Source organism: Mustela putorius, unplaced genomic scaffold, assembly GCF_011764305.1.
Source record: "Mustela putorius furo isolate JIRA1106 unplaced genomic scaffold, ASM1176430v1.1 tig00003845_pilon_pilon_pilon, whole genome shotgun sequence".
NCBI lineage: Eukaryota > Metazoa > Chordata > Mammalia > Carnivora > Mustelidae > Mustela > Mustela putorius.
In genome coordinates this window covers 46,609,664-47,693,888 of record NW_025421998.1, presented here as the reverse complement: position 1 = coordinate 47,693,888, position 1,084,225 = coordinate 46,609,664, and the positions used below count along the sequence as shown (strand labels likewise).

Genomic DNA, 1,084,225 nt, shown 5'->3' with positions numbered 1-1,084,225 from the left:
GCATAGTAACAACCCTAGTACCCAAATTATCACCTGGCGCTTCCAAGCACATGGCCTTTTCTTTCCATGAATACATCATATGCTTCCTGGAAGTCTGCTTTTGTTTCTCCTGCTGACTAAAAAACGGAGATAATTTCAAGTGTACATTTTCATCATGAAAATTTTCACTCCTGCTTTCAAGAAATATTATCAAACTTTTTTTTTTCCCAAACAAGGCACCATTAAATATAGAATTTTAGTTCCCAGAAATACCTATTACTTCTGCAATCAATGTTACTTCCCCTTCAAGTGCTGCCATTTCTACTTACCTAGTGGTGGAGAGGTGTGAAGAGAGAAACTTATGTCTCTCTAGTAGTGTCTCCATATTTAAAGGCAACAGAGATAAGTTCAGATTTGCGTTTTTATGAGAGCTCTTTCTACATGTGTGAACATTTACCTACTAATCAGTCTGGTTCCTAGATTGAGGCTTTTTGGTTAAACTAAGGGAATAACTGTATTATCAAGTGTACCTAAAATATTAGTACAGTTTATTATAGTCATGGAATAACTCTAAGGAAGCTGAAAATTTTCATTAGAATATCTGATGTCTCATGCATGCTGCAATGTTGTAAAGGTTAAAAAGACATATTTTGCCCACTAGTTGCCTGCTTCAAGTCGCATACCAGCAACAAGGACAAAAACAAACAAGGCTGAACGATTTTTAATTGCCATCTTTAAGAAATAATGTCTCATTTATCCTTCTCCATGTCCGTCATATGCTCTGCATGTCCTTGGTGAGCCAACCTTCCTTTTATTGAGTATAACAAACCAAAAAAAAAAGGCATTTATAGTCTTCACCAGCACTCCAGAAGACACTCCCCTGTGACCAAGTTATTACAGCAAGGAAAGTTGATTAATTTATTCATTCATTTTTCTCTGAGCTGAAACATCTTGTATGCCAGCTTTTCCTAAATATGTTCAGATCTAAGAGCAGAATCCAACTGCTTGGCTTTAAGCACATTAACAGTGGAAACATTCTCTCAAGGGAAGAAGCAGAAATCTACTCTTCCCTGACTCTCAAATAGGAGGTTTCCTTATAGTATCAAGTGAGACTACAAACTCACTCTAATCATTTGGGCATGTAGTCAGACAGAAGCATCGAGCTGGTGGAGAATTACTGCCTGACACCCCAACTCGCCCCTCCTAAGTCTGTGTTTGAGTGGTATCATCTTCTCTACGTGCTTGCATAATGGATCTAGGGAAATTGACTGATACAGATTAAAAGCAAATATGGATTTTTCTATATAGTTTATCCTGTCTTTTATATTATTTCTACCAAAATTCAATACTTAACAAGGATTTTGATCTATGGTATAGCACATGAAGGTAATATCTCTCTTAAATTGTTTGTTTGTGACAATGTCCGACAGTAGCTTGGCCTACCTTTGCACAACTATAAAAATTATTGTGATGAGTTGGAAAAAAATTGGACTCAGATTCCAGACACATGGCTGTTATGAATTAACAGCACGAGGGAGGTCACTGGGTTCTCAGCTTCACCATTTGTAAAATTAAGGGAATACGGTAGACTTCTAAAGTTACTTCAGTGTGTAAGATTTCATACTGGTTGTGTGATTGAAAAAAAAAAAAACATTAACTAGCTGCTATTGGTTTATAGTCATATATTTAACTTACTAAGAAAAAGGGGATTCCGAGGAATCTTTGAGAAATAGAGTTGAATCTATGAGCTTTTTTAAAAGACAGAACTGAGACAGTAAACATCCTAATTGTACTTTGTGGGACTCTAACTGCACCTCCACCATTAGACCCTTTCAACCTACAAAGTCACTCCAAACAAATGAAAAATTGAAGTCGATAATAAACAGCTTGTTTGTGTGAGTCCATCTTCCATGCAACTTCCTTAGAGGTAAGGTTGGAGGTTACAGGGGTTCCAGGCCAATGGAACTGGATTCAGATCATCAGAGAGGAGCCTGGAAGAAATCTGTGACTGAGAGACCATTGGAATACTAAAGCCAATATCATTGATGTAAATGATAGCAAGTCTTGAAGTACACTGAGAATCCTTGTGCTAAAAACAGAGACCAGCTCTGCAGAGGGAGTGTTATCAACATCCAGCAAGATTAAGTTACTGTCAGTGTGCATAGAGTAAAAGCAACCAGAGGCATATATTTCTTTCACTTTGTTCTCATAAAGTGTTAATTATAAATCCACTGGGGTATCACAGAAATAAGTCTTAATTTGAGATGCATAGTGATTTACGATAAGCATGTGGAAGCATTTAATCAACATGCCTTAGGCAGATAATTTAGAGAAACTTTAAGGTCTGCTCTCCCATTTCGTTAGTGACACTCTGGAAGTCACAGTGAAAAAAATTATTTTTCTGCTTCCTACATATTCTTCAGATGATTGCTGAAGGCTGTGGATAAATTTGTATGAGATTTTCATTTATTTTAAATTCAACCGTACCCTAACTAAAATGGTGAACTTATTTCAATCTGCAGTGGTACTTTTAGCTCACCCTTATTCCCTTATTCCAAAAGAAAATCTTCAAGTGAAAATCAGGGGGATACTTTACTCATATTTAACACCAGTAATAATGACCCTAAAATAGTAGATTCTTTGTGCAGTACACAAGTGTTATAAAGCAGAAATTAGAAAAAAAATGTAGCCAAACCTGTAGTAGAATAACATATGTGAGAATACTTGTTCCCAAATAGCCATAGAATGTATGCCAGGGCAATTAATTTTACTTAGAAGTTTGAAATTCTGGTTACTCTCTTCATACCACCTCTGTGTCATCTGACAGTGGCGGTTTTAGCTGTCATTCAGTGAACTTCACTTGCTTATTCCTGGCCAGAGTGATTCTAAGTAGCATGTATTTGGCCTTACTAGTATGTAAATGTATGTTGATAGGGGGAATCGGTCAAAAGATAGAGTCTAGATGAATGAACTTAGGTATCCTTCGGAAATGGAGTTGGGTCATTGGATATGGGCCTTTGGTGGAAAGTTAGACTTTAAAATGCTTTATTATTCTCTTTGGATTACAGGTGAAGGGGGCTTCCATTTACTCCCACTTATGACCAAACATTAGCATAAAACATTCTAATACATATATATATAACTATATATATATATATACACTATATAGAATATATAATGTAATGTGGTTGATATTATGTAATAGAATATATGCACATATATATAATAAAACATTATTATGAAACCATAATGGTGATGATCAAAGGTATCTTGGGATAACAAAAGTCACAAAGAGCAATAGTTAACCTCAGGGACGTATTTTTGAGAGCCAGAACTATGAGTGAGTGAACTTTACTTTTTTAACTGTAAAGACAGGAGAAGTTATAAGGGGTCACTTTTTACATAAAGATAGGTCTACTGTTCCATCAGTGTTCTGCCTCTAGTATCAGGGTGGTGGCGGTAACAGACTTTAATTTGGGTGTCTCCCGGTCAGCAGATTCTAGACTGAAACTCAGGGTTCATAAGCTAAATCCAGCCTTTGGTTGGATTTTGTCCTGCATAGAGATATTTGTGTTTAATTTAAAATTTGATAGGTTACCAACATTTTTCACTTAGGAGGCTTTAAGAACTTGGATTAATGGTCTCTCTTGAGAATTCCGAGGATTTGGCCATCCTGAGTCTGCCTTCCCTTAGGACATCAGTGAACTGAAGGAAAGGAAAAGTTTGAGTTCCTGAAGGCAGGTCCTCTAGACAGGATTTAGATTCCTTCAGTTCATAAACATCCAGCAGGATAGGCAGATGGAAGTTACAGATAGCACGTGGCTCCCTATAGCTATTTACAGAGAACAAAATGATTAGATTTCCTATTAGAGGTTCAAGAAGGATGTTTAAGCTTTGAGATGAAAATAAATGGAGGAATAAATGGCTTTTGTTAGCTTCCATCACTTGAGCTATTTTATAATTGGAACCTCATCATCTTTTTTTACTTTACAGAGGTACCCTATGTCTAAAAGATTAAGTCACTTGTCCAGGGTTACATGGTTATTAAAGAACTAGGGCATGGATCTAGGTCTTTTAGTATTCATATATATATATGTGGTTGTATGTCCATTAAATTTATTGGAGAGTATACACATACACATGCAGACACACAAAAACAGTAACATTGGAGTCTTCTGGGGAGAGGATTTGCTTGGCAGGAGAACAGATGTGGAAAGGAACTTCTCACGGAATCTTTTAAAGTCTGATTCATGTGAATATAGTACCTAGTTTTTAAAAAGGACCTGTACTAACACTCCAAAGAGTACTTTTTTAAAATGTATAGGGGAAAAAAGAAGTATAATGCATAAAAACATGTCAATTTAAATATATAAGGTTACTTGAAATGCACTTTTAATTTAAACAAGTGGATCTAATTTAAAAAGTAATAAGGTACAATTCAATTCAGACAGCTTTGTTTTTTGCTTATGATCAGCACTAAAATAACTGTTCTCCAGAGCCATATGCTGCATATGGTCAACTCATTTTTCAGGTTTTAATCCTTGAATAACTTGAGAAAGTAGCATCTTGGCTAAAATCAAATTGTTGAATTTTTCTGAATATAACTTTTCAAATTGTCTTGTGTTTTACTTTTATATCTGTGATTGAAAGAAATGAGGAGGCTTGAAATGTAAGGAAAGGTAATAATACAATATTCCTCTTAGTAGTTAGGTGTCTTGCAAGGATGAGTAATTAAAGTAAATTATCCCCATAACTGTCAAATAAAAATTGCTTGATGAAGGAAGATTAACAAATGTCATGTTTTACCATTGAATCTTAAGTCCAGAATACTTGAAACACTTTGTAATGTTTAAATGTTGGAAATAGGTGTTATGAAGAAATGAATAAACAAAACCCAAGTTATTTACTAAATAAAGTACTTGAGACCTAGACCAAATAATGCTGCTACCTCTTTCCCAATGGAATTTGAGTGATTACATCTGTCTTGGCAAAAGTGGTTTGGTTTATCTTAATGTAGAGTCTATGTAAGGCTTATATTACATTGTTTACATTGCTGATTGAAAGCTAATATACAGTATATGCAGTTTGAGATGCCTGTTTCCAGTTTGAAATGTATAGTTTTTATATGGCAAAGAATACTATCAATGGGTTTTGAAATTTTCCTGAATTTAACCCATCTTTTTTTTTTAATATAATTTTTATTTTTTATAAACATATATTTTTATCCCCAGGGGTACAGGTCTGTGAATCACCAGGTTTACACATCTTTTTTTTATTACATCTACCAAGACATCATCAGTATTTTCCTTCCTATTGAAAACAAAATCCATTTAAATGGCCCTCTCTTTAATTTATAAGAAAAATGTTTACCTATATTAAATAATAATTATATTAGTAGCACTTTTAATATAATTAACATCTTATTAAAAGATTTATGTTTCATTCACCTTACTTTCATCTAATAAATCCCCCAGTCACTCACATACTCAACAAATATATTAAGTACCAACTTTGTGATGGAATTGTTAACAATGGTTAGGAACAGGAAGTCGACTCATACAAATCTTGGTTGGGGTCCTGGCTTTGATATTTACCAGCTGTGTGAATACTGGTAAGCAAGTTTTCATGCTTTCTGGAGGTAATAATAGAATTTTTATAAGAATTAAATGAAATATTATATGTAAAGTGCTTAGGGTGAATTCTGCTCTAAGGTAAATACCGATTGCTACCTGTTACTGATGGTGATAAAACAATAATAGCATTATCACTACCAAGTATTGAGGCAGATACTTTGGGAGAATGGCAAATGAGACATTATTCTAGTCTTTAAGAATTTGGGAGAGCTGATCAAGTAAACAAGTAATTCCAGTAGATTTTGATATACACATTGCACTCAGAGAGAACATAGAAGAAAAACATACATAATACAGATGTGGTGTGTGGTAAGATTATCCAGGGTGGCAGTGTGTGTTGTGAGCACGAGTGGAAGCTTCCCAACTGAAGGATTGTGAGAAAATTTCAAGCAGACCAAGAAATTTGGACCAAGGCCAGTAGGTAAGAAAATGACTGCTGTGTTGGGAAACTGGCAGTGGTTCTTTATGACGGTAGTGTTAGCTGAGAGTGGAAGAACATAAGGGATAATATTAGAAAAATGAAGAAGAGCAGCAGCAGGAAAAGATGTGTGGAGAATGCACATTAAGGAGTTGGGTCTTGGTCCTCAGGCCATTATAACCACACATTGAAGAGTTTTAAGCATAGAGGCCACTTGATTAGATTCACATTTTACTCTGGTTCACAGAAATGGTTTTGAAAAGAAAGAATCGGTGAGGAATGGGTGAGTGACAGGAAACACCTTATGGATTTATTAAATAATCTTGGTCAGATGTGACAGTGACTTCAATTAGGATAGTTGCCCTCCAGATAGAGGCATAGAATTGGGAAACTCTGAGAGCCTTAGGACCATTTATCTCTTTCAGTGCATCTCAGGAAAAGGACAGTCTCACTAGAGAGAAACTAACAGATAAAAAACAGTAAAAACGATTTAATTTAGATAAAAAGTTGAGAATGCTTTAAATTAAGAGATTTATTCAACCCATAAAAAAGTATCATACCTTGCAGGAGGCCCTACAGCATTGCTAATGCAGAACTATTTTTTTTGTTTTTTAAAAGCAAAGAAAATATTCATTAGTATTCTTAATTTCAGATTATCAGATATTTTTATTATTCATGTTACTTCTAGATCTGAAATTGCTGGTCCACTACAAAATGAGCTATGCTTACATCTCAGTAAGTGTTGGAGAAAGCCCAAACTCCCTAAGGATATTAGGTCATAAATAGTTGTAATTATATATATACATACAACTATATATATAGTAGTATGTATATGTATACTATATATGTAACTATATATACAAATTATTACATACAATAATTATATTTGTAATTAAATATAATATATATTTGTAATTATATATAATTATAATTATTACATATATGCATTTGTTTATTCAATAAATACTGATTTACTACCATGTGCCATGGGTATTAGGTTCTCTAAATATATCAGTGACCAAAAATATGTATTATTTTCTAAATGGGTAATCAAGAAATTCTTGATTTACTCTTAAGGTTGGAATTGTATCATTTTTATTTTTATCAACCAAAGCGACTGCCAAGTTGTTTCTTTTTTTGAATTCCCAAATCTGTAAGAAGAAAGTGATTGCCAGTATCTTCCAGTGAATTTTATGAGTAGCTGAAGGAAAAATTATTTTCTAAATCTCATTTCCCATGTGTGTATGAATGAGTACAAATTTCTACTTTTAAACTAGGTTTAAGACATGCTACCAGAAAAAATTTTGTACACTATTTCAGTACTAAGTAATAAACGGATCTCTCTCTTCTCCTTTTCGTGATTCAGGATCACATTTGAAAGACAATTACTAGCATCAAATATAAGTTTTGCAGAGGTTTGGTGATTAATATTACAGCAAAATGTAATTCAGAAACTATGAAACTGATGTCTTCTATTTCATAATACTTAGAAGTATGCTAGTGTCAGGATAGGAAATGAGTTAAATATTTGATACAATATAGTTTATAGTTATAATTTGATATTTAAACCCTAATTTAGGATGAAATAAGGGTGAGTGAATGAGTCTTTAAGTTTTCATTGACTGAATATCATATATAATTCAGATTCTAATAACTACTATAAGAAAATATGATATTTCTTATAGATTTCTATTTGTGTAATTATTATTGGGTGCCCTGTGAGTTTCCAGGAAAGCAAAGCATCCATAAAAAGAAGGCCACTGATATTTGTCAAGTATCTACTTTATTCTAAGTATGCATTTTATTTACTCTTCACAGTGCATTTTAGGACGTATTATTACCTGCACTTCTCAGATGAGGAAATTTTGGCCTAGAGAGTTAATTGAGTTGTCCAAGGTCATATGCTTTAAGTTGTAAGGGTAGAATTCAAACCATTTCTCTGTCTTTACTTTTGCTTCTTCTCCTTCTTCTTCTTCTTCTTTTTTTTTTTTTTTAAAGATTTTATGTATTTAAGAAAGCGGAGTAAGAGAGCACAAGGCAGAGGTTAGGTGAGGGGGGCGCGGAGAGGGACAGTGGGAGAAAGAAGCAGGCTCCCCAATAAGCAGGGAGCCACCGGTAGGACTCAATCCCAGGACCCTGAGATCATGACCTGAGCCAAAGGCAGACAGTTAACCAAGTGAGCCATCCAGGCAACTCTGTATTTTTGCTTCTATACTACACTCCCACATAAAGGATAAAAATGACAATGATATTGATCAGTATACTAGCACATGTGATAATTCCTTTCTAAATACATAGATTAATGAAGTAAGCTATTTTTTTTTTTTAAAGCCTGGCCAGGACAGCAAGACCAGGTCTCTTAACTTCCTCAAAATACTCCCATTCTGAGCACTTTTATTACTGATACTGCCTTGGAGGACGTGTGATGAGGTTGACCTAAAGCTTGATCTAAATGAGAAGGGAGAGGGAAAGTTTGCCAGTAGAGGCATTAACGTTGGATTTAAAAGATGAATAAAATTTCCTGAGGTGGAAAAGGATAGATATTTAAGAATTCACTTCAGTTAAATTTCAGGGCAATAACCCTGACCTTTCCCTCCTCCCTCATTCCTTCCAGTTTCCACAGCAATTCACTTTTGCAAGTTTTATTCCTGCCTTACTAGCCACTCCTTTGCAGCTGCTAGAACCAACTTTTTTTTTTTTCTAAATTTCAATTCCTGTAGTTCCTTGGGGCTCAGTCCTCTCTCTTGCTTTCATTGTGTTATATAATCTCTACTCAGTCTCATGGGCTTAAATTCCTTCTAAATGCTATTGACGTAACATTTTATGTAACCTTTCCTGGTTTTTCTGTTGAACTTCAGAGCCATATATCTAATTGCCTGCTCTATATCTATGCGTGGAAATGCAAGTTTGGAAATAATAGGGTTGTTGAAGCTGGAAATACAAATTTGGGAGACATCTATTTAAAGATCCATGGAACTGATTAATTTGGAAAGATAGGATAGGCTTCCTTTCTAACCACAAAAATGCAAGCATGAAACAATTTCAGCACTAACCCATGTTACCTTATTTGAATTTATTTAAATATGATTAATCTATAAAATGATTATTTCTCATTGAAACAGTTTTTGAGAACCACCAGTTACCATCTACTTTTTAAAAAATGCATTCTAATTTACTATAAAAGAACAGATTAGATAATATAATTTGGCATCATTAGATAATATAATTTGGCATCATTACCAGTTCTTCAGTGCATTATCAGGCAACTGGGATTCAACTTCCTCTCCCAAACATTGATAAGTATTAAAGTAAAGATCTAATGGATATAAATACTAACAGGAAGTGCAGTTAGGTGAGGAGGATCCATTCCTGTGCACTCTATTTTTAATGGAAGTTTTGGTGTAGGTACTCATGAAATCTACTCTTTTTTGAAATAAATTCTCATCCATCTCTTTTTTTCATTTGCAAATTTCAATGATAAATTTATTTTAAAATTGGTTGAATTAAAAAAAAATGATGATTTAATTTTGAGGATGCATGGAAGTGCTAGGTCCTCTGGTTCCTGAATAGAGACTGTAGTGGTGGGAGAGGAGACCTGTGGGGGTATATACATGTGGAAGAGTTTTGAAAGTCTTTGCCATCAGTGTTGACCTTAAAATTAGATAATATAAGAAGGTCAGAGCTTCACAGCTACCAAATCTGAAAAGCAGAGATGCAGCAACAAAATGTTTTGGGTAACTATTAATCTGAATGATTAAAATGTAATTATATTGTTCTTATCTATAGTTAAAAATAAATTCACATAAAATTTCACCTTGATAAAAAAATGAAAAGAATGTTAAAAAATGAAATCAGATTAAAATTTTGGTGGATGATTAAAAAAAAACAAAAACGTTGTTCACGTACATTAAAGTGTATCTAAAGTACTTAGAAAACTAGTCCTCTTCCCTGGAGATAAAATTTTCATGATTCCCTCCAGCCATCCCAAGTCACTGCTTAATCACAACCCCAGATTCTCTATTATGTCTGCCTTGGAGCCTTTAATCATTTTCTTCAGTTAATTGCCGGGGTGGAGAATCCACTGGAGAGTAGCTTCATTTTGCTTTTCAGAGTTGGAAAGGTGGAGCCCAGGTGCCTCAATTTATCTGCCCAGGATCAAAGGGCCAGCGATCTGGTCAATGTAAGAAACAACTGGTAGGACTCAGCCAGTCGCTGCACTCAGCGACAGGTGGACAGAGACTGCTAAAGAGATTTTGCGGTGCTGCTGCTGCTCCTACTAGGGCATTTTGAGAGCCTATTGCTAACAAGCTTTCAGACTGTGCAGCATAAGCACGTGGGTTGCAGTTGGTCCTCCCCTTTCCCCTGGCAGAATTATAAAAAACTCTTCTCTGGGGAGATGATGCTATTTCACAGGTAGGCGTGGACTTAATCATCTTCTCCTGGACCTTCTCATGGACCTTCTCATCTGCCCCATTCGCCAAAGTCATGTGCTCAGCTTGGAAGATCTCTGACAAGGCAGAGATGAGCAGCCGGGGTAGTAGATACCATCAAATGTCTCTTTTAGCTTTTCTAAGCTATGGGACACACCCCTGGTTTATGGATGATCATTCCTCTTGTTGCCTAGCTCCCCTCTTCATGTTTTTTCTCCCACCTGGAGTGATTGAGCACATAAGTTATACCATGATAAAATATGCACAGTTATTGAAATGTGATTTTTTTTAACTTATACTCTTCCTTCTTGTGTACTTCCAGCATTATTATTTGCTACTATATACGCGTTTTGAATGAAAGGAAATTTAGAATAAGTAGGTATGCTTTAGTACAATTTAGAAAGCCTGTGGTTACAGTTGAGTTTCTTCCTCCCTCGGAGTCCTTGCTCCTTACTGCAAGGATTCAGGGCTGGGATGTCTTGCTGCCTGGATAAAAGGGCCCAATTACTTTCTTTTTAGAGAATGCAATAGCATATGACACAGTTACATATGTTCAGCCGCCCCCCACGGAGAGCACTGCAATGTTTGACAGTCCTGCACATGTTTTCAGATGTTGAAGTTCATGAACTTTAAAGGACCAGGTGTCAAAATGGTTTTGTTTATGTGGTTTGGGAAAATTACTCTACAGTCTAAATGTAAATACAGTCTAGGCCATCTTGATTTGCTGAACTACAAAGGGCCTGATAAGCAGTTACTCAATAAAGGCCTTGGAATCATGTAAATGCTACAACTTAGTACTTCAAGTAGATAGGTTTAAATTGAAATAACACATAGATTGGTTTCTCCATGCCTTTCTCACTGTGTATCAAAACACAAAATAGTCAAATGACAAATACTTGAAGATGGATATAACAGCCCAGATCCTACAAGCTAAAGAATGTGATTAACATATTCAGTGGCACACATTTAAATGACAATTAAATTTCCCCACATGCATTAACTCAGAACACATAACTTCATAAAATATTTTTTATTCAACAGCAATCCTTAAACATGAATCAGTAAGATTAATTTTGGGATTCAAGATGAAGAATAACAAGTGGGTACGCTGAAAGTTAATGGTGGATATTTTTTTCCATATTGAGTCAACCAATTTTATAGGAAAGAACACTGTCCGCCAAATTTAAAGAAAACAAATAAACCCTAAAATAGTATGGTTGCTTTGATTCAGTTGGCACTGAGATTTTCTAAATAAAGGAAAGAACTGTGTGGACATATATTTGTGGTGAGAGCATAGTTTTTTAGGGTTTTTTTCCCCGCCTTGGCGGTTGTGATAGATTTCTTTTGCTGTCATAATTTGTGATGTAAATTGAATGTGGTAGAAGTGATGACCCGAAACTTTTTTTGATGTGTATATATGTGTGTGTTTGTGTGTGTAGAAGCTATTTACTTTTTACATGAATGCAAGGATTTAAATAATAGAGTGCAGGAGTAGTTAGTTGATTTAGCCTGGCATAGCACTTAGCTTTAAGATTATTGTATATTTTTATAGGGCCCCAGTTCTCTCATATATTTTGGAGTAGGTCTTCTGTTTATTAAGATGTATTTTCTCATGATAGGGGTGTTTAAGAAACTAAACTAATTTCTCTAGGGATTAATAAAATATACAAAACTCCTGAGTTTAGCTTAATGCAATCTGTTTAAAGTAACATGAAGACCCTTGTTCGGTTTTGCTGAGAAATATGAATACTGTGAGTGGCTACTGAAACCACAACTGAAGAAGGTAATATGTAGAGTGTACAGTGCTACTATATTATCTAAGTTTTAGGTATGAAAACTAAAATATATTTACCTACACAGGCTTCAATAAATCTTAAAAGTGACTGGTATGCAGAAAACATTTGAAAGGTAGTGCTGGCTAGACACAAGTCATTTGGCAGTGGCCTTACCTAGTATATATTTTCAGGGCCTGTCTGCACAAAGATGCTGGCACATTAACCATGATTTCTATTCCAGGTGATGGATTTCTATCCAAGTAAGCGAGTGACTAAATATTTTCCGGTGGAATCTAGGCACCATAAAATCACTGAAGCTGAATAAAAAAAGTTGTCGACCTTTTTAAAAAGCAATTATAATAGCTTTGCGAACCACTACAGCAGAAGAAATATTTCCACTTAGATCACTGAATAATAGAATGGGTTGAACCTAATTAGAAAAAAAAAGTAATATGAGTATGCTGCTAATATTTTTTTATCAGCACTAATGAATGTCTTACTGAGTTTTCATGAATTTCCAGAAAACTTCCTAGTCATTAATAATAACAGAATGCATGGATTCCTTATCCAACTGTATCAAAGTAAAGAAATCCAATCTGAACCCACTGAAAACCCATGCCTTCATCACTTCATCTGATTTATTCTATACAAAACCAGTTAAGAAACCGAACACTTCACATTAGTTTATTTGTGTTACCCTAAGCAATTAGAGATGAATACGCCTTCCCAAGTGATACAAATGTGAGTCTCCCTTTGTGGCAGGTTGTTTAAATTTACAACATAAAGCTAGCATTTCCATCTCTAGTTAAATCCAAACAGACATTTAATTTTGGTACATGACATTTCTGATTCAAATAGAGCCAGAAAAGGCACTCAGACAGCTCTTATTGTTCATGAATTTGAACAAATTGGGGATCTGTGAATTTATAGCCAGGTTTTGCTGTACTATTGTTTAAAATAGCACACATGGAAAACACGCCATGGGTGTGTTGTAATTCAGCTTTAATGATGTAACACTTGGTTTCAGTCAATTGTTGGAGGGCTGCGAGTGACACTGGTTTTGTGCTTCAGACATTGCATGTAACTTAGCAATTATAGTAAGGCTTTCAATAATGGCAGTTGGCGGGATATCTGCAAGTGAAGTCATAGCAATTTTGAAAGAGAAAGCTAATAAAAATACACCTGCTTGTAGTGGAAAGTGAGCCTTTAATATCTCTGCTTTGAAGTTGGATGTAGCCTTTGGTATTAACTAACAGATACTGTGATGTAGAAATAATCCACTGCCCCAGGGGAGGGCAAGGTCGAAGCCGCAGTAGATTGGTAGTTTCTAATCACCTACTTTCCGTCATTCTGGTATCACAAAAGGAAAATAGAATGAGGTGATACCTTTTTTTCCCTAAAATGCCTCAAAGATGTTATTATTTGAAAGCAAATCATTTTTATTATAAATATACAAACTAGCACATACAGATTCCTTGAAATAAACTAATCAACAAGGGCATAAGTAACACATTTTGATTAGTGGTTTTTGTTCTTCTCTGAAACTTCAAAATGATATGAAGTTTTACCTTCCTAGTAAATCATTCAAAATTATGTGCATAGTTTCAAATTTGCTCCTTGAGCCCTTCCTTCCTCTTTGCCTCCTTCCTTGGCCACTTTTTAAGTCATTCATTAATAGTTCTTTACAGGTAAAGAAAAAAAAAAGAGAGAAATAAAGGCAATTGTGACACTTTTGACACATTCCTGCTCTCAGGAATCCTCTTTGTGCTCTAGGAAATTAATTCCTCCCCTTGGTGACTTGCTTCCTTCATTCTTGCTTCGGCTTACTTATAGTCTGTAGTAACTTTTATGGGATATTTAAAATAGCGAGTCTTTTATAAATGCTGATATATTGAGATCAATGGGGGAAGAGATATTTTAGGAATAAATACGGTTGGAAGTTGGAAGTTAGAAATTCTGCAAAGGAAAATGATTATTAAGTACCAAATTACAATTATTTTAAGCACTTTCCCCAGATACTTATTACAGTCATGCTTTTAACTACTGATTGTGATGTCCAGATTAGTGTAAAATAATTTATATAATCAATATCTTTGCTAAGCACTCTAAATGTAATGGATTTCTGTAGCCATTTTCTTTATAAATGAATGTTGGAACCCATGCCAGTAACTTTCTTTCTCTTTTTTTCCCTTCTTCTCTCTCTCTCTCTCTTTTTTTTTTTTTTTCCTTTTTAATTCAGTAGTGCATCTCTATAGAGAGTATCAAGTAACCCAAAGGGTATACATTAGCACTTGTCAGGGCCACATTTAACATCAACATGCTAAGTACACTGAAACTTACTACCAAGTTCAAAGGGAATATATGGACTCTAAATCCCTTGTTAATGTGGTAAAGAATCAGCATCGAGGTGTTTGTTTTGTTGAAAGGAAGTCACATTTTATTTGTCATTTATGAAATGGACTTTGATGTTTCTTTAAGCCAGAAGGGATTTTTCTCCCCAAGTCAGTTACTCTATCTGTTAAGTACATTCATTAGAGAGTACTGTACAAGAACTCTATTTTGGGGGGAAAGTAATGGAGTGTTTTCTTTATAGAATTTCAGTGCTTAATTTGCATGTAACTTGAAAGTGTGTTGTTGGTGAGTCTTGGCACCTGCTGGGATGAGTGTCCATTTCAGGCTACAAAGTGGTGCTCTGAAATAAATACAAGCAGGCTGGTTAAATTTTGTTAGGTGTATCATCCCATTAGCACAAGATATTATAGCAAAACAGAGTTGAGTTCAGTTTTCTGGTTATATGTTTGGGCTATAAGCTTGTCTTTCTAGTGTTCATGAAGAGTTTCTACTGACAAAGATTTCCAGGTTAAAAAAGTTAAGGAGGGCATGTATTGCATGGAACACTGGGTGTGATGCATAAACAATGAATCTTGGAACACTGAAAAAATAAAGTTAAAAAAAAAAAAAGAGGGACTGATACATTTAACTTTTGTATGCCCAGAGAACATTGTGTAATTTATGCTGTAATGTGAAATATTGGTATTACTGTGACATCTGCCAGATAATCTGAATATGAACATATAGTTTTAAATACCATTTTGTATCCCAAAAAGGTGAAATATATTTTCATTTTGGTGATTAATATAAATATAACTAATATTAATAAATAATTATAATCTTGAATGATAATGGTTATTATTTATTGAGCCGCTAATATGTACCAGGTACTCTTATGGGCCCCTCACATTAGTTATTCTTGGAATTATATAAGAAAGGCCTTCTTTCATATTTTGACTTGTCCGAAGTCAGACAGCTAGTAATGGGAAAATCAGGATACTAGGTTAGGTTGGACGAGAAGCTAAAGTGGGCTGATGAAAGGGGAAATTGTAGTAAAATATCAGAAAGAGGATAAAATGAGGAAATATATTAAAGTAGAGAAAATTTTATGTGAAGTGCATTGAATTCAGTTCCTGAAGATATGGTCTCTTTAACACTGATTTAGTGGATGTTTCTGATGAGACAGATCCTAGTCTTAATGGTACTTTTAACAGTTGAGATCCATCTTTTTTTCATGCATTGTTAAGTTTCTTTGATACACCAGAACTAGGCACAGAAATCACTGCCAATAACAGAGAGGATAGTCTTGATTGGGAGGAAGATACCAGTGTCCAGTGAAGGTGTATATTAGCTAACATCATACTCTCTACTGTAATGGGTAAACTCCAGAGTATCAGTGGCTTACCACAGTAGAAGTTTATTTTTTGCTTCCTAAAAGATCACTGTTAGTGTTCTTACTTGGTGTGTAGCCTCCTATGTGCTCTTTTAGGAGCTCAGTCTCCTTCCAAATCATGAGACATTTCTTTCTTTCATTATAAAGGAAAAAATAAAAGCAGAGTAGAATACTGTCCATTAGAGGGTTTGGGGGCTGTATCAGAAGCAGTATATTAAAACTTCTGCCCCCATTTCATTGGCAAGACTTAGTCACATGACCACTCTTAATTAAAAGGGAGGCTGGGAAATACAGTCTAGCCCATCAAACAGAGACACTATGTGACCGGACTTTCTATTTATTTTCCTAGGTTTAAACACCTGTCTATATACACAGGTGCACACACACACACACACACACACACAAACGTACACACAATTTTAGTGGCATCTACCACAGTATTTTTAAGCATGTACTGTGCGCTTGTCACTTCATTAACCTCATTATATACATTTCCTTATTTTATCCCTAAAACAATTCAATCAGATATTACTGCTGTTGATTGTTACAGCTATATAGCAAATATCCTAACCTTTAGGGGCTTAAACAGTAACACTCATTTTAATTGCTCGCAGCTTCTTTTGGTCAGGAACTCAAGAAAGGTTTAGCTGGGCAGTCTTTACTTGGTCTGTCTTGCAGTTTTTGTCATACGTTGGCTGGGGTTGAAGTCCTCTGAAGGCTAGACCAGGACTGGAGGACCCACTTCCAAGGTTAGCAAGCTGGTACTAGCTTTTGACCTTGGTGACCTCAGTTCCTCCTCATATAAACCTCTCCATTTGCTTTCTTAAATGTTTTTAAAACATGGCTTCTGGCTTGCCCAGGTGGACAATTCAAGAGGAGAAGGGGGAAGTTGTAATGCCTTTTATAACCTATATTTAGAAGTCACATACTATTACTTCTACCATATTCTATGGCTCACACAGAGCCAATTCTGTATCACTGTGGGAGGATGTTATAGAACAGTGTATTCCAAAAAGTATATTTTCTATACCAAAAAGTGTGGATCATTGGGACCATTTGGTAAGCTGATTTCTACATCTCCAATTGTCAGATGAATAAGGTGAGACTTAGAGGAAGGTTAAATGTGTTGTTCAAGGTCACTTAACTAGCAACCAGGGACCTGCATGCAAGAATATTTGATTTTAAAATCCAGGCTGTTAACAATGAAAATATACTGTGTCTCTAAGCAGATTAAGTAGATGGGCATATATTTCTCAGAAAAAATGTGTGTAACTGGTGAGAACAAACGGAGTGAAGGCTATTATAGAAATTCAAAGAGTCAAATGCCAAAATTTGAAGTAAAGGGAATGCTTACTTAATATCAGAAAAGCTTAAAACTTTCTAGTAACTCAGATGCAGAAATTACAACATCAATGACTGTCAAAATCTTCTTTTACATATATCTAGATTGTTTTGCCAAGTCATCAGTTCCTTTTTTGATACCAAAATTAGCAGAGGAGGAGGTTTTGAGTGAGGCACTAATTAAATATCAAGGTTAATATACTTTTTTCTTAGTACTAGATTGGCAGATGAAGGTATTTGTTCTGTAATATTTTGAAATAATTCAGCTTATCATTGGTGATTGGGAAGGATTGTGATGTTTAAAAAATAGTAGTCTCAAAAATTTTAGTAAGTCCTCCTATAACGTTTTACAGTTAAGTCTTCTGTACTAAAAATAAATGATGCCCTATTTTTCTATAAATCGGTGATTTTTTTCTCTTTGCCAGTCCGTAAATTCCTTGATTACAAATACATGTCTTGTTTTATTTTTAGTTCTCTGATCTAAAGCTTAGGGCTGATTCTCTATTGACTATAGTGGGCTGCATCACTCCCTTCCATCAAACTCAAGAAAAAAAAGGCTTTCGTGGGCTGTGAATCTCCCTTATGCCCTCCATCAAATAGAATCCACCTCACAGAGATGGATTTGAACTAGAAAGTTATCACTTCTTATACCATGGTCAGTCTGTTTCCCTTTCTGTAAAATTGAGGAAGGGAAATCTCACTGGTTTGAGAAGATAAAATATGAACATGAACAAAACAAAACATATTCTGTATAGGTATCAATAAGTGACGACTAGCGTGTCGGTTGATATGAACTATGTAAAAATGGCACCAGCTAGTTGCTAGGTTATTGCTCTCGGACAGTACAGAAAAATTCAAGTCGGCCTCCTCTCATTTTCATTTCAGAGCAAATGTTTTCCCATCAAGCAAGAACAGACAGTGTCTTGTGCTCTTCGGAGCTTCTGATTTGATTGTGGAGGCTCTCTCACTCTACACTACTCAACTTCAGTTGGAGGTCTTCATCCTTGAAATTTTTAATAATGATTTTTATCAACAATGATTTAATTCATTGGGGGAAAAAATCTTAATGGGCCTAACATGTGGCAGGAATTGTCTCAGGTTCTAAAGATATACCAACAGCAATACATACAAAAATCAAAGCCCTTGGACAGCTTACATTCTAGTAAAGATAGACTATGGAAATAAGTTAATGGAATAGATAATATTTTACATCGTGATAATTCAGATACAAGCAATAACAAAGCAAGGCAATATGAGAGGGAGTTGGACATGAGGGCAGAAGGGTCACAAAGAATGTTATGTGTTCTCTGCGAACTCTTACAGAACACCTGAAGGACATAAAGGAGCAGGTTGCACTGTTATTTTAGGGCACAGGAATCCAGAAAGGGGGAAAAAATGGTTCCAAGTCCTGCTATGGGAGGATGATTGGTGTGTCCAAGGAAAAGCTGGAAGATGAATGGAAAGAGCTGATGGAAGGGGAGAGGAGTAGGAGATGCACCAAAGAGATAACATGGGAACAGACTCTGAAGAGACTTGTTGGCTAGTGTAATAAAAACATGGAAATTTTTGAGTAGAGCAGTAAGGTGATTTTAATTATCCTTCAAAAGACACTCTAAAACTTACTTTTAAAGGAATACAGATTGGGGGCGCCTGGGTGGCTCAGTGGGTTAAGGCCTCTGCCTTCGGCTCAGGTCATGATCCCAGTGTCCTGGGATTGAGCCCCGCATTGGGCTCTCTGCTCGGTGGGGAGCCTGCTTCCTCCCCTCTCTCTGCGTGTCTCTCTGCCTGCTTGTGATCTCTGTCTGTCAAATAAATAAATAAAATCTTAAAAAAAAAAAGAATACAGATTGACTTTTGAAATAAAAATATGAGTTTTCTCCACCTAAAACTCTAAATGGCAGTTTCTGGGCATTAGGCACAGTAGGATAATATCCTTTAGGATTAGCTTCTCCAGCCCAGCTTTTTCTTTCAATTATCCTGGTACCTTCCTCCTTAAAGAAGTGAATTTTTCATGGTTTACTCCAGCCTGAGAAGTGTACCTATGGGAAAAATCTCCTTTCTTTGTTCTCAGTCACAATCCTCCTTCCTTACTTTGCCTGAATTTTTGATAACTTAAGGAATCACTGTGTCACGGTGTCATGGAAGGCTCATCTCCTCTCTCCTTCTCACTTCCCAATTGTATACACCCCAAAGGAAGATAACCTTCCCATAATATCCTGTTGTAATTTATATTTCTTATATCACTGTGCCACAGTTGTCTCTTTTCTCATATTTTTTCTCATTAAACCCCTAGGTTTCATAACTATCTTGCATTTATACATACCTATCTATCCCATACTCAGTAGCTGATAAATTGTTGATGCTAAACACAAGATCTTTGGATGTGAGGAAGCAAGTGAAGCTTCAGGAAGATGCCTCAGGCTCAGTCCAATTACTTCCACACTTGTCCTTTTCTTTCTGATAGCTAGGTGCAAGTACTGTGTTTGGTAGCTAATACATGCTTCCTACTCCAAGATATTTTGTCCTCTCCAGTACTCGTTTCACCTTCTTCACTGAACGCTGGACTCATGCTTTCTTAATCTTTAGCTATCTTTCTATGAATTGCAAATCTAAAACAGAAAACATCAAAATGATAATATAGAGAAGATTTTTTAGAAAAGCCAAAAAACATTTCTTTCATAAAGAAAAGTTTCATAAAAGAAATCTTTCATATGATTTCTTTCATAAATAACAAATTGAGACAACAGAGCTGAGTTGAAATACATGTTCTAGGCAAGTTAACTAGACCAACTCTTAAGCTAAGTGTTATGTTATGAACATAACACTACATGAAGTTCAAATCTCTGCCTTGGCAAAATCACCAGTACTGTATTTGTGATTTTTCAGGATATATAAAAAAGAAGTGAAATCATTTACATTAGGACTACAAATGTTGGGGCGCCAGGGTAGCTCAGTCGTTAAGCGTCTGCCTTCGGCTCAGGTCATGATCCCAGGACCCTGGGATCAAGCCTTGCATCAGGCTCTCTGCTCAGTGGAGAGCTTGCTTCTCCCTTTTCCACCCCCTACCCCCACTTGTGTTCCTTCTCTCGCTATGTCTCTCTCTGTCAAATAAATAAAGTCTTCAAAAAAAAAAAAAAAAAAAGAACTACAAATGTCAAAATTCTATTTTTTGGAAGTTTGTGAACTGTTTAGCGGTTTACGGAATTTTTCACACGTTTGTCCTGGGACTACATTTTTAAAATCTTTTCCAAGATAATACTTAGAAATTTGACCAGTTTAATTATTGAAGGTGGAACATACCAAGTCTGTCTTCTCCTTTCTCCCCATGCCTTTTGCACATAAAGGGCCTTCCTCTATTAGTGCCCTACTTCCCAAAGGCCTAAAGATGAAGCTCACAGCAAAATGGGTGATACCTGTTTGTCCAAAGTAGGCCATTCGTCATTTTTGAACTTGTTATCCATCCCATTGTTTGATCAGAGAGTTTTGCCATTTCCTCACAAGAGAGAAAGCCACTTCTTTAAATGCAATCATTGTTGCACAGGTAAGAGATACATATGATCAAGATCAGGATTGAATGTTTCATATGATCAATGGGTTCAGGAAAAAAAAAATCAAGAAAAATGAAACTGGAATAATCTTAAGAGCATTGTTAATAATTCTGAGGAAGCCTTTTCAAAATAAAATGTTGAGAGGCAGGTAGAGAACCTATATTAGAAGAAAAAAAGAAGAAAAAAAACCCTTAAGAGAAGCAACATCTACTTTTAGTTAATTTTAATTTCACCAAGAGAAACTCCAGTCTAAAAAACCCTTATAGTCTCTCCATTTCTCCTTCAGATTATACTACTCCAATATGAATTTCTAAATAATCAAGTATAGCCAAATGTAAACATAGTAAGTTTTTTGCCATATAGATAGATGCCTGGGCTCCATCTAGTGGCAGAAGATAACCGTAGGTTTCTATCATTTTCCCAAACAGCCCCCGCCCGCCCCGCTTTTTTTTAATTTATCTAATGGCATTTGCACCTTGAGGACATTACGAATTAAGTTTCATATTCTAAGAAACAGTAATATCCAAGGTTAACAACTTGTGTCCACTATCTTAGTTTGTACTACTCCAAATGAGAATATCTTATAGTCTCTGCTTCCTAAAATTTGGCCTAAATCGTTATTGCAGTGAATACTCATTTATAGAGGTTTTTATTTTTTTGGCTTTTGTGTGTGTGTGTCATTAGAGAGGACAGAATTGTACTTCAACCACGCTGTCGTGAATTACAGTTCAAATTTTGTATGCAACAATGATAAAAATTAAAGAAAAATTCTAATGGCAAATTAATGAAACAAAAATAGGATTGGCTAAAAAAACCTGACCTGGCGACCTGAAGTGAGGTGTGAGGTGGTAAAGATCATTACTATATTTTCAATTTGAGCCTTTTACTTTTTGCATCGTATTTCTTTTAATATTTTAGGTTTTTTTTTTTAGTTGTAGCAGTTGTTTTTCCCTTAAATCTTTTAAAGCCCTGATATATTATTAAAGTATTGCCATTTGCCTGTACGTACACCTGTTACTATGTGCGCATGCATCCACATGTGTATGTGGATAGAATGGTTTATTCTTTCTTACATCAGTTCAGATGTGAATTTTGTGAAGGAGGTTAGTTTACAAAGCAATTATAAGCCAAAGAAACCCTCACAGTTAAATGCCTTTTGCAGTAAATTTTAATCTGAAGTGCCATAGAGTCTCATTTACTAAATTATTGTAGATAAAATTATGTATTAAATTCACACATAAAATAACTGAATATGTAACTCATATTTGTGAGAATATATTAAGTATAATGAGGATATAATTAACTCACTTCTACTATCTTCCCAATAAAAGTAATACTTTTTTTTTAAGATTTTTTTTAATGTATTTATTTGACACACAGAGAGAGATCGTGAGAAACAGAACACAAGCGGGGGAAGTGGCAGGCAGGCAGAGAGAGAGGGAAAAGCAGGCTCCGCAATGAGCAAGGAGCCTGATATGGGGCTCAGTCTCAGGACCCTGAGATCACGACCTGAGCCAAAGGCAGATGCTTAACCGACTGAGCCACCCAAGCACTCCAACACTGACAATTTAAAATGCTTTTTAGTTTAATATAAAATTTGAATATCACTATGTAAGATCACCTGTATATACTGAGTATATATTTCTCAAAGAGTGATTTTTTTTATTAAAGACTTATTCTTTAAGAGCAGTTTTATGTTCACAGCAAAACTGAGTATGAAGATATTTCCCATATGCCTCTTGCCTTCACACATCCATAAGCTCATTATCAACATTTCCTACCAAAGCGGTACATTTGTTACAGTTGATGAACCCACATTGACACATGATAGTCACCCAAAGCCCATAGTTTAAGTTAGAGTTCAACCTTGCACATACTATTAGTGTAGACAAATGTGCAATGACTTTCACCTATCATTATAGTACCATAACAGAGATTTTCACTGCCCTAAAAATCCTCTGTGTTTCCTTTATTTTCTCTTCTCTCCAACTCTTGGAAACCATGGGTCTTTTTACTGTCTCCATAATTATTCCTTTTCCTGATGTCTTTCTGCTAGTGTATGGCTTATCCTTTCATTCCCTTGACATTGTCTTTCATGGGGCAGGCTGTTGGTCGTAGCTAAGTTACTGCTTCAGGGTGATAAGCAAAATTTTTTGATAGAAGCATTAGCCTGAAGTCTTATTTTACTACATTTATATTATAATCCATTGTTTTGGCAGTATATGTAGTATATACAGGTTTTTATGTATACAAAATATAAAAGTTTATAATATGAAAACAAAACTTTAAAGAAAGCAACACTTTGGGAAGTAAAAGTGTATGCAGTAACCTTGAGTTTCACAGTTGCTCAGTCTGAGGTGGTAGCAAAAAGTACTTACTTTCACGGCCTTATCTGCAGTTAAATGAACGTAAAGCAAAGAAACACGTATTTGGGAGCATCTCATGTGTGTTTTGATAATATCACCATTTTAAAATAAGTATAAAATCATTATAGTATCTACTTCAGTAACCTAGGGTTGTTTGTTTGTTGCACACTGCAAGGCTACTCTAAAGCCCAGATTCTAGCAGCATGCTTTTCCATCACACACCTTTTGCTGGGGCAAAAGTCCTAAACTCCAAGCTCAAGAGAGCCCTGAATGGTCAGTGAATCTCCAAGTTATTTTGTATCTAATATTATATGATATTGAGACTGTTTCAGTATCTTACCAGAGTATTTTAGCAGTTTTCTTTAGCATGGAATTAGAGCCATTTGGGTTGTTTAAAGAAACAAACTATAAAGAACAACAAATAAATGTCATAAAACAAAACTCAAAAGGTCAGTATAATTTCAATGGTATCTCTCCTAACCATCTCTATATTAAATATCTATATTGCATATACTGTATTTCTTTTCTCAGCTTTTCTCTTATCCCCATTGAAAGGAAGGTAATGGGATTTCTGTCATGCTGGTTATATTTTCCTAACCTGCATCTTTAATTCACATCAAAAAATTAAAAAACAAAAAACTTGAATGATCTGAATTACTTTGTCTCTGACTATTGGAACATTTTCTCAGGGTAAATTGTGTGTATGTATTTACAGAGATTGTTTAATAAATTTATCTTGCTCTTAATCTATACTATGAATAATAAGATTATTCTGTGCTTAATAAATTTGCTTATTATCTTTTTATATTAGAAATTAAAAAGCAAAAAAAAAAGAAATTAAAAAGCATTATTACTCTAAAGATTGCACTATTATTTAAGTATGTTTATTGAAACATTAAGTATGCCTAATTTCTGTCTTTCAGTCATTCAAGAGCTTCACAGTTATGTATACATGACCTACTTTTGAAAATACAGTGTGTATATATATATATATTTTTTTTTTAATCAGAACTTATCATTCTTGGTAACTTGTATTTTTACTCTCTTTACTCCTTAATGGGTTCTAATTGTTATGGCATACATTTAATTTTCCATCAAAATACACGAAGTATATTTGATTTTCCAAGGAATGTCTGATAATGAAATGTAATTTGGCCTTTCATTTTTCTTATTAGTCATATAGTTCTATCTAACAGGGAAGTAATATTACTGGGTTAATTAGAATCTATTTTTAGTGGTATCTGGTTGGCTCAGTCAGTAGAGCATGCAACTCTTGATCTTGGGTTTGTGAGTTTGAGCCCTACATTGGGTGTAGAGACAATTAAAAATAAAATCTTAAAAAAAAAAAAAAAAGAATCTTAGGATGCCTGGGTGGCTCCATCAGTTAAGCATCTACCTTCAAGTTAGGTCATGATCCAAGGGTCCTGGGATTGAGTCCCACATCAGGCTCTTGCTCAGTAAAAAGCCTGCTTCTCCCTCTGCCTGCTGCTCCCCCTGCTTGTGCTCTCTCGCTCTCTAAATAAATAAAATCTTTCTTTTAAAGAATCTTTTTTTGAAAGCCTAATCTGTTTTGCTTATTCTTTGTTTTCTTCTATTTTCAATGACTTTTTAATTCTAGAAAACGCACTTTAGGAAAGATACATATTAAATAGACCCCTCTTTGCATACTGTTTTAGCCCAAGATTTTGAAGAATAGAGAAGATTAAAGTAGAGAAAAATAGCCAGCTTACTAGCCTATGGAGAATGAAAACCAATCTGTCCACATTTTTGGAATCTCCTTGAGTTCAAGTTACAAAAAAAAAAAAAGTATTGAAACAAGACCTCAATACTCTTGTCTTTCTTTTTTCTGTTAACATTGAAAGCTGATTTTTATTCAGTGAACATTGTCTTCTAGATGTAACAGTGATATATGACTTTAAGGAATGTGTCAATCTTTGTTATTAAATACAAAACTTTAAGCAAGTTATGCACAAATGTGAACTGTAGAAATGAGAATCTTTTCTTTTTCTCTTCCCACTGTTTTCTGACCACCACCACTCCCCTCCCCCCAAAACTCCCAAGAGCTCCAATCTTATACTTAGTTAATTTTGGACGTATCTGTTCTTGTTTGGAGGTGATGATGTATTTATAAACATATGCCACCAAGAGATCCTTGCTATTGCTTTGTATAAGAATATATCCTATATACAAACCTTTAGTGCCAGATGTGTTTGGAATTTGGTATATGTTAGAGTTTTGAAAAGGTGCATATACCATGTATTATGGAACAACCCTAAGGGGGTCTGTGGCAGCCCCCTTAGTCTGACATTCTGTATTTTTGTAGCAGATTTGATAACAAAAAATATTGTAGTAAATTCACCCTAAGTTGTTAAAATGAAGAATAGAGATAGCCTTTGTCAATTCCAGTTTGGTTCTATGGTCAAATAAAATAAGAAAGCTACATACACACAAGAGATGGATTTCAGAGCTTTTGAATTTCCCAATTTCATTTAAAAAAAAAAAGCTATAAAGTTGTACCAAGAATCCTCTGAGAGGTATCTCCATCTGTCTCTGTCTCTGTCTCTGTCTTTTGCCAGGACAGAGACTTGAATGAAATGAGTGGATTTGAAGTAAGAGTTTCCTAGCAGAGCTATTTCAGACAATTTGACATAACATTTAACTTCACATTTAAAATATATGAATACAAAACTTTTAAAAATATAAAAATTTAAAAATATAAAGTCATACAACAGTTAAATCTAATTAATTTTCAAGACTAAAAATCCCAACTATATAACCCACATGCAACATCTGTTTGACAACTCTGTTCAACACTGTAGTTTCCATAAAATGTTTTTCCTGATTAAAGAAAATAAAAGGGAGAGTTTTATTTTGTTTTTCTTTTTTGTTTTGTTTTTCTTATTTGTTTTGTTTTTCTTATTTGAAGCTCATTTATATCCATGCATTTGATAGGACATATATAATACTCTGTAACATCTATCAAATCCTTTATTAATGGCGGTTCATTTTCTAGTGAATATAGAAAATAAGAATATGAGATACTTTGAAAAAGCTCACCATTTATGAAATAAATGATTTTCCTTAGCGAAATAAGTCAGTCGGAGAAAGACAACTGTCATATGATCTCCCTGATATGAGGAAGTGGTGATACAACATGGGAGCTTAAGTGGGTAGGAGAAGAATCAATGAAACAAGATGGGATTGGGAGGGAGACAAACCATAAGTGACTCTTAATCTCACAAAACAAACTGAGGGTTGCTGGGGGGAGGGGGTTTGGGAGAAGGGGGTGGGGTTATGGACATTGGGGAGGGTATGTGCTTTGGTGAGTGCTGTGAAGTGTGTAAACCTGGTGATTCACAGACCTGTACCCCTGGGGATAAAAATACATTATATGTTTATAATAAATAAATAAATAAAAAGGAAAAAAAAAGAAAGAAATGATCTCTTAGCTTATGTTTAAAGCTCATTTTAAAATATTTTCCAATTAAGAAAATGCAATGTGGGGTGGGATTATGGACATTGGGGAGGGTATGTGCTTTGGTGAGTGCTGTGAAGTATGTAAACCTGATGATTCACAGACCTGTACCCCTGGGGATAAAAATAAATGTTTATTAAAAAAAAATGCAATATGAACTTTTGAAGGCATCAAAAGAGAGTTGAAGATTTAAAGTTCTTTTTTTTTCCCCCTCTTTTAAACTTAATCATGATTAACTTGGAATATTTTGGAGCAAAATCTCTAATCATTTATAGAACTGGTATGAGATGCCTTGGGTAAGAAACAAATATTAATATTGTTATGTAAAGAAGGGACTATATCATTGCTTCTCTCTGGCCATGTGGAAGCGTGTCTTCAGTGTTTTGCAGTTTCACTAGGATGCATCTTGTTTTAGATTTCTTTTTATTTATTTTGCTTAGGATTGTTTGGGTTTCTTGAAATTGTGAATTGCTGTCTTTTATCAATTTTGGAAATTCTTATCCTTTTATCTCTTCAAATACAGCTTCTACCTCATTCTCCCTACCTTCTCATTCGAAAACTCTGGTTAAACTTCTTTAAACACTTTACTGCTGGATTCTATCGCACTCCCTTTTGTTCCATCCTCTCCTACCTCTTGGTATTTGCTATGATTTTTTTTTTCATTCTGGATGATTATCATTGTTTTTTTAGGTCTTTATTCTACTTGAACTGCTTTTGTTTCAGGTATATCCAATTTGCTCCAACTTAAGAGCACTGAATTTTTTATTTTAGTTCTGTTTTTCAGTTTATAATATGTATATAGTTATTTCTCAAGTCTTTTAGGTGACCTTGCTACCTTCTTCCCCCAAACTAAAGCTGCCCTGTATCTCCTTTCAAATATGAAGGATATATACTTAAAATCTATGTCCAATGATTCTAATACCCTTGAGTACCTGTAAGCCTGTTCTGTTGTCTATAATTTCTCTTGCTTTTTACTGATGGAATCTTCTCTCATGTTTCTGGTGATCTTTGACTGCTGGATATTAACTTTAAGGCTTAATTTATAGAAATTAGTTTGAGTCCTAGGAAAATGTCATTTTCCACCAAAGATGATTTTAAATTACCATTTTCACTTCTCTCACCATCCAGACAAACTTAATTCAACCTTGAGGCCTGAGATTTTCTGCATAAATAACTCAAAATCGAGCTTCACTAGATACAAGGTGTGATTTGCTTGATTTTTACCTTCAGTCTTAGAATCCATCCCTTTGGGGCCCCAGTCCAGATTCAAGGTTGACTCACCAGCATCACTCTTTTGGAAGATTTTAGACTTTGATTTAGTTCCCCTCGCCTCTTCAAGCTGTTACATTCTGTGACAGCAGAAGAGTTCTGAATGTTAGATGCACTTCTCTGGATTTCTGTTCTCTCACTTTTCTTGCATTAAATCCACACAGGCTTTCACTGATACTCCTAAAATTTATTTTTAAATTATATTGTTTCAATTTTTTAGTAGCTTTTGTCAAGGGGTTGATTACCAAGATTGCCATTCCTCAAAGAGGAAATCCCATGGTAAGGCATCACCAATTAACTTTGTGAAGAATGGAAATGAGTAAGAGGAAGTTAGAGCAGAACCAGGCTAGCAGAGGAAAGGGGAATGCAGGAAAAGACCCTGGAAAGAATCAGTCATAGAAGTAAGATCAAAGGGATCATGGGAGCCAAAGGACGGTCGAGTTTTCAGAAGAGATGATAAATAACTCTAAGAATCACCAAATAGGTTGAAGTTTGAGAAAAAGGTAATTAAATTTATAATTGGGAAGACATTAGAGAATTCAGTGTGGGCCAATTTAAGAACTCTGGTTTTAGATTTTTCAAAGTATTAGCTAAAAAGCATACTTCTCAACTCCTGTAAGAAGTCAAGTAAAAGCATGAAAGAAATAGCGTTTCAAGATAATGTAATTCTAGTCCATATATCCAAGATGTTTTAATTAAATCATACGAGGATTCAATTTTAATTAAATTTCTTTATGAACAGACCCCACAGAAAATGCTTAACAAACCACTCCTAAAATTAATCTGACAAGATTTGTATAAGAGAAATTTCTCTTATTCTAGAATGATATACATATTAGACATTTCATAGTTTTCTTGATTTTATATATTTAATTTCCAAGAACTCAAAGATCGTTTTTTGGTACTGGTTTGTGGATTTATCTGAGGTAATTGTATCACCTTATTTGATAGAACATATAGTTTAGGATTTCAAGACCAGCAAGTCATTTTTTTATCTTTAAACTGACCCATTTTGAAATAATGTCATTTTGAGAGAGACACTAAATCCACGTCTTTGTCTTTTATCAGCAGAAACTTGATTACGATGAGTGAGAATAAAACTCCTATAGGGAACCATTTTAAGACTGTATAACATTCTTGGTTTATATGTAACAAAAAATAGAAACCTTTGTGAATCTCTGCCAGTAGAAATTATATGGTGCTATCCATTAATACAAATATTGACTTATTGGGTGGCATATTCTCTTCTACTCTTGCTATACTAGATACTTGAGTCAAATCATTTCTGACCATAGTTTCGAAATTAATGAATGAATGAAAGTCTTCTGGGATATTTTGTTTTACTTTTGCTAACTTAAAAATAATGTGTTCCTGTTCACTCCTATCAAGTTTGTAAGAGGATTTAACAGGTGTTTAAAATGGTAAGAAAATTTAGGCCAACCACTAGGTTAGGAAAGTTCTCTTATTACAAGATGATATTGCACCCAATAATTTGAGTGGAATTTGAACCTCTTTGCCTATCCCCACTCTGATTTAATAAAGAAAACTGGATTACTCTTTATGATTTATTCTAGTCCACATTTATTTTTATGTCCCAACACTAAATATAAGTATCTGGTTTCATCTAGACATCTGTCAATGGTCAGGTTATGGATAGGTTAAATAAGCTTTTACAGTGTCTTGGGATTATGGAATTGACTACTTTTCAGGGTCATAAATTCAGACCTTATAAATGCTGGATATAGTGCAAATCTACAATTCAGATTAAAAATAATCTTAAAACAAAAGACAAAGATTAAATTAGTATTGATCCCTACTATATTGGAATATTTCTCTGATTTGTGTGAAACAGTGATACAGAATTTAATGAATCAAGGTCAGAGTTACTATTTTAAGGGTCAGCATCACAAGGAAAATTCACTTGACCCTTCAGGAGAAAACAGAGATGTAGACTGCAAGTCCTTATTAAAGGGCTTACAGTTTAGTAAAAATTCCACATGTGCGCATGCTTGATTATCTCATTTTCCCTATGTCCATCCTGCCAGTTATAGAGAGCAAGAGCTAAACATTCTCCTTATATAAAGAAAATGTGGTTTTATTGTAATGAAATTGGAGTGCCATTGGCAGATAATGAGTTATGCTATGTACATGTTGCCTGAAATAATCAAATAATGTAAATGATATATAATCAATAAACCTGTAAAGTGAGCTGATTTATTTTACAGAAAGCTACCTTGAGAATGTTTTTTCTTGAAGTTTCTTTTGCTAATAATTATATTGCTAACAATGTTGAGAGTGTATATGCATATTAGCCTATTTAAGGCTTGAATGTATCTTATAGAATTTTCTTTTGTATCTAGTGTATTGTAGTTTAATATGATGTGGGTAGGCTTGGCTTTCTTTTTATTTATCATGCTTGGAATTTGTGTGGCATCTTAAAGCTATGAAACGGTGTTTTATATCAGTACTGGCAAATCCCCAAACTTTCACCTATCAAATATTGCCTCAACCTCTTTTTTTTTTCCTGTTTTATTTATTTTTTTTTTCTAGCACTCTTTTCTTTTTGTAACTCTGTCTTACATGTCTCTTAAGTTCTCTCTCTCTTTTAAACTTTTCATCCATTTTTTTATTCCTTGTGCTCATTTGGATAACATTTCCTTAACATATGACAGATTATTTCTTTACATGTATCTAATCTGACATTATAATCTGATATTAAAGCCATCCATTTAGTTAAAAAAAATTTTGGTTATTTTATTTTTTTAATTACCATAAGCTCTTTATAAAAATACATTACTTTCTAATTTCTTTTTCCTGTAAATATTTTCAAATTTCTTTTATTTCTGTAAACAAGGTGAAAGGAGTTATTTTAGAGTATATGTTTGATAATGTCAACAGATGTCTTTCAACTTTCCACTGTTTGTGTTTGTTGTTACTCAGGATGCTTTGTTTTCTTGTGAAGTTGATTACTTTTCATTATATGCTGGTCACTGCCTTAAAACAGTTATATTTAGTGATTCATTAAGGCCTAAGATGAGGGTGATTTTCTCCAGAGAGAACTTGTGTTTGCTTTAGCCAGACAACTGGAGGTTCTACCAAATAAGCTATTTAGTCCATGTAAGACATATAAACTTGGCTTTACATCTGAGGAAGTGTTAGCTTGTGATTGCAACTTCTTGGAGACATTTTTCTCCCGTCTCAGCCCATAGCCTATGTAACTTTTTCTCAAGTAGCCTGACGTTAGAAAGGAAGGTGGGATCATTAAGGATTCCAGAGTCAGGTGGGGAGGGTTTTCTGTTAGATTGCCCACTTTGCATGGTTCCTGAGTTTTTATTGACGCCAAAACCTTTAGAGCACAGATATTCTTAACTCCAAACTAGTTCTCACACACCATGAACTACCTTTTTTACTTCAGTTTTTATCTCTGTGGTCCTCTTGTTAGCTCTTCAATATACTTTTTTAATATATTTATGCTTTTAGTATATATTTTGCATGCAAATATAAATATATATATTTGCATGTAAATATATATTTATATATTAAATAAAATACATTTATATAATGATAACTATATAATATGTATATATAAGTAGTATATATATATTATATATATTATAAATATATATATAAGCATTATTTTTGTTTTTAATAGCTGGGTCTTTTAACCCTGTGTGGTAGGCAGAATAATGGCCCACTAAATATGCTCATGTGCTAATTCCCAGAACTGTGACTATGTTACATGGTAAGGAGAAATTAAGGTTGCAGATGGAATTAAGGTTGCTAATTCATCTGCCTTGAGATGGAGAGATTACCCTGAATTGTCTGGGTGGGCCCAGTGTAATCACAGTGTTGTTAGAAGTAAAAGAGGGAGGCCGGAGAGTCAGAATGAGGTGATGTGAGAAGCATGCAACTAGTTATTACTGGCTTTGAAGATGGAAGAGGGCCTTGAGCCAAAGAATGTGGGCAGCTTCTAGAAGCTGGAAAAAGCAAGGAAACGGATTCTCCCTTAGAGCCTCCAGAAAGGAAAGAAGCCCTGCCAACATATTTGATTTTGGAACAGTAAGACTCATTTTAGACCTCTGACCTCCAGAACTATAAAATAATTAATTTGTGTTATTTTAAGCCACTAGATTTATAATAACTTATAACAACAGCAATAGGATAATAATATACTCTGTCTATTAGAAATACAAGCTCCTCATTGCTTAATAAAGAGTGTAGTTAAATAGTAAAGATCTAAAAATGACGATTGTACTGTCTCCATATTTCTGACTACTTTATACTTAATAACACTTAAAACATTACAGTAGTGAAATAGCATGATACTAAGGAAAGTAAAAATATTTTTGTCTGATTCAGTTTGTTTTATATGTTAGTGATTGATGTACCCTACCTTAAATATGAATTGATTTGAAACTAATGGACAAAGTCTTCCAAATGGTTACCAAATATGCTTACTTCTGACAAAGTAATAGAAACTGAAATTTTAACTAGGTCTTCCTCCAAAGTTATAGTTAAGAATTAAATGGAAATTTTTGTTAAAAATATTAACAACATTTTTAACAAACAAAGACCTAAATAACCACAGCTTTGATCACTTACTACACGTGAGTTTTTATGAGAGGTTTTACATTTGTTTAAATAGCATTACTGAGTCAAATTATTCTTTAAATTAAAACCAAACTTGATCTATTTAAAGTGTGCCAAGTTACTCAGCCTTATTGCTATGTGTTTGCTCATAGCAGCTGCTAATCCTAAAAGGACTGGCAGAGATCATGTGAGGAGCTTGGGGATAAGATCCTATGACAAATCACGATGAGCAAAGATTTCCTTCCAGACAGCATATGATATATATTTTCCATCATAAAATGTATATGAAGGAATATAGATGTATATAGTGTTAATTCAGAACCCTAAAAACATGAGTTTGGAAGAATTTGACCTGATATGGAGGCAATATACTTTCTAATGGGTAACAATGTTTATTAACTATAGGGACCAACGCTTATTAAATAGAATGATGATAATTGACTGGGGGACGTTAGGCAAGTCAAGTAGTCCTTATTGGCTTTATTCATATTATCTCTAAAATAATAAGGAAAAATATAATAATGAGGGTTTGTCTCTAACATTTTAACTATTTTACAGAAGATTTACACACACACACCTATACAAACATTTATGCACACGTATTGTTATATTTTCATAATATACTAATAAATAGGGACCCTCCTCTAACATTCTGAATATGTCTTTTAAGGTAAAATTCAATAAAAACAACACCTAGGTTACATTGGCTGCATTAGATCTTATGTTGGAAGGAGATAGAAAAAGGTCTATCTCATTGTGGCTAGGGCAATGAACCTCAAAGTTGCCCTAGATCTCTCTGCCATAAAATTGGTTTTATAACTCTTTTGATAGAATTGAAGATCATTGCTATTACAGAGAGATATTAACAAAATATAAAGTATTTCCCCTCTGCTGATCATCTTTTACTGGTACCTACTCAAAAATTTGGAGATGTCCTCCTATGGAAAAAATGTTGGCCCTATTCATCTTCCCTGTCTGTAAAACAGCTCAGCAAGGGTAATGATGATTCTTCATAATGTGTGCCTGTAGTTGCAATTAATGTGTTCCCCCAAAGGATTTTGAGCAGGGCTTGTCTTTCCATAATATACCATGTCTCTTATACTGAGCATTGGATATATAACAGCTTGAAGGGCCAATTACCAATGGACTATTATTGCTTGATGTGGCTGTTGCAACTAGGGATTTTAGCCCAGTCTCTGAGCTAATGGAATGTATACTAAAGCTGCTTAACATTAAGAAGTAGTAAGCTTTTAGGGTTGTGAATTTAAGCCAGATCACTCAGTTTGACCAACTGCAACACTGTGATTTTGAAATCAAACTTAAACTGGATTGAGTATCGATTTTACCATACATTGACTGAAGAACATTGGATAAATTAGTTAAATATTGTGGAAGTTTGTTTCTTCAACCACAAAATGAAGAAAACATTGCCTGCTTCCATGAGTTATGTGAAATCCTTTGTAAACTCTAAAGCATATCATATTAGTTATTGTAATCTTATTATATGTGATATAATAGTATGATTATCAGTCAAAACAGGAATGTCAAAGGGCTCTGCTTAGCAGAGAAGTATTTTGTTTATTGAGCATCTTGACCTGTAATTCAGAAAACTCTGATCAAAATTAAAGGCATAAACTTCATCCCTAAACAGTGTACAATAAATCGGTACATGCCTGTGAGGCAACAATTACTATGCACAGTGAAAGACCGTATGATACAGGTAGGTATTAAGTGGTTGCGCAGGAATATAGTGGAAGGAGTATCCCACCCTCACTGGCAATTCAGAAAGGGGTTCTCAAATGAAGTAAACTGCTCAAAGGTGAAGAGAAGAAAAATGAGAGTGAACTCAGCAGAAGAGGGGGCACTGGTTGGCACCGATGGTTAAACAACCAACTCTTGATTTTGGCATAGTTCGTGATCTCAAGGTGGTGAGATTGAGCCCTGTGTCAGGAAGTCTGCTTAAGATTCTCTGTCTCTCTCTCTCTCTCTCTCCCTCTCTGCTCCTTCCCTCCCAGTTCTCTCTTTTTCTTTCTCTCTCAAATAATAAATAAAGAAATAAATAAAATGTTTAAAAATAAGCAGAAGAGAGAGAATGACACATTTTTAAGGGGGGAGAACATGTGCAAAGTTTAGCAAGTTTTCTGTACTCGGAGTAACAAATGGTTTGGAGTGGCAGGTTGCATGCGTGGAGAGTGGAGGGGATATGACAAGTGAGGGACCATACATGCAGGACATACTCCACTCTTGAGAAAAACTGAAAATCTTTAAGTAGAGAAGTGATACAAATAGATTTGTTCTTTCAGAGGTTTTTTCTCACAGCTTGTGGGTGATGAATGGAGAGCTGGAGGGAAGCACTGAGAAAAAGGGCAAGGAGAAACTGGAGGCAAGGGACATGGTGGAGAAATCTTCAGTATTTAGAAAGTAGGGATCACACTAAGTTAGACTGAAGGATTAGGCACTGGGCATGAAGGGCATGACTAAAGAAGGATTAAAAAGATAATTATCAATTTGTTTACTGACTGGTCAGAGGTGGAGGCTAAGGAGAGGATTGTGCATAGTCTCCTAAACTTCTGGGCTGGTAAGCTCCTACTCTCATTGAACAAGGGACCTGGGAAAAAGCAGAGATTCAAAGAGAGAGTTATTGAGTTTATTTGTTGGTGTGTTTATGCTACCTGTGAGATAGCCTGTGAATCTCAGTTGAAAGTCTGAAATTCAGGAAAATTGATGGCCTGGAGGTGTTGATTTGGGTGTCAGTTTGAAGGTGGTGATTAAAACTATCTGCATGGAAGCAGCGCCTTGTAAAATACTTTAATGTTCTTCATTTTGATGCAATTACATGATTAGATAATTATCTCCTTCCTGTAGGCTTCATTAGAAATACAGTCTAGTATACACTAGTGATGTATCTCAAAACAGCCAAATTCATTTTTGGAAGAAATTAAGGAGTCATATTGTGTTAGAGCTTACATTGATCTGTCTGTCTAAGAAAAAAAGTTCTAAAAAGAAAAAAAGCCACTGCCACTGTCACATTTACTTATTCATTTAAGGTTTATTTTTTTATTTGAGGGAGAGAGAAAAAGTACATAGGTGAGTGGGGGTGGGGACAAAAGGAGAGAATCCTCAAGCAGACTCCCTGCAATGCACACAGCCCCTTGCAGGGCTCTATCCCATGACCCATGAGACCAGGACCTGAGTCGAAACCAAGAGTCAGACATTGAACCAAATGAGCCACCCAGGCACCTCTGCCACTATCACTTTTACATTAAGTATTTTGAATCATACTTTCAGGTAAAGGCGTATGCCTGTTTTAACTCTTCCCCGAGTGATAAAATGGATGATTCAACAGGTTTCCAAATAAATAGGTTTGGCTTGAAGACAAGTCATGTCAAACGAGAATTCACACATTTTGGGGTCCCAAAGGCAATCCATCATGATGAAATATAAATTATGTCTTTATCTTTCACATGATTATTAGAGTTAGGTGACTAGACTAGACATTAAGATAGTATAATATATGAATCTCATCATCCGTACTAGATTTGTCTTACTAGTGATGGAAAGATTGTGCAATTACACATCAAAAATCATTGTGTTTTTCCTTTTGGAATCACTCTGTCATTGCTTCATGTTAGAATAACTTTAAATGTAGAAATGTCTATGGATTTTCAATATCAAAACTTCCCCACATTGAATTGTGTTTTAGCGACTTTTATTTCTTAAGATTATAACTATTTTATGTAAAGAAAGATTTTGTTTTCTTTGTTATGATGATTATAATATAGTTTAATACTCTTTATACACCAGATAGGTTAAGTTTCTTTACTAGCCCAATCCAATGTGATATACTTAGCAAGGTAAAGTAAAAATTTTAGTTTTGGGGGCCTATTGTTCAACCTATAAAAATTAATATAATCTAAAATAATAGGTAAAAATTTAAATTGTGCTAATTCTAAACATTCAAATCTAACCATTTGAAGCATTAACAATCCTTAACAATGTCATAAATCATTTTAACTTTTTAGCAAGGTGACAAAAATTGCTATATTTTGTAAAGCTTTTTTTACACAGTCATATTCTGTTATAAGTAAATTTGGGCTCCAGGCCAAGGAGAACTTTGGAGAACTTTTAAGTTTGAGAGACTGTCTCACAGCTGGAAAGCTCCCCAAAGTGGATTGATCGCAGAAGAATATGTTTTCCATTATCAAGCTCTCTACCAAACTATTTCTTGTAGCTTGAAAATAATAAAGATTTTGTAAGCCCCGAGAGGTCTTTTCTGATCCATGAATGAAGTTACCCTGGATTCATATAACTAAAATCTGACTTCCTTTCAGCCATTGAAATCCAAAACCCTTCCATTTATTAGAATGGAATAAGGAAAGTCTTCCAAAATGTCAAAACTTAGTATTTTAATGAAGTCAATGTCAGTGCATATCAAAAGTTTTTATTCCATTTAAGGTGAGTACAATATGATGTGGAAGGAAATGTAAAATGTGTAATAGAAGTAGGTTAATGAAAACAGAATATTAGATGATGAATTCAGGTAGCCTTCACATTACTTTTCACAGTATTTTTTTAAAATTTTCAAAGATTTGTTAATTTATTTTAGAGGTTGAGAGAGAGAACATGAGTAGGGAAGAACAGAGGGAGAGGGAGATAAGCAAACTTCCCACTAAGCAAGGTGCCCAAGGTGGGGCTCTGTCCCAGGACCCCAAGATCGTGACTGGAGCTGAAACCAAGAGTCAGAAACTTAGCCGACTGAGCCATCCAGGTGCCCCTTAACAGTATTTTTTTTTTTAATCAAATTTGTACTTTTTCCTTTTACCTATCACAAAATTATTTTATTCCTATTTTAATGTTTAGAATTTATGAATTTCCAGAAAAAATAAGAATTTGGGGTTTTATTACTTTAAATTTGTTACCAAGAAGTTTAAGGTAAGAAAAATCTTTAAAGAGTGGTTCTTACAGCCCATCCATAAACCTATAATGCCATTTACCCATGATATATTTTATATTTGTAGTAACTTTTTTAGGGGAAACCAAGCATAATTCATAAAATCTTCTATTTGACTTATCTAGAACTAGTCTCCTTTTATAATAACACAGTGGGAAAACTGAGTTGTATATAAATGTGGTATCCTGGTAAATTAGTAGTACATCTGAAATAAAATCCAGATCATCATTTCAATTCTAAACCACATATACACCCAGATCACATATATAAGAATATAATTTTGAAGCAGTTTTCCCCAGAATAAAATTGGGAATTGTTCTTAAGAATTATTTGCTGGAACCATCAGAGTGAAAGGAAAGAACTACAAAATCACAGGATTAAGAAGTGGCACAATCACCCATCTTACCGGGTGAAAAGAAATTGATGCAACTTTGATCATTCATGTTTCACTAGTGAACCTAAACACACAAAAAATATTTTACCCACATTACTTATGATAAATGCATTGATATGGAGAGATGAAGATATGGAAGAAAATTTTTTTAAAAACCCTGCAGATAATCCTTAAATCTTATTTTAGACAGTATTATTTTTACTTCCTGTGCTATCAAACTATTTTTTAACCAGATTTCTTAAGTGTTGTCTTCTGCTTGCCCCTGTCTGCCCTCTCGTGGAGAACACAGGAGGATACAAAGAAAGTAAGGGAAAAAAGACACGTGGCAGAATATTCACAGTGAGATAAGTACTTAGGATAGGTGTAACCACATGTCACTAGATAATAATGCCTTGTGCAATTCTGCATATTTCAAAATAATGCCCTATTTTTAATAATACATTTATTTTTAACTACTGAATCTCAGCTGGCTCACTCTGCTTTGAGATTGCAGGAGGGAATCCCAGAGGAAAGGAAAAGCAAGAGGAAATTGTTATCCAATGTGCTTTCCAGGGTTTAACTAAATCATTGACCAGAGTTGATTTTCTTATTAAACGTTGGTGCTTTGTGTAAGTGAAAGAGTAACAATACCTCATGTTTTCATCATATTTGCAGGGGGTTGGGGGTGGGAAAGGGGGACAAGGGTACTGGAGAAGACGTATCATTTCCCAGATCTGTTTCAAGAACTTATAGTTGCATCTCAGTTCATGCAGGCATCCTGAAAAATAAAAGTTTCTGTTTCTTTGGGTTTATTGGAGTATTAAAAAAAAAAATCACAGCCCAGTAAAGGTTTAGTCAGGGACTTTTGAAATAGATAAACAGAACACTTGACTCATAACTAATAACTGAATAAATAAGATTTTTTATTATAAAATCCCTAGGAAAAACCCAAATCCTTCCATTGTAAAATCTGCCCTCTATTTCCATAATAAAACTGATGAGACAAACCATAAGTCACCACAATTTAACAATAACATAATAGAGAGCTCAAAGTTGTTCAGTTTTCCTCATACCAATAGATTTCATATCATACCCCAATATTTCTGTCCTGGTTTGGCCTTGTGCCTCAGTTCCACTCTTCCGTCCACAGCTGTTTGCGGGTGAATTCCTACTTAGGTAATGGGGCTCCATGGAGAAGACCCCAAGGGAATTGAGGGAATGAATTGCTGGGGAAGAGAAAGGGATGAAAGGGACTTTAAAAGATGAAACAAATGTTAGGAGTTTATGTAGGTCAAGACATTTGAATTTCCTTTTATTTATATTGTAATGTGGGGATTTTCAGCTGCTTCGAGCAGAAAAACCACTTATTTTATAGAATAAAAAAAAAATTCTGAGGATACTGCCAAGCATTGGATAAGGGTGTTGACTTGGTCTGATTATCTGTAAAAGGACTGAAGGTTGAACTGACATAAATTTATGTTTGGACTTGAGACTCTAGGAGTTCATGGAAAATGGTGTTAGATATTTTGCGCTATTAGAGACGTGCATACAGGCCTGTTCTCCTGCAGATAAACAGCATCATTTTAATGAGAGGTAGAAGAGATGATCAGAAACATTTTTGATAATGAAACAACAAAAAACTGTGTGTGTGTGTGTGTGTGTGTGTGTGTGTGTGCTGGGCATCTCTTTGTGTATATAGCAGTATTTATACACAAAGATTTTTATCTTTCTTTTCTACCTAACATTCTTAAGAGGCAGGGCCAACTTAACATTCCGTTTTTTCCATAGCCTGCGTCAAGTTCCGCATGCGCCACTGCTCTCCTCTGCCTTTCAGCACCTTCATATCCCTCACATTCTTTTATGGCAGAGCACAACTCTCTCACTTTTTCTAACAAGAAACACACATTGCAGTTAAACAGCCGAGGTCATCTCCATGCTCGCGTCACAGGTCAAGCAAGATCACTTACATTTTTTAGGGGGTCACTTCTTCTCACTGGGTGGGATATGACCTTTTTTCTTTTCCTAGAAAAGAAACCACCCCAGATGTTCACCACCCCTTCTCCCTTTTCCCCCCCATTCTCTTCTTCATTCTTTGCCAAACACACGTACTTAGACATCAGTTATCTTGCTAGTTATCTTCCATTATTCTCTCAAAAGATAGATCTTTATTTCAGTCTGGTGTATTTTAAATATAAAAACAAACAAAGAAAAAAATCCATCTGATACTTAGAAGCAACTGTAGGCCACAGGTACTCAATCTTTAAGTTGAATGTGTAATTCTGGAAACTTCTCAGTATTTTCAATATATTATAAAGTCATTATGAAGATTCATTCTCTTTGCATCTGTGTTACCATCTTAATATCATCTGTGGACTGCATTTTTCTTGTGACCATCTGCATTTGGAGCTGTCTTTTGAGGAGTAGCTCTAAGAAAGTATTTACTTTTGTTCTTGTGTGAATGCTTTTCCTGTCTCTTCATGGACTATCCCATACAACTTCTGTCTTTTGAGATCTTTCAAATTTTCCCACCTAGCTAAACCAAGTTTGTAGTGGGTTTGAACTGATTAAAAATAGATAATTCCCCTTTTTATCTTTCATAAGAAAAGTCAAGAAGTGATATCTATGAAACTAATTATTACTACTTGTAATAATTTTATGTCTTTAGCCCTGCTTTATAACGCTCAATCCTTGTAGATTGACTCATTTGGCACATAGTAATTGATAATATACTATATGCCAGGCACTGCTCCAGATGCTGGAGGTACAGAAGTGAAGCCAAACAAACAAACAAAAACCTCTCTTCATGGAGCTTACAGTCTAGTGAAAATGGACCTTCTAACTGAAAACAGCTAATTTATTGGAAAATAAATGCTTGCTCTGAAACCACTACTGCACTGAAAGCCCTTGACCAGTCAGCCTGAGTTATATATCCTTTACCCTCATTTCTAGTGATTTTAATTTTTAAATAACTTTTACATTTTCCATCTCTTCTACATTCCTAAGTATGTTTTTATTAAGTTGTGGAGTTGGAACAAAATAATACACTTTAAAATAAGGAAATCTGGCAAAAATACCCCACACCTTTTGTCGCCATACCAGTTTTACTAGGGAACATTAATACCCTATAAAAAATCCATAACCAAGTTTTTTTTTTTTTTTAAGTCCACTCTCTTAATTTTTTGGTTATAAGAGAAATTCTGTAAATTAAAATCACATTTCTCTTGAGATGAAACATTTCTTTCCAAGGGAAGTTTGTTCATTTCAGAGGTCAAAAATATCTATGAAGACCAAATTAACAGCTTATCTTAAGGAAAAATTCCAAAATTTTACCCTTAAAAAAAATCTAATGATAAATAGCACTTCAGTGAAAAGGAGGATCAGTTACTAAAACTGTAATTGTGAATTTTTTTTAATTTAAATGATAGAAAAAACAGCAAACCTCTATGTGCCCAAAAGAACTTTATCAGATTCATTCATTATGAATCAATTGCTTAATATTTTTAAATAAATAAAATATTACAAAAACAGTTGAGGAGCCCTCTCTATATACTCTTCTCTAATAGCATTTTCCTTCTTTTGGTACCAGAGGTAAATTCTACAATGAGTTCGGGAAGGACTGTATCTGACTTTCATGGTCTATAGGCACTTGCCTTCTTGATCCTCTTTCTCCATAATAAAAATCTTAAAAACTTACACTTTACAACTGATTCGTAGAAAGACAACTATAACCCAGGGAGGATTCATTGCTACCCATTAAATTCTATTATATTCATTTTTTTCTGGTTTTAAAGGAAATTAAAATTAAAACATTTCTCTGGGCCCCTAAAATTATTGTGGACTCTTGGCACTGTGGCTGTTCTACCTAATGGACAATCAGTCCGAATTTCAACTTTTTTTTTTTTTTGGTTTTGTTCATATAGTCAACTATTAAAGATTAATTCTTAAATTGCCACTTGCATTGTTTTTAGATCATATTATGAGAACTAGTTTCATGCCTTGGTTGTCATGCTCTGGCATTTAATAAAACTCTCTGCCTTTATTTTGTAGATACTTTCCATATCTACCTCCAGATTACTATCAGTGACACTTTTAATTTCACCCACAAGCACATACAATCACAAGACAATATAAATACGGGAAAGATTTCTTATTAAATTTACAGTTGCTTCTTAGAGTATGAGAAGTTGTTTTCCTTTGATCTTCAGCTGAAACTTCCTCTGCGTGTAAGTCTGTGTGTGTGTGTGTGTGTGTGTGTGAGTGTGTGTGTGTGTGTAAAACAGAGGAGAGAGGGACATAGAAAAGAGATTCAATTTTCTCCTTAGTGTATCTTGTAATATACAGCAAACTTATACTTAAATATTGGCATCTTTAGAGATTAATCCCTGGAAAAATGTACATTTTGCCATGGAGAATGTCTGCTGCTCTTTGGCTTTAGAGTTCAGTGCCATAATTTGTGTCATTTTTCTTGGACAAGCAATACTACAGAATGTCATCCACACCTTCAAGATTTGCTAATTTCCTCCAGGAGTTTTGCTCTTTCTATTGCCAGTTGGTGGTAGAAAAATAGCTTCTTCCATTCATCAGATGAGGTAATGCTCTGTTACTGTTCACATTTTATGTACTATGAGTATTATATTTGGATGATATTAGTAAAAAAAAAAAAGCTTCTTTCTTTTGAAGATTATTCCTGTGCTTTCACTCATTAAAAATTTTAGGATAGTTATACTAAGCTGTTTTCTGGAAGATTTTTAAATTTTCTTCAGCTTAATGAATGAAATGAATGAACAATGTCTGTAGTGAATGGGGAAAAAAAAGCCACTGTTTTAAGTCACTCAGGATGCACTACCACTGAGATAAATTAATCCTGTCATGTAGCAGCTATGCCCGAGAATATGTTACAATGTTCAACGTGTTCAAATTCTGCTTAAGCTATTGAACCATTCTAGGCTCCATGTTGGCTGGTAAAAGACATTCACCACTTTTTCTATCATGAGCTCTAATCTAGTGGACCTATTTGCTAGCAACCAAACATGTCTAACATTCCCTGACTTTGATTTTCTTTATTCCCCTCTAATATTTCTACCTTTACTTCTTGGATCTATGCTTGTATCTTACCTACCTTTCCAAGAGTTGACTGAAATGCTACAAATTCCTTAAAATCTTCCTCATTTGTGACTCTGTTACTTCCACCTGAGTATTAACCCCATTTTCTATCAAGATTATTAACCCTCTTTTCTATCAAGGTGAAAGTATATGCTGTCTTCTAAAATCTCTTGCTGTTGCCAGTGTTTACTTAATGGTATTCATAGCATTCTTCATCACGTTAATGCTTTGCCCATATCTCTTTTATATGCTCTTATCTGCTAAGGAAGGGCAAAGTATATGTTGAATACATTCTTCTAATCCATAAAGCTCTGAATATAGCATTAGTCCTTAACAAATGCCTAAATTATAAATAGATATCAGCCCTTTCTAGTCCTTGATTAGGCATTGAGATATAGAGTTGGATAATACATTACGTTTCTTCTCTCAAGAATTTCACAGTCTACTTGAGGACACTAGGGAAAGAAAAATTCTGGCAAAGCACTCTTATCAGTGTACTCATACAGGTACGAAAGGGGAGCACAGAACAGAGAGAAAAGGAAATGACATACTTTGGGCAATGTTCTTCACTTTTTTAAAAAAAATATGGTTTTTAATCATATAGAATATGTCAGATCATTTTATATATGATAACTAATTAAAGATCAGTAGCGTTAACTTGCTCAATTGTGAATAATTTTTAAGTGGTAGAGACAGTCTTTGAATCTCAGAGATAACAAATCTTAAATCTTAAAAAAAAGAACCTAACAATTTGGGGTGATCATGAGAAAGTGGTAGAATAAAGTCCTAGAGGAGGTAATACTTGAACTAAACCTTGAAAGGTGAGTAGAAATAGCACAGTAGGGAGGCCTAGAGGACAATGACAAGAGTGGACATGAGGTATGAAGTATCGTGGGGAGTTTGGGGAAATGAAAACAGTCTAGTGTGAGTGAAACAAAGAGTGATGAAATAAGAAGTAGAGAAGAATAAAATCAGAGGACCTTTGTATTTCAATCCAATCACAATGAAGAGTTTTAAGCAGAAGTATAAAATGATGAGTGTTGCTCTAGTAACTCACAGGCAAGTATAGCAAGAGGCTATTGCTTAAAATGGGTGAGTAGCAAAGATGACAGAAGAACATAAAAGAAATGTGAAATTATTAGCAGATAGAATTGCTCATACACATTATGAGATTAATGTGAAGAGAGATCACTGAAGGAGGAAGAATTATATTTAGTGGTCTAGCGGGTAAAATTTTAAAAGTATGTGTTGAGTTAACCAAATATTCTTAATGCACTTTATATCACATTAATAAAATTATAGGGAAAATTGATTACATTATTGTCTGTCAGCATCATGCATGGAATACCTACCTAGTCTATGTGTTTCTTAGCTTTAAACATATATTCCTCAAAAGCCCAGAGGGTATGAATCTTTATAGCTCCCTGTAGGGATTTTTTTCAAATATTTCATACCAAATGTACTTGGATATTTTGTTGACTTATCTTGAGTTAAAGTATTGCCTTTAAGAAATGAGTCATGTTAAACAATGAACAGACATGTTTCCTTTCAACATTGAATTCAGCATCCCTCCTAAGAACAAATATTTCACCAATTATAAGAGCCTTTCTGGCTGTTTGGATATCATGTTAATTCACTATTTATCACTTTTTCCTTATACAGAGCTCATTCACTCAGGTTTGCCTACTTTCCTGTCAGCTTGTTAATGCATCTAATTCCCTCTTCATACTTGATGATGATTTCAGGGAGATATTCTTGGTCTAAATACTTCCATAATTGTTTGAAAATCTTTTACGTCCTCACACGATAATGATCAGTGTTGCCTAGGGAGGACAATATACTAGTTAGATATTTTTCTTTTGCTCATTTTTATATCTTATTCTCAATTCCTTGGCCAAATTCAACACAAATTTGTCCGTAATTTACCCTGTAGTAAATCAAGAAAGAGGTGAACCTTTTCTTTCAAAATCTGCATGTTTTGGCAAGCTTTCAAAAGTCATTAGATACTGAAAATTTGCCACCTTGTATGATTATAACTCCATTTCTATTAAGATATTTGACTTGAAAAAAGTCCATTTAAAACTAAATTCTATAACGCCAATAACTACAACAGTAAAATGTAGCACCCCCTGGGATTTCTATACTCTCATCTTTTGCAAGTATTAAAAGTATTTTCCATTTTCACTGTTCTACATTCTTTACAATCCTGCATCAGTTTGCCTGGTCTTTGGTGGTATATTCTGTGGATTTCATGCCTGTTTTATCTTTAAGACTGAAATTAGAAATGTTAATAAAGGCTCGTCGGTGATCGGTTAAACTTGCATTCTCTTTGTACCAGTTCATTGAGTTATTGGGCAAGTACTTTCCTCTGTGGACTGATACTGTTTGTGTTTGTGTGTGTAGGAGCATGTGTGCTCGTGTGTGTGTGTGTGTGTGTGTGTGTGTGTATGTGTGCATTTCACATGACTGGGTGGTATGAAAAAGAAAGACATAGGTACCTATGGCACGAAGTAGTCTGTAAACTCAGTGCTGTACTCAGGTTCAAAATACAGTTGAAATACAGGGAAGCAGGAGTTTTAAGACTGAGGGATCTTAGAAAGACCATGTTAATATAGAAAAATGGGAGACAAAACCACAAAACACTGCTTTTGTCTTTTTTCAAGCCCAAGGACAAATGCCTGCTCAGCTAACTTTGTAGTTTTGTTTCTGTGGCAAGCTATTTGGTCTTCCTGAACTCCAGCTTCCTAGTTTGAAAAAGAGAAATAAAAGTACCCACTTTGTGTTTTGGGTTATAGATGACTATTATAGAATTTTTAAAAATATATTTATTTACTTACTTACTTATTTACTTTATTTATTTACTTATTTATTTAGAGAAAAGGAGTGAAAGGGTGGGAGCATGATCAGGAGACACAGGGTCAGGGAGAAGCAGACTCCCCACTGAGCAGGAAGTCCAACATAGGGCTTGAGCCCAGGACCCTGAAATCATGACCTGAGCCAATGGCAGACACTTAATGCACTGAGTTATCCAGGCACCCCTTTAGAGGATTAAAATTTATAAAATATCTTCACTAGTAATCTCTCAATTATGTTTCTTTTGTGATATGTTTTATTGCTGTTAGTACTATGTTGTTATTATTGCTAATTGTTTTATTTTATTTTAATTTCAATATCATTAACATAGAGTGTTATATTAGCTTCAAATGTACAGTATAGTGATTCAGCACTTCCATATAACACCTGGTACCTATCATGAAAAGTGTACTCCTTAATCCCCATCATCTATTTAACCCATCCTTCCACCTATGACCTGCGGGGTACCATCAGTTTGTTCTCTGTAGTTAAGAATCTCTTTCTTGATTTGTCTCTCTCTCTCATTTTTTAGCTGTTTGCTCATTTGATTTGTTTCTTAAATTATATGGTATTTGTCTTTCTCTGACTGATTTATTCCACTTAGCATCATACTCTCTGGCTCTATTCATGTCATTGAAAATGGCAAGATTTTATTCTTTTTTTTTTTTGATGGCTGAATTATTATATATATACCTTCCACATCGTCTTTATCTATTGAGCTGCCTCCATAATTTGGCTATTGTAAATAATGCTACAATAAGTATAGATGTGCATGTACCCCTTTGAAGTAGTGTCTTCATGGGTTTTTTGGTAAATACCCAGTAGTGTGATTGCTAGATCATAGGATAGCTCTATTTTTAATTTTTTGAGGAACCTCAATCCTGTCTTCCACAGTAGCTGCACCAATTTGTATTCCCACCAACAGTGCACAAGGGTTCCTTTTTCTCCACTTGTTATTTCTTGCTTTTTTTTTTTTTTTAATTCCAGCCATTCTGACAGGTATGAAGTGATATCTCATTGTAGTTTTGATTTACATTTCCCTGATGATGAGTGATGTTCAGCATCTTTTCATGTGTCTTTTGGCCAAGGGTATGTCTTTTTTGGAGAAATGTCTACTCATTTCTTCTGCCCATTTATTAATTGAATTAATAATTTTGGGGGTTTTTTTGGTTGTTGGTTTTGGGTGTTGAGTTGTATCATGTCTTTATATATTTTGGATATTTATCCAATCCTTTATTGGATATGTGATTTGCAGATCTCCTCTCCCATTCCATAGGTGGCCCTTTAGTTTTGTTGATTATTTCTTTTGTGTGCAGAAGCTTTTTATTTTGCTGTAGTCCCAATAGCTTGTTGTTGCTTTTATTTCTCTTGCCTCAGGAGACATATCTAGCAAAACTGTTGCTATGGCCTATGTTAGTGACATTACTACCTGAGCTTTTTTCTAGGATTTTTATGGTTTTAGGTCTCATGTTTAGGTTTTTAATCCATGTTGAGTTTACTTTTCTGTATAGTGAGTGCTCGCTTCGGCAGCACATAACCTTTTCTGTGTGGTATAAAAAAGTGTCCAGTTTCATCTTTTTGCATGTTGCTGTCCAATTTTCCCAACACCATCTGTTCAAGAGACTATCTTTTTCCTTTTGGATATTCTTTCCTTCTGTGTCAATGATTAATTGACCGTATAATTGTGGGTTTATTTCTAGGTTTTCTATTCAATTCTATTGATTCTATGTGTCTATTTTTGTGCTGGCACCATACTGTTTTCATCTCTACTGCTTTGTAATTGTTTGTTCTAGTTCTATGAAAAATGCCATTGGTATTTTGGTAGGGATTGCATTGAATCTGTAGATTACAGTAGGTAGTATAAACATTTTAATCATTTTTGTTCTTCCAATCCATGAGCATAGAATGTCTTCCCATTTTTTGTGTTGTGCTGTTTCTTTATTGTGTGTGTGTGTGTGTTGTGCTGTTTCTTTCATCAGAGTTTTATAGATTCCAGAGTACAGCTCTTTAACCATTTTGTTTAGGTTTATTCATAGGTATGTCATTATTTTTGTGCAATTATAAATGAGATTGCTTTCTTGCTTATTATTACTAATTGATAATGTTACTCTTAAATTAGGAGGACTTAAGCCATGATCTAGAACACAAAGAAGACTTTAGCATGGAGGTGAAAAAGGGAAGGCTGTTTCACTTAGTAGTGATAGGCACTGCAGGCAAGGGATTGAAATAGGGACAATGTGAGTCACATACACCTCACCTGTTGTGGGCCAGGAAGGAGTTGTTAGCATAAAAACTTCTAATTGGGAAACTCATCTTTTGTTAGACAAGATGGTATAAAGCACTATCTTGGCACTGTAGAAGGGTGAAAGCTCTATAGAAGTGTGTCTCTGGGGAGCAATCCTCTGACATTCTCAAAATTGTCTTGGCATAATGTAGAGTGACTTTTAAATTTTGTGACTCTGTGGTCTCATTCACTATAAAAATTTTGTAATTCTGGATAAATCTGGATCATCTTAAATAATTTTACATCTACATATTTTATCTCGTGAAATCTTTTTGTTTTGTCAAGTATTGTGTATGACAAAGACAATTGAAAAAATACATAAAATGTAATACTCTGATTTTTATTCAATTAACATTGTATTCTTTGTTTCCATATATTTATAGGAGTTGACAGCATAATTTTAATGATGACCAAAATATGTCTATAATGATGGCATAAAGCTCTGTGTAACCATCCCTATATAATACATATTCAGATTTTCAAATTTACTTCCAAATTTTGACTGCTATGAATTAAACTGTACAATTGAACATTGTACTTCCTCTGAGCTGTTTCTATATTTTTTTTACTATTTCCTTTGGATGATTTTCCAGAGTTGGAATTCCAGAGTGAGATGTTATAAATATTGTTAAGAATTCTGATAAATATATCACTCTGCTTTCTGAAAGCATTATAACATTATGCATTTTCACAAATGATGAATACTCACTCACATTCTGTGTTCTCACAACATCTACATTTTATTTTAACTCCAAATTATTGTGTTAATAATAAGGAATAAATTTTAGGTCATATCGTCCTTTCTAACCATTTATTTACTAATAAGAAGCTATAAAATATAGCTCATAAGATTATATGTATGCTTCCTTCTTTTCCATTTGTCAGGTAGTTTGACTGATGAGAATGCAACTTGAAGTATACTTAGAATAATTTGGTAAAACTCAAACAACTCCCAGTGATATATAGATGGGCATCGTTTTCTGGGTCTAATTAGGTATGAAAATGTTTGAAAGCTTTAAAATAATCAGGGTACCCATCACCAAAATTATATTTGTCTTAAATTATTCACATTTTTAAGAAAATGCTTTTTAGAGGTACCTGGCTAGCTCAGTTGGTATGGCATGCAATTCTTGGTCTCAGGGTCGTGAGTTCAAGCTCCACATTAGGAATAGAGCTTACTTCAAAAAAAAAAAAAAAAAGGAAAAGAAAAGAAAATACTTTTTCATGTTTTAAGATTATCTTTAAACATATAACACATATATTTATATTTATTGTTATTAAAAGTGAGATTTTATTGTATTTTATAGTTTGATATTGATACATTGAGTTTAAGTCGTGCTTATGTTGCAACTAGTAATTTATTAGACACTCTTACTAATTCTCATTGTTTTTAGTTCATTACTTTTGGGTTATATGAATTAATAGTTTAGTCTTCTGCCTCTCTGTTTTCATTTCTGTTTCATTGTACTCCTAAGGACATCCAAAAAATATTAACAGATATATCCATATTGCATTTAATTTTAATTGGATCTCTCTAACATGTGATGGTCAAGCTGGTGTGGGTTTGTACTATATGCCCTAATAGTGTAAGAAAAATAATCCTTTCAAGGTTATGCTTATTCCTTTATGATTAAATGCCAACTCTATTATACCATTAACCTAAGTAGAATTACGTAGGCGTGTAATTCTAACAAGCTTGTGTCTTGTTACATAGTTTGAAAAATTTATTTTATTTTCTTGAATATATTCAAGAATTTGTACTTCAACTATTTATTTACTATTTATCATTAAATATAAATGCTTTGAACAAAGACAACTCTTCATAAATATTTTATACCATTATTAAACTCCTATGTTTCCTTTCTTAAAAAATCTTTACCCAGACTTTTTGCTATATTTCCTTTCTGATAAATACCCCAGTTGCATGGTTTCTTCTTACTAATTGCTGCTTGTCTCTGTAATACCTCAAAGTTTAAATGTGACTTTGGTTTATACCACTATTTCTTAAGAGATATTGCACCTTTGTTCATTCTGAACTCTTTTTTCTGAACTCTTTTTCATTACACAAAGTTTAACACATGTAAGTTCTAGGAATCTAGAAATACTTGAAACTGGAGATAATGAAGGAGGCATTTCATTTTTAAATAAGGAAAATGTGTAGAGTATTAGTTTAATGCTCACTGGAAAAAGGCTGAGCATGGCTTATATCTACACAAAATACAGAGGATCAGACATAGTTGATAGTCTCATTCACTAGTCAACACTGTTCTTTGTGTGAACAAACTGAGTGTGGATGTTAACTGTTGACTTGGGAAGCTAGACTGCAGGCTGAGATGTTGTACTCCTTTGTAACTAGTACCCTGGGGTTGTCTGGTTTGTTTTTTAGTTTTACATAGCTTGGAGAAATCATGGATTGCTGCGCTGAGATAATCCAAACTTTATTAGGATGATTATCTATACATGCAGAGATCATCTGGGGACAAATAATGCCTTCTCTTACTCTAATCCTTCTGTAACATATTTACTTTACCTAACATGTTCTGGTTAACGAAGTGTACCCTGAAATCTTTCTGTGTTCTCAAAGAAATGACACAGTTTAAATATAGGTTTATCCTGTCTTAATTAGTTTTTCATTTAAAAAATCTTCTGCCTGTGGGGTGGGCAAAAGTTGCCCAGCCTAAGTGACATTTAGTAAGTTAAGACGCAAGAGTACTAGTGCTAGAATCTGGAAAAAAGATGGGCGTTGAATGGAATTGAGAATAGGTTTCATTCTCCTTTGCAGAATCTCTTGCCCAAAATCCAGTTCACAGAAAGAATAAGTGATTATTGAAATAGAGACTAAATGAGGAAAACTCAGACTAATATTGTATAAACAGAATGTTTCCAGAGGCTGGAGAAAGAGAGGCCGAGTATTTAAATTCTTCTCTATCTTTCCTTTCCTTATATCCTTAGAGGCTTTCCTCATTCTCCCAAACCAACAAAAGTTCATGAGCAAGTGCAGGAAGAGTCTTTACAATATTGTAAAATGACTTTCCCTAGGTTCAAAATTTCAAAAATTGGACTCATAATCATGTTCACAATATACAGCTGTCCTCTCACATTTCCATCAGTGTTAATGCTTACTGTTTACCCAGTTCCTCTCACAAGAAACGGCAGTAATCAAACTAGATGTCTCCTTCCTTCTCATCCCCCACATGGATCAACCCTTTGACCCAGTAAAACCAACAATCTAATTGGATTGCAATTTTGGCTGCACATTAGAATCACCTAGGAAGATTTAAACAATGATCTTCCATTGGTTCCACCCCTCAGTTCCCTATACAGAGATTCTGCTGTAATTGATCAAGTATGCAATTGGGCATCGTGTTTTTATAACTCCCCACTTGATTTATATAATCAGCCAAGAGGCAGACCCATGATCTCAGTGCTCTGCGCACAGCATATTACAGTGTCCCTATCCCAACCCCCACCTTCAGCCATTATTATCACTGTGTTTAAATATATTTAAGCCTTGGGACGCCTGGGTGGCTCAGTTGGTTGGACGACTGCCTTCGGCTCAGGTCATGATCCCTGAGTCCCGGGATCGAGTCCCACATCGGTCTCCCAGCTCCACGGGGAGTCTGCTTCTCTCTCTGACCTTCTCCTCACTCATGTTCTCTCTCACTGTCTCTCTCTCAAATAAATAAATAAAATCTTTAAAAAAAAATAAATATATTTAAGCCTCAATAGCTGTGGGTCCAAATACACCTGGAAAATGTTTGATGTGTTTCATCCATTACCTTACTTGAGTCTGCCTTCCAGGGTCAGCAGATGGTCATGCCCGTACTTCTCATACTCTTGTGACAATAGTCTAGCCATGCCAAGTGGCTCAAACCTAGTCAGTTCCCATGCCTCCATTACCTCTGTGACTGTTACTCCTCTCCTCCATCTAATGAATCCTTCCTGCTTTTCCTTTATTGCTCCTCCTTAGGGTAATTCTTTTATGATCTCTTTCAAGGTGCTCATAGACCTCTGGCTTCGTTGACATTTGTCATGTGATGTATTTACTGTATGTTTATATATCTGTTTTCTGCTAGGTTATGAGTCCTTTGAGGACAGGAACTCTGTATTATTCTTTGTATCTACTTCACTGTTCAATGTTACCATGGTTCTTACTACTTAATGGCTACACAATGGATTTTTTTGAGTAAATTTTTTTCAAAAGGTTGTATTATTTTTTTCTATTTGATTTTATTTTATTTCTTTTCAGTGTTCCAAAATTCATTGTTTATGCACCACATCCAGTGCTCCAGCAATACATGCCCTCCATGATACCCACTACCAGGCTCACTCAACCCCCACCTCCCTCCCCTCTAAAACCCTCAGTTTGTTTCTCAGAGTCCACAGTCTCTCATGGTTTGTCTCCTGCTCCGATTCCCCCCATCTCACTTCTCCTCTCCATCTCTCCATGTCCTCCATGTTATTCCTTATGTTCCACAAGTGAAACCATATGATACTCAGCTCTCTCTGCTTGACTTCTTTCACTCAGCATAATCTCTTCCAATCCTGTCCATGTTGATATAAAATTTGGGTATTCATCCTTTCTGATGGAGGCATAATACTCCATTGTATATATGGACCATATCTTCTTTATCCATTCTCCCGTTAAAGAGCATCTTGGTTCTTTCCGCAGTTGGGCGACTGTGGCCATTGCTACTATGAACATTGGGGTACAGATGGCCCTTCTTTTCACTACATCAGTACCTTTGGGATAAATACCCAGTAGTGCAATTGCAGGGTCATAGGGTATCTCTATTTTTAATTTTTTGAGGAATCTCCACACTGTTTTCCAAAGTGGCTGCACCAACTTGCATTCCTACCAATGGTGTAAGAGGGTTCTCCTTCTCCACATCCTCTCCAACACTTGTTGTTTCCTGTCTTGCTAATTTTGGCCATTCTAACTGGTGTAAGGTGGTATGTCAGTGTGGTTTTGATTTGAATCTCCCTGATGGCTAATGATGATGAACATTTTTTCATGTGTCTGTTAGCCATTTGTATGTCTTCTTTGGAGAAGTGTCTGTTCATGTCTTCTGCCCATTTTTTGACATGATTATCTGTTTTGTGTGTGTTGAATTTGAGGAGTTCTTTATAGATCTTGGATATTAGCCTTTGTCTCTAGTGTCATTTGCAAATATCTTCTCCCATTCCGTGGGTTGCCTCTTTGTTTTGTGGACTGTTTTCTTTGCTGTGCAGAAGCTTTTGATCTTGATGAAGTCCCAAAAGTTCATTTTCACTTTTGTTTCTTTTGCCTTTGGAGACATATCTTAAGGATGCTGTGGCCGATGTCAAAGAGGTTACTGCCTGTGTTCTTCTTCAGGATTTTGATAGATTCCTGCCTCACATTGAGGTCTTTTATCCATTTTGAGTTTATCTTTGTGTATGGTGTAAAGGAATAGTTGAGTTTCATTCTTCTACATGTAGCTGTCCAATTTTCCCAGCACCATTTATTGAAGAGATTGTCTTTTTTCCACTGTGTATTTTTTTCCGCTTTGTGGAAGATTATTTGACCATAGAGTTGAGGGTCCCTATCTGGGCTCCATACTCAGTTCCACTGGTCAATGTGTCTGTTTTTGTGCCAGTACCATGCTGTCTTGGTGATCACAGCTTTGTACTAAAGCTTGAAATCAGGCAATGTGATGGCCCCAGTTTTGTTTTTCTTATTCAACATTTCCTTAGCAATTCGGGGGCTCTTCTCGTTCCATACAAATTTTAGGATTGTTTGTTCCAGCTCTTTGAAAAATGCCCGTGGAATTTTGATCAGGATGGCATTGAAAGTATAGATAGGTCAAACTCTCTCTCTTCACAGATGACTTGATACTTTATATGGAAAACCCATAACACTCCACCCCCAAACTATTAGAACTCATACAGCAATTCAATAATGTGGCAGGATTCAAAATCAATGTACAGAAATCAGTTGCTTTCTTACACACTAACAATGAAAATATACAAAGGGAAATTAGAGCATTGATTCCATTTACTATAGCACCAAGAACTGTAAGATACCTGGGATAAACCTAACCAAAGAGGTATAGGATCTGTACTCAAGGAACTACAGAACATTCATGAAAGAAATTGAAGAAGACACAAAAAGATGGAAGAGCATTCTATAATCATGGATCAGAAGAATAAACATTGTTAAAACATCAAAAGGTTGTATTATTTAATGGCTTGTAAAAAGCTTCTTTCATATATATATGTATATATATACATATATATATATATATATACACACACAAACAATATTTTCCACATTTTTAGAAAATTCATATTAAAAAGATTGAATCATATTTAAGAGGACTCAAACTTGCAAAGTGAAACAAATAATTAATCTGAAGAAAATGTCTGCATTGCACAAATACTCATATTTTAGGAATATGAAACTGTGATTTTAGGATTATAAGGCTTTCTTTTACATGTAATAGATAAAATTTGTCAAAAAGCTTTTGTTTTTTTCTGTATTTTTCGATGTATTTCTATATGCAAGCTTGTGTTTATGTAGTTGTATGTACCTACATTAGGTTTAACCACAAACATTTTAATTTTAAAAAAGTAAATTGAAAATTTATGTACCATAAGAAACACAATGTGCACAATCTGAGTACCTTAAACAAATTTGTAAATATCATCTGACTTGCACATATGGTGATAGTCTAAGTACTAGAGGGATTGCTGGAATTCAGAAAATTCATAAAGCTTGGGTTTGTTGTAGGTGAGAATTAATGAAATTCACTATCAGCAAAACACCAAACTATGTTGAATAGATTCCATTATCTGTCCTAACAAATGATTTTCTAGCTCTTTTGTTCTTAATAAGAAGCCAAGAGAAAAAATAAGTTAAAGTTAAAGGTTCTTAGGTAACTTATCTAGAGATTATGAATCAGGGGATATGGTGTGGGGTCTTAAAATCTCTATTTCAACAGTCATTCAGATGATTTTTTTTAATAGTTACAGAAATCTGGGAAATATTGACATAAAGGAAATTTAATTTTTTTTTCCTTTAGTGATCTGGTGAAATAGAATGTGGGTAGATCTAACCTACCCTAAATGTAGAAAAATCATCCTATTTATATGTAAAATCATGTGAACCAACTTTCTAGTGGCTTCATTCCTGTGTATAACCATACCCAAACCCAGTCTCTTTTCCTCCGTTCAGGATAGACTGATCACTTAGAACAATGGAAATCAAGCAAGTGCCATCGAACTGAATCTTGTGAGAAGATAAGAATGAGTGCATTTGATTATCCCGTCAGACTTTAAGCAGTTCTACAGAAAGACCATTTCATGGATTTTATTTAACCCAATAGTTTCCTAACCTAATATATTTCAGAATTTTTTTTCTGTGCTCCCTCACCTTCAACAACCATTAATATGAGCACAATGCTTTAAGAAGCAAAATTTGGAGAATTCTGGAATAAATGTTAGTCTTGCATTGATACCATCCATCCTAGCCACTTAAGTGAAAAATTCAGACAAAAGTACAGTCATGTGTATCTTTAACAAAGTGATAGCCATTTATCTACCTTTTAAAATAAATTTTAACACAGATCATTTTCTGTTTGGGTGGGTTTTTTTTGTTTTGTTTTGTTTGTTTGTTTGTTAAGATTTTGGTTATGTATTTGAGAGAGTGGGAGAGTGAGAATTAGAGAATGAGTGGAGGGTGGAGCAGAGGGAGAAGACAAGTAGACTCACCACTGAGCAGGGAGCCCCAAACAGGGATCTGTCCCCAGACACCAGGATCATGACCTGAGTCGAAGGTAGATGCCCAACTGACAAAGCCACCAGGTGCCCCAATCATTATCTGTTTTAACAGATCAATATATTGAAGTTCTGAGAAATTGGTTTTAAATACCAGGATCCAGTTGGAATTGAATTACTTCCCAAGGAAGTTAGTAGAAACTAGTAACAAATTTTCCATTGATACACTCATGAAACAGCATATATTTTTGAAGAAATATTATAGATTTAATAAAATTATCTATCAAATGCCTTCATAACTTTCTTTTTCAGAGATTATGTACTCTTGGTGAGCCAAAGAGCGTATATGACCAAAGTAATGACTAAACCAAAGCTATTGGAGTAAAACTATATACTTTTTAATAATATTTTGGATTTTTATCTAGAAATTATCTGATTAAATATCATTCATTAAAATGTGCTGTCATTTTTTTAAAAAAACCCAGAATCTTAAACATTAAGACAGCTATTAAAATTTGATAACAATATATTTCATCATTTAGTTCTATAAAGGAATATCATTAACAGTCCTTAAAAATCCACTTTATGCAACTGGTTGAGAGATTTAAAAACTATAATTTGTTTTTTGATATCATGCAAAACAACCCATATTTTTTTATATTTAAATATGATTTTTTCTTTTTTTTTAAATTTTTTATTTTTTATAAACATATATTTTTATCCCCAGGGGTATGGGTCTGTGAATCACCAGGTTTACACACTTCACAGCACTCACCAAAGCACATACCCTCCCCAATGTCCATAATCCCACCCCCTTCTCCCAAAACAACCCATTTTTTGATGATTTGAACTATGAATTCCAGTAAATATGGAGATATACTATTAAAAGATTGAGATTTTTGTACAGAAGAAGCAGCTCTTTCATAACTCTTATAATTCAACAATAGGAAAAGAAAATAGAAAAAGTGAACAAAAAAATGTTTCAAATTGAGCCAAAAGTGTCAGGTAATAGAGCAACAACACAGTTAGCAGATCTCTGACTACCAGAGTTTTGGATCAACTCCCAGGTTTAGAATTTGGATGAAACTGGTGTGCTGTTTGCCAAAACTGATGGAGGTTCTAAATACGTTCCAAAAAGAAAAAAAAAGAAGGAAAGAACGAAAGAAAGAAAGAAAGAAAGAAAAGAAAGAAAAGAAAAGAACAGAACAAAAAAGGAAGAAAGAAAAGAAGAGAAAAAGGAAAACCTGTTTATAAAGATGGAAATGTTCTTTCTTCTCCATACATAGTTTTTCTTTTTTATTCCTCCCAGCATGATTTAATGCCTTAAATCTATTACTCCCGCACATTTAATAACTTATTTTGAAGGCATGTAGAATGATGATAAAACTAAACTACAACACAAAATTGTGCATCAGGATCTTCATAAAGTGTAAGAAAATTTCAGATATAGAAAGACAAAAATAGAATTCCTATTCCTCTTTCGTGTTTAGATTCTTTAGTAACTAAATATGTACATAGATTTGGGTGCAAAGAAATCTGCCTTTATTAATTCATAGGCTTAGTCTTTCTTTCCTTCTCACTTAAGGCAAACAGAAAAGAAAATAGGATATAATCCATAATTTTCACACAGATTAATCATATCATAAAACTACCATTGGAAGAAATGCCTCCCAATAAGAAATGAGTCCATAAACACAAACACAGTTCCAGCTCATTATATAAAATTGACTGAACAGAATTGTACCTTCTATTTTTATATTTTAAATTTTTAAAAGAGATGAGTAAGCAAAATGCTGTTTAGTAAGAACTATGTTTAAAGACTGGTATGTATTTTTGTATCTTAAAACAAGAATTTAATGTAAATTTATTTTTCTCAAGATTTTTTTCTTATTTGGGAGGTGAAGAAGGATTCTAGTTTAATTGAGACTCAAGATCCCCATAGCACCTAGAAAATATATATTATGGGTACATAACTATTGCTTGACTAAAAATGCCAGTAATTAAAAGGACAGGGATTATAGGAAAGATCTTTTTTACATTGAAAACACATTTGGTAAATTATTTAAAAAGAAACAAGATTTAACATATGTAATTTTTAACTGTACTAAAATGTACCTAAATTATTTGTTGATGCCATTATAGATACTTGATAAGTCATTGGAATATTTGAAAAGTTCTGGTGACTACATACAAGTATTCTTAGTTATGTGCATATTGATGACAAGTTCTCAGCATATTATGAATCAAATTGTTAGAATCTACTTTTTAAAGAATTGATTTATTTATTTGTTTATTTTTATGTACCCCACAACGTGGGGCTTGAACTCACAACTCAAGATTAAGAGTTACATGTTCTACTGATTGAACCAGCCAGGTGCCCCTGATACAATCTACTTTTATTTTTTTTTAAGATTTTATTTATTTATTTTCAGAGAGAGAGATCACAAAGAGGCAGAGAGGCAGACATAGAGAGAGGGGGAAGCAGGCTCCCCGCTGAGCAGAGATCCCGATGTGGGGCTTGATCCTAGGACCCTGAGACCACGACCTGAGCTGAAGGCAGAGGCTTAACCTACTGAGTCAACCAGGTGCCGGATATAATTTACTTTTAGAGTAGAGTCTATATAATCTTAAATTCTATTTATAAATGTTCCTAGCTATTCAAAAATTGTGCATAACAAAACCTATCATGACACTAGATAAGGAAAATATTTTACTTTGTGTCAGGTATAGGACCAAATTATGAATTTTCTGGAGAGCCAAGTAGAGATCTTGAAAGTTAATGTTTTATATTCTTGCACAGGACAAGTGACTTGATGAAAATATTGCTATTTCTGGTGAAGAAGAAATTCTAATGGTGAAGACAATCAGAGTAGGGGTATCAGACATGGATCTTTATAGTAATAGAAGTCCTAAGAGTTGGTTCAGTTACCTTGTTACCAATATTTTATACTTATTATTAATTCCTGCCCATTGTTTCATATTTTTAAATGGTTATTTTTAAAAATAACATTTATTAAGTCATGCATTCACTTTACTAAATTACCATTATAGACCTCTGCAACACCAAACATATTAATAAACAAAACAGGCATGTGATGACTGTATGATTACATATGAAACACAAGCATAAAATTTCCGTTAAGTTTTTTTAAATATTGATAATTGCCGCTAGATACCCATTTAAATCTTCAGATTGCTCTAAAAGGAATTTGGACTCCATTTTGGTAACCACACGGACTGAGGTGAGGGCAGAGATGACAGTAAGCAATGGAGAAAATTAGATTTTAAAATAAATGATTTTGATGGATGAACGACCTCAATGTGAGAAAGGAATCCATCAAAATCCTTGAGGAGAAGACAGGCAGCAACCTCTTCAACCTCAGCCACAGCAACATCTTCCTAGGACCATCACCAAAGGCAAGGGAAGCAAGGGCAAAAATGAACTATTGGGACTTCAACAAGATCAAAAGCTTTTGCACAGCAAAGGAAACAGTCAACAAAACCAAAAGACAACTAACAGAATGGGAGAAGATATTTGTAAACAGCATATCAGATAAAAGGCTAGTATCCAAAATCTATAAAGAGTTTAGCAAACTCAACACCCAAAGAACAATAATCCAATCAATAAATGGGCTTGACTTATTTCGCTAAGCATGATACGCTCTAGTTCCATCCATGTTGTCGCAAATGGCGAGGGTTGCTGGGGGGAGGGGGTTTGGGAGAAGGGGGTGGGATTATGGACATTGGGGAGGGTATGTGCTTTGGTGGGTGCTGTGAAGTGTGTAAACCTGGTGATTCACAGACCTGTACCCCTGGGGATAAAAATAAATGTTTATAAAAAATAAAAAATTAAAAAAAATAAATAAATGGGCAGAGGACATGAACAGATATTTCTGCAAAGAAGACATCCAGATGGACAACTGACACATGAAAAAGTGCTCCACATCACTCGGCATCAGGGAAATACAAATCAAAACCACAATGAGATATCACCTCACACCAGTCAGAATGGCTAAAATTAACACGTCAGGAAATGACAGATGCTGGCAAGGATGCCGAAAAGGGGAACCCTCCTACACTGTTGGTGGGAATGCAAGCCGGTGCAACCACTCTGGAAAACAGCATGGAGGTTCCTCAAAAAGTTGAAAATAGAGCTACCCTATGACCCAGCAATCGCACTACTGGGTATTTACCCTAAAGATACAAATGTAGTGATCCAAAGGGGTACATGCACCCGAATGTTTATAGCAGCAATGTCCACAATAGCCAAACTATGGAAAAAACCTAGATGTCCATCAACAGATGAATGGATAAAGAAGAGGTGGTATGTGTGTATATATATATATATACACGCACACACATATATATATATGGGAATACTCTGCAGCCATCAGAAGAAATGAAATCTTGCCATTTGCGACAACATGGATGGAACTAGAGGGTATTGTGCTTAGTGAAATAAGTCAGTCAGAGAAAGACAACTATTCTATGATCTCGCTGATACAAGGAAGTGGAGATGCAACGTGGGGGAGTTGGGGGGTAGGAAAAGAATAAATGAAACAAGATGGGATCTGGAGGGAGACAAACCATAGGAGACTCTTAATCTCACAAAACAGAGGGTTGCTGGGGAGAGGGGCATTGGGAGAGGGTGGTGGGGTTATGGACATTGGGGAGGGTATGTATGTGCTATGATGAGTGTTGTGAAGTGTGTAAACCTGGTGATTCACAGACCTGTACCCCTGAGGCTAATAATACGTTATATGTTTATTAAAAATTTTTTAAATTAAAAATAAATAAATGATTTTGAGAGGAAATGAGAACAAAGGATTAAAAAGAGTAGAATATAAGTTTCTTAGTGAAACTTAGAGTACAATATAGATGGAAATTCTAACCATACATAAAAAGCAACTGAGATTTCATTGGATCAGAGTGATTTTGTTTTTTCATCACTACATTAACAAGACTAGACAAGTAAAAAAGGAAATTTCTATTGTCAAGTAGAGGTCCAGAAGTAAATATTCTTTTGGGTATGATTGTATACATTTTTTTTATTGTGAAATAGCCCGTGATTAGCACCAATAATAATTATGCAATAGATACTTGGTTTTGTTATGGATAATACAGAAATTTAATTTAGAGTAAATTTTAATAGGTTAGACAAAATAGTTGTTGGAACATCTTGGTGTAATAATCCTGATGTCTTTTTACCTTTATTTTTTCTTCTTCTTTTTTTTTTGTCTTTTTGCCTTTAAAAGTTATTATGACTCAAGAAGAAATCTACTCTTTCATGTATAAGTCTTTTTCACTGAACACGTCCAGCTACCTTTAATGTATAGAACACATTTCAATGTAGTCAGTATGTTTCATTATGATGTGTTTTTCCTAGAAACAAGAGAAATAAATTTGGAAATAATAGATTTTTCTAAGTAAAAAAACAATGAGGATTAGCTACACATGAAACATTTGCCAATTTTTTGCAAATGTTTTTAACTAAAACTCATGGGATTTTTCCTTAATGAGAAGGAACCTCCCACCTACTAAAATTCTCTGAAACAATGTAAGCACCTCTAGCGGGACGATTTTATCCAAGAGGTCAAAGAAAGAACATTTTCCATCTTCTCTAAGTTCTCTCTTCCAGTAAGTGATGGTTTCAGCAAGCATAAAGAATGTTATTGTTGAGTTATGTCAATGTTTTATATATCAGATTGCCCTTTCTTGGAGTTTCCAAAATCAGCTAGTCAAGTTTGAAATTATTGATTGCCGTAGACTCTATATTGTGTTTCCCTAGATATTTTGATACCATCTGTATATATTTTGTTACACTAGTCAAATAACATGAAATAATATAGAAAGTATATTTATGTTACTGAGGAGAATGATCTTTATAAAAACTCATGAAGGAAAGCTCTCTATATTCAAAAAGTTTGTATCTGTCTCATGAACTTTTCTAGGATATTTTTATGAAGCTGTGAGCTCCTGGGAAAGAATCTGAAAATGATAAACACTGAGCAGAGGACAAATAGAAATAGAAGTAGCAATAAGCCATATGGGTAGAGAAGTGAATCATGGTCCAGAGGGAAAAGCTTTATTTAGTAAAAATTTAGTATGAGACAGTTACAAGGAAAAAACCTTTCACAATAATTGCCTTTTTGAAGTTAATTAAAATTGCTTTTAAAGGGGGATCAAAATAGTAATCTGTTAAACTCTCTATTTTAAAGTCTTATTACATTCAGTACTAATTAATACCACAGAAAGGTTTGAAGTATATTACTCCAAGGTGTGTTGTTTTTGTTTTTCCAAATGAAATTCAAAGTATTTCTGGCTGAGGTTATCCATTTCTTTGGTTTTATTACAGGTAATTTAAGATAGAATGTATGCCAATTATTTCACTATGAAGAAATTCTTTTTATGCCATTTTTGGCTGAGTTATAATGTGTGATTAAAGGAGTTAAAGGTATCTTTTGAGCTTTCTGAAAATTACCATTTGAAAATGGATAATTATCAATCCTTTAAAAGGTTTTTTAATTAGTTATTATAGATGTATATACATATTTAATTAATATAATATATAATTAATATTTTTTGCTTTCTTCTCTTATATCTCAAACCTTCATTTAATATACTTTTTTAACCTTTGATCTTGTTTCATACTTCACTCTTTGCTGCATAAATATAGACTTCATGGCAGTGTGATGTTTCATTATTTTATTCCCAGTCTGCATTTTCTTGATGTTAAGCTTATCAGTGAAAATTACAGAAATTTCTAAAAAACATGCATGTTAAATCTTCTATGATTCCATTTTTGTTAAAAAACAAAAAAGAATAAGTAAATAGAGATTGCAGAAGATGTATTAGGTGAACATAAGGATTTTATAACATACTAAAAAAAATAAAATGTCAGCAGAATCAGTATCTTGACCTGCAGATAATGAATCAGCAGATAGTGCCATGTATGTAAATCTATGTAAAAGACAAGAAAGAAAGAGAGAGAGAGAGAGAAAGAGAAAGAACAAGGAAGGAAGGAAGGGGAAAGAGAGAAAAGGAAGGAAGGAAAGCAAGGAAGGAGAAGAAAAGAAAAGGAAAGGAAGGAAGGAAGGAAAAAAGGAAAGAAGGAAAGAAAGGAAGGGAAAGAAAGAAAGGGAAGGAAGAAAAGAAGGAAAGAAAAAGAGGAAGGAAGAAAAAGGGAGGAAGGAAAGAAGAAAGAAGGAAAGAAAGAGAAGAGAGGAAAGAGGGAAGGAAGGAAGGAAGAAAAGACAAGAAAAGAAAGAAGAGAGAGGGAATGAGGGAGGAAGGGAGAGAGAGAGAAAGAAAGAGTAAAAAATATATATATATATGTATAGTATCTGAAACCTGTAACTGAAAATATTATCTTTGGTCACCAATAATTTATACTCATTTGAAAAATTCATTTCACATTGTGTCTTCAGAATTAGAGGCCATGACAAAATAGGAACATGCCAATTTATAACTAAAGATGAAATCTTAATTTTTGTAAAATTGTAACCAAAAATAGCATATTGATATTAGGAGTTTATAAGATGATGTGCTTAGAAATGTTATATATTGAATGAAGAATGGAAAATCATGTGCTTTTAGTTTATGATTCTGAGTTTTCATACTATGCTAAACAGATCATTTAAAATACAGTTTTGGTTAACTACAAAGAAAAGCTCCCTGAAATAAATCTGTTTGGGATATGTGATTGGGTGTGGTGCTAAACAGCAGCTTTATGTTTTAGCATAAATTGTTAAATGGGTGGTAATCTCCACTGCCCACACCAGTTGTACACAGAAGTTTTAAAAAGTAGGATGAAAGCATATGATTTCACTTTAGATGGAGCACCCAGTGAAAACTTCCCTGCCTGTTCTTCTTCGCCCCACAGGCAGGTTTTAGCCTTTCATATTACTTTAACTTCCTGAACAGATACTGTTTCAGGAAAGTTATGTTTATAAGTAAAAGGTAATATTCTTTGGATAAATTATTCTTGTTACATTGAATTTTCTTGATGAGTTATAAAGAAATTATAATTGTTAGAGCAAAAATTTTGTTAAAATTCTGTCAGTAGAAAATGATATTCTTTGTATATTAATCAAAATTAAAATTTAGTTGTATTTATTTCTTCTTTATTGTCCAATTGTCAACTCAAATACCAACTCTGCATTGTTATAAGAAGAGTATAGAGGAATTGGTATTTCAATAAAATAATTCCAAATTTTGTTTTATAATAATAGCTTTGAACAATTATTTTATGTCCATAATGGGTACCAAATTCATACCTTAATACTTGGGTTGTATAAAAATCTACCTGAGATAGTTGTCCTGTAGCATATATTAAGATACACTTCTTAGTCATTCATTCCATATTTGTCCACATAGTTTACATAAGTAATGTATTTGAAACTTTTTTTATTTCTTTTGAGTTTATGGATTGTTACTTATGTTGTGGTTTAAGGAATTATTTTGAAAGTAAAATTTATACTGAAACAAAAGCAAACAACCAAGACTATATTAAAAGGTTAAGGCAATTGCTTTTATCTTTCTTACCTTTAAAAGAAAAGAAACTTAGAAATACAAATTTAAGATTCTCATAGAACAACAGTTACTCTTTATTTAGAAACTTACCAGGAAAACATTATGGTGTATCTATATGTGTATTTTTTCTTGTATCTTCATGGGAATTTTTTGAGTAAACAGTTTTTATTTTCTAATACCATCTGAAAATTAAGCCACTTCTTGATTGAGTACAACCTTCTGTGAGTACAATAATACTTCAGTAACAACATCTCTAGTTCTCTGTATTTCTCCATGGCACACACTTACATGGAAATAAATTGGAAGTTTGGGAACTGTTTTTTTTTTTTTTTCTGATTTTTCTCTCTTTAAATTAATATATCGATATGTATTTCATCACCCCTTCATATGTTTAACCATTGCTTATTGAACATCTGTTACTTATTAGGCACAGCGCTCAATACTGGATTTATAAGAATAAACTTGATAGATATGGTACCTGCTCCTGAGTTTTCTACGAGAAGTAAGGGAATGAAGATGTATATATTGTTTTAGAAGGAGAAAGGAGGAACACTAGCCTGGGTTGGGAGGGTCATCGGAAAACTTGCTAAAATAAATTATGTTAGAAGTTCATGAATGGAATGATAATGATTATGGTACCAGAGAGATTCAAAGAATGTTTTAGGGAAAAGAAAGAACCTGTGTGTTTGTGAAGACTCGAAGGCAAAAGAACATGGCTAGAGTTGTCAGGGAACTTAAAGTACTTCAGTGTGCTCAGTATGCAGTGTGGAAGTGGCAATGTGGTAGGAGTTGAGGTTGGAAATGTAAGCCAGTGCCAGACTGTACTGGATTGTTTAAACTGTGGGGTTTGGACTTTATCCTGAGAGAAATTAAAAAACATTAAAATAATTTACGGGAAGGATTCCCACAATCATAGTTGCTTTATAAAAAATATTGCCTAGTTATGCTGTGGAGAATGGATTGGAGGGTTCAGGGGACATTGTGAAGTGTAGTACCTAACAAGCCAATCTGAGCATTCCTTTTCACTTTCTGTGCTAAGTAAAACCAGATTACTGCCATGGGAACACTGCTTCACCCAGAGCCCTGTCAGGTGATAGCTCTTTTTTCTTCCCCATTAATCAAATCAGTGCGTTTAGGGGTGAAATCAGTTGTTTCTTTACTCTTCACGCATGCCTGGAGTCTATATTATCTACCTATGTCTCCTCCATTAAAACACTCAACTTTGTAACTCATACCATAAGACTGTATCAAACACTACACCTCACAGGTGTCTTCTTATTGCCTACCAGGATATGCGACCTCATTTCCTAATGATTTGTACTCCTGATTATGTTCATCCTACCCAATACCACTACTAACTAAATTCTGGGTAATTCTGATATGCATAGATATGTTCTTTCCGTATCTGTGGATTACTCTCCTCCATGTACCCACCCTGCAGGATCTACCTTGACATTGATTCCCAGAGATATCAAAGATCTTTGTCATTACCAAATAACTGGCACCTTTAAATTCTCAATTTTAAACACCCCATTAACTGACCACCGCCTCTTATTTTATGGGTTTACCAACTTCAGTATCTTAACTATAGCAATATTTCCACTACACTATCACATTAAATTGTGGAATATTTTTTCTATTTTGTGGAAGATTTTGACTGTTCATTATTTTTATATCCCTGGTGTCCCATTCCCCTCCTTATTCCACTTAAGTCTAATGGTTATAATTAGATTATATTTGTATAATTTGTTTGACAATTATAATTGTCATAATAACCACTTCATATATATTCTCAGCTTGCCTCCTTTACTTTGCCTGGTGTTCTGCAAATCCTCAGCCCTGGCTAATTCCAAATCTTTCATTATTCCACACCTGCCTCTGACCACCTGAATATGAATGGGGGAGGGGGAAGCAAAACAAAAATACCATCCTGACTGATTTCACTTCAAATTCATGATCAGGAAATATAGGTCAGTCCTACACCTTCCCCCAGAAACTGTTCTCCCTTTCCAACCCATTCTCTCCCCCATTCTTCCAGATGATTATTTTACATTATAATTCCTACATGAACTATAAATAGCACCTCTGCATCCTTATTCCTAGCTGATGGTCTTACATTTGGTTTAATTCTCAAAATTGAAGCAATAAGGAAAATTGTTGGCAAACTCCCACCTACCACCATTGGTATGTCCACACCCTGCCACCTCTTTATTCTGAGAAATGTACTTTCTTTGTTCCTACCCAGGCCTTGGCTTTTGAGAAGACCCCATCATTTCTCATTTACATGAAATTATCACTCCAGGAAGTCTTGATCTATTCCACATTGTCAGTTTTCCTGTGTTTATTTCTCTCATCCCAAAACTATAATAGCAACCTAATCTTTGTTCTTCATCCCATGAGCTACTGTGCATTTAAATCACATTTAATCACACTGCTTTTCTGACTCTGTTCTTACAAAACTTATCAATGACTTCTACTGAATCCAGTGATTCTCTATTATGTCTTTCAGGAGTATTTGACATAGTGGATCACATCCTCTTCTTGGAAACATTCTATCCACATGGCTTTCTGTATGCCACAATATCTTGGTTTGTCTTCCATCTTACTGGTTTCATTGTCTTCATCTCTGTTGCTGATTTTTTTTCTTTTCTTTTCTTAAAACCACTTAACCGTGGAATGTTCCAGCTCTCAGTCCATGGCTCTGTACTCTCTCTACATTTGCTCCCTTGGTAAGCCTGTTGAGCCTACAGTTTCAAATACCTAAATGTATCCTCTAAGCTGTGTCTGCTCTCTGAACTAGTGACTGCAATACTGATACAACACTTCCAGCTGGATACTAATAGACATTTCAGGTGTCATATGTCCCCGTTTGAGTGTCTGACATTCACCACCTTCTCACTGAAAAACCAAACAAAACAAAACAAAACAGTCACAGTTTGTTTTGTCACAGTTTTCTCTATCTTGGTTGTTCCTGTCCAAACCCTCATAGTCATCCTGAGTTTTCTTTTTTTACACCCCATATATAATTAATCTAGAACTCCTGTTGGCTGTAGCTTCAAAATATAACCAGAATCCAACCACTTCTCACCACTTACACTATCACTCACTGTGATCCAAGCCACCATCATCTCTCACCTAGGTTATTGTCATAGCCTCCTAACTGGTCTCTTTTATTACTTATTTCGATTTCCCTCAGCCTATTCTCAATACATCAGCTAGTACAAAGCTATTTAAATGTTAACTCATAACCTGTGGTTTTTTTTCAAACCCTCTAATTAGTTTGTCTCCATTTCACTCAAAATCTCATAGTCCTTCTAAGAGCTTATAAATTCCTGTGGAACTCTTCCTGTCTCCCTTGCTCATTCAATTCCAACTGCACTGGCTCTTTGCTAGCCTTGAGACATTTGGGACACCTCTCCACTTTTAGGATTTTTTGCTCTCTCTTTGCCCTATCCCATGTACTCTTCACCCTGAGAACCACATGACCATGACATTTGAACACCTTGTGAATGGGAACTACATTGATGTATTAATTATCTATTGCTGCACAATATCATCCACAATTTAGCAGTTTACAGCAACACACATTCATCTTTTCACAGTTTCCATGAGTCAAGAGTCCAGCCATATAGCTTAGCTGTGTGCCCTGCAAGGTTGCCATAAATCTACCAGGGCTGCAGTCACATCTGAGGCTTGATTGGGAAAGAATCTATGTCCTTGCTCACATTGGTGCTGACAGAATTCAGTTCTTCATAGGCTGGTGGATGAGAGACTCAGCTTCTTGGCCAAAGTCTGCCTTTACCTCCTTTCTACTTGGGCCTTCCTGATAGCCAACTGTCTTCCTCAAAGTTAGAAATAGAAAGGCATTACAGTCATACGTGGGGTGATCAGAGAAATGACATCCTGCCGTCTTTAGAATATTCCATTTATTATAAAAGTAAAAGGACCAGATAATGGAGATCATGGGCTCTATCTTAGAGTATATACATCACACTTAACCACCATATTTAAAATTAAAAACACCTTGAACTTCTAATGTTTCTTATCCTCTTCAAGTTTCTTTCCCCCCAATATTTTCTAATCTCTAATATAATGTATAATTTATTTTATGATTATTGTGAGTCAGAGTTAACAAAACTCTTTGCCCACTGCATGAGAATCAGAGCTTCAATTAAATTCCTAACTCTTTTACTCTGAAAAGACCTAAAGATGATGTCAACTGTCTTGTGATGTGTTATTGCTACTGATGACTATTGGTTGACAAATTCCACTGGACCCAGAGGAGATCTGAAAGAACTGTAAATACTCGATAAGTACATCCTGCTTTGGGCTTCTCTGAATGTCTTGAGTCTTGTAACTACTGCGTCCCTTGCAGGGGGACATGTTAACATCTGACCGGGATACAGTTTCATGGCAGATCAGTGCTGGCCAGCAGTTTTGCACCTGTCCCATATGGACCTTATACCTTATACTCTCAGCTGTTTGCTGTGTGGCTATTACAGAGACTCAAATGGGAGGAATGTCTGACATCGATCGCCTCCTAGCAAGCTGTGGTTTCTGTCCTATATCCCCTGTGTAGGCTGGAAAGCCCATTGAGTTAAAATGTTTAGTTGAGACTAAAACTTGATAAGCTTTTTAATTATTACCTATCCCCCTTTCCAGAACATTAACTCCTCAAGGACAGGACTTTTAATGATTTGTTCGCTAGTAGCTCTGTTAATACCACATTTCCCTTTATTCCTCCAAACCAGGTAGATAGTAGCTTCCTTTTTGTGTCAATTAACTCTTCCCCATTTACTTTATATTTTTTTCTTCACAAATGTAACAAACTTCCTACATTAAATTCCCTTTGTTTTAATTACCCAGTTTAGTTTTTATTTTCCTGGTTGGTACCTGATTGCTACACACTCCCAGTGTCTGAGTTCAAACTCATAACTCCCTTTGAGAGAATCTAATTGCCTCATCTTTGCTTCTGTGTCAGCTATAAACAAAGAAACAGGGGCGTACAGTATGAGAATGCCCGAAGGGAAAAAGGAAGGGCTATCTCCAAGAGACAAGCATTGTGAGTTGGGCTGGTGTACTTAATATTCTAATTGAGCTGCCAAATATCATAATAATATGGTCAAGCAAAACATACTTGGATCAAAGACAATAGATACATATAGGCAAGGCACAAGCTTTGCTCTTTCAGAAACAATTTTTTTTTCTGGCTAAGTGATTCATACATAAATTCTTCATTTCCTCATCTGACTGTACTTTGTCTATTTATCCTGCAATAAAATTCAGAGATAAAACTTTCAAATGTTTTCAAGTGGTCATCTCAGGAGTTTCTTCAACTTCAGATTTATATCTGCAAATCAATTCAGCAACATAAATCAGTGTGTGAAAGTGATTCCATTTCCTTTTAGGCTCATTTCCGTCTGAGCCTTCGACTTATTGGAATATATTATCAAAGCATCAAACAGAATGAATAATGCTTGAATGCTACCAGACCGTGGTTCTACCTATTACAGAATAAACAGATCATTAATTTTTTACATCTAGTACATAGTTCACACATGCAGAATGACTCTTCTTTAATACTGTGTGCCTTAATTTTTCAAGTATAGGAGTCTGATTTCTTAACGTGGGAATCTAGGCACTCCTTAACTGTTTTAGGATTCTTTCTCTAATACTGGGAATATCCTAATAAATACTTCTTGGCAACCAGGTTGATCATTAAGCAAAATTAATAGATTGTGATGGTTTAAAACAGAACTTCAGGGGCGCCTGGGTGGCTCAGTTGGTTAAGCCGCTGCCTTCGGCTCAGGTCATGATCCCAGCGTCCTGGGATCGAGTCCCACATCAGGCTCCTTGCTCGGCAGGGAGCCTGCTTCTCCCTCTGCCTCTGCCTGCCATTCTGTCTGCCTGTGCTCGCTCTCTCTCCCTCTCTCTCTCTCTGATGAATAAATAAAATCTTTAAAAAATAAATAAATAAATAAATAAATAAAACAGAACTTCACAGATATTGTTCCCCAGAGATCATCTGAAGGATCCTGCGTCAGCCAAAGAATATGAATGTTGGACTTTAGTTAAGAGCCATTTTAGAAAATGTAGTAACTCAGCACAATTATATTAGACTATTGAAAGCTTCAACTACAATTACTAAAAGATTGAGCCCAAATCTGTGATTCCATACAATCACTTGTCTTCTGGCCTGGAGTACATACTGACAGATGCAAATTTGTAAAAAGGCTGTTTAAGAAAAGATATGTTCTAAGTCAGAATTTAAAACCTTTTCTTTAGTTATTTCCTTAAGAGAAAATGTTATAAAAGTCTAGAGTTCTCAAGCTAAATTTTAGAAACCATTAAACCTATGATATTAGACCATAATTCTTTCCTAATTTCACATCTGGAGGAAAAGATTTTAGAGACGGAGTTTCTAGAAAGGGAAAGGAGTTTCCCTTTCCCCAGCTGAGCATGGCTCTGGGAAATTTTGTGAAGTTCATGGAGCTTATCTCTTGCTTCCTAATACCTCCTTTCTGTTCACACCTCCAACTTCTAAATATCCATGGTCTTCACACTAACCTCAGGTTTATTCTAGCACATTCTACTCAGGTCTGCTTCAACTGAGGATGGCTTTTCATGGAAAAGTGTGTCATGCTTCGGAACTGCTTTTTGAAATGTGCATTCATCCCCCCCGCCCCCACAAAGAGTTTATTTGTTTTTTTGACAGAGAAAGAGAGAGATAATGAGAGCAGGAACACAAGCAATGGGTGTGGGAGGGGAGAAGCAGGCTTCCCCCCGAACAGGGAGTCCGAAGTGGGGCTCGATCCCAGGACTCTGGGATCATGACCTGAGTGGAAGGCAGATGCTTAATGACTGATCCACTCAGGTGCCCCAAAATGTGCATTTATCCTGATTAAAACTACCATCTCTTCAACAAAAGAGAAAATGGCTAGCAGAAAAGCAGTGACAGAATACTGTACATTTGAAATAACTACATATTTTATATCTTTTATTAGGCATCCTAATCTTAAGGAGATCCTTTTTAAGTCACAGAGCCTTACCCTAAACTTTTTGTGTTTTAGTTCCTCTTAGCATACCTTTATACAAGAATAAGCCACTGTCACCTACCCCTTCACTCCTAAACCCACTGCAGTTTAAATTTTACTCATATGTCTTTATTGATAATCCATCATTAAGGTCAGCAATAACTTTCAAAATGACAAGTTCCGTGGCCATAGTCAGCTGTATACATGACTTTTCTGAAGTTTTTAACACAAGTACCAACATTCCTGGGGGAGGGAAATCTCTCTTTGCTTGATTTCTCTGACACCTAATGCTCACTCTATTTCTCTGGACAATCCTTCATAGCATGTCAGAGACTTCATAATCTTGTGGGTTCCGTTATGTCTTAAGTATTTTTTCTCAAATGCTGAAGAAAACTCAATACTCATTCACTAAATTGAGCTGTTCTCTGAAGATATAGAAAGGTGTATTTCTTTGTTAACAAAGAGGTTAGAGGAAATCAGACAATAAAATGAGACCTTTTAATACAATATGGTGATTATTGTTATAGAAATGAGGTTATCAAGCTGTCCCCTTGGTTAAAGTTTTTTAGTGCCTCTGAACTGTGCTCAAGACTCCTAAAGATAGCAGAACACCCTTGCAATAACATTTGCCTATCCACAGAGCATCATATCCTGCCACCCCGCCCCCAGATTCAGCCTGTGATGTGACCCAGAAATAGCCATAAGACAACATGTATCTTATGTGTCACACTCTCAAATTCATTGATGATCCATACTGAGAATCATCAATTGCTGGCAACACTCATTCCTCCTGACATGTTATCAGCAGCAGCTACAACACTTCCACATTTAGAGGTTGGAATTAGAAGCTCACAAGCCATCCATTGGTCCTACTGTGTCTTTATGACATGTTTAAGCTTTGTTCTCACATAAGTTAATGACCCCCATGCAATCTTAGATGGGCTCCTGTCCAATCTTAGATTCATACTTATGATGTCTTACGTTTGGAACACTTTTTTACTCTTTTGCTTGGCTGATTCCTTTCTTCTTTTTAGTAGTTAACTCTCCAGTTTCTCTAGGAAGTTTTCTTCAAACTCCCTCTCCCCTCAATCTATTCTCTGGCTAAGATAGGAATTCATCCTCTGCCTACTCTGTGTACTCTTCTATCAAAGCACCTTTTGAGTTGTCAATTATGCCTCTGCCTGTACCACTAACCTCAGTTTTGTACCTCCTACCAGTAGTGCCTAGTATGGTTTGGCTTATATAGAGATTTTTACTGAATGAAATAATGAATAATTGAATTTTTAACAGATAGCATATAAAGTAATAAAATAAAGTGAAAACATTTGGTCATGTTGAGAAAAATATTTTGTTACTGCTTTTCAGAATACACCACTTTCTTTTATTTGTGTATGTGATTTATCCCAAGTGCAATAGAACTGTGTGGGTGTGAGTGTGTCAGTGTGTTTTTCACATAAATAGAATATGGCTTTGGTGGTGAATGGTAATAAGAGGGGCTATCCACATTGTGAAAGGATTTTTATATTTTATATATATTGATAGATATAGGTATATGTAATCTCCAAGTTATATAAATTAACAAAATGTAAGTGTAATTATAATTTTAGAACTATCATTAATTTATCATAATGCCTCTGCACTGAAATTCAACATTTGAAATTTTAATGAATTTTAAAGAAAAATATTTTCCATTTCAATAACAGGATATATAAAAGGATAATATTCTGTTTATCCATTATAAATGCACTGATCATTTTCTGCTTTCTAAAACTGGGTCAGAAAGGGGAATTTTTGGTAGTGGTATTTTCTTTCTAGATGTGATGGATATTAGGACAGAGCCTAGTAATTAGGCACACAGACTCTGGAGTCAGATTAGGTTCCAAACCCAGTCAGTTATCTATATGACTGAATAAGTTAATTGATCTTTCCTTGGCTCCCTTACATCATCTGTAAAATAGGAATAATAATGGCACCTCTCTCATAATTTTGTTGTAAAGAACAAACAGATAATTCATGTTGAGCTTTAGAAAAGTATTTGCACATATTGCACAATTAATATTAGTTGCTGGTTTTGGCAAAATAAAAATGTAATCCAGAGAACGTATAATAATTACCCTGCCTGATAGCTCTCCTAACCATACTGTATTGATTTCTTTCCTCTACAACCTCTTAAAGACTACTGTTCATAGTGTAAAATTTTCCAAGGCTTTCATGCTAAAACTTTATTTTAAATTCTATTTAATATACAAAGTAAGAACGTTATGAAACAACAACCTTCATTTATTTTGAATTTATTCATTTATTTTGAATATCTGTCTAGAGAGAGATAACAATAAATTTATTGAAGTTAATAAGCTCAAACTTCCAAATCAAACACTCACTACTGTGTTTAATTTTTTCAGATACCAACACTTTTGAAATTATTTTCATTGTTATTCTCACCTGGCAAAAATAATAGTTGTTTCTTATAGAATTTTTTTTAATGGAAACTTTTTAAAAAATCACCTGTAGTTCCACCCACCAGATAAAATAGCAGTCAATCCATAATCTTCTAGTATTTTATGTACTTGTATTTTTTTTTAAGATTTTTTATTTATTTATTTGACAGGCAAAGATAGAGGAGGAAGCAGGACCCTAGGATCATGGCCCAAGCTGAAGGCAGAGGCTTTAACCCACCCAGCCACCCAGGCACCCCTTATGTACTTGTATTTTTATGTACATATTCATTTTATAAATAGTAAGATTATATTTAACAGGCGGTTTTATAATCTGTTTTACCAACTTGAAAATAGATTGAGAATACAGGTACATATAATCACTTGCATCATTTTAAATAGCTGCATGTCATTTATTTGGAGAGATAAGTTACAGTTTATCTATTTTTCTACTTTTGTGCATTTGTTTATCAGTTCATCAAGACAAGGATTATACACCTTTTTTCACACTTTTGAAAACACTTTGCTAAATTTCCTTCTGGAAAGACTGTTTTATTTCCATTAGCAATGTATGACTTTAATTTAATTAACAGTGAAATTGCCATTTTTAAAAAGTATATATTTGCTCAAGAAGATTGGATCATAGAAACCAAAGGGGTAGAGTTTCAAGGAAGGTCATTTTAGCAGTCATGTAATATAAGGACTGCAAAACAACCAGGGGACACTGGGGACACGTCCAGGAGAGGCTGAGAGGAGTGGTGGGAAAATCCCCTATTTGGTGTTGAGGCAGGAATGAAAAGCCAGAAAGTAGGACAATGACAATAGAATACATGTTTTAAGAAGATGTTAGCTAGAACGAAGACAAAAGGGAAAGTTTAGAGAGATTTAATCTGTTTAAAAAGGTAGACTCAGTCTACCAGAGGACCCACCACCTGGATATCCCCTTACCATGAAAAGTAGAGATATGACAGTAAAAATATAAAATACATATAAAATATGCATGTTGTTGGTGGAGTGGGGAGGCTACAAGAATTTGAGAAAGTTCTACTTGGTAGCTTTTATCTTTTGTTAGAGAGGAATGCAACATAACTTGTGCAGAGTGAACAAACTTCAAGTCATCATCTAATAACTGACATTTTTAAAAAACCTATCAAGGAATATAAAAAACAAGATTCCATTATCAGTTGCCCCCCCAATTCAATATATAAAACCTATTTTAGGGGCTGTTTTAATTAACAGCAGGTGGCATTTACTGCCACAGAAACAAATCTATTCGTTAGTTAAATTTCTACTGAGTACCAAATCTAGGATATTTAGTTTGGAAATGCTTATCTATTTTAACCACTGGAAGTTATTTTATAAAACCGCATCCTTCGAGAGCTATTGCTAGAATATGTAATCATTTTGGCATAAAACTTAATCCCTAAAAATGTAGTTTGAATTATGGCATAATTTCTTTATCTTTGGTAAGGATTTGTGATGAAGCAGATGAGCCATTTAATCAGCTTTTTAAAAAAATACTTTGTGATGTGTTCTAGGGAAATGGCTCTATTTTCTATGGTAAGACATCTCTTAATCATACTGGACAGTTTCATTGTATCTGCAATAAAGGAAATGAACAATGGAAACATTTATGCAGTGTCTGATTGTCTGGGGATGATGATCTATAAGATGCAGACCTATTATTTAATGCCTTGGGGATTCCCTTCTCTTCCTCCATCATTCCTTTGAGCTCTGGTTTCTGGACAAATCCTAGGGAGAAAACATAAGCATTTATGTTATTTCTGGATTGGAAAATTAGACTTGTAATGAACAGTTAAATAATATTCTTAATTAACTAAAAATAGAGTTGGTTAAATTGCCATGAGTCATCATTGTGGCATTTTCCTCCTTTTTAGTAGAGAAAATGATCCATAACTCTGGGCACTCAGGACAGGTATATGAAGCCCTTCCAACTTGTAGGTTTGTGACTCTCGGTTTGGAATATTTATGGTGCACTACACCTCTATGATGGTGATTTATTTTTACTGAGCCTCATGGGCTGTACATTGTCTTGCCAAGTTGGGGGAGGATCAGAAGAGGAAAAGAGGACTGAAATGCTATTTTGTTCCCTGTTGAGCTAATTAGGAATCTAGGGCTTATTTAGAAGGCTGCAAATCTAAGACTCCCTCTCAGTCAATTTGTTTCACCCAGGCCTTAATTTCAACTGTATTTAGTCTTTCTCCAGGTCAAAGGGGAAAGAGGTATATTCTTAAGTCTCAAGCCTCAGAGAAAAAAAAATTTCTTTTGAAAAGGTGGGTGGTGGTGACACGGAGAATCTGGTGGAACGGAAGACTGGTTGTGAGGGAGGACATCTTTTGTAGTAATAAAGTAAAAGGAAATGAAGGATTTGTAATGGAATGTGTCATATAATAATACAATCACCTGGTCTTCTATAGAGGTAGATCTTCCATGTAATCTGGATTCTCCGATCACTTGTTCGTTGACATTGCTGTCCTTATAATCCACAGACTAACCTCTATTTTTCATTTTCTAGACTCTAAGATGCCTTTTTAAATAGTCTAATGATGATACACATGGTATTTTCAAGATAATAAATCAATTAGAATTAGTTCTATTTTCATCTCTTCAAAATTAGTAAATAATGTATTAGCTTTGACTAAAATGAGAAAGAAGCTCTGGTCCTGTCATCTACACATTACTGGTGTAAGCTATTACTTCTACAGAATGGGAAGATTTTCCTTCTTTGTGTTAATTTTTATTATTTTTTGTTTCATAATATATCCTAATGGAGCAAGTTGGGGGGGCAGGAGTTTAAGCAGTGCCTCATGTATACAAGATCAGGCAGGGGATAAAACAGAAGAACAATCTATAGTCACTATTCTAGAAGAACATACCAAAAAATAGGGGAAAAGGATATTCATAAACAGTGATGGGAGATGATCTTTTTTTTAAAATATATATTTGAATACACTTTTTATATTTGAATATATCTTTGAATAGATAATCACTTGGTCCAAAAAATCAATTGATGGACAAAAATACACATTGAAAACCTTGATTCCTTCTCACTTTTTGTGTTTCTTGTGTATCCTATTCATTATTTCTTTATGCAGACGTTAATATGTGTATGTGTTTTCTCCTTTCTTTAAATTACTATATACATGAATTTTTTGCTTATACAAGGCTTGCTAGGAATGGTGAGCAAAATACTTTAAGATGTGAGAAAAGAGGAAAATCACCTTTAGCTAAGAAGAGTTGAGGGATATTCCAAGGATGAGTTTTTGTTTGATTTATGACCTAAAATACAGTGATGCTGGGAAAGAGCAATTTATAGATACAAAGAAAGAATATCAAAATCCCAGATGTCAGAAAGTGGGAGTTTAGGGAATGATTAGAAAGTATCAGCATTTGACTGGTCTGTAAATGAAAAGAGTAATGAAAGACAAAACTGGATGAGTAGTTTGGGGGAATAGGCATTTTTGCCTGTTGTAACCTTGAAATTATACATGCTTTGGAAAATATATACAAATTGTGCATTCTTGAAGTTGGTGCTTTTCTGGGTTTTTATGACTGCTTAAATTTCCACATATGACTAAACAATTCAGTGGGGGTTTTTTTAATATTACCACTTAAAATATTTAAAATCCAATTTAAAGCTTAATTGACATATGTTTTGATAACTGTGTAGCTTCTCTCTTTGAAACTTTCCAGCCACAGTCACTGCAAAATCTCTGCCTAGTGTCAAGAGCCATTTACACTATCCATAGCTGTCCGTCATGGATGGGCCAAGCCTAGAAAAACAGAGATTCTTCCAAGTCCCAAACAGAGAATAAAATAGATAGATCTGGATTGATTTAACTTTTTGCCTTATCTTCTTGGGAAAAATATAGCTCATAGAGTTTCTGTGTAGCCAGGGTCCATCTATTTTAACCAGATGCACTTCTGGGTCTCCAGATGATATCATAATGATAGGGTAGTCTAGAGAATAATCATGCTGTAGCTGCTTAGGAGAACAAAGAAACATTGATAAATGTTTACCACCCAACTCTAAAAGGATACTTTACTTAGAAATAATTTGAAGACTACTTTCTTGATGATTTAGATCTAGTGAGTAGGATTGTGAAAACAATCCCTTGAGATCAGACCATGCTCTACATATTAAGACTAAAGAGGTTTTTTTCATGTAAACTTTTATTTTTAAGTATGTAAAATTATAAATATTAAGTGACAGAGTGGGCTTTTAGAGTAATACAAGAAATTCTTTTCAGCTGCTCTTACATTCCCTCCCAAATACTATCTTTCCAAACAACAAAGCTTGTTTCTGGATTTAAAATTTTTCTTCCATTTTAGATTAGTGAGTGATAAAATATTGTAGTAGGATCTATTATCTAAACTTACTGTCATTTACCTTAGTTCTATATTCAGTAGGTGAAATAATTCTTTAAAAAATATAGCTAAAAGAATATACTTGTCAAGTGATGTAGTTTCTGCTCATGATTTCATGTATATATCTTATATCATATGTATTTGGCTTATCATGTATTTTCCCTGGAAGTTCTTTTTATTCTGCACTTGTGAGGACAGTAATTACATAAATAGAAAATAGAACTACCCCATGACCCAGCAATCACACTTCTGGGTATTTACCCTAATACAAATGTAGTGATCCGAAGACACAGGTGCACCTGAATGTTTATAGTAGCAATGTCCACAATAGCCAAACTACGGAAAGAACCTAGATGTCCATCAACAGATGAATGGATAAAGAAGATGTGGTACACACACACACACACACACACACACACACACACACACAATGGAATACTATGCAGCCATCAAAGAAATGATATTTTGCCATTTGCGATAATGTGGATGGAACTAGAGGGTTTTATGCTGAGCAAAATAAGTCAATCGGAGAGACAATTATCATATGATATCCCTGATATGAGGAATTTGAGAGGCAATGTTGGGGGATTGGGGGGTAGGGAAGGAAAAAATGAAACAAGATGAGATCGGGAGGGAGACAAACCATAAGAGACTTAATCTCACAAAACAAACCTAGGGTTGCAGGGGAGGGGGTTATGGAGAGGGTGACTGGGTTATGGACATTGGGGAGGATATGTGCTATGGTGAGTGCTGTGAAGTGTATAAACCTGGCGATTCACAAACCTGTACCCCTGGGGCTAATAATACATTATATGTTAATTAAAAAAAAAAAAAAAAGACTAACACTTGTTCAAGTCTCACAATCCAAAAGCGCTGTCATTAGTCCCAAACCATTATCTTACATGAACTTTCCCTGATTTTCAATAGTTCTCTGTCTTCATAGACTTCACTTTAAAATTACTTTCCCCAGGCCAAGGACCCTCTAAATATTCTCTGATTTTCCTTTTCTTGATACTGCTAAGATTCTTATGCCTTTCTTAGTGTTACCCCTCCCTGAAGTCCAACTGCTGAACTTGGTTTTGCTTGATCAACAAGTTTTTCTGATGATTTTTTGAGGGAACTGACATTCAACAGATGAGAAAAAAAATTCTGAAACTCCATCTCGTGTCTCCATCTTTGACCTATCATATCAGTTTTCTTTTTTTTCTTTTTTTTTTTTTTTAGGGTAGGGGGAAGGGCACAGAAAAGTCAATGGATGATAATCTGACTTTTTCCATGGAAGTCATTATTACCTAAACACTGTTCACTTTATGACTTCCCTAATGTTTATTTGGCTGCTGCACATTAATCTGGTAGCTTGGCACCAAGACCAGTCCTAAACCAGAGAGCATGCTCTATCTCTGGGAGTTGGTATTTTCTGATGGGAGCTGGTTGATGTTCCCTTGGATAGATGATTCTTTTGGCACCATTTATCACAGCTAATTTAAGAATCTAGATCCAGCTAGTATGATGGACAAAACAAAAAAAGATAGAGTTAGAATTCTGCCTTCACAATTTACTCAACATGCTATCTAAGGAAATTAATGAACTCCACTGAACTTGTTTTCCCATTTTGGGAAAAAAAAAATCACATTGCCATTGTGAGACTTAAATTTAAGAGGAAAAAATATTTTAAAGCTTCTAGTAAGGTTCCAAATATATTGCAAATGTTCAGTGGTTATTGGTGTTTCTTTGTTTATTCTCTTTCCTTTAATAATGTCATAGAACTCTGAAAATTTCCATGAATATACTTTAACTAAATGGCATCTATGTTTATTATAAATAGGGGATATGGGAGACAGTAATTTTTAAAGTTACCAGAAGATAGGATTTATTTTGTATTAACATTCCTTTCAGGTTGATTTTAGCTTTTGAATGCTTAGTTAATGAATGCTAATGAACGAATAAGTGCTTAAAGAATGGTAAGTTGTACCTAAGTACAAGATAAAAAGACATTGTGGGTCTGCCTTCATCTCTGAACCTAAACCAAAATGACAGCCTAGGTCAAAGGAAACAAATCATATAAGGTAATTGTTAAAAAGTTAGAAGAACAGATCCTAACTAGCTTTTACCTCTCTCACCTTTTGTCAGAGGAAAACGAGCTACTAAGGAGAGTTGTCAGATAAATCATAAATGTTCAATTAAATTTAAATTTTAGGAAAATAACAATTTTTAGTATAATTATTGCCAGAATTACATGGAACTAATTATTCTGAAAACATATTGTTTCTCTGAAATTCAAATTTAATGAGTGTCCTGTATTTTTATTTGCTAAATATGGAAATCCTATTACAAAGAGCCCTGGCATACCTGACATTTAGCATATATTTTATAAGTAATGTTTCTTTCATTATATTATCCCTTCCAGGTAGTTTGATCATCTGTTAAGATAAAAACATATTTAGAAGATTCTATTGGCAGGAACAGCTATTGCTTGAAACAACAAAAACAAAAGGAAAATAAAACAAGATACTTGCAAGGGAAAATGTTAGTTTCAAAATGCATGGATGAGAAATTATACATATGAAAACCAACCTGTCTTTTATGTCCTAGATAATACTCTAAGGTTTGCTTTTAAGGCTAAAAACCAGTGATGTTCATTAAACAGTTTATTCAGTTCAACGAGGTGTTCAGAATGTTAATTAGTAGAAACATCTACATAGAATTAAATGGTAACAAATTAAATGATTTATAAAACACCCTGATTAATTTACAGATCATCCTGATTGCTTTATTATCATAAACGGTGCCTTAAAAATCATATTAAAATGTTAATCTACAACACATACAAATGTTATTTGACAGGATAGTGCTTTCAAAGAAAAACACAAAATGTTATGATGTTATTTTAAAAGATGTAGAGAACCTGAAATATATACCCCCCCACACACCCATCTTGAACAGCAAGGACCAAATTGCCCAGACTCCATAGTGTACTATGTACATTCACACAACTTGACGATTCCACTGCTGCCACCCTTTTCTTCCTCTCCTTCTTCGCCTTCCTCCTCCTCCTTGTCTTCCTTTTCCTCCCCTCCTCCTCCCCCTTCTTCTCTGCGCTCTTCCTGCGCCTCCTCCTCCTCCACCACCACCTTCTTCCTCTTCCTCCCCTTCTTCTTCCTTTTCCTCCTCCTCCTCCTTCTTCTTCTTCTCCTTGCTCTTCCTACTCCTCCCCCTGCCCCCTCCTCCTCCTGCTCCTCCCCTTCCTCCTCCTTGTCCTCTTTCTCTTTCTTCTATATAAACCTATACATTAACAATTATTCCATGGGGTGGCATTTTGTTTTTTTATTCCTTCTCTTTTCGGTTTAGTTGCTATACAATAAATGTGAATTACAGGTATGCATTTTTTAAAAATTTTTAATTAACATATAATGTATTTTTATCCCCAGGGGTGCAGGTCTGTGAACCATCAGGCTTACACACTTCACAGCACTCACCATAGCACCTACCCTCACCGATGTCCATTACCCCACCACCCTCACCATACTCCCCTCCCCACAGCAAACTTCAGTTTGTTTTGTGAGATTAAGAGTCTCTTACGGTTTGTCTCCCTCCCGATCCCATCTTGTTTCATTTTTTCCTTACCTACCCCCCAAATACAGGTATGCATTTTTAAAATAAAGTACAAAGGAAGATACTTTGAAATGAATTGCAGAATCTCCTTAACCAGTATTTACTTTTAATATACCTCCACATAATATACCTAAACAAAAATATAATGTCTTTATCATCCTTCTAATAACTTAGCTTGATATGTTCTTTAAATTCTCAGATTAAAAGCAGAAAGAATTATTATCCTAAAGTACATGGAGTCTCCCCAATTTAATTTTTTCCCTTTATATATAGAAACAAAGAAGAAAAAGAAATTATGCATACCATTTCATGGGAAGACCCACTCTACCTTCTCAGTTTAGGTTTTTCCAGTGGTACTGCATCTGCTTGTTACTTGGGGAAAAGGAATTACTACATAAGGGTGTGATATATATATATATCTCCTTCACTCATTTCTCCTACCTCCACCCCCTGTCTCTGACAACCACCAATCTACAAGTTGGGTGTTTGTTTGTTTGTTTGTTTTAGATTCCACATATAAGAGAGATGATAGGGTATTTGGCATTTTTCCTTCTCTGGCTGATTTATTTTACTTAGTCTAATGCCCTTAAGGTTTATCTGTGTTGTTGTAAATGACAAAATTTCATTCTTTTAATGACTAAATAATAGGCCATTTTGTGTATGTGTTTCTTCATTCATTCATCCATCCATGGTCATTTAGGTTGTCCTAATTGTTTAGCCCTTCATGCAGGTTGCTTCTATATCTTGACTATTATAAATAATTTGGCAATGAACGTGGGGGTGCATGTACCTTTTCCAGTTAGTGTTTTTATTTTCTTTAATTAAATATTCAGAAGTGAAATTGCTGCATCATATGGTCATACTATTTGTAATTTTTTGAGAAAGCTTTGTACTGCTTTCCACAGTGGCTGAACCAGTTTACATTCCCAGGAACAGTGCATGAGAGTTCCCTTTTTTCCACATCCTTGCCAACACTTTTTATTTCTAACTTTTTGATAATAGCTATTCTAGCATGTATGAGGTGATATCTTATTGTCATTTTGATTTACATTTCCCTGATGATTACTGATGTCAAGCATTTTTTTATGTACTTGTTGGCTGTCTCTATGTCATCTTTGGAAAAATATCTATTCAAATATTCCACCAATTTTTAGTCAGGTTGTTTCTTTGCTATTGAATTGTATGAGTTCTTTATATATTTTGGATATTAGCTCCTTATCATATATATGATTTGCAAATGTCTTCTCCTTTTCAGTATGTTGTCTTTTCATTTTGTTGATCATTTCCTTTGCTGTAAAGAGCTTTTTAGTATGATGTTCTATTTATTTACTTTTGCTTTTGTTGCCTTTGCTTTGATGTCAGATTCAAAAAATCATCACCAAAACCCATGTCAAGAGACTTACCACCTATGTTTTCTTCTGGGAATTTTATAATTTCAGAAATTACATTCAAGTCTTTAATCCATGTTGAATTTTAAGTTACTGGGAGTTTTTTGTTTTTGTTTTGTTTTGTTTTGTTTTTTGAGAGAGAGAGAGAGAGAGAGGGCACAAGTTGGCGGGGTGAGGGGGGTAAAAGGACAGAAAGGGAGAAACTTCTAACTGGACTCCAGACACAGCACAGACGATGATGCAGGGTGCAGTCTCATGACTCTGAGATCATGATCTGAGCTGAAATCAATTGTCACACACTTAACTGACTGGGCCATCCAGGCGCCACAAGTTAATATATGGTATAAGATAGTGGTCCAGTATCATTCTTTTGCATGTGTCTGTATAGGTTTTCCCCAGTAGCATTTATTGAAGAGAATGTCCTTTCCCCTCTGTATATTCCTGGCTCCTTCATCATAAATTAATTGACCTTGTATATGTAGGTTAATTTCTGGGCTCTCTATTCTGTTCCATTGATCTTTGTGTCTTTTTTTTATGCCAATTCCATAGAGTTTCAAATGCCATTGCCATTTTTTTTTAAAAGAAGACTATTCTTTTCTTTAGAATGACTTTACCTTGGCAAAACGCTTGACATTTTCTACATGTCTAGATTGATCCATCTTCAGCAGAATGCATCAACAAGACAGTTTGTGCCCTAAATTAATTAAACCTTGAGTCTCAAATATCTTCAGTTTGTTGTTGCCATCAATCCTACACTGTTGTATCTGGGTCTTTACCCAATCCTATTTAAGCTACCACTTTGTGAGATCTGCCTTAAACTAAACTTTGAATTTCGATAAATTCTGACCTTTGATTCTCTCCTCAGAGACACTGCTGAAGCTCTCAAAGTGATGATATCTCCTAAGGCAGTAATCAACAAACTCAGCTTTGTCACATCAACAAGTTATTCTGGTGACATTTGGGGAGTTTGCCTAGAGCAATATTAAGGGCAGAGATCTAGAACCAGACTCCCTGAGTCCAAATCTCAGCACTGTTATCCACTATCTGTGTGACCTGAGGGCAGGTTATTTAACCTCTCTTGGTCTCAATTTCCTCATCTGTGAAACATGGGACAATAATATCTGCTTCATAAGTCATCATGTGGATTGGTAGTGCATTTACATACGCAACAAATTTAAGCAGTACCTGGCATGTAGTAATGCAGTTATGTATTATGAAATTACTATTAATATTTTACATGATTTAAGTTAGCCTAATACTAATTTTAATACTATTCATGTATTAAATATTTAAGTATTTTAAAATGTATATGTGTATGCACACGTGTGTCTGCATTATAAAAGAAAAACTACTTTAGATACTTGTTAAAAATGGCAGGGAAGACTTTATTTAAGAATATTGCAATAGAGGTCAAGCCTACTGCAAGAAGGGAGAGAAACTGAACTGAAATAAAAGGTGGGAAGATGTTTAAATGCTGCAGTGAGCTAATGAAAGAGTAGCTGAGGAAGTTAGTAGGGAGGTTGGTCAGTGTGATTAGGACATCTGTGTTTGATAATTGACATTTTTTGAAGTTAGGCTTCTACCTTCCCACGGAGGCTAGGAGATAGGGTCCTATTTTGATGATTGTATTTAAAGGAATGACACCCAGTTCCCCAGGAAAGACATTTCTGGGTTTTAAAACTGATAAAAGGCCAAACAACTTATATTTCAAAGGGCAGAGAAATAATTCAAAATTGCAAGTTTCCTAAAGTAAATATTCTAAGAAAAGACAAGTCAGAGGCCTATGGTTACAAGAAAGACTCGGAAGTTTAGTCAGATGAGGGAAACTTAAGGCCATCTTGGTCAGGATATATGTATTTAACTGTTACTTAAAGGACAAATGTTAACACCTGTAGGAGGAATGTTCATCCTAACTTATTTTTACAGTAACATTTCGTTTAGTTTCCTTACCTTCTCATATCCTGCCTCCTGAAACAGACTTTAAATTCTATAGATTTGTGTGCTTGGTTTTCAAGTGTAAATTATTCTTTATGCAAGAAAAAAGATTTTCTCTAGAGCTAAACCAAATATACTGTATAGACATTGTCACAGAAGTGTAGACAAGATGTTAAATACCAAGTTGACCTGTTCCTTCTTCTCACAAATGAAGCAGACACAGGGACTGTAGAGGGAGAAGGAAGCTTCACGAGCTTCTTTTCTTCCTTGATGTTGCTTTCATTTTTTTCTGATGAAATTGTCTTTGAAAACTCTGACATAAGCCTGACCTTCCAAATTGGAAAGAGCACACAACATTGGTAGACAGTTTCTCCACCCACATGTTCTGGATTTCAGCTGCTGCTTCTGGAAGCTACTTCCCCTTGTTCTCTCTCCATTGTCTGGTATGAATATGTGCAGACACAGAGCTTCATAGCAAAATAATCTTTCAGGGAGTTCCAAATGTTACAAGGCAAATTTGAGGTTGATTACACAATGTTTACGGAAGAGAAGCATTCCGACTCTTTCCTTGCCTCAATCATAAGGGTCACTTCACTTTTTATACTTGTGGGGGGTAATATATTTTCTATTTCTTAAGTGGCTGTTGTTGAGTTGTTTAGGTTTTAGGTGATATTTACACGTATCATTTCCTTCAGTTTTGTTTTCATGTAACTCTAGTACTTAGGGATTTTTAAAGTACCTTTTGGTGATAAAATAGGTATGAAAATCTGAGGTTTATGAAAAGATGCAGGTCAACTTTCTACTACTAACCAGTCATTAGACTCCTTTTTTTTTCTTCATTAGAGCAACTTCTAGTAGAAAACAGGAGGGCAACACCCTGAATCTTTTGGTATTTAAATTACATATTTACATATTCCTGACTTATACCTGAGCTGATCATCTCACTTCATTGCACCTGCCAATTATATCATCTGTAGCTGCTCCTTTACACTTTTGAATTACAGGCTTCAGTCTTGGGGCTCATTATTTTCTCCATACACGTGTTTTATGTCTAGGTCAAAGCAGGGATCTTGTACCAGCATTTTCATATGTAATATCTGATATGGATGATACGGGACAGGAATTTTCTCTTCTTTTGCCTTACTTACCAATCAAAAGCTGGTTCCTTTTGTTCATTGACTAACTTGTTAGTAAACACATGATCTCTAAATTTATGGAAAACACCGTAACATCTTAGAAACACCATAAAAACATGGATTTTTAACAAGATTTATAAAATTATATCTTAGTAAACGAAATCCTGTTAATTATAGCCAGAGAGAAACTTATCTTTAAAATCTTCAGAATAACTGTCTTCAACCAAGGAATCATTTCCATATCTGTCTTTAAACAGTTATATACCAGGAATATTTCACAACATATGACTTAAATTCCTTGAACTTGTCCCTCTTGCTAATGACATAGAGAGCAGTATCTTATTTTCCTTTATTTAATATTTTTGGTGTTTAGCAACTGTTACAAAGTTTTTCTTCAAGGTTCCATTCACTAATAACAATGCTTCTAGAAATCATCTTTTTCTTAAAATTTTATTTTATTTTTTTCAGTGTTCCAAGGTAGGAATCGTCTTCTAAAGGATACCAAAATGCAGAGAATAAGAAGCATCTTTTGTGTGGAATTTTCTCCTGACTTAGCCTAAAAATTGAACAAGATTTTCATTCTGAAAAACAGAATTGCCTTGTTTACCAGTTTGCTTTTGAAAACTAGTGTTTTTAAAGTCACCAATTTCATTTCTCAGCATTTCATCTACAGGTCCCCAAGGGTCCATGTCTGTTGGCGGTGGCAATGATCTCAGCCTCTATTTTTCTTCGTTAGGATCTGTTTTCCAAAACAATAATTAATTTGTCTCTAGGAAAAACAAAACAAAACCAAAGAAAACAAAAAACTACTTATTTCTGCTCCAGCGATTGCATAGTGGCCAGTGAGAGTCTCAAGAAGGGTCTCTTTGAGCAGGCATTTGCAGAATTCATAGAAGAAAGAGAAGTCATTCTAGACAGAAGAAAATTATAGCAAACCGCCTGATATGCTCTGGGAACAGTAAGTAGCTCAGCTACTTAAACCATAGGTAAGAGTGAGTGACAGGTGGGAGACATAAGCCAAAGGAATGTGAGGCTGGATCTTAGAAAGTGTTATTTGGAAACTAACCAGTGGTCTGCAGTTTTTTTTGTTTGTTTTTTGTTTTTACTGCTGGAAAGCCAAAAATAGTTTTTATGTGCTAAAATAGTAGCATAATAACTCAAAGAAGAAAAGATTTTGTGACATCTGAAATTATATGAAATTCAAGGTTCAATGTACATAAATAAAGTTTTATTAGAACATAGCCATTCCCATTTATTTTCAAATTGTGACTGTTTTTACATAGGGTGGTGGATTGAGTGGTTGAAACAGAGACCACATGGCCTGCGAAATCTAAAATATGTACTGTGTGTTCCCTCCCAGAAAAATTGTGCTGACCCTTGCTGTAGACCAAAGACTGAAGAGTTTATTCTGTGAGTGAAAAAAGGCATGGATGGATTTTAAAGAATAAAGTGTCTCACTGTGAGCTCTTTTGTAAACTATTTTCTTGGGTGGCTTATTATGAAAATGGTTTGAGTACAGACAAGACCAATGTCCAAGTAAGGCGTCAGCAGATTAGAAACTCAGGATATTTTGGGTTCTCTTCTGAGCTGGGAAAATGAAGATATGATGACACTGACCTTGGGAGAGAGAGACATTCATACAGAATCAAGTACTCCAAGATGGCAAGAAATAAGGACATTCCCTGTGAGATAGGAAATAACGAGCCCACATAGGAAGATTCAAGTTATAATTTACTTGATTAACATAAATTCACCTGTGGTCTAAACAATAAATGCATGGAAGGACTGTTTTCAATCATTTTCCAGAGGTGGTCGTTAGTGGTTGAGTTTCAGGTGACGACTTATTTTGATAAATCTTTTTTATCTAATATGTTTTATCATTTGGTCAACTCCTTGTAATATTTTTGATCAGACTTCTTTGAGATATGCCCAACACTGTAAGCAATGCATGCTGTGCGTGGGCTGCTTGCTTGTTTCTCCTACATCCACTTCCTGCCTTTTTTTTGTTCTGCTCTGAATTACAGAGAACAAACCCTGCCACCTGGCATAGCTGGGCTTCTTAACCTTTTTCTTCCTTCTGCTTCTGGCCACTTTGGACAGCAACAGGAAATTGAATAGTGAGGAGGAAGGCAGAAGCCAGCGTATTTTCCCCTCTGACTGTTTAAGGGCAGCATTTTCAGCCCCATTGTGTCTCCTTTATGGTTGCCCCACCTGTTGTCCCACTGTCATTCCAATCCCACTGCAGCCTTGGCTCCCAGACTCTGGGGATTCTGCTTTCCCTCCCATGGATTCTCCAGCAAAGGAGAATTCCTCCCTTTTCGATTCTCCAATAGCAAAGGCTTTTGGATATGATTGATCTGTTACTGTTCGTTGTTAATCTCTCAAACTGTGCACTATCTCCTTTTGGTTTTTATGCTCTGCCGTCAATTTTGTTTTTGTGCTTTGGTTTTGGTTTTGGTTTGGTTCGGTTTTGTATCAGCTGCTTTGTTACTGCTTTTATTTTTAATTGCAGTGAAATATACACAATCTGAAGTTGACCAATTTGACCATTTCTCAGTGTACAGTTCGGTGTGTATTAAGTCAACATTGCAAGTGTAGAACTCAGTGGTCAGATGTATTCAGTGTTTTCTAAGTGTCACTGCTATCTAGTTCCAAAACTTTTCCATTACCCAAAACAAGAACTCTGTAACTATTAAGCAGTAACTCCTGGGGCACGTTGGTGGCTCAGTTACTGAAGGTCTAACTCTTGATTTCCGCCCAGATTGTGGTCTCAGGGTAATGAGATGGAGCTCCGCATTGGATTGGGCATGGAACCTGTTTAAGATTCTCTCTCCCCCTCTCCTTCTGCCTGCCCCCTCCCCTGCTGCTGCTCTCGCACACTCTCTCTTAAAAAAAATAAAATGAATAAAATAAAATAACTTCTTAATCCCCCTTCCCCAGCTTCTGGTAACCTCTATTCTCTGCCATATCTTTTATAACTACTTCTCCATGCTCAGAGCTCTCCCTCCAGCTCCCTGGGGTGGGCTGTTTTCTTGCCTGCCCCTCGCTAATACATGTTGTGATTCCAGGAAGAGTGTTTTCTTACATCCAGCCAGATAAGGGTGTGCAGTACCAAGCTGTGGCTGGCGCTTTGCATGGATTCATTTTACCATGCTTTTCATCAAGCTTCTTCACAGTAGCCCAAAGCTTAAAAGTAATATATTTGTGTAAAAGTCTATAGATTTAGAGATCATTCTTTTCCTTTTATCTTTTCCTGATGTCCTCAGTTTTTCTCTTAGAGTTGTTCTTTTTTTTTTCTTTTTCTTTTTGAGTTGATATGAATCAAAAGTAATAAGTTACGGTTTCTTTAGAACAGTGGTCCAACTTTATGATAGGAATCGTGATGCAGAGTTACATCTGTGCCATGATTCACTATTTCAGGAACACTCTTTACTCTTTAAAATGCCTTCTTCTGGGGTGCCTGGGTGGTTCAGTAGGTTAAGCCACTGCCTTCAGCTCAGGTCGTGATCCAGGGTCCTGGAATTGAGCCCTGCATTAGGCTCTCTGCTCAGCGGGGAGCCTGCTTCCCCCCCCTCTCTCTCTCTGCCTGCCTCTCTGCCTATTTGTGACTTCTGTCACATAAATAAATAAAATCTTTTTAAAAAATGCCTTCTTCTGTTTTCTTTTTAGCACTTCCTTCTCCTTCCTTCTATCCTGGGTTTAGTCACTACTGCAAACACTACCTACCTACCAAACCAAATGGAATTTTTGTGAGATTGTGTGTGTGTGTGGGGGGGGGTGTGGTATGTACACTTAAAGTTAAATATCAGTGTAATTACTGTGTTTTTAAAAAGTACTGGAGTGTAGAACTGTAATTGGGGCAATTTTGTTAGATAAAACTTCCTTTGATCCAGATTCTACTCATTGGCAGGTTTTTTTTCGTTGCTATGAGGCGCACATTCTTCAAATCGTAACATAGTTATAAAGGCAGAGCTCTTTTCTCAATCAGATACTTTGATGTTCATTAACTGATCACTCCCAGCTCTTCTGCAATCCTCTTGTCTATCAAGTGAGCAGTGGTGCAAGACTCATTTTTATGCCTCATGTATTCTGACATGTTGATGTGTGATTAAGGCTGTATGGCTTCTTAAAAGAGAGCACTGGAATGGGGCAGCCCACAGACAAGAGTGAAGTGAGAAGGAGAAAAGAACGGATGTTAAATCTTTCCTTTACAAAGCCTGTGATCTTGTTCAAGTCATTTAGCTTCACAAATCCTATTCTCCAAATACATTCAGACACTCAGTGTCTCCACCTCCCCTCTCTGGTGATGAGCAGTTGGCATTACCAGCCTGAATCTTGGAAAGTTCTTGAACTGAGTGAGCAAATGAGTAATGGAGAGGGCAGAATGCTTTTCACTGAAGAGATCTGAAAGCTGAGGAAAAGAGAAGAAGACATTCAGCAGGAGGGTGGATGAGAAGTTAAAAAAAAAATCTCTGTAGAGATTTTTGTGAGAAAGATTGAGAACAGATACACTTCCATGACAAATATGACTTGGGAAGGAAATGGTGAAAAGGATTTTAAGAGCTTTTTATGCGTAGTGCGTAACTCCCCCCTTTGGCATTTTTGTAAGGTCTGCAATGAATATATGAATTACCTTTCCATTATTTTTGATTGTCATGGTGTTACTTTGGCCATGACACCATGCTGTGTCTGGACCACAAAGTTGAGCAGCTTTTCAATCATTTACATGTGAAAAGAGGTGCAGAAGAAAAAGACAAAAATAGGTGTTGAAGATCACATTATTTCATTTTATTCTCGTAGAACCCTGCAAGGCCAGTAACATTATCCCCACAGATAATTCAGTAATGCCTGAAAGAACCAAGTTTCTAATCCACTTCTGACTGACTCCACTAGGTTTTGCATTGCAACGTGGAGTATGCCGGTCAGCTGAGTAGGGTCATTCCTTATGCAGAGCTGTTCCATAAACAGGGATATAGACTTTCTTAAATTACATGATGTTTAACACATTTTTACCTTAGAACAAACACATCCTAAACTATAATGCTGATTTTGCATTATGTTAAATACAAAATGTAACTTCAAAGGAAGTTTGTGATATGAGAAATGACAGTTTGATCTTTGCCTTCAAATCGGGTGGGAAACGTTGCGGACCAGAAGAGAATACCCTGGCTTACATTGCTGCAGCAGCGAGAGATAAATATAGAAGCAGCATCCATCAAACTCTCTTATTTACAGATTTTGATTGTGAAACAAAAAGGATAAAAGAGGCATTAAAAGTTGTGCAAGCCTCCCACTGTGACAATAATCATACTCCTGTCCTTCTGTAACCTCTGTCTGCCCTGCTACAACCGCCAAAGAGATATATATATACAGGAATTCGTGAGGAATTAAAGGGGAAATACTTTATATCTTGTGATGCTCTGAAAGTCCTTTTCTTATGATACTTTAAATTGTAAATGAGTGAATTTTGCTCAATATTATTGTCCAGGGCTCAGCTGAGCTGGGTGACAGCAAGCTGAGCTGCCAGGTGACAGAGTCACTGAATAAAGCTGCAAACCGGAAACGATGAGGCCTCTCCTACTGCTTGCTGTAAGCAAGAGTCTGAAACCAGAGAGAGCACCAGCTCTCCCTGTTCCATTTTTCTCACACAGGTGGAGGGTCAGGTAGATAAGCACAGATGTGGAAGCCACTTCTCACTGCCAAGGGAGCCCCACATAAAATGCTCCAGCAGTTTTATGGGCCCCTGGTTGGGGAAAGAGCAAGACAGAAGGGCTTCCGGAGTGGAAAAATACTCTGGACTGAGAGTAGAGTCCTCAGAGTTTCCCTTACTTTTTCCCTTGAGGAGGTCTCCGCAGGGGCTCCGGAAGAAGCCCTCTGCCCAAGGACTCTGTGGAAGTGACAGAAATGAAGCTGTCTGGGCTAAGCTGGTCAGGATGTGAAAGAGCAGGTCCCTTTGTGAGAATGCTGATCCCTGCGGATCACTGCAGCTCCCTCCAAACCTCAGCAAGCCTGCTGTGAGGCCTGCCAGGTCGGGCCTGGAAAATAGCAAATGAGTTTCTATGCAGAAGCGGGACCCTCACCTCCCCAATTACCTTTATTGTGAACTTTATGGACTTTTAATTTTGCAGAGTGCCAATAAGCTCATCACTGTAAGAGGAAACGTGTAAGAATGTTTGTACTCTTTTTTTAAAAATTTAATTTTTCTTTTTTTTCAGCATTCCAAAATACATTGTTTATGCACCACACCCAGTGCTCCATGTAATACGTGCCCTCCATAATACCCACCACCTGTGCTCGCTTCGGCAGCACATATACATAATACCCACCACCAGGCTCACCCAAACACCCACCCTTCTCCCCTCCAAAAACCTGTTTGTTTTACTCTTTTTGCAAGAAAAAGGAAAACACTGCTTTAGCTCTTAATGCTTTTTTTTTTCTTTTTTTTTCTCCTTTCTTGACCCAGGGTTCTCAAAATGCACGCAGTCAGCCACCCCTGAGCTACTATGAGGGCCACTGCTCCTTCTTTTGCTCCCTCCTCTTTCTGCTTTTTGTCAACTTTTCATGAGAAAAATAATCATTTTGAAAAATTGGGTTTAAAATGTTGTGTGGGCCCATGTGTAGACATTTTTTTCTACATAGACATTTCTGAGAAATGTATGCAAATTATATAGCATTTTAAAATGTGAAATTAACATACCTTGTATAAATTTTAACATGAATTTGGGTTTCGTGAATGAACAATGGGAAATGTGGTTTGTATTTAACTATTGTCAGGAATGGCAAGTTGGTCACTGGGGGCACAATAAAGTATCGAGTATCAAGAGAACGTTTCTAACTCTCTACCAGGGCAGCATCTAGCATATTTTGGACTCTACGCTAGTCGGTATCTTATTAGAAGACATGAGCACCGTGGTTTGGTTTGTAGGACACACAAAATGATTTGGTTCAAATCATGAGTATTTTGTATATTAAATTTTTCAGGGTGCCTGGCCAGCTCGGTGAGCTGAGCATGTGACTCTCAACCTCAGGGTCATGAATTTGAGCCCCATGTTGGGAGTAGAGTTTACTTAAATTTTTTTTTTTTCATTTTTCTATAAGACATTGTCACAGTAGAATAAAATCTTTATCTTAAATTTTGATTTGACCTTGAGATAAGTGAAAGTTTTGTGAAATTGGCAAAATGTACACCATTCTTCTCCCTTGTGCATGAGCTACTGTTTGCAGGGCTGTTTGTCTTTTTAATCTGCCTTTACCTTTATTTTTTGGAAGGGCATAGAGAATGTGTCAATGAAGAGAAATTTCTAGTATAAAGGAGTAAGGCAGTAGCAAGACAAAGATTCCACCTTGTGGGGGACTAGCCTTTCACTTTTTTTTTCCTAATTCCAACCACTAAAATTCACCTTTAATTTGAAATATGTTATCTAGAGTGGTATAAACACTGTGTGAAGGAATTCTGCAGATCAAATGCATGCCATGTTCACATACAATGTCTCTCCTTGTAAACATGATAAAATTATCAATGAAACTCCCTAATTTGATCCTGAAGTGAAGGGATGTTGTCCAATGAATCATTTGTGTTTGTAGGAGGCAGTGTGTAGCTAACAGAGCAGGAATGGGACCCAGATGTTCTCTGAAAAGTTGGTTGCACTAGAGGCAAGGAGCATTACCTAAAGTGTAGGCAGCCATATGGAAGTGAAGGTTGGAAACATCCCATTACAAGTCATATATCACCGAGCTGACAGCAAAGGTTTCAGCTTGTTTTTATTTAAATCATGAAAGCAGCTGCTCAGCTGTCTAGCTGTATTAAATTTAACCCCTTTTCCTGGCAATTGAATTCAGTAATTTATGCAGTTTTGATTGGACCACTGCATAAATATCTTTTGGAGAGCATTCAGTTATTCTTGTCCTTTAAATTCACATCCAGACCCATGATTGGCTAATTTTTCTCCTCAATGAGCATGCTTACAGATAATGCACCTGGCTGAGTCTATTAAGGTGAATCACAGAGGAATACTGTAATTTCAGCTTTGGCAGATAATGGCTATGGTAAAACAGGGATAAATGCCAGAGAATTTTTTAAGTGATCTTTTCTATCTCTTGGTGTCTTTTACTTATTACTTTAGTTATTTGGCTTCCTTCCTCTTTTTCTCTTAGTGACTTGCTCCTTCATTTTTCTGTCCTGCATGCATTTACAGTATGTGATTCTGTCTAATTCATAGTAGTTTGCTTTCTAGTCGTGCCTCTTGGCTGTTTGAGCTGACCCTTTCCCAACTCCTCCACCCTTTTTTCTTCAGCCTTTCTTTGTTTCTCCTTGCATGTGTCTCTTTCCTCGAACTCTGCCTCTCAAAAGCCCCTTCCCAGCTTTATAGCTTGCAGGGTTGGTTTTAATTACTTTTTCTTGAGCTCTATGGATCTTTTGGGATGTTCCATGCCCTCCATGAAGTGTGCTTTGTCAACATTTGGAAAGTCTTCGACTCCGGTTTTGGCCACATGTGCCTCAAACTACCTGTTAATTTAAGATATTTTATCACTTGCCCACCAAAGTAGAGACTTGTGCTATAGCCTATTGGAAAAGTATAGACTTTAATTTCCTGTGGAAAAACACTTTGGAAAGAAACACAAGTTTTATCCGAAACAATGGAAGAAACTGGTAGAAGAGGGATAACCAGCTTCTAGGGAAACAGATGAGATTAAGGCTGGGGTTTTGCATTTGTCTGGATTTTTCAAGTAATAAGATAACAATTCAATATTCTTTTCTAACTGTGATTAAAGGACCTTGCCTTTCTTCTGTTAGATGGTATTTTGTTTGAGATACTTCATCTAAGAGATGTGTTTCTTAGTTTTCCTTTTTATTGATTTTGTAATGCTGTTTTCTATGGATTATTTTTCATGGATGTGAAACTCTGTAGGAAGTGACTGTATTAATGAGTTATACACACCTACAATGATTATGATGGAATTTTTTCCTCTAAAAATAGTTGGAAATTAAGGTTTGAGAGCAATTTAGTAAATTAGGTGCCAAAATAATTTGCTTTGGGTCAGTGAGCAAGCTGACATTCTCCAGGGTTATTTTCTGCAGAGCTGATAATAAAGTCAAGGTCCTAGGCCCAATGCAGAGAGAATTTTTTTTTTTTCCTCAAAAGCCAACCCTCCCTGAGCAGAAATTCTGACCCCATATTTCCACATTTAAAAATGTAGCATGACTCAGTAAGCTAAGCAATGGACTAGACCATCAAGGATTATTGGTTAATAGAGGACCCGTCGAAAATTATGTTCTGATTAATATATTTCCATTTTTTCTCATTGAACATCAACTCAAAATGTCCTCAGGACTGATGTCAGAAGATAATTACTATCTCATAGCTTAACTGAATTTTCTTTTCTTTTCTTTTTTTTTAAGATTTTATTTATTTTTTTGATAGAGAGAGGAGATAGCCAGAGAGGGAACACAAGCAGGGAGAGTCGGAGTGGTAGAAGCAGACTCCGCACTGAGCAGGGAGCCCGATGTGGGGCTCCATCCCAGGACCCTGGGATCATGACCAGAGCCGAAGGCAGATGCTTAACAACTGAGCCACCCTGGCGTCCCTTAACTGAATTTTCTAAGGATCACATCTGATGTGGCCAAACAATGTAACATCCCCATAAACAAAGAGCAAAGAGGTTCTTCCAGGGCAGATCATCTCCTTGGCGTGTCAGTGTGAGTTTAGACACGGACATAGTTCAGTGATATTTAAAGTAAAGAGTGCATTATTAAATGTTATGAAGAGGCAACATAGAGCTCAAAGTTCTGCTTTTTTTTTGGTGGGGGGGTATTCTCCAGACCCAGGTTTGATAAGTTGTTAGCGAATCAAATCTGAGGGCTGCTTTTTATTACAGCAGAGGATAAACAGGACTAGATTAGATAAAGCCAGGACAAACTTTGGTCACATTGACACATGTGAAATGGCATATCACAGTAGAGGCTGACTTGTTTCCTTCATTCATTTGACAAATACGGAGAATGTAGTATAAGTTGAATAGTGGGAGAGATGCCTGAATGCCTGGGTAAGATGAGGTCTATGGGAAAATCTTCCAAGAAAAAGCCAGATTGCACAAAATGAATCTAAGTATTTGAATCACTTTAAGCAACACTCAAGTAATTAAGAAGATGCCTTAAAATATTTACTGTGTCTGTGCTTATCTTCCCTGAATATTTCATAAACCAAGACTTATTTATTTACTCATATGAACAAGGAATGATCTTCTGGATTAATGTTGGGCTTTTATTCTGAGCAGGTATTAATAAAAGTCTTAATAGGAACTGAATCACCTTAGCAATTATATAAAAAAAAAGTTTCAATAAAATTTATTAGGTTGACTTTTCATCTCTTGGATTAATGTATATTTTAAAAAAACAGATAATACCAAGATTGATGCTGAGTATACTGAGATGCACATACTTTTATACTTCAGGTAAGATTATACATTTTCACAGAACCTTACAAGAGGCTTTGGCAATATGTATTGAGAAATTTAAAATATTTGTAGTCTTTGACACAGTAAGTCCAACCACAAAAATATAAGAAAATATAAAGATTAAGAAAAGAAGATGGTATGAAGACCAGGAGGAAGAAAGAGGAGGGAAGACAGGGACAAAGGCAGGAAAGGAGGGAGAGGAAAAAAAAAAGAGAAAATATGAAAATTAGCTGAAGGATTATTGTACAAAGATCACCATCACCTTATTACTTATAAAAGCAAGTTATCAGGAGCTAAGGAATGCTCAGTTTCAGGGGAATGGATAAAAATTGTGAATAGTAATGCAATGAAACACTACACCCCATGAAACTTATTTTTGAAAAATACATAATCACACAGAAAAATGTTCACATTGTGTTAAATAAAAAATATATCAAAGTATTAGTATGATTTTAGTATGTATTGAATAAAAAAAAGAAAAAAATTGAAGGAATTGTACCAAATGTTGATAGTGTCCCCAATTCTTGCCCCTTACTCCTGAATTAGCATCTTTATTTTATTTTCTTTCTAATATTCCTGTTTTCCAATATTTCTGTAACCAATGCATATATTTTGTTACACAATTAAAGTTTAAATTCCTCCCAGTATTAATAGATGTGTAATATGAAGCAAAAATAATTTTTTAAAGTGTTTTAGATATAATCAGACCCTGTTACTAACACTGCCAAAATTGCTAACTGCTTTGATTGTGTTCATGGCGCAAACCATTGTATCATATTTCCTATGGGCAGTCCTATCTAATTATTTAGTATTAGGAAAGGAAAGTGGTACTTGGACAAACAATAGAGGAGAATTTTCAAAGGTACAGAGTTCCAGAGGCTGGGGATAATGGGGAAGGGGTGTAAGAGAGTTAAAGTCAAACATTTGGCCACAGTATATAGTTCCAAAGAATAGTGGGGCTCTATGAAGTCTTTTTATTTTTTTCCATTATAGGTTGTTCTTACTCTAGAACTTTTGGGAAGGCTTGATAGGGAGGTACATCATGCCTTCCTTAGAAAGAGCAGCTCTCTGACTTCTCCAGTGAATTGAAATCTCTGTTTTATTTCAGACAATGAGAAAAAGAAAAAAAAATCTGTTTTATTCTTATTACCCATATGTAATAATCTTGACACACGTCAATATGAGGAAGTATTATATATCAAAATTTCATCAAAGTAATACTTCAAATAATAGAGTTTCTATCTATTGATAGAAACAGTGACAGCTTAAGGGTGTGATTTCTCCAGCCATGTTTGCTTAGAGCATGTACTTTTAGTACATTTTCCAAAACTCTGCTGAAGAAAATAGTTTGCATATTTGCATATTCATAGTCTATTTTATCCTTTATCAAGAATCAATTAATTGTTCATATCTCAATAATTCAGATGCCATAGCATTGCTCTTCCTTTGGACTTAAACGTAGTCATCATAATAATAAATTCTAAATGGGTAGGGGCAGATATTAATCAAGGGTATAGAAAAATGTGTGTTTTCAGTGAAAAACTATACATTGTCTAGACTCTTAGAAAAGTACTTATCAGGTATCAGATTCTTTTCTAGGGAAGCTATTTTACAACTCTATAAATTACAGATAACTGATAGCAATGCAAAATAATTCTTATCTGTAGACATGTAAATTTTGTTCTGTCTAGCCTCGCTGACCCACATGACAAAAATAAATTTTGCCTCCTATTGCACATTCATTTTAATGCTTTGTAAATGTGCCTGTTTTTAGCATTCTTTTTGAACAATTTATAAGATCTGCCTGGTTTCCTCACCAAGCGCAATCTCTTAAAAATGTCCAGTTCTTCCAAGAGATTCACCTTTTTTCCTAAAAATTATCCTCTTTACAAGGATAAAGAAAGTAGTAGTAAATAAAATCTTAAAAAGGGGGGGGGGCGCCTGGGTGGCTCAGTGAGTTAAAGCTTCTGCCTTCAGCTCAGGTCATGATCCCAAGGTCCTGGAATCAAGCCCTGCATCCGGCTCTCTGCTCAGCAGGGAGCCTGCTTCCTCCTCTCTCTCTCTGCCTGCCTCTCTGCCTACTTGTGACCTGTCAATAAATAAAATCTTTAAAAAAGAAAAAGAAAAGAAAGTAGTTACTTTCCACTCGAAGATTTGGTGGAGAATTTCAGTGTAACATAATGATATCTCTGAAACTATAATTTTATCCAAGTATTTATTTTCTAATTATATATTATATATCAAATAATAGCTTTTTTTTTTTAACTTACTTATGAGACAGAGAGAGAGTGAGATTTGGGGAGAAGAGGGAGAGGGACCAGAACACTCTGTTCAGTGCAGAGCCCGATGTGGGGCTTGATCTCAGGACCCTGAGATCAAAACTTGTGCCTAAACCAAGAATCATATGCTTAACTGACTAAGCCACTAAGGTTCCTCTAATATTAGCATTTCTAGTAACCCTTAGTTTCCATACTAAATTGAACACAAATTAGGGATACCAATTGCTGTGACATTTTATATTTTCCTCACATATTCTAGGTTTTGAAAGAAACTGAATTTCAGTATTTTCTTTAAACTGACTTTTGGTCATTGATTTCAAATTTGCAAGGTTATTGGATTCTAACTGTTTTACTTCCTCTGCACCCATAGTTCTTAAAGTGGTATTTGCATTGGATATAAAATTGAATCAAATGCAATACTTGATCCTGAGTATATCCCAGGCCCATGTGTGTGCATATGACATTAATGAAAGTGCAGAGCATATATTTAGCAATCACATGCTAATTCATAGAGTTAGGATGTGTACTGCAGGTACACAGGAGAGTTAAAATTGTGTTCCTTGTGTGGAATTTCTCTCCAGAGGGAGGCCAAGTGGCTATTCCTTGAAGGAAGCAGATGCTGAAATTTAATTTTATGGATGGCATGTTTAACATTCAACTGCACAATAGTTTTACCCCAAAAAAAAAAAAAGAGCTCCCATATGTTCATTCTCCATTTAAAAGGGCTCTATAGTTCCAGTATGCCTACAAACAAAGGCAAGGTACCATATCCAGCTCCTCAGCAAGGAGAAAAAAATATCGAAGTTGACTGCTATGAAATCAAGACGCTGTGCTTGATTTTGGGGGGGGAGAAGAGAATTATGTGTATGGTTGCCACTATTGCCCTTAGTCTCAGCAAGGGAAATAAAGAATTCAAAGAGAAAAGCAAGGAGGAATTTAAAAAAAAATTTTTTTTTTTTTAATCATGACATTTCCCCCTCCCTTTCTGTGATGATGATGCAGGTAAAGTTGTTATTTCGTGAAAGGCACCTCTGCAGCGGTCAGCATTATCAGCCAGATTCCAGAGTTTGATAGATGACTTATAAGAGCTGAATTCTGGCTCAAGGAATTGACAGATGAACGTTACTTCCAGGAGGGTTGGAATAGATTCATGGAAATCACCCTGTAACTCTGAGCCGACACACATGTCCTCAATATCCAGAAGCCAAATAGGGGCCAAATGATTCTTTTACATTTTCTATTGGCCCAGTACCAGGGAGGCACACTGATTCGTAAAAAATAAGTTTATTCATATTGCCTCTCCCTCCTTCTAATCTTGGGGGAGATAAAACAAAACCAAGTTATTAAAAATTTTAATATCATAATTTTATTTTTCCTATTCTCTTAACTCTATTTAATATGCTTATGGTTTTCATTATTTAATACGATTTAGAATATCATCAGAGAAAATAGTATCATTATAAGCCTGAATATCACTTTGGATGCCTACTTTTTAAAAAATTAGACTAATGTTTATTTCAGGGAACAGATATTAAGAACCATATATGATAATAATAATTATTATGAAATATTGACATCAATCAGTAGCCAGTTTTAAACTTGATTTTATAATTAGCTCTAAAATTTAAACATTTCTTGGTGTGCCTGGGTGGCTCATTCCGTTAAGCATCTGCGTGTGGCTCTGGTCATGATCCTAGGGTCCTGGGATTGAGCCCGGAACTGGACTCCCTGCTCTGTGGAGAGTCCGTTACTCTCTCTCCCTTTGCCCCTCTCCCTGCTTTTGCTCTCTCTCGTGCTCTCTCTCAAATAAATAAATAAATCTTTAAAACAAAAAGATAAAGTAAAATTTAAATACTTCTAAAATGAAGTTAATTTTTCTATTGAAATAAGTTACAAATCCATACTTAATGAAGCATTTCTGGATTAATACAGCATATTATTAATGTAGTAAAGTGTATTACATCTAAAGACTAACTTTGATATACACAAAACAGTATGTCAAGTACTTCAGAGAGAAATAAATTGAGTTTGGAATATTTTCCCTGGCCTGAAAGCACAGCCAGGTAGGTACCTAACATACAAAATAGCCATCATAGCAGACAATATGTAGTAAATGCAATAAAAGAAATAAGAAAAAAAAGTGGTGGTTTAGAGGAGGTGGAGATTCTGTATTTTGGGGGAGAACTGTGATCATGGAAGATTCCATGAAGGAGGTAAGTGGAGGCCCACCTTGACAGTGAAATTTAAAGAAATGGACTGAAGGGGAGGAGAATTGGAGGGAGTGAGCATGAAGAACTATACAACAGGAAAGATCTGGGGTGTGTTCAGGAAACATGTAATGAACCGTCTGGTTTGTCTGGAAATATGTTAGGGATTATCAGGAGAGCATAAAAATATTTTCTTATGTATATGCTCCTTGGAGAACTTATTCGCTCTCATGGTTTAAACCCCTAAAATCCTTTAAATCCATCTTCTTCTCTATATTTCCATAGCCAGTCGTACTCTGGTTCTGGCCACTGTCATCATCAGCTTATTGAACAGTGTCCTAACAGGCCCCTTGTCCAGTGTGTCAGGCTCCATGCTGTATCAGACAGCCGGGGCTTACGAACAAATCTCTTCCTATTACTCTGTGATGAAAACCCCCCTCCGTTGCCTGCCCTGTGTCTTGCAAGCCTCATATGTCTCTCCCTCTCTCTCTCCTAATGCTTTTGTAGTTAGACCTCTCTGATTGTCTCTTAATTCTTCCAGGGAGTCATTTCTTTCTCCCTTGATTGGTGTCTCTGTCCCCAAAACTTTCCCTTCTTTTTTCAGCTAGCAAACTCTTCTTCATAACCCACTGTCTCAGTTTGAAGATTAGTTTGATTCAATCATACAGTTATTCATTTATAGCTACTCAGTTGAGGAGCTACTGTGTTCCAGGCACTTTATTATTCCAAAATATATTCCTCAAACTCCTAAATTTTATTGTGGGCCCCTGCTACACACAGCACCCTGCACTGTAATTATCTGTGCAGTGATCTATATTATCTATTCTAATTCAAATCCCGTAAGAGTCAAAATGGCCTCAGTCGGTAACTGATGCAAAATTAATAATTATTTGCTGATTTAGTTGCCCCATTTGTATTGGTGAATATTATATAGATAACATACATGGAATAATCAATAAAATTTGATCAATAAATTAATGAATTTACTCTTCTCCTCAAACATGATTCTGCAGATTTTCCTGTTTTAAGCAACCTCCTACTCAATTGTCATATATTTTAAAGATTTTAATGGTATTCTACAAAAGCATCAAATGAGATGGTCATTCTTAAGTTTGGTTTTGAATAGCCCCTATAGAAAGACTTGTTCAATTTTACTTTAACTCCCAAGTATGTTCAGAAAGAGTCAGGCCAGTCATCTATACAAGGTTGACTGTGAATCTCATACCACAGTTGTCTTGGCTTTTTTTTCCACTTCAGGTCCAATTCAGTGCTTAAGCCAGGAGGAGTACTGCCTGTATTGACTCTGAAGCTCTCCTGAATTTTCACAGATCTTGTTGCATCCCTTTTTTTTTTTTATTAAAAAATTTTACAGTGCAGTTTTTTTCAAAACCACAGAGAAATAAAATGACATTTCTTAAACCATGACTTAACACTAACCAAATTTAGTTAGAGTTTATATTTTTAAATTTATTTTTTCAGCTTTATTGAGACACAATTGACAAAAAATGTCAAAGTATACACCTGATTTGATGTACTTATACATTTTGATACATTCTGTAATTTTGATACATTCTGATACATTCTGTACTTATACATTCTTATACATTCTTAAAGGATTGCCCATTGACTTAATTAACAATCCATCACTTTTTCTTTTCTTTTTCTTGTTAGAACAATTTGACTCTCAATTTCAGTAATATAATACAATGGTATCAGCTATGTTTCAATCACACAATCCAGTGCTATATAGTATATAACTATAGCTACCATGTTATACATTAGATCCTCAGAAATTTTCATTTTATAACTAAAAGTTTGTACCCTTTTAACAGCCTTTCCTGATTTCCCCAGCCCTTCAGCCTTCTGTCACTGACTTTTTCCTACTCTCTTTTTCTATGAATTTGACTCTTCATTTAAGGTCCTAACTATAAGTGAAAACCACCCAATATTTGTCTTACTCTGTCTGGCTGATTTCACTTAACATAATAACCTCCAAGTTCATCCATGAACTTGGCAAGATTATTTTTCAAGACTGAATAATATTCCATTGTATAGATACATAAGATTTTCTTTATTCATTCATCTGTCAGCAGACATAGATTGTTTTCATTCTTTGTTTATTTTGAGTAACACTGCAATGAATAGAAGAGTACATACTTTCTTAGAGGTAATAATGATTTCATTACATTTGGATATACATCTAGAGATAGGATTATTGGATCATATGATAGTTCTACTTTTAATTTCTTGAGGAACCTCCATGCTGTTTGCTGTAGTAGCTGTAACTGGTTTTCATTCCCACCAACAGTGCACAAGACTTCTTTTTCCTGCACATCCTTGTAAGCATTTGTTATCTCTTGCCTTTTTAAAAATTGTTTTTATTGCTTTCAGAGGTAGAATTTAGTGATTCATCATTTGCATATGATACCCAGTAATCATCATGAAGTGCCCTCCTTTCTGCCCATCACCCTATTTTCCCTTCCCACCCCCAACAACTCTCAGTTTGCATCCTAGAGTTAAGTATTTCTTATGGTTTGCCTCCCTCTCAATTTTCGTCTTGTTTTCCCTTGCCTTCCCCTCTGTTTATCTGTTTTGTTTCTTAAATTCTACATATGTGTGAAATCATATAGTATTTATCTTTCTCTGAATGACTCATTTTGCTTAGCATAATAAACTCTGTTTCCATCCCTGTCATTGCAGATGGCAAGATTTCATTCTTTTTGATGGCCGCATAGTATTCCATTGTATATATGTACCAGCTCTTCTTTATCCATCCATCAGTGGACATCTTGGCTCTTTCCATAGTTTGGCTATTATGGAAATTGGTGCTATAAACATTGGGGTGCCTGTGCCCCTTTGAATCACTATGTTGGATAAATACCTCATAGTGCAGTTGCTGGGTCATAGGGTAGCTCTGTTTTTATCTTGTCTTTTTGATAAGAGACATCTTAACAGTTGCAAGGTTATATCTCATTATGGTTTTGATTTGTATTCCTGATGATTAATGATGTTGACTTCCTTTTAATATATTGGTTGGGCATTTTTATGTCTTCTTTGAAAAATATCTATTCAGATTCTCCGTTTTTCATTGATTTTGCTTTTATTTTTGTCTTTTTTCACTGAGTCAAATGAGTTGTGTCATGGATGGTATATATTTTTGCTTTTGTTGTCAAATTCAAAAACGCTTGCCAAGACCAGTGTTGAGGGGCTTGTCTCCTATGTTTTTGTTTAAGATTTTTTTGTTTTGTTTTCAGCTCTTAAGTTTAAGTCTTTAATCTATTTTGAGTTGATTTTTGTGTATTGTTTTAGAGATGAATCCAGTTTCATTACTTTTGCGTGTGACTACAAGGTGTTCCCATCACTGTTTATTGAAGAGACTATCCTCTCTCCATGTATATTCTTGGCTCCTTTGTCATAAATTAATTGGCAATGTAGACATCAGCTTATTTATGGGCTTTTCTGTTTTATTTATCTCTGTGTCTGTTTTTATGCTAATACCATACTAGTTTGATTACTACAGATTCATAAATAGTTTAAAAACAGGTAGTGTGATGCCTCCAGCTGTTTTCTTCCTTCTCAAGATTGCTTTGGCTATTCAGTATATTTTTATTGAGGTTTTTGAAAGAAATATATTTGTATTGAACATTTCAAATATGCTTCCCTTATCTCCTCTCCCTTTCTGTTTAAAGTAATTGCTACACAGACTAACTACCAAGTGAAAATAGGGGCACCTAGGTTGCTCAGTCGGTTAAGCATCCAACTCTTGATTTATGACTTAGGTCATGATCTCAGGGTTGTTGTTTTTTTTAAGAGTTGAAATATAAAACTTCCGAAAGAGTAAAACAAAAATTAGTAAGATACAACACACTATAGTCAAGTAATATTAGTGTTTATCATTCTTCTATGTGATGTAATATATTTCCATAATTTTAAAGAATATATGTTAGCTTTTGCTATTTCTAAAAATAATAAATAAATAATATCATATTGTTATAATATCACTCAATTGTGTTTTTTAGATTTATCCACATTAGAATACAAAACTCTAAGTCATTTTTAATTAAATTTTTATCTACTTTTTAGCTACTTTATAGTATTTAATTGGTTAAATATGTCAATATATATTTTTCCTTTTTTCTTATGACAGATTTGTCCATTAGTTCCATTTTATGATTTTAGATTCATCCCACAAATTTGACATGCAGTATTTTTATATATAATAATCCCCCTTATAAATTGTGTCAACTAATAGATTATTTATCCATATATTATTTAGATCCCAAATATTTGATTTTTAGTATGTTTATTTAATCTATTATTATTACTTTTTAGTTGTGAACTGTGGTCTGTATATCATTTTCTTTTTATTTGCTATAAAATGAGGTATCATATATATATGTTATTTATCATACTTAAGTCTATCTTCTTAATAGCAATTTACTTCATAGTCTGTACATTTCTGAGAGAGATTAAAATCTCCCAGTATATTTATAGACTTCTCAATTTTGTTTTTGTAATTTTGGTTTTTGTGTTTTAAGATTATATTGTTCAACACATCTAGATTCAGCATTGTTACTTGTTATGGTATGTTGTTCATTTTGTAATATTAAGAAATAATACTCTATCTTTAAAACATTTTGCTTTGAAGTCTATTATATCAAATATCACTATTGTTTTTCTTCTACTTGGTTGACATAATATATAACATGCAATTTTTTCTTTAAATCTTTCATATTAATATGTGTGAATATATATGTACACATTATAAACATAATATATTGGGATAAAAAATTTGTAAAGACATTATTTGAGAGAGGCAGAGAGAGGGCCAGAGGGAGAGAGAATCTCAAGCAAACTTCCCCAGCAGCCCAGAGCCTAACATGGGGCTGGATCTCAAGACCCTGAGATCATGACCTGAGCTGTAACTCAGAGTGGGACTCTTTAACTGACTGAGGCCCCAGGCACCCCTGGATTTAAATTCTAAATCCAGTCTGAGACTCTCCTTTATTGGCAGGTAAAATACATTAACGTATTTAGTGATTTCTGACATTTTTAACAGTTTATTTCATCAATTTTCATTTATCATGTGTTTGCTATTCTTCCTCCATCCTCTCTTCTTGCCCCATACTGTATGCTACATTAACTACAGTGTGTGTATGTGTGTGTGTGTGTGTGTGTGTGTGTGTACTTTACAAACACTTGTTTACTATTTTGGGTATCATACATTTCAGTTCTTTTATTGCTTAGTCTTACACTGTAATGTTTGTAGTTGATTTAATAGTGCTTTAAATCTTACCCCTCTATTTCCAAAGTTTTTACTCTCTAGTGTTTAATTCTAACTAGTTTTAACCTCTTATTTGTTATTGATTAATATTATTCAACTTATTGTAAATAAGTCAATATTCATTTGCTTTTCCAAAGTCTGCTCCCCCCTTGCTGGTCTTTCTTTTCCCCTTTTTAGAATTGCTTTCCATATTTCCTTTTTGCTTTAATTTCATTTTTTCTGAAGTATAAAGCATAAATTTTTCTGTGATTTTCCTAACAGTGGTTTATGATCACTAAACATTTTTATCTGAAAATGATTTCATTTCACCTTCAATCTTAAGTGACAAGTTAGCTGGCATAGAGCTGTCGGCTGACAGTTGATATGTAGAGATTTGTTGAGATTTGAAGATCTTTCTGTACTGTTTGGCCAAAATCTTGATATATTTATATTTTCCTCTTAACCTAATATATCTTTTGTTTCTGGTTTCCATTAAGATTTATGTCTTTGTCCCTAGTCTTTTGCAGTTTCACTAAATTGCGTGTAGTTTGTTTCTTTGCTTCTTTTTACCTTTCTTGGGCTTTATTGTGGTTTTTTGGTTGAGAGATGAATGTCTTCTTTTTCCCTTCACTTCTATAATATTAGCAACTGTTTCTAGCATCACCTCTCCAGCATTCTTTTTATTTCCTCTTTCTTAACTCCAATCAGACATGTTAGATTTCTGCATCACCAGTTCTTTTTCCTATTTTGTTTCCAAACCTCCCTCTATGGCATTTCCATGTTCCAGTATTCTAATTTTATCTTCTCTATGTAATCTTTTATTAACCAGATCATCAGATTTTTTATTTCAATAACTATATTCGGATTTTGAGATGTTTTTATTTGGTTTATGTTTAAATGTATGTATTTTTCAGTCCCTTGCTAGTCCTCATTATTTCTATTTCTATTTTTTGTCTCTTTAAATTTTTTAAAAAATTCTTACTTTACACTGTCTTTTCAGTTCCTTCATAACTTCTTATATTTGTGGTATAGATTTTCCACTTGCTACATATGTTAAAATCTCCCTCAGGATGTTTTAAAAATGTATGTGTGTATGTGTGTGCATTTAAACTTTTACCATGAGCTCTTTCTCAGTGGGAATTGTTCTGTCCCTGGGATTCTCAGGTACTTGGGCATAGGAAAGCATCTCTTTAGTATGCATGTCTTTATTTGGGGACCCCAGCAATGTCATGTTACTCAGTTACATGTTAATTTTTCTGCTGTGGATATCTGAACCACACTCACTTGTTTTTCAATTTCTCATAGAACACTTTCACTCCCCCCCCCCCCATCTCTAGCAGAGGGTGGATTAAAAGCTTCCTTGCCACTTCTCTGGGCTACTGTTTATTTTTCTAGTACCTGTTCATGGAGTAAGTATGTTTGACAAGATTATCATTTCCAGCTCACACAGCTGTCATAGATTCAAGGCCACATTTTATGGCTCGATTGGAGCATTGAAACTCCATCTCTGGCCTTGTACTCCCTGCCTCTTCTGCTCTTTTCTCCTAGCATGTAGTATTACCTTTCTTTTTTTCAAGATAGGCTACATTTTAGGTGTCTAAAAGGTGTATTTATCCAGCATTCCATTGTATTTGTTGAAGAATATTCTGTAGTCATGTAATATGTCAGTCTGCAGAAAGCCCTAACCCTTTGCATATTATATTCTCTCTTCTGTATGTATTATTATTTTATATTCTTTTTATCACTTTGTTCTAGCACATATCTAGGAATATAACATATGCTCAGTGGATACCTGTTGATCTGTTGATCCAGGCATTTCCAACTCTGCCATCCAATAAGCAACTTTTAGTTTAATGTTTTATATTTAAAAATGACCTGGGGTGCCCAGGCTGCTCAGTCGGTTAAGTGTCTACCTTCAAGATTGGGTTATGATTCCAGGGTCCTAGGATCAAGCCCCACATCAGGATCTCCGCTCAGTGGAGAACCAGCTTCTCCCTTTCCCTCTTGCTCCCCCTGTTTGTACTCTCTGTGTCTGTCTCTCTCTTTGTCAAAAAACAAAACAAAACAAAACAAAAAAAACTAAACAATAATATACTTGGTTTTATCTGGCATATTCTGAATTGAGTATGCAATTCGACAATCTTTTTGATACTGTAAAAAAACTTTTTTATACCATAAAGAATATTTATTATTTTTTAATATTATTGCTACTATTTATAAGTGATGTGATGTATATAGAATTTCACTCTAAAGAGTCAGCATATTCTTTTATCATAAATGTGTAATTTAATTGTTCTGGTGTGACTATCAAGGCTTCTGGAATTTAGTATTACTCGCAAGTATATCCATTTGTGGCTACAGTTGAAAAGGAAAGGAAAAGGAAAAGAAAAAAGAAAAAGAAAAAAGAAATCCTGTAAGCCATCATGGAGAAAGTATAGTTTTCTAACTCCCATTTAAAACGTCCTCAGGAGAGCAGGCAACCCCTTCATGGACTTGAACAGAGATGGGGTTTGATCACAAAGCCATAAATTCTCTTTCTGATTGCTGTTTGGCCTGAGGGTTTGCTGGAAGCATCACCGCCCGAGTTAGACTGTTTTCCAGCTTTTAAATGTACTGGAGTATGATTATATTATGTGTTGACCCTGATTTATGTTGAAAACCCAGAAACATTTTTTCCAGAAGAAGTGCTTTGTGTATGTGTGAGCCTTTGAGGCCTGGCCCCATCTGAGAACTGACTGGCTCACCTCAGTAGTGTACTGTTCATTTATTCAGAGGGCTGGACTCTAAAGGAGGAATCTTTAAATATCCACTGGTATTTCAGTGAAATAAATATTGTGAAGCAGATATGGGTTGTTAAAAACATATCACTATGATGTAATATGTCAATGCTCAATTATACGTTTGCATGCACCTTAAAAAATTCTGTCTCCAGAGAAAAACCGATTGTCATAATACTGCATTTCAATTAAACCCACATCCCAGGCATTCTGAGGTCCAAATTCCTGAAACCCTCAAGTTAATGTGTTCCATGTTGTGGGGTTAATTTACATAAAGTTCTGGAGCTCCTGCTGCACTGTTTCAAATCTTGGTAGCTTTGATATTCTCCATAGTGCTATACACAAATATTATAAACTAGTTTTCACAGAGACAAGTTATGATTATCAGCAGGAATTAGTTTCATACAGTGATCTCTAACCATATTGTACCAGAACATTACCCAGACCCCTTACTTCTGAACTGCATTTTTCAGTTCCTATAAAACACATCTGTTCCACTGTGTGTGTTTTGAAAATTAAATGTACTAATATCATTCCGTCTGACCCGGCCACCAAACTCATGAGGGAGAAATCCGGTCCACAACTCGAGCTGTGTTGAGTCTTCAGGTCTTATGGGAGCTTGTAACTCACTTCACCACGGCAAAAGAAAAAAGTGAAAAAAGAAAAATAACATTTCTAAATGTATGTTCTTTCTTCTGATAAGAGCATAGAAAAGCCCAGTCAATTACAATGCAATTTAGTCAGTATTCATCCTGGTGGAATTTTCAAGGTCACAAGAGTCATCACATCCCACCATCTTGTAAAGTTTCTGTGTAACTTCTGCTTCATAATAACAAAGCGTATCCCTATACTTAAGACTGTGTGGTGAACTGGGTTATTACAGAGGGTCATAATTAGGTCAAGAACAAAGGTAGTATTGAAATTGAAATATAGTTTACTTACAGCAGAAAGTCTCGGTACATCACACTTGTTGTGACAGAATTTATATTGGATTTATTCATTAGAAAATTTGCAGTAAAACCACTGCCTGTGTAGGTGTGATAGGATCATTGCTGTCAAAGACATAGGTAGAAATAGCAGTGGACACAATAAGCTGAGGGCGGTTAAAACATCATTTGAAAGCAAAATCTTCATGTCAGAGAGGCCAAACTAAATATTCTCCTGTATATTAACGTAAAGTACAATGACACCATATGTACTTTTAAGCTGCTTTCAGAATTTGGACCTCCAACATACATTCCCCCATTTTGTTTGACCCTCACAAAAACAAACACATCCAACTTAAAACATGTACCAGAGTCGTAGAGACTCAAAATGAAAAATTAAAGGAGGTAACCTTATGAATAACCAGCAACAATTTAGAGCTCATCATCCCTTTTTTCCTTTGTTTCTTTTTCTGTTAAGTTTTGCCACTTAATCAAAAGGCAAGATTGGTTTCAATTATCATACATCTACCTAGAGACTCTCCGTTGTTAATTTCCTCAGTCTAGCACAATAGTTCTCAAACGCGAGTATGTGAAAGAATTACCATAATGGGTTCGCACACACAAAACCATGTGTATTATACTATAGGGGTTATTTAAAGGATTTCCTAGGGTAATTTTAACTCTGGACAACTTTTGTTGCAAGTGCTGACTTCAGAAGCTAACCGGGGAGGTTCCACTTGCCCTTACTTATTTCTGAGAATTATTAACACATTTCCCCAGAATCCATAAAATAGATCTTTTGACATAATTATAAACACATTTGCAGACATAAATTTTCTGAAAGCTCATACTGTACCAGAGTGTAATTTTTCTCTTATTTAATATTTGATTTTGGTTGTAAGTTTCCCCCAGAATTTTTATCATATAATAATTGTTTTTAAGCATCTTCCCTCGGTCTTCTTTCTCTATCAGTGAAGAGAGAAATACTCAACAATGAATTATGGACTAGATTAAAGCTAACAGTTCTGAAGTTTTTGTCTTATAACTTGATCTGGACAATATATTAATGGCCAAACTGTATTTTTTCCCCCCAACACCAGCCTTATTGAGGTATGGTTGTATTTCTTGAACTATAAATAAAAACAGGCAAAGTATTTTACCTCTGACATTTCTTTTGTTCTTAAAACCCACTATTATTTACCAATAACTACCAAAACTGCTCATGACTTGTTTTATCTTTATATATGCCTCTGCAGAGTTTTGTAAGAATCACTATTGCTGCTTTCTCTGTGCATTTTTGGTGATGTGCACAAAGTTATTTTTCAAAGATAAATCTAATGTCCTTACTTTTTAAATTTTAGCCAGCAGGGTGCCAGGAGACCAGCTTATGTCCAAGGTGAAGATTAGGGATTTTGATTTCTAGAAATGGAATCCATCTCTGCCAATCTTTGCCAGTCTCTACACATATTCCACATGTATGGAAAATAATTTTTTTTGAAGAGTGGCTATTTTTTTATTTTTTTGAGTATAGTCAACACATAATATTACATTAGTTTCAGGTGTACAACACAGTGACTCAACACCAGTGCTCTGTTCACCACAAGTGTAGCTCCCATCTGTCACCATACAATGCTATTAGAGTATCATTCACTCTATTCCCTATGCTGTGCCTTTTCTCCTTGTGACTTACTCCTTCCATAACTGGAAGCCTGTTTCTCTCACTCCCTTCTGGCGACCATCAGTTTGTTCTCTGGAAAGCTGATTTTCTTTAAGGCTTTTCCCTTGTCGTTTTCTCTGTCATTTCAGTTACCTTATTGTGCTAGTAATTAGGGCAAGATAAAGAAGTATTTCTGGTATATTCTTTTTATTAAAAATTAAATTATTTCTGGGAGCAATGCTTAGACCTTTCTATCATTATAACATCGTGTTGGCCAATTTTGTTATTTTTTCAGATAATAGAACAGAATAGACTGCAGAGATTTTCTATTTCTAATCTCATTGGACAGAAAAAGAAAATGACATCCAGAGAATATTAATGATTTGACCATTTCATGACAGAAAGGATAAGAATCCAAGTTTCAAGGCTCTCAACCAGTGTTTTATCCAGGGCACTGGTTTAGGCTTTTGAATACTTCTTTAGCCTGTGATTGTGATTTTCAAAAGTGATGAATGAGCATACATTGGGATGAAAGAAGTAAATATTAGAATTTGTTTATAGTTGTCTTATCCCATCCTTTTAAAATAAACTTCTTTTTTTTAATCCGACATAGAATACACAAATAATAATTGAAAAATGTAAAGGCTAAATGCAATGGAGGGGAAGAACTGCTATGATATATTTTCAAAATTAAATTAAGGGATGCCTGGATGGCTCAATTGGTTGAAATGTCTGACTCTTGGCTTTAGCCCAGGTCATGATCTCAGGGTCATGAGATTGAGCCCCATGTTGGGCTCCAAACTCAGTGCAAGTAGGATTCTTTCCCTCTGCCCCTCCCTATGCTCCCTCTCTCTAAATGAAATAAATCTTTTTAATTTTTTAAATATTTTAAATATTAAAAAGCCTTTACTAGATATTTCATGGAAATCTGTGTAGACCTAAATTCTCTGAACTCAGAGGCTGTGTTGATCACCAGTGAGTTCTGTCAGCAATGAAATGTCTGGCATAAAACAAGAGTGTGATATCTATTTGTATAATGAATACAACCTAATGGGGACTGGTTCACTGCAATTTTGTGTGTATATGTTTGCCTTTGAGGTCAGTACATACTGTTTTCTGTTATGTATGCCATACCTAGAACTAAAGAAATGGTAAGTAATCAGAACAATATGTGTGTTTATTTTTAAGATTTATTATGTTAGCAGTTGTGACTTTAATGGATTTCCTACATTGAGTCTCTATTGAAAATTTTGAAGGCTTTTCAACTGTCCTGATTATCTACAAAGCAAATGTATAGGACAATAATTGTTTGCTGACCTTTTCTTGCTATTCTCCCTCCATTGTGTCCTTTAAATTTGGAACCTTCCTTTCTGTTATATTGTGCATCCTAGCCAAACAAAACAAAACAAAAAAACAGATCATGCTATCAGTTTAGCTCTACTTAGAATTATCTTGACTCAGCTCTCTTTATATGTATCTTATTTACCTTGGAATATTTCAAGAAATACTACTACTAGAGAATTATCTGTATTTATTGTAGAATTTTCATAGAAGATTGTTTCCATTATATTTCTCAGCATCCCCCTGGAAAAATATCTCTGTAAAACAATTATTTTTTTAATATAATTTTAGATATGAGTAGGAAATTTAATGTAACAAAGATCAAAACCATGGTTTGGTATTAGAAGTGGGACAGGGAATTATTAGAAACTATCATTTAGTCTTTATTTTTGTATCATAAAAATGAATTAAAATAAAAAATATTTTAGGACACTAAAATATATTTCAGCAGTCTGGCATTATAAAAACTCATCAAGAACATCAAATTCTGTGTTTTCATAGGATGAGGTACTTAATGGAAATATTTCAAATGGCTATCAACCTATAATTGTACTTACCTACTAAAATCTTACTCTACTTTGCAAAATAATTATATTTTCCCAGCAATAATTATATATCCATAATTACAAAACAAATTATTTAATTATTTAAATTTATTACCATGCATGAGAAAGAGTTGGCATTGTTGAAAACTCTCATGTTCCAGATTTTACTTTTAATGCACATCTTCTTATCTGTCACTCTGTTACAACTTTTAGCTTATGATATCTTTTTAGCAAGAAACACAATACACTTTAATAGTTTATCTTATATCTTCATAGAACTTAATAATTTTTTAATTGAGCCAACATTTACCATGAGCTTGAAAGAATTAGGAAGCTTTTATTCTTATTTTATAGAGACAGATACTGAAATGCTAAGTAACCTGCTGTTGCAAAATAATTTGTGTTGAATTGGGACAACCTAATCCTCTTATTCCTTTTCCAGAGTTTTAGTTTGACTAGGTGTCCGAACCTGATCTTAATATAAATAGAAGACCTTAAGAAATATTTTATTAATAAATAAATAAATATTTATTAAATACCTTCTTGGATATTTTACATAGAGTTGACCATTGAAACATGAGGGTTAGAAGCACCAACCACCGCCCCCCACAGTTGAAAATCCATGTGTAACTTTTGACTCCTCAAAAACTTAACTACTGATAGCCTACAGTTGACCAAAAGCCTTGCCAATACTATAAACAGTTGATTAACACATATTTTGTATGTAATATGTATTATAGACTGTATTCTGAGAATAAAGGAAGCTAGGAGAAAGACAATGCTATTAAGCAAATCATAAGGAAGAGAAAAAGGCATTTGCAGTTCTGTATTGTGTTTATGGGTGAAAGACTGCATTTAAGTGGCTGCGTGCTATTCAAACCTGTGTTGTTCAAAGTTCAACTTGTATATTAAATATGCGAATGAAAAGGAAAATGTGCTATAATGCAAATAGATGATGCAACAGCTGATTTTCTTTCCCCCTGGATTGTGGGAAATATAAGACATCAAGTGATTTAATTGCACATTTGACCTCATTGTTTCCTAAAGGAAAAAAAATATATATTCTTGCCCCTGAAATGTGGAAATTTCTCATCTTTCCAATGCTGTGTATAATTTGAGCTCTTTCCCAGCAGTTCGTGATATCATGTTTCCTTTAATAATCTCTGCTTTCATAATTAAAGCCCTAATTATCATCATCATCATCGTCATTGTAGTCATCATCATGACCAGCATTATCATTATTTGGAGCAGAGGAGATACAGGGTGTTGGTACAGCCTCACACCTTTTTTATAGCTTAAAAGCTAGAAAATATGCTCTTTGAATGTTTGTCATGTTTATGTAATCAGTACCTACATTGCCAAGGCTTATTGAAAACAGCTGGGTGCCTGCTGCCTGCCTCCCCCTTTGTTGGAACTGTTGCCAGAACAGGTAGTCAAAAATGGAAAGTAAGGGAAAATTCAGGCATCTGGGGTGTCTCTCAGGAAAGCAGCTGTGGCTTCCTTAGGAAGCAGTCATTGTTTCCCATCAGCCAAGACTCTGTATACCCTTGGGTCCAGTTCTGGCATGGCTGGCCTAGTAGGATGCAGTTTATGACTTAGGACTTACGCGAGAAACCGTTTGGGCAGTCCCATCTCTGGCAGAACTTTGAGAGAAATCCCCCAAGCTGCAGGCCATATGTGGGCTATTGGCCTTCTATTTAGCCTACTCTGGGAGGTTCCCATTTACTGGGGTTCTAATCATCCCTTTGACACAAGTAAAAACAATACAAAGATCTTCTCAAAACATATCCTTCCAAGATATACTGTCGTGTTTTTAAAACCAGACATCACTATTATTTCTGTAAACATGGCGTTTTTTTTCCTGAAAATAAACTCATTTTTAAGAGACTTCCTTTGTTTCCTAGGTAGTAGACAATACAAAGAATTCTTTTTAACAGCCCACAGCAAGTCCTGGACTGGCAGTGTTGAGTGGTATTCTGCATTTGTAAACAAATGGTCTTTCAGATATAGATTTTTCTATAACAAGTATTAAACTTGTTATGCAAGTGAAAAATGTAGGCTTTTTCTTTTTTTTTTCTTTCTTTCTTTTTTTTTTTTTTTTTTGAAGACATAGGCTCTTGATTGATACCAGAGAGATGCCAGGAGTGGGCCTTCGGTATGTACAATACCCTGAAAATCAATCTGCTGTGATGAGATTATTTGGCAAGAACCACCACTCATTTACCATGAAAATGGCATTTTGGCAGACTACGGTTGAATATTTTTCTTGATAATTTTTGTGAAAACAGAGTTCTGATTTTAGGATGTGAATGCTTTAAATTTCAGTAGTCAGAAATAAAAGGGGATTAAAAAGGTATAGTACTTTGAATTTTAGATTAAATATCATGTTTTTCATCATTACAGTGAGTTCTGTTAGGACACACTTAAGGACTGTGATTGGTCCAGCAACATTTTATTCAAAAATCTTCAGTTTCAAAATACACCGGGTAGGAAGCAAACAGTTGTGTGCCAATGTTAGGCATACTCAGGAAAACTAAACGAAATTTTAGTTGTAGCTAGAATTTATTTGCAGAATAGGCAAGTTAAAAAAATGAATAAATTTTTGAATTCACTGAACTCAGAACTATCTTCTATTCTTTTAAAAAGTATGGTAATAGTTTTTAGGAAAAGGGATCGGGTTATTTACAATGCTTTGCCCGTGACTAATTTTAATGTATAAAAATGTCTCAAGTCAAACTAGGTAATGTTCATTGAGTGCCATATTTTTCCTACTCTTGTTTTATTCCCAACTTTATAAAAACTAAAAGAAACTATCCTTAAAATTTTTCACTGCTCTGATATTTTTTTCATTCTCACACCCATAAAAAGTAAAGAATGGGAGGCTCCATGGTAAGTGCAAGAGGAAGATTATGACTATAAACAGATGCTTTTCATAATGTACACCTTTCCTAAAGTATTTTTCCAACAGAGTGGTCAACATTCAACCTAAAATTCATTCTCACCAGTGATACTTGGTTCTTTATTATTTGACCTTATTAATGTAACTTTCTCTCCATGTCTCCATACTGGTTTTTATCCTACAATTCAAAATAGGGAGTTCTTAAAAACATCTTACCCTTCTACGTTGAGTATTTTGATGATTAGAAAAATACTGTCAGGCTTCACTTTTGACAAGGCACATATTCCCATGATTCTATAGATATAAATCATGACTAATTAACTTTGGTTCTTTCTTTAATTTTTCTCTATGCTTTAATTGTGGTAAGTTTGACCTTTTCTTACAATGATGATCCCTTTGAGATTCTTCAAGCTGGGGGGAAAAATGACCTGGGAAGAACTGGGAAGGAAGCCTGGATATCTAGATTATACATATTAAAATATTTAGAAATCAACATAAATTGAAGATGTATCATTGTACACAAAGAAAAGCAAGAATGTAGTAAGAGATTAAAGGCAATTTTAAAATCTCTATTACGGGGTAGTCATACCCTCAGAACAAGTGTTGTTAGCATTGGACAATTTTAAAATCCTGTATCTATAAAGACACTTTATTCATAACTTTGAATTCAAAAATGAAAAATCCACAGATGTTTTTGAGAAATGTAGCATCTATTTTCACTTTATGCTAATTACAGTTTATACAATTTTGACCAGATGAGTTTGCAAGCATGGTAGCTAATTAATGACAACTGTCTTCAAGGATATTCTCTGAATTCTAGGTAGGTCTTGAAGATCTAAGTGATCTCTAACGTTCTTATTATGTTTTTGGTTTTCAGATGTTATCATGATAGCTCAAGTGTGGTATAGAGGAACAATAGGACATTGTATAGGGGTATTGTTGAAAAGGATATATACTTTCTTGAGCTGTTTAGACTTTCAAAAGTGAATAAATTATTGTACATAATAGGAGATAATCTGAAGATTCTGTATTTGTTATCTAAATTAACTTAGTGCTTTTTTGTCTCAAATTATTAGAGTCTGTTGCCCCCACTGAGTAGTAAAATAATGAAATACCTAATTTTTTAGGTTTCAGAATTCAGCTTAATTATTTAAAACTTTTGTTCCAATGTTTATGTTTATTTTCTTTTAAAAGAAAACATACCATGATCATGGTATGTTTAATATATTATCTTGTTTGAAAATTAATATCAGAGCACATGTAATGATTGAGAAAAATATATATTCATTTTAAATAAGACTTTGGTATCATGGACATTCACATAAACTTTCTTTTATAGTGTTTTACCTCACTTAGGAATTTCAATATATATTTAAAAATAAACATAAAACAATAATACTTGATTTACATCTTGATAGTAGTAAATCTGAAAGGAGCACATATTAACTCTAACGGTGATTGTATCTGCTTTGAATAGGGTACAGAAATAAACACAGAGAGAGAACACAAGACTTCCAAGTAATTGTTGCAGTGCCTGGAAATTATTTGTCTTAAGCCTTTTGTCGATTTGTCTGTATATTACCCTTAGTTTTTTAGTCATATATAGAATATACTAGAGGTAAAATCCATAATTCCTCATTTCCTTTGGGTTGGCATTTGTTAAACTGTATCCTTGAAAAAGTCTAAGGAAAAAATGTATTATTACCTAATATCTTTCGGATGTTTTCACTTCAGAAGGACTTTCAGTCCATTTGGCTCCAATTTCTAGTCTAGTTTTGTTTGTGTTTGTCTCTTGCATTAATAAGAAAGAGATATTTTGTAGCAATTCAGGTTTGAACTCTCTTTAAGTTCTTGTCTATTTATCTGTACAGCAGACAGTTGTCATCCCTAAAAAATCAAAATATTATGTTAAAAAGTATATTTAACAAGGAATTGGTTTTGTTTTTCTCCAAATAATTTGGTAGAAACTTCTGTATGTGTAATGTGTTGTTCTTAAAACAAATTGTTGCTGTTGTTTTTGGTGTAGTTGTGATAAATGGCCAATCAGCTGTTATTATATAAACCTCACTGATGTCAGAGAAATAATTTTTAGGTAAAAAATATACTCTTCCTTTTATGGGCAGGATATGATATGTTAGGCGTAAAAAATTAGTATATCCATTCCAGGAGAATTTAGGAAATCTATACAAAAGTCTGAATTTGGCTGAAAATATATGCAATGAAATAGGCGGTAATATTCTTTTTAATTATTTGAAAGTAACTAAGTCTCAAATCTTCACAAAAAATGCTATTTATAGTTAAATTATTCCACATTTCTTCCTTGTCAAGGTAGAATTTATCAAGAAACTATACGCACCATTTACAAAATGACTTAGCTTTTCTAACTTGCCTTTTTTTTAAGTGATTTAGTGTACATAATTATATTGCTCCTGTGAATAAGCATAAAATCAAATGAGATTTTCTCTCTCAGTGTGCTCTATTTCAGTATTTGTTACAATGAATCCATGTATGAGAATCAAAATCTATTTCAGCTATTTCAGAGATTTAGTTTCTCCTGTGGGTATTTTTCATGTACTTCATTCAAAACTTCCATTTTGTTTTCCAGTATACTGAAGGTTAAATCATTTGAGATGTATGGGGTATTGCTAGCTAGTTCTAATGGAAATTATCTACTACCTAAGATGCTATTTTATTTGTGCCTCAGGTCATTTATTAATCCATAGAAGTAGGTGGATTCAAACCAACAGAGTCAGATTATGGATATAGGTGTAAGAACAATCCACCAGCTTTGTTAACTTGAGAGACAGCAGATTGAGGAGATGTCACATGCACATAAATACCTCCTCTGATACTATTCTGTCTCCCTTAAGATTTGATATCTGATTCGTTTATTAGTAGATCCATATGTAATAAGGCCTCTTGAAACATAGACATAACAGGGAAGAGCAGCAGAATAAAATATCCATTCCCACTGGTGTTTTAATATGGATTAGTGGCTCAGATTAGCCACCTGTCAATTGATGCACTTTTTTGGAAAGGGGTGGAGGAAATGGGGAGAGCATCTGCACAGGCCAAAGTTCAGGCATCAGAGTCTAGGGGCCTGGGAAGTCAAGGAAATAGCCTGAAGACAAGGGCCACTAATGATGTGTTAGCTCAAGCAGAGCTTGACACTAAGAGTGAACTTCCTCTGTTTCATATTTTGAATCCAGCTGTTAAAATCTTGGGACTTGCCCAAACCTAGGATAAAATAAGTGTTCATTGAGTTTGTACATATCCAGAAACATTGTATCTCTGATTAGAGAAGAATATTGGGAAAAAAAAAATCTGCTTTCATTGCCATTTATTCTTACACTGGCCCAAGTAGTATTTCCTCTGCCTTCCTTGAACAAATACTTGGTTGGGAAATATGTTAATGAAAAATCTTTTTCAAATGATGCATTTAATCTAATCAATTATGGTGAACCAAAATGAATAAGTTGATACAAAAACCAAGAGAAGTTTCAGACAAAAGAAAATCTAAAATGGAATGACTGCAATCAATAATCAACTGGTTTTATTGAGTCCACATTAAATAATTTTCTCGCTTAAAATTTTATGTGAATATACATTTAGGTCTAGTATATATATGTAATATATATATAATTATATATAATATATATATATATATATATGATATATATATATATAATTATATATAATGTATATATACAGCTCTGATACCTAGTAGTTTTGTGATTTCTTGGTAAACCCCATAAATTCTAAGTTCCCATCACCACATGAATAAATTGGGCACCAATCTATCAAGGTTTGTAATAAGCATTAAACATTATAATCCAATAAGGCACCTAGGACAATGGTTAGTTTAAGCAAGGGTCTCACTGCGCATTTACATTGAACCTAAACTGGACTTCTGTACTTCCTCAGTTTTTCATTCCATCTTTTTAAAGAGATAATATATAGGGACAAACAGGCAAACAAACAAACAAAACAGAGAAATAAAATAAAACTACAAACTGTCCAACATTGCATCTTTTTCTGTAAGAAGCTAAATGCATTTTAGATCACCAGAAAAGGCAACGTGTCTTAGTTAGGGATGGATCCTTAAGGAAATAGGACTTGAATTATAGTTTCAAAAGCAGAAAGATTTAATTGTGAAGTTGTGGATTAACAACAAAGGCATGAACTGAACTGTGATTTTTTTTTTCTTTCTCTTGTTAAATCAGAAGTTCTTACTATATCTGGGATCCCAGATGAAAGAATGGGTAGTCTAGTGGGTAGGGAGTAGGGAAGAGGAGAATCGTGAGACCCTAGCAAAATTTTACAAATAATTCAGTGGTTTCATTCTCCCTAGCCTTCACTTAGGAATCCTTGTGACCCTAAACACTAAATTCAAAATTAATAAAAATTTCAGTTGCCAAATATATTTCAGGTTCCTCTACCTTGCACAACACAAGGTATCAGTTAGTTGCTCAATGAATATTAAGGATCTGAATGGGACTACTTATACTGATAATATGCATTTATCATCTCTGCTGAAAGTTGTCTTTGCAGCTAGTCCTCTGTCAACATTACCCATCTTCATAAAGTAATGCAATTCACCACACGAAGGGCCTCCATAAATACTCCCCACCTTGGTATTATTTTCCTTGGCACCATCATGAGAAATCCCATGAGGTCATTTTTCTTGAATTACAGTCAAAAGAAACAAAATCAAAACCAGCCTTTAAATATATTGTATTTGATTTCTGAGGCAACTCCATAATGTTAATATTATTCTTGACTTCTGCTTCAATATAACTGTACATTTTATTTTTGATATTTTTTTTATATTGTGCATATTATAGGCTGAAACGAATGAATGTATTTGAAGAAAACTGCAGACTGGCTAATGTGAAGGATAATGGATTTTTAGAAAGAACCATAAGATTCATATAAAACTGAACAACCCACCAGTGAAAATGAAATATCAGTGTTTAGGGAGGTGGTGGTGGTGGTGATGGTGTTTTGTTTTCATATTCAGGCTTTCATAGCAAAATAGTCACAGTTCAAGGATGGCTGCATGGCTCAGTTAGTTGAGCATCTGCCTTCGGCTCAGGTCATGATCCCAGAATCCTGGGATCAAGTCCTGCATTGGGCTCCTTGCTCAGCAGGGATCCTGCTTCTCTCTCTGCCTACTGCTTCCCCCGCTTGTGCACGTGTTTGCACGCGTGCTCTCTCTCTCTCTCTCTCTGATAAATAAATAAATAAATATCTTTAAAAAAAAAAAACACAATTCACGCTATTTTCTTTCTTTTTTCTTAAAGAGTCTATTTATTTATTTGACAGAGAGAGAGAGGGAACACAATCAGGGGGGACTGGGAGAGAGAGAAGCAGACTCCCCTGCTGAGCAGGGAGTGGATGCTGGGCTCGATCCCAGAACCCTGGAATCATGACCTGAGCCAAAGGCAGATGCTTAATGACTGAGTTACCAGATGCCCCTATGCTATTTTCTTTATACTGATGGCTGGCCTCAGCTAATGCCCATGGCTTCTCCCCAGCCCATCACCCCAAAATGTTCCTCAAGCCTCCATCTTATTACTTAAATATATTCCTTTGTATATTTTTGTGGATTTTTCAGGAATGGTGATCTTCCTGGGGTGAAGACCTGATCATATTTTAGTAGTTGGGAAAGGTTTGCACAATTAAAAAACATATGGAGAAACACTTGCACAGCTATCTTGATAACCCCATTTGTGTGGGCATTACTCTTTTCCATCATCATACCAGTAATACTTAAAATGGAAATCGTAAAAACAATTTTAGAGTTAAATTTTAGTGCATAGGTAAGAGTAAAGGAATGGTTTGGCTTAGAAGGGCTCTGAGGCATAAAGATCATGACTAATGCTTGGATTTTACCTCAAGAGAAGATATATGTATAATGGCATTATGGTGTTTAGATTATGCATGATAAAAAAATCTACAACTATAAATTCATATGAGAATGATTGAATGATCATTCTTGCTAGGATCATCAGAAATCAAGAGTTTTATCTGGTTAATTTGGGATGACTTATTGTGAATATGTGATGTTACTTGAAAGCAAAAAAGTAAACTCAATGAAGTCTCCTGGCTGCTTATTATGACTTACCTATGTCATCAATTCAAAAGAGAATTTTTTAGTACTTTTTTTATATCTCATAAGATCAACAGACTGAGAAGATAAGTCAGCAGTGGTGTTTAACCTTTACTTCATGTTGGGTAAAGTTCATAACATGTTAGATCACATTGCCCCAGAGAGGAATGATTCTTTCTAATGTTTTTATTTCTCCTTTTCCAAATGCTTCTTAAACTGTATAAACAGTGAGATCATTTCATACAGTACATTCTACATCCAGTATGCCCAGATGCCACAAGAAAGTTCTGTCTCATTCCGTATCTAACTTTCATGGTCCCATCCCTAGAAATGTCCCAGATTTGGGAGTATAAAAAATAAAAGCAACAACACCAAAACTTTTTACTCCCACTGCTGTCTCCAATGTGATACTTTTTAAGTTATGTTGGCTAAATTCTGTCAGTGAACAATTGCTAAATTCAATTTGATTAATTTAACTGTCTAAAATGTTTATGTTCTTTTTCCCCCACAAAGATATTTTTAACTCAGTTGAGCAAAAGTATTGATTCCATTTTAATTGTTTTTCCTCCTTGTATTTTATTTCTTCAGATTTTTTTTCCCGTCTGCATTGCTTTCTGGGGAGTTAGAAGCATGAAACTTGCCTCCGGCCCTTGGAAATAAGTTTGTATTCAATTCTTTTGTTTTAATCAGTTGCCCACAACCACAGTATATTGTGATTGCCTCATATAATCATATAATGATTATATGAACCATTTCTTTAATGAAAGGTAATTATGCTTATTTACTTATGCTTGCTTTTCATATCTGTTGCTTTCTATTAAAATTAAAGTCAGCTGCAGTTACTTTCTTTTATTGCTAGGGTTGAAAAAAAGTAATTTCAAATACAATAATGTTGTATTTACTGGTGGTGTCTAAGCCAAAGTGTATAAGAAAATGAAGGGAAAAAATGTAAAAAGAATGAAGATTTAATTTGCATTTTTGACAGCTTCTGTTTGTTAAAATTGTGCTTAGATAAATATTTGTTCTCATAAAAATGTGTTACATAAGTTGTCTGCCTAAGTCTATATTTACCTTTGAAAACCATATAACCTAAGGAGCTACATTCTGAAAAAGACATGACTGAAATGAAAATGAATAGGATTTGTCAAAATATGTGTATTCAATAGTTAATACCTATGTCCGATATGTCTGACCTATTTGTCTTGGCAATTTGAAGAGCACACAGTACAGTTATCCCCTGCTTTTCAAAGCTTGTGTTATGCTGCACTTTTATGCATTACGAAAGACCTACAATCGTACCAGTTTTCACTACCTGGAAGAAACTTTCACTTTCTTTAGATCTTTCAGAAACCTGTAATTTCAGAAACCTGCAATTCCACAGTACAGGTTTCCCCTGTTACCTGAAATAGAGACTTCTTATGAAATCTTTCCTAAGCCAAAATGGTCTAAGGTGAAGAAGTAATTACTACAAATTTATATAGAAAGATTTTGAGCAGTCTCAAAGTTTTTCTGGTACCTTAAAACTCATCTTGCTAATGGGTGAAGAATATAAATGGGAATAAAGCAGAGATGCTCGGAGACACCGTTCGCAGTTATGGCAGCTTGGGGCTAAGATGCTGAGTGTAGTTCCCTAGGAAGGAGCTCGACCCGGCTCCTCTCACTGCCTGAGATGTGTGTGACCCCTAGAACTGCTCATTGCAAAACAAACACTGAATGCTATTTTTGTTTTTCACCTTTTTTCGCAGAAGCAAAAATTCCCTTCTTGTTCTTATTGGTTAGGGTTAGGCCTTATAAGGCCAGTAATATTTAGGTCTTTCATAAAACTGAGGTGTCTTAATTAATCCATAATTTCAAAAACTGGGAGATACCTGTATTTTAAATTGTCACAATAATGTTAATAAACCTAAATAAATTTGTCCAAGTGTTGTGTGGACATTATTCATTGGGATTGTAAAAATCTGCTGAGTATTTTATTAGGTAGGAACTGAATGAAGTAGGATACACTTCAAAATGTATCCAATAAGGAGTAGGATATGTATCAAAATGTATCCAATAAGAAGTAGGATACACTTCAAAATGGCGGGAGGGGTTGAAAACTGTAGGAATATTTTTCTTCCCTTCTTGCAATAGTTCTTAGGTTTAAAGGCACAGTTTAAGTACAACAGGCCACCCTTATCCAGAGTTTCATTTTCCATGGTTTCAGTTACCTACACTCAACTGTGGTCTGGAAACAGATATTCCCCCTTCTGATGTACCATCAGAAGGTCAGAAGTAGCCAAACACTGCATCACAGAGCCTTGCCATTTGCCTCTCTTCATCTCATCAGCTAGGCATTTCATCTGCTCACATCATCACAAGGAGAAGGGTAAGTACGGTATAATCAGATATTTGAAGAGACAACGTTCACACAACTTTTATCACACTATATTGCTAACATTGTTCTACTTATTATTAGTTGTTATTGTTAATCTATTACTCTGCCTAGTTTATAAATTCAACTTTAGCATGGGCTTGTGTGTATAAGAAAAAGCATAGTATGTATAGGGCTTGGTACTCATTTGTGGTTTCGGGCATCCACTGGGAGTCTTGGAATGATAAAGGAGGGGGGGGGGACTACTGTAATCACAATTATAAGCATGAAAACAATGCTGTTCTTCATTGAGCTTTGCCTCTATTCATCTCCAGGTTTAAGATATGATCGGCTAGTCAATCTCATCTTTAATGAATGAATGAATGAGTGAGTTGATAAAGTGTGTTATTTGTGCTCTGAACAAAGAGAAATGTAAAACTGTGAGAAGAATCAGACAGCAGGTGTCTATGTGGACTCATGATACAAAATCGAAACACATTTGGTTTTCAAACTGGTGAAGCAGAGGAAGACCAAATTTTGCATGATGAAACAATTAACACATTATATCTCAAACGTCAGAAGGAGAGACTTGGCTTTGCTTCATTCATCTTTTTAAACTTCTTAATTTAACACAGAGCAAATACTTAAGCCCATAACAAACATTAAGCCTTACTTTGGTTCCTTACCAACCATTTGTGCTGGATTTGACATCTATAGAACCAAGTCAAAGCAGGGAGCCCTCTGCTGGCTTAAAATTGCTAAATTTATAGCATAAAAAATTCTGAGAAGTCATATTTTACCTCCTAAAGACAGTCTATAGGTTACATCCTCAAGGAATGGCAAAGAAAAGAGAGGCTTCACAAATCTTTAGGTAAGTTTTTAGTGTATCAGAATAGTTTGTTGAGTAATGTATAAATACATATGTATGCTTGATTATATATGAGTCTATAGGAGTGATCTAAAAATGGAAATAATTCAAAAACTATAAGAGATAACTTCTGTGGTGAAGTTCAGTTTTCTTAAAATAAAATGCAAATTTATCCATTCCCTCTTTTCTCTCTTAGTCACCCTCACCATCATTATAAATCCTTTTTTTTTTTTTAAGAAATGCAGACATTTTCAAGCTACAAGTTTTCCAGATAAGTAGTGTTCCCAGGGTCTGTATGTGTTAACTGGGGCACTTTATTCTTCACCTTCAACCTTGCTAATTTTCCAGTCCAGTTTTCTCTGGCTGAGAACTAATACATGATGACAGATCATATAACTGCTAAAAATGTTGTATATTAATCTTGAGTGATGCCATGTAATTTATGCTTATTCTTGACTGGAAGCACTACCTCTCTCACATTCTCTCAAGCGGAAAAGCACTAAAAATAGGATGCATCAATTACTTGCCACTTCTAATGGAGAGATGCAAACTGACTTAGCAAATAATTTTGAAGATTCTCAGATCTGCTAATCTACCATAAGGAAGGGTAGAGAGGGAAGGCACATTTGTTTACTGAGCAGCACTCAATTAGAATTATTTCACTTAGTCTCTAAAATCTTGGGAATTAGGCACTGTTAATACCATTTTCCAGAAGAAAAATTCTGAGGCCACAGAGGTTTAAAAACTGTCTCAAAACCCTGACACATAGTTGGTGCTGCTACCAAATTTAAAACTCTTAAGTCTGATATCAAAATACATGATGTTTCTCCATTCCATGATATCAGATATCCAAGGATGATCTTTAAAAGTATAGGCTCAGGATTTTAAGTTTAGAGGAACTCCTATGCAACTTGATGCTCCAAAGAAAAAAAATTAAATTCAGAGGATAAGCAGCTTAGTTGCAGGATAGATTCAGTGATTAGGTGGTTGACTGCAGAATTTCTAATCACTCTAAGAGTGATAAAGTCATAGGTTTATTTATAGGATTGCCATGTGTCTAAAAGGAGCCCATTCCTATACATGATTTTATTTGACAGAATTGCCCATTACTTTAGCTGTATTTGGTGTATCATTTATTTCCCCTTCATCTCGTTCTAACTATTTTTGTTAAGCTTAATCTAATCACCTCATGGCCAAGATATTCAGTAGTAAGTAGATCTGTAATTGTGTATCTGAAGTTGAGTTAATCACCAAAGTACATGAATCCTTGTTATATTTAACATTGGCAACTTGGATTAATGTTTATTAAAGGTTCTCAAATTTTATTTTACTGATAATATGTCATTTAGTGTGGAGTTTGCAGTAGAACCCATGGGTGGAATCCTGTAAGATATGGCACACATTATGGGATGATGTCATTTAACCTAGACAGTAATGGTATTAGAAATAAGCTTCCTATAGAAACAATCATCAGAAGGTATTATCAACAGTTACATGCCATTAAATTAAGCAACCTAGAAGAAATAGATGCATTCCTGGAAACCTATAAACTTCCAAGACTGAAACAGGAAGAAACTGACAACTTGAATAGACCAATAACTAGTAACAAGATTGAACTAAAAAACAAGAGCACAGGACCTGATGGATTCCCTGGGGAATTTTACCAAACATTCAAAGAAGAAATTTACCTATTCTCTATTTTCAAAAAACAGAAGCAGAAGGAAAACTTTCAGACTCTTTCTATGAAGCCAGCGTTACCTTGATCCCCAAACCAGGCAAAGACCCCATCATAAAGGAGAATTTTAGACCAATATCCCTGATGAATATGGATGCCAAGATTCTCAACAAGATCCTACCTAATAGGATCCAATAGTACATTAAAAAGATTATCCACCAAGACCAGGTGGGATTTATCCCTGGGATGTTAGGGTGGTTCAACATTTGCAAATCAATCAATGCAATAGAACACATTGATAAGAATCTCAAGGAAAGAAGGAAAGGTAGAAAATACAGAGACTAGTTAGACTTTCAGAATCTTAAAATATTTTTGATGTCATGATTGTCAGCAACACTTTGGAAGCAAGCTGGCTTTATCTCAAGCCTCTCTCAGTGAAAGGAAATTAACAATGTTTTTCTTTTATTAGAGTATTTTTTCCAAAGCTCACTGCAGTCTGTATTCTCAATATTTCTTCTCAATAGCATAACATATTAAACACCTTCCTCCCCAAAGACTCAATTAGGAAAAGTTATTAGCCAAAGAAGTAAGCATTGATGGTTTTCTCTTGTCTTCTTTTTGGAATCCTGCAACTCTAACACCTCTATAGTCAGAATTTCCGATCATTCCAGACACCTCAGTACCCATCAATAATAAGTTCATCTGTTGAATGTATTCTTTCATTTTATCAGCAAAAAGTCCCAAATTCTAACTTGCATAGATTTACGTCATAGGAAACAGAAAGAAGCAATCCTTGTCTTTGTGTGTCACTATTATCTGTGGATCATTGAAATTCTGATTTAGTAAGATTGTAGTGGTGCCTGAGCATCTGCACTCTTCACAGTTCTGCCAGTAATAAGGAACAGAGGCCATAACCAATCTGGAGTGGAAGATTGTCTAGACCCTCACCCTTGCATTTCAGAAATATACAGGAAAGAAGCACACAAGAGGAGCTACTGTTTCTACAAAGAATTTAATTAAAAGAAAAAGATGGTACTGATTAAGTAAGTGTGGTTATTTAGATATGCCAAATATCAGTTTAGCATGAGATTATTTTTACATATATTTTAAAAGCCTAAAAGTTTACAATAAAGTAGGTTAGTATCAGTGAGATAGAAAATACAGAAAAGTCTAGCAGGCAAAGGAGACATGTCCAAAAAATATAGTTGCCAAAGGCCCTGTTGATGTTTGCTTCTGGTTTTTCATCTTTGTTTTGGAAAACTTTTGTCCTGTTTATTTATTTGTTCTTTTTCACTATTGAAGGATAGTAACTATTGAAGGATAGTGATGTAACACACAATGTTACATTAATTTCAGGTGTACAACATAATGATTCAAAAATTCTATACATTAGTCAGTATTTATCACAGTAAATGTAACTGCTGTCTGTCACAATACAATATTATTACAGTATTTCTGACTACATTACCTACACTGTACCTTTAATCTCTGACTTGTTTTGTTTTTTATTCTTTCAGATTTATTTATTTATCTCAGAGAGACAGAGAGAGCAAACACAAGTGGAAGGGGCCAAGGGGCAGGGAGAGAGAATTTTCAGCAGACTCTATGCTGAGTGTGGGGCCTGACGTGTGGCTCAGTCCCACTGCCCCAAGATCATGACCTGAGCTCAAACCCAAAGCCAAATGCTCAACTGACTGCACCACCTAGGCACCATGACTTACTGGTTTTATAACTGGGACTTTGTACTTCTTAATCCCCTTTGCCTGTTTAACCCATCCTCTGAAAGATCTAATCTTATCTTGTTTGGCTGTTGTGTGGAGATATATATATATATATATAGATAGATAGATAGATAGATAAAGAAGATGTGATATATATATATATGTGGACCCTTAAGTTGCTTCCATATCTTAGCTATAGTAAATAACGCTGCAATAAACAGAAGTGCGTGTATCTTTTTGAATTAGTGTTTTTGTTTCCTTTGTGCAATTATCCAGTAGTGGTATGCTGGATCATACATTTCTATTTTTAGCTTTTTGAGAAACCTCCATACTATTTTCCGCAATAACTGCACGAATTTAAATCCCCACCAACAGTGCACGAGGGTTCCTTTTTCTCCACATCCTCACCAACACTTGTTATTTCCTGTTAATGTCTTTTTACTACAAGCTGTTCTGACTGGTATAACATAGCATCTCATGTGGTTTTGAATTTTTATTTCCCTCATGATGAGTGACGCTGAGCATATTTTCGTGTGTCTGTTGGCCATCTGGATGTCTTTTTTGAAAAATGTCTGCTCCCATCATCTGTCCATTTTTAATCAACTTACTTGTTTTGGTTTTGGCTTTTGGTTTTTCTGTTCTCTTTTTGTTTGTTGTTATTGTTGTTTTGGTTTGAGTTATATAAATTTTTTATATATTTTGGATATCAACCCCATATTGGATATATCATTTGCAAATCTCTTCCTCCATTCAGTAGGTTGACTTCTCATTTTGTTAGTGGTATCCTTTGGTGTGCACTTTTTATTTTGTCCCCATAGTCTAACCCCAACAATTTATTTTTTCTTACATTTTCCTTCCTTGAGGGATAGATAATAAATGGCATTGGGAAACTGACTGCAACATGCAAAAGAATGAAATTTGAGTGTTTTCTTATACCATATACAGAAATAAAGTAAAAAATGAATTAAAGACTTAAATGTGAGAATTGAAACCACAAAACTCCTCAGATAAAACATGGCAGCAATCTTTTGGACACTGGCCTTAGCAACATTTTTATAGATACGTCTTTTCCACCTTAGGTATTTTTGCATCCTTTGTTGACATCCTTAATTGACAATATAGGCATGGGTGTATTTCTGCTCTGTATCCTGTTCCACTGATAATGTGTCTATTTTTTTGCCAGTACCATACTGTTTGATTACTACAGCTTTTCAGTAGATCTTGAAATCTGGGATTATTATTTTCATTTTTAATAAAATACTGTTTATTATAAATAATGAGTTATTAAGAACAATATTAAAATATACTGGCCCTTCCCCCTGCTTATGATCTCTCTCTTTCTCTTTCTCTGTCTCTAGGATAAATAAATGAAATCTTTAAAAATATACATACTGGATTAAGTTTTGTAGACCTCTATTTTCTACTTTCAGCTCCTTCCAACTTCTCATAATGTGAGAGATACTGTGCAGTGATGAAAGTTCTCACTTTAGTTTAATATGAAGGATTTCCACATACAATGATTTCTGTTCAGCCTGCTCTGCCCTTTCCAGAAAAACTGCAACTAACACGTCCGCTTCAGAAACAGTACACAGCATTGCTGGTAAACCAGTGTGTGCCAACATAATTAGTGTCTAAGGACAGCTAATTCCATCTAAGTGGGAGATGTTGGGAGACCATTTATTAATGGCATCTGGTATCCATGTGATGCACTAAGCAGCCTTACCCTGGCCTATACAGTAGTCTGTAAGAACAAAATCATCAGACAGCTAATTTGCATCACTAATTCAAATATTAATAAGTGCATATTTAATGATAAGTTAAGTATTGAACTTTTTTCTAATAATTAGTTCTAACTATATAACTCCCATAAAATATTTATCAATCTATATACGAAAACCAAAAAAAAAAAATGTGATAAGGAGCATCAGTCTTATTTCATAAGACTACTGATTTTTGAGAAGACTCTGTTCAAAGGTGACAGTTTAACACATGACTATAGAAGGTGTGCATACTTTCTGAAACTTGACTTTACCTAGATTAAAATACTCTAATAAGTTCATTTCGCTTGTAACTACTACAGATTTTCCTGTGCACAAACAAAAACTGAAATTGTAGCTGATAATGTGTTAGCTCCATGGGCTGAAGAACTTTGCAGTCAGTTCAATGATACCACTTTTATCTCAGTGTCGTCTGATATTCCCAATGGAAAATCAGATAATACCAAGAATAAGCCAATATTTTCATCCATTTCATGGACTCAAACCAGTTTTTATTAGTCTATCCTACCAAATGTGTAATAGCTGGTACTCCTGTGTCAATTAAAATTTTTAATAATAAAGATAACAAATATTTTTGTTTTGGGGTGATATTATATAAGATTTGGCAGAGTATAAAATAGTGATAAAAGCAGTGTTTTTTCTAAATTAAGAAACTGATGGTAGTTGGGACACCTGGGTAGCTCATTCAGTTAAGCGTCAACTCTTGACTTGGGCTCAGATCATGATTTCAGGGTCGTGAGATGGAGCCCCATGTTAAGCTCCACGCTCAGTGGGGAGTCGGCTGGAGATTCTCTCCTTCTACCCCTTTCTACACACCCCCTATTCATGTTCTCTCCCTCTCACTCTCTCTAAAAATAGGTAAATAAATATTTTAAAAAATGAAACTGATAAAGAGATGTTTTTGAAATTGTGTTAAACATATATTTAGTAATAGTATTCAAAAAGGTATATTTTTAGAATTGAAAAATATTTTATATATACTGTTACATTTTATCTAGAAAATTGTTTGTTGTGAAGGTGATGTTCAATACAAAAGAATACATCAACAAGACAATAGAAAATGTATCCCAGATATCCCAAAGATTTTAGAAACATGCGAGCCATTAAAGAACAATTTTGTAACCCATCCCATGTCATCCAATAGTATTTAAGTACATGGTAGAGTTTGCTAAACTTGATTGCATTTTATTCAAGACTAGTTAGAAATCCTTAGGCAAATATCAGTTAATGAAGTGACAAAACTTCAGCAATTGATGCTACAAGCAAATCTCACTTATTTAAAACAGAGTTTACAAGCAGGGAGATATTAAAATTTATTCCTATGAAAGTAGGAGAAAACGGAACAAATTAAATTTTCAGAGTTCAAACCTCATGTGACATTTAATTTTAAAATCCTATCATTAAGTTTGAGAATGTCTTCATTTGTGAGTTTTTTAAAAAAAACTATTAATGAAGCTCCTGTTTTAAATGGATGATTTTACGTTATGTACCAAAAAGGAGCAAAATAGAGAAGGCCTATAATTTTGCAGCATATACAAACAATAAAAATGATGAAACAGTAAAGATAATAAGAAAGAAAGAAAAACTGATGAGTCTTGTTCTATAAATTACATTTCAAGAAGATCAGTCTGGATGAAAACAAAAATACAAAGTCTATTCTAATTATTGCACTTAAATATTTACATTTTTCAATAAGAAAAAATAGAACAAAAAATATCATTCCTATATCATGTTATTTCATTATCATATAATATTTTTCTGAGCTTACTGGATACCTAATAAAGAGAATTTTCACAATTAAAAATGTACAGACAAGACTCAAAATGATATAAGTTCAAAATAATGGACTATATTGGGGAAAAAATCTTCAGAGAAGTCCCAGTGAAATGCTATTATGGATAGAAGCAGTTAAGCAACTGATTAAAGTATTTAATACGTATCAAGAAAAATTATTCTCTTTATGTTATTCTTAATATTCTAGAATCTAGATAGTCAGTATGGAGGGTTTTTGTTTTGGTTAATTTTTTTATTAACATATAATGTATTATTTGTTTCAGGGGTAAAGGTCTGTGATTCATAGTCTGTTTTTGTTAATTTGCTTTCTTCACATGGTTTTGTTATTTTCATTTTTTAAAAAATGTTATCTTTGGAAATACTTTTGAATATACTATTACATAAGTCTACTAATATAATAAAACAGATTTTTGGTAAATACATAAGGATGTGTGTGTGTGTGTGTGTGTGTGTGAGAGAGAGAGAGAGAGAGAGAGAGAAATCATTTCTTTCTGATCAATAGTTTAGACACTCACTCTCCAATACACCCTATGTAATGCATTTATAAGTGTCCTAAAGACAGGAAATTCTTTCACATTCTTTAAGACTGGTGTACTATATCCTATGTTGAAGTACTAGAAATGGAAGTAAGAAATTTTCGTATTTTAAATGCTAAGCATACAAATTTAGTGAATATAAAAACTAATGTGTAAGCGCCTTAAAAACCCTTAAGTAAATTGATAAAAATTTGATGTAATGTTTTGAGATCCTCATGCTTTTGAACACTGATCACTTCAAGAGTCTGTTCAAGTGATGAAGACTTACATTGTAGTTCCTAGATGTGAGAGATTTAGCTTCTCATGCATGAAAAGCCTATGTTGAGTGGCTTGATGTTAAATCTCATTTATGGCATCTGACTGCGACAGTATTTCTCAGTTTGTGGGCTGACATTTATCTGCATCAAAACACCCTGCTACTTTCAGGGCTCCACTTCAGATTTAAAGACTTCTGGCATCTTCGTAAATAAATAGCTCCCCAGGAGGATTATTTCCACTCTAACTTGTAAAAATCCTTGTTCTAAGGGAAAGGAGATCCATATATCCTCTCCTGTTTAGCAAGATGTCTTGTCCCCAGTAGTACTTCTGGTGACCAGAAGTTTCCTTTTGAATTTGTGATCACTGATCCTTGACTAGTCTGAAATGTTTTTTCCACTCTCTATAAATAAACTACTCTTTTTCTGTTTCTTTGAAATATGAATGTTATGTAATGTTTGCAGCAAAATACCTGGGACCACATCTAAACTCTTAAAAGTAACTTTTTCCCCAAAAGAAATGCCTTGATTTTTACACATAGAGCTAGAAAATTGCTGAGGAATCTTTAGAATAAAAGCTGCCAAAACCAGTCTGGTCATCTGTTATCCCAGGTCCTTCATGACACAAATGTGAGCGCTGGACCAGATCGTGTTTCTGCTTTTTTGTAACTCTGACCTTCCAGTGAGCAGTCAATCCAAATTATTGCTATACTTTTTTAAGATTTTCTTTGTTTATTTGAGACAGAGAGAGGGAGAAGCACAAGTGGGAGCAGGAGCAGAGAAAGGGAGAAGCAGACTCCCTGCTGGGCAGGGAGCCCCACACAGGTCTCCATCCCAGGACCCCAAGATGGTGACCTGAGCTGAACGCAGACGCTTAACCAACTGAGCCACCCCGGCACCCCTAAATTACTTCTATATTTTTAAGTACTAAAACTCCATTTCTTTTGAAAATATGATCAAATTTGGACTTGGATTAATAATGGACTAATGAGGTTTTATTTCAGAATTTTTTGTTCATTGGAATCAAGTCAATGGGGGCAACCTTAGAATGAAGTTATAATACAAAAAATGAAATGTCCTTCATCCCTTCAAGAATCCTCAAACAATTTACAAACTATAATTCCTGTCTTTCAAACATGATTCCCTTTTTAATACTTACTGTCTTTCTTGGCTTTCCGTATTTTATTCTGTTCCTTCCATTTCTTTTCCCTCCATTATTTCTACTACAATTAAATTAATGCAGTTTTATATGAAGAGTGGTCTATTTTACCTTCATTGTGCTTATTAGGACCACCACATTTTGACTTACTATTTGATCGATTTCTTTGGCCTTCTTTTTACTTTTTTTGGAGTGAAAAATCTCAGGAAGTACCTTAATGGGTATTTCATCTAAAATTAAAAACAACCAACCAACCATTCACTGTGTATGTTGTACTTGAGAATTGAGTACAGGGAGTACATAGACAACTCAGGAAATTCAGGTTATCTGATACATGTGAGTGTGGTCAGCCCTGTGGAACAGCAGGGAAAGTCCCAGAACACAAAAGGAAATTGCTTACTGTATCAGGAAAACATTTGGGTTTTTAATTTATTATTAAATGTGAATAATAAACAGCATTTATTACAGAACTATTTTAGTTTTTCAGAAATGTAACCTATCAGCTTGAAAAATGCAACTTCTGCGCTTACCTTTCTGTACTAGAATATAGGAGAGGCAAAGATGAAATATAAAAGTTAGCTTTATTTGGATTTCTTGATTGAAATTCACTGTGTATCCTCCTGAGACCCCAGAGTGGTGTGGAAGCCAGGGAATGCTGATAGTTTGTTAACATTTTATTGGCTGACAAATTCAGCTAGCTGGGCTAGCTGGGCTTCCTTACAGTTCTCTGAAGGAATAGAGACTTCGAAAATTTTATAAAATGAAATCTTATTTCCATAGGTCTTTGAGAATTAAAAAAAAAAAAAGTCCTAAAGAAATGTCAAAATCAGTTTGCATCTTCTCTCTTTTAGAAGATCTTGTAAATCCTGTTCATAAATCCTTTACAGGTCAATTTCCTAGGGGCAGTTTTTACCACTCCATGGATCACTCCCCTAATCCCTTGAAGACTTTTACTGGTAGCTTACTGTCATTTTCTCCAATAGTGCTCTCGTGATTCTTGGCAATTCAGTATCCATATAACTGATCTTCCTAGTATCCTAGCACCTTTATTTCTCATTTCATGTTGCCTTTACCAATAACTGCAATTCTGTCATCTTTTCAACTTTAAACATGTCATCTCTGATCTCTGCATCTTGTCTTTCTAGCTCACTACCTTGGATTGTGCGGCGATTCTACCACCTTTCCATTGTCTCTCCCTTCCTTCTGGATTTACTTACTTTCTTAGATGGTTAAATTTCATGGTCAGTCATTATAATCACTGTTTTGGTCTTATTAATCATAAAAAAGATTAAATCCAACTGTAGTTTTTTCTTTCCATCTATACTTTTGTCATTGATTAAGAATAGAGAAAAACACAGAACCAAGGAACTAGTCTCACCTATCATGATTACATCCCTGAAGGAAGCTCTTAATTCTGTCCAGAAACCATACTTCTGCGGTCCTATTCATTCTTCCACATTCCACGATGACTGTTTCGTATCCTTCAGACTTGAAACATGTTCTCAGTATTGATTGATGATGTTGTTCCTTAGTTCACTGAAAACAAAAAACTTGAAGCCATCAAAGAGAACTTCGCTGACATACCACCACCACCCAAACTTGTTCCCAGTAATACACTGCTCATGTTCTTAAATAGGGCTAAACTCTGTGCTTATGTCCTAATTCCCATCTTTTTCAGTAATTCTCAGTTTTCCTCTGTCTACTGGATTATTCCTGTCAACATGCAGAAAAGGGTGCTATTTTCCCCCAACTTTAAAAAAGAGTTCATTTCACTCCCTTTTTGCTTCTAGCTGTCCCTATTCATCTCCATTCACTTTATCTCATATTCCCTTCAGAGTTGTCTATAATCATTGTTTCTAATTTTTCTCTTCCCATTCTCCCTTGAACATACTCCAATTGGAGGTTACCTACCCCCTGCACCCACCCCCACCCCACACCTCCACTGAAATCGTTGTTACCAAAGTCACATTATGCCAATGGCGTCAAATTCCATAGCCAGTTCACCGCCCCTACGTTACTGACTCTTCAGCAGCATCTGACACCATTATCACACTGTCTTCCTTAAAATACTTCTCCCCTCTGTTTATAGGACACCTCCCTAACCTAGTTTTTCCCTGCAGTCATATGCCGCTCTTCCTGGGGTCTTCTTATCTCCACAATCCCTAGTCCTCTCAGTGTTCAGGGTTTACAACTCAGTCCTTAAACATCGTAATTGCCTGCACTCCCTTGTTGGTGCCATTATCCAATCTCATAGAATTAGCAGCATCTGTAACATCATCTGTAGATTTCAACCCCCAAATGTGTATCTTTGACTTATACTTCTGCCCTTACTTACAGACCTGTATCCTGTGGACATTGCTTCTTCAATTGTAGTAGCAGGAAAAAAATTTACAGAGCTTACTGTATTCCCAGCACTCTCCTTGGTAATTACATGTATTAACTCATTTAATCCTCAAAACAACCTTATAATGTAGATGGTGTTATCCTTACTCTTCAGCTAGGAATACTGAATGGGAGAGAGAGTAAGTGATTTACACAATGTCATACAACTAGCAATGGTTCCAAAATCTATGTTGTCATCCCCTATAACACGCTACACCTTCTCTCAAATTAGTTAAAAGGAATCCCTCCTGGGGGGAGACATGACCCTTGTCCTGACTCTTTTCTTCCCCTCTGCTTCAACTATGACTAAGCTTTGGTCTTCAGGAAAAAGAGAAGATGTGATGGAATAAAAAGAATGTAAGACTAAACCCCCAGTACCCCTCTGCACACACACGTACACACACACACACACACACACATTCACTACACTTTTCTCACCCTCAGCAAGGCAGTGGGATGCTAGAGAATGAGGAAACCTAGTTTTAGTGAAGTTCAGAGCTATTTTTCAAACATAGACATTGACATATTCATTTTGAACCGAGAATATTTTTATAACTGAGACTACTAAAAGAGTTACCAGGGAAATTATGGACGCTCTGTAAGATGTCAGTCGAGGGCAAATAAATAGTTGGTAGTAGAGAAAATCAAAGTGTTTGTTTTCTTTTGTTCTCTATGAGGCCTGCTTTTCCTTTTTTTCTTTTTTTAAGATTTTATTTATTCATATAACAGAGAGAGATCACAAGTAGACAGAGAGGCAGGCAGAGAGAGAGGAGGAAGCAGTCTCCCTGCTGAGCAGAGAGCCCGATGCGGGGCTCAATCCCAGGACCCTGAGACCATGACCTGAGACGAAGGCAGAGGCTTAAACACTGAGTCACCTAGGCACCCCGAGGCCTGCTTTTTCAGCATACAGGTCCCCTATCTCCTGTGCAGACAGGGCATTTTCATTTTCTTTATGAAAATTGTTTCATAATTATGGGATGCAGTCTACGAACTGTATGCAGTAAATACCACAGACATCCTAATTTTCTAAGTATGCAGTTTCTCACTCTCATTTTTAAAACAATACAATCTAAACAAAATTAAACCAAGTTTTCTAATACAGAATAACCCTCCTGAGACTCCTGGAAGATGGCATAGTAGCATTATTTGTTTACTTATTTACTTTTAACAATTTTTTTTAAAAATCACTTTATATACTACTTTCTATAGCTAGCAGTGTGGGAAAGGTGAATAGGTCTCAACTTATTTTCTTCTGTTTCAGCACTTTTGAAAGGAAATAAGACCAATCCAGAAATTTATTATTTCTCGCCAATTTTTCCTTTTCCCATATGAGCATAGCCTGGAAGTGCACAGACACACTAGGGAATGATTCCACCGTGTGGGAGAAACATCTGCAGAGTGCGCCATGGACCACCAGACTTGGAGTGAGAAAGAACTATGTGGGGGCGGAGGCGGCAGACAATAAAAGAAAAACTAGGAGCTGGTTGGGCCCAAACATTCAACGGAATCGCCTAACCTTCAGGTTACCTTTTGTGTTATGTAAGACGTCTAAGAGCAATAACACTCATATGAAAAACATTTCTTTTAATGGTGGTGAAAGAGAATTCAGAGCGTACCCTTCAAAAAAATTTCTTTTTCTGCATAAAGGATGGAGAATGTTAGCATTCTGCTTTACACATCACCCTCTAGAGAGCCGAAGCTGGGTGGTTTTCATGGGCTTCTTCCTCCCCTTCCTTTGCAGCCACTTACTCAGGTGGCCATGCAAAGCCCAGGAGCTACATACAGGCCTCCGCTCAAACCAGAAGGAAGCACAGTGAAGACAGATGAATTCTGAAGTTTGTTGTAAAACGTCAGGGGCAAAAAAGGGCTCTGGAAATGCAAATGATTATCATTAGAAAGTAATATGCGACTACTGAAGAAACATTTGAAAGAATAATGTGGTTTTGCAAAACAATCCTACAATCTGCATTTAATCAAAACTGACCAAAAATGCTTGCAATGGTTCTTTGTACTGTTGGGAGCCAAATGCTTTCTGGAACTCATGAAGCAAGTTTTACCAAGTGGCACATTACCAACAGAATATTAGTGAAACAATAACCAGCCCTAGAGTTGACTTTCCCAATCAAAGGGAGACTCTCCAACTGTAATGGCCAAGGTATTGAGAGTGACAAGAATATTGATATACCTGTAAATGCTCACAGATGAGTTTTATGCATTGGTTTGTTTCAGTCTACTGCACGTGTGACTGGACATCTTGCCCACCCAATAGCTTATGCATGAGGAAAATTAAAATTCAGTGTGCAGAGTTTTGAAAATCATATGGGGCAGAGCTATACTTAGAAGACTGGACTGGAAGAACACATGCCGCAAACTGGTGGAAGCTGCTTAATTAGTTTTGGTTCTGGGCCAGTTTAATAAGACCCTTAAGAGCAATGGTATTGAAATTCTATTAATCTTATTCTCAGAGAAAACAAGACATACATTCTTCTTGGACTGTGGTGTTCACTATTCACCTTTGGATCAGAGCCTAAGGGAGCCAGCCTTTTGGGCTCTTATCTTGACAAAGAAATTTCTAGCTCTGCCTATGATTAAGACTCAGACAAATCATCTGCCTTCACCCCTCCCGGTTCACACCTGGCATTCACAGGAAGAGCAGCCTCCTGGGGATGCAGACTGGCAGTCATAAGGCAGCAGCCCCACTGTCTTTCATGAAAGAAATACTTATCCTGGGGCCATATATCATATATCACCTAAGTGCACAGCTTAGGAGATGTCAAGCACACTCAGAAATCCTAGGCCTCATTCACTCACCTACTCACCTACCAGAAACAGAAATATACTCATCAGGTTTTTTTTCAACAAAATATCATAAAGTTATAATAGAGCTGAGACCCTGTGTATTTACTGCCAAGAAACAGACAAGCAAACTGAAAGACCCTAGATTTTTCTAACTTAACTATGTCATGTCTTATATTTCTTTTTATTTTTCCAAGAGACAATCTGATAAAATTAGTTAAAATGAAGACTCAGCTAAAATAGTACACTGAAAAATAATAATAAGTATGGTGATGACTTCTTTGAAGGTTGACATTATAAAATGAATATAAAATAATTTCATGAATCTTATAGAAACATTCTTCTTCTATATTCTGGAAGAGATTTAAAAGAAGAGACTTTATTTTATTACATGATGCCAGTAAACTACATATATAACATGCACTCACACAATCAAACAATTAACTTGTAACCCTCATGATTCCCTTAAATAATCTTTGTTACCTCCTTTCCTTCCTACCCCCCTTCTTTTTCTTTCTTTCCTTTTCTCCAAAGAGAGATGTCATTTTAAGTACTTTAAAGATTGAGAAATTCAGGTTCAAATGAGCATTCAGGTATTGGAAATACAGATTAAGTATAAAATAATTGTCAAAATATTCAGTTGGTGGTTATGAGATAAAATTAAAGACTGTTTCCCCAGGAGGAATTATTTTTAACAGTGTTTTTAACTTACTAAAACATGCTCTTTTCTGCCTAATTAAAATATGCTTAACAATCCCATTGTAGAAAACTGTACTTGCAAAGAGGGCAGTTATCTAATTTTACGAGTTTAATAAATTGAAATTATTAAAATCTCAATGTTGTCTTTGTAGAGTCCCTCATGGCATTAAAGAGAACTGGTTTATACAGGTTTTCATTTAAATTCAACTACTGGAGGCTAAAAGGCCTAGCTTATTCTAATGGGACAGCAGTTTGGCCCCTAAACCTAGAGGCTATGGATGATCCATTTCGTGGCTTATGTATTAACTCAGTGAATCTTCACTTGTCCCTACTAAGTAGTAGTATCTCTGTTTTCTAGCTGAGGAAAGTGAACCTTCAAGAGTGTAAGCAAATTTGTAAAAATGGTTGAACAGAATCCGAAGGACAACTAGGAGTGTTGAAATCTAAAATCTGGTATATTACCTTGTCACTGAACTAAAAGCCAGGAACAAAATCTAGAAAAATAAAGGGTATTTAAGTGAAGATGATATTGATAAAGTAGTCAGCTTTTTCAAGAAAAGTGACTCATCTGAAGTATGAATAGCCATCTTGCATATTGGAAACCGAAGCATCAGAATATTACTACAGGTAATAAAAAAATGAATACTTGCCAACGTCAAACACCTGGTCTACTATTCTTGTTCACCCTGCAGAATGGGTGGGCACTATGAGATGCATATACTTGGACCTTCTTCCAACTGGGTGAGTTTTGGATATGAAAAATTTTATTTTCTCTGAAGTCAGGAAGGAGCACAGGAAATATGTACAGAGAAGAGAGTACACATCTAAAGGCAGAACCTGCCTTAACTGCCACCATGATTAAAAAAAAAAAAAAACTAAAAACATATTTGAACTAAAGAGATACATTCTCCATTATGTATTTTTATTGTGGTAAAATATACATAAATTGGTCATTTTATGCTTTTTAAGTGTGCGGTGCAGTAGCATTAATGTTGTTGTTTCAACTATCACCGCCCCCCCCACATCCAGAACTTTTCATCTTCTAGAACTAAAACTATGTACTCATTTTTTAAAAATATTTTATTTATTTATTTGACAGAGATCACAAGTAGGCAGAGAGGCAGGCAGAGAGAGAGGAGGAAGCCCAGGACCCTGGGATCATGACCTGAGCTGAAGGCAGAGATTTTAACCCACTGAGCCAACCAGGTACCCCAACTATGACTCATTAAACACTACTTTTCCATTCCTCTTTGCCCTCCATTTCTTGGAAGCTGCCATTCTACTTTCTGTCTCTATGAGTTTGAGTGCTCTAGATATCTCATAGAAGTGGAATCATACCATATCATCATTGTGATGGACTTATTTCATTTAGCATAATGTTTTCAGAATTCATCCATGTTGCAGTATTTGTTAGAATTACCTACTCTTTTAAACCTGAATATTAAACTATATATGTGTATCACATTTTGTTTATTCTTGTATCCATTGGTGGTCTTCTTCCTCCTTTTGGCCATTATGAAAATGCTACTATGAAGATGGGTGTACAATGTATGTTTTTGTCTATAATTTTAACTAGACAACCTCAGAAGCTTGGAACATTCCTGGGTTCCACATCATTCACCATTAACAAACTTTCCAATTTACTCTTAGGAGCTGATTCTACTAAAACCAAATAAAGCAAATCAAAACAAAACCACTACCATCGAAAAACGAGATATCCAAGTGCCTATAATTTCTAGTAATAGTAATAATTTCTAGTAATAATCTCTCCCTCTTCTTCTTAAAAATCTATTACATCAGGAGGAATGGAATAAAGTATGCATCTTCAAACAAAGAAGAGAATGGGAAGGGAGGGATTAGAAAGCCAGAAAGCCAATTCGTGAACAAGTAATGACTGGTAAAATAAGACAACATATAGGGCCCAGTGAAGAATATAGGTAGTGAAGCATTCTAGTTAAAGGGGAGGTAGGTTTGCCTCTGAAGAATCTCTACAGATAGGAGTGGAAAGTAGGAATAAAACACCAGTATTAAAATAAGTATTAATGGAAATTTTTTGTTGAAGACTTCTCTGCACTTAGCATGAATGAAATGCCAAGAGCCCGATGATACCATCCTAGAAAGGAAAGAGAATTCTTCTCTAATAAACTCTGAAAAATTTAGGAGTTGGTACCTAGGAGAAAGCCTCTTTCCTTTTAGCATGTCATGGTTCCAACATGTAATACAGCGCTCTTTGCTTGCTTGCCTGAAAGCTAAGAGTGAGAGTCAAGAATCTTTACTTATGTACAAAGTACATGCAGTCATTTTTAAGACAGCCTCTCTCAGATAAGAAGAGGCACCAAGAAACACCAGGTATATGGGGAAAGACAGCAAAACAAAACAACAACAACAAAAAAGCAACCCAAGAACCTACAAAAACAGAAACAGAAGAAAAAAAGCTATAACAAAGATCTATAATTGAACACATCCCCATGAAATGCACATGCACTAAAGGATCCCCAGTGTTTCCAGGGAGAAAGACAGGATATGTAGTGAAGGAGTTTTAGATTCCTCCATACCAGTACACTGATGGAAGATAGGCCTCTATCTGTACCTTCAAATTCGGAGGGAAAAGAACATTTAACCTAGAATTCTAAATCAGCCAAACTATCAATGAAGTAGATACACAGAATAAAGGCATTTAAGGCATACATGCCTCAGAAAAGCTTTCCTAGGAAAATTTCTCTGAGAATTATTTGAGGAAACACTCTGACAAAACAAGAAATAAACAGAGAAAAGAAATGGTGATCCAAGAAGCAGTTTCAGCTCCTCCAAGAAGATAGTGAGAGGATTTCCCAGGATGAAGCTAAACAACCATGAAGAGACTGGCACAAGAGAGAGCCCGGCTGAATAAGGAGGGATGCGAGGAGTGGAGTAAAACTGATGATATGATCAAGAACTTGGGAATAATTGAGATTGGGGATATAAAAATGAAAATTTTAATTTGTGCCTCACATATTTGTTATTCAGTCATTTTTAGGACAGCCTAAAATGACATAGACATAGAGACTGGGACCATAAAAAATAAGTATCATAATGTAGTTAAAAAGTCTTTATAGGCTTTCGCTTCTGAGAATGGTTCTTAGAAATGGTGCATGTCTTCTGAAACAGAGGGGAAGAGAGACGTAGCATGGGATAGACATGAGCCAATTACTTTCTTACGGTGACAAATCAGTAGACAATGTCTACATTTTGTGAATCAATAAAAAGTGTTGTAAAAGAAAAATGAAAGATCAAGGTAAACATCGGGTGGAACCCAACCAGAAAATAGAAAGATTTGCTTTAGAAGGAATAGAACTGTTCGTGCCCTGGGAGGGTACTGTTAATTTTCATTATTTGATATTATTTTTATTATTACACAATCCTTCTTTGTTTAAAAGACTATTTTTCTCAGTCCTTCATTTACAGGAAAGTAAATAGTAGGGTGAAGGGATTTACGCAAACTGCAAACACCTTTTCCCCCATTTCTGTTGTCAGATAATACCTTTTTTCTTTGTTTTTGTTTGTTTGTTTTTTACATTCACAGACCTCATGTCATTAAAAGCAACGCCCTTACACCCATTAGTCTGTAAGATTTTGGAGGGAGGTGATGGATTCCCTAGTTGGCAAAAGTACTCTAGATCCAACAAAAAATGGTTCTAAATCCTTGGGTTTTTTGTTTTTTTCTTTTTCCCCCTTTGAGAACACTAGATCTGCATTATCTTTTAGTGTTTATCAAGCGTTTTATCAATACCATCTCAATAAATCTAACCTGTGAGGCAAGTATGCGGTATCCTGTTGTGATAGATCAAATGACATGTCTAGATCACATCGTTGATGAGTGACAACTAATAAGAGACCACATCTTTTTGACTCAGGCAGAAAGTCAAACAAAAGTGCCTACATTTTTGTGTATCAATGCATAGCATCCTGCAAATTCTACCAGAACCCTGTCATTTCAGTAACACTGAAACTGCTCTCCTATTGTGCTTTCTCTTGTTACAGGAGAATACAAATAGCATTGTGTGCTCCCTACACTCCTCCATTATGCCAAGTGTCCTTTCTGATCACAAGCAGGAAATATTCTTTCATCTGTTCAGTTCTAAACCTTTTAAATTCACACATTTACACATTTACTGCAAAACTGAATCTGGGGCAGATCAGAAACTTGCACACGGTTTGTCTCTTAGTACATCTGTGTTTCAGTCCTCATTCTCATGCAAAAGAGCAAAGCCTCAAGGAACAAGAGGATGGATTTTTTTTGATGCTACAACCACAGCAAAAGGACAAGTAAGTAGTAGAATATATGAGATTTTTTTTCATTTCTCTTTTGATCACGCGTCGATATAGGCAATTAGACAAAACAAATTTAAATTGCTATAATATAATAAAAGGAAATGGCCTGAATGTCATGAATTTTGTTAGCCTTTTCTCCCAATGTCATTGTATCTGCTAGGACTCCATGCATACTGACAACATGGGATTAAGTACAAATTTCAGGAATCTTCCCCATTGTTAACAAAATTCCTAATTCTCAATTCTCTCCAGCCTTCTAATTAATTTGAAAACCCTGTTAACTAATAGTCTGTCTATATATAATACATTATTATATATAATACATTATTTTTAGTGAAAATAGAATGGATGATAAGGACAACAGATGTAATTATTATTATTATTTTTAAAAATACATTGTAGGGGCTCCTGGGTGGCTCAGTTGGTTAAGGTCCACCTGAAGCTTAGTTAATGATCTCAGGGTCCTGGGATCGAGCCCAGCATTGGGCCCCCTGCTCCTGGGGAGCCTGCTTCTCCCTCTCTCCGCTGCTCCCGCTCTCTCTCTTGCTACTCTTGCTATCTGTCTTTCAAATAAGTAAATCTTCTACGAAATACACACACACACACATATACACACACACACTGTATATATGTATAGTAGATTTCAAAGATCAAAATGCCATGCGAACTTAGGTAAACCCTGTTTTGAACATCATATCATTTGCAAATTGGAAGTGGAAACTCAAGATGGAGGTTGATCTTATACAGAGAAGAGACAGAATAATAGAACCACAAAGAAATAAAGGAACAAGGGACTATTTTGAAAAGAGTTGTATGTTTCCTTATTATTTTATTCCACTTCCAGCATCATAATCCCTATATATTCTAATCACATGAATTACCCCCACCCAAAAAATAATACTGTCCCCTGTTGGACTGCTTAGACTGGCTATAGCAATGCTAAGTACATGAAGCCTAAAAGAAGGGGAAAAAAAATATTCTCCTGTGCACTGCAAGAAGATCATATTACACATCTATTTTCTTTTTTGATACTGACATCTATTGGAAAACAGGAGAATAAGTATATGTTGTTTTTTGAAATCAAATAAATACCAACTAAATTTAAGGCCTCAATTTAAATTAAAAATTAGGAGTGTATAATAGGCTAATCATTTTAATGATACCATTCTCTAACTGTCCCAAAAACATTATATGAGTTTTCAATCACATAGACCTCTTTTAATGCCAGTAGTTGTTGTTGCAAATATAATTATATATCGTTTAAAACTCATGCACCCTAGGTAATGTGCTCATGATTCAAAATAATAATTGAACAGTAGTCAGTGAAAGAAAAGGAGTCAAGTTTGATTTAAATTCAGGTGTTCCCTATCAGGCTCTCTGAAGATTTTTCTTTCTATCATTATGACTCAATAACATAAAGAAAAGACTGTTATTTGAAATATTTTAATTGACTCAGTTCTATCCTTTTAAAAAATATTTGGGGAATATTTTAACTAAGTTTTTCCAAATCTGCTTGTCACTTGAGCAAAAATATGTATACCAATAAAACATGTATGCTCACTGTGTACCTAGTACCTAGATCTCTCTTTAAATTGAGTCAATCTACTTACTAAACCTACCTGGAATGTTTCATGTTTAAAGGAACTCTCAGCACCAGGAAGGTACAGAACACACAACCGTTCCATAAAACAGCCTGGGAAGTAAACATCGAGCTTGGTTGCTGGCCTTAGTAAATATCCCATTGTTTTTCTTTGAGCTTTTACCAATATAAAAAAATCAAAAATGTACAGGAGAAAAGTATTTTTCTTAAAATTTAACTTCCAAAATGTAAATGTTTGTTTTACAAAAATTAAAAAATACAGGATTGTTATACAAATGTAAATAGTATGTAAAGTAAGAAGTGATAATTCCTCTTTGTCTCTTTTGCTACTTTTCTCCTCCCAGATAACAATTTTTAACTTTAAAAAACTTAGAAGTTTTAAAAAGGAAGTAACAATAGCCTCACTGCTAACAAGGAACACTTGTCCTCAATATTTTATGAACATTGTTTCAGACTTCTCACATCTATAAAGTAAGATATAAATAAGAAAGATAAAATGTGATCATACTCTTCACATTATTTTATAATTTGAAATGTACTAAAGTTAAAATGACACTTACAGAATTAAAATAAATTGAAATAAAGCCAAAGGAGTCATTGAGCTCTAGATAAAGGTTTCTTGACACTGAAAAATATTAATTCATAAAGATAGGTCACACTAAACACATAAAGGTAATATAAATGAAAAAAATGAAGGTTATATAAATGAAATATAAAAAAAAAAACATAATTTTCCTTAAACTACATTTTCAAATTTATATAGTAGTCTCTTGGCTCTTTTATCTATGTATTTTTATTGTGTTATATTCACATTTCTTTGCCCACAACTTTCAGAGCTTTCTTTTGAATCTCAGGTTGAGGATCTATGGGACAGGTACTATAGCTTAATTTCAATTTGTGTTACAGGGAATAGATCCTACTTATAGTGATAGAAGAAATCAGTGTGACTAAAATTTTTAGAGTCGATACTATACAAAAGACCAAGAGATGGAACATTTATTCCATAAAAACAGATAACATTTCTGCTCTTCCTATAAAATATGACGTATACCATGCTTTTTCTTTGTTTTAGTTTGGTTCTGGGTTTTTTTGTTTGTTTGTTTGTTTGTTTGTTTTGTTTTTTTAAATCTATACAGGGGTATCCTTTCAATAAGCTCCTTTGCATGCACTTGGCCTCTCCAGAATGTGAAACAATTTTATTTAATAGAACGTAGGTGAAAAAAAAATCAAATTCAGTTAAAAAAAAAAAGATAGATAATAGTCAAATAGAAGCTATAAAGGAATATTTTACCTCTTAAAGCAGGTGCATTGGGACACAATTATTTCAGAAGCACTTATCTTTGAGATTTGCCTCTTAATTAAGTTATTTATGTCTGTCCGGATGGAAAGATGTTTCAGATCTAACATCTTTACCAGACAGCTTGTATCTGAATGCCAAGGAAAGAACACAGCAGAACACCACTGTGTTCCCCAGTATGTCACCTGTTGTTCTTCTCTAACCATCTGGACTCTGGATTAGCATTGTTCTTCTCTCCAGCCTGTGGAGGCAGCGAGATACTCAACTGGCTGAGTCTTCAATGTCTGTTCCTACCATACTGGGACTGGGGTTTGAGGAACTTTCCTGGATCTCTCACACTTAACTTTCAAAAAAGAATGTTTCTGGGGTGCCTGGGTGGCTCAGAGGGTTAAGCCGCTGCCTTCGGCTCAGGTCATGATCTCGGGTTTCTGGGATCGGGGTCCCGCATCAGGCTCTCTGCTCGGCAGGGAGTCTGCTTCTTTTTCTCTCTCTCTCTGCCTACCTCTCTGCCTACTTGTGATCTATCTCTGTCAAATAAATAAATAAAATCTTTAAAAAAAAAAAAAAAGAATGTTTCTAACCACTGATGGAAGTCTTAGGGTTGAAGCCTGTCAACAAATTTTGCTCTTCACTCCAACTAAGTCAAATGTAGGGTTTTCTTTAGGTCTTGATGTGTTAGTCAATTGCTGTACCTACCTTATTTTTTCCAAGGCCTAAAAATGACTATTGCATTCTCACTTCTGGCACTCTCTGTGGGACTAGAAGTAACTTGACCCTGAGACACTTGTGGAAGAACTTGAACTGGAATTGTTTAAGCAACACTTCTTTACTACTGATACTCCCTGAGATTTACTTGGTGTCTGGCATACATCCACTCTGGACAGGTCCCTACCTTTGTCAGATGTTAGCAACCCTGTGTTCGAAGGGTAACTAGCCATACACACATCCTACCTTCTCATTCCTGACTGAGATATTGTAACAGTTACAATGAAGGCTGTAGTTTAATTTAGGATTTCTTGGCTACAGACAATTAAGCAAGAAATTCAATCTGCAACATCTGTTTCTCTAAGTCTTACTGCGGTGAACAGAACTCTCTGGTCTTTGTGTTGCAACCCAAAAAAAGAGCCCTTTTCACTGCCTTGTGTGAGATGTAGTTATAGATTTGAGGTTATACCAGGCCTCCAATACTTATTCCGTATGTGGCCTCTAGTGCTTGACCCCAGAGATGGTTACTTAGATACCAAGGTTTTCCTACATCTCTGAAATAGTGCATCTCTTCACTATTTCTGACATTCTTTAAACTCACAACTGTGGCATGACACTTTGCATTAGTTTTTCAAGTTTCTTAATAATTATTTCAGGGCTTATAGTAGTTAAAGACAATTTAAATGTTAATTAATAAGAAATTCGTTAAAATAATTTATGATACACACATGTAGTAGAATACTAGGCAGCTAATTAAATAATCATGCAAATCTTTTTGTTATTAACATGAAATGCTTAGTGGAAGAATGTGGTAGTTAAATACATTAAAAATAGACAAATCTCCCATGCAGAGTAATTCCAAATAATTTGTATAGATACTCTGCCCTTAAGGAGGTGGAACTTAACTCCCCACAACATAAGTGTAAGCTGTGCATAGTGACTTCCTTCCAAAGTACATTATGGGAAGGGGAAAACAGTATATACTTCAGGGGTGCCTGGGTGGTTCAGTCAGTTAAGCGTCTGCCTTCAGTTCAGGTCATGATCTCAGGATCTTGGGATCAAGTCCCATATTGGACTCCCTACTCAGCAGGGAGTCTCCTCCCCCTCCCTCTGTGCTTTCTCTCTCTCACTCTCTCTCTCTCTCAAATAAATAAATAAAAATATTTTTTAAAAAATATATATACTTCCCATAAAAATATATACTTCATCAAGTAAAGAAGGTCAGCATCAATAATGGTAAGTCATGTTGGTACTACATACCCTTGATATGATGTGGTGATGGCACTTTGCCTATGTGATCTTTCTTCCAAAATTCCCAATCATGAGAAGAAGTTAGTCAAACCAACTACAGTGACATTCTGCAAAATACCTGACCAGTACTTTTCAAGACCATCAAGATCTTCAAAAACAAAGAAAGTCTCAGAAATGATCATAGCCAAGAGGACATGACATAATATCACATAAAAATGTGATATTCTGGGTAGGATCCTGAAACAGAAAAAGGACATTACATCCTTATTTATTTCATCCATTTTGAGTTGATTTTTTTGTGTGGTTTAAGATAGCGATCCAATGTCACTTTTTTGCATGTGGCTGTCCAGTTTTGTGAACCCTTCTATTGAAGATACTGTCCTTTCTCTGTTCTATATTCTTAGCTCCTTTGTCATAAATCAATTGACCGTGTATATTGGGGGTTATTTCTGGACTTTCTACTCTGTTCCATTGACCTATATATCATACTAGTTTCTTAATTGTGATAAATACACCATACTAATGTAACAAACTGGATATGGGGCATATGTACACTTTTATGTACAAATTTTTTGTAAATCTAAAACTATTTAAAATATTTTGAATGTCAAAACTAAAAATAAAGAGAGACATTGTGTATGTATATCTTTGTTAATATTAAGTATGTGTACACATGTGCATGCATGTGCCTAACAAGACATGTGGCATGACATTACAATATGCTAACCTCGGTTGTCTTTTGACGGCGGGCTTTCTTTTTGTTTATCTGTATTTTTTCCTATGTTAGTTATTTATTATTGTACAATTAAAAAATGTAAAATCAATCTTCGGTCCCCTTTTAAGTAGCTCATTTTATCCGTAAACTCTAAAAACCTTACACAATACAGTCATGTATTTTCTCGCAAAACAAGAGATCCAGAGGAAAGGTGGGAATCTTCTCATACATACAATAGAGCTCTGGAAGCCCTGCACTCTTTTGGCTCTGTGTCCTCAGCATGCCAGCCTTGACCTCAGGCTTGCTACCTTCATCGTCACAAGATAAATGACAGCATTAATTTCTTGACAATATGCTTTCTTGCTCATATGCAGTGGAAGAGAGGAAGGCCATCTGTTCCAACCTTGGAAAAAGATTTGAATCAACTCACATCACTGTGCCCACCCCTAATTGATAGCATTCACCAACACCTATTACAAATGCTCACTGTTTTAAGCCATGTTTCCTGAACCAGTCAATCTCAAGATAGTTGGGAATCATGGCTTAGTTCAAATTAGGATCCACCTGGAATTGGGAATGGAGTTAATGTCTCCTGATTCAAGGATTACCTGGAGAGGACAAAACAAAGTCTGTTAGGGACCTCCTGAAGGAAAGTTTCTGTATGCAACTGAACCGCATCTGCCCAGGTGAGTGACTCCCACTGGCTAAATCAGTAGGAGGAACGGATACCAACTACACATAATCTACCTGTAATTGGGACCTTCAGTGGCTTATTTCTGTCCACTTAAGAGAAATAAACGAATAGTAGGATCCACCAATCTGGTAAGTCCATGTTCATGAAAAATAAATAAATAAATAAGGGGTGGATCAAGAGGCCAGAACTGTCATTTTTTTTAAAATTTTTAATTAACATATAATGTATTATTAGTCCCAGGGGTACAGGTCTGTGAATTGCCAGGTTTACACACTTCACAGTACTCACCATAGCACATACCTTCCCCAGTGTCCATAACCCCACAACCCTCTCCCTACCCGCCCCCACCAACCCTCAGTTTGTTTTGTGAGATGAAGAGTCTCTTATGGTTTGTCTCCTTCCTATCCCATCTTGTTTCATTTATTCTTTTCCTACCCACAAACCCCCCACGTTGCATCTCCACTTCCTCATATCATGGAGATCATATGATAGTTGTCTTTCTCTGATTGACTTATTTCGCTAAGCACAATACCCTCTAGTTCCATCCAAAAGGATGGAAGTTCCATCCCAAAAGGCAAGATTTCATTTCTTTTGATGGCTGCATAGTATTCCATTGTATGTATATATACCACCTCTTCTTTATCCATTCATCTGTTGATAGACATCTAAGTTCTTTCCATAGTTTGGCTATTGTGGACATTGATGCTATAAACATTGGGGTGCACATGCCCCTTCAGATCACTACATTTGTATCTTTAGGGTAAATACCCAGTAGTGCTATTGCTGGGTTGTAGGGTAGCTCTATTTTCAACTTTCTAAGGAAACTCCATGTTGTTTTCCAGAGTGGTTGCACCAGTTTGCATTCCCACCAAAAGTGTAGGAGGGTTCCCCTTTCTCCACATCCTTGCCAGCATCTGTCATTTCCTGACTTGTTAATTTTAGCCATTCTGATTAGTGTGAGGTGGTATCTCATACTTTTTCATTGTAGTTTTGATTTGTATTTTACTGATGCCGAGTGATGTGGAGCACTTTTTCATGTGTCTGTTGGCCATCTGGACGTCCTCTTTGCAGAAATGTCTGTTCATGTCCTCAGCCCATTTCTTGACTGGATTATTTGTTCTTTGGGTGTTGAGTTTGATAAGTTCTTTATAGATTTTGAATACTAACCCTTTATCTGATATGTCGTTTGCAAATACCTTCTCCCACAGAACTGTCATTCTGACAGATGTCACTCGTCAAAGAAAAAACATCACAGTGGGGAAAAGGAGCTCCTACCTTAACACTTTGGGCTTACATTTTAACCTACTACAGCAATCAGCCCAGATGGTAGCCTACAGTCCATTTCAGCCTCCTGCAATGTTTTTGTACAGCTCAGGAGGTAAGAATGGGTTTCAGTGTTTTAAATGGTAAGGGAAAAAATTGAGAGAGTAATATTTTGCAACACATTAAAATTAAATGGAATTGAAATTTCAGTGTCCATAAACAAAGTTCCATTGGCCACAGCTACCCTCGTTTATTTACATCTTGCCTATGACTACTTTTGCACTACATGTTAAAAGCGTTAGTTAGTTATGACGAAGACCATCTGGCCTACAGAGCAGAAGATATTTACTGTATGTCCCTTATAGGAACAGAGCCAGCCTCTCACCTGCAGTCAATCAGGAACATTGCTATCTCTCTTATTGGAGTTGACCAGCAATCTCTCCAGCCAAGTCTATGCCCACCTCCATGAGGTTTCTCTCCCAATACCAACCACAGTTTTCCTGGTTGTCCTCCTGAAATCACTGACAAGCAGATGGATTTTGCCCCTGAAACAACCCTCCCAGAATTAGGTCAGAACAGTACATGCATTAGTGCAACTACAAAGCTGAAAATGATTTTTTTCCCCATTGTCCAGTCCAGTTAATTTCCAACTATGTTGCTGCTTACAGCCTATTAGAATTTCTGCAGTGAGAGTGGCATTAAAGACATAGGCTCTCTCTTGCGAAGACCGGAAATTGGCATGATGGCGTGGGTTTATTTTAGGTGCCTTTCTTTCACCCAACATATTTAAAGAATTTTAATTGTCCTTTTCCTTTTGAGTCACAAATTTCTAACACCCCAAAAGTGAGCTGAATGTGAGCTCCATCTAGTGACAGAGCACGCATACTCTCTTGTGAATATTTTCGGCCCTATGTCTTTGGAGCTGTTTCCACTTCCTCTTGCTATGAAAACACGTGGGTCTAAAATAGCCTGCTGCCTGGAGAAAGATGCTTCCTCATAGGTAATTAACCAATACAGAGCCAAAGGAAAACTAAGTGGTGGGGGTGATACTAAAGCCTGAAGACAAGCCCTGGAGACCCAAGCTAACTCTACACAACTCCCTCCTTGGCTCTGTATGCACATTAACATTTGGGCAGCACACTGGCTAGCAAGGTGATGTCCAGACAATTTTAAGCTTAAGACCTCGATAATGCTTTGCAGTTTAAACACAGGAAAAAATATCTAACTATCAATATATAAAAGTTTTTTGGAGGGCCTCTCTTTCCTTCCTTCCTTCCTTCCTTCCATTTTGCTTTTCTTAAATCCTTACTTCTGTTGCACTGCTTATTAAGGCCCTTGAGACCTGCTAGCATATACTGACCATCTCCTACCCCTGCAGTGGATAGGCTAGGCTGAGTTTAAAGCTAAAGTCATCCTGAGGATATGTACTCTGAGATTGCCAAAGTTAGCTAATGGCCTATACCTTTACTAAGGCCAGGGCAACCGGCATTACTTCTAATCCCCACGCAACCATTCTACAGCTATGTCTATATCTCACAGGTATATGTTTGCTGAGATAAGTTTGGCCCCTGCACCGTTGCTGGGACCTGCTGTGACTTAGTATACTCTCCAGATTTCTATAGAGACAGACCGTTGCCTGTGGATAAGATTGCCTTATGCTGCAAATGAATGATGATGCCTACATCATATATTTATTAAGATTTAGAACTATTCCCCCAGGACATAGCATTTAAAGTCTGTTACACTTTACATGTCTGGAACATCTTGCAAAACCATACGATTTGGAATTTTAAGTGCCTGTTATACAGTTAAAAATGTACATAGGTTCATGATGCCAAAGCATTGATAATGGATGGTAGATTTAGGTTTCCTGCTTGGGTTGGTCTTGGAGAAGCTTCTAATGTGGCTGAAAAGCTCTCAGAAAGCAATCGTAGCCAAGCAACTTTAGATAGACATGAACTTTCAGTTTTCAGCCTGTTCTGAAAACCCAGTGAATGGCTGAAATGTGTTATAAGTGCTTTTAAAAAGCTCTTTGATTTCTTTCTTCCCTTCTTAGTAGGTTCTAATAGCCTTCTAAGTACACAAACTTTAAAGCATGTGGTCTTCTTTGAATTGTACTGTTTAAGAATGGGCAGCTTGTATAAAAAAGTGTAATGTAGATACATAGTTTCTTTTGTTAGAATTTTCTTTTTAGCTCTTCCTGCAGAATGTCACTGGCAATATGCCTACTATTACCAGATAGAAAGCTCTTCCGTGATGATTCTTTTGAATAAACCAAATAGGGAAAATTTTTATTTCTCAATTTTCAGTATACATTATATTTAATTACTAGCTTCATTAATAAGCAATGTTTTTGTTTTATTTTTTTTAAGATTTTATTTATTTATTTGAGAGAGAGACATTACAAGTGAGGGGAAGGGTCAGAGGAGGAGGAAGAAGCAGACTCCCTGCTGAGCAAGGAGCCCTACACAGGGAGGTTGTGGGGGGAGCTGATCCCAGGACCCTGGTATCATGACTTGAGCCAAAGGCAGACATTTAACTGACTGAGCCACCCAGATGCCCCAATAATGCAATGTTTTAAGACAACGTTTTACATAAGTTGTTCACCTTCAACACTGAATACAACCAAAACTGATCAATCACCATTTCTAAATAATGTTTTTGAACTCTTCCTGGAATATTCTTTCATATATTTCAGTGAAGCTGAAGTAACTTTTTTTGTTGTTGTTGTTGTTAAGGTACTATGGATATATAATATTCTATTAGTTTCAGGTGTACATAATAGTCATTCAATATTTTTATATGTTGCAAAATGATTCCCATGATAAGTCTAGTTATTGTCACCCTTATAAATGTTAAGTGTCTTTTATAAAAAAGGAACTACTATTTAATTTCCAGAGCTTCTGTTGTGTCTGCTGTTTCTGAAAAATAACCACCAGCTCAAGATAATCCTATGCCTCAGACACATTTTTTGGAGTGACAAATTCTGCTTACCTTCACAGGAAAATTTCACTCTTTTTCTAGAATGAGGCATGGAAGCAAGGTAATTCAGTGACTTTTCTCTGGTAACATAGTAGACCCAGTAGGGATAAGATTGATTTAAGATTAAGTCCTTAGTTTTCCTATTTTTCATTGCTTGGTTTGTGAAATCACATTATCTTCTAATATATTAACTGATATTTCTGATTATTTATATTTTTCTATAAGAAATTAGTCATTAAGAATTAGGAGTAAAACATTACATAAACCAATAAACAATTCAAAATTAATTCACACTTCTGTCATCTGTATGTATGTAACTCCTCTAATGAAAGTTCTGTTGGCTTAAAGGGCCCTGGCCACTCTGTGTGTATGTCTCAGGCAGAGGGTTAAGGAGAGAGGTGAGTAAGAAGGAGCAAATGGGGATTTCATAGCCGCACTTCACTTGCCTAGAAACTCTTTCCACCACTGAAGAAAATGCAAACTCCATTTGTAATGACCAAGTATAAATTTAGGGAAAATATAAATAAAAATGATGGACTTCGGGGCAGTCCACCCCAGCATGTGCCATTGGGGCATGTGATTATTTTGAGCTAGAAGCATTTGGGGCCCAAAGGACTCAGAAGGAACTCGTTGCCTCCCCTTTAACTGCCTGAAAGTATTTAGACAGAGAGCCTGGTTCCGGTCAGGCATAACCTTCTGCATCACAAACACTTATCGGCAGAGCATGGCAAACCGTGTTCTTCCCATCTTTCTGTGGGTCTGTGGATTGTCTTCCCCTTTCAAGTCCCAGACCTTAACCGCCTTCTCTTAGCTCTGGGTTACATATAAACCTCAGTTGTCTGACATTCAGGGAGCCTCTCATGTCTTTGTGGGGCTCCTACCCATACCTAATTAAATTTGTTTTTCTTCTGTTAATCTGTCTTACATCAATTTTTTTTAAAGGTTTTATTTATTTGACAGAGATCACAAGTAGGCAGAGAGGCAGGCAGAGAGAGAGGAGGAAGGAGGATCCCCACTGAGCAGAGAGCCTGATGGGGGGGCTCCATCTCAGGACCCTGAGATCGTGACCTGAGCCAAAGGCAGAGGCTTTAACCCACTGAACCACCCAGGCGCCCCTGGCCTTATGTCAATTTAAATAGTAGACCAGCCAAAGAACCTAGAAAGGGAGAAGGGGAAAGATTCTCTCTCCCCAAACAACCTACATTAGCATAATCATGAGTGAGGAATGAGACAATACTTCTGTCTGACAACCATATGACATCGTATTTTTCTTTCTTCCTTCATTTTGGAAGTATGATGTGGAGCTCAAAGGACACATTTCATTCCTTCCTATGAATATGTCCATTCTGGTACTTGCATCTAGCTATGCTCCCAAATTGCTAGGTGTAATTTTTTCTTCTTAATCACAAATCAGAGTCACCAGTTCATGCACAGGTCAGACAAAACTGCTATTTCCCACAACTCGTCAAATTTGTAGACTTTGGGAAGGGTTTTGTTGTGTTTTGTTTTGTTTTTCTTCATGGAAATCACAAAAATGTGGGCATACATCTTTCTCTTGTTGAGGAATAGCCTATCCTATAGATCAAACACATGTCAAGGAGATCCTGAAAATCCTTGCCATCACTGTGAGCTATGCATGCATGATCACTTTGAAAAGAACTTTGGTGAAGCCTCAGGGTTTCCTATATATGAATTTTATGTCATCTACTCATACTTTTGTTCTGCTGAGAGGCAGTAAGACTTGTGAAACATAAAAATACTATGAATTCATGACCTTTTATTGGGATAAGAACTTTTCCGGCTACACTTGCCCCAAATCACCCGAAAGGAGAAGTACTAAAAAGAATACAAAAAAGAGGAAAAGAACTGACATTAATTGTATTCGCCCTTGGCACACATGATGTCCTAGACAGTTCTCACACTTTCTGGCAGCTCAGGATAGGGACCACCCTGCCATGTGAAGGCATTCTCGATCCCTTAAATCCTGTGAGAACCTACCTCTTCCTGTGAAGATGGAAATGCCATATTCATTATTTCTCAAGCTCCCTTGCAGGTAGGGCACAGCTGTATGTCCTATACTCTGCCCGGCTATGATTTGGAGGCCAGTAGTGCAAAGGAACAAGAGCTATAGAATTCTCTCTGAAAGAGTGGTGGCTGTAGGGAAACAGTTCCTGAGTTCAAGTGCTGACTGTATTGACACCCATGTGAAATATCCGAGGCAGCCATGTTCAAGCTGTGGGAAAGCTTCAAGTCCCTGTGGGTGCAGGCAGTGTCCTTACTAGATCACTACTCCAGCAGAATTCTGAGCATTAGCCATTACTATATTTCTGACCTCAGTTCTTCAGACCTTCTCATGATGCTATATATTATTCAATATGCTGTGATAAATTCATTGCTGCTTAATTCTGCTGGAGCTGATTTATGTAACTTATAACTAAAAATGTTGACCGACATAACAAGCAGTTATCTCCTTATATAAGGAGAAATCACTTTGAAAATTCATTCAAACCATTTAGAACTACTTCCACATCAAAATACTACGTAATGAGGGGCACCTGGATGGCTCAGTGGTTTAAAGTGTCTGCGTTCGGCTTGGGTCATGGTCCCAGGGTCCTGGGATGGAGCCCCACATCCGGCTCTCTGCTCCACGGGAATCCTGCTTCCCCTCTCACTCTCTGCCTGTCTCTCTGCTTACTTGTGATCTCTGTCTGTCAAATAAATAAATAAAATCTTTAATAAAAATACTACATAATGAATTCTGAGAATCTGGATAAAATTATTTTATGATGTGATTCCCTCAGAAAATCAGGTGGGACTATTTGTGTGGTTTAATTTATCCCACTCTGAACATTTTTTTTTTTTTTTACTGAATAGATCGCTACTTATAGGAAATAATATTATTGAAAATGATGTTCTCCTACATGAATTGTATTATTTTCTTTTTTTATCCCCCATAGCACCAAGTCCAATATTTTTTTTAATGTGTACTCACTTAACTTTTCATTATTAATTATTTGACTGATTGTTTTGGAAATGTGAGCAGGCAGCATGACCAGAAAATCACTGTTGTATCTATGAACATATGTTCTGTTATTAATACTTGTTAATACAGCTCAATGTGGTATATAGGACACATTAAATAGGAAAAAGAATAGAACATTTGCTATTCAACGAGTAAAATGTTTGAAGAAATGAAAGTAACTTTTTGTGGGGGAACCAGTGTTTGCAATTGATAATTATGGGATGATGTCTTAGAAATATATATTTTTTTAATCTTGTAGAACATGCTTAGAACAAACTTATGCAAAAAGGGAGAGATCTATTTTGAGGGTAGAAAGCTATCTTATGAAAGCTAAGAATAAAAAGTACACTGGTGGGACGCTTGAGTGGCTCAGTCAGTGAAGCACCTGCCTCAGGTCCTGATCCCAGGGTCCTGGGATGGACTCCCTGCCCTGCGGGGAGTCCGCTTCTCCCTCTCCCTGTCCCTCTACCCCACTCATGCTCTCTCCTGCTCTCTTTCTCAAATAAATAAATAAAGTCTTTGAAAGAAAAAAAAAAAAAAGTCCAATGGCGATTTATAATGGAAATGAGGGAACTAGAGAATCCTGGGAGTCATTCTTTGGTCTCTTCCTCTCTCTCTCTCTTTTCCTTTGGGACAATATATATTATCACAGCTATTCTTTTATACCTCCTACATTGTTGTATCTCTAGTTCAGCTTTCCTTGTTTCTCTCTACACAAGTTCCCCAGCTATGGAAGTTTAATCACTTCAGTATCAACTGCCTACAGAGACCTGGTGCAAAATATCTACTGATCTCGCTTTCTGTTTCACTGGAGGGAATTTGGCTAAAACTGGATCCATGTCCACCCTAAGCAACTGGGCACAGAGAGTGCAGTCATAGGTATAAACAGCTTCCACAGATCTCTCTTCCTGAGGTTTTTGTTTTGGGGAATGTAGATCTCAGGAAAAGAGTAGTTGTGAAGTTGGGAACTATGTCAAATATTATATTCTACAGGTCATAAAAGCAATCACTTTGAGAAAAGTAAAAAGACATTTCTTTTTGTTTAATCAGTTCGGGATTTTTAAAATTCTGAAAGCAAACATACTCTTAAAATCTACAATGCTTATGAAATAAACACAGAAATTGCACTTAACGTACAACTGTCAACTTTTACTTTACTTCACTGACTTCGCCTGTATTCTGGTCTTCCATTCAGGAACATCTTAGGAAGGAGTGGTAAGGAAAAAGAAAGGGATCAAAGTATGGATTAATTAAATATTAGGAGGTCTTTATTGTCATATCTCCAAGAATCAGGAAAATACCCAACTGTCCTCTGTTTCTATCATTTCAGGTTTCTACAAAAAATGTTATTAACTCTAAATATGCTAGATTAATGGGCAGTATGTCTTGATATTCACAATAATAAGTGAAGATTTATTAAGCTTAAAAATCAAAGAATGTGTCTGCAGGTATATAATAATATGTCAATATCTCTACCACCCTATGTGATGGTAACTACATTCTAAGAGAGAAGCTGGCCTCAGAACTACACATCAGAACTGTTTTTTAATAGACAAGGTCTAGCAAACCATCAGCAGTTAAGCTTCTTTTTTTTTTTAATTTTTTTAAAAAAGATTTTAATTTATTTATTTGACAGGAAGAGATCACAGGTAGGCAGAGAGGCAGGCAGAGAGAGAGAGGAAAAGAAGCAGGCTCCTTGGTGAGCACAGAGCCCAATGCAGGACTCGATCCCAGAACCCTGGGATCATGACCTGAGCCGAAGGCAGAGGCTTTAACCCACTGAGCCACCCAGGAGCCCTCAGCAGTTAAGCTTCTTATAGTTTAACTCCAAAGTTATATAAGTTATATAAGTTTAATAAGTTATATAAGGTCCAAAGTTGTCTGCATCTTCACACCAGGATAACCAATTAGAGGATACTTGGGCACACAGTCTCCTTTCCTCTATTGCTTTCTTTTTATGTATTCTGAAAATTCTACGCAGCAAATCTAATTCATAGTGTGCTTTGCAATTTTTTTGTCTGAGAATTCACAAATTAACAAAGTAATGTAACTATACTATGAAAAACCTAAAGTTGGGTAAATAAAAAGTCTCTGGAAGCATTGTCCTGCCCCATTGTGTAGCATGTCAATATTCTGTACTAATAGGACAAATGGCAAGTGACATTTCTCAGACGTGTCAGGGACTGTTACTGTGTGTATTGTGCTCAATCCTTTTAAGCCCTTTTGCTTCCCATCTAGTTCTTGTTTTCCCTAGGAAAGGCAAAGATAGGATTTCTTTTTAACCTGTGTTTTAGCTGAGGATGAGCATAGGGAGAAAGCACTAAACCTCTGTTCTTACTGAAAACTGGAAATGTGCCCTGGGAACACATAGTGAGAAGAAACAGAAGTAGAAACTCTGCAGAAGAACTGAAAACAAAGCAATCAATATCTACTGTCTCCTAATCCTTCTTTAGACCTTACAGTTTTGTTTTTTTAATTCAACCTTGAAATACTTCGAAAAGTTAATTTCAACGGAAGTCTGCAAACTTTGACATCATAAATAGATTAATCCCATTTCCCAGCCCTCACAACACATAACCAGAAATATATTTTAAAAATCTATCTCAAGTATTTTCTTCTTTCATTATGCACAAAAAGTTATTTTTTGAGGGACATCTACTTTCATGACATCTACACAAGTGTCATTGGGAATCAGAGAAACAGAGAAAATATCCTCAGGAAGCCATCTAATAATAGAGATAAGACATACACATAGAAGTTGCTTAAGAAAATATAGTTTTACCAAAAAAGGGGGGGGGGCAACATGAAATTCTGAATATTTGCCTTTGCTCAGCATTTTGTATTTATTTTCACAGTCAAAAAAACCTATTTATTTATACTCTTGACTTTTATCTTTAGTGTTTCTCAAGGAGTCCACATTGATGAGAGTTCTGTTCTAAATCCCAAGTTATATTATACAATTTATTTCCCTCCAGGAAGGAGATTAAAATTTAATTCAGAGACAGGAAACAAATAAAGGCAAATCAATTATATGCTAAAACTTTATAAGCACAGCAGCCTGGGAAATTCTGCCTTATGAATGGACCTGGCTTATTGTAACTTTGCTTTTGGACCTTAATTGGCAGAGAAGCTAGTAAGAGAGATTCAATGATTCTTTGTTATAGAACTATTTCCTACAGAAACAATGCTATTGTGATTCTACTATAAGTCCAATGTATGGAAATGAGACAACACTTGAAGAATCAGATGTGTTATAAGCATAAGGCATAGGATAGGATGTCTGTTGCTATTTTGCAGGGCTAAGTTTTGTTTTTGTTATACTTTTTAAAAAGGGCTTACCCCACAAATGTTTTCCCTTCCATATGAAGGCTGTTTTTGTTATTTACCCTTTAACGATGTGATTACAGAGCTTCCTCAAGGTCTTGAGGTGCCCATAGCCTCTAGCAGATGAGAAGAATCACCAAGAGGCTGTTAAATTCGTATTCCCTCTCCAAACCTCCTAACAGGGTCAGCTTGAACATTAGCCACAGTAGACACAGCGCCTAGGATCCACAATACTTTTAGGATCCAAAAAAATATTTACTCTTCTTTAAAATTAGAAGAAAAAATAGGTATAATTCAGCTTGGATTGTATTTGTCTTTATACCGACACATTTGTAAAATATGTTTAATATTTTTATGGATAAAAGGGTACACTAAAGGTAAAGGTGCCTAGCGCCCATAAAAGTCAGAATCTAACCCTGCCTGGTAATCAGAATATCTAAGACAGGGACCCCCAACATCTACATTTTAGGAAACACACACAAGGGAGTTCTTAAATCACTTCTCTTGGGCAGCTTTTTTAATACTGTATCACCTCCAGGTTCAGTCAGGGTTCAATTTAGGATATGGAATCATTGAGGGTATTATGGACTAGGCATTTGCTAAAGTAGTTAGACATACATATTTGTGGGAGAAAAAAGGTCTGGAAAGAGGATTTGAAGGCCAGCTCCCCGGAGTTGGAGCGCAGATGGAAGGGTGGGCCCTGGCCAGGGAAGCTGGGAAGTACCTGAGGGAGTAGGACAAGGATGGTGAAAGGAGGAAAAACATCTCAGCAGGGCTGGTGACTCTGCACCCCCTAGGGCGGGAGCTGGGGCTGAAGTCACTGTCACCGGGGCCAGGGAGTGGGACGTCAAACAGGGAAGCAAAGGACTAGGGAAGCCTGAATGCCCTGGCAGGCACCTCTGTGTTGGATTCCCACTGCAGGACGACTTTCAGAGAGTCAGGGCTCTCTCCTCACTTCCACCTTTAAGAGAAATTCCAAAATATGTATTTTAGGTGGAAGGAAAATAATTCTAGAAAGAGGGATTGATATGTAAAAAAACAAATAGTAATGAAAGATGTAACGTGACTAAATCTAAATATTAACGCTTTTAAAAATAATATTCGTACTAATACTTTTAGTAACTGATTCCTTCTGATACATTTTTCCCACCGAGCAGGACTTGCCAGGGTTTTCATAGTTGGTTAGAGTCTTTGCTGTAGCAAACAAATAACATCTATCTGTCTTGTTTTATTTGGGCCTCCCTCTTACATTGAAAAATTTAGAAATTTGGAAATCTTAAATTTGGAAAAGTTTCCCGACTGACACCTAAATTTGATGCTATGACAAGCAGATTCTATCCTGAATAAAAGTCAAATTAATAATGCTCACTCTAGTACAAATGTAGTGTCTAAATAAAGAAAAGATTCTATGTCTCAGTATTCTTTTAACCATTACAATTTTTCAAGGACTCGACTTTTAGAATTTTTGCAAATATGACTATAGCAGAGACTACTAGGTTTCTTCTGGTATATATTCTTCCCTTCTTTGGTAGAGATAGAATTCCTTACTTTTAATTGGTCCCATAGCCACCCAGAATAGAGACTCCGTTTCCTAATCTCCTTGGTAGCTAGCTGTAGCTCTGAGATTAAGTTATGGCCAATGAAGTATATTAAAAGGTAATGTGAGCAATTTCCAGGATGTATAGAATCACTGTACTCCAGACAGCCTGCCTCACACACTTTTTAAAGGTTAGGCTGTGAATTTGGTGGTGAGTCATTTCTCCACTGAGTAGGAGGAGCTTACCCTGGGGAAGGCAGAGGGCAGGAAACAGTCTCTGACACTGCAGAGCACCTGATCACCCTGGGCTGTTAGGCTTTTTTAAGCCATTGCTATTTTGTATGTCATGCTAGATTTTGTACATTGTAAATTTCTGTATACATTCTGTCCAGTGTATAGATAATTTCAAGTAATAGAAAGAAAAACAGAGAATGGTTTTGTTTGGTTTTTTTTTTTTTGGGCTTTAATTTTAATAAAACTGTAATGAAGTCTCAGAACCAAGACAACTAACATATCTAATCGCTTAATTTTAATGAAGAGAATTTTGACAAAAAAGCTCTTTCCTTAGTTTATGCAAAATTACTTAGTAGACTATATAAAGCTAAGCTTTTTAAAATATTGAGGAATATGATTACATAATATTTAAGCCTCATTTTCATGAAACTCTAATTCTTTCACATCTTTCTTTTAGTAATTCATTTGGGATTACAATATTTGAGCCACATATGTTAAGTTTCATGTTTCATATATAAATTATTTATATTCTTTCTTCTCTTAAAGTGGTGAATAAGAAAGATTTACAATAAGAAAATACTAACCTTAGAGATTCAAAGAATCAGTCACCACATATCTGAAAATACCTATTTTTATGGCATTAACTTGATAAGACTAAGTGCTTATATTTTTAAAAATTACATAATGTCTCAGAATTATGTGTGTTTGTATTAACCGTTTTATATTACGCTTTTATCTATTTTTTCTTAAGTTTTTATTTTAATTCAAGTGTGGTTAACACACAATGTTCTATTAACTTCAGGTGTGCAAAATAGGGATTCAGCAATTCCATAGATCACCCAGTGCTCATCACAAGTGCACTCCTTAATCCCCGTCACCTGTCTCCCTCATCCTTCTACCTCCCTTCCCCTTTGGTAACCATGAGTTGATTCTCTATAGCTACACATCTGTTTCTTGGTTTGTCTCTCCCTCTCTCTCTTTTTCTTTTCTCCTTTGTCTTGTTTCTTAAATTGCACACATGAATGAAATCAGGTAGTATTTGTCTTTCTCTAACTCACCTACTTCACGTAGCATTATACTCTCTAGCTCTATCCATGTTGTCATACATGGCAAGGTTTCATTCTTTTTTATGGCTGAATAAAATTCCATTATACACTCATACACACACACACATACATACTCTCTCTCTCACACACACACATGCACACTACTTTTTTGTCCATCCTTCTATTGATGGACACTTGGGCTGCTTCCATAAGTTGGTTATTGCAAATAATCTATAAACATAAGGGTGCATGTATCCTTTTGAATTAATATTTTTGTAGTTTTGGATAAATACCCACTAATGTGATTACTGGATCATAGGGTAGTTCTATTTGTAACTTTTTGAGGAATCCTCGTACTGTTGTTGCTTTTTTTAAGATTTTTTATTTATTTGACAGAGAGATCACAAGTAGGCAGAGAGAGGGGGGGAAGCAGGCTCCCTGCTGTGCAGAGAGCCCGATGCAGGGCTCCATCCCAGGACCCTGAGATCCTGACCTGAGCCGAAGGCAGAGGCTTAACCCATAAGCCACCCCGGCGTACCCCACCCCATGCTATTTTCTACAATGACTGCACCAGTTTGTATTCCCAGCAGTGCACAAGGGTTCCTTTCTCTCCACATCCTTACCAATATTTGTTGTTTCCTGTGTATTTTATTTTAACCATTCTGACAGGTATAAGGTGATACCTCATTAGTTTTGATTTGATTTCACAGATAATTAATGATGTTGAGCATCTTTTCATGTGTCTGTTGACCACGTACATGTCTTCGTTGGAGAAACATCTGTTAATGTCTTCTGCCCATTTTTTAGTTGGGTTGTTTTTTGGGTGTTGAATCATATCATTTCTTTATACATTTTGATACTAACCTTTTATTGGAAATGTTGTTTGCAAATATCTTCTCCCATTCAGTAGAGTATCCTTTAGTATTATGGATAGTTTCCTTTACTATGCAGAAGTTTTTTATTTTGATTTTTCATTTTTGCTTTTGTTTCCCTTGCCACAGGAGACTTATCTAGAAAAGAGTTGTACAGCCGATATCAAAGACATTATTGCCTGTGCTCTCCTCTAGAATTTATATGTTTTCAGATCTCACATTTAGGTCTTTAATACATTTTTGAATTTGTTTTGATGTACAGTGTAAGAGAGTGATCCAGTTTCATTCTTTTGCATGTAGCTGTCCAGTTTTTCCAATACTATTTATTGAAGAGATTGTCTTTTCCCCATTAGATATTATTTTCTGCTGTGTCAAAGATTAATGGACCATATAACTGATGAAGTCCCAGAACCTAAGTCAGGTTCGGTGGGGTGAGGAGGTTCGGAGCCGACGACTAAAGAAAGAATTCTTAAGACGTCGTTGGTGCAAAAGGTGATTTATTAGAGCACGGGGACAGGGCCCATGGGCAGGCGGAGATGCGGCTGCCCCGGGTTGTGAAGGTGGGCATGTTATATACCCCACGGTTGGGGGGAGGTGGTGAAGGAATGGGGGATTTCGACAGAGTTCTCACATGCTAGGGAGGGTCTACAAGGTGCCGGGGGGGAGTCTTTGCCATTATGGCTTGATCAATGTCGTCTTTAGGTCAGGCACTAACATCAAGATAATGGGGGGATTCTTGGTGGGGCATTATGATCCAGCCATCATCTACATTCCTTTCTACCCCAATCTCCTCCAGTTTATGGTGGGAGGGGGACATTAGGGCTTCAGGAACCAAGTTATTTGCCTCTGGAAATTTGTGCTATTGATAAGGTAACCTCCCTGTTTAGGTCTCTAGGACATCTTGTAGAGCAAGGGAGATTCCTGTTCTGCAGGATTGCGATCCCTGCAAGTTAACCATTTATCGTTTTATGGCAGTCATGGGTGCCTGAGGAATGCCACACATATGGAGGGGAGCAGGTGAAGAGAGGGTGCAAGGCGCCAGCTTTTGCTTTGTCCTCAGCCAGCCTCCTGCTCCCTCATCAATAACTATGGTTTTATTTCTGGGTTTTCTGTTCTGTTCTATTGTTCTATGTGTCTGTTTTTGTGCCAGCACCGTATTGTTTTGATTACTACAGTTTTGTAATATAACTTGAAGTCTGGAATTGTAATACCTCCAGCTTTGCTTTTCTCTTTCAAAATTACTTTGGCTATTCGGGGTCTTTGGTGGCTCCTTCTAAATTTTAGGATTATTTTTCCTAGTACTATAAAAACACTGTTGGTATTAAGATTTTTTTCTTTATCACTACTTTTTTTCCATTTTAATTCTATGTGCCTTGGCATGGATCTCCTTAAGTTGAATTTTTTTTTGAGGGGAGTGTGGGTCTCATGCCTCCTGGATCTAGATATCTGTTTTCTTCCTCAGATTCAGGAAGTTTTCAGCTGGTATTTCCTCAAGTAAAATTTCTGTCCCCTTTTCTCTTCTTCTTTTGAGATCCCATAATGCAAATATTATTACACTTGACTGAGTTCCCTAACACTATTCTCAATTTGCATATTTTTTTCCTCTCTCTTGCTCAGGTTGGTTACTTTCCATTACTCTGTCTGCCAGGTCATTAATTCATTTCTCAGCTTCAGCTAACCTACTATTTATTGCATCGAGTGTATTTTTAATTTCATTTATTGTGTTTTTCATTTCTGAGTAATTCTTTTTTATCTTTTTGTTAAGGATCTCACAGATGTCCTTTACTCTTTTCTCATGTCCCAAGAGTATCTTAATGATCATTACTTTAAATTCTCTGTTAGGGTCACCTGGGTGGCACAGTGGGTTAAGCCCCTGCCTTCGGCTCAGGTCATGATCTCATGGTCCTGGGAAGGAGGCCTCCTCCTCCCCGCCTGCCTCGCTGCCTACTTGTGATCTCTGTCTGTCAAATAAATAAATAAAATCTTTAAAAAAAGTTCTCTATTAGGCATATTGCTTTTATCCATTTTGCTTAGTCCCTTGCTGTGGTTTGGTTCTGTTCTTTCCTTTAGGACATACATCTCCGTCTGTTCACTTTTTCTAACTCTCTGTGTCTGTTTCTGCATGTTAGGGAAGTCAGCTGTCTCCTGCTCTTAAAGGTAAGGGCTTTATGAAGAAGAGATCCTGAAATGCCCTGCAGTGCAGTGTCCTCCCTTCCCCAGGAACTGATGCTTCAGGGAGTAGCTCCTGTGTGTGTTGTGTGTGCCTTGTGTTCTTGCCTCATTTCCCTCCAGTTCAGTTGTCTGCAGTGGCTCTCTTTCCCTGTTGTAGGCAGTGTTTGGTCCCTGGCAGGTGTAGGGTACATTTTAACAAGGTACACGCTGGTCTCCTTGTTAATTGAGACCCAGAGCTGCTGCTGTCAGGACTGGCCAGCCTAAGAGGATCTGCAAAAGTGTGTGCCTGGCTCCCACACGTTTAACAAAGTGCTCCTCTGGCTTCTGCAAAGCCTGGCACTGTTGCGGCGGCTGCCAAGACCTAGGCCCTGCCAAAGGCACTGGTCAGGAGACAGTGCTGACAAGGTTTATGTTGTTCTTCTGGGGGAGGGGCCCTGCAGCAGTGGGACTGATGCAAAAGTGACTGGGAAGGGCAGATGTGCTGTAAAGCAGGTGGGGGCAGGGCAGGGCTTGCAAGCAAGTTAGGTCATGAGTGTGGGTTCAGTGCTGGTTCCCACAGATGGCCACCTGTTTATGCGGTAGGGCTCTGAGGGAAATGGTACCAGCCATTCCTTTGTTTTTCGAGGTCTCCTGCTGATCTGCTCAGACTGCTTGTAGAGCTGTAGCGACTCCATTTACTCATGCCCTCAGGGCCCTGCCAGAGCCAAACACACTGATTTTAAGAATTCTAGGCTTTAAGTCCCACTGTTTATAAGAAGTCAGGAAATCAGTCCATCCCCTCTTGCTTTCACAGCCAGTTGTTATGGGGGTTTGTCTTCCCCTGTGTGGGCCCCCCCACTGTGACTATCTATTTCTTGCCCTTTTCTGCATTCCTGGCTCCCTCCTGTAATGGCTACAGTCTCCTTAGGTCTCAGATCATATTTCCATTGTTTGATAACTTTTTCATTGTGGCCTCTTCTCTCCTTTTAGTTGTGGAGTTCATTCTTCCAGTCTTTGGGTCTTTTTCTGGGATACTTAAGCTATGTTGATGAGGGAACAAAAGGCAAGCTGAGGACAAAGCAGAAGCTGACACCCTGCAACACCTCCCCCCCCAAGTCTCCTCCCCTTATGCTAAATACCTTGCTAGAGGGGAAAAACAACCTTAACCTGACAATGGAAAGGCCTCAAGGCCTCTGGTATCTTGCAGGCCCTCTTTAGCATATGGAAGTTCTATTGAAACCTCCCTTTTGGCGGCTCCCTGGGTGGCTCAGTGGGTTAAGCCTCTGCCTTCTGCTCCGGTCAGGATCTCAGGGTCCTGGGATTGAGCCCTGCATTGGGCTATCTGCTCAGCAGGGAGCCTTCTCTCCTCACCCCCACCACCTGCCTCTCTGCCTGCTTGTGATCTCTCTCTCTCTCTCTCTAACAAATAAATAAATAAAATCTTTAAAAAACAAAGCAAGGAGCGCCTGGGTGGCTCAGTGGGTTAAGGCCTCTGCCTTCAGCTCGGGTCATGATCCCAGGGTCCTGGCATCGATCCCCTGCTTCCTCAATAAAATATTTTAAGAAAATAAATAAATAAATAACAAAACAAAACCAAAAAACCCTCCCTTTTTCCTTACCTTTTCCAAACCCATTGTACGTAACCTGCCACTCCTCACAACCCCTGGGTCCTGTCCATGTGCTTTATTTAATAAACAACATTTTGCACCAAAGATGTGTCAAGAATTCTTTCTTGGTCTTCAGCTCCCGACTCCACCCTACCAACCCGCACTTATATTCTGAAAGTTGATCAATGTGAGTATTACCTACTTGTATCCACAGGAGGAGGCAAGTTTAGGGTCCTCCTACTCCGCAGTCTTCTTCCCAGAACCCTATTTGTTAGTCATGTTTTGAGTGCAGGATTAGATTTGTGCTTTATGTTAGTTTTCAATATTTTATATATAATAAATCAACTCTGAAGAATAGAAAATTTCAACATTTTCATTTTCATAAGTAGAATATAGGTGTATAGATACTTTAACAAAAATGCTTTTGCTTCTTTAAGGGGGTAGGAGAAGAATAATGAAACAAGATGGGATTGGGAGGGAGACAAACCATAAGTGACTCTTAATCTCACAAAACAAACTGAGGATTGCTGGGGGGAGAGGGGTTGCGAGAAGGGGGGTGGGGTTATGGACATTGGGGAGGGTATGTGCCGTGGTGAGTGCTGTGAAGCGTGTAAACCTGGTGATTCACAGACCTGTACCCCTGGGGATAAAAAATAAAAAATTAAAAAAAAATAAAATTATCAGCCAAAAAAAAAATGCTTTTGCTTCTTTTTGAACATACATTTTTCCTTGAAACCATATTATGAGTAACACTTTAGAACATTATCTCTAAAATGTGATAATGAAATGAAAGTTTTCCAATTCTACTTTGGACAAAAGTCTAAAGTGTAATCATGGTGGATATAAGCGTATAGTGTAATTAATGTTGGATATAAGTTTATAATGTAATCACGATATAATCATTAAATTTCTCTGTTACAGAATATCCTAAGCCAACAAGGGATAATAATCCTAGCATATTCGGTGGTGAAAATAATGGTGATTGATATTATGAAGTGCATGGAAAAACATGAATTATTAAATTCAATAATTTAATCTAAAATACAGTAAAAATAGCATTTAGTTTTCTGTTTAAATACTATGGTTTATTAGTTTAAAAATATGGAAAATATAAGAATGATAATTACTTATGATATCACTATTTAGAGATCTATGAGTAATATTTTGATATATTTCTCTTCTGTTATTCTAAACATAAAAGCTTATATATGTATGATATATACGTGTAATTTTATTAGAGTACACTTACATTGTATTCATACTTTGCTAGGCTGAGTACTTTCATATATTTTAAATAGGGTTTTTAATAACTATTTTATTTCATGGGATTTTTGTAATTATTATTTTGGAGGCATTTAGGAAACAGTATCTTTCAAATACTGTTAGCAGGAAGCAAGTTGAAAATCGCAACTGAAACATCATTTATTCATCAATATCTTACTCATCTTTTTTTTTTTTTCTAAAGTATAGGGCAATAGTCATGTGATATTTTGATCCTACTGATGAAGATAAATGTATTGTGCCATTTGCCCCACTCCCTCGCAAATAATATGTAAAGATGACTCCAAACACCAGATAACTATATAGAACATTTTGGCACTTAAATTGTGATGATACCCAAAACTCTGTACCTTAAAAGAAACAGGTACAGGCAGGCATGTAAATACATCATTACAATTGGGGAAGTGATGCTGGTGTAGGTAAATATAATAGATTTGGAAGGCACTTATTATTCCTTATGAAACATATGCATTACCTCTCCCCACGTCAATGATAATGTTAGGGATCTATAAGAATTATGTTCTTTTTCTGGTTTGTTTTGTTGATGTTTTCTTTTGTTTTTCTGGGTCACAGGTCTATAACCTTTTAAGGTATTTAATTAATTTTTAAAATCTTTAGTTTCTCCTCTGTGAAACAGATTAGGAGAATGTACTGTACTCTAATGTCATTTAAGTAATTAAAATATAATTTTTTTACTTAATCAAAGATTAGACCACTATTGAAAAAGTTAAACAGATGCTAAATCTGTGTTTGTGACTTACTCATCTACCTAATAACACCAATTTTAGCCCAAGATCCCAGACTTTAGGAAAACACTACACATTTCTATACATTTCCTTCTCTGGGTTTGACAACAGTTTATGCATGTGAAAGAGAATAACTCCTTTTAACACTGATACTTATTTATCACTGGTACTTATCTTTTATCCTGGCAAAGCAGTAAACATGTAAGATTGTTCAGTTTATCAATGATATAGCAAATACATATTTTATCATAATTTGTTTATACCAAAAACCTTTGTTTTGTAATATATAATTTATAGTGACACTACTTACCAATTTTTCAAAGGTAGAATGTTCTTGCTTTTTAATTCCTGCATAATCTACCCTATTTTAGCATTTGCAAAATGAATAGAACTGGGATAGTGCTCTCCAGGATGATTAGACATTCTGAAAATCTTCTTATTGCTCCTTCCATTCTGAGAAAACATGAAATTTTAATGAGCAAGCTGTTCTATACCATCAGAAAGTATTACTGTGTATGTTTGACACATTTTTAAGTAAAAAAAAAAAAAAATTCATGCCAATTCCCTCTGTAAGCTTTGCTTAACTAAATAGAAGTATATTTCTTAGTTACTTTTAATTATACATATGGCACCAAAGACCAATACTTACATAGCATAAATATTTACTCATTGACCAAAGTGGCTTTTTACTGCTGCAGCACCTCTCAGTTTACCATAGACTACACGTTCAGTTAGTCATACCTTGGCATCTGGTGGGTTGTGCCAGGTGTCTAGTAAGAAGGAGGAATGAGAGAAGCGACAGGTATAGAATAGAGCCATACTGATGGGACTGACAAAGCCCACAGACTACCACCACATGCTATTACCTCAGCTTCTCACATAGGAGTTTAGGCCAGTAGCAACAAGTTGTTCCAGCTTTACAGAGGATGACTTTAGCGCATTTGGGGTCATGGCTGTCTGTGATTAGAGGTTGGCTTTAGAGGCATCTGTCAACAAAAAGATAGTGAGAGTTCCATTCCTCGGCCTAAGGTTCAATATTAGGAGGACTCCATATCCTCAGAGAAAAGCTAAGTGGGATTCCTAGATTGGTAATTTAAGTAGTTACTGGAAGAGAAGCTAGGAGAATAACCAGTGACCAAAGGCAATACAATTTATAGTGAGAGCATGGAGGTTTAAGTCCTAGCTCTTCAGTTTCAGATAAGGGGCTGTGATTTAAACTCTCTTTAGAGTGGGACACCTGGGTGGCACAGTCAAGTTCAGCATCTGACTCTTGGTTTTTGCTCTGATAGGGTCCTCGGGGTTGTGATTTAGGGGTTGTGAGACTGAGTTCTGTGTCAGGCTCACGCTTCAGTGCAGTCTGCCCAAGACTGTCTCTCCCTCTCCCTTTGCCCCTCCTCCCCATGCTCTCATTCCCTAAAATAAGTAAATAAATATTAAAAAATTTAAAAAACCTATTTTTAGTGTTTTTTGAAGCAGAAAAATAGTACCTATATCATAAAATTGTTTTGAGGATTAAATGAGATAATTACTATGTAGTAAGTTTTTTAGCTTCATATCTGGAATGTACCAGGCATTAAAGAAAAAAATAAATATTAGCAGTAACTATTGTGGCAAGATCATCACTTCTGTCTTTTCTCTCTCGATTCCCTTCTCCCTCTGCTTCATTGAGGTATCCAGGATCTTTCCTGTTTATTTCACAGCATGAGGGGAAGTGGCATTGCTGGGCCAAGAGTAAAAGCCTTGCCATTGGATGTTTAAATATCTTGGGGTGAATAATTAGGTAAAATGCTCAGGAAGTGAGGAAGAGAGAAGGAAAATTTGAAATATCAAGAGAAAAGAACAAGGTATTTCCTCTTACTTAATAGGTGAGGAGACACCAGCAGTAAAGGTTATAAGGAGAGATTATGGATGTTAAACATCAGAATTCTCAGTGTCAGAATAGCTTCCTCCAAGCAAACCATGAAAATACTTTCTAGATCTTACAAACCTCTTTACAGATATGCAGTAACATTTTTGGCATGACTCCTATGGTACAAATGTTAGTGGGTCTGGCTTCCTTCTCCGAACATATTTCACTGAGACCTTGAAAGAGAAAGAGTCCTCGTAATGACTGAATGAAAACTTCCCACCAGCCATGTGTGAAGGCTTAGAATCCATTTTATTTTTTAAAAGGATTAAAAGTGGCTATTTCCTGTACACTGGAGTTTGTGAATTGTGATTCACATGCTCTGCATTGTAATGATTAGCCCCCATGTGGAAGTAAGGACTCAGAGATTTGGGATAGTATAAGGGTTCTGAAGCTTTTTACTGAAGTCCGCTATCTAGAGCTGGAGCTAAATGAATCCTGTGTGGGTAAGGCAATATCTGACTTTAGAAGTTAGTATAAGGTTAAGACCACAAGCAAAGACACACTGACAACTTATGGGGAGGAAGAAAATTGCTGCCTGAGGTGATTTTTCTTAAGAATTTGTAACATGTGCTTTAAGGAGCTCTGTTAACTTTGCAGAGTGAGAATCCTTGCTTAGTTCTAAACTTTAAAAAAAAAAAATATATATATATATATATATATTTGACAATAATATCAGTTTCATTTTCAAGGATGATTTTGTACTGTAGTTATCATCATTAAAATCAATCCAAATAAGGGGCACCTGTGTGGCTCAGTCGGTTAAGTGTTTGCCTTCAGCTCAGGTCATGATCTCAGAGTCGTGGGATCAAGCCCCGCATTGTACTCCCTGCTCAGTGGGAGCCTGAGCCTGCTTCTCCCTTGTCCTCTCCCTTTCCCCCTGCATGTGCTGGCTCTCTCTCTCTCTCTCTCTCTAATAGCTAAATAAAATCTTTTGGAAAAAAAAATAATAAAAAAGAATGACCTTTAAAAAATTAACACAAATTAATACAACTACCATTTTTACTTGGAAATACATATCAGGTGTCCTAACCTCCATAAAAGTCAAATTTCTATAATTTCCATTCCCATAAGGCTTTGAATGGCCTTAAGGAACACAAAATAGAACTAGATCTTGTATAACGCATAGTTTTATTATATTACTGGATTAATCACAAGTTGAGGACTTCTCAAAGGAGACAGAAACAAGGAAGACAGAGAAAAGGAGATTGAAACTAGAACTAGAGCCTGACTTTCATGCCCAAAGAATGGGTTCCTCTAAGCGTAAATGCCCTAAGTGCTGCAGCAGGTGACTGGACCAGGAGCGCGAGATAGAAATCCTTAGCCTCCTTAATTAAGGTGAGGAGGCTGGAAAGTAGATAAATTGGTCTCATTTAGTAGCTCCCCTGATTCTTGGGAGGAGGAAATACTTATCTCCTCCAGAAGACTGCTAATAAAGTTGACCTCTAGGCCTATGATCAAAAGAGTACTGAACACACAAGAACAAATTTGACCATGAATGAGAGTCAGCAGGAGACAGGGATTAATTTCAGAGCAGAACTTTAGCTACTGGAATTGTAGGTGAGGCAAAACTTTGCCTTTGCCTTGTTGGGGTTTTCAGTGGGGCCTGAGAATTTAATTGCCTTAAGTCACATTAATAGAAGAAATGTCTACAGATAGAAGTTTTATATGACATAAGGCAAGGAAGACCCAGAGAAGTGACAAGACCTATATACTTTTATAGTACAGACTGTCCTTGATGTGTGATGGTTTGGATTACAATTTCTTTAACTTTATCGTAGTGGAAAAGTGATAGGCAGTCAGTAGAAACTGTGATTTGAATTTTGATCTTTTTCTAGTTTAGCAGTATGGTATACTCTACTCTTTCCTAACTTCCTAACTCCAGCCCTCAGTCAGCCTCCTGATCACAGGGGTAAACATCTGAATACTTCGAACCATTTCGAACCCATACAGCCATTCTGTTTTTCACTTTCAGTGCTGTACTCAATGAACTATATCAGATATTCAACAGTTCATTATAAAATAGCTTTGTGTTCGATGGTTTTGCACAACTGTACGCTAATGTAAGTGTACTAAGCACATTGAGAATGGGCTAGGGTAAGCTGCGATGTTTGGTACATTAGGTGTATTAAATGAATTTGTGGCCTAGAACATTTTCTGAATATGATAGTTTTATTAGGATATAACTGCCTTGTAATTAAAGGAAGATCTGTAGTTTGAACAAAGAGAAGCAATTGTAGAAAGGGAACTAAAATATATGGATAGGCTAATGGGAGATAAGAATTATTTTAGCAAATTCTGCTTATACAGAATTCTCTAGGCTCTGGAATCCCCATCAGAGAATGTTTCTTTTCTCCTGGTAAAGGAGGCATCTTCCGAGTGAAAGTTTTATCTACTGTTCCAAAAAGAAAAGAGGAGCATGTGCTTTTTGCATCTGCTGCTTTTTAAGTACCTTTAACTAGAAATAAACCTTATGCCAAAGTGGCGTACTTGGGGTGGCATATTCTGTCACTCTTCAGAATCATCATATATAAAATATAAAATAACCATATATGAGATGTTTAAATTTTAAAAAAGTAAGAAAGAAAAATTTCAATAAACTATTCAAAATGATCAGGAAATTTGGAAGAACCAAAATAAGCTTTTAGAAAGAAAAATATAATTACTGAAATAATATTTTTAAAAATCAATGTAGGGGGGGCCTGGGTGGCTCAGTTGGTTAAGCATCTGCCTTCAGCTTAGGTCATGATCTCACTGTCCTGGGATTGAGCCCCACATCGGGGTTCCTGCTCAGCGGGAAACCTGCTTCTCCCTCTCCCTCTGCCCCTTCCGCCTGCTTGTGCTTTCTCTTGCTCTCTCCCAAATAAATAAATAAGCTCTTAAAAAAAAATCAATGTATAGTTGAACTATAGATGAGACAAAACTGAAGAGAGACTGATGAACTAGAAAATAAAGCTAAAGAAATAATATGGCACAAAGAAACAAGGGCATGTTGAGAAAATAAAAACAAGATCGAGCAATTTTGAGAAAAGAAGGCCTGGCATATATCTAGTTTGAGTCCCATAAGCACAGATACATGAAATGAAAGAGAGGAAATATCTCAGGAAATGATGACTGTACTGTTTCTGTTCCTGCTGAAAGGAACAGTAAACAGTAACAAATACTTAAAAGACAAAATGGAAAAACAAAAAGTTTTAAAAGATAATAGACACAAAAGACAGATCTCCTCAAAGGGATGTAACTTTGACTAACTGTTGTTTTCCAACAGCAATAATGGATGTGATAAAGAAGAGAAAATATCTTTTAGGGACTGTGAAAATAAGTATAAACCTAGTTTTTTATTGTTAACCAAATTAATTTTGTTAGTGTTTAATTCTTTCTACCTCAGTTTCCTGAGTGAATCCTTGTTCACATTTCTATTCTTAAATTATATTATATATATATATAACTTACAAGTTATATATAATTTATATCATATACTTTATTTATATAATATTATATATAATTTTTATTTTTGGCAAGTGAAAATTTCTTCTTTTTGTTCATTTTAGTTCTTTTTTGTCTAAATCCCTAGTTTTATTCTGCTCCCTACTATTTCCTGCCATAGCCAAAGTCTAATATATTTAATGCATCCCCTGTATCTACATGTCTTTCAGTAAAATGGTAACTGATGGCAAGGATGTAACTCAAAGGCAACTCTTACCATTGTTGGAATACATTTGAAATCATTTTCTAAGATTAAACATTCATATGCCAAGTGATTGAGCAATGCTCTTTCTAATCTGCACCCATTCCCCACCCCCAAAATAATTCTGTATGTGGCCACCAGTAGGCAAGGATATTCATAACAGTGCTATCAAAAATTTAAAAAGTCGGAAGCAATTCAATTGACAATTTTCAGGAGAATGAATATTCTAAGTAGTAAAAATGAGTTGACAACAGCCATAGATAACAATTTGTATGAGATTTAGAAACAGTTGTGAGTGGAAAAAGTAAGTCAATGATGACAGCGTATAGTGTAATAGAAAGCACATGTTGCCTAGAATTTAATATTATATGTGATAAAGATAATAAAAATATAACAAAGGAATGATAAATATAAAATTTTAGATAGAGGCTCCTTGGTTGGTAGTAGTAGAGGAGGGGATAGGAAGACACAGATAGAAACAAGGGGTGCTAGAAATGCTCTAGATCTTAATTTGGGTGGTGAGTTCAGGGAGAGATGTTATTTTGTTAGTAAGCTTCATAATTTATGTATGTGATATATATATAACAAATATATGTATATATGCATATCATACATATGTGAGATATATATATATACACATACACACACACAATATTTGCCTTTGTCAAATAATAACTAATAACATTTTTAGGAATTTAATTTAAAAGTCAATTTATAATTTTTTAAAATTTTATTTATAGAATAAGTCCTTGTACTGAATGTAATTTTTTAATACGGCTTCATGGACATTTGACCTTTATTAAAAAGAGTTTCATCTTCTGTGGATCAGCTTCTTTAAAGTTAATTGATAAATGGGCATTTTACCATCTCAGTCTGTACATTATTTGTGAAAAGATAAGTGCTAAAACATTGGTATTTGGTTGAGAGTTTGCTCTGCTCCTCTCTGCTTAAGTAACTCTTAGCTGTATGTGCTGTAATGTATCATCTAGACAACCAAGTGGTTTTAAATGCTTTCAGGTTAATTTATATCTCCACTTTTTGCATAGAATATATTCGTTATATAGATAATTGAAATTTTATTTTGTATGACTGAGCTTGATGAATACTGACTCAGCTGCTTATTGACTTGGAATGTATAGAATATTTAGGATGCCATGATTCTGATTTATCTTGTCCTGCTGGTGCAATGGAACCTAATTACATGTTGGGTCTTTTACTCTTTGCATGCTTCATACATACTTTTGTAGAGTCACCAGACATGCAACATGTGCTCTGCCATTACTATTTAACTGGGATTTCACAAACAGTTTCTCTGAGCATACGAATGAAAACAACCAAGTGCACTGCCTCCGGGACCATCCAGGGGAAGAAGTTTAGAAATAGGTAAAGATTATGCAAATAAAGGTACCAGTAATGTACTAAAAAAGAGACATGTGATCAGAAGGAGAGGGTCATTGGAACTAGGTTTGGGGGACTGCTAGTAAATGCACTATTTGAGAGTTGAGCTAGAGTTGAAGAGGATGTAAAATAACACTTGGTGAGTAAAGAGAATCAGGGCCTTAGAGAGCCAGGCTACACCCTGAGCAAAGGGCAGGACAGTGTTGGTGACTCCGAAGTGAGGAGCAGACTATAATTCTCTGAAAACAGGGAAGCAAGGAAAGCAGTTTTTCAAGCTAAAGGCTTCTGTATTATTTCATTGCTTCTTACCTCATCTTTCTACTATCTCTCCTCAAAACAGATTGGTCTTTTATTTATTTTTTAAAGGCTTTATTTATTTATTTGACAGACAGAGATTACAAGTAGGCAGAGAGGCAGGCAGAGAGAGAGGAGGAAGCAGGCTCCCTGCTGATCAGAGAGCCTGATATGGGGCTTGATCCCAGGACCCTGAGATCGTGACCTGAGCCAAAGGCAGAGGCTTAACCCACTGAGCCACCCAGGTGCCCCCAGATTGGCCTTTTAAAAAATACTTTCAGTTGTGTCACTCCCTGTTAAAATATTCGCTGACCTTCCCCTTCCAACATGGCAGACGTTATTTTCTGAAGTTTGAACTCAAGAACCTTCTCAGTATGATCCTAATAGTTCTTTGAACCATCATTCCTACTAACCTACTAATCAATTTCATCACATAGATCTGTCTACTATGTTCAGTCTTTGACTTGCACACTGGTCTGCATGTGATTTTCCATGTCTACAACCAGTACGTTTCTACCGTTACATGTCTCCATGGTTTTACAGGTCTCCCCCCTCTGCCACATCACACCCTTTGCCACATCACACCCTTTGCCACCTGTTTCAAGACATGTAGCAAGTCCTCCTCCCTTCAAAATATTCCCTAAATTCCTGAGGGATTTTTTTTTTCTCTTCAAGTATCTTTATAGCCCAAAGAGAGTATAACACTAAGCTATTAATTGAAATGACAGAGAACCAAGAACATGGAAAGGGAAAAAAAAAAGTCAAAAGTAAAAGAGAGATCTTCAGGGCCAAAGAGTATAAGTCATATCAACACTATGTACTACTTTCCACGTAACATGTATAAAAAAATAATTGCTCTAGGATACATCATTCAAAAATTTATGAACAGCATGAAAGAAAAGCATATTCTAAAATTTTCTATATATAAATCACTTGACAAATGGACAAAAGTGATAAAAAAAAATGCTCTACATCCAAAGGCTGTGAAAGAAGTCCTCAAAGTTCTCAGAGAAAATAATTTTCAACCTAGAAATTCAAGACCTAGAAAATAATTTTCAACCTAGAATTCAAGACCTGAGAATTATAGTCTGCTCAAGACCTAGTTGGGGAACTTAAATCATTAAATCATTCCCAATTATAAATTCATACAGCCTAACCTAATCCTAGAGCCAGGAAATGCCTAGCATCCTGCCCTGTTATCCAGTAAGTTGCCAGCCTCCATTTTTCAAGTAATCTAACAATTTCATGCTCTCCCAAAACCACTGTTCTATTTACCAGTGATAGAGACTCTCCCACAGATAGACACATCTATACTGTCAGATGGAACCACTGTGGAAGCCAAGACTCTCCGGAGGCAGTGCAAAGAAAGGCCTCCTTCTAATACATCTTTCTGAAGCTGCCTCCCCTTTTACAAAGTGGTTTCCTCTCTCCAGAAAAAGAATTCAAGCAAAATGATTTGAAACAGAATGATACAACCAAAGGCATGGGGAAGTTTAAGGGTTTTGAAACTTAATAAATAATTTTGATCTTTTTCATTTATTTTGCATAAACCAAGGTTCTCTGCTCAAGGAAGTTAAATATATTAAACAGTACAACAGATGTGATACACAGGAATGGGAAGCAGGGGATCCTGGGTGACACAGTTGGTTGAGCATCCAACTCTTGGTTTCAGCACAGGTCATGATCTCGGGTTGTTAGATCTGGCCCCACACGGGGCTTTACACTCAGCACAGTCTTGAGATTCTCCCTCTCCCCCTTCCTCCCAGCACGCGGGTGTGTGCCTGCACTCTCACTCTCTTGTTCTCTCAAGTAAATAAATAAACCTTTAAAAAAAGGAATGGGAACCATTGCCCACTCCTGAGAAATATATGTATATATTCATAACTCATAGGCAAAAGCCAGATGTCATCTCATTGAAGTTAAATGCTGTCATCGTTTTAACACCATTTTTTTCTTTTCTTTATTTCTCTAACCAGCACTTCAAACAAACACAAAATTCCCTTCACCATAAAACCAATGATCAGGTATGTTAATTCTTACAATTATATAGATTACGTATTTGGAATATTAATATGCTAAACTTTTTCTGCCTTCAAGTATTCCTTTCCTTCTTCAAACCTTTTACTGTAGTCTTATTATTCCTTATAGTAACTAAACAATCTCTCTCTTTTTTTTTTGTTTTCATATCAGAGCACTTTTTTAAATGATTTCCAGGCCTAATCATTTTTTTGAAAGGTGGGGAGGAAGGAATGGAGAATGACGTTGAGAATATAATACTGGCATTCATGATAATGTTCCATTGTTCTAGAGTATTATTTTTAGTCATAGAAGAGAAAAACAAACTATAACAACAGAAAAGATTTGACCATACACAGAAAAAAAATAAAAGTAGAATATTTGTGAGTGTAAAAGCAATCTCATTTTAAACATGAGAAAAGAAAAAGAAAATAAATACTAACAGAAGAATTTCTGAGGAATAATTATTGTAATAAATTTGGGAACCATTGTCCTAACAAACTCAAGTGGTCAGAGACCACATTAAATATATATTTATATTATTTAAAATAAAAAGTTTGATTCATACACCAAATAAAATACTAAAACTGCAAAAAGGAGAGGAATTGTATATACCATTTTATGATTTACTATTTCTAGAACATATGCCCTAGACCCCCAACTTTTCCACAGGGCAGGTTTTCTAATTCTCTCTTTAAATTAAACCTTTGGGATTATTCAAGCATGACTGATACACTTAGATACTATCAGGCATTCAATACACACTATGTGCCTTTGATTTACCTGACAAGCGACAACAAGGCTGTATTGAGTTAAGCACAGACACTATCACTAAATGAATATTTGCAAGACCTGCCTGTGGTTATTGTCATACCAGAACAGAACTCTTGTTCAATATCCTGTCTGGGAAGCAACCTCTACCAGATGCTCCCAAAGAAGGGGAAAACCACCCATAATGCAGTTGGATGGATATGTAATTCTATATCCCTAAGGGAAAACACTTCATCTTGGCCCCAGGTGGTGAGCTGTTCATACATACTCTGTTCATATTCCTGTGAGGATTGGTCTTTTCAAATAATACAGTTTTAAAGGACTTCTTTTAGTAGTACAAACTTTACCTTTGAAACACTAATAATGTATTAGTGATTTCATAAGTTACCGCTGTAGGAAATCTTAAGTAGGTCAAAATGTATTGCATTTCCCCATTTTTCACAACTGTGATATGAAACATGTATCACCTTTCCCTATTTTATTCATATCTTCATATTATAGATAAAATAATTTGATAAACCATGTAGTAGAAATAAAATGTGTCTATGTGTAAATGAAGAGGCTGGATATACAACTGAGCAATGAATAGACATTATAAAAAAAAAAAATAGTAGAGAACTCTAACCCACAACTCTGTGGTAGCCAGCTTGGGAAGCCAAACAATACTGCAGCAACCAATCCAAAAAGTCAGACAACGCTATGTAGCAGTCATTTAAAAATGATTGACATAGGGACGTCTGGGTGGCTCAGTCATTAAGCATCTGCCTTTGGCTCAGGTCATGATCCCAGGGTCCTGGGATCGAACTCTGCTTTAGGCTCACTGGTCAGCAAGGAGCCTGGTTCTTTCTCTCCCTCTGCTTCTCCCTCTGCTTGTATGCACTATTCTCTTTCTCTGTCAAATAAATAAATAAAATAATAATAATAATAACAAAATGATTGACTTAGCCAAAGAATGCCAGTTTCCCTCTCTCGCCTGTCTCCAATGCAGGATCAACTTGAGAAAGCCAAATACGGTTTTCAAGCTCATCACATAAGATGCCCCACTCCTAGTTAGTCTACCTCCTGCTCCCCTATTCGACAACCCCCGATCGGAACTTACCTAAAGTTTTTTGTTCTTTTTCATTAGAAAGCTCCACTCCTCTGACTGCCTTCAGGTATCTGCCAAATGTAAGTGATAGAGGCCTCCTCCCTAGCTAGAGCAAGTTCTGAGTAAATAGCCTTTCATTGTTCTCATTCGGGTGGTATTCATCTGTTTTCATAACAAGTTAATGTTCTTAAGATGTATACGTGGATTTTTAAGATTTTAGGTTAATATTGGTTTTGAGGTGCACTTTAAACTGTTTAAAGTGGTTATTTCTGGGGAATGTATTGGATGTTATGGGTGATTTTTATTTTTTACAATAAACACACACATTTATTTTTTTTTTTATTTTATGCATGTGAGTAGAATTTTACACTGACTCCAAAATCATTTTAAATAGTAAGAAAGTTTTGTTTCCATTAGAGACTTAGATTTTGTTTCATTTAACGAGCTAAAACAAAACTCCCATACAACAGAATTATCATAAAGTTCCTAGTGGGCATAAACATAAACAGTAGTTTTACAGACATTATTAATTGGCTACTAGTAACAAAATAAAATGTGTAAAACAAACAAACAAACAAACAAAAACAGAGTTTACCTAAGAATACCCTCTACTATACTGGTGACTTTGAAAACTGAGTATCTTCTTCCACTTCACTAAATTTACCTCTCCTTTTCCTTCTTTGCTTTTTCCTTAGAAATCTCCTCCCAACCCCCAGCGACCTGGAGATATGGCCGCCTGTGGCCTCTCCTTTGTCTACCAGGGCATTCCTGTTATGACACATGCCAACCATCTTCTCCTTTAAGAAGGTCTGCCTGGGGAAGGAAGCACCACTAAAGAGGCCCATTATAGGGTAGCAGTCTTGGGATGCAAGGCAAGCAAAAAAGGAGTAATGCTGTAAAATAGAGAGAAGAAAAGAATCAAGAACTTAATTTGAAACACTTGTATGTCTAAACTACAAGCAGTGGTTTAGAACGGGGGCGGGGGACAGATAAGAATGTGGCTGAGGGGATAGGAAATGAAGGCTAAAGATGGAAATGTCGCCAAAGGAGAAGGGAGGAAAGAGGGAGGAAAATACAGTTAGGAAGAAGAGATTACACGAATTACAACCAACCACTCTATTTCCAAGACTGCAGTTCTAAAAAAATTCAGATATGTGGGGGAGAAGTTTACAAACAGAATATCAGATTCAAAGATTCTATAGGAAAAAAGAAACGTGATTTTATTAAAATATTGACTACAAAACAAGTATTTAGGGGCCTGGGTGGCTCAGTCAGTTAAGCATCTGCCTTCAGCTCAGGTCATGATTCCAGGGTCCTGGGACCGAGTCCTAGGATTGGGCTCCTGGTTCAGTGGAGAGCCTCCTTCCTCTCCCTCTCCTCCAGATTCATGCACTCTCTCTCTAACTCTGTCTCTCTCTTTCTCAAATAAATAAAATCTTTAAAAATAAAAATAAATAAAATATTTAAATACAAATATCAAACCATATTATGAATATAAAAACAAACTCTCTTTTGGAGTCATTTGAAATTAAGCCTTCAATTTTACTTTAACAGTTTAACTTTGGAGTGATCTGTATTTTTGCCTCTAGACCAGTACAAGTAGATTCTTACTACTCAATCTTTAAAAAGGAGATTTAGTTTCCAGTCACTTTTACAACATAGTTCCATCAGTATTTCCCATTAGACCTGGTTTAATAAATTTTTCCTTAATGTGAAAAGATCCTGAAGACCCTGTTGCATATACTGGAGAAAAGGTTTGTTGGGGGATTTATTTACATATTACTCATAGTAATTTCCAAGGTTGAGAAAATGCCATTTCAACACAAAAGGCCACAATAATGCCATATTATGAAAAGAATGTGTCTTAGAATCATATATTTATGTGTTTGTATTTCATTTTTTTAGATTTGATCACTTGAAATTTGTTTTTATACAGCATTTAGCAGGAGTACACATTCTTTTATTTCCCATGATTACAAGCAGCAGTAGATCACAAGAGGCTATTACAAGAATTTAGTAGATTATATATATATCTCCTTAGCCAACTAGTCATGCTTTATGATTCATATAAATTTATATGTTACATTATATCTTTCTTGTACTTCACAGTGTATACTGTGTTACAAATACCTCTTTGATATTTACAGTGTTACTAAGGTTTATTAGTATTGGTTTCGTATGAGGAACACTTAGAGTCTAAGAGTTTAAGTATTTTTATAGAACTAGGTAAATATTGTTTAAATCAGAACCTGTGTTCTAATTTCAAACTGATTATCATTTCCATTATACTGTTTGTGTCTCACTGGAAGGGGGCTTACATGGGCCTGGAGTTATAGAATCTATAACTTCAGTGAATGCTTGAAGCTTGTTACATGCAATCCTAGCATTTGCAGAACATTCATCACTACTTAATATACTGTAGAATACCTATTAGGAACTAGATACTACATTTAATGATTTGCAGATATTCTCTATAATGTTCACTGTAATTTTTAAAGGTAGCTGCGTTACCTCCATTTTTAGATAAGACAGTTAAGATTCAAAGAGATTTGTTGACAGAAGTCATACCCATCTCTATTTGAGTTTATGCTTCTTCCAAGACTTCCTATTTCCTTAGAAGGAAAACAGCTCTTTATTTTTATGTCACTCTATTGTGAAGTCTTCTTTCTTGGCTTCCCAAGGGCCTACCAGTTGGTTAATTAATGTAGACTGTCGATTTCTCTAGGCTATTTGTTGTATATATGCATTGTCTGGAAGAGAAACAAAGACACCTGGTAAACATAAACATTGCCAAGTGTGTTTTAAAAAGGTAGCATTGCCAAAAGAAGAGATTAATAATAGAGAAAGCATTCTAGAGTTGAAGCTGAGGCAAAAGATAAAATATGGCAGGGAGAGCTCTGGTAGCCATGTACCTAGGGGCCTTCCTCTATGTATGGTTCTTTATATCAAAATCATTCACTTCTTAGCAGTAAGTCCTAGGTCTCTTGACAGTAGTCTGCTAATAAAAACCTACCTCTAGTATGTTTCTGGCCCCGAACTGCAGAAACCACTCAGCACCGCCCTCTCCCCCATTAGTTACTCTGTGAATGCAGCACAGGATTTACTCTGTGAATAGAGCACAGGAGAATGGAGGGAGGCAATGTTCTGGCCTTTGTGCTCCGAGGACAAACCTAACTTCCCAACTCTATAAGAAGTTATTAAATCTGTTTTCAAAGATACACAAACTACAAAATACTGTTCTTATAGGATGGAAAACAGATTCGAGCTTAGCCGTGAACTATCTTGGTCTTGGTATAATGAAAATATTCCGAGTAGATGGTTCCCATCTCAGTTGTCAGTTGTTTCCTGAAGCCATCCTGTTCCAAAAATCATTCTTTCTCCATTTTTTAGGTTTATACAGTATTTCATAATTTTATTATGAAATTTATCAAGCCCTATTGTCACGACTGGTTTCTGTGCCCTTCTCTGTTCATCTTTAGCCATTACATTAATGTTCTCCCTGATAGCAACTCTACTGTATCTTACTGACTTTCCAGACTTAAGTGGGGCCATGACTTCAGGCTTTGTGGGAGGCAGTACTCTTAGAACATTTATGTAGTTTCAATCCAGTTACAAACAATTCTAGCATTTTTATAAAAAAGATTTTATTTATTTATTTGACAGACAGAGATCACAAGTAGAGAGGCAGGCAGAGAGAGAGGAAGGGAAGCAGACTCCCTCCTGAGCAGAGAGCCCGATGCAGGACTCGATCCCAGGACCCTGAGATCATGACCTGAGCCAATTCTAGCATTTTTGTAACATTTTGAGAAGAGGTTATTATCCTGTAGTCTAATGTAAAATCTGACAAAAACTCCACTGTTGTTGAAAAATGCCTATCTTTAGTTGTATAGAAGAAATCACATGAATACTAAAGCAGTGGAGAAGAAGTCAGCACCATCTCCGACTCCCTTTTAGAGATCAGTAATTTGAACATTCTGCAAGCAGTCAAGTTAAGTGACTCTGGACTGAAAAGTGTAAATTGCTCTGATTTTTGTCTAGGATCTTCCTATATCCTGGATCATGTTAGGCCCATGGCTGCTGGAAAATTCTTTTGTCATAATAACTGATACTCCAAACAGTGTGTGGCTGCTGGAAAACTCTTTTGTCATAATAACTGATACTCCAAACAGGCTATGGGAAAAGATGAGGATTGTGTATATCGTATCACACAAAAGGAACATTACCAAGGAAACACCAAGGCTACTACAGAGATAAGTGGCTTATGTAAAAGACAGGGTAGGAGAAAAAGCTGGTCAGCCACCAGCAAGCAAAGGACGGTGCTGTTAGCTGGTTTGTCGGTTGGTTGGTTTTGGTTTTTATTTTGTTCTGTCTTCCTATTATTGTGTATAAGTATATGTGTGAAACAGTGGTTGTGCAATCACTGCCTTTTCATTAGTGATTCCATCTCTCTCAGAATTCCAGAATATTTAAGTTCAAACCTGAACTAAATTCTTGTACATCAAATAGAGTGAGCAAAAGAGATATTCTAAGCAGCTTTAAGAGTATAGAATGTCTCAGGGCTCCTGGGTGGCTCAGTGGGTTAAAGCCTCTGCCTTCCGCTTAGGTCATGATTCCAGAGTCCTGGGATCGAGCCCCACATCAGGCTCTCTGCTCAGCAGGGAGCCTGCTTCCCTTGCTCTCTCTTTCTGCCTACCTCTCTGCCTACTTCTGATCTCTGTCAAATAAATAAATAAAATCTTTAAAAAAAAAAAGTATAGAATGTCTCATATATTGTAATGTTTCCCTGGTATATTTTCAAAACCGTAAAATTGGTTGAAAAGACTTTTAAATTATATCTAGCTTTATCTTGAATTTTATAGTTAGAACTAAAACAACTCAAAAGTTGTATGTTAAAATATTGTATTTCCCTTAATAAAGCTGAATTACCAAATCCATAATTTTAACATTATACTAATATAACAAATTTTACAAGATCCAGTACTCTCCAAACCAGCTGTTATCTTTACTTAAAAATAACTACAAAAAGAATATACATAAATAGAACTAAAAAGTGACAGAAAACTTATTAAGGACATTAAAAGTAGGACAAAAAAAAAAAAAAGGTCCCACATCAGGGCTCCTTACTCCACAGAGAGCCTGCTTCTCCCTCTGCCTGCCACTTCCCCTGCTTGTGTGTGCTCTCTCTCTCTGACAAATAAATAAATAATTATTTTTTAAAAAGGAAAGAAAAATAAGATATAAAGAACTTACATAGTAAACACAAAAACATGTGAGTTAAAAATATTGCATTGATTCAGAGGGGGAATCTAATCAAAAGTGGACTCGAATTGTTTCACATTTATCACCATAGCAATTTTCATGGGTATGAAACAGACTTCAATTCTGGCTTCAATAAAGTATTCAAATATGTGGATGACTGTCACTATTTAGCATAGCTTTGCAAACATTGGGTATTTTTGTTAATTTTATTTGCATTTCATTTAGTGAATGTGTTTGAGTGTCAGTAAACATTTGAACATGATCCTTGGGCTTACAGAGAGAAGTTCTTTTCCAGTGGCCTTATCAGGAAATCTAATTGGTTTAACTTAGGGAATGCATCTGTATGGAAATTTCTGAGATGTCTGTTGAAACGGGTTGTTAAGTCAAATACAGGTCTGGATTATTAACCTTAAAAATAAAACTACCTTCTATTTTACTGGCACTAATGGGTTTATTCAGGATTAGCAACAAATTACAATCCGAGGCAAGCAAGCTCCAACAAAATCATAGACAAGTCTGCAAAACAAAGGAGGGATATGCTCTTTTACAGAGGTTAGGGGAGAAGTCGGAAGGGGTCATTCTAAGTATGGTGGTTTTTCATTCCCTGAGTTGGGACTGTCTCTCATTGGGTGAGCTTTTGTGGGGCCGAGGGGAGATGGGGGACAAACATTTTTCCTCCTGCTGCTGTAGTAAAGTAGTGTCCATCCGAAAGGTTCCTCTCTTCATATTGGGTCTGCTAGGCATGGGAGCTCCCCAGCCTGGCCTCCCATCTCTTAATGGGATTTCCTTTCCTTAATCCTCACAAGATCACATTGTGAGGTGTGAGAAATATCCTCAATTCCTTCTTGTCCCACCATGATGATAATCCCCCAGTGAGCCAGACTATGTGTTTACCAAACACAGCCTCTCTCAAAGTTTGCCCTGAGGAAATTTCTGAAATGTATTTATCTTCTGTGGAGAGAAAATCATGCATAAATATTGGCTAATAATAATACACACACGAATAAAATGTAACAGAACCCAGCATGACTTCACATTTCAGAGGATCTCTTATAAAATACATTTGTAAAACAAGACCTAAACCTTAATAAAGCAAAATGAAAGATTCTTTATTATTGGGAATTCAAGCATTATAGAAGAGCTGTACTAATATCCCTGAAATTTTACCGTACAAATAAAGGATTGGTCCACATAGGGGTGTGACTGACTCTAGATGTGGTCCCAAGTTTCCTGAGAAAGTATCTTAAGAATTCCTAAGGAAATACATTTTAGGAAAGATCCACATAATATAGTTCCTTTAGATAAAAAGTATGATAGAAGATGTAGGGAAGGAAAATTTTTTCTCCTCAAAGATTCTTCTCGCTGGTCTAAGATTTGAATTGACACAATATATATGAGCAGGAGAGAACCAAAACTAATTTCGTACATACACGGGAATGGCACATACATGAAAGGTATGAGAGAGGTAGAGAGAGGTAAAATGAGGTACAGATGCCATCCTGAGCTAAGGAATGCAATAGGGGAGGAGGGCAGTTGACAAAGTGTTAAGAAAGATTGTTGGTAACTAGATGCTTGCCCTGACGCACAGATGGATCATTCAGATACAGTGTATCCCTCACAGTAATTCCAATTCTGAGAAAGACTCTTAGATTCTTCTCAGTTAGTTAAAGGAGGGGCAAAATTCTCTCTTGAACCTGCAGGGTCACTCTTGCCTCTTCGCTTAAAGTAGTCCACGGGACAAAGTGCCACATTTTGGGAAGACTGGCTCTGAACCATTTCAAAGAGTAAACCCTTTAGCCAGAGTCTCACTTCATAGTCTCAGCCATTTAGTGACCCGGCATGTAATATGTGTTCGGCATATGCAGGTCATATAGTACATAAATGGACAAACACATGCTATCCATAGTGGATGTGAAAAATTGTATTTATCCAAAAGGAAAAAAATTAAAAGGAGTTTCCTTAAAAACATACCCATAGCACAAGTTAAGTTTGCAGGTACAGCTTCAACATGATTAAGGAACTTCAAAATACTTTTTGGAAAGAGGTATGCATAAAGAAAAAACCCAGCATAATCACTTTTAGTAAAATTATATCTGTGAAAATTTACTTTTTATGCCTAGAGAATATTGATTCCCAGCCCTTGTTTTAGGGTAAAATTATATCTTTCTTTAAAAAAATTCTCAAAAAGGATTACTTAAATTTCTGTCATTTTTCAAGAGATATTCATGGCATATAGTACTAACAAGTAATTTTTTTTTTAAACAAGCAGTATATTTCTCAAATATCAAAAGATTTGAAATCCTAGGGGTACCTGGGTGGCTCAGTGGGTTAAGCCTCTGCCTTTGGCTCAGGTCATAGTCTCAGAGTCCTGGGATCGAGTCCCGCATTGGGCTCTCCGCTCGGGAGAGCTTGCTTCCTCCTCTCTCTCTGCCTGCCTCTCTGCCTACTTGTGATCTCTGTCTGTCAAATAAATAAATAAAATCTTAAAAAAAAATATTTGAAATCCTAGATTAAATGACATCAGTAAGAAGTAGTATGATTTTCCCCTTGGAGGCCCAATATGTTTGAACTGGTTCAAATAGGATAGAAGACTCCTTTTTACAGCATTCTAAAATCAAGAAAATTTCCATCTCGATGAGCGCGTATTTACAAATGGTTTCAGATTTTCTAACTCCCAGTCCAGGAGCATTTTAATACAAGCTAACAAGGTGTGATACTATTATCTTATGTCCTGGATACATAACATCAATTTGTATTCAATCCAGTGAAGCATGAACCTTGTCTTAGAGATCCATCAACTACTTTAAGGTATACTTTTAAATAAAATCAATAATCTAGTTGGTAGGCAGATTTGTTTAGTCATGATTTATGAGTAGTAAATTATACTTTGCAAAATAATTTCATCCTGACACTGATAGTGCTTGATAAAAAACTACCACTAACTACTGAAAAATAAGATAATAACATTATTAGGGAAAAAAAGTCAATGACATCCAAAATGCCAAGAGAAAAGGCAAGAAAAAAAGGCAAGAAAACATGCTACTATTATGAGTAGAACTCTAATAATACCTGAAGTATTTACATCAGCTTTCCAGTAATAAGCAAAGTTACTTATCCTTGGCTTTCAATAAAATGCATAATTAAAAACCATACAGGGTTTAATTTATTCAGTTTAAAGCATAATAACATTTTCAGGCTTCTTTTTGAGATAGAGCTAGATTAAGCAGATAACTCATTTAAGTTAAAAAGTTAATATAAAACATAGAACATATCCAGTGTCCTAAGAGAATAACAGAAGTCATAAGATGATCCCCCCAAAAAATACATTATATAATCATTATGGGAAAAGAATAGTTGTTGTTATTGTTACAAGGGATCATGTAAGTTTATCAGTTGTGCATCTTATTGGTAATATTTTTACCAGTCAAGAGCAGTAGATAAGAGCATTGCAATCTAAAGAAAAAGTAAAAAAGGCACCTGAGTGGCTCAGTTGTGAAGCATCTGCCTTTGGCTCAGGTTGTGATCCCAGGGTCCTGGGATGGATCCCCACATCAGGCTCCCTGCTCAGCGGGGAGTCTGCTCTCCCCTCTCCCACTTCCACTGCTTTTCTCTCGCTGTGTTTCTCTCTGTCAAATAAATAAATAAATAAAATCTTTTAAAAAAAGTGAACAGTAAACAATGATATAGATTTGAGAGAGAGGGAGATGTTCAAAAAGGGAGGAGGAAGGAGGTTTAGCTGGAAGATACTATGTATGGGTGGGCAGTGGAAATTCAAATAGAAATGTATATTGAAGCAAATGTGAGGAAAGTGGTGAAAAACATTGGTGAGGTGATGAGTCTGAATGTGACCTGAGAGTTTTCCCCTCTTGCTTTGGGAGATCCGAGGTAATGTAGAGGTGCACGAGATAAAGGGGAAAAAAATAGAGAATAAAGAAATTGGAAGTTAATGCATATTAATTAGCAGTCAGAGGAATTGAGATTGGATGTGTAAGTTGCTGAGAAGTGTACATCCAGGGGCCCCTGGGTGGCTCAGTGGGTTAAAGCCTCTGCCTTCAGCTCAGGTCATGATCCCAGGGTCCTGGGATCGAGCCCCACATCGGGCTCTCTGCTCTGTAGGGAGCCTGCTTCCTCCTCTCTCTCGCTCTCTGCCTGCCTCTCTCCATACTTGTGATCTCTGTCTGTCAAATAAATAAATAAAGTCTTTAAAAAAATGTACTTCTATAGGTTTTTGTAACAGTTGGATAGAGTTTGTTAGAGAAAGTAAGATTAAGGACAGTAAGAAGTCTTTACAAAAAGAATACTGAAAAAAAGAGACAATAGATAGCTTTTCCATCCATGTATAGTTCACCTCTAAGTGAGGCAGGCACTGTGCAGGGACTGGAGATTCAGAGGTAGGCATAAGGTATAGTCTCTGCAGTTATGAAGCATAATACCTTAAAAGGTGGACAGACAATGCAAGCTCATAAATGACAGCAATATGAAGGAGGTGCTGTGGATGGTCCAGAAGCACACACCTAGACTGGGAGAACCAGAGAGTTTCCCAGGGGGAAAACAATAGGCATTGTCCAGATGACGATGGGGGTTGTGGTCACATGGAATTTCTGTTAAGCATTGCTTGCACTTCTGAAACACCCAAAGTATAGTTTTCTTACTAAATGGATTCTTTGTGATGAGTCAGGTGAAGCCAATGACCAAAACTTCTGTCTTCAACTAGAGAGATGGATTTTGCTACATATATATTTTAAGCAAGAGAGAGAGACATCATCAGTTTTCATTTAAGAAGACAACTTTTCAAGCAGGGCTAAATTGGAAAACAGGAAGACCAGTTAGGGATGTATCCTATCAGCCAAAGGTCATGAGCTGGAAATCTGATTAAGGCAGAGGAAGTGTGAATAGAGAAGTAAGAATAGATGCAAAGTGATGATTATGATAATGCTGACGGTGCTGATGAGGATAGCAATGCTGTTACTGCTGCGGTTGCTGCTGATGATAATTACAGGTGACAGTTCTGAGCACTTCCTATCTGACATGTACTGCGGAAAGTTCATTACTAAATTATATTGCATGATCCTTATGAAAGCCCTACAAGTTTAGACCTATTTTTATGTGCATTTGAAAAAAAGAGGAAATTAATCCTTAAAAAGTTTGAATAATTTTCTAAAGATTGCAGAGACTCTAAAAATTGGAGGTAAATTTTTAATCACACAATCTAAGAGCCCCTGCTTTAGGTCTACTTTATTATTTCGTGCCTCAGCACATATTTAGGAGTTAAAATGGTTAGCTGGACTGTAGAGGATAAGTTGAAATATAGAAGAATCTAAGTTCTCCCAACATGCTAATTTAGATAAATAGGATAATGGTAGTTCCATTTATGAAGACTAAGAAAGCTGGTGAAGGTTTGCCTAGAACAGATTAGTTGTATAGTATTAGTTTGAGGACAAAGAATGGTCCAGTGAGAAAATAAACTGAATATATAAATATATGTTTATATTTATATATAAATATATATAAACAAACTGAAAATACATTTGGATATAAGTTGTCTAGGAGAGAACCAAACTACGGATTTTGTAAGAGAGGTTGTAAGGTGAAGATAAGTATTTTGCAGATATGCATACTAGGACCAGAAATAAACCATTGTTGTATTGAATATGTGATTTTTTTCCTTATTCTATTGGTAACTTCATTTTTGAAGAAATTTAACTCAACATTGTTTTATTATTAGCTGCAGAGTTAAGAACAAAATGTTATCTGAATCACAGAGACAAATACGTCTTCAAAGAATACACATTCTGAAGAAAAATTTTGCCAGTATAATGACAATAATATCTATTCATTCTACAATTCCACTTGAAATGTAAGAGCCCTACCCTTCTCATCTACTTTGGAAGCTCATCCCTGCTCTTATACTGACAAAGTATAACAATGGAACCACCTCTAATTTTTATTAACTTTTATGTGAGAGTATCTGGTCTGGTAATTACTATTCTATTTTGCTTCTTTCAGAAGCATTACTTTTCATGTTTAAAAGAAAAAAAAACACTGACAGTGTCCCGTGAAAAATACCTGGAGTACATACAATTTTCCTTATAACACATTTATAAATTATGATAATTTTATTATTAAAACGTACAGTGATTATAAAAGGAAAAGTCATCGCTTTATCTGGTAAGCTTTCCATTATGTTAAAAGTATTAGAAGACTGATAATTGAAATTAAAAACTTCCACAGGAAAACCAGTTATCTCTGAGGTTTTGCTTGAATGGCTTCTTGCAATCTCAGAAATCATCCCTTTTTGGCCTCGTGGATAAAGAACTGTGCATCCCTGTAAGCTTGATAATGACATTCTTTCACCAGAGGGCACACTGGTGAACCCCCAGGGGGAAGTGAAGAAGGAAATGTCTTATTCTAAATGGACAGCTAATGAGACACAAGTATACCCAGTGAAATGCATTACTTCTACAAGGTCTATACAAATTTGTTTGAAGCCTCCAGTTCATTGATTTGATTATGGAGATGTCTCAGATTTGTAATATCTTTCACTGCTGTTGTGGCATAGACAGACTGAAGACACACTGAACACATCTTATTTGGTGAAAGCTTTCAGAAGATTATCAGGATTTGTGACCTCCATCAGTAATATTTGAGGGTCTCCTGCGTGATTTTTTCAAAATAACTAATTTAATAGTAATTACTTCTCTAACATTGTTTACATTGCAACCAATTTTGAATGTCAGTAATTTCCCCTGAAGAAACAAACAAACAAACAAAACACATGCCCTTAATATTACCACAACCATTCATTTCACTTATAAGTAATATGTAATTTAGGTATGGCTAGGCATAAAAAGCAAACAAAGAATCAGGCAATTAAGGTGGGAATTTATTTTCCACTAACCAGACCAAAATAAAAATATTTTCGTCAACTTTTCTCAATAACAGCATTGATTCTCCACTTCCTTTTCCTATGTGTAAAAACACAAATTAAATCTGAAGCACATATTTATACAATATGTAATCCTGTGTTTGAGCAGAGAGCTAATTAAGATGAGAGTAGGCAATGATATCAACACTCCTGGTGGGGAATCAGTGTAATTCAGTACACACATGTCTTTTAAATGGCCACTGTGAGAAAAACTGAATGGTGTAAATGTGAAAGTCACACTCCCTGGTTCTGGAGGAGTTTATAATGAATTGAGGAAAACTGACAGTCAAATGGATATTTTCAGTATAATTTTTCACATAAGTGCTGGGATGAAGACTTAGAATCATACAAAAACCCTGAAAGAACTGAGTTAATTACAAAGCCTCTATGGCTGCTCTCAAATGAAATGATATAAAAATAGTAGGAAAACAATTACATTTGCAAACCCATTTAAATATACTACATTGCTCCCTAGTTAGGCAGTAAAAGAGAACATTTACCATATTTGCCACTTAATATATATGCCAGTGTAGTAGGAAATAAATGACAGAATAGATGACAATTTCAGTGACTTCAAGTTTTCAATTACATTTACATGTAATTGAACTCTCCCTGTGCTATAATACCCTAGATCAGGTAGCTAAAAATCATCATGACTTGTAGTTTATAGCTGGGAATTACAGATAACATAAAAATTTAGAGTTATTTACAGATTATGATCTCTACTCTAGATTATATTGATGAAGAAAACTGGTCTGCTTACAGTAACTAATAGCATGATGGCATGTCCACACCAGTCATGCTGTTCTCACTTCACTCTCAGGATCTCTGTATTCTCCTTACTGTTGGACAAATTATAGTATTTTGAAAAGATGACTTAAAAGATTTTATCCTTTATTTTAGCTATTTTTAACAAAAGGATTGTGATTGCCAGTTTTATGTCAATTTGACTGCACCAAAGGATACCCAGATTAAACACTGATTCTGGTTGTGTCTGCGAGGAGTTTCTGGAGGAGCTTAGTATCTGATATTGTCTGCTTTATTCTTTTTAGTTGTCTTAGTTTTTTTCCTTAGTATTTGGTATTCATAGTAATTTTTTATTATATTGAATACTGACGTGAGAGATCTAAGGCCACCCCCCTCCCCCCCCCGCTGAAAGTCTTTTCCTCTTACTTTCGTACATGGTATCCTGAAAAATAATTATCTCAAAAACATAGTGTTTTAACCAGGATATGTCTCAATATTCATCTTTTTTCCAAAGTAATCCAATAAAGATTTTTAGTAATGTAATATGCCTTTTAATACCCTAATTGGGGGGCACCTGGGTGGCTCAGTCAGCTAAGTGTCTGCCTTCGGCTCAGGTCATGATTGCAGGATCCTGGGATTGAGCTGCACAGTGGATTCCCTGGTCAGCAGTGAGCTCCTTCTCTCTCTGTTGCTCCTCCTGCTTGTGCTCTCTTGCTGTCTCTTTCTCTCTCTCTCTCTCCAGACACCCAGACACCCCAAGTTTACCTTCTTAGAATAGTCTAGCTATGTGCCATTCTGACTCTTCATTTCTGACTGAAACAATTGTAACTCAAAAAATAATCAAAATTTTGTTTTTCTGATATAGTGATATATATAGTTAATTTTTCCTCACTATATTTTAATATATTAATATAATTTTTCTGATATATAGTTAATTTTTCCTTAATTCCTTTACTGCATTATCTAAGACATGTTTGTCCCCACATCTGCGATTTTACTTAAGAAATAAAATTATAGGGTGCCTGGGTGGCTCAGTGGGTTAAGCCTCTGCCTTTGGCTCAGGTCATGATCCCAGGATTCTGGGATAAAGGCCCACATTGGGCTCTCTGCTCAGCGGGGAGCCTGCTTCTTCCTCCCTCTCTGTCTGCCTCTTTGCCTACTTGTGATCTCTTTCTCTCTGTGTCAAATAAAATAAATAAATAAATAAAAAGAGAAATAAAATTATAGGGGCCCTTGGGCAGCTCAGTCAGTTAAGCATCTACCTTCGGGTCAGGTCACAATCTCAGGGTCCCAGGATCAAGCCCTGCATTGGGCTTTCTGCTCAGTGGGAGTCTGCTTCTCCCTCTGCGCTCCCCCCTGCTCATGCTCACGGTCTCTCTCTGTCAAATAAAATCTTTAAAGAATATGTATAAATTGTATGTTCATTTTTGTTTTCGTAGAGTCTGAGAATGTGCTTGTATTCATGTAGGTTTGGGGGAAAGCTGAGAGTGGGTTAGGATGGAAAGTGCTCAGTCAGAACTATCTTCAGTTTGGAAACTGGCAATTTGTCAGTAGTTATGTTACAGAGTGTAAACCACCTGAGTGTAATGCATGCTACCATTGTTTGAGGTATTCTTGAACTTTGAATATTTCCTTGGTGCATTTAGATCAGTTTGCGTCCGGAAAACACATATCCTGATATCCTCATTAATTTAATTTGTTAGTTTTTAAGATAGGAAATGTGATGGTCAGACAGTCTTTATTCTACCACTTTATTCAAGAAGAAAGAAACTGTTATAAATGTTTTAGCATTGTCAATTCTGGAAATGCTTCAACTCATTTGAGGAGGAAGTAATATATAAATAATTAATGATAGAAATGTAAGCTCTCTATAGCTGGTTCTCCTATATAAAATCCTATATAAAATCTTTATCAGGAAGTAATATATAAATAATTAATGATAGAAATGTTAGCTCTCTATAGCTGGTTCTCCTATATAAAATCTCCTATATAAAATCTTGAGAACGTGGCTTCAGTTATGTCAAACAAAATATTTTAAATGAAATTTAAGGAAATCATTTGAAACAGATTCCTAGCATATATATTTTTTTTAATTTTGTAATCATTCTCACTGCTTGGCAAGTATATTAGCTGGCAGGGTATTTTGTAATTATTATGGAGAGTTCAAAACTGAGCCTAACAGACTCGGGTTCAATCTTGGTTCTGTTACTTACTAATTAACTGAGTAACTTTGAGATATCACTACCTCTCAGAACTCTAATTTCCTCTTACACTATCTTCATCTTTGGTTTGTTGTGACTTCAACTACACGTGAAGTGCCTGGTATTGTCTATCATAGACAGTATGCTCAATAGCTAATAACTATGATTACTAATTAATATTTTAGTGCTTCACTCAATTTTTATAAAAGTATACAGTTACGACTATACTGTGACTTTGCCTTAAATGTAAAAACTCATAGATTTATATAAGTAAAGCTACATCTTACACAGTATGACACAAAAAATTATTTTTTCATTGCAGATATCTGAAAAGTACACAAAAGTTTCTTCATATGCTTTCTTCATATAATAAATCTGAAATAGTTCAAGTAAATGCCGTTTTACATTAGAGGGTCAACAATTCTTTGATTTTCAGTTTGTTTTTTTTAAAGATTTAATTTATTTATTTGACAGACAGCAGACAGAGATCACAAGTAGGCAGAGAGGCAGGCAGAGAGAGAAGGGGAAGCAGGCTCCCTGCTCTGCAGAGAGTCCAATGTGGGGCTCGATCCTGGGACCCTGAGATCATGACCTGAGCTGAAGGCAGAGGCTTAACCCACTGAGCCACCTAGGTGCACTGATTTTCAGTTATTTTTGAAGTTTGCCTCCTATTTATTCTTATTTATAGTGCTTCTTTTTCATTTGGAATAGTAATTTTAATTAAAAATCTCAGAACTAATTTATAAGCATTTTAGTTTAGAAAACTGAAACATTAACACAGTTGTCTTTTGGAGTCATATATATTCTGGCTTTTCGTCTTTGGTAATCAATTTTCTTATATTTCTTTTGGTGAGAGAAACCTCAGATTATAGTTCAGTAGATGGAGAAGTGAAGTACCTGAATTGATTAATGTAAATTAATTCAGTCTTTTCTCTATTAAGCTCTTCCAAACCCTGCAACATCTACAAAAGAAAATATTGAAAAGAAACATGTTTTGACAGGCCAGTATTTGTCTAAACAAAAATAGTATTTTTAATATCATTACATTTCTGCTAGTGAATTCATTAGTTACCTATCAGGATAATCAGAAAGAAAAAGCATATTTTCTCCCATTTACTATGGGTGTTGGATGTTTTCTTTCTCACATTGACTTGTAACTTCTACATTTTGAAAAATGAATAGAAAAAATTTTTAAAACAAATGCAAAATTAATTTAGAGTGCTTTCTATAGGAAAAGGACAGTTAAAAAATCAGACCATTTGATTTACAGACCCTGAGAAATTTCTGTACAAAACTTCCAGGGCTTTGGAAAAAATATTCTATGAATAAACCCCATGGACTATATTGCTCATCTCTTGTATTATGTCAGTGTTCATAGGACTTGTGTTTGTCCATTGCTCATTTGTTTCTCCATTTTGAATTGTTAACTCCTTTTTTGGATCTTCTTTCCACTTGCATACATCAATAAATGCATTTTATATTCTTATACTACTCATTCAGTTATCTGTAAATCAAATTTGGAAGGACATATACTCTGAAATCTTGGTGGATTTTGTTGAACTCAAATTGCCTTTTAGAATAGCTGTGGACCTGTGACCTTGAATTCATCATGGAAACATAAATACCCCTTTATATCCATATTTACATTTTTGATAAATATTTTTCCTAAAAATAATTTATTTCTACTTAATTTTGTAATAATAAAGGATTTACTTATTATGGAGTGCTATTTTATTCCATCATTTTACTGGGGAACTTTCCCCCAGATTTTAGTAAATGATTGCTTACATGCAGAAAAGTTTTAATGGTCATTCTTTCCTATGTGCAGATTTCACAAAGCAAGACATCCCACCTTTGAGTCTCTGAGAAATGATTCCATGTAATAATATTACATCCATGTGTATCATGCAATAATATTACATCCATGTGTATCATGCCACAAGGCATATCCCTTGTCTTCAAGCAATGAGTTCTATAAGGATGCTGTTATCTGTAGCAAGGTTGTCATTCAGGGGGCAGTTGAGCTTCTCAAAAATGCAACTTTTATGTAGTAAGCAGTATAAGAGGATAATGTACAGCAACTGATCTAGAAGATCTTCAGAATTTTAAAATTTCTTCTGTCTTTGACTCTTCCCCCACCGCTATGACTGTAACATACTAAATGCATCCTGTGATGGAGAGATCATGAGCTGTGTTCTCACAGCCATTGCTCTTGACTTTAGACATTGACACTAAGGATGAAACTTAGCTCGTTCTTGTGGATGAAATATGACCTTTCATATCATTTATGTTCAACTAAATAAACCCAAAATGTATCACCAGAAAATAAATACTGAGTAATCCATTTTAAGATCTAAGAGCCGTAAACCTTTGAAGATCAACTAATAACCACATTCAGTATTTCTCATCTTCCTCCCAAGACAATTATGATGTCACATGTGGAAAATTACGATGTCACATGTGGAAAAACCAGAGCCCTTTCTAAAATGGCATATGGCATTTAAATATATAAATCTCTATTTTCAGTGCTTGCATAAATCTGATGATTTTTTTTTTCTCTTGAGCAGAGACTTTAATGCCTTCCTGGTGTGTTTTGCAGAGCACTGGATCACCATCACACATGGAATGTATTTGTAAAGAGACAGACAGAATTATGTCATACCCAGAGGGGATAATAATCAGGTAACAAGCCTGCATTTGCTGCATTAATCATATTTTTGTGACTAAGAGAATTAAGAATAGAGTTGGTTATTAGAATTATGATGACCTCGTTCTCAGTCTCCAGTTTTGGTGTGGCTAATCTGTTGACCTGTCTGCACATTGTGTCATTGGCAAAGTAAGGATAATAATGCATACATAATACCTCCTTATTGGATCAGGGCTTTGGAAAGTGATTTCACATTTTGTGTGTTACTTGAAAGTTTTTATATTATTCAGATGCTAATGGCTCTCCGTGGAAAAGAAAGCTAAGGCATACTCTCTTTTGATGACTTGAAGAGAATTTTAAATGTTAATTGTATTAATGTTTTAAGTAAGTTACTTATCACCTTTATATCATAGAATTTAGAGTTATTAGCCTCTGGTAAATATTAAAATGTAGATATTAGGGGTATATTAGGATTAAAGGGAAAGTGATAACTTGGAATTTCAAAGAGAGGATATTGTTTTAGGTAAGTCAGTGTTGCATTACACCTTGTAAAAGGTAATTTAGCAAATGGTTTTAGATATAATTTAGCATCTAATTGATAATGATAATGAAAGGAAATGTCAGGTTGATTGTAAGTCTTTGGGATAATTTAATGGGATAAATATGTAAAACAAGGTGGGTAGTGATATTCATTGAACTAGAGTTAAAAGCACCGTACTAATAAGATATTAATTATCATCTGTTCATCTAATTCATAGAACAGTGGTGCTCACAACTGATAAAACAACAGAGTTTGAAAAGCCATGTTTGAAGAGTCTTCCTATTAAGAGAAGGTTAACTTCCTAAATGACACCTTATTGCAAAGCAGTTGCACATGTCTGCCAGTGCTAGCTTGCATAGAGAAAAGAATGCACAATGGGATAGGACCGACATTTCTTTTTAAGTTAAGTAAGGTAGATCTGACAGCCATTTTTCTTTTTTTGTTGTTGTTAAGAGAATCGCAGTTCTGCTCAGTTGTTGGATAGCTGTATACTAAAGAGAAGGCCATACAAACAGTGTACATACCAGTAGCTAATTTGGTTCAGCTAAGCCTACGACTGTAATTCAGTTTTCATGCCAATGGGTGGTGTACTTATAAACATGTGATTGAATTCTGGTCCTGAAGACATGAAGGAAAATTTGCAGGAAGGATTCCTGAAAAGACCATTATTCTCACTAATAACAAGGACAAGAAGAAATAAAAGTCTTCCTTTTTGGATTCTGTTGTGAGAACTGAAAATTTGGCAGTTGTTTTGGGAACATAAGTAGAGCCAATGTACAAGAATTCATAAATACACATGCAGTCAAAAAAAAAAAAACAGTCATAGAAAGAACGAGTCATTATAATGTGATTTATCCACTAAATTAATCATTCTCTTTCTGACCCTCTTTTTACATGTGATATTGAATTTCTATAATGCCAAGTTATTTTTATTTGGTTCCTCTCTCACCTGTACCAAACTAATGCTTAGGTATTCCATATACTGAAGAACTTATTTGTATAAGATAATCTTTATGTCTGAGTAGATTTGAGAGAATTGAGTCTCTATCAACGGCATGGGTATATAAGTTAGGATTCCATTTATCTCGATTGGTTAGACTACTTTTAGATAATATTATTCAAATTTAGAGTAGGGAGGACCTTAGGTAACTTTCTTCGAATTTCTTTCTACCTCATCATTTTACAAAGAATACAGTGAACTCCAGAAATGTTAATTGGAAAAAGAAAGAAATGTTAATTGGCTTACCAAAGATAGCCTCACTATCTATATTTTTGAAGAGCTTTATTTAAAGCTATATGTAAAACACTTGATTTGATTCCTAGTCTATTTTTCTTTCCATTATACTATGCTTTTCCTAGAAACATAGATTTTTGTTTAAATAATATATCTGATTTTAAATAAAATTTAAATAAATTTAAATTAAGATAAAATTTAAATAAAATATCTGATTTTAATTATTGGCTCAGAACTTTGTTATGCAGTTGACCCTTCTTTATAAAACTGGTCATATTTATGAATTTTCTAGATTAAAACCAACAGATGGCCTATTGGTGTTGGTGAGTCACTGTCCATGGTGCTGTAGCAGTGCAAAGAAAAGACATTTCTTTTTTTTTTAATTTTTTTTAAAAATTTATTTGACAGATAGAGATCACAAGTATGCAGAGAGGCAGACAGAGACAGAGAGGAGGAAGCAGGCTCCCTGCTGAGCAGAGAGCCCAATGTGAGGCTCCATCCCAGGACCCTGAGATTACTTTTTGAGAGTAGACAGTCATTTAACCATGGTATCATTTAAATAAAGTTTATAAGCTAATTTTTGCTCATTTTAAAAATAACATATTCAGCTAATAATACATTATATGTTTATAAAAAATAATAAAAATTATTTAAAAAAATTCATTATATTTGCCTTGAAATTAATATTTAAAAATTTTTTTTTATTATTCTGGTAATTGTTAGTAGAGTATCTTTTTAATCTATTAGATTCTATATGGTCTATAGTAGAATAGTTTGAAAATATAACAGGATAATATTGTAATTATATGATTGATCTTTCTTAGAAGGTCCCAGCTCTTCTAACTTAGAAGTTAGAACTTGTGATTTAATATATTTTGTTTAATTTTTTTTCACATATACATTGGCATCTCACAATACCATCACTCGCTACTATCTGGGTTGAGTTATAATGAAGGGAAATACTTTCCTCAAAGTATAGCAATGTTCTTTCAAGGTCTTTGGGGCACTATGTGATCTGGTCCTCCCTAACCCCTTTCATACCTGGCCAATCTCTTCGTTTTTTTGTTCCAGTAACAATCACCTTCTCACTGTTCCTGGAATAAACACAGAATGCCCTAATTATAATCTTAGCTCTAATTGTTTCCCCTCCCTAGTTAACTCTTTCCCCCAGATATGTATAGACTCACTTACCTCCTTCCAGAATTGGTTAAAATACTCCTTTCTTTGGGATCACCTGGTGGTTCAGCCAGTTAAGCATCCAACTCTCAGCTCAGGTCTTGATCTTAAGGTTGTGGGTTCATACCCCACTTTGGGCTCCACACTTGTCATGGAGCATACTTCTAAAAAAATCACTTTCTCTGAATGGATGGCAAAATAACAACAGCAATATCAAAAACAGCAGACAAAACTGGTAGAAAATGTTGACAACATTATAATAAGTCATATGCTAAGAGGTCCAATCAACCATATTCATGAGCCTCCCATATTGTTTGTATATCAATAATAGATGAACCATTAGCTTTTTTGACCCTAATAGCATAAAACAGCTCTCTTTGTAGCTGTTATTCAGCTCACATACTGTGCTAAGAACTTTACATGTTTTCATTTGCACAGCTTGATTTAAGGACTAATCTTTTCCCCACCTTAGGGATGAAGAAAAGGATCAGGTAACTTTCCAAAGGTACCTAACTTAGGAGTGATAGAACTGGGAAGATCTGGGTTTTAAATAAGATATTATCCAAGTGTTTAAAAAGCATGGTCTACATATAAAATACTTCAAAAGGTAATCATTTAGCTGCTCTTTAACCACTCTATGGGGTCTTGTTTTTGTTTTGTAAGAGCTTTCTATAGCTATTTCAAGACAGGTTACATTATTTTGCTTCAAAATATTTCCCTTTTTTCCCAATAAGTTACTTTCAAGACAGTAGAATCTTTATCCAGTTACATGAAAAATTCAATAAATCACAACTTTCCCCCAAATGTATAATTGTATATCATTCAACTCTATAAAAACTGTAGAATTTAAGCCAGCATTCTTGAGTCCCATGAACATTACAGTTCTTACCCTGATCCTGGACTCTTAACTCAGTTTGGGATATGGCTCTTTTCCTTGTAAAAGGTTTGAGAAAGACAGTTATTTGAAAGGGAGTGGCTGCAAGAGTATCTAATAATCCTAAAAGAGGATTCAAGTAAAACACGAAGATCATGTGTGGGCAGGACACCAGTGAGTACAAGCAGCGTTTCATAGCAACATGGGAACTTTTGAGTATTCTATATATCATGAACAAAGTGGTCTTCGCCCAGGCAATTTAGAAACTTTCAGAATTACTGAATCAACTGACTTCATTAAAATATAATATGTTTATACTGTGATAATTCAACTTTGCCATCAAAATGACTTAAATTCATCTAGGACTAGGTATTCTGCCCACAGATATAAATACAGCTATTTGAAACATTGTTATTTACTAATCCTGAAGTGAACATTTTAAAAAAGCAAAATTTAGAAAAACAAGTGTTATTTTCCTAAATTCCATCTTCATTTGCTCTGGGAGACAGTTAACAGCAGTTAACTGCCTGCTTTAATACATTGTCTGTTGAATAAGAGATTCTGGGCCAAATAAATAGTTTTCTGACCATGAACCTGATAGCTTGGGTATAATTGCCATGCCACAGTGTTTTTTACACTTCATTCTATGGCTTTCTTTTTTCTGGTGCCTCTTAACCCTCCTGATGCAATTTGTGATAGTTGTTGATGTCTAAAATGTCTGACCCTGAGGAGACAATCCTGAAATGAAATAAAACAGTAGGAGAATAATGCCGTAAAGTAAATAAGACTCTTAATATTTGAATTGCCTCAGTCTAAATGGAATGAAGGTAGCAGCTTGTCTTAATTTTTTTTAATTTAAAAACCTGCATTAAACTAAAAAAAAAAGAAAAGAAATGAAAAGAAAAGGAAGCAAGGAAAGAAGAAAGAGAAAGAAAGAGGAAGGAAGAAAACAGCTTAATTATTCTGAGATACTGGACAGAAAACTTTGCTCGGGATATGGTCTCTGTTTATTTGCTTTGACGGCAAAAGGACCCTCCCTTTGATCTAAGAGATCATGGCCTTAATTTGATGTTTCAGTTGTTTGTTTTTTTACGCACTAATATCGAATGTTATTCCCAGAATCTCCCAGCATTACTGTAGGTGGGATAATGAGCAGGGGATGGTTATTGAAAGAAACAGACATTTTAGTAAATTCATTAATGTCACTCAGACTTAGTTGTAAAATATCTTTTCTAGGGTACCTGGGTGGCTCAGTGGGTTAAAGCCTCTGCCTTTGGCTCAGGTCATGGTCTCAGGGTCCTGGGATCAAGCCCCATATCGGGCTCTCTGCTCAGCAGGGAGCCTGCTTCCTCCTCTCTCTCTGCCTGCCTCTCTGCCTACTTGTGATCTCTGTCAAGTAAATAAATAAAATCTTTTAAAAATATATCTTTTCCATTCTCTTTTTCTTTTTCTTTTTATTCTTTAACACTACTATGAGAAAAAGTTGAGAACACTGAAGCTTTTAAATATAGGAACTTTCAGATATCACTGTTGATAAAGAAGGCTATACAACTGAATGGTATATTGGAAAGATCTGAAATAAAAAAACTCAGGAAATCAAGTTTCAAGCATGGAATCCATAATTCCTATAGAAAAAAGATTCTAGTTAACTGTACTTGAATTCTCTACTTTTTGTCAAGCATTTTTTTTTCCCACTTCCATCATCTGTCTTCCCCTTCTGCCACATATATTTCCCACAAAATATTTCACTTTACTCCACACTCTTTGGTTACTGGAATTAGAATTCTGTGTTTTGTGGTAGTTCCAAAGGGGGAGAAGGAGGTATGGCTAGCTCACTGAATTCAAATTTTTATTGGCTTTTGCTGTGAAAGGAAAGAAACAGAAGTAGGTTAGATTCTATTTAAAGTTTTATTAAAAAAAAAAAAAAAAAACTTCTGAGCAAATTTTCAAGATCTTATTCAGTCAAACCCCCATTTCTCCCCTGCTTTCTGTGATTATAGCATCACACATTATATTCATAGACACCTAACATATTTAACTTGGAAGACAGAGTAAGATTAAATTTCTCATATTTACCTGTAAGATCTTTTTTTTTTTTTTTTTTCTTTCTTTCTTCTTTGACTCTGACTACACATTCTGGTGGTCTCCATTCATCCTGGATTTCTGGAATCTCACAACATTTAAAATCTCCATGTGCATGCCAACCAACCCTTCAGGACCCACTCATCAACCCCCTTTATAGTTCCAAGACATTGGATAACTGGATAATGTATCAGAGACAGAGTTAGTCATCCGTGGCAGGTTTCTGTGTGTTCTGCTGTGGTTATCGTCTCACCTTCTCCCATCTCCTCCCTTATCTCCTGTGTTCTGTTTCCCTAAGTGGAGAAGTGAGTACCACCTGTTCCTGGGTGTGGCTTCCATGAAGCTGAATGACCTTCAGCAATAGGAGGCACGATTGAACATTCCCTCTTTTTGCAACATTAACCTCTCTAATTTAAAGAACTCACACTTTACTGATTTTCTTCTTACCTGTCTTCCCTTTTACTTTTGAACTTCCTTTACTGGTTGCTATTCCTCACTTTACCTTCTAATCTAAATATGGGATGTTTTAGCTATGTTTCCAATCTTTCACTTTTTTAAATATAATAATGTATACATGATAGTATATTTTCTCTCTCTATAGTGTATTTATATATAATGCATCTCTATGTATATATCTTATATATATGATAATGTACCAGTCATTTAAATTTAAAAAATGAAGGAATGCCTGGGTGGCTCACTTGGTTAATCAGAATCTTGATTTTGGCTCAGGTCCTGTCCTCTCGATTGTGGGATGGAGCCCCACATTGGGCTCCACACACAGCGTGAAGTCTGTTGGAGATTATCCCTCTGCCGCTATCCTCCCCTGCTCACACTCTCTCTCTCTCCAAATAAGTAAATAAAATAAACAAAAAAACTTTAAACACTTGTGATCACTTGGCATGTTATAAAATGAAGAATGTGCTCCATAATAAAACTGCTTACATTTGAGAGGTAGTGTAAGTTTTTCTTGTATATTTTACACTATTTAGTTGACTACATATGTATATAACACAGTATATGTATATCATAATTCATATATATTTATATACTGCAGAAAAGAAAATTTTCATTCTCAAAAATGTATCAAATTGGGGCACCTGGGTGGCTCAGTGGGTTAAAGCCTCCACTTCCGGCTCAGGTCATGATCCCAGAGTCCTGGGATCGAGCCCCACATCGGGCTCTCTGCTCAGCAGGGAGTCTGCTTCCTCCTCTCTCTCCGCTTACTTGTGATCTCTGTCTGTCAAATAAATAAATAAAATATTTTTAAAAAAAATATATCAAATCAGGGGGCCTGGGTGGCTCAGTGGGTTAAGCCTCTGCCTTTGGCTCAGGTCATGGTCTCAGGGTCCTGGGATCAAGCCCCCCATCAGGCTCTCTGCTCAGCAGAAAGCCTGCTTCCCCCTCTCTCTGTCTGCCTCTTTGACTACCTGTGATCTCTGTCTGTCAAATAAATAAATAAAATATTTTTTAAAAATGTACCAAATCAATGAATTAAGTAATTTTTCAATTATACATCACATACTCCATTAGTATTTACTTAGCTTGTTTTTAAAAATCAATTTTATGGGGCGCCTGGGTGGCTCAGTGGGTTAAGCTGCTGCCTTCGGCTCAGGTCATGGTCTCAGGGTCCTGGGATCGAGTCCCGCATCTGGCTCTCTGCTCGGCAGGGAGCCTGCTTCCTCCTCTCTCTCTCTGCCTGCCTCTCTGCCTATTTGTGATCTCTCTCTGTCAAATAAATAAATAAAATCTTTAAAGAAAATCAATTTTATTAGACTCAGTGAACATAATTACGGCATTTATGATGGAAATAAAAGAGATTAAAATGTGTACCATATATATCACATGTTAGTTATATTGGGTAGTTCAAATGACCAAAATTACTAACTTTAAAACATTGTTTACTTCTTGGGGTTCCTGGGTAGCTCAGTGACTTAAGCATTTGCCTTCAGCTCAGGTCATGATCCTGGGGTCCTGGGATTGAGTCCTCCGTTGGGCTCTTTGCTCAGCAGGGAGCCTGCTTCTCTCTCTGCCTGCTGCTCCCTCTCCATCTGCCTGCTGCTCCCCCAGCTTGTGCTCTCTCTGTCTGTCAAATAAATAAATAAAATCTTTTTAAAAAATGAAAAAAATAGTTTACTTCCCACTAAATAAGCTTATCCATCTATCCAACTATATTTTTCATAATTCTTCTATACTACTTTTGACTTTCTCAAAGAATTATAATTGGAACTATAAATTAGAATCCAATTTCAATAATTTTTTATTTAATACAGTATTTCAAAAAAATTTTTTTTGACACGAGCTGCATAACAAAACTCCTGGGGTTGGGGGTAGAAAGTCCTGAAAACATAATGGCTTAAAACAATAAGTATTTTAGGCCTATGAGCCTGCAGTTCAGTGATTTAAGCTGAACTTGGCTGATCAGTTCTGTTCATTTTGTTTGGGCTTACTCTTGGGTCTCGGAATTGCCTGGCCGTAGGCTAATGTAAGCTGGCTGTGGAAAAACTGAGGCAAACCTCTTTGCTCCATGTTTCTTTAACTGTCTAGAATGTGCATATTCTCATAGTGATGACAGAGATTCAAGGGCACAAATGAAAGCTTGCAAGTACTTTTTATGCCTCTGTTTTTAAAATTCTTTGAAGCATTTCTTTGGCCAGAGGGAGTCCCATGCCCAAATCTGGAGTAAGAGTGGAAGAGTACCCCTGGCTTTAGATTAAAGAACATGGGCACTGAGTGGGGAGTAGAATAAGGATCAATAGGGACACCTGGGTGGCTCAGTGGGTTAAGGGCTGCCTTTGGCTTGGGTCATGCTCCCAGCATCCTGGGATGGAGTCCCACATCGGGCTCTTTGCTCGTCAGGGAGCCTGCTTTTCCCTCTGCCTCTGCTTGCCACTCTGCCGGCCTGTGCTCTCTCTCTCTGACAAATAAATAAAACCTTAAAAAAAGAATAAAGATCAGTAATGAAATTGATCTACCACATTAGTGTAAGAAACACATTGAATGCTACTATGAGGGGTCATAATATTCTGTGGAGCATATTGACCTTTCCATGCAGAGCCTCTGTGCCTTAAAGTATGTATACATTCAAAATCCATACAGATGACTGAAATTCACAACCTGATTGAGAATCATTAGTCTAATGAAATTAATACCAAAGGATATGACATGGCAATTTAATTGGCCGAAACAGGGCATGCTTATATTTTAGGAATTGTCAGAAATGTTTATCAGGTTCAAGGCATCCATAAAAATTTGGGGAGAGGCAAGCCATGCAGTCAAATGCTCTACCACTAAGCTATACCCCCAAGGCAAGCCATGAATAAAAAGGAAGCTTTATTCTTTAGGTCTTTTGATTTATCCCTTTTTTGCTTACTTTTCAGAATGTAAAAATCAAGAACAGTAATCCAACTTCAATAAAACATTCCTCTTAGATTCCCTGTTTCATGTTTTCACTTGGTTTTACTACCTACTTCATTATATAGTACAGTTTTCCCCCTTTATCCAGACTTCACAAAGGATCTAGCTTCTTTCTATGACTTGCTCTGACTCAGTGAACCATTCTAATAATAATTTAGAAATAAACTCTGACTAAGCCCTGTGCCACAAAATAATTTTTATCTATAGTCTTTAAGTGTCATTCTAATTAATAATATGAGAGCATATTTTCCAGTTTTATCATGGGAATTTCCTTTAGTATAAATATCTTAGATTATCACAAATCAGTTTAAAATATAAAAATAAGAAAATTTTATATATAAAAATTGATTCATGGAGAGACACAAATACATACCAAGAATCTATTAAGTTTTTAAATAGGCAAAATTACAGCTTTTTTCTTTCTCTCCATTTTCTGTGTGCTTTATTGACTGGCTTTGAAATAATTTCTCATCAAGAAACTTTAACTCTTTTGAAATAATAAGTTCATTTTTGGTGGTCAAGAATATTATTGGTGTACTCCCATTTGTCTGGTTTTGCTTTTGTTGCCTATGGTTTTGGTGTTATGTCTATGAAATCACTGTCAAGGAATTGGCATGAAGCTTTCTTCCCTGTTTGCCTTAGCTACAGTTTCAGGGATTAGGTTTAAGTCTCTGATCAGTTTTGAATTGGTTTTTGCATATAGTATAAGGTCAGGATCCTATTTCATCTTTATGCATGGAAATACCCATTTTTTTAAAGATTTTATTTATTTATTTGACAGAGAGAGATCACAAGTAGGCAGAGAGACAGAGAGAGAGAGAGAGGGGGGAAAGCAGGCTCCCTGCTGAGCAGAGAGCACGATGTGGGGCTCAATCCCAGGTCCCTGGGACCATGACCTGAGCTGAAGTCAGAGGCTTTAACCCACTGAGCCACTCAGGCGCCCCGGAAATACCCATTTTTATCGTCAGTTGTTGATGAGACCATCCTTCTCTCATTGTGTTCTTGCACCCTTGTCAAAGATCAGTTGACTGTATAATGTGTGAATTTATTTCTGGGCTCTCTGTTTTGTTTAATTTGTCTAAAGGTCTGTTTTTATGCCAGTACCTTACTGTTTTAATTGTTGTAGCTGTAATATATTTTGAAATCAGAAGTGCAATATCTCTGGCTTTATCCTTCCTTCTCAAGATCGTTTTGGCTATTTGAGCTCCTTTGTGATTCCACATGAATTTTAGAATTGTTTTTCTACTTCTGTAAAAAATGCCATTGGGATTTTGGTAGGGACTGCACTGAATCTGTAGATCGCATTGGGTAGTATGAACATTTTAACAGTATTAGCTCTTCTAATCTAACAAAAAGAACATCTCCACAACAAAGGAAATAGCCAGTAGATTCAAAAGGCAACATACACAATGGGGGAAATACTTGCAAACTGTATATATAATAAGGGATTACTTTCCAAAATACATAAAGAACTCCTATAACTCAATAGGAAAAAAATTAACAACCCCATTAAAAAATGGGCTAAGGCCTTGAACAGACCTTTGTCCAAAGGTGTACAAATAGCTGACGGGTTTATGAAAAGCTACTCAACATCATTAATCATGATGAAAATGCAAATCAAAACTACAGTGAGGTATTACCTAGCATCTGTTAGGATAGGTATTATAAAAAAATTTTAAAAGTTAACTGTTGTTAAGGTTGTAGAGAAATTGGAGCTCTTGAACACTGTTGGTGGTAAGGCAAAAGTAGCAAAGCCACTAAAAAAAACCAATATGGAGTTTCCTCAAAAAATTTAAAATGAAAGTACCATGTGATCCAGAAACTATAATTCTAGATATTTACTTAAAATAATTGAAATTAGGATCTCAAAGAGAGGTTAGCTGCCGTGTTCATTGCAGCACCATTTGCAATAGCCAGATGTAGGAACAACCTAAATATCCATCAACAGATGAATAAATAATGAAGATGTGGTATCTAAATATATATTTGTGTATTTATACACACACATACACACAGTGGACTATTTTTCAGTCTTAAAAAAGAAGGAAATCCTGCAACATGTGAAAACATGGATGGACTTTAAGTACATCGTGTTAAGTGAAATAAGTCATTCACAGAAGAGCAAATATTGCATGATTCCTCTTACATGAGGTATTTAAAATGCTCAGATTCCTAGGAGTAGAGGCCAGAAAGGTGGTTGCCAAGGGCAGCAGGGAAGGGAAAATGGGAAGTGCTAATCAGTGGGTAAAAGCTCCAGGGATGATGGACAAAATAGATGAAGGGGATTAAAAGATACAAACTTACAGTTATAAAATAAGCCACAGGGATGCAAAGTATAGCATAAGGAATGTAGTCAGTAATATCGTAATAAGTTTGTTGCAAGATGGTAACTATACTTGTGGTGGGTATATCAGAAGTTTATAATGGTGAAGTCATTATGTTGTACACCTGAAATTAATGTTATGTATGCCAACTCTACTTCAATAAATAAATAAAAATAGAAATAAAAGTTAAAAACTAAAACATTTATAAAGTTCCAGTAATCCAAGATGAATTCTGTATTATACAGTTAAACTTTAAGTCACAACAATAAAATAAAATTTAAAAGTATATTATTGAATAAATTAGAGTTAAGTACTGCACTTGAGGAAGCTGTTTAAATGCATGATCTGCCTATTTTAGAGGTGAGGCCTGGTTTTAGAAATCTGGGCCAGGGAAATGCTTGGGGCATGTTTCCTGGCCCTGTGTTACATCACCTTTTCGGACTCTGAAGCCAAGACTCATAGCTTAAAGACTGGGATGTTGATTGTCAATGTGTTACTAATAAAAAGTTAAGCCCTCATATTTCTAAACCAGACATATTTGCAAAAACCCTTGCAATTTCTTATATTTCTTTCTGTATCAGTTATTCATCTCACTCCTGAAAAGCAACGCATGACTTCATTCATTATGATCTATGCTTCAGTTTGAACGATTCAGGAATATTTGTCAAGATTTGCCATTAATCAGTTAAAGATGTTCATAAACAAAGCCAATGAATAATTCATATAAAATCGAGTACATGTGCTCTAATGATGAATAATCATGGACTGATCTGGAATTTGTTAATGACTTATGAATATTTATCTCTAGATGGAACTCCTGTGCAATTCATAATTCCATGAAAACTGTTTCCTTTTAGATTTCATCATGTACTTCTGCTGAAAATGCCTTTGGGACCATTAAGTATCTTTCCTAGAGGATTATGATACAATAAAAATTGTGAATGTAATGTCATCTGCAGACCTTACTAAACACACAAAAATTTAATTTATTTCCACAGTCTCAATCTAGCAGATTTTTCTCAATAATATGGTCTTTCACCATATGATCTTCTTATATATGACAGGAAGATTGCTATGTGAAGCTTCGTTAATGAGTCAGATGTGAAAATGTGAAAGAGTAAACCAAACTGAAAACCAAATGCCGGAAATAACATTTTCTTTAAGTAGTCGGTAATCTTATGCCAGGTGCAGAATGTGCTGCTCGTCAATAAATGTGTTCTTAGTGTGCCCTATGGCCACTTGCAAACTGGAAATTTCACAACAACTTTGGATTGAGTATTTATATGACAGGAGACACTTCAGCCTAGAATTGTCATCAGCTGGCCCTTCTCAGGATGAGGAGAATTAGCAAGAAGCATTTTTGGAACTCTTCAAGTGTTCCTAATGCTTGGCAATCATTTACCAGTTAATCCTCCTTTGAGGGAGGTCAGCCCTCTGCTTGAATTTTCACATGAAGTATTTCACACAGATGTGAAATAGTCTCTAAAAGGCCATTGTGCAGGAAAATATTTGGTAACAAAATAATAATCAGATACAGACCTGGACAAAATCGAAGGGCAAGTAATTTATATCTTTGGTTGCCCAGCTGGATGCTCCTTGATATTACTTCTCAGCAAGACATAGTCGTTTCTCACTAACTATTGCAAACTATTCTAAACACATAGTGGAGAGAATTTATTCTCCACCATAATCCTAAGAAATGGGTACTAACATTGTCTGTATTTTATAGATGACATAACTAAGGCACAGCATAGGTAAATCAGTTGGCTAGGACATAGCTAGTAAGTGACTGCCCTGTGTTTCAAATCCATACTCAGGGTTCCAGACCGGGCTTGCAAAGGCTATGATATGCTCCCTCTGGCTCCCTGTGCTGTCTTTGCTGCTCCACTCTTGCCCTAAACTCTGATCATCTCACCTTGGCTTCTCTACCCAGCAATTACCTGTAATATACATTTCTGCCAAGTGTCCCCAACAAAATTTGTTTATGTCCAGATATTCATGTCCTTTTTTTCTCTGGCAAGGAACTACTGAATTATCCCTACATTATGCCTCTACTTACTTGATTATCAAAATATTTTGAAAGAGAAATCTTCGGAAATTATTTTAAAATACATGTAAGTGGATATGTATTGTGTCCCTGTCAAAAGACCACCTGTGAGAAAAATGTGGTGGAATATTATATCCCTGTTTGCCCCAAAAGATTCTAAAACTTATCAGGTCCCTTATAAAATGAGAATCTTTTCCGGTTAAGCCAGGGAGGAGTTCGTAACTAACATGTTTGTACGCAGTAAAGATGAGGGCAAGATTGAACCAACAAAGTAAATTGCATGTTCTTCTAGACTTTTTATCCACTGTGCTAAGACATTTTCATAAGTACAGATCGTGTGTGTGTGTGTGTGTGTGTGTGTGTGTGTTGGAGGGGTGAGTATTCAGGCAAATTACTTCCTGATTGTAAATTCCGTTAATATCACACATGGAGTAGTTAAATTTCTCAATTTATAAGAAAAGTTAAGGGCTGTGTTGAGGTAAGCTTTTATTCATAGTAATTACTCCATTTTAGAGAAGAGAGAGAGGTTTACAAACTTTTGCTTTTCTTACACTTCAGACTATTTCATATAGTATTAAATGCTTATATCTGGACCGAACTTTTAGGTGTCTATATACATTTTTAAAGCACTTCTCCATAACTCCCTCCCTATTTCATCAAGAGAATATTAGTGTTTGAATAACCAGGAATTATTCATAAATATTAATGGTGCAATGGGAATTATATCTGATAGCTTCAAATAGACAATGATGTAAAAAGACAGTGATGAAAGAAAATATAAAGTCTATTTAAAAGGTTGAATTAGAAAAAATATGTCTTTGGAAACATTGCTAAAAATTACTCAAAATTCTCATGTTCTCAGCACCTCTTTCTTTTATACATGAGCTTAACATTTTCTCCCTAAGGGAAAGTATCTAAAAGCCAGTGGTCTTCTAAAACTCTATAAAATATTATGAAAATTATTTTACTCATCTTCGTAAGTACCTTTTGTGAATTTATCTCCAAATAAAATTGCTTCAGCAACATGGAAAATATAAGTTCTATTATTATAATTAATAATAATTTTAAATACACTGATTTCATATTCAGGATTTTTCAAAACTTTGTCTCTGTCAGTTTGCTCAATGCTTTGTGTAGGTCTTATACACTACTAATACATATTATTTCTTCATAAATGTATTGTGAGAAGACCCTTTTCTAACCTTTTATATTACTTTTAATAATTGCAGTTGCTCCTTCAACAAAACAAAAGGGCAACCTACTGAATGGGAGAAGATATTTGCAAATGATATATCTGATAAAGGGTTAATTTCCAAAATACATAAAGCAATCATACAGCTCAACACACACACACACACACATACACACACACACACACACACAAAGAGAAATCCAATAAAAAAAAAAGGGTAGAGGAACTGAGTAGATATTTTTTTTTTCCAAAGAAGGCATAAAGATGGCCAATTGACACATGAAAAGATGTTCAAAAAATTCTAAAAAGATGCTGAACATCACTAATCATCAAGGAAATCAAATCAAACCCACAATGAGATACTGCCTCACACCATTCAGAATGACTCGTATCAAAAAGACAAGAAAAAACAAATGTGGGCGAGGATGTGGAGAAGAAGGAACCCTCATACACTGTTGGTGGGAATGTAAATTGGTACATCCAGTGTGGAAAACAGTATGGAGAGTCCTCAAAAAAAATAAATAAATAAAAAGAGAAATACCATATGACCCAATAATTCCAGTACTGAGGATTTACCCAAAGAGAACAAAAACACTAATTCAAAAAGAAATATACATCCCTATATTTGTTACGGCATTATTTCCAGTAGCCAAGATAAGGAAGCAACCTAAGTGTCCATCAAGAGAGGAATGGATAAAGAGAATGTGGTGTGTGTATATACAATGAACTATTATATAACCATATAAAAGACGAGATCATGCCATTTGTGACAATGTGGATGGACCTAGAGAGTATTATGCTTAGTGGAACAAGTAAGAGTGAGAAAGACAAATATCATATGATTTCACTCATATGTGGAATCTAAAAAAAGAAAAAAATGAATAAACAATTGAGAAGCAGACTCAGACCCATAAATACAGAAAACAAATTGATGGTTGCCAGAGGACATGAGGATGGGTAGATGGGCAAAATGGGTGATGGGAAGTGGGAGATATAGCCCTTCAAGAAAGACAGACAGAAAGAAAGAAAGAAAAGAAAAGAAAAAAGAAAAAAAAGGGGAGAAAGGGAGAAAGAAAGAACTTGCTTTGGTGTAATTGACCGATTCTTTCTTGTTTTTAGATATCCAACAGTACTACAAAGCCAGTAATAAAAATGCCCTTGTTTGTTGTCACTAACTACTTCCTTTATACCTGTATCCTACTTTCTTTAAACAAATTATCTCCACATTTCTAATATAATTTCTAGAGCTGTTTTTCATTTTTCACTGTTAGGTGTTACTTACTGACTTATTGAAGAGGAGGATTTCAGCCATACAGTTCTTCCCTTTGTGACTCCACTTTTTAAAAAATACTTCTATCCAGTTTCCTGGTTAAGCCAAATGTCAGTGTTTACGTTTTTATGGTTTTGCAGATATTGCTCTCAGTTGGGCCATTGTCAGAGCTCTCACGCTATTTCTGTACTAAAGACACTAACACTTCATTGTTTGCATTTCTTTATCCTGGAGTTATGTCATTCTCTTCAATTGCTTTTTTTTTCTGTATATTTGTCACTAATTCAGGCACCCCAATATTCTGACAGAACCGTAAAGTGATTTTCAGTATTGCCAGATGCTTCATATACATCTCTGAGTTTCATTATTTCTCCCTTAATATGTCCCTCCTAGACCTCTTTATGCCCCTGCTCCCACCTGGCCTGTTTATTCAGAAAGCCTGCTATGCATATGGCTTTGGAAAATTACCGTGTTTTCACCATCCTGGGAATAGTTTTTCCCCTCTCTTCTATGTTGGATCCTCTTTACCTCATGTCTTCTTTTCTTAGTGTTTATTCTCTAATATTGATGGAGTATATTCTGAAAGTTCTCAAAAGTACAAGATCTCAATACCTTTAATGTCTAAGCATGACTTGACTTTATACTGAATATATAGATTGGAGTTATTTTCGCAGCTCTTTGTTTCCTAGGTTGATCTTGAGAAATAAGATGCAAATTCTTTATGCAATGTTATTCTCCAGAAGTTTCTACATTCAGAAGATCTGAATGTAGGTTCCACGTGTTACTGTGATCATGTCTGGCTTGTTGTGGTGTTTTTCTTCTTGCATGATGCAGAATTATCAGTGAGCCCATAGAAACTCCTTCAGGTCTGAGAATTTTTTCTTGTATTATCTTTATTTTCTCTTTCTGGAATTCTTAATTGCTGGTTAAAATCTTGATTATGCAATACTTATCTTCATCAGGGGTCAGCAAACATTTTCCACAAAGGGCCAGATATTAAATATTTTAGGGTTTGGCAGACCATAGAGTGCTTGGCACAACTACTCAACTCTGTCCAGAAAAGCAGTCATAGATTATACCTAAATGAATGGGCTTGACTGTGTCCCACTAAAACTTACAAATATAGTCAGTGGACTGATTTGGTCTGCTGGTAGTATTTGCCAACCCTAATCATAATCCGCATCCACTTTACTGAAATCAGTCATTAATTTGTATTATATTCCAAATCAGTGCTTTGGATTTCTAGGCAGAATAATTCAGATAAATTACTTGCACAAATAATTCAGATAAATTACTTGCACAAAACAAAACAAAAATTTAGGTTCTTCTTTTCCATTAGTAACAATATTTATTTATATATTACTGGCCAGGTGTTCCAAATAAAGGACTAAATAATACTATTGGTGACCACCTTCTAATTTTAATGTGAAATTAAAATATATCATATTAGCTCTTAGTTTAAGGGGATTTCTTTTTTATTATTTCCAAATGACTTAATTAGGAACAGCATGATTGAATTCCCTAATGACATCTATTAAGGTAATTGTGAACAGTTTTCCTGGTTGCCTGGGATGTGATGTAGTGATTTTATAAGAATAAATTATTATTTAATTGACAGGCTAAATCTAGTTCATCGTGATGTTTGATTTCAGTGGCTTAGAATTTATTTAGGATTTTAAAATCTATATTTGTCTTACTATTTCTATATAATCTTTTTCTTTATAAACTTTTATATATACATATAACTTTTGAGATATACATGTATGTATACAGAAACTTTCAATATTGATTGATTTAATCTAGGCCCTGTGCGTGTGGAGTTTATATGGAAAAAAAAAAATACTAATTCTGTTCAGGCTAGGTGATCAGTAATGGATATTGACTTACCAAAAGTGGTTATATGTTTCTTTTGTTTTTGTCATCTCTTCCCAAGAGGCATTTGAATTCAAAGTTTACAAAGAGAGCCAAAGTCAATAACACAGAAGTAGATTTAAAAAATAAAAGTGATTGGTGTAAATAAGACATGCGAGATTAGGTAATGATAAATACCTGCCATGGATAGGTTAAGGTAAACTGGCCAATAGAGCTGAATTTTAGGGTGATTACCAGTTCTTATTCTTTTGTGAGTTTTGATTATTCAGCTCTTTCATTTTTTAACTTCTTCATATATTCAGATAATTCATTTTTATCATCTGAATTAGGTTTTAGATGTCTTGGCAACCCAAAGAAACTTTAAAATGCATGCATAGATGATAAAAGGTACAGTTTTCTTTCTTTCTTTCTTTCTTTCTTTTTTTTTTAAAGAAAATCCTGTTAAGTTATTCCAGAGCTTTGTTTGGGTGTAATTTTGTAATTTTTCAACATTTTTATAGCTTTTGACTTATTCGTATTTCATCTTTCTCGAATCATTGTTATCTGTATATATATGTTTAGAAAAATCATTAACTAGGGTGCCTGGGTGGCTCAGTGGGTTAGGCCGCTGCCTTCGGCTCGGGTCATGATCTCGGGGTCCTGGGATCGGGTCCCGCGTCGGGCTCTCTGCTCAGCGGGGAGCCTGCTTCCCTTCCTCCTCTCTCTGCCTGCCTCTCTGCCTCCTTGTGATCTCTCTCTGTCAAATAAATAAATAAAAATCTTAAAAAAAAAAATCATTAACTATTGAAATTTCAAATAGCCTGTACGTAAACATAGTATTTCCTTAAGATGTTCTGAATTTCCTTTACATCTATTGGAAATGTTCAACCATGTATTCTTCTAAGTTAAAGTTTGGTAAGTGTTGGAAATTGAGAATGATAATAGTTTTTAATGTCTCTGGAAGTTAAAATATTCGGTCACCTGGAAACAGAGCAAAACTCTTTTGAAGGTTACCTGTTCAGATTACCTCAAATGTGAGGGTGGCTTCTCAGTTGTTTCTTTGCAGATATAAATAGTACTTTGACACAAACCCAGACAGATATTATTTAATTGGCATAAATACAAAGGCAATTACAGCATAAATTCACCTTGAAGACTGTTAGAGAATTCTGATGTTCCTCAACAGTTTGGCAAAGTGAGCTTTGTTTTGTTTTGGTTCCACGTATATTTCTGAGTCTGAATTTTCAGCACACATGGCCATAAAAACAAAAGGCAAACTGATTAAATAGAAACAATACATTTCATTGCATTGTCATTTCTCAGAATCTTCCACATTTATGAATACTTACATATACTTCATTTTAGCATGATCTTTTTGAAAACCACTTTTGAGTATGATTAAAATATGCTTTACTATATAACTTATTAATTTCCTTTTTTTCTGAATTGATAATCAGCTTTAATTTAAATAAATTATAGGAGAAATAAACCTTTGTATTGCTGCTTCTATAATAAACATAACTAAAAACTGAATTTCAAAGGATTAAAATATTCCATGAATGATTTTGTGGCTTCAAGGATTGTATGGCCCCCCACCATGGAAGAATCTTAATTATTAGATTCCCAAAAGAGACCATCTCTTAAAAAGTTTTAGAATCACTGATTTGAGACTTGGATAATATCCGTATTGCTTTGAAATTATCCATATTTGAGAGACTTTGATGATATCCATATTGCTTACATATTTTAGCTCTGATTTTGCTCTCTAATCACTATTAGCTAACACTTTTGAGTAAGTCAAAGTGCAGTTAGTAGTAAGTATGGATTTATTTTTTCTCTTTTTAAAAGTTTTTATTATGTTCAGTTAGCCAACATATAGTGCATCATTAGCTTTTGATGTAGTGTTCAACGATTCATTAATAGCATATCACACCCAGAGCTCATCACAACACATGCCCTCCTTAATACCCATCACTCTGCTACACCATCCCCCCATGCTTCTCCCTTCTGTAACCCTCAGTTTGTTTCCTAGAGTCCAGAGTCCCTCATGGTTTGTCTCCCTCCTCTGATTTCTTCCCCTTTAGTTTTCTCTCCCTTCCCCTATGGTCCTCTGTGCTAATCCTTATGTTCCACATAGGAGTGAAACTATATACTTGTCTTTCTCAGCTTGACTTATTTCACTTAGCATAATCCCCTCCAGTTCCATCCATGCCGATGCAAATGGTGGGGAGTTAATAGAAATGTCTCTGTTTTTCACTATTGAGCAGGATTTTACCATCCAATTATAAATTATGTAAAGTAATACTTTTATATGGATATTTTACTAAGAGTTTGTTTTGTAATCAGGAATGGATGGTGATTTCTGTTACAGAAATTCTACATTTGCCTAATTCATGATTTTTTTCCTCCTTTGAAGTATGTAAAGAGTGAATCATATTCATAGATTTCCCAATAAGTGTACTTAAATTTCTAGGGTAAAGAGACACAAAAGTCATCATAAGGCAACCATAAAAAATGTTTTCATCAATGACCTTTAGTATCAGCAAAGGATTAATTTTATGCCTCTTTCTACTACTCATAGTACAAAACAAACCAACCACAAGGTAAGTTGATCAAGAGAAAACAGAAGAAGCCATAAATAGTCAAAATAAGAAATAACACAGAGGAATAGCCATTGAAACACAAGAAATTTTAAGAGACTGTTTTGTAGGCCTCTATGCAAACAGGCTTGAAAACCTAGACGAAATGGGTAATTTCCTAGGGAAGTGCAGAATACTAAAATTCACCTCAATAAAGTTAGATAGCTTTAACAATTTCCTAATAAAGAACATTATTAAGGAACTGCCCTAGAAGCACCAATCTCATATGGTTTCACAGAGGAATTCTACCAAACGTTCAAAAAACAGATAGTCTCCTTCCACAAATCATTTTAAAGCAATGCAGGGGCATCTGGGAGGCTCAGTGGGTTAAAGTCTCTGACTTTGGCTCAGGTCATGATCCCAGGGTCCTGGGATCCAGCCCCGCATCAGGCTCTCTGCTCAGCAGGGAGCCTGCTTCCTCCTCTCTCTCTGCCTGCCTCTCTGCCTACTTGTGATCTCTGTCTGTCAAATAAATAAATAAAATCTTAAAAAAAAAAAATAAAGCAATGCAAATGAGGAGAACTCGGTTCCTTTAAGGAAGGAAGTATATACCAACAACTTAGACCCCTTTCTTCTATCTTCCCACAGTGTTTCATCCTCTGCCTTTACTGTCATGATCTGGTTGATGGGTGGTAGTAACATGATGTTGTGCAAGATCATATAGGGCTAATTGGTGGATTATTTTTCTTCTTTACTCAGAATTATTTCAAAGTCTCAGCATTCCTCTGTGATCAAGTTATAATGAGGGTATAGTTTGTGTAGAATGTAATTTTCCATTCTCATTATATTGTTAGTGCATTATTACTAGATAGAGGTACATGGACTAAATCTGGGCTCATTTTCCTTGGGTAGATCATGTTATTGTCCTGCTGCTGCACATTTTTTTTAAGCTCTTAAGTCTTTAAATATGCGTTTACATTATAGTGACTTGTTTCCTCATTTACCCCTTTTTGCTTGGAATTCTGCTTTGCTTCTTATTTATAACTCATCATCTTTATTTTTCATGATTTTCTTGTGCTTTTTCTCCCCTTTTATCTTTAAACTTTCTAGATCAGAGTACCTATTTTATAAAGTTTGATGGGAATTAAATTATTTAGTACATAGAGATAATGAGAGATCACTTAAAAAGCAACTAACACATACTAAGTGTTTTATGTCATTATTTTGTTTCCAGTAAATAAAATATAATTAGAGTTTTAAAGTCCTGCGTGAGATTCTTGAATTTTATTATGGCTGTAAGCTGGACATATCTTATGCATGGTGGGTGCTAGACTCCTTCAACCTTACTTGACTTCCTAATCTTTTAGCTCCTTGTGCTACTAGCTACTACCATGGCAGCCAAGTCCATGGGGTCATGTTCTGTCCATGTGAGGCTAGTTCGCAGAGTTTTATGATCCTTCCATCACTTTCAGATGAAATACCACACCACATGGCAAGAAATTGACTTCCCCAATGTTGTCAAAGGACCCCATAATAGAACTTGAAAGTCAAGGATACTAACTTCCTGTGTTGTGAAGTTTGACTAGCAGGAGTTGGGAGGCAGAAATGCAAAGAAGATAAAATACCCTTTTCATGCCTCCCAATGTAGTTTTCTGAAAGACAGTATTTGCACAGCTTGCTTAGAACTGTTTACTTTGACGGAGTTAGTGGACATGTGCTTTTATGAATCAGTGGCTATTGGAGTGATTTGCTTGTGCTTATTGAACCTTCTTGCATCCTATCCTAACTGTATGATTTCTGTTACATGATGAATTCCTGAAAACCTCTGACTTGGTACCATAATGACATGCAGCTCATAGATGGCACTTTAGACACAGAATTACTCATCATCCCATGGTCAGAGTATTTCCTTCTAGAAAAGCTCATTAGTGTACTGAGAGATTTTTTTTTCCAAGTAGAATCTTTTCTTTTTCATGATAGACACAGTTTTGGTCTGGATTCCTAGGGACCTGCATTGCCACTCACTTATTGGGGCTTACCAGAGACTCCATTCAGCATCCCAATTCCCTAAGGAAAATTCTAGCCCTGGAGTTTTATCCACAAGTACTGGATAATACAGTTTGATTGGCAGGGAAACAACCCACAATTTAGTCTTCATTCAGAGCCCTCTTTTCCACTGAGATTTACTCACAGCTAACATCCTTCCATGATTTGTGATAAATGAGGCAGAACATGATTCTCAAGTGACTATATGCTGTTCCTAAACTAAAAAGCCTAAAACTGTTGTGCTTATTTTTTAGTAGTAAAACATACAAGGTACAAAAACTTGCTCTTTATCTTAGAAGTGATATCCCAGATATCTGAGTGATATCACTTAGAAGTGATACCCCAGTTCTGGGATAAAATTTGGTCCCAGGCCCTCAAATTTTGCCAATTCCATAAACCCCTCAAAATCGGTAAGACTTTCTCAAGGGGTGTACTGGCAAAGTTCCTTAATCAACTATCTACAAATAAATACTAATTGTTTAGCTTTATCATTTCATTTTCTTTCGTGTAAATACTTCCACTACCACTGATTTCAAACTGTATCAGAGGAGCATCCCTAAATCTGTACTTGGGAAGAGATCTGTTCATTTGGATCTGACAAGCTGTTTTATACCAGCTCCAACAAATATATTTTATATTCTGACAATGAATTACTAGGGTATCTAGGGTACTTGCAGATTATGCTTATGCAAATCAACATGGTGTTATTGATAGTAGATTGTGTGTGATAATCTGTTGCCCATGTGTAGTACATCACATGTGAGGTTTTATGGAGTATCAAGGAATATCAGTCTATTTGGGTAGCATATGACAGAAGAAAATGAACTTAAATTCTGCATTGAAGTTGTACTACTGGCCTTAATGTATAAAGGCTTTTGGCCTCCCCATCCTAGGGCTCAATTTTTTCCCCCCAAATCACCTGTGGCATTACTAAGTGCTTGACTGTGCTTAAATAAGCTATTCCAGGGGCACCTAAGTGGCTCAGATGGTTGGGTATCTGCCTTTGGCTCAGGTCATGATCCCGGGGTCCTGGGATCGAGTTCCATGTCAGGCTTCCTGCTCAGTGGGGAGCCTGCTTCTCCCTCTGCTTCCCTCTCTCTGTTTCTCTGTCTCTCATGGATAAATAAATAAAATCTTTTAAAAAAATAAGCTATTCCATATGAGGTGTGGCAATTTCAAGTGAGGTTACCATTTCAATAAGTTTACAGTAGACCATCATTATCTACCATGAGCCACAAGGTTTTAGCGACAGGCCATATCAGTGAGTGGGAGGGAATGTAATAGTGCCACCACTGTGAATTCTTCAATCTTTTTTTATGTGGATGACTACTAATTGCTATGTTATATATTGCTATATTTTATAAGTAAAACCAAATACAGGTATAATGAACTGGTTTTTGTTTTAATTATGAATGATAGTTATTTGGAAAAATACACCTGAGTCTCAAGAGGTTTGTCATCCAGATCTCTCTGAAATAATAAAAATCATAAACAAATTATTTTATATATTAATTTTTCATAAATATAATTCTTTTCAAAATATTTCATCTTTATTCTCGTGAAGGTGTTCAGAAGATAAGATTTCATTTTTTAAACCCTTGTTAAGTATAACAGATATAAGCAAAGGACATATACAAGTTTCAAACTCAGTGAGTATTCACAAAATTGAACAAAATGATGGGACTAGCACCCAGGTCAAGAGATAGAGAATTACCAGAATACCAGAAATGGCCCTTAGCTACGTCATTATACTTACTTAGTATCACCCCCCATAAGGGTAATTGCTATCTGATTTCTATTCCAGAGTATAGATTACTTCTGCCTTCTTTTGCTATCAATATAAATAGAAGCAGATATTATATACATTTTTATATTCACCTTTTTGTCTCAAACTTAAGTTTATCATTCTGTTGCATATAACTGCAGATCATTTATTCCTATTATTTGGTATCCCATTGGGAGGATATCCCATTTTAGTCATTCCATTGACTTATAAGTGACAATAGGAACTTGAATAGCTTTTCAAGTACTTATTAGCTTTTTAAATAACTGGCGTCTTTTGTGAAATGTCTGAGCAAGTCTTTTTAAATGTTCTGTTGGATTTTCTTTTTTAATAATAATTTTATTTTGGATATCATTTCTTCATTGGATGTATATATTGCCAATGTTTTCTCCATTCTATACATTGCTTTCATACTCTGTTATTGGCATATTTTGCCAAATATCTAGATGGTAATAAAAGTTTGCTTAAGAGATGCTCCCTAAAAAAAAGTATTTACGTGTATTCCATCCTACCCTATCTATTTTCATAAAGATCTGATTTTATTCCTTGATATGATGAATGTATACTTTTTACCAATGTCTTTTAAACAGTTTTCCACTGTGGAGTGTCCATTCTATGAATTATCAGACCAGACTGCTTTGCTCAAGGAAGACCATTTGTTCTTTATTTTGTTTTTGTTTTTGTTTTTGTTTTAAGGAAGACCATTGGGATACTAAGTAGTTTTTTACCAAATGGTTAAAAGTTCAGATGTATTCATTTTTCCTAAGCCAGCATACTATTGATATTGCAGTAATGATCCCTACTAATTTCTAAGTATGAACTCTTCATGGATATTATTTCACATATTAAATTTAGTTTTTCCAAGGTATAATCAAGTTATCTTATTGTTTTTTTCTCATTTTCTAAAAAAATAGATGAGTTATGAGTCCTCTTTTTAGGGTAAATATGTGTACATATGTGTGTATCGTATAATAACACATATACACACATAATCTCAAATAGTGACTTACTAGACAAAAAGACACAAGTAGTATTTCTGGGCTGAAGAATATTTAGTTACAGGTGTGAGTCTGACAGTGTTTATTACTGTAATTTGCACAAACCTTTAGGATTAACGTATAAAGATGTTGAATTTCCTCTAAGCAAAGGCATTGATTTTCAGACTTTTAATATCTTCTACACATACACATATAATTATTTTCTGTTTGACAAAATAGGCTGGAAAAGTATGAGAAGGCCAACTAGAGTTATTTGTTATTAAGTACTTTAAAGCACCATTTTTTAAAAGTAGCCTTAGGAGCAATCATTTTTAAAAGAAATCATTTGTTCATAGTAGGAATGAGAATAAAACAGAATAGGGAAACAGAGGGACGCCTGGGTGGCTCAGTGGGTTAAAGCCTCTGCCTTTGGGTCATAATCCCAGGGTCCTGGAATAGAGCCCCACATCAGGATCTCTGCTCAGCAGGAAGCCTGCTTCCCTCTCTCTCTCTGCCTGCCTCTCTGCCTACTTGTGATCTTTGTCTGTCAAATAAATAAATTTAACAACAACAAAAAAAAAAGAATAGGGAAACAGTAATAGCATTAGCTCAGTTGGTTAAGCAACTGCCTTTGGCTCAGGTCATGATCCCAGAGTCCCAGGATCGAGTCCGCACTGGGCTCCCAGCACCACGGGGAGTATGCTTCTCCCTCTGACTGTCTTCTCGCTCATGCTCTCTCTCACTGTCTCTCTCTCAAATAAATAAATACAATCTTTAAAAATAAAATAAAATGAAATAAAATTTATACAGGATTTCAAAATAGCCTGAGATTTTCCGCAGATTGCTTTGAAGTAGTTGTAGACTATTATTTTCTTCTGTTTTGACTTTTTTTTTAATGACTAAGTGATTTAAGAACAAAAATAATTTTTTTGAATTAATTTTCAGTTTCAATTTATCCCTTAGAAGACATCTTTTTTTTTTCTTGCTCTGTTGTTTGAATTGGAGATTTGTAATCTAAGGCCAGATATGTTCTCTGATGCATTAGAACCATATTTTTTCCCCTATGCTCTTGAATTTGCTTAGGTGGATATGACAAAGTCATCAAAGAATGGATACATAATACATTTTTTAGCATTATCTAACATTCAGCTACTTCTATAAACTGAAGAAGTAGTCCTCTCAAATGAAATTCTTTTTATATACATACATACTTATAAACAAAAGTCAGCTAAAAAAAAGTCACATGGGACACATTTTTTTCTTAGAGCTTTGTTTCCAAAAATAAAGAAAATCCATCTGGAAGTAAATGGATTGCAGAGAATACACAGCTTATTTATTGTCAGATTCATTCAAGTCATTCATTCAAATGACTAAATGGAGCCAACAGTCCTCAAGAGGAAGGGAAAAAATTATTTACAACTTACTCAACAGAGTAAAGTAATGGCAAAAAAAAAATGAGTAATGCTTATTGGGTCACACCCTCTGGAGGTGAGTTTAGGTACTTGTTGTCCCTCTCAACCACAGATTGCATCTGGGATTCCAGTCAACACACTGGTGGTGTTGGGAGTGGATGTTTCCTGATTTTTATGATGTAAAAATATCTGTAATAGTGTCCTGCCAAGAACAGCAAATATATACGTTTTCAAATGATTATGTCAATCAATAATTTTATACCTAAATAATTTTTGGACATTTCAACCTGGTAATTACAGTTGATTTTATTCATTTTGGTTAATGGAGTAACATATTTAAATTAATCTTCTTAGTTTAATACTTTCCTTCTTGAAAGTTCCAAACAAAAGTTTCAGCATCTGAAGGTATTTCAGAAACTTGTATCCTTTTAGAGATAGGCTCAGCCTCTAGATGACACCAACGTCTTTGAGATATCAGAACAAATTTACAGTTCCAAAAACAGCATCAGTGTACTATGATCTCATTGTTCAACACAGACTACTTTTCTTTCCTTTGAAATTAGGATACACAATTAGTTTGTGCTTTTCTTCAAACTTTTAAGTGCTACATGAAGACCCTTCCATAAAAGACTGTTGGGCCTAAAACTACATATTTTTTTGTAAATCCTTAAAATTTCTCTAATATTTGATGCAATTTGTGCAAACTACAAATATCAGCAAGGAAAAAAGGAATCATTAGAAAGAATTAGAAATTCCTGCAAAATAAAAAGTAGCCTATGATATGGTTTCTTATTCTAAAAATGGAATTCTCTTTATTTTAACTGAAAAATAACTTTATTGCTCCAGAGAATTTATATGAAAAAGTTCTCTTCAGTCGTATACTCACATACCTGACAGGAATGCAGCAAAGGATGAGATTTCTTTTCCATTTAGTAAATCCATTCGTGAAATAAAATTTTGATAAATCTGGTTTTACTTGTAGTTTTACTTTCTATTCTGCCTTACCCAAAATAAATTACAAATTTTTTTCTAGGCAAATTTTGATTGATTTTATGCAACTGAGCTTCAATTGTAACATTATGGTATTTCATGGGACAAGGGTATGCAGTCCTTTCCTTCAAGAGAATTTCAAGTTGTAGGTAGGAAGAGAGAGATGAGTGGTGCTGAGTTTCTGTTTTCAGAAGTTTTGCCATGTAGCATCCGTCTGTCTGCTCTTCTCCATCACTCCTTTGCAGACTGCCACTATCTGACAGACCCAGTTCACATAACTCAGAAAGAGGGCATGACCAACAGTGTCAGGGTGGATAAAATACTTTAGATCAATGCAAGAGAACAGTAGTGCCCCCAAGCATGTACCTGAATATTTGTATCATATATTTGTCAGATACATTTTGGGTGGACTTGATGCTCAAAACCAAACAGCTGTGGCTTTTTTTCGATATGAGAGAACAAAAAAAGTGAACTTCCTTATCTTAAAATATGACAAGTGATATTAAATATACCTACCCAAAATAGCTTTGCTATATCAGACACAGAATAATCAATTTCCATTCTTTGTAGTTTTTTTCCTGATAATAATTTAAAATCAATGTAAACTTTTTTTTAAAAAGATACAGGTACTAGAATGTCAAATTCACTTTCTCAAAAAATTATTTTTTCCAAAATATAAAAACTTGACATGTATATATGGAATGAATATGTAATGATTTTTTAATTCCTCAACAAAAGAATAAATAGAATGTCGAACATGGTTGCCACTGCAATTGGGTATTTATAATCTTTTTAAAAAAATGTTAGAATAAGAATACTATTTTAGTCATAAGACTTGTTAATGTCTTACAGGACAATAAAATCAAATTGGGCTTATCTTTTCTCCTGGACAGAAATCTGCAAGTTACTATGCCACTGTAGTTTTTGACCTTTAATCAAATAGTAAACCACAATGTCAAATGCAGGTATATTCTTCTAGAGAATTGAATAACCCTTGCCTGACCCTGTGAAAACGGTGCTCGGGTATAGTACCAAAAGAGCATCATGTACTTTCTTTTGCCTTTTTCTTCCAGATTTTGAGGTTTTTGTTAACAGTCCCGCATTTTGATAAGTAATCTCCAGAGTGTATGCTTGATTGCAAAGATTGACTACGGTATGGTTGGGTTGCTTATGTGTATAGTTACAGCAGGAAGTATTGATTAACAGTCTGTGCCCAGTTTTGAACAACTACTGAGCCTCTGCCCGAGATTAAACTCTTTCTGGAAGTTTTCATCAAGACAGTTTGGATTTTTAAAAGGTCATGTTATTTGTTCTTTTATACCAAGTTCAGGAAACCAAGAGCAAGAAAGTCTACCTTATAAATTTGGGGGAATTTCTGTTTATGAAATTCCCTGTTAAGGGAATATAAAACCTGTTAAGGTCTCTGGTCTGTCAGGAAGGACCTTACTTGCTGAAGAAGCTATAAATGTGTAACACAATGGAGGCCAGTTTGCCGGAGGAACATCTGTTAGCATAGGCCCCACATGGAAACTCATTCCTCAACAGTGGACTTGGCATACTCTGATTAATTGAATAGCATTCACAAGTTGACACTTAGGTATGCTCTTGGATTCACCACTGATATCTCCAATTATGTCTTAGTAAAAAACAAAAACAAAAATAGGTTTTTATATAAACTCTGCCAATAACTATATTTTCATGAGAAACGTAGAAACTCAGTAGAAATATTTGTTTCTGAAGCACGAGGGGTAAAAGAGACCAGTAAATTTACTTTTGACATAGATTAAGAGGAAGAGAATGAGTTTAATTGTGGAGAGCCATTCAGCAGATGCAAGGAGTCACGTAGACGGCAGTGCCTGTAGATTGAGGAAATGAGAATGATTGGTTTAGGGGGATGTGGGTGCGCTCGTGGCTGACGCATGAGCAGCACCAGGAGCCAAGAGAGAAACGCATGATCACTGCTAGAGAACAATAGAGTCCTGTATGGTTACATAAGAGTGCCACGAGGACGCTGCGTGCGCGGCATTGTGATTGGGCGAGAGGGGGAGGGGGTGAACGCGCGTGCATAAATATCGCTGTGTGCTTGGTTTGCGGGGCCGCCATTATTAAAAAAGAAGCTTGCCACTCACCTCGTCTGCGGGTCGTTCTTGCGGGCCGAGAGCGACATTTAATATACCCATCCGAAAAATAAAACAATGAAGTCAAATCAACAGTATTACAAACAAGTAACCACAATTTAATTTCTTCATTAGTTCTGTCCAAGGGGCTGATTCTTTTACTGAGTCTTAGGTCAATTATCTGTTTTCACATAAAATCTCCTACTTCTGGATCAAAAAACAAAAATAAAACTCCTGGAGTTTGTCACCGAGTCTCCTGCTGCATTCTGGCAATTGTCTAAATGACGTCAACTCTAGGCTTCAAACCCTTTAACTGGAGGTCTACCTTTTAAAGTTACCAGTAGCTCTAAGTAGCTGGGATACTGCTTTGCCTGAGCATGACTTTCTTTGTTAAAGACAAAAATTTACTCTCTAGCCTATTAGAGAGACTTCAGGCAAGCATGAGATAATAGCAGAAAACATCTGTTGATGAGACTGAATGGCTGTGCTTAGTTTATCACAGAACCAATGGCATCCATGTGGAGAGGAGTGAAGTTATTTACTAGGATACAATGAATAACTCTTCCATAGAATTTTATCGGTCTTGCCTCTGAGAACATATTAAGGACAGCAAGGGCACTGATAAATCTTCAGGACCTTCAAATTATTTTGCAAATTGTAAGATCTCTGAAATATTTATATTATTCACAGTCAACCTGCATAAACTTGTGCTTTAGTTTGAAATCTTTCCATGTATCTTTTATAATAGTGTTAAGCTGGTCAAGAAATATGAAGCATATCAAATGAGTCTAATTTTTTTCTCATGTTTTTCTTTTGATAAGGTGAAAGAACAAAACTTTGTGGTTTTGAAAATCCCTCCAAGAGCTCTAAACTTTGGCTTTAGATGTAAAATACATGCAATTTATTTCCCCACTGAATTTAGAACCTTATTTAGAGGAAGGCAAAAAAAAAAAAAAAAAAAAAATTAACAAAGATTTGGTCATTTGGTTAAAACAGGATCCTGGGTTCTTAAGAACAATTAATGTAATATTTTAAATAATCTTAGAGAAGAAACCTTAGTTCCTTCAGATACATAAGTATCTTTTCATTGTTTAAAACTAAAGTACATGATAAAGTACAAAACAAAGCACAGAAAATTACTCAGTTTTTCTGTTGAAGTATGAACACTCAGCTATTCAGCATGCCCTTTGTTTTAATAACCCTTGTCAAAACATGACTGTTGATTATCACCCTATGAATAAGTGACTTCAGTTTTCCATTATTATGTGTCAATAAAAAATTATTCATTTTAAAATGAATTTAAATCAATATATTTGATAAGGCCATCAGTACTAAATTTATACCAAAACCTTAACTTATTTATTTGCTTCTTTTAACATGTATTACTTGCAGGTAATTATTTCCAAGGTAAATAAAATTAACCTCTCTCAAGTCTTCTAAAACTTGCTATATATACTCAAGTGTTTTCCCTTTACTTGACTTGTATATTCTGAAACGACCTGACAGATTTACTTTAGGACAAAACTACTATCTTATTTTCTCTTAAATTCAAAAACTTAATATACTGACTTGTTTTTCCAAGCCATTAGCATTTCTACTATAATCACAAACACCAATATTAATTATGACTTTTAATCTCAAAAGTTCTGTTGCAAGGAGAAAACTGTGATGTGATGATTGATAGCTGACTGTCAGTGCCAATCAGCTGACAGACAGAGAAGGCTCATGAGCAAAATAGTGACCACATACTAATGCCTACATTGTTTTTATTGATTCTTAAAGTGACCAAAAAGAAATGATTATTAACTGGACCCAAAGTATGGCCACTTAGTAATACTAAATAATAAACACTAAAATTAGTAACACTAAAGTAATACTTAGTAAATACTAAATACTAAAATACTAAATTAGTAATACTAAATACTTAGTTGTTGGGCACAGCAAAGATGGCGCTGGCCTGCCTTCTCTTCCGGCTAGAAAAGGCGCCACCATGGCAGTATTGGCGCCAACATGGCGGTTTTGGTTCCGCATATCTCTGATATTTCCTCCTCTGGCCCAACACACCCTACCCAGTTACTGACTACGTAACCAAACCCCATAGGCTCTCTCCCCGCTGACCTCATTTCCCATCCCATACCCAATATAAGCTGCAACCCCGCTCAATAAAGTGAGATCCTGCTTCAACAGATCCCCTGAGTCTGGTGTGGTTCGTTAATGCGCCTGGACTCGAAACACTCGCCATCCCGCTCAGCCCCAAGGGGAGCTACCGGCTGGCCCGGACGCTCTCCTCGTGCCTGTCGGCCCGCAAAACCTACCGGAGTCCGACACTTAGTAATTCTAAATAAAGTAATACTTAGTAATACTAAATAATTACTAATACTTAGTAAATACTAAATACTAAAATACTTAGTAAATACTAAATACTAAATGAGTAAAGACTCATAAAGTGTATATATACACACACATACACACACACAAGTATGTATTAAAAGTTTAGGATTCAGTGTTATTTAGTTACTTAGTCACTTAATATTTTACCAGGTATTTAAATATCATTTACTAATTACTTGATTTAATGTTAGTCCAAGTCTTTAACTTAAGGAAGGATATTGGAATTTTTAAGTTCACTTGCCCAAATGGTACAGAATACTTATGAATGGTTAATTAATAGTTAATACTTCTAAATTCTTAAAATACTAGGATATTTAAAGTTTTAGAAATTCAGTTGTTTTGTTTTCCTAGGTTCCCTAATTCTTGGGTTCCCTAAATCTCAGGTTAAAAGATTTTATAATTCAGTGTATTGATATATTATGAAGGAAAGTTTTGGAACTAACAAGAACTACAAAGTGTGCGGGCGCCTGGGTGGCTCAGTGGGTTAGGCTACTGCCTTCAGCTCAGGTCATGATCTCAGGGTCTTGGGATCGAGTTCCGCATTGGGCTCTCTGCTCGGCAGGGAGCCTGCTTCCCTCTCTCTCTCTGCTTGCCTCTCCATCTACTTGTGATTTCTCTCTGTCAAATAAATAAACAAAAATCTTTAAAAAAAAAAAAAAAAAAAAAAAGAACTACAAAGTGTGTCCCAATTAAAAACACACAGATTTATAGAGAGCTAGCAGGTTCAGCTCTATGGTCACCACCACAAGTTAAAAATATATGCATAACAACAACAAGGAAATCACTGTTGCATGTCTCAAAGGATTGTTCTTATCCAGTAGGCAAGAATTGTTTTCTTCAGTGAGTTGTTTTCTTCACAAATAGAAAAAGCACACAAAATAAAGATCTAAATAGCTCTTACTTGACCAAGAATAGAATCTCAGTAGATATCACCAAATACTCAGATATAAAACCAGAATCCCAGTCATTGCTGCCAGTCAGTTAGAAATAAATTATTGGCCATATACAAACCAGAACCAGAACCAAACTTCATCAAATCCCTGAAATGAAACCAAAGTAGAATCGAGAAAAAGAGAGAGGGGAGGGTTGAAAGAGATTAAAATCCTGTTGGTATTTGGAAAAAAAAAACTCCAAGGAGCTACCCCACACCTCAATAAGATGTCAAAGGTAGGGCGCCTGGGTGGCTCAGTGGGTTGAGCCGCTGCCTTCGGCTCAGGTCATGATCTCAGGGTCCTGGGATCGAATCCCGCATCGGGCTCTCTGCTCGGCGGGGTGCCTGCTTCCTCCTCTCTCTCTCTCTGCCTGCCTCTCTGCCTACTTGTGATCTCTCTCTGTCAAATAAATAATAAAATCTTAAAAAAAAAAAAAAAAGATGTCAAAGGTATATCAGCCATTATTGAGGAAATTGCTGAAACGGTAAAGCTGGTTACAAGAGCATTTGAGAAACTGGGCATTTACAGGTAAAAAGGAAGAGAAGGAGGAGTAGCAGGAAGAGTAGAAGGATGACGTAAGGGTAAGGTTGTTTCTTAGGTATAATCCTGCTTAACGTCATCCATGGCAATAAATGTATAGACTTTGGGCTAGTCTTATCCACCAGACAGAAATCTACATGTTAATATATAACACCCCAGTGTGGGGGCTACAATTAAATAGTGAATAGGAAAGTAATAAAAAAAAACAGATAAATTTGCCTGGAACCTAGAAAATGAAAGATCCTCTTTAAAAAAATACACTCAGTGACATTAAAAGGGCATATTGTATTCTGGGTTTGTTTGCTTTCCTATTTGCAAGTTTATATACTATTCATTAATACCTTGTAATTAATTGCTGGAAATAACTGTGTGGCATATTGTTTTTTTTATGTATATACTTGGGAATTTTGGGTTCTAATAACACAGAGCTTACTAACTTCACATTTTTCATGGTGAGGTTTAAACTGCCTATTTCACTTTAGCTTGCCTAATTTATTAAAATGGCCAAATGATTTTACATACTTGCATTTTATCCTAATGTATGTCCCCATTCATTATATTAAGTTAGTATATCAAATATATACAGCAAGTTTTTAAATTCTAAATACTTTTAAATGGAAATAATTTTAGAACATAAATACTTCAAAATTTTAGTCATAGTAGAGTGATTGGGAGGTATTGTTTACAGCTCATGAGTTTGTTTTTTTTTTTAAGTTTTTATTTAAATTCAAGTTTATTGGGGCGCTTGGGTGGCTCAGTGGGTTAAAGCCTCTGCCTTCAGCTCAGGTCATGATCCCAGGGTCCTGGGATCGAGCTCTGCATCTGGCTCTCTGCTCATCAGGGAGCCTGCTTGTCCTCTCTCTCTGCCTGCCTCTCTGCCTGCTTGTGATCTGTCTGTCAAATAGATAAATAAAATCTTAAAAAAAAAATAATTCCAGTTTGTTAACATACAGTGTAATATTAGCTTTGTGCTACTTTTAGTTGAGGCATCTGTCTCATTTTTCAATGAGTGAATGATTTGTTAATTCATGAGTCTTTGAACCACATTCTTCTGTTTATCACTTTAGAGGTAGATGACAAATATTTGTGTTTAAGTCACTTCTTGGTCATCACATATATTTCCTTTCTCTTTAGATTGCTTCCTCAGTCAATCAAGAAAAGTCATGTCTAGAAAATTGCATTATTCTCTGTAAAGATTCTGTGCATTCTATCTGGCTTCCCTTAAGGAAACCCTGAAGGCTATCAGATATGTTACGGTTTAACTAGAGCTCTTGAGACAAATAAGGAAGTTTTGAAGTGTTAGGAAAGAATGTAGGATGTAGAACAGGTAGAAAAATGGAAAGGAAGAAGGAAAAGAAAAAAATATATACTTCATATTGTAAAACCTTAGGAAGAAGTTAAACTGTACATATATGATCATCCCTACTTCAAGAAATTCATTATGGTTTATTGCAGAGTTTTCTGGTTTTGTGATCCCCACAGATCATTTTAATGCATAGAGAAAATTTCTTTGAAAATAAGAATTACCTTTTATTTGGCCCTTTTAGTTTATAAAAGAAAGCATTTCTTACATGTAAAATCATATTTATATCTTCAAATATGGTTCAGAATTTAAAATTGCCACAGTTACTTTAAATTTATATCTCTAGAGTTTATCTCCTGATATTCTTAAAATTGTGAGCTACTGAATCACAGAGATTTTTATATTCTCTCTTTTCTAAAATGTGCATACACTTTTTTTTAAGTATTTATTTATTTATTTATTTATTTATTTATTTATTTGACAGACAGAGGTCACAAGCAGGCCCAGAGGCAGGCAGAGAGAGAGGAGGAAGCAAGCTTCCTGCTGATCAGAGAGCCGGATGCAGGGCTCCATCCCAGGAGCCTGGGATCATGACCTGAGCCAGAGGCAGAGGCTTTAACCCACTGAGCCACCCAGGCACCCCAGTGTGCACACACTTTTTCATGTTACAGAGTTTAATAAGACAGCTCTTTCAATTCAAATGAATAATGATTTTTCCTAGACATTGTTATACTCCCTTAGTTGCTATATTGGGCTGATTCTCATTCTCAACACCACCAATCCCATCTAAAACATATATTCTCATGCTAAGTTGGACTTTCTATGCCAGACATGTTCCATTGTGGTGATATCTATCATATACCTTATTGGTTTCCTACAATTTGGTTTCCATTTGTTCCTTAAAATCTACCAAATACATCTGTATATAATGCCCTAATGTCAGTTGCGTATTTAATTTAAAAGATTTCCCCCTGAGGGTTCCAGAGAAATAGTATACTATTCAAAACTTGTGAGTACCTGTTAGAGGTATTCCCTCTCTGCTCTCACCTAAAATGAGCACATTGTACCTGTAACTATAAAATAGTATAATTCAAGCTTTTAAAAATTTCAGTATTATTAATTTACATATGTTCTAGGATGTTGCTTAGTACATTGTTAGTAAAAGTGGAAATGTATAAATAAAAGCTTCCATATTCTTCTTCTTCTTTTTGAAGATTTTATTTGTTTATTTGACAGAGACACAGCGAGAGAGGGAGCACAAGCAGGGGAGTAAGCAAGGGAGAAGCAGGCTTCCTGTGAAGCAGGGAGCCTGATGTGGGGCTCCACCCCAGGACCCTGAGATCATGACCTGAGCTGAAGGCAGACGCTTAACGAATGAGCCACCCAGGCAGCCTTCCATATTTCTTCTTGAAAAAAAAAAAAGTATTAGTCTCTTCACGACATATTGCATAGAATGTAACAATTTACAACTTGACTCATTTCACAAAAAAGGACCCAAATCATTGCTATCTGGGAACCTAAACTGATTACTAAATATTTTGATGAATATCAGTATGCTCGTTGACTTCAGAAGCAAATTAACTGAACTGTTCATCATGGACAAATGCATTATAATAAAATAGCTTTTTAAAATTTGAGCAGTACATTTAATTTTTTTGAAAAATTTTAGTTGAATTGTAATTAACATATAGTGCTATATTAGTTCCAGATGTACAATATGGTGATTCAGCAGTTATATACATTACTCAGTGCTCATCGCAATCATGATAAACGTTACGTTTTTTTTTCATTGAAGTACACTATTTAAAACGATAGACATCTTGAAGCCCACATCATCCTTGCTCCAGGCAATAAGTAATATCTTTTTTCTTTTCTTTTCTTTATTTATTTTATTGTTAATTTTTTATTCATTATATTTTTATTACATATAATGTATTATTAGCCCCAGAGGTACAGGTCTGTGAATCATCAGGCTTACACACTTCACAGCACTCACCATAGCACATACCCTCCCCAATGTCCATAACCCAACCACCCTCCCCCACCCCCCTCACCCCCCAGCAACCCTCAGTTTGTTTTGTAAGATTAAGAGTCTTCAATGGTTTGTCTCCCTCCGGATCTCTTCTTGTTTCATTTTTTCCTTCTCTGTCCCCTACAACCCTCCACCCTGCCTCTCAAATTCCTCATATTAGGGAGACCATATGATAATTGTCTTTCTCTGATTAACTTTTTTCGCTCAGTATAATACCCTCTAGTTCCATCCACCACATTGCAATGGCAAGATTTCATTTCTTTTGATGGCTCATAGTATTCCGTTGTATATATATATACCACCTCTTCTTTTTTTTTTTTTTTAAGATTTTATTTATTTATTTATTTGACAGACAGAGATCACAAGTAGGCAGAGAGGCAGGCAGAGAGAGAGAGAGAGAGAGAAGCAGGCTTCCTGCGGGGCTCGATCCCAGGACCCTGAGATCATGACCCGAGCCGAAGGCAGCATCCCAAACCACTGAGCCACCCAGGCGCCCCATGTACCACCTCTTCTTGATCCATTCATCTGTTGTTAGACATCTAGATTCTTTCCATAGTTTGGCTATTGTGGACATTGCTGCTATAAACATTCAGGTGCACATACCCCTTCGGATCACTACATTTGTATCTTTAGGGTAAATACCCAGTAGTGCAATTGCTGGGTCGTAGGGTAGCTCTATTTTCAACATTTTGAGGAACCTCCATACTGTTTTCCAGAGTAGTTGCACAGCTTCCATTCCCAACAACAGTGTAGGAGGGAAGGTTCTCCTTTCTCCTCATCCTCTCCAACATCTGTCATTTCCTGACTGGTTAATTTTAGCCATTCTGATTAGTGTGAGGTGGTATCTCATTGTGGTTTTGATTTGTAGTTCCCTGATGCTGAGTGTTGTTGAGTACTTTTTCATGTGTCTGTTGGCCATCCGGATGTCTTCTTTGCAGAACTGTCTGTTCATGTCCTCTGCCCAATTCTTGATTGGATTATTTGTTCTTTGGGTGTTGAGTTTGGTAAGTTCTTTATAGATCTTGGATACTAGCCCTTTATCTGATATGTCCTTTTCCGAATATCTTCTCCTATTCTGTCAGTTGTTTTGGTTTTGTTGACTTTCCTTTGCTGTGCAAAAGCTTTTGATCTTGTTGAAGTCCCAATAGTTCATTTTCCGCTAGCTTCCCTTGCATTTGGCAATGTTTCTAGTATCTCTTAATCCCCTTTGTCTGTTTCACCCTTTTCCCTCCCCTCCCCTCTGGCAACCACCAGTTTGCTCTCTTAATTTAAGAGTGTTTTTTTGTTTGTTTGTCTCTTTTTTCTTTGTTTTGTTTTTTAATCTCCAAAAATGAGTGAAATGACCTGGTATTTGTCTTTCTCTGTGTGATTTATTTCACTTAGTATTATACCCTCTAGGGCCATCTGTTGTTGGAAATGATGAGATCTCATTCTTTTCGTGGCAGAGTAATGCAGGCAGGCTTGTGCATGCACACACGCGCGCACACACACACACACACACACATATCCATATCACATCTTTACCATATCATCCATGGATAGACAACAGGTTGCTTCCATATCTTAGCTACTATAAAAAATGCTTCAATAAACATAGGATAGGGGTGCATATATCTTTTTTTTTTTTTAAGATTTATTTATTTAAGAGAGAGAGCCGGGGGACAGAGGGAGGGGCAGAGGGGGAGGACAGAGAATTCCAAGCAGACTCCCCACTGAGGGGGGAGCCTAATACAGGGCTCAATGCCATGACCATGAGATCATGACCTGAGCCTAAATCAAGAGACTGACACTGGACTGTCTGAGCAGCCCAGGGGCCCTAGGGGTATATATATCTTTTCTAAGTATTGTTTTCACTTTCTTCAGGTTAATACCCAGTGGTGGAATTACTGAATCATATGGTAATTCTATTTTTAATTTTTTGAGGAACCTCTATTTTCCACAGGAGCTGCACAAATTTGCATTCCCACCAACAGTGCATGAGGGTTCCTTTTTCTTTACATCCTGACCAATACTTGTTATTTACTGTCTTTTTGATTCTAGCCATTCTGACCCATGAGTTAGGTGATATATCATTGCTAGGACTGTAAAGTGATTTGTTTAGGACCTAAAGCAGAGTAACAAGTGCATTTGGACCTGCTTTTGACTTTCAACTCCAAATTCAAGTCTTTTTTGTGTCATCTTTGTTCCCAGTTCAAAGGACATTGCCTATTTGACGGGCTAAGTGTAGCATATAGTATATAGATAATGTAGGAGTCCAAATTTCAGATTTGATATTTTTTCACACTAATTTTGAGAATTAGAGAAGTGTCAATGTCTTCGGTCCCAGTACTCTGTAAAATGAAAAACTGTTCAATTAAATGTTTGTTCAGTTCCACTGTAGCCAGATTATTCTGTTCTACATGTTGGTTCTTACTCTACTATGAAATTGAACTTGGCAGCAAAATAATGGATTTTACTTGTCAACAAGGAGATTCCTAGTCATGGTCCATTATGGCCTACTCTTTATTTCTGTATGTTTTGCTCTGCAGATAAATGTCTAAGGTGTACTTAATAGAATGATAAATCTTAGATAGGAGACCTGAAAAGGGAAAAACCATTTGTAAAATCATAGCACTTAAATATGCTGGAGAATATTAGCCTAAAAACCAGTGTTGACGTTTTCTAAAAATGCTATCTCCCAAGCAAGAAGCAAGATAAATCATTAATTTATGAAAGCTAATGTGCCAAAATTATAGACTTTTATTATTCTTGTTACATATTTGAGATTAAAAATCCCTCAAATCAGGCACCTAGGTGGCTCAGTGGGTTAAAGCCTCTGCCTTCGGCTCGTGACCCCAGGGTCTTGGGATCAAGTCCCGCATCCAGCTCTCTACTCAGTGGGGAGCCTGCTTCGCTTCCTCTCTCTCTGCCTGCCTCTCTGCCTACTTGGGATCTGTCTGTCAAAAAAATTAATAAAATCTTTTTAAAAAAACCCTCAAATCTTTCAAAGTTTATTCAATATTTTTTATTGAATTTAAAGTTTATTCAAAATATTTTAATCAATATTTTGAATGGTTAGTGTTTTGGACAAGAATGTTTCTTTTCAAAATACTCTCAGCCTGACATACTGTTACATGACAGGTCAAATTGAGTTACTTAAAACATGCTTAGAAAGGTGCACCATTTTAGAGTAGTGTTCTTCCAAAGATGAGGAAAAAAAAGTGTCTCTGATGAAAACATAGATATGGATATCTTAAATGTCCCCACCTGTATTTTTTCATTAAACCAATAAAAATAATATGCCATAATTATATCAGCAAATCATATACAAATTAAGACATCATATTAACATATGCTTCATCAGATTTTTTTTAAAACACTGCTTACTGAGAAATTGTCTGTATGAAATATTTTTCTTAGAAAACACATTTGGCTAAAGACCATTTGGAAAATTGAGTGTTTAGAAGAAAGCGTCCTCTGCTTCATTCACAACATATATGTGTTGTCAACAAGGATTAGTTTTCATTCCCGTTTGACAGTGAGTTAATCCTCCTGCTTCTTCAGTGCAGAGCAGCTCCATGTGAAGTCAATGAGGAAATGTATAAGCTTGCATTCACACAAGATTTAGATATGATTACAATTTATTTGCCCACATTTCTCACTTATCTCAGTAAGAAACTTTATGTCTGATTAAGTTTCCTTTTTTTTTTTTAAAGTGAAGCCTATATGTAGAAAAGGTTATATGCCCACTCTGTAAATCTAAAATTCCTATTGTTGGGGCCCCTAGGTAGTACAGTTGGTCAAGTGTCATACTCTTGGCTTCAGCTCAGGTCATGATCTAAGGGTCATGAGATTGAGCCATGCATGGGGCTCGACACTTAGCAAGGAGTCTGCTAAACTTTCTCTCTCTCCCTCTCCTCCCTTCCCCACATTCGTTTTCTGTCATTCTTTAAATAAATACATAAATCTTAAAAAATAAAAAATTAAAATTAAATTCCTATTGTTCAGGTGTATATTGGTAATGTATTTGCTATGGCCAAATTTTAGATTCCTTGAGACTCTTATCTATACTTAAGGACACAAGTGTAGAAATTTGAGGACTAGTTCTAGAACTATAAAGAAAATAATTTTGAAGTATTTTTGAAGTCATAAACTTATAGAATAAAGCAAATAAGTCTTGTTAATGTTGTTTTAAAAGTTTTGAAAGTGCAAGTGGAAATTTTCTTCTCACTACTTAACTACTTCCTCTATAAAATGTTGGCTCCTCAAGTCTTATAGTCTTGGTAATTCTCTCATGCCTTCAAACATAAGGTTACATTTCTCTTTGTTTGGCTTTGCTAGTTGTTCTTGACAAGAAAATTGTCCTGATACTAGCTAGTCTGTCTTACAGGATAATATGTCTTTTTTTTTAATTTAAAGTTAAAACATTAATTATAAGATGACTTGAAGATTTCATATATGTCAATAAATGTGTCCAATCAAGAGTTCTAGTATAATAATAGGCAAAATTAAGAAATGTATATTAAATGACTCAACTCTGTTTCTGACACATATATGGAAAAAAAATATTCCTATTACTTAGAGCAGGGCAATATTTTCTGCTGAAGGGATCTGTGAATCATAACAGGAATAGTTCATAATGAGAAAATGGAATTCATAACAATTTTAAATGTGTTTGCATGTAGAAAAGTAGTCTCAATGTATATAAATAATTTGCAAATATTGAGTCAAATTTGAATACTTGTAATATCTGACATGGTCATGATGTATAATTCTTTTTATATATTGTTGGATTTCATTTGCTAATGTTTTGTTCAGAGTTTTTGTATCCATGTTCATGGGAGATATTGGTCTGTAGTTTTACTTCCTTCTGATGTCTTTGTCTGGTTTGGGGATTAGGGTAATGCTCACAGAATGAGTTAGGAAATGTTCTCTCCGCTTCTTTTTTCTGGAATAGATTGTTCAGAATTGTTATGATTTCTTCTTTAAATATTTGGTAGAATTCACCAGTGAATCTATCTGGGCATGGTGCTTTATGGTTTTTTTTTTTTTTAAGTTATTTTTGTTTATTTGTATAAACTTAAATGAACTTAAGTTTATTTTTTTAAGTTATTTTTAAGTTTATTTTTATTTTTATAAGTTTATTTTTTATTTGATTTCCTTAATTCATAAAAGCCATATAGGGATTGTCTATTCTCCTTGTGTGTGTTTTGGTTGAATGCATCCTTCAAGAAATAAATGAATTTCCTCCAAGTTATCAAATTTGCCTATCTTTTATGTTTTTAATGGTTAGCCTCTCTATTGCTTTATCAATTGTAGTGATGTTTAAAAAAAAAAAAGAACTAGCTTTTGGTTTACTGAATTTTTTTCTATTATTTTCCTATTTTCAGTTTCTTGATTTATACTCTAATTGTTATCTTTCTTCTGCTTACTTTGGATTTATTTTGCTTTCCTTTTTCTACTTTCTTAAGATGAAACTTAGATTATTGATTTTTTTATCTTTCTTTTCTAATATATGTCATCCATACTATCAATTTCCATTTAGCCCTGCCGTTGCTACATGATATAAATTTTTATAAATTGTATTTTATTTAATTTGAAATGATTTTTAAATTCCCTTGAGAATTCCAAAGGTTGGCATACTCAAAATACAGGAAAAGGTGATGGTTCAGTTTGAGTCCATTGGCAATAAAAAAATAATATCTCAGCACAAAGCCAGTGAGGCAAAGAATAATTCCCTTTTATTCAGAGAAGGATCAGCTCTTTTATTCTATTCAGGCCTTCTACTGATTGGACAAGGACCACCCATAGTAGGAAGATAAATCTGTTTTACTTAGTCCATTGATTTAAATATTAAACTCATCCAAAAATGCCTTCTCAGAAACACTCAAAATAATGTTTGACCAAATATCTGGCACCCCAGTCAAGTTAATATATAAAATTAACATCACAATGTACACATTAAACCTTTTGTAATTGTTCTGTACTTCTTAGATATTCTCTTCTGTCTTTTTCATTTTGTTTTTCTCTTTGCATTTCAATTTTGGCAATTTCCATTGACCTTTTTTTAAATCAAAAAAAGAATTTTACTAACATTTAAAGTATTATTAGCCCCAGGGGTTCAGGTCTGTGAATCACCAGGTTTACACAATTCACAGCACTCACCATAGCACATACCCTCCCCAGTGTCCATAAGCCAGCCACCTTCTCCCTACTCCCCTCCCCCCCAGCAATCCTTAGTTTGTTTTGTGAGATTAAGAGTCTCTTATGGGTTTGTCTCCTCCCTATCCCATCTTGTTTCGTTTATTCCTTTCCTACCCCTCAAATTCTGCACAGTGCCTCTCAAATTTCTCATACAGGGAGATCATATGATAATTGTCTTTCTCTGATTGACTTATTTTGCTCAGCATAATACCCTCTGGTTTCATTCACGTCATTGCAAATGGCAAGATTTCATTTCTTTTGATGACTGCAGAGTATTCCATTGTATGTATAAACCACCTCTTCTTTATCCATTCATCTGCTGACAGACATCTAGGCTCTTTCCATAGTTTGGCTATTGTGGACATTGCTGCTATAAACACTGGGGTGCACGTACCCCTTCGGATCACTACCTTTGTATCTTTAGGGTAAGTACCCAGTAGTGTGATTGCTGGCTCATAGGGTAGCTCTATTTTCAACATTTTGAGGAACCTCCATGCTGTTTTCCAGAGTGGCTGCCCAAACTTACATTCCCACCAACAGTGTAGGAGGGTTGCCCGTTCTCCACATCCTTGCCAGCATGTCGTATCTTGTATCCTGACTTGTTAATTTTAGCACCTGACTGGTGTGAAGTGATATCTCATTGTGGTTTTGATTTGTATTTCCCTGATGCTGAGTGATGTCAAGTACTTTTTCATGTGTCTGTTGGCCATCTGGATGTCTTCTTTGCAGAACTGACTGTTCATGTCCTCTGCCTATTTCTTGATTGGATTATTTGTTCTTTGGGGGTTGAGTTTGCTAAGTTCTTTATAGATCTTGGACACTAGCCTTTATCTGATATGTCCTTTGCAAATATCTCCTCCCATTCTGTCAGTTGTCTTTTGATTTTGTTAACTGTTTCCTTTGCTGTGCAAAAGCTTTTGATCTTGATGAAATCCCAATAGTTCATTTTTGCCCTTGCTTCCTTTACCTTTGGTGATGTTCCCAGGAAGAAGTTGCTGCGGCTGAGGTAGAAGAGGGTACTGCCTGTGTTCTCAAGGATTTTGATGGATTCCTGTGTCACATTTAGCTCTTTGGTCCATTTTGAGTCTATTTTCATGTGTGGTGTAAGGAAATGGTCCAGTTTCAGTTTTCTGCATGTGGCTGTCCATTGACCTATTTTTAAGCTTACCAAATCTTTCCTTGTATGTGTCCAGTTTGCTGATGAACCCATCAAAGGTATTCTTCATTAATTTCTCTTGCAATATTTTTGATATCTAGTATTTACATTTAGTTCTTTCTTAATTTTTTCATCTCTGCTTACACTACCTATCTGTTCTTATGTGTTCTTGTATTTTCATTAAATACTTCAGCATATTAACCATAGGTATCGTAAATTTCCAGCCTGATAATTCTGACATCTCTTTCATAACTAAGTCTCAATCTGATGCTCATTCTGTTTTTTCATATTGTCTTCTCACTTTTAGTATGTCTCATAAATTTTTTGTCAAAAGCCACACATGCTGTATCAGGTGAGAGGAACTGCAGTAGATAGACTATTAGTGGGTGGCCTTGAGTTAGGCTGTGTTTATTCCTTGCTGTAGCTATGGTATCAGAGGCTAAAATTCCCTCTAATAATCCTGTTCTTTTCTCTCATATTGTCTTTGGGTGCCCCCGGAAAGTCAAATAGAGTTGAAACTTTTAGTTTTATTGTTGCCATTACTTATCATACAGGAACCCTATAGATGTGGTATTAAGGTGTGCCAGGAGGTGTCCCCATGTCAAAAACTAGAAAAGACTAGGTTGTTGTATTTCCCTTCCTTGAGGCAGGTTAGACTTGATAAAACCACAGGCAGCTGGGCTCTGATAAAGTACATTCCCTTGAGAGCAGGTTTTGTTAAAGAACCCAGAGAATTCTGGGCATATTTCAAAACATACTTTTTCAGGTTTTTCAACATTTTTTCTGATGGGAAGATGAGCCTGACAATTTCTAAGCTCCTTACATGTTAGACCCCAAACCAGAAGTCCTTGCCAAGTTTTTAATAAATTGCTCTGTGACAGTGTATTCAGATGATATCTTGTCATTTCATTTGTCATGCCCACCACTAGTGTTTCAGCTATCAAGCTACTTGTCATTTTGAAAACCACTTCTATTTTCTTGTCTGTCTTTACATGTGTTATTTCCTTTACCTTAAAATATCTGTTCTCTGGCCACAGCATTGGGATTAACTCCTAGTTTTCTTTCAAAATTCCTTTATTGTAATTCTCCATGGTACTGGGATTTTGGCCCATCTCCACTCCTCAACTTTTACTGGTTGTATATCTTCCCTAGTCTTGAACTAGCCTCTCCAAGGCACTTTCACAATAGGTTGCAATTGTCTTTTAACTTGTTTGTCTCCTGACCAGATTGTTTTTATAACACCAGTCCTTGTTGTTTGATCACTAATTGTTAAATAAATGGGTGAATAACACATGAGACAAAAATGGACATTTTACTTTGTATTAAAAAAACAGAAAGTGTAATGATAGAACTTTTGAGCTTCATAGTCTGTAGATATTGTTTGCCAATTCCTTTATTTCAACAGTGGAGGATGGGTGAACAGGCTGTCAATATGAAGGAATATTAAAATATTTCTTAAAAAAACACTAAACTTAAAGTCAGATGATTTTGATTAAAAATCTAATTCTGCAACTTAATAGTGTCTTTGAACAAGCCATTTAACCTGTCTAAGCTTAAGCTTATCAATTAAAAGAAATTTAACAACTTGGGATTTTTACTTAATGGGATTGCCAACTTCATAGGTTAGTCAGGCTTAACAAGGACACTCTATAGGATGATGGTTCATCATCTACATTGTTTTTATCATATTAATTGGGATTTTGAAGTCCTGGGTCATGAAGTTAATGAACAATCAGAAATAGAACTGGACATGCATCTTAATTCATTTGTAGTCCTGTAGGTTTGGTTGTAGCATACTTCTTCTTGGATCCCTATGGTTTCCATTGGGTCACAGCCTGTAGGCTGGTTGGTTTTCTCTGGCTATAATCAAGTCTCTTCCATTTCCCCCAGTGTACTATAAGTAATTAACTCTTTCTACTTATACAGTGACCAGAACAAAGTTAAAGAGTACTACGTTATAAACTTGCCTATACCCATTGCCCCACAGCCCCACTGATGTCCTTTCCTGGTAGTTAGAGACTTGTTTTGTTTTAAGGGGGAAATCTCATGGGGTTCTAGGCAGGAAGTTGTATCCTAGTGTGCTAGCCAGAGGCAGAGCTGCAGTGACCACAGGAACCACAGAAGGTCTGACCTGCAAATGTCCACAAAAAAGGTCTTTCCAGCTAATTCTGTGGCAGATATGCACTGCTCTGATGGTGGTCTGAATTTCAGATTTAAGACTGAGATCTGCTTGATTTTTTTCCTTGGAATTTTTGATATGTGGTGTTTTGATTGCTTTTATTATTTAAAAAAAAAAAAAAGATAGTACACTTTAAGTGGACAAGATCTAGCCAAGAGACTTGCTGTCTAAACTGAAGAGTCAGGAAAGACGGTCAGAAGATTGCACTCTTTATAGACACCTTTGAAGCAATACCTAGCCACAGCAGAGACCAGTCTTCTGAAGTTACAAACTCTGGGTTTGGCAACAGTTGGTAAAGATGCAAACAGGGCCACTTTTTCAGTGGGGAACAGAATAGAAAAGTTAGTCCTCTAAAATCTCACTTCATGAGATGATGATGGCTGGTCTTGCAAGACAGACAAGGTCACTCAGAATCGGCACCAAAATCCCTGTCGCCCAAGTGACTGAGGCTAGAAATATCTTGAAGTAATTTCAGAAAGTTATAGGGCAAAGTCAGAGGAAAACAGTTCATAGCTTTGATGAAAATGTTTAGTTTCAGGGAAGTTTACGGCTGCTTGCCTAAGAAGGTGCTGAAAGGAAAAGAGTGCAAGAATTGTAGGAACGGGAAAAAAAAAACCTGGAGGATTTGGAAATAATACACAAAGGAAATAGGAGGTCGGTTATAAAGAGAACCACTTAAAATTTCTGACTGAATCTGTGCTGAAGATGATAAACTTAGGTGTTATCTTTAGGGATGATTACCCTGATGGTGACAAGTTGGCATTACACAAAAAGTACGCCAAAAAACAAAAAGAAAAGGAAACCAAAAGTTTCAGAGGTCAATTCGAAGCTCATTGATGCTGTTAATTTACATGTTTCTTTTAAAAAGCTTAAAAAGGAGAAACAAAGAGTATTTTAAAAGTTCCCAAACAGAGCAGACATCTTTCTATGCAGTGAGAAAATGCACAGTTTGGAAGTGAGATTCAAAAGCTTCCTCTGAATCTCCAGACTGCCTGAGCTAAAACAAGATCGTGAAATGCGATTTTACAGAAAATCACTGGGGAAGGGAATTTACTGCTGAGAAACAGAGGAAAGGCTTCACAAGGTAGATGAAGACCTTAGCTTTAGCCATCAAAACCTTGACTTCTAGAGAAAGATAGCCTAAATCCTAGAGCAACATTTGCATTTTCCATTTCCTTCAATCCAAGATGGATCAATTTCTGTAAAAAAAAATAACTCTTTTGAGAAAGTTTGCAGGTTGTGATTTCAACCAAGAAAAAGCTCAATGATCCAAAGAAAGAAGAGGGTCGGGCACCTGGGTGGCTCAGTGGGTTAAGCCTCTGCCTTCAGCTCAGGTCATGATCCCAGGGTCCTGGGATCGAGCCCCACATAGGGCTCTCTGCTCTGTGGGGAGTCTGCTTCCTCCTCTCTCTCTCTCTGCCTCTCTGCCTACTTGTGATCTCTGTCAAATAAATAAATAAAATCTTAAAAAAAAAAAAAGAAAGAAAGAAAGAAAGAAGGGGGTCACAACAGGCTGCTGGGAGTGGCCAGCAATTCCCTGTACCAGTGGATGAAGATTACTCCAAATGTGCTGTGAAAGAGAAGAGAAGCCTGCTTTTATTGGTCCTTCAGGATAATCACAAATCTTTACCACTGTTGCTCAAGCACATGATACTGGGCAAAGGGGTCTTACTGGAACTGGGAGGATCTGTTTACAGGAAAGTTACATGTGCTAATCTGTGTGTTATAGAAGTGCTGCTGAGCATAGCCCAGGGGACAATGCATATACATCTCTTAGATCACAGGGTGGCTCTTGGGGCTAAGAAAGCTTCCAGGAAGGCAACTTCCAAGGGCATTCTTAGGGCAGAGTGGTCATGCAGGCCTTGCCATTCCAAAGGCCTAGATTCTTCTCGAAACCTTCCTTTGCCTCAGCGGTCTCTGTGTTACATTTTAGCAAACCAGGTATTATGGATGATTTCAGACTCTACATTAACCCCAACAACAAGCAAAAATTTGCTGAATTAGAGTTTGAAATCCAACTTTTTCTAAGTGGCCCCTTTCTGCCTCCTGTTCCCCATGTCCCAAAGGCAGTGGTTCTGGAGAGTCAGGGCATCCCCTTTCTCATCAGATCACTGGAAGAGCAGGCAGGGTGCCATGGGAAGGCTGAAGGAGCCAGGGTGATGTGCAGGTTTGACTGAGGCTCGCAGCAGCCAGTTCCCAAATATCTACATACTCAGTAGGATCTCTGACTTGTTTTCTCTCCTTAAATTAATTCTGATGGATGCCTTTGAGTTTAATTTGTTACCTAAGTGATGCTGCACTTACTCTTTTGAAGTTTTATACAGTTATAAACTCCAAGATATGGTTTCCAGAATATAAATAGTTTTACCATCTTTTTTTTAATTTTTAAATTTTTTTATTAAGATATAATGTATTATTAGCCCCAGGGGTACAGGTCTGTGAATCACCAGGTTGACACACTTAGTTTTACCATCATTTTTAAGAGTATGTTATTTTATCTTTTTGGTGCTATAGAATTAGGTCATATAATGATTGTATCTTAATTTATTTAATTAGTATGCTATTACTTAAACTGTCATTAAAGTTGGACCAGACTAGTTGGATATTTGAAAGATTAAAGATCATTTCCACATGCTATGAGGTGTTATCAAATCTGTAATAGTAACCTAACTTTTACCTCAATAAATGTTGATTGGCCTGGAAACACTACAAGAAAACAAAATAGATCAAACACAATCCCAACCATGTCCTCAGTTCGTAGTATTTTTGTATAGGCCTCATTCCATAGATTAATTCTGGGAAGCTAACATTTGACAACCATTTATTTTTTTATTTTTTCTTTATAATTTTTGTTATACAAATTTTGTATTTTGTATATTGTATCATTTACTGTTAAAGTATTTCTAACAAATCCCTGTGTAGTTTTCTTGTAGGGCTAACGAGATAACCCCGGCTTTCTAATTATTTAAAATGTCACCTTTATCAGATACAAATTGCATCTGTTTTTTAGGTCTGTTAGCACTATTTCTTTAATAGTCCTCATGACAGCATCAAGAGAAGCAGCAGCACAGAAGATGGGCAGGGTCACTAGTTTTGCCCAAGCAACATGACTCTTCTCAGGCAACCTGGTGCCATACTTAATTCTCCCTGGGCAGGTGGTCTTCTTCATTTTCATAGACTCCACAGAGTGCCTTCCCTGGCCCAGCTCCCCATGCCAGGGATGCACATTGACCAATAAATGTGCATAGGTACCCCAGGCTGCTGTGCCAGTCTTCAGGCTAGCTATAGTGACCAGAGAGCTACAGCCCAATGCTTGGTAAGCAGGACTCCAACACTGACTGGTTAAAGGCACTGTGTCATCGCTGCCTTTATGGTGGGAGCCTTGGAGATGACCTGCCAACAGAGTCTGGTCCTGACAGCACATCATGCTGGGATATAGTCAGTTAACAACAGTTCTTATCTTAGAGATGAGAGTGTTATAGGTTTGGAAGAGATGACAACACTTGAGAAGGATTACGTGTATGCTGGTATAAGTGCAGACCTCCAACAAGTGTCTCAGGTGGCCTGAACTCTATCTCAGAACAGTCAGTCAGTCAAGAGCAGGAAATTAAAGCTGACTAGGGATCCTAGGTTGTGGTTAGGCCATGCTATTTATTATGCCCACTCTTCTGTTTGCCTTCTGTTCATCCTATTGGTGCGGAAGGGGTTCTGTCCCAGGTAAGGGGGTGGCCAAATGCAGGACACCTGACGCAGGACAGGTGGGTGGTTTATTTAGTCACATGTACTCACAGCCTGTGGGAGGAGAACACCCCATGCCATATGGTACCACAGACAGTTCCTAGTCAGGCATGGAGGGAATAAGTAGGGGTTAGGAGAGGCACACTCTATAGTATACAGAAGATGGGCTGACTCCTTGCTCTGATGGATGATGTAATTGGCTTGTTGAGTAATTCCATGGCCAGTCAGAGAAGTAAAACAAGCCATTCAAAGATAAGCAGGAACTATAGTTGGTCCCCTTGGATAGGGTACCTTCTACATGCGGACAAAAGCAGGAGGAGAATTTGCAGTTAGGCCATTCAAGGCCCTTTTGAATTCACCAGTTATCAAGGCTCACATAATATTGACCTTTATTTTTAGGCCTTAAAACATTTATGGAGCCTGTCTGTTTTTGCTGAATGTATTTTGAAACTCTGTTTTGAGGTATAGTAACATATAGTAACATATATAGTAATACAGTAACATTATGTTGACTCTTCCTAGAGTATGGATTGTTTTATCATAACATGAGCAAATCATATATTTGATAGGGGTCTTGTATCCAGAATATATTAAAAACCCTTAACAACTCAACAAGAAAGACAAATAACCAAATTTAAAAAGGAATGAAGGATTTGAATAGACATTACTTTAAAAATTGGTCAGTAACACATAAAAATGTGCTCATCACCATTATTCATTAGGGAATTGTAAATCAAAGCCACAATTAGATATCATATCACACTCTAAAGTGACTATAATCAAAACATCATATAATAACAAATGTAGAGGATGTGGGGAAGGTGGAAGCCTCATACATTGTTAGTGAGGATATAAAATGGTGCAGCTGCTTTGGAAAACATTTTGGCAGTTACTCAAAAGGTTAAGTAAGAGTTATCGTATGACTCAGCAAGCCCTTGTAGGTACATACTCAAGAGAATTGGAAACATATGTCCAAACAAAAACTTATACATGAATGTTAATAGAAGCATTATTCATGTTAATCAAAAATCGGAGACAACTCACATATCTATCAGCTGACGAATGGTTAAATAAAAAGTGATATATCCATACAATAAATATTATTTGTCAAAAAAAAGAAGTGAAGTACTGATGCATGCTACAGCAACCATGAACCTTACAAACATTGCATCAAGCATAAGAAGTCAGTCATAAAAGACCATATATTTTATGATTTCATGTATATATAAAATCTAGAATAGACAAATCTATACAGTTGGAAATTAGATTAGTGGTTGTTTAGGTCTGGATGGTTGGGAATGAATGGGGGGTGACTACTAATGGGTATGTGGTTTCTGTTCAGGGTGATAAATATGTCCTAAAATTGATTGAAGTGATGACTATACCACTCTATGAATGTACTAAAATTGTTGAATTGTACACTTCAAAATAGGTGAATTGCGGAGTGTGTGTATTGTTTCCATAAGGCTAATTTTTTTAAAGATTTGCTTATTTATTTTAGAGAGAGAGAAAGAGCATGAGAGGTAGGGACAGAAAAAGAGGGAGAGAATCTCAAGCAGACTCTGCGCTCATGGAACCCAATGCAGGGCTCAGTCCCAGGACCCTGAGATCATGACCTAAGCCAAAACCAAGAGTCAGCAATTAACTGACTGTGCCAGGCAGGGACCCCAAGCTATTTTTTTTTTTAATACATGATACAAGGAAAACAGCAGACTTAAAGACTTCACTGGTGAATTCAAGAAATAATTTCTATCAAGTCAACTCAAGATAGAAAAGAACAGAGTACCTCCCAACTTACTTTATATGGCCAGCGTAATATTGATACTGGAACCTAGCAAAGACTTCAAGAGAAAAGAAATTTGTAAGCTAATATTTCTCACGAATATAAATGCCAAAATCCAAATAAATAAATGAATCCAACAATATATAAAAGGCATGATACATCAAAACCAAGTTGAATTTATTTTAGGAATAAAGCCATGTGTAACAGTAGAAAATTAATTGAAGTACTTTACATATTAGTAGGGTGAAATAGAGAAATTTTCATGTCGTTCTATTAATAAATGTAGGTATAAATAATATATAAATAAAAGTACTTGAAATTCATCAGTGAAACATAATTTTTAAAAAATCTTTTTAAGCAAATAAGAAAAAAATAACTTTCTTAGTCTGATACAGCATACTCACAAATTTCTACAGTCTATATTATACATAGTAGTGAAATTTTGAAAACATTTCCCTCTAGATCTAAAAGAGTCCAATAATGTTCTTGCTTCCCCTTTCCATCAATCATTTCTAGAGGTCCTAATTCATTAAACAAATCCAGAAAATAAAATAATATATGTACAAATAGGAGATAAAAGAGGGGGAAAACTGTCATTATAATGTGGAAAATATGTGTTTGTGGAAAATCCAAAACACTCTACTTATATAATTAATTTGTTAATTTACCAAGATTGCTAGGCATAATTTATGAATACATGAAATCCTATTACACTTCCAAATAACAAGTAACAAAATCTTTTTAAGTAATAATATTTAAACTAATACCAAAATAGACAATATTTTGAAATAAACATGAAAAATATGTGTGAGAACTTTACAGTGGAAATCTACAAAATATTATAGAGATAAATAAGAGAAAGCCAAAATAGGTGGCAAGGGATACTATACTTCTAGTTGAAAGACTTATAAAGGTGTGATTTCTCTCCTAATTCCTCATATTAATACAATCTGTATCAAAATCCTAGCAGGTTTACTTTAGGGAAATTAACAAATGTTTCTAAAATGGAAATGTAAAGTGAGACTGTTAGGACCAAGATCAGGTGAATTTTCAGTTGGTAGTCTCTTTATTTTTGTTGTTTTGGGGTCTCTTTCTCTTATGGCAGTACCTAACTTCCATAACCTCAGTGCTCTATTTTGGAATTTTCCACATCAGAAATTCTCCACATTTCATTGGAGAGCTATATTCCCCTCCTGAAGCCATGGTAAACCCTAGAGCCAGCAGCTCTTAGAGAAAGAAAGTAAGAGGAGTTGTTTTGCCTCTCTTTGGCAGACCCTTAAGATAATTGTCTTCAGGCTCCTTCTGATGATGATTTCCAGATTCTGTTATGAAAAGTCACCTTTGAAGATAGTTCCCGCTTTTGAATGTCTTAGAATGACCACGTCCTCAGTTACCTTAAGTTTCACAGTTATTTTGGACCTGTTTAGTTCAGTAGTCAGTTCCATTCATTAACTCTTTAGTCCTCTTGTTTGCTAAGTCTCTGCAATCTTTTGAGGTCAGCACAGGTATTCTTTTATTAGTATTTATTTTGGGCATTTTAATAGGTTTTTCAAAAGGAGTAGAGAAAAATCTGAGTGTTCAATCACCCATATTTCATTACTATGCATGTGTTTCCCATTAGTTCTTTACTGCTCAAACTAATTTTGAGACAATAAGGGAATTATGACACTCAACTATTGACTGAAAGTCAATGGAAGAACAAAAGAAAGAGCAAAACAGCTTATGTCCTTCAAAAACTTTGCTAATGTTTTATGATTACTAAGTTTTTATAAACCTTGTGTTGAAATTTTTTTTAATATTTAATGGAATTAAATGTCTCATACTCCACAAAAAGATTATGATTGTGTACCTATAGATTTAATGTCTTGAATTTATTATTAATAAGCCAAATAGAAGGAGCATAGCCTGAAAATTATGAAGTGTATTTATGTATTTTTATGAATTGGTTTCTTTCTTTGCTGGTTGCAGAGCCTCCATAAAATTCAGTGCCTGAAGAATTTTAATACCAAATCATTGACTTTCCATTCATTTAATACTATTCCTCATTCCTATTTTCTTGGCTCTAAATAATCTTAACCATAATAGCATGTATTGTGTAGTTTGACATAAATGGAAAATTGACACATTGTTTGCAAAAAGAGAGCATTAGTCAGTTATAATAAAAATATTGCACTTGATTACTACAGATTAAATGTAGTTTATTGTATATCCTAATTCAAACAACTTTTAATATTCTTCATTCCTTGTCTCTACTGTCACCACCTTCATTCAGCTCATTATCTCAATTGCTCAATTCTTAGCAAGGCCTCCCATCTATTCTACCGATATGCACTTTGCTCTTGTCCATTTTCCATGTAGGAGTCAGAGAAATTCTGATAATGTGCAAAATAAATCATGTCATTTTCCCACTTAAAATTATTCAATATCTGCACATTTCTTGTAGCAAAAAAGATAAAATTCCATGGCGTCAAAGACAACAACCTGCAGAATCAAATCTCTTTCAAGCTTTCCACCCTGCTCACTCTCCCTGTTCCACTCACTGTCCTCCTTTTTAAAGATTTATTTATTTGAGAGAGAGACAGAGAGAGAGAAAGAGAGAGTGCACACGTGGTTGGGGCAGGACAGGGTGGAGGAAGGAGAGGGAGAGAGAATCCAAGCAGATTCCACACCAGTTGTGAAGCCCAACTTGGGGCTCTGTCTCACAACCTTGAGATACTGACAGGAGCCGAAATCAAGAATTGGATGCTTAACTGACTGTGCCTCCTCCCCATCCTTTTCTTGTATATAGCTCCTTCATGAAGATGAGTCTGACATATTCAGACTTTTTACATATGCTGTTAGCCCTGCTTGGAAAATACTTGGTCCTTTATTTGATAATCAGATTAGCCTTGTATTTATATTTTACCCTTTTATTCATTCAAGAAACTTCTACCTGTGGTGTACTGTGATACTGCAGATAAACTGGTGAGCAACATTAGACACAGATCTTTGTCCCCAGGATATCAGAGTCCAAATAGGAAAATAGACACGAAGAAAGTAACTTAACATGAATAATCTGACAGGAGTGAAAGCTTTGAAAGAAAAGCATGTTGCACTATGAGAGCATATAAGAGGATAATAAGGAGATTTCACCTAGTGATAGAGGTCAGAGAAGGTTTTCACCACGAAATGATGGTTAGCTGAGCTCTGAATGAGTAACAATTAACTGGGCAAAGTGGAACAGCATAAAGGCACTAGAGTAGGAGAGATCAAGCAATAGTAAAGAGGTGAGTTTTACTTTCCAGTTGCTATGAAGTGACCTGTGTCTTCCCAAAATGTATATGTGGAAGCCCTAATCCCCAGTGTGACTATATTTGGAGATGGAACTTTTAAGAGACAGTTAAGGTTAAATGAGGTAACAGGGGTGGGTTCCTAATCTGATAGGTTTGGTGGCCATATAACAAGAGAGGGACTCTTGTCCTTGGACTCTTCTGTCCACGGGGAGAGGACATGAACAACAAGGATAGCTGTCTAAAAGCCAGGGAGGGAGCTCTCAGCGGAAACGAATCTGTCAGCACCTTGGTCTTGGGCTTCCCAGCTTCTGGGACTGTGAGAAATACATTTCTTTGTTGGCTAAGCCACCCAGTCTGTGATACTTTGTTACGACAGCCCAATCAGTCTGATCAACTGACGCAAGTCCTTGGGGACACCCCAGACCCCAAGAACCTGCCTCTGTAAACTGGTTTTACTACAACCTACTCTTCCCTTGATCTCCTCCTCTGTTTCTCAGTTCAGTTTCCTTTATGTGTTGCCTCCTTCCATGAACAAACATCTACCTCGTGGCTTGGGGAAAAGGGTGCTTATGTTTATTTCATGCAGGTTAACATCTGGAGCAAAATTTCCTCCCCCTGTATTCATTCAGATGTTCAGAGGATACTGATTGGCCCCACTGGGTTACGTTCCTGGGCATTATTATGGATATGCTTGGGTACCGTGCTCACTCTGTACACAGGGTCAGGATCCATTGCCAGAACAAGGCACATGGGAGAAAACCCTTTTGTGCAATCAGAAGCAATCACCATGACAGTCCAGCACTATTATCATGTGTTAACACCCTCTGCCACTTTTTGACTCTATCCTTTTCTCCCTTCCTTGAGAGTGCTTCACTTTGAAAGGTGGTTCAGTCTTTTTAAAATATTTTAGAAAAATGTCACGCTTAACAAAACTCAAAAAATACATTTACAGTGTGACTATTGTAAACATTTTGACTTAATTTCAAGTATGTTTCAAGTATGTTACAATATGAAATAATATTGCATGTTAGAATTCAAGAGCATTTTATACCTGCAAAACAGAAAATTGTAAGCCAGCTTTTCTAGCTTTCATAAGAGCCCAAATCTTTTTTTTTGCACTCACTCGTAAGATGAGAACTGATTGAAAATCATAATTTCATCTGTGACATCTCTCAACATCTGGCAAATTCCTCCCTAGAGAAAAAAGGAATTCAAAATATGAAAATACCATCCTCAAAAAAATCTAAAAGCTATGAAAATAAAAATGAAGAAAATAAACAGCTTATAGTAAAACTAGATGATTTTAGATGCATTGGAATATTAACCATCTTATTATAAAAGCTGCCCATCTGGTGTGCATGGGTGGTACAGTTGGTTAAGGGACTGACTTGGTTTTGGCTCTGGGCATGGTCTGAGGGTGGTGATCTCAGGGTCCTGAGATCCAGCCCTCACCTCGGGCTCTGCGCTCAGGACAGAGTCTGCCTAGGACTGGCTCTCCTTTTTCTTCTGCCCCTCCCCCTGCTCAAATGCTCTCTCTAAATAAAGAAAGAAGGAATAAACAATAACTAACTAAATAAATAAATCTTTTTTTAAGAAAGGCTGCCAGTCTAGGTGGCTTATAATAAATTATGGAATAGAGAGAGTGATGTTTTGCTCTTTGGTTCAGGATCCCTAGGAATTATTCAAGGGTACAAAGAATATAAATTTATAATCCCAAATTGTCTATAGCAATGTTTATCTAAAACTTAAACTGTATATGGCAACAACGCTTAGCATAAGGCGCTTAAGGTACATTGCTGAATGGAGCAAAGTTGCCTTTAGACATTGAGTTTATGTTCTACAAGATTTTTAACAACCATTTATATTCATAGTTATGTGAAAATTTCAGATATCTCACAATGAACAAGCGACCTGGGACGGTGGACCCATCAGACAGGCCTCCACAAACTGGCCCTCATCTTCGAGAAATCAGCTCCTTTTGCAGGCTAACCTTAACCACGTGGCGGAAGAAAACTGATTGAGTGTATACCAAGCGGGGCTCCATCTATCACAGGTAGAATTCAGTTAACGTTGCAGACGCCAGTGTCTATTACAAAAGCACGCATTCGCCAGCCTACATTAAAATCTACAAAACCAGCCATGCAGGGACTAAGCTCCTGTGTACATTCTTCCTCTGTGGACCAAATCTAGGAAAGCCAATATATAATCAGAAGATTGCTTTCAGAGCATAAAATTACAACATGGGGGTTAAAAGGAGATTTCAAATGTTTGCACTATCAGATTGAAAAAATCACCTAACATCAGCCTTCTGTGAAGTGCCTAGCTCCAAATTTTTGTGCAAATTATCTTGCTGCCTCTGATATACTTTAATATATATAATATTATATATAATATATATAATAAATATATAATAATATTTATGTAATAATATAAATACAGTATACTTTCAAGTATACTGTATATATTTATTATGTATGTATTGTTATGTATGTATTATATGAAAGCATACTTTATGTATACTTTAAAGTATACATACAGATAAAGAGAAACTTGCTTGTTCCTCCATGTCTGACTCTAAAAAGAGCTTTTGTCTAATTAGGAACATTGCGTCTTAGTCTTCCCATTGCCCTTCCCTCAGATGGGATGAGAAAGTGAAAAAGATAGAGAAAATATGCGCTTGTCTCTGATTTACTTAATTCCATAACCTTTTATTTCTAATTGATCTGCCTTAGCAAATATAACATAGGAGATTCAAGATTTCAGTCTGGAACTCACTCTTGCTTCTCTAAATATCCAGGTCATATTTTCTAATATTTCATTGATATTTTTTTTGTTTTGTTTTGTTTCTAAATGGTCTGTGACACTGTCTGTATTTCTCAGAAAGTGAATTTTATACAGTCTTAATAATAGTCCTCACTTTTATTCCACCTACCACAAGTTTATTAATTCAGAAAACTCTCAACAGCCTACTCACTGTCAACTCTACTTTAAAACTGTTTTTACATGTTCCTGGTTCATTCTTTATAAATGAGTTTATTATCTTCTCTACTAATCTCTGCAATTGCTTTGTCGTATGGCTTGGTGAAAAGTTGGAGTCTGGTTTATATACATAACACAACAAATGTTTCCCATAAAAGACAATAGCATTTGTACAAAAGGTGGTACTTTCAATAAACTGAAGCATTGGAAAAAGCATTTGTAATATAGAATTACATATGGATAATTCATATTCAACGAAATCAATGATGTGTTTGTCCTCAATGGATCACTCTGAAAATGGCTTCTGATTCACAATACAACCCAGGATTCTTAAATTAACATTAGAAGGTACACTGCTCTTCATTGCCCAAAGTCTTCATAGCATGACCCAGAAGGTAAACCTGAAATGACTTTTGATTAATAACACATTATGAACTCACCCAGGACATGGCGATTTACTAGTGAAATTACTGTTGCTGCTAGAATATTTATTTTATTTTATTTTTAATTCATTTGTTCAGTTAGTTGGTTATTTAGCTACTTATGGAAGACATTGAAATGCACCAGTAAGTTCCCCTTTTAAGCAAGGACTGTCTAGCTGCGAGCTGTTACAGTAGTGGGGGCATAGAGAGGCTAGGTAATAAATGGATCCTGCCAAAGTTGGGCATACGAATGGTGCACTGGATCCATAAACCTAATTAGTGGCCATTTCCACCGCTTTGGAATATATAATTTCTGTATGCATATGTGACAGTTGAAGTAACTACCACTAAATTATGTCTTTAGCCTATGGGGTGTCATAGTAGGGAAAGACAAGTAGAAGTCTGTGAATTATCCCTACAGCCATTATTTCTAGGAAGATAATAGCAGAGATAAAAGCTCTGCAGTGATGGTGGTCCCTATTGTGTGTCCACTGTATTAGTAAACATGGCTCCCGCAGAAACTGAGTGGATTCTGAAGTATGAATAGACTACCAAAGTTCCTCCAAGTAATCAAGTTGCATCTGCCATGCTGATGCGGTCTCATTGCTAGAGGCCTCAGGTACATGGTTATGTCGCCTCTAATTTGGTGAATGAATTATCTTCTATCCCAATGAATTATCTTCCTTCAGGAAGGAAAATGAGTTTATAGTCACATGGAATAATCAAATGCAGCCACTGAGGAGAATGTGTTACCAGTGGCTCAGGACTCTAGGAACAAAGGTTTCTTCTACTTCCATGTAAGCAACCATGGAGATGACAGCTGGGAGTTAAATGGAATTTAGATTCAAAAGTGAAAAAAAAGAGGAGACAAATACCAGTTGTGTGGAAAACTGTGAGAGCAACTATATTTTGTCCACATTAACATCATTCCTTTAAGTGGCCTGACACTAAGGCACACCCACTTAAATTCTGGGGAAGGGATCCCCAGATGTGTTTGGACAGGTGTGCTCACATAGTACAAGGAGTGGACGGTGACAGATGTGGGCGTGCTGCTTGACTTTCTTCGAGGAAGGACTTGGCCGGCTGTAAGGACTGTGGTAAGCTGGCAGCCTCAGCTAACTCCTTTAGGTCAGCCTCCATGTTGGGGCTGATATCACACTCTTCTGGTGGCCCAGTCACCAACTGAGAAGCACTGTGATACCAAGGCCCAGTCACTTCCATCCAAAGCTTGACTTCTCTAAGGGTGAATCTGTCCTCCATGGAGGGCTTTTGGAATTTGCTGATTGTGTGTTATGGTCTGAAGGCTTCCCTTTTCCATTCCTGCTTCCACCTGTTACCTTTCATTGGTCCTACTCTCCAGTTTGCACTCCTAACTGTCTCTGGATATGCTTCACAGAGAGCCCAATGCTAATAGTTTGCTTGTTTATTTGTTTGTTTGTTTTCTTTTAAAGTACCCCAAATGGCTGAGAAGGAAAATCAAAATTTGGTGTTTTTCTGAATTTAGGTTGGTTTCACATCTAGAACCTAAAAAAAAGGCTACGTAAATATCAAAATTAATTACACTTAGAATTTCTACTTGAAACTTTTTTTTTAAAGATTTTGAGAGAAAGAGGGCGTGAGGGGAAAGGGAGAGAGAGAGAGAGAATCTGAAGCAGACTCCCAGCGGAAGGCAGAGCCCAAGGTGGGGCTTGACCTCATGACCCTGAGATCATGACCTGAGCCAAAATCAAGAGTCAAACATTTAAACTGAGCCACCCAGGTGCCCTTCTATTAGAAACTTTTAAAACTTTACGTATTTAGAGGAATCCCATTCTGGCTAGGATGTAGTAAATAATGTCAGACTCACCTTTCTGCACTGAACAATTAAAAATGTAGATAAAGTGTGCCTGTGTGGCCCAGTTGATTAAGCAATCAGCTCTTTGTTTTGGCTGGGATTGTGATCTCAGGGTCATGAGATCAAGCCCCACATCGAGCCCCATACTGGGCTCTGACCTTAGCAGGAGTCTGCTTTTTTCCCTCTTACTCTGCCCCTCCTCACTGTGCTCCCTCTCTTTCTCTCTGAAATAAATAAATAAATCTTTTTTTTTTTTGATGTAGGTAAAAATATATGAAAAAAAAGGGACTTTGAATATTAGACAACAGAGCAGGAATATTTCGTATAGAGGAGAAATAAATATTATATGCTTCATAATCACTGTGGTTCCTGCCTGGAGACCCTCCTGAATGATCAAACATGGAAGGTGTACTGGTTTCAATAGTGTCCTTCCAAAATTCATATTCATCTGCAACTTCACCATGTCACCTTATTGGGAAATAGGTTTTTTGCAGATGCAGTTAGTTAAGATGAAGCCATACTGCATAAGAATAGGTACTAGATCTAATATATGCAAATAGTATTATTCCATCTATATAAAGTTTGAGAACTGACAGAAATACAGTTGTTTTGGGATAATAGGGATGTAGGGAGTAGGGGGAAGATGGGTAGAGATTTCTGGGAAGAGAAATGAGGAATTGTTCTGGGTGATAAAGTTTTTCTGTATCTTGAGAGGGGTATGGGCTACCTAAAGCTGGTGTGTGCATTTGTTAAATGTCACCTAACACTATAATCTACCATACTTTCCACTCTGTATAAATTATATCTCATTTTCTAAAATTTATTTTAAAACTTATATGTAATATATTATTCAGTTTATTAAAACAACAGAGTTTTAAAGACAGCCAAAGTAGTGGAAAACAGCTTTTCATGAAAGTGGGGCTTGCCTAAGTCCTAAAATATCAGTAACACTTAATTTTATCCAGCCAAATCTATCTTTTAACAGACTGACATCATTCCCAATTTTTGTATGTGTATGCATGCCAAAAATAAACAAATAAATAAATAAACCCAGTCACCAGGGACTATTTACAATACAATTTCCTTAAATCTAAAGAGTTCTTTAAAATTTGTGATATTTTCAGGAACCTAAAAATCTACACATATGCAAAGGTCTTTTCATATACCAAGTTCTTTTGTAGAGCCAAAGATTGGTATCTTGATATTTGATGATTTGTTGATACTATTTTTTACAGTTACTCTTGCAAGTATCTTTAAAATCTCCAGATTATTGGCTGCAAGAACAGGAATACATGTAAAAATATTCCAAGATAAGTTATGATAAACTTAAAAATAATTGCCTTTTCATCTTGGTAAATGATAGGTTTTACCATGCTCTGAGTAGAAGGTACCCTCTAACCTCTTCATTCTCTCTGGCCCTAACTCTACTTCCATCTTTCTCACAATAGGATTAAGTTATGATTTATTCTACTAAATGCTTTGCTCTCTTTCCTCCTATGAATTGTTTTTTTTTCCATATTTTTTTTTAATTTTTAAATTTTTTATAAACATATAATGTATTATTATCCCCAGGGGTACAGGTCTGTGAATCACCAACCTATGAATTGTTTTTTAGTTAGTTCATTTTTCCAATAAACTTTAGATGACACCTAATGCTTTAAAAAAAAAATTATTTGAGGGGCGCCTGGGTGGCTCAGTGGGTTAAAGCCTCTGCCTTTGGCTCGGGTCGTGATCCCGGGATCCTGGGATCGAGCCCCGCATCGGGCTCTCTGCTCTGCAGAGAGCCTGCTTCCTCCTCTCTTTCTCTCTGCCTGCCTCTCTGCCTACTTGTGACCTCTGTCTGTCAAATAAATAAATAAAATCTTTAAAAAAAAAAAATTATTTGAGAGAGAGGGTGTGCACAGGTGTTGAGAGAGAGGTAGAGGGAGAGAATCCTCAAGCTGACTGCCTCGTGAGTGTAGAGGCTGGCCAGGACCTGCATTTCATGACCCATGAGATCACAATTTGAGCAGGAACCAAGGGCCAGATGCTTAAACAATTGAGCCACCCAGGCACCCTGCCCCTAGTGCTTTATATCTAAAACTGCTTGTGTAATACCAAAAAGTAAGTTCTATTCTTTGAATATCTGGTCATCAGTAAAGGCTAATACAGTTTTTTAAAAAATCCTTTTAAATTAATTTTAAATCAATCAATGATCTTTTTTTAAAAGGCAGTCAGAATAATTTACTAAATTGCTAACTATAAATAGAATTTTGAATGAATTTTAAAAACTTCTATTTTTAAACTATCTTATAATGGACTTATATTTTTGCACTTGGTTTTTTGTTGACTTTTTTCTTAGCTTGTTAAATTTTGTGTAATGTACTTGTATATAGTGTAGAATTTAATAACTTCTATTTTTTAATTTTTTTTTTTTTAGATTTATATATTTGAGAGTTCCAGAGAGAGAGAGCATGCAGGTAGGAGCAGAGGGAGAGGGATTGGCAGGCTCTGTGCTGGGTGAAGAGCCCCACACTGGTCTCTATCCCAGGGCCCAGAAATCATGACCTGAGCCAGAACCAAGAATTGGATGCTTAACTGACTGAGCCGCCCAAGTGCCCCTAATACTTAAATTTTAAATTCAATCATACACAGAAAGCAAAATGAACAGGAATACATGTAAAAATATTCCAAGATAAGTTATGATAAACTTAAAAATAATTCCCTTTTCATCTTGGTAAATGATAGGTTTTACCATGTCTTTTGATAGGCAATGAGTTTTATCATTTATTGGTTACATTGTTTTAACGAAAGAGAAAACTCAGTCCTTAGCTATTACTGTCAGAAATGGATGAGAAAATTTAAGATATAGAAAACTTTAAAAAAAGAAGAAAAACCTTTAATATGCAGATTGACAAGGGATGATATAAGGAAAGGAAGGAGAAGATAAAAAAATTCATGGTATTTGGTCTTGATCATCCTCTTAAAGCAAAATTTGAGAAGGGAAAATGAGGTCTATTGGGCTTTCTGCATATATTTATCTATTAGTTTTACCTATCAGTTCTAAAATACTCCAGTGTAGTCTCGTTGTATATTTTCAAACTATCCTTGAATCATCAAACTCAATCTCCTTTTCAATTTTCTTTTCTTCTCAATTTTTCATAATACCCCTCTCATATTTTGTGTTTAGGCCTCACATTTGACATTCTCATCTCATTTATTCTGATCACTATGGGTTTCCCTGTAAGACTTCCTTTAGTTCCCACGACAACACATGCAAGTCCGTCCACTAAATTAGCAAAGAATTACTGAAATATGTAGACATGTAAATCTTTTTTAATTTTCAACTCTGGATATTCTGTTTCTCCTCAGCATGTATCACAGGATATAAAATACCCTGTACGATTTTATTTCTTTTGCATTATAATTATGTATGTTGTTAGGTTTTCTTGACTTTGTCAGTCATAGGTAAATATACTAAAGGGGTAAACTCCTTCCCTGTTGTGTAGACAATAACTCTCTGGTACTTAGCAGATTTTTTTTAATGAAGATGTTATTCTGGATGGCATACACATATAATATAAGTCTCTCAATGAGACTTATATTCCAATATTATTTAGGAATGTGCAATCATTGGAATGAGAATGGACAGTTAACAAGACATTTTGAAAAATACTGCTGAATGATTCATTTCAGAATTCATTGCTGTGGATTGATCAACCATTAAAAAGACTTGTAATAGAAACTTAAAAAAGTATAATACATTAAAAAAAAAACCAGAATTAGAGAGACCTTCAAAAGTATTTTGAAATTCCAACTAAAAAAAAGTATAATGCATATTTTTTAAAAAGCAGGATTAGAGAAACCTTTGAAAGTATCTTGAAATTCCATCTGTTTTTTTCTTTGTTTCCTGAGAGTCGTTTGACAATGGGAATTTAACCTAGACTTCAAAACAGTGATAAATACTACCACATCAGCAATTACATTAAAATGTATAAATGTATCGAAATAACATGCCATATATCTTAAACTTACACGGTGTTTTATGTCATGTTTATTAAATGAAATATTTTTAAACTGTTTTAAAAATTCTGAAGCCATTACTCATGAGAGAGAAGTAAAGGAAAAATAACTCCTAGTGAGTAATGAGAATAAAAAATAAGGAAACATTTTGTAATTTAACAGTTAATCTTTCAAGAATTTGCAACTATTCAAATATCACTTATGACTACTTTCTTATTTTAAGTAGTCATATGGCTACTTCATTTAAAAGTTTAAAAAAACAAGGGGCACCTGGGTGGCTCAGTGGGTTAAAGCCTCTGCCTTCAGCTCAGGTCATGATCTCAGGGTCCTGGGATCGAGCCCCACGCAGGGCTCTCTGCTCGGCAGGAGCCTGCTTCCTCCTCTCTCTCTCTGCCTGCCTCTCTGCCTACTTGTGATTTCTCTCTCTCTGTCAAATAAATAAAATCTTTAAAAAAATAAAAAAATAAATAAAAGTTAAAAAAAAAAAAGAGTTGTCCAAAGAGGATCAATTTCCTAAACACATCGCTTTTAGAATTATTACAATTATCCTTTTACAAGCTTTTTTGTACTTTAATGCTCAGACTGAATATTGCCTCACTTAGTTATTGTAGCATTACTCAGTTCTTCCAAATATTCTGGTACTAAAGGCAAATTTAATAATGATGTTTGGAGTATAGTTTTTCTCTTCTATGTTTTTCTATTTCATGTCATACAGTCATCCACTTTTGTTCATAATTCCCAAATTATCAGTCTCCTCCATGTTCTTCCTCCCGAGTCCCTCTTTTCTTTCTCCCTTATTTCTTATTATTCTGCACACACTCCCAGCCTCTACACTCCCAGCCTCTACTTAGACTCTCTGCTCACTTAAAGATGATTCAGATTTTTGGGTTGGCAATTACATTCTGCTGGTTAATATACTATAGTGCGCTTTTTTTTTTTTTTTTTTTTTTAATTCAAGTCCTCTAGATCTGTGAAAGTTGCCTGAAAGTTCAACATGGAATCACAAGCACATTGGAAGTTTGTGGTAAAAAACAAAACAACTCATGATCTTAGGCATATAATAGCTCCATATCGGGAAAATTTTCAGGACTAGTTATTAACTTTTGCCATCACACCACAGACTTGGTTAATACCTTCTGTTGTAGCTAAATATCTTCTAAGTCATGAGTCCCGTGTGCCTTCAATCCATTGATCCATCAGTGAGAACGTCACTATCTCATGAAGAATTGTTCTATTAATTTCTGGTCTTCTTTCTTAGAGAAGCAGAGTCTCAGAGGTGTGTATCATATCTTCATCTTCATGTTCATCTACTCTTTCTACCCAATAACATATACTAAGTTGGCAGGGAGAGGAATAGGGACAGAGAGGGTTTCTCCTCAATGCTAGAAAAAATTTAATTACAGCTAAATTAGGTATAGATTTAGTTCAGTGTCTGTTTCCCCCTGGACTTAAAACTCCTAATAAGAAAACAAACTAGGAGATGTGATGTATCACCATGACGATCAGAGCTCTGTGCTCATATTAGCCTTTCAAAATAATTTTTGATGTTGATAAAAGAAGAACATGTACATCGATGCCTTTTGTACCTCGTATTTGAACAAGAACAAAGATATCTTCTTTTAAAAAGTAAACCCAATTTTTGCATCTGGAGATTAGATTTTGTTATTTTAAATACTTCCAAAGAATAATTCAAAAACATATAGTTAATTTTTTGGAAATTCTTTCACTTGTATATAAGATATAATAATAGATCCTTTTCATTTGGCGAAGGGGAAAGGGCATGATGTATAAAAGATGAGGGAGAGAAGAAAGAAATACAGATAATATTGGAACGAGTGATTTTTTTTTTCTTTCAAATTAGCAAGCAGCAAACAAAGGAGCCGGTCAGGGTGTTCTGCCCTTGGCAGCTCAGTGGATATCAGAGAAAACAATTTTAATTGTTTATAGATTCTCAAGACAATCTTTGGCGTAGATAGCATCTAACAAGTATCCCTGTCTAATGACTATGAAAGTCCTTTGTTAACACTTCCTTCTTAGGTCTGCATATGCCTCTCTTACCAGAATTTCCCAAACTAGAGCTGAGCATCTGATGACATAGCTAGAAGTCTTTAATGAAAAGTTATACTACCTTTATAAATAGCATAAGCTCTCATTTATTTATTCTTTGACTATATTTCATAAAATTAAGATGAGCTTTCCACTTCTATCAGTATACAGATAAGGTGCTACTATGAATTCATTTCATTTCATTTCAGACTCCTGATTGCAAAACCAAACATCTGAATACAATCACCACCAGTAAAAATCTGCTCCTTTTATTATCTTTTCCATGTACAGTTTATTTTATTTTTGTTGTTGCTGTCTCTGAAAAGAAGCTTCAAGAAATGTTACATTTCTGAACTAATGGCCGTATTTACTCTATAGCAAGGAGGTCAGTATAGCTGGACCTTATCTTAAGTAGAAGAACAGCAGACATAGTAGCAGGTAAAACCTCATAGCCTGTAGAGGCCCTGCTCATGGAGGACTTTTAGGCATTTTTTTCTAGAAGATTCTACTGAACAGCTTTAATAGGATTCAGTAGGATTGCATCTGAACCTGTTGTGGAAATATCCTAAAGAATTAGATCAACTGCATTCAGTCAGATTTATTTTGGCCATCTAGATTTGGGGTAAATAGAGTCCTAAAATATTGAAAGGATGCTCATTCTCACATATAGTTAAATACATTCAATTTAAGTAACACGGAGATATTTTTCTCTACCTCAGCAAAAGCACAAATTTTTATAGTAGATAGAGTGGTAAGGGCATGGGAAAGCAGGAATTTTCATATATACTGTATGAATGTGGGAGAATAATTTGGTAGTACTATGAGGGATGTGATATGGAAGTATTTGTAAAATTTAGAAATTAATATCTAGCTTTTAACCAGAAATTATACTGCTCACAATTTAGCCCATAGGTAGAGTCTCAGATATGTTTTAGATACATAATAGGTTTTATTTTGCAATAACAAAACATAATAGGTTTTATTTTGCAATAACAAAACACTGAATGTGACGTAATTGCCCATTGGTCATAGGTTAAATAAATTATTCATGTAGTCTGTGTACATCCATTTAAATATTACTATGCAGTAACTTTTTTAAAAGTACATCAAAAGACAAATAAAAGTACATCATTTATGTCTAAGGTATATGCTTTTTTAAAAAAAGATTTTATTTATTTGAGGGCGAGAGAGAGCATGCACAAGCGGATCTGGGGGGTAGAAGGAGAGGGGAAAGCACTCCCCACTGAGCAGGGAGCACTAGGCGGGGCTCAGTCCCAGGACCCTGGGGTTAATGACCTGAGCCAAAGGCAGACACTTAACTGACTGAGCCACCCAGGTGTCCCACTAAGATGTATTCATAAATAAAAAGTGAGGAAAAATGTTTATAGTGTATTCTTTTATTATAAAAATGATTTTACATATGTATTGATACATATCTCTGTATATATAGTTTTATATACATAGAAGATTTCTTGAAGAGTACACAAATGGTTAACAGACACAGCCTTTGTGAGGAGTATTTCTTACCTCAGCAGGAGAGATCATTATGTTTGATGTCTTTTGCAGTGCTGGAATTTTTTTTTTTTTAATGTGTGTATATAATATATTTAATTAATTTAAATAAACATGCAAAATTTGACCCTTCCAGAGAGGTAATAAGACCTACTATGGACCACATTAATCTATAAATGCCCATGTTAACTTTTTAATTGTTTTAATTCTAATTTATTCTGAAATATCTAATGTCTAACATATGTGGTCAATTAATAATTGTGGTTAATAATAATGTCCACCTGAATAATTGCTTTTTTCATTATCTCAGGTTCTATTTTGTATTCAAAATAAGCATTGTGTTCTTCTTGTATATTTAATAGAGACTGGAGCATTGGAACACCAATGACTTCCCAGTTGCTAATTAAATGATTGCTTTGCAACTTTGTTCAATTTGATCTCCTTCAAGCATTGTGTTGCATTGGCCACCACCTACTGGTAGAGGCTGCATTCCTCCTTGACTTTGAGATGACTACCCTGTCTGGGATTTTTTTCTCTCCTGACTCCTTTTTTCTGCTAAACTCCTTAACTGGCAGCCTTTTATCTTATGTGCCCTCTTTAAGGATTAGTTCTCCCCAGGGTTCTGTCACTCCAAGTCTGGCATTCTTAACTTGGGATTAACAGACCTCAAAGTTGTTCTTGGAATTCAGAGGGAATCTTGACACTTGAATAAGAAAAAAGAATTATAATTATATTTTTATATATCTTTAACTTAAATTTGGAATGTGAGCCCAAACCACAATGTCAGTAGCAGTACCTATATCCCTGTGACTAATAGAAATTGAGTATTTTATATCACATGACAGGTAGATGCACAATATACCATTTTTACCCACCACTAGTTTGAAATTACAGTAGCTATTGGGTTTTCCACTAGCGCTTGTTAATTAACAAGCAAGTGTGACCATAACACAAATGTGCTTTATATTATGATAACTAATTTAATAAATGGTTTTCCTTATGGCCCTATGTATTTCATTCTACACATTCAAATGACTTACCAAAGAAGGCTTTCATAGACTTGTTTACCAGTCTATCAAAGGGGAAAATAACATAGAAAAGGTTAAGAAAGGTAAGTCTTCCTTTGGGCAAGCACATCACTTTTAAGACTTCAGTAATCATCAAGATACAAATTATCCTCAAATCGTGTCTTCAAAAAAGACTTCTCTACTGAACTAGAACATTCAGTTAGAGTCAATTCGTCCCAGTCAGGACTCACTCTTCCCCTTCCCTATTCCTACCTTCCAACCTGAGTCTATCTGTATCCCATGAATTTATTCATATTGTCTGTATTTATGTGGTCCCTCAAACCAAATCATGTAGTCATTCTTTATTCCTCTAGCTTAACCAAAAGGAAAAAAAAAATCCATCTGCCAATTTTTGTGCCAGAAGCTATTTGGGATTTGAATCTCAATTTGGTTTTCTTTTCACAGTAATCCTACACACAAAGAAAGTTACTAATCCCTTGGTAGGCTGGAAAACACTCAAATAAAGAAATTAGATATTATTAGATGAGCAAATGAAAAGTCAAGTGCAGGTTTGTCTGATTGAAAAGACCACACTCTATCACATCACAAGTCAGTAGAATCCTTTATTGCTTTTCTCAATTTACTAGACACTCAAGGAAGTGAGAGCCATGCTTTTCCCATTATTTCCTTCCTTCCTTCTTTCATTCTTTCCTTCTTCAAACATCTATTGATTCTCTACTATACTTTAGAGGGCCTCAGTTCTGTATTGGGAAAAAACTTAAAGTTGAATGAGACATGATACCTACTCTCAAGCACCTTATAGCTGAGGTTTTTTTGCAATTTAAATATCTTCCACAAAGTGATTTGCAAAAATTGGAAAAACATTGCTTTAACAATTGGATAGTATAATGACTAATAATACCAATTATTGTTAATGCCAACTGAAATAGTAAGCATAGCTTTGAAGCACCAGTTAGAGAATTTATTCTGATATCTTGAATTTGATACCCAACCATGTTCTTGTTTGTGAATGTATTCCATCCAAAGTTTCCAGCACTGTCATTGGTAATAAATGTGCTTACAAATGTGTAGACTACCATGACAGAGACCATATATTATTGTCAGTGATAAAGTCTGAATTCCCACAGTTTTCTCACTGTGACTGAAACAAACAAAACTACCATACATTAGCAGGTCCTTGAGAATTTCTGCTATAACTGTTAAGTCTGTATTTAAATATTTGAATAGTGTTTTCAAAATGAACTTCTTATTTTCTAAAAACAATGAATGCTTATTATTTTTTAAAGATACATGAAATCCAGGGGCGTCTGGGTGGCTCAGTTGGTCAAGCATCCAACTCTTGGTTTCAGCTCAGGTAATGATCTCAGGGTCCTGATCCAAGCTCTGTGGCAGGCTCTGTGCTCAGTGTGGGGTCCACTTCAGTTGTTCTCTCCCTCTGCCCCTCCCTCACCCTCTCTAAAATAAATAAATAAATCCTTAAAAAAGAATACGTGAAATCCAAAGGAAAAAAGTTAAAAGTTTACTTAATAACTTATATATAAGTAAATATATAATATAATAAGTTAAAAATATAATAAGTTAAAAATCAGATTAAGCCCATTCCAGGCATTTCTATTGTATGTGTTAATAGAAGACTACATGGATGGGAAACTAGAGCTATATAAATAGAATTTAAGTAAAAATTGTTTTATACATGCCATTTTATGACAAAGTATAAACCAATTTTAAATGTGAAATGGATTTTTCCTCTCGGTGAAGTTTAATTTCTTATCTTTTTCAGACAAAAATTGGAAACCTAGTTCTCAGTTTAAAAAGGTTTTAAATTTCTCAGTTGAGTGAAGAAAATCTGTTGTAATTATTTGACGCATTCGACATTATTTATGAGCCATCCACTAACACCAATTAAAGAAGAAAACATTAGAATAGGGTTGTCCCTCAGATATTGGAAGGAAGGAAAATTTTGTCCTTTGAAACAAATGTAAGAACTTTTCCATTTCAATAACTACATTTAGACCCTCTCCAGAGTCACTTTTGCTTTGAGCCTGGCCTTGCCAGTGGGTCTTTCTCATTCTGTCTCCTACTGTGTTTATTCTTTGACAATGGGGGTATCATCATTCTTTTCCATCTCTTTTCTCTTTGTGAAACCAGATGATAACCACTTGACAAGGGTCTGTTCACCGCTCCCCCCCCGCACCTCTGCAAAGCTTGACTTCCTGTTCATAGCCATAATAATCGCCTTTTGGTTAAGATTGTATTTCTATCCAGAGATTGAAAATTCATACAGGAAGAAATTAATGCGTCTATATATCCATATACATTATTTTCACAAACTGTACATCCACCCAATAGCAAAAAGAGACAGTTGTTGAGCATAAGAAGTTCTGTAAAGGGGCACCTGGGTGGCTCAGTGGGTTAAGCCTCTGTCTCCAGCTCAGGTCATGATCCCAGGGTCCCGGGATGGAGCCCCACATCAGGCTCTCTGCTCAGTGGGGAGCCTGCTTCCCCTCCCCTTCACCCCACGCCCCCACCTGCTTCTCTGCCTACTTGTGATCTCTTTTTAAAAAAAAGAAGAAGAAGAAGAAGATGTTCTGTAAATGTTTAATGTGCTTTTGTGTTATTTCATTAGAGTTTACTAGTCTCACAAAAATCTTCAGAAGGAGATAAGATGTATTGCTCCCTTTTAAAAGATGGAGAAGTTTAAAGGATGGCAGTTTAATGATTTACCAGAAGTTGTAGAGTAGATGATAACACAATCAGAGCTAGGACCCAGGTGTCCTGGTTTCTAAAGCAGGGCATTCTCCATTACATCAAGACATATACTTTGATAACTATTTACCAGAGCAGATGCAAGTGGTAGGAAATTCATAATAAGAAAGTACAGGGAGGAAAAAAAGAAAAAGAAAGTACAGGGAGAAAACTGCTTGTTCCATTTTAGTATATAAGAACTATTGATGCTATCACAAATTTATTTAAACTCCAGCAGATTACAGTTAATTTGATTTGGGAAAAACATTTTACTTGATTTATTTTAATTCATTGTAGTCATTTCCTTTGGGAAATCTCATTAATTGAACCAAAAATAGAAGAATAAGTTGTTCCATGCCATTTCGAACATTTGTAAGTAGGTGCAAATTTTTTTTCGTAGTTGAATCTTAATGAAACCAAATATTATTATGCCTGCTAGAAAAAGAATTTTGGGTAGACAAATTATCTTTATTTTGATTGACTACATTTTTATTTAAGGTTATAGTTCTGTTCCTGAGCTAAGACACTAACTTTAGACACCTACAATTAGGTCAAAAAGCTGAACAGGTTAAGTATCCATTACCTGACAAATCATAGATCCTTAATCAGGAATCCCAATAATTAAAGATTCATCACTCCAGCATATAAACATAGACCTAGAAAAATTGTTAATGTAGGGAAATGATTTTAATGGAACTCCCATCTCCATTTTCTTGGCTTCTTTGCCTAGTTATTCTTAGATGCCAGGATCTCTGCATTTGTGGTTTGGCTACCCTTCAAAATCCATTGAGGCTAAGTTATCATCCTCAAGTGTGATGATGATTTATCTGAAAATAGGATCCATTGATTAACAGAATTCATTTTCCTCTTCAGTTCTGTTTGTTGTGAATGCTGTTTTGAATCTATATATAAGATTAGAGTTGCTCCTCATGGCTGCTTAGCCATTGGTACTGCCATACCTTGTTTGAAACAGACTGCCAGATGAAATCCAGACTTAGATTTCCTAGTTTACTAAACTCAAAGGATTATCTTTGCACCATGGTTTTGTTTCAGGTTTATAATCCTTATGAAACTATAGACCATTCGCTGTTGCAGCTGAAGGACAAATACTGAGTTTTATATCTGAATCCAGAGGGCTGAAATGTCAAAGCATGGCCTTGGCAACAAGGGTCTTTGCATAATGGGGTGAGAATGCTTCAGCAGATCGAGCCCTAAATCTTTGGGGAGGTTTTTTCACTGCAGAGATATCACCATCAGCGTTTCTGACTTCACTGGTCTAGGATGGGCGTTAGGCATTGGTAAGTGTTAAATGATCCTTAGGCAATTCTCATTTCCAGCTAAGATTAATTCCAGCCAAAACTAATATAGTCTCAGTGATCACAGATGTACATCAGCTCAGTAGGAGACAGATGGCCAAGTGATGCTCTAAGCTAGGATCAATTTGCTCGCTCTTTTGAGTAAGACCATAGCAATGTACACAGAGTGTAGTCATACCTACAAATGTTAGAAAAACAATTGGCACTAGTTATTTGACTTAGAATTACTTCTCTTTTGTTGTATTTAACTTCCCAATAGAATATGTATTCACTCCATTTATATAACCAGGATTTGGCTTGTTTTTCTATAGATGAGTAATAGGTTGGGTTTAGTGGCCACTGGTCTCCAGTACACTGCTATATCAAAGACATGAATAGGAATACAAATATAATAATATATAATATAATAATAATACATAAATGCAATAATTTCAGTTCTTCCTGTCCTCATTTGTTTTAAGGGTAACACTGCTACTAACTAATATGAGCCTGGCCTCTATGGCTATAAGAAATTTAGGTTTGTTCTATATATATATATGTGTGTGTGTGTATAAATTTTTATGTGTAATGTATTAAATTATATATTAATATATTACAAATTATATACTGGGCATTTCTATAACATATATTAATATGTTACTAATAATATATCATTTTATTATATATAAAATTATAGAGAGAGAGTGCATGAGAACAAAAAAAATGCCTTCCGTGTAATTTTTTTTTAAAAGAATTTATTTATTTATTTGACAGAAAGAGAGAAAGATCACAAGTAGGCAGAGAGGCAGGCAGAGGAGGAGAGGGAAATAGGCTCCCTGCTGAGCAGAAAGCCCAATGCAGGGCTTGATCCCAGGACCCTGAGATCATGACCTGAGCTGAAGGCAGAGGCTTTAACCCACTGAGCCACCCAGGTGCCCCCCATGTAAGATTTTTTTTAAGCCCCTTTACTTATATTGGAGTTCTTTTAAGAGTTTTTTAAGCCCCTTTTCTTATATTGGAGATCACAAACTGAGTAAACACATCAGAGGTTTTCAGATTTAAAGAGTATTAGAAACTGGAAGAATGGAAAAGATACCCAAGACAGATAGGGAAGCAATGAGAAAACCGGGGTGTGGTAAAATATCTCCATTCCTGTTCTGGCTGTGCATGTGTGTGGGTTGGAAAGAGGGGAGGGGCGGATAGAGAAAACTTTCCCAGAGAAGGAAAATATTTTGTTAAAAAAGTAATATATTTTTTTAAAGTATTGGGTGAAATACAATAATTTAGAGGGTAGCATATGGGTTGTATTAGCCCAATTTAATATAGTGAGGTTGTAAAATACACAATTCTGTTTAAACACAATGATCAAGTAACTGTAACTCATGTATCCTTAAAACAAAGCATTACAGTCTTTTCAAATTACTGTTTTCAAAGGCCATACTAATGCTAAATCTCTCCTCCCTCCACCCCTCCATCTGCTTTCCCCAATCGCATAATACTTTATGCCAAAGAAAGGTCACATTTGCTCTTAGTCCTTGAGAGGTAAAATACCTACTGCTTTTGGTCTCATAAAGATATCTTCAAGCAACAACACCTTGTGATGATTTGCCATACCTGTCCCTTACTGAAACTTAATTTTAGAGAATTTGGCTAATACGTGTATAGTTTTTAATGCATGAACTAAAAAGCTACATTTATATACATATATATTATATATATTTGTACATTTACTATAAATGTATTATATTTTTTATATAATTATATATTTATGTATGTATGCATTTATATATTACCTTTTTATAATTATAACACAACATATAATTATAAATATATAACATTATGTTAATTAATTAATAACATTTATATGACATTAGTAAACAAAATAACATTTTTAATTAATATATATAATTACGTATATATACTGGTTATAAAGTTACAATATATAAATAGATATTTTGTGTGTGTATTTATGAATGATTCTCCCGTGCTCCTTCCACCCCACATTCCTACCAGGATCAAGAGCAAGATGATAGGGATAGCCTAGATCACTGTAGTGCGGTAACCTGGCATCTGGGGAGAATGATGCGTAACTAGAGGAAAGCTGTGAAGTGGTTTCTATGATATGGTAGTTATAGTATCATACAAGTCATCACTATAGTAAATCCTAGCATGTGCCACCAACGAATATGTATTTAAGTATCCTTGGGTGAAAGGCCCAGTGAAGGACTGCTTTTGTCCATGTCCGTGTTATTTGACTCTCAAATGATTATTAGGCAAAATTTTCTGGAATTTTTAGAACAAGACTGAATGTTACAGTTTCATAAATGCAAAAGGAGAAAAATATAATTTGTTCTTGAAAAACTTAGATGGATATAGATATACATGTTTATAAATCTGTTTACTTTTATTGTAATTTAGACATCATTGGTCCTAATTAGAAACTAGACTTGGTTTAAATCACATTTGTTGTGCTACAAAGTTTATTACTCCTAGAAGAAATAATCTTTGATTTGCCCTCTATTTATTATGGAAATAAATGGTAGTTAGGAGCTTCATGAATTAATCATAGGATGTTCTTAGAAATCCCTTCCTTACAATGTAAAATCAGATACTGTATACAAGAGAAGAGTTATCATTAGCTGTTTTTCTCCTTGTGTGGACAATCTCATAGTCTAATCAGTGCTGAGAAGAGAAAATTATTTTTTTCTGTTGGACAGCTGTGGATGGGCACCTGGCTTAGAATTAGAAGACCAGGTGTTGTTTCTGGCACACTCCTGTGGTGTCTTGGTCCCATCATTTATCTTCTCTGACTTTTTAAACTCTTACTTATAAAACGAAGGTGATAATTTTGCCTCATAGAAGGATTTTAAGGATTGCATTTCTTAAATCTTTGTAATTATAATGGACTAGCAAATGATTGTTTGCTACTATTTTTACTGCAATTTATAAAGTGTGTACAAGTTATAAAATATGTGGTGCTTCATATATCTTACTTTGTTTGCTTTTCCAAACAACTCAATTGAATAGTGTTCTTGTTATCAGTTGCAACAAAGCAAGCCATCCCGCTTGAGTAGTCTTTGCACACAATTTTGTGCATGAAGATTTTGAAAAGTTTTGGCTGAGAGGTGTGTCTCTGATCCACTGTGGTATTAGCTGGAGCAGGTAGGACCAGAGGATCCACTTCCAATATGGCTTCTTCACTCTCAGGTTTGGTGTCTCAGTGACCCTTAGCTTCTCTCTCTCTTTCCACCTGGCATCACATCCTTTAGAGCATCTCCATGTGGCTTTGACTTCTCACAGCAGGGTTATCTCACATTTGTCACTCTTAGGTGCTGTCTGGCTTCCAAGAGAGAGGAGCTGTCAAACTCAGTTAAGGGCTATGCCCAGAACTAGCACAGCCTCATCTCTACTGTATTTTACTGTTCAAAACCATCCAAAGGGTTGGACAGGTACAAAGGAGAGGAAAAACAGACTCTATCCCTTAATAGGGTAATGACCAGGCCAACTGCATTTTGAATCAAACCTGACCCCTTGTCCTCCACTGTTTGTGTTTTTAAAATATGCATTTTTTAAAAATATTTTATTTATTTATTTGACAGAGAGAGATCGCAAGTAGGCAGAGAGGCAGACAGAGAGAGGAGGAAGCAGGCTCCCTGCCAAGCAGAGAACCTGATGTGGGGCTCGATCCCAGGACCTTGGGATCATGACCTGAGCTGAGGGCAGAGGCTTAACCCACTGAGCCACCCAGGTGCCCCTAAAATATGCATTTAATAAGTGAACACAGTTCTTACATGACACATGAATACGTATTATACAAACAAAACATTATTTGCAAAGGCGGCTATTACCTTAACATCTAGAAATACCCATTCACTTGACATTTGTTCTTGCTTCCATTACATCGACAATTGAGAGCTGTATCATCACTCTCAGGTGTTGAAAGTGTATAGAATGGCAAGACGGAATATTTATTTTGGCTAGGCTACTCTGAGTCTGAGGAATAATAGAAGTTTGATGTCTTATGCAGGCTGGTGATGAAAATATTTTAAGACATGGGTACTATGGAAGCAGCTCCCTCCTCTGCATGAGACTAGTCATCCTTTTCATAAGTTTGAAGTGTGGAAATACATTTATGGTATATATGATATATCAATGTGGGTGATATGACCACTTTATTCCTTGGAATAGTTGACTAATTAGAATACCACATTCCTTCATGACATCAGAAAAGAGGATTTTTTTACCCAGGAGTTTTCCTATTAGTGCTCACAGCTGTAATACCATGAGCTCCACAGTGAGTTTAGTATCCATGACATGATCTCACTGTGACCATCCTTCAATTTTTTTTTAATATTTTATTTCTTTGTCAGAGACGGGGGAGGGGGGCAGGGGGAGGAGGACACAGGCAGGGGGAGTGGCAGGCAGAGGGAGAAGCAGGCTCCCTGCTGAGAAGCCAAATACAGAACCCTGGGATCATGGCCTGGACTGAAGGCAGATGCTTAACCTACTGAACCACCCAGGCGTTCCCATCCTTCAGTATTTTTAAGCAGACATCGAGGGACCGTTTCTTCTGTGTGTGTGTGTTTCTCTGTCTCTGTGCATGTGCGTGTGTTTTACCTCATCCATTTCCATCCATTCTGGGAAAACTTCAGTATCTTTTTTCCACCTCTTATTTGGTTCAGACATGAATAAATAGAAATATTTTCTGCTCTAAGGAAGAGTTTCATCAATGACAACTGACACTCGGGCTCACTGTGGAAGAGACCATCGGGGACAGTAGAGTGTGGCAAGTGGAAGGATGAAAGCTCCGCAGAAGAGGGAGAGGCTTCACTCAGCTTCGGGTCCCTGGATACATATGAGGATACAGAACTATCGTTACCAGATCTCATTGCATGCAAATTCTCTTGATTTTTAAATGGTGATGACTATTTAAAAACAAAATACAATTCTGTATAGGTCAGGAAAACATATCTTTGGGCTAGCTGTGGGCCGCTAGTTTATAAATCTGTTCTTGGCTCTTGGCTCTTGTCTTTCTCTTGGACTCTGGATTCATACCCAGCTACTCCTCTATGACATTATTTATCAAATATCTAAAATCTATATCCAAATCAGAGCTCTTTTTATTTGTCCTTCAAATTTTCCTTAGGAAAGCGCCATTATCAGGCTAGCAACTTACCTTAATCATCATCTTTCTATTGCTTCTTTAAAACCCAGTCCATCAACATGTTATTTCTTATCTCCAAAATAAAATTAGAATGCATCGACTTCTCCCCATCTTCACTACCACTTTCTTAATCTTTGCTCAGCTTCACATTCCTGGAAGGCACAATAGCCTTTAAATTGGTCTCTGTGATTCTATCCTTCCCCATCATTTTTGATCTATACTCTGTCTGCACTGGAGAAATACCAAATGACAACAACAATATAAACAACATTATTCCCCCATTAGAACTTTCCAGTGGCTGCCATTGCATTGAAGTAAGAGCCATAATATTTTCCATGTCCTCCTTTTTTAAAACAACCCAATGTCACTCACTATTCTTGGGCTATACTGGTCTTTCTAATGTCATTGAAGAAGACTTGCTATTAACCATCTCAGGATCAGTGTTTGCCTTTCTCTTGGAGCTCAGAATGGTTGGCTCCTTCTCAGTTTCGTGTCTCAGTTCAAATATCTCCTCAGAGGCATTTCCTGACCACCTTATCTACAGTAGACTCCTCCACTCAGTTTCTCCGTATCACATCACCTAATTTATTTTCTTCATTAATACACTACTTTTATCTTGTAGTTTTATGAATTTCTTAAGTTTCCCACTGCAGCGTAAACTCTAGGAAGGTAGAGATCTTCTCTGTCTTGTTTGCTTCAGTAGCCATAGTTCATCCCCATATCTCCACTGAAATGTTGCTTGACAATGAAGATTTCCCTGCCTGCCTCCCATTCCAACATCTGAGATCTACATGGTCCCCCCCCCAAATATGCATTCATGTATTTCTCATTTGTATCCCTTATCCCAATTGTAATCATCCTATTTTCTTATTATTTGTTTACCACCTGTAAGAACTAAGTCTGTCCCTTTTGCTACAACATCAGTAGCTTCTTCGAAACCTCTTAAAGCAGAGTTGTAAGTAAATAAATATTCCTTAACAAACATCTGTCAATGAGTGGCAAATGAAAATATAGAATTGGCTTTTCTGCCATCCTGGTTCCCTTAGAGTACAAATTAATTAACATTAACAGAAATTAATTAATTTTTTTACCCGAAATGACTAATACAGGGCCTTCATTCCCTTAAAAAGTCATCCTCCATTATTTTGGGGAAATCTTAAGGGATTTGCATGTCTGTTCATGAGCCACTCTTGTCAGCCTCCAAGAAGTCTGCTATTTTCTCTCTTCTACCCTGACCCACAACTCTAGTTATGTTTGCTGTCAGAGGAGTTGTGGGAAGGTATCCTTACACTGCCCCGAGCTCTCAGCAAGGTAGACTTCTATTTGTTACCTCTTGGCACCACTGCCAGTCTCTGTCACCTTCTGTGTTCTTGTGGCTCTGGAAGTGTTAAGTGTTTAAAATTCATTCTGTGTGCACCCACTCCATTGGGTTATATCCAGAAAAGAAAAAAAGGGTCCTCATTCTCCCTTGAATTATACCTCGTAACAATAATAACATCTTGTATTCCAGTGCTCTGCAGGTTTTTTTTTTTTTTTAGGGAGGACTGTGTTCTATTATTTAATTCTTTATGCTTAAAGAAAAGAGATGGCCACCTCTCTCAGCATTCAGGCACAGATCTGTGAAGCCCTGATGAGATACAAATGCAGTGGTCATTTCCAGATTTTCTCAGAATCACTCTACCATTCTGATAATTGAGGCTTTGACATGGTTCAAACACATCGCTTACCCAGGAGGTTCTTCTTACATCACTTACACACATAAATACCAGGAGAACATGTCTCATGCATTTCACAGACTTGGAGTACCATTGAAGATTCCCACACTCCTCTTCAAATTTTGTTTCAGGAAGAAAACATAGAAGCCAGGTAGATCTAGGACCTTTTTTGAGGCTTAATGGAAAATGCTTTGTAATTGCAAGTTAGCAAAAATAATTTTCCCCCCACCTGTCTGGGTTCTTGATTGAGATTCCCCTTATAATAAAAGGCAGATTAATAGGAGAAAAATAAGCAGAAGTCTAATAATATGCATGCCTCTTGTGTACCTGGGAGATACCCAGGGAAGCTGAGTAACTCCTAGAAATGGCCCAAGCTACCACCTTAAATAATGCCTCCAGCTAAAGACAAACATGTTGGGAGTGGGCAGGAGGCCAATTGTGGGAGCTTATAGGAACAGCATGGTAAACACGGTAAGGTTTTTATGCAGGTTTAAGTCCATGCCTTCACCATTGGGAAGAGTTTCTAGAGATTTAGAGTCAGCCTTCTCTTCCCAGCCCAGGGAGGTAGAGATTTTTTTCCTTGTGCATGTTAATTGTCTCTTAAAAAAGTGTAACATCTCGGGGTGCCTGGGTGGCTCAGTGGGTTAAGCCTCTGCCTTTGGCCCAGGTCATGATCTCAGAGTCCTGAGATCGAGCCCCACATCAGGCTCTCTGCTCAGCAGGAAGCCTGCTTCCCCTTCTCTCTCTGCCTGCCTCTCTGCCTGCTTGTGATCTCTCTCTCTCTGTCAAATAAATAAAATCTTAAAAAAAAAAAAAAAAAAGTGTAACATCTCAGTTGTCAGGGGTTTTCCTTTGTCTATTGTTTCTTAAAAATAATCAACCAAAGGGGGAGCTGGGTGGCTTTTTCAGTTGAGCCTCATACTCTGGTTTCAGCTCAGGTTATGGTCTCATGGGTGGTGGGATCAAGATCCCTGTGACTCCTCAGTGAGCAGGGAGTCTGCTTAAGAATTCTCTTCCTCTGACCCTCCCCCTGGTCAAGCACACACCCTCTCTCTCTCTCTCTTTCTCTCACTCTCTCCAGAAGCTCTCTCCAGCATGCTCTTTACCTCTCTCTCTCTCTCAAAATAAGCAAATAAATCTTTTAAAAAAGTAATCAGCCTAAAATAATCCTTATGCCAAATGGGCATATTTTCAGGTGACAAATTCTGCTCCCCTTTACAGTGTAGTATGATAATCCCCCCCATATCATTATGTATTGTGACACTCTACAAAGGAAAAATAATATGGTTTCAGCATCACAGAACCCTGAAGGGGCCTAGATTTCAGATATATTTATAGCAAATCCATCATAATATTCAGGGATCCCAGCCAAAGCCTCCTTCCTTTTCTCTTTTCCCATATCATCACTGATGATTGCAAAGAATGCCATATGCTTATAAAAGGGGAAAATGCTGATGTGAGACCAAAGACAAGGAATGGTATGGAGCCTACTCTTTTGCAGGGAATGTTTTTTCAATGTGTAATGACTAAACTTTTCCATGGAAAAAATTTCCGCCCAGATAAATCTGCCATACTTTATGACCAAATGCAAAACAGGATGATAGACACTAAGCAGCCTAGAGACAGCCTGACCTGCCTCTTACTGCCTTCCAGGAGCCAATTTGAGCTCTAAGCAGTGAAATGTTTGAGAAATACAGAAATACCAGGTGAGAATTCAGAAGAGTTCTGTTGTTAAAAGGCAAGAGTTGGAACAAAATAGAAATTTTACTCTTAGAAAATTAGTAGAGACAGAACAACCTGAGAGAGCAAAGGTTTAAATCAAGAGGAATAAAAATAATTAAGAGAAGCAAAAATAGGGGTGCCTGGGTGGCTCAGTGGGTTAAAGCCTCTGCCTTCGGCTCAGGTCATGGTCTCCCCGTCCTGGGATTGAGCCCCACATTGGGCTCTCTGCTCAGTGGGGAGCCCCCACCGCCTGCCTCTCTGCCTACTTGTGATCTCTGTCTGTCAAGTAAATAAATAAAATATTTTTTTTTAAAAAAGAGAGAAGCAAAAGTAGACTAAGGAAGAACTTTGCCACTACTTTGGCCATGCTTATAAAGAGAAATCATTGGGAAAGATGAATATGACTAGAAACAACATTACTTGCAAGCAGCTTGCAGATTTCATATATATCACTTTCAAGATTTTAAATATATTGCATGATTTATGAGTGTCCATATCACGATTGAAGCTGTCCACTTTGTCCTGTATTTGTTGATTTACCACACACATCAGGTGTGGTAATGGGAGGTGATGGGAGCTAATTCTTCATGCCACTGATAAGGAAGTTATATGAAAGTATTATTCACAGTAGGTGTCTATATATTGAGTTGCACTCCTTCTGATTCTTGTAATTAAACCAAACTCCCACCAGGGGGAGTAAGGGAATAAATCTCAAAGCCCTAAATCCAGGCACCTTTCCAACTGAAGGTACACTGGATTCCACGGGGAACTGCTCAATATATATATATTTTTTCTCCTGGTGAATCATTTGCAGCCTGCATTTCACTGTGGGAAGTTTCTTTCAGATTTATTTTCTCTGGTTTTTCAGCTGCTTTTTTTAGTTGTAAATCCATGCTGTGGTTGAGCAGTAAAGCAATATTCCAGCAAACTCCAGCAGGAAAATATTTTCCTACAGGATTTCTAAAACCTTGCATAATCAGTTACAACAGAGCCTTCCCCAGGTAGCACTCTGGTAATTGAGCCTGGGGACAAGAGGGGGGGCGTAAAATTAGATGGGGAGGAGACCCAATGCTTAGAGAGGCTCAGGGAATGGCTTAAAGACTCAGAATGATGAACTGGGGAAGCAGGCAGGTCAGCACAATGGATGCAATTAGCAAATGTGATTAGCATCAGCATATAAATCCCTCCCCCTTGACATTCTCCTTTGTATTGCCAAGGCAACCCCGGGCAGCCTCCTCCTTCCCACCTCCTCCTTTCCAGCAACCCCAGTCTCCCTCCCCTCTTCACTAACTGCTTCTGCCCTTGGAGTTGATGTTAAACAGAGTGCACCTGGATTAACATGTGTCTGGGGGTGGAGAAATGAAAAAACGGGAGGGGGAGAGTGAGGACCTAGGCTTTGCAGTTGAGAATTTCTGTTGTTGGTTCACACTCTTTTCAGGATATAGACTGAGCCATTTGGGGGATATTTGATTCCTGCTTGTGATCAACATGATCAGCATCAACTGCATGAAACGTTCCTTTCTTTTCACCTCAACATGGGAGTTGGCGGACAGGGGGATGTGCACCCAAGTGCTACACCGTGTGCTCTAAGTGTACCTTTTGCACATTTATATCTGTTATTAGAGCCAGTTTGTTGTAAGATAAGCAATGTTTCCATTTCATTTTATGGTCACTGGTAGCCAGAAATTGTGAAAGGCAAGGTGACAATTATTCAGGAAAACGTATTAGTAACATCTAATAAGTGGTATTAAAGGAAGAAGGTGGGCATTTTAATCTTCTGATTTAAACAGTTTTGTTTCTTATTACATTAGGCGAACACGTAATATTTTTAAAAATGCAAAACTAACCTCTCAATTTTTTAAAGTTATTTGAAGATGAAGACGTTTTGATCTGTTGGGGGAGAAAAACCCCAGAGGATTTAAGTGAAACAAATATCTCCAGTTAAAGCAAAACTTTTACTGAACACTCTCTGAATGCCAGACAGTAGTCTAAACACTCTAAACATTTGATTCTCACAACAACTCAAGGATATAAGTATTTTTATCTCATTTTTTTTTCCAGATGAGGGAACTGAGGAATACAGACAACTTGGCCAAGATTACTTAGCCCTATAAATGACCATGCTCTACTGCCTTTCATTTTTAAAATTATCTGATGGTATGATTTGTCTATGACAAAAGAGAGAAAGAACAAAGGAAAGGAAGGCATTTTGATGACACTGAACATAATTAGCTGTCACATCAACTTTGTAAAGAATCTTAAGGATTTTGGAGTCAGCTAGAAGGACTTGCATATCTAGGCTGAATTCACCATTCAGTATCTAGCAGGCTAGTATCTCAGTATCGGTATGGACGCATAAAATGGATCTACTGAGAGCTCCCTCTCTTCCAGCTGCTCGCTTCCCTTTAGTTTGTCATCCCACCCTCCCCTGGAACCCCCACTAAACCTTCCTAAAGATCTGAATGTTCGCTTCCTTCCTGATAAAGAAGAACGAACTTGGTAAACTCATGAAGGTAACAGTTAAGTTGCACACTGCCTTTCCTAGGGGTACTGACAACCTAAAAAAGGAAAACCGAGAGGGAAGCAAACCTGAAGAGACACTGAACTCTAGGAAACAAGTGGAGGGTTGCTGGAGGGGAGGTGGGTGGGCGGATGGGGTAACTAAGTGATGGGCATTGAGGAGGGCACGTGGTATGATGCACACTGGGTGTTGTATGGAGCTGATGAGTCACTAAATTCCACCCCTGAAACTAATAATATACTATATGTTAACAAAATTGGATTTATATAAAGAATTTTTAGTAAAATAAATAGAAATTTTAATAAAAATTTAAAAAGAACCAACTAGAAATGAACATACTTAAGCCAAAGGCACAGTTCCCTTATATAATATGGTGGGGAAGAGATTTTTGCTACAATACCCTGATTTGTACTTTATCATTTGCATTTTCCACCTAAGCCTTAAGTGTACTTTTCTCCACATTGGTCAGAGATATAGTACATACAGATATGTAGAAATGCGGAGAGATGTTGTAAAATACTTCTCATACCTGTAACGCCTCCCCAGAAGTGTGCCAGCTCTTGGCTAACATGGGCAATATAGCCCCAAATTAGACCTCCCAAATTTTTCAGCTGGTTTTTTCCCCTAGAGGCTGTTTAATCAGAAAAAAAAAAAAAGACTGCTCATTTAATTTTTTTTTTTCCGTTTTACTGAGATAGAACTGACAGAGTAACACGTGTTACATTTTAGGCACACAGCATGTTGATTTGATACACTGATATATTATAAAATGATTACAACCGTGGCATTAGCTAACACCTCTTTCACATCACCTAATTACCATTTCTTTTACATAAAGAGAACGTATAAGGCCTACTCTCTCCTACTTATTTTATAATTCCAGGATATAAAGCAGTATTACTAACTGTAATCACTATATTGTACTCTAGATCCCCAGAACTTACTCATTTCATCATACCTGGAAGTTTGTACTCTTTGGCCAACATCTCCCCTTTTCCCCCAGCCCCCAGCCCCTCTATTTCTATGAGTTTGGCTTTTTTAGTTTCCACATGTAAATGATATCATGCTGTGTTTGTCCTTTTCTGTCTGACTTACTTCAGTTAGCATAATGCCCTCAAGGTCCATCCATATTGTCACAAATGACAGCATATCTTTCTTTCTCATGACTGCGTGATATTCTGTTTTGTATGTATATCCCATCTGCTATATCCATTTGTCTATCTTTCATTCATGTGTTGACAGACGCTTGGGTTCTTTCCATATCCTGGCTATTGTGAATAATGCTACAAGTAACATGGGGGTGCATAAATCTCTCCGAGATCCCGTTTTCATTTGCTTTGGATCTATACCCAGATGTGAGATCACTGGATCATATGGAATTTTTATTTTTTAATTTTTTGAGGAAACTCTGTAGTGTTTTCAGTAGCTACTACACTAATTTACATTCCCATGCCAGTGCACAGTGGTTCCTTTTTCTCCATACCTTCCCCAACACTTACTAATTCTAGTGCCCCCACCCCTCCGACAGACAGAGATCACAAGTAGGTGGAGAAGCAGGCAGAAAGAGGAGGAAGCAGGCCCCCTGCTGAGCAGAATGCCTAATGCGGGGCTCCGGTTCCATCCCAGGCCCCTGGGATCATGAGCTGACCCATAGGCAGAGGTTTTAACCCACTGAGCCACCCAGGTGCCTCCCTTTTAAAGTTTTATTTAGTTAAATAATCTCTGCATCCCATGTGGGGCTTGAACTCATGACCCCGAGATCAAGAGTTGCATACTCGGGTGCCTGGGTGTCTCAGTCATTGAGCATCTTGCCTTGTGATCTTAAAAATCTTAAAAAAAAAAAAAAAAGTCACATACTCTTTTTGACTGAGCCCACAAGATGCTCCTTATTTATAGTCTTTTTTTTAAGAGTTTATTTATTTATTTGACAGATCACAAGTAGGCAGAGAGAAGGCAGGGAGAGAGTGGGGGAAACAGGTTCCCTACTGAGCAGAGAGCAGGAGACCCTGAGATCTTGACCTGAGCCAAAAGCAGAGGCTTAATGCATTGAGCCACCCAGGCGACCCTCTAGTCGTTTTGATGATAGTCATCCTAACAGGTATGAGGGAATACCTCTTTGTGATTTTTATTTGCATTTCCCTGTTAGTGATGTTGAGTATCTTTTCATGTACCTATAGGATATTTGTTTGTCTTTGGAAAAAAATTCCTGTTAGTTCCTCTGCCTAGTTTTAATCAAATTGTGTGTGTGTGTGTGTGTGTGTGTGTGTGTTGCTATTGAGTTTATGAGTTCTTAATAAATTCTGGATATTAGCCCCTTATCAGATACTTGATTTGTAAGTATCTTTTCCCATTCCATAAGTTGCCTTTTGCCCATTTAATTTTAGATAACATTCATGGATATGTTATTTATAAATAAGGGGCATGGATATGTTATTTAAATGGTTTATCTCACAGAAAAACCTGCTGCACTTATGGCAGACTCAGGACTTGAAATATTATAAACAACTATTAGTTAGAATAGACCCATATCGATTCACTGGCTAGGAAGCTTGCTTCCCTCCCATAAAAAATCTGAAACTTTCCTTGAGCAATATTCAGGCTACAACTTGTTAAACACTAGAGGGAAAAAAAACACACGGAAAAAACCCGAGTGGTGCTTCTTGTTTAGAAAGTGAATATGTTTATGTGTCCCAGCTGTTCTGTTGAGGCCATAGGGTTTGACAACTCCCTGAGAACAAATTTGGGGGAGTAGAACATTTGAATTTACAAGAGACTCTCCCTCCCAACGCATACACACACACACACACACACACACACACACACACGCACACACGCGCGCACACACGTCTCTCTTTGGCTTGACTGTTCAGAGAATATTAATATGCCTAAAGAAAAGATATCTCTGCTCTGCTATTAGGAAACATCAGCAAAATGGGAGGGGCTGTGCTAGAGGCTTCCTATCAATGCAAATGACTTTGGCTTCACCCAGAAGAAAAATCCAATTTAAAATGTTTCAAACAGTTAATGATTTGTTATTTCATCGTATGAGGAGCCTGGAGATCAGCCCGTTCCAGGGTGGGCTGAATCAGAAGTTCAACAGTGTCATCAAGGATAGTTTCTCACTGTCACGGCTGTCACTCCCTTCTGCCGGTCTCCCGGCATTGGCTTACATCCTTGGGGTTTTGTCCCTTTGTGAATGCAGTCTGCTCCTGTATTCCCAAGAATCAGGTCTTCAAAGTACAACACCCAGTGTCTGAAAGTAGGGAGCGGTATGTGGAGAAGAGCACGTAACCTCCTTGTACACCTTTTGAAGAGCCCAAGGAATCTTCCCAGAGGTTCCCTCAACCCATTTGCCCCTCGTTTTCCATCAAACAGATTCATATTCTTGTGCCTCAATTAGTCACTGTCAAGGAGAATCGCAGTACCTTGATTGAAACAGATACACCCCTGGCTTAATCTGAGAAAACTGCCATCAGAGGGATTCCATTAGCAGGGAAGAAGTAGGGGAATGGCAGCCGGTGTCTAGGCAGGAACCACTGAGCCAATTCAAGAGACAACCTAAGGGGGTGCCTGGGTGGCTCAGTGGGTTAAGCCGCTGCCTTTGGCTCAGGTCATGATCTCAGGGTCCTGGGATCGAGTCCCACATCGGGCTCTCTGCTCAGCGGGGAGCCTGCTTCCCTCTCTCTCTCTCTCTCTGCCTGCCTCTCAGTGTACTTGTAATTTCTCTCTGTCAAATAAATAAATAAAATCTTTAAAAAAAAAAAAAGAGACAACCTAAGATGTCAATTATAAATGATCCTTTTTTCTGTATCTCCTGTCCATTAACCCTAGACCGTGAATGATGTCCTGACAACCGCATTTCATCTTCTTGTGGGCCTTCTAGGCAAGCTCTGTAGCCACACCTGAGCCAGAATGGTAAGGAGGACACCAGAATTTCCTGGAGCCAGCAACGTTTTGGCAGCCATACTTAGTAAGATCCACATGAGAAGGAAGAATCTGGGACCAGGAGTTGGGACTGTGAGATACATCTGCCCCCACCTGAGTGCAGATTTTCTGCTGCAATGTTCTAGGAGGACTCTTTTGTTCACTCAACAGATTTTACCTCAGCCTCTAGCAAGTAATCAGTCATTTTTCTAGGTGTTAAGGATACAGCATTGCACAAACTAAACAATACTTCACATCCACAGAGCTTACATTTTTGTTGAGTTGATGTGGAAAGAAACGCTGAAAATCAAAATAAATAAATAAATTAGCACATAAAATGTCATAGCTCTGTGAAAAAATAAAGCAGGGAAGGGATAGGAAGGGCCAGAAAGATAAAAACAGCCTTAAACAGGGTGGTCAGGAGTAACCTCAAGAAAAGGCTTGAAAGAGGCGAGGGAACAAGTCACGCAAGATGTTTGTGGGAAGAGCTTTCCAGAGAAAAGGAACAAGTGCACCGACCCTGCACTGTGAGGAGACTGGTGTTCAGGAAGGACACCGGTGCGGCCAGAGTGGGTGAGCGAGGGTAAGAGATCAAGTAAGACAGAAAGCTGGGGAAGGGGAACCCAGAGATCATGGTTGGGATTTGAGTTTAGATTCAGAGAGATACGGAATCAGGGAAAGGTTGTCAGTCACCATGGTAGAGATCTGTATCGATGGATCTTCTTATGGAGAATGGACATGGGGAGGTAGGATGAGAAGCAGAGAGACCAGCTAGAGTCGGGCTTTGGCAATGAATAGAGGAACAATGATCATAGTTTGGATCGAGCTGGTAGAAAGAGGGGCAGCGAGGATGGATTCCACATAGACTCATACGTGTAGCTCCAAGGGAGCCCGTGACCGGGTGAATGTGGCACTTGAAAGAAAGAGGAGGCAGGGACACCTGGGTGGCTCGGTTGGTTGAGCCGCTGTCTTCAGCTCAGGTCATGATCCCAGCGTCCTGGGATCGAGTCCCACATCGGGCTCCTTGCTTGGCGGGGAGCCTGCTTCTCCCTCTGCCTCTGCCTACCACTTTGTCTGCCTGTGCTCGCGTGCTCTCTCTCTCTAACAAATAAATAAATTAAATTAAAAAAAAAAAAGAAAGAAAGAGGAGGCAGAGATGACTGCAGAGTATGGAGTATTCTTTTGTTAAAAGAGAAAACATCGTTTCCTTCTTTCTTGATTATCACTAGTCAGTACTTAGCTGCCTGCAAAGTGTCAAAAATGGGTTCCATATAGAGAAACAGTATTCCGTAATTTTGTAAGGGTGGTGGTTCTATAGTGGTTGAGTTTTCTACTGCAAAATGGTGTCGGGTTCTGCATTTTAATCCCTGCCCTGTTAGCATCTAATTTTGTTAGTTTGAGCAAGTCACATTATCTTTCTAGATCTCATTCTGTTTCATGTGTAAAAGTAAAGTGGCTTTACCAAGTTATCTGAGGTGCATTTCAGATCCAGCACTTTATAATTCTTTGTGGGGCACCTGGGTGGTTCAGTGGGTTAAGCCACTGCCTTCAGCTCAGGTCATGTTCTCAGGGTCCTGGGATCGAGTCCCACGTCAGGTTCTCTGCTCAGCAGGGAGCCTGCTTCCCTCTCTCTCTGCCTGCCTTTCTGCTTGCTTGTGATCTCTGCCTGTCAAATAAATAAATAAATAAATAAATAAAATCTTTTAAATATATATATATATATATATATATATATAATTCTTAGTGTGTGTTATTATGAGGCAAACAGTTTGCTTTCCATATGTAATTCAGAATAATATTAAACATGTCACAGAGATTATCAAACGGCTTTCTGTCAAAATGAGCTTGAGAACCATTCTATTTCAGAAACAAAAGCATGACTATTTTAAAGAATTACTAGTCCATAAATTTTAGACATTTCTAAAGGTCTGAATTTTGAGCCATAGAAATAAGATAATACCAATATTTACAAATTAGATAACATCAGCAATGTGTTTTGTATGTTTGAATAAATTGCAGTGTTTGTTTCCCCCAAGGAAAGATTTTCCTGTTGGTCTTTTTTGACCTAATTGTAAACTACCAGGTAAAATGAAAGGCATTAATTTTTTGTTTTGTTCCAATATGTCTGAGTAAGAGTTAAAGAATACATCAAGTTAAGTAAGTTAATCACTGTCAGATTCCCACTTGCATCATTCATTAACTTCACTCTATATTATTTTTTAATTAATTGAAAGACTTAAATTTTCTGAATACAAAGGGTATATCATTATTCTGTCGCCAAAGTCAGCCCTCAATGTGTCTTTTTAAAGTCTTAGTCTTTTTTATATCCTCCTACTCAAAGAATCGAGTTACATATTTGCCTAGAAGCTACTTTTATAAATTATTCTTGTAGGTAAGCTATTTAAATGCTGTTAATTCTTGGGGCACCTGGGTGGCTCAGTGGGTTAAAGCCTCTGGCTTCAGCTCAGGTCATGATCCTGGGGTCCTGGGAACTAGCGGCATATCAGGCTCCCTGCAGGGAGCCTGCTTCCGCCCCCTCCCCCCACCTGCCTCTCTGCCTACTTGTGATTTCTGTCTGTCAAATAAATAAATAAAATCTTTTTTAAAAATGATGTTAATTCTTTCAGCCAATCACTGTATTATAATGGGCCTACTACCTGTCAGGTGTTGTTTGACATGTTGAGGACAGAACTATAAACAAAGTCCCCAGGGCTACAGAACTTTGCTTATGGTTTACTTCATGTTTACCAGTCAAATGGACTAACTTAGAAAAAATTAGATTAATCCTGTCTAAAATTGTTTAGAAATGTAATTCTTAGGCAAACATTGCCTCTTATGTTTAAATATAATTATTAAGTACTATTGCTCACTTGTCATTCTGTAACTGTTAGTAGTCTTGTCTAGCCCTGCTAAGTCAACTGGAATTTTTAATTAACTTTTCATAGGCAAATGGTTTTTCAGCTAAGCCAGTGGACCTTATTTGTGCGCTTCAATAAACAGAGATGCCATGGCTGGAATAAAGAAATGGGATTGGGAAGCAAAGCTCCAGCTCCAGCTCTGTCATACACTGGACTCAAGCAAGATGTTTAACTTGTCTGAGCTGAGGGCTCATGTGTAAAATGGAGTCTAGAGTGGGTGCCTTTTGAGGCCTTCTTAGGGCTCTGGTGAAAAAGAGAATGGGATTATTCTAAACTCTTGAAGGCTCTTCTATCATGCTAAGGTCTAAAACACTAATTCTTAGTTTTAAAAATAGCAACCCTATCTGTTGTAGACCTATGACATTATACATATACATTAAAGAAGTAAAAAGATACATAGCTCCTAATTAACTTGAAAATTTTAACCATCACATTACTTCATTCATCAAATAAACCAGGTGAGAGAAATCCTAAAAAATGTATCAATTCATTTCTGTCATTTCTGTTTTCTTCAACTCGGTGCTGGCAAATCAGAATAGCACACTCAAAACAGAGTGTGACAGAAAAGAAAATGTGTTTAGCTCTGTTTATCTCAAAAAGGATAAGCAAGGATAATTCATTTTAAAATGAGAGTTTTATGTATCCCAACACAAATGACTGATGAGCCAATTTTTTTTTCTCATAGCTAGGATTATTACACCTTTCAGAAATTTACTAAAGGTGACTAAGGTGTTCCGCAGTACTATTGAACACCTGATCGATGAGATACTACAATAAGGTACCCCCTAAGAGATTTTAAAGTCTCAATAGAAAATGGAAAATGACCAATACTAACCAAAAGTCCATTCCTACAGATAAGTTAAGGTGATCTTTTAACCTCCCACAATCAATTTAAAGACTCCAATGGGCAGAACATAAACAATGGCTATGCCCTGTGTGGAATGAAGCATAGGTTAGCTCTTAAGTGCATATCATTCATCTCAAGCAGAACAAGCCATCATTTCTAGCTGAGTGTTAGCCTCATATTTTACTCCCTCTGTCTCCAATAACATCCTATTCTAGTGGCCTGCTAAGGAAAATGTTTTCTTTTAAAATATATACTTTAAATACTTGTAGGGAAGCATTTTATCTTTACTTATCTAGCATTTATCATAAATGCCTGTAAGACTGCAAAATGATATCACAGAAACTAACGTCTGAAAGAAGAAAAGATATATAAATATGATGGAGTACATATTAACTAACATTTCTTCTTAAGGAATTTGGTGCCTAGTCACATGATCCACATCAGAAAATAATTCCCCAAATTCCCATGTTTGCTTGATGAAGTACATACCCTTTATGGATCTGGGAATTGCAGCAGGAAATAGACTAGCATACATCAATGTTTAGGTGACATTCAAAAATTGAACAGAGGAAAAACAAAAACAGATAAAAATACTATAAATGGTTAACTTACATTATGTTCTGTCACCATTTAAATAAATTAATCATGTAGTAACAGTCTCATATATAAAATAAATGCACTTGGAGAAAGTTCAGCTCATAAACTGGTATGTGTTGTATGTCTCATATAAACACCTCTAAAGCTTTTCTTTCTTGCCTTCCATAGAAATCAAATATTCCATGGAAATAATTTAATACCTGTGCTGCACTTGGTATACCATTTATTTCATGCTGCTTGCTATTAATTTTGAATAAGAAAAAGAGCAAAATTAGAACTGAATTTTTATGCCATTAACAAAATAATAAGTAAGAATCCTTCCCCCCCCCCCATATGGTGAAATAACAAAAGCACCAGGAACCCCGTACTGAACACATTCATCTCCAGCACACAAAAGTCTAGGTCAATATTTCAAAGAGTAAATACACGCAAGAGAAGTAAGGGTGAAAATTTGTCAAAATGCAGCATTATCATCTACATGCACAAAGGTAGGGAGGTGATCATTTTAAGAAAGGCTTAATATTAGATTTAATAGTATAGACTCATTAAAATTCCTTGCCTAAATACATCTTAAATTAGTTTACTTTGTTTTCTCAAAGGTGAAAGAGAAGATAAGGAGATAATATGTCCTAACAGAAGTAGGTAAAATTGTAAATTCACCTAATGGATGCTGAGCTGCCCTGATCCCGTGTTATAGGACCAACGTACCAGTTTTTCCTGTTCCTCGGAGTGTTGTCTGGCTCACAGCTAAGACCCTCCCCAAGAATTACTTTCTGACAAAGGGAGCTATCTCTCACTGACTGCTCAAGGTGGGAAAGGGTACAGAGGTGAACTCATCTGCCTTAATTTGGGAAATCTCTGAAGGGGAACACCAACTTCAGAGCTCCCAAGAGATCAGCTGAATCTTCTGTGTAAATTCTATTGTAGTTCGCCTTCTCCCTCTGCTCAGTCATGCCTGCTTCCTTAACTCTAAGGTGTTGTGAAGAGCTCTACCAAATAAATCACATTCATGCAAATGTCAGTCTTAAAGTCTCCCTCTGAGGGAAACTAACCTTGCCATTGGCCTCTTCCTAATTAATTATATTTTGAAACTGCATACATTATAACAGGAAATTGGAAATACTCTGCATTTTATTATTACTCTACTGCCATTTTATTAAAGTATGCTGCTTATTTGTTTCAAAAATTCTTATAATCTCTCTGCTTTTTCCTCTCCTATATTCTTCATTAAATTCTGAGTACATCAAGAATACAGGACATTGAATTTTTCTTTTCTAGATGCATGGTTTAATAATGACAGAAAAATTTGAAAGGTCATTGAATCCAGTTTTAGTTATAGTTTCAAAAGCCAATAGACTCTGAACATTCTATTCAGTCCTCCAAATTAGCATTAGTCATCTCTATTTGAGACGTCCTTGTCTGACAGTTCCTTCAGATTTATATTCCCAGACTTGGGCTACTCTAAAAATGAAGCTTAAAAGAAATCAACCAGGAGTTATATCAGGAACACTGTCAAATTTCTGTTAGATGCAGTGCATTTTTAAAAAATTTAAATACACTAATAAAATAATTGCCCACTATCTACTGATGTTTGCTACCTCCTATGTATCATATTAGGTACATTCTATACATTGTTTCTAAACCTCATAGTATACAACAAGACAGATAATATGACTGTTATACAAGGAAAAAGAAATTGGTTGAGATTCATGATTATGAGATTCATGATATTCATGGTTATTAAGTAACTAAGCCAAGAACACATACTTAAGTAGTGGTAGTTTTTAAGCCCATTGACAAAGGCTGCTAGGGGCACACCTGAAGTCATACAATGTCAAGTTTATTTAGCTTGGTGTAGTAAAGGAAAACACTCCAGAGACAAGACTTAGGAGTTTCTTTTCTTTTTCTTTTTTTTTTTTTTAAGATTTTATTTATTTATTTGACAGAGAGAGAGATCACAAGTAGGCAGAGAGGCAGGCAGAGAGAGAGGGGGAAGCAGGCTCCTTTCTGAGCAGAGAGCCCGTTGCAGGGCTCAATCCCAGGACCCTGGGATCATGATCTGAGCTGAAGGCAGAGGCTTAACCTACTGAGCCACCCAGGCACCCCAACATAGGAGTTTCTTAAACCACAAAGTTATGAATGGCTTCTGTAGGGTATTAGGGCTTGGTTTGAATGCTTTTAAGGTGCAAAAACAGAGTATCAGTTAAGACTGGTAGGTTGATAGAAGCAGAAGATATATACTGATTAGTTATGGGCTCTTAGTAGAAATATTTTAACCAAAGAGAAATGTTTCTTGTCATTTTCATTGGTACACATGTCTATTATTGTTATTTATGAATTGATAGTTTTAAGAGGTCCCATCAGGCATTTTCTCAATGGATTTTAACCTTGTTTCTGAAAGCCTCTAAGTATTTGGACCTGCGTCCCTTTTACCTATTCAACTCTGTCATGCTACATTTAGCCAAGGCAAAAATTCTAAAATGTGGATGGATCAGAATGTTTTCCTTTTTTTTTTTTTTAAAGATTTTATTTATTTACTTAACAGAGAGAGAGCATGAGCTGAGGAAGGGACAGAGGGAGAGGGAGAGAGACAATCTCAAACAGTCTCCACACTGAGCACTCAGGGTTTGATCTCATGACCTGAGATCACAACCTGACCTGAGCCAAAATCAAGTTGGATGCTCAACCAGCTGAGCCACCTAGTCACTCCTAGAATGTTTTCTCTTAAATTTGAAACTTCATTTAGCATGATTTATGTCTGTTAGTAAGTCTGTTAAGCCTCACCATCAATTTTCTCTTTAACCAAATAAGAATGTACCTTTTTACACATCCTTTTTTGTTTTTGTTTTTGTTTTTGTTTTTTCCTTCTCAGGATTGGATATTGACTATAGTTAGATCTACTGACCACCATTTTGAAGGGGAAAAAAAAAGTGAATTCAGGCATAGACAACAGAAAATGCTTTGATATTAATTTTATTTGAGCAATAGTTGAAGACAGTTCTAGCATCTTGAATGTAGCTCTCTGACCACTTATTTCTTTCCTAAAGAGGAAAATCAAGTTGATCAGCTTTAGACCAATTGATTTTGAAATATGTATATACTGACAGATCTGCCCTTCTCAGTTTCTCCCAGACCTTGTGAAGTGACACGAATGATTTTGCATGCTCATTATAATGTTACACAGTTTTGATTTACTGGGCAAGTGTGAGATATTCATCTCCACAACTCATCATTATAGTCACTGCAGAAGGATGGCACAGGTGATAGACACTCCATGCATTTCTGGAGTTGACTTTGTTGATGTGGCTTGACAGAAGACTATTTTTAAACATATAAAGTAACTATGCTGAAGTTTCTAGATAACTTTAGTTCTGGTCGCCTTACTGCTGCCTAATGAACTCCCCTAAAGTTAGTGACTTAAAATAATACCTACGTTAATATATCTTGTGATTTTAGGGTCAGAAATTCAGGCATTGCTCAGCTGGGCAATGCTTCTGTTCTGTAAGGATATGATGAGGATCACTAGGTGGTATTCAATTGAGGACTGAGCTGAACTGAAAAGTCTGAGACTGCTTCATTCACAAGTTTTGTGTTTTGATGGGCATTGCTGGAAGGCTGAACTCAGCTAGGTTTCTCTTCTTTTCTTTCTTCATCTGGTCTTAGGGCCTCACTCTGTGATTGCAATAGCAAGGTAATTGGACTCCTAGGTGGAAGTTCAGAGCTACTAAAGACCAAAGTGGAAGCCACTCATACTCTTAAAAGCTAAGTCCCAAACTGGAATAGTTTCACTGGTTGTAAACTCTATTGGTCAAAGTTGTCATAGGCCAGCCAAATTAAAAGGGAGGGCCAGGAATACCCAGCTCTTGGTGGGAAGGGTGCTGAAGCATTTGTGGCCATTTAATTTGCCATAGGACAGTGAAAAGTTAGGTGTTATCTCTACCTACTGCTTATAACCTGAGAAGACCTTACCCTACACAAGGAGAATCTGTTTACCATCATCTGAGCTCATCAATCCTAGAGGAACTGGTGATACTTGAAATGCTATCACCCACCCTGAAACCCTCTAGTATTTTTTGCTAAAAATATTTTCGGGGGTGCCTGAATGGCTCAATCAGTTAAGTGTCTGACTTTTTATTTCAGTTCAGGTTATGATCTCAGAGTCATGAGATCGAGCCCCATATCAAGCTTCATGCACAGTGTGAAGTCTGCTTGAGATTCTCTCTCTCTCCTTCTGCCCCTCCTCTGCTCGTGTCCTATAAATAAATAAAATCTTTAAATCTATATATACTTTTACCTTATCCTGGAAAAATATATCTTGTAAACAATTTGGATGGCTCATACTCACCAATTCTCAAAACAGCCAAGTCGTGTTATTACATAGACTGTTGGAACTAGTAGAAAAATCTGGGATAGTGAGACTAAACTATGCTTTAATTTTTATTAAAATATATTTTAATATATTTAATAAAATATATTTTTTAATATATTTAGGTAACTGACATATATTTTAGGAAACTGTTTGGATTTTACATAGGTAACTTATACCAAGCTCAATTTTGAAAATAAATTGGATTCTTGAATGAGAATCTAAAATAAGCAGTGTTTCTCTGTTGAATATTATTTACTTAAACATATTTCCAAATCCAGAATCCCCTTATTGACCCATGTGCCATGTAAACAAGATGATATATGGAAAGTGACTAATTTAACTAACAGCTAAACACCATATGTTCTTATTTTCAATCAACAGTTTATTAATAAAGACATCAGTTTCAATGACCAACAACTTGAAAACCATAAATTAAGAGTTGCTAGTTTGTAAACCTGTCACCAAGTTAAATTGTCAGTTATAACCTTTGTAACTGGAATTGAATTCCCCTAGAATAATTTTTATTTAAAGGCTATTATTTCCTTCATTTTAATAAACCTATATTTTAATGAATTATCTATATTGACTAGACATAAAAGTGCCACAGATTAATCTATTGAGCCAAATAGGATTGAAATACTTTCCTATTTTTATAATTACTTTAGATCTTCATACATGTTTCTAATACTGTATGCTTCCTACCCTATCTATGGTAAAATTATCTCTGGCATGTGTTCTATAGTTATTCAATCTCTAGAAAAAGATTATGAGAGTAACAGTTCCAACTTTTTTCAAGTTTAGACAAGTTATTTATATGAGGTTTTTAAAATATGTGTAGAGGGGCGCCTGGGTGACTCAGTAGGTTAGGCCTCTGCCTTTGGCTCAGGTCATGATCTTGGGGTCCTGGGATCGAGCCCCACGTCGGGCTCTCTGCTCGGCGGGGAGCCTGCTTCCCCCTCTCTCTGCCAGCCTCGGCCTCTCTGCCTACTTGTGATCTCCCTCTCTGTCAAATAGGTAAATAAAATCTTAAAAAAAAAATAAAATAAAATGTGTGTATAGATTATCTTCTCACATTTTATTTATGGATTAGAGTTTCTCTCAGTTTATTTTCTCACATAAATGCTCTAAAAAAGGTATAAATTTCTGATAAATAGTCACACAAGTTCACCATTGAGTTTTACTATAATCTTTGGGTCGATGCTATACATACTCCAAAATTTATTTATTTGTATGTCTTTTACCAGTTAAATATGAAACAACTGTATACCACTCTTAAAAGTAATATATAGAATTTTAGTATTAGTATTTAGTGAGATTTATATAATCCCTTCATTCATTGATAGACATTAATTGAGCTCCTACACTTGTCAGACTCTTCTAGGTGAATAATGATGAACAAGGCCAACTTAACCCTAAGTGTCTTAAAATTTTCATTGTATTAGAAGGAATAGAAAATACGATGGTAAATAAATAAATAAATTATGAGTTAGTCATCAGTGCCTTGAGAATTTAAGTCAGGGAAACAGACATCGTGATTGGCACTTTATGTATATTAACTAACTTAATATTTAAATCAACTGTTTTAGGCTAACTACTGGCCCCCACAATATCCATATCCTAATCCTCAGAACTTACAAATGATAACTGATAAGTAAAAGAGACTTTGCAGATGTAATTTAGCTAAAGATCTTGAGATGAGTCCAGGTAGGCCTGTGTAATCACAGGGGTTCTCATAAGACGACAGTATAAATCAGAGAGGAAGCAGATATGACATGGAAGTGGTGTGAAGATGAGGTGTGGTGTGAGCCAATGAATGCATATAGCCCCAAAAGCTAGAAAAGGCAAGGAAATGGAAAATCTCCTGCAATCTCTGTAAGAAACCAGTCTTGTCAACACCTTGACCTTAGCTCAGTGAAGCTGATTTGAAACTTCCGGCCTCCAGAATTAAAAGATAATAAATTTATGTTGTTTTAGGCCACCAAATTTGTGGTAATTTGTTATAGGTCTCATAGGAAATTCATACAGCAGCCCAGCTGGAGAACTCAAGTAAGGGTTAGGTAGCTTGTTCAATACTTCTGGAACAGAAGGTTAAATGTTCTTTCCCTATACCCACAGCCAATATTCCAACATTCTCTTATCATCAAAGGCAGAAATTGTTCCCATGTTTTAAATAGAATGTCAAGTAGCTATAAGCAACTTTATTAATAAATCTTAATAAAAGATGGCAGGGCAAGTTTTTATTTCTGTTTTTGTTTTATTTTTGTATTTGTTCATTACAGATGTTCACAAACTTGACATCAAATATGATTCTTCCATATCAGAGACCAACTGCTCCAGTGGTCCAGAAGCCCTTTATTAATGAGACATCTGGTAGTATTCTTCAACCCAGAAATGCTATGCTTCTCTCCCTGCCAGATGGACCTAACACTTCTAACAAGATAATCCTGCAATGATTATACAGCAGTCACAACACTAACAGGTACAAGATCATTGCAAAGCCTCATGCTTTAGGCTTGGAATGACTGAGTATTAGAGAAATGGCTGAAAATACTATAACAGTAATTGTTAAGGGGCAGTTTAGCTGTTATCTCAGTGAAGATGCACCCTCTCACACAAGATGGTCCACCAGTGCTCTCAGCTTCATAGGTCTCACTTAGGACATAAACTTAATCTGTTTAGGAATTCCATGATCTGGCTGGATGTGAGGAGCAGCAGAGCTGAGCCTAGCCAGAGCAGGAGAAGCTGACTGTCCAGAGCTGACTTAGGCTCCTCCTACGTTCTCTGTGGCGTTGAGCCATCCAACTGTTTGTCATCCAACATTCTCTGTTTGGGAGACTTATCCCCAAGAAAACCCTCCCCACTGTGAGGAGCTCTTCAAGCAGACACACAGCACCCAGTCCTCATGTCCAGAGGTAAGTGAGGCCATAAACCGTAGCCCAGGTGGTTTATAATTGATGTGTCATCCTGAAATCTAACTCTTTGTCTAAGATGAACTTGCTTCTCCTTGTGAGTCTTTCTTGTTGCCCTTTTTTTTCCTTTTGGTGCTGAAACCCAGATTTGGTTGCTGTAATAAAATAGAAGGAGCTGTACCATATGCTTCTTCGTATTTCACTTAGCACAGGTCTTTTGTCACTCACACTCACATCTTATTCATCCTAGATAAGCTCTAGAGGACTTTATGAAAATAGAGAATTCATCAGGTTGTTGAGCTGCGAGCTCAGAAGAGAGAACTAGGGCACAGAGGCTCTTTCCCTCCCAAGGCAAGGTGTTATAAGAAAAGCATGCAGAGACTGGTGGTACTTTTACAAGAGGTAGACCACATCTTCTACCTTGTTTGAATGCTTAAGGGCAGTAGAACCTCACGGTCTCATCTTGCAGGTTCCACTGGAGGAGAGCACAAGACAGTGCTTAACTGAGTTCCTGCAGGGTGGAGGCATTCATGAAGGCTTAGGGCTGTTTCTTGCCAGCAGCCTTCTGTGGGTGGAAGTATGGCTAGAAAGAGCCACAACTGCAAAGAGACCTAAGAGGGTGAAGTAGCTCACACTCCCACCATTGGATATGGCAAGGATTTGTGGGCCAATAAATGGAGGGCAGACTTGCCCTGCTTAAGTCTTCTTTAACGTGCTCCACAAAAGAGGAAAACCTGCCAAGACGAGTCTCCACAGCCTAACACCCACATTACAGTACTATGCATTGTGGAGATCTTCATCAGCCCACTGAAAGAATTCACACATATGCCCTAAGGGAAGTACCCATATATGAATGTTGTTGTGCAAAGCCAATGAAGGCCATCCTACAAAAATAGAAGGGAAGGTTTTGCACCTCCTCCACAATTCCCCCTTTGTCTCCTCACTCAAAGAGGAAACAGGAAAAGAAGGAGAAGAATTAGGGATAGCTAAAGAGAAGTCAAAATGTGCTTTCTCACAAGAAGCCTTTGAGCTATGGGTCAGTCTTGGGTTGTGGAGAGGAAAGAAACTTTGAATGGAATTAGGGATTGGAGCCCTGACTTAGACTGGATTGGACCTTTGAATAAACGAGAGATAATAATAGAAAAGGAAATAGAAGTGACTTGGAGTTTATGAGATTTACATAATGTATGATCAGGGGGCAGGGAAAATTGATCCAAAAGAGTGTTTAAAAGGAATAGCTGGTGAAAAATAAAGGAGCATCGAGACTATACTTCCATCAAATTTAGTTCATGCAGTGAAGCACTTAGCCACACAGATGCAAGACAGAGCAGCTGGAGCACAAGTTTAGACCTTCGATATTACTGTCACGTTCATATGATGTCATATCATGGTCTAATATCCTTAGAAATTACCCTAACATTAGAATTTAGTCTCTTGTGTTTTTTTATTTGCAGTGAGTATCCCTTTATAATGTATTATATAGTACACTGATTTTAGTACTCATTTATCAATTCTCATTTGTCATTTAGAGAATTGGCAAATCTCTATAAAATTTGTCTGTCTTACAAAATCTAATTAACCTTAGACTTCCTAGGTGAATATTTTTCAGTTTATTCTCTGAATTTTTTGTTTGCCTAATTTGCCACACTTTATTCTTGACTGGAAATTGTTCCTTTTTTTTTTTTTTTTTTCATGTAATAGTTAAGTGGGAGAGAGACTTGAGAAGATATTAAGTTAAAAAATAATACTTCCAGGAACCAATTTAGGGTATCTTTGATAACCTGGGGACTATATTTTTATGGCCTTTAAGGGCTTATGATTTGAAACAAAGGAGAGAAGGAGGAAAGCTGGAGATCATTACTTTGTCGAAATGGTTTCTTGAAAAATTCAGGGTCTTGAATGTCAACCAGTGAAGGTTGTCAATTGAAATAATGAAGTCCTTTATAGAAATAGATGAAGAGTAGTAATGGGAAAGGAAAAACACCTATGTTCAGTCATTAAGTAGCCTAAAGACATATCATCTCCTAAATCCAGGACAAACTGAAACACTAAATATTAGTAAAATTGTTACACAAAATTGTCTTTGAAGAGAGAAATCTCTGTTCTTTGCCCTGTGCCACTTGAAAATTGCTAAGAACCAGCATTACTCTGTTTTCCATTTCATACTTTAGATCTTATTAAAAAAATAGTCATTCAAAGCATTTAAGCTGAACTATGTCAAGTTTAGGGCTGGATGTCCCTCTTCTATTCTAATTAAATATCATTAAAAAAATATATGATCCATCAGAATTTTTTGAGCTTTCAATGTGTGTCATTACAGGAGAATAAAGATCTATTCTCTGCACTGTTGTAAAATAAGCAGTTCAGAATTAGTCACTGACTGTCAAACCTGGCTGGGCTCTTAGGGCCCATCTAGGTGACTCCCATCATGGTTGAATTCAGTTTTCCAAGGACAGAGTTTGAATTAGTTCCCATTTCTTTTGACTCCTGTCTTATGTACCCATTTTCTCTGAATAGCATTTGTAATTTTTTTTCTTGGTTCTAAATTGTACACACATTCATTCCCCTTCCTAACCTCAGCTTCTCCACCCAATGATAAAAGAAAAACAGACATTCCAAATGTCTTTGGAACAGACATTATTTTTCTATTTCTTATTTTTAAAGTATTATATTACTTAGTGAAACATGTTTTTCCCCTCCATTTTTTCTTTGTCTACTTCTTTTTTCTCCTCTAAGCCTGATTCCTTCATTTTTCATGCATTTGAGCATCTTTGGTCAGGAAACTGTGAGTAAGAGCTAGGGTCAGTTTTAGGAGAAATAGGGCAATCGATACAACAATGAGAAACCAGAGAATTTGGACAGTTTGACCCGTTTCCTAATCATCAGTGTGCTTACAGGGTTTTGTTGTATTTTTTTTATCAAGTTACATACTCATACCAGTATGAAAATAGGATAATTCTGATAGTTCTGATCAAGTTTCCATATTGTTTCTGAATTAGATAAAAGAGGTTAAAGTACTTTAACAGTAGACTGAAAATGGGATGGATGACCAAAAAAAAAAAAAAGGACATTTGTTTCTTTCTACACCATAGTCTAAGATAGTACTTCCCAAATTGTGAAAGCTATTAGAAAAGAAGATTCTGGAGCCTGACTCTAGATCTCCTGAAGCAGACACTCTGGTACTGAGGGCCAGCAACCCATGTTTAAAGAAATCTTTCAAGTGTTTCTGATGGTTACTGAAGTTTGAAGTCTGTGGGGCAGTCTTCCAACCCAGAGAGATATATGTGTGTGCTGGTAAGAGGGAGCACTTCTGCTCCACTTTGCCATTCAAAGACCCATGCTGACTAGATCTCTGTCATTCTCAGCATGCCCACGTGAAGTGGGTGAGTACACAGAGCAGGGTATGTGGAAAGTTTCATTGTATCATTATAGTCCTTATATACTTTTCAAGAGAATTTCAGCACATGGTCATAGACCATTGCAAGGAAGGCTGAGAAGTATACTATAGCTGGTTCATAACATGTCCGGTTACTACACAAGAAAGGAAAAGGGACTTTGGTAGACATCTGATAGTCTCTGCAGCAGTTACATAATGATCTTTGGACAATCAGGTTTACTGGTGGTGAGTGTTATCTTACCTTTTTCTTACATTCCAGTTGTTGTTGCTTTCAGTCAGGAACTATAATTCTTATATCATATGAGTAGTGCATCATGGAAACTAAAGTAAGAGGGTAATTCTAGAGAGATTGACCAGTTTAGTGTCACATGCTACTGAGCAATCAATGAAATGATGTTCCTAAAAATGTCCCCTAGATTGGGCAAAGTGGAAGCCATTTATGACCTTAGGAAGGACTGTTCCATAAAAAAATGGTACCTAAGCTATGTTGGCATAGAGTATGTTAGTAAATGTATAGAAGGTGAGAAAATGAAGACAGCAAAATAAAAGTAATTGTTTAAAAAAAGATTGACGATGGAGTGGTGGAGAGAGAGGGCTGTAAAGGAAGGATGGTACGGATGGAGTTCAGGAATGATTACATATTGATGGGAAAGATCTAGTTGAGAAGGTATGGTTGAATATTCAGGAAAGAAAAATTGGAAAATATGCTTGAGAATTCCAATTTATTGGAATTTTAGAAAATTCGGAGAAGAATCTTATCAAATGAATCAGTGTTTCATGTTTATAAAACAGTAATTAAGGAAATTGAGTGCCTCATTTCATATTCAGCTGATGTGTCCAGAAATGGGGGAAGGGGAGAATGGGGGGGGGATAGGAAGGGGGGAATGGGCATTTCTTGATCATTGAAAAAAAAAAAAAAATATATATATATGATCTTATTTATTTGACAGAGAGAGATCACAAGTAGGCAGAGCAGCAGGCAGAGAGAGAGGGGGAAGCAGGCTCCCCGCTGAGCAGAGAGCCTGATGCAGGGCTCGACCCCAGGACCCTGAGATCATGACCTGAGCTGAAGGCAGAGGCTTAACACACTGAGCCACCCAGGTGCCCCTGAATATATTTTTTAAATGAAATATCAAGGTGCCCATACACTGAAGTGACCCAAATGTTTATTCAATGGCATGCTTCCATCCTTGTATATAATCTGGCTGTTTGAGGCATCTGAGTATAGTGTGGACATTACTAAAGCCTACCATGTTGCTCTGAAAAGTTAACTTCCCTTATCGGATCTTACCCTCTGGGCTATTTGAACCACTCTAATTGCTTCAAGTATCAGACAACTAAGGATAATCCCCATGCTAATTATTCCAATTAGCCAGTCCTCACGGAATCTGCAAAACCTAACTAATCCCAGCTTTCTAGCCATTGCATCCCTACATAGCTGCCCCTACAGTTCTTCTTAGCTTTTATTCCTCCTTTTTTCAATTCCCTGTTTCGTCTTGCCTAGCAGCTCTCTTTACTTAGTAGATGTACGTAACAACAATAACAAAAATCAACTTTTTTTTTTGAATCAGCCTTTATCTATGTGAGTGTCAAGTTTGTTGTAACCTACCATCAAAAGCATTCAAAAGTCTTAAAAAAAAAAAAAAAAACTGGTACCGTAGTCATAACCACTGACTTTTGGATAACTTCTTAGGAGGCTGTTCTTGCCTTACTAATTGGTTCCAGACCACAGAGAGGGTCATTTAGGATGGAATTTAAGCTTGTGCTTTAGTCTTGTGGCCTGCTGCTGTGTCTGCTGGTGGTTCCCATGTCTCAGAATGTTCTAGATGAGCCGTGCTAATTGGCTTACCTCTTGGGCCTGGCTACTAGTCCAAGTGGGGACACACCCTACAGCTAGGAGTGATAGGCCACTTGAGCTGTGCTTTCCTGGGTCTGTATTCTGTACTTCCAGTCACAGTCTATTTGGCAGAGGCCTATTCCAGTGGCCTGTTACTTCTTTAACATTGATGTTTTTTCATTATTCTTTGCAGCAGAATTCTTATTTGCCTATGTGTTTCATCAGCTCCTATGCAGAAAGATGTTGGTTGGGCTCCCCCATGGTAGAGAAGTGGCACCTAGGTCTCCCTTTGCTTTTGCTTGGATAAGGGTAGCAGCTACCTGCTTCTTTGCTGCTGTGTATAGCTTGTTACTCTCACTAAGGAACTTACACTTTCTAGACCCTCAGGAGCGTCATAGCCTACATGCTTGAAGACCAGCTACCCAATGTGTAATCCAAAAGAAGTCTCTGGGGCAAGAAAACTAATATCTCATCCCAACAACCCCCTTTAGAATAGCTGCCAGTCATCCTCTTACTTAAGCAATGCAAGACCTGTAGTCTGTATGCTTGGGCTTCGTAAGTGCTTCAGCATAACATGATGGGGCCGGTACCTTCTGACAGTGTTGCTTACTGCACTCTCCCAAGGAGAGGCTGCTCCACCTCTCAAGGACAAACTCAGTCCTTTAAAGGTGGACTGGGAAGGCTGGAGCAAGAGCCAGCTGCCTATAAGGCAGGGCAGTCGGCCCTCTTCCCCTCGTCTTCTGTAACCAACCAGAAGTTTCACACTCTAAGTTATCAGACAGAGGCAGAAACTAAAACCACAAACTTAGGTACCTATAAGCCCCAAACAGGGGAAAAATAATCAAATGAAAGAGGGGAAATGGAGCACCTGGGTGGCTCAGTGGGTTGAGCCTCTGCCTTTGGCTCGGATCATGATCTCAGGGTCCTGGGATGGAGCCCCACATTGGGCTCTCTGCTCAGTGGGGAGCCTGCTTCCCCACTTCCCCTCCCACCCCCCGCCTACTTGTGATCTCTCTGTCAAATAAATAAATAAAATCTTAAAAAAAAAAAAAAGAAAGAAAACAAAGGGGGGAAATAATATAGATGCAATGAGAAAAAAATTAAATATATATATAGATAGACATAACTAAATTCAAACAAGTGTCCGTAATTTGACCCAATTGAAAAATCCAAAATTTATTAAAAGAATTTTTGTAACAAAAAGCTTAAAAAGATACTGGTTACCTTTTTTGCTTTTACAACGCAGGCTCTTAATTAACAATTAAATAATTTAACAACAGCTAGCATGAACCAGTTGACAAAGCTTCAGGAACTTTGTCATACTGGGTCTCAAATTTCAGTTTTACTAGAAGATTACATTAAATTTAAACATGGTACCCCTTATAACCTTAGGAGAATAACTAAATATAAACAGAGGGAAAAAATAGGTATTTCTCACTTTAACTGTAACCTTGCCTAAATTTCCCTTAGCCATAATATCCATTGTCCTCACTGTTCCATATTGGAAAAAGATACTTGGATCATGAGTAATTATTTGGATCTAAATAAAGTCTTTGATACTTACAAATTGGCTTGACAAAAATGGACCCCGTTAACCTACCAGATAAAAGAGTTAAGATGGCCCAATGTAAGTAAAAGAGTACTTTTAAGATCTCACTTATTAGATAAGACATAATTAATAAATTATGCCCACTCGTCTTCCATAACAGTCAGATTTTGCCTATTCTAAATTTTTAAAAATGAAAGAAAAGAAAGAAAAAAGAATAGCACCTTACAGTGGATTACTGTAACTTAATCTGTAGTTCTACCTATTAAGGTCCCCATACCCAATACCCAATATTATGAAAATTAGTGACCTTGCGCAATCAACAACCAGTAACCATTTTGGGATTTGGCTAATAAGATTTGGCTTATAAATTGTCTTTAGTACCTATTTCGGTAGATTCTTAGTGGCAGTTTTTAAGGGAAGCATACACCTTTTCCAGGCTACCCTCCAGAGTACCTCAACAGCTTTGCCATTGCACACAGTATTTATAGACAATATCTTAGCTGTATCTACCTTTCCCCATCAGCACAAGTATGACATTACAGTAATGATATCCTCCTCCAAGGAGTTTCATTTAACACACTCATTAAGGACATAAAAGTCCAACCTGTTTTAGTTTAGTCTTTTTTGCATTCCGGAAGCAACATATTCCTCATTTAGATACTCTACTTAATCTCTCTGATACTACTACCTGCTACTTACAAATCAGCCTACTTAAATGGGGTCCTCTCCAACAAAGGCTCTAAAAATCTGTCCAAATTAAAATTGATAGGCCTTACCTAGAGGGGGACTTTATGGGGTGGAGGACACTCCATAAAGTACATTTGGGTGGTACCTGGGGTTTGTCCAAAATGGTTCACTCTTGAAGAAGCTGTGGCTGTCTACACCTGGTTACCTCAAGTGGCCACACATGTGGTTATCTTCCTAGACCTGCATAAGGATGTCCCAGTCTCTGTCTCTGAGGCAGTCTCTCCTTGATTATCACAAATGCATTCAACTGCAGATGCTGTTCACTGGGATCGGAGATAGCCCAGTTCAGGCCTGCCCCAAGTCCCTCATTCACTTCCCCACTCATGATCCACACTGGAGAAAAGTTGTTTATTTTTTGCAGCTAGTGGCTCTGATAAAGATCTAACACAAAATCAAACTTGAAGTAACATTATGAATGCAAACATGACAGTAAGCAAAAGTGATAGTATGCCAGTTTGAAGGTTGTAGGAAGGCCTTCAAGAAACATCAGCAGCCGAAAATCCATCAGAATGGGCATAAAAATAAAGGAATTCAAGGGAAACTATGAAAGATGTGCCAAACACTCTGCTTCACCCAGTAATGTAGAAGGACATGGGATGGTCCATAAGGTCCGTGTATTATCAAAAGGGATGTTCTACTGTGGCAAAAACGTGTGAGAAACTCATGAAAGAGGAAATAGCATAGAAGTACGGTGGAAAACATCCAAACACAAAGGTGAAGGTAAGCAACATACAAAACTCTTGCCCCTGAAAGGGATATGTGTCAAAGTCCAGGGGAAGACTGTGGTAGAAGCTACACAGCTGTGCTTAGTCTTCAGAGCCATATTTTCTTTTTCATGAGGAAAAGCACCTGTTTAAGTATGGACATGCTGACTGTTGCAAAAGATTTGCAACGAAAAACAGTCTCATGAGGCATGCTGTTGTGCATGATTGTAACCAGAAGAAAATGAAGAGCAAAGTAAAAACATCTCATGGAGAATCGAGTTTGGCCTCTCATCTTAGCGAATATACCTTTCTGAAAGGAGATAACAATAAGGCCTATCTGTGCCTACAAAACAGAGACTTTGAATGGTATTGATATAAGTAGTTGAAATACTTATTCTCAACTAAATATGATATACTATTTGGAGCACAATAAACTGACAAACTCAGTTATTTTCTCTCAGAAGCACATTTCTCTTCATTGCAATCTTGATTTAGAAAAATCAAAATGGCTGGTATTCTCCTAAGTGCCTTCAGAGTCTACTTCACCATACAGGCTTATCAGCCTCTTCTCAGTCCTCCCTAGTACCTGAACACCTATGACAGCCATAGGTTGCCCCTGGGCTTTGGATGGTAGAGTCTTACCTTGGCTCTGCACTATCTGGGCTACACATCATTCAAGCAAAAATTATTGGCCACTTACTGACTCTTCCTAAAAATAGTGGCTCTTACAGATCCCTGAACCTGTGACTCTCTACACGTAGTTGCCTATTATGCCTGGCTTATAAATGCAGCCTACCTCAAGCTCAACACCTCTACGGAGACTTTCTTGGTATAGGACAGAGCCAAACCTGGGCCTTCTGGAATATTTTGCCTAGAAGAGGGTGTAGTCCATCCTGTCCTCAGTCCCTTGCCAGAACCAGCATGCTGGATAGGTTGCCATTCCCCCAGACACCTTAGCCACCTGGGAGTCCCTTGGGATCAAATGAATGAAGCAGTGGGAGTTCATAAACTATATGACAGCATTGCCACCATCAAAGGGATAGAGCTCACGTTGCATGGTGCTTCTTTCTGTCCCCTAGCTGGTGTGTCCCGGATAAAGTATGCTGCCCAAAAGTCGGCAAATTTGCCAAACTTCCAACAACCATCTTAGTACTGGATGTCCTGGTCAGCAAAATACCTTATCTATACATTTTTTTTTATACATTCTTGAATCATTGCCAAGAGTTGTCCCCTCTGTTCAAAGTAAAGAACTCTATGAACCCCTTAATTCACAGAGATACAAAATATAAAGTCACATGTATTTCTGCATATTCTGAAGCTACAATATATGGAAATTCTCATCAAAATACTCCTTATCCCCTTGGATTTTCAGAACTTTTTCAGAATACACAGTGCAGGCTTACCTCATTTTACTGTACTTTGGTTTATTGTACTTTACATGTATTGCATTTCTTTATTTATTTAGATTTGTGGCAACCCTGTATCAAGCAAGTCTATCATAGCTATTTTTCCTACAGCATTTGTTCACTTCATGTCTTGGCCATATTTTATTAATTGTCACATGTCAAACTTTTTCACCATTGACATTAGTATCTTTAATGTTACTATTGAAATTGTTTTGGGGTGTCATAAACCACAACCATATAAGGTGGCAAATTTAATCAGCAGATGTATATGTTCTGACAATTCTAATGACTCTACAATCCCCCCTCTTTCTCCCTCTCTCTGGTCTCCCCCTATTCCCTGAGATACAACAATGTGGAAATTAAGCCAAATATTAACCCTACAATGGTCTCCAAGTGTTGAAGTGAAAGGAAGGGTCAATCCATGTGGCAGACTTTATTGCTGCATTATTTTAAGCAATTGCCACAGCCATTTCATCCTTCACCAACCACCACCTTGATCAGTCAGCAGCCATCAACATCCAGTCAAAACCCTCCACCAGCATAAAGATTACAACTTGCTGAAAGCTCAGATGAGAATTAGCTTTCTTAAGCAATAAAATATTTTTTAATGAAAATATATACAGTGTTTTTAGACACAATGCTGTTATACAGTCAACAGACTATGGTAGAGTGTAAACATAACTTTTAAATGCACTGGGAAACCAAAATATTCATTTGACTTTGCTTTATTGTGATACTCGGTATACTGCTGTGATCTGGAATCAAATTTGCAATTATGTCCAAGGTATGCTCATATAGGATGCTTGGAGAAAGAATTCAATAAAACTCATTTCCCTGGTAGGTCCCAGACAGTTGGTCTAAAGGGCCCCTCAAAAGTCTCAGTTACAAAATAAACCACTAAATAGTGTCTATCTTGCCCCAGGCATTAATCTCTTTTAACTCAAGGCCCTTTAGCCAACTCACACCACATACCAGCTTTATAAAACAAACAAACAAAACAAAACAAACTTCCTATAGACCTATCCTATATTTAAAGGTGGAATATGTCTGACCTCCTTGTATATAAAGGTGTCTCCTCCTGTCTTTATGGATTTTCAATTCAACCCCACCCCATAGAGTTGAAGACCAGATCAAAAGTACATACTCTTCCGGGACCCATTAATCATAGGTTTTCCCATAAGCCAGGACCCTGACCATCTGATACAGGATTCGTTTGAGCCTCAATTTCCACTACTCTAAAAATTTTGGTCAATATTCGGTTATAAGGGGTGGATACTTAATTCCTGCAAAACTTCTGATTCCCTCCAGAAAATTGAAATTACTTTTTCAGGGCCATTCTAATAGGCTGTGTAGACTAATAAAAAGGAGATAGAATACTACACTTAGTAAATAAAATAAAAATGACACTCAGAGGATATAAAATCAACACTATATCCCATAGTGATGCAACCAGAGAATCCCTCACTGGTAATCATCAAGCCAGAAAAAGTCAACAACAGACGACAAAGACCTGTCAAGTGCAGCTACACACCATTCTGTTGCCAATGGTCTCATTGCTATTGGTTGGACTGCTTTCATTGGTTTGCAATTCAGAGGCTCAAACCCTACAAGTAAGTCATTGTTTCAACCAACCTTGATAGATGCTAAAGACTAAAATCCAAAGTCTTCACTGGCTTGTCCATGACCAACCAACCAATTGAGGTGAAGGGTTCATGCTAATTGGCTAAATTGGAGACCTGCCTATAGGATAATGTTGGAGCTCCAAATGCAACCACAGATATTTAAATGACAAACATGACATCCTATTAATAGCATGTACCTAAACCTGGCCATATGATTTAAAACCTGTCTGTAGTAGGATCTCCTTCATCACCCATCTCAATCAAACCTTGAACACTTAGAGATTTATTTATGCCATTTAGTTTCTGATACTTTAGTCCAACTATGGCAATGTCATTGATGATGAAGTATCATCTTTGCTGGCTGTGTACCCACAAAGCTTTGACCTAAAAGATATTTAGCTCCCAAGCCCAACATTGCCTTCACATTTTAGATACAACTACAAGAGACTCAGCTGCGCTATAATATCGTAAGGCCACAAAAACAAGGCCCCTATCAATGCAAATCGTTACCCACTTAAAAAGTATACCCCAGTCCCATATCTAAACCACATTGTCCTAGCTCAGAAGTTTGCTCTTGGAGAAAACATTACTTCAGATGACATTGCGTGGCACAAAGACCTCACCATTGGAAAAAGCTTTGCACCCTGTGCCAGAGACAACATCTCCCCAGACACAGAGACTGCCATACTAGCAATACCCATGGGTTGCCTTTCCTGTCTCTTAAAATGATGATAAACTGGACATGGAACATTTATTGCTTTATAAATTATTATTAGAGATTGTGTTATATTTCCAGAGTTACTGTTTGCTTAGTGCATAGTATGTTCCTTACTTTTTTTATATACCTAAAGGTAGATCTTATAGAGGTTATACTATCTGTGCTATTAAATGTTTAACAGATTAATGCAGATTATTAATCCCCCCAGTAGGTAACTGCCTCAACCTTTGAGTGGACCTCCTATTCCCCAAAGCCTTCTCCTGCATACCCCCAGTCTGCCACCACAACCTCCCATACAACACAACCACACCTTTATCTTGGTTACAAACAAATACCATTAACCTTTACACATATTTTACTATAAACTCTCAATTTATAACCTCCAAAAACAAAACTGCTGTACCTACCATCTTCACTCAAGGAATACACCAAAGTATTATTATTATAAAGATATATAATTCATATTTTAACATACTTTACAATTCCACTGTGATATTGTTAGAGACCCCAAATCTGTTCTTTCTATATAAACAGAAAATTTGATTACAGGTTGACCTACATATATTTGTTTCCCTCTCTTTGACTCTCATTAAAAAAAAAAAAAAAAATGTGTTTCTACATAGTTTAGGGGTATATATACCCTCTTCTCTAAAACTATTGCTTACTGCTTAAACTCCTAGGATTCTCTAAATAATTGAGGTCAAAACTGATGTTAAGACAACATGAAGTCAATTGTAATGCAATTTTGTTTTGTTTTGTTCTTGTACTGTGACCCTGTTTTGAGGACGTGGCTTAAGGCTAGTCAGGTCTCCTTCTTGAATAGCTGAGCAAGTCCAAACCCTAACCACTTCCCTTATCAGGCCCTCACATTCAGAACCACCATCAGTCACCCTAATTGTTTCCTGGTGAGCAACCAAACTAGGAACAGCCCCTATGGCCTGAGACTGAAAAATCGTTCAAATTAGAGAATCCACAAGGAGTCCTCTAAATCAAGCTAATACCACCCCTCTCCCACTATAGCAACTGTTTACTATTATCTTGAGGGAGCGGGGGAGGGAAATTTTTGTGTAGCCCTGCCTGGCAGCCATCTTTCCTTTAGAGCTCTAAATAAGAGTTGTGTCTTTCATCTGTTCAAGTGTCAGTGTGGCGTATCCCACAGATGAAGTTTTAAATATAGGTGACGTTCAGTGGGCGGAGTCCAGGACCAATGACCAAGAAAGAATTCTTAAGCCATCTGTGATGCTATTTTTAGTGGTTTATTAAAGCATGGTTTATTAAGTTTATTAAATTTTTATTATAAAATTTATTAATATTATTAATAATTTTTATTTAAATAAACCTTTAAAAAGGTTTTATTATTTTATTTTATTTCTTTTATAAAAATCCTTTAAAAAATTCTAAATGTCTTTTTATAAACCTGCCCCATAAGGCTGAGGGGTGGGAATGAGGGTGTAGAAGTGGCCTGCCCTTTTCTGTTTTCACTGAACAGCTTGTTCTAAGTGGGGGAGGAAGGGGAAGAGATCTAGAATGGGTGAGAGGGGGGTGGGGGTGTCAGGGAGGCAAGTGTGTTGTGTTACTGTGTCAATAAACTGATTTAAAGTTGGAAAAAAAAAAGGACAGGTTTATTAATTTATTTATTAAAGGTTTATTAAAGGACAGGACCCATGGGCAGAGAGTTTCTGCCCTGGATTTGAGGGGTGACAGGTTATATATCATAGGGTTGGAGGAGGTAAGGAAAAGGGGAGGTTTCAACAGAACTTTCATATGCTAAAGAGGACCTATAAGATATTGGATGCCTTGAGGCCTTGTCATTATCAAGGTGTTTCATTCTAGCAAGGTATTAACATTAAAATAGTTGGGATGGGGCACCTGGGTGGCTCAGTGCATTAAGCCTCTGCCTTCAGCTCAGGTCATGATCTCAGGATCCTGGGATCCAGCCCCGCAGAAGGCTCTCTGCTCAGCGGGGAGCCTGTTTCCCCCTCGTTCTCTGCCTGCCTCTCTGCCTACTTGTGATCTCTCTCTCTCTCTCTCAGTCAAATAAATTAATAAAATATTTTTTAAAAAGGGCACCTGGGTGGCTCAGTGGGTTGGGCCTCTGCCTTCGGCTCGGGTGGTGATCTCAGGATCCTGGGATCAAGACCTGCATTTGTCTCTCTGCTCAGCGGGGACCCTGCTTCCCCCCTCTCTCTGCCTGCCTTTCTGCCTACTTGTGATCTCTGTCAAATAAAATCTTTTAAAAAAATATTTTTTAAAAAAAGTTGAGAGATTCCTAAAGAATCTCACAATATGTCCCACCCAGAAGTAGAGATGGGGGGGAGGTTGCACAGTGTCAGCTTTTGCTTTGTCCTCAGCCAGCCTTCTGTTCCCTCATCACCACCATGAAAAAGTTTTTAAATCTTAGAAAACATGTAGTTTTCTTTCTTTCATTCTAAAGCAATTACAGGAATGTTCCACTTTATTCTGAAGTTTTCTAAATTCTTAGAATTGTCCCAAAGTAAAAAAAGTCAAATCATATTTTTAAAAAGATTAGATAATACATTTCCAACTTTTTACAAGGCTTTACTAAGCCTTGTAACCTAAATATCATAACCTAAATGTTGAAAGAAGATTAAACTTTTTATTTTTTGTTTATTTATTTTTAAAGATTTTATTTATTTATTTGACAGACAGAAATCACAAGTAGGCAGAGAGGCAGGCGGGGGGGGGGGGGCAGGGGGAGGCAGACTCCCTGCTGAGCAGAGAGCCCGATGTGGGGCTCTACCCCAGGACCCTGAGATCATGACCTGAGCTAAAGGCAGAGGCTTTAACCCACTGAGCCACCCAGGCACCCCAAAGATTAAACTTTTATAGGCATTGATTCATCATAAACTTTTTTCTTTTTGTCTTAATATTTTGTCCTTCTATTCAAATCAATTTTATCTGTTTCTTTTAGTCTCAGTTTCTTTGAGTTGTTGGTATTCTAGAATTGAACTCTTCAATATAGGACTGACTAGCCAAAATTAAGTAAAATTTAGACATTTTTTAAAAACTTAATTAAAAATAGTTTTTAACTTAAATAAAATTGGAAAATCCATTTTCTAAGTCATAGTAGCCACGTTTCACAGTCTCAGTAGGCACAGGTAACTAGGTCTGACTATTTTGGTCCATGTGGGAGTGCATTTTCTTCAAAACAGAAAGCCCTTTCGGGCAGCTCTCTTCTAGAATACAAGTGTCTATTTATTATCTCATCTACTTTCAGCATTATTTGTAGGAATATTTTTATAAGATATATCAAAAATTTTGAGTGACTGTTATCTGAAGAATAAAAAAAAAGTGACAGAAAATAAGAAGCAAAACATGCAGTAAAGAAAACCCATTTGGGGGCACCTGTCTGGCTTAGTCAGTAGAGCATGTGACTCTTGATCTCAGGATTGTGAGTTCAAGCCCCACACTGGGTGTGGAGATGACTTAAAAATAAAATCTTAAAAAAAGAAGATTCATTTTTAAGCTCAAGAAAACAGATCTATACCAATTATGATAAAAGATTCTATGCAGTCTTGATATTTCTACTAGTCTCTGTCACTTTCTGTCTCTTTTAATAAAAAATACTTTGTTATCTTGAACTTGATCTCTACTCTTCTGGGTGGTAAATTTTTTTTTTAACATGTGTTCAGTAAGAAAACAAAAATGAAGCAGATGCCCTTCCACAACATTGGGAAGACTCCTCTGATAACATGGTTAGTCTTCTAGACAGAGGACATGCACAATGTAAACGATTATGCATTCTTCAGGACTGTACTCTCTAACGAGTCTTGCTGAATGGAAATATGGTTACTTTCTCAAGGGTATATGGATTATATCAGGACATATTCATTTAAATTCATCAAACTACATGCTTATTTACTACCTCTGAGAATCAGTGTTCAACACCGATAGTGATATTGAAGTAGCCTGAGCATGTGTCTGAAAATTGGGATGGTGCACCACATATCATGCTTGAGATTAAGACTTGATAAATTAACATCTTTATTAGAGGCAAATTATTTGCTCTGCTCTCCAGAGCAACAGACTATGGTCCTCATTATCAGTAGGTTTTATATATCTTCGGTGTGTGTGTATCTATGTTTGTGTCTTTGGCAAACCTTGACACTTGACATTTGAGGTATTTGAGACTGGAAAAGTCTTTGTTATGAGGGACAGTCTAGGCAGTGAGGAATGTTTAGCAGCAATCCATGGCCTCCATCCACCAGGTACCAGTAACATTTCCTCATATGCCGTTGTGACAAACAACTGTGTCTCCAGATATTGGCAAAAATCTGCTGAGGACAAAATAACCTCCATTTAGGAAGCACTGGTCTATGGTAATTCATCAACTGGGATTGCAAAGGCACTAATAGTGACTTAAATGATGCAACAAAAATGTACATTTTATTAAACAATATAAATGTGCTAATATATATGTTTCTATAGATGTAAATACAACGTATGAACATTCTACTGACAGCATGCATTCAATACAGCTTTTGGTCTCCATTCCCACACTGAAGCAGTCTGAGATGATATGGCATAGAGTAAATATTCAGAACTTCAAATGTCAGCTCAGTGACTTGTGAAAATTTCGTAAATGGAAATAAAATTTTTTATCAATTCAATAATACTGAATCAAAATCAGCTCCACGAAAGCTGTTGTTGGGTAGGAAAACATACTTCTACATTTATAGGTTCTTTGGCTGATCTAATAATCAAATGAATGTAAAACAGATTAGTGAGAGAAGAACAAGTTTAATAATCTGTGTTCAGGTGTCTCATAAGGATGTGAGACCAAAGGACAAGCTAGGCAATTGAAGATTGTATGCCATCTTGAGCTAAGGAATGAGGAAGGGGCTCAAGGGGAGGGGCATGATAAGTACACATGACAAAATCAGTTTTGGGAGACTTGTTCTCAACCGTCTTAATTAATAGAACCCTGAGTAAGCACATCATTTTTTTAATCAACTGAAAGATAGTCCTTTCAATGCAGATAGGTCATTATGTTGGATGCGATCTAAGTCACCGGTTTTGAAGTCAAATTACAGGAGTGACAAAATAGCAATGCTACTTTTCAGACTCTAACTGTTGGGAATGATAAATGTAGCAAATCCCTGACTGAAAGTTATCTGGTTGTGTTTTTCATAGTTTATCCTCCACAAACTGATAGATTTTACACAAATCAGGAAGTTCTACTTTGCCCAGAGGGGCTTTACTTTACTTAGAATTAATTACTTTTAGATAAGGAATTGATGACTGTCCAGACTGATGGATTCATGAGGGACGTTAAGGTCTTCTCAAAATGAGGCTGCATAATCGGTTACAGAGACATGTTTCTTGGATTGGAGGAGGAAATAATTTTCTTCCAGATTTCAGCAGGGGATCCCTTAGTGGTCAACATCTATGTTTTTTTAATGAATTATTTAAAAAACAAATCCTGTTATCTTGTTGGAAAATCTCAACTATTATTGCTTGGTATGAAAATAATTCATCTATTAAAAGCAGACATTTTAAATATACAAAAAGTAGCCTTTTTGTGTATACCTTTTTCAATTTAATGAGCTAGTGACCTAAAAATGGGGATTCTCTGTCCCTCTCTAAGATTCCCTGACAGTGTTGTTCTCATTGCTTATTGTGGTGTTAGTCTGCAGAGCAATGGAGTAAGAGGTAATTGAACCACTAAGTGTCACATTGTAAGTTTCAGTAATATCCCTTTGGCATGAAAGGTGATGACTGAAAGTGTTTTGCCAGGACTGTGAGGGATGAAATCCAGAATTCAGGACTATCACCACCATATCACTCTTGGAGTCCAAAAAAATTAAAAAGGATTTAACAGAATAATTAAACTGAGCTCATGACTTGAGGAGCTTTTGTATTTGGCAAAGGCACTTGAGAGTAGAATCTTCCTTAGCAACCGGTTAATCAGGATCTCCTGGCTGTGTTCACCATCGTCCATTCAGACACTTATGTTTTTATCTACATTTCAAGATACATATATCCATGAGTTAGTCTTTATTTTTTCATGCTTTACGTAAAACTCATTTACCTCTAATATGTTAATGGTACATTTTACAGCATTTTGAAATATCAAAGGCACCAGGAATCAGCACTGATATTTTTCTCAGATAAATCGCTGCAGTGATTACCATGAAGTACATTGATGTCACTATCACTATGACAACATTATGACAAGAACTAGTCACTCTAAGGCTACCTAGTCAAGGGAACTGTCATCTGTATTTCTGAATAAAATGTAACACATATTAGGACCTCTGCTTTCTTACCTTAATTTGTACCTTGATGGTTAGGGAATGTTGAATCACTATTGTATGAAGAAACAATTCATGTTAATATCTCTCTAAAGGTAAGACTTGAATATTTGAAGAATGTATACTTTAACTTTTTAGTCAGTTGAAAAGAAAGCAATTGTTTGATCAGTAGAAGCTACTGTTTGATGCAATAAATGAATAAATGACTTGGTATGTGCTTTATTATATTTTTGCACTTAAAAAAGCACGATACAGTGATATCAACAAATAGTCTAAATAGGTGAACTTTGGGAGGGATGTGAAGGTTTTTTGTCTGAAGCTATAGAGAATCAACATTTCTACTTTCAGGATGTTGCATAATTTTTTAACTTTAAGCTTCTTATGAGAGAAGTGGATCACCCTTCTGTACTGTTCCATTTTTAATTAAGCAAGGGTTCAAAATCATTTTTTCATTGGTAACTTTAAAAATAAGTTGACTCTTGTGTGTTCTCCATCCCCCTCCCCCAGGGATGTCCTATGGAAAATAAATGAAGGCGTACTAGAACCTTAGAAAGAAAATATTAGTCATCACAAACACCATTCATCTAGAAATGCACTGCTGCCAATATTTTTGGATCGTTTATGCTCAATTTTGTACTTGTTTTAGTTTGTACAGTAGAGCGTCGGCATTCTGACATTTGCTGTGTAGAGAACTGTATCACCACATGATGTGACATAGAACAGTTGACAAATGGCAATTTTCCCAGTAATGTTTGCCTTTTTATTTGATCTGAGCCAAATCTGAAATTCTTTAGAGGAATTCCTTCCTTAGAAGATTTTGTAGATTTATAAAAAGAAAAACAAAGGTATAACCTGTCTTGATTTTAAAAGCCTACTTTTTATTTTGATCAATTAAGAAACATGACTATTAGACATATGTAAATATGGGCTGTAGTCATACAGATGGGCGAGGTATTCTCTTATAACTTCTTCATCGCAAAATTCTTAATGAACATGATTGGAGAGGCTATTTCTTTTTTTGTAATGCATCATTTGGTGCCAGAGACACTAAAAGAAAAGCAGAAACATTCTTGGTGCAGGGTGTGCTATTCCGAGTAGATTATCTGATGCAAAAACTCAAGTATGTCTTTTGTGTTACTCAAGTATCTATTTAGAACAGCTGAGAAAAACCAACAATTCTAAAACATTGAAGATGGATGATGTTTATTATAAGCAGCTTGAGGTTTTTCTGAGAGGTGATACAATTAACTTAATATTCAGTTCATATTTTGCTGCCTCAATCTCTATTAGAACTCAGAGGTACATGTTCTGATTATACTATTTTTGCTAAATGATTTTTGCTTTTCAAATTATTTTGACTACAGATGTGTTATACACCATCTAAACAAAGAAAAAAAATTCATTTCAATGGAAGACATTTTGAATGTGCCTCAATAGCATTTTAAGGAAAAAGTAAACATAGATAAGCAGAGATATAAAGAGAAGAAATACTACCAAAAATCTGTTGGTTATTTAGAAACTTCAAGGGGAGAGGATTCCAGCTTGTATCTTGATGAAAAAACTTCAAAATTGATTGCTTTAAGAGATTTGTTTTCATGAGGCATAATTCCCTTGCAAATTGTAGTTTCTATTTTAAAATAAGCCTTTAGCAGAGCATATTGCACATCACTAAAAAATCTGCTCGACACCACCCATCTCACCTATTTTTACCATATAATAAGCATTAGATTTCCTATATCCTATATAAAGTTAACCTACTTTCTGTAACCTCTGCCATCACCACTACATGTACACAAATGTACACACACATGCTTTTGTGTTTATTTTTTTCTGAATTCTAATAAAATGTTTCACCATATTTTTATTTTTTACATTTCTCCTTTAAAATTTTTCCGGAAGTAAACAAATTTAAAACTCAAATCCCTAGAAACAACTTTGTATTTAAAGATTATGCAACAGTCAATTTTTTTTCATCTTTCAGAGAACTAGGCCATCAAGATCATATTCTTAAAAAGGAGTTCAAATCTTAAGAAATAGTTCAGATCTGATAGAATATTAGTCAGATGTTAAGTTAATCACTTTAATGTGATGATTTCTCCCTCCTCTAGTGTTTTGAATTCACTTGAGTTCAGTGATTTTATAGCAATCCAGAATAGAAGGCAGCGAGGTAATCTTTTTTTTTTTTCTTTTGGATTTAAAAAACAGATGTTTTTACTAATCGATTTGGAAATAAATAAAAGTTGCTGCGTGTATATGTAGGCCAAAAGGACAACAAAATCTCTGTGTTATACATGGAGTCTGAGTTATTCTAGTTTGTCAGTGTAAGTTACATGAGATAGCTTTTATAATGCATAAGGAATTCTGACATTTAAGATAATTAATGCAAAATGGAAAACTTTTCCTAGTATGTATATTAAAGTAAGAGCATATACCAAGCCTCAGTTTATTTGCAATTCATGATAAAAACGGCATTTATGAGTAGAATGGCAGGGATTCTCTGCACTGATGTTTATCATATTCAGATCCCAAGGCAAAGTAGCTTGTCACTATTTTACTAAAGCAATATCATCTTGATTTGCCTTAAAATTATACTTAGTATTCTTTTATAAGCCAATTTAGGTAAGGCTGTGTGACTTTAAAAAAATTAAAGGGTTTCATCAATCCAAGAATTTTTACTCAGACAGTATTTCATTTGATAAGCTTAATGTTGATGAACTTATTATCTTTCCTTTTTTTCCTGAATAAATCTAATTGGTTTCACAAATGTTTGTTTTATTAACATATAATGTATTATTAGCCCCAGGGGTACAGGTCTGTGAATTTCCAGGTTTACACACTTCACAGCACTCACCATAGCACATACTCTCCCCAATGTCCATAACCCCACCACCCTCTCCTGACCCTCCTCCCCACAGCAACCCTCAGTTTGTTTTGTGAGATTAAGAGTCTCTTATGGTTTGTCTCCCTCCTGATCTTGTTTCAACACATCTTTGTTTTAAATTCAGTTGATTCTTAAAGTTAAGATATGGAAATAAACCAGATATTTGTACACAGCTACACTCTTAAACCAAGTAACTATTTAAAAAGTACTATATTTGATATGAAGAAATGTCTATGGCCAGAACTTTCATCCGAAAATATACCACAAGCTTTTTGTTAGTATTATGCAGAAGTGAGAAAGAAGGTGGGAAACTTTATATTCTTCAATATAAATGAGACTTTTACCCCCCTCTGTTATCTCAGAGCTCAGTAAACATAGGGACACCTTGGAATACATTTATTTATGATTACATTTTTTTCATGAGCCCAGGCATTCTCCAGCCTCTGAAATACACAAGCCTTATTTATTTGCTGTCACCATCTGTCAGAAAATAATTTGAGTTGAACAGAAGCAGCAAAAGAATAATCCCACCTGCAGATGTTCTTCAACTGAGAAATTAATCCCAACAGTTGAAATGATCATTTAAGGAGCATGGGTTTATATTTCTTTTTCATGGTGATACAATAGTTTACCTTATTTGACTCCTTGGGATAAAAAAAGAAAATGCTAATTATTTTTCATTCAGATTTGCATTTAAAACTTCACTTAAAAAAACAAATTGGGGTGCCTGGGTTGCTCAGTGGGTTAAAGCCTCTGCCTTTGGCTCAGGTCGTGATCCCAGGGTCCTGGGATCAAGCCCACATCGGGCTCTCTGCTCCGCAGGGAGCCTGCTTCCTCCTCTCTCTGCCTGCCTTTCTGCCTACTTGTGATCTCTGTCTGTCAAATAAATAAATAAAATCTTTAAAAATAAATAAATAAAAATTAAAAATTAAACAAACTCAAAAACTTCAGGGCTTTATACAAAAATGGTTCGAGAGCCCTATGACATCTCTACCCCCTCCCTGGTATTCTGCGCCATCCTAACATACATGGTTGGTCTGCACTCCAGACAGTTCTGTAAGTGGTCTTCAGGGCAGGGGGAGTTTAGGGCTACCTTTTGAAAGGGAGAGTCTAGGAATACTACGCCGTATGTTATCAACAAGATTGTATCCTTCTTAAAACCAGATAAAAAAATATATATAGCCTTTCAAGGGGGGACAAATTACAAAAAAACAATCATGCAACTTTGGGGAATAGGCTGGAAAATCTGAGGGACAATTTTACCTGCTTTGTGTGAGTGTGTCATTGATAAAATGCCATACATTTAAAAAAAATTTTTTTTTAAAGATTTTATTTATTTATTTGACAGACAGAGACCACAAGTAGGCAGAGAGGCAGGCAGAGAGAGAGGAGGAAGCAGGCTCCCTGCTGAGCAGAGAGCCCGATGTGGGGCTCAATCCCAGGACCCTGGGATCATGACCTGAGCCGAAGGCAGAGGCTTTAACCCACTGAGCCACCCAGGCGCCCCCAAATGCCGTACATTTTAAAGATGATTTCTATCGATTTGCCTTTTTCTCCTTCAAACCATTCATTCGTTTCCTTTTTCCTTTGTGTCATTTTCTTTCTTTTATTCATTCCCCTAACGTTTAGTGAATATTGTAGTATTATGAGACCCTTTATATTTTCTTTATTGGCCAGATTTTTTCCTACCTCCAGACTTTACATTTTCCTATTATCCTCTGATTTCTTCAATGTATTTGTTACTGCTTGAGACCATTTTATTTGTTTGGAGTTTGTTTGTTTGTTTGTTGTTTGTTTTTGCTGCATCGTCCCTCTCATCATTCGATAAGCTTCCTGAGCAAAAGAAGTTGTGTGTGTTGTTCAATGCTGAATTTCCCAGATCTACGGGCTTGCCTGGTATCTAGTGTTGATAATAAATGCCAGTTACCATCATCATCATCATCATCAAGAGCAGCTAACTTTTGCTGAAATTTTAAAATGTTTGTTCAATGAATGAAAGAATGCATGAATGAAGTTATACCATAGGATTCATCAAGATTAGTGAGGCCCAAATTATGTTATGGTACTTAATGGTCTACTGCCTTCATAACGCTTCACTTTCAAACAACCCAGTTTCCTAAATTCAGAGGGTGATAACAGAGTCACTCTTTATTATCCTCCAGGCACATTTGGGTTTGATAGGAATTAGAATGGCATTTTTTGTGATATATTGATAAAGTATTAAATGGATAATGACTTAAGATCTTAAAGAAGTAAACGGAGATTTGCTTGAGTCCTGGGCCCCTAATTGTTCCTGCATTTGGTTATGATACAAGAATCCTTAAGGAGAGGGGCACCTGGGTGGGTCAGTTGCTTGGATGTCCAACTGTTGGTTTTGGTTCAGGTCATGATCTCAGGGATGTGGGTCATGCCGCACAGTGGGCTCTGTGCTTAGTGAGGAATCTGCTTGAGTTTCTCTTCCTCTGAACCTTCACCACTCTCTCCCTCTTTCAAATAAATAGATAAGTCCTTTTTAAAAGAGAAAAGAATACTTTTTTTTTTTTTTAAGATTTTATTCATCTGACAGACAGAGATCACAAGTAGGCAGAGAGAGAGGAGAAAGCAGGCCCCCTGCCAAGCAGAGAGCCCCATGTGGGCCTTGATCCCAGGACCCTGAGACCATGACCTGAGGAGAAGGCAGAGGCTTTAACCTACTGAGCCACCCAGGTGACCCAAAAGAAAAGAATACTTAAGGAGGGGCGCCTGGGTGGCTCAGTGGGTTAAGCTGCTGCCTTCGGCTCAGGTCATGATCTCAGAGTCCTGGGATCGAGTCCCGCATCGGGCTCTCTGCTCAGCGGAGAGCCTGCTTCCCTCTCTCTCTGCCTGCCTCTCCATCTACTTGTGATTTCTCTCTGTCAAATAAATAAATAAAATCTTAAAAAAAAAAAAAAAAAAAATACTTAAGGAGAACTGATGGGGGCGCCTGGGTGGCTCAGTGGGTTAAAACCTCAGCCTTCGGCACAGGTCATGATCCCAGGGTCCTGGGATAGAGTCCCGCATCGGGCTCTCTGCTCAGCAGGGAGCCTTCTTCCTCCTCCCTCTCTCTCTGCCTGCCTCTCTGCCCACTTGTGATCTCTATCTGTCAAATATAATAAATAAAATCTTAAAAAAAAAAAAAAAAAGGAGAACTGATGATAACACCAAGATTCTACCTTCAGTTTGTCTCTAGTATCATCTGCTTCTGGCCTCATTTCTGCTGTTCACTCTTTTTTTTTTTTTTCTGCTGTTAACTCTTACACAAATGACATAACATGGCACAGGGCAGTGAAAAGTTTAGGTGAACAGCAAATAGTCAAATAAACTTGGACGGGTGGACAACAAGTCAAAATAAAGAGCTAGAATTTTACAAATATTAATGGGAAATCTTGCATTTAGGTTTTAAAATTAGTTATTATATAATAAGAAAATTCCCAGAATGGTGTTTGTGTGAAAACAAAATACATCGACTTCTTTAAGTGATGCAAATGTATGGTAAATATGCTAAAAACATGAACGTGCTTTGATAAACATATATGCTCCAATAAAGGATACCATGCTCTGTATCTTAAGATTGACACTAAAAATTTACTTCCCTTTGAACAGGATCGATTTAATTTATTCCTTGCTTTGCCAGAGCAAGGAGGCCTGAACCTTGCCACAGGGAATGTTTTGGGTCAAGAAGGAATAGCTGTCTCTCATTCAGTTGTGGCAGGAACCTGTGCAATGGATGGTACAAAGGGGGGGATTATATGTTCCTTCCATACCTGAGATTTGAATATGGACTAAATTTTTCAAGGATGAAAAACAAACAAACAGAAACATGGAAGGGGAAAGACAGTTAAGATCTTTTATTCCCAGTCATCAAAGGACAAAAATATATGTATATATATGTATATATATATACATATATTTTTTTTAAAGAGCTCTCTTGAGAACCTATGATTTTAATTTTACCTGCTAGCTTGAAAAGATCTAAAAATGGGTAATTTATTATCACAGATTTTTTTCACTGTGATAATAGCAGTACTACATTTAGCTTGATTCATTTAGCCATACACACAAACACAATAAATCAAAAAACCTATCGAGTAAAATGTTCTAAAGCCTAAAGAACTCTTTTTTAAATTGTTCACGCTCTAATTGTTGCTTATCAATGATGAGCAGGCTTGTTGTATTTAATGTTTCTTGGCTAATATGATAGGAAAATCAATGGAAGATTGTTTTTAATCATCCTAATACTTTAGTATTTAGTGAGGGAGAAAGAAGGAAGAAAGGATCAAACTTGTCTAAGAAAGATATAAGGAGAATAATATAAATATTTATGACTTCTCTGTTACCAGTAACATTAAGCAGAAAGTGGTAAAAGGTATTTCAGTTCTGAATTTTTCTAATACAAGGAATGTGGCTGAGTAAGCTACCATAGTCCTTTCCATGGCTTTGTCAGAAAGAGGACTACTTGGTCACCCCTAACAATTATTAGAGTAGGTTATTGCTTTAGACTAGACTTCGATTTCTCTTGTTTCTCTGTTTCTCTTTCCATTTCTTTAATACCTTTTGCTCTAATTATTTTTCTGGCTAAAATTCTCCAGTGGAATTCATTAGTCTTATATACTTTACTGACTTTTAAACAATTGTTTAAAAATAATAATAAATACAATAATAATAAATAATTATTAAATAAATAAATAAACAATAATAAATAATAAATAAAAAATAATTGTGTTCACAAGGTTGCTCACTAGCAAGAATAATTCAGATAATTTAAGCTCTACAGCTACATTTATCCTAAAAATCAAGTCTGAAATTATGTCAAAGAATTTTTTTTTTAAGATTTTATTTATTTACTTGATAGAGAGAGTGAGGGAGAGAGCATGAGAGGGAAGAGGGTCAGAGGAAGAAGTATACTCCATGCTAAGCAGGGAGCCCTTTGTGGGACTTGATCCTGGGAGTCCAGGATCATGACCTGAGCCAACAGTAGTTGCTTAACCAACTGAGCCCCCCAGGCGCCCCAAAGAATTTTTTTTATTTTGTTTTTAATTATGAAATACATTCTCCTTGAAAGAGTCAACCATGTGCTTATAAACTTAGAAGGCATTTTTGTTTAGGGTTTGCTGTGGATGAAATACAGTTTGTTTACATTATGTAGAAGTTTTAAAATCCTCTTAGATCTTTCCCTAGCATATCTGGATTAATTTTTTTCACTTAAAATGTTTCTGTCTTTCATGTAAAAAAAAAAAATCTTCAGCTAACCAGCTGAAGTTTCAATCTAAAAAAAAAAAGAAAATGAATAGTTGTTTAACTGAACCAATAACTGCCATCAGGCATATCACTAAATAAGGTTCATTTCAAATAATTGGCTCATTGTAAAGGTTTGCATGCCATGAAAAATGAACAAAGCATGTCAGACTCCATTGTAAAATGTACAGTTTGTGCATATTACCTCCTTAAGATGAAATTTTAAAGAGTTTTAGATGTTAGGAATCATCTGTCATTTTATATTTAACTTTCAGCAGTGTGGTTTTTACATAACATATTCTAACAATATATCTTTTTTTTAAGTAATCAGATAGAAGTATTCCCTTCTCCAATTCTGAGTAGTCTTTACAACATCTCTACACTTGAGTTGACAAAAAAAAATAAAATTAACAATTAATGAGACTGCCTAAGGTAGCCATGGAATGGAGCCAAGAAAAAACTCCAGCTAAATCTCTCAAACCATCAGTCTGTTGTAATAGAAGCAACATAAGCTCAGGCAGTAAACAACGATGACTGAGTATCTCTTTTAAAAAGTCTAGGACTCCTATCTAATTAGGATTTTTCTTTGAAGAAGGAAAATGATGCCAATCCATTCTGATATTACCAACATGAATCACTAAAAAGTTATTTAGTAAACTTTGCTAAAAACTTTTCAGTGCTATGCTATGTGAAATATAAAAACCTTAGCTCTTCCATCAGGGCACTATGTGTCTAATTACGGAGACAAGTTTAAAAGTCAAATTGTACTTACTCATTCACTCATAGGAAATAAGAGAAGAAAATGATTAGCATGGACTGTTATGGTAAAATCAGCATGCAAGAAAGAGTCCAGCCAGGGCTTAAGAATTTGGGAAGATAGGGTTTTGTTGACAGAAGAATGAAAGACATTATCACGATGGGAGCATATATAATGGGAAGTACGGAGTCAGGAGTATTACAGAGAGAGAAGAGAATGGCCATTTTGTTGTGTGCTCCATATGTGTGAGTTGGAAATGGTTCTCAATGGGTAGGAGTGCCGCCAAGTAATGGAAAGCTTTGGGAAATCAAATATGTGATTTTAGAACTGATAAGAATTTTTTTTGTAATGTCATATATTCTACTGATGTTGAGCCTGTGAAATTTAACAGGACATGAATGATTATGTTAATGTTATTGTCACTCCGTCCTATTGCATTCTTCTATAAGTAAATTATAAATTTACTTATGAATGTAAGTTTAATCATCTTGAGGTGATAACCAAAGGGTATCATATGTAGATACGATGAATGCAAACCACAACCAATCCACAATGAAGAGACAAGTGTTTTTGTTTTGTTTTATTTAACGTCATTTGTTTGTTTTTAAAGATTTTTTTTTAAAGATTTTTTATTGTTTATTTGACAGAGAGAGATCACAAGTAGGCAGAGAGGCAGGCAGAGAGAGAGAGAGGAGGAAGCAGGCTCCCTGCTGAGCAGAGAGCCCGATGCGGGACTCGATCCCAGGACCCCGAGATCATGACCTGAGCCGAAGGCAGCGGCTTAACCCACTGAGCCACCCAGGCGCCCCTAAAGATTTTTTTTTTTTAATTTTTTTTTATTCATCAGAGACAGCGAGAGAGGGAGAGGGAGAACCAGGCTCCCTATTGAGCAGGGAGCCAAGTGCAGGACTCCATCTCAGACCTGATCATGACCTGAGCCAAAAGCAGGCACTTAACCATCGGAGCCACCCAGGTGCCCTTATTTAAGTCTTTTAAAATTTGTACCACAGTCTTCTTACAAATCATGCTATCAAGTATGCTCAGGTTTCTATCATCAGCCACCAGTCTTGAGCATCACTGATTTGGTTCAAGAAATCCTGCCTGTTGCCTCCTATTTTGTTTAGTGGCCAACCGTCAATTCTTCAGCAAACTTCTCTCCCCAGAGTTGTCACCAAAATCTCTTTAAAATGGAAATTTGATCCTGTCATTGCCCCCCTAGCTCACTCAACTCCTCTTTAAAAACTTTGAATCAAGTTAGAATATATTCTAGTATCCTTAGCATAACATACAAAATCTTTCCCTTTTTTTAAAATTTTGGCTATCCATCTCTTTGTATGTAAAAATTACGTATGCTTTAATTTCTATCTGGAAATTTACAACTCTTCAAAGTACCGTGTTATTCTGTGACTTTATGCCTGAACACTTTATATTCTTATTCATAATTTAACTGTTAAACACATTAATTCTTCTAAATGTTAGTTAAGCATCACCTCCAAGGTAAAAAAATACCTGACTTCACCAAATTTCCACATTTTTCTGCAAAGTAATCAATTTTTACTAACAAAAAGTTTTATATATAAAACAAAAAGTTTTATTATAGCAAATATCATACATATATGCACATTTGTATAAATTTATTTTTACCTTTCTGTTCTCCTTATTGAATTATGTACTAGTACAAAATAAGATGTGTACTGTGTTTATCCACTTGTCGCTATTACTTAACATAGTGCCTACAACATGGTAAGTTTTTATTAATACTGGTTGAATTAGAATTTATTTCCCAGCTACTAGAAACAAAACCAAGAAATATCTTGATAAATGCTAGTTGTAGAATGGGAATAGAGAACATTTTAAAAACCAGGAGCTCTAGAACAAGCCTGTCAACCAAGTTTTATTCCATCATTCCCTGGTAATTGACTTTTTAAAAAAAATATTTTATTTATTTATTTGACCATCAGAGATCACAAGTAGGCAGAGAGGCAGGCAGAGAGAGGAAGGGAAGCAGGCTCCCTGCTGAGCAGAGAGCCCCGATGCAGGGCTCGATCCCAGGACCCCAGGATCATGACCTGCGCTAAAGGCAGAGGCATTAACCCACTGAGCCACCCAGGCACCCCAGTAATTGACTTTTAAGAGACAGATATACCACCACTGCCCCAACTGAGATGTGGATTCAAGAAACAAGCAAACAGACCAAGGGATGCAAATATAAGAGACAGAGAGTAAGTCCAGGTGGACCACGAGGTCTTGATGCTGATTGCCGAGAGACCTGTACCTTGATTAATGTGCCAGTATATTTTCTATGGCACATCTTGCCCAGGCTCATTTTACTTGCATTTTTTTTCACTTGCAATTGGTAGAATCCTAAATAATGTAACAGCTTATATATTAGCAGTCAGAAGAATTCTTATGTTTGATGAAAATAATAAAACGGAAAATTAAAAATTAATATCACTCAAGATGCCTGGATGTCTCAGTCAATTGAACATCAGACTCTAGGTTTCAGCTCAGGTCATAATCTCAGGTCTTGGAATAGGCTTGCATGAGGCTCCATGCTCAGGGCAGTCTGATTCTTTCCTCTTCACCCCCCACCGCTTCCTCCCTTCCACTCCTTCCCCCACTTGCATGCTCTTTTAAAAAAAATAAAATCTTTTTTAAAAGATTAAATATTGGGGTGCCTGGATGGCTCAGGGGGTTAAGCCTCTGTCTTCAGCTCAGGTCATGATCTCAGGGTCCTGGGATGGAGCCCCACATCGGCCTCTCTGCTCCGCAGGGAGCCTGCTTCCTCCTCCCCCCTCTGCCTGCTTCTCTGCCCACTCGTGATCTCTCTTCTCTGTGTCAAATAAATAATAAAATAAATAAATAAAATCTTTTTTCAAAAACCACCAAAAATTAAATATCACTTAAAATGATTACAGGAACATTTATTAATCTTGCTAGTACTCTCTTGTTTTGCATGCACACACACACACACACACACACACTCACACACTCACACACACACACACACACTCCTATATCTACTTACAAAGAGTTTCTGAAGAAGCACAGGAGGTGTTTCATGATATTTTGAATGAGTGAAAAACAAATCTTAATTTGCCAGGATCCTGATAAAAGGTTTATGTTTTCTAATGTAAACATATATTCTCTACCCCAGAATAAGCCATTACATTCAAAACATAAAATGATAATATGATTCTTATCTTTGAAAAAGGCACTGTGATGCTTTTGCTGTACTGCTACTCTTGTTGTTTTACGGGAAAAGGGTAATGTCCTCTAAAATTCTGCAACCAAAGTAAAAAATGTCAGTGAAGATAGCTATTCTCAAAATGATAATTCCTTTTTTACCTCTCAAATTGGAAAAATAGGAGAATTTAGGATAGGATAAGTGTGGATAGATATAATAACTATTCACCCTGCAATAATTTTTTGTGTATTATAATTTTTGTAATATATGAAATTTGGATCTTGTGAGAAGCATATGATGAGCTTGAAGTTCAGAAGGCCTATAAAAGTTTATTGTCGAGTAAATCCTGTTTTGTTCAATAAAACTTCATTATGTAAAAAACAACAACAACAAACAAGCTGCTTTGGATGTACACAGATCTCCAAAACAAAGCAAACAAAACACAAGTCCATTTTTAAAATATGGAAACAAATTCAGAAATAAAGGGAAGTAGAAAAGGAATTCAACTGGACATATACCAAAAAGAATGGAATAAAGGAAGAAGCTAGAAAAAAATAATTTCCAAAGGGGAATGCACATTAAAATAAGCTATATAATCTTTAGAGACCTCCTTTCTGCATTGCTGTTGGAGAGGGGCTCTGCCTAGCCCAGCCCCCACCCTGACCACCACCTCCAAGAATGAGATTGCCAGAATGCGTAAGGGAATTTGTGGTATTATAAAATACAGTATATCCTTAAATTGGAATGTCATGTTCTCTGCTTTTTGTCCTGTACTTTTCTGCCCGAGATCCTGGTTAATGAAAAATTTATTAATGTCTTACATTTAATTTGATTTGATAGCAAGAGAAGTATTTGTTGGGGTAACCTGTAAAATCTGAGAAGAGAAAATAAATGGACTCACAGTACTAAGTACAGAGTATCCACATCAACTTTAGAACAGATCAGGGACGCCTGGGTGGCTCAGTTGGTTAAGCAGCTGCCTTCAGCTCAAGTCATGATCCCAGCGTCCTGGGATCGAGTCCCACATCGGGCTCCTTGCTCAGCAGGGAGCCTGCTTCTCCCTCTGCCTCTGTCTTCCTGTGCTCGCTCTCTCCCCTTCTCTCTCTCTGAAAAATTAAAAAAAAAAAAAAAAAGAACAGATCAAAAAATTATGTGATTTGACATCGACAGTGGCATTACACTAGTCAGTAACAAATGAAGTTTTAGGAGGAAATCACCATTGTCAATGCCATTTTCATTGCTTGGCTGGATTTGCTTTGACTTTATTATATAAAATAGTATGTGTGGAATACATTTTCTCAAACTATAATATAAACAAGTTTGCATTCTTTCTGCTTTTACTCACCTTGACCATAATATGGTTTTATTGATAATACTTTTGAAATAATGTTTTAACTAAAATAATATAGTTTTTAGGGCAATTTTATAAAACAAGAAGAAAATGAAGTCAAGGGATTACTTATAATTTTAGTATTTAAGTGTAAGTACTGCTGATATTCTTTTTCATTTTTAAATTTCAGACAAATACTTTTTTAAAAAGATTTATTTATTCATTTTAAAGAGAAAGAGGAGTGGGGGGAGGGGCAAGGGGAGAAGAAGGAGAGAAAGAACCTCAAGGAGACTTCCCACTGAGCAGGGAGCCCAAGGCTAGGCTCCATCTCAGGACCCTGAGATTAGGACCTGAGTCAAAATCCAGAGTCAGACACTTAACCGACTGAGCCACCCAGGGGCTCCATGGCACACATTCTTTTTTTCATCAAGTAGTACATAAAAATCTGGGTTTCTTTTTGCTTTTATTACATCACAGTATTTCAAACTGTTGTATATTCTTTTGAGTACTATTTTGAGTGGTAGCGTAATTTTCCATTCAGTGAACCAAATCCACTTACCACAGCTCAGTACTTGAATCTAATTCCTTCTCAGATTGATCTTTAAAGTCTGTAAGAGTAACACATCAAAGTTAAGAGGCTGATCTTAACTACCACATATTTATAATTTTGAAGATAACTTAGTCTCCAAAAGACAGGCTTCGGGATGCCTGGGTGGCTCAGTCAGTTAAGTGTTTGCCTTTAGCTCAGGTCATGATTCCAGGGTCCTACAATCAAGTCCCACATTGGGCTCCTTGCTCAGTGGGGAGTCTGTTTCTCCCTATGCCTGCCAGTCCCCCTGCTCGTGCTTTCTCTCTCGCTCACATGCTCTCTCTCTCTCTCTGACAAATACATAAAATCTTTAAAAAAAAAAAAAGCTGATGTATATTTCCAAATTGTCACTCATGCCTTTGGTCACAAAATAACTGATGATGGAGTTTGCCTTCATTTAAAAAATATAGGAAAACATGGAAAACATGACCACTATGTTGATAAGCCATGAAGAACAGTATTGTGCTTTCACTCAGGGTTAAATATCAAAATCATTTTGCTTACAGAAAGATATGAACATTTCTTTGATATATAATAATGTTTTTTTAAAAGATTTTATTTATTTGACAGAGAGAGCGAGAGACACAAGCAGGCAGAGTAGCAGAGAGAGAGGGAGAGCAAGTGCCCCACTGATAGGGAGCCCAAGGCAGGGCTCGATCCCAGGACCCTGGGATCATGACCTGAGCTGAAGGCAGTCGCTTAATCAACTGAGCCACCCAGGTGCCCCTCCTAGGTATATAATAATTTTATGTATATAGATGGATAGATAAATAGGTAAGTAGAAATAGAGATATCCTTATGCATATAGCTATTTTCATGAAGTAAGATGAAATCTTTTGGGTACATTGATTTAAAATGAAGGGGAAGTACTAGAGAAAACGATTGTGTTTTTCTTTTTTACGTTCAGTGATAAAATATAGACTTATATGATAGAGCTTTCCATTTTTCCTCATAGCAATGATTGTGGAGGAATTACATTTTCCTCTCCAGACCTAAAATGTTTAAATTACTGAGATTTCCAGTGACCTCTTTCAGGTTGACACGCTGGAGCAGTTACTTAGTCAGCTAGCCTGGCAGATATGTAATTTAGTGACAAACATGGTTACTAGGTTACAAATGAGTTATGCTGTCCTTAGTGAACTGTAGAATTGTGAATACCCAAATTAGTTTCCTTCTCCCAAATTTAAAAATATTAAATTCCAGAAACTGGATCATGATGACAAATTGAATGAATAAAGATATATTACTCCTCATCTACCTAAAATACCCTAAAATAATGAAAAATATGTTTAAAAAATTATTTACTATGCTGGCAAGTGAGACAGTCATAAACTAGGTATAAAATCAGTTTGTCAAAATAAGTAGCTTTCATATTACAACAGCTTTTCTATTACAACCAGTTAGAAAATGTAACTGAAAAAAAAAATCTGTAAATACCAAGAAATAAACCTATGAACAAATGTTCACTGATTCTGTGAGGAAGTTTCTAACATTTTACTAAAGAATATAAAAGAATTGAGCAAGTGGAAACATACTATTTTTAAATGTGAAGACATATTTGTACAGATTTCAGGTTTTATCCAGCTCTCCATTCCATTGATCTATAACTCAGTGCAATCCCAAACAAAATAACAAATAAAATACTGCATTAATAAAATACTGCATTAGTTTTTTTGTTTGTTTTTGTTTTTTTTTTTACCAAATGACAGAAATGAATCTCAGAAAGTATATCCAGAATGAAACTTACGTGACTAATTTCTTTCTTGGCTTCTGACATAAGAATCTAGATTATTCAGATAAGAACTGGGCCATTTCCTTATGCCTACACTTTCAACCAACCAAAAAGATTCTTCCCAAGAGAAGTTCCTGTAGAGGAGGGAGGGACCACAGCACAACATGTGACCACAGCACTCAACTGTGTCCACCAGATTTTGGGAAACTTCATGAAAGCTCTTCCTTGCTCTGCGGTTATCAACCTCCTCACATCAAGAGTAGGTAAGTACAAGTAGTGGGCTCACATGTTTGACCTTGACTAGTTTCTCCATTATTTTGTACATTTTTCAGCAGTGAAATCAGATTGAGTCTTCAGCTTTATTCCCATTTCTTGCAAGGGAAGAGTATTTATACAATTGGACATATTTTGTTATCGTCCCCTTACAAATTTTAAACCCTTTTTTTGTATTCTACAATAATCTGTAAACATATTTATTTTTACCTGCTTTTTTAAAAATTTTCAGATCAAAATTTTTATATTGCATTCATTTGTGAAAATAAGACCTCTCACATAAAAAATAAAAATAAAATATGGCCAAGGATATGCATAGTACTCTTAGGAAGATATTATACAAAGAGGCTGGAGTTGGGAACCTTGACATAATGAAAAATAGGTTACTTTAAAGAAAAAGGAAATAAGGGGTGCCTAGGTGGCTCAGTCAGTTGAGTGTCTGACTCCTGATTTCAGCTCAGGTCATGATCAGAGGGTCCTGAGATGGAGCCCTGCATCTGGTTTTGCACTCCAAGCTGGGTGTGGAACCTGCTTAAGATTCTCTCCCTCTCCCTCTGCCCCTTCTTCCCTCACCCCTACCACCCTGCTCATGTCTGAGCTTTCTCTCTCTCTCCCTCTCTCACTATTGCTCTTGCTCGCACTCTAAAAAAAAAAAAAAAGAAAAAGAAAAAGAAAAAAAAAGGACCATTTAGTCAAGAAGGGAGAAAATCAGGTGTTTGGGGCTTAAAATACTTAAAATTTTCCTAGAGCTTACACTTTTCTTTTTCTTTCTTTTCTTCTCTTTCGCTATTTTATTCAGATCTCATGGTAGAGGTTCTGTGTGTGTGTATGTGTGTGTGTGGTGAGGGGTGGTAATGCAATTAAAGAAGGAGGCCATTAGATTGAGGTGGATTTAATCCCTTCGTAGTCTACCTAAGCAAATGAAAGCCCAAGTGCAGGTCAGTGCAAGTGCATCTGAGAAAATGAAACCTGAAAGCAACCAACCATAAACAGCCAACTGTTTTCCCCAAATAAGGCAGTTATTTAAACTGTAGCCAATCAAATATTTCCTTGTTTTGCTTATATACTTTCTCTGTGAAAACCTTTACCCTAGCTCCTTTTAGCAGAGCATTCCTAAACACCTTTGGTTTGGCTCTGTGTCATTTGAATCAATGTTGCTCAAACAAACTCTTGAAAATTTTAATGGGCCTCAGTTTATCTTTTAAAAAAAAGAAAAAATGGCTACTCTATTGAATTATGAATTGTTGTTGTTGTTTTCAGGTAAGCTTTGAGCATGAACATGAGGCTTGAACTCACAACCCTGAGATCAAGAGTCACATGCTCCGGTGACTGAGCCAGCCAGGTACGTCCAGTTTATCATTTGACTAGGGATGCTTAACAGTTAGGAAACCGCCTAATTCAGTTTTACATGTCCACCATCTGCTGTCTACTCTCTGTCTGTTACACGTATCCTTCCCTCAACTGGTCCTCAGCCTCATGAGAGCACAGAACCTCCTAGAGGCTTTCTTAATTACATCGTAGAGAACTTTGCATATGGAAAGGAAACTGATGCCTATCACATGTATGGATGTTGCTGTATTCAGTCATATGGATCCAGGGTTCACTGAATGTTGATTTAACTCTCATGAACTGATAATGCCGAAATTTTTGGAATACTATAAGATAACTTAGAAATTGTCTAAGGTTTCAAACTAATGCATTTATTTATTTTTAAAGATGTATGAGGATTCCTGGGTGGCTCAGTCAGTTAAGCAGTTGCCTTTGGCTCAGGTCATGATCTCAGGGTCCTGGTCGAGTCCTGCATCAGGGTCCCTGCTCAGCAGAGAGCCTGCTTGTCCTTCTCTCTCTGCCTGCCTCTCTGCCTACTTGTTCTTTCTCCCTCTGTCAAATAAATAAATAAATAATCTTTAAAGTTGTATGTATTCATGTATATATGTATGTATGTGTGTATTTGAGAGAGGAGGAGGGGGAGGGGAGAGACAAGCATACTCTACACTGAGCACAGAGCTCAATGTGGGGCAAGCTCTCAGGACTCTGAGATCATGCCCCAGGCTGAAACCAAGAGTCAGACCATCAACCAACTGAGCCATCCAGAGACTCCTCTAATGCATTTATGTTAAATATATATAATATAACAGATTCAACAGTGTAGAAAATGCTATATAAGCATAAGCGTTTATCAAATAATTGCTTACTAGTCAAGATATACTTTGGATAAGAATATTTTAAAGCAGGAACACCTCGGTAGCTCAGTTGGTTAAGCGTCTGCCTTTGGCTCAGGTCATGATCCCACGATCCAGGAATCAAGTACCACATCGGGCTCCTTGCTCAGCGGGGAGCCTGCTTCTGTTTCTGCCTGCCTCTCTTTCTCTCTCCTCTCTCTCTGACAAATAAGTAAATTAAAATCTTAAATTAAAAAATATATATTTTAAAGCAATACTTAGAATTTTTGATTTTACATTGTCATGGATGTGAACTAAATTTTGAAATTTCACTATATGTTAGTATTCATTTATACCATTCATTTATAATTCTGTAAGCAAGATTATTTCCTTTATTGTCCAATTGTGTATTTTGGGCATTTTAAAAATGATATTTTGGGGCAGGTATTAAAAATTTGTAACATAAAGAAATAGGCAGGGTAATAAATTATGATGGTCTTCTTTTAAAAAATACAAGAATGATCATATTTACAAGCACAATATATGTCAGTACCTCATAAAAGGAGAGAATTTCAAGACCATTGTTAGGTGGATAAAAGCTAGTCTTAAGAAATACATTCATAATTCCTTCCCAACTTTTGGGGACTTTTCTATGGTGTCTGTCTCAATGTTCCTTAGTTGTAATTAACTTCTCCATTTCTTTTTTCTTATGCTCTTTTGCTCCCCAGTGGTCACTTTTAACATACTCTACTTGTATTATAGTTGGTTGTTTACAAAACTGGACCAAGACTAGACAGCATTATTTTATCCCACCCACTGGTAGCACAGACGAAATAACTTTTGAAGTGGACCAAAGCAGCATTCTAAACCTTTCTGCTTGAAACATTTCTGGAAAGCTCCAGAAATGATATAGTAAGAAAAAATAAAGAGTATCGGGAGTTTTCAAATTCTGTCTGAGGATTAATTTTTGGAGACATTGAACCAGGATAAGAATTTGTTTTTGTGTCCTTTTTTTATTTAAAAAAATAATAATAAAGCAAAATACTTAGTAAATAGTGAAATTTGAAATAGGATATATCAGCCATGGATACAGAGAGCTAAAAAGACTCACAAATTCAGTTTGCTCCTTTGATAGACACTGAAACATATTAGCATGTGATTGATAGGTTTCAGGTGAGAGATTTCTTTTCTTTTTTTTTTTTTTTAAAGATTTTATTTATTTATTTGACAGAGAGAAATCACAAGCAGATGGAGAGGCAGGTAGAGAGAGAGGAAAGGAAGCAGGCTCCCTGCTGAGCAGAGAGCCCGATGCGGGACTCGATCCCAGGACCCTGAGATCATGACCTGAGCCGAAGGCAGCGGTTTAACCCACTGAGCCACCCAGGCACCCGAGAGATTTCTTTTCTTTACAAAGGAATTGTGAAGGTAGTATTAGACCGAGGAAACCGGGAGGACAGAAAGAAAGGCTATAAGAATGTTTAACTTCATATTAACTGCTCATCAGCACTTTTTATACTGGGTTGTTTTAATTTTTTTCATTAAATTCCTCCCCTCCCTTTTTTATCTAACCAAAAAATGCTTAGGATACAACCAAAAATTCTTAATGCCAAAGTTTCATGAGTTTCTACACATATTTTGAGGCATAGATGTGCATGTTTCTCTTTTTCTTCTCTAAGACCCTGTATAATTTTAGGCAACTTCATTGGTCTGAGACATTATGATAGTATCTCTTCTACAGACACTGGAATGTTGCTAGAAGCTAAAAGCTTCTTACAGACTGAGAAGCTATCTTACTCACATAGCCTCTTTGGTACAGATAGAATATGTATCAATTTTTAGATAAATGGAATTAATTAGCAGCTCACTTTCACATCCTCTAAAAACATGAGCTCCTTTAATATGTTACAACCCTACATCAGATTTCAAATTTTAACAAAGACTTTTAAAAATCTGTACTAAATATTGGGAAAACTTTTACCTATTTAAATCATTGCTCTTAGGTATGCTGGTAATCAACTTTACTGAATACCCTTACTCAGTCTCTGTGTGGACATCAGAGTTACTGTGGGGGGTAGGACTCATTCTGGCTTGAGGAAGATCTTGCTGCATGAAGAACTGTGTTTGAAATTCTTTGAAGTGTCTAGTATCCTACACATGAAAGACAAAGGCAGTTATTTTTTTAAATTTAATTTTATTTTTTCAGTGTTCCAAGATTCATTGTTTATGCACCACACCCAGTGCGCCATGTAATACGTGCCCTCCATAATCCCCACCACCAGGCTCACCCATCTTCCATCACCTCCCCTCCAAAACCCTCAGTTTGTTTCTCAGAGTCCACAGTCTCTCATGGTTCGTCTCTCCCTCCAATTTCCTTCACTTCACTTTTCCCTTCCTTCTCCTAATGTCCTCCATACTATTCCTTCTGTTCCACAAATAAGTGAAACCATATGATAATTGACTCTCTCTGCTTGACTTATTTCACTCAGCATGATCTCGTCCAGTCCTCCATGTTGATACAAAAGTTGGGTGTTCATCCTTTCTGATGGCAGAGTAATAGTTAATCTCTCAGTTTCTATTCAGTTGTGTAGTTCTGTCAAAGGAGTCCTCCTTCTTGAAGTTCCATTTAAGAAACTGGGTAGATGGGGCGCCTGGGTGGCTCAGTGGGTTAAAGCCTCTGCCTTCGGCTCAGGTCATGATCCCAGGGTCCTGGGATCGAGCCCCACGTTGGGCTCTCTGCTCAGCAGGGAGCCTGCTTCCTCCTCTCTCTGCCTGCCTCTCTGCCTACTTGTGATCTCTGTCTGTCAAATAAATAAATAAAATCTTAAAAAAAAAAAAGAAAAAGAAACTAGGTAGATGGTTGTTAGCATCCTTTGAATTTTTTCCCCATATTTTGATACATCTTATCATCTCTTGAGTTTTGCCAACCTTAGTTTTAATGTTTCTTCTTGAATGATCACTTCATCTCCATTATAGGTGTTACACTCCTCCAGAATTCACGCATGTCATACTTGCCTCTTTAGTGTAACTTCAAGAAGTTCTTTCTAAATAGTGAAACTCTAATGTTCTAAAAATAAATGAGGATATGTCTACCGTTCAGGTATTTGTTATGCTTATATTCGTCGTAGCAACAGACCCCAATTATGTGGCTATATATTTATGATCATATTTATTATCTGTTGTATAACTCTAAAGGAAATAGGTAAGTTTATCACCTTAGTACATTTTCAGCATTTTCAGGGAAACATTCTGACAGGCTCCCTTTATCATCGCCTTCCTTTTCCCATTGTGCTTTGAAATTTTTAAACATTTTTTTCTCTTCCTTCAGCCCCTGCCATCTTTCCTCCCAGTGAGTCTCTTTTTGAACAAGCAGCTACGGGGTTTACTGAAGCTGAACATTTACAGGACTATCATTAACCATTTTCCTCTATTATTCCACATTTCTGAAATGTTGTTAAAATGTTTTTGGACTTAGTCACTTGGGACTGGTGAGATTTTGATGCCTCTTTGAGTGACCTTGACTATCCTTTAGGATAAGGTATCATCACTCCATGAAGTGACATGTTATGGGACTGGCTTTTCTGTTCTTGGTTGAGAAAGTCAACCCTATCCCTCAGGGAAAAGTGGACCTGTTTACATCTTTAAGTTCTGCTGAATACAGAGTTTTTAATACCTGAGGAATATTCTCCACTACAGGTGACTCCAGGCTCCAGAGTCTTCTTTAATGGGTCTGTTCTTCTCATCAGCTTTATGATATTTTTCTACTCAAGCAGCAAATCTTTTTGCTAGCTTGTTTTCCCTCATAGTGTGTCAGCTTTTTACTGTACAAACATCAAAGCTGTACACATACCAAAATTTCCAAGGGAAACTCAAAAAGAATTGAGCCTTGTAGCCATAATTCAGACAACACCATCCGAGTACCACATACTTGCCACACGGTTAGCTGGAAAGATAACATTTTTGTGGTCATCAGCAGGCTCTTGTTGCCTCCCAAGGGCACTACAGCTCTGCCTCTGGCCAGTTGCTTATGGGTTATAACTGCCTTCCCATAACTCTGTGAGTGTTCTACATCGAAATAAAACTGTACCTGAAAACCAAGACGGACCATCAGTGGGGCTAGGGGAGAGGGAATGGTTTAATAAATTAGTGATCTTTAACTTTGATCTGGTCACTGCACAAATAGAAAGAATTATAATTTTTATAGTATACTAAGGGAATGAAAAAGGAAAATTATAGCAAGAGAAAAGATGCTCTAGGCCCATTTATCTCCACAGGAAAGCCAGGAGGTCAAAACAGTGCTGTTCCCTAGCCAAACCTATAGAACTGAGAGTAAATAAAATTAGATTTACAGTGTAGGTTCTGCCTCTTCAATAATTTCATGACCTGGGTCTTCAAAATTACAGCCAGTCTTTGATGACAGCAATGGAGATCACAAATCATCTTCTTATACAGTATGTTATTGAAAAGCTTGACACTCCTATGAGGTTGACTAGTGTCTTAATCAGCTAAGGTACTCTATCAAAATCTGGTAAACTGGGTGTCTTAAATAATAGACATTTATTTCCTACAGTTCCAGACGCTGGGAAGTCACACGATCTAGGTGTTAACAGATTTAGTTATTGGTGAGGGCCCTTTTCCTGGCTTATAGAGAGCCATCTTCTCCTTATATCTTCTAATTCTGGTTATAAAGAAAAAGTTCTGGTCTCTTGCCCTTCTTATAAGAATGCAGTGCTAAAAAAATAATAAGAAGAAGAATGCAGTGGTATCATGGGGGCTCCACGCTCAAGATCTCATCTAAAACTAATTAATTAGAAGCCCCATCTCCAAGTACCATCACACTGGGTGGTCGGTCTTCAACATGTGAATTTGAGGAGGACACAAACATTTAGTTCATAAGAGCATCCTATGAAGTTATTAAGTATATTCTAACTGATAACTTTAGACAGGTTATTCAAGGACATGAACTATTAAATTGCAGTTAGATTTTTAATCAAAATCATCTGTCTCCATCTATATCCCCCCCCTTTGGTAAACCATTTTGTATTGCTCAATAATTTCACTCCACTGTTAAAACAATGTATTTATGAAACCATGTTTAATGTTCATGTAACTGTACAATTCTCCAATCCCATCATCATTCCTTTTGACTCTTAATACAATTGCAAAGCAGTCATTTTTCCCCCCAACATGTGTTATTCACCCATTGACTTAATAAGCACTAATGACATTACTCCTATATGAGAAGTACTAGAGTTACAAAGAAAGGAACTCACAGTCTGGTCAAGGCGATAAAGAAGCTAACACACAATTACATCTTGCTGAAAGAAGCCATGCAAGCTTAGGGAGGACACCTAACCAGCAGGGCGAGGCAAGGGGAGATGAGCCAAAAATTCAGTTAATATGAGGAATTATAATAAACTAGGGTTTGGGGAAGTTGAATAGGATTTCCTGATGGTATGGCCAAAAGACCATGTTTCTAAGATAAAGCTAACAATTTATGTAAAATCGGAGAAATAACACTGTGCTTTGGGAACATTTATGTTCTAAGAACTGGGCGTGTCAGTGGAAATGGAAGGATATCATTTGAACATTGTCAGGGGGCAGCGGCATTTAAAAAGTTGCACATTTTCTATGAAATTGTGAATTTCCTCCTGGTTCCAGTAAAGTGCCATGAATTATTTTTTTTTAAGATTTTATTTATTTATTTGACAGATGGAGATCACAAGTAGGCAGAGAGGCAGGCAGAAAGAGGAGGAAGCAGGCTCCCCGCTGAGCAGAGAGCCTGATGCGGGGCTCGATCCCAGGACCCTGGGATCATGACCCGAGCTGAAGGCAGAGACTTTAACCCACTGAGCTATCCAGGTGCCCTGCCTTGAATTATTTTAAGAAAGAGAGTAAGATGAACAAATTTGATTCAAGAAATGCATTTAATGTGGAGAATAAGAAGGTTCCATAGCTCAACGGTTAGAGCATTGGTCTTGTGCTATGGAGAAGAGATTGTGAGAGGAAGAGAGCTGTGAGATTAGAAAAATCAAAATCAGGTAAGTGGTGCGGGGGATATGGGGTGGCTGGATGATGGACATTGGGGAGGGTATGTGTTGTGGTGAGCATTGTGTATTGTGTAAGACTGATGAATCACAGACCTGTACCCCTAAAACAAATAATATATGTTAATAATTTAAAAATTAATTTAAAAAAACCTTCTAATCATATAGATTAAAAAAAACAAAAGAGTAGCATGTAAATATAATACTTGACAGCATTATGGGTGAGGCATTAAATGAGGCAAAAATCAATAGAACATATTAATAATTGGATTTAGCTATGGAGAAGACTAAAAAATTAAAGATAACTTCCAAATTTCTGAGTTGAGCAACTTTGTTGATGTTCATTCTATAACAAAATAGAATGGTAAGCAGGATAGTTAGGAATATGTGTGTTTGTTTGGGATGAGACTGATGTGCCAGAGAGAATTTCAAAATACAATTCCATTTTCAGAAAAAAGTTACATGAATATAAGAAACTTGGTCCCTGAAGGCCAAGTTTTGTCTAAAGGAAAGGCTATGGTTTAGATAATTTATGAAAAGTATGTAGAATGAGAAAAAAAAAGTATGTGAAATGAAAGTCAAAGAGAGGAATCCCAGCATTTGTGAAATTAAAAGAGAATGAGATGCTTACAAAAGAGATTAAGCATCACTAATTTTTGATGAGAATAGTTCACCCACATTTTCTCAACTTCTCTTCTTCATCATTCTGCAACTGAAAAAAAAAATCTGGTTTCTGCCTTAACTTTTCCATTGAATTTGGACTTGCAAATGATCTTCTTATTAAGTCAAAAGTTCACTGCCAAGTCCTATTTTTATTTGACATCCCAGGTACTTCTCAGTGTGTCACCTTATTTCAGGAACTAACTATCTTCCTTCCTTCCATCCTTCCTTCCTTCATATTTCACAACCTGGGAGCTCTGGGAGTTCTTCCTAACTCTTTAGCTGCTTTAGTTCAGCCTCCTCTGATGGCCACTGTTCTACCAAATCTCTTAATGTTAACATTTCCTCAAGCTCAGATGTTGGCCAGTTTCTTTTTATACACACTCTCCACAGCTTGTCATGGATTTGGAAAAATATCTACATGCCAGCAACACTCAAATTTGAACTCGAACCTAAACTTCTCCTCAGAGCTCCATCTGATTTACATAGCCAGCTATGTACTTGTCATCTCCACTTGGTTATCTAGTAGGCATCTAAAATTGTGGGTATTTCATTATGCATATATCTTGTTATTCACATTTCCTCTCGCTTTTATCTCATATCTAATATATAAAAAATTTCTCATTCTTCCTCCAGAATATTTATTTGGCTACCATATGGCAATAAATGTAAAAAATAAATAAATAAAATTTTTAAAAAATCACACCACCGACTTGAATGACTCTAATAGCCTCCTCATAATAGTCTAACTTGCACTTTTGCTTTTCTTGCAGTTGATTCTCAATTCAGTGACTGGAGTGATTTTTTAAAAATACACATCTGATTAATATCTCTACATTGCTACAGTCATTAATAACTTCCTCTAACTAACAATAAAATTCATGAGCTTGGTGTTCCTTATAAAGCTTTGCATGAATTTACTGTGTATTTTTTAGGCTCATCTCATAACATTCTACATGACATTTAGTGTAACTCTCCAAACTCTTTCATTCTCAGTGCTCATCCGCCTGAAATGCTCCCCATCCACCACTAACAGACTGTTCTCAGCATCAGCACCATGGACATCAGTTGGTGGCCTCTTAGAAATGCAGAATCTCAGCACAAAGTGAACAATTCAGCTTGGAGTAGGGGGAGTCAGAGATGAATCCCAGGTTTCAGGCTATTTCTTCCTCCCTCTCCACATCTACTTAAATTTGAGGTCTTAAAATAGATAAAACTTCTTCAGAAAATCCTTCTTTGATCCCCTTATAAAGTGATTCTCAAATTAGACCAGCATCAAAATCATGTGAGGACTTAGTAAATCACAAATTGCTGGGCCTCACCGCCAGCTTTTGTTGGTGGGAAGGGGTGAATTTTACCTGTGTAGTAAGTCCCCAGCTGATGCTGATGCTGCAGGATTAGGGGACCACCCTTTAAGAACATGGCTCTAATAAGTAGTTCTCGGTCTTAGCTGCACAGTCAAATCATCTAGGGGAGTTTTTGTTTAAAAAAACAAACAGACAACAAACAACCCTGTTGCTTGTACCACATGCCTTAAGCCAATTAAATCAAAACATCTAGAACATCTGGGGGGGGGGGCGTGGTGGCTCAGTCAGTTAAGGATTTGACTTCAACTCAAGTCATGATCTCAGGGTCCAGTGATCAAACCCCACTTAGGCTCCCTGCTCAGTGGGGAGTCTGCTTCTGCCTCTCCTTCTCTCTCTGTTCCCCACCTCCCCTGGGAACTTAGTAGTAAAATTTACCCCATGCTCATTTGCTCTCGCTCTCTCTCTCTCTCTCAAATATCTAAAATCTTTAAAAAAAAAAAAATTATGGGACCTTTCTAATGGTTCTCAGATTAATATGGGAGGTTTAGCTTCAGCCTCTTTGGTTTCTTGAGGGAGCTGTAATTCATATACTAACCTCTGATTGCTGATATCTTAAGGTAAAAACATTTTATGTTTTATGTTTTCCTTATCTCTTATCACTGCTAAAATTTACACTCTGTATTTCTGTAGTTGTTTTACAATTTGGAAATGTCCTTAAATTCTCTTGAATCCAGTAGTGCATTAAATTTCTTGTATGTTGTAGTCAATACACAGGCTTAATATATTTCATCGGGGGAAGGGAGCTCTAGAGGATGAATCTCCCAAACCACTATTTGAAATACCAAACTGCTAAGTTAAAACTTCCATAGAAACATAGGGGGGAAAAGTTGATAAGCATTTTCATAGTAAATTTAAAGTAAATAATCTTTTAGTCCAGATTAGAAAAAGAAAATACTGAAGGCACAAAGCAGTGTTTGCTATTCATCTCAGTTTTGTTATTCTGTTTCAGAAACTCTGATACATTCTGATACATGTCATTTTCTAGGTCCCATAAAAATTATTTTCCTTCTTGGCAAGTTCCTTTTCAGTTAAGGAGAACACAATTGCCAATGTATTATACTTAGATTTGTGAGCTACTACTTAAAGAGTATTGCTTTAGGCATGTTGGCTGAACAAATGACTTTTCATCCTTCATTCTTTTGACCTGAGTTGGGGGTGGAGTTGTTGTTATTTTTTTTTTTCAGTCCTTATAATAAATGAAAGCAAATAAGTGGAAAACAGTAAGAATGAATATAAGAAGAAGGTCTGCAAAGAAAGCAGTGGATTCACGATAATAGGCTGGAAAAACTCAAAATGGACTAAGATTATTGAGCCTATTGATACTGAGACAGATAGCACATATTGGATAAAAAATGGTTGTGGAAGACTGAGTATATAGAGCTCTATCTAGTATAACTCAACATTTGATTTTCTCCAACTTCTCCTTGTACAGACAGTATAAAATATACATAATATAAATTAAGGTGCACACCTGGTTTTAGGTTTGTTTTTAAAGCTCTTCATGTTTATAAACCCAAAGGAAGGTTTTTCCTTCTATGGGTATTATTCAGTATACATTATTATATGATCATACAATTAACATTAATTTGACTCCATTGTGCTGAGTATTACCTCATTACTTTAACTTAAAAATTCCAGATATATAATATATATATGTATATATACATATATATATAATTTCCATATATGTTTCAAAACATTAAAGATACAAGAAAAAAATCTCATTCAGTAAAAATTTACATTTAAACAATAATTCATCCAGAAACAAGTGGAATGCCGAAACATAACTGAAAAGATTCATTACAGAACAGTTTTGTTTTTCCATTTCTATATAAAGGCGTTTGTTTTACAAGCAAAGTAACAAATGGCTTAAAACAATCTTCTTGTTGCTAGGCTCTTAGATACCTAACAGACCTTACACTTTTTAGGTTTAAACATAACAAACTGTAGCATTATAAAGATGCTTAGTAAAATAAGAAGGTGACTCATTACAAAAACTAGAATTTTTCTTTGCCACTAGAAGACCTTGACATTGTGTACAATAGATACTTTTTAAAATTTTTTTCTCCCATTTTTCCTTTTTTTGTTAATCCTTATCTTTTTTTTTTTAAGACTTTATTTATTTATTTGACACAAAGAGAGATCACAAGTAAGCAGAGAGGCAGGCAGAGAGAAAGGAGGAAGCAGGTTCCCCGCTGAGCAGGGAGCCTGATGCGGGGCTTGATCCCAGGACCCTGACATCATGACCTGAGCTAAAGGCAGAGGCTTAACCCATTGAACCACCCAGGTGTCACATGTTAATCCTTATCTTAATAACGTCCTGGCTATGTGAATTTATCTATTTTAAAAATATAATATCCCTTAAATATATTTTTAGATTATAGTTTTATTTCCTGGTTGTTGTAAATAACAACTGTTGTATTTTAGTTTGAAACATTTCCCAATTATTTCTATCTGACAATAAATATAAGATGGATGGTTTTTATGAGCATGCAATCAACCAAGTATAATAAAAGTTGATTAAATTGAAGGAGTTTGATTCAAATGTTAAAAGAATCTTGCCAAGTAGTGTGGATGCAATGGTAAGCAATATTGAGAAGGGAGTTTGGAACTGGACTTTCAGAAGACTGAATTATATTCCTTTTTTGATTAGTCATGGGCTGTGTGATTGTGGGCAAGTCATGTCTCCTTTTGAGACTTTTCAGTTTCTTCCCTTGTATTATGTCATACATTTCTCTTGAATGCAAAACATTCAGGAATCTGAGGACCTGATATTTTGTGTTTGTATGTGTGTAGTTTAAAAAGTCGTGTGGATGTTGCTATTGAGCTATGGATGAAGTCTTAGAATATAAGTGAGGTTCGGTGGGGTGAGGTCCAGAGCCGATGACCCAGAAATGGTGGTTTATTAAAGCACAGGGACAGGAGCCATAGGCAGAGAGAGCTGCTGCCCCGGGGGCTGTGAGGAGTGGTCCATTATATACTTGCAAGTTGGGAGGGGCTCAGGGATGGCATAAGTCTCTAAGGAATTTTGGAAGCAAGGTTTCTAGGATCTTGAGGGGCTAGCTATGTTGGAGAAAAGGTTATTCATTACCTAGATGTATATCAGTGGGCAGCAAGCTTGGGAATCATTGTCAACAGATATCTTGGAGGATTTAGAGATAAAGTTTCCAAAGGAATTGTTAAAGTTAAAGATCCTGTAAATTGTTATAGGATCCTGGTTGGGGGTAGAGGTTGGTCAGGCTAGGATTGCCCTTAGCAAAGCCTTAAGGTGGAGGTAGTTGAGTCCCTAGAGGAATGTCAGTCTGCCTGTTTCGAGGGCTTGTCCATGGGTAAGGAAATTTAATAACTTTTCTTCTGCCTCCTGTTTCCCACATCAGCTATATCACACACAAAAAATATAGGATTAAAAACCAACCAATGAAATTTAGATTTTATTTTGTATGCAGTACACGTGTGTATTGCAAAGGGAGAGAGATCAGTTTGAAGGAAGGATTGTCAGGGTCTGGAGGGAGAGAAATTAATTAAGAAACCAATGTAAAAGCAAGTGGGAGTTTGGCCTGAATAAAGGTGGTAGTTAAGGAAATGGTAGGTTCTTTGATTTCCTCTGTAAGAATTTATTCCACTTTGTTGTTGTTGTTGTTGTTTGTTCTTAAAACTGTGTCAGTGTCAAATTTAAATTCTCCTCGAAATGTTGAGTAGATTATGAAAAACCAAAAGCAAAAATGCTGTAAAACCTATATGGAACTAAACTACAAAAATCAACGGGGTAAAAATATGGAAAACTTGGCAAGAAAAATATTAATACTAGAGAGTACATACATTATCAACAAATCACCAAAGACTACTCAACACCAAAAAAACAAACAATCTGATTGAAAAATGGGCAGAGGTCCTGAATAGCCATTTCTCCAAAGGAGACATACAGGTGGTTAAGAGGTACATGAAAAGATGCTCAACATCACTAATCATCAGGTAAATGCAAATCAAAACCATATCACTTTTCACCTTTCAAAATGGCTAAAATCAAAAACATTAGAATTAATAATTGTTGGTGAGGATGTGGAGAAAAGAGAACACTTGTGTACTGTTGGTGGGAATGTAAATTGGTACAGCCACTGTGGAAAACAGTATGGTGGTTCCTTAAAAACTTAAAAAAAAAAAAAAAAACCACCTTAAAAATAGAATTACTGTATAATGCAGTAATTCCAATACCCAAAGAAAATAAAAACACTTAATTTAAAAAAGATAGCTGCATTCCTGTACTTTTTGCAGCATTACTTATAATAGGCAAGATATGGAAGCAGCCTGTCTAGGTAGATTAATTGATAAAGAAGAGGACACACACAAACACACACACACGAATATTATACAACCATAAAAAGCATGAGCTCTTAACATTTGCAACAACATGGATGGACCTAGAGGGTATTATTTTGCCAAATGCAAAAAGTCAAACAGAGGAAAAATAAATACTATATGATTTCACTCGAAAATGGAATCTGAAAAACAAAACAAATAAATAAACAAAAAACAGCATCAGACTTCCAAATACAGGAAACAAACTGATGGTTGCCTGAGGGAAAGGGGGTGGAGGATGGGCAAAATGGGTGAAGAGGAATGGGAGATACAGGCTTCCAGGTATGGAATGAGTAAGTCATGGGAATAAAGCAGAGGGAATAAAGTCAGTTATACTATAATAGCATTGTATGGTGACAGATGATAGCTACACTTGTGATGTATAGCATAGTATAATACATAAACCTGTGAAATCACTATGTTGTACACCTGAAACTAATGCAACATTGGGTGTCAACTATGCTCAAATTAAAAAAAAAAAAGTAAAAACAAAACATGAAAAAACAAAAACTGAGGCTTCCTGAACTTTAATAATATCTAAAGTTTTTTTCCTTTTAAGAACATCTTATCTCCATTGAAGAATGCAATCGTGGTATTTTAAAAATGCTTTTCTATATTAAATATAAAAAGAAAATAAAGCTTACGCATTTGTCAGTAAGCCAGTTGGCCATTCAGTCAGTAGTTAGTTATCCATTATGGTGTGTGCCTTTAATTATTCTAGGTATGAGTCAAATAGACAACATCCTTAACAATTCTAGGGCTTCCATTCCATGACTTTTCACTTATTTCATTTTATTTGCATCTGTTTTTTTTTTTTTTTTTTTTTTTTTTTTGGAAAGGCAGAATATGAACCAAAGAAAAAAAAATAATATATAATGCTAGGTCAGGTTTTGAAACAAGTAAATGGTTTGAGAATAAAATAATCCTTGGTAAGAGGATTACAAGTGAGATGGAGAATGTATTTTAGATAAAGTGCTGAAGGAAGAGTTTAAAAAGGTGACATTTTAGTTGAGACCTAAATAAAATAAGGAAGTAAATAAGGGAATAAAATGCAAGTATCTGGGGGGAAGAGAATTCCAGGTAGAGAAAACGGCCCTGGGGCAGAAGCATGTTTGGAGAGCTCAGCTAACAAAAGGAAGTGAGTTACAGCTGGAACAAACTAAGCTGGAGAAGATGCAAAAATCGAAGAGATAGCCAGGGGGCAGAATCATAGACTGAAGCTATAATTGTCTAAGCCCTATTAGGTAGGATATATCCCAGTATTAAACTAAGGATCAGGAGACTATCCTCACTTCATAAAACATTGAAGAAGTTTAAAATAAGATTTAAGTTATTATTAATAATATAAATATTATATAAAAGTACAAATGCAAAGGAAAGGAAATAATGCTATTCTAGTTAAGTTGTAGCTCAACATTCTGTGCATTTTTATGACACTAAGATTTCTTGGGGACAATTTTATTATTTATTTACTAATTATTTATTTGTATTATTTTTGTGTTGGGATCTTTTATAGGCATAGGGGATTTAAAAAAGTATAATTTAAAAAGTATAATAAAAATATTTTGTGTTCTCAATGGTTTTTATAACATTACCACATTCAAGTGTATATTTCCAGTTATTACAAAGACAATTTTAGAGTCTCTTGATGTTCTAGCCCTCTAACATACTTTTTAATTCATCAGCAGCAATGCAATTCTTTTTTAATAGTATACCTGAATTTTTAGGACTCACATGCTTATAGTAAATGCTTCTATCTCTATGGTTGATAGATTATTATTGAAATATTGCTCATCTGTGAAACTTATTTTGGCTAAAACTTAGAGTTTGGTTTTATGAATGTTTCCATGTAACAACCTGAAAAGGGGATGTCTCTGCACTTACTTGGGATGCTTTTAGTTGCAAGGATAGAAACTTCTCAAAGTATCTTAAAAATAGAGATATTTATTTACTATTTTTTTTTCCTCAAACCAGAAGCCTGGAGTTAGGCAGCTCTAGGTTGGATTCAAAATCTCAGTATTTTAGAGCAGCATGAATTACCACATAACTTCTCAGTCTTTCAGATGGCCCAGGGATCGCCTTTGCTACTTTATATATCAGGTCTCTGACCAGCCTCTAAGAGGTACAGTGTACCTCATTTCCTCATCTCTTCTTATTTGAATCAAGATAAAAGACTTTTATGCAAGTCCCAGTAGAAATTAGTCACTAACAAAGAAGGACAGAATTACCACATTCTGGACAGCCGTTAAGGCTGAGTTAGGGAAAAGGGCAAAGGGCCCACAATGCTTAAACCAATGGTTTTGCCTTTTCTAAAATTGTTTAAAATAATTCTGTGATTTTGTTAATAAAGAAGAGGTTGAACAAAATAACTATTGCATGGGCAAATAATAATATCACTTTATCGCTTTTTATTCCTCAATATATTTGAACTGTTAAGTTTTCATTCAATTGCAAAGACAAATCTGTGAACTAAATTAGCATAAATGAGCATGGCTCCAAAGAAACTATTACTAATTGGATTCTAAAATTGTAAAGTTGAGTTAGAAATATTAATTTAATAAACTATGAAATTATATCTTTTTATATCTCTACTGCTTCCAAGCATCCCTTTTCTTAAAGTGTATCATAACTGTTCAGTATAGTCTATTAGTATCTTTCCCGTATAGCCAAATCTGGAATCTATTGTAACTTTTAAATTTCTCTGTGATTTTTATGTTAAATGATTAGAAATTAATCCTTCTTATTTGTCTTACAGAGAATTTTTCAGAGTAAGTAGTAAAAAACCGTAAGCTTGCATTTGATATTATTCACCAGTATTGAATCATTATTATTAATTGTTTGAGGAGCACTCCAAGAATTTTGTGTAAACTATAAATCATCTTAATGGATAATATTATATATTTACAAATTATGCATAAAATTTCTAAAGTAAACATTCTCCAATAAAAATCATTGAAGTCATCCATAAATCTGTTGACCCTGGGTTAATATTTAAGTTAATATTTTTGAAAGTCATCTATTTCTCATTTATTTCCTTCAGCTAATTTTAAGTAGCTGGATCTCCTTATGATACAGTTATGTCCCAAATCACATGGTGATTTCTTTTATGAAAAAGGCGGTCTCTTCCTAAGACCTTTCCCATACAATCTCAGACTAAGATTCTTTTTCATTATACAGAGCACGACTGTTTAAATAATTTATTATCTTTTTTTTGCAAAAGCTTGAAAAGATGCAATTTTTTATATATCAGTTTCATTTGTAATCTTTCCCACTGTCAATGCCTACTGAAGTTACTTTACCTTTGCTTTGAGCAAGAATAAGTAATTCATCTCATAAATTTTCATTAAAAAAATATGTCTTCCTCACATCTAGTATTTAAATCATGGTCCCTACTGTAACAAGAGGTATGATCTGTAGAGTTTTGAGTATTCAATAATAAATTTATATTCTCTCCTATTGAAGTTATAATTTAGATATATATTACTTAAAAAGAGTCTTAAGGAATTATTAAAAATCAATTAATATCAGGCTACCAGAAGACAAAATACCTGGAATGTCATCTTACTCTCCAAAGATACATACCTAAACGAAAATAGGATTTATTAATGTCCTTAGTTGTTATAGAAAAATAACATAGGAAATGTTAGATTTTGAATAGTGATTTTATGTTCTTGACAAAATGTGGTCCTGGACAAATATGCTTTGCAGAAAAATATTTATGTAGTTCCAGAGAAAAATATTTACCTTTGTCTTTACTTGTTTTTATGTTTTATTTTATAACACACACACACACACAAACCCAATGGAATGAAAATTTTACTTATTCCTTTTTGTTATAAAAAAGAACTCCAGCCTAATTATGTGCTCACCTAATATAATCAGCCCATCTCAAATATCTAATAATGTGTACTTCAGGTGTTTTTCTTACTTGCCCTGAATTCTGTTATATCCCTTAAATATCTTTAAATTATATTTAGAAGCCCTTTTAGAACATTCTGGAAATGGGCAATATATGTGAACCTTTTAAGCATTTTGAAATTTTTTGTCTTCTGTGGAGTTCAAAACAACATGCTGTATGTCCATAGCATTCTAAGTCATTCTTTGTATATGTGTGTATACAAACCTATGAGATGTTTGGGTATTGTGTGTTTGTATGTGCATGTTCATATATTTTAGAGCTGGGCAGAGAGAAAGGCCACAAAAATAATAGGGAAAAGGAAAGGTAATGAATATATATCTTATTTATCCCTTAGTATGTCCCAAGTACTGTCCAAGCATTTTATATACAATATTTCATACTGTCTTTGCAACATGTTGCTTTATAACAACAGTATTGTCATTTTATAAATGAGGTAACAAATTGGGTTTTATATGTAATATATATACATATATACATGTAAACACACACACATAGTAATTTTATAAAATAAAAGGAAAAATAATGAAGTTGGAGTTCAAAATTTATATACATATGTATGTATATATGATCATGGTTATGCAGTGGCTAGAGCTGATTTGTTCATAATATGTGAGTTATGCAATCTAGCTGGACTCTTATAAAGATAAATGTGCATTGTTGTCTCCTTCCTTTCAAAGGAGCATATTTCCATAGGAGAGCCTCCCTCCATATGAACTTTATATTCAATCAGGATTTGGATATACTTAAAAAATTAAGCTACATTTATAAGCATAACAGAAATTTTATTTCTATTACTAATACAGCAATAGATTTATTTTCCATTTCAGATATTGTAATTATTTTGACAATAAGAAGCCTAAAAATGTGTTCTGTTTTTGTTTTTGTTTTGTTTTGTTTTGTTTTGTTTTAGAGAGGGGTATAGAGAGCAGTGGGAGGAACAGAGGGAGAGAGAGAAAGAGAATCTTAAGCAGGCTCCACACCCAGGACAGAGCCCAATGTGGACCCTGATGTCACAACACTGAGATCATGACCTGAACCAAAATCAAGAGTCAGATGCTTAACCAACTGAGCCACCCAGTTGCCCTAAGCCTAAGAATGTTTTAAACACATTTCCAAGGGAAAACAGTCTATATAGCATAAAATAAATTTGTGTGATTTGGGAGGACAAATCTCAAAGGTATAGTTTTGACATACACAATACTTTACAATTAAGACAAAAGAGATGAAGTTAGTTTAAATAATTTTAAAATGTAAAAAATCAGACCAGGCAATATACCTATATTGTAAAATTATTTATATCAGGGGTGCTGGGTGACTTAGTCGGTTAAGTGTCTAACTTCAGCTCAGGTCAGGATTCCTCAGTCCTGGGATGGAGCCCCACATTGAGCCCCAGTCAGGTCCTGGCTTGGGGAGGAGTCTGCTTGTCCCTCTGCTGCCCCTCCCCCCACTCATGCTGGAGCTTTCTCTCTCTCTCTCAAATAAATAAAATTTTAAAAAATATTTATGTCAAATTCTGCCCAAAATATTTATGTGATATACTAAATTTAGTTGCTCAGGTCACTCTTTACTGCCTGCTGACTTTTCCATTTTGTGTTTTCTCTGTTAAGTTTTCCTTTCTAAGATATTGATATAACTCAGTTGTGTTATTAACAGAGTTCAGGCATCCAGTGGTGATAGTAGGTATACTGTGAAAGGTATGGAAAGACCTATTATCTGGAATAATAAAAATGTGAAAAATGAAAAATAATTATAAATCTAATCATAGGACTGTAATCATGTTATTTCCATGACACTCAGTAATCTAAGGGGAAAAGTCAAGTTAAGGTGATTTGGGATGAAAAAAAAAAAAATGAATCAGGGAACTTGGTGGCTCAGTCAGTTAAGCAACTGCCTTCGTCTCAGATCATGATTCCATGATTCCATGATCCCAGGGACCTGGGATCAAGTCCCAAAAGTGTTCCTCCGCAGCAGGGAGCCTGCGTCTCCCTCTCCCTCTGCCTGCTGCTCCCCATTTGTGCTCACTCTCTCCGTCTAACAAATGAATAAATTAAATCTTAAAAAAAGAAAAACAATCAGATAAAAAGTTGTTTTTATAACACTTAAGCAAAAATTCATAATAAGGGGATATTTAACTGTCTCCGGGGTGAATTTACATATAAATAAAATTCTGTTTTATCAAGTATTTTTTTTAAAGATTTTATTTATTTATTTGACAGACAAAGATCACAAGTAGGCAGAGAGGCAGGCAGAGAGAGAGCAGAGAGCCTGATGCGGGGCTCGATGCGGGGCTCAATCCCAGGACCCTGAGATCATGACCTGAGCCAAAGGCAGAGGCTTAACCCACTGAGCCACCTAGGCGCCCCTACCAAGTAGTCTTCTAAAACTATCTGAAAGACAAAATTGAATGTCAGATCCTGTATTTTTGCAAACTAACACAGGAGGCCCATCATTCTTCTTTTTCTTCTTGTTCATTAATGAACACTGTCCCGAATTTTAGAAAATAATTAACCATATACATAACCTTTTTATTAATAGTCACATTACCAGCCAAAGATTGTTGAGATATCAGGAATATTGATTGTGCTAAAATTTTCTTGAAAATTCTGACTATGTCAACTTTGTCACTCAAGGGTCTCTGTTCTGTTACCTTTTGCCAGAATCTGAGCATTGCATGCAAAAGAATTTGAAGAGAGAAAAAATATCTTATGACCAAGGTTAAAAATAAAAAGTGTATGGGATCTTTGGATATTTCACAAACCACTAAATATTTATATCTTGTCAAAAATAAATGCAAAGGATGATTTTAATTTTGAGGCTCATTCTTTACAACATACAGGAGAAAAGGTCTGATCTATTACTATCTCTTTCATATATAAAAATATATCTTTATTGAGCAACTACTTGGTGATTGGCACAGAATTAAGTGCACAGGATGGAAATAAAATTAAGACCTAGTCCAGCTTTGAAGAGCTTAAAACTGGGTGGGGAGATAGACATATAAAATTAATTTAATGTTATGTGGTGTATGCACCCACAATGCTAGAAGGACATGCAAGAAAGGTATTTAGCTGTGTCTGGGGACTTGAAAATGTCTTCCCTGAAAGAACAAGTAAGATAAATTTCTCTCTGTTGTCTATGACGTCTCTGTGGTTGTTGCTTGTAAGAAATTCCCAAATCCTACGTCAAATTGTCACCTCCAGTACTTAATGTATTAGTAAAACTCCTTTAGTTGTGAAATGAACTTTGCCCAACTCACATGAGAAAAAATTGTGGATGAAAAGTAGAATAGAAGAAGAAAATAAGAATCAAAGTTGAACATTCACATGATGAGAGGGGAAAAAAAACACACAAAAACCAAGAGCAGTTTGGTTGTACTGTTGAGAAGCTTCCACGGACTGTCTTTACCCTCCTCCTCCTTTCCATTCTTCTCTTGAAATAGGGCTCCTCTTTTTTCAAGTGCAATAGTTAGCCTTGTGATTTTGATCCAGTTTAGCCAATGTTCACAAGGACTATGGTACATTGAAAACTGTTGTGCAATTTTCCTTATTTTTGTCCGTATAGTCTCTCTCCTATCTGGAGACCTCACTGGCATTTACCAATACTTTCAGGCTTGCTTGTTGTAGATAGAGCAAAACAAAAGATATTTTTTCTTTAGCCTTCTTACCCTCTCAACCCTCTCAACCTTGTTGATTTTTATTTTTAAAAAATTCCTCTGTACCCACTCTGTTTATTTACTCTTCTTAATTTTTACCTACACTTTGGTGTCTGATCCCAAACTCTTTATAAGTTGCTTCCTCAAGGATTTTTCTCTCACTTTTCTGGCACTTAGTATCTGGTTATCCTTCTATTTCGGATAGGTCCTCTCTGATTTCTTCCATGAGACACTTATTACCCATCTCCAAAGTATATTATGTTCTCTGAGCTCTGTTCCTCCGTTTCATTTCTCTTACCCACTACGAACTTTATTTCTAACCGTTGGTTTGGTATCTTCACCTATTGTCATGCTGGTACCTCAGTCATACCAAAATAGGATTCATTTTCCTGGTTGAGTCCACTGATAATACTGACTCCTCTCTTTCTGCTAGTAATACCATCTTTCTTCTTGCCAACCTTGTTATATACCTGCAGATGCTCCTAATCCCTCAAACTCATGGCTCTGAAAAACCATTCTCAGGCTTATGCCCAATATTCCCTGATTAACTGACCATTATCTTTTGCCTTGATTAGCATTTCTCAAAATGAGTTCTTAGTCTTCTTACTGAGAATGTGGTTGACAGGGCAGGATTATAGGCATCACCAGGAAGTGTTTTAGAAATGAAGAATCCTAGACCCTACTGAATCAGAATTTACATTTTAACAAGATCCTTTATTTTGAAGTGATTTGTTTTAAAAATATGAGTTCCATGAGATTTTTCTTGGAGGGGCAGAAACAGAGAGAGATGGACAGACAGAAATGGAGAAGGAGGGAGAAGGGGAGGGGAAAGAAGAGGAGAAGAGCAAAGAGGGCAAAGAGAATGGAGACATAGTTCTCCTCTTGGACTGTCACAGTACGATTAGCCTGTTTAAAGCTTTACAGTGGGAAAAAAGGAGTATTCTGTATGTAATATATATGAAAGGTAAAGAAATTATATACATAGCATCTGTTCTACACTCTCTGATTTCCTCATTTAAAAAAAAAAATGTGGGGCACCTGGGTGGCTTAGTGGGTTAAAGCCTCTGCCTTTAGCTCAGTTCATGATCTCAGGGTCCTGGGATCGAGCCCCACATCAGGCTCTCTGCTCAGCAGGGAATCTTTTTCCTCCTCTCTCTCTCTGCCGGCCTCTCTACCTACTTATGATCTCTGTCTCTCAAATAAATAAAACCTTAAAAAAAAAGTTTATGGGAAATTACTGGTGTTGCTTATGATTACCATAACCCTATTGCAAACAGCCAATCAAAAGATTCATTTGAATGCTTTTAGTCAAAATGTGTGTAATAGTTTCACTGTATTATATGTATATAATATAATGAAACATATAGTCACACATAATGAAACATATAGTGAAATATATATATATATTTTGGCCAGGAAATGTCTGGTGGGATGTTTTGAGAAAAAAATAAATCCTTAGTAGGCATTCTTAAAATTGCAGTGTGTTATTGAGTCTTGGTGAGAATTTTGCTTTCCATTCAAAACTTAGAGTTCACACTGCTTTTGCTGTAAGAGAAATTTAATTTTTCTCTTTGATAAACAAACAAAACTTCATTGTAACACATTCACATTTCTTGCACATTTTCATAATAAACACTACCTTCCTTTGGAAATTTCCTGTAAAAATTTGAGATTTTACAGATCTCTGAGGCTGCCAAAGCCACTTTAAATTGGCATCTTATTTGCAGGCTCATTAAAGCCCACAATGAGACAGGCCCTGGTCATTGCTGATTTGTTAGTTGATATGCTCAGAAAAAAGCAGGCACTTGAATGCTTTCTTGTCCAATAATACTCAAATTGTCTCTAAAGACTGTCTCAGCATTCATAACATGCTTTTAGAACCGCAAGACTCCAGATGTAACATTAGGCTGTAGGTAAAATTATGACTGCAAGGAAATTCAGTTACGTAGGTTTACTTTTGTTTGTTTCAGCCACTGATAAAAATCATTGAATTAAAAAAGTTGGGCAGATGTCTAGTACAGCTCAATATTCCACATAGAGTTTTAAATCAAATTAAAGGGATTGACTGAAGCAGGCATTCTGTCACCAAGCACAAAGGATCCATTGCTTGGGGTGTATCAGCCAATAGACTAACCCAAGTCTTGTTTTAAGTAAACAGTTTTTGTGTGTGTGTTTTATTTTGTTTTGTTTTGTTTTGATTAGTTGCAAAAAGTAAGGGGACAAGGAAATAGTTCTCAAAGCACTATTTCCTTTTGGGTTTAGTGATCGAAGCACTGTTTCCTTTTGGGTTTAGTGAAGAAAGCTTTTATTCAGTGTGCTGGTAGGGCAAAGGCAAGAGGCTTGATACATTGGGGAACTTACACATATTTATATGTTACTTAGGCACTTAGGTTCAGCGGGGCATGCCTAGCATGTCAACATTCTAGTGCGTACATTGTATGTTTTAAAAAAAGGCAGAAAAACCCATCCTTATGAGGAGATCTTTGTATTATAAAGAGCTAAAGGTAACTTTAGGGCAATTCAGGGAGCTTCTGCACAGATCCTTATCTCCAATCTTGCTGAAACTGGTTCACACAAGGGCATTCCAAGTACTAACCAGCCAGACCCTGCTTAGCGGCCATACATCTCCTTGGTGGGAGCTGCTTGTTCTTCAGAACAGACACATTCTTTTTTTTTTTTTTTTTTTTTTTAAGATTTTATTTATTTATTTGACAGTGAGATCACAAGTAGGCAGAGAGGCAGGCAGAGAGAGAGGGGGAAGCAGGCTCCCGGCTGAGCTGAGAGCCCGATGTGGGGCTCCTTCCCAGGACCCTGATATCATGACCTGAACTGAAGGCAGAGGCTTTAACCCACTGAGCCACCCAGGTGCCCCCACTCTTGATTATTCTTAAACTTATTATTTAATGTTTTTTTACTGCTTACTTCTTCTTTACTTAGGAGTTCTCAATCAGATTCTTCAGAAAGCAATAACCTTAATCTCAGGTCAATGACTAAAAATTAATAAATGAAAATGAATTTTTAACTCAGTAAGATCATAGATTGTTGATTTATAGTGTGTCAAGCATTCTTGCAATCAAAGGATTGACAATCCAGCAGATTCTTGGATAATTGTTTGCTTTTACATATAGCATAATTTTTATTATTACACATGCTTATTTAGAATATTGACATACAAATAAATAAGATTTGTCATTGAAATTTTAAAAAGTGATCTTTCTCTCCTTTGAGCAATCTGTTAAAGTAGTAATTTTGAAGTTAGTAATGTCAAAAGAGAAAAATAAATTATTTTTCTGTTGATCAGATGGAATTTGAAATTACTCTTAATGTTGAAGCACTCACTGAAACCTTGTTTATTGAAGAGCTAACAGGTTATTCAAATACTCACTTTATCCTGAGGATATGGATTATCTGCAGACATAAAAGAATGAAAGGGTATTCAGAAGGGGTATCATTTTTTGCTGTGTCGTGAAGAGAACTTACTACTGACAGTGCATCCTTTTTATACAGAGTCAGGAAATGGATTCCACACGGGAACATGTTAGGATGTCACATTGTTAGGCAGTCAACCTTTCACAGTTCTTGACTTACGTGCTGTAATTGATAAAGTAAAAAAATAGTAAATTAAGGCCTTGGAATTTTCAAACATCAGCCTAATAGAAAAACTGCTGGGGCAAAACTACTTCAGGTAGCTTTGTCTATTAAATATTAATCATAATTGAAAAAGTAGCAAAGCATCAAGAAAAAGAACCAAAAGAAATTTGTGTTCTGAAAAAGCTAAACTTTTTGCCCTTCTAAAATTAAAGCTCATATATTCATAAGGCCTTGATTGCTCTTCTATTTTTATATGTATCGGTTTTGAAAATTCCATCAGTTGATGAGCACTTAACATCTGGGGACTACAGATGTGAGTAACTTGTGGACCTGAAGGAACTTGTGAAGTGTCATTTTTCACAACAATATTTGTTTTGTTTTAAAATTCTAGAGTATAGGGACACCTGGGTGGCTCAGTTGGTTAAGCAGCTGCCTTCGGCTCAGGTCATGATCCCAGCGTCCTGGGATCGAGTCCGACATCGGGCTCCTTGCTCAGCAGGGAGCCTGCTTCTCCCTCTGCCTCTGCCTGCCTCTCTGTCTGCCTGTGCTCGCTCGCTCTCTCTCCCTCTATCACTGACAAATAAATAAGTAAATAATCTTAAAAAGAATTAAAAATAAATAAATAAAATTCTAGAGTATAGTCTTTTTTTTTTAAAATATTTTACTTATTTATTTGACAGACAGATCACAAGTGGGCAGAGAGGCAGGCAGAGACAAAGAGAGGGGGAAGCAGGCTCCCCGCTGAGCAGAGAGCCTGATGTGGGTCTTGATCCCAGGACCCTGGGATCCTGACCCAAGCTGAAGGCAGAGGCTTTAACCCACTGAGTCACCCAGGCACCCCTAGAGTATAGTCTTTGAGAGAGATACAAATATAGATAGAAAATGTACTTCATTCACTGAACACATAAAATTCCTATAGACTATATTCCAAATACTATGCAAAGAATAAAAATATTTAACTCCAGGGCTAGGAAAATCCTTATAAGGAAATCAAATTTAAGAGAGGAGCTAGAGAATTGGTAGAAAACATTTTCAGTGATGGAGAAAAAAAATTTCAGTGATGGAGAAAAAAATTTTCAGTGAGGAAGTATTCTCTAGGGATAAAAATTGTTATAATGTAATGTGTATAATGGCAAGTTCAGTGTCTTTAGGTGATAAAGAATGATAAAGTATTAGTAGTGATACTTTAGTAGTAGATTAATATGGAAGCAAGGATTTTATCATGAGTGGAATAAACTGTGGTGGTTATTGTCTCTCAGTTCCAGGCTACCAATTTTATAATATGCTCTGTTATAATGGAGATAAAAGTCATTCCTTTGATTTCCTTATGACCTGGGAGACAATGGTGTGGATTGAAAATTTAGAGAAGAGGAGAAGGGACTCTCTGCCTCCAGCCCCTATCAGTCATTTCAGCATCAGTAGGTAGTAGCAGTTCCAATGCCATGTGATTGCACATTCCAAGGTGGCCCAAGAATTAAGCATAAAGTTCCCACCACACTCTCCCACCTCCTCTTTCTTCCCCCAGGCCCTTATTCTTGTGCCAACATGCCATCTAAAATCCCCTTGTTAGTCAGCACAGTAGGTTTATTGAAGTCCTAGTTTCTGGTGACACTTCTGGCCCTTTGTTTCTCAAGGCTTAGTGGACATAATGCTTTCTGTAGATCTCATTTTTTTTTTAAGATTTTATTTATTTATTTGACAGAGATCACAAGTAGGCAGAGAGGTAGGCAGAGAGAGAGGAGGAGGCAAGCTCCCCGCTGAGCAGAGAGCCTGATGTGGGGCTTGATCCCTGCGATCATGACCTGAGCCGAAGACAGAGGCTTAAGCCACTAAGCCACCCAGGTGCCCCTGTAGATCTCATTTTTGCCTTAGCCTTTTCATATCCAAGAAACCAATTATCTATATTAAATAATCTATGTTTGACATGCCAAGCTTGCTTTCTATTTCTTGAATGTATCTTACTTTACTGATAAAGAAAGCATTGAAAGATTTTACCCATGGAGGTGATGTAACCAGACATATACTTTTATTTTTTTTTTATTTTTAATTTTTTAAAAAGATTTTATTTATTTATTTCACACAGAGAGAGATCACAAGCAGGCAGAGAGGCAGTCAGAGAGAGAGGAGGAAGCAGGCTCCCCGCTGAGCAGAGAGTCTGATGCGAGGCTCGATCCCAGGACCTGAGATCATGACCTGAGCTGAAGGCAGAGGCTTTAACCAACTGAGCCACCCAGGTGCCCCCAGACATGTACTTTTAAAAACGTAATTTTATAGTTTACAGGATTTGTAGAATGTGTCCCAACTGGAAGTATGGCAGTCATTTGGGAAGACTATTAGTGATTCAGGTAAAGGGAAAATAGTGTACTTTGGTTTTGACAGAAGAGAGGTCACTGGTGATGCTGTTAAGAGCAGTTTCAGTAGCATGTTGACTACAGAATACAGATAGCAGGGAGTTGAAGCCCTAAGGAAAGTTAATTTATCACGTGTACCTCACTATTAAAAAATATTTGGCCTTGGGGCACCTGGGTGGCTCAGTCAGTTAAGTAGCTGCCTTCCGCCCAGGTCATGATCATAGGGTCCTGGGATTGAATCCCACGTTGGGCGCCCTGCTCACTGGGGAGCCTGCTTCTGCCTCTGCCCCTCATCCTGCTTGTGCTCTCTCTCTCTCTCTCTTTTTCTCTCTCTTGCTCACTCTTTCCTCTCAAATTAATAAGTAAAATCTAAAAAAAATATATTCGGCTTTGAAAGAACACTGAAACTCTATAACATCTGAAAAAAATATGTGTGATCTAGAGATTTTTTTTATTCTGTTAGAAAAAATAACATACTCATTTATTTATTATTTTGAGATGTGAATGGCTTAAGTAAAATTCTGAGAAAATTTTGATATATTTATAGTATTACTAAGAAAACTCAGTATTTATATGGCTAATGTTTTATGCATTTGATAAATCTCTAGTTTGGTATGACTGCAACTAAATAAATTTCTGTAAACTCACCCACTAGAATGCAGGTTCCGTGAATTCAAGGTCTTATGTTTACTTTGAATTACCAGTGCCAAGTAAGTAATAGCTGCTCACTAAATATTTGCTGAAAGAATTAATATATATTTTAGCATATCTGTTTTTATTGAATTCATATGTAAATCTAATTTAAAATAGATTTTTGTTGTAAAATTTAAAGGTCTTCTGCAAGAAAATTTTATTTATTTATTTATATTTCTCAAATTCCCAGGCTACTCCATTAGTTACTCTTGTGATACTATCTAGACACAGTATTATGATGGATATATTTATAGTAACAGTCTTGCCTTTTTATAGCTTGGCTCAGAATTGATTATATATTGCCCTCCAAACAAACTAGTCAACAATGTACTTTGTGTAAATTAAATCTGAACTGATGTCTTAAAATCAGGGATTTTAGAGGTTGGTTTTGCATATAAATATTTAGGGAAGAGGAAGCTACAAAATGCAAATCTACTGCTGCTTAGTAGAACTCATTAAAATTTGGGGAAAACTTTTCTCTTTAATTTTTCTGAGTTCTCTTTTCTCTGAACACAGAATATAGCTTGAGGAAAAATAGATGTTGCTTCTCTTCATAGAAAGCAAGAAACAATAAACTTTTTCCAAGTAAATACAATCCTATTGTTGTGTTAACCTTTATCTTAATATTTCTTAACAATGACTTCTGTGTATAATACTACCAGATTTATATAGGAATTCCCAAGGGTTTTTTTTTTTCTTTTTTTTAATGCCCTTAAAACTTCTAGTTTATAGAGATGATTTATAGCAAAACAAAACCTAATGTTTATCCTTCTAGATCAGCATGTATATTCCTTAAATGATAAGAATAGTGTATGGCTCCTGGGGCTAATAATACATTATATGTTAATAAAAAATAAATTATTTTTAAAAAAGAATAGTGTATAGTGAAGCAGATGTCATGTCATCCTCATCTTCAGAAAACAACAAAAACCCTAAAGCTCAGAATTTATATTCAAATGGTCCTGGCTTAGAAGGGTCTCCAGTACCCTCCCAAGCAGATGGAAGCAAATGCAAATAGTCTATAAAGAATCACATTCAGCAAGGTATTAAAGAATTCCTGTGGTAAATTTTAAGGGAAAATGAGCTGATTTCTAAAACTTACAAAACATAAACAGAAGGAGGCATGGCCAGCAAGAATCAGAAGAAATCATATCACGTTCAGATACAGAGACATTAAAATTGGCTATATCAGACATAAAATGTAAAATACTTATGTTAAATCTACTTTAGAAGGGGTGCCTGGGTGGCACCATCGGTTGAGCATCTGACTCTTGGTTTCCACTCAGGTCATGACCTCAGGGTGGTGACACTGAGTCCTGGGATTGTGCCTTGTGCTCAGTGCAGGGTCTGCTTAAGATTCTCTTTCCATCTACTGCTCTCTCTCTCTAATAAATAAATACATCCTGAAAATATATATGTATCTAAAGAAAAAAAATTATGGATTAAAGCTATGAAAATGAGGCACAAGACATAAAAAAGTAACTAATCAGATTTGTCAAAACAAAACAAAAAGTAATCTAGAAATATGGGATTCTTGATTCCATAAAGATAGAGTAGGTTTATTCTCCTCAAATCCTCCTAGTTGCAACTAAAAACAAAACAAAACAAAACCTAAATCTAATGGACCAAAAACAACAATGAAAAAAAGATTCTGATAGGTGGAAAAAAGAAGTCAGACTGTTTAGGAGCCATAGGACTTGAAAAATAAAACATTCAAACACACAATGGAAGATCACTTATAATAAGAACAAGGGAAATCACAAATTGAATGAGAAAAGAAAGTAGATGCCAACAGTAAAATGAATCAGATGGTGTAGTTATCTGACAAGAATTTTAAAGTAGCCATCATAAAAATGAAATCCTGAAAGCAATTATAAGTTCTTTTGAAGCAACAGAATAAAATGTTAATTCCATCAAAGAAAGAGAAACTATACAAATAATCCAATGGCAATTATAGAACTGAAAAATAAAATATAATCACCAAAAACAGAACAAAATTTGGAATGGTTTCAGTAGTAGACCAGATGTGACAGGAAGATAGAATCCTTGAACTTAATGACAGATCAGTAAGATTTACCCCTTCTCAAAGCCAGAGAGAATGTAGTTTATAAAACAAAAACAACAACAGAATTAGCATAGGCTAAGTAATCTGGGGACCAATAACTAAAGAGTTCTGTTTTGTAGTCTCTCAGGAAATGGCCCCTCAAGTATGGCCACAAAAGAAAACCCAAGAGAGGCATAGGAAAATAAAGTTTATTATACTTACAGGTCTTAGAGAAACAGTCACTGCATGTCATGAGGGGGCCTGGGGGTAGAACCAAGGGAGCTAATTCAACCAAACAGTTACAAGCTGAAACAGAGGGAGGACTTGTGGACAAGTGCTTTCATTGGGAACGAGGATAAAGTTTACAAGCAGAATGTGTGAAGGAATGTCACTGGTACATTTGGAATGTCACTGGGTCATAGGGGAGAGGAAGAAGGGGGAACTTGTGGCAGTGACAAACTTTATCACACTAGTGCTAGCCACCTGGGTGAAGTGCTTACAGCCTGTTTGTGGGGATGTTGAGGCAGCCAGAAAATATGTATTTTAAAATTTAAAATACATCATCTAAATCCCAGAAGCAGAGAAGAGAGTACTGGGACTAGAAAACTATTTAAAGAAATAATAGCTGAAAACTTCCCAAATTTAGTTAAAGACATAAATCTAAAGACTAAAGAACGTGAATGAACTCAAAAGCAATAGAGTCAAAGAAATCCATGCAAGGACACATAATAATTAAGCTTATGAAAACTAGAAACAAAGGAAAAAAAAAAAAAAACTCTCTAAAGTGACCAGAGAAAATAATCAAAAAACACCAGTTTGAATCACAACAAATTTCTCATCTGAAATTAATAGGAACCAGCAGGAAGTACCTAACAATTTTCAAGTAGTGAAAGGAAAATGTAACCACGAAGTAAGTATCCAGTGTAAATAAATATCAGGAATGGAGGGAAATAAAGGCATTCTCAAAGGCAAACTAAGAAAACCTGTTGCCAGTAAACCTAAAACTGAGAACGTTTCTCTTTAAAGGTAAAGAAGGTAAAGCATTTTAAAGGGAAGATTTTTAAAATCCAATTGAAGCAGTTAAAACATCAGTATCCGTAGACTGTGCTAAGTTAAATGTGTATATTGTAATACCTAGAACAACCACTTAGAAACACATACAAAGCCATATACTAAAACAAACAACAACAACAAGAAAAAAAAAAAAACCTAAGTAAGTCAAGATGCAATCCTACAAAAAAAATTCAGGTCATTTACAGGAAAGTAAGAGGAAAAAATGAGGAAACAAATGAAATACAGAAAATAAAATGTCATATTTAATAAATAAGTACTTACAAAAATATAGTTAAAATATACCCATTAGAAGACAGAGGTTGGCCAAGAGGATTAAAAATAAGCATAATCCAACAATACATCTACAAGAAATTTACTTCAAGGAATGGAGGGGAACTTCCTCAACTTGATAAAAACATCTACAAAACCTACAGCTGATATTATACTTCATGGTGAAAGATTGAATTTTGAGGAATAGTCAAAAATGTCTGTTTCCACTCTCACTCAGCAAAATACCAGAACTTCAAGCCACTATAATAAGACAAGAAAAAGAAGTGAAAGAATAAATATTGGAAAGGAATACTAAAACTATTCCTTTTTACAGTTAACAAGATTTCTACATAGAAAATTCCAAAGAATCTAATTTTTTTTAAATTAAAACAATTAACCAAATAATCCCCTAGAACGATAAGTGAGCTTACTAAGATTGCAGGATGCAAGATCAAAACACCAAAAATATTGCATTTTTATATATTAACAATGAATATATGGAAACTAAAAATAAAAACACAGTACTTTAACTGTTCCAAAGAAAAATAAAATACTTATGTATAAACCTAATAAAACATGCAAAGGCTATGTATGCTGAAACATAAAAATGTTGATGAAATAAATTTTAAAAAGGCCTAAATACAGACATATACATGTTCATAAATTTGACAGTTCAACATAGTAAAGTTATAAATTCTCTGCACAGTAATACATGAGTTTAGTGATATTCTACTAAAATCCAAGAAAGTCTTTATAGCTAGAATATATAAACAATTCTCAAAACTCCACAATAATGATTATAAAAACTGATTAGAAAAATACGCAAAAAACGTTACAGATATTTCACCAAAGAAGAGGTACAAATGGCAATTACTGTATGACCCAGAAATTAATCGTAAAGCAGTGAAATGCATGATCATACAAAAACTGGTTCCTAAATGTCTATGGCTCCGTTTAACTGTTACCACCAGTTACCTTTTTGTCCAGTGGCTTCTGCTACCATTCAGCAGGACTCAGCTGTGATTCTCCACTGGGTATGCATCCCTCCCCAGCTTTTAGGTGGCAGTTGCCCTGTGACTTCATATTTTTCTTTTTTTTTTTTTTTATTTTATTTATTTATTTTACAGAGAGAGATCACAAACAGACAGAGAGGCAGGCAGAGAGAGAGAGGGAAGCAGGCTCCCTGCTGAGCAGAGAGCCTGATGTGGGACTCAATCCTAGGACCCCGAGACCACGACCTGAGCCGAAGGCAGCGGCTTAACCCACTGAGCCACCCAGGCACCCTGACTTCATATTTCTTTTTTTTTTTTTTTTTTTTTTTAAGATTTTATTTATTTGACAGAGAGAGATCACAAGTAGGCAGAGGCAGGCACAGAGAGAGGAAGTGAAGCAGGCTCCCCACCAAGGAAAGAGCCCGACGTGGGACTCGATCCCAGGACTCCGGGATCATGACCCGAGCTGAAAGCAGAGGCTTTAAACCACTGAGCCACCCAGGCGCCCCCTGACTTCATATTTCTGATTGATCTGAAAAAAGTCATTGATTTTCAGTTTGTTCAACCATTATTTTTAAATGTGAGGATGACAGTGATGATTTCCAAGATCTTTATAGGTCAGAGTTGAGACTGTAAGTCAAAAAACTACCTTTTATTTTCGACCAGCAAGTATTCTTGAAAATTTTCAAGTGTAGACCATCCTAGGGAATAAAACTTCCATGTCATTTACTTCCCATTTTTACATGATTTACCTCATGTTCTTCTTTATTCTCTTAGTGAAGAGAATTCGCTATTCTCTTAGTGAAGCTTGTTAAGCTTCACTTTCATCTGTAATCTTCAAATTGCTTTGTGGGATTCACCTAGTTTAAAGTCCTTGATCTTGGGGAAATATGTCTTTCATATTTATATTTACAGTGCCTACCACCTTATCTAGCAGATAGAACAGGATTTTCTTGTGAAAGGATAATGGATATTATGATGAATGTAATGCCTAACCTTAAGAAGTCACATGTTTTAGTAGGAGTAACAGGAACACTAATATGAATTTTATATGCAATGTGAAAAGCACAGTTGCTGAGTACGTGGGTGCTATGAGGGTCAATAAGAGGACAAATGGCACGTTTTCCAGAATAGAAGAGCCCTTCTGTGAAAGAAAGGGTTGCTGTGAGCTAAGCAAAGCAAGGGATGGTCATAGGGAATCAGAGAAGAAATCTTGATTAAGAGTATGACTGTGAGTGGGGTAAATATTCACTGACCTTGGGCTGGGTGATACTGAGCAAAATGCTTAATAACATCATATTTCTTAATGGAGTGGAAGACCACATCACCTGCTGTGAATGAGAAGGTTGAGCAAATTGGGAGAACCATTAAGTCTGAAAGAATATATTTTAAAATACAGAGTAATAATAACAGTTTTTCATATAATGAAGGAAACAATCAACAAAACAAAAAGGCAGCCTACAGAATGGGAGAAGGTATCTGCAAATGATATATCCTGTATGGGGTTAATATCCAAAATAAAAAACTTAAAATAGCTCTCTCTCTCTCTCTCTCTCTCTATATATATATATATATATAATTCTGATTTAAAAATGGGCAGAGGACCTGCATAGACATATTTCCAAAGAAGACATACATGAAAAGATAATCAGCATCACTAATCATGAGGGAAGTGCAAATCAGAACCATAATGAGATAATACCTTTCAACTGTCAGAATGGCTAGAATAAAAAAGATAGGAAATAACAAGTGATGGTGAGGATGCAGAGAAAAAGGAACCCTCATACACTGTTGATGGGAATATAAACTGGTAAAGCCAATATGGAAAGCAATACAGAGATTTCTGAAAAACTTAAAAATAGGATTGCCATAAGATCCAGGAAGTCTACTACTAGGCATTCACCCCCCAAAACCAAAAATGCTAATTCAAAAAGATATATGCATCCCTATGTTTATTACAGCATTATTTACAATAGCCAAGATATGGAAGCAACCTAAGGGTCCATCCATAGATGAATGAATAAAGATTTAGTTATACACTGGAATAGTATGCAGCCATATAAAGGATGATATCTTGCCATTTGTGACAACATGGATGAACCTAAAGGGTTTCACTTATGCTGAGTGAAATAAGTCAGACAGAGAAAGACAAATACCATATGATTTAACTCATATAGAATCCACAAAACAAAACAAATGAATAAACAAACAAGAAGCAGAATCAGATCTATAAATACAGAGAGCAAACTGATGGTTGCCAGAGGGAAGGGAGTGGGGGGATGAGCAAAATGGTGAAATGGGTTGAGAGATATAGGCTTCCAGTTATGGACTGCATAAGTCACAGGAATAAAAGATACAGCATAAGGAATATAGTCAATGATATTTAACAAGGTTGTATGCTGACAGATGATAGCTATCCCTGTGGTGAACATAACATAACTTATAAAGATGTGGAATAGCTATGGTGTACACCTGAAACTAATGTAACATTATGTGTCAAATACACTCATTTTTTTTCAGAATTAGAATAATGACATTTGACAAATTAAATAGGGGACAGTTACTTAAAACAAGGAGAGGCAACATGTCAGGAATAGAAAAGAGTTTCTTGTAAAAGGAAATATGAGAGATGGTCTATAAGTAGTGAAGAAGTAAATATGTGTGAGGCAATCATATATGTGGTGCATGCCAACAAGAGAAATAGAGCTTTAAGTGACCACTGAAATCATGAGAAAGACAATGGTGATGAAACAGACACCTTGACAGGTTTCCACTCAATATTTAGCTTTACCATTGGCATTCACTTATCTTGCTCAGTGGCAACTAGGGTAAGAAGCAATGATGAATTCTGTGTCTGAATTTATATAACACTAAATACGTTTCATTTTAACTCCATGAAACAATTCTGGCTTCTTCTGTAATCTTTTCAACAGCCTCTTGTTTGATCCTCCTGGTGCTTACCTCTTTTACTTCTGATATAGTATAATCATTACCACCAGATGAATCAACCTAACCATGCCCCCAATGAATTCATCCCTCTGATGAAAACTCAGAGTCTAGCTGTTGCTCTTCTTGCTGCAGGCATGTTAAAGTGACTCTAGCTACTTGATGCAAGATAATGCCATTCAACAAATATGAAGTGGTTCATAGGCTAAAACAAGCCACAATACAACTAAACTTAGAAGGGTTAAAAACAGATTTGTTTGAGTATCTGGATAGAAACATTTGGGAGTGTTTTTATTGGAATTTGTCAACTCCAGTAGTTGACTTGGTTTGGAAACCTCAGATGTCTAGGAAGAACATCTAGTTGGATTAATTTAGATCCCCTTGGCCTTTTGAATAGGGTGTTTTTATTTATATTTCAACAAAATTGTATCCAAAGAAATATCAGTTTGTTACAAGAAGATAGGGAACTGGACACTGAGTAGGAGTAAATAGAAACTTAAACAAATCCCAAACAATCAAAACTCAGATGGGCTTTGAACATAGTCCAAATATCTTAGCCTCATGGGCAATTTTTTTTTTGCTTGTTTCTATATACTGTTTTAGTGTCTTAAGAAATTTCCAGTTTATGTACAGAGTCAGAAAATGCATAACAAAACAATGGCCCATTGATTTAATTAATTGCCTTCCTTTTTTATTTTTACATCTTTGGTCTCCTATTTTAGGTTAAATGAAACATAGCGTTTCTACAGTTGGACTTCTGTGGGTCATGGTATCCAGATGCATATTCTATAACTTAAGGCATTCATGAGAGCCTCAGGTGAATATGCACATTTTTCCTAGATGGTTTAGACTTGGAAAAGTCAATATGTGTTTTGAAGGGAAACAAAGAAAAGAAGGAGATTTGCCAACTCTTCCCGAATTTATTAATTTTATGTAGATGTGCATAATTAATAGATCATTAAGCTTGAGTGCCCATCTGCCAAACATTGGGCTAAGTGTTGGAGCTATAGTAGCAAAATAAATGCAGAATCTTGCCCCTCATAGAACTTAAAAATTAGTGATATTGACAAAATATTAAGCAAATAAACAACAAATGTACTGTATAATTAATAATTATCCTAAGCTGTATAAAAGCAAACCATAAACACTTATTCTTCAACACCAGTCTGGAAAGTTTACATAACATAAGATCAACTCTTTATAAAGTATTTTCAGCATTTGGACAGATCCCTACACAAACACAGTTATTGATGGTGTGATAATTTTGGCAATGTTTGTTATTCCAGACATTTTTCAAAGAATTAAAGCTACAAAGGCAAATAAGATATAGTTCTTCCTTCATTGAGTTTATGGTATAATGAGGGAGAGCCACAGAAAAACTAACTATGGTAATATATAATATTTCACTGCATGTATACATTGTGAAGTTAACATAGTTATTAAATGCATAAATTGGGTACTTGGGTGGCTCAGTCAGTTGAACAGCTGCCTTTGGCTTAGGTCATGATCCCAGGGTCCTGGAATCGAGCCCCACATCGGGCTCCCCAACCAGCAGGAAGCCTGCTTCTCCCTCTTCCACTGCTTCAGCCTGCCCCTCCCCCCCTGCTTATGCAGACTGGCTTGCTAGCGCTCTCTGTCAAATAAATATGTCTTTTTAAAAAATAAAATGCATAAATTAATGGCTCTATTAGTTATTCTTTACCTTGGCATGACGTAAATCTGATACAAACTATTAGTTATAATAAATATGTAAATGCTTGAAATAGATTATCACATGAAAAAAGGTAAGGAATCTTGAATTCACAGTTAATGAGGATATTATATTGTCAAGAATTCTATCTCCACATAATTTAAAGTTAATATAAATTATTGACATTTCAAGTGTTAGGTACATCAGTACTGACTAAACATAAATTAAGCAATTATCTGTTCTATTGCCTTAAGCATTCTAATTTCAGATCTTAAATGATATTTACCTATTAAGAGTAGAGATGCATTATAGTGGAGCTGTTAGGAATATGAGGTCTAGAATCAGTTTATGAAGATCCAGTGCCTTTGCTGATAGCCAGAGTTTTTTGGTCCTTGGATAAATTTCTTTGTACTTCTGTTTCTTCATCTAAAAATTGGAAATGACAAGAGTATCTGCATCATAAGATAGTTGTGAAAATTAAATGCAGTGCCATTGTTTAGTATATGCTCTTAGATTTGTGGCTAGCATAAAAGAATTTGCTCTTACTGAAAGTGAACATATTTTGGTGGACAGAAAAAGGAAACAAAGTTAACATAAAATATGTTCTAAGTTTTCTGTTGGTGTTTTTATTTTTTTTTTTTTGTATTTCAGATTAAGTCTTTCTAAGAAAAAATTGTTTACTATATATATTAGTTTTTCTGATTTTTAAATAATATATATTTTGATTGTATAAAGTATCATGACATCACAGTTTCCCAGGATTATCACCATGGGTGGCAATTTTTGCCTAACAGTTTTGACGTCAATTTCTATTGATGTAAAAGTGCTTATTTCAGTGTTTCATGGAACTATTCAACCTCAAAAGCCATTTTTAGATAAATCATCCAGGGCAAATATGGTCTCTGAATTCAGGTCATGCCAACTGAGAAAAAAAAGTGACTGCTTTTTTAAAAATATATTTAGTCATTGTCTGTTTTAATTATGCAGTTTATTTTTAATTTGCAAGCTGACATATAATGGAGTCAGTTTGTAAAATAAATTTTTATACTACCTAAGTTTTAAACATTGGGCTGGATATGGTTATAACTATTTAGAAAATCCCCAATGAAAGTTATTTTCTTTCTACTTCTACAAATTATTGAAGTTCCTCTTCATAATACTCTTAAGAGGAGCTTCAAAGCTCAGTCTTAGTAACATAATGTATACATGCTACTGGTCTAGGTAAGGATGATGAAGCTATGAAAAACATATAAAAAGGTTTAGAAAAAGACAACATTGTACAAAACACCCCCTCTTTCAGGAGACCTTCTATTATTGCTGAGTTATTTGAGAATCTGATATTGTAACCTATTATAACCAATAGGAAGACAAATTATTGACTGTAGGATAAAATGATATGCCTGTTTGGGGACTGTACAAGGTCACAGTCACATATAGGATTAAACTTTTCTTCCTTCATACTCTTCATTCTGGGAAATCAATAAGAAGCCACCACAAAAAATATGAGTTCAATTTTTAGGAAACATTTATTGAGGCTTAGAATATGCTTCTGTATTTAATGAACATACTTTATTATATGAATATTTATATTTACCCACAGCCAGTATAGACTGAAAAGGTTAACTGAAGAAATGCATCCTTAGTTTCTCAAACTAACTTCAAGGACATAGATTGTTAATTTCACTACAGTGAATATAAAGATAATGAAAAAAAAATTTCCACAGCCCTACAGCATTTGCCTTTTTAATAAAATGCTCTGTTAAATCTGCCCCAAATCAATCCCTTATATATGTATTTTTAATGCATAGTGTAAGTAGCTATAATTCCTGTTACAATTTTTTTAAAGATTTTATTTATTTGAGAGAGAGAGAGAGATAGTGAGGGCACACATCAACAGCGGCGGTGGGGGGTGGAGGGAAGACGCAGAGGGAGAAGCAGAATCCCCATCTAGCAGAGAGCCCAATACAAGGCTCTATCCCAGGACCTCAGGATCAGGACCTGTGCTGAAGGCAGATGCCTAACAGACTGAGTCACCCAGGTGCTCCTCCTGGTACAAATTTTAATACAGATTTTTCCTTTCAGATTCCTTGGCATTCTAGAAGTTATAGAAATCTAAGTCGATTTAATAAAAATTTACTTTAAGGTTAAATCATATAAGGTACAATAGAAAACATTTAAGCCCCCCACCAAAGGAAAACAAAACAAAGAAAACCCCTGCCCTCATCTTAAGGTAGTTCTTGTCTAAAATGTAGACAAGATAAACCTTTTTTTTTTTTTTTAAGATTTTCTTTGTTTATCTGAGAGAGAGAGAGAGAGAGAGAGAGCACGAGCAGAGAGAGGGAGAAGCAGACTCTTTGCTGAGCAGAGAGTCTGACAGCGGACTTTATTGCTGGACCCTGAGGTCATGAACTGAGCCAAAGTCAGTCGCTTAACCAAGGGAGCCACTCAGGTACCCACAAGATAAACTTTATTTTACCAGTTAAATAGTTTAAAGTTAAAGTACCTATTTGCTTGAAATTTATAGCCTGTTGTTATAAATATTTTAATATTTAAATAAATGAAAGCTATCTCTTCTCTTTTAAAAAATGACATTTAAAATAATTTTTGTGGGGCACCTGGGTGGCTCAGTGGGTTAAAGCCTCTGCCTTCAGCTCAGGTCATGATCTCAGGGTTCTGGGATCCAGTCCCACATCTGGCTCTCTGCTCAGCAGGGAGCCTGCTTCCTCCTCTCTCTGCCTGCTCTCTGCCTACTTGTGATCTGTCTCTGTCAAAGAAATAAATAAAATCTTAAAAAAAATAAATAATATAATTTTTGTTACAATACCATATCAATACAATTGAAAAATCTTTGAATACCTTCTGTTTGTAGGACTTTGTGCAAATATAAATATAAATTGGTTTGTAAGTCCAGTGAAGAGACAAACAAACGGATGGCCTCCCAAATGCTAGAGAGACTGATGTGATGTCATTCTAGGATTAGAGAAGGCCCAGAAGAAAAATTAATTAAATCCGCTTATCTGGCTTCTTCCGGGGGGGGGAAAAAAAGAAAGCAAAAGATAACAGTCACGGCAGAATGTGTATGCTGTGTTTTTAAAACAAAAAACATTGGTCTAAATAAGAGTGAGGTCATGCAATATAAAATCTGGCCATTTTTAGGAATTTGTCCTGAAATTCACTGTGCAAGTGACCATTGCTAAATCAATTATAATGTAATCCACATCCATCATGGAGACAGCCAAATAAATGGCTAGGCTATATTAGAGTTTGCTAATTTCCCACATAAAAGTTCCATTTCAAAGCTACAATTTCTCTGTCACAAGCTTTGTATTTTGTGCTTTAAATCATGTTTTGCTGCATTTTCTATGGTTCCTTAAGTAAGTATGTAGCTGTGGACTTCACGTGTTGTGGGTGCTTAAGGACGTTTGATTGAAGGCTTCGTCGGTAATTCTTGTGATTTGTCCCTGTTCATTCAGACCTCTTTACAGTATGGGTTACCTTCTTGAAGTAGAGGGAGAATGCTCTTTGATTTAAAAAACTGTGTCTTGGGGTCCACAGTACGCTTGCTGACCCCACGAGGCCCCAGGGGAATCATGCAGATTCTGCCAAAGTCATTGAGTTTAAAAAAATTCAATAACTGGGAAGTCAAGTAGGTAAACATTAACCTCAGAAATCATGACTCTAATGAACGGAAGAGGTAAAAATCCTTGTGTGTGTGTATGCATGTACATGCAGTCAGGAGCAGAGGTGTATGGGTGTGGGTGCACATGTAGGTATAAGCATGCCCAGGCCCCGCACATGCAGAGTTCTGCCAGGCAGTGTTTTGTGTACTTTATCTGTACCAAACTTTTTGATTCTCCAAGCTGTTCTGTGTTGTGGATGCTATTATCCTCATTTTGAGATATGGACAAGTGCATTGCCTTCTTTCTCTGGCATCCTTTAAGGATAATACTAAATTGCCAGCATCTCTCTGGGAGGAGTTTGTACCCATGACTGGTGCCCCAGCTTGAATGACTGCCACCTTAGGAATGGGACCCCTGAGCACCTGGCTTTGAGAGTCAACAAGTCTTGCTTTCATGATTCCAATAGGACTATAGCAAATGAAGGAGTTTTATTTTTAAAAAATTTTATTAGTTACAGGGGCACCTGGAGGCTCAGTTGAGTAAGCAACTAGCCCTTGATTTTGGCTTGGGTCCTAATTTCAGAGTCTTGGGATCGAGCTCTATGTAGGGCTCCATGCTTAGTGGAGAGTCTGCTTGGAATTCTCTCCCTCCCTTTCTGCCCCTCCCCTACTCTCTCTCTCTAAAATAAATAAATAAAACATTAATTTAAAATATTACTATTTATAGGTTTATTGAGGTATAAGTGACTTGTAAAATGTTAGGATATTTCAAATGCATCTTATGGTGATTTGATATATGTATCCATTGTGAAAGGATGCTCCCATCTACTTAATTAACACATCCATCACTCATTTATTTATTTATTGACATTTAAGTTTATTCTCAGCAAATTTCAGTTATACAGTGTAGTATTATCAGTTGTAGTCACCCATGTTTTACATAAGATCTTCAGACCTTATTCACATTAAAGTTGAAAGTTTGTACTCTTTTTCCAAACTTTCCCTATTTACCCGACTTCAACCTTGTATGATCATTTTTATACTCAGTTTCTATGAGATTTTGTTTTTTGTTTGTATATCAGGTTTCACATATAAGTGATACTATGGACTTCTCTTTCTGGTTTGTTTCACTGAATATGTATCATATCTTCTTTATCCATTTATCCATCCACTGACAGACACTTAGGTTGTTTCCCTGTCTTAGCTTTTGGGAGTAATGCTGCAAAGAAAATGAAAGTATAGATACCTCTTCAGGATTCTGATTCCATTTTCTCTGGATATATATGCAGAAGTGGGAATATTGGACCATATGGTAGGTCTATTTTTAGTTTCTTGAGGAACCTCATACTGTTTTTCTATAGTGGCTGTACCACTTTGCATTCAGACCAATAGTATGTAAGGGTTTTCTTTTCTCTGCAACCTCACCAACATTTATCTCTCATATTTTTGATAATAAATATCATAACAAGTGTGATGTTATTCACACACACACACACACACACACATAGCAGAATATTATTTATCCTTAAAAGAGAAGGAAATTCTGCCATTTGCCATCTATAAGAATATGAATGAAACTGGAGTGTTTTGCAAGTTAAATGAACTAGACAGGCAGAGAAAAACAAATACTGCATGGTTACACTTACATGTGGAATAAGAAAAAAAGAAAAAAGTTGAATTTCCAATAGAGAATCAGAATGGTGGTTGTCATGGGCTAGGGATAGGGAAAAATGATACGAACTTTCAGCTGTAGGATGAATAAGGAAGGATCTAATGAATAACATAGGGACTGTTTTGATAATACTATATTGTATAATTCAAATTTGCTGAGAGGGTAGAACTTAAGTGTTTCAGCAAAAAAAATAAAATAAAATATGTGAGGTAATGGATATATTAATCAACTTGGTATGGGAATCTTTTTATATAGTATATGCACGTCAGATCATCACATTGTATATTTTCTTTTTCTTTAATAAAGATTTTATTTATTTATTTGACAGACAGAGATCACAAGTAGGTAGAGAGAGAGCAGAGAGCCCGATGAAGGGCTCCATCCCAGGACCCTGAGATCATGACCTGAGCAGAAGGCAGAGGCTTTAACCTACAGAGCCACCCAGGCGCCCCTATTTTAAATATATTCCAGTTCTGAAAATTGTATTCTAATGAAATTGAAAAAAAATCCTGGTTTTATAAATGTGAAAATTGAGGTGTAAAAAGATAGTTGTTCCAAGGTCGTATATTTGGTCATTGACACACCTAGGGATTAAAACTTGCCTTTTTTTTTGTGCCAGAGCTTGCGTGTCTAACATTGCTATTCCTAGCCCGAGAGTCTAGAGGAGATTGGTAAATGACCTTCCCGGCAATAAGCCATGATGACCTGCTATGTTATTTCCAGTCCTGTGGAATGTGAAAACTGGATTAGATTTGGTCTAAGAGCCTATTCAAATCCAGTTTTTTATAATTTTTATTCTTTATAAATATAGGGCCTTTTCTGGATCTTTCATAACTTTCCAGTCTACGTGTACTTATTTATGGTTTGAAAACCACTGGAAAAGTTACCATGTTACAATCTATCCCATTTAGGACGTAGTCATTGTCTCATCATTAAAGTCAAAGTTGTGAAGATTTTAATCACACTTGATATAAATTAAGCTATTTGATTTTTCTCAAACATAACAAAGTTAAAAAATGTTTACACTATAAAGTAAGAATACATTTACTTATGGGACCATATGTCCTTTAGAAGCACATGCTAAGAGTGTTTGGACTATGTTTCTCTTTCCAATGCTTTGTACATAATAGATATTCTATAAATGTTTGTTGAATAAAATAACATGACAAGGTGTTTCTAAGCACCAGTTCACATAAAAGGCTGTTATTAAATACGAATTTATATTGACTTTAAGTAATGTATGCTATGTCACTAGCTAAGCTTTGCTTTTCTTGAATTTGTTTTAAAAATTGCCTCGCTTAAATTCATAAAAGGTTAATAAAGGTTATCTTGCTTATAATCCTTATTACAGGACTAACATTTTAGGAACACATAGACATACATGTGTAATGACCCAATTCCTATTTTCTTTTTCTTTTTTATTTTTGGATAAGCCTATAACTTCTGGGGAATGTTTTCTTTTTTCCCCCAAGTTTTTGTTAGTTAACATACAGTGTAATATTAGTTTCAGGTGTAGAATTTAATGATTCAGCACTTCTGTACAGCACCCGTACTCATCACAACAAGTGCATTCCTTAATTCCCATCACCTGTTTTACTCATTCCCCACCCTGCACCCCGCTTACCTCCCCTCTAGAAACCATCAGTCTGTTCTCTGTAGTTAAGAGTCTGTTTCTTGGTGTTCCTCTCTTTTCCTTCCCCTATGTTGATTTGTTTTGTTTCTTAAATTCCACATATGAGTGAAATCATACGATATTTCCTTTCTCTGACTTATTTCACTTATCATAATACTCTTTAGCTCTATCCACATCCCTGCAAATGGCAAGATTTAATTCTTTCTTATGGTTGAGTAACATTCCATTGTTTGTGTATGTGTATGTGTGTTTGTGTGTATATGTATATATATATTCCAAATCTTCTTTAGCCATTTATCAATTGATGGACATTTGGACTTTTTCTGTAATTTGGCTATTATTGATAATGGCGCTATGATTATCAGGGTACATGTATTCCTTTGAATTAGCTCTTGTGTATTCTTTGGGTAAATACCTATATTGCGATTGCTGGGTTGTAGGGTAGCTCTATTTTTAACTTTTTGAGGAACCTCCATACTGTTTTCCAGAGTGGCTATAGCGGTTTGCATTCCCACCAACAGTGTAAGAGGGTTCCCCCTTCTCTTCCTCCACCAACACCAGCTGTTTCCTGTGAACAACCTATTTTCTTAAACATCTAGTACCCACTAGACTATGTATGGATTTAGAAGTCAAATTTGGATGGGGGTGCTGTACATTTCTTAAAGATGAATAGGTCCTGATGTTACTGATTTGCAGAATTCTCAGGAACTGAGAATTCGTGGGAATTCGTGTTGATTGAATTCATATAGGACATAGAAAAATCATTTTGGAAAAGTTTTGGGAAAACACATATTATGAAGTTTTGTAGAGTCTGTGAAAGGTTACTTTTGAGACAATAAGAGGTGAGTCCGAAGTTTCACAGTTACTTAGCAGCAGAGTAAAGACTGGAAGAGTTTAAACATCCTTATTCTCACTTACCTTCCCCATATCTTGCACTGGATATTAATTTATTTATTCATCCACTCATTTATTAGAAAACTACCTATTGTACACATAGCACATTCTAAGTACTTTGCTGGACACTAGAGACACGTGAGTGAACAAAGCAGACTTGGCTTCTGCTATTGCAGGCCTTGCCATGCTTGGGCTTTTCTACAGTGAACAAATATGAATTAAATTATGGAATTTAGTTTGGGAATACATATTTTGATGACAAAAGAAAGGCAGTTGGGAATTAAGATATTGTTTATTTCTCTATACCTGTAAATTTTTTATTTAGTTGATTAGTGGGAATTTACAGAACAAGGTTATTTTTCTGCCACTATTTTTTTTTCAAAGATTTTATTTACCTATTTGATGGGGAGAGAGAGTACAAGTAAGCAGAGCAGCAGGCAGAGGGAGAGACAGAAGTAGGCTCTCTTCTAAGCAGGGAGCCCGATGCAGGGCTCGACCCCAGGACCCTGGAATCATGACCTGAGCTGAAGGCAGCTGCTCAACCAACTGAGCCACCCAGGCACCCCTGCCACTATTTTTTTTTAAGCTTGTTTAATTATACAAAGATACGCATGAAGTCTAAAATCTACTGATGGGGACATTTATGGACAAATTTGTCCTTCTGTATCAAATTATTTCTAAGTACGGTGGACAGTCTTTGCCTACTTCCTTACATTGCATTTATTTATTTATTTGTTTGTTTATTTATTTATTTTTAAATATTTTATTTCTTTATTTGACCGACAGAGATTACTAGTAGGCAGAGAGGCAGGCAGAGAGGAGGAAGCAGGCTCCCTTCCGAGCAGAGAGCCCAATGTGGGGCTCGATCCCAGGACCCTGGGATCATGACCTGAGCTAAAGACAGAGGCTTTAACCCACTGAGCCACCCAGGCACCCCTCATGTATGACTTTAAAACAAACATTAATTTATATATTTTTGTTATAATTGCAGTAAGGTTGGTTTTGGTAAATTGATATTTATTGGATACTTAATAAATGCTTTGTACATTAACTAGCCTTTGTTTATCTAAGAGCAGTGATTTTGTAATATAAACAGATCAAGAGAAAAATGTATTACTTAAATCTTTTGGGTTCCTTTCCTCCTCTGGATCCTCTGTTGTATTTGTTACACTTCCTTCTTTTGTATTAACATCTGTCCAAATTAACCCTGATTAAGCAAACCCTAACAAATGGGAAAATATATGGCAAATACAAAAATTGCTCGGAGCAGAGCAGAAATAATTAATGGTGTGCATTACAATTACAATAAAAAAGAATTAAGTTTATTTTTAACTTAGACAACTGAGCGCTCGAAGTGGATTAATAGTACCAACAATTAAGTGCTGTGCGTGTGTACGGATGTGTGTGTACATACCTGTGTGTCTAGTTGGGAGGGGTTGTTCATGGTTATCCAGTCTATTACAGAACAAGAATAAAAAGACAAACTATTGCTATAAAAGATTAAGTAAGTTATTGGGAAGTATTCTTGTCTTTAGGGGTTTTGAAAACTTGGTTAAGTTCTAAATTCAGCTCAGCTTCACCTAATGTGAAAATAAGCTGGAGATAAATCAGGGCAGAGAATGAGCAACCAATAAGAAGAGAAAGGGAGACTCCACAGGCAGCAGTAACCAGTAGGTTTCACCAGAATTTCTAGCTGACAGAAATACTGATGCATTGAAATCACAGTGGATACTATGCATGGAAGACAAGAGCCAACAAGGGATGTGTGTATATCAAGATACCCTGCATTCAGCTTATAAACACCCTCCTTAATAGCTGTCTGGTTTTGCATACATTTTATAAAATGGACATGATTATTTCGTGGCTTACATTTTTATTATTCCAATGCATTATTTTACACACATGGCTCAAAATTATCATTTTTATCGGTATGCTGACGGGTTATGCATACAAACGATTTCCCTTTTAATATCCACCTGCTTTTCCCCATCCCTTCTTATTTTATCCTCCTCCATCCTCCAGTCCCCTGCTCCCAGGTGACCAAGTTAGAATGCAGGAATAGAGTGTGCAGCTTTTAGAATTGCTAGAAGTGGGTTAGGCAAGTGGCGGATGAACAATGACCGGGCAAGGACTATAGTTAGCCAGAGGGTGGGGAGACAAGGTATCAAGTTTCCTGGGGAAGGGGAAACGTATTCTGAATGGTAGTAATTGCAGTGAATCAAGCTTAATGTCTCAACCACAACCACTCATACCTGCACAGTCTCCACCCTCCTCTTATAACTGGTCCAGCAGTTGAAGAGCTGTGAAGCCCTGTCTCTCTGTCTCCTTCTCCCTGAGCTCCAGCGGCAGTAGTAGCAACAGCAGCTGTGGAAGCGCCAGCTAGAGATAGGCAGGGTTGGTGCTTGCAGCCGCGCAGATCGCCTCCTCCTCGCCACACGCACACACATCCACACACGCACTGCACAGATTCCCAATATCACCGCGTCTTGGTAGAAATGAAGGACTCAAAGAGATGAGCGAAGAGCGTGGGTCATGGACAACAGGTATTTCATCTCTGACAAATCCCGTTTCCTTCTGATGCTTATTGGTATGGATAATAAAATAACCGTTTGTGATGCCTAGCCTGAGTGGGAGCCTGGAGGTGGCCGCGCAGAGGAGGGGAAGCGGGAGTGCGTGCGAGGTGGGGAACGGGGGATGCCAAAGATGACTTTCAGGCTCCGGAAACCTACACCTTTGAGCCTCCGCTGCTGTTTTTGAGTTGCAAATTGTCAGGGAAGGGTGGGCTGCAGGCAGCCTGTGTTGTTGACTGGAAGACGATTTCCATCTTTCAGACACTAGTTAGAATGGGCCGTGCGTGCTGGAAGGGGGTGGAAGTCGAGGGGAGGAGATGCTGCGAGCGGAGTTCTTGAAGCTCCCCTCCTCTGGGGAAGCCGAGCTGCGAGGCAGCCTTCTTCACCGAGCCGAGAGCGTGTGAATCGGAAGGGATCCTGAGAGCTGGCTGGTCCCAGGTCCTCTCCGGAAAAGCGGTTGCTCTCGCTTCGGGGATGCGATGCGCCCAGCCCTCGCCTGCATCACACTGCAGTAAGTTAAACTCGACACGGCTGGCAATTTGAGTGGCTTCTGGGTTTGTGCTGCGGGGGAAGGGAGGCTGAGAAGAAATGGCGAGGAAAGTTCGAAAAGCATAGCTTTGAATTCTCCTTGACATGTTAAATCCGTTTTTCTCTCTGACTCCCGTCCTAGTTATGCTGTAGTTGGTTTACTCTTGGTTATTTGTTGGCGGACGTGGCTTGTCGGGTAGGTATGCCCTAAAGCGCCTAGTCCGTTGTGATTTTAGGCAACAAAACTGGTAAAGGCGTCCTACATTGAATTACAATAGGGAGCTCCTGAAAGTTACTAATGGACGACACTTCGCCTTTTCAAAAGAAAATTCGTGAAGAGGCCAGCTTAGACTTTCAGATACCCACCTAATTGTTACAAGTTTCATTCCAGACTTATTCCTAATCTTCAAATAAAGAAGCAGTCTAACAAACGAAATGAAGCAAAGGTCTTTGATTTATTTTATTATATTAAAATGAAATGTGGAGTAGGTCTCTCGATCACTGTCAGACAACTGATGATAGGATAAACATTCAAATACTCTTTAGTGGGTGGAGGGCTGGATTCCCCCCAGTTTCTTACTAGTGCAGTCATCTTCTCCACTTGCTAAGGAGTCCCCTCCTTGTGATTTCAAAGTGGGGGGGGGGGTTACATAGATGGCTTTATACTTCAAACCCAGCAGCATTGTGGTCCCTGGCAAAAAAGGAAGGCTAAAAAAAACTTTTGGAAAAACTACTTCAACTGGTTGCTCAAATTGCAGATAACAAACTCTTAAAAGGAGGTAAAAACAGGTCAGCGACAGCCAGCCCATTGTAAAGCAAATGACTAAATAAATGTGAATGCAGACAGAATACTAAAGGTCTCTTTTAGAGGGAAACCAGAAATAATTAATTTAAAATGCTGGCGTATTTCTAACCAGGTCCTCTTTTACACTGACCAGAATTCTTTTTTTTTTTTTTTTAAATGAAGCAAAGAAGAAGGAATTCTCAAGCAGAAAGAACATGTTGCGCAAAATATTAGACCTAGTTGTAGGATCACTGGAAAAATTGTGGTGTTACTATAGTTTTCTCTAAGAAGCATTAATGAAAAATCAGGAGTACGCAAAACAGAATTCAGGATTTTAAGCTGGATTCCATATGCTGTCACAAGTTCTGTAGGATAAAGAGGTATCAAAACTTATGAAACAACTACTGTGAAATGCAAAGTAATTCAGAACTTCTCCATTTTTTTGAAAAGAAGAAACTAAGAATCACTCTTATCCAATTATTTCAATTTTTAATTGTTACTCCTTGAATCCACCTAATCTTCATTATTTTATTAAGAAATAAAACATATACTGAATGAAATTTGAATTACTTTGCCTGCTCCTGACAGGGTTCTCCAGATAAAATATCTTTGTCATTATGGAAATACCCAATTATTAGAGGTAACCTATTCCATACACACATATTTCTTGGTGCAGAACTCTATGTATAACTTTGTAAATCACTGAGTAGAATATAATCCAGAAGATATATTGTGATAGTGCATGTGTGATAATGATTAAAAACTTTCGACAGCAATAAAAAAGAAAAGGAAGCATATACACAAAAGACTAAAATAATATCGTTGGAGCCAGTTTGTAAGCAATTCTGTTATAGATCACTATCCGAACCTCAAGTATTAGCTAAAGAGAAGAAAAATCGAGCTAAAAGCCTGAATGGAATTGCTAGGAATTTGAATTGCATAGGGATTCGTCAAAATATCTTTTAACATAGAAACATAGGTAGAAGAAGTCAGGTTTTGGGAATACCTTCTTTTCATCATTTGGTTGGCCTCACTGTAAGCCTCATGTTCTACCTCATGTCATGTGTGAGAATATTTTCAGAACTATTTTTGAAATAAAGCAATTATTTTAAAATTTAAACCTTTGATAAGTTTTGCTGGGAAAAGTGTCTGAACTAGGCAAGTATCCTATGACTCATGCTTCCCTTGCACACCACGGAAAGAAGGAAGAGTTGTAGAGACAAGCCAGAGATAGCTGCTGGTCCCTCAACCTAATTCTGCCTGCTAATAATGACTATGATGTTGATATATAGGCTTGAAATGACATATTAAGAATATCCTTTGCTGGATGCTTCACCCCCCTGGCTGGCTTCAGGAACAGAACTGTACTTATACATGCATGATGCTGTTGTAATATTCTCTTAACGGTAATACTTCTCCCTAGGAACATTTGCCAGGAGGAAGATCTAGGCGAGGATTTGAAACCTCTTCCTGTTGCTCCTCTCCCATTCGTGACATTTCTCTCTTTTTTTAAAAGATTTTATTTATTTATTTGACAGAGAGAGAGATCACAAGTAGGCAGGGAGGCAGTCAGATAGAGGAGGAAGCAGGCTCCCTGCTGAGCAGAGATCCCGATGTGGGGCTCGATCCCAGGGTCCTGGGATCATGACCTGAGCCAAAGGCAGAGGCTTTAACCCACTGAGCCACCCAGGCCCCCCACATTTCTCTCTCTTTTAAAACACCAATACAAAACAAGGCAATAATCCCATGTATTTGTTCATCTTTAGGTATTAATTATGAAGTAGGTTCAACCCCTTGATAGCTCCTTGGTTTATTTGCATGTGTGATTCATTTGCCGTACAGTACACGAATAGTTCACAGTTATTGTGAGTATACAAATAACAGATATTGGGTTAAGTACTTTGAAAATGTCCTCTCATTTATGGGATAATAGCTATAGGAGAGATGGCATTTTCTCACCTTGATAAGAAACTAAATCACATAGCAGATAAACAAGTCACCTAAAACAACATATTTTAGTAAATGGTGGGCTAGGATTAAGTCTAAATCACTTTGCTCCATTGTTTTATTAAAATGGTACTCTACCATGTTCTAGTGGAGCAAACTTGCCAGTGGAGTGTATTGAGACTGCTTGAGAAATCATAGCCATCAGAAGAAAAATCCCTGCTCGATTGATACCCAAGACTGGATCTATCGAAATGAAAACCTGAATTGACCCCAAATGCAAACTTGGCATATTCAGGTCTTCTAATTTCAGTGTTCTCTGGCTTCATGAACCATGAGAATGAGGCTGGGGACATCTTTGTCAGGAAGGAAAATGATGGAGTTAATATGGGAGGAGAGAAGTTGGAAGGCTCAAAAACCAAGAGGGATAAAAGGGAAATAAGAGGAGGCTTATCATGGTAGGAGACTGGTAAGAGAAATTGTCCAGATTCTGTGTCCTGAGGGACGCTAAAAAACAGACACTTTGGACTGCATGTGAGACAGATAGATAAAGCGCAGATTTAAACCATCTCTTTAAGGAGTTCTAAGGTCTGATTATAAAAATTAGATGAGGCTCGCCTTCAAATATTCTCCTTTATGCTTTGTTTTTTACACTTTTTTTTTTTTTTAAGAGTAGAAATGATGATTCAAAAGAAAGTGGGAGCTGAAAGGCCTGATGATGACCAAAGAGGTAAAACAATGTGTGGAAATATCACCAGTTCTTGTATAATCACTTTCTGAAAATTTGCCAGGCAATGAAGGGCCATCTTCGACTGGTGAGGATAAAAACAAAAACGGTTCATTTAGGTAAAATCTGAAGTGTTAAGGAGAATAACATGATTACTGTCACTTGTCTTCTTATCACAGAAGACAAACACTAACAAGGAATAAAATGAAAATGTTACGGGCATACCGCCAAACAATATTTTAAGATTGGTCTTTCTCAGCATGCTAAATTTAAACAGCTGAAATTCTTTTTTAAGTATTATCTGAGTCAACAATTTGAAATGAAGGATTTGTCTTGAACAAGGAATCTGTATTGCCATGTAAGTTTGAAACACAATGTCCTTGACTCAGTTTTTTTTTTTTTTTATTGGCAATATGCCAATCACTACAGAGCAAGGAGCACAAAAGTTATTACTTTCAAAATCAGAGTATAAATATATCTGCTCCGTAAGGAAAGTTGATGAACTTTGGTGGAGCTTTGCAAATACATTTACATTGTCAGCCCTGATTCTTTGTCATGTCTCTTGTCACTTGTGACACTGCGGGTCGAGGTTAGGAGTAGAGTTAGGACAGTCAGCTTCAAGGGTTGATTTTTGAATGTGGTGTTTGGCTCTCTTCCCCTTACAGTTTAAAACTAATGACAGGAACTTTTGTTGAGCGCTTGCTACCTACCAGTTGCTTGTATGAGCAATCTTGCACATTTAATTTTGACAGTACCCTTATAGGATAATCCAGTTATCATCTGCATTCCATTTTTTTTTAAAGATTTTATTTATTTATTTGACAGAGAGAGATCACAAGTAGACAGAGAGGCAGGCAGAGAGAGAGGGAGGGAAGCAGGCTCCCTGTTGGGCAGAGAGCCCGATGCGGGCCTCGATCCCGGGACCCTGAGACCATGACCTGAGCCGAAGGCAGCGGCTTAACCCACTGAGCCACCCAGGCGCCCTGCATTCCATTTTTTAAAAATATTTCATATATTTATCTGACAGAGGGAGACACAGCATGAGAGGGAGCACAGGCAGGGGGAGTGGGAGAGGGAGAATCAGGCTTCCTACCCAGCAGGGAGCCCGATGCGGTTCGATCCCAGGACCCTGAGATCATCACCTGAGTGGAAGGCAGACGCTTAAGGACTGAGCCACCCAGGGGTCCCCTGCATTCTGTTTTATAAAGGAACAAACTGAGGCACAAGAGGGATAAAAGTCTCACCCACAGTTCCAAATTAGTACTTTTGGAGCTGGGGCATGAACTAGAATTCTGACTCTAGAGCCCATGCTTTTAAACCAAAGGCTCCAAGTTTACTTATTAACTCTTACTGGCTTTTTATAAGCCTCTACAATTCATGCTATTTGTCTCTTCTTACACCTCTCTCTGTAATGTCTTTCTTGACACCCACATTCCTCTGTCCTTACTCTTTAGTGTTTCACCTCATGATGGATCTTTAAGCTTTTGCTGTGGCATCACAACCTTCTAGGATTCTGTTTGGAGTCTACCACCGGCCCAACTGTCCTCTTCTGTTTTTCCACTGACACTTGCACTTCCTTTATTATTAAATATGCCACAGAGGGTTAAAATCATCTATTTTCTGCATTGAGGAAGGAAATCGAGCCTTATTTAACTTTGGAATGTTAGTGCTGAGTGTTATGTCTAATACAATAGCAAAAGTCAAAGAACACTGAATTCAAAGCTCTATTTCAGTTCCCCGAGGGATCTGTAATTCCGATTCCATAGTCTTTACCCCCCAAAAGACTACAGAATGGTCTTTAAATGCAGGTTACAGGGTTTTAGTTAGATAGTATATTTGCATTAGTTGAGCTCATAATTTGTATAAAATTATTCAAAAGATATTTGCCACACCCTGTGATACTGCATATTTAGAATATAGGAGGCAATATTTTGGAATAGGACAGATGGCTGATTCTAGACTACAATATTGAAATCTATAACGATACCTAATTTCTGGTACTAATGTATCTTGAGGGGGGTAAAAAGCAAGTGTTGGAATAAGTGGTTCATTGAAGATATTTTGCTTTGTCCGCCAGTAGAATGAAGTTGTGAAATCGTGCTTTCGAAAAACTATTTCTTGAATTCTCATTTTCTTTGCGGGAAAGTCCTGAGAAGATTTTGCTTTAGTCATAGCTAATAAATATTGAGTCATCTCAGGAACAGACATTGGAAAGTTGAGTACCACTGGAGAAAAATGAAAAAATGGATAATGGTGGGAAAAATCAATCTCTACTCTCTCTCCCCCAGAGAACCATTTTCAGTTTATGGGATAATTTGGATTTTAGTTATTAATGATACGTAAATTTCTTTCATTAAGTATTTAAACATTATAGCAATGTGAACTGGATGGGCATATCTATAGTGCTTTCTAAATACAGTATTTTCATTAAAAGTATTGGTCAGATAACTCTATTCTTTTTTTTCTACTTTATTCTCTTTCTAATCCACACAAATCGTTTGTCACATATGCAGTTATAACCAGGGGAAGACCAGTGGTGATAGGATGTGGAGATGTGTGATAGCTATTTAAGATCCCTTTGGAGTTCGATCAACAAATTTAGATAAGAGTACCTGAGTGAAATAGCTGGGCCTTCCTTTATAATATTTCTTTTTATTTATAGGATTTTGGCTTATATCATATTTTGATTATTCATGATGTTGGAATTGTGGTTAAAGGTGTGTAGAAATGGAATCGATATAAAATTTCTCGGTATGCACAGATGCTCATTTGAATTTCATCATCTCCTTCTTAGACCCTGTGATATAGGGGTTAACATTTATTCTTTGCCTTAAAATTGCCTGGCCTCAAATCTTTACAACTTCGATTACTTTGAGCAAGTAACTTAAATTCTATGGTTTGCATTTCTCTTTGTAAAACAGGGATAGTGGACATGATATCCCACTTCATAGAATTACATGATTTAATCATGTGCGTAACAGGCTTAGAATGGAAGGAACACAATAAATACTCAAAAAATAATAGCTATTTAATATTTTCTATTTACTTAGGATGCTCTCTCAGGTAAAAAGTAAAGTGCCAATAGCAAAGAAAATGTTCTAAATAAAATGTAAAAGCTGTTTTCATTCTCTATTAAATGTTATAGTAAACATCTTCTTTATAGGGTCATCTTTATTTATCATTTTGCCCAAAAGGTTTTTATTGAATTATTTAAAAAAAAAAAAGGTAACTGGTAACAAAGGTAAATGAGACAACACATGCAAATACTTCGGGGAGCGTGGTTGGCACAAATCAACACTTAGGCCTACCAATTCTCTTCCTGTTAGTTATCACCGTAATGGAAGACCTTTCATTTTTCTTCCTCTGATCACCTTAAGAGATAGGCACAGCTGTCATCCACTTAATACACAAACTGATCAGTTTTCATCTATTTCGACTCTTCTCCATTCGTACCTATGCAGACTGGGAAAAGATGATCACTTATGTGAGGAAATCTGTTATTACCTAGATTGACTCTCCCTTTGAATCATATGAACTGGAAAAGAGGGAGAAATGGAGGTGTTGCAGAAGAGCATTTCAGGATCCTTGACCTGAAAACAGAACTTCAAGCACAAAAGATGAGTTTGTTCAGCAACTTGTTCTGCTGAGACAGAGAATGCAGGGAAATGTTTTTTCCCTGGGCTTTTGACCAAGGAATCCCTTCACTGGTTACTTAATGAAAAGAAAGACTGGGGAGTTCTTGCTTGCCTGCCTTTCTTAGCATTGTATTTGAGAGATGCTAAGTAACAGTCAGCTACTTCTGGGAAATTTTAAGGTTCCTATGAATAAACACACTTAGTAAAACTATTACCTTAAGAAACAGAACGACTGGCCATGATCCTGTGCTTTATTTTATTTCATTCTTTAGTTAGGGTTGGGCTACCTTGTTTTAGGCAATGTGCCAGGCTCAGGAAAGGAAAGAGTAAAATAAGGGACAAATTCATACAGTGATCAAGGTACTTCAGCAAAAGACACAGACAGACAGAAGCAGACACACCCAAACAAGGAAGCAAATACATGATTTATTGTTGTTGTAATAAGAGCTGTGAAAGAGACAAAGAGGTGAAACAGAGAAGAACAGAGGTCCTGTTTACTGGGGAACAAACCGGTTTCAAGACTCCTAAGAAACACTTCACATACCTCCCCTCCATTATCCTTTTCTTCATCACAGAACAAGTTTCTGGTGTTGACAGTGAGCAGAGCAGGATTATACACCTGAAGTAATCCAAAAACCAAGACAGATGAACTCATGGTGAATCAGAATTTTTGAATTATTGAGCAAAAACATTTCATTCAGTCAGAAACATGACTCCCACATTGCTTTTCCCTTTACCTTTATATTACAGGATTATTCAGTTTGTGGCAGCTTTTAAAGATTAGAAAAAATGCAAGGACTTAATGTTGCTTAGTAACTTGTGTTGCCTGTCATTTTGGGTTGCACATAAACAACTTGTAACTTCCCCACACTTGTCCCAAATTACTAGAATTGAGAAAGAGCACACAAGCTGATGAGTCACTTTGCTATCCTGTTGTTCTTAATAAGAGTTCTGGTTAGCAGAATGGGTGCGTTCTCGTTACATAATGTTATTTGCCACCCCATATGTCAGAACTTTCTGTTTGGCAAATAGAGGTTCCTTCCCTGTCACCCACTGAAGAAAGCATAGCATTACAGCTCTTCAGGGCAGGAGTATTGTTGTGTTTGGGTGCCTTTTTTTTTTTTTCCCTTTTTTAAGATTTTATTTATTTATTTGAGAGAGAGAGGGTGAGAGAGAGAGAGCGAGAGTATGAGAGGGGAGAGGTCAGAGTGAGCAGCAGACTCCCCACTGAGCAGGGAGCCAGATATGGGACTTGATCTCCAGACTCCAGGATCATGACCTGAGCCGAAGGCAGTTGCTTAACCAACTGAGCCACTCGGGTGCCCCTGGATTCCTGGTGTTTTGAATGTACTCCAGACTGTATCAGACTCCGTAGTGAAGGTGAAGTGGTAGAGGTTTTTGACCTTCATTTGGAAATTTTATTTTCGAACTATTAATGCTTTTATCCTTCAAGCTACTTGCATAACTGCTTGGTGGTACATTTAGTGTTAATGTAACTGTATTATCTTTGTTATAACACTTTCGAAGCAAAACAAAACAAAACAATGGTTTCAATGTGACTATAATAATCTTTATGGTTAGATTGTGTTTTCTAATTCCTAAAATTAGAAACTCTCTTGTGTATGTGCACGCTCTCAAATAAATAAAAAAATTTTAAGGAAAAAAAAAAAGATTTGGTGTCAGTAGTATGGGAGTACTGTATTAATCAAATTTTTTTCTCTACTAGGAAATGTCAAAGCTATATTGAAGGAATTAGCATCTATGTCTTATCTTTGGGGAGCATTCTGATTAAAGAGAATTCTGCACATACCCTGTTTCTTTAACATTTGTTTTGCTGATCCTAATGAATTAAAATCTAAACTGTATTAAGATATAAGGAATAATTGTTTGAGGAATGCTATTATGTGTGTTAAAAGAAGAAAAGGGCAAGAAAGCGTTCCTTATCTAAACATTAAACAAAGTTAAATAGTTTTCTATTTTAAAGACTTCTTACAGTTCTTCAGATGCAACCATGGGTCCTTGGTACCCCATGGCTTTTTTTTTGGAATCTCTAAGAGTGGGATTTAGTACAAATTTCCCTAACCTCATTTAATCACAGAAGCTCTTCTTTTGGGAACATCCATTAATCTCTCTTTGGAAAACTCATCACAATTTACTAGTCTATTGGCGTTCAATAATTCATTTAAAAATTTTTGAGCCTCTCTCATACATAAGAGTACTAAGTTCTGGAAAGAAAATTATGAATAGAACTTGGATCTGACATTAAGTAGCTCCAAAATTGAGGGTTAGGAGAAAACACATAGATGTATAAATTAGAACACCATGGGCTATGGGCAGTGCTAGAAGATAGATGTCCAGGAAGCACATCTTCCTGTTGAAAGTTGAAAGTAAGAGGATAAGAAATTCATTACAGATAATTTAGAATGAGTTGGGTCTTGAGGGAAGGTCGTAAAAAAAAAAAAAAAGGGACAATAAAACACAAGGAAGTATTTAGAAATCATGATTCTTTTACTCTCCTTTGAAAACCCATACTCTTTTCATTCATCCAAGCTTAACTCTTGAGTGACTAGTTGGCTCATGTGAATAAAGAGATGAGAGAGCAAACTGGGAAGAAAATATAAATTTGGGGATACAGACTGTAATTTCTTTCTTTGAAGTAGATGTGAATCCCTGGGAAAAGAATGTGGAGTGAGAAAAAGATAATTTTAGGAACAAATCCTAATGAATTTTAATATTTTTAGAGTATATATAGTTGAGTGTATATATATAGTATAATAGTTGGGATATTAAGAGTGAAAACAAGTGGTCACAGGGGAGGAAAACAATAGCAAAAATCTGTGGTATTCCAAAGACTAAGGAAGAACATCCTATAAGAATGACAAAGTAATCATCACTGCCAGATGTTGCTGAGAGGTTGAGATGAGGAATGAAAAATATCCATTGGATTTGAACACAGGGAGATCATTGGTGATTTTTAGCTAAAGATGGGTTGCCATGGTGACTGGGGTGAAACCCAGGTGAAAATGTGTTAAGGAGTGAGTAGGAGCTCAGGAAATGGGAGATGGGGAGTGACTCATTGAAAAAGTTTGTGTATGGATGTTTGAAAAAAAAAAAGAGTTGTTTCTGGAGAATAATGGAAGTTTGAAGGAGCTTTTCTAAGATGGCTGTTTTTAAGCATATCTAAATATCTATGAGAAGTCCAAATGATTAAAAAGTGTGGTCTACTTGGGTTGTCTGGGTGGCTCAGTCGCTTAAGTGTAAGCTCTTTTTTTGGTTCAAGTCATGATCTCAGGGTCACGATCCAGCCTGAGGCTTGGGGCACTGCACTGTGTATGGAGCCTGCTTAAGATGCTCTTTTTCCCTCTTCCTCTGCCCCTCCCTCTGTTTCATGCACACACAAGAAAGAAAGAAAGAGAGAAAGAGAAAGAAAGAAAGGAGAGAAAAGAGAAAAGTGTACTCTCCTTTTCTTGGTGGGGGTCAAGTGTGTGGCCCCTGCCCCCATAAAGTATTGAGGCAGAAAGAAAGGGCTCCAGCCCTCTTCCATACCACGTCCTTGGTACCCCATGGCTTTTAGTCTACCAGTTATATCCTCAAGCACCAGGACATGGGTTACAAAAACAAAAACAGAAACAGCAAAGTAAAGGGATTTTTGATGGATTACCTAAAAATGTGGAATTGAATAGGTTCCAAAACGTAGAGTATGAGTTGACTTTGACCAGCAGTAGTAGCTTCCGTAGAGAAAGAGGGGATGAGGGAGAGAAGAGAGTAGTTTGAATAGATAGATAGGCTTTGTAGTGCTAAATTGAGGATAATTTTGGAATTTAAATTCTCTCGGCAGAATTTGAACAAAGTGGAGAAAGTTAGAAGTTTTTGGACAGGGTTGGAGAAGTTATTGACCAAAGATATTTGCTAAGATCTGAGTGATATTGGGGTAAGTTGCATTTGAGTAGATGTTCATATCTTTACAACAAAAATAGTTTACATGAATATGTGATTCCTTTCAGCAGCTATTGATATGGCATTGAAAAATATAGAGCTCATCCAAGATGTATTGTTTTATTTCATTTTGCTTTTTATATTGTCATCACCTACTCTCTCAGTATCACATCATCTTCTTTATTACTTCTTCAGATGGAGAAATTTGGATGATAATTTTCCTTTATCTTATCTCCTGATATCATCATGATTGATGAAAATACATAGGTTGACAAGTGAAGTAACAGCTTACAGAAATTCTTAACTACCTTACCTTCATTGGCATTCCACTCCATTCCATGCTAACCATTGGTCAGTGAATCTTTTCTGAATCTTGATATCTGAAATATGTCCTCTTTAAAGATCATGAAGTACAGAACATTAATCACCTGTTCTTTCCACCTCCCACCATTCTCCGGTGCCTTGACACACCTTGTTCTCTTTGTGACTCTACTCATTCGCCATCTCCTTGTTATCTAGGCAACTTAAATAGTTCTTTTGCCCAAATCTTCATTGCTTTGAACTCTTTTTCTTCCACTAAACATCTGGCAAAATCCTTACCCTTTCTCAACTGAGAAGTTTGGTTTTGCTTTTTCACTTCATTGCTCTTGAAAATCACAAAACTGTGAAAACTGGTGTCATAATAAATTTGTGATCTCCCATCTCAGTCTGACCTTGGTAATACTATGAGGTGCCATGTTTTATTTACCTTTCCCTTGTCCCTACCAGTCTTCTCATTAAGCTCTGCCACACATGTACTTAATGTTGCCTTAAGAAAAGAAAAGTCTTAACTCTTGTTTCCTTCTTCCTCTTAGTGCCATTTACTTTTATTTTTGGTATTGGCATTTAAACATTTTAATTAGATTTAGAGTTTAATTAAAAATTATTAATATTACAATTACATGCACTTTTCTCCCCACTGCCTCCCCTTCTCATATCCCAACCTGTAGACAAAGTTTCATAACATGGCCCCTCTTTATCTTTTCAAGAATGCCTGTTGCCACTGTATTCTCCTCCAATCCAATGTTTCTTTGACATTAAGCTACTTAAAATATCCTTTCTGTCGGTGTTCCTTTCTTACTTTACTTGAATTCTCAATGTGCTCTGATTCTCTGTTTCTTTTCTGTGATTGCAACAGTACCTGGCACAAAACAGGTAGGAAAGAAAACAAAACAAAAAACAACAAAACAAAAAAACTCTGAGTGAAAGTGAACTTTGAAAATACCTCTTTCTTGATTGAAGGTGATGAATCATCTCATAAAGCATTTCCCTGGGTCAACATTGTTTTTCTCTTTCCGTTTACTCTGTTAGAGCGCTAAGTGACTATCTCTGTTCTCTGATATACTCTGTTTCGTACCTCCTCTCTGTCCGTTTTTCAGTATAGTTTGCATTTATTCTGAGCAAGTGCCCGTCCTTTAGCATGTTTTCCTCTTCATACATAGTAGTAAAAAATATATTCGCTTATTCTGGAAATAATATTCAATCATGTTAGTCTGTTTGGAGAGAATGAGATTATTCTTAATTTGACCAAATGCAGTAATTGGTGCTTTATTTCTACAATATTAGCAGTTTAAGTTAGATCTATTAGGCATTTGTTTTATTTGTGACACCATTTGTGAAGAGATGACTTTCATGAGTTGATTATCGGCATTCAGTTGTCAATCTGGATGTAAAGAAGTGGAAGGATCAGAGTTATTTTCAGAATCTGACAAGAACCAACATGGAGACTTTGAGGGCTTATCGTAAGTAAACAGTAGGCTAAGAGGTCACATATGTGGAGAGAATAGGAAATAATCTAGTCATCTTCCCACTGCTATGTCACTTTCTCAGAGTCCCATTTAAGTGGTGATGTACCAATGACAATAGAAAGAAAATATTTTTCTCAGCCAAATACTTACTACACTTATTACCAATACTTATTATAAGGAGTATGAATGAATAAAAGGTTTTTATCAAGATTTCTCTGTATAATTCACAAGTGGGTGTCACCTGCGCAGATTCTTGCTTTCATATATCCCTATCCTCCTTCCACTCTTTCCACAGAATCCGATACCAACTAATAAAACAAATGAAAGCATTTTTAGGGGGGAAAACATGATTTATATCAAACCTCAGTTTCAAGCTATACTCATCCACAGCAGTACACTAGTCTACTTTGCAAGTATGTGTTCTTCACTTATGCACAGTTTAAGAAATTATAGAATTATGTTGTCCTTGGAATAACTTTTGAATTTCAGATATTTCTTTTCTATATAGTTTTACCTAAGCAATAAAAGTAAGGTTAGCTGTGACCTAAAAAAAAGTATACTCAGTCATTTTACTAAGAACACAATATGGTATGTGCCCTAATTAATTTTATTTATGGGATATTAAAAAGAATAACTTCATAAGGAAGTGAAAACGGTGGAAAGAGATGACTTTCAGAATGAGACACTCTCAGAGCTTCTGACTGGATAGATTCTGATAAGCTGATATATTTTTAATGCATTTATGTTTGATTTTTCCTCTTTTTTATTGGTTTTAGCCATTACTAAAGGAGGCTAATGTATTTCTCTATGTTACTTATTCCAGGCCAAACAGGACAAAAAAATTGAAAAACTGATTTTCAGTTTGTAGAAAAGACTTCTTTGATAGGTCTGAATTGAAGACATTGGAGGCCAAGTTTCCTTTTGCCTTATGTTGTCCAGATTCCATTCATCCCACACTTTTTGTTTTTGTAGGTTCAGGGTGGGATTTCATGTTCTTATTTTAGGACTCTTTTTCTTCTACTTTCTGCTTTTGATTGCCAAGGGACTAAGTACAAATAATTCGTTGATTCCTGTAAAGGACTTGGTTTTTTTCTTTGTCAGTTTTTTATGATAAACAAAACATTGGTGACCTATTACTACCCAAAGAATGCTCATTCTCTCTTAACTGATATGCATTGCTGTTTCTTTCTTTCTTCAAAGAATATTTTATTTATTTATTTATTTGATAGAGAGAGGAAGCTTGGGGGAAAGGAGCAGGAAGGGAGGGAGAAGCAGACTCCCCGCTGAGGAGAGAGCCTGACACAGGGCTCAATCCCAGGACTCCAGGATCATGACCTGAGCCAAAGGTAGACTCTTAACCAACTGAGCCAGCCAGACGCCACTGTACTTCTGTTTGTAAACTGAGTACTGATTTGCGAAATATGCTTCCTCTCCCAGCTACTTAGCGGGTGGGAAAGATTTTCCAAGTGGGGTTTGTGGTAGTCCAAAGCCAAGCCGATTGTGCTGGAAGTTTGGTTGCCTTGATGAAGCACAAGAAATAGAACACAGATGTTTGAGTGCGTCTGTGGTGCAGCAAGGCTGTCACCAGAAGGAAGAGGGCTGTTGTGCTGGTGTGGCCCCACACCCAAATGGTTATAAAAGACCACAATGCCGCATGTTGTACTGTGCTGACTGGGAGTATTCCTTCCTCTGCATGGACTTCTGGTAGTACTGAACTTTGGTTATGCCCTTGTGTGGAATAGAACAAAGCCTCGGGGAGGAGCTGCTCGCTTGCATTCTTAATATTGTGTCTACTCTTTGCAAGGATTATTTGCCAGGATAATTGTAAATCAAAGTGAAAGACAAACATAGTTGAGTCATGACCCTAATCCTTGCCATTTCTAGATCCTGAACCAGCTTTTTTGTTCTAACCAGCTTAGAGTCAATGATGTTAAAAATGATTTTACTGAGCTGGCTCAGAGATTCATGGCCACTTCCTGCATCGCGTCAGTACTTCCTGGTTTCTGTAGTTGGAGGGTGTTTCCCTTTGCCCATATCTTACCTACCACAGTAAAAGCTTCCTAGTCTTATTAAATGTTTTAAAAGTCATTAAGCTTAGAAAAATTCTAACAGGCCAGGAAATATTACAGTTACCAGCTCTTACCTACTTTTCTTCCTAATACCAGTATTTAAATAAGAGTGTTCAAACACTACCTACATGTAACCAACCTTGAAACTTAACTGCATAGCAATGTTCCACATTTGAAGTAATGGCGTCTCCTCGTAACTTTCAGATGTATGGCTCCTTATTCACACAGAGATAAAAATAATGATGGTTAGTTCTTTTGGATTTAAGATACCCTGTGGAAGTAGACTCTTTGAGGGCGGGGCAAATAGGTATTGAAGTCCAAATGGATATAACCGTGTAGAAAATTTCAACACTGGCATATGGAACAAAGGAAACCCAGGTGTTAGGAATAGTACCTACTCCGTCCTGCTTACCCTTGGGACCTTTGTGCTTCCCACTAGTTCCTTAGACAGTTATACGTTGCCATTAATATATACCTATACTTAAATTGGTTTTAAAATTCATGAATAATTTCCTGATTATCAAATGACATTTACTTTTTATTAGTTTTTGCTAACTTTAGCTTTTTAAAATTTGCCATTTTTGATAGCTGCACTCATTTTTGCAACTCTACTTTGTTATTTGTAAGATTGCAGTCCTATAATGTTATTTCTGTTTATTCAAGCAGTGAAAAATTACTCAGTGACTACCATTTGCCAGGCACTTGGAAAACAGTGGTAATTAAACACATAAATAGTTTCTGTCCCCAGGGATTTTATAGCTTAGTGCGAGTGATTTATATTAATAATTTATTATTTGACTTAATAAATATATTTTGAGTACCTACCTGGTGCCAGGTTCTGTTCTAGGTATCAGAAATGCAGTATAAAAAGAGTACATGGAAAAAACTTATATTTTCGTGGAGGAGATAGAAAGTAACACATATTTAATAAAATTTTATATAGAAGTGCCATGAAGAAAAGTAAGTCAGGGCAAGAGGAAAGGAAGTGATAGAGAGTGGGTGCTATTTTAAATAATGTACTATTTTAGATTTATTAAATATGTCCTATTCTTCCATAGACATATTACATTTGAAATGCCTTTAACATATCTGAGAGGTGTTGTTAAATAGGCAGTTGGATACATGAGGCTGAAATGAAAAGAATTTGTTGGAGACAGAAATAAGAGAGTTGTGCATAGACCTGGGACCAGGAGAGATCATGTAGGGATGGAGAGTAGATAGAAAAGAAGGTCCAACACTGAGTCTTGGGGGAAACCGAAATTTTGTGGGTTAGAGAAGGGGTGGATGAGTCTGCAAAGGTTAAATAAGAACTAATAGCAGGAGAAAACCAGGAGAATGTACACTTCCCGGGATGTCAAATAAGTAGTCAGTAAGAAAGAGCTGTTGAAGTATGTCACTTGTTACTAAGAGGATGAGCATGATGACCAAGGGTTGGGGCGCCTGGGTGGCTCAGTGGGTTAAAGCCTCTGCCTTCGGCTCAGGTCATGATCTCAGGGTCCTGGGATCGAGCCCCGCATCGGGCTCTCTGCTCAGCCTGCTTCCTTCTCTCTCTCTGCCTGCCTCTCTGCCTGCTTGTGATCTCTCTCTGTCAAATAAATAAATAAAATTAAAAAAAAAAAAGAAAGATGACCAAGGGTTGACCACAGGACTGCGAATGTTAGGTCTTTCTTCATCTGCAAAAGGGCAATTTCAGTTGAATGGTGGAGCACAAGTTCAACTGAAACAGACTGAAGTGAGAATTGTTGGTGTTGAAGTGGAGGGAAAACAAGCCAGTTAACAATATAAATCAATTGGAAATTGCACCTGAAATGAATGGTCCAAATGTAACAGTATTATTTGTCCTCATCAAGAGGGTTTGAAAAGCTTCATGAGAAATGATTGTAAACTGAAGTCAGAAGGATGAGTTGTTATTAAACAGATAATAAAGCAAAAGTAGAAAAACTTGTAGAAAGACTATTACTGCAAGACAAACTTGAGGACTGAAAAGAAGTTCATACAGGTTGGAGTAGAGATATCTGAATTTAAAAAGGAATCAGGTGGCATGAGCCTTTTTAATCTTTAACCTTAGAGCATTGGTCATAATGATTAAAGGGAGGTTGGGATATATGGACCACATCACCTTTTGATGAGATTGCTCCAGCCGTACTGTGTATGGGGTGAGCAGTAGGTCGGCCAGGTGGAAGTTGGGTAAGCCATTAGTAGGCTGTCTTAGTAATAAAGGCGAGGGATAATTTTAGCCAGCATTACAGCAGGAAAGGTGTAAATGGAGAGAAAGATAAATCTGAGTGATATTTATGAAGTGAAATTGATAGTGCTTACGACAGTCTGGATATGAGTACAGGAGGAAATGAATAGAGAAGTCAAGCATGACCCTTAAGCTTCTGGCATTTGTGGTAGAGAAGCAGTATCTTGGTATTAATTGGAAGAGAATTAGAGCAGAATGCCACTGGTTTGCTGTTACTTTTGTGGGCCTTGATGGATTTAGTTTATGCAGTTGAATTAGGGATGTGTGAACCGTTTTCATCAGCCGACTAGACTTTACTATCTATATATCGCACTGACTCCTCAAAAATATTAACTGAGTCTATCTTCATCCCTCTAAAATTTCTTTTTCCCAGGATCCCAGACTCAGTCATCCTGAAATGTTTTCTCTTCTAGTCCCTTCTCAGCTTCTGTATCAGCAGACACATTCCATCTCTTGCTCTGTCCTGATTGTTCTACCTCATATTTGCCCTTCTTTTCCATTTTACCTGTACTAGGAATTTCAGACTCCTTAATTTCACTCGACTGTGCTCTTAACCTGCTACGTGGTCTTTTTATTTCTTAAACATTCCTTGCTTGATATTATTTTTTATCATAAGTATCGGTTTTCATATTTAAGATTCTGATGTTCCCACATCCTTTCTCAAAATAATTCAGTGTCTCTTCTATTCCTTCTAAATAAGCTGTAGATTCACTTTAGTCTGGTGTTCACTCTTAAAAAAAGAAAAGAAAACAACCCCCAAACAACAACAAAAAAAGCCTGTAGATTTTTCTTAACCTGCCACACTGTGGAATGCAGTGATTAGGAACTGTCTGGGTTAAATCCTGACTTTAGTACTTACTAGTTGTGTGATTTTGGCTGAGTTATTTAATCACAATTTTCTATTTTTCAAACCGTATTAAAAATAGCAACTCATTTACATGGTTGTTTTAAAGTCTAAATCCATTAAATTCTCTTAGCACAGTCCCTGGCACCAAGCTAGCACTCAATTAATGCAGCTTCTATTATTATTCTGTGAGCCTCCCACCATGTCCCCTCTATGTACGCAGGCACATTTAACCACTTCGTGAGCATGCCATTTATTTCTCTTTTATGCCATTTTATACTCCTTTCATTCTTTTGCCTAGAAGGCTTTCTCCTTCCTCTCTTGGCAGTCTCTCCCCACAACATAATTTCTTCCTGTCTAAATCTGTTCATCTCTTCAAGGACCAGCTCTTTTCTCTCCCCAGGAAATATTCCTGTCTTCCCCAGCCTGACCCCTCCCCAATCCTATGTGTGGCTACGCAATATTTTTTTTATATATTTTGACATCTCTCTTATCAGCTCCTTGTACATAGCTTTCTTGCGTCTCCTGCAGGGTGGTCCTTGAGAATAGGGAGTTTATTTGTACAGTGTCTATAATTTTTGCAATATTAGCGAGCAAAAGATTGCAGTGTGAGTGGGCAATTCCCTCAGTTGCCTGTGGATATTCTTTTTTTCTTCCCACACAGACTCCTCATCAAGAAACATCAAGTTACCTGTCCCAGATCTTTTCCTTAAGGACAGGAGCTTTCAAGTCAGCAATCTGCTAAACCCATCAGAGCTAATGTGCTTGTTCTCTCTGCTCTCAGAACTTTAAGTGCATTTAACTAGGGCCTTCTGGCAACAATGGCTCTGCTTTTATGTTCCAAGTTGTTAGTTTTGTTTTGTTTTTCTCAGTTATACATAATTTGAAGGAAGCAGCTTTAGGAGAGGTAACTGAACACCAGCTTAATACTGTTCCACTTGGAGCTCTCCAATAATTGCCTTCTTTAAAATTTAAGAAAAAAAAAGTGACATAAAAAATAATATTTAATATTTCTTCTGTTTCCTGACTAATTTCCTGTGCTTCAAGTTCTGCTGAGCCCTGGCCTTTGGATTATGAGCTGCCTCTTTTTAGGATGTTCCAAAATCCTGAATCAGGATTGATTCTTATTTTATTCATTGCTATACTTGGTGGTAACTTACACAGCCTGAAATGAGGGTTTATTTTTCCCCTCTGAAGACTTCAGGGATGTTTTTGTCAGGTTTTGGAAAATGTGCTCTAGGAGCAATAATAAATTGAGTGCTGCCTCAGAAAGTCAGGCTGTCAGGGAACATATTTATCTCCACATTTGGGTAGCAGAGCAAAATAAGTACAGACCTTTTAAAAACCTGTGTGAACAATTTCTAAGGGAAGGGAGAAAGAAGATCAGTCTGACATGGCTTTATATTCAATTTATTTATAATTTATGGACTATGTGAATGTAAAGAATACTCTAAAATCCATGCTCATTCAAAGATGAACATTGTTTTTTTTCCTATAGTAATGTAGTACTGAGGAAAACTTGGTGGTTAAATGGTTCTTGTTTCATTCTGTTTCAAGAATAAGTATCATGATATAAGAGAAATAAAGAATTGTATTTAAAAAATATTTTCCTAGGTTTGCCTAAAGTAGAAGCCTGCCTATTTTTGTAAATAATGTGTTATTGGAACATGGCTGAAGTAATTTGTTTACATATTACTTACAGCTGCTTTTGTCCTACAACTAGCAGAGTTGTGTACTTGCAACAGAGACCTTTTGGCTCACAAAGCCTAACATAATTCCTCTCTGGCTCTTTTTATTATTATTATTAGTAGTAGTAGTATTTTATTTTATTCTTTTTTTTACAGAGAGAGAAAGAGATTCTGTGCATGAGCGGGTGTGGGGGAGGGACAAAGGGAGGGAGAGCTTCTTAAGCAGATTGGATGCCCAGCGGGGAGCCTGTTCCAGGCTGCATCTCACCACCCTGAGATCCTGACCTGACCCGAAATCAAGAGTTGGACCCTTGACTGACCGAGCCACCCAGGCGCCCCGTTTACAGTCTGGTTCTTGAAGAAAAAGTTTGTTGTCCCCTGGCCTAGAAAGAAATTTTGTCTCAAAAGGAAGATTCTATTCTTTTTTTCTATAATGACATTAATGAGAAGTTTGCTTTAGTTGTGAGAGATGACAGGATTGTAATGGGAGCATCTGTTTATTAACTGGTGGTCTTACTCTACAGATTTATTTGTTTGTTGGGTATAATCGGATTTAGAATAGGGCTAAAAATGAAAAGACAATTAAGTTAATATCTGCCTCATCCAACTAGAGCATTTAGTAGAGTCTTAATTAGATATCACAGAGTTAGGTATTGTTCAAAGAGATACAGAGTCTGCTTATGTGGGCAAAATGTCAATTAAACCTCAAGGTTCAGGTCCCCTCTTCTTCTAAGTGGTTTCTAAAAAGTAACTCTCCAGTTTTTTCAGCAGTATGAACAGTGACAGTGGTTAATGTAAACCATATGTCTTTCAGTGTAGATTCTTGGGAAAAACTGTGCAGATCCTATCTTTACCTATTTCTTGTCACTTCTACCTCCATCTTTGTGTGAATGTGTGTGTGTGTGTGTATTCATCCATCTTAAATATTTCTTAAAGAAACTGGAAAATCAGAATTTATTATATATTTCATGTATCTACATATTTTGTGTTGTAGCTATGCATTTTGTTTTCACTAGCACACATTAATATTCATCTAATCAAATACTAGCACAATGCTAAGTACCAAAGGGAAACATAAAGTCTTCCTACCTTCATCATGCTTTCATATTTGGGGAAGATGGACGTTTAATACAGCACAAACAAATTACATACGTATTTCTTTTTTTAACCTTTTTATCTGAGAAAAAACGCACAGATAATAAGTGTATGGCTCCATGAAATGGTCACAGATTGCCCCCACACATGTAACCAGCCCAGAACAAGATGCAGAACGTACCCTCCAATCCTGATGGTGTCCTTTCTTCATTGGCCCCACTTTCCAAGGAAGACCATGGTGTGACCTCAGAGATTCAAATCTGAGGTTTCTAAAAGATGGAGTTTCTAATATTTATAGATCAGGATATCTGAATTTCTGCCTTCCTTTGAGAAGTCATTTCTGGTGACTCTGAGCATGTGTGCTCTGTCCAGGCAGTGGCCTCCTGAAGTAGGAGCAGCTGGTTGTCCCTAAGGGAAGGTGTTGTCCTCTGGGCCCCCTGGACTCACCTCAGTTTTGTCACTGGCCTGGTCTGCCCACACAAGAGCTTGTAACACTTGTAAGCTTCTTCCATCTCTTGATCCCAATTTCAGTGTCTTTGTGCTTTTGACCACCCTGAGCCTTTTGTGTAATGCAATACTATTATATTAGATACAATTTTTATATGTAGTTATATATATAATATATATTACTATTTGTTGTACTTATTTCTTTATCTAATACATACACATTAAAAAACCCACAAATTTAACATGTTCCATGTACAGAAGGTAAAAGAAGAGTTTTTTGTTTTTTAAGATTTATTATTTTAGAGAGAGATTGTGTGTGTGAGCACATGTGACAGAAGGGGGAAGGGCAGAGGGAAAGAGAGACTCTCAAGCAGATTATCCATTGAGCATGGAGCCAGCATGGGGCCCAGTCCCAAGACCTTGAGATCATGACCTGAACCAAAATCAAGATTCAGCTTAACCAACTGAGCTACCCAGTTGCGCAAAACAGAGTTTTATTACAGGGGGCCATGATGTGGAATGAAGGATCCTCAAAGCTTCCCCTAATAGAATAACAGTTTAGCTAAGATGAAAAGTGAGAAGGTAGGCAAAGACAAAAGGAGAGGCGAAAACATATCCCAGGAACTATCTGTATACATTCACAAGTATTCAAAGTACTTCACTCCAACGATCTTATCAATTGATTTTCCTCTGTTTTTAAAAATTCAAAAGTGCCAATTAAGATTCCCATTCTTAAAGCTTCAGCCACCACCTTCTGTTGAATTCTCAGATTGCCGTGGCGCATATTTCCTATAGAAACATTTAACAGAAATTATATGTTATTGGGGCGCCTGGGTGGCTCAGTGGGTTAAAGCCTCTGCCTGCGGCTCAGGTCATGATCTCAGGGTCCTGGGATCAAGCCGCGCATCGGGCTCTCTGCTCGACGGGGAGCCTGCTTCCTCCTCTCTCTCTGCCTGCCTCTCTGACTACTTGTGATCTCTGTCTGTCAAATAAATAAAATCTTTTAAAAAATAAAATTAAAAAAAAGAAATTATATGTTATAAAAACCTTGAAACAGGAAATTCCGTGCTGCTCATCAGCCTATTAAACAACTCTCCTCCCCTTTCTTTTTGCTGTTGTGAGAAAAGTTTTGGTCTTTGGGTGGAATCTAGGACCTTAGTGTCTATTCTGACCTTCAGAAACCCCCTCTTCTCAGACTAGCTTATCAGTTATCCATTTCAGTCTTGCTCTTGCTGTCCATCCATGATTCCTCTTTTTCTCTCGAACTCTCTAATATACTCCTATTTAGTTTCTGTCTTTTTAGCTCTAAAACCCACTGCTCTCTATTTCCATCACTCCCATTTGAGACCACCGAAAACTTGCCTAAGAACCATCTATCTGCTAAAGTTACAACTAAGTTATGGAATGAATAAGTTATGGGAATAAAAGGCACAGTGTGAGGAATGTATCAATGGTATCACAGTGGTGTTGTACAGTGATGAATCGGAGCTCCCCCTGCTCTGCTGAGCAAAGCAGAATGTATAAATCTGTGGAATCAATATATTGTACACCTGAAACGAATGTAACACTGTGAGTCAGCTACACTCAAATGACTTTAGAAATACAAAGTGGACACATTTCAGAGACTTTATTCAACTCATTAGTTAGTGAAGGAATTAGTATAATGTCAGAAAAGATTCAAAAGAGAAGTAGAGGTTGTGAGATTTATAGAGCTTTTTAGTTAAGGAATAAAAAAATTAATTTACTAAAAGATACTAATGTGGTTAGGAGACCTGGTGGCTTAGTTGGTAGAGCACATGACTCTTTTCTCAGGATCATGACTCAAGGCCCACATTGAGGGTAAAAATTACATAAAAAATAACATTTTAAAAAAGATACAAAAGTAGTTGAGGTTGTACTAGGCAATAAATAATAGCATCTCAATTATGGTATACAAGTCATTGCAGTCATTTCTTTTGTATAGGAATAGTATAAAATTTTCTCAGAGAATGATCGTTGGCATTTCACTCAGTTCTAAAGTTAATGTTTATTCTTAGATAGTTACAGCCTATTCTGATCGATAGTAAATATGAAGTTGAACAGAGGTATGTAATCCTAGAAAATTAGAAAATCTCTAGTTAGGTTATGTCTGGTGTATAATACCTAGCCACTAAATTGAAATGATACCTACTAATCCTTTTGCCTATTCCCTAATGTAGGCCCATGTTTATGACTTAATTGTTCTGCACACATTCTTAACTCTTAATATATTATAGAATATGTTTAGAATTTTTATAAAATATTTAGAATATTTAATATTCTAATAATTATAGAAAGCCAAGAATATTCTTTTGACAACTTTTTATATAGAAATTTAAAACAACTTTATAAAAAAGTATCTTAATCAAAATCAAACATAAGCAGTTTGTTGGGAGAAAATGTTTTTTATGCATATCATAGGTAAAGATTAGTTCCTTCAATATTCAAAGATCTACAAAAAATAATTTTAAATATTTCAGAGCCATGGAAATAATTCAGAGTAAGAACCATCAATTTATAGAAATGATTTTAATGGCCTGTCCTGTGAAAAGATGCCCAATCTCGGTTGTTGTCACTGAAATGAAATGATGACCTCACACCACCACCACCCACAGCCATATAATTCAAAGTTTGCACAACAGATTGGCAAAAAAAAAAAAAAGCATTTAATAGTATCCAGTATTGACAAGGGTGTAAGGAGATTGCTCTCTTTCAACTATCAGCAATTCTGTAAATGGTGTGGGATATTTGGAAATCATGTTGCTGTAACTTATGAAAATATAAATTCCCCATCATTTTTGACCTGACAACATCATTATTATTTACTTATTCAGTAAAGGTACTAGAATATAAAGATAGATGGTAGTGATTTTTTTTTTTTATATTGCAGCATTACTTATTATAGCATCGAACTGGAGAAAGAAGAGCAAATATCAGTAGGGGTATTGTTGAGTCAGTTATATTTTCCATATGATGCAGTGCTCTGGCTAGCATAAAGAATGAGTTGTAATTGTCTGTATTACATTTTAAGATTGTTACGTTATAGAATATGTAGTCTATGATCATATCTTTAAAAAAATAAAAACTAAAAGCAAGGCAGCATTCCCTATATATGAAGAGGTTGTATAAGCAGAGAGGTTATACACAAAGCTTTACTGGTATGTAGATTAGGTTATGAGATTGAGACGAGGCTCCTAAAGACATTGTTAATTTTGGTACTTTGTCATTTTGTTAAAAAGAACATTAATTTTACTATTATACATGTAATTTTATATTATACCTCTGTAATATATATAACTGTCCATATGGTAAAAATCTCTCATGGGGCTTATTATGGAATTAGAATGCCATCTCAACCTCTTACCCCTACCTAAGTCTCCTATGGTTTGGTTCTCCTTCCTTCTCCAACTTGATGATGAGCAACTCTAGCTCTCTTTAGCTGCATCTAGAAACAATAGCCAGCTCTTAGTTTATTTTGCAGAGTTGCAATTCTTTATTACCATAAAACCTCCCCACTCACCAGCACACCCTCTGGCTAGAACCACATTTCCATACTCTGGCTGAGGCAGTTTAAGTGTCACTTCCCTAAAATTGCCACTTTGATCCTTCAATAAAAATTATGTTTTGCCAGTTATTAAATCATAAAGATTCTGAGGAATGTAGTTTTTTTTCTTTAATAGAAACCAAGTTGATGCCTCTGATTCTTAGAATTACTAAATAAAGATTTTGAGTATGCAATGCCATATGAGCTAGATAAATATTCAGTAAATGTATTATTTAAAATATTAAAATAAAATATTTAAAATAAAAAAAGAATCCTATTATTAGAGACAACAAGGGTCATGCATACATTTGTCATTTATTACTTACATGAAAGCTTCTGGATTATTTTGCTTTAAAAGAATTTCAGCTTGCACACAAATTCTTATGTGGTAAGATTATTTCAACATAGGGTTAATTTACCATGGGAGAAAATGAACACTCTTCCCTGATTTTTTTCCCAGCTCTAGGAGCTGTTACTATGAAAGTTTTTGTTTGATAAAAGGGAAGGAGTTTCACAAGTTTGTTTAGTAACATACCTGTTTAGAATGGTAGGCATATTCTTTGGATTTTATAAGCCCTAGGTCATTTCAGATGGGGGGAGAAGTTTTGGCCCCTTGGATTAGAACCTTCTAAAGACATAAATATTTAGATAGACTGCAAGGAGGTTCTGACAAGGTAAAGTATGAAATCTCCAAATAGCTTGGAAGAAGATTTAAGTGTTTTATATTTAGGGAGAAAACTCCCATCTGAAGTGATAGAAACAGTCTGTCTCTTTCAAGTGATATATCTAAGCACATTCCTTAACGGAACTCAGAGTGAAAGTTTACCTTATTAAATTGTTTCAAAATTAGACTTGGCTAGCAAACAGAAACAAATCAGGCATCTAAACAGGATATCCTTTAATTTAGGTCATGAATATTTAGAAATACATTAATATAGATCATTGTTGTTTGTCATTTGTTGGTAAGAGTATCATTCATTACCTTGAGCTGTGATATGTCTTGATACACATTAGTTCTTTAATAAAACAATATATCAGGAATCTATATGACATTTTGTTCTGTCTGGTAACAGGAGGCCATGAATGTATCATTTATTATTATCAAATAAGAGCTTGGATTTTTGACCACTAGAAATACAACAATTTATAGAGCTGTGGCATTAATTTTGGTGGTGATGTTTAAATAGATGTTGGCTTTTGACACAAAGTTGCATTCAACTTTACCTGGGGGGTATTATAGTCCATAATACCTGGGGGGTGTTTTAGTCCACAAACTGAAACCTATTCAAGATTCAGAAAGAATTCAATAGGAAGAAAGCAAAGTTAGTTTCTGAGATATTTTAATAGACCACATGTGATAAACAATAAATATGTCTTTAGATTTTTTGTACCTGGTAAAATGTATTTCATAAGGACTTTTCATCAGCTTACAAATTATGCAGTAAAATGTGTAGTCATATAACTGTTCTACTTGTGATAGTCTTTTAAAGCTTCAGTGAAGGAACATTAGTGTAATTGCAAAAGAGAATGATGAAGCAACTGGTAAAAGTTCTACTCTACATTACCATTCATGAATGCAGATGAAATAAAGAGGTGGAAGTGTTAATTTCTGAATTACCATGGCATGATTTTTTTTCTGGTTAGTTTGATTTATAGATTAATACGTTTAAGGGTTAGACATAAAGAATTTTTATTGACAGACTGCATGTGTGCTTCTTTCATGGATAAAATATTATTGGCTTTTCCCCACCTTTAGTGGGCATTCCCAGAGCTATGGCAAGTTAGATGGAATGAAAATTTAATTTTGTCCTACTGTAAGGCACAAATATGAATTTGTTTTTGAGTACATGCTCCTATAATCAAGTCACTCGAGATGAGAAAACTCATAAAATGATAGTCAGTGCTCAAAGCTAGGGGTTAGATTTAATTCTCCTATATATGATTTTCCCCCAAAACAAATCAACATATTTTCAAAAGCTTCAGGGACCCATTGTTTGTGGAACTTGGCACTGTGGAGAGTTATTTAATTATTTCATGGGAAAAGTTGAAAATGTGAAGTTACCTTAGTAAGTAAACATTTATTAAGCATCTGTCACAAACTTGGTTTTTGGAGAACATTCCAAAACAAAACAAAGTATGTAAGTTGTAAACTACTGACATACAAAGTAGCAAAGCTCCGCACCAGGGTGATAGAAATGCAAAAATAGGAGTTATTGCCCAAAACAGATCGTTTCAGAAGAATTTTCCAGTAGGAATGAGACCAAGAATTTGGCTGAGTTTCAGCAGTAATAATATGGAGGGTAAATTACACATGTGAATCCTCAGAGACTTCAGTGATAGTAAGTGGTAACATAGTTATGAAACTTCCCCTAGCATCCCAGGATTGTTACAGGAGAGAAAAAAAGCTCTTGATGAATTGTGATCATTTAAGTCCTTTGATTTTTTTTTTTTTCACATGCAGGTGTAAAAATATTTATGTTTTTGTAATTATCTTCCCAGAACTAAGCACAGTTCTTAGTAGGAAAAAATCATGGCGGTAATGAAATTGCAGACATTGATTAATTCCCCTCTACCCCCGAAAACAGAATTTGGTGGTTGTTACTAACCTGAGTTAAATAATATAGAATATCTAAGAAACATAGTTTGACATATAGGTCAACTTTTTTTTTTATGATGTGATTCTCCTGATTACTGAATGTACCACAAGTGTGCTAGGCCCAGTGAACTTTAAAAAAGTACAAACTAGCAAAGAGCAAACTGGCTGGTTGAGGAGGTGTGCTATGTCAAGGAATGACAATGCAGAGCGTCATGTGATTAGAGTCGAATTATCAGTTGTGCAGAAAAAAAAAAATAAGCCCAGAAAGGCAGCTAAGTTATGTTGAGTTGCATTTGTTGCAACTTAGACTAACAACAGCAATATAGAACTGATATGGTAGCACTAGTACTAAATAAATATGGAAACCTAAGAAACGCAAGAAAAATGGGTTAGGAAAGTTTATTGAGTTCTAGCTTTACTCTTCTTAGTGGTCAAGGCAAAGATGTAGACCTGATAGTTATGAGTCTTACTATTTACTCAAATGATTCTTAGTAGTGTGCTAGGAATGATACTTTCTTTTTCCCAATACTGGCCATTTTGAGATAAGATGATGTGCACATGTGGGTATACACACACAAATTTAAAATATTTGCTATGTATTCACATATTCATATAAATTTCATAATGATTTTTATGGACAGTTATTGAACAACAAGATTAACAATGGTCTTGGTAGTTTTGAATGATTTATTTGTATAACTAAATAGATAAGCACAAGACATATCAACTCACAGTTAGAAAAAGCATTTTTTTAATTTTGTGGAGGCGTACAAATTGGTATGTTTCAGATATATTGTTAAATCATCTATGTGGTTTAAAAAAAAAGGTAGGATGACTTCTAAAAAGTGAATGGTTAATGTTTTCCTAGATTTTAGGCTACAAGCAGATACAGGAAGTAGAATTTTTCTTATGAAATAAAAAAAGTAACATTTGGCATTCAGTGAAGCTGTTTAAAAAGAATAGAAGGTCCTAGATAACAAGTAGCTTTAGAGGAATGACATTTATTTTGTCTGCGGCTTGTAGAGACAGCTTTATTTCTTCATAATCCCTTTAATACGATGTTGATCAACTATTCTTAAATTAAATTATTCTTTGTATGCTGTCCCTGGCTTTCAGGGAAATTCATCTTAACTCCATTATATCTACTTCTTAATGACACACCAAACGCCTCTCTAGAAAATGGATATTAATTTTTAAAACAGAAGAAAAATCTGTTTTTTCATCAAACAAGATTTTAAAAAGTTTGGAAAGGGAAGATATTGCAAAGTTATTTTCCATCCAACTTTGGAGAAACAACTTGAAAATTTACATTGAGGGGACTGTGCAATCTACAACTTGATATTGTATCTAATAATAAACCTATGTGGGGGGTTTGCTCTTGAATAATGCTTTGGAGCTCAGGGTACAATGGATTTTGCTGCAATAGTTGCTTTTTTCAGTAACACTTTAAGAAAGCAGTATTTCAGTTGACTTTAGACATTTGTGGCAATACTCCCTCACTTTTTTGTCATGTATGTATAGTATTATCAATTATCTATTAATAGTTATATGACAAATTAATATTGTATTTTCATTGTACTGTAAAATAGTATAGTATTTTTTTCTCATAATCTCATGATGAGATTTTGTAGGCAAATAATTGGGATTCTCATACGTTAAGTACATCTCCTACATTAATATAAATGAATGAAAACAAAACATTTATATTATTTACCAAATGGATTTAATTTGAAATGTGGAAAATATATTCTATTTCCAGTTCTAAGCTATGTCAACTAATTTGCCTTCACAAAAAGTACATTATAGTAAATGCATATCTACTAAAATGATCCATAATTTCAATTGTGGTAAAATAAATCCTGATTAAAGGAAAGTGGGTGAGACAACTGAAGACTACGTGGTAGAATAGAGAAACTCAGGTCCTAATTTTCTGAACATTTTTAAAACAGGTTTCTTGAGAATAAGTTTATGTGTGTGTTTAAGTGGTACAGCAAGATTAACTAGGTACATCTTTTCATCTTCAACTATTGCTATACATTGGCTAGACTAGTAGAATTTTATTTGTAGAAAGTATAACTGTTCCTAAAATTTTTTAAAAGTTGGGGTTGTTAGAGCACATGGTTCTTAATCTAGGAGTCCTGAGTTCAAATCCCATATTTGGACTATAACTTACTTAAAAACAAAAAGCAAAAAAACCTTAGTCTCAAGAGGTCAATCCTCCTAAATCCGTTAATAAATGTTTATGACTTACTAGTGTATATTTTCGTTTCCTTCTTAGTAACTCAGCATTCTATTTTTTTTTTGTATTTTGATTAAGTAATACAATTATTGTTCCATATTTTTGTAGTAACTACCTGTGTGTTATCTTACAATTAAGTTAGTAGTGGAATATATAAATGGTGCCGTTACTGAATGCTACCAATTACATTTTCTTTAAAGAAACTGAGTGACTTTTTTTTTTCTTTTTTTACTTGAAGTATAGTTGACACACAGCATTGTGTTGGTTTCAGGTGTACAGCATAGTGATTTGTCATCTCTATCTGTTATGTTGTGCTCACTGTGGTGTAGCTATCAGCTGTCACCGTACAATGCTCTCATAATACCATTGATTATATTCCCTGTGCTGTACCTTGTATCCCCATGACTTAATCTGTAACTGAAAGCCTGTGTCTCCTTCTTCATCTATTTTTCCCATTCCCCCATCTCCCTCCCCTCTGGCAACCACCAGTTTGTTCTCTATATTTATGGGTCTGATTCTGCTTATTAGTTTGTTTGTTCATTTGTTTTGTTTTTTAGATTCCACATGTAAGTGAGATCTCCTGGTATTTACCGTTCTCTAATTCTTTTCGCTTAGTGTAAGACTCTAGATACATCTGTGTTGCTGTAGATGGCAAGAAATTATTCTTTTTTATGTCTGAACAATGTTGCATTGTGTGTATATATATATTATATATTTATGTACATTTTGTATATACACACACACACACACACACACCATATCTTATTTATTCATTCACTTATGGATGGACATTTATGTTGCTTCCATATCTTGGCTATTGTAAGTAGTGCTGCAGTAAACATAGCGGTGCATATACCTTTTCAAATTAGTGTTTCTATTTTCCTTGGGTAAATTCCCAGTAGTGCTATAGTGGATCACATGGTATTTTGATTTTTTAATTTTTTTTGAGGAAGGTTCACACTTTTTTTGTTGTTGTTCAAAATAGTTGCACCAATTTCCCTTTCTACCACTAGTCACAAGGGCCCCCATTTCCCCACTTTCCAACATTTGTCATTTCTTAATTTTTTTATTTTAGCCATTCTGACAGGTGTGAGATGACATCTCATGGTGATTTGGATTTGCGTTTCCCTGTTGATGAGGGATGTTGAGCATCTTTTCATGTGCCTGTTGGGCATTCGTATATCTTCTTTGGAAAAACATCTCTTCAAGTCCTCTGCACATTTTCAATCAGATTATTATTATTATTATTATTATTATTTTGGTATTGAGCTGTTTAAGTTCTTTATTTTGGATATTAACCCCTTCTTGGATATGTAATTTGCAAATATATTATCCCATTCTGTATTTTTATACAAACTGCATATGGTATTTTTATATATGTTACTAATAGAATACATAAAGAGTGAAATAATGTCATTACTGAATTCTCTGATTATATTTCTTTAAAGTAACCAAATGATAATTACACAATTTCATTCAATTCAGAGAACTTCAGCAATGAATCAATAACTTTGGACTCTAATGATAATTGCCTAGCGATAATAGAGCTCAGAATTAGTTTTAAGCTGTTCTGCCTTGTCATTTAAAGCATGTGTGTGTGTGTGTGTGTGTGTATTTATTTAGTATCTATCCTGAATCAGGAGCTGTGCTAGGCATTTGAAGCATAAAATAAAACAGATACTTTGCTGGGCAACTTTCTGTAAATTCTAATTCTAGAGCAGGTGAGAAAAAGGTTTCACTACATATATCCACACTAATCAGCTGGTAGTATTTGTCGCTAGTGCTGTGTGGAGAGGGATTCTGAGACTGCCTCTGGGCTCAGTAATAAACTATTTTATTTTATTTTAAAGATTTTATTTATTTATTTGAGAGAGAGAGAGAGAGTGAGAGAGAGCATGAGAGCAGAGAAGGTCAGAAGGAGAAGCAGACTCCCCATGGAGTTGGGAGCCCGATGCGGGACTCAATCCCAGGACTCTGGAACCATGACCTGAGCCGAAGGCAGTTGCTTAACCAACTGAGCCATCCAGGTGCCCCAGTAGTAAACTATTTTAATCATTTATTTATGACTGTAGCTGTCTGAGTGTTGGGAGGGCAGTGCTTAGTGGTAGCAAGTCTATATTTGTTGTACACACACACACACACACACACACGTGTATATATATATATGTGTGTTACATCATACTATATGTGTGGTGTATATACACATACACACTGTGTATATAAATATAAATATTTATAACTAAATATTTATTTATTTATCCCTGTTCTGCCATTTTCTCATTTAGAATCAGTATTTCATTGGAAAAATAGGTGCACTTTAATGGTAGCAGAATTACATAATGAACAATATGAACAGATTAGTATATGATAGATTCTTACATTAAACTGTAGAAATGACTTACGATGTTCAATTTTTCATCCTTTACAAACTCATATTTATTTTTAGATCTAATGAATCACCACTTTGCCCTTTGCTTCACAGAGAGCTTAGGGAGGTTAATGTTCTTGAGACTTTCAAGCCTGTCTCAATGTAGTTTTATTTTGGGCAAAGTGCCATACTGATGATAGAAGTTTTAACAAAAACCATTAGAGAGTGCTTATATTTCAAACTTTTAAAGGTTGTTTAAGATGAAAGTACGAGAACTAAATGGGTAAATATTAAAATTCAATTTGAAAATGATCAATTAATGTCTTCATCATGCTGTCCATCTTTATATATCTCCATAGATAGCAATTAACATAATAAATATGTTAATATTTTTACAGAATCTGAAGAGTGTTGGGGCTTAGTAAAGGCTCACTAAATGCCTGTTAATGATTTGGTAGATAAGTGTTCTGTGTGTGCCAAGAGTTTTTTGTTAGCATTATGCTGTGCATGTTTTGTAAAAAACAAGAAGCCTAGCCCTTCTCAGTTAGTCCAAATTCTAGGTAATGTTAGCATACCAAACATCTGGGCATATTAACATTACCCAAAACAGAAAACGACAAGCTTGTTATAAATAAGTGATAAACTGTATGGTACTGACCTTAGGAGAGTAGATCAGACTAGAGTGACTCATGGTAGCTAGAGATGAAGATTGTCAAGGTCAGATTTAAATTAGTTTTTGTCAGAATTTTTATAATGAGAGAAAAAGGACAAAATTTTTTTTTTTTCAAAAACGGGAAAATATTCCTCACAGAAGGCCAAGGTATTTTCTAACGAATTAACTCATTAATTCATATGTTCATTCAATTTCACTCATTTACTCAATGTCAGAAAGAAATTGCTTGTGCACCTATGGTGCAGGTTATAGGAAGCTCCGAGTAGGTTAATCAGGGGAGAAAAGAGAGCATATCATTTAAGATATCTGCAGGATAACTACACGAAGATCCCTAGTTAATAGATGACTCTGTGGGCTTGGATGTTAGGTGAAAATGTTGGGCTGAGATTAGTGGAGGAGGTATTTTCACCTGGTTAATTGTGGAATCCAAAGATATGAAATGAGATCATTCAGGGAAAGATATGTAGAGCCAAGACGGGCAAGATACAACTCTGGATCAGGATGTTGGGTACAGAAAGAAAATTTGATAAAGGAAATTACAAAAGCTTATATTTAGATAAGATTGGTTGTGTTTTTTTTTAAGAAGTAAAGTGCTTACTGTTTCATATGAATTTATTTAAGAATGGGCATTAATAACGGTACTATGATGCAGCATGGTAGGTTATACATTTTTCTAAAAATGGAAAGAATATTCCCACTTTAGAAGAATGTATGCTTAATTACAAAGTTGTAATGAAATGCATTACTTAAAAAGAAAACAACAATATTTTAAACTTTAAAATGTATAGGAAATTAGACCCAGTTAAACCTGGAGTGTTTAATCCTGTCAAAACATGATAGAGTCTCAGAGTCTCCAAGATGGGTCCCCATATGAAGTAAAAACTCAACACTAAATTTTTAATTGAATTTCATTTTCTAAGAATTTACATAGGTTGTTTTTAGTTCTTCATTACAAATTTTGATGAGGAACTTTTTTGGGGGGGGTATATAATATTATCTTTGGCAAAGTGCCATTGCTCAATTTCTGTGAGCTTGGTTATTTTAGTAATTGCCATCTCAACATAGAATTTATAACGTTTTGGGATGCCTGGGTGGCTCAGCGGGTTAAGCCACTGCCTTCGGCTCAGGTCATGATCCCAGGCTCCTGGGATGGAGGCTCCTTGCTCAGCAGGGAGCCTGCCTCTCTCTCCACCTCTGCCTGCCTCTCTGCCTGCTTGTGTGCTTTCTTTCTCTCTCTCTCTCTGACAAATAAATAAATAAATAAATATCTTAAAAAAAAAAAAAGAATATATAACTTTTAGTTATGAAGAATTCTGACAATGTTTAGATTATAATATCTAGAAGGACTGCCCTTGCCGTTTGACAAAATGTTCTATCTTTACCTCTAAGCCAAACAATGATGAGGATTTCTTTCTTCTGATTTCTTCATGAGACTATTTTATTTGTTCATCTTCCCTGAGAAATTTAAAATTTGCATTTATACAAGGAAGCAATGAACTAGCAATTTACTAACATTGATCAAATGTTTAAATATGGAACAGAGAGTGTGAGGATTCTTAAGCCTTTACTTCAATTTCACAATAGCCCCTAGAGGTAGGTACTCTGGCCTCATGTTATATTTAAGAGAGAAAATTCAGCCTTTTCCACTTTCACAGAAGGCAACTGGAAAGTGGAAAAAAAAAAAATCAGAGAGGCTGGAGGGAAGAGAAATTGTTCATCAAAGGCAAAATTGTGTGAAGAGTTAAAGGAAAGAAGGTGGTAAGCCAAGAGGTGGGGGGAGCAGAGCTGATGTAGGAAAGACGTTAGGGTTCGAAGCCGACAGCCAAGAAAGAATTCTTGAGATGTCTTTGGTGCAAAAAGATGATTTTATTAAAGCATGCGGGCAGGACCCGTGGGCAGAAAGAGCTAGCTGCACTGGGGTCACGAGGAGTGGCCCATTTTATATACTTTCCCGTTGGGAGGGAGTTAGGCATAGCGTAAGTGTCTAAGGAATTTTGGAAGCAAGGTTTTCAGGACCTGGAGAGGGCTAGCTATGGTTGGGAAAAGTCATTTATTACTGTTTAATAAAACCTTAGTCACGAGACCCTTCAGATGTCTATTGGTGGGCCATACGTTTGGGGGATGATTGCCAACACGTATATTGGGGGGGTTTAGAGATAAAGAAGTTTCCAAAGGAATTTTGGTACATGAAAGTAGACTTACAGGGTCCTGTTTGGGATGGGGGGAGGGGTTGGTCAGGCTTGGATTGCCTTTTGCCCTTAGCAAAGTATTAACATTGAGGCCATTGAGTCCCTAGAGGAGTGTCACTCTGCTTGTTTCAAGGACTTGTCAGTGGGCTCTTGGTAGTAGGAAATTTAGTAATTTTTCTTCCGCCTTTGTTTCCCACATTATTAGAGCCAGGGGCTACTGTGAGTAGGAGGTTTCTGCAGGAGAAGTCAGTGCAGGAGGTGACAGAGACAGAGACACTTGGGAAGCTACCAAAGGGAGCAGGGATCACGCAGGTGTTTAAGGGATGTGGCTCTGGAAAATGTGCGCAATAGCTCCTTCTCCTGTGTTTTACCACAAAACCTTCCATGTAAGACGCATTATTTTCAATGAAAGACTCACTCCAGCCTGGGGGCGGGGGTGGGGAGGTGGGGGTGGGGTGAGAGGGTGCGGTTCTTAGATCAGAGCCAGAAGAAGAACACTTATGTGGGGATTACATGCTGATGATGACACGCAGACACAGAGGTGTTAATCTGGATTCAAAATGGAATCCTAGGTCTGACTCCAAATTTCATACTTCTATTACCACTTCACTTCCCATACAATTTGAAATGAGCTCTAAATCCAAGGAGAATACCGTAGGGACACTACTTTGTGATGATACTTGTAGGTAGTATTCTATTAACAATGTCTAACTAGACAGCTGATTTGATTGTTTTGGCAGGTATCTGTTAGAATTAGACATCAGTCAAGAAATCAGTGCTAGTTGTTCTTGCATACATATTGTAAGAAACGGTATTTCCTCCTCTCTGCTAGTAATATTTATAAAGGAGTAGATAGAAGTCTAAATTAGTGTCACATGCTATTAAATGTAAAGGAGAAAATATGATTCATTTGAGTAACTTAGAGGGGTTAATTACATTTGCTTTTAATAATTTATAAATATTTAGAGCTTTATTATTATTTTCCACAAATACTGTAAAGCAAAGGAATTTGAAAATGTAGTGCTCCAGCTTCAGAAAACACAGTTTTTACATTTAAAGAGTAACGTAGGGGCACCTGGGTGGCTCAGTAGGTTAAAACCTCTGCCTTCGGCTCCTGTCATGATCCCAGGGTCCTGGGACCGAGCCCCTCATTTGGCTCTCTGCTCGGCGGGGAGCCTGCTTCCTCCTCTCTCTCTCTGCCTACTTGTGATCTCTGTCAAATAAATAAATAAAATCTTTAGAAAAAAAAGAGTAATGTAGCAAGTGCTGTCTCAGTAAAAGGAAATAAGACATGTCAAGAATTTATTACTATAAAACCATGTAAACAAATAAAAACATTGGCCTTAATATATTTTATGTGCTGCATTAAGAAATTAGTCCTTTAAAGCACTCAAAACCCAAAACATATGACATTTCAGAAAAACAGTTTGATTAGAAAATGGGTATTTTCTGAAACGCTGCTTAATATATGTGAATGTATTAAGAAAGAGGACTGCTGTTTTCAGATAATTAGCTGACCTATCAAATAGTCACCAGCATCATAAAGATCTACTCCACCTGAGCTTATACATAACGATATCTTAAAAAGTGCCAGTTCGTGTTGCAGGGGCTCTGTAGCAGGATTTCTCAACATTGGCACTATTAATCTTTTGGGCCAGACAGTTCTTTGGCGCTTGTCACATGCTGGCTACGTAGCGGCATCTCTGGCTTCTACCTACTAGATGTCAGTCAGTAGCATCTCCCACATCTACCCCACCACTGTGATGATCAAAGCTCTCTCCCAGCGGTGCCAAATGACTCCTACTGGGCAAAATAGCCTCAGGTTGAGAACCACTGCTCTATAAAAATCAACACTTAACTCCATCTGAGCTACCTTTAGACCTTATTTGAAGGCATAATATTTACCTCTGCTCTTCATAATTATTACAAATAATTTAGGCAGTCTATTTAAGCTTCCTTTCTAGAAGCTTTGTATAATAGTGTAGCTAAAAAATTATTAGGAGTGCATTATCCCTGTTAGTCAAAAAGGTTATTTACTAGTAATGAACGAGTGAATAAAAGTTTTATTTTAGGAAACTTCGGGAGACTTACAATAATGAGAAGTTGAGACATCTAACTTGGCTGAAGACACACATTTTTGGAACTAATAACCATCCGTTTGGCAAACTCCATATAGGGACTACACTTCTTTTTTTTTTTTTTTTTTTTTTTGAGAGCGGGAGAGGGAGACGCAGACTCTCTGTTGAGGAGGAAGCCCGATATGGGGCTCGATCCCAGGACCCTGAGATCATGACCTGAGCTGAAGACAGTGGCTTATCCAACTGAGCCACCTAGGCTTCCCTAGGGACTACACTTTAAAAAGTAATGGAAAGAGACAAAACTCATTCATTAGATTAATTGAAATCTGGGTACGTACAGTATGGCGTTCTGCATGGTCTTTGTCGACTGTATTTGTAGAACACCCAGCCTGTGAATGGGTTTATTTTGTTGGTGACTGTCAAATTTGCAGATAGCTATGCTTATTTTAGTGTTTAGAAATGGAGTGGTTACATCCAAAGTAGAGCCCCGTAAATTCAAATATACCTGAAAAATTAGGTGCCATCTATATTCCAAACGTTGTTGAAACTATTTCAAAAATATAAAGCCAGGTTCGTTTTTTTGACTTTCTTGTGTGCAATAGTTTCTGTATGGGAATTAGGATCTTGATAACAGATTACCAAAAGACAACTCCTGAATATTGAGCAATATTAATCCAAAGAAGACTTTTTTTTTTTAGGTCTTTGCCTCTCTAAGTCCAGGCTTTTCAGTTCAGGAAATAACTTTTCTCCATCATCACTTCTCAAACCCTTCTCAAAATACCTATCTGTATTTTGTATTCATCTCTGTGCTTTTGCTTATGATATATTTGTCACCAAGAAAGCCTTATTTTCTACCTTAACTCATGAAAATTATAGTTATTTTCAGCTCCTCTTTAAATTTCACTTTTTCATGAGTTCATTTGAAATTATTCTGAACCATAAAATGCCTTCTCCCAATTTTTCTTTCTCTCATTCCCATTTAGCTCAATCCTTGACTATCTTTTCAACCCCTACGCTCTTTGAACAGTTGCCTTCTCAATGGACACACAATAACTCCCACATCTTTAAATTCAACTTAGAGCTCTGACCATCTTTAAATTCAACTTAGAGCTCTGACCGGGATCCCTCCCTGCGTATTCCTCCTAACCGTACATGGTAGTTTGAATATTCCACAGAGCATCTACCAGAGTTCAGCCAAGAAACAGGAACCATTTCAGGTATTTGGTAACAAAGGCGATGGAAGAAAGAGAAGCCAAACCAAAACTAGCAACAGCAAGAAGTCACTAATATCTTAGGGCTGAAGAAACTCAGGAAAGGGAAGGTTTGACAGGAATCCCCAAAGTCCTAGAGAGCTCAGGCCATGGTGGGATAGGGAGAAAGGTAAGAAGCTGGAGCACAGAGGACGTGGCCGTCACTACCAGAAAAATGGATCCTTCACATCCAGGCAGACCAAGAGAGAAATATCTTGGCTACTCCCCTCTTCTCCTTCCTTTTGTCCTAGCTTGCTAAAGCCAGTTAGCAAGGGAGGTAGAGGAGTGAAGTAAGCGAAACGGGGGAGAGATCTGAGTATAAATAGACAAGGACTGGAATTGACAGATATCAGAAATGCAAAAATATTTCCTTAAAGTGATATTCTTTAATCCTAGCACAAATCCTTTTTCTCTTTCAGAGAGTCCCATTAATGGAATTAACATTTGCCGGGCTCTTTTTTTTTTTAAATCCTCCCTTAGCTCATCAGTGGGTCATCACTTCTTCACAGTTTTAACTCTGGAGTATTTCTAGAATTTACCATGTCCTCTTCATCCCTACGCTGTGACTTTGAGCCTATCCTTAATGAATCTCTACTTGCACCCTTGCCAGGCCTCCCACTAGCATCTCTGCCTCCAGTCTTTTCATAAATGCCAGCGGAATTCCATCTGGAATATGAATGAAATGATGAGGTTCTCATATATATATATATACATATATATGTATATATGCATGCATACCTACATTAATATGTGTATGCATGTGTGCATAAAATCTTAAGGCCTCAGACTGGCATGATGTGGCTTCTGACTCCCATTTTTTCCCCATCACCACTTAGTCATCTTTTTGTCCACCGACTCTGCTCAGTCTTATTAAATAGCTCATAACACCCTTGACTGTTCCGCATTTCTCTGTCTGGCTAATTCTTAGTGCTTCTATAGAATTCGTTCAAATATCTCATTTTCTGAGAATCCTTTTCTCTGAAACCTTTTATTCAGACTCATTTGTTTTTCCGTCACTGTGCCTGAACTTAACTCCATTTGTTTTTACCTCCATGCCTTTTAAGAATATATATATCTCCCATACTCAGCCAGACTTCGTACTTCTCAAGGGCGAATACTGTGTCATATTTACCCTTGTAACACTGGAATATGGAAATATGCTAGGCCTGTTACAAATGCTACGCAAATGCTCCTTGGTTAGAGAATGGTTCATTTCTAGTGTTCTTATGGTCCATTAAAACAATTCTTTTTTTTTTCTTTTTTTAAACGATTTTATTTATTTATTTGTCAGGGAAAGAGAGAGAGAGAGAGAGAATGCGAGCAGGAGAACACAAGCAGGCAGAGCGGCAGGCAGAGGCAGAGAGAGAAGCAGTCTCCCCACTGAGCAAGGAGCCTGATGCGGGACTCGATCCCAGGACCCTGAAATCATGACCTGAGCCGAAGGCAGCGGCTTAACCCACTGAGCTACCCAGGCGCCCCCATTAGAACAATTCTGTTCTGAGTGTGTGTGTGCATTGGTGTGCCTGAGCATGTGTTTTTTTTTTTTTTTTTTTTTTTTTGGTAAATTTTTGACATATAGATAGTCATTTAAGTGATTTAAGAACAAATAGGAATACCTACAGAAATCTATCTACACAAAACTACTGTGCAAAATAGAAATAATTATAATTACGAAATAACTTCTGGAGACAAATTAAATTGAGACAAAATTCTTAAATAATTTTAATTTTACAAAGTCTGTGCCCCACTTTTAACTTAGTATTTAATTTGAACATATACTGCCCCCAAAGTTAACACTGTATTTTAATTCATATTATAGCATTCTTGCTTATTTATACAACTATATGTAGTAGATGTCCATTCCTCTTGGGTTTGAGGTGATTTTCCCCATTTCTTTCTTTCTTTCTTTTTTTTTTTTTTTTTTAAGATTTTATATATTTGAGAGAGAGAGGGAGAGCATGAAAACAGTGGGAGGTGGGGGTTGGGGACAGAGGGACAGGGACATCCAGATTCCCCACTGAGCATGAGGCTAAAGCTGGCTCAGTCCCAGGATCCCGAGATCATGACCTGAGCCAAAATCAGATTAATCGATTGAGCCACCCAGGAACCTTGATTTTCTAATTTCTTAGATAAAGTAGTATGTTGTGAAATTGTAGTTTTATATTTAATTATAAAATATATAACTTTAATAGAAATTTTATTTTATTTTCTTTACCATGATTACAAACTCTTCCTGGTATCTTATAGTTTAAATGAGAGAGAATATTTCTAATACATGAGACCTATTTGGTTAATACACGGTATAAAGTATTATATTAGCAAAATATGTTTTTAAAAAAGTAGAAAAATGGATAAAATGATTTGAAGAGGCAGTTCACATCCACACAAAAAATTATAATTGCCTAATAAATATGAAAGTTTCACAACTTCACCAGAACCAAAAGAAGTGCAATTTAAAATGGTTTGCCATTTCTCCACCATCAAATAAAAGTAAATTAAAAATAATATTGTTAAAAATAATTCAAGCATTTCTTTAGGGCTCACTGCCATGACCAGAATACACTTTCTGACTCTATATTCATGTTCTTATCAGTGCTTAATGTAAAATGAGTTCTATTGAAAATTATTTTACATAATCATTTCTGAGGGAAAGTATAGGAAAAAAATCAAAAGCACATTTAATGACTTTTGTGACCTGTATAAAATACATTTAATGCAATCGACCCAAAGTGATTGAAATAAAACACAAATACATAAAAAAATTATAAAGGCAAATGAGGAAATACAGCTGCATTATATGTTTACCAAAAAAAAAAGCAGGGGGAAGAGAACACTTTGTAAAGAGAAGTGGTAAAGCCTTTTAGTCTTTTCCCACTGAATCTTAGACTTTAAAACATAAACACAAAATGTTCAAACTTTTTGGGAAGATTTTTTTAGGAAAGCAACAAAATATAGTAGATACAATTGGCTAAGGGTAGAGACTCCATGAGTTTGATTTCTGGTTCCATCACTTGTTCACTGTGTGATTTTGAGGCAAACAACTTAAACGATGCATCTCAGTTTTCTTCTCAAAAACAGTTCTCATCACCACTGAATAAATAGAGTTAAAAATGTATCTGGGTTATAGTGAGCACTTAATAGTTGGTACCTGTTTTCCCATTTATTAACAAAAAGTTGCTTTTACTTTTTAAAAAAGATTTTATTTATTTTATTGGAGAGAGAGAGAGAGAGAGACAGTGAGAATGAGCTGAGGGAGGGGTTGGGGGAGGGTGAGAGAATTCCGAGCCGACTCCAGGAGAAGCGCAGAGCCTCACAGGGGCTTCGATCTCTGGACACTGAGATCATGACATGCGTGGAAACCCAAGAATCAGGTGTTTGAGTGAATTACCCAGGTGACCCTGCTTTTACTTTTTAAACCTTATCACACATTTCTTGAATATGTGTTACGCTAAAAGTCAGACGTTTTAAAGATTTATTTACTTATTTGAGAGAAGAGAGAGAGCATGAGTGGGAGGGGCAGAGGGAGAGGAAGAGAGATTCCCAAACCGACTCCTCTCTGAGTGCAGAGCTTGACTTGGGGGCTCCATCTCAGGGCCCTGAGATCATGATCTGAGTTGAAACAAGGAGTCAGGCTTAACTGGCTGCACCACATAGGCGCCCCTGAAAGTCAAATATTTTAATACGTATTTTTATATTATAGAATCTACTTAATCACACATTACCTTTTTGAAAGTATGACTGAGCAAAAGTAATTTTATACATTTTTATTAGATGCTTCAATGTCTGAGAAATATATAAAAAATATAAATAGTGGAAAACCCAATCAATTTTATAATTCATGTACTCCGTATGCTGGTCAAAGAATTTCAGTGGTCTAGATTTATTACACACATATGCCAGCTACCTAAAATAAAATGACTTTGTGTTGAATCATCTTGAATTTGAATTCCCAAGTTTGAGTTTCCCCTATAGTGATGTCTTATATTACTGCTACTAATCATTTTCTTGCCAGGATACAGGTAAATATAGGGATATAATCTGTCACTCACTGTTTATGAAGGAAGTACATAGCATCATTTTAAATTCCCAGGAAAATCCATGACCTCAATATTTGGAATCATATAACCTTTAAAAATGGTCACAAAATTCATGATTTTTCTCTCCTAAGTATGCACACATGTTCCTGCAATTTTCCATGTAATAACAGAATGCTCAGAGAGCCCCTGACACCGTACATAAACAGTTTAATATCCTGGGGTGGGGGCGGGGCAAGTAAGGAAGGAGACTTTTACACAATCATCTCAATGTCCATAATATATAGCTGTGCCATTTGAAACATTAAAACTGATAAATAACTAAATGTAAAAGCATCTAATTAAAATGTTCTGTGCATTAATATTCTGTCACTGAACTATTCATCTCTTAGCACTTGGATGTGATCCAATTTTACAGTATGTTAAGAATGGAATATCTGTCTGGAAAATGACACCAAAATGCCATTTTAAAATCACTTCCTTTTTCTTCCCAACTTACCTCAGTTTTTGTTTGCCTTTCACAAAATAGTTTCATGAGAACCAGTTTATTAGGCATCATGTACAAATATGAAAACGTAAACAGTGAGGGACAGATATAGATACATATGGTTGTCATCAGATTTCAAATTTTGTCCAAGGAGCACTTTTGTTACCAGAGGCAATGAATTATCAAGGATGAAAGACATTTGTCCTTTGAAAGACAATGCTTACTCCTTTATAGAATGGAAATGTAAAAATTTTTAAATAAATGCTATCTGTTATTAGAAATTCACAATATTTAAGGAGACAGAAATGATAGATTATATTTTAAATATATATTATGCCATCCTTTTTAGTCAAAGAAGGTGTTTAACAAAGATAACACCTAGTACATTATTGTTAAAATAAATCATTTTAAGTATGAAAATGTAGAGCTGATTTTCTTATTATTTCTATAGCTAATGATATTGTTTCTTGTTATTTTGCTTGTGATAGAGAAAATAAGTAATTAGATGTTATCAAGTTATTTCTTATTTCTTGGTGCAGTTTTCTGGTTATATGGCTGTTTTTTAAAATTTTATTTATTTATTTGACAGACAAAGATCATATGTAGGCAGAGAGGCAGAGGAGGAAGCAGGCTCCCTGCCGAGCAGAGAGCCAGATGCGGGGCCTGATCCCAGGACTCTGGGATCATGACCTAAGCTGAAGGCAGAGGCTTTAACCCACTGAGCCACCCAGGTGCCCCTATGTTTTTTTAAATCACCTAAGGGGCACCTGGGTGGCTTAGTCGGTTAAGTGTCTGCCTTCAGCTCAGGTCATGATCCCCGGGACCTGGGATCGAGCCTGACATCGGGCTCCCTGCTCTGTGGGGAGTCTGTTTCTCTATCTCCCTCTGCTTCTCTCCCTTGCCTGCTCTGTCTCTTTCTCTCTCTCTCTCAAATAAATAAATAAAATCATAAGAAAAAGAAAGAAATCACCTGAGTTTTTGCTACTAGGCCTTTGTTACAACTTTGGCTACATGCTGTATCTAAATCAGTTGCCCTTAGGGGTAGTAAGTGACTTTATAAAGTACTTGGGATCCTTGGATCTAACCTAACTGTTGTAAGAGGTGCATTTATTCATTCCCAGTGTTTGCATTTAGTTAGAAAAGGAGGTGAGGAGAAAAAGGAAAATATTTATTAAACAACATGATGGCGACTGCATAATTAAAGATCCAAAGTATATGTTGCTTCGAGAAAGTATGGAAGTAATCTTCGGTTTTGGTAGGAGGAGAATGGATAGGAAATTTGTAAACTCTTAAACCAATAATGAGAAAAAACAAAACTCTGAAAATACGTCTTTCCTACCATTCTTCTCTACTGGTTACCTTGTTCGTTATTCTTACATATGACGAAGATCAAAAGAAGTGGTGCTGTGTACTTCAGCTCTCTTGGCTTTCCTATCTTCCTTACGTTTCCTTAAATAGTCTGTTTCTGGTTCTGAATAAATATATATTTAAGGAAGTAATAACAATATGTCATATTTTCATATAAGACTGAGGAATCACAACTCAGTACCAAGACTAATGAGGGGACTCGAATTCACTCTGCCTGGGCTTCCTCTTACCTTCTTCTTTCCTTGGTATTCAGAGCCCTCGTCCAAGCACAACCCCTTGTGCGCAGATTATGGTTTCTGTTCCTGACATCCACCCACAACCTGTACTCTCTGCCTGGCTCATTTCCTGATTGCTGATCACAGTGTTTCTGCTGCCTGGAATGCCCTCTCTCATGTTTTCTCTTTCCCAGTGAACACATAACTCAGGGTCTAACTTGGATAGTACACCTCCTGTTTGTCCTTTTCCCTCATTTTCCCAGTCAGAATCACACTTGCACCGCTGTTCCTCTGAAACCCTCTGTTATTCACCAGATCGCCTCATAAAAAGATGGATGTATTGAAGTTCATCCTTCCAAATAATCTGAGATCACTGAGCTCTGAGTCCCCAGGCTAATCGTGTTTATTTTCCCCAAAAACTTTGACGGTGACTTGAATGTGTCACTTGACGATTGTTTGATTTGAATATCTGTGTCTTATTCTACTCTGGCTAGTTTTTATCAAGTGCCTTGCTCATCTGTTTTGTCTCTGCCTCTTGGTCAATTAGCTGAGCTTCCTACTCCTGTCACTGTGCTTTCTGTTAGTCTAGTGTTTCTTTCTCTTCCCCTGACTCCTTGATCTGTTGCCATCTGACACCATGAGAACTTAATATCCCTCATGGTGTTCTGCCATATAGCAATACACGTCTTGCAGGCCAAGTAATTATATTTCCTGCAATGCTGGCATCTCCCTTAAATTTTATTTGTGTTTCACAGAGCAGGATCCAAATTTAATGTAGAGTTTGTTGCCCTCTCTTACGTACATCTACCATTGTTTTTGTATCAATTCCTATGTCTCTGCATATTTTCTGTGTTTCTTTTTCTCAGGAGAAAATACATTCATATCCTAAAATGAATATGAGAAGAATATAATCATGCTTATTTTTTGGCATTATATTACCGCTGGTCTTCAAAGTCCTTTAATTGTAGTCATTTTTGAACATAGAAATCTGCTGTGGACAATCTGGCGGTGGCAATTAGAACCAAGAACATAACCAAACTGAAATACTGGATATTTCCAGTGAGGCAGCATCTTATTGAGACAGTTGAAAACAAAAGATAAATGCTAATGCATGGTTTCTGGATATGTTTCTAAGGTGTTAAGGTGTTGTAGGCCAGTATTGGCCAATACTCACATACTCATTCCTCACCTGGGTCTTGAATATTTGTTTGCATTACATTGAAAAATGTTGGGCATCTGGGTGCCTCAGTCGGTTAAGCGTGTGCCTTGGCTCAGGTCATGATTCCAGGGTCCTACGTTTGGGTCCCGCATCAGGCTCCTCCCCCTGCCTGCCCACTCCCCCCACCCCCGGACTCTCGTAAATAAATAAATCTTTAAAAAAAGAAAGAAAAATGCTGTTATAGGTGACTGAGTATGAGTCTTACTAATAGGTGAGAACGAATATCCCTTGAGTATTAATTCTAATCAGTCACAGTACTCACTTCGGCAGCACATATACTAAAATTCTAATCAGTCACAGGTCAAGTAAAAGATTATCCACGTAGTAGAAGATTCATTTAGTTTGGATGTTTATATTTTCTAGACTTTCTGTCTCTTGAGATACTTGGAATTTCAATTAATATTTTAAAATGTCCAATACATTTTAACAGTACATTTAAATAAGGCAAAATTTAAAATTCTGACAACAAAGATACCATCAACAACTGAAATATGCTTAAAGCAATTTGTATGTGAAGAACTCCTATATGAAAAGAGGAAAGGAAAGTAACCTCATAAGTACATGGGAAAAGGGTATCAATGGACAATATACTGAAAAGGAGATCTTGAATGGCCAAGGTATATGTGAAAATGTGCTCTGTGTCCTAGAATCTAAAATACATAAATTAAAACAAAAATAAGGTAGCATCTTAAAACCATCGTGTTAGTTTTCTACACCTCCTTAACAAATCACCACAGATTTTGTAGCTTTAAACAACATTCACTGGGCCGCATGGGTGGCTCAGACAGTTAAGCATCTGTCTTCTGCGAAGGTCATGGTCCCCAGGTCCTGGGATCGAACCCCGAATCAGGCTTTCTGCTTTGCGGAGAACCTCCTTCTCCCTTTCTCTCTGCTTACCGCTCCCCTTGCTTTCTCTCTGTCAGATAAATAAATAAAATCTTTTTTTTTTTAAAAGATTTTATTAATTTATTTGACAGACAGAGATCACAAGTAGGCAGAGAGGCAGGCAGAGAGAGAGGAGGAAGCAGGCTCCCTGCTGAGCAGAGAGCCCGATGTGGGGCTCGATCCCAGGACCCTGAGATCATGACCTGAGCCGAAGGCAGCAGCTTAACCCACTGAGCCACCCAGGCACCCCAATAAATAAAATCTTAAAAAAAAAAAAAACCAACAACATTCATTTATTGTATCTTATTTTTTGTAGATAAGGAATCTGGGTATGACTTAGCTGGATTCTCTGCTCAAGGTGTCACAAAGCTGAAGTCAAGGTATCTGCAGAGCTAGGTGTCTTCCTGTCTGAAGGCTTGATTAGGGAAGGATGTTCTTTGGCAGAATTTATTCTCTGAGACGGTAGAATTCATGGACGTTTGCTTCTTCAAATCTGGGAAGGGGGAAAGGCAGAATTGCTGCTTCAGGTCTCTGACATTAAGACTCACTTTTTATAAAGTTTTAATTATCCATATAGTTCACATACAGCGTTGTCTTAGTTTCAGGTGTACAATCTAGTGATTCAGCACTTTCGTACATCACCAGGTGCTCATTGTGACAAGAGCACTCCTCAATCCCCACCACCTATTTCACCCATCCCGCCACCCACAGACCCACTTTTATTTTATCTATTTTTTAAAGATTTTATTTATTTATTTGACCGACAGAGATCACAAGTAGGCAGGGAGGCAGGCAGAGAGAGAGGAGGAAGCAGGGTCCCCGCCGAGCAGAGAGCCCGATGTGAGGCTCGATCCCTCGACCCTGGGAACATGACCCGAGCTGAAGGCAGAGGCCTTAACCCACTGAGCCACCCAGGCCCACCCCCCACAGACCCACTTTTAAAGGACTTGCTCATTTGACTAGATCCAGGTCTACTAGGGTGACCTTATTTTGATGGACTTAAGGTCAGCTCATTAGGAACTTTCATTATCTAAAAAAATCTCTGCATGTTTGCCATATAATATAATCTAATCAAGGGAGTGACCAGTGCTATATTCTTCTGGTTAAAAGCAAGTCACTGGCCTCCCACATGTTCAGGATGAAGGATTACCTAAGACTGTGACTCTCTGGGCTTCACCTTAAGAGTGTGTCTTCCAGGGGCGCCTGGGTGGCTCAGTGGGTTAAGCCGCTGCCTTCGGCTCGGGTCATGATCTCAGGGTCCTGGGATCGAGTCCCGCATGGGGCTCTCTGCTCAGCAGGGAGCCTGCTTCCCTTCCTCTCTCTCTGCCTGCCTCTCTGTCTACTTGTGATTTCTCTCTGTCAAATAAATAAATAAAATCTTAAAAAAAAAATGTTTAAAAAGAGTGTATCTTCCACATTCATCTTAGGGGCAAAAGCTTAAGAAACTGACTAAAATAACGACATCATGAAGAAGAATTTGGTACCAAGAGCGAAGATTCTCTAAAATCCAGCAATTCTGCATATAGTTATGTGTCCATCGAACAAATGCAAACATGTCAATTGTAATATTTTTAATAATATAAAATTACATATAAAACCAAAGTTCCATGAATGAAAGGCTAGGTCAATAGATTTGATGTATTCATACAATGAAAACTTATACTCCATAGCAGTGACAATGAATGAATCAGAGTCACATATGCTAATATGTATATCTGAAAAAAAAATGAGTGAAACGTGGAAGTTGCAGAAAAAGAAGATAGGCACTATGATACAGATTATAAAAAGTTTCAAAACATAAAACAGTGCTATATACAGTGTTCATAATATATATATATATATTGCATGTGCAGTAAAAGAATAAAGGAGGAATAGAAATAATTAGCAGTGTTAACATCTAGACTCTAAAAAGTGTGATTGTGTATGTATGAATCAGAGAAATATATATATGCTTACCAATCAGAAAAAGGATCAATTGTAACTGTATACCATTATATTTGCATTTCCATAGGAATATATATGTTTTTCAAAGGATATGTTGGGATTTTTGTGTTATGTTCAACTGAATCAGTTTGCAAATTTTAATCTGGGATTTTTCAACTCATGGAAATAAATCTCAGGAATGTAACAAGGATGAGTTTATAAATTGAAAGTTGTTTACTTATGAATTCCTATATAAAAAGTTTCTTGAATGCTACCAGATTTTATATTTTATTGAGCCATCATTTTTACCATTGAAATGGATAGAAATATATGCTTCAGAGATTCAAGTGCACACTACAGGTTTAGGAGGATGTTAAGTACTAATATATGTATTTCCTAAATTGTGTATTTGTTACTGACCAGAGAGTCTGTCAGGAGGTCTTGGTTCTTAAGTTCCCTATGAAAAGATTTACATGAGGATTCCTGCTGAAATAAGGACAGCCAGAAGGAAGGTAGCGGGGACAGAGCAGTTTATTAAAGTGGAATGTATACTCTCAAGGTGCGAGAGTGAGCCCCTGGGTTGTTTTGGGATTGGATATTTGTTGGGTCTTTCTGGGCTGGGAGCAGCTGTGATGTACAATGGGGTGGATTCTAATGGAGGCTGCTTCCAATCATTTGGGGGACTGCTCCCAGAGGTAGGGACTGGGAGATTTTGAACCAGCAAGGTTTGTACTGGAACCAGTTTGGCAGCCTTTCTTCTTGGGGAGGGAGGTAGTGTTTTAACCCCAATGCAAATGTATTGAGTGAGTCTAGGGATGTGAGTCACTATGTAGTGAGTCTAGGGATGACCCTGGGGCAGAGGTGGAAGAGGAGAATGCATGCTCTGCACCTGTGGCTCTTGGTCTGTTAGCCCTGTGCCTTGGAAGACACGGGCCAGATTGCCGTGCCCCTTGGACTTCTAATGTGTAACCGATTTATCACTATTCTTGTCTTCATCCAGTGTCTCCATCATTCAGCTCTCGAGGACATGGGACTCTGCCTCAAGGACGTTCCTTGCACTACTCACATCTAGCTTCTATCCATGATATTGAAACTAAATACCATTTCTAACTCTAAAACAATATTTTTATGTTTATCTTCTATATATTATACATGAAACTTTATATTTTTATTGTTTATGCCTTATTCTCATGGTTGAAACTTCATTTTAGAGTGCATAGGAGCTGCTCTTCAAAAGAGTAGAAGGGCAGTTATATAAAAGAGTCATATCTAATCAACATCAAATAGGGTATTAATATTTAAAAACAAAAATAAAGACAACAGATTAAGTATGGAAAGAATCTGAGCTTTCCAAAAACATTGCATTCAAAAAACTCTTTTGGTAAATACCTGAGATTTTTAAAAAAAAAAATATTTTATTTATTTATTTTGACAGACAGAGATCACAAGTAGGCAGAGAAGCAGGCAGAGAGGGAGTAGGGGAAGCAGGCTCCCCATCGAGCAGAGAGCCCGATGCGGGCCTCCATCCCAGGACCCTGGGATCATGACCTGAGCGGAAGCAGAGGCTTTAACCACTGAGCCACCCAGGTGCCCCAATAGCTGAGATTTTTTAAAAACTTAATCATTTATGACCTAGGCAGACAGAATGCTCAGTCGGTCTCTGATAAAATGAGTCCATATATGTTTTGGTATGGACGTTTGTGTGTGTGTGTGTTGCATGTGTGCGCGTGTGTGTTTATTTGTGTTGGCAGTTGGCTATGTCTATTGGTCAATGGAAATACAGTTTTACATAATCAAATTTTCAAGTCCTAGTCCCTTTCTAATGTGTCATAGACACATATTTGTAACAAATATCTCAAGATTAAAACTGTACACCTAAGTGGAAGGGATATATCTCCTGTCTCTGAAAGAACCTTGAAGAATTTGTTAGTTCAAAGTAGATCTCACGGGGTGATTTAGGCTCTCCCTGGATTTCCAAGTGCTGCTAAATTTAGGCCATTCTAACCATGAGAGGCTGAGGCGTGCTATTTCTCTGCTGATCTCCAAACAGCTGCTGCTCTCACCAATCTTTTTTGATGTAGACCTGATTTAAAATATTACAACCTCATTTCACACCTTGAATTCTTCTTAAAAAGAGTAATTTAATTTCAGTACCTTTTTTTTTTTAGAAACCTACATTAAAACCTTCGTTAATGAGTGAGGGGAGATACAATAAAGGTATTCAATTATACAATGACCAGAGGGATGGACGCAGTGTATATTTGTGTATAGAGCATCATATGAAATTTCAAATGATCACCATTTACATGAATTTACATAAATCTACATAAATGGTTATATTCCAAAAGTTTCTTAAGCTCCCTTCTAAAAGTTTCTATAACTTGTGGTTAAAATATCAGTAATCCTGAATCCCTGGTAATTTTTTTTTTTAAGAGGAAGGGAGGGGCAGAGAGAGAATCTTAAGCAGGCTCTTTGCCTAGCACAGACCCCAAAGCAGAGCTCAGTCTCACAACCCTCAGATCATGACCTGAGTTTAAATCAAGAGTCAGACACTTAATTGACTGAGCCACCCAGGTATTCCAGGACTCTTGATCATTTTAAAACAGAAAAGTTTAATATTTCCTCATGTAGGGAACAGCATCATTTTATATGTCAGTGCTTGCAACAAAAAAAGAAATCAAATGGGAAAATGACATTGTGCTCTCCTGTGGTGTCTCGCAAACCATGATGTATATGGAAAGTTTAAGATAGTGGGTTTTTTAAGAGGGAAGGAAAACTATATGGCCAAAATACACATTTTTGTATTGTCATCTATTTCTGTGTCAGTAGATTGAATACAGCTGTCTGGTTTTATACTGTGGGTTTACTGCAAGCATTACTTGTTTCTCAGAGTAGACATCAAATTTCATTTTGTAAAAAGGTCCCCAGCGTACTGCAATAATGATTTTCCTTAGGCAGTTGCGTACTCTAACTTGAAGTTGAATAACAGCATTAGAGTTGATTATTTTCTAGAGATTAAAGGTTTGAAAGGTATTAGTTCCTTACCAGCAATCATCAAATTCCAGTAATTGCCTGAGATTAAATTTATTATTTTTTTAATTAATAGAAAAAATTCTAAACACATACATTCTTAGTACAAAGTTTGAATGTATTTTATCAGAGGCTCTTTGACAAAGAGCTGGAGAATTATTTTAGTGAATTTCTGCTTCTTCAAGCTGGGCATGAGAAACACTAATGATAAATTTATCAACTTATAAATGTTAGCATTCTAGGAAATGTGTTTCTATTGAAAAAGATCCCAGGTCAAATAAACTGGAAAAACAAACAAACAAACAGAAACACTCAACAATGGCATTTTCTTCTGGGGGTTATCTTTTATCCTTTCAAATTTTTCTCTTCTTCATGTGAGATTATATTTGTATTTGGAAAATCTTTGTGAAAAACACAAACAGACCTTATTCCCTGATAAAACATAACAAAACAATGGTCCACAAAAAAATCCACAAAATGGATTTTTTCTCTTTTTGGCACTGAGATCTTTACCTTTTTCCTAATATTCCACTGAGTTCTTGTTTTTTATTCCATGACTCTCAGTCTTTCAGTAATCCATCACTGAAAAGTCCAAAGTTAGAAGAAAACCTGTGTTAAATATTTATACACACCTCCCAAAGACTTTATTCCTTAATTCAGAGGGAGATGGAAAATTCATACCAACATGAACCAGACCATGTGATGTAAGAAGAGTAAATTAAGAGTTACACACACATAATTCATGCAGCATATGCAAAAATGTAATAGTAATAACAGTAAAATAATATTTTGAGGTACTTTTTATTTGTGTCAAATATTGTCCCAAGTTACTTGTTCTTTATACTCTTGCAAAACAAACCAGAAAATACTCAGTGCTGTAATACCACCATTTTATTGGGCTCATGGATCCAGGGGTCAGCCTTTAGAATGAGCATAATGGGTTGCATTGTCTTTGTCTCTATTTGATGCCTCATTTGGAAAGACTTCTAGCTTAGAGAAGGGGCTGCTTGACAGCTTGCACTGGAATCTGAAGGCATCTTCACTGATGTAATTGGGGGTTGATGCTTGTTATTGACTGACACTTCAGCTGGGCTGTTGGCTGGTGCACATATGCATGGAGTCCCCAAGTGGTCGCTTCACATGAGCCAGTTTGGACTTTCTTAGAATATGTTGGTTAGCTTTCAAGAGCAAGAGTCTTAAATTTTTTTTTTTTTTTTAATTTATTTGACAGAGAGAGAGAGATCACAAGTAGGCACACAGGCAGGCAGAGAGAGAGGAGGAAGCAGGCTCCCTGCTGAGCCCCATGTGGGACTCGATCTCAGGACCCTGAGATCATGACCTGAGCCGAAGGCAGAGGTTTAACCCACTGAGCCACCCACGTGCTCCCCAAGAGCTAGAGTCTTAAGAAAGAAAGTAAAACTGAAGTGTGTGATGTTTTATGATCAAGCTATAGTAGTCATACAGCATCACTTCTCCTGTAACCTCTGGGTGAAAAGGTAGTCACAAAGGTACTTGCAAGTATAGGAAGAGGAAAAATAGACAGCACTTGTTCAAGTGAAGCATGAGAGCGAGATTCTTGTCTCACAGAGTCGAAGAATGAAATCTCATGGACAAAGGAGAGTTGAGTAAAGTGATAGAGTTTAATTAAGCAAGGATACAGAAAAAGCTTTCAGGAATGAGAGGGATCCCTACAGGGTTGCCAAAGTGGGTCTTCACCAACAGTCTTTTATTTAGGACTGACCAGGGAGCTTGTGGCCTTATCATTCTTGTGATGTCTTGGTTTGAGTAAGGACTGCTGATAACATCTTTAATGTCTTACTTCTTCTATGGGGTCTGGTCATTTTTTGTGACAGTCACAATGTGACTGCCATAAAAAAATCTCTTGACACCCAGGGTAGGGTGTCCTGGTTTGTTTCCTTATTTCTGGTTTCCTTACACCTCAGCATTTCTAGGATTTCTCCGAGTCTTATCCTGTAGCCCCCTACCTAATTTCTCCCTACTAGCCCCACCAGTCTGTTATTCAATGAGACCCTTCAGATGTATATTGATGGGTTGTATACTTGGGGATGATTGCAACATGTATTGTGGGTGTGGGGGTGGTAAGAGATAAAGGAAGTTTCTAAAGGAATTTTTATATGTTAAAGTAGACTTACAGGATCCTGGGGTTGGATTAGGATTGGCTTTTGCCCTAGCAAAGTGTCAACATCCAGGCAGCTCTTTCCCTAGAGGGAGGTCACTCTGCCCGCCTTAAGGACTTGTCAATGGGCTGCAAGTTGTAAGGAAATTTAGTAATTTTTCTTCGGCCTTTGTTTTCCAAAAGGGGTACAGCAGGGTTCTACAATGGCATGTGAGATGCAACAATATTGTTGTGGTCATGGTTGGAAAGTAGAAAGTAGAATCTTAGCTGAGTCCTTTACACTTAGTATTTTATATTGAGAAAGGTTCTACCTCTGCACATTATCACCATTTTTACCTAACTTCAGTCTCTATTCTAAAGGATATTTTCCTTAAAACCAGGTCTAAAAAGACAGAGCATTGAAAAGTCACTTGAAGTAATTTTCTTACAAAGAAAAAAAAATAAAATGACAATCCATCTTTGAAATCATGACTGCAAAATATAGGCAATACAAAGCTTGATATATTTCCCTGTTTTGCATCACCAAAGATTTCCCTTGAATTTTTTTTAGATTTTTATGTGTCAGCAGAGTCCAAAAATAAGACAATTATGAATCTTACATTAAACCACCCACATAGTCTTCTGAAGGGTTTGTAGACTTACCCTATATTTCCCCTGTATGCATACTGCATGTATGGTCACATTCTATACTAAAAATATATCTTAAATCCTTACTCACAAAGGCAAGGAGAAAACAACTTTTATTGAGAAGCTTTTACTTCTTATGTATTATGCCCGTGTTACTTCATTTACTGCTAATACCTCTAGCGAGTGGGTGATATTATCGACTTTTCATGAGAAAGGAACTGAAACTCAGGTGAAATGATTCACTTTTCGCGGGCAAGACTAACAGCTCAGAATTTGAATGAGAATACCGATCTATCTGATTCAAAAGTGGTAGGTTAAGAATATGACTAATTGTCCTTTAGATGCTTTAGTCTATAAATTAATAATTTAAAAACAGGTTGTTTCAGTTCAGATTTATGAATAGCGTATCCCCATTGGATTTTTACTCTGTCTCCTGTTCTTTCTACATGCCTTTACTAAGCTCGGCTTACCATGTTTGTATTTATTTATTCTTTTTTTTTTTTTATGGTAAGATTTTATTTTCAAGTAATCTTTATACCTAATGTGGGGCTCAGACTTACAACCCTGAGTTCAAGAGTCACAAGCTCTACTACCTGAGCCAGCCAGGTGCCCTACATTTGTATTTATTTTTTTCTTATCTTCCTACTCTTATTTCTCCCTTCCCCCATCATTGCCTAACTAAACCATCTGCTAATAACTAAGATTTATATATCATTGAGAAAACAGAAGTTATGAGCCAGAAATCTTCCATTTTCTAAGCACCAAATCTACAAAATTACTTGCATCTGTTCTCATTGTTAAGATTAATTTTGGCCCTCACATATTTTCTGGAACTTATCTCTCTTGCTAACAAGGGGTTTTAAAGGCCTTTTAAGGACTTCGAAATACTGATCACTTTCTCTCTCCTAAACTTGAACCATTCTCACTATAAACCTTTCTCTCCAATTTTAAAATTTGTTTCAGTGATTCCTATAAACAAACAAACAAAAAAAAGCAAGCAAAATTCCTTGATTCCATATTCTTCTTGGGTAGCTACTTTTAGCTTTCCACTCCTCCTCACAATCACACTTCTCTGAGAGATGATGGTATTCACAGCCCTCCCAAATTCAGTTCTACTCTGTAACCCGTTCCAATCTGACTTGCCTAGCCTCAGGGAAGTTGTTTTGCTAAAGTCCCCAGTGACCATCATGTTGCCATGGGATGTTTGAATCCTCATCTCATTTAACTGCCCAGAAACTTTTGGTAAATGCCCTCTAACCCTTTCCTTGAACCCTAACCCTCACACCCTTTCCTTTTCTTCTTCTTTTGTTGTCTTTCTGACATCATATTCTATTTTGGGAGGTCTTTCTCTACTTCTAATCTCTAAATATGGGAACACTTGGAAGCTTGGTCCTCTTTCTCACACCATTCTCTTTCCCCATATGTACTTAGTATTTCCCATTTTCCCCTTCAGATTCCCCCTTCATCCTCTTCCATTTTGTTCAGTGCCTCCTGAGGCTGTTTCCTATAGATGACATCAGTGCTTGTCCTTGCCCTCTGGCTTATGATTGGGTTTGGTTACTATGAAGCGCTGGAAGAGATTGGAGAGTTGGAAGAGTACAAGGTTAAGAAGTCACCCCCCCCCCCACCACCACCACCACTTCTTCCCCAGCTAAGTCCTTTGAGAATGGGTGAATCCTGTTACCTAAGACCATGGCTCCTTTCAGATGACCCTGTGTATATATAGCTACTCTGAGGGTTTTTTTTTTTTTTTTAGCTGCAACAGCCCTAGTGCCTTCAGGCTTAGGATCAATAAGTTCCCAACTTTTGCTAGTCCAGTATACTGGACCAGCCTTTAATAACTCCCTAATCCCTGTCATTCTTTCTCAATGATCCTTTTATTAAACTCCTACTTACCCATTTTAAATGTACATCTGTTCCCTACTTGGAATCCTGACACATGGGATCCTTCACAAGGAAACAAACACTAAAATGGAATTAGAGATACAAAGGTTACCAGGATTACCAGGAAATTATTCCTGTGAAAGATAAAGGGAGAAAAAGCAGGGTTGGGCAGAGACAACCATCAATCTGATGCAGATTTGATACCTGAGAAAAGAAAGGAGGTGTGGGGGATGCTGAGTTCATTGTGAAGAGCTTCATATCACAGTGCCGCCAGTCCAGTGGGTTGTTCTGAAGCAATATGGGTCATTACGGGAGTCTTCCATTGGTCAAAACTGGCATGATCCTAGTACATCCATCATCTTTAGTCTTTGACCTCTGCCTGTGAAGAGTGTGACCATGGTTCAAAAGCTGACTGTATTCTGAAAGCTATTAGAGTAGAGGCTGTCAGGTATTACATACGTCTTTGCAGCAGAATGCACGTTCTTTCTAAAATCAGAGCTTAGAGTTTAATTCTGCTTTTCTTTCTGAAATTCTGATTGATATTTTGGCTCCCATCCTTTTTTCCTATGATTTCTCCAGGGGTTACTTAATAATTTAGGGTTTATGACCCTTCAGACCCAATAAATATTTTCACTCATCATAATGCCTTAAATTTGTCTGCATATAGTTTTCAGTATGCCTTTATGGCTGCTACATCAGGCAAACGTGTGCATGCCCATATCTTCAAAAATACTATCTATTCCAAAACAACTCTCAACATCTGACCTCTCTCTCTCTTTTATTAGCCCTAGGCTTACGTCACTATCTACTAGTCCTGTCAATTTAGACAGCCCTTCTTAAACTGAACACGTCCCCAAACAAAATAGTGGTTTCCTCTTTTCCTCACACCTAATACTCTTCCAGTAAATAGTTAATTCTTTAAACTATGCCTTTCTGTTTGCTGTGCTCAAGCCAAAACTATAGGAGTCCTTCTGTGATCCCTTCACCCTACACACATTATATCCCCTTCGTTATAAAATCCTGCTTCTAAAATATGTCTTGAGTTTGGCCTTTTCCTTAATCTTTACTGCCATTTCCATAATGGAAGCCACCGCCAGCTCTGTCTAGTCCTGAAACAGCCTCCTCATCGGCCTTTTCACTTCCGTTCTTGTCACCTTCCCATCCATTGATTAGAATGGACTTCTTGAAATATAAGTGGATCATGTTTATCTCCTGCTCAGAATGTGCAGTGGCTTCATCATCCAGTTATGATCAATCTTCATTAGGACCTCTAGGAATCTGCATGGTGTAGTTCTTATCCATTTTTCCAATCCAACGGTGTGCCCGTTTCCCTCTTGTCACCAGGCTCCAATCACATCTACTGTCTTAGACCCAATTTTTTAAAAAAAATTCTCACTTATAGGTTTCTGCTCATATTTTTCTTCTCACTCAAGTTCTAACTGTTACTCAACTTTTATCATTCAGTTTAAATAAAACTTTGTCTATGAGCTGCTCTTTGAATCTCTAAATTAGGACACTGTTGTACGCTCTCGCAGAATTCCATTGCCTTTTTTTTTTAAGTAATTTATTATAGTTCAGAATGATTTATGCGTGTACTTAGTTTAATGTAGATCATTCCCCCAAACAAGATCCAAGAACTGAGATAGTATATCTGTTTTTCTTTTTAGTATATCCTTAGCACCTGCTTAGTGCCTCACATGTTGTTTTTTTCATGAATAAATGAACAAATAATTACAAATTACATGATAGCATTAATATTCCATTTAGTTTCATCCTGCTTTTCTTTCTGAAATTCTGATTGATATTTTGGCTCCCATCCTTTTTCCTATGATTTCTTCAGGGGTTACTTAATAACCCATAAACCCCCAGGGTTTATGACACTGAAGACTCAGTAAATATTTTCACTCATCATAATGCCTTAAATTTGTATACATACAGTTTTTAGTATGCCTTAATGTGTATTAACTTTATTCAATTATTAGAGTCATGATGTGTTGACTTTTAATAACTAATTAGAAATCTCTGCTTAACGTGATTAACAAATAGTGAATCCAGTCCATCAGATTCATTCATCTAGATACTGCCTGTAACTTCTTCATAGGAGATTTATTTCCTTCCCTAATTGTGAAGAATGTGTTTTAGTCCAGGCACAGTAAGCCAAAGAGCTTTCTCCAATTCCTCCAACATAGTTATTTCCTGCCAACAACTAAGAAAAATGACACACCCATTGACTAGATGAGAATGTCAGCATTAGATTGCTTTCCAGCAGCCAGCAAAGTGGATCCTTCCTGGCTTTCATCTTATGCATCTGAAGAAACCCCTTGCTTGGGAACAGGAAATCTTTGAATGTACCATAGGGAATCTCAATTGTCATTTTATTTCCACACGTTTGTAAAGAACAAGTGACTATAAGGAAGTGTTGCTATCATTTCCATCTGTTTCTGAGGCATGAAGACTAGCGTGCCTGTTGATTTAATATTATACGTGCAACTTTTCTCTTTATGCAGAGTTGTGGCATGTTCAGCTAGTTTAAAATATTTGGTTAGGAAAACTCCATTTATTTGTTATTACTTGACTACATGTCACATCACCTCATGAGAGTTGGCACTACCAGGATTGTAAAACCAAGGGTTTCCACTAGAAGGATTATAAGGAAGGCTTATTTGAAGTGTATTAGTGTTGGAATAAACCAAATCCAAGAACCAAAGAGAATTTACTTTGAGTCCTTTAGGGCTGCCGTTACCCTTTAAATGCCTCTAATAAAAATGCAAATTGTATTAGATTAATTTAGAGAAGCTGTTCTTGAGATGAAAAGCTATGGCTTGTGTTGATAAGATAATAGTAAATAAAAGAATGCTATGTAATGTTTTTCTCAGATACAGAAAAATAATTTTAAGATAGTCCTGATGCCTATTGGTTAACATATCAATGAAAGTTTCACTTGGAAATGTTGCTCATTTATATGGATGCCTGGGTGGTTTATTCTGTTAAGCCTCTGCCTTTGGCTCAAGTCATGATCCCAGGGTTCTGGGATCAAGCCCCATGTCAGGCTTCTTGTTCAGCAAGGAAACTGCTTCTTCCTCTGCCTGCTATTCTCCCTGCTTGTGTGCGCGCTCTCTCTCTGGCAAATAAATAAATAAAATCATTTAAAAAATATATGGAATTAGATATATATAACAGAAAGAAAATACTAAAAAATTATGTAAAATAAAGATTTTTTAAAAAGATTCATTGGAGAGAGAGAAAAAGAGAAAAGGGGCAGGGGCAGAGGGAGAGAGAGAATCTTGGGCAGACTCCATGCTGAGTGCAGAGATCGACAAAGGGCTTAATCTCACAACCCTGATATCATGACATGAGCTGAAACCAAGAGGCAGATGCCCCTTAAATGTTTTTGTTGTTGTTTTAACAGTGAAAGTTTTGTACCTCTAACTATAACTTCTTTCACTTATGTCTGTTGAGTTGAACAAAAATCGGTGGCCCCTAGGAAGAATGAAACTTGTAATAACTGTTGTTCCTAACCGCTTTCTGCACCATTTTCTCTTTTTCAAGTTGAGGGCCTCTTCTACTTCTACTACCCACGTTTTCCTTTCTTTTCTTTTCTTTTCCTTTTTCCTTTTCTTTCCAGTCCTGTCCTTTCCTGTCCTTTTTTCTTAAGATGTCATTTATCTGAGAGAGACAGAAAGAGAAAGTGGGGTAGAGGAACAGAGATAGAGCAGCAGACTCCCTAATGAACCAGGACCCCAGGATTATGACCTGAGCTGAAGGCAGGTGCTTAAGTGACTGAGGCACCCAGGTGCCCCTACTCAGGTTTTTCTTTACCAAAACAAACAAACATATAAGTGAATTCATACTATAATTATTCCTTTACCAGCTACTCTAGGAAAATAGCAATGAACAGACAGACAATAATCCTTGCCCTCGTGGGACTTAGTCTTAGAGCACAGGAGAGGATATGGTGACATAGAATCTAATACACATGTTGGGGAGAAAGAGTGTCCTATCGCCTCCAAGGTCCTTTTAGCTAGACTAAGAATCTAATTGACGTGAGACAGATGAACAGGAGAAAATAAAATTTAATAGGGTATGTGCAGGAAAATGACACAGATAGGGAAATTTCAGAGACTGGCAAAATGGGGTGTATATATCATAAAGAACTAAGGAGAAGGGCATAGGGCTTTGGGATTTAAGTGGAAAGGGATGCAATTCAGAGGGTGATGAGAAGAAGAGCAGAAGTTTGGTAATTGGATGTTTGCCTGGCCATAAAGATGGGTCACTCAGACACAATTTATCTTGCTAGCAACCCTTAATCTTAGTCCAGATTCTTCTTTGGAGTTATCTGAGGGGCAAAAATTTCTCTTGATCCCTTAGAGTCTCTATTGACTTCATCACAGAATAATTTTTATGCCGAAGTGGTCCATCTTGAGATGGCCTGCCCTAGGCCTCTACACATACATCTGGGTGAAAATCAAGGGAAAATGCAGCAAGTATTTTTACTTGCTTTGTCCTTTTTGTGGAATCCTATCAGGGCTCAAAGCCATTCATGCTACCCCTAATTTGTAGCATGAGGAAACGAGTATTAAATAGTATAAGTAAGTTAAATATTTGATAAGATATTATATTCAAAACAAATAAAAGCCTGATGGAGGGATGGTGTGTATGACTGTGCAATTTTAAATTGAATGACCAGGGGCACCTTGGGTGGCTCAGTGGGTTAAGCCTCTGCCTCCGGCTCAGGTATGATCTCAGGGTCCTGGGATTGAGTCCCGCATCAAGCTCTCTGCTTGGCAGGGAGCCTGCTTCCTCCTCTCTCTCTCCCTGCCTGCCTCTCTGCCTACTTGTGATCTCTGTCTGTCAAATAAATAAATAAAGTCTTTAAAAAGAAAAGGAAATTGAATGACCAGGTGCCACTTTACTGTGAGGATAGGATTCATGTAGAATCTGAAAGATGTCAGTTAACCAGTCCTTTTTAAATTTGAATTTTGAATTTGAGTTACTTAAATCAGGAATTTTAATAAATTTCAGAGCAAGTAGCAAGGTAGAAAGCTGTAGTTTATTATTATTATTATTATTCTCATACATTAATTAACTTTTTATTGCTAATTTATAAGACAGGAATCTGGCATCACCTTAGTTCATGACTGTCCATGGACTCAAGAAATAGGGCACATTAAGGAAAGGAGGGAGCTCAGGGGGCCAGTTAAGAAGGTACTGCAATAGTACAGGTCAGGGAAGGAAACAAAATGAAGACATTGGCATTTTTCCATATTGATATTTTCCCCAAATGATCAGGTTTCTGGTCTTTGTTGTTGTTTATCCATTGTTTATGACTGCCTTCAGAATAATTCCCCAAACTTTATTTAGCATTGAAATCCCTTCAAAAAATGACCTCTTACTGGTTCCAATAAAACTTTATTCACAAACATAGGTGGTGGGTCAAATATTTCTACAGTTGGATATTTGCCTACCTGGTCTACTTTATGGGATCCTACTATTCTTAGCACATGCCTTCCATTCTAAAAGTTATCTCAGAAGTATAAAAAACTGTTGCATTTGTAGCCAAAATGTTAATATTCCAGGTAGGAAGTTACAGGAAGAGGAAAAAAAAAAGGTTAAAATAGCACTTGCCAAATAGAACCTTTCTGTATACCTTACCCCAAACTATTTACATCTCACTGATCACTCCATTATTCAAATAACCTGAGTAAAGTAGTTCTTTTTTTTTTTTTTAAGATTTTTTTAATTTGACAGAGTGAGAGAGAGAGAGCATGTATGGATGCACAAGCAGTGGGGGCAGGAGATAGAGAAGCAGTCTCCCCACTGAGCAGGGAGCCGATGTGGGGTTTTATTCCATGACCCTGGGATCATGACCTGAGCCGAAGGCAGATGCTTAACCGACTGAGCTACCCAGGTGTTCAGGAATGTAGTTCTTTAGATGGATATATTTTCATTCAATAAGATTAGAGGTCTATTACCAAGGAAGCAAGGGAGAGTGGATGGAGTTTGGGTTTCTAGCAGTATCTGTCATGTTTGACCATATTCTAATCATCTAGGGTTAGTTTCTTTATTTTTTTGAAATCAGAGACTATGGTTCCTCGCGAAGTAATTTTGTGAAGATTGAGTAGTCAAACACACAATACGATGAGGAGAGTACAATGCATACTCTAAGCTATCAGTAAAGCTGATATGTTGTTATAATTCGTATTATTTTCATTTGGGGGTATCTTTGATCTTTGTCGTATTTCTAGTGCCTGGAATGCTTTCTGGCACACAGTGGGAATAAATAAACATATTGTGAATGAATAAGTGAACTTCCATTATGATCAGTTAAGGTTTGGGGGTTGTAGGCAATAGAAATTGATTCTGACCCACTTAACTCTTAATTGGAAGAATGTTATTTGCTTCTGGAAGTGACAAGATAGCCAGATAGTTGGGCTCAGACATCAGCAGGCATCCAATTACTGCTGTAATCATTTAGGTACAACTATTTTCATCCCGTCCTTGAATAACTCCATCCAACATTTAAAGCCCCATGAGACACTCTCATGTGCCGAATGTTACTGAATCATCTGTCTCTCTTTGGATAGGAAAGAATAGGACACCTTCTTTTATAGTCTCATCAAAACTGCATGTAATGGGGGGAAGCAAAGAATTAGGATGAAATCAATAAGGATGAAATCAGCTGGAAGACACTGGGTGGAAAACAGAAACGTCCATCACATGTTTCCTTTCCTTTTGGTTTGCGTTATTTCCACAAAGTCATGGTTGTGATTTAAGAGCATTCCCTGGGAGGAAAAAGAGACCTAGCAATTTGGCCTCTGTTAACACATCAGTATCTTCATTTTTTCCAATTAAATAGCAAACTGTCATCTTATAAAACTGAGTGCAGGGACTCTGAACAGATGAGATCGACAAAAATCTTTTTTATAGACAGAGATGACAAGATGTGACAGTGAGGTCCTGGGGTTCATACTGAAGACCAAAAAACAGATGTTGAAGAGAGGTTATGCACTAATGCCAAATATAGGTAGTTGGCTTGAGGTAATGACATCTGCATAAATAAGCTTTCCACTCATAAAATTTCATAAACTTAAGTCATTGTTGCTAAATATTTCATTTTCTATAATGATCACAATGCCAGTCTGGTTTTGAGCAATTGATAACTGTCTCTAATAAAAAGTTGAGACCAGATGGTTTTTCATTTTGTTTGCCTTTATAGATGTAGCAGTGAACGTAGGTCCATGACAACCCAGGGATTTATCTTTAAGCATGATTCATAGTAGTTTTTCTACTATCATTATGCAAGCCTGTCAGACTTTTGGAGTTGCTTTAGTTTAGTTAATTTTATTGGGATTTTTACAAATTATAAAATTAAAATTACTCTATTCATTTTGTTGCTAGAAAAAAAAATCCTCAATTTATATGTCTCCCAGAATTGATTTGCCTGATTTCAAATATATGTGCTTCTACTGAAAGCCATTCCAAACTGTTGTTAGAAATTTGGTACACTAGGGGAGCGCCTGGGTGGCTCAGTGGGTTAAGCCTCTGCCTTCTGCTCAGGTCATGATCTCAGGGTCCTGGGATCGAGCCCCGCATCGGGCTCTCTGCTCAGCGGGGAGCCTGCTTCCCTCTCTCTCTCTCTCTGCCTCTCTGCCTGCTTGTGATCTCTCTGTCAAATAAATAAAATCTTTAGAAAAAAAAAAAGAAATTTGGTACACTAGGGCACCTGGGTGGCTCGGTGGGTTAAAGCCTCTGCCTTTGACTTGAGTCATGGTCTTGGGGTCCTGGGATCGAGTCCCGTGTCAGGTTCTCTGCTCGGCGGAGGGCCTGCTTCCTCCTCTCTCTCTCTTTCTGCCTGCCTCTCTGCCTACTTGTGATGTCTGTCTGTCAAATGAACAAATAAAATCTTAAAAAAAAAAAAAAAGAAATCTGGTACACTAGCTGATTGTATGTACAGGGAGCTATAGAGCTTACTTAGCTTCCTTTAATAATTTGGTCTAGATTTTTACATAGTAATTGTTTAGATATTACAGGACCTGCAAGTTCAGATTGATGAAAATGACACCCTTGTTTGCTCTTGGGATGTGAAATTTTATAAAATTGAATGGCATAGAAAAATCTACTTTTATGAAATAGACTTCATAAAATTTTCTTTTTGTATCGAAATCATTTATTCCTGTAATCTGGCATTAGGAAATACATATAAAAATGCCATTAAAGAGTACATGAACAATTAGAAATTGAGTATTACACAAAATAAAATAACTTTGGAATATATTATTTAGAAACTAAAAATTCTTTTTACTTATTTACTTAAATTCAATTAATTAATATATAGTGTATTATTAGTTTCCGGGGTAGAAGTCAGTGATTCATCAGTCTTGTATAATACCCAGTGCTCATTACATCATGTGCCCTCCTTAATGTCCATCACCCAGTGAGCCCACCTCTCCAACCCCCAGCTCTTCTCCCCTCCAGCATCCCTCGGTTTCTTTCCTATGATTAGGAGTTTCTTACAGTTTGTTGTCCTCTCTGATTTTGTCTTCTTTAATTTTGCACTCCCTTCCCCTATGATCTTCTGTTTTGTTTCTAAAATTTCACATATGTGTGAGATCATATGATATTTGTCTTCCTCTGGCTGACTTATTTCACTTAGCGTAATATCCTCCTCTAGTTCCATCCACATCATTGCAAATGGCAAGATTTCATTTCTTTGATGGCTGAGTATATTCCATGTATCTATACCACATCTTCTTTATCCATTCATCTGTTGATGGACATCTGGGCACTTTCCATAGTTTGGCAGTTGTAGACATTGCTGCTATAAATATCGGGGTGCAGGTGCCCCTTCAGATCACTACATTTGTATCTTTGGGGCCAATACAGACTAGTGCAATTGCTGGGTCATATGGTAGCTCTATTTTCAATGTTTTGAGGAACCTCCATACTATTATCCAGAGTGGCTACACCAGCTTGCATTCCCACCAACAATATAAGAGGGTTCCCCTTTCTCTACATCCCTACCAACATCTGTCCTTTCCTAACTTATTCATTTTAGCCATTCTGACTAGTGTGAGGTGGTATCTCACTGTGGTTTTGATCTGTATTTACCTGATGCCAAGAGATGTTGAGCATTTTTTTATATGTCTGTTGGCTGTAAGTATGTCTTCTTTGGAGAAATGTCTTTCATGTCTTCTGCTCATTTTTTTTTTTTTTTTAAGATTTTATTTATTTGACAGAGATGGACACAGAAAGAGAGGGAACACAAAGAGGGGTAATGAGAGAGGGAGAAACAGGCCTCCTGCCAAACAGGGAGCCCAATGTGAGGCTCGATCCCAGGATTCTAAGATCATGACCTGAGCCAAAGGCAGATGCTTAACAACTGAGCCACCCAGGCACCCTTGCTCATTTTTTGATTGGATTATTTGTTTTTTGGTTGTTGAGTTTGATAATGTCTTTACAGATTTTGAATATTAGCCCTTTATCTGACAAGACATTTGCAAATATCTTCTCCCATTTCATCAGTTGTATTGGTTTTGTCTTGGTTTTGTCAAATGTTTCCTTTGAGCGCAGAAGCTTTTTATCTTGATGGATGTCCCGATAGTTCATTTTTGCCCTTGCTTCCCTTGCCTTTGCAGACGTGTCTAGCAAGAAATTGCTGCAGTCGAGGTCAAAGAGGTTGCTGCCTGGGCTCTCCTCTAGGATTTTGATGGATTCTTGTCTTGCATTTAGGTGTTTCATCCATTTGGGGTCTGTTTTTGTGTGTGGAGTAAGGAAATGGTCTAGTTTCATTCTTCTGCCTGTGGCTGTCCAATTTTCCCAATACCATTTGTTGAAGAGACTGTCTTTTTTCCATTGTATATCCTTTCCTACTTTGTTGAAGATTAGTGACCATAGAGTTGAGGGTCCATTTCTGGACTCTGTATTCTGTTCCACCGTTCTGTTTTCGTGCCAGTACCATACATTTTAAGGGTCTCATCTGTTCCACACAAATTTTAGGATTATTTGTTCCAGCTCCGGAGAAACCGTTGATAGTACTATGATAGGGATTGGATTGAATGTATAGATTCTTCTAGGTAACACAGACATTTTAACAATATTTGTTCTGAAATGGAAGGAGAACTTCCAAGCTCTTTCCATGAATCCAGCATTGCCTTGATCCCCAAATCAGACAGAGACTCCACTAAAAAGGAGAATTACAGACCAATATGAACATGGATGCAAAAATTCTCACCAAGAGACTAACCAGTAGGATCCAACAGGACATTAAAAGGATTATTCACCACAACCAACTGGGATTTATTCCTGGACTCCAAGTGTGGTTCAACATCTGCAAATCAATCAATATGATAGTACATTAATAAAACAAAAGACAAGAACCATATGATCCTCTCAATAGATGTGGAAAAAGCATTTGACAAAATACAGCATCCTTTCTTGGTGAAAACTCTTCACATTATAGGGATAGAGGGAACATACCTCAATATCATAAAAGTCATATATGAAAAGCCTCCATCATTCTCAATGGGGAAAATATGAGAGCTTTTCCCCTAAGGTCAGGAACACAACAGGGATGTCCACTATCAACCACCGTTGTTCGACATAGTACTAAAGTCCTAGCCTCAGCAATCAGACAACAAAAAAGAAATAAAAGGAATCTGAAGTGGCAGAGAAGAAATTAAACTCCCACTCTTCGCAAATGACATGACCCTTTATGTGGAAAACCCAAAATACTCCACACCAAACTTGCTAGAACTCATACAGTAATTCAGCAAAGTGGCAGGGTATAAACTCAATGCACAGAAATCAGTTGCATTTCCATACACTAATAATGTGAGAGAAGAAAGAAAAATTAAGGCATCAATCCCATTTACAATTGCAGCAAAACCCATAAGATACCTAGGAATAAACCTAACCAAAGAGGCAAAGGATCTGTACTCAGAAAATTATAGAACATTCATGAAAGAAATTGAGGAAGACACAAAGAAATGGAAAACGTTCCATGCTCATGGATTGGAAGAACAAATATTGTTGGAAATTAAAAGTTCTTAACATTGTATAACTTGTCAACTTTTTCTTTGTGCAATAATGCTGACCTTTTATTTTTGTGTTTCTTTTTCTGCAGATCTTTAATATATTATTGAGACTGCCAACTCACACCCACAGTGGCTACATGTTGACAGATTGCATATTTTGAAAGCTCGAGATATTTTATAATGAAACATGCCATGTGGAAACTTTGAAGCCTAGAATCCTGCCAAACACCTGAGTAAAGAATTCTCACCTGTAATGTAAGAGACTTCTCAGTACCACCATGACAAACCAGGAGAAGTGGGCACACCTTAGCCCCTCAGAATTTTCCCAACTTCAGAAATATGCTGAATGTAAGTATTTATATTGATATTATGTCTTGATTTAGCATTTGTTTTAAGCAAGATTTATAAGAACAGATTACAGAACCTGTTCAGCATTGGGAGAGATGTAGATACGTGTTTTGTTTTTATAGGTCGGTCTACTTGAGACTACCTTTTGGCATGAGAAAAAGGAAAAGTTGAATTTTTTTTTTTTAAGGAAAAGAATTTAAATATAAAATCTAGAAAAAAAAGGAACTAGGATATTAGGTGCAAAACTAAAACTGGAAACATTCCATGTGTAACAGAAGTAAAGCAAAAGATAAGACAATTTGGTGAAAGGAAATTGGTGATACTGCAATTGAGAAGGACAAACAGAAGTAAGGGGAAAAGTGAGGGTTTGTTATTGTTATTCTTGTTTTGTATGTTTTCTGTTTGCTAGCATAACATAGAAAAAGGGCTGGGAGCTGGGGGTCATGGATACATTGTGGAGTTGGAATTAGAGCTTGTTAGCGAGAAAGTATCAGGACCTTATGCCAACTTTTTCAGATGTGTATATTTATACAAAAGGTAGACCATGGCAATTCAGTTTATAGTAGGCTATTTTTAAATACTAAGTTTCTTTACACATAAACAGTAAAATTTCATCTACAAAGAATTTTATTTTTAACATGGATTTTCAGGAATGTATCTGTTTCATGAAATGAGTTTCAACTATAAATATGAATAACACCTGGGTCAAGGTGTTCAAGAGAGAAGAGGAAGTTCCTAAAAAATCAGTGGTACCAAAAAGTTGGGAGGATGGCGAGCAGAGAAAAAAGTAACATGTAAGGAATGTAATAAGATGGAAGAGACTAGGGGAATCGCATGGTGCCTGGAAGAAGAGAATTCAGGAAACCTTAGAAAGAGGAGAACAACTGTAGCATGCAAGAATGTAAGAGGAAACACTGAAGCAGCTGGGTTGGGGAGGTGTGGTACCCGGGGGAAGGGAGTGGATGGAGTAAGGCTATGAAGGAGAGGCAGAGAGAAAAAGGGCTTGAAATAATAAGTGAAAGATTTGTTGATAATAATGAATAATAACGCATTTATGGGGCACAGATAAGTCAGGAACATTAGTAAACACTTAATGCATATTATCTGAAAAGGCCAACTTCACTGGTTTTCTAGAGGCTTCCTCACTTGTGGGCTGATGTGTGCTGGGTGAGGTTGTGAGGGTGTTGCTGGGTATTCACAATAAAGATGCAAAGCCGTAAGAACATGTGCATGTTCTTAGTCAATAACAAAAATTATAACAGCTATCACTGGCGGGGAGCAGAAATTTCTGCTATCAAAATATGCTTCTCATATTCAAAAATGTTTTGAGAGGCTGAGAGCACACTTCATCCTCTTGTCCCGTTTAGTCCACAATGGCTGAATTCTTGTCTGCATTTTTATACGTGATAATTTTGAAATTGACTAAAAAAATGATTTACATATGTTTTCCAATTTCTTTTTGCTCTCTGCTATTGTTTTATATCCAGTAATTAAGTAAATATTTCTGAGCATTTTCTTTAGGGAGAGTATTCTCCTTGGCACTGAAGGAAACACAGTTATAAACATGTGTTCAAGGATGTTTAATGAAGGCTAGAAACTAATGGGTAAATGACTCTGTATCTAGGCAGAATATTTAAAAAAAATTTTTTTTAAAGATTTTTATTTATTTATTTGACAGAGAGAGATCACAAGTAGGCAGAGAGGCAGGCAGAGAGGGGGCAAGCAGGCTCCCGCTGAGCAGAGAGCCGGATGCGGGACTCAGCCCCAGGATCCGGAGATCATGACCTGAGCCGAAGGCAAAGGCTTAACCCACTGAGCCACCTAGGCGCCCTTAGGCAGAATATTTTAAGTGCCACAAGGTTTGGGGTTCTGCAGGGCATTAATATGCAGTTGGAGTTGGGAAAGGGAAATCTTCATGGAAGAAGTAGGATTTGAAATGAATCTTAAAATTTAAATAGGTTTAAGGAAAATGGAGAAGAAACTAATATAGATAAAAAGGAAAATTTAGCATATATTTGACGGAGAGGAGTCATATTTAGCTATACCGCAAATTAAAGGTATAAGTACAGTTAGGTTGTAAAAATGAGATGGAATTAAAATATACAATGCTGGGGCTCCTGGGTGGCTCAGTGGGTTAAAGCCTCTGCCTTCATGATCTCAGGGTCCTGGGATCAAGCCCCGCATCGGGCTCTCTGCTCAGCAGGGAGCCTGCTTCCTCCTCTCTCTCTGCCTGCCTCTCTGCCTACTTGTAATCTCTGTCTGTCAAATAAATAAATAAAATCTTTAAAAATATATATATACAATGCTAAACTTGAGTAAAGCAGTGAGGAGTAATTGTAGGGTTTTAAGTGCAGAACAACATGAGCAAGGAGTTTAACTTGGCAAATACAAGGATGGAATAAGGTAATGGAAAGAGACTAACATCATGCCAGTGGGCTACCGGGATAGACTAAATAATGTGGATGATGAAAGATGACCAGAAAAGTGTAGATTCAGATATTATAGCATTAAAACTAAAAGAGAGCTTGGGAAATAATAAAATAGAGAAAGAAATAAAAAATTTAGTTCCAAAGATTTGACTTGACGAATGGGACAGTTTGGTGACATAATCTCCCAAGTAAAGAAAACATGGAGTTTGGCTTAGCTTATGTTAAATTTAGCTGGATAATTAAAATGTATGTTACTGTTTCTGGAAGCATTAAAATAAAAATGGTAAATTATTGCCATAATAGCTAAATTATCATTTCTAATGAACTTTGCTCAGATATTAAGATTCTATTTGAATTGATAAACAGAATTTACACTGAAGTATTAAATATGTTATATACTGCTACTTTCATTTTATTGCCAATGGGATATGGCATTCATTTAATTATATCATAAAAATGCTTGACATAGTAATCAATTTGTGGAAATACCTAAAACAAGTGGTAATAAAAATTATCATAAATGTGAAAGTTGTAACAGACTGAGACAAAGATTAATGAGAATTCAATAAATTGGTAGTAAGAAGTGACACATTAAGTATAAGAACAGTTTTAAATTGATTTTATGAGGACACAAATTAACTGAATAACTGTGAGTTAAAAAAATCAGTGCAGATTCCATGATCATTAGACTTGCCATTCTTTTTCAAATAAGCAAGACATTATGAAAAGTGCTAGACTTAATCCCCCAAGAAGTTTCCTGTGTAATTAGGAAGCAAAGAATATCATGATTAGAATGTATCCTTGTATAATAAATTGCCATTGTCAAAATATAGCTGGAAACAAACCTTATTCTGAAGATTAGGAAAATAGTCTATTTTCCATTGCAATTTAGTGCAGGTGATCAATCTGTCATCAACATTTAAGCATCAGATTTTTCATGTTGCAGAGCAGTATTGACAAAGTGACATTCATTCATTGTCTAGTAGAAGATGGTATATTGGATTCACTTTCTTGACTTTGTTTTGTAGCTTTCAATAAGAAACTGTTTACATGCATTAAATTAAATTAAAAAACAAGTTACTATTTTAAGGTTAAGTATGCAGCACACTAAGATTGTATGTGCTGTATACCAAATAAGTGTTTCATATACTTTTGGGAGATGGAGCGGGGCTGTAAAACTGTTGGTTGAGATGAAGGAATTCATGGAACCCCTATCCCAGCAAAAGCAAATCACTCAAAATGGGACCTAGATAACACCGTAAAGATCAATTCCTTGAATTATCTGATTGGGGGTTCTCTCCAGTACTGCCCCAATATACCGGATGTCTTATTCTGTTTGGGCTGCTCTAACAAAATACCACAGAGGGGATGACTTCTAAGAATAATAGATATTTCTCACAGTTCTGTAGGCTGAAGTCAAGGATCAGGGTTTCAGCATGTTCAGGTTCTATAAGGGACCTTTTCTCAATTGCAAACTTGCAAACTGCCACTTCTCCTTGTATCCTTATAGGGTGGAGACAGTCAGTGGGACAGTGCATTCCCAGGGACTATTGTTAAGGACACTAATCCAGGGGCGCCTGGGTGGCTCAGTGGGTTAAGCCTCTGCCTTCGGCTCAGGTCATGATCTCAGGGTCCTGGGATCAAGCCCCTCATCGGGCTCTCTGCTCACCAGGGAGCCTGCTTCCTTTCCTCTCTCTCTGCCTGCCTCTCTGCCTACCTGTGATCTCTCTCTGTCAAATAAATAAATAAAATCTTAAAAAAAAAAAAAAATAGGACACTAATCCAGCTGGGGCCTCACTCTCATGGCTTCAGCTCCTTCTGATTACCTTCCAAAGACCTCTCCTGTTGGAGGCTGGTATAGCAACATATGCCTTCGGTGGGGACACGGTCAAGTCCCTTACACCCTGGAACTGGAAATACTCTCAACTTCAAGGCTTTCCTTGTGATCACTTGGGGGAAAGCAGAGCAAGATGGGCACACCATCCCTAGTTAGGCAGCTAGGATGTCAGACAGCTTGTATTCAAATCCTGGACCTCCATATTTTAGATCTCTCATGTGGGAAAAGTCACTTAACATCTCTGTGTCCCGTTTTTCACACTTACAAAATGTGGAAAACCATAAATGTGTCAAGGGTTGTGAGTATTAAATCGAACGAGTTAATGATATATGTCAAATCATGATAGCACCGTCGGGCAAGTTGTAAGTGATGCAGCTGTTTACATTTATTGTTTTAATAGGAAGGGTGTGAATGTATTCTGTTGGCTGTTTGAATGGATTGTTGATGATCAATAGAAAAGTGCCACATTTTGGAGCACAGTCACTGCCCCCCCCCCCCCACTGTGCTGTAAGACTGGATTCTTCCCACAAGGTAGACAATTCTGGTGCTGTTGGCAGCCTCATTTCTGTGTTGTCCCCACAAATGCTGAAGGCAGTTAATGCAAAGCCTGCTGTGGCTGCCTACAGCATGCTGAGACCATGCTCCTGTTTAGGATTTTAGGCTGAGTCACTCCATGGGAAACATTTCCATTGATGTGTGGGAGAGAGGAGTATAATTTTCTTTCCCACTCTTTATATAAAGTCATCCAAACTGTTGTTACAAGATAGAGAGCTCTCACTCCTGCCGTGGAGAGAATTGAGCTTATCACATTATTAGTTTGCCAGAGCTTCCCGCTGTGGTCTCATGGTGTCACAAAGGGTTAAGATACTCCAAGTCTTTTCATGGATGACAATATTTTCTGTGTAAAATCTACACGATATTTTCAAGTGATTCATTATCTGCCCACATATTGTCACTTAGGATTAGCTCTTTATTTGCTATATATAAAGTGTGTTATATAGCATGCAAATTATTTTTGAAAGCTACTGTGTTATTATGGTGGGAACACTTCCAAATTTTCATAAATTTTTTACTGTTTATAGCAGCTGGCATTGTGGAGAGTTGCAAAATTATGATGAACTTGTTCTTTTCAATAAGGACCAATATGCCTAACATTTGGACATCGGGTACGATTTCTCCTATGGAGAGAAGCACGTGCACTTAGTGGAAAGAGCACAGACTTTGCAGGCAGACTAATACTTGATAGTGTTGAGCCCCAGCCCTGTTTGGTACTTTTAGTGGTGTGGGCCTTTAGAACGTTACATAAACTGCTTGTACCTCAGTTTTGTCACCTGGAAAAGTAGAATCCACGTCAAAGTATTGTTGCAGGATTTAATGAGACGGTAAATGTCATCATAATAAATAATTGTTTTTTAATGGCCTCATCTTAAACAATGTTCAAGTATTAACTCATTGAATACAATACACGTCAGAGGGGGACAAGTGATCTCTTCCAGGCAGATTACCGAGCCCATAGCAATGGCACAATCAATGATGAAAATCAAAACAGTAATAATTCATTTATGTTTTTTATGAAGATCAGTGTGTTAATAAATTGGTTAGTAATCATGTTTCCAAAATACGAAAAGCTGGAATCTGGGATTTAGGGGCCTCCTAGCTCCACCAGCCACAGTCATCTCTCAAAGGTTTTTAGATACGAGGCAAAGCAGAGAGGCAAAGCTGCTAACTATGGCTTTGGCCTCAAATTGTCTTCTTGGTCTCTTATCGTGGTAGATTGGAAAGGATCATGTGTGAACCTCAGTGAAGCTCCACCTACAGTAGAGGCAGATTTCAGTATTCCTCCTGCATTCAGTCTGCCAGAGCCTGGAACCTCCCTCACTCTTCCTTTATGAAAAGCATGGGAGGAGAAGGAGAGAGGAGCAGAAAATCGTGAAGCAATTGTAATAGAAATATGGTGAAGTCCTTTTCCATTTTAAGTAGCCTTACTCTCTTGAGAAACTCTACTCTCTAGCATGATGATCTAATGTGCCTTTGAGATACGTTTTGTGAGTCATCCATACAAGATGAGACAAAGAGAACGGTGGGGAAGAGACTTCACCTCTTGCCCCTGTGGGTATTCAATTTATAGTTAAGCAAATTTAGATCACGTATTAGCCCTGTTGCTAATTTGTCACGATGCAGTTTGCTTTTGATTTTGGCCTATGCCCTCTATGTTAGATAGGCTCTATTTTGGGCGGGCAAACCACTTAATGATAATTACTTTCTGCGTAAGACCAAAGAATAAATGGCACAGGGCCATTTAACAGATTGACTGAGAGCACTTAATTTGATGTCATAAAACGAGGTGAGTTCTAGTGCTGTGATATACCCCTCAGTTTCCTCACCCACGTCCTAGGATTGTGGTGATGGTTAAATGTGAAAATGCAGGTAAATGCTCAGGACTCAATATGTTATTGCTATGATGATGATCACAATGGTGATAAATGAGGTAGATGAATGTCATAAGAGAGCTTTTCCTAATGAAAAAATTTTAGGCCTGTTCACTTATACAACTAATGTAAAATGTCTTGATTTTGCCCTGATACGTGGTCTGAAATTGGAATCTGCAACTCTATTTTAGATAATACATGTCTCTCATTTCCGACCCTGTTTCTTCTGATTCGCATTGATTAACTCAGCAGTTCCTGGCTTTGGCCCAGATTTTATTTCTGGAATGTATGTTGGCTGCATAATCTCTTTTGCCTCATTTCTGGCTCTGTTTCCTATTTGTTGTACTGTTTCAGACTGATTTTTTCCTTGGTAGCTTCTCTGGATACATATATGTCTTAAATCTTTTAATACATGAAATTTGCAGTGGTAAAAGAAATCAATATCTATGAATGTCCAAATTCCATACTTTTCGTGTCCTAAAGACAAAAACATCTATTTTTCCAATTTTGCAAACTTGCCAGAAAAAAAGAAAACAACAAAAACAGTAATCCAGAAACAGTTTTAAGGCTTACACTCAAATGAACTTTAATACTGAAGTCAGGACTTCTGTGAAGTCTTGGCTTAGGTGGGCCAAATTATGTTACAACAGAAAAATTCACAAAATCTCAGTGGCTTAATGAAATAGGTGCTGATTTCTTGCTCATATTTTATTTTCAAATCTGAGTCCGCAAACGGTTAATTTCGCTTTGTCCTCGATCAAGTCCCAGTTTGATGGAACAGTCATCAGCTTCAGAAACTGGCAGATGCTATGGTAGAGATAGAGAGCTTCAGAACTGGGAGTTGGCTCTTACGGCTTCTCCCTGACAATGATACGCTTAGATTTATTTTGCCTAAGCAATACACACGAATACATCCAATTCCAAGTGAGTAGAGAAATGCCTTATTTTTGTCTGCCCAGTGTCAGGGGAACACTAACATACTTGGTGAAAACTACTAATGTGGCCAGTATCTCACAAATGAAATGGATCCTACCACTGACTTTGGAACCTTACTCCTCATAATCTCTTTAAACTTCCATTTATTTTCCTATAAAATGAGGACAATAATTCTCATCAAAAAATAACAACTATTATTCTATCACTAACATTAATATGATAAATTTATATCAAAAGTTATCACTGAGAATCATGCACATTTAATTATGTACTTCCTCCTTAACTCACTTATAAAAGTTGTTATTTGCCGAAAGTTTCCTTCATTGTCACCTTCCCCATTATAGCAGAAGTGCTCTAGACACACACACACAGATGCGAGTACACAAACTAGAAGGGACGTAATTTTACTCAGTCATTATTCAGTCAATACTCAGTCATTACTTAGCCAACAGTACTTAGAACCTTTTATTCTTTATTATGTTTGGCTTTGGTTAATACAGAAATGAATCTTTTGGTGCTTTCAGTCAAGAGCCTAGTGTATTCAGAGACACAAATAATGTGGCAGATGATGATAAAGCAATTAAATACACTCTCTGAATATTATATATATATAAGACATTTTATTGAGCTATAGTTAAATATAAGGTTGTTTTAATTTTAGGTGTACAACATAATGATTTAAGATGCATTGTGAAATGATCACCATAATACATTGTTAGCATCTGTCTCCACACATAGTTACTTTTTAAAAATTATTTTTATGATGAGAACCTTTAAGATCTTCTCTCTGTCCCTCTCTCTCTCTTTTTAGAGATTTTATTTATTTGATGGAGAGAGACACAGCAAGAGAGGGAACACAAGCAGGAGGAGTAGGAGAGGGAGAAGCAGGCTTCCCACCAAGCAGGGAGCCCGATGTGAGGCTTGATCCCAGGACCCTGATTCATGACCTGAGCCAAAGGCAGATGCTTAATGACGGAGCCACCCAGGCATCGCAAGATCTACTCTCTTAACAACTCTGAAGTAACACAATAAAGTATTATAATTGTAGTCACCATGCTGTACATTATGTTCCCAGGACTGACTTCTACCTGGAAGTTCTTACCTTTTGATCTCCTTCACTCATTTCAACAAACCCACACACCCTACTTTCAACCTCAGGCAATCGCCAGTCTGTTTTCTATATCTGCAAGTTCAGGCTTTTTAAGATTCCACATATAAGTGAGATCGTACTGCTTTTGTCTTTCATGTCTGACATATTTCACTTAGCATAATGCCTCAACATCCACACGTGTTGTCCCAAACAGCAGGATGTCCTTTCTCATGGCTGAATAATATTCCAGCATGCGTGCGCGCGTGTGTGTGTGTGTATGTGTGTATTCATTTTCTTTATCTTCATTTCTCTGTGGATACTTAGGTTGTTTCCATGTCTTGGTTATTATAAATAATATTTCAACAAACATGGGGGTGCACATATCTTTTTGAGTTAGGGATTTGATTTCCTTGGGATATAGTCCCAGAAGTGGGATTGCCAGATCACATGGTGGTTCTATGTTTAATTTTTTGAGGAACCTCCATGTCATAGTAGTTGTACCAATTTACAACTACTTTTTACCAACAGTGTACAAAGTTTCCCTTTTTTAACATCTTCTCCAGCACTTACGTTTTGTCTTTTTGATCATAACCATTTTAATAAGTGTGCGGTGGTATTTCGTTGTATTTTGATTTGCATTTCTCTGATGTTTAGTGATATTGAGTACCTTCTTACATTCTTATTGGTATATGATCTGCAAATATGCCTCTTTCTCACACAACTTGGGAATTTCTGTCTGCCATCTCTGCTTTGTGCCCTGGCGGGGGATAGGTAGTTAAGAATGAATTCTATTTGCTATGGACCGGTGGGACCTGCAAACATAAGCCCTGCTGGGCCCCAGAGCCAAATGATCAAAGGATGCATTCCCTGGATAGCAGCTGTAAACCCCTTGTACCCAACATGTGTACCCGATCCTTTCTAGTCAATATAAACAACTTGGAATGAGGCAGAAGGGGAGCGCTAGCTTTCCTAACTTGTGGGGAATATTGTATCAGGTCCTCTAGATATGTGTTAAATTAGAAGATTGCCCCACAGGCCACAGCCTTTTTTTGTTGAGATTTATTGAGATTTGTTGAGTTTTATTGAGACGTAATTGACATATGTCACTGTATAAGTTAGAGTCATACAGTGTGATGGTTTGACTCACACATATTATGAAATGATTACCACACTAGGTTCAACTAACATCCGTCTTTTTTTTATAGATAAAATAAAGCAAAAGATAGAAAAAAAGAGAAAAATTGTTCTTCTTATGATGAGAACTCTTAGGATTTACTCTTTAACAACATCTTTATGTATCATACAATAATGTTAGCTACGGTCATCATGTTGTGCATACATTCCTAGCATTTATTTATCTTAAAATGGGAACTTTGTGCCTTTTGATGACCTTCCTCCAAGCCCCCCATCCCACAAGCCTCCTCCTTTGGTAACCACAAGCTTATCTCTTTTTCTATGAGGTTTGTTTTTTGTTTTGTTTTGTTTTTTAGGTTCCATATGTAAGTGAGATCATATGGTGTTTGTCTTTATCTGACTTATTTCACTTAGCATAATGTCTTCAAATTCCATCTGTGTTGTCAGAATGGATTTCCTTGTTTTTTAATTGTTGAAAAATATCACTACACACACCCCCCCCTATTTATCCATGCATTTATCAAAGACACTTAGGTTATTTCCATATCTTGGCTATTGTAAATAATGCTCCTATAAACATGGGTGGGCAGATATGTTTTTGAATTAGGGTTTTCATTTCCTATGGATATATTCCCAGAAGTGGAATTGCTAGATTATAAAGTATTTCTATTTTTCATTTTTTGAGGAACCTCCATACTGTTTTCCATAGTGGCATCAGTGTACATCCCCACCAACAGTGCACGAAGGTTCCGTTTTCTTTGTGTTCACGCTAGCACTCGTTACCTCTTACCCATTTGATTGTGGCTATTCTAACAGGCATGAGGTAATATCTCACTGTGATTTTAATTTCCATTTTCTCAGTAACTAGCGATGAACATCTTCTCATGTACCTGTTGGCCATCAATAGATCTTTGGAAAAATGTTGGCTCATATCCTTTGCCTATTTTTAAATGGGTTATTTGTGGTTTTGCTATTGAGTTGTATGAATTCTTTATATATTTTGATTATTAACACTTTATCAGATAAATGGTTTGCAAATATTTTTCCCATTCAGTGGATTTTTTTCCCCACATTGTTGGTCATTAATTTTTCTCTTTTTTTTTCCTTTTCACATTTTTAAATTAAATTGTAGTTCGCTATTTCAGGAGTAGAATTCAATGATTCATCACTTACATACAATACCCAGTGTTCATCACAACAAGTGCCCTGTTAATACCCATCCCCCATCCAGCCCATCTCCCGTCCCGTCCACCTATCTCCTTCAACCCTCAGTTTGTTCTCTACCTTTAAGAGTCTTTTATGGTTTGTTTCCCTTTCGTTTTTCCTTTCCTTCCTTCCTTTTTTTTTGATGGTTTATTTTTCTATGTAGACCTCTCTTACTTTGATTTATGTAGAGCTCTCTTACTTTGATATAGTTCTACTTGTTTTGTTTTTTTTATTTTGTTGCTTGTGCTTTAGGACTCATAACTAAAAAAATTATTACAAGACCTATGTCAAGGACCTTTATTCCCCCATGTTTTCCTCTAGGAGTTTCATGCCTTCACGTCTTACATTTAAGTCTTTAATCCATTTCATATTAATTTTTGTGAGTAGTGTTGTTATGGGTCCAGTTTCATTTTTTACATATGAATATCCAATTATCCCAGCATTATTTATTTTAAAAATTGCCTTTTCTCCATTGAGTGGTCTTGCCCTTCTTGTCAAATATTAGTTGGCTATATAAGTTTGGTTTATTTTTGGGCCCTTAATACTATTTTATTGGTCTATATGTCTGTTTTTATATTGTTACCATACTGTTTTGATACTATAACTTTATAGTATAGCTCAAAAACTGGAAGTGTGATACCTCCTGTTTTGTGTCTGGATTTCTTTAGCTCTTCAGGGTCTTTGTGGTTCCTTAAAAGTTTTAGGAGTGTTTTTCTACTTTTATAAAAAAATACCATTGGAATCTTGATAGGCATTACATTGAATCTATAAATAGCTTTTGGTGGTATTCACATTTTGACAGTAATCTTCCCATCCATAAACACTGGATATCTTTCACTTATGTGTATCACCTTTGATTCTTTTATCAGTGTTTTACAGTTTCCAGAGTAGAGATTGTTTAGTTAAATTTAGTTAAATTTAATCCTAAGTATTTTATTTTTTTCAATGCTATTCTAAATGGGATCGATTTCTTTATTTCCTTTTTCAGAAAAGTTATTATTTTTTTTTTTGAGGGGTTCCTGGGTGGCTCAGTGGGTTAAAGCCTCTGCCTTCGGCTCAGGGCGTGATCCTAGGGTCGTGGGATCGAGCCTCACTTCAGGCTCTCTGCTCAGCGGGGAGCCTGCTTCCACCTCTCTCTCTCTGCCTGCTTCTCTGCCTACTTGTGGTCTCCGCCTGTCAAATAAATAAATAAATAAATAAAAGATTTTAATTTTAGAAAGAAGTATGTATAAAATAACTTTGGAGGGAGACTAAAAACAATTATGAGAGTATTTTTCTAGTGCAAGTTGTTGAATATGCAGGGTTAAATAAAGTTTAAGGCATTGTTAACAGAGAAGTAATTACATATTAGAGAGAGTCTCTAGAGGTAGAATAAATCAGGTACAATCACCATTGGGTTATGAGTACTAAAGAAAGAGGATGGGGTACTTGAACTTGGGAACAACGTGGTTTTTTTAACCCAGGATGGGACTGCAAAGAAAAAAAAACAAGCTAATTAATTAACTAATGAATTCATAACAGGTTTAGAGAGAAATGGCTTTATTTTGGACATTTTGAACCATTATTTTCTATCCATCTAATGATTGAACATATAAATTACATTATTTGGCACACAGATGTAGAGCTCAAGCAGGAAATCAGAACTGGAGTTATAGAATGGGTGTGCTTTTGCACTGTGGGTGGTAATCATATGATGAGAACAGATTAGGTGACCCAGTGGAAGAAAACTGAGCAAGGAGAGAAGGATGGAGAAGGAGTGCTAGAGATCACTGTGTTTGTAAGGCAGTTAGAAGATGAGGTATCCATGAAAGCATTTGGAATATAATACCGAGAAAGGAAGTAAGTGAATGACCAGTATTCTAAAATCTAAAGAAAAGTGTTTTCAGAAGATGAGATGTAACCTAATAAGCAAAATGTGCCCAGAGATTTCATCATTGAGTGTTCCTGGTGATTTTAACAAAGATTTTTTTTTTCTTAGAATAATAAATGCAGTGGGATGAGTGGAAAAGAAGAGAGACAGAGAGAATACATATACAGTATTTTTTTAAAATAGAATCTTAGCCATGAAAAGAAAGAGAAAAAATTATGGCTTAAAATGAATAAAGTAAAAAGAAGGATTTTGTTCTTTCACATAGAGAGAAGACAGTTCATGGGGCAAGAGGGACGTCATATAAAGGGAACAACTTGTGAGGGAATATTCTGAGCCTATGGCCAAATCTTAATTTTTGTTTTGGTTTTATTCAATTTTCTGAAGTTCACCTCTACTGTTTATTTTTTTTTAACATACTAGTTTTAGTTTTTAGCAAGTTACATAATCTTTCTAAACTTTAATTTTCTCAACTGTGTAATTAAGAAAATAATAAAGCCTATCTTACAAGATTGCTGTAACACTCAAAATAATATGTGTGGAAATGCTTTGTAAACTGCAAACCACCATATGTAAGTTAATTACTGCTTTCATTGTAGTTACCATTAGAATGTTCTGAGTTATCTTTATACTATTTCTTTCCTTCTTCTGCAGTACAATATCTCTGCTTATCCCAAATACACATTTATAATTTTACTATTTATTAAATTTTACAGTTTGCTTTAATGGATTATATGAGAAATAACCACCTGCTCATTGTGCTCCAGTTTTTTTACTTTTTCCTATTGTGGGGGAGAACACTGCCAAGATTTTACTCCACTCACAATGTAGCAATTTAGTGTGCTGCAAATTTATGATGCATCATGTCATAAATGGATGCTCCTGGATCATAGGAAAAGGACATTATTAACAATTTCACAATAGACAGTATTCACCTCATGTTTTCATTGTCATCTCCTTTAGTTCTCCCAAAGAAACATGAAAAGGCCAGGTAACCTCTGCACAAGCAGTGAATTGAGTTATAGGAGAGGAATCCCAAGTTTAGGGAACCCGAATCTTTTATAATGGATAGGAAACAAAGTTGCCTTTTGCTCAAGAGAGGGCCACAATCTATGCTTCCCAAGGGTTTTCACAACAAAACTATCTGTGAAGTGATGGTCTAGAATAAAAGTCATCTGTGCCTCTGTTTGTTAAGTCTTGCAGGAACATGAAAGAAACATCAAGAATTATTCCTCAGTAAACATAAGCTTGTGATAGTCATTACCACCGTGATCAGTTCCAGAGGTTGGTGAAAATACAGGTTTTCTTATCAGGTTACCTTTAAGTTTATGTAAAGTTAACCTAGATTTGTGCCCAGAAGTTTCTTTGTCTTCATCTCTGACCCTCTTTCCTTCCCTTTACTCTACTTCTAGGTTTTCAGGTTCATCCTGTCTATGAACATTTTCAAGTTAGAGGTAGACTCATCACTTGTCTATATTCATCCAGGAGGGATGAAAGGGAATCCAATTGGTTGCTAGTATTTTGGAGCCTATCCATTAAAAATAGGCTCAATTCTTCCATTTTATCAAAGAAGTAAACCTCTTAAAACACAGATGTATTTTCTCTCTCTCTCTCTCTAATACACACACACAGACACACACATCTTTTTCTTGCAAGTGTCAGGGAGGAAAATTTTTCTTATACCTTTTAATGTCCTTTTAGCGAGCTTAAGAATTAAGAGACCAATTAACAGGAGAAGAAACCCCAGAGTTTAATTACATGCACATAAAGGCCTAATAATAAAATTGAAACATAAAGAAATGACCAAAGCTATCAGAGGGAAGGTGTATGGGTATATGCATTAAATAGGTATGAGGATTAAGAAATGCACTTGTGATGGGCACTGAGTATTGTATGGAATTGTTGAATCTCTATGTTGTACAACTGAAACTAATATTACGCTGTGTGCCAACTAACTAGAATTTGAATTAATACTTAAATGACCAAAGCAGGCAGTTTTATGCTTTTTAGACAAAGAAACACAAATATAAGAAAACTTATATTTGGGAGCTGCAATTAGTAAAGAATTTGAAACAGGATTTGGGCTGGAGTATTTAGTAAGAGTAACAAAGTTTGTTTATAGTCTTCTCAGCTCTCAATTCCCTCACTCTGGTACTAAGAATGTCTCTTTACCTCCTGATGCAGGAAGGGTGTCTTTCACATGGGAGATTTATTTCCTCCTTTCTAGAAAGAAAGAGGGGTCGGAGTGTTTTTCTTGCACTGGCTCTTCCTTAAGTAACTTTAATGTAACATAATCAATATGCCAAATTGTCATATTTTGCGGCAGGCTGCCCTGTGCCCTCACACACCTATCAGTCACCATTAACTTATTTTTTAATGCTTTACTGTTGCATGAACACAGAAAGGAAGGATTTGGGGGAAAAGGGACACATAGACTAAATAGTCTCTCCTTTTGCTGAATGGTTTGCTGAATGGTTTGAGAACTCCCTGGAATTGAATAAATATTGAAGATGCAATTGACTTTCTGCCTGATGTCATAAGTGCCTTTGAAGCAGAATGTGTTACTATTTGAGCTGCTTTAGCTGCCAAAGGATAAGTGACTTGCAGACCCCTTTTTTTTTTTTAAGATTTTATTTATTTGACAAAGAGAGAGAGATCACAAGTAGGTGGAGAGGCAGGCAGAGAGAGAAGAGGAAGCAGGCTCCCTCCTGAGCAGAGAGCCAAATGCAGGGCTCAATCCCAGGACCCTGGGATCATGACCTGAGCCGAAGGCAGAGGCTTTAACCCACTGAGCCACCCAGATGCCCCCTTCGAGACCATTTTTAAGCTTAGTTTCTTACTAGATTGTGGTAATCTGTCCCTTGAAATTTACCCTTAAACTGAAGTCACTGGAGAACAAAGAAAATCAAGAGAGGAGTAAAATGCTGGTAGCTGCAGCTCTGACTTGGACAGGAGAGTCTCCCAGATGTTTACAAAATTCTGCCAACTATTGCTGGTTTGTCGTTTCCCCGTGGATATCAGAGATTAATCATTTTTTTCCCCTGCCAAGTGAAAATCTTCCTCTAGAAATTCACTCTTACAAGCTCTGCCTTGATTAGAAGGTATTCAAGGAAGGTAGTCTATAATGAATCCCATAGATGCACAGAATAGAGGATACATTCTGATTATTGGTAAAATGTGATTTGATGTGACTATTGAATAGTCTATTACCAATATCAGGGTAACTGGTTTTGGTGGGAAAAAAAATTAATGCATTTTGTAAACTTAGGAGTTAGAATCATTCTAAATATTTTGAAATATTTCTGAAAGGGCACATTTTCCCTCATACTCACTTCACAAGTGCCAGAATTTTTTTTTTTAAGATTTTATTTATTTATTTGACAGACAGAGAACACAAGTAGGCAGAGAGGCAGGCAGAGAGAGAGAGAGAGAGGAGAGAGAGAGAGAGAAGCAGGCTCTGCACTGAGCAGAGAGCCCGATGCGGGGCTTGATCCCAGGACCCTGGGGTCATGACCTGAGCCGAAGGCAGAGGCTTTAACCCACTGAGCCACCCAGGCGCTCCAAGTGCCAGAATTTTTTTTTTTTTTTAAATAACATTTTGAATATATTGGACTCTTTAGGATTATAAAAACTGTACCCTAATGATATCCAGTCTCTTCTTTTTTTTCTAGGTGTCAAAGACTTCAGGTATTGCTCTCAACAGCTCTGGGAGGCATTTCTAAAACAGCAATAACTGCTTCCACAGAGCATTTATGTGGAAATACTATATGGAAATCCTTCATGTAATGATAATTTCTGCCCTTTCCAAAGTTACTTTCTGAAGGCACCTTGTAGAATTCTTCCTTTTTCCACAAATGGCTACCATGATCATTATATTGAGTTTTGTGGTAATTTTCCTTTTGTTGCCTTATCTCCCAGAATGATCAAAAGCATAGAGCTGAGAAGTAAAATATAATACCATTGACCTAAGAGTTTCTTAATGTAATCCTTTAAAGAGTTCATCTTGGAGAAACAGATATTCCTAAAATAATCACTGATAAAATTCCACGTTCTATGTAAAATTCCACATTCTATATAAAATGAGAAAACCTTTCCTTCTGCCTTATAGTTTCCCTGTCAGGACCTTGGGTATCTGAAAATGTACAGTGTCAAAAAAGTTGATACTTTGTGTTCTGCTGTTTTCATGATGGCCTGTAGGCTGAGACATTTAGAAATACTCTGATGATACTTTTGACTTCTGTCTAACTAAGCAAGCTGGAAGAAACACATTTAAGGAGAGTATGATAAAATGCTACTCCATCTCTCCCATATGGCATAAAGAATAAGTATATACCTATAAGACATTGGAATTGCAACATTAGTCTGGTTACAAGTGCTGGGTCCATATGCACCTTTTTTTTTTTTTTACTTCCTCATTCCCTCCTGGCAACTTCAAGAGCTCCACACTGCAGCCAGCCCTGGTAACTTTGTGCATCCAGACCATGGGAGGTATGTCAATAGTCTTTCTAGGGAATTGTGGACAGTTATATCCAGAGATGGACTAATTAATAATAGGTGCTGCACACTCCCCCAGACTGCATTAGTAGCAATAGATAGAGTATCCTTTTGAGGGGAATCCCATAGCTCATCCATGATATCACCTCTACTCATAAAACTGAGGATTGAAAATTCTTGTTCATATGTTCCAAAGTGTCTACCACCATCTTAGATTTCTATCAGATGTATTTTTTCTGAGCTGGCATATGATCCTTGTGTCTTCAACTATTTCTAATTTTTTTTTTCTAGTTCTCTGTAATCTCTGAGTTCTCTTGACTGTCCTTGAATTAAAACCAGAAAGGATGCTCAGACATCGTGGGGATGTTGATGGCTGTCAGACCTTGGTTGGCACTGGGCCATATATTGCTCTTATCAGGTCTTTGAGTCTGAATGGGCCATATTTGTCTAAGCCCTCCATTCTAGCATCTTTTGTAAAAACTTTCTAGTACACCACAAAATTGCCCATATTTTATCTTCTTTTCTCCAGATGATAAAGAGTATAGCTTATATATCTTGGCACTTCCTAACCTAATGAAGATATACTTTCTCAAATACTATTAGCACAATACTTAGCACGGAGGTACTATAAATGTATTCACATTTTTCCAGATTCTCCTCCACAAGCCACTTAGAAAATGGCATTCTAACTTTCTCATATTTTGTATTTCAGAGTTCATTTTTCTATTTTATAATGATGACTTCTTCAATCGACAGTTCAAAGTGTCATTCCCTGGAATTTTTCTAGCAGTCTCTCAAGTATTTTGAGATTTAGCATCTAATGGTATCTTGCAGAGGCTGTGTAACTCATCTGTTATTGTTCGCACAGGGTCTCTGTGTGAATGGCCAAGATGCGATGTGGACTCCCTAAGCTAGACCATATTCCTTATGGAGTTTTTTCTCTATAAAGAGTGCCCAAGTTTCTTTCTGAACATTGTATAATAAATAGGACATAAGTCATTCTATAGCAGGCCCCTTTACTGAATGTTTTCTGCAGGAAATTTCTTTGAGGTAGCATTTTGATAAAGACACATAATGTAGCTTGGTCCTGCTTTAGAGTAGAAACATAATTGTCAAAGCTTATCTTTCTTCAGCAGATTCACTGCAGGATCTTAAGTCTCCATTTTGTCGGTGTCTCTCTTTCAAATGCTTTACCCCTCTCTACTGTCAGTTTAAAGGCTACAGTAGTAATCGTCTGGAACTTGCTGTGGTTTGCTTGTATTTCGTTGTGGCCATTCCATGGATCCAGAATTCTATGGGTCCAGCCTTCTCCAGCTGTTCCTATGTTTTTACTCCATATAGTGTTTTAAAGCGTGCTTCAATTCCATCCATCTTTCACAAAGAGTGTAATACAAGTAGCTGATAAAAAAAACATATCTAGAGTGCAAAGGATGGGTCAAAACATTTGTTCATTTGTTCACTGCTCTTTCTTCTCCCGTTTCCCTTTCTCATTCTTTTTGTAGCTCTTTGCAGTGTCTTGGCTCCATCCTGCCTGAGTCCTGCAAGGTCAAAGCTCACAAGGCCATTATTTTGGTATCCTATGTAGTCTAGGTCAGTTGTTATTCATGGCTTCATCTTATGAGGGCAAAAGATGGCTCATTGAAGAATTTGGGTCTATTTTTCTAATTTAGAGTGTTCAGAGCGGTGTACTTCTAAGGCAAGCCAAATGTGTGCATGCTAATATTTATTATCACTGAGAACATATCTGGTGTGGCAAATACAGTATAATATCTAACACTTAAAAGGAGATTATCATGAATTTATTATAGCTCACATTTTTCTAAGCCTCTGTGCTTTAACTATATTTACATATTTAATTATAGCAACCCTCTGAGGCCAACAATCATTATTATTATTGTCATTTCACAGATGAGGGAATGGAAGCCCAGAGAATTTAAATTAACTTGCATGAGATTATAGAGATTTTAAATTATAGAGCCATAGTTCAAATCAGGTGGACTGTGTCTGGAGTCCATGCACTTAATCACTGCTATACTGTTTCAGATTGTTATCCCTTGGGTGATCATTAGTTTAAAAGCAAAGCATAACCAAGAAAAATTGCTCCCTAACAAGAATGAGAATAGTAAGGAAGAAAATGAATAAAGGAACCAGGAAACTCAGTTCTTCCAAAATTCAGATTACATAAAGGATACAAATGTTTGCTCTGACTAAGAAGAAAAGATACAAAGCATGAAATTTCTTGGAAGCTGCTGGGCTGAGAAATGGATGATTTTGCAAGTGTTTCTAGTATATCCTTTAAGGTGGCTTTGAGATAGGACTGATGGGCAGTGAGTTTACAATCACTTTGAAAGCCATGAGAGACTCAAGAAAAAACCAAAGATTATGGGCAGAAGCTTTGATGAAGAGATACATTTCTTCCAGGCAGAATCTATTTCCAGGCTTTAGTAGGAAGAAGCATGATGAGGTCAGCCAAGTTGTTGGAGTAAGCATTTAAAGGCTTGTCTCATTTTTACTGCAAGTCTGACACTGCTGCTGTGTGCAGTCCCTGAACAGCATGGACAAAATCAAATAGGCTGCCTCAGGGCAGCAGCAGTGACAAGAAATGCTGAAGGTATGCTGCAGCAGTAAGTGGGCAAAGGGAAGTTTGCAATTGGAGAGTTAGTGCAATTGATAAAACTGAAATGCGTTAGTCAGAAAGCCCAAGATATCTCTCTATTTGTCTTTCTTTAGTTTTCTACGACACAATATATCGTTATGTTTTTGTTTTCGGTACGTAAGAATTCAGTTGTACTTCTGTTTCGAATCGAGAGTTAATTTTAAGGAAAGGGGAAATTGCCTGGGTCATAGATTGATGTTGTGAACCTTTAAAAGTATGTTTTTGGAAAATGGTGGCATTGCTTTGTTAGCCAGTAGCCAGCTAAACAGCTTAGTCCTTCTGAAACAAAATCCTGCCTTAGAGAGGAGCTCTCAGTTGGAGGCTCTTGGGGGCCACGCATTTCACACAGCTCAGGTGCACAAACAGAACAGCTAAAGGAATGCTCTTCAGTATCTCTGCTTCCCTGGTCTATAATTTGTTGCTCATACATAGTTCCATTAAACATGCTGTTTCTATTGGTACTACTCTATATGGAATAGACCATTTAGGATGAGAATCAAAAAGCCTAAAATTCTATAATTTTATAATTAATAAAAAAGACCTTTAAATGATGTTTTCTATAACTTTGTAATATGATCTTAACTGATAAAGATGAGGCCGATTTAGTAATTTTTAGAAGGGGTGAGTGTAAATAAGCAGTATGGCTTCTAATCTCTGATGCAACTCACTTTGGTTGTGACCCAGCTTCAAAAATTTCTCCAAGTCTAGACTAATGAAGGAACATTTGAGAATCTTAATAATTTTTCAGCTGTCTAATATAATGTAGTTTCCTGAGTTCTGATCAGTAATAAAGATACTTTGCTGAGAATTTCCTTCTCTAAAATGGTTGAATTTGATCTCTCATGCTCTCTCCGTCTGTATCTCTTATCATTCTATTTCTCTATTTTCCTCTCTGAAACCATCTCTTTCCTTTCTTTGTTATAGTCCATATCTTAATTGGCAAGAACAAAAACCATTATATTCTTTAACCTATAAATTATTTATATATTGCTATTTATTTAGAGAGAAAAAAAAACAGAGAAAAAGATCTTGCATCTAAAAGAAAAGTCAGTGGTGATACGGGTTATGTTAATATAGGTTTGATGAGTAAGGGCAATTAAAGTAATTAAGTTTTATTTTTAGAAGCCATATATAGTGTTTGTAGGTAATCTGCAAAATGTGGAGAAGCTGGAAGAAAATTAATACTTTTAGTTTTACTTTCTTCTTGATTGTTAATCATAGTTTTATTGTGTTAAAAAACAAAAAGTTAACGGCATAAGTTCAAAGATCAAATTAGCTTTATTCAACAATCATGATTAATTGGGAAGTATCCCATCTAGCAAATAGAAAGGACCTCCATGGAGTCTAGATAAGAAGTTTTAAAGTGAGAAAAAGTTCAGAAAAAGAAAATTATTAACAAAGAATGCATCATTTTAGGTAAGTTCTTCCTTCTAAAGAGGAGTGGAAGAGTCTATATGGCAGATTATTTTACTGGTGCTGACCAGGTCATTCCAGGCTGACTGGTTGAAGTTTATACTCCTTGGGGGTTGAAACTGCCATTAGGTTAGGTGTTAAGTCTTGGGTTACTAATATGGTATTTAGCACAAATGGCTCCATTTTGTGCCTGTTGTCTCCTTTTAACTGTTGTCTTTGCTGTTCAAGTTATTTTGATGAGAGTTGTTTGGGGGACTTTTTTTTTTTTTTTTTTTTTTTTTTTTTTTTTTTTTTAAGAGGGAGAGCGGGGGAGGGGTTCAAGGTCAGAGGGAGAGGGAGAGAGAGCATCCTAAGCAGGATCCGTGCCCAGTGTGGAGCCCAATATGGGGCTCAATCTCCCAACACTGAGATTATGACTTAAGCCAAAAATCAAGAGTCAGACACAAAACCAACTGAGCCCCCCAGGTGCCCCAACGAGGTAGTTGCTTTTTAAACATGTTTTTGTTTGTTTGTTTTCCCCAATTAAAATATCATATTTTTAGGGCAGAGATAAATTTTAAAATCTGACATCATAAAGCATAGTTAACTTTAAGTTCTCTTCCTTGAAATTAACTAAAATGTAAAATCTATTTATGTAGGAAACAGAAGCAAAAGAAAAAAAATTTCCTTGCTACTTATATTCTATTGAGAAGTCCTTGAAATAAGCAGAATGACCTTCCTCTAGGAACTCAGCTGCTTCATGTTAATACTTTGCTAAGGGTAAAAGGCAATCTTAGCTTAGCAATATTCTAACCTCCAGTATTCTGTAAGTGTACTTTAACTATAAAAATTCCTTTGGAACCTTCTTTTATCTCTGCCCTCCTCCCCAAGATACATGTTAGCAATCATCCTCTAAGCGTATGGCCAACTGATACACATCTGAAGGGTGTCATGACTAAGGTATTATGAGACAGTAATAAATGACCTTTTCCTAACCAAAGACTAGCCCCCTCAAGTTCCCAGAAACCTTGTTTTCCAAACTCCCAAGGGAATTACACTATCCCTAATGCCCTCCCAACTTGAAAGTATATAATCGGTCACCCCTCACAACTGTTGTGCAGCTCTTTCTGCCCACGGGTTCTGTCCCAGTGCTTTGATGAAACCACTTCTTTTGCACCAAAATTGTCTAAAAAATTCTTAATTAACCATTTGCTCCAAGTCCCAACATTTCCACATCACTATGTCCATGTGATTTTTACTTTTAATAAGATGCTTTCGTAACCATGTCCCTCTACCCAAAGGCTGATTTCTTTTTTTTTTTCATATTTTAAAAAATTTTACTGATTTGACAGAGAATGAGAGAGAGCACACAAGCAGGGGGAGCAGCAGATAGAGGGATGGGATAAGCAGAGTCCCTGCTAAGCAAGGAGCTTGATATGGGGTCTCTATCCCAGGACTGTGGGGTCATGACCCTAGTCAAAGGCAGATACTTAACTCACTGAGCCACCCAAGTACCACAGGCTGATTTCTGATATAACAAAAATTTTCTGTATCTAGCATACCACAGAGATAAATTTTTAAAATTGCAAAAGTATTTTAAGTAACTGCTCACTTTAGGAATAAAAAAGAGTAGTTGAAGACACAAGAAATGAGACTTAATTAAAGATTATATGTTATAGCTTATCTCCATATTTTAATATTTTACCCATCTCCTACTTACATTTTAGTTTGTACTGAGATCTCACTGCTTCCTCAATTATAGTTTTTTAATAATTGTTTTAATTTAGTTTTAATTTAGTTTTCTTTTAATATGCATATATTTGGGGCTATCTATAACTGTATGAAATGACTTAAGTAAATATAAAATTCATTCTTAAATTATAAAATATTTTGATTACAGTAAAGTTGATATATAATAAATTAGCTGAAATCTTTGTTGTATTCATTTGAAAACAAATGACACGATTCCTACTGTGCCTGAGATACTGAGTTAAGAAATATTGCAGTTTAAGACATCTCTAATTTCTGAGAAGAACGAACATTTTCCTAGAAATAGATATTTATAATCTGAACTTCAAGTCTTTAATAATGTGGTCTTGTGTTTGTTAGAACAGTTATGCAAGGATCACTTTTATTTGTTGTTTGGCAGCTTGTGTTTTCATAAGCCCATTAGCTTGCTAGTTCATTGATCTCAAGGACTTCTCCCATTCTGTAGTCCCTCACTACTTCTTTACTCTGAAGGGAGGAGAATTCACCACCCCAAAATATACCTCTTTGGCATGAGGATTATTGTGAACTAGTTATTTATTTTTTTTAAGATTTTATTTATTTGACAGAGAGAGATACAGCAAGAGAGGGAACACAGCAGAAGAGTGGGAGAGGGAGAAGCAGGCTTCCCACTGAGCAGGGAGCCCGATGTGGGGCTCGATCCCAGGACCCCGGGATCATGACCTAAGCTGAAGACAGAGGCTTAACGACTGAGCCACACAGGAGCCCCATGAACTAGTTATTTTTTAAAAATGAAGACACCAGGGACGCCTGGGTGGCTTGGTCGGTTAAGCGGCTGCCTTCTGCTCAAGTCATGATCCCAGGGTCCTGGGATCGAGTCCCACTTTGGGCTCCTTGCTCAACGGGAAGCCTGCTTCTCCCTCTGCCTGCTCTGCCTGCTGCTCCCCCTGCTTGTGCTCTCTCTCTCTGACAAATAAATAAATAAAATCTTAAAAAAAAAAAAATGAAGACACAAGAGAAGCTCTGAAAACAGTAAAAGTTGCCCTTTTGTAAAAGACATTTTCATTCATAAGAGAAATTTCCATTTGTAAGTGTGTGTAGGACCGGATCTCTAGAAACTCTTATCTATGGAGGAGACACTGGTCACAAATCTGCATTACAACCATACCCTTCTTAAAGCACTTTTCCTGTTAACTGCCCATCATTGGCCTCCCCCACCACATCTTTCATTTATCCCCACCTGGGAATGTATGTATGGAAGGTGGTGGCTGGGGTCATTTTGGAGAGTTACTTGGTTTTCTAGGTTGTTTCTCATGTATATAGGGGCAGTGCAGATGTTAGTAAAGTTGATTTTTTTTTCTCTGTTAATCTGTTTTTTTTTTCTTTTTTTCCAGAATCTAGAGATACAGGTAAAATTGTTTTTTCCTCCTCTTCCACTCTACCAACTTATAAATGTGCTCTGGAATCGTCCATTCTATAAGAGCTTTACTAAACACTGCTATGTACTGTTCCATTTATCTGCCTTGACTTTTGCCCTCATCCATTTGGAAAGCTAAGGTTTTCATGGTCAGTGTTCAATGGTTCTTTTTACCTGAACTCTTCAAATTAATTCACAGTTCATCCTTTCTAAAACTCTCATATCTCTTGCTTTGAGATCTATGATTTCCTCTTTCTATGACCATCTTCTCAGTCTCCTTTTAAACCTTCCCCCTAAATGTTTGGCGGTTCCTAGATTATGTTCCCTTCTAAAGCTCAACTTTCATTTCTTTTGTGATCATCTGTTCCAAGTCTTTAAATACTATGTATGTGACAATGACTTCCAAATGTATATCTCTAACCCACTTCTCTCCTTTCATCTTCAGCTCTAAATATGCAGCTGTCTAGTTGACATCTTCCATTGGCTGCTCATTGACATTTCACATTTGACAGATCCAAAGCTGAATTCTTGATTCCCTTCTGCTCCATCCAAACAAAACCAAAATTAAAACACAACTCTCTTCCTCCCTTAGGTTATGCATGTTGAATTTGTACTATTATCATTCCTTAACTTTGGAAGAAAAGTTAATACTCAAACTCAGTATTCATCTTTCCCTCTCTCTCAATGTATAAACTGTCAGCCAGTCCACCTCTAATATAATGACTCCAATTTTTCAAAATTATGTTGCTTCCACTGTAAATCCCGTTACTGGTGTTTCTCACTCTACCACAGTACCTTCCTTCTTGGCCTTCCTGCATCCCTCCAAGTCTCTCTCCAAAAGATCCTCCCTTGGAGAAGCCAGAGTAATCTTTGGAAAATATCAATCCAATTATACCATTCTTCTGCATGAAACTTTGAGGTGATGTCCTATTATACATAGAGTAAGATCGGATTCCGTACCATTCAGTCGAAGACTTGGATGGGCAGCCAGTGTACTAAACCATCTGAACCCACTCTCTTTTGCCCACTATGCTCAACTTTTTTATTTTGTCCCAGGCTGCTTCCTTTTCATCCGTCAGCTCTCAGTCTAAATGTCAACCCCTCTAAGAGGCCCCCTCTGGTCACTTGGAGTTCTTCTTCCTTGATATTACCTACCTTTATACCCTGTTCATCTTCTGTATCACAGCTACTATGATTTACACTTATGCATTTTTTTAAATCTTTAATTTTTTTTTTTTTTTTTTAGAGTAGGCTCCATGCCCAACATGGGACTTGAGCTCATAACTCTGAGATCAAGAGTCACATACTTACCCTGATGAGCCAACCAGGTACCCCTTATTTGTTTTTTTAACTATTTGTTTTTATCATCTCTGGTTACTTATTCACAAATATATATCCAGGGTGTAAACATAGCATTTGACACACGATGGATACTCAATAAATATGGATCTAATGAATCAATGAAACTTAAAAGCAAGAAAGGAAAATGACCCTACCCTGTGTATATAGAAAGTGACATGGTAAGCTGTTCAAAGAGGCTCTAATACAAAAATGAACTGTTCTTACTTCAAGATTCACTCTTCCTAGTCATGTGTGTATTACTGACTTAGAAGTGAATAGACTTTTAAAAAATCTTTATATAATTTATTGACTCCAAAGCAGAGACAGAGACCTTTCTAGAATCTGGTTGAACCTGTTCACAGAGAATATAGACAACTCCGCATAGTTACTGTAAATGCCTGAGACGTTTCCAAAAAGCCTGCTCTGAGATTATATCTGTGGAATTTGGGTCAGAAAGTATTCAGTGAACCCCCTGCAGTTCTCCAGGTGTAACTTGATTTAAGTACAGAGACACACTTTGCTCCAGACTTTGCAAAGTTCTAGCTGTGAGATAAATCTCTATGATAATTTTAGGTTAACTCTGTTAGAATTTTTTGCCTTAAATTCAATAGAAAAGTAGTATAAGGAGAGAACACTCTATCCTCCATAGCATCTCATATACAATCCCCTCACATTTTCCCCTCTCCAATAATCTATCCAGTGATCAATGATAACTGCATTGAGAACATTGACTTCTTTCTTGTGCTTATCTTTGTTAAATTGAAATAATAAGTTTTTCAACAAGCTTATTTACTATAATACTTTAGGTAATTGGAAACCAGGAATGATAAACACTATTTTCTAATTATATGTTCAGTTACAAAAAATTTGAAATGCTTTAATATGCTCAACCCAAGGCAATTTTTGCAAGTATTATAATATTAGGCACTGCAAAACATCACTGCTAAGTTTTTGGAGTTTTTTGTTTGTGTGTTTGTTTGTTTCTTACAGATTTTTTTAAAGCACTTACTAAAGTAGGTTATAGAAATAGCCAAGTCTATGTTGAAATAAAGTATGGTATAAACAATTTGGAAAACAATGAAACACCACTCTATTTTTTTTTTTTTTAGAATTTTTAAAATTTACATACAATGTATTATTAGCCCAAGGGTATAGGTCTGTGAATTGTCAGGCTTACATACTACACTACTGTATCTTGATGTTATATAAAACAAGATTGCCTACATATTATTATAGTGAAGGAGTAGGATTTTCTAGATGGTATTTAAAAAATGGTAAATTTAAACTGGGTTTAGGCAATTTTTTGTTGATCCAGAATCTCTGTTCTTTATATGGAAGATGTCCAAGCATGCCTTAAAGCATAGAGAATTATCAGATGATTGATGATTGAATGCTGCTAGGTAATTCCTACAATGAGCTGATATCAGACAATGTATTGAAAGAATTAAAACAAAAAAAAAAAGGGGTAACTTCTACCTCTTTTTTTTCCACCTTCTTTTTCTTCATGAGTCTTCCTTCCCCACAAGGTGCCAGAATGGTGAGGGGAGAGGGGCTTATAAAGATTTCTCTGAGTATTTCAACCTCTACCAGTCTCGATCCTTTTAGAATTTATTATATTTATTGGTTATGTTACTCATGTGGCTTCTCATTTAGTTTTATGACTTATCCTAGTATGTTTATTTTATGTTTTTGTTTGTTTGTTTTGTTTGTTTGTTTTTTAACTCTAAGGCTTATGGTATACTGGTTAAGAACATGGGTTTAGGATTAAACTGCCTAGGTTTGAATTTGGACTCTACAAACTATGAACTATGGGCAAGTTATTTCATCTCTGTGCCTTGGTATTCTCTTCTGTAGAATGTAGACTCTGTAGAATAACTCTAATATATATCCTTTAGGGACATGGTGCTACTAATTATTATGATTACTGTTGGTATTTGATTTTTCCCTTTCCCCAGAAAGGGGTTGGGACCTCTAGGGAAGCCCTCTGCCTCTCCTGGAGAGTCATTCCTCTGATCACTGTTGCAAAGGTAAACAGTAAACTGAAGCCACGCTACACTGTAGACAGCACAAGTTTTATTCCATGGCCTAAAAATAGAAATAATAATGACATTTCAAGATTTGCATTTTGTATGTACAAATACACAAAACTAATAGAACTATTAATTTTTTTACCATGTAAGTTACTCTGAAAAGGAAAGACCATGTCCAACTGAAGATGTAAATTTTACATTAGATATTTACCTGTGCTAATATGACTCCAAAATTATAATTATAATGGAATTAATGAGAATGGTTGAATCCATCCAGAAGTATACATTTCATGCATATTTGCATGAACTCTGCTTAATTCTTAAATTCAAGAATCAGCTTCACTGGGGTGCATCTCAAGAAGGGTCTTATGGATCTGGGTTAATAAAGGGAGGGATATACATACGTTTTCTTTGACTGAGTCAGTTTTTCTTCTCAGACTAGGTGTGCCACCACTTTTCTCTCCTTACTTGTCTGGCTTTTATTAGAACCTTTATAACATTGATAGGTATGTCATCTACCATGCTCATGTATTATATAATCAACCTATAATCGGATGTGGGGTTCTTTTGCAGTCAGATCTATTGGCCTAGTCGAACCAACTATGATTGAGTTCCCCTCAGTCTCCTGATGCCATCTTGGATCCAAGCAGTTATGACTAGTTCTTGTTTTGCCTGTAACTGAAAAGAAAAAAAGAGGGCTGACTTCTGCTCAGTGGGATGGGAAGCAACCTTGGGAACATTACCGATTATTGTTATTAGTCAATAGAGTAATTGATTTACGGGAAAAGAGCATGTATAACTTAAAGGCAAAGGCTCTGTGTCCATTTATCCTCTGTATTATACACACTAGATTCTCTGTGTGTATTTATAAAGTAGAAAATATTGGGGAAAAAACTGAATATAGAAATCGAGTAAATCATTGGCATCTGGAAATGATGGGTGCATAAACCAAAGGGAAACCAAGAGGAAGAGAAAAATGGACAGAGGAGTGGCATAAAGGAAAGAGCAAGTAGTATAAAGAGATGCACTCATTTCTTTCAATGAATAATGAAATGTTGGCTACTTTGTATTCACTTTTTTTTTTAAGATTTTATTATTTATTTGACAGAGAGAGATCACAAGTAGGCAGAGAGGCAGGCAGAGAGAGAGAGAGAGAGAGGAGGAAGCAGGCTCCCTGCTGAGCAGAGAGCCCGATGCGGGACTCGATCCCAGGACCCTGAGATCATGACCTGAGCCGAAGGCAGTGGCTTAACCCATTGAGCCACCCAGGCACCCTGTATTCATATTTGAATTGACTATGAACTACGCCTATTTTTGTAGTAGGCAGTTATGTCTGACTTTGCATCCCTGCATTCCCTTACAAATACCATGATGTCTAGTTGTTTTCTCTCTCGATTACCCTCCCTAATATATAGATTTTGAGCATAAATAGTCCAAATACAGTTTCATTGGCAGTTAACATAGTACTATCTTCATCATCATTCTTCTCTCCTCACCTGTAAAGTAGAAACTCCCACTTGACAAATAGCAGTTGAATCTAGAATCCTGACTGATCATATGATTTGGAGGCATCTTTATTCTTTTTTTTTTTTTTTAAGATTTTATTTATTTATTTGACAGAGAAAGAGATCACAAGTAGGCAGAGAGGCAGGCAGAGAGAGAGGAGGAAGCAGGTTCCCCGCCGAGCAGAGAGCTTGATCCCAGGACTCTGAGATCATGACCCAAGCCGAAGACAGAGGCTTAGCCCCCTGAGCCACCCAGGCACCCAGGCATTTGTATTCTTTACTTTTTCTTTTCTTTTCCAAAATCCTTTGCCTCTGCTTCTATTTCTCTCATGTTACAACTATTTTATAGTTCCTCTGTGACCTCTCCTTAGAACCTTATTCAGAAGTTTTCTGACACTGTGGCAAGATGGCAGGAGGCAGAAGGAAAAGGGGTAACTGCAGGAGTCTAATGGGCTAAGTTTCTTCGTGCTGCTGGGGAACATAGCAGGCCACCCTGCCCAGCTATTTATTGCTTTTCTTTTAGGTATGCAGGTTGGAATTCTCATCATAGCCTGCTGGTTCAAGATTGTAGAGCTGCATGCATTAGAGGGGGCAGAGTTAAGTGTTTGAATTAATAAAGAATAGAAATCAGACCACCCCTGATTTCGCCTTTTTATTTACATTTCTGGAAAACACCTTTAAATGACTTTCAATAGTGCCTTGTAGGAGGATTGTGACAATGGCCCACTTTCCCCTTGATATTTTTGAGACAAATGTTCTTAGTTGTTAAGGGCCCCCTCCAATGAGCCTGTGGTAGTTTAAGTTTCTTAAGAATCCATGTTCTAATCTTCTGGAACATTGGTATTATCACAGTTTCCTAGCAGAAGTCACGATTTGTATACCCAAGAGAAAATCTGGAGTTTCTCCCAGTTGGTGTCTGGGTTGCTCTCTCATATTAGCACATAGTAGAGAAATTCAGAATTAGACTTGGCAGGAACATGAGACGCCTACTGATTTTTTGTTGTCGTTGTTACCAGAATTGATTCTTGCTATCTGCATCATGCCATAATTTGTGTGCTTCTGCATGTACATGTACATTCATATTATTATATTTCACCAGGAAGTGATGAAAATAGACTTTACTTTGTAATGTATTATTATTGTCAATAGCTGTGGCAGGGATATGGGAACAGACACTAAGCAGACAATTGGTTTTGACAATATAATCTAAACATTGTGTCATTTGTGCTTATTTTAGATGAAAACATGCATTTCCCTGGTAAGAAGGGAAAAAAATGTATGTTAATTAAAATATCTAACTCTGATTCAGATTCTAAAAATGGGTAAATTACTGCAAAAGCATAGATATTAGACACCTCAAAAAAGAAAACATTTTTTAAACTTTTCAGATTAAAATTCCATGTTTATTCAGTTTTTTTAAAAATTACTATTTAGGTTGCTCCTGATCATTTTTACCATAGTTAATCTCTTAGAAGCTTTTCTGCTTTTATTTCTATTTGGTTGTTCGTTTGACTTTTAAAAATACAATCATGTCTGGCTTGATTTCATCATTTTCATTTTAAATGAAAGCCAGATTTTGTACCTGGGCTTTTTGTAATTTAATTCTTGTTATAGTGTAACTGGACATGTATTAGTATTATGATTAGCAAATTAAAATTTGCAACAATTACCAGACTGTGAGTTGCCCTGTTTTGGGACAAATAATTTAAACTATCCCAATGGCATTTAGTCACATATTTGTGCTGGTACAAGTAGCTGTAAACTGGTATCATCAGAAGTGAAGGTTAAGATTTTTGACAGATTATAATCAAATTACCGTAACTTGGAGATGCACTTCATGATATGCTCAGCCATTAGTTATTTCCTAGAATTTCAAACTAGAACAGGCTCAGTTGAATTTGCATGAATTTGAAGCGAGGAAATTAAAAATACAAATATTGAAGCATGTTAAGAAAAAGAGCATCTTACAGACAGAAAACCATGTCAATAGTGTTTGGGTTTTTAGTTGTTAAGTGTGTCCTACCAGCAGCATAGAACATAAAAGCAAACTCCTCACCAGGAGTTCTTTCTTGAATAGCATTTGCATAGTATGTTGGATACATAGAGAAAATGATTGTTATTATCAGTGTATGCTCGTTCAGATTTTTTAAAATTTTTGCTATTCCAATAAAAGCATTGATGAAGAATGTGTTATTCTATAATAATAGTCAGTGTTTATCCACACATGTAATATTGTGCTGTATCCTTTCCTCGCATTACCTCATTTACTCTTTATATCAAAGTTATGAAATAGTATTATTTATGCTATTCTTTAGGCCAGTGAAATTAAGATTTAGAGATGTGGCACAGCTATAACATGCATTCAGAAATGGAACTTCTGTGTGTCTGATTCCAAGGTCCATGTTCTTTATTCACTTGCTGTTCTGACCAGTGACCACAGTTTCTCCTGCTTAAACAACATTTAGGGACTGGTAACAATGAACAATGATGGTTTCAGTAGCTGCCAGCCAACAACACAGATAAGGGATGGGAAAAACTTGAGGCAAAATGGCAACCTAGTAGAGAATGAAAAGGAATATAAAGGTAATTCCTAATAAACATGCAGAGGGACTTTGTAGCTATTCTCTACAGATATAGAATATAAGTAAATTTTAATAGCCTGCAATGTAAGCCTTTTATATTTAAAATCTGATCTTTCTCCTTCCGTTCATTTTATTTTATTTTTAAAGATTTTATGCATTTATTTGAAGAGAGAGAGCCTGAGCGGGACAGGGTAGGGGGCAGTGGGGAGGAGCACAGGGACAAGCAGACTCCCTACTGAGCAGGGAGCCTGACATGGGACTTGATCCAGGGACCCTGAGAATCATGACCTGAGCCAAAGTCAGACACTTAATTGATTGAACCACCTAGCTGTGCCTTACTTCAGTTTAACCTGAGGTTATCCATCCCTGGTGCTCAATGTCTGGTTCAGGGAATTGTCTTTTACAGTATGTTCCTAATACCTTCCTTTCTTTTCATGATTATGTACAGTCTGCGATCTCATGACCCCTTTTTGTGCTATTATTGACATAAGGAAGTAACAAAGGGTGGAGAGAGGGAGTGTTGCGCCTGCCTGGTGAGTAGTTCTGTGGTTTGAAGTCCTCCACTCCCCAACACGAATGCCAGGGGCTTGGGTCTCCAAAGCCTCCTAGAGATCAAGCTGGCCGCTGGAAGAGAACAAAACCTATTTCTCTCTGGGGATCTTGGTTTAGACAGTGGACTTGGTAAGTGCCATATACTACCTGAGCAAGAGAATGAACAATTAGGTGAAGTCTGAGTGGCTGGAAAAAGATGGGCAGATATGTATGTTATTTTTTTTGTCATAGCAAGGATGAATGAGTTTGTCCTAGGTTAAGTGAAAGCTTGCCAGGCTTGAACTCTTATACAAATGTCACACCCTAGAGTGTAATAAGGGTGGTAAGGGACCTTGGAGCAAGAGGCCCACTAGCTTAGGGTCCTAGAAGAGAGGAGAGCTGGAGCCACATTTCTGGTGTAAGAGGCATGGGCAGTGGGAGGCCCTGAATGAAGATTTAAAAAAATTTTTTTTATTTTTAATAATGTATTTTATTTAACCTAATACATCTAAAATATTTTCATTTCAACATACAAACAGCCAGTTTTTTTTTTCATACTAAGTCTTCAAAGTCCAGTTTGTATTTTAAACTTATAGTACCATTCAATTTGGACTAGCCACACTTTGAGTGCTCAATAGCCACTTGTGGCTAATGGCTACTGTATTAGGCAGTGAGCTGTAGTTATGAACTATTTTTTTAGTTTTACACATTGCAAATATTCTCTTCCATTTTGATATCTGGCTATTAACCTTTTTTTGAAGAGGTATCTTTCCTGGTCTAATATATGGTCATTTTTTATAAATCTCTATATGTACTTGAACATAGTTATTCTGTTGTGTATGAGATTTTTTTCTCCATAAACATGCTTTACATTTCTATATCATAATAATTTTATTGGATTGTCCTATCAGTTCTTGAGTGGAAGAGATATAAACTCTCCCACCACAATTGTGATTTTGTCAATTTATTCTTTTTTTTAAAAATAAATTTATTTATTTTCAGAAAAACAGTACTCATTATTTTTTTTCACCACACCCAGTGCTCCATGCAATCCGTGTCCTCCATAATACCCACCACCCGGTACCCCAACCTCCCACCCCCCCGCCATTTCAAACCCCTCAGATTGTTTTTCAGAGTCCATAGTCTCTCATGGTTCACCTCCCCTTCCAATTTCTCCCAACTCCATTCTCCTCTCTAACACCCCCTGTCCTCCATGCTATTTGTTATGCTCCACAAGTAAGTGAGACCATATGATAATTGACTCTCTCTGCTTGACTTATTTCACTCAGCATAATCTCTTCCAGTCCCGTCCATGTTGCTACAAAAGTTGGGTATTCGTCCTTTCTGGTGGAGGCATAATACTCCATAGTGTATATGGACCACATCTTCCTTATCCATTCGTCCGTTGAAGGGCATCTTGGTTCTTTCCATAGTTTGGCGACCGTGGCCATTGCTGCTATGAACATTGGGGTACAGATGGCCCTTCTTTTCACATCTGTATCTTTGGGGTAAATACCCAGGAGTGTATACCTGCAGGTCAGACGGTGCCTGCCCTGTGGTGAATAGTGACAACCAGCGGTTCTAACCAGACAGGCAGCCACAATCCAGGTGGAAACAAGGAAACAACAAAGAAGCAACAGACAAAAGAAGACAAAAGGTTTTTTTTTTTAATTTTTTAAAAAATTTTAATAAACATATAATGTATTATTAGCCCCAGGGGTACAGGTCTGTGAATCGCCAGGTTACACACTTCACAGCACTCACTATAGCACATACCCTCTCCAGTGTCTATAACGCCGCCCCCCTCTCCTTCCCCTCAGCAACCTTCAGTTTGTTTTGTGAGTTTGAGAGAAGAAGACAAAAATTTTATCTGCTTTTCTGACCCCTTCTGTTTATACCCATTTGTATTAATCTGTAGTTCATATTTTATTTGTGCATTGTTTCATTTATAGTAGTACAGAACAGGAACACAATTTTTAATTATGAGAGAGAAAAGATAGTAAATACTTAGATTAGAGAAACTATAAAATACTATAATTGAAATGCCAGAATAAGGGAAGAGAAGAAACTTCAGTTAACTATATATTAGAACAGACTTTCTGAGATGAAGAATATGAGTCTTCTGAGTAAAACAGTTAATTAGATAGAGCTAATTAAAAAAAACACCTAATGTATTATCAGGATTTTTAAAACTTGAATAATAAAGGAAACATTTATAAGTACTTAAGCAGGTAATCTCTAAAGTAAGAAAGTTTGGTCTAGTTTTATAATTTACCTCTTCCAAACTAGTTTCAGAAGCAAATGAAGTTATGTTAGTGAAATGATGGGTGGAAAATGACTCTAAAATTCCAAACCCAACCACATCTCCATTCATCAATGAATAGAACAGAGAACAATAAGCATTTATATCAGAGTTTGTGATCTTGAAGATTAATTAGTCCTTTATTAATAAAAAAGATGTATTACTTGAAAAAAAAAATCTTACTGTGGCATGTATTCTCAGCCACAGAGTAGAAATCCTGACTCAGAGTGGCTACACTCTATATATGTCATCCCCCCCACCCCATATCATCTTTTTCTCACTGCTCTTCATTTATGTGGTAGCTTGATATTGCCAAGAGCAGTCCTCCTACTTGGAACAAATGGGAGAAATATGCCCTTGGGTATATTAAATACATGAGAGTAGTTCTACTGCAATTGAAGGAAAAATTAAATATTGCATTATTTACAGCTGCTCACCTATATTTCTTTTCCTTTCCTACTAAGACTTGGTAAAGGAAATTGCTGGAAATAAGGAGCACTGAATGTGTTAGCAATTCAGACAGTGAAGGTCTTTGGAGTAGTTCTGGTTATTAACAAAATATCATATGATTCTCCCAAGTCTTTGGGACACTCTATATATGGCATTGAAAAAGTTCGAGAACGGTTTACTTTGCTATGAGCATCAATTCTCAGGATTCCATGAGCTTTGTTTTCTTATTTTTAGATCGTAGTTGGTACATCACTGTGTTCATTTTTCTTTTTACTTTGGATGTTGTGTCCTCAAAGTCATATTTATTAGAGAGGAAGAAATTAGAATTGACGGCGAGGCGAGTTGTGGGTTGAGGATGAAGAGGACTAGAGAGACAGGAATACTTATGGATGCTGCAAAATTGCTAAGGTGCAGTTTCACGAGGCTAAATTTAACCTACCTGGTATTTTAGTTGTTGAAATTGTGTTGCTTTAAAAATGAGTTTTTAATACCAAGAATAGTTCACATGTGGGAGCTGAGAGAAGAACTAATAGAGTGAAGAAGGTTGAAAGATTGAAGCCTGGAGTACATGACAAGATAAATTTCAAGAAAAATGTGAAAGCAGCATGATTTACCAGAGACCCCGGGAGCTGAAGCTGAGAATATTCTACAGAGATTTTAATTTTTGGAATGCACTATGTGGATATTTCTACATGTAAAATACTTTTCTATTACAGGATGATGACCTTGGAAGAATGTAGGGGAATAAGAACTGGGGGATAAAGGGCCGAAAAAATTAAAGTGGTCAAGGCAGTACATTGTTCTGCTAGAAGGAAGATGGTGTATACCACGGGCACAAAGAGGAAAGATTTAATTTTTTCATTCCAGTGTGAAAGAGAAATCTGTCGCCAGTGTAATGGGAAAAGAAAAAAGAAAGATAAGTATTCCTCGGAATCAGGGCATGTAATAAAAGTGAAAACCCATGACTCAAACAACTCTTTGTACACTATGTTCATAGCTGCATTGTTCACAGTAGCCAAAAGGTAGAAGCCACGTAAATAAATGTCCATCAGAGGATGCGTGTGTAAGCTAAATGGAGCTTATACGTAGGAAGCAAAATCAGCCTTAAAAAGAAGAAAGTTCAAAAAAAGAAAGAAAGAAAGTTCTGACACCTGCTGCTACTTGGATGAGCCTTGAATTGATTATGCTTACTGAAATAAGGCAGTCTCCAAGGTGCAAATACTGTCTGTTGCACAGACAGTATGAGGTACCTGGAGTAGTCAAAGTCCTAGGAACAGAGAGTAAAATGGTGGCTGCTAGGGACTGGGGGAGGGGAGAAGGGGAAGTTAATGTTTAAGGGGTGCAGTGTGTCCATTGGGAAGAATGAGAAAGTTCTAGGGATGGATACTTAAAAGTTCTAGGGATGGTTTCACAACAGTGTGACTGTGCTTAATGCCACATTAAGTAGTGTACAGTAAAAATGGTTAAAATGGTAACTTTATGTTATATAAATTCTATCAGACACAACAACAATAACAAAAAAGAGAAGGTCCAATTTTAAAGAAATAATGATAACAGGAGGAAAAGGATTGATTCAGGGAAATCTTAGGGTGATCTTAGAGTGTTTCAACCAATTACATAAATAATTTATATATTTCTCTCCAAAATATTTATTCATTCTCCATTTTTATTATTATCAATTTGGAATAAATAAAATATTAAAATTTTGAATAATAAGAATTTTATGACAAGTATGGATTTTGCTCTGCAAGAGCCAATGTTTAAAAGTATATACTATTCCTTATCCTGTAGCTTTTAGTTATAATTCCTTATAATTAAACACTGAGAACAATTTAAATGTTATTAGTATTGCCCTTTCTACTTGGCTTTGAAGCAACACAATCTTGTAGTATTAGAGACTGAGAAATCTGGCTCATTTCCACTAGGTCTGTTCTGGGCCTCCAGAGCTCCACCTTTCAGTTAAACCATTATAATCAAAGAGCATTTTAATAATCTTTAAGCTCATGGTACTTTGCTTGGCACTGCTTAATGCATTTGAAATCATTACATTTCTACAACTGCATTGTCGAATATGGTAGCCAGTAGCCAAGTGTAGCCAAGTAGCGACATGAAATGTGGCTACTCCAAATTGAGATGTGCCATAAATACGAAATGAGCACTAGATCCAAGACTTAGGAAGATAAATATTCATTAATATTTAAAAATATGTTACATGTAGAAATGTTAATATTTTGGAAATACTTAAATCATTAAATTGATTGGAGCTCTTTCTTTTTACTTTTAAAAATGTGACTACTACAAAATTTTAACTAACTTTTGTGGCACACATTTGTGGCTTGCATTAATTGAAACCACTGCGAGGGCCATCCTAGAATGTTGTAATTTATTTTATTTATTTATTTTTAAAAAGATTTTATTTATTTATTTGACAGAGATCACAAACAGGCAGAGAGGCAGGCAGAGAGAGAGAGGGAAGCAGGCCCCTTGCTGAGCAGAGAGCCCGATGCGTGGTTCAGTCATAGGACTCTGGGTTCATCACCTGAGCCAAAGGCAGAGGCTTAACCCACTGAGCCACCCTGGCGCCCAGAATGTTGTAATTTAAATACAACTGAGACTGACAGTAAGAATACAAGTTGAGGATGAGACAGATTCATTCAGAATACAGATTAATAACCAGGAGTGACTCAGTTTTACTAGAGCACCAGAAATTAGACCACAGCACATTTGTTTTGTTCTGAAATCATTGTATATTTTGAGAGTGGCCATGTGAATGCTTCTGCCATTGATCTCTGAGTCAACCCTTAGAGAACCATACTTCCTCATTTCAAATCCGTTTCTAAATATAAAAAAGAATTCGTATTTGCAATATGGATACATTCTGTCAAGTCTCTAGGGAAAACTTAAATATAGGACTAAAGGAAGTGGAATTCATTGATCTGAAGGAGGTAACATAGGATTCTAACATGTTTAACAGTGATTTGCTTGTGCACCAGATCTAGTGCAAAACAAGGAAGTAAACAGAGTCCAAGAAGTTTGAGATTGGAAATCTGCAGAAATATACCTTTCATGTTTTCATGTTAGCATCTTCACATTCCTAAATGTGCCAGGGGATGCCGAATAGAGGATCTCTTGTTCACTTTCCAATACGTGGTTAAAGCAACAAAACAACTTTTCTTGAGGGAAGAACTACAGTTGACAACCTTCAATGGTCCTCACTCCCTACTCTTTTATTACCTAAAATACTGCTGTATCATATGTTTTTGGTCATTTTGTTTGTCAGGTATGTATTCAAGTCAATACTTTGGAAAAAAATGTTAACTTAAAAATCTAGTAACAAAATACTTTTAGGGCAAAAAAAAAAAAAAAAAAAAAAATCAAGCCAGTGTTGTGCACTCTTTATTTAAGAACACTTACTAGAAGGTTCAAAATAGGGTGCCTGGGTGGCTCAGTGGGTTAAAGCCTCTGCCTTTGGCTCAGGTCATGATCCCAGAATTCTGGGATCGAGCCCCATATCCGGCTCTCTGCTCCACAGGGAGCCTGCTTCCTCCTCTCTCTCTGCCTGCCTCTCTGCCTACTTGTGATCTCTGTCTGTCAAATAAGTAAATAAAAAAATCTTAAAAAAAAAAAAAGAAGATTCAAAATATGTTAGAATATTTCTTTGAAAAACTCTACATTTCTTACATGGGTGGAAGATAAAATATGACCTCCATGTTTATGGGGATGAAACACCTCTGATGTAATTCACAGACTCCTTGGCTTTAGCTTCAGTTGAACTTGAACTTTTAAACTTTGTTTTAAAGATTTTATTTATTTATTTATTTGATAGACAGAGATCACGATTAGGCAGAGAGGCAGGCAGAGAGAGAGAGAGAAGAGAGAGGAGGAAGCAGGCTCCCTGCTGAGCAGAGAGCCTCATTCATGGCTCAATCCCAGGACCCTGGGATCATGACCTGAGCCAAAGGCAGAGGCTTTAACCCTCTGAGCCACTCAGGCACCCCTGAACTTGAAGTCTTAAACTTGATGGTTCACTCATTTCTTTCGATTTGACCTTGAAAACATGGAAACATGGTCTTTGGTAGTATTTGACCTGAAATATCAAAAGTGAGACCCAGCAGCCTATTGCAGGAAACCTAGTATGTTTAGGTGAATAGTTAATACTATTGTAAATTAAATCACAATTAAAATTGCACATGTGAAAAAATATCTTTAAATGTCTAATATAAATAATTTAGCCAGAATCTTTTAATTTCTAGATATACTTTCTTACAAATACTCGCATATATCTTTGCCTCTTAAAGTAGTTTTATTACACTTGTTCACAATAGTCAAAAACAGAATGCTAGGAGACAATTTGGCCTACCTTACAGTCACCACTTCTTTAAGTTTTGTTCTAAAGTTTTCTTTAACCTCAGTTAAAAATTAACATGTTTATATGCATAATTTGAAAACTGCAAGAAACTTCTAAGTGCAAATGGGGGATGGCTGGTAGGGGAGGGTCATTCCCGACTGAAATGAACATGGAGCTGGGCCTTAATTATACTCTATTTTGCCCCCTCAGTTTACAGTTGAGGGTTGGGTATGTTTCCCAAGTTATCTGAGGTCTCATAGCTAATTAGTGACAGTCCTGGGGTAAGGACCTGGAGTACCTGTACCCCAGTGTAGTAATTTCCACTGTTTCTAAACAGTCTCTTGGCCTTTTCAGCAAAATGAAACCTACAAATTAAAAGTAAACATTGTGCCCTCATCGGTTTTCACTTGGGTTACTGTAACAACCTGTGACCGTGTTCTACTTCCTTTTTGCAATCTCTTGTGTTCCATTCATTTTTTTCTCCACAGTTACCATTTTCATCAAGCCTTTGTTTATCCTGTGTAAAACTCCATCACTAATTCAAGCTCCTTTTCTTTTATTATCCTTGAAATCCTTTAGAGTGCAGTCTCTCTATTTTTCTATTCAATCTTGATACATTTCCTTTAGACTCTTTATAGTTTTGGTGGAGGGTGATGAATGTTTAGTGAGTATTAAGGCATGCTTCTGGATAGCACGGAATCTTTTTACCCAACCTGCTAACCAGTGTGCCCTCTTCATATTGCTAACTATTTACTGCTTCTGTACAGGACTTTCCTTCCTTAAGAAATGATGTGCTTCATATACTATTTTCTTTGTATTTAATACCAACATTTTTTGGCCCTGGTATTTGATGAATATTCAGGAAATGATAACCTGATGTATTTGTTCAGGTAACCATCTTTCACAGAAATCTTGTTAGTCTGCAAAAAAGAGACTAAACAGTCATTTGCAATACATAAACCTCGCTTAAAAAAGGAAGCTCTGAAGGGTATTCTTGTGACAACTGAGGACATTTGAATATGGCTTAGTTATAGATTAGGAATTTTTGTCAATTATTTTAGGTGACATAATGGCATGGTGGCTTTGTAAGAGATTATTCTTAGTCCTAGGAGTTTCATAATGAAGAATCTATAGGTTTGGTGTCATGATGTCTATAATTTATTTAACGTGATCCTAGACTACATATCTGCCCAGATATATGAACAATAAACAAATATGCCAAAATACTACCCCTGTTAAAACTGGTTTGAGGTTATGTTTTTCACAATGTGAAATTTTTCATAACTTTTATAACTAAAACCAACAAAAAAAGAACTTTTAGTCTAGGAATATACGCTAAGTAGTAATGCTCACTCCTTTCCTAATGTAACATACTTGGTTGATGATGTAGCTATAGAAAGCAGAATCTTCTGTGGTAGAGAGAAGAGAATACACGTCATAAGGTATTTCCTGGACTTTGAATTACATCCCTTTCCATGTTATTTATATCATTTCTGATACACATCAATACTGATCTTAGTAATGTAATTTGACACCATACTTGATAGCTATTTTCTAATCTGATGCTCTGTTTCTTCATAATGATCTCCCACAGGTCAGAGTAGAAGGGAAATATTTATTTTGTGCCATTTCAAGATATTGGCCTCAGAATTATAGACAAAATTGCCCTTCAGTTTTTTTAATTAATGATGACTATAGTCATATAGCTAAGAGAACTAGTACTTACTCATTTTTATGCAGTTTTTGTTTATTAAATATTTGAGTTGGGCAGCATGGCAGGAACTAAATCTAAAATGATTGGCAAGAAACACAACATAGTGGGTGACAGAGGAGAGAATGGACAGTTAACAATATGTGATCTATGAGATAAAACTCCTGCAGTCAGAGAGAAACTATATTGTAATTGGCTACTATGAGAGAGAAAGAGAGAGAGAGAAAAAAAAAATGTATGGACTTACTTTAAAAATTCCAGACTGCTCTGGCTTTACGCATGGTTTCATGTCCTGAGGAGTTTATTTCCATCTCTCAGTTCTGATTTTTCTTTTCAAGAGCTTCATTGTTTTTCCTTCTGGTAGCAGGGTGACTCTAGCAATGATGGATAAGAAGCTTACTATGTATAAACCTGAAGAAAGAGCTATACCATTGTTTCTAATTGCTCAGGGAAAATTCTAGAGCTGCTGATGGTAAAAGGTGTCTCAGCTCACTTGCTGCAAAAATTGTCTGGGCCTGGGTTATATTGTTATTCTAATAGTCGTGGGATAGGAAGGACCTCTGGGATAACACAGTCAGAGAGTAAGAGCAGAGTGGAATTTTGAAGGAAATTGGTATTTTATTAGAAAGGATAAGGTAGCTTATGAATACTAAGGAGGCAAATATACCAGGTAGTCACTATGGGAAATAAGATGTGACAATTAGAAGCCACTATGGGAAAGCATGGGGGACACTATTCACTAACAACGAAGATGCCGGGTGAGTTAAGAATGTGAGTACAGGGGCACTTTTAACTCTTTCTTACTTTGGGCGCAGATCATGATCACAGGGTCATGAGACTGAGCTCCTGCATCTGGCTCTGTACGAGTGCCAAGCCTGCTTAAGATTCTCTCTCTCTCTCTCTCTCTCTCTGCCCTTCTTCCCTCCTATCCCTCTCTCCTCCTACCCCCGTTGGCATGCACTCTCTCTCTCTAAAAAAGAAGAATGTGAGTACAATACTGTATTTTATAGTTTTCACTTTACTAACTATAGCAATAGAAGTGCCATCCATATATTTTTATAAGGCAGAAAACAATGACCAACTGCCCATCTGTGTTTATGGTTCCCTTTGTTTGGAATCACGTATTTACATAACTAGTAATGAAGAACTAGATATTATGTCATGATCTTAACTACAAACACCCAGATTATTCTCAAGAACTTTAGGGAAGGATCTGTAGCTGTAAAATCAGTGCATAGAGTACAGTGCTAGGCAAGAAAGAGTATTAATTAGAATTATCCAAATATAAACTACATAAAGAATAGGCTTTTTTTTTTTTTTAAATTTTTGAGTGAGGGAGAGAAAGAGCATGTGCAAAGGAGAGTGGGGGATGGGCAGAGGGAGAGGAAGAGGGTGAGGAGCAGTTTCCCCTGTGAGTACAGAGCCCGAAGTGGGGCTCAGTCTCACACCCCGGAGATCAGGACTTGAGCTGAAATCAAGAGTCTGACACTTAACTGACTGAGCCACCCAAGTACCCCCAAAATACTTTTTGATCTTTCTGGACCTCACAATACAGTGTGTTGTGTTAAATTAGCTCTCAGGAAGACTACAGATTAAGCTATGGTTATAAGAAGAGTGGAAACTAAAAGTGCTCTGCACACCTGTGATGAGGTAGTAGGAAATACCATGTCATTTTGTAATATAAATTTGTAAAAAAAAAAAAAATTCAGCTATTTTAGAATAAAATATGAGAAACCATTAATCTTAATATCCTAGCATATATAAAAAAATAATGAATTTATTACATGAAAATAAAAAAAGACAAAGCTGCAATAGACTGAAATGATTTCAGTTGGTATACAGATATTTTCTAAAGCATAATTACAAATACAGGATCTAATTTAATTGAAAATATGTCAGTACACTTTAGATTCAAGTTTTGAGACTTCTTGGTAAAATAACTGTGGGAGGAAGAGTTAGAGGTTTATAATGTTTGGGAATCAGAAAGAATCATATAGAACATTTCCTTGGAATTCTTCTCAAGACGGAATGCTAACTTCACACCCTTTTATTACTAATGTTGATAAATTAGATAAATTAGATATTCAAAACTGAAAACCTAATTATACTTTATCTAAAACATAAGATACACATCTTCATGGGCTAAAAGCTAGAAGGAAACATAAAATAGTTTGTGTAACTAAGTCTGCAGGCATGCTGGGCTTGGCTTTTAGACTCAAAACGTTAAGAGCCAAGATTTTTGTTCCTGCGTACCAATGGGTACAAAGAGAACTCCACACAAGGTAAGCTCTCAGAAATGTGTCTAAAGTTAGAAACGACGTGCTATGGTTAGTCTAACTGGTTAGTGAAAAGAAGCTGAAATTGATGTCCTTGCTGCCTGGACCAGCGTGTACCTGGAAGAACAAAACAATGGGATCGTACAGTGATTCCACCCTTAGGGTTGGTGACTTGTTCCGTGATACTCTCACTCCTACTGTTGGATGGTGTTTCCCAAGGCCGCAGCCTCCAGTGGTAGCTGGTTTATGACTCAGTTATCCAGGGGTATTCAAATAAAAGAGTCCATTGGAGTTGCATAGTGGTAGCTCTCTGTTGGTAGTTCACTGCCAGAGTCTTATTTTGGGGCGGTGGGCTTCAGGACTGAGTGGAGATAACTATAAACTTCTATAAAGGAGGAGGTGAGCATAAAACGAGAAAGAAAATCTTCTACTCAAAATCTCCCTTAGGAAATCAAAGAATGGTAACCAGTAGGAAAAACCTGTCAACAGGAAACCACCACTGAAGATCAGCTTTAAGAGAAGAATTATAATAATTTTATAATGACTGAAAGTTCTCAAAGAGAGAAAGAAATGGAATTAATAGGGGTGCCTGGGTGGCTCAGTGGGTTAAAGCCTCTGCCTTTGGCTCAGGTCATGATCCCAGGGTCCTGGGATCAAGTCCCACATTGGGCTCTCTGCTCAGCGGGGAGCCTGCTTCCCTCTCTCTCTCTGCTTGCCTCTCTGCCTACTTGTGATCTCTGTCTGTCAAATAAATAAATAAAATCTTAAAAAAAAAAGAAATGGAATTAATAAATAGCAGCAGCAACAAGACATAATAAATTAAAGTGAAACAAAAGCATGTGGACCTGTAAAGAATGAAAGCAGTCTTTGGGGAAAAGAATTAGTCACTGGGAAGCTATAAACGCATGTAATGCTTGTCAATGTAATGCATCATTTAGTGGAATAAATAATAATTAGGGATATTTTTATGTTTCAAAAGAAAGTACTAAAATTCTAGACACTAGTTACAAGGGAAATGAGGGGGATGTTCACTTGTGACTATGCTAGGAACAATTTTTGGAACAGTAATAGAACTGTTGAACTCTTTTAGACATTGTTAGAAAATTATATTGATTATATTAAATGTAAACAAGTAATCGCTTTTAAAAGATCATAGTAAATGATAAAAATCATTTCAAAGATTTAGTAAATGATACGTAGTTTCAAAGATCATAGTAAATGATAAAAAAATAAAACCGTATTCTTAAAAGTTGGAAAGGAATACTAAATGAGTTAAGAAACACACACACAAACACACACACATGCCAGGTAATAGAAATAAATTCAATTAAAAAAAAACGATCTTAGGGACTCCAGGTGGCTCAGTGGGTTAAAGCCTCTGCTTTCTGCTCAGGTCATGGTCTCAGGGTCCTGGGATCAAGCCCCGTATCGGGCTCTCTGCTCAGGAGGGAGCCTGCTTCCTCCTCTCTCTCTGCCTTTTTCTCTGCCTACTTGTGATCTCTGTCTGTCGAATAAATAAAAATCTTAAATAAAAAATCATAATAAATTCAAACAGATTAATTTAGTCATGAAGGGAGAGTGTCTAACAAATTTGAAGGAAAAAAAGAGTGCCATTTAATGCTTTTAAATAAACCAAAACCACATAAAAGAACAAAAGCAAGACAAGGTAAAAATAAAAGAATGGCAGAAATACTTAAATTATAATCACTTTTTATACCTTGCACACACATGCACACATAAATTAGCGAGTACAGCAATAATAGATAAAAGCATTAATAAAGATAAAGAGGGCTCAATCCTTGTATTGAAAAATCTAAACCCATGTAATAATAGATGTGGAAAGTAAATTATCCTCTGTCCTCTTAAAATGTTTGCTGATGACTCCTTGTCCAAGAGGCCTGTATTCATTCCTGTATTTGAATTGCAACCTATGTCTGACTCATGTACTCCACACCTTCCGTATATGTTTTCTTTTTTTTTTTTTTTTAAGATTTTATTTATTTATTTGACAGAGATCACAAGTAGGCAGAGAGGCAAGCAGAGAGAGAGAGAGGAGGAAGCAGACTCCCCGCTGAGCAGAGAGCCCGATAGGGGGCTAGATCCCAGGACCCTGGGACCATGACCTGAGCAGAAGGCAGAGGCTTTAACCCACTGAGCCACCCAGGCGCCCCTATGTTTTCTTTTTCAGCAGTCATTTCTGCATTTTTTCATTATGCTTATAGTTTATTTTTTATCTCATGAATGAGACAAACAGAAGAAAACATTTATGAAAATGAAAACTTTTATGCAAATATTAGAAAAAATAAATGTTCTTTCTAAATGTACATCGAATTGTATGAAAAATCAGGATGATGAATAGTCACTTCAGTTTCAGGACTGTGGTTATTTCCAGATAGAACTGAGAGCAATGTGGATGCAGGTTTTAGTAAATCTGTAATTTCTATGTTGATTTTTATAAAGGAACTGAAGAAAAACATGACATTTTAACAGTTGTTAAATCTACATGGTGGTTGCCCAGATGCTCATGATTTTATTCTCTAAACTTCTGTGCATATGAAATATTTCTAATAGAATGGTAATTTCATCCATCATAATAGGGTAAAAATTCAACATTGTTTTATAAATTAATTACATTAAGAATGGTAACAAGTAAAGGTTTTAAAGAAATAGTCATAGAAATTCATAGAAATAAAAAAATAATATTTTTGAGTCATCAAAAAATAGGCTGAGAAGCCAAATAATATTTTTGACCCTTTGAATATTTAGCTGGCTAGATTTTAATGGATCTCCCAACACAAATGCTACAGCTCCACATTCCTGCTGATTGTAATGGACTGTTGCAGGAAAAGAACTGCATTTATAAAATTAATAACAAAAAAAAAAAATGAGACAGGCAAAAAACAAGACAAAACAAAAAAAAAACCTGTAGAAATGATGGCTCCTTTAAAATTAGATTACGGTTATGGTCCCCCAGGTGGCTCAGTCAGGTAGCCTCTGACTCTTGATTTCTGCTCAGGTCATGATTTCAGGGTAATGATCTCAGGGTGGTGAGATCGAGCCCCATGTTGGGCTCGATTATCTACTAATTAGATAAAATGTTTGAGTGATAATTTAAAAAGTATATAATTTTCCCTGATTTCTTTTCTTTTTTTTTTTTAAGATTTTATTTATTAATTTGACAGACAGAGATCACAAGTAGGCAGAGAAGCAGGCAGAGAGAGGAGGAAGCAGGCTCCCCGCCAAGCAGAGAGCCCGATGCAGGGCTCGATTCCAGGACCCTGGGATCATGACCTGAAAGGAAGGCAGAGGCTTTAACCCACTGAGCCACCCAGGCGCCTCTTCCCTGATTTCTTAAAGGTGAATATTCTAACGAGGTTCAGAATCCCAGACAGAAGGCAAAGCAGGGTCCTTCTGGATAGCAGAAGGGAAATAGAGTATTTGAGTGTCACAAGTGAGAAGTGTGGGGAAAAAGGCAGGAATATTTTCTTGGGACCCTAGTGGTTGAATGCCATGTTTGTCCTGATAAGGTCATATGAGGAGAGACATCCCATTATCACAATTCTGTCTTTTCTGACTCTAAGTACTTTCGTATAACATTTCCTATAGAATGTATTTTCAACAGCCATTTACCAGAAGGATGTTTGTTATTTTTCCTAAGATTCACTTTAATGTTCATGTAGAATAACCAATGCCCATTTTTCCTTTAGGAATTCTGAGAAGCTTCTCTAGCTATTGTCTCTTATGTTTTTTACTTTCCTCTTTACTCTAAAATATGTATCATATTCAAGTATGGTTGGAATGTACAGTCTTTCTTCAAGGATCTCGGTGATCTTCTCACATAACTTTTGTGTCTTGGGTATATTTTCACATACCTGTGCTTTCCTTTTTCCTTAATTAGACTGTTAGTGCTTCTGCAGAAGAACATTTTTCTTCAGCTTTAATTTGTATATTCTTAATTGAAGAATTCAAGAAATTTAAAGTGGAATAAATTGCCTATAAAATTTCTTTCTATAAGATCAGTATTATGTTCCCATGGGGGAAGTTTCTCTAGTGGATTGAATTAAAAAATTTCAATTGAGAAAGGATGAAAGGGTTAATGATAATACTACAGATATGGTACTTTTATTTTAAAGCTGTTTTGAAAAAAAAAGAGGTGTGACTATATTAAACAAACCAAATGTATTCTAATACTACATTTATAATAACTTTCAAAGTTAGGTTTTTGTTTAACTTCGTGTCCCATTTTTGACTTGAGTCTGCCAGCCTTTTTTTTTTTTTTCTGCCAGCCTATTTTTACTGTAAATATGAAGATAACTTAAGCCACCAGTGTTGTCATTATGGAAACATTAGGAAAAGGTGGATTTTGTTCAGAATATGAAACCCTTTCTTTAGTTCAGCCTATCATTATCATTGTCCAACTACCAGATCTGAGACTTTCCTAGTCTCACTGTCCTTCTTTGGGTAGATTCCAAGAGTTGTCCCCTCATTTCCTTCCTGCTTCTCTGATGAGAGTGGTGATGAGAATGATGGAAATTCTTAATTCTCATCAAACAATTTGTATATCCAAGTACCTTATGTTCATTATTTTATTTAATTTTCATTATATCCTTTTGGAGTCGATACCATTATTATTGCAAATGATATGGTTGAAACTCCGAGATGTTAAGCAGCCTGCAAATATTACATAGTTAGCAAACAAGGAGGCTAGAATTTAAACTTAGAATTGTTTGACTCAGTGTTTCACCTTAAAATTTCATCTGGGTCTCCTTACCCTTTACTTAAGCAGAACAGTAAGGTACTGAGACCTTGGTGCTAGATACCCCCAACTACTACCGGGATAACTCTTCTGACAATGTAAAGTGGGTTCTTTCCGTTTTTTTTTTTTAAATTATTTTTGAATAAGGGAATTATGTATATGGTTTGAAAGTCAAAACTATCAAGAAGGGAATAATCTGAAAAGTCGAATTTCTGTAAGAATGTGAAGCTGTCCCCGCTTCATATCTTTTGTCACCACTGGTTCTCCATTGCTAACTGGTTTTGTTAGTTTATTACTTACCTTTCCAGGGTCTCTTTTTGCAAAGCAAAACCTAATATATATTATTATCCTTCTTCCTCCTTACTTAAGATTTCTCTGAGGTATATACATTCTCTTGTATTCTGCCTTTTTACTTAAATCTTATAACTATTTTTTAGTAGTATCTAGAGACCTTTCTGATTGTTTCTTTATAGCTACATTGTATTTTGTATTACCAAGTGAAATTTCTACCAGTCCTTTGTTGACAATCCCCAAAGGCGATCTATATTTGTTTTATTAATTGGGCATTGTTCTTCTTTCATTACTGGTAGTTAATCAAATTTACCTCATTTATCCATAATTACAGGAACAAAATAATTTGAATAGGTAACTCAGAGATCTAGCAGCCTGATTTAAAGAAGGTGTTGTTAATAAAAAGCTAAGAAGATAATTGATAAGCTTAAAAAAAATAGATTTATATAGTATAGGTTTGGGAGAAAAAAATGTAGCCTGGCCATTAGAATCAAGGAGACTTGGATTTGAAGTCTTTTCTGTTGCTGATGGACCCAGGACTGTATAGCGTCTTGTATAGCATCTCTGATCTTCATTTCCCTCCTTTGTAAATTGAGGAAAATGATACGTACCTAAGAAGATCATTATATAGTAGCCACAATAATTATGTTTTCTTTCTTCTCTGTATTGTATTGTTCAAGTTAATAGTGTAAAAATTAGAGAATTAATCGGGTTTTTCATTTTTCTCCTCTAATCTTGTTAATGAATGGTTCAGGACGAAAATGCCTTTCTTGGCATATATCAATGTAGTTTTCTTTTGGACTATTATGCAGCCTCTATCCTTCAGTTGGGTCTCATTCTCTTTCTCTGCTAGGTTCCCAATGATTTTATAAGAAGCATCTTAAGTGATCAAGGCCACCCACTGTTTTTAATCAGAGCCACAGAACTGCATGTGACAGAAAAAGGCTTAGAAGGGTAGCGACATGACAAGGCTGACTGCTAATTGGATCTGGGGGTTAGAGTGGCATGAATAAGCTGCTGTACCTCTTCATTCTCATATCTGGTGACTATTAGAACATTTTGCTCTGGGAGGCAAAGCAAATGATAGGTCTGAAACAAGGTAAATGACTGAACGACTATCAATCAGAATTCTGTCAAGGCTTCCTCCCATTTGTAATTAAATCTATTCCTAGAACAGTAATAACAACCCCACCCATCTCGTAGGCTATTTTAAGTAATACAGCCCTGAAAACTGTCAGAATATTCTTTAGACAGTTTCAACTGGTAAGGTGCCCTCTGATCTATGACTCATCTTATTGCTCTTTTTTTTTTTTTTTATCATTTTGGAACATTTGACAATGGAATAGCCAATAAGGAAACAGGTGTGCTTATATTTAATTTCTCCTGGAAACTATCTTGTAAAGCTGAAGACAACTTAGGTGAACCTTTCCGAGAAATAGATGAAAGACTTAGTGTTTAAGATGCCCAAATTGTTTCCCTATTTATTTAAAATTTATTTGTTGATATCAGCAAAACAAAGCTAATCATTCCACCTATATTGTGTTTCCCTTGTTTCCAAGGACTTGGTTTGCGCCTTCTTGGGCTTCTTAGTGTTACTCTCTCATGCTTTTGCTCCCGTCACCATCCACCCCCATGAAGGTCATCCTTTAAAACACATGGTTGCATTTTTTATTTACATGCATTACCTACTCTCCTTGAAGTGTAAAGTTTTGGAAAATCCTATATTAGCATAGCATAGCATATTTGTATAAGGAATACAGTAAAAAAAATACATGGAAAACCTGTAGATTAGTCGGGTTGCTGCTTTCCTGCCTCTTTTCTACATGGCCTTGGAAAAACTGGGTTCTCAGGAAGCCTCAGTCTCTTTACTAGCACAGCTATAGCTACATGAAGCAGTATATATGATAATTAAATGAGATAATGTATGAAAACATTCTGCAAAACACTTAGACATGTAGCAGTATATTATTTTAGCTGCTTTAAAAATTTTAATTTGCAACTTATGTCATATTAGAGAGTTGAACTCTACACACGTAAGTTTAATAACTTAGACTTCAAAAAACAAATGTCATAATGTAATCAATATGAAAGAGATAATTTGAATAGCTCTGTAACTATGAAATTATTTCAATTTATAGTTTAATAGCTCCCCCAAAGAAATCTATAGGCCCAGACAGTTGTACTGCAGAATTCTATCAAACACTTAAAGAAATAACCCCAATTGTATACATTCTCTTCCAATAATCAAAAAGCCCCAGGAGCTACAGAGCAATATCTCTCATAAATATAATGCAAATCCTTATGGAAATATCAGGCAATAGAAAATATAAAATAATCTTTGGGATACGGTGGTAAGCAGCTATTTATTAGACTTGATGTCAAGAGCACAATTCATAAAAGGAAAAATAGATAAAATAGACTCTATCGAAATAACTTATGGAGTGTAAAAGACCCTGGTAAGAGGAAGAAAGGATAAGCTACACATTGGGAGAAAATCCTTGCAAAACCCATTCAACAAAGGACTGGTATCTAAAATATATAATGAGCTCTTAAAACTCGACGGTGAAAAACAAATTAAATATTCCAATTAGAACATGGGCAAAAGACATAAATAGGCATTTCCCTGAAGAGGATATACAGATGGTAGAGAGGCACATGAAGACCTTTTAACATCATTGTCCATTAGGGAAATGGAAATCAAACCAAAAACAAGGTATCACTACTTGCCTATTAGAATAGCTAAACAAAAAAATCGTGACATCACCACAGACTGAAGAAGATGTAGAGAAAGTGTTCATCTGTTGTTAGTGGGAATTCAAAATGGTACAGCTACTCTATCAAATAGTCTGGTGGTTTATTAATAAACTAAACATATAACTGCCATATGACATGGCAGATGTAATCCTGGGTATTTATCTGAGAAATGAAGCTATGTTCATATAAAAATCTGTACCTAAATCTTTATAGTAGTGTTATAGCCAACCTGGAAATAGCCCAGTTGTCTTTCTGCTGTTGAATGGTTAAACAAATTGTGGTAGCTCCATACCTTAAGAATAGTATTCAGTAATAAAAATAAAAAAACTGTTGAATCATGCAATGACCTGGATGAATCTCCAGGAAATATTGCTAATAGAAAAAAGTCAATCCAAAATCTTACATGCTGTGAGATTCCATGTATACAGTATTTTTGAAATGGCATAATTATGGGAATGAGGACCAGATGACTGATTGTCAGGGGTAAGGAGGGGACAGAAGCTGAAGGAAATTGGATATGGCTATAAAAGGGCATGAGGACTTCTTGTGACAGAACTCTCCTGTACCTTGACTGTCAATGTCACTCTTCTGGTTAGATATTGTACTATATCGTTGCAAGATACTATCATTGAGGAAACCTAAGGAGAAGACAATGAGATGCCTGTCTCAGAGTTACATAGGAATTCCATAATTATCTCAAATTTAAGTGCTTCACTGAAAAAATTCTTCCAGTGATAAGCTGCAACATTTTGTACTAAAGGTCAGGTCTGGAATACTGAAGGACTTTGCTCAGCGTCCTTGCTACACTGCCGTCTTTTCGCCGACCCCAGAGAGCAGATTCTCTGTGGTGTTTCACATCCTTCAGAAGTAGGCTGCTGTTGTATGTTACTTGTTATCAAGGGTTTTTAAAAATGGATGCTACTGTTATTGAAGCCTGGCAAGACCAACGGATCAGGGAATGATTGCCCTTGAGAAGGTACTTAGTTGTGCTCACAGGTCCCAGGAAAAGAGGCTCACTTGCCATAGGGGAAGGACCATGATCAGTCACGAGGCAAAGGAAGTGACAAGAAAACAGGGCCAACTATTATTATTATGGTTTCTCTGTGAAGGAATGGGGGAGACAGCATGAGCAGGTATTGGGTTGCTTAAATTTGAGTCATTTCAGAAGGCTTTGGGTTATGGGGGCTGTCCATAGTTGTTTGGTCTCGGCCCTGGAGTAATTAGAACAGATAGATAGTGGCCCAGGGTGTAAGATCCTGATAAAGGAGGTGACTGGGGTATAAGGTTTGGGTTGATTCGTTTGTATATAAAAGGTATGCTCATAGGCAAGATTTTTGCTATCTCTAGGAATTAGCTAACCATTTAAAGAAGGGACAGTCCTTTCTGGTTCAGCAAGGCCCCAGGATACCAAAACATTAGACTACAGAAAATAAAAGGCATGGTTCACATCCATGGCTTTAGGTGGGACAGAGAAGGCAGTGGAAGATTTCATACCATCTGCAGCATTCTCAGACTGAGGAAGTGTCTGCAGAGCGGGTCCTCAGGGTTGGGGTTGTTCTCGGGGCTCCTGACCTTCCTCCAGAGTTAGCAGACCTCTGCTTTGTATCAGGACAATGCTCTGATTGTTAGAGCTTGATGTGCTCTTCTCCCAAGAGCGGCAAGTTTTTGCCTGGGATCCGAGATACCAGTCTGCCTCTTTCCCGCCAGTGTTCTGAGAGGCTTATAACTGATTGGAGTGCTCCTAAAGGCCCAGGGCATGTCTTCTTTCTTCTGCTCCAACGGTAGTCTTTGCCATCAACCTGAGCCATATTTATAACATTTTAAGTGTGTGTGTTTGTGTGTATGTGCGTGCATGTGCATTTTCCTCGGAATTTTCTAACCTTTACTTCCTATGAAGTTTATAACACAGGAGATCTTTGTACAATTGCATACAAATATCATGAAGAAGACAAAAGAGAAAGATGACTCTCACCAATGATTTCCTGCCACAGAGTTCAAAAAATTATTTACAAAAAATTTTGTAAATAATTCTTTGGAATTGTGGGACAAAGAACTGTAACTAGCTTTCTTTCACCCTTAGATCTTTCAGCTGTTGAGAAAAAGAAAAATCCTTCTTCCTTTCAGATCCGAATATTGTGCTTTCCAATAGTATTCAGATACATTTGAGTAATTCTAAATTTTGGATTGTGAAATAAATGTTTGGTTTAATCTGGTGCTTCAGAAATAGTCTTATTCATGACTGTGGAGTGTACAATAGCTATATATTTTGAGGTTCTGATTCAATATTTGATTTTCTATTTCAGAATTTCAGCTTAGAAGAGCAGACTTAAGTTTTTTTGTGTTACAGTCTTCCCGTTATGTGCTTTTTCCCCACATATTTTTGATGCAGGTGGCCTTAGATTTCTAGTTCAGTTCTGAGGAGACCTCTGTGCTCTTTCTGATCTTCTAACAAAAAGTACAGCAGTGAATAGATTTAATGTAATTTAACTGTGAATTGCAATAAGGTTTTTGCCACGTATACACACACATATATATGGTTATGGCAAAAAAAAAAAAATACGTCAAGAGTGTGTGTGTGTGTGTGTGTGCTTTCAATGAACTAGATGGAAAGAGTCAATATTTAAAGCCAAAATGTTCTACTTAAAAATACATTGAGGGCGCCTGGGTGGCTCAGTGGGTTAAAGCCTCTGCCTTCGGCTCAGGTCATGATCTCAGGGTCCTGGGATCGAGTCCCGCATCGGGCTCTCTGCTCAGCAGGGAGCCTGCTTCCTCCTCTCTCTCTCTCTCTCTGCCTGCCTCTCTGCCTACTTGTGATCTCTCTCTGTCAAATAAATAAATAAAATCTTTAAAAAAAAAAAAATACATTGAATGAAAAGTTGATGTTAAAAAAGGAGGGAGTGAAGGCATTTATTAGATTGGGTTTTCCAGCCATTTTCTCTACTTTTCTTGAAACATTGATAATAAAATACCTCAAAATGCTTTTAAAGAGCCATTTAGCTATTTCTAAGCTTTTGAAGTGTCATATTTTTCTATCATATTACTTTTTACTCTATCTTTTTTTTTTCTGAGACTTTGAAAGTCTTATGATAAAATAAGTGTAAACTGCCAAGGGAAAATGGAAAATGTAGATAAAAGTCACTCATGAGTCATTAGCTGACTCTTGCTCCTTCTCGTGGAATGTACATTGTTAGCTTCATTGTACAGACCGTAGGGATGTAGGATGTTAGTGTATGCAATCAGAAAATTAGTCTATGACAGCTATGCTCTGGGAGAAGAATGAGAGACTTTCTTCCTTCTTCTTTTTTTTATTATATTTTTTATGTAAATGCTACATAAATGTGGGATTCAAACTCACGACCCTAAGATCAAGAGTTATACTCCACTAACTGAGCCAGCCAGGCCTTTTTTTTTTTTAAAGATTTTATTTATTTATTTGACAGAGATCACAAGTAGGCAGAGAGCCTGACGCAGGGCTTCATCCCTGGACCCTGGGATGATGCCCCCCGAGCCGAGGCCTTAACCCACTGGCCACCTGGACCCTGGGATCATGCCCCGAGCAGAGGCCTTAACCCACTGGCCACCCAGGCACCCCCTCCCTTCTTTTTTTAATAGTTTGTTGTTGTTGTTGTTTCATTTGAGAGAGAGAGAGTGAGAGAGAGAGAGAGACTTTGTCATCAGTGTGGCAGACTAGCCATATTGAAAAATCTTTCAACAGTAAACATACACTAAAATATATATGCTATTGAATTCATAGAAAGTATGGAAAATTCCCAAAGGGCAGAAGAGAAAAAAGCTGAGACAGGAAGGGTAAAGAAACAAAGAAGCTAGGTTGTCCTGAGGAAAGAGCTAATACCAGGAAGTTAAACCAATCTTAACTACATAAATAATAATAATGATTTCTTGTGATGACAAAAAAAAATAGATAGCTATAAGATCCTAATCAAAATAGCATGTAATTTGGGAAGGAGGTGAATATTGTTAAAATGGTCAATGCCTCTTGATGGTTCAGGTTTTATTTAAGTTAGATTTTACTAATATTAGTTAGTGTAGTCTTATCTCTAGTGTAACCATCCAAAGAATAGATTACAGAATGTAACATATGAAGCATATGTTATAATAAAGAATGTGGGCTGAGAGGGACGAGTCAATAACTATTAATAATTGAAAAAATACAATGTATTTTAATCTCATTGCATTTACTCCAGGAACAAAAGAGTTTTTAAAACTTAAAATGCAACTAAATGCAATTTTTTGAAAGATTTTATTTATTTATTAGAGAGAGAAAGAGAGTACAAGCAAGGGAAGAGGCAGAGGGCCAGGGAGAAAGACTCACCACTGAATGGGGAGCCTGACCCAGGGCTTGATCCCAGGACCCTGGGATCATGTCCGAAGCTAAAGGCAGACGCTTAACCAACTGAGCCACCCAGGACTCCACAATTAATGCGATTTACAATAAAAAGTTCATGTTGAAAAAGAGTCATTCAGTAAACATCAGTGTATATTCATGATTAAAAATTCTTTGTAGGGGCACCTGGGTGGCTCAGTGGGTTAAAGCCTCTGCCTTCAGCTCATGTCATGATCCCAGGGTCCTGGGATCGAGCCCCCCATTGGGCTCTCTGCTCGGCGGGGAGCCTGCTTCCTCCTCTCTCTCTGCCTGCCTCTCTGCCTGCTTATGATCTCTGTCTGTCAAATAAATAAATAAAATCTTAAAAAAAAATTCTTTGTAAACAAGGAGAACAAGAAAATATTCTCAACTAGATTACAAGTATTTAACAGGGAAGTATAATAAAAACCATTTTCAGTGGCAAAACATTATAAGTTTTCCCTCTAAAATTAGGAAATCACAAAAGATGCTCATTGTCACTACTTTTTTTTTTAAATTTTTTTAAGATTTTATTTATTTACTTGAGAGAGAGAGGAAGCATGAGTGGGGTAACGGACAGAGGGAGCAGCAGACTCTTTCTATGCAGGCTGGATCCCAGGACTCCGGGATCATGACCTGAGCGGAAGGCAGATGCTTAACTAACTGAGCCACACAGTTCCCTCATTGTCACTATTTCTATTGAACATTATAATGGAGGTTCCTTTCAGTGCAATAAGAAAAGAAGAAAAAGAGGTATAAGGATTGGAAGAGAAGGAGCAAATTAATTTTGATGATGTTATCTATTTTTAAAATTCAAAGATATTATGGACATATTTTGATAATTAATAATTAAAGTAACCAGTTACTGGTGTTAGACCAATAGAGGAAAAGTAACAACTAGAAAATGAGATATTATTCAAAATAACAAAAATATACTGTATCTGACAATAAATCTAATAAAATATGTACAACAACCTAATGGAGAAAGTTAAAAAACTTGATGAAAACATATTTAAACTGTATGTAGTAAATAAAAGAAACTATTTTATATTCATGGCTAAGCAGACTCATTATTGGAAAAAATATCATTTCTCCTTAAATTAAGCTATGGATTTAGTTATAATAAGAGACATTTTCAAGTATTATTGTTAGTGAGAGTTTAGAGAATGCTGTGTCATAGGTCTGTAAGGAAATAAAAACAAAGATTAGCAAGACTTCTTTGAAGTTAAAATTATGATGCCAGGATTAAAGAAAAGTTAATACAATATATATATAGATGAAGAAGACCTTAATGGTCAGACTGTAAACAAGGGATCCAGTTTGAACATAAGGAAGAATAACAGAGATATTTGGTCTAGTATTCACTTAGTAAATGTCTGAGATAGAATTTTTAAAAAGGTATTTAGTTACTGTGAAAAAAATCTCTATAAGAATATCATGCTCAAAATACTATGCAACCCAAACCAAACTATGGCATGGCTGGAACAATGGGTTGACTTTAAGAAAATAGAATCTAATATCCTTTTCAAATGACACAGGTTTAATCTAGCCTTCAAGCTCTGTCACACAGGGACTTTTCACACTGTTTGGTTAAGAAGTAAATCATACTATTAAATGCCTATTGCTGTAAAACAAAAATTGTTTTGAAAATTTAGAAGTCAACAGATAGACAAGATATTAAAATATGTTTGTTAAGGTGGGCTAAGATGCTAAAACAGAGAGACCAGAATTTCCAAAATGGAAAGATCACAAAATAGTTGGCTGCGAAATGTTCCAGATTTGTGGATGGTTCTATATCAAGAGGGTCATTTGCTTTTACGTCGGTGCCCTACCATTTCCTGCATACTCCAGGTTGTGTGTAGGTCCTTACAATTTTCCAGCTGGCAAAAACAAGAGAAAGCATGAAGAAGTCATATCACCATTTAAATGTCCCAACTTAAATTAGCACCAATCACTTCTTTGTATTCCATGCCCTGTTTTTACATCTAAGGTGGCCGAATGCCCAGCTACAACATTAATTATAGAAAGAGAAGCATCTGCACCACAGAATAAAGATGTAGAATTAAAGGTGTAGTTAAGAAAAGTTGGAAGAAAAGGTAGTGAATTAAAGAGAGGTAGGTCAAACAATTTTTCTGGCTCCATACAGATGAGAACAGACAATAGATACTCTCAAATTGAAGAATCAAGACACAATGGCTTTTGTTTGTTTGTTTGTTTGTCTCTTTTGTTTTTTAATACTTACAGTGTAAAATACCAGTCAGAAGAACTATAATTACTGATATAACCAGTAAAATATTGACTACTCTGTGTATTTTGGGGGGAAGTATACATATACAACATTATTACCTTCTTTTCTATCAGGTAATAAATATTGTGACAATCAACAGAAATTGCTAAATAGAACAGAAGTGGCTAAAATAGTTCTGGAGTTTGTGGGATCCTTTACTTTTCATTTTATATTCTTTGGTACTGATGGAATGTTTTAATTAAGTTACTTCATCCATATTTTAAGTGATGGTTATGATCATGGTACTTTTATAACTAAAAATGGGATAATGTTAAAACAGGGAGCTATGTCTTTTGATTAAAGATGGCAAATCTTTCTCTATTTCCTTGTTAATTTAAGCAATTGGCATAAAAATAAGAACAAATGTTTTCATTCTTTCCACTAAATAATTCATATTATATTTAAAAGTTCTAAAAATTAAGTAATATGTACATTTAAAATTCAGAACTACCAATGTAAAAGCATAAGTTAGAAGTCAGCTCCTTCTTCGACTCTAGTTTAGCTGAAGTCAAGAAATATAAAACCAAGGCTTTCTTAGTTGACTGTATATTTCACATTAGTAAACTTTGTATGAGACCTCAATTAACTTTTTTTTTCTTTCTAAAAATAATCAAGGAAATGGAAGAATGGTTTCCTTTGCAAAGGGTTATAGAGTAATTAATACTAGAAAATCAGTTTTTACTTTATTTTTATATGATCCTATGAAATGAGAGTTGATTAATAAGCAGACTAGCATACTCATTTAAAAGTAGATTTTAATATGATTTGTGTAACACATAAAAATGACTATCTTATGCAAGGTACTTTATGTGCTAGGTGCTATGGAAAAAAACTAAGAAAATAAGTCATGGTGATTAGCTAAATGGGGCTTGCGTATAGCATATATAGTGCTTCACACCTGGAAAAGGCTTAGAAATTGCCCAATCTGTCATCCATATTTACAGATTAAAAAAAAGAAAATCAGACAAAAAGTGTGTTTACTCTGGTAATATAGGCCTCCTAACTGAATCTTGTCCTCTTTCTGCTTCAGAGCACGTTTTTTCTTCAGTCTCTTTATCTTGATAATATTTAAGAGCATGATGCTTATTAATCCCTCTATTACAATGCAGGAGAAACAGAGAATTCACTAGTAATTCCTGTCTACTTAATTTATTCATAGATATATGAAATCTGAATTAATGTGGCAGTTTTTACTTGAGCTTATGATAATTAAAGCTAGACTATAAATATATTTGCATCATATTTGAATTATGTCCAGATTCTATACACAATAAATACTTTACTCTTATACACTTATACACATAACATACACTGTTATGACAAAATAAATTGGTTTAAACTTGGTGAAATGTAAATTGGCATAATGTAAAAATTGCCTTAAAATGTATGAAACATTTGACCCATCCATGCCTTTAGCAGTTTATTCTAAGGATAGAATCAAATATGTTCGTAAGATGTATGTGTATTATCTTTATTCTACCTTTTAATAGTAATAAAAAATTAACGGTAATTTAAATAACCAAAAGACTACTAAATGGAATTATAGTACAACTATGTAAGGACATACAATTCAACCAATACTAATAATAGTATGGATTTATGTTTACTAACATGAAAACTTTAAGAAATATATTAAGTGCAAAAGCAGCTTAAAAATATCATGTCCCTTCTCCCATGTGTTATGACTTCTGATTCCAGTTTTATCAATTTGCATTTATACACATATGTTACAAAAATTCTGGGAAGATATCACTACAGTGATAATAGTAGTCATTTCCAGGTAGAGAAATTAAGGATAGTTACATCTTTTGTATATAGGCAACTTTTGTTCTTAGGGTTCTAATTCTCATGGGCATTAAAAAATACAATGATCTTGACACTTTCATCTTAACGGCAAAGGAACATATGCCACTTAATATGATGTCAGTCTGGACAGTGTGGAGAATTCTAAGACAACAACAAATTACTTTCTTAATCTCAAAAATTTAAATAAATTTTTGCCCATTTTACTTAGTTGGCCATCCGTCTTTATTAATTCAGACTTAGAACATGTAATAATTTGAGGAAGGCTGTTGTATATGACTATGTACATACTTACGTTGAAAAAGAGATGATTGATATCCAAGTATAATCTGAATAAAGATTCAAATGACATTTGCAAACACCGGTTGTTTTAAAGTCATTAATGAGATGCCCTAATACGGAGCAACATTGGAGCAAAACCAGTATACTCAGGCATGAATAGGAGGAAATCTAAGATTTTTGACACCTTGTGTTTCACGCGACCTCTTCTTGGCTTTCTTTAATTTCAGATTTTAAGTGGAACAAATATCCAATCACTTTGAATCTCCTTTATAATTTTGTATGCGCTTGCACAATGTCCCTTAGGCAAAGCTCTTGCCAGGTTATAATTAGAGTTTATTTGGATTTCTAGGAATTCTCTTTATCTAAATGTTCTCACCCCACCGACCCCCGGCCAACTTTAACTTTGGAGGAGATACCTTCCTAGTCTTTCTTGGTCTCTTTCTATCACAGCAACATCAAGATGATTGCTCCAGAGCTTATCAATCTTTTCTGTCCAGTGATTCAGACACACTTTAAACTCTTATGTGTGCTCCTCCCAATTCTGCAGGTGAGAGAAAATAACATTGCTACGAAACAAATGAGGCAGCTGGCTGTCACACATTCTAGGAACTCAGACCAATGCACCACAGTTCTGTCTTCAGGAGAATGAGTGTATTGTCGAGGCTTTGTTTTCTGCCCGGCTTTGCACTGGATTCTACAAAACACTTAGGAGGCAGTGCAGGTTCATGAAAGTGTAACTAATATTAACACATTTTTATCGTGAGGTTGACAAATCACAATACAAAAGAATTCCTGGTAGATGTTGGCCAGTAGAATCATTTTTATTTATGGTCCACTTACATCCCCTGATGATCTCATCTTTTGTGCACTACAAACGCTCTCCCATACTCTTTTCCAGGCCTGGTAGTCTGGTACGGGCATTTTGATGATGTGTTTCTTGGCTCCTCTTTACTGGCTATTTCACTTTTTTCCCCGCCAGAATAAACCTGAGGGCATGACCCCTTATTTACAGCACCTGATGTTGTGGACTGTACCCTTCAGATTTATCTGGATCCTCTGATCTGCTCGGTTAAATTCCAGTGCTATTTTTGGCTTTTCTCACTCTTGTCTCTTCTTCATTACCTTTAGTTAGTCTTCAGTTACATGGCCTGAATTCCCTAACTCAATACATTCTTTTCCTACTTAGTAGGTTTAATGCATGCATTCCTTATAATATGAGTCTAATCTGTTACTGAAAATGTGTTGACTCTTGAATTTTTTTTTTAATTGTCGAGGCCTCTATGCCATTATTTTTTAATAGGGAAAATAAGAATGCATTTGTTGCCTATGAAAACACCCCAAGTAATAACAATTACTGAAATATATATCTAAAACTCAGCAATGACTTTTGTGTAATATAAAACAACTAAAGCACCAATTAATCATTGAACAATGATTTAGCACTTTCCGAGCTTACTGACACCTGTGTGTGCAGTATAAATGATACTGCTATATCAAAATTTAGATACAAATATCCTTTTACTTCTAAGCAGAAACTTGAAGAATGAATAATGTGTTGAAGATGCAATGAATAAAAATAACCTTTAACAAAACAAAAACAAAGAAACAGGGCAGTTTTTAAAATTAAATACTTGCAGACTTCCTGAATGAGGTGTAGCGGTGCACAGAGAGGTGGAAGGTGTAGTCAGTGCTGCAGCTTGCTGGAGGGGAAGGATGAGCAGGAGGGAGCTGGGAGAAGGGAGAGAGGCAAGAATAAATGCCTGAGGTTTGGCTCTGTCCAAGTACAAGGTCATGTCCAAGTACAGGGAAGCAGTGGACAATTTCTGCTGTTGGCGCTTTTGACTCTGGAAACAGATGGCTGTGAACTATCCACTGATGTCATAGACTACAATAATAGGGCTCCCTAAGACTCTAATTCCTCCTCTATTTCTATGCACTTTGCTTGTGCCAGAATAAGTGGTGATAAAATCTTAATGGGGGATGTTCATGTTCATGGCATGATCGCATACACTTGCCAAATGATTTTTACCTGTATGATCCAAAATACATTTGAAGGGGCGCCTGGGTGGCTCAGTGGGTTAAGCCGCTGCCTTCAGCGCAGGTCATGATCTCGGGGTCCTGGGATCGAGTCCCGCATCGGGCTCTCTGCTCAGCGGGGAGCCTGCTTCCCTCTCTCTCTCTGTCTGCCTCTCTGACTACTTGTGATTTCTCTCTGTCAAATAAATAAATAAAATCTTTAAAAAAAAAAAAAAAAAAAAACAAAATGCATTTGAAGATTTGCATCAAGCATTTATGCTTTCTCTTCTTCCAATTCACAGCAATCGTTCAATGAACAAATCCTCTGCAGAATTATTTACTGTCCACAGTAGCAAATCTGGCCTCTGTATGAGATCTAAGATGTCTGTTGGGTGAGTTCTCTTCATGAAAATTTTGCAAGTGAAGTAAAAAAGTATAGGACAGTGTATTTTTGTCATACTTCATTATTAAGCATGAGATCTCTTTTGCAGCCCAGCTCACCCATTTGAGTACCTTCTTGCTTTCACAACCATTCAGTTAGCCCTTCATTAGAGGAAAGTCGTGAGCATCAACATCCCAAAGCAGATACTGTATCACCGTAATGTGATATGTTCTCAAGGTTGTCCATACCCTTGGCTGTACTAACAAGAGTGGTATTAGGAGACACAAAGATCCCTTATCTCATACTCAACAACACTAGAAGAATATATTAGAGCAGCACATACCCTAGAGCTAACCAAAGAGCTGTGTTTGCAAAGTTTTGCTTCTGGAATTCTTCTTGGAACTTTGAGGAATGGTGACAGAAAGCTTTTCATCTATCTCTTAACAAGCTCCTCATCATATAGGCATTACACTTTGGACTTAGTACATTATCAGTGTTGGGCCATGCTCTTCCTGGACTGCTCACAGGCAATGACCAAGGACAGTGGAAGTGGTAAATCCAAGTTCTAACATAGCACCCTTCCAATGGGCAGTATTGGTCCAGGAGCTCCTCATTGGCCTGGTGGAGACTTTATTAGAGCTGCACCATATCTAAGGCCTCGCTACCCAGTTCTCTTCCTTCTTGTTCCCTTTTTCACGTATTAGATCTGCTTCACTGACTTCACTGAGATCTGTTCTCTGTGCCTACTCCTGCTTCCCTTTGACCTTCACAGATGTCTCTCTAGTTTCTTGCATGTGCTTCTCACAGGACCTGAACTAATATACCATTTAACAAACAATAAGCTTCACAAAATTCCATTAGGATTCCTGCATATTTTGGAGTAATAAATCAATAAAAGTCTTGGCTGCACATCACCTTTAAAAATTTTCACCTAAAACCAGTGTATCATAGGTAAATATTCCCACAGCCCCTAAAAAAGTATATCTGAGTCTTAATCTCTAGAACCCGTGAAGGTGACCTTATTTGTGAAAAAGATTTTGCAAATATAGTTAAAGATCTCAGGGTGAGCTCATCCTGGATTTAGGGTAGGCTCTAAATCCAATGGCTAGTGTCATACACGTCCAGAAGGGGAGAATTCACAGAGAAACGGGGGAGCAGACCATGTGATGACAGTGGCAGAGATTAGTGTGATGGGTCGACAAGCCAGGGATTGCCAGTGATTTCCAGTAGCCTCCAGAAGCTAAAGGAGAGGCATGAAAATGATTCTTCCTCAGAGCCTCCAGAAGGAACTAACCCCATAAATACCTTGGTTTCAGACCTCTGGCCTCCAGAGCTATGGAAAAATACATTTCCGATTTTTTTGTTGTTGTTGTTTTGTTTTGCTTTGTTTTTGTTTTTGTTTTTAAGACTTATTTAGTTTTAGAGACAGAGAGAGAGGGAGAGAGAGAGCACACGTGGGAGGGGCAGAGCGAGAGGGAGACTCTCAAGCGGAGTATCCACTGAGCACAGAACCTTGCTTGGGGCTCCATCCCATGACCCATGAGATCACAGCCTTAGCCAAAACCAAGAGTCAGGCACTTAACTGACTGTGTAACCCAGGTGCCCCAAATTTCTGTTGTTTTAAGCCATCAAATTTGTGATAATTTTTTTGCAGCAGCCGTAAGAAACTAATGAAGAGTATTAGCTTACTTTTGGAGCTTTGATGCTCTTGGTAGGTTTTTTGTTTGTTTGTTTTTTGTTTTCCGTCATGACTGAGAATTTCCTCTGTAGGAGAAGCACATTGATGAACGGATTTCTGCAATTCACTGGGAAGGCTGCTACAGCCTCACTCACTAGAAACTCCTCATTCCTGATTTTTATATTGTGTGATGTTGCGTGGGCCTTAAATCCCCTAAATCATCTCAGACTTGCTTTGTAACTAAATTCCTTTACAAAATCATCACCCTTAATGGTCCCTTCTTTTTTAGATCTTCAAAAATATTTAAGCAGGTGGGACTGGCCTTTATCCTGTTAGGTGAATGGCTGAAATACACCAAAGTTGCATTGGAAATCCTCTCTGTCAGAATAGCCAGCAATTTTAGAAGGTGGTTTTATTTGATAGCACAATGTAGCAAAGTCTCTTGGCCGTTATTACAGCAGATACTCTGATGTAAGAATGTAGATTGTGAGAGATACCATTTAATAAAAAAACACCACCATGAATTTTCCTTCTCAATACTGCACAACAAGGATATTTGTAAGAACTAAGTGATCGTATCTGTGCACATTGGGTTTCATCTCCAGTCTATTCTCCACCCGATAATTTTTGAAAATAGAAAGACGGCTTTTCCCATTGTAGGTAAAGTTCTCCATTTAAAATTATCAAGTTAATCTTAAACGGACCTTGATCAGAGTTTATCACTTTTCAGAGTAATAATTATAAATTTAAATGTAATTTATATTTATATAATCCTAGGATTTGTATAATACTACTAGTAATGTTACTAGAGGCTCCAATATCACTGGGGAATTTGACATGCCAGAAAAAAACCTCTGCCTTTGTAAACTGGAATTATTGCTCTTCTCCCCTTTTCAGTTTATCTGGTAGTAGGATTAAAAATTTCCAATTCCAGGGCACCTGTTTGGCTCAGTGGGTTGAGCATCATACATGATTTCAGCTCAGGTCGTGATCTCATGGGTCATGGGATTGAGTCCTGTGTGGGGCTCTATGCAGGGAGTCCGCATTAAGATTTTCTCCCATGGCCCCTCATTCATTCGTGTGCACTTGTACCCTCTCTCTCTCAAAACAAATAAGCTTCCAATTTCCTCAGTCTGAGGTCTCTGTTAGAAAGTTCGTTAAGAATTGGGATGCTAGGTGGCAGAGTTGTGAAGTATTTGCCTTCAGCTCAGGTCATGATCCCAGGGTCCTAGGATTGAGCTGTTCATGGGGCTGTCTGCTCTGGGAAAAGCCTGCTTCTCCCTCTCCCGATGCTGCTCCCTCCAGCCCATGCTTTCTCTCTCTGTGTCAGATAAATAAATAAAATCTTGAGAGAAAGAAAGAAAGAAAGAAAGAAAGAAAGAAAGAAAGAAAGAAAGAGAAAGAAAGAAAGAAAAGAATTAAAGGAAGTGGAAATTAGAGATGGGGTGTGGGGGGGCAGTATTTAAGGGGTATGGGTCTGACCATCCTTCTGTGGTATCTGGAGACATTTCTGTCATTCGGGTCACAGAATGTTCTGGCTGGAAGGGTTCTTCAGTACCGTTTCTTCCGATTCCCTCAGTGTTAGAGGAAGAAAATGAAGTCCGTTATATGAGAGCACTGTCTTATAGATCATCTAAGAGCCAAGGTCTGGAAGCAAATCTTTCAACTACTTTTAATTTCATGTAGAGCTAGAGCCTTCTTTTTGCAGTAAACCTTTCACAGTCCCCCAGAGGCATGGTAGAAATGAGATACATAAAGCCACACATTTCCACGACTTCTGTTTTGAATTTAAAACTTGGAGACAATATTTTACAGTTTTATGCTCTTTAAAGTATGTATGTGAGCAAATTGTAGTCTTTGAAATATGTATGCCAGCAAAATAAATAGACTTAGGTTTTTCCAGATTGCCTAATACTATGCCTGTTGGTAAATATATAGACAGTTGCAAATTTTTATGGTCAGCAAAGAATTGAAAACTTTGGTAGTTTTGTATTGTCTTAAAACAGGATGTTATTAGTAGTGTCACTAGAGAATACATTGCTGTTGCCAGCATGTCTGGTTTCTCAGTTAAGTGTTTTGCAACCCACACAAGAACTTAAAAAAATAAATAAATAAAACTTTCATCTTCTGAGCTAGTGTGGGTTTAACATTTTTAAATAATGTACAGCTTCAAAATTCTTAACCCATAGTTGCATTTCATTAATCATTTGATTGAAGCACATGTAATAGCTGTACTTAATTTTATTGCCTATGAAAGTGAATTACTCATAACAAAAAAATTAAAATTGATGATTAACTTTAATTTAAAATGTTTTGTATAGTATTCTGGTTATTGGTTTAATTAGGAAATTTAAAGCAGCCAGTGAAAATGCAAAAGAAAATGAAGAAAGTGGAGAATAATCTGAAATTAAGGTTTTGGAAGAGTGGTGCCTGGGTAGTGCAGTTGGTTAAGCATCGGACTCTTGGTTTCAGCTCAGGTGATGATCTCAGGGTCCTCGATCCAGTCCTGTGATGGTCTCCATGCTCAGTATGGAGTTTGCCTGAGAGTCTGTCTGCTTTCCCCCCCTGCCCCTCCCACTTATGCTCTGTCTCTCTCTCTCTAAAACAAATAGAGATCTTTTTTAAAAAGCCCCAAAACGGATATGAAAGAAAAAAATCCGAAGAACATGGTGTAAATCTGACAGCACAGATGATAAATGGCACAGTTGATGAATATTTCTTTTGCATCACATATTTATCCCACCAAAAGACCAAGGAAGATATTTTATTATCCTCATTTACCAATAGCAATAACAGCACCACAAATCGTTGGTGGCAAAGCAGCATTTGTCAATCTAAAATCTGGATATTTCGTTGAAAATGAGATCATTAGTTTGGAGAGTCTGCATGGTATTTGTGAAGGATCTGCTTGAATAATACTGCATGCGATGACGACTTTCCTTGCCTTAATGTATGCTTTTTAAAGCTAGTCTATATTTCTGGGAAAATACAATGAGTGCAATTTATAAAGCCTCTCCCCACCAAACCTAACAAATGACTCAAAATCACTTTTATAAAAAAGAAAAAAATAAAGAATAAATGAGCAATCGTTCAGCCAAAGGAGCTGGAAAAAAGAAATACGTAACTTCAACCATATAGGTTAATAAAGTGTTTCCGAGGGGCAGAAAGTCTCCCGAATTCTCTCACCATTATTTTTCCACTTCTCCAAAATGATTTAAGTGGGTAAGTGCTGAGGACGGTGATAGGGAGGAGCAGGAGAAGTGAAGTGGGGACTTGAGGCTCAGTAGGTCTCTCTAGAGAAATAACCCATTTCACCACTAGTAACGATGACTCCACATGGAGCTGAACTACTCGGGCATTGTACTGTATTCTCTGGACAAGGGAGAAGGCTGGAAAGACAATTATTATCCAGAACTATATGTGTCCAACTATAATTAGGTGCTTTACAGAATGAGAGGAAAAAGGAAGGAAGGAGAGAGGGAAGGGGAAAAAAAAAAGAGAGAAGAAGAATCACTGAGGTACTGTTAACTCTTGAGAAACACGCATGTAAAGCAGCGTGATTTACAGATTTTTGTTTTCCATATCCCCTTATGGATGGTACCGAGGAGGGTGGCATCTGAGAAGGGGGCCTGAAGTTCTGGAAACTACAATAAATGCCAGAATGTTTCTCTCTCAAACAAGAGAGAATGATACACACAGAGTGTGTTAGCCACAGTGTGGGCTCTTCTTCCTGAATTGAAGTCATAATCGAAACGCAAGTATAATTCCCTGTGAAAAGTTACTAAAGTCACCCCCTTGCTTCCTTGCTCAACTTCCTTTTCCCTTCTCACTGTAAAGCCCTTGGATGAGCAAACCGTAACAGTAATCAGTGTTAACCCTCCACTTACTTTATAGCTGAGTGGACTTCAATGTGGCCCAGAAAACCACATGTCCCTTGTCCTGGATGTCCTTTTCAACATCTCAGTATTCTCTTCAAATCTCCATTACTTCCCTTCTCATCTTTTCTCAGCTAATGGTCTCTCTTCCTCCTTCGCTCACCAAAGTGAAGTTATCACAAGAGAACTTTACATACACCAACTGGACATCGACCTGCCCATCAGCATGTGAACCTGTCTTCTCGCGTGGGTGGACCTTCCATGCCCTCTGTCCTAAGCCAGACCATCTGCTGTGTACAAGATTGCTTTCTTTCTCACCCACTTAAAAGACATTATTCTAGTGGTTTTTCTCTTCTTTTTCCTTAATTTTTAATTTTTCCTTTTCTCCACTGGATCATTTTTATCAAAGTGCTGTTTTCTCTCCTTTAGAAAAGTCATCTTGAGTTCACTTTTTGCAGCTTGGATACTACTCAAATTCTTTCCTTCCGTTGCAGCAGATCTGTTTGAATGAATTGTCTATTATTTACCGCTGTTTGTTCCTTCCACTTTATTTTCTCTTAACTCGCTCTAGACTGTTGTCACAACTACTAAACTAAAACCATTCTTCCCATTTAAGTACTAACCAGGCCCAACCCTGCTTAGCTTCCGAGATCAGACGAGATTGGGCGCGTTCAGGGTGCCATGGCCGTAGACTAAACTGAATCTGTTCTTGACAGGGACGTGCATGACTACCTTCTTACTAAACTCCGTGATCAGCTTCTGCTCCTCATTTAACTTGACATTGTGTGAAACTTTGCTTCCATGACCCATTGCTTCTCTTGGTTGTCTTGCTGTTTCACTAGATACTCATTTTTAGTCTCCTTGCAGATTTTCATTCTTCATAACATCTGAACTTTGGAGTGTGCCAGGTCTCAGTCCTTGGTATCTTCTCTATGTCTCTCCCCAAGTGAGACTCGGTCTATGGCTTTAAATACCATTTATATGAATAACACTGAAATTTGGTTCTTTAGCCTAGATCTTCTTCTGAATTCTACATTCATATATAACTGCTTTGTTTTTTAATTAAAAAATCTGGTGGAAATATCATTGACACATAACATTAAATTAGTTTCAGGTGCACAGTGTAGTGATTCAACCATTATATACATTGTGACATGCTTATCACAATAAGTGCATGGCAATATTATTGAACCTATTCCCTGAGCTGTACATTTCCTTCTCATTATAACTGCTTTCTTAATGGCTATACTTGGATATCTGATAGAATTTTCATTTATGAATTGCCTAAAACTAAAATGGGAAGCTCACCATACGAAACTTGTGCCATCTTCAGTGGTCCCCATTCCTCTTTGTGGCAACTTAATCCCGCCAGGTCCTCAAACATAAAACCTTGGGAACACTCTTGATTTTTCAATTCCTTCTTCCCTCTCTCTCTTTCTCCCTCTTTCTTCCTTCTTCCTTCCTTTTTTCTCCCAGTTTCAAAACTTACATCTAGGTGCCTAGGGTGGCTCAGTCAGTTAAGTGTTTGCCTTCGGCTCAGGTCATGATCCCAGGGTTCTGGGACCAGGCCCCGTATTGGGCTCCCTACTCGGTGGGAAGCCTACTTCTCCCTCTCCCACTCGCCCTGCTTATGTTCCTCTCATGCTGTATCTCCCCCAGTCAAAGAAATAAATAAAGTATTAATTAAAAAAAAATACCCCAAAACCAACAGAAACATCCAGTCCATCAGGATATCCCTTTGACTCCACTTTCAAAATAATCCATGTTTCCTACTCTACCACTAATACATTCATCCAAAGTCATCAAATCTCTAGTCTGAATTAATATAATACTTTCATAATTATTTCTTTGTTTGAAGCTTTGTCTTCTGTAGTTGGTTTTCAAAACAATAGCCAGAGTACTCCTTTTAAAAAAGTTTTGAAATACTGATAGATTTATAGGAGCTTACAAAACATATATATGAGGAGGCCACACAAAACTGGTTATGATGGTTACAAATTGCGTAACTACAGTTTATAAAATACCATCAGTATCAGAAAATTGATGCTGCTATAATCCAGAGTTTATTCAGATTTCATCTTTTTTTACATTAGTTTTACATTAACAGAGTGCTTCTTTATATCTTTAATCAGAGTCAAAGTTTTGATCAAATATTACCTTTCCACAAAGTCTACTTTCGCTATTTAAAATTGCAAACCGTGTCCTGCAAGTTGATAATTTTTTTATCTATTATTTTTTCCAAAGCATTTGAAATCTTATACTATTCTACATATATTTACTATGTGTATTATCTGTCTTTCGCTAGACTACAAACTACATGAACCAAGAATATTTTCTGTCTTATGCATTGATATATTCCAAGTACTTGGAACAACACATGAAACAGTCAGACTCAGTACATGCAGGGCACCTGGGTGGCTCAGTGGGTTAAGCCTCTGCCTTCAGCTCTGGTCATGATCCCAGGGTCCTGGGATTGAACCCCACATCGGGCTCTCTGCTCAGCAGGGAGCCTGCTTCCTCCTCTCTCTCTCTGGCTGCCTCCCTGCCTACTTGTGATCTCTGCCTGTCAAATAAATAAATAAAATCTTAAAAAAAAAATAAACTCAATACATGCCTCTCAACTATTTGCTAGAATGATTTAGCAATCACAACTGGGCCTTTTGTTTTAAGTTATCTTTACAGCCAAGGTGAGGCTCGAACTCTCCACCCAGAGATCAGGAGTTGCGTGCTTTACTGACTGAACCAGGCAGGTGCCCCTACAACTGGCCCTTTGTTTCTGCCCTTGATCTCTATTTGTTTCAAAAGACTTGTTTATTCTTCCTAAATTAGATAAAATTCTTTGTTGATTATTCATTAATTACTTCTCATGTGAATCAAAGGTTAACATTTCTTCCTAACTCTGCATTCATGAGGTCACGTTGGATGCTTGATATGGCCTAGATGGGAGAATGTTCGCAATAGGTAAATGCGCCAACACCGCAAGTCAGCACTCTGAGTCTTCAACAGTTGTTCAATACTTCACCAGCACACCACTGAATCATACCAGTCAATTCAGGCACTGATTAAAATTCTTAATTAAAATTATGTTTTCGGTACCAATCTTGAGTTATTTTATTGATGAGTAGCTGTAGTGCCAATGTAAATTTTCCACACAAGAAAATCTGTATAAAATGTTAATTGTTTCATGGGTGTCTAGGACAGTGTCCAGCTGGAGGACAAATTACTAGATATGTTGTCTATCCACGAAATCACTCTTTATCCAAGGCATTGGACTGGTGTACTTATCAAAAAGTTGAGCATAGGTAGATTGAATCAGGAGGGAGAAAATAATAGCAAATGCGGAAAATTTTTTTAAGGATTATTTAAGAGTCTTATCAGCAACTAATATCAGAAGGAGAATAGAAATTTTCTCCATGGTCTCATATCAACAGTAATTCTGAAATTAAATAGTTGTCTTTTCAGATAAGTGGAAACAGTTCCTGCAGTGTATGTAACAGTTTTCTCTAAGATAGTATGGCCACCATCTTTTGAAGTTAACATTATCACCCCAAGAGCTTAGCAGAAACATGTAGAGAGGGAACTTGTACTCAGAACAGCTTAATAGCTTTTTTAAAACAACTCTTCCTAAGGTAGCTATATCTGTAGAATATTTTTGGGATGTTTTTAGAAATCCAGGTGTATAGATTTCAGTTAGAATATAAACTCCTACAGTGTCACTTATTTTTAACGATAGTTCCATATTTTTTCAATCTTTTTGTACATAAGTATAAGTATATGAATGTTTCTCACAAGTAGATGTCTGTGTTTGGCTGACTGGTTCTCCAAATATTTTATTTCATAGCACTGTGGATGTTTATTTGCTGCTGCTTATTACAATTTAAATAGGACTCTTTTTTTTTTATATATCACCTTGGGGATTACATTAATAGCAGTATGAATTTCTGGATCTTCTCACATTCTAAAATACTATTTTTGGTTATTTTAACCTCAAGTGAGGCTAAATCATTTTTTAAATAAATGCTTTAATAAGGTTCTTTTCCCCAGTAAAACACCCCCCCCCCGAGCAAAAGCTATCTTGAATATATATTTATCAAAGATTGTATGTAATCTTTACAAGAAGTTGAAATATATATTCATTCAGATTAAAGACCTAAGCAGCCTCTCTGTGTTGTAAGAGCTTTTATTTTTTCCTGGAAACTCAGTGTTCTCACTGAAACAAGGATCCATGTTGGAAAATGTAGCAGCCAAAATTTTGCTAATTAATTCTCAGTTTCTTAAAGCATCTTTTTAAGGAAAAGAGTAGTGGTTAATTCAACTTCAGCTGCATATAAGAATCCTGGGAGGAGCTTTATGAAAATCCCCATGCCTGGGGTGCCTGGGTGGCTCAGTTGATTAAGCGTCTGACCCTTGATTTCAGCTCATGTCATGATCTCGGGGGGTCGTGGGATGGAGACCTGGATGGGGCTCTGTGCTCAGGGCAGGGGGTTCTGCTTGAGATTCTGTCACTCCCTCTCTGTCTGCCTGTCCTTCCACTTGTGATCTCTCTCTTTCTCTCTGTTAATAACTAAAATCTTAAAAAAAAAAAAAAATCCCCATGTCTCATGGGGTCTAGTCTAGTGAATTCAGTCATCATCAGTGCGTTTTCAGCCTATGCATCAGTATATCTTTTTTTTTTTTTTAAGATTTTATTTATTTATTTGACAGATAGAGATGACAAGTAGGCAGAGAGGCAGGCAGAGAGAGAGAGGAGGAAGCAGGCTCCCTGCTGAGCAGAGAGCCTGATGTGGGGCTCGATCCCAGGACCCTGAGATCATGACCTGAGCCGAAGGCAGAGGCTTTAACCCACTGAGCCACCCAGGCGCCCCTATGCTTCAGTATATCTTAAAAGCTACCGGGATGATCTTAAAATGGATCCCACTTTGAGAACCACTGGGTTAGACACAAACTGTTTCACTTAGACAAAGATAAAGCTCTTTTGCTAATTTGAAATACTCTATAGCTAAGGGAAACTTTGTCACATTTAACTTTGTACTGAATCTTACTATGTTACGTGCGTATGAATGCTAGCTCAGTGTTTAGACAAGAACGTTTTCTCTTGAAATATTTGAAGCAACAAAACCTTATTTACTACAGGGTTAAAACAGCCACTGCAAAGATGCTTTTGGTTGACTGCAGAAAGACATTTCTAGGCCACAAATATCCTCTGTAATAAGGGGGAGAAATGGTGTTGGGGGGTTCGATTTTAAAGAAAACTTTTGAAGCACTGAGTTGGGAGGACCAAAAGGTGAATTTTCCATGGTTCCACATTCAGATTACAGGCATTGGTAACCTCTCTCACATTGTCAGAGCTGCATTTTTTCCTGGAAACCCACTGCCCTCATTGAAACAGGGACCCATGGTGCTGTCTATTTTGGCAAACAAGGGTCTAGATGATTAATCTATATGAGGTTATTTGTTATTTATAAAAATGACAAATGCATTTTATAAATTGGAGAGTCTTGGTGTTAACAGTGGAATATAATCATCTTTTCAAAGGAGCTCGAGCTACTGTTTGGATGTCAAAGCCATTGGCTTTGACCTAAGGAATATTTACTTTGGAACAAATGAAAAGAGATTTTCTTATGAAACATAATGAGAATGTGTTATTTGCAGAATATTTTTAGGATTTTAATAGTTCTTCATCTTTTCAATGTATTTTCCCTTTATAATGTGACAGGAGCCATTTTAATACTTATTCTTTAAGATGACTTTTTTTTTTTTTTTAAACTATTTGATGGACAGAGATGACAAGTAGGCAGAGAGGCAGGCAGAGAGAGAGAGGAAGGGAAGCAGGCTCCCTGTCAAGCAGGGAGCCCGATGCGGGGCTCGATCCCAGAACCCTGGGATCATGACCTGAGCTGAAGGCAGAGGCTTTAATGCACTGAGCCACCCAGGCGCCCCAAGATGACTTTTAAATAACTATACAAAATACATGTATCATGTAAGGGTTTATGTATATTTTAAAGCTTTCAAAAAATTGTATAAATTTTCCAATTCCATTATCAAGAGAAACACAATCCCAAACAAAAATAAAATGCTATAGTGGTGCCTGCATGGCTCCATTGGTTAAGCGTCTGCCTTAGGCTCAGGTCATGATCCTGGAGTTCCAGGATCAAGTCCCACATTGGGCTTCCTGCTCAGCATGTAGTCTGCTTCTCCCTCTGACCCAACCCCTCTCTCTTACTGTCTATTTCTCTCTCATTAGCTCTCTCTCAAATAAATCTTTAAAAAAATAAATAAAATAAAATGCTATAAAAACACTTAAAAAATATCCATATGACATTTTTGTTTTACTTTTACTTTTTTTTTTTTTTTTAAGATTTTATTTATTTATTTGACAGACAGAGATCACAAGTAGGCAAAGAGGCAGAAGGGGACGGTGGGTGATGCAGGCTCCCCGCTGAGCAGAGAGCCCAATGCGGAGCTCAATCCCAGGACCCCAAGATCATGACCTCAGTGGAAGGCAGAGGCTTCGGCTGAGGCCTTCTGAGGGGCCCAGTCTAGTGCATTCAGTCATCATCAGTGTGATCAGTCATCATCTGTGATCAATCATCACCAGATCCACTGAGCCACCCAGGCGCCCCTGTTTTACTTTCTCATATATTTCTTATATATACAAGATATTTTTCAACTGTTAATTTAAGTTGGTAAAAAAAGAAATAAACTGTTTCCATGTACTAGAAAAATAGGTAATATAATTCCCTGAACTAAACTGACAGAAATCATGGACTCCAAAGTAGATGCCTTGGCTCTAATGGAAACTTCCAATTGTTTTTGTTTTTGTTTTTTGCAAAGTAATGAAAACAGATTTGGGTCATATACAAAAGTTTGGATCACTGTTTGTGTGGTTTTGAATAAATAATGATTGTTTTAACAAATTAATTTCTTCATAAGTTTAATGGAGGAGTTTGAAAAAATCCTCCTGGTAGTTGTGAGTTTTAAATGAAATAATAAGATACAACTCTTAAAAAAAATAAGATACTACGGGGCGCCTGGGTGGCTCAGTGGGTTAAGCCGCTGCCTTCGGCTCAGGTCATGATCCAAGGGTCCTGGGATCGAGTCCCGCATTGGGCTCTCTGCTCAACAGGGAGCCTGCTTCCCTCTCTCTCTCTCTGCCTGCCTCTCCGTCTACTTGTGATTTCTCTCTGTCAAATAAATAAATAAAATCTTTAAAAAAAAGATACTACTATACTTTGCAACCGCTTGAAGAATCTACCTGTGTAAACTTCAGTTAACAGTGTTAATAGTACTCAAGGCATAAAACAAGTGTGGATTCCAAGTGCATTATTGTAGGGAGTTCCATGCAGAGTTAGAAGGAAGTCCTGAGAGGTTCTGTGAACAAGGTGGCAGGGAAATCATGGCATGCATTATGTTTGACTTCCTTTGACATGGAGGAGAATTCTGGACAAAGAGAACACCACAACCGAAGGAGAGGTTCTAAATTATGGGTTACATGACAATGGATATAGAACTATAAATAAGGGGTCATTGAAAATAATTATTGGTAGGTAGGTTTTGGATCATATTTTGACACACGTGCCAAGAGGAGGAGTTTGTGCTTCATTTTAAAGACAACAGAAAACTGTTGAAGGGGGATGATATGTTTGAAGTCTTGTTTGGGGTGGAGCAAAAGAATAGGAATTTATTGGGCACCAGATATGTTGCTGGATACAATACTGCGAGGTCCGTTTCATTATTCCTATTTTGCATATTAGAAAACTGAGCTACAGAGACATTAAAAAAAATACCCAGGGACATTCAGCCAAAAATTCTGGAGTCAGGACTCAAATCTAAAACTCTTTTAGGTTTTAGGGGTGCCTGGGTGGCTTTGGGGTGCCTGGGTGGCTCAGTGGGTTGAGCCTCTGCCTTCAGCTCAGGTCATGATCTCAGGGTCCTGGGATCCAGCCCCGCATCGGGCTTTCTGCTCGGGGTGGGAGGAGCTGCTTCCCCTTCTCTCTGCCTGCCTCGTTCTCTCTTAAAAAAAAAAATTAAAAATCCTCTCTGACTTTAAGTCCTTTCCATTATTCCATGAGACCTTTTAATTAATTGAGTTTTTTGGAATAGACACAAAGTCTGTGAAATCACAAAGGAAGTTCATTCAAGATGTAGCAGATACCTAGGGAGATGTGAGGTAAGCCAAAAGTGTTAAGGTGTTTCCTGTTTTGTTTTGTTTTTGGCAACATATTTTTAAGACCCATGAGTTTGATTCTTCTGTTTTCTAAATGTTGTTGAATGTTCTTATGGATTTATTTATATTTCAGAATTGGTAAAAGGAATTAAATTTTCCTGATAATCATATAAAAATTCAAAACATTCCTAGCCATACATTCCTAAAACGTAGCTAGTTTAACTCTTATGGCATTAAAAAATAGTACGTGACTCTGCCAAACATGAGAAGATTCATAGAAAGTGAGCACTTTAGGGGGCCTCTAGAATGGCTCATACACTTGAGCAGGTGTTAGAAAGATAAGCCATGAGAAGAAATCTACCCTACCAGTCCCCATATATATTTTTTCTGTCCTTGCATATAATGAAGGTGTTTGCTGAATAAAATGGTTCCTCTTTGTTTGGTTCATTACCATCTTAGTTCTTAGGTGATTCTGTTATTGGTAGAGCTGACAACCTGGCAGTAACTGGTATCTGGTGTTCTTCTCCAAGTCTGCTGACCTATTACCCAAGCCTTGAAGCATCAGTGCCTCTGGAATTAGTTATTTCATATCATGACCCTCCTTTGCTTTCTAGGAGACCCAATATTTCATACTGAGCCTCTGTCCTGAGCCCTTATCTGAGGGTTAAACTAGCTGTTTGAACCTGACGGCCCAACACTTACGTTGCCAGTCTTCTTTGATGCCAGGCCTTTGTTGGATTCAGATATGTATCACCTGTGAATTGATCTCCAGTTTACAGCTGCCTGCCGGCTGGCTGCCTACCTGCCTTTCTCAGCATCGCTCAGCCCAGAATCTGTCACTGTGCTCTCATACTCGAAGCTCAAATATTCATGGAAATATCATTGAGATTCTATCTTTCACTCATGCAGGCATCACTTCTTTGGTATCTCTCTTTGACTAGAGGGTCGGTCAGACTCAGTCATTCATCCTTTCTCCTCTCCACTATCCCAGTGTTTCTTGGACACACAGGATCCAGAGTTGACAAAATCAAAGAGATAGGAATGTTTTGATGACAGGTAATAGGAACAAATCCAGAAAAACAACTAAATTATAAAATAAATAAATGACGATTCTCCTTCGAAGGTAGGGAGAACACAAAAGCAGAAACTATGCCATCTAGTGCGGTTTGGGAGTCCATATGGATATGGAAACTCTTCACATAAGGGAATTCTAATGACAGGTTAGGGGACGCAGGCAGGATATTGGAATTCGTTGGTGTCTCATACCAAAGTCAGCCTATAGAAGATTGGTTGGGTAAGTCAAGTCCTTAATCTTCCAGAGACTGGGCCCAGGAGAGATTATTGGGACAGGAATAGAAGAATAAGGTAATGTTCCAGTTTCTGAACTAGATTATAAATTGGGGATTAGATCATGAATAAACTTTAGATGTCAGGATATTAAAAATGGGACTTGAGAATTGAAAAAGGAATAAACTGGGTCAGGGAGAGCCATCTAAATATGAATTAGCGCTTCTGGAATTGTCCCAAACCACGATCATCGAGACACAGAGAAATTTGGTCTTAATTTATTAATTTATTACTTGTGGTCTCCCCACTAAGAATATGCTAATATAAACTGTGGCCAAGAAAGCACTGAAAAATGACATACATAATTTTAAGGACTGTTGCCTTCTCTGGAACATTTGTAAGGGATTACTGAATGTGGGGTTTATTTATTTATTTTTTTTTCGTTCTTACGGAATCTTGAAATGACAAGCCCACCTTTAGGCAGTGTCTCTAGTGTTCTGTGGAAGGCCTAGTATAAGAAAGCAGATTTTCTTCTCCCCTTCCATTTTATCATGGGGCTTAGATACGGTTAAAATAAACATAGTCTTTTGGGTATGTGATTCTAGCGTTTGCGCATCTAGATATGTATATGTCTATATAGGTATGTACAGAAGGATCTACGCCTACATTTATGAATGCAAAGAAGTAAAAGGTGTTCTGCTAAGTTAGAATAATGCCTTCTCATCGACAAAGAAGGGTTTTGGAATAAAGGATCAGCTTCATATCTCTCTTTAATATAGAACCTGGTCTCTAAATTAGTTTACATTTCTGCCGAGGTGAATGTCAAAGCAATTTACTGTAATTTGTTGTAATTTAAGTATAGCTCTGATCAATTGAATAACAATATTTATTATTTTATTGTTTCATCTTTGTAATAAATTTGAGTGCTATGCAAAAATGAAAATGTGTTTTCTTCCCCTGAGCAGCCTACAACCTAGCAAGAAACAAGGCATAACAAATTAACTCTGATCATGGTTCAGAAAGTGCTAAGAAAATATATGCTAAAAAAGAAACCTATAGGAAACTGTACAGGCTTCAAACATGCTATAGCATGCACACACTTACCCCAAACAGTCTCAACAGCAAAAAGTAAACACCACATTAAAAACTAGCCAAAAGACTTAAATAGACATTTCTTCAAAGAAGACACACAAAAGGCCAATAAGCATTTGAAAAGATGTTCAGTATTGTTAGTCATTAACAAATACCGAATGAAAAACAAGTAGAAACCACTAAGTGGCTATAATTAAAGAAAAACTAGAAAATAACAAGTGTGGCAAAGATGTAGAGAAATTGGAATTCACATACATTGCTGGTAGGAATGTGAAATAGTATATAGCCCTGTGAAAATCTGCTTGGCAGTTCCTCAAAGTGTTAAATTGTAGGTTTTCAGATGACCTAAGAATTCTCCATGTAAATGTATACCCATGAGAGTCAAAACATATCTGCGCAAAATTATGTATACTTGAATGTTCGTAGCAGCATTCTTCATAATAACCAAAATATAGAAACAAATGTACATGAGCTGAGGAGTAGATAAACAAACTGTAATATATCCATAAAAATGGAATAGTTTTTGCCTAAAAAGGGAATGAAATACTAATACATGCTATAACATCTACGGGCCTTGAAGTGAGAGAAGCCAAACAAAGACAACAAATTATATGATAGGTTTCAGTTGTATGGAATCCCCAGAATATGGGCATTCTTTCTGGGATGATGGAAATATTCTGGAATTATGTAGTGGTGATGTTTGGACAACAATGTGCATATACTAAAAAAAAACTCACTGAATTATAGACTTTAAAACGGTTAAAGTAATATATCTGTGTTATGTGAATTTTAATGCAACATAGAATTGTACACTCCAAATGGAAGTATAATTTATAAATTAAAGGGAAGATGCGCTGGACAGGCATTTAAGAGTTAATTTTCTAACAGGATAACTCAAAAACTGCTTTGTAAATTAATATTTTTGGAGCTGGGAAATATTTTATGGTGGCACAAATATCACTGAATCTTGGGGAAAGGCAGAGAGAATTACATTCATATGCTGGGAAATAATATCCATGCCCCATTGCCTAATGGAAAACTAAGAATCTTCTGCTTATTTCCCAGTTTCAGTCTTGTTTTATTACTGTTATTCAAACTTGATTGAAGATTTAGATGACTTATCAGTATTTATTAGTTATTTTTCCCTAACTTAAATATGTTTTAAGTCTAAAATTGCTTAATCAAATTATATTTTTATAACTATGAGAGCATTTATTTTAGTAGATTGAATGCATGTGTTTTTATTCTGTTTATGCATATTTTTCTAAAAATATTTATGTTCTTTCTTGACATTATTTCCCATATTAAGTAAGGAATCTTTTGTCACAATTGAGATGATGAATGTCTTAAGAATATTTCAAAATACGTCAAAATTGAAAAAGCAATTTAAAAATCTTTGGGTAACATATATAAACTTTTTTTTTTTTTTTAATTTGGAGATGTAAGGGGCTTTATTAAGCACTTCATGAATTGGGAAGCATCCCGTCTAGCAAGTAGAGATGTTTCCTAAACTTTGTTTCTGTTTTTTTTCCCCTAAATTTTGTTTCATAATTAAATTAAAACAAGCTCTAGTTTGTTCTTTGTTTATATTTAGAAAATTCTCTCTAAAAATATTTGAAAAATACTAAAATCTATACCTTGCCTCTGACTGGGTTCACCATTGAGGCTTAGTTATATATTTTATTGTTCTAATTTGTCCAACAGGGTTATTATTAGTTAATGGAGTAAAATATGAAAAATGCACTGCATTTGTTATAAAGTTCAACAAGGAATGCCTGTATTTTCTTTTTAAATAAAGCTTATTTCACTCATCTAGATTTTATGTTATCAAAACAAAGGGAGAAGATACTCCCTATTTCTATATTTGCTCTTAATTCATATAATACATGGGTTAACGGTCTTGCCAGATGCTATTGCCTAATACATAAGCAATACACTTGGACAAAACACACTTATCTGTTCCTTTCTTTTTGTGTGTATGATTAATTTTTTCAATGAAATAGCCTTTCAAAATGGTAAAGGACATTTTACATATGCATTTTAAAATTTAATATCTGTTGGTGATTATATTTTAATAGGTCTTTGTTTCTGAACTGGGTTATTTAACCACAGTAGGCATGTATAAACAATTTTTGTGTTCTCTATTTCTTTATAGATTCTACAAAGAAATTAAAGGATGTTCTGGAAGAATTCCATGGTAACGGTGTGCTTGCAAAGTATAATCCTGAAGGGGTAAACTTTTTTTTTTTTTATATCGGTGTCATATATACGCTTGGAAGAGGGATTTCTTAGTGAAGAGTCCTTGGATATAAATGTACCATATAGCATACCATAAATAAAATGAAATTCATAATGAAATGCTATTCTGGAAAACACATAAAATAGTATAGTATCTTTTTCATTCAAAAACCGTTTGCTAATGGAAATAATATTTCTCTATTGTGTGCTTTAAAGAGTATAGGTTATCTATAATATAGACCTCTGTTATTTTCCTAGATGTTAAATATATTCTAATTCTGAGATTGCTTGGTCAGGTATGGTCAGGGAACAGGACTGATTGAAGCAAAGTCCAAATGTACCTGCTGCCTGTTCTATGTCCAATAAATTTTAACCCCAAGTGAACACTGGTTGGGGGCAGGAGGGTTACTCCTTTCAGAGAATTATTCCCTTGACTACAGAAAAATTCTGTGATGGGTATAACTGGTCTGTAATTTTAAAGAGCCAGCTTGGATAAAAAGTGAGGAACTTCTTTCCTGTAAGTTGTTTTAACCTACTACTGGTAAACCAGAAAGTCCCTGAAATTTTTTTCCTTATTAAAGCTTCCTATTCTGTTAATGGCTTTTGAACACATGGCCTGAATGAATGTCCATCCTTTTCCTAATTACTTGTAAAATGACCTTCCATTTAATGTTAGCTGGGAGATGTTATGTTTTAAATGTTTTGAGTTCTTCTGCAGTTTCACCAAGTGATAGTTCTGTTGTATGGGAGTTAAAACAAATTACCCTTAGCAAAAGAAACATTCCCCTGGATGTATTATCTAGCCAGCCAGATAGATTTGTTTGCTGATTAAAATGTGATTTGTTTTTTGTTATTATTGTCATTATGGTTTTGCTTTGTAAGAACACAGTTATTGGTTATCCTTCAGTATTGTGTTTCTTTACATTTTAGTCAAAACCAAATCTCCAGTTCTAACCTTAAAGCATCATATTGCTTTATAATTTCCTTCAAATATTTCTGATAGCTACTTTTCATGCAATATTTTCTTATTCTGTCTATATTCTCATATATTACCATACCTTGTAAGTCTTTAACCTAAGATTTATTTTCTTTTTCAAGTAATGTTAATGTTTAATCCCTAAAAAATGGAAAAAAAAGGTAATTTAAAGGCATTCCCATTTTCTTATGTCAGGAACAAAAGATATCCAGTCTACATTTCCCTCATATTTTATTTTCCTAGATACCACAGTGTGAGAGAAAAAAATTATACCAGATAAATTTGTAGAACCGAAAATCTCAAAGACTGGGAAATTAGAGTGGGAAAGCTAAAGATGACAACTCTATGGAATTGATAAAAGACCCCAAAATGTCATTAATATTTACATTCCCAAACATACTTGGAAACTTGCATGTTTTCTAATCTATCTACAGAGATAAAACCAGTTTTGTTTTGCTCTCTAAAGATAGCTGCTGGCTATAAATTCAGTTGGAATGTGATCTTGTTTGTAAAGTAGCCTTTTTGCTTCAATGATTTCTTATTTAAAAGACTCTCAAGACTTGGTCTTACTGATATTATATCTTTCATGAGGATTATCAGTCACTGTATACTGGATTTATTGAGGTAATTACTAGATTCACTCTTAGACACACATATGATGTCAGCCTTTTCGATAATGTAATAATTCTCCATAAATACACAGATCTGCTCTTGAAATGCATTATTAAAATATTGAACCATTGAAAAACAGAAGTAAAGTTAGATCTTATTATGACCCCAGAGTAATTCTTATTTAAGAGTGAAACTACTCTCTAATTGAACACTGAGAGGTCTTTTATATATATATATATATTTTTAAGATTTTATTTATTTATTAGACACAGAGATAGAGATCACAAATAGGCAGAGAGGCAGGCAGAGAGAGGGGGAAGCAGGCCCCCTGCTAAGCAGAGAGCCCGATGTGGGGCTTGATTCCAGGACCCAAGATCATGACCTGAGCGGAAGGCAGAGGCTTAACCCACTGAGCCACCCAGGCGCCCCTGGTCTTTTATATTTGGGGGGGGAAACCCCCAAAATAATAAAATCTTATTTAAAATACTAGTATATGTTTTATAAAAGCCAGTAGAAGTAATTAGGAATATTCAGTGTTGTGGAAGAAATCTTTAATGCCTTGAGGTTCTCTTCAGTACATGACTACCCAGTTTATAAAAGGTTACTCTAACTGTATGACAGAATTCATACTGTCCATTCACATGGAAATTATCACTCTCTGTTGGCTGATCAGGTTAGTCCTCAAGTTGTTGTTAGAGATGACTATTTAACTGATGGCCTTTTATGCAAGAAAACTGAGAAAAGTGTTTAACCTACATTACTTTTAGACTAAATAATCCTTTGTTTCCTGAAACAAATATTGCATATATCATCCATATAAAATGTACTTAAAAGAAAGAACAAGCTAAATATCTTTTATTTGCTTCTCCTCTTACAAAGTAAAGCTGCTTAAGTGGTAGATGCATTGTATTTCTTACTATTTACTTGGGTTACTGAGTTCTAAAAGGTCTCTGTATTAAAACTTAATACAATGAATATGTGACCTGCTTAAGTCAATTTTAAAGGAGAAGAAGTATTAAGTGCATTACATGGATGAAATATTTATTTTGAATTTATGTCTTCTAAAGATCATTTAAAAATCTTTGAAAAAAAAAACAATCCAGAATCAAAAAAATATAAATCTAAACAATGGCTTTAATGTTCCCTAAGAATAAAATCTTTAAGAAGGTTGAGATTCCCAAACAGATAAGATTATAAAGTTTTTAAAAGAAAAAAGTCATTGTAGGAAAAGTAAAATGACTTCCCTAAGATTAACCCGCTAGTTTCATGACAAGAGATTGTCTAGAATCTCAGTTTAAGAGTAATGTCCTTTCCTCTTCACTTCATTGACTGCGCCATAGAATGAAAGGTGCAAGTTGGTGGGAGGTGAGAGCAAGAAGAAGAGAAAAAAATTTCACATACATTGAATGGTATTTCTTACATAACAATTATGGCATATTCCAGTGCATGCAATTATTACTAAGTCATGCCCAACAAGGTAAGAGAGTCTTACTTGTCTCCAGCTAACATTATATGAATCATACAATATTAAGAGTATGATTATATTTAGTTTTTAGTAACCATCCAGTCTCAGTGAGGTGGTTCACAGTAAAAGAGAGCAAGATATCTCAGATATAAATGATTCATGAAAGCAATAAAATTTGATAATATGAGAAGAACCAAGTTGGCATTGCATTTTATATATGTAAAATATATGTAGTATATTATAAGTAAATATATTAATGCAATAATATTTAATATTAATAATAATATAATATAGAAACATATTAATACAATATAATAACATATATATACATTCCTCCCAGGGTTTCAAATTCAATTCTAAATTATTCCATTGATGTCTAAAGCCAAGGGAAGAAATTAAGTAGTGGTATATGTATGGGAAGATATTTATCTTTAAAGGCATAGTAATGGGCCAGGCATATTACTCTCAAAGATGGAAGCTTTAGGAGTGAGAAATAAACATTAATAATCTAATATAGATTTATATATACTTTTGTGTTTTCATAATCTTCTCTGGAAGGGTTTAATCATCTTATATGTAATATTCATTATATTTATTGCCCAATGGAACTATTTGCTTATTACACTCCCAGATGGATCTGATAAATGATTCTCAAATTTTAGCTTGTATTAGAATCAGCTTTTTAAAGCAGAGATTGCTGCCTTCTCTCCTGCCCTCTCTTTAGTTTCTGTGTTTCTAGAGTGAGGCTCAAAAATGTGTATTTCCATCAGCTTCCCAATTGATGATAATGATACTGTCTCAGGACCACATTCTGAGATTCATGGGTCTAGGGTATGTATTAAAAATCAATCTGTAAAATCGACCTTTTAGTTAGCAGCAGAATGAGTTAATGAGTATAAGTTATCTTTCATTAACACCTGTATTCTTTCTTTCCTTGCATGCACAGAAACAAGACATTCTTAACCAAGTAAGACATTTTCTTTTCTATTAAAATCTGTCTTTTCTCTCTTTATTCTGATGTGAGCTATGAATTTCTCATCCATGTCACTGACCTGTACCTCTGTACCATTAAGATTCGTATAAAATATTCAAGGCTATCTATAATCCTTATAAAGTTATAACTGACTGGTATTTGTTCAAATCAGAGTCTTGAGTGGAGAAGCTAATATCTTAATGGACTCAGAGAGGGTCTAGAGGGTGGGATTTAGTTTTGTAGACTCTTGAATTTAATTTTCTAATATCATCAAAACATGATAAGACTCCAATAAAATAATTCATTTACTGAGAGTCTTTATTAATTTACAATAAGAGGTTTATAATTGCATGAGGATTTATAATTGATAGGGATTTCTTTGGGGGGTGGGGATTACACATCTATAGTGCTATTAGAATCTTTAAGGAAAATAGAACTGAAAAGCCACTGAGTTTTGCCTTCCGGGAAAAAGAGTAACCCATCTCTTGCTTCAGTCACTCTCTCCCCGTAAAGCCTATTCTGCAAAGCAAGTTTTGGGTCCATACTTCAGCTGGGTGCATAGAATTACAACACATTTTGGAAATCTCTGAATGGGTTTTTTTTTTTTTATTATACTAGGAATATGACTTGTCAAAATGCACGAGATACTTAAAACTATAATATTGTCTCCCCAGGACAGTAGTGGATATATACTAGCTTTTTATTCATAAGTTTCTCTACGGTTTTAATGACAGCAGACTCTGTGATCTCATCCCCAACATGTTACAGTACAGTTGGTCACACCAGAAGGATCCTGATTGCCTTAGATACAGGTCCTACATATTATAATCTCCTAGGATGAGGGCAGACTGAAATGGCAACTCATGGACTGTGATGACTTTTACTAGTCTCTTTCAGAGGATGACACTTCCCTGATCTTATCCCTGACCTCTGGCAAACCTACCAGTTCCCCCAAAGACAGACTATGTGAGCTTTATGGTTTTAGGAGGCAATGCTTCAGAGTCAATGGCTGCTTTTATAAAGCAGAGGATTTAGCTATTAAAGAACATTTATTGAACACCTTGGTCAACAAACATGCCCTTCTGCATAACCTCCATCCCTACTAGAGGCTTTCTGGAAACTGGTGTCAAAATTTTGTCCTTCCAGAACCAAATTCAACCCTTCCCATTAAAGAAAGCATCTGGAAAGTATAACAGAGAAAACGAGGTCTTAGGAGTCCAACTGAACTGAGTTCAAATCCCACATCTGCCACAGATTAGCAGGTCATGGACAAGTTACTAGCCTCAGTTTGTTCAGCTGTGCAGCGAAAAGAATATTGGCCTTATTGAGTTGTTAAGAGGGTTAAATTCTGAAGTGTATATAAAATAATTAGCTCTGTGCCTGATGTATAGGCATTCTATTCATGTTTAAAGGTGGTGGCTGTTGATCACACTTGAGAGACCAACATGATTTCATACAAAAGTTCTAGAATATGCACGAAAAGTGAAAGTGGGAATATCTGAGATATACCACCAACCGATCCTGTCACCTTTATTTTCTGAGCCTCACTTTTCTCAACTATAAAGTGAGAAAAGAGAACTCTGATGTCTTTCCAACTCTAAATTGATTTCCTTCTACCATGAGGTATGAGTGGAGGACATGAGATGTGATTTGTTTCCCCTGCCAAGCCTGGCCACAATCCAGAATGCTGTTCGGATACTAGAGATATTGTGTCTGTTGTATCTGTTCCTCCTCCCACAACTTCCTAAGTGCCAGGATGGTTAGTTAGCAAGGAATGGAAGTAACATGTTACCCAGTATTTCTGCTTCTCTTCTCTATGACTCCAGTGCAAATTCAGTTCTTTTCCTCTTCTTATCAAACCTACAACCAGAGCACAGTTTTGAAAACAGACCACCATACTGAATAATAAAACACCTCTATAATTCTGTGTTAATGACCTCTTATTAAGATTGTATTAATGATTGTTGAAATATAGTAACTTTCTTTTCAGTATGTGACATCAGTTAGAATGGAACCATGTAAAAAGTTTGAGAAAGTATTTACATAGATACTTACGAGCTTAATTAGCTGCATTTTATCATAATTGCAACACATCACTTTGAATAGCTTCTTACAGGTATCTTGTAACCCCACTAAGGATCTAGTTTTGATACACCAAAAAATATACTATCTTGTATCTATGACAACATGAAGAATTTGATTATGGGCCATCTTCAATATTGTATCCTAAATTAAAAACTTAATGATTAGACTGTTTCAAGGGGCTACGTAATACCTGTCACAGTTGATATATTTCTCCCCTTACCTTCTATAATAAACACGCGGAACTTCATTTCCTCCTACTCTAGTCTGCCCTGACTCCTATTCTTCTCTCCTGCCCCTCCTCCCTGGCTTTTTAGAAATACCTCTGAAACAGGATCATTTTATACCTCAGGGCTTTCGTACTACCTGCCCTTTTGTCTGTCTGAGATGGTCTTTCTCCAAATATGTGCAAAGCTATCTCCCTCATCCCCTTTAAATCTATATTCAAAGAATGGATGATCATTTCCTGATTTTTAGATTTAAAACTACAAGTACCCCCCTCCCAAAATATATAAACATTTTCATCTTTTTTTCCCCCACAACACTTCATACTTTCAAACGTTGTACGTTTAGCCTACTTATTTTTCTATTTACTTGTTCCCTTTGTTAGAAGATAAGCCTCTGGTGGGAAAATTTTTGCATGGTCCAGTAGCATCTTTACCCCAACAGCTAGAACAGAGTCTAGTACAAAGTGGGTGTATAATGAACATTTGCTGAATATGAGAAAATCCCCATCCTGAAACCACCAGAATAAATTAATGATAAAGAGTGATGACATTTATTTTCATTCACTTTGAATCTACTTGGATGAATACTAGTGTTATTTTTTTAGTATTAGCAGGGATTTAAAAACAAAGGATCCAGATGGTCAGATATAATAATGAAAGGCATATAGAAATGTGTTTTGAATTTCTGCCAATTTGGCAGCAACATCTGAGCAGCTCCGTCAGTCTGAATTCTTTGCAGATTCTCTATGTTATCTCCCTAAATAGTCTGTGGCTGCTCCTTAAGGGGGGGGGGGGAGAAGAAGCAGTTCTTAAAATTTTAAACCTTCTGTGGTATGTATGTCTCTGAGCTTATAGCCAATTTGATATTTGAACACTCATTCACTAAAGTCCAACCCAACTTCTTTCGTCAGTGTTTCCACTGATGTGCATATAAGTGATTTCATTCTTTTCAAGGGTTTCAATGTGTTCAAAACCAATTTTAATGATGTTACATGAGAGCAGTAGAAAACAAGATACTTAAATTGAGTGACATTCTACTGAATCATGAAAGAAGGAAAATATGTAGTTAGAGGACAGTGTCCACAGAAAGGTCTGATATGTTGGACAACATGGAATTTTAAAAGATTTGAAAATCTTTTACCAACAAGAAAAGGAGATGGGATAACCAGAAAAGAGAGGGAAGAATAATTCTTCTCTGAATTGGAAACACTGAAATAGCTAATTTTTGGCTTTAAAGAAGTTTGAGTTTTATAACTTTGTTAGCTGTGTGTAATGATCGAAATGTAAGGGAGGGGAATTTTGCTCTCACCAACACTGTGAAGAAGCTTGAAGGAGGTTTATATCATCAGTAAAACTTAATAGATGACATCATCGCATAGAAAACTTCATTCTTATTTTGATGATAGACTTTTACTTTTTTAAGTAAAATGGCTGTTTATAAATGTTCACGTTTTAAAAGCGGGGTTTAGTCAATGCTGCCTGATATAAAACAATAATTGCAAAATGCCTAAAACACCAAAACTGCAGACTTGATTGAGGAAGATGTAGTGAATTTTCTGGTTTTCTGGACTAATAAAGAGGAAAGCAAATTAAGATAATAAAAAATCCATTAAACCTCAAACCAGGACTTCCTTTTATTATTTTATTATTTCATTTAGTTTACATGCTGTGCCTCCAGGGGCATGTTAAGTGCTTCATATTGATTTATTATTACATTTAGATGACAATCTTGAATGGTTGATCTTATATATCACTTTATATGGAAAAAAGTGAGGCTTAGAGCTGTGAGAGAATAAAACTAAACTGCTTTTGGCTTACTGAGCAAGGCAGGGGTGCAGCATTTAATTTTAGAAAGTTTTCCTGCAACTGAAAAAGAAGGACCAAGGAGTAATGCATTCCTTATTAACAGGGATGCTGTACATTTTTTTTTCTTTTTGATTGTGTATTTTTCTGGCTTTCATCATTTAATTATAGGCTCTAGTTTCAAAGAGATTCCATTTAGGTTATGTAAGGCTCTATAAAGAGCACACACTTGGGATGTGGCAGATTTTTTCTTTAAAAGAGCAGATAAATTCCTTGCCCCAAATCACTCAGGTGGATATGGAGATATTGGAATATGTTACAAAAATACTTTCTTCTCAAGTCCTTAATTTTCTTCTGTTTGTTGGTTGGTTGTTACTATTTTCTTTTCTTATCATGTTAAACTCTTGTCTTAAAATAGTTCTGTTGTAAAATGTAATCATAGGCTAACAGAAGATCCAGAGAAAAACTGTGAACAATTCTAGTCCTTTGTTCATATCTTGTTACCAGCTTTCTAAAACAAATTATAATAGTAACCAAAAGGGATGAACCATGTAATGACTTGTTAAATGCATATACAAACATTTGAGGTAATGTGGTTTTGAGACTTTCTCTTCAAAAATTGTTTGAAATTTCCAACAGACCAAGAAGCAGATGTTGTTATTCTTACCTGTAGATGGAGAAATTAAGGCGCAGAGAGATTAATAAGTTGCCCACCCTGACAGAGCTTGGAAGTGTTGGATCCGAGAGTAGATCCAGGTAGTCCGACTTCAAAAGCGTGTTCCTGTCATCTGTTGAGTTGGCGAACACAATGCTGACCACGGAAGGTTTCAGGCTAAGAAGCAAGAGGGAATAGAAATAACCATGCTTCTAACCACAGTGTCTAGGAATATGTTTGTTACAGAAAGTTACCATATTTTCGTAGTAAAATTAACTCCTGGTGTCCCATGAGGCTTCACGCATTTGCGAACTGTCTGCCAAAGTTGGTCACTAATTCAGCCGAGCGTGGATTACTTCTCGCGAGACAGGCATTGCCTAAGGAATCTTCTTAGTAAGAGTAGGTGTCTCCGCTCAAGAAAATGCATTTGGATACAGTGGTCTGACTGTTGGCCTTACCTGAGTCTTTTGAAATCTCAGTTTCATTCATGGTAGCAAATTGGTTTTCAGAAGTACTTCTGCTACCTGAGGCTATTCTTATGTTTTTATATTATTCATGGTTTTTAGTTATGTGGCTCACTCCACTAGTAGAATTTATAATGTTTTTGTGGTGGTGGTTATTTCTTATATATGGAAGAAAATGAAGCCTTTTTTACCGACACTGGTGTAAATGTCCAAAGTGCCTTTCGTGAATAAGCAAAGCAAGATTAAATGAGCTAAAAATGTCAGAATAAGGAATAGACAAGAGTTTTGCAACCATTAGTAAACAAAGTGAATTTCTTTGTTTTGTTTGTTGTTTTTGGTTGTTGGTTTTATTTTGGTTTTGGTTTGGTTTTTTTTATTGGCTTGAGATTCTATTAGGTTCAGAAGCATACATATTCTTTTTTTTTTTTTTTTTTTTTTAAGATTTCTATTTATTTATTTGACACACACAGAGAGAGAGAGCACAAGCAGGGGGAATGGCAGAGGGAGGACTCGACCCCAGGACCTTGGGATCATGAGCCGAAGGCAGATGCTTAACGATTGAGCCACCCAAGTGCCCCATAGTCTATATTCTTAATTGGCTCACGATCTAATCTACAAAAATGTACTTTCTCTAGTGATATCCCTGTATGTCACATTCCATTTTAGGTTTATTCAAAACAATGTTATAATAAAATTGGTCATTCTGTACCATCTTACCCCAGTATAATTGCATGGAACAAATAAATACTTTTTCTATCCAAAATAGCAGTTTAAACAATTCATTTTATTCTCATCTGCCAGAAGTTTGATCAAAATTAAGAATGTCAGTCTGCCAAATTTAATTTTTGCTCTGTTTTTAGTTTCATCTAAGTTACACTGAACCGGGTAGGAAAAAAAAAATGCCCTTCAAGGGCTTCCTATGAGGCCCATTGACCTTGCACTTTTTTGATCTGGACAGGCGTGGCTTTATTCCAGCTTCTTCTCTGTAGGTCTCCTTGTCCTTTCAAATGGCCTACTGGATGGGACCCAACACAGTGCTGCTGGCCTCTTCCATATGGTCTACATTGATTTCCCAGGAAGCCTTTATGCGTCATTGTCCCTACGGTCATGAGGGTGTTGGCCAAGCCCAGTACAGTACAGTACCATTTACTTGCCTTTGTCCCAAAGCATCTATACCCTTGTCCTCAATTTTCCCGGCAAGAGTCAGATCCTGGTCCACTCTCCTCTGCTCAGAGAAGGCAAGCTCTCCAGGTGGCTCCTGTGAAATCCTCTCCTTAACTGGAGGATAGAAGTGGTTCCCATCACTGTTTCCCTGAGTGGACATGAGCCTCTCAATGTAGTGATGGCTCTCTCCAAATAAATGTCTGGTTTTTTGCTGGTTTGTTTTTGTAGACCTGCAGCGAGTATGTGTGGGCAACGATCTTGAAATAGGTTTTTTTGAAAGTTTGCATGGGAAGTTTTAGAATTTCACTTTGGAATTTCATACCAATTGATGTTGGTGTTACGGTAAAGCTTTTACATTAACCCCTTTCTCCAGTTGTCGAGAACAAGATCCACCATTAGAGACAAGGAAAGGAGAAAAGAGAAGTTCTTGTATTTCAGAGTATTCATGCTGTGTTCATGACTCCGTGTCACATTACTTGCCCGATTGAGTTATAATACTAACACAGTGGGATCGGGAATATTACTCCCAATTTACAGAAGAGGAAACTGAGTCTCAAAGAATAGATTTTTTTAAGGTGATACAGACAGTGTGGAGATAGAAACGTGTGACTGGAAAGCTGCTTGTTGCCCTGACACAGGTGAGGTGTATGTAAATGTCTGTACATGCGAGCTCCACCTATGACCTATGACCTCCGCCTATGACTGTGTTTCTCAGTTACCGTCCTTTTGTGGACTTGGATATAGAAATGTTTGAGTCATTTTTACTACTGTTGATTCTGAACTTAGAATGTAATCTTATCATTGGCTGAGTCTTATAATATGTATTTAATTTTTTCCCCCAGACAATAGATTTTGAAGGTTTTAAGCTATTTATGAAGACATTCCTGGAAGCAGAGCTTCCCGATGATTTCACAGCACACCTTTTCATGTCATTTAGCAACAAATGTCCTCATTCTAGTCCGGTGGGAAAAAGTAAGCCTGCTCTTCTTTCAGGAGGTAAGTCTAATTATGTACTTTAAAAATGTATATGTAGAGAAATGCCAGAGAAAGTTCTTCTGACTGAAAATAAATGACCCCAGGAAGTAATTAGGGTCCACACACATGCGAAGAGACAGCACTGAATAAAGTAATTCTGTAATTACAAAAGAAAAAAATGTATATGTAGTAAAATCCTCGAAAGGAAATTCAGTTTCAAGTTCTCTACAAGAGAAGAGATGATTTGCTTAAGAAATATCTTTCTTTCAGGATTTATACTTTCATACTAAGATTGTGCAAAATATTTAAAGTGTCTCCAATATAGTAGTAGCTAAACATTAGAGAAAATATACGTTATCATTATCCATCACTTGTCATTCAAAGTCTTAGAAGTCTATGTTTTGGTAATAATTTTAAGAGAAACTTCCATCAAATATGGAAAAGTGCTTTTTGAAATGACTAGTTAAATATAGATAACTTTATACATGAAAATGTAGTCACAAAGCAGTTATGTGTAGGAAACATAATATTTATGTCACTTCTGTAAATTTCTAACATACTTTCAAAGAAAAGGCTTTTCTTTTTGGTAAGATTTTATTTATTTATTTGAGAGAGAGAGAGAGCATGAGAGGGGAAAGGGTCAGAGGGAGAAGCAGACTCCTTGCTGAGCAGGGAGCCCGATGTAGCACTCGATCCCAGGACCCCAGGATCATGACCCAAGCTGAAGGCAGTCTCTTAACCAACTGAGCCACCTAGGCACCCTGATAGAAGAGTTTTGATTTTTCTCTTAGACACTTTTTTTAAAAATTTAATATCACCATGGAGATGATTGGTTCTGTCATTATGTGTAGCTTTTCAGAGATGTCTAATGAATTAATATTTGTTGCTAATTGTGTCCACCTCCATCCAGTCAGGAGAACAAAAATCTCACTGTATTACCCTAGCGAATGTAAAATAGGTGGCTGGTTAAACAGTGGGGGAGGGTTGAAAAACCAAAGACAATTCCTACGGTAATGCAGAGGTAGAATCGCAGGAAGCATGTGCCACTCCTAGGTTGAAATAATCAAAACTCAGAAGTTTGAGGAAGGACTTCTTCGAACTGGAATGCTGGGTTCTGTGGGGAAGGTGTCACCTGGCAGGTCTCACTCTGGGACCTCTGTGGAGGGGATACTTCTGGGTTCGGTAGCTCAGGAGCTCAAGAGGAGCTTGCTGCCTGGCAGTTAGACCTCTTAGGAGCATCACAATGGTCTGTTCAGGATTGTGTAGCCAGGCTCACTGTGGCTTTCTCAATGTGGAAATAAGCTGGAGACGAGAGCCTGTTGCTCCTGGAAACGCGACCTGGAGAGATCTAACAGGAAGTGAAGACAGACTAGCAGGAAGCAGCCGCTTCTCCTTCCTTCCGTGTCATGTCTCTCTAGTGCCTCCTCTTACTGCAATAGGAATCCAGCACGTAATGGGAGAAATGTGGTCTACAGCAGTGTTTCTCATACTTTTTGTGATCTCAGGATTTTGGGGGGTTCCTAAAATTATTTAGGACCCCAAAGAGCTTGGGTGTTATATCCTATTATATCCATACTAAAGATCAAACACTGTAAAAATAACAATCATCAACCTATTATGTTAACAGAGATAACATTTTTCTGAAAAATAACTTTAAAAACTAAAAACACGCATGGGAGGAGTGACATTGTTTGATATCCTTGAAAATCTCTTTGACCTGTGGCTTCCCATCTGCTTCCGTGTTTCTGTTGCTGTATCATATGTTACGCAGCCTCTTGAACAGTCTACTGCACACATACGAGAGAATGAGAGGAAAAAAGCAAACGGTACCTCAGAATTACCAATAATAATCATTTAGATCTTACAGATTCTCTGAAAGGGGCCTGGGGATTTCAGGGAAGACACTTGTCTGGAGACTTCCAGCTCTAGCTCCCGAAGTAGAATATCAAAGTGTGGATAACGGAATAGAAATTGTTTAATAATTGACACTAATAAATTAAAAAATGAAAACATCCAATTAAGAAATAGGTAGTTGAACCATAAACAAGGCTTAGGCAATTTGATGAGGACTCCATACTCCGAAGCTTTATGTTGTGCGGCTTCCGTTTCTGTTCATGAAATAATGTATCTTTCCTAGAGCAATCACGTTTTGGTGCAAGCTGATTTAGTGTACACCTTCCACAGGATATATTTTGACCCTTTCAAAATATATAACTGAATACATTCATCATAATCCTTAACTACCCTTGAGTATTTTTAGTTCCTTAAATAATTCCCCTATATCATGCATTGAAAGGACTCACCCCACTTGTTTTTCTCTGAGTGAGTCTTATTCAGCCTCTTCTTACGGTGTGCTCTTGGAGCTTACCAGTGTTCTGGGCCGAGCATTTTAAAATGGGACAGTTCCTTACTTTGATCTAGAAATTAAAACTCCCTTGTTCTCCATTTCATGCTATAAATGGATTGCACATACCATAGACTGAATAAAATAACAAAATTGTCTCTTCTTTCATTTTCTATGAAGCAGTACTTTCTTGCATACGGAGAAAGAAGGGGGGCAGTTTTGGGGGTGTTGTCTGACTTGGAGGGAAGAGAGGAGAGATTCTAATTAATTAGGTAGGTTTGTAAAAAATTAAAATCTCAAACCCTCTTGTCTTCAAATAGCATGTAGTAAGTATTACATATAAGATGCCAAAAATACAAGGAGTAGAAATCAAATCAAGTTCCAAAATGGAAAAAAAAAAAAAATTAAAGGGTAACAGCTTGTACTTCATTTGGGACAGCCACATATTCTGCACAGATCTACTTGAAAGGAATTGCAAGATGGGCTGTGTAGCTCTCATGCAGCAAAAAATAAACTGGAATTCCTTTTCAAAACTTGGTCTCCACATTGTAAAGCATTACGTGCATGGTGTCCTTTGTAGGACTGTTTTCAACCCCATATTCTTTCAAACTTACCTTTGATAGTAAAAGTTAAATGGTTTTTTTATGTTTAGAACCCTGCTTTGCCATGATCGAAGTTATCTACACAAGATGTAGTTAGGCTGAAAAATCACAAATAAATTTTGAATAGAAATGAGCTATAATCTGTTTTGTCGTCCCCCCTCCCCCGCTGAGAGTTTACTACATTTCATTACTACAGTACCAACAGGGATATGATAGTCATTCTTGACTCTGTATATCAACTAAACAATGGCTTCTCAATAAAAAACAAAACTAAATTGGGAAAAATGTTATTGTTGTTAGTTGAACAATATTCAAGTATTGGAGATATGGTAAATGTAAAACATTTAGTTTTTAATAGAATAACATTTTTAAATAGTTATAAAGAGGCATCAAAGGTGTATGTGTGTGTGTGTGTATAGTTGGTTTTTGTCAGAACTTGCAGTAGCTACTGATACATCTGGTAGTTTGTGTGGTGAATGATTTTTTGGGGGGAATATCTTGTTGCAGTGTAAGTGCCTCTTATCACCTACTTAAAATGGGAGATGATTCTTTCTGCCATTCCCAAGTTGGACTTTTAATTTTTTAAGAGATCCCTAATGCTCTATCTTTCCAGCTTTCTCATAACCTCTTCTGCTTCATTGTGAATGTCAGGTCCCTAATGCCTCACATGTTTGCCTGCCCAGTGACTAATTTCTGATTTTAACTTCATCCCCAGAATCTATCACCTGAACTACTCTCTTTGCAGAATGGATCAATCATCTCAAACCTTTGTTTTTTGGCAAGTGGCTCGTATACCCTTGACCATGAATCTATTTATGATTTCAAATTTCAGTCCCTGCAACTTGAACACTGAAAGTAACCAAAGAGATATTTCATAAATATGCAGATTGTTACCTCTACAAATTCTTAACATCCAATTTTAACATGACCTTAACACCTCTTCAGTTTTTAAAAAAATCCACCATAAAAACTATTTATTCTTGATACTGCCTCCTAGATCAGTTAGGCTAAAATTTTCGAACTTCCTTTAGTTTATTCAAATCTTTCCCCTCACTCTCAATAGGCTAATTTTTTTCATATCATACAAAAAATAGGCACTAACATAAAATGCCTCAATTATTCCCCATGCAACCCAGAACTGTTTCTTCAGCTCACAGAGAATATGTATTAACTATATTCCAGATGGAACTCTTCATTGGCTGTCCCATAAGGAATCGAACTAAATGTGTTTGAAAGTCAAATAATTATATTCTGCCCACACCTGCTTCTTCCTGTCTTGTCTCTTGGTGAATGGAACCCAAGTATCTATCACTTTTCCAATCCTAAAATCTTGGACTCTTCCAACCCTGTACTGCTTCATGCCTCATGTTTAGTTAATCACAAAATGCTCCCTTTTGCTCATTATAACTCCTGAAACATTCTGCCAGTGTCAGTATGATCCATCATTGCTTGTGTCATAGACGACCCATTAGCATGACTCCCAGCTGGGCCTGACTTCCCATCTCCATGTGCTTTCTCCCACCGAAGCCTGATTAGATTACTCTTGGGTTTCCAAGTCTTAGGCCTTCACTGTCACCTTGTGCACAGTTTTTAAAATTATTTTATTTTTCATGGGAACTTAAATCCTTGATATTTAAAGCAGATTAAAAAAGAGTTGCTTTGGTGAAGGAAAGGGGTGCAGGAGAGATGTACGTACAGGAAGTCCCAGTCCCTGGGAGACTCCCTTCCCCTGCTGCCTGCCCCCCACCACCCACCAACATGGCTTTAATGCCATTCCAAAGCCTGGCCATTGCAGTGTAGAAGATGATCAAATCCGAGTTTCATAGCAGTGAGCACAATGCCATGTAGCTTGTGGATCTGCCTACAGTCCCAATTCTCTGTCTCTTGCCCGTTGCAGCCCAAACCCTTTAAATACCGAAGTGTTTGCTGTGACTTAAGTCTGCTGTGGTCCCTTATCTCACAGCCAAACCCAACTCCTTCAAGTCTCAGCGAATGTGTCCCTCTAATTGCATGGCACATGCTGGGAGGGGACACTTGCAGTGGTCCCTGGGAGGCAAGGCTGGCACCATGGGAAAGGCACACCTTTTGCCTCTTGCCGAAGAGCCGTTGCCTCCTTCTCCCCGCAGCTCCCACCTAGACCAACTCTGCGCAGCAGCCCTGGGATGAACCCCCTTCAGCGAAGTGATCACCCTTAATGGTAGGTAGTAGTAACTTTTACTTTTGCCAAGAATATGGTCATTAAAAGAGAATGGAATTGATTTGTTAACTGGTTCAGACACTTAGACTGTATATTTCTGTTGGGCTCGACACGGTCTAAATGTTGACTCTATAACAATAAGTGTTCATTATTAGCTATAGGGTAGGACAAGTGTTTTTTGTTGTTGTTGTTATTAATAGTTTATACGGCAGAAAAAGAGGATTTCCTAGCACCCTTTATATCAGATCATATACTTGGCCAGCTTTGACATTCAATTCTTCATCTTATTAATTCATTAATTCATGCATTCCACCATTCTTCTTCTTGTTGTTCTTTTTCTTCTCCTTCTTCTTCCCTTTCCCTCTTCCTTCTCCTCCTCTTCCTCCTTCTTCTTCTTTTTAAGAGGCATAGGGGAGGAGCAGAGAGAGGGGGAGAGAGAGACATGGGGTTCCATCTCAGAACCCTGGGATCATGACCTGAGCCAAAATCAAGAGTCAGACATTGAGCTGACTGAGCCACCCAAGTGCCCCTCCATCATCCTTGTTTTAAAAATACCTCATGTGCCGGGGCGCCTGGGTGGCTCAGTGGGTTAAGCCGCTGCCTTCAGCTCAGGTCATGATCCCAGGGTCCTGGGATCGAGTCCCACATCGGGCTCTCTGCTCGGCAGGGAGCCTGCTTCTTCCTCTCTCTCTTTCAGCCTGCCTCTCTGCCTACTTGTGATCTCTGTCTGTCAAATAAATAAATAAATAAAATCTTTAAAAAAAAAAAAATACCTCATGTGCCAGAAATTGCACCAGAAAACTGAGGCTCCTTTAGAGCCATGTGGAAAGATAGTCAATTAAGGGATCAGTTATATTACAATAAAATACAAGTTGTCATCTACTTATCAATATCCTCTGACTGAGATTTTAATCATAAATTGAAATTACTTTAAGTAGAAGTAGGGACAGGTGCTTGTAGGAGAGGATGGAAGGGAGTTTCAAGAAGAGAGAACATGTACATTTCTACCCCAACTTAAAAAAAAAAATGCCCCATGAGAGGATAATGTGTGAACTGTAAGAAACTCAATATTATTTTATTCATAAATATGTATTTATTTTAGATTTTTATTTATTATTATTATTATTTTTAGATTTTTAAATAAATTTTAAATCCAGCGTGGTTTCCATACAGTGTTTTATCAGTTTCAGGTGTGTGATGCAGTGATTGACCTCTTCCGTCTCTGACTCCGTGCCCATCACTGAGAGCACACTCCTTAACGCCGTCACCCATTTCACCCTCCCTCCAGCCTCCTTGCCTCTGGGGACCACCAGTCCGTTCTCCAGAGTTAAGGGTTTTTCTCTTGGTTTGTCTCTCTCTCTCTCTCTCTCTTTCCTTTGCTCATTTATTTTGTTTCTTGAATCCTCCATAGGAGTGAAATCATGTGGTATTTGTCTTTCTCTGACTGACTCATTTTGCTTAGCGTAATACTGTCTAGCTCCATCTATGTTGTTGCATTTGGCAAGATTTCATTCTTTCTTGTGGCTGAGTAATATTTTATCATTCACAAATATTTATTGATCACTTACAATGTGCCCACCCACACACACTGTTCGTATTTCAGTGAGGAGAATGTAACGACTTCCTTTCCTCTGTAGTCAGTTACATTTTACTAAATAAGTAAAAATGTACACAGGATGTCAGACGGTAAGGTAAGGAGTGCTGTTAGAATACATTGGTTAGATAGAAAGGACAAGGCAAAACTGAGGATGACGGAGCCCTGAATTTCTCGTGAATGACTAAAACTGGGATATGAGTCATAAGGAGATCATTTTTTAAAAGATTTTATTATTATTATTATTATTATTTTATTTATTAGAAAGAGAGAGAGCATTAGTAGTGGGGAAAGGGCAGAGGGAATGGGATAAACAGACTCCCCGCAGAGCAAGGAGCCCAACACGGGGCGCCTGGGGCATCTCAGAACCCTGAGATCATGATCTGAGCTGAAGGCAGATGCTTAACTGACTGAGCCAAACAGCAACCCCGAAGATAATTTTTCATGGCCTCAGATTAGATGGTGGTTGTGACTTTGGAAATATCAGCATGGCTAGAGGGAAGGTTGGAGGAGTGGTCCTGACAGGGTCAGGGTCCTAGGGCCTTAGGAGTTAGAAGAAGGTAGACTTGCTGAGTGCAGAGAGATCTGGGTCCATGCCTTGAATCCTGGGGCTGGGGCAGATGAAGGACTGGAAGAGAGTGGCTGGAGAAGAGGTCAAGGAGGGAGCCAAGGCGCCGTGGTGACTGGAGAGCTGTTACACAGTTTTAAACCAGTGGGGTGGACGCTGTCGTGATGAAGCATGAGGCTTGAAGGTACAGGATGAGTCAAGATATTTAAGATTGAGAATAATAACAGCCACCTCTGAAAGAGTTAAAGTACTTTATTTTTGGTCCCTCTCATTGCCCATCCAATATGGCAGTGGTTAATTGATTTATGCTATTAAGCCACAATATCGTTAATGAATGTAATTTTTTTTATGTTTTCAGTACAGCCAGAGAATCATACTGCAGATAATATTTTTAGTCAGAAAAGGAGAAAGAATTTCTTTTAGTCTATAAGGAAATTAATCAAATTAAGGACAGAAAATTATACAGTGAAAATGAGGTATTTGAACCTTTGGGAAAATGTTGTTTTGCCAAATGACCTTACTGGATGTTCTTGCCAAAAGACACACTTCATTAATTGTGCTGAGAAGAAATTATTACTCTTATCAGGACTGTCTTGAGGATATTAAAAATTGTGTGTGTGTGTGTGCCTGTGTATATGCATGCATATTTTCACCATAGGTAGCTTTATAGGTCTTTTGTGTCTAAAAACTATATAAAGTTTCCACAGTGCAAAAAAAGGGCAGACAAGGTCCCAAACAACACAAACTGAACAGGATTCAAGGCTTGTGTGACTATGAGATAGGAAGCTTCTTGGCGCATAGTAGGCATTTAAAATACATTTATGCATTTGTTAATGTTGATGGACTTACATACCTACATACAACTGCTCTAAAAATAAAGATAACTCCTATCTGTTGACGAATTAGCATTTATTTACATCAAGCATTACATTTCTTATGTTTCTATGGTACCAAATTCACTCTTCTAATTATTATTAGCAGTAGTAGTAATCTGAAAATTGTTTTACTCCAATAAATCTTTTATCCTGAAACTCTGAAAACTCTTCACTGAAACCACAGAAGAATCTATACCTCAAGGCCCTATTCATAGTAAAATTACTGTCAGTAAGGAAAAGAGTACCCAGACCTCCCCTTTAATTATTAAATGGGTTTGAATATTGGATTTGATTATATAGGTTTCTTTATTCTTCTATCTGAATATTCTAAGTAAAATGTTTGTCTTCAAATTGGCCATCTTTACCTTTAGATTTATTCATCCAGTATAAAAGGATTTTTGAATTTTCAGTTATATGCTAATATATTACATATTAAATAATAGTATTAAGATTTTTGTGCTATCGTGTTCATAATACTATTGATAGTTTTTTATTCTAATAAAGGTAAATATGTTATTTAGTACTTTTTGGAGTCCAAAATCAGTCATAAATTTTTTTTCTTTTTTCTTTTCTTCCTTTTAATTTTTTTTAGATGGGGGAGGGGCAGAGGCAGAGGCACAGGGAGAGAGAATTTCAAGCAGGCTTCATGCCCAGTGCAGAGCCCGATGCAGGACTCAGTCTCATGACCCTGAGATCATAACCTGAGGCAAAATAAAGGGTCAGACACTTAACTGACTGAGCCACCCAGGTGCCCCCAAATCAGTCATAAATCTATTTAACTTGGGATATGCTCTAAAATACCTAGTAATAGCTAGAAAAAAATGCAATGGTACTGACTTTTGGCTTGGATCCACTAGAATGAAAGCCCTCTAAAAATGAGACCTTTTTAGGGGCACTTGGGTAGCTCAGTGGGTTAAGCCTCTGCCTTGAGCTCAGGTCATGGTCCTGGGGTCCTGGGATCGAGCCCCACATCGGGCTCTCTGCTCTGCAGGGAGCCTGCTGCCTCCTCTCTCTCTGCCTGCCTCTCTGCCTACTTGTGATCTCTCTCTCTGTGTCAAATAAATAAAAATAAATAAAATATTAAAATGAGGTTTTAAAAATCTACTCTATTCAGTGCTTTATGCTAGAACTTGGTTTTACATGACTAATAAAGGTTCTTAATATCTATTTATTTTATTTTTTTTTTATAAAGGCATGGTAGTTATATACCTATTGGAAAATGCAGATAAGCAAAAAGAGAAAGTATCCACAATCCATTTCCATATAAAAAATGCTGGTAAAGATTTGGTAAATATGAATATATGCATGTTTATATTTACATGTGCAAATATATGTGTGTGTGTGTGTACACGCGCACGCACCTCACAAATGTGTTTTATTATAAATGGCCCAAGGAGTGGTCTGAATGGAAGATGAACATTTACAGCTCTCAGCTATGACTAGGATTTCTAATTTCATTCCAGAGGTTTATGAAATAATCAATGTACACACTCTTAAGAGTCTTAAAAACCAGACTCCAAAGACAAAACGTCATTTATCGAGAAGCAGGAGACAAAGTCCTTTGATTTAGTTTTCTCTATAGCCCCAGAGAATTGTACTTCACATAAAATCTCAATTTGAACTGCCTTTTGAATTGTGATTACCCTACTTATCTTTGAGTCTTTTCTGGCAAATGTAAAATGGAGATAATAAGTGTTCCTGCACTGGGTGTTGGGGGACGCAAAAAAAGATAATGTATTAGCTACATTATAAGTGTTCAGTGCATTTCACCTATTACCATTTTTCATTAAACAAATTATTTTCCAGCATTTTAATTTGTAAACATAGGGAAAGATCAAATTCAATATAGTTCCCCCCCCAAATGTCATTCATTTTGAAAGAGTACAGTAAAAATTATGGAGTATTACTGGGATTTCTTCTTTTTTTTTTTTAAATTTTGTTTTATTTTTCTGGTTTGTTTTGATTTTTGTTTTTTGTTTTTTAAAGATAGAATTGACATACTCACTGTGTAAGTTTAAAGGGAACAGCATACTGGTTTGAGTTACATATATTGTGAAATGATTGCCGCAGTAAGTTTAGGTACCATCCATAATCTTATACAGATACAATAAAAAACAAAAGCAAAAACAAAACCATGTTTTCCCTTATAATGAGAACTCTTAGGATCTAACTCTCTTAACAAGTAGCATTTACAGTTACATCATACAGTAGTGTTAACTATAGTCATTGTGTTGTAGCTTAAATCTCTAGAACTTACTTATTTTATAAACAGAAGTTTGTGCCTTTTGACTGTATTCCTGCAATTCCCCTCCCCCCACTTCATTCCCATGACTTGTACTTTTTAAAATTTATTTTTATTTTTTTAAATATTTATTTCAGAGAGAGAGAGAGACTGAGTAACAAGAGAGAGTAGGAGCAGGGGGAGGGGCAGGAGGAGGGAGAAGCATACTCCGTGCTGAGCAGGGAGCCTGACATGGGATTCAATCCCAGGACACTGGGATCATGACTTGAGCCAAAGGCAAATGCTTAACTGACTGAACCACCCAGGTGCCCATACTTTTCTTTTCTTTTTTTTTTTTTTAACTGAAGTGTAGTTGACACACAACATTAGATTAGTTTCAGGTATACAACAAAGTATTCAACAAGTTTATAGGTTTATAGGTCTATGGCTTACCCACATATGTAGCTACCGTCTGTGACTATACAATGCTATTACAATACCATTGACTAGATTCCCTCTGTTGTACGTTTTGTTCCTGTGACTTCTTCATTCCATAACTGAAAGCCTGTGTCTCTCACTTCTCTTCATCTCCTGCCACCATCGTCCCAGCCCCCTTCCTTTGGGTCACTGTAAGTTTCTTTTATTGTGGGTCTGCTTCTGCTTTTTTGTTTGTTTTATTTCTTAGATTACACATATGAGTGAAATCACGTGGTATTTGTCTTTCTCTGACTGATTTATTTCACTGAACATAACACCCTTTAGGTCCATCCACGTTGTCACAAATGACAAGATCTCAACCTTTTCTCGTGACTGCATAATACTCCATTGTATGTAAAAGATGAATTATGTTCATCTATCGATGGACACTTGGGGGTCCATGTCTTGGCCCTTGTAAATCATGTTGCAGTACCCATAAGGATGCATATATCTTTTCAAGTTAGTGTTTTCATTTTCTTGGGGTAAATACCCACTGGCAGTACTGGGATTTCTTTTTAATGTGACAAAAATAAAAGTTATTATAACTTTTTCTACATGTGGTAGTTTTATTCTCATACTTAAGGATACTTAAGAAACAGAGTAATTCTACCAACTTCCACTCTTCTTCCTGTAGACAGTATGTCTCCAGCACTAGTATGGTAGTCATTAGCCTGATGTAGCTATTTAATTTAAATTTAAATTAGTTACCAAGTAAATCAGATAAAAATTCAGTTCCTCAGTCCTACCAGCCATATTTCATGTGCTTAACAGCCACCTATGGTTAATACTCCTGTATGGAATAATACATATATGGCACATTTCTGTCATTGCAGATTATTTTACTAGACATAATTGATGTAGACAGATCGTGATTTTACTGCTTTAAAAGTGCCTAAAGTTTGGAATTAGATATCCTGTCCTCAACTCTTGACTCCCCAGATTGCTACAGGATGATCAGAGGTTCACTTTACTCTCTGATTTTCCACCCTCTTGTCTCTTAAAATAGAATTGTAGGGTCAAATCAGACCACCGTGTTTAAGCGTTGTTGGCACACAGCCAGGGATGTTATTAGTTCCTCCTTCACAGACGTCCTCTGTTTCTACAACATCACCCCCAAAGACCTGTGCTGCAAATCCTGTTCCTTATTATTGTTTGTTCGAGGTTTTTGCCAATGTCCAGACAGATGAAATGCAGAGAACGTTCATACAGAAAATTTGCTGACCCCAGTCTCCTGTCAGGGAAGGTATCTCACTGCCTGTCCTCACTTTACGTACATTTTACATTCCTTGTTGATTTGTAACACAGTCTATCTCATTTTGCTGTCAGTTTGTACAAGCATAAAAGCCATTATAATACTATCCTAAGGCGAGCATAGTTGGAAGGTTAACTCTGAAAATCAAGAAACATCTGACAATACCAAAAAATTGTTTTTAATCTTGATTGTCTGTGCTACTCGTTGTGACTATTAATATGGATATCAGAAATCCGACTATACTATGACAGATTGTTTCTAAGCCTCATAAATTCCTGAAAATTGAACCAGTATTGAAAAATGGAAAAGCCAAATTGCAGTGCTTTTTTTGGGGGGGGGCTTACAAATTTAGAAATGTAATTCATGTTATTAGTTTTGAATTTTCCATTTTGAAAGATAAAGGGAAACAATGGATATAACAATACCCTTTTCATTATCTGAGCTACATGTATTTGGCAATAAAACAAATTGGAACAGAAGCAGTAAGTGAACATGAACCCAAAATGTATCTGCTAATAATTGCACCTTGAAGCTAGAATTTAAAGTATCTATTAAAACAAACATTTTAGGTATCTGTTTCAAGAAATAGAGTGTGTAGATTGAAGTACAATGAAAGTCATGTGCTTGAAGAATGCGGTAGTAGTAGTCAGTGCTCACCTTGACTAGTGCTAACTATTTTGGTAGTTAGAACTTTGAAGAATGTTTATATGTAAGAAGCTGTACAAACACACACACACACTAAAATCATCATAAAACTGAAAATGGTTTTCAAAGTACAATAATTATTCCTAAGGAAACTTAATGCAGTCTAATTACAATGCTTATTTTTACATTGGTGTGTGGACATAAGTGGTGTCTGCATGTGTGTACACACGCTTCACTTTTGTAAGGGAATATTCAAAGAAGCATAACCTTGGGCTTGTCAGTGAGCTTGCTAATTGGGTGTCAGTTAATCACATTTTTTTTAAAAGCTAAATATTGGCCACTTGAGGCCAAAGTTTTACCCTGCTTTATGTTCAATTCCAACTCTGAAGAGTTTCACAAAGGTGGGATGAATTGAAATGGCCTTCCTTAATGGAACATAGAATTTTGAGCCCCTTCATCAGAGGCCACTGCTGCTGAAGAAAAATGCAGGTTACCATTTACCATCTCCTTGAAAAGCTGTAGTCAGGAAATGGGGCTTGCAAATTTTGTTTGCCACTGTGCTGTTTCTTGTGTTCTGAATAAAGTTTATTATGGTCTGCTTGAGAGAAAAGGAACTTTTTTAGGGCAATAAGGAAAGAAGTAGTAGAAAAGACCTCCAGCCTGATTTAAGGCAGGGGGAGAATGTATATTAATGGTAGAACAGGGTGGAAAAAGTCTCTACGAAGTGAGATTCATGCCCCAGAGTCTGCTTTCAAAAAATGATATGAAAATATGGAGAAACATTTTCACCACAGAAGCGAAAATGAGCTAATCTTAAGGATGAGAGTAGGAGCAGGAACAAACCTGTGAAGTTTTTCCTCAGTTCAGCACCTCAAGATTTAGTCAAGTCCTGTTCTATGAAGATTTTTGTTATGAAGTAACTGAGAAAAAGGTCTTTGACACACCTTAAAAGTCATTGCAAAAGTGTCTATTTTATCACTCACAAAGGAGCCAAAACAAAAACTTTGTATGGGTTTGAGGAAGAGTTGGTTTGTTTTTCAATGTGTGTTGCCATAGAAGCCCATAATTAAAAAAAAGAAAAAAACAACTGTAAGTTTTTTTAAGTATACAGCTGTTACATGACTATGATACACGTTTCAGTTTACAACCTGTCATGGACAGAAAATGAGAAATATTTACTCATTTTGCCAAAAATCATTTTAATCTAATAATACGCTTTTTCAGAAAGGTGGAGCTAACTATAAATTATATTTGTATGCTTCTGTTCAATATGTGTATTACTTACAGGAAAGGCAGATGGAAAATTATGTGGTCTTTACATGCTCCGAATTGTTTATATTCCCTATTATATTGTTTATATTCCCTGATAAAGAAATACCATGCATTTTAGCTTCATACAAACAAAGAATCATGAGGTGTTCTAAATCAGTGAAAATATATAATGGGGTTGGCATTCTTTCAAATGGATGTCATAACAGGTTCTCTTCCCTTTTTCTTGTTTTGTTCTGAGGTTTTGTGTTAAGAGTTAAATCCAGCTGATTAAATCATTTCAGTACCAGAAAAGGGAGGGAAGCAGAGGAGAGAGGATGAGCTCATCAGGCGGGATGGATTAGGTCATAGTTTATCCGATCATAACTCAAGTGCTGTGTTTTCCAAGTTAGGAAGTTAGGGTCATGTCAAAGGTCAGCGCCAAAATGTCTTTTATCATAAGTTGGAACTGCTTATTCCTGCCGCTGGCCAAACTTCAGGTTTTGTACTTTAGTTAGATAGAATTAGTCAGGTATATATATAAATTTTTTGAAAATTTAGGATTGCCTTCAATTCTCTGCCTTCTTTTATTTTTAAAAATAACTGTATTAGTTTGTATTAGACATGCAGTAACACTTTTGTTAAGAAAAATCAATTTGTAATTATATCTCCTTTTTAATAGCTGTAAACAGAAGTAGAATTAACAGGAAGCATAGAGCTGTATTTGAAATAAGTACGACTTGGGTAAAAACAAAAAACTGAAAGATGTGAAGCAGTGTTCTTCAAAATGTGAACTATGAGGGCTTGATGGGTGGTGAATTCAATTTAGAGGGTCTTTGACAGAATTTTAAGAATGAGATAGAAGAAAGGAGAATAGGTTAACACACAAAAGGAAGCTTGAAGCAGTTATGGAACCTACTCATGTTGAGAGGCAGAAAGGGGAGAGCAAGAGAGGGAAGGAGAATAAAATGCTGATTCACATGTAAATTGTTTTTCTTACTCTTGGTCTTGAACCAAAAAGTCTGTCATCCTTTAGTGTAGAGCATAGAGGGTGGTTTTGCCAGCTGTGGAACTCGAAGCCTGTAAAATGGGAATATTGTGATCGACCTCACGGAGTTAACGTGGGAATTAAGTGAGACGATCCATGTTAAAGCCATGTTAAAGCCAGCATGGTTCCTGCCACATAGTTGACACCCGATAAATGTACCTTTTATTACTAGTAACACTGTGAATGAGGAAAGTAATTTCATAATCCATTAAATGACATGCTGGCTGTCTTGAGACAGCTGGAGGAGATACCAACTCTTCTATCAAAGTTACTCAACCAAGGAAATGCACAAGAGTTCGAGATGTGGTGAGGTAGAGGCATTCTTTGCACTAATAGGCTTGCAGAACTGTGTTTGGTTGGGATTATTCCCTCCATTCTAGTAACTCCTGGTTGATTAGGAATCTAGTAGCCATTCAGCCCGTTAGCCATTTCACCCAAACATCTCTTGTTTGCCAAATAACCTTAAAGAATAATTGGGGTTTGCCTCTAGGTCTTGTGAGGCCCACATGATCTGGTTTCACAGCCATCTGTGTTAGATGGAATTAACCATTTATTATAGAAGAGTTTCAGTTCAATCATTATGAGCTAGACAATCTGAGTTCATCATTTTTTGCAAACAGACATTCGAGTCCTATACCCTTGTCTTAAAATAAGCACAGTGAATGGGTTTCAGAAATAGTTATGAACCATATTAAAACTGAAGTATGGTCATAGGTCCTTACCTCTCTAATTAAATGTCTGTCATGTTTAAATGGATTATTGTTTATGTTCCCTTTCTTACTCATGGGCAGATTTCTTGATGGGAAAAAGGATGTTTTATTCATGGTGCCCACAAATATTTGAAATAAATACCTGTTTTTCTGAATGAACGATTCCTGATTGTCAACATATAAATCATACTATGACAGACTCAAGTCTCTTTTTCAGTGTTTCTTTAAAGGCCAATTTTAATATCTTTTCAGCTGATTTATCATTGTCACTCCCTAAAGCAGAGAAAGGTGGAAGAGAAAAGTGGTTTTTCCTGTGTTTAAATCTGTCTACCAGCTCACCCTGGCCAAGAGGATTCTGACCCCAACATGCTTGTTCTTACAGGCAGATGGAGCAGTTTCCATGTTCCTGAATACCAAAAAAACTGAATTATTTACAGTAATCATACAGAATATATCTGGCTCTGCTATCCTAGAGTTCCAGGGAATTGGCTATTTTTTTACCTAAAATACATAGTTCTCTACATGGTCTATGTGTTATCTATTTTCTTAGGTGTCTTTTTCTTTGAAAGCTTTGTATGGATATTTTTAAGAATATAAAGGCAATTTTTTTTTTCCAGGTCTGAGAATGAATAAAGGTGCCATCACCCCTCCCCGTACTTCTCCTGCGAATACGTGTTCCCCAGAAGTAATCCATCTGAAGGACATTGTCTGTTATCTGTCTCTCCTTGAACGAGGAAGACCCGAAGATAAACTCGAGTGTATGTTTTTTTGTTTATTTTACTTATCACGGCAGGGGTTAGGGAAGGAACTATCTAGATAGTAATGAATTTAAAACTGGATCTCCTATGGTTGACTAAATTTTCGTTAAATGAAGTAACTTTGTTTAATAAATAAAAATTCCTTCAATTGGGAATCAAACAAAGGATTTTACTAATCTGTCAATTTCAGGTTTACATCATGTTCCATTTATTACGGAGTATTTCTTGAGTGTATTGGTCTGTCAAATGGCTTTCTTGACTGTTCCTTAGTTTGGTAACATGATGATATTGGAAAGTATCATTTGAGTTGTTTTGGAAAAAACCTTTGTTTCTAGTATGTGAGGAGATCTTGCCCTTAGTCAACAGTGGGGTTCACAGTACACAGACAAGGTGAGTATTGGCCATTTTCCTTGAAAACTTCAGCACTGATACTTTCTTTCCAAGGTATAAATGATTTCTCACATGTCAAGCTTGCAAGTTTAATGTATTATAAGTAAACAATAGCTCTGTGGCTTTTTTTCTACAATAGAGCAGATATTTCCAATAGAGAATTTCTATCTAGTTGAAAGGAAATTGCTGTCTTTAATTAAACTATAGTGTCTGTTCTCCCTCTGGTGGCAAATTGTACTCATTGCAATGCAGGAAAATATTTTTCAAATACTTCGTCTAAGCCAGCATTTAATCTAGTCTGTCTCCAAAGCCCCTGCTAAACATAGAGCTGGTAGCTTATTCAGGAGTCTGATTAACTTGATTATATTGGATGGTATTAAAATGAATTAAAAATTCTTGCTACTGAAATGATAGTGAAGATATAAATCCTAAGTTTGATATTTTCAAGTAGATCTAGAACACTGTGATGTCTGAGAATTATGATTTGAAAGCATGTTCAGTTAATCTAATAGTAGCACGTTGATAATATTCTCTTACTAATAACGAATTTACCGTAATGTGACTATTTAAGTCACACCTGTGTAAGTTACAAATAAACCATATTAACGTTATTTTAAAAATACATATTTATTATTCCTAAATGTTGAATATTTGCATTTCAAGATTTATTTGTATTTCTAAGGATATACAGAAATCTCTCTCACTCCAAAATAAATATTAATGTTCAGGGAATTTCTACTGAAGCGATAGCCAAGGAGAAAGTTTGCTCAGGTGTTATCAGGTCCGTGTTTGGGATGATTTTCAACATACAAAGGCACAGACCTTTTTCCAGGTCTGAAATGGAATGGAGGCACTGTCACTCCTGTTCAACATGCTCTTTGTGTCACACATTAATTATTTTTGTGTCGACTGGAAGCATTTTAATTTTAAGGTAGAATTCCTAAGAGGCATACTTTTAAGTTTTCAGTGTGAGTTTATGAATCATCAGTTTTTGTCCACAACTGTAGGCAGAATGGTAAACCCCACATCACTTAAAAATACTTAATGAATCAGATCAAACCTGACATTCCATTGACCTCCTTCCTTCATGGTTTTCAACCCCCTTTCCTCTCCGCTGTCTTTGAATTTTCCAGCTTTTTTTTTTTTTAAACATTTTATTTATTTATTTGACACAGAAAGAGAGAGAGAGAGAGACAGACAGCGAGAGCAGGAACACAAGCAGGGGGAGTGCGAGAGGGGAAAGCAGGGAACCCAATGTGGGCCTTGATCCCAGGACTCTGGGATCATGACCTGAGCCAAAGGCAGATGCTTAACTTCTGAGCCATCCAGGCACCCTTCCCAGCTCTTTTCCAAACCTGCATCAGATCCAGGCATGTCTGCCATTTTCCTTAACTGTTGCTTTAAACTCTTGGCATGGGTAGACTCGTTGGGGCCTGATACTGTCACTGTGGTTTTCACCAGACTCTTCAAAGTAGATGAATACCAGCTTCAGAACTCATGAAGGTATGCTTCGGACCCTGCTGCACTCTAGTTCTCATCTCTACTATCCTCCAATGTGGAAGAACTTAACCTGGTCCTTGATTATCGGGACCTTGTTTTGGTCTGTTTCTTAAATGCCGGCGCCCGGCCCTTCCCTACATCAGTTAGTTCAGAATCCATTCCTGTCACTCACTCTTCTGTCCATGGACTAGACATTGTTGCTCTTCTGCCATCGAACACTTCATGTATTCTTCTGTAGTTACAGATTTTTAAATTTTTTAAACTTGAAATTTATTTTCAGTAATACTTGAAAGAAATCAAATGTTTGTGGTTAATTTAATATAAAACATTTCCAAAATAAGTTTGGAACTTACTAAATGTAATGTAAACTACAGGAGAGAAAAAAATGGAAAAAGCAATTAAAATTAACACAAATAAATAGGAGAGAATGCCCAATACAATTAACTTTGGGTGGTGAATGCTGAATTTGGATCTTAATTTCTAGGTAGCTGAACAGAAAGGAATACATGCACACTGGCTTAGGCCAGAATTAATTTCTTTCTTTCTTTCTTTTTTTTTTAAGATTTTATTTATTTATTTATTTGACAGACAGAGATCACAAGTAGGCAGAGAGGCAGGCAGAGAGAGGAAGGGAAGCAAGCTCCCTGCTGAGCAGAGAGCCTGATGCGGGGCTCCATCCCAGGACACTGGGATCATGACCTGAGCTAAAGGCAGAGGCTTTAACCCACTGAGACACCCAGGCGCCCCAGGCCAGAATTTCTTACATTTTATCACACATAACATCACCTGCAGGGCTTATGAACACACAGTTTATTCTGGGCCCCAAATGCAGGGTAGGCAATTCAGAAGGCCTGGAGGGGACCTCAGAATGTTCATGTAAAGAGGTGTCCAGGGGATGCTGCTGTTGCCGTTCCGGGGACCACATTTTGAGGAGCCCTGGTTTATGTGGTTCCTCTGGTCCATAAAAACACACACATGCAGTTTCTCTGAAAGGAGGATTATTTCTTTGAATTGTTGAATGGCAACAGTTTTTGGTAGGTTCTCTGGGTTATTAGATAAAATAATGGCATGGTTGTAAATGTTTGTAAAAGAAATACTTTTTCCCCCAAAATGATGTTTTATAAATCTATTTGTCACTTGCTGTCACCTCTCATCTTCCCACCTGTCTTTTCTGTCAGGCATTTACCCAATGTTTAAAATAAAGATCGTTTTTTCATTGAAAGGAAACAAACAGGAGCTCTTGAACTTTCCGCCGATTGTATGTCACATCTTCACTTCACTTTACTTGCTCCGATCGTATTTTCTCACTGAGAACTTTGCTCATACCGAGGCCGAATCAGGTAGATGGTGTTTATTCACCTGCTGCCATGGACCCTTGCAGAGCATGTGTGCACGTGCGAGCGTGTGCATGGGGGTTTTGTATATAAGTGTTGAGGTCGTGGGGGATTCCTTTTTCCTCTCTCCTTCTGGGTATCAGATACCTACCACCCAGATGCATGGGTGAGAACATGGGTGATCTGTCCTCTCCACCCCAAGCCTGCTACCGTACTTTGTGGAGATCCTTTCAGTATCTTCCTCTTTTAGTTTCCTTGCCTTTCTCCAATTCTCTGACCTCACCCGCATTTTATTTCGGTCACCCACTTCTGCAGCAAAACCCCGGATGCCTTATAAATTCCAAAGACTGTTCTTACTCTAAAATTTTAAGCTTTCGTATTTTACTTTGACCACAGACTATGGTCACTTAACTTCCCCCTTCCTACTTTCAAATATAGCAAAGCACAGTATTTAAGAGCTTAGATTCTTGCTTTCACTAATTGAATGTGGCCTGGCTTTGACACTTATGATTGACTAGGACACATTACAAAAAAACAAAACAAAACAAAACCCAACTCTTCAGGTCTCAGTTTCTCCAGCTGTAAAATTGGGATCATAATAATATTTATTTCATGCATTTGCTATGAAAATTAGATGACCCAGTATCTGCTCACATAGATTCCTTCACATCTACTAGTTCACATAAATGTTTGTTCTGTGAAATATAAGTTGAATATTCTCGTCTCTTAACCATTTCCCTTCCTCCTCAATTTGCCTGTTGCCTTTCACTCATTGGACCCCCATCCCTTCAACTATAGACTGACCCCATAATCCATGATGCCAGTCATTCTTTGACACTTAGTTTCAGGCACCCAATTTCTTTCCTTGTATATTGAGGTGGCAGTGAGTTAGTAAAATAGAAAGATCATTCTACGGGTTATAACTCCACTCAAAACCTGAGCTGGTCTAGCATGCCTTCAGTGTTTTGCTGGTCGTCAATTTCTTCAGCGAAAAGTTAATCCAGATGCTTCATTGTTCCAACACCTACCTATTTAATCATCATCTCGCTCATTAGGTGTGAATTCTTGTAACTTCCTCTCATGTTCCCTAGAACCTGTCAACTCCTAGACATTTTCTTTCCTCTTCTTCTTATGACTCAGGGTGAATGTGTCCCTTTGACAGTTCCCTGTTGAATAATACATAAACTGAAGCCCTTACTTAGCAACTAGAAACTGATTGGACTCTACAGTTTGATCCTCACCCACTTTGTCAATCTTGCATTTACCTTTGAGCTGCACACATGCACGAACAGTGTCCCCGTCACATGGATCTACGTTTCGATCATCAGACACAAACCCTGAACCTTTCTGTCTTTGCACCTTTGCTTCTAATGTGCATTTGCTGGGAGTGTTTTTCTCAGCATATGTCAGGTCCCGTGCAGTGCACGCTTGAGGTCCAGTTCATGCCGTGATTCCTCTTGCCGCCTCCTAATTGAATACATTTTACTCCTTCCTGTACCCTTGTGCTGTGTCTAACTTCCCACCCTTCAGCTACGTGTGTGTGTATTTTAAGAGACAGATGCTAAGTAAATAATACTTAAATGGAATTGTATTGAAGTCAGTGGATGCTTGAGAAGAGAAAAATAATGTGAATTATTTAAAGGATGAAATAATACTAAATTCATTTTTACTGCAACTCTTAAAACAATATTTTATTTATTTATTTTTTGAGAGAAGGAGAGAGAAAGAGAAAAAACGAGTCAGGGAGGTGCAGATGGAGAGGGAGAAGCAGACTCTCTGCTGAGCAGGAAGTCAGACTCCGGGCTGGGTCTCAGGATCCTGGCATCGTGACCTGAGCTGGAGGCAGACGCTTAATCACCTGAGCCATCCAGGCACCCCTGTACCGTGACTTTCAGATATGTACACCAATTTGGATTGGTGTTTATGAATTGTTCATGACTTATGAAAATAACTTTCATTATCATGCATTTAATGAAAATGACTGAAGAGAAATTGGTTGGAAAATAACCAGAAAATAGATAATGAAGACTAACCTGTACATTAAAGTCACTGGTGTGTATAGTATTAATCGTAGAACCATTGGATTTAACATTGAAGAGATCCTAAGTATCAGGGTAGTCAACTTCCCTATAGTGTCAATGAAAAAAAGTGAAGCCCAGAGATACTGATTATTAATTATAGCACTAGTTTATCTGGCTGTGACTAATAGCCATGATTTCTACCTTACTGTTAAAGTGCTCTTTTTATTTTGAAAAGTTTTCTTTCCTTATCTTTATTGTCATTTCTCTGAAAGAAAAAGGGAGAAAATATTGCTTTGTTGCATTAGATGTCACAAACTCCCAAGCAGCTAATTTTTTTTCACCTCTGCCCCAAAAGTTTAAGTGGGTCTTAAAATATATAAAACAGTAAAAAATTATAAATTAAAAGATTCCAGCTTATATGCCTTTAGTAAAAGATTCCAGCTTATATGCCTTTAAAAATAATTTTTCTAATGCTTAATAACAAATTCCATATTAATATTTTTATTATGAATAGTATGGTATGCCAAGTATAAAAACACTGGAGTGTATTTAGTAGAATATTCAAGAAGAAAACTTGCAAATTAAAAACTTGCAATTAAAAACTTGCAAATCTTTTGGAAGGGAAAAAATTCTAGATATAAAGAATGAACCTTATATTGCATAATATGCCTTTGCCCTGATCTTTTAACCAAATTCATGTGTGGGAACATAATTGTTTCTATATAAAGGGAAATTACATGAACATAAAAATAGAAAAAAGGTGGGTTAAACTAACTTGTAACTTTGAAAAAGGTAGTCACATTTGGAAGCTATCATGTTGACAGAGTAATTTTAATATTGGGCTTAAAATATTTTTGCACCTAAAAATCTATATCCTTATTATGTTAGTTTTAAGAATACAAACTATTTGTCGATGTTTCACTTGACCTTGGAGCTTAACTTTACTTTTAAATTCTAAGAAGAAATAATCTTAAAATAATATTTGACGCTAGGATAATTAATTAATTAATATTATCAGTATCATTCCAATGTAGTTTTAAAAGGGAAAGATTACCATAGGCATACCAAGACATTTTTCCCCCCATGATGCTAATATCTGCCTTTTTTCTTTATTTCATTAGTTTCTCTGTATCTACATAACCAATCAATTTCTAAATCCTCTACTGTAAATTCTGGTTTGGAACTCTGTGCCCTTCATTTGTTCTTTAATCTTTTCATTGTTAGTTACTTTCTTCTTTACTCTTGCTCTGTCTTCCTAGAACCATTATTTTTGGATACGGACACTCCCAAGACAGAAATTTAAATTAGTTTTTCTTTTCTTTTCTTACTTTTCTCCTATTTTTTTTTCTTTGTTTGTTTGTTTGTTTTGTTTTGTTTTTGACATCCGGTACCTTCTACATCTGCGATAAGTTTTTGTTTTACTACTTCTATTATGCTTTTAACTTCACAGAGGCTTCATTTTGTTCTCAGCCTGATTCTTATAAGCTCCCCTTTTTGTATGGATTGCAAATTTCCTCTTGCAGGGTTTTATTCTGCCTCCCTGCTTTGTTGCTGCTGTTGCTGTTGTTGTTGTTGTTTTCCCCCAAAGTACTTGTTTTGGAAGGACTCCTTTGTGTGATGGGCAGGTGGGTGTGTGGGCGAGGTTTAAGTGTGACTCACTGAGTTAAGGAAGAGGACTTATCCTTTCAACATTCACTACTGAGACTTTCACATGAATACCTCGTTTGGGGGATACCCTACCATCCTGAGCTCAGCATCCTCTTGGTTTGAGTGCTATAGAGCCCCAACGTCTTGTCTTCCACGGGGTAGGGAGCTGGCATACCGTCCGGTAGAGTGTGAAAGGTGGCATTTGAGGGTCTAACTTCTTTCTGTGAAGGTTGTCACTTCATTTTCCATCTTATCACCTTTTTTGTGCAAATCTTTGCTTCTTCACTACCAGCTTACATTTATATTTCTTTGGTTTCTAAGTCAGTCAGCCTGTGTTTCCCAGCTTCTTAAATTTGCTGGTTCTTTTTTCCTCTCAGATTTTCTTTTCTTTTTTCTTTTTTTAAGATTTTATTTATTTATTTGACAGACAGCGATCACAAGTAGGCAAAGAGGCAGGCAGAGGAAGAGAGAGAGGGAACCAAGCTCTCTGACAAGCAGAGAGCCTGATGCAAGGCTCAATCCCAGGACACCCAAGATCACGACCTGAGCCGAAAGCAGAGGCTTATCCTACTGAGCCACCCAGGTGCCCACCTCACAGATTTTCTTTGTGCTTGTGGATTTATGCCTATCTCATACTATGTTGTTACTCTAGTGGCTGTTCACTACAGAGCTAAGGTAGGGAGGTGTATTCAAAAGTTCCTATTTTGCATGAACCCCACTGTGATTTTAAATTAGGAAAATAGACACAGCTCTGAAAATCAAAATCCTAGAATTTCTCTCTCTTATTCAGGACAAAAGGAAACTTATGTTCTCGATTCAACTTGGTCAAATTTAGAGTACCTTAAAGTTAGTGCTCAATATATGTATGCAATTTTTCTTACTGCTATTCTGAGTAGAACTTAAATTTCTCTCAGTTTTTCTTTGATGAATTAGACAGGATTCATAGACAACCATTAACCCCTATTAATGTGTTAATGTGATTTAAAAGATGTCAGGACTTCTACTTCAGACAAAAATGAGCAATGTGTTTTCAGAACAACATCCCTACTGGGCACAACTAGAAAATGTGTATATAGTATTTTTTTAAACTGTCTGAAAGCTTCAGGGAGTTGTCAAGGCATATTGGATTTGTGGGTCAATTTTCTGGGAGAGGGGAGCCTGGCTTTTGCCACTATTTTTAAATGGCAAGTTCTTAAACAACTAAGGCTGAGAAGCTAAGCAGTTTGAGGAGACTGAGCCGTTTTTCTTTAGAGGAAAACAAAAGCAAAAACAAAACAAATTTGAATTCCAGACTCTTTTTCTAAAGATACATGGTGGTCTCTGTGTGATGTTGAGCATTTTATAATGATTGGCCATTCCTAGTATCTTCCATTTTTTAATTATATGTTCGATTTTTTTGCCTTTTTATTATTAGGTTGTTTGTCATTTTATTAAAGAGTTATAGGGTTTGTTCATATATTCAATAAATAAGCCCTTTGTCAGATATGTGTGTTCTGAAAGAGTCTCAAGTCTGTGGTTGGCTTACATTTTTTTCTTATTCTTTTCGTTCTCTTTCTTTTTTTTTCCCCTTTCACTTATTTCTTTCTTTTTTCTTTTTCTTTTTCCTTTTTTTTTTTTTTTAAGATTTTATTTATTTATTTGACAGATAGAGACCAGAAGTGGGCAGAGAGGCAGGCAGAGAGAGAGGTGGGGGGGAAGCAGGCTCCTGCGAGCAGAGAGCCCGATGAGGGGCTCGATCCCAGGACCCTGAGATCACGACCCGAGCTGAAGGCAGAGAGGCTTTAACCCATTGAGCCACCCAGGTGTTCCATCCCCTTTCACTGATTTCTTTATTTTACTTTTTTTTTAATGAGCAGAAGTTCTAACCCTGATGAACGTTAACTTACCTTTTTTTTTTGTTTGTTTGTTTTTTAAATCATTGGTGGTTCATGTTGACTTACCTTACGTTTATGAAGATATCCTCCTATATTTTCTTCTGGAAGCTTTATAGTTTACTTTAATGTTAAAATTAAAGTTTCATGTTTTATAAAAATAAAGTTTAGTTTAAACTTAAAATTTATTTTGACCTCATCTTTATGTTTGATGTAAAGTAAGTGCCAATGTTGAGTGCACAGTATCACTGGGAAAGACAAAAAACTAGGCTAGTTTTAATTTCTTTTTTTAAAATCTTTTTTTTAAAGATCTTATTTATTTATTTGAGAGAGAAAGAATGGGAGAGAGAAAGCATGAGAAGAGAGAGGTCAGTGGGAGAAGCAGACTCCCTGGTGAGTAGAGAACCTGATGTGGGACTTGATCCCGGGACTCCAGGATCATGACCTGAACCAAAGGCAGTTGCCCAGGCAACCGAGCCACCCAGGCACCCATAGTTTTAATTTTAATTTTTTTAAATAAAGCTGGTTATTGGTTTTTATTTTATTTTATTTTATTAGAAGGGGAGGTGAAGAAGGGGGAGAAGGAGAGTATCTGAAGCAATCTCGGTTCTCAGCGTGGAGTTTGATCTGGGGTTCTATTTCATAACCTTGAGATCATGACCTGAGCCAAGAGTCAGAGTCAAGAGTCAGAACTCAACCGACTGAGCCACCTAGGTGCCCCCAGGTTATTGTTTTTTAAGTGATATTGAGAAACACACAGAATCATTAGGAGAGATAGAGACCCAGCTTTGGAGGATAGTTGTCTAGGATCAGTGCTGAAATTAAGTGCTAAATTAAACTGGGGAAATTCCCATTGCTTCCTCTCTGTGCACAAGCACAGCACCCTTTGTTGACAATACCCCTGACACATCCAGGAGTCTGGTTTCTCTCTCTCCAACCACTGCTGCTGCTGCAGCTCTCATCACTAGAATGGATTGGGTAGCCCCTTTTTTCTTGGGTCACCAAGATTGGTGATGCATCAGTTGGGTTTTTCTTCTGATTGATGGAGTCTGAGTCATGTGCAAACTCTACCTTCAAGTCAGGCTAGTAAAGATAGGGTATCTGGTGTTTCATCTATTACTGTGTTTTGTAAAGTGTAGCTTTAGGAGCATAGGAAGAAGTTTCAGATGCTGCCAAAAATGAATGGCAGGTTCACACAGAGTCCGCTTGTGTGTATATTTTCGAGCCCATGTTTCCAACAAGTTTTACCAAGAGATATAGGGTTTCCATACATCCATTTAAAAATGGTCAGGCAATCATTTATTACAGGGAGCATTCAGAGTCACCGGTGCCCCTCATTCTAAAATACAGCCAGGCTTTTGTAAATACTTGACTTGGTCGTGGTACTGAATCTATTCTTTGAGTGGTGTGTGAATTCTTGTCACTTACAAAGTGATTTTTTACTATTTTCTGCTCTACTAGAAAATCTTGAAATCTTGAAAAATCTTGCTTAGGATCCATGTTCTGGTAGGGTTTTTCTTTCTGAATATTTGTCATTTATTGAGTGTATGAGAGATAGTAATCATTATGGTTTGCAAATAAAGATATTTAGGTCCTTAGCCAGCATAACATTATGTTTCTTAATTCAATGGATACACATTTCCTCTTACATGTTTAACATCTTGAAAGTCTTTTTGCATTTTATAATAAATAGAACACGATGATTAGATTGTAAGCATTTTTTTCCTATTAATTGTATGCAGACTGGTTATAGCATCTTATAAATAAATAATCATATTTTAGGTTGGTGAAATGTAATAATTGTTTTTAAGTACAAAAATAGTAATTAGTTAACAGATACATGATCAAGGTCATTCACTGCACAATTATGTCTCCTTTTTACCGATGTCTTTATTTAATATTGTAGACCCCAGCCATCAAGATTCTCCCAGAAATTATGCAAACCCAACAAATACTCTCACTTCCACTACTCTGTTTTAACAGCTGTGCCATTCTTCTCTGTTTATCTCAAAATGGCACCTGCAGCCCCTTCTCTAGTCTCCTGGTGGTGTGTGAATTTATGAGGGAATCCTTAGGCTGGAGAGGCCCGCTGTCCTCCTGCTTTCCTGTGCTCACTATTGCAGAGACAGAACTTTCCTTTTCCTTGTTTGAATCAAAGAGTGGTTATCCTCTGAAAGTGCATCTCAGATTGCAACAAATACACCATTATAACCATGATAATAATGCATTTGGTGTCTTGTCCTGAATCAGAAAAATTCCCTTATTTTGCATGCTGCTTGTAGTTCAATCAAAACGATGGCTTATATTTGTGTAGTGCCCTACAGCTTTTGATAAGCATTTGTGTGTATCACTTAATTTTCACGAGTGTGTCCTATGACAGGGTGGTTATTCTCATTTGACAGATAAGAGAACAGTGTTGGACTTTGCTCATGTGCTGGTGGATCGCAGATTCCAAATTTGGTTTCAGACCTTTGAATCCGTTTTGCTTTTTCTTATTCACTCTGTCCTTTAATATCCCGACTCCAAAGATCTAACATTCCTTCTCTTCTTCTATTTTTGAGTTTTCATTTAATGATCTTAAAATTTAAAAACTGAGCAAAAATGTTAACTTTCAGTGTTTTCTAGATATATAACAAAAATTGTTTGACCTCATATATCTGATATTGAGTATTTTTATTAATTGACTCATTCATTCTCAAATTAAATTGAGAAATGATCTTACAAATCAGTATTTTTGAATAGGAGAGGATTAAATATTTGCTTTTGACAGGAAATTTTAAAGAATATGTCTTTTACTAACATTGATCTTACTTGCCTCTAATTTTTTTTCAACACCTCTTTTATTTCTAGTTATGTTTCGCCTCTATGACACAGATGGGAATGGCTTCCTGGACAGCTCGGTAATTTTTTTCTTTAAATTTTCTGTGAAAATTTCAAAGTGGTTTGTTCTGAAAATGCAATGAATAAATTTATAGCTATTACCACAGAAGACACACTTAATATAATTTCCATACACTCACACAGCATTTTGATCATCCTACTTTTTGAAAGAGAGTGATCTGAAAAAAAATAAATAAATAAAACTGTTAAGATTACAGTTGTTCTATTGAATAATTTTACTAGAAAAAGTGACTTTTTATACATGGAAAGATAAAAAAGACCCCAATGTTCTTTGAATAATACATGAGAAAGTTGAGACCATTGATCTAGAAAGAAAAAAAAAATCTGAGGTTTGACACTAAGAAAAATAACAAGAATTCCAGTAGAATTGAAAGGAACTATAAAGTTAATTTAATCATTTTATCATTTTTTTCCATGTTTTAAAGTTCTTTTAGTCATATATGCTATTAAAATACATATATTTATAAGTTGCTTTAACCAGTTTTCCTTTTTAATTTAAATTATAGCTTGTACTCTATCATTTTAGTCATAAAAAGCAATAGGAGAATAATACCATCTCTGAATGATTTAACTAAAAGGAATATTTAATGCTTACTGTATCTGTAATATACACAAATCATTGATAGTTTTCAAAGGAGTAGTTAGATTCTTAGTGTTACTGCACAAATCAGTGCTTCAAGTATAAATCCATCCAATAATGCATTTTATATTTGTTAGTGACACATTTTTCATATATTGACTCTTCTGTAAAGGAAATAGAAGAATCCTAAAACATAACAAATGTCAGGCTATGGAGATCTTGAAGTATACAGGTACCCTAAATAACAAATATTTTGATATTCTTAAATTGATTAAAATGAACATTACTTCTAATAATGAGTGAGTTTCTCTCTTCATCTGATACTCCTCCCTGTGGCAGAACTCAAATAGAATTTTACAAGCAGAGCAGTGAAGTTGGATACATATTTATGTAACTTTGAGTAGGATAATGGCACATTAGCGTCTCCAGAGAGAGATAAAAATATTTAATTCCTCCTTTAGGAAATGACCACCAATGTAAATTGATGCTGTGATTGTGGGATTCCTTATGTTTAAGTCTCTCCAATTTTTCAAATGCTATCATTTTTAAGTGCTTATCCATTTAGGAATATTAAGCTACATGATACATTTGCTCACTTTCTGGTGGCATTTCACAGCGAGGAGTTTAGACTTTTCTAGATATTTCCATATGCTTATTGTAGCACTTCTGACTATACTAATGCAAATTATATTTAAATGTAATTTTATTTTGTTTAATGTTTCTTTTTAATTAAATTAAAAGGATGTTTCTTTACTAGGCTTTTAGCCATGGGTTGGCAGCTGATTTGAAAATTCAATCAAATGTTTTTTTTGGTCTCTGGCCATTTTGCGTTATTGTTGTTAACATATAGTATATTGCAATATTTATAACTATACATCTAATATTAAACAATGAGTTGGGAATAAGTAAACTGATTTATGATTAAACTAGTCTATTTTATAATTAAAGGCCTGAATTTTATTTCTGTGTTTTTCTCCAGGCAATTTACCACCCATTATATTTCCTTCACTATCAGGTTGAAATTGCATATTCTGATGTCATTAATCTTGGAAATTTAAAGGAGTAGCACATCACATATTAGAGGCCAACCAGAGGAAAATTGATATTTTGAAAATGACCACTATGTGTAATAATGCTAATGAATATTTATTGATCCCATGCAGTATGCCAGGCAGCATAAATGTATTTCATATCATAGCATGCTTACTCTTTGCAGCAACTCTATGCACTAGGTAAGAGTAGAATACTGATTTTACGGATGAGAAACCTAAATCTTAAATGACTAGTGTCAAATGCCTACATATGAAGAGTTTCCACTCCTAAAAACATGTCCAGAGACTTTCACTCCAAAACATCAAGGCATAAATAAGTGAAGACAGACACACAATTCTAACCTATAATTCCAAGGTATTTTAGTATAAAAATTTTCTTAACTGTAATAAGGAAACACGTTTATATTTGTATGTTTTCCTGGGGCAACCTGTGTTACCTAGACAACATTTTCATGATTACATTTTTTCTCAAGAGAGGAATGGAGCTTTGATCAGTTTCTCAGATGGGTCCATTGTCCCCCAAATGACAACCTCTTTTACCATATTTCCTTCTTTGCTGTATGGATATCAGCTACATATGTTAGTTCGGAGATTTGAGTAGAATAATCTCTAACTAATATGTTTTCAAACATTATCCTTTTATATTTCTTATATTTTAAATTATTATACTGTTAAGGCACCACATTTAATTATGTCAGTGACTCTATTTAAAATTACTAGCATTTACAAAGTATGTATAATCTTTTCTGGAGATAGGGAATGAGCAAATGCTTTATTCAATCAGGGTATATGTATTAATTAATCATTCTTCAATGAGTTGACACTTGAGTAAAATAATATGAAAATGCTAACTAAAATTCTATTTCCTTAAAAAAATAAACTCTGCATGTATTTAGCTTCCAAACCTTGACTCTGAACACACGTCTAGCAAAGCAAATTATATCCATTAATGGCTAGAACAGTCAGTATACGTTCTCAGTGTATCAGAATAAAAATAAACCTTTCAGTTGCCCTAAAACACTTCTCCAATCCTTCCACACCCATTTCCAACCCAAAGGGCCAGGATACTGGGTGACTTAAACATCACATCTTGTGAAAATATGTCTGCTCCCATTTTGATCAGATGTTCCTTTCCAAAGACAGATTTTCTTCCTTAAAAATACCTTCTATTGGAAGAAAAGCTTTTTTTGTGTAATTGTGCCCTCTCCTGGTGAAGACTTCTAGACAAAGTACAAAACAAATTTATATTCAAGTGCTTCTTTTGTGTGTAATCAGAATTTTGAAAGGACATATTATATATAAATTAATTTATATGTACAAATTATATATAATACACAATCATGGAACTTTTGGTTTTTGAATTACATGTTAAACAAAACAATTCTTATAAGTCAACGTTTGAAAAACTTACAAAAACCCTGTATTCACGTTTTTTCCCTCTTCTCTCTCTCCTCTCCAGGAGCTAGAAAATATCATCGGTCAGATGATGCATGTTGCAGAATATCTTGAATGGGATGTCACTGAACTCAATCCAGTAGGTATATGGATGATTTACCCGTTGGCTACATTCTAGAAGGCCCATGTCGCTTTTCTCTTTTTTGGAACCCTAATATACTACTGCCATTTGGTGTTTTCTTTTGATAACCCTAAGTTAATATTTCTATTCAATAGCGAAAGTGGATTCTGAAAAAGAAAAGGTATGCATGGTGTTCTGAAGCTCTTAGCAGTAACTTTCTCTTTTCTTCTTCATGGAAATTAATTTGAATGGCGATCTCATATATCTTTAGGTAAGCAGAAGCTGCCAGTGGATCAAGGTTATACCATGCCATCAAATCGTCAGAGTTAATGTATGTTAATATGATGTCTATATTTTCCTTTTATGGAAATAGCTAAATCTTCATTCTAAAAGAAGATGAAGTCACTTAAGAAGCTGGTGACAGCTGACTGAGTGGAGGGCACTGTTGTTATTTCCTGTGTATGTGTTACTCAGTGCTTGTAGCTCTCTGAGATAGACACTATGATTTTACTCATTTTACAGATAAGGGAATTGGGACCCCAGCATGTTCAAGGTACTTCTCACAGCTCTTCAGCCAGTTAAAGATAGAGCTAGAAAACCGTGATAATTTGTTCAAAGAAATGATATCTAAGAGGCTTTTAAGAATGTAACAACTTCTTATTTTTAACAGATTTATACCAAAAGTACAACATTTTTCCAATGTATATTAAAACATACTTGATTAGAAACTTTGACTTTCGCTGCAAGTAATATTTTGGGGAGAGCTGATAAGTATCTTATTGATTAGTTTATTCTTGAAACCAACTACATTGATCAAATTGTAAATGAATTAAGCATATACAAATCAATTTTATTTGAATGACTTAAAGTTCTTTTATAAGAACTTTAAAAAGCCTTATAACAGCATGATAGTAGGGTGGTAAGAGAGCTGTGCTAGCATTTCCTTTGCTTTGGAAAGCAGTGCCAGTAAAGTGAAACAAAGTTATATGCAGTGACATATCCATAGGAGGGGCACCGTTCTTACTGGGATTGGGGTTCTCCCAAGTTTTAACTCAACTGGTTTTTCTTTTTGGGAGGATATGGAAATACACCATGCTGTGCACATAAGGCATAACAGATATTCACAAAGTTGCAGTTTGTATATGGAATAATAAGTAATAGTGGTAACTTATATGTAATTCTAAGAATACTGCTTGAGTCATCTTAATACTATTTTCACTGAAATCAAGGGACTTCTTTTTTTAAGTTCTGTTGCCCTTTTTGGTTATGTTCATCTAAATCAGCTTTCTCCATTGTACCTTACCTCAATACCCATGAATATTGTATGTCTTTCAGCCAAGCCTTCTGTCCTCGCTAGAGTGATAGAAGGAAGGAAGATGTTTTTCTATCAGTTTTTGAAACAGAAGGGGGCACCGCTGCTTCCCCAGGAAAGAGTATTGAGGGAACCAAGCACTTGAGGAAAAGGGGGATCTGGATGATTTGAAAAAGGGAACAGTTGGTGGCTAGGCAGTCTAATTATGACAAAGACCTATTGGGAAATACAAATAAACTATGTAGCATTATTTGTCATTTGTGGCAGACATTGATAAATCTGCCACTTCAATGAGTAGTATAAATAGTAGAAAGTGAAGATGAAAAGACTTACGTTGGGCAGTATGTTTGCTGTCATAGGGACTGCCTCATCCTGCCTAATGATTCAACATCTCTGCCCATTTTATTATACTTCTTTAAAAGATTTTATTTATTAATTTGTCAGAGAAAGAACACAAGTAGGGGGAGCGATGGACAGAGCAGGCAGAGGGAGAAACAGGCTCCTTGCTCAGCAGGGAGCTTGACATGGGACTCCATCCCAGGACCCTGAGACCACGACTTGAGCCGAAGGCCAACGCTTAACTGACTGAACCACCCATGCGTCCCAACTCTGCCCATTTTAAACCAGTGCATACATTTGTACACATGGTCAGAGCCCTGATACATTTGCATATATGAATAAAGATAATCTAACGTTTGAGGTCCATGACAGTTAATAGGGAAGACTGAGAAATCCTTGGATGAGGTTTTGAAAAAACAAACCCAGCCTCTCACATGACATTTATTAGTACAAAATGAAAGCATCAAACATCTGAAATAATGCTCTGTGTTCTAGTTTTATTCATTTCACCAAGTTCATAGAAGTGCGTTCAAGGGGTGGGACATTTTAACAAGATCTTACAGCATTTTGCCAAGTTTTAAATAATTTCCCCTGCTTTTCATTTTGAGAATAATAAAGTAATTATTTCAGTACCATTTTGTTCCAAAAAGTCTCTTCTTTTTCAATCTATATTTAAATTTGTATGAAGGAAAATCAGGTTGTCTTTCATGGGAAAGACATCCATCCATGAAGTTCAGGAGTTTTTAAGCAAACAGCACTTCTATCAACATATCAAGCATTCCATTTATTGCATCTTTCAAATTTCGGTTCCAATGCTCTCTGTATTTCTTTTCTATCTTTCTTTCTTTCTTTTTTTTTTGTGAATTGATGAAAATTTCTGTATTAGATAAAGGTGGTGAGTTACTTTCTTTATTGGAGTTCTAACATGTTTCCCATTTTGGTGCTGTTGGATGGGTAGTATTGTACCTTCCCAGCAACCAAGGGTAGTTATTGTATTGTAACCATATAATATATAGTTGTTGTAACTATGTAATATATAGTTAATAAAACACTAACAACACCCATATGACACTTACTGTATGTACTAGATGCTCTTTGAAGATATTTTTAGCATATTAACACACTTAACCCTCTCAACAATCGTTTGAATTAAATACTGATATTACCACTATAAAACTGAGACATAAGTGTAATTACAACAAACACAGTGGAGAACATTTTGTATAAGTTCTGTATAAGTCATCTTTAGAAAAGAAATCTAATAAAAATGACTTGATGGTTTAACTTCTTGGCTTTATTAGGTTCTGAAAGGCAATTAAAAGCAGCTTAATTTCCCCACCCCTTACCACTTAGCGAAGAATCATTTCAGCTCTCTGCCATGAAGTTAATTTGTTCAGACATTATCTGGCATACGTATGAATTAAAAAAAATCTAGAGAAAGCAATTAAAGACCACTTTTACCCTTAAATTAAAGATAATTTCTTGTTTTAGCTGTACCATTCAGGGACAAAGTATTAAAAAGTTAACCAATTATTTCTAAAAGTTGAATAATACAAGAAATCAGGTTCTAGAAAATCTTAACAATGCTACTGTATTCTCAGTTATTGCTTGACATTGTACCACGTTACCTTGATATTTATCTCTACTCTGTACTTAGCTACTAATCAGTTTGTCATAACCAATTCAATGCAATGCTTTGTTCTCTGTTACGAAGTTTATTTTATTGATTCATAGCGAGTTTTCCCTCATCTCCTCTATTCCAGATCCTCCATGAAATGATGGAAGAAATTGACTATGATCATGATGGGACAGTCTCTCTGGAGGAATGGATCCAAGGAGGAATGACAACAATTCCACTTCTCGTTCTTCTGGGCTTGGAAAATGTAAGCATTTACACAAAGAGGGTGGCCTGGTGGTAAGTCAGTGGGGTTCTCTATTACACATTTTGATGATAAATTGATCTGGCCATTTTCTATCATTAAGCATGTAGTGAGTGCCTGGTCCTTTTAATAAGTATGCCACAGGGCAATTTAATAAGTCCTCTAGTAATACTTGCCACAAATACATTGATTCTTTTTAGATATTACCATATTATTTAATATAATTTCTCTCTTTTTTCTCTATTTAAAGTACAATCAAGTTTAAAAAATTATTGACCTTCTCATCATTTTATTTACTGCAAGAAACTCCCTAGTGTTATCACATTCTCTGGTTCTTGTGCTGCTCCATCTCATTAGGTAATCACCCTCCCCATGAAGAAAACCTGTTTTATTGATAACCAGTACTTGGAGAAGCCAATTATATATTGAGGTAGTTGAGAATATATATATATATATATATATATACACACACACACACATATATAATATATATATGAAACATAAATTTTCTTACATATCATCAAATCAGCCAGCCTTTCATTCTAGGCTTATCAAAAGTTTTCTTGTATCAGTGCCTCCAGTGTTAATTAAAGAGGGCTTTGGGGGAAAAGAAATCAATCTAAGGGGTATGACAGTGACTTTGAAACCAAACCTTGCTACCCAACCTTGATGTCATTTTCAGTAATCATTAATTTTGAACTCAATGCATCACTATGGAATTTTTGTATTTAGCATTAGTAAAAAATAATTAACCATAACATGCATATAGAAAAATGTATACTAAGATTCAAAGAGCATTATTGATGGAAAGCACGCATACAGTATTTAGAATTTTGAGCTGCAAAAAACATAATGTCCACCACTTGGCTGCTGACTCCAAAACTTTGCATACTTCTTGTTACCAGAGATAACAATCTTGCAGATTCAAGACTATACCACAGTTACTAAAGAGAGCAGATTTTTAAAAGCCTTCAAGAAATCTTACAGTCTGTGTTTGTAAAACATGTGAGAATATATACAAATATGTTTTTACATATTTACATATGGGTTTGAGAATATGTAAGTGGGCTTCAGGGAAGTAGTGTTTGTTTCTTTTTCACCTGATTCTTCAAATTCTTTTCCATTCAGGTTAATTTTATCCTTCATGAGACCCATAGGATTTTAGACATGGCCAGAGGAAGGCAAAGAAAATTACTAATAGAGGATATACAGGATGTTATCCTTAAAGTAGATAATAAAACAAAGATAATATAGACCTTATTGTCTATACATACATATTTCTACATTTTGAAAACAAATGCAGCAGCAGTTTCTTGTATCTGATGTTCTCATACTATACATAACCTGGTATCTTTTTGTAATAACCTGTTGTATATCTCTATATTATAAATATTTGTTTGAGTGTTTAATACACCTTCTGACAAAGTGTATATAAGTCTATCAGGAGAAAACAAAAGACTAATTTTATAAAATGTTAACATTTTAAGGTTCATTGTATACTCTACACAGAAAAAGTCAAATGCTAGTCAAGGAAGTTCTGATAATAACAGTTCTGAAGAGAATTTTGTATTTTTAAAGCTAAAATTGTGCTTATATGTGCTTATTCTAAATATTTATAAAAATTTTAGTGTGAGAGAATGTGCAGGAATGAGTAACTAAACCATTTGGTAGTTGGGGTTTTGGACAGCAAAATGCAGAAATACAGTCTTAGTCATCTATATTTAAAATTGTACAGAAAGATTTTGAAATGATGTTCATCTGTGGAAACTACTATTTAGAAATTGTTTACAATTCAATTAACAAATATAGGTATTTTTAAAGTTATGAAAATGGCATGGGTAAATGTAATCCACAGATTTAATATGGATTTAATGCAGACTCTTTCAAACAAACAGTACCTCATCAGTTTCTGGTGTAGTAGTAACTTTATTTCAATTGAATTAGAATTATTTGTCATTAATTTCTGTCAGGTTAAGTACATACCTAATTTACTTTACAATCATATTCTTACATTTATGATTTGTGTTTTTAGTCATAGGAGATGTTTTTGGAGCGTAATAGAGGAGAGATCAATACAGGGTTTCAAAGCAGTAACCAGTACATTTCAAAATTGTGTTCCCGGTCAAGGCCGCTAGATGGCAGGGCAACATCGTTTAACATTTACAGATCAACTTAAGCAGGAGTAGGGATTTTTTTCCCCCCTGTACAGAACAATTCAAGAGAGTTAAATCCCTTTTCCTTTGCTTTTTAAAAAAAGAATAAGCCAATAATCTTTTGAATTGTCTTTTAATAAAATGTATAAGCCATGTAATTATGATCACGAAACAGAGCATTTATTTGTTAGAAACAGCTTTTTAATTCCAAGGCATGGAAAGTGTTTTACAAAGCAGGAATGACACAATGACAACTGAGTGATGAGGGCCTTTTTTTAGTAATTGAGATTTATTTCCTTTTCTGTAGGCAGTTAATGTGTTATGTTATTACCTGTAGAGAATGTGATTCATGATGCCATTTCCCCCTTCTTCCCCCCACAACCCTCCCCACCCCACTTTCGCTAATCAAATTGGAAATCCAGAAGCTTTAGGTTGAATCCAGCCATTTATTGTGCAGCCTGTCTTGTTCTGTTGTCCTATATATTCTTGTCTTCTGTCAATTAGGAGCTCGGGGAGTAGATTCTGATTAAGAGTGCGTGTTAAATACCATGGTGTATTTGAAAGTGACTGTGGTGTACTAGCCAAATTACACAGATAAAAGCATTGTCCTGGGAGAGCAATCCTTACTTCTAGTGCAAAGCAGAACAGTTGTGACTTCCTTGTAGTTTATTTTTCTCTATTAACAGAATTTAAAAACCTACTCTTTTTTGAATATTATCTGTTTGGGAATCATAATAAAAAATGGAAATGTAGTTGATCAGAATCTGATTCTCTTTCAAATGCAAGAAAGTAAGAGTCATTTCCTTTCTCTTCTAAGAAGTCCATTAAACTTGGGCACCTGCGTGGCTCAGTTGGTTAAGTGTTTGCCTTTGACTCAGGCCATGATCCTAGAATCCCAGGATCAAACCCTCAGCAGACTCCCTGCTCAGTGGGGGGTCTGGTTCTCCTCTGACCCCCTCTACCCACCACGTTCTCTTTCTCTCTCTCTCTCAAATAAATAAATAAAATCTTAAAAAAAAAATAAGAAGTCCATCAAACTTAGCATACCCAACATGAAGTGGTACAGTCTCTTAGGTCTGGAGGAAAACTGAGAGTTGGGTGGCACTTGTGATTTTAATTACTCCTGAGGCATAGTCATTTATACAGGAGACTTACTCATTCTTCCTTTGGAGTTCATCTCGCTAAAGAATTTTTTTGAATTCAATTTTGAATGAAAATATTTTATTTGAAAATAATTGCATCTAGCAATAAAGCTCTGCTCTAGTGATTAGCAAACTTTGTCTGTAAAGGAACAGAGAGAGTAAATAATTTAGGCTTTGTGGACCATAAGGTCTCTGTTGTAAATGCTCAGTACCTCTGTTACAACTGGTACAAAAGCAATCACAGTCACTAGGTAAAGGAAGGAGACCAATAAAACTTTTTTTACAGAAATACGTTGCTAGCCACATTTGACCCAATGGCCATAGTTTTCTGATCCCTGATTTAGCCAGTCACTAATCTGTCATATTACAAAGAGAAAGAGTTTTGATTTATTTTTAGTTGTTTGGGAGAAAGGAATCTACTACCCTTTATTTAACTCACTTAAGACAACCTCAGCAAGATGCATGGGCTAGTGAAGAGATAGGATGGTAGTAGTGAAGTTCATCAAATTGATCTTTACCCAGGCTCTGTTATTAACTAATGAGGTCATTTTTGCTAGCCAGTCATCCTCTCTGGACACATTAAAAAGAAGGTAGGCAAGAATATCCTTTTCCTTTTCCAATATACTTTGAGTTCGGACATTCCTTTTCTTAGGTGAACAAGATAATTAATAATGCTCCAATTCCTAGTATCTGTAATCTTGGAACATTACTAGATTTTTTCAAGGAAAATTCTTGACTTCCTATTATCATAAAAACAGAAATAGACATTTAAGTAGGAACCTGGCTTAATATAAGAATACTTTACCTTCTTAGTCTTGGATTGTAGTCCCCACATCTTGCATGTATGGTTTTTGGTGAATATGTGTTTTGATTTCTCTGTATGTGTCCTCAGAATCCTGGACTTTAAACTCTATATGTAATTTAAACTTTGCTGTTGATCAAAATGTTTTAGGACATATATATATATATATTTTTTTTTTTTTCAACCGATTCAGCAAAGTGAAAGTAACTGCTGGTGTGCCTCCTGATTTCTAATGGAATCTATTTCCTAATGAAATTTCTGAATATAATGGAGAGCTGAAGATGATGCCTTCTTAATAGACTAGGCTATATCTGGAAAAGTAATGCTTCACACTCTATTTTTTAAAATTTAATTTGGTTGAGATGTTGTTTTGCTGTTTATACATTGCTCAATCTAGAAAGGAATTACAAAGCTGGATAAATGCAATAATTCTTGACATTCCAGATTGGGTCATTCAAGGAAAATGACTATGCAATGTGATGGCCTGGTAAGTTTGCATTTGAACCCAAGTATGACAGGCCTTGAGCCTGACTTCAGAAACTGGGGTCTGGAGATAAGCAGTTGATTGCATCTCTGCTCAGAACTTTAAAATATCTCTTTGCATTCTCTTGGCCCAGACCTGATATAGCTCATCTTTTTGTCTAAAAGAGCATTTTCTTTCATATTGTTACAATTTTTTGGAGACGTTGAGCAGAAAAGTAAGGTAATTTTAATGGTCCTTATTATTTAATGAGTTGGAATTCATTTGCAGTGTTAGCTCTTTTTTTTTTTTTTTTTTAAGATTTTATTTATTTAGTTGACACAGAGATCACAAGTAGGCAGAGAAGCAGGCAGAGAGAGAGGAGGAAGCACACTCCCTGCTGAGCAGAGAGCCCAACACGGGGCTTGATCCCAGGACCCGGAGATCATGAGATCATGACCCGAGCCGAAGGCAAAGGCTTAACCCACTGAGCCACCCAGGTGCCCCTGCAGTGTTAGCTCTTAAATGTGTTTTAAGTGAAGTCATTTGAAACAGGGATGTGACCAAGTATGGGGGTTAGGAGCATTTTGGTTATGACATTAGTAAAATTTCTCCTTGAGGTCTTTTGAAAAAAATAAAAGATATTATTTATAATAGCCCTAGTTCACTTGAAGAGGGTATGTGATCTTGGATGCATTTAGGGACAAACTAAAACTTTAGAAAACACTAGAATAACGAAGTAGGGTTCCAAAAGTTCCAAAGGGCATTCTTGCCTTTGAAACCTCCTTTTGACTATAGGGGGACAAAAAGGGGAAGAAGAATGTGGAGCTGCTCTGTGAACTTGCCTACATTTCATTAAGTATTCCTCTCTCCTCATCAGTTCACAGAACTGAACTGCTTCAATTTTAAAACATAGTGTTCTACAAATATCAGGAATAAATTTCTCTTAAGAGCGATGCCTGGTAATGAAAAAGTGGGAACAAAATTTTTATGAAACAAAGTATGGTGAACCTACAAACATCCTTCTCAAGTCTTTGGGCTGCAACATTGAGATGTTACACAACTCAATCCAGTGATGGTAATAATATTTGCTGTTTATATAACACCAGTCTTCTGAAGAGCTAAACTGACTTCACAGGTATTGTATAATGAAACCTCCCCCACGGCCTGGGAGAGGAAAGTGGGTGCTTTCATTTTATTAGAGAGGAAAATAAGAAGAAATGGGAAATGTCTGATCCACATTTTCATAATTGTCCAGGAATCGAACCCTCTGGATTTCTTTATCATTTCTTGTTTAAAAAAATGAATTCCTTTCCAGGACAATAAATATTTATTTGCAACAGAAGTACTAATAGGAATATGCTTTACCAGCTGATAGAATGGAGTAAGGAACAGATCCTCCCAGTCCCCCACGAAGTTTACCATCTAAATAAGACAAACGAGACAAGACATGAAAATACAGAGCGCTGGAGTATAATTTGCACTGCTGAGAAGTAGTTGGCTCCTGGTTTCAATTTCTTCTCTTGAAGTCACATACATATTTCATCCTTTGCATATTTTGGCGATGTATCCGGTTAAGAGCTATAAAGCTATTTAATTTGTTTTTTGGTAAAGTCTTTTATGTCTGGGTAATGGATTTGTACATCAGTTGCAGCCTGTAACATGGCTAAGCGTTCTGATTGACAGAACACCCACGTTCAGACTTGTTTATTTTTTGATAAGGAAAATGCCAGCTAACTTAGTCCATATGTGCTCTTCAAAAGGATGAGGCTTATTCACATGTAATGGACACTCATTTGAAAATAAAATGACAAGGATTATGAGAACAGTAATACATATGAAAATTATTTTTTTTCCCTTTCCTCTTTTCACTTCAGAATCTTAGTTTAAGCTAACTTTATCTATCTATATCTCTATATTATACCTGTCTATCTGTCTTTTTATCTACCTATCTTTATATATTAAATTAACAGCCCCATTACTTAAGCTTTTCACTCAGGATGTTTTATTCTTTTTTGAGGGAATAGAACTTTTAAAATATTGACAGCTGGAAAAATACAGCAATGCTAAAGGAATATATAAAACATTTCCATTCATATAATAAAGATATTAGAAATCCTATGATTCAAACAAACCAGCAATGGATTTAGAAATTACTAAATTACTATGAAGCCTATTTCTTAAGTTGTGGAAGGAAACTGAAACACCAGTGTTTCTACATAACTGCTTTTGTTAAGAGTTGTTAGGCCTTTGTCCAAAAAAAAAAAAAAAAAAAAAAAAGAATCTAAGCATTGTCAAGAACTGTGAAGAGTCTGAGAGTTACCCTACTTGTAAGTTAACAAGTTAGCTTGCTAACATGTCATGAATACTGTAGAGGACATGAGACCCCTGGGTCAGAAACAAAGGACTTCTTTATTTACAGCAAAGCAAGCAATAGGAGCTACATGTCTGAGGCATTTCTCTGGGCCTATAGAGTCTCACAGTGATGGAATGTGGCCCAAGGAATCACTGTGCACAGCATCAGACCTTGGAACCCTTGGCCTGGGGAAACTAAATCTTTTATAATGTGCAGTAAACAAACCTGCTTAACCTTTTCCTAGAAGGAAGAGATTATTTTTATTATACTGGACAGTAAGTAAACCTGCCCTCTCCCCTGGAGGGAGATATGTCTCTATTCAAGGCTATTTGTTTTTCAGATATCTTTGAAAAGATAGTCTATAAAAAAAGGACAGTTCTTCTGCTTATAAAATGTGCAGAAATTCAAGACCCCCATGAAGAATTATCTCCCAGGAAGCGTTTTCATTAATGTTTCATATTATGATGCAAATCTGACATTTCTGGTTCTAATGTGAGAATTAGTTACTATGGATTTAATCAAGGATTTCAAATTTGGTGGTTTATCTTTTGACTAGAAATAGGAAAAAGTGGCCAGGATGCATTATTATTAATATGTTAGCATCAAGAGAAATGAAATGATCTGGACATGTGTATGCTGTGCCACTACGACAGAAATTGTGTTAGTGTCCCAGCACATAGTAGGTGATCAAAAAGTTTTATTAGGTGAATGTATTCTGAAAAACAGACAACTGGGCTAATGTGAAAAATCATGTCCTATAATGGTTTCTATAGAATGAGTGATGTCTAAAATGAGTCTGAGTTTGATGTAAGTGGGTGAATGGTGTACAAGGAATACATGTGAATGCAGAAAGTGATACTAACAAAAGTAATGATATATAATAACTTCACTTAATATCTTGACCTTCTTGTAAGGGATTCAAGAGACTCATGATCATCATATTATTTCATTTTGCTTCAATCCGAATAATACAGATATAATTAAAGGCCTTTTAGAGAAGTAGTTATTATGGCTTATATAGTTTTACTTAGAAAGGTAAATCATAATTATAGTTGTTATGCTAAAATGTGAATTAATTTAAACCTAAGGTTTTATTGCAGCAAATAACTACAGTAATTGTTATAAATACAGTAATATAGTTTTAATATTTTAGCACCTTTCTATGAGATTAAAATCATTCATATTTTACAAAAGAGGAAGAACCAACATGGTAATAAGATTAGATCCTTTAAAAAATTTACCTTTTAAAATTTGCTATTTGTGACATACAAAAATATGCTAATATAAATTATAAGCTGTAAGTAATCCCCAATTGAAGTCTTAAAATATTACCAATAGCTTACCTTGAAGTATTGATCTTTCCCCTCCCATTCTTTCCCATCTCTCTGCCTCCTAAGACCCCACCATCGTGAAATTTGCACATTCCTACTACTAAGCAAGGGTTAACATTCTTCCCGAGTTTTTATGTGTCAGGCTCTTCCACTGAAGAATGTTTTCTCTCTCTTTATCCATTTATTTGTTTCTGGAATTGTGTTAGGGATAAAATATTCAGAGGCGAGGCAGATATGTCCTTGTTCTTCGGGAGTGCTCAGTTTGGCAGGTCATTATGATGGTTTGGGACCTGCTGTTGGACTGTTGACATTAGACAAGAATGTGTGCGTTGCTATAGTATCCGAGAGTTGTTAGCAGGATCTCATTCCACTAGAGCACATGTGTTTTTCTAGACTCTTTGGCGATCTTGGAGAAAGGCAGGGATGAAATAACAGATTGTCTTCAAATGCCTCAGTCCAGCTCTGAGTTTTATTGGCACTTGCATATTCCACTGTTTATTTCATTAAGTGAAATCTGTTTCTCTTACGTCCTGTGCAGAACGTGAAGGATGATGGACAGCATGTGTGGCGACTCAAGCACTTTAATAAACCTGCCTACTGCAATCTTTGCCTGAACATGCTGATCGGTGTGGGGAAGCAGGGCCTCTGCTGTTCCTGTGAGTACCTTTGCTTTGCCTGGATGTCATCACCTCCAACGACGAAAGGTTGATTTCATGGAATAATCCTATTTGTAGATGGAGACCTAAGAAATCATTCTGACCCTTCCCGTACCTTGGGTTTATGTTACCCTGCAGCACGTTCCTAAATGTTTAGGTCACTCTAGCTTTAACTTCCTTCAGTTTTAGGAAACTCTCCCCTTGGAAAAGAGTGAAGGACATTTTCCAATTCATCAGCCATTTTCTTTCCATTGTAGTTTGATTTACATATGATTCCCATTTTTTCCTGGGATAATTATGAGAATGCCCACTGGTTTCTCATATTTATATCTTACTCATATTTGTCCTTTAATTTTCAAGTTAGCCACTTTATTCACATCGTCTTCCTATAATGAGCCAGTTCTTTTTAGGTCATTAAAGAAATAGTCGAATTAATTGATTATGAATCTGTACTCAAATTAAGAATACAAACCAGGGACGCCTGGGTGGCTCAGTTGGTTAAGCAGCTGCCTTCGGCTCAGGTCATGATCCCAGCGTCCTGGGATCGAGTCCCACATCAGGCTCCTTGCTCCGCAGGGAGCCTGCTTCTCCCTCTGACTCTGCCTTCCACTCTGTCTGCCTGTTCTCGCTCTCACTCGCTCTCTGACAAATAAATAAATAAAATCTTTAAAAAAAAAAAAAAAAAAAAAAGAATACAAACCAATCTTACACCTCAGGCACTTGATTTTTAAGGCTGTCTTGAGGAAAACCTTCGTATATGGTTAGTGGAAATTGGAACCCAAAGATTGCCATCTCCTGAGTTGTGGCCGTTATTTCCACTTCAGTACATTTATCTCTGCATTTTTCATTGTATTCTGTTGAGTGAGTACTGCCCACTAGAATTTTCTGGTGGAGTATGTAACAATTAATTTATAAAAGCCACCTAAGTATTTTTCATTAATATTTATACCCGAGCAATAGTACATTCTCTAATGCCCCTGTTAAAACAGGGGACAATGTGTCCTCCTCACTAAAATATGACATTCTCTTGGTCCAGCCATTTGTCCATCCATTTCCTTTTCTGCTCTGTGTGGAGTTACTGAAACTATCAAGTTTCACAGCCCATTTTTGTGCATTTATTTTAAATCTGATTTCTTACTTGGCCTTCATACAATATATGGTTTTCTAATGCTATTTTTAGGTAGCAGCTTCTTTGGTAGTATATCTGAGAATTGACTTCCTCTGAGATCTATTCTTTGACATTAAAACCATGTTTTAGTGATATTAATGAACATATTTAAGTGATATTAATAAAGTTATATGTAATTACAGTATATCACTTCAGAGGGCAGTTTCTGGTGGCCACATTTGAAAGGCTAGTTATGCTAGAACGTTCTGTATGTACAAAGGAAGTGATATGTTTTTAAAGTTTTGTTATTTTTAAGGTAAAGGATTTTTCATGGTAGATTCTACTTACAGGAGCATATGAAGCAGAATGATAACACAAATAATGTGAGTGATGTCATATAGAGAGTGAGAATTTTATTCACAAATTGTAACTAACCATTGTGGCAAATACAATCCTCAACATTATCACCAATATGGAAAAGAAGAAAAAGTCTGGCTTCTTTCTCAGTGTCACCAAAGACAGGCAGGGATGAAATAACAGAAAAGGAAATTTTCTGTTAGAAAAGGAAATCATAAATGTGGATATTTTGGAACAGTTTTACTATGCAAATATTACGTGGATTTAGTATTTTTCATTCTAATTCTATATAAGGGTTTGTTTTTGTTTCATTGAGAGGAATATATGGTCATTTTTTCTTTAGTTCTTGTTGTATATTTATATATTTTTAGAAAATGTTGTTCCTTTTGGAGGAACAGTACCATGATGGCAAATGAGGGATAAACTTATACTGAAGGCCTGGCATGTATGATGAAATCTACTCTCTGGAAATGGACTAATCAGCCATTTAAGGTTTAGATAAATCAATAGAGAAAATAGCATAAACTCGTGAGCTTTTATTTCCATGCCCTCCAGCTGCTCTCATGCCTATACTTTGTAAAATATAGATCTCTTCCTTCTAGCAAATGACACCAAGCCATTTGGCAGTCATCAATTTGTCTTTAATATTTCTGTCATCTGGGAATTATTGTGAAAAATTTGAGTGAGGCCTGATTTAATTAAGCATTTCCTGCTATGCCATGATAGAGGAGTCTTGGTTTTTCACATGCATAATATTTCCTGTACTAATTGGCCTTTTGTAGTCCATGGTAAAAACAGTCAACTTAGACTTTTTCTTGATGTCGCTGATTGGATTGATTAAGGAGCAGTGGATATGAAATGAGGTTCTGTTAATGTCATTCTTTCCCTATAAAATTGCAATCAGGACCAGGATTAGCTCTGAATGCATGTACGTGTTTCTTTTCAGTTTGCAAGTACACAGTCCATGAGCGCTGTGTGGCTAGAGCGCCTCCTTCTTGCATCAAGACTTACGTGAAGTCCAAGAAGAACACTGATGTAAGTGTGAGCTCTGCTCACCTGCTTGGGGTGGTGTGTATGGATGGCTCTTCTGATCACGGTACTCTTGTTCTGTTCTAGGTCATGCATCATTACTGGGTTGAAGGTAACTGCCCAACCAAGTGTGATAAGTGCCACAAAACAGTCAAATGTTACCAGGGCCTGACAGGACTGCATTGTGTTTGGTGTCAGATCACAGTGAGTAACACTGGAAAACAAATCTCTAGCATTCACTCACAGTGGAGACTGCGTATCCCATACCCTCCAAGAGTTTTATCCCGGGCGATCATCCTGAATTTTAGACTAAGTGGGCATAAAGTCATCCATCTCTCACTGGGATAAAGGTCAAAGTCAGATTTGTCCTCATAGAATCCAGAATTTTAGAGCTACTGACAACCTTAAAGACTATACCATTATGCGGATTCCACCAATGCTCCATGGAGCTCTGGGAGGTACCAGGAAGGTGATGAGACGTCATGGCTCATGGGTGGGTGACGCGTGTGGGACACAGTCTGAGTAGAATTTAGCTCTCCCTCCATCCCTAATGCTGTTTTAGAAGAAATTTCTGTCTCACATGCTGTAAATATATTTTAATAACAGAATCTATGGGCTTACAATGGGTAGACAGATGAATAATGTGATCCAAAGACTTAATTACATAGTGAAGATGCTAAAACCAAGAAAAACATAGCAAATTGTCGTTGACCGCATGGCTAGGCAGACATGCAAGTGGGTCCATATTTTAGTTCTTGATCCTTTTAAGAACTTATTTTGCCCTTTTTCACCATATGTCGTTGCCTTACTCCTTCACCTGTATCATAATTTGAGGTATGAAATTTTACATATGGTATTTACATATAATGTTTACAGATGTAAACTCTAGTCATTAGAATGATATTGATGATTGAGAAAGAAGAGGTAAATTGGTCTTTTTCTGGGAAATTTTAAGATTCTTCCTGGTTTGCGTTATTATCAATGCCTGGTTCAAATAGATGGTAATTGCTAGAGTTTTGTGTTTAATTTCTGGAAATTAATTAGAATCTCATTTTTATAATATAGTACAGAAATATTTAGGGGATTATTTCCCCTCTCCCACACACACATTAATTTTGTTTTGTTTTTCCAGCTAGTGTATGAGCCCTATTGTTATAGGAAAAATTGTTCTTGCTTTTGTGAGATTAAAACAGTAGGGAGCAGTGTTTCAGTTTAAATTTTTCTGTAGTGCCCTTCAACCCCACACCCCACAAACCATTTACAATTTTTCTTAAACACACATATGCATACACACAGGATAATGAGAGAATGAACTGTGACTTGCATTTCAAAAATACGATTATATACTTTTTTTAAATGAACACATTTTCTTCAGTCATTTTCGGCTATTAGTCAGTTAAATTACATTTACATTTGAAATTTCCTCAATTATGGAAGAGTTTTATTTTTTTGAAGTGTTTGGTTTTTATAATAAAATGTCTAACAATGATTTAAATTACACATATGGATTACTTAAACATGTTGAGTACTCAGTTTTAAGAAGAACACAACTATTTGATTTTTTAGAAAATTTGTACACATGATAATTGGGTTTCTTGTTTTGTTTTTTTGCTAAGTATCTATAAGAATACGTAGTTTTTGATTCAATATTGTAGAAGCCTGTTTCCCTAATTTCCCCATATAGTGCTTCTTTCCTTAGTTCTCTCTTTACTTTAACATAAGCTGAATTTAGAAAATATCAGAATTTATTTCTCCCTTGTACTTCAAGTTGTTTTCCAATTCTTCATAAATTTCAAATGTCATATCTTAAGTTTATTATTTTGCTTTTCTTTTTTTATTTCTTAAAAAAGTAATGTGTTTTAAATGTGCACACATTTTGAATACTCTAAAAATATGCATGAGGCTTGTGAGCTTCCAGTACAAAGGTTTGTGAGTTTCTAGAATTTTCTTTATTTGACTGATCTCTTCTTTTTTTTTTATTTTAATATCCATGAGGTATGTCTTCTGCCCTTTCCATTCTATAAAAATGATTCTCCTTGAAGTTATCACTGCTAGTAATCTGTTATTGACATTCAAGGAATCTTGAAATTCTTTTCTTGTTTTATATTCCATTTTGTTTTCCTGGTTTTCTTTCGTATGTTTTAATGTCCCTCTTATCTGTGATTCCATAAACCTACATTGCTACCTCGACTACTTACCAGTTGTACATTCTTTTTTACAGATTTTGTTTATTTATTTAACAGACAGAGATCACAAGTAGGCAGAGGCAGGCAAAGAGAGGGGGAAGCAGACTCCCCACTGAGCGGAGAGCCCTGGGGATCCCAGGGTCCTGGGATCATGACCTGTGCCAAAAGCAGAGGCTTTAACCCACTGAGCCACTCAGGTGCCCCCAGTTGTACATTTATATTTAATCTTAATCTTGGCCTCAGCCTTGTAAGAAATTGGGCCTTCCTGGGGCACCTGGGTGGCTCAGTAGGTTAAGCATCCAACTCTTGGTTTTGATTTAGGTCTTGATGTCAGCCTCATGGGATCAAGCCCCACATTGGGCTCCTCACTAAGCATGAAGTCTACTTTTCCCTCTTCTTCTACTAACCCCCCACTGCCAGTCTTTCTTAAATAAATAAATAAATAAAATATTTTTAAAAGGAAAGGAATTTGTCCTCCTTTTTGTAGGAAATAGGTTGTGGCCTCTGAATAAACTATACTTTTAAAAATCTCGGGATTTCATGTCCAAATCAATTCAGAAAACGTGCCCCTGACATCTTATTCTTAAGATCAATGTGTAAATGAAGATGATTCAGACACTATAGCAGAGCACAATATAAACCGTAAAAGACTCTAAATCCTTTGGTTCTGTTCAGGAAACAAGGGAGCACTGAGGGGTTTAAGGAAGAGTTTAAAAAAAAAAAAAATGGCTGCCAACTTACTAAGCTCTGCAAAGTCCAGAGCCTTCTGGTGGGCCTCAGCCTTATTTTATGCAAACCATGATCTCTAGAGGTCCTATGGGTATTGGGTTCATGAAACAAGACTTGCATAATTTTTTTTTAAAGTTCTCATGTATTCAGAGGAATATGTAACCCTCTCCAAAGTAAGTTCATTCTCTATGCACTTTTGGATTTTTTTTTTTAAGATTTTATTTATGTATTTGACAGAGATCACAAGTAGGCAGAGAGGCAGGCAGAGAGAGAGAGAGAGAGGAAGAAGCAGGCTTCCTGCTGAGCAGAAAGCCCGATGTGGGACTCGATCCCAGAACCCTGAGATCATGACCTGAGCCGAAGGCAAAGGCTTAACCACTGAGCCACCCAGGCGCCCCTCACTTTTGGATTTTTAACTGTAAGCAATTTTAAGCACATATTTATTAATTTAATGATTTCATACCTAGTTAAACAAAATATACTTACCTAAGAATATTTATATATTTGGTGTAATGTATACTTTCTTCTTGAACCATTATATGATGATTTTAGTATAAGGTTGATCTGTTCTCAACCCCAGTGTTTTCCTATTATTATTGATTGCCTTTAAACAGACTGAATCTACTTTTTTATGTCCACATGCTTCCCAGAAAGTACTATTAATATAGAAAATACCTAGCAGAAGTTGTGAAAGAGATGGGCTCTCTTAGCATCACAATGCCTAGCTTTAGGAAGACCTATCTGAATGGAGTCTGTAGGAAACAGATTGCAAAGAGAAACAAAGAGAATGAAACTTGGCTTCATTTCATGAGTTTCTCCAAGGCTATTGCTTTCTTTTATGTATTATTTTTGGAAATGGGTGGAGTCTTCTAAGTTCAACTGACCAGATTCTTAATAAGTTCACTGTCCAACAATTAAGATAGTAGTTGTATAATCTTGGAACAGGTATATAAGAAGCTTGGGGCAGTTTCCTAATTTATAAAATGGAGTTAACGATACCTATCATACAGGATTGTTTTAAGAATTACAAGTGTTAAAAAAAATCTGTGTAAATGTGTTTAGAGCAAGACCTCACACATAAGAAGTACTCAGTAATTGACAATTATTATCATAGTGAAAACTGGGTAAAATACCCCAGGGCACAAAATCCCAACTCCTGGCTCACAGAGGGCACTCCATGAATATTACTCATGCCCTTTCTCTTTCACCTCTGGAAGGATCTAGTTGCACAGTCTGAGTCAGAAAAGAATAGCATCTTCATATTCTAAAATCATCCAGAATCATGTGGTCCTGAATCTCACTAAATCCTAGACTAAGCTGATTTATTTATATTCGTAAAAAGCAAGTATTCCAGCTCTCTATTTTCTATCAGACATGGTATCATCATGCTTGCAGTCATTGGAAATAAAGTTAGGAGTCAATTTCTTTTATTCTTGTCTTTCACCTTTCTCTCATATATTCAACCTATCACTGAGCCTTGACATTTTCTCCTTAAAATATCGCTCTCAGATTTGAGTTTTTGTAGCCATCATTCACAGCCCAAGTGCAAACTCTTAGCACCTCTTTAACTAGATTAGAGTCAGACTCTCTTGGCTTAGCTCCCTAACAGAAGGTACTTTTCCTATAATGCAGGCTGCAAACCACCTCCAGAATCATCTTCTGAAAATACTAGTTTGTTATCATATGCCACCTTCAGCACCCTATAATAGTTCTGTGATAATAAATGCAGCCCTCACTTCCTCCTACCCGACCTGGTTTTCAGTTCCTCAAATATCAGACCCGAGCCTAAGCACATGACGTATATGTTATTCCTTTCTACACACAGCCCCTGCTGTAGCTGTGGAGAACTGTGGGCAGTCCCTTGGGAAGGCCACGCTTCCCGCTTGCCTGTTACTTTGCTGACTCTATTCCCTTGAGTGTATCCACCTTCAATTCTAACTACACCTGCAAAACCACAATAAGGTCTATATCTGCCTTGAAATGGTCCTTGACACTAATCGTTCTCTTTTTTGGAATACCTTCTATACAATTACTCCGTACCAGAAGAAAAGACTAAATGTTTTCCAGAGGTTTCACGTCTGCATATTAATGTTGTGCACATTTTTAGATTACATTGTGCTCAAGCTCCTGGTCAAAAATATACATTTTTTTTTTTTAAATCACAGAAAATGCTTGACAGAGTGTGGAGCTTAGGGGAGGTCCTTGGTAAGTTCACTTTAATCACAAATGTGCTCATCTTCTTAATGTTAGATATGGAATTTTTTTTTAATAGAGAAGTTTTTCTTTTTCTTTTTTTTAAGATTTTATTTATTTGACAGAGAGAGATCACAAGTAGGCAGAGAGGGAGGCAGAGAGAGAGGGGGAAGCAGGCTCCCTGCTGAGCAGAGAGCCCGATGTGGGGCTCGATCCCAGGACCCTGAAATCATGACCTGAGCCGAAGGCAGAGACTTAACACACTGAGCCACCCAGGTGCCCCTAGATATGGAATTTTAAATACACATCTTTAATTTCTGTTTTTCCCTCAGTCTGCATCAGGTATACAAGTAGGTTTACATAAATACTAAAGTTAAGAACTCATTTTAATACCCGCTTTTTAGTCAGCAATTGGTGGCTCCTGGAAATGATACTAATTTGCCATCTTAAAGATATAAAATTAAGGTCTTAGGAAACTGAGTTTTATATCCTGTTGCAAATCTAACCACTTAAAAAATAAAAACAGAAAACTCCTAAGACTGTGAACTATCTTCTAGCATTTATGCAACCATTTTCTTGTGTTTTATAATTCAGTCAGCCAGGCTAAATATCTTCATTGGTTCTCTCTTCCTTCACTTGCTGACATTCTCTGTTTCTAAGATCCCACTGTGAATATGAGTTCAGTTCTGCTGAGAGTGTATTTCCTTGACATTCTTTTAAAAACAAGTTGTAATTTGCTCCTGGTTGTACTAAAATGTCCCGAGTGAGGTGGGACTCAGCAAGATAGGAGGGTGATACATTTCATTTGAACTTGACAAAAGAAAGCCTACAAAGGCTATGATTTATTTACTTTCGGTATCATGTGGGTCTACTCCTTTATTAAAATATTAGGCTATGAGTAGTAGTGTTTCCAATGCCTTTCCAATAAGAAGATTTATGCTTTAGCAAATATCTGCATTTAAGCAGGATCCTGAATTTGCAAAATGTTAGAAACAAAAGAATGTATAAACCAACAATGTTCCTTTAAATCAGGGCACTTAGTTTTTCTTTAGAAGAATGACGTCTGTGTCTTATTTTCCTACAAATACATATGGAAATTTATTTTCTATTTTTTTCCTCCCTTGACTTGTTAGATTCTAGTGCTTTATTCTCAATATAGTACCCCAACTCTTTCCACAACTCCACCCTGTAAATACATACACGTGCATATACACACATTCACACGCATATGTACTTTCACATGTTTTCTTTTTCTTCCTAACTTGAGACAGCTTTTCCCAATAAACACAGATCTGGCTGTAAATTAGGTGCCATTGGAAATTGTCATAAACTCTGAAATTATTTCCAAGTGTTTAATTCATTTCCAGGAAAAGCTGGTTCATATTTTATGAATTTCCTAGATATAGGACTGATTCAGTTAATACAAAAGAGAATTTCTGGGGGTGCCTGGGTGGCTCAGTGGGTTAAGCCTCTGCCTTCGCCTCAGCTCATGATCCCAGGGTCCTGGGATGGAGCCCAGCATTGAGCTCTCTGCTCCACAGGGAGCCTGCTCCCCCCACCCCCCGCCCGCCTGCCTCTGTGCCTGCTTGTGATCTCTGTCAAATAAATAAATAAAATCTTAAAAAAAAAAAAAAAAGAATTTCTGTACATATAAAAATAAAATGACTTAAGGATTTCTGTGCCTTACTCTTAAAAAAATGCAAAGACACCCAGGAACCAAAATAAAAACACTTAAAAGAAGGCAACAATTTCTTTTTGTTTTGTTAATTTAATTTTTTTTAAAGTGTTCCAAGATTCATTGTTTATGCATCACACCCAGTGCTCCATGCAATACGTGCCCTCCTTAATACCCACCACCAGGCACACCCAACCCCCACACCCCTCCCCTCCAAAACCCTGTTTGTTTATCAGAGTCCTCAGTCTCTCATGGTTCATCTTCCCCTCCAATTTTCCCCAGTTCACTTTTCCTTTCCTTCTCCTAATGTCCTCCATGTTATTGAAGGTAACAGTTTCTTATCTTTGGGGCTCCACTGGCCATTTTATTGAAGAGGCAGGATTCATCTGTGCTCTAGTTTATTTATATTCTTGATGAGGACTTTTGTATTTTCACTTCTGCTGATTTGGGATCTGGGTTGTCTTTAAGACAATTTTCAATCTTCAGCATCTTACTGACACTGAAAAGGACTCAGCTGTGTCTTTTTCTTATACCCTTGTCTGTAAATGTCATGGCCTCAAGTTTAAGCAAATTGTTTTTATTGCTGATTATGTTCACCTTTTTCCTTTTTAAAATTATATTGAAAAATAACATACATGCTGAAGAATATAAATATCTTAAGGGTAGAACTGGATGAATTTTGCGTAAATGAACAACTCATGTAATAACAATCTGATCAAGAGAGGTGCCTGGGTGTCTCAGTGGGTTAAAGACTCTGCCTTTGGCTCAGGTCGTGATCTCGGGGTCCTGAGATGGAGCTCTGCGTTGGGCTCTCTGCTAGATGGGGAGCCTGCTTCCTCCTCTCTCACTGCCTGCCTCTCTGCCTATTTGTCATCTCTCTCTCTGTCAAATAAAGAAATAAAAAACCTTAAAAAAAAAAGAATCTGATCAAGAAATAAAGCATTGCCAGTAACCTAAGATTTTGGGTTGGGGGAGGGAAGGAGCTTTTAAAATCTATCATATGGGGGCGCCTGGGTGGCTCAGTTGGTTAAGCGACTGCATTCAGCTCAGGTCATGATCCTGGAGTTCCAGGATTGAGTCCCGCATCGCGCTCGCTGCTCTGCAAGGAGTCTGCTTCTCCCTCTGACCTTTTCTCCTCTCATGCTCTCTTTCACTCTCTCTCTCTCTCAAGTAAATAAATAAAATCTTTTTAAAAAATTTAAAATCTATCATATGGCTTGTATTTTTTGATATTTGCCTTTTTTAAATAGACTTTTTGCTTTTAGAGCAGTTTAGGGTTCACAGCAAAAAATGATCCTCACTTTTTTTTGAAGGGTTTCTTTCTTTCTTTCTTCTTTTCTTTCTTTATCTGAGAGCGAGGGACAGAGAGTGTGTGCGTAGGGGAGGTGGGTCGGGGGAAGAGACAGAGAGAATCTCCAGCAGTCTCTATTCTGAACAGGGAGCCTGAAGCAGGCTCCAAGCTGGGGATAGGGGTCTCCAACCCGGGGTCTCCAACCAGGGTTCTGCTTCATTCCATGACCCTGAGATTATGATCTGAGCAAAAACCAAAAGTGGGTCCCTTAACTGACTGGACTACCTAGGCTCCCCAAATGATGTTCACTCTTAATCTTCATAAATAGTACTGAGAACTATAAGTTACTTTTTTTGGCTTTCACATTTTGTACTTTGTCTTCAAGTGTGTCTCTCAGCAATATGGTGAATAAACTAGAACTGCTATACAAATTTGTCTTCTAGCTTTTGAAATGATGAGAATGATCAGTAGTTCCCATATGGTGTCCTCCGTTTTGACACTTTGGGTTTCATGCAATGTCATGGTGGTGTTGATGGCCACCCAAGTACATTGAACAGCTCTCAGTTCCCAGTCTTTTAAAAAAACAGACAAAAAAAGTAAGGTATCAGTGCACGTTACTAGTTAATACAGACTTTTGGGGCAGGAGATTTTTTTTTGCACTGCGTGATCATATGACTACCGACTTTCTTCTAGAGTCTGCTATTTGACCATGTTCCTTCAGGATTCTGCCTCACAGCTGCGTGGACAAAGCTCAGGAATATAAACAACAAGATAGGCAAACTAAAAAGGCCCCAGAAAGTTTTATTTGCTTATATATATTTATAAAAAATATATTTGCTTATATTCTGAAATCCCCATACCCAAATATGAAGATTTACCCCCTATACACATACTCTGTTCAGCTCAAGTGTGATTCTATTGAAGTCTTTTGTGGGTTTTGGTTGTGTTTTTTTTTGCTGGAAAATGGTCTTTAAAAAAGGAAAAAGACAAAAAACTGTCATTAAGTTCATTTTATGTTTGTCATCTCTTCTTACATCTGGTAGGCTTCAAATAAATATACAGAAAGGATCGTTATCCTTTGCCATATCAGTTGCAAATTGTTGGAAACACATGGAAAGGAGGCGTGGGGGAGAGGGAGGCCCTCAGATAGAATATCTGTGGTCAGTGTGGGCACTCAGAGAGCCCTGCCCCTCTGTCCTTCAGAGTCACATGTGAGGCTGAACGAACTTCAGGGAAGAGGAAAAAAATTCAGAACTTTCTCATTCCGTACACTCAAGGATCTTTAATGTAGATCTTGCCTCTACAAATTAGAGGCTTCTTAGATTCTGCATTCTCAGATTTAAAGAGGTCATACAGGATCAAAAAACAAAAAGCCTTTTTTGCTGTGACACCCTGGCATAGAAGAGCCTTAAGACTCATCGTTTGTCTTTGGTTTTGGTTCATTTTTTCATAGTGATTAAGATGTAAGCTTCCCAGGACTGCCATCACAAAATGCCACAAAATGAGTAGCTTTAAACAACAGAGCCTTATTCTCCTTTAGTACTGGAGGCCAGAAATTTGAAATCAAGGTCAGCAGGGTCAGAGTCCATCTGAAGGGTGTCTGGGAGAACGCTTCCTTGCGGCTGCCTGGGCTCTGCTGGGAGCCTGCCCTCCTTGCTCTTCCTTGGCTTGTGGCTGCATCATAGATCTTTTCCTGTGTTGCCACGTGGCCTCTTCCCTCCATCTCTGTCCCTGTAGGTCCAGATTTTTCTCTTCTTATGAGGACACCCTCATAGTAATTGGACCTGGCTTTTCTTTATCCTGTAAAACTTCAGCTGAACCTGAATACATCTACAGAGATCTTATTTCCAAATAAGTTCACATTCATAGGTACCCAGAGTGAGGACTTCAACATACCTTTTGAGGAATCCATTGTCCATTAGGTCCAAATCTCAAATTCCAGAGCCATGCTTTATTCTAAGGAAATTAGGTCCAATAAATTAATAATATATTTCACCACCAAATTTTCATTTGCCAAATCAAAACATCCATTTATTTAGCTCTTTTGTACATGTGGCATGAACCTCTGTTTTTAACACCTCTTGCCTCTTGACGTCGATCAGCAGCGCTTGGTAAGAAGACTAAACCATTGTCGGGGCACCTGGGTGGCTCAGTGGGTTAAAGCCTCTGCCTTCAGCTCAGGTTGTGATCTCAGGGTCCTGGGATCGAGCCCCACATCAAGACCCACATCAGGCTCTCTGCTCAGCATGGAGCCTGCCTTCCGCCTCTTTCTCTGCCTGCCTCTCTGCCTACTCATGATTTCTGTCTGTCAAATAAATTAAAAAAAGAAAAAAAGAAGACTAAACCATTGTCTTAGAAGGAGTTTACATGTCACTGAGAAGCAGCTGCTAACCATGGATGTATATGGAGAGGTTCTTTCATTTCATGTAATGGGGCCTTATGTGTAGGAATCATTGCCCAAGTAGCCTTAACTCAGGGCAAGGAGTTGTTAGTAGGACGGATATTTTAGATTGAAGGGCAACAGAATACTGCTTCAGGGGAGTTCTATCACCAATAGTAAATCAACACTCTTTGGGGGTTTATGTTTGATTGCTAATTAACTGCTTACTAAGGTAAGCTTGTTTTGAAAATTAATGTAGCCATGACTTAAACGGAGTGACTTTGGTTCAAAACTGAAAAATGATGCCGCTCCATTTTTGTTTTGAACAAAACACGTTACTTTACTAACATTTATAATTGTTCTAAAGTAGTAATATTTTATAAAAAATTTTATATTTTAATAATTTTATATTAAAGTAATATAGAGTGAGAGAGCAAGAAATCCCTAGATGCCTTTAGCAAATTTGTATGATTCCCATAAAAACTACCACCTCAATTTTAAAAATCACTATTTAATGCACTATGTTATAACACCTTAATTTAAACTTGTGACCAAGATGGATAAAAATACAGTTTAGATTCATACATGTTAAAAAGTAAAAAACATTATGTGATTATACCCTAACTTAATGTAGAGCTGATAAATACAATATAAAGATAAATTTTTATAATCATAATCATCTTCTTATATTTATATCCTGCTCCTACTGAGATGAATCTCTGGTTACATTTACATATTGAATTACAAAGTTAAAACTAATGATGGGATCAATTATGCCCCATACTGAGCTGTGCACTTTGGAATGACTTTGAGAAAACAGGAGGGTCAAAAAAAAAAAAAAAAGCATCCACGGCGCACAGTGGTTTCAGAATTATGCTAACAGATAAGCAAAGGAAGAGACAATAATTTGCATTTGTCAAGGAAATCAGGCATTTATTGGTATAAAACCTAAAGTATTTTGAATATAAACATTTCTCAGAATTCGAAAATATATAGGCTGGGTCATAGAAGTTGCTGAACGGTGGATTTAAGGTAGATATATAAGGGCAAACATAACATCATTCCCTTTTTGATCCTCTTAATTGTTCTTGGAATCCTTTTGATGTATTTTTAATGCATTTGCTGTATCTCAGTTGAAATATCTGCTCCATATTTGCTGTTGTCATGCCAAATGATAGTGTCTTCTTTCTCCTTCCTAGCTGCATAATAAATGTGCTTCTCATCTCAAACCTGAATGTGACTGCGGACCTTTGAAGGACCATATTTTACCACCCACAACAATCTGTCCAGTAGTCCTGGTGAGTTTTTCCTTCTCATCATTCTGCTCTAACTTGGGGTTTCTGTGAAGAACTGGTATGCTATACCATTAAATGCTTCCAGGGCTGATTCTTTTCCATTGATCAAGGCAGTGCTCTATAGATCAAAAATACCCCATTACTGCCAAGTAGACACCTTTGCCCACTATATTTCCTTTTTTCTTCATGGCACAGTAAATGTTTTCATAAGGTGTGCTCTAACTGAAGCTGACTCAGGCTTCACCACTTAGTCATGCTGTACTTACCAGAAATTGTATAGGCGAAACACTTCTACATCTTACATGTTTTATAGATCTAGCTTCCCAGAATAATGAAGTTATTCTTATGGGCAATTTTGCTGGAGATGCACATTATATATCTGCAATGTTGAGTCCTCTTATCTAGGTCAGAGGCTACCTAGAAAGAGGACACATATGCTGAAGAAAGTTATGCACTGTCATTAGGTGTATTTTATTTTTTATGGGTGAACAATAAATTTAACCACCTGCAAAATACTTAATTAAATAAATATGTAAGTGGGAATATTTTAAAAAAATATGTAAGTGGGAAATGCATAACTGAGGCAACCCAGAGAAGAGTCAAACCTCAATAGAAAGAGAAGTAGGTAGTCAAAGATAATATTCATATTACATTTCAAAATCCAAATTGTTTCTAAAGTGAAACGCTTATTTTACAAAACAAACTATTTTATCTCCATAATGCAGTTCGCATTTTTAAAAACGACATGGAAATTAAGTGGCTGGGACTTTAGCTTGATATAATAAAAATACAACAACTAAGAAATGTTAGACAAATACTTTTCTAAAGGTCAACCTAGAAATTAATCAAATTACTCAATTTGCACCCACTTATGATTCATTTTGTAATTATCTGTAAAATACTGGTTGTATTTTAAATGTCTTTATTTAAAAATTATTTAAAACTCTTCATTTTCTCAAACTACAAGTGTAGAGCAAAAGAAAATACCCCACATTGCTGAGGATAGCAATAACTAATTCTCAGTTTCCTTTCTTCATGTGAGATTCATTAGAAATCCTGTAGTAAATAAGATTAATTAAAAATAATAAATGCCACATAAAAATACATTTTAGATGAATTTTGGTGTTATTTTATTTTTCATAGCATTGTCTTAAAGAGAAAGGACTTGTACCATTTTTAGATATTTATATTCTTTTTAAAGTTATAGTAATTTTACTACTTTTGATGCAGGCTTGATCTCAGATTTTAACCCTAGAAACATCCTGTCATCCTAACATCTAGCTGCCTATGTAAAACCCTACTCAGTTCATTGAACCAGGAGTTCCTTTGTCTACTTATGTCAACCTCTGGTCACATAAAGTCAAGCATGAGCTACTTTCTTTTTATTACTCTATCTTTTCTTTCTTTGAGAGAATCAAAGGTAGAGAACATGTATTACATGAATATTCTTGTATTCTAACAATCTTCACAAAACCCTCACCCTGGTGGTTTTTTTTTAGATCCTCTTGATTCTGAAGATTTGTTTTCAATCATTAAATCTTCCTACAGTTTTAATCATGATTTGCATCTCAACATTTGCTCTTTTATCATTTCCTTGGTACTACCTACTCTATAATATTTGGCACTGTTGAAGACTTCGTCCTTCATGAATGCCTACCTTTCACTGACCGCCATTACGCCACGCTCTCCTGGGCTTTCTTCTGTTTCTCTGGATACCTGCCCTTTATCTTTCCTGGTTTTCATGACTTCATCCTGCCCCATGCTGGTGAATCCCTTTGCTCAACCCTCATATGTCATAGCTTTTCACTCTTAACATTCTTCCCGGTGGGATCTTGTTTATTTAGTTGACTTCATTATCATGTTAATTTATATTCAGTTCATCATCCATCAATAGGTTTGCATCCCAAACCTATAAGCCTGCCACTTGAAGGCCCCATGCTGTCTTACATGCCCAATATATTATCATTATTGAATGTAATAATAGTAGCTCATATAGAGAGGGCACATATACCATACCAGCTACTATGCTTAACATATTCATTCATTCATTTAGCAAGTATTTATTGAGTGTCTTGTTGATGCCAAATAGTATTATAGGTAGGGAGATAAAATGGTAAAAGCTAAAGTAAATCTTGGCTTTTGTAGTTTTCATTCCAGCAATAAACAATGAAATAAGAAAATTATTTCATACCTGGTTGTGCTTTAAATATAAAGGACAACGTTGAAGCAGGAAAAGAAGAGGAGAAATGTGGGGCTGTAGTTACTAAGGGGGTGCACTTTAGAGTTTAATATGGGAATAGTTGAATGGAGAGTTGAAGAAAGTGAGGGAGTCATCCACATGACTGTTGGGGGATGGAACTTCACAGAGGGGTCACCAAAGATGGACAAGTAAGGATTCAGAGGCAGGAGAAAACAGTCGTATCTGAAGAGTATCAAGGAGATTAGTGGCTGGGCCTAAGTGAGGAGGAGGAAGAGTAGAGGAGCAGGTCAAAGATGTCATAAAATGTTCCTGTCCTGTAGGGCACTTTAGGCCACGGTAAGATCTTTAGCTTTTATTCTGAATGAGTTTGGAAGCCAGTAGAAGATTTTGATCAACAAAGGGGATGATATGACTTACAGTTTAAAAAGAACAATGGAACAATGTTAAGGGGGCAGCAATGAACAAAAACATATGTGATACTTCTCTTTTCTCAGAGAATTAGGAACCCGGGATATTGCTGAGAGAAAGGATGGTATAAAATGTATGAGAATTTAGAGGATTGGGAAGAAGTTACACAACAGGCACTGAGGAAAGTGGGAGCTTAATGGATCAAGGGAATGCCATTTGTTTAGCAGGGAGTAATGAACAACCCCTTGTTAATCATCATAAATTTAGAGTAAGACCAGTAAGCTTGGATGAGTATATTTCTCTAGTCAAATTCAGTTCTATTTCTCCATTTTTATTCTAGTTCCAGGAGTAGAATAGGCATAGCCTAGCTTTAAGGACATTACACATAAAATTTAAGCTGGGAGTGAGGGAAGTAAGGACCTGGAGAGGGAGATACAATAATGTGCGGTAGGAAGAATATGTTGCAGATTATTGTGGAATCCTAGATTGTTGAAGTCAAGGTTATCAGTATTTCAGTGTCAGGTTGTGAGAATGAGTGGGATAGCAAATTGAGATTATGAAAGGGTTGTGGTCACTGGTAATGATAGGTATGAATTTGTTTAATCCTCACAGTGACACTATAAGATAAATATTATAACTATCTACATTCCTTTTATGAGTAACCGAGAAACAGAGAGGTTAAGTACATTTCCTATGTCACATGGCTATGAGCTAACAGGCCAGAATTGGAACCCAAGAATTATTATTCCATAACTCATTCACTGAACTTACCATTCTCACCCTTTTTCCAAATCCCAAACAGACCCTTCCCCTCTCCTGTTTTTCTTACCTTGGTGACTAGAACATTCATATTCTAACTTTCCCAAGATAGAAACCTAAGAATTATCTTTGATGACTCATCTTAAATATCAGATTAATCATTGGGCAGCCTATTCTAATGTTTTCAATCCTTTTTCTTTCTTCAGCCTAACTGCAACTGCCTCATGTGTCACCATCACAAATTATTGTTCAGGATTGTCCTAATGACATTCTTACTGAATTACCTCCATTCCACACATTCTTGATTCTGCAGGAGCGGAATGAATCCACTTGTGAAAAATATCTAATATTTTCCTGCTTAAATATTTTAACATATTTAAAATAAGTAAATATCCAGTAGTTCTCTATTTGAATTCCAATTTATCTAACATGGCAAGCAAGGCTCTAACTAGATCGACTCACCCAATCCCTCATGTCATTAGCACACTTGAATTCAAGGATAATTTGAACTACTATAGTTCTCTTAAGTACACCCACTTTCTAAAGCTTCTGGAGTTTTGTATATGTTAATGAATCAGCCTGAATCACTTTACTTTAAAATTTCCCCTGCCTTGCTAAATAGAAATTAAAGGTTACTTTTTTAGTCTTGAATAAATACTCATACCACTTTTAGACCCATTAACTATTTAAATAAAGAAATTATACCATTGTTCTGCCCACAGAATTGCTTAATCAGTTCTGACTGATGGCTCTGAGACTTTTTAGTTTGTAAACTCTCATTTGACATCCCAAGAATAATTCCACACCATATCCCACACTGTACACTTTTTTTAACTTTTGTTTAAAGAAAATCGTTAGTCTTCACAAGTAATATAATCTCGTTTTCCTTTTTTTCAATAACAATTCCCTTCTTAAAAACTATGAGTTCCGTTTTCTCATGCTGATGTACTTGAAGAAGAGCAGGTGAGGTTCAGAATCACTGTAAGATGGCCATTAGTAGAAGAAATCTCTCTTTAATCTGGGAAATATAAAATGAAGAGCTTAAGATACTTACTTTTATTGAGGTTTTTCTTTCCTTTGCCTTGACTATATAGTCAGACATTGGCTATTGAATGAGCGACATAAACTTAATATGGAGTTTAATTCCTGGTTGAAACACCTAAATAACATACTACAAGTCAAGGTCCACAGCAGCACTCTTTTGATATTTTAGGACATCTTTTTAGGTGTTATTTATCTTTTTAAAAATCCCACATCACATTTCCATCACATTTCTCAGCCTCCTAATTGCTCCCCAACACTTGTTATTACCTTTAAGTTAAAAGAGTCAGTAGATGTGTGCTCACCTGTTATGGGGATTAGCAAGGTAAGCACCTTCTTTGCACTGATGGCGTGCTCTTATTGGCATATACTACAAACGGCTTTCACACATAATTGGTCTTGATAGTGCCTATTGCCATAAAAATGGATCCAAACCAACTACTCTAAAATTAAAATTAAAATGTGACCAGTGAGTCTATACATCACATATAATCACTGCTTTCTGGGATTGCTTTTGGTTTCTGGCATATTTTGAGAGTATTATCAAAAAAACATATTGCTTAAAATTGATGTAGTTTAGAGACTTTTGTCAAGATACTTCTGTGTTTGAATACTTACCATGCTTTCTTTGAAAAATCTTGCAGCAAAAATGATGACATTCATGGTCCATTTACTGCGATATCGGAGAAAATTCAGAACTGTTTCCAAAGGCAGATTTCTTGAAGGCCTTCCCTCATCCTATCTCCAGACAAATGTAAAGTGATTCCAATCTATTCAGTGGGGACCCTTGATAAGTAACTTAATTTCCATAAAAGGCCATTAACCCTTCCCACCTGATTGTTAAAATGAATATTTCTCCTTTGAATGGAGTCCATTAAAAAATATGTTCTTGACTCTCCTTATAGATGAAACTTAGAAATTTCTGCTGTCCAATATCAAAGTGACAATGAAAAAAATTATAATAATTTCATGGAGAATGTGGCCTGATAAGCATGAAACCCACCTTTTATGTTCTTTTATGTTCTAAATTTTACCCCCAACCAAAGACGGACTTGTTCCATCTGTTTTAGTCCCTTACTGAATTGCTTTAATTAAATTCAGACTCACCATTATGTCATTTACCTACATTGAAAGATATTTTAAAAGTGATTTGGAACTCCTTATTGTAATAAAAAAAAGCTGTTTTTAGAGATGCCTCCATTACCTGATAGAAATTCCTCCGTTCCCTTTATCATGGTTTTCTTTCAGTCCCTATCGTCCTATTACTGTCATATTTTTATTATATAGTATTACATACTTATTATTTACACACACACACACACACACATGTTAGCCCCTCACCCCCAGAAAGGCTGAATACAATAGATCCAGGCATTGCGTTTAAATTAAAAAATTTTTTTTAAAAAAGAGAATATTCCAGATAAGCATTTAAGATAAAACACACTGCCTGAATCCATTACTGTCGTGTTTTAACTTCTACCCTTAAAATGCACAGAGGTAAATGCATAAGACATTTGACAATGATGTATGTATTTATGTTATTTACTTCTTCGTGATAATTCATAACTTTATTACTATCCCATCCATAAATTTTTCTTCCTCTTATTGGCCTCAGTTAGAACTTCTAAAATTATTTTTAATAGTTCATAAATTTGTTGAGTCACAGAAATCAATGAAATAGGCTAGGTAAAGTCCCTTTGATTCTCAGAGTAATTTTGTAGAGGAAGCTATAAATTTGATCAACTTCTCTAGAACTGTAGTGTAGTCTGTATGTTCATTCCAAATTTTATATTATTTTTTTATGATCAGTCCATTTGGATCTCAAGGAGTGTACATGTTTTTATAATGATTCTTCAGTTTGAGGGTGGCTTTTATTACATTGATTCTTTCACTATCAACAAAAGAAAACTTGAGGGGCACCTGGGTGGCTCAGTGGGTTAAAGCCTCTGCCTTTGGCTCAGGTCATGATCCTAGAGTCCTGGGATCAAGCCCCACATCAGGCTCTCTGCTCAGCAGGGAGCCTGCTTATCTCTCTACGTTTCTCCCAGCCAAGAAGCTCAACTCAATGGTTGTGTATGTGCAGATACATCACACCGCAACTGTTTGCAACAGCCAAAGCTACCAAGTCAGTTTCATCTCACAGAGGGCTTTGAAAATGCCGCAGATATAATTTTGGTTAGTATTATAATGGTCAACCCTATGGCCAATTATGACATTGAGAGATTATGTGGATTATGCTCCTTTTTGCTAGGAAATGTTTGTAAGTAGGAAGAAGACAAGGAAATAAAGGACTATACCAAAAGGAAATGGTGGGGGCGCCTGGCTGGCTCAGTGGGTTAAAGCCTCTGCTTTCTGCTCAGGTCATGGTCTCAGGGTCCTCGGATCGAGTCCCTCGGATCGAGCTCTCTGTTCAGGAGGGAGCCTGCTTCCTCTTCTCTCTGCCTGTCTCTCTGCCTACTTGTGATCTTTGTCTGTCAAATAAATAAATAAAATCTTTTAAGAAAGAAAAAAAGAAAACTTGAGATGTCTTATGAAGAAGTGGCATTTTAAACTTTATGTTTGAACAGTGAAATGAAGCAGATCATTGGAAAAATCATTTTTATTTTATTTAGCTCTGTGATTAAATTCAATTTTCTCCGTGCTAGAGTAATTCTTGTACATCATTATTTAAAAATAAGATTCCTTTTATCTAAATAGGGGGTGGATTATTTTGTCATTTTCTGTATCAGTATATACTAGTAAAGCTAAGAAGTTAAATATAGGGATGATATAATGTTGATTATTTTAAACTAGAGTTTATTTATTTCTATTTTATTTATTTATTTGACAGACAGAGATCACAAGTAGACAGAGAGGCAGGCAGAGAGAAAGGGAGAAGCAGGCTCCCTGCTGAGCAGAGAGCCCAATGTGGGTCTCAATCCCAGGACCCTGGGATCATGACCTGAGCCGAAGACAGAGGCTTTAACCCACTGAACCACCCAGGCGCCCCTAGAGTTTATTTTGTAAAGGTTTCATTTACTTGCTAGAGAGAGAGGAAAAGAGAGAGCATGTGCAGGTGTACATGCAAGCAGGGGAAGGTTCAGAGGGGGAGGAAGAGAAAGAGGGAAAGTATCCCAAGTAGATTGTACACAAAGCACAGAGCCTGAAGCAGGGCTGAATCTCACAACCCTGAGATCGTGACCTGAGCTGAAAGCAAGAGTCAGACGCTTAACCGACTGAGCCATGCAGGTGTCCCTAAACTGGAGTTTATATTAAAGATAAGCATCTACTGTTTATATACTATAATGACTGTCTTTAAGATCATTACTGATAATCTATGTGCATTATTTTTATATACAATGTCTTCAGTGCAAGATTCTTTTCTGTTTTATCATCTCTTCTCTCTACTTCTTCCTTTCACCTTTCCATTGTCTTTTTAAGTTTCTGGAGCTAAACGTCCAGATAAGAGCATTTCTCTTCTTTCCCAGAAATTATGCTCTATTGGCTAAGACAGGCAAGCTGATTACACACTATAGTAAGATAAAAATATTAACTTATAGGGGCCCTCGAGGACAAACTCTTAATTCTTCTGGAGGGTAATTCAAAGAGTAAATAAAGGTTTTCTTGAAGAAATGATGCCTGACTTTTCAAAAATAAGTGGGGATTTGACTGTCAAATATACCGTGAGTGCCATATGAGTAGTCGAAGCAACCAGAGAGGACAGAGTGACATCTTGAAACTAAGAAATGATTATTGAGGGTTATGTGTAAAGGTGAGTCTTGGAGAGAATGACAAGATAAGGTATGAGATAGTGAAAATCCTGTCCTGTCTTGTCAAGGAGTTAAGCTTATCCAGTATAAATAGAAGACAACATGATCAGGTTTTAGAAAGAAAGTTCTGATGAATCGAACTAATCAAAAACTAATGATGTATTATATGGTGGCTAATTGAAAATAAAAAATAATAAAGATTATGTCTGAGATTTAAATAAAAAAAAAAGAAAGAAAATTCTAGTAGCAGTGTGATCTAAAATAGATTTAAAGCTGGGAAAAAAATAAAGCTGGGAGCACAGGAGATATGAGAGTGTAAATAGAGGATTGTTATGTGAACAATCAGAAACATCAACAGAGTAAGAAAATGAGCAAATCAGGAGAGAAGATTGTGGCCAAAACTGGAATTAGAGTGTCTGATTTGATTTCAGAGTAGATTAGTCATAGAGGACGGTAAAATCTGGTTTGCAGCCATGGATCTGGGAGGCTGTCTTCCCAGTGAGGAGAGGAAGTTCACTAGCTATCAGGAGGTCAAGTAACTCTAGGGATAGTTTATTATATGTTGTCCTTAAAACATCCCAAGATAATTATAGGGTCTTGATGAATTGGTTGCTATATAACCATAATGAATAAGAATAGGAAGAGCTAGGAGATTCCTTGAGTTTCAGATGATAAGAGATATTCTACTCTGAGTCTGAAGGAATGATGATTTAAATGGAAAGCTGAGTGATTTCCATAAAACTATAGAACAAGTACTGGTTGAGAGAATGAACAATCTCTTTTCAAAAACATACTAAAGGAAGTGGCAGTGACTTAGAAAGAAAAGCAGTACTTTGTTTATCTTAAACAAAGATTCAGAAAGCCCAGTAAAAAGTGTCAGAAATGAAGTGAGATACAAAAGATCAATTTAGGAGAAAGAAATCAGAAATAAGGTTGGGATAGTGATGACCAGAAAGGAAAGAGACTAGAAATTTAAGTTTCACGTGAACTCTGGATCAGTGGGCAAGTTGTTTCCTTCAAAGGGCTACAGAATCAGAACAAATGATTTGTGTCCAGAATATAAAAATAATTTATGTAAATAAATAATAAGTAGCAAATAATCCAAACCAAAAGGGCAAAAGACCTAAAGTAGGCTTTGGATAAAATATATAAATATATATAAATATACACAAATCTCCTAAAAACATATAATATATGCACACCGTCTTTACTCCATCAGGAAAATACATTTTTAAATCTCAGTAGGTAACACTACACACCCAAAAGAATTATTAAGACAATTAAAAATCCAAGGCTTTGGAAAGGATAGAAAGCAAGTGGATTGTTCATACATTGCAGATGGAAGAATAAATTGGTTCAGCCATGTTACAATACTGTGTGGTAATATACTCTCTGTATTTGAGTCCTGATTTTTTCACTAATTTTGTGATATGGGGCATGTTACTCATATTTCATATGTCTGTGTTCCATTTGTAAAATGGAATTAAATGAATTAATTCATGAAAACTGCCTAGAAGGATGCCCACTATATAGTAAGTGTTCAGATGATCTCACCTACTAACATGTTTATTTTAAGTGTTAATGTTGGAATTTAAAAAGTAGATTTCAACCATTTATTATTAAATAAAATTGATAAAAATGACATAAAAATTAAGAGATAAATTTAAAAATTGGAGTAAGATATGTAAGAATAATTATTAATATATAAAAGGAAGCACTTTTAAAAACTTCCTCCTGATTCTTAGATGTGTATTTAGGAATATCTGTAATTAAACTTTATATAGCATGTGACACCTTATTTTTACACTTAAACTAATATCATTAAATGTGTGTGTTTCTGTATACTATGGACCATTGCTATTCATGGCTGTATAATATCTTATTAAGTGAAGATATCATAATTTAGTTTAAATAATGTTTATGTCTAGCATGTTTCCAATTATTTATTTTGTTATGATATACAGTACCTTACTGAACATCTTTATGAAGAATGGCCTTTCCTGGTTACTCTGTAATCGATATTCCAAAGTATCCTTTATTCTGCTCATACTGTATTACTTTGTTCTACACATGAATCAGATTTCACAGTTCTTTAGTTCTTTCTGCACTATAAACATATCTTAATAAGGAATATAATGTTTGGAGTGTTTCCTAAAACAAAACAAAAAAAAGTTGTAGCATAAACTATTAATGTAAACATTTAAGTAACTGATTTTAGAGGATAATTGTATCTTAACGTTTACACAAACATCATATTATCAGAATATACAATCAGAATAGTATTCATTGGCAGATAAATGATATAAAAAATCAAGTGTATGTTCAATATGGTGCCTCTTTTGGACCAGTTGTGGTCTCTTCTCCCCAAAATACTTTATATTCTTGTTATAATATTCTATATTATCTTAAATAAACATAGAAGAATGCCAACAGAATCAATAATGAAGTTCGTTTGCTCAGAGAAAGGAAAATAAAGCTATTTGGGTAATGTGAATTCTAGACATACCCTTAGACTTGATTCATATTTTCCCAACTACCTCTCTTCTTTACTGTTACTGAAAACTTGGGCAACATGATGTTGCTGAAATACCAGTTGATGCATTTCTACATATAACACTCTTGGAGAACCACATGTCTATATTACCTTCTTTTCTTCCAATCTTGCTTGCTCTTCTACAATTATAAGAATTCTACTAGATTATGCATTGTAGATATGGTGATTAAGTCTAGTGTAGTATTGGTTATGTTAAATCTTTCCTTAAAGTATGTGTTTTATCAAGTCATTACTCCTCAACAATGTCAAAAGTTCTGCTAGAGAGAGAAAGCATGGTATGTGTGTATTTTCCTCACAGTCCAGCTATTATGGGATCTCTCTGTCTTCTCTGTCACTTAACTGTAACCAGAACACTTAATAATGACCATTTCAATAGTAAACATGAGCCAGTGTAAGGGGCGTGGGGGAGATGTTTGAATTCCTCATGATTGTGAAATTTGGATTTTGAATGCTCTGGAACCTTGCTTCCTATACTAGTTGTAGGGCTCCCAGAAGTTTAATGGAGAGGTGTGAACAGTTGGCTAAGGCTGTGACTTGCTGCAGTGAGCTTCAGTTTTTATTTAACATCAATTCGGCTGCTTCTCCCTTCTTTGCATTTACCTCTTTAACCTTTAACCACAGTTACTGAAGTCATCTATTTTCTTCAAATTCTTTATGTAATGTACCATGGGTTTATGCCTGTGCAATTTTCTTTTTTGTCTAAAGAGTGGGGACAAGCCCATTGTCAGTGCTCAATAAATGTTTCATCAGTGCCATTACTTAATATTCATTTAATTAATATTCATTATAGATCAATTCATAATTGTCATCATAGTAATGATAGGCAAAAAAGAATCTAATTTTTTCCATACTTTGAAAATCTAACTCGGACTCATTTTTAAGTTATTATTCATAAAAAGATAGCTGCTTTTTATTTATTTATTTTAAAAATATATAGAAGTAAATTCTGAACATCCCTATATTTTTTTGCCAATGGTTTTCTTTACTCAAATTTCAATGAGGAACATATTTAAGCACTAAAGCTCTATGATGTTTATAATATACGTGTACATCCATTTTGGGTGGACAGAGTCTTCATGTATTTTTATTTTAAAGGTACATAGGATAAGAAATGGGAAAAGACCCTGCACACTAAGTGATGATCCCATCATCCATACTTGTGAGATGAACCATTTATCTGTTACATTGTCTTAGATTGATTTTAGTGGTTTCCAAAGAACCCATCTTCATAGTAGCTTAAGCTATGTAATATAGTATATGTATACTTACAAATAAGGTCTAATCTAGAAGAAAAAATTCACTATATTGTGGCAAATTATATTTGTTTCTACCTAAATGAGTATGATAGAGTTCTATTGTTAGGATTCTAAAATACTATTTTTAGTTGCTTGTTTGTTTTTTTTTAATAGGGCTGCATAGATGTTTTTCCACATTTCTCTGATATTTTATGCCTAACATGTGGCTGTACCCAGAGCAAATTATAATAATTTTTTTTTAAGGAAACAAACTTGGAGTCTGTTAATTTTGTCATGATTTATAGAAAAGTAAAAATGAAACACTGATATGACATAAACTGGGAGTTCAATTAATTGAAAATCTGATGGAAATCTAAATCATGTAGGCAAAAAAATAAGCATTATGTAATGAAGGATAAAAATATTTGATAGCTAAAATCTAGGAAATAGGCGGAAGCAAAGTAAAGAATATCTTTTATATACCTGTTTCAAAAGTGAGGATATGCAATTATCTATTAATTAATTAAGTTATTTTACAGCTTACTGCCAATAACATTAGCAGCTTATATAAGTATGCAGCAATCTAACACAATAAATGTATACTGAAATCAAATTAGTCTTAGAAAATCACGTCACTAATATCCTAAAAAAGTTGACAGAGGTAGTTTGCAAATTTGTCGCTGAGTTTCTTAGTAGCCTTATGAAAAGAGGGGGAATACAGTCTTGACAGTCTTCACAACATAAAAACAAATCATTCACTTAGCAGAAACACTTTTTGTTGTTACTGTTGTTTCTGAGGTCTGAGATTAATTTCTTCCATACCAAATTGTATCAGAGGGCACAACGGCTCAACAATATTGCTATAATCATAGTAATGTTTGTTTCCTTTGGTTTCTCTTTTTTATAATAACTGTCAATGCAGATGGATGGCTTATGGCCAAAGTGCATTTTAGTATAAAGAAGTCTACCTGTTGCCAAAATAAAATAGTAATTCTGCCATAAGGAAAAAGAAAGAAGCATAGTAGTTAGAAGTTACATCGATGTCATATGTGAAGATTTATTATATTGAGCAGAAGAAAACATTAACAGCAATTGTTTTACATGATCAAGAATACTAAAGAAAACATCTATTTTATAATATATTGATTTAAAAGGAGTAACTATAAGGTTAAGAAACGACATAGAGAAAAAAAAAATACCTTAGGAGAAACCAAAAAGAAACCAGTGTCTTTTTGAGACACTGTGTCTCTTGAAGACAGTGTCTCTTCAGAATCAACTTCTGAAGAGAACTGCCTCAGTGATTTGATGGAGTGGATTAAGAAAATCTCGTTTAGTGCAAAGATGCTATCCCTAAACAAAAAATTAAAATATTTTCTTAAGTCTAAGTATACTGAAGAAAATAAAATTACGCTAAAAAGAACTGACATTTCTTCAAATTCACTCATCTATTTAATGCAATTCCCATATAATGTTTATTTATTTTTTGCTTGGCAAAATGATTCCACAGTTTGTCTGGAAGAATAAATATGCACAAATACATTATAAATTCATAAAGCCATAAGCAATAGTAAGGAAGACCTTTTTTTTTTTTTAAAGATTTTATTCATTTATTAGAGAGAGAGCAAGCTCAAGTGAGAGAGAAGTGGAGAGAGAGGGAGAAGCAGACTCCAAATGGAGTAGGGAGCCCAATAAGAGGCTCGATCCTAGCACCCTGACATCATGACTTGAGCTGAAGGCAGCTGTTTAACCATCTGAGCCACCCAGGTGCCCCAGGAAAGACTTGTTTTTAACAAACCTTAAAATTATGCTTATTAAAGTCACAGTGATCAAAATAATGTCATAGTGGCTCTACAAGTTATAAGGACCTAGTAGAAAGTCTAAAACATAGTACACTAATATGAGGTAATGTAGTGTATGATGGAGGCCATATTTTTAATCTGGAGGGGGATAGTGGGAATTGGTGGTGTTGAGATTACTGCATAGCCATATGGGAAACCAAATTAAGATAAATTCCACTTTATACCTATTCCAAAATAAATTAAACATGGATTTAAGATTTATTTTTGCCCTTTAAAAAGATTTTTTTTGTCTTTTTATCTTTTTCCTAAAAGGAAAAGATTAAAGAAAATGTTGACAGACCTGACCAATCAAAAAAATTTTTAAATGGTAAAGAAAGAAAAAAATAAAAATAAAAATAAAAAGGTAAAGCCCAAAGCTCATAAATCAAGGCAAACACAAGCATTATAACAACAACAACAACAACAAAAAACCCTTATTTTGTAGAATTAATGGAAATAACTACAAAATAATTTTAAAACTTAACTGTCACCAATAATTAAGAAAATTTAAAACAAGTTAGAGATCATCCATTTTCTACTCAGTAAGACATGATTACCACGGAGCATGGCATAGATGCTCCCAGATATGTGAACCTCTGTATTGGTATTTTTCTGCTTGTGCCCTCCAAAGCAAGATTGGGGTTAGGGCAGGGCAAATATCCAGAACTAACTGCATTACAGTAGAAATAAATACTTTAAATCATTTCTGTCTTCTAACTTTTAAACTTTGAGTGCAATTAAAATCAGATCCCTTCACCACTAGACATTTAAGGATAAATTCTACCTTGCAAAGGTAACCTATGGTTTTAATGATTCCAGATGAAGTGGCGGTGATCATAAAGTATTTATATTCATGCTTTTCTCTGTCTTACTATTAAATATAACTTCTCTATTCTCAACTTTCAACGTGAAACCTGAACAAGAATTGATTCATTTAAAACTTTTGGTCTGTACACCAATTTCATGCACAATGCAGTGATTTTTGACACTCTTTTGTCCTTTTTTCTTAGTTCAACCTGCATTTCCCCCTTTCTATAGAAGAAGGATTGTTTAGTTCCTTTGAGGCTGCCATACTCACTCCTTGCCTTCCAGCCTAGGTGGTAGAATATATCATTTCAAATTCTGTTGTTAATGCTCACAGAAGCTTTGACCTATTTGGCCTTACTTGCCTAAGGAAACCCACATCTTATAGAAATACAGCTTACCACACCATATTCTATTCCATATAATATTATTCCTGTTTCACCCCAACCTCAAATATTCTTGAATTCTTCCATTTGGTTACCATTACTCCAATATCCTTGAGTCACCAATGCCTGTATCCCTCCAGTTTCTTTCTTTCTTTCTTTCTTTCTTTTTTTCTTTCTTTCTTTCTTTCTTTCTTTCTTTTTTCATTCTAGCACTTTCTGCTTTTCTTTCTTCCCATTTTCCTCCTTTCATGGCCTTTGTCACAATATGTAATAATATATTGACTCACTAATTTACAGTTGAAACCCTCAAATAAGGTGTCACCTAACATGCTTGTGATAGGTAGCTCTGGACAGCACCATGATCTGAGTCCAGCACTGGAACTTCTCTGTTTCTACTCTTAGTGATATGTCTGCCCTTGAACCCATACTAGAAGGATGGCTGTTATTTTCTGTTTTTCTTTATTTGTATATGGATCTGACCTTGTCTGCTTCTTAACGTAGCCATAACTATATGCAGCTGTGAAGATACACTCACCGTGTCAGATTTTCCTCCTTCTACCTCAACTCACAGTATTCTCATTCCTGATTATCAAATGCGTGGAAGACTATTCTTGCTATTCATCCCAAATCCAGTGATGGTCTTTTGGGATGGCTTCCCAAGGAGCAGAGCATGAACCAGGGGCTTGGATGTTTGTGATTTATAGAGGGACGAATGTTTCTTTATAAAACCATCTGTATGGGATGGAGGAAGGAGAGGAAGGGGGCTTTGTGCAAGAAAGTGGTTATAAGAAGATAGTAAACCTTGGCCTGAGCCCTGGGAGCTCTGGCATAAAATCATACCATAAGGCTGTTCTTAACCTAAGACAAGGGGTTGGCTTTTTCTAACTCAGATCAGCTATTCATTAGCTGTGGCTTCCTCCAGGATAAGAAGTGCTTGCTCCTCAGGCAGCCTGCTCCTGGAGTAAATAACTTCAGAAAATGTGACAATTAGGAATTCTCAACAGTCTAGACTCATAGCAGTTGGGGATAGATTCTCTGGCTAGGTGACAAAGAATCTGCATTGGGGTACCAAAAACATCCACTAGACCCCCTTTCCAAGAATCCTCTTTTTTGAATCCTCTGCAGCATTGACAGTATTTTAGATGCTCTGTTCTTGTATCATGACACTCACCTCACACGTTTCTACTCGATTTTATTCTGCCTCTCCAGTCACACTCAATCCATATTGCTCAACTCCTAGCCCTCCTTCTATTCTCTTAATTATGTTTCCCTTTTTAACTATATACTTGTGCCATTATGCTTGCTGTAGATTATCTCATCCAATTCCATGACTCCAGCTACCTCCCCCGCTTTTTTTTAAAGATTTTATTTATTTATTTGACAGAGAGAGAGAGACCACAAGTAGGCAGAGAGGCAGGCAGAGAGAAAGGGGGAAAGACTCTCCACTGAGAAGGGAGCCCAATGTGGGGCTCAGTCCCAGGACCCTGAGATCATGACCTGAGCCGAAGGCAGAGGCTTAACCCACTGAGTCACTCAAGTGCCCTCAGCTACCACTTTTGAAATTGTCTGTGTAAGCTTGTTCTCTCTGACCTCTCAAGATCCAAATACTCAGCTTCACCTTGTGAATTGCCTCTTGGATGTCCCACAGAGGCCTCAAGGTCACACCAGGAGCTGAACTTGAGTTGTTTCCTGTGAAGCTGTTCCCTGTGCACACTGACCCCCCTGCCATCACTCTCATTGCTCACATGAAAGGGAAGATCTCTTTATCTCTAGCACCTAATTCATTGTGACAAATAGTAGATGAGCAACAAATATAGACTGAATTAATGAATAACAATCAGTTGTCTGTTTTTTCCCCATCAGTTTTCAATTTCTCTTGAGTCGAGAAGAAAATACATCCGACAGTGACATAAATATCCAATAACATATTAAAATGGGTATGTGGCAGGGAAGCTTATTCTTAGAAATCATTCCTAACACATGGCAATTAGATCTTACTGTTAAAAGCTAATAAAATTGAGTTTAAAGTATGTGAGGATGAGGTAATATTAGTAGATGTCTAATGAGTATTGTGTTTAGTTTCTGGAGTGGCACTTGAAGTATTTTATAATTATTAATAAATTTCAGAAAATTTGTGATTGTTATGTTATTGTAGTTATGTAAAATATCCATTAGATGGTACTGTGAAATGCCTAATATTTAAAATAAAGTGGCATTGCAGGCAGAGAGTTTAAAGAGAACATTTCAGAATTCTGAGGAGAATCAAGACATTTTTCTCTGGATGTCAAATTATATTTAAAGTCTGATTTTTAAAAATACAGTTGAAGCAATACAGTAGTCCATGTAAAATATAATAAATATTCATTCTCAGCTCGGAAAATGAAAATTGATGTTTACTACGAAATGGAACTTTAAAATTGTTCCTATCCTATTAGTAAGATTTTTTTTTTTAATGTGGTGATTACTCAATGTTACTCAAATAACAGCATTTTCAGCAAGAAATCATAGCAGCGGCATGTCTTTGTCACTGCAATTCTACAGAAGTTTTTATGTTAAAAATAAAGCAGGCCTGTGTGAAACAATCTCCTTCTTACTTAGAGTGAGTTCATTATTTCTTTCATATGTTGGTCTCTACCAAAACCAGTCTACTACCTGAATAGAACATTCCACTGTTTTGTAAATATACCATGCATCAGAATACTTAAAAATATGTATGGTCTTATGGAGTTAATATTTTTTTTTAAAGTAATAATAAGAACTGATTAGAGTTTGTTCCTAAAGAGCATACGAAAAGGAGTAATTTGTAAATAGCCTTTTTTTATCTTAGTGCTCATGGGTATTTCCATTTTAAAGTGGTGCTTGTTTATACGTAAGAATGAATGCCAGATATTGATTATCAGAACAAAGTTTTACAGAAACTACTTCTAAAGCTAAAACTGACAGGAATTATGTGATAATGTAGATTGAAGATCTCTGTATATCTTAATTTAAATATTACATGTAGCCTTTTAAAATTTTTGCTAACTGTTCATGATAACTATTCTTTAATACTGGTGAGTATTCCTTTGTATTAGGGTTATTGATTTGTTAGTTTATTCAGTAATCTTCTATTGCATATGACAGTATGCCGGCTACTAGAGAAACCAAGAATTAAGAAGAATATTCTTGCATGCATCAGCTTCTTGTGGAATATGCAGTTATGTCCTTTGGCTTCTTTGTGCAATTACTGTTTTTCCCATGTTTTATATAATCTGAATATGTTATATTATGGCTCCTCTTAAAAAGAATATAGTCTTAGGTGCATGTGAATGTTCTGCTTAAAGGAAATACGCTATTGAAATACCTTGAGCTACCTTAAATAATGGAGGTTATTTTCTTTATTAAAAAAAATTAGTTCTTTGGTAAGTCTAGGTTTTCTGACCTAAGCCATATCAAAACAATTATGCTAGATTTGTAGTAGAAAAGTGTGGGATGAACAGCTCTTTTTCTGGATGCTTGGAGTTACACATGATTTCTGTCCACCACTACGTAATCATAACATCTTTATGGGCTCATCAGGGAATAAAGGGGTCTCTAGAATCCTACTCAGGCCCTTTCAGATTTTGTGTGCATCGAGTATTATGTTCTTTTCAAAAACAGTAACACACGCTGATTCATTTACTCAGATTTCCTAGTATGCTGGATGTATGTAACATTACATGGCCAAGCTCCTACTTGCGCTAAATGGGTTTAAATATAAACTGTGCATGCAGCTCTCAAGTGATAGTCTCTTAATAGATGTCAGATACTTTTTATTGCTGCCCTCTTTTATTTCAGTAACATTTTAATTAATTCACACTGATTGAATAAATGTACATTGAGACTTGTTTCCTAATGAGGGCGCATTTAGAGGAAAGGTTTTGCATCATTCTGATATCCTGTGGGTAATTATATTCTAATTATATGGTCGGGGGAAAAGAGTCTATAACTCAGTACTGATATTGTTCGTTGGACCCAATTAATTACATGCACATAATGAAAGTTCATGATAAGGTTGACTGGCAGTCAGTGTAAAATTTTAACTCAATTGAATCTTAGCCTAATGTGAGTGCAGAATTGGACTTTAACCTAGTTAGAAAATGCTTTGGTGTGAGATCAGTGGATATTTAGAGGGGCAAAGGATAAGAACAAATTTCATTATAACTTGTTTGTTTTTTAATTCGAGGTCTTTTCCAAGATTGATGAAAAGGAAAACTTAGCATCCTAATGCTTTAATTCTAAATATTATTATCAATATTCTTTCACTGTCTGCGGTGATTTTTCTGTATTTTAGAAAGCCACAGTGATACATTTTGAGAATGAGATCATGTTGAGAAAAAGAATAGTCAAACAGGAAGTATTACTGATATATTTTATTCACATGAAATTCAATAGATATTAATTTATTATATTAGGTGTGGTTGTTTTAAGAGTCCGTTTTTATTTAAAACCACCAACTGCACTCAGATCCCTGTCCCAAACATCACAAACAATCATGTGTACACATACGTACTTACCTAGGTATGTATTAATTACCTTTATGTAGAGTAAGAGTTCTAGAGAATTATCTGACACAAATTAACAGTCAGTAAGACATGTGCTTTCATCTTGAAATGTATTTTGAAGGTGGTTGAATCTGATGTTTAAGGGTTTTGCAAAACTTCAAACAAATGCAAAGCCATGGGGTGCCTGGGAACTCAGTCAGTTAAGCGTCCAACTCTTGATTTCAGCTCAGGTCATGATCACGTCCTGGGTCAGGCTTTGCACTCAGCAGGAAGTCTGCTTGAGGATTCTTTCCCTCTCTCCCTGCCTCTCTCCCCACTCAGAGGAGAGTGCTGCACACTCGCTCTTTCTCAAATAAATGAATAAATCTTAAACAAATAAACATTAAAGCCATGCTCTAAATATCAGCTTCCATCCTTCCTTTACTCATTGTCATTGTTTTATTTGAATGAAAGGACATTCATCTTCAAAATGGTAGATGTCGTTTGATGCCCATGGTCCATTTGAGGATTGAGGAGTATAGCAAAGAAGGAAGACTTTGTTCTTCTTTTCTTTTCTTTTCTTTTTTTTTAGCCTCTTCCTGTCCCCCTCTCCTTTTCCTGTGTTGTTTTTGCTCTTAGATCTCTTCTCAGCCCTCCCGCATCTTTCCTTCTTTCTCTCTCCTGTAACAGTCCTAACATAAATGTGTCATTAAAAAGAAATAAATAAATAAACAAAAGAATAAATAAATCTGGTTCCATTGGTTCCATCTACGAATAAGCAACAAACATAGTATCAGATGAAGAAAGTGTGATTAGTCCTTTTTCACTGAGCCCTAGACAGGCAGAAAAGGCTAAGAGAATCTTTGAGGTTTTAATGTTAATAAAATAGTTCCTATTTACTGGAAACTTAAATTTGTTAGATACCCTTTTAATTGTTAGCATGCTCACTGGACATGTGAGGAAAGTGAAGCAGAACGATACTGAAGAAATTTACCTAAAGTCACACAACATGCAGGTGGCACGAGCAATACACACCCTACCCCAATTCCATGTTCTAAACTCATTTTTGGTGTTCCTGCTGCATTCCCCAACAATTGGGGAACCATGAATTCAGTTAGGGGATCTAGATCAGCATTTCAGGAATGAATGGAAAAAAATAGTCATTAGAGGAGAAATAGAAGTGAAGAGAGAAAAGCATAGAATATATCAGAGAGTGGGGCATACAAGGTAGGTGGTCTTTGCAAAATTATTTTACCAGTATGTATGCACATATCCTTACTATGGTTCAGAGCTAAAAAGAAATTAAAGAACCAACCATATGGGCTTCTGATGATTTTATGAGTCCTAACCAAGTAGGATAACATTTCTAATGGTTTTATTTCACTAGCTAGTGAAGTATACAAGACAGTAACAATAAAAACAACATTAGAACGGTTTAGTTGTTGCTGATTGCTTTTACATGTAGAAATCTATCTTTGAAACTTGGATATCTTCATAAAGATACATTTACCATTTGGTGCCCCTTGATTTCCAAATATCCATTACACTAGGTGTACTTTCCCTGAAGGCTCAGGGTCCTTCCTTTCTAGACACAAACATGCATGTATACTGGGGGAGCCATTAAGGAGGGAACCTCACAATCCCTTCTGTGCAAAATCTTCTGAACTAAACTCTGCAAATATGTGTAAACAATCACATTTACAAAAATAAGATCAGACATTCTTGTGAGCAATTACAATTATAAGGGTAATGAAATTATCTCAATTAAAAATATTCTTACCATTAAATTTATCTTGGTGCAAGCTTAAGAATTTGGCTCAAGTGAGAAGTGGTTAGTCAAGGGACACTGAATTAAGATTATGTGTATCTTCCTTTATCTAAAGATTTGCTTTATTTGTCAGAGAGAGAGAGAGAGCATGCGTGAGTGGGCGCAAACGGGGTAGCGGCAGACAGAGGGAAAAGCAGGCTCACCACTGAGCAAGGAGCCCGATGCAGTAGAACCAGTACTTGATTCCAGGACTCTGGGACCTGAGCCAAAGGCAGATGCTTAAAAGACTGAGCCACCCAGGTGTCCTATATGTGTTTTTGAAAATATTTTATTTTTGGTAGTTACATTTTAATTAAGTATGTCAAAGTGCTGCTGAAAAAAAAAAATTTAATGATCCTAATTGAAAGACTCGCCACATACATTGAAATAATCACTGGTTATAAAAATTATTTGTAGCTGGGGTGCCTGGGTGGCTCAGTGGGTTAATCCTCTGCCTTCAGCTTAGGTCATGATCTTAGGGTCCTGGGATCCTCTCTGCTCAGTGGGGAGTCTGCTCCCCTCCCCCCATCCCTGCCTGCCTCTCTGCCTACTTGTGATCTGTCAAATAAATAAATAAAATCTTTAAAAAAAAATTACTTGTAGTATAAAAATTATTTCAGTCTCACTTCCTTTTTAAAATTTGTTTTGTGGGGCATCTGGGTGGTTCAGATGGTTAAACGTCTGCCTTTGCCTCAGGTCATGCTATCCACGTCCTCTCCTCGGATTAAGTCTCACAGCAGGCTCCCAGCTCAGCAGGGAGTCTACTCTCCCTCTGCCTCTCCTGCTTGTGCTCTTTCTGTCTCTCTCTCAAATAAATAAATAAAACCTTTAAAAAAAATAAAATTTATATTGTGTTCAAATGTGTGGTATACACACTTAAGGACCTGCAAAATCATAAAAGGTTAAACAAATTATGAATCTGGAATGGGACAGTAAAATTCACCAAAATCAAATGTGTTTATTCACTATGGGAGAGATGGTAGGGAAGCCCTTGATACATTTTATCATCAAGTGTGAGAGAACAGCTTCTCCCCTTCAGACTGACAGGTACCATAATAGGACGATAATTGATCTTTTCCCAATCTAGCTTTACTTTCCCTCCGTTGTTTTCTGAGGCCAGGGATATCCAATTGCATATAAGGAAAGAGCTATGTAGAGTAGCTTTATTTGACCACTTCAGATTGACACAGTACTAGAAGTTATTATGTTAAATTACTCCATATTGACATTCAAGCCTCTTTTTCAGGCAGAACAGATGTATATTGTAGTCTCTAAATCCTTCCTGTGTTCACTGTCTTAAGATAATTTGATTATTTTTATTTTATTTTTTCAGTGTTCTAAAATTCATTGTTTATGTACCATACCCAGTGCTCCATACAATACTATCAAATCACTTAAAAAAATAGAGACATGGATAGAAAAGTTAGAAAAAAATTCTCATTGAACTTGTTGTTTGAATAAATGGAGCCTGAGAAAGGGAAGTACTGTATTTGGATTCTGTCATTACCTTTCTTTTCTTGGGCTGGGTATCTGATCTTTCTGATTTTCAGTTTCTCAGTCTAAGAAGTGGAATATCTTGGCTTAGAGGAGGATTAAATGAGATGATAAACATAAAAGCAATTTAAAAAAAATAAAAATTCCTATATAGGTATAGCATATAATTCTGTTCATTTTACTTTAGTCTTGAAATAACTAATGACCCTCTTATTTTTTTTTTTTTTTTTTTTTTTTTTTAAAGATTTTATTTATTTATTTGACAGAGAGAAATCACAAGTAGATGGAGAGGCAGGCAGAGAGAGAGAGGGAAGCGGGCTCTCTGCTCTCTGCCGAGCAGAGAGCCCGACGCGGGACTCGATCCCAGGACTCTGAGATCATGACCTGAGCCGAAGGCAGCGGCTTAACCCACTGAGCCACCCAGGCGCCCAACTAATGACCCTCTTAATGTGAATATTATGCTCTTTCTATATTTTTAACTCAAACCTCCCAACAATCTCTTCACCAAAGATTTTTCTTTGTCCTATGACAATTTGGATTAAATTGTCAATTTAAAATGATTACATGTTAGAAACTATGAGGACAAGAGAGATCTCAATACTTTAGAGTAATAGGATTTTAAAAAATTCTTTGGTATTAGGTTGAACTTAATAAGTGCCCTGAAGACAAATGCATCTTTTAAACTAATTGTCTGTACTGTGTATTCTGTTTAATATTAAAGTGATACTGATTAAATAAAATCAATCACATTCCTCTGTAGTCACACCTCACATTTGATTAAATACAAATATACAGTTCCTGTATTAATTCTGATTAAAAATATATTACATTTAGAATTACACACTCATGATAATTTTCAAAAAACTAAAACATTTACTCTGTTCATCCTTGATATTTGAAAGTCATATACAGAAGGGTATAGTTGAAGTAACATAATATCTGAATTTGTTCTCTAATGAGTTGCTTGTTTATCTTTTACCAGATACCATAGTTTTCTTATAGTAACTTGAGGGTAAGCCACTGATTGGCATGTTCATTTAATATACACTCTTTGCCTACATATCTTGATTGTAAGTGAGCTTGTATATACATTGTTTCATCACTTCTATTCTTGGAATGAATTTTTAGTGTTGCTCTCAGACGTCAAAGTGTTGCTGGAGAAATTTCCTGAGCTGGTGGCTTTCTTACATATTTATGACTTCTAGCCCCACTTGCTCTGAATTTTGCTTGATTCTGTTACTCATTCTTTGTCAGCTGCTTTCCCATCCTCAGAGAGGTAGTGACAAACTCTACTATTTCCTTGCTCTCTTATATCGCTATCTCTCTCTGCCAACATCATTCATTCTCGGTAGATGACCAGTAGCCCTACTACCTTAAGCAGGAAGAAGCCCGCAGACACCAATATCTGTATGGTACTAGTTCTCCGAACAGGTGGTAGCAAAGTGCCAGCCAGGATTTAATTTCATCCTACAGTCTCTTTTGGAGGGAGAATAACTTAAAAGGGGTTTTTATTATCTGAGTTGGCATGGTTTTTGCTTTTTGTGACATCAGGACACATGAATCCAATATATCCCCAGCCTATATTATTATTTTGCCATCATACATGCAGAAATATATATTTTATTATGTTCAACCTTTTGCAGATAGATTGCAGATAGTATGACACTACATCTCTAAATAGGTCAGCAGGCATTTTCCAAGATTAAGGACAGTTTTCTATACAATTACCATACTATTATCATACCTAGGAATATTAACAATAATTCCATAGTATCAGTCATTACCTGTCTTTATTCAAATGCTTAAAAGTATGTCAAAAATGTCTTTTATAGATTTTTTTGGTGGTTGCGTTGAGGTGGACAGTATCTGTTTGAGATTTTTGCATTATGCTTGGTTATTTTTCTGAACCATTTCCACAACTATAATCATCACTTGGCTTTCCATTGCACTGCTCTGTACACACATATATATGGTGAGCATTCATTCTTCCCAAAGTCAAAAGCATCTGTGATCATGCCATGGAGACAGTTTGACGAACATCCTAGTTTGGTTGCTTGAGATTCTCTGGACTTTCCTGGACTCATGGCGTAGGACAGGATAAGGCATCATAGAATAAGATGCTTAAACTGAATTGGAGGGAGAAGAAACATTTGTATATTATAATAAGGTTGGAAGAACAATATTCATGTTTTAAAATGTTTATTCAGATCTAAGTTTGAACTAAGAGCTGAGAAAGAAAAATACGAAAGCTGACAGAAAATTTGAGGTGACCTAGATTGACGCTAGCACGTTCTTCCCACCACCCATTACCCCATGTGCTATGTAGATTGACTTGGACTCAGAAGTCCAGAGCATTACTGAAATCAGAAAGCTTTCAAGAAAAGTTCCATTAAGTTTCAATCCATCTGAGAAATAGCAATTACTTCCATAAGGTTCTCCTGTTATGGGATAGTCAACCCGAGTACATCCTCCCACACTTGATGACTTCCTTTGATGAAAAATGTGCAGCTGCAACATTTTTTAAACTTATAAAAATATCTTTGAAATCGAGTTGCATTCCTGGACCCTTTAATTTTCTCAAGGGCTGCCCTAGACTCCTTTTTCTGATCCACTTTTGGGTGCATTTGATCTTTCTGGTCCATTTCTATGCTGAGTCGCTGCAAAGTTGCCTGCTTCTTCATCGATCTCAGTATACAGCATAAGGAAGTCCACAGATAACTGTGTTCTCTGATTGTTCAGACCCATCTTGGACTTCCATTCAGACTTGCCTTCACAGAGCTCAATTCTAGGGAGGAAATGAAAATGCTGACCACTCCCTCCTTTTCAGAGACACATAAGTGTCTAAGTACTCCCAGCTTCACATTCAGGTTTCATACTTCTCCTCACCACACACAACCCACCATAGGAAAACTTTGGCTAGTACTATGTGTGTGATTTGTCAACAGTTTTCCAGATTTGTTCTGAGTCCCATAGACTTTTGGAATTTGGTAACCTTTTTTTCTGTTTCTTGCCAGAAAAAAAGCTTCCCACTGTGACTCAGAAAAGGAGGGGTGGTGGATAATTGAAGATGCACTCTCACGAAGACCAGCTTCAGTGTATTTAACCTCATCTCTTTTGTTTTGCTTTGTTTTTTTCTAATTACTCTCAAGTAAAACTTTTCTACATATTTAATAGTATTCTTACTTTTTACTTATACTAATGGAATTTTTTTCTTATTTCCAGAAAAAGCACAAAATAAAACCAACACCATAAGCTATGTCTCCATCAAAAAGACACTGAATATTTTTAGGAAGGAATGAGAGTTGGACTGGAAAATGGAAAAGTGGGACGGGTAATTGGGCAACTTAACAAATTAGTAGGAATGGTTTATGAAGGATAATGGAACTTGGAGATGAGATCTTATTGTAATATATCAATGTAATACCACCAGGTTGTCTCAGAGAGGTTTGTGAAGCCGGCCAAGGATGTTGATCAGTCTGCTTTGGGTGATGAAATTGCATTTTGGATAAGTAATTCACAATATAACCCACTCTCTTTTGGAGCATTCCTCACTTTGTGAAAAGATATTTCTTCATGTATTTAATGAAATTAAATACAGAATAAACATGACAAGGAAATGCGTTTTATATTTATCCACTTATTTCACAGGAGAATAGTGATATAAGAACCTTCATTGGCCTTTGTTTTCAGTTTGACTTTTGTTTTTTTCAGCTTTAATATGAACTTCTCTTTTTCAACAGAATCTGCCCACTTCAGGAGTTTCAGTCCCTGAGGTGCGTAAGCAAAAAAAAAAAAAAAAAGCAAAAAATATTTCACACTTGGAATTGTAGGTTATTATATATCTCATGTTAGGAAAAACATTTGTGGCTATATCAGTGATGTACTAATATCAGTTTGTATAGCTTATTTTGCCTCATATGATGGTATTTGGAATTGGGGACCTTGATATTTTCGTGATGGGATAGACTTGAAACTGTTCCAGTCTACTTATGTGACAAACATTAGGAAAGCAAAAGTTATGTAAAACAGTGTACAGAGAAAAATGAAAGTTACTTTGCAAAGAGTTTTGCCCTGCATATAATGATAACATCATTCCTATTTATCAAGTAAAAATGTAAATACTTTACAGAAAACCCAAACAGTTCAATCCTCTGTGCCATTAAAATACAGTTTTCAGTGATAGTAGGTTGAGAAACTCTTGTTCACTTTGAATCATCTGTCACTTTAAAAAGAGTACGTCTGCATTTATCACTTAGCATATGACATTATGTAGAAAGTCATTGGAAGAAAATACAGTGACAGAATAAATGACTTTTTTATTTTGAAAATAAATGTGGGCATTGCCACACCATTTATTTTCAGTAATGTGTTAGCTTTACCTTTGCATTAACAAAGTGAAGCCTCCACATTTTCCAGTGACCCTGTCCTATTCGATTGTTTTTATCTTTAAAGGATATGTTCAAATGGTATTATTTCTCTTAAAATTGAATTTTAAGATTAAATAATTTAATCTTTAATTAAATTTAAATTTAAGTAATTTAAGATTAATATTTGAATTCACTTGCTTAGGGAAAGTATTATTTATAATATATGAATACTATATAAGACTATGAAATTTTTTAGAGGAAAACATAATTGCAAAAAAATATATTAACCTCTCTCCCCTGCCCCCTAAAAAGTTTTTGAACCAGTGTAGACTGCCTCATGAAACTTTTTTAAAAGTTCATTTTGTAATCAGAGATATACTTAAAAATATACTGGAGATACGCTTGAAAAATAATGCTTCTAAGAGAAGTATTAAACTATTTTGTATGCTTAAGTCCATTGATACCACTATTATCATACTCATTATAAAAATAAAAATGTTGAATTGCATACTTAAGCAACAAAGGTACTTGGAAAGTTTATCACTTAGTTTAATTATTTAAGAGTAAGATAATAAACTTTGTATATTCAGGGGTTTGAGTTTATTTTTGCCCCATCATAGCCCATCAAGTGAATAGGCACTGTATTTGGGATTTAAAGTTTTCTTTTTAGACTTGTTAATCTCCGTAGGTCTCCTATATTCAGCTGTATAATCTATATCATATAGGTAGATAAATAAACCAAAATTACAGTTTTCATAATACGCTTTTCTCATTTGCTTAAAAAAATATTTCTTCTGCAAAGTAATCAGAAGTCTTCCTACACTGATTTTTTTTTTCTGGCAAGACATATTGATTTATATTAACTTAGACTTTTCACCATCCTCTGAGGTATGTATGAAAACACATATTTATAAAGTCACTACCATAGCACCAGTAAGTAGCCCACAGTAAAAGATTTTTGACAAGGGCCTTCTCATTCCTAAATTTCAGTTCTTCCAATCAGGATTTCTAGAACAGAACTCTTGTAAGTGGTTTATACTGGGTATGAAATTACCCCAAGAGAAAATATTCACAGCATGTGTGATGTGTGAAAACCAGGACTTGGGGATCAAGTTGCAAATTGTATCTCCAGGTATAGTTGGTGAGGAGTACTTCTGGGTACTTGAGACTAGCTGTCATTCTGTCTAATTTTTTGCCTCCCATTGGCCCCACAATACCCTACCTGGATCATTAAACCACTTATTCCCAGTTATGGTGATCTAGTCAGCACATAAAGTGCTACAAAGTAAATGAATTTCTTTCAAACATCCATCTTTAACTCCTGTGGTCTTAAGCAGCATATACAAGATAACTTAATGATAACATATAACAATATACCTTTTTTACATTTTAAAAATCACTGCAATTTAATGAGTGCCTATTTTATGCCAGTATTTTTATCTGCATTTTCTCAATTTATCATCACACAAACCTCCTCATGTTATAGATGAATTAAGTGAAGGCTTAAAGATAGTAAATAATTTGCCCAAGTTTGCACAGCAAGTAAGAGACAAAGCTGGGATCTAGCGTCCAAGCCCATACTTAAGGCTTTGTCCAAAGTAGTTTTTGTTTTTAGTAAGCACTTACTTAACTAAATTAAAAAAGAAGTGAAAAATCTTTTTTTTTTTTTTTAAAGATTTTATTTATTTACTTGAGAGAGAAACAGTGAGAGAGAGCATGAACGAGGAGAAGGTCAGAGAGAGAAGCAGACTCCCCATGGAGCTGGGAGTCCAATGTGGGACTCGATCCCGGGACTCCAGGATCATGACCTGAGCCGAAGGCAGTCGTCCAACCAACTGAGCCACCCAGGCGTCCCAAAAAGAAGTGAAAAATCTTTATATCAATTATTATATTTATGTTAAAACTATGAATTACTATTTTTCAAATCAGGGAGCAAAGACTACTTTGCTACACAGCAATAACAAATTTTGCTGCAACTTCCAAGGATTCCTATAGACTTAAAGTCTTTGCTATTTTTCCAAAGGTATTAGTTTCTCTTAGCAGAAAAACTACTCCAATTTCACAATAAGGTCACAATAATTAAAAGGACAGCTTTGCAGCCGTGAGCCTTGCTTTCTTATAGCCTATAACCCTCGTAAGCACCAATGAATTTGGTGACACTTACACTTTGGTGAGGGATTTTATATTGAGAATACCCAAGTGTTACCTTCGGTTCACATTCTAGAGTTTTTGGGAAATTCTTGCGGTCTCGCTCTAGTGGCAGAAAGGGGCTAAGTCTCCGTTCAGGCATGTGGGGCTGTAGCGGTGAAGGGAGTTCCAGGCCTCATGGGAAGGATGTGATGGCGGAGAGCTCCCTCCTCCCCACGCTTTTGTGACTTTGTACCAATCAAGGTGCTTGGCTGCTGCCTGTCTCTCATGCTGAGATTGGACAAAAAGAAGAAAACCCTGTGCTTGAGGTAATCATCACTTGCTGCTTGTAGTTTATGAGTGATCGATAACAGCAGGCTGAAATATTGTGGTAAACATCCCTTTTGTGAAAGCAGTTTTCAGCAATGTGCAAATACTCCATATCTGAGAATCAGCATGATATTAAAAAAAAAAATTTTTTTTTAGAGCACATATTTAAAGTGAGGTCCTTTTATGTCATTTATTTCATCTTCCTGTTTTCTATGAATGGTCTTTTTGGCTTTTCTTCTTTGTTAATTATGGTGATTATTCTTTTGGAATTCTATTACAATGTGTTCTCTAGTTAAGATCTGCTGTGCTGCTTATAGAGTCTAAGGATCACAAAACATTAAATTCTATATTTAAAATGTCTGCATAGCAAACACAAATGCCTGATTTTTGAAATGCTGAAATATCAATAACTATATTTTATATTTCATAGTTATATTTTCTTTTTTGTGGTCAGAGTAGGTCTTTTCAGTGTTTGAATAATTTCTATTGATTAAAGCAATAATTTTCCAACTCTTTTTATATCTGGGACAACTTTTTCTAGCAGAACAAAATTTGCTTTAATTATAATGTAATTTTATTTTGTGGTTTAGAGCCCAAAAACTTAAAAAAGAAAAAAAAAAAGCAGAAAGTGAAGTGGCAAATACTGCCCCCTGTTACAAGAGAGCAATTTTTTTTTAAAGATTTTATTTATTTGACAGAGATCACAAGTAGGCAGAGAGAGAGAGGAAGGGAAGCAGGCTCCCCGCTGAGCAGAGAGCCCAATGCAGGGCTCAATCCCAGGACCCTGAGATCACAACCTGAGCTGAAGGCAGAGGCTATAACCCACTGAGCCACCCAGGCGCCCCCAGGGAGCAATTTTATCCTTAATAACAATGTAAAATCAGGTTGGTGATCTCTTCCCGAAACTTTTCAATAATTTCAACCCTGGAATAAGTCTCTTAAATATCATAATGGAACTCTGCTATTCTGAGTTAATTAACCCACAAAACAGGCTAGTGAAATTTTTGTGGACAGCAGATCTTTCAAAGGTACAGTTGTTTCCCCCTTCCTGTCCCTCTTATAAAATATGAAAGAAGTAAAGATTTTCTCAGTGGAAATAGGAAAAAGTATCCAACTATCCTACTGCGAGTTATGCTGCTTAAATAAAGTATAGCTCAGGGAGACTTCTATACAATTTGGAAATAAAAATAAAACAAATGAGTGTAATAAAAAGAAAACTCTGGGAAAAATTAAATGCTTATGATTTTCTCCTGTTTAAAATTTTCAGCCTTGATTAATTCCACAAATTTCACCCAGACATCCGCCCCCACCACACCCCACCAAAAGAAACCACTTGGTTTTCTTGCGGGGTGTGTGTGTTTAAACAAACACTCATTATTTTAATATTATCTAAATTATATAATAAAATTCATGTATTTATTTTGAGGTTTAGAGCCCAAACACATTAAAAAAAAAAAAAAAAGCGGAAGGTGAGGTGGTAAGCACTGCTCTCTGGTAACAGTTTATCCCTAATATGTAACATTTATCCCTAATAATGATTCAAAATCAGGCGGTAAGCTCTTCATGAAGCATTTTGACAACTTCAGGATAGACTGAGGATTTTTCTGTTAGCTTGTTATAAACCTCTTTCTTATAATTTTAGACTTCTAAAATAATACCTTAGTTGAACATTCGATTTAGGATTTAAAATTTTGTTTTTATATTTTATAAAGCTTCTTATAAAGCTTTATAAAATAAAGCATTTGTTTCATCGACTCCCAATTTACTCAGAAAGGTGACTCCCTGAAGAGACCTGAAGCTCCTTAATCAACTGCTTTCTGCTAGTTGGAGATTCTTACCAGGAAAGAAATTCCCCTCGCTGTGAGCATAGCTAGGAATAAAATCATGTTCGTAGATGATTTAGTAGCTCTTTTTACAGACACACACATAACATGTCTTAAACTTCCAGCACTACATCTATAAATAGTTTGGTCATAAATACCCAGTTCCCAGTTCCAACCAACTTAAATTATAGTTAATTCTTACAAACTAAACATTTTTGGAATTCAATGTGAAATAGCAATTGTTGGATTATATGGCAGACTACAAGGTATATAAGGTGTGATAAACTATAAGGTACATAAGATAATGTATAGCTTCTGCATTGTAGATTTTTGCAGAGTATAGTTACCATGTCTTATATACCTGTATGCAAGAATCCAGAAAGAAATTATTCCCTTACTTTCCACCAGTATTATGTTTTTGAACTCTTAATACAGGCCATAGATTTTTTTTTTAATTTTATTTATTTATTTGACACAGAGAGAGATCACAAGTAGACAGAGAGAGAGAGAGGAGGAAGCAGGCTTCCTGCTGAGCAGAGAGCCTGATGCGGGACTCAATCCCAGGACCCTGAGATTATGACCCGAGCCCAAGGCAGAGGCTCAACCCACTGACCCACAGGTGCCCCCAAGCCATAGATTTTAGTTGTAAACATGGAGCCCTAGTTATTTAAACATATACTTAAGTGTAACCAAGTGTAATTTTTCATATATATACACTTGAAATATAATAAACACTTTGCATAATTGTACTACTAATGAGCACCCTAATGGGAGAGCCACACTTTATTATTCATAATAACTTTCCTTTATTGAGCGCATATTCTAATATGGGAACAAGGTTCGGAATTTATGTGTTTTCTCTTAAACCTTACACAACTGTGAGAAATACGTATTGCTAACTCCATTTTGAATAAGAGTTACATTCTCTAACATTATGTAATATTTAAGTAGCAGAGGCGGGATTCGGCTCAAACTTTCTGACTCCAAACCTCATCCTATAATCCACTCCTATGCATTATACTCTTAACTCTCCATGCTCAAAATTATAATTTGCAAGTTTAGGAAGAATGATCTATCTTTTAAAAAAAATCAATATTTTTGCCAGAAATTATACTTCTATGAAAGTATATCATTTTCCAAAGAATGTGAATTTCAGGAATCCTATTACACCATCCATTTTTAGCCACACAAAAATATATTCAGTGATTTTACACCATGAAATTGCAAGGTAAATGGACTATATTGATTAGCATCTATTTTGGTCTGAGAAGTTTTCTGATCCATCTGATCCTAATATAGTTAAAAAGAGCTTTATTTTGGGGCACCTGAGTGGCTCAGTTACTGAAGCACCTGATGCCTGATATCTCAGGGTGTGAGTTCAGGCCTGGTGTTGGGCTCCACACTAGGCATAGACGCCACTTAAAAAAACAAAACAAAACAAAACCCTTTGCTTTTTTTTTTTTTTTTCAAAGATTTTTATTTATTTATTTGACAGACAAAGATCACAAAGATCAGGTGGTAGGCAGAGAGAGAAGAGGAAGCAGGCTCCCTGCTGAGCAGAGAGTCTGATGCAGGGCTTAATCCCAGGACCCTGAGATCATGACCTGAGGGGAAGGCAGAGGCTTAACGCACTGAGCCACCAAGGCGCCCCAGATCAGAGCTTTTCATACCAATCCTAAACATGACCCAAGATTTCCTCTCATTGCAGTGTTTCAGGCACTTAAAATTTTTTCAGTGTTGATTCATTTATTTCTCCATTTATCCTGACTTTTTTCAGGTACTGATTTAGGATCTGATGTACAACAGTGAAGCAAAAAAAAAACCCTCTTTCTCTTTAAAGAATTAAAGTAATTGAATTTAATTAATTTAACAGCATTAAACTAATTAAATTTTAAAAATTCAGGTTGTAATAAATTTTATCCATATTTTGTATATAATATGTAGTTATATATACAAATATATTTTTATGTTTCTATAAAAGGAGGCTAAAGGGAATAGAGAAGTGTACCTGACATTTGAATAGAAATCTGAAGTGGGGAGTGGGCCCAACAAATACGCTGAAAAGAACTTTCCAGCAGAGTGAAGAGTGATTGCAAAAACTCTGAATTAAGATCATGCTGGTGATCAAGGAATAATGAGAAGGTGGGGGTAGCTGGAGTGGAGTGAAATAGGATGAGCATGATTGTTATGTAGAGAACCTACTGTAGGGAGACAAAGATGGAAGCCAATTGACCCATTAGCTGATGGCTACAATAATCCAGGCAAAGAAGAAAACAGACCTAAAGTATGTAATGATAGAAGTGGTGAGTCATCATCCAGGTTGGGATTTGTTTTCAAGGAGGGTAGGCAGGAAATTAAAAAAAAAAAAAAGGATATTTTAGAACCAATGTGGAAAGATAGAGAGGGCATTTGTATGTATGAGTTAAAGTTCAAGGGAGAATGTGAACAGGGACTAGAGCGTTAGAAGTCCTCCTCATGAAGTTAAAAGTTGAAGTTGAAAATCAGAGCCTTGGGATTCAAAGAAGCCACCTGGGGAGTGAGTGTAGGGAGCGAAGATGAATGTTCAAGGAAGAGGTTGAATGTTATGGACTATAAATCTGGGGGAAGAAAATGGAAGAGCCTTTGAGGAAGCAGGGAAGTAACCAGAGAGCTAGATGTGAGAGAAAGATGTTTTCAGAAGCCCAGTGAGGCAAGTGTTCCAGAGGGAGGAAGAGGTCAGTTGGCATTCTGTCAAATGCTGCCAAAAACTGGAAAAGGTGAAGGCTGACCAATAGATGTGACAATGAGAAGGTCATTGATGATTTTAAGAAGAGCAGATTTGGTGGATTAATGGTGAAAAAAAGCTTTTGGGTTGGGTCGAAGAGAGAGTGAGAGGAGGGGAACATAGAATGAGGAGACAGACAACTACAAGAAATATTTCCACCATGGTGAACAAAGGAATTATCAGGGATGGAATGTATGTTTTAAATTTTATGCCATCCTGGATATAAGTAGCCCCTTATAAGTTCATCATGTATTCGTTTTTTATATTACCTGTATTTATAAGCATTACTTTTAGTGCTCAGTAACATCTTTTATAACTTCATATTATTTATTTCTATCATTCCTTTTGATAATAATTCGCTTAGTGGTCCTTGAGAACTTCTGATGAACAGTCCTCATTGGGAACATAGGGGAATGTCATCTGGTTTTCTTTCTTAGTCTCTTTAACTGGTATTTTTATTATGTATCTATCATGGGGACTAAGCCATTTGAAAGTAACAGCAGTCTTAGTATTCACTAGGAAATCCGAATAATGAACATGGGCCCAAGTTTGTAGCCACAAAAGTTTTCTTTGTGTTGCCCTTTTTGGTAAAACAACATTCTTACAGAAGATTTCCTCCTTCTAGGAAAGACAAGCAACAGTGAAGAAGGAAAAAGGCGGTTCCCAGCAATCAAACAAAGTGACAGATAAGAACAAAATGCAAAGAGCCAACTCTGTGACGGTGGATGGGCAAGGCCTACAGGTATGACTTTTTAAATCCAAATTTGAGTAGCTTTCACACTGGTAATTGCTATACTCTTACACACATATGTCCATCTAGCAACACATTTATTTAATGTGCAGATTAGCTTAGCAGAGGACTTTGGAAGGATCTTTATTAATTTATCAGGATGTCAGTTTTATATTTGATTGACAGAGTGACATTCCAGTTATATCAATCACTTCTGATGTTATCTGCACTTGAACTCAAGTTTGTAAGAGATCTTTGGTCAATCTGAAGATTTTGCAAATATCACTAAATACACACATTTTTATATGCATACATATTATTTATTTACAAGTTTACTTCATATATATTGTTTGTATATTTGGAAGAGTCATTTTGGTGGCAAAAGTGTCGAGGGAAAAATAAAATGAATTTCAAGTGTGTGGATACTTTTGTTCCTATGTAAACAATGAAATAAAGGATTTATTGATTTATCCATATCTTCTAAAGTTTAAAATCATAGTTGAAAGCCCGTATATATTTCTAGTCTAACTAAACACAGGTAGCCCAAAATAATGTTTTTAGTACTTTAAAAACCTTTAATACCCCTACGATCTCGGATATTAGGAGTAAGATTTCTTTCAGTCTGCATTTTAAGACATTCTATAGATTGTATGTATTGTATTTATTTGCCTCTCTTCCTCACTCCAACATAAAAACAATCCATGAACTTGGCTGCATCAATGAAATTGTGAGTTCATTTTTGTTTTTTGCTTTTTTACCTATACATTTCTCTCTTCTAATCTTCATTTCCTTTCTTCCTCAATATGCTTCAAGTTTCATGTCCTCTAGGAAAATTTACCAACCACTTACCAAACAAAACTATATTTTGTCACATACCTCTCTTTAATATACATAACCTTATATTTTTGATTTTTGTTTATTATTTTATCTATGATATGATGGATTATGTGTTTTATATGCCTTAATTTGGAAGCAGAGTTCAGAGCACACAGTCGTTGCCTAAATGCATGTTTCCTCATTATTTTGACTATCTCATTAAAAAGTTAATAATAATTGCTTAAATATTGATAACCAGATTACTGATTTTTTCTGATCTAATAAAACACATGGTGAATAGAATCTTTTTAATAATTATTAAATTCAAATATAAAAAATGATGAAATTATTACATTGGTTAGAAAGTTTAGAAATTATTCATCAAAAGGATAAATTAGGATTTATAGCTTTTGGTAGTCATCTCTGTATGTTTACCAATCTCACTGAGAGACTCAGATATGAAGTCTATCCACTTTGAGAGCCAAAAAAAAAAAGGGGGGGGGTGTGCAAAAAAATGTAAGTGGTCCTGTAAAATTTTTAGTGAAAAAGTTTTTTTATAAATTTAGTACTTCAGTTGCAAATATTGATTAGTTAAATCTTTAGTCATTTTGAGTTCCAGTGGTGAAGATATCAGAAAGGAAAATTAATTTTAAAATTCAAGTGCATTTCACACATGGCTAGACATTTCTCAACATGAAGGGGAAACATGTGCAATTTGTTAAACAGTATTGCTAGATACCATGATAGTATTTTATGCCTATTAAGTAAACTTATCCTCTCAGTAAACACATGAGATAAATATTCTTAATTCAAGAAACATAAGATAAATGTCATCATTATTATCACCACTTACAAAATGTTCAAAGGCAAAGTTATTCCCAGGGCCTCACAGTTAATCAGTTTGTAAAGCCAAAGTTTAATAAGGTCCACTTTGCTCAGAGTATATGCGTCTTACTCTTATAATACCCAGTCTCCTTGGTTAAAAAGTTCAGAGGTATATAAATGCTACTTCCTGACCCCTTGTTCTGACCACCTGCCTTTCTCTGTGAATGTATTGCATCTCTCAAACCAGATAATAACTTCATAACTTTCTTTTGCATATGAATTTATCTGGTAAAGTTGTTGGTAAGCAACGACTTTATAAGGGCTGATGGGTAGACATCAGCCCTTATAAAACAGCATTAAATAAATACCATGATTATTATTATTATAATTTTTTTGAATTTTAACTGTTGGTTAATTTTTTGAATTTTAACATGTTTATAATCATGTGCAACAATCGATTTCACCTCAGCAGAATGGACTAAACTATGATACACATATGTGTTCACGCAATTTTGAGGAAAACATAAAAAAGTAAAAGCATCAGTTATTGGATAACTAATGCAGGGTAGAAAAATAAGTAAGTTTTGTTGTGGTGATCAACTTTAAAATTATAAAATCGCTGTTCTTTATCAGGAAAGGTAAAAAGATGTGCCAGAAAATTAATTTTTCTGTGAGCTTTAAAAAATGTATATCATGAAAAAGCATGGAGTTGCAGCCTGGTTTGCATATAAGTCTGTGACAGAAGAGATCTACACTGCTTAAAGAAGACTATTAATCATAGTTAAGCACATTCATCTTACTTCTTTCCAGCTAACCAGCATAATGATCAGGATTATTATTTCTAATTAGAGGAAGTAATAGATCATGTATAACCTTAGGATGAGTCTCATTAATTAACCCAGGTCCTAGGGGACTTCAAATAGAGGTGGTTAGGCACTCTGTCTTTGTCACTGCTCACACCATAGGTTTACACTTAATACATATGATCAAATGTAATTGAAACTACAATTTCTAACATGTACAAGATGTAAAAATGCAGATAACTATTCACATGTGAACAAACAAGTGAAACAGAACCACTGTGTAAACTGTATTAAACTGAAGTTGCCTTGTCCTTGATTATTCTCTGAGAAGAGTGTCCAAATAAAAGGGTCGCTGGAGAACCAAAAAGTCTAGTTTGTAATGCTCTTAACACCAGAAAAAATGGGGAACCTTTATATTTAACTGAGTCAGTACCATCCCCTACACAACTGCAGATTGTAAACAAACATATGTGTGTGTATGTATATATCCATGTGTACTATATACAACTATATAGTGTGTGTATTCAGTTAGTTCCCTTTATTTGACTGATGTGTGTGTGCATGTATATATGTGTACATTAGGATCCTCAAGCCTGTTGGCTTTTCCATAATTAGCTCGTCATTGTCATTTAAGTCCCTGAGTCCGGAATTGTTATTCTACACTTCAATACAATAACCTGTAAACTGAGTCCCTGTTCCCAGCTTATAATGTGCTAGATTATAAATAATATGGAAAAAAGGGAGCTCAGTAGTAAGTGTCAGGACAGAGTTAGCATTGTCTCTAATTTTAAGTAACATGGCCAGATTGGGCCTCATTAAAATGTGATGTTTGAGTCAAGACTTAGGTGAGGCCTTTGGTCTATGGGTATCTACGGGATGGACAGCCCTAAGACAAGTGCATGCCTGGCAAGTTCTAGGATCAACAAGACCAACCACATGGTTGGAGCAGGCTGAGCAATATGGAAACTGGTGAAGAGTACTTTAGAGAAGGAATAGGAGCTAGATGCTACAGAGCCTTCAGGGTCTGCAAAAGAACTCTGGCTTTCCATCTGAAAGAGATGGCAAGATATAACATGATATAACATGATCCTAACTTAAATGTTGAAACGCTTACCCTTGTTGACATTAGGTCGTTAGGGAACAAAGAGTCAAGTTTGGAGAAAGCCACCAGTAATTGAGGGTTTATAGGTTGGAGGCATATCCAGTATAGATGGGGCATATCCAGTATATATCTATCTCTTTACCTCCAGCAGGGAAGGTGAAGAGATAGATAATCCATGGATTTTGAAGAGGGTCAGTAGGATATGCTGATAGATTGGATGTACGGTTTATTAGAAATCAGGGAATTAGGGACATCTCTTAAGATGTTTGGCTCATTCACCTGAAATGATAGATTTGCCATTGACTGACATAGAGAAAGGCTGAGAGTAGGTTCAGGGTTCTTTCATGCTTCAAATAGAGCAACTTACCTTTCATCTGTCTTATATATTGTTCCGCTTAAGATTATTTCAGGTGCTATATAAATATTTACTTCCAAGAACAAATAGATTTAGGCTGTCAGAATTTCTTTGTATATATATGTTTTAGTATTCCCTCCCATTCCACCAAAATCTGTAGCTAAAAGTGTATAATATTTTAGAATAGCAGTAATCTGTTCAAAATGACTGAATTTTACAAGTTATTTCAAAATTTTGTATTCAGTAAAAATTGAAAATTCTTATTAAAGACTATATTATATATAGTTCAAAGAGAATTAGTAAACTTGAATATAAGATTGATGTATTAGTGCTCTTTAATTCCCGGATTCCATTCAGGTTTTACCAATTGTCCCAATAATGGCTTTTATAACACAAGCAGCTGGTACAGAATCATGTAAATTTCCTGATTGCTAGAGATAGCCTATACACAAGGGAATGTTCTTGTGTATAGGCTATCTTAAAGTAAACAAGAGTGATAAAGTATCATTTTGGCAACTTAGTCTCAAATGCTTCAGGAAAAATAATCTTATTTGAACAGTCCTTTGAACTTTTCTGTAGATTTGAAATTGTTTTTAAAGTATAAAAATAAAAATATCACTTCAAAATATAAAAAAATTTAAGGTATTTCCATATAACTTTATTCATCAGAATCAAATATACCAAGTTTCAGAAAGTTAGAAAACTGTATTTTTTTAACCTCTTTATTTTCAGTACAAATGATTTACATTACAATACAAATTAGCTCTACTAGACTAAATTCTGAATTCTGTAAGTTAGTTTTTACCTGATTTTAACCTCTTTGGAAAATAAAATCTGGAAGCAAATAGATTGAATTAAGTAATTGAAATATCACATCTAGTAATACCTATGTATTTTCTTCCTTATCTCAGACTCTTTAAATTACAAAAGAATTACCTGAAAATGATTATGCCTCTACTCAGTAAGGACAAAAACATAATGTAAGATAAAATGAAAAATATAAAGTATCTAAAGAGATTTTGATACCAGGTTTCTGTTCTGCACTCAGGGTCTAGAAATATTTACAAGTTTGAGAAAGTATAAGATTTCTATGCCTGGTTCCACTTATATTCAGTTCTGTACCCTCATGGATCTTGTCTTTCATACCAGTTATAATTAAGATCTGCAACATGTAACAGGGAAATAAAAACAAAAACAAACATAACAGTGGTTTAGATAAGATATATGTAAATTTTTCTGTTGTTTAAATGAAGTCCAGAAGTAGGATCTCCAGAAACAGGGCTAATACCCCGGTTCCACATTTTTATCAGGCCTGGTACTGTCTTTCCTATCCTCCATCTGTAGTATCTTCAAGGTCACCTCATTCTCAAAGATGGCTGCTCGTCCTTATAGTATCATATTTCATCCTGGCATCCTGAGGAAGGTGACTGGAAGCTCTCCCTCTTTGTAAAGAGCATGTCTTGAGTTTCCATAAAACATTTCTGTATTAGTCAAATTGGGCTGCTATAATAAAGTATCATAGATGGGTGGTTTAAAAAACAGACATTTACTTACCACAGTTCTCAAGGCTGGAAAGCTCAGGATCAAGGTGACAGTTAAATTTTATTCTGAGTCTTTTTCTCTTGGCTTATAGGTGGCAGTCATGTCTTTGCCTGCTCACATGACTTTTTGTGTGCGCAGATGCGGGAGTAGCTCTTTCTTTTACAAGGGTACTAATCCCATCGTGAAGCTCCCACTCTCCAGACTTTATCTAACCTGCCTTGCTTCCCAAAGGCCCTGTCTCCAAATACCACCACAGGGTGGGGCAGGGAAAGTAGGATTTCAACATAAAATTTGGGGAAACACAATTCAATCTATAGCAACTTTCAATTATAGACAAAATAGAGACACATTTTTTTCTACTTAGACTTCTTATTTGCATTCTTACATGGCAAGACACCAAAAGTCACACCTTCTTAAACTCTTTGAAAAAAATACATATATAAATTCTGCAAACAGCAGCAACAGTTTCCAAGATACAGGTGTGATGGGAGCTGCCAGTGTTTCAGAATTACCCTTTGCCCTGGATTCTTTTACTAAGGATGATGAGGAATATATGATAGTTGTGATAGTAGCAGTCTTTGGCAGTAAGATCTCTCTCCTTACTTCAGGAGTATTAGAGCGCAACGTAGTTGTTTATTTTTAACTTGTCAGACTTGAAAATGACTATGAAATACTGCAGGTTTGATGCTGCAGAATTAAAAAATTCTCTTTGGTCTTCTGGACTCCAAATTCCTCTGCTGGATTGGTTTTCTTTTTCTTTTCCTTCCTCCCTCCCTTTCTTCTTCCCTTCCTTCCTCGCTCCCTTCCTCCCTCTCACTCCTTCTTTCCTTCCTTCCTTTTCTCTTTCCTTTCTTGATTTTATTTATTTCAAGAGAGAGGCAAGAGAGCAGGAGCAGAGGAAAGGGCAGAGGGAGGAGGATAAGTAGGCTCCCTACTGAGCACGGGCTCCCTACTGAGCATGGAGGTAGATGGCCCATGTGGGTCTCAATCCCAGGACTCTGAGATCATGACTTGAGCCGAAGGCAGAAGCTTAACCAACGGAGTCCCCAGGTGCCCCATGGGTTGGCTTTTTTTTTTTTTAATTGCAACAAGGTTTAGCTGAATTTTAAAGCTTTTTGAATGGGCATTGAAAAACATGCCAGAATTGCCTAAAACCTTGACATTTCTAGTGTAACAACATTAAATGATCCCTTAACACCAGTCTCAGTGGTGCTGATGTTAAATCACATATCATCCCTTTAATGTAGAATGTATTAGGTCAGGAGTTTTATCTAACATCATTATCAAAGGGACTCTATTCCACAGAGCCTGGAAACTACAAATAGATACCTGAGGTTTTTAGTATTTTGTTTTTATGTAGTCTTATTTTGTAAGCTTAATTTGTGATAAGAAGTTAGATGGGGAAAAGATTGCCAGATAATTTTGATTTTTCCTGAATTTCCATTTGGAACATTTGACTTTTGTCACTGGTAGAGCATCATCATTCTTCTAAATTCACTCTTTATCTAAATTATTTTCCATTTTCCTAATGCATTTGAACTGTTTATCCATTTACCCACCTCTAAAAATGACATCCTCATTTCTGGATTTTGGAATCTTCTATAGTCTTCTATATATTCCACTAGAATATATACTCGCTAGTAATAATGTGTAGAATGCAATTGTTCCTATAGCTTTATACTGTCCTTTATTAATAAATAGTTATGATGCCTTTAAATATTCCAATAAACCTGTATTTCTGAAAGGTACTCTAAAACATATTTTCAAATAAATTATAAATATCAGACTCAGTGTGAATTTAATATAATCTAATTTATTTTAATAGAATGGTAAGCTGAATGTTGAGTGTTTAGGTTCAGATTTAATGTTTTGCTCAAAAACGTTTATTTATCTTGAGATTCTCACCTTTATTTAAAAATAAGGAGTAACAATTCAAATTAAGTGCAAAAAGGCAGCTAAAATCCCCATGTGTTAGCATTCCTTTTTTTGCATGTGCAAAACTTTAGGAGTTCTATCTGATTTTATAATTGGTTGAAAAATAAATTGAATGCAAGTCTTTAGATAAAGTTGTGTTTTAGTGTTTCTTATTTTACCTTTTAATGAGGGGGAAAGGGCAACATTGCAAGTCAGTAGCTTAACCTAGTTGGCACTTTCTATGTATTAATTGATTGAGCACATTGGGTTCAGGACAGAATTGTGAAGTTACTACAAACCCAGCTCATCTGTCTACCTCCTAACTGAATTAGAGTCAAACCAGGAACAAGGAACCTTTGTCCTCTTTACAGAGGAAAGTAAAATAGAAGCAGATACAATCGATTAAAAAGGGGAAGAAGTAGAGTCAGAATAGAAAAAAATAAGGATATTTTAGTATATTATAACTAATGTGAAGATTTTAATATTTCCCCAGTGCCTATATACTCATCAGAAAAATTACATTTCACCTAAGATTGGAGGAAAATGTATTAGAAGAATATTTTAACTTATGTTGTTCAAACAAACAGGAAGAAAGGACATCATATGTTTATTATATTTACTTTTTAATTTTTTTTAAAGATTTTATTCATTTGAGAGAGAGAGACAGAGCATAAGCAGGGGTAATGGCGCGGAGAGGGAGAAGCAGACACCCCGCTGACCAGGAGCCCGGTGTGGGGCTCAATCCCAGGACCCTGAAATCATGACCTTAACTGAATGCAGACCCTTAACCATTTGAGCCACTCAGGCACCCCAATCATATGTTTCAGTGGGTGTTTTTATCTCATTACATATTTAAGAATACTTTCTAAAAGGGAAATTCATAGCAGTAAAGGATACCTTGAATCTACTTTCAAAAAGTAAACTGATCTAGAACTATTCAACTTAATGTTAAGAGGGCTCCAGCAGTTGCATGTTTTGTTACTAAGTATTTTTTTTGTCAAACTGTATTTAGATGGGATTTATGTAGTGGTAGATTAAAGAGGACCACTTGTATTTAAGTCTACCTATTAACATTAAATTCAGGTAAAGTGCAAGAGCTCTTCTTTACCACCCTATTGAAAACAACTTTACCTCCCCACACACCAATAATAGCTATCATTTTATTTGATTTGCTTTATTTCCTGGTGTGTTTCCCTATTGACTGTATATTTGTTTGTTTATTATCTATTTCTGCATTAGAATATAAGCTGCACTAAAACAGGCGCTTTTTTTGTTCAACCAAGAAACCAGTAGTGATGAAAGCAGTGAACGGCATAGAGTAGGAGCACTGTCAACTTATGGATTCCTGTTTAGCAAACAGACCTAATTAACTGGCCCTCTCCTCCCCAAACAGGGAAAGACAGCACTGAGAAAACATTGTGTAGAGGCAGACAGTTAGGCTGAAAGAGACTTCAAGCCATCTTACTGAGATTCTAATGGACAAGTGATTCGATAGATGGATTCCACACATAGCGCAAAACTCTATTGTAGGTGTCTGTCAAATCAGGGCTCTCTATCATCTGGTCCCTTTCTTCTAATCTTTCTTCCTCCACTATATTCTGTCTGCTTTACTCACCATCCCACAAATTGTGCCTTTTGTTTTCTTCTCATGGCTATTCAAACACCATTTCCTCTTCATAGCTGCCTTCCTCTCTGCCCTATACCTAACTAGACCCTCCCTCTCTTTGTGGAGTGAGTATGCTTGTTAATATATATTTAGTCAAAACACGGGGTTTAATTGAGTTACTAAGTAGATCTGTCTATCCGTCCATATTACAGAACTTAAGAGACATATTCTTAAAATTGTTAATTTATATTTCATGAATTAAAAATTAAAATTGTTAATTTGTATTTCATGAATTCATAGATAATGTGAATAATTGTCCATTTATCCAACTTTTCGTTTAGATTACCCCTGTTCCTGGTACTCACCCGCTTTTAGTTTTTGTGAACCCCAAAAGTGGTGGAAAGCAAGGAGAACGGTATGTTTTTAGAAATCGGGTTTATTTTCTGTGTCATGTGTATATAAAAAGATAAAATTAGTGTAAAAACATTTTAAAACATTATTCCCTATGGTTAACAATTTTAATGTCAAATAAATAATTCTGGCATCCTTATGTACTATATTGATATGATTTCTCCTTATTTTTACAGTTTAAATATTAATATAATAATGGCCTTTATAGTTATTTTTATTATCATGTATCGGGTATCTGAATTATCTCTACTGTGTCGCCCCAGTCCCTAACAAAGAGCATTGCGTACAATATGGCTCCGTAAATACTGTTGAATGCAAATTGGTTCTCTAAATGGTCAACAAGACGACTTCACGTAAATCATCATTCACTAGTGAGGAACAGAATTTATGTCCAGCTTCTAGACAAATTACATTATAATGATTTTCTGCATGTGTGTTTTCGGAGTACATGATGCCATATATCCTGGAGGAGCACAATATATTTAATCTGAATTATAATGAGCTGCATTATTAAGGTCCCGATATATTGGCAGACAACACAAAATTTTTGTTTTTGTAATAAGTTAATGGTTAAATCATAATATTTAATAAAAATCTGAAAATTACCACATCGAAGTGTAAATCCTACATGCTTTCTTAAAAGGGGTGTCATAAAAATGAAGTTGCACTTGCTTTAATAATTTCTAGAAGTCTTTACTAATCTCAGCCCCAAAACGGGCAATCAAATAAAAGCATCCATGTAAACACTATGATAATAAAATAGAAATTTCCATTCTGGTTCATCAAATAATGAAGTTGAAAGTTGACATGTTTTCATGATTAGTGAAATTTTATAATTTCCCTTCCAATCATCTAACTTTCAGCTTTATTTCAATGAAATGAAGAGTGCTGTTCAATTTCCAATCAACAAAATATTATTTCTGCTGAAATTTTTTCCTTTATTAACATAGAGTCGTATATTCTTTTTTTACTTCACTAAACATAATAGAAATTATTTTAAATAGCTAGTGACATGATAAAATATTTACATTGTTTTACTAAAGAGAACAGTTGCCTCATTTTTGGAGATACAAAATAGTAATTAAATAATAATGCTAAAATGATTTTCTCCTTTACTATATATAGTCTGACATCTTTATGTATTATGGACATTTGGCAAAAAAGTAAAGTCTTTACATAGAGTTAGGATTAAATTCATTTTGAAAAATGAGAAACAAATGAAGTATTAAAAGAAAGAAAGAAAGAAAGAAAGAAAGAAAGAAAGAAAGGCATATTTTCAAAGGAAAACGTTCCCCTCAAATTAGAACATGGATCATGCAGGATGACCCTTAACTGAATATCTGACTTCCCCTTCTCCCATCAAGGAAAAAATACACAGATACACTGAAGTCATTAGCAAATTAAGTGGGGTGAAGGGATGACATTTGAGTGCTCTTATATGTATCCCCACTTGTGCTTGGTTCTTCATACACGAACAGGGACCAATCAAAGTCACAGGTAATGTAAATATGTAAGCATGTAAAGGAAACCTGTTATGAATGCAAATATGAATTTTCCTGATGAATTGAATAAGAGTCATCTTTCACAAACAATGATATTTCATTCAGGATTTCCTTTAAAAATACTGGATTTCTTGACTTTGATATGTTAAATAAGTAGCAAAAGTTTACAAAATTATATAGTCACACAGTTTCCCTGTAGCTGTCAAAAGGTGTGAAAATGTTCACATAGCATTCATTCATTCAAACAGCAACACCTGAGTGAATCCAGACTACTAGGAACTGGGGATAAAAGACCTAAAATACAGCCATGCAGCGAGGCAGGCCCAAACAGATACACCATAATATCATAAGATGAATGCTGAACTAGAAATGTTTAAAATGAAGGTGCTGTGGAAGTTCAGAGGAAGGGAGGGTATCTGAAGACTGAGAAGTCTTTGGACAGGAAGTAGCTTTTGAGTTGATATAAGTAGATTATGTGTAGATTTCCAGGTGAAGGAAAGAGATTTGTGAAAGCGTGTTGTCTTTTTTAGGGAATGAAGAGATAATCACTAAAGTTAAAATTTAAGGCAAAGGAAGAGAAAGAGAAGACTTAACCTATGTTAAATATAATAAAATATTTTTTGTTGTAAATAACTTGGCCCTAGGAACCTTTCATCACAGAAATATCATGGCTGTATTTAAACAGCCCTGTGTAAGAGGACAAGATGGGTATAGGCTATACAGAGCTGGTGAGAGAACTGGAATGCCTGAGCAAAGGCAATGAGATAGAATTGCCAAGTTTAATAGACATTACTGTTAGAAGGTGCAGGACTGTACTCCAGTCAGGTTCAGATGCTGGGGAAAAAGAAGTACTGAGAAGTACTGAGAATGACTCCTAGTATCTTTCTTGAGACACTGGTTCATATAATCAATCAAGAACTAGAATGTAAGGTTATTTTAGATTTGGGAGTGGGGTGGTAGAAACAGATACTACATAGTGAATTTGGACAGTTCCTATCAGTAAAGATAGTCTGAATATGTTTGCAAAATCCATGGTAATATTTTTACATTTATATAATAAAAACTAAATATATTCCTTCATTTTTAATATTTTATCTAAGAATACCAATATGGAATGTGTATTTATTTAGAAACAATTGTGTTGCATTTGTTGGGCAATGTTTGATTTCTTCTGGAAAAAAATGAATTATTTAATATGTGTCCATCGAAACAGTTTAGCAGTTGTGTGAGCTGACTGATCAGATGGTGGTTTATGTGTAACAATTAAGCAGATGGGGTCACATTCTTTGGTTACACGCATACATACAACATGCACAGTCCTATTTTATATGTGGGATAGATTTCAGTTTGATTAGATTGACCCCAAACCTGTAAACTTCACAAGGATCAATTAGAGGAAGGTAGGTAAGTAATTTTATTCCAATACTCTTAAAAAATGTATTTGAAATCTAATTAGCTAAACAAAATTCAAAAACAGGATAAATAATATTCTAAATACATATCCGTATTTAGAATGCAAGTATCACTATTTCTAATTTATAAGCTTTATTGCCCTTAATTGGCTACTAAATCTCTTTTTCTTATTGAGCTGTTATACTTCTCATATTATTAATGTAAAATTTATCAAATATATTTAGTTACAACCATGTATATAATTATAACATTAAGAGGTGCTATTTATTTAAAAATTGGAGACTAAAGTCCTTTTTTCCCCCCATATTTTCATCTTTATAGAATTTATAGAAAATTCCAGTATCTACTAAATCCTCGTCAGGTTTACAGCCTTTCTGGAAATGGACCAATGCCAGGGTAAGTCCAAGGATAATATCATTGCCATTGACTCATTTAATAGTAATTACAAAAGAAGCAGCCTGTGTACCTAGAAATAATGCTATTTGAATACAGCAGCCAGATTAGTACACATAAAAACATTGAATATCTACTATATAAGAGTAACCAGTACAGATGCTATTTTTATCATCTGAAATAGTCTGTTTCAAGCAGATTTTTTTGCCCCTTCTAAGTTTTGTGAAGTACTGCTCTACTACTACTACTATTACTACTACTACTAATGACACAAACACACTGGCTGGGTACCTAAACATCCAAACCATCTGTTTGAAGAATCACTGTCTCTTCTTCTCCTTTTTAAATATAGAAAGAGGATCTACTATAGAGGAAAAAGCTAGTTAACAAAGAATAGAAATCATGACATGATGTTTTCATTTACTGCTTACGAAATCTAGTCACCACCACTTTCTTACAAGACACTTTATTAATAGGTAAGACATGGCAACAGAAGTTTATTTTTTCCGGCAGCACACTGTGTACGTTTTACAACACAAGTATATGCTGAATTCAGTCATCATTACTTTGGTCTCGTTAACTAACAGTGTCTTCCACTGACCTGTTTTCTCACTATCAACTTGAGTAAGCATTAGACCAGCTGTAGTGGAAGGAAGCTCTGTAATGCTTATCTGATCTTCTTTATTAATGAGAAAACAACAGCATGAAACATCAATGTGATTAAAATAAGTTTTCTGGGTTATTCTCAGAAACTAGAAATCAAATATTGAAATTGGACTCTCTTAATGCTCAGAATAAAGTGTATACCTTAGTGTCTAATGTTAAATACATGTAAGTAAAATACAGTGAATTAGTACAGACTCCTGCAACACTTTCTTCTCTTTCCTCTGCTCACTGCCACCTGCTGGCCAGCACCTGCTGAGCGGTGATCTGGAGAGCCTCCTTGCTGTCGAAGGCAGAATCATCCTAAGCATTTAGTTCAGAACAGTGTCTTTGTCAAGTTCCAGACTCCAGAATCTAAAGGGTCATGATCAGATTACTGGCTCCTTGAGGCGCAGGCAAGAAGTCCTGATCTAGAGAAAGCCATGCAGAAGTAAAGTCTTAGTGTTGACACAGAAGCTTAGTCAGAATGGCTCTTTTTCTTGTTCTTCAATATTCTCCAAATTTCAGAGTAGTAGGTCTTATTCTAAAGGCTCAAGCAATGGTGTGTTCAAATAAATTGAGGATTTGCCTGTATTCCATAATTAAATGCAATGCCTACTGATATGCTAATTATAAGCCCATGTGTCTTTGACTCATTTCTGTAAAATGAGAAAAGTAATACCTGTCTCATCGGATAGTTGTGAAGTTAAATGGGATGATACCTATGAAGCATGTAAAAATATGCTTAGTACAAAGGTCCCCAACTAATATTCCTTATTCTCAATATTATTCATAGTAAGATTAGTTAATAATTAATAATTGCATGTATGTAGCTTTATATAAACATTCTGTAATAATATTGATTTTAGCCTTGTTTTCATTTTCATTTTTTTCCCCACTCCACTTTAAAAGTGTACTACATGCTTCTTTTCACTCTTTCAATTTTAGGCATCTTATATCCAGTACTCGATTTTAATACACTGAAAAAAAAGTAATATATGTACTTGTGAAAATCCACATTACAATGAGTCTCATTTAGAAAGTAAGTTAAAGGATTCCCTTCAAGCACGAACACTCCTCATGTGATACCACTGCAAATTGTTTGTGTGTATCCTCCCAGGACTTCTTACAAGAGCATACAACCTAATGTGTGTATGTGACATATTTACATACAATGTACTCATGCATACAGAGTGTTCATATACACACACGCATATGTATGTTGTTTGAATAAGTAGATTTAAAAAAAAAGATTTTGTTTATTTATTTGATAGGCAGAGATCATAAGTGGGCAGAGAGGCAGGCATAGAGAGAAAGGGAAGCAGGTTCCCCACTGAGCAGAGAGACCAATGTGGGGCTCAATCCCAGGATCCTGGGATCATGACCTGAGCCAAAGGCAGAGGCTTTAACCCACTGAACCACCCAGGAGCCCCTATTTAACTTGGAGTATAGATCATTTATTGTTCTGCAACTTGCTTTTTTTTTTTTTTAAACTCAAAAGCATATGATGGATATTGTTTGAGTTCAGCAGATATTGATAAGTTTCATTATCTTTAAGAGCTGCACAGTATTCTATGGTTTTGTTAGCTGTTCCATTATTGATAAACATTGAGGTTGTCTGTACTTTTCAATTATTAGCAAATTTGCAAAGTTAGCATTTATCAATGTATTTATGTCTTTCAAAAGTTTGTCCAAATGTTTGCATAGAATGGTTGATATAGGTAGAATTGCTTGATTGAGAATATTTTCCATTTTAATTATGTAAGGTTCTGACAAAATCAAATCAAAAATCAAAAAATTTGTATTGAATTATAATCCCAGCAGCTATGTATATAAAGCTAATTTCCCACAAGATTCTTTAAATTGGCTATCTTCAGTAATTTCTGTTTTAGAACAATGTGATACGTGAAAATATACTTGCCATTTTCATTTTCATGTGTTTGATCAATTATAAAGTTTAATATGGCATTAATTAGACAAACTTTTCTATAAACAACAGAAATGTACGCTGGCTTATTACCTAAAATAAAATTCAATTATGAGGTCGCTCCTAGAATTAATAGAAAAAATAAAGAACTCTGTTTCAGCAAAGATAGGGATCAGGACAATTTGAGGAAATGGAGTAGCGGGACCAAAAGGACAAAGTCCCATGGTAGTTCTTTCCAAGAGAAATTGATTCCAGTTGCTTTTAATATTCTTATTTCTCTGCTCAACATTCAGATCCCAGTGAAAAGTATATTTATTGGTTTCTCTCATTTCCCATGCCACAGCCTTGGCTTGTTTAGGATGGCGGATCTTGACTGACAGTCCTGTCAAGGCTTTATCTACATGGTTTATTCCCCTACAGCTAGACAAGGATATATAACCTGAGGATGAAAGAGGAATTCTTGGAGGGGATAAACCGTAGGTATTCAGCACAGTGCAGCAATAGGGCTGTCCAATATCCCTTCTTTTCTGAACACAATAATTGAAAAAAATTATACTAGTCAGTACTGCTACTACCAAATGCACAACTGAGAGCACACATTCTTCTAAAATGTAGACACCCCAAAATTTTATACAGTCACAATATACAACTCCAAGTCCTCGTTAGCAGGAAACAACTGGAGATGACTACTTTCTCCTCACTCTCCACACATTTGGGATTAACATACAGAAATGTAGTGAGAAATTTAAAAATTTAACTACAAATGTGAATTTAATTGAATGATGACTTTAATAATATAAAGAATGAAACACATGTAAAGTCTGTGGCACTGGGTTTGCAACTGGTTGAAAGCTGTAGGTGAAACTTAGAATGTTTCTCCTGCTTAAACATTTTTACCCAGTGCGGTGACCCATTTTTACCTGATAGTTTTGAGACTTTGGTAGTATTGTTTGCATAGTGCTGAATTAGTCTCTCATTTACTGTTGCTGAAAGGCATGGTGGTATATGGCAGTATTAAAGTTATCTATCAAATATTTCCAGTTCTTCTCCAGGTGTTTGATTATATTTACTTTCTTTAATCATAGCAATGTGGAGTATCCATAGGTTTCTCATAATAAACCTCGGGGATAAAGTAGATTTTCCATGCTTTCTTATCATTTGCCACAGTAACCAGCAATATTCTAGATATTGGCTCTTTTGTTAGCTTGGATCACAGAGTGAAGAGAGATAGAAAGGACCCCCCCCCCTGCCAGCAACATATACTGCTTTACCTGTGATCCCCATAGAATGAGGGATAAATAAACCTCTCTAAGGCTGTGCCTCTATGATTTGGGGTTATTTGTAATTATATATAGACTGATCTTTCATGATAAACCAACGCTAGAAGGAGAGATCCTATTAGTACTCTCTATGCCCATTGGATAGCAACAAATCTATTTCTCCTTGGGAATCAGAATCCTCTATATTGGGTAAATCATCTTTTTTTTTTTTCTTATTTGCCTATTCCTATAAAACCCCTCAAAAATGTCTAGATGTCAGTTTTATCTCCTAATTCAGTGAAAACTTTATTGTTTCATATGGCAGCATTCTCCACTTTGGTGTTAAAGCATGTAAACCATGATAGTTAAAAACTGAGGGGATGGGAAGCAGAATTTTGAAAGTGGATGTACTCATCAGTGTTTGTCAGAGAAAGAGATCCAATAAGGTATATAGAGAAGGATTTATTATAAGGAATTGGCTTATATGCTCTTGGAGACTGACAAGTACAAAGTCTACAGAGTTGATGTTTCAGTTTGAATATGAAGGCTGGCAATGTATTTTAAAACTAGAAGGAGCCACTGTCTTAGTTTACAGGCATCAAGCTAAAGAGTTCTCTCTTTCTGGAGTAGGGTCAGTCTGTTATTTTTTTTTTTTTTTTTTTACTTTCAGCTGATTGGATGGGGCCTACCCACATTATAGAGGACAATCTCCTTTACACAGTCTACCAATTTAAGTATTATAAAAAATACCCTCACAGAAAAACCCAGAAAAATGTTTGATCAATTATCTGGTCATCCCATGACCCAACCAAGTTGACATGTAAAATTAGCCATCACAATGTGTATTAAGTCTAATTGTAAGTTTCATCACTCAAAATGTACCTTTTGGCCCCGGGACCACTTATTTTCTCACATGAGTAAGCAGCATCATATAGTTTAGAGCCTGTGCAGCACAAGTTTTTAGTACACTCTTTAAGTGTTCCCACTGATTCAGGGACTGAGCTTTTAGTAGGCTATTTCAGCATTCTACTGACCAACTGCTTCTGCCTGATGAAATACAAGAGAAGACTTTTAAGTCTTGGGAGCATCAGCTCACTGCCTTTCTTCCTTCTCATTGAAAGGAATTTTTTGAAAGGATACCGCAACATGTGAGACACTATGATAGTATATAAGTCATTCAATAAATTAAGCAGTTACCATTGACAAAGACATAATGGGAAGGAAAAGTAAATTCAATTGCTAGAACAAATTCCTCGTGCAATGAGGCAAAGGCTACAGTTCCATTATGAAAGGGGTCAGGTGAATTTAGGCTACTTCTAAACAGTTGGCTGAGGCCCTTAGAGTAAATCAACATATTGGAGTTCACTCATTGGTTTCTTTGATGACTGAGCATTCCAGAGTCAGTATCTACCTGTCTTGTTGAAGATTAATTAGTGTTATTTATCTCTTTCGATAGCCTCCCCTCCTACTAATATGAACATAAGCCTTTTTTTGCACACTCACTAGGAGTAACTAAGAAAAATGCTGACTGGGATTCCTTTGGGTCATTTGAAGTCCCAACTATGGATTAATTCTGAGAAGTTCACTTATATGAGCTTTCCTTTCATCACTAATTCTCTATTCTTGTCCTTTCCAAGTCCTTCATAGTCTAAGGCATGTTATTAACCATTACTGTTGCATTGATGTGTTTCATAAACTTTGGACATCATTCTCCCCAGAAAAGGTAGACAGGTTTTATTGTGTACAATATGGCTCCCTGGTCAACTGGCCGTCTTTCCTGTCCTCCTCATATTACTCTTAGTATGGTTGTACCGCCAAGCTGTCCACTTCCTGCTTCTTCTGGCATATCATGGAGAGGTATTGGTAAACCATTTTTTTTCTTTTATCCTCAAAGAGTGAGAATAAAAAAGTCCCTATGAGAAAAAAAATTATAAAGAAAAAGGTATAGGTTGAAGGAGTGGTGCAGAGTATAGGGAGATTTTGAGTATCTGAGGGGTGGTCCCAAGCATTTCAATGTCTTAAAAGCTCCCCAGTTGATTCTATGCAGCCAGCATAGAGAACCACTAAATAAGTAGATTGATTGCTATATAATAGGTGTTATACGCCATATGATATGGTGCAATTGGGGTGACTTCCCAATTACATGTTTAATAATCATTGTAAATTCTTAGACAGTCATCAGTATTTTGCAGTACCGTTTTTATAGGTTGTCACATATGGATGAATCAGTAGCCCATAAATATGTCTTAGATCAAAATTCAGATTCAAATTTCAGAGAAAAATGGTCTCATTGACCTAGTTTGCCCATATGCCTACCCTATTCTTTGGGTCAATACAGTTGGTTTACTTGTTTGATAGATCTACCAAAACCATTCTCAGCACTGTTTCGCCTAATCAAATAAGGCCAAAAAAAACCAGATGCTCCAAGCAAGCTTTTTTTTCTTTTTGTGTGTGTATACTAAACTTTTGTATTTTTTGAGTAAAGCGTATGCTCTTTTATTTGCCCATATTCCTTTTGATATATTTATCTTTTTTTATGTTCATTTTGAGATCTCATTATGTATTACTGTCATAATTTTATAAACATTGCAAATGTTTTCTTCTACTTTGCTCTGTCTTCTTTCAATTTATATATTTTTGTCCATATAAATATTCAAAATTTTCATCTACTAATTCTGTGAAGAATGATTACTCTCTTTTATATGTTTTAGAAAACCCTTTCCTCAAGCAAAGATTATGAAATGTTCCTGTACATCTTCTTTTATTACTTTTACATTTTGTTTTAAATTTCTGACCTTTAATCTCTCTTTTTTTTTTAAAGGATTTTATTTATTTATTTGACAGAGAGAGCAAGAGTACAAACAGGAGGAATGACAGAGGGAGAGAGAGAAGCATACTCCCTGCTGAGCAGGGAGCCTGATGCGGGGCTCAATTCCAAGACCCTGAGATCATGACCCGGAGCTGAAGGCAGACACTTAACCAACTGAGCCACCCAGGTGCCCCTCTGACCTTCAGTCTTTAAAGATTGCATTTTATCTTAGAAGTGCATTGAAAGATATGGATTAAGTAGTAGTGGAGCACATTTCCCCCCTTACATTGAAATGTAGCTGTCCAGGATGCCTGCATGGCTCAGCCAATTAAGTGTCTGAGTTGATTTCATCTCAGGCCTCACCTCAGGGTGGTGAGATTGAGCCCAGCAGTTGGATTCCATGTTGGGCGTGGAGCCTACTTAAGATTTTATCTCTCCCTCTCCCTATGTCCCTCCCCAACTCTCTTAATAAAAAATGTCATTATCTCGGGGCGCCTGGGTGGCTCAGTGGGTTAAGCCGCTGCCTTCGGCTCAGGTCATGATCTCAGGGTCCTGGGATCGAGTCCCGCATCAGGCTCTCTGCTCAGCGGAGAGCCTGCTTCCCTCTCTCTCTCTCTGCCTGCCTCTCCATCTACATGTGATTTCTCTCTGTCAAATAAATAAATAAAATCTTTAAAAAAAAAAAATTTAGAAAAAAAAATGTCATTATCTCAACAAAAGCTATTCATTAGTTCACTGTTTCACCACTGATTTGACTATTTTGTATATGATGAAATAATACATATGTTAGAGCATTGCTGCTCTTTGCTTTGTTAATCTGCTTATTGATTCTAATAATAGATTTTATATACTTTAATTCCCTAATTATTCTCTCAAAATTTAATGACATTCTCTCTCTGTTGTTTGTTCATGTCTCAAGTTTAAAAAAAAATTAAAAAAGAGTTTGAACGTAATTGCATTGGATTTTTAGTTTCAATTGAATCCCTGTGAGAATGCCCTGTTTCTGATACCATTGCCCACGCTGTGTCCCCATTGGCAGACCTGAGTTTCTAAGAGAGTTGTTCCTTGTTATCCTGGAGGCGAATGCCACAGGTAGCTGCTCTTAATGGGGACTGTGGCCAGGTTGTGCTGTAAGCCTCCACTTAGTCCCGTGACTGACCTGCTTACTTGTCATAACTCTTCCCATGCCTGTTTCTTGCAGTGCTACCCCTAATCCAGCTTTGTTGACAGAGCTACTCTTACAGTCATTCCCTTTTAGTGTTTTGCTTTGGAAACTGTTCCATTCTCTAAGGTGCATTTACATATCTAATATTCATTGTTATTTAGTTTCATCTTTGTTTCTGGTGTATTACTTTCCCACTGCTAAAAGATATCTATGTAGATATATAGATATAAATATACATCTAGATTTATAAATCTATATATAAATCTATATGTAAATATAGATTTATACATAAATATAGATATATCTATATCTATATAGATATATAGGTATATTTTTATCTGCCACCATGAGCCTGTAGTTATTCATTATCTAATTTGTCTTTTAAAAGATTATTTATTTGAGAAAGAGAGAGAGAGAATGAGAGAGAGCAAGAGAGGAAGAGAGAAAGCATGAGAGGGGAGAGGGTCAGAGGGAGAAGCAGACTACCTCCTGAGCAGTGAGCCTGAAGCGGAGCTCAGTCCTGGGACTCCAGGATCCTGACTTGAGCCAAAGGCAGTGGCTTACCCAATTGAGCCATCCAGGTGCCCCTTACTTGTTATTTTAATTTCCCTTTTTTCCCATTTTTCCTTTTTACCACACCATCATTTGTATCTCTTTTCTTATTCTGTCTTTATTTTTTTTCTGTTCTGACAGTTTGTTTACAGAGTAGAGACTTTTCTTGGTGTATTGAAACTAATCCTTTGTGTGAATTATTGAGTAAATATCAAACTCTTTGGACATTTCTATTTTTGTCTTTAATTGTTTTCAAGACAAAAATGGCTATTTGTTTGTTTATTCCCATTATATCTCCTTATATAAAATCTCTCTAATCCTATTCTATTTAGTGATCTCTAACACTAGTATCTATGTCATAAAACTGGTTTCTTCCTGATAATGCATATTGTGATCTAATTGAATAAATTATTTGGAGGTATAAACTAGTTGGAAAAGATGAAATATAAAATATGCATTGCTTTCTGGTCAGAGAATGATGAGTTTTTTTTCCTTTACCACATTAAAGTAAATACGCACATCTCTAGCTTCTCCAACAACTGCATATGCTAATGTGGCCTCTGAAACGTCAATATCAAGTTTTTATGTACTTGTGACATAGCTTTTTCTTTTCTGACTCAAAGCTTTGTGAAAGTACAGATGGTTTATTTTATTTGCATACCATCCCTAAAATATTTCAGAAAAAATATCAAGTATTTATTGAACTAAAATAAAATGTAAGATAAATCCTTTCAAATCATGCAAATTATTTTCCAGATTGTTACCATAATGAGGTATAATGAATCTTTCATGAAAGGTGCTTTATAGAAATCTTTGGTTTCATCTAACTGAACTAAATGCAAAACATACATAATAGTAAAAATAAAATTTAACAGTCTACAAATTCACATATTCTGAGTATCAGATACTTACACATAGTGAAATCTTTAATATATTCTATTAAAATAAATGTGTAACTTAGAAAAGATATAAAAGATTCCACAGATTTTATTACTTTCTTACTTTAAGATATAATTTTATATAACAAAGTTTCTACCATATTTTATGTAAATAAAATCCATCTTGAATCAGAACTTATGACCTACTACATATGTCTCTTGCTTTGGAATCTTGTTATGTCAGAGAGTTAAGCAAAATCCTCAGAAGTCTGAGAAAAAGTTCATCAAAATTCAGTCTAGCTCTACTGGAAGTTTCAGAAAAAAATGTTGCTAGTTGTAAAAAAAAATGTTGGTAAGGTAAAAATAAAGCACTCAGCTCACCCTTTTAGTCCTTAAGATTAACCCTATTTTCTGATGATTTTGTGAGCCACTTCTTTTTTTGTTTGTGTGTTTAAAGATTTATTTATTTATTTGGGAGGGGGTGGTGGCAGAGGGAGACGGAGAGAGAAAATCTCAAGCAGACTCCCCACCAAGCCCTGATGCAGGGCTCATTCTTATGACCCAGAGATCATGACCTGATCTGAAATCAAGATTCAGATGATTAATTGACTGAGCCTTCCAGGTGTCTCTAAACGGGTGAGCATAATTCTGTCTTTATCACTAGAGCAATTGAGTTTGACAATTGATTTATATTTTTATAGTAAAAATCTATAGGTTAGCAAAAGTAACAAAACATTAACACATCACAACAATTAACAAAATTATATAATCATCTGCCTTGTAGAAGAACTTCCCCATTTCAGGTATTACAACTCTGTAGTCACTTCCCACATGTATCAGCAAATGCATTATGACTTTAAAGATACTCAAAAATCTGAAATGTTATTACTCATCTCATAAAGAAACAATAGTAGCTGGCTGAAAAACAGTTAGACTAGACACCTATGTTCTTATTTAGAGATGTTCACTTATCTAAATTCCCTGAACACTCTAAAAAGAACAACTTCACCTGAATTGCTTCTAGAAATAACCAATTTGTCTATATGATCTAACCTGTTTCTTATTTTATTCTACAGAAGTGAAGCTTCTAATAAATAACAAACTATTTTATTTGAATATTCACAGTTGGCTAAGCCTCCCCAGTGTGTTTCCCTGACACGACCTTCCCTTTACCAGGCTGGTAAAGGACATGTCCCTATTAATGAATGAATACAGGGAAACTCGTAGTAGATGGTTATCTCAGAATCCTATAGGAATGAGGATCATGTAGCTTACCCCTATAATTTAATTAAAAAGAATAAAAGTGGACAGCGTAATCCATACTCAAATAGACTAATGATGCAGCAGCTAAGTAAAAAGTAAAATGATAGCTTAATAATAACAATATTAATAGTAACATCAATTGATCCAGAGTTTATTTATTAAATGGCTAACAGATGTCAGGAACAAGTCTTAGAACTGCCACTCCACTTGTAACAAAACAAACAACATTTTCTGCTCACATGGCCTTATGTTTCAATGGAGACAGACAGATTAAACTAGTAAAATACACATTGTATCAGTGGAGAAGGTAAATAGAATATACATTGGTAGTGTGTGTTCTGTTTGTTGTTCTTTATAGGTTGAGCAGGAAAGAAGTCACTGAGTATAGACTAGAAGGACATGAAGGAACAAGCCATTTGGCTATAGCATAGAAAAGCATTTGAGGCAGAGAGAGACACAGAAATAAAAGCATCATGACAGCACAATATTTGACATAATTGGGGGATATTAGCAAGATGGCCAGAGGGACTGAATCTGAATGGATAGGAGTAGTTTATGAGAATGATACTGAGGGGCCAAATCACATAGGGTCTTGGGGTCACTGTGAGTATGATAATTAGGTTTATCCAGGAGTCTTCTGGTCTGTTCCTGGCTTACCAGCATCTATCCCAATTTAGTATTTAGCCAGGAATTTTATATCTTAAGTACTGTTATTAGTGGGTGCATTATCATAAGCTCTGATGATTATGGGTTTGTGGTCTCTCCAGTTTGTATAACCAGTTTCTGCTATGTTTTCCTCTAGTCGGACATAAGGCACATCTGTCCAATGAATGGTGTTCTCATTTTTACATATAATCATTAAATATGAAACATAACCAGAAAAATGACTATCTTTTCCCAACTATTCCCACATGCAAAACAACTAACAATTTCTTCTGAAGTATAGTATATAGTGAGTTCAAAGAAAAAAATAAATATGCACTAAAAATCCTTTTGGCTAACTTGTATACCAGCCCATAGAATCTCATCTCCTTGTGAAATGCAAAGGAGAACAAATATACCAATTAGGAATATCTGTAGAGATTGGGGGAAATCATAGGTTAGATTTATATTAAATAAATGTGAGGAAGAGAGAATGAGCTGTCCTGCCAATTATTTTTAATGAATGCTTTGAATAATCTTATTCAGTGTTTTTTTTTTTTTAAAAAAAACGAAACATGTAATTGAAATTTATAAATATTTGTTTTGTACACTTTTATTTTGCAATAAAACTTTTCAGCAAAAATGAAAATGCATACTGAATGGAAAATTCAGTTCTGAGTTTCTCTTTTCTCAGAGATAATTGATAATGAATACATGATTTGTTTTTTAAAGATATTTATTTATTTATTTGATAGACAGAGAGAGATCACAAGTAGGCAGAGAGGCAGGCAGAGAGAGAGGGGGAAGCAGGCTCCCCGATGAGCAGAAAGCCCAATGCAGGGCTCGATCCCAGGACCCGGAGATCATGACCCGAGCCGAAGGCAGAGGCTTAAACCATTGAGCCACCCAGGCGCCCCGTGAATACATGAATTTTATGAAGTACTTATCAACATGTACCATCAACTACAGGAACTCTGGTGGTATCATTGTGCATATTGAAACTATAAGCACAAATATGCTATAGAAGCATGAGTATCTGCTTCTAAATAAATAGCTAATTATCTGCTCAAAACAGCCATTTAAACTGCAGAAAATCTCTTTACCTATCACTCTTTGAAGAATGACCTTTCATTTAGATCAAGTGATTGTCCTAAGTTAATGTTCATGTTCAATTCCAAGTTTTTTATGTGTGTTATAAGTGAAGTGATTAACTGTTGATATTTTGGCTTCATTGGAGGAAGAACTTTAAAATGGTTCAGCAATCCCATTTTTATATCAGAGCAATCAGAAAGCTTTAAACAGAAAATCCATTAAAAAAGTAAAACAGTAATGATTTTATTACTTCTTCCTATGGTGATAATTTGAATATAGATTTTGTTGGAACAGATAGGCATGGCAAAAATATTGTTTTGACTAAACTCAGAAACAATAGATAAAAGCATATGGTCTGAACTGGTTGTGGTAACTGCATCCAAAGAAATTTTACTATATTATTAATTAAAATAGAAGCCTTAATTGTCAAATTCTATGTGTGTGCATATGTGAGCATGATCATATATACAAACACACACAAATTGTTCAGTTGTACTACAGATTCTGTAGTCACTAAGAAACCTTCTGGAAAAATCAGCAACTAAAGCTCAAATCTCAGATCATTTAAATAATGGAGTCCTTAAAATATCTGTGGATAATACTACTCCAGTAAGTCTTTTTCATTTTATAACCTTCTCTTTCATTTAAAATTCTACCACTGAAGAAGTGTGACAGTTTAAAATAATTTAACTAGAGGCCTGTAGAAATCTACAATTTGATCTAATCTTGTCATCTCTTCATAAAAATATTATTCAAAATTATTGTCTTATGAAAAGCTGACCAAATGTAAAAAATGTTTAAGTCAATCAGGCAGTTCTTTTTTTTTTTAATTTTTTATTTTTTATAAACATATATTTTTATCCCCAGGGGTACAGGTCTGTGAATCACCAGGTTTACACACTTCACAGCACTGACCAAAGCACATACCCTCCCCAATGTCCATAACCCCACCTCCCTTCTCCCAACCCCCTCCCCTCAGCAACCCTCAGTTTGTTTTGTGAGATTAAGAGTGACTTGTGACTTGTCTCCCTCCCAATCCCATCTTGTTTCATTGATTCTTCTCCTAACCACTTAAGCCCCCATGTTGCATCACCACTTCCTCATATCAGGGAGGTCATATGATAGTTGTCTTTCTCTGCTTGAGAAAGTAGATATGCTTTCGCTGCTATTTCCCTAAGCATGATACGCTCTAGTTCCATCCATGTTGTCGCAAGTGGCAAGATTTCATTTCTTTTGATGGCTGCATAGTATTCCATTGTGTATATATACCACATCTTCTTGATCCATTCATCTGTTGATGGACATCTAGGTTCTTTCCATAGTTTGGCTATTGTGGACATTGCTGCTATAAACATTCGGGTGCACGTGCTCCTTTGGATCACTACGTTTGTCTCGTTAGGGTAAATACCCAATAGTGCAATTGCTGGGTCTTAGGGCAGTTCTATTTTCAACATTTTGGGGAACCTCCATGCTGTTTTCCAGAGTGGTTGCATCAGCTTGCATTCCCACCAACAGTGTAGGAGGGTTCCCCTTTCTCTGCATCCTCGCCAGCATCTGTCATTTCCTGACTTGTTCATTTTAGACATTCTGACTGGTATGAGGTGATATCTCATGGTGGTTTTGATTTGTATTTCCCTGATGCCGAGTGATATGGAGCACTTTTTCATGTGTCTGTGGCCATCTGGATGTCTTCTTTGCAGAAATGTCTGTTCATGTCCTCTGCCCATTTCTTGATTGGATTATTTGTTCTTTGGGTGTCGAGTTTGCTAAGTTCTTTATAGATTTTGGACACTAGTCCTTTATCTGATATGTCCTTTGCAAATATCTTCTCCCATTCTGTCAGTTGTCTTTTGATTTTGTTAACTGTTTCCTTTGCTGTGCAAAAGCTTTTGATCTTGATGAAATCCCAATAGTTCATTTTTGCCCTTGCTTCCCTTGCCTTTGGCGATGTTCCTAGGAAGATGTTGCTGGGGCTGAGGTCGAAGAGGTTGCTGCCTGTGTTCTCCTCAAGGATTTTGATGGATTCCTTTCTCACATTGAGGTCCTTCATCCATTTTGAGTGTTTGGTGTAAGGAAATGGTCCAATTTCATTTTTCTGCATGTGGCCGTCCAATTTTCCCAACACCATTTATTGAAGAGGCTGTCCTTTTTCCATTGGATATTCTTTCCTGCTTTGTCGAAGATTAGTTGACCATAGAGTTGAGGGTCTATTTTTGGGCTCTCTATTCTGTTCCATTGATCTATGTGTCTGTTTTTGTGCCAGTACCATACTGTCTTGATGATGACGGCTTTGTAATAGAGCTTGAAGTCCGGAATTGTGATGCCACCAACTTTGGCTTTCTTTTTCAAAATCCCTTTGGCTATTTGAGGTCTTTTCTGGTTCCATATAAATTTTAGAACTATTTGTTCCATTTCTTTGAAAAAGATGGATGGTACTTTGATAGGAATTGCATTAAATGTGTAGATTGCTTTAGGTAGCATAGACATTTTTGCAATATTTATTCTTCGAATCCAGGAGCATGGAACATTTTTCCATTTCTTTGTGTCTTCCTCAATTTCTTTCATGAGTACTTTATAGTTTTCTGAGTATAGATTCTGTGCCTCTTTGGTTAGGTTTATTCCTAGGTATCTTAAGGTTTGGGGTGCAATTGTAAATGGGATGGACTCCTTAATTTCTCTTTGTTCTGTCTTGTTGGTGTAGAGAAATGCAACTGATTTCTGTGCATTGATTTTATATCCTGACATTTTACTGAATTCCTGTACAAGTTCTAGCAGTTTTGGAATGGAGTCTTTTGGGTTTTCCACATATAGTATCATATCATCTGCGAAGAGTGATAGTTTGACTTCTTTGCCCATTTGGATGCCTTTAATTTCCTTTTGTTGTCTGATTGCTGAGGCTAGGACTTCGAGTACTATGTTGAATAGCAGTGGTGATAATGGACATCCCTGCCGTGTTGTGACCTTAGCGGAAAAGCTTTCAGTTTTTCTCCATTGAGAACAATATTTGCCGTGGATTTTTCATAGATGGCTTTGATGATATTGAGGTATGTGCCCTCTATCCCTACACTTTGAAGAGTTTTTATCAGGAAGGGATGCTGTACTTTGTCAAATGCTTTTTCAGCATCTATTGAGAGTATCATATGGTTCTTGTTCTTTCTTTTATTGATGTGTTGTATCACATTCACTGATTTGCGGATGTTGAGCCAACCTTGCAGCCCTGGAATAAATCCCACTTGGTCGTGGTGAATAATCCTTTTACTGTACTGTTGAGTCCTATTGTCTAGTATTTTGGTGACAATTTTCGCATCTGTGTTCATCAAGGATATTGGTCTATAGCTCTCTTTTTTGATGGGATCCTTGTCTGGTTTTGGGATCAAGGTGATGCTGGCCTCATAAAACGAGTTTGGAAGTTTTCCTTCCATTTCTATTTTTTGGAACATTTTCAGGAGAATAGGAATTAGTTCTTCTTTAAATGTTTGGTAGAATTCCCCCAGGAAACCGTCTGGCCCTGGGCTTTTGTTTGTTTGGAGATTTTTAATGACTGTTTCAATCTCCTTACTGGTTATGGGTCTGTTCAGGCTTTCTATTTCTTCCTGGTTCAGTTGTGGTAGTTTATATGTTTCTAGGAATGCATCCATTTCTTCCAGATTGTCAAATTTGTTGGCGTAGAGTTGCTCATAGTATGTGCTTATAATAGTTTGTATTTCTTTGGTGTTAGTTGTGATCTCTCCTCTTTCATTCATGATTTTAATTATTTGGGTCCTTTCTCTTTTCTTTTTGATAAGTCTGGCCAGGGGTTTATCAATGTTATTAATTCTTTCAAAGAAACAGCTCCTAGTTTTGTTGATTTACTCTATTGTTTTTTTGGTTTCTATTTCATTGATTTCTGCTCAGATCTTTATGATTTCTCTTCTCCTGCTGTGCTGAGGGTTTCTTTCTTGCTCTTTCTCCAGCTCTTTTAGGTGTAGGGTTAGTTTGTGTACCTGAGACCTTTCTTGTTTCTTGAGAAAGGCTTGTACCGCTATATATTTTCCTCTCAGGACTGCCTTTGTTGTGTCCCACAGATTTTGAACCGTTGTATTGTCATTATCATTTGTTTCCATGATTTTTTTCAATTCTTCTTTAATTTCCCGGTTGACCCATTCATTCTTTAGAAGGATGCTGTTTAGTCTCCATGTATTTGGGTTCTTTCCAAACTTCCTCTTGTGGTTGAGTTCTAACTTCAGAGCATTGTGGTCTGAAAATATGCAGGGAATGATCCCAATCTTTTGATACCGGTTGAGTCCTGATTTAGGACCGAGGATGTGATTTATTCTGGAGAATGTTCCATGTGCACTAGAGAAGAATGTGTATTCTGTTGCTTTGGGATGAAATGTTCTTAATATATCTGTGATGTCCATCTGGTCCATTGTGTCGTTTAAGGCCTTTATTTCGTTGCTGATCTTTTGCTTGGATGATCTGTCCATTTCAGTGCGGGGAGTGTTAAAGTCCCCTACTATTATTGTATTATTGTTGATGTGTTTCTTTGATTTTGTTATTAATTGCTTTGTATAGTTGGCTGCTTCCACGTTGGGGACATAGATATTTAAAATTGTTAGATCTTCTTGTTGGACACACCCTTTGAGTAAGATATAGTGTCCTTCCTCATCTATTATTATAGTCTTTGCCCTAAAATCTATTTGATCTGATATAAGGATGGCCACTCCTGCTTTCTTCTGATGTCCATTAGCATGGTAAATTCTTTTCCACCCCATCCCTTTAAATCTGGAGGTGTCTTCAGTCTTAAAATGAGTTTCTTGGAGGCAACATATAGATGGGTTTTGTTTTTCTATCCATTCTGATACCCTGTGTCTTTTGATTGGGGCATTTAGCCCATTAACATTCAGGGTAACTATTGAGAAATATGAATTTAGTGCCACTGTATTGCCTGTAAGGTGACTGTTTTTGTATATGTTCTCTGTTCCTTTCTGATCTACCACTTGTAGGCTCTCTCTTTGCTTAGAGGACCCCTTTCAATATTTCCTGTAGAGCTGGTTTGGTGTTTGCAAATTCTTTCAGTTTTTGTTTGTCCTGGAAGCTTTTAATCTCTCCTTCTATTTTCAATGATAGCCTAGCTGGATATAGTATTCTTGGCTGCATGTTTTTCTCATTCAGTGCTCTGAAAATATCATGCCAGCTCTTTCTGGCCTGCCAGGTCTCTGTGGATAAGTCAGCTGCCAATCTTTTATTTTTACCATTGTATGTTATAGACTTCTTTTCCCGGGCTGTTTTCAGGATTTTCTCTTTGTCACTAAGACTTGTAAATTTTACTATTAGGTGACGGGGTGTGGGCCTATTCTTATTGATTTTGAGGGGCGTTCTCTGAACCTCCTGAATTTTGATGCTCATTCCCTTTGCCATATTGGGGAAATTCTCCCCAATAATTCTCTCCAGTATACCTTCTGCTCCCTTCTCTCTTTCTTCTTCTTCTGGAATCCCAATTATTCTAATGTTGTTTCGTCTTATGGTGTCACTTATGTCTCGAATTCTCCCCTCATGGTCCAGTGGCTGTTTGTCCCTCTTTTGCTCAGCTTCTTTATTCTCTGTCATTTGGTCTTCTATATCACTAATCCTTTCTTCTGCCTCATTTATCCTAGCAGTGAGAACCTCCATTTTTGATTGCCCCTCATTAATAGCTTTTTTGATTTCAACTTGGTTAGATTTCAGTTCTTTTATTTCTCCAGAAGGGCTTTTATCTCTCTGGAAAGGGTTTCTCTAATATCTTCCATGCCTTTTTTAAGCCCGGCTAGAACCTTGAGAATTGTCATTCTGAGCTCTAGATCTGACATATTACCAATGTCTGTATTGATTAGGTCCCTAGTCTTCGGTACTGCCTTTTGTTCTTTTTTTTGTGGTGAATTTTTCCGCCTTGTCATTAAGTCCAGATAAGAGTATATGAAGGAGCAAGTAAAATACTAAAAGGATGGCAACTGCCCCAGGAAAATATGCTTTAACCAAATTAGAAGAGATCCCAAATCGTGAGGGGGGAGAAAGGGGATAAAAAGAGGTTCAAAAAAAATAAGTAAAAAAAAAAAGAAATTAAAAAAAGAAAACGAATAAAGAAAAGTATAAAATATATATATATTAAACTAATTAAAAATGTTTATAAAGAAAAGGGTAAAAGTTTAAAAAAATTTAGCAGAAGAAGGGAAAAAAAATGAAAAAGAAAAAAATTAAATTCACTGCAAGACTAAAAAATCACAGGGAGAAAGCCGTGAGTTCCATGCTTTGCTTTCTCCTCCTCTGGAATTCTGCTGCTCTCCTTGGCATTGAAACCACACTCCTTGGTAGGTGAACTTGGTCTTGGCTGGATTTCTTGTTGATCTTCTCGGGGAGGGGCCTGTTGTAGTGATTCTCAAGTGTCTTTTTCCCAGGCGGAATTGCACTGCCCTTACCAGGGGCCAGGCTGAATAATCCGCTCGGATTTGCTTTCAGGAGCTTTTGTTCCCTGAGCGCTTTCCGTAGAGTTCCGGAGGACGGGAATACAAATGGTGGCCTCCTTGTCTCCGGCCCGGGGGAGCCGAGAGCCCGGGGCCCCACTCCTCAGTGCGCCCTCAGAGAACAGCGCCCAGTTACTCCCATCTGCCTGACCTCCGGCTGCACTCCGAGCTCACCGAGCCTGTGGCTGGTTCAAGGTAACACCGAGCTGTGAGCCACTTTTGGCTCTGTCTTTGTAGCCGGTTTTCCCGTTCCAATACCCGCAAGCTTTGTGACACTCAGACACCCCCGATCCTTCTGTGACCCTGCGGGACCTGAGGCCACGCTGACCCTCCGTGGGCTTTGCCCCTGTTTAGCCTCTGGAGCGATGTCCCTCAGCGGAACAGACTTTTAAAAGTCCCAATTTTGGGGCGCCTGGGTGGCTCAGTGGGTTAAAGCCTCTGCCTTCGGCTCAGGTCATGATCTCAGTGTTCCAGGATCGAGCCCCACATCGGGCTCTCTGCTCCGCGGGGAGCCTGCTTCCTCTCCTCTCTCTGCCTGCCTCTCTGCCTACTTGTGATCTCTGCCTGTCAAATAACTAAATAAAATCTTTAAAGAAAAAAAAAAGTCCCGATTTTGTGCTTCGTTGCTCCGCCGCTTGCCGGGAGCCGGCCCCTCCCCCTGGGGTCTATCTTTCCGTCGCTTTGGATTCACTTCTCTGCCAGTGCTACCTTTCAGAAAGTGGTTGTTTTTCTGTTTCCAGAATTACTGTTCTTCTTCTCTTCGATCTGCCGATGGATTTTCTGGTGTTTGCAATTTTTAGATAAGCTATCTACCTGATCTCCTGCTAGCTGAAGTAGTCTCAGCCTGCTACTTCTCCTCTATCTTGACTCCTCCAATCAGGCAGTTCTAATGAAATTATTATACTTGATTATCCAAAAGGCCAAGAAATGAACATTAATGAAATTATTAGGCTATTATTCTCGACCTTATGATGTAGTGTCTGTGTGCCTTTAAATTTGCAGTCTGTTGTGATTTCTTATTCTAAATACATATATGTATATGTACATATTTATATGTAATGTCTAAAACCAGATTTTTACACATTTTTTTCTTAAAAAGGTCATCAAATTTTATAAATATCACACCCCACAAATCAGTTTTTACCTTTGCTCTTAATTTATCAATGAGGCATCATGAAAAGGAAAGTACTTCAACTTATGTTATTCCTACCATTACGAAAACATCGCGATGCAGGTCTATCTTGACTCCCTCCTCTATTCTCTTTTCAGATGTGGCTTCTTTCCTAGATAAAGTGTATTCACCTTCCTCTCTGGATCCCTGCTGCTCTACCTTCTTTGACTCTTCTTCATTATCCCGCCCCCTTGCTATCACATCTTGAGCTGTCCTCTTCTATTGCCTTTTTATCATAACTATGTAGGCCCTTTTTTAAGATTTTATTTATTTATTTGAGAGAGAGAGAGAGCTTGAGTGGAGTGAAGGACAGAAGGAGAGAATCTCAAGCAGACTCCATGCTGAACATGGAGGCTTACTTAGGGCTCTATCTCATGACCCTGAGATCAGAATCTGAGACTAAACCAAAAGTCAGATGCTCAACCAACTGCACCACCAAGGTACCCCCATGTAAGTCCTCTTTCTATAAGCCCACTCTGCACTAACATGATTTGATTTAGTTTATAAAAGCATATACAATGTTTACGATGTCATTATAAATTAACAATAAGAATTGATAGAGAATCAAGACCAAAGAGAATGCAGATAAGTAATTCCTAGGACTGCAATGTTGCATAAAATGAGCAACATATAAAACTAATGGAGGCTTTTAATTTTTAATTTTTAAAATTTTTAATTTTTTTTAAGATTTTATTAATTTGACACACAGAGAGAGAAGTCACAAGTAGGCAGAGAGGCAGGCAGAGGAGCGGGGGAAGCAGGCTCTCCACTTGAGGAGAGAGCCCAACTCGGGGCTTGATTCCAGGACCCTGAGATCATGACTTGAGCCGAAGGCAGAGGCTTAACCCACTGAGCCACCCAGACACCCCTAAATTTTTAATTTTTAAAATTTTTGAGCAAATGTAAATCTGCTTACCTTCCCATTCCTTTGTTTTTTTCATAACTAAATACTTAATAAAATGAGCTGTTTTTCCACTCTTTCATTTCCTCTTCCGTGTAGTTGGGATTTTGTCTCTACTCTCTATTGAGTCTGCTGTTGTCAGTAATAAACTTCTGGGTGTAGAATAAATTCTTGCTTATTTTTATATTTCTTAAAAGTCTCTCCTCCCTTGGATTTTCTTTTTCTTTTTTTTTTTTTTTTTTAAGATTTATTTATTTGCTTGGAGAAAGACAGAGAAAGAGAGAGTGGAAGAGCGGAGGAAAATAATCTGAAGGGAACTCCCTGCTGAGTGAGGAGCCTAATTCTGGGCTTGATCTCATGACCGAGAGATCATGACCTGAGCCGAAATCAGAGCTGGATACTAAATCAACTGAGCTACCCAGTCACCTCTTTTCTCTCTTGGATGTTAGGAAATAATTGTCTCCCATCTCTACAGTTGTTTCTTCTTATGTAATTGGATACATCCTTCTTGGTATATCCCTTGAAAGTTACATATTCCTAGAATTTCATACTCAGAATTCTATTTCATGCAATATGTTTCCTTAATTTTATAATAATAAAATAATAGTGATTTGTAGGTCATAGGTCAAGGTTTATGCAAAGTGTAGCAACCTCATGTATTGGGCATTTTCTCCATTTGCAGATGAGGAGGCTTATGATGAGACAGTTTAAATAATTTGCTCAAGGTTTTAATCCCATAAAAGAGCAAATCTTTGTTGTATTCTGTCGTGGCCATTTTAACTTCTGTTCTGTTCCTTCTTACTTCCTTTCCTGATTTTGATAATCAGAAATATCTGAATTGCTTCTGAATATTGCCTTCCGTCTCAAATTTCTCTCTGCAGCCTTGTATAGATTTACACAACTATTAGGCGACGTTTCCATAAGAATGTCCCATAGGTATTTCAAATTTTACATGTCTAATATGAAACTAATTTTTTTTGCCCTTTCCCAAACTTGTTCACTGACATGTATCCCAATATGATGAATGGGAAGACCATTCACCTTTCCCTTTCTTCTGACAATGAATTATTTCACACTGTCCAGAAATTCTCATCTAATCACTTTATTGGTTTCTTATATTCACCCTTTTTCTTATATATTAAACTTTCATTCATTTATTCCTCTTCCCTGTCCACCAGTTCATCAAAGAATTAACTTACCACAGCTTCAAAATTCAACTCAGGTCTTTGTCTCCACTTTTATTTTTTTAATTTAATTTAATTTTTAAAAGATTTTTATTTATTTGACAGACAGAGATCACAGGCAGGCAGAGAGGCAGGCAGAGAGAGAGAGAGGAGGAAGCCAGCTCCCTGCTGACTAGAGAGCCCGATGCGGGGCTTGATTCCAGGACCCTGGGATCATGACCCGAACCAATGGCAGAGGCTTTAACCCACTGAACCACCCAGGTGCCCCGTCTCCACTTTTATTAAACCAACCTTGATACCCTTCTCTGTTTAATCTGCATCAGCAGCTCCCAAAGAACATTCTATTGTGACCTGAACTGTGTGGGTTTTTTTTTTTTTTTTTTTTTTTTTTTTTTGTCTGCTTGCTCAGTTAAGCCATTGAGATATCTGAAGGCAAGGACTCTATCTTGCTTTTCAGTCTCTCGAGTCTAACCCAGTTCCTGGTGCAGAGGTGCAGTTAAATGCATATTAAATAAATGAATTGATGCAGGTGTTGTAATCACTTAAAAAATTACTTTCCTCACATATAAATATTCTATTAAATGCAACTCTCTTTCTTAGACATATGTAGCTATTCTGTTGTGTTTGATCCCTGTCAAAGAATTTCATTTTTCCTCTAGAGAACTTCATGTGTTATTTCCTAATTCACAATACTTTCTTCTTCACATTATAAAATTAACTTGGTGGAAAGATCTGATGAATATAGAGAAAAAAACCCATTCTAATTACTAACAATAAAAGCATTAGGATGACAAAATGGATTTGATTAGATGTGCCAAAGAAACCTAAGCAACCTAATCTCTTCTGCTGTTACATTTTAGGAGTTAATTTTAGATAGTGTCCTTTGGACCACAGATGATGTCTTTGTGCTTTCCAATTGGAAGTATTAAGAATGAAGTCTTCCAAGTTAACTTCTTTTAAAGATCAGGAAATATGTGTGAATTAAAACTCTTTATCATATATTTCTTTTCATTCTTCACTTCAAAATTTCAGTCTTTTTTGTAAAACTTATGTTGTAGTCATATAACTTATAAACTTACAAGAAATATTTAAATTGAGTTTTCATGTACATACATATATGATAGTATGCAAACACATATGAATTACTTTAGGACTTTGAGGGATGAAGACACATGTATTTGGTCACCAACTTGATTGCATATTTGTAGCACTAAATATAGTTATGTGAATATTGAGTCAAATTAGCTCCCTTTAGGGGTGCCTGGGTGGCCCAGTCAGTTAAGTGTCTGCATTCAGCTCAGGGCTCAGGCCATGATCCCTAGGGTCCTGGGCTGGAGCCCCACCTTGGGCTCCCTGCTTAGTGGGCAGTCTGCTTTTCCCTTTCCCTCTGCCCCTACTCCTGTTCATCCTCGCTCTCTCTCACATAAATTAATAAAATCCTAAAAAATTTACCTCCTTTTCATTCTTATGCAGAAAATTCTTAGCATGTATAGATGAGAAGAAATGTTTCAAAAAAAAAACAACTATTGTTTTATGTTCTTCAGTTACTTGGCCCCTAAATACTAACTTATGTTTACATATATTTAAAACATCCTAAAAGGGTTGCTATTTTCTACATATCAGAATAAATTTGTATTTCAAAGTAAGATGTTTATAAAAGCATTTTATTATACAAATGAAATCATGAATAGTTTCCATAAAAGGTTAAGACTATTTAGCTAAGTATTACTTTGTCTTTAGTCATTCAAAAGTCATCTAAGAGAGTTTGATATTTTTAACACATTAATTTTCTAAGAATTATGTGCACGAGTCAAAAAGGAACAAATAGTTGGACCGCATTCGAGAGTCTATTGTTTCCTGATTTCTCCTTTCTAATTCATTTTATGCCAGTGAGAACATTAAAGTTATTTAATAAGATAACAGGGGTTCTCAAGAACAAATACTCCCTCATTTTCTGTCTCTCATAATCTTTTTGGCATTTCTCACTGCCTTTCTCTCTGACTCTTTCTCCTTCTCTTGTACAATATACATTTGCATAAAATATGTCTTTGATATTTCCAGAGATAATGAAATTAATGTTTCAGTTAATGGTGCACTGGAATATATATTTTCTCAAATACTGTGGAAGTTATTTCTGGCTGTGATGGTAACAGAGTTAAGTTATACTGGGTTCATATCCATGAGTCCAAAATACATTTTTATGAATATCCCACTTATCTACATGCCCCAAAGAGTGTAAATTCATCTTTCATACAACATCCTCAAAAGATTAGCCAAATTTGTTTAAAATAGGTGCACTTTCTAGTTTACCTAACCTTTATTAGTGAAATAGAGTACCTGAGATATGAGCCGACAGGACATGTTTATAATTAGTTTTACTCTAAGCTGAAATGTTGGGGGAGGCACATTATAGTTGATGAGTAATCACTTTGAAGCTGACATTATCAAGATCCACAGGAAAAAATCAAATATAACCCTTCCCCAGTTTGGTAGCATATAGTATAGAGGAAACTTTTGGGGGACGTAATTGCTTCATGCATAGATTTTCCTAACCTGATTGCAGCAGCAGTAATAGTATCCAGTGATACCAGTATGTATAGATGATTAGGAAATGAGGTGGAAGGTGTTAGGAATTGTTTTTCTGGATTGTAAATATGGTTTTGAAAACAATAACAACATCACAATTCAGAAATTTCAACCTGATTTTAACAAGGCAGTTGTGAAGTTATTTAATCTTGTAATTGTAAGAATAATAGGTAACTGTGTACATGCAGGTACGAATATGAATTGAGTTGAATAATAAGAGATAAGTATGTTTGTTTCTGGCTCAAAATGCTTAAGTCAGAATGCAGAGCTTTCTTAAGGCAAGCTCTTGAGATAAACTATTTTTTCTAAACAAAGAGGAGGTAAAGAAGACTTGAGGGCATATAATGAAGTTATTTTCGATCCTTGACCGTGTGTTTCTTTAATACAAAGAAACATGAATAGGTACAATTAAATGAGCTTTCATTCCATGCTATCACAATAATAATAATTATGAATCTCATACTGGTTTCTTCTAAATATCACAGAATATAGTTTTATACTATGTACATTGTTTAATTGCTATACATATATTTATTTTTATATATTCAATCTGATTTCTAACTGATATAGAAATAGATCATATTTCTAACTGATATATGATCATATATAAATGACAGAATCATTTATTTTCTTTGAATAGTAAAACAGGAGATTGGAATAAAATGAAATTCCTACATATAGTCAGTTAAGAAATCTAATTATAAGACACTTTCCAAGATTATGGAATCAGTATTACAGGTTTTATTTCTTCTTTTTTTAAAAAAGTTTTCCCGGTGTGTTTTTAAAATACTGTTGTCAAGTACAAATTAAAACTTCCTGAATTTTCTATATTAGTTTTATCTTCACACTTTTTTAGAAATGGAAAGTAGACTTCTAAATCTTAGTATCTTAATTTGCTTTTAGTTGTTCAAAACCTCACCACCCACTTTTTTATAGGGTGTGCTGTAGCGGTGGCTGTTGAGCAAATGTGATAGACAAGCCTTTGACGTGGAGCTGCTAAACCTGTACATTACCATAAGATCTCTTTCAAATTTAGCTACTGTAGATAAATAGGAAATGCTTTAGGAGAGCATGAATGACCAACACTGGAAACTCAAAAATCATTAATCCACTTCATAAGTCATTTTAAGTTTTAATTTAATAAATCTCCATAAAAATAGTCTAAATAAATTCTGGGGCCATGCATGATTACTTCATTATGCATTCATTCTGCGGGTGAACCTCTGAAATTGGTAGGTGAAAGTAGATAGAGTACACACTACTAAAGTTTCCACTAACAGACATCTTTCCAGACACTCTTTATTCCCTTATCCTTCTTGTTGTTAGGATGTCCTTTGAAGTGGGAACCTCACATTTGCTGGTCTTCACAGCCTAATGTGTGAAAAGTTACTACCTTGCAGAGCCCTATATTTTTGTTTTTGTCTGGTCTCTTGGATTTGTTTGTTCTCAGTCAGACCTATTTTCCTTCGCACTTTCTGTCCCTAATGCAGTGTCATAAGAAGGTCTCCCAGTAGTTGGTTTGCTATAGTTTCAGATCGAAGGTAGGAAAACTCACTGCCCATCCAGCTTTGCTTGCTAGGAAGTTCTATTTGTGATTATTTTGCCAGAACACAGGGGTGAGGGGTGAAAATAGAGGAGTGGCACTCTGACCTATAAAACATATATACTACTTTTAATGAAGGGAAAATCATTGAATTACTAGTAATCTATGGATAGTACAATTTAATTTACATACACATAGTGTTTATTTCTTAAAATAGCCCAAAGAAGCAAATGACATTAACTCCATTTTAAAGATAAGGAAACCAAGACTGAGAATGATTCAATAATTTTCCAAGGCTATAATTCCAATGAATGAATGAAATAAGGAATGAATGACTCTCTAGGGAAAACAGCATGGATTGAGTGGAGTAATAGGCTGAGATAGAGAAGTCAATTTTTCAATCCATTTAGCAGTCAATTTATAGAGAGTAAGCTGGTCTGACAGTCACATGGGGTTTATGTTTGGGGGTAGGATGCTGCTGAAGAACCAAATGATGACAGTTTTAAAAGCAACAAGAATGAATAAGAGATGAAACATCATCATGGAGTAGAAGAACAATGGTGAGTCAAATGGATGGTTAGGCTTTCACCAGAAACAATTAGCTCTATGGTAAACTTTTCAGCTGCCAGCATATTTTGAAAAACTTTGCTAGGTTTCAATTAGATAATGTTTGAAAATTAGGAGATAGACAAATTAATAGGTTATATAACTGGCAAAAACTGATTTAGGGAGAATTAGAAAATAGAAATTCTATTCCATAATTGTGAAAGGAATTCAAACAATTATTTTAAAAAAAAGAAGGAAAGAGAGAAACCAAAGACTCACCAGAAATAGAATAGCTTATATGCAAGTGCTACAAGTTTTAAGGAACTTCCAAAATTGTACACATGCTTCCAAAAATGGAAGATGAGTGCATATTCTGCAACTCACTTTCTGAAACAGAATAATTTTGACAAAAAATTAGAGGTGATATCAGGAAGAAAAATAGTCTGTTGTGTTCATGAATATAGATTCAAAATGTCTAAGCAAAATATTAACAAACTGAATCCAGTTCTCTATAAAAGTATTAATAAACTGTGTCCAATTTGGGCATATAAGTGTATCATAAGGAGGCTTTAATGATACAAAAATGTTTAAATGTATATTCCCACATTATTGGTTAAGTGAGATAAACCATAATGACATCTCCAAAGATACAGAAAAAAATTTTAACAGATTGATAATGAAAATCCTTACTATAATAGGAATAGAAGGAAATTTTATTACCTTCTCAAAAAAAAGGAAAGAAAACGAATATCTGTACAAAAGCATATTACATGGGGAAAATATAGAAATATTCTATTTAAATTTAGGAACAAGATAGGAGCATTACCTCTGAATATCCCAATTCAGCAATGTTTTGGAGCTCTGGGTAGCACAATAGGAAATAACAGTTACAAGGATTGGGGATCACCAATAGTACCAATATTATTGGCATACTATATTCATGGATGAAGAAACTCAATTTAAATTTTACAGATTTTAGTTGTCCCAAAAGTGATCTGTAGGCTTAATGTTAACTTTGATCAGTGTCTTAATTGGTCTTTATTTGTTTTAATCTTTATTTTTGTGGAATAGGACAAATTAACTTAAAAAAATATATATCGAAAAATCAAAGAAGAAATAATAGCCTAGATACTTCATGCTCTGTGAGATATAGACTTACTATAAAACTACTTAAAGAATTACAAAAATGTGATACTGGTGCAGGCATGGACAAAATATGAATAAAATAAAACAGTTCAAAAAGAAATATACTCATATATGGAAATCTGATTTATGATGGTGCTTGTGTGGTAAGACATAACATTATCCAATAAGTAAAAGGATGGATTAAAGAAGAGAGAAAAATTGGTGCACAAAAGCCACAAGGAAGGAAAGGAGGGTGGAAGAGGAAAAAGAAAGAGTGAGAAAGAAAGAAAGAGGATGGAGGTAGGAAGAAAGGGTGAGGAAGGTAAATGAATAAAAGGATTCCTACCTTACACCACAACACAGATCTGTTAAAAGTAAAACTGGAATTTAAAAAGAGTATATATGAATTATCTTCTGACCTCTGAGTAGGGAGACTTTTCTTACACAGCCCAGGTCAAAGTGCTAACCACTTATGAAAAGGTTGATAAATTGGAATACATTAAAACCAAATCTTGTTTATTAAAATATACATTAAAGTTTAAAAAATTTCAATTTGTAGAAGATATTTGTAAAAAAGTATTAAAATTGAGAACAAGTAAAGAATTTTTACAAATCAACAAAGATAAAAAGGAGTAGAGAAAGGAAACAAGTCATGAATAACCATTTTGCAAAAGAGGAAACCCATGAAATTAAGAAGTGTAACATTAAAAGTGTTAGAGATAATGTACTCAGCCAAATATCTATGTTGAGAATTAATGCATACATTGGTACAACTTTTTTGGGAAACAAAAAGTTGCATTAAAGTGTACCCTACTCTAAAAGTAACCACTGTCCGTGAGCACTAGGAAGCATGTCCAATAATACAGTGTTTATAAAAACATAAACTAATCAATCCAAATGTCCATTGACATGGGTTTAAAAAGGCACACTCACATATATGATAATTAACAGTAGAAATGAAATAACTTCAAATATACATGGAGAGAACTTTAGCTATCACATGATTGAGTCTTAGTAACAATACCAAGTGGAAAGCAAAAAGTGAACAGAATGTTGTCTATGGCATGTGCATGATAACGAAAATTTAAAATAGTGCTCACTTTTGTGGATGAGGAAAAAGGATGCTAAAGGGAAAGAGCATAGTGACTATGTAAGTTTTTGGGAATGTTCTCCCACTGGGGTGGGCAGTTGGTACATAGGTACTTAATTTACCCATTATAAAAGACTCAAGGAGAGTCTTTTACAATGGATATTATAATGGATATCCATTATAAAAGACGCAAAGAGAATATTGCAGCATGTCTAACAAAAAGAAAGTATCTACAATATAATACCTAAGGAAATATGTGGAAGTCTGATATTCTAAATATTCATTGCTCTTAATATCAGGCAGCAGAATTTCAGTTAATTTTTATTTTATATATTTCTATTATGTTTATGCATTGTTTTTATTTAACAAAATGTTTTTCTAGTAATGCTAATTTAAAAGAAAACACTCATTTAGAATTTATAAGACAATAATAAAAGACAGCTCAGTAGAAAAGATGGGCAAGAGTTTGAAGATGCAGTTCATAGAAGATATCACATACTTGTAAACCTACAAAAATATGCTCAACATACTCGCAAACAGGAATGTGTGATTTTACAATAAAAGCACAATTGGGTTTTTCATTATATCGAAGAAATATCATAAAGTTGTTTACAAGTAGTGTTTTGGAGTTGAGAGAAATTGACACATCTTCTATAGCAGAAACAGTTCAGAGAGTAGTATGATGGTATAGTAGTTTTCCCTTCTAGATTAGCCTTCAAAACATATGTGTACGTTCACATAAATGTTCTTCAAATAGTGTTAACTGTAATGCTTATTTTTTGTAATAATGAAACACTAGAAATAGTTCAACAATACCTGAAGAGAAAGGGTTTATTTGATCACACAGTGAATAACTTATGTAATACATTCACTTATTGTAAATCATGTTGCAACATTGTGTGAGCTGACACAGAACGATCTCTTAGATATTTTTAAATTTTAAAAAAATGCACACAATTAAAAGGATGTATAGCACGAGACTATTGATGTTAAAAATGTGTGTTTAATAAAATTCATATGTGCATATTCACATATGTAAATATATAGAAAAATTTCTTGGATGATTGCATATTATATTACCTGTGGTTATCCCTGGGCAAGGGAGGTAAACAGACACATTCCACATATTTCTGTGTTGTTTCAATTTTTTTTTTAATTTTTAATTTTTTTTATTGCAAAAATTTTTAATTTTTTTATTGCAAGAAAGTAGGCATGTACAATTGTATAATTGGCTGTGTTACCTGCCTTTTTAACTTTTCCCCAAAGTAGGTTGCTTTAATAAGCATAGTGCTATGTGCAATAGTAAAAGATGCTATGGGCGTTTATTACACCCACCTAGCAGTTAGGCTTGAGTGTTCAGAGGTAGCAAACACTGAGGGCCATATCAAAAGACAAGAGAAGCCTGGCTCCCATTTGCAAATTCTATGTCAAAGGAATCACTGAAACAGAACCCAAAAGCAGTGTGATCAATTTCTTCCAGTAATGGAAGAGTCCGAAAACTCTCAAAGACACATTTGCTGGCATTATAGTTGTATGTATATAATGACTCAAAAGAGAATTTTTGATTAATAAAAATTATCCAGTGAAATGCTGTAGTAAATGTCACTTTGTAGTAATGTAATAAATGTAGTAATGTAAAATGTAGTAAATGTAAAATGCAGATCACACTCAAGAGAATATTTTAATAAAAATCATTATAATGTATAAGTTTTGTTTTTTAAACTTTAGAGTTGATAAAAGAAAAAATACATATTGAATATATGTTCAAATCAAGATATTAATTCTTTAATTTTAGAATTTTATTCTACATAAGAATTTAATAATTTTCAATAAAATTTTGAGATTACCTTACATTTTTTATCAAGTACAAAAGTCTCTTATTAGACAAAATGCTAAGAATAAAAAACTTTACAAGTTCCAATATTAAAATATCAATCATGTGCCATAACATGCTTATTTTTCAGGTTAAACTTTTTTCGTGATGTTCCTGATTTCAGAGTGTTAGCCTGTGGTGGAGATGGAACCGTGGGGTGGATTTTGGACTGCATAGGTAATGAAGACACATACTTAACATGGCTGGGGTGAGAGTGGTAACCTAAAATTCTGTATATTTTATTTATTTTATTAATGCATTGATATCTTTGTATGCTACAGTGATATAATCGGACATCTGGCATTGTTGCACTGATCTAATGAGTTTTCTATAATTCAAAGTTTTAATTGACAAAATAATTTACAAGTATCTAGAAATCTTTCTTTTTAAATCTGCTTCTCGTGGAATTTATTAAACCCTCAGAGCTATTTTCAAATCAGGCTCTACAAATTCCATTGTTTCTTTGCCCTAAGTCAAAGAAAATCTTAGTATTTGTGATAAAACTTACATCAAATAGATGTGGTTATTTTATTCAAGCATGGTGCCTCAAAACCTTAGCATCTGTGGACATTCTTAGCTTATGCATCCATATTATTATTACCATAGCTATTTTTTATTTATTATGTACTCTGGCATAGATGTTGTGCTAAGAGTTTAGCCCCCATTCATCTTAATTCTCACAACTCTGTGACACAATATAGATAATCCCATTTTAGAGAGAGACTGTAGGGTGTGGAGAAGTTAAATAATTAAAATGGGATCAGAGAGCTATAAATTGACCTTTTATTTTTTTATTCATCTTTTAACCTTAACCTAGATTGTGTCTCTACTTAAGTTTTTACAACTTTATTTTTATGAGAAAGCAAAGCAGATACGTGACTGAGGATAACATGTAGACAAGTACACAAAAGCTTGAGGATTTAGAAAAATTAGCTGGTTTTTCAGAGACAGTTAGCTGATCAGTAAAATAATCCTGAATTGGCCTTCATTAGGAGATAAATTCCAACAAATTTCCATTTCTTTATTGACCAATTCTTTTTTAAAAGGGGGCTGTGTCATGGGCATCTGGATGGCACAGTTGGTTGAGTATTTAATTATTGGTTTTAGTTCAGGTCATGATCTCGGGGTCCTGAGATCAAGCCCCTGTTGGGCTCTGCACGTGAGGCAGAGTCTGCTTGAAATTCTCCCTCTGCCCTTCTTGCTTGTGCCTGCCTGCCCTTCAAATATATATATATATATATATATATATATATATTTTTTTTTTTAATGGGGCCCTTTCACAGAAGGGAGATAATTTGTTCAAAGGAATTTTTACCGCCTATGTAAACTGAAACACTTTTATTAAGTTAATGTAGGTGAACATATTTTATCTTTTCGTGCACACAGAAGTATTCAAATTAAAAGTAAATATATGTTGTCAGCATACTTTTTGGTAAGCATCTTATGATTTTAGTCTACTAATTTTTTTTTAAAGGAACAGTGAAAATTCTGTTCTTTGACCTTCCAGTTAAATTCATAAATAGTATAATATGCAATATCTAAGGAGAAAACCAGAATTCAGAAATTAGAGTTGCTTGAACAGAGTCTGAATACTTGTGAGAATTTTAGTGAAAACGTAGGATATTATGAGTTTATTTTAGCTCAAATCTAAGCCTTGGCGATTATACCATGACACATCCATCCCTAAATAGTCTGTTCCTTCCCCATTCTTCCACATAGACACATACTCACTTTGAGGGGCTGAGAAAGTAGAAAAAGTAAGGAAAAGTAATATATGTTTGTGAGAGTCATTCAAGGCATATGATGGTTTAAACAAAGCTATGTGAGGGCGCCTGGGTGGCTCGGTTGGTTAAGCACTGACTCTTGGTTTTGGCCCAGGTCATGATCTCAGAGTTGTGAGATTGAGCCCCACATGGGGCTCCTTGCCCAGCATGGAGTCTGCTTGAGACTTTCTGTCCCCCTCTGCCTCTGCGCCTCCCCCAACTCTCCAGCTTGTTCACATACATGCATGTGCTCTCTCACTCTCTCTCTCTTAAACAGTCATATAAACAAAACCATGTGGAATTTTGGGGTACCTGGGGGGCTTAGTCAGTTAAGCGTCTGCCTTTAGCTCAGATCATGATCCCGGGGTCCTGGGATGGAGCCCTGTGTCCAGTTCATGCTCAGCGGGGAGTTTGCTTCTCCTTCTCCCTCTGCCCCTCCTGCACCTGCTTGTGCCGTCTCTCTCAAATAAATAAATAAAGTCTTAAAAAATGTGTGAAATTTCAATGGCAGAGATCTTTACTGCTCTAAGCCCAAAGTATTACACTCTGTAAAGCTTAATCTCAAAGAAAACTTGCTGATTGCAGAGTTACCCAATTCTTACATCGCTTGCTCTGACCCAAAGCAGCACCATGTGTAGGAACAACATAGTGAAACATTTTCAACATTTTATTAGCTTTTAAGAGTTTGATTTTTCAAAATGTCTTATTCCTTAAATTGAAATGTACCTAGAGAAGGTGTTGTAAAATAGTTTTTTATAGGAACCCCCACCTCTACTTTGGTGTTGTCCGTGTGTGTGTGTGTGTGTGTGTGTGTGTGTGTGTATACACACACACACACACACACACACACACACACACACATATATATAATTATTATTTTAATTTCTTTTCAGTGTAACAGAATTCATTGTTTATGCACCATACCCAGTGCTCTATGCAATACTTGCTCTCTATAATACCCACCACCAGGCTCACCCAACTCCCCCCACCCCCGCCCCCTTCAAAACCCTCAGATTGTTTTTCTGAGTCCATAGTCTCTCAAGGTTCATCTCCCCCTCTAATTTCCCTCAACTCCCTTCTCCTCTAGTATATTCTTATGGTGCATCTATCTGCATCCTTGAAATTTCCATGATCTTAAATCCACTAAAATTTTTAATTGAGTTAAGATTTTATTTTATTTGTTTAAAGATATTATGTATTTATTTGTCAGAGAGAGAGAGAGAGAGAGTGTATGGACACAAATGGGGGAGCAGCAGGCAGAGGGAGAATCAGGCTCCCCACTAAGCTGGGAGTCTAATGCAGGACACGATCCCAAAACCCCAGATCATGACCTGAGCCAAAGGCAGACGCTTAACCAACTGAGCCACCGAAGCATCCCCTGGGTTAAGATATTAAAAGGCTTTCTTCAAACACAAATCTTGAAAATTCCTATCACTTTGTGAATTATGGTATTTATATGTGTTTTATAAATACAAATTAATCTTACTTTCTAATTATATATAGATATAAAACATAACTTTTCCAGCTTTTAGGTACCTAGTGGAATGCCTTCATTTCATGCCAAGCTGTCTTTTTACTGTTGTTCCATCTGTGATCAAAATTTCATTTTATTTTATTTTAATTTTTGATTCCACAGAAAAGGCTAATGTTGTCAAGCATCCTCCAGTTGCCATTCTGCCTCTTGGGACCGGCAATGATCTAGCAAGATGCCTGCGATGGGGAGGAGGTAAAACAGATACTGAAAATCTTAAAAAACAGTAATACAGTACAGAGCATCCCCCCCCCAAACTAAGCCCATCGTTTTTAGTATATGACAGCTTCCATGTGAATTTAGCCAATACAACTGTTGTGAGAGGTACAGTATATAATTTTGAACAATAGTGTGGGGTAGAGAGGGAAATAGTGGACCAAGAGCTAGACTGTGAGTGCTGTCCTTTAATCTGATACTAATTATAGACTTGATGGGCAAGGCAAGTTTCTCAACCTCCTTGATTTGGGGTTTCTAACTTAAGAAATGAGATAATCATTGATTAACTCTAAAGTAATATTTAGATTTTTAATCTGAGTTGTGTAGAAAAATCACTAAGAAGGGAAAAAAAACCGGTAAGGCTGAATCACAATGACTTGTTCAGGAATGAATACATTAAATAACACTCAATTTTTTGAGATCTACTTTATAACAAGGGGTGTGTTCTTTTCTTGGGGTATAAGGTTAAGGACAAAAAACAAGGTCTACCTTCAAAGAGGCCTTGAATTCCAGTGGCACATAGTCATAAGTAAATTGTGAGACCTCCTACTAACAAGTAAACCTATAACCAACAAAGCAAAAGGTGTCTTGGAGGAAATGACAAGATAACATAAGAACCCTAGTGGATAGAATAATGACAGTCATATAGAACTGAAGGTAGAGTTAAGAGGTAGAAAGAATCTGAAGTAAGAGGTGCAGAGGTAGGAAGGGACTTAACATATTCAAGGAACTCAAAATGGTGTGGATGATACAGGGTAAGGGGGGAATATTTCGAAAGGTCTTAAAATAATTTGACATAACATTAATAGGCTCTGCTTACCAGAAGATGCCAAAGAAAAGAAAAACTGAACTGAAACTGAGTAACTTTAGCTTAGAGTTTAAAAAGTGTCTACTTAGAGAAGTTTAAAAAGTGTCTGCTAAGACAATGTGAATGAGAAGCCCTTGGGGAGCTTGTTAAAAATGTAGTGGCCTGACCTCCCCCCAGATATGCCGAATGGAAATCTCTGGGGTGGACCTGGGCAGATGATTTTCTTTTTAAACAAACTTCCTAAGTAACTCTGATTTACAGTAAAAATGTGAAAACAACTTTTCCATAAGTTATCTAACCAACCGCTAAACTCTAAGCTGTGTTTTGTATATGTGTATGTGTATGTAAGTGTACATGTATATAACAGACAGAGTTGAAGACTAAGTTAAAATCTCCATATATGACATTTTTGTAATTTTCATTAAGGGTATAGTTTAGTAAAAGAATATCATGAAACACTGAGTTAAATCTCATAGAATCTAAAGACAGACAGACAGATGGATAGCACCACTGCTTATAAGATGCTTGTATTTGCCAGTGCGTACATACCTATATTGATTAAAGGGAGGAGAACACACATGTGACTTCTTGTGTATTCTTTTGAAAAATATTTTTTGATATTTGAAAATTAATGACTTCATTTAGTTTCCAAACTCATAAATGGCTCCAATCTCAAAAATGACATAGAATTTCCATTCGGGGAATCTTCTAAAGATTTTCTTATAAAACAATTTAAGATATATTGTTATCAGTAGTCAAAGGTGCACAAATTATAGTACATGCCAAAGTATGTATTAATAATAAACTCTCTGTGTGTGCCTTGCATGGGCTGATACTGTCCTAGGTGCTGGGTTTAGAGTGAAAAATAAAATGTTCCTACTTTTTGGAGATTATGCCTTCATTGAGTACACAGACAATAAATCAATGAATAATAAAATATATAATTACAAAATAAATATGTAAGACTCAAACATATTTAGAGAATAGAGGAGGGAAACTCTTGAGCTAAATGATCAAGAAGTCCTCTCTGAGGAAGTAACATTTAAGCTGGATTTAATAGGTAAGGAAGGAAGAATAGCTCCTGAAATGGAAAGGAAGGCTGATGTGATTCTTAAATGGTCTGTGAGGCAGTAGGTATGGAGTGGGGGTGAGAGAAAGAGTGACTAGTATGAGATTGGAGAGACAATCAAGAACCAAATATTGCAGGGGCTTGGTGGTCTTGTTCAGAATTTTACTTGATTGCACTTGAAGCACAGAGTGAAGCTTGGAAAGGGGTTCAAAAGCACCATGACACAATGACATTTATGTTTTCAAAACCAGAGTAATTGGGAGGTATGAAATAAACTTAAGAAACTTAAGAAATTGTGAAAATGTAGAGAATCAGAGTTTTCCAAATAAGAATTTGTGTTAGAGTTTTTGTAATTAGAGAATGAATGGACTGGAGCAGAGTGATAGTAATGGAAATGAGACAAGTAGATACAGTGCAGTTCTCCTGTTAGGGAAGGCCTGGTAGAACCTGCCTGTGGATTGAAGACAGGCTTTGGGGAAACCAAGGTAATAAGTGGGACTGTAATATGCCCAAGTTGAATGATTAGTAAAATGCAGATACCATCTGGTAGAGTTTACTAATAAAGAAACTTGTTGTTAAGTGTGATTATTTCTTGCCAGGTGTGTATCTAACTTTGAGCAAGTTGCTTACCAACCATGGGCTTCAGATTCCTCATTAGAGCTTGAAAAAAATGATAGTGCCTGACATGTAGGTTCTTATACCAACCTATCAAATTGTTTACCTAGTGTTTGTGCTGAGAACTTTATGTATTTGTAACAAAGATCATCATGCTTAGTATGTGGGAAGGAAAGGACTTTATTCAACCAATAATCATTTGGTTCACTTTAGGTCACTGAGTATTGACTTGACTGGAATATATTGAAGCTTTTTTTTTTTTACTTGAAGCTTATTTTTACAAGAATGTATTTGGAAAAATGTAACACTGTAGAATCTAGGATGTCCTAGGGCATTTGCAAATACTTAATTTAAATTCTCTTTGCAATTTTTCTAACTAAAATTAGTCTAACTAAAATTTAGGATTACAGCAGGAAGAATGTTTCATGAAGAGTAAGAGTGTAAGAATTTTAGATGGAACACACACTGACAAATCTATATTGTTGCTTTTCTTTAAGTGACTTTCCTTTTTAAACATTTCTGTGCCTTTTTAGATAGATTCGGTAATAACATTGTACCTTTAAATAGAAAATAAATACTAATTATATTTTTATTTTGTTTCTTAGCTTAGAGGGACTGTAGGTTTAAATCAAAATAATGGAAGCAAAATAACATCATTCTTTTCTGGGAATAAGCTTTTACTTCTATATTTAGTAAGTTTAATATGTCTTTTTTTAAAAAAATGATCTCAAGTTTTGCAATCCTATTTATAGCTATGAATCATTATTGAACAAGCTTGAGCATAGATAAATACAAGTAGGGTATAGGTATTTGTTAAATTGGAGACTACCATTTGGAATTTGTTATCTTTGTAAATTAGCTCTGACCTGCAGTTGCTGTGATTCTCAAAATAGATTTATGACCTATATCTTTCCATTTTTATTTGGCTAGAAGGCTATTGATACTAGCCTTTTTCATACTTATCCATAAAAACTTAGAGAACATAACCAGTTCTAAAAATTTTAAGGTGAGTGGCACTTGTAGAATCTAGCTGTGGTAATTAATCTTCACTCAATCCATTCCTACCTTGTTTTCTCCTGCTCAGCTGCTGTTCCTATATTTTTCTAGTGTTATATTGAACCATGCTATTATTAACTTGAGATGTAACTGGGAATAAGCTTAAAATTTTATTTAAATAATTATTATTTGCTTGTATATCTCCAGAATGTATATATATAAATATTATGTTTTATTTTATTATATATTATAGAGTACTTCCATGCTATATTATACTATATTACATTAATATTTGCAAATCCATTTATGTCTGAAAAGCATCATACTTATATTCAAATGAGTAGAATTTGCAAAAGAGGTTAATATACTTACCTTTTTTATTCAGTTCAATGAAGAAAACATACATAAAATTTATTTGGAGGTCAATATTTATTATTTTTAAAAGAAATTAAAAATTTAAAAGTTAAACTTTGAGAATGAGCGTTGAACCATAAAAAATATGACATATGCATAAGTTTAATTATTATAATCTTGTACTTTAAATAATTCAGTGTTTGTACTGAGTATGGTTATACACTAATTATTATTTATATTCATAGTTTTTGAATTATGCTATAAAAATGCAACATAACATCTATTAAAATACCGTTTGGTACTTTTAATGCTTATATCTGTCTAGTTATTGTTTGTTGTACTCTTTGTTGTATGTATTAACTAGTACATAAATATTTTACCTGTTTAAGATAAAAAGTAATAGTGGGCGCTTAAATAGGCACTCCTAGGTTCTGGCTGCTTTGAACTTCTAATAATTAATTCAACAAATAACACCATAAATGTAATTTATTTATCATTAGAGGATGTTGGCATATTACAGTGCTTCTTCTCTTAACCCAATTAGTTTTTCCAATGTTATGTGTGCTAACACCTCTAATGAGGACTCATAGCCTCTGGCATTTCCTTGTTCAATGAATACAGTATTAAAATATAGACCAAAGTTGAACACAGAAAAAAATCTATGAAAATATTGTTCCAACTCAAAATATCAATTCAAGAATGTGTGTATGTGTCTGTGTGTAGAGGTAGAGAGAAATGTATTATTTAACTCAGTATAATAATTCAAATTCTGTTATCATTATATAGTTGAGAAATTTCTATTCTTTTGCCTCATGTACTAAGAATTTCTATGCATTTTCTCATTTAATTCTCATAAAAGCAGAAGTTTTTACTGAGGAGGACACTATTTAGGGAGGTTAAAAAGCAAACTTTAACACAACAAGGATTAGGCTACAGTTTGAACTATAATATTATATAGATAGATACATTTATGAGAAAATATAATATTAAATAATAAGTTTCATTTCAGGCCATCTTGATTATCTGCAGTAGATCCATCAAAACTAGATTTGTTGAGCATTTACTCTAGGGCAGACCTAGTAAAAGAAACTTATAGAGAAAGATGCAAATAACTATAATGGAGTGTACTAGTTGTACTAGTTGTACACTAGTTTGGAGGTAGCTAGGGCTAGTTTGGAGAACTGTGCGCTGTGGAACTTCAGAGAATCCATTACTTTGGGAGGGTGGCTTCTGGAAAGAAGTGTTGTCAAATATAAAACTTGCAGCAGGAGCAGAAGCAAGGCAACCAAAAGAAAAGGGAGACTCTGGATATATAGAACAAGAGAAGAGATGACATAAAATGGAAAAGAGAAGGACCAGACTGAAAATTGTTCTGTATCACTAGAGAGTCAAGTATGAGGGTCACTAAGGGATGGAAAGGGACAAGTCTGAAATCTCACCTAAGCTTTTTACTTCCACAACTGAGGGTGTTGTCTGTCTGTAAGAGAATTAACAGGAGAAGATATTGAAGGAGATCATTAATTTCCTTTAGAATAAATTGATATAAAGTTTTGGGGGGGAGTATGAAGTGGAGATGTTCGTTTGACATTTCACCATACTGAGAATTGGCACCACAGGATAGAAGTATGAGTTGCAAATTAAAGCTAAAAATAAAATATTTCTATGAACTTACAATTAGAGTGAATTCTTTATCTGCTTTAGAATTTGCTTTAGGATGCATTGTTTGGCTTTAGAATGAGACATCCGCATACATACACTCAAACACATATAAATGCAGCTTTTGTTATTTGGTTACATTTTTTCTCAAGATAATTTTTTTTTCATTAGGTTATGAAGGTGAGAATCTGATGAAAATCCTAAAAGACATTGAAAACAGCACAGAAATCATGCTGGACAGGTGGAAGTTTGAAGTCATACCTAATGACAAAGATGAGAAGGGAGACCCAGTGCCTTACAGTATCATCAATAATTACTTTTCCATTGGCGTGGTAAGACTTTGCACTAACTGTTCTTTTAACCAGTCTAGCCTAATCAGTGTGTTTAAACTCTTACGGTATGAATTTACTGATAATATATAATTTATTTTTGTGTCAGCAAAACACCTCTTCTAATGGGCAATAATAAAGCTTATGAATTTATTCAAAGTCAGAGAATCAGCAATAGATAAGTTTTTCATGTGTTAAAAGACAGAATTTTTTTCTTGCAATTGATTTGACCATTTGTGTTACTAAAGTAAAAGGTAGAATGGTTTGTAAGATAGTTATGTTTTAGAATATAGGCTAAAACTCCACATAAAAAGTTGAAATATGAAATGGATGCATCAGATTTTATCTTATTTTGAGATATGTATTAAAATCTTAATCTCAGAAAACAAACTGAGGGTTGCTGGAGGAGGGGGGTGGCAGGGATGGGGTGGCTGGGTTATGGACACTGTAGAGGGTATGTGCTATGGTGAGTGCTGTGAATTGTGTAAGACTGATGATTCACAGACCTGTATCCCTGAAACAAATAATACAGTATATGTTAATGAATAAATTACAACCAATTAGGTTTTTACAAATAGATACTATTTTAAAATTTATGGTTAAGTCTGAAGTCTAAGAAAAAATGCTACTATGATTCTTAAGTGATTAATAAGTCAAAGGGCTAACTTTTCACTTAATTTCTTGAAAAATCTTAGACTGAAAGTAAAATATCATTTGGCAATTAAAATCGTTATTGTGATTTCAATCCCTAAGGAATTAATAATTTTAACAGTTATTTCATACATGTGTACATATATATTACCTGGTAGTTAAGAATTCTTAAAATATATTGTTTACAAAATTATATTCCATTTCACATGTATTACTGGATATTAATCTTATGTCTTTCTCTGTCATGTGCGCACACAAACACACACAAATCACTAGTAGATTATAAAAGGCACTGAATGAATTCTTGAATTTAGGAGTCAAGCTACCTAAGCAAGGGTCCTGTAGCAATATTTTTTCTTTCTTTCTTTTTTTTTTTTTGGCAGCTTGACTAACATAAATTTATTATATAATTTTGTAGATGATTATTCAGGTAAAGTCAGCTGGTTTCTCTACACCAGGTCTATAAGACAGCAATATTTTTTCTAAGTGTCCATTTATTTATCATGATGGTATTATTTTTTTCTCTCATTTTTACAAATAATGTGTTTATATATTTAAAGAGCCTCAAATAATGGTACATAATAAAGGCTAAATATACAATTATTACTAAGTAATGTTAGTAATCAACTATAGTTATTACTATTTGCAAGAAAAATGTAATGCATTTGATCCATAAAAGTCCTCCTATTCATCTTTGATATGAATATGCACAATGATGTTTTTAACAGCTTTATTGGCATGTAACTTAAACACAACCTAATTCACTCGTTTTAAGTGACCCTCTCAATGATTTTTACTAAATACATCCAATTTTAGAGGATTTTCATTACCTAAACAAGAACCCTCATGCCCACTTGTTATCAATTCTGGCTTCTTCCCCAGATCTAAGCAATAACTAATTTTTCTGCATCTAAGAACTACCTTTTATGGATATTTCCTATTAAAGAAATAATACAAAATATAGACGTTTTCATTTGGCTTCTTTCATTTCACATAGTATTTAGAAAGTTCACCCCTATGAACTGCATGGATACTATTTTCCTTTTTATTGCTAGCATCCCATTGTATGGACATATCACGTATTGCTTATTCATTCACTAGTTGATGGACATTTAGATTGTTCTGAGTCCTTGGGTATTATGGATAATGCCATTCTCTTGAGTTCCTTCATTTTATTTTTTCGTTATTGTTATTTTGGTTAATATAGTTTTTAACTCTAGAGTTGCCATTTGGTTCTCTTTTTATAATTTCTGTTTTTAATTGGTATTTTCTATTTGAAGAGTCACTGTTGTTATGCGTTCCTTTATTCTTTAAGCATGGTTTACTTTAGTTCTTTTGACATATTTAAAATAGCCTTGGTGAATTTTTTGTCTGAGAAGTTCAACTGCTAAAGCCCTTCAGAGAGTTTAGTAACCTCTGAACCACACCCAAGACAATTTTCTGCCGAATTATGTGCCACATTTTGCTATTCCTCTGCATGTCTGCTGATATTTTGTTGGGAACTGTGTATTTTTTATAATGTATTACATTGTATAATGTATTATTTGGATTTTCATCCACTCACAGTGGTTATGGCTGGTCCTCTGTTAGTTTAGTGACTTGCCTGCACTAATTTTGTGGAACCTTTCTCCCCTGTGGCATATGACTCAGTTTTGTTTTGTTTTGTTTTGTCTTTATACTTCTTATTTTTATCTTAATCCTGGTTTCCTGGGGATCACCCCCATGTCAGCATGATTGATCAGAGTTTGTGCTCAGTGTGTTTGAGCCAGTAAGTCTTCCGGTTTGCCATTTGATGTGTGTTCATTGGGGACACCCTTAAACTTGAGACATTCAACTTTTAATATCTGCTGACCCTTCTTTTGTCTCTTTTGCCATGTATACGAATTCTCACTTAGCCAGGATATATAATCTACTAGGGCCCCTTTTGGTCTTTTCTGAACACGTGTGTAGCCTTGCACATGCATAGAGCCTTTCAGACAGTCAGGGATGTGTGACAAATGATCAAGGCCCATTATGGCTATCTCATTTGCAAGATCTGTTGAATTTTTGGCTAGTTGACTGGTTATTTGCTTGCCTTAATCAGTTCTGCAAACTCAGGCAAGCTGTGACACTAGCTTTCCTTACTCGTTTGCCACTGGGATTACTCTTGTTTTAGACAACTTTCTGAGTCATAGAGTTTTTCTACCTTCTACTCCAGATCCAGTCAGTTCCCCTGACAGTAAGTTGCTTGCTTTCATGGCTTGCCTACCGTGGTAGAACCAGAGCACCGATGGAGCTGGAGGATGAGGGGGAAGCCCAAAGCAGAATCATTACAGATTACCACTGTTTCCATCTGACGTTTTGTAGTTTATCGCAAATAAACACTTCTTAGTCGTTATATGCTTTTAGTCAGTTTCCTTAGGTCCTAGACAGCAGATCATTCCTCTCCACCAACGGAAATGCCAGGCAAGGTTTGCTCATATTTGATTGTCATGATTGAAAAGGGATTGCTACTGGCAGCTCGTGGGTAGAAACTAGGGTTGCTGCTGAACACTCCCAGTGCACAAAGCAGCTCTTTAAATGTACAAGAAGGAATTATACAGCTCAAAATGTCAATAGTGCTGAGGTTATAAAGACATATTAAATACAAAACTCAAGGTGTTGAAAAAGAAAGAGCTAAAACCAAAAGAAATGAAAAGGGAAACTCATAAAAATCAGATGGGAAATATAGCAAAGAATAACAGCAAGAAAAAAAAATAGAGAATGTTGGCAAAACTAAATATTGGATTATTGACAAGAATTGATCAGATCTATTGTAAAATGAATTTTTTAGGGGCCCCTGTGTGGCTCAGTGGGTTAAGCCGCTGCCTTCAGCTCAGGTCATGATCTCAGGGTCCTGGGATCGAGTCCCACATCGGGCTCTCGGCTCAGCAGGGAGTCTGCTTCCTTCTCTCTCTCTCTGCCTGCATCTCTGCCTACTTGTGATCTCTGTCAAATAAATAAATAAAATCTTTAAAAAAATTAATTTTTTAAAATCATTGTAAAGAGAATTACAAATAATGTAGAGGGAAAACAATAGAAAACCAAAAAGTTTTAAAAACTCCACAAACACAAAATGTAATAACCCGATTTAAAACATATGAGGACTACATATGGGTGAGTAGCAAAACTGCAAATATAAAATCAACTTAAATATTCAGTAGTATTCCATTATGTCAATAATAATGAATTTATGAAGACAGCAGTAAAAACCTGAAAATATCTAAGAATTAATAAAGAATATCCAAGAAAATGTTAAAAATCTCTACAGAGACATAAAGGATCAGAACAGAGACATTTCTTATTCTTAGATGAGATAGATTAATATAACAAAAATTAATTTATTCATTTAATCTATGACTAATGTAGAGCTAGGTTTTATGACAAACTTGAAAAACTTACTCTAAAATATATATGACAATGTAAGTCAGTTTTAATAAAAAGTAAAGATGGAGGAAGATGGAGGACTATTTTACCAAATTAGATATGCTAAAGTAGACTGGAAATTAGAATGAAATGAAGAGAAGAGTGAATCAGAGAGGAAAAGAGACACATAACTGAAAGTCAGTATGGATGTGGCACAAAGATTTGATGGAGATACCATAGAGTGCTTAGTTCAGATTGCAATTTTAAAAGCTAGCCTCCTAGGAAGAGAAAATTTTGTTAGAGCTCTACCTCACATTACATAGGTAATTGCTAGACAGATTAAAGTACTACATTTGAAATGCAATGTTTAGAACCTAATAAAGGAATACATAATAAAAGATACGTATGATTTTGAAGTAGACCAGAACTAGCCTAATAGGTGGATTTTGACTGAATTTATTTTAGAAGGGGTTTGTTTCATTTGACTTGGAGCCTCTTTCAGTGAGTATAACGTCCCTCCCTGAAATATTTGCTTCTGCCCCAGTAAGCCAAAGGCTCAATACTCAGGGTCACAATCAGAGCAATCAGAGAGTTGAAGCTTTGACTGTTACTTCGCAAGGCTACCTTCTATTCAGTGAGTTGTATTCCTCTGCTTCAAGCAGTGAATCCAGAAAACAATAAAATGAAATGGATTATCTATCTCAAACTATTCCTGAGTATATAGGAAGTGTGGAATTGGAGTATAGAAAGGATGATGGGGTATTTCGACTTTTTGTTATCACCAGCGTAGGAAAGATTAAGATGGGACCTGTTTTGTACTTGAAATTAACTCTTGGAACCCATTACCTGCTAGTGATAGGGTGATCTCAAAGTTTGACTATACTATCAGTACGGTTTCCATTATTTCAACTACTGCCCTTCATTTATTGACCATAAATGTCTTATACTTTATACAGAAATTGCTTCAGATTTTTAGAAGAACCTATTATGGTCAGAAATACATAAATATCTTCTTCATATATATGATTATATAATCCTTGTACTAGTCAGAATGGGTTGAGTATTGGCACAAAACCCCCAAAATACCAGTGGTCTGATAACAATTAAAAATTAGTTCTTCCGGGGCGCCTGGGTGGCTCAGCAGGTTAAAGCCTCTGCCTTCAGCTCAGGTCATGATCCCAGGGTCCTGGGATTGAGCCCCACATCAGGCTCTCTGCTCCGTGGGGAGCCTGCTCCACCCCCGCCCCCCACGCCTGTCTCTCTGCCTACTTGTGATCTCTGTCTGTCAAATAAATAAATAAAATCTTTAAAAAAAAATTAGTTCTTCCCTCACATAAAAGAAGAAGAGGTTCTAGTCCACTTGGTCAGTCAGTGACCCAGACTCCTTCCATCTTACATCTCCACACTCCTTTAGCTCCTCAGCCCTCCATCTAGTCAACAACCAGGTGACAAAGAAAGAGTGGGCTATAGGAAGGGGTCGTTTATGGGCCAGGCCTGGAAAATGGTCCACTAATAACACATTGGTCACTTACTAATCATTTTGCTGTGCCTAATATTAGGGAAGCTGGGGAAAGAATTGTTTGCCCAGAAAGGAAAGGGAAGTTGGTAAATAACCAGCCCATTTCTGCTAATTCCTTCTGTGTAATACTTTTCAGTATTAGCCAGGACAATTTTAAGTCTGAAATCGTAATTAACTCTGAAAATAGATATTCTTATACAGTGGTGGACCTTCAATAACAGCATAATTATATAACACCTACTATGTGCCAAATACTCTTTGAGGATTGGAAGTGAACCTGATAGAAGAAATTTAAGTAATCGCTAACTTTACATTATAGTAAGGAGAGAATTGTCATGAAAAGCTAAACACCTGGAAATTAGAAGTGCAGATTATAGAAATTAACAAAGAACAATTGGTATGTTCCATCTTTCATTCTGATTTTCCACTTTAAAGTAACTATAGATAATCTCAAAAATCCCAGGAAGAGAACTGTCCACACACCGTATCACCACATCACATATGCCATTATTTTTATTGTCATAGTTGCGTCTTCATTCATTCATTTAATATAAACAAATAAAACTAAGTCCCTTTTTTTTTTTTTGGTCAGACCCTAGAGTTCTAGGAATGGGAAATGAGTTCATTATTAGAACTTGGAGTTTAATGGTAGAGAGAAGAAGCATTAAAAAACAAATGCACAAATACAGACTTTTTGAGAATTATAATAAATTCAAGGAAAGAAAACTAAAGTTATCAAGTGCTAGAATAAGGGACAGTTTTAGATCTCATGGGATCTATAGGCAAGAAAGCCTAGAAAAGAGGGAAAGCCTAGAAAAGAAGATACATTTAATATATAGAAGAGCTCACTCCCACCTTCCTCTGAGGAATACACAAGTGAGATGGATAGAGCGTTAGCACGCAGTTATAACTGTATGTGAAGAGACTGAGGTGAGAAAAAAACTTGATGTGTTCAAGGACGTGAAAGGTCAATGTGCCTGGAAACTAGAGAGGAAGGTGGAAGTGACTAACTGTTGAAGAGGTTGGCTGCTGCCTTGTCTTGAAGACTCTTGGAAGCCAATGTGTGGTGTTTATCTTTCAAGAGGGGCCATTAGGTGATTTAATGATTATAATCAGGAAATGAAGTGGTCCAGTTTATTTACAACAGAAGCTCTTCTACACATAAACAGAAAAATTAAGTGTCAAAAAATGATACATAGAATTTTAAATATTTTAACCTAAATCTTACAAATGTAATTGAATTGGCCGGTCTTCTCATATAGGCCCAGCTAATATCATTTCTTTGAATGTGGATCTGGGGTTCTATACAGTGTCTTGTGTAGACCACATTCCATAATAGTCCATCTAATAATTTCCATTTGTAGTTTAAGTGGAATAAAAATTCACCAGACACTTCAGATGCAATCTGAGTATAAAATTAGTTTAATTTTTTACAACAGTTAAATCCTTTATAATGATTTTTCTCGCAGGTAATTCTATAGTAAAGATTATATAATTCTACAGCAGTTTCAGAATTGCATTTATATCACATCATCCCAAATCTTCATTTTGTTATAAGACAATACTTTTTGTCTGTAATCATATTTTTCCTTGTATATAGCATGTGGTTAAATTATATAATTATAATAGAAACTAAAATTGGTATAAACGGTGTTGGAAACAACAGAAATGATTCTTGGTAAGTGCAAACCTCAAAATGTGGAAATAAAACAGGCAGGTTTACTAAAAAGTCGGAGCTGAGAGGGGCTAGACCTGAAATACAGGGCTGTTTCAGTGTCTGCATTTGGAGGGATGTTGGCAAGCTTGCCTGTGGGTGCACGGATGGGATGAGCATGTCCCTCCTCTGAGTCCTGCACAGGCAGGGCGACTTCCAGACCACTAAGAGGAACTAAAGCTAGCTTACAGCTCTGCTTCCAATTCCACAGACTGCACTTGAAGAAGCAGTCAATTCCTCACTCACTGGCTTCCAGCAACCCAGTTCGGGAGTTTGAGGCTCTCAGAGCTTTTCTATAGATGCGCCCATTCCCCACATCTTGGAATGGGGGCGGGGGGGGGTGCTAATTCCTAAGACTGTATGCCTTCTCTCCATCCGCAAAGCCTGTCTGGTATTGTGAGGCCCCTGTGTGTTTTCACGGGGGCGGTGCCCTAGAATGCTGAAATTTCCCTGCCTTCCCGCAGTCCCGCAGAGTTGACCTAGTGGTCTGCACATGCTCAGCCGCTGGCGGCCAAGGCTTGCCTTTCCGTGCAAGGGCATGCTCTGGGGCGGCACGCTCCCGGGCACGTTGGTTGGGGCGGGTGGTGGTGTGGTGTGTGGGTAAATGAGGTATTGCAGGAGCTTCTTGAGCGGGTTGGGATTTCCTCAGTTGGTGGTTTAACAAGGCGCTGGGGGAAAACCTGATGCAGTCTGTGGTTCGAAGGATCCATCACTTTCTGTGGAGTTCCAAGTGCCTTTCGGCTGTGAGGCCTCGCCTCTCCTGCCTGCTCCCAGCCTCTCGTTACCGCCCAGCCGTGCCGATGCCGTCCGTATTCTGGGTGAGGCGAAAAAGGAAGTGTTGTGTCCGAGGGCGTGCGGCAAGGCCTGGGAAGCTGCGCGCGCACAGCACCTCTGGTGAGAGAAGCCGCGCTGCTGAGGGGCTCTTAGCACTGCGCTGTGCCCTCGGGGAAGGGGCGAGGCCGGTGAGGTGAAAGTGTTCTTCTGGCCCTCCTCCCGCTACTCTCGGATTTTCGCTCGGGTGGCGTTCCCGGACTTCGCCGGACTCTGACGTCCACAAAGGTACTCATCTGTGAGTGTCTTCCGGTCTTCTCTGGCGGGGTTTGATCGCCCAAAACGCCTACTCTGCCATCTTGGTGATGTTACGCTCCAATAATTTTTTTTTTTTTTAACAGAAAGAAATTAAATATACTGCGTAATAAGTTTGAGGATATAACGATATCTGTGAAAATATTTAAATACGTGGTTTGCGTCTTCATGTCGTTAAGCTTTGTTATAGGGAAGAAAATGAGTATTTTGCATTCAGATACACATAGCTGAAATTTGAAGAGGAAGGAGCAGCAAATGGAAGCTGGTAGTTCTCGAACTTGAGTATATATTAGAATCAGCTGAAGGGCTTGTTGAACTCCTGATTGATGACCCTCGTACCCTTTGCATTTCTTTAGGTCCGAGATGGAGCCCAAGAATTTATGGTTCTAGCAAGTTCCCAGGTGCTCCCAGTATTGTTCTTCTAGGAATGTACTTTGAGAACCCCTGCTCTAAGCCTATAGACGAAGGTGAAAAAGTACGACGTATAAAAGAACTGCTTTAGTAGTACTGTTGTCATTGAAAATGATCTTGCACAGTACAAATAATTCTTACATTGGGTTAGGCCGCTGCCTTCGCCTAGGGTCATGATCTTAGGGTCCTGGGATCGAGTCCCGCGTCGGGCTCTCTGCTCAGTGGGGAGCCTGCTTCCTCCTCTCTCTCTCTCTGCCTGCCTCTCTGCCTACTTGTGATCTCTCTCTGTCAAATAAATAAATAAAATCTTAAAAAAGAAAAAAGTCATTTCTGAGTATAGACTAAAATGGGGACGCCTGGGTGGCTCAGTCCGTTAAGCATCTTACTCTTGGTTCAGCTGAGGTCAGGATCTCAGGGTGATGATAACAAGAACAGTATGCGTGGTGGGGCTTTGTGCTCAGCAAGGAATCAGCTTGCGATTCTTTTCCTCTTCCTTTCCCTCCTGCCGCTCATGTGCTCTCTTTCTCTCTCTCAAATAAATAAAAATCTTTAAAAAAAAGAATATAGATTAAAATGGAATGTTTCCCCATTCATTTTAGATAAATTGCAAATCTCAGTATCAGTACTCTGTGAACTACCGAATAAAGGAAAGACTCCTGTAAATATAAATGTCACAGTTACAAACAACATAATTAGCAAATAAATTTAAGTATTATATGTAAGGACTAAAATCTGTTGACTGAGATTTTAAGAAAGCCAAATGGGTAAATTTTAGTGTAATTATTCAATTTAAGGAAAACCAAGGTATGTCATTTTTCACAATTAAAAACTACTGACAATATGTAAAATCTTTTCTACAAATTTGTAGTTAATGTCATATTAATACTGGCATACTAGAGACATTCCAAATAAAATCAGGAAGAATACAGCAATTTTTCTATCACTACTTCAGGTAACGCTTTTAGAAAAGTGAGCTAATTTCATACTAACAAATGTAAATGTTATAAATCTTGAAAAGAGGCAAGATTAGTATATTTGAGAGTTATATGATGACATAATATTATAAGTATACATAAACTAAAAATTAATGAATCAGTATATGATACCAAATACTCAATAAATGTACAAAAAAAAGACCACATAGCTTTCCTTTACAAAATTAATATATTAATATAAATAGAATTGAGTTAAAAATGCAAGAAAACTATAAGATATCAAGGTTTATATTTAATAAGAAAAATACCCAGCCTAGGGAGTCCAGGGTTGGGCAGCTGCCTTCAGCTAAGGTCATGATCCCAGGGTCCTGGTGTCAAGTCTCATATCCTGCTCCTTGCTCAGTGGGGAGCCTTCTTCTCCCTCTGCCTACAGCTGCCCCTGCTTGTCTTTCTCCTGACAAACAAATGAGTAAAATCTTTTTTTAAAAAAAATCTAGCCTACATGGGGAAAATCTAATTTTATTCAAGATTATAAAATAGAACCTGAATAAGAAGTCATCTCATGTTCCTAAATGGGAATATTTAATATGAAGGAATCAGGTCTGCTCAAATTAGTTTATACATTTAGTCTATTGCTACTGAGAATTCTTATAGGATTACGGGTAGCTTTGATAAATGGTAATGTACAATTGGAAATACTGGTCTTATAATTTTTTGGAAATAATGTCCTATAAATGGTCAATTTCTTTGCGTTGTGCAAAATACTACCAAGTTACTGTAAATAAAATATAGTGGCACAAAAACAGATAAATAGAAGGGATATAAAAAATTAGAGCAAAAAATTACATCACTACATTTCATTGTGTTGAATTTTCAGATCATTGGGTAAGAATGAAATGCATAATAAATTAGGTTACATAATTGGTTACTAATTTGAATGAAAATAAAATTTTATTCTCATTTATATCCATGTGAAATATACATCAAATAGATTAAAATGCAGGTTAATGTAATATTCTTAAATGATATTAGAAGAAAATATCGAAGTATATTGCTTAAGATAGGAGAAACCTGTCTCAGGCCAATCGGAAACTTAGAACCCATAAAGGAAAAGGAAATTATAATTATTTTTCATAACCCTTCATTTAAAAAAATGTTAAAATTCATTAGAAATTAGCAGTCAGTGAAGTTATTTTCTGTATAAGTAATAAACATGGGTTTAGTAAACAAATGGGAATTCTTTTATTTTTTATTTTTTAAATTTTTCTCACCATAGCACATACCCTCCCCAATGTCATTCTTAATAAAAGACAGGCATCTAATAGAAAAATAGACTAAGACTATAAGAATTACAGTGAATAGCCAAATGAAAATATTCTAAATGGTACTAGTTTACAAGGAAATGCAAAATTATGCAGTGGGTATCATATTTTGTCTATGGTCAATAAGTATGTACAAAACTAGGCACATTCATAATTGTGTGATCTATAAATTTAATCTCTGGATAATAATTTGATTGCATTTGTTAAAATTTAAAATGTGAATAACTTTGAACCATCAATCCCATTTCTAAGAATCCATTCTAAAGAAATACATAATACAAAAGCCCAGGCTGCACCAATTATATTTAATGACATACAGTTGTGAACAACTTGAAAGTTTCTCAAATTTTAGATGTTATGTAACAGGAAAAGAGGTCCCAAAAGTATCATGTTAAATCACAAAAGCAAATTGTCTGTAAGTAAGCACTGTTTCTTCTACGTGAATGGGGATGATACAGAGACTTTCTTAAGAAGTTGTGGGAATTGAGTTTATAGACTCCAAACAGTACATAGCACTGCTACTTAATAAATATTAGAGATGATGGTGGTGATAAAATATGAATGGTTTTATACAGTTCTGGGTCTAAGAACTTACAAGAGAGTCAGTAAATAGGGGCACCTGGGGGGGGTCAGTCAGTTAAGCATCAGACTCTCGATTTTGTCTCAGATCATGCCTGATCTCAGGGCTGTGAGCTAGAGCTCCTTGCTCGGCCGGAGTCTGCTTGAGATTCTCTCCCTCTCCCTCTGCCTCTCCCCTTTCAGGAGCCCTTGCTGTCTTTTTCAAATAAGGAAATAAATCTTAAAAAAAAAGTAAATACATGTTCAGAATATTAACCTCTAGAGTGTGGAGATATGGAAAGGGAAATGAAACTTTCTCTTCTTAATTCAAAAATATGGGGCAATGGGTAACCTTTAAAATTTCACAGGATTGAGGAACCTGGGTGACAGTCAGTCAGTAAAGCATCTGCCTTCATCTCAGGTCATGATCTCAGGGTCCTGGGATCCAGTCCTGCAATGGGCTCCCAGCTCAGCAGTGAGTCTGTTTCTCCTTCTGCCTCTTCCTGATTGTGCTTTCTCTCTCAATCAAATAAATAAAATCTAAACAACGACAACAAAAAGAGTAAAAAGTAAAGGTATTTAAAATTTCACAGGATTATTCACATGTATTTAAATATTTTCAAACCTACTACCATGATACTTAAATGCTCATTCAAATTCATTTTAACCTGCTTTATATCCCCACCTCTTATAGCATTTAATAATGATTTGAGATTTGGTGTGATTTTATTTGCTTAGATCACATTTTAAGTGTATAGAATTTCCTAAACTATAATTGCTGTTCTATTGATTCTTTTTGTATTTTGCACACTTTCATGTCTTTTCATTCATTTGTACAATTTAATTACGTTTATGTGAGTAGCCATTATATTGCGGACACTCTTCTAAACATCTCCAATCACTATTGGAGAATAAGGTTGGTAAAATGAGTTCTCATTTAGTCTCCATTTGTAGGTACTATGATAAAAGTGACTTAGAGAGTCACATAGTGTCTTTATTTTATATTGCCATGATTATTTTATAGCTGGGAGTTTATACCTTTTGATCCCCTTTACCCCTTTGGCTTCTTCAGCAACCACTGATCTATTCTCTGTATTTATGAGCTCGTTTTTTTGTTTGCTTTGGTTTTGTTTCTTTCATTTCTTAGGTTCCACATATAAGTAAGATCATATGTATTTGTTTTTGTTTGACTTATTTCAGGTAGCATAATGCCCTCGGGGCCATCTATGTTGTTGCAAATGGCAAGATTCCGTTGTTTTTCATAACTGAATCGTATTTCATTGTACGTATACACCACATACGTACAATTGTTTTTATCCATTCATCCATTGATGGACTCTTAGGTTGTTTCCATATCTTGGCTATTGAAAATAATGCTTCAGTTAACATAAGAGTACATATATTTTTTGAATTACTCTTCTTTCCTTTCTGTTTACTTAAAGCTCCAGTTTCTCTTTGGCTATTCTCCCTTTCGGGTTGGTCCTTATGTATTCCGAGGGTCTCAAGGCCCTCAGTATTAGCCTTAAGACCAATATCTTGTTAATTTAAGTTTCTAGCTTTCTGTTTTTGTGAATAGCTGATTTTCCCAGTTTATTACAACATTGACCCTGACTTATGATTTTGTCTTTTGGGCTTTAGGCTGGAGTATCAATTTCTAGATAAAATGCTGATGGGAGTCCCACACATACAGGAACAATAGAATCCATACTTTATGATGGCTCTGTGTTCCAAAATATTCACTTTTCTCAATAGCCCAGAAAGCAAAGGAAGATTACATATTTAATATGCAAGGGATGTAGTTCAAATTAATGGCAGATGCCTCACAGCACACACACAAAGTATTTTAAGTCCCTTTATGCATTAATTTTTTCTTTCCCTGAGATGTATCCTTCACCCAAGCAACACATGCAATTTTGAAGTAAGGAGAGTATTGCATGCAGTGTCAGGGAGAGGAGTGTTAGTACTCATAGATGTTCCTGATGAAAGAATGAGTCACACAGATCAGCAAAATATTCCTTTTACGGGCCTCTTACTAGGATTTGTGAACCGTATTGCTGAATAAACATATCTTAACCTCTGATGGTATGCTATACTTGACGTCAGTGTAAAATATCTAAAATACTGGGTTATCACGGCTTTAGTGCCCTACTGCTGCTTAGTGTTTTAGTTCCAAAGGAGTTTATCCATTAGTTCATTCCATAAATACTGACTGGCTGCCTGCTCTGACTCCTGGGATAAGCATTATATAGATACAAAGATAAACATTGTGCCAGGAAGAAGTGTTAATTCCAGTATATTGGAGGTAAAATATTAGGCATATGTATCTTTGCTTGAAGGTGAAATAAAAGAAAGTAGTTGCTCAGGGAATTAATTTTTTTCCCTTAAACTGTTAGCATATTTATCTTATTATTATAAAGTTATTATACTAAGTTATTGTAAGTAGTATAATAATTTGTTGTAAAAAATTTATTTAGTCCCAGAAATATAAAGGATTTTTAGGGCATATGTCAGCAATTAGCTTACTGTTCTATAATTGGAACGTCAATGCATCATAAACCAAAATACAAACACTGTATTACCTTTCAATTTAATTTGTGGAGAAAAAAATAGGACTCATTTTGTAGCAGATTGCAATAGCAATAATAGTATGACTTAGTGTTTCAGCCACAATAAAGGTTAAAATGATGGAAGATTTAAGTAAACCAATTTCTTACTAAGTGTAACAGTGATCATTTTTGCAACTGAGAATATGCATAATTATGCATAATTAAAACATATGAATTATCTTCCTCACCCCCTGGGTCTCTGAGGTGGAGCCTGAAAAGCCCATGGATTATATCCATGGAAATGCTTCCACCAACAAAAATTATGTTTGGCTTGCTGACACACTATTCTGCCACAGAATAGTGCTCATGTAAGACCATCTTAGCCCAATTCTGTTTTCCCTACATAGAGTATTGATTTTGTAGCAGCTGTTAATCATCCCAGTAAGTTCCAATTTGGACACTCTTCAGCACAGAAGTCAGCACTGTGAGCAGAAACAAGCAAGGCAATAAGAATTTCAAAGGCTTCTGGAAGGGTCCTCCAATTTTTGTAGAACATATCCAGAAACAAATTAGTATCACACACTGTGTAAAAAGTGAAAGCCAACATGAAAATGAAAACCTTATCCACATTAGTACTTCTGAAATTGGAAATGGGTCTATACTCACTGTGAAATTACTCTCTGCGTCTGGAAGAAATCTGACAAAGACAAGTGGACTTTTAGTGCACCATATATATCACCACCCAAATGTACTATCAAATAGATATTTGCATGGTTATGATTTAATATCCTTCAGCCTTGCTCAGTCACTAAGAGCCTCTTATTCCGCCAGTGTAGGAAAAATATGACTGCTTAATTCTCATAACCATAAATTTCAGGTTAGTGGAATAGTTACCAATCAGAATTCCTTTAGCATCAGCCCTTTCTTACCTTATATATTTTCCTATGCCTTTTCTGAAAATACAAAGGAAATAACTGTAGAAATTTAGTTATGATCGCAGACTGTATAGGGACATAGAGTTCTTTGTCTGGGCCTGAAATCAATAAAATTGGGTCTGAACATGATCAAAATCTTTTTTTAAAATCTTATTTTCTTTGATTTGTCCACTTCATCTACCTCCTTATTATAAACATTATATAATTTTGAAGCTACCACCTTTAAATTTGTTTTAGCTAATTCTGTTGGTCTAAAGATAATTCCATTGTAATACAGAGAAGAATAATTGTTATGTGATTCCTAAATGAGGAACTTGGATTATATATTGGAGAAATTACAAGTTAATCAAATGAATACTATAATTCTCATTGTAGAAAGACATTGTTTTGAAATGTATTTTTCCCCATTTTATGACAAGAAATTTAGAATGACATTAATGCTATATTGGTATAAAATGTTTTTCCTGTAAAGTCAACTTCATATTTTTGTTGGAAGATGCTGTCTCCTAGGACATTTGCTTCTGAAATAGGTTATTTATCTCAAAGTTTTACATTATTTGAATGAATTGTCAATCACAAAAAGATCAAAAATCTCAAATACTTGATAATTTTATCTCAAAACAGTTTATTTTCTTACAGAATTTTATTTTATTTTATTTATTTTTTTTTAAAGATTTTATTTATTTATTTGACAGAGAGAAATTACAAGTACACTGAGAGGCAGGCAGAGAGAGAGAGAAGGAAGCAGGCTCCCTGCTGAGCAGAGAGCCCGATGCGGGACTCGATCCCAGGACCCTGAGATCATGACCTGAGCCGAAGGCAGCGGCTTAACCCACTGAGCCACCCAGGCGCCCCTTCTTACAGAATTTTAATGTGAATTTAATTCCAAACATTTTCTTTAGCTTACATAGTGTTTCTCTTTTATTGGCCAGGCCACATTAAACTGTGTAGTAAATTATTTTTAGAGAAAAGAATAATTCTTTACTGAATTAAAATTAAGTTATTCATTAAGCATCAGACACAAAACACTGGGATTTTTGTCCAACAGCTCCATCATTTAAAAACCAGTAGTGGATTCTATGATTTGATTTTACTTTATAAACTAAAAACCCCAAACTACAATACCAAATCAGAGGTTGAAACAAAATTGTTGTTCATGTTTTATTAATAAATTTACAAAAAATTGTTCTTTTTATTAAACAGTTGAATATTATATTTTTTTATTTGTCTTTTTTTCCCATCAGGTAATTTTTTTTTTAAATGTTCAGACTTCAATACTTCTGAGTTATTTTTTTCTGCATTTTCTTTATCACTCAAAAAGGTTTACAGTAGATTTTGATTTTAGAAGATGGCATAAAGCAAGGTTTAATTTGAAATATTAACAATGAATTTTGGAACACAAAAAATTAAATTAAAAAATTAAATTAAAATATGAAATATGAAACAGACTATTTTAAATGTTCACAATATTTGGGGAAAGAAGAAAACAAAACTTGTCAATTTTTAAAAAAGAAATCTTGATTCCTATCTAATTTCTGAGTATAAAACAATTATTTTTTAGTTGCCACTACTATTTAGTTTTTTTATTATTTAGTTGTCACTACTATTTTAGTTGCTTAACCAATGCTAGCTGGTTCTGCTCTCTACTTACTCTCTCCCATACCACTTGGCTAAAACTTGTTTGGCTATTGTCACTCTTGACTTTCAAATTTACCATTCTAGTAACACTATCTTTCTCAATGTTTTGCTGCACTTAATCTGACGGCAGTTTCTATTTCCTCAGTTTCTTTTCTTCCTTGGACTTCCTCAACCCATATCCTCTCAAGTCTTACAATTCCATGACCAACTTGCTGGGTGTGTGACCTTCGAGTGCCTTTCTGACTTCCAGTCTGCCCTTTAATTGTTGAGGGTCACCAGGGTTATTATTCTGTTCTGCTCTTTTCTCTTCACATCTACCTGGGGTGTTTCATTCTCCTCGGGGTTTCAGCCATCATCTCTATAGATGACCACATTCTCTCTGTCACCCATCTTAGATCTCCTGGAGTTTCACTAATTCCCACAACCAGTGAAGGAATCCCAATGATTCTGTAACTGAATATCCTCCAAATGATGGTCCTCTCTGCACCCCCAGCTCATAAGTAGCTCAGTCTCATCACCTCTCATTTGCACCATTGCAGTGTTTCCTTCTTGCTCTTTTCTACCTCCAGTCTTGATTCCTGAAATCCAAGCTCCTCCTAGATAGCCTTGCCTGCAATGACCCACGGTTTCATCCAGATGAATTTCAAACGCCTTAGCATGTTTTGGCCTTTCTTCATCTCCATTTTGGAAATTTCCTTCAGTTTCCAAAATACTTTTTCTTGACTCTGTTGCTTCTCATGTCATCAATGCTGGATGAAACTGACCACTGTCTTCTTCCCCTCTTCTAATTTCCACCAAATATATCCACCCTTTCCTTATTCACAAGTTCTAAGGTTAGCTGCTGTCCATATTTGAGTAATCAACTCAGACTACTCTTCTCTAAAAAAAAGTCTTTCCTAAACTACTAGATTGGGTTTTCCACTCCTTCTTAGGCCCTTGTATTGCTTTTCACAACTCTTTATTTAACATTAATCACAGTTCGAATTTATTTATATAGTAATCTATGTTTTTTCCCCTAAAACCTGAGCTCCTTGAGATCAGGAATGTGGATTTTCAAGTATGCCTACTCTTTGCACATACATTATTATATCGCAGTTCCCAGCAGATATTAAATGATCATTTATTATGAATGAATAAATGTTCTACTTTATTCCAACCTACAGACAGATGTCTTTGGTTCTTTCTCTTGCATATTTAATTAACAACGTTTTCATTGTTAGAGAACAGCAAATGGTATAAAATTCCCATCATAATATAAATAACATTCTTTATGTATATAAAAGTAAGCATGTTATTCTTTTGAATATTTCTAACAAACTTAGAAAATGGGAGTATTAAAAAGCTACCTAAGCCTACAGGGATTCCTAATGTGCCGTACATTTTCTATACATATATTTCAAAGTTTACGATCTTCTAAAAAAATGCTGTAAAATATAGAGGAGGCTTTTGTCTGACTTGAATGATTTTAACAGAATTTTGATTTTCTTATAGTCATTTAATTTCTGCGACATGAACTTTCCTAATGTTCCATAGCTAATTTAATCTTACCTGGTTTTAGCTGTCATGTGCTTTTAATGAGTAAACTTACAAAATGTATCACAGCTAAGGAATTTTTTTTTTTTTACATTAAAAAAAAGCACTCCACTCTCGCTAAGAGCTAGAATGCTGCAAGTGACAATGATAAATGAGAGTGTATTCCTGAAGATGTAATTAATCTGCAACAGGGTCAGAACAGCTCCTTAGGTAAATGAAACTAAATCAGCTGTGTAGCCTATAATTAACTTACAACCGTATTAGTCCAAGTGTAATATTATTCATTATATATGTAAGGTATTATTTTCTCCGTATGAAAGTTGTAATTTGCTAAGTAATGATTAACAATTCATCTTAGTACTTTAGTCATATTATCATAATATAATTGTCATATATTTTCATTTAATTCCATTTACTGTTTCTATTTGAAAAGCAGAAGTAAATTTGTATTCTTTATGTCGGGTGTACAGAAATGAATACTTTAAAGATAACAGCTGATTTCTTGTGATGATTAGATTAGTTCTCACTGGTGCTTGATTTGGCAGGTTTATTTTGGATTCTCTGAGAACGGGAAGGTATATATGATAAATATTACTTCAGAATAGAGGTATAGCATTCGGTCTACATTGAGGACCTGTTAGTAAAAAAAATTCCAAGAAATAGCATAAAGAAGTTCTGGCCTTTGATACCTGTATTAGGTTTTCGTTCTGTACTGATCGTTCCGTATTGAGTACCAAATCTATAACCGGTATGGGCATTCAGGAATTGCTGTGGGAATTGCTCCAGGAAAGGAGCTTATTTTTTTTCCATTTTATTTTATTTCTTTTCAGTGTTACCAAATTCATTGTTTATGTACCACACCCAGTGCTCCATGCAATACATGCCCTCCTTAGTACCCATCACCGGACTCAACCTCCCCCCCCTCCGCCAAAACCCTCAGTTTGTTTCTCAGAGTCCACAGTCTCTCATGGTTTTTCTCTCCCTCTGACTTCCCCCATCTCACTTCTCTCCATCTCCCAATGTCTTCCATGTTATTCCTTATGCTCCTCAAGTAAGTGAAACTATATGGTAATTGACTTTATCTGCTTGACTTATTTCACTCAGGATAATCTCCTCCAGTGAAAGGAGCTTATTTTATGCAAAGTATGGTGCTTTTCCAGACCTGCCCAAGAACATTTTAGGGAAGCAGAAAAACAAATGAGATTAGCACAAAAATAAAACATGTTATGGTGAGAACTGCTTGAGAGTCACGTGGCAAAAACTGCTCATGCTAGTTTAAGCTGAAATGGGAGTTTATTGACTCACATACCTGCTCCAGTAGTATTTCAGGCTTTAGGCTGGGAATAGAGGCTCGACAACATTATCAGTACCATATTATTTACTCTATTTGGTTCTGTTGATCTTTCAGTTGATCTTTTCTAGCTGGGTCTAATTTGTATTCAGTTTCTGGATTCAACGTACCCATTTTTGGGTTTGCTTACTTCAGACTTCGGTCATCAGTGGAAAAAAAATCACTTCCTGAAATTCTGGATCAATAATGCAAAGACAAAGTCTTACCCCACACTTTCAGCAGCAAGCCCTGATGAGATGCTTTGATCGACAATATGTTGTAGGGGCACCTGGGTGGCTCAGTGGGTTGACCCTCTCTCTGCCTTGGGCTCGGATTATGGTCTCAGGGTTCTGGGATGGAGCCCGGCATCGTGCTCTCTACTAAGCGGGGAGCCTGTTTCCCCCCTCTCTCTGCCTGCCTCTCTGCCTACTTGTGATCTCTCTCTCTGTCAAATAAATAAATAAAATTAAAAAAAAAAAAAAAAATGTGTTGGACATATACTCAGGACAGGCTGCATAATTTGCAGGGCTCCTTGCAAAGTGAAAGTGAAGACTCTTGCTCAGAAGTTAAGTTTCTAGAATGTAGCAATAGAACATTAAGCTTACTGAAAGGCCCTTTTGAGTTAAGAGTGGAGCTCTCTTTGACTAAGCAAGTCCTATATCCCTGAAGCCAACCCTGCAAGGGACTCATTCTTATGGTAATCATTGTGTTCTAAGTTACTATCACAAAGCAGAAGAATAGTGCTGATGGTGATGAGTTTATTTCTACTTGAGCCACAAAGAGTAAGTTCCCTGTTATAAAGAGAGATTTTATGATGAGAAGGGAGAGAAGTATTTAAGAGGCAAGCCAAAAAGTTAGCCACCAGAAGTCATTTAAGACCTTGCGAAGTCACTTAAGAAAGAAACTGAAGGATTAATTCAAGAAGAATTTAATTTAAAAGGTTGCCATATACATGCAAATAAATGTTTTTGTTCCTGTATTTCCCAAGTACCATAATAAATGATACTTCCTGTAAAGAATCTTGTCACCTAGTGGAAAAGATTTAAGAACTTAAGAAAAAAGGTAATTTTGACTAGCTAGTATTTTTACAGATAGAGTTATTACATAAAAGGCAGAGTAACAAGTAAAAGTAATATGAGCATTGGCCAAAATGGGCTAGGTTATGCTGAGGTAAAAGACTCAAGGTTTTAGGGCTTAAAAAAATTAAAAAAAAAAAAAAAATCAAAGGTCTGTTTCTTGGTAATGTGCATTCATTGCAATCCAGAAGGGACTATATTCTGAGTGTGCTAATTCGGGGACTCAGGCTGATAGAACTGGCTCCATCTGGAACATCATTCACTATGGCAGGGGCTGAAGAAATGGTGAATTGAGTACTGGATTTAGGGGCTTTAACCCAGAGTTGTCACAAATCACTTCTACTTACATTTTATTACTAAAGGAAGTCTGCAGCCATAGATAACTTCAAGGCAGCAGAAAAATTTGCTTTTTCCATGTATCCATTAGAAGAACCAGAATATTGAGGAACATGTCAAATGATTTCAAAATGAGCACTTTTGTTAGAAAAGTTTTGGTTTAATCTCTGCCTAATACCCACTACCCTCATGCCCTGATCAAGAAAGCTACCCTCTAGCCCAGCTACTCACATCCAGACTTCAGAGTTCAGACACTGCTTTACTTATAGTTGTCTTTTCTTCAGAAGGTGAGGAAAATAGTCTACCTCAGTTCTTTGTGTGTCCTCTTTTGAGCTACAGCCCTAGAGTTAAAAATAATAGTGTTCTGCCTTCTTTCTTACCTAATGTACGAGATGGATTAGGAACAGGATAACCAAAATACCTGATCCCAGAAAGAAAAAGAATGGGAGTCTCATTGTAGCTCACCTTGGTTTGTAGCAGTTCTTTCTTTATTTTTTTTTTAAGATTTATTTATTGGACAGAGAGAGATCACAAGTAGGCAGAGAGGCAGGCGGAGAGAGCGGGAAGCAGGCTCCCTGCTCAGCAGAGAGCCCAACGCGGGGCTCGATCTCAGGACCCTGAGATCATGACCTGAGCCGAAGGCAGAGGCCTAACACACTGAGCCACCCAGGCGCCCCGGTTTGTAGCAGTTCTTAAAGGTTGCTGAGCATGTAACTGTGAGCGTTCTAACTCCAGGGAGAGGTGATGGAAGCTAACTAAGCCTTATTTTCTACTTTCTAGAAGCCCCTTTGAACATTTGTTCTAGTTCTTTTGCTCTAGTCTTTATTATCTTCTTTGGACACAGCTGATATAGGCATTTGGTGGTGTGTCTTTTTTGAGAGAGATTTTTTTTTTTCAGCATACTTTCTGCTCATAGATTGTTGAGGCCTCATGGGTCATCTCAAGTCTTGTTGACTCACAGTCTGTTGTAGGCTGTGCTTTGGGAATTATATTTCCAGTACGTACTTGGCTTGTTAACTGTTTGATTCTACTCAGCGACATGGTCAAATATCCACATCCACAGTTCCTTTTAATTGAGGATACTTCAGTTATATAAACTTAAAGTGGAGACACTCACCCTTCATCTTTTTTTTTCCTCCGAGTCATCTTTTACCATTAAAAGTATTTACTATGGACACACACATTAGCTTAACTTTTCTCCAGTGCATCTCAATCTTTCAGAGGCTCTAACAATGGAAATGAAGGCCACAAATTTAATCACATCCTTGTCCTGAGGCAGTTTAATAAATTGAAAGTTTTTAATAATTAGTATCATTTAATATTTTTTCTTTATAAAAGCTGAGTTTTAATCTACTTTTGTTTCTCTAAAGCTGTCTTGATTTTATTTTGTACTTTATGGGGCTAAGGAGAAGTTTCCTCTTCCAGCTCCAGTAAATTCTCACTTTCGTTCCTACTACTTCTGACAATACATTCTGCGTCATTCACAGTCCTAGACCTAACTGCTGAGCCAATGTCATGTGTTTTACTTTTTCTTCTTTCTTTGAAGTCACAGCAACATCCTGTCTAAGGTAACAATTTCTGCTGGGATGTGGTTACCAAACCGCTCTAAATCTCAGTGAATTAAAGTTTATTTTTCATTCATGCTATGTGTCCAGGATGTGTTGCCAAGATTTTCTGATCCATATCATCCTCATTCATGGATCCACAGTTGGATGTTGTCTCCACAACTTGGAAAGTTGATGGTTGTCTTGGCAGCAGAAAAGCTACATAATGAATCACACTGGCTCTTCAAGGCATCTGACTGACAATGACATGCATCACTTTGGTTCACTTCCCTCCCCCCGCCCAACGCTAGTCACAAAGCTACTCCTAATCTGAAAGTGCCCAGAGAGAGGAGAACTGAAATATGAAATGAAATTTGGACAAACAGCTGTAAGACTATCCTAGCATGGATGCACAGAGAGAAGTAGAAAGAGCAAATGCAATTTTAGAAAAATCTGATGAGAGAGAAAACATTTCGCAATAGAGGGAAGTTGGAAGGGATGGTGATAGGATAAAATAGTAGCAGGTATAAAGGAAACAGGAGATTTTCAAAAGCTGAATTTAAAAAAAATACATATTTGGCATCGACATGAAGAAGCATCTGATAGTAGAAATGTAAGTGGGAGTGAATGAGAGGGAAAGTTGACATTTGGGAACAAGCCTAGAAAGCAGAGAAAGAGAAAGAACTGACTTAACGGGCGAAAAAACACAGCATGCTGGGATTGAAAGGCAGAAATAGATTTCTAGAAGAAAAAACACCACCACTAAGGAATTTAATACCTTGTCCTAAAATAATTTTCCTGTCAAAAAACATCATGTGAAACTTTCTTCATTACTATTATTCATGTGCCAGGATTTTTGATTAGCCAGATTATAAATGTGCCTGATTTAATTTAGATATTCTTTCTTTGAAAAATAATCTGAATTGTTTTTCATTAGAGACAGAAATTTGACTTGCATATTAGCAGTGTTAGAGAACCATGAGAATAAAAGATGTTATTGACATTTCTTAAGCACAAAAATTAGTGAATCTTCAAATATGTGTTAATTACTTTTAAACTCCTATACTGAAGATTTTTCATTATTTGAATGTTTCTGAAGTTTGGGTTTATTTACTTTGTTCTATGTGTGTATGTCTCTCGATAAATACCTTCAAGGCTGATTTAAACCACTGTTCTTCCTCTGAACATTTGCACATACAAAATCATAGGTTTTTACCCCAGTTTTGTTGAGGTATAATTGACCTATAATACTGTATACATTTAAGATGTATAGCATGTTAATTTGGTATGTTTATATATTATAAAAGTGATTAGCATTATAGTGTTAGCTAACACCTGCACTGCTTCACATAATTACCATTTTTTTTTTTTTTTTGTGGTGAGGACATTTAAAATCTACTAACTTTGTGATCTGTATGTATACAATACAATATTTTTAACTGTAATCACTATGTTACATATTATATGCTCAGAACTTATTCATGTTACTGCTGAGAGTGTGTAATCTTAGATGACAAATAGCCCTTCCATTTCATCCACAGCTCCTGGTAACTCATTCTAGCTTCTGTTTCTATGAGCTCAGCTTTTTAGATAACAAATATAAATTACATCATACAGTATTCATTTTTCTTGGACTTCTTCAACTTAGCACAATGCCCTCAAGGTCCATCCAAGTTGTCACAAACAATAGGGTGTTTGTTTTTCTGACGGTTGAATAATACTCCATTGTGTGTGTGTGCATACGTGTGTTTGTATATACATATATACATACAACATTTCACATTTTTACTTATGCATCCATAGATGGGCATTCATGTTACTTTCATGTTCTGGCCATGTGAATGATGCTGCAGTGAATATGAGAGTGCAGATAACTCTTCCAGATCCTGTTTTCATTTCCTTTGGATATATACCCCAAATGGAATTACTGGATCATATAGTTCAACTTGTAACTTCTTCAGGAACCTCCATATTGTTTTCCTTAGTGACTGCACTGATTTGTATTCCCACCAACTAATGATTTACAAATACATAATCTTAAAAAAAGTATTGTGTAATTTTTATTCAGTGAGTTTAGTCAGTTCTTATTTTCAGCGACCGCACCTCGTTCAGTCATAAGGTATTAAATATGAGAAATTTTTTCTTTCATTGTTACTGCCTGCACCATCTCAAAGGCTTTCATTTGATGTACTGTTGAAATTTCCTAAATATATGTGATTTTCTCATATCTAATAATTGTCTTACAACTGTAACTTAAAAAATGTTTAATTATCTTAAGATCATTTGAAATTTCAGAATTAATGACTGATTATAGAGAAGTAAAAATTATATCCTGAGAGCTATGTGTTTAATAATACGTGAAAATGAAATTTTAGTTAATATTTTCATTTTTATCAAAATGAAATGATTTTTTAAAAATACAGGTGGGGCACCTGGATAGCTCAGTGGGTTAAGCTTCTGCCTTTGGCTCAGTTCATGATCTTAGGGTCCTGGGATTGGGCCCCACATCGGGCTCTCTGCTCAGCAGGGAGCCTGCTTTTCTTTCTCTCTCTCCTGCCTCTCTGCCTACTTGTGATCTCTCTCTCTGTGTCAAATAAATAAAATCTTAAAAAAATAAAATAAAATACACACGATATCCTACACTTTAAAACACTCCCTGGAACACTGGGGTACTGTAGTTGGTTAAATGTCCAGCTCTTGATTTCAGCTCAGGTCGTGATCTTGGGTCATAAGATCAAGGCTTGTGTCAGGATCTGTCCTCATCGTGGAGTCTGCTTGAAATTCTCTCAACCTTCTGCCCCTCCTGCTTATGCTCTCTCTCTGAAATAAATAAATTATTAAAAAAATAAAGCTCATTACTGTCCTGAGGTGTATGTAGATGTCTGTAGAGGTTTTATGGACCTGCTTCTTTAGGATTTACAACCAATCAGTATCTTCTGAGCTAGTAAGTCTTGGTTTTTATTTATTTATTTATTTATTTACCATTAAAAAATTTTTTTGTTTTATAAACATATGTATTATTAGCGCCCGGGGTACAGGTCTGTGAATCGCAAGGTTTACACACAACACTCACCATAGCACATACCCTCCCCTATGTCCATAACCCCACCATGTCCTGGTTTTTAAATTCATGGTCGTAGCAGTGAGCTATTAGTTACTGAGCATCTATTACATGTCAGAGTTATTTTCTACTCGATGCTCTACAACTGTCATTTTATTTAATAATTTTCACATCACTATGAACTGCTATTATTTTTGTCTCAGTCCATTGAGAAAAAACTGAGGTTCAGAGAGAGAAATTTTCCCAAGTTCGTGCAGCTAGTAGGAGGGAGACTGATAGAAAAATTTCATACTTTTTTTGGTTGTTTCAGATAGTTCGTCTCACTCTTATTATAATCATCTATTTCTTTATAAACATATGCTTTTTATAGACTAGCACTGATAAAATAGAAATCAATTTCTCCTTGTATATTTAGAAATTATTTTAATTTCTGACATTTTTAAGACAGAATAAAATATGACATAGACCAGAAGTGTGTTGCAGCCCATAGTGTGAAACTATGTAAATAAATCTTCATCTCAAAATCCTTAAATGGTCCTGGTGGACATATTTACTTTTTTTTTCAAAGCTGTTAGAGTGAAGTCAGCTAAAACACAATTCTCTATGATCTCTGTAGACATAGATTTGAGAGCAGCATGGTTCTAGATACAGGGCATTTCTTTGTGCACCAAAATTGCCCAACGTCCTCTTGTCGTGCTAACTGAGCCGCCAGTCTGCATGGAGAGGAGAGTCATGGTTGAAGTCTTAGGAAGATATTCCTAAGCAGAATCCTCCCCTCTAGAGAACCCTTGAATTTTGTGCTTGGCTCACTAGCAAGCAGAAGTGTAATACTCATGTTTGGGTGTCTGAATCTTTAGCCTCTGCCAGGGAGAGGAATTACAGGTTGGTTTAGGTGACCAGGCAAAGTAGTGAAAGGTAAAACTGAGAAAATCTTCCCAAGGATCATTTCAGGGAGTGTAGGAATTAAATAGGAAAATAAAGTATGCAGAAAATCTCTGAATAAGAGGAAAGATATCAGTGAAGTTTTGCGGTGGAGAATCCAGTTAGTATAAGCCATGTTTAGGGGAGAATAATCACTGTGTCTGGAAAGAGGTTCTTGGAGAGGAGAAGTAAATGGTCATAAGGGACTTCAAAAATAGCAGTATGGTGTACCTTCAGAAACATACGGAGCTGGGGGTTAAGATGTAGTCTGTAAGGAACCATTGGAAGATTTGAAGAAACAGTTGACCATTTGAAAGGAAGGGAGTTTTAGGAAGAATAATATGACTACAACCAAGAAAATGTATCTATCTAAAAATAGAGTCAGGGCAGCCAACATGTTCACAAGATAGCACAGTTTCCATGGTATGAGATGCTAATATAATGAACTGGAATAGGTTTATTAGATTGGGTATATTAAGTCAAAGTGGGCTAAAGACAAAAGAAAAATTGATAGAATTTGGCAATGAATTGAGTTTAATGTGTCTATTAAAACTGTTATGACTTGGGGGTGCCTGCGTGGCTCAATGGTTAAACATCTGCTTTTGGCTCAGTTCTTGATCCTGGGGTCCTGGGATCAAACCCTGCACTGGGCTCCCTGCTTGGCAGGGAGCCTGTGCCTCACTCTCCCTCTACTGTTCTCCCTGCTTGTCCTCTCTTGCTCTGTCAAATAAATAAATAAAATCTTAAAAAATCTTATGACTTCAGGGACGTCTGGATGGCTCAGTTGGTTAAGCGGCTGCCTTCGGCTCAGGTCATGATCCTAGCGTCCTGGGATCGAGTCCCACATCAGGCTCCTTGCTCAGCAGGAGCCTGCTTCTCCCTCTGCCTCAGCCTACCACTCTGTCTGCCTGTGCTGGCATGCTCTCTTTCTCTCTCTCTCTGATAAATAAATAAAATATTAAAAAAAAAATCTTAAGACTTCGGAAACATTCTCTGATGTACTAATATCCAGTTTGAAACTCTTTCAGATTTGTAACACAGAAAAGAGGGTGTGGTAAGGGGGTGCCTGGGTGGCTCAGTGGATTAAAGCCTCTACCTTCGGCTCAGGTCATGATCCCAGGGTCCTGGGATTGAGCCCCCCATCAGGCTCTCTGCTTAGTGGGGAGCCTGCTTCCCCCCGCCCCTCTCTCTCTGCCTGCTTCTCTGCCTACTAGTGATCTCTGTCTGTCAAATAAATAAATAAAATCTTAAAAAAAAAAGGGTGCGGTGGGAAAAATTTGAGAGTAGATTGATATAGAAGTGATTGCTAGAAAAATCCTATAGACTGTAAAAGAAAGTAGTCTGAGACTAAGAGAATGTCAGTTATGTGCTTTGGGAAATCAAAAAAATATATTTATAGCAGGTTACTTCTATGTAGCTTTTTACAAATACCTGTTAGTCTCTTGTTTCTTATTAAGACCTCTAAAACACAAATAATTACTTTAAAAATGTTTTCTATGCATGTATCTATCGGGAAATCTCAGTAACATTTTATCTTTAATTATATATTCTCAGTGGGCTTAGTTCATTCCTGTATCATTTGTCCTGTTTAATAACTAGCAGGATATATTGCCCATGATTCTACTTTTCCATTTGGGGGCCTATGGCATTGCCAGACGTTTTTATCAAGCATTGAAGCACTTCAGTGTGGCTCACTTATGACCTGGCATTGTAAGTGACCTATGTCTGTGAATGATTTTCATTTTAAATTTTATTAGCCGAGAATCCTAGTCATCATGATGCTCCTGCAGCTGATACTCACTTGGCAACTGCAGTGAGTGAAGGACTATCACAGATAGTTTGACAGGCCATCACTTGTACATGATTGTGCTGGGTGGGGCGGGGGAGGAGGAATGAAAGACAACATTTTTAATGCAGGATTTCTTAAAGTATAAGCCAGGGACTTTTAGTGGATCTTTATATTCTGTCAAATGTCAATAAGCTGTCTGATTGCTTCAGTTGAAACCATAATGAAGTGTTTTTGACCACATATATTGTACAGATTTGAAGAGTAACATTAATGACTATTTATACATACTCTGTGATACTGTCAATCATCACTGCATTTGAAAGGTTATACCCATGGTAAAAAGACAATATTGATTGGTTTGTTTCAGACTGTGTCAGACAACAGGCTAAGTTTCCTTTCACCTGATATTTTCATATTATTTGTATTTGTTGCTTGTGTGTTTTAAATATGCTTTTGCCATCGTTGCTACTATTGTGAGTTTTATCCACAATTCATTGAGGTGAACCAAAGCACTGAAATAAACCATTGGGATATAAATGTAGTGACAAAATCAGTCATGAAACTGCAACTTAAATTGTGAACCAGACTATATTACGAGTGTGGCAGGTAAAAACTGTATATTTGCAGAGAAGCAAATTAGCATGTGAAGACCACAGAAGGAGCCACAACAGAAAGTGATATGGTGGGATATATGAAGATAAAAGTCTTTTAAAATTAGATTTTATTGGATTGAAAGAAAATTTTTTTAAAATCTTCCCCTAGAGCTTTTCAGGTTAGAGATCTCTGCCAATTAGGGTCATGAACTTTTGCTTAATTTTCAAACAAAGCACAATAACCTCTCTGGTAAACCATTTGAGTTATTTCAGAACAATCATAATACAGAGTTTACAAAACTGATTACTGTTATTTTTGCCAAAGGCAAGGAAGAGACCAGCACTTGAAAAGCATCATTAAAGTCATATTTCTGTAGTAAGTATGTCACATGGTCACCTAGATTATCAAAACAACTGTAAGGTTAATACCCAGTATTATAACCCAAAAAATGATGGATGGGAAAATTCCTTTTTCAGATGGTACAGTTGATTCTGACATAATATCATTGCTTGGAAAATTTTCCATTGCTTGGAAAAACGAATACAGGGTGTGTGCATGCTATCACTTATGTGAGACCCCTGGTGTGGTAGGTCCACAAGTGGGTGGTAACTGAGGCGAACAGATTGGATTATGGTTTTTTTTCTGTTTGTCACATGAAAATTCATGCTACAGGAGATGAGTCAGAATTATTTTGCAAATTATTATAGAGAATTAACAAGATATATTCTGGTCAGTAATGGAAAAGCCTGAGTATTATACCCCGAAGTGTTTACTCCTAAAAGTTCATCCACATATAGTGGTCCAGTATGCATCTCTGGCTCTTGATTAAGTACTGAAACAAATCTGTAGTGTGAAACTCTGCAGAAGATCCATACTAAGTATGAACGTTTTTAATTTGTTGTTTGAAGAATTGGATAGCAACTCTAGGATTGTGCTTTTATTACTGCATTACCATGGCTTTCAAGAAGAATGCATTACATGAGTTTTTGAAATTAAAAACAAATTTTATTTTACTTAATTTTTAATTTTTTTTAAATTTTTTATTTTTTATTAACATATAATGTATTATTAGCCCCAGGGGTACAGGTCTGTGAATCGCCAGGTTCATACACTTCGCAGCACTCACCATAGCACATACCCTCCCCGATGTCCATAACTCCACCACCCTCTCCCTACCCGCCTTCTTCTGGCAACCCTCAGTTTGTTTTGTGAGATTGAGTCTCTTATGGTTTGTCTCTCTCCCAATCCCATTTTGTTTCATTTATTATTTTCCTGCCCACCAAACACAAATTTTATTTTTTAATTAAATTTGAGTATAGTTGACACAATATTACATTAGTTTCAGGTATACAATATAGTGACTCAGTATCTCTATACATTAGGCTATGCTCACCACAAGTAGAACTGCCATTTGTCGGGGTGCCTGGGTGGCTCAGTGGTTTGGGCTGCTGCCTTCGGCTCGGGTCATGATCTCAGGGTCCTGGGATCGAGCCCCGCATCGGGCTCTCTGCTCCGCGAGGAGCCTGCTTCCCTCTCACCTCTCTCTCTCTCTGCCTGCCTCTCTGCCTACTTGTGATCTCTGTCTGTCAAATAAATAAATAAAATCTTAAAAAAAAAAAAAAAAGAACTGCCATTTGTCATCATACAATGCTGTTTTCAGTGTCACTGACCATATTGCATATGCTGAACCTTTTATGTACACATTATATGCACCATGTGCTTTTGTAACTGGAAGCTTGTGTCTTCTACTCCTCATCACCCTTTTCCTTGGCAACTGTGAGTTTGTTCTCTGTATTTATAAGTCTGATTCTGCTTTTTGTTTGTTTTTTCATTTGTTTTGTGTTTAAGAGTCCACAGATGAGTGAAGTCATATAGTATTTGTCTTTCTCAGTCTGACTTTATTTCATTTAACATGATACCCTCTAGGCCAATCCATCTTGTCACAAGTGACAAGATCTTATTTGATCTCATATGACTGTATAACTTTCCATTGTGTGTGTTTATCCATTAATCTATCATTGGAAACTTGGGTCGCTTTCATAGTTTGGCTATTATAAATAATGGTGCGATAAACACAGGGGTGCATGTATCTTTTCAAATTAGTGTTTCTGTTTTCTTTAGGCAAAATAAACTCAGTAGTGGAATTAATGGATCACATGGTATTTCTATTTTTAATTTTTTGAGGAAACCTTAAACTGTTTTCCATAGTGGCTACACCAATTTACATTCCCACGAATGGTGTCCACGGTTCCTTTTTTTCCACATTCTCACCAACACTTGTTATTTCTGGTCTTTTTAATTGTAGCCATTCTGACAGGTGTAATATCTGATTGTGGTTTTTGGATTTGCCTGATGGCTAGTGCTTTGAACATCTTTTCATGTTAGCCATTCTGTATATCTTATTTGTAAAAATGTCTATTCAGGTACGCTGCCCATTTATTATTATTATTATTATTTTGGTGTTATGTTGTATAGTCCTTTATATGTTTTGGATATTAACCCCTTACTGGATATATCATTTGCAGGTATCTTCACCTCCCATTCAGTAGGCTGCCTTTTTGTTTTATTGTTTCCTTTGCTCTATAGAAGCTTTTTATTTTGATGTAGTCCCAGTAGTTTTGTTTTTGATTTGTTGCCCTTGCCTAGGAAGACCTGTCCAGAAAAGTTTTGCTATGATCAATGTCAAAGAAATTAATGCCTGTGTTTTCTTCTGGGATTTTTTGTGGTTTCAGGTCTCAAACCTAGGTCTTTAATTTTGAATTCAATTTTTTGTATGGTGTTAGAAAGTAGTCCAGTTTCATTTTTCTTGCATGTAGCTGTCCAATTAAAAATGAAAATTTAAAAAATTCTTGCAGACAGTAAGTAACTTGCTCAAGTTTTGTTATCTCAGAAATATTTTTTTAGATTTTATTCTAGAGAGACAGAGAAAACGCAGATGAGCAGAGGAGGGGTGGGAGGGAGGGAGAGAGACAAGCAGACTCTGTGCCAAGTCCTACATGGGGCTCGACCCCACAAACCTGAGTTCATGACCTGAGCTGAAGCCAAGCCAGTCAGCTCCTTAACCAACTGAGCCACCTAGGTGCCCTGTAGTAATATTTTAAAACAAAGTTCAGAAACATAATTTACATACCAATGAATTAATTCAATATAAGGATGTGATTCAGTGATTTTTTTTAATAAACTTAAACAGTTGTGCATCTGTCTCCATAAAATAGTTTTAGAACCAGTTTACCATCCCCAAAAGTTCCCCCATGTTATTTTGCATTTAGACCCTGGCCCCATCTCCAACATCAGCCACCATTCTCTTTTTTGTTTCTTCTTTCCTTACCTTTTGCACTGGCTAGAGGTGCCAGTGTACTTCCCTATAACAATTTTAGGAAAAGGCATTCACTCTTTCACCATTAAATGTGAGGTTAGCTTCTTAGGAGTATATTTTGTAAAGCTGAGAAATTCACTTTTAATGCTAGATTGTTTCATTATGGTAAGTTTTATTAGATCGTATCAAATGACTTTTCTGTGTCTACTGAAATGATAGCATTTTGAAGATACCAATCTCCCTCTACACATTGCTTTAACTGCAACCCATACATTTTTCTTTGTTTTGATATGCATTCAGTTCAGAAATTTTCTAGTTTTCATCATGATTTTCTTTATGATCAGTGGGTCTTTAGACGTGCAGGATTCAACAAATATTTGGGGAGTTCTCAATTTATTTTTCCCCCTCTGGTTGATTTATTGCTTCATTTTGTTGTGGTTAGAAGTACGTCCTTTTGATGATTAGAATAAAATTTAATTACTGATACTTTTTAATGATCTAATGTCAGGTTTATCCTGGATAATACACCATTGTACTTTGAAAGACTATGTAGCGTCTGTGCTGGGGTTTTCACAAAGAATCTGCCTAGCTGGTAGTGTCTTTTAGTTGTTGATGTCTTTACTGGTTTTCTCATTGTTTTATCAAGTATTAAGAGTGGGGTATTTAAATCTCAAAATGTAATTGTTAAATTGTCTTAATTTTTTTTTTCACTTTTGTCACTTTTACTTCTATCTTGGATCAATTTTGATGTGTGTATATATGTAATTGTTGCATCTTCTTTATGCTTGGCCATTTATCAATATGAAACCTCATTCTCTGTCTCTAACAGTATTTCATGTTTTAAAGTTCATTTTCTCATATATTACTCTGTCTCCTCCAGCTCTCTTACGGTTGCTGGGCCCTGGTGTTGCTGTTTTCTATCCATTTGCTTTCAGTCTATTTATGTCTCTGAATTTAGTTAGTTAGTTAGTTATAATATTATATTTAATTATTTGAGAGAGAGCATGAGTGGGGATGAAGGACAGAGGAAGGAGAGGGAGGAGGCTCTCCTCTGAACAGGAAGTGATTGGGGGTAGGGATGGGGTTCCAGCTTGATCCCAGGAACTTGGGATCTTGACCTCAGCTAAAAGCAGATACTTAACCAACTGGGCCACCCAGGTGCCTCTGTCTCCCTGAATTTAAAGCATGTTTCTTGTAGACAGGTTATAGATAGATCTTGTTTTGGATTTAGGCTGTTTGATGCAGGGAATAGCACTTTAATATTTCCATTGTTATTGTTGTGGCTGTTTTTACATCTTCCATGTTGTCTTAGTTTTCTCTAGGTATCATGAAATTTTGTTCCTTTGTCATTTACTGTTTTTTATTGGGTATTCAGCAAATTTTTGTTCTGTACAGTGTATATTCCTTTGATTTATTTTTTGATGGCAATTGAGGTATAATTTACATAGCTAAAATTCATTCATTTTAAGTATATAACTCAGTTGATTTTTTAAATGTTCTGCAGTTAATTACAACTCATCTTTAGCCACAAGCATGGATATATTTTGTTTCTTTAAATTTGTCTTTACTAGACATTTCATATAAACGGAATCCTGTGCTATGCTATCTTTCACTTAGCATGGTTTAAGTTCATTAATATTATAGCATGCATCTGTAATTTTTTGAAAAAGTTATTTGGTGGTATTTTACTATATGTTTATAGCAAACATCGTATGTCCTTTTATTAATTAATGTGTATTTGGATTATTCCCAGTTTGGGCTGTTATAAACAATGCAGCATTCATACACATTTTTTTAATTTTAATTTTTAATTTTAATTTTTTTAAATTTCTTTTCAGTGTTCCAGAATTCATTGTTTATACACAACACCCAGTGCTCCATACAATATGTGCTCTTCACAGTACCCACCCCCAGGCTCACCCAACCTCCCAGTCCCCTCCCCTCCCCTCCAAAATTCTCAGTTAGTTCCTCAGGGTCCACAGTCTGTCATGGTTCATCTCCCCCTCCGATTTCCCCCAACTCCCTTCTCCTCTCCATCTCCCCATGTCCTCCGTGTTATTCCTTATGCTTCACAAATAAGCGAAACCATATGATACTTGACTCTCTCTGTTTGACTTATTTTACACAGCACAATCTCCTCTAGTCCAGTCCATGTTGATACAAAAGCTGGGTATTCATCCTTTCTGATGGAGGCATAATACTCCGTAGTATATGTGTATCACATCTTCCTCATCCATTCGTCTGTCGAAGGGCATCTTGATTCTTTCCACAGTTTGGTGGGTGTGGCCATTGTTGCTATCAACATTGGGGACAGACAGATGGCCCTTCTTTTCACTACATCTGTATCTTTGGGATAAATACCCAGTAGTGCAATTGCAGGGTCATAGGGTAGCTCTGTTTTTAATTTCTTATGGAATCTCCGTGCTGTTTTCCAAAGTGGCTGCACTAACTTGCATTCCTACCAACAATGTAAGAGGGTTCCCCTTTCTCCACATTTATGCACATTTCTTTCTGTTGACAAATATCTTCATTTCTCTTGGATAGATTCCTAAGAATGGAATTGCTAAGTTGTTTGACAAGTAACTGTTTAACAACTTAAGAAATTACAAATCTTTTTTTCTAAAGGGGCTGTACTATTTTACATTTCCACCAGAATTAATGTAACATTCCTATTTCTCTGTATATCCTCACCAGCTCGTAATATAATCTTTGCTTTTTATCATAGCCATTGTAGTGGATATGTAGAAGGATCTAATAATTATTTTATTTTTTAAAGATTTTTTTATTTATTTGACAGAGAGAGAGGTCACAAGTAGGCAGAGAGGCAGGCAGAGAGAGAGGAGGAAGCAGGCTCCCTGCCAAGCAGAGAGCCCAACGTGGGGCTCAATCCCAGGACTCTGGGATCATGACCCAAGCCAAAGGCAGACATTTTAACCCACTGAGCCACCCAGGCGCCCCTAATAATGATTTTAAGTTTATTTCCTTATTGACTGTTGATGGTGATAATTTATTCTCATGTATATTAGCCATTGAAATATCTTCTTTGATAAAATATGTATTTATATTTTTGGCCCATTTAAAAAATTATGAGTTATAAGAATTCTTTATATAGTCTAGATAAAATCCCATTATCAGATATATATTTACAAAAGCTTTCCTACGGTGTGACTTGGCTTTTCCATTTTTTTAACAGTGTCTTTTGATGTGGAATTTCTTTGATTTTAATGAAATCCACTGTGGATTATCCTTTTTGTATCATATCTAAAAACTCTCTTGCCAACCCAAATTCATAAAGATTTTCTGCTGTATTTTCTTCTAGAAGTTCTGTGCATTAAATGCATATATATGTGCAGATGTATGATCCATTTGAAATAATTTTATGTACAGTTCAAAGGATTTTTTTTTGCCTGTTGATAACCATTTACCCCACTGCCAATGATTAAAAATTATGTACTCTCATTGAATTAATTTGATGTCTTTGTCAAAAATCAGTTGACTATAAATATGTTCTGTTGGTCTGCATGCATATCCTTATGCTAAGACCACTCTCCTGATTGCTATAGCTTTATAAGAAGACTCTAAATCAGATGGTGTCAGTCCTCCAATTTGGTTCTTCATATTCAACATTGTTTTGACTATTCTGGGTCCTTTATTTTCTCATATACTAAAGTTTGTTTCATTAGTTTCTCTAAAATATCCTATTGGCATTAAGAATTTCATTAGATCTGTAGGTCATTTCTACAGAAATCTACTCTTGACAATATTCATTTTTCAGATAAAATATCTCTCACTTTACTTAGGCCTTTTTCATTTCTTAGCAGTGTTTAGTGGTTTTCGTTGTACAAGCCTTCTGCTTTTTAAAAATATATTCCTAAATATTTTAATCTTAGGAACTATTATAAATGAAATTATTTTCTTGATCTTTAAGGTTTTTCAGTGCTAGTATAGAGAAAAACAGTTCATTTTTCTAGATAAGAGTTTTGTGTTCTGTGACCATTGCTGTCCCTGTGACCATTATTTATTATTAGTTCTAATAATCTTTTTATTGGGCTTGTTGGGTTGAGATTTTCTGCATGTAGGATCAAACTGTCTGTAAATAAAATAGTTTACTTTCCTCCTTCCCAATTTGCATGTTTCAGTTTTCTTTTTTCTTCATTGCTCTAGCTATAATCTCCAGTGAAATACTGAATTGAAGTGGTTACAGTGGATACTCCCTTTGGTGTAGCAGTCTTTCAAGGGACAGAGTCAAGCATATCTGGGATATATGCTTTCTATGCTTATCAGTGTAGAGATGTAGAAATCTTTGCAAAACATATGTGATAGCACTGGTAATGTTATTAAATAGACTAAAATTACTTTCATTTTACTCCTTATTATGTAATAAGTTTTTATATGTTTTGCTTTGGATTTAGATTATTTAGCTATACTATATGTTTTCTTAAGTTACTTTATAGAGGAAACAAACTAGGTAAAATGAACTGGGAAACTTAGTTTATATTCATTTATGACAGTTTTGGTTAGCTTCTTTATTATGTAAGTAATATCTTATACAGAGCAATGAATTAGTAGGGAAAAAGGAAGACAAAGGAGAGGCTACGTTTAATTGTAAATTATATAAATGATTCATGGAGAGATTGTTAAGACAGCAGTTTGAACCACCTTGCTATATCTTTTATGATGTCATATTTCTCCTGAGGAACTTAATGTAATAGGTAGGTTGATCTCTGTGTTTTCATGGGACACTCAATATTATATGGTAAACTTACTATAAAGATCTTTTCACGTTTTATATATGCCATCTGCTTTTCAGCTCTCATCCATCTATAAAAGAGGCAGGAATTTTAAATTGTAGGCAGTATCAATTAAGAAGTGATCAAGAGAGGAGCCAGTTTGACATGAGTTACTGTTTATACAAAATGGCAAGTCATGTTAAAACTCCTTTCCTCAGGCTGACCAAAGGCATTACTCAAAACATGATCTTTATTCATTACTTCCCAATTTTTATACTTCATAAGACAGTGTATAGGAATTTATTTTAAAAATTAAAGGTATAAAGATTCACTTTGGGGAAGGCAATTGTAAATAATTTTTAGAAAATATAGTCTTAATAAAATGGCATTCCTGTCTTAGAAAGATTATTGACATTTTGATATAGGACAAAGACCTTTAATGAGATCTCAATCAAAGGAAATACTTCAGTAATGATACATGAATTAATCGATGGTGATCATATAAATCTACTTTAGTCCATTTTAGATTTCACTTTATGAGTAGCTGCTCAGGTCAAAAGATTAACAAGTTCATAAGTGACTACTAATAGCATTCCACTTGACTGTGCATTTGTATCTAGCTAATTGTACAAGACAGCATTTGAAAGTACTTTAGATTGCAATTTATTGTAGTGGAGAATTCTATGGAGAAGGAACATAGCAAGCAAAATGATATAAATCAAGGCTTAATCTAAAATAAAACATGGAAAAGTCCTTGAAGGTATATTGTGTTGCACAGCACTGTTGGTTAAAATAGACAAACACTAAAAATAACTACATTAAGGTTATGTTGAAAAATACTGAAAGATTTTAAAAGTTATCAACCTATCTCTTGAGAGTATTATCATTTCTTTGGATGCTGGCAAATCACCCTATTCCTTACATAAGGAATTTTTTTCTGTTGTTCAAAGACGTTTTTCATGGAGAGTGATGATAATAACACATTCCAGAGCTCAGTGCCATGATTACATACAAAGTATGTATGTAATTATTACTTATCATAATTACTTTGTGGTAGAATCAGTAAGATCTTCATTTCAGGGCTTATATTATTGGTGTTTTCAATGATATTACCAAAGAAATAATTACCCACTTGAATAAACTTTACAGATTATTAATTTTTAGCACATTGCACATCAAAATAGTTGATCATCACCTTTTATAACAAACATATGTGAAAGCCAAAGTGTTTCCCTTCACCCCCGACTTTGTTATGGTGCCCACCTTCACCACTCTGTAGTTTTGTATTTGTTGGGGAAGTACCTACATTCAACCTGTATCAGGTAAAATTTCAGGAAAGAATCCTTTATTTATTAACTTTCAAACTTAAGGTAGAAACTTTGATAATAACTTTAATATCTTTAGAGTATTTTAGCATCATTGTAAATAGTTATCCAAACAGTTCTCATGTCACTTAGTGATTTCAGGAAGAAGAGAGTAAAGGTTTATAAATGACGCTGACCTGGGTCCCATCAGTTAGGAATGAAGTTAAGTTACACTGTTGGTCTGGATTTAGCCATTAAACCCCAGTGCAGCATACCAATTTCTGAACTCCATCTCTTTTGACCTTATAGTATTAATTCCATTTCTCTATCCTTGTCTCATTTATTTCCCTTATCACATTTTTAATGGACTATCTAGAGAAATTACATAACACTATTAAAAGCTACAGGAGCACTTCTCTATTTTATAGGCATACTGTAACAGTCCATATATCAGATACCAATTACCTGTTACAAAATAAAAATTGCCATTCACATGTTTTTTTAATGAATTGTGTAATATTTTTAGTATTTGTGTTTATGCTTTATTAGTGTAATGTATTGATGATTTTTTTCTGTAATTGCTTCATAGAATGTGTATTACAATATAACTACTCTACAATTACTGTTCAGAAGAACCACAATACAAATACAATTTCTATGGATTACTTCATAATTACACTTCAAGTTACCACGTAGTTCAATGACTAATCACCATGTTACTTGCAATTTTTATATCTTGTAAGCCTGCAGTTTAAAAGACAGAAATAATCAGATAATTAGTCTTTGATTACATAGTACTCACCCTATTCTTAAATGTACTTAAATGGTCAATAATTACCATGTAATTACCAAGCAATTATTGTAGTGCATTCACACCACCATATGTAAGGCACTGTCAGTGATTTCATCCCCTATGTTTAGGGATTTATGACTCAGTAATAGAAAGGTCACTGCAGGCTGTATTGGGGAAATTGTCTGAGAAAGCGGGCCTTTTGTAAAGGTGAGTGTATGTGGCAGGGCAGTGGAACAGCCTTTTAAAGGAGAGTATTGGTGACTGCATTTTAAGTTTTTTTTTTTTTAATATGGTTAATAAACACAAAAGATGTACAGAAAGAGAAAATCCAGAGTTTATACTGTCGACATTTAAAAAAAAATTATTAACTTGTCCTTTTCAGTAAGTCATTTTCTCTAAAGTATTTCTTTTCACTTTACCCAAAGATGCTTTTTGGAGGGGGCTACTAATAGACCATTTTCAATTATATAGTATATGGTTCACAATAGAACTTTCTATCTCGCTTCCATCTAGAAAGTTTTTTTTTTTTTTTTTAAGGAGGAGATTTTTAAATTTATTTTTATTTTTTTAATTTTTAAAATTTTAAAGATAAACATATAATATATTTTTAGCCCCAGGGGTACAGGTGTGTGAATCCCCAGGTTTACACACTTCACATCACTCACCATAGCATATACCCTCCCCAATGTTCATAACCCCACCACCCTCTCCCAAGAAGTATTTTGTTTTATTTTGTTTTGTTTTGTTTTAAGAAAGAAGTTTTAAGGGCCAGCACCTGGCACCTCAACAAAAGATCACAGTTCACCCATTTTTTTTTTTTTTTATTGAGTTGTTGCATGACAGGAATTGATAATCTTCCACTTTCCGAGTTTAACAAAAGTTTCTGCTTTAGAAATAGTTTTGTGTGATTGTATTTTCCTACCGAACTATGTAATTTATTTAATTCTTTAAAGTTTCATTTTCTACATGTTTATTTTCATTACAATCAGATTTTATTCAATGACATTAGAATTATTTATGTTAACAGGGAAAAATACATCTTAAAGCCCACCAGACTTACAACATTTTAGGGTAATATTGTCCTGCACTTTCTCTGAAACTTTCAAAGGTGATTTAGTCAGAGTTAAGCATATATGAGAATCCCAGGAAAACTGCATTGAAATACATTGTAACCTTAATTTTCTTAGTACCTTCTTTCTCTAGTGCCAAAATTTGCAAAGTTGCTGGTTTGCCAGCAGTTTGGATGTTTAATTTTACTGTTTTTTTAAATTTTGGCTTGTCGATGGATGGATATGCTAAAGCTAAGATGACCACAGAACAGAAAAAAAAAAAATCTCTCAATTTTTAAGTCTTCAAATATTGAATCAGGTTTTATTTTACACCAGTGCCTTTCTGAATACAGTGGGCAATGCTAAAATGAGCTTCCTATGTACATATGGTTATAGAGAGTAAATAGATCAACCAGAGATCAATGCTAAGATATGCAAGCAAATTCAGTGTAGTTTTAGACCTGCCTTTGAACATAAATGCTTGATATTTAGAATAAAATAAAGATCCTTGAAAACTTTAAAAAAAAAGAAGATGAATATATTATTACTAATAGGTTTTATAAATACATAAGAGTACGTTAATTAGGTCTTTAAGCAACCCATTTAACATTATCATTTGATTATTTTTTTTTTAAGGAGAGAGAAATAGGTGAACTGGTCAATAAAATGTGTTGTTTATTTGTATCAAACTCTGTATATGTGTGTATGTGTGTGCTTGCATCTGACTAATTTTGGTATGCAGGTAAGATGGTCTAAAATTTTTGTTTTTGTATGGTGAACTTCTCTAGACGAAGAAAGATCCAAGCAATTTGACAAAAACTGCTTTGTTTGCCATCCTACCACTTACCAGGCTTAACAAGCAACTTGAGTTTTTAAACAGCATCTCCTTGTGGTCTTCTCTTACAGATTTTCATGTTCAGCACATGCTACTTAAAATTATTTACTTTAAAAAATGTTTGTAATTGAAAAGCTGTCTCTTATCAGACTCCATTTTGCAGTATCATTTCTTTTTCTTGTTTAACTCTTCCCATGATTTGTGTTGTAATCCTTGGGGAATAATTGGAATTTAGGCAGATGTAAAGCAAAACTCACTTGAAAGCATGGGTTTGTAATTGAGGTGGAAGGGTGATTTTGCATCCCTGGGGACATCTGGCAGTATCTGGAGACTCTTTTAGTGTCACAGCTTGGTAAAGGGGATCTTAGTGTCTTCTATTAAGTAAAGACCAATGATAATGCCAAATATCCTATTGTATACAGTATAGCCCTCCACAGCAAAGAATTAGCCAGCTCAATTTCCATAGAGTTGAAGTTGGAAAACCTTGCTTTAAAGGAATGAATGTACGTCGACCTTGATACTCTATAATTAATCATAGGGAATTTTAGCAGAATGTTTGTTTTTCCTTAAAATTAATTAAAATATACACCAATGAAGAAAAAATATTTCCTTGCAATTGAGTTTGAAAAATAAATAAAATATGAAACTAAAACTAGTTTATCTAGTTGTTTAGGAATGGGCACAAACTTTTCAACATATGTAAAAAGCTATACTAAATCATTATTTTCAATGACTTAAAAATTCCAAAATTTTCCCTTAATACTGTTTCCTTTTTTCAAATAGTGTCCTTTTACTTCATAATTCAACACTGGACCTAATTGTTAATTGTTATGATGTTACTAAAATAGATAATCCGTAGTTATAAGTTCTAGAATAAGGTGAGATAGATAGTTAATAATTAATTTTAAAAAAGAAAATATTTTCCTTGTTTACACATGAAACTGTTTTACTCCATTGAACTGTCAATGTCTCTAAATCCATTAGAGTGATTGGATCATGTCTTGCCCACAATCAGCAATGTTATGACTCTAATTTAAAGGTCATCAGAGTAAGTCACTTAAGTGACCTACCAAGGACGTGTACCTAATCATTAGCCAAATGAGCGAGAACTCCCTGTTGGACAGAATGATTTTTCCTCTGCTGCTTAATGAAGACAACTTGATAACACTCTTTTCAATACATGGTATAAATGGAGCAAAAGAGTATAATTTCCCGAACAGTCTTTCTCATTTTCAGAACAGTCTAACTTGAACCACTTAGAATGTCTTCTTTATCATCTGGGACACATGTACATCTTCGAGCTCCTGGAACCAGTCTCAGGTGAAGATTGGGTCATGGACAAACAAATTTTTAACTGAGTGAGAATGTTACCTAGACTCATTTGTCTTATGAATTCTTGTTCAGTTTGTATTCATGGAGGGGCCATTAAACCAGAGATAATAACTATAACTAATTTATAATTTAATCAGAGGAGTCAAAGGGTTAGTGGTAAATAAAATTAACTTTTTGCTATGAAAACCTTCAACTGTACCACAAAATGGAGAGGCAGATATAATGAGGGTGATGTATTTACCATGCAGCTTCAATAATTACCAGCATCTTGCCAATCTTCATTACCTATAAATATTTTAGTATATGTGTCTAACTTAATAGACATTTTATTTATCCTATAGCTTAACATGATTTTATCATATTTAACAAAATTAACTATTCCCTTTAATTTTCATAATCTCAATAGAATCCCACATTCAAGTTGGGATCCTTTAAAAGAGAGTTTAATGAATAAACTATTTCAGAAGGTGTAGGTGGATTGAGGGGATAACAAAATGACAAGGGATAGTTCAGTAGCCTGGCTTGTATCTGCATGAGTTTTTTATTTGTTTTATTTATTTGTTTATTTATTTATTATTTATTTATTTGTTTGTTTTTGTTTTATTTATTTGTTTGTTTGTTTTTTAACCTCCCCTGAGGAGTGAGAGCAGCTTCCTAAACTCAGAGACAAGGACTCTAACCAGTTCAATGGGAAGACTCTTTTCCTGTATCATCAGAGTTTTTTTCAAGTTTTTATTTAAACTGTTAATGTATCTCCTAAAAAACTATTTTAGAATCAAGAATTTTATAGAGAAATATAGGAGATTGAACAGACACAGACGGCTTGATAAACTTTCTATAAATTCCAAGTTGATAAGAGTTTGTATACATGCCAATAGTGAGTGGAGCAGACCCAAGCCACTCACACCTTCCTAGATTATAAAGCCTGTGTCTGTGTGGCAGCAACATCATGGGCCCATATAGAAACTAAAAGCCTGTACAAACTTGTAAACACAGTTTAAAGTTTTAATGTTTAAGTTTAAATAGATTTTTCAGCAGAAAATAAAACCCTTAATAGCTAAGATGGTTGAGCACAAACTTTGTTCAATCTTTGGTGGAACATTAAGCTCTGTGGTCCCACAGTTGTCCTCTAGGATTTCAGGCTTAAAAATAAAAACAAACAAAGGAACTGAGCAGAGATACAGGTTGTAAAAGATCCTGCATTGCTGGAGAGATAGCCTTAACAGATGTGGTCCAGGCAAGGTAACGTAACAAGAAACCAAGCAGATCAGCAGTCTTAAACAGGGAGAGCCATAATCTAGAATTGCTATAATATCTAAAAACGCCAGTATTCAAAAATGATGAGATATGCAAAGAATTAAGGAAGTCTGACTCATACTCAGGAAAAAAAAAAAAGCAGTCAGTAGAAACTATTTCTTTTCCAGATTTTGAAAGCAGTAGAAAACTTTTCAAAGCAGCTATTGTAAATATGTTAAAAAATAAAACTTATTTAAAGAAATAACAGCACATATAAAAAGAGTGACTTGGTGAGTAGATGATCTCAAAAAAAAATTAAATGGAAATTGTGGACGCGGTAAGTATAATAGCTGATAAATTAAAAAAAAAAAAGAGATGCACTGGAGTGGCTCAATAGCAGTTCTTCGAAATACAAAGGAAGAAGAACCAGTGACAATGAACACAGAGAAGTAGAAATGTTTTAATCAGAAGAATACACAGAAAAAAGACTTGAAGATCAAAGAGTACAAAACTTGTGGTATGATCATCAGCCCCAGTCGACAAGTGAGGAGAGCCCCAGAAGGAAAGAGAGAGTAAAAAGGTAGAAAAGTATGAGACATAATGGTTGGAAAGCCTCCAAACTTGACAAAAACCTGTAAATCTACAGATTCCAGAAATCAACAAACTGCAAATAAGATAAATACTAAGTGATCCACATAGAGACACGCCATAGACAACCCACTGAAAAACAGTGAAAATCTTGAAAGTAGTATGAGAGAAACAATTGTTCACACAGCAAGGAATGACTGTTCAGGAAGTAGCTAACATACCATCAGACAATAAAGGCCCAAAGGTAGTGGAATAACATATTCAAAGAGTTGCGAGAAAAAAACTCTGTGAAATAAGAGGAGTATATTCAGCAATGTTACATTTTAATAATGAAGGTGAATAAAGTTCTTTTCAGATAAACAAAGCTGATAGATTTCATACAGGATTCTTTGCCATACAAGAGATACTACAGAAGTCTCTCAGGGTAGGAAAGTAATACTAGCAAATCAAACTCACAGAAAGAAATAACTGGAAATGGCGAATACATGAGTAAATATAAAATATTCTGTAATTTTTGTCTTATTTTTCTCTTAATTTAAAATACCTAATATGCCTTATCAAAATGAATATAACAGTGTAAATGTATGTTGAAATATTTATTATAACAAAGATATATAATAACAGTAGCATAAAATTGAGGCAGGAAAAGGTGATATATTGGAGCAAAGTTTCTCTAGTTTATCAGAATTAAATTAAATTAGTTTTTGATAAGTTTGGATATATAGTGTTAACACTAGCAAAATCACTGATAGCCCTAATTTTGAAAATCAGGAGAGAGATTAAATGGATACACTGAAGAATATCACAAAAGAAAGCAGTGGAGGAGAAACAGAAGATCAAAAAGTCATGAGACAATAGGAAACAATTACAAAATGCAGACATGAATCCACCTGTATCTACTTATATTAAATGGGAGTGGACTAAATACCCAACACAAAAAGAGATTTGGCAGACTGATTTTAAAAAAATTAACTAAAAAAAATCCAATTCTATGTTGTATATAAGAAACTCCTTAAATTCAAATACATAAACAGGCGAATGGTAAAAGAAATACCATGCATACAGTAACCAAAAGAGAACTACCATACTTAATGATGAGATATATAACAAAAAGACATGTTTAAAATAAAAAATATCAGTGCATCAGGAAAATATAGTAGTTAGAAATGTATATGAGCCTATGTAGTATGTTATAACATGTATGCATTTCTGAATATATAGTCCTTAAAATTTGTGGTGCAAGAACTAAAGGATTAAAAAAGAAATAAAAAAAAATACAATATTTCTTGGAGTTTTCAGTATTTTACTCTTAGGAATGTATTAAAAAATCAGACTGAAAGTATAAAAAATACAGGAATCTTGAACAACACTCTCAACCAACTTGATTTTATTGAGCTATATAAAACATTTGACCAAATGACCATAGAATACAGATTCTGTTCAAACACATTCAGGGAATATTTTCCAACAGAAACCATTTTCTGTACCACAAAATAAGTCTTAATGCGTGTAAAAATATTTACTATATACAAGGAGTTGCTTTGACCACAGCAAAATTATATTAAAAACCCACAATAGAGAAGAACCTGGGAAAATCCCAATTAGTGGAAATTAAACAAGACACTCTTAGTCACCCAAGATCAAAGAAAGAAACCACAAAAGAAATTTAAAATATTTTAACATGAAAATTAAACTCCAATATATAAAAATTTATGGGATGCTCTTAAAGTAAGATTAGGGAGAAATTTATAGATTTAGATATCTGTATAAGGAGAGAATCAATAATCTAAGTTTCCACCTTAGGAATCCAGGAAAGAAAAAGCAAATTCAAAGCAAGCAAAAGGAATGAAATAATAAATATTAGGACAAAAATCAGTGAAATATAAAAATAGGAATATAATAGAGAAATTTTTTTCAGATTTGTTCTGAGAAAAGATGAACAAAACCAACAAAATTAGACTGACCCAGAAATCATGATAAAAGGTAAAGATTACCAAAATCCAGTGTAATGAGAAAACTGTAAATTACTAGAAGAAAACAGGTGAAATCTTTTTGACCTCAGGTTAGACACAGTGTGCTTAGACACAATAGTGAAAACATGACCAATGTATTAACAAATGACAAATTGGAGTCCAATAACATTTAAAATGTTTGTCCTTTAAAAGACATCATTACGGAAATGAAAAGACATGCCAAATTAGGAAACATACTTGCAAATCATGTATCTGATAAATGACTTGTATCCAGATTATAGAAATAAATCAGAACCAAGAATTATAAGAAAATCCATTTTAGGGGTTCCTGGGTGGCTCAGTTGGTTGAGCTCAACTCAGGTCATAATTCTGGGGTTCTGGGATAGAACCCTGCATCAGGCTCCCCAGTTCTCTCTCTCCCACTCCTCCTGCTTGTTTGTGCTCTCTCGCTTGCTCTCTCTCTCTCTTTCTCTGTCAAATAATAAAAAACGAAAAAATCTTAAAAAAGAAAAGCCAATATAAAAAATGGAAAAACAACTTGAATTGATATTTCACCAAAAGTATTTTTAAAATACTAACAAGCACATAAGGAATAGAACATTATTAATCATTAAGGAAATGCAAATTAAAATTATCATGAGATACTGCTACCAACCCACTAAGAAGACTATAACCAAAAGCCAAATAATATGAAGTGATGAAAAGGATATGTAAAACTTGGAACACTCATTAATTTCTTGTAGGAAAAGTAAAATAGCCACTCTGAGTAACAGTTTGGCAGTTTCTTGAAAAATTAATTCCATACCTGCAAATATACATGAGAGAAATGAAAATTCATGCCCATGCAAATACTTGGAGGCTCATGATTTCTTTTTTCTTTTTCTTTCTTTCTTTTTTTTTCTTTTTTCTTTTTTTTGAGAGAGGACACAAGTGATGGATGTTGGTGGGGGGGCACAGAGGGAGAAAGAGAGAGAGAATCTTAAGGAAGCCCCACATGGGGCTCGATCTCATGACCCTGAGATGTCCTGAGCCAAAATCAAGAATCAGTTGCTTAACTAGTTGGGCCACCCAGGGGCCCAGTTTTGTTCTTTCTCATTGAAAGAGAAGACCCAACATGTCAGAGAAGCAGTAGCACTGAACAACTTGGAAATGTAAGTTCTTAAACCCTAACCCAGACCTACTGAATCACAGACTCTTGGCAGTGGGCCCAATAGCCTCTTGACAGGCCGCCTTTTTTTTTTTTTTTTTTAAGATTTTATTTGTTTATTTCACAGACAGAGATCACAAGTAAGCAGGACCCTGGGATTATGACCTGAGCAAAAGGCAGAGGGTTTAACCCACCCAGGCGCCGCTCTCGACAGGCCTTCTAAGTGATCCTGGTAGATGCTAAAATTTGAGAGCCATCTATCTTCAAATTCCTATAGTTGTATGGTTCTTTCTCTTCTTGAGAAAAAGCTTGTATCCCCTATATCCCCACAAACAAAATGCTTAAAAATTTTTTTGAAGTGTTGAATAGGCAAATATTTTTGCTCTTATTTATTTTATTTTATATTTTGTTTCAAGTTTTTACTTAAATTCTAGGTAGCTACATATGGTATAATACTAGTCTCAGAAGTAGAATTTAATGATTAATCAGTTACATACAATAATCAGTGCTCATCACGTCAACTGCCCCCTTAATACATGTCACTCATTTAACACCCCGCCCACCCACCTCCCCTCCAGTAACCCTCCATATGTTCTCTGTAGTTGAGAGTCTGTTTTATGGTTTGCCTCTCTCTCTCTTCTTTCCTGTATGTTCATCTGTTTTATTTCTTCAATTCCTACATATGAGTGAAATCATATGGTATTTATCTTTCTCTAACTTATTTTGTTAACTCCTTCCACATTATTGCTAATGGCAAGATTTTATTCTTTCTGATGGCTGAGTGATATTCCATTGTGTAGATATACCACAATTTCTATATCTATTCATCAGTTGATGGACATTTGGGCCTTTCCCATAATTTTGGCTATTGTTGATAATGCTACTATAAACAGTGTATGCATCCCTTTAAATTAGTATTTTTGTATACTTTGGGTAGATACATAGTAGTTTAGTTGCTGGGTCATAGGATAGTTCTATTTTTAACTTTTTGAGAAGCTTCCATACTGTTCTCCAGAGTGGCTGCACCAGTTTGCATTCCCACCAACAGTATAAGAGGGCTCCCCTTTATCTGGATCCTTGGCAACATCTGTCGTTTCCTGTGTTGTTGTTATTAGCCATTTTGGCATGGATGAGGTGGTATCTCATTGTGGTTTTGATTTGTATTTCCCTGAAAGACATGGAACATCTTTCTGTGTGTCTGTTGGCCATTTGTGTTTTTGGAAAAATGTCTGTTCATGTCTTCAGCCCATTTCTTAACAGGATTATTCGTTTTTTGGGTGTTGAGTTTGATAAGTTCTTTATAGATTTTTGGATACTAAAACTTTATTATCAGATATGTCATTTGCAGACAACTTTTCCTATTCTAAAGTTTGCTTTTTAGTTTTGTGGATTGTTTCCTTTACTGTGCAGAAGATTTTTATCTTGATGAAGTCCCCGTAATTCATTTTGTTTTTGTTTCCCTTGCCTTTGGAGATGTTTCTAGTAAGACATTGCTACAGCTGATGTCAGAGTTTGCTGCCTATGTTATCCTCTAGATAAATAATTTTAAATAGAAGTATTACATGTAAAATTCTAAATTTCATGTTTCTTTTGAAAAAAATCACATGATGAAGCAATAGTTCTTTCATGTTCCCTGCATAGCAATATTGAGCTGGAGCAGGCTCTTAAGTATCTCTTGGGACAACAGGGGCTCTTCAGTGTGCCTCTATTTACACAGCTTTCTTCACTCACCTCTGCTTTGTATACGGACCTTCTCTATTTGATTTGTTTACCCCTGATCTTTAATGCCATTTGGTACCATTTGATTGCAAATTACAGAATTTGTGAAGAACACTGAATTCTTCAAAGGGTTTATGAGAAAATATTTTATGCTAGTGTTGCTATAATGGTACCGAGGGAGAGTGTATAGAGAGTTTTATTTTACAGCCATATTTTTAGTAAGTTCAATGATTTATTCCAATGGTGCACTTCTTCGTTTACTTTTTGTTGACTCTTCTGGATTACTTTCCTATTTCATCTGCTGGAAATTCCAACAAGAGTATACTCATTCCCAGAGTTATAGATTGTTTTGTCTACTTCTCTTGTGAAACAGTTGTTTTCTTCTTAGAGAGATCTAACTTGTGTTAGCAATTTAGAGTGAGAAGCCTTCTTGCATTTCTGTAATAACCATGTCACTTATTTACAATCCAAGTAGTTTTTTAAAAAAATGGTTAAGGTGATTATTCAAATAATTTAGTGATAAAGTTCTTATTCCTAGATGAAAAAGCGGAATGTTGAGTATGTTGGCCAGATTGTAGCAATGCTGTGTGAATACTTTGATATTAGACACTTGAAATGTGATATTTATTGATCTTTTTCCTCTTCCTGATTCATACATTTTTGGACGAAGTACTTAAATCCTTTTTTGAAACCAGTTGATATTCAAGTTAATAGATAAATGAAAAGATAGTTTAATAAATTTTAATTATTAAATGTTTTAGATTGTTTGAATCAGTTTTTGATTTATTCATAGTAATAGGGTGAAAAAGTGTTTGGTGTGCCTGTCAGGAACATGTAAGAGGCAATCCATCTCAAAGCAAACAACTTCTTTTCTTATTATGGGAACTTGAACACTGCCATCACTGATTGCATTATTTTCTTGGCAAATAGTCACAAAATGTGCTATAATCAATTACCTCAGAGATGTTGAGTAGTTTTCCTGCAGTTGCTAATTTGATAGAAATAATGAAACAATATATTTATGTCCTGATAAGTGTTCCCATTTTTTATTTTTATTATTTGATTTTAATGTTTGTAAACTGACTTTGTAGTGTTCTAACAATGAAAATTGCTACATAAGAAATTTTTATTACTGAGAGAATGTTCCAGCTCTGAATGGGGGATCTTGAGGTCACTAATTCTTATTCTACTTCTCTTTTAAATGGGAAATTAATAGTAACCTTCTATGATGTTGTAAAAATTGAGAATATTCATTTTACTACTATTTTTGATACAGGGTAAGGTTGAAATTATGTTCGCTTGGTATAAAATAATATCTAAATATATGTTAAATAATGCCTTTATGATTCTGATAGGCATCTGTTTAGCTAACAGAAATGTTTAATCACTTGCTTGTTTTATAATTAGATTACTAACCCATAATAGATTTTATATTCAAATATTTAGATAAGGAGTTATTTGCAGTTATAATCAAATTCTACAAAGTGCACATAATAGTTGGAAGTCTGCACACATTGTCCAAGTAATGCAGTTGATATTTCTAGAGTTCTATTTCTGTGTAGCTTTTAAGAAAGTCAGGTTAATAGCCTATTTCTAAAAGTTACTTTGAGGTGGGAATATGATTCTCTTATATAGGTTTTCATTTGTCATTGCTGAATGAAAATTTTTGAATTTTGGGAAGCAACCTTTATTCATTTTTTTTTGTAAAGGGGTGGGGGAGTAACTGCATGTTTCGATAAGAGGATCAAATTTTGGTTTGTTATTTACATCATAATTTTAAAAATGATTTTGTAGAAAGTATTTCTTTGTCTAGAACTATTAAAGCCTTGTGACTGAAGTAGTACCCAAAATATAATCAGTTCTCAGTTAATTAGTAGGATTTTCATTGGCATTTTATACATGTTTAACATTTATCATGGAGTTAAAGGCTTTAATTTACATTGAGAAGAACTTTAAAAAGAGAATCTTAGTACTTTTAAAAGAGAATCTTAGTACTTTTTCGGTAATTAACTGCCTAGAAAAGTCTGTAGACCAAAGCAATGCCAGCAAATTTAGGTACAAAATAGCAGGTAGAACATTTTAGCCACTAGTAACCAGAAGAGCATAGTAACTACATAGAATACTTTTATATTTAGAAAACCATCCATATGTTCAACATTTTAATTTCATTCTAACTCTTTCGTTAAACGAAACATTATGCTTTGTCTGGGGGTGTACCAAGATGAATAACATATAGTTCTACCTGTAAAAACATTTATAATCTAGGAAACTGTGTTCTTTCATTTGTATTGCAATATAAAATATTTATAACATAATAAGACCTTTAACTATAGTACTTAAAATCCTGTTTTTGTACTGAAAAAAGTTGTTTTAATAAAAATTGTGTTACCATAATATGGAGATATAGGTAATAATTATGCATCTTAATTACTGCCACAATTAGATTGAGACTGACTCTGTCTTCATGTCAGGTGAATAAACTTTGGAAGACCTTCCCATCGTCATGCTCACATAGCTAATTCATTTTTATTATCTTTTTTGGGTAAAGAAGTAGAAATTACACAACAAATTTACATTCAATAAAAGTGCAAAAATCTGTTGATATAAATATGATTGTTTTATATGGACACAGCCATCTGCTGTGTCTCATATGGATTTAAAAAAACCTAAAAACTTTTTAGTTTTATTCTTAATTATATGTAATGCCCCCAAATGTGGTTAAACCTACTTAATACATGTAGAAGATAGAATAATAAAGTATGGATTCTGTCTTAATCACCCTGCTCTATTAAATATTAAAGGGCTGTTATTAATAGCACTTTTATAATGGATGTCATTTTCTACCTTGAATGAAAACCTCATCTCCTTTCATGTATTCATTGCAGAAGTTATGGAATCTTTTCAATTCCGAATCTTGTGCCAAAGGGTATTTTTTTTTTTTTACTACATGCCATATCTTCTTTGTATCTGCCCCAGTTCTTGATGTGTAATAAATGTTCAACAATTACCTCGTGAATGAATAAGTGACTACATGATTGAATGAAGGAAGGAATAAAAAAGAATAAATGAATTGTCATAGAGCAAAACTGCTTTGTTTAGTTAGAATAGGCTGTTTCAGGTTTTGGTGTTTAAACATTTACTGTCAGGGAGATTTTATGATTTGTGGTGTTTTAAAATTTATGTAATGATGACTTGTATTGCAGTTGAGTTTTACAGTATAATAATAGGGAATTTCTCAGTTTCATTTTAAGGAAAATTGATAAAACTAATTTTTCACAAGTTGTTTATATTAATTATAATTTGAGATAACACTGCACTCACTTCTTTGTTTTAGGAATGGCTATAGTCACTGTCTAAAACCTGAGCTGTCTATATGAATGTTTAAAGACCAATTGAAAATAAAAGAGAGTTTTCAGGATGAGATTTTAGACAGAAGGTTCCAGTAAGCTAACAGATATGTCTCATATCTACATTAAACTTGAAAAGTAATCCTATAAACATTTCAGTGACTTTGAAGAAAATCAGTTACTATAGAGAAACTTTAGTCTCTGGGTAGTCCTTAAATATATGTATCAGTTATTAAAATCTTCCTTTGTAATCAAAGTAAGCCACATAATTCAATCTTATAATAAGGATAAAGTAGACTTCTCAAATACCAGTTTCTGTGGTTGTGTTTGATGCTCTGAAAACATGAATATGTTTTGGAAGTATGCATTCACCATTGATGAGTAGGATAGATACATGCATAGGAAATGGACATAAATTGACCAGGAAGCAAGACTAGAGTGGTGGTGTGCTGTCTGATCATAGAAGAGACTAGATGTCTTTGTGTACTAAATGCTATAGAATTTAAGTAAATTATAGAATGTAACATGATTTAACCACCCACTTAGAAAGGGCAAAGATTTTCTTCATTCTAGATTGAAATCCTGAGTTTATATGCCAGTGGTCATATAATGAATGCTCACTTGAAAATTGAATGTAATATTCCTGTTCACATCTTAAATGATAAAAGTTACATAAATGAACTTGTTCAACTCTAAAATGGCAGGATGATAGGATAATAACAGTAGTGCTGGATTTGGGGTCATGAACCTGAGGTAAATACATGACTCACTGAGTCACTTTGGACATATTAATTTGGTTATTTAGATCCCAAATTAACTTTGTAAGTATTTTCCACCTTGAGAAGGCCAGTGCCAAGTTCTCTAATACGTACTGTCCCTACAACCAATTTAATAATAAAGCCTATGAGGAAGGTGAAGAGATTTGGGGGGTCTTTCACAACAGGTCCAAGGGCCCTTGCTGAATAATTCCACCTCATCCTTCCCAATAATGCAAATTCTACTTGTTTTTCTGTCCCTAGTAGAATATTTTTTCTTCTGACAGGCACCTTCAGCAGATATAACAGCTGAACCTAACTAAAGTGGCTCAGTAATTTAAGAAATTTCAGGCAAACTGCCAGAACCGCTGGGAGGGGATTCTTTACGTGGATGATCCATTTAAAGATCCTCAAATCATATACTGTCCATTTTATGTGCTCAGAGGTCCCATCCTCATAATGAAGTTTACTAGTTTATAAAACAATATATTTTTTGAACATGCAGTCAGAAGTGTCAGAGATGAATATTTAATAGAGCCACAATTTGAAGCCTGCCGTGCAAAACTATATTTGGTCCTAGGATATAATTTTTTTTTTACATTTGTCTTCAGTTTTTATTGTACAGCTTGTATGAATAAAGCCAAAATACCCCTTTTCACTTTATTTCTAACTAATTTAGTTAGAAATATGTATTTTTAAAATGTGCTGCCTGCTTAGCTTTTGAAGAGTCACCTGAGTAAAGACAAAAGCCTGAACATCAACCTTTGTGGAATTATGGCCCTGTAGTTATCCTCGGTAGCCAAAGGTAGCTTTTTAAAAGTATTTTAAAAAAATAATCTTTCAGTACTAGAACATTGTTGACAAATCCGTGTATCTGTAAGTATGTACTATAAGTTTAGGATGGACAAGTGTTTAGACCTCCATGTCTGGGAATTATGCCATCAGTACCCACAGTTGATTCACATGTTTTTTTTGGCTCTCTCTCCTGCTGCCATCTGCGTGTTTGGCACAGTGCCTGCTAGCAAGTTGGGCAGACCTGTGCCAACATAATGGAATGTCGATGGATGGTACATAGACTGCTGCAAAATATAGCATTTTAAAAAGGAAAACCTGCTTCAGGGGGCACCACATTGGTTCAACATATGGCCTTCTGTGGATACCTGAGGAGAAAGGGTGAACAAAGACATGGAATGCATAGATACTTCCAAATGGCAACAAAAATAAGAACACTGTGAAAATCTCTGTGCAAAGTACAAAACGAAAACATCCTCACACACCTTATGGCTTGACATATTTAACATTGAATCATATGTGGATTCTCCATGAAAATGATTAGTAAGAGATCATTAAGAGTTTTACATGGCATATTTAATATTTCAGGAGCATCCCTGGTGGTATGCTCTGGGGAGTTAAGTATTTCATTAAAACTGACACTATTCCTTAGAGGAAATAACAGAGCTTAAATGCTGCTGTTAAGTTATGAGGGCCAGAGAAGGAGATGCTAGGTTTTGGAATTATCTTGAAAAGCAAAAACTGTATTGACGTTAATTTTTTATTTCAGTGAGTGAGACTTAGAGTTGTTTGAATGAAGTATGTTGTGCTAGGTTATGCTGCAACAACAAGCAAGCCTCCAGATCTCTAGGGCTTAACACAATAGAAGTTGGACCTCATCCATGGGTCAGGCAGCTTCAGTTACCCAAGGCACTTAGCCCAGGCGCTAGCAGCTAGTACTTCTGTCATATTGCAAGTACAGTGTCACCTTGGCATCATCCAGCCTGCAGATGGGATGAGACAGAAGCAAAAAGGAGTCCTGGACACTTAGAGTCTACTGACTAGAGCTGGTCAATGGCCAGCCTGTTGGGAAATACTGAAGAGCACAGATTATCAGGGGGTATCAACAGCCTTCACTGTAGCAGACTGTCTGTAGTAGATCTTTTGTGTGTGTGGAAAATCCAAGGAAGGAATGATATCTCCACCCATTCACCTACTTGCAGAATTCTGGCCTCGTCAGGGATTCTTGGGCTGCTAGGTGATCTCAGAGGTCTGTGTGTGGCTTTCTACCTCTGTCTTTGTGGTGCCTTGTGAAGTGTATGGCACCAAGTTTGTTTTGTGAATGAATGATTGTAATATAAAATCCCATTTTATCTATGACCTCAAAAGAGATTAAAGGACTCTCATAATTTCCCAAAGTTAATCTAGATCCTCTGACTCCTGGTGCAGCTCTTTGCCACTCTTGGGAAACTTTATTTACATACTATCTACCTTTTTCACATAAATGTTCTAAAACCAGACAAGCTAATCGTCCCCTTGAAGAAATTTTAAAAACTGGTTAGGAAGTAGTTTTTGACTATAAGAATTTGCCATTTGTCTCCCCCCAAATGTAGCTTATATGAAACTCTGGACTTGCTGTGAGCATGCTCTGTGGAGTCAGGACAACATTCTTCATGTGGGTGAGTTTACATTTATGGGTTTGTAGGAGGCCTGGAATTTTGTTCTTCTCTAATAAGAGGATTCTGCCAAAATCTTTAGTCTGAGTTACCAGGAAGTATGGTTAGTCATTGTGTAATGCACGTTGTGGGCTGGGGGGGGGGGAATATATATATATATATATATATATATATATATATATATATTTTAAAGATTTTATTTATTTATTTGACAGAGAGAGAGATCACAAGTAGGTGGAGAGGCAGGCAGAGAAAGGGGAGAAGCAGCCTTCCCACTGAGCAGAGAGCCCGATGTGGGGCTCTATCCCAGGACCCTGAGATTATGACCTGAGCCAAAGGCAGAGGCTTAACCCCCGGAACCACCCAGGCGCCCCTAGAAAATATGTATTTAATAACACCATAAATCCTGCATTTTATAGGCTCTGGACCTACGTACAACAGGTGAATTCAGGCTGCATATCTGAGTAGTGAATTGTAGTTGTGGGTCATGCAAAGTGAAACGGGTGGTTGCATGAAATGAAAGTGTGTTATTGGGGTGGAGGGTTGGGCAGATAAGGAGATTCTGCTGATATTTAGAGGCAAAATATATGGTAGAATCTCCCAGGGAAAATGCCTAAGCAGAGGTGATTTTGACTCCCAGGGACCAAACCACTACTGTGTTGCTGCCTAATGAAGATTTGCCATATTTATTGCCTATAAAACATTTGTCTTATCATTCCCTGCCTCACATTGCTGATGTTCCTTCCTGTTGAAAGTGATGGGCAGATCTACAGAAATATCTGGGCATAGCTAAAAGTGAAAGCATTTTAACTCTTATTACTGGCAAGGGAAGAATGTTGCTCTGTCTTTATTATCAATAGTAAAGAGACTTGAGAATTAAATAATTCTATTGCAGATTAAGGGAGGGAGTAGAGAACTGTCAAGAAAACACTGTACAGAAGTGAATACCCTGGGTCTTTGAGTGACATTCACATTTGTACTGTGCCAGCCCTTGTTTACTTACATGTTTTTTTGAGGAGAATCTGTTAAAATTTGTTTGCTGTTTCAAGAAGAGGAAGTGTCCAAAAGATACTTAATCAAAGGCTAAGGCAAATAATTAGATGTATATTCAGTTAGGAGACAATTTTGAATTGAGTTTTATAGGCAGAGGTTGAATAATGTGGGCTAAGCATTTTCAAAATCCTCACAAGACAGTAAACTTGTGACAGGTAGATGTTCTCTACATTATACAGAAGAATGAGGATGAGTGTGGGAAATAGGGTTAGGAAATCTTGAAACAAAATGAAACAGAGATAATATTTAAATACATGAAATAAATAGGATATAGGTGCAAGGAATGGACATCATCTTCAAGCTCGATACTTTGACCGCAGTATGGGGTCCGAGAAGACCATGACCATGATGTGAAGGCTTGTTCTCTGCATCCAACCTTTTAATTAGAGAGTATCAGGCATTCAATGCTAGTCCTTGTTTGTCTGAGGATTTGGAAGAATTGTAACATGTTCAGTGGGTGATTATAGGATTAAATAAGTTACCACTGATTGCACTTTACCTGATTTGTTAGTTGAGAGAAAATTTGGTTTTTAGGGGCCTTTTGACCACTGTAGATGGAGTCAGATCTTGGAAATTATCCACTCAAATGCTTGTAAGTGAGTCTCTGAAATAAAAATAAATTTCAAGTTAACTTTAAACTTTTTGGGGAAATCATGTCTTTTTCTGTTTGTTTTAGAGAAAAAACAGTACTTTTTGGTAATTCTTTTGTTTTCATATATTGATAGCTTCTTGGTGATGCATGTGACTACTTGCTTCAAAGCATTTGTTTACTTTAAAAACTGTAAATGGAAGAGTGCTTAAAATTTTACAGTACATTAGTAATCGCACATCTCAAATAGATGAATGATACTGTGTGAATCACAAGGACAGAGCTGTGGGGGAAAAAAAAGTCAACAAGTTCATTTCTAGATGCCTCTTAGCTGTAAACCTCTAGCCACTCTTCATTTGTCAATACTGAACTTTAATGAGTCCGGATAAGAAGCTAGTCAATGGATATCCATTTAGCAGTGATAATCTGAACCCCGCTGATTGTCCTAGCAGCTGTGTGACTTCATTACCATTAGAAAGGCATACAGCCAAGCCAGCTGGTACCCAAACCGGCTACTCAATACACAGAGCATATCTATTTGTTGGTTTACACATCAGAATTACACAAGTCTCCATGAAAAGTTTGGAGTATAAAATAGAATCTGCATAAAGATTTAATTTAAAGGGCTTATCATTACTATGCCAAGTACAGCTAGTTTGTTTTGTTTCTACTATGATATAGTATATTGTGGTTGTTTTCAGTTCTTCCATAAATGCAGCCGACATGCAAAATTTGCATGTAGATCCCAAACATAACTGCACATCATAATTTCCCAGTTAAGAAAACATCTTTTTGGTTGTGTTTGTTTTAGTGCTTACAACAGTGCATTTTCATTTTCTAAGGCAGCTTTAATAGAAAACAGTTTCAGGAACTTGTTAATAGCTAGTTTAGTTTCCATCTGTCCCCTCCTTTCTATTCCCAGTGCCACTGTCTAGATCCGGCCTCTGTTAGCTCTCCTTAGCAGTTTTGTAAAGTTTTTCTGACTGGACTTGTTCCCCTACTGTCTCACTGCCCTACATGACTATTAGAAAATTGTCTTAAATCACATCCCCATTGCATACACCTGTGTTTTATAATTTGGTCTCAGGCCATCTGTACTAGAGTCGGCTGGAATGCAGAAGTAACTGGAAGGCAGATTTTTAGCTCCATCCCAGACCCACTGAATTAGTAGAGGAGTTAATTTCATTTATACTAATCTCCGAAAATTACTTCTATAATAAGGATGCCACAGATAATAATCTAATTCTTGCCTTAAGGGTACTCCCAATTTAATAAAATGATTAACACTTTTACTTAAAATGAGCCAAAATATAGATCATGATATAACTTCAAAACATGTGAAAAATCGGATTCTAAAAGTAATCCACGCCGTCTTACAGCAAGTAAAAGGAGTCTGTTAAAACCACTGTCTCCTCTTCAGCACAACACAATAGTCAAGGAGAGATAAGATTCTGGAAGAGATAGTCACATGCATAGGGAGTTCGTTTTTTGCCAAGAGTTTTATGAAGAATGTTTTATCAAATACGTTTCTTTGTAAGAACAGTTAATATCAGGTAGGTTCAGCAGTAGATCTTACACAGATGTTGTAGTACAGAAGAAGCTTTTTTTGTTGTTCTTTTAGAGAAGTTGAGCTGCTAAAATGGCAGAGGGACAGGTGGGCTGATGTTGTAAAGCAAGAACTCACGACAACACAGTTACTTAACATGAATTAGATCCTGGAGAGGCATGTGATGACACACAATAACCTAATCACTGGAGTGAAGGTGAAAAGTCAAAGAAGGACCAAAGAACAGGGCCTTTCTAATGTTAAGCTGTCCCCTGGTGCTTCCCTTGATGCCAGTTTTCTCTATGTGAACTAATCCTTGAAGGGAAGATTGGAAAGAATTAATGCTGGAGGTAGTATAAAGCTCTGAGGTGTAGGAGAGAAGGGAAGTCTAAGACGGTAAGAATGGTGCCGCTCTTTGAATGAGTACTACCAGGAGGTTTGCAGGTAGGCTACACTGTGATGAGAATGGTGGCATAGATTGTATCCTGTGTTCAAAGACTGTGTGTTGACGTTCTAACCGGAATTATAAAACCCAAGACAGTCAAACTGAACTTCGAATCACGCTTTCGACCTAATGTCAAAGTTTATGATCTTTACATTTCTATCAAATATATTTAAGCCTCCAACATATGTGAATTATGGTTTAGTACCAGAAAAATAACTATTCCCTAAAGTATTTCAAATCATAAATGAATGCTGAAATGACAGTATAGGTGTGTTGACTTGCTTAAGAATTATCTATTGCACTGTGTAACGAATTGCTACAACATGTAATGGTTTAAAACAACCATTTTCTGGGTGCCTGGGTGGCTCAGTCGATTAAGCATGTGCCTTTGGCTCAGGTCATGATCCCAGCGTTCTGGGATAGGGTCCCAGGTTGGGCTCCCTGCTCAGCGGGGAATGTGCTTCTTCCTCTGTCCTGCCCCCACTCACTCTCTCTCTCTCTCAGATAAATAAAATCTTAAATACAAACAAAAAAAGATTTTTTTGCTCATAGTTTTGTGGGGCTGCAATTTGGAAATTGATGAGTGGGTGATTTATCTCTGATTCATGGACTGGCTGTGACAGCTGAAGCTGGAGACAATTCCAAATCAGTTTTAGCCACAGATGTGATACCTTGATTCTGCTTGGTCTTTTCTCTCTTTCTCTTCAGCATGGGAAAAACTCTCTCTCATCACAACATGGAGATCTCAGGTTCGTTGGGCTTCTTACATGGAGCCTGACTCCCTCCAAAGCAAACATTTTAAAAGAAAGATTTCCAACAGACACAGGTGGAAGCCTTATGACCTAGAATGTTGCTTTCACTGTATTCTGGAAGGCCCAGATTCAAGAAGAGAGAGCTAGGCTGCATTTTTCACTGGGACATGACATATATAATTAGTAGGGATAGAATTAATGACAGTTACCGAGATAGGCTACAACATCCACTGTTTTGCCCTGCAAATTTGGAACCATCCAGTAAGCAAAATATGATCACTGTCTCCCAAGACCTTGGAAGTCTTTCTCCTTATTATTCTATGGCATCAGCTCAAAGTCCAGCGCCATATTGTTTAAATTAGATCCTGTTCTAGATGAGGTTCCTAAGTGTACTTCCTCGAGGTTAGCTACTTGAGTACAGTTCATCTTGAAATAAAAAGCTGTTAACTACAGAGCCAAGTTATCTACACTCTGTAGGCACATCCAGCGGAACTAGACTAGGATAACAGCAGTATATGCTTCCATTCAAAAAGGGAGGGGATGCAAACTACAGACCAGTCACTTGATTCATGGCAGTTCTGAAATCCAACAGAGCATATAGTACCCATTTCTTGAATTAAACCCAGTTCAGCTTCTTGGAGATGATTCTCTGAGCTCTTGGTTCTGCTATCCTAATCACTATTTCTTTACCAGAAAAAAGCAATTGACATATTCTTTAAAATAATTTACTCCACCTGCTACCTTCCCATCATGGGTTGGGGCTTCAGCAACCTCTTTTCAATTTGTTTGGTTCCTGTCTCTTTCAGCCCAGCTAGAAGAGTTCTTTAAAAACTTTGTGTACTTCTTGGGCGCCTGGGTGGCTCAGTGGGTTAAGCCTCTGCCTTCGGCTCAGGTCATGATCTCAGGGTCATGGGATCGAGTCCCACATCGGGCTCTCTGCTCGGCGGGGAGCCTGCTTCCCTCTCTCTCTCTCTCTCTGCCAGCCTCTCTACCTACTTGAGATCTCTCTCTGTTAAACAAATAAATAAAATCTTTAAAAAAAAAAAAAACTTTGTGTACTTCTTATGTGTCAAATTACAAATCCATTCCATTAGGCAGCAGTTGTTCCATATGTCTTTTCCTGCTAGACTTCTCTCTAACTTGGATTGCTTAGGAGGTTGTTGAGGGACAATGCCCTTAAAATTCAACCCTATTAACTGTAAGAGTGTATAAAGCACTACTCTTAAGAGCCTTAGAAGTTCTACTGAGCACTACCTTAAGAATTTTTTAGGAGTTGTGTGGTTGTTGTTTTGTTTTGTTTTAAGTAAGCCTTATACTGAACCTGGTGCTTAAACTTGTGACCTTGAGATCAAGTGTAGCAGGCTCTATGGATTGAGCCAGCCCAAGCACCCCTACATTGTGGAGGTTTTAACAAAGAATCTTAGTCTGATTCCATGGGTTATTCATAGTGCCCAGAATTGATCTTTTCCCTGAAACCAGTTCTTGAGAATTTTATGATGGGAATGAGTGAGAATGAGAAACATTTTATTTTTAGGGGCACCTAGGTGGCTCATTGCGTTGGGCCTCTGCTTTCGGCTTGGGTCATGACCTCAGGGTCGTGGGATAGGGCCCCATATCGGGCTCTCTGCTTGGGGGAGAGCCTGCTTCCCCCCCTCTCTCTCTCGTCCTGCCTCTCTGCTTGCTTGTGATCTCTCTCTTTCTCTCTGTCAAATTAATAAGTAAAATCTTTTAAAAAAGAAAAATTTTATTTTTAAACACATTAAGTCCTGGCTTATTAATGTTTGTCTTAAATTTTGCTTTAGAATTTGTTAAATTTGTCATTTAATCTCTCATATTTTAGTATAGACATCTATAGGATTTGAGTAAGTGCTCTTCTACATTTTGCCTAGGAATTTTTGTAGTCATATTCATTAATTTTTATATTCCATTCCTATCTTTCATGTAACAAGAGGAGGAATGTCACTGAACATCTCACCACTGTAGGACAAGGATCACTTTTCTCCAGCATCTAGTTCACTGTATTTCAAATCCTTACCAGTAGACTTCCTAAAGACCTTTGAGCTTATATTTCATCAGCTAGTCCCAAAGCCAACACCAAAGGCCACTTCCAGCTACTATGCTTACAATACTACAGATTGCTTGTGTTTGGGAGTAGTTTATATCATTTATGCTTTATATTTATTATTGTTAACAATGACTTTACAAAGTGTATGGAAATGCTGCTAGACGTACTATTTTACTTCTGCTTATTTCATTTGAGAAAAGTGAAAATAGCAATAGGGAAGCAAGGACCTTTCAGTCATATCTGTTTTATTTTAAGCTCCTATTCCAGTATCAAACATATATTAAGGATTCAGTGAATTAATTCATGAGTTAGTAGTAAAAACTGAGCAATTTTAAATGCAGAGAAGTTTTCAATAACTTTATTTGAAAGGCTGATCAGTAAAAATAATACAAAAACCGTATGGACAGGGGCGCCTGGGTGGCTCAGTGGGTTAAAGCCTCTGCCTTCGGCTCAGGTCATTATCTCAGGGTCCTGGGATCGAGCCCCGCATCAGGCTCTCTGCTCAGCAGGGAGTCTGCTTCCTCCTCTCTCTCTCTCTGCCTCTCTGCCTACTTATGATCTGTGTCTGTCAAATAAATAAATAAATAAATAAATAAGTAAATAAAATCTTTCAAAAAATTATAAAACAAAAACAAAAACAAAACCGTATGGACATTTTCATTCAAAAAGATGAAGCTTAAGATAACTTACAGTCTATGTCAGTAATCTTATACAGGCAAAGATGTTAATCACATTAAAAATGTAAGAAAAAGGGCCATTGTATGATTTTCAAAAGTTAAGTTAGTTTACAGTAAATGAAAATTCAGTCAAGAATATTTTTTATGGAGCTTCAAATTGGGAAGAGAAAGATATTTTTAAAAATGCTTAAAGCCCAGAATTTATTAATAATAACCCCACAAGGGTAAATAAGATGTTGAGTTAGAGTCTTGATTCAACTTATTTTCTAACTTTTGAGGTTGACCTGTGGGAGATAAAATGTGACCTCTTCTCGTTGCCACTGCCAGAGAGAAAATACTGAGTCTGACCTACTATGACCACTGCCAGAGAGAAAATACTGAGTCTGAGTCTGACATACTGAGTCTGGTTTTCTTTTTCTAAGGATGTAGAAAAATACTTATCATTCTAGCCTTTATCTTAATGACACAAGGCCATGCTTTGAGCAACTTCTGCCATTCACTTTACAGAAGTAGGTATTTTGAGAAGGTATTTCATTTCTTTATTACTTGGCATTCAAGTTAGTTTTATAGAGTATAAAGGATAAACAGAGGGAATCAAGAGACATACCACCAGCACATTAACTATTTGCAAATCATCTCTCTTAAGATGTTTACTTCAGTTTTCTTGCTTGTCAAAGAAGTTTTCAAACAAGATGACTTGGGATATTCTAAATTATGGTTTAGTGATTATGTTAGTTTATCCCTGATTAGGGATGTCTGTATTTTCATTTTTGGTGTTGAAGAAGAGAGAGTGGTCAGGCCAAAATGAATCTATGGGGAATAATATTGATAGCCAGTAAAAATGATAGATTATATATTTATAGATTAGGGTAGCAAAGAACTTTCCCACATTTCTTTTGAAGAGTTCCAGATGAGCACAGCCATACTGAAAAATGGAACCATATTTTTTTTTAATCAAATGAAGCCTTGCTTCCCACCAAAGTTGGTAATTCTCTGCCCCAAACAACTCCAAGATGCCAACCCAGTACAGAGTTATATTTCTGGGTAAAAAGCGGTAGAAAGGATAGAAAGTAAGTTTGAGCATAAATATGTTTGCGACATTGCTTGCTACATTTTATCACTTCAAAAACCTGTGTAAAAACCTTTCTCTTATGAGGTAATAATGTAAGCTCTCCAAAACAGAATCACAGTTACCCTTTTTAGAATGAATCCCATCTCTAAGAAATACCTTTTCCCTTCCCCTGGTTCAGAATTTATGAAGAGGACTCAGTTGTCAATCACATCGAATTAAAAGTCTTTACTTTTATATTCTGAAGGCCTTCATATTTCCACACAGTGTCGTTTCATCCTTTTCAAAGCCTGCTTTTCTTTTAGCTCTGTCTCCAAGTGATGGCTCCACTTTTCTACCAGTTAGAACCTACTTTCCATACGCAAACACTTAGTAAATTTAAGGCAAGTAAGTAAACTCTATCTTTATAAATGTGATTAGTTTTGACATTTTCAGTCTGTTGAAATGAGTATTTTCTCATGGTAAAAATCCAGATTAGTTTGGTCCTATTTGTCCTTGCTAGCAAAAATCTGAGAAGTGCTTATAGATAAATCCTGGGGCTTATGGACATCATAGTACACATTTTGAGGCAAACAAAGCAAAACAAAACAAAATAAAAAAACCTAACAAGTTTGGTGATTCCCTGGACTTACTTTCAATAGACCTTAATTTAAATGGTTTGTCATAAAATGAAAAAGACACCTGCATTTTAATTTCCAAGACTTTTGTTTTACTCCTGGTTCAGCACTTGCATTGAGGCAGGTTACTTTATTCTCTGAACTTGTTATCTCTAAAAATGTTCCAAGTTTTTAAAACTCCATGGCTTGTTACTTATGTTATTTTTCTTTTAAATTTGTGTCGCTATAATTTTATGATATTGTGTGTTAATTAAGTTGGCTGTATTAATGTATCCTTAGCAGTGCAATTTTAAAACATGGAGCACTTAAGTTTGTGAATATATTTTAATGAGATTTGAAGACATTTAAGCAAGGTAAGCATCTTTAACAAATGCTCCTAAGGAGAATGTGTAAGGTGGCAAATTTGCTTCACTAAGACAATGTTTGTTTGCATTAAAAGACATTTATCACAAATTAAAAGGAAGAGATACAAATTACATACTTGTTTTTAAAAACATACTTCTTAAAATTGAAAATATTCCTATTCTGGACTTAGAGCCTTCAGAAAGAATGAAGCATGATTATTTACCTCATGCTTTAAAATGATAAGAATTTAACTCAATACAAATAGAAAATAAAAATCTAAAAATAGTAAAGACATATTTAGTGTATGCTTTTGTTAAACATGTGACAACATTTGCATTTTATTATTGCCGGAATATCAGTAGTTCTTTTTTCAGTGGCATTTGGTGATGTACAGCGGTTCTTGGAGTATTCAGTGATGCTGTGTAAATAAGCTACCCAGCCATCTTTTGGGACAGAGGAAGGCATTGGAACTGGGTTTAATTAAATATCAATTGGAACCAGATATGCTTTTGTAATATTGCCCAATCTAATATTGGTGAGTCTCAGTTTGCTCAGTTATATATCTAATATCTTCCAAACTCTGACAACTTCAATAAGTTATTATTATTCTAGATGATCCGGGAAAGTTCTGATTCTTGCCCACTAGCTCTGGGTCATTTGGTGTCTCAAGGTGATTTAGCACTCTTTATGCTAACATGTCCTTGACTGGTTGTATACTGAAGAATGTAGTGACACATTCTCTTTAGTGTCCTGATGAAGAACCTAGGGAGAGGCTCTGTGATATGGGGAATGGAGTTGAGAGCTTGGTGTAGTTTTCCCAAAAGTATAATGCAGTGTTATCATGGAAGACTAGTGCTAGTGTTGAAAACGTAAGGTACTCACTTTTCTAACCACTCTCTCTCCTTGTAAAATCTGTACCTTGATGCACTCATGAATATTTTTAAACACATATTACTACTAGGTGTTTTGACTTTTGATATCATACCTGAAAATGAGACAACATACTCACCAATATAATTTTAGTAGTAATTAAATTACTAGAAATATCTAAAACAACTTTACTCTCTCCTTTTGTTTTCAGCTTTTTTGAAAAAAATACTGGTTTTACTATTTTTTTAATTGCTTTGTTGTTGTTGTTTTTTTTTAAGATTTTTATTTATTTTTTTGACAGATCACAAGAAGGCAGAGAGGCAGGCAGAGAGAGAGAGGAGGAAGCAGGCTCCCCACTGAGGAGAGAGCCCGATGTGGGGCTTGATCCCAGAACCCTGGGATCACAATCTGAGCTGAAGGCAGAGGCTTTAACCCACTGAGCCACCCAGGCCCCCCTCTACTATTTCCAAGAACTTCAGAATATTGTTCCTTTTTATCATTGAAGCATACCCACTAAGGTTCAAGGAGAAGGAAGTCTAGAAAGAAAAGATTGATAAATAGTAAATTTTGTTTTATTTGATCTTGTTCAGCTTGGAACCCAGCACAATATTTGGCACATAGTAGGTGCTTGGTAAATATTTATTCAGGGAATAACTTTGAAAGTTAGTTTGATGAATATGGTCATTTTGAGCAAAGTGTCATAATATCCCAATGCACCATTCCTTTTTTGTTGGAATCACTGTTCTGAGTAAAAGAACCTGAAAGTTGCTATGTTTGTAAAAAAAAATAATCACCATTTGTAACTAAGAAAAAAATACTCATTCCATCTCACTATCTTAGCACCTTTTATATTTTTAAGACGCTGCTGAGGTTTATCTTTAAAAATCTAAGAACAAATTGCTTCAGGCAGTTATTCTAACTTTGACCATATGGGCCTTGCTTCTGCAATCTACACTTGAAATGGAAAAAAACAAATCTTAGGCACATATTTGATAAAACCTGGACTATTTATTAAAGGTAAGGCAAGAAAATGCTACTTCAATAAATTTTTAAAAAATGCAAGTCAGTAGGTTAAATATTAATTTGAATGTCTACAATAATGGGTACTCCTGCTATTTAAGGAAGTCATCATTCCACTGTGTAGTCAACAACCATATTGATTAGAATTAATTCACTACAAAAAGTCTCCAATCATTTTTAACCTAAGTTTTTCCTCTTGAACAGTAGTCTGAAGCTTGTCTTTTTTTTTTTTTTTTTCCTTTTGTGGTCAATTTAGCAACAAATTTGCAATTAATCATTTGCTGATTGCAATGAATGGTCTGTCAATAATATGCAACTCACATTGCTAAAAGGGTTATACTGAGCTTTATTGTTTTCCTTTTGTCTTGGGAATGCTTTGTCTAGCTTTATTTCCTAGAATGGATTTTGAATAGTTGTTTTGAGGTAATGCATGCCAGTTTTAAAGAGACACTACAGGCTGCTTTGAGGGTATTAATCAAGATATGCCCTAACTTTCTTTTGGCATTACAATATTTGGACATCTGTTCTGACTCCTTATATGTGAAATAAAACTCATACCAGATAGTAGAATAAATGAAGGGTTTCATTATCTTAAATGTCATAACATTTGTTTGAATTATCATGTGTAGATTTGAAATGCTGAAGTTGTCATCTTGGTTTTGTTTCATCTATTTTGCTGTCCTTTCAAAAGACTATAAGCCTGAAGATTTTTTTTTCTATTGCATTAATAATTTAAAAGAAATAATTTACAATTTTATGCAATAACAGTGAAATTGTTGTGGATGAGCTATATAGCCTGGTAATTTCTAAAAACATAAATATTTTACTGAGAGAAACATACCCTTTTAAAGCACAAAAGGTTTCTTTTTATAATGGCAGTGTATTTAGTGACAAATAGTGCATTTTTAAAGAGCCATTTGTTGACCATTATTATAGTTCTCTTTGTGTAATGGTATTATAGATTCTTAGGTGTTCACTTATTTAAAGTCTTTTCCATTGTGTGTATCGGAAGGATTTGTCTCTGAATTCCATGGTGCCCCTAATTAGTGGTGACTACATTTACTGACTCATGGGTCAACCTGAAATATAATAGGAATGTATTTAGACTTTTCATTTAAACAATAAAAATAAATAATGTGCTTTTGATAATACAAATAATACTTTCAAATTTGACTTACACTACCTCTTAATTCCTTTGCCTTTCCCGAGACCTTTTTTTGGAACCAATATTGTTAATCAAAGAAGGATAACTGTCTATCATGAAGCCGTATCCCACAATCCACTAGGCTTGCAAACACTTGTAGTGCTAGATACTGGGTTAGTGTCTGTGTATACTTTTTCATTTCACATTACAGCTAAAGAATGCCTTATAATCTGACATACATAAAATGATTTAACCAAATCATGGAAACAAAGTAGTATTTTACAAATGTAAAACTTTGAATATTTTTAAAAAGTCATAGGAGCCTTCATCCTTGTATTCACTTTGCATAATTGATGTGAGAGAGTCATTGATGTTTTGCCTAGCAAAACATTTCAATCCAAGGTGCACCATAATATTTTGTTTGTGAGACTGAGGTGACTCTAAGTCTTAACAAGCAAAAGTCATTTTTATAAATGTTGCTTACTTGAAAAGAGTTGGACCAAGTTGAGATTAAATTTATATTCTTATATTTGTAAAAACAGTGGTTTTATACTTTTGGATAGTGGGGTCCTGAATTAAGATCAGCATAAAACAGAAACAAATTATCCCACTTGAGAAACTAAATATAACTTGTCTCAAGCTGTTCATACATTTTGAGTTAGACATCTAAAATCTGGTCATATTATAAAAACAAACTAAAATATTACGTTAACATATAAAATGAAAAGGCAAATGGTAAATGAGTTAAGATACTAAACTAATGTAATAGAAAATGCACTTTTTCAAGGAAAACTTCCATAAAACAATATATTTTATTTATATATCTGCTATAGGCAAGGGGACTTTATAATCTTAGTTGAAGAGCATTTTCATACATTTTTAATCTTCAGAGCCTTTAAAAATTGAAACCAATATGTTGACACCAAAATAAATGGAATTCATGTATTTATAAATTTTATGTTAGATTATAACATTTGATTAAGATTGTGTTTGTTTAATTCCTTTGATGTATTCATATCCATGATATGTAATTCTGTGACAGTTTTTTGTTGTTGTTGTTGTTCTTAGACTTAAAAGTATTAGTTTTGTATGTGAGAAGTGAGTAAATCGAATCTTAGAAGGCTGTCCATTGATTTAACCGGCGTTAGTGTCTCTTTCTTTTTAGTCTTCAGATAGCAGTGGGGACGTGAAACTCTGTTTGTAACCCATAATTTATTTGAATAAGCAAACTTGAACTTATTTTGTGCCCAATCATAGAACCGTTTTACTAAAAACATTAATATAAGACTATTTCATCAGAAATAGCAATACTACACAAATAGTCCTCTAAAAGAGTTTGCATAGGTTAAGCATTCAAAATAGATGTATTGAAAAATGGTTATGTTTATGTAAGTAAATGTGGGCAGTTTAATCTTGCAAAATTTGACTGTGGTTATTACTGTTTACTATAATAGTTTAACTGTTTTATTTCTGTGGACCATAAATATGTGATTTTCGTTTTGTTTTTTATGGCTATTGAGTGTGAAATGTGAAAGTGACTGAAATTTCTTCTCACCTATTACTTTTTGAGGTGCCCCATGTATCTTCATTTTACACATCTGATAATTATGTGGGATGCTCAAAAGAGTTTTGTGTTTGTGAAATTACTTTAGTGGCAGATTAGATTTATATTCTTGTTAATTAGAAACAGATGAATTATGAGGTAGAAGTACACAGATTATATTTTAAAATTTGTAAATATTTGATAGAATTCTAGAAGGAGATAAGTTTTGAATGAAGAGTAGCCCGAGGTGGGAAGGCCTTTGAAAGCTGGGTCTCAGATTTGAAACTTGGATAGCCCAGAGTAATTATGACTTAGAATGAATTGTGTTAGTGTGTCAGATTAGTAGCAAGAAAAAGCATTTGGTGCACCTCTGTAGTAGTTAAGCTGGGTTGTGACCAAGCCTGGACTAAGGCAAGGGCATGGAAAATGAGGAGATGCAAGTAGATGGATAGTACCGGTTAGAGACAAGTTGTGGGAGAAAAGGGAAGTCAGAAATAAGTCTAATTTTGAAGCTAGGTCGCCAGGAGTAGAATGATGGCATGACTGTTAGAAATAATGGTTTAATTTGAATTCTCAGCATGATACCTCATGGCAACATAAAATATGGATTTGGATTAATGGAGCTGAATGTTAAGAGAGCAGCCAGGGCTACAAGTACTTAACTAGATTTTATCAAAAGTTGAAATCTATAGAAGGGAGTGTAACCAAAAATGTGGTGATTTTAAGATTATGAGCTTGAAAGAAGCAGAGGGCAGTGCCGAATTTTGAAGGACTCCAGAGAACGAGTCTAAAAAAGCCTTTGGAGTTTAGTTTAGATTTGGGTCATTTTCTCATGCTGTGAACTTTCTAGTATCTTTGACCTCTCATGAAAACTGTCAACGAAATATGTCCCAGTATCACCCAGAAAGGTCTTGAGACAAAAATTATGATATGTTTTAAATGCAGAAATTTTAAGAATTATTGGAAAGATAAGGAAAAGCCAGTGACAAACCAATAATTGTATCACATTTTCATGTATGAAGTTGCTTTACTAAAGAAAATGTTCTAGTGCGTATTTTTTAAATCAGGTCACTATATTGTATGCAACTCACAAGCAAAACCAATTCTTTTGTTTGATAAATTTAAAAGATAATATTGGGACTCCTGGGTATCTCAGTCCATTAAGCAACCAACTCTTAGCGAGGCTCAGGTCATGAACTCAGTCATGAGATTGAGTCCGACATTGGGCTTTGCATTGGCTTTGCATTCTGTGCAGTCTCCTTGAGATTCTTCGGTCCTGCTTCTCCTTCCTCCTCTGTTCCTCCCCCTTCTCTCTCTCTCCCTCTCTTTTTAATTAAATAAATAAAATCTTAAAAAAATAAATAAAAATGAAAGATAATACATGTAGGTATTTAGAAATGTTGCAACTCATGAAGTCAGAAATCTGATCCGTTTCTTACAACAAATTTCCTGTGACGAGTCTTACGTTAGCAAATCCAAATACAGTGAAAAAAAAAAGAATAAATATCACTGAAATATTTTCTATTTCGCAGATACTGGTTTAACTCTTTTACCAAACTATTTTCTTACTTACTCCTTACTGTAACTTCAAAGACAGAAAACAGTTTTCCCAGAATCCCACTGCTTGCAAGTGAAAGAAAATAGGACTATTTGATTCAAAATCTCTAATTTGTGTGATTGTTTCATACTGAAAGTTTGAATGGTTGTTTCAAACTATATCAAATAAAGTAAGAAATCAACATTGTAGAAAAAAGTAGTATAATCTGAATCATTCATCATCATGTAAATATTCCCTAAACTTTTATATATTTTACGTTTTTATATAAATATTGATAATAATTGGCAATTTTCAAAGAAAAGTTAACTCTGGAAAGAAATGATTGTTAATTTTATACCAATGTATCACATAAGTTTTATTTGAGATTCTGATGTTCTTTATAATATTTTCTTGTTAGCACAGTCTTTTTAAGTGTTCTCATAACCATCAGTTTCTTCTACTACTTGGTTAATTAGTTGAAAGTTATTACACTACCACATACCTATAAATACACACAAGTTTATGGATTTCAGAAATAACTTTTGATAAGCTTTTAGTCAATTCAGCCTTTTAAAGACATAGGCAGGGGTGCCTGGGTGGCTTAGTGGTTAAGCGCCTGCCTTCAGCTCAGGTCATGATCCCATGGTCCTGGGACAGAGCCCCACCTCCTGTTCCCTGCTCTGTGGGAAGCCTGCTTCTCCCTCTCACCCTCCCGTTGCTTGTATTCCCTCTCTTGCTGTTTCTCTCTCTGTCAAATAAACAAATAATGTCTTAAATAAAAGAAGTATTTAAATAAATAAATTTAAATTAAAGAAATTTAAAGAAATTTATTTAAAAAGTAATAAAAAAAGACTTGGGCAGTGATTGTCATCAGTTGTCATATTTATCATAATATTTGTCTGAAGGCAATTATTCTCTCTGTGTGTGTAATTCTTATATATGATCAATACTTGAGTCAGAGTCAAGGCTAATTAGGAAAGGACTAAAACTCAACTTCTTATAATGGTACTGGAGTTTTGGAGACCATACTAATGTACTCTTTTTTTTTTTTTTTTTTAAATTCTGGATGTGGTTAGCACAGTTATATCCATTTATTCATTGAGTACACTTTCTAAGACTGGGTATTAAATATCAATATAAAGTTACATAAGCAAAAAGCTCCAGTGTGTCTAAAGATGACTGTCATCTCTCCCAAACTTCCTATTCTTTCTCTATCTCCATTGAAGGTACCATAATAATCCAATTACCTAAGTCAAAAATCAGAGTCATTTTTGATTCTTTCCTCCCTGTTACAACTCAGTCACTCAATACATAATCAGTCACTAAGCGTTTTATTTACCTCTTAAATATTTAATGGTTAATTGAATGAATTATTCAATTCATTTAATGTTATTTAATGAACAGGAACCTTCTTTCTATCCATACTACTACTACTATTCTAATTCAGCAATTTTTTCTCCCCAATAGTGAGCCCACCAAATAAATCTTCCATACAGTATCCAAGTGGTCATTCTAAAATACAAATATGATGTAAATGTTTAAAACATTTTTGTGATTTCTTTGTTTTCAAACCAAGTTTCATCTCCCTAATAGGATTCCAGGCCTTTCCTTTTCAGACCCACTTGTGTAGAGTTAAGAAAAGGAGTTTGAGGACAGAATCATAGGAAAAATCATTATTGTGGATTCAGACAGAGGAATAGCCTGCCAGGTAAACTGACATAGATGACCTGGAAGATAGGAGAAAAACCAGGACTTGGTCTGATTCAAGTCAAGGCAAAAGAGTACAGGAAAGAAGGAAAAGAAATCGAGGCAAAATTTCCAAGAGGTCAGGGATGTAATTTATAAAGGACTGATAAATTACCCTCTAAATTACAGTTGTGTAAGGAGGAAAGTTAGTAGAGGAAGCAAAGAGACTTAGCTGGTACTTTCAAGTAGTAATGTAGAAAGCCAGATTGCAATGGATTAGAGAGTCAGAGGTAGAAGTGAAGTTAGAGATTCTAGTCAGTATTTTTAAGAAGTTTGGGTAAAAAATGGAAAACAGGGTGCCAGTATTTTGCAAGCACAGGAGATTAAGAGATTTTGGTTTGCATCATTGACACCTAAGCAGTTTTTATTGAGAGAGAGAGAGGATGAAGTACAGGAGAGGACATAAACTCCTAATGGTTTGTAAGAGATTGAGAAGGAATAGGATTCATTATGTTGGGAGACTGGTCTTAGAATGATGAAGAACAGAGGAGAGAATAGGGTGAGTTTGAAAATAGTTCTGTGTTAGGTTTGGTGACAGGATATTGGCAAGTCCCTTGGTTTAGCTCAGTGTGTGTGCACTCATCTGCATTGCATGTGTGTGTGAGTAGGAGGTAAGGCCACCTGCACAGGTGTGAAAAGAGTGAGAATGCCTATGATGCTCAAAAGGTCAAAGTCTGTATGTGAAACTCTCTTGGCCAGTTAGTGTGGAGAGGTCTTGAGCAGATTCCAGGCCCAAATCAGAACCCGGTAAGATGCCACCAGTCAAAGATCCGACCTGGAAAGACATCAGGTTTATAAGAACTGTGGAAAATTTTACTTTGAGTTCAGGCAGTTGGCCCACGTATTTGTCAAGCACAGGTTTGATTAGCATTCCAAAACTGTAAGATTATAAATACTCAGTTCTATTCTAAGGAGACTCTTCTTATACTGTTTTTCTTCCAGGTAATTTATCATGAAAAACAGGCATTAATGGAAGAAAGTTTTCACAGAACAACAGTTTTAAGTATTTCAAAACTATTTAAAAAAATAAAATGCCTGAATTGCTTGTAAAGAAACAACCTCTGAAGTCCTATTTTGAATTTAAAGGATGACCCAAACAGAATCTTTCATCTGTACTCATATTTGCCTTGAACACAGCACCTCCTATAAACATTGTCTACTCCTAATCCCTCTCACCTCTAAAGTCTTCACTTTAAACAGAACTCCCTAGTTTATATTAACACCCTGCTCTCTTCACCCTTTTTCATGACACAGCCCCACAGAGAGTTCTCTGAGTAAAAATTGCATTTTCTTGCAATAAGTAGCCCTCTGCGGATGGTAATCCTTTTTTAAAATTTTATTTTGTTTTGTTTTGCTTTATGTTTTTTTTTATTGTGTATATAACAGTAACATGAGATCTACCCTTTTAACAAAATTTTGAGTATACAATATATTATCAATTATAGCTACAGTGTTGTATAGCAGATCTCTGGAGTTTATTTATCTTGTTGGACTGAAACGTTTGTTGCCTTTGATTAGTAACTCCTCATATCTCCCTCTCCCCAGCCCTTGGCAACCACTATTCCACTTTTGGATTTTGTGAATTTGTCTTTTTTATTTATACCTCATATACCTATTTTATTTATACCTCATATAAGAGGTATAAATCCTTTTCTTATAGTGCTTCTCTTAGAAAAAATCAGCTCAAAATTTGAACTTTGTTTTCACAGCAGACAGGAGAATATAAGGAAATTAAATGGGCAATCAGAGGAGGAAGAAGTGATGAGTCCTATGTTTTAATAATTGGTATTCTGTCACATATATAGTTGTATATAACATTTCAGGGTTATATGTCTTACTAGCTTGACACTATGATAAATCATTTGTAGAACAGAGTACTGAATTATGTGTAATTTGATATTTGTAATCTGATATTTAGCAGCTTAAGATTTTGTTACTCTCCTTATTACGGACTTTGTGGGGACACTTCATAGGGGTTCATGATTTGTATAAGGCAGAGAGGAATGTTTCTAATATCCATTCCTTCTTTGCATCTGTGTCATGTGATCACTGTACTTCAACTGAGCCGCAATGCAAGGTGTTTTTCCTTTATAAGGACTAGACCTTTACTTTTAAGTTGGAAAACATGCCCAGGTAATTTAAATGTTACTGAAACAATGCTTGATACATGCTCTTTCATTGTTGTTTGTGGATTTTCCCCCAAGTCTTTGAGCTAGAGCCATCCCCTCTGCCCCAGACTTCTGCTCACCCCGTCATTCCCTAACAGGTCGGCTCTCTGTCCGGTACATAAAACCTGTTGAGATGACTGTTCCTTTCTCTGCTGCCCTTAGGAAGATTTCTTAATAAGACTAGTTACAGCTTTGTTTGTTTGTTTGTTTGGGGATAGTAAAACCAGACTAACAGGAACAAGTTTTCCTTATGTTTAATTTTTTCTAGATCTTGAGTAGATTTTGATTTTATTTTACATTAGAAGCAATGTAATTTTATATCTGGAGTCTGCTGCAAATTCACTTACCAGTATTATTCCTTCATGAGTATGATATCATAGCTCTTTATCCTCTTTAAAGTACTAGTTTACTGATGTGAGAGTTCTCTGTGGTCGCTTTGTATGATGTTCTTTGTAGCACTGAAGCACAAGCTTATCTTTGCTGAAGAATTTTGAATTCAAGTTCTTCTTATTTAAGTTAAATAAATTAGAAGTCTCTGATTATGGTCTCAAGCTACTGACTTACTGATTTCATTTTCTTTAAGGACAATGATTACAGGAAGGGGTATTCAAAGTTGTATTTATTTCTGGAGAACAAAGAATAAGTACAATTGCTATTTATTATTTAATGAGAACCAATCAACATTATTCTGTTTTCTATTACTACCTAGGAAATACATCATTAATTAAATGAAACCTACCATTAGATTGTGAATAGAATTATGGACACAAGCAGCTTCTCCTGATTTTCTGAGTAATATTAGTTGTTTTAGGAAATAGGGGATATTGATGGCATTAATAGCAATTGAGGTTAGAATACCTCATTGTCAAAATGAGTATCAAGTGAACTGTCTATATTGCAGGGATAAATAAGTCACACCCTGCATTAGGGATTGAGGGACAAAAGATAAACTCAGCTGCCCTTTGGGCAAGCTGCATAACCTCAGGAAAGCTCCTTAAGTGCAGAAAGTTTTCTTTTTTTTAAATAAAGATATTATATCTGCCCTCTTTCTTTCAAAAGTCAAATATCTAATTTTGCAAAAGTAACGAGGTCAACATACATAATTTGCAAGAAAACCCTTTAGAAATCACAGAGCTCTGCACAAAAATACAAAGTTCAGTAGTTTTAACCATGAGGAAAAGTAATCGGGTAAAATATTTCTCGGAAATCACCATCATAGAATTCACAGACTCGGTGTCTTAATGTTTTCAGAGAAATGAGATGCTGGGGAAGTAGTCACCTATGTTTCAGTGAAGATTGTGTTTGGCGGAACAGAACAGTAACCGAGTTACAAGTCAGGGGCTTCTTATCTGGGCTTTCTTCATCTGAAGGAAGTCATCTTGGCCATCAAGATGTTTGATGGGGCCACCTTTTTTTTTTTTTTTTTTTTTTTTTTTTTTTTTTTTTTTTTTTTTTTTTTTTTTTTGCCCCCAGCCGTTTTCAGCAATAGCTTTTATTCTTATTTCTTCCACATTACCTGCTATTCCTTTCAGGTAATACATCCATATGCTTGTGAGTATGGTAGTGATGGTGGGGGCTTGAAGGTGGAAAGGAATTTTATCTAGATAGATCACCATTTCTAGCCACAAAAGAACCTTTGGGGACTTAGGGTTTGGTTGCTTGGTTGCTTGCTTGTTGGTTAACTTGGTACACTGCAGCGCAGGTGAAGTAAGAGTTCTTTCGGTTAGAAAGAGGAGGGAAGTAGGTATGGGATGATAACAAGCAGCACCTGCCACAGCCCAGTTTTACTCTGGAAATGCCTTTCGTAGGAAAGATATATTTTCTAGAAAAATGGTGACCTCTTCCTAAGGGACTTTGCTATTTAGGAGGACAGAGAACAAGGACAGACTGATAGGAGGAGAAGGTGGAGGGATGGAAGTGGAAGAAGGAACAGGAGAACGCAGTGTGGAGAATACAGTGTGTTGTGATACCCCTCAGTGATTTTTTCTTCCCCTGAGATGAAGCAAATAAATAGATCATGTGGTGTCACTCTGAGATAACTCATTGAGATCAGCCAAACTAGTAGTAGTATCAATTGTTTTTCAGACACAAAGATTATATAGTCTGATTCAGAAACCATTCCTTCAATAAGGCTAGAGTCATTTTTGAAGTCATTTTTTTCTCTTAGACTAGTAGTTTTGAAGATACGGCCTTTAGAGCAGTGGACTACAGGACTACAAACTATTTACATAATGACACATGTATTTTGGATTATGTTGGCTTCTCCAACTTGATGAGTTATGTAGAGTTATATAAACCAATGAACCTTCCATTTTTTTCTCTACAGCAATTCTTACCTTATAGATTTAAATGGTTTAGGATGATATAATGGCTTAGGATGATATAATTGCACCTTGCCCTCAATACCAGTCATTGGCCTTTTGGTATTCATTGGCTTTATGAATATTCTGTAGAGAGCCTTCTTTTTATACTTTTTCCATAAAAATTTATCCTATTTGGGATCTAACAAACCGTCCATCTCCCTGCCCCAATGTGGTACTCCAGTCTCTGCTCCCCGCCCTCATCAAGTCTCACATATGCAGGCTTATCTTCACTCTCACCTTTGAGACTTTTCCACGTTCCTAGTTATAGAGAGTAAATAGAACTTTTTTCATTTTCTTCACTCTCAGTTCTCTCCCCCTCTGCTTTACTTCAACCCCCATTCCTATTTGTGTCATCACTCTGCTTCACCCCAGTTTACTGGTGACCCTTATACCACCTTGGTTATTACCAACCCAGTTTAATAACTGGCAGTCACACAGAAGGTGTCAACTTTATTTTGCAAATACAAAAATTATGCCTAGTTTCAGATATTTTGAAAAACTCTATTCACATTTCAACCCCCTGGGTATTCAAAGACAAGACTTTCCTTGCACATTTGCTGAAATTACATCAAAGCAGTGAATACATTTGCAGCTTTCATCAGATTGAATGAGTACTGTAATGACCAACCTCAGACATAAATGCAGTTTTAACTGGAAAAGATATCTTGATTATTGAAGATAATAGTATCAGCAAAATACTTAAGGTTTTTAGAAACTAAAACAGAGCTAAGGATCTAGTTTACCGTGAAGAGAAATAAATATACAATATTGACTTGATTTTTAAAATTCATTATTTCAGGCACATTTATTTTAAATAAATACTTTAGTATTTAAGTTCATATACTTGTTATTTTTTCCCAAATTGGGAAAGAAAAATACAAATTATAAGAATTCTACTGTGGAGAGATGAAAAACATTTTAACAACCAACGCATTATTCAATATTTAGTGGACACTAGCAGGATTTATGAAATTTTCTAGGCACTTGATTGTCACAAATATAATCAATACAAGGATTTTTTTTTTGGTAAGTATTTTCTAGTCAGGTGATATGTAAAGAAGCACATTGGTTCTTGGTTAAGGTGCGGTCGAACTTGTTTTTTTTTTTTTTTTCTCTTAGACTAGTAGCTTTTATTTGCCCAGTACCTGAGCAGTGGAATAACACATTTCTTATTTTGTTTACTGTCAGGCTTTGTGCTGGGGGTAAGAATCCTTACCAAAATGATCCTTGATGTGGAGAAAGGGGAACCCTTCTACACTGTTGGTGGGAATGCGAGCTGGTGCAGCTACTCTGGAAAACAGTATGGAGGTTCCTCAAGAAGTTGGAAATAGAGCTACCCTATGACCCAGCAATCGCACTACTAAGGATAGTAAGGATACCAATGTAGTGAGCCAAAGGGGCACCTGCACCCCCAATGTTTATAGCAGCAATGTCCACAATAGCCAAACTATGAAAAGAGCCTAAATGTCCATCAGCAGATGAATAATAAAGAAGATATGGGGTGTGTATGTGTGTGTGTGTGTGTGTGTGTGTGTATGTGTGTGATGGGATATTATGCAGCCATCAAAACCCCCGAAATCTTGCCATTTGGAATGATGTAGATGGAACTAGAGGGTGTTATACTAAGTGAAATAAGTCAATCGGAGAAAGACAAGTATCATATGGTTTCACTGATATGAGGAATTTGAGAAACAAGACAGAGGATCATTGAAGAAGGGAGGGAAAAATGAAACAAGACGAAACCAGAGAGGGAGACAAACCGTAAGAGACTCTTAATCTCAGGAAACAAGCTGAGGGTTGCTGGAGGGAGAGGGTTGGTTGGGTAATGGGCATCAGGGAGGGTATGAGCTATGGTGAGTGCTGTGAATTGTGTAAGACTCGAGAATCACAGACCTGTGATTTATTATATGTTAATAGAAAAATTGATCCTTGAAAAATTAGTATTAACCTGATGAGGTAGATATGGGCTATTTTCATTTTTCAGATGAAGAAACATCAGTGTAGTGATGGCATGAGTATAGGAACTATTTGTTAGATTGTAGAGATTGTAGAGCATGTGCTTTTAATTACTGTGTTCGCTGGCTAGGAGCAAGCCACTCTCTTTCTTATTTCAGTAAAGTGAACACTGTTAAATGTCCTTAATGCCTTAACATCATGTGTAGCATTCTGGTTCCTTATTGCCGGGAGTCCTGAGCTGTTTTCATTGACTTTGGGTCTATCCTAGACCTTAAATGTGAGAAAGGTATAGACTTCTCACTTGTTAGGCATGGGGAGAGTATCTTTCCATACTAACCGATGTCCTCCTTTGTAGAAGCAAATAAGGACATTTTCATATGGGTTTGATTCTCTCTGTGCCCTTTGAAGAGGAATGTCTAGATTCCCTTTCCAGGACTACTCTGTAACACTAAGTCTCTCTCCAGAATTTCAGGTTTATGTCATAGTTTGAGTGGAGTTTTACTATGTGGGGAGTTTTACTGTAGAATAACTTAATCACCGTTTCACCAAAACCATGAAGTCTGAAAATCTTAAATTTTATTGTATAGTTTTTTAATATAACAATGTTGATTTAAATATTAGTTTTACTACTCAGGCACCAATCTTTCTATATCACTGCACACTTCTTTCTTTAGTTTGGCCTCAGGCTCTATAGAGAGGGAGCCCCTGATCTAATAATTTACTGTTACTAAAACTGTTGCAAATTTGGCTTTCTTGGATTTTTATGTAGTTAAGATCTTCTTAGATTGTTCCACATTAGGAATAAAACTAAATTTATAAAGTAAGTTATTTGAATTACACTTCAGTCACTAATTATGTGGTCTATATTGTTTGCTTCATTTGAGATTTCTAGGCCTCCAAATCTAGGATCAATCAAAAGAAGCACTTTGAGAGGAAAGTAGTCTTTTTAATTCAGTAAAAACAAGTTAGAATTTGTTTAGCAAAACAAAATTTGTTTTTAAAGGAGCATTTTGATCATAGAAACTATAGAGTTGTGATAATAGTATATGTATACTAAGTTTATTCTTTTAACAAATTTGTTCACAAAGCTTAAGGCTAAGGTGAAGAAACTGTTCGAGAAGTTTTCTGGTAATTGTATTTATTTCCTTGGTGTTAGTCGTCTCTCCCCTTTCATTCATAATTTTATTAATTTGCGTCCTTTCTCTTTTCTTTTGGATAAGTCTGGCCAGTGGTCTATCAATCTTATTAATTCTTTCCCAAGAGCCAGCTTCTAGTTTCGTTAATGTGTTCTGCTGTATTTCTGGTTTCTGAAACTTCATTGATCTTTGCTCGAATCTTAATTATTTCCCTTCTCATGCGTGGGTTAGGTTTAATTTGTTGTTGATTCTCCAAGACTTTAAGGTGTAAAGATAGTTTGTGTATTCGGTACTTTTCTGTTTTTTTTTTCTGAGTGAGGCTTGGGTGGCTATGTATTTCCCCTTAGGACCACTTTTGCCATATCCCGTAGGTTTTGGATTGATGTGTCTTCATTCTAGTTTTCTAGTTTTTTCTAGTTTTGGATTGATGTGTCTTCGTTCTAGTTTTCATGTATGGTGACTAACATAACATAATTTAAAAAAGAAGAAACTTTCTGGTTGTGCTAATCCCATGTGTTACTTGTTCTAGAGCAGGAATGGGATTTATGATTTAGGTTCTCTTCTGGCATGTCTCTTTAGATTCTCCGAGATCAGATATTTTTTCCTAATGACTTGTACTAGTCTGCTTGGTTTCATGATCTCTTCTGTATAAAATATATTCAAACAACAGGAATTTTTTTTAAAGATTTTATTTATTTATTTATTTGAAAGACAGAGATCTCAAGTAGGCAGAAAGGCAGGCAGAGAGAGAGGAAGGGAAGCAGGTTCCCTGCTGAGCAGAGAGCCCAATGCCGGCTTGATCCCAGCACCCTGGGATTATGACCTGAGCCGAAGGCAGAGGCTTTAACCCACTGAGCCACCCAGGCGCCCCACAACTGCAATTTTTGATTATTAAAATGTAAGTAGAATCTTCTCATTTTACTATGTAATTTTAAGTATGGGTTTTCTGTTTCAAAATTGAAATTCGAACTAATCATTTGTACCTTTCTTTTTACTCGTGCTGTAATCTCTTACAATTTTAATAAATATTTATGTGAGATGAAAATACAATATTTACATCCCAATAATGTTATTATTATCAAAAGTTATTGTCATACTAGCATCTACTTTCAGAGTAAAATGACCATCTAGGAATTATGTGTAGTAAAATGCTTAGGTTATAATGATTATCTCAAGAGTTCCTGCACAAAATTTCCGAAATTCACTTATAGGAGAACCCATGGACTATTTCAGCCTCCTGTGTGCTTAGGAGCCATATTCCATACTTATATTGGCTTTGTTTAATCCACTTTGCTCATCCAGGCTATGAACAATATTTATAGTCACTTCTAGTTTTCAGATTCTAAGGCTCCGTTTCTTTTCAAAATGTGAAAATTGAAATCAGTGAAACAGGAGGAAACTACTAAGGAAAGGTATGTTCTTTATAGCAAGAAGTGAAAGTTAAGTGTTTGATATGATGGAAGAGGAAGGAATAAAAAAAATCTCAAGAACACTAGAAAGCACAACATAATAGTTTGAAGCAATTCAGTGTAGCACGAACAGTCCTTTTCACATAGCGGCCATGGAGTGTCACTGTACAAGGTCTATGACCTAACAGGAGAGCCCTAACCTTTAAGAGTAGCTTAAAGGTGATGCTGTATATCAATTTGATTTAGATAAAAGATTAGCTATTAATTAATCTTAACTAAGTTAAGTCTGTAGATAAAATACTTTTTAGCCCAAATAAGTTAAATTTAAAAGTTTATCATATAACGTAGAGTGGAAATATATTTATCTAGGATACATCACTCTTTGATAAAGCCAGAAAGTTTTCTGTGTATACACTTAATTAAGAGGAAGGGAGTGAGTGCACATGGGGGTTTGGTGATGGGTGTGGGAGAAGGAGAAAGAGAATCCCAAGCCACTCAGTTGGCACTCCATCTGATGACCCTGTGATCATGACCTGAGTCAAAAATCAGGAGTCAGGCACTTAACCACCTGAACCACCCAGGCAACCCTATATACACTTCATTTTTAATGTATACATCTACATTTACAGGGTGATCTTAGGTAATAATGGCAACTTTGATTTCATTTTTTGAAATAATAACAAAAATTATTTTAGGTGTTTTGCTTTTTAAAATGAGAAAGCTTGGTATTTGTTTCCAGGTACCATGTAATAACTATCTTACTTAATTAAACATTTAATTTTTTTAATTTTTTAAGATTTTATTTATTTATTGGTCAGAGAGAGAGAAAGCACAAGCAGGGGGAGTGGCAGGCAGGGCAGGCAGAGGGAGAAGCAGGCTCCCTGACAGCAAGGAGCCCAATGTAGGACTCGATTCAAGGACCCTGGGATCATGACCTGAGCTGAAAGCAGACGCTTAACCAGGAGTCCGTGATTAAAAATTTTAAATGTGTATTTTATAGACACATATATACTTGTATATTATAGTTAGTTGATACTTTTGTTGACATAACAATAGCCACTTTAACTCTCAGTCCATTTCTATATATATGTGCTTATGCTTCTTCGACTTGTACATTTTTTACATGTAGGTTTTTATTTTGCTATGAGTATTGAATCTTAAGGACTATAATTCCTCTATTCTGGATTGCTTTTGTTTGCAATCCCTCTCCACCCCTTTCCATAGAACTCTCTGGCTGGACAGTGTCCTGTATACCTATCAGATTTCTCTTGTCATTTTGCTTCTAATTGTTTTTGCCAGTTGAGAGCCCCCGCTAGAGATGGGAAGGAAAAACGTGTTATGGTAATTATAGTCCTGGTACCCTCAAGGAAAAGTCAGTTGTGACTGGGTGTCTTTTTCCTCTCAGTGCCGTCTTCTACATGTCACTCTGTCCTTCTGGGTCTGGTAACTATCTTGTCACATGGTCTGGAAGGACTTAAATTTACTTATCCCAGTATTCTGCATGACTTATCAGCTTCCCAAAGGCTTTCTGAGAGTCATTTAACAAGATAAATTTCTTTCCATTTAGGATAATGCACTTCCTCAGATTAGAGTATATCATCTGGGGTTTTTTTTTGTTTTTGTTTTTGTTTTTTTTTTGTAAGGTTCTATTCATTTACTGGAGAAAGAGTAAGAACTAGAGAGAGAGACACATACACATACATCTGGCTGAGCAGGGAGCCAGATGTGGGCCTTGATCCCAGGACCCCAAGATCATGACCTGAGCTGAAGGCAGATGCTTAACTGACTGAGCCACCCACTTGGTCATGGTGAATATGGTTCTTGTTCTTTCTTTTATTAATGTATTGTATCACATTGATTGATTTGCAGATGTTGAACCAACCTTGCAGGCCAGGAATAAATCCCAGTTGGTAATGGTGAATAATCCTTTTAATGTACTGTTGGATCCTATTGACTAGTATTTTGGTGAGAATTTTTGCATCTGTGTTCATCAAGGATATTGGTCTGTAATTCTCTTTTTTGATGGGATCCTTGTCTGGTTTGGGGATCAAGGTAATGCTGGCCTTATAAAATGAGTTTAGAAGTTTTCCTTCCATTTTTATTTTTTGGAACAGTTTCATGAGAATAGGAATTAATTCTTCTTTAAATGTTTGGTAGAATTCCCCCAGGAATCCATCTGGCCTTGGGTTCTTGTTTGTTGGGAGATTTTTGATGACTGCTTCAATTTCCTTACTGGTTATGGGTCTGTTTAAGTTTTCTATTTCTTCCTGGTTCAGTTGTGGTCGTATATCTCTTTTTTATCTATTGTATTTCTAAAGACTTCCAATGCCATGTCAAATAGATGCTCAGCAGGAGTATCTGGGGTTGAATGAAGTCTTTCCTGTAAAGGCAAGAAGTCCAGCCTTTCTAAGGTTTTGCTGTTCATTTCATGCCCACTTTATGTAGTTGACATAGAGAATTTGTGGTACCTACTTTCATCTTCTTATATTCCTTTTTGGTAAATTACAGATTTGAAACATCACATTAAATACAAAAATTAATGCAGTTGGAATTGAGAGGATAATGTAAGGATTCAGACAAAATTAAGATAATGCTTTCCTGAATCAAGCTATAGGAATAAATGATGTATAAATTTCCTGTGCCTGCTGTAACAAATTACCACAAACTTAGTGGTTTAAAGCAATAGAAGTGTATTCTCTCACAGTTCAAGGGTCTGCAAGACCATATTTCATGACCCTAGGCAGAAATCATGGTGTCAACAGGTTCATGGTCCTTGAGAGGCTATAGAGGAGAATCTGTTGTTTGCCACTTCTTGCTTCTGGTGGCTGTCGGCATTGCTTGATGCTGGTTGTCTCCCTGAAATCTATACCTGTATGGTCACATTACTTCCCCCTCCTTGGTCTTCAAATTTCCCTGTCTCTCTCTCTTATAAGGACACTTGTAAAGGCATTCAGGTCTTACTTAAATAATTCAGGATAATCTCTTCACTTCAAGATTTTTAATGACATTTGTAAAAGTTTTACCTTATAAGGTGACATTTGCAGGTTCCAGGGATTAAGGACAGATATATATAGGGGTTACCACTCGTCTCACCTATCTGCCCACTGTCCATCATAGATTTATTCTGTCCCACATGCAAAATATTTTCCCCTCATTTCAGTATCTCCACATGTCTTAGTCCGTTACATCATCAGCTCATGTCAGAAGGCCCTTTTCAATATCATTGGCTCCAAGTCCCTAATCTTATCATAGAAATCATTGAAATCTGTTATAGGCGAGACTCAGCATGATTCATACTAGGCAAACTTCTTCTCTGTTGTGGGCCTGTGAAGCTAGAAAACAAGTTATATGCTTTCAAAATAACATAGTAGATCAGCTAGACATTCCTTTTCCAAAAGAAAGTAAGTGCAAGGCAGAAAAGAAGCATTGGTCCCAAGCAATATTAATCTTTAACTTGATCACATCTGCAAAAACTTTACCAAGTTCCAGTGATTAGAATCACTTTGGGTGATTCTAGCCCAGCCAAATATGAAAATGTATTACAAAACTAGAATATTTAAAATAGTTTGGTATGGTTCAGAAGTAACATATAGAGAAATAGAGATGAAAATTTATTATAGAATTAATTGTATTTAAACAAGGAGGGAGGGCACCTGGGTGGCTCAGTGGGTTAAAGCCTCTGCCTTCGGCTCAGGTCATGATCTCAGGATCCTGGGATCGAGTCCTGTATCAGGCTCTCTGCTCAGCAGGGAGCCTGCTTCCTCCTCTCTCTCTGCCTGCCTCTCTGCCTACTTGTGATCTCTCTCTGTCAAATAAATAAATAAAATATTTAAAAAAAAAATAAACAAGGAGGGAAAAAAGTAGGTTTTTAAGCAAATTGTATTAGAATATGTAATATGTATAAGTCTAAAATGATTCAAATAATACAGTGTGAAATACGAAGTTTTAAGGGCAAAACCAGAAAGTATCCTGCTTAATTATGGAGAAAAGAAGGATCTATCTAAAAATGACTCAAAACTAAAAAAAAAAAAAGTTTGATTATGTCTGAAATACAAAAATTTAAAACCCTATAAGGTAAACAAAAAGTTAAAAAAAAATTGGGAAAATATTTGCAATTGCATGGGTTTCTCAATGCTAGCAAAAATATAAAAGGCCTGAAGGCAATTACCTTTAGTCGCCTGTGAATTCCACAGCTTTTTCCTGTATGGTCTTGGAGGGTTCTAATCTCCATAATCCTGTTTTCTCCTTCATAAAATGTAGATAACAGTAGGTAGCTCTTAAAAGTTTTGTGAAGATTAAATGAAATACTATATGTAAAGCTCTTAAAATAGTACTTAAGAGTAGTAAATATTTAATTATTATTGATTATTGTCATTCTGGTTCTTAATCTAAATAATTTTAATTTGCATAGACAAAATAGATAAAGGACTTGAACAGGTACTCCACACAAAAATAATTAAGACAAAAGCATATGAAAAGATAATCAACTTCAGTCAGTAATAAGGAAAATTTATTTAAACAATTATGACATGCTGAATTTTTTAACTTGTTTATTTAAAGTATGGCTTAACCAAAGAAAAAAACATTATTAGTTTGACGGCTGAAAGTTCTTCAAGGGAGATTCTAAGCATATAGTCTCTGAATATCTTTTTCAGAGACACTTAATAGAAAAAGAGGACTCCTTTTAAACCGGCTATATATGGAGTGATTGCGAGGTAGAAATCACAAGTGGAATTCTGGAGAGTGCTCATTTCTCAGAACATGTAAGAGCTTCAAGCATGAATGGCTGTGGTAGAGCTGGAAACATCCATTAAGTCTACACCAGAGCTTTCACATCTTATATTTTCATCGGAATTGACAGATCCCGTCTAGGGAAGCAAATGGTGCCGGCTTAATTGGTTAAGGCTAAGCAAGGATACCACTGCATATTTTATTAGAATGATAACATTTTTTTAAAAATTGCCAGGGGTTGTTGTAGATGTGAAATGTTGATAAAGGTGTGCATAACTGGAACTCTCAAAAATTACTGGTAGAAACACAAAATGATATAATTACTCTCCAAAATAATGTGATAGTTTTTTATACAGTGAAATATAAATTTCATCATACGTCTTGGCTCATACAACTTGGCTCAAAGTTACAAGTCTGGGCAGTTTCAATCCAGGGTATTCACTCAAAAGATATAATCACATGTCTCTGAGAAGAATTGTGCTCAAAATTTCATAGCAGCTTTATTTATAAAAGGTCAAAGGGTGACAATTAATAAATAACCAAACTGGCATATCAATTCAGTTGGATGCTATTTAATAATAAAAGGTGACAAACTACTTACCCTGGAATAAATGGCCGAATCTTAAAAGTATAACAATAAGTGAAGAAAGCCAGACATAAAAGAGTACTTTTAAATTCCATTTATAGGAATTTTTAGAAAAGGAAATCTACGGTGACAGAAAGCAGATTGTGTCTTTTGAGGGTGGTGGTGGGAATATGTGTAAGTATAAAAGCATATAAATGCTGAGGGCATTAGGGAGCTTCTCATGGAGGTAGAAGTTTTCTATATCACATTTGTGTAAGTGTTTGCTATATACCTTTGTTCAAACTCATTGACTGGTACACTTTAAATTGATGAATTTTGGGGTATGTAAACAATAGCTCCAAAAAATCCATTGGAAATATTTACTAGAGTTTGTTATAGGTTCAGGTATCTCAGGTATTGAGTATTTTCTCAATTTAAAATGTTATGATCCATAGAAATAGTCAAAAACTTTAAATTAGTAACTTATAATGCAACTTTGGAGATTTAGAGTGACTTTGTTTTTTAAAAAATTAAATAATAAGCTCTTATAGGAAAAGGAAAATTACTCATCAGAAAAATAACAGTGACAGCTAAGAAACTGATTCTCTGATATATGAATTACTTGTGTGTGTGTGTGTGTGTGTGTATATATATATATATATATATATTACTATTTTCTTTCTTAGAAAATTAATATATTTAAATTTGTTTTGCTTTAATAAAAATGAATATATTTTAATTTCTTAAATCTGATTTTAAGTTTCAAAATTAATTTAAAATAATAGTATTTTATAATTTCAGGAAATAATAAAACCAATTTGAGAGTCATTTCAGAATTGTGCAATTTAACTATGTTTTACTATATTTTGCTTTCAGTAAAATTCTGATGTGAATATAAAATATATGAACGCCTCAGCTATAGAAAATAATCTAAAAAATCTCACCAAAATACTATAATGGAGTATCAGTTACCTCTTTAAAAGATATGGAAGCTGTGGCTTAAAGTAAATAAGTAATTGGCTCAAAGTTACAAGTCTTGGAAGTAAAAGTCTGTCTGAATTTAAAGTTTGTCCATTCTAGGGTATGGAAGTAATGTTGATTAGTTTTTGTTCCTTGAGGATGTGACATATAGAGACAGAAAGGGCAAAATTTATGTAAAAACCTGACACTATTTTATCTTTTTCTTATTTGGTCTCCTGTTAGAGTCCTAAGTATCTCTGAAATATGGATGCTGGATAAGTTTACAGTATTTGGCAGTTCTCTTGAGCCTTTTGGGGTTATGCCAAAGGGACAGAGTCCCATGGGAATTTGGTCTGAATTCTCATCCAAATGAACACCTGCTGTCATTGTGTCTTGTCAGTCCTGTAGTCAGCAATGCCAACTCTCTCTTTGCAGTGAAACCCATTCAACACATGGAAAAGGCATGCCAGTGTTCCTCACTAGTTTTTGTTTATCCCCCCTTTACCACACGATCCATTGCCCAGCTATCTTGGAGATAGAGCTAACATTCAGTTTCTCCTTGGCTATTTGGTCTATTTGGTGTTCTGTATTTCTAGGAGTTTACTCAGTTATAGTCCCATCTAAATGGTCTTCTTCAGATACCCTCTTTTCTTCTCCTTTCCCTTTTCTCTTTCTTCTTTACCCCTCTCTGTCCTTATTATGTTGCTTTCAAAAGGAAGAGAACTGTTATTGAAAAATACATGCTTATGAAGCAAATTATACTACACAATCTATTTTTAAAAGTCTTCAGTTCTTTACGTTAGCAGGAACATATAATTCAAGCAGAAGTAAATCCAATGATAGTCTCCCCATGGATAACCAATATTGATCATCCATTCTTAGGACTTGAATCATATTCCTTTGCTTTTTGTTCAACTGGTCTGCTGGATGTATGCATTTAATTATAAGGTATTACAAATTGATTTGGAACCAGATCAGGGATAAAGTGAAAATAAATGGTTTTAAAACATTAATGATCAAGGCACATAATATATCACAAATAGCCCAGCTCACATATTTATTTATAATTTCATACCACTATAAAACAACATGCTAAGATAGCTATATGTATTACTTATTAATGAGAATTTTAAAAAAAAAAAAAAAGGAAGAAATTCCGTGACTGGATTTGAGAGCTATTGAACCAATAAAGTGAAACCATCTTGACATTCCTACTTCTTAGCAAACCAGGAAGTTGGCCATCTATATATAACAAAGATATCTTAGAACATCAACCATACAGGGATTTTTTGGTAGCTTTTTAATAAGTATTTCTATGTACACCAGTCTATATCTTTCTGTTCATTTCTCTTGTGGATTAATTCAATTCCCTCATATTTTTAGAGGACAAAATGTACAGAAAAAATTACATTGCTAGTACAGCTTTCTCTTGTGGGGAAAGGCAACTCAGTCTGCCATCTGCAGTGGGCATTGGTCCCTCTCTTGTTGTGCCTCGTGCTTTGTTATGCATGAGTAAGCACATTAGCCTTTTCATTTCATTCATTAGACTTTTAATCCTTGATTAGTGTTTTCGAGATTCTCTCAAATACACAACTTCTTTATTTCCTTTGTGTTTGTTTTCTTTCTTTTTTTTTTTTTCTTCTCTGCACTGTGAAACAAAATTAACAGTTAATCTCAACAATAGCCTTATTTCTATTGAGACCACTGGTAAATATATTAGTTTCTCATTGACATGATTAATCATGTGTAGATGAAAAATGAGAAAATATCTTCTAGTTTGGACTATAACAGTGGCAATTGTTTCAAAGTCAGCAAGGATGGTGTCTGTTTTAAAAGCTTGAATCACAATCTCACAACCACCAATCTCACATGATCAGTGTGATTTTGTCTCATAAAAACTCATGAGTGGATTTCTTAAAAGAAAGAAATCCATTAGGGTTCAGAACTGGTACTTTGGGAGTCTCGGAGGCTAGTTATTCATCACCAATTCTCCAGAAAATTTTTTTTTTCTCTTTGTTGCTTTCTTTTTTCCATTAAGCAAGATAAGATAGATCAGAAAGTTGCTTGTGGAGTGAACAATTAATAATTGGACATTCAGGACACTCTTAGAAAACTTTGAAGTCCTGTATTATGCTTAACTTCATTATATATGCAACCTCACACTATCTTTTTACTCATAATTAATCTCACAGGACTAGAAACTCCTCCACCTGATTACTTCTCCACTTAGGCCATCCTTCCAGCTATGTGTAATAATATTTTCAATACTTTTTAATATTTATGTTCATAGACACTGTCTTAAACATACTTTGATCTTGAGGTCAAAACCAGGTAGTAAAGGAGATATATAAATTAAATAGAAGTCAGTTCCTAGAAGCCAGTATGACAAGTAACCAGCAGTGAAATTACATAAATCATACTTGCACTGAATTTGTGTAGATAATTCATTTTTGCCTAATTTCAGAATATCTTCTGGGCAATAATACTGTTAAGAAAGAGTTCATTTAAAAATAATTAATTAATTTTTGTTTCTTAATCTTTATTTCCACAAGGTAGTAGGATCATAAACTGCCTCATTTTTCTTTTCTATTTCTCTCCTTAGGATGCTTCCATTGCACACAGATTCCACATCATGAGAGAAAAACACCCAGAAAAATTCAACAGTAGGTAAGGTAACAAATGATAAAATTATAATTGTGGTTTGTGTTGATTAATTATGTTATGAATAGGATCACTATATGGTATAAAGTATTTTACTTAAAAGGCTGGATAACATTGGGTGTGTGTGTAAGTCTTGGGACAAAAGTGTAAATGAATTTAATTTTTCCTCTTTGGTTTTAATGAGACTACAGTGAGGAATGCAATGGTCATCTCTAGTCCATTCTCCTGTGTGGAAAAGAAGAATTTTGAGTGTCCAAGGTGAAATGATAAGATATATGGGAAGTGTCTACATAGTTAAGGATATGAGGGGTGAACATCCTAAATCCCAAAGGAAAACATGGATCTGTGATTTGATAGTGCTGAGTTCCTGTGTATTTCAAAGGTGTCAGGTAGGGCCTGGCATCTTTGTACTGTCTGTCCAGTATAGGCCTCAACCAAAGGGAAAATAAACCAGAGAATTATCAATGCTAACAGAAACTAATTTTAAAGATTTATTCTTTGAAGAAAAGAGCATTACAACAGAATTAGTTTTGCTACTATAGTAATACACATTTTTCCCTTCCAAATGTAGATGTTGACTTTTTTGGATATTCAGGGACAATAGGGAAAGCTTTGGTTTTGTATCTTCCCATTTCTAGACAGAAATCCTACTATCTCCCCTCCATCCCCCAGAAAAATGGGACAGAAGTGAATCATCTTTGCTTCAGTTATACCTACTTCTACTGTGCTCATTTCACAACATTACAAAATCACAATCTGCCTTTCTATGCAGATACTTGATTTATATATTAATGTTCAAAGCCCAGGGCTCTGTAGCCCTGTATGTGGCAAGTTTAACAACCCTCAAAATCATAATTTGTGCCATTATGTTTTGCCTTTCCTCTTATAGTTGAGCCAGGTACAATTCTGGTTTAAAGAAAATGGAAGAAGTATACATATGAGTCTGTACATGTACACATCATATCTTTAGAAGAATTAACAAAAATCTTTTTACTCTGGGTTCCTCCTGGAAAAGGGAACTAAATGGTTGGGGTGGAGACTAAATTTTTACTGTATGTTTTTGTGTGTGTGAATTTTACGCCATTTGTATTATAAAATTTAGTGGAGAGCTCATTAAAGTTTCTTACCTGTAAGTTTTGTTTTATATAGAATAGACACTTTAATTTTACAAGATTTAATTTTATTTCATGAAATATATGAAAATAAATTGATCTAACAACGAGCTCATAATCACCTTATAGTAAATTTCAGCACATATTGATAGACCTTGAATGTCCTGGAAAAGAACATAACTGTTAATGCACATAAAACCATATTATAAAATCTAGACTGTGCTTGCTCAGGTGTCATCCCATGAAGCATTCCTGTGTTGATATTCATATTAACATATGAAGCAATATGAAGCATTTCAAGTAAAAAAATAATTGTTTGAGAATGAGGTATGCAGTGTCCCCCATCTAGGAGTTTCACAATTTTAAAAGCCCATTAAAGACTTTAAGGGGGGAAAAAAAGCTTTAATGGGGAAAAAAAAGTTTGATAATGTTTAAGGCATTTTTGTTCCAAACTTAGCAGAGAGAGAGAGAGAGAGAGAGGAACAGAAGAGATGGTGGTGAGGAAAGAAAGGAGAATTCAAAATATAGAGAAAGTATAGCAATGTATTCATGTGATAATCACATTGACATACTGTATATAAGAATGCCAGTATTTATGATCCTCTCTCAAGTGTCCGAGGTAATAAAACTTCTGTTATTCATATATATCTATGTAATTTTTTATTATTGATTGCAGTACTAATTTATGACATTCCTTGCTGCCCAATATGTGGTTAAATTCTATGTACAGCAGATTGTTTGTACACATCCCAAAGTACTTAAAAGGTGTAAAACTACATCCTTTTGAAGCTTATTTGTAAATTTGAGGGATGAATAAACCTTGTATAGTTTAAAGAGAATATTTCATTTGGAACAGTGCTAGTACAGAAAACATCTTTTAGATTGGCATACTTCACATGTTTCTCTTGTGAGTTCAGAGGATGCCGGGTGTATAATAGAAGCTCAATGTATTTTCTGTTTTTAGCTAACAGTTCTAAAATTGCATATATAACCAGGTCAATTAGGCATATACATTTCAGCCTGTACTTTTGCAGATTGTCTTCACTCAGAATTACAAGCATTTAGATAATACCCTAAACTATAATGCAACATATTCAGAATATGAAAATTTTCTAATACATTTTTATGAGGAATATTGTGCACAAACAATTTCATACTTAAAAGGGCAGATTTTCGGATATCAACTCTTTCATATTTTGAGGGATTTGCAAATGGATTTTTTTAAATACTCCTAATAATGGTGTTTCAGATCAGATCTCTTGTCACAATAAATCATATGCCATTAATATTATCCTCTAGCATGCTCACCTTGAAATTCATTTATATTTTAAAGAACCTGATGTTTCTAACATTATCTTAAGGAAATTAATTACCAAAATATATAGTTCTCTCTATGCTTCTTCTGACAGAAATTGAAAGAACTGGGAAAGATAATGATTTTTCCGGTGCTTAGGAGAGAGTGCTAGTTGAGAGGTTTATATCGTATTCTTTTCCAAATTTTTATGTTAATCTAAGTTAACTATTGAAAGGAAGTATGCTGTTTAACTTTCTAAACTTTGAGATATTCTTCAGACTGAAATCTTTCTCGTTATTTCAGACTCAAACAATCCTTAAACTATTTATGCTATTATTTAGAACCCTTTATTACATGATACCAGTATTTAAAACACTAACTTGTCTATTACTATTAACTATCACATTTGTGCTCTTGTAATTAACATATATTGCTGGTTCTCCTGGTCTACTGAGAGTAGAGCATTGTAAGTTCTTCCTTTAAAACAATGATATTAAACATTGTATATTGGCACACTGAAATATGCATCCATTAAAATGATCATTATAAGAATTCTGAAAAAAAATCAAACTGCTTAACTCCATGAGTGAAATCTTGTAACACTGATAAGGACTTACAAGTAATATGCAAAATGGAACTAGTTATAGAAACAGTATTGGTGATGTTACAAAGAGTTATTAATATTGTAGTTATAGCTTGTTTTCAAAGAACTAATTCAAGTTTCTAATAAAAAATAAACCACACTTGATACAGTTTGCTAACAAACACTGATGGCCCACAATATTCCACAAAGATACTATTTCACAAAGTCCACAAGTAAGTGTTTATTTAATAAGTATCTGGTCTCAAACCTCCTGAATGAGACAAAGATCGTTTTCTTAGCCTTTTTTTCAGAGGAATATACTTCATTGCTGTTCTACTTTCTGCTTTTTATGAGGAAATCTACAACTAGAAAACTGAAATTGGTGTGTGAATTTAAGTAAAACAGTTTAACTCACCGTCTGTGTAGCAATATCAGATGTGTCGGAGGGCCTTACCCTTCACCTATGTGAAGGAAGAAAGAAAACAGACAAATTGGTATACCAGACTTATACTTCATCACTATATTAATAAAACCTAATATAAAAGAGAAACTAAGGTCTCCAAATTATGCAAGAAATTAAGGGCAGACATGAATTTAGAAAATTTGCCTTTGCCTTTAAAATCACATTCATTCTGTAGAGTGATTCTGTCTTCTTTTTTTTTCACCCCCCTTAACAGTAGACTTGGGGAGATCTTAGAGTGAGACTCTTTCTGGGACTTTAGTATCTACACATGGCATGGAACATAATGAGCTCTTTGTAGGTATTTGCTAAATGTATTTACTAAATTATTTATTAGTGAGTAGTATATTGGTCTTTTAAATACCTAAGTACTTTTATAGTTTCCAAAGCTGTAATAGAAAAAATAAAGTTGAAATATACCTAGATGGGTCTTCATTCTAAGTAAGTATTCTTTTAGGTACTAATAATATTGCCTTTTTAGTTTCTCACTATGGTATTCATGTACTTCATTTCCAAAGACCCCAGAAATACCAATAAACAAGTGAAAATCCTCCTGTTTAAATCTCTGAGCATTTTGAGTGTCTTGCTAATGAATAATACAAACTTTGTAGATTGTTTAGGACTTGTTATCTTCAACTTTATAGGTCAAAAATATGTAATCACCAGTCAATTATTAATATTTTTTGGTAATAGTAAACTGAAGACAGTATAAAAAAATCACTCCCTCTTTTTCTCTCTGTAGTAATTTTGTAAGTTGTGTATCATATGATATTAAGCCAAAGATAATAAAACAAATTTTGCATAAATGATAAGAAAAGATATTTTATGGGAGCAAATATTTTTATTGGTCAGAATAACTCATAAAATATCCTTATTGATCTTGACATGCCAATTTTATACCTGTATTTACCTTAAACTGTGTATATGTATATATGTTCTTAACTTAGAAATTGGATTTTTCCATATATTCTGTACTATATTATATGTGGTATATTATAATTTCCAAGTTAATAGAGAAATAAAACTTACAATTTTTTTTTAACTTTCCAGCTTGTTGTAGGGGCAAAGCAGACAGACAAGAATAATGAAATAAAATTGTTGATTATTATCTAGACAGAAAAGTTCCAGCTAAAATTTAAGAATAAAATGTGGGGTTAAGAATAAAATAATATTTCAGTAGTGATAGAAAAATTCTGTATCATAACCAGATATTTCTATTTATTATCTAAAGAGCAATGAGAAGTTGTTTTTCTGAATTCAGTAAAATAAATTTTTCAGACTTTAAGAGGAATGCTCAAATTATGTCATATCATGACATCTTCATATATATCAAATATTCCTCATATACTATAAATATTTTAAATGTGTGTTTAATAAAAGCAATTTAAAATTATCTTTCAATAAATTTTATGATATAATGTCTTAACATACATATCTTACTTATCTTTTTAAGTCAATTACAATATGGCAAATAAAACAAGATCTTCTGTTTTATCTCTGAATGTTTTTAGTACATATATTTATAGACTCTCATTTGTAGGAATACATCTTTTCTTACACTTTGAAATTATAAAATTTTACATAATAACTTTTATTGGTATTTTTAAAAATCTGTAGAATAATTTATTTTTAAATTAAAGACATATTCACTCTCCATTAAGAGCAATGTAAGTGAAGACAGAATGGAGTCTGCATTGTCTTTAAGGCATTTGACCTCACTTTTGCAACCATCAGTAAAGACAGCTTCATTATTGTATAGTGAAGCATTTTATTTATTTAACAATGTACATAATTCCACTTTATGTAAAGGGTACCATCTTTTATATACTAGGGAAATAGTACTACTGATATTAAAAATCAAACATTTTTATTAGTAGTATCCTGAATAAAATCTATATTTATTAGAAAAGTTAGTGTTGTACAGGGACCTTTTGGACAAAATTATATTCTTGTGAGAATTCTGTATCCTAAATCATTTTTTATGTTTTCATTTTCTGTATACCTAACCAGTTTTTGTCTTTTCAGAAAAATTTTTCATTCTCTTAGAATGACTACTCAATTATATCTTTTAGATAACATTCCTTGACATTTTTTGTGTCAGCATTATTACTAAATCAGTGTTTCTACATGACTAAACTATGATCTATATATAAGCCATTTAGTGCATAGATAAATAGGTGGATTGGTAATATACAGACTTACATAGATGTATGCATATATATCTGTGATGCATAGATTTATATATATGTGTACCTATATATTTTCAAATTATGTAAATTTTTCATAACTATATGTATTCTTATCATACATATATTTATCATATAAGGCTTTTAAAATAATTTACTAGTAGTTGTGCTATCCTCTTCATATATTTTCATTTGTATGTTGAAACACATTTAGATATTTCATCTGAGCAGGTAGCAATATGAATGGTTATATGAGTCAGAGTTGTGTGCATACTGATACAGGACATTCAATCCACCTGAATCTTCCTGCAGTATTTCCTGGTTTTGTTAAATCAGAATACTCACTTTTGTTTCCAGGCTGTTCAAAATCATGTGTGTAAGATAGTTCTTTGGAATGGAGTGAGAACTTGAGGATAAATAAGCAATCCAATGACTTTTCTTCCTTCCTTTTTTGCCTCTCTCTGATCTCTCCAAAGTTCTTATTTCTGCTTTCATTTTCTGTCTCTTTTTTTGCTTTACTCTTGCCACTACAGTGGAGTAACACAACTATCAGTGAAGATCCTGAAGTTTGGATAAAATAGTGCTCATCTGCTATTGATTTGGCTGATTATTTCTTTTGCAGACACGTATTAGAGGAGCTCTTTTTATACGATGGACATCTAGCTAGACACTGAATTTTCCTATCTGTGAGGCAAATGAGGAAAATGAATTTGGGGTTACATAGAAACCATAGTGATAGGTTGTGCAGAAAAATATAGACAGGAAGAAAAGGTTACATTGTATTAATACAGAGGAGAGGATATTTCCTGGGGCTCCCAAGTTGGTGACCATTTAGCTCTAAATGATGTATATTGAAGTAGGGGCCGCTATATGTTCTCTGATTTAGCTGAGGAAGGAACAACATTTATTTCTAGTTTCTGTTTGCCAGATACTTACATTTTATTAGTATCATTTTCATGCAAATATTCTAAAAATTTTCTTGTTTGATTTTGCCTTTCTTTTCCTGGGATTTGTGTTTTTGCTTTACATGTGTTTTGCATGTGTTTTAAGCAAAAGTTTCATATACACACGTTCACATACACACACACACACACACAAGCACATAGTCACTTCCTAGGATACCAAATTAAGAAAAGAGATTTGTGAACTAACAGTAGTTAATTCAGGGATGTCTACAAAATCACAACTGAATAATCCAAGATACAGTGAATTTTCCTGTAAGAAAGAGTACCAAACAGTAAGAAAGGAGTTTAGGGAAAATATTTCTACCCATTATTACAGATTCGATGCCTACATGGAAACTTTTGGGAAATATTTGTGAAATTAAAACATAAGATGACATTATATACACATACATATGTATATTTGTGTATAAATTTTATTTTTGGATTTACATGTGTATATAACTATACATATGTATGTATATAACTATACATATGTAAATTTCAATTAGTGTATAGTAAGTAAATGATCAATTTTTAGGCAAAAAGAAAAGATAAGCTTAACCAGCAGTTAAAGCTGATGTTTCTGGGAACCTTATCCCTAGTTTACAAAGTGCTTTTGTATTAAAAAACGCTAAAGATCCCATTTCCTTTGCATCCAGGCTCACTCTCTTTTCAGATTGGTCTGTGGAACTATAACAAGAACCAGTTGTGCTCTGGGGACTGAGGGGATCCACTGAACTAATGAGACAAGGGACAGCTGACTTTGGGGAATGAGCATTGACCGATGTCAATGACAGAAATTTTTCTTTGGACATTCATAGATATTTGGAATTGAATATCATTCAATTGTTCTGTTCTTTAGTATAGATACAGCTAGTTCCATATAAATTAGTTAATTTGATATTAAGTTTAAATATCTAATTTATAATATCCATATGCTTTAGAACTCAGTTACCAATAATATAATAAAAGTGTTTTTTTGGTTGTTATAGAATAAACTCTCTTGATTCTTGGTAGAAATAATCCCTGGGAACAATTTTGAGAACGCTTTTTATAGGACATATTAAGTATACAGTAAGTCTATCTTGAACTCTTTCCAAAGAGCTTAATCACCTCATTATAAGGTAATTTTACCTAGAATAATCCTCTAGCATGGCTAATTGGAACTAATTTGGTGTTCTCTATTGCCTTTTGTTCTACCTGAGCATTAGTTACTGATGTCTTTCTTTTGGGAATACATATTCTTATACAGATATGTTCAGCATTATTTTCTGACTGAGCATAATTAATCCTAATATATTAATCTCAAATGGCTAATTTACTTTAAAAGAAAGAATAAGAAGAGTTCCCTGATGTAAATTTTTTTGAAGAGAAAAATAATATTCTCACTTAGGCAACCTTTTGAAGTTTGTATATTCTGTTTTATATTTCTACATGACTGGTATTTTCACCAAGTAGAGAATCTTACGTAAGCATATATATATATATATATATATATATATATATATATATATATAAATATGTATATGTATGTGTGTATATATATATATATATACACACATACAAGTCTTAAAATATGAAGAATTTATTTCCTCAGTGGGTAAGATTTCTGGAGAGGATTAGAAAGTGTAAGTACAACATCTTGATTTATTATGATTTTTAATTGTAATTTCTCTGTATTTTCTCTTTTCTCATCTTTGCTTCTAGCAAGAAAAATACCAAAAACTCTTTATAGCTTTATTGTATTTTTTTAAAATTTTATTTTTAAAACAATTTTTTAAAAGATTTTTATTTATTTATTATCTGACAGAGAGAAAGACAGCAAGAGAGAGAACATAAGCAAGGGGAGTGGGAGAGAGAGAAGCAGGCTTCCTGCTGAGAAGTGAGCCCAATGAAGGGCTTGATCCAAGGACCCTGGGATCATGACCTGAGCCTAAGGCAGACACTTAACCACTGAGCCACCCAGGTGGCCCTAAGATTTTATTTGGCAACATTTATAAGGGGCCAAAAATATGCTGAGAATTGTCAAGGTATCCCTGTTTCATAACAAACTATTTGCCAACATATAACTAGGGTTCACTATTGTTTACCCATTAAGATTGTTCCTGTGTCGTCTATACCCTCACTAATGGCTTTTTAAGGCTTCCTCATTGTCTACCTGTCCCTTCTAGATTCTGTTCATCCTTCAGTTCTGAAGCAAATATTGTGGCAACATTTTACTTCCACAGATCAAAAATCTCTTCTGTTTTCTCTGGCTACATAACAAACTACTTGAAAGCTTGGCAATGTAAAATAGCGGTTTTATGTGTGTAACTTCCATGGGTCAGCAATTTGAATAGGGCAAAACAGGGATGATGTATCTCTTTCATCATCTCCAGGTCCTCAGTTGGGCAGACAGGATTGGAAGTGATTGAATTGGCTGGTGGCATGGTTACTCTCCAGTCTGGTTGCTGATGCTGGTTGTTGGTTGAGATTTACCTGGAGCATTGTGTTGGTCAGTGTCCTTTCCTTCCTCTGTCTTTTGTTCCATCCAAGCCATAACAGTTTAGATGATGCCCGTCCACACTGGGAAGAATCATCTACTTTGCTGAGTCCACCAATGTAATGCTAATCTCATCCAGAAACTTACAAACACACACACACACACACACACACACACACACACACACTATGTTTAATCTGGACACCCTGTGGTCAGTCAAATTATCACGTAATATTAACTATCAGAGCACCTGCAGTTGACTTCTTTATGTGGCCTGGGCTTTCTCAGTGTGATAGCTTAGTATGGCCATACCTGTGAATGGCAAGCTCAGGCCTCCACAAGTGAGTGTCTTAAGAGAACAGAAGGAAGTTATATGCCCCTTTTTCACTTAGCTTTGGAAGTCTTAGAGTTTCACGTTTACTGTACATTTACTGACATACTTTCATGATCACGAAACTTACCGGACTGTTTGGCATTGAATATTAATATTGCATATATTTCCTTACCCCATTCCTCTCCATCCTTACAGTACCCATTTCTAGCATCCCCCCATTCTTTTCAGGCCTTCTTGATTTACTCTTAGAAGTGACCCTAACTTCTATTTCAATAAGAAAAAAATTAAAAACACCCCATAGTAAGTGATGAACTTAACTCCCAATACCAGAGCAACAATGCATCTGCATCCACATTCATCCTTCCCTCAACCTTTGAACACGGCATGTAAGCCAGCTATCTCTTAGTCTAGGGCCAGTGCGCCTTGTGACCTATGTCCTCTCTGTCCCACAGCCACCTTTTGTTTCCCTCAAACTTGGAGCAGACTTTAACCCTCTCTCCTACATCTTTCCTGTCCAGCCACTCCCAAGTTCTTTTCTAACAGCTTCCAAACAAGCTATGCCTAGTTTCTCTTCATCGTTAACAAACAAACAAACAAAAAAGTCTCCTGATCTTGCTTTTCTTCAGCTTACCTCATGTCTTTTATCATCTTCACAACCAGACTCTGAATAAATTATCACTACTGTCCTGTTGTTCATTCATTCCATTTTGAAAACCATTCCAATCGGATTCTCTTTATGTGTAAGTGAAAACTGTTCTTACACACACACACACACACACACACACACACATACAGAGTTTTATATATATGTTTTATTGGCCTCTACAGAAATTGAATTTGAATTTGTCATTTACTCTCATCCTAAAACTTCTGCTTTGGGCCATAAAATACACTGTTTTAACTGCTTTGAATCAGCTTGAATTTATTTATGACTTCCTTCTGTCTAATCAATCCATAATTGTTCTGGGTCCTCAGAATTCTGAGATAACATTCTTCTTTAGTTTATCTTCTCTTCTCAAATCTCTTCAAATGTAAAGATTGATCTTTTTAAAATGCTTTCTTTTCTTGAACCAACTAATTGCTCAAATCCTTACTAGGTCCTGGACTTTCTGGTTCCTGGCCAGACTTTGGGCCTTCTCTCTGAATTTTGTCTTTGCCTTTTGTTATAGCCTTTTATGTCAGCGATTGCTCTTCAATAGACTGAAGATACCTGCTTCCATGCTGCTTCCTAAGGATAGTGCTCCCTTTTTCCTCCATCTAGATCAGTCTCCCAAACCACCCTGCACTTCCTTTTTGTAGAATTTGTAGAGGACTAATATTTTGAAATATTACTTGGTATATTGTTTTAAATTCCTTCATGTATTTTGCTTTAACTATCTGGCCCAAACTATGCTTTTCCCAAACTATGCTTTTCCCAAACTATGCTTTTAATGCATTTACCACTTCATGATTGGGTTAAGAAGAAAGAGATTACCGTTCCACAGTGATTGCATTTCAAGATACTTGAAATTCATGTCAGGGAGCAAAGTTTGAAAATAGTTTTGGAAATTTCATAATTCTGACTTATAAATATCAAAAGTAGAGGTCTGAAGGACTCAAAGTATGAGATGTGTGTTAAAATCATGATTCTGATATAGAGATCTTGAAGCGATTTGAAACAATAAGAAAGCTTTATTTAAAAATGTGTGTATTTTTTATGGCACTTCCAATGTTTTTGGCAATATATAGTTAACTAGTAAGTACTTAGGAAATTACTATTGAAACTTGTTATACACGGGAAATTATGATAGTGGAACTGGGCCAAGCAAATATTACAAAAAAAGGGAGATTTTACTAATTGCTATTTCTGATATTGTTTCTAACTGTTAGAATTTTTCATATTTATTTTTAAAAATCTAATTATGCTTTTGTCAGACTTTCAACTTTTCAGAATACTCGGCTTCATTTTTTTTAATGTAGGCTTCATTACAATACTAAGTAAGCCTAACAAATCTGTAGAATTATTAATGCAGAATAACGTTTATTTTGTTTACATAGACACATTACATGGCTTTTATTAAAGTTATTGGAATGAAGTCAGATGTTTGTTTTGTTTTAGCAAATTTTTTTGCAATTTGATGTTTAGTATTTTTAAACTATTTTTTTTCTTATTGTGGGAAAACATATATAACACATTTCACTTTATTTTTATGTGTACATTTCAGCGGCATTAAGTACATTCATATTGTTGTGCAACCGTTACCACTGTCCATCTCCAAACGTTTTTACCTTCTGAAACTGAAGCACTGTGGCTGTTCAACGGTAATTCCTGTCCTCGCTGTCTTCTCAGTGCCTGGCAACCACCTTTCTACTTTATGTATCTATGAATTTGACTCCTCTAGATACCTCCTACAAATGGATCTGTGCAGTATTTGTCCCTTTTTGGATTCTTTCCTTTAACATACCTTTAGTTCATTTTGTAGCACGTGTCTCCATTTCCTCTTGCCTTCCTCAGCTTAACTACTGTTCCATTGTATGTACATACTTCATTTTGTTTATCTGTTCATCTGCTGATAGACATTTGAGTTGTTTCTATCTTTTAGCTATTGTGAATAAAACTGCTAAGAATAGTGGTATACAAATGTTTGTCTAAGTCCTAATTTAATTTTAAAGGCATTTTAAAATCTTCGAAAGTCAAGTTTAAAAAAAGTTATAATTTACATTAGAATAATTTTACCCAGAATGGACATTAGATAGGGCTTAGGACATCTCGGTCTTCTACTAATTAAGTAATTGGGTGTTTTCTGGGTTTCATTCTCTTCCTTCTCTCTCTCCCTCTCTCTCACCCTTTTCCTCCCCATCTTTGGAGTACAATAGAAAGAGAAGTATTGTTCAATACTGACTTTTTTAAAAAAACCTATATGGGCCTCTTATTTTATTTTAGTATTCCCTTGACTTGCTATGTAATGTGCCTTTTAAAACTAGGTCACTCCTCTTCTCTGAAAACTTTTATAAGTGCTGAGAAAACTGAGTAAAAGTATTTAAGAAACTAAGTAATCTCCAAATAGGAGATGTACCCCATAACCAAAATGTAAATGTTTTATGGACAGACATAAAATATATACAATTTTCTTAGACAAATATTGACTCATGAGAAATTAATTACTTCTCATTTTATGGCCTAATGTTCCGGTATTCTATGAATACTCTTTTACCTATCATTTATTCAGTAAAGAATTAAAGATATGCACATTTCTTTTCATTTTAAAAGTAAAATGATTACTGCTAAGTTTTGGGAAAAACAAAACAAAACAACAAAGTTCACCACTTTAACACTGGCACCCATAAGGCCATTTTTTATTATTTTCCATTATTTTTAATGTGTAACTTGAGAAATATTTATTATACTATGAAAGTGCTTGGAAAATAAGTAAGGTTAATAATTAAATATTCTGCCTGCCCTTGAAAAGTCTGTTGTCCAGCAGGAGAGCCAAACCAAATATGTAATCACAATAAAAATGTGGTAAAGACTGTCACTGAGGTTAAGTGCAGAATTGAGTGCATTGTGCTGCCAGAGGGAAGTGTCTATTTCTGTCTGCAGTAAGGAAAGAAGACATCCCTCCAAAAGGTATTCTTGTACCCATACCACTTCTTACAGCATTGTCACCAGGTTCTTCCACCAGAAGTCACACATGTCACTTGTGCTTACATTATGTCTCACACTGTGAGGCACTCACCCTACAAGATAGGAGGAATTCAGGAAAATGCCATCTCTTTCTGGGGCGGGGGCCGGGGATGTCATGTGCCTACCTAATTCCTGGAGGTGTTAGTATTAGCAGAAAGAAAGGAAAACGAATAATAGGGGTCATTCAGCAGTCTCTGCAAAACTTTTCTATATTATAAAAATGATTTGGGCTTTTCATAGCCTTCAGGTTTCTTAATTCATTTTCTTGGCTTTAAGCAAGTCACATCTAAATTTCTAAGGCTCTCATCTTCTACTGGACCTGTTGAATAATGTAATAAAATCACTTCTAGGTACTATGAGAAAACCTTATGTCACAAAACCTGCTTGTAGTGTAAGCAGTCAGCCCCCCCCCCTTTTATATGCTTTTATTGGTTTAAATCTTTGCATGTACATGTATCTCTAAGCAGACCACATACCACTTGTGCCATCCTTGTAACTTGCTGATAACTTTATTATTCACTGTGATAGCATAATTTGTTTTATTTTTATACATAGCTGTATTCAATTATTTACACAAAGTTTTTTTGCATATTTTCACCTTACTGTCATTAATATTTTTCTTCATTCATTCTGTTTTAATTTCTAAGGCATGTTTGAAGTAAGAGGGTCATTTGGAACTTTGATGATCACATCTAAGATCCAGAAACATTTGTGCAATGTGATTCATGTCATCTCTGAATTTATGAATATGAAATCTGTGTTCACACTCAATTACTTTAATTTTATTTATTTATTTCTTTTACATTTCATATTAGATGCTTTATCCTGTTTTGTATTCACCCAGTGATCTAAGCAAATTCAAATTTATTTAAACTAACAAATGGTGATGTGACATAAAGGAAAGAATGCACAATCTTATAAAAGCTTCCTATTTCTATCTGTTAATTTAGCCATTTTTTATTAAAATTTGTTTTAAAAAGAAAAAAAGGCCTGGATTACTCTGAAAACTTAAAATCGTGCCACAGTACTTAGTACCCATCTTATTTTTATTGTGAATTCTTGTAGCCTTGTACATAGAATTATAGATCTAATAGTTGTCTTTTGTTATATCAGTGTATTATAACAAAAGTCATCATTAATTCTTCTCAAAGGCTGGACTGTGTTCTAGATAGTGCACCAAACGGTTCTGCTGGGTTATTTTATTTAATCAACATACAACCCTAGGAGACGGTTACTATTATTATCCCTTTTTACCTATTAGAAAACAGAAGTATAAGTAACTTGCCCTTACCTAACCAAAAATGGTCCAGATAAATAGTTAATGCATATCTCCCAACTAGAAAAGGTTTTTATTGCTCAGGGTAAAAGGTAAGTTTGATACCATTCCAGTCTCTGAGTTAGTATGGGGAAAGATGCATGCAAACACGCACATAAAGTATTGTGGGATGAATGCAGTACTCAGAGAATCACACCTAAAGAGATACACAGGAGAAAATAATGCTCATATAGTGATGGGGTGGTGATCCTAGGAAGGCTTTATAGAAGACATGATACCTGGATGTCTTTCTAAAAGTTAAGTAGTAATCTACAAATAACTGGGGTCAATAGAAGGAATATCATGTATTAAAGTGGCATAAAACACATCAATATGTGGCAACAAGGAGGGAAGGAAGAAAGTAGTTAGGTAGGGAAGGAGGGAGGGAGGGAAGGACAGAAAGAAAGAAGGAAGGAAGTGAGGAAAGAAAGTCAATCTGAAATGTGAGAAATGGAGGAGTGAAGGGCATTCGTTGATCATATTCATCAAAAAGATCTTGGGTCGTCCTATGGGAAACGTTCTTTATACTTGATGTAATATGAAATAATTGCAAGTCTTTAAACAAGAACATAAGATGAAAGAAATCTACTTTTAGAAAAGTGGTTACTGTTCCCCAGCTTAGTAATTGGTACTGTATGAATGTGGATGTGAAGGAAGGCAGAATGGTAACAATACTAATTAAGAGGTGACTATAGGAAGGAGAGATGGTGGTCGGAGGAAGATTATGAATTGGGTTCTGTATCTGTTGAATGGGCAGTATCTGTGGTATATCCAGGTCAGTTACATAGACAGGAGATCAATGTACTAGCCCAGGATTTGGTAAGTTGTCTGGGATGGAGATGAAGAGCTAGTATAATAAAGAAGCCATTTTTGCTCCATCATCTGTAAACTGGAGCATCGAAAAAATCCAGAGTAGTGATAAGTGGATTGTTTGACTGAATTTGAAGTATACTTTTTTATAATAAATACTACTTATGATTTTGAAGACTGTGACTTAATATCCATGGTGAATTATATTTTCATATATTATAAAATATAATTACATATAATTAAAGTATTATAATTATATAGATATTGTTAACTACTGGTTTAATCCAAAACACCCATTTAGCATTTATTTAAATCATTTGTTTATTTAGACTATCAAAAGTATTTGTTTATTTATGCATAGTATGTTACTAAATTGTTCCTTTAATTTTTGGTGCAAGCAGTTTAAGAATCTAACTTCATTGTGATCCTCACAGAAAATTCATGTTGTCACAATACTTATAACTCAGGTCAAAGTCACATTCGTACGTAAAGTTTCCATACATTCTGAATTCCCGAAAGTAAGAAGTTTTAGGGCGTCCTTTTTATAAGCAATGCTTAGAAAGACTTTCTGATTTAATGAAGTTGAATAATCCAGCCAGCAGAGGGCGCCGGCGCACATGCACTTCGTCTTTGCAGTCATCCTTGTGATCCAGAAAACACTGGAGAGTCCTTTTTAATAAGCACACTGGCAAAGCAGTTGTTTTTGTTGAACGTTGTGTTAATGTCAGAACTTAGATATTTATACCAGTGGTCCTTCTCATGTGAAAGTTTGCGTGTCTTTTAGCAAAGTGTACTTTGAATTGTATTTGAATGCCAGCCAGCACACTTGAGAGTCTGAAATAAAATGCCAAAATCTGAGCAGTCTGTGGTGGGAGGTCGAAGGTCATCTGTTACCTGAGTCTTGCTGACTAATTAAGGAGCTTTCTATCATATTTGACGAACAAGAGCAGTTTTAATCTGTTGTGGAAGAGACTTTACTTCAGTGAAACTAAAAGTCAAAGTGTTGAACTCCTTTGTAATTGTAGCATTACTAATTAAATAAATGCCAGAATGTCTGAAACAGTTTTCTAATTGGAACTGAGGGCAATCTAAGAAAAAATTCTTATTAAAAAAAAATCTTAGATAATTTAGGAACAATAGCATTGCTTAGGTTATTTAAAGGATTTTTTTCCTACATAGATATCTGGTTTAGAAGTATTAAATAATTCTTAAAAAATATTGTATAAATATCTCAAAAATGCAAGTAATACTATACTTCCTTTAAAAGCATTTTAACAAATCTCATATTTTACATACATTTATGATTATAATTTTTCTTGTATTTCCAATTTAGATGAAAGCAGATAAAGTTTTATATACATATATATATATATTTTTTTAAACACATAGTGGCTTTTCAATGTGAAGAAATTATTGGCCACTGTGTATTTTAGGTAATCACTTAATATTGACTTGTTTTTAATGATGCACACCCTGTTACATACCTCTTTACTAGAACATCATGATTTCTTGTTATTATAACACACAGCATGCTTTTAAATTTACATACAATTAAATATATGATGTATCTGTGTAATGCCAGAAATATGTTTACTTTTAAAAGCTGATATGAAACATATTTGTTTTTATGTTTTAAGGAGAAGTTAATGCTGTCAATACAGTGAAAGTGTAGTAAACTGTGGGAAGTTAATTTTAATGTTTAATAGTGTGTGTGTGTGGGGGGGGGTCCCTTCTCTTGTCTTCTCGATGAAGCTTATAACAATTTTATTTGCCAAGATGATGATTATTTAATAAAGTGACAAACTGTCCCACTGATAGGATACATTAATTTGCCTCTAAAGCTGTTCCTTGTCCTCCATAAAAAGGTGATAATTAGGTTTTCAGATTATAATAAAATAATCATGTCACTTATGTAGATGCTTGTTAAAATATATTTTATCTTCTATATAAACTTGAAACAATTAAAAGCTGTAAAATATTTTTCTGTGTGAACTTCTAGGTGAACACAGCTAATAAACTAAGTTAATTTTAAGCTAGCTTGACTGAAAATTTAACAGTTTGAAAAATAAGTGATTATGTTTTCCAGTAAAACAGTGGTATTAGTAGGCTGTGCTAGAACATCTGCTTAATAAAATAGCACTCATTCATATACTGATTTAATTTCTTCTCTTGTCCATACAAAGTGTGCAATTTAATCTTTGGAAAGTCACATAGAATCATTTTGTGCATGTGTATTAACATCCTCAATTTCTAATGTTTTGGAAAGCTTAAATTATTGTTAGATACTGCACATGATTACATTTCAATTTTTAGCCTTATATTACACAACATTAACTGGATCCCACATCTGAATGCCTTAAAAAGTACTCTATGGTGTTTGAATTTCCAACAGTGAAAACACTGTTTATAAAAACAAACCACTAAGTGATTTTTTAAAAAGAAAGACTCTTTCATTGCCTTGGGGTTGATGGTAACACATTGTCTTAAAGTTATAAAGCCCAATCTTCTCTAGCTTTAAATAACCAAAGGTAATTTCCTCTTCTTAAAGTTTGCAGAGAATTAAAAAACTTCCCCAAATCTATTTCCTGACCAAGTTGGAGAATGTTCAGTGCACATTCATTTAAAATATCTTTAAATGCTCTGACTCAATTACTTTTAATAGACTGGAGAATGTTTGGTGTAGCTTTGAGTGCACAGCATGAATGGTTGATTTTAGTTAGAAAACATACAGAATTAGTTCCTGTGCACAGGTAATCTCTAGAGAAATAGAAGTAACCAAGAAATCTTATATGTATATCTTGTATATATACTGAATCTCGTATATGTACTGAAAATGTCATATACTTGCTTTGCACATGTTGTGTACAGAATTATGACATAAATGAAGTTATGGTAAGATATTGGCAAGATAAAAAAGGGATTTTTGTTGATAATGTGCAAAAAAGCCACATCTGTTTTTATTCATCCTGCACTTATTTCTTTGAAGAAGCTTTTATACAGCTGTGAAAACCTAGGGAGTTTTGTACAAAACAATTTGACAAATGTTCATGATTCCACACCAATGAAATGCATTTTAATTTCATTCAGAATGTTCCAAGCTCTCTAGGACATAAACAGTAATAAAACTCATATTGAAGCTATTTCTGTGATTTTTTTAACTTCACTGTTCAAATGATACAAGCAACTTTTTCTGGTCCTCATTAACAAATGTAGAGAATTCTAAGCAGAGTTTACACAAGAAAAAGTACACTGATGAGTTGGAAGTTTGGACCTGATATTGAGTTCCATAAATAACCATGAAACACGATATGATGTCATACAAAGTATACCAGTTTCCAGTTCTATTTATGTCTGAGTTCCGATTCTGCTTCTTACCGGCTCTAAAACCTTGGGTAAATTATTTAGAATTTATGATCCTCCATTTCATTGCCTGTAACAACAGAATAGTTATTAGTAATTACTAGTTCTCAGGGTTGTTATAAGATTAAGTTAAATTTAATAATGCACATAATGTAGGTAATATAATACCATTTCCTTTCATTTTTATCTTTATCAGAATTTGCTATCAAAACTATAGTGTGACTCATGTTCATGAGGAACACTGATGTCATGATGCGGGGGTTCAGTAATTCTGTGGAATTTAGGAAGGCAGGTCGGAAATATTAAAGGATTTGTAGAAAGTGGGAAATGGAGTTCGAAATTTTTGAAAAATCTATTTAGGAGGTAATATGTGACTGATAATAATCACATGGTTTTTCTATGTAATGCAAAAATTGTGTTAATAGTAAAAAGATCACAGGATTTGAGTTAAGAAGCCATCTTAAAATTGTTGGTTATGGAAATTATCTCTTTTGTAAACTGGAATAACTTTAGTTAGGTAACTCACAGGGTTATTGTAGCTATTGAGTGTGATCATGTTTGTAAAAACACAGGGTATACGAGAATTGGCTCAAGACCACTTTCCAGTTGAAATCATAGTCTAGAAGAAAATGCAGGTTTGATAGAGACACACAGATACTGTTGTAGAATTAAGTGAGTTTTTTAAATCATATTTCCCTCCCAAAAGACAGAAGAAAAATATAAATACTTCTCAGAGATAAGGGATTGGAAAACTATGGCACACACACCAATTCCAGTCCAATGCATGCTTTGTACAGTCTGTCAGTCAGTCAATCAATAGAGTTTTGCTGGAACACAGCCAAGCTCAATGGCTTTCCTGCTGTCTGTGCCTGTCTTTTAACCACAAGGGTAGAGTTGAGTTGTGACAGAGACCATATGATCCACATAGCCTAAGATCCTTGCTATCTGGCTTTTTACATAAAAAGTTGACCCCTGCTACAGATGGAAATCTGTAACTGTGAGAGAAAGTATTTAGAAGAGTGTGGATAATTTCTAGAGCATATGAAAGGAGTGGAAACCTCATGTTCTATAATAGAGGGACATATACAATAGATATAATTGAGAAATACAGCGGATGAGGAATTTTAGTAGAAATCTAATCTCAAGTAGTATGAGATTGTTGAGCAATGTGGATAAATAGATTCTCTGCAAAATGTAATGCATTCTAGTTCAGATTCATAGTGTGCTGTACAAAATAGTGAACCAGGACAATACGTTAAATAGAAACTTGAGTGGACAGTCTTGTATATGTGTCAGCTTTTCTTACTTGTTTTTTAGGAAAGGCAGTACATACCAGAACCATGTAATTTGATCTTCAGAAGGGCTGCAGTGATGATGAGGACACACTCTGGGACTTGGTAGTTTAAATCCAAATCCAAATACTTGACTTAACAACCTGGTGGCCCTGAGCCAGTGGCTTACCCCTCTCTGTGCCTCAGTTTCCTTCTATGTAAAAAGGTATAGCCATAATTTCTACCCCAAAGTGTGTAAAGGGATATATGAGTTAATCCATGTAAATCTCAACAGTTTGTGGCCTGTGGTAATCAAATTATGTGTAAGTCTTTGCTAATTTCCATTTCCATGAGCATCCATAACTTTTATTAGCCGTTTCATTTATATATTGTTTGATCTTTAGCATATAGTGTGAATTCAGTCAGTCTCATTTGATTCATTTTTGTCTTTACAGGATTCTGATTTAAATTTACTTTCTAATAGGTTTTTCTGTTTGGACAAATGGAATCTTATCTTTAAATCAAGAAATTATATTATAAAATGACTTGTAAATAATAGTTAACAAATATTAGTTGCTATATAAATATTTCTTTGGGGCCTTAATAAATAAAGTGAAGCCTAAATTCTTTAATACTAGGAGGCAAAATTTACAGTTTTAGGGTCATAGGTTTTTCCTTACTTTCAAATATATAGTTGAATTGATTGGGATTCATATGAGGAAAACAGTGATTAACAGATTCTAGATAATCACCTGGTTGTTTTTATATTTTAAGGTTTTTTTACCCTTATTCAAATGAGAAAGTATGTATATATACTGATTTGCAGGTTTAAATTTTGCTTTTATGTGCATTATTTTATGTGATCTTGAGATGTGTAAGCACAGAAATGTACGCCATGCATGCTCTTTTCTATTTGGCAGGAAATATTGCAAGCATATTGATGATGATAATTAATATTTTCTAAACAGTCAAAAAACAGGTGTACCTTTCCAAATAAATCCACATAAATTTCAAAACAAACTTGCTGAATGACTTCAAAAAGAACTAAAAAAAAAAAAAAGTCAAATTGTCCTGAAAGGTTTCAGATTAGGCATATTGTTAGAAATAATTATCATATTAAGTTTTTAACAATAAGAATCATGCTTTATTCGTCTTTATTGCTTCATTGCTCACAAGTACCTAAATCACAGCAGCCATTCAGTATGCACTACATGATAGACATTTTAAACTTCTCCAGTTGTCTTTTTTTTTTCCTTAAACATTTTGTTTATTTATTTGACCCAGAGAGAGAGAGAGACAGTGAGAGATGGAAACACAAGCAGGGGAAGTGGGAGAGGGTTCTTTAAGCAGGCTTCCCGCTGAGAAGGGAGGTGTATGCTGAATGCCTGGCTTGATCCAGGACCCTGAGATCATGACCTGAGCCAAAGGCAGATGCTTAACGACTGAGCCACCCAGGCGCCCCATCTAGTTGTCTCTTAAGGGACATTTTATTTATTTATTTGAAAGAGAGAATGAGAGAGAGATGAGAAGAGGGAGGCTAAGAGGGAGAAGCAGACTCCCCGCCAAGCAGAGGGGAGCCCAATATGGGACTCGATTCTGGGACTTCAGGATCATGACCTGAGCCCAATGCAGTCACTTAAGCAACTGAGCCACTCAGGCACCCCTTAATGGACATTTTAATCATCTCTTTCATTTTGTATCTAAGTGTTTGTGGGATAGAGTTAATGGTAAGAATAGCTAAGTTAATTTCACATTATTACATAAAACTTACTAGCCTTGACAAGAAATAGATTAATACAAGCAGTAGAATATAATCAAAAGTCAAACTGTGCAAAAGAGTGCTTTAATTTCTCTGCTTGATCTTTTCTTGTTCTGAAGTCACCCCTGTCAACTGACCGAATAAATAATTGGTTTTGTCGTTTAAAATATTTGAGTCTTTCCTGATTTAAAACTGTTTCTCGTTATTTAACTACCAGTGTTTCTAGGTATCTTTCTCTACTCACTGGCTTTGCCTCACTCTCCTCCCAGAAAGCATTTCTGTACAAAGGGCACGTTACGTTTTCCCTTAACATGGAGGAAGACACTGTCCCTTCTCCATCTGCTGAACTGTAACAAAGGTTCCATGGTTACTGGGCATCTTCCACTGGTATCCTCTGATCAGGACACCTGCCTGATATTTTGGGCTTCTGGCTGACACTGGGTTCTGATGATGGTGGACCATGGAATTGTCTTGATTCTCAGTGTTCCACACTCACCACCTACTTGTCCTGACCCTGTATCATTCCTATTTTGAGTCCATGTTGTGAGAGGGCCTTGTAATTCTGGTGCTTTTTTCACCATAATAAGGTCTGTGGGACCCTGCAAGGGCTTTCTTCAGACCCACTTGACTGGGCATCTCCTTCAGCCGCTGTTATGTCCATGAAAGGACATGTAATTAAGAAAACAGCGTTGTTCTCAGTCACAGAGAGGGTCTGCCAGAGGTTATTCCTAGGAGTCTTTCATTGCCTTGCCCTATTTGGATATTTTCCTTTCCATCAGAAGAGTGAGAAGCCCAGTATGTCTAATACTGTGTCTTCCTATTTCCAGTATTTTGGCTCTTATCTTCCCACCCACCACCTCCACCCAGCAACAGCAGGGCTTTGCCCTTTCAGTTTGGCAGAAATCTCCCACTGTGCTTCCTTATTCTATAGCATCAGTATATTAATTCTTCTGTTCTCAGTTTTTTGGTACCTGTCTCTTGATCTGTAGATCCTTGCTGTGGAAATATAAAGAAAGGCTCTTTATTTTTCAGCAAGATGAGATATTTGCAAAAGTCAAAAATGCTTGTTTTCAGATTATTACCTGGTTAATGCCATCCCGATGAAGATATGCATGTTGTTGATGTAATTATTAGGGGTTTCACTGGCATTGGGATTCTGGTATTAAGTAGCATGGGAATACATAGATTTACTGTCTCAAAAATAAAAAGAAATTATTTCTGTCATATCTGTTTTACATAATGATAAAATGTGTTTTGTTGTATTTTATTTTTTTATTCCATGGATTAGTTTATCAAATGTATTATAAGATCAAGGGCGCCTGGTGGCTCAGTCAGTTAAGCATCTGCCTTCAGCTCAAGTCATGATCTCAGGGTCCTGGGATGGAGCCCTGCATTGAGCTCCTTGTGGGGAGTCTGCTTTTTTCTTTCCTCTGCTCCCCGTCCCCTACTCATTCTCTTTCTCCCTGTTTCAAATAAATAAAATCTTTTTAAAAAATCATGTGATCAAAATTAGTTGTGGCCTAGAAAATAATCTATAATGAACTTTGAAAATCAGAGACTACTAATTTAAAAACAGTTCACTACATTGTTTACTTTCTACACTATGTATGTTCATAAAGTATCCAATTAGATAGTTTCACTGAACATTTTCCATGATGAGTTTGGCACAAAACCTAAATCAGAATAACTAAGTGGGTTAGCTAAACATTTTGATCCAAGAGTCACATACAAATTAAATGTTAATTCTTTTACTCCCCCCTCTTTTGAAACTGATATTTTTTAATCTGTCATGAAAGAAAAGCTTAGAAGAATATGTTATTTTATTAAAGGAATGTAGATGTTTGGTGGGAGGTTAAATATCACTATAAGATATTTAGAAAATATCTTGTCTTATGGATTTTTTAATGATAAAATATATCAGCAGTGCTCATGAAAGTGGATGTGGATATTATAGGCAATTGAAAGTAGTAGGTGGTTATTGTAGTTGGAATGACTCCCAGAGCAGATGGTTTTATAGGAGTTTTTGAAGGAGAAGAGCAAGGTGGCCTGCCTGGCGTATATTAACTTGGTGCCTGTTCCAAGTGTAGGGGGTGGTTGGAAGAATGTGTGATGTCTTGAGTGGGCGAATGATACAAACAGGCATAACTTCAAAATAACCTGGAATTTTTATCTCCACAAGCTTACAGACAATTCACAAAGACACAGTTTTGTCTGTAAGGAATCAGTAAAATGCAAAATTTTACAAACAGAGAGCTAACACCACATAAAATAGAACCAAGGCAACCACGGCCAATATTTTCACATTTAGCAATTGTCTCTTGCTCATCCACAAAAAAAAAAAAAAATAATAATTTCCTAATTAAGAAAAACTATACTAAAACTACTTCTGATTTTTAAAAGAACAGATCTCATCAAGTATTTAAAAGATAAGAGTCTTAAACTCTAACATCTTGTATGTATATTTGATAGGCATAGATTCTTTCAAAGTGACATGGTTTAACTTATTGCATAGTCATTATATTCAGTTTTAAGTTCAAGATGGACTCCTGAATTTAACCTATCCAAACCAGACTCCTGAATTTAACCTATCCAAACCACCATTCTGGTTTAAAAAGCATTTTCTCATGCTCATACTGCTGAAAATTTTTCTAATTGTTTTCCCGGTCTTTTCAGATCTTTAAACACATACATATGTTGTTTTCAGATTGATTTTCTTAAAATTTAATTTTACTCATTCACTTGATAGTGTCATGAGTAAGAACACGGGATCTGGAAACAGAGTCCTTACATTCTAATCCCAGACTCACCACTTCCCCATTGTGACCTTGGGCAGTTTATTTAATTTCTCACTTTCTCAGCTCTCCAAGTATAAAGTGATTGAGTAATAAGATTATCTACCTTATAATATTGTTATAAAGAATGAATTAGTAATTATTTGCAAAATAATTTAAGCAGTGGTGGACACCTTACAAATGAACTGTTAAGTGTTTAATTAAAGGTCACGATCATACTCCGGAAACTTTAGGACTCCCTGTTGCATAACAGAAAGTTCAGAATTCTTAGTCATTGTCTTTTCAACCATCTGTCTCTCATTTTCTAGTCTTACCCAACTTTACGTCTAGAGGCAAGCGTTTGGTTCAGTCAGTATTCCATTTGCTTCAGGCTTTCTTCCTTGGATTTTTTAACCCTTCCCTTTCTGCAAACTAGGATGTTGATTGACATTCCAATACCACACCCATCTCTGAACCCCAACGTATACACTAGATCATGCACAACTTTCAGAGTCCTCCTTTAATTTTTCCTCTCATGCAATGTTTTCCTTTTTCACATTTTTGCTATATTCCAAATTCCTCCAACACTACTAGCTTAAGCCATGTGTATAACATTGTTACTATTTTCTGTAATTCATAATAGCTCTCCAGCTAAGGTGCTAAATTCTTAGAGAAAGTAGTCCCAGCACTCAGTATATGAACTTGCACATAAAAGGTGCTCAAGCAGTATATGATGAATGAGAAAATGAGCACATAAGTAAATGCATGCATAAACTGGACTATCTATCAAAGGGACTTACTGTAGGTTTTGGGTTTTTGGTTTTGTTCTGTTTTGGGGTGGATTTATTGTGCTTTAAAGACACTGAAAATTCCAAGTTTCTTGGAATGTCAATGTCATTGTGTCAGGTTTTAGGTGTTATCTTTAAAAACTGGATAAATAATCTAAAAGTCCCAGTGAAAGCACAGAATTTTTATCTCCTATAATCACCAAAGTTAGCAAAATGTCCTAATATACATAGAAGTGTAGGAATAGCTCATGGGTTATAGCTTTCTGATGGCTCGTAGGTGTGCTATAGCAAAGACAGCTGTGGTAGCCATTGTGTGATTATCAATGTAGGTATCTAGAAGAGGAGTTATCACTGTTTCAGGTCTGTGATTTACACATTGGTAGTTGTACTTTTAGTACTCAGTGACTGAGAAAATATAAAATGATACAAAGTAGCATATATATACCAATGCTTCAAAATAAGTACATTTTAAATCTAATTAAAAAATAAGTATTTTTGAAAATTATCAGTGTATATAAATGTAAAATAGTACTTCTACAGTTGTCTTTCTGCATATGTGAATTTGCCCATCCTTTGTAATATCTCCTACATCCTATTGACATCTCCTACCCTTGATCTCCATTTTAGAAGCTGTTGGAATCAAGCATGGCATTAATGAAGCCACATTTATGAGCTTGTTTTTATATGAGCCTCTGTATGTCCAGAGATGAAACTTACCCAGAACTCTAGGCCTACTATAAACATGTCCCTAGGTGCAAATAGAGCAAATGTTGATCTGGGTAAGAGAAAAATTCTGAGAGCTCTCATGGTGTATAAGTTGGTGTTTTATTTTATTTTGTTGGATTTATTATTATTCAAAAGTTTGATCATTTGTCAATATATAGTTCAATTATTTTTCACTTGTACTTATGATAACACTCAATTTCTGGCTGCATGCTATGTGTTAAAGTGACGTGTAGAGTGTGTAAAAGCTATGGAGGCAAATTTCAATGGAAGCAAACTATACTATTTTACCTTATTATATCACTTTTAAGTGATAGATTGTTAATAGAACAATGGGATAAAAAACTAACCCTATTCATCTAAGTTCCCAGGAAAGTTTAATAACGTTCTTAGAAGAGTTTATAAGGACTTGCAAATAACCATCCTAAAATAGGACACATTCTGTTTGAATGGAACTTTAGTTAAATAGCTGCTTTTCAAAACACACAAAAAAATTTGTATGGCTCCTGGGTCCATTATTTTATTCTTCTAAAGATTTTATTTATCCACCTGACAGAGCACAAGCAGAGGGAGCAGCAGAGGGAGAGGGTGAAGCAGGTTCTCCGCTGAGCCAGGAGCCCAACGTGGGGCTCAATCCCAGGACCTGGGACCATGACCCTAGCCAAAGGCAGACACCCAACCGTCTGAGCCACCCAGGCACCCCTCTTGGGTCCATTATTGATGGGATTTTCTCCATGCCTTTTAGAGCTCAAAATAACTTCAAAAGGAATTGCTTTCCTGAAATAAGGGCAAACGGTATATGTTGACTAAACAGGAGATTGCAAGAAGTGTTTGGAGAAACTTTGATTTTAATGTGAGTGAGGCTAAATGGCCAAGGAAGTCAGTGAATCATGGCTTTTCTTCATGTTACAAATTCTAGTGATTGAAGTTTATCTTACTAGCAAAGCAATGGTAGGATTTGGAGTTTTAGGGAATTACGTGAGCAAAAGTTAGTTGAGTTCCATGGAAGGCAGCACTTTAGGACTTGTTTTTGGCAAATCATGATTCTTGAAAAAAAAAAAGAGCATTTTGATAGATGCCGTGGTTTATAAGAAACATGACACCTGTGTCCTGTGTCTGTGTTTAACATATGCATGATGTTAGGAATACTTTTCTTTTTCAGATGCCGGATTCTCTTTATGATCCTTGCTTCACAAGCAAGATTTTTGTTTGTTAAGATCAGAAAGGATTTAGTTAATCTTATAGTCATGGTTAATTATAGCCAAAGTTCACCTATGCATTTTAGCTTTGTTTTGAGCTCCATAGTTATGGCCATCTTTCCATCATCTGCTAGTTCTTATTCAAATACGTTCTTGAATTTGTGTGTCCTAGTAAACATTTTTAAATAATTTGGGAAAATAAAAAGAAAAATAGTTGACAAATTCATAATAAAGTCTCTTGCAAGTTTTGGAAAATATTTCTATTTTTTTTTTCTTAGCGTTGATTGATTGCTGCTTAATAATGATTACTAGTTTGACCTTGCACACAATAGTGTAATGAAATGCGGGCAGTCTTTGAGATGATATATCTAAAATATGTAGTGGAAATAGAACAAAAGGTCAGAGGCTTTGCTTCTTCACTTCCTTCAGTATTTGTCATCTTAGACAATATGCAGTTTTAAGGTATATATCTTGACAAGGGGCCACAAAGGAAAGAAACAGCAAAAATAAACAAGATAGGAAAAAGGTTAATTCAAATTCTTACAGCTTTTTTCTCTGAAATGTTTTAAAATGTGTTTAAGGAGTTGATTTCAACTTAAACTGAGGTTTGCATATACCTGAGGCATTAGCACATTTACCCAAATTTCCTTTCCACTAAATACCTCTACACAATGGACATCTGCTAAAAGAGGTTGCTAAAATTTACCCTCACAAATTTTTCGTTTGAATATTTCATTGATTTTTGTTTTTAACTTGGTCATAATAACCTTTAAATCCTCATTTATCTTTGAACAATCACTTTATTTGTGAAAATCCAGTGTCATTTATATAATTATATAAACTTAAAGTAAGGAATCATTTAGGGACTGACATGATGAATGACTGTTGGTAGTTACTTTTGTTTTCTATGATACTATGTTTTTGATAGTGAAATTCTTCAGATGTATGATCCTATATATTAGTCTTCCAAATTAAAATTTTATTTTATTTTGTTTTTGTGTTTTATAATTTCGAAGCCTCTATTTTACAACTAATATGTATGTATGCATTTTGATGTACTTTTTAATATTTTAAACTCATTCATTCAGCGGAGGAAAAAAGATAAATGCAGTCCTTTTCCATTTATTACATAGAAAATATGGGACAAGATCTTTCATAAACCATCATTTATAGAACCTATAATTTAGAAAAATAAAATTAAGTCTCCTTGATTTTTATTATTTTGACCTTAAAAAAATACACCACTGTGCATTTTTTAATACAGTAGTAAAAGCTAGGATTTTGTTATCAGGTAACCAAAATGGCCAGAAAAAAAATTCAGCCTTGGATTCTATAGAAAATAAAGGAACCATCATTATCGCTTCTAAAAGAACAACTAAAAATATACAAATGACAGAGGTGAGGAGCCATAGTGGTACTGGTAGACAGTCTGAAATATATTAAGAATTACTGCCATGCCTCTATCACTCACTAACTGGAAAAAAAGCATTTTAAATTTCATAACCAAATAATTGTAGTATTTCTCAACTGGCTATAGGGAATAAACAAATATATCTATTGATTTTATTTATTTATTTGACAGAGAGAGATCACAAGTAGGCAGAGAGGCAGGTAGAGAGGGGGAAGCAGGCTCCCTGCTGAGCAGAGAGCCCGATGTGGGGCTCGATCCCAGGACCCCAAGATCATGACCTGAACCAAAGGCAGAGGCTTTAACCCACTGAGACACCCAGGTGCCCCGAGGGTATTTCAGATGTGATAGTATATTGTTTATTATTTTTATGCCTTTTACATGTCATTCTTAACAACACAGTATTCATAAGTTCATCTTGAAATTATAGGGCTTTAAGTTTAATCATACTAGCTACTATTTAAGCATTTACATTATGCTAAGACCTTTGCATGCATCACATATATTTGTAAAGTGGGTATAATAATAGAACCTCTTTTATACTCTTATGAAGATTGAAATGTTTGATCAATACTAAGTGCTTACAAGCAGTATTTAATGATTGCCCGATGTTATGTATTTTGTTATCATCATCGTTATTTTAGCACTTCATGCTACAATATTTACTCTCCAAATTTTCCAGATTAAGACACCAAAGCTGAGATGTCAGATCATTTCTAAAACTTATAATTGTTGGATACCACATTTGAATTCTTATCTGTGCACCTTCAGAGTCCCTGGGTGGCTCAGTGGGTTAATCCTCACCTTCGGCTTGAGTCCTGATCTCAGGGTTCTGGAATCGAGCCCTGCATAGGGCTCTTGGCTCAGCGGGGATCCTGCTCCCCCCCGCCACTTCTGCCTACCTCTCTGCCTACTTGTGATCTCTCTCTCTCTGTCAAATAAATAAATAAAATCTTCAAAAAAAGAAATTCCATCAAGATAGGTGACAACAACAAAAATGATAAAATAATTTTATGAATATAATTTGCAAATTAAAATGCAAAAATCAAAATAATAAAAATTAAAGGATATGATAAAGAACTTTGTTTCAGTACTTTTGAAAACTAGACAGTTTTCAAGAAAACCCAATTTAAGTGCATCTTGTTGGCTCAGCCAGTAAGCAACTCTTTTGGATCAGGTCATGATCACAGACAGGGTCTTGAGATCTAGGTCTACATCGTACTCCCTGCTCAGTGAGGAGTGGGCTTGAGAGTTTTTCCTCCTCCTTCCCTCCCTCTCTGCTCCCTCACCCCTGCTTATGCTCTTCCTCTCTTTCTATCTAAAATCAATAAATAAAATATTTTTTAAAATGCAGTTTTAAAAACTGATAACAAAAGAAAATAAAAATTTATTGAGCAAAAAATATTGAAGACATTGAGTCAGTAGTTAATGTACTCTATACACTGATTTTTTTAAAGACAACTTTGAACAAATACTGAAGAGTTAATTTAAACAGTATCCTTACCAACTAGAGGTTATAAAAGAGGAACCCTTCCCATTCATTTTATGGAGTTTGAATATGTTGATAAAAATAATTCAAGCCGGAATGAGAAAGGAAAATTAAAATCTAATTTCAAATGCTAGCATAGATGGCAAATTTTGAGCCAATTCTAGGATATCAAATCCTGGGACATAAACGTTTAAAAAGATCTGTTTTCACCACCAACTTGGATTATCCTCTTTACAAGGATGGCTCAAGATTAGAATATTTATTATAGAAAAAAATATGTATCAGAAGAGAATATGTCTGGAAATAGTATATTAATTTCCCATTGGCAAAAAAGGCAGTAAATGAAATTAAATATCTACTTCTAACTAAAATTCTTAACATACTGCCAATAAAAGATGAAGATACTTACAATCATTATTTCTGTAGAAATCATGTAATGAAATTAATCACCAGAGCAGTAAGGAAAAACATGAAATGAAACAAAAATAAAATTCATAATAACTTGGAAGGAAACTAGATTATCTTGATTTGTCACATACATGATCATTTGGATAACACTAAATAGTCTACATTCAAATTACTGGAAATAGTATAAGTCATCTCGGTGCCAGACAGGTCAAGGTCCCATGAGGGAGGGCCTCAGCCCCATTGCCAAGAGAGTTCTTGGCTTTGTGCAGGAAAGAATTCATGAGCAAGCCATTTAGAGAAAGGAACACAGATTTATTAAGCACAAAAGTTAGAAAGGAGCCACTTTACCAAGTAGCAGCGGTCTCTCCTCAAATGAGAAAGAGGACCAACGCCTGTTGCCTTTAATGAAGGGTTTTTTAAGGTTTTTTTTTTTTTTTTTTAAATAAACTAACTGTATAGGGAGTGGCTTATTCTTTAACTTGGGTTTATTATTCACATTGGGCAATTAGTTTTTCCATTGTCTTAAGGTTGTGGAATTACCCACAGGGAGTAATTTAAGAAATGTCCAGCCTTTGTGGCTTTTACTGCCTGAGGAAATGGGGTCTTGTGATTTTCCATGAGGCAGATCTTATGATTCTTTTTAGGACCTGCTGACTTTTAGGTTGAGGGTCAGCCTAAAACTAAAAATAACTTTACTTTGGTCATCTTGCCTCTCTGGTCTCCATTCCCCCCTGCCCAATATGATATTTAACAAGAAGTTATGAAATATAATTGAAAAATAAACTTGATCCTATTTGTACAAATATATACAAATATGTACAAATATGTACAAATTACATTGGAATAAATTTAACAAAGTTGGCCAAAACCTTCAAGGAAAAAAATAAAATGATGCATTTGTGGAAAGGTATTGAAGTAGAATTAAATAAGTGGAGTGTAAAACCCTATCAGAAGACTGTGTATCATAAAAATGTCAGTTCTTCTCATCCTAATTCCATTTCTAATCTTAAAATAGTATTTTCTAAAGAAACTAGACAAGCTTATCTTAAAATGTGTATGGAAGGCAAATGTTTAATAACAAGCAAAATAATGTTTGCCTTACCAAATATCAGTATTTATTATGAAGCAATGATAAGCCAATGTGGAATGTGGTGTTGGTACAAGTACAGAAAAATGCCATTACAAGGGAATGCTGGAAATGTGCCCACACACATAGGAAAGAATGATATATGAGAGAGTTGGCGTTGCAAATCAGGGGAGATTATTTAAATGGTATTGGGAGTTGAGTTATCTATTTTGGAAAGAAAAAAAAAGATTAAATTGGATCTCTCTTTAATACCACACATATACACACACACAATAATTCTTACTGCACTAAGGATGTAAATGTAATAAATACAATTTTAAGTATTTTTTTAGGGTTAAAAAAATTTTTTATTTTTTTTATTTTTATTCCTAAAATTTTTATTTTTTTTATTTTTATTCCTAAAAGTGAAAAATTTCTGTATATCAAGCAAAAGTAAAATGAAAGATAAACTGCGGCTAGGAAGAGTATCACTGTAATGTCTATAACTGACAAAGGATTATTATTTAGAATATGAAAAGGACTTCTTTGATTATAAGGAGAAAAATGAGCCACTTTGTATTAAAATGGACAAAAGATACAGAAAAAAGCAATTCTAAAAGAGGAAAAAAAATGAATGCCCAATAAACAGAAGAAAAGCTACTTAACTACATTGCATTAAGAAAAAGCAAATGAAAAGTTGCCATTTCACAGCTGTCAAAATAATTAGAATTAAACCCTGACAGTACCAAGTGTTGGCGAGCACTGAGGAACAAAGGCAGATCATAAACACTCTCATGCATGTATTGACAGAAACACTTTGAAGAGCACCTTAGTAAATATAAATTTAAAGATGTGCCTATACTAAGACCCAGAACTTCCATTTCTAGGTATACATTGTGGGGAAATTCTCACCCTGAGACTTATTTAAGAAAGTTAAACACTCTTTGCATTGTTTATACTTGCAAATTGGAGTCAACCTGCTGTGCCATCAACAGTGGATGGATTATAAACTGTTAGCAAATTTAGACAATAGAATTATCATTCAGCAGTGATAAGAATTTAATTTATATCTGTCAACCTGAATCTATCTCACAAACTCCAATGATGGGTTTTAAAAGAGAAAAGTAAGGAAAAAAATGTGTATCTTTGGTAGCATTTCCATAAAGTTTTAAAACTTGCAAAAATTGTTTACATTTTAGAGATCCATGCATACATAGAGAAAGCAAATTCATATAGCTATAAATGCAAAACTGAAGAAAATGGTTATCTGTGTGGAGAGAGGTGAGGAGAACGAGTGAAGAAGAGCCTCACTTATATTTGTTACATTTTATTTTTTCAGTATGTGAAGGAAACATAGCTTTTTTGAGTATTTTTATTCATCATTGTATATCTAAATCCTTTGTAGTGATAATTCACTAGAAATAAAAATATTTTTTTGCCTTTATGTGGAAATTCTGCTTAAACACCCATTTACGAAAGTCTTAAGAAGTCTTGTCTACTGAAATAGAAGTAATATTGGCAATATACCAACTTGTTTTCAGGGATGAGTATGATGAAATAAAAGTGTAAAGAGGTAGTTTGGATATAAATGCTTGTGATAAAATCCAAGCCCCCTTTATGAAAACCACATCCCCCTTTCATATTCGTTTTTGTTTATGTTTAATATTTTATTTAGCTATCTTTCCATAAAATACAAGACAGTCTTTGAGAGAAAAAAAAATTAGCTTTTCTCCGTTATCATATAATTTATCCATTATTATAGGACTTGAAATGTTGAAAACATTGTAGAAATAGTTAAAGGTTAGAGAATATATTCAGGTTGCTGTATATATTTTTTTCTTACTAGATTTTAACACATAAAAGTGTCAGCCTTTCCTTTAAAAAGTTAAAGAGAAAGTAATTAGGAGATACTTAATTGTCTGTTTCTTTAAGGACTGTATTGCTTGACTGAAACCTATTCTTGCTGCCAACACTTACTAAGATTGCTAGAAGGACATCTTGCTTCACAGTGTTGGCTCTAATTTGAGATAAAATAATGCGTCTAACTATGCTGACATCTGTAATTCATGGCTACTCATAAGTGTAGTTCATTGAAATCTCGCCAGTGCTCCAACCTTTGTCATTCCAGCAAACAAGATACATGCACTTTTATTTCTTTTTTAATCTAAATTATTTTGTTAACCATGTAGAGGTTTTGAGCAGTAGATTGTTCTCAATAAGCAGATAAAGATTCTGACTTGACATTATCCCTTTAAAGAGAAAATGTACATTTACTTTTCTTTTTTGAAACATGAGTATAAAAATAACAAAATGTTTCTGATAGTTTTTTTTTACTAAGTCCTCCTTAGTAAATGTCACATATTTGGTTGGACTGTTGTTTAAAAAAAAAAAAAAGTGACTAGCTCGTCTCTCCCGACCTACTAATGCAACTCCATCAGCCTCACTAAGTGAGTTTATAACCTGCTAACAAGGTGGAGAGCTTGAGCCCCGTTTTCTTTTCTTTTTTATTTTTTTTTTTAGATTTTATTTATTTATTTGACAGGCAGAGATCACAAATAGGCAGAGAGGCAGGCAGAGAGAGAGAGAGAGAGAGGAGGAAGCAGGCTCCTTGCAGAGCAGAGAGCCCGACGTGGGGCTGGATCCCAGGACCCTGGGATCATGACCTGAGCCGAAGGCAGAGGCTTTAACCCACTGAGCCGCCCAGGCTTCCCGAGCCCTGTTTTTTAAATCCTGGCTGTTCTTGTGTTACACTGACAAATTGCATGAGCAGTCGGTCAAGTCTGAATTAATTTGTCCTAGTATCCCTCAGTTTTTATTTGATTTAGATAGATACTTGAGAGGGGAAAAAAATTCTGTTTGGAAAGTTTGAAACATTCCACACTTCAGGCTTGATTGCAAGGGCTTTGTGGTGTAGACTTTATGACATATTAATAGTTTTTTCATTTTTGTAATCTTACAAAAAAATCTTTTTTTTTTTTTTTGTAATTTCGTCTTTTCTATGCTGAAGGGGGGCGAAAAAAAAGCCCTCTCAGCTTCTATTTCTTTGTTTTACATTTCACCTTACTTCAAGACCAGTAAGTTCTGCCTTTAAAATACTTACCCTGTTTCTCTAAGGCATGATCTTCCAGTTATTTTCTGAGGTTTAAAAGAGAACTCAGGGGGATAATTTTGGGATTATAGAGTGAGGAATTAACTTAAAAAAAATCTCATGATAAATTATTAGAAATTTTTTTTTAACTCTCCAGAGATTATCTTAAAGACAATTCTCTATCTTGAAAGGTTCACTTTCGAGATGCAAATTAACACAATTATCTTAGTTGAAAACATATTTAAGAGGTATGTAATCAAAATAATAAATCAGTTAAATAAAGCTGGCATGTGCAATCACATTTGGTAAGTAAATAATTTCTAATGAGAAACTTTAAGGAGTATGTTTAGCATACTTTTAAGAGTGGAGCATATTTTCGGTAGAGTTATTACTGCTCCTCAGTTCATGCTAAATCTTACCTTTCTAATCCAGGAATTAATAAAGCAATAAGTAAATGTGTAGGAAACTCAAATAAAAACAAAAGCATGAATAGATTAGAATTATCAAAGCCAATTTATGTTAATTCTGCATTAATAGTATAAAAATTGAATCTCTACTTTCATGGATTGGTTATTGAATTAATCAGCTCCAGCTTAATTTTTAAATATAATCACTTTTTCTGGGCCTAATACAAGTTTTTTTTTTTTTTTTTCTATTGTATTTGTCATTGTTCCAACTCATTTATATATTTATAAATGAAATTCATCTTTATAAATCAATTCCCAGAAAAATATTTTGTATATGAAAAATAAAATTTATGGTTTGCTGAGGTTGCAGTTCCTTACTGCAAAAATAAACAACGGAAACAACAAAAAATCCAAAAAAGAGAAATAAAAACCCAAAGGCCAAATGAGTTCAGTCCATTGAGGAAGTAAAATTAGTTGTCTTAATTAGTAAATACTATGAAAGCATTTTTAACAATGGTATAATTTTTAATAGTTCACTTAGGCAGTTTTGCTCTGAGGTTCATTATAATATTTTCAAGGAGAATTCCTGGGTGGCTCAGTCAGTCAAGCATCTGCCTTCATCTCAGGTCATGATCCCAAAATCCTGGGATTCAGCACTGAGTTGGGCACCCTGCTCAGCAGGAGTCTTTTTCTCCCTCTTCCTCTGCTCCTCTGTGCTCGTTCTCTCTCTCACACTCTCTCTTTTTCAAATAAATAAAATCTTAAAAAATATATATTTTCAAGGATGATACCTCCCTTTTTTGGTTCCAGTATTTCTAGTACTATGATACTGCAAACTCTAAGGCAGAGGTTATGGTTCTAGAATTTGAGCTAAGCCTAGACTATCTTGAATGAATTTTTTATAGAAATAGGTGCAATACTTGCAAAAGAATCACTGGGAAATTACTAAGAGTGAAATGAAAAATCAAAAGAACGTCTAATAGCATTTAAGTTTCTAATTACTGAATTTAGGTTAAAAGCAAAATACTGCATTTTAGAAGAGAGGCGTCTTTGGCAGCAGGCCAGAGAATAGTATGCTGGGCTCTAGCAACCTGTCCCCAAGTAGAAAACATGCCAAGACAACTGTCCAGGGAATCAGAAAGGCTTTTATTTATTTACTTTTTAAGATTTATTTATTTATTTATTTGACAGGGATCACAAGTAGGTGGGGGAGGTGGGGAAGCAGGCTCCCTGCTGAGCAGAGAGCCAGATTCAGAGCTCAATCCCAGGACCCTGAGACCATGACCTGAGCGGAAGGCAGAGGCTTAACCCACTGAGCCGCACAGGCGCCCCCAGAAATGCTTTTAAAGGGAGGCAGCTGGGTGTGTGGACGACTCAGTTGGTTAAATAGCCAACTCTTAACTTTGGGTCAGGTCATAGTCTCGAGATGGAGGCCACATTGGGCTCTGTGCTCTCTGGAGAATTTGCTTGAGATTCTTTCCCTCTCCCTTAGTTCCTCCCCTTGCTTGTGGTCTCTCTCAAGTAAATAAAGCTTAAAAAAAAAAAGAGGTGGAGTAAGAATTCTCTATCCTTATCCATGGCCCACAGGAGGAAGAATAGCCATAGTGTCAGCAAATGAATCCAACTCTTGTAATAAATAGTTTGCTGAATTTAATAATTAGCTTTTCTTTATTTAATGATATTTGTTCAAAGGGCCAAATATCTAGTACTATTAAAATAAATAGAAAATAATTGTTGGTATGGGGGATTAATTTTTTTAATTCTGTAATTTCTATATTCATATGCTAATGTATATAATTAGAAAATTAGGCATCAAGTTCCACTTGAAATGTTTGATGGCTGGGGAACAATGATGATTCCTGTTGATCTTTACATTGATATTATTCTAAACCATAATCTATTAGAGTACCCATTTGCCCTATATTCCTATAAAAGAAAGATATTAGTATAATACATATAAAAATTCAGCAACTCTACATGATTGCTGGGAGCTCAGTATGTATTTCCAGAGATAGCTTTCATAAGTAAACTAAGTTGCTTTCTGTCATTGTTTATAATAGGAAAATTAACTATTATTTGCCAAGATAAATTTTCAAGTTGGTAAAATCAACTAATTTCTCTTTTCTTTTGCATGTGGGAACAATGTAAGCTAGAAGAGTGTATGGACATGAGCAAATAGACCACTGAAGATAATATGACATTGAATATGATGTTGAAAGCTTTGTCAGGGCATTATTTATTAATGCCATTGATTCTTGTTATAGAAATAATCAGTAACACTTACTGAAAGTTTATTTTTTTATTTACTTGCCACAATACTTTATGTGTATTTACTCAAAACCGCCCTGTTGGATCAGTACAACCCCATTTTTTTCAAACATTGGAATGTGCTTAGACATTGGAATGTTCTTGACATCAGATACTGACCACATGGGGAACAGAGTCTGATCTCAGATTTCTGTGACTTCACTTAGCCCTCTGCATATGACTCATTTATCTTGAACTTTGTTTATGCTCAAATCACATAAAACTCAGAGATTTTCTTTATTTTATTTTGATGAATCAATATATGGTTAGTCATGATTATAGTTTTTCTTTGTGGTACAAATAAAGAGCAAAAAAGCAAATGAAAGTAGTGCTTATTTCTCAAGAAGTAAGAAGAGATACTTTAAGTTAGGTAGAGGATGAAAGAGTCACAAATCTAAATCAAGAGATAGCTTGAATAAACTAGGTGTTAATATTAGGCAAAAAAGCAATAATAACATAAAGCTAGAGAAGGAAGCTTTTCTGATGTGATAGTTTTATAGACTGGAAAGGACATAATTTTCTGAATTTGAGGGGAGGTGGGGCAAAGAGGGCACATTGGCAGGGTGGGAGCATGGAACAGGCAAAAGAAACCTGGAATGGAAAAACTATGGCATAAATGTTCAACATTCACTCAACCATTGGCAAACGGTTCCCACTTAATGATGGTTTCATTTAGGGATTTTTGACTTTATGTGGAAGTGATATACATTCAGTAGAAATTGTGCTTTGAATTTTGAATTTTGGTATTTTCAAGGCTAGAAATAGTTATACAATATTTTTATATGCTAGGCAGTGGCAGAGAGCTGCAGTTCCCAGTCAGCCAGGTGATCATGAGGGTAAACAGCTGATAAATGTTCATCCATTCTGTACTTACACCAAAAAAAAAATCTCTTTTTCACTTTCAATATGGTATTCAGCAAACAACATATTAAATACTTTATTATAAAACTGGCCTTGTATTAGATAATTTTGCCCAACTTTTTATAAAAGTTTTACTTATTTATTTGAGAGACTGAGAGCACACACAATGTGTCCACATGTTGGGGGAGGGGAGAGGGAGAAGAAGAAGAAACGCCCTGCTGAGCAGGAGGCCCGATGATGAGGGGACCCTGGGAACATGACCTAAGCCCAAGGCACATGCTTAACCGGTTGATTGAGCAACACAGGCACCCTGAGTTTGTCCAACTTCATTTTATTTTTTTTTAAAGATTTTATTTATTTATTTGAGAGAGAGCAAGACAGCATGAGTGGATATAGGGGCAGAGAGAAATGGAGAGGCAGACTCCCAGCTGAGCAGGAAACCCGATGTGGGACTCAATCCCAGAACCCTGGAATCATGACCTAAGCTGAAGGCAGACGCTTAACTGACTGAGCCACCCAGGTGACCCAATGCCCAACTTGAATGTAAGTATTCTGAACACCTTTAAGGTAGATTAAACTAAGCTATGATGTTTATGAGGTTAGGTGTATTAAATATATTTTCGACTTAGAACATTTTTAAGTAAAATGGGTTTATCTGGATATCATCCCATAGTAAGTCATGGAAAGTCTGTTACCAAATACATTTTATTTAAGTGATTTATGTCATGTGCTCACTGCTGTCCCAGTCTTGGTCCCTTCCTTTCCACATGGTTGAGGCCTTTTTGTCCCTGCACACAAAGCTATAGCTGGTCTACTTGTCATGAACCTTTCCATGAATCACGAAGGGGTATTTATTTTATTTTGCTGCTGTAACAAATCACCTCAAACCTAATAGCTTAACACAACACACAAAAAGTATTAAAGGTGTTGTCTTACAGTTCTTTGGGTCAGAAGCTTGACACACTGGGTTAAAAACAAGGGCTGCATTCTTCCCTAGAGGCTCTGGAAATGTGGGCTCTACTGGGCTCTACTGAAGTATCCATTTCTAGGTCTTTTGCAATATATAGCCTTTTTTTCTCTGTCTGCAAAGCCAGCGATGACAGTCTGAGTTCTTCTCACATTACATCACTCTAATCTCTTCTGTAGTCCTGTGTCCCTCTGATTCTCTTCTGCCTTCTACTTTTAAGGACTTCTATGATCACTTTAGCTTCATCCAGATATCCAGAAAATCCCCATTTCAAAGTCCAAGATTTAATCAAACTTGCAAAGCCCCCTTTACTCTATAGAGTAAATTCATGGGTTCTGGAAGGGTAGATAAAAAAAATTGTAAGATATCTTTGGAAAAGGTAGATATTATTCTGCCTAGTACAAAGCTTTTAAGACTTGCAGTTTAAATAATGATAACTCAGCAATGTCAAATGGTATGCTTGTTTAGTTTTAATGCTTGTTTTTGGTTCAATAAATTAAGTGGGGATCATTTTGACTATGTCTAGATTATATAATATTCTATAAACAGGGTAATTAGATCTTTTTAGTTAACTATTTGTGTGTAATTACCTTCTCATTTTTCTCAATCTTCTAAAGGTTAAAAAGTGAAAAATAAAATTTATTGAGTATCTATTCTGCAAAATGAAGTATTTTATATGTATTATTTTCAAGTGAGATTTTTTTTGAATATCTAGCTAATTTTTGTAGTTGGATTATTGATTATATAAAATTACACCGATAGTTTAATAGATAAATAAATAAATATCCTTTGTGGTGCTGAATAATTATTATATAATAAGGAATTACTGTTGAAACTAGAAGACTACGTATTTATATATGCAATATTTACCTGGTCATTTAATCTCAGTTCTGTTATTTTTAAACCCTGCATACACAATTAAATATTTAATTTTTCACTGACGTAACTTTTTTAGAGAATCATGTTGCACAACTTCAGTGAAGTCATTCTCCTAAAACACAGTATTGTTGCCTTCCAGCACATTTTTTGCTGACAGATGCTGAAGAGACTAAGGAATTCAGGGTTACACAGCAAGTTAAAGTGATCGGTTTCAAACTCAAATCTGTCTGACACGAAAGCTTATTTTTTTCACATGAAGTTCCCTGGGAAAAACAATTTAAGGTGGAGATTTGCATGGAGGAAGTTTTTGGGAATCAGCATCAGAGAGGTACCACAGGAAATTAGATTGAGAAGATATGAATTTTAATAAAAATCTCAAAAAAGGCTTCACCTGATCCCTTGGGAAGCTCTGGAACTATAACAGCCAAAAGGCGAAGTCTTTTATCCTCAGTTGTAGATTTAGTGGAGATGAGCTACTCCTTGTGAGAAGTTGTGACCTCAGAGAAGCGCTCCACTGCCCAATTGCTGTCAACTGTCCGTATTTCCAGCAGCTAGAGGAATGAATACAGCAATTTCCAGGGAGGGGCAATTTCCAGAGGTCTGGGAAGATCACCGAAGTGTCCACTATACATCTGCTCTTTCCATGTGGGCTTATTAGAATTCCTTCCATTCATTGCCCTTGATTTTCTTCCCTCAGATGTGGTTTCTGGGCTTCAGAGTTATTCCTCCCAGGTGACACATGTGGAACATGTCATTTAAGAAAAAACAATGGCTCTACAGTAGCTTGAAGGGAGGAGGAGGGTTAGAGAAGGGCACATCAAGTGAAGGGAATGGAGGAAATAAAATCAGGGATGGGGGACAAGATTAAAGAAGTCAGAACTCAGGCAGAGCTAGAGACATACATAAGAACCACTCCTCAAATGTCCTTTTTGGGATTATGGTTTTGTGGAGTTTTTTTGTCTTCTTTTTTTTTTCCCCCATAACCCCACCACCCTATCTTTGTCAAACTTTTTATTTTGCTCATGCATTGTTCCCCTATTGTCATTTGGTTTCTGTGTGTTCTTGTGTGTTCACCAAAGTTTGAGTATTATTCTCAATTCTTCGACAGATCATAGATCCCTGTTTTCTTTACGGTCAGTTATTAGAATTTATTAGTTTTCTTTGGCAGGTCATGTTGACCTGAGATTTGTGATCTTCATTCCTGACATTGGTATCTATGCATATGAGTAAGTAGTCTCCTTTTTTGGGCCTTACATGTTCACTTAAGCAGGGACCGTTCACCAGACAGCTCACTTTAGGTTTCTGAATGTGTCTGCTGGCAAAGTCCAGCTGTAGGGCCTAATACGTGGGTCATATTTTGGGTAACGCCATTGGTTAGTAACTAGTAACTAGTTATAGTTAATCTTGGGTTAGATTATCCCAAGTTAATCTTGGGATTGGTTGTGAGAGGTCAATTTCTTTGTATAAATATTAAAAAGTAGCGGCAAGCTGAAGAATCCAGTGGGTAAAATTCAAGCCAGGGGCCATGAAGGGAAATTGAAAGTTACTGTATAGAGAAATAAGAGCCACAGACCAAACCTGGGGAAGTGAAAGTACAATCATGAATAAGGGACAGAAGAATGGGAAATAGTTCGGGGCAGAGTCAGTTTATCAGTATGTCTTGAAAGAGCAAAGATACTGGAAAAGACAGCTATAGACATTGCTAGTGTTTGCAGCCCTTTTTTTTTTTTTTTTTTTTCACCAAGAGGATGGTAGTGGTAGTACATGAGTGCATGGCTGGAGGAGATTGTGATGTCCACTTATCATTTTTTTTTTTTTTTTGCAAATTGGGTCAGTTCTTAGTCAAAGTAACAAAGAGGATGATAGGACAAGAGCAGGACTAAGTTAGAAAAGGCTATATTTTTTTTTATTTGATGGTAGCAATTTCCATATTTACCAATGGGAAACCAATAATATTGAGAGAGTTTGTAAGTCACATTTTTTGCATGTATAGATGGTAGCATAGTGAGCTCTATTTTTATCAACAGAAATAAAAAAGCAGTAAATATTGGAAGAAGAAACATCATCACTTTCATATTTCTCAGCAAGTAACTTTCATTTTGCCCTGAAGCATATCTGGCATAACCTTTCACAGCTAACCAATGTCAAGACATTGTAAAAGGTACATTTAGATATAATCATATAAATATGCAAGTGGAGATTATAATAAGCACACAATCTCTTATGCCATAGCTACACAGTGTGTTAGTGTGGCTTTCCCCTGATTACATGCAAGTATTTTATTATGCTTTAATATACCTTTTATGAGAAATTTTGCATAAATCAATGTGTACATCTTTTTTCTCAAGAATTTATCAATTCTTTAGTAACATAGATACAACTTAAGTATTGAACCAAATGCAAAACTATTTAAATATTGTCAGAAAATTCTTGCTTAATATTTAATTACATATAAAGTTTAACAATTAAAGCCCCTGGAGTATTGTCTTAAAGAAAGAAAGCACTTAATGTTATTTGATAAGTTAAAAGTCTGATATGTAAGAGATACCAAATTGTTCTTTGGCTCATGAAATAGTGTCAGAGCTTGAGAGTTTTAATTTCCAAATATTTTCAGCAACAAAATTTATGCCTACCCTTAAGATTAGGTTGATCCAATTAAATTGCTATTATTCAACCACTTTTTCACTTAAATAAGCAGATAACATTACTGTTGCAAGTGAGTATTACAAACTATAATATTAAACTTCCAGGGGTGCCCAGATGGCTCCGTTATTCACAGCATCCAACTCTTGATTTAAGCTCAGGTCATGACCCTGGGGTCCTAAGATCAAGTCCCAAGTCAGGCTTTGCCCTCAGTGCCAAGTCTACTCAAGATTCTCTCTCCCTTTCCTGCCCCTCTGTCCCTCCCCCTCACTCTTCTGTGTGCTCTCTCTCTTAAAGAAATAAATAAATAAAATCTGAAAAAAAAAGCTTAAAGGCATCACACTAGAGGCAGATAAAAATATGAGGTTTGAGGAATCCCAAAATGTGGTAAAGGTGATATTATAGAACAGATAATAATGGTCAGGATACAGGAAGACAGACACCTGACTCAGATGAGCCAGGAAAGAAATTCAATGAGTCAAGAAAGGAAAAATCAGAGGACACATAAAGATGACATAGAAAACCAGGAGGTGGTACAGGGAGAAGGAGCTTTTTACACTGTGAGATGATGAGAGATCCAGGAATTCAACTACAGTTAGGAAAGTTATGTCAGCTAATAAATTAAAAAAAAAAAAAAAAACAAGCGGTATCTCCAAGGAAATGATGCTTCAGAAGAAATTCTGAGGGTAAGCAAGTGTGGGTAGATATTTCTAGGTAGAACTGAAAACAAATCTAGAAGTAAAGTTGTCTACAGGGAGGTTATTACAGAAAATAAATGCAGATTTTTATGTATGGCTATGCATGGTATGAATAAAATTAGATAATTATTGTTTTCATCAAATTATAAAGATCTTCTTTGAAGCGTGGAAATGTGCCAATAAATCACTCAGAAATGTTGAGAGATTGATGTATGTAAGATTTGTCTGTCTTAGTAGAGTTACCTGAACATTTTAATCCTCTATGCAATAAATATTGAATCACTAATTCAATTTATATTACACCCATTTAAAGCCTAACAGTAACTTAGTATTGGAAATAACTTCAGTAAACGTTTGCAGATTCAGTGTATTAAATATTTGTCTTGGAGTGCTTTAGAAATTAGAGAACTATGAAATTTTAGGGACACCAGGTTGGCTCAGTCGGTTAAGCATCCAACTCTTGATTTCAGCTCAGATGATGATTTCAGGGTCATGAGATCAAGCCCAGAGTTGGGTTCAGCTCTCAAGGGAGAAGTCTTCTTGAGATTAAATCTCTCCTTCTGCTCCTCCCCTCCATGCCCTCTTTCACTCCCTCTCTCTCTCTCTCTCAAAAGAAATATTTTTTTTTTTAACGAGAACTGTGAAATTTTATATTTAAAACTAAGGATATGCCTTCTGATAATTTATTCTGAATAAGGTAAATGGAACCACAGCAAATGGGAAGCATTCATGGATTTTGATTTTGCATGTTTTTGAAAGAATGATAAATTGACAGATTAAGTTATATTTGATACCTAATTAATTATACAGTGATTTATTTTAATGATTCAAAAACATAGATGCAAGTCACATGAATCTCAAACTTAATGACAATTTTATACAAATTATTAGCCATTTAAGACAGAATTATAATTTGAAATAATATTTTAGAAGATTAAGTTATAGTTGGATAAATTTTGTATGTATTTTGCATGTATACATGCATGTATAGTTCGTGTATTTTGGTCTAAGCCTTACTTTATTTTGCTTAGAAAGGTGCCATTTATCTGTAGAAGTGCAAACCAACCATCATCTTGCCAGGACCCAAAATGAGCCAAAAAGGCACTTTTCCTATATTCATTAACAACAAAAGACAGCTTCATCCAACTTAACATAGTTCCCGTGGAAGAATAAAAGTAAGAAATCTAGAAAAAGAAAAAAAAAATTTACTAAGAAACAATGTTACCAAGTGAAGTCAGACCAATATGTGTTCCCAGGCCTGTAGGGATTTCTCCCAGATAGATTTTTGTACACATTCAGGAAGTCCTGAAGACAGTAGAAAGGGCCCAGGGCGAAGTGGAGATCAGACACTTTAGGATATATCCTTGAGACTTCAAGGACTAGAAACATCCAAAAGCATTCATAAATGAGTATTGTCAATAATACAGAAATTCCTGTTTTCCCCCTCAAAATATAATTTTCCCTTCCCAAAATAACTGCCTTGGTTAGTAAAGGCAGTTTTATTTTATAAAGGCCTCTGGCTACAGGGCTTAGTTTATTTTGCTCTTAGGTCTATTGTTAAACTAAATCAGTAACGTCAAGGTTAAAGGAGGAGGGGCTTTACAGTGTAACATACAAACACAAGTGCACACACTTACATAAACATCTGTTTCTTCCTAACATTTAGCTTTCTCTAAGTTGGAAATTCTTTCTGCTATTTTACACTAGCACTCCCAGCTTATCCCCAGGGTCCGAAAAATACATACTTCATTTAAGAGTAATAATAAGGAAAATAAATCAGTACAGACTCTATACCATGATACAGGGAAACAAAAGGAAGAAAAGAAAGAAGGAAAAAAATGATAGGTAAGAAAACCCTCTAGAAAAATATTGATATGAGCAGAAAATAATCACAACTATCTTACTGTCATGAACCATTCACTCCCGCAGGCCTGCCAAAATCCTCGGAACAACAGATCAGATAAAATTTCAATACCTCAGAATGTACAATGAGGCAAAGCTAACACCTGAACCAGAAGAGAGATTAATAATGATGTGGATATGAAACAGTTCCAAGAATGAAACCCAAAATGGGAACAAGCAAAAAGGCACTGATAGAAGTAAGGAATGCAGAGAACCCTGTTAATAAAGTAGGCAAAGCAAACTGGAAGAAAAGTGGAACTGATAACATTATAGAGAATGATATATATATTATCAGAAAAAGTTATAAAGCATACAGCCTAGAACAGTGCCTAGTACTTAATAGCATCAAATATTTGCCTATCATTGCTGATGGCCAGTTGAACAAAGGAATAAACCTATACAAGATTGACGTTCTGGAAGAAAACATCTTCACAAATAGAAAAAAATAATAACATACAAAGATATACTTCAGGAGAAGTCCCCAAAATGAATGCAGACTTGAATTTACACTTTTATAGAGCCACTGTGTTCAAAAATTAAAATGAAAGGACCAGTACTAAAACTTACTGTATTACATTAAATGGATTTGAAATACAGAGAAAATAAAGGGTCTGGGCCAAAATTTTCAAATTGATTCTAAAGAAAATATTTCTGTTTGGCCTCAGATTTCTCACAAACAGTTCTAGAAAGTAGTAGGAAAATTTACCTACAAAATTATTATATATATATAAAGGGTGAACCCCCAAATGTATAACCAGCCAAATGTCATTTGGACACAAATCTATCAATATCAAACAAATTTTTTTGAATATGCAAAGAACATTACTGGGGATGCTACAATGAAAGAATTGCAAGTTGCATACAAATAATTTAACCTTAGATTAAGAATAAAAATTTTGTATGAAATTCTATATACCTCATTTAACAAAATAAGGCATAAATAAGGACAAGTCCAGACTGAGGAGTTAATAGATTTATTTTAAAATAATGAAGAAATCAAGGTCAAACATACTTAATGATTTATAAAATGAATTTATTACAATAAATGTGTTTATTTTCAGCTTACCTATTTACCTATTTTAGTTTACCTTAGTTAAAAGTTTAGTTGAAGTCATGAGCAAGTCAGAAAAACAGAGAGATTTCAAGAACTTATTGTTCAAATAAGTGCTTTTGATAAACCAGAGCACTAAGCCCCCTTGTCTGTCTTACCTAGTTGCATTTACTCCATCTTTCACAGAGAGGAATTAGACATAGGACATCAAGATTCACATAAATATGGTTAATAAAATAAATTAGGATGGCAACTTTCTCATTAGAAACAGCAAAGTGGTTATCTGTTTATATTGCCATTGTTTTAGCACTTATATGAGCACTATGGTCAGTTCTGATTTTCATATCAAAGAAATTTCAGTTATTCAGACCAAACAGTCAAGTAGAAATAAAATATTATAAACCTGAATTGAGGAAGAAACAAATGCAACTTAATTTAAACTTGAACATATTTTTAAGAATTTTAAATAAAGTAAAATTAAATAGAATAAGGGAATGGTTTAAATACATTGAAAAAACTCGTGAGTGATACTTTTTATTGAGTGATATTTTTTATTGTTGTAAGAAGTATTTATTATTTAGATTTGAATCCTTACATTTTTCCTGCAGATAGACTTGTTTCAAATCACTTAAAAAAAAGTTACTTACATTTTCACTTGTTGATCAGTGTACTAATAATGAAACAAATGGAATTAGAGATATGACAGTCCTTTTAATTTAAAAAAAAAGGGAAAAAAAGTTATCATAGTAGTATTGCTTAATATAGAGTTAGTGGAACTAAATATGCTAGAGTCAACAAACTTCAAATTCAAGGCTCAGTGATAGCCTTCATGAGGATCTGTAACCTGCTTAAGAGTTTGTTTTTCCTCTACTCATAAGTTCAGTAGAGATGATTGGAATACTTCATTATCAAGAGATCACCAAGGGTGCCTGGGTGGCTCAAGTCGATTAAGCATCCGCCTTTTGCTCAGGTCATGATCCCAGGGTCCTGAGATCGAGTCCCATATCGAGCTTACTTCATAAGAGCTTGTTATTTCTCTTATTGCCCTTTAGCTTTTGTGATGCATGGCTTTCATGTGCAGTGAGACCATTCCATCCATTCATACATGGATTCAACAAATATTTATTGACCTCCCATTGTGTGCTAGGCACACATGAATGTTACTTCCTTGGCAATTTTACATTACAGCAAAACATCAGGTTTTGATTTCATATCTCTCAGATGCAGACTGCATGACTTAAAATACTTAGCCTAGTTAGTTTACAGATTTGTAATTCCAGTCTTACCCTTTAATGCACAGAGAGCACATTTCTCCTGCTTTGAGTTCATATTGCCACTAGTAGACTGAACCACTTTTCCCATGCCGACAGATCATCTGGATTAGGAAATTCTTGAAACTGTGTTGACTACACATAAAACTAGCCTGTGGAATATTTCTCTTCAAGTATATATCCCCTTTTCTATGAACTCGTAAATAGGAGCTGTGGTTACAATAGTAGCTTAAATCTGGATTTTTAAAAAAGTACAGGAGGTTGAGTTTAATTAGCTGAAAGTCAAATCTCAGTAATACTAAATACATGTGGTATTTCCTCTCAAACTGTTGCATAAAAATGTTCATGAAAATGATTTGTTGTTATTTAATTTGAAATGAGTTTGAGGGGGATGAAATGAACTGTTATTGCTAACACTGACTTAAAATTATGTAAAATATTCCTTTTTGTATACGCTGACATTGGACTAGCCTGATTAGACCCCAAAGACACTCCTGATCTTCTTTAATGGAAGTCTGATTATGAAATAATGAAATAATGTCAGTGATACTGCAGAATGTTGTCAAAGGATAACTTGATCTTTTTCCTGTTAAAAGCTGAGACAAACTGAAATATTTATACTCAGAGCAAGAGGCATTAAGTTTGTAACCAAGTTCTCTTTCAATGACTATATCTAATACTGACTGTCAGATTATTGCTTGTGGTTGATTGGTTTATGTGTTATATCAGAAGCAGCTCAGTATACCTTTATATAAATTTAAGTTTATGCCCTTTGTGTTAGATTATATTTGATTCCAACATGTAAAGGGCATTTTCATCCATGACACTTATTCAATGCAGTTAAATATGTAAAGGCTCATTTACATGTACAAATGAATATTTGGCAGTTGATCTTTATCTTTCACTAAATACACAAACAATAAAAGGGAATTTTTATGATGGCCTTACTGTAATGGTTCATTACAAAGACTCTTAAGAACTATGCTCTATATCATGGTTAAAAGTATATTTAAAGGAGGGGCCCCTGGGTGGCTCATTGGGTTAAGCCTCTGCCTTCGGTTCAGGTTATGATCTCAGGGTCCTGGGATTGAGCCCTGCATCGGGCTCTCTGCTCAGCAGGGGATCTGATTCCGTTCCTCATTCTGGCTACCTCTCTGCCTCATTGTGATCTCTGTCTGTCAAATAAGTAAACAAAATCTTTAAAAAAAAAAAGTATGTGTAAAGGATATTCAAGTTATTATTTAACAGGGATTTTAATAATATAGTAGGAACATTGAAAAATGGGATGTTCAGCAGTTACATTGTTAAGAGGATAAGTTATTAGCAAATAAAAGAAAGGAAATCGATGGGAACCATAAATCTCAATGTAAATAATTTCTGGATTAAAGTCAGTATTGGTAATATTAACTTAGGTCATGTGTATACTTATAATTCTACACCAGTCAAGTTATAGGTGTGAAATAAACTTTTGTTCACATGAGAGCTTGGGTGAATGAGTAAAAACAAAGCCCAGAATACATGCGTGGTGAACAGGTACTTTATCTTTGGCACTTGATTGGTAACAGTGACATCATGTCTTCCTTAAGAAGACAGTGGTGTGCTGGGGCACCTGGGTGGCTTAGTGGGTTAAAGCCTCTGCCTTTGGCTCAGGTCATGATCCCAGGATTCTGGGATGGAGCCCCGCATTGGGCTCTCTGCTTGGCGGAGAGCCTGCTTCCCCCTCTCTCTGCCTGCCTCTCTGCCTATTTGTGATCTCTGTCTGTCAAATAAATAAATTAAAAAAAAAAAAAAAAAGACAGTGATACAGGGGAGTAATCACCAGATTTGCCTGACCTGCTTTTGTTCTGCTATTTACTGGCTGTGTGATCTTGGATGATTATCTTAAACTCTTAACCCTCATACCCCTGTTTGTAAAATTGGGAGCATCCTAAAGAGTAAATGGGATTAGTAGCTGATAAAGAATGAAGGCTGAAGAATCTGGAGAACCACTTTGAATCTTAGCCATGTATCTAGGTGTGTTGTGTAAATTTTAGTAAGTTATTTAAGTTCTCTAGCCTACGGTATAAATGAGAAAAAACATAAAGCCTACTTCTTAGAATTATTTTGAAGATTATAAGATAGCATATATCATGCATGTAGCAGAGAGTCTAGAATATTAGTATAATAAAGCTTTCAGATAGAAAGTGAGGTAGCTAACTCTCTTTTGTATAAGGGAGGTCAGAGAAAGCTTTTTGCTAAATGACATTTGAACAGAGATTTAGAAAAATGGAGGGAGCAGAAATCTGTAGGAAGAGTGTTTTGAGCATCAAGGGGAATTGGCATGAAGGTCCAGGAACAGATCCAGGCTTAGTGTATTCAAAGTGAGGAGACAATGGGGTAGGTAGGAGCAGAGCAAGCAAATGGAAACGTGGGGGCAGGGAGAATGAGGACAGTAAAGGAGAGGTCCAGGCAACATGTGGACGCATAGATAGTGATGAAGATTAAGTTTCCTGAATGATCAGGTTTGACAAGTTTTACAGGGACGACTGATTTCTGCATGAAAGACTGAGTGGGGTAAGGAGTTAAGTGGTAAGACCTGTTAGGAGACTACTGCCCAAGTACATGCAGAGACTGACTTTGGCTGGACTGCAACAGTGGTGGTGAGTGAAGTTGGTGAGATGTGGCCAGTTTCTGGAACATTTTGAAGGTGATATTAATGATTTGCTGATTGATTTAAATGGGGTGCAAAAGAGAAATAAAGAATAAGTTTAAACATTGGTGCCTGCACTACTAGGAGAGTAAAGTGAACACTTATTAAGAGGAGAATGTTGTAGGTCAGATTGATAAGTAGGACATCAAGACTTTAATTTTCAATATATTTCCATTACCAAGTTCAAAGAATGGAGCAGTTATAAATGTTAAATGTATGTCAGTGGTTTAATGTAATCATCATTGTGTGAAATATCAATGATTTCTGTTAATTTTTTTTCAGAAATTCTCTTTTATGAATTTTAGTTCAACTTTATATGAAATCACAGTCTCAGTAGTTAAGATGTAAAGCTATTTCTAAATTTTTTAAAATATTTCCAAGCCAATTTTATGAACTGCTAAGGAGTAATTACACAGTTACGTTAAAAAAGAAAAAATTATGCGTAACTAGATTCATTGGCTTTTATATACTAATTATGGACCAGATGATATTTGAGTACCTATTTGGTAAAGACTAAAAGTGTGAGAGTTATGAAGCAATTTACAACTTCTTAAATGTCAGATAATTTTATTAGTTTTCATGTAATTAATATTCCATTGCTGATTTCAAAAGATAAATAGCATTATTCTTTTTGACGGTTATTTTAAAGATAGGCCTTTTTTTCATCTTACATTTCAGACTGGAATAACAAGGTTTGTAGTAAGTTTAAAGACTAATTACCAGGGTGGCAAAAATGTATTCTAAATTAAAAAAAAAAAGGGTATTCTATAGTTTTCTTTACTGTCAAGCCAACAGTGATTAGCTGCAGGGCGACTGGGTAGCTCAGTCATTGGACGTCTGCCTTTGGCTTAGGTCATGATCCCAGGGTCCTGGGACTGAGCCCTGCATTGGGCTCCCTGCTCAGTGGGAGGCCTGCTGCTCCCCTTACTTGTGCATGTGCTCTCTCTCTTTCTCACTATCAAATAAATAAAAATTTTTAAAATAAAAAAAATAAAAAACAGTGATTAGCCGTATCATATTGTATCAGTCATTTTGTTCTTTAGAGAGTAGTTTTCCCATCCAACTAAGCACTGATCTCATGGAGCAATTTGGGGGATTTAATGACATAATGCATACAAAGAACCTAATACCCTCCAGGATATAGAGAAAATAATCAGTAAAGAGCTTGCTTTTAGTGTTACTTATAATATTACTACTACTATTACTGTTGCTACGGCTGCTGCTGCTGCTGCTTCTCCTCCTCCTTCTTCTTATTATATTATACTTTGAATACTGTTATATTTACAGCATTTTTAGTGACACAGACTCCTGCATGAACATCACAGTTTTAAGCACATTAACATGCCTTAATGGGGAGTACTTTTCAGCAGTTAAGATTAAAAAGATCCTGGGAGAGAAATAGAATCTTAGGACTACACTATCAAATAAAATACAATAAAGGCATTTTATTTTCAGGAGGGTCCTTTGATATTAAATAAAGCCTAAGAAGTTTGTGTTTCCTTGGGGCTGTATGTGATTAACGGTGGAAAAATTGAATGGTCTTTTACCTGAAAAAACTATTCATGGTCTTCAGGCCTTTTCAATTCTAAAGAAATCATCCAAAGACAATGTATGTACTTTTTAACTCTCTAAATTCTTTAATATAATAGTGTTTTTGATTGCACACAATTTTTGCAATAGCAGTTCTCAACAATAATAATGTAAAGTAAACTTAAAGAAAATAAATATTAGTATATTACCATTGAAGGGGATTGGCTCTTTTCTTGATTTTTTTTTTTAGAGGCCAGCAAACAAATTCTGAATTACAGTAATACTTTGTTGACAAGCGATTAATCGTATTTAGAAACAATTGAAAGGACACTGAATTTAATTGTATTTTTCCTTTTAGGTTAATGGAACTGAAGAAGGTAATATGATTCAGCAAATTGATAAAGGAGATTAGTTGTCACAAGTGCATTTTTAAAAATAGGTAAACACAATATATCAATATTTATATATATACACATATATTCTATAAATATGCTTATTATTTTCTCAGGAGGCTGTAATAGCTTTTTTGGATGCTAAGAAGTGCCTGAAGTGAATTTTAACAGCCCAGTTATAAACTCCTAAAAGAACAGTTTATAATGGAAACATTGTGAGAAGTTTAATATCAGTACTGAGATAGGTATTTTTGAGTCTGTATTTTTTTGAAAATAGTAACAGCAGTTCGAGTTTCTCCCAGAGGTATATTTTCTTTAGCTACATGTCTAAGTGTGTCTAATTACAGAAGTGCTCTTTGTGCCTATTCAATGTTGATACTAAACAATGTTTTCCATTACCACCATATTCTTATTTTAGAGCTTTTAAAAAGTACTCTACCCGATAAAATATCTGTGGAAATCGTATTTTGAGATTGAGAGTAAAATGTTTTCCATTGATAAAGGTTGAAAGGCAAAATGTTTCTTCTTTTTAAATTAAAAATTCAAGAGGCAATTGACCTGTCACTTGAATAACTTTACAACAGATACCTACCTTCCACTTTATCTGACCAGAGAAAAATAATAACTGATACAGTATGTAATAGCTTACAGTTTACTAAGTACTTTTTAAATAAATTATTTAAGCCTGAGCAAAACCTTGTGAGATATTATTATCACTATTATTATTTATCAGTTGATGGATTGATGAAGGTTATTTGTTGCTAGTCAAACAGCTAGTAAATTACAGATACAAGACTTGGCTGAAACCCTTTGAGCATCAGAGTTCCTGTTCTTCAGAGTTGCATTAACATTTCCAAAATACTATGGGACTTTTCATTGACTGAGCAAGTGAATTCCATGGAATTATTTTAAAAATTAAAATGAGTATATATATGAATAAAGTATGAGCAATTTGTTTCTTTTTTTTAATCTTCATATTTTTATTTAAATTCCAGTTAGTTAACGTACAGTATAATGTTAGTTTCAGGTATATATATAATTTAGTGATTCATCATTTACTCCCAGAGCCCAGGGCTTATCACTACAGGTACTGTCCTTAATCCCATCACCCATTTAACCCATCCCCTCCACCCATCTTCCCTCCAGCAACCCTCAGTTTGTTTTCTGTAGTTCATCTGTTTCTTGGTTTTCCAATCTCCAAAACCTGCTGCCTGCCCCATGTTCATTTGTTTCTTTCTCATCCGCTAGATAATGACTTAATTACCTAGTATTTGAGTTGAAATAAATCAGCATCTCAATCATATATAGTTGAAACTTAAATTTTAAGTTTCAGGTAAATAAAAGCTGAATGTAGTAGTTGAGGCCTTTAAGGATTTGCAAGTGAACCAAGTCTTCTGAGTTTGTATCATGGGTCAGGTAGAAGATTAAGGACCTTGCAGACCCTTTTACATGCAAATCTACCATGATGATTCATTTTTCTTTTCAGAAGTGTAGAGGGAAAAAAAAAAAAAAGATTCTGGAAGCTATATTGATATAAATAGGCAGAGACCCAAAAAGTCTGCTCACTGAATTTTTAGTAAGCAGAGAGACATTTTACCCGGATTTTCTCTAAAGTGATTTTCTAGAAGTTATATTGGCAAATGAATTGAAACTGAAATCTGAAAATCCTCCTGCAGATTATTTTTAAAAGACTGAAGATCATTGAGAAAAGGATTTCCTCACAAGACTCAAAATATTGTTCAGTCTTATCACAAGGAAAATATTGTCACCTAAATTCATCTTAATATAATATACACTGGATAATAATTGATTTCCCCCAACACTTATTTTTCTCATGAGATCATTTTTAGGGGCTTTTATTCTCATTTAGCGAGTCTGAAATATGGAATATTTTAAACACTAGTTTTCCATCTCAATGACTGCATTTTAGTTTGAATTTTTTAAATATATAAAATAAGTAAAAATATTTATGTTTTTCCCTTGACTTTTCAGGTTGGACATATTTAAAGTGTCAAAAAATCTGCTAAGTGAAAGTCAACACTACAAGTTGACATTATTTAAGAACTTGGATAGTCTCCTCACTAACCCTTTCTCTCCCAAGTCCCAAATACCAGACACAATACCCATTTTGCTCTTTGGTCTCGCCGTGCATATTTCGTTTTGGCAACCCTTGGACCAAAGTGTGAAGAGCAGGACCTTTGAGACTATTATTTTGTATTTAACATTAATTTTTTAAATACTTTGTTTTGATGAGGGAGGGGGCCTTTTTTTTTTTTTTACAGCTAATTAGGAGTCTGTAAATCTAATTTGATTACTAGTGAACAATTTTTTTGTTCATAGTTTCATTCCACTTCACTGGAATGTGGTCAATGTCCCATGATCTTTTTATTTTTTTAATTAAGTGACTTTATTTTGCATAATCTCAACACAGTTTCAAAGAGAACATTGAGTTTAGCAATAATCACCAAGACCTGGCAGAATGACTTTTTTTTACATTGCCTTTGGCCACATAGCCAGTAGCAACAAACAGATGATCACAATTTCCTTCATGTAACTAAAAGCCAAAAAGGAATGTGATTTGAGCTTTTGCAAAATCATTTGTGTCTAAGAAACTCAGTAGTTTCATAATTTATGAGAATTGGATAAAAAATATTTTGGAATATCTTTCCATATGTATCCCTAGTAAAGTTTTGATCATAGCATAACTTTATTCATATTTTTAGCAGGTTTTGAACTAAGAAGTGTGTTATATATCATATTAACCATAGAATTTATTCAAAAACTACTTTGTCACTCTGTATTCTTTTCCTTTTCCCATAGAAGAGAGAATTTTTGTAGAGGTTTATTTTTTGTATACTTTATTAACTATAATGAATTTATTTTTTCAAATGCAATAATTTATTATAATTGTGTGAAGAATTTTTTTAATGGTTCAGGACACTTTCCTGCCCTAGAGTAAAAATTACAGTATACTCTTCTGCTTTCTCAATTACAATAAACAAATTCAATGATGGACCTCTTAGTGGAAATGGGTCCTCTGTCTGTAATGAGCTATATAGAACATATGGCCTGGAACATCCCAAATGTTTACAGATGTTTGTGTTTCAAGAAACCAGGTTTGCCTAGCTCTTACTGAATGTTTTCTATATGATAGGCCAATTCACATATTTTTATCAAGTTGATTTTTTTTCATTTTTTCTTCATCATGATAAGCATACTCTTTCATCTCCATTCCCTCCTTTCCCCATCCTTCTACTTGCCCCACGCCCCCCGCCCCTCGCCGTAACCATCAATTCTTTTCTCTAATTGTTTTAATTGTTCTCAAATTGATTTTATTTTACTTCTTATAACAAATGTTTGGGGTAAATATTATTATTCCTACTTGATATGTAAGACAGTAAGCTCAGAAGGATAACAAGGCTAATGAAATTAACACAGCAATTAATACTATTTTAAACCCAAGTTTTTTTTTTTTTTACTTCAAACCAGTTCACTTTTCAACATAGTTCAAGATTATTTCCTTCTTTGCTTTTTATAACAGAAAAATAGTATATTAAAAACAAATAAATGGATTGATATAAACTGTCTAGCTTTCTGTAGTTCCTTAATAGTAGTAAGGATAACATTTATGGAGTAGTTGCTATGTGCCGGACACTTTCATTTTGCCTTGTAAGGTTTTTTATTTTAATTAGAGGGAATTGATATTATACACTGTGCTATAAAGGAAGGGTATATATCTGTATAGATCTGTATAGTGTTATAATATAGAATGTAGATATATTTCAGGGAAAAATCTAGAAGCATTATAATCTGAGGCTACTTAATGCAGAGGCACGGAGTTCTACAGAGTCCTACAAACTCCTCTATGAGGCAGAAAGCTTGCCATTGTCATTGTCATTGTCATTGATAAATAATTTCACATAAGCAAGACCAAGTTTACTTATATTTGTGATTCCCTGATTTTTCTAAAAATACCAAAAAAATACATAATATATTCAAGGTTTCCATTCAAACTAAGTGAAACATTTTTATTTTCTCTCCTTTGTTGTTGAATGTTACATACCTTCAAATATCTAGAAGATGTAGCTATTCAAACATCCTACTCATCTGAAATTCTGTGGAAGATGGCTTTAATGAAATTTATTTTTAATTCCTTCCTAGCATTTTTAGTAGGATAAATGTATAGTTTGTAAATAAAAGGGTAAAATAATTACCAGGAATAATTTATAATACTTTCTAGTTTTAACATGTCAATATACAAATTTAAGCACAGTTGAATTTTAGATCGTTATTTATAGAGTTCCTTAAATTGGATGAATGATTTTTAATTATTTTAAATATTATTTATCAAGAGTCTCTGTTGAAGTTAGAGAATGATTTTCCCAGGAGAAGTGAAAGAAACTATCCAGAAAGTATATTGTATATTTTATCTTGTGAATTAGTAGATGCCTCATAATTTAAACAACTCTTGCTACTCAAAAATTTTATAGCTTAACTCACTGAACCAGGATAATCTCACCTTTTTTATGTTGCTCGAAGTGTTTTATGTGAACATAGAAGTTGCTGGTTATTTCAGTTTTTGTTTTATTCTAATATAGTATCTGTATTTAACAGTATCAAAATAAGTGTAAACACTGAAATATTTGGTATCATGGAATTATCATGGTGACAATATACTAAAAAGTGTAGAACCCTGGAACTTGAGAGGGAAGGGGATTTTTAGAAAACATTTAATGTGTACTAAAACCAGTAGAGGAGCAGAGAATTTAACTGTTTTTCCCAAGGTTAAAGAGTAAGTTAATGGAAAAACTAAAATATAATATTTCTTCCTATAATCCTAGTTCTTCACATTACAAATGTGTATCCTTAAAATCAGTGATACTTATGGTAACTTAGAATATGATATTATAGGAATATTTACACAAAGGAAGGAAATTATCCAGGGAGTGATGCCTGGTGAAGAGTCCAGTCTTGTTAACTAAAGTCATGCATTAGAACTTTGAAAAGTTTTGAGTGGGTTGATAGGCAAAGGAAATGTTGAAAATTTACTTGGAATTATAGGTAGAAACTAAAACAAAACAAAACAAGAAAACAAAAACCAAGAAAACAAAAAACAGTAGAACAGACCAATGAAACCAGGAGCTGGTTCTTTGAAAAAAGCAACAAAATTGATAAACTGTCCATACTCATCAAAACAAAACAAAACAGAAAAGGAGAAAGAAAGAGAGGGAGAAAGAGAACTCAAATAAATAAAGTCTAGTGACAAAAGTCCAGGACCAAACAGCTTCACAGGTGAATTCTAACAAACATTTCAAGAGTTAATACCTGGGTGTGGTGAAAAAATAATGAATACTGTTTTTCTGAAAATAAATAAATTGAAAAAAAAAAAAAAGAAGAAGAGTTAATACCTGGGGCACCTGGGTGGCTCAGTGGGTTAAGCCTCTGCCTTCAGCTCAGGTCATGATCTTAGGGTCCTGGGATCTAGCCCTGCATCAGGTTCTCTGCTCAGCAGGGAGACTGCTCCCCCCCTCACTCCCCCTACCCTCTGCTGCCTGCCTCTCTGCCTACTTGTGATCTCTCTCTGTGTCAAATAAATAAAATCTTTTAAAAAAAGTAGTTAATACCCTTATTTCTCAAACTATTCAAAAAAATAGAAAAAGAAGAAAAACTTACAAACACATTCTCTGAGACCAGCATTACCCTGATTCCAAAATCAGAAAAAGGCACCACAAAAATAGAACTGCAAGCCAATTATCTCTGATGAACATAGATGCAAAAATCCTCAAAAAATATTAGCAAACCACATCCAACCATCCATTAAAAAATCACTCACCTTTATAAAATGGGATTTACTCATGAGATGCAAGGTGGTTCCATATTTGGAAATCAATCGCATCAATCAGAGAAAGGGTAACTACCATATGATTAGTTCAGTAAGTCAGAAAAAATACTTGACAAAGTACAACATCCATTCATGATTAAAACCCTCAACAAAGTAGAGTTAGCAGGAATATACTTCAACATAATAATGGCCATATATGAAAAACCCTCAGCTACCATCATGTTCAGTGGAGAAAAACTGAGAGCTTTTTCCCTGAGGTCAGGAACAAGACAAGGATGTTACTCTCAGCAACTTTTTCAACATAGATTTAGAAGTCCTAGCCACAGCAGTCAGGCAGCAAAAGAAATAAAAGACATCTAAATTGGTAAGGAACAAGTAAAATTTTCCTTATTTGTAGGTAACATATTAAATATAAAAAACCTAAAGACTCCACCCAAAACAAAAAAAGTACTAAAATGGATAAATGAATTCAGTAATGGCCCAGAATGGAAAAACAATATACTAAAATCGGTTGCATTTCTGTACATGAATAATGAAGCAGCAGAAAGAGAAATTTTTAAGAAATCCTATTTACAGTTGCACCAAAAATACTATAATACCTAGGAATAAACCTAACCAAAGAGGTGAAAGACCAGTACTCTGAAAAGTATAAAACTGATGAAAGAAAGTGAAAATGACACAAATAAATGGACATTCCAGGCTCATGGATTGGAAGAACAAATATTATCAAAATATCTCTACTACCAAAGCAATCTACAGATATAATGCAATCCCTCTGAAAATACCAACAGCATTTTTCACAAAACTAGCACAAAGAATCCTAAAATTTGTGAAACTGCAAAGGAACCCTGAATATCCAACCCAGTCTTGAAGGAGAAAAAGCTACCTGCAGGTATCACAATTCTAGGTTTGAGTTATATTAAAAACCTGTAGCCATCAAAACAGTATGGTACTGGCAAAAAAAAAAAAAAAAAAAAAAAATAGACACACAAATCAATGAAACAGAATAGCAAGCCCAGAAATAAACACAGTGTTATGGACAAAGGTAAACTGGTGTAGCCACTGTGCAAGACAGTGTAGAGGATGCACGGAAAGTTAAAAATAGAACTACCATATGTTCCAGTAGTCACACTACTGGTTATTTACCCCCAAAATGCAAAACCCTAATTCAAAGGGATACACACACACACACACACACACACACACACACACTGGAGTATTATTCAGCTATAAAAAAGAATGGAATCTTGCTCTTTGCAACAACAGGATAGATCTTGAGTGTATAATAGTCATTGAACTAAGTCAGAGAAAGACAAATACCCTGTGCTTTCACTTATATGTAGAATTTGAGAAAGAAAATAAATGAACAAAGAAGAGATAAAACCTGAAAACAGACTCCTAACTGTAGAGAATAAACTAATGTTTATCAGAGGGTAGGTGGGCAGAGGGGTTAAGAGTACGTTTATCTTGGGGCGCCTAGGTGGCTGAGCCTGTTAAGCGGCTACCTTTGGCTCAGGTCATGATTCCAGGGTCCTGGGACTGAGCCCCGCATCTGGCTCTGTGCTTGGCAGAGAGTCTGCTTCTCCCCCTCCTTCTGCCTGCTGCTGTGCCTACTTGTGCTCTCTCTCTGTCAAATAAATAAATAAAACCTTTAAAAAAAGAGTACACTTGTCTTGATGAGTACTGAGTAATAGAGTTGTTGAATCACTATAATGTACACCTGGAAGTAGCATAATACTGTTTATGTTACACATAAACATAAATACACTGGAATTAAAATTTTTAAAAAATTTCTTGGACTTTAGAAATGAACTAATTTAAACTCTTCAAGAAAGAATTTGAAACCAAGAGTAAGATTGTGATCCTGATTCATAATGTAAGGAAATGTAAAATACATATTTTTAAACAGCAAATATTTCTACAAAGATAAGAGGCCCTGACTGAGAATGGAATTAAGTTCCTCTTATTTTCCAGAATTTCAGAACTTAACTAGATTTTATAAAACATAGCTGAGAAGAGACACCCTAGAATTTTTTTCTCTTAGATATAATGATATCGGAGCAAAATTCTATTTAAAAAATACTTGACTATCATTTGACTCAATGTTAGTCATTAGTTTGATGCATTAAACTAAGCCTATTTTAATATTCACTGGAAAATACAAATTCTGAAAGGCATGCATTTACATGTAATCACTGTATGTATCATAAATTCATTATTTTATGTGCTTCTTTAATATCTTTACCTATTTAATATGCTTCTAGAAATCTGTTTTTACTTTTAAATTTATTCTTTTCTGATACTCTCCTATAGTTTTTTGTTTTGTTTCAATATAGATCACATTAAAAAAATCTCAAAAATATGTTTTATTCATAGTATTTACATTTTATGTAGTTAAAAATCATGTACACAGAGATAGGATTTTAATGAATAAGTTGCATAGGGAATAATGTCAAATGATTCAGCTTGTCAGAAATGTGAATTACCCTCACACATCCCTGAGGCTGGAGAATGTCATTTCACACCACGGCCAACCTATTAGAATTAAGTCGGAGAATATGTAGAGCTTTTATCTTCATTTACATGGGGCTTTATAAAAGTTCTGATAATATCATCCTACACAGATGTGTTTTTTTTTTCTTTTAGCATATCTTTCCTCTTTTACTAACAGAAGTAAAGAACTTTCATGTTGTAAGAGACATACAGGTAACAGAGGGAAATTCATTAATTACAGTTGTTAAGAAACTAGGGTTTGGATTAATTAAACTGCTTAACCAAAGTACCTCTCCTTATTATTGGCAGAGACAAGAGCAAACCCTTGTACCTGGAATCAAGGGAAGGGCTTTTTTTCCTGCACTATACCTCTACAGAAAATTAGTATGCCAAGTAACAGTGAAATGGCCTCCTTAACAACATGGGATTCTTTTCATGTTTCTTTATTTTTAATTGTTCAAGTAAGTTTTTACATCTTTCCAATATTACATGTTCCTTTCTGCTTTCAGAGGTTAAACTTTTCTTAACTCCCTTTCAGATTCCTTGTATTCGCTTATTTTTGGTCTGTTGCGGCCCAGTCGCTTACAGTGAGGGTTCACTTTCCAAGTTCTAGACATCTGGAAAGAATCCACAGTGGAACCAAGTTCATCTCCTTCATCTTTTTATGGTTAAATATTGACACTTCTCACTTTTTACTAGAATCTCTTTATTCATTCTTTATCTAGAATTATCTATGAAATGTTATAACCCTATAATCATAAAATACATCATCTGTTAAAAACAGTGTAACTATTCTTGAAAATAAACAGGTATTTTTGAATATTGAATATTAGTATATATTTAGCCTTTAAGTCCTAAGAGCAGATCTTTATTCTAAATGTTCTCAAATCTCTCCCATTAAAAACAAATTCCACTTTCATTTGCCTTGTTCATACCATTCTAGCTAATACCCTTTATTTTCACTACTCAAGTCTGATCCAGTCTTGTCCACATGTTGTGTCTCTTGCTGGGAGCACCCGTGACTTCCATCTCACTTTTTTCAGTGAGACATCTTGCATGAGCTGTCTGCAGGATTCATGATGGTTGGATACATCTTCAAACACTTTTTTCCACTTGGCTTCTATAATACCATATTTCTGGCCTATCCTGCTTTGTCTCCTATCAGGATAATTTTCCTTTATTTGGAATAGCGTCAGATTTTTTACTAGACCCTTTTACCATTAGCTTTATTGACTCTTTCATATACCTCTTAAATTTGGTATACAATTCAGAGCTCTCTTCAGATCCAGGCTAATTTTTCCAATTAACTCATTGGCATTTTCTCTTGTATATTTTGAAGGTAATTCAAGGTCAGGACATGTAAAACTGAACTTAAGATTTTCCTCCTCAATTTAGTGCTCTGCTAGCGTGTTTCATCTCGTGAATGGCAATGCTATCCATCTCATTGTACCAGTTAGGAGCCTCTAAACCCACCTTCTCGTTTAATAACCATCAGAAGGTGACTGGGACCTATCCTGACTGCTTAAGTGACATAATTTTTTTTTTAATTCTTTTAAGCATGTGAGGAAGATACTAATTTTGTCTGCGCACTATCCTCTCTATATCCAATTTGTTATTACGTCATTTTAGTTTTCCTTTTATTCTTACTGACTTTTTTTTTTTTTTCCAAATCCAAACTACTGGCTTTTCACTTGCTTTATCCCCATAATTTCCCAGTACTCTTCATTGATTTTTACCTGTCTTCAGTCTATAGCCAGAGTGATGTTTTTCAAACAGGTGTCTCATTATTTCACCTGTATGACCACCTCTTTAAATCCTCTTAAGAGTGCCCTCTAAACCCTGGGAGATCTGTCACCCACCTGACTCTTCAGCCTCACTGGGTACCATGTTCATCTATTAAAACCATACCAAATTCCTTTGCTCCTTTCTCCTCAGGCATTCCTTGAGCTAGTTTTCCTCAGTATTTACTCTCTCCTCCTATTCCTTCAAAAATCAGTTTTTACTTGTGTCTTTCGTAGGAAAGCCTGATCTGACTCCCTTTAGAAGTCAATGCCCCTATTGTAGTCTTCACTTTGTAGCATTATTCCACTTGCAATTTGAAATCTATTCCTGAGATTATTCTCACAGTATCTGTCTCCCCAATACATTGTTCACAAAATAGGCCTGTGTTTGTGTTTTGCATTTATCTTTTCTGATATTTTTATCACTAAAACTTAGTAATAGTGTCTGCTTTATAGCAGGAATTCAGTGTATATTTTTGAATAGATGAATGTTTATAGACTTCTGGTATTTCTTTATGCATATATATATATATATATATCTCATTACACATGAATATACATCACATTATGCTCACATGTGATCTGCATATATAGATATCTTCCTTTGCACTTATCCCCATATATGAATGTAAACAAAATCGTGATAAAAAATACTACTTTTTGGGCGCCTGGGTGGCTCAGTGGGTTAGGCCGCTGCCTTCGGCTCGGGTCATGATCTCAGGGTCCTGGGATCGAGTCCCGCATCGGGCTCTCTGCTCAGTGGGGAGTCTGCTTCCTCCTCTCTCTCTCTCTGCCTGCCTCTCTGCCTACTTGTGATCTCTCTCTGTCAAATAAATAAATAGGATCTTTAAAAAAAAATACTACTTTTTGTTATATCAGAATGATTTATTTTTACTAAATTATTTCATTATTTTTTCTATAATAGTATTTAAATGGTCCCGTATTGTTGCCCTATAGGAATGTGACAAGATGCATTAAATCAATGCCCTCTTAGTTTACTGTTAGAGATGATAATTGGTTAATATCTTTGTATATTAAGGGGTGCCTGGGTGGCTCAGTAGATTGGGCCTCTGCTTTTGGCTCAGGTCATGAGCTCAGGGTCCTGGGATGGAGCCCTGCATCGGGCTCTCTGCTCAGCAGGGAGCCTGCTTCCCTGTCTCTCTCTGCCTGCCTCTCTGCCTACTTGTGATCTCTGTCTGTCAAATAAATAAATAAAATCTTTTTAAAAATTATAAAAAATATTTTTGCATATTAAGCTTTATTTATTTATTTATTTTTAAAGATTTTGTTTATTCATTTGACAGAGATCACAAGTAGGCAGAGAGGCAGGCAGAGAGAGAGGAGCAAGCAGGCCTCCCATTGAGCGTAGAGCCCAATGCGGGGCTCGATCCCAGGACCCTAGGATCATTACCCTAGCCGAAGGTAGAGGCTTAACCCACTGAGCCACCCAGGTGCCCCTTAAGCTTTATTTATAACTGTAATTATTTCCAGAGGAAAATAAGGTGGTAGAGGAGAATGATGAGATACTAGTATTTTCATCAGAAGAATAATTATCATTTGCCAAAAAATGTGCTAATATCTACTTATGTATTATATTGTTTACTTAACAGTCACTCTGTAAGATGATTATTATGCTTCCCATTATACAGGAGCATAGTCTTAGACTCAGAGAATGAAGTCAGTTATGGAGATTATATAACAAGCAAGATTATGTTCCAAACTGTTGGAAGACCAACAGCTTGAGCCCTAGACTATATGATTACACTAGACTTGATAATAATAAACTGTACTCATTTATTTTGTTATTATTTTTTACTTTTGTGCAGTGAGTTGTTGTTTACAAAGTACTTGTATGCACATTTCATTTTTATAATTCCACCATCTAAATATAATCTGTTAACATTCATATATGTATTTCTTCCAGTATTTTTCATGTACTGGAATGTAATCTTTATATTTGGCCTAAACTGTGACCAGATTGTGTAGATCATTTTATCTTTTTGAGTTTTTATTTAAAAGTTTTTTGTTTTTTTTTTTTAAGATTTTATTTATTTATTTGTCAGAGAGAGAGTGAATGAGAGCGAGCACAGGCAGACAGAGTGGAAGGAAGAGTCAGAGGGAGAAGCAGGCTCCCCGCGGAGCAAGGAGCCCGATGTGGGACTCGATCCCAGGACGCTGGGATCATGACCTGAGCCGAAGGCAGCCGCTTAACCAACTGAGCCACCCAGGCATCCCAATTTAAAAGTTTTTTTTAAGCTCATACTTCAATTCCAGTTACATACAGTGTAGTATTAGTTTCAGATGTACAATATAGTGATTCAACAGTTCCATAGAACACCTGGTGCTCATCACAAGTGTACTCCTTAATCCCCATCACCTATTTAACCTAGGCCCCCACCACCCTCTTCCCCTCTGCCCTCTATAGTTAGGAATCTGTTTCTTGGTCTGCTTCCTTCTCTTTTTATTTTTCCTTTGCTTTTTGTTAGTATCCATTGAGTAATGAATGGATAAGGATGTGATATACACACACACATGCAAACACACATACTAGCATATTACTCAGCCATTTAAAAAAAGGAATGAAAACTTGCAATTTACAACAATGTGGTTAGAGGTAGATAGAGTACTAGGCCAGGCAAAATAAGAAAAAGACAAAATACCATATGATTTCACTCATGTGGAATTTTATGAACTGTACTTATTTAGACATCTTGATTTTATTGTCACATGCCCTCCAAAGAGTTTTATTAATTAGCCTATGCTACCATACATTGCTATCTGTGCCATCACTATTATTGCTTTGATTATTATTGTTACTAAGGAAAAATATTTTGGCATCTAAAAATATAGGAATTCATTTTTAATACCTTATCTTTTTGAATCCAAGTAAGGCTCAATGCATTTGTATTTATCTGTGCATTGTCTGATTTTACTTTTTATCATTTTTTTATTGGTATACTTTTTTTAATATAATTGATTCATCAGAGCTCTTTCTATATTAAGGACATTAATTATGTACTTCATATATTGCAGATATTTTCCCATTTTGTTATTTAACTTTTAATTTTGTTTATGGGATATGTATGTGCATTTGTGCGTGTACTTTCAGTGATAGTCATTTTAACTCTTTTGTATAGCCAGATAATTCATAGCCATCATCTTTTACCATATTCAAGATTAGACTTGAAAACATCTTAATGATGGATAAAGGTTAAATAATTCTTGAAAGAAATGTGCTTAGAAATATAAATTATAAATATGGTTGGTTATATAACTGAATGTAGATGAAATCTATTTTAGCTGTGTCTTTCTGAATAAAGATGTCTTAGAGATAGGAATAGCAAAGGGTTTTAGAAATAGAATGAATGTACACATGAGACAAATTGGGAGCAAAATGATAAGAAAGTTACCCAGAACCAGACTTTATAAAAATATACAGCTCTATTATAAATTTTAAAATATGTTAAAAGCTTCTGCTGGAAGATGATTTTTTAAAAAGAGTATATATATTATTGGTGTAAACAGGCTTAGCATGATTAAAAGTTCATAAAAATTGATGAAAGAATATCTAAGAGATCTGAGTATGAATAGAGGTTTTATTAATTGTGGTACCACAGTTTTATTTATGGAAATCCAATGACTATTGCTATAATACACACAAAAAAATGAAAACTTTAAAAAATAAAATGAAAAAAATATCAGTGAATTAAAAGAGAATTATAAAATAAGTCAGAAATAACTTTCATTCCATGAAGTTGAAAGGATTTTCCAGATTTCCTACATATTCTCCCATAAGTATCAGCATCTTCTTGAACAAGATTTTCTGCTCAATACAGAACTTTTAGTTCCTCACTTGATCATATCCTCAACCTATCCATTATTCTTTCGTTCACTGTAACTTCCCTGAAAACTCCAAGCATGGATCCACCCCATAATTTATGCTTTTCACTCCTTCATCCAGACTAGTAATAGCACTTGGAAAAATTGCATGTTACTTAAATAACTCCACAAAATGAGATGTGAAATGATTATTTCAAACAAATTAATCATTCAAGATGCCACTTAGCAGAAATAATAGCAGAAAGTTTACAATCTTCTAGAGGTTTCTCTCACTCTGTGCATTTCCCAAGATCTCCAGGTTTAGACATTCCCAAAGTGGGTCAGTTCTCTTCAACCTAAGAGCTGTTTATTTTGTTTTGTTTGTTCTTAAGAAATGATGGTCACTGTCAAAATTTTCTTTCTGGTTTTACATATATAACCATCTTTCTCGACATCAACCAGATAGGACCAAGAAATGTGGTCTTGAGTAGACTCTAATCTTTTGGCTGAGTTCCTCATTTCCTTGTATCAGACCCAGGCAGTATTTTTCTTTATATCCCTAAAAATAAAACATTTTTGAGTTTTCCCAAAGTATTAAAAAAATACCTCTTTATAATCTGAACGATCTTCTAGTCCGGAGCCAACTTTGCTCTTAGGTCAATTCCTTGTCCTTTGCTTTTTCTCCTGGTGTAAAGGAGGCTGAATTCTTGGGTTGCATTTGCCAGACAAGGTGTGTCATCTAGCATCTGATTTGGTTCAACCACTGAATGTCATTGATAATACAGACTTTCACTGATAATGGGATAACACAGGAATGATGAAGGGGAATTTCAAAGCTATCTCTTTTTCTCCCTCTGGGCCAGCATCTCTAGCAGTGACTGTCTCCTCACAGGTTCCAACTTTCCTTGGCAGACCACCTAAAATTTCTTCTTCTACAGGTGACCCTTCTCCTGGGCTCTGGTCATACCACCTTCCTTTTTTGTCCCAGCAGATTGGAAGTAGTTGTGCCTTCCTGCTCTTGCTCATCTTGTGTTGCCCCCCAGCCCCCATTTAGAGTCACATCTATTCCTAAAAGACACCAAGTTTTTTCTTGACATAGTTCCTTTGTCCTTTCTAGTGCCCATGGTGTAGAATGGCTTTTTTTTTTCTTTTAACTTTTTGAATGGAGAGCTGCTTTTCCTTTAGTTCTTATCCCAAGTATCATGTCCTTGCTAAGTTGTACCAGGCTTCTGGTATTCTCTGTCACATGAAATCCTTTCATTCTTTGTCACAGTCTGTATAACTTATATGATTATTGTTTGACTTGCATATTGACTTTCTTTTCCAACTAGATTATAACTCCATTATGGCTGAAACCTTGTCTGTCTTGATTATCTGTCTTTAACACCTAGAATGGCACATAGTAAACTTATAATACATATTTCTTGAATGGGTCAAAAGAACAAATGAATGAGTAAAATCTGATTATGGACATTAGGAAGCCCATTTTATTTCATTCTTATTGCAAGCCAATGTCATAATTACTATTATTATCCAGTTTAACAAGTGAGGACCCTGACATTTATAGAGATTAAGTAGCTTTGTCATGAGTTATTTCAGAAGTCATAAGATTATGTAACTTATTAAAAAGCTAATAAATGGTGGATTCTGTATTAAAGGACAGGTTTTTGTGATTCTCTAATCCATACTCTTCACCAGAATTAATTTTTTTTAGAAAAATTATCTAAAATAAAGATACTGACAAGGCCATGTAAGAGAATTTTTCTTTTTTTCCCCATATTTAGTGTCTTAACTATCCACTTAACTATCCACTTATCCCATAATGAGTACAATTACTAGTTTTGAGAAGCCAGAAATGGCGTTGATTTAAAACATGAAAATACATAATTTAGGCCTAGACACATTAGATATGAGATCTGAATGGTGATATCAAGTAACCTGTTGGAGCTTGGGACTTTAGATATGAATCTGGGAATGATCAAGTTCTCCCTAATGCTTTAAGACTCAGAGCTGTATGAGATCATCCAGAGACCATCCAGGGAGAGAATGTGGGCTCAGAACACTCAACTGAAACTTCAGCGTTTAGTGGCTGAAGTGAGAAGGGGGAGTGAAAAGGAACTGAGAAGGAAGAGCCAGCAAAGTAAAATGGAAAATAATGGAGGTGTTGATTCATGAACATGAATATGAAAGAGTGATTCAAGAAAATAGATTTTGATGAAGGCAAGATAAGATAAGAGCAGAGCATAGAACAACACTTTAGATGTACTGGAGTAGTTCTACTGAAGGGATGAGGTTGAGTGAGAATTGGGATAAGGTAATAGAAAAAGTCATCTGAGACCACTGCATTGGGAAGTTCTATTATACAACAAGGCTGTAGCTCTGTTTTCATCACTGGGATCATCAGTTTCTGGCACATAGTGCCTACCTACCAAATATAGATTTCACACAACATGACTGAATTGAATATTGAACTTAAATTGGATTTGAGGAATTATAGCAGAGTGAGCTGTTGAGTGTACATACTAATTTGCTCTTAGGGTGAATGAACAATGAAAAAAGTCCATTTGTGGATTTGCCCTTTTAACATTTGGTTCCATCAGATTGGCAAATGTGTATGCCATAGCCCAGCAAACTTAGCATTCAGTAAAGAGAAGGCATGGACAGCGTTCTTGTTTCAGACATTTAAGGAGGAAGGAAGGTCATTGCATCTGAAAGAAACAGTAGGTTAAAAGGAGATATCTGAGAATACGTATGATATATCTCAAAATGTCAGCACCCAACAGTTTCTAACCTACTCCCAGTCTTACGCTTGATCTACTATGTGTTTCCCTATAAGAGGAACGTAGATATTCAACTTTTCTAAACCAACTTTGCATAATTCACAAAATATGCCTTTGGTTAAAAAAAAAAAAGAAATTCCTGTCGTTGAAAAGCCACCCACTTTTCTCTGACATAATAAAATATATGGATTTTCTGAATTACCTTCCTCAAAGGAATCTTTTACTTCTATGGAAAAAAAAGAGGTTTCATTCTGCTAGCTGAAGAATTGTAATCATTAGGTAAGTTGGGCACAATTATAATGTAATCTTACTTTTACATAAGAGAAAACTGAAAAGCTTAATTGCTGGGCAAATTAACAAAGCTTAGATGAGTATCAGAGGTCCTGATTTTAGGTGTTTTATCCTTCCAGATACCATGACTCATATAGGGCTTAGTGGTTTCAATAACAATCCTTATCAAAGGATATTTGAAAAGAGCAAATCAGTGTAGTGGTTAGATAGATGGCAAAGCAGTCATATGTAAATAGTTTCCTGGGTCTTTACCTGGGAAATTTACTTCTTTTTTGAAAACTAATGCAAGCTATGGGAGGCTAATTAGTGTTCCTTAAGAGTTCTCCAAGAGGAGTCTTATTGGAGTTTATGTGAATTGGCAGAAAGCAGCATAAATTGATTTGATCACTAAAAGGCCTTGCATTTGAGGCTTCTTTTCAAGTGGAAAATGGTTCCCCAATGAAAACATATATCATAGGAGAATGAGAGGAAGAGAAGATAAAGAAAATTGAATGTTCGTCACTGATCAATTATTTAGAATCAATTATGGTTTGCTAGAGAAAGCATGCTGTGCCAAAGCCAAACCAAACTCAAGTAAGCATGAGAATTAATTACTTTCATGCTTGCATAAGGCTAGAGGAAGGAGTTGGTGGTATCTTTTGGCAGAAATGTACTGCTCTCTAGGAGCAGAAAATGATTATGACACAAGAGACCTTATTCTAGAGTACATGGCATTTTGTTATTTAAGGAAGATATTCTGAATTCACTTTATGAGAGAGGTATGTAAATACATGTAATTTCTTCTGAAAATAATGTATTAGAGTTCTTCAAAGAAACAGCACCAATAGGATAGATATGTGTGTGTATACATACACAAATATAGGTGTAAAATATATATTGTTATATATATATGAATATGCACATCCACAATCATAGAGAGAGGGAGGGGGATTTATTTTTAGGAATTGGCTTATGCAATTGAGTTGTGGGCTCTGTCACATCTGATATCCAAAGGGCAAGCAGGTGGGCTTGAAATTTTGGCTGAAGTTGGTGTTACAGTCATGACTCCAAGGCAATTCTGCCTCTGAAAACTGAGGCAGAATTTCTCTGTTGTAAGCTGCTGAGCAGAATTCCTTTTTCTATGTGGACCTCTATTTTTTCTTAAGGCCTTCAACTGATTGGATAAAGCCCACCCACAGTATGGAGGGTTATCTGCTTTATAAAGAGTGTATGATTTAAATGTTAGTCACATCTAAAAAAATACCTTCACAGCAGCACATAGACTAGTGTTTGGTCTAACTAGGCGTCATAGACTAGCCATATTGACACAAAAAATTAACCATCACAGTTACTGTACCTATCACCCACCTCTATGCTATTGATAATAATCTCTCATATTTTGACAGCTGTTTTTATGCACTGCCATGGTCATACATTTTATATTCTCATGATGGAATTTCAGGTTAAACAAGGCAGCAAATTTGACTCCAGTGACATAAATGAGAAAACAGAATCATTAAAAATACATAATTTTTTAAAGTTTTATTCTTATCAAAGTGACATGTACTTATAAATAAAAATTTAAAGATCTTAAAGAATTAAATAATAGGCTTATTTAGAAAAAGTTAAATTTCCTGTTTTCCCTTCATTTTGTACTCATCAGAGGCAGTCACTTCGACCTTCACTTCAGTTAATTCTTTGGTGTCTCTCCAGATCTCCAAAATAACATGTTCATATTGTTACATCTTGGCTTTTCAATGTGAGACATTATCTCTTGACTTTCACTAGGGGAAGTGAGGACTTAATTCTTTCACCATACCTACACAGCACATATGCACACTGCCTGGCCCTCCGATCCTACCAATTATTCAGTGAATTTTTATGATCATGACCAAGTGAACCTATTTACATTAGCTATGTATTATATTATGAGTGCTTTTTTCTCCTTATACAATTTTTTATTTTCCCAAAAGTTAATTTTCTTTCTCTTTAATTTCTTTCTTCTTTTTGAAAAATATATAGTTCTTAAACTGTAGGTTGAAATCCATATCCAACATCATGAAAATTTTTCTTAACAGCCAATAAAAGAAAAAATGAAAAACTATGTAAGAATATATATTCTTGGAATTAAAATTAGGCATTATTTGATGTGGGTGGGAGCATCATCTTTATCATTAAGTTAGAATATGATACTAATTTGAAATTGTAAGCAACTTACATTTAGCTTGAAATATTTTCACCTACAGAAATAGGTAAATTGCAATAAAGCAATTTTAATGGTATGACTGATACCGTTTTATGTAAAATGATTAAAATCATATAAGAAATGAAATAGATGTACTTTTCTCGTATAATCTCTATATCTAGAGAGACGGGGTGGGTAAAATTAGTTCCTGCCGAAAACTATGAAGTATCTCTTATTGAAAATGATTCAAACGTCTTTTACCCATATCTTAAAAAGGGGTGGGGCAGTGATTCTTACTAGTTCAGTAGGATGTGTGTGCTGTGTATGTACATATTTGCTTTTTTTCTTGATGTAAATTCTTCTGCCTGTGGAATAACTCTTACTCACAGTTATCATATATAAGGGAATTAAAAATCCTCTCAGTATCTAAAAAGTCTCCCCCAGTGAGGCAGGATTTCCCTTTCACTGACATCGAGTGGAATCCTTTTGAGCTGAGAAAGATTGAAGAGTCTCTCTCATTTTTAGAGTGGGTTGGTTAACTAATAATGCTAGAAAGGGGCTATTATACCAGTTATTTGAAACATTTAAAATCTGGCCTAATGCAAGCGATTATGTTTGGAGTTAATGAAGCACTGATTCCCCTAACATAGTTGAGTAAAGGAAAGAAAGATCTTTTGCCAATAAAAATCTCATCAGGTGATGGCCTTGACAGAACATCCCACTATTCCTGTCAGCCAGAGCTGTCATAAACAAACCACTGATGAGACAATGACAATAATTAACACTGTGTTAATGGGATATGGAGCCTCACAGTTATTTTTTCAGCTACAGTGAACTGAATGAATGCCAAGCAGTGCACATGGCTTAACATCATAACATGTTTCTTTTTTATTTACTGTGGTGATGTTGGCTCTCTCGTGTTTTGGATATGCTTTCTTGGGCTCATGGGAGGGTGGCTGGGGAAACTGGATCCTAGAAACTCAACAACTGTGTTCACATTATCCTTAAAGGTTGAAAGTGAAGAAAGCGGCTTAATCTGGACTTTGTTTACATAAGACTGTGGCAGTTTGGCCCTGCACAATGGAAGATATTTTGATTCTGACTATAACTCAAGGGAAGAACACTCTTCTAAAAATCAGAAGTTTGAACCAAAAGATAAAATAATCAGAGGCAGTGGATTTTATTAGAAATGTTGTTCCTGGCAGAATCAGGTTACTAAGGTCGTGAGAAGTGCTGGCTGCTGCTGCTATAAGCAGTCATATTTAGTTCTAATTTTTGAAGTTGGAGGACATCATGGTTAGAACAGGGCAGCACAAGGAATTGGAAAATAGTCAAGGATAGCTTGACAAATCGTTCCCTGAAAAATCTCTCTTCACTATAAATTTCTAGACTAACCTGCTTACACTTTACTATATTTTCAAGTGTATATCTAAGAGTACTCTCCCTCTTGGAATTACTACTTTTCAATAAGATATTTATGGAACACATAAATACTTCCTTCAGCCACATTTCAGGCTTAATAAATTTCATCTTACACAAGGAACAAACATGGTACGTCTAGACAGAATTTTTTTTTCCATTTTAGCTTCCCTGCTTGAACTCAAATCAAAGGAAAAAGCTGTATTACATAAAATGCATTCACTTGTAGAAATGGAAATGTTTTGATCTCTATTAAATACTGGAAATTTTTTTTTAAAAAAGTTTGAATGTACTCTGAAAAGTGGGATTATTTTTATCATCCTGAATGACAAATCTTTCTTAACAGGCTTTCCAGCAATTAGTCTTGCTCTAATGCTATTTCTACACTGGCAAGATAAAATCTGTTACTTGCCAGATCTCTGGGGAATATGGTGCTTTCTCTATAGGCACCGGTATTTGTCCAAATGCCAGAATATATGCTTGTATTTGGCCAGTGCAGAAACAGCAGAAGAGGCCTGAAATACACAAAAATGTTATTGGATTGCTTAGATGATTTCTCTAAGGAATTGCTGTTTACCTTTTTCTGAGATTCGCAAATTATTAAACATAGTGCAACGATATCTGTGGGTTCTTCTGACTGTTTACTGAATATGCATTATATTTGAGATTACTGAGAGTCAGAAGTAAGTAAAATCATGGTCTTGACTCTAAGGCTAAGCTTAAGGATGTTTTTATCTTAGACTCCCTATTTAATAGAAGATATTTACATGGTAATTCAAAGTGGATTTTTAGAAAAATATTTTTACACACACTTCAGTGTACACATTTTTTTTTTTGAGTCTGTTAAATACTTGCGTAGGACTTCCCTTAAAATACTCTGAAAAGAAATTCTATTGTGTTTGCCAAAATTCATGGTGGCTTTTATAATAATCTAAAACTTTTGTTACTATTGTCTTTATATATCTCTTTTATCAAAGAGGAAAAACTGGCAGTCTGAGGATTGTTAATTTTTTTCATTTTATTATTTTCAAAGGGCTCAGAATAGTCTGTTCCCTATTCTGTCTCTTTTGAGAACTTGAAGAGAAATGGCTTTTTCAAAGAACACCCTGTTGAAGTAGATTTTCTTTGCCATTCTAGAAACACATAATTTGGATATCGTCCTGTAGTCTGTCTTAATTGGGGCGTGATCAACTTTAAGCTTTCTTTTTTCTTAAGCCAACATCAAAGATCACTTTTTCATGGAAGCAAATATATAGGACAGTCACTGTACCTGGTAATCAACTCACTTTTCCCCCCCCTCAAACCTTAATGCTTGACTGTAGAATTAGTTAAAGATTATAATGTGGTTCCATCTGGTTTCTAAAAGTTCATCTTTGTTTTTATTGTAGAAATACCTTTTTTTTCATAACTGAAGGTCCTATGACTAATCTTGTGTTAATAATAAATCATGATTCTGATTTTAACTAATGTCAGATAAATACTTCTAATTAATATTTATGTTGATAGCAATAAATAGAGCTTTGGTAATTCTTCGAGAACCGAATACTCAGGTGGAATGGTAATATTTTAAATAATTAGATCTATATCCAAAAACATTGTAGATATAGAATTATTCTTATTTATTTATTATAATAGATAATACTATATCATTTTGTATACTGAAGTGCTTTCAAGTATAATCTCTATATGTTCTCAGAAGTTTGAGACAAGTTTTTTTTTTAGGAATGATAGTTAGTACTCCCATTTTGTCAGTGAGACAATGAAGCTTAAAGAAGTTCAAATATTAATTCAGATTCTTATGTTTTACATGTTACAGAGCAAACTCATGGATTCATCTCTTTTTTTTTTTTTTTTTTTTTTTTTTTTTTAATTTTTTATAAACATATATTTTTATCCCCAGGGGTACAGGTCTGTGAACCACATTCATCTCTTGATTCCAAATTTTTTACTGATTTCACCAGACCCTTCTTCCATGTCCATCAGGTGTTACTGTGAGTAGGATTTCCAGATATGTAGAATTTGCAAGCATGTCTCATCTCAGATGACTTGCTGAAGGTTCGCTCAAGTAGATCTTCTTCCCAACCCTCAAATTGGGGCCACCATTGACAACCAACTTAAAACCTTAAATGGCTTTCACAATCATGACCTCCCATAGACAAATACCTTGTTTTATCTTTGTTCTTGCATTTTTGTCAGTCAAAGACTATGGGTTAGAATCAGAACTCACATTACTTTATAGCTGACTCCAGATAATAAACAACAACCACTGTTCACTTTTATTCCATTCCCATGGTGTATTTTTAACCACCGTTCGGGCTACACCCTCATTCTGTCTTGTCAGAAATAAATTACTGCTAAGTCCCATACTTGTATAGATGATTTGCTTATTTGAGAACAACAAATATTACACACCGAGTCTAATATTTTACCTCCATACATGCCAGTTAGTTTTCCTTTTTATAAAAGTGGTTGTAGCTTCGCTGCACTGTTCATTTCCAAAATAATGTTCATTATAAAGTTGCCTTTCTATTTTCCTAATTATTCTTGTTGTGCTTGTGAGGACGTTTTCAAGGCCTCAGCTCATAGGAAGCAGAAGAGACTGTTTATGGTAAATGTGGTTTAGCATAATGTTTCACAGTGAGTACTATAAAACTTGGCATTTCTTCATTTTTACCATCTTTGATCTTTTCAGCCGGTCATTACCATTGATCAAAATCATTCAGGAGGATGAGATCAAAGTAGATATTTAGGTAGTTGCTGTAGGTGAGCATTTATGGTGGCTACGTCACATTTTCTCCGATATGTAAAGCATTCTTTGAAGTGAATCCAATATTTATATCAGTGTTAAGTGTTCATAGATTGCAGTAAAATTTGGCTATCTAAAATCAGACTTCTTGCACCTCCATTCATCTTGATCAAATATAAACACAAAAGAAGCCTCTCAGTTTTTTTTTTTTTTTAAAACAATGTCTAGGGGCGCCTGGGTGGCTCAGTGGTTTAAGCCGTTGCCTTCGGCTCAGGTCATGATCTCAGGGTCCTGGGATCGGGTCCCGCATCGGGCTCTCTGATTGGCAGAGAGCCTGCTTCCCTCTCTCTCTCTCTGCCTGTCTCTCCATCTACTTGTGATTTCTCTCTGTCAAATAAATAAATAAAATCTTTAAAAAATAAAAAATAAAAATAAAACAATGTCTAATTGTTGGGCCCTCTAGGAACAATTACTTTCCCTAGAAGAGATGGAAGATCCAAAGAGTACACTTGATGTAAGAAAGCACCCAAATAATGCTCTGCATAGTTGACAAGAATAAGTCAGTTTTTACATGAAAACTATAGAGCATAAGAGAGGCAACCTTAAGATGTAACCAAACAGATGTGAAAATGTGCAGTAAAAAGAGAGAATGCAGTCAGGGAAGTCCATTGGACCATGGTGGTAATGATGTAGGTCAACAGTAGTGATGGAAAGAGCGAATGAGCCTGTAATGCTGAAGAAAATGAAAATGAAGAAGCACAGTAGGAAAAGCAGCTCTGTTGATAGAAGGACACAGTGGTTCTGACTACAAAACTCGTAGGAGCCATACATTAGACATGGTCATTGCCACCTTAAAAGGAGAAAAGAAGCAAACAGCCAAATAACCACAATGAAACCTGAAGATACACTGAGAATCTTTCCAGTGACTGGGTTATGCAAAGAGGAAAGAGGTGAATAAACCCTGGTACTTCTTCATGCCCCAAATAACCCCCGTGTGATTCAGCAGTCTGAGGCAGTGAACAGCTACAGCTCAGTGCAGGGATGGGTCTTGACCAATAACGTTGACATTTGTCACTTCAGCTTTTCCTGTAGTGTAGCCTAGGTACTAATGTTCATCTTCTGTCATCAAGAAAGCTTAAATCATGTCCCATGGCACTATGTGAACTCAAAAGGAAACCTGTAACTCTCCCTGAGATTTCCATGTCCCAGTCTGTGTCAGTAAAGGCAAAACAAAACACAAAACTCTCTCAGACATCTTGAAAAGTCCTTGCCCAGAATACTTTATTTCTTTAATATTTATATACAACAATTTTTAGAATAAGAAGCATGGGAATTAATAAGGCGGTTTCTCAGTCCAATTCAGAGTTAGGAATTCTCCCTTCTCTGAATCAGGCAGAAACAGGGCAACATATTCTTCTTCTGTCATTCAGTGAAAACCTGTATGTTTTCATTCTGATGTTGGGCTTTGGATTTTTATAACTCTATAAACTTGGGTGATATTTGCATAGCATAGCAGCCACTGCTATGGCAGGACTGGGTGTGGATTGAAACATATTGTTACCCTAGTGTGAAATATAACCAGAAACACTGTAAAACACAGTGCATGTAGCTGATTCTGATTCTGTTTAAGTATGTTATCTGCTTGGACCTACATATCATCAGTATTGTTAAATACTATGCTATTTGAAGAAGCCCCATCAACAAACAAAAGCTCACAACAGCTTTTTTAATGCATGGTCACATAAAGCTGGGGTTCTTCCTGCTTTGACATGGGTGAGTTTGAGTATTGTTTTTTCTTTAAATCTCTCTGCATAAGTTTATGCACTGCACAAGGTTAATGTCTATGAATCTGTAGCTCATGGTAAACCAATATACTTTCTTTTTCTTGAAAATATATCTCCTAATAATTTAGATAAGTGGCCTGGAATATTTGTTCTATGTAAAGTTTTGATCATTTAATCACCATGCAAAGCTAGACCTCTGTGCCTTTTGTTTTCCTAAAAGATACAATATTGGATTTCTTTGCCACTAATTGCTTTTTTCAAATAAGTAAATCTTCAGTAACATTTAGAATAAACTTTGAGAGTTCTCAGGTAAGACTATGCCAGCAAAATAGGCTGGGAAGTTGAATTTACTTACATTTACTTATATTTAAAATGCATTATTTCCTAGTCAGTAAACTTTTTTGTGAAAAGAAGAAAATAGTGTCATTATGTATAGGTAAGGTTAATATGCCCTACCATTCTCTGGTGATGTAGTCACATAATTACAGTCCAGGAAGGCAAACTTTAATTCACATATTCATGACTCACAATGGGAAAACTTATATCGAAGGCTGTTTTTCAAATGCATATTTTATAACAAAGAAATTGTATGTTATCGAAGTGATATATAGAGTAGCTTGTGTTGCTTATGTTGAAGTCATTTTCAGAGGAAGAACCATTTACCCTTCTTGCAGAAACCAGTAATTCTCAATAGGTTAAGCCTAGGTGTTCAAGGATTTTACTTAAATATTCACTGAGTTTGTTTTATTACCAGTTAAGTAATTCATATATTGGTTTCTTCTGGGTAACATAATGTGAAGAATAAATTAATTGAAAGTAGAATGATTTTAATAGGCCCAAGAATCTAAAATATTGCATTTTTGGTAGTGTACATATTTATACATATTTGCACATATGGGAAGATATTTACATGTGTTGCTCTCCAAACTCTTTTTGCTTATCTAGATTTTAGAATGCTAGAATTCTTAAATCTGATCACTACATGGAAGTATGGATGTCAACAATTAGATAATAAGCTACTTAAAAAATTTGACCTAGATCTTTAATTATAAAATGGAACTTTTTTTCTTATATTTATTGCAGAAATCATTTCAAACTACTGAATAACAGATTTATCTTTTGAAAATAAAAAGGCTAGTAACAAAATGAACCAAAATTCATTTTGAATTACAAAGATGAGATTTTTCTAATGTGCAAACAAGAAAAAGAGCAAAAAGTGGGATGGAAGTGAGTAAGAGATACTGGTGAAAATATTTCATCATTGTATTCATTACCATAAATCAAAGGCAATGTAAGATTTGCCTTTATGTTTGGAAGAACAAGCTTTTTATTGACTGTCTTTCATAATTAATAGCATTTACTCTTTAAATCAAATTAGTCCACTTTTCCTATTAAAGCCATACTGTAGGATCATTTTTTAAAGCACAAAATGACCTTGACAAAAATGAAGAATCGATAATATGTTGATTAGGAGTCTATTTGCTCTAATAGCAAATGTTTCCTTGTCGTTAGTTCCTGTTGCAACACTCTCAGAGGTTGTAGTTCATTACTATCTCCTGGCAGTGGTATTTTCTACATACAGAAAAAAGTTGACCCTACTGAGCAGAACACTGATGGATTGACTTAGTCGTATATATGGATTTTCTTAATACTTCTTTAATCAGCTCATTTTTGGATTCAAGATTGTGTTACAGGATATCCATCAATTGGGCAGGAAGAGAGAACAATATGCTGTTGAACCTAACATCCTTACAATTTCTTGAGTTAGTCTTAATCAATGAGGGGTAGGGGAACTATGCTTTATTGCAGAAAAAGAAACACTTAATGTGATTGAGGTTTCAGAAAATCAAAATATAAGCATTGATGGGGAAATGGATAGCAGGAAGAAAGTGCACATATATTAGGAAATTATATGGGTTTTCATGGTTTGATGTGTTGAAAAACAAAGCTAGATGGGGTTGTACATAAGCCACTGGGATCATTGCTAAATTTAAGAAATTTTCCTATGAAATGTCATTTTTAATAAAAGACATCTCCTTTCTATACTAGTTTAAGCAAAGAACACAAATATTTAAAAACAACACATCCAGTAAATGGAAACCATTAATGATATATTCTTTATCAATAATATATGTGGACTAGCTGGTCTAAAATAAATCTAGTGTAAGAAAAAAAAAAAAGTTTGCTTTGGATAGCCAAGGGGAATAAAGGACAAATGAGATGCAATTAAGCAGAGAACAATTTAGTATAATTCTAATAGCAAAGTCTTTAATGATGCTTTGGTACAGATGAATTTGATTTAGAAATATCTCCCAAGTTAAGTTGTGGAAACCCATCTCTTCAGTCACTTAAATTTGGACAGGCCAAAGTTATTATGCTGAATGAGAAAATTGGAACCTAGGAAAGGAACTAAATGACCTAATTGATCTTCTTTTCCATCGCCGATTTTAGATACTAGTATGAATTAAATGAAAAAAGGTTAATTTTTTGCTGTTTAAGATAAAAAGAAATGAACTGAACTTATAAGTGCTTACTTTTTTTTTTTTTTTTTAATTCAGCATTAGACTGTGTCTGTAGTCTCCTTTCTTCTTTTGCCTGTATCATCAGACTCATTATTCTGACTTGTGAGGCCCCGAGGTGGTAGACACAATGTTTATGTTAAGTAAATCAGGTCAGAGAGCTGGCCTACAGTAGCTCTAGAATAAAATAGTAGACACAGAGTTTCTGGTCCTGATTTGGAAACAAGTAAGTAATTAGAAATTATGAAAACATTATCCTTGGCTGCTCCACAGCAAATGGTCGACCAGCAAGATGGGTAAATAAATGGTGAGGGGAAGGGAGAAAAGAGAAAGGCCCAAAGATGTTGTCTTAGCTGAATTAGCAACATAAATGTCTTATGATCTTTAGATAGCAGTGCACAACCCTGCAGCAGGGGTTGACAGCCTTTTTTCTGTTATGGCCGAAGAGTGAATACTTAGTATTTGCAGGCCGAGATGCAAACTTATCGGTATTAAATAGATTATTATAGAATAGAAAAGAAAACAAATTTCCATATATTTTTATCAATAACATTAAAATAAAAGATTCATTGAATCCTTTTTTGGTAATACATGTTTACTAATGCAAAAAATGGATTTCTGTCCAAGGGCAATAACATTTTGCTTTATTGGGGTTCTAAGTTGGTGTTCTTTCTCATCAAATCAATTGCAAATGTAAAGGATATACAGAAACAAACCTATAGGCCATGGTCTGCCAAGTCCTTTCTTAAAACACTTGACCTGGGGTCAAAAGGTTTTATCCTCCTGTCTGAGAGAATATCAGGGAAATTCTTATCCCAAGTACCCCCAAAGTATAGAATAAAGGTTTTCTGAGCAATCAAATTTAACTAATCACATATCCTTAAAGCCTATTTTTTGGTTGTAATTGTGATTCAGAACTACTTTTTGCCAGTGGAATTTGGAATTTCTGATAGGATTTGACCAAACTCATTTATTTTCAACCATTCTTCACTTTCTAAGTACAATAGCATCACCAAGTCCGCTTCCCTTGGTGAATTCACCCTGACAGGTGCCTCTTGATGCCCTGGTGAGATCTGAGGGATCTACTGATAAATGGTGTAAACTCAGTCTTTGGAAACAAAATGATAGTGTTAGCTTATATTCAAATATGTTCATTTCCTTACTGATTTAGTTCTATGTTTATTCAACAATTATGTGTTCAGTACATTCTATGTTCTACTCACCAGTAATTTTGAAGATACAGAAATATTGTATGAACATTTTTCATAGACATGCTACTTTTTTTAGCCATGTCCTCTAGTAGTGACAATTTCCAGATAAAGGCTGTAATCTTATAATCTTAAAGAGTTTTAACTAGTAAATTCAACCTTATGGATGTAACAGTATTTTTTTTATATCTATTAGTGTTTTTTAAGCATCAGAATAAAAATGAAGCAAATAAAAACAAATTTGTATGCATTAAAATTTCCAAATCAGTCAGTATCAAAAGTATAGATAAAAGTTTCTTGATAGACAGAAAATGGTCAGGTATTCTTCAGGGCTGTCAGACTATTGATACCCTATTCTTTGGGGAAGCACATTAATTTAGATTATAAATTTGCTGGGAGTTATTTCTCTTGTGCTAATTTTCAGGCAATTTTACTTAAGATTCTTTTAATGGGGGGATTTTAAAATATAATCAAAGTTAAAAATCAACTCATTTTTCCAAATAAATTCAAGTATTTGCCTAATTCTCATTTCTATGATTAGTAGACTCTCTTGATATTATATATTTCTAATCCAATGATGCAATGAAAATATAGTTAGCATTCTGCAGTCATTTTATTTTTAACGTGTACATTACTAAAGAATTAAAAGTATGAATGTCAAGTTTTCATGTATTTTGTCTGAAAGACACAAAATAGCCGTTTTACATTATCTCTCAGGTTACCTTCGCTCCTCCTTAGAACCTCATAAAGGTTGGAGTAGGATTGGAGAATACAGAGGTTGGGGAAAGAGAAAGTTGATTTGGCTTGTAAGTAGCAAGATATAATACAAATTCTCACCACAGAGTTATTCAAAGTACAGTGAAAAACAAAACAGATAAAGCTGTGTAATTCCCCTACAAACTTAATTTTTTTAAAAGATTTTATTTATTTGAGAGAGAACACAAGCAGGAAGAGGGACACAAGGAGAGGGAAAAGCAGACTCCCCATTAAGCAGGGAGCAAGATGTGGGGCTTGATCCCAGAACCCTGAGATCATGACCTGAGCTGAAAGTAGAGGCTTACCTGACTGAGCCACTAACGACGTGTCTTAAAAGGGAATTAATGTCCTATTGTTACTAAAGTTATTATTTTCATCACAAGAATACCTCTGATAGGTAATAAATGTATCAAGCTGAATATATACTAGTTTTATGTTGATTTTTCTTGAATTTAATTTTTCCCAAACATAAATTTCCAAAGAATTAAGTATTTTCTCTAAATTAGGATCTAATTTATTCGAAGCTAAAACAAACTTTCTCTAAATTAAAGAGGTGAGTCCGAAAGAATGAAATGGCAAAAGTCTCTCCATGGAACATCATTTTACCTAATGTAAATATTCATTCATTGGTGCACTTCCTTTCCTAAATGAATATACTTTGTAACATATTCAATCTTATAAATTCTATTGTGATATTTTACCTAAATAATAATATATCCCCCCTCTCAGTCTGTTGTAATAATTTTATGTAATGAAAATTGTGAATATCTGTGAATGAAACCAGATCAAGGCATAGTGAGTGATACCTGTCACTCTTCGATGAATGAAAAGTAACCCCAAATTTCTTCTGTTTTGTTGTTGTGGTGGTGGTGGTTTTATGGAAGAAATGTCTTGTGACCTATAAATATGTATATTTGAAAGTCTCAGTTGTTCACAATTCATCTTCTTTGTGGTTCTTATCCAGAAATCCATAAAGTAACATCAGGATTAAGTGTATAAAATGGTTCAAAGACACATTGTTCCTTCATGATAACATTCTCGCGTTAAGCCAGGAAAGCCAGGAAACGTGAATAACATTGAAAGAAAAAAGTTGAAAAAGCAAGTAAAAATTAATTCCTTTAAGCAATTATCTTTTCCCAAGATTCTCTTTTTCCAAAATCCCCAAGAACTTTATTATCAAGTTATTACAACAGATTATTAATGTGAAAGTCATAAGAATGTGAGAGACTTCCATTTTCTGACATGGAGACAGGGGAGGCATTTTGGTCTGCCACAATGGAAGAGAAGGAAGTTCTGACTAGCTTTTACTGTTTAGAATCACACTACTATTTCACCATAAATAGTCAAGTAGGCTTAGTAGGCAGAATGAGAAGTTCTGTTAGCCTATAGTTTTATGAATATATCATAGTTTACCCCGAAATGGGTGAGTAGTATTTCCTGTCTTGAAACAGCTGTGGTATATGCTTTGTCCCACTCAAATTACTGCCTGCGCCCCACCCTCCCCCTTAGGGTTTTTTGGTTATTTGTCAATCAGTACAACTTTGAGTTACAGTGCCCCCTCACTACATTGGAAGTGTTTCGCTCTTAAGGGCTTCGATGGGATGCCCTCATCTTTTCACTTTAACAAGGACCGCTGATGGATGCGGTCCATTTAAATGTACAACAGAGAGCTGAACTAGATAACGAACTTATTATTCCTCTCGGAGGATTATAGGTTAGTCCCAAAGGAGTGCAGTAAGCCAGAGCAAATCTATATCTACTGGCTAAACAATAGCCAGAAGGCTGACTAGAAATATTGATTTACTTTCTAGGCCATTTAGGCCTTAATGGCGGAGAAAAGCTGAAATGCTGTTTACTTTTCTGCCAGAATCGACCAAACAACCAGTCCATTTTTTACAGGTTTTTGATTGATTTCGCTTAGAGGAATTAGAGGTGATTTATTTTTAAGCTGAAAGCAACTCGTAAATATCTTCAACTGCACAGGTTCCCTGAGAGGAAATGTTAAGTGGAAATACTTACTGAGAGAGACTTTGTTGCAAATCAATGGGAACAGGTATCATGCCTCACTATGAGCAGTCAGATGTCAGACACCTTTCCAGAGCCCTGTCAGGACTATAATCTCATCCCTTCAGCTCCTCTCCTTTTGAAAGCTCTCAAGTTCACCAAGCTTGAATAAATTTAATCGCCTGCCTGAATTTCAGCCAGATGCACCCTGCTGACTTTCAAAGGGTCCTAGATGGGACAACATAATGGTGTACAAGGCTCGTATGGAGCATTTTCGATGTTTGATGGGTGAAAACAGTAATTTATCACACAAATGGCAATTTTCCATGATTCCTCAATCCCACACACAGAAAATGTGGAACTCCAACAAAGGAATGAAGCAGACACACAAAAGAAGGCTCATCCCAAATGCTACCATGTTAGTCTGACTTTCAAAAACACATCAACTCTTAAATCAGTGATAATATGGAAAGATATACTTCAACAATTACAAGAAAAAATGATTTGTTATTTACTCTTCATGCTGGCAAGATGTGAAGAGGCTTTGATGAAAGGTCAGTTAGTGTTTTAAATGATCTTTCCAAGACTGTTTGCCTTCATGTTTAGAATGACTTAACAGAGGGGTGAAGGACAGCACTTGAAATTCTTTGTAAAAGCTGTTTATTCCATGTCGGCAAGTGAGGGAGAAGGGTGTTCGGCAAGCTTCTGATTTCATCTCTGCTCTTCTGTGTTGTCATCCCTGCAGCCACCATTTTGTAAATTTTAGGAAATGGTGCTGTTCAGGAACATTTTTCATGTTCTTTATTTTCTTCACCTTAAAGAAGAAAGAATTTTAAAAATTATATCATCAATAAAAATCACTTTGCAACTTTGCATTCATCAATCTACTTATTTTTATGTTTTGCAAAGATACACAATCATTTCTATTTCATATTATGTTTTCCTGGCAATAAAACTATAGTTTACTATTGTAGAAAATTTAGACAATACATAAAATCTTAAACATTGAAAAGAGCATCCATAATCCCATAAGCCTGCAGTAAACACTGTTGTCTTTTTGTTTTGTTTTTGTTTTTCTTTTAATTTTTACTTTATTGTGTTATATTAGTCACCATATAGTACATCATTAATTTTTGATGTAGTGTTCCATGACTCACTGTTTGTGTATAACACCCAGAGCTCCATGGAATGCGTGCCCTTCTTAAAACCCGTCACTGGGTATTTTTCCTTTCAGTCTTTTTCGTTCTCTCTCTCTCTCATTCTCACCTTTTTTTTTTTTTTTTTTTTTTTTTTTTTGCTTAGGTGTTTATGTATATTTGCTTAGTGTTAAACAACAATAACAAAAAAAATGGATCAACTGCATATTGTTTTACTTAACGCTATTTCAGAAACATTTTATGTAATCAGTAATAGAGTTTTCCTTCAAATCATGGTTCCACTGTTTCCTAACAATGGGAGCTTGAAAAGGACACTTCTCCAATCAACAATACTGACCTGTAAAATGGGAATACCAGTAGAGCAACTCATTGTGATTTTTGAGAGGATAAAAATGTAAAAAAGAAGTAATAGGAATGGCGATCAATCATTTTAGTTTGTAATTCAGAAACTGTTTGCATGAGTCTTTCATATATTTTGCTCTCACAGTACAAAATCTAGCTCCCTATTTTCTGTCATGCCTATTAATTGTCATTAAAATGGCAAGCACTACTTATAGAAAGCATAAAATAGAAGATTCTTATGAGATAGACCTTTTAAATAAAATAAATGTAAAAATTAATTAATATTACTCTCTCTCTCTCTCTCTCTCTCCTTCCACTCCTCTTTGTCTTTTATTTCCCCCATCAAAATGTTTGATCACTTGGAAGAGGCCAGCCCTCCTGGGAGAGGAGCTGTACATGTATATGCTGATAAGCTTGAAAGACCATGTTTGCTGGAGTTCACCAGAGGGACAGTTAGCTACAGCTTTGCTGTAATTACTGTAGACTGAGGGCAGCAGTGATTTTGGGGCTGAGAATTTATACTTTCTTTCTCACTTATCTCTTACTTTTCACTAAAATCTGTGCAACTATTTCAGCAACTGGCAAATGGCTGTATCATGATTCCTGTGTCAAAAAATACCACATCCCGGGTGCCTGGGTGGCTCAGTGGGTTGGACCTCTGCCTTCAGCTCCAGTCATGATCTCAGGGTCATGGGATTGAGCCCCGCATCAGGGAGCCTGCTTCCCGCTTCCCTCAGCCTGCCTCTATACCTGCTTGTGATCTCTCGCTCTGTCAAATAAATAAATACAGTCTTTAAAAAAAATACCACATCCCCACAGATCTTTCTTGACTAATGAGGTTACTTAATGAGAAGGGGATTATACTTGATAGAGAGTCACATGTTAGGGCAAAAGTTCACTATCAGCCTAGACCCCGTAAGCATAGAGGTGTGAGACAACTCATTTTTCCTTTCATGCTTGGAGTGTAAGTGGAGGTACTTGCTAGGAACAAGGATGAAGCTCAAAGGAAAAAAGTCACTTCTGAAAGTGAAATACATCAGTAAAGAAAACAATAGCATTATGGAGCTGAACTGGATTTGAAAATGCTAGCTTAAAACAATGGTTAAAAATGCAACACTGCATCATGATTAGAGGCTTCCAGGCCTAAAGCTCTAGTTCAGAGCAGAATCTCCCACATGCCATGTGGAACTGTATATTCAAAATAAATGGATAGTTCCCATCTTTAAGCACATTGAGAAGTCTCACAACTCTCACTCTTGGAAATTCACAGTCAATGTAACATTTTTAAAGGCTCTGTGATGTTTTACATCTTAGTTTTTCTAACCTCTCCCTGGCAATATTTCCAGTTTGATAAAAGATCAACAATCACACATTTTCATAAGAGATTACTGTCATAACTATTGTGAAACACTGTTTATACTCATTACTACTTCAAATTATGATAGTTGTTGACCCCACTACTAGATGTTTTTTAATGTCTTAAAAAAGAAATACTTGCATTAATATGCCAAAAATTTATTATTCTATTTTGATCATTGTACTTCCTTACAATTCATTTTCTTTAAAACCCTACACATTTTGTGTTATGTATTTAATAACATTATTCTGAGAAGGAACCTATGACTATCAAGAGGGTCTGTCACACACACAAAATGGTTAAAAGCCCTTGCTGTGAGTGAACTCATTAAACTCTGTCCAGCCTAGTAATCTTCCGAATTCTTTATTTAGGAATCCTTGTATTTTTTTCCCACCAATAGCCATGTTTGAATGAGTCATCTGGGGAATACTATTTGGAAAATTTTGGCAGGACCTTTGCTCTGCTGACCTAATGCATTTGTCCTAGAACTTTGTCTATCACTGGCTACCTTACCAGGATCCATAAGCCCAAAGTTCACAGGTGTCCTCACCATCAGACCTTAATATCCTTGTTCACAGTGAATTTTCAAGATGATGATGATAAAGGCATCCTTCCCCAGTTTTTTTGTCCATGAGACCCTTTTCTCTTTCAGAACAGAGCTGGGTAGCTAGCCTTTTTTATGACACCCATGTGTGAAATACTGCGTCAGTACATTTTTAAGTGATTAATGGAAAACTTTGGATTGTTAAGTGTAGATAAAAAATGGTGTTTTTTGGTTAGAGAAAAAAGGTGAGGGAATGAGACAAAAGATATTACCCCTGAGGTAGAAAACCATGAGACACTTTTCTTCCAAAGAAAACAGTTGGCTAATGGCAACCACTTGTTCATTCCTAGGGAGTTCTCCCTTGTCATGGGGTTTCTCATCATTGGCACTGTTGACATCTTGAGCTGGCTAGTTCTTTATGGGGGGAAGCTATGCCTTGTAGGATGGTTAGCAGCACTCCTGGCCTCTACTTGCTAGGCGCTAGTGGCAGCTGCTTATCCTCCTTGCCCTCATTGTGACAACTAGAAGTGTCTCCATATATTGCCAAATGTCCCCTTGCAGGACAAATGTCCCCATTTGAGAATCATTAGAATAAATGTTGAGCTTTTAAGAGGAAGGAATTTGCCAGTCTCTAGGAACAAGTCAGAGCCAAGATAAAAACTGGTTAATTTGCTGTATAATTTAAAAATATAGCTATGATGTTTTTAAAGAAAATTCTATGGGCCCTTTTAAATGCGAGGGAAATTTAATATGTCTCATATTTATTTTGTTATGACTTACTCTAGGCATCAGCAAACTTATTTGGTATGAATCTAGATAGTAAATATTTTAGGTTTTATGGCTAGACTGACACAGCTACTTGAATCTACAATTATATGGTGAAAGCAGCCACTGAGGATCAGCGAGCCTTTAAGATTAACTGTGTTTTAATAAAACTTTATTTATGCAATAACATGGCAAGCCAAAGTTGGCCAGCAACTGTCTTTGCCAACCTTTGCCTTAAATATTATTTATTAAATTTTGGTCTGGGATGAGGAAAGATGTTTTCTAAGAAAATGTGATTTTATGTATTTGATATGCATTTAATCAATTATTAATCCATACTAATTTTCAAAATTGGCATTGCCTTTTATCTGAGTTTGTTTACATAAATTAATGAATCAGCTTGGTCTCTTCCTCACAAATTTGTTAACATTTTGGTATCTTGTATCTGAAATTAACGTGGAAATGACTAAGTGGGTTTTTACAGAAATGCTAGGCAGTGCATACCTCATCTTTAAAAGCCTCTCAGTTCATGATTGATGATGACCAAAGACAGCCACAAAGTATAGTCAATCTTGGTTCTTATACACAAACTACATGGTTTATTAAAACATCAGTATGAATGCCAATTAACATGTCCTTTATAGATAGGCTATGTTAAATAATGCTGATCAATAGCCATGCTCCACTTCTTTCTTAGAATTAGAACCCTGGCTTTAATTAAGGGTAATGGTATGTTAAACTGAAAGATTACGCTTCCCAGATTCTTCTGAGATTCCATGTGGCTATGTGACAAAGAGAGTGTATGTCCTATGAGACATATGCAAATATGTTGTGTGGGATATCCAGGAAGGATGCTTTTAAAAAATGTTGATTCAAGCCTGCGTGGCTCGGTGGGTTAGAGCCTCTGCCTTCGCCTCAGGTCATGATCTTGGGGTCCTGGGATGGAGCCCTACATTGGGCTTTCTGCTCAGCAGGGAGCTGCTTCCTCCTCTCTCTCTGCCTGCTTCTCTGCCTACTTGTGATCTCTGTCTGTCAAATAAATAAATAAAGTCTTTAAAAAAAATGTTGATTCAAGAAGAGCCTCCTTGCTCCATCATTCTGCTAGCCTGGCACATTAATATATGAGGACTGAAGGAACAGGGACCGCTTTGGACCATGAGCATAGAAATTACACACTGAGGATGGCAGAAAAAAAGATAGGAATCTCAGTCCCTGACGGCAGCAGGAAGCCAACAGAGGACTCTGTACCTCCTGAGGCCATCTAAATGGAAAATGGGTAACCTCCCTTCGTCTTTAATGTGATTTTGGATTTGATATTATTCACTGTAAAATATGATCATAACTGATTAAATTAGTTACAAGATTCAAAATGATTCTAATACTTATTTGATGATCATATGGAACCCTGAGTTTCTATGTATTCTTCAGGAAGTGCTCTACCTCATACAGAAAATACCAAGGCATCGTTCCAAAGGAGAGGAGGTGAAGACACATGGAATGGTATTTAAAGACCCTTTGTTCTCAGACGATCTTTTCTGAAAGAGAGAGGAGCCATTATAAATAGGAACAGTTACTGAAAAAAGATGTTCCTATTGGATTGTGTTTTTTATCACAGATCTTCATCTTTATTCTACTCCAAAACAAAAGGAAAAGGAAGTTATTCTTGCTTAGAACTATCAAAATATGACCAAATCGATGATCAGAAGAGGAATAACTTTTTTTTTTTTTTTGCCTGACCAGCATGTTGTTATCTTATTTTACATATTTTCAGTTTCCTAAAGGGTCCCCTCGTGGGTCTTCCTCACTCTCCAATCTACTGTCACTTTCCACTGTGCCCTCTTCCTGCTACACAGTCAGCCTCACTCAGACTCACCACCATTGGCCTTCCAAGACTCAGTGTTGTCCCAACTAAGTCCTCATTTTAACCCCCAGGCATCTTCTGTATTCCTCTTTGATTTGCAGCTACAGGGAAAAACCCATAGCCATAAAACTCATATGGTTTATGGCATTTCATATTGTAAACTCTCCTCTTTTAAAATATATCTGTTGGGTCTTCTGAAATGCTTAATTTCCTAGGAGTTGCTATTCTGGCCTTTGATATTTCCTTAGTAAGTTTTTCTAACAGGTCATGCTTATCAGTAGGGTGTATGGAAACACTCTTGTGAGCAGGATCAAACCTTTTCTTTCTATAAAGCCATGTATAATTTACGTTTTACAAACTTTGTGATGTGTGTGCATGAGTGCATGTGTGCACTTGTATGCAAGTATTAAAGCGATCATTGGGGGTGGATGAAGAAAAATACAAAAGGAAAATATCTATGAGCAAATACATAGGCCTTTTCCTCTGTACTTTTTATATGCCTCTTTGAATAACACTCTGTTAAAAATGCTACCTTTTGTGTATCTGTGCATAAGAACTTTTATTAATTGTGGATAAGAAATTTCTAGAAGGTATACTCTCACCCCACATTTCTAAGTTGCTGATTCATGCTGCATCCACATGCAGCCCCATGGTCCTTCTTGGCAGAAACATCCAGGCGCTGCTACAACCTGTGAGCTGTGAAATCAGAGATCAAAACTCCTTGAGTCCTAAGAATAAATAGTCTTGTGAAATGAAGATGGAGAAGAAAGATGGCTGAATTTGAACCCACATGAAACACACACCTCAGGATCCAAAAAGGAATCACACTGACAGAATGAAAAGATTGCATTATTTCCAGGAGTTTGCAAAATCAGTAATCAAAGCCATGGATCACTGAGTTTGGGTGCTTTTCTACTTTAAGCACAAATGGAAACTAAAACTGGCAAAAATTATCACCGTTCCTCTAAGACCTGTATAATTTAGGGAAAAGTTTGTGATTAGGACATGGCTAAAAACAGGATGAAATCGTGTGGGTGCCTGCTTCCCGGGATGGCAGAGAGAGCATTCCTGAAAACTCTGTGTTGCTAAAAGGAAAATCTATTAGTTACACAGATCTAATAGAGTGATATACTAGATCACTCTACTTCTCTAATTCCCATTTTCTCATCTGTTGAATGTGCATATGAATTCTTCCTACATCAAGGGATGGTATATGAATTAAATAAAAATAGTACATGCAAAGTTTTTTATGTAGTATCGGCCATATGAAAGCCATTCTGTGAATCGTAATTACTAAAATGATTATCCTCAAGGCTGTATCTTGAGGTTTTCAGGACCTGGAACAAAAGTACAAATGGTGGCCCACACACTATATATCAAATATTTAAAAGCTTTAAATGCATCTAACAAGCTTGCTTATTGACATTAAATAAAATAGACTCTATCTGATTGCCTTGGTACCACAACAGAGAAAGCCAGGGTTTAACTCTTTGGAATTTCTCACCTGGAGGTGACAGCACAGAGGGAATGAGCCCCCTGCCTCAGCTCTCCGTAATGGCTTTTTCTCTTCTCTCTCCGCCCCCAGCTCCCTCATGCACTTTAAAGAGCTTCACTTGCATCTACAGCAGGGTCTGTGCTCATCTCCTGCACGTAGAGGCCCCTTGACCAACCTTAGACCTAAAGGTCCACGCCAGCATATTCTGTCATCAGAAGAGAGGATCGTCCGGGCTGTAGGAGTAGGCAGGGGCCTATTCGAGCAGAGAAGGAATTGTTACTTTAGAAGCAATTGCTTAAAGCCAACCGAGCTCACCAACTCCCGACATCAATCAGGACTCCTGCCACCCTCTTTCTTCTGTCCCTGAAAGTTTCTCAAGTACAGACTAGAAACAGAAAGTGGGGAAAAATAAATCTATCCTTTCTTTGAGGCACCTAGTGTTGGATTTCATTCTAGAATTTCTGGTGACAGTGGTGTGTGAATAGTTTGTTCAACAAAAATGACTTTGTACATAGTAAGGACTTTCAGATGATGAGAAGAAATGGAAGCTCTTTTTTATAAAGGGTTTCAATACAAACGCTCACTGAGTTCAGCATAATGAGATAAGAAAATGAAGCCAGAGGAATGAATTAGATATACAAATAACTTATTTAGAAAATGAAGAAATCCAGTGTAATGGGAAAAGTCTTAAAATGTGTATATGACATAATTGTCTACAGTATTCTTTAAAAAGGATATTGGTAAAAACTATATATATATATATATATACACGTTAAAATTTTTTTTCTTCAGATGACATTTTCCCCAGTCTCTATACCTTACTTTATTTTTAATGAAAATTTCCTCCTATTCTTCCAAATTGGTTTTCCTAACAACTCACTTTTGTGCTTCACCAAAATGTGTAAATATTTATAATGGACAAGAGCAAAAACATAGATTTTTCTCCCCCTTTTATTTCTATTTACATAATCACCTAGTAAAAGGAGGTCTAAATAAAAAACGTAGGCAAATGCTTTCCAGTGCATCATTTATTTAAAATAAGGGATCTTTATGGTCCCTTTGAGTTTTTAAGTTTTCAGTGCATATCTTACATATGCATTTCCCTAACTCTATGAGTGTTTTATACAGAAACTAGGTGGCTGAGGCATTTAATGTTAGTCTTTAATGAAAATAGTTAATGCTTTTAAAATAGATATGAGACATTTTTCCATCTTTTATAAAGATTGATTACATTATTCCCTAGGGTGTGTTTGACTTTTTGAATTACTGGAGCTCTCCTCTACCACTAATTTTTAAGTATAATTTTTATTTTGGAATAATTCTAAATTTACAGAAATTTTACAAAGATGGTATAGAGAATTTCTGTATACCTTTTATCTAGTTTCCCCTTAAGTTACTACCTTACACAGTTATAATACATTTATCAAACTAAGAAAGTGAATGTTCACAACTACAAAATTAACACTGTTACATTTTTTAGTCTGTTTGTCTAAGCAGATGTATTAGAATGTTATCTTCTATTCCCCTAGAAATGACAGAACCTCTGAAGAGAATCAGTATTCGTAAAGAGGACAACTTTCATATTGGAGACTCATAAGCCAGAATTAAATTTATTTTGTCTTTCATTATTTCCTGCTTTCAGTAGAAGTCTTTCTCCAGCAGTCACACAATTTACACAGTTTTTGCTGGACCAGCCTGGGTAAAATCTGACTATCCCAAGAATGACTGACTGAGTGACTCTAATATACTTCACCTGCATTGAAGAATCTTAGGGAATACTTAGTGGACCAGCAGATCCAAGTAATTTCCATTGTAGGGACACCTTCTGTGAATTCGAAAGATGGGAAGTTTTAGACCATCCTCAAAGAAGCACTCTGAGGGAGGAACTCTTCAGAGGGAAAATCCCAAGCCCCAGCTGTGAATTGAGCACACAGGCAAGGGAAGCACAACTCACCCTGGGAGTGGGGCTCTGGTTTTGGCAGATATCCCCAGGAGGGCACTAGGGATCGGGAGAAGGGCCCAGCCAAGGTAATGTGCGTGATTATCAATGGAGAACACAGTGCTTCATTGTTACCACAGGTAACTTGCAAGGGTCCTGGCTAGATATATTGTTTTGATATATGCCATTTTACTATGAATATCTTTTGCAGCTGTCTTTGTTAACCAAGTTTTAAGTACATATTACCAGTTTTATTAAAATCACTTAAGTGTTTTCATACCTGTCCTGGAAAGATAAGAATGTTCACTGAGGAGTTTTAGAATAGTAGACAAAAGCATGGGCCTCAAGAAAAGAAAGTCTATACTTTAAATCATAAAGCAAATCAAAAAAGTTTAACAAGACTACCATCAATGCAATTTTTCATTTTAAATTAAATCATGAGAATAAAACAATTTTCTTTTTGTCTTTCTCTCTTAAGAGCTTAGTACATTATAATAGATATGACATTGAATGATTGCTAAATTAATGAAACCATTGTTAGAGTTCTCTACGAGTTTAGAGATAGATTTATAGAAGGTACATTTGGCTGGCTGGCTGCTCAGCCCTATTTTTGTCCCTTTAGCCTTGAAACAGCCTAATCAGGAAACAATTTTGCACAATGGGTCAAAGGATAAAATCCCTAGAGACAGAACTCAGAACATCATGGCACAAAGTGTCTCAAATTTAGGGGTTCTCACGGTTCTGAACCCCCTATCCTATTATCTGGGTGCTGTAACATCACAACATGGACTGCACAACAGGGGTAGTCTGATGCTTAGACTTTCTCAGTATTGCCTTAAGTTTCAAAGGCTACATGCAGCCCTGTGCTATGTATGGATTTACTGGAAATTTTCTACATGGCTTTGCGAGTGACGAAGAAGCCCCGTACTCTCAGGCTATCTATAAAATGTCCAAGTTTGGCCATTTATAGAAAACCCACTTCTGCATCAAGGAACAAGATTACAATCTGGATGTTTGATCGGACTTGCCAATCTGCTTACATGGAAATATCTGGGTATTCCTTCATCACCTGAGAAAAATAGTGTTTGTAAAGTGGCTTTTCATAACCTAGCTTTACACAGGTTTAGTATTTAAATAAGCAATACACGTGCTGCTGAAGGGGCAGGGGAGGGGGGCAGTCATGATTTTATAAGGCTTTTATAATTCTATTCCCTAAAGTTTAGAGCACTGTAACAGTGGTTTCATTAATTTGTGAATCATTCACTGTCATCTCTGCTATAAAGTACTGGATTTTTAATGGGTTTAGGGACAGAGGAAAATTATTCCTATGATTTAATTTAAAATGAAAAATTGCATAGTTAGTAACTTCGTTAATTTTTGGTAGGGGTAGGCGGTAAAATCTTCATCTGATATAAGGTTATTTTTGTGATAAGAGTAAGCATCTGTTTTCACTGTCTCTGTGACAAGAAGGATCGAAAATATATTTAAAATGTTGCATGATAAATTAGGTCAGTTATGAAATCGAAGAGAGTTTTGAGAAATGTAAAAGGTTACTGTGGTGGATTATCATAGCAGGGGACTTTGATGCCTTATGAAGAATCTTCCCAGGCTACTTCTGATTTCGGCCACAGCTGTCTTGGAAGTTCTGTGCCAGCTTGGGCTCACCTCATGCTGGCAGCTTCCTGTAAGTGCAGGCTGGGTGTCCCCCGGCTTCCTGCTTCTGGGCTTTGCTTTCTGAGCATACACTAGAGAGGCATGAGGGGGCCACTCCTACACTCCCATATCCTGGATGGTCTGTGTAACATTTCACTGCTGGTTTCCATATTTGTAGAAAACTAAAATTCTATCATGCTTGGAGCAAGTTTGAGCCAGCATTTCAACCCGGTCTCTGTGCTATCAGGTGTGACTCAAATCTGGTCACAAAGAAGTGAGGTACGGGATGCTTTATGATAAGATTGAGCTTTGATTATCCAGGGATAAAGAGAAGTAAGAATTTTCTAAGTGAGGAGTGAGAAAGAGAAACTTCTAGGGAGAGAGAGAGTATCATGTGAAGTTTCTGAGGCAATAGGTAGATGATTTTCCCTTTTCTCAGGAGACATTTGGCAGTGTCTGGAAACATTTTTGATTGTCACCAGGCAGGAGTACAACTGGCATATAGTAGGGAGAGGACCGAGATGCTGCTGAGCATCCTGCAAGGTACAACATAGTCCTCCACAGCAAAGAATTAGCTGACTGTGAAATAGCAGTAGTCCCAAGACCTGAGAAATCTTCCTCTAAGGCCACAAAAAGTGGTTTCATATAAGAATCAGAGAAGATTCCCATAACTAGCTCTTATTATCATAGTATTGTTAAAACATGCAGGCTTTATAGGACTTTATAGGCTAAATTTGATTATATACTAAATTCACATAAAGTCACTGAAGGAGTTTAATAAGGATGTGGGGTTGGCAAGACTTTATTTACATTTGGAAGAGATAATTATAATGTGAGTCTCAGTGGAGGCACATGCCAAAGGGAGTCACTAATACAGAACCAATTTTAAGAGACTTAAAGCACTCCACCGTACAGAGGTATAAAAGAGCCAATGGGTGGAGATTGGAAGAGTTTCCAAGAAGATTCTCTGGAGGTGAGAGCCTGTCAGGTGCACCTCAGCTCTTCCAGTGAAGTTAATCACTGCTCACCCCAACTCACCCAAAAGTGGGAGAGGAAGTTTAAGAAATTCACTTAGAGATCTTTATATGTGTCCGCTGCTTTGCAGCAAGCACATCGTGTGTGAGTCCGGTCTGAGTGAGGTAGAGGGCGGGAAGCTGACTAACATGTCTGTTGGTAGTAGAGCAAAGACTGCCGTGTGTGGTCTCTGAGTTCATCAGACTAATATGTAGCCTGAAGGTTAGATGTGTGAGCTCCGCAGGGAGGAGAGGGATGACCATGAGCTGCTTTGGGATTGTTTGAGATCTTACAGAAAGAACAAAGTCATCTCAGCAGAAGAAAATGGAAGTTAGATGGGCAGCCATCCAGAGGATGTGGAGGTCAGAAGGAGCTGTGGCAAAGCATTGACCATGCCAACGATTGCTACAGAAGATTCCTCAGTGGTAGAGGTAAAAGGTGGAGGACTGTACAGGGAAGAATTTCTGAGAAAATGAAAATAGGACAAAACTAGAAAGTACTAGTTGGTTTTCTGCTGTGACACAAATCAAGTAAGATCTCTGTTTACCTAATTGGAAGAGTCTGAGAACATGGATGATAAGATGGAGCAGGAAGAGAAGAAGTCCTAGATGAGAAATGAGGGAACAGCCTTCCCCTTTTCCTTATTATCCGCTTTCTTCTTTCATCAGGCCTGAGCTGGGACAGAAAGACATTTCAGTCTTAGGTTAGGAGTTTCAATAAAACTAACACTATAATTAATGAATTGAAACTTTATTTTAAGCAAAAAACTAATTCTGTAAGAGAAATTTAAAGACAAATTTCAAGAATGATTTAGCGTGTAATAACAACACCTCAACCAGTTTAACTCAATATGACAGTAACTTTCACAAATTGAAACAATGAATGAAACAAGGCTCCTCTTTGGAGAACAGTTTGGGAGTGGAGCAACAGTGTTTGAAAAGGTATGTTTCAACACGATAGGTAGTGTTATGCCACAATAATAAACAACCCCAAAATAAGGATGACTGAAAACCACAAAATATCTCTGTCATGTTCTGAGTTCTTTGCAGGGGCAGGGAAACATTGTTTACTGTGTTCAATCAAGAATCCGGTTTGAGGAGCACCTGGGCGACTCAGTCGGTTGAGTGTCCAACTTGTGATTTCGGCTCACATCATGATTTCAGGGTCCTCAGATCCAGGTCGACCTCCATGTGGGGTTCTGTGCTCAGAAGGGAGTCTGCTTGAGGTTCTCTCCCTCTGCCCCTCCCCTCTGCTCCCTTTTTCTCTTTCAAATAAGTAAGTCAGTCTTTAAAAAAAAAAATTCCAAATTGATAGCAGAGCCACGTATTTGAACCTTGCTATTCGGTATGAAAGAAGAGAATTGCAGAGGGGTTCACCTTGGCAATTAAATGTTCCACTCCTGAAACGACTCACATCATGTTTATTAACTAACATCTTGTTGGTCATAAGTAGCCGTGGTCAGGAGGCTCGTTGGTCAGAAGTTAACATAGGGTTTCATATTATTTTTTGGTGTGTAATATAGTGATTCGACACTTCCATAAAACACCCTGTGCTCATCACAAGTGTGGTCTCTAACCCCTCGTCACCTGTTTCACCCACCCTCCCTTTGGTAATCATCAGTTCTCTATAGCTAAGAGTCTGTTTCTTGGTTTCTCTCTCTCTCTCTCCCTTTTTCCCCTTTGCTCATTTTTTGGTCAAATGCCACATATGAGTGAAGTCATATGGTTTTTGTTTCCCTCTGACTTCATTTAGCAAATGGCAAGATTCCATTCTTTTTTATGGCTGAATAATATTCAGAGTTAGGACTATTCACCATTTGTGTGTTTTCTAAGAAAGGTAATGAGTACCTAAAACAATGTGAATATGTAAAGTGACAGATTAATACATATAAACATGATTTGTTTATATGATTATTTATATGCTTTGCTAATTGCTCTAGGAATTTCTTTAAGAAATCATCATCATCTGTAAATCCTCCTATTATGCACATCTCTTATAATGGTAAAAATATCACAAAACAAGTAAAAGCCAGTCCAAAGGATGCAGATATTTATTACTACACTGCTTTGAGATGTGTTTGTTTAACTCATTTCTGCTTGCTACCACGAGTTATGATGTATCTGCATTACAGGCTATATAGTTAATTGTATGTTCCTTTACAATTTGTTTTTAAAGTATTTCTATTATTTTTAACACAAGAAAGAATATAATTATGAAATTACATTCCTTTTTAGAGAATATCTTTGAGGAAAAACTTGAAGTTTAAATTTAATATTTAGATTTTAAATCTATCTTTAATAATAATTCATTATTTTAAAGTATGCCTAATAACACTATGAGATATCATGAAATTCCTTTTCAGTTTATATTATTTGTGGAATTGAGATAAGGCTAGGATTTGGCTTTAGGTAAAATTCTTTGTATTATGATATAAAGGTTAGTCATTTTTTTGCCTTGTATGAAGAAAAATGAGAGAGAAAAACAGTAGACATGGAAATAATACATTGCATTATATATATATGAATGCTCCTCTTCCTAACAGCAAATTAGATTTCAATAAGTTATATGCCAATATATTTGGGATACAGCAATGTAAACTTGCTGGAGGCAGGAGTACGTACTGAAGGTTAAAATGCACTAAAAAAATGTAATCAACTCTAATTTTATGAATTCTTGTTAGAATAGTAAAATAAATATATGACTATAGCTCTAGATATTTTATTCTCAATCTATCATATCTATTAAATGATAAACTGTGCTTGTCTCTCAATTTAAATGAGGAAAATTATTTTATTTCCCATGGATTTCATGGAGATATATGAAAACACAAGTTGAAAATTGCTTTTGTTATCTAATGTGATACATGCTGATACCAAATAACTTTAAAAAAGAAATAAAAAATAATTTCCTTCAAGAGCTGTTATTTGTGATGCAGTCCACCTTAAGGATTTTTGTTAATCCTTGAGTTTGCAAATACATAGTCAGGAGTTGTAATCTGGGTTTATATAGATGTGGGCACTATCCGTAGCTTTCAAGGAGACTGTAAAGCATCTGAATTTTTAGGCATGATCCTTTACATGTGAATCGTGTATATTTTAGGAAAGAAGGTTCATGATTCTTATCAAATTCTCAAAGTATCATGACCCCCTGAAAATTAAGAATTTGCGGCTCTGTTTACCTCATGTAACTCATAAAGCTAATTAGAGACTAATTGTCTCAAGTGTCTAGATTTTGTGTGTGTGTGTATATGTATGTGTGTTTTACAGGTTTATTTTTACAAAAGTGGGAGAAGAGACTTTTTAATGCTTCACTTGGATTTCTGCATACATGGTAAACAAGTGAGAACGTTGAAGCCATATTAAGTTGGAGATGATGGGAAATTCAAGTTGATTCCATTGTTAATAGAAATCTAATACACCATCTTTACCTGTGATTACAGGTCCTTGCTTTTGTATTATTTGCAGATGGTTAAAAATGCAATCATTAATGATCACGGGTATAGCTATGGTCCATGTTTTGCACTGGCATAGAGAAAAAGGTAAATATTTTGTCAAGTTCTCAGACTTCAATTCTCTTTCTGTGACACAGAATTTGAATTATACTTGTGGTTCTGGGCTGGCTCTTGCCACTCTGCTTCCATCCTAATTCATATTTTGGGTATCTCTCCAACAATGACTGAGTGAGGCGTGAAGCCGAGGATTGCAATGACAGAGACCATAGTCTTAGAAAACAGTCATACTGACCGATGCTCAGAACTCCTGAGTCCCATCTCATGTCTGGCATAACTTCCAGCAAATTAAGATTTGGCTTCCTCTTTCACTAGAAAAAAAAATTCTGCAATACTTTTCTGTCCTAAAAATCAAAGCCCACAAGGGATCATTTTATTCCCATCATTTACTCTTCAAATATTGAGTGCTTAGGAGTCTAAAGCGCCATGAAGGAGATTACAATGAAATTGGCAGGGAGAGCCCCTACCCTCAAGATGTTGACTGTCCAAGAGGAAACCCATCCATGTTCACAATATTTTAAAGTGGTAAGTTTCAAAAGAAAGATATAGATTTAATGTTTACAGCCAGTGTCATAAAGTGGTGTTAGGACTACCAAATATATTCATTTATGTGACACATTTGCAGATGGTGACCTTCTATATGATAATCTTGGTGCATTTCCTTAGAAAATTCTGTTTTTCTGAAGTCTGTTGCTCCACGACTTTTGGTTCTTGAGATTTATGCTCCCGTGCAGTCTGGTCCTGAGCTTCATTAGCACCTGATTTACCATGAGTGCAGATGGTTATTGGAAATAAAAAGTCAGCCATTTCCTATGATTAAATCTCTCCTGGGCTGCATCTCTCTCGTAGCTATTTCCTTACTATTGCGTATGATTCATTTGCAAGCAGAACAGTGATTATTATATGATTGTTAAATCTAAAGTGGAAAGGAAAGTAGATTATTAGAAAAAGTCTAGTAGCTTATTAATATATATTATGTGCTACAATGAAATGATTTTACTGAAGTATTAGCAAGATGATAGATTTATGGGTGATGAGAGAAAATTACTCTATTGTGACAATGAATGTAAGGAAAAGAATTCAGAATTTTTCTTTTCTTTCTTTTTTTTTTTCTTTTTGTTTGCCTTTCTTTAAGGGGTTATTGCTTAAATCAATAATCCCTCAAAATGCGTCCTCATTGTCAACTTACCTCTACTTTGGGCAGTAATATTACTGTGAGTCTAGAAGGCAAAGAAGGGAACTATAGGGTTGTTAATGGCAAAATCTATATATTTTTTTGAACTGAGAGGAAAGCAAAAGTTTGTTTCCAATAGAAATATTTCACTAGTTTTATCTGATTGGAAATAATCATTACTTTTTCACATGAAACTTTTATGAAAGCAGTGAGTTTGGAAATTTCATCATACTTTAAGAATTTTGTATATTCTCCATATTATACTGAATTAGTAAAATTGATGACCACATACTAAAGAGCCAACAAATATAAGAGAAACGTGTTAATTTACCATTTCTATATTGATTTGCCGTACATATTCCTTTTCTGCAAAGTAAAAGACTGTTTGTTCAATTAAAAGACGAATACAAACCCCAATCACTAGAGCTTGTTTCTCTCTTACTCATTTCCATTATTATATTTATTTAGGTTACTTAGCTTCAACTCTGCGGGTTTGAATACAAGGATTGTGAAGAATGAAATTCAGCTATCCCTTTGGTGATATTTTTGTAACATGTTTTGCTTCCATTTCCTGAACATTCAAAAGAACATCCACAGACCAAAGAAATGTAAATTTTGCGTATGCACTGCAACTAACAGTATTTATCAACTAAATACCTGTCCCTGACATTCTAGGACAATCTTACAATGAGCTGACTTTCTGTCTCTTCTTGGCTCTTTGTCCTTCTATCATTTAGTTTTACGTATCTGCTTTCTACCACAGGGCCTTTGTGCTTGTAATCACCTGTGCCAGACATGTGCTTCCCTCCCCTTAATTATAACCTCTCATAAAGTATCTTTACTTTTCATTCTGTCTCATATTACCATAGAAGCTTCACAATATTTGTGTAATTGAGAAATTCCTGTCTTTCCCACCACACTGTAGGGCAAGGACCATAAGCAGAGCTATGTGTTTTACTGCGTTTTGTCTATGTCACGCTTAGCATATTATAAGATATGTAATATCTTTTTGTGTCTTTTCTTCATTTCTACTTGGCAGCACACCAAACCTTGTGACTTAAAACAATAACAGTTTATAATTTCTTGTGTTTCTGTGGGTTGGCTGGGCAGCTCTTCAGCGGCAGGAAACCAGTGGATGAGCAGCGTTTAACTTGCATATTGGATCTTTCTCCTCACATCATTTTCCATCTTGGGCTTCTTCACAACCTGGAGTCCTTGGTACAGGGCTCCACAAGGGGGAAAGTGGCATTTACAAGCCCTTTAGGCCTAGGCTCTGGAACTTGACGCTGTCACTTCTGCTCCATTCTGTTGGTCACAGTAATTCCCTAAGGCCCAGGTTCAAGGGGATGGAGAAAGAGATTTACTTCTAGAGGGGAAAGTGGTACATTCCCACTGCATAGGGGCATACCTATAGGACTGGGAAGAATTTGTGGCCATTAAATAATCTACCATTGTGTTCAGTAATATTTTAATTATTAATACAATTGTAATTTAATTTTGAAGTCCAGGAATCAGCTGATTAAAGGTTTATATTTTGTTATATTTGTTTTGAGTTTTTGTTTTATATATACTCTGCTCTAAGAATGAGAAGAGATGGAGAGAGTGGTTTGTTAATTCTAAGGGATAATAGGCAATCTCATCTCACGTTTAGACAAATAATGACTATAAGCAGTATGAGAATAGGAACTGTATTTTAATCACTCATGAACTTCCAGCAACTAAAACAGTGCTTGGCACATAAGAGATTTTCAACAAATATTTGTTGAATGAATGAGTAAACATAACTAATAGACATCCCTTTTTGTTTTTTTCTTTTGTGTTTGTAAGGAAGTTGCTTTTTGTTTTCATCTGTCTCAAATGATTAGATTCTAAATTTTTAGGGAAATACTGAGTGGGGAGTAGAGTTCCTACTCACATATGTGATATCATGAATCCATAATAATGAACTCTGGCAAGATTTAGTGACACTAAAACATATTATATAATTATGAATAATCTTATGATTATTTTATGAATATTTGACCATTCACTAAAAAGTGCTTCCAAGAAATTTTCTTTTCATATCGATGGATAAAAAATGCCAATGAGATATTCTCTCTAATCTGTGTAATCTGTTCAGAATAGGAAATATCTCTAAATGAGTCATTAACCTAAATGGGTGACTATAAATATCCAATAATATTCAGAATGTAATGACTTCAACACTTAATATATATAGGTTCAGATTATAGTACTACTTTTGTGGACAAGGATATCATTTTGTTCTGCCTCAATTGAAAAATGCAGATGATTTTTATTTAAATTCTGGGAAACAATACAACATTTCCCCAAATATATTAATATAACAAAAAAATGGTGATTTGTTGATTTGTTAATGGTAATATAAATTGAAAATAGTTTTATAAAATATTTCCAAATGGATTTCATCTTCGTGTGTTTGTTATCTGTTTATATGCACATGATTTCAAAGAGGAGGAAAGAGTATATAGGCTAGGCATATTTTTAAAATAAAACAATGGATAAGACTAGAGAAAAAAGAGAGGAAATGTTTCTGTCACATCTGTCTTAGAATTATCCAATGTGTACTTGAATATACCAGCACAATGATTAATGTCCAAATTACGTCTACTTCTGTCAATTAGTTTATGTACAAGTCAGCCTGAATATTTTATATGAATTATAGCATATTTACTATAAACAAAAGGAGATCATGAGATTTCAGGGAGTCATCTGGGTCCCTTAAGATATCAATCAGTGACAAAAAATGCAATCTAAATAAGAATGGATTTACTGATTCAGGTGTTAAGACTACATAATTCTTCAATTTGATTAAAAATACCAATATTTTCAATATAAATCAAATATCTGATTCCTATCCATTACATTTTTATACACAATAATTAATGTTTTTGTAACACCACTCCTCTGTAACACTGGAAAAAGAATTGTCCCATTTTTTTTTAAGTTGTAGTGTGAGAGAAGTTTCAAGGTGAACAGCATTTTCAAAATGCAGTTATACTTCTTGTCACAGAATTGGAAAAGGACTGCTGATGTGTGAAGAAAAACAAAAGGTAAAACACTTAATTAATTTTCAAAGAAGAGAAACAAGTTTTATTAGAAGTATTTTTTTAAAGTTGTGAAACCATGGTAGTCTTCACAGAATAAAGGTAAGGGAAATAATGTGTGAAGGAGCTAGAGAGGTGTAATTTTTTTCTTTATTTTTGCAAGTTTTACAAAATAAAGCAGCTAAAATTTGGTGAAGAGAAACATTAAAATGCAGCAAGATATAATATGTTCTGATGAACATAATTACTAATTTAAAATTATAATACTGAGGACAGTAATAGAGAAGTATTAATTGGCCTTTTAGTGATGGAAAGTATATGTGTTTTCCAAAATATTTGTATAATATCTTTTTCTCATGTTGAACTACTTATGTTGTATTATGAAATTCTTTTATCTAGTGATTTGAGATGTCATTCACATTTTAATATGCCAAGCAAATGTCATTAAACAGAAGTATTTAATAATACAAACTCCTTATAGTTCTTAAGTGTACAAAATTACCAATCAATTTATATTCCAGCTGTAGAGTTTTCCATGAGTCAGGACAGAAAACAGGAACTGTCTTTACCAGAAGTCTGCTGAAATTTTTTGCATTTACTTAATTTCCCTGGAGCTAAGTAGGTACCTTTTACGTATCTGTTGAACTATATTAACACTATATTCCTATAACTAGTCCTTAAATAATTAATTGGTTTGGAACATTCAATAAAAGCAAATAGAACAGAGAAAAAGAGAAGGAGGGTGACAGAGACAGAGAAAGAAGTGAAAGAGAAGGAAGGAAGGCACTTGGTAGATGGTAGAAAGAGATGGGATGAGCGAGCAATTCTTTCACTGTCTGGCTCAACATACGCAATCCATATTATCCAGATAGTTGTCCCTGCTGCCTCTGAAGGCTCTTTGGACTTCTAGCAGTCCTGCCAGCGGGCAGTATTTTAAGCACGTGATTATAGTCTCATCCTCTTTTTGGTAAATGCAAAAACATAATTGTGTCATGGCACTCTGAAGTGATGAGGCTCTTACTCATTTGCTTACGTTTACAAAGAAATACTATATATATATGAAACTTAAAATACAGGGGAGGAGGTAATAACTCCTTTCAAGAGGTTAGAATATAGTTCTGTCATTCAAAACGTCATATTCGTAGACACCAAAATCCGTGAAATCCAGATTAACTCCCAGATTGCTCAGTAATCATGGAATTAGAACAAAGCAAAAGGGATGGATTGACGAACTGTATTTAGGATCTTTGGAAAACCTGACCAATTTCCTTCTTTAAGGAAGTCGTGCTTTTCCCTTTTATTGAATACATGCTTAAGGCAGCCTGTAAACTTTGTTTTAATGCTTACAACAATTAATATGAAATAATTTATTTTCCTGACTAGAAATTAAGAGTTGTGCAAGCAGAGGTTTATTTTATGTATAAATGTAATTCCAGTGCCTTTCATAGTACCATGCCTAGATTAGGCGCTCAAAATATTTAATAAATGAGTTCCTGTCCCACCAGAGAGAAGAGCAGTCTAGCTTCCCTTGGTGTCCAGAGTTAGGCATAGAGACATGCTAATTATTAAATTTGTAGTTTCTTCCTATTTGTTTTTATTTATTTATTTAAAGATTTTATTTATTAAACAGAGCTAGAGAGAGAGAGAGAGAGAGAGAGAGACACAAACAGGGAGGAGGGACAGAGAGAGGAGAAGCAGGCTCTCCCCTGAGCAGGGAGCCTGATGTGGGACTCGATCCCAGGACTCTGGGATCATGACCTGAGCAAAGGCAGAGACACTTAACTGACTGAGTCACCCAGGTGTCCCTCCTCTTTTTGTTTTTAAACATACTGAAGATAGTGTTCATGCAGTAGACACTTTCTGGTTATGAGTAAAATAATCCACTTAAAGTATAGCTTTCTTTTATACTGAGGCATACAAAGCTTAATTACAGTTTCACTATCAGTTTTGGCTACGCTCTACATATTCCTGTTTATTTTAGTGGGAAGTACTATAACGTAAGTATTTCTGCAGTGATCTCAGAGATCCTGGTGTATTTCATCAATTCACATATCACCAGATGACTTCATTTCTAAGTTATTGGATGTATGGGAAGGGTGAAGGTAAGACTTGGGAACTTACTAGCTGCTTAATAGTTGTTCCAGGCTTCACTGACTGTAATGAAAGCATCAGATGCAAATGGAGACACTTCAAAAAGGGATGTTTCAGGACTTTTTTTCCAGGATTATTTCAAATATCTATACATGGAAATAATTCTTAGAAAATTCAGGGAAGGGAGCAGCAAGTCAGATGACAAAAGCAAATTCAGTTATAGTGGCCTGTCTAGGCAAAAGATAAGCACAAGTAATTATGCTGAATAGAAATTCTCCACCTTAACTCCTTTATTTGTTACCACAGAATTTCACATCTAGAAAAACAGTATTGTGTGACAAACAGATCTCTGCATTTAAATTTTCCAAATATTTCATTCATAATAATTTGAGTGACAATTCTCTTATAAACGAAAATGAGCTGTGCATCAACTGCAAGTAACAGAATACACAAAGTCAATCAAAGTTTATTTATAAATCTCACATGAGTAGAAATCCAGAGACGGACAGTTTCAGAGTTGGCTGATAAGGCAGTTAACTCTCTCAAGGACCTGGGTTAACATCTTGCTTTTTCCTTCATACTGGCAAGATGGCTGCTGCATCTCCAATGAATATCTCCTTACTTGACAACATGCAAAAACAGGAAAGGAGGGACAGAGCTTTCACTTTGTATGTGGCTCTTTACCAGAGTGGAAAATCTTTCATGGAAGCCCACAGTGTACTCCCCTCGGGTCCCTTCGGTCAGCTCTAGATTACATTGTTATCTTTAGTTGGCTTATTTCAGGAGAGGGGAATAAAACTTCTTTTAAAATAGAAATATGAACAAAGGAGTCATCTAATGATGACCTATCTGACCTCTAACATGTCCCTTTTGGCTTAGAAAAAAAGTTTCAGGTGATGCTGCATTCATTATTAGATTTAATGAGAGACAGTATGGGGAAAAAGCTAGGATTTCTTGAGTTAGATTATGCTCCTTCCCATGTGATGTTGGGAGAATGAGTTCTTAGCCTCCCTGGGTTCATCTGTGACAGTGCCACGCTCAGTAACAGTAGCAATTATTGCTATCACAGATTTCGCTTACTCTTCCTAACAATTTTCTTAGGGAAACTTTTAATATTATGAAAGATTTAATAGTAAAGATCTAGTTATTACTGAAAGGTATTCTATTGTAAACATGCTTGGACATTGCTTAAACATTTTATAATTTTAGTTTTATATTTCATGTAATTATTATCACTGCTCTTTGGGAACTTACTGTGCATATATACTTCCTTAGTATGAACTTTGCAATGTGGCATCACTAGTGCTTTTCTACTTTTCCATCCTAAGTCTTCCGATTATTTCTAATAAAAAATAGAGAAAGCATTTGGGAAAGAAATAATTGATTTGTATTACTATAGAAAGTTCTTATGTACAAAACCACTTATATATAACCGCATATTCTTTCTTTTATAAAGGGAATTGAAAAATCATACTGAAATTTTTTGATCTTTCAGTGCATCCTTTTGTATGAGAAGTTTCTTATATAAGAGTAATTCTGGTTAAAAATTGTATTTTTAGAATATCCATCTTTTTTTTTTTTTTACAAAGATGGAGTATGATATGATTCTTTCTGAAGTTTCTGTAGCTTGCTTCATTATCTCCTGGGTACTTACCAAGCATATCTTATGAAAGAGCATTAGATACAAGCATTTTTATATGTCATTTAAAAAAATTATATCTTTACCTGTTGTTTGGAGGGATGAAAAATGTTTGCTCTCTTTAGTATGAATATAAAATATCCCCACTGTAGTCATTACAGCTGTGTTTCTCCCTTATGAAGTAATATTATAAACATTATTCACTTGCTATGAAAGGCGTATCAATTGTTATTTAAACAACAACATGGGTTTCAAGGTATCAGTTAAATGTATAGTATCTGAGGATGTAGGATCTAGGGTCACTTCTGCCACTAGTATGTTCCTATGGATAGTAATTTCCGTAAAATTATAGCTTCAAGTTTCTATAAGCAAATGTAACTCTTTACATACTGAAATGTTTGATCCTGTGAGTTTTTTATAAACTGTAGTAAAAGTTGTCATTCATTCCAATATCTCAAACTTTGAACCACCTTCTTCAGGACTGTTTATTAGTGTAGGTATAGTTGCCAATCAAACAAATAAATAAATTGCTCATTTCATTAGGTTGGGTATGGTGTTCATTCTTAACAAATGCCTATTACTGTAGTCCGTACAGATGACAGCTGACCGATTTCAGGAAGTGATAAACTGCAGGTGTCCCCAGACTTTAACCCTTTAACCCTTTTAAACCTAGCATTGTGGCCCTGATAAGGCCCTGCTGTCCTGACACCCTGCTGTACGCCACCCTTACCCACCCCCCCATGAGAGTTTCTCCCTCCTGCCCGGGGGATCCACCCACACAATCCCCACTGGGACCCTACTACTCCGCTTGTGTTGTCTTCTTAAACATAATACCTCAGTACCCTTAAGAATAAATACCCTTATAACTAATGTTGTGTGTAATGCCTTCTGCTAATGAAACATAAATAAAAGTGAATTGATTCTATGACATAAATGACCCACTTTCAACACTGACCCTATTGCTGTGAGCGAGGAATGCTGCATCTTTTATCATAGACATTGTTAGACAAGTTTACAATTCCTGTGCTATTTATTCCTAGCATGTTCCGTAGAATAGGGAGACGTGATTTAACCATTCAGGTGAGTGAGTTATTAGATACCTTGCTCTCCATGAGATAACAATTTTTGAACCAGATTTGAAGTAACTGTTGAAATACTTTCAGAGCAGGACAAAAGTGAAAGAAAGCTAATGAAAAAGATTAGATTTTTGAAACATCCTTAATGAGTAGAAGAGTGTATTGGTTTTAAATCCTTTTTAACTAAGCTACTTAAGACCTTGTGTGTTTACTTTCATTTGAAAAGCAGTGATCAAAAGGGGTTTATTTTTTAATCTGATGAGCATGTTATCCATATAATGTAGATGGAATAGCTTAATTCAAGGGTCTTGGAAAGGGGATTCAGGTGTCTAACAGGTGGCTTTTCAGTTTTATATATATTAAGATAAGTAGTAATATATTAGTAATTTTATATGTATTTATAATATAATAAAAATAAAAGCAAGATATCTGCAAGAAAAAAGTTGACCTTTAATTTAAAAGTAATTTCACTGAATTATAACTTTCTGTGTGTTTGACTTTTGAGCTTTCTACAGCAAGATAAATGAGGCAGTTTGACCTCTCTCTGTATGTTGCATTGTCATTAGAAATGAGCTTCATATCTAATTAGGCTCTTTGTTACTTTTTTTGAGAAATGCACCATCAATTCATGTTCCGTTTGTTTGTTTTATGTTTGCTGCATTTACAGTACTTCGTGGACAAAAAAACAAAAGACATATATACCAGGAAGAAAAATTCAAAGGAAAGTAGAAATTAAATTACCTATTTGAAAGTTCAGAACTTGGAGAACTAAATGTTACCTAAATTTTGTGATAACGAGAATGATTCTTTGCTTGAATAAATCTCTGATCGTTTACATTTCCCTGAGGATATGTAAAAGAGGAAAAGTTGCTATTAGTAAGAAAATCTTGATAAATGTGAGCTAATTTTTTTCTGAATTTTTACCCAAACATCTGGTAGCCAAGCACTTTAAATATTAAACTGAAACCTGTAGACTTACAATTAAATTCATTGAAATAGGGTTTAATGTATTCATGAATTAAAATTATAATAGTATGAATAACTTTTTGTGGGACACTTGTCATCATACCTGCAATCACAAAAGCTAGGTGATTTTGTGATCAAAATCACCTAATTTATAAATTAGGTGATCCTAATTTATAAATAAATTTGACTTTGGCATGGCTATTCTGTAGTGTGTTAAATGTCCAGTTACCTTACTCTTAAAAAGTCCAAAGCTGTAGATAGGTTCTCTCTGACAAATTTGAGTTTGAATTATTTGGATCATTTTCTAATGTGAGCCATAAAAATAAATAGCATACATGTTTAAATGTGCTTTTTTGCATTTCTACAACCTAAAGACCAGTTTGGTTGAAAAAATAAAATTTAACAGCTCTTAATTTGTCATGTGGAATCTGATTCTATGTGTTTTTTATTACCTCCATATATTTATCTAAGTGAAACATAAAATGGTTGTAATAATGGAGAATTTAAAGCAGCTTTTGCACATGAGCAGTAATGCTAACTAATATGGTGAATAAAGGCTGAATGTAAATTCTCAGGATTTCTTTTTTTGTGATGTATTTACTAAAGCTGATATATTTTGGTTAGCTGATACAAGCTCCGCATCATCCTAATTAAGCTATGAAGAATTTTGACGGGTAGAAGGTTAAAAAATATAGGGAGTAATCACTTATGTGCACAAAGAAGTCTTGTGTATATATGTATTTGCGTGTGCAAATGTGTGTGTGTGTATTTAATTTTCAAACTGCATTACAGTATGCATTAGCTCCATGACAGAACATGTCATAATATAAATCCAAAGACCTTCTTTTGCTGGAGTAATGGTCTGGTATTCATTCCTACATGTACACTTAGAAATAACTTGGGGGCGCCTGGGTGGCTCAGTTGGTTGGGTGACTGCCTTCAGCTCAGGTCATGATCCCGGAGTCCCCGGATCAAGTTCCCCATTGGGCTCCCAGCTCTATGGGGAGTCTGCCTCTCCCTCTAACCTTCTCCCCTCTCATGCTGTCTCTCTCTCTCTCAAATAAATAAATAAAATCTTAAAAAAAAAAAAAAAAAACTTGGGTGTGGTAGAAATTAGTACAGTCTAATAATACAATTAGATTCCTATCAATGCTACCTCATTTATTCTCCTGGATTGAGCCTCTCTTCTCCATTTCCCTTACCACCTGGTTGAGGCCTTCAGTGATATTTCCTTTGTATTATTCCAATAGCCACATTCCTGTTCACACTCCTAGGAGTGTTCAACATTTTAGCTCTTTTACTCATTTCTGCTAAACTTATTGCTCATATAACAGAGCTGGCCATGTCACTTGACTGGTAATAAACTTCTGCCAACATCCTATTAATCTAGAATATCAAATCCAAACCCTTTTACTTGACATACACGTTCTAAAACAGACCTTTGTTAGCTCATACCCAACATTCTCTTAAGTCATTCTGCACTCCTGAAACTGCCTAGAACTTGTCTTCTTTGCCTCCTTTGACTTACAAATTCAAATGTTGCCCGTCTCTTCTAAAACTCTTTGGACCCTCCCATGTAAAAGTAGTTGACTCAGGGGCATGGGTGGCTCAGTGGGTTGAGGCCTCTGCCTTTGGCTCAGGTCATGGTCTCAGGTCCTGGGATCGAGCCCCACATCAGGCTCTCTGCTTGGCAGGGAACCGCTTCCTCCTCTCTCCCTGCCTGCCTATCTGACTGCTTGTGATCTCTGTCTATGCAATAAATAAATAAAAATATTAAAAAAAAAAAAGTAGTTGACTCACTAAAATGTTTCCCTGTAACACTTGGCTCATATTTTTGTAGAGTGTTAACTTTTTAATGAACTTATATGCCCATCATCATATAATATTCTGAGCTCCTTGGAGACAAAGATAATTGTATCCATATTTATATTTTTAGAACTTATCACAGTAGGCATATGGAAGTCGATGACCTTGATAAATATTTATTGAATGAATGAATGGATGAGTAAATGAATCCAGGAAAGTCTGGATAAAATGCTAGCACAAAAATGTTATTAGAAAACTTGCTGAATATAGAAAGACAATTCCAAACAACCATAAAACTTCTACTTATTGTTATTCTAATGTTGTCTCAAAACTACTGTATATCACTAATATTTCCCTCTCAGTATATAAATGACATATTTTCATCAGAGTGATGAGTCCATAGGAAAGTGTTTTTAATTTTTGTAACTTCAGCCAGTGAATAAATTTGTGAAATTACATATATTCTCTGAAGCAAATATTTGCATTAATTTAATATAAATTTGCATATAGGCTCTGGCCCACAGATCTTGATGTTAAATGTTTGCCCCTGTTCTATCTAATTAGCCATCATCTATTTTTAACTACTCAGATAAACAAACTCAGGTTATAACTCAAGGAAAATATTCTCTAGAAAAGAATGAGAGTTTAGGGTACTAATAACCTAGAAATAAGAAGTTTTCAGATTACTGGCATGGGTATGGCAATTGATACAAGAAAGGTTAGTGAAAATTTTGTAAGGAAATAAGTACTTGTATGAGGCTGTATTGCTGAGTATATCTGGGTAGACGAGATTTCTTTTATGACCTGTAGTTTCGTATTACAGAACTCTATTCAACACAGTGTAATAACAAATACTATATTAGGTTCCATATTGTTTTCCATAACTAATAATAGGGCTGAATTAAGAAGTAAGGCCCTTGCCAAATGTGTTTTTAATTGTTGAGATGTTTTACATTGTAATGTGAAAAGCACATATCAGTATTTCTAAGTCAAGAAGAGTACTTTGAAAGGTATATTTGAATATGACAAAAATTTCTGTTTTACCTGTGTATGTGAAAACATCTATCTCCTTTTACCTGTATTTTTTTCTAATTGAGGGCATAAAACCTTTTTAAAATATGTATAATTAAAAACTGCATTTTTTCCATGAGAATGAATTTTTAAGTCCAGCATTGGTTAATATAAAAATCTGGTCAATCCTTGTAAAATTACATTAAATGATCATAAATTTATTTATGTGGCACAAAGAAAGAGTTTTTGGGTCATGGGAGAAAATAAAGTTTGATACTGAAATATTTTAAACCATATTTTCTTTGTAACTCTTTTTATATTGATAAAATACTATTACTACTTCTTTAGTTTTTTTATCTTGTATCATAATTTCTCACTATGGTTCATAGAAAGGAGGACAGTATCTTAAATAATGAATAGTTATCCCAAATTTACCGAATTTGAACTGTATGGAATAACCATGATTTTTCTTCTTTTTAATATGCTATTCAATCATACCAATTTCTAATGAATACATAACTACCTAGAAAAATTTAGCATAGTTATCTTAGTCTCATTTTTCTCATAAAAAGCCCCAATTGTTTTTTCTCTTTATGAGTACAGAGTGGCTGGTCTAAATCAAGTTGTCTAAGAACAAGCTAAGAATTATAAGCACGAAAATCATATTTTAAAATCTGAGCAACTGATATATAGAAAAGTCAAAAGTATACTTGAATCTGTCAGATCAACACATTCCTGTAACTCCCTCGGGGCAATCATACAATTTGACACCAACATTTAAGCTTTGAAAATTATGTGAACATCTATTACGTTATGAATGTTATATGTCCTCAAACCTTCTTTATGACTTATAATACAAGACAGGACTACTCAATTAAAAAAAAATCCCTTCTGTTATTGATAATTGCCTAAGCTGCTTCTTCCTTTCCTTTTTCAGAATGAAGAACAAATTTTGGTATTTTGAGTTTGGCACATCTGAAACTTTCTCAGCCACCTGCAAGAAGCTGCATGAATCTGTAGAAATAGAAGTAAGAAAAATGAATTATATTTTATAATACAATGAAATGGCTTGAGCTTGGTTATCAATATGTTTTTGACATCCCATGTAAGGAGCTATGCTTTAACAGCCTACATAGCTTTAACTCACAATTCTGAAATTTCATTTCTGTCACTTATTGGGGTTCTAGCACTCTCTGAATTATTAATATAAAATTAAGTTTTGAGTATGAGTTATTTTAATACAGTGTTAAAAGATGAGATGTTGAAGATGGAGAAGTCTGGAAATCAGTGGAGAAGTTACTAGGCATAGTTTTGATAGAAAAATGTAAAATAAAGTATTTGAGGAGAAAGAAAAAAATTTGCAAGATACGTATTAAAAAATACTTACGTTCAGGTATCAATATTCTTATAACCTTTAAAACCCAGTTCACAGACATTGTGCTTACTTTCATGAATAAAAGTACTTTCCCATTTCATTCCCATTCATTAACTAGATTTTTCTCCGTTCCCGAGGTTGCCATTTCCCTATTACATGTATAGGAAGTGGAAAAGCCAAAAAAAGATAGCAAAGATAGCAAGAAAAGACACACTTTGAAAAGATTTGGAGCAAATAAGTCTACCAAAAAAATATAGATACAGTACAACTAAATTTTTTGGAGGTGGGTTATAATAGAAAATGACTTAGTTTTATTGAGAGACTTTAGGGGGTAAAGAAAAAGGAAACATTATATTGTGATGAGTGGCAAAGACAAACCAAAGGAAGAGAATTATGAAACCAGAACACCTAAATACTAGCTGATATGATTTGTGAAATACTGGCTTCAACTCTTTTTTTAAAAAAATAAATGCATAACTTGTCTACTGAGACCTTAATCATTAGTGGTATATATTCAGGTAATAAGTTTGCTAAACAAAAGTAGTTATGGACCCATGAGATCATAATGGCGTGGCAAAGTTTTTCATTATTCTAGCTTTCTAATTTATTGTTAAATGATAATGATGGCAAAAGTGGCACTATTTCAAAATATAATATTTTTGGACTCCTTTGGTGGATGAATTGAAGTATTAGAAGTAGAATTGATACCCTCCTACACTGTTGGTGGGAATGCAAGCTGGTGCAGCCACTCTGGAAAACAGCATGGAGGTTCCTCAAAATGTTGAAAATAGAACTGCCCTATGACCCAGCAATTGCACTATTGGGTATTTACCCTAAAGATACAAACGTAGTGATCCAAAGGGGCACGTGCACCCGAATGTTTATAGCAGCAATGTCCACAATAGCCAAACTATGGAAAGAACCTAGATGTCCATCAACAGATGAATGGATCAAGAAGATGTGGTATATATACACAATGGAATACTATGCAGCCATCAAAAGAAATGAAATCTTGCCATTTGCGACAACATGGATGGAACTAGAGCGTATCATGCTTAGCGAAATAAGTCAAGCAGAGAAAGACAACTATCATATGATCTCCCTGATATGAAGAAGTGGTGATGCAACATAGGGGCTTAAGTGGGTAGGAGAAGAATAAATGAAACAAGATGGGATTGGGAGGGAGGCAAACCATAAGTGACTCTTAATCTCACAAAACAAACTGTGGGTTGCTGGGGGGAGGGGGGTTGGGAGAAGGGGGTGGGATTATGGACATTGGGGAGGGTATGTGCTTTGGTGAGTGCTGTGAAGTGTGTAAACCTGGTGATTCACAGACCTGTACCCCTGGGGATAAAAATATATGTTTATAAAAAATAAAAAAATTAATTAAAAAAAAAAAAGAAGTAGAATTGATGATCATGGAATGGAAAACACCCTTCATCACTGTATCAGATCATAACCCCAAAAAGGATATAATCACAAAAGATGAAGGATTTGGGCTCAACATGGACTTTCTGTGATTACTATTCATCAAGAGTTATATATATATACATTTTATATACATCTGTAGAGAATGATATATTTAGGTAGTTATATATGTGCATATATATTTATAAAAATAAAAATATTCCTTTATCTTAAAAATTACTTTAAAAATTTCTGAATATATAGTGGATTTTGATCCTTTCTTACCTTCAGAAACCTATGCTCAAAGACAATCCATAGAAGAAGGCAAAAAAATGAAAAGAAAAACCAGTATGGCTTCTGATTGAATGTAGTGTAGATGTTCTGAAGCCTCCCATACCTCTCCTTACCTCATCCTATGGCTGAATACAGATTAAAAAAAAAAAAGTTGAACTAGGAAAAGTGGATGTTTCATGGTTAGGAAAACTTCGTATTGTCAAGATGTCAGTTTTGTACTGTATGATACCAACATATGATGTTCTGGAAAAGGTAAAACTATAAGACAGTAAAAAGATCACTGGTGGCCAGGGGTTGTAGGGGGAGGGTGGGATGAATAAGCAGAGCAAAGAGGATTTTTTTTTTTAAAGATTTTATTTATTTATTTGACAGAGAGAGATCACAAGTAGGCAGAGAGGCAGGCAGAGAGAGAGGAGGAAGCAGGCTCCCTGCTGAGCAGAGAGCCCGATGCAGGACTCCATCCCAGGACCCTGAGATCATGACCTGAGCTGAAGGCAGCGGCTTAACCCACTGAGCCACCCAGGCGCCCAGCAAAGAGGATTTTAAGCTGTTACAATACTCGGTAAAACATGATGATGGTAGATAAATCTCATTATGCATTTGTTCATACTCAGGGAATAAACAGCAAGAGTGAACTCTAACATAAACCATGGACTTGAGGTGATTGTGATGTGTCAATGTCAGTTCATCCGTTGTAACAAATGCACCATTCAGTTGGAGATGTTGATAAATGGGGAGGCTGTGCATGTCGGGGGGCAGGTGGTACGTGTGAAATCTCTGTGCCTTCCCTTCAATTCTGCAGGGAACCTTAAACTGCTCTAAAAAAATAAAGTCTAGATCTAGAGTGTAATATTATGCATGTCAAAAAATATTAAAAAAATGGTTAAGGAAATATAACCAAGGACATTTAAATGAAAATAAAAGGACACTTTTTATGAAAATAAAAGTTATGGGGCACCTGGGTGGCTCAGTCCGTTAAGTGTATGATTCTTGATTTTGGCTCAGGTCATGATTTAGGGTTGTGAAATCTAGCCCAAGGTCAGGCTTCATGCTGGGCGTGGAGCCTGCTTAAGATTCTCTTTTTCTCCCTCTGCGCCTCCCCCTCTTCATGCACATATACATGCTGTCTCTCTCTTTAAAAAAAAAAAAAAAGTTATGATAAATTGAGTGGTTTTGTTTCACAGAGTTTTTTACATTTTATAGAAAAACTACTTAGAATGTTACTCCTAGAAATCTGGATAACTAGAATAAGTTATTCTTCTAGGGTCGTGCTTCTATAAGCCCTCAAAGTCTGGCTTTTCAGCTCTGCATATGCTGGCTTATTCTGGCGACCATTGCAATAGCATTTATACATCAGAACCAGCACTTTGCCTTCCCCACTTTACTCTTATGTATCTCAAAAGTACTGTTATAATGCTGCATATTTATCTCAATTCTTAAACTTGAGAGGAGGTATGTGTGTTTGTGTATAGATGGTAATGTACAACCTGCTTCTCCACTCACTTCCCAATGAATCCAGTCTATCATATTAGCAAAATACGCCTTTTTTTCCCCTGAAGGTTACTTTATAATTAAATATAACAAAAACATCAATTTGGAAATTTGATTCTGTTTGTTCTCACTGCTTACTTGGCCTAAAATTATACCAAATACGATTTGAAAATACAAAACAAAGGATAAAAGTACGAAAGTACCTCAAGTAGATACATGTTTTATTAGCAGCTTCTTCAAAACAGTCTGCTGTGTGACCCTTTATTTTACTTTCCTCTTCCACGTAGGAAACTTTTTCCAAAAGGAGTGAATATTTGGAATAAATCGAATATCATGGAATTATAGTTGATAATAATAGCTAATGTTTTATCTATTATTAATTGTACCTAGTTTTTGGTGTAAGGAATGTGCATACATTATTTGATTTAATCCTTTTGCAAAATTCTATCAATTAGAGAGATTCTAAAATATCTGCACTATAGAGATAAGCAGATGAGAATGTTATTTAATAATTTAGGAGTAACAAGAATTGTATTGCTGCTAAAATGCTTAAATCTAAGGAAACAAATAAATTGAAATTATATATATATATAGAGAGAGTAATGTATATACATATATAATATGGTAAGATATATATGATATATATAAAAATAGACATAATATGCATACCTATATATGATGTGAAAGAGTGATTAACCAAGTTGAAGTTTTCAAATTTAAAAATTTTAGTTACCCTCTAGCTTTTATAAAAGATAAAGAACTAAGAAAACAAAAAGTTTTAAAATTACAAGATAATATGTTAAAAGGAAAGTTTGTATTAAATTATTTGGCGCATAGATGTTCAGCTAAGAATCTCAGGTCAACATCTGGAACTGAAGTTATAAAGTTTGTGGGCTTCTGATTTGTTCCATGTACCAGGCAAAATTCATGAGAGAATAAAATAGCCCATTCTCCAAAGTATTTTAGTTTTTTGGTTATCATTTAGACTGGGAGGGTGGGGATGGTATATTTTAAGGTTTCGAATTTCCATTCTAAATTACTGTGATTTTTTTTTAAGATTTTATTTATTTATTTGACAGTGAGAGAGCATAAGCAGGGAGAATAGTAGAGGGAGAGGGAGAAGCAGGCTCCCCACTGAGCAGGGAGCCCAAAGCAGGGCTCAATCCCAGGACCCCCGGATCATGACCTGAGTCTAAGGCAGATGCTTAACCATTTGGGTCACCCAGATGCCCCTAAAGTACTAGGATTTGTTCTAATGATTAATTACTTCTATGAAACCAAAATGATCTCAGGAATTAATAAAGGGCAAAAAGCATCAGGGAAACAAAATAAATTAGGAGAATTCTACAGTTAGGATTGTTATTTCCCAGTAATCTGGAAAACACAAACCTTTTAAAGGCCATGGGAGCAGACTTTCATAGCTCAGTCTCTGCCCCACACACATATTTAGAGTACCTTCTTGGTCTTATCCATACCAAATCACTGTCTGGAGCTGAAGAAGTGAAACTGTGAATGGATGTTTTTTTAAACCACTTTATTGAGGCATGATTGACATACAAAGGGCTGTACATATTTAGTGTATATAATTTGTTGAGTTTGAGGATAAGAACGTACCCATGAAACCGTTACCACAATCATTGCCATCCTTAGTTCTTCACATGCCCTGTGTGTGTGTGTGTGTGTGTGTGTGTGTGTGTTTGATAAAACCATTTAAGAGATCTATCCTCTCGTCTAAAGCTTCCCAGATGATTTTTTTATTTTACTTTATTTTATTTTTTTTGGCCAGTGGAATTACAGAAACAAGAATGAAAAGAGATGGTAAAAGTGTGGACCTCAACAAAGATGCTCAGTAAAAATAAAAGTTGAGCCCATTAAATCCAAAACATAAAAAATAACTTCTTATTGCAGAAAAGGATAAGAAACTTAGTAGGGGTGGAGTACAGTGTTATTTTATTAATATTAAAACATCATAATTATTCTTAAGAGAGTGAGGAAGAAATGAAACTAGGAAAAAAGAGTGAATGTCCAAAAGGTGAATGTTCTCTTCTGTTTTTACCAGAAGTTATTTTTAGTAAGATAATTTCTGGTCAGAATTCTAATATCCTAGCAATAGTTTTTAGCTTTCACAGAATCTACTAAAAAAGGAAAGCATGTAAAAGTAAACTGGTTTTCTGCTAATACTTAAGACTAAAACTGGATGGCTTGAGCCAGCAATATTTTATTATTAACATGTTCAGCAATTGTGTGTGTGCATAAGTGGTACAGGCCTGAAATTTTTCTTTATTCTGGGTTTGCTTTCATCCTTCTCTTGCTCACCAACCAGCTTCTTCTCTGCTCTGAGAGCTATCTTGTGATTACCCAGAATCAACACTTCCATCACCACCACTGGACTACCAGCTAATAGTAAACTGACCTAGAAGGCATGTCCTGCGCCCCTGTATCACACTATATTTTGTAGATACAACTTGTAAAATGCACAAAAAGCATCAAACTTACTCACGGGAAAATATAGGGTACCCCAGCCTTCAAATATCAGAAGAGACACTGTTAGACCATTTGTATGTACATGTGTATTTTAGTTTGTAGATTTGCTGCTGTTGTTTTCTGAAAACACATAATTTTGTCTTAGGAATTACATATGGATTTGCAGAAAGTCTAGAAAAGTGGGCTTATATAAGTTATTTTACTCCATGTTATTTTATATAGTGAATAAAGCAATGTTTTATGTTTGATTAAACAAAATTAGGTATAATTTTTATCTGATCTGGGCATAGAATTAGACTCGCTATAGAAAAAATATTTATGGTAGATCATTAACTGTATCTCATCAAATTTATCCACACTTAGAGCTATCCAAAGGTCTTCATAATTTTGAATTTTTCTGTCACATGGCTTGTTAACTGAATCTGAAACAATACACTCATTTTAAAAAGTTTGTCTTTAACACCTCTGTATAGTATGGTACAAAGTAGGCTTATAAACAAGGATTAAAATACCCTAGCAGAAGAATTTAAACCACCTTCTTTCCTTTTAAGTAGATTTGTCTCTGGAATAAGATCTTCCATTTTAAAACTGAAAAGAATGGACAACGGCCTCACAGCATTGCACTCTGCAAATAGCTCCCATAGTACTATATGTTAACGACCTTTTTTCTACGTAATAAAAATATTCAGGATTTATTGACTAACCGAGGCTGTTAGCTTTTAGGCTTTTATATTCTTTTCCTCTGTAGCTACCTTTTTAAAAATCATAAATCTCCAAAGCGGATGAAAATACTATCTGACACAGTATTATAACTTGTTTATAGTTCATAGCCTTCACCCCAGCTTTTATTTCCATGCACTGGGTTGGTGCGCCAAAATTCCTGGTCTCCATCAGAGCTAGCTCCGAAATTTTCCAGACTAATGAACATAATGTTAAAGCAAACAGAGGAAGGTAACCTCGGGTCAAGAACTAGTGGAAACAAATCATTAATAAATAGCAATTTATGTAAGTACATTGTCCTGCTCGCCTAGGAACCTCAGGGTTCATCAGTCCTTCTTTGGGAACTTGAGAATTTTTTTTTTTTTTCATTTTCCCAAAAGCTGCTCACTCTGTTTCCTTGAAACTACACGTGATAAGACTCCGAAAAGTGAAAACATGAATAGTGTACACTGATGTCTTTCAGTTGTCACATGTAACTCCCCTAGTTCAATTAAAACAAAAAGCCTGTTTGCAACTGCTCTCCTTTGCTGCAGATGAACAAAGAAATACTCCTTCACTAATTCTGCAAGTAACTTGTCACAGTGGGGTTCTAAGGCCTAGTCAAATAATTGTCTTAGTGTACTACCTGCTGTGTTCAATATTGAGTGAAAATGGAAGCCAGGCCCTAACTCTAGCTTATTTCACAATTCTTCTGTTATTTAAATGATTTTAGTCAGTTTGGGGAAAGCCAGACCTTTATAAATTAACAGCAGGGAAATACCAAAGGTGTCAGATTGCATATTTATCATCTTTTTCGTGTAATACTTAAATATGTATTAAGAAGTGACTGACATAAATTAGGCAGATTTCAGAAGCCACAGGCCGTGGCTTGTAGAGGACCCCCTTCTGCTTGACATTTCATCCTTGTCAAAGATCAAATTATTTTAATTTAGGCTGCAAATTATAAGGAATGAAGACTTCTTTGTGGGAATTCCCTGTGGTAATCTGACTTTTGTTGTTACTGCTGCTTGTCAGTGTGCAAAAGATATAATATGCATGCAAATAAGGTTAAAAAATATGTACTATCTAATTATCCAGCCAGTACATTCCACTTGAAGACAGTGGGAGGCCTGACACACAGTATGTGTTTGATTCATTGAGGCCTGCAGGGTATTTACACAAGATTACTTTTAATTATGAAATTAATATCTGTTTATCTAGAATATATAGTGGTAAGTGAGTATACACATGAGCAGAATTCTTTAGTAAAAAGAAATCATCTTAATTTGATACATGAAAAGGAAGAAAAAAATCGCTTGTTTCTAGGGGGGAAGAAAAGGCATCATCCAGACCTCGGTTTCACCCCCTTTGAAACAAATTGAATGAAAACTTGGCACCTTCTCTAGAATTTGTTTCTAGCCCTGCCAAGTAGACTCAAGATGTGTTGCTTTATTTCACAGTTTTTATGTTTTAGTGAACAAGATGCAGTATTCAATTCAGTACTAAGAGGCAAATGTGGAAAAAGAGCAGGGGTTTTTTTGTTGTTTTTTTATTTCATTTTGGTGGAGCGTTATCACTTCTAGGTTCAGAAATCATCATTGCCATGAGAAAGAGAAAGATGAAGTCAGTATCAGTGCTTCGTTTTGTTTTGTTTCTGGAATAAGATATGGCAAATAAAACAGTCCCACTGCAAATATACTTCAGTCTAGGAAATGCATATCCCTACCAAAGTTCTCTGTAAAACAAAGTGTTATACATTCGCATCCCTTCTCCTATTAGCTTACGTACAACTGACAAAGAGAGTATGATATCTAGGTTACATTTATAATATCTAGGATATGTTTATAATATAAGCACCACTTTGGAAACCTCAAAGCAAATGAATGAGTAATAATTCCAAAAACACAGTATGGCCTTGCACTCTTCACACATCTCCGTCAGTGGAAATGAGCAGAAAAGTCAAAAAAATTAAAAAGTGGCCACTCAGAATATCAAAAAGCATTGTGTCTTAGCAAGTTTCATAGTCCTCATAATCAAAAGGGTGTTTTGTCACCAGGCAAACAAACAAGAAGTCTGACTGATTAATTATTTTCATTTCTCAATCTATTGTTACAGCAGCTGTAGAGTAATGGTGGATTGGACATTGCCTCAGCTGTCCTTGGCATTTCTCTCACTCAGCCTCACTGGTCCTCCATATTGGTTTAGACAACAGTGCCTCTCATTGTCTGTAATGCTGTGTTTGGAACTTAATCTAGTACAAGAAACCATCCTTGGCCACTCAAGGATGGTTTCAAGTCTCTTTGGAATGGTGTTTTTTACTTTACTTTTTTTTCTCCAAAGTCTATTAAGCCACTTCTTCCTCTGCCCAAACAAGTAAAATCATGAATTATGAATTCTTTTTCCTCATTTTGCCCCAGTAGTGGCTTGCAGTGTATTCTAAGTAGGAGCCAGTCCTTAAAATTTCTGCCGGAACATTGACCAGACTTCCTAGACCCAACCTCTTTTGTAACACATAGGAGATTTGTAGTTGGTTATACAGACACTAATGCATGTCCTCCTAATGGTTTCCTATAAACAAAGATAGACTGATGATTTAATTTGATCATGTTTAAAGACATGTTTAAACAATAACTGATTAATGTTCGTGTTTACTTCATTTTTTATATTGACATTTAGAGTAATCATTTAAGTGTCCTCGAAAGGTTTACATAAATAATGACAAGATTTTGGACTTAATTCATTGAAAGATAGGTAAATGCAAAATAGAAAATCATGGAAAAAGCCATCAAATATCTTACTGTTTCTGTTTGTTTGTTTGTTTCTTTTTCTTTTTACTAATCAGTGTGATGGAGTACAAATAGATTTAATAAACATCTCCCTGGAAGGAATTGCTATTTTGAATATACCAAGCATGCATGGTGGATCCAATCTTTGGGGAGAGTCTAAGAAAAGACGAAGCCATCGCCGCATAGAGAAAAAAGGGTCTGACAAAAGGACCACACTCACAGATGCGAAAGAATTGAAGTTTGCAAGTCAGGGTAAGTATTCTCACATTTAATTGTGTTAACTTGTTTCTTTATTTGCTTTCAAAGTCTACTTTAAAAGAGTTTTCCGTTGCACCGTGGTCTATATATTTATGCAGTTATATTTTTCATAGTATCAGATATGTATGTGCGATTAAATTATATCATATTCTAAAATTGAATATAATGTGGCTATATTTTGGGGGGTTTTTCCCCCTTAATTCTCCCTTTTCAGATTTCATTCTGTTTATCCTCCTTCCCAAAGAAAACTGAATATGGGTGGGTATTTAGTGGATAACACTATATAATATATTGCACATTAGGTTCTGAAATGTGATCATCTTGGTCAGGGTGTTTGAGTTGTTGTAACAAGGGCCTTTTAAGGCTTTTCTGATGTTGTGTTGCAAGATTTTTTATTCTTGGCTGGGACATCAAAGCTATCTTATATTAAGCTATTGTTCTAAGTACTGTGTAGAATGACATGTTTAAATGCCCCATAAGATATTTTGGTTGTCTGCAGCTATTCTTCCAGAAATTTTGTAACAATAATGAGGAGACCTGGGAAACAGATCCAAAAATACTAGCAAAATGGGAGAGAATACCTATGGATCAGAATTTTCAATTGCATTGTAATGTAGGTCACACTTGGGCATGACAATTAAGTATTATTGATAGATTTTTATAGATAAAGATATCAATGACTGTATTCTAACAGTCATGCCCCAATAATTTATGTATATTTCTTTTACTTTTCAGAATCTACCTAATTAATACTATTGATGACATTCAGATAGCCAAGAAAGCATCTTGGCCAGCTCAGTGTAGCCAAGAAAAAGTATGGAGAGGTTGACCCCCTTATGGGCCCAAGAAAATAAATAAATATATTTTAAAAAATAAATAAAATGTGAAGATGATTGATAGGCTTGATAGTGGTAGGAAACCGCTTTATCTTTTAGTATCTTCTGTGTCTTCAGGTATCTGATTCAAGTTCTCAAAGCCAACAGTTACTTCTGTTACATAGAATATAGTGATCATGAGGGTGACAAAGATAGACAGAAAAAGTATTAGTTATTATTCTCTTGAAAGAAGTGCTTATTACAACGTGTCAATGACAGGAGCTTTCGAAGCCCCTTACATATATAGGTGATCTTAAAGAGGTAAATTCTAAAGAGTCATGTAATTTAGTACAAGCAAATTTATACCAACTTAATTAAAATGCTTCATACTCAGAATGAATATAACTATAATGGAGAAAAATGGGTTTTTTAAAGGAGAAATACGTAGAAGAAAGGAGTACGTTTGTGCCATATGGATTTTTAAATGAAGAGAATTATATATTATTATTATTTCCTAGGAGTTATTGACAATATTATATTTATGTTTAAATGTAAGGTTAATAGCTTTCTAAGAAGATTAGTAAAACATAGTAATATAGTCCATATAGTTAAAAAAAAGAGCTTTATACATATCTATAACAATTTCCAGTTTTTTATGTGGTAACTACATGCTAATACTTGGCATGTCCTTTGCATGTTGATATTCTATATATAAATCTGACTTACTCTCCATGTTCAGCTGCCAGGTGTGTTCACCGGTTGAGATATTGAAGTTGCTAGGACTTAACAATTATGCTGAACAAGGAGGGTGTCTATACAACCCCTGTGGAGCTTTCTGCAGGCTTGCTTTTGCTAGCGTCACTCATGACTCTCTGTAGGCTTTTTTCAGTAATAACACATTTTAAATAAAGCACAGACAGGTCAGCCAGAAGTGTCATACACTGTCATTGCCTATAACTGTATAAAAAGACCTCTCTTCCTGTTCTGTCTTCTTACTTAATGTTGTGGAACTAGTAGGACTAAGTCTCCAAAAATTTGGTAAAGGAGAAAGTGGGAACCTGTAGGGTTTGTGACAGGAATACACTTTTTTTCAATACAAAGTTAGGGAAAAAGAGTAGAAATCAGAGTTCGTGGAGGTCATTGTATGATCAGAAGTATGTTTATATCTGATTTGATTCAACTCTTTGTTCCCTCTTTTGAAGCGGATGGTGCTTGTAATTTGAGTGTAGTTTTATTTCAAGATAAGGACAATTTCATCACTAAAAATGACCTTATCAGCTGAATATTAAAAAATAGATTATAATATATTATGTACATAATATATATAATATATATTAATATGTGATATAATATATTAACCAGTATTCCCTTTTTATTAATTTTATGTAGTTTTTTTCATATTAAAGTATTTGGCCAAAGAATAACCAGAAGTATCTCAAAATGCTTCTAAGATTTGATTGCAAATTTATTCTCTTAGCCCGTAAATGTTATACTTACTAGTCAAGAAGTGAAATTTACTACTTATAATACCTGCATAGATCCTCTTCCTAAATAGTACATATTTCTGTCATTTGATTCTGTCTTCAATATCTTGACATAAAAACGATAGTATTAAATGTAAGAGTTAATCAGTATTTTAAATCTAAATATATTTTCAAATTTACATAAAATGATTATAGGTATTGACTTTAGAATGATTTATGAAAAATACAGTTCTTGTTCAACATGTTTCTTTAGCCCAGACTCATGTTAATATTTTTCACTCTTAGAAAATATGTAAATAAAGCAATAAAAGACTTTATAATACAATTTCCTTTTCAGGAGGTACTTTCTTAAAATATTAACAAACAACTTTTCTGATATGCCACTGCAAAAAATTTGAAGTTCAAACTAAATTTTTACCATATTAAAGTGGATGCTTATTTCCATAAACTTTAGAAAGCATTTGGTTGGGGACAGAGTCGGGGAAACATGCATAACTAGATTCTTATAATAAAGATAAATTATTTTATTTAGTAGAAGCATTTAAATTAAGAAATAAGTTTACAGGGTTTTGTTTTTTGTAACTTAAATAATATGTCATAGACCAAAGGTACGTGATCAGGTTTTAGAGCATTAAATCCTCATCTATATTATGCTGTACATAATCTGTGTTTGTATGTGTACTCTGGTTTTTTTTTTTTTCAATTTACAATTTTAACCTCAATTTTATTTTTGAAATAAATCCATTTGAGCAAAAATAGGGTAAAAACCAAAACTGAATAATAATGCAGGAGGTATTTGAATAAGGCAAAGACTGTGAAGGGGGACAAGAAAGAGTAAAGTTTAGAAAGTAACACCAAGATGATGTGACAGCTCTCAACACTTCCTCTCATACAGCCTTAACCTTGAACATTTATTGTGAACATGCCTTTTCTTCTTCATTCTCTTGCATACAATTTATTGTATATCAGCTCCCCAAGAACAAGCTTTTCTGTTGACTTTATGCTGCCCGTGCTTCTCCCCCTCCCAAATTGACGTTTGTGTCCTGTGCTAGGGAAGACTAAAACTTCTAAGGATTCTTCTTAGTAGCCAGAGAGATGATGCATCTGACTGACTATCAGGGAATCTCTCTACATCAAATGACTTTGTTATGATTTTGTCTTTTGAAAACTTGGAGGTAGTAAGAAGAGGAAAAGGCAGTCAAAGCCAGATTTATCAAAGAGAATAAATGAGCTGATATCTGCGAAAACTTGACAAAGCTTGAATTTCTTTTGCCTCTGAAGATAAATAACGTTATTGGCTCTTCTGTCTCTGTCTTTACAATGGGGATGGTAAATTCTGGAAGAGTTGAGATTCATCTCCCTGCTCTATACGTTGTATTACCTGGATAAGGATACAAATAGCACTTAAACAGTAAGACCCTGACTTTTCTATGCCTTGTAGAAGTTGCACTTCTCTGAAAGTTGATTGTAAGAACATTTGTTATCCATTATTATCAATTTTTCTAGACATCTCTATGGGTTATTTGGGGTAATTTAGAAGGCAATGTTTTAAGTTGTCTAAATATAAACTGCAACATTCATTTTAGAACTGTAGATGATGTATTTGGCATTCAAACACCGGCAAGCAGAACAATTTCCAAGCATTTAAATTCAGTGATTAAATCAATTATATTTAGAAACAAGAAAATGATTTCATGCTGCATTATTATACCTGGATCTTAAAATTGTTGAAAAAAGATTATGGCACTTGAGATGTTACATTTCACAAAAATATATGTCATATACTAATACCATGATGGTTTTATTGGTTGAAAATAGATAGATCCAAACATTTGCTATCCAGTAACCTTTAAGGAGATGTCTCGAATGAGTTCTTCAGTGTATGTTTTCAAGCTATCTCCTTTGAAAATTTCCAGCAGTGGCTAATGTAAATAATATCACATACTTAATAAAACTATCTAAATATCAAAGTTTCTGTTTGCAGTTGAATATTGAATCATACACCTGGATGTCTTAATGTGATAGTTCTCTATTTTTGCAAAAGGCATACTTTTTAAGTATAAGACAGTTATAAAGAATTAAGGGATACAAAATGTATTTCTTTCTTTTTTTTTTTTTAAAGATTTTTATTTATTTATTTGACAGAGAGAGATCACAAGTAGGCTTAGAGGCAGGCAGAGAGAAAGGAAGGGAAGCAGGCTCCCTGCTGAGCAGAGAGCCCCCGATGTGGGACTTGATCCCAGGACCCTGAGATCATGACCTGAGCCGAAGGCAGTGTCTTAACCCACTGAGCCACCCAGGTGCCCCAAAATGTATTTCTTATATGTAAAAGTAGATAATGCATTTTTGAAATATAAGGCAATGTACTCTTGTCTTTGGCCTACCTGAAACAATCATGAAATTCATGGCATTATATTTGTCATGGCACTATAAGACTAGAGAAACTGCTAGCCTCCTAAAAATTTGGAAATCGGAAACCATAACTATGCGTAAATTATTATTTATGGATGATTGAAACATCAGATGGCAGTCTTTAGAACTAGCATCACTGATCTTTTTCCCATGTTCAAAAGTCAGATTTTCAAAATCTGACAAGCAGGATTCTAGAAACAAAGTCTGACATGTAGTATAATTCTGGAACTTAGAATAAAATTGGTAAGTCCACAAAATCATTTCGATATAAACAGACAAGTAATCATTTAAATAGTACAGTGGTATTTTCTAATACATAAATGAGATCATTGCCAATAAGGGTTTATTCTGGAAAATAGAGTGAAATAGGAAAATCGAGAAAATACAAATAATAGGAGGTAGGAAAAGGCAGAACAAGGAGTAACTTGCTTCTACCTAATGAGTCTGGAAAAACTTGAAACAAATTAGATTTTGTAGCAGTTGCATTTTGAAAAATATATGAGCTGGCAGTCAATCTAGTGAATGCAAAAGAAGGAAAGGGGATTTGTTTATTTGAGGTTTTAAATCAAAGCTCAGCTGTTACCTTCTCTGACTTCTGAGGCTGAATACCTTCTTTATTTTCAAATGCTAATGCTATTCTGATACCCGTCTACATTTCTAGCTATTGATTTTAATTGCAACTTCAGAGAAAGATGGAAAATATAAATGCTCTAATGGGTCATTTTCTCTACAATGTTGATGTCTAATATCAGTGATAAAAGGACCATCTTACTTGTTTCTGTGACATAGTATCCAATCCTGAGTTTTTTGAAAGTAATAGCAGGTCATCTACTCAGGCTAAGGTTGCATTATAATTCTAAGTAAATTTAACTTGTGCAGTGGTGGAAATAAAAAATATATTTCCAAGTTAAATAAATATTGACTGATTATATAAGCCTCAACTAATTAAATAATACTTGTAGAGTTTGCTTTCAGATTAGTGACATGAAGTTCCCATATGTGATGCCATTCTAAGAAGTTTCCCAAATATCAAGTTCTACAGTAACCTTGCCAGTTGATAATGGTAATTTAAAGCCCATGTAATAGATGTGCCCCAGGGAACTTAAAATAATTTTCTTATAATCAAGATATATGGCACTAAGGGTGAATTTTTAAAGAATAGTAAACATGAAAGTACTATCAAAAATATATAAAACCTTCAACAAAAATTGTTAAACATGGGTCATGGTTCCTTTTTTTCCCTTGTTGGCATTAAAAATCATGTTTTCTTTTAAATCAAGATACAAAATAATAACCAAGAAAAACTAATCTCATTGAGAATGAAATTTCAATTGCACCATCTTATGGAATGACACCTTATGTAAGGACTTCAAGTCATACAGGAGAGATATTAGACCTGTATGTTGCGTTTCTTTCTTTATAAGTACTTTTTTCTACTTCCTTTAATGGATATGAGGAAACCACAAAAATCTATCAACTGGTTCTCCTTGCATTCATTCCTTTAACTACCAAAGAGTGGCATGGGGTCCTGTTAGGGAGGAAAGAGACCTTTTTCTTGAAAAGAGCCAAATTCTACCACTTACTTAATTATCTTTGATCTGTATGAATTTGAGTTAACCAAAGCCAATCACCACTGGATTTCCATTGCCATGAATTTACATAGATCATCATTTTCTCCATTCTGGGTAATTATTCTTCTGGCTTAATAAAAATAGTTCTATTCTGCTTTTGGTGAACTGTGGATTTATAAACTTAAGGGTTTTTTGGTGTCTATTTTAGGCAGTGTCTATTGGCTGCTGTACAATTAAAACTATTAATCAGAGTAAGGTAAAAATTGAGGCCTAAATGTTATAAGGTGACAGTCATTTGAAATAAGACTAATAATCTCCATAGATAAACATGTCTAATTTAAATGAGCTCTAGGGAGTTTTTTTAGAAAGTTCAAATGCCTGATGAATGCTGCACTGTTATTCTAATTATATTGTAATATGGCATAAAATAACAATCTCATTTCATCCTTTTATTTACAAAGCTGCTCCCATTGTCATTATATTTTACCTGTTCAAGCTCTGAAAGATTGCTCCTCGTTGAGAGATTCATTAAAAGAGAATAATTATATTATATTTCACAGATTGGCTGAAAGAAAATGTATCTTTGAACAATTTCATTTCCCTGAACAGTTGTTCATTTCAAGGTGGAAGACAGGTCTATTAAGTATCTTCCCCCCTTTTTAAACATGTCAAAGCTAACCATTAATACTGAAATTAGTAATTTGGTTCTGATTTAATGAAAGAATCAGCTGCTATTTGTAGAACTCAGTTTCTGTGGCTGAGAAAAACATAGTGTCTTCAAAATATTGAATAACAAAATATATTTAAGAATCTTTTTATGCACAATGATTTAAATTCATGTCTTTACTGTTAGTTAAAGCTCTTAGCCTTAGCATACTGACTTTTTTCCTTACTGATGATGCTTGAGAATATGTACTTCTCCATCCAAAAAACTACATAAGGCTTTTCTAAGTATGTGGCATTCAAATTTTCAGAGTATCTTGTTAGATGAATAGTAAGAGATAGAAAATCAACCAATATAATGAACATTCAGTTTTAAAATTTACTGCATGAAAGGCTCATGGGATTTGTGATTAAATGTCTTTTCAAAATGAAAAAGAGAGTCATGTACACAAAAATGTGACTTCAAAAAAATTAGGTCTGACACAGGTCACTTCGTATTTAAACATTTCGGTGTTTTGCGAAAAGCTGTTCATGGTCATATGCAAGTAAATACCGTAACTCTTAATCTTAACACTCTATAGTAAATAATTAATCAGTAATGAAATAATATATTCATCATTGATGGTTTTGCCAAGCTTTGCATACTTGCTTATAAGCACTTTCTTCCCTGAGAGTCCTTACATGATAGTCTTCTTAACACTGCTCTGCCAGCCCACGAAAATAGAAGTACTGGGAGATCTAGTGCTCAGCGTGGGAAGCCAGGAAAGGAGTCAATCCATCTTTCACCCAGGATAAAAGTATAAAAAGTGTTATTTGATTTTTAAAAGACAGTAATTGTATCACATTTAAATACCGATTTTAAACGTGTGTAGGATTTGAAGAGCTCTCAAGATACAAAATGCATTAACTGTATCATTTTAGAAGGGTGTAACTAAACTATGCTAATACATTAGCATTGCTGTTTTGAGTCAAGGGTTGAGGCTGAGGTTTTGCACATTTTGTAGTTAGCTATTATTTCTAAATTCTTCATTAATGTGTTTTCTGGTGTTTTATTAATGAAACATTTCTTCTAAAGGAAGTCTATAAGGTCTTTATCTTGCCTTATTAAAATAGATCCGTTTAGATCTCTGTTGCATTTTTTGCTTTTCATTTTTGCTATTTGGCTTCTGAATATTTTACATGTTACCTTTGTAAACTTTTCATCCAGATATTCATATTCATACAGAAGTCAGCAATTAGAAAGGAACTGTAGTAGTTGATTTAATTCTTGAAGAAGGGAATGAATATAGTATGGTAGATTTATGATAGAACCTAAAATTTAACTTCCTTTGCAAATCAAGAAACTATTCAGTTATTCAAGGTATTGCAAAATAAAATAAACACATTAGTTTAGGCAGAAAAGTTGAATTAAACTAAAAAGCAATCTGACACTTTAAATCTCTCATGAAGGTTTAATAAATCAAGGCATTTATTAGCGAGTACTCACAGAAAATGCCTTTATCAGGTGTTGTGACACAGTCTGTGCGTGTAAGTGCACATGTGTCTGTGTGGTGTGTATATGTGTGCATATATACTGAATTCATTTATGGGGAAAGAATAATGGGCATGCAGATTACAAAAGATGCATGGTAGAAAAACATCAGTTGAACACAAATTATTTTGGAAGTTCGTGTCAGAAAACTAGGGAACCAAATAAAGCATCGTTTTAAGAGGAAAATAGGTTTTATTTTTGTTTTAATAGCAGAAGAGACAGTGATAGTATAAAATATTCTCTAAACATTTTCCGAGGGTAGTACAAAACATTATCTCAAGAGAAGAGGAGATAATGAGGGGGAATTTCCTTTTTTTTTGGGGGGGGGGGTCTTCCTTTCCTTTTCTTTTACTACATGTCATCCTTGGAGAATAATGCACTCTTCAGATTTCATCATTCCTGTTCCTCGGTATGAGAACTCCCACCCTAGAATGATCCTCCCCAGTAGCTAAACAACTTACTCCCTCGATTGGCCCCTATAGCAAATTTATACCTACTCATGGATCAGAAAACAGTAGCTTCTGAAGAAGTGTAAGACAATTTTCTGACACTGTAATGACTTTGCGTGTATGATAAATTTTTTTTTGCGTTTTTAAAATTGAGATGACACTTGACATACAGTATTGTGTAAGTTAAAATTATACCACTTGTTGATTTGACACACTTATATAGTGCAGTATTATTACCACTGTTGAGTTAGCTAACACCTCTGTCACATTAAATAATTAAGATCCAATATTAGCAACTTTGATGTTTGTAGGAGATACTATTTACTATGCTATAGTGATTTTTCTTTCTCTGTCTTCCTATGATAAAAAAAAAAGTTATATTCCATGAGAAGAAAAGAAACGAATTAATATCAGGGCAGTTGTTGGTCTTACACAGAATTCTCATCTTCATCTAGGCTGTCTTCTTTCTATTTTCTTTTCAAGTCAGCAGCCTCTGAAAGGAAAAACTTTTGACATAGACATTGAAAGCCAGTGATCTTCTGGAGGCTGGCCTTAGTTTCTAGCTTTCGATTCAATAAGTGCATAGCTATCACAAGTTCTTTGGTTAAAAAGGCAGGGGGGAGGATAAATTCATGAACTCAGACCAGTTAATAACTGGTCAAGTCTGTTTCCTAACCTTTATAAATGAAGATAATCATACCTGATTTTTTTTTTTTTTACCTTATAGAGTGACTTGTACATTTCAATATATTTCAAATAATTTACTATAGAAATGTAAGATGGCCTTATTATTACTTCATCAACTTAAAAATATGCACAAGACTATCCCTAGAATTAGTGTGAAGTACTTGTAACCTTTGGCCAGCATTTGTGAGAGAGGAGGCAAAGGTTAAAAGGTCATCCTCCACCTGTGGAACCAGTAACCTTTCTAAGAATGAATCATACCCCCACAAAATTATAAATAAATAGGATCTTTATTTCAGATCATGACCAGTGTTTCCTTTTCTGAAAAACTACATTACGAATAAGCAGTGGCATTCTCAATTCTTGAAATCTTTAAATGAGATCTGTTGAGAGATAAGATACTGACTGCAGTCGGAGCCACCTTTGAGTTAAAAGTTATTTATCATACCTTCCCAAGAAAGACACAATTCCTCTTAGAATGTTTATACTAATAGAAGTTGATTAAAATACAGTTGACTCTTCACAGGTGTTAGAATGAATGAAATATTTAACTGATGCTTTTCCAGTTAGTTTCTTTCTGTCTACTCATTTGTTACTTTTTCCTCCTGGTGAATCATGAAATACATTGTTTATTTTCTGCATTCCCTTTGCTTGTACATCTTTCATCTCTCTTTCTTACAAAGGTTGTAAAATTAGTCCTGATTTCTTGGGAGCCTCATAAGCCAATTGCCCCTGACCACTTCCCACTAATTTTGCATCAAAGACCAAGTCACCTTAGCAACCAGTCCAGATTGTGCTTGCCACTCTTAAATTTCTGTTTCCCTCTTGGCAGTATAGAGCATTACTTGTGATTCACCATGATGTTTATCAGAGCCCTTTCTAAAGTAGGCTGTCTTGGAAAGCACAAGATGCCTAACAAATTAATGGCCTTGTGAGGTGCTGCCTGCTGGGGTGAAAATAAATTGTAGAGGAGCACAGGGGACAGGTAATGGGCCCTAGCGAGACTGCAAAACTCTTTTAAAACTGGCACTGACTGTGTGCCAATAGACATGGCGTTAACTGTCAACAAGGTCTATGGCCCTTGAAGATAGACTCCATAAGAAGGGAAAGTTGAAGGAGTTTTATGATTTTGTTTCAAGTTGAGTGCATCCTGCTTTTGAACAACTCTTCTGAGGCGGCAAAGATGCAGACTCAATGGCAAGTAATTCACAATTCTCAGGGACGCCTTTGCATGGTTTCAAGACTGAATTTTTATTTTATTGTTCTTGCATGTGTTGTTTTATTGTTGATGGTAATGTTGATGCTACTACTTACAAATTAAAAAGGAAAAAATCTCACAGTTAAAGTATGGGATATCTCATTAAATGTAGAAAATATAATCATTGTTCATATTCTTTTGCCATCAGAGAATAAGTTTCAGTTTCTCAAATGTCCTTGCCTGCCCCTCCTAGACAAGCTACAGTAGATTATGTGTTTGAGAATAATATGTCCCTTCAAGAAGTGATTCTCTATTGTTCTGTTTCTATTGTTGCCAGTGTCATATCTTAAATCTAGCATTATCTCTTTGTAAACTCTTTATATATATATATATATATATATATATATATATAATATGCATCTAATTCATAAATGATCAATGAATAAACACATCTTGCTTTATTAACACTTTTTTTTCCACTCAGCGATTTTTTTTATTTTAATTTAATTTTTTTCAGTGTTCCAAAATTCATTTTTTATGTACCACACCCAGTGCTCCATGGAAAATGTGCCCAATTTTCTAGACTAACTGATGGTTTCTGTCTTCATTCAGAATTGTATGGGAAGGGCAAAACTTTAAAGATAGAACAAAATGTTGCCTAGCTCTTAAACTGAGTAAATTGATTACCCTCATTTTAAGAGTTTTTTTTTTTCCCTAAGGATAGTATAGGGGATTTTAAACCATTTCACAGTGTGCTATGTATATTTAATGGACAGATAACAAAGACCAATCATGTTAAGACTGAAATGTCAACATACACATCAGTCATTCATTCAGTAGCTTAGTATGTGTGCGGCCAATCTGCCTGCGATTGCTTTCCTCACTCACTCCACTCTAGTCCAATTGGCCTTTTTGTTGCTAATCAAATACACCAAGCATGATACAACCTCAGAGTCTTTCTGGTGATATTCCCTGTCTTTGGAATGTTTTTACCTCAAATCTTCACATAGTTTCACATGGCTTCTCCCTTGCTTCTTTTCAGGTAACTGTAAAAAAAATGCTTTCCTGGGAGAGACTTTCCCTGACCATTTTTCTGAAATGCCATGAGTTCCCTCCCATCCCTTAATCCCTCTCACAAGACCTACTTCTGAGTTCTATTGCTATGAATAAGTTCTGCTTTTTTTGAATTTTATATAAACAGAAAAATATAGCATATATTCATTTATATCTGGCTTCTTTAATTTCATATTCTCATTACTTTGTAGTATCCATTATATAAGTATACAGTTGTGGTGGTGGTGGTGGTGGTGGTGTTTTCCCCCTCATGGAGCTATTATAAATTCTACCACTGTGAACATTTTTGTACAGGTCCTTGGATGTGTATCTGTATTTCTTCTGGGTATAGACTGAGGAAGGAAAGTTTCTGGGTCATGGTATATATGTATGTCCAATTTCCTTAGATACTGCTTAAAAGTTGTACAGATTTACACTCCAACCAGTGGTATACCAGGCTTCTCCAGACATTCCATATCCTCAGCACCCGTGGATGATGAGTCTTTTAAATTTAGCCATGCTAGTTTATTGTGTTTTAAATACACATGCTACTGAAGGCTAACATTGTGGCATACCATTTTATGTGACCAGGTTATTGGCTATCCTCTTTTTTGAAAAGTCAAAATACTTTGCCTTTTTATTTAAATTGGCTCTGCCCCTATCTATTCATCTAACTATCTGTATTTGAAAGAACTAGATTCTTTATTGGCTCTGGGGGTTGCAACTATATTTTCCTACTTTCGCTTGCCTATTTATTTTATTTACTGTTAATGGCATCTTTTGAAAATCACATCTTAATTTTATTCCAGTCCAGTGCATCAATTTATTCCTTTTTGATAATTGTTTTTAAATCTGTGTTTAGTTTTTCTTTTAAATTTAACATCTTTTTATTATTCGTAAGATGCTTTGTTTAACTTCAACTTTTGTTGTTCTTTTTTTAAAGATTTTATTTATTAGTTAGAGCGATAGAGTAGAAGCAGAGGGAATGGGAGATAGAGGAGAAGCAAACTCCCCACTGAGCAAGGAGCCTGATGTGGGACTCCATTCAGGACCCTGACCCTGAGATCATGACCTGAGCCAAAGGCAGACACTTAACTGCCTGAGCCACCCAGGCATCCTAACTTCAACTTTTAAATGAAATTGATTTCTGAGCGTGGTTTAAGATCCAGGCAAGGAATATTATTTGTCAGATCATTCAATTAACACAGCACTGATTACTAAAAAAGTTCCTACCCCACTTATAACTGGTAACATAATCTCCATTCACATGTCCATTTGTGTGTTGATTTATTTCTGGATTCTCTATTCCACACAAAAGTTAGGTAAACTTTTTCTGTAATGTCAGGTAGTAAATATTTTAAGCTTTAGAGTCATAAGTTGTCTATTGTACCCATACTACTCTGTCACATTAGCACAAAAGTAATCAGAGACAATAACTAAATGGCTGTGTTCCAATAAAACTTTATTTACAAAAGCAGGCAGCAGGCCAGATTTGGCCCAAGGCTACAGTTTGCTGAAACAGTTCAACACTATTGGTCTATTTATCAATCCTTATTTTCATCCGCACTCTTCTAATTTATGTTTTATTCTTCAGAAACATATCCTTTACATTTTTCTGACACATTTTAGAATCAGCTTGTTCATTTCTTTCCTCTAAAAAAAATTAAATAAATAACTTCAGAGATTTTGATTGGAAATGAATCAGTGATTTAGGGAAAACTGACTTCTTTATGGTTTGTGTTTTTCAGTTCAGAACATAGTATATCTTTGTATTTATTTAGGTCTTTCTTAATTTCTCATGATATTGGTTTATAATTTTCTGTGAAGTGTCTTATGCCTAGATATTTGATATTTTTGCATGATATTCTAGATATTATATTTTCCAACATTTACTTTTTAATTGTCTTTTGTTGTCATACAGATACAAAACTTTCTAAAGCCAGTCATCAGTGGATTTTAAAAAGATGTAATTGTGTCATAGATAAGTGATGAAAGATTTATTTTTCTTTTCTATTCTTACACTGTGTCATCATTTTCCTTTTTCTTATTTCCCTAGTTAATATTTCCGATACAGTGCTGAATACAAGCGGTGATAGTGGACATTAGTAGGTGGGAGGGTAGATTTCAATATTTCAATATTTCACCGTTCATCTGATGTTTCCCATGTATTTCCATGTATTTTATAGATATACTTTAGCAGACTAAAGATTTCTTAAATTTATTTTCTTAAGTTTACCAAGTTTCTATTATAAATGAATGTTGAATTTTACCAAATTCTCATTTTATATCTGTTGAGAGAACCATACAAATTTTCTTTTCCATTCTGTGAATGTGGTGAATTATGTTGCTTAGTATTTATTTATTTATTTATTTATTTATTTATAAATTTTAAGGCAACTGTGTGTTCCTTAAATAAATCTAACTAGGCATTATATATTACCTTCCTTACACAGCACTGGATTGAATTTACTAATAGATTGAATTTAATAATAGATTTAGAATTTTTACATCGATGTTCATACGAAATGTCAGCAATTATTTTTCTTCCAGCATCATCAATAGGTTTGGTTAACAAGGTTAACTAAGGTTATTATGCTGGGTTCAAAATACTACAATCCTATGTTTTCTCTGAAGCCATTTACACTCAAGGTTTTCTTTTTGGGAAGGTTTAAAAAACCAGTTATTTAAAATATATGTTTAACACTGTGTGAAATGTCAGTTATTTAAAAAGTATATTTAACATGGTGTAAATTTCCATATTTTCTCTTGTTTGACTTTTGGGAAGCATTGTTTTTCTAGGAATGTATGTTATGCACATTTTCAAACCTGTTGCCATAAAATTCTTCCTGCTATCTTCTTATTCTCTCCTTAAAATCCATATTATATTTATTGTTACAGCTTTTTATTACTTCTCTCTGTACTGTTTTTCTTCCTCCTATTTTCTTTGGTTTTAGTTTGCTCTTTTTCTAACTTCTTGAGTTAGATACTTAGCTCATTGACTTTAGCTATTTTTTCTTTTTAAGTATGTGCATTAATGGTTTGCATTACCTTCTAAACTTGCCTTGCCTTTAGTGCAAGCCCTCGGGTACTGATACTGTTTAGTAATGTTCTATTTTCTTATTGCAATTTGACTTCTTTTTTGAACCATGAATTGCCAAGTACCACATTGCTTTATTTCTAATAGTTTGGATAACTTTTTGCTGTTTGTCATTGATTTCTAGCTAGAAATTTCTGTGGTCAGAAATGGCTGTAAGTAATTTCAGTCTCTCAAAATGTGATAAGGCTTGCTTAATAGTCCAGCATGTGATCAATCAGTATTTATTGTCACTGTGCTCACCAAAGCCTTTTTAGCTATACTGATTTTGATCGGTTATGGATGAAGGTATTTTGTCATTATGATTGTGTCTTAACATATTTTTCTTTATACTTCTGTCGCTTTTTGTTATATAGCATTATGACAATGCTATGTTTTAGGTGCATATATGTTTCAGACATGTATACTTAGAATAGTTGTTTTTTGTTGGTATAATCCTTTTATCATTATGATATATCCCTCTTTATCTATAGTAAACTTTCTTGTTAAGACTACTTTATCTTATATTAGCATAACAAGACTGCCTTTATTTGATTATCCTTGCATTATAAATCCTTTTCTATCCTTTATTATTATATCCTTTATTCTGTCCTTTATCTTTTATTATTGTTTTTTATATCATGTTAAGGTTTGTCTCTTAAAACCATTGTATGGGGCGCCTGGGTGGCTCAGTGGGTTAAGCTGCTGCCTTCAGCTCAGGTCATGATCTCAGGGTCCTGGGATCGAGCCCCGCATGGGGCTCTCTGCTCTGCAGGGAGCCTGCTTCCCTCTCTCTCTCTCTGCCTGCCTCTCCATCTACTTGTGATTTCTCTCTGTCAAATAAATAAATAAAATCTTTAAAAAAAAATAAATTAAAAAAAAAAAAACCATTGTATGGTTAGGTTTGCTTTTCCATCAAGACTGACAGTATTCAAGACTGACTGAAGTATTTAGTCCATTCATATTTAATAAAATCATTGTTGTATCTACTGTCTTTTAATATTTTTAAAATTTTTTCTAATCTCTAAAAAATAAAAAATTTTAAAAAAAGAAATACTTAAAAAATTTTTTTCTTATCTCTTGTTACTTTTCCTTTTATTTCATCTACTTTTGGATTAAAACACTATTTGAATTATTCCATTTTCCTCTTTCCTTAATTATACATTCTTTGGCAACATTGAGATCTTTGATTTATAGAAGTCTAAACTATATGAGTATTTTTTTTTACCATCACCTGACTTGTATTATAATTTTGTCACATTTAATTATTCTTATATAATAAAACATTTATTATCAATCTCTGTGTACTTTTATCAACGTATTTCCTGGAATTCAGTTTAGGTTGGATTCCTTGGACACTGTAAGAGAGAGTTTCATACAGTAAGTTTATTGGGGAAGAGTTTCAGAAGTAACACTGTCAAGGAATGAGGAAATCAAGTTTGGGAAAGTAGAGAAGCAGATCCACAAAGGCATTGCCGCTAAGGCCTCAAGGTGATCCTCCTGGACTTGGGACAACTCTAAAGAGTTGTCAAGATGAGTCAAGATGATTGGGTTTTTGCATATTTTCTTCTTATTTTCTCTTTCTTCCATCCCACTCCACCCCCTGCTGTGATGATGTACTCTTAAGAACACCTTTTTCTACTTACAAGTGTTTAATTTTGTATTAAAATTGAGTCACACCGATAGGACTTCCAGGCATTAAAATGATGAGCTGAGTGAAGGGAGGGGAGGAGAGGTCAGGTATATTTTTAGTATTTATTTAGTTTCAAACACTGTGCTAGGTGTTAGCTTTCCTATGAGATAGGCATATCCATCTTCATCATAAGGACTTCAGATTAAATTTAAGCTTAAAAGGAAATATATCAATTATGTAGGATATAAGATGCTAGAGCAATGAGGCCCCCAAATTATAGGATTCCTACAGATTAGAAGTTTATTTCTCTCTCACGTAACTATCCATAAATAGGCAGTTTAGGATTAGTAAGTGGCTCTGTCATCTTCAAGATGATGCTTCCATTTCTGAGTCCAAGATAGCTGCTCCCTCTGCTGCCACTGTGTTTGCATGCCAGACAGCAAAGTCAGGGAAAGGCAAGGTGACCTTTTCTTTTAATTGCATAATCCAGAAGAGATACCCATCATTTTGCTCATGTCCCTAAAATAGCAAAGATTTTAAATAGTATGGACGTTTATTTCTCTTTCATGCAATAGTCTGAAGTCATGCAACAGTCTGCCACTCCACAGTGTCAGGAACCCCATTTCTTCTTGTTATTCCATTATCCTCCAGTGTTTGCCATCTTTTACATGGCAGAAGGTAGAAGAACCACCTGGGTTCACATGTCAGCCAACAGAACTAGAAGAAAGGAGGAGAGGACACCTCTTTTCTTGTCGTGACTATAATCCTAGAATGTTCTTAGTACTTCTGCTCTTATCCCATTGGCCAGAATTTGGTTACATGGTCAAAACTGGCTGCATAAGAAGCTAGAAACTGTGCCTAGCTAAAAGACTCTGTCACAGGAAGCCATTGTAAGGATTTATGCAAGGCAGTGAAACAATCTAATTTTTCAGAAGTTAATGTGGATGCTAAAGAGAAGTAGATTCAGAAGAGTAGGCACAAGAGTAGAAGCAGAAAAACCTGAGAGATAAAGGCAGCTTGGTTTAGGGTGGTAGCAGCGGAGGTGGTGAGAAATAACTGATTCAAGATGTATTTTGAAATCTGCTTTCACAAATCCTCAGCAGAATTTTCTGAGGTGTTTTTTGTGAACTGTGACAAAAAAGGAGGAATTGAGGATCTCTAGATGAATGGCTTCTTTAGGTCATTCAGGGTTCAGCTCGAATGCTGAAGTTGTCCTTGATCTACTGCTTTGTGGCAATCACACTCTCCCATCATTCTGGTTTTTCTTCCTAGAACATACTTCTAGCTGAACTTACCTTGTTTGGTCTTCTGTTTGCTTAATTATTTTCTGCTTCCTCCTACTAAAAGTTATGCTCCAGAGAGTAGAAATTTTGTCTGTCCTGTTCATTATTGTTGGCATATAGAACAATACTGGCACATAGTAGCCAATATTTATTTAATATTTTTTGAATGAATGAATAAGTTAAAATAGATAGTAGGTATTTCTGGAGACGAAAATAGAATTTAAAAAATTAAAGGATATAATAAGAAAAATGATGGAAGTCAGAAATCCATACATTGAAAAAGAGTCTACAGTGTTATTTTAAAATAATTAAATATTGACCACTGTTGTTCTAATTTTGCACAATTGTTATTCTAAGGTTTACAGTCTTTAATTGCCCTAGTAGGCAATTATAGTAGAAGGTCAGGTTACTTTAAAAGAAGAGACAATCGGGCTAATCTGAAACCTCCTGGTAGCCAGATAGATAGCAGCAACAATAAAAATAAAGTAAAATAAAAATAAATAGAAAATTATAAATAATAAGCAGGCCCAGAGACTTAAAGGAGAAAGGGCTTGACTCAAGAATTTTAAAAATATACTGTCATTCAAATATGAAGAAATCTGGGAATATATCACCCATAGCTGTCTTATGGTATGAAAAGTTATTAGTAGAGTCACTGAGCATGATTAGAATGAAATATTTATGAAAAGAGTGATGTTCAGGCATTAAGGATAATTGGCAAGCACTAAAGTATATTAAACAAAATAAAGTGAACTTTTAATAGTTGTGGTTATGAAATCTAATGTGAGTATGAGAATTCTTGAAAGAAAAGCTACATGATGTAAAATAGTAATAGAATGTTAATTTACTAGCTTGAACAGATACCAAATTAAGAGTGGTTTAAGCAAGATAGGAATTTCTTTCTTTCTCTCATAACAGTCTGATTACAAACAGTCCAAGGCTGACCTGGGCTCTATGGTATTAGGAATCCAGCTTTTCTCTCTTTCGTTACTTCCCATTCCCCAAAAGGTAGCCGTCTTTGGCTTGGCTGAATGTGACTCATCATCATGTCTGGGTCCATATTCTAGCAGTAAGGAAGGTTGAAAGGGGTTGAAGAGTGGAAATTCCATTCCTCTCTTTTACTCACATCTTTGATTAGCTGGCTACCTAGCAAGGAGCCTGGGAAATGTAGTGGCTAGCTGGATGGCACACGGGCTTTTGAACATTCTCATCAACCTGTCATTGGATAGGCACTTCTTGAAAGGAAGAATAGGTCTGGTTGAAGCAATTTTTAGAGAGCAATGGCAAATCCTAGCAAGGGGGGCAGCTGCAAAGTGACCCAGCAGCCAGTATTCCTAGAAGTTGGGGGCAGGGTGCTTTGGCCATGAAATGAAGATTTGGGTGGGGCAATGGAATATCTAATCCAACCATTAGACCATTTATTCCAATTGCTTCATACAGTTTTCTCCAGGTAGGGACAACTTACACAGGATTCAAATTAGATGTTAGTTCCTGGGGAACTTACAAGAGATGTGTTAATGAGCTGAACAAAAGTACTTGTTCCTACAGTTGATCCTGAGGCCACAACTAATACTTACACTATAATACTGATAACTAATACTAATGTTCTTCTTTCACCAGCACTCATTCTAGCTTCTCTGTATTCAGCTAGCACTTCTGCTGGACCAGGTGGCTTATCTGATGCATTTGCCCAGATCCTCATCTTTCCTAGACCCCGGATATTGTAATCATTCATCGTTCATTAAAATAGATCATGGAAACACCAAGATATAATACTGTGGATCACCTAAATATCATACATATTATTTCCTGCCCCCATTGTGTATCATTACTGTCCGGCCTCCTCTGATGATCATACCAGTCATCTCTGCCAGCATGGTCTTAGCTTCTGGTCTCTCAGTTGACAAGAATTAACAGACCCTCCAGATACTGAAATGACTAAGTAGCAGCCAATGCTTAAGGTTCAAAGGGACTGTTACTGTATCTCTTGGTGGAAATATTTTTCTCCTTGGATCTCTAGTCCTGTAGAGCTTAAAGCTGCAGGGATGGGATGTATAAATTTCCCATATGGGTTGGTAGGAGTGATGGTAAATAAGAGAACTTGTACTTCCTTTCTTTGGTTTCCGGATCTGTGCATTCTCCTTACTGGGAACAAAGTAATGATTATTGATTTAGGTGTCTGAAGGGGGGCACCTCACCCTTGTTGTGCATCAGCTCCTGATTGGTACCTTGGCTGACTCCTTAAGAGGGATTTCACTCCTCTATCATTTCAGCATTTTCTTGCTGTTGTGGTAACTAACTGGACCAGAAAATTCTGTGATCATATAGCTTCTCTACTTCCTTTGCTGAAAGAGTAATCTCTTGGCCAAAACAATATTGTGTAATTTTCCCCTTATTAAGTAATTGGATTATTCTATCTATCTGGTTATATTGTGGAGAAAGCTCTGGGGTAGGTGTTAATCTATGATACATACATATTATTTCCTGCCCCTGTATCTCTTGGTGGAAGATACAAGAGCTATTCCCATTCCTTTAAATCCATGCACTAGGACTTTCTTTGAAACATGCTGTCCAGATATACGTAAGTCCCTGTATTTTTTCACCTTAGGCTACTCTTCTTTTCATATGAAGGAAGAGCAGACATGTTTTGCAGAGCTCTGCTCATTAGGAGAATTTTCTTTTGCTGCCATCCCTGAGAAGCCCTGTAATAGAATAGCACCCATTTTTGATGCACATAAACATAACAGGGCAAACCATTTGTGAACTACGCTTAGATTTTTTTGCTTTTCCAATATCCAGTCATTAGAGTTGTAGGTGGGAGCTGAAGGAGAGTTGCCCATCCAGCATTGGTGAGGATCAGGGCTGCCTTCTCATGCACATTTTGTGCTTCTCGCCCAACTCACATCTTACTTCCATCTTACAATGGATTTTTAAGTGTACGGCTTGTCAGGTCCTTCTAAAAGCAATTAGGACAGGTTAGGAGAGTTAATAGACCCCCAGCCTAAGACTCTACATGTTGCTGACTCTATGTTCCACATGCATCTAAACTTATTTTGCTTCTCCTTTCTTAAAGGAATAGAAATGAATGCATCTTCATTTCAAAGGCTGTGCATCTCATACCATCTTATATGGCTCCAGAAAAAATACCACATCTAATATAGCAAATGCAGTTGGGGTTACTATTTGGCAAAGTTTACAGTTATCCAGTCATATGCCACAATCCATCCATTTTTTAGTAGCTGCTAGACTGGTGTTATAAATAGGATATACCATACACTATCCCCTCTGCCTTTTTTAAATCATTATGGGTGGCAAGTATTGATAGCTCTTAAACAGGACAAGAAGCCAATATGAAGAATCTGCCAATCACCAAGGATATACAATCTTGAGCGATCTTGAAAAAGTCCAGCTGGTCAATCTGTGAACTGCCATGAGCCAATTACAGGCAAACCCTTTATTATCTGGCTCCCATATATCTTCATTTCACTGGGGGGATTGTTGGAGCAATTTGTGTCTCACGAGTCTCAGTTTTAGTTTTGACTCTGAATTCAAGAGTCCTTAAGAAGTTCTGGATGTTCTCCTTTATTTCATGCATAATCCACTTGAGTAAATGACCTAAGGTCCCTTTGGAAAGGGCTGGGAAATTGCTGCTTCATACTCTCATAGTATAACTGGGTCCACTTCTTAGAGATCTGCTTTAGTCTTTAATCACGAGTCTTAAATCAAAAGTCTGAGAATCAGCTCAGGTCTAGAAACAGGGCAAAAGAAGGTGTCTTAGGATGGGAAGAGAGGGGAGAGATGAGGGAAACCTGCCCTTGAATTCCATTCTGAATTATTTTCATTATATAAGTTAAGCAACCTTCTTGGTGGATGCCCATCTATATTTCTATTTATTTGCTCTTTTTCTTAAAATTTAGGTCCCATGTTTACTGCTTCTGTCTTCCTGTTTTTTGCAAGAATCACACTAATTTTTCTTCTGGACATTAAGTGCCACCTTTTGGTATTTGTTATTTAGAGATACTGTCATTCCCATTTTTATCACGGATCCCAGTTCTTTAATATCATCTCTTATGCTGCCTACAGAAGTAGCTACTACTGAGCTTCTCACTAATACTGCTGTCCCTCCTCATAGAATACCCTTACTCTTTGGTAAGTGGAGTGTTCCATGGTCTGTCTTATAAATTATAGCTAGCTGGGTGTGTTTCTAGCCTTACATATATATTTTTTCTGAGGCATACTTAGTACACCGAGTCTTTTGATCCTTTTCTCCTTCATCTTCTATGGCAGTTCTGGAATTTCTGCCTCACTTAGCATGGGTAATAAATTTTCCAAGCTTCTTAGCAGTTATTAACACTATCTCTCGGGGTATATGGTGAAGTTTTAAATCCTATATCACAGAAGAGTGCTCCATATCAATTAACTACTGTATCAAAATGTATATTCTGTCATCTGTTGTTGAGGATCCTTAGCATCTATGCTAGGCATCATCTCCCGGCAGATCCTTTTTTTCTTTTTTAAGATTTTATTTATGTATTTATTTGAAAGAGAAAGAGAATGAGAGAGTGAGCATGAGAGGGGGAAGGTCAAAGGGAAAAGCAGACTCCCTGCCAAGCAGGGAGCTGGATGCGGGACTCGATCCCAGGACTCTGCGATCATAACCTGAGCTCAAGGCAGAGGCTTATCCAACTGAACCCCCTCAGGAGCCCTCCCAGGAGATCCTTTAGCTACATCAGTGGTACCTCTTCTTACTTAATGGGCCCATAGCATCCCTGTCCTGGTTAACTGGTATTTGACTTTGAATATTTGTCTGATTGTTAGGGAAGCAATGGCAGTAAATACTGCCAAAAAGCAAAGATTATCTGTGAGAAATCTACCTCTTTTTAGGTTTCTCTAGGATCTTCAAGACTAGGTAGAGAGGGTACCATCTTATAAGTAGAGGGATTGGGTCATTTCTGCAGGCCCAGAGAAAATCTAGGAAATTTTACTTCTGAGTTGCATCTATCCAGATATCCACTTACCACTATTTTAACTCTCAGGGTTCTGATCTTAGAATAGGAGACCAGACTTCTCTGAAATCTGCTGCTTTTATCATTAAGTACCTGACCTGGTCTTTTGTTCTTCTTGTTCTCTAGCTGCAGAAGATTAGATTTCCTTAAATCTTACAAAAGAAGCCCTCTGGCTTCCCCTTTTTGCGTAGAATTGGTGATTACTCAGTGTTGTATTTGCTTTCCAATAGAGCTATTTAAAAAAAAGAACCTCAAATTTTATTGAAAATCTGTTATGTGGTAGCCCCTGAAAATACACAGTGACCAAAAGAGATAGTGCTCTGCTTCTACCTGATTATTTCCTTTAATCCTAACAACAATCCTCCAAGGGAAGCAATATTTTGCCAATTTTAAGCTGACAAAAACCCAGAACATTTATCTCAAAGAGTAGAACATAACATCAAGACTGTTAGAGACCTACTTGTGGAACTGAGGGAAACATGTCCCATGTTTCTGCTGTTTTTGATAGACAAGACTTCATTCTACTCTAGCACAGTCTTCCAACAGCTTTCGTACCTTAAGCTTCTCACCACACTTAATAGTCCCCAGGCCCTCTCTCATGACCCTAATGTAGCCCATACATTTCCCCTCCATGTAAGACTTATGGTTTCACATTTGTTTCTAGATGCACATGATACCTTTTTAACTGATGCTTGTTGCCTGCAGCTAATTCTGTACCGTCACCTGGTCATACCACATGTTAAAGCAGATGCTTATGCCTCAATATTACTTCCCTTGTGGTTATAAGATTTGGCAAAGGTATTTGTTATTAAAAGAGAAATTATATTTAATTTGGCTATTCTTATGAGCATATATTTTTGTACCTTTAAATAGTATTTTAATATTAGATATAATCTATAAGAAAGTATAGGTCATATAATTTAGTAAACATTAGTAAAGAAATCTAAGTTAATAATATGAAAGTTATTTTATCTAAATATACTCATTGCATCAATATAAGTTGTGTTTGCTTAAATCTACCAACATTACTGTTACTCATATTAACTACTGATTTTGAGGTTTTTATCCACAGATTAGCTCACTTATAAGTTAGAATTCAATAAGATACATGGGAAAGATTTTTATTTTATTTGTACATATATTACCATTTCTTTATCCTAAGAAAGTTCTAGCTTTCTTTTCCTGTCTTTATATATAGCCGCCAACTGCTCATCTTTCATTTAAAACATCCTCCAGTCTTTAACCTTTACCGTTATTTGACTATTCAATTAATATTCCCAGTCATACATTAGAAATACGTTAAAACTAGAATGAAATGTCTTAAATGAAAGCTTATAACACCACATCATTTTCTATAGAAGACTTTAATTAATTGAAGTCTGAAAATATTAAATGACTACAAGTATTTTTTTATACTATCAAAAGTCTCCTATTTTAGAAATTAGAGGTATAGCTTGAGACAGTGATAATAGTTGTTGATATTAGATTCCTATTATACCTCAAACACAAAATTAAGCATATTACTCAATTATATATCTACTTTTCCACTAATATTACTGTAATAGTATAATGTACCAAGCAATATGATAGATTCAAATAGAAAGAAGGTAGAAAAGAAAATTAAACTGCTAATATTGTAAGTATAGTCACTGCTATGATAGGGAAGTACCAGTGACAGAAATACATACTAGGAACACCAAGTCTTGTTGAGGACATTTTGCTTAACTTTTCATTTTTAACTTTAACATTTTTCTAACTTGCTTGTTAGAAAATACATGAGATCAAGTTGAGATTTGAAGAATGAGAATGAATTGGGTATACAGAGAGAGAGAGAGAGAGAGAGAGGGGATATGCATATTTTTCCAGGTCTGGTAGGACAAGAGGACACACTGATATTCAGAAGCATCTTACTATGAAATCACAATGGGTTTAGCTAATCACTGACCTGAATACTTGGGTTTTGTTGCTTTCTTTCCTACCTAACAGTGAACACCATGAAGGCAAGGCATGTATCTGTTTTATTTCCTCTTGTATTCCCAGGTCTGAACTTGATTTCTGGTACACCATGGGTACCCTGATGCTTACTTGTGAAAAAAACAAATGGTCAACTAAAAAGCCTGAGGACAAACAGTGCATATCACAGGGAGATGCTAATGCTAATCATTACAAAACCAACCTATTTCAGTGGGGAAACTGACTCAACTTTTATAACTGTGCTCAAACTCACATGTGGGTATACAGTGAAGTAAAAGTAAGAACCAAAGCCAGTGTGGTTTCCAATATATATGATGACTCTTTTTTTTTTCTTTTCTTTTTCTTCACCCCACTCTGTTTCCCAGGAAATTTATGACAACTCTTGAAAGAAAAACCACAGGCCTAGTTCTGAAGGAGAGAAAGGATCAGGGAACATTTTATTCTGTTCTCTAATCTGTCAACTGAGCTATTCACACATTCTGAGATAAGACATCACTAATGAAGGCCCAGGTGTGAGCACAGAATAACCATTTAATGGCTAATATTCTACCAATGCCTATATTATTGTTACTAATATTGGCCAAAAACAAAAAAAAAAGTGTTCAAATCCCAGCTCAACTTTTGTAGCATTAATTAGCAACTCCTTCTTAGATATCAGCTGTTGAATCATTAATCCCTCCACTAACTTCTCTGCTTTTCCCCTAATATACTTTGTTTTATTACCGTCTTGCTTATTTCATTTTAGTTTTATACATTATTATTAAGCCTTTTGTCTATTCCAATCTATTTAACTTCATTATCTTGCTTTACTTACAATATCCATTTCCATCTGTCTATCTGTCTATCTATCTATCTATCTATCATCTATTGAGACTCAGTGTCCCTGGGATGAAACTGAATGATTCCAAATAAGTTAACTGTTTATCAAGAATTTTAACTGCTTTAGAATTAATTTAAAAATCCTACTTAGAACTATCAATCAGCTGAAAGCAAGAGAGAGAGAGAAAAGGGAAAGGGGGAGGAAGGAAAAAAGGAAGGAAGGGAGAAATTTATATTTCAGACCAACTAGATGAATAAATTTAATCTTCAAAATTAAGTTCTAAACTATGTCTCACCTATTTTTTAACCCTTGGAAGTTCATCTTTGCTAGTTTCATGCAAACTGACATAAATCATTTAGGTAAAAGTTTTAACTATAGACCTTTGGAAAAACAGCCAAGCACCCTAGCAATCTTAGTCATCTTATCTATTAAGAGTTGTTCAGACTGGGACAAATACTGTAGAATTTTCTGCTTCCTAATGTTTTTCTTATAAAACAAGAAACCTGAAAAGACCACAGTGATTACCACTGTAAGGTCCTTGGAAAATCAATCTGAAACCTAACTGCCATAGATTAGATCTCTATGAATATCATCAGAAATGAGGTAAGATGCGTACCTGGGTGGCCCAGTCAGTTGAACACCTGACTCTTGATTTTGGCTGAGGTTATCGTGTCAGTGTCATGGGATCAAGCCCTGTGTGGGGCTTTGTGCTGGGCGTGGAGCCTGTTTGAGATTCTCTCTCTCTCCTTTTATCTCTGCCTCTCTCACCCACTCTCCCTTTTTCTAAATAAAACAAAACAAAAAAAGAAATGAGATTAAAAGATGACAATAACAATAAAAAACCTAACCCCCCCAAAAAAACAAATCAAAACTTCTCGAGTACATTAAGTTAACTAATAAATAATAATGTCTAACCAAAAAAGGAAAGAAGGAAGGAAGGGAGGAATGAAGGAAAGAAGGAAGGAAAAATCTCAAATGGTATTTTTATGAGTTATGTATGTAATTTCAATGGAAAGTCATAGATAAGACAGTAATAAACTGTAAACTTCAAAACTGGAGGCTGCCCCTATCATTGAAATAATTTTACATTACCCAAAATAGTCAGAATTAATAATATAAATCCCTTAATGGGTTTCATTAAGCTTAAAATGGGCCTACCATGTCATAAATGGACAATTTTTTTACTTTACTGAGAAGTTGAAAAATTTCACAAAATTTCAATTCAAATTCACAGAATATTGAAATAGACATTTTATTTTATTTTTTAAAGATTTTATTTATTTATTTGAAAGACAGAAATCACAAGTAGGCAGAGAGGCAGGCAGAGAGAGAGAGAGGAAGAAGCAGGCTCCCCAATGAGCAGAGAGCCCAATTCAGGGCTCGATCCCAGGACCCTCAGGCTTTAACCCACTGAGCCACCCAAGTGCCCTGAAATAGACATTTTATTACTCAGTTTAAAAATTGTAAATCAAGGGGCTCCTGGGTGGCTCAGTTGGTTAAGCAACTGCCTTCTGCTCAGGTCATGATCCTGGGGTCTGGGATCGAGTCCCACATGAGGCTCTCGGATCACCAGAGAGTCTATTTCTCCCACTGTCCTCTCTCTCTCTCATTCTCTCTCTCTTTCTCTCTCAAATAAAATCTTAAAAAAAAAAATTGTCAATCAAATGACATTGATAAACTGTAAGCTCACTACTGGACACTAAACTGGCAGTGATTACTTACCAGGGGAAATAACTGTGATCTGAGCTTTGGCTAGCAATTGAAGACAAAACAGTCTGCTTGGGCTCTAATGTAAAAAACTAAACTAGCAATTTCTTTTTCCAAAACTCATCTTATTACCTGGCCTTCTGAGGCAGAAAACCAAATGTAAGTAAATGCTGTGAGGCTTAGCACAAAGTGGGACTGTAGAATGTTGTGTATTATGACAAGAAAATCTGGGAATATTGCAGAAATCAAAATGCTCTTAATGGTGCAATAAAAAAAATCTATAAAACACCACACTATAAAAATAAGCTGTCTTACATTAACTGGGTGTTATGATGCCAAATGTAGAATCTTGACAGCCTAGGTGGGTCTCAAAAAGCAAACAAACAAACAAAAAACCAAAAACAAAAACCCTGAAATAAAAAGATAATGTATTTGAAAGGTAGCCATTTTAACTTGAACCAAATACATAAACCTTAACTTTCACACGAAGAATTAAAGATTGGTTTGTTATTTTTGAAAAAGAAGTTTGCAACCTCCTCCTTTGCCCAAGCCTGTGTGTGTATGTGTGTGTGATGTTAGCTCTCCAAGAGGAAGTTGTGTAGACTAGCAGACAGGTCATATAAAAAACAAGACAAAATGAGAGTAAGAAACCTCTTTATCAAGCCAGGGCTTTATTAAAACATTAAATTATCTGTGTACCTGATAGATTTCCTCCTCTAATCCTTGATAGATTTTTTCAATCCTCAGATGGCTTTCATGTGGCAAAAGTAACGTTGTGAGCAAAGTGCATGAAATGTCTGCAGCAGGCCCTGAGCCACCACTATTGTAAAGGTTCCTGGGCCACGTCCCTCTTCATAACTACAGAAATGACTGAGTGTTTACCTGGAGCCAGTGCTCTAGCCTAAGTAACAATTGACCTTTGGAATTTCTATCCCTGTTCTGGATGACTTTCTCTGATGCTTGTAAGTTAACAGAAAGCGCTGCCATGATTCAGTGGATGTATTTGAACTGGAACACCAGCAGAGTGCAGCTGGTTCAAGACCAGGTTTGGGCGGAGCAAAGAAATATCAAACAGCAAAGAAACAAATTAAGTGGGAAAGTAGACTATATTCTGTTAATAAATACAGTGGGTAGGTTATTCAATGAGATAGAAAGAGGCACAGTTTTTAAATGATAAATCATCAATAAGGAAAACTTAATTTCTCAGTTCAAGGCTAACTATCATTAGTATTGTGGAAGGGTGAATATGCTTTCATGGGAAACATTCTAAAATAAAGCTAAATATGGAGGGAGGAAATAATCATAACCACCAAGGCTAATTTCCTTAAAGGGCATATGGAATTTCTAAAATAAAAATGAAATACAATAATGTTTTCATTGTATTACATTATAAATAAACTTTGTCACTAAGAAAAACAATTGTCATTACTAACTAGAGTAAGGCATTTTTCTTTCTTGTTTTCATAATGTCTCTGAAAGAAATGATTCACTTGGTGTACCCCCCCCCCCAAAAAAGGTGGGGATGAGGGGTATCTTGAAAATAAGAACTGGGATACATAAGAAAATTTATCTACAATTAATTTTAGATAGTTGGGTAAATAAGTATTTCCTTATTGCCTGGCAGCATAGCTACAATAACCAGGTTATCTAATTAGATCTTAGATTTCTCCTTCCATCCATAGTATAATAAGCTAATCTTTAGAATTTCCACAAAGTCCTTCTGCAAATAATTTTCATGGACACTGATCCATTCAGTGCAGAGAACAAAGACCAAATGTATAATTACCCTTATGGATCTTATATTATAATGAAGATTTTACATTAGGTATAAGATATATACAAAAATTTACAAATTCAGATCATCATATGGAGCTTCCCAATGTGAAGGAAATAAACAAGGTCATTAAGCATAACTGATGATTGACTTTCAGTTTAGAATGAGTGGTCAAGGACTGCATCCCAGAGAAAGCTACAACTATTTTGAGACTGAAGAATAAGGAAACACTTTTGTGACCACCCAATAAAAGTATATTTCAAGAAGAGAAGGAAGTTCAAACACAGACTCTCAAGTAGGCAAGCTTTATTTTTTTGTCTTTTTGAACAAGAGCAAGAAACTTTGTGCGCCTACAACAAAATGAGCAGGGGGGAAGCAGGCTGTTTCCAGATGACAGTAGGAGACAATGGCAGGTTATTGGAAGGTTTTCAATATGATCTATTTAAACACTTTAATAGTTTAAGAATAAAATATAGTGCGGATGTACACAAATGTCAAAACAAGAAATACATCGAATGATTTATCGCAAAGTGATCACCTGTGTAAATATCAACCAAAAATTGAACATTGGCAGCACCCAAGAAAATTTACACCCTGTCTTCAATTGCAGTTCTCTGTCCACCATAGTAAACATTATCCTGGCTTGGACTGTAAATGTTTCTTGATTTTTCCATCTGATTTTAGCACCTAAGGATGCATTTCTAAGCAGTGTAATTTGTGTGTTAAAATAGAGTCATTTGCATTCCTTTTCTCAACCATTGGTGGAATTTGCTCATTTTGTTGTTTTTGGCTTTAGTTTGCTTGTATTTATTGCTATATACAATCACAGAGACTGAGAAAATTAAACAGAATTGTAGTCCTTGTAAGTCTGCTTAATTTTGGTTGACTCTCATTACTAGGATACTTCCATTTGAGGTCCCAACCCAAGACAAGGGATATTTCCCAGGTCATCTCCTTTGGTGGACCTAAACTCAGTCCTGTGAGTCTGACAACTGCACTCTTGACTTAATCAGCCATCCTTCATAGAATGAATGAAAGCCCACAGGGCAAAAGTAGTCCACATTCCTGGGGTAGCTCTATTCTTAGATAGTGGCACAGGTTTTTTTTACTATTATTAACTTTATAAATCTTCAAATAGATGGATATATCCATTTACACACACACACACACACACACACACACACACGTATCCTTGCCTGTGTATGTATGTGTTTATGTATATACATGTATATAGTGGCGGTTTTTTTGTAGGGTTGGCTCAGATTACCTAGTTCTTATTACAATACAGAGTGTCTCCCTAACTTATATTTTTAAAAGATTACTGACTGCCTGAAGAAGAATAGATTTAAGTGGTAAGACTTGAAGACAGGATGTGAATTAGGTCAGTGTTACTGTTGTCCTCACAATAGATAAAGATATCTTTGGGTATAACTGTGAAGAGAGATTTTTTTTTTTTCATCTTTTGGTAGAAATCTCAGGACTTGCTAATTGTTGGGATATGTAGGATGTGGGAAATAGGGGAGTTCAGGAGACTGATATTCAAAGGAAAATTATGCAGGAATCTCCAGGATCAGCTATTTCTATTTCATTGTTACTAGGTATCCTAGATAAATGAGATTTTATTTTTTGTTTTTACTGTTTAACATTAGACTTTAAAATATATTCTCAGGGATGCCTGGGTGACTCAGTCGTTTAAGCAGTTAAACATCTGTCTTGGGCCTGGGTCACCATCCCCGATCCTGGGATCAAGTGGGATCAAGTCCTCGCTTCTTGCTCAGCAGGGAGCCTGCTTCTCCCTCTGCCTGCCACTCCCCCTGCTTGGGCTCTCTTTCTATCTGTCTAGATCTAGCTCTCCCTCTCTCTCTGACAAATAAATAAATAAAATCTTTCAAAAAAAAAAAGAATTTTAAAAAATAAAATTCTCATTTTAGGTTTACAAAGTACATTTATAAGATGATGCATGTGTTTAAACAACTAAAATGTCGAATACCACAGATAGATAGACTCAAGGAAAAGTACAATCTTTTATTTTTAAAACCTTAGCTATTTAAATCCTGTCAACTGTATACAAATATATTGCAGGCTGTGTGTGCCATATGAGATTCTGATGCCTAATAGTGTAGGAAAGCTAAAATCCAGTCAGATCTGCATCCCGTTAAAGGATTTCCTCAAGAAAACCCATCTGGCTCAAAACAAATGTCATCTTTGACTGATAAACCAATGTCTAATGAATTTCTCTGCTGAATGACTCATTGGATTTAACAACCTTTTGCTCTAGTTGAAATGAGGTACCTTAAAGTTTGTTGTTAATGATAGAAATAAGACTGTTAAAAGCTAGGAAACTGAAAAAGAGTAGAGCCATAGGGGAGATGTTTTATGAATGATATGTTTGTTAAAACTGGATTCTGGATGTGTTTAATAAAGTCAGTATGCTTTAGATTATAATCCAGAATGACAACTCTTAAAAAAAAAAAATAAAAGAACAGTTTTCTAAAATAGGAAGAAAATAGGTAAGAGTCTGTTTCTTAGTTTGCCTGTCTCTTTCTTTTTTTCTCCTTTGCTTGATTGTTTTGTTTCTTTAATTCCACACGAGTGCAATCATATTATAATTGTCTTTTCTGATGGACTGATTATCACTTAGCATAATACTCTGTACCTCCATCTACTTCATTGCAAATAGCAAGATTTCATTGTTTTTTTTAAGACAGTAATATTCCATTATATCTAATATCTATCTCTCTCTCTATATATATATACATTTATACACACACACACACACACACACACCCCACATCTTTTTGTAGGTGAGTAGATGGTAAAATAGGTTATGGGGATTAAAGAGGGCACTTGTGATGAGCACTAAGTGTTGTATGGAAGCACTGAATCACTATATTAAACACCTGAAACTAATACATTGTTAGTATGTTAAATAACTGGAATTTAAAAACTTTTAATAAAGAAATACAGAAATATAAGGTTAAGAGAATATTATAGACTTGACTGAACGTAGTCAGAGATGTATAGAATAATTAATTTCATCAGAAGGGTTTGTAATTATTAATTACTAATAAAAATAAGTGATCATTTTCACACAGACATTTTAAATATAGAGTAAGTGATAGCCCGATTGATTATAATAGTAACATTGTATATACTAACCCATGAATCATTAGCCTTTTAACTGATTAGTGGAGAAAGAAGTGAAATGGGAAGAAGGAAGTACACTTTACTGTTACATAGCAACATTTAAAACAATGGTGACATCTAAAATAGGAACAAACATTTGTTGAGTTAATTTTGCTAGGAAATATTTATATCACAGAGGATTTAAATTATTGCTGGACTTTGGGAATTAGAGTTACTCTTTAGTTCTTGGTAGATTTCTTTCAGAAATCATAAAAGTACATTTCTACACTCTTCTACCATTGTTTGAAAGTACTTGTTATACTAATATAGTGACCATGTGTCCTGTATTATAGAAGACCATGCCATTTTCAAATGTGTTGTCCCTATAGTTCTAACTATAGGAACTTTTTCTTTTTTGGTATTTTGTTTTCATTTTGTTTTCCTGTTGGCTCAGTAATCTTCACAAATATAATATAAATAATAGCTCGACAGACAGTACTTCTGGAATGTAGGAATGGAAGGCATGCCCCGTGGGAAAATGTGACAAAATATAAAGGAGGTGACAGGCGTAAAAGCATGCCTAAAATGCCTGGTCAAAGAGCATTTATTTGGGATGGCATTTTAGTCAAAAAATGAACAGACAATGATAGTGTCATATTTATAATTGAAAGCAAAACATGCTACCCAATAGTTCATTCACTATGATGTCTTCTTAATAAAGAAAATGGCATATTTTATAAGCATATGATCATTCGTATATTCATTTACTAGATATGTGTACAGAACTCTGTGTTCCAGGAGCTAGTCTACACACTGAGGAAATAGTGATGGTCAAGAGAAATAAGATTATTTCTTTCATGAAGCTCATAGAGGAAAATGACAACAAAGAAAGATACCTGATACCCTTGGAGAGATCCCCTCCCTCAAAGCTACTCATCTCCATTTGGAAAAATATCTAGAACCTCCCCAATCCAGAGGATAGGGGACTCTTCCTTATTAAACTCTTGAATTCCAGTAACAACCTTTGAAGCCTATGCTAGAGTTCTCACTTTGTGATTGCCTGATTTTCTCAATAGATGGATGAAAGCTAGTTCTGGGTCTTATTCAATGCTATATTCCCAAGGCCATTCCATAATAGATTTTCAATAATCTTGGACTGATTGAATTAACAGACAGATGCCAAAGCATTTCCCAAGTGCCAATAAAACATATAACCTGTTTGTGAAGAAATTATGTAAAAAGAAAAATAAGCAGCATCAATTTGGTAAATTAAAATAAATGGATGTTGGTGCAATGAAGCAGTATTTTTATTAACACTTATAATCCTTAGATGAGTGTTCTTCTTACCTCTTAACTTTCTCATTTGCAATATTCCAACATTTCCAACTTCTCAATTTATTCATTAGGCATAGTAGGGCACTCTTCACATCACAGTGTCTATCACTGGGCCACCAGGGTCTGCATGCTTGATAATGTTGAGGATATCGATTAGCTATGTTCAACTCTCCATGGAATGTTTAGGAGTATAGTAAGCAGAATACCACACTCCACTCCGCTACTCAAGATTTCCACATCCTGATCTTCAGAATATGCCCTTCTCTAGCAAGGAAGAATTAGGGTTATAGATGGAATTAAGGTTGCTAATCAGCTGATTTTAAAGAGATTATCTTGGGTTATCTGAGTGCCCAATATAATTCCAAATGTCCTTATAATTGGAGTTAGGAAGTAGAAGAAAGAAAATCAGAGATGATAGCCTGAGAAAGTTTGGCCCAACATTGCTGGCTTTGAAGGGGGCCCGAGCCAAGCAATGCAGATGGTGTCTAGAAACTGGAAAAGGCAGGGAATGGATTCTCCCTTAGGGCCTCCAGAAAGGAACTCAGCCTGCCAACACTTTGATTTTAGTTCAATGAGACCCATTTTGGACTTTTGCCCTCCAGAACTGAAAGATTTTTTTAAAAAAAATTGTGTTGTTTTAAGTCACCAAGTCTCAACTAAATTATTGCTGAAACAAATTGTTTTAGCAATAGAAACCTAATAAAGGGGAAGAGGGAAGACCAATCAGACTGTACAAAGTCATAGAGGAAGGTTGTAAAGACTCCACAAGAACAGCATAAGGACTTTGATATTTATTCAAAGTGCAGTAGGAAGCCATGGGAGGTTTTAAACTGAAGACTTTTTAAAAGTAAACTCAGCCCGCTCTGTGGAGGATGGATTAGAAGCATGCCAGGAGGATATCACCTAGTAGAAGTATGCAGATAGAAAAAAGAAGGGAGCCCAGGAAGAGACACAGAAAAATTACTGGAAGGCCAAACCATATGTTACCATCAGCTATTTTGGGTGGTGACATGACAGATAATTAATGTGTTCTCTTTTTTATTCTTTTTTTCTATTCTACAGTTTCTTTCTTGAGCATATTTTACGTAGTAATTTAAAAAAAAAAAATAACAATAAGTGGCCCTGCCACATGGAGAATAAATCAGCCACAGGTATAAAATAGTAGTTCCTATTCTGCGAATAAAGAAGACATTGGTTGACCGAAGATGGAATAAAACACAGAAACCATGGGAAGATTTCACAGTTTTACCTGTTTGCCTTCATCTTGGCAGGTACAAATAGGAGCTGGGAACTGAGATATTTTTATTCATGCACCTGCAAATTCAGGTAAACTGTTTTTCTTGACATGATTTCTGAGGAGTTTTCTTACTTTTATGTGAGTGAATCTATACAAGAAGCCGTATTTCTATACTGTTCAATAGTTACTGTTTTGCTAAGCATAATGTATGTATTAAACTAATGTACATGTTCAACATATAGCAGTATCTTTAGTAAAATATAAAGATAATTATTTTTTAACATATATTTAAGGGACATGTCAATGGGTATCCAATGAAGGGTTTTTTGTTCTTTTTCTTTTTCTCCCTCTCATCATAAGAATGATTTATACACAAGTATTTAAGTTTTCTCCGTCTCTGCTTTGGCCATCCAGAAAGCCCAGAACACTGTGTGACTCATTTTTGATCAGGCTTTTTGTAGCTTGTAGAAATGGCCTAATGTGAAATGAGAAGTGGTCAAAACTGTGTGTATTTATCTTGTTTTTTCTTTAATGAAGTAGTAGCCAGTGTCAAAACCAGCACCTCTGTGAAACCTGATTTCAAAACCTGAAGCCTCTCATTTCAGAAAGGTTAGATGGCTTTCTTGGGATGGCAGCACTATTCATCCATAAGTAAGACCACTCAGGACCTGAATTAGAATGAGCCATTTAATAAAATGTACTCTCACCTGCTGGTTTTAGGATTGATATTCCCAAAGAGGGAATGGTATAGATCTGTCTAAAAATTGGTTTCCTATTTAGGGGTCCCAAAACACTGCTGAAATATGCTTTTTATTTTGTGACAATTTATATTAAAAAAAAAACAACAACAACAAATAACCAGGTTTGAATTGTAGTCAATCCAAGATATGAATATGAACAAATAGAGTTCAGCTGACACAGAATGGGAGTATTGCTGTGACACTTTTCACAGCTTGAATACACATGAATGCTGTGAGAAAGGCAGCCTGACCACATTCCTTTCTGAGTCAGTGCTGACAGTGCAGCGCCATTTTGAGAGGAAAGACCAGCAGGGGAGAGAAAAGAAAACGTAAATGAATCATGTCATATCCACCATAGATGAAAATGCAGTGAATGAGAACTTCTCAGAGAACAGGCACTCTTGAATTTAAACACTGTAATTAATATCTTCCCAAAAGATATCACAATTATTTCTTTAAAACAAAAATACTAGACCAAAATAACTTTTCAAAAACAGAAAAAAGAAGTTGTCATAATTTCCACTGCCTTCTGTAGCACTGATAAGCATAACATTCAGACTTCAAAAGGGAGCACTTGGCCCTCAGAGATTATGCCTCTTTTGTGAAGAATTTGAAAAGGAGGTAAATAGTAGATGCTACTAACAATTTCCAGAAGTTACTCTATCTGAAACTCCTGAGATTAGCTCTTGCCTTTCTGTGCCAGTGTTTTCTTTGTTGTTTAAAATGACATTATGGTCTGCTGCTTAGAGAAGCAAAATGTTTAGGGCAACAAGATCTTTGTTGCCTACTTATAGGGTTTGTGATTTTTACTAGTAATGGCAGAATTTTCTGCTTACATTGAATAATTCACCTGGATGTATTCCTGCTATTTACTATTTCAAAATTTATAAAAATTTTCTGAGAATAAAATTTTTTAATTGGACCTTTTATCAGGGCCCCATAAAGTGATTACACTGAAATATTTTCTCTTTGAAATAAAAATATTAGAGAAAGAGCTTCAAGATTCCATTAGGCTTAGTTCTTTGAGTCTCCAAAACTATGGATTCCTTATAAAACTGATTGGTTAATTCACTCTGAGGAACATTCAAGATTCCTGAACCAAACTAATACGGGATTACCAAGGAAAGGCCCAAAATCTAAGAATGTACACTTAAGGATGTACGTTTCACTTCTAGCTCAGGGTTATTTGAGCTAAATAAATAAATTCTTTTCTATACCTGGGCCAGTAATAAGGAAATTTCTTGAATTTACAAGTTAGGAAATTGCTTAATGTTCCATTGCCCTATGTCTAACAATGAATGCTATTTGTTCTACTTTTAGATAACATGTTATTTTGGCGCTTCCTCCCAGACTTTACAGTTTGTTTTTTTGTTTTTTGTGGTCATTTTACTTGGTCAGAATGTTACAGTCCATTCGAGTGCCTATTAACCCCAAATTCTCTACTTTAGTCCATAGTACAAGGCTATTCCTATATGCTACCCCTGGGAATTATGTTCTTTCATCTTATCTGTGGTCAACTGGACTATTGTCCATAAAGATTTTCTCCTGAGGGGAGAAAATGTTATATTTCTTCATTTAACCTACTCTAGTGTGGCATGAAGACTGTCTTTGCCCAATAACATGTAAGCAGGAGTAGTTGGCATCTCTTTTGGGCAAAGGCTTTAAGATCTTGTGTGTAGTTGGCATGTCCCTTTTTCCCCTTGTGAAAAGAACTACCAGTGTTCCAGATAGATTGAAGAAATATGTAGCCAACTTTCAGCTCATCTCGGATAGGTGCATGAAGGAAAAATAAAACTATTTAATTGTAAGCCTCCAAGACTTTGGGTTGTTTGTCAAACAGAAATAGCCCAACCTTCCTTGACTGAGCTCACCTTGTATAGGTATTCTGAGGCCAGAAGTAAAGTCTGAGGAATCATCTTCATACTAGATGTTTAAATTGCAGATTAAGTAAGTAATTAACTTTCAGTCAGTGTGTGGGATTCATTTTCATGTCTTTTACAAAAAAGAATAAGATACTTAATTTTCACTCTTATAGTTTCCAAAACACTTTCCTAGAATGCAGTGCACTGAAAATCTGAGGCTGCTTGGAATAAGACAGACAACTTTTTACCCAGACGTGGGCTTGGAGATTGGACCAGGGCCTCCCTGTGTGTGTCTGTGAGCATGACCAAGGAGGTAGTTCCAGATCATCCACACTGGTAGTTCAGTGTTGGTTACGGTTTATGCCAAATTTATAAAAGTGCTGCATACATTTTGGACATGGATACAACATTTGGTTTTGAGCATTTCTTGAGTGTTACATACTGAGTTTGTAGTTCAGGTTAACCATCCTAGAGTAACAAACACAAAGGACAGAAAAATACAGCTGTGTTTTCCTTGACAGTAACCATATCAGGTAAGCAAATCTCATTGTCTCTCCGTAAGGCATTTGCTTAGAAGAAACTGAAAATCTGTTTTTCTAACCACACTACCCTTACAGAATTGCTTTCATTGGGTTTTTCTTAGCCATTTTCATATTTGTTTTTGCTTCATTTTATTTTCAAAGTATAATATTAGACAGAGGAAGGGATTTTTTTAAAGTTAAAACTTAGTGATTTCTTAATGATTCTCTTTGTTATGGCATATTACTGTGACTTAGAAATTTGTAGGTGATTACTCTTTCAAATCACTTATAAAAAAAATATTTACTGATTTGACATATTATTTGCCCATATTTATCATCACCAAAATGGCATGAAGTGTTTAACTTTTAAGAAGGATTTTAGTGTCACATGTAATATAAATGCATATTTATACAAAATACTTTTGTTCAAAAACTGCCCGTGTATGTGAAGTGTATTTAAGTATATTTGCTTCCGTTTTTAAGCAACTTACTTTTATTGATAAATCTTGGCTGAATTTCCCTATTAAGAGTCAAGGGTTGTTGTATTTGTCCCATTATTAGTGTTTCTTTTGTTCCATTCTGAGAAAAAAAAATGCTAAAAATTAAATGATGTTTCCAAGCATGAGTCTCTGTGGCAACATTTCAAAAAAATTTCCAAAATACCTACAATAAATATTGAGTTTAGTATTAAATTGATCAATTGCCTTCAAATCTATAGTCATTTTAAAAGTCTGATTCTATAATAAACAATGTGACTTGGGATAATTAGGAGAAATCTGTTCTTAGATTCTGAAGAACTATGCCAAAGAACAGCATGCGACAAACAGTATTCCAAAACTCTGTCGTCGTTACATCTTTTGGTATCACTGTATGTGCTAAAGGCTAAAGTTTGGCTGAGGCCCAGCCCATGTGGATGCTAACGCAGTCCTTACATTCAGAAGCAACAGTGCATATGGGTGTAGGCTGTTCTTTCTGGTAGCAGAACCAGACTGACCTACCATAACACATCAAGAAACCTCCTGTTTGGATGCGTCTGTCTGTGGGGAGGTTTCCAGCTGGTGTATTTGCTATACATTTGGATGCTCTCATGTAAACAATGAAAACATTGAGGGAATTGCCCATGGAGTCTGACTAACAACCAAAGGCTGACTTTGGCTGCTCTACAAGGACAAAATGATGAAGGTAGAGAGAGTAGTAAGAAGGGTGTGAATAAGGTGGATGCAGAAAAGGAAAACACAGAAAAGCAGGAAAAAAGTGGCAAAGAAGAAAATAGGAGAGGATAGTGGTTAAAAGTGCAGAGGACACTTTATTCCTGGGAATATATAGTTGGTCAAAGTAAGTAATAGCAATTATCAGTTAGGCCTAACTACTAAAATATATACTTCTAATCAATATCTGAATGAGCTCTTTTCAAATTAGGAATTTTAATTTGTATACAAACTCAGTGTATAAAGTGTACCATAGGAGTGGCACTAAAATGTATAAGCCACACAATAGAAGCAGGTAAAAAACAACAATAGATAAATAAATATTAGTTCAACAACTTTTCACTGTGCATCTACTGAATGCCAACCATGGTGACAGACATTTAGAACAACTTAGAGGTTCCTATAGGTTTTCCTTTGAAAATTCCCATTAAAAATGTCAGTAAAGGTGGCGTCACAAACCCTACTTTGTTGGGTTCCATCTAACCTTGACAGATGAGAAATCCTGAAATGTGGAACTCAGGAAACAAAGCATCTAAAAAGAACAGGTGCCAGTATAGTCTTAACACCTATACTTTTCCTTTTTTATTTTATTAGATATATTCAACATAACATACTCAAAACTTACCTTTTATTGTATGCCATATTTGAATTTTGGAGTCTGTAGATTGTGAGTAATACATTCTACTGTAATAAGTTAATAAAATCTGCTTTTATATACTCTTTTTCAAATAGCTTATTTCATTGACCATATTTTTTTTTTATTTCTATTCAAGTTAGTTAGCATTTAGTGTATTATTACTTCTGGGGAAAAATTTAGTGATTCATCATTGCATATAACACCCAGTACTCATTACATCAGGTGCCTGCCTTAATGCCCATCACCCAATTATCCCATCCCGTTACCACTCCTCCAGCAGCCCTCAGTTTGTTTCCCATAATTAAGAGTCTCCTATAGTTTGCCTCCCTCTCTCTGTTTTTATCTTTTATTTTTCCTCCCCTTCCCCTATACTCATCTGTTTTGTTTCTTAAATTCCACATATAAATTGTAGGTCTTTCTTTGTCTCACTTTTTTTCACCTAGCATAATACTCTCTAGTTCCATCCATGTTGTTGCAAATGACAAGATTTCATTCTTTTTGAACGGCTGAGGAATATTCCTCTGTGTGTGTGTATGTGTGTGTGTGTGTACGCAACACTTCTTCTTTATACATTCATCTGTTGGACATCTGGGCTCTTTCCATTTTTAGCTATTGTGGACATTGCTGCTGTAAACATTCGGGCGCATTTGCCCCTTCGAATCACTAGTTTTGCCTCCTCTGAATAAATACCTAGTACTGGAATTTTGGGGTCAAGGAGAAGTTCTATTTTTAACTTTTTGAGGAACTTCCATACTGTTTTCTGGAGTGGCTGCCCCAGTTTATATTCTCATCAACAGTGTAGGAGGGTACCCTTTCCTTTGCATTCTCACCAACATCTGTTATTTCTTTAGTTATTAATTTTAGTCACTCTGACCAGTGTGAGATGGTATCTTATTGTGGTTTTGATTTGTATTTCCCTGATGATGAGTGATGTTGAACATCTTTTCGTGTGTCTGATAACCATTTAAAGGTTTGCTTTGGAAAAATGTCTTTTCATGTCTTCTGCCCATTTTTTGACTATTTTGTTTGTTTGTTTTTGGGGTGTTGAGTAAATGTTTTATAGATTTTGGAAACTAGCCCCTTTAGCTGATACATCATTTGCAAATATCTTTTTCCATTCCATTAAGTTGCCTGTTAGTTTTGTTGGTTGTTTCCTTTGATGTGCAAAAGTTTTTAATCCTAATAAAGTCCCAATAGTTCAGTTCTGTTATTCACCATAATTACTTTGAGATTCATTGATATTGTAGCATGCATCAGTAGTATATTTTATTGGTGTATGCTAATTCTGCTGCATGGACATACCAAAGTTTATCCATTCACATGTTTACTTCTTTAATTTTTTTAAAATTTGACTATGGTTGACACAGTGTCACATTAGTTTCAAGTACACAACTTAGCGATTTGACAAATTTATTATACTGTTCATAATAAGTGAAGCTTCTATCTCTATTACATCATTGCTATTACATCATTGACTGTACTCTATATTCTGTGCCTATTATTCTCATGACTTACTCACTCCATAAATGGAAGCCTGTATTTCCTGTCCCCCTTCACCTATTTTATTGACCACCACCCCCACCTCCTCCTTTCCGACAACCACCAGTTTGTTTTCTACATAGGTCTGAGTCAGCTTTTTTTGTTATTGTTTATTTATTTATTTATTTTTAGATTCACACATAACTGAAGTCATATGGTACTTGTCCTTCCCAGTCTGACTTATTTCACTTATTTCACTTAGCATGATGCCCTCTAAGTCTATCCATGTTGTCTCAGATGTTATGATTTCATCCACTCATATGAGGCTGCATAATATTCCTGTGTGTGTGCCCGCACGTGCACCACATTTTCCTTATTCATTTGTCTACTGATGGATGTAAGTTTCTTTCATATCTTGACTATTGTAAACAGTGTTGCAGTAAATGTAAGGGTGCATATATAGTTTCAAATTAGTGTTTTCATTTTCTTTGGGTAAATACCCCAGTAATGGAATTACAAAATCAAACGATATTTCTATTCTTTTTTTTTTTTTTTTTTGAGGAACTTCCATACTGTTTTTTACAGTGGATATACCAATTTGCATTCCCACAAGCAGTGCCTGAGGGTTCCATTTCCTCCACATTCTCACCAACACTTATTTCTTATCATTTTGATTTTAGCTATTTTAACTGGTATAAGGTGATATCTCATTGTAGTTTTGATTAGCATTTCCCTGCTGATGAGTGATATTGAGCATCAATTCAATGTGTCTTCTTTGCGAAAACATCTATTCACGTCTTCTGCTCATTTTTTTTAAATTTTTTATTTCTTTTCAGCATAACAGTATTCATTGTTTTTGCACCACACCCAGTGCCCCATGCAATCCGTGCCCTAACACCCACCACCTAGTTCCCCCAACCGCTCTGCTCATTTTTGAATCTGATTGTTGGGGGCTTTTTTGGTGTTGAGTTTTATAGGTTCTTTATATATTTTGGATATTAGTCCTTTTTCAGGTATATCAGTTGCAAATACCTTCTCCCATTCAATAGGTTGTCCTGTTGTTTTACTGGTGGTTTCCTTTGATGGTGCAAAAACTTTTTTATTTTAGTGTAGTCCCAATACTTTATTTTTGCTTTTGTTTCCCTTGCCTTAGGAGGCATATCTTTTTAAAATGTTGCTATAGCCAGTGTCAGAGAAATTACTGCTTGTGCTCTCTCCTGGGATTTTTTTTTTTTATGCTTTCAGGTCTCAATATTAGGTCCTTAATCCATTTTGAGCTTACTTATTTATTTGTTTATTTTGGTGTAGGGTTAGAAAGTGGTTAAATTTTGTTCCTTCATCCCAGCACCATTTACTGAAGAGACTGTCTTTTCCCCTTTTTGTATTCCTTCCTCCTTTGTCATAGATTAACTGACCATATAAATGTGGTGTATTTTTGCGGTATCTCTTCTGTTCCATTGATCTATATGTCTATTTTTATACCCCAAATTTATTTTTAATGGACAAAAATAACATATTTTAGACCATAGTCACAGAATTTTAATGCTAAAAGAGATAATAGAAATCACCTGATCCTAGTTTTCTCCCTCCCCTCACATGTCAAAAATAAACATGTTTTTAAATGTTCATATGTGTATATATCACTTTATATTAAAAGATGTGATGAATAGAAGAAGTAATATATGGGTCTAAATGGCTAATGTGCTGGTTGCAGGTGAAGGAAAATTTATGTTGTTGGTATCTTTTTGTCCATTAACACATTTTTCTAACATTGTCCTAGGTTTTTGGCACATATTTTATGATTCTAATAATAACTAAAATATGTTAAGTTATAGTATGCTTATATATTTATAACTGCAATTATTGAAACATAGTCTGGAATCTCAGAAATTATCCAGACATTTGATGTTCACTGAACTTATGAACAGTTCTTACCAGAAAAATCTGAAAAAAAGTGTCTTATTAAACTTATTTAAAGGACTGCAAACATGAACATTTAGGGCAATGACTTTTTCATGTGTAAACATTCACCCAATTCTCAATTCAGACATCTTTCCCTGTTTTGAAGATCAGTAGTTATCATAGGATATCCTGAAATCCAGTTCCAAATCCCAATTGCTCACATATACTTTAATGTAAGACATAAGTGCTCGAGTAATACTTTCCCATTATTCTTTCATCTTTCAAGAGCTAGATCCCAAGTCCGTATCATCACCATGCCAGCACGTGAAGGTATACTGCTTCCTAAATTTGCCCTTGTACTCTGCCTTTTCAAAGTATTATGCTTGGTACTTAGTAAAGTACGCTTTTTGGATAGATAGGAAGTAATACTGCAGAGCTCTGGGAAAAGCTGGCTCACAGGTGTTGTGTGTTATATAAGATAGATTTCATGAAGAGCTTCCCACAGTGGTTGTAGAGAATGCTTGGCTGTACACTGGCACTAATTATAAATAATGATTTCTGACATTGCAAACTTTGTGGGTCAGTAGACAAGGAGGTCTCCAACATCTAATTGCTGTCACCTTCTAAAGGGAATTTTAAAAAAGCAGCAAAAACCTATACTAGTCCATTGATGCGTACAATTACTAGTAATACAGAAAAGGAAGTTTCAAACAAAACTCTCCTTTTTAAGTTTTTTTAAACACAAAGAAGATGTGATATTTAGGGACTTGAAGCTGCTCCAGAAATTCTGATAAAGATTAGGGCTCTTAAGGTCAAAGATTTCTCAAACATGCTAAATGTGAATTTATCTCATAAATGTGTTCTTTGTTTCTCTAAATTATTTATGTAACATCTTCCCACATATATAAATGTACCTTCCAAAAATATGTATTGTAATTGATTTCCAAAATAAAAATTATTTAATATTTGTCCTTTGGCACATACTCATGTCTACTTAATATACAATGTGAATTTTAAGATGCAGTGTGGTACAACCATCAGTGAGCACAGCCAACTGATATGTCATCCACAAAGTGGTCTTGAGACTTTCTAGTCTGAAAATAACATTTCCCTGGTCCCTGCTAACCCATTGTATATTTAATTTTAGTCCTTGTTCTTTTTCAGTCTGTTGTACTTTGAATGCCTACAAGAAAGATGAATGGGATGAGCGACTTAAACACCCAGTAGAAAAGACTGAAATATTTGCTTACCACACCCCTCCCACTAGTTTGCTCTGTTAGCACTTTTTAGCCCCTCTGTTATAGCAGTAATTGTGGTCCAATCAACCAGTGACTGGCCTCCTGACAAGCAAGTGGGTTTCATGTCTTGTTCAATTTTGTAGCACCTGTCAACAGAAGGACATTTTAGAGCTCATTTAGGGCAAGGTATACATATATGGGTGACTCAATGAAATACATATATTAGGAACCAGGATTAAATCAAGTTATTTTTGATTCAGTGTAAAACAATAATGGCCAATGTGTGTGCAGAGTTAGAAAGTGTGGCTCAGTAATGTTTAGAGGCAGAACTTTCCACTTTATTTTTTCAAAATAATAAACATAAAAAATATACATATTCTGTTTCTTCATCTGTAAAATGGAGATTATAATAGTAATTGCTTCAACTGCTTTAGTTGTATCAAATGAGATAATCAAGAAAGAGCTGAGCAAAGTGGTCAGCATGTAATATTCTCCAAATGTTAATGATTACTATTTTTATAATACTGAAAAGCACCAAAGAAAAATCATGAACAATTCATGCTAAGATGATCTGGACATAGGGACGCCTGGATGGCTCAGTTGGTTAAGCAGCTGCCTTCGGCTCAGGTCATGATCCCAGCATCCTGGGATCGAGTCCCACATCGGACTCCTTGCCCTGCAGGGAGCCTGCCTCTCCCTCTGACTCTGCCTACCACTCTGCCTGTGCTCTCTCTCTCTCTATCTCTGACAAATAAATAAATAAAATCTTTCAAAAAAAAATGCTCTGGACATAAACCTAATAATTTAGTGTGTATTTTCCAGTAAGGTCTCTAAATATGTTTGTGATGTATGTGTGTGTGTATGTATGTATGTGTATATATATAATTTTTTTTGGAAAGAAATACTTTCCAAAAAAAGGAGAATGTCAAGATATGTTACCTATTGGGGCCACCTGGGGAGCTCGTCAGTTAAGCAGCTGCCCTCAGCTCAAAGTCATGATCCCAGGGTCCTGGGATGGAGCATGTGGAGCTCCCTGCTCCATGTGGAGCCTGCTTCTCCCTCTCCCTCTGCCTGCTGTTCCACCTGCTTGTATTCTCTCTCTGTCAAATAAAAATAAAATCTTAAAAAAAAAGAAATATTACCTAGTAAAGATGTTCCTTTGATGGGAGTAGAAGGTATATAAGAAAACAGGTAGTTCTACAATTCAACAGAATGATGAATAGGTTTATTTGTCTTTTTTATGGGGAATGGGGAGCTCTGTGGTATCCTGGATCCAAAAAAAAAAAAAAATTCTGTTACTAAATTGGCTATAATTCTTAGTAGGGATAGATTACATGTAACAGTGCTAAGTTAAAAAAATAAAGTTTCAACTATTCATTTTGCAGCAATATGAATTTTATACCATCCGATTTTTGAATATTAAAATATTTAAAAAGAACAAAATTTCAAAACATCTTATATTTATATTTATAAAAAGTAAGTTACTTTTTATGAAATAAGATAAATAGCCACATAGTGTAGTATATAGTCACATAGTATAAAATATATGACTAAATGAAAACTTATTTTGTTGCTTAAAATTTACATTGTCTTAAAATTTAATTAACCTCATTATCATTATGAACTAGTTTTGGAGATGTGTCTCCAAACTTCTGGAATTTTCTAATCTGTTACCGACAGGACATCATTGACATTTTAGATTTGTTAAGTGCTATTAAGAATTGCTAGTTCATTTTTGTTAAGAGACATTCATTTCAGCTGTTTCTTGTCTTCTGTCAAATGTCTAAAGCAGAGAAAGCCTGGCCATTGCAGTAGGCGGGACCCTGTGTAAAGTGAAAATATTAAAATTCCCACACGTGGATGCCATTTGACTCATTCTGTACAATTAATTGTTTGCTAAATGTTGCTTTCCTCTCTGAATAAAAAGAAATTTGAGGGGAAACTGTGGAAAGACTAAAGTGTAAGCCTTGGTTTAGCTGAAGAAATAGGTTCATTTTGAAATATGACCTAGGACCTTGTGTTCTACCCATCCCTGGCAAAAAAAAAAAAAAAAAATGCTCATAATTAAATATTACTTAAGTAAGTTTTCTTACAAAGACTTTTTATTGAGTGGCAGTACTATGTCAGGGCCTGTGGCAGGAGTGGACCACAAAGGTGTGTGAGATATGGTACCTGCCTCAAGATTCAAAAAGACAAACACATTTAAAAACACCAGCAAAACTATAATCCAATATAGATAAACATAGAAGTTAAGTATAATCAAAGTAATGGTAACATAAAACGTGTTGATTACTTCTTTTTTTTTTTTTTAAAGATTTTATTTATTTATTTGAGAGAGAGAATGAGCATGAGAATTGGGAGGGTCAGAGGGAGAAGCAGACTCCCCACTGAGCAGGGAGCCCAATATGGAACCTGATCCCGGGACTCCAGGATCATGACCTGAGCCGAAGGCAGTCCCCATGTTGATTACTTCTGCCCAGTGTTGATAGAGGGATGCTTCAGAGGGGTGATGTTTCATCTGAATTTTAAACAATGGAGAGGAATTTATCTAGGCCAGTGGAGAAAGCCATTTGAAGTAGAGGAAACTGCATTTGTCATACACAAACACACATACACACGGGTAGAAACAGTATCAAGGTAGAAACTATTAGTCTGAGGTCATGAGCAAAGGTATCAACTGATAAAGACAATGAAAGGCAGGTAGAAACAAGTCAGCTCATAGTCTTTTATGCCATGCCAACAAACTGAATTTTGGATAAGTAGGAATCACTGAAGATTTTTTGTAAGTGACTTGAGTTTTGCATTTTTGTAGGAAAATTCTGATCAGGTCTATAGATGTATAATGAGCTGTTGTTAAGAGGAAACGTTAAGATAAAATTTGGAGGGTGTTGCCAAACAACTAATCATTGCATATCACCTACAGGGACTCTTCTGGACACAGTGACAAAGTCCAAAGGAAGAACTTGAAGATGGGACTGTAGCTCTTCTAGAGCAAGGAGGTAGTCACTAACCACATAGGCAGTCTAACCTCAAATCCTGGACTCGTACTGAAACCAAGCATGCAAGCCATGATAGTCTCATATTAGCCAAAGCCCCTCCCAAGTTCATTACTCAAGTTTATCCAGAACGGACATAACTGCTGAAGTCTAGCACAGTCTTACACAAACCAGTGTTATATAAATATGCTTCCAATAATTTAAATCATACTGAAAAATAATTCTGAAAGTAAATATTTTAAAATAATTTATTCTAGGTATTATCATATTGATGCTCTGTGGGTGCATTGAGAAATCACTAACACCTTTTTTTTAAAGATTTTATTTCCTTATTTGAGAGAGTAAAAGACTGAGTGAGAGAGAGAGAGCATAGGCAGTGGAAGAGGCAGAGGGAGGGGGAGAAGCAGACTCCCCACTGATCAGAGAGCCTGACATGGGGCTCCATCCCAGGACTCTGGGATCACGAGAAATTTCTAATATTTTTGAACACACACACACACACACACACACACACACACACACTCACCTCAATATGAATAGAAGAAAGTGAGAGCAGGAAGGAAAGAAAAGATGAAGTTAGAGCTACTTACTAGTCACAACTGAGGGATATCAAATCTATATAGTTTTTGAACTTGCCTTTTCAAACCAAAAGAAATGAGCTTAGTCAGTGGATATATCCTTAGCATTTGTATATAGATTTGTCATTCAATTAAAGTCTATTCTCTGAACCATATCACATGAAGACCCGGCATTAAACTATGCTAACCGGACATAAGATCCTAAATCATCTTCAAACCTCGCACTCCAGCCTTACTGTCATTATAGCAATATGATAACCTGGAGAGCCCGCAGTGCTCGATATAAATATATTGGCTATGAGTATTTAAAGCAATCTATCTGAATCCATAAACTACCTGTCATGTCAGCTTCATGCCTTTACTGTATTGTTAAATCTGAAGTGATGCCAACACATCATTACATGTCCTGTTGAGGAAAATTGTGGCACTTCTTATGGATTTAGAACTCATAGTGGGACAAACATATTGGGTTATAATACCTTCATTTCCTGGTTTTGTTACTGATAGCCTGACTATTCTCAGAAATATCCTTTCATTCAACTATTCCAATTACCACCCCCCCACAAATAATTTCCCTCAATTATATAATCTACAAGCTTTCTATCCTTCTTTCCTTTTTAAATCTTTGAGTATTTAGAAGGGATTTGCATCTGGAATTTATCTTTCATGTAACAATGCTAGGGCAGCTTCTGCAAAATAAGTCAAGTTGTTAAATAGTTAAAAGTCAACAGTGTACATTATGAACATCTCCTGGTTCTTATGGGATTGATTTTGTTATATGAAGACAGTAATGGGTCAGCCAGCAAATGTTTTTAGTCATGGATGACATCTGGCTCAAACAACAAAAGCCTAGTGACAGTGACAAAAAGTGGAGTTAAAGAGGTTCTAACGGGACTGTATGATGTAATTGTCAAACAGTTGAGTGCATAACTTCTTAAATGACATATTTCAACAGAAAAATGATTAGAAAATCTGTTTTTCTGATCTAAGTCTTCAAAGATTTTTATTTATTCATTTGTGAGAAAAAGCAAGAGAGAGAAAGAACAGGGGGCAGGGGCAGAGGGAGAGAGTAGAAATCTCAAGCAGACTGTGCCAAGTGCAGAGCCTAGCTAAGTGCAGAGCCCAACTCGGGACTCAATCTCATGACCCTGAGATCATAACCTGAACTAAAATTGAGTCAGACACTTACGCAACTGAGCCACCCAGGCACCCCTCTGATCTAAATCTTTAAATGTTCTTTCATAGTTTATACAGATTTAGAAAACACATTTTTTGTATCATCCGAGATATTTCTTTCAACTTAAAGTTTTGCATGTATATGTACTGAAATGATAATACCTAGCATATTATAGAATTTTTCACAATTAAACAACTTTAGTATTGAGAATCTGTGAACAAATACGTTTCCAAACTGATCAGGTTACTGAAAGGTTACTTTCACATATATCTTTTCAATTTCTTTAAATTGACTATGAATTCAGCTAATTCTACAAATAAGCATATTATCATTTTATGTTGTTTATGAGAAATAGTACATAAATGACATATTTGACTATAAGTTATTTGGTATGTGGTCTTGTTGCTGCCCTTTAAGTCAGATCAGATTCAATCACATGCACATATAGTACTGTATGCTTATTTACTTATTTTAAATCAAAGTATCAGGGAAAGTAGAGGGCAAAAAACAGATATCTAAGTATATAGCTAACACACAGAACAAATAAGGTTGTAGGCATGATCTCTCAATAACCAAAATAGACAAGAGCACAAGAATACCTCTTCTGCTTTTTCTACCCTCATTAGCAAACTGTTGAGATTTTATTCCAAATAAGAAACATAATATTGTTAGATTTTGGAAAATCATACTTTGCCTTTACCTCTGCCCCCTTGGCACCAGCACACACACAAAAGGATCCTGGTGAAACCAATTTATTAGGAGCTATTTTCTTTCACCCTTAAAAGTCCCAACTAAAAGCTTTTATGTTTGGGGCATTTAAGCCAAGAATACCTTTTTTGTAGTGCTCCCTTTCAAAGCACTCAGGCCATGTGCTTTGCCATTATTTTAGAATGGTAATGCTTTCTTTTAAAATGATGCTTCCTTTGCCCCTCAAAGGCACCATTGTCTGCCTGGTTTCCTCAGTTTGGTTGCTTTTAGTCTCTGATAAATTAGTAATGGAACAGAATAGGAGGCTTTGCGGTTCCTGTGCCCTGTTATTAAATTGCGGTTCTGTGCTAAAATGTATACACCGCAGCCTCTGTAATGACAGGTAACTGTTTGACTCATTGGACCAGACTCAGTAGGATCACAGAGCTACAAGGATCTTCACATTCTTTGGTCTGCTCAACTCATGTTTTCAGGGAAGACTGAGGCCTTGGCAATTAAAAGACTTACGAAAGAACATGAAACTGCAAGTAACATTGTTTGGACCACAGAACATTCTGTTTCCCATGTTATTTCTCTTTGAATAGAATTTCTGATATCTATATAGTAAAGAAAATGAATTTAAATTTGGCCACAAACATTTTTTGAAAAGGTCTGCAAGTCCTATTAAAATATTTTAAATGATTTGAGTCAGTATTTAAAACATTTTTGGTCAGTTATCAATTTGTAAATGATTTCTTACATCCCTATAGGGCTCTATGCATTTCCAAACTTGTCCCTACAAGGTTTTACTTCCAAGTTTATACCCATATTATATCAGATAGTGTACAATCAGTTCTCTAAAGCAGTGAAGGAAAATTTTATTTCTGATTTACCTAATCTGAACACCAGTAGCTATGAGTTTCAACTCTATTTTTTTTTAATTTTTTTTTAAAGATTTTATTTATTTATTTGACAGAGAGAAATCACAAGTAGGCAGAGAGGCAGGCAGAGAGAGAGAGGAGGAAGCAGGCTCCCTGCTGAGCAGAGAGCCCGACGCGGGACTCGATCCCAGGACCCTGAGATCATGACCCGAGCCAAAGGCAGCGGCTTAACCACTGAGCCACCCAGGCGCCCTCAACTCTATTTTTAAAAATCACTTTCCACTTCATATTTTACTTGTTGACTTACTTGTGTTGTCCCTTCTATTAAGTACTAAAACCTTTTGAAGGTAAGGAACCTTCTTTTTGTTTGTTTGTTTGGTTGGTTTTAGAAAGAGAGAGGGAAGAAGGCAGGGATGACCAGAGGAAGAATGAGAGAAAATCTTAACTAGGACCTATGCCCACTATGGAGCCCCACTTGGGGCTCAGTCTCACAACCCTGAGAATATGACAAGCTGAAATCAAGAGTCGGATGCTTAACCAACTGAACCACCCAGAGAACCCCAAGCAAGGAAACTTCCCAAGCTTCTTTCAAGACCCCACAAGTTCTAGCACATGGTGTCACAGAAATAGGCCTTCAGTATGTCTATTTAGCTAATAAATAAATGGATTTCTCTTTAACAAATAAAAGAGTTCACATACAATTTTTTTTTCTCAAGGTCATATAGGACATTAGAAGAGTTAGGACTAAAATATTGTATTTATTTAATTGCCTGTTTATGTAACACCAGACTACTTGAGCAATGCCGTAGAATGCCTGTATTACCGATTAAGCCCTTCTGAGAGGAATAGCTTTGCCCTAACCCTTCCTGAAGAGGCAGTGTTTTGCAACTCCCATCCCCCTGTCTTCCCCAAACCAGAGCTGACAGGTTGAAAGGGTGGGCAGGGTGCCAACACAAATGACACGGGGCAGAACATAGGCTGACCAGTGACTTTGAAGCAGAAAAGCATGACCTATAAAGGGGTGGGAGAGACTACAATAGGTCGGCAGAATACCAGCTAATGCAGGGAGGGTGGATGAAACTATGAGCAAGCAGAGGAACCCGGTGAGGAAGGAGGAGAGGAGAAAGTAGCATATGTGCAGGAAAAAGTGGAAATGCCACAAGAGACAGAGGATGAAGCCTGTAAGAGAGAGAAACAGGGAGAACAGCCAGAAGCTAGCGCTGCATCATTTTTGATAGCTTTACTTTTCTGTTTCCACTTCTAGCCACCTTGAAAATGAAACCCCCTTCTCATGAGGTAAATTGAGGAATATCCTTCTCTTCTAACAATAATAATAACAAAAAAATAAAAAACAAATAAAAATAAAATAAATAATAAAATAGGGACAGGCATAGGAATCCATGCCCTCTGACTCAGAAAGGTGAGTGTATTTCCACAACTCGACAGTACCTACTTGTTAATTCTCTATTTTATGGAGGGTTACAGGACTTTTAGCACAGATCATTAAGTATTTGCCACCTATTTAAAGATGTATTATAGAATCTTCCCTGGCTAGTTGATTTTAAGATTTATTTTAGATTCAAATTGTGTTACAGTATTTCTCAGTACTGTAAACCAAATCACCCTAACAAATCAAATAAAGAAGACAAATGGATGCATCTCGATAGGAGGTTTCTAAACTCATGAACTGCATTTCAGCACTGGTTGTTTTCAGCCATGCCTAGTTTTCCTCTGACCTAGCTAACACCTCGACCTGGATTGTTCCCATGCTGCCAGAATATGAAGTTGCATTTTGAGAAAATATATTTGATTTTTGTGAAACTCGGAGATGGAGTTGGAGAAATGGTGAATTCAGAAAAAGCTCCTAAAAGAATATAGTCTTCAGAAATATACATGAACTATTTATTGTCCACAGCCATGAGATGTACACTAGTTACACTGTCACTTCTAACTTGGGACCAAAGAAGTTGATTCTTATTGAGTCTTTGAGCCAGCCAGGGTGGTTTTAAAATATGCCTGGAAATTCTTTGATATTGCTGCCCTTATGAGGTGGAGCCCAGTTCCCCTCCTCTTGAGAAGGGGTGGATTCAGTGGCTAACTTCTAATATGGTGCTAGTGGTGGTATGTGATTGCAGAAAACAGGTCATAAAAGCATTACAGCTACCTCCTTTCTCTCCTATCCCTCACTCTGCCACTCCACTCAGATAGCCCTGTAGAGGGATCCGCATGGCAAGGAACAAAGAAATCTCCCAAGTGGCCAGTGAGGGACCAAAGCCTCCAGCCAATAGCCACTGCAGAAGCAGGTCACCCCCTGGTTAAACCTTAAGATACTCGGTAATCTCATAAAGACTCTAAGCCACTAGCATCCTGTGAAGGGACTCCCAGAGTCCTGACCCACAGAAACTGGGAGCCAATACATATTTGCTGTTTTTTTTTTTTTTCATATTTGCTGTTTTAAGCCATTAAATTTAAAGGTCATTTGCCACCCATAATACACTGTCCTGACATCATACACAGACACCATCAAAGTGAAAGTTACTTAATGTTCTAATATTCAAATTGGTTTTTAATAACTCCTTGTTTATCATAAGTTAGACATAAAATAACTTATTCTTAAAATGTTCAGTGTGTATTCTAAATATGTTATGCTTTGTAGAGGCTAAATGGATTAGATTGTTCAATCAACAGAAGATTTACATGTTTTTCTTAAAGGAAAAGCAAAATTAACTTTTTCCAAAACTGATTAGTAATGTTAGGAATCCCCAAAGATTCTACATTCTCTAACATATTTTTTATTCATTTCTTAAATTGCGCTCGTTTCAATTTTAAATTTTAAAAGAAACCAAATGGAAGAAGAATTTCTTACACGTTTCTACATTGTTATTCTAAGAATTCTTTGGGCACCTCTTCATGCTGAATTCTAAATCAATAACTTTGCATATGCTTGAAGTATCTCTCTGTATTTATGTACATATATATGAATACTAAAATGCATATGTTGTTTTTCATTCCATTTTTATTTTATTTATTTATTTATTGCTGTTGTAGATTAATTCCTCCCCAGAAGCAGCTGCCTGTGGGTGGTGGGTAAATTCACTGCTTATCTCACAGAATCTTTTTAAGATGACTTATAAAGCACTTTATAATCTGGTGATGTGAAAGAAATATTTGGAGTGTGTGTGTGAATGTGTAAGGTAGATGTTTAAAATCTCAAAGACAGATAATTCTGCTCAGTGCTTAGATCAGTGGGCTAGAAGCTATCAGACCTGACTTTTCTCTAAAGTTGGGTAATATGTGGCTGGCACCCCTGCTTTTCTTCTTTAGCCCTAGCATTACAGACTTAATGGTTTCAATATTACCATATACCCTCGTGAATCATTTTCTGATTATCTTATTGTAGCCTTAGTAGGAGAATGGTTCTGAAATACCTTGGTGAGAGGGAATCATAAAATGGAGCATCAGCCCAGAGCCTCCACCATTTATCCTATGTTATGGTTATTTATTATTGTATGACAAGTCACTCAAAACTTAGTGGCTCAAAACAGCGACCATTTCTTACAAACATGGTTCTGTAGGTTTTTCATCTGACAGCTAATTCTTGGGCCCATGTGGTATGACTGACCTTGCTTGGTGGTGGTCATCTTGGTACCTTATCGTGGAGGGCTGAAAGCGTGGGCTGATCTGAATCCATCTCGTTCTCCATGTAGTTACAAGAAACAGGAGAAGAAAGCTGCCTGTCTCTTTTAAGGGCTAGCCCAGAATTTCCTAAGTATGACTTCTGCCATTGTCTTTTTGTTAAAACTGTGATAGAACAATTAAGTTCTAAGACTTAGTAGAAAAATCATCAGAAAAAGCGTGACATCTCTAATCTGCCACACCCTAAAAGGTACACAAAGATACACACTCATATACAAGTATGGCTCGTATATCACATATATCACTAGAGAGAAACTAAAATTATCCATCATCTATATTTCAAATGAAATACAAGATAATGTTCACATGACAAAGAAATTAAAACAAAAACCTTCAGTTACACTGAAGCATGTCAGTTTGCTAAAGTATAAATGTGTTTTAATGCCAATAGTGATCATTAATATCAAGGAAATTGATTAGACAAAACAGTCATTTTAAATTATGAAGCTGTATTAAAATGAACAGTCGTGTCCATTTAGTTAAGCCAATGTATATTCCTTTGTGTATTAAAAAGCAATTGAACCATTAAAATAATTGGAGAGTAAAAACATTTAGGGATATAAATTGATACAGTGGAATGTTGTCATTTTATTTTGAGTCCTGTTGGATAAATAGGGGTGGATATATTTTGGTACATTGGTATTTAGAATCTCAATAGAAATACTTAAAAGGTCAAATACACAGAAGCCTCTTTACCTGTAGCAGCAAAATGACATCATCTGTAGCCTTTATAGCTACAAACATTTTTCAAAGACAGCAATTTATGGATGCTCTTCTAAGAATTAGTCAATGTATTAGCTCTCTTTAAGATATACAACTGCAGCAGCAAGCCACATATATTTTATTTGGCCTTGCTAATATTCTCTGGGTTCTAGGAGCTATGGATTTTTCAGATATTTGGCTGAAACTCAAAATGAAAAATCATTTTAAAAAATAGAAAAGCATTTCATTCTTCAAAAATGCTAAAAATATATGATGCAAAATGTCATAGTTTGGCTGTAATAGCAAAATTCTTAGAATCAATCAGTCAAAAATAACTGTGTTATTTAGGCGCAATTTGAAGGCATACAAACTAAAAACAGTATTTTAAAACCATCTATAAGAGCTTGATGGCTTCTTTATACACTGATAGCTATTTGCCTTGTAAAAATAACAATTGAATGAGCACAGAGAATAGACTACCATAGAAAAAGGTTGCCTTTTATGTAGCACATGCACTCAATAACATTTACCTATTTAGTCTGGGCCAAGGGCAAGAGGGTACTTCAATAACAACCCAGGCTCCCCTCTTTAACCACCATTTCCACTTTATAATCCCCTCGCAGTAAAAGCAAGAAGCAAACTAAAATTCACGTAAACACCTCAAATTGGGAGATGTTTTATGTATGCTTACCTTGCCAGAATAAAAATGAACTTGGGAAAAAGTACTTGGCCCAATCATTTTTTAATTTTTTATTCATTCATTATTCAGAATATATTTATTAAGAGCCTCCTGTATGTGAGATACTTTTTTCAATCCTGGGCATAGGGATTAATATACATATAGCTCTTGCCTTCAATATACTGATGGTCTAAAGGGAAAGATAGATACAAACAGGTAGTTACACTGGAGTTTGAGAAACACAATCACGGTGGTAAGGATGGCTTCCATAGGTGAAACAGCTAATTCAATCTTGGAAAAATGGGGAGATATTTCCCAAAAGAAGTACCAGAAAGACATTTGGGAATTCGATGGGCCAAGAAAAGATGTGGAAGGCAGAGGAGAAAGAAAAGAAAATGAAAATGTCAGGAGATTAGAAAAAAGAAGTGTTAGTTGGAGCAATTAGCACGGTGTCGGGAGGGTAGCAGAGGCGTATGGAGATTTAAATGGTAAGATGAGTAACATCTGAACTGACACTACTAAGCAAAAAAAAAAAAGAAAGAAAAAAAGAAAAAAAAAATTTTTGAAAAGAGAATGCAAGAGAAAGGGAAGCATTCCAAACAGAGAAGTGTCTCTAAAGCCAGAAAGTATACGCTAACGAGGAGGACCAGAGAGGTAAACGTAAACCAGATCACGAAGCCCTTCGTGTGGAAATGAAAAACATTATGTAATGCTTAGTAGACTTCCTTTGAAGGTTTTTACTTTTTTTTTTTTTCTTCAAAGGTTTTTAAACTTGACATGATACTTGGTTGTAGAATGATCTCCGACTTGGAAAAAAAAATGGATTGGAGACAGAAGGATTAAGAGAGTGCTGCATAAATTCAAGTAGGGGATGGGAAACTGAAAAAAGGAGACTTTCTAGCTCTTACTAGCAGTCTTCTCAGAGTTCTCCCAGGTTCTACCCAGTCCTTATCACAAAGCCAATGCCAAATATGTTTCAGCAAAACCCTACTTCTGATTTTCCGTTTTAGTTACTTACTACTACTGTATGATAAGCCATCCCAAATTTCAGTGGCTTAAAACAAGAACAGTCTTCCCCCCCCTTTAAGATTCTGTGCATTTACTGAGCCACTTGACAATTCTGCTGCTGGTAGATACGTTGGCTAATGCTACAATATCTCCTTGTACTAAGGGGCCTAAAGGGCTGTGATTACCAAGATAGATCATCCACACAGTTCACCCATGCTGGCTTACTTGGACACCTTGGCGTCTCTTTGCATGTAGTTTCAGAGACTCCTGCTCTCCATGTGTGTCCTCTTTAATGGCCACTCTAGAAAACTAGCCAGTGTTCCAAAAAGAAACTCAGAGTTCCCAAAAGGGCAAAACAGTAACTACTCACCTTTTTAAAGATTTAGACCCTGTTCATTGATAATTCCTGTTGCTCACAAAAGTTGAGCCTATACTCTGATTGAGATCCTTAATTATGATTAGATTTCAAGAACATTTTTCTTAGGGTCCCTGCCTGGAGAAGGAAGCAACAGGAGGATCCTTAGATGCCTCACAACCAGACCATTGAGGTCCTTAGAATCAGTTTTTCATTTAGCTTCCGGAATTTTTTATTTATTTATTTTTAAAGATTTTATTTGTTTATTTGACAGACAGAGATCACAAGTAGGCAGCGAGGCAGGCAGAGAGAGAGAGAGAGGAGGAAGCAGGCTCCCCAATGAGCAGAGAGCCCGATGTGTGGCTCGATCCCAGGACCTTGAGACCATGACCTGAGGTGAAGGCAGAGGCTTTAACCCACAGAGCCACCCAGGTGCCCCTAGCTTCCAGTATTTAATGTAGAGACCAGTACCAACCTGAGAGCATGTGATATGGCTATTTCAGAGATATTTCTGATAAAATACATGAATACTAAAAAGTCAGTCTTTTCATGCTCCACTCCTTCACCTGGATATAGGATCTGACACCACACAATAAAGATTGTAAACCTGTAATAATACTGTTTTGTAAGGTTGCCAGAAAACATTTATTTTATCAATAATTAATTGAGTCTAATTTATCGCCATCTGCTAAATAGCAGGAAAGAAAAACACTACATAGTCCTATCTGTTTTAAAATAAGCTTTTATGTAATGCTCAGTCATTCTACGATAAAATGCGTAGCTTCTCAGAGTTTTTAGTCAGCTGGCCCCCTCCTCAGATTTGTGTCATCTTACTGTGTGATGGGGAGTATGGTCTAAGCCACCTCATTATGGGAGTGGAAAATTTAACTTGTTGAATAAGATATCCTCTGGCACCCTTGGTTCCTGGGACCATAACCCTTGTCTAGTTAATTGCTGCTTACCCAGTTTGTTCTGTGCTGTACCATGATTCAGTTTAATGTGACTTGACTGGCAAGAGCTAGTTTGTTCAGAATTCTGTGTCTGTCATTCCATATCCACTGAGTGTTTTATCTTAATCTGCTTGAACTGACCTTTCCAATAGCTCCATGGCAGGTCCCTGACTCTGAGCCCTGGAGACTTCCAAGCCATTCCACCAGGCACAGTGAGAACATCTGAGTTCCACACATGCTAGGGGTCAAAGATACAGCTAACAAATGTAAACTCTTTCTGCCCAATGCCATCGGACTATTGAGTTTCTTTAGCTAGGCTGAAAATTCCACTGCTCTATTATCTGGGGAGTTCTAGAGGGCTCCCTCTGCCTTCAATAGACTCTTTCCTAACCTAAGGCCAAAGATGATAAATCCATTTTATTAATTATTCACCACAGAATGCAGGACTTATTCAAGGTCTTCTGTATTGTATAAAGTACATTTCACTAAGCTTGATCTCATTCAAAGAGTTTGTTCTTAAGCTGTTTAATTAGGAAGCTTTACGTAGAGAATGTATTTCTGCTTTGTATTCTTTTTTTTTTTTTAAAGATTTTATTTATTTATTTGACAGAGAGAAATCACAAGTAGGCAGAGAGGCAGGCAGAGAGAGAGAGGGAAGCAGGCTCCCTGCTGAGCAGAGTGCCCGATGCGGGACTTGATCCCAGGACCCTGAGATCATGACCCGAGCCGAAGGCAGCGGCTTAACCCACTGAGCCACCCAGGTGCCCCATTCTGCTTTGTATTCTTAAGGGCATTTAATGCCTGTTGCTTTCAAAAAGGAATGTAGAATGTAAACTTTTGGAATATTACATGTCTGATTGAAAAAAAAAATCATACTAACAGAAATATTAAATTCTGGTACATAAAATTTTAAATATACCACCATATTATTATATCCCTTTTAAAGTATCAAAATTATATTCTATATTTCATCCTAAGTATAAAATGTAACAATATAAATTATGTTTTGTTTTTTCCCTATACCCAGTTTAAGGAAGAAGATCTTACATAGTCTTATTTTGCATTTGTATACTATATTTGCATGTGTATGCTGTGTATTAAATTATTATTAGATTAATTAAATCTAAATATAATACCTATTTTTAAATCCCTGGTGGAACAAATCAAATCAGTCACTGAAAAGGCAAAAACATCAGCTCAACTCTAGGTGTTTTTGAATGGATGTGTCCAAAACTTCTATCCCTCATCAATCACCATAGGGTATATGATATCTAAAGTGTATAAAGGAAAAGTATTATATTTGCTTGGAATGATTCATACCAGCACTTGGATACTTCTGCATAAAAACATGATAGGGGCTATCTATACATTATTAAAACTACTGCTTGAAAAGCAAAAAATCTAGCTTAAGCACCAATGACAAGAAAATATTTATATGTGATTTTATTTTTTATTTATTTTATTTAAAAAAAAATTTTCCCTGAAATGACAGATTTTTGCTAGTATCATAGTTGTGTTAATTATTTTGGCATTGTGCGTCCCAACATGTTGAAGAAGAGAATGAAAGTAATTGCATGCATAATTTAAAGCAGTTGAAACATGGGTAAGAGCATCTAGCAATTGTTCCGTTCTCTTAGTTAATTTTCATATATTCTGCATGTGTAAATACAGCCATTCTGAAGAGGCTTTGTCATTTGTTTAGTTAATTTGATCAAGGAAGCCACTACCTATACTTAGTGAATAAAGTTTAGGTTTTCAGAAAAATTTTTAATGGTTTTCTTGATTTTTTAGTTAAATGTATAATTGTATAATTGTATAATTTCTTCTATGTAGACAAGATCTTAATGAGCAACAAACAATCTTCTTTCATGGTCGTAAAGCAAGTTTTAATCATAACCTTACTCAAATGAAATGTTAACATTTTGGTTGGTAGCAAGTTCCACTAAAAATGAAACGTTACCATAACTTCTTGTATTAAGTGACCACACTTAAGCAAAAGAGTTCTAAAATTAACTGAAAATATCTACTTACCTGAACTTTAATGAGCCAAAGTTTCATACTTAATTACATTGGTCGAAAATTCCTAACTTAACTGATGTAATATAAATGGAATCTAGAGAGGCTGCCCTATTTTATTAGTTGTAGTAATGCCTATTGTTTTAATGATAAAAAATGTCTGAGTTCTTATAAGATCTTGAATATCATGAAAACAACAGCCTCATCTAACTCTGAGCCCATTGGCTTATGTTGCTGGATGATCACCAGCAGGGTTTAATTTTAAACTTGCTAACACAAAATAGTAACTGGAAAGCAATTTGTTTCACTTTTTTTTTTTTTTAGTAAAATTATGATGGAAAACTGTTCACCTGGGAAAATCCAAATTCATATCATAAACATAATGCTGCTTATAAGGAGTACTAATGATATACTTTATGAATTTTAATTTCTGTTTGGAAGTCAGCAAGTGTGCATTCTATAAATGTAAACCATCTGTTGGCACCTTCTAAAAGACTAGATTTCAGTCCATCCCAACATGAATTATTTATTTTGATGGATTTCTTTCCTAAGCAGATTCAAGGTTGTGTATATATGAGTGTGAGTGTGTGTGTGTGTTAATCTGTTTTTAATCTGCAATAAAGTTTCAAAGTCAGGGCATGAATAATTGCAAACCTAGAAGATAAAAGTGCTCAACACTTTGAAATGTGTTCATTTTCCATAATAAGTTGCTTGTGAATTTAAGAAACACCACTTAACATTAGATGAAAGGTGAAAGAAGTGGCAAACAGCACAATGAGAAATTTTTATAATATTAATGTTTTAATGTTTCACTGACAGTATCAGAAATTCCCATTACTTACCAAAAAAGAGAAACCCATAGCTAATCATTGGTGACTGCACCTGCTCCATAGTTATAAGGGAAATGCAATGGCAGAAATGAACATTTTAATATATTCACTTCACTAGAAGATCGTTTACTGTTTTTTTGAACAAATGCAAAAAATCTCATTTAGGGTTGACTTAACAGGCCTTATTACATTGCCAGTATTGGCATTTTTTGTTTTTAATTTAGCCTTTGTTTTTATTTTACATTTTTTTTTCTTTTCAGCGTAATAATATTCATTGTTTTTGCACCACACCCTGTGCTTCATGCAATACGTGCCCTCCCTAAATAATTTTTGTTGATCAATATATAAAATGGTTCTCATGAGTCAGAAATTACTGCACATAGTTGCACTTTCCTCTTTTGAGTTTATATTTAACTTTTTGTCTTTCAACGAAACATTTTTATTAGATAGGATGGGGACAGCCAATGCACATTAATGAATCTATACTTCAGGTACGAAAGAAATTGGTGTCCGAGGGATTTTTTAAACCATGTTCAACAGGCAATGGTGTAGATTTTTTTAAAAAAGAAGGAAGTTGTGTTGTAGGACAGTTGCTTCAAACTACCTGAACAAATTTCATAGACAAATACCTCAGATGTTTACATTACAAATTAGGACAAGATTTGAACAAGGCTTTAAGAATCAAAATTTTTCTGATTGAAAATAAATGCCTCCCAGTAATAATTTAAAAGCCACTGATTTTCCTAGGGCTATCACATATTTCTAAAAGAGCGGGCCCTGGTTGAAGCAAGATACTCACCCTAGAGCTACAGATTCTCTTTTTGTTCCTTTATATGGTCATTATTCCATTTTGTAACATGAGCAAATTAAATCAACTGTGAAAAGTCTGTTCCTCTGCACCAAAGACCAAGTTCCTGCTGTACATAGACTTGATTGTGCTTATGTGTATTTCCATAACACTTGTTGCCATTGGAGAGCTACAGCTGCAGTCACCATCTCTGGGCTGTTCCCTCCCATCCCTTTCACCCTCCAGCAATTTTTGTTCTCTTCCATTCAGGCAAATTTGCACTGATTAAATGTTCTTGGATTATACAAGGAAGCCATAGGACAAAGTGGCAGTGAATGCCCTATTGCATTTCACTCTAATTTCAACTGCCTATAAATTTTATCTGGGGTCTTTGAAAATGTATTATTCCTCTAGGCAACAAATCCAAAATACTATTTAATTCAGAAGAGTGATTGATTCTTGACTGTGGAAAAAAAAACTTAATGCTCCAACAAAAAGAACCTGTATTCCTCTTTTTATCCAAACTACCCTCCCCAAGCATAATCCTCCCTACCCCAACACACACACAAATTCTTCTTATTCTAGGTGCCCATTAAAAATCAAGTGCAACCAAATATATTGAGTAAATCATATCACAAAATCCTATTGGTTTATAAAAAAAAAGTAAATGTTTAATGGAATTTATATTAAGCCTTTCCACAATCAAAGGAAAGTTTTCTTACTGTTCTATCTCAACTTTTGCTCATCATATTCCTTTACTTCATGTGTTTATTCTGTTCAGAAACCCTTCCACATAAGGAATGTCATTATTTTGTATTGACATCTTTTAACGTCTGTTTACAGAGTTCATAATAAATATTATATCTCTTTTTTTGTTAACAGTGAAAATCATGAGTGCAGTTACTGCTCAGGTAACCTACAGCCTAGAGCCAGGGAGTTATTCCTCTTAATTAGAAGGGACACATGTAGACAAAGCAGAGAGAAGGTACTTACTTGCTCCTGGCCTTTGCTCATCCTTCACTTTTTTCTTAATGTTTTTCATTATGCTACTTTATCTTGTTCCATTCTACCTTCAATTTTGTATCAGTCCACTTCTTCTCTCTTCACTATGACTGTTTTAATAAGACCATCAATCTCTCTCAAACTACTGTAATAACCTCCAGTTTAGCCTGACAACACCCATTTCAGCCATATTCCATTTGCTGACAAAACAAAAGCCAGAGCAATCTTTTAAAACACATAAAGCAGATTATTTCATTCTCCAACTTAAAATATTTTTTATAAAATACAAAAATGTTGCACTTCACATATCTATACATATAAATTTCAAAATACCAAAATGAAATTTAGAAGTACTAGAATGGAATTAAATATAAAATACCATAGACTGAATTTTAGACTACCAGCTTCAGTGGTGTGTAGAGAAAAAATTATCTAGCTCTAATATAAAAGTACTAGGGAAAAAGAAAGATTAAAAATTAATGAGCTAAAAAATCAACTCACAAAGCTAGGGAAATAAATAGGAGGCATCTGCATGGCTCAGTCGGTTAAACATCTGATTTGGGCTCAGATCATGGTCTCAGGGTCCTCGCTCAGCAGGGAGTCTGCTTGTCCTTTTCCCTCTTCCCCTCCCTTTGCTCATGCACACACTCTCTCTCTCTCTCAAATAAATAAATAAAATCTATAGAAGAAAACAAAGCTAGGGAAGTAGAGCAAATACAAAAACTATGAAAGGAGAAATAATAAGAAATGAAAGAGTAAAATAATTAATAGCAAAGATTCAGTAGATGAGCATATAAAACAACCTGCTTCTTTGGAAATCTAATAAAATGGACAAAATGTTGCAAAGATTTAAATAGAATGATTGAGGAATGAGAAGAATCCTGAGAGACCATTATGATAAAGATACTGAAATAAGAGAATTTCTGGAATACACAGTTGTTCGACAGCCTCTGAAAGGTCAAGGGAAGAGGAACTGACTTATATGTGCATTATGTCTCACACTTAGGAGGCCCTCGGCAATCTCTGTCGACACAGTTCAACATGGTCAAAACTTCGATGCAGTTTACAGAAGAGTGAATGGCAGTTGAGAATGTGTAGCAAATAAAGGGCAAGTAACTGCTAAAAGCTTAGCTGTGAAGAGAAGAGGCCCGAAACAAAACAAAACAAACAAACTGGGAAGATAGTATGATGAAGATAAAGGGCTTTTCACAAACTAGAGTGAAAGAATCACAGGGAGAAAGAAGTTCATCAGCTAGGCGTAGGTCTTGTGCCTGAAAATCTTTGTCAAGGACATTATTTTATGTCTCTCTGTTTCTCACTCTACCGTTGTAACAGCATAGAGGTCTCCAAATAAGGTCTGGATATGCTTCCTGTTTTACTGTTCTGTGAAATTATTTCAAGAAGTCTTTATATTTTTTTCTTTTTTCTCACTTAATTAAGGGCCAAGGGAGATGCTTTGAGTAGAATGAAATGTCTTTAATTGAATTCTGCGTCTTGGTCTTTATCATCATGAGTATACACGTATTGACTGTGCTGATTGCATTATGTGTAGTAGCAATAGGAGGGTGATGAATATTAAAATATTTTAATCATTAAAACACCCCTAATTAAATTATTTTATTTTTTCCAAGGCTTAATATGAGAATGTTTTCATTTTTGTTGCAGCGTTTACATCTATCTTTTCCAAGTTTGTTGATTGCAAATAATTCTTAGCCAGCAATGCGGAGTAGTTTTAAGAGAAGGCTAACTTAATTGGTCTGCACCACACCTAAACTTCATCACATTGTCCTCCACATCTGTCTTTTCTGTTGTAACCTTCGTTCCTGGTGTAACTCATTCTTTACTTGAAAAAGTTTTGAATTTTTCATGTCAAGTTTATATAATGAATCAAATATGGGATTCCTTTGGCTCCCCTGTCAAGTAGAAAAGAAAAGCCCTGTTGTTTACCCTTATAGATGCTAAGAAACATTTTTCATTCTGGGGAAATCATCAGTATTTCTAAATACCTATGGTAGATAGAATATTTTATGAGGTATTAGGGAAAAGTTTGGGATGGGGTAAAAAAGGAGACTCTGTTTTTCTGTATTCTCTATTTTATCCCATTATTCTATTCTATTAGGTTCTATTTTTTATTTCTTATCTTTTAGAATAAACTTGCTAACACACCATTGTGTTTGCCTTGGAGGAAAAGGAAAACAAAGAAAGAAACACGGTTTTGGATATTTAGAAAAGGTTTTAAAATATCTAAAAGTAGTTTTACCTAGTAATAAATATATTAAGTACTGTGTGTGAGTGTGCGCGCGCATGTGCGGGGGGGGGCGGACAGAAACCAAGAGAGAGGGGGAGAGAGAGGGAAAGAGATGAAAAAACATGGAGAACACAAGAGAGAGTAAAGAATGTTCAGGTTCTTTTTAAAATTTCTTTATAAGGGGTCACCTGGGTGGGTCAGTTGGTTAAGCATCTAACTCATGGTTTTGGTTCAGGTCATGATCTCAGGGTCATGATCTCAGTGTGGTCAGACAGTGCCTATGGGCTCTGTGCTCATTGCTCAGTCTGCTTGAGATTTTCTGTGCCTCACCCCTCTACCCCTGCCCCATCCATGTGCTCATATGTGGTCTCTCTGTCTCAATAAATTTCTAAAAAAAAAAAAAAAAGTTCTCAGAGAGCCTGGGTGGCTCACTTGGTTAAGCAACTAACTCTTGATTTCAGCCCACATCATGATCTCAGGGTCATGGGATTGAGCCTTTTGTGAGGTTCTGTGCTCAGCAGGGAGTCTGCTTCTCCCATTCTCCCTCTGTCCCTCCCCCCACCCCCTGCCTCTTTCTGTCTTAAGGATAGCCATAAGTAACTCAAGAACTTTATACCCATAGCCCTCGCTAGCTACACTTTGTTTTCTAAGCATAAAATGCTTTTTTTTCTTTATATAACCCTATTACATTGGTCAGAACTAATACTGAGCAAGCATTAGTTCTTAAACCAAAGTCACATATCTGTACAGTATTTGAGAGAACAGTGGGCCATGGAAGCAACCTAACACAAGATGCTGGCTAACGGAAGTGTCTACTTCAGTAGGTGGCTGGCAGACCCAATTGGATCTTTTCTTCTGTGGAATCTAAAAGGGAGGAGGAAGAGGAATGGCAGACAAAGGAGAGCAAGAGAAGTTGAGTCCTGAGTATGATAGCATCAGATTGCCTCCATTGAGTACACTCTGAGAGAAAACAGGAAGTGAGGGTTAAAACAAAAAAAGATTTTACGGAAGGTGTTTAAAAATGTTGTCCTCATCACAGTATGCAAAACTCTTGTCCTGACAAGGAAAAAAACCTTGGTTTCCAGAAAGACCCAGACCTCAGAGCATTAAGGATAGAGACATAAAGAGCTATAGCTATTTTGGTAGCTAATAATCTGTTATTAAGAGTAGGTAATAGAAGCCCTCAAGGAAATGGTAGACAATTTGGTCTCAATAGCCTGGGGCCAAACCCAGAGAAGGGCACAGGGAACTGGGGCTAGAGAACCAGAGAAGGGCACAGACCCCAAAGTGAGGGAACTGATCTCTGTGCCATCCTTCTTAAAGTTGCTCCCTGTTCCTTAGCAAAACAAACAAACAAACAAACAAAAACATACGGCTGGATTTCAGAAGCAAAATTCTTTAGAATCTTTAGAATTCTTTAAAATTATAATTTGTTGTATAGCTTTATAATGAATTGTATGTCCTTTTTAGCACAGAATATGGATTTAGGCATTTTCAGTACAATCCAACAGGCAGTTTGGCATGGTCTTTAAGAAAGTGGTCACAGTCTCAAAAACAGACACATAGACCAGTGAAACAGAGTAGATAGCACAGATATGGGCCTGCAAATCTATGGTCAAATAATCTTCAACAAAGCAGGAAAAAATATCCAGTAGAAAAAAGACAGTCTCTTCAATAAATGGTGCTGGGAAAATTAGATAGCTATGTATAGAAGAATAAAATTTGACCATTCTCTTACACCATACACAAAGATAAACTCAAAATAGATAAAAGGCCTCAACATGAGGCAGAATCTATCAAAATCCTAGAGGAGAACATAGGCAGTAACCTCTTCAACATCAGCCACAGCATCTTCTTTCAAGACATGTCTCCAAAGGCAAAGGAAACAAAAGCGAAAATGAACTTTTGGAACTTCATCAAGACCAAAAGCTTCTGCACAGCAAAGGAAACAGTCAACAAAACAAAAAGGCCACCCATGGAATAGGAGAAGATACTCGCAAATGACACTACAGACAAAGGGCTGATATCCAAGATCTATAAAGAACTCCTCAAACTCAACACACACAAAACAGATAATCATGTCAAAAAATGGGCAGAAGACATGAACAGACACTTCTCCAAAGAAGACATACAAATGGCTAACAGACACATGAAAAAATGTTCATCATCATTAGCCATCAGGGAGATTTAAATCAAAACCACATTGAGATACCACCTTTACACCAGTTAGAATGGCCAAAATCAACACGACAGCAAACAGCAAGTGTTGGAGAGGATGTGGAGAAAGGGGAACCCTCTTGCACTGTTGGTGGGAATGCAAGTTGGTGCAGCCACTTTGGAAAATAGTGTGGAGATTCCTTAAGAAATTAAAAATAGAGCTACCCTATGACCCTGCAATTACACTAGTGGATATTTACCCCAGAGATACAGATGTAGTGTCAAGAAGGGCAGTCTGTACCCCAATGTTCATAGCATCAATGGCCACAGTCTCCCAACTGTGTAAAGAACCAAAATGCCTTTTAATGGAGTATTATGCCTCCATCAGAAAGGATGAATACCCAGCTTTTGCATCAACATGGAGGGGACTGGAAGAGATTATGCTGAATGAAATAAGTCAAGCAGAGAGAGCCAATTATCATATGGTTTCACTTACTTGTGGAGCATAAGGAATAACATGGAGGACATTGGGAGATGGAGAGGAGAAGTGAGTTGGGGGAAATCAGAGGGGGAGACAAACTGAGAGAGACTGTGGACTCTGAGAAAGAAACTGAGGGTTTTGCAGGGGAGGGTGCTGGGGATTGGGTGAGCCTGGTGGTGGGTATTAAGGAGGGCACATATTTCATGGAGCACAATGAATGCTGGAACACCGAAAAGAAATAAAATAAAATGAAAAAAAAATTAAAAATAGAGCTACCTTATGACCCTGCAATTGCACTACTGGGTATTTACCCCAAATATACAGATGCAGTGAAAAAAGGGGCCATCTGTACCCCAATGTTTATAGCAGCAATGGCCACGGTCACCAAACTATGGAAAGAGCCAAGGTGCCCTTCAATAGACGAATGGATAAAGAATATATGGTCCATATATACAATGGAATATTATGCCTCCATCAGAAAGGATGAATACCCAGCTTTTGCATCAACATGGAGGGGACTGGAGGAGATTATGCTGAGTGAAATAAGTCAAGTAGAGAGAGTCAATTTTCATTGGTTTCACTTACTTGTGGAGCATAAGGAATAACATGGAGGACATTAGGAGAAGGAAAGGATAAGTGAATTGGGGGAAGTCAGAGGGGGAGATGAACCATGAGAGACTGTGGATGGTGAGAAACAAACACGGTTTTGAAGGGAAGGGAGTTAGGGGGGTTAGGTGAGCCTGGTTCTGGGTATTAAGGAGAGCACGGATTGGACTATGGAGCAGTGGGTGTGGTGCATAAACAGTGAATCTTAGAACACTGAAAAAATAAAATTTTTTGAAAAGTGGCAACAGAAACTAGATTATCTGCTTTTTTTTTAATTTTTAATTTTTTATAAACATATATGTTTATCCCCAGGGGTACAGGTCTGTGAATCACCAGGTTTACACACTTCACAGCACTCACCAAAGCACATACCCTCCCCAATGTCCATAATCCCACCCCCCTTCTCCCAAACCCCCTCCCCCTAGCAACCCTCAGTTTGTTTTGTGGGATTAAGAGTCACTTATGGTTTGTCTCCCTCCCAATCCCATCTTGTTTCATTTATTCTTCTCCTACCCACTTAAGCCCCCATGTTGCATCACCACTTCCTCATATCAGGGAGATCATATGATAGTTGTCTTTCTCTGCTTGACTTATTTCGCTAAGCATGATACGCTCTAGTTCCATCCATGTTGTCGCAAATGGCAAGATTTCATTTCTTTTGATGGCTGCATAGTATTCCATTGTGTATATATACCACATCTTCTTGATCCATTCATCTGTTGATGGACATCTAGGTTCCTTCCATAGTTTGGCTATTGTGGACATTGCTGCTATAAACATTCGGGTGCACGTGCCCCTTTGGATCACTACGTTTGTATCTTTAGGGTAAATACCCAATAGTGCAATTGCTGGGTCATAGGGCAGTTCTATTTTCAACATTTTGGGGAACCTCCATGCTGTTTTCCAGAGTGGCTGCACCAACTTGCATTCCTACCAACATGAATTCTGGCTCTTACACTTACGGGCTCTGTGATGCTGGGCAAGGTACTTCACATTTCTTTTCTTTCTTTCTTTTTTTTTTTTTTTTAACATATAATGTATTAGTTGTTTCAAGAGTACAGGTCTGTGAATCATTAGTCTTACACAATTCACAGCACTCATCATAGCACATACCCTCCCCAATGTCCATAACCCAGCCACCCTATCCCTCTCCCTACCACCCAGCCATCCTCAGTTTGTTTCCTGAGATTAAGAGTCCCTTATGTTTTGTCTCCCTCCCTGGTCCAGTCTTGTTTCATTTTTCCCTCCCTTCCCCCCACAACCTCCCACCCTGCCTCTCAAATTCCTCTTATCAGACAGGTCATATGATAATTCTCTTTCTTTGATTGATTTATTTCGCTTAGCATAATACCCTCTAGTTCTGTGCACATCATTGCAAATGGCAAGATTGCAGTTTTTGATAGCTGCATAATATTCCAGTGTGTGTGTGTGTGTGTGTGTGTGTGTGTGTGTGTATGACATCTTCTTTATCCATTCATCTGTTGATGGATATCTAGGTTCTTTCCATAGTTTGGCTTTTGTGAACATTGCTGCTATAAACATTTGGGTGCATGTGCCCCTTTGGATCACTACATTTTTATCTTTAGGGTAAATACCCTGTATTGCTGGGTCATAGGGTAGTTCTATTTTCAACTTTTTGAGGAACCTCCTTACTGTTTTCCAGAGTGGCTGCACCAGTTTTCATTCCCACCAATAATGTAGGAGGTTTCCCCTTTCTCTGCATCCTCGCCAACACCTGTCATTTCCTGGCTGGTTAATTTTAGCCATTCTGACTGATGTGAGGTGGTATCTCACTGTGGTTTTAATTTGTATTTCCCTGATGCCGAGTGATGTGGAGCACTTTTTCATGTGTCTGTTGGCCATCTGGATGTCTTCTTTGCAGAAATGTCTGTTTATGTCTTCTGCCCATTTCTTGATTGGGCTATTTTGTTCTTTGGCTGTTGAGTTTGATAAATTCTTTATAGATTTGATACTTGCCCTTTATGTGATATGTTATTTGCAGATATGTTCTCCCATTCTGTTGGTTGTCTTTTGGTTTTGTTGACTGTTTCCTTTGCTGTGCAATAACTTTTGATCTTGATGAAGTCCCAATAGTTCATTTTTGCCCTTGCTTCTCTTGCCTTTGGCAATGTTTCTAGGAAGAAGTTGCTGCCACTGAGGTTGAAAGAGTCACTTCCTGTGTTCTTCTTAAGGATTTTGATGGATTCCTGTCTCACATTGAGGTCTTTTATCCATTCTGAGTCTATTTTTGTGTGTGATGTAAGGAAATATTCCAGTTTCATTCTTCTGAATATGGCTGTCCAATGTTCCCAACACCATTTGTTGAAGAAACTTTCTTTTTCCCTCTGGACCTTCTTTCCTGCTTTGTCAAAGATTAGTTGACCATACAGTTGAGGGTCCATTTCTGGGCTTTCTATTCTGTTCCATTGATCTATGTGTCTGTTTTTGTGCCAGTACCATACTGTCTTGATGATGACAGCTTTGTAATAGAGCTGGAAGTCTGGCATTGTGCTGCCACCAACTTTGGTTTTCTTTTTCAACACTCCTCTGGCTATTCAGGGTCTTTTCTGGTTCCATATAAATTTTAGGATTATTTGTTAAATTTATTTGAAAAAAAAAGTTGTTGGTGTTTTGATAGGGATTGCATTAATTGCATTAATCCTGTAGATTGCTTTAGGAAGCAGACATTTCCACAATATTTGTTCTTTTAATCCATGAGCATGGAACATTTTTCCATTTCTTTGTGTCTTCCTCACTTTTGTTCATGAGTACTTTAGTTTTCTGAGTACAGATTCTTTGCCTCTTTGGTTAGGTTTATTCCTAGGTATCTTATGGTTTGGGGTGCAATTGTAAATGGGATCTACTCCTTAATTTCTCTTTTTTCTGTCTTGTTTTTGGTGTATAGAAATGCAACTGATTTTTGTGCATTGATCTTATATCCTGACACTTTACTGAATTCCTGTATGAGTTCTAGCAGTTTTGGAGTGGATTTTATTGGGTTTTCCACATAAAGTATCATATCATTTGCAAAGAGTGAGAATTTGACTTCTTTGCTGATTTGGATGCCTTTAATTTCTTTTTGTTGTCTGATTGCTGAGGGTAGGACTTCTAGTACTATGTTGAATAGCAGTGGTGATAGTGGACAGCCCTGCCGTGTTGGTACTTAACATTTCTGTCTCTCAGTCTCCTCATCTGTAAAATGGGACGACTTTTTAAATGCATAACATAAAGCTACCATCAAGGTTATATGTGACACACTTAGAGCAGCCTCTGGCAGATGATCACCATCTAATAAACATTAACCTTTACACTTAGATTGAATTTCTTTCTTATAAATGGATAGATACATTTTAAAAAATCATGCAGTGTTACACATAGATCCCTGGGCTAATTGAAGCCTTCATGAGCATTGTAAATAAACCAGTTAAGAAATTTTTGTTAAATGTCTCTTTTTATGTAGAAAACCAATATATAACCATAATGCTTATTCTTATTTACAAGAAGATGTAATTGACAAATCAGTCTGTTTTCACTTTGATCTAGCCAACACAGTCTCTTCACTGAATACATGTTAAATGGAAGGTAAAATTATTATAATTTTTGTTGGTAAACTTGTCCCTTTGTTAAAAAACTTTGGAGGCTCTTACTCATTATACCATTGGTCTTGCCAAGGGAACCACAATGTTTGGAAGTTGGAGGCCACTAGGAAGGCTCCTCATATTTGGGGCAGCACCTACTTCTATGATTCCCATTTCCCCAACTTACCTAGCTTACCCAACTTCCTTCTTTTAGTTTATGAGGTCTTTTACCCAACAGGAATGTAATTAAACATGCATGTTTTCTTTGTTTCAGCTTCATCAATTCCAGTCAAATTTCAATTTTCTTTACCTGACATTTCCCCTAAATAATCATATAATCATAATTAGAGGTCAGAGATTTACCAAACTCTTCATTAGGATCCTTATGATAGCAGATAGCCATTTCCTTTATTATCCCCAAAGGTTATCACAGTGTGTGTGAATGTGTGTACATGTGTGTGAGTGTCTGTGTGTGTGTTTATTTCTCTAATTTAAGTAAATTTGAGGTTTAATTCATTTCAAATTTGGGGAAGACTCTTCTATGACATCTCAGTCTTTTCCTCTTTTCTCTCAGAAATTACTTACTACATGCTTCTCTCCTCAGATTAGATATAAAGAGTAAGGGCAATAAGAATCATGAGTATTAAGAGGGGCTGGTATTTTAGTGACATGGTGCTGGATTTTATGAAAAAATGAATTTTGAGAAAACTGTTAACAAGAACAATAGTGGAAGATAAATTCCTTCTTGTTCTTTCCTCTAGTTTTTTTTTTTTTTAACATCCTTCTCATTATTCAAAGCCTTAGCCATGTTCCTTCTCCTCTTTATGCCTTCTCCAATCATTCTCATTTTGCCAGAACTCACTTTATTCTCTTTATATGACAATAAGCACATGGAAAGTACCTCCTGCCTGTACACAGAATCACTCATAATACCTTATGCGTTTAGAAGAAAAATACCAATAACAGAAAATTAGGTTTAGCAGTCTTCAACTTCTTCAGTTCACAATTAAAGAATAAAGAGAGAGGATAGCAAAAATGGGGCCAGAATTAGTCATTATGATCCATTTAGTTTCAAATTTTCACAGTACTTATAGAAATAAAAAGGACAAAATGAGGATCATTTTGAAGGAAGAATTGATAGGAATGTCATGGAATAGTTGAGCAAGAGGCTTTAGTCAAAGGCAGTTGTAGTCTCAGCTTTATTGGGAAAATTGTGGTAATATTAAGAGGGGAGATTTTTATTTATCAGCTACAGTGTGTTAAGGAAATAATCCAACTTAAATATTTTATCTCTGAATGCAGTATTTGAATGGTAGTGTGCTTTGATATACTAATGCTTCAAAAAACATAACTGAATATATATGTTTTGGAAACTGAAATGCTATACCAGGGTCTAAAATGAGTTAGGAATTCAATATTAAAAGCTAATAATTAGCATCCGTATGGTCCTAGGAATTTAAAAATGTCCCCCTATTGCTTGTTTCTCACCACCAATTTCTGTCACTTATTCACCTTCTTTGATTTGCCTGCCCCTTGAAGGAACTCAAAGTTCTTAGCAGTGGGCTTCAAGACTTTGGAATCGCATTTACATGATACTCCATTAAGTGCCAATTTCTGTTTCCCACATTTGGTTGTCACTGGGTATAGCTTTGGCAACACCAGAGCAATAAGCAAATGTCCCCATAAGTCTGTCCTTTTCCAGTTTAGTATTTTATTTCTTTCTTGTCTCTCTGGTCTAAAAAAAAGGTAAGTTCCCCTGAAAATAGGCTTAATATATTTGCTTATGGACTTTCTCATTTTTTTACACTTAATATCTGAAACCACTTTAAAAAAATTCTTCTATTATTACAATTCTCTCTCCCTCTCTCTCATCCCCTCTTCCCATCTCCACTTTTCATACTGTCACCTCCGTTAAGACATGTGCATAACTCCCTATTTACATAAAGTCCAAATTCTAAACACATGCAGTATTTCAGGTGCTCTCAGAAAGATTTAAACACTTAAAAAAAAAAACTTTCATATATTTGGATGCGGTTCTTGTATATTACTGCTACTGAAACGTCTATTGAATTTAGAAGCACTAACATCATCTTCACTTAATATTGACTTGGAAGTTATGAAGGGTATGGTTGAATTTAAGGACTGTGACCTTTCTCTGAGGTCACCAATTAAATTTTATGACTTATCTTATGAAAAGCTGGAGTCAAAAAAGGGACAGAATAACTTTTTCTCCCTTCAGGTTGTAATATAATTTATGAACAACCGTCAGGATTTGCTCAAAGTGTTTCCACAATGTAAGATATTGCTTTGAAGGGCCTGGGTGGCATTACTGGATAAATTCTGACCTAGATTCCTGAGAGAAGCAGGCCTCACGGCTCTCTGCTCCTTCTCAGACAAACAGTAATCTGATTCTCAAGCACAGAAAGCTGTCACGATTTGTGACCTTTACTGTGAGTGATATAAGCTAAGCCAAAGTAGAGACAGAATTATCTCTTACCTTGCAGAAAGTCACTCTTGAGGTCACCTTCAGGACAATATAAGGACAGTTGCCCTACTGGTTTTTTGCCCTGTTGGACCTTTCTGTTTGGCTGATTTATCCATCCTAGCATACACCCTGCTCCAGTAATTCAAAAAGAACTCATCCCACAGTGGATGAGATCAAGACTGGTAACCATCGGAGACTGGTTTCTCTGAAGGAAAATTATGTCAGCCTGCAGGCAGGTCAGGGACTGACGGGATCAAATGAAATCTGCTTGGGTTTTCTCATTCATTGGGCATCATATGCCTAATAAATATGGACTAAAGAATGTCAATCTGCTTCACATTGGCCTTTTTATATAGATGTGCTGAAATATATAAATTACTGCAGGTCAGTAACTTGATGCAATTTGTCCTGTTATATCAACTAGTTATTTTATAAATGTTATTTCTAAAAGTAATTTATTACAAGGAATTTTCTTTACACTTTATTATTTAATCACTAGTTGGCAGTCATTTTATCCTATTGGTAAAATTGTTCTTGTTTTTAATAATTTCCCCTGGACTCTGCATATATCATCTATCGAATGCTCACCTCCTTTCTGTTCTTGTATCCACGTAAGTATTCTTATGGTATAACGATAAGTTGCTTGGAGTTCAGGTAAATCAATTTTACTTGTTCTATTTCCTTTTCTTTCCTACCTTTGGGCAAAAGCCAACCATTTCAAACAAAATATTTTCAGATTCAATTACATTTTTAAAGGCCTTTAATTTGCACTATTTCTTGTTAAGTATGTATAAGCTGCTTAAAAGTGAGCTTATTTTTTAAGGACAATTTTAAGACACACATAAGTGCTATAGGATATTACTTATATGTCATTTTTCATAAGCTATATGAGTTGGGTTTAGGAAACTAACAGCCACACATTTAATTTAGTATGTTAGGAATTATGTAACCCTTATTCATGTGGTCAGTGTAGTCAGAATTTTCATAACCTTTACAGAATTATGGATTGCCATGGAAGAAAATGCTAAGATGAAAATCTTAGGTAGGAGAAAATGTTTAATTTTAAACTACAAAATGAAATAAAGCTATTGATTATTTTTATGTCATGAAATCCTATCTGATATACAGTATGCATAGGTATTATTAGTGTTATGATTTATAACAATAATAATAATTATTTAAATGACCGAGCTAGGTTAGAAGATCCTCCATATATTTAATTAATGCTTTGAAAGACTAAGTCAGAACACAGTGAAATCACTTCCAGACCATTTCTCGATGGTGCTTCAGTTTCTACCACTAGTAGGCATTTATTAGTGGAATCAAAAAAGAGGATAAAGGTCACATCAACATTTAGGGCCATAATGATGACTATAGCTACTTGGAGGAGAGTTGGGGAGACTCTCTCAAAAAGGATGATGAAATGATTAACTCACAGATTCTGCAAATTCAGTAAGGGGCACAAGCAAAAATTTTCAGAGACCTTTGTGGCTTATTAAGTTGTTGTTTTTTAATTCCTCTTTCTGTGACTCTTTCTACACTGTGACCATTTACCAAAAATGTCAGCTAGCATTTTAAGAGTTAATTACTCGGTGACTGAAAGACAGCAACGGAGAGCAAGATGTCAGAGCAGAGAGGAAACCTCTTCTTCTAGCCATGTGGTTTTTTTTTCTCTCTTTGCTATAAGCAAATAGGAGACCCAAATGGCAGAAGCTAAGCTCTTTCACCAAGGAGTTTTCTTTTGGGGAGGGAACAAAAGGTAAGGGGGCACTTTCTGACATTTCTGCTTGAGGGGATAGAAAGAGGGAGGTAGTTTATTTTCCCTTACGAATCATGTTATGCCACAGTGACAGTTCTGACGATAAGGAAGCACAAAGGTTTCTTCGGAGAATCCTGGATGGCATGGGCCAAAATAACATCATTTTGTCATGTATCATTTAATGATGCCTTAATCACTCTAAAATAATAACTTTTAAAATAATTACATGGTTCTTTAAACATTGACACTTCTTACTATTTTGGGTGAAAATTCTGTGATTTTTTCGCAAGTACTAGATCGATAACAAAGAAAATTTCTTTTAAATGGAAGTGAGGCTTTGGAGGACTGCTTTGGTGTTCTTTTATACTGTGGGATCTAGGATGTTCAAATGAATTAATAAAGAGAGTTAATTATGAAATCTCTGTAGCAGAAACATGTTTTCTGGTTAATAGGCAATATATTGGCAATATGTACTTGCTGAAGGCAGGTTTAGGACCTATGTGTACCTGTCCTGTTGCCTCTTCACTTATGTGCTATGTCCTCCCTCTTCTTTTGCTGTAAACAAAACTTATTATAAAGTGACCAGTAGGGTAACAGGATCAGATTATTTTTAAATTATATCTACATGTCAGCATTTAAACCAAAAATATGTTCTGCAGGGTCTCTACCTAGTAATATGGTAAAGGACACATATCTCTATAGATTTATCTTTAAACTCTAATCCCATATGAACCCCCTATGCCAACTAAAATCCAATCTCATAATAATCAGGCCCCCTGAAGGGACTGTCTTCTCACCAGAGACCCTAAATTAGCATTATTTTGGAAATCATAGCCTACATTAATAGGCTTCAGTGGAAGTCTTTGGCATTTACTGAAAGAATCATGTTGCTTTAAATCTGGAAAATCCCTTTAGGCTTCCCAAACCATGGAATATTTTGCATTGTTCAGATAAAAGCCCCTATCCTAAATAGAACCAATTCTGTGGGTCATTTTCAACATTTAAACTCAGCCAAGCCTAAGTAGTATATAAGAACTTCATCATGTTTCTCATTGTTTCTTTTATGGTGCTTATCACAATTGAAAGGGTTTCTTATTTTTATGATTCACATGTCTTGCGTTTGAAGGAATGAGATTGTGGTTGCTTTTGACGGTTCTTTATGTTTTTTATAGTTATGAAAACTTACTGAATGAACTAACAATTGTCTGAATTAGGAAAAAGCAATATTCCCAAAGTCTACAAATCATCTTACGTGAAAATTTCACCAAGAAACAAATATAAGCATATTCTCAATGCATGGGGTAATGCAGATGTCTTGCTTTTGATTCTTTGAATTGGTTTCATATATGTTCATTTTTTTTTGTTGTTCTGAAAATAACCTAAGAAGTATTTTCTCGGCCCAGCCTAGCATGTTGAATCAGATACTTAAGAAATAATGTAGTTCTAGAAGACCAAATTAATCATACAGTGTTGAAGTTTTTATGCTAGGGTGTTTGGAAGGGACTCTCTCTTCAGAGAGTCCATGAACCCTCTGATACAGCAGACAAAACTTTTGTGTGTTGGGGTAGCGGAATTTCATGGGATTTGGGAACACAATAATAATTAAAAATCACATACAGAACTATGCTTGCATAATCTAAGATTCCCAATTTATATTTTACTCCCTTGAGCCCACAGAAAGTCTGGGGCAAATCTATATTGTGAAGATTCTCCTAGCCCACACCAGGCTGAATGGGTGTCAGGGAAATGTGGATTCCCGTGTAGATGCAGAGATTCACTGACCTTTTGACCCCTTAGCACATCATTTAACATAGTCACCCTCCTTTCTTCATTCTTAAAATGAAAATGCTAATTATCTACCTGGGAAGATCAGAAGACATAATGAATGAGTAAACACATAATAAAATTATGACATGCCATAGAAATGTAAGGAATTACTGTGACTGCATTGCTTGAGATTTTGGTATTAAAATGTACAGTCTTATAGAAAATTACACAAGGCAGTTTGCCATGTAAAGATACAACAGTAGTGAGCTATTTTAGAAAACACTTTTTAAATTCCATTTTCTCAAATTTTCAAATTTATCATACCTATGAGCTTTAAACTTTGCCGAATACACTTTCACATTTAAAAAAAAAAAAAACTTTTTGAAATCAGCAATAATGTTCCTAGAGCTGTAAAAACATGATGTTCCAACTGCACTTTTTTTTTTTTATAAGCTTTGTACCCTTTCCTTGGTTTTATTGCCAAAACAACCCATGGAAACAAAAGATGCAGAAAAGATATGAAAGGAAGTAGCGACTGCTGAGCAGTTATCCTGTAGATGAATAATAGACAAGTGCATAAACAGATGCAAGCCTAACACGGATGCAAAATGAATGAGAGGAAACAAACAGCAAAAGCAGTTAGAAAGTTCGGTTTGGGGAGTGGGCATTCATCTGTCTCCCTTGGAAGATGCTCTATTGCTGACAAAACAAAATCCTTCCTCACTGTAATATAATCATTGCTTTATACGTCTCTATCTCCTTTTGACAAGTTAGGGGAAAAAAGAAAGAAAAAAATTTTAAGACTTAAGACAAAGCATGCTAACTTTCTTAGGGCTGTATTCTTATGATACTTCAATAAACTTCTAAAAATTAAACTGGGTATATGTAGATATATAGTATGTCAACTAATATTTTCTTTGCATAGTACTCAACTACTGCTTTGATATATGTTCTTACTAGTAATTATGTGTCTTGATTAACTGAATTCACCCATTTTATGTTTAATTTTTCATAAATGTAAATCTGATTTTATTCAGACTAATAATAGCTACATTAATCATTTCTTGAATACCTACTATGTGCATTTCTCTAGGATTTTCTCCTTCTCATCTCCTGCAAGCTCTCTGAATAGCATAATAGTTCAGAAGTTATGAAGCTTATTATCAAACCTGAATTTAGATATGCCCATTTCCATGAGATTTTCAAGATTTACAGAAAAAGATACAGATGCAATACAATTGAAAATCTTTAAAGTAGGAATAGAGAGACCAAAATGAATGATGAAATGATAGATTGCTGTGAAGGGGGGAAAGCTTTGTTAATTCCCACCATAATGTGATGAATCCAATTCCATAAACTGTGGTGTTGTATCATTGTAAAGTTACTTAAGTTACTTTGGGGACTTCTCTTCAGCTACTCATCTGGGAGGACCATGGGTGTGGCTACCACCTTTGCATCTTACTGTGTCTTGACTGAGTTTGGCACATGAAGAAACTTCTATCCTTTGGTTCAAATATCAGCATGTATGGTACAAGTCCTTTGGCTCACAAGGACTTCCTAGTCAGTAGTAGTAATGTTAAAAATGTTCCCACCCATGTCTAATCCAGGGAGATTGGACAAGGAGGCTTTGGAGGAATGAGGACCATCCCATCACTGTCCAGACACCCAACATAGAGAATGCTGCCTATAACTTTGCTGTCTGAATTCAAGTCCACCCCCTATTTCTCCACTCCCCCAGGAGAAAAAAACTTCAACCCTTTGTTCTGTATTATTTTGACAGGGCTTATTTGCAATAGCATTGCCAGTTTCATTTTTATTAAATCAGAAAATGCACTCCAAGAAAAGTTTTATAGGTAAGCCACAATTTAGCCCTGGGATTTCTGGAAAACAAGGCAAAAATAATACAGTTTTTATTATGCTTATTTCTGATAAAAGGAAGTTCATAGGTTTAAGAGAAACTTTTTTTTTTCTTTTACCAGACCTCTGAGAGACATTTATGATATGGTTGTACACAGAGGATACTAATCAATGTAATAGATACATTCAAAAGTGTTAACATCAAAATTATTTTGTTAGGTTCCAGTGACATATGTAGTAATAAAGATAGCCTTTAATATAAACTCTGTTAGAGACCACAGAATTCTTCATTATGTTTTGTGTTTTAATTGATTTTGAATGATTAAGACTCACTAAACTCTACAAAGAAAACTTTATCAAGATAAATGTGTATATGAACTTTAAAAACCTTATTTTTTATATCATCTTAACAAGGTGAACTTAAAATGGTGATCTTTGTTCCCAATTATAATATTTGTTGCCACATTAAAAAGGCATTTAATAATGGCTTATTTCATATCTCAGGTAACCACACGGAGGATTCCTCCCTACAAACAATCTTGTTGCTATCAGGCCTATTTATGACTTTCATTCAAAATATCTTAGGTAAATTGCATGGACCCTATATGGATTAAAATTCCAGTGGATTTTTAGGATTTTATTTGTGTATTTATTTATTTACTTATTTGGAGAAAGAGAACACGAGTGGAGAGGGAGGGTCAAAGGGAGAGGAAGAGAGAGAAGCTAAAGCAGGCCCCATACTCAGTGCAGCACCCTTGGGGCTCGATCTCATGACCCTGACACCACGACTGAAGCCAAAATTAATAGTTAATTAATTAATTAATTAACCAACTGAACCACCCAGGAACCCCTCAAATGGAATTTTTAAAAATTACCTTGAATAATTATAAAATAGGAGAAAAATTGAAGGATACATTTTTTATACTTACTCAAGACAACATTTTCTCATATTCATGGCTATTTGGTGGCTACACAAGCACATTAGTGGTTTAAACATACTATCTTAAAGAATAAGTGCCTCATTGGGACACCTGGGTCTCAGGGTCCTGAGATCAAGCCCCAGTCGGGCTCCATGCTCAGTGGGGAGTCCGCTTGTCCCTCTTCTTCTCCCTCTGCCTCTCCTCCTGCTCACTGGCTCACAAGCTCGCTCTCTCTGTATTCTATCTAAAATAAATAAACCAATAAAATCTTAAGAACAACAAAAAGTAAGTGCTTTGTTTATTAGCACTTTCACAGGTACCCACTTGAAGGAAAACAACAAAGAGACAATACTCAAACCAGAAAATCAAAAATAGTAGGAAGGAAGGAAAGTAGGAAGGAAGAAAGAAGAAAAGCATGAATAAATTGAACACACTGTTCATGTCCATGTTCTTTATTCCAGGGAAGTCAATTTCAACTTATTTTTGTTTATGTATGTTGTATAAATAAATAAACATATGTATATTATATACATATATATATACATATATATATAACATTTACATGTTTGAAACAGAGCAACAGGTTATTATGAGTGATTAATGTAAGAAAGTGTTAGGCAAGTATAATGCTAGACTGTAGGATGTGCCCTGTGGCTTTAAAAATGAACATTATTTACAAGAAGAAAATAAATGTAAGAAATCTCAGAAAGATGTTTCTCTGTACTTCTAGGGTTAGCACACCAGATTGATTTATTGTTTTTCTATCATATTGCCAAAAAATTAAGAAAATGGAAGAGAAATATTACACTAAGACTTAGGAAAAGAAAAGAGAAAAGAAACCAGTAGGGGGGAAAACCACTTAATGTTAAATTCTGAAAATGTTTAATATTCTACATGCTTATTTTTACTAAAAATTTTTTCATTTAATTTTAATTTTTGAGATTTGGCCAAGCTAGTATTGTTGGTGCAAGAATTGAATTTAGGCTTGGGGTGCCTGGGTGGCTCAGTGGGTTAAAGCCTCTGCCTTCGGCTCAGGTCATGATCCCAGGGTCCTGGGATCGAGCCCTGCATCGGGCTTTCGCTGCTCTGCAGGGAGCCTGCTTCCTCCTCTCTTCCTGCCTGCCTCTCTGCCTACTTGTGATCTCTGTCTGTCAAATAAATAAATAAAATATTAAAAAAAAAAAAGAATTGAATTGGCTTAAGTGTTTCAAGTCGTTGGTTGACATGTCTTTTGGTAGCTATGTCAGAAAAGAGAAATTTGGAATTGTTTCTTTCTTATGTAATTAATAGTTGGGAAAAGTTTAATTACTTTGATTTTTAGTAAATTTTATTAACTTAATTTTGTTTTTGTCTGATGAACATTTTCTACCATTTCTGAATCACTTGGCTAAAATTATAGGACTATGTTTTATCTACCAGCTCTATAAAATTCGCTTCTTGATAATAATTAAACACCCAAAGTTGTCCTTTAATCTAAACATATGTGTTTTTCCTTTTTTCTTCTTTAATGTCATTATGATAAGTTATATGTTCTGAAAGACACTGCTATTTAAAGAGTCTCTGTTTCCCCCTAGTTTTGCTACTATTTGCTCAGTTTGGGGGGGGGCAGAAATAATAATTTATTATTCCTGTTCTTTCATAATTGAGTACTTTCTTCATTTTTCTAAGAAAACTGCTCCATTTTCCTTACTTATTTGGGAAATGATCAGCTGCCTTTTCTGTTGGTAGTTACTTATTCTGATTCTTCATTAGGTAGTAACAGTTATAATTCACTTTAAATGGTGAATAGGAAGTATTAGTTGTTCTTTCAAATAATCTATAATTTGTGAAGTCTGAAGTCTATAACTGCAAAATAGGAATATTACTCTTTAAATTCTATGTTAAAAGGAGGATCAAGATGCATATTTTGCAGTAACAAAAAATATCAGATAAGTAAATGAGGTTGTTTTTTATGTATTCCTTTTCAAATAGTCTGAATTAGTAGTATCGTAAAGTGTACATGTGCGCATGTGAGTGTGTATGTGTGTGTGTGTATATGTGTGTGTGTTGGATGCAGTATGTGGATCCACATACGTGTGCACATGCAAGAAGTAAACATGCCAGAAATGGGATTTGCTATTTATACCTCTCACTTATATTGCCACAAAACTATATAGCTTCATAAAACAGCCAAATTAGCTTAAGGAAGCTAAATATTAATACATTGTCTTTTCAGTATGCAAGGATAGATTGGGTTTTTAGAGGAGAAGTTGAAGCAGAGTTAGATAAAACAAATTAGTTGGCTTAACTGTTTTGTGGTGCTTTACTTCACATGTTTCCTTATTATGCTTTTAGCAACTAGCATATATAATATTCTGCCATGATTTTTAGTTATAAAATTTTACTTGGGAAAGTACGAGCCACTAATTTTCCAAAAGGAATAATCTGATAGTGGCATTGTTCTTCACCAGTGCTCATGAAACCTTTGATAAAATTGATATTCTCTCCTACATTCTGAAATAGGGTCTCATTTCTGAAGCTCTTCTCTGTTGTACAGCATGACAGTTTAGTTTCTTAATATCAAATTCTTTTGCCTGTTCCAAGCAAAACAGATGGTTAAGATAATTATAATGGAAATGGCATGCTGAGAAAACTGTGGAGAGACCATTCTTTTATATTCCTTTTTTCCTCTTTCTAAATGCAGTGGGACAGTGAACAAAATATGTAAGTCAAAAAACAGGGGCTCTAACCTTGACTCAGATGGCCTGTGTCTCTCAGATCAAGTCAGCTGACTTCTGTGGGACTCAGTTTCTTCTGCAAAATCAAGAGGAGGGGCTTGTTTCCCCTGGTGGTCCCTAAGTACTCAACCAGAATGTCAGCATCCACCTGGCCAAGAACTCCTGGAAGAAGAGGAGGAGGAAAGGGCTTGAGCCCAAGAAGACATGGTTCCTTCCAAATCACACCCAAGCTACTTTTTTGTTGACCAAAAGAATTTTTATGCAAAAAGCATTTCAAATGAGTTTAAAACACAGAGCAGAAATGAATCTGAAATGCCTAACGTATGCTTTTTCAGCACTTTCTAGCAATTATGACAATTTAGGTGGTTATGTAAATTACACAATTCTTGTAAAATGACATAATTATGAAATGTTGGGGGCAGAAACAGAAATGGATTACATTGCTTTAAAGTGAATACTGCAGTGATATAAGATTGAGCATACACTCTCTCCATCACCTTTTCTGAGTCCCTTTGGATTTTACTGTTGCTGGTGGAAAAGTGTTAATAGGAAGTAACTTTCCACAGTTATAAGTGTTGGTAAAAACTGAATAGAGTGGTATAATATAATGAGGATACTGGATTGATTTTTATTGTTTGGATCAGATTATTATATCTATGCTTGCATAGTAATCCATTCACATGAAGCTATTTTCAAAAATATCTTTATTCCTAGAAACTTATTTGGCATTTAGAACATTTATACCAGTGGAAAAAAAATATTTACAATAAGCATTTCACTTAGCATTGTGTGGTTCATGTTTGTAAGAAAAGGCTATTTTAACAGGGGACATATTGCTAAGATAGGCCCAAACAGTTTAAGAACAATAAAATACATACGTGTATTCGCAGATTTCAGAAATCACAGTTACTTTTGGAGAACAGTGTATGATATTTCTTTTCCTTTTATATCTGTAGCTAATACTTTACCTTCATTTCCTAGTTGGCCATGACAGGAGTATATATTCTATGCTTAAGGGGGGTGGCAGATAGAGGATTATTATTTTTTTTCTTTGTTGTTTATATGGGGTGCTGAATTTCTAAGTCCATCACAAGGTTTCCTAGTTATTCTCCACATTGGCTATTCTATCTCAAGGAGAAGTAGAGTGACAAACACAGAGGCAGAGATTCGTAGCTCACAAGGGCTGTTACTTGCCTGGCAAGGTGTACCATGACGGTACCACACTTTCTAGGCATTTTGGGTTTCTCGAGCTTTAAATAGGCACAGCTGACACCCTGGACTTCACAGTTAAAAGTGCCCTTGCCAGGCCTTCCCTCCATTGTGATGTGGGGAATGACAAAGAGAAACTTTATTTCCAGCTTTCGTTCCCTTGCTGAGAGGTAGAAGTGGAGTGGCAGGCACTCTTCTCTCCATCAGCTTGTGGATGCGCCCTGCTCACTCTCCCCGTACTCTGGTTGCTGTCTCTTCGCCTTTAGTTCTTAATAATGTAGATAATGTAGATAATATTCCTGCCCTCTTCCAACCTCACTGTAGCTTTCGCTCAGTATTCTTAGATAATGATCATCATCTTTAGGCAGTTTATAGAGTGGCATAGAACATTCATTTCAGTGAATACAAATGCATTCCTACTTTATTACCTTCATCTCGGGGATTCGGGAACTGTTCCTCTAAGAATAGTTAACTTTGAGCAGTGTGGACCTCTGCTGGGGGAAGGTAGTCCCACCCTCTCACACTTGCTAGGAAAACAAAAGAAGAAAGTGAGAGCATTTACCCTACTAAATTTGGAACTCAGAGTGGTAAAAAATGAGACTGGGGGCTCAAAGGGATATCAGAAAGAAAATTTTGCGACCCAATTTATGTGAAAGAGGAAACCACATTAGACTGAATTCCTGCTTTACAAAACAGCAAATGTGAACATCCTCCTTGGCTAAGATATAAAGTACGAAGAAAAAGGAAAGGCACAGAGAGACTTACACAGTTCTGTACTCAAGAGTCTCTTCAGATAGTTCCACTTGTCACTGGCTAACCAGTTGAGGGTGGAGAATTGTCTGAAAAAAATCATTTCCCCACTACTTCCTTTTTATGTCTTTTTTCTTTTTTCTTTGCCGGCATATAGCTTAAGGCAAGTCTTTTTTCATACACAGGCTTGCACTGTCTTCAATGTCCTTCATGTACACCCCCCGTCTTCCTACTCTAGCCAAGACACCTCAAGAAATCACTCTTCCTTTTTGCAACCATTAAGGCACATTATAAAGCATGAATAATAAGCTTGAGTTGTCTTTGTGTAGCAAGGACAAAATGCTATTTTAAAGTGGCTAGCAGATTCTTCCTGGTGCTCTGGTTATAATCTAGATCTTAAAATTGTTGGAGTTTGGAAGCTGATCTCGTAGGGCTTCTAAAGAACTTTGATTCATAAGACAGAGTCTGGAATTTATCCTTGAAGCAGACACACTCATCATTCTGGGAGTTCCCACTTTAATTAAAGTGCTTTTTAGTCTTAGAAATACCTCTTTGTGGCTTTGAGATAAACTGTGAACTAGTAAAATAATCACACAATTTACAGTAAATACTAGTTTTCTTAATGTATTTTGGCTGCTTCCTTAGCAGAATTATGCCCTTAAAGAAGCTATTTTTGTTTTTTGGGTTTTTTTGGTTGTTGTTGTTGTTTATTTATTTATTTTTTTTATTTTTAAATTAGGAAGGTGAGTTGGTCCTGTCTTAGTGCATGCTCCATGCCAGCTAAGGTAAGATGGAATCACAGATACTAGAAAGCATCTGGTCTACTTTAAAGATTATCTTTCCTTTATGTCCAGGGTCCAGATTACCCTATATGGCAAGGTGGGGACTTTCTCCTGTAACAAATGCATAGTCATACTGTCAATTATCCCAAGTCCACAAAATAATAAGAAGTTAGCCTTGGACTGCTGAGGGGAGGAACTCTTTTTTTTTCTCCTAAGCTTGTTCTGGACTTTGAAGGGAAGGAATTTTGAGCAGTCATTTGTCTGCTGAGGGCACATGACTAATAAAACTCCCATGCACTGAAGCATTCAGCATAAAAGGAGGTCAACAGGTAGGGAGGTCCCTGGAAAGGCAAGACTGATAAGGAAATATATAATATCCACTTTAATCTTTTACTTTTCTTTTCTTTTTTTTAAGATTTTGTTTATTTGTTTGACAGAGATAACAAGTAGACAGAGAGAGGCAGGCAGGGAGAGAGGGAAGCATGCTCCTGCTGAGCAGAGGGCCCAATGCGGGGCTCTGGGCTTGATGCTGGGCTCCATCCAAGGACCCTGAAATCATGACCTGAGCTGAAGGCAGAAGGCTTAACCTGCTGAGCCCCGCAGGTGCCCCTAATCTTTTATTTTTCTTTAATTCCCTTCTCTTCCCTTTTCTTTAATTCCCTCCACATATTTTATCATATGTGGGAGGTAATCCAAGGAAAGGCAGAAGGGTGCAAAAAGAGTACTGCAGTCTGAGTACGTGTTCCAGAGCTAGCTGGAGTGGACCAGCAGGAGAGCTGGGGTGGTCGTTTACAGGAAGTAAGCATCTGGCAGATTTCCATGGCATGAAAACAATCCTAGGACATCTTAGATTAGAAACATTAAATAAAAAATTCAATAAAACTCCATCAACTTTTCTCAAATTCATAGGATTGGGCATAGGCTGAATTGAACATTATAAGACAGACTTGATAGATTTGGGATATTTGACTGATACTGATATGCTTCCAACACTCTATACTATTTTACTTAGAAATGTCCAAATTGCACATGAGCTAGGCTTTTCGGTTTCCTCTTTCAAAACCAGTACACGTGATTATCTTTAATCAGAACCACAATATACTGAACCTTCAGGCATTGTCAGGGAATATAACGTAGTAATTAGTTTTAAGCAGATTCTTCCTGGATAGCAGAAAATTACCTTCCATTTCATACCAACATACTCTGTGTTTGTGTGTGTATGCAAACACACACACTTATATATACATGCATAGCAAAATTTAATTGATATGTACAGTATGCCAAACTATTCAGCAGAATTTAGTTGGTGAATTTCTGATATAATCACTTTTTCAATATGCTAATTAAGTACTTTTTTATTGAATATGGTTTTTTTTATAGGACATTATCAGGAAATAGAGCATTACCTGAATAGTCATTCAAAAGTAAATTCCTACTTAATTCAATTTGTCGACTAAAAATGAACAACAGACACTGTAGACAGTTGTCCTAAAGGAGGATTAAGGCATAGGATTGAAGATATAAATAATTATATAATTGCTGTAAAGACATTTGTAATAGACCTACATGTTGGGGATATATCTCATCTGGTAGGAGAGAAAGGGAAACTGCCCTGAGGTTTTTGGACTTAGCAGTAAATATGGAAAGGGTCATGTTACAGATAGAATAGTATGTGTGAGTTACACTGTATACAGGAGATTGGTTCTTTATAGGAACTGAAATAAAGAAAGTATACATCAAAGAGAATGAAAAGAGAGGATACTAGTGAGGATGATCTACTGATGTAACAAATTTATTCTGAAGTTTAAGTTAACATTTAAAAATACTTGTGAGTCTGTGTTGCTATAATAAAATGTGGCAAAGTTGTTAATGTTACAGCAATTCTCAGGTTATACCAATTTTTCACTTGAAATCATTTTGTTACTGCTCTGTCTTAACTTGATGTCATTCATTTCTACTCCTTTTTCTTAATTTATGGGGGACTTTTGACTTTACAGATTACATCACATAATAATTCTTCAATTAATGACTTTTTACCATAACAGCTTTTGAAAATATATACTTTTTTCAGATGAGAGTTCCGTTTTTCCTGGTGAAATGACCTTTTCCCAAAACATTGACCAAATAACTAGACCAGAAGAAGCATTATGCTGACATTAGCATTTTAGGCGAACATGCATTTATCAATTTATGGGAAGTCACATTTTTTAATAACTCATATGAAACAAATTTGAATTGTGTGAATTTGCCAAGTGGAGAATTGGAGAGGAAGTCTCTTTTTACCACACTTCAATCTGGTCTTCCAATTTCAAGGTAGTCTTATATTAGGTAATTTGTTTTGTCCTAGTAATGTTTTCTGGCTCTTGGATCTATGACTTTATTTATTTATTTATTAACATTTAGTGAAGTTTCAGTGCAGGTTTACAGTAAAATTGAGAGGCAGATCCAGAGACAAAAGGTTGGTTTATAAAATAAAACCTACACTCACATATCATGATTGTTCAAAGTCCATAGCTTACATTAAGGTTCATCTTTGTATTGTATATTCTGTGAGTTCAGACAAGTGTAGAATGGCATGTATTCACCATTATAATATTGTACAGATATTTTTATGGACATTTTTACTGTCCCCACAGTTTCTCCTTTTCCATAATATCATAGTAGTCAGAATCCTATGGTATGTAGCCATTCCAAATTATCTTCTTTTACCTTGTAATATCCATTTAAGTTTCTCATGTCATTTCATGGCTTATATATTTTCAGCATAAATAATTATCCTTTGTCTGGAGGTACCACAGTTTGTTTATCCATTCACACACTGAAGGACATCTTGGTGGTTTCCAAGTTTTGGCAGTTATGAATAAGGCTGCTGTAAGCATCCATGTGCAGACATAGCTTCAGCTCCTTTGGATAAATGCCAAGGAGCATTATTGATGCATTGTATGGTTGTAAGAGTATGTTCAATTTTATAGGAATCAGTCAAACTGTCTTTAAAGTGGCTGTACCATTTTGCCTTCCCACCAGCAATGAATTAGAGTTATTGTTCCACTTTCTTATCAGCAATTTATGTTGTCATTGTTTCAGATTTTGGCTATTTTAGTAAGTGTGTGGTGGTATCTTATTGTTTTAATTTTCATTTGCCTGATGACATAAGATGTGGAGCATCTTCTCATAGGCTTATTTATCATCTGTATATTATTTTGTTGAGGTGTTCATTACAGTCTTTAGCGAAGGGGCTCCTGGGTGGCTCAGTTGGTTGAGTGTCTGACTCTTGATTTTGGCTCAGGTCATGATCGTGGGGACCTGAGACTGAGCCCCACATTGAGCTCCCCACTAAGCTGGAAGTTTGTTTAAGGATTCTGCCTCTCCCTCTGCCCCTCCCCCCAATAAATGAATAAATAAATCTTTAAAAGGAAAGATCTTTGGCCTATTTCTTAATCAGTTTTTTTTTTCTTATTATTGAGTTTTAAGAGTTTTTGATGCATTTTGGAAAATGGTCCTTTAACAGATGTGTCTTTTGCTAATATATTCTCCCGGTCTGTGGTTGTCTTCTAGTTCTCTTGGTATTGTCTTTTGCAGAGCAAAAGTTTTATGTTTTAATTAAATCCAGCTTTTCAATACTTATTTCCTGGATCATGTCTTTGTGGTTTTGTCTAAAAAGGCACCACCACTCACAGGTCATCTAGGCTTTCTCCTATGGTATCTTCTAGTTGTTTTATAGGTGTGCAGTTCACATTTAGGCTTATGATCCATTCTGAGTTAGTTTTTGTGAAGAGTATATGATCTCTATTTTTTGTTGTTGTAGATGTCCAGTTCTTCCAGCACTATTTATTAAAAAGACCTCTGCTCCATTTTATTGTATTTCCTCCACTGTCGAGGATCAGTTGACTATATTTATGGGGGGGGTTGTCTATCGTTGGGCTCTCTTTCTCTTCCACTGTTACGTTTATTTGTTTATTCCTTCACTAATATCACTGCCTTAATGTATATTTATAATAAGTCCCAGTTAACTAACTGCCTTAGTTAATGTATATTTATAATAAGTCCCAGATAACATCAGTTATCTGTCTAACTTTTTTCTTCTCCTTCAATGTCATCTTAGCTATTCTGAGTCAATATCCATAAGATAACTTGTTGGGAATTTTATTGGAATTTAATTGTATCTATAAATCAATTCAGGAAGAATTAATACCTTGACAATACTGAATCTTCCTATCTGTGAACATAGAATATCTCCTCATTTACTTAGTTGTTCTTTGGTTTTGTTCCTCAGAATTTTGTGGTTTTCCTCATATGGATTATGTAGCTGTTTTGGTAGATTTATACCTAAGTATTATAAATTCTGTTGTGTTTTAATTTCATATTCCACTTGTTAGTAAATAGGAAAGCAACTTACTCTTGTGTATTAACATTGTGTCCTGCACCTTTGGTATAATTGCTTATTGGTTCCAGGAGGTTTGGAGGGTTTGTTTGTTTGTTTTCATCAAGTCTTTCAGATTTTCTCCATAGAGAAAATTTCTACATTTCTTCATGTCATCTGAAAACAAAGACAGTTACATGTCTTCCTTTCCTTTCTGCATACCATTTATTTTCCTTTTCCTGTCTTATTGCATTAGTAAAGACTTTCAATATGATGTCGACAGGCCATGGTAAAAGTAGACATCCTTATCTTGTACCTGTTCTTAGAAAGTTTTGAGTTTCCTACCATTAAATTTGATGTTAGCTGAAGGTGTTGGGCAGGTAGTCTTTATCAAGTTGAAGAAGTTCCCTTCCATTCTTAGTGTACTGAGCATTCTTATCAAGAATGGGTGTTGGATTTTATCAAATGCTTTTTCTGCATCTATTGATATGATCATGTGATGTTCTTTTTTTTTGTCTGTTGATATTACAGAATACATTAATTGATTTTCAAATGTTAAACCTGCCTTGCATAACTGGGATAAATCCTACTTTATCATAATGTATATTTTTTCATAATTTTTTTTTATAATCTAAGTTCATGAGAGATCATGGTCTATAGTTTTCTTGCATTATCTTTGTCTAGTTTTGATAGTAGAGCAATGCTGGCCTCAGAATAGGTTAGGAAGTATTCTCTGCTTCTGTCTTCTGAAAGAAATTATAGAAAAATGGTATAATTTTTCTCTTAAATATTTGGTAAAATTCACTGCTGAACTAATCCGGACCTTTCTGTATTGGAAGATTATTAATTGTAGATTCAATATATATATTAGATATAGTCCTCATCAGATTTTATCTTGTGTGCATTTTGACAGATCGTGTCTGTAAAGGAAGTGGTCCATTTCAGCTATGTTATCAAATCTGTTAGCACAGTGTTGTTTATAGTTTTTCTTTATTATACTTTTTAATTTCTATGGCATCAATAGGATACCACTTTTTCGTTTTTTGATATTAGTAATGTGCATTCTCCTTTTTTTCTTAGTTAGCCTGGCTAGAAGTTTATCTATTTTATTGATATTTTCAAAGAAATGGGTGATGATTTCACTAATTTTTCTCTGATGATTTGCTGTTCTCAATTTCACTGATTTTTTTACTTCAACACTTAGTTGTTTCCTTCTGCTTACTTCTTTTTCTAGTTTCTTAAAGTGGAACATTTTACTACTGATTTTAGATTTTTCTTCTTTTGTAATATATGCATTCAGCGCTACAAATACCCTTCTAAAAACCATTTTTGCTGAATTCCACAAATTATATTTACATTTTACTTCAGTTCTTCTTTGACCTATGTGTTATTTAAAAATATGCATATTGTTTAATCTCCATGTGTTTTGGAATTTTCCAGTTATCATCCTGTTATTAATTTCTAGTTTAATTCTGTTATGATCTGAGAGCAGATATTGCATGATTAAGATTTTTTTTTTTTACTTTTTAAGGTATGTTTTTATTGCCCGGACTGTCATCTGTTTTAGTGAATGTGAGCTTGAGAAAAATATATATTCTGCCTTTGTTCAGTGAAGTACTCTATTGATGTCAAATATATCCAGTTGATTGATGGTATCATTGATTTCAATTATGTTGATTCTGATTTTCTGCCTGCTGTATCTGTCCATTTCTGAGAGAGTAGTGTTGAAGTCTCCAATCATGATAGTGGATTCATGTCTTTCCCCTTACTGTTTTATCAGTTGTTTCATGTAGTTTGATACTTTCTTAGGTACCTATGAGTTAAGGATTATTTTGCCTTAGAAAATTGTTCCTTTTATCATTATGTAGTATATTTTTATCCCTGAAAACTTCCCTTGCTTTTTGAAGTACGTTCTGTCTGATATTAATATAACTGCTCTTGGATTCTTTTATTTAGTTAGCATGACATATTTTTCTCCTCTACTTAATTTTAATTTATGTATCTTTATATTTGAAGTGGATTTTCTATAAACAATGCATAGCTGGGTTGTGGATTTTTTTTTTTTTTAGATTTTTATTTATTTATTTGAGAGAGAGAGACAGTGAGAGAGAGCATGAGCGAGGAGAAGGTCAGAGGGAGAAGCAGACTCCCCATGGAGCCGGGAGCCCGATGCGGGACCCGATCCCGGGACTCCGGGACCATGACCTGAGCCGAAGGCAGTCGTCCAACCAACTGAGCCACCCAGGCGTCCCTGGGTTGTGGATTTTGAGTCTGACCATTTCTGTCCTTTAGTTAGTGCATGTAGACCTTTGACATTCAAAGTGATTAATGATTTAGTTGGATTAATATTTACCATATTCTTTGTTTTTTTATATTTTGTCATTTTCCTTCAATCCTATTTTAGTCTTCCACTCTTTTTCCATCTTCAGTAGGTTTAAGTGAGCATTTTTAAAAATTGAGCCTTGTATATGATTTTTTCTCTCCTTTCTTAACATATCAGATATTCTTCTTCTTTTACTTTTTTTTAGTGGTTGCTGAAAGTCCACATTCAAATGACACCCTTCCACTTCATGGGAAGTGTGAGTACCTTATAATAGCAAGATCATTTTAATTCCTTCCCCCCATCCTTTGTATCATCGATGTCCATTAATTTCACTTATATAAGTGTGTGTGTTCAAATTGTTGCTAGCATTATTTTGAATAAACTTTTCTGTTAGATTAACTAAGAATAAGAATAAAAGTTTTTCTTTTATATTTACTTACTGCTTTTTTGATGGGCTTCCTTTCCTTATGTAGATCTGAGTTTCTGACCTGTATTATTTTCCTTTTCTCTAAAGGACTTCTTTTAACATTTCTTACAAGGGAAATGTACTGGCAAGGAATTCCCTCAAATTTTGTTTGTTTGAGAAAATCTTTATTTCCCCTTTATTTCTGAAGAGTAATTTTTCAGGGTACAGGATCCTAGCTTGGTGTTTTCTTTGTTTTGTTGTTTTTTTCTGCGTATGTTAAGTATTTCATTCACTCTTTTTGCTGGCAGGTTTCTGAGGAAAAGTCAGATATAATTCTTGTATTTATACTCCACAGGTAAGATTTATTTTTCCCTCTGCCTTCGTTCAGGACTTTTTCTTTGTCTCTGATTTTCTATAATTTAAAAATTATATCCCTTGGTATAGGTTTGTTGATATTTATCCTGCTTCGTGTTCTCTGAGCTTCCTGGATCTTTGATATGGTGTCTGACATTAATTGGGAAAATTCTCAGTCTTCAAATATTTCTTATGTTCCTTTCTCCCTTTCTTCTCCTTCTGATATTACCCACTTAAGTTACATTGTCTGTAGTTGCCTTGTAGTTGCTCTGTAGTCCTTGTATATTGTTCTGTGTTTTTCAATCTTTGCTCAGAGAGTCTTTTCTCAACCATATTTGGTCTACTAATAAGCTCCTAAAGGGCATTCTTCATACTGCTACAGTTTCTGTTTTTTTTTTTTAATCTCTAGCATTTTTTTCTGTTCTTTATTGAGATTTTCATTTTTCTGCTAACATTCGTGGTTCTTGCATACTGTCTTCATTAGAGTACTGACATATTAGTCATAGTTGTTTTAAGTTCCTGATATGATAATTTCAACATCTCTGATATTCAGATGTTTACTCTGTCTCTTCAAATTTTGTTTTCTGCTTTTTTCTGTGCTTTGTAATTTTTTTTTTCTTGATAGCAAGACATGGTATACCAAGTAAAAGAACCTGTACAAATAAGATTTTCATATTATGGTGGTGAGGGGTAGGAGGAAGGGAGCATTCTATAGTCCTATAATTAGGTCTTAGAGTGAGCCTATGCCTTTAGACTGAACTTCAGTAGTACTTCTTAGTTTATTGTTTTGTTTTGTTTTTTCATTTCTCTTTAGGTGAATTAGAATGGCCAGAATGAGCTGAAATGGGGTATTTCCCTTCCCCAGCTCAGTTAGGCTCTGATAATACCATGGCAGGTTAAGCTGTGGTTAATTCTCTTCCCCTGAAGGCAGGCCTTGTTAGAAAGAACAGAATATCCTGGTATATTTTTAAATGGTTCCCTCACCCCATCCCCATGCAGGTAGCCTGAGGGGATTTTTTTTCTCTGATTCTTACTGTGGTATTCTGGTCAAGCACCTAGAGGTAAATCTCACAGTACTGTGGTGGTCCCCTCTGACTGTCTCCTCTTGAAGCTCTGAGACTTGCCTGCACTGAGTGTCCAACAGTTCATCAGTTATTTCAGTCTTTCCTATCCCAGCATTGGTTACAACATTTTTTGCTCATAAATTGAAACTGCCTGGATAAGCCTGGACTCCCTGTGTTTGCCTGTGTTTCTCTCCAGTCTTAAAGGTCATTGTTTGACCTGTGTTTCCTCTTTCATGCATCCAAGAAGTGTTATTGATTTTTCAGTGTGTTCAGGTTTTTACTTCTTAGGAAGTTTTTACTCTTAGGACAGAGTGCTGACTTCCAAGCTCCTCACATTTGAAACCAAACATCTCCAACCACTATGACTATTTTAATTTCAGCTTTAGTATAGGAAAAGCATGAGCCCATATGATTATAAATACACACACACACACATACATACATACAGATATATATACACACATACATACACACACACACATATGAAAAAAACTAATGCAGCAAGAGTGAACTTTTCAAGAATACACTCTCTTTTATACTTACTCCACCAACCATCTCTCTTTATAAAGTTGTTTTGGTTTTTTTTGGCAAAGAAAATCTCAGTTCATTGCATTTTATATGCAAACTATATTTATTTACTTCTGAATTATCATTAATTACATATAAACTATTTTTCTATTACTTTATTTTTTCTAGTTAAGAAAATTATTTGGTTATCTTGGCTTGGGATAGAATACATCATAATTTATCACACTACAATTAATTCCTATTTTTTAAAACAACTTTTCATTTAGAGACCATTTTTACTGGAATGAATGACAATCATTGAACAAAAGATAGCATTTTGTAGTTCCTTATAAAGAAATATTCCCTAAAAGTTAACCTAAAGAATCATCTTACATGGCTTAATTTTCTTGCCTTTCAATTATGGTGTACATTCTGTAGAATAAAAGGAATGAATGAGATGTATATACATACATGCATATATGTATACATATCTTTATATATGTGTATATCAGTAATGATGAAAAATTTTATAACCAAGCAAAACAATATAGAATGATTAAAACTGGAGAATATCTTTAGTAATATAAAATGTATTCTTTCCCTATATTCTAGATTATCTCTATGGCTTGTCTCAAATCTTAATTATTATACTAAAATGTTTATGTGCATCTATATACATATAAAATTGAATTATATATGTATTTACATATACATGACACATATATAGGTATATGTAATTTTAGTACCATCTTATCATATTCTTAATGAAATTTTAATTGTCGAATTTAATAAGGAATCCTAAATGCATTTCTTTTTAATTCATTGTCCTCATTCACAGGAAAATATTTTAAAACACACACACAAGCGCAAAAAAAGAAAAAAAGAAAGAAAAACTGATGCCAAGTAGTTTTAAACTTTAGTCTTGCATGTTGATGGTAAGAATAATGACTTTTGAAACAGAAGAGAAGTTTTTAAAAAAATTTAACATATTTTGTACAGTGACACAAGTTGAGTGTTCATTTGTCTGTTATGATTTCTCTGATTGCTACAAAGGACAAAAATCACCTGCCAGTTTCACATTTTCTCACATCCACTGTTATGGGCAGCACTCTCTGGATGGCCATCATCATGATGCACCCAGTGTAGGATTATTGTGTGTGTGTGTGTGTGTGTGTATTTGTGCACATGCATGCTATCAACATAGCCCTAAAGATATTTTCAGACTATTCATACTAAACATAGTGTGTTTTCTTTCTTTTTTTTTTAATTTTTTTAAGATTTTATTTATTTGACAGAGGAAGACACAGTGAGAAAGGGAACACAAGCAGAGGGAGAGGGAGAAGCAGGCTTCCTGATGAGCAGGGAGCCCGATGTGGGGCTCGATCCTAGGAATCTGGGATCATGACCAGAGCCAAAGGCACATGCTTAACAGACTGAACCACCCAGGCATCCCCAGTATGGTGTGTTTTCAAATTAGGGTCTTTGGTTTTACAAAAACAAAAAAGAGGTGAAACTTCTGATTACAATACATGGGCCACCTTAGAAGGTTGTAGTATTAAAATAACAATAATATAAAATAGTTTCTGCACTAATTTAGAGCATGTTACAATAGGAATTGGTCTATGTGCCAGAGGATGTCCAGCAACAAGTTAGTCTTTGTCCTTCATTGTTATCAGCCTCTATCTTTCGTTCCTTCAAATCGAGGAAATACTCAGTAACATGTGCTGCAGTTGTTTTTATCCTGTGGTCTACAAGGCAGACAGGCATCATTTGTAAAATAAAATAAAAATAAATTACAAAAAACCATGTTGTCACAGAATTAGTGTGCCACAGAAGCTGATGACATAATAACCTTGTCTTCAAAGCTAGAAATTCTCTATTATGCTTAATTTGAGTTCTCTGAGCCTAAAGAATGAGAGTGATTAAATTACTCTGTACTGTAGCTAGTTCAACATAAAAAATGGGTTAATAAATTTTGTCTTAGTTGGTCATATTCTTGAGATATACATGTTAACAGCAGCAAATGAACTTTGTGAAACTATTTTATTTACTATTTTCTGATGGCACACATCGTCATCCATAATTATGAAGACCCATGTGATTTTGTATGTAAAAGGTGAGAGAGTAGATCAAACTTTAATAGGGCTTCAAGTTTTTAAGTGTCCCATTATTTTTTCTGCTGCTTTGTTTTAATAAATGATGGACATATGTTACATAGTTATATGTGAAACATATATGTAATTTTATACCTTTGTTCCATGCTTTTAGTGTTTGCATATTTTTTCTTATATATTCCAACATAAAGGATTGGACTGATAAGCAAGTTTGCTACTCGCCCCCCATGCTGCTTCCTTCCTTCTCTCTTCCTTCTTGTGTAATTTTATCAAGGTAGAGCCCAACAAGCCTTAGTTATTCCATATTTGAAATGATGGAGTACAATTTTCTGCTTTCCCTACAATACAATGGCCTAACTTTATTCTCTAAAGTCAGTCTGGTTTATGTTTATGACGTTTATTTCCTGATGAACTGACCTTAGAAAATCCTTTTTGACGTTTATTTCCTGATGAACTGACCTTAGAAAATCCTTTTTGGTTACATTTATTGTGGTCTATTTTTATTTGAATTGGCTAGTTTTATTTGGCTATTTGCTCAAAGATTTCTCTAGTAGCTTGCACATTTGGGAAATGTTTTGAAACTCAAACACTTAGTCACTATGATTGTTTGAATAAAAATTTAAGAAGAGAGAACTTTTGAAACTGTGACTTTAGTTTCAATTTCCAGTGTGGTATGCATGAAGATGGGGTAACTATATATACTTAAGACCTTACAAAGTGGCATTTTCTGGACAGCTGTAGTTCATCGGATTTATAAAGGAAGAACAGTAGAGTCCAAAGTAGAATGGACCAAGAGTTTGGCAATTTATAATATAACCCTGGACTTCTCACTAAAGAACTGTGGGCCCTTAGACAAGTTACATAAACTTCCTAGTCCTCAACTTTCTTATCTTTAACATTAAAGTTTTTAACCACAGGACCTATTAGTTACTAGCTTTAAAAATTCATGATTCCAGGTAAATGTTAAAAATGGTAGAAATGCCTCATCAAAAAAAGGAATCATAGACTGATTACAATGCCATATTATATTTTTCACATATGATTCCCTTCGTGTATTATAAGTAAAATGTTGGATATTGATAAATAGTTCCTAATTATCTGGAAAATTTAGCCAACATAGATTTGGTGAACTATGTGGTTCAGTTTGATATGGGCTTGACATCATAAGGTAAGTATAAAAATGTTTTCCTTACCATTTGCCCTATGGAGTCCCTTTAAGATTTTTGTTCAAGAAAAATAATCATGAGGCCAAAAATTTAAGTGAAATTACAGAATGCTAATTAAAATAGTTAAATGTGTAATTGCTTTAATTAAAAAAATAGAAACTAAAAAACATCTTTTCTCTTTATCAGTTTTGTTGTAATTCATATTTCAAAGATAAATGATCTGCATGCCTTTAAAAAGTCTTATAGTCAGAAAGGGAGAAAATATCTATTTTGCTTACATATAATCCTCTTAACATGCACATGCCAGATGGTGTTTCATATCAGGTCAGAAATAATGAAGGAATCTGGCTTTAAATCTAAGAATCTGGGGGAAAATGAGTAACTAGGGATTATGTATTTGTAATAGCATTTTTCCCTGAAATTCAACCATTTGTAATAATTTTTGATATGCTTCTGTCTCTGAGTGTGGATTTATTTTTACTTATTTCATTTCTATTGTACCTTATTGGGATTCTGAAAGGTTATTTATGATGAAATTAGATATTTTCTCAATCTTTGGATCTCTGTAATCAAGTAATAATCTGACCTTCATATATTTCAGACTGCAAGTTAGTAACTAGTCTAGAAAATAGAAAGTCAACAACTCATGGGGTGAGAAAAATAAATAGATATTCTATTAAGTATGGAGGACAGTAATATTTTTCTAATTCACTTTAAAGAAACTAATTATAACATTAAATAGTCTGAATTCTTTGGCTGAAAAGAAATAAATTCACTTTATGTAAAAACAGCACATTTCATAAACATAAACCAGACTGACTTTAGAGAAAAAGTTAGGCCATTGTATTGTAGAGAAAGCAGAAAATTGTACTCTTAATTAATTCATTCCTTGTTATTATTCTCTTGATTTCTCTTTCTCTTAATAGATCATGTGATAATCTATGTCATTTGCTTACTTGATCCAAACTAATTTATTACACTATTCTACTACTCACTTTGTCTTGAATGTCTTTATATAATAATTATTTGGTTCTGTGGCCTTGACTGCTTCCATGCTTTAAAAAAGAGGACAAACACTTCAAGTAATACATGTGGCTGAGTTATGTAAATCCAGCACCCAACTCCCAGCCAAAAAAAAAGGAAAGAAAAATTGAAGTTTTACTTTCAGCATGACAACACAAGTTCTGTAGACCCACTCCCTGGTGAAACTGGACAAAATTGTCCAAAAAAAAAAAAAAGTTTCTAGGAATGGTTCTAGGGAAACATTCAGAATCTCTGAAATAGTTCTAAGGAAGGCACACATTGGTTGTATAATGAAAAAATTAGGTAACTTTCCAGGAAACTTGCTGAAACTATCATGCCCTCCCTCATTGATTGAACATTCAACTCCTAGATTGGAGTTGTCACGTCACTCAGAGAAAAGTGTACCATTACTTGCACCCCTAACTCCAGAGCTGTATGTAACTCACATATTTTCCAATAGGAAAAAATAGACTGTAACATAGAGAGCTTCATATTTCTTTCCATATGAACTGATTACATTTGCAAAAGAATGTGGAGAAGTTCAAAATGAATGATGGCCTCAAAAAACAGTGTTGGTTATGCTTAACGGCAATTGGTAGGAGATAGGTAGATTCATTGAAGACATACTCAAAGCTGCAAATTGGCTACTTTGCTGGAGAGAACCAGGCATACGTGTAGCTGGGAAGTATACAGCTGGGGTGAGAACAAATCTCAGACATGGACTTCAGGAACTATACCTTCAAACGATCCCAAATTTGGTTGTCTCAGTCTGTCAAAAATTTATGCCCCAGAGCATTGTTGAAAATAAGTAGTGGACCTGACTGTAGTTAAGGGTAGGAGACAGAGAAAGCTCTGCAAAATTCACTGTCATCTCGGAGTGGTTATGGGCTTATCAAAGACTGTGTTGTCTGAGGAGCATCAGACGCTTCTTGCTACAGAGGGTGGGAGTGAGGGATTGATAACTAAGGTAAAAAAGATTTCACTAAAATAATCGAAAGCACACAAACAAATAAGAATAACCAGCCCTTATGGTGGGGGAGGTACACTGAGTATTTACAAATATATAATCTAAAAAAAAAAAAAAAAAAAATATATATATATATATATATATAGTGTTAAGTTTCCAATTAAAAAAATACTAGAACTAGGAAAAAAAAACAGAATATGGTCTATACACAAGGAGTAAAAAGTGGACAATAGAATTTGCCTGTGATCACAGCCAGATGTGGGATTCAACAAAGTCTTAAAAGTAACCATTATAAATATGTTCAAAGAAGTAAAGAAACAATGACTAAAGAAGTAAAGGAAGACATGATGGCAGTGTTATATCATATATAGACAGTATCAACATAATATCAAAAAGGAAATCAAAATTATAAAAAAGAACCAAATTTAAGTCCTGATGTTGAAAAGTACAATGACCAAAGTAAAAAAGTCAGTAGATGTGAAATAAATCAGTGATTTGAAAATAAATTGATGAAGATTATACAATCTGAAGAATTAAGAAAAAGCCAAATAAAGAAAAATGCAATGCAGAGAAATATGAGACACTATCAAGTGCACCAAGATATGGTGCGTACCATAATGGGAGTACCATAAAGAGAGGAGAGAAAAGATTAGAAAAACCGTTTTAAAGACAATGTCTAAAAACTCCCCATATTCATTGAAAACATTAATCTGAACATCCAGGAAGCTCAACAAACTCCAAGTACAAGGAGATTCACAATCAGACATATCACAGAAGAAATGTTGACAGTCAAAGACAAGGAGAAAAATCATGCAAGCAGCAAGACAGAATAAACACTCTAATTTACAAGAGAATTCAAATAAGGTTAATGGGTGCCTCCCCTTCAGAAACATAGAAGGCTGGAATGAAGTGGGATAAATACTAAAAATGCTCAAAGAAAAAAAGGTCAACCAAGAGCACCATACTGATCAAAACTATATATCATGAGTAAAGACAAAATAAACATACTGCCAAATAAGGAAAACCATGAGAATTTGTGGCTTACAAACCCACTTTACATGAAATACTAAAGGAAAATCTTCAGGCTAACAGCAGTTGATCCTAGGCAGTAACTAGAATCCATATGAAATTACAAGGAACAATGGTAGAGATAATAATGTAGCTGTTCTGATTTCCTCTCCTTTCCTTTCTTGGCTTCTTTAAATATGTAAAATTATATAAAGTAATAATTATAAATGCAGTGTTAAAGTGTTTTTAACATTTATAGATATAATAATTATAAAAATATAACAAAGGTTAGAAAACAGAATAGTTGTAGTAATAACATTTCTATATCTTACTGGAATTAAGTTAGTGTAAATCCAAAGCTAATTCTGATAAATTAAGATTTATTTAATAGGCTTTAGACCAAACACTGACATAGCTCACAAAAATATAGTGAAAAGGTCATTAGAGTAATTAAATCATTAAAGTAATTAAAATACTACATTAGGAAAATATTGAGTCACCCAAAAAAACATCAAAGAAGTACCAAAACATTGAAGCACCTGGGTGGCTCAGTCAGTTAAAGTGTTAGATTCTTGATTTCGGCTCAGGTCATGACCTCAGGGTTGTGGGATCGAGTCCTTCCATTGGTTTCTGAACTGGGCATGGAGGCTGTTTTTTTCTTTCTCTCCTCTTCCTCTGCCCCTCCCCCACAAAAAAGTAGACTTACAGAAAATAGACATACAGAAAAGAAAAAACAAAATGACAAACATATATTCAACTGTATAAAAAAAGTCATGAAATGTGAGTGAATAAAACAACCCAATCAAAAGGCAGAGATTGTAAGAATGGAACAAGCAAAACAAAGTAAGATCCAACTACATGTTCTCTATAGGAGACACACTTTATTTTATTTTATTTTATTTTTTATTTGTCAGAGAGAGAGAGAGAGAGAGAGAGCGAGTGCACAGGCAGAGTGGCAGGCAGAGTCAGAGGGAGAGGCAGGCTCCCTGCGGGGCAAGGAGCCCAATGTGGGACTCGATCCCAGGACGCTGGGATCATGACCTGAGCCGAAGGCAGCTGCTTAACCAACTGAGCTACCCAGGCGTCCCGGAGACACACTTTAGATTCAAAGATAAGAATAGGTTGAAAGTAAGAGTCTGAGAAAGGTATTTTATACAAATAACAATCACAAGAAAGCTGAAGTGGCTGTACTAATGTCACACCAAAAATAGACTTTAAAACAAAAACATGATACCAGAAGTAAAGAGGGACCCTTTATAATAAGGTGTTAACCCATCTATAACATGTAAGTATTACAAACATCTATGTGCTAACATATATACCAAAGTACATGAAGCAAAAACTAACAGAGATGAAGGGAGAAATTAGATAATTCACTAGTAGAGTCTTCTGTATCTCAATTTCAATAATAGTAGAACTAGATTGAAGATCAACAAGGAAATAGAAAATCTGAACAGCACTATAAACCATTATATAACATCAGTACAAATACCTACTTAACAGACATCTATAGAACATCTATATAGTATCTTTATAGAACTACATCCAATAACAGTATATTATACATTCTTCTCAAAAACACATGGAACATTCTCCATTATAAACCACATACTAGACCATAAAATAAACCTTGGTAAGTTTTAAAAGATAGAAATAATACAAAGTTTTTTTTTTAAAAAAAAAGCAAAATGAAAGAATACAAAATATATTCTATAAGTACAATGGAACAAAATTAGAAATCAATAACAAAAGACATTTGAAATCTCACTAATATATAAATTAAACAACACACTTCAAAATAACCAATGGTTTAGAAGAAATCAAAAGGGAAATTTAGATGAATGAAATTTAGATAAATGAGAATAAAAATACAAAATTTATGGGATGTGATGTCTAGAAAGAAATTTATAGCATTGAATACATTTTTTTTATAAAAGAAGAAGATGTCACATCAACAAGATAACCTTCCATCTTAAGATGATGGGAAAAAGAAGAGCATCCTAAACTTAAAGCAAGCAAAAGAAGGAAGAAAGTAGATAGAGCAAAAATTAGTGAAATAGAGTATAAACAATAGAGAATGAGAAAAAGAATAATTAAACAGAGGATAGAAAAACAAGAGCAAAAACAAAACTTGGTTCTTTTAAAAATCAACGAAATTAATCAACCTTTATCCAGATTGACCAAGAAAGAGATAATACCCACATTACTAGAATCAGAAATGAAAGAGGGAATACTACTATTGATCTTACAGGGGAGCGGGGGAAAGCTTTAGGAGACTATTATGAAAGAGTGTATGCCAACAAATCAGATTAATTAGATAAAATAGATAAGTTCCCAAAAAGACATAAACTACTGAAATAATAAATAAATAAATAAACAAATCTGAATTGATATGCAAAGGAATTAAAGCAGTAATCAAAATCTGCCTATAAAGAAAACTGAAGGCCCAGAAGGCTTCACTGGTGAATTCTTTCCAACAGCTGATAAAAAATTATTATCAGTTATTCACAAACTCCTCCAAAAAATAAGAGGGAATATTTTATAACTCCTTCTATGAGGGCAATATTACCCTGACACCAGAATAATACAATAACAAGAAAAAAAAAACTGCAAACTAATACCTTTTATGAATACAGATGCAAAAATCCTAAAAAATACTAGCAAACCAATTTGAGCAACATACAAAATAAACTATACACCATGACTAACTGGTATTTATCTCAAGAATGTGAGTTAGTTTAACATCTAAAAATCAGTTAAAGTAATACATCTTATCAAGACTAAGAACCCAGAATTAGATCTTCTCAAGAGACATAAAAAAGTATTCAGCAAACTCCATCATTTTTTCAAGATAAAAACATTCAACAAAGTAGGAAAAAAATCCTCAAGCTGATAAAGGATATCTGTGAAAAACCCACAGGTAATATCATACTTAATGGTGAAAGACTGGGTGCTTTTCCCCTAAGTTCAGAAGACAAGGATATCCATTCCTTGTACTGGAGGATCTGGCAAGAACAATTAGGAAAGAAAAATAGATAAAAGACTCCCAGATTGGAAGGAAGAACTAACACTGTATCCACTTTCATGATCTTGCATATTGAAATCTTAAGGAATCTAATAAAATACTATTAAAATTGATAACTGATTTCAGCATGCTTTTAAGATAGATACAAGATCAATATATTAAAACCAGTTGTATTTCTACACACTTGCAGTTAATAATCAGAAATGAAATTTTAAAATATTTTCATTATAATAGAAAATAATACAATACTAGAAAAATAAAATTCAAAACTCATACTCTGAAAACTACAGAACATTGTTAAAAGAAATTAAAGATCTAAATAAATACACATCTCATGTACATGGATTAGAAAACTTCAAACTGTTAAAATAGTAGCACTCCTCAAATTTATCTACAGATTAAACATAATCTCTGTCAGATTCTCAGCTGACTTCTTGGTGGAAATTGATATGCTGATTTTAAAATTCGTATGGAATTGTACAAGATCTAGGATGGCCAAAGCAGTCAAGTAAAAGATGATTAAAACTGGAAAACTTGCACTTCACAATTGCAAACCTTAGTACAGAGCACTAGTTATCAAGATACTATGGCATTCAGATAAGGATAGACATATAGATCAATACAATAGAAATGAGAGTGGAGAAATAAACCCTTGTGTCTATGTTCAGCTGATTTTGACAAGATGCCAAGACAATTTAATGGGGAAATGATAGTAATTTCAACAAATAGTGAGGGAACAATTGGACAGCCACATACAAACAATGATGTTAGATCCTTACCTCATACTACATGTCAAAATTAACCTGAATCAAAGGCTGAATGTAAGACCTAAAACCATAACAATTTTAGAAGAAAACATAGTGGTAAATTTTGTTTCCTTGGTTCAGCAGTGGATTCTTATATATGGTACCAATAACATGAGCAACAAAATAAATACATAAACTGGAATTCATCAGAATTAAAAATTTGTGCTTCAGAGAGCACTATCAAGAAAGTGAAAAGCCAACACAGAGATGAGAGAAAATAATTATCAGTCATATATCTCATAAGGGACTTGTATGTACAATATACAACAAATTCTTACATCTCAATAACAAAAAGATAAATAACCTAATTCAAAAATGGACAAAGGTCCTGAATAGATACTTCTCCAGAGAAGATACACAAATGGCCAATAAGCACATACACAGGTGCTCAGAATCATTACTCATCAAGGAAATGCAAATCAAAACCACAATGAAACATATTTGATGCACTATGATAGTTGGAATCAAAAAGTCAGATAATGGGGCACCGGGGTGGCTCAGTGGGTTAAGCCTGTGCCTAAAGCTCGGGTCATGATCCCAGGGTCCTGGGATTGAGTCCCACATCGGGTTTTTTGCTCAGCGGGGAGCCTGCTTCCTCCTTTCTCTCTGCCTCTCTGCCTACTTGTGATCTCTACCTGTCAAATAAATAAATAAAATCTTTAAAAAAAAAGCCAGATAATCACAAGTGTTGATGAGGTTGTGGAGAAATATAATAGCCCCTATCTATATTTTCCAAGTTGGATTTTGAAATGGTGCTGCCACTTTGGACAACAGTCTAGCAATTCCTCAAATGGTTAGGCTTAGAGATAGCATATGACCCAGCAATTCTACTTTTAGGTAAATGTCCAAGACAAAGAATGCAAAATGCAAAGGGCAAAGAAAGCATATGTCCACACAAAGACTTCTACATTAATGTTTATAACAACATTATTTATAATAGCAAAAAAATGGAAACAACCAAGATGTCCATCAATGAATGAATAAATGAAATATAATCTACTATAATCATGTAATGGAATATCATTCAGCCATAAAAAGGAATAAAGTTTTTATCTGTACTACAACATAGATGAAACTTAAAACATTATACTAAGTGAATCAAGCAAGTCACAAAAGACCACATGTTATACAATTCTATTTATATGAAATATCAAGAACAGGTAAATCTATAGATGGAAAGTAGATTAGTAGCTACTAGGAAAATAATGGGACAGGGAGTTGGGAAATAATAAATGGATGATATCTAAATGATAGGACAAATCTTTCTGAGACAATAAAAGTATGTGGTTTAGGTGCACATATCTTGAATATACTGAAAAACTTTGAATTGTACACTTTAAATGTGTGAATTGTGTAATATGTGAATTACATTACAATAAAGCTGCCAAAAAAAAAAGTCTCTGTCCCACGAATAGTGGTTTAACTTATTAAAAGGATGTAAAGTAGTATTTCTGTCTAGAAAGCCCATAAATGGACAAAAGTATGATTAACTTCCCCTTCTCTTCCTTCAAGCCATCTCTTATTCATTATGAGCAAGAGCTACTTCTAAAGCAGATCAGGTCTTTATTTCCATTAGCATTGGCCTTTGGTCCCTTCACAGCACAAAAAAATCTTTTGTTGGCAGACATCTTAGACCACCAACAAATTCACCTATGAAGTTAAGCAAATATCACTGTGCTTTTACTGTTTTTTCTTAGAGTGATATTTTTATTTAACTATCAAGTGCTTTTGCAAGATGGTTTTAGCACTGAGCCTCACTCACAGAGCAATCTTTTTTTTTTTTCACAGAGCAATCTTGATGAAGATTTATAACTTTGTCAATCTGTGACCTTGTAAATATAACTCTAAGTGTCACAACTAATTTAGGCTAGATATTAAATTTATTATTTGTTTGGAAAAGATTTTAAATTCTGTCAACATTTCCTTTAAATAAAGCAATACATTTGTTTTTCTGTTATCTATTTGGAACACATTAACATTAGAATACCTCATATTAAATGCTTATTCTTTTTGCTTAAATTCTTTTGGAAAGCTAGAGTCCTAAGAACATGAAGCTATGTCTGGCAGGTGTTATCTGTGTGTTTATATGAATCTATCCTACTAAATAAAAATTAGTTTATTTCAAAGCCAAATGAAATCTATTATTTGCTTATTAGTAGAGGTCTTAATAGAAAACAGATTAAACCCTCAAGTTAGGGTATCTTATGGAAGGTTGACTTAAAAAGAGACTTATGACAGGATGTGGGCAGGAACGTGGAGTCATATGCAGTAGAGTTGTCACCAGCCATACTTCTGTGGATGAAGAAAGAAAAAGAAAAAAGGAAAATGAAAAAAAGAGAATTGTAGTGAATCAGTTGCCTTGAAAGATATATAGCTTTCTGTCAAGAGCCTAGCAATATTGTGGGGAATTCACAGAGAGGAACATTTCATAGAAGTATATATGTGGAAGGATGATGCCATCATTGTTTTGCTCACATCTCTTGTGCTTTAACTTGTTTTGAGATCTCTTCTGTTGTTTTCCATTTATGTTCTAAATAGTTATTTGGAATTCCCAATGTAACTGTTCACCATAAACTTTTATATAAATCTGATATGATCAATCATTGACAGTGGTCAGAAAAGTTTGTAATACTTTAGTGTGTCAGTTTAGATTAACCACAAAGAATATTGTTGATGATTGCTTTTCTTAAAGGTTAATGAAAATGGTAAAAGGTGAAATTACAAGAATTGTGCTAGAGTACTAGCTTCAGAGATGTGGCATCTAGAAAAAAACCCCATGTGTCAAGGAAGCACACAAAAAATCTAAGCATTAAATTCAATTAAAGACAGAGAAAATTAGTTGACAGTTACAATTATTAAAATTATTACTGGAAAAGATAATATTATTTATAAATAAAACATTGAATTGTTTTCACATTTTAAAATTTAATATCCAAATACCACTTTAGATTTATCAATTTTATCTTTCCAAAGAACCAGCTCCTGGTTTCACTTATCCAGACTCAACAAGAAAAAAAGAGAGAGGACTCAAATTAACAACATGAGAAATAACAATCAATACCATGGAAACACAGAGGATTATAAGACAATATGAAAAATTATGTGCCAGTGAATTGAACAACCTTAACATGGATAAATTTCAAAAAAAATATAACCTTCCAAAATGAATTAGGAAGAAATAGAAAATTTGAACAGACTGATAACTAGCAATGAAATTAAATCACTAATCAAAAAACTCCCAAGCAACGAAAGTCCAGTACCAGATTACTTCACAGGTGAATTCTACCAAACTTCAAAGAAAAGCTAATGCTTATTCTTCTCAAACTATTCCAGAAAAATGGAAGAGGAAAAAAGTTTCCAAATTCATTTTATGAGGCCATTACCCTTATACCAAAACCAAATACAGACACACACAAAATAGAAAACTACCATCCAATATTTCTGTTGAACATAGATGGAAAAATCTTCAAAATACTAGCAAACCAAATTCAAGAATACATTAAAAAAAAATCATTCACCACCATCAAATGGGATTTATTTTCAGGATGCAAGGGTGGTTCGGTATTCACAAATCATTCAATGTGATATATCACATTAACATGAGAAAGGATAAAAACCATATGATCATGTCAATAGATGCAGAAAATGCACTTGAAAAAGTACAACATATATTCTTGACAAAAACTCTCAACAAAGTAGGTTTCAAGGAAGCATGCCTCAGCATAATAAAGGTCATATGTGAAAAACACACAGCTAACATACCCAATGAAGATGAACTAAGAGCTTTTCCTCTTAAGATCAGGAACAGAACAAGATGTCCACTCTAACCAACTGTATTCAACATAATAATGAAAGTCCTAACCACAGCTGTCAGAAAGGAAAAAGAAATAAGACTTACAAATTGGTAAGAAAGATTTGCAGATGACATGATACTCTATAGAAATTCCAAAAGACACCACTAAAAAAACTACTAGAATAGACAAATGAATTCAGTAAAGTTGCAGGATACGAAATTGATGTACAGAAATTGCTTGCATTTCTATACACGGTTAATGAAGTAGCGGAAAGAGAAATTATGAAAAGAATTCCATTTATAATTGCCACAAAAATAATGAAATACTCAAGATTAAATTTAACCAAGGAGGTGAAATACCTATACTCCAAAAACTAAAACATTGATGAAAGAAATTCATGACACAAACAAATAGATAAATATTCCATGCTTACAGTTTGGATGAATCAGTATTGTTAAAACATTTACACTACCCAAAAGCAATCTCCAGATTTAATGCAATTCCTATCAAATCACCAACAACATTCTTCAAATAACTACATCAGATAATCCTAAAATTTTGTGGAACCACAAAAGATCTTGAATCACCAAAACTATCTCAACAAAAGAGAACAAAGCTGGAGACATCACAATCCCAGTTTTCAAGATATACCACGAATCTCCAGTAATCAGATCAGTATGGTACTGACACAAAAATAGGTCAATGGAATATAGATCAATGGAACAGAATAGACACCCCAGAAATAAATTCATACATATAAGGTCAATTAAATTACAACAAAGGAGGCTAGAGTATACAATGGAGTAAAGATGGCGTCTTCAACAAATAGCTGATAGTGAACAGCTACATGCAAAAAAATGATGCTGGACCACTTCCTTACACAAAATACTAAATAAACAAACAAACTCAGAATGGATTAGGGATATAGATGTGACACCTGAAGCCATAAAATTTCTAGAAGAGAACATATGAAACTATTGGGACTACAGCTAAGTAAAAAGCTTTTGTACAGTCAAGGAATCTGCCAACTAAACAAAAACACAGCCCACTTCATAGAAGAAGTTATTGGCAAATGATATATCCAATAAGGAGTTAATATCCAAAAACATAAGGAACTTATATAACTCAACACTACAAAACTAATTATAATCCTATTAAAAATGGGCCAAGGTTGGGTCACCTGGGTGGAGCAGTCAGTTAAGCTTCCACCTCTTGGTTTCGTCTCTGGTCATGATCTTAGGATCCTGAGATCAAACCCTGTGCGGGGATCTGTGCTCTGTGTGGAGTCTACTTAGGACTCTCCCTTCCTCTCCTATGGCCTCTTCCCCCTAAAATAAATAAATAAATAAGTCTTTAAGAAAAAACAGGCAGAGGACCTGAATAGATAGCTTTCCAAAGAAGACATACAGATGGCCAACAGATACTTAAAAAGATCCTCAACATCACTAATAATCAAGGAGATGCAAATCAAAGCCACATTATAACCTTACATCTGTCAAAATGGCTGAAATAAAAAAGACAAGAAATAATGAGTGTTGGTGAGTATGCGGAGAAAAAGGAAACCTCATGCACTATTGGTGCAAATATTTACAAATATATACAAATTGGCATAAACATTGTGGAAAGCAGTATGGAGGTTCCTCAAGAAATTAAAAATAGAAATACCACATGATGTAGCACTTTCACTACTGGATATTTGCACTAAGAAAACACAAACACTAATTCAGAAAGATATATGCCCCCTTATGTTTATTGCAGCATTACTTACACTAGACAAGATACAGAAGCAACTCAAGTGTCCATCCATAGATGAATAGATGAAGATGTGGTTTATATACATGCAGTAGAATATCACTTAGCATAAAATGAATGTAATCTTGCCATTTGCAACAACATGGGTAGATCTAGGGGATATAATCCTAAGTGAAATAATTCAGTCAGAGAAGGACACAGAAGCAAAGCAAAGAACAAAGGAAAAAGGGGACAAGCAAAGAAACGGACTCTTAAATATGAACAAACTGTGGTTGCAGGGGGTGGAGGACATCCATGAAATACATAAAGGGTGTTAAGAGTACACTTACCTTGATGAGCACCAAAAAATGTACAGAATTTTTCAATCATTATATTGTATACCTGAAACTAATATAATACTTCATGTTAATTATACTTCAATTTAAAAAAAGGTTTCCTACGCAAACACCATAGTCTGAAAATAAGGCATCATCATGCCTATTATCCAGCCCCACAAGAACTTGTGCTAATGAAGAACATGCGTCCATACCTTGAATTTTTTATACATTTTTATATTTAGGAGAAATGTATTGATTATATAATATTCAATGTCATTCCAAAGTGACAAAATCTTATAAATTAAAAAAAAGGCATTTTAGTATCTTTACGCATATTTTTAAAATATATAATGCACTTTGGATCTCTAAGGGACCTTCAGAACCCTCTAGCCCTTTCTCTTGTCATTTGTTGTACAGGTTGGAATGTAAAAAAAAAGTGACTTTATCAATTCATTCAAGTTCTCATTCAGTGAACAAATGAAATAGGTTAGAGGTTCAGAAGAATTTTTTTTAAAAAAATACATTTTTGTGTGGTTTTATTATTAAATACAAAATATAAAACTGATTAAATAAATAAAAAATATATAGTGTCAAAAAGGAACAAAATATCATTCATACCTCCATATTTCAGGGATAACCATGTCCAGCACATACTTCAAGACAGAGATCTTTCACTTTATTTTCTGCACCTGCACATCTCCCTCCCCCAACCCCTTCCACACATATCCATTGACCAAAGTGTTAACTTACCATATGTATTTTCATAGCCACATTTTCCTTCTATAATTTGAGTTTATAATGCTATTTTAAACCAGATTTATTATTCATGGTATAGCAATATACTAGTGTGGCCTTAAGAAGTCCAAAAAACTTGAGCATGACTGAGATTTACATATTTTACCAGTGTTATTTTACTTCCTCTGAAATACATCCCTTACCTTTGGCTTCTGATTAGGTTAACAAGTTTAAGAAAGAAATTATATCAAATTTTCTTCCATTATCATTTTTTTCTTATCATGGCCTTATTTTTCATTTCCTTCAGAGTATTCATTATAATTTGCAATTTTATGTCTTTGTGGGGTTTTTTGGGTATATCTTAGTTTCTGTTTTAAATCTATTATCCTTATTAGACAACAAACTCCAGGAAGGCAAGAATGATATCTACCATTTCAGCCCTTTAAAGTCCTAGCACAGGCTTGACACAGAGTAAGAGCTTGGTTATTATTGGTAAGTAAATCTGCACATCAGTATGCTTAAAGAAATAATATCCAGGCCATATGTACACAGTGGCACACATATAGAGGGAAACAAGCTTAAAAATGTGTAAACAAATATGTTTGAAAATGCTTGACTTGTGTGAATAACATGAATGCCTTTCAAGTCTTTTTTTTTCATATCTATATTATTTCAGTACACAAAAATAACATTGGTAGTAATCTTATTAAGTAAGAGCTTGAATTCAAAATCAGAATTCCTCCTTGCAAATCCAAAAGGCATCATTAATTAATTAATTATTTAAACCAGTTAGTTACCTCTGTGTCTCCTCTGTAAAATGGAGATAATACCAGTACCCACCTTATGGGATTAAATGAGATAAAACATATAAAACAGTTGTATATTAACTGTATTTATCAAATGTTAAAAATATTAGTGATAATTATTATTGTTATTATTATGATCCTTATTATTCTGGGCTCATCTGCACAAATAGACTGAGAATATTTGAGAGAAAGGGAATTTTTATATAAGAGATGGAAGAGGAAAAATGACTAATATATATTACTGCTCTGGGCCCCTGCACTTTGTGAGATACTTTTAACATATTACCCCTATTTTACCCTTGAGGGAAATGTGGCTCAAAACCTTAATTTTCTCCCAGGTTTGTCATTAACTACCTTGTGCATGCATACCAGTACTGCAGGTATCTCTCTTGTGACATTGCTTGTATTTGCCCTAACTTGAAATAGTCTTGTTTACCCTGTATGAAAAATCTCACTACATCCCTCAGCCATCAAGCAAGTGTCCATGTCTTCTTCAAGATCCTTCTCAAATGCTATCTCTAATTATAGTCATCAGTTTCATGTTTTCTCTTACCATTGGCCATCATGATAATGGTAGGTCTTTTAGATCAACTTCTCCATTTCACCATGAACTCCTTTGACTTGCTTACCAGCATCCTGGCAAGCAGACAGTGCTTCTTAAATTTTGAGTGGGAGGAAGAACAAAGGAATGTGAGAAGGTGGGAGACATAAATGGAAGCCAAGATGGTACTACAGGACTCTGAAATCCAGGAAGCCATCAGTGGAATTTCCTCTCAGTTCAGTGCCATGTTTCCTTAAATGTAATGATTTGAAGTTAATTTAAGTGAGGACAAAGCAGTTCATGAACTTAATCCTCTCTCGATATCTTTTTTAAAGATTTTATTTATTTGCCAGAGAACACAAGTAGGCAGAAAGGCAGGCAGAGAGAGAGAGGAAGGGAAGGACCCTGAGAGGATCCCAGGAGCCTGAGATCATGACCCGACCAAAGGCAGAGGCTTTAACCCACTGAGCCATCCAGGTGCCCCTCTCTCTTGATATTTTTAAATTGTGTTCCCTTCTTACAGAAAGATCAGGTACCACATCTGAACCTTTATTATTTGTTTTGTTGAAATTATGTGATAGAAGAGAGCAAAATGCAAAGAAACAATTTTTTTAGGAAAAAAAATTTCTAACTAATAGAGTAAAATATGTCTGCAGAAAAGGAAAGAATATGGAAAACTAAAACAACTAAAATGAGAAATACATATATACACTATTACCCAGAAATAGCTGCCATGTAACATTTCTGTATATTTTTCTTCCTATATATTTTTTTATTTGTGTTGCAGTGTACAACTAAAACACATGGTTCTTCAAAATCTATTTCCAAAACATGAAGTTGTAACAAACTTCCTTGAAAACATGAATGTGAAATGGCACATGAAATGTGATGTTATAAATCAACGAACAACCCAAAAACAAGAGCAAGACATATTCAAGAAAGTGAACACTTGTATTTACTGTCAGAAATGAAGACAAGAATGGCAACAGAGAGAGTTGGGGAGTCCGGCAGGGAGAAGGTGTGGGGTCGTACAGGCCCTGTCAAAGATTCAGGGTTTTATCCTAAGGGTACTCTGAAAGAGTAAGTGTTCTTAAGCAGAGAAGTGATGTGTTCAGATCTGCATTTGGGGGAGACAGAGTAGATATGGGGCAGACATTTCGGAAGCTATTACAATCACTTTGGATTAGGAGGGTGGTATCAGATGAACAAAAGCAAGTAAGTATGAGGAAGGGAAGGGAATAGAAGGGAAGGAGGAGAGAAACATATGACATCACTATATTAATAACCGGGGAAATGCAAATTAAACAATGAGAAATCATTGTTTTCTTCTATTTTACTGGACATGGATAAGTTCATTCCTATCAATTATTGGCTATAATGTGAGGAATACTATATTCCTCATACCCTTATGGTAAGAATATAAACTGTATGGCCACTGCCACAGTTTCCTGAATGCTGGCAGAAGGTACTTGATTTCTGAGTTAGAGATGAAGTCTAGTTTATTACTCATAACAGTAGCAGTAACCAGAATATCAACCTTTTTGTACTGGCTCCCCGAACTCCAGTTCCCACAGGACAACACAAAGACGGCCAGAGATTGCCTGTGCAGTGTATTGTAATTGCAGGAGAACTTTACTGAGGTTGGAGGAGATATTATCTCTTGTAATAGGGTAAGCCTGTCTCCCTAATGCTCCAGAAGGAGACGTTATTTTTCAAGACTTCTCACTATTCATCTTTGAAGAGATCATGCAGAAAAAGGACAAAGCCTTACTTGCCACATGTACAAAAATGTGGCAAATCCATGGAGAATAGCCTTCCAGTACAACTTGGGAGTATAATCTGGCAGTGTCTTTTAAAACTATGTTCTTCAACCCTGAGAAACATTCATAGAAGAAGCTCTGAATAAAAAATATTCATTGCACTATTGTAATAGAAAAAAAGAGAAAGCCTGACTTTAAATAGAAGAAAGTCTAATAGTGGAATGTTCATGCTGTTGTATTTTATGCATTAATTAAAATGAAACAAATCTATATATACAGAAATAGCTCCCCAGAACATGTCTTTGTCTGAATAAACCAGATTACAGAGTATGTTACTTTTTTGTTTTGTTTTGTTTTGTTTTGTTTTTGTTAAAAACTGACATACAAACCAATCTGTATGTTTAAAATTGAACTCATATATATGTGAGTACATATAAGAATAGTCAAGATATTTGGGTGAATATACACCAAATCCATAATTAATTTTACCTCTGGCTAGAGAAAGAAGACGAATAGATTGGGAGCTGTGGTGAAAGTTGCCAATTTTTATAAAGTACATATTCTTGTATAACATGTTTAATTTCTGAAAGTTAACTGGAAATTCTTGGCTATTGATAGATTCAGGAAAGGAGAAAGGAAATGTGAAAGGTGACTTAAGTTATCTGGCTTAATCAATTGTATGAATGGTATTGAAATTTGGAAGGATTGAAAACCTTGGAAAAGGAATAGGTATTTTGGGGAGAGTGGAAATGAGGAGTGAACTTCAGAAGTGTTGGATTTGAATTACTTGAGTCATCCAAATTCAAATGCTGGATGAACAGTTTGTTGTTAGGGCCTGAATTTTTGAAGACATGAGATTAAAATGTGTAGGTCGGCTGCAAAATAGTGGTCATGGAAGCCATGTAGGTGAATGAAAATTTCTAAAGATAGAATATAGTGGAAAGAGAACCCAAGACAGAGCCCCACGACATTCCATCCTTTCATTGTTAAATAGGCAGAGGAAAGAGTTAAAAGAAGACCAAGAATTAGTGTCCAGGGATGTAGGAATAAGTGAAACCAAATGAAACATAGGTGTGAGTGTCACAAAAGCAAGGGCTAAGGAAAGAGACTGCATGAAATCACAGTGATCACACTGGTCGAATGCTGCTGACATATCTAGTAGAATAATGAAGTCCTTTGATTTTAGCAACAAGAAGGGACATGACTTACAAAATAAATTGTGAATTTTAATAAAATGTTGACAAAAGTAGCCAGAATTTAATGGCTTGGGTGGTGAGTAGGAGGGGAACAAGGTAAGAAACTTGAGAAGATGTTTGGTTGAGAAAGAGGAGAACAAGAGTGAAGGTGTCCATTGTAGGGGAATAGGCCATCCACAGGGTTTCTTCTAAGGAGAAAATACTGAGTGGCTTAAAATTCAAACAGGAAGGATCCAGTGAAGAGGGAGAGTGCATAAAAAAAATCAGAAAAAGGTGAGCATATAAATCAGGAGGAGATGGGCTTGCTTTATGAAGATAAAGACCCACGAATCTGTTCTAGCAGGAAGCAGAAGAAAGGGGAGAGGGCGGGTGCTGATTTGTGTAGGCTCTAAGACGGTAGAATGTTGGAGTCAGGCCCATCGCTGACTCTGCTTTCTCTGCAGTAGGTGGCATGGGCATATATTGAAGGTGATTTGAAGAAAGAGGCATAACCCTTGTGTAGCCTGCTTTGTTGGTTATGTGAAGCTTCATGTTGTGGAGACTACTGGATAGAGGGTCTCCATCATCCTCACCCTAGCAAACTGATCCTGAAAACTGAATGTATGTTGGGACTTTGAATTGAGCCAAGTCACTCTAAAACTCTGTAATTATTCTTGCAACGTATTAAAACTCTGTTATTTTCTGGCAATAATATGTAAAGACATAATTTTAAGCTGAAGAATTATCCTTCTCCACATTATGCACATGAATACGTGTCTAGTTAATACTGAAAAGACAGAGCAGTGATCTTTTTGGAGTGCTGTCTGCTAATCAGTCTTGTAGAATTGGCTGGCTGCCCTTGAACCTGAAAAGAATTCCTGTTTGCCTTTATGTTGAGTTAAAGAGTCGGGCATTTGCCCCCAGTAATGGAGGCATTGCTACTTCTTGCTTGGCCATTGCACCACCAGATGTATCATATAAATACTCTAATGGATACTGGTGGACTAGGAACATAGGAGATAATCTGATGCAGGCAGATGCTAGCAGTCAAGATTACTCAAGCTGTATTGAAATTTCCTTTGCACCTGGCACTGGAGGTGTTAGCCATGCCAGTTCAATCCCCCCAACACAGATGTTCTTGTTGTACCACTTTGTATGTATAACATTTAGGTTTCTGTTCAGCTTTGCCATAGTACACATAAATACTGTAATCCAAAGACCACCCATTTATTAGTGCACCTGCATCTTCAACCAGATTTCTTTCATTCTTTTCGATGAATGTGCAACATTTTTTTAAATGAGACAGTCATAGGGTGAATAACCTTTTGTATCTGTCAGATTGCTTAACAGAATGATGATGATGATGATGATAAAAATAATACCAGATCCAAAAAGAAATGCAAAACAAAACAAAACAGTGTTACTAAAACACAGAGATAAACTGAGCTTTGTTTAAGCAAATGATACATTATTAACTTCTATTTTAAGCTTTTCTTTATTTCTTATTAGTGAGGAAGATAGATTATATAAATAGATTATTTTTCTCAAAGCTATGGTCTCATTTTTTTCTTCAAATGGGATTTTGATAGAGCTTACCTCTTAAGAAGCAGGTTTTCCTGTATGTGAACCTCTGAAACCCCCATTTTAAATTAATAGGAGTGGAGCTTTGTGCAGCTGAAGACTGGATATGACCTCCTGAATATGGGATAAAAAAAAAACCCTTTGGAGGGAGGGAAGATCATTACTCTAGAGAATAGCCTTGTGTAGTTGCTGTCCTACTGAAGTGGGGAAAGGGCATCAGAATGTTTTGATCTTGTTTTTATAGTTGCAAGCAGTGTCTGTATCTTTCCAAATACCTAATTTTGAAATATATCACTCTATGAAAAGGAATTTCAGTGCTACTTAATTTTGGTTTGGGGGAGATGGAACTGCCTTTCATTATTCATTTGAAACAAATAAATGTTTAAACATGGCAACATTTTAAAAATTGATGAGTGGTGATGGTTTTTAAAGGTTTTTTTTTTTTTCATCAGAAGTAATAGTTTTCCAGGTTTATACTCATGTCCTGTTTGTTTTCCACTCTGCTTATAGCCACAGTTGTATACTGTTTGAGAGTTACACATGTGCCCCCCCCAGGGAAAAGAGAGCATGCTGTTCTGTCAGTATCACTTGGTGATTTAGTAATCTGTTGTGTAGCATATCTAGGCTACTAAGAAACCAGCTAATCGAGGGATGAAGCAGAAAGAAGAAGAGAATACAAAAGAAAGAATGAAGATTCAAGAGGGCAAATGCAAAAAAATAAAAACTAGCCATATCCAGATGGCTGTGAATGTCCTTTTGTTTATTTCTGACAATTCTTGGAGCACTAGGATAGGACTGAGCAAACACAAGCAGTGAATTCCGTGATTATGTAGACAATGTAGCTAGCTGCTGAGACTACCTACTACTCCTGTATTCCAAAATTAAATGCATAAGGCTGGAATGCAGAGAAATGAAGAAACAAATAAATAAAAGCCAGTTTCGTAAGATATTCTAAAATTAATGCAATTATTTGAATGCTTCATTTTGAGAACTTTTTTTTAAGGTTTTATTTATTTATTTGACTGAGAGGGTTAGAGAGCACAAGTAGAAGGAGCAGTAGAGGGAGAAGGAGAGGAAGAATCAGGCTCTCCACTGGATAGGGAGCCCAGTGCGGGGCTCATTCCTAGGATCCTGAGATCATGACCTGAGATCATTCCCAGGACCCTAAGATCATGACCTGAGCCAGAGGCAGATGCTTAACCATCTGAGCCACCCCAGCGCCCCTTCAAGAGTTTAAACTCTTGTGTTCAGTACAGAAATACTAGCATTTGTGTATAAATAGGCACAAAAGTCCATAACTGAAGAGGAAGAGGTAAGGAGAAAATTTATAAAGAGGGAGAAATTGGGACTGTCTGGCAGTCCCTGACATCCCAAAGAAATGGGTGAGAGTTATTTGAAATAGAAGTTGAACTCCTGTCATTTATTCCGGCCTCCTACTGAAAATTGGAGGGTTAGATAGAATATACTTTTTTATCTTGGACTACTCAACGTTCTCTTCAAGTTTTTAAGGAGTTCTAATGCTGAACTCCCATCACAGTTCAAGAATCGAGAACACCAGTACTCACTACTCCTTGGAATTCTCTTCTAGTATAACATAATGTCATTATTATTTATGATGTTAGCAAGCAACTATTGAGTGCCTGTCCTATACCAAGCACAGTGCTAAGAATGTTGACAATATTCTCACTAGGTATTTTTATTTCATTTTATAGGCAAAGGGACAGGTGCTTGCAAAGATTAAATATTTTTTCAAGATCGCACAATTAACAACTTAAGGAGTAACAATCTGGACCCAGACTCCTATTATAAAGCTTGCATATTTAATCACCACAGAACTTTACAGAGAAGAGTATAGAGTAGAGCTTTACAAAATGTTGTAGAAATATTCAAGGGTCACATGAGAAATTTTGTTGATAAGTCCTATTGAGTTTTTTTTTGAGGTTGTTAATTTTAAAAAATCTATGTTGCTTTGAAGATAGAGCATTGGAATCCATTTCTTTCTTTTGTTCCACATTTATGCCCTCACCCTCACTGTGCTCGTGTCCTAGTTCTTAAGTACAATAAGGGACTGGAACTAAAAAGTTTGCTGTTTCAGGATAAATATCATAGTTTTACTTTGACATGGATATCAGCCAGAATTTCTAGTTGCAAACAACAGAATCATGCCTTGCTTATGTAAGAAAAAAAAGAAATGTATATAATATTAGTAGCCCCAGGTTATCTTCAGAAGACAGGGGATCAGGCTTAAAAGTCACTCAGCCAGAAGCCACACACAAAGTAATCACCAGACTTATCCATAGGGAACTTCACTGTCACTGCTTCTGTGCAGGAGTATAATACTTTAACATAGAGGTATTAGAGATAGGATACTACCTCTGGGACTTCTGACACTACTCCTTCAGAGAACAGAGTATCTTCCTGCCATCCTGGCCAGAAGCATTTCTTGTCGTACCTCCTCCTTCAAGCCTCTCATTTCCAAACTGAAGTCTCACATCTGTGGCACCTGTTTGGCAAGGCATAGGTCACATGCCGGTGGATCACATTCTGATGGGTCACATTCTGATGCATCAGACACTGATGGATCCCGTGCTGATAGTTCACATGCTGAGCCCAAAGGAGGCAGAGGGAGTGAGCTTCTGCCTTCCACTGAAGTAGAATTTGTATTTACTTTCATGAAACATTCCTTAAAAAGTGTTGGGCAGAATTTGCAAGGATGGGGATAGAGCTGGAGAGATTATGCTAAGCAAAATAAGTCAGTCAGGGAAAGACAAATACCATATGATTTCATTCATATGTGGAACTTAAGAAACAAAACAGATGAGCAAAAGAAACATTCTCAACTATAGAGAACAAACTGGTTACCAAGGGGGAGGTGGGCAAGAGGGGTGGGGGAATAGGTGATGGGAATTGAGGAGGGCACTTGTTTTGAAGAGTACCAGGTAATGTACGGAAATGTTGAATCACTATATTGTACACGTGAAACTAATATTATACTGTATGTTAACTGGAATTTAAAAAGAAAAAACTAAAAAAAAAATCCCACTCCCAATGAAACAAAGGATAAAGGTCTTCAACACCTAATAATAGAAACAATATAACAAGGAGAAAAGTTAATTAAAAGTTATTAGCAACATCTATAACCTCTATCTCATTTTTATTCCAATATTCATGTTATCTGTATATCTGTCTTTCTCTTAATTGAATATTTGCTAGTAACCTATTTTTATTACTATTTGCTAATAACTTATATACATTGTACTTTATTACTATTGTTGTACATAGTAAAACTTATCAGAGATCCTCTTCACTCCCCTCCTACAAATATAGTTGAAACATTAATTAAATTTCATTCCATATAAGGTCCACTTATATCTTAGAGTTTGCCAAGCTTTAGCAGTATCATATTATTTGATCTTTGTGATAATCCAGTGAAGCAAACAGAATATATGACATTCTTTTCACTTTACAGATAAAAATAGATTTTGGAGAGTTCATAAGATTTCTGAACACCAAAACTCTGATTATGTTCTCCAGGACTATAGAAAATATTTCAGTGGGGAGCCAAAAGCCCTTCACCTAAGTCCAAACTCTCTAACGTGGTTTATTAAATCACATATTTATGTACCTGCTTACCCTTTGAGAATGCCTGCCCTTTCCTTCATATCCATGAAATTCTGTGCTCAGCCAAATTCAACAATTTCTGGGTCATTTTAAGCATCAAGATTTATCTCACCTTTCACTGTTCCTTTGCACATACTTTTCTATTGGAAACCACTGTCACCTACCTGTTGACCTGGCTGAGACTCATTCTTTAGGTTGTTGCTGACACATTGCTGTTCTTATCAGAAAAAAAAAAAAAAAGTAGGAGGAAGCTTTTGGAGGTGATATATATGTTTATGGAATATATTGTTGTGATGGTTCTATGGGTTATCTCCAAATTCATCAAATTCTGGACATTAAATATATACAGCTTTTTGCACATCAATCATACCTCAGTAAAGTTGTTCTAAAAAAAAGAAAAGAGAAAAAAGAAAAAGTTGACAGATTTTAAAAAGTTAGCAGCAGTTTAAAATTTTATGATGCAATATGGTATAAGTCAAACAATTCTGTGGACCAGATTCAGCCATCTGGCCAACAACTGATGACTTTTGCTCTCTGAAGAGATTATATGAGATTCCAAAGAAAGATAAAGATTTTAGGGGTCAAGAAAGAGAGAAGAGAGGTTCTGCTGGCCCAGGCAGAGGAAAAGGTTACTGTGGTGGATCCCAAGAATAGTGTGGAACCACAAATGGCTCCCTGGAAGAGTCCCAAGGAGATGGTCTGACATCCTCAAATGGAAGAGCTGTGAAGGTATCTTCCATCTCCAATGGAAGAGCTGGGAGGCAGCCCTAGGACAAGTCTCAGCGAGGTTCCCTCAGTCCCACAGGTGCATGGCATCAGAAGGCCAGCTTATATAATACGAATAATAATGGCAATATAACACACTAAGAATGAGAGGCTGTTTTCATATTCTCCTGGCTATTTGACAAACTTCAGAGAGGAAATTGGCCTTTAAAACATGTGAGATAGAATTTACTGATAAGATAGAGAAATGGGAACGTGGAGGCAGAATTAAGCTGATTAGCAGGAAATTAAAATTATGAAATTTTTATAGAACATCTACTGTTGTGGATATACACACACATACACATATGATAAAAGCTTATTCAAGTGCTTAAAGTTTTCCCAAATAAAAATTCCTCAATTTCAAAGAATTATATGCACATAACTACCAGAGATAAAAAACGGAAACAATTCATAGTAATATATTTCTTTTGTCCTTGACTTAATTCACCTGGGCATATGTTCCCCTCCCATACCCATGACCCTGCTATTAACATTCTTTTTTTGTAAAGAAAATAATTGCTGTCCTAATGGTGTAATGTTTGTCTTAGCTGTTTCATGTTCCAGAAACACTCTAAACTTCCTTTTAGCCAGTTGACTAAGAACTTGAACCTTTTAGTTTTCACGGGCAAAGAGCCAATGAAGATTTTTATGAAACAATTTAAGTCATGTTAACTCCTCACCAAATCATAAGCCTTGTATTTTCTCAGCTGTTTTATATTTCCCAATTTAAAATCTATGTGGAAAGTCAGTCTTATGTAATGGATAAAAGTATAATCAGTGACTTAACCAAAGTCCTCCGGCTAATCATTTTCCTCATTCGTATTTATCTAGATAGACACACATACAGACAAACTTAGAAGGTTCAGTTTACCAATGCTACATGTAGAACTGTGTGGAAGAGCTGCAGTAAATCAGAACAGTTGAAACTTTGGGTCACATCAGAGTTGAACCTGGCTGCATATATTAAGCCTTGGTATACATGTTTTCCATGTGTTATAACTCCACCTACTCTAATAGAAAGTATTGAAATTTGTGAACAAGGTCACTGTCCTTGTTTTAATGTATGTGATTTGATATGATGTATAGCAATGATTTAATTAGTTGAAAAAACATTAATGGATGATATGTTTAAGTACAATTCATCAACACATTTTCCTCCTATTTAGGAATATCCTTGTCAATTAGTGTGATTTCCAATTTTATATTTTTTCAAATAGATGACACTAGGGAGCTCAGTTGAAATGATGGAGGGATAAATATCCAACATTTACCAGGGTGAGGAGAAAATAAGGATGACACTTAAGTAACTTTGATCAGTGTTATTTGACAAGGAGCTTCAATTTGTCTAAATACTTCAGATTGTCAATTGACACATCAAGTTCTTCTTTGTCTCACACCTACTGAAGTAGATGGAAGGCTGGACATTCTTCCAGTGGTCACTACAGTATACCTCCTGGGAACCTAAATGAAGCTTTGTGAAGCACTGTGATCTCATTTATCCCATGGAAAGAAATGTCTTCACATTTCCTATAGCTTCTTGATATTTTCCAGGGTCTCAGTGTATGTGAATGCTAAGGACATGCTCTGTAAACTTTAAGGAGATGCCATTTATTTCACTAGAATGTGAATTGTCAACCTACAGTTATTTAATATACAATCTGGCCAGCTGCATGCATTGGCCAGATCCTCTAGGATGACAAGCTTTTCATTTTGTTACTATATCCTAGCTAATTCCTATTTCAATGTTTTAATGCTAAATATTCCTGCATTTACATATGAACTTTCTCTGAATCATTGCTACTTTCTTTGAGTCATTGCTACTTTCGATATGTATCCATTATCAGGAGAGAGAAGTAAAAGAATGAGGCCAAATCAAAATACATTTTTCCATCTCTAAGAGCTTTTGTTGATTTTGTAGGTTATTTTATTTGCTCCTCACTTCAGTTTGTTATTGACTCATCCATTTATCATCACAGGAGAAAATCTTATTACTGTTTTTGTGTATGTCCTTCAACATGGGTGCAGAGAAACTTCAGCCTGTAGAAAGAATAAGTGTTGCAACTTTGGGGGGGGGCTAATGTTCTTTTTGATACAAATCCCCAAGCAGAGATTATTCGCACATCTGTTGATTTTTTTTTCACGTTGCACACATTTGCACCTTTTTTTTTAAATGTTGACTGAATCACTTAATTGTAGAGGAGCGTTCATTTTAATGTAAATTTTACAGTATTACATGAGTGAATGTATGAAAATAGCTTGGAACAGTTTAAATTGGGCAGAATTCTGCTTTGATCATAATGTGCCTCTTCAGCATTAAAATAAACTTGCAACATATGCTGAAAAACGTGTAATAAGTAAGTGCCTCTTACATGGTGACTTATCTGGAAAAAATAAATCATCAATTTAATAGAACTCAAAATTCATAAAATACTTCTAACAACTAACAATGTGATGGTCTGATTAGTATCTTATGAAAATAAGTAACCTGCAGTACATGTTAAATAATCAGAAATATCTGATTTAAAGAATTTTTAAATATTAAAATGCTATCAAATTGTAATTATTTTTGGAAATATTTGAGAATAAAACATTTAGTAGGTAGTTATATAATACTTTATTTTTATAAATGTAATCCTAACTTCTTTACGCTATTGTACAGATAACAAAGAATGGGGCAAATTGATGTCCATTTTTATAGCAACCAGTAGAAATGAAATTATCAGCATTCTAGAATCAGGGTGAAAATAGAGAATAATTAATAATGACAAAGGAGTTTTCAACAAGCAGAATGGCTAGATAACAACAGTTTTGTCTCTAAAATTTACCTTGATGAGATATTATCAATTAATGGCAGTCGTCCAAAGAATCTTCTGTTGGTATCCTTGAGAGGCAAGGAGGAACTGTGATATGAGCAGAACTGTAGACACTCACTGAATAACTGTGAACAAATAATTTATATTCTCTGACTTCTTTTCCCCATCTATAAAATGATATCAATAAGAAATGCTTTGGGTTGCAAGTTTTAAAAAATAAAACATCTAACAATGTCTTAAGCACAGTTCTTAAGTACTATGAATGTAGTAAGTCATGGGAAAAAATTTAGAAAACTAAATAGAGACAAACTAATATAAGAAATCATTCCCTATAAAAGTAATCTATCAACATTTACCCTTAATCAGAAGAAATACATTTGTCACTTTAAGAAATTATCTCTGAGGTCATGAGCCATTTTTTCCCCCAACTAGTACTCATTGTAAAACAAATTCAAAGGTGAGTCTATCCTTTGGCAACACTTGAAGAAGGCTATCAGGAAAGCTTCAAGTGTACTTAATACAGTACATTATTACTAATTCAACATTTGTTTATTGATTGTTTGTTCTATGCCAGGTTGTGCATTTGAGGATCTAAGAAACAAACCAACAACAAACTATAAAGTAACACAGTATACGATTCTTACCCTTAAAGATTTTAAGTGAATTTGAAAATAGTGTTCAGATATACAGACATGTTTCTCCAAGCAGTCCTCTCTGTAGAGTTTCATGATATCATGCACATCCTAAATCAGACTCATCATGTTTTTACTTCCCAACTTATCCTCTCCCAACTTAACCCCACCACCACCATTTTCTCCATATTGATTGGAGACATTGTCATGGGTCATACTTCTAACATTCCCCACCTCCCAGGTTCTGGTACTGCCAGTTCTGCCTCATATATAACCTTCCTTCTTCTACACATGGCCTCAGCCTTACCTACCTCTTTGTCATCTCTTATCTGGATTATTTCAGTGCTTCTTTCGAAATAATCACCTTGCTTCCTAACCTCATTTCCTCATAAGCCAGATTCCACATGACTCTCTAGATGTTCTTTTTGAAATGCAGTCTCATCACATCTCTACTTCACTTGGAAATCTTAACTGGCCCCCAGTCAGCTACAAGGACAATTCAAGCAAACTAGCAAAGGTTATAAGGCCCTTCATGACTGAGTCCTCATTATCTCACTTAATCACAACCCCTCCTTCTTATATTTATAAACCAAAAAAATTGAGATTTTTATAATCCACTGGATATAGCATGTGATTTAAATATCATTTTATTTTCATACATGTTTCTCATTTGGGGAGAGTTTCACTCACCCCAACATCAGATAACTAAAACTGACCTTCAGTATCATTAATTCCAGAAAGACTTTCCGTAAACTCTTACTACCCCAATTTTCCCCACCCCCAGTCATCATCCATAGAGCCAAACACTCCATTTTTCAGTTTACACTTTGAATATGTCTATTGTAGCACGAATTATACTATAGGACATTTTTTTCTTGTAGGTCAGTTCTCTTAAGGATAGTGTGCTCTTTGAGAATAGGAACCATAATTTCATTCATAATACCTGGCATATATTGATCTACTGAGCATCTATTTTGTGCTCCATGTAACTGTGTTGTGTGAAGTAAATGAATAAATGAACAAATGGAAGTTAGGTAATATTATGAAACAATATGTATGATATAAGAAAATAAATATGGAGATCAAATTTAAGCCAGGAAAGTAATAATTCTTGCCAGAAATCCCTAGTCATGATGAAACAGAATGAGATAATTAGAAATTCGTAATAGCTGTGTCAAAATGGGGGTAACTTTTGTGAGTGGTGTGGAGGAGAAAGCTGACTTGGACTAAAATACTGATAATGTTCAAGCTCAACAGTAAGGAGTCTCATAGTAGACCATTAGACAATGAAATGACCTAAGTGCAAAGTGACATGTGTCATTTCTTTAACTGCTAGGTCTTACACTCTGGGAGCCACACTTTGTGAAACTTTGTTTCTGTGATCCCCATGTAAGTTGAGTGCCAAAAAGGTGATAATGATACTGTGTTTTTGTAACATTTAGCTATGGGTTGATGACATTAGAGAAAGCAGTATGGAAGAGATAATACCTGAGCCTTAAAGGACTGACAGAATTTAAATAGGAGAAGACAAAAATGCTTCCATGCTTGAGGGCAACGGTCAGCAGAGTAGGGGTAATCAAGTCTACTGAAGGGAACAGAAAAGAGTAGTTTGGACAATCTGAAAATATGCATGAAAGAGTATTGGAAATAAAGTTAAGATTATGAGTTGCTAAATGCCAAGTTTCTTGCTCATTACGGAATACAAATCAATTAAAAGTGGCAGTGAAGGAGAATGACACTATCAAAGTATATTGAGGACAATGAATCTGGCAGTATTTGGAACCAGAATTCATGTCACTCAGGTGTCATTTAGCTGCAAGGGAGAGAAAACCAGTTCAACTGGCTAAACTGGTCTTTATTTTATATGTTTAAATTTAAAGTGATTTTAAAAGAGACAGAGTGGATTTATTTGCTCATGTAATGGAAAAGTCCATGACTATGGAAATGGTGAATCCAAGTGCTCAATTTACAAACCAAAATGACTCCTCCCATGTGGTAGCAAGATGCCCTCTGGAAGTTCCAGACTTGTGCCCACTTCTGAATGTATGGTAAATGAGAAACTCTCCTTTCTAGCGATTATATTAAGAGTCTCTGTTGAGTCTTGCTCATCACTATATATATATATATATATATATATATATATATATATAGCACACATGCATACGTACATAGTCAACACCAAGCCTAGCAACAGACATATGATTTTTAAAATTTTTTTATTTTTTATAAACATATAATATATTTTTATCCCCAGGGGTACAGGTCTGTGAATCGCCAGGTTTACACACTTCACAGCACTCACCATAGCACATACCCTCCCCAATGTCCATAACCCCACCCCCTTCTCCCACCGCCCTCCCCCCAGCAACCCTCAGTTTGTTTTGTGAGATTATGAGTCACTTACGGTTTGTCTCCCTCCCAATCCCATCTTGTTTCATTGATTCTTCTCCTACCCCTTTAACCCCCCATGTTGCATCTCCACTTCTTCATATCAGGGAGATCATATGATAGTTGTCTTTCTCTACTTGACTTATTTCGCTAAGCATGATATGCTCTAGTTCCATTCACGTTGTCAAAAATGGCAAGATTTCATTTCTTTTGATGGCTGCATAGTATTCCATTGTGTATATATACTACATCTTCTTTATCCATTCATCTGTTGATGGACATCTAGGTTCTTTCCATAATTTGGCTATTGTGGACATTGCTGCTATAAACATTCAGGTGCACGTGCCCCTTCGGATCACTACCTTTGTATCTTTAGGGTTAATACCCAGTAGTGCAATTGCTGGGTCATAGGGCAGTTCTATTTTCAACATTTTGAGGAACCTCCATGCTGTTTTCCAGAGTGGCTGCACCAGCTTGCATTCCCACCAACAGTGTAGGAGGGTTCCCCTTTCTCCGCATCCTCGCCAGCATCTGTCATTTCCTGACTTGTTGATTTTAGCCATTCTGACTGGTGTGAGGTGATATCTCATTGTGGTTTTGATTTGTATTTCCCTGATGCCGAGTGATATGGAGCACTTTTTCATGTGTCTGTTCGCCATCTGGATGTCTTCTTTGCAGAAATGTCTGTTCATGTCCTCTCCCCATTTCTTGATTGGATTATTTGTTCTTTGGGTATTGAGTTTGCTAAGTTCTTTATAGATTTTGGACACTAGCCCTTTATCTGATATGTCATTTGTAAATATCTTCTCCCATTCTGTCAGCTGTCTTTTGGTTTTTTAACTGTTTCCTTTGCTGTGCAAAAGCTTTTGATCTTGATAAAATCCCAATAGTTCCTTTTTGCCCTTGCTTCCCTTGCCTTTGGCGATGTTCCTAGGAAGATGTTGCTGTGGCTGAGGTCGAAGAGGTTGCTGCCTGTGTTCTTCTTAAGGATTTTGATGGATTCCTTTCTCACATTGAGGTCCTTCATCCATTTTGAGTCTATTTTTGTGTGTGGTATAAGGAAATGGTCCAATTTCATTTTTCTGCCTGTGGCTGTCCAATTTTCCCAACACCATTTATTGAAGAGGCTGTCTTTTTTCCATTGGACATTCTTTCCTGCTTTGTCGAAGATTAGTTGACCATAGAGTTGAGGGTCTATTTCTGGGCTCTCTATTCTGTTCCATTGATCTATGTGTCTGTTTTTGTGCCAGTACCATTGATTATGACAGCTTTGTAATAGAGCTTGAAGTCTGGAATTGTGATGCCACAACTTTGGCTTTCTTTTTCAATATCCCTTTGGCTATTCGAGGTCTTTTCTGGTTCCATATAAATTTTAGGATTATTTGTTCCATTTATTTGAAAAAGATGGATGGTACTTTGATAGGAATTGCATTAAATGTGTAGATTGCTTTAGGTATCATAGACATTTTCACAATATTTATTCTTCCAATCCAGGAGCATGGAACATTTTTCCATTTCTTTGTGTCTTCCTCAATTTCTTTCATGAATACTTTATAGTTTTCTGAGGATAGATTCTTAGCCTCTTTGGTTAGGTTTATTCCTAAGTATCTTGTGGTTTTGGGTGCAATTGTAAATGGGATTGACTCCTTAATTTCTCTTTGTTCTGTCTTCTTGTTGGTGTAGAGAAATGCAACTGATTTCTGTGCATTGATTTTATATGGTGACACTTTACTGAATTCCTGTACAAGTTCTAGCAGTTTTGGAGTGGAGTCTTGGGTTTTCCACATATAGTATCACATCATCTGCGAAGAGTGATAGTTTGACTTTTTATTTGCCTATTTGGATGCCTTTAATTTCCTTTTGTTGTCTGATTGCTGAGGCTAGGACTTCTAGTACTATGTTGAATAGCAGTGGTGATAATGGACATCCCTGCCGTGTTCCTGATCTTAGCAGAAAAGGTTTCAGTTTTTCTCCATTGAGAATGATATTTGCAGTGGGTTTTTCATAGATGGCTTTGATGATATTGAGGTATGTGCCCTCTATCCCTGCACTTTGAAGAGTTTTGATCAGGAAGAGATGCTGTACTTTGTCAAATGCTTTTTCATCATCTGTTGAGAGTATCATATGGTTCTTGTTCTTTCTTTTATTGATGTGTTGTATCACATTGATTCATTTGCGGATGTTGAACCAACCTTGCAACCCTGGAATAAATCCCACTTGGTCGTGGTGAATAATCCTTTTAATGTACTGTTGAATCCTATTGGCTAGTATTTTGGTGAGAATTTTCGCATCTGTGTTCATCAAGGATATTGGTCTGTAGTTCTCTTTTTTGATGGGATCCTTGTCTGGTTTGGGGATCAAGGTGATGCTAGCCTCATAAAATGAATTTGGAAGTTTTCCTTCCATTTCTATTTTTTGGAACAGTTTCAGGAGAATATGAATTATTTCTTCTTTAAATGTTTGGTAGAGGGGTGCCTGGGTGGCTCAGTGGGTTGAGCCGCTACCTTCGGCTCAGGTCATGATCTCAGAGTCTTGGGATCGAGTCCCACATCGGGCTCTCTGCTCAGCAGGGAGCCTGCTTCCCTCTCTCTCTCTCTCTCTCTGCCTGCCTCTCTGTCTACTGTGATCTCTCTCTGTCAAATGAATAAATAAAATCTTAAAAAAAAAAAATGTTTGGTAGAATTCCCCCGGGAAGCCATCTGGTCCTGGGCTTTTGTTTGTTTGGAGATTTTTGTTGACTGTTTCAATCTCCTTACTGGTTATGGGTCTGTTCAGGCTATCAATTTTTTCCTGGTTCAGTTGTGGTAGTTTATATGTCTCTAGGAATGCATCCATTTCTTCCAGATTGTCAAATTTGTTGGTGTAGAGTTGCTCATAGTATGTTCTTATAATTGTTTTTCTTTGGTGTTAGTTGTGATCTCTCCTCTTTCATTCTAGATTTTATTAATTTGGGTCCTTTCTCTTTTCTTTTTGATAAGTCTGGCCAGGGGTTTATCAATCTTATTAATTCTTTCAAAGAACCACCTCCTAGTTTCATTGATTTGTTCTATTGTTTTTTTTGTTCTATTTCATTGATTTCTGCTCTGATCTTTATGATTTCTCTTCTCCTGCTGGGCTCAGGGTTTCTTTCTTGTTCTTTCTCTAGCTCCTTTAGGTGTAGGGTTAGGTTGTGTACCTGAGACCTTTCTTGTTTCTTGAGAAAGGCTTGTATCGCTATATATTTTCCTCTTAGGACTGCCTTTGTTGTGTCCCAAAGATTTTGAACCATTGTGTTTTCATTATCATTTGTTTCCATGAATTTTTTCAATTCTTCTTTAATTTCCTGGTTGACCCATTCATTCTTTAGAAGGATTCTGTTTAGTCTCCATGTATTTGGGTTCTTTCCAAATTTCCTCTTGTGGTTGAGTTCTAGCTTCAGAGCATTATGGTCTGAAAATATGCAGGGAATGATCCCAATCTTTTGATACCGGTTGAGACCTGATTTAGGACCGAGGATGTGATCTATTCTGGAGAATGTTCCATGTGCACTAGAGAAGAATGTGTATTCTGTTGCTTTGGGATGAAATATTCTGAATATATCTGTGATATCCATCTGGTCCAGTGTGTCATGTAAGGCCTTTATTTGCTTCAGTGAGGGGAGTGTTAAAGTCCCCTACTATTATTGTATTATTGTTGATGTGTTTCTTTGATTCTGTTATTAATTGGATTATATAGTTGGCTGCTCCCACGTTGGAGACATAGATATTTAAAATTGTTAGATCTTGTGCTCGCTTCGGCAGCACATATACTAAAATTGGAACGATACAGAGAAGATTAGCATGGCCCATGCACAAGGATGACACATAAAATTGTTAGATCTTCTTGTTGGACAGATCCTTTGAGTATGATATAGTGTCCTTCCTCATCTCTTATAATAGTCTTTGGCTTAAAATCTAACTGATCTGACATAAGGATTGCCACTCCTGCTTTCTCGACATACATGATTATAATATTTTTCTTTTTTGTTTTGACGCTTTGGTTGGTGTTATTTTTGAGATTATAATAAGAATGTGGTAAATAGGGGCTCCTGCATGGCTCAGTGGGTTAAGCCTTTGCCTTTGGCTCAGGTCATGATCTCAGGGTCCTGGGATCGAGCCCTGCATCAGGCTCTGTGCTCAGCAGGGAGCCTGCTTCACCCTCTCTCTCTGCCTGCCTCTCTGCCTCCTTGTGATCTCTCTTTCTCTCTGTCAAATAAAAAATTTTTTTAAAAAAATGTGGTAAATAGCAGATGTCTATTTTGGTGATATCACTATTGAGGGTTCTAAGATACCATTACTTTGTCACCACCACTACTTTTATTTTGGAAATCATAAAGGAATGGCATAGCAAAATAATTATATTAATTTAATAGCCTAATAAAGAACTTTATTACCACAGGCTGCCACTGATCGAGTTCTAGTTGAGCTTTGTTCTTCTTACCATTTCAATCCCACTGAATTTTGGTTCTACTATGTCTTGCACCTAGAACATCTGAGCATCTTCTCTTCATCCCTGTTCCTTATGGAAATCAGAGCAGTGTGTGTTTTATTTCTGTCCATAGGTTCACAATGAGCCTAATCCTGTCCCAAGAAGCCTGCAGAATGCTGACCTAATTTCTCTATGCCCCTTCAGTTCAATGATGTAAATGCTCTTTGCTTCACCCTGTGGAAATTTGGGTTCAGAAGGCTAACATAAATGTTGTAGGTAATGAGATTTCTGTCTTGTGCCAACCTGCCCCAAATTGTGGAAGACTAACATGTTAGCTTTCAAGAAAGGTGAAATCTCAGGTGTTTCACCTCTTGACAATGATGTACATTTCCCTAATAAAATCTTCTCTTCTCACTCATGTTCTCCCTAGACCCCTGCTTTCTAATTCTTTCTCTGTTCTCATTTCCTGGCTTCCAAATCTCTTCTTTTTTATTGATAATCCATGCAGAACAGATTCTTTTTACTTACAACTCAAATTAGCATTCTTTATGAATCTGTTTAGTCCTAAATGCTAGTTTCAATTATTTCTTGAGGAAAAAGGAAAGAACTGAATAGATGTAGAATTGGGCTGTGAAACGCTACTAATAATTCATTTCTTTGACCCTATCCCTGTACACTTTGAGCCCAAAGATAAATTTATCATAAGTTCGAAATGAGTTCATAGACTCCTTCTCCTTGGGCACCTTGGTTTGTTTCAAACCTGGGGACATTGATTAGGTGGCCTGCATCGGAGACAAGTTGTGTTTCCTTTCATAGCATTTGCTAAGTAATACATACCTTTCCACTGGTTCAAGGCATACCTGTGAACTTGTTGAACAGAACCACCGATAACCTTCTTTGAAATATGTATCTCAGCTATCTAACTACTATTTGAGAAACAAGACCTTTCTAATAATATTTTTTCAATGAACTTGATACTCAGTTTGCATTTTTACCTGACTGAAATTTAAAAAAAAATTAATGGAAAGATTCTGCACAAGAGCTTTAAACTATGTGGCAAAAGTGGCGATCAGTCTAAACACATTAAAATTCTATTTTCCTTTACAAGTGTTTGCTGCAGATGACCCCCACTGATCTTAAATATATTTCTGTATCTGTAACTGAATAGAGGTTTTCCGTACAGCATGTTCTAATGGCACTCTGGCCTTTAGCCAACAAGGCACTGAATAAGGCTATTTTTAAAATACAGAAACTGGGAACAGCTGCAGCAATCAAATTTGATAAAAACAGAGAGGAACTTTGCTTTTTTTTTTTTTTTTTACGGTTTGTCCAAGTTTAGACTTCTTTCATAGAACTGCTTTTGTTCTGCTGTATGAAGGGCTACAAGACCAATATAGTGAAGCCCTTTTAAACAAATAACTTTTAAAAGAATACAACTAAATAGAATAATTTTTCTTTGTACCAAGAGTATCAATGCAAAAGTGTTTTAAACTATTTTTAAAAGAATATATCTCTTATAAGAAGAGGTAGGAAAAGAATGAATTATATTAACAAAGTTTGGACTGTAAAAGAGGTTTTTGGCTTTCCCAACCCACAAAACAACTCCTTGAAAGGGGAGATACAGTCCTTAGTTTTCCAATGTTGAAAATCTGCAAGTTTGCATTTGAACTTCTGCTGTGTACTCAAGTGTTGTTAGGGACAAAGGTACTCTGAATGTTCCATTTCTGCTTTTCATGTAACTATTAGTCATGAATGTTGCTGTATTTTCTAAAAGTTGGATTAGTATCAGTGCAGTTCTTTACAAAGATAAAATGACATGCTTCTTAAAATGTAAAGGAAAACTTTCTCACAGAGACCTTTTGTACGTATCTGAATCCCTTAACGTGTCCATATACAAGGGCTTATTCTTTATTTATTTTTTTAAATTCAAGCTCTTTGGAAACTTGTCAGTACATGATTAATAAGCATCATGAGGTGAATAGATACTGAAAATCTCCTATACAGTAGTTGATTGCAAATTTTCTCTTCTAAGTGATTCCATGTGTTGAAAGGATTTCTTTGCTAACTTTGTAATTGACATGACAAAGGATATTGCATTTCTTACAAGTATTTACAAATGAGATTCATTTTAAAGTCCCTTCCAAATAAAACTACTTAGGTCAACGTTAATTCAATTTAGTAATCCAAGACATAATATCATTCTTTTCCTGTAGCCATAAAGTTATAAAATAAGATTATCTTATAAGGCAGAAGAAAGAAAAAAGAGATTATCTTATAAGGCAGAATAAAATAAAAACAGAAAAATCTAGGTATACACTAAGCTGTACTAACTTGTCAACAGGTAGCCTCTTAGATATGATGGTCCGTTTGTCTGTAGTCTATTATAAGCTTGAAAAAATGAAAGAACAAATTAAGCAGAATCTTCTGTGACTTGAATCATCCTTTACTAGAGGCCCTGATGAGTCATGAGTGGCTCTTCTTTAGATGGGAAGGCAATGATCCTATTAAGTGTGTTGTTAGAACTTGAGACCATACGAGTTCCCGTCCCGGTTCTGCTCTCATGTCCTGTTGTCAGCTGAGAGGGAGTCCTCAGTCCTGCATAACAGCAAAATTCCTTGAACACACATACTGTTCTAACCAGCGCCTGTGGCATTCCTGTTGTGCAAAGCCCTGAAGCCAGAAGGTTTTCAAGGATTCTCTGGCAGCACATCAGATTGAAGGAGATAATCCTATATTTTACCAATACCAAAAAGTTCCAAATGAAGGTTACTAGGATTTAATTTTATTTAGTCATGTGTAACCTCTTTTCTGAAGACATACTGCCAGGAGTCTAAGATGTCTTTCTGAGCGGTAGGGTTTTATGCAAATTATTGGAAAAAGCACAGTAACCCCAGTATACTGGAATCTTTCAATCACTTGTTAAGAGTACGATATTTATATGTAACCGGGATAAACTAGATGTAAAAACAAGCTCTGTTATATTGTAAATATCTGTGCTGCATTACTGTGTTTCGTCCTTATTTTAATTTTCACTTAGGTTTTAAGTGAGGGCAAATGCATTACCACATTCTTAAAATTTTACTGTTTTCCACAAGTGTTTCTCATATTTCGTTGAAACTAAAGGACAGAGAAACATAGTATTAGATTTTATAATATATGTCAAGAAAATAACATTTTCATAGTGTTTCTGGAAACTGAATGTGAAGACTACATAGTCATATGTAAAATCATGTTGGCACTGCCTTCTAATAAGTTGAGTTTGAATTGGGGTGGTTTCTTTTCAGTTGCTGCTGTTTAATTCTTGGAAGAACGGCCGTTGGTCATCTCCCTGGTGACTTCACCCTTTTAGCACGCATCAGTGTTGGGGCGCAGGACGCCCCTCCAGAAGCTATTCAGAATTTGCTGACATCGGCTATCATTCATGAGCACTTGCTTTGTTTAGTGATGGTGCTGATATGAGGAGACACATGAAGTAGCTCGGTTTATGGAAGAGGGCAGAGGAGGCATGGTGCTGAGAAAACAGCCCCCCCCCCACACACACACACTAATGGCCCATTCACACAGAAAACAAGCCACAGCCTTCAGTCCCTCCACAAAGCTTCACAAGAACAAACTAACTCAAGAACCCAGAAGCCGCAGCAGTGTTCAGAATCATTGCTAGCCTGTGCTCCCACCCTCTCTGCTTACATTTACTCATAATATACATTGTCAGCTGCAGCAGTACATTGCTATGAGAAGTCTTTAAGCTGATTCTCTGTGGGCCTTGTGAATGAAATGCTTACAGTTTCTTGGATTGTGTGCCCCCCTCCCCGGGGTGAAGATCTCTTTTCAAGTATGTCATGTAACAAAGCAATTTGCCCTCCCTGAATCACTTTGGTCCCAATAAGGGAGTTTGTTGACAATATGCCACACTGTGATTTCTGGTCTTTACTTTTTTTGGATCCATTTAGGGAAGTTCAGAATTTTAGAATGAAAATACATAAAGTTATAGTCAGCTCTGGCTGGTTGTTTTCAAAAACCAGATGGCTTTAAAAGAGATGATCAAATCCATTCTTTAAAAGTCATTTTTAAAAGCAGGCATGTGATTCTACTATATATATATATATATATATATATATATATATATATATATTTCTGTATGTGTACCTTAACCCCTTATTTTTCAGAGTTTTTAAAGGGAATGGGGTATTTCATACTGCTAGATTTTCCAAAAACTCTAGTTAATCCATTTATGTACCAGACTGTAATTTTCGAAGTTTTTTTTTTTTTTTTCATTTTAACCACTTTGGATGGAAACTATTCCAAAACACATTTTGCATTTTATAGACTTCTTACAAGATTCTTCAGAGTATAATTCACACATGACCTGGAATAATCATTGTGAGTTTTTTATACTGTATTTTAATTCAGTGACAACATCTAAAATTATTTACTGGTAGGATTATTGATGATACTATTCATGTTGTTGTTATTGTTTTCCTTTTCCATCTCTGGTAACATTTAATGTTCCTTACTACTGTCTGCATGTACAGTAACATGGAATTTGGAGTCAAGTACACCTAGATCAAATACCAGATTTGTGAAGGCTTGGACAAGTAACATAGTTTTCTCATCAATAAAATGAAGAGAATAATATCAGTTTCTAAGGATTATTGGGAGTCTTCAATGAAAAAAAAAATTCCTGTTCATTCCTGAGCAGAGAGCCTGCCCATAGTAGGTATAGGGTGTATGCGTTAACTCTCCCCATTACCCTGATAGACCTCTAATTGCATGGTATATAACCTTAGGTGCTGAAAATCTTCTTGAATGCTTAGATACTTGTGCTGTGAAACAAAGTCCGTATTAATAAACTGTTGCTTTAGTTCTCTTTAATCACCCCCATTTTCTTATTTGCATTTTCTTTTTTTTTTTTTAAGATTTTATTTATTTATTTGAGAGAGAGACAGTGAGAGAGAGCATGAGCGAGGAGAAGGTCAGAGAGTGAAGCAGACTCCCCATGGAGCTGGGAGCCCGATGCGGAACTCGATCCCGGGACTCCGGGATCATGACCTGAGCTGAAGGCAGTCGTCCAACCAACTGAGCCACGCAGGCGTCCATGCATTTTCTAATTTATGGAGGTCAGGGAGAACAGCCAGTTGTGCATGTGAGGAACCATCTGAATAATCAGTGGGACAATAGATGGACATGTTGAGGAAAAATCCTCAAGCGTTCACTTGGATGGATGAATTTCATATATATCATGGCTTTTTAAAAGTTTATTCTGGAATCTTCAGACATGTCTCATATAGATGCTAGCTAAAGGAAGCATGACTAGAAGGCATAAAACGTACCCACACTCAGAAGGTGCAACTCCATAGATATTTTGGGCTCACCCTGGCCAAATAAGGACTTAATCGATGCTGATATGATTAGCAGTTTATGGTGATTACAGAATGTCCATGCTGAGTCAGTGAGTATACCCCAGGACCTGGCCTCCATCCACATTGCAGCATGTGGCTGGACACCATGCATGAAGGAGTATGCCCTGCCCTGCCCCTTCTTCCCTTCCCTTCAGTACACATTATATTCTACAAAATGCTGAAATGCTACAACCCACATTCTGTGTTTGTAAGGCGTCCTCTTCTGTTCCCTCACATATGGCAGTCTGAAACAATTACATAATGAGACATATTATCAGGGCATAACTGTCAAAAATGAAGAGCCTGAGCTGTGAATAAATATTACCCACTTATTAGCTGTGCTGCTCCTGTGTTCTCCAACCCTGGGTTTTAGATTTTATAAAACTCTAAACCTTAACCCTGGGTTTTAGATTTTATATTCATACCCCCTGATTGCCTGCATAACAAAATGATGCAGCACTAACAGTGTTCAGAAAACAATTTATAATGTCAAAGGCAAATTAAACTTTAAAGTAGTGTTTCTTAGCCTATTTGTGATATAGTCTGGTGAAATCTACTGACTGTTCAGAGCATGTTTTCCAGAATTCATAAAAATAAAATATATAGGATAATGAAGGACACCAAATATATTGAAATACTGTCAAAGAGTCCCTGGCCCTGTGTGAAGAATGTTGCCCTAATATGAGTCCATTTCTGATTATTTCATTAAGTTTCTTCCCTCTGAAGGACTTCTTCTGGACTTTCTATTTTAAATATGAAAATATCAAATTTGGCAGATTCTCTTGCTTCTGTTACCCCCATAGAGCCAAACCATAAGTGACTCTTAATCTCACAAAACAAACTGAGGGTTGCTGGGGGGAGGGGGTTTGGGAGAAGGGGGTGGGATTATGGACATTGGGGAGGGTATGTGCTTTGGTGAGTGCTGTGAAGTGTGTAAACCTGGTGATTCACAGATCTGTACCCCTGGGGATAAAAATATATGTTTATAAAAAATAAAAAAAAAAGAAATAGTGTAAAATTAAAAAAAAAAAAAGAAAGAAAGAAAGACATGTTAACTCTTTCAAATATGTACTCTTCTTCCCCTGAACAAAAACAGTCTCTTCCTCAGGATCGATATACCCTTCGGATTACCAGGATGTCAGGGGGTGTCAAAACTCAGTGGATGACTCTCACAGGTGGAGCTAATTCTCACCTGGATCTCTGCGTCTCATCCTAATTTGTGCATTCCTGTATAGTACTCCTCCCCCCACCCACACACGTTCAAAAAGTCCAAACTGGATATAATGACTGCACATAATGTTGAACATTAAGGTGCTCATTTCTTTTATAATAAAGTAGTTGGAGACTTCAGTACTTTGTGATTAACAACAAATTGTTGATGAGGAACTTCACAGTACACAGAGGTGTTGCGATCCTATGGTTGAGAACAACTGTTTTACTCATGGATACATACCCTGATGAAGGAAGGACATTATGCCATTCAGGTCACTGTGACACCATTTCACCTTTATCTTGACACTATTAACATGAAAATTTCAATGGTCTAATTAATTGCTTCTCTTAAGCAGAGGTTGGCACTATTCTCTAAAGGTCCAGATACTGTTTGTCTTGGGCTCTGTGGGCTATATGGTCTTCGTTACAACCACTCCACCATAGTGGTATGAAAACAGACATAGACAAAATCTAAATGGAAGAATGTGGCTGTGCTCCCATCGAAACTAAATTATGAACACTAAAATTTAAATTTCGTATATTCTTCAGATGTCGCAGTCTATTATTTTTTAAAAATTATTTCCATTTTGTAAATGTGTAAAAGCCATCTTAACCAGCAACCCATACGAAAACAAAGCAGCTGGCCAGACTTGTTCCATGGGCTGTAGTTTGCTACTTCAATTCTTATGAAATCTGTAGCCAGGTAGCAAACCAATTAAGCAGGTTCATCAGATTGGTTATGACATCCCAATGGGACCTGCATGTACAATAATTTTAGCTAGAATATGAAATGAGGAAGTCTTTGATGTTTTTAGATGATACTACATATAGAAACAAAATGTGAAATTATATAGATGGAAACTACATTTGTCTGAAATCAATCAAGATCCATCTCTCAAAGGCAATAAGTAAGAAGCATCAGTTTTACACAGACAGTGCAGACTATTATATTTAAAAATGTGGAAGTGTTACAGAAGCAAATCTGTACAGCACAAATTTAGTGTTTCTTTTTCTTTCTCTTTTTTTTTTCTGAACACCTAATTTAAGGAAATGGTATTAATTTATCTTTACTGCAGTTAGCAAATATTCCACTCTTTCTGTGTAGTTCTTTGTATTAAGAACATGAAAATTTGAAAGCCTGTCTTCTAAATCTGTAAGAAATATCTTCATTACTGATTACTAATGGTAGAGATTGATTTTCAGGGCATTTTTTTGCAGGGAGAAAAACAAAGACAAATTAAAAGAAAGAAAAAAATCAGAAGGAGGGTGGTAGACAGCAGCAATATGGTGTGGGTATAGACAATCCCTGTGATTCATGGAAAAGTTAGGGCTCACAGATTAACTGTCGTGAGAAAGTGTTTTATTTCTTGTAGAATTGTTCCCATCAACCAGATCATTACAAGATTAGCACAAAATTTCCCCTAGTTAAGAATCCAGCAGTTGCAAAATATGTAATACTTCATATGAACTTCAATGTTGTTGTTGTTATTGTTGTTTTATAAATATCACCAGACACACATCTGGGGTTTTAGTGCTTGCCACAGTGTAGTTTTCTGGTTGACATATATCTAAGAAATGCGTATATTAACACCCAGGCTATAGAGCCAAGTACATTTTAGTGCGGGCTACAGCTGAAAGAATATGTTTCCATTCCTTGTCCATCTGTTCTTGGCAACATAAATTTAAACTAGAAACACAGAATAAGTTTCATGAGAAATAAGTCTAAATAGGGTTTAGAACAGCAAGGTGAATGCTCTAAGTTATTATGACTTGTTAATACTTGATTTTGTAGTTAGAATGTTGTGTTGAGTTGGAGAAATCTCACCCTGCAGCTATAGCTTCAAGTTAAAAAAAAAAATAGTTGTGGGTTGTTTTTTGTTTGTTTGTTTGTCTATCAGTTCATTTAAAAAAAATACTGTGGCTTGGTCACACTATCTGTTTTAAGGGCTTATATTTGCCAATGATCATGAGCCCAATGAACTTTGAGATTTCAGAGTGCTTATTTGCTATACACTTGAAGTACACTAAAAATGCATCATCTATGTTTGTGAGCTCCATGCTGAAATGGATTCATTAGTGGGGAATGAGGGTTTTCCAAATGGAGTCCACAAAACACACACGTGCTTGTTTTTCTGCAAGTCCGTCTTCAGCTATGACCAGCTATTATATTAATATCTTGTAAAATCATCGTGTATCACCCACTCTGGCTAAAATTTCCCTTTTTCTGCTAGTGAAATAATACTAAGCTGTTTATCTGCATTTGAAAATACATGGGAATACATGAGAATACTAAAATATGATAAGGTCATATGTGTGCATCTGGAATTTTGCCTCCCTCTCAAGGGTCCAGCTATCTGAGCTAAATTGGTAAGCTGTGTCAGGGCTGTGTGTCAGAGCTGGGCTGTGTGTCGAGGGCAACCTCTGCTTCTCACTGAGCAAAAGTCTTCAGGTTGGGAAGGGACCTTGAAGCTCACACAATCCAGCCTCTTTCCCTATATAAGAAGCATTTATATAATTTTGAAGTCTCTTTTTCTTATATGGTTGATTTATCAAATATAACATAGTGGTTATGTGTCAAGGTTGTTGGGTTCAGATTTTGGCTTTGTGACTTCCTAGGTGTGTTAATATGAATAAATTAGCTTCTCCAGTGTTCAGTTTCTCTGTCTGTAAAAGAGAATAATCATGTTTACCTTCAGTTGGTTTTAAAGGGAAACAAATGAGATGATAAAGTGATTAGTCCAGTGATAGGAACTACTTAGTAAACATTCATTAAGCAAAAGCTATTACTATTAGTGTCTTTCTCCTGTCCTCTGTTAGAAAAAATAATTGCACTGGGCTAATTTTCTAGGTGGCTCCCAAATAGTATTTTAGTAGTATATTTCTTATCATCAGAAAAATATCTCATGAAACTAATACTGTTTATTGAACTTCCACACAAAGTTACCTATGACTATGGACGAGTCACTTGATGACTTAGAGACTCAGTGTTCTTATCTCTAAAATGAGAAACTTTAATTCCATGAGCTCTAGGGTCTTTTGTTCGAGTAATTTAACAAAATCATGTTTGACAGCATATCCTCATACTTTATTTATAGCGTTGAAATGTGTATTTGCTGCCAAATGTATAAACGTTCCATATATACATGTGGAATAACATTAAGTTTGTTGATGTTAAAAACTACTGGTATATTTTTTGGCATTATTTGGCTCCGAATTCATTCTTCCCATTTTGTTTTAGATCAAGCTGACAGCCGATCTTTTCCCACAGCACCTCGAGGTTTAGTTAAACTGAGAGCTTTAGACGTAGGCCATCTTTTTCATTACTTTCAGAATCCAAGGCAAGCTTTCTTTGTCAAGTAGCTTTCATTTTTCATCTTTGTAATATCTAATGGCATTAAATTGTACACATATGGATCTCTACTGTAACCTACAAGGCTTCTGCTTTCTTTCAGATCTGAGTGATCAGCTGCTGGAGGTGGTTGGCTTAGAAGGAGCCATGGAGATGGGACAAATCTATACCGGACTGAAGAGTGCTGGGCGGCGGCTGGCACAGTGCTCCTCTGTGGTCATCAGGTAGTTTTTTCTCTATAATTGAGAAAGGGGGTTGACATGGTTTAAGTGCAACCTAAGGAAAAGTATCCAAGACTCTGATAATAACATCTGTCTTATTTGTGTCTCAAATTGCAGTAATTAATACTGATATATTTCCACATAATGGGAATTGGCAGATTTTACAAAGTTTTGGTTAACTATTACTTACCAGGTTTGAAATTTGATGTTCTCTTAGTTTGACCATGGATACAAATCTAACATACAAACTTCATCCCCTGTAAAATGGTTCTCACACAGTTCAGTTTGCTGAAGCATAGAAGGATCTACCAGGTACATTGCCCAATAGAAACACTGTTGAGGCACCATTAACTTAAATTCTTTCATAGACTAAAGTGCACCGTTGTTTCTATAAAATTAAATAATCCATTTATTGTGAAGTAAGATTGTATATGTGTATTCAATTTAAACCTTTTTAAGAAACATTTTTCCAAGAATAAATGAAACAAGATGGGAACGGGAGGGAGACAAACCCTAAAAGACTCTTAATCTCACAAAACAAACTGAGAGTTGCGGGGTGGGGGGGTAGGGAGGGGGTAGTGGGATTATGGACATTGCGGAGGGTATGTGCTATGGTGAGTGCTGTGAAGTGTGTAAACCTGGCGATTCACAGACCTGTACCCCTGGGGCTAATAATAAATTATATGTTTATAAAAAAATAAAAAATTATAAAAAAAAGAAACATTTTTCCAGAATTTTACCTTTAGGGGAAAAAAGTCTGCTTTGATCCAACAGTGAAACCATTCATTGGGTTTATAGCACAGATATAATTGGTGTTACTTTGTGAAAATGTTGATACTGGACAGTCTGAGACATCAAACACCTTTCCTTCAGGTTTGCAATGTTTTCATGAAAACGAGGGGGCTCTTTTGGCTATAGGAATTCCAATTATATCATTAAACATAAGCCCCCCAAAATAAATAAAAATAATTTAAAAATTATAAAAACATAAACCCTGTATTTTTCTTTTGGCATTCGTAATGTTTTTTTAATCATCGCATTTACCTGGAAGCTCTTAATATTCCTGTGATCAAGGTATGCTTCAGGGTACTCATTCATAGTCAAGAATTGAAGTCCCTTTCAGAAGAGATCAATTTAGAGCCAGCTCTTACCATATTTGCATTCTCAGGTCTCATCATCTTATATCTTACATATAGTCTGTTGTGTAAAGTTTTTCAGTGTTATACTTAAAATGAAATATTTTCCCCCAGGACTAGCAAGTCTCTGCCAATGCAGATTGATGGGGAACCGTGGATGCAGACCCCGTGCACAGTGAGTACAGAGTAGTTGAAAGGCTATGTCACTTCATTTTTGCTTTCCAAATATCATGTACTTCTATCACTAACTAATCACATACTCCTGTAACTAAATAACCACAATAACTAAGCTTTCGATCTATCACCAAGTACCTTTTCCTTTTTATTTATTGATGTGACAGAGCTATTGTTTTCAGGTTTGGGGCATCATATGCCCTTGGCAATGATTTAACCTTTGAATATTTGTGTTAGTCTAAGTGCAGCTTTTAGATATCATAGATCAATTATAAACTCTGGAACTAATCAAAATTTTAAAAATGCTTTAAATCTTGTACTTGTACTTGTTTCAGATCTCCTTAAGAGAAAAAATTTTTATGGGCCTTCAGACATGAGTCTTCCTGAATCATTATCCATCTGTTCTTTTACCTCCATTTGGGGATTTGAGGGCATCCCTCTTTGTAGAAAACTCCCCCATCCTTGTTTTCTCCAGAATAAGATATTATTTAAGTCAGACATTTAGACGCCCCCCACAAAATTCCAATTTCCATTTGTAGAGTGAATCATTTGATTTACATATTAAAAGTTCACCTTGGCTGCTTTGTGGAAAATGGATTATACTGAGTAGCCCCTGGGACAGAGTCTCACAGAGGAGTCTGGACTTGAGCACAGATAGTGACAGAGAAGAGGATAAATTTGAGCTACTTTCTGGAATGGGACAAGAAGAATTTGCTATTGAGTTCCCTCGGGGCTGAGAGAAGGAGATGAATCCAGGTTAGCTCGTACATGTAAATGATGACGCATTTACTGCGTAGTTACGATTGGGAGGGCAACCAGTTAGGGAATGAACAGGGGGTCTTAATCTTAGACTGGTATGAGCATTGTGCTAAGTGCTGGTGTTATACGTTTAAGTTTGTTTTGTTTTAAGTTGAGATATAGTTGACATTCAAGATTGTATTGGTATATTAAATAGTCACATATACATTAAATAATGGACCTCATCATTTTTCAGATGGAGAAAACAGAGGCTTTGGAAGGTTCCATAACTTACTCAAGGTCAGATATGTAGCAGAAATGGAACTCAAACCCAGGACTCTTTAAGGCCCCTTCTCTTGACCCCTAATTTAAACAGATTTAGCTCCAGATTCCAACCAGTGCACTGTAGCATGAAAAAGGGAACTTCTAATTTTACCTTTCCAGTGGTTTTACTCTAAAGTTATTGGCTTCCTCTTTGTGTATATCAGACAGATATCACCTTTTGTTTATTCCTAGCATATTCTTCTCAGTATATTCCTATTATATGGTTTTAGCTCTTTGAACCCCAAGTTTGCAAATCTGTTAATTCCCTAATAATCATGTAAAACAGACATGTTTTAAAGATCTTTTGATTGGCTACTTCCTGTGCTTTCTGCTATCTTTGTGTGGGGTTCCAAATAGCTTTAAAAAGATTCCTGTTCTCTCTTTTCCAGCGTGTAGATACTCACATCTTTGTTATTCTTCATGCTCCCAGTGACACTTCTGAGTTCATGTTTATACTCACACCGGTGTTGAAAGTGTTGTTACTGTTGCTACAAGTGGTGGTGGTGGTGGTGGTGTGTTAAGGCACTGGTGATGTGTGCTGGTGCTGGTGGTTGGGATGAACTGGTGGAGTTGCTATTGATGGTCGTGGTGATGCTGGTGATGGTGTTGTTGTTGGTGGTGGTGTTGGTGGTGGTGACGCTGGTGATGGTGGTGTTGGTGGTGGTGGGGGGGCGGATAGTGGTCTGATGATGGTGGGGGCTAGTGGCAGTATTGTTTTTAATGAAAGGTGAGTTTTCATCAGCTTGGTTGACAAGAGGAAAAATAAAAAACACCTTCCACAAAGACTCTATTTTTTGGATTCTTCTCAGGATGAAAGGAAGTTTCTTCCTTTGTCCATGTTTTAAATCCAGAAGGATTTAGTGGTAATAATAATATCATCCAACATATAGTAAGCTTTTAGTTTGTCCCATGTACAGTTTGAGACACTTGACCTGTATTGACACATTTAGTTTTCACAAAAACCCTATGATTAGTTTCACTTTATGGATAATGCAGCTGAAGCAGACAAAGGTCAAATAGTTTGCCTGATTCCACACAGATGAAAAGTGGCGGCGTAGAAATTAAAATGCAAGTAGTCTGGCTCCACAGTCTTACTCCCCACTGTGGATCTCAACCTGTGAAGGCCTGGGGCCTCTGCTGGAGTGTGACTTCTGATAAATCACTTACTGTCTTTTCCAGCTTTAAAAAGTCTATGTCTATGAAAATCTACTGTTTTAGAATGATTTTCAGTTTATTTTACACAAGCACTTCTAAAGATACTTTTGTTAACTTAACTTTCAATTAGTAACAAGATACTTAATTTGCCTGTTAATTGTCATGATCTATGCAACTGTTAAATTAGTAATAATATATGTAACTTATGTTTAATTTTCTTTCCTTCAGTTCTCTTATTCTTTTAAAACATTTATTCCAGTCTATGGTGGGCCAAGAGCTGTACTAGACTATGGCTCATTATTGTCATTTCACATTCTGGCAAACTCTGCTTTTCCTAGAACCACATGGAGTTCTGAACTTTAAATTTCACTTTAAATGAAGAGAGTGTTTAGTCTTCATAGCATTGCAGTGGTTTAGCCAAAGAGTATGTTTGTTTCAATTGAATTAACAAGATGTTTTTTCATATAGAATATCAGAATCTATAGCTGAATTTAAATATCCATTAGCTGATATTTAATTTATGAAGGAATTGCTTTAGATATAATGTTAGAGCATAGCAGAAGTTCTGTTTTTCTATAAGTAGAATATATGAAATTGAAAGGCACATGATAAATGGTCTTGATTCTTATATCAAATGTATTTTTTTAAAAATCAAAGTAATATAAGTTCTGGAGATCAATAGTGGTGATGGTTGCACAGCAAAGTAAATGAGCTTAATGCTATTAAGCTGTATGCTTTAAGAATGGTGAAAATGTTAAATTTTGTATTATGTATATTTTACCACAATAAAAAGTAAATTAAAAAAAAAGAATTAAGATAATATCTACCTAGAAATTTCAGCAATCCAGAGTTGAAATATCAGGAAAAGCAAAACCAAGAGCTTAAAACTTTGAATATATACTTAATCAATGGAAATATGTCACGTACTCCTGTGTTCACAGTTTCATAATAGACATTGAATTAACAGAGAATGGACTTTGGCCGTATAACTATTGGCCATGTTAACAAACATATCAGTCTAAAGAGACAAGTCCAGAAGACTTTATATTAAAATAGTTCAGTAGATTTTTCAGGCTGGACTCCAGAGCCTAATTATTGTCCCCTTTTTGTCTTCTTGCTCCACAGTGCTTCTTTGTAAGCATGTCAAACATACTGATCAATATGTCTCTATCATGGGGGAAAAAAAAAAAGCAGCTTGAGGAGGAGGGAAGAGATATGGGAAGTCATAAACTAGGTCGGATTTCATTTTATATCCATTCATTACAAGTGATGGGTGCCCAGTAAAGTTCTGTGATGTTAGGAGATGCCTTACTAAGCCACCTATATACCTAAAATGGACTCATCACCTGCCTCACACCCTCATCCCCCAAACATATGCTGACTTCTTATATTCCAAAATACTTGCTCCTCCCTTTACCATCCTGAGTTAGTGAAACTGTTATGTACCCAGTGTTTCCTAAGCTAGGAATCTGAGAGCCATTCTAAACTTCTCTCCATACCCTCAAATTCAAATACCATGTCCCCGTACCAATACGACATTTTTCTGGAATTTTTTCCTTTCTTCAATCCCCATGACCTCTGTCCTTGATTTGGCCTATTTCATTTCTCTCACACTCCTGGCAATAATCACATCAATATTTCCCCATCTCCATTTTTTTTTCCCATTTAAATCCTTTCTTTACCTTTCTACCAGAATGATCATGATAAAATACTAAGCTCACTATGATACTGTTCTACTTAAAATAGCTTAATTTCTTTCTGACAAAATATAATTTGACTCAAGCTTCCTATTTCACCAGTATCACCCCCTACTTCCTTTTACTCTCCTCACACACTTCCCTTATGTCCAAATAAGCTTTTCTTCTTCTTTAGTTGATTTATACAACTTAGCTTGAGACTCGTTTCATGTTGCCCCTCCTCTATAAAGCTCTTCCAGAACATTGCCACTTCCTCCACCCCATCGACCCCAGCTAGTCTAAAAGCCCATCCTTAGTGCTTCCTAGCCTTATGTAAGCACTTACGATATTACACTGAAATTATCAACGTTATCTGCTAGCTTCTTGATAGATATAAGCTTATTGGGGTCATGCACCATGATTTTGATCATCTTTCTGTCCCCGGAGCATAGCACAGTGCCTTACACATAATTACACTGCCAATGCCAAATGCATTTTGAGTTTGTGAATTTCTTAAATACTTCTTGAGGTAGTATAACAATTTTTAAAAATGCTTTCTACTAAACCTTCTTTCACTGAACATAATGTAGGTTGGCTAGCAATTCATTCACATATTTTCCATATATAAATACATGTAAAAGTTATTTTGAGTTATCTTTATTCATTTCATTCTCAAAGCAAAGAATTTTAATGTATCAAAGAAGGAATACATTCTTAACCTTCGAAACTTTAATCTTCCTGTTTCTTGGTATGCAGTTACATTTCTTTGGGCCATTTCTCTCTGTATTATCAAATTTACACATTATATAGACTGCATTCTGTTACTACTTTGAAATATTAATAGAATATATTTGTTATTACTTGTGATACTTTTATGAAAGTAATGCCTAAGAGGTTGTAGTGGAATATTGCTCTAGGTGTTTCATCTATGATTAAGATGAAGGAAATTCTTGAAACTTTCTTCTGTGTGGTACAGAATGGGAAGGAAGTCATGAACAGATCATAAGCTAGATGGTGAAATGACCACAGATAATATATAAAGATTCCTCAAAAAGGTAGCCGGAGTCAAGGCAACTTCTAGAAAGTGTTTACCTGTGTTTTTGTCTCTCTTTGCTTTTTTAATTCACTTCTCAGCACACTGAACCCACTTGCCCAATCTGTTTCCAAAGTGGAATATGTTGAACATACAACTCAGCCATGACCTGGGACTCAGCCAATTCCTGCCAAGCATGGTTGTCTAGCTGCCCTAGGCTCGATCCCTGCTTTTTCTGGGGTAGACACTTGGTCATCTAGTGCCCTAAGAGCAATTGTCTCCTCCTGTTCCATTTCTACTGTGTAGGCCATTCTATGAGATGCTGTTTTCTGACTCGGATGCCAGTTTTTTCCTGGGCAGTAATATCTACTTGACTCAGACGCTGGCTACTTGCCTAGCCTTTGCTTTTACCCTCGCTTAAGAAGACTGGATCTTTTTCCTATTGGTCTAGATGCTGCAGTTATCTGTAGTTTATCTTAATTTTGACTTGTTTTTACAATGAGAATATATCCAGCACAACTTTAAAATGCAAAGTCTTTAGAAAGAGAAAGTGTTCTGTTGTCCATTAAAGTTTTATTGGTGTGTTTGTTGTTTTAATTATTAAAAATAATCATAATTGGGGCGCCTGGGTGGCTCAGTGGGTTAAGCCGCTGCCTTCGGTTCAGGTCATGATCTCAGGGTCCTGGGATCAAGCCCCACATCGGGCTTTCTGCTCAGCAGGTAGCCTGCTTCCCTTCCTCTCTCTCTGCCCGCCTCTCTGCCTACTTGTGATCTCTCACTGTCAAATAAATAAATAAAATATTTAAAAAATAAAAATAAAAATAATCATAATTTAAAAGTATTATTTATTTATTTATTATAAAGATTTTATTTATTTATTTGACAGACAGAGATCACAAGTAGGCAGAGAGGCAGGTAGAGAGAGAGAGGAAGGGAAGCAGGCTCTCCACTGAGCTGAGAGCCCGATGCGGGGCTCAATCCCAGGACCCTGGGATCATGACCTGAGCCAAAGGCAGAGGCTTTAACCCACTGAGCCACCCAGGTGCCCCTAAAAGTATTATTTAATCTGAAATCATTAGTTAAATAAAAATTAATCTCAGACCAAAGTTTTAGTTTATAAAACTTTTTCACTAGATGAAGGCTGATAGAATCTTCAAGACATTTGAATGTCCCAGTTACGTGTGGAGGAAACTGTGGTAATGGTGCCTAACATTTCTTGAGTGCTTACCACGAACCAGGTTTTGTTCTGTATGTTTGTTTATTAATTATTTAGTCTTCAGAAAAGTCCTAAGAAGTCAGTAAGGTTATTACAATCCCCATATTATACATTAAAAACAAACACAGATGATCCAGATAAATTAAGCAAGTTTTCCAAAGCCACATGGTAAGATGTAGAGCAGGCCACTAGACTCTAATGCCTTTTTTCTTGATTATGATGTTTTGCTGCCTCACTCAGTCACTCTTTCGGTCCTTAATGTAGCTCTAATATTAGTAATCAATTACAACTCTGTCATTTATAACAGAATTCAGATTGTTTTCAGCTTATTTACATTTTTCTCCTTAACATCTTATTTTTTGCTTCCCGGTATGGCTAAGGCCATCCATCACATTGCTGCCAGAATTACTACTGAACAACAATGATCATTTTACTCCTGGATGTCAAAGTTCAGTGACTCCTTTTTCACACAGAATAAAGTTTAAAATCCTTGCAATGGCATTAAATAATTTTCCTGAGGCTGTCATGCTTCATAGGGACCACTTTCTAGGAGCTTTCTACTCATACCTATTAATTTTGTGCCTAAAATATCCACTTCCTGTTTTGTGTTTCAGTAATAAACTCATTCTTCGAGCTTCCAAACAGGGTACAAACAAATCTGTGGTTTCTTCCAGCAATTCGGTAGAACCTGTGGTTGGCATTTCTTTCATTTGAACCTATGTTTATTATTTTGATATATTTATTTTTCCCTTTTATTCAGATTACCTGAAGTAATTATCCTGTCCTATTGGGATATATGTATTTTTATAATTTACTACAAAATCTTTCTGAAAGGCAATGAGATATAAATACATATAAACTAAAAATAAAATAAAATTCCTTCTTTCAAAGCCAAGCTTAGCAGCAATTTCCTCATGAAGCCTTTTTAACTCCCCATCTGTCTGAAATATTTGCCTTATCCTTTGTACTTCTGTGGCAACTTTCATTGCCATCGCAATGCACAGTCTTGTATTTCGGCTATACATATACGTATCCAGCTCTTCTGACTTAATTGTAAGCATTTTAAGATTCATCCTTAATTCCCCTTCATATCTCACATAGTGTCTTTTACATAATGTGGTTTCTGATGAGATACCCTCAGTCATTTGAATCATTGCTTCACAATATGTAATGCATCATTTTCTCAGGCTGCATACAATTTTTTCCTTTGTCTTTAGTTTTCAGTAGTTTGATTTTGATGAGTGTGGGCATGGATTTCTTTGGGCTCATTCTGTTTTAGTTCCTCTGAGTTTCACAAATCTTTAGGTTTATGACTTTGCCAAAGTTTTCAGCCTTTACTTTCTTCAGATATTAATTTAAGCCCCATACTCTCTCCTTTCCTTCTCAAATTCTGATGATCTGTTTTAGATACTTTATGTATTATCTTGTAGATCTCTGAGTCTGAAATATTTTTTCTTTCTTCTTTGTTCTTTCTGTTTATACCAGATAAAGTTTATTCATCTATATTCAAGTTCACTTTTCCTCTTTCATCTCTGTTCTGTTCTTGAGCCCATCCAACTAATTTTTGTTTTACTTAAGTCATTGTATTTTTCAGTTGTTAAATTTCTAACTGGTTCCTTTTTTGATACTCTCTATTTCTCAGCCGGTAGTTTCTATCTTTCCTTTCATTTCAGGAGTACCTGTCTTTACTTTTTGGAGCACAGTTTAGTAGCTGCTGTAAGGTCCTGTGTGGCAACTCTTAACACTTGGATCATCCCAGGGTTTGCATCACTGGCTGTCTTTCCCCTTGTGAGTTTTTGAGATTTTCCCAGGTCATCATATGTTGAGAAATTCTGAGTTGTATGCTGAACATTTTAAATATTATGTTACAAAACTCCAGGTTTTGTTCAATTCTTAGGGGGAATGTTGGTTTGTCATTGTTGCTATTTTAGTAGGTCATTGATCCAGTTAGGTTCAGGTCACAAATCCTGAGCTGCTTCCTGTGAGTTTCTAATGTCAGTTCAACTTTCAAAGTCTTCACAATGTTAATCAGATTTATTCTACATGTACAAAACTCATAGGCTGGTGTGGAACCTGGGTGGCAGTCCACCCCCTATTTTGGTTCTTTAAGCTGGCAGTACGCTTCTTAAGGACAAATCTATGCATACGCAGCTCAAGAGTAAACTCGGGAGATTGTATGCAAATTTAAGGAATAGATTTTTTGTGTTCTCCCTCTCCTCCAAGATCTCTGGCTAGGAAATGTGAGAGGGAAGAAAAAAAAAAAGAAAACTCATCACTAGTTCAGTGGCACTTTATGCCAGGGTTTCCTTCTCCAGCCTACTTGCTATCATTTGCTTTCGGGATCCTCAGATACTTGCTCTAGTCTATGTGGGATTTGTAGTTGCCATTAGTGGGAGATACAGGATGGAGTTTGCTTGCTGCTTGACCAGAACTGAACTGTCACCAACTCTCCTTAGGTGTTATTGTGTATGGCTATTTTGAGATCTGGCTGAATTGTCCCCACCAAGTTGGCATATTATTAGTCAGAAGTACTTATCTGCCAGCTTGGAGACTTCACAGCAAAATCCCCATTTCTTACCCCCACCCCCGAAAAAAGCTAAATAAGTCTAAGAAATGCACTAAACTTTGAATCTTACATTTTATTTGTTGAGAAAACATCATAAATTATTTTTCCATTCTCATGTCCTGCATTTAGGTAGTTAAGACAGCATTTACCTTGTTTGATTGAAAATAATGGATCAAAAAGGCACAGTTTTTCTGCTCACCTGTAAGGGTAGAGTTTTCAGTGTTTCTCTAAGCTAGTACTGAGGTGGATGGCTACATGAGAAACGTTTTTTAGATTACTTTGTAGGAGAACATATATTAAGACTGTTGCAGATTAGCTATATGGCTGTATGGGGGGCTTATATATGGAGGTGTGGTAAGGTCACCGAGCAGAGTTCTAAGACCGCTTCTGTCCCTAACTTGTTTTTCTACTCCCAAACTGGTCATCAGTTGATTAACCCTGTTTGCCTAAGGAAAATAAGTTCAGAGAGGAGGAAATACGATGTCTCTAAGGCTTTCTGTAATGCATAGTGTTGAGTCAAGGAGACCAAGTGTCAAACAGGCAGCGAGCCAATGAGACTCCCTGCACTTTGACTTTCTCTAGCAGCCGTAACCACAGCAAACAGCGTAGAACATTTGTGTTGAGAAGCAAAACAAACCCTTTTAAGAAAAGATTGTTTTAATGGCCCTCTCAGCCCACTTGTAAAGTTGAACACCATGACCATATTTTCTACTTGGGAATACCATTTAAATGAGCATTTCACATTATATTAGATTAGAGGATACAATAGTACGGAATGGAATGCTTTTCTCCATAGTTTATGTGCCTAAACATCTCTTGATTGCTAGAGAAACAACAAATATGGGTAAAGGCAAATTGTGCATGGAGTGTTTCTTGACAAGGAGCTACTAAAACTTAGCAATAAACCATATATAAGGATACCTACGAAGAAAATGGGGCAAATTTAGGAAGTAGAAAAATAGCTAAAATGTGCTTATCATTATGGTAGGTGGATCCCTTTAGACCTACTACCTAAATTAACTGATCATACACCTAGGAACTAAAAACAGGTCAGAAGTTAAATAACCTTACCATTCTTTTATTATAGACTCACAACCATTTTATTAAAACTTCTGTATATTAGCTTTTTATCTGAAATCTATTGTAAGTTTAATATTTTAAGCTATTTTGAATAAGCTAACATCTATAACTGAAATAGTCAACTTTTCTAGCACTGAGGCAGAAATTTAGTGTAGTCTAGGGTTAAGAATATTTTTCACTTCCTAAAAGCAGTGTTTTATGGGGTTTCCATGAGGAGGGAGGGAAAAAACTGCTTAGGAAGATAACCATGTGAAATAACTATATTCCAATGGATAGAAAACAAGAATAAAGGCCAGAGTCCAGAGTTTCATATTTGTTATATCAGTGACCTCTGGACTTCAGAGAATTACTTAATCTTCTTGAAACTATTTCCTTATTTAAAACTAGCTACCTACAAATCTCAAGGTAGTATTGAAAGGTTGTTGAGAATTATTACACGCCACATTTTCCAACACTAAAAGTATTATTTGATGGTGTACAGTATTTTTATTTTTAATAATGCACTTGAATTTTCTTCTTTTTTTATTATTCAGACTAGCTTCCCTGTGATCTTGAGTCATAAAAAGTAAAAAGTTAAACCGATGTAATTTTCTGGTGGGACAAAATTGAAATCTTTTTGAGATTTGGCCATAGCATTACAGAAAATGTAGCAGTGACTTTTTTTGTTTTCCCATAATCATTTACAGATAAACTCATATTGGAAAAGGGTATTTCACCATAACATTTAACATCTTTAATTATTACCTTAAAGGAAAATTATATTAAAACTCATCCAAATAGAATAGCATTGTGAAAGTTATCTGCTAAATCTGCTACCTAACTCTTGAATCTCTCAAGACTCTTGCATTAAATTGATTAACTTTAAATAGTACTAAATAATATTAAATGCACCAGATTGATTTTTTAGAAATTATTCTTGTTTTGAAAATTTAATAAAATATTTCCTCATTAGAAATTATACAGCTATTGTAACTTGGTACGTACTTGTTGACTTTGTAAACACACTATCTTTAAGGAATCTTAAACTGCTTTAATGGCTTACTTTAGAAGGGGATGGACGAAGATAGAGAGAGGATAGATCAACCAAGCAAGAGACTATTAACTATAGAGAACAAACCGATATACCAAAGGGGGTGGGTAGGGGGAGGGGTGAAATAGGTGATGGAGATTAAGAGTACACATATTGTGATGAGCACTGACTCATGTACAGAATTGCTGAATGACTATATTGTACACAGGAAACTAAGCTAACACTGTATGTTAACTATACTGGAATTAAAATTTTAAAAAATTTTTTAAAATGTTTCTTTCTTCCACTGACTCTATCCCCTGTTCATGCACATGCATGGACTCTCTTTCTCTCTCTCTCTCTCTCTCTCAAATAAATAAATAATAAAGTCAATAATTTTTAACCAAGGCCAAAAGGGAAAAAAAAAAAAAAAGAGAGGCAGATGGGCAAAGCAGACAAGGGAACATAGGAACATGTATAGTTTTAGTGATGGAGGAAAAGAGTAACCCGTAAATTATCAGTAGGAAAATGTTTAACAGGTATATGTAGATAATGAATATTTCCTTGATGTGCCTGCAAATTGCATTTTGCGTAATATTTAAATACAGAAGAGGGAAAAATGTTAAGGAAGGAAATAGCACCATTTGCTATTTAATGAGTCGAAATGTAGAAACTCTGAAAAATAGAAAATTAACAGTATTCTGCCTTCATAAAATATATTTGAGTAAGCAGACTGCTGTTCTAGTAGCTATATTTTTTAAGGTGTGAGTGATAGTGAGATACCAAATGCAGTTAAATAAAACATAAACTAAAAGCTTCTTTTACTTAAGACTTCATTGGTAAAAGCTTTTGCATAAATTTGCATTTCCAAGCCTTTTTTTTTTTTCAGACTGGAATGTTAATGTTTAGTTGGGCATTATTTTTTGTGTTCCCCTGTTACTTATGCATTAATTAGTTTTGTTTACCTGTGCATAATTTTTCCTAATTTCACAACAGTTGTTGTTTTTGTAATTGACAATGCAATTTACTGCATGTGTGCATTCTGGCCCCCAAACAAGAACGTTAAGGTGTAAAGCACCAATCTCTTCATTTCAGATTGTTAAAAAAAAAGGATTGGTTGTGACTAATTTCCAATTAATTTGCAGTGGTTATGGGGAACAAAACAATTGCACCTACTAATTAAATTTTAAAATATTCCAAAGTGTCATCTTTAGGTGTCTGTGGAATATATAATTTCCATTTTGGTTCATTGCTGGATCTGTAACACCCATGTGCTTGACAGCTCTATTAATTTAAAGGCTCAGTAATACCTATTAGTACAAAACATGAAAAAAAATACCATTAATCATTTATTTTAATTTTGCAGCTCTGTCATTTTCTCAGTATGTTTTAAAATTATGATGACACCATAATGTGCACAAATCGACCTGGATGAAGGGGAAACAGATCACACTACTTAGGGGAGATGCTGAAGTACATTATTAGAGCTTAATTAATGCCAAACTGATTAGATTTGATTGCATTTTGTGCTAAAATATTTTAAAGAATTTTTTCTTACCATATTATATTTTAAAAGTTATCCCAAACATTATGTTTACAATTGGACTTACCTTTTTTGTACTTCTTTTCTTGAGTACACTCAACCTAAATGCTGTGAAATAAGCCTAAATTGTTCTTTCATTTTGCATGTTGAAATCTGAATTAATCTAGTTATTGGTTTAAATTTAGAAAAGTTTATTTCACTTCAGTTGATAGTATCTCTCATATTGGTATGCTTTGATAATAACTCCTAACCCAAATTGGCCACAATGTCCAAAAATATAAAAGATCAAAAATTGAAATAAGAAATATACTAAATATGCAAGACCTTATGCATTTCTACTGATGTGATCCAGGATTGTTAGACATGCTGAAAATGATCAAATTGTATGCACTTAGACTTTTGTCATTAGATTTTAAGAGAACCAGTAGTTATTTTATTTATATCTACATCTAGTTAAAAATTGAAAATCCTCCTTTAGACAGGGTTTTTACTAGTATCTCCTAATTGCTAGGCGTCATCAAACTAATTATATAGATTTGATTTCTTTCCTTCCAGAGCACTTAGAGGTCTCTCTTCTGGTAGATACAAACTATGGAATCACAAGGCCTAACTTTTCTCCCACATTTGCCTTGGGATCATATCTTATCTGGCTATTCATTTCTTTTGACTTTATGTATTAGAATTAGAAAATATGGCTAATATAATCTAAGTTTTTCCTCAAAAGGCAACATACTGTAGTGTTAAAAGTTCTAAGAGTAAGAGTTCTTATCCACTAATAGAGAACAGGGTCCAGTGTTTCATAGAGATATTCTCTGGATGGCTTAACAATTTCAAACAGAAATTTGAATTTAAAAAATTCATAATAAAAATACACTGATTATGGGGCACCTGGGTGGCTCAGTGGGTTAAGCCGCTGCCTTCGGCTCAGGTCATGATCTCAGGGTCCTGGGATTGAGTCCCGCATCAGGCTCTCTGCTCAGCAGGGGGCCTGCTTCTCTCTCTCTCTCTCTCTCTCTGCCTGCCTTTCCGTCTACTTGTGATCTCTCTCTGTCAAATAAATAAATAAAATCTTTAAAAAAAAATACACTGATTATAATACTATTTGTTTTATTTTCTTGAATATTCAGAACATAATTATACATATTTTATTTGAGAAGACTTAGGAAATTTAAAAAATCTTAACATATTACATTGACTTATATACATGACAGTTCCACAAGGTGAATTAAATAGATCTTATGAAAGATGATTTTCAATAAAAGATGATTATCAGTAAATCAGTAAACTAAGAATACAACTATTTCATCTAAGCCATATCAGGAATATCAGTAACTCGTTTTTTCATTCAACAAATGTTTATTGAATTTCTTCTCTATGAAGGTACTAATATTTTGTCCTACTGTTACAATGGAGAGAAAACAAAATAAACAATGGTTTCTGAACTCATTGTGGATATAAATTACTCAAGAGAATCACACAAAATTTCAGTAATGATGCAAAGTCTGTGAGTGAAAGTTTTGTGGTACTATGAGCTGAGATACTGTGATATCATGAGCGGGTATAAAAGTGGGACTCAACTTTGGAGGTCTAAGAAGACTTTCAAAGGAACTCAGAATAGGCGTGTGAACTAAAGGATGGGGAGCATAGAACTAAACATAAAAGGAGGGAAGAGTGTCCTATGCAGAGGGAGCTGCACGAGGTAGAAGAGAGCATGTGTACAAGGATCTGAAAGAAGACCTGATGGATGTGGGTGGAACAGAAGGAAAGGGGGGCAGTCAGAGCTGCAGGACCTTAATGCCCACCGGAAGGATGGTTAACTTTAGCTTAAGAGTCAGTGGAACTATAAATAGAGTTTAAGCAAGAGAGCGATGTGATCAGCGATGCACGGTGATAAGATCATTATGGGTAGAAAATGGGTTGGTAGGGAAGGCAATAACCACTGAGGAGACTTCTGCAATTGTTTAGACACTAGCATGGTGGAAGCAGAAAGACTAAAGTTAGGAGGTACAGAAATTATTTGAGGAATAAAACTGATCAGAATTAGTAATAGTCTGGTTATGGGTATTAAGGAGAAGACACCACAGATAATCCAGATTTCTGGCTTGAACAACTGAGCAAATGATGGAACAAATCATTCAAATAAGAGAATCTGGAAAATAATCAGGTTATTTCCTCCCTATTCCAATTTATGCTCCCTAATCAATGTCCTAGGCACATTGTTAAGAATGTTAATTACCATTACACTGCGGGATGGCAATTTGTTTTCATTTTTTAAGATTTAATTTATTTGATAGAGAGAGAGTCACAAGTAGGCAGAGAGGCAGGCGGGGGTGGAGGGGGGGAAGCAGGCTCCCTGCTGAGCAGAGAGCCTGATGCAGGGCTTGATCCCAGGACCCTGAGATCATGACCCGAGCTGAAGGCAGAGGTTTTAACCCACTGAGCCACCCAGGTGCCCCAGCATATTTTTATGGATGTCAGAATGTTTGTTGGATTACCATGAAGTAGTTTAACATTGGTGAGAAGCTCTTTTAGATCAATGCCATGATGCTCTAGATAGCCAAGGGCACAGCTGAGTGTAGGAATTGGGTCATTAAAGAGCTATGTTCTCACATATTGTCAGTATGAGCTTAATGGTCTCTCCTGGCTTAAAAGAAAAAAAAATAGATACTTTCTGTGGGTTATTAAATGTCTCACATGGATTTTTTTTCCTGGTATTTTTTTTGCATGGAAGTGGAGCCTGGAATATCACTGGAATCCTACCAGGTGCTTCTGGCCTCCTCAGAGAGAAGGCAGATGGCCATAATATGCCATCTCATAATGTCACCCAAGGAATCCCAAAAGCATTGTTGTTTCAGATAGAAGAGGGATGAAAAAAATGTATTTTCCATGGAGCTATACATAATTACACTAAAAATAACAGGTTATATTTATAAGCACATAAATGAAATGTAGAGCCTCATTTGGTACTGGCATTGGTCCTATAAAGCAAGTGTATTGTTAGCCTCCTTTAATAAAGAGATACTGAGGCTCAAAAATGTGAGATCCTAGGGCACGTGGGTGACTCATTCAGCTAAGCATTCCACTCTTGATTTCAGCTCAGGTCATCATCTCAGGGTTGTGAGTTTGAACCCTGCGTCGGGTTCTGCTCTGCTGTGGGCATGGGGCCTGCTTCAGATTCTCTCTCTCCCTCTGTCTCTAACCCTCCTGTCTTTCCTCTTTCTCTCTCTCACTTTCTCTCCCCCGCCCCACGTTTAAAAAAAAAAAAATCAGATCCATTTGCTAGTGGCTAAGCTGGCACTCAAACTCTTGCCTCCTGTCCCAAGTCCATGATTTTAACACTAAACTGTGTGAAAAGACCACATAGGAAAGGGCTTACAAAATACTATTTTTAAGAAAGTATGGTCATAAGTTGTGAATATTATGAATATTCTTTGGCTGTAGTCGAGGAGGGGAATTTTTTTGTGTTGTTTGTTCTGTTTTTATTTTTACTTTTTGTTTGTTTGTTGTTTTGTTTTTTCCATATGACCAAAGAATTGGAGAGGGCCTGGGAAAAGTAAAACAGTTACTAGGTTAAGGTCTTGGATATCATTTCTCTGTAGAGACATGGAAATTATAAAAAGATTTTTTAAAATGTTGTTGACCCTCCCTGGCAACCAACATATAACCATAAAATATTTTGGAGAGGAGAGCCAAATTTATATCTTGAAAGAGATTTCAAATCCAGGTATAAGTATTTCCTTCCCAACGTAGCCAAAGAGCCTGTGACTTGCAGGAAAAAGTTTCTCTTTTCTCATTACCATACATATTTAAAATTGCTGTGAATTTCATCAGTAAACCTCTTAAACCATTTTTTAAAGATTTTATTGTAAATCTTCACAATAATTTATCTGAATTTGTTGTTAGATCAAAGACTTAAACATTAAACTTGGATATTACTATCATTCCAGAAAATAATGACTAGAATCATAAAGAAGCTGGCACAGGGGTTTTAGAAAATTGTTATGTTTCCATTGCGTTGCTTTTTGGCAGTTATGGACCTGAAAAATTTAGCATGCTCTTTATTCCCGCTATCATATGGCTCAGCTACGTGCATGAATTCAAAATGGTTTCCATTATTGGAAGGAGACCATCTTATTCCAGAATCAAGCTAGATAACTTTGAATGTTCCAGATAATTCCAAAATTAAGCTCTCCCCACAGATATTGTATGGCATTTATTTTTGCTCTTAAAACTCCATTCATTTCTAAGTTAGCTGAATAAATCCAGTGATAATAAACTTTTAAAGGAAGAAGCAGGAAAAGAGCATTTTCTTGGTTAGATACAGGGAGAAAATTTTAAAAGGAGAATACTACCTGCTGAGATACTTTCTAAGAATCACAGTATTATTAAGCCTACCCCGGTACAAAGCAATAAAAAGATTGTACATTTGAGCCAAACATAATCAGGTGGTATATTATCAAAACTGGGAAAGTTCACATATATAATTCAGAACTTTGCAAAATGATTTCTGAATGGTAGCACTCAGCATATCAAAGATATGCCATATGAAATTATTTCCACTTTTATCCATCTCCTAGCTATGGTCCCATTAAATCGTGACTTTAAATTAAAAATTCTTTCTTCTACTTTGTGCTTCATAATTCTAGATGTGATTATATTTGACTGTAATTATATCAGGGGTCAGCAAGTTATGGCCTTTGGGCAAAATCTGGATAGCTGCCTGTTTCTGTATAGCAAAAGGATTAAGTGGTTTTTTTTTTAAATTACATTTTTAAATGGTTGCAAAAGCAAAATAAGGATAGCATTTCATAATTTAAAATTATATAAATTTCAAATTTTAGTTTTCAAACATAAAGTTTTACTGGAATGTAGTCACACCTCTTTACAGGTAGCTGATGGACACTTCTGTGCTACAATAGCAGAGATGAGTAGTTACAGAGACCCCATGGCCCACAAAACCTAAAATATTTACCATCTAGCAGAAGATGCTTTACCAGAAGTGCTTCCCAAGCCCTAATTACATGAGCACCACCTAAACATCCTACAGCATATAACTCTCAAATATAATTACTTCTAGATTTAGAATTAGTATAAAAGTTCTGTAGCTTGTATCACTGATATGTAAACCCTTGTGATAATCTGGGCCATGACTAGTCTAGATACATGCCCATTTGAAGGTCTTGCCTTACTCCATGGAAGAGGAATAGGCCACACTGAGGAGTGGGAATGTGTATTTCTGGTGCTTCTCTCTACTTTTTCTGCTATCTCTCAGGCTACTTGTACTCATATTCCTTCCTAGGAAATCATACTCCTGCTTCACCCTTAAATGTCAGCATTCTTCAGTTACGCAGCCTAATATCTGATACTTGTATTTGCCACACTGTCCTTCAGTAATCTATTCTTGATGGGTGACATTATTATAGGTTCACCCCACCCAAATCTGTCTCAAGACCTGTTCTCCTTTCTGAACTCCAGACCTACATATCCTAAAGGTAGTGAACACCACCTTCAGAATATAACACTCAGCACAGAGTTCCCTAACTTCTGGGTTTCCACCCCTGCCAAAAATGCATCTCATTCTATTAAAAAGCATCACTACACACTTAGCAAACAAAGCTAAAAACACAGAAGTCACTCTCGAGTTTTTCCATTTTCCAGTACTCCACACATTCAATCATGTCCTATAGGTTGTACCTCCTTGATATTTCTCAAGTGTACCCCCTACTCCATTCCCATTGCCACTGCCACAATTAAAATCCATTTTAATTCTTTCTTAGATTATTATATTAGCCCCCCCATTTAATCTCCCTCCCTCTTGTATGGCACCCAGCCCCTAGCTATGCGCCCAGAGTGATATTGCTAAGACTCAGGTTTAAAATATCCTGTCTTTCCATCATGATCTCAATGGCATTGTTTTGTGCTCCCTCTGCACCCTGAGAATATCTCTGTGATACAGTGCATATCACATTCTGCCACTGCGTATGCTGTCATTAGAATATAAACACCTTAATTATGTTAATAAAAATGTCTGTTCAACTTGGAAGCCCAAGCACTAAACTGAAGTAAGCTGGTACCTAGTACATTAAAAACAGAGTTAATTAAAGTTGGATAAAAAATTATTTCTTAGCCCTAGGTTTTGGGGGTGATTATAAGAAGGTGCTGGCCAGTCTGTCAGTTTGCCAATGGACTCTTATTGGCCTTATACCTTAGGAAGAGAAATAAAGTGACAAGTATAAATTACAGGGCTTCTTAAATTTAAAGGTGCATACAAATCACCTGGGGGATCTTGCTCCAAAGTAGAAGCTGATTCAAAAGGTCTGGGTTGGGATTGGGGAGTCTGCATTTCTAACAATGAGGTCAGTTCTCCTGGTTTGTAGATCGTGTTTGAAGAACCAGAACACTAGAATGCAAGACAATTATCTGCAGAGGGATTTTTGTTACTGTCATTAATTATTTAAATGTTTGCACCAAAATAATATATGCACACTAAAAAAAAAAGCAGAATGTTTAGAATTATAAAAAAATAATAACTAAGATTCTGTCCCATCATTTCTTTGTCACCAGGTCTGTTCTTTGAACTATTTGGTTTTTTCCTGTCATTTACTCTACAGCTATAAAAAATATGCTTTGATCTTTTTTTTCATCTGTTACTTTTAGGTATATTCTGTTTACTTCATGCACAGAAAAGTGGCTTTTAACACTTACATTACTCCATTTAGCTCTCTTACTAACAGTGAATATGTACTGAGTGACTTCTTTTTGTGCCAGGTAACATTCTAAGCATTTTGTGTGCAGTTTCATTTAGTCCTAATAAGAAACCCCTGAAACAGACACTATTTCAAAGTCTCTATATTATTAATGAGGGAAATGAATGGTAGTTATTTGGCCAAAGTCTCCAGATAGGGAATGGTAGACCCAGGCAGTCTGATTTTTAACAATTATGCTGTTATGCTTCTGAAAAAAGTAATGATTTTATTTAAATCAAAACAAAATATACAATCATTGAGATTATGAAAATGTCAACTGCAGAACCAAATGCTGACACACAGTTACATTTTCTTTTCTGTGAAGATTTTGGAATCTCTTTTTTTTCCCCCCCTCTTTTTTTAAGTCATCATTATGGTAATTCTCGTTTTTAAAAATAGATATCAATTTACCTATTGTCCCCACTCTTGTTCTTTGCTATTTATTTATTTATTTACTTATTTTTAGAGAGTGGAGGAGGGGTGGAGAGGCAGAGAGGCAGAAAGAGAATCTTAACCAGGCTCCATGCCTGTGCAAAGCCTGACACAGGGCTCAATCTCACAACCGTGAGATCATGACCTGAACGAAATCAGGAGTCAGGACTCTTAACTGCCTCAGCCACCCAGGCACCCCCGCCCCACTCTTGTTCTTTATATGGAAAAGTCCTTCTTTGGGGGTTTCTTTCTAGGTTTCTTCCAAATCTATCATCCTGGGTCTCAGTTGGACCCCCTCTTTGTCGTCATTGTTGTTTTTAATAGACTTGATTTTTTTTAGAGCACTTTTAAGTTCACAATAGAACTGAGGCGAAGTTACACAGATTTCCCGTATACCCCCTGCCTACACATGTGCATAACCTCCCTCACCAAAGTGGTACATTTGTTATAATCACTGAATGTACACTGACACATAGTCACCCGAAGTCCATAGTTTACATTAGGGATTCCTCTTAGTGTTGCAGTTTCTGGGTTTGGACACATGTATAAAAACATGTGTCTATTAATATTATATCATAGAGAATATTTCTATTGCCCTAAAAATTTTCATCCTTCAGCTGTAACCCCTGGCAGCCACTATTTGTTTTTTTTTTTTTTTTTTTTTTTTACTTCTCCTTAGTTTTGCCTTTTCCAGAATGCAGTAGGTTGGAATCATATGGAACATAGTATTTCAGATTGGCTTCTTTCACCTTGTAATATCTATTTAAGGTTCCTTCATGTCTTTTCATGGCATAATAGCTCATTTCTTTATTAGCATTGAGGAATATTCCATTTTTTGGAACTACCATAGTTGATGTATCCACACACCTGCTGAAGGAAGCAACGTGGTTGCTTCCATGTTTTGGCAATTCTGCAAAAAGCAGTGATAAAGATCTATGTGCAGGTTTCTGTGCAAACATGTTTTCAAATCATTTGATTAATATCAAGGAGTGTGATCTGTGGATCCTATTATAACAGTATGTTTAGTTTTATAAGAAACTACCAAGGTGTCTTCCAAAGTGACTGTACCATTTTATCTTCCCCCCAGTAATATATGAGAGCTCCTGCTGTTTCACCTCCTTTCAGCATTTGGTGTTGGCAGTGTGATCCTCTGTTTTGTGACTCTCTTTCTTAGCTCCCCCATTGTTTTGCTAGAGAACACCCTCAAAAGTATTTCAAAGGGCATATAGATGGTAAATTCTCTCAATCATTTAACGACTGAAAACTTCTTCATTGAACCTTTGCCTTTAATCAATACATTAATTCAATATAGAATTCAGTGATAAAATTAACTTTTCCTCTGGGGCTTGGAGGTGTATCTCCATTTCCTTCTAGCACTAATTTTTTTTTGAGAAACCTGATGCCATGAGACTTTTGTTTTTTGGTAAGTTGCCAGGTTTTCCTCTCAGAGAGCATCTAGAATATTCTTTTTATTCCTGTGCTTTGAAATTTCATAATAATACCTGATTTGAACTGTTCAGGACAGGAATCAAACTTTCATTAGCAGAAAAAAGGAGAAGGTTCTCTAGGGCCATAGCTGGCACAGGGTACAGAGGTGGGAGTTCAGGAGGAATGCTGGCAGGGTTGGAGAGTCAGTTCTCAAACCCAGTTCTTGCACTCACCAACATGAGCTATGTAACACAAGTTACAGAACCCATACTGTTGTCATATATTGAAAACTAAGGATATTGACACAGACCTCCAAAGGTTGAGGGATGATAAAATTAAGTAATGTAAATATGATTAAAAAAAATTATGCTTTTACTTGCAGGTCTGAGAACTCCTTGAAAAGAGAAAATATCCACCTCTGTTTTAATCATATTAGAATGCTTTTCTGCTCTTTGCTTTCCTTTAATTTATTGAGGTGAATTGACATACAACATTATATTAGTTTTGGGTGTACAACATAGTGATTGGACGTGTATATATATGGCAAAATGGTCACCACGATATCTAGTTAATAATCTGTCTCCGTACAAAGTTAATACAGTGTTATGGACTATACTCCCAGCGCTGCACATTACATCCCTTTGAGTTATTTATTTTATACTTGGAGGTCTTGTACTTAATCTTCACGCATTTTGCTACCCACCCACGCCCTCTCCAATCTGGTAACCACGGATCTATTCTCTCTATATATGAGTCCTGGGTTTGTTTTGTTTGTTTTGGTTTTGAAATTTTACTTATAGGGGAAATCATATGGTATTTGTCTTCTCTAACTTATTTCACTTAGCACAATACTCTCAAGGCTCACCTGTGTTGTCGCAAATGTAAAATTTCATTCTTTTATCCTCAGGAGTCTCCCGCTGTGTGTGTGTGTGAGTGTGTGTGTGTGTGTGTGTGTGTGCGCGTGCACGCGCATCCATTTATCAGTGGACCCTTGGGTTGTTCCCATATCTTGCCTATTGTAAGTGGTATTGCTGTGAACATGGGGCTGCATATATGTTTTCAATTAGTGCTTTCATTTTCTTCAGATAGATACCCAGTAATGGAATTGCTGGATCATATGGTAGTTCTATTTTTAATTTCTTGAGGAGCTGCCATCCTGCTTCTCAGAGTGGCTGCCCCAGTTTACAATCCCACCAATAGTACACGAGGGTTCCCTTTTCCACATCCTCACCAACCTTTGTTCTTTTTTGCCTTTTGATAATAGCCATTCTGACAGGTGTGAGGTGATATCTCCTTGTGGTTTTTGCTTTAATTTCCCTGATAACTAGTGTTATTGAGCATCCTTTCTATCAGCCTGTTGACCAACTGTATATCTTCTTTGGAAAAATGTCTATTCAGATTTTTTTTTTTTTTTTTTTTTTTTTTAAGAATTTATTTATTTATTTGACAGAGAGAGATCACAAGTAGGCAGAGAGGCAGGCAGAGAGAGAGAGGAGGAAGCAGGCTCCCTGCTGAGCAGAGAGCCCGATGCGGGACTCGGTTTTTGTTACTGAGTTTCGTAAGTTTTTTAATGTATTTTGACATTGGCCCCTTATCAGATGTTTGATTAGCAAGTACCTTCTCCCATTCAGTAGGTTGCCTTGTTGTTTTGTTGATGGTTTCCTTTGCTGGGCAGAAGTTTTTTAGTTTGATGTCATCCGTCTGTCTCTTTTGTTTTGCTTTTGTTTCCCTTGCCTTTGAAGTCATATCCAAAAATCATTGCTAAAATGATTGTCAGGGAGCTTACTACTTAAGTTTTCTTCTAGGCATTTTGTGGTTTCAGAGTTTACATTCATGTTTTTTAATCTATTTCATGTTTATTTTTGTATGTGGTATAAGATAATAATAATTGTATATGGCTCAGTTTTATTCTTTTGCATATGGTTGTCTGGTTTTCCCAACAGCATGTATTGAACAGACTGTCCTTTCCCCATTGTGCATTCTTGTGTCAGTTTTTCTACCAATACCACAGTGTTTCGTGTACTTTAGCTTTGTAATTTACTCTGAAACCAGGGAACATAAGTTCCTCTGGCTTTTTTCTTATTTCTCAAGTTTGGGGGGTTTTTTTGTTTTTTTTTTTTTTAATTTCTTGAGGAACTGCCATCCTGCTTCTCAAAGTGACTGCCTCAGTTTACAATCCCACCAATAGTTCATTTGTGGTCTTTTGTGGTTCCATGCACATTTTAGATTTGTTCTAATACTGTGAAAAATGCCATGGTATATTGATAGGGACTGCATTGAATCTGCAGATTGCTTTAGGTAGTGTGGACATTTTAACAATATTAAATCCTCCAGTACATAAACATGCAATATCTTTTTAATTATTGTGTTTTCTTCAATTTCATTCCTTAGTGTCTTATATTTTTTAGTGTTCTGGTCTTTTACCCAACTGGTTAAATTTATTCCTAGATATTTTACTCTTTCTGATACAATTATAAATGGGATTATTTTCTTGATTTCTTCTTTTGATAGTTATAAAATCAGCAAAATTTTTATTATTAATTTTGTATCCTGCAACTTTACTGAATTCATTTCTTTAGTACTAACAGATTTTTGTTGTTGTTGTTGGAATCTTGAGGGTTTTCTGCATATAGTATCATGTTATCTGCAAATAGTGACAATTTTACCTCTTTTTTTCTCAATTTAAATGCTTTTTTTCTTTTTCTTGCCTAATTGCTCTGCTTAAGACTTCTAATACTTTGTTGAATAAAAATGAGAATAGTAGGCATCCTTGTCTTATTCTTGATCTTAGAGGAAAGATTTCAGCTTCTTGCCATTTGGTATGATTTTAGCTATGAGCTTGTCATATGTCCTCTAGTATGTTGAGGTATGTTTCCTTTATACCCAGTTGGTTGAGAGGTTTTATTATAAATTAATCTTAAATTTTGTCAAATGCCTTTCTGCATCTATTGAAATAATCACATGTTAATCATTTTGTTCATGTGATGGATCATATTGATTCATTTGTAGATGTTGAACCATTCTTGTACATTTGGGTCCTTCTTGATCTTGGCTGTATGACCTTCTCAATGTAGTTTTGAGTTTTGTTTGCTAATATTTCATTAAGGATCTTTTGCCTCTGTGTTCATCAGGGATATATGCTTGTAATTTGTGTGTGTTTGATGTCTTTGTCTGGTTTTGGTATCAGGGTGATGGTAGCCTTACAAAATGAAATTGGAAGCATACCCTTCTATAGAGTTTTTGGAAGAGTTTAGGAAACATCGGTATTAAGTCTTTTAATATTGGGAGAATTCACCAGAGAAGACACTTGGTCCTGGACTGTTCTTCCTTGTGAAGTTCTTAATTATCGATTCAGTCTCCTTACTAGTAATCAATCTATTCAGATTTTCTGTTTCTTCTTGAATCAGTTTTGGAGATTGTAAATGTCTAAAATTTATTTCTTCTAGGCTGTCCAGTTTGTTGGTGTCTAATTATCCAAAGTAGTTGCTCATGATTCTTTGTATTTCTGTGGTAACAGTTATAACTTCTCTTTTATTTCTGATTTTTTTTTAATTTGAGCTCTCTCTTTTTTTTTTTTCTTGGAGAGTCTAGTTAAAGTTTTGTGAATTTTGTTTATCTTGTCAAAGAAGCGGCTCTTGTTTTCATTGATTTTTTTTTTCTGTTGCCCTTTTAGTCTCTGTTTAATTTATTTCCAATCTGATCTTTATTATTTTCTTCCTTCTTCTAACTTCAGGCTTCATTTGTTTTTTACTAATACCTTCGGTGTAAAGGTAAATTGTTTATATGAGATTTTTCTTGTGTTTTGAGGTAGGCCTACCTACATTGCTATGAACTTCCCTCTTAGAACCATGTTTGCTGCATCCCATAGTTTTGGTTATGCCGTATTTCTGTTTTTATTTGCCTCTAGGAATTTTTTTTATTTCTACTTTGATTTCTTCTATGACTCAATGGTTGTTCAGTAACATGTTTAATCTCCATGCAGAACGAGTCTTTTTTCCAGTTTTCTTTTTATGATTGATATTATGATCTGAGAAGATGCTTGATATGATTTCATACTTTCTGAATTTATTGAGACTAATTTTATACCTAACGTGTGACCTATTCTGGAGGATGTTCTGTGTGAACTTAAGAAGAACATGTATTCTGCTAATATTGGACTATCCTCTATATATATATGAAGATATATATATATATATCTATATAGATATATATATATCTATTAACTAGATATATATATATATAAACTAGATATATATATATATATATACTAGATATATAGATATATATATATAAAGATATTAATATAAATGTATTAAGTGCATCTGGTCTATTGTGTCATTTAAGACCAAAGCCTCCTGATTTTCTGACTGACTGATCGGTCCATTGACGTAAATGGAGTATTAAAATCCCCTACAATTATTGTATTGCTATCAATTGCTCTTTTTAGGTCTGTTAATATTTGCTTTATATATTTAGGTGTTTCTATGTTGTATGCATATACTTTTATAAATGTTATATCTTCTTGATGGATTGACCTCTATATCATTATGCAGTTTGCTACAGCCTTTGTTTTAAAGTCTGTTTTGTCTGATATGAGTGTAGTTAAACAACCATCTTTCCCATTTGTATGGGAGATATTTTTCCATTTCTTCACTTTCCGTGTGTGTGTCTTTACTTCTGAATTGAGTCTCTTGTTGGCAGTATATAAGAGTCTCTCGATTTTTGTTTGTTTTTTAATCCATCCAGCCATTCTGTATCTTTTTATTGGAGAATTTAGTCAATTTACATTTAAAGTAATTATTTATGGGTGTGTACTTACTGCCATTTTGTACAGTATAGTACAAAACTGGCTGTTTTTGTAGGTCCTGCCTGTTTCTTTCTTTTCTTTCTCTCTTTCCTTTTGATTTGGTGACTTTAGTGTTATGTTTAGGTTCCTTTCTCATTTACTTTTGTGTATTTACTATGTCTTTGCTTTGTGGTTACCATGAGATTCACATATATATCATCTTTTATATATAATGGTTTATTTTTAAGTTGATAGCAACTTAAATTTGAACACATTTGAAAACCACATTTTAACCCCACCCACATTTTATTTTTGATGTCACTTTTTACATCTTTTTATTTTGTACAACTAATTAGTGTAGTTTTAGTTAATTTTACTACTTAAATCTTTTAGCCTTCTGAGTCACTTTATAACTAATTAATCTACTATGTACTTACTTTTTCCAGTGACAATTTTACTTTTGCATGTTTTCCTGTTATTAAGTAGTACCATTTCCTTTCAGCTTAAAGAAGTTTCTTTAATATTTCTTGGTAAGGCCAGTTTAATAGTGATAAACTCCTTTAGTTTTTGCTTTCTGGAAAACTCTTTATCTTTCTTGCAAATCTGAATGGTAACCTTGTTGAGTAGAGTATTCTTGGTTGGAAGGTTTTTCCTTTTATCACTTTGAATGTCCTGCCACCTTCTTCTGACTTGCAAAGTTTCTGCTGAGAAATCTGCTCATAGTCTTACAGAATTTCCCTTGTATATAACAAATTTTCTCTCTCCCTCTCTTTCTCTCTCCTCTCTCTCTGGTTTTAAGATTTTCTATTTAACTTTTGGCATTTTAATCTTAATGTGTCTTAGCTTTGGCTCTTTTGGGGTTCATTTACATAGAACTTTCTGTTCTTCTAGGACCTGATGTATATTTCCTTCTTTAGGTTAGGGAAGATTTCAGCCATTTTTTCTTCAAATAAGTTTCTGCCCACTTCTCTTGGGACCACTATAATGCAAATTTTATTCCACTTGACAAGGTCCTGTAGGTCCTTTCAGCTATCTTCATTTTTTAAAATTCTCTTTTCGTTTTGTTGCTCTAAGTGAGTTTCATTTCTTTATCTTCCGTTTGCTGATCTGTTCTGCCACTTGACTCAGTTGCTGTCAAACTCCTCAAATTTGCTTTTCTTCCATTTGTTAGTTTTTTCCCATATGTTTTTATCTCTTTATTGAAGGTTTCATATGTTTATCCTTTCTTCTTTCAAGTTCTGTCAGCATCTTTGTGATCATTCCTTTGAATTCTTTACCAAGTAGATTACTTATCTTTGTATCATTAAGGTGTTTTCCTGAGGATTTGTCTTGTTCTTTCATTTGAAACATGTTTCTCTGTTTTCTCATTTTGTTCAACTTTCTATGTTTTAGGTGAAACAGCTACCTTTCTCAGTCTTGAGGAAATGGCCTTGTATAGGTGATGATCCTTCTCATTTAACCTTGCCCTACCTTTTGGTTGTCTCTTGAACCTTTTTATTGTCTAAACCACATAATTTGTTCTTGATATATCTCTATTTTTAAGTATGTGCCAAGACCTGTCAATAATCCATTTAGGATCTATTTTCAGCTAACAGCTTTTAAAGGATGGAAACGTTTACAGTCTATGGGTCATATGTATAATCATTGCTATTCTGTAGACCAGGAGATCTGGAGGCGTCCCCTGGACAACTGTTGCAAAAACTAGGGCTTCAGATGAGACTATAAGCTTCTTTCTGGAAAGTTTTGTGGAGCTATAGGAAGGTCAAAGGGATGCTCAGGGATGGTGCTTTCCACTTACATTCCCTGGGAGTGCTTTTTAGCCCCTAGATATGTGGGAAACCTAAAGCCTGTCCCTCAAGCTGAATTTTTAAACTAAGTAAATAAGCCCTTTTCGCAGAAAGACTGGGGTTATATTTCAGGCTGCTGTCTGTGCCCTAGGGGTGGTGGACTGCCAAGAACTGTCTTTTCAATTGTTACAGTCTTATGGAGCTCTGGAATGCCAGGTCTCTTAGCCATCAGGAGATCAAGGGGTGATCCCAAAAATGTGAATTGCATGTGCCCACTTTTTCAGCAAGGCAGTTGGAGAATGTGTTGTCTATTCATGCATACCAGCGTTAGGCTGAGAAAGGAAGAGTGCTGGGATCCTTCACACTTAGCCCCAGCCAGAGGCCAGGGAAATGTTGCAATCCCCCCTACTCCCGAACTTTAGCTAATAAGTGGGAGGACTCTGTGACCATTCATGTTTTCCTGCCCCAGTCAGGGAGAGGGAGAGCATTGCAATGGCCCATGCCCTCCTGCCTCAGTAAGTACCACAACCACTGTCCTTGTCTATCTCAGGAAGGCAACAGGAAGGTGCCACATGCAAGCTCATCCACCTGTGCTAGTAGGATGTATGGAGAGAGCTGTCTCCAGAGAGCATCTCAACTGTCCCCTGGCCCTCCATCTGATGCCCCCAGATTAGCAAATGAATCTGAATCTATGAGAGGGAACTTTTCCTGGAGAAGTGCTTGTCTGGTGAAATCCCTCCCCACTGTGTGTTGCTGTGCCAGAGTGGGGCTTTTCCTACCCACCTCAATCTGGTTCTTTTATCCTTTGTTTTGGAGAGCAGATCATCTAGTTTTCAGATAATTTTCAGAGGAAAATGATCCATATGTAGTGACAAATCTTATATGTCTATGGAAGAAGGTGATTCAGAATCTTCCTACACTGCTATCCTGGATGCCCCTCTAACCAGAAAGCTTAGTATGCCCTTTGGTGGATAGCTGGGGCCTCCAGGGACTGGATATTAAAGAAGATGCTCAGATGACCTGAGGTAAAGAAACACTATGCCTTATAATAAAGGGTAGTGAGAATATTCGGTGTTAAGGAATGGGGAATTAGGAAAGAAAAATCCAACGGGTCGTGTGAAACTTGCCCAGAGAATGGGTCAGGAAAGGCTTTCCTCTCTTACCTCAATTTTAGTTTGGCTAAAGAAAGTTCTTTACAGAGAACACAAATGTTTAATGGGAATAAACACTATTCACTGCTATGAGATATAAACCCCCTATTGTATCATGTTTATGAAGTTATACTTAATCTTGCACATCAAAAATAGACTTTTGTTAAGGGCAACTCAAAGAGATGAAACAGGTAGCATTTGAATTACTTACATAAAATACTTAGCATAAGGCACCACACACAGTAAGAGCCAAATCTTACTGTTTTTTATCTTATTATTACTCTCAATATTATAATTATGAAGTTACACTATGTAACACTGATAATACAGTAGAGACAAGAAAACTGTCTTGTAATCCTTGATTTGGTTTCCATGTGCATCTTTATTTTGTACTGAATACTTATAAAATAAAAATGCAATCAAATTTTTTCATGTTTAGATTTTTAAGTGTGTCCAATCTTAATATGTAATAGTAATATAGAAGTAGAAATAGTCATGCAACTGTAGACATGCCTCTCTTGTTCTACCATGGCTTTGCAAAAGAATAGGCAATATGAATAAATGAAGAGTTTTTATAGAAGGACACTATTATATTACTGACAGTATTTATCTTGCATTTTTAAAACAATGAGAAGGAAGGAATAAAGCAATGTTCTTCTACCTTCATGCAGCTATCCCAGCTTTTGGAAGCCCCATCATTGCTTATAAGTGCTCACAATTCTCTCTCAATTACAAATATCAGATTCTCTTCCAAACTAATCAAAATCAAATTGCAAATTGATTATAGCCAGTGATTGATAAAGATTTGGTGTATTGAAAACAGCTGAGAACTGCCTGACTGTTGAAAGATGGAAGCAATCAAAAATTGCTGAAAATTCTACTCATGTCTTCAGATTGCTGAATATTAGTATATTCTAAAGTCTTTAGAGATAAAATTTGCTCCTTATTCATTGTTGTTTTTCTGGTAGATACCATGTTCTCAAAGTAAGTAAGTAAGTAAATAAATAAATAAAGTATGAAATGTAGGTATGTCTGGGGCTCAGTCATTTGAACATTTGACTCTTGATTTTGTCTCAGGTCGTGATCTCAGGATCATGGGATCGAGGCACAGTTTGGGCTCTGCACTTAGCATGGAGTCTGCTTGAGTCTCTCTCTCTCTCTCTCAAATAAATAAATAAAATCTTTAAAGTAAAAAGTGTGGAATATATATAAAATAGGCATCTGAATTATTATTCCAGTCTTGGAAAGACCCTCTTAAGCAGTTTCCTGCACATGGGCAGTCTGAACCTAAACTTAAGTCTCTACAGCTTTCCGGAGCCTATATTGAACTTTCTGTGACCATACCATCATCAACTCACTTAAACTGGAATTATTCTCTTTGTTAATAGAGTACTTTTTGCTTCTGCTCAAATATACACGGATATTTAATTATCCAATGAGAGTACCTATGCAAAGAGCCCAAATACATAATAGGCATTTCATGAATGCCAGTTTCCTTCATGTTATCTCTCCTAGAAAATACAGCCAGTTGGTTTTCATTTCCATAAACAATAGATAATAAATATATAGATTTAATTTTTGTGGAAATAATGTTAGATTAAAGAAAGAGTTGTATACTTAGAGCACAGGTATGATCAAACAACCAAAAGGACAGGTTTTAAATAATTTTAAAAATAAGATTGTCCGTCATCTGGCTTAGAAACTGAAACTAGAACTCCATAATAATCAGTAACATGGGTTAAGGATCCATCCCACTGTATCAAGAGCACTGAACAAAGAAATAACAACATGTTATTTTTTTCAAAAAAGAATTGCCAGTATAAAGATAGCCATGATCAAAAAAATTTCAAATGCCAAAATAACACAAAGAATGAACAAAATCTCATAGCCAATGACTTGTGGTACTATGGTTACACTTCATCATAAACTAATACTAAGCTTATATATGTAACTAGAATGATATATTTCTCCCAAAGTCTTAAGAATAATTTGCTATTAATTAACCTAGTTTCCAAAATGTCCTAATACTATTGTACCCTCCAAAGAATTTAGTCCAGCAACTATGGCTCAGAAATGTGTATCTCCTTACTTTAGCTGCTAATGTTCTATTTGATTCTAAGGTTATCATATAAGTAATATGTGGAAACTGCTTTCCCAGGCATTCATTTTAACATTGTATTTTTGTGTAAAAAGCTCACTTTTATTTTCAGCATTAAGAAAATAGTGCCTTTCCGCTTAACCTCCTATTTCAGTTTCTATAGTAGGTTGAACATGCCTGTTAAAGATTTTTTTTAATTTAATTTAATTTTTATTTATTTGACAGACAGAGATCACAAGTAGGAGGCAGAGAGAGAGGAGAAGCAGGCTCCCTGCTGAGCAAAGAACCTGATGTGGGGCTTGATCCCAGGACCCTGGGATCATGACCTGAGCCGAAGGCAGAGGCTTTAACCCACTGAGCCACCCGACACCCCGAACATGTCTGTTAAATTTCTTTTTCCTACTTGACAAGAATTTCTCGGGAGCACAGATTGTGCATTATTCATTAAAAGTTCCTGGTACGGTGTCTGAAGCATAGTAGGGGTGCAATAAATTTTATGAAATGAATGAATGAATGGATGATGCTGTATTAAACAGCATATGAAGCTAGGATTCAGGGGGATTTAAAAATCAATGGCATCATCTAAAACTGTTAAGAGACAAAATCTAGTAGAGATCTCTTTTAATCTATAAAGATGTGTACATTCTGGGATCTTAACTATCTGGCTATCAATTCCACAGTTTGTAAGATAACAAAAATAAAATCATACATTCGGAGAGTTTGGGGCTGGCTTAGCCTACTGGCCTTTTACAGGTGCAATTTATTTTTACAGTAAAAAGAAGAACACTGAATCTTCCCAGAATAACCTGACTCCAACAGACTTAAATAAAGTTGTTCATTTTCCCAGGTTTTTGACATACTTCGGTCTTTCTAGATTGTGAAGTGAATCTCCATTTCCCAAAAGCCCCAGTGCCGATTTTAATGATCCTGTCCACGTGACATACATTTTTTTTTGTTTTATTGCTATTAGTGAATGACAAGTGAAGGATATTCATTTTAACTTGAAAATGTCAGGGATGCACTTTAAGAGATATATTTTTGCAGCTTTTAATGAGGTGGTGTTTCTTTTTGAAAGAAATACTCATCTCTGATGCGGGTGCTGTGCAGGTGACAACTGATATTTAATAAGCGATGGTTCTTGTATTAGTAGCAGTTCTCTAAAGAAAATGTCTCAGATTGCTTTTGAAAAACTCTTAGCGTCACTAGCCCAAAGGCAAGATGTGACCTTTTTATTACATAATGAGAATCATTTATTATCTTACAATGTATCTTAAAGTCACAGACAAAATGCCACTTTGATAATTGCTTTCAATTAGCTTAGAGCATAGCATATATTCATAAAATGTCTTCTCTAATTTAGACTTGAATTAGAGAAAATTGCAGACATAATCTACTTTAAGGTTGTCTCATTTAAGGTGATTCGTAGTTTTATATCAAAGAAATCAAAATGAGTAGCTTCGGAACAGTCTCAAAGTGTTTTAAGCAGGCTTTTCAATATTTGATTCTATTCTATTACCAATTAATTAACAAATTAGAAAGCTAGTTCATCATTTCTGACCTTTTGTGCACGTTAACTTTTGACTTTCATTCCTAATGATTGTTTTGAAATTAAACCTTGCAGTTCATGTGGAAAGAGAGAAACAAGCTGATTAACAAGAGAAATAAGGCTCCACTTGATCCCCAGTACATCTTGATGTTGGACTCTAACTGGGATACTGAATACTGTCACGGTGCATCCTTTCCCGCTTTAAGTAGTCAGTGAATCATACTAGATAATTGTGTGGCCGAAACAAAGTTTGGGGCCATTACTACAAGTGAGATTAGAGGTAACATGATATTTAAAATGTGGTTTCAGTCAATTTTTATTTTTTGTTAATATCCTGAGCATTGCAATAACGGTTTAAAGTAATAAAAACTCTGAAACTGCATTTTACGCTCGTGGTGTTCCAGTAGTTCATGGAATATTATTAACCTTAACAGAGATTCTTTGAAATCGGTAATATATCTGGAGATTACCCTCTCTCTCTTTCTTTCCCTAGATAAAAATTACACACAAGAACCAAGCCCCAATGCTGATGGGTCCGCCTCCAAAAACTGGGTTGTTCTGCTCCCTCGTCAAAAGAACAAGAAACCGAAGCAAGGAGTAAACCTGTCTCATTTTATTCTTCGAGATCTAATTAGCATAATTGGGCCGTGGAAACTTATGCTGGAAATCTTTGAACCATTTCAGTTCTCTTGCTCATGCAAAATCATTGAATTGGTTTAACAGTTTTTGTTACTGAGCTAATGTAAAATTCAGCTATTAGAAAATTTGTCTCCGTTTTTATAGGCATCTTTGCATGAAGAAGGCAGAAGTTTACATGAAGTGGTACTGCATATTTTTGTTGCATGCATTCCCATAGATTTTTATGTCCCTCACTCATTCCTCCCCCAGTTTCCATTTACTAACCTGTGAGAGAAATCTGTAAACCCTAAAGGAAATACCATGGAAAAAGTGATTCTCTGTGTGATTCCAATTATTGATAAGCGCTAATCAGTAATGCTACGATAATCTCAACTGCAGATTGCAGTACTTTTGCCTTTAAGAATCAGTGTCTCAATGACCTTTGAACTATGACTTGAGAAGAAACTTCTAATTGGAACATTTTATTAAATACTTGTCTATGATACGTCGCTGTATCTAAATAGTTTTTCTTCAACATCTTGATGCTTCTGAGTGGAATTTCAGGTATACAGTTTTCTTGTGCAAAAAAAAAAAAAAAAAAAAACAGAAAATCATTTTTATTTTGTTTCCTTTTGATTTTAACTCCAGAAATTAGTGAAAACAGAAATAAGTTACTTGGCAGTAAAGTGTGGTAACATGGCAAGCCTTATTCCTTTCTGCATGCGGATCTAAAAGAAAATTCATAACCACACCAGTAACCAAATAGCTGTTTTAAACTATGTGCCTAATATTACTATCTCCCACCAAAGATTCAGAAAAAGATGCCTGAGAGAAATGGGTTCATGTATAATTAACTAGCATTGTGGAAAAAATTTATGGTTCTTATGATTAATTTTTTGATGACTTAAACTCTGAAAAGAGAGTGAATTACCCATTAATTATAATTAAAGTTCTCACCTGATGCAGACAATAGACCATACAACATAATCAAAGCTCAATTCAATGATTTCTTGCCTTTTTGGTCATTTATAAATATAGGTATCCATAATTTTTAATGGATCAGTTAAGTGCACTTGAGAAAGTAAATGATTGTATCAATTTTGTTCTAGTATAAATGGATACCTGTGAGGACTATTAAGCTCACTGAAGCAAACCATGCACGCAATTCGTCCTCTCCCATCGGCATAGGCCACTCCCATCTCTGTGGCATTTCAGATGTTCATTTGGAAATGATGGCCCAGATCGTTGTTTACGAAATTCATGGTATGGTTGTAGTCTCTGTTTGAAGAAATTATGGAATATGTGCTTTTCTTTGTGTTTCATTAAATCTATGATATAAAATGAAATTCTATTCTGATCAGTTGGGGTATTGTTCACTCATACCGACCTGCATCTCATCATTGCATGTTTTATGTTTTTTAAACATGCCACAAGGAAAACAAGTGCTTGAAATGCATGATTTATTAGTTTTTCTCTCCACTCTGCATTAAAGTACTAATGATTTATCAGTTCTGTTTTTCTATTGATTCATTCATCTTTGAACAACAAATAGCATTTAGTGATTCTGTTGAACACACTCCTGTGCATGGATTTATGGATTTCAAGTGAAATTGCTATAATTTTTGTTCTTTGGTTTGAAAACTCAACTGAATGCTGTTGTATCAAATAGCTACTCTCAAGCAATGTACTATAATGGAAGATTATGTATAAAACGTATTATTTTAGTGTTCCAGGAACATTAGATGGTAAATATCAATCAACAAAAAGTTTAATTGCTTTGAAAATAAAAGCTTTTGAATAAAATTAAGACATAATTTAGCATTCCCAGGAAAATTATCATTACAATTGCAAATGTGGCACAGCAATCACTTGCCCTAGTATAAAAAAAAAAAAAAAAAAGTTATTTGGCAGAGCCGTAATCTGGAGCAAAAGAAATCTCTAAACAGTAACAAATGCATTACTGACATAATGTTACATAACACACACATTGATTTTTGTGTATCTATGGTTACAGGTAATAAATATTTTTACATAAATTGACACAATTTTCTACAATGGGCAGGCAGGCCTTGTATCAAAACATATTCTGAAGCCACAAATTATTTTATGTGCACTACACATACGATTATGTCTTGGCTACCTTTTATAGTATGTAGTGGGAAGGCAGCAACAGTTTGTGAGTCATTCTTCACAATCTGTGCAGTGGAAAGCTGCTGATGAGACAGTGGAATGGGACGAATCAAACAACCTGCCTATCAGACTTCCAGAGTTGAAATCAAGGGATGCAGCTTTCCTTCCGGGTAGCTCCTTAACTCTAATTAGTGATAATAGTAGTTACATTTTCAGTCAGAATTCATTGGTACAAATAACAAATGTTCTAATAGGAATCAAATGTTACTGTCTTCAACTCATTTTCTAAAGCTACTGACATGCTTGCCCTGCAAGTACACTACTCCTGGGGTTTGGAAAGTAGTTTTTAAAAAAAAAAAAAATGACTTTGATAGTTATAAAATCAGAGAAGATATTCTTTCCATTTTTATGACAGCTTCAAGTGAGGAATATATATTTTAAGGAAAATTCTAAACAGAAAGCTCTATGGTATATTAAAATACTGAATAACGAATGTTAGCTTTTCAAGATGGGATTTTTTCTTCTCTGTGTGTGAGTGCTGGATTGTTGCATCAACTTCTTTTAAGTAGAGTAGACATAGTAGTACAAAGGTTTAAGTAGATGAAACCCCAAAGAGAAAAAACTAACACTGGACTTGCTGGGCGTCAGAGGAACAGAGGGAGAGAGATACACATTTTGCTAAGCAGTGCAATACACCGAGTTGATAAACAGACATTCCAGGAGAACCCTGGACATCCAGGCTTCCAGTGGGAATGGGGAGGTCTATGTGGATCCAGGAATTTTAAAGGACATAAGTGTATTTTTCCACATACATGTGTATACCATGTGTATTCAATTCAAAAAGTGCTGGTCAATGTATTTGTGGAGAAAGAAGGTATCTTGTAGAAGGTAAAGAAAACAAACTTTTTCAAACAGTTTTCATATTTAAGCTATCTCTGTGATTATAGCCATAACAAAGCAGAAGGCTCAGATGCTTAGTGCAGTAGACTTACTGCAGGTAGAAATTTAAGTCTGATAAATTGTGAATATGTCTCTGCATATTGTTCTTTTTTAGGGGGATGGGAAATCATTGCAGTTTTCCGGGGAGAATCTGTGTTGAATTTCAGACTGTATTCTACTTGAAAGAGACAGAACTTTTAAAAGATTCCATTCCTTTTTGTGTCAGTTTATTGTTTATTGATTATAAAAAGGGAAATGTACCTTTCATGGCACATAGAACCCACAAACAATGATTCAAATACAGTATGTATATTCTAAAATAAACAGTGAAGCCCTTGTAATATATGTTAAGGGTGTAAAGTTTAAATAAATAAATAAATAAACAAAACCTGCAGAAGAACTTTTATTTTGTGACAGGCAGAAATCACCCCTTTAGTCTCCTGACTAAACTGCATTCAATTTAAATAAAAATCTAATAAACTCACACTGAAGGATTCTATACATCCTTATTGTGTTTAAAAACAGAGAATTCATTTAATTATAGTATCTCATTAATTTTTTTGGAAAGTGTTATATACAATATCATGCTTTTTGAAATAAAAACGTTAATCTCTCTGTTAAGTGTCATTCCTTCCTGCTGTTTTGGCCAGATTCTATCTGAAAATGAACTTTTTTTTTTTAAAGATTTTATTTATTTTTGACAGAGATCACAAGTAGGTAGAGAGGCAGGCAGAGAGAGAGGAAGGCAAGCAGGCTCCCTGCCAGAGAGCCCGATGCAGGGCTCAATCCCAGGACCCTGGGATCATGACCTGAGCCAAAGGCAGAGGCTTTAACCCACTGAGCCACCCAGGCACCCCTGCAAATTAACTTTTGAAGCAGTTGCCATCAGTCTACCTCACTGGATCTCTGCTGGCGGATACCAGGCCAGCCACTTCGTCTTCCGTCAGGGAGGAAGGAGTCTGGGCATTTGGGGACTGAATCCTGTCATTAAGAACAGAACCATCCCATTTTGTGCTGCTTTGGCCCCGGGTTGCTGCTATGAACATTATTCCAGAAATTTCAGAGATCCCAGGAACACCGCAGACGGACTGATAGACTTGTGGAGATTGAAAGATTAGGTCAGGGGTTCTGTGAGGACTTCCATGGAATTTTCTGCAGGAAACCCAATTCCAATTTCATTTTGTGTAACAGACTTCAGCAGATCTCTCCTGGGCACTGACTGGGGACCAGATATTTTATGAAGGGGTTACCGCAGTTAAAGGGCAGCAGTTCTTTGGGTTCCTTCTACTTGAGGTCAAGATTGGCTACTCAGGGAGTTTGGCAGTGGCCCCCAGACCTGGGACTGTACTCTGTGACTCTGCCATGTCACTGACCAGGCTGCTGCTTCCTGCTTCCATTCACCGAGTTTTGCAGCGGGCCCATGCCAGTAAAATAACAGAAGATTTAGCTTAAGAATATTTGCTAAAATTTGCCTCTGGGAGCTGTAAGAAGGTTCTGAAGACAGAGGCGCCAACTTTAATCCTAGCTGCACATTTGACAAAATATAGTTCAGAGGAGAGTCACTGATTCTCTCTAAGCCTCAGTCTTCTCATCTGTACAATAGGCAGAAAGGCCCTTTATCAGGGTTGTGGTTAAGAATTAAGTGGAGACAATTTCCTAACTCATTTTCTATCAGCAAACATTCAGAACATCTTCCAGCTGCAACAGAAACGTAGTAGCAGGACAAGCAAGAGCCGCACAGGAGAATCTCCTTGGTCCCCACTTCGGGCCCTCTTCCACAATACCAATGATAGTTTTCTAGAAATAGATGATATTCCTCATCACATCACCCTGTTCTACATGACTAAAGTCCAAAATTCTCAGGCAGACAAGGGCTTTCATGAGCTGGATCTTCTTAACCCTTCCTCTGTCCACTTTCCTCCTAACCCCAGGTGCGATATTCGTTCCAGCCACACCTTTCTACTTGCATTACACCAGGTATGCCATGTTTTCTTCACAGCTCTGCGCTTGAGCAAATTTCGTACTCACTGGCACATTCCCTTTCTCAAGGATTGGTTCACTTCTGTTTGGGAGGATTTCTGCACCCACTTTTGTCCAGATTGCATGAGAATGGTTCTGGAGAGTATGTGCTGTGCCTCTGGTAACACTCTGATACCTATGCTAAAGTTTTTCATTCTGTATTTTAAACAGTTACTTGTCTGATCGCCTCATTAAACTGGTGAGTCATTTGAAAGCCAGCCCTGGGTTGTAGTCCCTGCTGTTCCCCTGGAGCCATCCCTATAAGATATCCAATAATCTTTGAATAGATAAATACAGGCTTCCAAAATT

General features: G+C 35.7%; 1 protein-coding gene, 2 non-coding genes and 1 pseudogene across 7 annotated transcripts; all 4 read left to right on the top strand.

Moving 5' to 3' along the window:
* Positions 1-289,162: 289,162 nt before the first annotated feature.
* LOC123394886 lies at positions 289,163-382,952 on the top strand (annotated as a pseudogene).
* On the top strand, positions 382,500-1,080,336 carry DGKB (diacylglycerol kinase beta). 5 transcript variants are annotated; one of them, XM_004743406.3, is made up of 26 exons: positions 382,501-382,738; positions 450,381-450,639; positions 531,519-531,595; positions 535,601-535,621; positions 542,865-543,018; positions 559,396-559,536; positions 571,150-571,199; positions 574,292-574,366; positions 577,763-577,882; positions 586,662-586,779; positions 589,191-589,279; positions 589,361-589,477; positions 600,927-601,025; positions 627,540-627,572; positions 635,836-635,952; positions 645,245-645,318; positions 648,551-648,625; positions 679,441-679,526; positions 682,749-682,838; positions 688,529-688,689; positions 779,049-779,113; positions 892,225-892,315; positions 901,880-902,075; positions 1,044,469-1,044,589; positions 1,045,837-1,045,897; positions 1,078,704-1,080,336. In XM_004743406.3, the coding sequence occupies exons 2-26, from the start codon at positions 450,570-450,572 to the stop codon at positions 1,078,809-1,078,811; spliced, it is 2,409 nt and encodes an 802-aa protein (XP_004743463.1). In that variant the 5' UTR covers positions 382,501-382,738; positions 450,381-450,569; the 3' UTR covers positions 1,078,812-1,080,336. The 5 variants fall into 5 exon arrangements, with proteins under 5 accessions (XP_004743466.1, XP_012907152.1, XP_004743463.1 ...); XM_004743407.3 differs by lacking the exon at positions 382,501-382,738 and adding an exon at positions 382,892-383,276; XM_004743409.3 differs by lacking the exon at positions 627,540-627,572 and having other exon boundaries at positions 382,500-382,738.
* Positions 393,841-393,991, top strand: LOC123387116. Its single transcript, XR_006601473.1, has one exon. It is a non-coding gene; the product is annotated as a small nucleolar RNA SNORA57 (small nucleolar RNA).
* Positions 1,033,723-1,033,825, top strand: LOC123387078. Its single transcript, XR_006601441.1, has one exon. It is a non-coding gene; the product is annotated as a U6 spliceosomal RNA (small nuclear RNA).
* Positions 1,080,337-1,084,225: the final 3,889 nt, after the last annotated feature.

What these genes read in the sequence shown, in the direction of transcription:
- DGKB (XM_004743406.3), top strand. Translation starts at nt 450,570, where the DNA reads ATGACAAACCAGGAGAAGTGGGCACACCTTAGCCCCTCAGAATTTTCC. An exon ending in ATGGCTTCCTGGACAGCTCG is followed by an intron (nt 571,200 to 574,291) that starts GTAATTTTTTTC and finishes TCTCCTCTCCAG; the next exon opens with GAGCTAGAAAATATCATCGG. An exon ending in CCAGAAAAATTCAACAGTAG is followed by an intron (nt 779,114 to 892,224) that starts GTAAGGTAACAA and finishes TTCCTTTTTCAG; the next exon opens with AATGAAGAACAAATTTTGGT.